We start from the raw sequence: 1,097,099 nt of genomic DNA on the forward strand, positions 1-1,097,099 counted from the left end.
TGTGAGAGATTGCATCTTGGGGCAAGACATGCTCCTTGCTTTGTCTGGCTTATTTCCCCCTCGCCTGGGAGGTCAGAAGCCCTGACTGACTGCTCAAAAACCTACCTATGCTATTTAGGATACCTAGAGAGACCACCAGGATGGGATATTGTTTAGGGGTTGTTTCCTGGGGTTGAGATTTAGCTGCAGAGATGCATTACGTTTCACTGTTAATCTGGATTATGTTCATTGTTAGAAAGGGTCATCTAATCCAAGCCCCTGCAAATATATATATATATATATATATATATATATATATATATATATCTCACATACACACATACATACAGTTGTTTAATTTTATTATCAACTCGTTAGTTAATTGCTTGTGATTATTTAATTTATTTTGTAACAGTGATTTATGCAAAACTTTTTTTATGTTGTGAGGCTACCTTCAGCATGGTTTGCTATGGAAAGGTAGCATGCCATTGTAGGTACCGATATCCCAAAGGACCAGAGAAGACTTTTTATGTATGCAACAACAGCCGCGTGGATGCTACTAGCCCAGAGATGGAAAGAAGACAAAGCCCCGACCAGAGAGGAATGGCAAACCAAGCTGATGGACAATGCCAAAATGGCAAAACTGACCAGAAAGTCTGGAACCAAGAAGACAAAAACTTTTAAGAAAGGGTGGGGAAAATTTATATTTTATGTAGGCAGATGAAAACATTAGCAGGATTTTAATAACACTTGTAATGTAACAAGTACTATGGACAATATGGACAGATTTAAAATATGGACTATGAAATAATATGCAGTTGAAAATGTTGACACTGAGACCCAAGGAGGGGATGGGGGGGTGGAGTCTACAGATTCAGAGAAATCTCTAAATGTGATATCTATTTGGTATTGCTGTAACTACACATTTGCAAAACCCAATAAAAATACAAAAAAGGAGAGAGGAAAGGTAGCATATAAATAAAGGAGGAGCAGGATGCGGCCTGGAATGTTTAATGAGAGTCACACTGCTGGGTCAGGCCTGAGGTGAAGTAACTTAACAGTGAATGCTATGAGGGAAAAGAGGGCCTAAACTTGTATACCTCAATCACTGTGTTGAGATATTGTGTATCGCTCTTCAGAGTTGACTAAGAACCATGAGCACATAAAAAGAGCCCGGCTGAATCAGGTAAAAAAAGATCCTTCTAGTCCAGCATTCTGATCTTTCAGATGCCTGTGGAAAATCTGAGAGTAGGACCTGAACGCAACAACTCTTCCTCCCCTCTTGTGACTTTGTAAGGTTTTATGGATATGTTACATTCATCACCCAGATACTTTGTTTACTGTGTGGTATATAAAGCCCTTAAATAAACAAATAAGCTTACAGCTCCTCTCTCCTCTCCAGCATGAGACTTCTGAGCAAAAGCAGGTTGCTTTTTGAGGATCTGAGGCAAGGATTTTAATTTGATTAATCCAGCTGCTCTGGGGTGTGTGATGGGAGGAGTGCAGCCTTTTCAATAGTCCCTCAAAGGCTCCCTTACTGGCTTCCCAGAAGTAGTGTGGCAGAGTTCATCATCTTTGTTAAGGAAATTAAACCGAGGAGCTAAGTCCCTGGGTGAATTTGCTATTAATACTCAAAATAATCTGTGGATTGTTATCTATTCCTTTTTTTAGATTTGTAATTGGCTTTTCAAATTCTACTGTTCTAGTTGTGCTTTTGGCTTTGTAATTTTTGGGATAAGAAAAGAGAGAAAAGAAGAAAGAAATTTCATGCTGGATTTTCTGTCTCAGAAATGGTTCTGTAAGAGACAAGTAGGAGAGGTTCCCAGAGCTGGCCTGTGACATTTGCTGTCTGAGGTGAAAGTCAAGATGGCGTCAATTCCCAGTTCCACATACAGTTGTTGACTGGACCAACAGTTGTATCTTATGTCGACACTAGTGGTGGGACCAGCGTCCTCCACTACACCTGAGATCAGTAGGCTACCTTAGGAGGCACAGGGTGTTTGTGGGGCACACACAGATCTGTTCTCTGATAGTAGGAAATGGTGTGTATGTGTTATGAGGAACAGCCAGGAGGAGGTTGCTGCTGCACGACCGCCTTCTGCAGCATCTGCTGCCTGAGGCAGTCACCTCACTTTGCCTTATGGTAGGTCCACTTCTGGAGGCACTTACCCAGTAAGCAACAGGACACAAAAGCTGAACAAATCAATGAAGGGCCCTAGAATATCTTTGAGAGGACCAGCCAGCACGTCCTCATGTGCTCTTTGTTGATGGCTTTAGTTCAAGTGGGATTTGGGCAAATGGCCCCTCTTCATGTAAAACATCTGAGAAATTCTGAGGGATCCCATGAGATTTTTCTCAGAGGAGGGTGGGATTCCATGTAACCCCAAAATGGCATCGGATAGTGTGTGAAATTTGAAATGGATTTGTTTTTTTGTCCTCAGGCAAATAAATAAGACAGGCATGTCCAAAGTCTGTTTTGGGGGGTTAAACTGGCCCACCGGTCAGTCTAATCTGGCCCCTGTGGCAGTTAACTTTGGTTGGCCCCTAGGTCGGCCCTCTCACACACTCACTTCATCAAATCTGGCCCTCTTTGAAAAAAGTTTGGACACCCCTGATCTAAGGGCAGGGTGGCAAACTACTGGCCTGCAGGCCTGATCTGGCTCACTGAACCTTTCCCAACCACCATCAGTCCCCAACCCATTTAATCAGTGGCATTTGTAGTGCTGAAGGAAAGCACCATTACCAGACAAAGGCAACTTCCCTCTTTGCCATGCACTGTGGAGACAGGAAGGATCGCTGCAATCTGCTCTGAATGCTCAGCTATCGCTGGCAGCACTTAGGAACAGTTCAGAGTGCACCTTCCTGTTTCCTGAGTGCTCTGCTCTGCACTGGTGTTTCCCACATGGTGATGGTGGCTAAGCACTAAGCAAAAAAAGAGGATAATTGACCATGGCTGGCAATAATGAGAGCCCGGTCTAGCTATGCCCTCTTCACCACTACAAATGCATTCTGAAGGACATTTTTATGACTAGGAACATTTCTCAAAAGGGATTTCAACACATCCCTAATCAGCAGTATATAGCTCTATCTCCCTATATCTCTTTATATATGCAGGAACATGGTGCCTATATTCACCAAGCTTCCTGCCTGAGATAATATAATTGTGATCTTTCATTCCCCATTTCCCCCATGCCCACCTCTCATGGCCTGTATCTTGGCATTGCTTGACAGCTGGGCCCGTGGAAGCAAGTGGAGCTGTCAGTGGTGATGGACATTTTTTATCAGTGCATGACTCCAGGTGGAATACACCCCACTCCCGCCCTTGGCGAATGCATCTGACAGCCAGGTGTGCAGTGTCTTCAGTGAGCCAAGATAGTGTGTGTGTGTGTTTATGTGTGCAATGGACAAAGCCTGCAGAGAGCTTCTAGGCACAGACGCTGCCTCTGTCATCCGCACATGCATACATTGGTGCTAAACAACCAGCGCTTTATTCACACACAACACACTTAAGTGTGTTGAATGTGCATGGATATCCTTTCCTGTCACATGCAAAGGCAACCACTTTACTTCCACACATACTGGAAGACTTCTGGATTCTGTGCATAATGAATTGTCCCAGGAGCTGGGCTTTGATTTATTAAACCTCACCACAAGTCCCCCAAAGCTATGCTGGAAGGCACATTAGATGTGGGGGCTTTTTTTGCATGGCGATTGAGAGATGCAAAATCTAACATCCTTCTTTAAAAAATGGCCTCCAGACCTTTGCACTAATTCCGCGAAGACCTGAAAAATAGTTGACACACCTAGGTGAAAAACAGCTAACACATGTTCAGGTGAACATCTGAACATAGCTGCAATGAACTTGACATTAGTTCTAAAAGGTTTGCAGTAACATAGGGCTTTATAGCGTATTAGATATTGTGTGATGCTTTGCCTTTACATATGAGCTTTTCTTCATTTAGGAAAAGGGCTACAGCTCAGTGGTAGAACAGCTGCTTTGCATGCAGAAGTCCCCAGGTTCAATTCCTGGCATCTCCAGGTAGGGTTGGGAGTCTGAATTCCTGGAGATCTGCTGCCAGTCAGTGTAGACAGTACTAAGCTAGATGGATCAATGGTCTGCTATGGAATAAAGCCATCTTATCTTCTATATAGTTTGGAAAGTAGTCTGTCTGTCTGTCCATGAAAAATGTGGGTGCATGGAGAGTAAGTTGCATGCAAGCACATGATATCACACAACATCAATTGCATATCACACAACATCATTGCTGATCATGGGGTGTGTCTGTTAAGGCATTAGCCTTAGTCTCTCTATCCTCAGCTTTGTGGAACTTGAGCCAGCATGAGGTATCCTTAATGTGGATCATAAAATGGCAAGTTTTTAATGAAATTATTGATAATTAATGCCTAAGAATTTGCTGTCCTTTCAAGCTAGCCAAAATCAGCAGCCAGAGCTGACTGACTCTAATGGCAGGGCACGACTGCATAGCGATGTCATATTGTTCATTTGTGTTCCAAATCAACAATTACCATTTAGGAATGGAATTCTGAAAATCTCAATGTTGATGTTAGCTGCATGGATTCCACCCCCTAATTCCTGCTTTGTTCCTTAATCTCAGTGAGAAGCGAGGCATTTTTATACCAGTTCTGTTTAATATTATATGTATATTATAAATGTATACATTCCAGGTTTTCTAAAGAAACCAGCACTTAAACAGATACATATAACAATGCATATAAATGTACAAAAATACATACAAAATTATGCTGTAGAAATATAATACGTAATGTACAGTATGTTCCTATGATCCTTGTGAGTGAAGCCGTCTTGAGTCTTGTGCTCTCAGCAGGATCACCCAAGACGGCAAGGTCAAGGGGGAGGAGCTAGACAAAGAATGATCCAAGAAGCCCTCAGCAGCAGAACAGGCAGAAGATAACAAGCGGTATGTTACAACAGCTGTGAAGGCAGATGAAGGCTGCAACAGATAATAATCTACTGGTTGTTGTGATACTCATGCCATCGGAATAGAGCCTTACTGCAAAGACTGTGCGTTGGTCAGTGGGCACTGATCTCCACACACAAAACAAATTCACACAAAGGCATCTTCCAAAAACTCATCCTCCAAAAAAGCCAAACTGCTGCACCAACAAGCACAAAACAACCCCTCTGCGCCACAAATCCAACTTAATGGTGTAACGCTGGAAAATGTCGATCGCTTTCGCCACCTGGGCAGTTATCTTTCCACAAGGGCTGTCATTGATGCCAAAATCCAGCATCGCCTGAGCTCTGTGAGTGCATCTTTCTCCCAAATGAAGTGCAGAGTACTTGAGGACTGGGACATTTGCAGAGAAACCAAAATGCTTGTTTACAAAGCTATTGTACTACCAACCTTACTGTACGCTTGTGAAACATGAACCACTTATAAACGGCATCTCTAACTCCTCAAAAGATTCTATCAATAGTGTCTCTGAATATTTTTTACATATCACTTGGGAAGGCAGGCGAACTAATGCCAGTGTACTGAAAGAAGCAAAGATCACCAGTGTCAAAGCAATGATTCTTCAACATCAACTTTTTTGGACTGGTCATGTTCAGATGCCTGATTATCGTCTTCCAAAGCAACTACTCTATTTCGAACTTAAAAATGAAAAGTGTAGTGCTGGTGGTCAGCAAAAGAGGTTTAAAGGCTCTCTCAAGGCAAATCTAAAAAAAATGTAATATAAACACCGACAATTGGGAAACACTGGTCTGTGAAAGGGAGCAACGAGCTAAGCTGAAGGCACGTGTGGCAAACCTTCACCGTGATCAACTCCTGCCTGGATGCCTATGTCCCCACTGGGGAAGGCCGTGTGGATCCAGAACTGGCATCCACAGTCACCTATGGACACACCGTGAAGACCATGTTCATGGAAGACAATCTTATTTGGCTATGAGTGATCGCCAAAGAAGAAAAAGAATTTTGCATATAATTACTTGGTTTCTTAAAAAATGAAATAAAATCCAACAATGTACAAGTGGCTCAGCTATAGGTGGGCAGTTGGTACAAAAGGCAGTTGAATGCAAGCTCAGTTGGGTCAGAACCACCAAATTCCATGCGTAAATCTGTTTAAAACTAATTCCTCCTCCATCCATAGTGCAACTGGTAGAGACAGTAGACTGATATCCTTGCCTCTTTTTTGGCACAATAACAATACTCTCTTCTTTTTATGTGTTATCTAGTTAACTGACAGTTCACTTGGCTTATTCCCAAATTCAACGTAATTTTATTTCATATAATTCAGTAATGCTCATATCACATTTTTATATTACATTGTTTTAATTTCATTAAGTTTTATACACTCTATTTAGCAACTTTTTGTTTTATGCTGTTGTGCCAATTCAGTTATTTTCTCTAATAATCTAGCCAATTCCCTCTCTCCTTGTTAATTCAAATAAAATGATAATTCTTTAAAAAATAAAAAATAAAAATGAGCCCGTTGTGACTTTTTAGATTATCTTTATGCCATTTTTGCCTTCATAATCACCTCATGAAAGAGGCCGCTAATATTATCATTTTAAAGATTGCTGTGGTTGGGCTGAGGATAAAGAGTCAATGTCTTCTCAAAACACATTAAGGGAATTCATGCTGCTGCTCTGCTCTGTTTTAGAATGAGGACTTGAACTCAGGCCCCTTGTGTCCAAGTATAGAGGGATGGGGAAACTTTTTAGCCCAAGAGCCACATTCCTTTGAGTTGATCTACACTCCCACTCCCCCCTTCTCATAACAATGTTACAGGAGAAATTTGAACCTTAAGCTAGACAATGTAATAGTCTTTGCAGGGCTGACCCAAGACATTTTGACAGTGGCGTAGCACGGGTTGCTAGAGCCCGGGGCCATGCGGAGGGAGGGAAACAGAGCTGCCTAATGGTGTCCACGTCACACAGGAAATTGCAGCCACCTGGATAATAATAATAATAATAATAATAATAATAATAATAATAATAATAATAATTTATACGCCGTCCATCTGGCTGAAGTCGTTCCATTGTCTGGAGAGGTCACTTCCTGGTTTGCATGTAGAAGCCATTTTCAACAGAGCCCAGCAATGGAAGTGCACAGATATACTGAAGCAGCACCGGGTGTTGAAATTTTGCACCCCAAACAATTTAGCACCTGGGGCAACTACCCGTGTGACCCCCCATGCTACGTCTCTGCATTTTGGCACCTGAGATGAACCATGGAACTGCCACCTGATGCTGCAGCTCCTTCACCCTTCTGAGCTACTGCAATAAAAAGCAAGGCGATGGGGGGCAGGAGGATGAAGTGGATGGGTTTGAGCACCCTTTCTATCAACTACCCCTCTCCCTTGAGCAACAAGTGAGGTGACTGACATATGGAGACAAGGTGGGGACAGAGGGTTTGTACAGTGCAAGAGGAGAGCTGGTGGACAGAAGAGGAGGCAATGATGGCAGAGGCAGCAGCGGGTTGATCCAACACCCAGGGGGTCCAGATTCATTGCCCAAAGCAAGGTGTTTCACTCTGCAGCATGCAAGGGCCACCCACAAGTCTTTGCATGCATAAATACATCTGCCTCCACAATCAGTGATCTGGGGACAGAGATCTGAGGATTTGAGGAAGCCCTGAGAAAAGTGTCCTCTGGTAGAAGTGGTGGTGGTGGGCTGCTGGGTTGAGCTGGGAGCATCGGTCTGCCATTTAACTTTCCCACAATGCCTGGGAGCAACACTACTGTGTCTTACACAGAGAGGCAACAAGCTGTGGGTGGCTGCTATGGGTGCAATTGAATCAACAGGCTTCCTGCAGCTCTTCTGTGGCACACTAGTGGGTGCTCCAGTGCATAATATGGGAATCAAGGTGACACACATTCCTGCTTGAGCCTGTAGAGGGGCATTTTCATAAATCTTGATACCCAAGAGAGAGAGCAGCTTCTGTGCTTTTTGTAAAGTCACATGAGCCATACAGTCTTTGTTGTTGTTGTTTAGTCGTTTAGTCGTGTCCGACTCTTCGTGACCCCATGGACCAGAGCACGCCAGGCACTCCTGTCTTCCAGTGCCTCCCGCAGTTTGGTCAAACTCATGCTGGTAGCTTCGAGAACACTATCCAACCATCTCGTCCTCTGTCGTCCCCTTCTCCTTGTGCCCTCCATCTTTCCCAACATCAGGGTCTTTTCCAGGGAGTCTTCTCTTCTCATGAGGTGGCCAAAGTATTGGAGCCTCAGCTTCACGATCTGTCCTTCCAGTGAGCACTCAGGGCTGATTTCCTTCAGAATGGATACGTTTGATCTTCTTGCAGTCCATGGGACTCTCAAGAGTCTCCTCCAGCACCATAATTCAAAAGCATCAATTCTTCGGTGATCAGCCTTCTTTATTTTCCAGCTTTCACTTCCATACATTACTACTGGGAAAACCATAGCTTTTACTATACGGACCTTTGTTGGCAAGGTGATGTCTCTACTTTTTAAGATGCTGTCTAGGTTTGTCATTGCCATACAATCTTAGGCAATGCTAGATTAAACCCTGTGGGGGCCCCTAGGCAGTTGAAATCTTGGAGGCCCCCTCGTAGATTATCTCCTAATACATTTTTGTAATTTTATCTCAAGATCAAATCAATATTATTTTGATCCATTGTCTCCAGGCCCCTAAAAGGTGTGGGTCCCATAGGCCAGCGCCTACTCTGTCTATTTGGTAATCTGGCACTGGTTTTAGGAACTTCCTGTCCTTTTCTGTTCCCAAGCAGTGATTGCTGGGAAGTGAACATGACAAGGTCTGGGCTGCAGTGAAAGGCAGGGGGCAGGGTGCTAATGAAGGTGACATCAATTAAGCGAGCCCTCTGCTAGCAACAGCCGGGTGAAGGAAGAGTGATAATTAAGGAGGGACTCACTACTTCACAAGCCAAGAGAAACCTAAGCCTTGAAGGATAAGGAAGGGCGATGCTGGGGCATGGTGATGACAGACAAGAGAGCGCCATTGCCTTTGTCGCTCTGAAATCAAATGCAGACTTTTCTCAACATGGCGTTTCTTAAGTGGGGCTGCAAGCTTTGATCAGCTCATCAGCATAGTTAATGGCCTAAAGGAGGGATGGGGAACCTCAACTGAGTCCATCTATTCCTGGCTCTGCCGAGAGAGATATACCGGCTAGGCCAGGAGAAGTGAGCTATGCTGGCATAACCCTGAATGAGTCCCAGCCCAGATGGGGCAGCCAAGACACGCCTATTCCAAACTCACTCATCCTGGTAGATTTTGGATTTCGATTGTGCTGTTAAGGGCAGATTGTTGCTCCTAATGGGATGGGGCACCCAATGAATCCACTCTGGTTACAGGTCTGAGCCACCCCAATAGAGAATGAGAACAGAAATTATTAAATAAACGACAATAAACAACACAACACACGACTGTCAGAAGAATTCAGTCTTTGCACATTCCCATAGGAACTGTCCTGATCAACTTTACTACCCAGATTAATGAGAAAACTCAAATATAGTTATCCACTTCTGCTCTTCCTACATGTTCTGACGCTGGCTCAATCATAATCATAGAGGAATCACAGAATTGAGGGGTTGGAAGGGACCATGAGGGTTATCTAGTCCAACCCCTTGCAATGCAGGAATCTTTTGCCCAATGTGGGTCTTGAACCTATGTCATGCTCTACCGACTGAGTTGTAAAGGTCTCTGTTTTTATTTAAAATTGCACCAAATAATTCAAAATGCATTTAAAAATGTGTTTCAAGGTACAATTGCAGATTGCTGTACACACTAGAGAGGAGGCAGCGATGCCTTCACCTGATGTGCATTACCTGTTTGGCTTTCCCACCTCTGCAATCCTCACCGCCCCCCCCCCCAAATCTCCTACTCATAAAGCTGTCACCTGCACATGTGCAATGGCTGTCTGAAATATACACACATCAGCTGAACTGCAAAGAGAATATGGCTTAAGTTTTCCTTCTGAACCTGGCTTGAGAGAAACGCATCAAACAGCAGTACAGCATAGCTCTGCATCTGGGTAATGTCATGTGTATACTATCCAAAAGTCAACAGTGGAAGCACTGGTGGATGAAAGGGGTGGGGGCAGCCGCTGCCGCTGCCACTCCCGGGATGCTCGGTGCTCTCCGCAAGCGGTGTGCCATGCCCCCTGGGACGCATGCCAGCCGTGCCCCTGGATGCACGCTGCTTCCGGTGCCCGAGCAAGTAGCTTCACCACTGAGCGGAAGTGCACTGTGGCAATGTTTACACAGCCTTAGTTCATCCTGATATTCACTAAATCAGAATAGGTGATTCCCTTGCCACCATTGCTTTTGTGTATTCACCCAGGTCTTGTATTTACAGTATAATCACATTATTTTGAGCATCTGCCTGTCTCTTGTGCCAAACATTTCACCCCTGTCTATTAGCACATCCTGCTTCAGAATGCAAACTCTGCTGCAATCCTGCCTGGAGGGGAGAAGACCTGGGTTCAAAACATCCCACAGCCTCTGATGGTATCCAATTGTCAGTGCTCACCTGATTACAGTTACGCCAAACGTTCCTCCACCGAGCTACCATCTGAAAAATACCCAGGACCCTATTAATCTGCTAATATTTATAATTGTGGCTGCAGGGAATAACCTCATTTCTGTTGAGAGCTTAATTAATCATGGAATCAAAATGACTCAGGAAGAAGGTTTCACTAAAGAGAAGATAAATTTGTTCAGCTGGCGGGAGGAAGTGGAGCAGCCTGGGTCGGGTGGATCCTATATCACGGATGCCAGTGCCAGCCAAAAGCTCACATGAACTCGCCACAAGGGGTGAAGGTGAAGTCATCCATCAGAAACAAATAGCAGCAACATGAGAGCATGCCTTGAGTTCCAAACGGAGATGGGATGACAATGGGAGAGGAGTGTTGGACTTATTTCTCAAGTATTTCAGAGAGTTTGTAGCGTGTTCTTGAATTGGTTTGCTTTTGGGAAGGCAAGGAGGATGAATTTCAAAGTGGATCTCCAGTAAAAAAAAAAAAAAGGTAAAGATAAAGGACCCTTGGACGGTTAAGTCCCGTCAAAGGTGACTATGGGGTTGCAGCACTCATCTTGCTTTCAGGCTGAGTGAGTCAGTGTTCATCCACAGACAGCTTTCCCAGGTCATGTGGCCAGCATGACTAAAAGACTTCTGGTGCAGTGGGACACTGTGACAGAAACCAGAGCGCATGGAAGCGCTGTTTACCTTCCTGCCGGAGGTAGCACTTTGACGTGCTTTCGAACTGCTAGGTTGGCAGGAGCTGGGACAGAGCAATGGGAGCTCACCCCATCGCAGGGATTTGAACTGCCGACCTTCTGATTGGCAAGCCCAAGAGACTCAGTGGTTTAGATCACAGCGCCACCCGCTTCCCTCCAGATCTCCAGTACGATTGGTGCAGGAGAAAGGTCATAGCTCCTTGGTGAAGTTCCTGCCTTCAATCCCTGGTATCTCCAGGGAGGGCTGCCGAAGAATCTTCTCTGAAATTCTGAAGGTCAGTGTATATTAGGTGTAGGAAACCTGTATCTCTCCAGATGTTGTTGGACCCAAACTCCCATCAGCCCCAGCCAGTGTAGATAATGGTGTGGGATAATGGGAATTGTGGTCCGATAACCTTTGGAAGGCCACAGTTTCCTCACCCCTGGTGTAGATAGTTGAGCATTTAGATGGACTAAAGGTCTAGGGAGTGCTAGGGAGGTGGTGGAGGAATGATTCATTAAGGCATAATTAGCACACACATGCCGACATAATGAGCTGAGAGAGAGCACAGTTTATATTGTAAACCGTTCTGTGGTCCTTGGATGAAGAGCGGTATAGTTAGTTAGTTAATAAGAATAACCCTCAGATGGCAGATGAAAGGTTTTTCTGTTTTTCTGTTTTTTGTTTTGCAAATGATCACATTGAAAGTTCATAATTTACCAAAACCAATTCTGAGCCTAAATAAATTCAAGTAATCACTAGTCTGACTGTACGTGGAATAAACAAAATTTCATCTACTTTTGCGAAATGGCAATCCTAGCCTTATTTTTGCAGAGCGCACTACCTTAAAATCAAACCAGCTCCAAGTGCAAGGTATTGTGATTCATACCTTACTTTATCTGTCAGAGGGTAGGTACCTTCTCTGTATTCTGAAAGTCTTGTTTAGGCCACTGTGAAGGAGAAGAGATGAGCTGTGGCAAGTAACACCCGCCTGTTAAAGTGCCGGGAATGATTGCTTCACTAAAAGTCAAGGATGAAGAGCTATCTGTACTTGTGCATTTGTTATTGATCCAGGTTGAAATCAAATCACTAACCTTGCCAGTCGAAGTGCTTATATCCCATTACCAGCCCTTTCTCCCAAGATCATAATCCCCCATCCCCTAGCAGGTCATATTAGCTTGAAACGGTGTCTAAACTAGATAGAGGCCGTGCTCCTAATCCCCCAGCAACAGGACATTGCTGAGTGATTTAGCTTGGAGTGGTGAAGGCAGAATGATTATAATCACCAAAGACACACTATAGTTCTGAGCAATTCGTACCACCTACCATTCAAAAGGTCTAGATCCCATCTTGATATTTAGAGCAATCAATCAAGTCAAAGCAGGGATTCCTGCTGCTTGCAGTGCTTGTGCTATTTCTAATAAGCATCTGGGCAGGACCGCTGGCCCTCTTAAGCCATCTTGCAATAAACAAGAAGTGATGTCTGGCATTTTGACATGTACCCTCTTCCTCGCCTGGTGTCTGCTGAGTAGCAACGAGGAGCTGTTCTCTGAATGGACGGTAGGTGGCAGTGGAGACACATTGAGGGGACTTCTTGGCATGCCCTTCCTGTCTCCAAACAATTTTGGTAGAGTCAGGATGACAGAGCAAAAAAATGCCTTTGCGCAAGGAAGACTCACTGTCCGGATTCATCCCTTTAGCAAGGAGTGCCCCATTCTGACTTACAATCTGTCCTGGTCTCCAGATGTCTCAATTGCAGCTGGCTGGGGAAGTCAGAGGGGGGCAGATGGGAAAGGCTAGCAAGTACATTGCACGCAGCAGTTTGGCATATCAGTTGCAGTAAAGCCACAGGATTCCTAATCACTTGGTAGGCTTTTGCTTCCTGGATCAACCAAAGGGAAATATTCTGATTCCCTTGTGAAGAAAAGCCATAACGTAGAGGGAGGAGTTCATGGGAGATTTTGAGTGCTTCCAGACGGGGGTTTAATTAGGTATGTCTGATAATTCCAACAAAAGCAGAAATGGGAGTGGAAATTGCTGATGCTCACTTACTCGGCCCATGTCTGGGATAGAAATCAATCCAGCAAACACAATCGGTCTTCACTATTAGTGCTGTTTTCAGTCAGCAAAAGATACACAGTTGATTACATCCCCCCTACCAATTTGCATTGTGTTTCCTGTGCATTGAAATGAACGGGGTGGAATAATAAAACAACCATCTAATTAAATGATGTAAATCATGCAAGTTACGTCACTTTGCCACAGTGGTCAGTGAGGTGAATAACATAGTTTTGGGCAGAAAACAAACTGACTCTCTGCTAAGAAGGAAGGCCAAAGAACTATCAAAGGAACTAGGTAAAAGGTAAAGGCAAAGGACTCCTAGACGGTTAACTCCAGTCAAAGGCGACTCTGGTGTGCAGCGCTCATCTCGCTTTCAGGCCGAGGGAGCCAACGTTTGTCCACTGACAGCTCTCTGGGTCAGAGCACAAGCTCTGCATGTAGAAAGCCTTGCGTTCATTTCTGAACATCTCCATTTAGTGCTGGAATGACCTCAGATTGAAACCTCAGTCTTAAAGTGATTGCAGTTCATATAACACCTATTGTAGATGGATGAGTGGTTTAGGCAGCTTCCCACATTGTCAAAATTACAACCCACTTTCTTTCTTTCCAGGTCATGTGGCCAGCATGACTAAACCACTTCTGGTGCAAGGGGACACCGTGACAAGTGCCAGAGTGCAAGGAAATGCCATTTACCTTCCTGCCACAGTGGTACCTATTTATCTACTTGCACTGGTGTGCTTTCAAACTGCTAGGTTGGCAGGAGCTGGGACAAAGCAATGGGAGCTCACCACCACTGTGTGGATTCGAACCACTGACCTTCCGATCGGCAAGCCCAAGTGGCTCAGTGGTTTAGACCACAGCAATGCGCACGTCCCTATCAAAGGAACTACTGCCCTGGCTACTGGAAATCTGGCTGAGTAGCCCACCCCCTTTCTGGGCTCCTTGAAATAAATATAAAATCCTTAGAAAAAACAAATTCAACAGTTTCTAAATTCTCCTGCTCCAGAGGCTAAGACCCGAACCAATGGCTTCAAGTTACGGAAGAGGAGATTCCAACTAAGCATCAGGAAGAACTTTCTGACGGTAGGAGCTGTTTGACAGTGAGACAGGCTCCCATGAGAGGTGGTGGACTCGTCTGTCTTGGAGGTTTTTAAGCAGAGGGTGGATGACCATCTGTCATGTATGACCTAATTGAGATTCCTGCATTGCAAGGGGTTGGACTGGATGATCCTTAGGGTACCTACCAACTCTACAGTTCTATGATTCTATGGGGAACATCATGGATGCAACAAAAGGAGGGTGCTTTTGTGGATTAGTTAGTGCCCCAAGTATGTGATGCCAGTGCATGACAATGCGGATTTATCTGCAAAAAAATAGGGAGGCTGGTTTCACATGTGTGTAGTTCTCTTCTTCTTCAGGCTAGAAGCCTTTGTGGCAGGACAGGAGACAGGGATGTATAGCAGCAACAGACTGTAATAAATCTATGCTTTTCCTCCAGTAAAAGCTCTGTGCTACCTACAGGACCTGCCAGGTTTTGCTTTCCTCCTTCCCATTTCTCATTCAAGGCTGGCATGCAAGTGAGACTGGTACTCGCCAGCCTTAATGGATCTGACTGTGAGAAGCTGTTTGCACCTCAGTCCCTGGGATGTGCCCTCCAGGTGGCTTCTGCAGCAGCAAACTCTGGCGCGTATCGGTAGCGCAGCTTCTTCCACAGAGGCAACGGTAGCAGAGATGGATGAGATTGTCATGCCCGTGCAATCGGAGGGGAATGGCCCTCGCTGGTATTTCCTCTCCTGCCTGTAAATATCACTGCAGGTTTATTTTATTTTTTAATTCTCAGATTCTAATATCCCACTTTATCGCCTCAAGAGATTCTCAGAGCGGCTGACAAAAGGTTCTCACAATAAGTTCACATTCAAGTCTCGTATCAGAAAATGAAATGACATGGTGTTCGTGTGGTAACAGTGCCAGGATTATTCGTGCAGATTATTTCCTGTCTTCCCACACTGTTGGCTTTTGGCCACTGCCTGCGAGGTAGCAGAACTCACTGGGAACTTCTAGTGGGATGCACTGGGGCCAACATTGTGCAGGTGGCAGTGAACCACACCAGGTCAGGACTGGAAATGTGCACCAGAAGCCCCCAAATTCTTCTCCAGATCAGATTAAAATTGAAGGGTTCCCTGTAGCTTTTGACTTCCACATTCAGTTTCTCCAGCGCCTGCTCTTCAACACAGTTCTTATTATAGGAGCCAACTCCTAGGGGCCAAGGTCCTTTTAGCCTCCCCAATAAAATATTTGAGGGGGTTGCCCTCCCAAGTTCATGGGCATTGCCATTCACAGAGGACTAACCACTACACAATAACTTCTTGTTATGTGGGGCAGGGCTTACCTGCCCAATATTTTATTTAAGTTGGCACCCCTGGCCCCTATCAAAGCCATGGGAGTCTGTTCCACTGTTGAAAAGCTCTCACTCTCAGAAAGCTCTTCCTGATGTTTAGTCAGGATCTCCATTCTTGTAACTTGAAGACATTGATTGAGGTCCTAGCCTCTGGAGTAGGAGAAAACAACAGCCCTTTAGATATTTGAGGTGGCTATCATATCTCCTCTCATTTTCCTCTTATGCAGGCTAAACATACCCAACTCCCTCAACTGTTCCTCATGAGACTTATTTTCCATCTCCACATGTTCAACTTGTCAACATCTTCCTTAAATTGTGGTGCCCAGAACTGGACACAGTATTCCAGGTGTGGTTTGACCAAGGCAGAATAGAGCAGGACTATTACTTCCCTTGATCTGGACAATATACTTCTGTAGATGCAGGCTAGAACAGCATTAGCCTTTTTTTGCTGCTGCATTACACTGTTGACTCATGTGAAGCATGTGGTCTACTAAGACCCTTAGATCCTTTTCACATGTACTAGTGGTAATCCAGGTATCCTACACATCATATTTGTGCAGCTGGTTCTTCCTACGCAAGTGTAGAACCTTATATTTCTCCCTGTTGAAATTCATTTTGTTAGTTCTCCAATCTGTTGAGGGCATCTTGAATCCTGATTCTGTCTTCTATGGCATTACCTACCTATCTGAGGTTGGTGTCATCTGCAGATTTGATGAGCATCCCCTCAATTCCTTTATCCAAGTCATGTATAAAGAGGTTGAACAATGGGCCTAGGGAAGAACCTTGCGATGCCCCACTTGTCACCTTTTTCCAGGATGATGAGGAACCATTAGTGAGCACTCTTTGGGTGTAATCAGTCAACCAGCTACAAACCCACCTAACAGTTACCCCATCTAGCCCACATTTCACTCGCTTCTCCACAAGACTATCATGGGGGATTTTGTCAAAAGCCTTAACGAAATCAAGCTACACTATGCCCACAGCATCCTCCTGCTCCACCAAGCTTGTAACTCTATCAAATGAATGAATGAACGAATGAATGAATGAGATTCGTCTGGCTTGACTTGTTTTTGAGAAACCCATGCTGGGCCTTAGTAATCACAGAATCGTTTTCTAAGAGCTCACGGACTGACCATCGAATTATCTGTGATCTGTTATAGGACCTCTCCTGGTATTGACATCAAGCTGACCAGTTGATAGTTACCTGGTTCAGCAATGAGCAGAAAATTTACCTTGGCTTGGAGTTTGTGGACTGAATAACAAAGCAGATCTGGATGATTTAGGTCTCTCCTTTCCCTTCCCAAGTCAAGCTTGAAGCCAATACAGTGGTGCCCCGCAAGACGAATGCCTCGCAAGATGAAAAACTCGCTAGACGAAAGGGTTTTGCGGTTTTTGAGCTGCTTCGCAAGACGAATTTCCCTATGGTCTTGCTTTGCAAGACGAAAACGTCTTGCAAGTTTGTTTCCTTTTTCTTAACACCGTTAATACAGTTGCGACTTGACTCCGAGGAGCAACTCATAGAACACAGTGTGGTAGCCTTTTTTGATTTTTTTGGTGATTTTTGAAGCTTTTCCAAAACTTTTCCGACACCGTGCTTCACAAGACGAAAAAACTCGCGGAACGAATTAATTTCGTCTTGCGAGGCACCACTGTACTCTGTGCCAGAGTCAGACAGTACGATCACAGAGTCCTGTGCTGCTCTGTAATTTCAGTAGTCCTCTAAACATATAGCTATGTTTCCCCATATATTTGCACTTCTCTAGGTCTATGGGCTTTGTAAGAAGTGAAGCTATCCAAAATGTTGCCCATGGAGCTCTAAAGAGCTCAAGGCCTTTTTTTTTTTTAAAAAAAAAAAGCACAGCAACAGAGGTTTTAAAATTATTATTAAAAAAGCAAAAAGCTTCATTTAAGTTTTTTTTAAAAACCCTAACCTAAGCCACCTTTTATGAAATTTGTCTGGTTTTGTTTTGTTTTGTTATTCTTTCACTTGCATATTCCGTCTGTTAATTTGTCCATTAAATGCCAGGTCCCAAAGCTGCAAATGCCAGACTTCAAATAAGTCTGCCCTTAAAGTTCCCCCAAACCTGGCGATAATAACTCTTGCAGGTATCATAAGGGAATGATAAAATCCTTGAAGCTTGGGCTTCCCCTTCGAGTATGGAAAGAAGACCAATTTTGGGGTCCATTGCCACTAGTTGTTCTGATTTTTAAAAGAGGGACTGTGATAAAAAGTGACATGTTCAATTCACTCATCTAATATTGATCAAACAATAGTCAAATATTTTAAGTGGTTTGTTTTTTTTGGGAAGATTAACAAAGAACAGATCAAATTATGATAATTACTATCTATAGTGGTGGACCAGCTGTTTTTCAGTTGAACTGCCATGTGTGATCTCCTCTTTGAAGAATGCCTGGTAAGCTTTAGAAGAATCCCAAGCTTGCCAGGAAACATACCAGGGAAACCACTGCTATAAACCAACCCATGTAAGATTGCAATGTTATTTCCACCAATTATTACCGCCCTTACCAAACTGGTGCCCTCCAGTTGTTTCGGTCCCAGCGAGCATGAATGTATGGTGTTGACGCTAATGGGAATTACAATATACTCCAAAACATCTGGAGGGCACCAGGTTGGCGAGGGCTGAGTTGCCATGTCCTTCCAATGTGTTGCATCAGGGTAGTAGCTACCGGATCCCCCGTTCTCCTGTCAGGATAAGTAGCACCTAGCTGTTGGTGATGTATCTTTGAGAAGATATGAAGCAATACTTTATATTGCCAGACTATATTACCCTAAATAGTTTGGGACTGTTTGAGTTTGAGAGCCAGTGTGGTGTAGTGGTTAAGAGCGGTAGTCTCGTAATCTGGGGAACCGGGTTCGCGTCTCCGCTCCTCCACATGCAACTGCTGGGTGACCTTGGGCCAGTCACACTTCTTTGAAGTCTCTCAGCCTCACTCACCTCGCAGAGTGTTTGTTGTGGGGGAAGAAGGGAAAGGAGAATGTTAGCCATTTTGAGACTCCTTAAAGGGAGTGAAAGGCGGGATATCAAATCCAAAATCTTCTTCTTCTTCTTAAATAGTTTGGGACTGGCTGTTCCCCTCGGTTTCAACCAGAGGTCTTCCCTGGACCTGTTGCTAGAGAGAGAGTCTTTTAGGTTTAAATACAATTGGTCAATCATGACACATTCTCCATGTGAAGTATCTGCCCCACCAGTGAACTGGAAGGGTTGGAGAGTTGCTGTCAACATTTTGTTATTTACTTCTTTGAACATTTATAGACACCCTTTCATTTTAAAATAGCAAAGTGGTGTGCAGGACAAAATCAATACAGTAAAATAATAATGTATTAAAAACACAAATACAGCAGATATCAAGAATTTCTAGCAGAGCTAGTACAACAAACCAGGGATTGGGAATAGCAGGTGGGATGCCAACACCACAGCAGCATGCTGTATCTCTATGGCAGTGGTAGGGAACCGCTAGCCCACAGGTGTAAATAGACCTGCTAGGCCTCTTCATTTGGCCCACCAGGCTTCTTCAGCAAAGGATGAAAAAGGGGATTGGTCACATGATGCTATTGTGATGTCAGATGATTGACAGGTCGGTGACCCCATGCACCTGTCAAAGTTGTTTGGGTGGGATGTGTGTGTTGCAGGTAAGGATTTGTCTATGGACTTGAGGAAAGTCATTCCATAACATGGGAACCACTATGAAGAAGACCGAAACAAAATCCAGAGTGAATTTGGGAGTTGGTCCCCAAAATTTTACACAAAGGCAAAAGAATTTAGGTATCATTTGCCCAACTTTTCAGTGGACATTTGCGTGTCCTGGAGTAGATTGGTTCTGAAAAGCAAGTAGCTGATTGTTGGGCACACTTTCTTTTAGCAGAAACGAGGCAGGGGGAAGTGGTGGAAGATGTTTGTGTGGTGGCATCGAATAGACACATGGATAAAACCTATTTGCGAATTGCGCAGTAAGATGAGATTGCCGAAGTGATTGCTGAGTGATGGACATGAATGATTTCCTCCCTGCGGCCTTGCATTGATGGATGAAGAAGAATTCATGTCACATTGCACATTATATAGCTTCCCCACTTTCCCCCATTATTAAAATCCCAAGAAATAAGGGGGGGGGGAATGTACCAGAGGGAGAAAGATAGGCCACAGCACATAATCTAGCCATGTGAGAGTTGATTCTTGAAACAGACCTGAAATACAGCTGTCTCCAACCAAATAATGTGTACAAAAGTGTATATGTTACAGGAAAGTGTGCATTAAAAAATCTATATTATAGAAAATAGCATGTATTTATAATCTGATGCAGAAATGAGGCATGGAGAAATGAGAAATGGAAAGAAACTAAAATTTACAGATTTGTCCATCTCTATTTCCATCCTCCGTTGTTCCTCCTAGTGTCCGATTCAAACCCAAGCAACTTTCTCCAGGTGATTCGTGTTCTGCCCCACTTCTCGCTGTGGCCACTCTGCTGCATGCATGGTCCCTGAGGGCCCGATTTCAGTGTGAAGTTGGCCATGAGGAACAGTTAAACATTTATTGGGCACCCCATTTGAATGAAGCCAAAGAGAGAGGAGGGGAAGGGAGAGACAAGCATAACAAGGGACATACAGGAACAAACGGAGTTACCCTCCAACCTCTCTATTTCACTCTCCCCAAAGCCATGCTTCCTCCCTATGTCACTCTTGCTCTCTCCAGCTTGTTCCCCTCATCACTCCTGCTCCTTGCTCTTCTTGAGCGCCTTTGTCTGGCTGGAACGTATCCTTGAACTCTGATAATGCCTCCTGCATGCCTGGATGGAGGGTGGGAAGATGGGTTTGTAGAAACCTCCTGCTTGTGCATGGTTGGAACGTAGCCTACTGTACAAAGGCACAAGTCACATCCATTGCTCCACCCACTTTCCCCTCTGGCTCCACCCACCATGGCACGCGGCCCCCAGAAGGTTACCAATGAGGGAATGTGGCCCTTGGGCTGAAAAAGCTGCCCCACCTTAAGTGTAGCCAACTCTAAGCTAGACCAATGGCTCAGCTCAGTATAAGAACAGCTTGGTATGAAAAAGTTCCTCTCTTCATCAAGTCACAAACCACCTGCTAGTCACCTTTGTCGATTGCCCCAAAGGTCTCGTGTTACGATATCGGCAGCCCTTAATTCTAGTGCTGTGCATCTTTGCCTCCGCTGCAGCGCATACAAAGGTGTGCGGATATGTATTATTCCAGAATGTCCTTATTTCACTTGTACAGGTCAAACCTTGAAGCAATTGCACTGTTAAGGATAATGCCGCTTTTCTTTCTCTTTCAGCCATCCCTGGCGCCTGGCACCTTTCTTCTAATCTGGACATCCCTAGTGCATCTCATTTCCCTCGGGGGCAATTGCAAAGCGGTGTGTCATTACTACCCGCTTACATTTGTTTTCCTTTCATTTCCTTTTAGTGCCCTCCTGTCAAGTTGTGTTTGACTGAAAATAAAAACCCGGGTTAATGTTATCTTGCATCTCAATGTCACTACTCAAGGTTTTTTACGACATCAATTAAATCTCCAAGCTCAGCCTTGCTTTTCATTTTGTCTTACTTCTTTCTTTTTTTTTTTTTTTACCCCTAAAGCAAGAGCCATAACTCAGAGCTTTTAAGTCCCAGTATAATCTTTCCTTTTTCTTTCTCTGTGTAAGAAAATGATTCTTTTCTTTCTTTGTCTTTCTTTTTTTGTACCGTTGGCTGAGGAGAAGCACCAGAATTGAGTGCCATTAAAAGTGTGATATAAAAAGGAGACTTCGGATAGAAATCAAGAAGGGGTGGAGAAGATGCCCTCTACACAACCCCCTCCAAGAGGAAAATTTTCAGAGGCCTCACAATGCTGGGGCCAAATCCCAACGTGGGTGGGTGACAACATACACATAAGAACATAAGAAGAGGCTTCCTGCTGAATCAGGCCAGGGGTTCTTCTAGTGTGACACCAGGGTCTCACAGTGGCCATTCCGATGTTCTTGTGGGAAACCTGCAAGTCAGACCTGAGTGGAGCACCAGCACTCTTCCCACCTTCTGATTCCCAGCAACCGATATTTCAACACTGCCTCCTACAATGGAGGAAGGACCTTGCTTCAACAGAGCTGCCAAGTCATAAAGGATGTTAATGGCCAGTTCACTGTATGTGGTGGGGATCAATTCAGTCTGCTTTTTGCAGCAGAGCAGCTCAATCCAACACTAGAGGTTCAGAACACAACACCCGGCCATGCTGCACACAATAATACATTTCTTGCATGTTAAATCAATTTTGCACAAAGGTACAATTGAGAATTCCTAATGCGGAGGTGGGCTGACTTTAGGTTTGCAGACCTACTTTTTCTTTGTTTTATTACGAACCTGAGATCCACCAACTGGAGTCAGGCGCAAAAGAAATACCCCTAGATGATGATGATTAAAACTGAACCTAGGAATTTGCTTTGAGTACCAAGACTGAAGTGGGCTCACAGTTCTTCCAAACAAAAATCCACTCCTGGTTCAACTGGGCAGCTGGTCCACTCCTGGGCGACTGTTTTATTTCTTAAATCCAGCAGAATCATTGCAGGCTGGAGGAGTTATTTTGTTACAAAACAACAGGAAGTCAGAAATCCTTGCTGATGTACTGGAAATCATCCAGAGATCTACCATTTGATCTTGTCCTGTCATTTGCCCAGCCCTTGTCCTTATCTCTCTGAAATCCTCAGTTGTCCTTAGAACTCTGAAATCAAGTCCAGGTCATTCAGAACTCCAACATCCAGGGTGAAATTTTGGTGGAGAGAAAGCTGGAAGTGCCCCAACGTTGTTCAGGTTCTGTGTGCAAAACCAAAACGGCAGAGATCTTTACCTCTTTTCTCTGGCATATAGCCTTCTACATATTCCTTTGGTAGACAGAGTAAAACCTGAACAGAGCTTTCAAGAGAATCAACCAGTTGTTCTCCAGGGTCTCAGAGGAAAGTGAAAGGGGATGAAAACCAATGCTCCCTGACCCCGAGCTCATTGATGCAAAGTCGTGGCCTTGCGATGCTCTTCACTTTGGTTGAGTTTCACCGTCACTTGGCTGTGCGTTGTTCCAATTACGCAGTGGCGGGTGAGAACTAGAGGCTAACGGTGCCTTTCATCCCCAGCCCGCAGTTATCCGCTTGCAACTCTTTCTGTTCCTACTCCATTATGATACAGTGCATAGCACTTTGTTCCTCCAGTCGTCGAGACCTGCAGATCCGGGGGCACATTGACACCAGATACTGAGTGAGTATCTCTCGGGAAACTCCAATGAGCCAGAGACAATGGAGAGGGAGGAGAAAGACGCCTTCTTCCTTGACACACGCTGGAAATGTTGACCCCATCAAGAGAATGATCGCATGTGTGTAGAAATGAGATCTTCTCGGGCACCTTGCAAACATGGCTGGGCTGTAACTGAATGGAAAATGCCACAGCAAAAAAATAAAATAAAATGAAGAATAAGAAGAATCCCATGATCATAATTTAACAGCCTTCTAGTGCATATATCTGCAAGAAGCATAACTCTAAGAATAATCTGTTAAATGATTTAATCACAGTAGGTGGCAAGCAGTATATGATCCAGGAACATTGAATATTTGTTTTCACCATAATTTGCTACCCTGCCTATCAAACAGGACCAAAGCTGGAGAGGTTGTCTCCTTGTATCTCAGGGTGTTCTATGAGTAGTCCAGCTTTCAGATTGGTGGCAAATGGCTAAGGACCAGAGGAGGTTGGTCTGTTAGGGTGATTGGGGCACTGATCCACCAGCCCCACTGTCTGCACTCAGTCAAGCCCCACCTGCCTGGCTTTTACTTACACCCAACACAGAGAGTGCCCCTAGCTGTCAGCTTCTTCCATGGTCTCAGTGTTATCCCTTGTAAAACTGAGCAGGGAGGAGGAGGAGGACAAAATCAGAACTTATTGGCTCTGTCATTGGTTCTCTGGCTCCACCTATTGCTTGGTTCCCTGCCTTCCGCCCTACCAGTCTCAATGAGCACTTGCTGCTACCGCTGCTACCGCTGCTACCGCTGCTACCGCTGCTACGGCTAAGCATTTCCCCAAAGTTCTCCCTTGGGAAGTTCGATGTTGACTATACTGCAGCTAGGGAGACTTCACCAATGTTTGCAAACATTCCTCTCCTATCATTTGTTGTCCCTTGTTATTTGATTTCATTTTTTGAAATTCAATGGTGTTTGATTACTGGCAGGTACTGCTATTAATGACAGTATTTCAAAGGTGACGTGGAGTGCTGTTTGTCACCTGAATTAAATAGATTGCAGGTTGTAATATTTCACATTGGATGCCTGCTCAAACAATCAAGAGACGCCAAAAAGAAAAATGAGAAAATCTGGAACATTGTGAATGAATCAGTGCTACTGGAAAAGATACCCACACACCCTACATTAAGCTGATCAGCCAATTCTGTCTTGTTTGGTGTTGCTAGATGCATACACACCATATATTTAAAGCACTTCCCCCTCTTCCCAAAAAAACCCTGGGAACTTTAGTTTACTCTCAAAGTACTACAATTTCCAGCACCCTTAACAAACTACAGTTCCCAACATATTTTTTGGGGGGAGGGGAGATGTGCTTTAAATGTGTACATAACCTGTCAGCGGTCATAGATTTCTTTCCTTGCATTGTGTGCCGTTCCATCCTGCTGGGAACATTTTGCATATCCCCTTCCCATAAAATGCACAATCCATTCACCACCACCACCACCAACAAAAAAGGAATATAAGAAGCTGCTTTATACTGAAACTTTCGGTTCACCTAACCCAGTATTGCCTACACTGACTGGCAGGGGTTGTCCAGGGTTTCGAACAAGGGGCATTCCCAGCCTTACCTGGAGATGCTAGAAATTGACCCAGGACCTTCTGCATACAAAGGCAGATCTTCTCCCACTGAACTATGGTTGCCCTTTCCCCTTTTGTTCACATTGTTTCTGCAAAATACATCCTTCATGTGAACTTTTTACACATTCCAAAATCATAGAACGGCCTGATTAAGCTGGGAGTTCTGCTCCTTGAGAACCTTTGGGTTTGTTGGAGCAGATCAATCTGCCGCAAAAAATTAGATCCAATGAACCTTGCCCAAGAAGAGGAGTTTGGCGCCTCCTGCTTCCGCCTGTGCCAGGAATGGAGGTCTTCCTCGAAACCGCAGGGAGAGACAGACAGAGATAAACAAAGAATGATGGGAGAAACTAATTCTTTGAATTCTTCTCTGGGTGGGAGAGGAACAGCTGCGGATTGCCCTGTGGTCTGGCACTTACTACTCTATGGAATGCGAGGGTAGGCAAAGGCACTGGGTGCATGGAGCTCTCCTACTGCCGCATCACCCCATATCCATTCCTGGAAGCAGACAATATCCTGCTAATTGGGCTTTAATCTGAGTAAAGTACAGGCACATACGAGAAGCAATGAGACGACAAACTGTGGATCATCTCAGCTACAAGGATTTAAAGCTTGGAATTGAGATAAGGTTTCATTCGGTGCCAGAGATGGTGGGGGGAAGATAGCCTACAGTTGTTTTTCAAAGTTTTTCTTCTACATTTCTGGTTTAGCAACCCTCCTCGGAATGCAAGGTTAAAATATAATATAAAAAGGGAGGGTGGAAGAAACTGGATTAATAACATGAAATTAAACATCAAACTGGAACTGCATGTGTGAGAGGAATGGAATGGAGAGAAAGATTGACTCTTTGAAAAGACTATGTTGGAATATAGAAAGACCACCCACACTCTGTTATTTTCAAAGGAATGTGAAGGAGACTGAGGCAATTTGGAATGTACTCTAACCAGAAAGATAACTGACTACATTTTTTTCATTTTGAAAGGAGGAAAGGAGTCTGCCAGCTGCAAGGTCAGAGGTTTTCTTATTAATCATTGGTAGTTGGAATCAGACCGCTCTTCCTAGGTTGGGGGGGAAATGGTGAGGGCAGTTTATTTGTTGGAACAGAGGGGTCTCTAACAAGCTCTTGAATTAAGGGATGAAGTGATGCAGAGGCTTTCGGAAAACTGTGAGACAACCACTTCCCCTGAGTCACAATGGGAAATATCAACAGTTGGAAGAATGAAGGACACAATAGCATATATGGTGGAGACAACTATCTTGAAGGGAATGTAATTGAAATTATTAAGATTTTGGAATGCAGAAAATAAAACAAACAAACAAACAAACAAACAAACAAACAAACAGGAGTGCATCAAAACTAGCATTTTAACTAAATTGTATAATTTGGTATATAAATAATTGACTTTAATAATTGTATTAATTGGATAAAATTGGCATTGTTATAATGAGGCTGTTATTGGAAGGATATTGGAAAATCAATAAAAAATATTTATGGAAAAAGAAGAAGAAGAAGAGGAGGAGGAGTTTGGCAACTGGCCTGTAATTACTTAGATTTTTTTGAATCCAGAGAGGGTTTGTTGAAGGGTGGTTTTGCAACTGTCTCCTTCAAGTAGGCAGGGACACCCCCCCCCCGTAAGGAGGCATCAGTCACCTCCCTGGCCCAACCTGCTATCCCTTCCCTGCTATTTTTTATCAGCTAAGAGGGGCAAGGGTCCTGAGTGGCCCAAGAACCTTGTCCACATCCTTGAGTCTTACTACCTGAGACTTATCCAACATAACAGGACTAGACTGCGCTCGGGACACCTCTCAAGATTCATCTGCTGTAACAGGAGAGCCAAGGTCTGTGGGATGTAAACACAGGAGCAGTCAATGACAACATTCCTAGAGTGTACATGTTAGAACATGGGGAGGGATGTCTGTCCAGCAAGCAGGTAAACTTCCTGGGGACGGACTTCCTCCGCATGTGACCAGAGGTGGGTGTGGCCTCACCTGTGCAGGTAATGACAAAAGCACAGGGCAGGCAGCCATCTCTCTCTCTCTGCCATCACCTTTCGAAGAAGCAGGATGCCCTCTTGGCTCTCAGCCAAGAGAGGAGAGGGCTATCTTCCTATAAGATAGATTCTAAGTGTATTTTACCTTTTTAAGCCTGTCTGCCATCTGGGATCATATTGTGAACAGATCGTGAGTAAACTCTTTTATACTTTTATAAAGACTGTGTTGTGTCTTGTATTTTAAGAGGGAACAAAAGGGGAAATTACCAGAGTAATTATTATAGAGGTTCTAGCGAACCTGTGCACACGTTACCGTTGCGAACTTAAAGGGGAATGTTTGTAAACTCTGCTGATATTTTGGGAACTTTTTAGCACAAGTTGGATAAGGATATAATTAGTCAATATATCCTCTCCTGCACCCCAGAACATTCCCACAAGGTCCTGGCAGATGCAAGCAATTGAATTCTCAAAATGCTTTGCAAACAGGACACAGCAAGCTACTATTGGTTTTACCACCTCCTTCAGGCCGAGTGTAAGAGGCACAACACTACCCAGAAAATCTCTGCTGGATTGCACAATGAAGATGCAATGGAGGCAGCAAAGTATGACTTCTTTGTTGCCTTCACTGCCATTGGGTAGACTCAATGATGAGTCCTCACCAAAGTTTGATTGCATCGGGTTGGATTTTTCCTTCACTCGGGTTTGAGCCATCTGCCAGCTTGTTTTCTCTCCCTAAGTTCTAGGGTATGCCAGGGAGCCAAATAGGCTCCAGGAAATGGGAGAGGGTGCTCAAGGGCAATTGTGTCAATAGCCTGAGCCATCCAGATGTTCCATGCTGGCTGGGGCTGATGGGAGTCCAGCAACATATGAATGGTACCAGGTTAGGGAAGGCTGGTCTAAACAAAAAAAGCCCCCAATGCCTTTCCTTGTTGAAATGGGACTCCACCCCTATTCTCATTTGGCTTGGCATTTTCTGCACCTTTTCTACTTCCCAGACAACCGCAGTGACCCACAAATCCAAAGAGAGCAACAAGGACTAGGAAGAAGAGGGCAGTCGGGCTATATTGAACAGTAAGTCCTTTGCCTGCAGGCTTCTAGTTAGAAATTATTGTCTGCAAACAGACTTAGCCTGGTTGAAATCAATGGGATTTAGATAAATAGTTGGATGCATTGATTTCAGCAGGTGCCCACAGTGCAAAACGCAGAGCTTCCACATCTGAAAGATTAGCAGTGTGCATTCATTTTGGAACTAATGAAAAATGGAATCAATTGGGACTAGTATTCAGTTTTCAGCCACCCCAAAACAAATGAAATGAGCGAGTACAAATGGGTGCGTGGGTATGTAGTTCTTTGTTCCATTTAGGGATTGGGGTGTTACTTTACACTGGTGACTGTGGAGCTTTTTCATCAACTATTTATTTTTTGATATATAGCTTTCAGGCAAGCCTCTTGAAGTACTGAATGTGGGGTTTATTTGTGATGAGTAGGAGAATGCAGCCACCATGGAAAAGCCCATTTCCTAGGCCTGCCAATCAAATAAAATTGAAAGTGGGCTTGTGAGCAAGCTCTCCAAAGCTGATCTCAGGTTCCAGGGAGGTTCATATGGGTGCAAATAAACTGCTACAAAATAATTGAAGGCAAGGATGAGGAACTTGCAGTCCTTCAGTTGATGTTGGACTACAACTCTCATAATCCTTGACCAACGACCGTACTGGTGGGGACTGAGAGGAGTTAGAGCCCAGTCACATATACAGGTAGGTGGGGGCAGGTTCCTCATCCCTGGTTTAGGGCTTCAAGTGCCATTGCTGGGGCGAAGATGAATGTATTTTTCATTGATCATTAACAAAACAAGATGTTACACGGACACACACAAAAATCGTCACAATTTTATTTAAAAAGCAAATGTGGTGTTTAGTAATTAAAACGCTTGGGGTAATGAAACCATCACTATAAACTATTTAATGCACAAACGCTGGAGAGTGAAACCAATTTACTAAATGAACCCTTCATTTCTCTCCCTGCCCCCTGTTTCATTTGACCTTAGTAAATCCACCAAAGAACAAAATGAATCTGCTTTCCTCACTCACATATTTATTTTTAAAACCTATATTTTGCTCTTCATTAGCAGACCCCAGGGTGGGTTACAACAATAAAATACATAATAACCAAATATTAAAATCAAATTTAAAAACCACACCTTCTTAGTTACTGAAGGCCCGTGTCCCAGGGACAACATATATCAAAAGACCTGGTGAAAAACAGCCAAGGAAAAGAAAAGAAGACGTTTGCAGCTGCCATCTAAAACTGAGCACAATTGTCACCAGCTGGATCTCCAGGGGGAGTGCATCTTACAGTTGGCGTGTGATAGCTTAGCAGGCCTTCGTGAACCCTTTCACCACTTTCTGCTCCTAAAAAAAAAGAGGGCTGAAGATATGTTGCTTCCATCCTCTGCAACACACAGGCTGAAGTTCAACTGGGATGAAGAAAACATGGACTGGCCCGATTGATTGGCTAAGACAGTGGGACTCTCTACCTCCCAGGCCGCTTGCTCAGGTGGTCTGAATCTGCTACAAGCACTTGGCGTATGTTTCATTGACACACTTGGAAGTCCTCTAGGCATCCTGGAAGAAGATGTAGCTGTAGCTTTTTCCGAGGGTTCCTAAATAAATAAAAGCTTGCACATGTTAATTTGGTTCCAAGAGACGTTCGCGTTGGCCTCCTGCAACAGTGCAGCCTCTTCAAGAACACTGTCTTAGTTCATAAGTGTCTGGGATCATAGACTCTGCCCTCTTCATCTCCCTTTTAGAGTTAAAAATTTATGGCTCCACAGATGGGCTACTCTGAGCAAACCTCTAATCTCTTTTGCTTGGGATGGTTCATTGCATCAAGAAGCTGCTAAAACGGAAAGGCTACATGGGGAGGAAAGCAGCTGTCTCCATCGTCCGGCACTGCTTGGAGTGCGTAATTACATAACACCCCCTTGCCTGAAGTTTATGCTTGACTGCAATCTATATAACCTTTTTAAAATTAATCTTGTTTCTCCCTCCCTCCCCATGCCCCCACTTCTCTCTCCGTCTCCCATGCACACAGGCATGCACATAAATATAGCTGTCGAAATTCTAGGGAGAAAATGCAGTTTTGGAATTTATTGGGATTTGTAGCCTGTCTCATCCCTAAAGCTCAAAGCAGGCAACACTAATAGGTTAGTTAAATGAAGTAAATGAATTCAATATGAAAATTCTAACACCGTGGCAGCTTAATGCTACCCACCAAACAACCCTCCAAGCCAAAAGAAAGGAAAAAAGGAAAGCCTTCCTATTTTGGAAAATGTATGAACCACTTGATCAAAAAGTTATCAAGGCGCTATCCAAATCAAACCAAGGACAAGGCACAGCTATGACAGGCAGGTCGCTTGGTTGCAGTTTCCCACACTATGATGGGAGGCATTGTATTTCTGTTTAAATTCATTCATCCATTCATTCATTTCAATGGGTCTACTTTGAGTAGAACTTAGGTCACACCCACACCATACATTTAAAGCAATTTCATACCATATTAGCATTCACGGTGACTCCTGGGAACTGTAGTTTAAGAGTGTTGGGAATTGTAGCTCTGTGAGATCAGCATCCTTAACCATCGACATTTCCCAGGGGTCTCCAAGACTTTCTTTGTGAGCCCATGTGCTAACCCCAAGACTTTATTTAAAGGCATAAAAGAGTGCTCTAAGTGTATGGTAGAGCATGGAGTAGGATCCATAGTACTTACTTCTAAGTACTAAAATACTAAGCATTTTAATATAGATTGGCATCTATATTAAAACACACAATTTTATGAAAAACTGGGTATTCCTTTTTGGTGGTGCATAAATAACCACCTTAACCCCAACTGTGGAATTCTCCTCCCTGCGAGCTGCATCTGGTCTCTTCAGCTTTTTACTTTCCACCGTCTGCTTCTATTTACTTATTTATTATATTTATTATTCACCCCATAACTCAGTCCTATGGGCAATGTGCAGGGAATTTGAAATGAATCTTAAAAGACAAAAATACATAAAGCACCACAATAAAACCTGCAACCAGCAGAGAGAATAAGATGGTCCTTTTTAGGCCAACCTTTTTATTAGCTAGTGGCATGACTTTATGCTGACTGTGGGGTTTGGGAGTCATCGGAAGGTTTTATCAGTCTTGATTTACCATCATTTTAAAATTATTATTTTTTTAAAAAAACTTTCTATTTGTAAATAATGTTTAACCACGGTTCATCTATTTCCCCACTCCTAAGAAGCAAACATAGCATAGCAAAAAAAAAAAATGTAGTCAGTAACAAAATAATCAGAGCACACACATGAGCCAGTTTCTACAGCACATACAGTAACAGCAGTGTCGTTCCTGCCCATAAAGTGTGTTAGGAACCAATGATAAATAAAACATGGCCCAGTGGAAACTTTTGATAGTGAAAGTGAACTACAGAGCTCTGTCAGAGACAAGGCAGGGGTAGACAATTTGCCCCCCTCCAAATGTGGTTGGACTACAACTCCCATCAGCCCTAGCCAGGGTAGCTGATTTTATTTCTTGCATTATTTTTATTCTGACAATTTACATACTGCTTAATTACAATTGGCTCTGAGTGGTTTAAAAGTAGTCGAATATTGTTAAAATAAAAATCGGAATTCAGTTCAAATGCCAGCTGGAATTAAAAACAAATATTTAGCAGGAGCTGGAAGTTCCACAGGGAGGGGGGCCTGCCTGGCCTGAACTCGAAGGGAATTCTGCAAAACTGGCCCCACAATACTGAATACCACAGTCCTTGTGGCTATGAGCCAGGTATCTAAGCATTCAGAGACTACTAATAGGAACTCCACTGAAAACATCAGGCAGGAATATAAGGGATCAACTGGGCAGTAGTTGTTATAAACCATAGTATCCAGGGTGGGCTCATTCTGGAGTAGCTGCACTAACACCTGTTTAAAGGCAGCAAACACCACCTAAAGACATGTCCACCGCACCCTGGGCTCATCCAGTCTACCCAAACCCCCAAATGTCTTTCAGCAGTGAGGATGAACAGGAGCCAAGAGAGCAAGAAGCAAAATGCATCATTGCAAGAGTGTTGTCTGCACCATCGAGCTGCATAAACGACAACTGATTTGACAGAGTATGTGAAAGCACGGGACTGGGCACCTCAGTGGGAGCTGCTACAACAATGGCATCCAGGGCACTGCAGAAATGAGTGCTAATTGCTCACAGCATGTTGCCGAGTGCCTCAGAGACCCATCTATCACTTCTGGTATGACCAGCCTCTGGACCACCTAAAACAACTCTGCTGGATGGCTCTTTGAGGACATGATGGAAGGGTGATATAACATCTGGTATCCAACTAAGTTCTACTTAGAGGAGAACCCACCAAGACTTGACTAACTTGGGTGCATTCATTTCAGTGGGTCTACTCTGAGCAGAACTCAGTCGGATACAACCTCTGGTCAGCTTCAAAGCATATTTTCTCTCAGCCTGCTTCATTGTCTGCATGCTCTGTAGCACCAGAGAAGACCCTTGGCAGTGATTGTGTCAATAGTCCTCCTAATCTCACCCGTCCCATAGGGAGACCAAAGCCATGATAGGATCATCGGCTCTGTTCCTTGAAAAATCCTTGAGAGCATTCTGGAAGCTACCAAGTTTCAATAGTCAGGGATTCTGGGAGTGGCAGTGGGATATAAACTATCTTAATGAATACGAATAAAACAAACAAAGGCTGTAGTTAAAAGCCAATAGAAAAGCCAATAGAGAATCTGTTAAGCAGTAAGTAAATTAAAAGCTCGGTAAGAAACCATGGTCACCAGCAGAACACCAGTGTAGGAGGAGACAAACAAAGCTCCTGCAGAAAGGAGTTCTATATTCTGGATGCCACAGCCAAAATTGCCCTCTCATACTGCAACTCAGACGTGAGTGGCGCTGTGGGTTAAACCACAGAGCCTAGGGCTTGCCGATCAGAAGGTCGATGGTTCGAATCCCCACGATGGCGTGAGCGCCTGTTGCTCGGTCCCTGCTCCTGCCAACCTAGCAGTTCGAAAGCACGTCAAAGTGCAAGTAGATAAATAGGTACCTCTCTGGCGGGAAGGTAAATGCTGTTTCTGTGCGCTGCTCTGGTTTGCCAGAAGTGGCTTAGTCATGCTGGCCACATGACCCGGAAGCTGTACGCCAGCTCCCTCGGCCAATAAAGTCAGATGAGCTCTGCAACCCCAGAGTCGGCCACGACTGGACCTAATGGTCAGGGGTCCCTTTACCTTTACTGCAACTCAGAAGGTGGTGGAACACACAAAAGGGCCCACTCAGATTACTGTATTGGAGGCTGATCTATTAGGTTGAATGGGGCATTGCCCCACCAACCTCAGCCTGCCCTCTGCCAGCCCACACCTGCCTGCCTGCCGTCTTACTTACAACCTGCTCCAGAGGCTAGGATTGCTGGTCAGCTTCCTCCTCCTTAGCCCCAATGTTGTTCTTGTAGATCTCAACAAGGGGAGGATGGGGATAAAATTAGGAATGGCTGGCTCCGCCTGTCATTCACTACCTGGCTCCAGATACTGTTGGCTTCCCTGCCTTCTGCCCCACCAGTCCCAGTGAGTTCCAGCCACCCCTGCATTACCTTTCTACTCATTCTCTCTCCCACTTCTCTGTCCTCTCTCAGGAAAAACGTGAAAGTGAGAGAAACCAAATTGGGAGATATGTCCATGCATAGATGCCTGTCAGAAGAGCTTTTGAACAGAAGTGCTCTTGAACTGGCTAAACTACTTCAAAAAAGAAACCACTGGTTTCCAAGCTCTATACAGCTTGGAACATGCAGCCTTCCCCCCCTTAACCACTTCAAATATTTTCTCCTCTCCCCCCAATAACTGGTTGAATGCTTTCCCTAAATCCTACCCCACATGAATGGGTTGGATGATTGGGAGAAGGCAACTCTAGACTAAAATCAAATGATGTTCAGGCAAGTGTACCACAGTTGCATTTCCCTAGTGCAGAGGTGGGGAAACTTTGGCACTCCAGATGTTGTTAGATGATAACTCTCATTTCTCAGCATTGGCTATGCTGGCTAGGACTGAGGGGAGTTGGAGTCCAACAACACCTGAAGGGCCACAAGCGAGTTCTCTGCTCTGCTCAAGTGAGAAGACCCTACCAGAATGAGCTCCTGTTCTTCACCCTTTCCACTTAGTAATTGATGTCTCTGAAACATTATTGTATCCCTGCCTGGACTTGGCTTCCTGCCCCCCCCCCGGTACCTGCCCCTCACCTGGCTCATGGACCCTGGAGGCCTGACGCCTAGTGAACCCCGAGTGAACTCTGACCCCTAGTGAACCCTGACAATGGCTTAAAGGAGATCCTCTGCAGTGTAATTCCACTCCTCCCAACCACCTGAAAGCAAGCACAGAGCATGGCTAACAGGAAAGTTTCTGTGCATTAGATCATTTCCATCGACTGGTTTTGCTGTCCCTGAGCCCACAAAGGAATGGATTCCTAATTAGCTTCTTACTTAAGTAACAGAATAATGATGACTCAGACCCAAAGACCCAGAAGGTATTATAAAAAAACCCAATCCACAGTTGCTTGGGATGCTGAAAGTAGATTTCAAGTCTGGCAGACCACAGGCTTGCAAGATCTGCTTTGTTTTCTACTAGAAACCTGAAGTCTGCGAATAGGACCCAGGTGCAAAAGAAAGGCAGGCTGGTAGTGGAGAAGACAACAAAGTCATTAGGATTTAGGAACAAGGCACCTCTGATCACATGTTCAGCCCAGGAATGTGTTTAAAAAATGCTTGATGACCTACTGCCTATCACCCAAATAATTACTACTAGATCCCAGTATGCCTTCTGTCCACCCTTGCTTTGAAGGATCATGGCCTTGGGGAATTCTCTTAAAACTATCCACCAAGTAGTCACATACAATTAGAAAATCATGCATTGCACTGCATTGCAAAATTCAGAGTAGGCTACAAGGCTAGCATTAGTGGCACTGAGAAAACTACAGGTCCCAGCACTCCCTTGTACCTAGCCAGCAGTTGGAGCAGCATGCTGCTTGTCAGAGCGTGGGGGGCAGGGAGAGACCTGTTTTCCTCCATCCTTTGTTCTGACACCATCATTGCAGCATCAATGAAGGTACAGGAGGGCATGGAGATGGAGTGAGAGTTTTTAGAGGAGGAAAGGGAAGCAAGTGCTGGGCAGGCAGGTTTTTCATAGTGGGTGGGAATGGATTTTACCCTGCCTCTTCCCAGTGACATCAGAATGGAGATGGAATAGAGTCTAAAATTCTCCCCAAATGAGCCTTGGAATAACTCGAGCTGTTTCCAGGTTATCAAAAAATAGTTTGATTTTGCTGAGCATCGCTGAATGAGTATCACTGGTAACTTCTGCCTGCTGTGCTTCAGGCTTCAGCTTTTACAGCATATGGCTCCAGGACTTGAACTGAGGACCTTCTGCCCCCAAAAGCACCCTCTGGGTTCAAATTGGGGTATGGCCACTCACAGCCCTGTCCTGGCTTTGCCAAGCTCTCCTTGACCGGATTTAGAGATGTGAGAGTTTGTCAATTTCAGTTTCTAGTTTTCCAAGTTCACTTCTCCACATTTCACATTCGTTTGTGATATTTTAAAAACAAAGGTCTCGTGAGAATTCAGCAGCATTTTTTGTGTGAATTTCTCCTAATATTTTATTATATTGCAAATCTCAGAGAGGTGTGAACTTCAAAGAACAGCTGTGTTGTTCTTTGAAAGTGCAAATTGTTTCAGAAAGTGCAAAGTAAATGCAGACTGAATAGAATTTCTCCCTCATCCCTTAATTGGGTAGCAATGGAATGTAGTAGTTGAAAAGTCTTTGTTGTTCTGTTCCAGCCAGCCAGAAGCCTAGTATACCCTCTTCAGCCTCCACTGGCCCCAGAAAAAAAGTTTTGAAGGAGAACATAATCCTTGTGACCTCTTTCCTGTACCATTTACTGGAGGATAGGACTTGACTAGACATGATCAGTCTGGACAGCAACCATAAGAGCAACCATCCGTCAGAGTTCCGCATTGCTCATTCTCCCCTCAAAAATCAGATTGAGTATCTCTTGCCTTATGAGTGGATGTCACAGGAGTGATGCTTAAAAGGATGCCTTGCGAAAGGTAGAGGTTTGAGTGAGATGATGCGAGAGCCACAGCTGCCCATCATAATATGAAAACAGCTGTGCTTATCCTGAACAAGGGAGATCACACACCCTGTACCACCTGTTCATGCCTGGGAGCTGAGGAAAGCAGGTGGTACCTCTTTGGCACAGCCGCTGCAAAGATTAATTGCTCATTCCAATAGAATATGAGAAGAGTGGATGACATGTCATCTCCAGAAAGCTACTGACCAGCACTTCATCAATGTCTCCCAGAGCCATGGATGGCCTCTAGCCTGGCCAATCATTTTCAGATTAGTAGGTTTGTGCTTCTGTCAGTTTCTTTCAATGTTCTTCACATGCATCACTTGAGGAGGAACCTCCCTATGAGCTTTCAGATTTCACTTTAGGTGAAACCCTATGGCAATCAATGAATCTCCAGAACACCCCTGATAAATGTTGCAAGTTGCATCCATGCTCTTTCACTTCCTGCAATATGGCTGACATTGGATTTCAACAGGAACTTCTAAATTCAAATTTCACTGTTGGTGAAATGTTGCTGCCAACTCAAGATTCGTAAGACTAACGAAGTCATTGCATCACAAGCTTTCATGGAACAGGCAGCAGCTGCAAGAAACAGTCTAGAAAGTTGAATTCTTACACTGTGGAATTAAAACAGTTGAGAAATTGAAGAGAAAGAAAAATAACATCAGTAGTTACGAAATAAGTTTAGGGGAAGGTTTGTAACTCAGTAGTGGTGCATCTCTTTTCCATGCAGAAGGTCCCAAGTTCAATTCCTGGCATCTCCAGATAATGTTTGGAAAGACCCCTGCCTGAAACCCAGTAGAGAGCCACTGCTGGTCAGTGTTGGTAATAATGAGCTAGATGGACCAATGATCTGACTCAGTATATGGTGGTTTCCTTTTTTGCTCTGGTAATCCCTCCCGCCTGCTACAAAATCACTGAGATGAGCTTCCACTTAACCATCTGCAAACACAGGAACATAGGAAGCAACTTTCTACAGTGTCAGTCCATTGCTCCACCCAGCTCAGTGTTGTCTAGGCTGACTGGCAGCAGCTCTCTGAGATATCAGGCAGAAGTCCTTCCTGTGCTCTACCTCACACTGCAGAATGGTGGAGGGGATTTCCCTTCAACCCTTCTTGGAATAGCTGCAACTGCTTGTTGGGTGCTCATTCTTTCTTCCAGGATTTTCTGTAGCAACCGAGGAGCAAGCATAGCTCACTGGAAGAACATATGTGTTACCAGCAGAAGATTGCAAATTCAATCACAGGCACCTCCAGTTGAATAATGAACAAATAGCTGCTGGTGGGAAATACCTCCATCTATCTAAGACCTTGGAGAGCTGCTGCCATTCAAAGTTGGCAGTGCTGGCCTAGACAGGCAAATGTCCTGGTCTGAAGGATGCAAGAAGCCATATCATTCACCATTCTATCCTATATTCGTCACACTCAGCACTGTTTCCATTCCGCTGCAGTTCATTTTCTGCCAAAAACCATGTTAGTCCTCTCTCTGTCCACTGTGGCAAAATTATGCAATATATATAATTAATTGTGTAAATTACATTGTCATCATGTTATCCCACTCCCGTTCATTTCAATGCAAAGAAAATACAACGCAGATATGGGCCAAAACACAATCCCTTACATACCATTTGTGGTCCATTTGTAGATCGAAAGCAACAACAACAGATAAGAATTGGATTGATTTCTGTTCCAGACGGGGGAGAAATAAGTGAACATCAGCAATTTCCTCTTTTGCTTCTGTTGGGATTGTCTGACGTGCCTAAGTATTAGGCAGCTCCCTGTGTTCTTAACTGTCACAACTTGCTAACTTCAGTGTTCACAATGCAGCGAGATAAAACTGGCAGCTGCTGCTGGCTGGCTTGTGGGTGGGGTGAAATATCTCTCAGCCCTCCCTCTAGGGTGGCCAGGTTGCAGCCCATTAACTTTAACATTGCATCTGGAGGTTTTGTAGCCTTCAGTCTGTCCTTCCTCCAGCCCTTTCACTCACCTTCTTTGCCCACCTTGTATAGCAAATGGGGCTTAAATATGGCTGCAGTGCAAGTAGGACCTAAGGAGAACTAAAAAGTTGACTTCCTCAAGATGGTGGACTGTGTGGCTTTTCTCCTGAGGATTAGCATGGTGCATGAAGACCTGGATATTATTTCTTTGTTTATTATACAGTTTATTAAAACAGGATCAACTAAGCTGCCAGGGTGGGGAACTTCTGGCCTGAGGGCCCGATTAGGGTCTATGAGGGAGTTTTCCCCAAAGCACACTCACTTGCCCAGCACCAGGTGTCATCTGTGATGTTAGGTGTGGGACAAGTAAGGACATGGCTGCAAAGGAACATTTGGGGACTTACAGTGAGCTCCCAATTGTTCTTTGGCAAGTGGAGCTCACTGACAGCATACCCCACTGGGATTTGCAGCACAAAGCCCCACCCACCTGTCAACGTTGCCCTGAGGATCTAAGGAGTTAAGAATCAGACCCACTGCTTGGATCCTGTTCATTACATCAGTAGTTTTTAGACTTTCTGCTTTCAGAGACTACATTCCGCATTAACTTGTCTGCCTGGAAGAACCTCTTGAGTTGGCATTGGGACACTCATGCATCCTAGAAGTTCTGGAACATCTCCAAAAACCAGAGGCGGTGGGTGCTGTGCTACAGGGGGCAACACAACAACGCTGTAGAATGGAGCGTGAGAGACGGGGGCCACTGAATGTTAGCATTGCACAGGGCGCCAATGCAATTTGAGCGTCCAGAGTCTGGGCTCCTTTACCATCAACTGTGTGATGAGAGGCAAAGATTTTTACAGGTGCGCCATGGAGATATATATATCCTGATCTGTGGAAACCACTCCCACTGATCAGCATTCACCAGGTGAAGGTGTTTGGAGAAGTGTCCTTTGAACAAGTGTGCCTCAGGGTGCTGACCAGTGGGGCTCAGTCTAATCTATTTACCTGCCTCCACCCAATGGCAACCTGAAATATACAGCAAAAGCAATCCAACCAAACAGCCTGAGCCCACCACAAGCCCATCAACTGCCAATAGTGCTGAGCAGGTGAAAAAAAAAGAGGCTTCAAAGGTTACTTGAGGAATACCTAAAACATTTGTACACAGCCCCCATCGGGAAGGCCAAACCTATGTGGCAAAACAGTGGATAGGTTGGGTAGGACTCCCATGCAGAACAAACAGGTGTTCAGGTAGGCACCAGCCCTACAGGAAAATGCCAGTTCTGAACTCCAAGAGGAAGTTCTTGCTGTCCTCCCTCCAGGAGGCAGTCTCTTGAGACTTGCTCCTCTGAGAGGTGGCACAGATTTGAGCCCATCATTAGGACAGGAATGGCAGTTCCTCAAAATACACATTTTTAAAAAATGTGCTCATACTTCTTTTGAGCAGAAAACTGCACCAGAATAGTCCCATCTGTATTTTTTTTGAGCAGAGAGCTGCAGTGGGTAACTAAGTTCTAAATTGTATGTGACTCCAGGAGGTGCTCATGAGGTCGGTTCATTTCAGGATTCATGAAGATTGAATTCCCCAGGTATCCCTCCTCACAGCCAGCGTAAGTGAGGAAATGGCTGGGCTTGTTGGTCCTCACTGTCATGCTGAGCAAATGAAGAGTGAGTTATTTAACATATATATTGAAACTCTGGCAACTGCAGGAAGGAAGGAGAGGTTAATTCATGGTGTAGAAGGAAAGAATAATTATTACAGCTGTAAGTTAGCTTTATATGCAGTTAGTGTAGGAAGCTTTTGAAAGGGATCCACTGAACAATCCCCAGCCATTAGTGGATGTTTCAGCTCAGGAGTGGGAAAACTTTTTAAATCTGAGGGCCGCATCCCTCATGAACAGCCTCTCAGGGGCTGAATGCCAGTGGTGGGCACATCAAGAGGTGAAAAGCAGGTGGACCAATAGTTGCTCAGGCTGTTGGTGGCCGAACTTAAAAATGGAAAGTGTAATGCTGGTGGTCAACAAAAGAGGTTTAAAGATTCTCTCAAGGCAAATCTAAAAAAAATGTAGTATAAACACCAACAATTGGGAAACACTGGCCTACGAGCGCTCCAATTCGAGAACTGCCTTTACCATAAGTGTCACGGGCTTTGAAGACGCTCAAACTCAGGACGAAAGGGAGAAATCTGCTAAGAAGAAGGCACACTTGGCAAACCTTCACCATGGTAAGCTCCTGCCTGGAAACCTGTCCCCACTGTGGAAGGACATGTGGATCCAGAATTGGCCTCCACAGCCACTTAAGGACTCACTGTTAAAACTGTGTTTATGGAAGACAATCTTACTTAGCTTTGAGTGATTGCCAAAGAAGAAGAAGACACTTTCAGAAATTTTGAAAACTTGTGGGTTTTTTTAGGGGGAGGAAGAACAAAGGCAGCATGGAACCCTTAGACCACATCATAGTTTGTAAGTACTTTAACATAATTCTGGGTGGATTTATCATGAGTTTCCATTAAACATGCACGAGGAAATGGGATGGGATGGGGCAGCGCTAGTTCTATCTTCCCTGAGAACTGGACTTCAGTGGGTCCATCCATCTCTATTTCTGAGTCTGGGAAATATTGATTCTGGTGCTGCTAATTGAATGGGGAAGGTTGGTAGCTGGGTAACCTGCCTTTCAGGAGGTTTGCCACCACTGCTGATATTCTTATTGTGAAATTCCTGAAGAACTTCAGATGAACTCTGGGGCTCCCTAGAACACCACTGGTCTGCATGATCTCCGTGGCATATCATTAGTGTTTCCAGAGGCACCAGCAGGACCAACACAGCCAGGAAGGCTTTCTGTGCTGCTACAAACAAATTTATTGTGGCAGAGTTACAGGGGCATCCATCAGTTGGGAATCACTGGTGCCTTTGAGAGGAACATCTGCCTGGACTTTAAACTCCTTTATTCATTACAAATCAGGTGTCCGCCCCTGATGAGCTCACAGCTGTCAGATGTAAGCTTATTGGGCTACTGCCGGGCTAGTGTCAGTGGTGGCTTATTAAGCAGATGAAGATATATATTCAAAAAGCAGAAGGTGCAAGCTGTTTGCTAACCAGATAAGGGATGGCCCCTGCAGAAAAAGACCGAATGGGAGACAAGACTGATGACTGAACTTCCTGCCAGTAGAACTGGGTTATTGTCTTTTCATACTGCACAGAGAGCCTGATGATTCCACGAGGCATCATCAAGGAAGTAGTAGGCATCAACCAGCCACATACTCACAAGGACAAAGCAGGCCACTGGTTTCACAACACATGTAACTGTCAGCATCATCTTAGAATAATAGAACCGTCTCATTGAACATTCCTGCTTGATGCAGAAAATTGAGAACTGGAGCACCCCTAGCTGATGCCTGCCCAGTCTCTGCCTGAGGACTTCCAATGCAGGAGAACTCCGTTGCCCCACCCCTGTAATGGGTCCCATGGTCTTCTGAGGGTGTTTCACATAACCAATGTGTAGCTATTCTTTCCCAGATGGCATTATACATCACTAGTATGAAGGCTTGGGAAGAAGGGCACAACATTTTTGTGTGTTTGCTACATTTATGCACACACACATACATAGATACTGTTTTCTCTTCCCTTATATAGTTTTTCTCCCGACTCCTATTGGACAGGGTGGATCCTGTAATGAAAGAGGGCAACCAAACACTGTAAGTTCCCCACCAGGGGGTGCTCAGAGAACAAGAGGCCACCAGGGGTTTGGCACTGCAGGTGCCTTGGGTGCAGTGGCAGAAAGTCGCTGCATAATCATAGCAAACAGATGAAAAATCCATGCTTAGCCAAACAAACCTTCATACTCTGATTACAGGACTCTGGCCTGTTTTTGTTTATATACACTGTTTTCTCTTCCCTTATATACTACTTCTCCCAACTCCCCATGGTACATGCCTCTTTCTCGATTACCTTCTGGCCTGTTAAACTTCTTTGTTGTCCTCACAGAGGCAGTCCAAATTTCTTCTGTTGTTCACCTCTTTGCCCTCCCCACTGTAAACCTCTTTCAATTTCCCCCCAAACTTTTTCTAGGTTTTTGGTATGTATTTATGTGCTGCTGTTTCACCCCCCATTGGCTATAGTGAGGAATCGAAAACCAGTATATAACATTTTTTTCTGCATAAGTGGATGGACTCCATCCTCCTGGGTGGAATAAGTCTGTCAAATTTCTTAAAAATAATAAATCCCTTACTTTTCACATCCTGGAAGCACCCGTCATGACATAAAAAGTGAAAGATCTATGATTTTTACTTGTTAGGAAAACATAAATATTGGGAAAGAAACTGGTTGCCCTAATAGTCCACTTACACCCTCCTGTGACAGCCAAAACGCAGAGGATAATGATGAGCCACATGAATTAAACCTCTTTTTATTGACTTCAATATGCCTCCCTCAAAACACTATGACTGGAAGGACTCAGAAAATAATTCATTGTTACAGAAAGCCGGACCCATCTGTCAGAACAAAAGATTCCCCACTTCTCCACCCCTCTTGGGCTCTAGGCATTTCTCTTGTCAGTTTGGTTTCATTTCTCAGAGAAAAGGGCCATGATTTTAATGTTTCGACTTGGAAACTTAGTGGGGTCATTGGTCTGCCTTAAGACAACCTGCTTTGGAAACATGAAATCATGACCCAAATCACACCAATTTGCCTCATTATTCAAGATACAAACCCAGAGACCACACACACTCCTGGTGTATAGAAGGGCAACCAAAATTATCAACGAAATGAAGGAACTCCACTATGAGGAAAAGTTGCAGAGTCTGAGACTTTTTCATTTTAGAGAAAAGATGAATAAGAGACGACATGGTAAAAGATTAGAAAATTATGGCATGGTTGAACTATAGAACTTGCTCCCACAGGAGGCAGTGATCACTACCAACTAGGATGGCTTTAAAAAAGGATTGGACAAATTCATGGAGGATAAGACTGCCAATAGCTAATAGCCATGATGATGACTATGCTCTGCCTCCACGGTCAATGGTAGTAATGCTTCTGAATACCAGTTGCTGGAAGCTACAGTTGCTGGAGAATGTTCTTGGGCTTGCAGGTTTCCCATAGGCCTCTGACTGACCACTGCGAGAACAGGATGTTGGAGTGGATGTGGAACTGATCCATTAGTCCCTTATATGTTTTCCTCCTGTTTCTTTTCTTTTTTGAAGGGGGTGATGGTCTGAGCATTGCCTGCTTTTCTTCTGTGAAATGGGTATTTTGTGTGCCCTTGACAGTTCCTTAGATTTCCAAATGGTCCCTTGGGGCCAAAAAGGCTTAGGTCCAGAGCAACTGCTTCATGATAGGCCTTCAAACCCTTAACCAGAGCTCCTTTCTGTTTATTCTCATTCTTTGCTTGCCTATCCAGTATAGCTTGAATAGCGTCACCAAGGCAAAATTGCACCAGAAGCACATTAGCAGATTAATGTCTGTCTGTGTGTGTCTTTGTGTGTGTGTGTGAGAGAGAGAGAGAGAGAGAGAGAGAGAGAGAAAGAGAGAGAGAGAGAGAAGTGGACTGCAGGGGGGGGCAGTAGTTTTTGAGTCGTGTAAAAAGCATAACATGGCAAACTATTAGGTTGAAAGAATGGGGCTTTGGGGATCGTGACAATTACTGTATTTAATTTCCCCCCTCCTAATGCTGAGAGCCAAATGGGAGATTCGTTTTAATTCATTCAAACAGCAAGAAGCAGTGCCTGTCAGCCTGTACCTTTTAATCGATGCTCAATAGAAAGAACGGAAAAAGATGGTGGGGGCTTAAGTGTCGCCTAATGAATGGGTCTCTGGAAGGTCAGCCCAGTGCTCATTAGCTAATAGAGGAGTTACTTGTTTTGCAAATTGCTTGCCCATTTGGAGCAGCTATGTGTTAATTTTCACGGCTGGGGAAACTGAGAAGGAGGCATGGTGGTGGGTGGGGGGAAACTGTTTTTGAAGACTTCAATCTGTCATCGGAAGTGGGACAGAAATAGAATGAGAGAGAGAAAGAAGGAGCCTTGTCAGTTTCATTAATTCCGGAACACGTCCTGCAGCTTGGGATCAGAAATTACCATGATCACAGGGTGGGGAGAGTGTTATCGGATGAAAGAGAACGTTTCCTTCTTTTTGCTATGCTATAGTAGTTGGAACTTCATATTAGGACTGGGGATATTTGGATGCAAAACCTGCACAGTCCTGACCTAGGACTGGTAGTTTCTCAAACTAACCTAACTTACCAGAGTGTTGAAAATGGGGGGGGGGGTAGGGGATGAGGAGAGCTAGGCTCACCATCCAGAGTAACTTGCAAGAAAGGTGAAATTAAAAGGAATGTTTTGTTTCCATCAAGAGGATGATTGCTACATCTGCATCCTGATTCCGTTCACGTTTACACAGAACTCAGTCCCACTCAGTTTACTGGGACTGATTCCCAAGTGAGCATGTGGAAGAAGCAACCCTGATCCAGGATAGGATTCCAGGATAGGGGCACAGAAAGGAACATTTTGGCAGGTTCTTCTCCCTCCATCATATCTGCAGACATGTGTCCTGTCTGTCAGGCATCTGAAACCTTGATGCACTATACCCTCTCTGAGATACCTTGCAGCTGAGGTTTAGCAAAATTGATTTTCATGAATTCAGGAGGAATTTGTGCAACAGTTCTGTCTTGATCCAGCAAAGCCGGTTCCGAGATAGAAGAGTCAAACTACCTCCCTTTGATTTTGATAATTTGATTTCTCTGCTGTTAAGCAAAATATCAGAAATGTCTAGGTACACTTAGTTTGGCAAAATAATTATTCTGTCCTGTTGTGGATTCCACTCTGGTCATCCAGCCATAAAAGATAATTTAGGTGGTGGTGGGTCTGCTTCCCCAAAAATAGATGATGATGATGATGATCAAAAGACTAGGTAAACAGGAATGTTTTTAACTTTCCCCTGAAAGCCATTAATGAGGGAGGCAGGCACACCTCACCAGGGAGGGCATTCCACAAGTGAGGAAACTGCTGCAGAGAAGTGTTTTGAGTTATTAATTTATTTTTATGTTGCCTTGCAGCGAGAACACCAGCACTTAAGCAAGCAATGCACTTCTAAAATTCTAGATTATGTTTTAAAATAACGATTAAAGACCCCACTGCCTGTTTTATTTCCTTTTCTTTTTTTAGTTTATTTCTAAAAGAAAAAGAAAGGAAAGGAGAAAGGAAAGGAAAACATTGCCTTCCAGAAAGCACTCTAATATCAGAAATTTCTCCAGGAGAAAATTGGCTCAAATATCTCACATCAGCTTGATATTTTGAGGTTAAATCCTTCACGTATTCAAAGAGGGCAGTAATTAATTTTCCCTCTGTTTGTGTCACAATGGACCTAAGATCAGGCTCCATTCCCAAGGCCTGGAAAGTAGCCAATGTAACACCAAATTTAAAAAAGGGACTGGGGGAGAGGCAATCCTGGAAACTAAAAGCCAGTTAGCCTAACAACTGTTCCAGCAAAACTGGTGTAAAGCATATGAAAAAGCAAGTTTTGCTGAAGCAGAACTAGTAGGGTTTCCACAAACTCCTGTCTGACTAACCTTTCAGAGCTCTTTTGCAAGTGTCAATAAAACACATGGATGCAGGTGGCCTAGTCGACACTATGTGCTTTGATTTTTGAAATGCTTTTGATAAAGTCCTTCACTAAAGACTCTTGAGTGAGCTTAGCTCTCATGGAATAAGGAGACTGGTCCTCTTGTGAACAGGCAACCAGTTAAGGAACAGGAAGCCGAGAGTAGGCATAAACGGGCAGTTCTTTCAGTGGAGAGATGCATGAAATGGCATTCCTCAAGAATCAATATTGGGACTTGCACTTCTAAAGTTGCTAATAAATGACCTGAGCAGCCTTACAGCCTGTCTGGGCTTCCTGGAGAGACCATGTGATGTTGCATGGTTACTCCAAGAAGCCTTGCCAGGCTGGGATCATGTCTGCAAAGAGTCCTGCACCACTTTGAGCAACGATGGGACTTAAAGAAAAGTTTGTACTAATTGAAAAGAACCTTCAGCTGTCTTGCTCAGTTCCAAAGCTGTATGCACACATAATGCCCTGTCCCTTGACATTTGTATGCTTGTGTGTGAAGTTCTCCCACTCCCTGTGAAAGGTGCAAAGAAGTCCTGCTTTTGTAGGGAGAGGAGATTGTAGGGAGGAAAATAAGCAAGTGGGGTTCAGCCTAATATAAATGGCAATAGTGCATGCATGTGAATAAAAGAGAAATCTGAGAACTAGTAATTGATCAAAGGAGGAATGATAGAATACTTATGCAATCAACCCCAGCCACAGCAGTGGAATTTATTTTCTTTTGCTGGTGATCTGGAAGAAGGGGAGTCAGCTCCCTCCTCAGTCTGCCCCCCACCCAAGTCCTCAGGCCACCCTTCTATCTTTTATAGACAGTGCCCTCCCTGTAAGTTTTTCAAGTTATTCTACACCCAGAATCAGCCACTAGCTCATTCTTTTTATTCATTTCCCCCTACACTGGTGAAAACTACAAAGAATATATTTTTTTGGAAGAAGAATCTCTGGTGAATTAGAAAGCAATCACTGCAAATTAGAATTTGATGAAACAATAAGTCTCTTTATTAAGCCGTTCCAGGCTCATAGCTTAAAAAAACTCCTCATTTGTTGCTGGCTTCTAGGGAAGGGTTTAATCTTTCCCCTTCTTTATTTCATTTTCTTTTGTTGCAAAGACATTTGCACACTCAACATTTTACCCCTTGCCTGTGGCAAAAAGAGGTAATTATGGCCTAGGCTGGGGCATGTGAGGCCTCAGCAAGCGATGCTGGGATTCCTGGAAAGACCTTGGCTTGGGATATTGGAGAATCTAGACCTTGGCATCTAGATCAAGGGAAGTAATAGTGCCACTGTATTCTGCTCTGGTCAGACCACACCTGGAGTACTGTGTCCAGTTCTGGGCACCACAATTCAAGAAGGACATTGACAAACTGGAACGTGTCCAGAGGAGGGCAACCAAAATGGTCAAAGGCCTGGAAACGATGCCTTATGAGGAACGGCTAAGGGAGCTGGGCATGTTTAGCCTGGAGAAGAGGAGGTTAAGGGGTGATATGATAGCCATGTTCAAATATATAAAAGGATGTCACATAGAGGAGGGAGAAAGGTTGTTTTCTGCTGCTCCAGAGAAGCGGACACGGAGCAATGGATCCAAACTACAAGAAAGAAGATTCCACCTAAACATTAGGAAGAACTTCCTGACAGTAAGAGCTGTTCGACAGTGGAATTTGCTGCCAAGGAGTGTGGTGGAGTCTCCTACTTTGGAGGTCTTTAAGCAGAGGCTTGACAACCATATGTCAGGAGTGCTCTGATGGTGTTTCCTGCTTGGCAGGGGGTTGGACTCGATGGCCCTTGTGGTCTCTTCCAACTCTATGATTCTATGATTCTATGATTCTATGAATCCTTGTCAGTCTAGGTTAGATGGAGAATTCCTGTCTTCTCTCATACTCACCCACCCACCCCTGAAGCAAATAGGTCAGTGAACTCCAATGAGAACAGGAGCAGAAGAGGCTTATTTGCCCCTTGTCTGGAATGGAAATCAAGCCAGTAAATGCTATCGGTGTTTGTCGTCATCATTGCTCTCAGTCTGCAAATGATATGCAATTTATTATGCCCTCCTACGTCTGACTGGCACGGTGTTTCCTTTGCATTGAAATGAATATGGTGGAGTAACATAAATACAGCGTGACTTATATAATTTGCATAATGCACATAAATTATGGAGTAAGTTATGTAAGTTTGTCCCAGTGGGCAAGGAGACAAAGGGATGTGCATATTATGAATATGGGGCAGAACAAAAATAAATAAATGCCTTTTTACATCCTGAAAGGTAAACCTCCAAAATGGTAGGCTCATGCAGCTAGGACAAGCCTTGTCTGAACCTCTCCTGGCTACCCAATGCTGTTAAAAAGCAGCCATGGATCCTGACACGCACCTGCAGTACTACTGGTGGGAGCAAGGAGAGAAAGTTCACCTGCCCCACTGACACTTCCATTCCTGAATCTTTTGCCCTAAGGAGTCTTTGTGGTTTCTTTCTCTTTTTTCCTTTTTTGCAGGTGCAGCTGGTTCAAATCCCCCTGTTCAATGTAATGAAGACATGGCATGAAGGGATTTAACTGGCTGCAATAACATAAACATGGTGTGTGTGTGTTGGGAAGCAGTTAGGGATGGAGGTAGTGGAGGCTGGTTCACTAGAGAGAATGGGGCACTGCCTCACCACCTCAGTCTGCCTCTAGCCAGCCCCAGCCCACCTGCCAGCTTTCTTACTTACAACCATTCCAGGTGTGGCCCTGACTGTCAGCTTCTCTCTTCTCAGTCTCAGTGCTGCTCTTGTGGAACTAAGCAGGGAGAAGGATGGGAGACAAAACTAGAGTTATAATTGTCTCCGGCAGCCATTTGCTGTGGCCCCACCTCCTGTTTCCTTCCCTGCCTTCTGCCCCATCAGCCACCTCTGGAGACTGGAGGATTTGTTTTGGTTCACATTTTTAATCTGTGGATCAGAACATAGTTATCCTATGGCTATCACACTCTTAGGGATTTTGTGATACACTTCTAGGCTACAAAACAAACAAACAAATTGAATTAAAACTGCATATGGGGGGCAGGAAGGGTCACAAACTCTTTGCCCTGTGCTCTGGTGACAATTCCGCTTGCCCCGATAGTGCTGGAGCAAGGGTTCAACCAAACCTGGTGCTCTCCAGATGTTTCGGAGAATAACTCCGAAACACCCCAGCCAGTGTGGCTGATGGGTGATGTAGTCCAAAACATCTGGTTGCCAGGTGGGCAAAGCTTGGATTAGATTCACATGCCACAGGACCAATTCAGGGTGCCCCAACTCCTGAAGTAGCTTTGGGCTGGGGAATACATATATATATATATATATATATATATATATATATATATATATAGGCATACAATCTTGTTATGTCTATTTTACATCTGAGTGGAATGCAAATTGGGATTAAGTGACATGCCTCCCCCAAGGAGTTTGTATCAAAGATTTCTTATATGCCAAACCCAGAGGTTGCCCAAGCTGCCAGAACTCTCTCTTCCCCCACCCTCCGCCTCTTTCTGTCTTGTTTTCTTCTATTTCCCCTCCTCCCCATCACTACCTATGTATGCTGGGAAGTCAGAAAAACTCACATGCTAAGTTAATGTAGCTGGAGCTAGCTGGCGTGTAATTTAATTACAGCATGCTTAAAAGATTATATCTATGATTAACAGAATTTATATGGATTAGCGCTGGCTGGGTTTTAAACTGCTGCCAAAGCTCCAGGAAGCAGGGAAGCAACTGGCAACATGTTGTGGAAACTGTAAAAGGCTGTTTGGGGTCTGGCGGTGACTTTTTCATTGAGGACACTTTGACTTGATTCAGATGATCTGAGCGGGGAGAGTGTGTTGGGTGCGGCGCTCGGGATGGGAAAGAAATTTGGTTCAATTTGCATTTAAAAGCAAATCTAGCTAATCTGCAGTTTTTGAAACAATACATGATTCAAAACACGTCAGTTCTTCAAAATTTGCGCTTCTCTGAATTTTGCAGTGCGGTTCTCCAGCCAAGTAATGTGTATGGAAGGAAATATGCAGTTTTTATTTGCCACCCTCCCACAAATTATTAGGATGGTGCATAGCAATATAGAAACATTTTTTTTAAAAAAAGTATTAAAAGTAGCACAGAACAATCATTAAAACAGCTGGCTACTCAAGAAACATTTAAACTTTAAATTGAATGCTTCTTGGGAGGTGGGTGTATATGGTTGTTATATGTATTTTTAAAAAACTAAAAAAGAAGGAGGTTAAAGACAATTGGACTCTCCTTTCTGTTAGGTTTCTGTTATGCCACTGTGCAGTGCTTGGAGTCACAAGACTCTGTTTACATTCCAGACTGTTGGAAGTCTCATGGGAGACGGATGTTGATGTTACTGGTTTCCTGTTTCTTTGTTCCAGTTGGTTCTGTGTCTTTCACAGAGAGCAGATGCATATTCTCTTCTGTCCTGTGTAGTAAGCAATAAAATGTAGCAATGTAGCTCATTTTTCTGCTGCCTGTTTGTATACTCTGCGTAATGGGAACGTGCCTGATGCCTCATTAAATGCTTAGGTCGTTAATCACCGTCGGAGGAGGAGAGCCTGATGGATTCTGAAGTACAAAGAGGAGGAGAGCTATTTCAGTTCGGTCGTACTGAACTTCCGACACTTCCTTGGAGGTTTTTAAGCAGACTTTGGTTGGCCAACTGTCATGATGCTTTAGCTGAGTTTCCTGCATTGCCGGAGGTTGGACAAGATGACCCTAGGGGTCCCTTCCAACTCAACAATTCTATGATTCTATGATTGCTGAACTGCAGAATTCACAACTGCAACTTGTTGCTGATGGCTGCCAAATGACAAATTCATGGAGGAGAAATGCATCAATAGCTCCGATTGCTGGCAATATGCTACTGTCAGGATCAGAGGCAGTCTGTCTCCAAATGCTTGTTGCCGGGAATCACAAGTGCAGAGAGTTCTGCTGTGCTCAGGTCCTGCTTGTGAAGTTCCCACAGGATCTGGTTGTTGGCCACTGTGGGAACAGCATGTTGGAGTAGATGGGCCTTTGGTCTGATTCAGCAGGGGCTCTTCCTACATTTTTATGCAGCGTTGAAAGAAAGAAAAAAGAGAGGGAGTTTAACACAAGGAAGCAGTTTAGCAATTACTGCCTTATTGGTCCTCAGCAGTTTTGCAAGCCATCCTGGTTCGTAGCAGGATGCTGGAGCTAATGGGGAGCACACTGACTGTCACAGAACACACTAGTGCAGCAGTAATTAAATGCACTCTTATCGGTGCGGTCGCTTAAGTTAATGTGTCACATTATAAAGTGTGAGCAATTTTCCTTACTTTTAATGCTCTCAGTAAAAGTTCCCCGGAGCCGAGATGAAGTGTATGATGATAAATTTTAAAGCTCTTTCCCCATAGTTCTGCCTCCTCTGTGCTCTGCGTGGCTCAGAGGCAAGTAAAGTTTGGTCCAAGGTGGAGAAGGCAAGTAGATTAACGAAATGATGGTGAGGAGGGGAGGGGAGGAAGAAAAATCCACATCAAATGGATGGCAACTACTTTCGAGGTCTTTTGCTTTTAGGCAGAAATGACTTTGCCCTAAAATCTCTCCACTTTGCCAGAGAGAAGAGAAACAATTTTTCTCAACAGGGAGGAATGTGCATTTAAATAAGAAAGGACATTACAATGACCATTTCTATTCAGGCCAGCATTAAAAAAAAAGGTGGCTCTTGGAATAGGACCCATTAGATGATGCATTTAATTTACACATCAAAAGATTTGTTCTGGCCTGGCTTTCTCCTTTTACTTTTCTCTTAAGATAAAAGTATACAATAGAAAAGGCATTTTCAAAGTGAAAATTATTTTTCCTTCCTTCCTTCCTTCCTTCCTTCCTTCCTTCCTTCCTTCCTTCCTTCCTTCCTTCCTTCCCAAAGTATACCACATGACACCCAGCAACTAAATTTCCATCTTTTGCAATGGATGCCATACTTATAGTATGCAAAATCAAAACCTAAATTACAGGCATGCATTCTTGCATATTTTCCCCCAAAATATAGTCCAGCCCCCCACAAAGTCTGAGGGACAGTGGACCAGCCCCCTGCTGAAAAAGTTTGCTGACCCCTGCCCTATAACATAGGATCGAACATAGATATCAATGACCAACATTTTGTGTAGGGCTCTGGCTAAGCAATGTGTGATCTCTTGTAAGGAACGTCACTGGCCAGGTAAAAACTTATTTATTGTACTAGAAATTGATAAACTTTCTAGGGAAATTAAAAAAACTTAGGTTTGAGCTTGCCTTTCTTTCTTTCCTCCCTCTCTCCTCTTCTTTTTCCTCATATGACATTTCTTCTTAGATTGGAAGCTTTAGACAGGCACTGTCTTAGAAAGGACTTTTGGAAATCATTCCTGAGACCTTTTCCCCTCAGGGTATAAATGCTGTAAATAAATAAAAAATGGGTGCTGAGCACGCCTTTCCTTTAGCTGGGCAATTCAATCCAAGCTGAGAATCCTGCAGTCAGGGTGTCTTGGCTAGTGCAGATACTTTTAAAAGACCCCAGCCTAAGGTCCATGTAATCCAGCATTGTAGTTCCACCAGTCAGCCAATGGATGTACTGTATATGGGGCTGGAATACCAGTAGCTGAGAATCGTAGGAGGGGAGAGTGGTTGTGTGTTCAGGTCTTGCTTGTGGGCTTCCCACAGGCATCTGATTGGCCGCTATGTGAATGGGATGCCAGATGGACCTGATTCAGCACTGCTGTTTGTAGACTGGACTTCTCATGCACCTCTTTGTCTTTTTACCTTTCAGCATTGCACCGCAGTTGGGTCTGTGAGAGTTGGAAGCCAGGCAATTCATTACTCCTTTTATGAAATCTATGTCCAGAGGAAGTGCTTGCCCTGATGGTCCATTCATTCCATCAGCTGCTGCCCTCTATTTGAGTTCCAGGGAACCACAAAAAAGAACAAAAAAGAAAGAAAGAGGGAATTTAAAAAGAACAGCCCTCGGCATGCTCATAAGAGGCCATTTCAAAATCTAATTCCCTTTTGCTTCTTCCGTGGAGCAGCTCAGCCCTCTTCCACTGACTTTTAAGGTCATTAGCTGGAGCCAATGTGTGGACCTCGACTCCCTAATGACTTCCAATAGACTAATTACCCTATTGATTGATAGCCTAATCGTTGCTACTGTGACCAGTAATGATAGTCTTAAGTCCAAGAGCTGGGAGCAAAAGGACAGCTACAGAATGTAGGATGAAGAGGGGAGAAGTGATCAGGGATGCCTTGGAGACAAATTGCTGGGGGCAGGGTGGTAGAGAGCCATCTAGCATAGAGTTCGCAATGTGACCTACATAGATACCTCCAAATTATTCTGGGATCTGAGCAGCCAAGCAAAAGTTAATTAGATTACACTTTATTTTACAGAGAGGTCGAAGTCTTTGAACGTGTATTGATGGGGGACCTTTAGCCTTCTGCTTGGGACAGCAACCTGCAGAGAGATAGTGGAGGACAAAGAGGTGGGCAGGAACATGTTACCATTGCACCCAGTAACCTCTGTGTAATGACAGCAACCCTCTATGGCTTAGAGAAGTATTAGTCAGGACAGCCTGTCTTGGAATAGGGGCAGGGCTCTTTCCTAAATTCTCTACATCTTCACCAGTTTCCTTCCTGGTTTTTAGGATTCTGAATTCCTTGAAAACACAAGGGCTTTGTATGAAGAACAAAAGAGCCTGCTGGATCAAGCCAATGACCATCTAATCCAGCTTCTGTTCTTATAGCAGCCAACTTGATTTCTGCAGGAAACGGACAAATATGACTCTGTCCTCCTGTGGCTTCCGGTGACATTTCTGAAGCTTTATTGCCTCCAACCATCAAAGGCATAACCTAAGTTCTGAAGAGGGTTTCAAACAATGGTTTGTTGAACATGCTTTGAAAACTTCCCTGCCCTTGGGAATCCTGTCTTATCAAGGATGGTCATGGGAATGTTTCTAAGCATGTCCAACTAAATGCTGTTAGAAACCCTCTTTAGACCTTTGCATCAATCACCAGAAAGTCTGGAAAGATGCTTTGATGTCTGTGGGTGTGGAGGGGTGGGGGTTGAATTGGCACTCCCGTGCCTGGCCATGGTTTAAGCCAGGAGGTCACCTAAATTAGTGCCGTGCCCAAATCCATCCTCCTGTATTTCACAGGTTTTCCTTCCCTGTGAAAGAAGCTTGTTTTTTTCTGCCTCATTCTCAGGGTACTTGAGAATTTCTTTAGAAATGTAGTAGGTACTGGGTTTCAACTGACTTTATTATTGTACGATGACTGAGGGTGGTGGGCGGGCTTCTATTTCTAAGTCTCTGTTTTGTACAAACGACCCCAGCAACCCTTGTATCCTTAGTTTGCTATGTGGAGGGGATCATGTAAGCAGCATCCACCTGCAATCTCAAGTGATTCGGCCCTACACAGGTTTACCTCTTCAATGAGAACTAGGCCACCATCATAACAACTTTCTTTTATTGTGGTTTTTTTAAATGCTTGTGCAATAACAGGCAGTGAATTTAAAGGATGGAAGCTAGCGGGTAGGCCACTGATTAAAAGAAACACTAAACAAATATTGTCTCTGCTTAGAAGCTGGATGACATGGTTCCAACATTTATAATGAACAAGGAGGGGAAAGAATGTTTTTTTAAAAACAAAAAATAAAGATAGCTCTGGTTGCCTAGAAACCAATGCTTGTAAGCACCTCTAAGTAATTATGAGGCAAGGAATAACTCTTCCGCACTGAGCAGGTGGTGGGTGAATCGGAAATCCATCCGTGTTGCTTCTGAGAGGGTGTGATATGATGTTATTCTCAGCATATTCCCATTTAACCAGGTTGGTCCTAGAAGCTAAAATGCCAAGGGAGTCACAGGGAAGCTACTCTGCCATAAACCTGCCAAGGCCTTACCCTGCCCCCCATCCTGATGCCCATTTCTGTTCATCAGGGTAGTCTGTTACTAAGGCAACAGAAGCCAAAAGGTATCATTTTGGAGTTCCCACAATGTTTAAAGGGGTCACTTGAGGATGGGGGAAGAAATGAATTTGCAAAACAGGCTACAAAAGCAATTAAGCTTACTAATAGGTGGGGAGGGACTTGATATAGAGTAATATGAACATGAATAGTGTGGAGAGAATAACTTTCCCCCTCATTCTTCCATAATAGAGAAGGCAGGTGAAAAAGAAGACCTTTCCTACATCTTTCAGCAGGGGGAGTTCTACACAACTGGTAGTTGTGTAGTATCACCTGACACTTTCCTTAAAGTCATCCGCTTATTGTTTTAAACTGTTTTCATATTTTGAGTTGACATTCTAATTTTTTAATATATGAAATTCCTTTAACAGTTGTTCTATACATACTTGTTTTCTAGATGTTATTGTACATCGCTGTGGGAAGCCTTATGGGCTCCTCATACATAAATGAAATAAGTACATAATGTGTATTCCTAGTACTGCGTAGTAACTCGCAGGCTCCATCCTTTGTCCTCCTTAAAGTGAAAAAGCAATTGCAGAGCCTGGGAACACATGAAGGACTAACAGTAGCTGTTGTTTCTTGTTAATCTGGAATCCTGACCTCTCCATTTCCCAACACAGAAGTGGGTAAGCTCAGGGACAGGGCCCCAAAATGCCACCCACCTCTCTATTGAGCTTTTGGGACTCTTCTCAGGCCACACCCCCTCCCCAGACACTCCACTCATTCGCCTTGCTTCACATCTTCAAGTGTTTTTGCCTGGCTAGGACATGTCTCTGAATTCTGATAAAGTATCTTATTAGCATTAATGTGGGATCAAGTTGAGAAAATAGCCTACTGCAAAAAGGTAACATGTATATCCATTGTGTTGGAGGAGACTCTTGAGAGTCACATGGACTTCAAGAAGATCAAACCTCTCAATTCTTAAGTAAATCAGCCCTGAGTGCTCACTGGGAGGACAGATCGTGAAGCTGAGGCTCCAATACTTTGGCCACCTCATGAGAAGAGAAGACTCCCTGGAAAAGACCCTGATGTTGGGAAAGATTGAAGGCCCAAGGAGAAGGGGACGACAGAGGACGAGATGGTTGGACAGTGTTCTCGAAGCTACCAGCATGAGTTTGACCAAACTGCGGGAGGCTGTGGAAGACAGGAGTGCCTGGCATGCTCTGGTCCATGGGGTCACGAAGAGTCGGACACAACTAAACGACTAAACAACAACAACATATTCATTGCGGAGCCCAGTTTTGTCTCTGGCCCCACCCACCAATGGCATGTGGCCCTTGGCCTGTCAAGGTTCCCTGCCTCTGCTGTCCCAAAATAAATATGTCTGATATCTTTGGGTTCTGCTTTGCAACTGCTCCACTGGGAGAGAAAGCCACACCCTTCATGCTCCAGAACTCACAGAACATCTTGCCAGCTACTCCAATTAGCAGTCCAGGCAGGTAGCCTGACCGAGCTCAGCCCTCGACTTTCTCTTCTCTCTAATTTGCTACAGAAGTGAAGCAAATTGCTAATAACCCTTCCAGATGGCTGGCACGTGAACATATTACCTTCCAGCCTGCAATTAGGCTACAGAGTTTGGTGCTCGCGCAGAGACCATTCTGCACTCCCCTCCCCACCAACGCCCTGATCTGATAGTTTTTGTCTGCAATTGCTGGCAAATCCCGTCTGCGGGAGGAGGACAAAATGCTGGCTGCCTCTTGAAAGGGCCATTATTGGAGCTGGCTTTGTCAATATCTTTCTGCATTTGCCACAATGTGCTTCTGGCCGAATTGACAGGAAGTAGGTTTTGCCAAGTCAGATAAACCAGAGGGTACTGTTTGATAGTGTGTGTGGAGACAGCACCACTTGGAACAATTGCAGTTCCCTCCTAGAGTTTCAGTTTGCTTTGAGAGACGAATGTGTTCCCTGCAGATGACACAGGGGCAAAATGAAGAACATGCCTGAGATAATCCGATCGAAACTCCTCTCAGACTTATTGAGATCTTTGCTGAGATAGCATGATGATGTGGTGCACTTTGCTTACATCTGCTTACAATGCACTAAGCTCTGGATTGCTATTAGGTTTACCAGTCATCGGTGCACTAGAACAGAAAGCCTTCTGTACATGCCATTCCTTCAGCCACTGCATCATGAAAGAGTTACCTGTCAAGCATACAGTATTTATTAGGGGTGTGCATCAGCTCTGTGTTGGAGCCAACTAATGAGGTGAATCAGGGTGATGTGGAGGCCTTTATGACCCTTCCAAGCTGTAGTACAATTTAATACTGCCTATCCCCCTGCACCCCTGCACACACTGAGTTGGATCAGGGCCTCCACATAGCTTCATGTCACTCTGTTGCTTCTGTGCTTTTATATACCTTATGTTTTCCTTGTCTTTATGTTTATCTAGATCCATAGGCTTTGCAAGAAGTGAGATTGCCCAAAATGTTGTTAACAAACATCAACAGAAGATATTAATTTTTTAAAAGTAAGAGCTTCGTTTAAGTTTCTAAATTAAAAACAACCACCACCTGCTTTAAGAAAAATGGGAAAGATAAACAGCTCTTCATAACTCCACAGGCAGCATTCTAGACAGCCTCATGCTGTAAGGCCCACTGGAGGACACAAACAAGAAAACACACAATTCAGCCATCTCTTAAGTTTCTTAAGGCAAGAAAGAGCAGGAGGAACACCTTCCTCATAAGAGTTTATGAAGGAAAGTGATTCCCTTTTACTTCCCTCATAAAAAGGCCCTGGACCTATTTGTCCACAATTTTTTAAAAAATCATACACTGGGATGGGGATCCTGTGCCTGTCAATTTCAGCAACTTTGACAAAAAAGAAAGAAAAAAAGTGGGTTGTAATTTTGACAGCGTAGGAAGTTGCCTAGACCACTCGTCCATCTACAATAGGTCTGTTATATGAACTGCAGTTACTATAACAGACTGAGGTTTCAATTTGAGGACCACTGAGCCTCTTGGGCTTGCAGATCAGAAGGTCAGTGGTTCGAATCCCTGCAATGAAGTGAGCTCCCATTGCTCTGTCCCAGCTCCTGCCAACCTAGCAGTTTGAAAGCATGCCAGTGCAAGTAGATAAATAGGTACTGCTTGGGGCAGTCCCTGGTGAGAGCATGCCACTCAAATAAACACAGTGTCTAACAAATGAGCAAATATTTCACTGGTTGCAATTTAAGATGGAAACCTTAACTAAAGTGGGTGTTCCCAGGTATAGCTGAAGGTAAGAGACCATTCCTTCACATCTACTTAGGGCAGGGGTCTGCAACCCGTGTGGCTCTTTTACACCTTTGCCGCAGCTCCGGGGCGGATACTAGCAAGGGGAGGAGGCGCATTGTGAGCCCTGACACTCCCCACTGTGGCGGGCGCTGTACTGGCTGTACATGACGTTGCATGGGGGCGGTGCATGCGTTAGTCATGCACCGTCCCGACGTCACCTTCCCGCCCGCTGTCAGATCGCGGCTCCGGAGATATATTTGTTTTAAATGTCGCAGTGGTTTTGCGGCTCCCAGGTTTTTTCCCCCTTCGGAAACGGGTCCAAGTGGCTCTTTTTGTCTTAAAGGTTGCAGACCCCTGACTTAGGGAATCTGGGCAGGGAACATTTAATCTATCCTACTTGCTTCTGGCCAGAAGGGTTAAGTGCCCACAGGCCAGGCACCTCATGTGAAGGCTATTGTAAGAAGAGGGGAGCCTAGTGTGGTGATTTCAGCTGGGGACACACACAGTCAGGAGGACAGAATGATGCCTCTGACGTCTGCAATTCTAAACACACTCACCAATAACTGCAGCACTCCATTGGACTTATAGATATGGTTAGGATTGTGCTTTTGGTAAGGCTTGACTAGGGATCCGCTCCAAAATTATTCACAGCTTGTTGTGAACTGCTCTTGTGAACAGCCAGTGTTAATGATGCAAATGCCAGTTGGAACTATATGCATTTAATTTCCTTCGGACATTCCTATCTGCACCCCACCGCTTCCAATGCTTATGCCATTTCCCAAACTCTGTGTTTAAGACACAGGGTGTGATGGGAGTTGTAGTCTACTGCTCCACAGGTATAGGCTGGGTCAGAAGCAGGGATCACCCAGTCCAGTCCTGAATTATGTTGGAACTATCTCAGTACAGATTTCCTCACAGATACTGGATGGAGAAAACTGGTTGTGGATCTAAGCTTTCACTTACTGCTGGAAGAAGCAAGCTGGGGTTCTGGCAATGCTGTGGGATACTTTTCAATCACAAAGCTGCTCAGCTGAAGAATAAAGGATGGCTGGGAACTGTCAGATGGCTTTTCTCAACAGCTAAGCTGCTTACAAGGGCTTGGGTGAGTGGGCTGGATGAGATGGAGGAGAAGAAAACAGGAGTAATGCCATTTCCAGACAGCCTGAAACAAGCTGGGGAGGGGACCCTCAAAGTTCACAGCAGAGAAACAAGGCATGGAAGACACCTATTTTACCTGTTGAGAGAGGAGGGCTTGCCTGGCCGTGCCGCGGTTTAACTCTCCCATGGCCACTCCCCCTCCTGGCACTGATTGGCCAGTGAGGCCACACTCAGTGTGGCCCCACCCAGCACCGGCGAACCGGCCAGGATGACATGGAAGGGGGTGTCAACTCTCTGCCCCCCTGTCGGATCACTACAGAGTCCCAGATGCCTGGCCACAACACCGCCCACCAGATGAGGCGAGCAGATTTATCACTCCCTCTAATACTGAACTTGGTTGGCACGTGCCAATCACTTTGTAGGCAAAATGGGGCTAATGAGAAAGAAGGGGAGGTACTATATCTCTGTGCTTGGGTGGATTCTCAGGTATGTAAAACTACTAAGCAAATCAGAAAATGATTGTGACATTTGTCATTTGCTTTGCCGTGTTCCACTCACCACTGGGACTCTGCAAACAAAGGGAATTTTTGGGTAAGGATGGAGAGAATGTTGTTTGGACTGAATTTTTAGAAGGAACATACCTAATGTCTCCCCCCACCCCCCGGAATAATACATAGATTGGAATGCAATTTTTTATATATATTGTGATTCCCTAAATATTGCAACACTGTTATTGGCTCAGACAACATCATTATTGCAAAAATTGGAGGAATGCGATATCTGAAGGACAATTACATTCCAGTCTGTGTAACGGTCTTGGGGTGTGTGGGTGTGCAAAATTGGGTATGTTTACTTAACAATGCAGATCAAATGAAGTTACACATTTAGAAATGCATACATCACAGATATGGATCAGTTCCTTGTCTACCATTAAGTCGATGTTGAAAGAGCTGAGGGAATCTACAAAGGCTGCATTGATGGAAAGGGACCTATCCTTTTGCAAAGGAGTTTGCAAGACTCTTCAATTTTGTGATGGCCACAAGTACAGAGAGCTTTCAAAGGAGGCTGCAACACCTGCCATCCCTCACCATTTGTCATGCCGTCTGGGGCTGCTGGGATTTGGGAGTACATAAACGTATGGATGGCCATAGATTAACCACCCCTGCCCCAGGGTACCGGTCTTCTGCTGGTGGGATGTACAGCGGAGATTGGGAACCATTGTCAGCTTGAGCTCTGTTCCCTTCTGGGCAATCTTCCAAGGGCCACATGCCAGTGGTGGGTGGGGAGAGAGGCAAAAGTGGGTGTATACATGTATACATTTTACTTTTTGTATAGCAGGCTAGTTTCATAAATCCATCTCTGTCTTCCATCCCAGGCAGGCAAAAGGCATCACTGCTGTTCAAGGACACATTTCCAACCAAGCAAAATCACTCAAGGAGGATGTTAAGTTAGGCCAGTGTGAAGTGCAGCCTGGGCAAACAGGGTGTGGCAGGGGATTGTGAATTGCCTGGGGAGTGTCCCAAGGGCCAGAGAGAGAGGCACGGAGGACTGCATTTGGCCCTAGGGTCTGAGGATTCTGACCCCCATTGTAAAGGTTCAAAGCCCTTTAGGGTGTTGTAAATTTGGGTGTTAACTCAGCTTTCTGAAAGAGGTTTGTATAGGCTAAGACAGAGAGTGGGGGACCCCCATATTCCCAAACTATCCCTGTTCTTTTATTGCTTTGTTGTCTTCTTTCTATGTCTTGATGTCTAGACTGATAAATCTTAGTTGCATCCAGTTTGCAATTTCCTGCTCCTCCTCACAGTCTTTTTTCTGGACCTTGAGGCGAGAGGTCATCTTGCATCTAGCTTCTGCGAACAGAGGGATAAGCATGGCTTCTTTGCTTCTCCAACTAGATAGTTAGCTAGAACTACAGAACTCTTTCCTGTCCAGAATGTGCTTCCTTAAAAAAATAAGCTTTCTTACTTTATACCAAGTCTCAATCTGAATACTTTTCAACTAAAGCTGTGCTCCAAGCAAGGATTAATTTGACTGAAGTTAACTACTTCTTCTGCATATAAGCTCTATATGCTAACATAGGGAAGCATATCTGCCATTATTGATCTTCTCTTGGGGGAACCCACAGAGTTCCCATGAGCACAATTCCAAAATCATTACATTCAATGGTTCTCTTTACGTTTCTATTCTGTAGCATACATGGATGGGCAATTCTGTCCATTTTGCTTGCTCTCCATTTCTCGTTTTCCCCTCTTCAGTTCTCCACATTTTCTGATCACTTTGCAATTTTTGTAAAAGTCCTCATGAAAATTCATCAGCACTTCTGTATGAATTTCTCCTATTATACACATTTTTGCATGCAATTCTGCGCGCACACACACACAAACAAACACACTATTTGCAAGCAGTGCATTTCTAATGTTATCTTCAGCAATGTATATACATGTTTATGCAGGCATTTTTGGTCACATTATTTGGGCTGGCGTACTGCATTGCAAAATTCAGAGAAGTGTGAATTTTGAAGGAAGGTTGTGCTATGATTCCCACCTTGTTTTAGGGAATGCAATTTTGGTGTATTTGCCTTTAAATGTGAACTGAACCAAATTTCCCCACCATTCTTAGCAGCATCTGTCCTCTGTTGAAAGCATTTCTGACCCAGAAAATGGACTGCCCAGTGTGTACCACATAGTGCTGATTTAAAAGAAAAGACCTCTGCTGCCTCCCCGGCCATCAGCAGGGCACCAATTCTCCATTGATAGCAGGAGGATTGTGAGCGAGAAGTGAGCAATCTTTCAGAACTCATCAAACACTCTGGTCGTTTGAGGTTTTTATATCTGACTATCTCCTACATTAGCCATTTAAATTAAAACATTTATAATTAATTGAGCCAATCATGCCTCCTCCCCACCCACCCCTGCTTTGGGGGATTTGGAGCGTATGAGCTGTCAGTAAATTTTAGTTTCTTAAGCAGTAGAGTAGCCATTTCATTTACGGGCATCTCGTTTCCCTGCAAGGCATGAATCAAGGGCAGACAAAGAGCAGCTTTAACATGAAAATCAATTGATAGGAAAGACAGATGAATGCATATTTTTCAGAAGCGGAAATGAAGGGAAAAGCAAGGATGTCATTAGGAATGGACCCGAAAGACAGCAAGAGAGAGAGAGAAAGGAGTGAAAGGGAAGAAGAGGGAGAGGGAGGGAGGTCAATATCCTAAAGAGATAATTGGGAAGATAAAGAGTACAGAAGAAAGTAGTGAAATTGGGGTTTCTTTGTACCTTTGTACATGCAAGTAATGCAGGTCTAGTATACCTGAATAAAGTAACTGCTAAATTCCCTGCTACACCATGAAGCTCGTTTGCTGACCTTGGACAAGTCATTCTATCACAGCCTAACATACCTGCCAGGATCTTTCAGATGTGCAGTGTCTCCTGGAAAACTGGCATATATTGAGGCAAAGAATTTGAATGGGACTAGAGAGACAGCTCATGGGAAGCGGGGAATGGGGATGGGCAAATATGTCCATTTCAGCTTCAGGTTCTTTCCAATCTTAAGTTCAGTTCTCTACATTTCCACATCAGCTTGGAATTTTTAAAAATAGGTCCTCATGAAAGTTCAGCAGGATCTTAGTGCAATTTTCTCCTGATAGGAACGCTTGCATTTTGCCTAATGAACACACTTTTGCAAAGCAATTGCCCCTAGAACAATTCATGTCTGTCTGTTATTTTCAGCCATATATGCATTTTTTAAAGGCACACTTTACCCTAGTTATGTTCACTTTTGTACACATTACGTGGCTGGGGAATTGCATTGCAAAATTTGGAGATGTGGAAATTCCTGCATATCATATCGGAAAGTGTGCATTAGCAAAGTTTGCCTCCCAATGCAAAAGTGGATTGAATTAGAATGGATCTCAGGAAACAGCTTGTGGAAAGTAGAGGGTGGGATAAGGGGACTGGGTTGTATATCACTATTCCATTGCTGTAACATTGTAAAATGGGACTTCCCACTTTGGGCAATTAGATTCTCAGAATTAATTGAAAAAGTTTTAGAGCTCTCAGCAAGAGGTGGAGGGGGGCGGGTAAGTAATGTGCTGGAGGAAAAGCCCATAAAGAAGCCAAGCCGCCAGCATTCTCACTCAAGTATTAAATAGAATCATCTGTAATGGAAGGGAAGTTAAATAAGAAAGCGTAATAAGCAGAGAGAATGGGTGATGGGGGGCTTTTCTCTTCTGTAATTCAAAGGAAATAGAATTGATCCTGCTGGGTTTCAGTTTGTCATTCAGTAATAATCATTTCCTGATCAACAGGTAGGAACAATTCAAGCTCTTTCAATTACATTATCATCCTGCTAACCGTACCTGTAGCGACTGCTGAAATCATCTGCTCATGATAAGAAGTGAAATGCTCACCAAACGTTAGGGATGCATGGAAACTGTAGACATGTATTTGTATGTATTTATTGCATTTACATACAACCTTTTCTTCCAAGGAGCTCTTCCTCTTCCCATTTTATTCTCACAGCAACCCTGAGAGACAGTGACTGGTGCAAGGTCACCAAGAGAGCTTCATGGCTGAGTGGGGCTTTGAACCCCAGTCTCCCAAGTCAAAGTCCAGCACTTTAACCACTACACCACACTGGATGGGAGTTGTGGCCCAAAATAATCTGGAGGGCACCAATGTTGGCTACATTTGGTTGACAGTGGTGGTAGCACATCACCAGGTTTTCAGGCAGGAGACTTTTCCTGCCTTCCCACGGGATGTCAGAGATGGACCCTGGCACCTTCTACCTCCTGCAAACTCTATCTCTGGAGGCTCACCAAAGACCAAGGACTCTGCACACTGGCTCTCAATGCTGCTCATGGAAGCTGCTTTTTCTGCTCTGCATATTTCTCCCAGCTTTGTGTAGGTTCCTGAAACCCAGTCCCTTCTACTTCCTCCCAGTGGTGGTATTTGTGGACAGCTTAGACATGGGTGACTTCTTTCTATCCCTGACATGTGACAGAATGACACATCTTGGCATTGTGTGTTTTCCCCCGGCAGAGTGACAGAATACATTAACACCAGCATGGTGCCTTCACATTGGTTGTGTGTGTGTGTGTGTGTGTGTGTGTGTGTGTGTGTGTTTAGAGAAGGCAATTGCAAAACATCAAAGCCCTGCTGACTCCTGGTGTTGGTAGAATTCATCATAAAATCTTTGTTTATGTTCCATGAGTCAGGTGGAATAACAAAGACCTGACAGTCAACACCCCCTCATGCCCTGACCGCCATCGCTCTTCACTGAGAAGAACAGCCGCAACATACCTGGGAACCCATCAGGAAGACAGTGGGGCTACTGTGACAATGATAGGGACATCTGTGGAGGGGAGCCAGCCCATCTGGAAATGGGGCTTGAGAACCATTAATCATTCAGTGAATGCATGTAACTGATTCCTTTTCAACCTGCACAGAATATTCTCTTATTCTGGCATTTGTTTCCAAACCAGCATACTCATCATGTTCCAGGGGTGGGGAACTTCTCTCCTGTGGGATGAATGTGGCCCTCCAGTTTTCTCTATCTGGCTCTTGGCATTATCTCCAGGCCACACCCATCTCCACAGGCCACACCCCTCTCCAGCCATGCTTCACACCCTTTTGAAGTGCTTATGTCTGCTTGGACCTGTCTCCTTGAATTGTGTTCATGCCTTGTGCTTCTGTGGATTGAGAGGTGTGCGCATAGTATGTGTTTGTGTGTGTGTGCATGCACAGATGTAGAAACAGTTTGGGGTAGATGGAATGGAAGCTACTGCATAAATGTAAGACACACATCCATTGCTCCATCCACTTCTGGTTCTGGCCCCATGCAGTTTTGCCTCTGACTTTCCCCACTTTTGCCTCTGGCCATAGCCATCACTTCCATGTGTAAGGCTGTTAAGGAGACATCATTTCCCATTCTGCCTTGAATTCGTGGCATGCAGCAACATTTCCATTCTGCTGCAGTTTTTCTTCTGGCAACAACTACACTATTCATCTTGCTGTCTGCACTAGCAAATTTACTTACCTTATGTAATTTGCATAATTAGTTACATAAATTAAGTTGTCGCCATGTTATTCCACCCCATTCACTTCAGTGCAAAGGAAACACTATGCAAAAAGGAGAAAAAAAGTAATCATTTACATATCATTTGTGGACTGGAAGCAGCAGCAACAGCGATTTCGGATGGGGGGGGGGGAGTAAGAAGGCATTGCTTTCCATTCAGCTCTGTATTTAGCACATGAGGCACTGTTTCTGTTCATCTCCTGCCAACAACTACATTTTTCGTTTCACTGTCTGCTGTGGTGAAATTCCATAACTTCCATAATTTACATAATTACACACAACTCCTACTGGAATGCTCGTTATCCAAAATATCAGAATTATACTCAAATCTTGCTATACAAACAGCTGATTTAGATATCCAAACAGCCAGAGTTTGTCCACTTCCTTGCATGTTTGTATTTTGTTGGTCAGCGGCAGCCATGTTAGGCAGAAATCATGGAGGGAGGGAGAGAGGTCTGACAAATCAGGGATCAGGACAGATTGGACAAATCAGTTTTCCCTTTGTTTGGCTTTTGCTGATTGGCTGCAGCAGTTTCAGACAGAAAGCATGGTTGGAGAAAGCATGGATTAGAAATGTTTCCATAGGAAATAATGTGAATCATCATCTTGTTATGTGAATTGCTCATCTAATGAATGATTCTCTGGGAACACATTGTGTTTGGAAAGCAGGACATGCATGTATATAAATTACCTGTTACATTGGTATTATTCTATTCCATTCATTTCAATGTGAAGGAAACACAATGAGAATGGCAAGGGGTTTAATAAACTATGTATCATTTGCAGACTGAAAGGAATAACAACTGTGAATGCTGATTATATTTGATGGATTTGACATGGGCTGAAAAACTGAACTCCAGAAACTTTTGTTCCCATTTTTTGTTTTCATCTCTGACACCCTATTTGGGCCAACTTTCACTCATGAAGCAAACATGAAATTAGGTAAATAGTTTTGACTCAGTTCTGGTTCCCACTTTACTGCAGAAGTTTGTCAAAAGTCCACTCAAGAGCTATTTCTGTATTCCTCCGCCCTCTCTCTCATCTACTAGGAATCAACATTGATTGAAGATCAATAGTAGCCTGTGCTCATGAAATATTAGGTAGGGATGCACCATGTATCCTTGGCCTTTTTGACTTCTGGAGTGAAAATCATGTATTTGAAGTTGGTTGTTCAGAATAAGGCAAGTTGTTTCCAAAAAGGATTAATGCATCCACACATCCACAACATTCATTCAGTGAGGTGATGGAATCATAGAATTGTTGAGTTGGAAGGGATCCTGAGGATCATCTAGTCTAATAATAATAATAATAATAATAATAATAATAATTTTATTATTTATAACCCACCCATCTGGTTGGGTTTCCCCGGCCACTCAGGAATATGCAGCTGTCCCATACGGGGATCAAACCTGCGACCTTGGTGTTATCAGCACCATGCTCTAACCAACTGAGCTATCCATTAGGAACCCCACACATACCCCTCCTTAAAAAAAGTAGATTGTTCTGTAAAGCATTTCCAAATTAAGTCTATTTGTCTGGATGGAAAGAAGCATAATAGTCAAGACTCTTCATCAACAGTCTGACATATGTTAAACAGGAAGGTAGTCAATTCTTTGATGACAGGAAGTAGCTAGCCAGTCAGCAATTTGACAGATAACTACAGAAGGCAAAAGTGTGGTCTGCACCTTGATGGGTAAAACAATGATAAGCAACAGCCTGGCACATTATGATATTACAAGTTGAATAAGAGACAGCAGTGCAATACAATAGCACATTGAATAAGAGACAATACACATTTCATAGAATCATAGAGTTGGCAGAGACCACAAGGGGCATCGAGTCCAACCCCCTGCCAAGCAGGAAACACCATCAGAGCACTCCTGACATATGGTTGTCAAGCCTCTGCTTAAAGACCTCCAAAGAAGGAGACTCCACCACACTCCTTGGCAGCAAATTCCACTGTCGAACAGCTCTTACTGTCAGGAAGTTCTTCCTAATGTTTAGGTGGAATCTTCTTTCTTGTAGTTTGGATCCATTGCTCCGTGTCCGCTTCTCTGGAGCAGCAGAAAACAACCTTTCTCCCTCCTCTATGTGACATCCTTTTATATATTTGAACATGGCTATCATATCACCCCTTAACCTCCTCTTCTCCAGGCTAAACATGCCCAGCTCCCTTAGCCGTTCCTCATAAGGCATCGTTTCCAGGCCTTTGACCATTTTGGTTGCCCTCCTCTGGACACGTTCCAGTTTGTCAGTGTCCTTCTTGAACTGTGGTGCCCAGAACTGGACACAGTACTCCAGGTGAGGTCTGACCAGAGCAGAATACAGTGGCATTATTACCGTATTTTGCGCCCCATAAGACGCTCCGGCCCATAAGACGCACCTAGTTTTTTGGGGGGGAAATAAAGAAAAAAAATTTTATTTCCCCCCACAGGTGCGGGGCTGGAAGAACCAGGTCGGGGAACAGAGGGAAGGCACGCTCTGCCTCCCCGCTGTCCCCCGAGCTTGTGGGGCTGGCGATGGGGAGAAGTGCACCAGTCCCGGGAGGGCAGGCAGCTCTGCCCCGCCATCCCGAGCGGGGCAGGACTTAGCGCACCGCTCGGGATGGCGGCGTAGACCCGCCTGCAGTCCCGCGAAGGCAGGCAGCTCTGTGCCGCCATCCCGAGCGGGGCAGGACTTAGCGCACCGCTCGGGATGGCGGCGTAGACCCGCCTGCAGTCCCGGGAGGGCAGGCAGCTCTGTGCCGCCATCCCGAGCGGGGCGGGACTTAGCGCACCGCTCGGGATGGCGGCGTAGACCCGCCTGCAGTCCCGCGAAGGCAGGCAGCTCTGTGCCGCCATCCCGAGCGGGGCAGGACTTAGCGCACCGCTCGGGATGGCGGCGTAGACCCGCCTGCAGTCCCGCGAAGGCAGGCAGCTCTGTGCCGCCATCCCGAGCGGGGCAGGACTTAGCGCACCGCTCGGGATGGCGGCGTAGACCCGCCTGCAGTCCCGCGAAGGCAGGCAGCTCTGTGCCGCCATCCCGAGCGGGGCAGGACTTAGCGCACCGCTCGGGATGGCGGCGTAGACCCGCCTGCAGTCCCGCGAAGGCAGGCAGCTCTGTGCCGCCATCCCGAGCGGGGCAGGACTTAGCGCACCGCTCGGGATGGCGGCGTAGACCCGGGATTGCAGGCAGCTCTGCACAACCCTCGGAGCCGGTCTCCCGAGGGTTGTGCAGAGCTTCCTGAAGCCTGGAGAGCGAGAGGGGTCGGTGCGCACCGACCCCCCTCGCTCTCCAGGCTTCAGCGAAAGCCTGCATTCGCCCCATAAGACGCAGGCACATTTCCCCTTCATTTTTGGAGGGGAAAAAGTGCGTCTTATGGGGCGAAAAATACGGTACTTCCCTTGATCTAGATGCTATACTCCTATTGATGTAGGAATGCAAACTGAAATGCAAGTAATGTGCACACTAACCACTTGGTTATTGTGATATAATGGCAATTTTATTGCTTATATTTGCATTTTTTTAATTTAAAAAAATCTACCTTTTAAACATAGGAGGTCTTGTAATTCAAAGTCAGGATATAATTCTTTTAAATACAGAAATTAAAGCTCCAGTTCTCTACATACACAGTGAGACTTACATCTAAGTAGACATACATGGGACTGGAAAGCATGTAGTTTCCTGGCTCCCTCCCACAAACATGCAAGCAGAGGCTCTTAAAAATGAGAGGAGATATTTATTCAGGCAAATGACAGCACACACCCAACAGCAGACACAAGGCTCAGATGTCATGGTTTTGGAGTTCAAGAGAAGGGCAAGTCGTTCAGAACTAGACCGAAGCAACAAAGATGTCACGACAAGTTTCCATGCCTTGCCCACCAAGCTATTAAAGACAAGGTGCAGTACGCTCACTTGCAAGACTCGCATGTCATTCAGGAATGTTGAAATTTCAAATGGTTACTCCTTCATAGGTAGGGTCCGATCTGCGAAGGTGCTATCTGATTCTAGGTGACAAGACTGCACCCACTTGTTTGGGTTTCTGGCCAGTTGCTGCTGCCCCCAGTTATGCCTTCCTGTTCACTGCTCCAAACTCTCCCCAGCTTCCACTGCAGAATGTGGGGGTGGGCAGAGTCAGCATCCCTGCTCCCCATTCCAAAGTGGCTGAAGTTTGGGCAGAAAGGTGTGATTCTCCACCCTCCAACCCAGGTTTCCAACATTCATCCCCCTCCCCTGTTTCTTTCTCCTTGTGTGTCAGAACCCAAACAAATGGATACAAGTTAGAAGGAAGGTTCCAATAAATATTAGGGAGAACTTTCTGGCAGTAAGAGCTCTTTGACAGTCTCGGAAGGTGGTGGACCCTTCATCCAACAGAGGTTGGATGCACATCTGTCAGGGATTCATAAAACTGTAGAGTTGTAGGGTTGGAAGATATCCCAAGGGACATCTAGTCTAACACTCTGCAATACAAGAATAACAGCTAATTAAAGGAGATTCCAACTAAACACCAGGAAGAACTTTCTGATGGTAAGAGCTGTTCATCAGTGGAACGGACTCCCTTGGAAGGTGGTAGACTCTTCTTCTTTGGATGTTTTTAAGCAGAGGTTGGATGGCCATCTGTCATGGGTGCTTTAGTTGACATCCCTGTGTTTTGCAGGGGTCGGACTGGATGAGCACTGTTTTCCTGTGGCAATTGTGTGCCATTTGGAAGGCTATTTTATGGAGACGCTTAACTGTCACATAGCTATAAACTTGTGGCCACTGGGATAGTTCTCCTATAACAAGCCCTTTAAGAGACATTTGATTAATTGATTAATTAGCAAGCGATCAGGCTTACCCAAATCTTATGAAAAATCTTGGATTTTAAAATAAATTTAAAAAATAGATGAAGCAAACTCGCAAGTGATGCATTATAAACCCTTGGAAGTGTGAAAGAAGATATTAGAGGAAGTAGCCACTAATCCCACTCACTTTAAAGTCAAATTTAATACGCAGTCTTGTAATACTGGGCACTCTCCATTACCTTGAAGAAGGACTAATAACTATTGATATAATGTGATTGTTCTGCCAAGCTGCAAAGGGAAGTAGATTGTTGCTGTGGAAAGCACTTGGCAAACATAGTTTCAGAAAGCTCCTGGATGAGTGGAGTTCAGAAGCTCCTTTCAGAGTGCTATCTTGCACTGTTCAAAGGCACTGCCTCATACCTGACATCATAGTCATAGAATTGTAGATTTGGAAGGGGGTCCTGTCCAATGCCCTCCAATGCAGAAACTACACCTAAGAAATCCCTGGCAGATGGCCAGCCAAACTTTGTTTCAAAACCTCCACACATCTGTCTGTGAGCTGTAGACCACGTCAGTTTAGAATTTGCAAAGAAAGAATTTCTGTTTCACACTCATTCCTAAATCCTTACCCATTGTGCCACCAAACCTTCCTAGAAGGTTAAGGTTGTGAAGGAATGCACCTTGAAAATATTGGGTTTCACTGAACAATTACAAGAACCTCAACCCAACATTATTATTTTCAGGGGAAGGGATGTGGCTCAATAGCACAGCATCTGTTTTGCCAAAGATCCCAGGTCCAAACCCCAGCATGCCCAGGTGAAGTTTCCAGGTCCAAAGCTGGTCTTCTTGATTTCAAAAATGGACCAGTGTGTTTTAAGTTTAGGGATTTGGCTCCATCTCTTCTTCAACTACTACCACTTAAATTTTGGTTCAGAAAGTACATAGACAACTAAACTTTTAACAGCCAAGGAGAAGGATGCATCCTCTGGCCTTCCTGTTGGGAATCTTTCTGGTTGCAATCGCTTTGCAGACAGCAGAGTATAATGAAAAAGAATGCAAGGTGAGGCAGTGAGCTTGGGAGCAATTACCGAGATCGCCTGGCAGTCCATTTGATCGGACTCGTGTTCACCCTCCCTGCCCATTCCCTGGTATCTTTTCCCAGGCAATACATTTGGAATTAAGGACAAATTGTAATTACTTTCGTTGGTAATGAGAGCTTCTGAAGAAAAAGAAAGTGATAGATTCCAAATTTTATCAGAGCTGACAGGGAACATTATTTGTGTTGCATTAGTACTGGCACATTGTCAAACTTGAAAGGCCCTAAAGATCGCTTCCCTCCTGCTCTTCCCTACAGGGGAAGAGTGGTCAACCAAGGCATTCACAAAACGAAACCTAGAAATGACAGACACTACCCTTGCTTCACGAGAAACCCATGCAGGTCTTTATTCTGAACAGGGAGGGACAAATGTGTCAGTTTCAGTTTCTCATCTTTCCTTTAAAAATATATATATATATTTCTGTTATTCCATTTTATAATATTCAACAATGAATGTAAATCCACACAAATTCAAGAATGTTTTCTGTGACTTTCCTCCCTTCCGTTCTGCAGTTTGTTATTTTTCTATCATATTCTTACTGCGTATCCAAATTTACCCTTTTTACCAGTTTATCCTTTTTAATTCCCTTAGATTTCTTACAGCTTGTGTTTATTTCAACGTTTTCAAATGTTTACAGTTTGTTTTCATATATTCAATAAATTTCCCCCATTCTGCTACAAAACATTTATCATCTTGATCTCTTAATATTCCGCTAAGTTTCACCATCTCTGCATGTTCCATCAGTTTTAGTTGCCAATCTTTTTGGGGGGTCAGTTCCTCTTTCCAGTTTTGTCCACATCTTTAATCTCCATGGAGAGATCTACAAGTGTTTCAGGGGGTTCCAGTTCTGGGTCTAAAGCTGTTGAGTCATTTAATGTAGCCAATATCCATCTGCGAGAGTCTTTGTATTGACTTGTGGCACCCTTCAGAATGGGATTTATATCACAAAGTTCCCATATTTGCCATCTCACTGAAGGAGGGAAAACCACTGGATTTTCAAATTTCTCTACCTACTCATACCTTTGCAACATACTTATGACAAGCCGGCAGGAGTTTACTCGGTTGCTGCTGATGCTTCTCTGATTCCTGGATGATACATTCAGGAGAGAAGAGCTCCTCAGAGAGTCTGGCCAAATGTTCATCCATTTTCTTCACCATCTCCTTCTCTATCTCTTTCCCCTCATTCACCAGGCACTTCTCTTCATCCTCCAGAAACTGATGCACTTGTTTCCTTATCAGTTCCCATTATTTTAAGAAGCTCTCATCTTTCCTTTCCTGTGTTTTCTCTATGTAACAGCATAGGAGCCAACCCCAGGGGGTCATGGGTGCCTGGGCATCCACAATAATATAATTGCAAGGGCCAAGCACCCACAAAGTCATTGAGAAAAGCCAGCAGGTGGCAGCGGCACTACCTCTGAGAGAGAAGCAGTTCAGCTCCTTTCTTTGCAGCCAGAGAGTGAGGCAGTCTCTTCACATGTTCATGTTGAGGGTGTGTGTCCTGGCAAAGGCCAGGAAAAGAGACCTGGAAGGCTACATTTGACCCTCAGGCCTGAGGTTCCTCATCCCTTCTCTATCCTATTTCCACTGGGATGCCCTTAGCATCTATCCTGTGGTCCCCAGGATTGGTGCCTTAGTGCTTATGTTTTCATCTGGCCCAGCTGCAACATTTTCTGCATCTCACCACACTCAACTTTTTTTCAGATTGTTGATCTCCCTTTTTCAAATTAACACTGACTGCATTATATTGGAGGCTTTTTTTTCCCTTTTAAGGTGGGAAGGGTAATTAAGTGCCACAAAATTAAAGACTGAGAGGGAAATGATGTAAAGAAATTAGTTCGGATATTAAATGGGAAGTTTATATGAGACCTTTACAGCATTTTGTCAAGCAGAAACCAACTCATTTATTTCAAACGTTAAAAAGGAGCCCTCAATCAATCTCAGAACTTCATTTAACACCGTAATGAATTCAATTGACCTTTATGTTGCAGGGAAACTGTGTTTAAGGAAGGGGGAGGCAGCAACTTATCTGAGTGGCAAGTTTATCACTACTGGCAACTGATGGTTGATGAGGGGATTCTAATTCCCCTTGTTTAGATATACACACACTGTTGTCCCTGAGCCTGCTGAACAGACTGCTCACAAATCCTGATTCCAAAGGAATTTTTTTTTAATTACATCAGTGGAATGCAAATGTGTGTTTCATTGAGACATTGGGGGGACGGATGGACCTGGGAGGGCCAAATTTGACTCAGCTCTGCCCACCTGTGGACTTGGTGTGATATCAGGCTAGACTGGAGGGGCAGGGTGGAGGTGCTGCTGTAGACCACAGGAGTTCATTTTCCACCAATGGGAAACCCCTCATTCTTGAAGTGAGACTGGAGGGTCAGCATCTGATGTTGGGCCAAAGGGACAAGTTAGGAATGCTGTTAGGATACTACTCACCTGGTGCTTAAATGTCTCCCTGATCAAGCTGGCCAAGGTTGCCTCTGGTATGGGGTTGAAGGGACCCAGGACCGTGGTTTTGGGTGACTTCAGAATTCATGCTGAGGATCCCTCAGGTCTGGCTCACAAGTTTATGTCCTCCATGGCAACCATGTGCCTCTCTCAGAAGGCCATTGGTCCAATGCACAGATGTTCATTGGTCTAGAGCAGGGCATACCCTTGATTTAGTGTTTGCCCCCATGAAGGTAAGGGTGGTGGTGGTCTGGGAATAGGTAGGGTGGATATCACTACATTCTCATGGTCATACGACTTCCTGGTGAGGTTTGGATTTGCTGACAATTCTTCCTTGCAAGGGTAGGACACCAATGGTCCACCCTAGAGATTGCTCTGGATGGTCCCCCCCCCCCCAGTGAGTAGAGTAGAGCAGAGCAGGTGATCTTGTTAAGGCCCTAGTTTCTCTTTGGAATTTTGACATGAGCACTCTTCAGGGTCCCCTCTGGTGTAGCTATGAGGGCAACAAAGACATCCTACTTCACTGTCTCCATTGTGTCATTTGAGAGGTGTTTCTTGCGGTTTAGAGGTTGGTTACTCCTCACCAGGGTGGTAGACCTCTGGAGAACACAATGTTTAACTGTAACCAAATGACTAAACACTTGTACATAATTTCCTTTAATTATACACATTTTTTCCCCAGAGCAATTTTCACAAACAGAACACATTTTTCTATGACATTTTCACTAATATATGCATTTCCTGCACGCTTTACCCTTGTACATGCTTTTCTGTAGACATAGGTGGAGAACAGCAGCGCAAAATTTGGAGAAGTGTGAGTCAAGAAGGATGACTGTGTTTTGGTTCACATATTGTTTTGGAATGCATTGGCCTTTGGATTGGCCTTTAAATGATGGTAGTATTGTTATACCCACTTCTGGGTCAGGATAGCCAGACCACTGTCATCCATGGTAACCTCTAGGCTGGATTACTGCAAGGTGCTCTATGTGGGGCTGCCCTTGAGGTGGCTCCAGAAACTGCATCTAGTGCCAAATGTGACATATTGACTGTTCACTGGGGCAGGACTAGGGTTTAGTGTTACATGGAAACCTGGCTCTGAGGGCTTGCATTCCAAGACATCATGCACAAGGGTCAAGCGATGAAGCTGGGATGGCAGCCAAGCTCCAATTTGTAACAAGGCTGTTGTCAACAGCCAGCTGATCCCTGCTGACAAAGCATCCCTTGGGTCTTCCCTGTGAGAATCCACGACTTTTTCCTGTTCACTGCCCACTGCAGCATTTGACCTGACTGCACCTGCTGGGTTTACTTACTACCTGCCATACCACCACCCATCTATGTTCCTAGCAGTCTTAAGCTGAACACCTGGGTCCTTTTTGTTCACTTCCAGGCAACAAAACAAAAGGAAGGAAGACTTTGTCCTCACTCAAGGACTTATCCCACCTTCTTCAGCTGGCACGGGAACAAACATTTTGTTCTGCAAACTAACCAGCAGAGAAGGGAACAAAAAATAAAAAATAAAAATGTACGGGCAACTTTCCTACTCCCAGAGCAATTATTATCAGCTAATATGAGCTGAGAGTCCCCACACCTCTCCTGCTGATTGAAATCTCATTTGTCTCTGTGCACTTTCAAAATGGAAGTGAATGCAATCACTACCCCTGGAAAATAATAGAGAGCTGGGATTTGAAGCTCAGGGTCACCCTCGTTACTTAAAGAGAGGAGGAAAGAGTTGACTGGGGACAGAAAGATTATTTGTCAAGTACAGTCATTCCAGTGGAAATAGTAGATTAGCAGTCTGATCTGATGCATGTTTACCCAGACATTTATCAATGGAACTTACTCTCATGCTTAAGATTGCAACCTTACAACTTGCTTTTATGCATGTTTACTCAGAGCCCCACACCCTTAGGAATGCAGACAACTGCTTTAAACTGATCCAGACTATTGACTAATCTAGTGCCAACACTGGTAGCCATTGATAGTCTGATCTTCCATGACATTGTCTAACCCCTCTTCAAAATCATCCAAGTTGCTGGTTATTATACAGGAGCAAACTTCATAGTTTAACTATGTGCCATATCAAGAAATTCTATCCGCCATGACTCCAAGATCTTTTGCCTGGTCAGTCACTCCCAATTCAGACCACATATGTGTTGGCATCCATCTGTCTTGGGAGGCAATGGAAGGGTAAAGTCAAACCTATGGGAAGTTACAGCACCTGCTGTGGCTGTAGAGACCAATATGGGAGAGGTATGTTTTATTGCAGGTGGGGCAGACGAAAGCATCCAGTCTTGCTGCTACAGGTGCACCATGGTGTTTCTTCTCTCTGCCCTCCTTCCAACGGTCATTCATCCTCTGGTCACTGCTATGGATGCACGGCCTGACTGTATCCAGGCACTGCAATCAAATGCAAGGGATTCTCATACAGTGGGGTACATGTTGCCAGCCTTCATGTCACATTTTCAGACATCCTTGTAACACAGAGTAGGTCTGTCAACAGCCCTAGGGCCTGAAGCCAGCTCCCTGTAAAGCATGTCTTTGGGGATCCAGCCATCTTCCATTCTGTGTACATTACCAAGCCAGCACAGACGTTGCTGAGACAAAACTGTGAACATGCTGGGAAAGTGGGCTTTGGAGAGCGCATATTGGTTTGAGACTCTGTCCTGCCATGTGATGCCCAAAATCTTCCTGATGGACCACATATGGAAAGCATTGAGGCATAGCTCTTGGTGGTTGCAAGTTGTGAATGAGTCACTTCTATAAAGCAGCATGCTCAACACACAAGCCTGGTAGGCTTCCATCTTGGTGTTGGTTGTTAGCATCACATTCTCCAATACCCTTTTGCAGAGGTGAGCCATTGTCGTAGCTGCCTTGCCAATATGCTTGCATATATGATATTATTTACCCTCTCCTGAATCTGTGGTTATATCCAGTGTTTGTCCTACTCACTGTAAACTGCTGAACCTAATGGACATGGGACTACTTTGAGCAAAACTTAGTTGGTACAACCCATGGGTTCTTCACCATAAATGGCTTATGCCTCACACTATCCTTACCCCCATTTTGGGGTACCCCCCCCTTTGCCTCTTAGATTGTGTTTCCAGCCTGATTGATAGATGCCTTCAAACTGGCAGTGGTGGTGGGGTGGTGGTGGTGGTGGCACCTCCAAGAAAACAAAGAGATTGAGTCGTCATCCCTGGCACGATAAGTCACAAAGGGGAGCTGTTTGCAGCATCAGTAACAGATGCTTTCCAGGTGATATCTGACAAGCTATTAACAAAGCAGACTGAGAAAAGGAGATGCTTTGTAACAGTGATGGTTATGCAAGATTAATGCTGATTTGGAAGCTATTACATCCAACACCAGCTATCAGATGCTACGCTTTGAAAAGAGATCTAAGGGGTTTTTACTCTTCCTTCCCTTTTGCTTGAAAACAGGGAAAACAGTCGTGTCTTCTCCCAAAGAATTCTGGGAGCTGTAGTTTGTTAAGGGTGCTGAGAGTTGTGGGAGAGCCCCATTCCCCTTACAGAGTTACCATTCTCAGAGTGGTCCCTTCACAGGAAACTCTGAGAAATGTAGCTCAGAAAAAAGAAAGTTCCATTGTGTCTAATGGGGTTTACTCTCCGGTCAGTGCATTAAGGGCTTTCATTCTAATATCAGTATCAGAGGATTAATAGACACATCAGGTTCTGAATACCTGGGGGGAATCACCCAATGCCCTCTCTGTTTCCAGCACCTCCTCCTTCTCAAAACCTTTTCAATATAATTAGTTTTCACAATCTGTTTGTTTTTTAAAATGTAAAATGTAAATTTTAATTTGGCGAAAGGCTAGATTACCCAAACTCTTCAGAATGAACCAATGTGGCATACATACTTCAGATAATTTGCTGTGGACTCAAGATGATTATTTATATTCTGCTATCAGCTTCCAGTGCATTGTAGTGGCAGCCAATAATTTAAGTTGCTTTAAAATTGTTTTTAATTTTGTTTTTAATGCTGTAACCTGCCCTAGGATCTTAGGATGAAGGGCAGGTTATTGATATTGATAATAATATTAATAATAATAGCTTCCCCATGACATAAGGCCTAATATCTAATAATAGAAAATTGACTTTGGGGGGAAAAATTAAAACCCAACAATATGAGTAGTAATAGTAGCATTACTGGTAGTATTACTATTAGTTCTGGGTAATGTTTGAACAGTTGATAAATAAATGCTTCCATGTAAGCCACTGTCAAAATTACATTGAGTGGGATGGAATACATGAGTCAAATTTTCCACTTCCTTAGACCCACACTGATTTTCTGCAGCAGGAATTTCTCTCATGTGGCTGCTTAACTGAGCAGACATTAAGCAGACAAATGACATTGTGTCTCCCACACATTGGGGGGAGAATCAGCAAACTACACTGGGAGCTTGTATACCTGAATAAATGATGCATAATGGTTATGCATTCATAACTCAGGTCTTCACTGGGTGAATTTTTTTGGTGGCGGTAAAACCATACCCGGCTTGTGCTACTCCGGAGTGTAGGTGGCGCTGGGAGAAATCACACAATAGAAATGTTCCTTCTTATAGAGTGGGGTGTGTGTGCAAATCTATCAGTTTTGGTGTCGCTCTTTTTTCCAACCGGAAGCTCAGTTCCCCACATTTCCACATCAGTCTGCAATTTGTATTTCATTTTTTAAAAAAAGACCGCATGAAAATTCATCAGCATTTCATTGTGAATTTCTCCTACCATGCATTTGTAGGTGAGCATAGTTAAACTTTAGAATTTGCTCCCACAGGAGGCAGTGATGACCACCAACATTTTTGGCTTTAAAAGAGGATTGGACGAATTAATGGCGAAGAAGGTTATCAATTCCCACTAGCCACAATGGCTATGCTCTGCTTCCACAGCCAGAGACTGACTGACACCACTTGCTGGAAGCCACAGGAGGCCTCAGTAATGATGGCTTCCTACAGGCACCTTGCTAGCCACTGTGAGAACAGGATGTTGGATGAGCCATTAGTTTGACCAAGCAGGCTCTTCTTGTGTTCTTACGTTTTTGCATGTGATTTCTCCTGATATAGGGACACAGGTGGCGCTGTGGGTTAAACCACAGAGCCTAAGACTTGCCGATCAGAAGGTCAGCGGTTTGAATCCCTGTGATGGGGTGAGCTCCCGTTGCTCGGTCCCAGCTCCTGCCAACCTAGCAGTTCAAAAACACGTCAAAGTGCAAGTAGATAAATAGGAACCGCTCCAGCGGGAAGGTAAATGGTGTTTCCATGCATTGCTCTGGTTCGCCAGAAGTGGCTTAGTCATGCTGGCCACATGACCTGGAAGCTGTACGCCGGCTCCCTTGGCCAATAAAGCGAGATGAGCGCCGCAACCCCAGAGTCGGCCACGACTGGACCTAATGGTCAGGGGTCCCTTTACTTTTACCTCTCCTGATATAATGCATTTTTGTATCTTATTTTCACTAATATATGCACACTTTAACCTACTTTATACATTTTTTTTGTACACATAGCATGGTTGGAGAACAGCACCGCAAATTGTTCTGTTGGAGAAATGACAACTTTGAAGGGATGGCGGTGGCTCAGTTCACATCTTGTTTCGGAAATTGCGAATTATGTAAGTTCGCCTTCAAATTTGCACTGAGCCGAATTTCTCCCCCTTCCCTAGCAAGAACACTTTAATTGTGGTAGAGAAATCTGTTATGTGATAGTCTAAGGGTGGTGCAGCCAAGGCAGCGAGTTTACCACCACCACCATCACATCCTTCCAGCTCCTTTGCTAGAATAATCTTCCCAATAAACAACTGAGCCAATGCTAATGAGAAAAAAGTAGTTACAATGTATATACAGAGAAGCCATCTATTGTTGAGTGGGAAACTCTATAATTGCGCTAGAGATAATTGCCTTTTTGCAAGAATCCCATTCATAACCAACATGTATTAACCTTTGAGGCAAATAGAACAACAACAGAAGATGGGGAAAAAATCTATATCTGATGCGCCAGCAAAAGGTGGGGGTTTATTTGGTGGGGGAGAAATCCACTCAGAACAGCCAGTTTCATGACCCTGAACACCAACTTTGCTGGACTTTTCAAATATTCTTTGTCAGTCCCTTCAGCTTAAAGACAGACGGCTCTTTCTGCTTTCCTCACTGTTTTTCCAGCATCAGCCCTGACTAGAGACATCCGGGATCAATTCAAGGTGTCCTTTCTGACAGCTGAGACTGCAATCCTAAGTGCACTTGGAAGTAAATCTGACTGAAATCAGTGGGAAATGCTGATAAATAGAAAGGTCAGAGAATCCTGATGAAAACAAAAATAGGAGTGGAAATAGGCAACTTTTACTTATTTGTCCCATGTCTGGAAAAGAACTCTGTCCAATGAATTTGGTTAGTGTCTCCTGCTGCTGTTGCTTTCAGTCCACAAATAATCTGTAATTAAGCATGTTTCCCCCTGTTTGTATTGCATTTCCTTTGCACTGAAATGAAGAGGTTGGAATAACGTACTAACAAGTCAACCTGCATAACTTATGACATTAATTACACAAATTATGTATATTATATAGTTTTGCTACAGCAGGTAGCGAGATGAATTATGAACTTTGGCAGAAGGGAAACTGCAGCAGAAGAGAAACAGTGTTGCATGGCACAATGGAAAACAGGGCATTTTCACATTCCTACTTCTGAGAAATAAACTAACATTAGTTAGTAGAGCTGGGCAGAAACCTCTCATCTCTGACCCAGAATTAATTCAGACCTTATTGAATTCCAAACTCCAAACTCTGATCCTGGTTCGGTTACCTCCAGGCATGCTTGGCCAACTGATTAGTTGTTGTTATGCCACATCTTCCTCCTTCCTGGAGTCCAGGACAGCTATCAATAATCTTAAAACATGAGGCAAAGCTGTGTGTCACCTGCATACTTATTTAAATAGGTGAAGATGCACCCAGGTATTTCCTTGATCTCTTGACCTGAGTCTTCTGTTTTCGTTTATTTTAATTATGGATGGAACACACACACACCCCTACCTCACATTGTAATGAGATTATTTTATCATATATTTTAGTTATGGGTGTTCATATTTCACTGTTTGTGCATTTGCTATTTTATTTTGCAACCTATTTTGGCAACAACAACAACAACAGTATTCAACTACCATGTCTTGTTAACACAAAGATGTCCACTTCTGCAATGGGACTTCCTCCCCCTCCTCCCTTCACATGCAACTCTCGCCCACATCTGCTTCAGAAGGTTCACTGAACATCTAGAAGAGATTTAGGGGACATACAAGAGGAGGAGACGGGGAGAATGCTTTGTTCAGCAAACAGAAATCCTCGCACTGATGGAACATTCACTTAGCATTGTGATGGATATATCCTAATATATTTATTTTATGTATATAAAAATGCCCATGCACCATTCAGGGCAGCTCATCACATTAAAAATCACAATACAACAAAACAAACCTTAGCCCAAACCTCTGGATGACCTTACCCAATGACTCATGCAGATATTAAAGAGCATGGGAGAAAAAATTGATTCCAAGAAGCAAAGATGTCTAGGGGTCCTTCCTCTTATGTGGCCTGCCTGACCTATATGGTTGATCTCCCGCTGCCCCCAATATTTTAAATGGTGACACCACCAACCACTGGGCATAGGTCCTTAATCACCCAGCTCCCCAACACATCTTGGACAAGCCACCCTTTAGAGCTTTTCAGGCTCAATGAAAGGAATTTAATTTGGAGCTCTCTCTGACTCCCTGCACCTGGCAGGCTAGACTGATGTCGGCGCAGCCTGAGCATCAAGAGCCAGCAGCCTCCTTGTCCACTTGTTCCTTCCCTGGAATAAATGGCCCTTAACAGCATTTCCCATCCTATTCCCAGGTGATTCGAGAGTGATGAGAAGTGAATGGCCCTTTCAAAGTCTTTCTTGCTGCAAAATGAGCCTCTTAGGTTCAGTTTAGTGCACTTCTTTTTGGCTGTAATCGTTTCGGCTGCCATTGCCAAGCTGATCTCTGAACTGAGCCCCTGGTGGCACCCCCTTCAGGGAAGGCCAACTGTTTCCCTCAAGCAGAACTTACAAAGGAGGCTTAAGAATAGAGCTGGCAGGGAAATTTTGCTGACAGAAAGCAGCCGAGGCAAAGTTGGAGGTTCCTGCTGGAGAGGAACATCTCAGGAGAATTTTGCAGTCATGGAAAGGACTCAGTAAGACCAGTGTGTGGTGTTTCTCAAGGGTTTCCCAAGCATTTCAGCTTGGGACACATGGAAAACACTGAGATCTTGGAATGAGATCCCACCATGAATTTCACCTAGGGAAGTTTCAAGGCAATTTGGGAATTGGGGTGGGCTCTGGGGGGCCTTCTCAGGTGCAGCCCAACCATAAGAGTGAGTGAGTGAGAGAGAATTGATGAATGGTGGATTAATGAATGAGAGAGAGGGGAGAATAAAGGCTAGAGCCATCTAGCCTTTGCATTTCCAGAGATGGCTAGGAGCCCTGGAGAGCTTTTGACAGTTAGTGTAGGCAATGCTGTGCTACAGACCAATGGTCTGACTCAGTATGAGGCAGCTTCCTAAGCTCCTATGAGAGGGCTGGTGGCAAAAATCACTGAGCAGCAGAAGACTTTAGAATCAGATGCCATCCCGCACATTCATTGAATCATAATTATTCCCATTCATATTTCAAGGGCAGGTGTCCAGATTTGTAAAAGGGCTGGGACATCTTTTTTGCTTCTAGAGTGGGATGTCCCCTGGCCAACCCTTCAGGGGCTGCATGGCCCAAACCAGGTAGGATATATCTGCCATCTGATGCTGCACCACAACACTTAAAATCTCAGAGGGGACTGTTTCTATGACTCCTCCCAGTTTCCTTGTTTTGTTGGGACATGACTCAGTTTATTCAGTGACTGTTCCAGATACCTAGACTTCTGTTGTTTTTCCTTTGATTCAACTCCCCTCACTGCAGATGCTTTGGGTCTAGCGAGAAGCCTGCCAACACCACCCTTGTGAGGTGGGGCTCCATACTGTCAAGTTCAATATAAGCAACCCAAGTCACCCTTATCCTTGGCACATGTCCATCTGCAAGAGCTGTGTCTAGCAGTTCTGGAACATGCTACCTTACAAGTATCAAGGCTCGCCCAATTGGATCCTTCCCCCATTCCATATGCTGAATCCAACTCAATTGGAAGTTTGATTTTCTTACACCTGAAGGCAGCAGGCCTGTTCTTCAGCACCTCACCAGTGCTGCCCCAGCATCTGCCACCTGAGGAAACTGCCTCACTCTCCATAATGGTAGGCCCGGCCCTGGCAAGAATGCTGCTGTTTGTGCAGTGCAGAGGAATTCAGCAATGGACACGGATGTGAAAAGCAGGCCTTGGTTTCTCCTTTTGCAATTGAAACCTCTTGCGTTGTTTTCTCTTCCCAGCGGATATAGCAACAGTTGCTTTGTTTTTTTCATGTTAACGCTGAGCTTCAACCAGCCTGCCTGGTAGCTGTTTCTAGTATTTAACAGTCATAGGAATCATGCTGAGATTGAAAAATACCTGACTTTCCCTGATAATTGGAGGTGCTTCCGTCTTTCCTTGTTTTCTCCTTTCTGCAAACATTCTGGGCAACTTCCAGAAAAGGTCAGCTAATACAGTTGTGGAGTCAATGCTGCTCAGTTTCAGCCACAAGATGAGAGGCTCTGAGAAATCCCCAATCTATTAGTGAAAGCCCCCCATCAGACTGGATGAAAATTGGTCTCTCTGTTTGGGGTCCAAGGCATCTGGGTATGCCCTGCCAAATACCATCCATTGTTGTTTGCGCCAGTTATTCCCAGTACAATCTTGCTCAAAGAAATGGCAATTTAGTTTTCATTGCTTGCAACTAGAAGGACCCTCATGCACATCAGAGAGAAGGAGAGCTGGGGCAGGGGGTGGGGGGAAAGAGAAAGAGAGAGAGGAAGAAGCTGGTCCAAGATTTAAATTGAAAATAGTAATCAATATCCCCCTCTTTGCAAAAAAAAGAGATGGAAAGGAAAAAGTGGGCTTGAAATTGTCCTCAGACCTTCTCGTTAGCAAAACCCTTTGCAGCTTTAGATCTCTTTAGAACTTTCCCTTTTAATAGGATGTTGTAAAAAAAATAAAAAATAAAGGATTCTGAAGGGAAATGGATAAGTTAAAAGTATGAAGGACTTGGCAGAGGTTGTGAGATGATAAAGGATCTGTTGCTTTCATGTCTGCCTCCCAGAAGGTGAAAATGTGGATATGAAAGATGAATGTATGGATTCCACTTTGGTAGGTGCAGAATATTATGGCCTGATCCTGCCAGGTTTGCTCCATGAGAATAAGAAGAAACTTTCTGTGGCTCAGGCCAGAGGGAGCCCATTTAATTTTGCATTGCTTTTTCACAGTGACCAACTAGAGGCCTGTGGGAATGCAGTAGTCTGGGTTAAGGCAGGTGCCATGGGGTCAGCCTGTAGTCAGAACCAAAAAGGATGAACTAGGAGGCATGGTTGGGAATGAACTAAGCAAAGAGTAGGCAGTGAATGAAGGAGAAGCCAGGTGGTAGGGCTGAGGGCCAAACTAGGATTCCATGTTGAAGAATAACCAAGAATTAGAGGAACACATCAGAAGTCAGGAAGCACCTTGTTGCCAAAGCCAAGCTCAGCTAGAACAGGAAGTATTCTTATACCACTTCCTGTCTAGGATGAGTCAAAGGAAGGGCTGTAGCTCAGTGGTAGAGCATCTGCTTTGAATGGAGAAGGTCGCAGGTCAATCCCTGATATATCCAGTATAACTGGAAAAGACTTCTGCCTGAAACTCTGGACTGAAGCTGCCAGTCAGTGTATCATACTTAGAACATCCCTTCCCAGAGCGACAGCGAGGACTCCGAAGAGGAGGGGTGGCAGGCTGGGGAAAACAGAGGCTAGCTTCCTTCCCATACTGAGATGATGCAAGCCCCTCCCATCCTGGAGAGCCTGCTGTAAATTCCCAAGATAGCGTAGGTCAGACAGAGGCAGGTTCAGAGGAACTTTAGCCTTTAGAGACAGCTCCAGAGGGGAATGGGCAAACTGCCCCTGAGTCCCCACGGACACAATGAAGGAGTAGGGTCCAGGCTTGGTGTCAGTCCAACAGGAAGAAGAAGAGTTTGGATTTGATATCCCACTTTATCAGTACCCTAGGTAGTCTCAAAGCGGCCAACATTCTCCTTTCCCTTCCTCCCCCACAACAAACACTCTGTGTGGTGAGTGAGGCTGAGAGACTTCAGAGAAGTGTGACTAACCCAAGGTCACCCAGCAGCTGCATGTGGAGGAGTGGAGACGTGAACCCGGTTCCCCAGATTACGAGTCTATCGCTTTTAACCACTACACCACACAGGAGGAGGGGCGGCCGATGGAGGGTATCCTGTTGGTGGATGACCCGCCCTTTAGTGAGCTCAACGTCATCGTCAGCAGATGATTGAGTTGTGAGCTCAGACTGAAACAACTCTGTAAATACTAATAAATCTATGGGCAATTAAACCACTAGCTTGTTGCGTTCTTGGTGTAAGAGGGACATCTGTAATCCTGACACCCATATTGTTTTTCTCACTGTGATCCAGAGTGACTTACAGTATACCATCCAAGTGTCCCTATTTTCCAGGGACAGTCTCAGAATTACAGAAGCCATCCCAGTTTCTGATTTGATCCTGATGGAAGGCAATGATGATGATGATGATGATAGTTGTAGTCTGAGGACACAATCCTAAAGACACTTATCTTGGAATCAGTCTTATTAAACTCAGCTGGATTTTCCTCCTAGTAGGCATGCCTAGGAGTATGCTGCACACAAATATAATCAGGAGATCAATCAACTAAAATTTCAGTTGATTAATTGGCTGGGAGGTGAATTTTAATTGGTGGGCTTTGAGTAAAGGGTGTGTGTGTGCTTATTTCTTAAGGCTGTTAGGTTTCTTGCAACTTACCATAGCAGAAAAAATGTAAATTGTAAACAATGAATGATGGATGCTATTTTATTACATTGTACATTAGCTCACATTTCTTTCAATATCTCAGAAATGCACCTGTATGGAGGTTTAAGCAATATGCAAATTTATTGAAATTTAATTCATTACTCACTTAATATGAATGAAAGCAAATGAATGACAGCCCTAAATGTAACCTTTCTCTATTTAGAAATATTTTAGTTTTTAGGGATAGACACGGGGTAATTTTAGGCATATTTTTACATATATTATATAATTCTATATATGTGTGTGTTTTTAAAATGACTGCTTAAGGAAAAAGGAAGACATGAGGAATACCTTGCCTTATTGGCTACTAACACATTTCTTCACCAAGCAGGTAAATTGTCAATGTCGCACCTCATTTAACAAGAAACTAATAATGATCAATAACTAGGTTTCTTTTCTTTTTTTGCCTACTGAGTCGCTCTGTTATTAGCAGAACTGGCAAGGTTCCCATATCAGGTCATTAGCAGAAATGCATAGCTATGCAGAGTTGATGAATGACCATTTATGCTTAGAAGTACAAAGCCAGATTGCAGAAGGCTAAATGTTAGTCTTTGGGGTGGAAGAGAAAATGGAGGGGAAAGAGAATGAACTATTTCCACTTTGGCTGGGTTGGGGGGAGAGAAATCATTATCTTTCATCATATCAATCTCAGGTGGTCAAGTGCCTATCAGCTTGGAATCAAGAGAGAACCACCCAAATATAAAGGAGTATAGGCAATCCTCGTTTTGCACAGGAGTTACCTTCTGTACCCCCGCACACGTCAGCAGAGTGCATGTAAGCCCACTCTGCCCTGCCCCTTTTTGTGACATCTTTATGACGTGGTGGGAGCTACTTCCAGGTTTGACACTGTGTGCATATGTGCGATCGCACATCCTTTGTATGCACCTAAATTGGTTGTTGCCTGTACACATATATTTACAGTGGTACCTCGGGTTAAGAACTTAATTCGTTCTGGAAGTCCGTTCTTAACCTGAAACTGTTCCTGCTGCTGCCGTGCCGTGGCGGCGAGATTTCTGTTCTCATCCTGAAGCAAAGTTCTTAACCCGAGGTACTATTTCTGGCTTAGCGGAGTCTGTAACCTGAAGCGTCTGTAACCTGAGGTACCACTGTATTTATCACTTTTATTTCACACCTTTCCTCCAAGGAGCTCAAGGTGATGTAGGTAGCTGCTCTTCCTCCCCACAACCTACCTGTGAGCAAAGGAGAGCAAAGGAGCGGCACGAGTTGCTCAGTGAGCTCCATGGCTGAGAAGGGATCTGAACCTTCATTTCTCAGGTCTTAGTCCAACACTCTATCGACTCTGACACACACTTTTCTAGGGAGTCTAGGAAAACAAAAGTACATTGGCTATAGATTTATTATTATTACTTTTCATCAAAATCAAATGTTTAATATAATAAGACCTGTGAGCTTCCAGGATGTGTGGAATGTTGAGGTGCAGGTTCAGAAACTGTAACAACTCCAAAGCCAAAAAACCAAAACAAGGGAACACCCCATAAAAGAAATACGTCATGTAGTTTCTTTATGCTTTGCATATACAGAATGCTCCACTGCATATTCTTACTGGTTAAATAGTGCTTATCAGTCTTCACTGTTGCACCTAATGACTTGATTCCAATGTAGCGCTGTCACTTTTTCTGTGGGCACAAGGATTTCTACTTACACAATGGAACTCCCCTCCCTTTCCCAAAATCTTTTGTGAGTTTTCCCAAACCCTCCAGAGCAGATCTGGGGAGGGTGCAGGGCATGCATAGGGGAAAGTTCCCTTGCGCTAGCATCAATCTGTGCACTAATGGAACAAGGGGGTGGGACACCACCCTATAACTGCACATCCTTCTGTTTCTTAAAAAATAAATATTTTTTCTTGATTTTGAAAATTTTCTATACTGCTTGATTGAAAAGAAAAGAAAAGTCAAAGTGATTTACAAAGAGAATAAAACAATAAAATTATCAGTAAAAAAAGTTAAAGACAGCTATTTAAAAGCATGCAAAGAAAACTACAATCATTAATAGGCTAAAAACAGTTTAAATCACATATCAAGATTCTATATATCTGGGTACGTATGTCTAAACAAAAATGTTTTTAGTGGGCAATAGAAAGCAGTGAAAGCAACAGGCATATATGCGGGAGAGTTTTCTGGGTGGGAGAAAAGCTTTCCATTTAAAGCTCTGTCTACTTTGCTTGCTGTATTGCAATGATGATGGCAAGCTGTGACAAGCATCAGAAAGCAACAGTAACACGACCATTTCTCTGTTTGGCTCCATAACTCCCAGCTGGGAGCAGCAGCTGCCCTGTTCCTGTCTAAACTTTCTCATCCTTCTTGCCCTGTTTGGCTTGGGTGGTCTTTCCATGGCAGTATGAGCAGCTTTGGACACCACTGAATGCAGAGGGAACCTGAAGAGATGATCGGTCATGTGCTCTCATGAAAGGCAGTTTCTGGTGTTATTATGTCACCAGAGGAGTGCCTTTGACCCGAGTCTGACCACAGGTCCATCTAGCTCAGTAACCTCTGCTTCTCTCCAGGGTTTCAAGCAAACCTTCCTCAGTCCTACTTGAAGATCCCAGGGATTAGCTGGGATGTTCTGCATGCAAAGCCTTTGCTGTACCACAACACATGCTCAACCCATTATGACAGTTATAATGCCTGGAGTGAATACACATCTCCTACACTCATACTACCAGAGGCACAAGATATATCTTTTGCATCTCACAGTTGGTAGAATTGTGCAAGTAGAGAAGACAGGAAGCTCAAGCTTCAGGCTCAAAGAAGGGCAACCCAAGCGATCCAAGAATTGGATTAACTCCTCTATGAGAAAAGGTTGCACCGTGTGGGCTTTTTAGTTTGCAGAAAAAGCAAACAAGAAGTGATATAACAGAGGAGTATAAAATTGTATAAGGTATGGAGATGGTGGAGAAAGAGACATTTGTCTCCCAAAATAATAGAACACAGGACGTTCAATGAAGCTGAATATTCATTCATTCATTCATTCATTCATTCATTCATTCCTTCCTCACCCATCTGGCTGGGTTTCCCCAGCCACTCTGGGCTGCTCCCAACAGAATATTAAAGATACGATAAAACATCAAACATTAAAAACTTCCCGAAACAGGGCTGCCTTCGGATGTCTTCTAAAAATCAGATATTTGTTTATTTTCTTGACATCTGATGGGAGGGCGTTCCACAGGGTCCTGTGCCTGGTTCCCTGTAACCTCGCTTCTTGCAGTGAGGGAACCGCCAGAATGTCCTCAGAGCTGGACCTCAGTGTCCGGGCTGAACTATGGGTTTGGAGACACTCCTTCAGGTTGGAAGATTCAGGAAAGACAAAAAAAGCTACTTATTCATGCTGTGCATACTATGGATCCCACTCCGACAAGAGGCACTGGTGGATGGATTTAGGAAAGGGTTACAGAAATTCATGAAGGGCAAGGCTACTGAAGGCTACTAGCCATGATGGCTGTTTTCTACCTCCACTGTCTGATTACCAGTTTCTTGTAATCACAGGTAGGCAGAGTGCTATTGCACCCAGGTCTTGTTCTGGGGCTTCCCATAGGCATCTGTTCTGTCACTGTAAGAACCAGATGGTCTGATTCAGCAGGATCTTGTGTTCTTAAGCAACTGGCACTTCCTCTCTATCCCCTCCCCCCCTGCCTCTTACACATTTCTGAAGCTTTTCCATATACACTTGAAAATACAAATTTGGTTCTTATAATCTTTGAATGCTCTCTGACAGTTCCTTCTCCTCCAGATCCTGGTGAATTTGTTTACTGCACATGTAGGAATAGCATATCGGAAGGGATTGGTTTCAAGAAACTTCTCTCAAACCCAGGCATTTTATTACGCAGCAATCAAGAGGCACCGGGGACTTTCACCGTTATGCACAGTACTCCATAAAGATTCCTAGAGTCAACAAAAGGTGATTGAATTCAGTGCAGCTATAAAAGTAGGAGATGTTTTCAGAAGGAACAATGAGAAGCAATTATGCTTATCTCAACCATTTTAGAGGAATTTTGCAAGTCCGCAGTCTGGGTGCCAGTAATCAAAGTAAATTTTACGAAGTCAGAGTGAAATATTGGAGAGATTTAGATGTTCTAATTATGTGGGAGAATGCAGGAAGGAGGCGAGGCTGAGGCTGCTGATCAAAATGTAGAAAAAAAGAATCTCAAGGGACTGTTAAGGACAAGAGGAGAGGCACAACTTGCATGTCCTCCACACAATTACTTGGGGAATTGAAAGCCCATTGTGTAAGTCCACAAGGACAGGGACTGCCAAGTTTGCCAGTCTTGCATTGCCACAAGATATACAGTTCATTTCAGGCAGAGAACATTGGACTATGTGTGTGTGTGTGAGAGAGAGGGGGGGCAGAGGAGAGCAGTTCAGAGATGAGAGGGGACGGAACTTTCTTCCCTCACTTGTATTTCAGGGGGCACTGTGGGCAAATTTGGGGGACTGGGGGTGAAATTTGCCAGCCCTTTTGCAACCTTCTTTTCTTCTCCAGAAAGTCCTGGAATAATATCACGTCACGGTGTAATCTCATTCCTAGAGCATGCTGGGGAAGAGGGAAAAATCTACAGTAATTAAATTACAGCATTTTAATAACACTCTTCAGCCAAAAACAGTTCCCAGAGTGGCCTACAGATATCAATAGTGAAGCTATTCTTGCCCTCAGGTTTACAATCTAAAAGGCGTAGCACAACAGAAATCTGGGGAAGGAGGAGGGGAAAAGCAAACCCAGGCACTATTTTGTAGTTACACAATACATGTAATGGCCATCTTTAATGGAAGGAGTTCAAGGAGAGGGGGAGATCCAAAGGTTGTTGGTCCTTCAGCAGAATCAATAGAGAGGCCTGCAGCCCCAGTCCTCCCCTTCTCCTGTAGCATGATGGAACACCCATAGGTGCTTTGGATGCTTCCCAGTCATCGAGCAGAATACCACCCCAATAGCAAGGGCTGCTTGGAATGCTGACCTGCTCCTTGCCCTACTGCCATGCAAACCCTACTTACCAGCTGTGTAGTCAATAAAGTTGTGGCACATTTTCACCCAAGACCACATCACACATGTTTCATTTCCGCTGCACCCATAAGCCGCAAATCTCTGACTGTCCCACATCAGGGGAACCTATAGGCCTTCCAGGGGTGGTTGGACTCCAACTCCCATCAACACCAGCCAGCATGGCCAATGGTCAGGCTTGAAGGGAGTTGTAGTCCAACAACATCTGGAGGGCTGCAGGTCTCCCATCCTTGCTACATCAGAATACACAATTGCTCTTCAAGGGTGTGCTAGGTCTGGGCCTTGGGACATCAGAAAACCCCCAAACAGTAGAACCAGGAGAAGTCACCCATATGTTTCCATAGCCTTTCACCCTGCTTGTTCTTTTCTTCAGACCAGCTCTTTCAGTCCTGCTTATTACCTGATTATCATCAGGGGTGGAGGGAGGGAGGAGAGAGACATTCTTACAGCAATGTCATTGACAAGTAGCTGAAAGTATTCACTTGGCTTCTTTTCCCCCCTATCCTCTGCTGGACTCTTGAACCAGATGGAGTTTCTTATTTAATCAGAGCCTTTTGCTTCCAATCAACCCAAAAACTTCACTTAAAGGTTTTGATGGAAGGCTTCTTGTAAATGGCTAATAGGATACATGTTCCTCACCCTGGCCTCTTCTCCAGGCCTCTTGTCAGGCCTTTCAAATGAATCTGAAGAAAACGAGATAGGGATTTTTAGGGCACCGGCTTGTGGAGGCAAGTGATTATTGGGCCTGTCAAGTGGCAGAGCTCATTTCAAAGAGACTTTTCTGCTGGTAGCTTCTATTAAGAGGTGACCTGAAGCAACTCAACCTTTGGGAAGGTGAACATTTTTGGTGGTATTCTGCCCCCAGCCTTCAACCCCGATTTGGGGTTGCATACAATGTTTATCCTACTCAGAGCAGACACATTGAAATCAAAGGACTCAAGTTAGTTGTATTCATTAATTTTTACGAGCCTACTCTGAGACAACCCTCAGTTAATAGTTTGAATTGCCGTCAGATCTGCGTCTATTCATTCATGATAGGAACAAGAAGGTTCAAATCACAATTCAACCTTATTCTTTATTAGGAGGAACATGACCAGAAGCTGTCTCTTTCTTTCTTTGGGTCGCATCCAGCTAAGTTCTACTCAGAACAGCTCAACTGAAATTAATTAACCAAAGTGGGTCATGACTGTTCATTCCAGCGGTTCTACTCTGGGTGCAGCTAGCATTGGGTACAATCCTTTAATTTTTATTTAGGAGGATGTTGTCAGTGTTGTCATTTTCTGACCATTATAATGTATCTCTACTTTTCCATTATTGTGGTTGTTGTTTTTTTGCTTATCTTTGTTATTAAAATTTCTTATAAGGTCATCATTATAAATAAATAATGAATAATAAATAAGAAATAATTCTGTTAATAAGAATAAAAAAACAGTAACAGCAAAAACTCTTTCCCTCGCTTACTCTTACTTGCCCACAAGTAAAAGTGGATAATGAGTGCATTCTCCCTTGATAAACTAGGGGAATACCTTCAGAGTTTCTTTCTGTATTGTGAAAATTATATTTAAAAGATTTACCAAAAAAGGGAGGCACTCGGTTTTGTTAGTAGGAGCTGGTGATGTGGCTGAATATTATTCATTTATTTATCTAAAAGATTTCTTCTCCACCCTTCATTGTTGCTGATTCCAGGGCAAATGAGATCACAACAACAATAAAATAAGAGCAGATAACGATGCAACGATTAAACCACCATTATTATTATTTTAAAATCCTATTAAAAATTCAGAGGATACCACAAACAATTCCATAGACTTATCTCACATAAATGCTTGGGGGCACAGGAATGTTTTACATTGGCGCCAGCAAGAAAAGCCTGTTGGCATCAACCCTACCTCTGATTAAGATTTCAATCAATTTATGAAGAACAGGAGAGAATACAGAATTTACTGCTGTGGACATGAGCAAACGTAATGTCTGCTGGTTTTATGGATACAGATTGTTGGTATCTGAATGGATTTTGCAACTAAAATAATGTGTGTGAATGTGTGTGTGTGCATTTACTTTATTTGCTTTGGGAACGGTAAATGGGATAATGTGGAAAGAGCAACAGATTTAAATTTTACTTTGTACAGTAGGTCACCTTCTACACACCCTGGCACACTCTCCTCTGTTCTCCATCCAGGAAAGCCAGAGGCATCATCAGAGTTCAAGGACACTTTAATGCTTGCTAGGCAAAAACACTCCAGGAGAGTGTGAGAGTCTTGAGGGCCAGACAGAGAGGCTTGGAAGAATGCATTTGTGGCTGAGAGGGAGTCTGGGTGCTCAAGGGTGGTGTGGTGGGAGCCATGAGGGCATTCTTCTTGCATTTGGATTTTCTGAACCTTCTCCAAAATTGGTGAAATACAAGCTGCCCAACCAGTGGAAGCAGATCCATTAAAGTCAATGTGGCACTGCCCCATCAACATCAGTCTGCGCTCAACCAATTACCACCAGCCCACCTAGCTACTTCCAACCAGTCCAGGGCATTGTAGCCCATGCCATCATCTTCCTCCTCCATAGGCTCAGTGCTGTCCTTGTAAAACTCAGCAGGGGAAAAAATGGGGCCAAAACTATCCAATGGGGTATTGGATAAGATATAAGGATCTATTGGAAAACAAAACCCCAAGGTGGCTGTCACCGATGGAAGCGAAAGCTCAGAAAAAGCTCAATATGGAGGCCAAATGGCCGAAATATTGGGAAATTCTGGAACAAGAGGGAGATAGACTGAAACTGCAGAGTTTTGAGAAACTAAAAAATAAAGTGCGAGACTGGCTTCATTATTATCAGATAATGGAGGCATACAATTTGGACAAGAAAATTGGCTTCCAGGTGGAAAAATCAAAATTAGAAACAGAACTGCTAGAACCCAAAACTAAGATTTTGTCAAAGATGTATAACTTGCTGGTGAAATGGAATACTCAGGATGAAACGGTGAAATCTGCAATGATTAAATGGGCACAAGACATTGGACATAACATAATGATGGCTGACTGGGAACAGTTATGGACCACAGCTATGAAATTTACGGCATGTAATGCCTTAAGAGAGAATATTATGAAAATGATATACAGGTGGTACATGACACCAGTCAAGCTTGCAAAAATCTATCATTTGCCCGATAATAAATGTTGGAAATGTAAAGAAACTGAAGGTACATTCTTTCACCTTTGGTGGACATGCCCAAGGATTAAGGCTTTCTGGGAGATGATCTATAATGAAATGAAAAAGGTATATAAATATACCTTCCTGAAGAAACCAGAGGCCTTCCTCCTGGGCATGGTCGGCCAATTGGTGCCAAAGAAGGACAGAACTTTTTTTATGTATGCTACAACAGCAGCAAGAATACTTATTGCAAAGTATTGGAAGACACAAGATTTACCCACTCTGGAAGAATGGCAGATGAAGGTGATGGACTATATGGAATTGGCGGAAATGACTGGCAGAATCTGAGACCAGGGAGAAGAGTCGGTGGAAGAAGATTGGAAGAAATTTAAAGACTATTTACAGAAATATTGCAAAATTAATTAATGTTAGCTGAAGGGACATTCTTTCACCTCTGGTGGACCTGTCCAAGGGTGAAGGCCTTCTGGGAAATGATCTACAATGAGTTAAAAAAGGTATTTAAGTATACCTTTCCCAAGAAACCAGAGGCCTTCCTTTTGGGCATTGTTGACCAGAAAGTGTTAAAGAAGGATAGTACATTTTTTATGTATGCAACAACAGCAGCAAGAATACTTATCGCAAAGCACTGGAAGACACAAGATTTGCCCACACTGGAAGAGTGGCATATGCAATTGATGGACTATATGGAACTGGCCGAAATGACTGGCAGAATCCGTGATTTGGGAGAAGAGACAATGGAGGAGGACTGGGAAAAATTCAAGGACTATTTACAAAAATATTATAAGTTATATGAATGCCAATAATTTGCATGAATTGAAAAATTAAGCTCCAGCAATAAGATTTTGTATATTGGAAATTAAGATATGACTATGAAAGGACTAAAGTTTAAAATAATATGGTGTTTATTTTAGGGCAAAAGTAAATTGATAATAAGTATTTTGAACCCAAAAGAGAATTATTTGAAAGTATTAATAACACATGAAACAAGCTATTAATTTGCTGATATTTTTATTGTAAAGAAAGCAGGGTGAGGGAGACGTGGGGAAGTCCAGTTGGTTATGGAAAGATGTAATGGAAAGTTGGATTTCTTTTGTTTTTCTTTTCTTCTTTTTTCTTTCGTTATTTGACTTTATATTTATATCTGGAAAAAAGCAATAAAAATATATTAAAAAACAAACAAAATTAATTAATGTTAGAATGATGTCTGAATGAAGTTAAGTGGTTTTAGCAGCAATGTTATTAAGGTGTATGTAAAAATGGATTGTTAACAGATGAAAATCCAAAATTATAATTTATTAAATTAAAGGATTAAGAGGGAAAGGAATTGCTGAATTAATTAATAGAACTGGAATCCAAAAAAAGGAGGTGTGAGGAGGTCATGGAAGTAAGGAAATGAAATGTAAGGTACGGAAAGATTGATGTGTTTTTTTAAAAAAATGTTTATTATCTTTTTTCTGTATTTTGTATTTTTTTTATTTCTTTCTTTTATCTTTTTCTCTTTTTATTTATGTAATCTTTTCTTTGAAACTTTAATAAATATCATATATATATATATAAAAGAATGGGGCCAAAGCTAGACTGCTCTATCTGTCACTGACTCTGCCTGCACCTACTGTTGGCCTCCTTACCTTCTGCCCTACCAGTCCCAGTGAGCACCAGGCCCTGCTGTTCCCCACACCCCCTCCGAGGACTCCTTGAAGAAGCTAGACCGGGAGGCGATCCCCATAAAATGTTTCCTAAGCCGTGCTCATGGAGCTCATCCCTCATGGATGTGTTTCAGCTCCTGGAAGTTTGAGAAATGCTGTGCTAGGTTTAGGCAATTCATTTCTGGAGAGTAATAGAGATGAGTCTCTCCACTCACAGCCTGCCACTCCCCCTCTCTCCTTTCTGTCTGACCTCTGTGTGTTTTGACCACCTTGTTTCAGGAGCAGATAAATACACAATAGAAGGGGTTCTCATTTCCCATGGGACGAAGCAGGCATTCAAGCCTTGATATATTAGCGTTTGATTCTCTGGATAAGTGTAGACTTCTAACAGCTGAGAAGAACACATTAATACATCAACCGATCCATTGGTAACTTTAATAAGACATTGTTGCTTTTAATCTTCTTTTATGGCTGCCTCCTACAGAATTTCAACAGGATACTAAGACGAAGAAGTGTCTAGAATGGGCAATTGCAGGCTTGTACGTATGTGTTTTTGTTTCCTTTGGTTTATAAAGGAACTTGCAACTAGAAATATGTGAAAAAGGAAGGAAAGGGGGAAAGAGAGTATACAAGGGCAAAAGTGTTTATTTTATGCTGTCAATCACTGTAGCACTCCTCTCCCCTAATGTTGGCAGTATAGGGATTCTTGCAAATTAATAAAAATAAATAAGTCTGGCACTATACCCTGCAGATTGTTGCAGAGCACTCTCCCAGATACAGGGTTTTCTATAGTTGCCCCCTCTGCAATTTGCAAGGTGCTTTGAGTTATCTGTCTTGGCCGTCTCTCATAAACATCTCTTTTTGCCTGGGCCTTTCCGGATCCCTGAGGCTGGATTTTTACACCTCTGTGTTTTTGTTCTTCTGTTGTTGTAATTTTTACTGTTCTTATGATGTGTTTAATGATTTTGTGGCATCTTCTTGCGTTATGTTTTATCGCATATTGTATACTACTTAGATAGTTTTAAACGTTAAGCTGTCTAGGAATGTTCTACATAAATAGCAATTACGTCTTCTAGTTCTGTCCTTATCTTGCCTTTTGGAGAAGTGCAGGGCATATCTCCAGAGGTCAGCCCTGCTTACCAGGTCTCTGGAAGTTAAATTTCAGGGTAGTTTCCTCCTTTGCCATAATGTCCATGAGCATCTGGTCAGCCACTGTGGGAACAGGACAGTGGATTGGATGGGTCTTTGGCCTGAACCAGCAGGGCTCTTCTTATGTTTATCCTGGAAGCTGTGTGAGCCTGTGTGCTGCTTTTTAGCTCCTGACCCATGGCTGCAAGCCTGTGTTTTCTTACTTCATGTAGTTCCGTCCATTGATTTCCTAAGCAGCTTAACAAGAGAGGGGGAAATAAAGCAGGAAATGTAATTATTTCATTTGGTAGCACTTATCTATAGATTCTCTGTGTTCAGAGGCCCTTCAGTACCAGACACCCACATACAAAAGCATGATATTACTCAAGTGGTCAGCTTCTTTCAGGATATATTTGTCCCAAACAATCCACAATTTCTCTTGAAAGAAATATTTCTTTCTCTGAAAGGTTGACAAGTGTTCTGAGGAAGGTAGAGTTATGAACTTGGTACTAGCAAAGTCTTTGGAGGAATCCCTTCAATTCAGATCAGCTCAGAGCAGTTTGGTGGGTAAAAAACAGAATGTCCTCAGGTTTAGCTAGCAAATCTAATAGGTCACCTACTCCTTATCAGCTTCTTGCTTAAGATACTCTCTTAGGACCCTTCAGATGGATGATTAATGAAGAAACAATCTTTAATGTGGTGGCGCAAAAACTATGAAATGTTCTCCCAGGACATGTCCACTTGCTACCAAACCTGTTATCTGTTATGCACTAGATAGGGATGAGTGGTGGGAAATGTGCCTACAGTATTTCCATTTATTTCAGTTTCTTACTTTTCCAGTTTCAAGTTCAATTCCTTACATTTCCCCATCAGTTTGGGATTCTCTTAAGACTTCATGAAAGTTCACCCGCATTTTAGTGCAATTTATCCTAACGCACCTTTTTGTGTACATTTTTGCCTGATACAGTGGTACCTCAGGTTATGATACTTTTGGGTAACGTAACTTTTGGGTTGCGAACGCGGCAAACCCGGAATTGTATACTTCCAGGTTTCGCAGCGCGTGCATGCGCAGAACCGCTTTGCACACCGCATGCATGTGCGGAAGCGCTCTATCATGCCGTGCACATGAACAGAAGCGGCGCCTCTTGTTGCAGACTTTTCAGGTTGCGCACGGACCCCCGGAACAAATTAAGTTCATATCTGGAGGGTCCACTGTATACATATTTTTGCAAAACAGTTTTCCCTAGTATAATGCAGTTTTGTATGTTATTTTCGCTAATATATCAGTACAAGGGCACCTTCTGTGCAGGCAGAAACTCTCAAGGAGGGCATGAAGTGGGGCTGGGGAGGGGGCATGGTCTGAGGAGAACCCAGGGGTCAGGTGAAGAGGCCTGGAGAGCCACACCCAGACTCCTGGGCTGCAGTTCCCCACCCCTGCACTAAGCAAAGGCCATCCTGTTCTCTCATTCTTCTAATGACAGTGAAGATCATTTTATATGTTTCTTGCTTCTATTTTAATGCACTGCATTTATCATTGTGTCTCTGTTCTTGTTTTGCTGTTTTGTTACGCGTCATTGTTAATATTGATTGCTTGTAAGCCACCTTTGCATCAGAAGGTGGAGTATAAATACTATAGATAAGTCGAGAGAGCATGGAGAGAGGTGAAACGAGGACAGTGGAGTCAAACTGGAGGGGAGGATACGGCTATCAATGGCTACTAGTCACAATGGCTATGAACTGCCTGCATGGTTACGAGGCAGTAATGCTTCTGCACACCAGCTTCTGCTGGAAGCCACAGTAAGGGAGAGGGCTCTTATGATTGGATTCTGCTTGCCAGTTTGCTACAGGTATCTGGTTGGCCATGGTGAGAACAGGATGCTGGGCTAGATGGGCCATTGGCTTGAACCAGCAGGCTCTTCTTATGAATTTTGAGTCTGGAAATTTAACTTCACATCCAGAACTAGGAGTAGTACCTGGCATCTTCAGGCAGTTGCTAATAGCCAAGCATCTTGGAAGCTCAATTGAGTTGGGTTTCCTGTCTTCTCCAGTGAATTAACTGAGTGGCAGGTGGTGATGAAGCCATTTTGACATTCCTACAATGCTCTGGAGTGATGCTATGTTGGGACGTTAGGAAAATGTCAAAATGTTGGTCATCTCTTGTCAGCCTGCTGAAAATTGCAATGGTGCTGTCATGACTGGCAAATCTACCAGGGAAGGGGGCACCCCAATTGATGTTGTTTTGTCCATGTCATGGGTCCCATGGCACTGCCTGACTCATGGCTGGAAGGATCTGTCAGGGGAAGATTCAAAGGCTGGAGCTGGGGAGAACCTCAGTATTCAGTTGCGATTGCCTCATTATTGATGGACATCACAGAAGGGAATGGAGAACCAAGTGGACCAGTGCTTAATCTACCTTCCAAGAGTGAGGCCTCCATGACCTGACTCCATGCTGAGGCCAGAAGAACCAGAGATGGAAGGGGCTCAGAGGGACTGGTTCACCTCCCATCGCTAAGTATGCATGAACAGACCCAGACTACTTGCTGGAGTGCATGCTTGCAAGCTATGTGAATGATTGGTCCTACCCTGTTCTTTAAAGGAGGGGCATGTCAAGTGCTGGGACCATGTTTTAGCTATTGCCTAGTCATGAATCGTAGAGATCTGTTGTAGACTTATGAGTCTTGTATCTTGTCTTTTGAGCTGATGCTGAGACTTTGTACTGATTTATTGAACAAGCTTTTATGTTTCCTCAGATCTCACCTTGCACTTCGCAGTGCAGATCTCACTCTGCAGCTAAACCATGCAGATATTTTTCACAAGCTTTAGTGCAGCCTTCCTCAACTAGGTGTCCTCTAGGGCTGATGGGAGTAGCGGTTCAAAACATCTGGAAGGTACCAGGTTGGAGAAGGCTGCTGTAGGGTAACATGGTTGGAATTGACTGTGCTCCCATTCTTCATACCCTGTGCCACCACACACTTGATATCAGAGCACATCCTGCAGGAACTGGAAAGGAATTGTTACCGGCACAAGGACTGTAGGTAGATTACACAGAAAGCATGGTTTCAATTCAGTATTAGTTTGTTATCTACACTCTGGACAAGACTAGGTCTCTTGACTGGGGGCGGATAGCAAAATGTTCAGCTGCTGTGGCACAGAAGTTGCTCTGAATTGCCAGGATTCTAATGCACAGCATAAATCCAGCTTTGAAAAATGGAGTCTTGATATAGTTACCTAAAATTGTATATAGAGAGCCAAGCTTTGTATGCAATTACATCTTGGTCTTGCCTGCCATGTGCTGATTGATTCAGGCAAAACTGATCCAGGTATTCCAGAGAAATTTGAGAAGGCCTTAAATTTCAAAAGAGTTGTGTAGAGGTGCTTAAAGGGTTATTTAATTCAGATTGAAGAGCTGAGGATGCATTTACAACATCCTCTCTAAATGAGATGCATGTGTGTCAATATCAGAGTAGGCAAAGGATTCTGAGTAATCACTCCCAGTTTGGTTGGCAAAAGCATAACTGCAACAGTTAATAACCAGCTGCATATATTCATAAAATCATAGGACTGCAGAGTTGGAAGGGACCCAAAGGGCCATCTAGTCCAACCCCTGCAATGCAGGAATCACAGCTATGCACCAAGCTGGCAAACAGATTCCAGATGACCTGGATTAATATACCTCCTGGCTAGGCTAGCAAGCCTACAACATAGGGCACCCTTAATCCAAGGGTGGAGGACCTATGACCCTCCAGAACTTCTTTGACCACAACACACATCAACCCGAGAAACAGGTCCAATGGTTAGGACTTATAAGGGTCTCATCACACGTCATCATCTGAAGGGCCAATCCCTGCTGTTCTGACTGACATAGGAACATAGAAAGCTACCTAAAATGGAGTCTGATCATTGCTCCATCTAGCTCAATATTGTCTAGTCTGAATGGCAAAAGTTCCCTGGGGTTTTAGACATCAGCCTTTCTTGCCCGTCCCTGGAGATGCCCCTGGGGATTGAACCCTGGGAGTTCTGCTTGCAAACAGATACTTTACCACTGAGCCATCTCCACCCACTCCCTACCCACCCTCCCTATCCACTGACAGACAAGGTGTTCTCCAGACCTGGGGAATTTCCTCGTGGGTTAGGAGTGTGGAGTGGCTCCTGATGGGGAAGATACTTAATTGGATGTCCAAGTAGTTCTCTGTCACTGTCTGTTACATGGTTTCCTTGCCTATGCGTGAGTGAAGGGTTGATGCGGGCACTGCATCCTCTGCCAGAGCTCCATATGTGCTTGTCTGTCTCATCGTATTACCCAGATCTTCCCAAATAGGATTCCATCTCCAACTGGGTCATCAGCTGCTCACCTTCCTTGTAGCAGATGTTTACCTTGAGGTCATGTGTTTCTCCTTCTCCTCTGAAGATGGAATCTTTCCTATTCTGTACTCAAAGCGTGGTACCCATGGGAAATACTCCCACAAAACTGTTGCCTGCCAGTACATGAAAGGCAGAAAATTAAATCTGCGGGACACCGAACCGTCGCAGGCCAACTGGCAATTGCTGCCGTCAAATCAGAGAAACATCAGGAAGGAAATAATAAATCAGAGCAAGGAGGAGGAGAAGGCAGGAAAGGGGAACCTTTCAAGTTCATAACCTAGCTTCCCAGCCTATGTGGGAACCTCACAGAATATTTCTCCCAGCCCAGGTTGCTCATTTTAGGAACACGTGAATCATAGAATTGTAGAGTTGGAAGTGTCCAAAAGGGTTATGTAATCCAATCCTCTGAAATGCAGGGATCTCAGCTAAAGAATCCCTGACAGATTGACATCCAACCTCTATTTAAAAACCTCCAATGAAGGGGAGTCCACCACCTTCCTCTCATGTCTAAATAGCTGGTTGAATTTGTTGCCACAAGATTCAATGATGGTCACTAGCTTTACACAAGGATTAGCTGAATTCATGGAGAGTAATGAACCATAACAGGTAGCTTCCATGTTTAATATGCCCTAGAATACCGATGGTTGGAGCCAGACATCAGGAGACAACTCCTGTTCTCATGATGCTTCTGCCTATGGGCTTTTTGGGAAGTTGGTCAGTGTTAGAAAGAGGATCTTACAGGAGCAGAGAACCTTTACAACCTGAGAGCCACATTCCCTTTTAGGCATAGGAGCCAAATGATAGGGGATGAGGTCCCTTCAGCCTCCCCAATAAAATATTTGAGAAGGCCAAGCCACCTCAAAGTTGACGGCCATTGCTATTCAAGTGGTGTGTATGTGCTGCATCTTGTGATCAATTTTGTGGGGCAGGTCTGCTCCCCCCCATATTTTATTCAAGTTGGCACCCTTGCTTTTAGGCTACCTTCAGGGCCCACATGTTAGCTGTGGTAAGGCTGAGGCAAAAGCAGGTGGAGCCAAGATGCATACCGGCCAGGCCAAAAACAGAGTTCATAGGGCCAGAGTTCCAGAAGGGCCACATTCAGCCCCCAGACCTGAGGTTCCTCACTCCTGAGATACTGAATGAGTTTTGAGCCTTGATGAGATCTAACAGGATGCTTCTTGTGGAGAATCCATCTACCGCAAGGCTCTCGGCAGCCTAGCCCGTGAGCTTTGGTGACAGCAGTCAGAAACTGGACTAATGAGCAATGTTTGTGTGAAAGCTATTAATAGCCCGAATAAATAAGAGCTTACAGGACCGGTGCTGCTATAACACCCTCCACCCCCTTCTTGGCAAGAAGGAGCAGAGAAAATGCACAGGGGAGCTAATATTCTCCACTAAACAGCAGGCTACACTATAGCATTGTAGTATTAAAAGGTGTGAGAGAGAGCGAGGTGGGGAGGGGAGGGGAGGGAGAGATTGCTACCAGCTGTGTAAATCTGATGGCTATGAAGATTTTCCTGAAGACTCACACCCAATGTGCACCCAACATGGATAAAAATGTAGTTTTAAAAAGTTATTTCAGAAACAGTTTGTGGTGGGATTCTGCCCCCCACTTTCTCTAAAGCTTCCGGGCTTTATAAAGCCAGATTCCCAGGGAATTCGATGATGGAAATTAGCAGCAAGGCAATGCTGGGTCCAAAATGACTGCTTTTTCTTCCCAATGAACCTTTGCAGCCTGCAAAATTTGGAGGTTTTCTATAAGCATGAAGACTGTCGGACCACAAGATGCTGCCTTATGCTTAATCAGATCATTGGTGCTCAGTATAGTCTACATTGACTGCCTATGGTTCTCCAGGGTTTCAGGCAGGGAACATTTCCAGTCCTAACCAGAGATGCTGGGCACTGAACCTGGAACCTTCTGCAACCGAGGCAGATATTCTACTGCTGAGCTATGGCTCTTCTCCAATTTGACCTTGCAGAGTCAAATGGCAATGCTGTATCCCTTCCCGAGCGGGTGACAGGAAGAAAGACAAACTATTGATGCAAACTGGAGGCTGCTTGGACAGAAATTGGCATAAAGAAGCTCTCCCTAACCTTGTGTCCTCCATATGTTTTGGACCACAATTCCCACCAGCCCCAGCAACCTTGACATAGTTGTGGTCCAAAATATCTGGAGGGCACTGGGTTAGAGGAAAATTGTGGTTCTGGGGGCCTCATTGATGCGTTAAGGTTTGGAAATACTGAAGGTCCCGTGGAAGAGTAAAGCAAAGCAAAGCAGACGTTTCTCAGCAGATTCCCCTTTATTACATCAAAATTAAGAAAGAAATGCAAAATGCTCAGGGGGATTGAGTGACTCACCTATGAGTTTGGAACTTTTCATTTAAGAGAAAAATATGTGAGTAATATGTGACCTGACTGAAGTTTATAAAATTATGCATAGCATGGAAAAAGTGGAGAAAGAAAAGTTTTTCTCCATCTCTCGTAACACTAGCAACTCATTGACATCCAATGAAGCTGACTGTTGGAAGATTCAGGATGGATAAAAGAAATTATTTCTTCACCCAGCACATAGTTAAACTATGGAACTTGCTCCCACAGCAGCTAGCAATAAAAGAAAGTCCTATTTCACCTAACACATAATTAATCTGTGGAGCTCGCTCCTATAGGAGGCAGCGATGGCCACTGAATTGGATGCCTTTAAAAGAAGATTGCGCAAATCCATAGAGGATAAGGCCATTAATTGCTACAAGCCAAGATGGCGATGCTCTGCCTCCATGGTTAGCAATGCTTCTGAATACCTTCTGCTGGAAACTACAGGAGTGCTCTTATGCTCAGGTCCTGATTGCAGGTTTCCCACAGGCATCTGGTTGGCTACTCTGAGAACAGCTTACTGGATTGGATGGGCCATTGTCCTGATCAGCAGGCTCTTCTTATGTTCTTGCTTCTGTGTGGGTGCCAAAGGTGAGTAAGAGGCTGGGAGAAAGTCAGACTGTCACTCCCAAATGCAATAATATAATGCCCCTCTCCCCAACCTTGTGATGTTTCCACTCTAGGGTGAAAACCTGTGCTTTCAGATGGATGCAGCTCAACAGCACTGAGACTGGTGAACCTAACAGCTGGAACATGTGGTCAGCAGTCTCCCATGATGTATCTGAATTTCATAAGCCTCTTTTCAATCCAGCTAAGCTATCTTATTTTGGATCCTGCTGTAAGGGACTGGCTGGATGCCAAGGAGTGGTAGGAGGCACCAGCTGGGCACTCCCAAGGGAAGAAGAGCTATGGAATGGGTGGTGGGATGATAATGAGTGGTCAGAGGGAGAAGAGGGGGCAAAGTGGGAGGAGGTGTTAAGGAGGTAACAGGATTTAGTGAGAGGAGGAGGCTGTGACAGAGAGCAGTCCAGTAGCAGAGGCAGAAGCAGAGGCTGGTGAGGAGGGGAGCCAAGAGGCAGAGTGGAGACAGACTGCTGAATAATCTAGGGAGTCTAGCCCTCCTACTGAGACCAGTTCCCTTCCTGCCTGATCTCCCAGAACACCAAGAGGAATGAAGAGGACAGAGAAGAGAGAGATCAGACAAAGGAGCCTCAGGTTGCTGGTGAAGGACCCAGGAGAGGAGCAGCTGTAGGGAACTGTGGGAAGGCGGGGACCTTCAGTCCTCACAGCTGTCTCATTGGGGCAAGACCTACTGGGAAGAGTTGTTATGACCACAGCAAGAGTTAACTTCACTGACACTGGTGTTTTATTGCTGACCTGTTTCTGACTCCAGCTCCTGACACCCTCCCCTCCCAATTCCTCTGATGTAAATTGTTTTAACTGATTTCAACATTGTATTATTATTATATTGTCATAGCCTGCCCTGGAACCTTATGGTGAAGGATGAGTAACAAATCCTATAAATAAAGTAAATAAATAATAAACAATACTGGCTGACATTACATCTTGTGGCCACAGATTCTGCACATTAATGATGTGCTGCTTGAAGAATTAATCACGAGCCCCAGGATTTTGTGGGGATCATAGTGATGACAGTAAAGCTCCCGGCACTTTGGAAATGCTACAGTAAATCACCGTGATCGACAGATCAGGGAGCTGGACTCGTCACCTCACTTTTATTATTTCTTTTTTTTAATGCAAGCCTGAATTGCCTCACTGGTTTAGAAATACTTTGTTTCCCGGCAACCCTGACGGCAATGCATCACGCTAGACTGACGAGGCCATGCTGCACTGTCACCTGCTTTCATCCTGGCCCCATCAGAACATCTCTTGTCGATGAGCAGGGGAAAGATTCCACACACCTGGCAGCTGGCTTGGTTTGCAAACAGATGCTCTTCCTCTTCACTTGGCCTTGCCTTGAATGGATCAGACAGTGAAGGTGAGCAGCAGAAAGGGAGCTACATGGCATGTGGGCTTGTTGTTTTCAGTCTGCCTTGTGGTGCACTGCCTCAGAGGATGGTAGAAATGCAACCTGATCAACGCACTTGGAGGATGCAACCCCCTGCCTCCTGTGGCCAGTTCACAACAGGACACCTACCTATAATAGTGAGCATTTGGGAGCTTTCCTTGTATTGGTTTGGAGCATTGGCCTAGCTAGCTCAATACTTAGAGAGCCAATGTGGTGTAGTGGTTAAGAGCAGTAGACTCGTAATCTGGTGAACCGGGTTCGCGTCCCCGCTCCTCCACATGCAGCTGCTGGGTGACCTTGGGCTAGTCACATTTCTCTGAAGTCTCTCAGCCTCACTCACCTCATAGTTTGTTGTGGGGGAGGAAGGCAAAGGAGAATGTCAGCCGCTTTGAGACTCCTTTTGGTAGTGATAACGCGGGATATAAAATCCAAGCTCTTCTTCTCTTCTTAGAAGTGGGCTCACATGACCTCTCCTGTGCATTCACAAGTATGTGGAGTTAATACGATCATGGCTATCACCCACAGCACCTGCACATCTCTGTATGTGCTGGCTACTCTTCTCATCTGCCAAAGTTTTGGAGTTAGTGTGAAGGATCATGGTGTGTGGACAGATACATAGGGTTTTTTTCAGGGCTGAGTAAACTTTTTCAGCCGGAAACCCATGTTCCTTCTGGCCACATATATGGGGGATTTGTGCCAAAGGTGAGTAGCATCAGAAACCAAAATGGGGGGGGGAATCCTTTTGTGCACTCACATGTCTCTTTCTATCCACCATCCAGGGAAGCAAGATGCTGTGTTCAAGGGCACATTCCAGCCAGGCAAAAATGTGGGGTGCAAAGCAGAGCCAGGAGGAGGTATGGCTGGGAGCGGGTGTGGTCTGGAAGGAGACCTAAGGGCCAGATAGAGAGGTGTGGAGGGCCACATTCAGTCCTGGGTTACTGGATGTTACTGAGAACCCTGATTTTCACAGCGTGTGGAGGAGCACAATGTGCATAAATTTGTGTGCATGTAGCACCCCTTCATGGTACTCTCAAATGCGCCGGGGTCATGTCTGTGGTGCGAGCTTGCTCCTGGTCACATGGAGTTATAGGAACTCTTCTACTGTCTTCTCCAATTAGCAGTATCCCATCCCATCAGTCTAGAATGATAAGGCTTTGTATTCCTCATCATGCCAGCAAGGACAGCAACCAGTACAACAGGTCAAGAAGTCAATCTATGGCAAGGTTGCTGAAGCTGCAGGGAGTTGTCTAGCCAAGGAAACACCACTAGAACTGGATGGAAGGTGTGGCTGCACTAGAAACACCCATGCAGTAATTGAGCAGTTTGATACCTGGTCCAATTTGACTCCCTGTTTTCTGTCTTGATGCCAGGCAGTCCAGATGAAACCATTCACCCAAACAGCCTTATATTGGCTTGGTGTAAGTGAAGCCCCTTCAAGTACGTGAGCATGTGTGTGTTCCAGACCTCTGACAGCAAATGCTTGGAGAGCAATTGGCCATGGATATGCTCCTTTGTAGTTGCCTGTCTAGCCCTTTAATCCTGGATCTTTATTCAGCACTGATTTGTTGGCAGCTGGATAGGGAGTCAGGGGACAAAAGAGGGACAGAAGATGAATGCCTTCAATGTCATGCCACTAACGTCACTGGTGGAAGCAGCCTTTACTTACCAAAGAACTAAACCCCCACAGGTCTCTAGGTGCAGAAGAGAAGTGAAAGTCTCTACCCTTCTGTGAACTGAATTGCAGTAGCAATGAAATAGCAAATAGGACTGGGGAATTCACATTCCACTGCAGCAATCTAAAGCAGGGGAGGGGAACCTGTGTCCCTCCAGATGTTACTGGGCTCCAGCTCCCATCAACCCCAACCAGCATGGCCTTATCTGGTGTATTTCTGGTGTCCGGGGAAGACCTTATAGATTTATTTGTCTCGAACTCTGGCATTTCATCAGTAACTGGTAACTTGGGGTCAGGAGGACAAGGGATATGCCATAGCTCACTGAATGGCTCTTCCCTTAGCCCAATTGGATAGAGAAATTTGCAGGCTGGAACTGAAGCAACGTGACAACATAGGGGCTGGGGGGTAGCATTCGGAAGAAAGTGAGGCAGGGAAGTTGACAGAACGAGGAAGGTGTAACCTGAGAAACAAGAAGGGGAGAAAAGAGAGGACAGAGACAAAAGTATAGTTGCATATGTGACAAAGGAACCACTCTGGGGTTTGTTAAGCCCAGTGACAAACCAGGAAGGGGGGAGGGGGAAAACCTGAACTGTGGATCAGCTTTACTACAGAAAATAAATTAAGGGTCTTGTGATGTGATGGGTACCCAAGCCTTGGTAGCAAGGGACCCACCAGGTAGTGTCTGAAGGTAAGAGAATGCTGGAAACCTTAGGTAGGTTGAGTCTGACATCTGGCATTACTTGCTTCGTTTTGTTTTTCCTGATTCTGATGGTTTTATTGGTGGGTTGTCCTTTTAGTGGTTCCCCTGATTTAATATTGTGTTTTATTGCATTTGAAACTGTTTTGATTAGTCTGTGAGCTGCCTTAGGAGTTTTGCAAAATGAAAGATGGCATACAAATGCGCTGTGTATATGTCAGTATGTAATTACATGCTTATGAACGAACCAGCAAACAAACATGAGAAGATTAATTTGGGATTCTTCCACTCCTTCCCAGAATACATAAAAAGCTTTTGGCTGTCCACGTAATGGCCTGTGATCTGTATGTTCTTCAGCTGTGCCTTACAAAAAGGAAAAATGCTTTTAAATGAGCTACGTCAAGCCAGGCAACCAAGAAAACACACAGCCTTGCAGGAGCAATTTCCATTAAGTGTAGGGATAGCTGTGTGAAAATTCTCTTCTGCCCAAGACAGGAAGTTAAGCGAGTTGCTCATAATGACCCCTGCTGCTTTTAATACCTAGGAACATATGGGGAAAATGAGAGGGCCATGTTGGTTATTCACACTGGTCTTTTTTTGTCTCGTTTGGAGAGGACGAATGGCTCATCCCTCTCCCTCCTCCCCTCACACAACCCTTTCTTTTAACAAATGTAAATAAGAAGAAAAATATCTTGGATGGTATCTTTCAAGCTTATTCCCTTAGCTGCAGGGGTCTGATGAAGGGAAACTTTGCCGACGCTGACGTCACAGGGAATTTTGTTGCCAAGGAGACAGAGGCTCTTTTGTGTGTCCAGCATGTAGCCAGAGCTTAGGAGGCGGGGGGAACAGCCCCTTGATCTCTTTCTGACGCTTGTTATCTTGAAACCTGTTGCCAGTGGAGTCTGGTCCATTCGGGCAAATGGATCACTGTTCCATCAACCTCTGTCCTGTCTGTTTGCCTTCCTACTTACATACCATCCCAGGGTTGGCACTGCCTGCCACTTTCATCCTCCTTAGTCTCAGAGCTGCCACATGTAGGGAAGAGGATGGGGACGGAAACTGGAACGAGTATGCTGTGGACGTGATTGGCTCCGGGGCAACCTCTTTTTGGCTACCCTGCATGCAGCCTCACCAGCCCCAATGGTAACCAGCCACCACTGCCAATCGGGATGGCCTCTGTTGGACCAGCGGCAGAGCATATGTCTCATGGAGGGAGCACACTGTGGCTACAGCTCACCGCTGCTTCAAGGGTGCACTCAGGCCACCCTGACAGCCCTGCATGGCTTTGCAAGGCTGGGGTCAGGCCTCAAGGCTGGGATCAGTAAATGCTGCCATCGCCTCTTCTCTGCCTCTCTGCCCCGGGGTCAGACCTGACCCAAGAGCAGAGATGTGGCTGCCTGGTGGCATTGGGCCATTGCACAAAGAAGCTGCCTTCACTGCTTACTTATCTATCTGAGCCAGGCCTCAAAGGCCTGTCCCGGCCCCAGCTTCCTGCCCTATGGCTCTGGCCTCAACAAGGGAGCCTGTCATGGAGGCACCTGGTTGTGCCCCCTCAAAAACAAACAAACAAACAAAAAAACATTGTTGGGGAAATAGTTCCCCCAGCCTCCCATGCAACGCCAATGTGTTGGGCTATTGATCAATAAGAGATGGGGCTAGGGGGAGGACTGATCACAGCCCCCCTTGATCCCTTGGATATTCTACCATAGGTATTGGTACCTTCCAATCTGCTATCAAGATTGAGAGCTATTTTTGTTTTAATTCCTATGTGACCATACTTGCACCATAGCAGCTACGTTCTTGGCAGCACTTCCAAATAAGCATCTAAACATTAGACCTACATCTAAAATCACAGAGCATTTGGACCCATGCTGTCTGGGTGGGTATGATTGTGTACCAAGGATGTGGAGTGGGGCAGGGCTGTAGCTCAATGGTAGAACATGTGGCTTTACATGGAGAAAGACCAGGTTCAGTCTCCATAGATAGGACTGGGTATGTCCCCTGTCTGAAACCCCAGAGATGTAGGCAACTGTGAGCTAAACGGACCTAGATGGATCAATGGTTGACTCAGTATACATCATCTTCCTATGTTCCTAGTCCTTCATTATGATGTTCATACAATCTGAGACACCACTACCATTTCCATTGAATGTTGATCTCATTTGCAACTTTGGTCTTCATTTCCGCCTCTTTTCCCTTGAGGGTTCTTTCAAAAGGCTGAAAACCTCGACCAGTGTTTCTCTCTCTTGAGCCACAGGTCTTCATGCCATGGGGAGTCATCCCAGCTCAGCCACAGCCTTTGGCAACAGTAATCATTGACAGGTGCAGGAAGACCATGGGCTGTCCTGGTGGTGTTTGCAACTTGCAAACAGGGCAGTGAGGTGAGAAAATTCATTTAGGCTCAGGGCTACCCAATTTCTCAGTTGCTGTTGGCCTCTGGTGCTGATGGGTAGAACCAAATAGACTAGAGTCTTGCACCCTTTGTAGTCTGGGGCAACTGATGATTCTGATCAGAGCCCCGCAGAAACTTTGCATTGCCTTCCAGCAGAATATACACTCAAAGCAGTAAGAACTTAGCAAAATGGAGTGATCTGAAGGAAAGTTTCTTTAGATTAAGCACTTCTTACCTTAAGCTACTTCAGCTTCTTACCTTAAGACTCTTGAAATATGGGCCCAAATCCACCAATATCAGAGTCTAGAACAGCTTCTGCAATCTTTTGTACTGCTACAAAAAGCCAGGTATCCTTTCTCGGTTCACTCTTTTGTTGAGAGGATTTGGCTGTGGTCAGGTTGTAGACATGCAAAGCAAGCGGTAATCTCAAGCCAAGCTATTCATGGGTTCATATGTTATCGGCGCTGCGTCATTCTCTGTGCCAATGTTATGGAAGAGGCTTTGCATTGTGAATCGATTCCAGGACTCTGTAAAGCAGCTTGAATGAGTTGTTAATGTTCTGTAAGGAATTGTCCAAATCGCTTCATTTGAAACCTGGGAGGATGAGAGAGGCAAAGCACATTTAGAAGGGGGGAAAGCCCTCTCCCTGTTGTGTTAACATTCTTGTTGATGATATGGTGAGTTCTGTATGCCTGACACACAGGTTCTTTGGGTACCTGACACACAGGTTCTTTCAGAATTAAAACTGTAGGCTTCATTTATTTATTCATTCCAAATTATAACTGGGGTGGGCAGTGGAGGGTGGAGTGGATCTGGGGATTAAGATCATGGTGTGTATGAAAGTAAGACAACCTGCAGCACTTGTAGGAATCAAACCTGCCTCATTATTTCTAAGAGTCTTGAGGATAGGGATGTAAGATGGCATCATTTGCCATCCCACTCTGTATTTGTCACATGCAGGACTGTTTCCATTCCACTGCTGTTCATTTTCTGCAAAAAAAGAGAGACTCTGTTATTCGCCTTGTTGTCCCCTGTGATTTAATTTATTTTTTGTAATTAATTAAATGGAGTATGTAGCTGAATGCTGGATTTGGGTTGCGAGCGAGTCTGAGAGGAGCAATTGAACTAAATTGTGATCTTTTTGTAATCTGCCCTGGGAATGCTTGGTGACTTGTGGCCTATAAGTATGACTGTAAACAAACACGCAAATAAACAGGTATTTGCTGAGACTCAAGGTCTATTTTGTAGAGGTATTTCAAACCAAACCACCCATTGGCATAAAGTGACGAAATATGAGTGGGGTGAGAATTAGGACTTTTGGTGCAGCATGTAAAGTACTGCTTAAGAACACAGGGATTAATACATGGTTGTTTAGTGGAATTTTAAATAGGAAAGCTTGGTTGGGGGTTTTTTTTGCTAAGTTTACTGAAGAAGCATCACTGGAAGGAGGGTGTGATAAAGATTTCCCTTTCCCCTTTTCAAATCCCATTCCATCTCTGCCTGCAGGTCCTCGCCTCCTTTCCTGCATGAATGGGAAAGTAATTACTTACCCCATTTCACCCTTTCATTCCACCCCAGAAATGCTGCTGCAATCAGCTTCACAGCCTCCTCCCCACATCTAAAGATGGGCAAATGTGCCAGTTTCAGTTCCTCTCAGTTCCTCATTTCTCCAGTCTCTAAGTTCAGTTTGCTACATTCCTGCAGCAGTTTGTGATGTTTATAAAAAATATTCCCCTAAAAATTCATCAGCATTTTATTGCACATTTCTCCTAATGCATACATTTTTTGAAAGCAATTTTCCGTAATATCATGAACTTTTGTGTGTTATTTTCACTTACTAATGCATTTTACGAGCACTTTCCCCTAATTTCCTCTAATTTTGCATTGCAAAATTCAGAGAAGCATGAATGCTGAAGGACAACTGCATTTCATTCTGTGTATTGTTTCAGAAAAAGTGGTTTTGCGTAAAATACCATTAAAATGTGAACTGGTCTGAATTTCTCCCCCAACTACATTTCCTTAAAAAGCAAATAAGTGGCAGGAGATCGTATAGCAGCGCTGGAGAATACTGCAGCATTCCCAAACACTGCTCTCTCTCCATCCCCCAAGCTGGCAATACGGATGTAACAATACTTGGCTCTTTTGCAGAACTGCATTGGTAGGGTATTTCTTGAAAGGAAGCCCTGAGTGAGAAAGAACATGAACTGCTGTCTCTGCTTCTTCCTTTTGTTCTGGGCAGAATAACTAATGCTCAATAACAGCTATAATGAAATTCGGGATTTTGCTATTCTTTTCTATGAACAGTACTCCAGCAGCGAAGAAGAAAAATAAGAAAAGGATTCAAAATGAACCAAAGCATCCCTTCTCTCTTCTCCCTTCTGACAATGGCTAGGCCACTCAGCACTTTCATACAAGCAGTCTCCTAAATGTCAATCATACCTGGGACTGCACTCATTGGTTTAAAACTCTGAAACGCAGGAAGGGGCTCATTTCTCACAATACCTGTAGATTTATTTTGGGGCTTTTGGGGCCTCTGAAGCAAGTTTAGCCTTATGCATTAGTGGTGGATTTCTTGACTTAGCCCTGATTTCCCTGCAGTTTGGAGCTTTAAAGGAAGTACCCAAACTGTGTCCAACAGAGTGAATGGTCTGCATGTATGGGGGAGCTGTCAATATAGCAAAGCAGTAAGCTAGTTATAGCAAGTCAAATTATTGTTTCTGTGGTGTAAGGTACCATAGAAAGGGGAAAGCTTTTCAAACTAACTATACAGTGGCCCATGTTCTTAGCTGCTACTCCAGAGCTCACCAAAACAGGGGTCTGCTAATAGGGGTCCACATCAGCCTTTTACTTCCCGAATTATGAAGATGAAGAGGAAAAAGAAGAAGAAGAAGAAGAAGAAGAAGAAGAAGAAGAAGAAGAGGAGGAGGAGGAGGAGGAGGAGGAGGAGGAGAGGACTTTGGATTTGATATCCTGCTTTATCACTACCCGAAGGAGTCTCAAAGTGGCTAACATTCTCCTTTCCCTTCCTCTCCCACAACAAATACTCTGTGAGGTGAGTGGGGCTGAGAGACTTCAGAGAAGTGTGACTAGCCCAAGGTCACCCAGCAGCTGCATGTGGAGGAGTGGAGATGCGAACCCGGTCCACCAGATTACGAGTCTACTGCTCTTAACCACTACACCACACTGTCTCTCCAGTGAGATCAGTTGTGGTGATTTAGGTGAGCTGTCCACATTCTCAAGTCAAATTGCACTGTAAACAAGGAGTCTCAGATAGGATCAGAAATTCCCTAATGCTCCAAGTCACTTAGTCAGTTTGGCTGCCCACAAAATGTGACATTTTAAAAGTGACTGCTGCAATCTTTTTTTTTTTAAAGAAAATGAAAGAAAGCTAACTAGGAAGAATCTCTCCTTGTGTGGGGAGAGCATAGGTGCTGATTCCCTGGGGCTCCGGGTGCTCAAGCACCCCCGAAATTCCCCATGAAAGGGCTGGGCATCCACAAATGTCAGCACCAGGGCCATGCATGCTGCATGGGACCCATGGCCACAGGCACTCAGGGTCATGAGGCCAAGCTGGCACTCCTGGGGGAGAGAGTGTAAAGATGAGAGGGGGGGTGTTTCATCATAACTGACAGGTCTCGGTCACAGTGAATTGTTTTCTCTGGCAACTTCAGTCACAGTGATTCGTGGGTCTTTGCTGTTGTTTCTACCACCACCCTCTCTCCTATGCAAGTCAACAGAGACATTCTCTCCTCATCATTTTCTGTTAAACAGCCTTGCTGTTTTAGATCATCCACACACTGCATAGGTGACCACCCCCTTGGTCTTTTAAAATTGTAGGGTCCTCACACTAGCAATGCCCCCCCCCCATCGGTCTGAATTGCCTCTTGCCGCATGTCCTGTATATGTCCGTTTCAACTTCCCAGCCTTTTCCACTACTTTAACAACTTTTAATTTTTGCCGTATCCAATTGGTTTTTATATCTTTTAATTATATTCCTAACATTGCATGTCCCATGGCATGTTGTGTTGTTCTTAAACTATTTGTGTTTCTCTGTGTCAAGGGCCAATTAAAAAAAATATGGTATCAAATATGTGAACCATATGTGAACCCTTTAAAGCACTGCCATCCTTTGAAATTCTTACTTCGGAATTTAATACTCTAACAAAAGAATGTGTACAAAAATGCATATATTAGGATAGAATGTGCATCAAAGTACACATATTAGTGAAAACAATATACAAATGTACAAATTTGCTTTGCTAAAATCTGTATATGATGCAAGATTGCATACAAAAAATGTGTATATCAGGAAAAAATGCATTAAAAAGCTAATGAATTTTCATGAAGGTTTTTTTTTTTAAAAAAAGTTATGGACTGATGAGAATGTGGAGCATTGACCTTAATGCTGGAAAAAATGGGGAAATGAGAGAACTCCAAATTGACAGATTTCCCAATCTCTAATCAGTGCATTAGGAAGGGTCTGCCTGCTCCAGTGAGCATAGAGTGATGGGTTTCTGCCAACTTTATAACTTTATTTTCCAAGGCACCGTCTTACAGCCCTCTCTTGTGGTGCTCTAATTGTGCTGCTGCACTCAGCCTGAGACCTACTGTCTTGCAGAAAGGGCACCTTCCATGAATGAAATTGACATGAATATTGACAGACACCTAACCATTAAAAAGAGAGCTTGACATATTCACTACGATTTTTCGCCCAGCCATTCACTGGAAGAATGGCTTGGGGAAGCTGTGTTAAGGTACACCTAGTTTCAGCAGAGCTAATTTTAAATGTCAGTCCCTGTTCACCGAGGAGGGCTAATTAGGATGGAAAAGAGAGGGGGGGAAAGGACGGATTTATTTTTTTAAAAACCCAAGAAAAGCTAAATAGAGATGCAAGGAATTCAATTTTAGGCGTAGCCAACCTTGAAATACATTCTGGGCTGGTCATTAGCCTTGGCTTCCTAATTTTGACTCCAAATGTTAGTCAATATAACAAATGGACTACAAATAGCATATTGAGGACTTGCTGAAGCAGTCAAGGTTGCTGACTTCTGCAAGTAGTTCACCTTATCCCTGGGCCAACTCTCAGAAAGCCCCCTAGCACAGTGACTCCAGGCATTGGGACATAGCCAGGGGTGGCCCTATCACAAGGCAGAATGAACCTATCATCTCATGTAGCAGATATTGAGCAAGAGTGAGAGTGGCATAAACTCTCCCTCACTTGACATTTTCTTTATTTTTTATTTATTTTGAAAACTCCCCCCCCCCACTCTGGTTTCTGTTCTCTGGATCCCACAAACTTGGGAAGGTGGTGCTGTGATGCAAAATACAGCAGGCAACAGTGGGTTAGATGGACCGGCGATGTGGCTCAGAATAAGGCAGGTCTTGTTGAGCTGGGCCAGAATTCCTCAGAAAAGAATTTGCTGATACGTTGCGTGAGAATGTCTGCTTTTGAACTCCTCTTGTTGGGAGTCGATGGAAGAAATGTCACCCCTATTCAGAGAATATTCAGGACTATTTCCCCATCCCCCCACTCCCACAATTTCACAGTCTGAAAATAGGATGGAGAACTTCAGCTGCAGCTGTAGATCCAGTTTTAATATTGTTTAATAGTGTTCTAATGTCTGGTTGCGCTAGATGGGCTATTGGCTTGATCCAGCAGCCTCTTCTTATGTACTTAATGTTGTTGAAGGAAAGAATAGGCCTGACCCCTAACTCCTTCCACTCCTCCATTCTTAGCCCATTGCTTCCTTCATACATCATCATGTACTAACACTAGCTGAATCTCTCGATTTTGGTTTCTCTCCATTTCTCCTTTCCCCCTGTCTTAAATTCAATTCTCCCTTTTTCTACAACAGATTTTTTAAAATGGGGGAGGGGCACATGAAATAGTGCATGTGTTTATATACATCTCACAAATGATTTTCCAGAATATAATGCATTTTGCACAATATTTTCACTAACACAGGCCATTTTTCCGTGCCTGTATGCCTTTTGTATGCATTTTTCACTGCACCATAAATTTGGGAGAAGTGTGGATTTTGAGGAATAGCTGTGTTTCATTTTGCAGATTGGTTTTGAGAAGCATAGTTTAGGTAGGTTGGCATCAAAATGTGAACCAAACCCTCCCAAAACATCTCACCTATCCCTGACACTTTTCATTCAATCTATGTACAGTGGTACCTCGGGTTACATACGCTTCAGGTTACAGACTCCGCTAACCCAGAAATAGTACCTCGGGTTAAGAACTTTGTTTCAGGATGAGAACAGAAATCGCATGGCGGCGGTGCAGCTAAAGTGGTGCTTCAGGTTAAGAACAGTTTCAGGTTAAGAACGGACCTCCGGAATGAATTAAGTACGTAACCAGAGGTACAACTGTATAGCAAAGTTTTCTCCGCCCCCTCAACACACACAATTTAACTGCCTGAAAATAGAGTGGAGATTTTGAAGCACAATTTTGGCTCAGCCCTCCTATATTCATATAAGGACCTCTCTGTATGCCTCCACATCAGCTTTATTCAAACCTCTGCCATTATTTAAATCAGCCACTTTCCCCCTCTCAATGTCTCTTCTTTCTTGCTCCCATGCCATGACCACTGTTGTTGTTGTACAACCTGCCTTCACTATTGCTCCGCTGTTTCATCCTGACTTCATGCAAATCCAGGATTGTGATGAGGCACAACAAATCCTCCAATGGGGGTTGCATGATAACATTCTTACTTTTTTATTCTATAAAGAGGCATATTGATACTGCTTCTCCTGTTTTATTTGTTGTATTTTCACTGCTCTTAGCTGATTATTCTGTTGTAGTTGTTGTACATTCTTTTATTTTATTTTTTGCTCTACTGCTACAGTTTAGCTAAACTGCTGCGGGATATATTAAGTACTGCAATTTGAAGATGCAGCTGTTTGCTTATGTGTCTGGGTAGTGAAGATGGAGGGACGGAGGTAACACATGCCATTTTTACAAGGAGACTGTAGATATTTTTATACTGGCCAGACATTTGTATAAACTTCTTTTTGTTGTGGGTTGACCAATTTTGTTTGCATTTGCATTGCTGCTGTTAGGAACATAAGAAGCTGCCTTCTACCAAGTCAGACAATTGACCCATCCGCGTAGCTTAGCATTATCTACACTTACCTTACAGTACAGGATTTCAGACAGGGTTTTCTCCCTGCCTGAAATAAAGATACCAGGGATTGAACCTGGGACCTTCTACATGCAGAGCAGGAGCTCTACCACTAAGCCACACCCTCTCACCTCTTATGGCTTTATTACTACTACTATTACTGTTTATCTATTGGTTGTGAGCTGCTCTGAGCTCCAGATGGGAGATGGGTGGGATAGAACACTCTTGAATAATGAATAATAAAGAAAGAAGCTGCTCTGAGCACCTACGTCAGGGAAAACGCAGCTCACCATTTTTGTTTTTATTTTAAGCACAGCCGCTGAAAAAGTTACAAAGCCGTTGTTGCAAATGATGGGTTTTCATTATCAAGACAATAGATTAAGATGGTGGCCGGGGCAGTGTCCTTCTGCTAGATTCAAAGTCAAAGCAGATGAGCTGAGAAGAAACTCTGGAGAAGCAGAGTGCACACATTTTCCACCTGGTCAGCCAGAGAAGAGAGCAGATTCATTTCTCTTTGTCTCTGCAGCCAGTGGGTTTCCTTTCACGCCTTTGTGTGTGTGTGTAAAGCAGAACATCAAACACACTTATGTCATTCCCCCCTTCTCTTTCCGACCTTCATCTTCTTAGACGTCTCTCGGCAAAGAACAAAGTAGACAGAAAAAGCCAATTGAAATCTGTTCTCATCCGTGCCTACTAATATCACACACACAAACGTTCTTGTTCTGTTGCAAAAACAAAGCCCAAAAGGAAATTGCATTTCCAGTTTCTTGTGGTTGGGCCATCCTTTCATCCAGTTAAGATATTCTTCATGAAAGAGGGCAGTGGTGCAGATACGATTCCAGAACAGAAAGCAGTAGGCCGGCCTTGTGTAGTGGGCAGCACGGCTTCTCTGTAGTTGTGTAGGAGAAAGGATTTCAGTAAGGACAGCTTTTTCATCCCTTCAAGGACAAAAACATAAGAAGAGCCTTGCTGGATAAGATCAGTGGTCCACCTAGGCCAGATGTCTGTTCCCAAAACTGGACAGAAGCCCACCAAAAAGGACTGAGGGCAGCAGTTCTCTACTTTTATCATCATCATCATCATCATCATCATCATCATCATCACTCATCTGGTATCTTGAAGTATACATTCCCTCAGTTCCACCTAGCTTTGATGGCTACTAGCATCTGATGACATCCATGAATTTATCTAATCCCCTTTAAAATGGGGCTGGGTGAAAAAGTCCTCCCCAAATTCTCTCAATCCTATCTGTCGGTATCAGCCTATTTTCACTAGGTGGCAGTTTCACACATTTTCCCTCATAAATCCAACCAGTCTCCTGTAGATTGCCAGGAAAATATAAATGAAAAAAACTGCTCATGAGTTGTGTGCATTTCCCCCTAATACACGACATCTGCGAGTGCAGAGGCACCCACAGGACCCAATTTTCCCTACCTCCTCTCCACACTGAAAGAAGGAAGATGTCTATTGTAGCCAATAGAAGTCCCTTCCCCCACAAATAATAATAATTGCAGTGCATGAGGACAACGGGATGGGGTTACCATATACACTCCTAAGCTGTGGCACTTCCACAAAAACTAATGAAGCTGTGTTCAGATGTTATGCCTGAACTGGAAAAATTAACACAAGAAGAAGGCAATGAAAATACATCGATAGGACTTCCGGGGTGGCGCCATCGGCAATGGCGGACTCCCTCTGAACTGGAGGGACTAGCTCTGCGTGAAACGGGTCTTTTCCACTACGGCGAAGCGGGGACCCTGCTAAAAATCACAGGCGGATGAAGCCTGTGACCATGGGACTCGGCGGACACCCTTAGCGCCCCCCCAACCCGCAAAGGAACCCACAAACGGGCTCCAAAGTGAAGAGGGGGAAGTGGCGCGATACTGTGAGTCAACTGCTATTTCCGTGGAGCGAAGCTGCACAGCCGTTGCCGGAGAGCGCTGCCTTTTTCCTGGGACAATTTGGCTTCTAAAATAAGCACCCGTGAGTACTTAAACTTTGAACAATTGGACTTTAAATAAAGACTTGCAAGAAGAAAGGAATTGGACTTAAAAAAATATTTTAATTTGGTACTGAAACGGGAAGGTCTAAACAGGAAGTCAGCCTTCCGTTTCTTTGTAGACAGAATAAAGCAAAGACAACGTAAACTAGAGTTCAGAAAATCGCTTCTAAAGGATTGGCTTTCATCATTTAAAACTGTTGAACCCCCCTTCGGTAGCAGGAGAAGAAGGGGGATCTTTTTTGGACTGTTTAAACCTGCAGAAGTGAGTTTAAAGCAAAGTAACTTTCCACCATCCTGATCCTGGAGCGGGGTGTCAGGACTGACATTTTGAAGCTCATTGACCAGAGACAAACGTTTTTGACAGATAGTTAAAGGAAGAGAAAAATAGTGATTCCATTGCTTCCTTTCGCACTTTAAAGGAACAAATATTGACAAAATATTTCAAAAAGGATATTTTGTTGCAAGAACAAATAGAAGTTCTCTCCCTAGAGGAAGGCTGTGAAACTGTAACCAATTCCAGGGAGCTTGCAGCTGTCTCAGATTACAATTGTGGGAAAGGACTTGTGACCTTGTGGGACAATGTATCCAGAGGCTCTGCTGTGTGCTCTCTGTAAAACAAGTGCCCTACTGGAACAGTTAAGTGAGAAGATGGATTTGATGACTAATGCGGCCAGAATTTTTGAACAGGCAGTGGGAAACTATGTGGAGCCCACCCAGGAATTAGATCAGGAGTGTGTCCTGACAGAGCAGATGAGAGAAGAGGATGTTGCTGAATCTTGGGCGCCAGAGATGGAGGGAGCTGCGGCCTTGCAGGAACAAGAGCTTTTGGAATTGATAAATGAACTTGGAAAAAGCCAGATTTGGAAAAATAAAGTTTGGATTGGTTTGGAAATGGGGGGTTGGATAGACCCCCCTATGCAAGGATGTTTGGACTTTCCGAGTCTGGCAATGGACCGTGAGATGTTTGGAGCTGTGGGGGCTCTCAACTTTGGAGGGATTCTGAAACATTTCCCTAAATACCACATGGAGTTGAGTCTGGACTATAGAAAAGGGGCTGATTTGTTGAAAAGGGTCAAAAACATCATCAAGCTGGAGTTCCCACGAGTGAAAGGAGAATATGAAGAAGAGCTGCGGAAGGGACCTGGAAGAGATTTAAGGGCCTTGGATATAAGGTTGCCAGGTTAATGCGCTAGATCGATGGGATAAAAAGGACTGACAAAACCTGGGACCAGGAGGAAGGGACGATGGATGAAGATTGGATTGTTTTTATTTTTTTATAAGATATTTATTAAGATTTTCAAAGTATTACAAAATAAAAATAAAAAAGTAAGAAAATACAAAATAAAAATGGTTAAAAACAACTCATTCTTTCCATTACTTATTTTTCATTAGCTTATTTCCCGGACCTCCTCACACCTCCCTTTTTTGTATTCTAGTTCAGTTTGTTGGTTCAGCAAATCCTTACCCTCTTTGTTTATCCTTAAACTATTGTAACATTAAATTTTTACCTATTAATAATCCATTTTTCATATTCCCTTATAGTATTACAGCTGAAAACCACTTAATTTCTATCCAGCATCATTCTAACATTCATTAATTTTAAAATATTTCTGTAGATAGTCTTTAAATTTCTTCCAATCTTCTTCCACCGACTCTTCTCCTTGGTCTCGGATTCTGCCAGTCATTTCTGCCAGTTCCATGTAGTCCATCACCTTCATCTGCCATTCTTCTAGGGTGGGTAGATCTTGTGTCTTCCAATACTTTGCAATGAGTATTCTTGCCGCTGTTGTGGCATACATAAAAAAAGTTCTGTCCTTCTTTGGCACCAATTGGCCGACTATGCCTAGGAGAAAGGCCTCTGGTTTCTTCAAGAAGGTATATTTAAATACCTTTTTCAATTCATTATATATCGTCTTCCAGAAAGCCTTAATCCTTGGGCACATCCACCAAAGGTGAAAGAATGTACCTTCAGTTTCTTTACATTTCCAACATTCTCTCTTAAGGCATTACATGCCGTAAACTTCATACCTGTGGTCCATAACTGTTCCCAGTCAGCCATCATTATGTTATGTCCAACATCTTGTGCCCATTTAATCATAACAGATTTCACCGTTTCGTCCTGAGTATTCCATTTCAACAGCAAGTTATACATCTTCGACAAAATCTTAGTTTTGGGTTCTAACAGTTCTGTTTTTAATTTTGATTTTTCCACCTGGAAACCAACTTTCTTATCCGAATTATACGCCTCCATTATCTGATAATAATGAAGCCAATCTCGCACTTTGTTTTTTAGTTTCTCAAAACTCTGCAATTTCAGTCTATCTCCCTCTTGTTCCAGAATTTCCCAATATTTCGGCCACTTGGCCTCCATACTGAGCTTTTTCTGTGCTTTTGCTTCCATCAGTGACAACCACCTTGGGATTTTGTTTTCCAATAAATCCTTATATCTTATCCAGACATTAAACAATGCTTTCCTGACAATATGATTCTTGAATGCTTTATGTGCTTTGACCTTATCATACCATAGATATGCATGCCATCCAAATACGTTGTTAAAACCTTCTAAATCCAAAATGTCTGTATTTTCAAGAAGCAGCCATTCTTTCAACCAGCAAAAAGTTGCTGATTCATAATAAAGTTTAAAGTCTGGCAGGGCAAATCCACCCCTTTTCTTTGCATCAGTTAATATCTTAAATTTTATTCTGGGCTTCTTGCCCTGCCAGACAAATCTAGAAATATCTCTCTGCCACTTCTTGAAGCAATCCATTTTGTCCACAATTTGCAATGTTTGAAACAAAAACAACATTCTAGGCAATACATTCATTTTTATCACAGCAATACGACCCAGCAGTGAAAGCTTCAAGTTTGACCAAATTTCTAAATCTTTTTTCACTTTGGCCCAGCATTTTTCATAGTTGTCTTTAAATAAATTCCCATTTTTTGCTGTCATATTAATCCCCAGTTATTTCACTTTCTTTTGATTTTATAAAATTTTTATTGGTTTTACAAAATTTTTAGAAAACAAACAAACACTTAAAAAAACAAACATACACGTATAATTTCATAACATATTTTCATAAACCTCTTTTCTGGGACTTCCCCATACCTCCCCTTTCTGCATCCCAATATCCAAAATTTTATAGCAACTCCCAATTGTTACTTTCCAACCTCTGTTATCTTAGTCCTCTCTATATTCTGATCTTATGTCACTGTATCCCTTTGTTTCTGAGAACCACAACACTTCAACATTCATTAAGTTTATAATAGTCCTTAAGATAGCTTTTAAATTTTCTCCATTCTTCTTCCACTGTCTCTTTTCGTTGGTCTCGGATTCTGCCTGTCATCTCGGCCAGTGTCATATAGTCCATCACTTTCATCTGCCATTCTTCCAGAGTAGGCAGATCTTGTGTCTTCCAATACCTTGCGATGAGTATTCTTGCTGCTGTTGTAGCATACATAAAGAAAGTTCTATCCTTCTTTGGCACCAATTGGCCGACAATGCCCAAGAGAAAGGCCTCTGGTTTTTTAGGAAAGGTACACTTAAGTACCTTTTTCATTTCATTATAGATCATTTCCCAGAAAACCTTAATCTTCGGGCACGTCCACCAAAGGTGATAGAAGGTACCTTCAGTCTCTTTACATTTCCAACATTTGTTATCGGGCAAATGATAAATTTTTGCCAGCTTGACTGGGGTCATGTACCACCTGTAAACCATTTTCATAATATTTTCCTTTAAGGCATTACATGCCGTAAATTTGATACCGGTGTTCCATAACCATTCCCAGTCAGCTGACATAATGTTATGACCAACATCCTGTGCCCACTTAATCATAGCCGATTTGACTATTTCATCCTGTGTATTCCATTTCAGCAACAAGTTATACATTCTAGATAAATTCTTGGTATTGGGTTCTAACAATTCAGTTTCTAGTTTTGATTTTTCCACCTGGAAGCCAATTTTCCTGTCCTGTTTAAAAAACTCCATTATTTGGTGATATTGAAACCAATTTTGTACTTTATGTTTCAATTTCTCATGACTTTGTAATTTGAACTTATCTCCATCCTGTTCCAAAATTTCCCAATACTTCGGCCATCCGACCTCCATATTGAGTTTCTTCACTGCCTTGGCCTCCACTGGTGACACCCATCTAGGGGTTTTGTTTTCCAAAAGATCTTTATATCTTATCCAAACATTAAACAATGCTTTTCTAACAATGTGATTTTTAAAGGTACTATTGACTTTGTCATACCATAGATATGCATGCCAACCAAAAGCATTATTAAAACCTTCCAGATCCAAAATGTCCGTGTTCTCGAGGAGCATCCATTCTTTCAGCCAGCAAAAAGCTGCTGCCTCATAATACAATTTTAAGTCCGGCAGGGCAAAACCCCCTCTTTCTTTAGAGTCTGTCAATATTTTAAATTTAATTCTGGGCTTTTTGCCCTGCCAGACAAATTTCGATATGTCTTTCTGCCACCTCTTGAAACATTCCATCTTGTCAAGAATCTGCAAGGTCTGAAACAGAAATAGCATTCTAGGCAATACATTCATTTTAATCACTGCAATTCGGCCTAACATTGACAATTTCAAATTTGACCATATTTCTAGATCTTTTTTAATTTCTGACCAACATTTTTCATAGTTATCCTTATACAAATTCGCATTTTTAGATGTCAAGTAAACCCCTAGGTATTTCACCTTCTTAACCACTGTCAACCCTGTCTCCTCTTGGAATTTCTCCTTTTCCATATCTGTTAGGTTTTTCCCTAAAACTTTGGTTTTTTGCTTATTCAATTTAAATCCAGCTACCTGGCCAAACTGTTGTATTATTTCTAAAACCTTTTTCGTACTAGTGTTTGGCTCTTGCAAAGTCAATACTAGGTCATCTGCAAATGCTCTTAACTTGTAATGTTTAGCTCCGACCTGCACACCTTTAATCTGCTGGTCATTCCTTATCATATTCAGCAACACCTCCAGAACTGAAATAAAAAGTAATGGGGAAATTGGGCACCCCTGTCGTGTTCCTTTTTCTATCTTAAGTTCCTCAGTCACTACATTGTTCACAATCAATTTGGCTTTTTGTTCAGAATATATTGCAGCCATACCATTCTCAAAACCTTGACCTACCCCCATCCCATGAAGATTCTTTATCATAAAATTCCAAGAGATATTGTCAAAGGCTTTCTCTGCGTCCACAAAAATCAGTACTGCTTTGGTGTTTATGTTCACCTCTAGCTTTTCCAAAATGTCTATTACATTCCTTACATTGTCTGCCAGGTGTCTTTTAGGGAGAAAGCCTGCTTGGTCCTTATGAATCTTCTCCATCAAAACTCTTTTAAATCTTTTTGCCAAAATGTCTGCAAAAATTTTGTAATCCACATTGAGTAGTGATATTGGGCGGTAGTTCTTGAGTTGGGTCTTTTCAGTCTCTGACTTTGGTATGAGTGAAATATATGCTTCTTTCCACGACTCCGGAGCCCTTTTTCCCTCAAGAATCTCGTTACAGACTTCTTTTAGTGGTTGAATCAGCCATTCCTTCAGTGATTTGTAGTATCTAGAAGTCAGTCCATCCGGTCCTGGAGATTTGCCCAGTTGCATATTCTGAATGGCAGCCTCTATCTCTTGTTCTGATATTCTCTGGTTCAGATCCATCTTACTTTGATGAGAGATTTTTTGTAATCCATATTTATCAAGGAATTTATCTATGTCTTCTTCATTTTGCGGGCCTTGAGTATAAAGCTTTTTAAAATAGCTCAAAAAGCAATTTCTAATTTCATTGGGTCTTGAAATATTCTTTCCATCCACTTCTAGGCTTGTAACTGTATTTAGTTTCTGCCTTTTCTTCAATTGCCATGCCAGAAGTTTACCACATTTATTTGCTGATTCAAATGTCTTTTGTTTCATTTGCTTTATCTTCCATTCAATCTCTTGGTTCATCAATTCCATATATTGTGTTTGATATAACTTAATCTCTCTTAAGATCTCCTGGGACTTTGGTTTTACTCTTAATCTTTTCTCTCCTTCCTTTATCTTTTCCAGAATCTTTTCTTTTTTCTCATTTTGTTTTTTCCTCTTTATTGAATTTTGTTGAATCAAGAAGCCTCTCATCACCGCTTTGCTTGCGTCCCAGATCACTCTTTTCTCCACGTCGGCCCCCAAATTTATTTCAAAATAATCTTTTAATGTTTTTTGGGCCTTCATGTGGATCTCCTTGTCTCGAAAGAGGGTGTCATTCATTCTCCATCTAAATTGACCAGCTGTAGTAAATTTCATCTCCATCCTCACGGCGTTGTGGTCGGAGCAAGTTTTTGGGCAGATTTCCACCTTCTTAATCTTTGGAGCCATGCCACTAGTAATCCAAATTTGGTCAATTCTGGTCCAGGTCATCATCGCTTGAGAGAAAAAGGTTCCCTCTCTCTCCAGAGGGTTCCTTGTTCTCCATATATCTATCAAGTCCACGTTTTCTGTCATCTCAAAAAAGGTCTTAGGGAGTCTCCCTTCCTTACTCATTGTTAGTCTTTGTGCCTTGTCCATGTTAGTGGAGACTACACCATTCATGTCTCCCATGATTATCATATTGTAATCCAAATAGTCCATCAGAGTTTCATGAAGTCTCTTAAAAAAGTCAGATTTACCTTCATTTGGTGCGTAAATTCCAACCACTAAAAATTTTTCTCCTTGCACTTGTATTTCCACTGCCAGATATCTCCCTTGGTCATCTTTGAATATCATTTTTGGGGCCCATTTCTCTTTCACATATATAACAACTCCTCTTTTCTTGACTTTATCTGATGAAATAAATTCTTGTCCTAATCTTTTATTTGTAAGTAGTCTCCTGTGGGCTCTAGTTATGTGGGTTTCTTGTAGGCATATCAAGTCCAATTGTTCTCTGTTCAAAATATGAAATACTTGTCTTCTCTTCAAAGGCCCATTGAGCCCATTACAATTCCAACTAAGGAATTGCAAAGCCATCTTGTTATTTTTCTGGAGCTCCTCCAACAGCTCCAAGTTGTTGCTCTTCTTCTGATGGTGGTGGTTTTTGTCCAAACGAAAGACTCAGAATGTCTAGTGCTCTCCTCTGTTCTGCAAGTACGTCCACAGTCCCCTTCTGCAGGTCCTCCTGATATCTTGCCAAAAATTTGTCTTTGTCTTGAATTGTCTTTATTTTCACCTTCTTTCCCTTGTAATCAAAAGACAGTCCCTGTGGGAATTCCCACCTGAAGCGGATGGAGTTTTTCTTTAACAGAAGAGCTAAATCCTTGTAAAAATTTCTTAAATCCAAAATATATTTTGGTATGTCTTTGAAGATCTGTATAGCTGAGTTTCCAATTTGCAGGGCCTTTTCAAAGTGTAGTCCTAGTATTTTGTCTCTTTCCTCCTTAGATCTAAATGTAATCAAACAATCTCTCGGGGTCTTTCTGTCCTGCTTTTTGCCCAGTCTAAAAGCTGTTGTGATTTTAAATTCGTCTTCCTCGAGATCCCAGCAGTCGACAAACTCCCGTGTCAGATATTCCGCAAGGTTGTCTCTTTCGTTCTCTGGAATCAATCTTAATTTCAAATTTCTCTCTTTTCTCTGTAATTCCCACAAGGCCAAGGTTGCATCGTGCTCATAGACCTTCTTGGCAATCGGCTCTAATTTCTCTTGTGTGTCTCCGGCAGCAGCTTTAGCATCTTCGGCAATTTTACGCGTAGTAGCATTTTCCTCTACAAGTTTGTTTATAGATTCTGTATTCTGGTTTAGTCTTAATGATATTTCTGATAATTTTTGTGTATTTTCTGAAGTCTGTTTTGTCAGGGACTCCAAAGATTGATTTATTTTAAGCAAGGCTTCTGTCACAGCATCCATAGATGCAGCTGTCCCTTTTTCCTGTCCTGTTGTTCCTGCTGGTCCAGTAGTTATGCCTGAAATTGAGCCTCTTTTCTTTGTATGTTGCTGCTGCAGCTGTTGTTGATGTTGTTGCTTGGTTTTGGCCCTTGTGAGTATCTCTTCTTGTGAGCCACTCATATCAAAGTCAAGGTCGTTTCCCATGGGAGCTGTTCCCTGTTGGAAAATTCCACTGTCCTGTGCCGTGCCAAACTTTACTTTACTTTACCCTCTAGGGGGAGCAAATCAAAATGGCCAAAGAGTAAAATGTCCAAATACAGAAAACAAAGGGGTATATCCAAAGATGTGAAACACAACTAAAATGAGTGTAACTGGAGGCTTATGGCTACCAACTGCTACAGTTTCCCAATTTATACTGTTTCTTCTTATAATGTACTGTAGCCAAACACAATTTAAACTTTGTATCACAGTATCACTTTTGCAGGAAAAAGTCAGATCAGTGTCCTATTGTCCTAAAAGGCAGACCGCTTCGTGCTTTAATAAATGAGACAGCAGAGGATTTTTACTTCAGATAGATCATGCAGTTATTACAGTCTCTTTCACCTCCCCTCTGCCCTGCTAGCTAGAGGGGAGATCCAAGGTCTAAATGTCCGGTTTGATTAAATAAAAAGCAAGTTTCAACGGATGCAGGTTTAAAGTTCCGTTGCTTTCACTTTCATGCAGTCGGGGGGAGGCAGACTTCCTTGATTTTGATCTCCCCGCTTTTAGCCCAATTTTCAAAATTTAAAGAGTCCCGGTTATTTTTCAGCTCTTACTCACGGGAAATCAGTCCAAATTTTCTTTTCAGGAAGGAATCGGCGCTCTCCGCTTATGGCGACGCGGCTTCACTTCGCAGGCTGGGTAGCGACTCTCAGCACCGCACTCACTCCCGATGTCGATCCGTAGCCTTTAAAAAGGCTCTTTCACGGTACCGGGGGGCGCAAAGGTGCCCACCGAGTCTCCTTGTTCTCAGGCTTCAGCGCCTGAGATTTTAGGGGTCCCCCGCTCGCCGTAGCGGGTAAGACCCGAACTTGCGAAGCAGTCCTTCTCCGGAGCTCGGAGGTAGGACCGCCATTAAGCGCTGGCACCGACCGGAAGAGTTATTTCACTTTCTTAACCACTGTCAAACCTGTTTCATTCTGAAACCTCTCTCTCTCGATCGGTGTTAAATTTTTCTCTAAAACGTTGGTTTTTAACTTATTCATTTTAAATCCTGCAACCTGACCAAATTCTTGAATCGGTTCTAAAACCCTTTTAGTACTAGATTCTGGCTCCTGTAATGTCAATACTAAGTCATCCGCAAATGCTCTCAATTTGTACTGTTTAGCTCTGACTTGTATACCTTTAACCAACTGGTCCCTTCTAATCATATTCAGCAAAATCTCCAGGACCGATATAAAAAGTAATGGGGAAATTGGGCAACCTTGTCGTGTCCCTTTTTCTATCTTAAATTCTTCCGTCACTACATTATTTACAATTAGTTTAGCCTTTTGTTCTGAATAAATTGCACTTATACCGTTTTCAAAGCCTTGGCCTACCCCATCCCCTGTAGGTTCTTCTTCATAAAACTCCAAGAAATATTATCAAAGGCTTTCTCCGCATCCACAAATATCAAAACTGCTTTAGTATTTATGTTCACTTCTAGTTTTTCCAAAATATCAATTATATTCCTCAAATTGTCAGACAAATGTCTTCCTGGGAGAAAGCCCGCTTGGTCTTTATGAATCTCTTCCATCAACACTTTTTTCAATCTCTTGGCCAAAATGTCTGCAAAGATTTTGTAATCCACATTGAGTAGTGATATGGGGTGGTAGTTCTTAAGCTGAGTCTTTTCAGTCTCTGTTTTCAGTATAAGTGTAATGTACGCCTCTTTTCACGACTCTGGTGCCCTTTTCCCTTCCAGTATTTCATTGCAGACTTCCTTTAAAGGCTGTATTAACCACTCTTTCAAGGATCTATAATATCTAGAAGTCAGCCCATCCGGTCCTGGAGATTTGCCCAATTGCATGTTTTGGATGGCACCTTCTACTTCCTGTTCAGTTATTTTATAATTCAACATTAATTTACTTTCTTGAGAGATTTTTTTGTAATCCATTTGTCTTCAGAAATCGGTCTATGTCCATTTCTTTCTGTGGCCCTTGTGTGTATAGTTGTTTAAAATACCTCTGGAAACAGTTTCTAATCTCAGTTGGGTTGTGTATGTTCTTTCCTTCCACTTCTAAATTTGTGATAGTATTTAGTTTTTGTCTTTTTTTCATTTGCCAGGCCAGCAATTACCCACATTTATTAGCTGATTCAAATGTTTTTTGTCTCATTTGTTAAATTTTCCATTCTATTTCCTGATTCATCATTTCCATATATTGTACTTGATATAACTTTATTTCTCTCAAAATCTCCTGTGACTTTGGTTTTACTCTCAATTTCTTCTCACTTTCTTTTATTTTCCCAAAAATTTTGTCTTTCTTCTCATTTTGGCTTCTCTTCTTTATTGCGTTCTGTTGTATCAGGAACCCTCTCATGACAGCTTTGCTTGCGTCCCAGATTACTCTTTTCCCCCACATTGGTGCTCATATTTATCTCAAAATAATCTCTCAAGGTTTTTTGGGCCTTTTTATACACTTCTTCATCTCTGAATAAGGTGTCATTCATCCTCCATCTGAAGGAGCCAGTTGATATTAGTTTCAGCTCCATCCTTACCGCATTATGGTCGGAGCAGGTTTTTGGGCAGATTTCCACTTTCTTTATCTTTGGTGCCATTCCTCTAGTTACCCATATTTGGTCAATTCTAGTCCATGTCATCTTAGCTTCAGAAAAGAAGGTTCCCTCTCTTCCCAAGGGGTTCTTTGTTCTCCAAGTGTCCACTAAATCAAAATTGTCTGTCATCTCAAAAAATGTTTTCGGTAGTCTACCATCCTTGGTAACTACCTCTCTTTGTGCCTTATCCATGTTTGTAGATACTACTCCATTCATATCCCCCATCAAAATCAGATTGTAATCCAAATAATCCAATAAAGTCTCATGCAACTTTTTAAAGAATTCAGATTTCCCCTCATTCAGTGCATAAATTCCTACTATCAAAAATTTCTCTCCTTGAACTTGAATTTCAATTGCCAAAAATCTTCCTTGATCATCTTTAAAGATTAATTTCGGTGATAGTCTCTCCTTTGCATATATCACAACTCCTCTTTTTTTAACTTTGTCAGATGAGATAAACTCCTGTCCCAATCTCTTATTAATCAGTAGTTTCCTGTGTAACCTTGTTACATGTGTATCTTGTAAACAAATCAAGTCCAATTGTTCCTTTTTTAGTAAATGAAAAACACTTTTTCTCTTCCGAGGAGAATTCAAACCATTACAATTCCAACTTAACAGTTGCAGAGCCATGATGGGGTTACTTCGCTTTACCTCCAATTGCGCCAAATGTCTGTTCTTGTTCTGTCAGTGGTGTCTCTTTCTCTGGACCATGCAATCCAAAGGATAAGTTTGCTATGTCTAGTATTCCTTTTTCCAGTGCTTTTGGCTCTTCTCTGGATTCCACTTCTTTCTCTAGATCTTCTCCGTGATCCTTCAGAAACCTATCTTTGTCATTGACTGATCTTATTTTTATCTTTCTTCCTTTATATTTAAAGGATAGGCCTTGAGGGAATTCCCACCTAAAGATGATTCTATTTCTTCTCAGCAGGGCAACCAGATCTCCGTAACTGAGCCTTAAGTCCAAAAGATGTTTTGGAATGTCATTGAATATCTCCACACTTGAGTCGTAAATTTCCAAAGTCTTTTGGTAATGCAGATTCAAGATTTTGTCTCTTTCCTCTTTTGTTCGAAGGGTAATCAAGCAGTCTCTCACCTTGTTCCCCCTTCCTCCTCTTCCAAGTCTAAATGCACTCACTATCTTAAATTCTTCCTTCCCCAAATCCTGTTGCCAGAAATCTGTAAATTCCTGCGTAAGAAAATCAGCCAAGTTGTCTTTCTCACATTCTGGTACAGCCCTGATTCTTAAATTTCTTTGTTTCTCTTTCAATTTAGTTTAGATGTATTCAAGTCTCCAGGGCCAGATGAACTGCATCCAAGAGTATTAAAAGAACTGGCAGATGTGATCTCAGAACCACTGGCAGTCATCTTTGAGAATTCCTGGAGAACAGGCGAAGTCCCGGCAGACTGGAGGAGGGCAAATGTTGTCCCTATTTTCAAAAAGGGGAAAAGAGAGGACCCAAATAATTACCGCCCAGTCAGTCTGACATCAATACCAGGGAAGATTCTGGAGCAGATCATTAAGCAAACAGTCTGTGCGCACCTAGAAAGGAATGCTGTGATCACCAATAGTCAGCATGGATTTCTGAAAAATAAGTCATGTCAGACTAACCTGATCTCGTTTTTTGACAGAATTACAAGCCTGTAGATGAAGGGAATGCAGTGGATGTAGCCTACCTTGATTTCAGCAAGGCATTTGACAAGGTGCCCCATGATATTCTTGTAAAGAAACTGGTAAAATGCGGTCTTGACTATGCTACCACTCAGTGGATTTGTAACTGGCTGACTGACCGAACCCAAAGGGTGCTCATCAATGGTTCCTCTTCATCCTGGAGAAGAGTGACTAGTGGGGTGCCACAGGGTTCTGTCTTGGGCCCGGTATTATTCAACATCTTTATCAACGACTTGGATGATGGACTCAAGGGCATCCTGATCAAATTTGCAGATGACACCAAACTGGGAGGGGTGGCTAACACCCCAGAGGACAGGATCACACTTCAAAACGACCTTGACAGATTAGAGAACTGGGCAAAAACAAACAAGATGAATTTTAACAGGGAGAAATGTAAAGTATTGCACTTGGGCAAAAAAAATGAGAGGCACAAATACAAGATGGGTGACACTTGGCTTGAGAGCAGTACATGTGAAAAGGATCTAGGAGTCTTGGTTGACCACAAACTTGACATGAGCCAACAGTGTGACGCGGCAGCTAAAAAAGCCAATGCAATTCTGGGCTGCATCAATAGGAGTATAGCATCTAGATCAAGGGAAGTAATAGTGCCACTGTATTCTGCTCTGGTCAGACCTCACCTGGAGTACTGTGTCCAGTTCTGGGCACCACAATTCAAGAAGGACACTGACAAACTGGAACGTGTCCAGAGGAGGGCAACCAAAATGGTCAAAGGCCTGGAAACGATGCCTTATGAGGAACGGTTAAGGGAGCTGGGCATGTTTAGCCTGGAGAAGAGGAGGTTAAGGGGTGATATGATAGCCATGTTCAAATATATAAAAGGATGTCACATAGAGGAGGGAGAAAGGTTGTTTTCTGCTGCTCCAGAGAAGCGGACACGGAGCAATGGATCCAAACTACAAGAAAGAAGATTCCACCTAAACATTAGGAAGAACTTCCTGACAGTAAGAGCTGTTCGACAGTGGAATTTGCTGCCAAGGAGTGTGGTGGAGTCTCCTACTTTGGAGGTCTTTAAGCAGAGGCTTGACAACCATATGTCAGGAGTGCTCTGATGGTGTTTCCTGCTTGGCAGGGGGTTGGACTCGATGGCCCTTGTGGTCTCTTCCAACTCTAGGATTCTATGATTCTATGATTCTATGATTCAATTCAATCATAGACAATGTCAAACCGTGGTCCTCAAGTTGCTTATATACCGGCGGTATCTTCTCTTGAGTAGCAGTTGCTATATCTTTTGCTTCTTCAGCTATCTTTCGGGTCGAAGCAGATTCCTGTAATAATTTTTCAATAGACTCTGTGTTGGTATTCACCTTCTGTCCCAAATTATTGATGCTTGTAGTGTTCTGGTCAATTTTAACTGATGCTTCAACTACTTGTTTATTTGTTTCAGCTACTTGTTTAGCTAAATTTTCCAAAGATTCATTAATTTTTCCAAGTGCCTGTGCCAGAACGTCTTCGGACGACATAACTTTTGGTTTAACCTGTGGAGGTGCAGCCCCTGGTATTCCAGATGGTCCAGATGTTGAAGCCCTTCGCTGCAACACAGGATCTATCCGATAGGGTCTGCCAGACCTAGTAGTTTTTTCCTGTGCCAACTCTAGCTTTCCTCTCCCATCTGCCATAAGACTCTCATGAGAATCTAAGGTCGTTCCCACGTCTGGAATTTGTTTTGGAATGGAAAGTTCCTCTAGCCCAGTTGTTATTGTGGCAATGTCAAGCCTCCTCTAGGAGGACACAGTAACAGCCAAAACTTGCAACTTTTAGAAAAGAAAATAGTCCTTATAAGTCCCCCAATTCACAAAAAAGCAACAGTTTCAGTTGCACTTAATCAGTTACTTTAAAACCAGGAGAAGTTCAGAAACATGTATCTCTTTTGCAGAGTTAGCTGTCAAAAGTCCTCTGCTTACCGATAGGCTTTCCACAGAGCGGCATTCCTTATCTCGGGGCAGTCCGTTCCCAGGTTTTAGGCGGTGGATTTTAACTTCCTTTTCCCTTTTTTTTTTTGCAGATAAATACAGTTCAAACCTTTCCCCCCTCCTCTCCTGCAATCCGGAGGGGAGATCGCTTTCCAGATGTTAAGATTTAAGTCTTTTTTTCCAAACGTCTTTCCAAGTTTCCGCTTACAGTCTCTTTGCTTTGATCTATTTACAAGAAAGGAAGGCAGACTTCCTGTTTATACCTTCCCGCTTTGGTGCCGAATTAGCTTATTTTTTTCTTTTAGTCCAATTTAATCCTACTCACGGGTAGTTGCTTTCAAAGTCAAATTGTCCCAGGAAGAAGTCAGTGCTCTCCGATAACGGCTATGCGGCTTCACTCCGCGGAAGACGCAGTCGACTCTCAGCACCGCGCCACTCACCCCGTCTTGCTCCGGAGCCCTTAAAAGGGTCCCTTCGCAACTTGGGGGGGGGCACAAAAGGTGCCCGCTGAGTCCCCACGTTCACAGGCTTCACCCGCCTGTGATTTTTAAAGGGTCCCCGCTTCGCCGCAGCGGTCAGACCCGATCCCGCGGAGCTGGTCCCTCAGAGACTCAGTAGGAATCCGCCATTATTGATGGCGCCAACCCGGAAGTCCCCGAAGATTCGATTGTTTTTATTTCTCTTTTTATTATCAGGATTGTTTTATAAAATTGATGAATGTTAGAAAAATGTTGGAACGAAATTATTTGGCTCTAGCAAAAATGTTTAAAGAATTAGGGAAGAATATTATGGTTGTGAGAAGTTGGTAAAAATAAGATTTAAGTTTTAAGTTTTTAAGGTTTTCTATAAGATAAGATGAAAATAGATTAAGGTAATGTAATGACAGAATACTATGAAATATGGAAAAGATTTGCTGCATAATTAACAACCAGGATACAAAAAAAGGGAGGAGGAGGAGGTCTAGGAAAGAAGGTGATGAGACTTGGGGATTTGAGAATGATGGACTTATTTTTGTTTGTCGGCGGTGTATTTTTGTTTTTTGAATGTAGTTTGTTTTTTTTGTTTTGTTTTCTCTTTGTAATTTCAAAAATTTTCAATAAATATTATATTTAAAAAATATATGAAAATGCATCGATAACATACCTGTTCCTGGCCACGTAGTTCCCAACCTTTCCATGTTGACTGGAAGTTTCTATTTGCACTCAATTAAGTACAAAAGAGGAAGATGTTGGATCAGGCAAAAGGCCCATTTAGTGCAAAACTCTACTTTTACCGTGCCCCACCAGATGACCACGGGAGGCCTGCAAGTAGGACCTGTGTAATTCCCAGCAACTGGTATTCAGACTGGTATACTGATTCTGACATTGGAGGTCGAACATATTTATCCTCCATGAGTCTATCTAACATACTTTTAAATTCATCCAAACTGGTGGATATCACTGCTTCCTGTGGGAGTGAATTGCATAGTTTAACTACACACTCTGCGAAGAGTGCATAGTTAAACTTTTGTCTTCCAATATTCGGCTTTATTGAATGCCTACAGGTTCTAGTAGGAGGAGAGAGGTTGAGAAGCTTTTCATTCCACTTCCTCCTTACTATGCATAATTTTATACACCTCTATCATGTCCCCTCTTACCTCCCCTTTTCTTTAAGCTAAACAGCCACACATGTTGTAAGCTTTCCTCATGGAGGGGGGATGGTCACTCCATCCCCTTGATCATTTTGTGATATGATTGTAACTGTACACAGTATATTCCAAGTAATGTCAGGCCATAGATGTGCATAATCCCATTATGATATTGGCAGTTTTCTATACACTGGGACTGTACTCTGGAACACAGAGGGAGGAAGGTCAGTTAATAAGCTGTATTGTGTGTTAATAAGAGCTAGTGCTCTTTTAAACTGCTTTATGGCTTTCCTCCTTTCCCTAATCTCCTCCTCAACTGGGCAAGGGCTGTAACTCAGTGGCATAGGACCAGCTTTGCATGAGGATTCAATCCTGGATTCAATCCCCAGCACCCCCAGGTACAGACAGGAATGTTCCCTCCCTCAAACCCTGAAGAGCTGCTGCCAGTCAGTGCAGACAGTTCTGAGCTAGATGAGCCAATGGGTTGATTCAGTGTAAGGCAGCTTCCGAAGACTCTAGCTCTTCTGGAACTCCCCCCGCCATCTGGAATTTTTGCCACCTTGATAGGAATGCTTGAAGTAGAGAGCTAGCCCCCAAGGAGAATACCTGTGCTAGCCTAGTTCACCACGGGACAGGACTAAAGCCCATTGCACCCTGGTTTCATGCAGAAGAAGTGCAGATTTAGAAGGATGGCTAGGTTTGCATTCACATATTGTGTTGGCAAGTAAGAATCAGGTCGGTTTGCATTGGAATTCAAACCTTATCAAATTTCTCCCCCCATGCTTACAGTCTAGGCTTATAACTGGGCCCTCTCCCACACTTGCTATTCAGTATTGGAGGCAGAGGTGGAGAAAGGTGGGTGCGGTCCGCCCTGGGTGCCATCCCTGAGGGGGGTGACATCGCCATGCTGCCCCCGATGCATGCCATCCTGGTGCGCGTCCTGGGGGTGTAGTGCACCGCTTGTGGGGGCGTGGTGCCCAGTGCAGGTGGGGGGGGCAGCCGGCATGTCACCCCACCAGGATCACGCTGCCGGGGGCGGTGCGCTCCCCCACTCCTCTTCCTCTGCCAGTGGGTTCATTCAAGCTCAGTAGCACTGGGCTTCTCTGCAGGATCCCACTCCTCCTCTTCAGATCTCTCCAAGCTAGTTTCGGCAGGATCCTGACAGATGCTAGTTCTTTAGACAGGTTGCATTTTGAAGGTAGAATGTATGAAAAGCATCATTTTCAAGGCAGTCCTCAGGCTATAACCTTAGCTTGACTGAAGCCAAAAGGTTCTCTCCTCTCCTTTTTATGAAAGAGCGCTGGAATAGTGAGTCTTGCTGACAGATGTATATTTTTTTTTAAAGCTTAGCCTCTGTCTGCTTGAGGGGTGGAGGAAAGGAGCCATTTCAGATGTGTTGGATGAAAACTGTTATAAAATATCAATACAGTATAATTTTATCTACCTGGAGAACTGACAGGCATTTTTGACACCAGACTATTTTCAATTATCAGTCCCACAGCATATCTTCTCTTTTACAATTTCAGGGAAATCGCTTGTCAGGAGGATGGAAGGAAACCTCAGATCTTTTCCTGCAGACAGGCAGTCCCATTTGCTGAGCAATCTATCCTGACCTCTAGGAGCCACTTCATACAATCAGAATAATCAAGTGGAAACACTTTCCTTCTTCTTCAGTGGTCTCATTTCATAGAATTGTAGAAACCATTAATTTGGAGGAGACCTCAGATATAATCTAGTCAACCCCCTGCCAGTACAGGAAAAAAATTAAGACGCCAGAACTCTCGTGTAACACTATAATTTGTGGGCATCCAATGAAGTGGAATGTTGGAAGATTCAGGACTGAGAAAAGGAAGGACGTCTTCACACAGTGCATAGTTAAACTAAGGAACTCGCTTCTACAGGATGCAGCAATGACCCCCTACTTGGATGGCTTTAAAAGGGGAGTAGACTAAATCATAGAGGAGAAGACCGCCAATGGCTACTAGCTATGATGGCTGCGTTCTACCTTCACTGTTGGAGGCTCTGAATACTAGCTGCTGGGAGTCACAAGTTGAGAGAGTTGCTGTTGTGCTCAATTTCTGCTTGTGGCATCTGTCTGGCCACTGCAAGAATAGGAGGCTGAACAAGATGGGCCATTGGCCTGATCCAGCAAGCTCCTCTGATGTTAATAAACCCACTAACACAGCATTCTTTATCAGTGGCCATTAGGATGAGTGCTTTTGAATTATGGTGCTGGAGGAGACTCTTGAGAGTCCCATGGACTGCAAGAAGATCAAACCTATCCATTCTTAAGGAAATCAGCCCTGAGTGCTCACTGGAAGGACAGGCTCTAATACTTTGGCCACCTCATGAGAAGAGAAGACTCCCTGGAAAAGACCCTGATGTTGGGAAAGATGGAGGGCACAAGGAGAAGGGGACGACAGAGGACGAGATGGTTGGATGGTGTTCTCGAAGTTACCAGCATGAGTTTGACCAAACTGCGGGAGGCAGTGGAAGACAGGAGTGCCTGGCGTGCTCTGGTCCATGGGGGTCATGAGGAGTCGGACACGACTAAACAACAACAATTAGGATGAGGGAGATTGTCGCTTCACACAAAAATCTCTCCACACTAACTAGCATCATCTAATAGGGCTTTGCACAAGTTTTGACCCAGCCGAAACAGACATAACTGAAGAGCCTTGGACAAGTCAGGCACACACAGTGATGGATTGCTGCAAGTTGGGTTGGATTGACCCAGAGCAATCTGTGGCTGGGGGTGGGGGTAGGAAGGGGTCAAGCAAGAGGGAAAAGAGGACTGGAAGGATGGGAAAACCATGCAAGAAAACCTGATGGGCAGTTGCATCTTCCTGGAAGGAAGGCTCAACACCATGGAGTACAGCACCAGATGCTTAGCAGCTTTTAAGCAGGAGGATCCAATCCTGTGCAGTGCTGGCTCCTCCTTGTTTGGGAGCAGCTTCCCTCGAATGCCACTCATGAAGGAACAGCAATCAGCACTGTGCAGGATTAGATCATCCTGCTTAATAGCTGTTAAGCGGGAAGAGCCAATCCTATGTGGTGCCATGCACTCCCCAACCTTTTAAAACCTGTATCTTAAAAGTCTTTCCCCAAATTATTGTAGGGATGGATCCATGGTGGGGTGGGTGGTTCCCCAGGACAGCACAGGGCGAATTGCCACAGGGTAGCCTAGGGAGTCTATGCACAGCCCTGTTTTCGGATGATGGCCAAGTCAAACCTTTATACTTGACCTCCAAGCTTTCTAAGAGGAAGGAGTGTTTTTATAAGAGAGGCCAAATGTGCTACAGTCCAGGAAAATATTGTCTCTGTAATGTAACCCTTGACTCTGTAAAGCAACTTCATATGTGCCTACTAAATCCTAAATACACTTGAATGACGATTCATTTTTAAAGCAGCTAAATATTTCTAAGTGGGGGTGTATATGAAATAAAGAACAAAATAATACATGGTGTCAGGCTTATAAACTGAAATACATGACACAAAAGGGAAGGGGGACGGTGACATCAGTTCTTAAAGTTACCAGATTCTTATAGTAACCATATTGAATGGAAACCTTTCAGGGATAGGAGGAGCCAAAAGACAGCCAGCATCTCAGTTGAGATGATGGAGTGGGACCTGATGTCCCATTTCTGCTCCTGCTGCAGCCATGTGGAATTGTTGTTGACCACTGAGTGCAAAGGTGGCTTTGATATTGTCTGCTTCAACAGCCCATGAGGACAATAAACCAGCCCTTTAAAATTTCTGTGCAGAATTAAACCAGATTCTGCATTAAATGCAGCTTCCAAGAAACCTTCTAATAACAAGTTTGAAAGTAAGTGCTCTGTTAGTCAGGAGGAGGGGGAGTGTGGAATTTAGCAATCGTATAACAGATTTGCTCCCCCAAGATTCTGTTGAAGGCAACAAAGGATAATGTTTTCTAATGTTTTTTTCATTACAAATCTTCGGCTTCTTGTGTGCACAGACCTCTGGGTATTATAATGCCAGCTGCAATAATCACTTGCTGCTAGGGTATCCTTTATATTACTTCTCTCTCTCTCTCTCTCTCTCTCTCTCTCTCTCTCTCTCTCTCTCTCTCTCTCTCTCTCTCTCAAATATAGGAACTAACCCCCTACACACACACATACACAGTAAAATGGCTTAATCAGTTTTGCTTTTGGAATTTCTTGAGATGTCCAATTCCAACTGACTTTACAATATAATGGTATGGGAGGCATTCTTGATATTCAGTGGAGGGGGGGCATCCAGGGGCTATAATCATGGCAAGGTTTTCTCATAAGCATTTGCATTAATTAAGTCATCGGTGGAAGCAGCAATTCCCCAATCCACATCCTTGATTGTGCTTTTGGAGGAACATTCAGACAATTTAGATTACAGGGACTTGGTAAAAACACACACAAAGAAACTCCCAAAATTGTGGAAGATTATGACTGATAGTTATAACATCTTCCCCTTTAAAAGTTTGGAGGGAGGGGACTGAGGCCAAGGAGAAGTGGCTTCCTTGACCCATTTCACAATCAGTTATGTCTCAGGTGTTATTTGAGTTGTGTTTTAGCTTGTACTCTTATTCCCTTATGGGACTCGGGTGGCGCTGTGGTTTAAACCACAGAGCCTAGGACTTGCAGATCAGAAGGTTGGTGGTTCGAATCCCTGTGACGGGGTGAGCTCCCGTTGCTCGGTCCCTGCTCCTGCCAATCTAGCAGTTCGAAAGCACGTCAAAGTACAAGTAAATAAATAGGTACCGCTCCAGCGGGAAGGTAAACGGCGTTTGCATGTGCTGCTCTGGTTCGCCAGAAGTGGCTTGGCCATGCTGGCCACATGACCCAGAAGCTGTACGCCAGCTCCCTTGGCCAATAAAGCGAGATGAGCACTGCAACCACAGAGTTGGTCACGACTGGACCTAATGGTCAGGGGTCCCTTTACCTTTACCTTTACCTTATTCCCTTGGTGTCTATTCAGAATCAACTTGGCAAATGGAGCTATCTTCCTGGGAACGACTTGGTTTTCTCCAATTCTGCAACTCCTACACACTAGTAGGTAACACTGATCATTTCCCCATTAATGCAGGTGAGCATGGCTTGGATGAAATGACCTCTCAGGCCTAATAAGGAGGCTTTTCAGAGATTTTCACTGAAGCCTTGAGTCAGATATGGGGCTCATTTGTCCTCATGCTAAATGGGTCTTTTATATATAAAAAACTCCTGTTCCCCCCTTTAAAACCTTATTTTTAAACATTGATTGATTAAGAGGTCCCATAGTATCTCCCTAGTTCTATCTGCAGAATATCTCCAGCTCCTAGGCTTTGCATCTCTCTGTAAACTCATGACCTCCCTGACACCAATCTTCCTCTGCTATCGTTACTGAGCATCCCACAGTGATGGCTGGTGCCTCTTGGGACTGGTAGGGCAGAAAGCAGAGAGAGCAGCAGGAAGTGGTGCCAGAGCCAATTTCAATCAGAGCCAACTAATTCAAACTTTGCCTCCACCCTCCTCCTTACATGGGGCAACACTGACGCTAAGGAGGAGGACGTAAGAGCCACTCCCTGGACAGGATGGAAATAAGAAGGCAGGCTGGTAGGGATTGGCTGAGGGCAGAGTGAGCTTGCTGGGGCAGTGCCCATTTGTCCTAATGAGCCAGCGTCCACAGGCACCTCAGTTTTGCTTTGTTTTCTCTAGCACTGTGCACATTCCCCCACTATCACCACCTGACCCAGGGACTATCTGCCTCACCCCAGATCCAGCCTCAATGGGGTATTCCCCCCTCGTTAAACCAATTAAACATACAGTAAGGAGTGGGAAGGTGCTTGCACCCCACAGGACTCAGTCTCTTAGGCTCTGCTTCCCCAGCACATTCCCTGTGGGGAACACACACTGGTGAAGCAGACCCCTGCAGCCTTTCTGCCTGATGCCCTGCCCCCTGGCAGCCCTGGAACACCCTGGGCAACTCAGCCCAGGCTTGGATCCTCACAGAATTGGTCCAATCTAGTTCAGGCTGTGGCCAAAGCTGTTGACAGCCCTTGTTTTCTTTTCTTGTTCCTGGGAGATAGTTTTCTTGTTCCGTCATCCCTTTGCCCAGTGCATTTCTCTGTCTTGTTGCCCTGTCCTCCGATGCCAGCGATGAAAACTCTGCGTCTTCTTGCTCGCCCTCCCTTAAGCGTCATTCATTTGGACCACTACGGACAGCACATAGGGGATTGGTACGTCAGGATGAAGTGCTCTCACACAGCCTGTGTGTTTGAAGTACAGAAATGAAAGGTTGACTCAAGGTATCTTTGCCCACAGCTGGAACCCAGCATGAACATCTGGGAAGTGACAGAAATGGTTTGCGGTGAGGTTTGTTCCTGTAATGAGCATAAAGCAGGGAGTTGATTAAAAAAGGAGCTTCCTTTTACATCAAAGCAAACCTAAACCGTAGGGTGACCAAATGCAAATGAGGACAGGGTTCGCACACCTTTAATAGCAGTGAAGGAGAGTGAGTGAGGAACATCATAGGAAGTTTTCTTATACCCAGTCAGACCATTGATCATTCTATCCTAGTATTGTCTGTGCTGGCTAGCTGTGACTCTCTAGGTTTCAGGCAGGATTATTTCCCAGGGATGCTGGTGATTGAGTGTGGGACCTTCTGCATGCAGATCAGATGCTCTGCTTCAGAGATATGACCCTTCCCTTTTGGGGGGCAGATACAGGTTCTCTCAAGCAGCACTTATCAAAATTAGATGGTTCAATCTTTTAACTTGGCAAATTATAGGGAGCTCAGCCATTACCTTTGTGAGTGGGCAAAATCCCTTTCCACTCTAACTGTGATCTGTACAGCATGCAAATGCAAGAAATATATAGGGCTTGAATGTCCTTTCTATTCTGTCTGCCACTGATGTCTTTGTGCGTCAACCCAGCTATGCAGATCTGGACATGTATCAATTGCTGGATCAGTAAACATTGATGTAAACTGGTGCTGAGCTGAATGTCATCCAGGTTCAACTTTCACCTTGAAAGCAGTGGGGATTTTCTGAAAAGCTCCTTGATCCTTCCCTTATTGTCACTGCTTGCAAATGATTGCAGCCACACTGCATACTATTATTATTTTTAGTTCTTCACTATACTCCCAATAATAGCCAAATTATAACAATAACAATTAATTCAAAAATTATACATTTATCAAAATGCCAATCAACTTCCAGTTAATACATTTTAGTTAAAGTGGCTCCCTGCATGGTGGTTTGGGTGCATTTCCGATCTTAAATCACTGCATTCCATAATCTTAATTAATATCAGTTACATTTCAGTTATAATAATAATCCCTTAGTCAAAAGCTACATAATTAATGATTTCCATTTGTGATGTTACAATATATAAATTTATAAAGCTTTAAGTGAGGAACTCAAACTATTATCTTTATTCTGCCCTGCGTGTGAAAACTTCTATATCTATGGAGATCCCTTCTGCCCATATATGATGTTGTCTCTTTCACTTCCCAGCTGTTATTTTCTCCCACCGTGGCTTGGGACAGAACTTAATCTAGAAGTTTCTCAGAGGTCTTATCTCTCCATCCCTTGCTTCGATGTTTCAGAACAGGCGGCAGTCTGCTAGAAACCATTCTGTCTCACTAGAAAAACATGTTGCAGATCTTCGCCATTTCCCCCAAGATCCAATTAAACCGAAAACCTCTGCTTCTTAATGGCGGCATAGGAGGGTTTTTGCCAGGCAAAGTGCTTTTGCACTCAGTGCCTCCCTGCCACCCACATTCCATGCTGGAGTGAGAGCCAGGTACCGAGACAAACTGTAAGTGAAGCCCATCCCCCCTGTCCCTGAGGGGACTTGGCAAGGATGATTTACCCTCTGTCATCCTTGTTTTTCATTTGCCGACGATCCCCCACTGTCATAGGGGCTGCCTCCATTAAAGCAGGCAGGACCAGAAGCACAGCTACACGGCACACCCATTATTTCCAGCACACAGAAACCTCTGCTGCTCAATTGGCAGCTGGTTTTCCTCAGTGTTATTCTTCATTTACTGATCACAACCAGCGAAGTTTCATGTACTGGCTGTGGAGGCATCGTGGCACTGGGTTCTTACTGTCGATTTGTAGGCCACCCTGAGAACTCTGCTATAGAGCACCCAGTGAATGGATGAATGCAACCCGTGAGATTAAGATACTTGTTGATGTCACCCATGGTTAACTCAAACCTGTTAGACAGCCTTCTATTTAAGCCACATCCTAGTCAATCACACGTCACCATAATAATTGGGCAATTGCTCAACACTTTTGCAATGATCTCTGGGACCAAAGTGCTGAAAGGAGATGCTGCCTCTCAGTTTTGCCTAGGGATGGGTGATTCTGTTAATTTTGGTTTCTGTGTTTTTGTTTTTTCCATTCTTAAGTCCAATTCTCCACATTGCCATATCAGTTTGTGTGAGGGTTTTTTTTTAAAGTTCTCATGAATATGCATCAACTGTTCAGTGCAAATTTCTCCTAATCTACACATTTTGTTATGCACTTTTCTCTAATGCACACAAGTGCAAGTGATTTGCTTGTCATTTTCACCTATGTATATATTTTATGCACACTTTACCCTAATATATACATTTTTGCCCACATTACATGGCTAGAAAACTGCACTGCAAAATTCAAAAGATGGTTGTGTTTTGTTTTGCATTCAGAAAAGGATTAATTAGATAGGTTCGCCTTTATACGCAAACCAAAATGACTTTCTTCCCCATCCCTAGCCTGATGCACATATTTATGAAAATGCCTTCCTGACTTTGGCTCAGCACTAGAAAATCAGAGGCCCATCAGAGCACACATCCAGTTGTGGCTATCATATAACTTTTGCTTCAATAGGATGAACATTTGCATGCACATCAGAATAGATATTTGAGCTAGGGGGAAAAAATGCTTTATTGGGATATGCATTTGAATGTGCATTCCAATCCAGTTTCTGATGCAAGCTCTCAAGAGTACGTACCTTTTAAAAGAATTTCTGGAACTGGATTGGGGTAGTTATTTGCTGCATTTGTCTGTGCACATCCAGAAGAATCCAAGGCCAGGGCTTGTACAGTGGGTTTATTGTCTTCAGTCTGCAAAGCATCAGTGATGTCCTCAGTTGTTTTGACCTTTGCTCTATTGACTTAGCTCCATGTAGCCCCATGGAGAGAAGATTTCTTTATTCATGAGCTTTGTTGGGAGATGAGAGAAACGGGGGAGAAATGAAGGCTGTGACAATGACCTCAGGAAAATAAAATAAAATACAATGCTTGACATGGTTTGCCCAGAACTAAGGCCAAGGGACTGCGATCTTGTCAAGGACTCGAAACGATGTGAACGGCAGTGTGATTTCATTCACTGACATCTGATCACTACAGAGCCATCTCACATGCTGACAGGCATATGCGCGTGCATGCACACACACAAACACTGCCCAACAGTGAGGTGATGTCAACATGATGTGGCATTTGTTCAAGCAGGAATTCTATCTGTGTATACAACTTTGTATAGATATATATGACAAAGTCAGAAAGTAGACTTTCCATTGGAAGAAGGTGAACCATTCAACTCATAGGTGACAGATATGAGGCCCTTGAGTAGGTTCTTAAGAAGGCTTCCGTTGGGGTGGGGAGTATAACCCCCCACCCATTTCTCAAATGAGAGCAAGGGGACTCAATCCTGTGGGGTGATGCTTCACAAAAAGCACACACTCCTACTGCAGCTGCAGCTTATATGGGAGGAGGGGTGATGTCAGGAAACTGTAGCCTTGATGCTGGTGGCACCATGTCGTCTCTTGCACGACCATGTTTACATCTGCCTGAGCCCATACAACAACCTACTGCACAGCACTTTTTTTTTTTTGAATTCTTGAAAATTGGCATCATGGATACAGAATGAATACAGTGTGGTGTAATGGTTAGAGTATTGGACTAGGACTTGGGAGACCAGGGTTCAAATCCCTACTCAGCCATGAACTTCACTGGGTGACCTTGTGCCAGTCATCATCTCTTAGCCTCAGCTACCTCACAGGATGAAATGGGGAGGAGGAGAACTATGTCCACCACCTTGAACTCTTTGGAAGAAAAAGGTGGTATATAAATGCAACATATAAATAAATAAATTTTTGCTGAAACTAGAATGTGACTTTTTCCATTTGTGAATCATTCTATTGGTGTCATTTGAAATCAGTGTAATGGCAAGTTGCTCCCTATTATTCAAAAGTCAGGCAGTATAATGCTGCCCATCACACATGCAATAGGCTTGATTGTACAAGGTCTTGCATTCTGCAAGTCTGGGTTAAGTTTGGGTATTTTATATGTGGTTGGCTTCATTTGCACAACATCCTCCACAATTAAGCTGTTGCTTTTGAGGGCATATCCAGTAGAAACATGTACAATCTTGCTGGAGTTATTCACAAGGGATACCTGCAGCAGCCAAATAAGGGTTTCACTTTGGTACAAGAAAGTCACAGGTGTTGCTGCATCCCTCACTCTGCCAAAGGGAAAACAGAACTGGACTAGTAGCAGAGATGAAGGATAAATTTTATTCTGTTCACATGAACCTACCTAATAAACGGCGTTTCCGTGCGCTGCTCTGGTTCGCCAGAAGTGGCTTAGTCATGCTGGCCACATGACCCGGAAGCTGTATGCCAGCTCCCTCGGCCAATAAAGCGAGATGAGCGCCGTAACCCCAGAGTTGGTCATGACTGGACCTAATGGTCAGGGGTCCCTTTCCCTTTACCTTTACCTAATTCACACCAATGAGTAAGCTGAAGTGCAGAAAACCTTTGAAAGTTATAATTGTCCAAATTTTGTGATAGAGTTCTCCAAACAGAAAAAAGTGGGAGATTGCATATATTAAGGGAAGTTGTTTGTAAAGATTGCATATTAGGCAAAACTGGACACACAAATGTGTGTATCAGGAGAAATGTACATGAAATCTTTTTAAGTTGATGAAAAACAAATAAATCACAAACCAATGTGGAAATGGGATGAACCGAACTGAAGTTTGGAAAAATGAGAAGCCGAGTGAAACCCAAACTTGATGGCTATGTCCATCTCTAGGTAGGACTGGAATGGTGTGAAGGGAATGGTGAGGCATGACAATGAAAAAAAATGACAGAAGGCGGGGAAGACTCAGGGGTGTTATAGAGCACATTGGGAGCAAGCTTTAAGTCAAGAGAACAGAATAAAATAGCTGAAGAAACTGGATAAAAGAAGCATTTTAAAAAATAATATTTTACAATGCACATCATTTTTAGTGGTTGACACAGCTTTTCATTCTTCACCAAATGAAGCCTGCAAGGAAGGGGGGGGGGCCCTCATCATTAATGCAGAGATGGGACCTTGAAAATCTCTATTACAGTTATGAGGTCTGGCAAGAGAAGCCGAGTTGGCAAATATTCCCATCTCAACTGTAAAGAAGCGCCTCATTGTGTTTCTAGTGTTGTACTTTTCAATTTGGACTAGATAGGGGTGATTTACAGTGGAGGAGGACGAGTCTGATGTCTCTTCCCCACCACATCTCCCTCAGTTCAACACCCACTGGTGTAAAGAATCAACAGAAGCTGAATGCTGAGTTTAATGGCTCGTGAATTTTGCTGTGATGTGATCCTGCGTGGGATTTTTTAATTTTTTTTATTTTTGGAGGGGCAATACGATTTCACCATTATTTTTAGAGATGAGGGAAGGTGAGGGACGTAGCAGTCAGAATTGGCTCCTCTGGTGGTCTGAGGCAACAGTAAGCCCTTAGCTGCTTAGACCAGTGTTTCCCAACCGGTGTTCCGCGGCACAGTAGTGTGCCGTGGAACTTTGCCTTGTGTTCCGTGGAGGCGGGCGAGTCGGGCGGTGAGAGGCGGGGCGGCGGCGGCGAGCACACGCGGGACGGTGAGCGAGCGAGCTCCCACATCCCATCGCCGCTCGCTACTTGGCCTGCGCATCCGCTCGCTACTGGGCCTGCCCCAGGAGGTGGGGTTGCGGGCATCACGCCCTTCCCCACGTGAGCGGGGAATCCCATCCGCCCCCACGTGAGCGGGGAATCCCATCTCAGCCCCCGCGAGAGCAGGGGAATCCCATCCGGCCACGCCTCCTGGCCAGCCAATCGGTTGGCTGGAGGGGGCGTGGCTTGCCTCGAGATTTTTTTCATGAAACAAGTGTGCCTTTGCCCAAAAAAGGTTGGGAAACACTGGCTTAGACAAACAGGCAGCGATCTGGAAGTTTTTTTTAGGAGACAGGGCAGGGATGGGTGGCTAAACTGTGGCCCTCCAGTTGTTTTCAGCCTGTGACACCCATCAGCCACAGCCAGAACAGCTAATGGTCAGAGATTATGGAAGTTGTCGTCCAATAGCACCTGGATGATTAACTACTTCTGGGTTAGACACTATCACCTGGCCCACTCAGGCCTATAAATGCAATTTATTGTATTTTAATAGGTTATATATTTTAGTGTTTTGTTGGAAGCTGCCCAGAGTGGCTGGGGGGACCCAGCCAGATGGGCGGGGTATTATTATTATTATTATTATTATTATTATTATTATTATTAGGAAGTTGTTTGGGCTGATGTGGGTAGTAGTTCCCCACATCTGCCATTCCTTCCTTTGTTCAGGCTCAAGTGGTGGGACACACAAGTTGAATCCCTGCCTGAGCTCCAGTCCATGGTTCTACATAAGGTTGACTAGCCTCATGCAACCACCATAACACCATTGCCCCACAGTGGACAGGGTAGTGAATTAGGAGAGCTGCATTCAATCTCCACTCAGTCACTAAAACCACTGGATTATCTCGGCCAGCCATTATTTCTCAGCCTCTCCTGCATCACTGTGTTGTTGTAAGGACAGAATGTGCAGGAGAACCATGCACACCACACTGAGCTTCTTGGAAGAAAGGCAGGGTAGAAAACGCAGCAGCAAAGGACAGATCAATACATGAATGCCACTATGTGCAGCTGTGCTCATTCTGCGTGCCTATTTTATAGTTTGCTTCCCTTTTCTCATTTTCTTCTGTTGTTACAATTGTCCTCTCTGTGCTATATATATATATTACAAAATGAAATAAAAATCTTCACCTCCCCCCCAAATACACGAATGCCAAACTGAAACATCCTGCTTTATTTCAGTCATTTGAAGTGGAGGAGCCCTTGGAGATGGGGTAAGGGCAGATGAATGTCATCGAACCTTTCATTTAGGGAAGGGTTTAACTTATCCTGCCTCAGGGGTAGGGCGCCTGTGGCCCTCCGGATGTTGCTGGACTACAAATCCCAGCATCTCTAACCATGAATGATCCACTGGTGCAACTTGGGGTCCAGCATCTGGAGGGCTGCCGGTGCCCCATCCCTTCCTTGCATAAATTGACATTTGGGGCCAACACCCAGTAGGAATCATATTGGGGCAGAGACTTCCAAAGTTGATTTGTACCTGTTCAGGGCAGTCATGGGAGGATTGTTTATCTATGCGATAAAAAATGGGGGGAAAGTATATCAGCATCTCATTTAGGTAAATTAAGACTAATCCTCCCTTAACCCCCCCCCCCAATAGTTCAATGAACATTATCTCATCCCCATGTAGCATCTCATTTTATAAGGCATGGACCGTCTTCTTGAAAATGGGGTGCAGATTTCAGTTTAGTACTGCGATAAGCAAGCCATTGGAAACCTGATGCCTAGGTTGGTGAGGGGAGCAATAATTCACGCAATAATTTGTGCAGAAAGGTGCTGTTAAGAGAGTCAGTGTGGTGTTGCTGTTAGGGTGTCAGATTAGGACCTGGGAGACCAAAGTTCAAGTCCCCACTTGGTCATAAAGCTCAGTGGGGGACCTTGAGTCAGTCACTGCCTCTCAGCCTAATCAGCCTCACAGAGTTGTTGCAGGGATTAAATGGGAGTGAAATGAGTTCCTTGGAGAGAAAGATGGGGATATAAATACATTAAATAAATAATAATAAGGTGCTAACTTAAACGAAATGCTACCAAAATTCCACAACTGGTAAAAGCTGCAGCCTCCCCATGGAGGAATCACCCTGGTATGTCATACACAAATAGAAACCATCTTAAAATGACTGTAGTGCATCAAGAAGTCATCTGTGAATCGCTCCCTGGTTGATCAAAATAGGAAAAAGCTTATTGGCACGTGGCTCACGCTGGAACCTCTTCAACAAATCATTTGCAACGAGGGTTGGAAGAGATGATGTGATCGCAAAGCCTGTACCAGTTGGAAACAATTGTTAAACATGATCCCTGTGGAGCAGAGGGTGTGCGCTTCATGATCCATCTCTTTCTCGGTGCATTCCCTTTGAGTTCATTTCACTGGGGTATGAGGAGGAATTCCTAGAGATAAGCAATTAAGCCTCCAATCAATAACTTTCACAGTTCTGGCTCCTTTGGGAGGCTTAATTGGCAACTCCAAGTCATATGGGAAGAGAGGCCAGACCTTTGAAGAGAAAGTAAGCATAATCCTTTGGCTTCAGAGTCAACATGGCAAACATCTTATGCCCAAATTAGGTGGTTTTTGTTCTGCTGGGGCAAAATTATTAAGTAAAGGGAAGATTTAGATGTGGTGTGATCAGCTCTGATTCACATTAGGACAAGTACATCAGCTAGCAAACCCCTTTCATTTTTAATTCAACAACCAACTGAGTAGCTCTCATATTAAATGAGGGGTGAAGCTAAGCTTCACAAAAAGTAAAAATCTTCAAAATTTAAACCCTTCAGTTTAGACTTTAATATTTGATTATCTCCCCAACCCAGGGGGAACTCCTGGCTCTTATGGCTGACTTGCAAAGAATTATCTGGCTTTTAAAGCACCGCATACAGTATAATGCCCTTGTAAACTACACGTAGAGCTGACCACTGGAATTTTGCTGAAATTAAATAGATATGTGGGGTTGGATCCAGAGAAGACATGAGAGAAACTGAAATAATGTGTTGGGGTTTTCCTAGCTCCAGCTCCCCCCACCCATGAGTGTGAAAGGCCCCTCTGGAAGGGTGTAGGGCAGGGCTGTAGATCAGGGTGGGGAACAGGATCTGGCAAGTGAGCTGGATCCTGGTGTTCCGGACCCATTCTCATTGGCTCTTTTGACAAGTGAATAGAAATTCCCAGCTGTCAATCGCCTTGTGTCACAATGATGTCAGGTTAGCCAAAACAAAACAAAAAGACTCTTGAGTGTGTGGCTCAAGCTACACCCACAGAAGAACATGCTTTACACTGCTGGCTTTTTCATTCCAGTAATGGACAAATGTACTTGCGCTTACAGAAAACCCCACTTTGTCAGTACAGATCAGCTGTCTGGCACTTAAAGCAAGGTAGCTTTGGGCAGGTGTTGGCTGTGCTGTGAAGTTCCCCATCAGGAACTCTGAAGGGCAGCCAATCTCAGTGGACTTCCTGCGAGCACCAAGCAGCTGTTCAGTGCTTCCAGTTAGCCCACTGAACTTGGTTTGTTCCCACTGTCAATCAGTTGGTTGACTCTGACAGGCAGCTTCCCTGACCAAGGAACTATAAGAAAAAATGGCCTCATGGGCCAAACTGGGACCTGTACTCGACTTAACTGGGGCTTGTGTTGAGGTGCACCCTGCAGATCAGGAAAGGTACCACAAGGACCAAGAGGATGCCTAGGTAGTTAATAAGCAGAGTCAAAGAGGCTGTTAGAGGTAAGAAGGCTTTCTTCAAAAAGCTGAAGTCTTGTCCAAATGAAGAGAACACCAGTTTTTGTTTTAAGGATCCAAGTTTGGAAATCACAGGCCAGTTACATTAATGTCTGTCCTACGAAAACTGGTGGAAAGTATTAAAGATAAAATAAGCAAGCATGTAGAACAACAAGGCTTGTTGAAGCAGAGCCAGCATGGGCAAGTCTTGTCTCACAAACCTATTAGAGTTCTTTGAGGGTGTCAACAAGCATATAGATAGAGGTGATTGACATAGCATATAAGCAGGAGACAAACAAAAATTTCTCCCCAGTATTGCAAGGTTCTGAAACGATACAAAATACACTTCACCAAAGGAGAAAGCAGGCTGAGTTGACACAGTCTGGGCAGCCACCCTTCTTTAAAATTGCCTTCCACTCCAACCATCTGTTGTCATTTCTAACCATCTGTTGGGGAAGGGCCATGGCTCCATGGAAGAACATTTGTTTTGCATGCAGAGGGTCCCAGTTTCAATCCTTGGCATTTCTAGGTATGGGTTGGAGAGGTCCCTGCCTGATACCCTGGAGAGCCAATACCAGTCAGTATATACTAAATTAAAAAGGTAAAGGGACCCCTGACCACTAGGTTCAGTCGTGGCCGACTCTGGGTTTGCGGCACTCATCTTGCTTTATTGGCCAAGGGAGCCAGCGTAAAGCTTCCGGGTCATGTGGCCAGCATGACTAAGCCATTTCTGGCGAACCAGAGGAACGCACGGAAACGTTATTTACCTTCTCACCTATTTATCTACTTGCACTTTTGATGTGCTTTCGAACTGCTAGGGACTGAGCAATGGGAGCTCACCCCGTCGTGGGGATCCGAACCGCCGACCTTCTGATCGGCAAGTCCTAGGCTCTGTGGTTTAACCCACAGCACCACCCGCATCCCTCCATAGGCTAAATTACTAAATACTAAATTAGATGGACCAGTGGCCTGACTTGGTATAATGCATCTGTTTATTTATTTGATCAGCAGGAGGTTAGACTAGAAGATTATTGAGGTCTTTCACAACTATACATTTGATTGTAGGTATAATTGTAATTTCAGTTCAAGAAGAAAGAAAGCAAAATAGGTACGCCTATGTCTCCTTCCAACTGAAATTTGAGCTGAATGTTCACTTTCAGCTCAGTCTTAGGCATGATACAAATGTCACAATGGGTTAAATAACAGTCCATGTTCTGGGTTCTAGGGGCCATGACACTTTACGGAGCATCAAATAGCATGATTCACAAAAAGTGTGTTCTGCTATGCTGTCGCTTCCTCCTAATCGTGGTCTCCAGCAGACACAGAAATTTGTCAGTCCAAAAGTGATTTCTGTTTAAGTGTTTAGAGACAAGCGGCTTCATTTAGCTTGTCACTGCAGATTCCACCTGGGAGATAAATAGGCAGAAATGAAAAGCAGATTAAATGAGGGATGGGGCGGGGGAAGAAGAGAAATATATTAATATATCAGGTTGCCACAAGGGAGATAGCTTTGTAATGGACCTGTGGAGACTGATTGTCATATACGGCCCCTGGGTAAACATAGTCACTTCCACCACCACCCATCCCTATCACCAATAATTTGAAGGAGGCTTCTCCTGTATCTCTGGGCACAGCTGGGAAAGGGAATCCAAACAGCTGGTTTCAGCATGGCTATGTTGATTCTTCCATAATGAGAGAATAGAAACTAGAGAATGTTAATTGAGTGGGTGGAGAAAGCAGGGTTTGTTCTGGAAGGCAGGAGACATTCGCCATGCTGCCTGGAAATAAATGGAAAAGGAATAACCTGGCAGAAAAGGAAGGGGAGCCCTTTCATTGGCAAGGAAAGCAAGACCCTTGTACAAGGCTACTGGGCTTTGGATTACACCACAGCTGTAAACCTGGAGTATATATCTTAATTCATTTGTTCATGTATAGGATTTATATACCACTCAGGGCAGATCCACACCATACATTCAAAGCACATTCATCACATGTTTAAAGCACATAACTTATGGGAACTCTTGTTCATTAAGGTTGCTGGAAATGGTAGCTCTGTGATGAGAAAACTGCAGTTCCCAGGATTCGGCGGTGGGGGGGGAGAGTCATTTCAACACACATTTAAAGCACATGACTACCCTCAAAGAATCCTGGGAACTGTAGCCTATATCAGTAGGCAGGGAGTTCCAAAGTGTAGGCAGCGCCACACTGAAATATTAATTCTTTGCAAGTGCAGAATGAACATTATAAAGCATTTGTAAAAATGCCAGTACCCAAGGTTCTGGAGTCTGGGGATGGAGATGGAGGTGAGGCTGTGATGCAGCAGGATAAGCAGAAGATTCTGTTCAGTTGGGCAGGCAAAGGGGCATGGAGGCTATCTCCCACTGCCCTGAATACCCACACTATACCAGCCTTCCTTATTCTGGTGTGTGTCCCCCCCCCATTGTTGCTGGATTACAACTCCCATAATCCATGAATGTTGGCCATGCTGGCTGAAGCTGGAGTTGTAGTTCAATGACAGCTGGATGGCACCAGGCTGGGCAAGGATGTGCTGTTAAATGACAGTTCAAGTATATATTTCCAAATATTCCAAGTTCACTCCAGAGAGTCTGTCTCTTTGTATAGAAGTCTTTAGCTTTTAGCTATGACTCCTGCGTTGCAGTGGGTTGGACTAGATGACCCTTGGGGTTTCTTCCAACTCTAGAGCTCTATGATTCTGTTATTCTAAGTATGGTGCCTTCTAGATGATTGGGACTGCAACTACCATCACGTGTAACCAGAAAAGGGAGGCAGGAACCAACTTGAGTATTTCCCCAAGTCAGTCTAAGGCTCTAAAAGGGAGTCACTTGGCAAGTAATGGAGAGATGCTTCCATAGCTTCATTAGGGAGGTCGTTGAAGGACTATATATATATATATATATATATATGTGTGTGTGTGTGTGTGTGTGTGTGTGTGTAAGTGTGGGCTACAAAGGGGTGCAATTAGGTTGATCCTCATGGGGGATCCTAGGGGTAAGAGGACCCTGGATGGAGTAGGCTTTGCCTCGTCTGTTTTCCTGAAATCAACTCTTCAAATGCTCAACATGGAAATCTTCTCTGCTCAGATTTTAATCTAAGCCAGAGAAAAAAATTGGGAATTTTTGTAGGGGCATGTGGGGAGGGGGAGAATGTCGAACCCCGTCCTGCTTATTCTCCTTTTCCTGAAGAGATGGCCTCTCACTACCCCACAGTTGCTCAAGACGGGACAGATACTAAATCCCCAAAGCTCTCTTGTGAACAAAAGACTTGCATGTTTCACCATACTTACCTGGAATTTTACATTGGGCATGTAAACAGTGTCCACTGAAGAGGACAATAAGAATCTGACTGTCATTTTCCATGTAATCCAAAGTCAGTCTGTGCCGTTATGGCGTGGTACTCTGACCCATAATGGAAGCCCCACTGGGTCAGACCACAAGGTCCGTTCTGTTGCAAAAGGGCACTGTGACACTTGTTCCAAATGGAGGCAAAAGAGCCAGCCTTTTCAATAACACATTTTGCTTGTTTACAAGCGCAGACGCCCATTAAAGGAAAAGGCCAGGATGAATGCAAACAGAGTCTAGCAGAGAAATGAATAAATGCTAATACATACTCTCATGTTCCACATAAATGACTCTGCATACATTCAAAGCTGGTCCATTCATGTGCGTGCTCACATTGTGCCCCCTCCCCGTTATGCACACATATACAAAGAGAGACATGCTTAGGTCAGTGGGCAATTCTTTGGCATGACTGCCGAGCCAAATTGTGATTTGCTTTTCAGATGAAATGCCACTCTGGAAACATCCAGTGCTGAAATGAATACAGTTTTGAGCAGGTTAGGGGGGGAGGGAGGGAGGGAAAGGAACGTTTTACATGACTTCTCTGGAGAGTTAATTGAAGCCGTAGATCAAATTGCAATAATGAGGTTGGAAAGTTGCATCATCTTGTGAATAAACAATTGGGTAGCAATGTGGATGAGGGAGCGTCCAATAGGCAGGGCTGACCCAACCCAAGAGGCAGCAGAGACAGCTGCTTTGTGGAGCAGGATTCTAGGGGTTCCAGCTAATTTGGAAATCTTCCAAGGGAACCTCAATTCTTGACACATCACTTGGATCAACATGGCCTGATAGGGCAATCATTACTTATCATGCTGCCCATTTTCTTGACCATAAGTCCCTTTTACCTGCTCCTTTCAAACGGATGGAGTGAAAGCATATGTGCACTTTACAAGGAAAATGGGTTGCAGACTGGGAAAATTCATTGCAGAGGGAACATACCCGTTTGTTTGCCCCAGACTTTGTTGCCCTAAAGATAACTTTGGACAAGAACAAAGGAAGGTCACTTTATAAATAAGCCACAACATTACTAAATGAAATAAGAATGTAAGAAGAACCTCTCTAGACCAGCATCCTCTGCCGTTGGCCAAGCAGTTGCCCATGGAAAACCTGAAAGCAAGATTTTTCAGCACTTTCCCCATTTGAAATTCCCAACAACTGCTGATCGCTTGCCACAGACACTGCCGATCGCACACCTCACTGCAGCCGCCAATTGTCTGCCTGCTCGCCACCACTAACAGCCCACCTGTCCAAATGCCGCAGCCACAGCCAATCGCCAGCAGGCCGTGCCACAGCCACCAATCACCTGCCCAATCATCGCTGCCAATCTCCTGCTTGCTGCTGCCATTAATCACACGTCCCCCCTCTGCATTCACTATCTGTGTATAAGACAACACCCAATTTTTGACCCCCCCCCATTAAGTAGTGGGTTGACATAGCAGCCGGCACAGCGATTTCTTCAAGTAGCTCTTTATTAAGACAAGCTGGAATAGAACTGACTGCGAACAGCTCAGCCGGCCTGTATTTATAGGCAGCCGGCTGTCAACATTGTAACCACAACAGCTCAGAGTTCCCGCCTAAACTAACTGCCGCGGACCTGAGTGAAAACTATCTACAGACCTGAGTGAAAACTATATACAGTATCCCCCTGTTGGCCCAGGGTGAAACTACACTACATAACACCCCTCCCCACCGAGATAAGGCGTTAGTTACAATCGTAATGGTTTCCTTATATACAGCACTACGCGTAATGGTTCAATTAGGCACAAAAGCATATCGGTTACATTTCCCATACTTAGACCAACAGTGATACCTGTCCAACAACGTAGTCCTTTAAATGAGTTGGGCGCTTGGAAACTCTGCCAGACTGCCGGGGACTGGTAGCCAAGTCTGGAGGGCCACACAGTTCTCGCTGAGGCTGTGGTGCGACCCTAGGTGGCGTTGGAACCAACTCCCCTGGATCCGCTGCTGTGGGTGGAGCCTCCGCAAGTGGAGTGGTCTGAGTCTGTTCTGAGACGGCTTGGTTCGGAGGTGTAGGTGGGGCCTCGCCATCTGTACGTGTCTCTTCTGGAGCCGCAAGCGCAGTTGGGGGCACCTCGGTAGTGTCTAAGTCGCCAACCCTGCGCCTAAGCTGGTCTATGTGCCGTCGCCACAAACGTCCGTCTTCGAGTGCCACCTGGTATGAGCGGGGTCCAGTGACTCCCACTACTGTGGCTGGCACCCAAGGGATGTCCCCCACATAGTTCCGGGCAAAGACCTGGTTTCCTGGGACAAATGACCGTGGTGCGTTGGCACAGCCTGGGGGTTCAGCCACGGCAAAGTCTGGGTGTAGCCGGTCGAGCGGTGACCTGAGGCGGCGGCCCATAAGCAGTTCAGCAGGACTCCTCCCTGTGGCCGCATGAGGCGTGATGTGTTGCACGAACAAGTATTCGGCGACCCGCTCATGCCAGTCTCCCCGGTCCAGGCGCGCCAGTGCCTCTTTTGTCGAGCGCACCATTCTTTCCGCTTGCCCGTTGCTGGATGGATGAAAAGGTGCCGTTAGGGCATGGCGGATGCCCAGTCCCAAAAGATACCGCTCAAACGTGCCTGACGTGAACTGCGGTCCGTTGTCAGAGACAAGGACATCAGGACACCCATGCGTTGCAAACAGGCCTCGCAGCACCCGGATGACAGCTTCGGTAGTGGTGGAGGGCATCAGGGCGACCTCCAGCCATTTGGAATAGGCGTCCACCACTACCATAAAGGTCCGGCCGTGAAAAGGGCCAGCCAGATCGATGTGCACCCTCGACCAGGGTGTCTTTGGCGTCTCCCAGGTGTGTCCCTTAGCTGCCGGTGGTGCAGGCCTCGACTCTTGGCACGCTTGACAGGCGGATACCCAGGCAGTGATGGCATCGTCCATATTAGGCCACCAGACGTAACACCGAGCCAACGCCTTCATTTTGACAATTCCCGGGTGGCCAACGTGCAGAGCCTCCAGGACGCGCTGACGGAGTCCCTGGGGAATCACGACGCGGTCTCCCCACAGCAGACAGCCGCGATGAGCTGAGAGTTCATGTTGTCTGGTTGCGAAGGGCTGGAACTCCGATGCAAAAGGCCCTTGTGGCCACCCCCTCCACACCCAGTTGAGCACCCGGCTGATGGTGCGATCCTGGGCAGACGCGGAGGCCACAGTGGCAGCCGATACAGGCGCTGCCGGAAGATCCTCAATCAGAAGGAGCGATGAAGCTGGAGCCGGGTCTTCCACAAATGCTGGAAGAGGGCAACGGCTGAGGGCGTCGGCATGGCCCATCGATTTCCCCGGGCGATGGATGAGCCGGTAGTGGTAGGCAGCCAGGAAAACAGTCCATCGCAGCATGCGCGGTGAGAGGACCGGTGGAGTCGGACGATCACCGGCGAGGAGGCCCAGGAGTGGCTTGTGGTTAGTGATGAGGTCAAAAGTCCTGCCATAGAGGTATTCATGGAACCTCTTCACTCCAGCCACAAGTGCCAATGCCTCCTTGTCGAGCTGGCTGTAATTCCGTTCCGTCGGAGATAGTGTCCTGGAAAAGTAGGCGAGCGGTGCTTCTCTTCCATCTGGGAAACGGTGACTAAGGACAGCACCGATGCCAAAAGGTGAGGCGTCGCAGGCAAGGACCAGCGGCCTGGATTCACTGTACTGTACCAGTACACTGTCTGAAGAAAGGAGAGCCTTGACTGTGTTGAAGGCTGCCGTCTCTCGATGACCCCAGGCCCAAGGCGTCTTAGTGCTAAGGAGTCGGTGAAGAGGCTCAGCCACAGTGGCTTTGTGGGGCAGGAACATGTTATAAAAGTTCAGCAGCCCCAGGAATGCCTGCAACTCCGTTTTGTCCTTTGGGGTGGGGGCCTGCTGGATAGCGCGGATCTTGGATGTGGTTGGATGAAGGCCGGAGGCATCGATAAGATAGCCCAGGAACTCTACCTGTGGAACGGCAATCAGGCACTTCTCCCTCTTTACCTTGAGCCCGGCCTCCTGGAACCTGGTCAGCACGGCACGGAGGCGCTCGAACAGCTGCTGGTGTGATTCTGCAGACACCAAGACGTCATCAAAATATGGTACCACGCCCGGAAGCCCTTGCAGGAGACGCTCCATAAGGCTTTGGAAGATGCCAGGAGCCACACTCACCCCGAACTGCAACCGGCGGCAACGGAATGCCCCCCGGTGGGTGACGATTGTCTGGGCTTCAGCAGTGGCATCATCGACATAGCAGCCGGCACAGCAATTTCTTCAAGTAGCTCTTTATTAAGACAAGCTGGAATAGAACTGACTGCGAACAGCTCAGCCGGCCTGTATTTATAGGCAGCCGGCTGTCAACATTGTAACCACAACAGCTCAGAGTTCCCGCCTAAACTAACTGCCGCGGACCTGAGTGAAAACTATCTACAGACCTGAGTGAAAACTATATACAGTATCCCCCTGTTGGCCCAGGGTGAAACTACACTACATAACACCCCCCTTTTTAAGCAAAAAGCATCGTCTTATACACTGAAAAATATGGTACATCTTGTGGGAGCAAATTCCATAGTTTTCCTTTTATGTGGCCCACTGGTCTTCAGAAAATGGCACTTTGACTTGGAGACTCCGCTCCCTCCTCAGCTTGTGCTGCTTTGAGACAAGTGCCTGATCTTACCACAGCTTTACATAAGAGGGCCTTCAACATTTCCCCATAAAAAGTATACATTTTATTAAGCATTTTCCCTTTTTGTGGAGCCGAGAACCACAAAATCCAGAGGAATCTGAAGGGCAACTGCATTCTGGTCTGCGTAGTAGTTCATGCGGTACAAATTCGGTTGGCACACTTCATCTCAACTTAAAAAGGATAGTGTTGGGAAAGATCCAGAAATGGGCAACCAAAATGACCAAAGGTATAGAGCAGCTCACCTAGGAGGAACGGTTGCAACCTTTGGGACTTTTTGCATTGCTCTGAGGCAGCAGGGCTCTCTTTCAGTCCAATAGTCATCATTTCCACCTGCTTCCTGATTGGCATGCCCTTTCTCTTAAGTGGTAAATTATACTCCCCTTGCCACAAAAGGCTCCATCCTTGCTCAGCTGAACTCCAACAAGACTTAAACAATTTGAATGGGGAAGGGATTATTTATGGGGAAACCTATTGTTGGGTCTGGCTTGATTTATTTTAATGCTTGCCATTAAACATCAGAATGGTAGTCTGCTTCCCCCAGCCCTCATGCTGCGGTTCTAGCTGAGGAAATAATAACAGCCCTAGTTATTGGTGCTGTGAGACTGCAGCTGCCAATTACATTGAATTATCCATTTCGGTTTGGGAATATAAAATAATTAGTTTCATAAGGTCGGAGAAAAATGGCTCATTCGGTAGGAAGAATCCTCTTTCTAAATGCCCAGGATGTTTGTTACGGTTGTAATAAAGGGGATCTATGTATAGTTTGGGGCCTGCATTAAAAAATGATTTCAGTGTCTTTCGTGATTGCCCTGGTAATATCTCAAGTGGGAGGCTGTTGTCACAGCTGGCTGAGACATGAAGCAAGAGACCTTTGCAAAACTGGGTTCAAAAAGCTAGGTTACTTTCCTTGTTGGTGTCACATGGATTCAGGCAGACCATGGCACCACCTAGAGAAGACAAGGGCTGAAGCTCTGTGGCAGAGAATCTGCCTTGCATGTCGAAGTTTCCTCTGCAGGCACCCTGGAGAGCTACTTCCAGTCAGTGTGGACAATATTGAAGTAGATGGATCAATGGTCAGACTTGGTATAAGGCAGCTTCCTAGGCTGTATGTTCCACTGTCCATTTCTTCAGCCAGAAACATTCGATTTGAGGTTAAATGTTTGGCCCAATTGATTGACTGATTGGGTTTTATTCCCCGGCCATAATTACTATCTAGAGCAAATTGGGCTCTCAAGCCAGGTAACTGAAATAGTACCATCCAGACCCAGAAGGTGAGATGTCAGAATGGCAGATGAGCTGGGTGACCAGAAGGGACAGCTGAAAACCCCGCTCCATAGTCAGGCTTGCACAATTAAAGAATTGTTCACTTAAAAGAACCACAGAAAACATTTCTCCCTCCCATAATCCCTTGTCTGAAACCTTTTCCAGCCTGAGGACCGCATTCCCTTCTGGACAACCTTCTGGGGGCCACATGCCTGACCTCACCATGCTGCCTCTGTAGCAGCTTCTCGGTGAATAAAGCACACTGTTGGTCTCCTCCTAAGGAGGAAGTGGCAGACCCTCTGGGGTCTCTTGGGCTCTGCACTTGCTCATTGTGATCCAGAGTGATCTGGATCTTTCCCCCCTGTGATGACCATCAACCATCAGGTGAGTTTGGTTTGATCCCCCCATGTTTCCAATGTAGAGCTTCACTCACCCCTTCTTCCCTAGTGGGTTGAGAGCGCATGATTTGGGGATTTGCTTCAGGTGCCAAAATGTCTTGGGCTTAACCCTGAGGGGCAAGGACACATTCCTCTGGGCTCCTTGGGGAGGAAAGGCAGGATATAAATTAATAATAATAATAATTCCAGCCAAGCAAAGTACTTGAGGAGGTGTGGAGCAGGGCCAGTGAGAGGTGTGGCCTGACAAGAGGGAGTGTGGCTTGGTGAGAGACCTGAGGACCAGATAAGGAGGACATTTAGCCCACAAGCCTGAGGCTCCCTGCCCAGGCCCTAGGACCTGCCTTTAATTGCGTCTTCATAAGGCTTTATTGTCATTTGCCATCAACTCACCACCTCTTGCCAAGTGTGTAGGTCTACTCTGCAAATGGGGCAGGTGTGGTCGGGAGACTTTTTTGAGCAGAATTGTTAATGTTATTACCTCTCCCCAGAACAGTTTGGAGGGGTATGGGAGTCAAATATTATTTAGAAACGAATGTGTAGGCACTCATTCCTGAGAGAAGCTCTTCAAAACAGAGAGGATATAATTACCACAATGTCTCAAGACAGCTGGCATAGTTTCCTTAGGGGGCTTTTTTGCCTCCTGAAATTAAAATGACTTTAATTGAAAGGAGTCCATGCTTTTGGATTTATATAGCTGTAACTATATAACTAGGGAAATCTTATGAAATGGGGGTGAGGATAATTCCAAGTCCCACACCATGTAATTCTGACATATTCCTTAAAATTAAAATGCTTTTAATTGAAGGGTATATTAAAAATAAATAAATCAGTGAGCCTCTCTCCTAACTCAAGCAATATTAATTGCACATCACTCCTGATTTTCATTTTCTTAACTGACATTTTACTCACACACATTTACTTCCGAACTCCCTGAAAATTTTCCTGTACCTTAACCCCACCCACCTCTGCCCTGCTCAAAAGACCTAGGCAGTACAGCATCCTTCATCTTAAAGGCAACTGAACATATGCTATTCTGAGCAAGTTCCATAATATCCAGTGTCCTTTCACAAAGTCCAAAGGATAAAAAGAATAATGGCAAGAGTTCTTTCAAGAACAGTTAGGATATTTTCCCATTAGTAAAAGGTATCTGCTGCTCCCAAGCTGTGAAATCAAGTACAGTATATTGTGAATATATCCATATGTAGTGAACCAAAAGATTCACTTGTAGTTTTTCAGATGCAGATAGATGTGTTTCAGATTTTCTCCATGTCATTTTCTTTTGGATCCGAATCTGATCTGTTAAATCTAAAGCTCTGTTTATCTCCATCCCCTCTTGACTATCATGGAGAATCTAAAAACACTTATACTTGCAGTGGTTTTAACTGTTTTTATTGTATTGTGAATTTGCTTTATAGGAAGCAATTTATAAATAATAAACTACTACTACTACTGATGATGATGATGACATCAAAGGAGCCCCTCCAGAGTGGATTCAGCCTGCCAAATTCCAGGCAAATCCACCTGGATGTTTTCATGTAGGGAACCTTTAATTTTTAATGTATTTCTTTTTTAAAAAAAGAACTGGTGCAAATTGGAGAGCTATTTGCCCTTCTGAGGGGAGAGGAGCTTGCCGGATTTCAGCCATATAACTGTAGCAGTTCTCCTTCAAGTGTGGGAAAATAGAAACAATGTTCTCTCCCCCCCCCATATTTACTTACTTTTATTTATTTACCTATTTGGTGAGCAATCAGTTTGAAAACTGGAGGATTTGAAGAAGGTGCTCCTGGGTAAGAAGCTTGCCAAGGTTCAGTTCAGACAAATAGTTCCTGGGGTTATCAGATGATATGATTTTATGTTATCTAAAACTGGAAAAGTCGCCATTTTCTCTCATCACTGTTGCCCCACCCCATCCCAGAAAATCTGTCTGTGAAGAAGAGAGTGAGAGCAAGAGATTTGCAGGGGGAGGGTCAGAGGGTGTGACTTTGGCAAGGTTTGAGCTGGGCTATGTGTCCTTAGCAGTGCCAGATTTACGTACAGTGGTACCTCAGGATAAAATAAAACCTACATACAGCAACAGTGTTTTGTGTTGTGTAGGCTCCTATGATGTTAGTAATGGGCCCTGCCTGCTAGCCTGCTCCTTATTCAACACAAAAAACAGCAGCAATTTGTTGTTGACAAAGGACAGCTGGACATATAAAGGGCCCCATTACCTTCAGTAGCTTAGGGCCTCATCAAACCTAAATCCGGCCCTGGTCCTTAGTTGCACCACCTGCATTCAGATGTTTGCATGATAAGTACTAGGGTTGGAAGTGGTCATTTGTTTACTTATTGCATTTCTTAGTCAATTGTTTTTTAAGAGTTCAGGCAACTCTCAACTTGGGGTTACATTCCAGGGATAGCAGGCAAAGCCAAAATTGTGTCTAGTCAAAACATTGGGTTCAGTGGTGGGTGGAATTGCCAAAGGTCGTCCCCCCACCATGCTTGCCCCCTTTCCACCCCCTATCCTCCCCCTTTTGAGTTTTTATTTGTGCCAAGAATGTAAGGCTGAATGTGCACAAGTTAAATGTGTGTTGTGAGTTACCTGTAAAAGTTGTGAGTTACCTGTAAATGACCCAAAGCTACTTATAGAATAATACCAAGATTAAAACCATTGTTTCAAGTTGTGTTAGTTATTATTAAGAGCCAGGCTGGAGTAATATAAGACAAATAACTTTATTTACACAAGCTTGCATTCCTCCCCTAACTCTCTCTGACTCTCCTCTGTTTCTCTATGGCTTGTGCTAAATCAATTCCTGGTTCCCTTAATCTATGCCTCCCCTTTGCGTAACTAAGTTTATCTCCTTGTCTGCTGTCCTAACCCTCTTACTTAGTTCCACATACATTGATAACAGCTATGGACAAAATTTTGAAAAATGCGCTGAATTGAAAATGGCAAACTTTGGCTCATCAGGGTTTTCGTTCACAGGGTTAGTTTCTAAACACCTTTAGGTGGATACTCCTTTAAAAAACCCTTCAGACCTTTGCGCTAAAAGTGCATTGGCCTGAACATGTGTTTAATGTTCTCTAAATACCAGGGCTATGAAGCTCTCCTGGGTGGGCAGACATGTGCCATTGCCAGTCCCCTCCCTCCCCTCCCCTCTCCCGCCTCCTCCACATCTCTATGGGCTGCGCATAATTAGGCTATGAGGGTCACATGGCTTTTGTTTTTCCAAATGTCATTTTCCCAAGCATTTTTAGGTAATTTCATGCAGTGTTGGTCATTTGTTCTGTTTTATGATCTTTTTAATTATCTTATCATTTTATGATGTTCTAATAATATTTTTGCAGACTGCTATGGTTTTTAAATGAACTGATGGTTTATAAATATTTTTATAAACAAACAAATGTGATCCACAAGCCTTAGTTCCCCAGCATCGTTATAAAGGGCTTTATTGATTAGTCTGGCGTCTCTACTTCCTACCAAATTGGGCTAGCGTCTATGAACCAATCCTATGCCCATTTAAGGATCTAATTTTTATTCCCTTTTTTGTTTTGCTTTTCAAATGTTTTGGCACTTGAAGGGTAAAATTCCATCTTCCTACTTTCCAGATGTTTGCATTACCCTTGTCTCCTCCCATAAAACGTAAATGCTCTTCTCATTTTATTACGAAAAAAAAGGAGGAGGAGGATGGAAGTTTAATATTCTTTTCTCCCCCGAGAATTTGCTTCAGGGCTTTGTCACTCAGCCTTCCCTGTGAGAATCTGATGAACTCTTTGGTTTAACAAACTTTTCACATTCTAATCATATTCCCCCCACACCATGAAAAATAAGAAAATAACCAAAACATATTAAAGAGACAGATGGAAATCTTTGCAATGCCATTGCAGATACATAGTGGGAAGCAATAAAAGAAAGGATGAGAGGCATGGGAGTGAGGTTTTTATTATGACAATTATAACTCTAAAAACATTTGAAGGTAGGTGGTGAGCTGGCATACTAGCTTACTGTTTCTTTGCAAAACCAACTTTTTATTTGAACTGGCCAAGAATGGGTCTCTGACATTTTAAATCCCTGCCCCACCCCATCTCCCAAACTCTTTGAACCTATTTAACTTTAGGAATCGGTGCTTGAGGTTGCTTTCTCCCTCTTTCCTCCCTCTCACTTTTTTTCTTTTCCATAATTTATTTTAGATTGCAAGCCTATGAGCAGTGAGTTCTGGTTTTAACTGACCATAAGGTAAGTAAGCTGCTGTAGGAAGCTTTGTGGCTGAAGAATGGATTGCAAATGCTACAAACAAAATACAATACAATACAATCAATGCAATGCAATGTATTGGTTTGCATTTTTAAGCAAACCATCCTAATTTGCTGGTCCCAATGTAGATCAGAATGCAGCTGACAGACTGTACACTTCTCTGAATTTTGCAATACAGTTTTGTTTCAAAAATGTATAAAAAATGTGAATCTTAGAGGGAAATGTGCTGAAAATCACACACATGCATATTTCAGGGGAAGGAATAATGCATATAGAATGAGTGCAGTTCAAATGCCCATTTAACATGGCAGTGTATTTTTTAAAGTAGAGGTGATAAAGCATGTGGGAAATGGTGGGGGTGGAGTATTGTAATAGGAGGATGAAACTACTCACCCCATTTCATTCCATTTTTTAAAAAACCAGGATTGATTTCTTTTTATTTTTTGTTTTTACAATGTCTCTGGAAATGCTGTGCAATTTTGTTTCAAACAAAACTAAAGCCAAAACTACTCATAAGTTTTCAGTCAGGTATTTTACACACAAGAACTTTCAGTGCTTTCGTAATTTCAGTTGCTGCCTTGATACATACATGAGGAAAGCAACCCAGTTTATGAGAACAGCAATTTTACTGGAGCAGTCAGTGTGTGCAAGCAATCAGAGGGACTGTCTCGGGAGTAAGGAGCTGAATTTACACACACTGTGGCTCCTGCCATCAGCCAGGAGCTCAAGGGCCATAAGGAAGCTGCACCCTCAGCCTCCCAGGAAGAACATCATAGAAAGAAGGAGAACAGTCTGGCCCCTGGCATGACCCTGGCATCAGAACCCCCTTCAAGGGAAAAGACTCTTGAGGCAGAAGTTGGTGGCCATCACTGCCTCATGTGGAAGTGAGATCCATAGTTTAACTGGGTGCTGCACAAAGTACTTTCCTTTATCTGTTCTGAATCTTCCAACCTTCAACCTCATTGGATGCCTAAAAGTTCTAGTGCTATGACAGAGGAAGATTTTTTTTCTCTACATCCATTTTTTCTCTATGCATAATTTTATAAACTTCTGTCATGTCACACCTTGCTTGGCCTTTCATCTAAACTAAAGGTAAAGGTCAAGGGACGCCTGACCATTAGGTCCAGTCACAGACGACTCTGGGGTTGCGGTGCTCATCTCGCTTTATTGGCTGAGGGAGCCGGCGTACAACTTCCGGGTCATGTGGCCAGCAGGACTAAGCCGCTTCTGGCGAACCAGAGCAGCGCACGGAAACGCTGTTTACCTTCCCGCCAGAGCGGTACCTATTTATCTACTTGCACTTCGTGCTTTTGAACTGCTAGGTTGGCAGGAGCAGGGACCGAGCAACGGGAGCTCACCCGTCATGGAGATTCGAACCGCCAACCTTCTGATCGCCAAGCCCTAGGCTCTGTGGTTTAACCCACAGCGCCACCTGCATCCCCAAATGCTTGCAAAGAAAATGCTGAACCCTTTCCTCATAGATGAGTTGCTCCATCCCCTTGATTATTTTGTCTGCCCTTGTGTGGACTTTCCTACCGTTACAAGATTCTTTCTGAGGGCTTCACTGAGGATCCCAGCGTTTCTGACTAACCAGAAACTTCTCACCACCTTCCATCAACTCAAGCAGAATGAAAACATACTCAATATTAACATCTAATAATAAAATTGTCATGATGGAAGCAATACTCATGAAGTAGTATATGTGCAAGATTAGTATGTAGGAAGAAATGTAAAATTTTCATGAATACAGCAATGAGGGTAGGATATTCAAAGTCTTATTATTGTTGCTAGGAGCTAGTGTGCTTGTTTTATGTCCCCAGCTACCATAAAATATAAAAATTTAGAACTGCTGATAGACCAGTTGGCTCCCCACCAAGAAATTTGTGTTGTAATATTCTTCTGGAAAAGTCCTCCATCTCCATGCGCTATAAATTCGCACATTCCACTTGGGAAAAGCAGAGAAAAATAGAATGGTGTAAATTCTCAATTTTTATGTTGTTTGTTTGGATCTCTCCCCTTGTTATTCCAATTCATCAAAAGGATTTTCAGTTTCATATATATCTATATATCCTGATATCAGGGGGAGGGGGGCTTGGCCTTGGATGAATTGCTGTTGCGTTACAGAATGTTCACAAACATTCTAACTGATGATAGAGATAGGCACGAAGTGCTGAATGCAGCAGCTGGAAAAGGTGAAGTGAGCAACAGGGATGGACAGGAAGGAAATGAAGTTTGAACATGGAGATTTAGGACCAGGATACTAAGAAGTCTCTCTCTCGTGTGTGTGTGTGTGTGTGTGTGTGTGTGTGTGTGTGTGTTTCTCAATGCTACCTGAGACTCTGAACTTTGTCCATGTTTGGACAACTTCAGTATCTAGTGCTAATAAAATTTGGGGACCCCTTTTCAGCTCAATATTCCAGCTTCTGCCACTGACCTCAGGGATCATGGGATGGAGAACACACTTGTCAGGTCTAGCTTGGCACATGCAGAGATTTAAGAAGGCAGCACTGTTTCTATTCCACTGCAATCTGTCCTCTTCCCAAAATTACTTTACAGTGGTACCTCTAGTTGTGGACATGATCTGTTCCGGGGTGCCATTCACAACCCGAAAAGTCTGCAACTAGACCGGCGCTTCTGCGCAAGCTCGGAGTGTGATAGAGCACTTCTGCACATGTGCAAAGTGTGCAGAATGCTTCTGTGTGTGCAGCAAAACCTGGAAGTATACATTTCTGGGTTTGCCATGTTTGCAACCCCAAAAGCCGCAACGTGAAGCAAACACAACAAGAGATATGACTGTATTAATATTGCTGTGTACTGTAGGAAATTTACATAATTTATGTAATTAATTGGGTAAATTATGCCAATTATGTTGGCATTATGATATTTTGGTGCAAAGAAAACTCAGTGAAAATTAGGCGAAAAAGTGATTGATGGTGTATTGTTTGGGGTCTGAAAGCAACAACATCAGTGAATACTGATTGTATTTCCTGGATTGATTTCCATTCTGAACATGGGATGCATGGTCCGCTCCCCTTTTCATTTGAGTCTGGATCCTCTGACATCTTTAGACAAATGTCACTTCTGGCCCCCATAGTTTAAACTCGTCTTAGTCCTGTTCTCATGTTCTCTGCACTGTCAAAATGCCACCTCGTGCTTTCTCCCCAGCTTGATACACAGTGCAATGAACATCACCTAAGATTATAACCATGAGAACTTGGGAAGGCTTTCACTGTCCCACAAAGGTTGTCTATGATGATTACTGAGAATCAGAGTTTACTTTGGAGATTCAAATCGGAGGTGCAAAAGTGGCTTGATTTGGACCTAATTTGGGTCATATTCACAGGTGCCTCCCCAAGGAAGTATCACCTCGAGCCATAGGCAGAGGGAGACCAGATGTATTCCTGGAATTACTGATTGCCTTGCAGGAGGCCTCCCTCCCCATGAGCCTTCCCCCCCTCAAGGATTTCATCATATGTAGGCATTGATTTCAATCACTAACCTATTTCCATGTATAACTCTCGCTATTTTTAAGCCTGAATAGTTCATAAATAGCATCACAGTTTTTTCCCTTTGCTACCACTGGATGGGGAGGGCAGAAGGTGCGACATACTGGTGTCCTACTTTTCTCTTTTTTTAACTTTAGACTTCCCCAGGTGTTAAGCTTGCTGCAGCTTTCTCCTGCTTGCCTTGAAGAGACACCAAAGTCACAAGGTCGCTTATAAGATCCGGTGGTACAAGGTAATGTCATTTCATCAGAAAAACATCCTCTTGGGATAGCTTCTGCCTCACTGAGCCTGCATGGCCCATTGATACACTCAAGGCACAAGCCCATGTTTCCACCAAGGGTTGTGAATCTAAATCAATAAATGTTGACTTCTTTGCTTAGCTTGTTCAGCTTCCAAGACACAGCACTTGAAAGATCAGTTGCAGAAGGATTGAGAAACAAAGATGGAGGGAGGGGCATTGAGAAGCAGAGAAGCATAGATGGGATGTTGCTTGTGCAAACAGGTGCTGAAATCCCCTTGGGCTCCATCTACATTAAAAGCTGGGATTCTTCCTGATTTGCTGTTTGGGATGGCCGGCAAGGGCTGGTTTTAGCGCCCTTCTGATTCCCTTCCAAACAACCGATCTCTGGGCACAGTCCAGATTGTTAAAGAAGGGTCATGGTCATGCTGCTCTGTTTGATGTTTTGGAGCAGGGCCAGAAACTCAAAATGTGCATTTTAGTATTTCAGGCAATGTGCTTGAAGGAGCCAAAGTGGCATTGGGGATGAATGAATCTGTCAATTTCATCATAGCTCATTTTCTCAGTTTTCCAATTTTAAGTTCAGTTTGTCACATCTCTGCATCAGTTTGGTGTTTTATATTTTTTTTAAAGTCTTCACACAAAAAATATCACCAACAGTTTAGTGTACATTTTTCTTAATACACATATTTTAAATCCCACCCCCATCCCTGAGAATAAACCCTTATCCTGCTTCTAGTAGCAACTGATATAATCGTGAAAAGGAAATGTGGCCCAAGCTGCTACTTTATGATTCTCAGTGAGGAAGATCCAGCTGTCAGCAGACTGGAAGGATGCTTCCCTTTATAATTGCCAGTGTGGTTCCATGTTATAGACATCCTTTGGGCAATAGCATCTTAGTTGGCCCACTGCAGTTGCCATGGCTGCTTTGCTTGCCTCTCCCTCTGGGCTCAGTCTACACTATGTCTCAGAGAAAGAGGACAAGGCATGAAGGAGGTCCTCTTCCTTGCTACTTGTTTGGAGGGGGCAGCTGCACAGGCAGCAACAGGAAGAGGGGTGGGCCTCTTCTCCATTGCTGCTGTTTCCTGACTCCAGTTCTAATAATGGCTCAGGTGGGACTGATCAAAACCAGTAGGTAGAAAAGTAAGCCTTGTGTCCAAACCAAGCAGCAATGGAGCAAGGAGAAGAGGCAGCAATATCCAGGCCTGTGACCTCCAAGAGTTAAACATGAAGAAGAAGAAGAGGAGGAGGAGGAGTTTGGACTTGATATCCCACCTTTCACTCCCCTTAAGGAGTCTCAAAGTGGCTAACAATCTCCTTTTCCCTTTCTCCCCCACAACAAACACTCTGTGTGGTGAGTGGGGCTGAGAGACTTCAGAGAAGTGTGACTAGCTCAAGGTGATCCTGCAGCTGCATGTGGAGGAGCGGGGACGCGAACCTGGCTCACCAGATTACGAGTCTACCACTCTTAACCACTATACCACACTGGCTCTCATGAAGGATTGTTGGTCACATTGTAATTATAGCATGTGCTCAGGATCTCTGCTAGGCTTGCTGGGCATCAAGGTCTGACTTGACCTTATAAGGGTTTTCGTCATCTCCTCAGAGGCTTCAGGGGAAGGAGGGTAGAATGAAGAGGGGTAAGTCATTTCTCACAGGGCTTCTCCTCAGCCTTCTCTCTCCATTTGAAAACTTAAACCAACTTCCCTTTCACAGTACACACTCTCACTCTTATTCCCAGGTAAGTGGGGTTAGACATGCAACCTGAGTCCGCAATCTTAGTTACTGCCAGTCACTTTTCGTCATATGATATCTAAGCTTGCTGTTAACATAGAATGAACACTTCCTCAAAATGAATGTTCCAAGCAAATTAAAAAGAGAGGACAAAAATATGATTATTTTTCTTCACTTTTAAAGTTGGTTTTATTTTTATTTTTAAATAAACTTAATGTTAAATAGAAACATCCAAAATGTGTGTGAATGTGATTTGGTAACCAAAAGCCGCTGCAAATATGACATCTCCACTTAGCCATTCAGAGAAAGGTGACGTGGTAGTCAATAATTGCAAGTGTTAGGTACAGGCAGCAGCACATCCGGTTCAGCCTATTACTCCTGCTCAAGACTGGCAGCACAAAATGTTCAATGTGAAGTAGTAAAAATGCAATTCCTGTCCTCCTTTATGCATTTCTCAGCTTCAGCAGATTTATCGTTGCCATTGAGTAAATGAGTGGTGGAGAGATGTTTCCTTTAATAAACATGAGATGAATAATGTTCCTCGGGCTCACATCAGAGAAAGTCTTGAAATAAAGTCACCTGAATGAAACTCTTTGACAAGGAAGGCTGGATATTGTGTTTACTGTCCTCATGAATTGCAATGAAACGGACTTGTTGGTGTGCAATTACTGAAGTGCAAAGCTAGAGGAGACGTGAAAGTCATCGATGCCCAGCTTCTTTTCTTGGGAACCTCCACATTTGTGAAATAGGCTATGGAGAAGCGAAAGCTATTGGTTGTAGCTGAAGATCACAAAGGTTAAAATAAATGTATTGCCCTGTTTTTGTGATGGAATCTTGTATTCTGCATGCACTTATTCTGATGCATACTTTTGGTTTGTGATCTGTGTATTACCAGTATGTGTGTGCATTGGCCTGGTTGGCCAAAGAGCAATAAACCAGTCATCCATATATGCATTTTTGTACACATTTCTGGTTGCAGAAATCCACACCAGTATTTGGAGATGCCAGGGATTGAACCTGGGACTTTCTGCATGCAAAGCAGATGCTCTGCCACTGAGCTATGTCCTTATGACAAGTCCACATATTTCTGAAACAGAAGATAAATATCTCCAGAGCTGACTCCAAGCTCTGAACTTCATGTGACCCTGGCACGTGCTCCTTCTTTTGGCTGCAGCTCCTCAAACAGTGAAATGGAGCACCTGGTCCTTCCAAGTGCAATGTTAATTGAAACACAGAGCTGTTTTTCCATGGTACAGCATATACAAATATTATTCCTCCTACTGGAACATTTGAACAATGGGAACAAGGGGGAAGATCGATAATTCTTCTATTAGATAATTGAAACATGCCACATGATTTACGCTAATGTACTTGTTAAGCAATAAGTAATCAGGCCCAAGCAAGCCTTGCATATGAGATGGAAATGTTTGATTTAACACTCTGTAGAAATGCCCCAAATGAGTTAGTCTGGGAACTGCATGTTAGAGATCCCACCAAATTTCACCTGAAGTGAAATTCAACGAGAATTTGAGGTGAGGGTTCCTTCTCAGGAACAGTATCTGGGGGATTTTCAGGGAAGCTATATTGATAACCCCAGTGTGAATCCACCAGGGCATATATGCGCACACCTGAAATTGAATGTCAGCAATAAAAGTTTGTTGACCCCTGGTTAAAGTGGTATATTAGTGCTTTAAATCTATGGTGTGGGCAAGCCTGGAGGGTGATGAATTCAAGGAATTAACACTTCTGAAGAAAGAGGGGAAAGGAGGACCCCCCCCAAAGGTTTAGATTAATTATATCTAGAACTTCAACACCACACCCCATTTTTGCTCCATTATAGAAACACATCAGGATATGCCATAGCTGTCAACGTTTTCCTTTTTTTTGAGGGAAATTCCCTTATTCTGAATAGGATTCCTCACAAAAAAAGGGAAAAGTTGGGATATGCAGAGAGCTACAAACAGAACCACCATTGGAAGCTTTGAGGGCACAAGAATTTACATAAGGTTGAAACTGAATGGATCCAGGTGGCTATTTTGACCAGATGTGCTGACCCAGGGTTCCTTCTCCCCTTGTTTGTGCAGCTATTTGTCTCTAATCATATCAGATAATGGAGTAAGTCCCTTTTATGACTCTTGTTAGGAGGTTACACCAGTGACCCTGATGCAGCACAGTTCTCTCTCTCTCTCTCTCTCTCTCTCTCTCTCTCTCTCTCTCTCTCTCTCTCTCTTCCCTGAGAAATAAATTCATTCCCCATCTATGGAACAGCAAGGAGGAGGGTGTGCTAAAAAAGGGGGGGGGAGACTGGTTGTGGCATGCAGCGCATGCACATCAAATGTGAGGCCAGTAATGAGGCTGGGCCTGGTGGGGCCAGGGAGTTAATTTCTGCTCTGCAACTAATGAGATGGCAGACAGGCGGCAAGGAAGACGCTGAGGCCGTGGGACCCACACAGGCAGCATAATTAATCCTTGCCTTGTTAAGAAGTGGTGGCACCTTCAGGACATGCTAATAGGATCCTCTGCTTCGGATTGCCCTGCATTTGTTTTGACCTCTGCTTTCAACACTAGATCTTATTAGCAAAGGGCTTCTGTCTTATATCTTACTTGTAAGACATGGCAATGTCAAAGGTGCTTTTTAGAGCAGAACACACAGTTCATATGAATGCCACCAAGGGCTTGAAAAACAGCTTCCCATTGCTATTTTATTTATTTTATTTTATTTCTGACTTTTGTATACCACTTTTTTGTCATAACGACTCCCAAGTAGCTTTCATGTATCAATAAAACCAACCACACATCCATATTAGTCAATGCACAGTTTCATTCCATTTCCTGATAAGAGCAACAATCTAGGTTGAAATTTCGTCTCCCTAAAGCTTTAGAAAATAGGTGGGTTTTCTCCATGTTGCAAAAACCCATAAAGGTTGCCAAGGGGAGGGAACTGCGTGACTGCAGTGCCACTGTGGAAAAGGTCCTGTTCTGGATCTGGAGCAGAATTGTTGGCAAGTCTGCCAATTTCTCTGTTTGGGTCAGGCTGTATGGTTAGAGGCATTCCATCAAACACTAGGTCCCATATCATGAAGAACTGTATTGTTTAATGTTTGCACCTCAAATTGGGCCTGGTAACATACAGGCTGCCAGGGCAGAATCCTCAGAATAGGTGCTTATATAACACAACACCACAGTGCTGGCTAGTACTCTCAGGGCTGTATTCTGTAGTAGCTGTAGCTTTCAAAGGGCAGCCCAATTAGAGTGCATTACATTAGCCTATACAGGAGGTAACCAGAGGGTCATAACTGAGACTTTTGGTTGAAGATGGCAATGTGTAAGGCTGTTCATCATTAAGCTTCGTGGCCTGTTTTAATTTGTTTTTATTTTGAATAGTTTTAAAGTCAGTTGGCTCAGCTGTTAATGTTAATATTAATCGCAGCATGCAGGCAAGGAGCATATCTGTTTTGTCTTTTCTTAGTTTTACGTGGGCTTAAAAGCCATATTTTTAATTGGAGGGCAGGCGCTGGGAAAGCATCTGTTTTGACTCAGCATTTAGTATTTAGCTGATAAGGAAAGATTAGAAGCTCATTAGAAGCATGTTTCTCATGAGTGGGTGTCACCATTAGCTGTGACAACAGGACATCTCCTTTCCTCCCCCACCCCCAAGGTTTCCCACCACCACCACTACTGAAAGTGAAAGCAGGAGGACCTGTATCGGCAACCTGGAAATACTGGGTTGTACTCAACAAAGTAAAGGTGAATGTTCCATTAACACAAGGATTTTTCCTGTGCAATGAAACATTATCTGCCTCTCCTCTCCCTGTGTGCCCCCTAAATCTGTTCTGAGTTGTTCCCTCAACCCTGAAGCAGATTTGGGGATGGGGTTGGGGTGTGCATGTAGGGGAGGGATAAATTCCCTTGTGCTGGTGCTCATTTTTGTGTGAGTGCAAGAACTTAGTTGAATACCACCTATCACCTTGAACCCAACCTCATTCTGGGGCATCAGAGTGGCATTGGGAGGGGGGAGTGAATAGCAACCACCACCCAAAAGACAGATGGGAAACACTTGGTGAAAATTCTGCAAAGTTGACTTTCTTTAAAAATAAAAAAAATCTCAGCTATGTTCTCAGGAAACTGTCTACTGAATTTTTTTGACTCAGCACAAGCTTGTGTGTTGGGTATCTTGCCAGAATACTGGGAATTAGATATCACCTTAGTTCATATAGTTTGTCAGCCAAACAAATATCCAATTCTACAATTAAATGTGTCTCCAAGGCCCTCTACAGTCTACTTCTCCTTCCCCATCTCTCCCGTGCCAGCTGGGGATGGATACTAACTTGATTATTGGGTTCTGTTTCCTAGACACTCCCTCTTAGACCTATCATACCAATTCAGCCTAATGTGCCTTGTATTTGTACATCCTGGATGATGTGCTTGCTTGTTAGAGGAACCCTAGTGGAAAATCAGCTCCTTCCTGCCAGCCAGCCACTTCCACCCACAAGCCTGGGGATTTGTGTTGTGATGTGTCTGATCTCCTAGCACTAAGATATCCACAGCTGGTGTGTGTGTGTGTGTGTGTGTGTGTGTGTGTGTGTAGGTTGGCACTTGGTGCTTATTTTTCTGTCTGAACATGTGAGTTGCTGCTCTGGATGCTCTGCCAGACAGAGAGAAAATCAGTAATGAGAACTGCAAAATAACTGAAGAGCGGGGGGATGTTGGATGGATGACAAATATCAGCAGAGCCAAATAGAGTGGAGATCTAGTGGTACAGCGGCACAGACAGAATTGGAGAGATACAGCAAATAATCCAGCAGGGGTTCTGGGGTTGAAATAGAGCAAGGCTGGGAGCTGGATCAGCACCTGGGACTGGCATTTTGGGGAGATGTCTAGGCCCGGGTATACTGAAAGGGCTCACAGCCCAGACTTTGCTTACATTTCCACTAATCCCCACCATCTCCCAGAAGGAGGGAGCAGAAGAGCAAGCATGTATTTGCTCCACTTCCTTGCTGCTATTGACTCACCCATTGGCTTTCTGAGTAACTAACTGCATGGTTGTCAAAAGTCATTGAAGCTTGACATCTCTATTTTGCTATGTCTATTTTGTATTGTTTTGGCTTTAAATGTATTGATTGGGTTTTGTTGTGTTTTTAACTGGTTTGTTTGCTAAGTTTTTTTACACATTGCCCTGAGACAATTTTTGGGTTTTGTGCCACTGAATTGTGTCTTGGTACCGTATTTTTCACCCTATAGGACGCACTTTCCCCCTCCAAAAATGAAGGGGAAATCTGGGTGCGTCCTATGGGGCGAATGCAGGCTTTCGCTGAAGCCTGGAGAGCGAGAGGGGTCGGTGCGCACCGACCCCTCTCGCTCTCCAGGCTTCAGGAAGCTATCTGCAAGCCTTGCAAGCCCGGCGGGATGTCCCGGGGCTCGCAAGGCTTGCGGGCAGCAGCCTGCACCCAAAAGCTGGGGACAGCGGGGAGGCGCAGCGCTGCCACCCCGCTATTCCCCGACCTGATCTGGGGGGAGGGGAGAAGCAAGCCTGCTTCTTCCCCCCGTCAGCCCCACAAGCTCGGGGAATAGGGGGATGGCGGAGCGCCGCCACCCCGTTATTCCCCGACCTGATCGGGAGGCTGGCGGGGGGGGGAGAAGCAAGCTTGCTTCTCTCCCCCCCCCCGCCAGCCCCACAAGCTCGGGGGATAGGGGGATGGCGGAGCGCCTCCACCCCGCTATTCCCCGACCTGATCTGGAGGCTGGTGGGGGGGGAGAAGCAAGCTTGCTTCTCTCCCCCCCCGCCAGCCCCACAAGCTTGGGGGATAGGGGGATGGCGGAGCGCCGCCACCCCGCTATTCCCCGACCTGATCGGGAGGCTGGCGGGGGGGGGGGGGAAAGCAAGCTTGCTTCTCTCCCCCCCGCCAGCCCCACAAGCTCGGGGGATAGGGGGATGGCGGAGCACCGCCACCCCGCTATTCCCCGACCTGATCGGGAGGCTGGCAGGGGGGGGGAGAAGCAAGCTTGCTTCTCTCCCCCCCGCCAGCCCCACAAGCTCGGGGGATTGGGGGATGGCGGAGCGCCGCCACCCCGCTATTCCCCGACCTGATCGGGAGGCTGGCGGGGGGGGGGAAGAAGCAAGCTTGCTTCTCTCCCCCCCGCCAGCCCCACAAGCTCGGGGGATAGGGGGATGGCGGAGCACCGCCACCCCGCTATTCCCCGACCTGATCGGGAGGCTGGCGGGGGGGGGGGGAGAAGCAAGCTTGCTTCTCTCCCCCCCCCGCCAGCCCCACAAGCTCGGGGGATAGGGGGATGGCGAAGCGCCGCCACCCCGCTATTCCCCGACCTGATCGGGAGGCTGGCGGGGGGAGAAGCAAGCCTGCTTCTCCCTCCGCCAGCCCCACAAGCTCACGGGATAGCGGGGCAAGCTGTCCCTGAAGGCAGAAGAGGGAGACGGAGCGCTCCGTCTCCCTCTTCTAGCTTGGGGATGGCTGCGCAAACCTGGGGCGGGGGGGAAATAAAATTTTTCCCCTTGATTTCCCCCCCAAAAAACTAGGTGCGTCCTATGGGCCGGTGCGTCCTATAGGGCGAAAAATACGGTAATTTAGTACCCTCGTGACCTGGGCTGTCCCTGCCCACCCAGACTGGGTATTGGCTCCTCTTGGTCAGGAAGGAATAAGAGAAGTCTTCCTGTTCCAGGTGAGTCTTGCTTGAGAAACAGGTCTTCCTGAGCTTTGGAGCTTTCCAGTGTCTTTGGTTGTCATTCGGTCCAAGCTTTCGGCTTCTTCTTCATTCCCTGACATCTGGTTAGTCCTCCAGTTCTGACTTGCTCTTAGATACTGATTACTACTAAATGTTCCTACAACTCTTGACTAAACTCAGATTGCTTCCCATAGCTGAGCCCTGAGAAATGTCGATGCTACTGGGTCCCCTTACCCATATTTAACAACGGTACTTGTCAGATGCTTCATAGAATTATGGTGTATTCTTATTTCCTCAACAGTAATGGTGTCCATCTTCACTAACCTCTCAAAATTCTCAACCCTTCAGTTGTCCTTTGGCCCTGATGCTCTGGCTTACTCCTCAATCCTGCCTCATGGTTTGATCTTGAATCCTGGGGAACTATTTGATCCTTCCTACTGGCTTCATGCCACAGCTCCTGGTAAGGTCAGCCCTGAGAGTAGGATGGTGATGATGAGGATGAGCTGCTATCTGCTTGCTCAAGTTATCTGCCGTGGATGGGATAGGGGTCCACCAAGCCGTATCTTTCTGAGCACCTCCAGAATCTAGCATCTAGAATCTGAGGATGCTCAGAATGATTCTGCAGATTCTAGGGTTAGCCCTAACTGTGGGTAAGAAGCACACAAGCCTGAGGTGTCCCTCCTCCCACATTATATGAGATCACTATAGGAAAGACTTCCTTCAGTTTGCCCAAGTATACCCTGGATATTCTAAAAAAAGCTTTTGTCTTCTGGAAATTGTGTCATTTCAACTTTACATGTAATATTTTGCTATTTCACCTAAACACCACCTACATTTCTATCCCACCTTGCAAATACTTCCCAGGACAGCATTTTCTTCCTCTCTCCACAGAGCCATGGAGCTTTGGCCAATCTCTCTGTCATGGCTCATCATGTTCAAACAGAGGCCTTCTCTTCCTGAGGCACCAGCCTTGGGCTGCCCTTAGCTAATGTCATTTTGTCAAAACAAGCTGATGATCTCTGGATCCAACTCCTCCTTTTCCTCCACGTTGGACAGGGTGAGACTGGAGTAGTGAGAGTCATCTGGCAAAGAGCACATGTCCCTGGGGAAGACAAAGCATTGGCGATTAAGTCTCTCCATGTTACTGACACTTCCCTCTGTCTCATGACATGAGCCTTTATTATAGCCAGGAACCAGCTGATCCACTCTCCTCATTGCCCCTATTCCAACATCTCTGTCCTATCCTCAGTCTAGCAACCATTGGGCCGTAGGGATAGAGAAGGTATGGTTTACAGAGAAGTGAGCTTGTAAAGATACACTGCCAGGGGGAAGAGAACTCTTTCCTGCCCTTCAAGGAGTCCCACAACCCTGCTTATTTAGGCTCCCCCAATACAACAGGCCGACTTGGGCTTGGAACTACGATCGCTGCCACAAGCAAATGTGCTAAATCAAAGACAGCCATTCCACTGAGACAGGAAGCTGACGCAGCATCTTCCTCCCGTCACTTGTGAAATGGGCTGAGTGACACGTTTACAAGGCCGAGTGCAGTCAGGTCACCCAGCCATGCTGAGGTATTGCTGAAAAGCTGCCCAGTTTGCATGGATGGAAAGGCTGTCCACCTTCAGCGCCCTGCCGCTGCCTGACATCTGTTTACTTTATCTAGTTCCTTTCTCTGGCCATGTCCTTTGCGTCAAGAGTGATCGACACCCCTCCGGAATGAGGTCAGGGGGAGGCCAGCTAGATTAAGCTCTGTAGGGAGAAGACAAACCTGTTTTCTGGGGGACGTGCTATGCAAAATGGGTTTCTTCCAGTGGGCAACCAGAGGAGCGCTATCAGGCAATCAGACTTTGAAACTATTTTAAGCAGACCCTGACCAGGGGCTTTGCATGTTTAGTTTCTCCACTCATTTTTCATTACTGGAACCTCTTTCTTTAGTTGGTCATTCATTTAGCCAATCACACCCACCTTTATTATTAGATTTGATTTAATTGCTCCTGTTTCCCATTGCCTTCAATGAGTGACTCAGATGCTCTTCAGCTGCCTGCAACTTGTGTGTTTTTATTCAAATTAGTATGGCATATTCAGGCATGCCACTGCCTCTCCAAGGGATTGCTCTGCCAAATTTCAGACAGGTGTAAAACAAGGACTCTTCATTTTAAATTTAGTATTTGGGGGTGGGGGGAATCTACATGGACACATAGCCTAACAACTACCTAAAATCATTAGACTGGATTCAAAGTATAGCTGCTGGCCTTTGCAAACTTTCCCAGGACTAAGCTGCATTAAACTGCAATATACCGTATTTTGCGCCCCATAAGACGCTCCGGCCCATAGGACGCACCTAGTTTTTTGGGGGGGAAATAAAGAAAAATTTTTTTATTTCCCCCCCAGGTGCGGGGCTGGAAGAACCAGGTCGGGGAACAGTGGGAAGGCACGCTCTGGGATTTTTCGGATTGCAAAAGCAATGGGGAAATGCACTCAAAAATGTGGGATGAATGAATGAGCAACAGAAAGATGTGGAAACATCATACAAGGAAATTGGGATGAATGTTTGTTGCTGTGTAACCTCCACACAAAAACCTCCAGCACCAATGCTCCAGACACCCTCTTTATTGAGCATTCATCCTGATTTGTTTGCAGGGAGATTGGGGAGAAGCAGCCTCTCTTTTCTTTGCTGTCTCCCTCTGCGTACAAGTGGGACCCAAAGTGAGAGGCCAAAGATATGAGAATTGGTGACATCCGTGAGAAGAGCAGGGCCCACTGATGACATCTTACAATGGGAAAGGACAATAGTGTTGCATGAAGAAGGTCTTATGTTCAATCCCAGGCATCTCCATCTTGGATTGGAAATATCCCCTACCTGTAACCTTGGAGAGCTGCTGCCTGTTGTGGTAGACAATACTAAGTCAGATGAACCAATGGTCTAAATCAGTGATAATCCTTACCTGATGCTGCAAGGGCTGTGCTGCTGCTGCTCCCTTGGGAGTGGCTGAGAAGCAGATGAAGCCTCCTCCTGGCTCCCGTTGCCCTTCCTTCTCCTCTTGCTTTGGCCTTGTTCCCTGGAGCCCACTAAGAGGAACAGCTGTGGGACCCAACTTTGCCTGGCTCCCCATCAATATGTTTTGCAGCACCACATTGTAATAGCTTTTGCTAATAGCAGCGGTATCAAACCCCACTGAAGGCGTCATCAGTTTGAGGAAGATGTGTTTCTCATTTGATTTTACATCTTGTACATGATTTCTTGCCATTGTGAGCACCTTCTCACCAACCTCCTCCTTCCTCTCTTCTAACATGAATAATATTGACTTTTCTAAAAGAAAGTTCATCTTCATTGGTCTGTTGAAAATTAAATTTTGCTCTAACCACCTGCCGTTGGTTGCTGTTATCTGTCATATCCAGACTTCACTACTGGCCCTAAAATGTTTTGAAGTTCTGCTATGTAAAGATTGGGATCCAAGGGAATCAAAATACTTTATACAGTGAAGTGATGGCATTGCACTCAGAGAATCACCTCCTAGCCCAATATCTGCTGTTACTTATTTTGAGCAACCAAGGAGCCAAGCACCTTGCTGCAGTTCTTTCCTCCTTGAGAAAGATCATTTCCATCCAATGTCTCCAGGCAGAGGTGGCACTGCAAGTTCAAAGGAATTCACAGATATTGCTCAGGGACTCTAGGTAAACTCTCTGAGGACTCTTGTCTCCCATAATCGCCTCCATAAAATGAAGAACAGAACAAAAAAACTGCAAGCAAACAACAACAACAACAACAACAACAACAACAACACTATATTATTTATATCCCACCCATCTGGCTGGGTTTCCCCAGCCACTCTGGATGGCTCCCAACAGAATATTAATAATAGAATCAAACATTAAAACCTTCCCTAAACAGGGCTGCCTTCAGATGTCTCCTAAAAGTCAGGTAGTTGTTTATTTCCTTGACATCTAGTGGGAGGGTGTTCCACAGGGTGGGCGTCACTACCGAGAAGGCCCTCTGCCTGGTTCCCTGTAACCTCACTTCTTACAGTGAGGGAACCATTAGAAGGCCTCGGAGCTGTCCTGGCTGAACGATGGGGATGGAAATGCTCCTTCAGGTATACTGGGCCGAGGCCGGTTAGGGCTTTAAAGGTCAGCACCAACACTTTGAATTGTGCTTGGAAACATACTGGGAGCCAATGTAGGTCTTTCAGGACCGGCGTTATGTGGTCTCAGCGGCCATTCACATTTACTTAGAATATAAGAAGAGCCCGCTGGATCAGTTCAGTATCCCATCAAGTTCACCACCCTGTTATAATTGTGGTCAACCCACAAGCAGGACCTGAGCACATAATCACTCTCCTTTCATCTGGTTTCCAGCAACTGGTACTCAGAAGCATTTCTGCCTCCAACCATGGAGGCAGAACACAGCTATCATGGTTGGTAGATGTTGATAATCTTGTCCTCCATTGATCTGTCAAATCCTCATTTAAAGACCTCCATGTTGGTAGCCATCAGCCCCTCCTGTGGGAATGAGTTCCATCTGTCATGAATATGAATTCCTCTTGAAGTACAGCATTAGGTTCAGTGGTCGTTGCTGTTAGGAGTTGTGACATCAGAGGCAGGCTGAAAGCCCAACCTACTTAGTTAGGAACAAAGGAAGCTGCCTTCTACCAAGTCAGGCCAATGGTGCACCTATCTCAATATTGTCTACATTGATTGACAGTGACTCTCCAGGGTTTCATAGTGGGGTCTTTCTCAGTCCTATCTGGGATTAAAACTGGGACCTTATGCATACAAAGCTGATGCTCTGCCATTGAACTATGGTCTTTCCTCACTGAGTTATGATCCTTTCCCACATAGGGTTCTTTTCTAGGATGTAGGGATGGGGGAGAAATTTGTTTTTCTTTTCAGATTAACGAGAAACCACCCAATTTGCACTTCTCGCAACAATATGCAAACCTAAACCCAGCTATCCATAAATTGCCCAGCTTTTATGCTGCAGCTCTCTAACCAAACAAGGCATTTATTGGAAGAAAGTATGCATGGAAATGTATGTGAAAAATAACACGAAAAATTATATGCAACAATGCTTTCATTATATTGGGGAAAATGCTTACAAAAAATGTGCTTAATGGTCCAAAATGCAGACAAAAAATGCTCTTAATAGGAGAAATCTCCACTAAACTGCTGGTGAATTTTCATGAAGTTGTGTTTTTTTTAAGGGAATTGTTGCAGAAATGTGGGGAATGGAATTTAAGATTGGAAAAATGAGCAACAGAGAGAGCAGATACTGACTGAGTCATCCATCCTTATGCAGCGGTTATGTCCACACAAATGACACGTGAATAGGGCTTATGTAATAACCCTTCAAGTGTTGGCAAGATTAGAAACTGAACAACTTGTCTTTGCACTGGGTTGATTTCTTCAGGAGATGGAGGATGGGATTTCACTTTGCTTTCTATAGGCATGAATTACCTGGGTGTGTGGTGTATATGAGTAGTCTTCAGCCTTTTCAGAGCCAGGACGCACTTTGAATCCAAACGTGCATTTTGGGACCCATTTCTTAATCCTTTGCCATTGTCAGGGAACTGCCATCAGAGCATCAGGTGGTGGAGGGACTCAGGCAGGATGAAAGAGACTCAACTGCTGAAGCAGGGACCAGCAGGGGGAGGAGTGGGTCTCTGAGGGAATGCGAGCAGGAGGGAGGGCTCAGGGAGGCTTCCAGCGAGAACAGTGGTGAGGTATCGGAGTCTCCCATAGGGAGACCCATACCTCGCAGGAAACTGTCACGCCGTGAGTCCAGGAGACGCGTTTCCGTTAAGGAACTTCTTTGCTGGAAACGCTTCCGCAGACAGCCACTGTCGGACTCTACTAGTGACTAGAGCAGACATGTCTGAGGAGCTCCGTCACACACGGAGGTTTGTGGGGGCGCACAAACTCTGAGGGAGCACGTTTTCACGCACAAGCAGCTAATCAAACCCTCACAGCAGTCCGACAGTCTTTGTACGCTGCCTGTGCAAGAGAAGGCATCATGAGCGAACCAACCGGAACCGGAGGAGCAGGGGCTGGAGCTGGTCCAAGCTTGGAAGATAGATACCGAGCGTTGGAGGTTCAACTGGCCCTGCAGACGGCGAGGCTGGAGGAGAGAAGGGCTCAGGATGCAGACAAGAAGGGGAGAGCCACTCAATTCCCCAGAAAGGTACCAGGATTGGTGCAGAAATTTGGGGGGGACCCCAAGGACTACCATGCTTTTAGGACAGAGATGCAATATGCCCTTAATGTGCAGTTCGATGAGTTCCCTGATGAGGAATCGCGAGTTGCTTTTGTAATTGGGCATCTTGAGAAAGGGGCTAGAGACTGGGTTCGACCCCTAATGGCAACGCACAATGACATACTAAAGGACACAATGAAGTTCTTTCGTGCAATGGATATCATGTTTTCCAGCGATATTGAGGAAGGGGTGGTGCGCAGACAGCTAATGGCTTGTAAGCAGGGGAGTCGATCTGTCCGTGAATATTGGACTGAGTTTACCATGCTGATTCACAGACTGAGTTGGGATTTATCGGCGGCACCCGTTCAAATGCTATTTGAAGAAGGTCTTTCTTCGGGGGTGAAAGACGAGCTGGCACGGAGCCCCAGGGCGGAGTCTATGGATCAGCTGACCAAATCTGCGCTGACCATAGGAGCGCGGCAGGAGGCAAGAGCCTTGGAGAGGCGGGAAGGGAGAGGGGAACGTTGGAAGGAGTTCCGCATTCCAGACATTCCTGAGCCAGCTTTCCCGCCGGCAGAGCCGATGGAAATCGGAACAGCGCGCGCGCGCGCATTTTCAAAAACCAGCGAGGGAGCTAAGAAGGAGGGAAAGGGCCCCCGGAAATGCTATCTCTGCCAACAGCCAGGCCACTTTGCCAGAGTCTGCCCCCAGAGGAAGGAATGGCAAGGGATGGTGGGAGCTGTTGAGGGGGGAGAAGAAGGGGGAGCGGAGCAGGTAAAAGCCAACGCCTGGTTGCCACAATTGGGGCACTGCAGCCAGGCCAAAGAGCAGTGAAAGTGCCCGTGCCAGAAGCTCCTCGACCTGCTCTAGTGATTGAAGTGTCGCTAGAGCTGCAGAATGGGCATCCCCTAAAAATAAAGGCGCTATTGGACTCAGGCAGCTCCTGCAATTTTATGAGCAAGGAGTTTGCTGCTGAACACCAGATACAGACCATCCCTTTAAGCAACCCCCTGCAGGTGACCACGATTGATGGCAGGGAGTTGTTGGGAGGAGGAGTCCGCTTGCAGACTGTCCCAATGATAATGAGGGTGGCAAGGCACACAGAACTGATAGCGTTTAATGTGGCCACCCTGGGAGGCGCTCCCATTATTTTGGGAATGAGCTGGCTAGCTCTACATGATCCGCTGGTTGGCTGGCATCAAAGAGTGGTGTCCTTTGGTTCAGCACATTGCCTAGAACACTGCAAAGGGGAGAAGGGTTCAGTAGGGGCCCAAGCCACCCTAGCAGGGACTGAAGTAATGGGGAAGGTGAAGGTACCACCACAGTATGCAGATCTCAGCGACGTGTTCAGCGAGAAGGAAGCTGACCAACTACCACCTCATAGACCCTTTGATTGTCAGATCAATTTACTCCCTGGAGCACAGCTTCCCGTGGGCAAGTTGTATGCCATGTCAGACAGGGAAATGCAGGAGTTGCGAGGGTTCATTGACAAGAACCTGAAGAGAGGCTTCATCAGAGAGTCCAAAGCAGCAGGGGGGAGCCCAGTGTTCTTTGTGGACAAAAAAAATGCGGACAAGCCGAGACTTGTATGTGATTTTAGGCGGCTGAATGCAGTGACTGAACCGGTGGCGTTCCCTATGCCCAGAATTGATGATATTTTGACCATGGTGAGGAAGGGAAAGATTTTCACAAAGCTGGATCTAAGGGGGGCGTACAACCTGATACGCATAAGGAAAGGGGATGAATGGAAAACCACCATGTTTACCCCTTTGGGGGCGTTTGAATACCTCGTTATGCCATTTGGATTACAAGCAGGCTCCGCGTGTTTTCAATCTTTTATGAACCACGTGCTGGGCCCTTTGCTCTACAAGAATTGCGTTGCCTTTCTAGATGATGTGTTGGTGTATTCTGAGAATGAGGAGCAACATGTGAGAGACGTCAGAGAAGTGTTGAGCAGACTGCAAGCCAACAGGCTGTGGGTCAAACTGGAGAAGTGTCGGTTCCATACCAAGGAGGTGGAATTCCTGGGGTACCGCCTGTCAGACAAGGGATTGGCCATGGATCCCGGCAAGGTACAGGCAGTGCTGGAATGGAAAACACCCAAAACCAAGAAGGATGTGCAGAGGTTCCTAGGGTTTGGAAACTTTTATCGTAAGTTCATCCGCAACTTCGCCCATCTGACGGCGCCCATCACTGACTGTCTCAGCAGTAAGAAGAAGTTTGTATGGACGGCGGAGGCGGAGCGAGCGTTTGAGGAACTGAAAAGGGCCTTCGCCTCTGAAGAACAACTTCTGCATGTGGATTTACGAAAGAAGCTAAGGGTTGAAACAGATGCATCTGACAGAGCCATAGGGGCGGTGCTTCTTCTGCAGCCGGGGAAGGAGGAGTCGGAGTGGCGTCCGTGTGCCTTCTTCTCGCGGAAGCTGAACAAATCCGAGAGGAACTACACGGTGTACGACCGAGAACTGCTTGCTATTCATGAGGCGTTCCGGAGATGGAGGCATCTGCTAGTTGGTGCACAACATAAAGTGCAAGTGTGCACGGACCATAAAAATCTAGAGTACTGGAGAACGGCGCGAGTGCTCAACCAAAGGCAGTTGAGATGGGCCCAAGAGTTCTCCAAATTTAACTTTGAGATTTGTTATGTGCCAGGCCCAGAGAATGTTAGGGCGGACGCTCTCTCACGCAAACCTGAATATTTGGAGGGGGAGGGAGCACCCGAAGAAACCCATATCATTCCAGAGGACCGCTGGGTGTGTGGGGCGACTTTGGTGGGGCAAAGGGAATTGGTAGAGGGTACGGTGCAGGATGCATACGCCCAGGGGAAACTCAGGGATCTCAGAGGGGAGGAAGACAAACCCGGTGGTTTTGAGGAGAGAAATGGGGCATTGTATTATAAGGGAGCGTTATACATACCTGAAGGGGAATTGAGGGAGAAAGTACTCAAGCAGCTGCACGATAGCCCCACAGCAGGGCACTTTGGGCAACACAAAACCATGTGGCTGGTTACCAGGGAATTTTGGTGGCCCAAGGTCAGGGAAGATGTGCGGGAGTATGTGAGAGGGTGTGAACAATGCCAAAGAGCCAAGGGGGAGAGGCAGGCGCCGGCTGGTTTATTAGAACCACTGCCCACACCTGAGAGACCGTGGGAAGCAGTGGCAATAGATTTCATGACTGATCTGCCAAGGTCTAGAGGGAAAACAGCCATCATGGTTGTAGTAGACCTGTTAACTAAAATGGCCCACTTCATAGCCTGCTCACATGCGGTTACAGCAGAAGAAACCGCCAAATTGTTTGTAGAGAATGTGTTTAGGTTGCATGGCGCCCCCTTGAGGGTGGTTTCAGACCGAGGGAAACAATTTACTTCCAGGTTCTGGAGGAAGCTCATGAGCTTACTGCATGTAGAGGTTAATTTCTCGACGGCCCGTCATCCTGAAACCAACGGGCAGGCGGAAAGAGCAAATGGGGTTCTCCAACAATATTTGAGGTGTTATGTTAATGACAGAGAGAATGATTGGGTGGAGAAGCTGGCGTTGGCAGAATTTGCCTACAACAATGCAGAGAACGTGTCCACGGGGATGAGCCCCTTTTTGGCTAATCACGGGTGCCATCCCAGAGCCTTCCCAGGGGGGGAGGGGGAGAACTGGAGCGTTCCAGCTGCGGAACAGTTCGTGGAGGAAATGGAAGCGATCCATCGCCAGCTCCAACTCAACTTAAACAGGGCTAAGGAGGAATATAAGAGGCAAGCAGACAAAAACAGAAGGGAAGGTGAAAGCATCAGGGTGGGGGACCAGGTGTGGCTGTCAACCCAAGGGTTGCCATTCAAAGGAGGTTGTAAGAAATTAAGACCCAAAAGGCTGGGTCCGTTTGAAGTCATACAGCAGGTCAATCCAGTGGCTTTCAGGCTCCGGTTACCGAACCACATGAAGCTGCACCCAGTTTTTCACAGGTCGTTGCTGTCACCGTATAGAGGAGACAGTGAGGGGAGGGTCACTAGGGGACCAGCAATGGAGGAGAAGGAACACAGCTACCATGTAGCGGAGATCCTCGATTCCAGGTGGAAGGGAGATCAAGTAGAGTATTTGGTAATGTGGGAAGGGGAACCGGAGTCGGAAAACACCTGGGTTAGGGCAGAGGATGTCAATGACGAGGTTTTAATAGAGACTTTTCATCAGAGGTTCCCACGTAAACCTCAGCCTGTAGCGAGGTTCCGAAGGGAATACTTTGCCACCACCGACGAGGAAGAGGAGTTGGAGGGGTTCCCAGATTCTGAAGAGGAGGAGGATTCAGCTGGCCAGGATGACGATCGATGGAGAGAATTGTTCGAGACGTCAGAAGATGAGGAAGATTCGTTTCGGGGTTTTAGCCCTTCACCTCCCAGGGGGGAGGAATTGGGAGGGGGTGAGGGGGGCCCTGGAGGGGAGGTGGATGTCAGGGAACTGCCATCAGAGCATCAGGTGGTGGAGGGACTCAGGCAGGATGAAAGAGACTCAACTGCTGAAGCAGGGACCAGCAGGGGGAGGAGTGGGTCTCTGAGGGAATGCGAGCAGGAGGGAGGGCTCAGGGAGGCTTCCAGCGAGAACAGTGGTGAGGTATCGGAGTCTCCCATAGGGAGACCCATACCTCGCAGGAAACTGTCACGCCGTGAGTCCAGGAGACGCGTTTCCGTTAAGGAACTTCTTTGCTGGAAACGCTTCCGCAGACAGCCACTGTCGGACTCTACTAGTGACTAGAGCAGACATGTCTGAGGAGCTCCGTCACACACGGAGGTTTGTGGGGGCGCACAAACTCTGAGGGAGCACGTTTTCACGCACAAGCAGCTAATCAAACCCTCACAGCCATATATTTGTAAGGTAGTAGGGCTGCTGTGGTGACCCACCTTGGATCAAGCTATGCCGCACTGGTGGGTCCTGACCCACCAGTTGAAGACAAGTGGCATACATTACAGTGTGCCTTCTGGGACGTTGTTGTGAAGAAAAAGGGCTCTGCGGATCCTTAAGCCAATCCCCTCCTGAGTATGTTGCTGTATTGTCTCTCCCTCTGCCTCTCTCTCTCTCACACACATACCCTGTTGGAGAATTTTAAATAACACCTCAACAAGTCATTCGTAAAATAAATGGAGAGTGTTCAAGGGTGGAATCCAATCATTCTTCTTTTTCTCTATACACAATGATAAAACGGAATGCCAGTGTACTGATTCTCCAGAAAGGATTTTCTCCAGAACAGACACCACTAGCACTTTTCCTGCTGAACTAAGGGAAATGTTTTCAGCAGAGGTGGGGCTGGGGTGGGGTGGAAGAAATTGGCAAATAATAGAACTGCTATCAAATATATTTCAGGTCTCCTGTTGATTCATTAAACTCCATGGGAGTTTACATTCATTCCAGTGGCCCAGGTGCAAGAGAGATGAAAAAGTCAAAACGAAGCTCTCGAAAGGTAAAGGCAGAATCAGGCTCTTGTCAAAAGTCAGGCGGGATGAGAAATTTATTTGGAATTGTACTCAACAGAAGTGTTGGAATTTATTAATTTGTTAGCATTTATGGACCTCTATTGCCATTTATTCATTTCAGTGGGTCTCCTCTGAGTAGGACTAACATTGTTTACAACCCTGGACTGGAATTAAGAGGGATATGCATGCAGGCATAGGGGTACCATCTTGAATAAAATATTGGGAGGGGGTGCAATGATCTCTGGCAGGCAAACAAGCCTCTGAAAAGAAGTAATGACTCCCGGAAAGTTTATGTACGTTTATTTACAAAAAGACACATCCCGAGCCCAGCTTCTCGCCTGCTCAAATTTACATTTGTTGTGCAGTCTGAAGTTTTGCTGCTCCCACAGCAGGAAGGACACCAGACTCCCGCCTTTCTCCTCTTGCCCTTCCGTTGCCATCTGATTTTATCCCAACATCTAGATCGGGGACTGAGAGGCTGACATTCCATCTCCTCCCCACTCTCACTCGACCCAGCCTCAGATTCCTGCTTATCTCCTGATTGCCTAGCAACACCCTGGCTGCCTTCCAACTCTCCCTCTTCTTGAGAGCTAAAAGAGTCTTCCCCGTGAAAGGGGGCCAGACAACCCTTCTTTTCTGGTGACACTGCATCTCTGATGCTGGGGTTTTGAAGATGCCTCGGTGGCCATGCTAACCATAACTGTCTGGCAGTGGGTTGACAGTCCTACTGTGCCAGTGCCCTCTGCTTGTGCCATGCAATCATCCCTCCTCCCGATCCTGCCCCGGTTAGCCTTCAGGAAGAAGGGGCAAAAAAACCCTCAGAGAGCCACTGCCTCCAAAGGCATTCAAGAGGTCAACTGATTTCCAATCTGCCCTTGATCAATCTCCAGGAATGTGAAAAACAAACCCCTTCGAGGAGCATCTCTTCCATAGGCCATTTATCAGCCTTGGATCCGGCACTCTCTTTAGTCTTTTTATTAGTTCTGCTTGTGGGAGACATTCACACACAGAGGCCTTGCTTAATGCGGCGAGTGCAGTACATATTTCTGTGTTAGAGGTAGCCATTATTCACTAGGCGGTGGGGATGTGATGGGGAGTTAATGAAGCCCTACAACGAAAAAGAAAGTGCCTCTTCCGTCTGCCTCCTCCCTGCCGCCACCCCATCCCATGCCTACAGTTTCGTCCACAGCCTGAGTTTTCTTTCTAATCCTCTTTCTGCGGACTCCTCTTTCCCTTCAGGTCAGGGATGGAGAACCTTTTCAGCCCAAAGGGAGGCATTCTCTCCTAGCTGAACTTCCAGGGGCCATATGCCAAGGGCCAGAGGCAACTGTAGGCAGAGCAATGGAAGGGATTTGATACCTTCGCATCAGCAGGCTACCCTTCAGCTCTTCAAATTCAGAACTCACCCTTTCATATCCAGGCAAGTAGGAGGGATTATCATAATTCAAGGACACATCTCAGACCGGCCAAAGCATTTGAGGAAGGTGTAGCTGCAAATAGCCTTTAGGACAATGAATTGGTCTGATCTCCCCTTTAAAAGTTGGAAGCCATCACTTCCTCCTGTGGGTATGTGTTCCACAGCTGAACTGTGTGCTGTGCAAAGTAGAATAATTTTGGTTTATTGTTTCTCAGAATTATTGTGATAAGACTGGATATAATATATCCTCTGTGTAAGCTTTCTGCAAGCAAATCAGGATAAATGCTCATCAAGAGGAGCTCCAAGACAGTTTTCTATGTTTCTATGTTCTGTTCACTGTTATACTGATGCAGTCTGAGCTCATTAGCACACAGGAATCTCAATGCAACTGTACATTTGCCCCATCAGGGTTGCTTTTTAGCAGTTTCTTATCAACGCACAGAGGCACATCAGCAAAGAAAAAGAGGTACATAAAGGAACAAATAAACTAAATGAAATGAAAGCTATGTACAGCACAGCACAGGGACAAGTGCTCAGTACTTAAGTATGGAAAACAATGGGGGCTGGGAGCTTTCTAGTTCAGCCTTCTCCAACCTGGTGTCCTCTAGATTGGTCCTGATGGCTGGGGTTGATGGGAATTGGAGTTCCAAACCTCTGGAGGACACCAAACTGAGAAAGGCTGACAAATGCAATGGTTCCATTGCAAAAATGGATAGTTCAAAATCCAGGCATAAATGTGAACAAGGAGAATTTACAAGCATCCGTAAAAATACTTGCGAGAAAACAAGGACTATTCCTGAAAAAGTTCCCATTTAAATATTTGCCATGGCAAAGGCATCTACGCCAAACAAAGCCACTAGTTTTGAAAGAGGTGCATAATCTTCATTTGAACTCAACCATGTAGGGAAAGATCACATTAATGGCAACACTGATTAGCTAAAGCAGATAAAGCAAGCTAAGTGATATAAATTGGTCACAATGAAGCACACCTTCAATTGAATAATCAATAAACACTCAATTGAAGAGGTAACGGAACAGTGATGATCCCAAGATGCTTAAAATCCTCCCGGGGATGAATGTGCCTCTTGCATAAACCCCTCACAAGGCAGTAGCAGCAAATGTCTAAGATGGCAGCAGTACACAAAGCATTTATATGCAATACACACAGTGGATCGTTGCTGCTGCTTCTCCTGAGAAGAGAGACCGAGCCACTTAAAAAAAATAAAAAATACCACACTTTAATTAAAATCTGATGGGGCTGCAGGAAGGGATGAATCTCACAGAAGGCAGTGATGGCCACTAACTTGGATGGAATTAAAAGAATAGATAAAGTCAAGGAGAAAAAGACTATAAATGGCTACTAAATGTGATGGATATGTTCTACCTCCACGGAATGCCAGTTGCTGAAAACTGTAGGAGAGAATTGTGGTGTTGCACTCAGGTCCTACTTCCATGTGGCTGCTGTGAGAGTGGGATGCTGAATTAGGTTGGCCACTGGCTTGATCCAGCAAGCTTGTCCTATGTTCTTATGTAGTACTGAATGTGTATTTTTAAAGTAGGATGATTTCTAAATGTAATACCAGAATTGTAACTTCTTCTTCTTTACTCGTAGCTGAGTAAGATGGTCTTCCATGAACATGGTTTTAACAGTGAGTCCATAAGTGACTGTGGAGGCCAATTCTGGATCCACACGCCCCTCTGTGGTGCCACAAATCCAACTCAATGGTGTAACATTGGAAAATGTTGATCACTTCTCCTACCTGTGCAGTTATCTTTCTACAAGGGCTGACATATATGCTGAAATCCAGCATCACCTGTGCTCTGCGAGGGCAGCTTTCTCCCAAATGGAATTGTAGAATGCACATTTTGCCTACATGACCTCCACACCCCTGACCACACCTATATGAAGCTTTTGCTGGTCGGCTAACCCAGAACAATTTGACTCCTCAAGGTCAGCTAACCTCCTGCTGACTCATCTCATCTACGATCAGCAAGTTGCAGGGCTGAATTGCATGGCTCTTGCTCATGTTGAGTATGCTCTATATAACGTCAAGTTTATTTATCATTACCAGCATCACAGCATCTGACATTTTGTAAGTGATGTACATATATTAAAAGATAAGCCCTTTCCGCGGGCTCACAATCTGATAAGGCACGATACAAAAGAAAAGATGGACGAAGAGGGGAAAGAAAACCAGCGCTGCAGCAGCTGCTGCCTCACTGGCCCAAACTCATCCTATTGCATGTGACAAGCTGTCGAGTACATTTATTAAGAAAGACTGTGCCAGAGAACCATATATTTGGATTATTTCTCCAAGGGTACAATACTCACTCCTCTCTTTAAATGAGTCTAGTAAATTGTGGATGCAATAATGAATAAGTAACATTTAAGGCAATTAGAACTGCATGTTGGCTATTCCAATTATTATTATGAATGGCACTAACAGTTATTAAATAATCCAGTGCAAAGTGAGATATTACAAAGGTATTGGCTCAGCTTAATTTATTTTAAATGATATTTAACAAGGAAAAACGGAAGGAAGATGGGCTGTGGGCACCAGCAATCTGTTTTGTGCAACTTGAACACACCTGCCGTTTCGCTGCACAGATTCCCTGGCTCTGTATATTTTAAAAACCAAGTTTCAAGTCCTCATGAAGGGATGTGGGGGAAGTCAGACTGAAAGTGAGTGAGCTGTAGAGGAATTTCAAACCGAACTAAATTCTGGGATTGTGCTCCCACAAATTTGAAAGTCAAGCCCCAGAGGAATTTAACTAGAAGCTGCATAAAGAACCCATAAGCCTTCCTTCCATTACCAAGCTGGAACTAACTAGGCTTGCACTAAGCCCTGTAATGCTTACTAGAGACAGAGCAGTGTACTGAGTTTATACACTAAGACTGAGCCAAAATTCCTCCCATGAAAACTTTGGATTCAAATAAGGTGAAAAGTGGGAAAGGCATCCCCTGGCTAGCTTACTTTTTCTTTCTCTCACGGCTGGTATATCAGCAGGTGGCAGCAAAGCTTTTTCTAGCTTCTTCTACCTGCCATCTTTATTATGCAGACCCCACCATTGCTACATCAAGGGAGCTTATGGGGGGGGGGGAATTGGGGTTGCCAGTAGGTGCCACTATCCCCACCTCCCTGAAGCCCCTTTGGAATGATGCTACAGCATAAGAATGCCTCCTGTGGCGCAATGGGCCAGTGGATCTGGCTGTTAACCAGAAGGTTGGTGGTTCAAGCATACCTAGAGACCACTGTGAGCAGGATTCCTGCATTGCTGAGGGCTGGACTCAATGACCCTCCGGATCCCTTCCAACTCTATTCTATGATTCTAGTCCAGTGTCTGGGCGACCAAGATGATCAAGGGCCTGGAAACCAAGGTCTCAGCAAATAAAACATTTTAAGTGTGTTATAAAGTACAATATACAAATGGTACACTAGATGGGAATGGTGAGCTATGGCAAATTCAAAATATTTTTCAAAACTTTTTTTTTTTTAAAAAAGCATTTTCATAGCGTTTTTTAAATGTATGTGTAGATTCTACCCAAGTCTTACGAGGAACAGTTGAGTGAGCTGAGTATATTTCTAGCCTGGAAAAGAGAAGTCTGAGAAGTATCTGAAGGGGTGTCACAAGGAAGATGAAGCAAGTTTGTTATTCTGCTGCTTTGGAGGGTAGGACCTGTACCAATGGATTCAAATCACAAGAAAGGAAATTCTGACTCAACATTAGGAAGAACTTTCTGAGGGGAAGAGCTGTTTAACCATGGAATGGACTCTCTTGGGAGGTTGTGGACTCTCCTTCACTGGAGGTATTAAAATGGAGTGGATGGCCATCTGTCAGGGATTCCTTGGCTGTGATTCCTGCATTGTTGGGGGTTGAACTTGATGGTCTTTGGGGTTGCCTTCCAACTCTACTATGGTTCTATAATTCATGCATGAAGTGGCTTATCTGCAATCTATTTTGTTTCTCTTCACAAATGTTTTATTGTCACCCGCATGCTCACAAAAACTGGAGCCGCGTAAATCAGAGAGGATGAGAGGAGCAGGTTTACCGTTGCTGTGATGTCCATAGCTGGAAGGTTTTATGGTGCGTTACTGAGGAAATGGCTACTTATATTTAATACAATGCTTTGAAAAGGACATCAGGACTCCATGAAACCCAGTCAACCACCAATGTTTTGCCTGAATGCTCCACGCTGGCCTGGGAGCAAAGGCAACTGCCTTTTACTAAGTCAGACCATGGACCATCTAAATCCATATTGCCTATATCCATTTCCCCCAGTATGGAACCCATGAACATCTCCCCTGGGGCCCACAAGGGTCCCTGCCACCTCCTAATTTAAAAAAAAAATGATTTTTTTCCCATGTGGTTGGCTGGATGTAGTGCAAAGCCAATCACTGCCACCCAACCAGCCACTATCTTCATTTCTTCAGACTACCTCTGGGTCCAACATTCCTCTGTCCCCTGCCCCAGTACATGGACTTGCCTAGTCATTGAGGTTTTCCTGGTGGAGTCTCATGCTCCTGGGGTCTGCTGTGGAGGTCCCTATAAAAGGACCTTCAGCATCATGGTTTCTCTTATACAGAACATTCTCCCCACTGATATAAGACATGCACCATCAATAATGAGCTTCTGATATCATCTGAAAACCATTTTTGTTTTGTTTCTGTAAGCTTTCCCAGAGGACTGATGCCAGCCATTGACATTATTGTCACTGTAATGGTTCAGACTTGCTTTAAACATTGTTTTATTGCATATAGTTCACTTTTATTTTTTATTTTAGTACACCACTTAGGGATCTTTTGATATGAAAGTGATTTATAAATATTTCAGATAAGGATCTGAACATTCTGTATTCAGAGTTGCATACACTGATGCATCTGTGGACATACTTCTCAGACTTAGGGTTGCCTGAAGACTGCACATGCAGCTTGTTAGCTTCAGCCTAGCAGAAGAACTTAAACCGTTCTGCCTAGAAGCAAATAGTCTAGATTAAAATCTTCCTAACCAGGCTCCCTAAACTGCTGAGAAGCAAGGGTTCCTTCATTTCAGCTCCTGGGAACACCCCAGGTATCTGAAGAAGTGTGCATGCACACAAAAGCTCATACCAATAACTAACTTAGTTGGTCTCTAAGGTGCTACTGGAAGGAACTTTTTTATTATTTTATTTTATTTATTTTGTTTTTTTGTTTTAACTATGGCAGACCAACATGGCTACCTTCCTGTAACTGGGAACACCCCCTTTAGCTAAGGTTTCTGAATGTCCAAGCAGTGGCATTTTTCCTTATTTTAAAAGCTTTGTGTTTTTTTATTTGAATGATGTGCTCTTGGTGACTATGCTTAATGTGTCCTGCTTAAGGATGTGACCAGGACCTGACCACTGTGACTTCACCAGAGGCCTCCCTTGGTCTCAGGTTTGGGCCCTGAAATCTCAAGAATTGAGATGCTCTGGAGCAAAAGAAAAGAAAAGAAAAGAAAAGAAAAGAGGGAGAACACTGAGCTTTAAAGCATGATTGTGCCTGGAAAGAGTGGAGGAAAGGTAAGTGTGGATAAGCCCTTTATTATCTTAGTGTATGTCTTTGTTGTGAGTAAATAGCTTGCCACAATCCGCTTCCCTGCTTTTGAGCTGCGGATTTTGGTGGGGAGGGGGCATGTGCCCTGCGGGTTTTATTTTTGACATTAGTTACCTTAACAACCTTTCCTTTAAGCCTCAGAACACCTCCAAGGAGATGGAATCGGCATCCTTGGGCAATAAATAATGCCTGGATCATAGCAGCTCAGGACCTCACGGCAGTAATTTTGAGCAATGGCTTACAAGGTCGAAATGTTCCTTCAAAAGCCTCTCCTTCCCTGGGCTGGCACTACCACAACCCATTGGCTGCTGTATTTATGTGACAGCACACTCAGCCTGAGCAGGAAGCAGGTCTATCCCCGGTAATGAAAGGATCTTTCATGGGTGCTTCTCTCTGGCTTACTCTCCTTCCTCAATTGCTTTTCATCTTCACCCTTTTTGCCCTCGGGGAAATATGACAGATCTCCTTCTCTCCCGTTCCCCCTCCTGCCACCACCTACATTGTGATGCATATGCCCCTCGAATGCAGGTGGAGATATGTGGAGTCTTGCAATAAAAAATTAGTCTCTTCTTCCTCACCCCAAGCAGGGACCTTGTTGGTTCAGCAATGGTGGTTCCATTCCTCACGGATTTGACTGCTTAGGGCAGAAAGTTGCCTCACTCAGCCTGATTATTTGTCATTGTGGTGCCTGCTGTGGTTACCATCATAACGGAGGACAAGTTCTCATCCTGTCCAGTGGTTTTCAAACTTACTACCTGTAGGAAATGTGTTGTTTTTTATTAATGGGGGGAGGGGAATGGAGTTGGAGTCAAAGAAAGTTCCTGTTGATTTAATCACATGGAGATCAAGTTAACATACCACCACTGACTTCAATGTAATGTGACCACCTTCCTCTGGAACCATCCCATTTATTATTGCATATAGTGTGCCACTTTAGGTGTCTTTGGGTCAAAAATTGCTATTTATTAAAATTGATTATTAACATCATCATAAAAAGGTGCCATTACTCACCATGAAGTTGTTACAGTGCCACACTTTTAACATCTGAAAAAGAAAATGTCCTGGTACTTCATATCCTTCAGTACCTCCAGAAAAAAGCACAGATGAAGATGGTGATGATTTCTACACCAGCTTATCTCAGAAGAACTCTTATGGGTCTTGTTGCAGACGTTTCCAGTGTAGGTTCTAGGTAAGTGACCCTGCCAAAGTTCTAAAACAGGGTTAGGGCACAATTTGCAGCCCATGCATTTTACAGTGCTGTGCATGGACCCTCCCAATCTGATTTGTGACTCCAATTTGTAAATGTGGATTGAGCCCGATCCGGACCCGTTCCAACTCAATGTAGATCCAAATCCACATCCAAATCCAGGTTTTACAAATATCTGGGTATCCCATTGACTTCCATTGCAAATTGGATATAGTTATTACCTTCTTGCCTTTTTAAAAAAACATAGGGGTATGAAATTCATGGACATGTTAGCCCCTACAGTATTTCAGAAGCGTAGCTCCAGGGGTTTTCACCTTCCAAAGCACCTTTTAAGCTAAAAATGTTTTTGAAATTAAAATGGACATCTCTCTCCCCCCCCCCCACATAGGGATGTGAAATTTGTCGAAATGGTAGACCATACAGAGGGGAATTGACCCTGCCAAATTCAGGTGAGTTGCTCAAGGGGTTTCCATGCTAGTCACCTTTAAAGTTTGCTTTTGCAAAAAGTTTGTTCTCAGAATTCAAACTTGCCAGTTCTCATTTTCCTGTGTTTACCCTATTACTTCCATCAAGATTTATAAAACATTTGAGAGTTTTGTTTTGTTTTTTTAAAAAAGGCTTGAGATGGCATTAGGGATGGTATAGGGAATTTCCCTAGCAATGTCTAACCTAGGAGATTTGTATCTTGTCTCTCATAATGTCTTACAGGGAAGCATGAATTCTCCTGGAAGATGCTAACAACAACAACAACAACAACAACAACAACACCCACCGAAGAGGAGCCTGGCTGAATCAGCACAGCACAGATCTCAGGGCAGAGTCAGACAATGATTCAGGGAAAACCACAATTCGTCTAGAAATACCTTTTCCCTCAATGCACACACCCCTCCAATTTTCCTCCTCTTGTATTTTATGCCTTCCTTACCCGTTTCCAGAAATAGTCATCCAATTGGGTCTTATTAATATAGGCCCTTCATTAAGAAGCAAATTTTCTTAATGAAAATATCTCAGTGTTGGATTTAATAAGCCCAGTGGAATCAGCATCCTATGAAAGCTGAAAGAGCTTCTGTAAACAGAAAAGTTAAGATTCCCTTGACTTCCCACCACAAGTTGGTAATTCCCCTTACACAGAGTGTCAGAAGAGGAGACAGTAGACAGGTAGGCATTTTGTGTGCTTTTCAGAGTGTCCCCTCCTCTTTTACAGGCATAGCCCGTAACTGGTTGTGCTCTTTTATCTCTGGTCGGGAACAGAGGGTGGCACTAGGGAGGGAAATATCGCCGCGCCACTCCTTGGTGTGTGGAGTGCCGCAGGGCGCAATTCTCTCCCCGATGCTTTTTAACATCTTTATGCGCCCTCTTGCCCAGATTATCTGGAGCTTTGGGCTGGGCTGTCACCAATATGCTGATGACACTCAGCTCTATCTGCTGATGGATGGCCACACTGACTCGGCCCCTTACACACTCACCAGATGCTTGGAAGCTGTGGCTGGATGGTTTCGTGGGAGCCGATTGAAACTAAATCCTTCGAAGACAGAGGTCCTATGGTTAGGTCGGGATGGCATGGGGATGAGGGCCCAATTAGTGCCATTGCCTTCCGTTAAGAGTTTGGGTGTAATCCCTTTCCATGGAGGCGCAAGTTACAGCAACAGCCAAGGCGACATTTTTCCACCTTCGCCGCATCAAGCAGTTGGTCCCTTACCTTTCCCGCCCCGACCTGGCCACAGTGATCCATGCGACGGTCATCTCCAGGCTTGACTACTGTAATTCGCTCTACGCGGGGCTGCCCTTGAAGCTGTCCCAGAAACTCCAGCGGGTGCAGAATGCTGCAGCGAGGCTCCTCACGGGGTCTCTGCCATGGGAGCATATTCACCAAGTGCTTTTCAAGCTGCACTGGCTCCCGGTGGAGTACAGGGTCAGATTTAAGGTGCTGCTTTTGACCTTTAAAGCCCTTCACGGCCTAGGACCCTCGTACCTACGGGACCGCCTCTCCCGGTATGCCCCACGGAGAGCCTCAAGGTCCATAAATAGCAACACCCTAGTGGTCCCAGGCCCTAAGGAAGTTAGATTGGCTTCAACCAGAGCCAGGGCCTTTTCAACACTGGCTCCAGCCTGGTGGAACGCTCTGCCTCATGAGACCAGGGCCCTGCAGGATCTGATTTCTTTCTGCAGGGCCTGTAAGACAGAGTTGTTCCGCCTGGCCTTTGGCTTGGAGCCAATTTGATTCCCTCCCTCCCTCTCTTTCTTTTTTCTTTTCCTTCTCCTCCTGCGATGAGGCTACATTTTAATATTTTAATGTTCCATTATTTTAATGTTGTATTTTATTTTTGTTTTTAAGTTGTAATCATTCATCTTGTTTTTATTATTGCTTGTAAGCCGCTCTGAGCCCGGCCTTGGCTGGGGAGGGTGGGGTATAAATAAAAAATAATAATTATTATTATTATTATCAGTAGTAGTAGTATTTTTGTATGCATTTCCCCATAAAATATACAGTTTTACACACCTTTTCCATCCCAAAATTCATTGCAAAATTCAGAAGAGTATCTAATCTGATCCCATCTATATATAAGGCAAATACAGTTTTCTTCATATGTGGACTAATCAAATTCTTCCTTCATTCTCTTTTTAATTTTTATTCTTATTCTTATTATTAAGAATGAACTATTGACCATAGCTGCACCACTGGACCCAGGAGTATCCAATGCAGACACAGACCCTCCAAGTGTCCCTATTTTCCAGGGACAGTCCTGGATTTACAAAAGCTGCCCCAGTTTCTGATTTGATCTTGGAATGTTCCACTTTTCCTGAGGATGTCCCTATTTTCACCAGAGAAATGTTGAAGGGTATGGTAGAACGTCCCTATTTTCATCGGAAGGTATGTAGTTATGCGAGCCAGGGAGACAAGCAACTATCCAACCTTTATAAGACACCTGGAGGCAGTCCTGCATAGGGAAGTTTTTAATGTTTTGTTATCTTTTTATATAAGATAGAAGCCACCCAGAGTGGCTGGGGCACCCCAGTCAGATGGGCAGGGTATAAATAATAAAATGATGATGATATGAGTGGACACCCCTATTTTCATGGGAGAAATGTTGGAGAGTATGCAGACAATGCATTGCCTCAAGATCAGCTGGACTCCAAACAGCCAGCATCTCAATCTTAGCTAAAATGTGTTCAGATTCATTGCCTCTCCTTGAGCCTACCGCTGCTGCTACAGAGAATCCACTGCTACATCTCAATTCAGATGCAAATGAGAAATAGAGGTAAGTGTCATCAGCATACAGATGATACCTGGGCTCCATCACTCTCAGCACATTTGATTCCATGAGGGCTCTAGCAAAGTCAAATTCAAACAAAGTGTTAAAAGAGACCTCCCTCAATTTTACTTTAGTGTCACATATAGTCCAATAGTCCAATAAAGCAGTGGTGGCCAAACTTGGCCCTCCAGCTGTTTTGAGACTACAATTCCCATCATCCCTCACCACTGTTCCTGCTAGCTAGGGGTGATGGGTAGTCCAAAAACAGCTGGAGACCCAAGGTTGGCCACCACTGCTGTAAAGGAAGAGATTGTGGGTGTTTTTTTCCCTGAGAACCTTGTTAATTATTACCATGTTTGATACAGCATTATATTAAAATGAAAGCAGCATTGGAACAGATTAATACTCTTTTGCATCAAATTAGCAATTCTAGTTTGGATGCTCTTAGAAGGACTAACCTTTTCATCTTTCTTACAAAACTCTTGGGCAGGCATCTCTCCCTTGAATTCTGATATGATATCATTTGTTTAACTTACTGAGTAAAGTAATTAATACTACAGAGCCTTGGCTGCTTGGCAGAATACATTGTTACAGCTAACAAATTTTTATGTCTTTAGGCTTCACAGAAGAATTTGATTTAATTTGTCCCAAGGTTAAAATGGGGGTGGGGGAGAGAGGCAGGGGAAAGTCTCCACTTCTCCTTTAACTATGCTCTTGGAATAATTTAAAATATATTATGTATCACATGGACAGCACTTACTGGACTGGTGACTGGGAGTGGCCGCCGAGACCACATAACACCGGTCTTCTAGTACATTTCTGAGCAAAATTCAAAGTGTTGGTGCTGACCTTTAAAGCCCTAAACGGCCTCAGCCCAGTATACCTGAAGGAGCAATGCCACCCCAGTTGTTCAGCCCAGACACTGAGGTCCAGCACTGAGGGCCTTCTGGCGGTTCCCTCACTGCGAGAAGCAAAGTTACAGGGAACCAGGCAGAGGGCCTTCTGGGTTGTGGCACCCACTCTGTGGAACACCCTCCCATCAGATGTCAAGGAAATAAACAACTATCTGACTTTTACAGGACATCTGAAGGCAGCCGTGTTTCGGGAAGTTTTTAATGTCTGATGTTTTATTGTATTTTTAATATTTTGTTGGAAGCCACCCAGAGTGGCTCAGGAAACCCAGCCAGATGGGTGGGGTATAAATAATAAATCTAAATCTATCTTACCCCAGGTTTAGATGCTTGCCTAGTGATATTTGTTTTGCCCTCAGATGCATGTATATCTGATTTAACCATGTTCATCTCTACTTACACTGTCCAACTCAGGTTTTGCGGGGTGTTCCCAGGCCCCAAAGAGATAGATAGCAGCAGGGGGCATAAGATCATTATACACCCCAGGTGATCTGTGGCATCAAGCCACACCCCACATAAGGTAGTAAAATGTGGTCAAAGCTAAGAAGTGATGCAAAGTGTTTGACTTACAAAGGGTTGCTTTTGCACAGATATGTAAGGAAGAGCTTGCTGGATCAGGACATGGTTCCGCCTGGTCCAGCAACCTTTTCTCACAGTGATCAACCACTGAAGCTGACAAAAAGAAGCTGACTGTGACAGCAACTCTGCCCTTGCGATTCCCAGTAACGAGCATTCAGAAGCATTTGCTTTTGCCAACAGTAGAGCCTGGACTTGTTGTGGCTAGTGGTCCTTGATAGCTTTTCCCTCCAGGAATTTGTCCAATCCTCTCTTAAAACCATCTGTGTTGCTGGCCACCATTCCATGTTCTGGGAAGAAGATACACATTTTGGAGTGAAGTCCTTCTTCTTCTTCTTCTTTTTTTTTTGCAAGTAAATTTTTATTCAAAATTTGTAAAAGAAAAAAGAAAAAAGGACAAAAATACAAATACAAAAATAAACATTTTAACATAAATTATTCATCCTATTTTCATGCTATACAAAAAGTAAGCGTACAATCATACAAAAAAATAATATAAACATTAGGCTCTACTTAGCCTTTGACTTCCCTTCACCCTTTTGGTAAGTATCAAATAAATCCCGGGTTGCGTAATTAGTTTATTAAAGTTTATAATTATTAGCTGATAAAGTTTTTCTAATACCGCCAGTTCCTCCTATATATCCGTTCCAATATATTTCCAAAATTTACTCCATTTTTTTTGAAATTTCTGGTCGTCTTGGTCTCGTATTCTGCCTGTTAATCTATCTAGCTCGGCATAGTTAATCATTTTGACCTGCCAGTCACTTACGTTAGGTATAGTTACTGTTTTCCAGTTTTGTGCCAGCATAATTCTTGCGGCTGTGGTGGCATAGAGAAATATTTTTTTATCTTCATTTTTTATTTCCTTACCCATAATTCCCAGCAAAAAGGCCTCAGGTCTTTTGGGAAAAGTATATTTAAAAACTTGTTTAAGTTCATTATAAATTGCTTCCCAAAAAACCTTCACCTTGTTGCATTGCCACCACATATGGTAGAGGTCTCCCTCCACTTCACCACATTTCCAGCATGTCTTATTTTCTGATCTATAGATTTTAGCCAATTTTGCCGGCGTAAGATACCATCTATAGAGCATTTTCCAAACATTTTCTTTCAAACTCGTACAGGCCGTAAATTTAATATCTCTATTCCACAATTTCAACCACTTTTCAAACTCGATGTTATAGCCGAAGTCAATTGCCCATTTAATCATTGCCTCTTTGACTTCCTCGTCTTTTGTATGCCATTCCAGTAATATGTCATATAATTTAGACAATGTTTTGTTTTTACCTTCTATTATTTCTATATTGAATTTTGATTTCTTGTCCTCAAAGCCCATTTTTCTTTTATCTTGCTTTAACATATCATTCACCTGATGATATTTTAGCCAACCGGTGAATTGATCCTTTATTTCCTCATACGGTTTAAGTTTAAGCCCTTGTTCTGATTTTCTTACCAAATCTTCGTAAGTGGCTGTCTTCCCTTCCATGTTGTTTTTTTTTATTGTTAAGACCTCTACCGGTGAGATCCACCATGGTGTTTTTCTTTCAAGAAGGTTCTTATTTCTTTCCCAGACCTGATATATTGGTCCCCTGAAAATATGATTTAAGAAAGCCCTGTGGACTTTCACCTTCTCATACCAGAGATATGCGTGCCACCCGTACCAATTATTGAAACCTTCTAAATCCAATAGGTCTCTGTTCTCCAGTTTTATCCAATCTTTTAGCCAAAATAGGCACGCTGCTTCATAATATAGGCTCAAATCTGGGAGAGCAAAACCTCCTCTTTCCTTTTTATCAGTTAATATTTTCATTTTAATCCTTGGTCTTTTCCCCTGCCAGATGAATTTCATCAGGGTTCTCTGCCATTCTTTACATTGTTTTAAACCTTTAATAACTGGAAGAGTTTGAAATAAAAACAACATCCTCGGCAAAACATTCATTTTAACCACTGCTATCCTCCCTAAAAAGGAAAATTTCATCCTCCCCCATATTTCCAGATCTTTCTTTATTTTTTTCCATGTAACTTCATAATTATCTTTATATAGGTTTATGTTTTTTGCCGTGATCCACACTCCCAAATATTTCACTTTTTTCACCACCATGATTTCCACTTTTTGTTCTAGATCTTTCGTTTCTTCCTTAGTTAGATTTTTAACCAGCATTTTAGTTTTATTCTTATTTACCTTAAAACCTGCCACCTCTCCAAATTCCTCAATTTTTTGTAATGCTTCTTTTACACTATCTTGTGGATCTTCCAAAGTCAGAACAATATCGTCGGCGAAGGCTTTGATTTTGAATTCCTTCTTTCCTACTCTAATTCCTTTCACTTCTGTTGCCTCCCTCAGTCTCTTATTAAGTACTTCCAAAATTATAATAAATAATAAGGGGGACAGGGGGCAACCTTGTCTGGTCCCTTTATAAATGTTAAAATATTCTGTTGTATTATTATTTATCACCAGCTTTGCTTTCTGTTCTTTGTATATTGCTTATATGCCTCTTCTAAATTTTTCGCCAATTCCCATCCTCTCCAAAACCTTCTTTAGGAAGTTCCAGGAAACATTGTCAAATGCCTTTTCGGCGTCTATGAAAACCAGTGCAGCTTTTCTGTCTATTTTCATGTCCAAGTATTCAATAATGTCAATCAAATTCCTTACATTATCCCATAATTGTCTCCCTGGGAGAAATCCTGTTTGGTCACCATGAATTTTATTAATCAAGACCTTCTTTAATCTTTCCGCCATTATGTCTGCAAATAGCTTATAATCATTATTTAATAATGAGATTGGCCTATAGTTCTTTACTTCCATAGTGTCCACCTCTTTTTTAGGAATCAATGTAACATAGGCTTCCTTCCAGGTATTAGGTATCTTTCCTTCTCTCAATATATTGTTCATAACCTCTCCCAGCACTGGTGATATTTGGTTAATTAATATTTTATAATATTTGGCCGGAAGGCCGTCCGGTCCCGGCGCCTTCCCAGCTTTCATCTTTTTGATAGCCTTTTTTATCTCTTCCTGTGTTATTATCTCATCTAGTGCTGCTCTTTCATCTTCTACAATTTGTTCCAGATGGTGTTTTTGCAAAAATTGATCTATTTCTTGTTCTGTTTCCTCTCCTCTTTTATACAAATCCTTATAATATCTTTGGAATATTCTTTTTATTTCTTTTGGTTCTTCCATAATCATATCTCCTTCTTTTATTTTACTGATCGTACTCAACTTCTTCCTTTCTCTCAACTGCCACGCTAGATATTTCCCTATCTTATTTGCGGACTCAAAGTTCTTTTGATTCATCCTCTTAATTTTCCACTCTATCTCTTGGTTAATTATTGTAGCAAATTTAGCTTGTAATATTTTTAAGTTCTGTTTTAAACTCTCTTCACTAGGGTTAACAGTTAATTTTCTTTCATTTTCCATAATCTGTGTTAAAATCTGCTCTTTCTTTTTTTCCTTTTCTTTTCTTAATTGGCTATTTTTCTGAATCAAAAAACCCCTCATGACCGCTTTTCCTGCGTCCCACACCGTCTCTATGGAAGTTTCTCCATTTAAGTTCCACCTAAAGTACTCTTCAATTGTTTCTATAGCCTTATTTACTATCTTTTGATCATTAAATAAATATTCATTCATTCTCCATCTGGCTGTTTTAACCTCTCTACCTTTTAACTCCATGGAAACCGCACTATGATCAGATAAAGTTCGAGGCCAAATTTCAGACTTAATTAAGTTCTGTACCAATTCCCTTGAGATCCCAAATACTGTCTATCCTTCTTTGTGAAGTCCTTCTTTGGGAACTATAGACTGAAACAGACAATATTAGTGCCTCCGTTTTTTAAAAAAACATAGCACGTTGCATATGTTGCGTAGTATCCAATGCTAGAGCTACTCAGAGTAGACCCACAGAAACAAACGAGCTTGACTGACTTGGGTCTATTCATTTTAATGCTGTCTACTCTGTATAGTATGTCATTGGAAGCAACCCATACAATAGAAAGTTTGCATGGTTCAAAAATCTATCTATCTGGAACCAGGTGTCCTGCAGATCATCAGCTTCCATCAACCCTTTTGACCACTGGTCATTTTTGCTGCAGGTGTAGGAGTAGTAGTCTAAAACATCTGGAGAGCAGGCTGGATTGTAGCACAGAAATATTTCAGCTTTAGCTTTAGCAGTGGCAGGGAGGTAAAGGATCCAATACCAGTGTTCTATTGCCTTTCATTGTGAAACCATTAACAAGGTGGTTTACAATAATAAAACCAGTACAATAAAATAACACTAAAACATAGACCATAATATCTAGAGTTTAGTAAAGCCAGTACTAATGACTAGAGTGTAGAGGTGCCTGCCTGTATGAACAGGTAAGTTTTTACCTCCTTGGAGTTCCTTAGTATAGTGTATTCTTTGTGCCTGTTCTCTGCTTGTGGTTCAGATGATGACAGCTAATTAATGTGGGGCTGGTGAGCAGCAGATCCTGCTTTTGGGGAGAAGAAGCTGGGCTTGATGACTACAATTCCTTTGCTTGCACTGTAGCTAACTGAATCTGATCACACCATTACAGTGTCAGAATGTAGGGGCTGTAAGGGTAGAGTGGATCTCTGTGACAGCGCTCCATTGTATTATTAATTCACTAGGTCTGCAGCAGAACTGTCCAGGGGAGAAAGGTTTTAGACTTTACAGGGCCTAGCAAGCAGAAATGAGGTCTTTACGTGAACTGAGATGAATCTACAGTTGAAATAACGGGTCACTGCAGTCTACTGCAGTGCATATATTTAAAACTAGTCTTGTAACCCTGAGAGAAAGAGAGAGCTGATTTAGTTATGTAAAAGCTTCTTTACCATGTCTACATTTTAATTTAATAGGCATTCTTATATGCAGTATGATTTGGGCAAATCTCATTTGCAGCCTTTTATCATGTTCATTATGCTCTAATTATACAAGGGCATTCTGTGTTTTGGAATTTTTTCAGCAAACTGTGAAAGTGTTATACAGTGTATATTTCGGGGGGGGGGGCATTAAGTGTAATGTATTATTCCTCTCTTTATGAACCTTGGGTTGTTGTTTTTCTACATTCTACAGGTTTTTATCAATGAACAACAAAATAAGCACCAAAAGTATTGGGGATTTTTGTGTTGTCTTTTGCCATAAATCTGCCTTTCCTCTTGATTCACCAAAATCCAAGCCAACTGTATTTTATCAGAAGTACTATAACATTTTTTTCCTTGCAAGTCTGGGCTTTGGCTGGGGTGACAGTCTTGAAAACAGTGTCGCCAACTGACAGGGAAATATGATTTTTTTAAAAAAAGGCATTTGTGAAGAATGGCAGAAAAGAAAGGGGCAATGCCATGAATTCCTCTAGGGGAGGCTGCTTCACTGTCATTTTCCTCCCAGCTGGATCCTTCTTCATGGATTTGTCACATGTATGGATGGTGCCAAAGTTTGTTAAGAGCAAGCAAAAGAACTCCATCAAAGCTCATTCCCTAACACAGAAACCAATCTCCGGCCTTACATGCAAGACTTAGCGAGCAGTCTTCGATACCAATCTTTTAATACTTTCATCCCGAATTTCATGTCACTGTTCTCAATCTCTGAACTAACCTGTAACTTTGCTCTCTGTTATTGTTTCTGTATATTGTGTCTCCTGCAGTAGCAATACACAAGAAACTTACAGAAGACCTTTTTTGAAAAATGTACTAGCAATGAGCAGCATCCATTGCCAAAAGCAGAAAAGAGAGGTATAAATTCATAATCATGTACCTGCATTCGATGATTCTATGAATCAGGGAATATGTAAAGATATTTTTTATTTTTTTAAAATACAGGCTTTTGGCCAATAGTCTTGTGAAGTTTTGACTCTACTTGTTTTAACTGCAGTATGTTATACAGTGGTGCCTCGGGTTACATACGCTTCAGGTTACATATGCTTCAGGTTACAGACTCCGCTAACCCAGAAATAGTACCTTGGGTTAAGAACTTTACTTCAGGATGAGAACAGAAATCGTGCTCTGGCGGCACGGCAGCAGTGGGAGGCCCCATTAGCTAAAGTGTTGTTTCAGGTTAAGAACAGTTTCAGGTTAAGAACAAACCTCCGGAATGAATTAAGTACTTAACCTGAGGCACCACTGTAGTGTTGTTTTATATTGTTCTTTGGTGTGTGCGTGCATGTGTGTGTAACCAAACGTATTGAAATTCTGATTAAGTGAATCAATCACAGAATCTTTGAAATCTCCAATGAAGGAGAGTCCACCACCTTCTGACATAATATATTCTACTGTCAAACAGCTTTTACCCTCAAAGTTCTTCCTAATGTTGAGTCCGAATCTCCTTTCTTGTAACATGAATCCATTGGTTTGAGACCTACGCCCTGGAGCAGCAGAAAACAAGCTTGTTCCACCTGACAGCCCTGCAGATATTTGAAGATGACTTTCATATCACTTCTCAGCCTTCTTGAAGCTAAACATACCTAACTTATTGTCAATATTATTTTTAAACTGTGGTGCTTTGAACTAAGTGGGGTCTGACCAAGGCGGAATAGAGTAATACTATTACTTCCCTTGATCAGGACACTATACTTTTTTTGGTTCAATCTGGAATTGTGTTAGCTTTCTTTGGTGCTACATCACACTGCTGACTTATATTAAGCTTGTGGTTTACTAAAACCCCTAGATCCTTTTCCTTGCCATCAGGTCCGGACGACTTGGCCCCCTCCATCTCAGCCTTCACCTCGGGGCCGCCAGCAATGTTCTGGACCTTGGTCAGGGCGGGGTAGGGGGACGGGCGGACCTCCACCTTCAGGGAGATGATCCAGTGCTTGGTGCTGCTGCATTGATGCGGGACGTGGCCAGGGCTTCCGAGGCCACTGGTGCAGAGGCAGGCCTGAGTCCGGGGAGGGGGATTGGCCTTTTCACATGTACTGCTTGATCCTTTTCACATGTACTACTGACAAGCCAGGTGTTCTCCATTCTTTATTTGTGTACCTGATTATTCCAGCCTAAGTGTAGAATCTTACATTTGTCATTATTGAAATTCATTTTGTTAGAGCTGAAATCAATCACAACATTAAGCTGGAGATCAACATTGTGGCTGACAGCAGAGTCAATATATCTGCTATGGGCCAAGTGGACTAAGTATTAGTATGAGCTGAGCTAGTGTGGTGAGAAGCACAACACGAAAGGGGCACAGACAAGCAGTGAACCCCATCCCTAGTCACATGGGTAAGCTATGGCAGACTGGACTTGCCCTACCAAAAAGTAGAGTGAAACAGCTGCTGGGGGCAACACAAAGGAGAGAATGGTGTGTGCTTGCACTGCTGCCCTGGATTGTAGTGGATGGTGCTATCCAATTGCCAGTATCAAAGTAACAGTAGTCCATGTACTGGGGGTGGCCATCTTGTCCTTTGCCTCAGGTGGCAAAACATCTTGGACCAGCCCTGAAGCTCACCAGGGATTATATGGATGGTCAAGAGGATGATTTCACAAGGATTTACAGGTAAACAAAATTGGCTATGCGATGACATCACTAAGGACAAAGCCTTCTAGTCATATAGATGATCCTACCCAACCAGGGATTAGTCATTGAATGAGATATTATGAATCAGATATGGTTGTTCTTTCCAACACTGCCTGAGTTAGTTGTTTTCATCTACTCTAGAGAGGCTCCTGTGCCTTTAAATTTTATCCACTTTGGCCAAAATGGAAAAACTTACCGGTATCCATTTTAGTGTCTTCATTATAGTGGATAGAGGACAGAGACTTTTTTTATATATTTTCAAAACATTTATATTTTTTTACTTAGTATTCAAGAAAGACTCTGCTACAGCAGGGTTGTAAACCTCATTCTTGTGGTGAAGAGAATTTATTTCTGCAAAAGAGTCCAGATCAGGAACTTAGTTGCACAACTTGTAACACCATACAGACCCCTAGCTACTGGACCCAGCTACAGCAGGGGCTGAGACAAGTGTTTTCCCTCTGTATATGTCAGTGGAGACGTAGTCTGGCTGCTGAAATATAGCCAGCAATGGAGAAACAGATATGAATGTTGAAGCTAGCTGAGGAGAAATGCATGCTGTTTGCTTTGGGGAAAACAGAGACTGCTTTTTGCACTATCTGCATATGCATGCTTGCTTGCTTCATGCTATGACATTTGTAAATAAAGAGATACTACACGAATACACAGACACAAAATCCTAGCCTTCTTTCTTCAGAAGGACACTGATCTTGTAGCAGCTGCCCCTTCAAGCTACCATTCAGGGAAGCCTGGAGTCCCTGACACAATATTGTTAACTGCTCCAAGCCCTGGGGTGAATGAAATATCAATACAATAAATAGTTACAAGGGCAGCAGAAAATAAAAACGCAGCTGCCCTTAAAAAAAAAGAAAAGCCTGCACCTAAAATGACAAAGTCATTTCCTCCTTTCTGTGCAACAGAGTTGCCCAATAGACTATAACTTGCAAAGGGCTTTTGTGGAATACCGTTCTGCTCCAGCCTGTGTAGAGAGCAGTCAGCCGAAGGAATTAACCTTTTGAAAGAGCTCACAAGCAGGTGCCTTGTATCCCCACGGGCCTTGTGTAAATTATTGACAACATGACTAAAAGGACGCAGGATTTGCCTTAGAGATAGACCAGAGATGGGTTCTGCTGGGGGTTGCATGACGCATATCTAATGACATTTGGAAATCCAGGCAAGATGCTGTGTGCTGCCTGAGCCATCAGCTACTAAAGCTTTAAGGGGATTACTATCAGAGGTGATCCAATTTCTCTAGGGGCATGGTCTATACTTACATATTTCATTCTGTTTACTAATCATGGCTTTCCACTCACCCCGACCCTGGCAATTGTATTTGCAAGAGGGGCTCATGGTAAACTTCATTATTATGATTATTTTTTATATATTGTTGCAGGAAATTCCAGTCTTTGAGCGGCAAGAGACTCGAGGACTACCAGCGCTTACCCATCATTTGGTTTCCTTGGAGACCTGAGTGTCTTTGGGATATATGGTTTTATTTGCACATACACACAATCCTGGGATGGAGTATGGGATGGAGGGGCTCACAACATTAATAATACCCCTGTAGGTCTTCCTCCCCATTGGGATTTCCAGGGAAGCCCCAAACTCACAGCCTTGGGTCTAGCACAGAACAGACACACCTCTGTCTCTTCAGCATCCTGCGTCAGCCCAACTCACACACATATCTGACATACACAGCTCCCTTTGGCCTATTGTCCTCCAGCCAGATGAGGCGGGAAAAGACCCACCCATTTCTCTCTATGGCAGCCTTTTAGCACATATAAATAGAAGTACTGTGGTGGTGTAGTGGTTAAGAGCAGTGGACTCGTAATCTGGTGAACCGGGTTTGAGTCTCCGCTCCTCCACATGCAGCTGCTGGGTGACCTTGGGCCAGTCACACTTCTTTGAAGTCTCTCAGCCCCACTCACCCCACCGAGTGTTTGTTGTGGGGGAGGAAGGGAGAGGAGAATGTTAGCCGCTTTGAGACTCCTTAAAGGGAGTGAAAGGCGGGATATCAAATCCAAACTCTTCTTCTCTTCTACTTAACTGGTCGGTTTGGATGGTTCAGCAGGTTTCTTCTTATACATTCTTCCCTCACAGATAAAGGATCTCAGGTTTGGAAGAGACCCAGGGAATCACCCAGACTGAACCCCCACAAAAAAACATAACAATATATTTAGTGCATCCATAATAAATAAATGCTGTACATAAATCAAGTCTAGGGCTGTGCCCAACATTCTCTAGCTTTCATCTGCAGATCAAAAATATTAACTTCAAAGTGGTAGACACAAGGTAGACATGCCACACAAAGCCCACAATTAAACTATGCAATTTGCTTCTACAAGGTTAGTGATGACTACAGACTTGGATGGCTTTAAAAGAGAACTGGATAAGACTATCAAATGTCAGTAGCCACAATGGCTATGCTCTGCCATATAACCTCTGGTGTGGAGGAATATATTAACATGCTGGAATGTGTGGAGAATCACCAACTTTATTAAAAGTCTGGAAAGAAAGCCATGTGAGAAATGACTGCAGGAGTTGTGTATGTTTAGCATGCAGAAAAGAAGACTGAGAGGTGATATGATAGCCGCATTTGTATATCTGAAGGACTGTCACATGGAAGATTGAACACACTTGTTTTCTGGTAGGACCAATGGATTCAAATTACAACAAGAAACCTTTTGATGGTATGAACTGTTTGACAGTGAAATAGAGAGAAGATGGTGGATTCTTCTTCACTGGAGTTTTTAGAGGTTGGATGGCCATCTGTCAGGGACTATTTAGCTCTGATTCCTGCATTGCAGGGGGTTGGATTAGATGGCCCTTGGTCTTCAACTCAGTTCCCCTAGGATGACTGATTTAAGATCAAGTGGCTCTCTGACTCAGTGCCCTGTGTGCCATGCCAGCCCCCTTACAGTTTACCCTAGGCTCCCCCACCCAGGAACCAGCCACCTCCAGCATATTCACCACAGCAGGTCTAGGAGACTCTCATCAGTAGGGCCCCCTGTTAGGATGCGGGGCATTGGTAGAACACTCAATTGCCAGCAATGAATGAAGGGTAATGAGAACAGCCAACCCACAATGACCTAAAGAATGCTGGGTGTTGTGTGTGTGTGAGGGAGGTCACCATTGGGGGATGGAGCACACCAGGGTGTGCTGTGTGTCAGAGGCGGTGAAAACAGCCCCACTCTGATTGTATGTTATACTTTTTCATAAAATCTTTAGAAGTTCTGGATCAGAAGGCACGGTAGCAATCACATTTATTCATACATATCGCTGATGATAAAACATTGAGATAAAAACTATCTGGTGATAGGTTATCCCTCTGCTCCAACCCGGTCGTCTTGTCACACTATGAGATTTTCCCTTTCATGATGCTCTTTTTGGGTGATGTTTCAGCCTTAGAATGTTTGGAAATAGACATTGTAATAACGATTGCAATCAGCCCTTTGTTAATCAGCAAATTACAGGCTTGCCTTGTATTACAATGCATTTAAGCGCCAGCTGCTTATCAAAGCATATTTATGCGGTAACAAGTCTGCCAAGCCGATTCCCCGTCTATTACTGAGCTGTTAAGACTCGGCAAATGTGGTCTTAATGACTGGCTGCCATTTATTTAGGACACGGTAACCCGCCTGCTACAGGATATTGAAAAGAGACCCGCAGGTGAGTGCATTTAAGGGACCACACTGGAGAGTCTATTATGGAAACAATGAATGGGACTGAATGCAGACCAGACTAGTCTGACAGCTGTGCAAGGGGCAAGCAGGGAAATGGATAAGGCATGGCAGGGTTTGGGGGTTTTGCCTCTGGGGCACATCCAGCATGGAATAAATTACACACATACACACACAGAGAGAAAATCACAGATATTTAAAAGACTTTGACAAAACTGCTGTGTTATTTTTTTAAAAAAGCACAACAGTTTTCAGTTCTCTTTTTTTAAAAATAACCCAGCAGTTTTTCAAAGTTTTTCAATGTGGCGTGTGTATGTGTGTGTAATTTGTTTGTGCTAGATGTGTACCATAAGCAAACCCCAAACCCTGAAGAGCCTTCTCCATTTTCCCTCTTGCCCCGTGCACAACTGCGAAAGCAGCCCAGTCCACATTCAGCCCCATTCATTGTTTCCATAATAGACTTTCCAGTGTTGTCCCTTAAATAGACTCACCTGCAGGTCTCTTTTCAATTTGCTGGAGCAGGTGGGTTACCGTGTCCTCAATAAATGCCAGCCAGTCATTAAGACCACATTCACCGAGTTTTTAACAGCTCAGTTTTCAAAACTGTTTCAAAACAGTTCATAATGCTTTATAGGTCTTCCCACCGACACACACTCAGTTGATAGTTACTCTGGCCAGAGTATTGGATGCCTGAAAATTAATTAGGTCTACAGGTTTGGTTAAGCCAATGCTTAATTTCTATTTTGTTTTTAGAATATCTGCAAGCAACCTTGTGATGCCAAGCCTTCTCCAAGTGCAGAGCAGCAATTGAAAAAAAAGATGCACTGAAAAGCAAGCGGTTGTTAAGGATGCTGCCTGTGAGGAAGGGCTGTCGATCAGTGGCAGAGCATATGGCTTACATGCAGAAGGTCCTGGTTGCAATTTCCAGCATCTCCAGGTACAGCTGGGAGAGAACCCTGTCTGAAACCCTGGAGAGCCACTGCCAGTCAGGGGAGACAATACCTATGTTCTTACTAGGATTGCTGATGTAATCTCAGCTCCTGTACAACCAGGCTCTGTTAAATGCAGGGAAATCAGGGTTGCCATTCCCCCCCTTCTAACTGCCAGTTCTCATTGCCAGGGGGCCTCTGATAGCACCTTGGTTTGTAGGCAATAACAAATGGTGACGTTTATATTTGTTCTGTAAAAACCTTCACATGCAAACCTCTTCAGTTCGAACTGCTAGGCTCAAGAGTAGGATATGTCTTGTTTAGTTGGCAACCCCTGTGCAGCCTAAGGGAAACTCTTGATTGGAAGGGAGAAAGTGCTGCTCTAACATTTATCTAGTGGGTACACCAGACTGAGAGAAGGGCATAAACTGAGGAGTGAAACTGAAATTGCCCAAGCCATACATCTGGTAATTATTTTTCACCTGAAGGTGCGGGATTCCCCCCTCCCTCCTCAAAACAACAACAACAGCAAGGGATGGTTTATTTATTAATTTATTTATTTTAAAAATATTGCTTGATATAAAAAAGACCTCAATGCAGTTTACATAAAAACAATAAAAATGTGGTATTCAATATACTTTTCTAAAAACTGGATAAAATCAAACCACATCTGCATATCACAAAGAAAAATGAGCAGTGTGCAAATCTACAAAATCCAAAGGAAAGCTTGGATAAGCATACACCTTTAAGAGACGTTCAGAAGGAAGGCAGTGTGGTAGGAATTTTGAGGTCTTAGATATATTTTAAATGTTCATAAGTGTACCAACCAAGCACGTACATAGATCAGTATAGGAAGACCGACCGGAAACCATTTTTGATTCCCAGGCTGACCAAGTGTTTTCTCTGCAAGGTCAGGGGAAGATGGAAAAGCCTCCCCATTGTCTTTTCCTTCACAAATCCTGTCTTAAGGGCACATTTGAGATGTGAATAGGGTGTGAGCCTGTGACCTGGCTCAGGAACTAAGTATTTATCATTACAAAAGACTGGCCAGGCTCCCCAGGCAATCAAATCAAATGACCATTAAACAGGTAACCTGGCAGGCAGGAGGTAAACAAAGCACTAAGATTTCCTGTAGACCGCCCTTTCTGTGATGTAGGTATGATGTTTCTGGGGGTGGTCTTGATCTACAGGGTGGCAATTTCAAAAGTCTATTTAAAGGCTTGCACACCATTGTTCTGCATTCCTCCTCCCTCCTGTGTGTGGTAAGTGAGGACCCTGTTGCAACAGATCAATAAAGATCAGGCTTACTAGCTACTTTGCTTCTCAATATTCTCTGGTTGGCTTCTGTTATTTTCTCCTACCAATAGGGAACCTACATAAGGACTCTATATTGATACCCCATAAGGGAAAAGGGCAGATTTTTGTTTACAACAGCAGTATGGTGCTGTGGCTAGAGTGCTGTATTAGGACATGTGACACCGGGGTTCAAATTCCCACTCAACCAAGTTCCCACTCAACCAAGTTCCCACTCAACCAAGCCCCCCCAGCTCTGGGCAGCAAAGGGGTTTTGTACCCTGCTAGCTGGGTCCTGTGGCCCTGAGTGCAATGTCTCAGAAGTCCCCTCTGAAGTCTTGCCTTTGTTCTTACCTGCCTGTGTTACATTTTCCTGTACCCCCTGGCCATAATAGCCAAAACAACTTGCTTAATGTACATTTAGATACATCCAAGGTACTAACACTGGGTAGACAGCATAGACTAGGTGAATTCACTGTTAAACTACCCCAATCGGGTAACCAAACAACAACAACAACCCCCTACTCAGCTCCTTTGCAATCAATTAATCCTATGCTGTAACCCTAGCCTGGAGTGCGGTTCTAAGAGAGCAGCAAAAGAGAGCTAGTTGTGGGTGCTTAAATATTCCACCGGCCTTCTCACCTCAACCATCATTTGTGTGAAATGTTTGTATACACATGCCTTGCCCATATCCCAGGTGGCCATAAGGACTGGCCCAGCCCAAATTCATTTTAATCAGGAGGAATAAAAAAAAGGGGGGGAGGTAAAGGACCCATGGATGGTTAAGTCTAGTCAAAGGCGACTATGGGGTTGCGGCACTCACCTTGCTTCAGGCTGAGGGAGCTGGCATTTGTCCACAGACAGCTTTCCAGGTCATGTGGCCAGCAAGACTAAACTGCTTCCTCATGGAATACCAGTCCGCACAGAAATGCTGTTTACCTTCCTGCCAGAGTGGTACCTATTTATCTACTTGTACAGGCATGCTTTCAAACTGCTAGGCTGGCAGGAGCTGGGACAGAGCAACGGGAGCTCACCCCATTGTGTGTATTTGAACCACCGACCTTCTGATCAGAAAGCCCAAGAGGCTCAGTGGTTTTAACCACAGCACTACACACGCCCCTTTTTCCTTTTATCAGGAAGAACATGCAGGTGTCAGTGCCTCTTTCTTCCGTTTGTGTGTAGATCATTTCTCCTCTGAATATGCGTCCAGATCCATTATCCAATGCATTCCAGAAAAGTCTATCAATGCTAAGTATTAAATGAGCCTCCTTTCCTCTCAAGTGCCTTGAAGGGACAGATGAGATAATCCTCCTTTGGAAATCATAGCAATGGTTCCCACCCCGCTGTCAATAAACAGAAGAAAGGCAGAAAGGTATGTACCTGCTTCTCTCTCAGAAGCTACTTTCTCCCAGGAAAATCATTGGGAAAGTGTTTTCATTTGGTGTGAGCCTGGGCCTGATTTCCTAGGATCTTGCCCTTCTCATTAATTTCTATTTTATGGTTTGAGTTACAGCACCCTCCTGGTCGTTGTTAGTTCTGCTGGGCTGCCAGGTCACTTGACCAAGCTGAATGGGGTTAGGATCCAGCATAACTCTGTCCTTCTTGGTCCCACCTCCACCACTCCCACAGGACACCAGCTTTTCAGGACCTACAGCAGTTTAAGATCCACTAGGATCAGCTGAGCCAGTTATGTCCTGTCTGAACTGAGCTTGGAGACTTATTCTAGCATGGCCAGCTGAGTCAGGACCCAGCCAACTGAGCCAGAGATCTTCTGAATCCTAACTCATCCCAGTGGATCTAGGGATAGGGTTGCACTTTAAGTTAGGTCCATTAATTTCAGTGTGTCTACTTGGAATAAAACCTAGTTGGCTACAACCCTATATGTCCAAGAAAATGTATGTATAATCATGTTAATGTTTGTTAAAATAATAAAATTGCATATATCTGCTTTGTTCCTCTTTTAGAGGATATAAAGTACTCAGAAACCAAAAATGAGACTGATGACGACTGTGTTCCTGGAGACGGAAGAATGGCCATTATGTTCTGCTCTTAAAGCCATGAGAGCTAAATTGGCAATGCGGACCAAAATTGCAGGCATAACATTTGAAGATATTTATTTTTAAAAATGTGAGGGGTGGGGTGGTTACAGATGAAAAAATTATTCTGAGCATGATGGAAAAGCTGCAGGATTCGGTGCTTTTTGATCAAGCATTTTTCTTCCGCTATCACTCATTTTTTGAAAGCTATACCTTTTTTTTTTTTTTTGCTCGCTATTTCATAAGGCAGGAAAATGCCTTACTATTAGCTCCCATTAGCCAACCATTGTGAGCCATTAAACAGCAATCTGCCTAACAAAGGTGTGTCCAGTGGTCAGCCAGCAGTGTAACAATACAAAGGGAGGGGGCAGATCAAATGCATATTTGCATATGAACATGAGAAGAACCTGCCGAATGACCCAATCAGGCCAGCATCCTGTTTTCACAGTGGCCAGCCAGATGCCTGTGAGAAACTCTCAAGGGGACCTGAACACAGTGATAAAGGTAAAGGTAAAGGGACCCCTGACCATTAGGTCCAGTCGTGACCGACTCTGGGGTTGCGGCGCTCATCTCACTTTATTGACCAAGGGAGCCGGCGTACAGCTTCCGGGTCATGTGGCCAGCATGACTAAGCCACTTCTGGTGAACCAGAGCAGTGCACAGAAACGCCGTTTACCTTCGTGCTGGAGTGGTACCTATTTATCTACTTGCACTTCGACATGCTTTCAAACTGCTAGGTTAGCAGGAGCAGGGACCAAGCAACGGGAGCTCACCCCGTCGCGGGGATTCAAACCACCGATCTTCTGACCAGCAAGTCCTAGGCTCTGTGGTTTAACCCACAGCGCCACCTGTGTCGAACACAGTGATACTCTCCCCATTTATTCAAACCCCCCCCTTAATTCCTGTTTCCCTCCCTGCTTTCTGTCTTGCTGCCCTACATCCATCTTCAGACTGTAAGGCTCTTAGGTAGGGCTATAGCTCAGTGACAGAGCATCTGCTTTGCATACAGGAAGTCCCAGGTTCAATTCCTGGAATGCCAAGGTAGAACTGAGAGACATTGTGGTTTGAAATCCTGGAGAGTCACAGCCCGTCAGTGTAGACAATGCTAGGCTATGTGGACCAATGGTCCAATTCAGTCTAAGACAGCCCCCTGTGTTCTTATGGGTGTTGTTGCTAATAACATTGTATGAAGTTGCCAAAAATATTTACATAATTCCTTTCTCCTCCATAGCTTCTAATTAGGGGGCAGGGGCGGAAGTCAAATACCTAGGTTCAAATCACAGCTCTATCAAGGAATTTACTGGATAGCCTTGCCACCAACCACCTTTGCTCATTCAACTGTGTTTCACAAGGTTTCCATGCATGGATAAAATTGCTTGGCTATATCTCCTGCCCGGAGATCGCTTGAGGAAAATCTGGATATAGAAAGAGGAGAGAGAGAGAAAAGCAAGCCCAATCATTCAAAATATTGTGTCATTCCTAGGAGATTGCTGTGATTGTTAGCAATGTAATGCATCTGTTGTAAATTGACTGGCAGGGAAGGAAAAAGAAAGTCCTTTACTCAGTGCATAAATATCTCATGTGGCTTTCACTACTATAACTACCAAACAGAGCAATGGGCTGTTAGCTCAGATAGCTTTTCTTAAAATATTAGATAAGTCTACCAATGACCACTAGCTGTGATGGGCATTTGGAACGTCTGAGTCAGCCTTCCTCAGCCTTGGATGCTACAAATGTTGTTAGACTACAATTCCCTTCACCCCGATGTCTGGGCAGGCTGGCTGAGCTAGATGAGCCTTCAGTCTCACTTAGGAAGGCAACTTTCCAAGAGAAACTTAGTTGGATGTATTTTCTTTCCCCAGTGGCCCCACGAGATCTTGCTGAGCCTGTTAGAGCCTTTCTGAGTGAATCTTTGTGGAGGATGGGTGGAGGAAATCTATGTCTTCATCTTCCTGTGAGCGTTTGGCCACTTTGCCAGCCATAAATAATTGAGATAATACTTATTTTAATTATATCTGGATAGAATAAATTAGAAATTCAATTACTGTGCTGCGCGCTGAAGAGGCATTCAAAATGTTTGGGCTATTAGTTGAACAAATTATCGGTAAAAGACAACAGCATTTGTGGAGACTCACCCCAATGCCCTTATTTTAATGAGAGTGAGTCAAGGCAGAAAACATGACTAAGCAGATTTCTGTACAAGAGGACTCGGGTGCCCCTTCGCCCAGGCTTTGTTGTGGGAGGGGGAAACCAAAGGATCTCATGTCTACAGTTACCTTATTCCTTAGCTTGTAGCTTTCACATTTGTGGTTGCTGCTGCTATGACCATAATGCAGGAAAGAAGATGACAAAACAATGGGAAGTGGGTACATGGACTGCATTTTTAACTAGGGAGATTTGGAGGGTGACAATCTGTGCAGAAAGCTAAATACAGTTCAGCTGCCATTTACTTGGTATACTTCTCCCTTGTTCCTTGAACCCCACAACTCTGAGCAGGTTCAACAAGTTCACCCAAGAGATGATCCTTACTCTGGCCACAGATCCTGTGTGTTTATAATAATTGTCATTTTAATTACTGGATATTGAATATGGTTGTCATAGACTCATTAAATTGTAGAGTTGGAAGGGACACTAAGGGTCATCTAGTCAAACTCTCTGCAATACAGGAATATCAACTAAAGCATCCATGACAGATTGCCATCCAACCTCTGCTTAAAAACATTGAAGGAATGAGAGTCCACCGCCTTAATGGCATAATGATGTAACTGCAATCTTCTTAACAGGGAGAAGGACAGCAGAGCCTCCTGTTCACTGAGAGGCCACTGTAGAGGTAGCAGATCTGGCCTCCAAAGAGTGTATTGCAGTCCTTGCTGCCACCACGTGGGCAATAGTGGGCAACACATTCCCTGGAGGCCAGATCTGCTCTCTCTGTAGATCCTGCCACCTGAGGCAGTTGCTTCACCTTGCCTCATGGGTGGGCTGGCCCTGTCTTGTTATATTTATCATTCTGAAATGTTGTTTTAGATATATGTTGTTATATTTGCTATTACGTGGCTGTTTTCTTATGTTATTAAGCAATTGTTCTCGCCATGTTTGATTTTGAGATGCATTCCTCTTTTCTTTGCTGTAAGACACTTTGAGCATGATGTGTGTGTGTGTGTGTGTGTGTGTGTGTGTGTGTGTGTGTGTGTGTAATAGAGGTGATCTACCCACCTTGGAAGAATGGCAGATGAAGGTGATAGACTATATGGGATTGGCAGAAATGACTGGCAGAATCCGAGACCAGGGAAAAGAGACGGCGGAAGAAGATTGGAAGAAATTTAAGAACTATCTTAAGAAACATTGTAAAATTAATGAGTGTTAAAATGATGCGGCTTTAGAAAGTAAGTGGATTACAGTTGTAAAGATTAAGTTAAAAGAAAAGAAAGGTTAACAATTAGATAAAATTAAGGGTGAGGATTTGCTGAACTAAATATTTGAAATTGGAATGCAGAAAGGGGAGGTATGAGGAGGTCGGTGAAGTAAGTTTTAAGAAAATAAGGTTTTGAAATTATACTTGTTCTTTTTTCTTGTTTGTGTTCGTTTGTATTGTTGTGTTTGTTTATATAATTTGTGAAACTTAAATAAATATCTTATAAAAATAAAATAAAATAGAGGTGTATAAATAAAATTATAAATGCACGAGAGCTTTAGGGTGACGATTATGCTTTTCTGGCATACCTGTAAGCAAAACAGATACCTTTTGGGAAGGGGGCATGGCTGTGGCAGTGTAAATGCGAGGATAAGAACTGAAGAACCTTCAGCAATGTGTAATGGTTGAAGGAGATAAAGTTGGCAATGTATGGGATCAGGACCATTAAATATGTATCCCGCTTTTCATCTGTGAAATTGTAGAGGGCATTCTTACCAATATGGCCAGAATGTGCATTTCAGCTCCCTACTTGCTTAATTGCCTATGGCAGGGATGGGGAACCTGTGGCCACCCAGATGTTGTTGGATTCCAGCTCCTATCAGCCCTATCCAGCACAGCCAATGGTCAGAGATGATGGGAGTTGGGATACAGCAACATCTGTAGGGACACAGGATCCCCATCTTTGGCCTATGGCAAACCCTGAGCAACTTACAATGGAGAGACGGGATTGACACTGAAGGTTCGAGAAGAAGGCAGCTGTCTACCATGTCCTCTGCACAATCTCTTGCTTTAGCAGAGGTCAGCCCCAGGAGCTGTCATCTGCAGTGGTGGGCGGGGAGGTTTTTTCAGGTGGGATTCCTGGACTTTCCACTACTTGGGGCCCACAGCCAACTACTTGGAGGAAGATCACCCCAGTCAGACATTGTTTATTATCCCTTGCTCCTGACTGCTGTCGCATGCGGCCTTGGAAGTTTCTCTCTGGACCTGACCCAGTGTGAATAATGCATGAACTACCCATTGTCTCGCTTGCTTGCTGAACTGTGGCTCTCTCTTTCCGCAGAGGCAATGTGGATGGCGTTGGTTTTAATATTTATTTCTTATCCTCCATAAATATTTAAATGTTCTGCCTTTTGGAGGCCAGCAGAGCTCATGAAGGGGAGGGAGGCAGGGAAGATGACCCATTTGCTCATACTAGTGACTGCCCAAGCAAAACCTCTGCTGCCTTAGGGCAGTAATATTCCTCAGTAAACATGGCTGAGGGGTGATGAGGGTTACATCTTCTGAGAAACCTATGCAACTCAGTTTGCCCCAGGCTGAAGAAGACAAACACATCAAGGAAGGTCTGGCAAATGGGGTGGGGGGGGGGTTGGTCTCCAAAGGCTTTAAAAGAATTCTCAACCAAAAACCACAGTCTGAATAGCAAATATGATTCCCTATGCATTTCAGTCCATCATTCACGATGCTCCTTCAGCAATAAGCTATCTGCTTGTAGACTAGGAGCTTCCTGAAAATAACTCTTTGAATATCCTTCACCAGATCTTAATTTAAACCATGGTCAAGTAGAACCTTATTTATGGTGCCAGGGCTTCAATTATAATGTGGAGTAAAAAATAGTGTTTTTCCTTAACCATTCAATAATGAGGGAGAGGGGGGATTTAGGATTGTGGGAAAGGGCTGCCAACTCAATCCATGAATTCCCTTAAGTCCTCAGACTAATTCCTCTAATTTAGATTATGATAATGTTGAGCATTAAGGATGGTGTATTCCATTTGGGAATTGTCAGGGACTGGGCAGAGGAGGAATGGTGGAGACTGCCCCCCTATCCTGACCCTTCCAGGGAGGAGGAAGTATGGATTTAGAGCAGGGGGTTGAGGGAGGTAGCAGCTCAGAGGCAGATGAGGGGAAAAGCTGGGAAAGCATGGGGCAGCTGGAACAATAGCCAGCTGGCATATTGTCATTAGAAACCATTCCAGATCCTCCATCTCCCAGAACCTGGTGAGCCTTAAAAGTAGGAGAGCAAATAGCTCAAAGACAGAGGGCACATAGCAGCACCCGTAGAAGAGATGATGAGAATAATGAATGAGGGAGTGGGAGAGACGGGAATGGGGTGGGGTGGAGATTCACTTGGTACAATGCCATTATCCAAGAGGCTGGGTTCTATAGCCTCTCTCTGTAATTGTTGAAATAAAAAAGGATGGTGATAAACTTTTCCTTGTCTTTATATTTTCCTGGGCAACCAGCCGGCACCTGCTGACAGCATCCTGACAGGTATCATGTTCTGGATGTTGTGTGTGCATTCAGATCTGCATATCCTCCAACATTTCTCTGATGAAAACAGGGACGTCCTCTATTCCATACTCTCCAATATTTCTCCTATGGAAATTGGGACGTCTTAAGGAAAAGCAGGACATTCCAGGATCAAATCAGAAATGGGGATCGCTTCTGTAAATCTGGGGCTGTTCCTGGAAAATAGGGACAATTGGAGGGTCTGGACCTGGGGAATATTGCATTCGTTTTCCTGATTACAATGCTAGCATTTTTCTAATGTTCTTTGCATCCTGCAATACCTGTTGTGCTATGGAACTGTGGCTTTTCAACTGATACACTGGCATGTTGTACTAAATGTCATTCGCCAGTGTCTGCCCTCCCCTCCCATGTGTAACGACTGGAGAATTCCCCCTCCTCCTGGAGAAATTTGGTGAAATGTCCCACCTCCCAGTTTGTGTGATAAAAAAATAGGATGTAGAATTTCAAGAGGCCATTTGCACACAGCTCTAACTCTGAACCTACTGCCAATTAATTTCACTGGGCTGTTCTGAGTTGCAGTACTATGAGAAAGGGTTACAAATTCCTTCTACGTATGGAGTCTATGAACAAAATGTGTGCTGTGCTATAGTTAACTGAAATGAACAAGCAGAATTCTGACGAAGTCTAATAGCTGCTGGAGTTTATGGGTCTGACACAATGCAACTCGCCATGATCTGACAGGTTAAGTATGGCATTAAAGCTGAATCGTCACCATCTACTGGTTATGAGGCCATCTTCTGAATCCTGTCAATGTGGTGGTAGCAGCAGGATAATAGAAAATTAGTGAGCAATAAAAATATTCTGGGAGCCTGGGCAGCTGCCATGTAACAGTTCCACTCCATGAATGAACTTTGCTAAATGTTTAGAAACCCAGATACACTATACAATTAATTGAGCATAGCACACAAAGCAAATATCACTGTGAAATGAGATAAAACAGAGACATAAAAATAAAAACAGCCAAATCAAGGCAATGTAACTGTTGCACAAAATAGCCAAGGAATGAGTGTGTTAATGGATACTGTAATAAATACGATGGATGACATAATAAAAATATACCTAGACATTTTCCACAGATGGCCAAATTGCAAGACAGGAAAGTAAAGGCCATACAACGGTTAGCTTGGAGGGTAGCAAGACCCCTCAGAAGTTCCAAGGTGCTTCTACTGACAGTGTTAACAGGTCCTATTTTATGAATTCTTTTTGCTGCTGCCTGTCAGTTTGCATTTCTTAGTGCAGAAAGTATTGATCTGATGTGTAGAGATCTTTCCTATTCTACTTAATTCAAAAGTGTTCTGGAAGCTTCTCTGTGTGAAAGAAACAAGCAGAAGGTTCATGATGTTTGGGTTATACCTTCAGAGAAACTGAGTATAACTGGCTTAAACTGGTTCTCTTATCTTCTTCTGTCAAGGTCATGCTGACTATAAAAGTAAGGTCAAAAAGAGCCTGGCTTTCACTTTCTCTTTCTATCTCTTTTCCTTCTGGTGTGATGTTCTGTACATAGTATGTGTCAGGGAACTGACATCGGAGCAGAGGGGAGAGGCGGTGCTTCCCGATTCTGCGGAAGAAGGAACGAGTAAGGGTAGAGAGAGAAGGTCATCTGGGGAAGACTGTTCCGGTGACACCAGGAAGAAGGAAGAGGGAGGAAACACCTCGGAGGAGAGGCTCCGAGATGCTGGCACTGAAGGTAGTGAAGAGAGTGGAGGGGCACCTCTGGGCACGCCCACTCTGCGCAGAAGGGTTACGCGCAGAGAGGCGAGGCGAAGGGTGTCAGTCAAGGAGCTTTTATGTTGGAGGAAATTTAGGAAACACCCACTCACGGATTCGTCCAGCGACTGAGCAGCAGCAGCACCTAGGCTGATCAGTCAGGGAAAGACACCACCAACTTCTAAGCAGTTTGGAACAGCTGGAGGTTTACACACAAGCAACCCCATTTCCCGTGACAGTATGCTTATTAAGGTTTAGACTTATTATAAGCTATTGTAAGTTTAAGTTAAGTCTGCTGAAACTGGATTTCTTATGGGCAGTGCCAATTCTGAATATATTGGATTTGTGACCATTATGTTCATTTGCCTTCAGTAGCAGTAAAGCTCTGCTGGATGAACTATAATTGACTCTGGTCTATTTTTTTGGGAATCCTGCAACATGTTTAAGTTTTTATTCTTCCAGCTATACATTGGAATCTGCTCTGGATTGATGTTGAGGAGAATTCCATGACAGCCTGTGGTGGTAGTGGCGGTAAAGATCCTTGTGGTAGCTATCATTCTTTCCCCCTCCAAAGCCTCTGGATGATGCAGCAGCAACAGTTCTGAGGTGCTGTATTATTTCAACACCATTATCTTGAAATCATTCTCTCTTATTAGAAGCTAGACCTGTCAATCAGAGGAGCTCCCTGCTCCCCACAGCATGGGGTTTTCCTTATATGGCATGCTTGGGGAGAAATATTTCAATTTTTGCATGCACACAGTGTTGTTGTTGTTTTTTTTTTAAAAAAAACCACACCTGAATCTCTGAAACACTCCAAAGCACTCCAGAGATTCACACTTCAGCCTGGGATGCTTTGGAGAGATCTTTCTTCAGCTCTGACAAGCTCTGAATCTCTCCAAAGTGACTCTGCTTTGGTTCTTGATTTGGGAGTTATCCAAACCTTTTGCATATCCTACTGGAAACCCTGAGATTTTGAACTGAACCAGCTTTGCAGATTGTGCTCTGAATCTCAGCCAACAAAAATATTCTGCACTCAGACAGTTTCCCATAATATATTGCAGCATGGCTACATTTTGTCCATATGGCTTATTATATTAAAAGCTTATTACACAATCAGTACTGCAGGGAAGTTGCCCTTTGCGTATGTTTACTGTGTACTCGTAAATCCCCAGTGTCCATATGCTCAGCTCAGCCTAATGGCTCCAACAACAGACCCATCAAATACTGCTGTTTCCAACAATGTGTTCCGGGAACGGCTGTGACAAATGGAAATCGGAAGCTGCCTCCTTCTGGAAAACTCTTTCATCCGAGTGTTTGAGCATTAAGTACTATTCATCCAAAGCAGCCTACAAATCCCATGCATCTTATCAAACACAGTCTAAACAATAATAAAATCACAATCTAGATCTACTTCAGCATTGAGTAGTCCCCAGGGCAACATCTACATAAGTTCAGGGGAGACAACAGTGCTTTCAAGGTGAGGACTAACCTGCCACAAACTAAGTTGGAATGTGAGAGTGTGGCGGTCATTTAATCAGGGATGGAGAACCTCTGCCCTGATGTTGTTGTGCTCCAACTCCCATCAGCTGCAGCCGGTATAGTCCTTAGTCAGTGCTGATGGGAATTTTAGACCAGAAAAATCTGCTGGCCACAGATTCCATGTCCCTGCATCCCAGCATGGGTCTGTCCCCTGCCCATCTCCTTTGCATCCTTTGCATTTGAACAAATTTATTCTCTGACTGATGCACTAAATATTCTTAAACCCTTTCATGCCTCCCCTCTCATAATTCCACCTTCTATACTGCCGAATTTACTCGACAGATATAAGGGTATTTTCATTTGAGGATGGATTATAGAAAGACACACTCCAAGCCAAGCCCTGCTGTATTCAGAGAAGCCATTATCTGAAGGAACAGCTAAGCTTAATAAAAAGAAAGAAAGAAAACCTTCAGGAAATAAAAGTGTTCGTGGCGTATTTAACCATGATCTAGCCTCCGGTGTAAGTAAAGAGCAAGGCAATTAATAAGGTATATTTAGCATACAGCTGAGAAACATGGGTACCCAAGTGGATTGGTGGAGCAATTTAAATAATATTTATCTTTAAGATCATTCTAGCTGTGACTAGTTCAACTAGAACCTGTGATTCTGTACAAACCTGACTTTTCCACCCCCCCAAAAAAGAAAAGAAATTGGAGCATGTCTCCACACGAGGATTAATATGAGGGCCCCATTGCCTTGCTCTGCCCCACCCTGCCCTGCTTTTGAGTCTGCTAAGCATTAATCCAAATACTGGTGCTACTGACCTTCAGCTGGAGAAATGTAGCAGCATGTTACAGGCAGAAGAGTTGGGGTAGAAGTTCTAGCTGCCACTAGGTGCTGCCTGTTTGGCACTGACTCATGGCAAACCCTTCTCGGGGCAGTTCTCCATTTGTGGAATGTCATCTCTGTCTCCCATATTATTAACATTCAGGAGGAATTTAAATGCACTTCTGTTCATCCAGGCATTTGATGACAGTAAGACAAGGCTCCTGGCAACCTTGAAATTACTAGGTGTGAGGGTATGTGACTGCATTTACATGTTTTTAATTCTTCTAAAATGTCTTAAATGTCTTATTTTGTTTTTAATTGCATTGGCTTACCATTTTCCCTCCTCGGCCTCTTTGGGATGAGAAGTGTGGGGAAGTTAAAAGGGCTCTGCCTCTAAGCGTTGAGCTGTGGCATTGTTTAATGGCCTTCAACTGCATCCTCACCCTGCTCCATCAAGGACCCATGGGAAACCAAGCTTCACTGGTTGATAGGTTGGTTGCTTCAGAAGTCAAAAGATCGGCGCTCCTCCTATCAGGTTAGAAGCATAGTAACTTGTCTTCCAGTTCAATCAGGTGCTTGGAAGGGTGTGGTATTCATTCATTCATTCATTCATTCATTCACTCATTCATTCTATTTCCATCCTGCTTTGTATGGGGGTGGGATGCTTTCCCAGTTGAATACAGTAACGGTGGCAAGGACGGGACATAAGTAAGGCAGACGGACTGTCCTCAACAGAAATGATAAGACACACAAATTAAGAGGACTAGAGGCATAGTACAATGCCAAAATGAAGTGACTTCCCCCCCAACCAACACAGAAACATAAAAGCTGGCGGATACATCTAGCTCAACATTGTCTGCACTGCATGGCAGCAGCTCCCTGGGGTTTCAGCCAAGGTTCTGTCCCAAACCTGGTGGGAGTTGCTGCAGACTGTGCCAAGGGTCCCTTTGTATACATATCTGGGCGGAAGAGGTGCAACTGTTAGAGCCAGGTCAACTGTAAAAAGGTAAAGGAAAAAGACCTCTGGCAGTTTAGTCTTGTCGCAGACTACTCTGGGGTTGCGGCGCTCATCTCACTTTACAGGCCGAGGGAGCTGGCGTTTGTCCACAGACAGTTTTTCCAGGTCATGTGGCCAGCATGACTAAGCCGCTGCTGGTGAAATGGAACACCGAAACCAGAGCCGCACACGGAAACACCGTTTACCTTGCACTTTTTGGTGTGCTTTCGAACTACTAGATTGGCAGGAACTGGGACCAAACAACGGGAGCTAACCCCGTTGCGGGGGATTCGAACCGCCAACCTTCTGATTGGGAAGCCCAAGAGGCTCAGTGCTTTAGACCACAGCACTACCTGTGTCCCACTAGGTCAACAGTAACATGTTCTAAATGCCTGTTTAAGAAGATGTGTTTCCCTAAGCATCATGGGCTCTAAGGCTTGTTTCCAATGCAGCACAAAGTAACTGTTCCATCAGTGCAAGAGTTTACCCTTGTGCAATGGGGCTTCCCTGCTTTTCCTCCTTCTCCTGGGCTGGGGTTGATGAAAGTCACCGTTCAGAACATCTGGAGGGCACCACATTGGCAAAGGCTGCTATAGAGCCCACTTGGCCCCCATTTTCTGAGTCAGATTTTCACTTATTTTCCTTTCCCCCTTTTTATAAAAAGAAAAATAATAATAATCCAATGATGGGATGAATAGCCTCTTAAAATAATAGCCAAATGGCTGGGCTGATTGACTTCTCACCCTGACCTTATCCACCAGTCATTTCCCAGCTTCCTTTATCTGCTGCAGGGATGCAGAGAGCTCTCCGTCTCGGAGTGATTAAAGCTGGCCTATTTGCGGCTGGTAATAAAATCCTCCACACAAGGGCTTTATTACAACCCCACCAAATGGAAAAAGGATGGTTAAGAGATTTAGGAGTGGAAAAAACAGGAGGAGGAAAAAAGGCCTGATCTCAGCAAAATCTCTATGCAAATGAGCAGTTAAAACTTCCAAGACTTGACATTATGGACCTAGAAGCAAAACGTATGAGAGCCATTGTAAAGAATTAAGCGTCTTTTCCCCAGTGAAGAAAGTGAAATTTTGAAATGAACAGCACTGGGATGTTCTATTAACGATCTGTATTGCCTTGTAATTTATGGTGACCCCCCCCCTTGTTTTGGAGGAAAAGGGACATCAGCCCTTCCTCTCTGCATGACATATGCCCAGCCCCTTGCTGTCCTTTGCTTTAAGCCCATGCAGAGTGGGGTTGGCCTGGCGCGTCCAGAGGGTCAGGCAGATAGACCTGAAGGGATGCATTTGGGTACAGAATCTCAAGCCAAATGCAGCCCTTCAGGGCCCTTCCCAGGCTGCCACCACCCCTCACTCTGCTGCATGTCCTCCGTGAGTGCTTTTGCCCAACTAACTAGCTACCTTGTTGTTAAGAATTCAAACAAAAAGTAAACTCACAGGTGTCTCAAACGTCCTTCTCTACCACATTGATGAACTGCTAGGACAGTGGCTTGATCACTTCCTGGGCTTGGTGGCAATTAAAAAAATAATTTGGTAGCACAAGTGACATTGCCTCTCCACAAAACTCACCTTGCCTGCTTCCCTCATAAAGCCAGTTCATAGACTGAAGTGGGAAGAACTAAGAAATGGATCTTCCTTTTCCACTTAGGTCACAGTGTTGCCCTTTTGCCCAGCACTGGCAACCTTGGGCAACTGACAGAGCTCTCCTTCCTTGGCAGGCTTCACTGCTGATGCTTGCCAAGACCATACTCTGCCCTTTTTTTGCTGTTCTGGTAGTCCCAGCAGTCTCATATGTAGGGTTGCCATACTTCCAGAATTTCCCGGAGATATCTGGAGTACTGTAGTTTTCACTGTTTGAAATATAGCAACCCTACTTGTGTGGCTGGATCTACCCATTCATTTAAAGCCTCTATTCTAGCACCACTCAGGGAAATTGTGGGTAATTTAAAGTGTGACTAGATTCACCTGTCTGGTGCTGCACATGCTGTCCAGTCAAAAAGAAATGAAGAATTGGGTAGGGCAGGCATCAGCAGTGATCCCTGACAGGATGCTGAAGGCCTGACAGCTGTCTGAGGATGCCAGGTGAACCTGTGCTATTATTATTTGCTTCCAGTATGTTCTGATCCCTTTCTAAAGCAGCGCTTTACTCTCCAGCCAACAAGAATGAGCATCAAACTACAACCCAACTAGATGAGATACCATTCGTGCAATTAGCTGCTTGACATGTTGCCACCACAGCCAGGGGGTCCACAGCAGGGCACTTTGCCCAGGGCCCTCTGAAACAGGAAGCCATCCCTGCTGTCATCAGTCTCCTTACAAAAACTAGGATTAGGTCTCAATCATTGTAAGGGAAAGGTTCCAAATTATTTCAGCCACACAATAACAAAATTCGGTCAAACGATTTAGCAAAACAAAGAGTGTTTATCAGACAATAGAGGTGGTCTCACAAAAATCTTAACTGCAAAAGGTCAGTGTAAAGAGGTGCCTCTTTAGCAAATATGAAAACTTTTTAATGAGGAGTGGAGAAGGAGTCCTGAGCATACAGGGGTTTAGCTCATGGGCACAGCCCACACACTTTAAACAGGTTGGTCTCCTTCAGAGATTTCCCTAGTATCTCATAGGAACGTAGGAAATTGCCTTATACCAAGTCCATTTAGCTCTGCATTGTCTACACTGACCAGCAGTGTCTCTCCAGAGTTTCAAACAGGGGATATTTGCAACCCAACCTAGGGATGCCAGTGATTGAACCTGGAACCTTCTGCATGCTTTGTTCTACCAGTGCCCTTCAAATGTGTGGTGGTGGTGCTGGGCAGGATAGGTGAGCATTGAGGAAATTTAGCCCACTGTGTCAAGGTAAAGGTCGCATCCATTACTCTGCCCACTTTTGCCTCTGGCCTCATCCATCCCTGGAAGTTTGCTGTGATGTTCAAAAGTATATGCAAATAATGTCATGTGTTAATGTAATGAGATATTAGAGTAATGAAGGTAAACTACCGTATTTTTCGCCCCATAAGACGCACTTTTTCCCCTCCAAAAATGAAGGGGAAATCGGGGTGCGTCTTATGGGGCGAATGCCTGCAAGCCTCGCGCGCCCGGCAGGAGGTCCGACCGGGTGCGCGAGGCTTGGGGCGGCAGCCTGTCGCCCGAAGCACGGGGAGCCCTCTGGAGGGCTCCCCCTGCTTCGGGCGAGTGTCTGCAAGCCTCGCGCACCCGGCAGGAGGTCCCACCGGGTGCGCGAGGCTTGGGGCGGCAGCGGACTGCTTGCGCGCACCGAGAAGCTTGGGGCCAGCTGAGCTCAGCCCGCCCCAAGCTTCTCGGTGCGCGCAAGCAGTCCGCTGCCGCCCCAAGCCTCGCGCACCCGGCGGGACCTCCTGCCGGGTGCGGGAGGCTTGGGGCGGCAGCGGACTGCTTGCCGGCATGCAGAAGCTTGGGGCGTGCTGAGCTCAGCACGCCCCAAGCTTCTAGGTGCGCACAAGCAGTCCGCTGCCGCCCCAAGCCTTGCGCACCCAGCGGGACCTCCTGCCGGGTGCGGGAGGCTTGGGGCGGCAGCGGACTGCTTGCCGGCACGCAGAAGCTTGGGGCGCGCTGACCTCAGCTTGCCCCAAGCTTCTGGATTAGCGCAGCGCACCTGGGGGGGAAATAATTTTTTTTCCTTTATTTCCCCCCCTAAAATCTAGGTGCGTCTTATGGGCCGGTGCGTCTTATGGGGCGAAAAATACGGTAATATGTGACAAATGTGTAGGTAAATATAATACGTAAATCATAGTGTTTGGTTGATATCAGTGAGGGAGTGTGCTTGGAATGCTGGAAGTGAATGGAGAATGGATAAGAGTTTGAAAGGGAGCTTGAATGCTGGTGGGAGACCATTTAGAGAGACAGTTGAGTTGAAGCAGGTGAGTTGTATGTGGAGAGAGTGTGTTTTGAGGGAGCAGGGTCAGCATTGTTATTAATTGTTGCTTTATATGAACCAAAGAAACTGGTAAGGAAGTGCAAAACTGGAACAATATGCTTCTGGACTCTGAGTTACCTTAAAACCTTTTTATTGTTGTTGTTTAGTCATTTAGTCGTGTCCGACTCTTCGTGAGCCCATGGACCAGAGCACGCCAAGCACTCCTGTCTTCCACTGCCTCCCACAGTTTTTATTACTTCTGTTCTAATAAATTGCTGTATCATATTCTAATGCCTATTGACTGGTTGTATTAGAGGTAGGAGATAGTCAGCTACTTGGTCTCTGTGGTGGCAGTAGAAATAGAGTTTAAGAATACCTATTAACAAACCCAGCTCAGGACTGTACACCTTACAGAAAGAGGGAGAAGAATGGTGGTACAAGGGAGCTGAGGTGACTCCATGGGTAGTGCCAGGGCACCCCATAGCTGGGGTGGGGGTTGCATGAGAGTTGCCTATGAAAGAATGCATCCTTCAGACTGTTCTAAACAATTTTTTAAAAAATCTTAAATACACATTGAAAATGAATGTGGTATACTTTTGAGCCAAGAAGCATACTGCAAAATTCAGATGAGCATAAAGTACAGTGGTACCTCAGGTTACAAAAATCTCGGGTTACAAACACTTCGGGTTACAGACTCCGCTAACCCGGAGGTAGTACCTTGGGTTAAGAACTTTACCACAGGATGAGAAGAGAAATCGTGTGCCAGTGGTGCAGTGGCAACGGGAGGCCCCATTAGCTAAAGTGGTACCTCAGGTTATGAATGGTTTCAGGTTAAGAACGGATCTCAGGAACAAATTAAGTTCGTAACCAGAGGTACCACTGTAATTATGTTCTGATACCCACATTAGCTTGAGAGGTACAGCTTTGCTCAGTTCATGCAGGAATTCATAGAAATCAAACTCATCAGACATCCCTAGGTTGGATAAAAAAACCAGACATTGTGTATAAAGAGATATCAGTGAAACAGCCCAACAGGATATGATTCTGTGGCAGTGCTAATAAACAGCTATTTTTGCTCCCTGTATGTTAAAATTACTTTCTGCAGCTCTAGGGATGGCAGTCACCTTCTGCCCTCTCTTTCCCCCGATCTAGCAAGGCCATTAAGAGTTTCTCCTGGAATTGTACCAGAGTATTTGTCTCCTTTATAGCAACTGCCACCCAGAGTATACAACCTACACCAAAGCACTTCTGACCTGGCCTCTGTGAGTGAGAGGGGAAATGGTGGCACGTCGCATAGAGGCAATAACAATACTTCGTGGTGTTGCAGCTCTGAGGGTTGTTGGAAGTGTTTTACAAGCCATAGATTTCAGAGGCTGAAAAACTACAAAGTATATAACATTTCTCTCTCTCTCTCTCTCTCTCTCTCTCTCTCTGGCATACACACTGGAAGCTATAACCAAGGCCATTCAGATCATGCAAGTATAAACATGCAAAATTAGCTATTTCTTTATCTGCAATAATTTTAACCCCTCTCCCTTCTGTCCTCACACCCACCCTGTGAGGTAGGTTGAGCAAATACTTCATGAGTGGCTCAGACATAAGCAGACATTCAATGCAAGAGGAAGTCCATTGCCAGCATAGCTCATTCGAGTGGGGACAGCCATATTCTGTCTCTAAATCCATTTAAAATGGATTCCTCCTCCCTCCCTACAACAGACTGTAGGAGCCAAGCATTAGAGGACTCACACAATAGTCTAGAAAATTATCAGGATTCCCACCATCCTGCTTTTCTTTGTTTAATCTTTAAGCATTTGATTCTGCAGCACAGTCAAAGCTCATGAAGTATGGACCTGATTTGTGCTTAAACATGAGACCACTGGGAATCCAGATAAATTGTGCAAGGACTTGTTTATTTCAAAATTACATTTGAGTTTTGTTGTTATTGTTATTAGAGATGCCATGCATTTTGTTATTCATTAAAACCATATTTGGTCTCTTACATGATAATTAAAGTCATGTTTGTTTCATTATATTCATTCTTCTTTCATATGTTGCTTCCCCTACTCCTTAACCCCTTTCTTTCGGCCAATTAAGGCAACATTGAAACTGATTCAATTACCTGCCTCTTGGAGTCCACCATTTTATTTTGCCAGATCCCCCTGACATGACATTGTTATGGGGAAATCTGGGGGTGAAATGGTGGCCCCTACTGGTGGCCACCATTCCCACACCCCACAGAATGCCCCAGAATGATGCAACACGCAGGGCAGCTAGATAAAATAGAATGGTTGCCCTAAGGAGACAGCCAGTGAAATCAGTTCTACTGATCCTAGTGAAGAGGCACCACCAAATACATTTTCTAAATAATCTGCAGAACATTTTAAAATCAGGGGTTGGCCCGCAAAGTGGTCAATAGCCAGGGATGATGGGAGTTGCAGTCCAGCAACATCTTGGAGGGCCACACATTCCCTATTCTGTCTCTTAAATAGTGGGTACCACATCAACATGGACCAGTTGCTCCTAGAGTGTTTGATCAGCTACTGCTCTCTGGGCCACAGTAACTCTCCTACAGTTTTTCTGGTGTAATGCCAATGTCAGTGAGATGAGGTGCACATTCAGAAAGGCTCTCCCCATTGCCACTCTTGATGGTGCAAAAAAAGGGGGGGGGCATATTACATTGGACTCTAAGCCACAAGCACTCCACGGAGATTGTACAAGACTGACATTAATGAAAACGAGATCGGATGCAAATGCAGAGAAAGTCCACGGGGGGCAGACCAGAGTGACACCACTATAAATAGGATGAGATGTAATTCTGGAGTAACTTTAACTTGGCTTACTATTGAGTGACATTAATGTTCAGGTTTACAGATGGATACATGGGAGATCTTTTTTTCTTTACTCTTTTTCCGAGATGAGGTGAGATAAATCATCAGCCCTAACTTCACAGCCTCGTTCGTAATCTGCAAAATCTGCACTTTTTGTCAGTTTTGGGGGAAGCTACAAAGATTGGCGAAGTTGTTCCATGACAGTCTGCCTAAGCAAGTGGTCAAAGTTACCTTATTGTTATAGTTTGCTTTTCCTCAAAGGAGCTCATGGTGGTGAACATGGAGGATAAAGCTATTAGTGTCTACTAGGCATGATGGCTATGCTCCGCCTCCATGGTTGGAAGCCACAGGTGGCAAATGTGCTCCTGTGCTTGGGGTCCTGCTGTTGGATTACCCACAGGCATCTGGCTGGCCATGGTGAAAACAGGATAGTGGACTAGATGGGCTATTGGCCTGATCCAGCAGGCCCTTCTTATGTTCTTAAAGGGGTCAGGCTGGTGATTTACCAGCTTGTGTAAATAAAGGAAAAGAAAGGGAGGATGTTGGTCACTAGTCACTTTGGTTGGTTGGTCCCTCTGCTCTCATAATTGGCCTCATTACATGTTCCTGTGCTGCAGAGCTTCTAGACCAGGGGTTGCCAACATGGTGTCCACAATCCTCTGAGCCCCCCAATCAGAGGGTGGCTAACTTTCAATCCCTTGAAAAGTACATCAAACTGAAAGAGGAAGTTGGAAAAGTTCAACAGGTGCAAACACTGAAACTCTGGAGGAACAGGAAGCTTGCGGCCAGTCCCACCGTCTGGATGATTGCAAGTAAGATGGCAAGAAAGTAGGTACTGGCTGGGGCTAATGGGCATTGTAGTCCAAAACAGCTGGAGGGCACCAGGTTGGTAAAGGCTGGCATCACTCGTCCCCTGAGTTGCCAATGTCCAGCACTCATTTAGCTGCAATTGTCTCCCTGCTTATTTAACTTATATGCAGAATTCATCATGCGAAAGGCTGGGCTGGATGAATCCTTAGCCGGAATTAAGATTGCCGGAAGAAATATCAACAACCTCAGATATGCAGATGACACAACCTTGATGGCAGAAAGTGAGGAGGAATTAAAGAACCTTTTATTGAGGGTGAAAGAGGAGAGCGCAAAATATGGTCTGAAGCTCAACATTAAAAAAACGAAGATCATGGCCACTGGTCCCATCACCTCCTGGCAAATAGAAGGGGAAGAAATGGAGGCAGTGAGAGATTTTACTTTCTTGGGCTCCATGATCACTGCAGATGGTGACAACAGCCACAAAATTAAAAGACGCCTGCTTCTTGGGAGAAAAGCAAGGACAAACCTAGACAGCATCCTAAAAAGTAGAGACATCACCTTGCCAACAAAGGTCCGTATAGTAAAAGCTATGGTTTTCCCAGTAGTGATGTATGGAAGTGAAAGCTGGACCATAAAGAAGGCTGATCGCCGAAGAATTGATGTTTTTGAATTATGGCGCTGGAGGAGACTCTTGAGAGTCCCATGGACTGCAAGAAGATCAAACACATCCATTCTGAAGGAAATCAGCCCTGAGTGCTCACTGGAAGGACAGATCCTGAAGCTGAGGCTCCAATACTTTGGCCACCTCATGAGAAGAGAAGACTCACTGGAAAAGACCCTGATGTTGGGAAAGATGGAGGGCACAAGGAGAAGGGAACGACAGAGGACGAGATGGTTGGATAGTGTTCTCGAAGCTACCAGCATGAGTTTGACTAAACTGCGGGAGGCAGTGGAAGACAGAAGTGCCTGGCGTGCTCTGGTCCATGGGGTCACGAAGAGTCGGACACGACTAAACGGCTAAACAACAACAACAACAAAAGGGGTGGAGTTTTGGTGTAAATGTTCGGCTTGCCTCTTTTCTATAGCCTCCTCCACTAAAGGTCACTTGAGATGAGATAAACAGGCTGTCACCAAGCTGGACCAATTCTGTCTGAGTTTTGAGGGCAATGTAAGACATGGCTTAATGGAGCCAGACAGGGTAGGTGAATCACTGGAGCAGATAAGCCCCATCCATAATGAATTTTCTTTTTTGTGCCGAGCTCCTCTTCCCGCCAGGAGCCCCCTAACGCCTTTAATTTAAAAGCTCTGTAATCTATTCCCTTACCTGCTGCTTCTTAAACTTGTGTTGATTTCCTCCTCTGGGTCTCTCAGGCAGCCTGACATTCTCCACTGTCTTCTGCTTCTCCTTTTGTTTGCTTTCCCTTTCTTCCTGGTGAGTAGCCGCAGGCCGCTCTATTCCCTTTCTGTTGAGGTACTTACAACAGGCTCCCGTCCCTTCCTTTCCTTTTTCTTCATTCCTTTCTCTAATGCACAGAGACATGAAATCTGCTGTGAGTGTGTACATTAGGTTTGGGTTTTTTTTTGCATATTTCCATCACACAAAGGCCACATTCACACCAGACATTTAAATCACTATTATATCACTTTAAATAGTTGTGCCAACCCCCAAAGGATTCTGGGAGCTGTAGTTGTTAAGGGTGCTGTGAGGTGTTAGGAGACCCCTATTCCCCTCACAGAGCTACAATTCTCAGAGCTCCCTGTGAAGAGGGATTGGTTGTTAAATCACCCTGAGAATAGTAGCTCTGGGAGCAGACTAGGGGTCTTCCTAACAAGAACCATGACTTTAAAGTGGTATGGTCCTATGGGTGTATAGAGCAAATGGTGTCTCAGTTGTTGTGAGGATAAAATGGGATAACTTTGGGGAAATGTGTAGAACCCCTGTCCTAAGAAATCTGTTTAGTCTCTGTAACCCTTTTATAGCTTCTCTTAAGGTTCCTGAGACATTTTAACTTTGGGATGCTCCCAAAATCATGTTAAATTTCATTCTTGGAAGAAACTGAGTTAACTCTAACCTCAAGGGTTCTGCTGACTGCTTATAAGAATAGTGAACTACAAACTCCATGAAAACGTAGCTAGTTGGGCTTCCAAAAAAATCAGATGGGTAAAATCATATAATGAAGAAACTGCCTTATACTGAATCAGAGCACTAATATGATGCTTAATATTTCAAAAAAATAATAATCTCAAAGCAGTTTACAACACAATAAAACATCAGATAAAACAATCCATAATAAAACATTATGGAAGAAAGTCAAATATAAAGTTTATATTCAAAGCAACATAATTAACAGGAAACTAAAATATTATCTTAAAAATTTCAAAATAAAACATTATAAAGGAGATCAACTACAGAATGCATATTCAATACAGCAAAGTTTGCAACAAATATCTTAAACATTTCAAAAGAAAACATTACTAAAGGAAGTTAGATATCAAATGCACATTTAAAACAGAATAATTAACAAGAGAATAAAATATTATCATAAGCATAGAACACACAGTATGTGCTGATCTTGCTGCCAGTCCTGCCACTGGTGGTTCATAGTGGGCGGTGGCTGTTGAAGCTAAGACTCGATGATCTAGGTCTGCAGTTAAGAGACTGCCAATATGGTCTTTGGCCTCCCTGTGGGGATGGGACCCTGACTGACTCCAACTACAAAAGCTACGACTGCTTTCAGGGTCCCGTCTTCCCAGGTGAGGTGGGAGAAGCCCACAAGGCAAGAAGCAGGTCTTCCAGGACTCACAGCCAAGATGGTCAAGCTTATTAGATTCCAGCTGAGTGTCTGCCAAACCTCCCCATACATAACTTCCTTGCATAGCTAACACGAAAAGGCCTGTAAACAAGAGATGTTTTGTTAAAAAAGAATCTGAAAGTGAAACCTCTTCTTCTGTCTCAATGACCCATCCAAAATCTAAAGCTCTAATTGCCGGGTGGGCATCGCAGCTGGATGCCGCTTAAATTGGTTATTATGCCAAGAGAGAGAATTGTTCCCTTTGATGCAGAATATGCAACCAGATGAGACAAACACTTTTGAGAAAGCAAAGCTTTCTTTTCTTTTTTTCCTGCATGACAATCCATAACAATAAAAGAACATCAGGAGAAGATTGAGGCCCAAACCATCCAATTAGCTATATGGATGCCTTGTAACATCCACAAGGAGACATCCCTTCTCTTTGTGTTTCCTTAAAGAGTCTCTTTGGTCGTTTAAAAAAAGCTGTGGCATTTCCATGCATTTGAATCATCTCGCCTTTGGGACCCAGAATTTGGTTTCGCTTTAGCCAATTTGCTTCTGAAGCAAGAGTTTAAGGTGTTGAGCAACTTGGGGCCTGGTTACCTGAGAGAGCACTTGTGCCTGACTACCAAGATCTAAAGATGAGGATCTCTTGCTTGTGCTACAGCCAGTGGATGTACATCTGGCAGCTTCCAAAAAGAGGACCTTCTCTGTAGTGCCACCCAGCTTATAGAACCATCTCCACCTAGAAATAAGGCAGGCATCACTGAGTTTCGGAACCTGCCATTAATCTATCCAGAACTTTGAGGGCTACTGTCAAAATAAAAAAATTCCTTCCAGTAGCACCTTAAAGACCAACTAAGTTAGTTCTTGGTATGAGCTTTCGTGTGCATGCACACTTCTTCAGATACACTGCAGTGTATCTGAAGAAGTGTGCATGCACACGAAAGCTCATACCAAGAACTAACTTAGTTGGTCTTTAAGGTGCTACTGGAAGGAATTTTTTTATTTTGACTATGGCAGACCAACACGGCTACCTACCTGTTTGAGGGCTACTGATACCTGTCCTTGAGAATTTATTACATACCCTCCAACATTTGGCTTATGAAAATTGGGACACCCATCTTTTGGTTCCCAGCACCAAAAGATGGGTGTTTTAATTATTATTTGATTTCCTCACCTCAGCTCTGGCCAACTCTGGCCTCTGAACCACAGGTTGTGGTGGCGACAGCTTCTGCTGCTCCTGTTGAGGAAGAGGCAGCTCCCAGTCTTGGCTGGTCTACAAAGCATATGGCCAGAAGCAGCGGAGGAAGTGGCTGGAGCTGAACAGGGCCTGCCATTCCTGGCACTGAACTCAATGTGGCCTTCAGGCCCATTGCCAGGAGCACCCAAGACCAACGCTCATTTACCTCACCTTGGGATTCTTCTTAAGGAGACTCTGCATTAAAGAAGTCTAGAGATCTTTCGCAAAGGCGTTATTTTCTCCAGCCATGCAACGGAAGCCTTAAGGAAGCCCTCTTGCTCTGCATCCACCTCTTTGATTTGAAAATAGGGAGGCATGTATTTTGGTGCTACTGACTAATTTGCGGGGAGGAGGTGGCAATTGGAGGGCTCTACAATTCCAGACTGTACAATTTCCTCTAGCAGAAAAACTTCATTGATCAGCATTTGGATTTATGCAGGTAATTATAATTACCCTTACTGCCCCCTCATCTCAATGTCATTCGGAAAGTGGGAGTTCAGAAAGGCGATAATAGATCTGCTCAATTCCTCTTCTAGTGTCAGTATGGAGTTTCAACATACTACCACAACTAGTTCCCTGTGTGACAGAGACACCTTACGTGGCCCTCCTATGGATCCCTTGAACTAGCATTGCTATAAATCTCAGTCTGAGGGCCATATACCCTCCTAGGAAACCTTCCGGGGGCCACAAAACCTCTTCTCAATCTCCCTCCAGTCAAGTAAGAAGCATTATCAATATTCAAGGACACATTCCAGCCAGGCAAAAACACTCAAGGCATGGCTGGTGAGAGCTGTGACTGCAGAGCTTGTGTGACCTGGGGCCGGACAGAGACGCCTGGAGGGCTGCCTGTGGCCCCCAGGCTGGAGCATCCCCATCCCTGTTATAAATGCTTCTGGATAAAGCTTGGGGTTTCTTTGGGCAAGAGTGAGCTTTGACCTTATCTGCCCACTGTTATCAAGGGCCCTTTGGGTAATTCCTTTGCCCTTGGGTGTTCAATGGGTGGCACCCCAGGAGAGGGCATCCTCTATGGCAGCCCTCAAGTTGTGCAACTCCCTCTGGCACCTTGATTGTGCAGCTTTCATCACCTGTAACTCTTTACCCTGGCCTTTGACAGCTGAACGATATCTATAGGAGTCACCTTGTCCTTGTGATGTAAATTGTTTTAACAGATCTTAAAATTTTATTTTTTTAATTGTTGCAGTCTACCTTGGGACCTTGAAGGGACGCAGGTGGCGCTGTGGGTAAAACCTCAGCGCCTAGGACTTGCCGATCGTATGGTCGGCGGTTCGAATCCCCGCGGCGGGGTGAGCTCCCGTCATTCAGTTCCTGCTCCTGCCCACCTAGCAGTTCGAAAGCACTCTTAAGTGCAAGTAGATAAATAGGGACCGCTTCCTAGCGGGAAGGTAAATGGCCTTTCCGTGTGCTGCGCTGGTGTTGGCTCGCCAGCTGCAGCTTCGTCACGCTGGCCACGTGACCCGGAAGTGTCTTCGGACGGCGCCGGCTCATGGCCTCTAGAGCGAGATGAGCACGCAACCCCAGAGTCAGACACGACTGGCCCATATGAGCAGGGGTACCTTTACCTTTACCTAGGGACCTAATGGTGGAGAAAGGAAGGTAGGAAATCCTATAATTAAATGAATGAATATCTGTCCTGGTTTGACTGAGGCTCTGGTCCAAGGCATCCCTACTCCTCACCCTGCAAATCTATAACCTGCCTACAGCCAGGAACATCGTGACATGAAAACACAATCTCTTCAATAAAGGAAAATGAAAGTTCTCTTTTGTTGGGCCATGGGCAGAAAATTGGGATATAGATGTATACAACAAATAAATGTGAAAGAAGCAATAGCTTCATTATTATTTTTTACTTACTATTTTTAACTGAATACTTGCAAGCAAGCCACAGAAGTCTGTCATCCCCTTGCTTTTTTAGTTTATTTATTTTTATTTATTTTTTAAAATGGTCCCAGCACAATGAATTATTTAACATGGATTTATCTCATTAATTCTCAACAGGGCCTTAAGTAGCTTGTGTAACTGGGAAAATTCAAGGTAATGAGCACGAATCTGTACCTATTGTGGCCAGGACCTGTAGGATGTTATTTGAAAGAGGACTTCATTATTGCTTTTGTTATCATCATTGGCTCTGTAGTATAGTAATTATTTGGAATGCAAGAAGTTCAAGTTCAATGCCTGCCATCTCCTGAAACCTGGAGAGACCCTGTCAATCAGGATAGGCAACACTGAGCTAGATGGAAAGGTCTGTAGTGCAGTCATACACATCCTTTGCACAGAGAGGGTCTCCAGTTCAGTATTGTCTACACCCCTTGGCCTTCTAGATATTGCTGAACTACAGCTCCCACCAGCTCCAGGAAGCATAACCAATGGTCATGGAAGATGGGAGTTGCAGTTCCACAACATCTGGAAGGCCATTGATAAGGTTGCCATGTGTCCTCTTTTTCCAGGACACGTCCTCTTTTTCAGGGGTAAAATATGAGACAAATTGCATTTATTTGCTTTGAATGGCCGTCATAGCGTCCTCTTTTTTGCTCTTCAAAATATGGCAGCCCTAAAGGTTTCCCTTTCCTGGCCAAGTAACACTGAACTAAATGGACCAGGCTTCGTATAAAACAACTCCCCATCCTGTAAAAATTAGAAGCCCTTAGAAGGGCTGTGACTCAGTTGTGGGGAAGCACAGGCTTTGCACACGAAAGGTCCCGGCTTCAATCCCAACATCTCCAGGCAGGAATGAAAAAGGAACATACCCTGCCCCAAATCTTGGAGAGCCCCTGCCACTCAGTGTAGTCAACACTGCGCTGGATGCACCAACGCTCTGACTCATTGCAAGGAAGCTTCCAGTGTTCCTATGTGTGTGTCTGGAATGGTAAAAGGCTGGCGTTATTAAGTGTCTTTAAGTGGACCAGGCCCAATAATGCTTGGATCTAATTAGTTACAAGCACTTCTACTTTGGTGACAAAGCTGGATTTTAACACATGGAACGCTCCATTCCTGGCATGGCGATGCATGCTAATTACTGGCAGCAGCTGCTGAACAGCAAAGCCTGGCGCAGTTGTGATAAAGGCGAGGTCTGTGTAAATCCAACCAGACTCATGCCACTCAGGCCTAAATACTTTGTTTTAATATCTGTAGCCAATCCCAGGGCTTTTTGGCAAATATTTGTAAGACATAAACAGAGGGAGGGAGGGAGGGAGGGAGGGAGAGAGAGAGAGAGAGAGAGAGAGAGAGAGAGAGAGAGAGAGAGAGAGAGAGAGAGCCTGTCCCAGAGCCTGTCCTCGCTGCATCTTTAAAAGAGGTAATAAAAATGAATAGACTTTATTCCCCTGGGGGGCTCATTCGATCTCAGCCTCCATTCTTCTCACACATGCTTTCTCGTCACATCTTTCCCCTGGCCTTGCAAAGATCAGGACTTGAGGAGAGGAAGAAGACAATTTACTGCAGAGGGAGCAGGAAGTTTTTACAATGGGCTGATTTGCAGGTCCAGAGGGTGGAGTGCAAGCCAGATTCTTTCAAGGTTTGATACTTAAGTCTGATTGGGTAGAGACTGAGCTGAAGCTGACACTGAAAAATGCTATAGAGAGAGAAACCAACTCCCAATGTTTGTTATTTCTGCAGAGGCGTCCTCATCCCCTGATTGTTGCTGCTGGCAGGAGAGGGTAAGGACATGGCCAAAGAAGTTCCACTTCTGCAAAGGTCCCTGCCACACCCAGCTTGGTGTGATGTCATTGCTGGCAGCAGAGAGAGCCTTTGGTCCATCTAGCTCAGTATTGTCTATACTACCGGGGAATGACTGAACTCTCTCTGTCCCAGCTGAAGAAGCCCATGGTTGAATTTTGGATCTTCCACATGAAAGCAATTTTTTTATTTTAATTTTATATCCTGCTCTTCACAGGTGTCTCACCACTGATTTACTAAATGTAGTGTTGCACACACCCTAATCTCCAAATGGTGAGAGACTCCAGGAGTTGCAATGCTTACCCAGGGTTTGATTGCCTTGGAATGAAGATCAACAGAGACTGTGGTGTCTTTAGGATATATGGTTCTCTCTACACATATACACATCCTGAGCATAGGATGGAGGAGCTCTCAGCTTTAACACCTCAACTCATCTTGTGTTCCCATTAAACTTCATAAGAAGCCCCAAGTCACAGCTCTTGAGTCCAGCACAGAGCACATCTCTGTGTCTGCAGCTTCCAACCTCAGCCCCAAAGCTTCTCACACACCCTACACTCCCATACACAGCCCCTCTTGGCTTATTGTTCTCCATCCTAGGATGAGATGGCATCCAGCCAGGTGAGCTGGGGAAAGGCCAGGACTCAAAACCTATTCCATAAGTTTAAGGATGGAGGAACAGACTTTCTCATTGTCAGGCTTCTTAGGGTCAAACAGGGGGCTGCAGAGGGGACTCAAAGCCTCTTCCTTGAGATCATGGATACCAAGCCAGTCACATGCATAGATTACATAGCACCCAAAAAATAAATTATTTTGTCATTGGGACCCCTAAGGTTCTGGGGCCACACAGAGGGCTGTGGAGACTTGAAATCTCTCCCATATAGTCAGGAGCAATGAGAAGGGGCCACAACCCATCCCTAAAACCAAAATAGCACTTTCAGGGGAATCCTATAGCAGTTCTAAAAGAAAGTGAGACTTCTGGTGAAATGTGAGAGCGACACCTGCCTTTTTAAAGTTTGGTGAATGGCTGGTTCAGGAATGTCAGCACTGACTGGCAGTGGCTCTCCAGGGTTTCAGGCAAGAGATGTCACCTGGAGATGTTGCAGATTGAACCTGGACCTTCTGCATGCAAAGCAAACCTTAATCCACTGACCTAAATCTCTTCCTCAAAGGTAAGAACATAAGAACACAGGATACTGCCCTATATTCTCCAGCATTTCAGACTGGTGTCTCTCCCAATTCTATTTGGAGGTGATGGGGATTGAACCTGGGACTTTTTGCATGCAAAGGAAATTCTCTACCACTGAGCTATGGGCCTGTCCCAACATCTGTAGTGCCACAGGTTCCCCACTCCTGTTCTGCAGGCAACTGATGGCCTGTTGATGTGAAAAGAATGACAGATTACATGGGTCTTAGTCTGGTCCAGCCAGGCATTTTGTATGTTCTTATGCCATGTGTGGCTGTCACTGGGCATCTGCCTAGATTTAAAGAAGGCTCTCAGGTCCTATGGCCTTTGGCTCAGCTCAGCAGCTCTAGGCATTGCCCTTCTGCCAGTGGAGCAACACTACAGGCGTCAAGGTCAGGGAAGACGTGAAGCTGCTTCCATGATATTAATATTACATTGAGAAGATGTAATGGAGAATGTGAATGAAGGCTATCAGTCACCAGCTCATAATCCATCACACAGAGGGTGGAAGGTGACAGTGACTTTTGTTTCTTGTACCAGCTCTCTTTGTCAAGAAAAGCACAGGAAGAATTTCCCCAGAGTGAAGCCTGTTAACTAGTAAAGTACAATCAATATAGGTGTGAGTCACCCCAAACTTTCCATCCACTGGTTTCAATCTGGTAAGGCTTAAGTATAATAGCAGCTGGAGGAGGAGAGGGCAAGAGGCTATGGAAAGAACTGTGAGTGGAGGAGTGTCCTGTCCCCATCCTTGGGACCTCCTGGGAAACTCACCAAACCTGCTGAACCTGAAACTGTGTGTGGAAAGTGCAGCTGGCTGCTGAATTAGACTATTTGCTATTGTTGTGGCAAAGCAATGTAATTTTTTTTTATTAAAAAATGTAAATGAAGCTTCATAAATAGTTTTTTTAATCCTTCCCTGTTGTGCTTTAACACCAACAAAAAATATAGAGCTCTTCAGCGCTTTGCAGGCAATATTTTGGAAAGTCTCACTTTTTGTAAGCTAAAACCCATGGACCTAGAGAAACAGCTATGAGTGCCATATAACTCTGCATTTCCTTATAAGTACAGAAATAACAGAGTTCCACAATGCTCTATGGGGGCCCTGATCCACCTCAAAGTGTATAAATGACTCAGAAGGTGGGGAAGACCACCAAACAACCCTGATTTGCCTGATTATTTGGCCTACAGTCAGAGCTGATGCAGACTCCTAATGCATATTATTACGAAATAAAAGAAAAGGGGAGAAATAGAAATTTAATAGACTGTGCATTATTTCCATTTACTGAAAACTGCATTCCATGTTTGGAAACAACTAACTCTTTCTGTTCCAAACAATAAACAACATCCAATTTTTTACCCAAAAAATAAATCTTACCTTGGTCTCCTTTTTGCCTTTGATCTCAAAAGGTGTGTAACATTTGCCACTGAAATGAATGCATTGCTATATTTAACTTTTAATATCATATTCATCACCTCATGGTATAGGTAATGCCTTCGGCTGACTAGTTAAGTACTGCTATTTTCCTTATCCAAATAGATTGCTCTTTTGCTATAGATACAAATGGGTGTACCTTTCCACATCTCACCTGGCTGGATGTCACCTCATCCTAGTTTGGAGAACAATAGAACAAGAGGAACTGTATATGGGACAGTTTTGAGTGAGAGTTTTGGCTGATGCTGGAAGTTGGATACAGAGACACCTTATGCTCTGTGCTAAACCCACAGTCAGCTTTGGGGTTTCCCTGGAAACATAATGAGAAAGCAAGGTCCACTGGAGTGTTAATGCTGTGAGCTCCTCCATCCTTTGTTCAGGTACTCTATCTGTGTAAATAAAAAGATATATCCACTACAGACTCTGTTGCCCTTCATTCCAAGGAAACTGAATCCTATGTTAAGTTCATGAACCCCTGGAGTCTCTTGCTACTCAGTGACCGGGACGCACGCAACAATATTTAAATATAAAGTTGCATTTGTTTAACTGTGTTGCATGTTGTCTAGAAAATTAATATTATGAGGTGACTTGTGCATCAAACAAACAAACAAACAAACAAACAAACAAACAAAATCAATCCTACTTTGTCTTCCTTCTCCCAATGTACAGTGACCACCCACTCCTCCCTCCCTCAGCCCAGGGGACTGCCCCAGATAGCGATCTCAAAATCTACAATTTGTGCAGATGGTTTTCCCATCACTGACAAACCTGCACACAGGAGCCCTGTTGCTTCGAATCCCTTAAATGCAATTACCACCAAACAGAGCCCAAGCCACAAGAGTTCAGGCGGCTGCTACTCCTGTTGAATGTACAATTAACAAACTAATCTGAAGATGTGATAATTGATGTCACTTCATACCGAGCCTACGATAACAAAAGAAGCCTGAGAGATCTCTCTCCTGTCCTGCCAGTGACATGGAACTGGGAAATTTAATCGCATCAATACAGGGGGTCAGACACTTGGAAGCCATTTCCATATTTATTGACAAATTTAATTTACACCCTGAATTTTCACTTTGCCAAGTGTATTCTTTAACTGCAGAATGTATTGGTCTTTAGCAGCTGGCAACCCTCCCCCCTTTTGTCTCTTAGACTTTTTTCTTCTTTTTAACACAAAGGTGCTGATTTTTTTTATTTAAAAAATCCATATGGTTGTAACAATTTCAAAGAAAAAACTTTTAAGTGTCCATTTTAAGAACTGAGATGCAAATTAATTGCAGCACACAACAATCTGGGAAGGAAGCAGCAGAATAGGAAATTATATGGTTGTGAAGCGCTCATACACATTCTTTGACTGAAAAAGGACTCTCAAGGCCTCTTTCCTATCAAGAATTGTGTGTGGTCCATGAAGGTTTCTCTGAAGCTGGAGATTTGATGATTTTCTGTTATTTTATTGTAGGGGTAGCCAATTAGGTGCCCTCCAGATGTAACTCCCATAATCCCTGATCATTGGCCATACTGGCCAAAGTTGATGGGAGTTGGAGTCCAATAATATCTAGAAAGCCACACGTTCCTCATTTTGTGACCTAGACTGTGGAACTCATTATTTGAAAGGACACGGCAACCATCTCCAAAACAGGCTATTTCAAAATTGGTTGGCATAAGAGTGCAATCCTGTTTTTTAAGCACCCTTATGGTACTGGAGGAGACTCTTGAGAGTCCCATGGACTGCAAGAAGATCAAACACATCCATTCTGAAGGAAATCAGCCCTGAGTGCTCACTGGAAGGACAGATCCTGAAGGTGAGGCTCCAATACTTTGGCCACCTCATGAGAAGAGAAGACTCCCTGGAAAAGACCCTGATGTTGGGAAAGATTGAGGGCACAAGGAGAAGGGGACGACAGAGAACGAGATGGTTGGACAGTGTTCTTGAAGCTACAAACATGTTTGACCAAATTGCGGGAGGCAGTGGAAGACAGAAGTGCCTGGTGTGCTCTGGTCCATGGGGTCATGAAGAGTCGGATGCAACTAAATGACTAAACAACAACAAAACAAACTATAGCTCCCAGAATTCTTTGAGGGAAGCCATGACTATTTGATACAGTGAAGGTTGAGATGCCTTGTTGCTGTCCTTGGTCCTGCAGACCAAGCTGGCAGATTTTTCAACAACCTGCAGGCTAATAATGATGTTGGAGCGTTGGTTACTACGTCCTCCAGTAGAGACTCCTCTATTGGGTAACCCTTCCAAGATTCTTCTGCTCATCTCCTCTGCTAGAGGGAATTATTGTGAAATCACTCTGGAAATTGCAGCTCTGTGTGGGGAACTCCCTGCACCCTTAAAGAACTACAGCTCCCATAATTCCTTGTGGGAAGTCATGACTGTTTAGGATGGTATCATGGTGCTTAACTGTGTGGTGTGAATGTAGCCCGCGAGTACTGAAATTCCTTGTTAGACAGATCAATCTGGAACAGATTACCAGAGGTTAGGATATTTTGAAAAAAGCATGTGTAAATCCACAACAGTCAAATGCTCTTCTCTGATAGATTTTTTTGAGGAACATTTTTCAGTTTTCATTTCCTATTCGCACACACTTGTTCTGTCACATTCTGCCATTAATCTCTTGTTAAGCTTTAGGTTTCTATTTCTTCTTGCCGTTCCACACACAACCATCAAAGAGACAACAAAATGGATCCTGATATGTAACAAATAGGAAGTGTTAAGGTTACCTGATAATTGCTTTCTTACTAAGACATGGTCCATGCATCTCCCTAGCTCTGAGAGGAGACTCTCTTTGAAACCTGTTGACAGCTATTTCTAACCACCTCAAAGGTGCTTTGAACCTGTCCGGAAAGTTCGGGGGGGGGGAGGAGACGGACGGTCTTATTTCTAAATGTGATTTGCTCTTCTAGATAACTGAGTGACGAGCAGAAGATATAATGCAAGTCTAAAACTTGCTTTATGGCAGGTGTGAGGAACCCTTTTGGCCCACCTTGCAAGTCAATTTTGACAGGTGAGAGGGATAACCCCCCTGCCAATCAAATGATGCCATTATGACACCATGATTGACAACTGGCTGTTGGGCACTTGGGAACCACATTGCAAAGGGCATTGCCAGGCCTATATCCAGTGCTTTGGGAAGCTCTGAGCATAGACCTGGCAAAGCACTAGCCTCACCCTCTTGCACATCAGCTGAGTTCATGAATGACAGCTGGGTATGGTTGGTTTGGGGGAAATGGTCGCAAGGGCCAGATTGGATCCCCTTGTAGGCCAAGATTAGCCCTTGGGCCAGAGGTTCCCCACCTCTGCTTTATAGTGTTCCACTGGGCCATTCAACTCTGCATTGACTGGTAGTAGCTCTCAAAGGTTTCAGGCAGGGAACATTCTCAGCCCTACCTGGAGATGCTGAAGATTGAACCTGATACCTTCTGGGTTCAAAGTGAATGCTCTACCACTCAGATATGCCTCTTACTTTAAGAGGCAGCCCTTTAAGGTTACTCCCTTAAGGTAGGATGGCATTGGGGCAGGAGCAGAGAAAAGTTTTGCGGTGGTCCTCATTTGGATTTCCAGGACTGAACCCATCAGTAGTTCTGGTGCAGTGCTTTATTTTTGGCTCCAAGAATAAATAAATTGCCTGCTATAAAGGGCATGCCACATAGGGCTATTGGGGTGCTTCCTTGGGATTGTGTAAGTGGAGATTACTATTTATTAAGATGTTTTAAAAATGGTATTTCTCTTCCCTCTTCCTAGGCAACAAAACATGATCTAGCCCATTACCTGAGCATTACCTTCCTTGAGACAGTCAATAATTATGGGACAATGTTAACAGCCAGGCTATTCCAACGGGTTTTAAAGATCAGCGATATGCCAATGGCCACTTTCTAACCCAAAATCCATTAAAACGTTTCTGTTCTGCTGTCCCTAGGAATAAAATCCTCGAAGAAGAAATTGCATCTCCATTAAAGAGAAATAGAGGAGGGAGGGAAGGGGAGACTACTTATGATCAGTCCCTTTGCTTCCAGCTTAGAACAGTTATCGGCCTCTGCAGGCCTCTTTCATGTCAAGAAGGATGCTATAAGACATCAGTCTAGAAAGTAGACTGGGTCTGGTGAGGACTACATAACCTTTACTTTCACCGTTGTACTTAACAGTTTTGACTTGTATTCTTCTTGCAGAAAGGAGATGACTATCGGCTACAATCCAGGACACAAGGTGAAACTGTCAGATATTTTATATTGAGCCCTGTGTGTGTAAGCAGGGAAGGAGTTGGGCTTCGGGGAAGACTTTCTTCATGAAGGAGGACCAGAGCGCCCTGCATTAGAATTCCCAACAATATTTCACCTAGGCAAACTCTTTCTCTCTCACACACAAACATATCAGAAGTGAAGGCATGGTGAGGGGAATTTCTCCACTGTGTTACATGCAACCCAAGGTGGTCTAAAGTGAGAAGCAAATTTTTGAGGTTCTTCCTCAAGCAAAGCATTTGAAGAAATCTTGTAGAAGCCAAAAGTGTGCAGATAATGAAGTCTACTGAAAAGACAGGGTGGCTCACATGTTACTTTGACCTTGGCTGATCTGTGAAATTTGACTAAACTGCGGGAGGCAGTGGAAGCCAGAAGTGCCTGGCATGCTCTGGTCCATGGGGTCACGAAGAGTCGGACACGACTAAACAACTAAACAACAACAAATCTGTGAAAAAGCTTATCCCTATGGTAGTAATTCAACTGTGGTTTGCTCAGAGTAGACCTGTTGAAATTAAAAGATGTCTCAGTCATGTTCATCAATTTCAATAGCTCTGCTCTAAGTAAGTATTCAACTAATACCCCCCCCCCATTTCTCTAGCATTCTCTGTGTTCATGCTATACAAAAGAGGTAAGGAACCAAATGTGGCAATTCGAGTCTCTCTTTCTGGCCCTTGCAACTCCCCCTCCCCCCCCCGGCCACACTGCTCACTTGCTCCCCACTTACATGTTTTTGCCTGACTGGAATGTGTCCTTGAACTCTGATAATACATCTTGTTTGGTAGAAAGGAGTAGAAAGCAGGTAGAAAGGAGTCAGTTAGTGGGCGTAAAAGCTAGCCTGCTTTACAAAGGTGAAATTAGCATTTGTTGCTCCACATATAGAATCATAGAATCATAGAATCATAGAATCATAGAATCATAGAGTTGGAAGAGACCACAAGGGCCATCGAGTCCAACCCCCTGCCAAGCAGGAAACACCATCAGAGCACTCCTGACATATGGTTGTCAAGCCTCTGCTTAAAGACCTCCAAAGAAGGAGACCCCACCACACTCCTTGGCAGCAAATTCCACTGTCGAACAGCTCTTACTGTCAGGAAGTTCTTCCTAATGTTTAGGTGGAATCTTCTTTCTTGTAGTTTGAATCCATTGCTCCGTGTCCGCTTCTCTGGAGCAGCAGAAAACAACCTTTCTCCCTCCTCTATGTGACATACTTTTATATATTTGAACATGGCAATCATATCACCCCTTAACCTCCTCTTATCCAGGCTAAACATGCCCAGCTCCCTTAGCCGTTCCTCATAAGGCATCGTTTCCAGGCCTTTGACCATTTTGGTTGCCCTCCTCTGGACACGTTCCAGTTTGTCAGTGTCCTTCTTGAATTGTGGTGCCCAGAACTGGACACAGTACTCCAGGTGTGGTCTGACCAGAGCAGAATACAGTGGCACTATTACTTCCCTTGATCTAGATGCTATACTCCTATTGATGCAGCCCAGAATTGCATTGGCTTTTTTAGCTGCCGCGTCACACTGTTGGCTCATGTCAAGTTTGTGGTCAACCAAGACTCCTAGATCCTTTTCACATGTACTGCTCTCAAGCCAGGTGTCACCCATCTTGTATTTGTGCCTCTCATTTTTTTTGCCCAAGTGCAATACTTTACATTTCTCCCTGTTAAAATTCATCTTGTTTGTTTTTGCCCAGTTCTCTAATCTGTCAAGGTCATTTTGAAGTGTGATCCTGTCCTCTGGGGTGTTAGCTACCCCTCCCAGTTTGGTGTCATCTGCAAATTTGATCAGGATGCCCTTGAGTCCATCATCCAAGTCGTTGATAAAGATGTTGAATAAGACCGGGCCCAAGACAGAACCTGTGGCACCCCACTAGCCACTCTTCTCCAGGATGAAGAGGAACCATTGATGAGCACCCTTTGGGTTCGGTCAGTCAGCCAGTTACAAATCCACTGAGTGGTAGCATAGCCAAGACCGCATTTTACCAGGTTCTTTACAAGAATATCATGGGGCACCTTGTCAAATGCCTTGCTGAAATCAAGGTAGGCTACATCCACTGCATTCCCTTCATCTACCAGGCTTGTAATTCTGTCAAAAAACGAGATCAGGTTAGTCTGACATGACTTATTTTTCAGAAATCCATGCTGACTATTGGTGATCACAGCATTCCTTTCTAGGTGCTCACAGACTGTTTGCTTAATGATCTGCTCCAGAATCTTCCCTGGTATTGATGTCAGACTGACTGGGCAGTAATTATTTGGGTCCTCTCTTTCCCCCTTTTTGAAAATAGGGACAACATTTGCCCTCCTCCAGTCTGCCGGGACTTCGCCTGTTCTCCAGGAATTCTCAAAGATGACGGCCAGTGGTTCTGAGATCACATCTGCCAGTTCTTTTAATGTGTGAAGGAAAGGAAAGAAAGCCAAGGGTAGCAAGGGTAAGAGGATGTTGGCAAATTATTATTGTTGTTAATAGCATCATTATTATCATTATTTTTTGGAGTTATCTGCACACATGACTATGATAAAAATGGACAATCTCTGCATTCACTAAGGATAACAGCTAATTGCATCCAAGCTTATCTTTTTCTTTTAAAGGAGGGGCATAGATATAATAATAATAATAATAATAATAATAATAATAATAATAATAATAATAATAGAAATAGAAACAATAATGGAACCTCTTTGTATGAATGAGATCATTAAAGACGTAGAATGTACCAGTCACTTGAAATGAAGTGGGCAATCACCAAATTATAGTGGCTACAATGACAGGAAGAGGGTTAGCTGGAAACCTGATGCTTTAAAAAAGAGGTGTGCAAAATCCTCAGGCATGGAGGAACAAAGTTTCATTCCTGCGGGTCATAATATGAAGAGGGAAAAGAGGGGCTGTGTGCTGCTTGTACTAGCAGTGGTGGTTCAGAGAGCTGGAAATAAAGATGGTGGAAAAATTCAATTTTCTTTCAATTTTAAGGAGAAACTAACTAATTCACACTTCTGAAGCCAATACGTGAACCAAAACAATTGTTCAAAATTTAAATTTCTTTGAATTTTGTGAGCCCGTTCTTCTCCCATACAATGTATACAAAAATGCATATTTGAGTGAAAATAACATATAAAGATGCATTATAGTAGCAATGAAAAACGCTTTGAACGTAAGTATGTTAGGCAAAATTGCATGTAAACCTGTGTTTATTTAGGGAAATCCGCACTAAAATGCTGGTGGAATTTCATGAGTTTTATTTTTAAATGTGAATTGCTGCAGAAATGTGAAGAAATGAAATCAAGGTTGAAAAGAAGAGAAGCTAAGAAAAAAATGGCAGATTCGTCCAGCTCCACTTTGTAATTCTGCCCCAGGAAGTCGGTATCAAAGCTAACGGGCAGCGGGTGATTCTGAAATTCACATATTGAGATACCAGCCATATTTTTGCCTGCAGGGTTTTAGTTATTAATTGGTTTTTAACCACTGTAAGCCACGTTGAGCATTCAGAGACGGAGCAGGTTAAAAATACCCAATCAAATCAATCTATTGTCTGGGCAACCAGAAATGCATTGATTCCACATTCGTTATCATGCCTGCTGGGTGCAGCTTAAAATCATTGACTTCTGAGGCTTTCAGCAGAGGATGTCTTTCTCCACTCCCCCCCCCCCCCAACGTTTTGCTACTCAAATGCACCATTTGGCAAATCTGAATGTTGACAGCTTGGTAAGCGAGTGAGCATCAAGAGAGGAAGAAATATGTGTGCAGTTGCTTTGTCTGGATTGGTGACTGAAGTATGACACCCAAGACTTCATTTTGCAGTCCAGGCAAATATGAAGCACCCTATCTAAAACCCTGGGATGGCTGCAGTCACAAACAATAGCGCACCTGAGTGATTTCGCTGCCTTTCTCTGCATAGAGGCCAGGTATTGTGAGAGGAGGTAGACTCTGGATTTCTCAGTTTCATTTTTTGATTCAGGTGCAAAATGTGGACTCAGGCTCTGTTACTCCCACCCAGAGCTTTAGTGAAGTTTAGTGCAGGGCCATAATTCACTCAAAGGTTCGGAAAGATGCGGCAGTAGAGAACATGCTTTCCTTGCAGAAGATTCCAGGTTCAATTCCCAGAGTCTCCAGGAATAACTCCTGCCTGAAACCCTGGAGAACCGCTGCCATTCAGTGCAGACCTTACTGAGCTATAGGGACCAACTGATTTGGAATAAGGCAGCTTAATTGAAGGGCTACAGCTGTGTGGTAGACCACAGGCTTTGTATGCAAGAGGTCTCACTTTCAATACACAACATTTATGATTAAAAAGCAAACTGGGATTAATGCTCAATAAAAAAAAATGGAGGAGCTCTAATATGGCATGGTGGATTCATCACGGTGCATATTGCATCTCTGGACTGTTTTAAATCTGCTAGATTTTAGAATAAATTCCTGAATCTGTTTCAGAGTCATTCCATGAAGGGCAAAGCTATAATTTGCCACTGACTTCTAGGTTTCCCAGTGGTAACCCACGATTTTCTCCTAGAAATCTGTCCATCTCTAGTTCATTCATGACTGATTATCTCAGCAGCACTGGTTCAGGCACCAGGCATCACTCTTTCACAAAGCTACTTGTCCTGGACAATGATGCTGACCCACCACACCATATCAGGTGCCATCAACAGCAGCCACCTCACCTAGGAATACCAGGACACAGCTGGATGTATCTTTGTCCCTCCATTCTGCTCAGTGGGCTTTTACTTTGGTTGTCATGGCAATGACTCAAGCAGGGATTGCTCCAGGTGTAGGAAAGATGAGCCCCCTCCAGATGTTGCTGGACTACAACTCCCATCATCCCTAAATAATGGCCTGGCTGGTGGAAGTTGTAGTCCAACAACATCTGGACAGCACCAGGTTCCCTATCCCTGAATTAGACCCATTTGTTATGTGCAGAAAAGGTCAACCAACAGGACCACTTGGAATTTCACCCGATGCAAAAGAACCAGTGTGATGCAGTAAGACCTCAGAGGCCAGAATTCAAATGTCTACTCAGCCATGAAGCCCAGGGTGACTTTGGACTAGTCACTCAGTCTTAACCTACCTCACAAGGTTGTTTTGTCAATAAAATGGGGAAGGAGAAAACCAAGCATGTCACTTTGTGCTCCTTGGATGAATGGCGGGACATTATCACCACCACCACCATCCTATCCACGTCTGCTCAGAAGTAAATCCTGTTGAATTCATTGGAGCTTATTCACAGGTAAATGGAGTTAGGAATGCATTGATCTATTGCAGAATATGCTTTACTTGCAACCCCCCCCCCCCAAAAAAAAAAAAAACTACAGGAGAAAAGGATTGGGAGGTATGTTAGACATTGGAATGCAGCCCTGTTTTGGGAAGCTTTTAATGGTTATGGTTGTTGTTGTTGTTGTGTCTTACCTGTACTTTTGTAGGAAGCTGCCAGAGTGGTGGGGACAACCCAGCCAGAAGGGCGGGGTATAAAAAATAAATAATGGTTGTTGTTGATATTGTTGTTGTTGTTATTACAAAGTTGCCCTGCTTTTTAAAATGTTTAGATAAACTGTATTCTTACAATATGCACTAACTCATACATAAAAATAATGTAAATGGAACTTTGATCTTTTCCCAGTATTTTGCACAGTAAATCTTCATAGCCACAACCATTCACAAGATTGGTTCACGAGACTGTGTAGGAAAATCTTCAATAAAAGCCAACAGATTCTGACGTTAATATCAATATGGGTTTGAACAGAATAGGGGTCTAGATACAACACTTAAATCTGTAGAGCAGAGAAAGAGAAGTTGTGTTGAAGGCAACTGTGTCTATCTACAGTACATCTTAATTTAATTTATTTTTGTCATTTAGATTGGCAGGTACTTTTTAGAACTACTGGGAGTTCTTGTTGACAATAGTAAGAGGGGACAGGCTATAAGCACAACAGGAAATGGGAATTCACAAGTCCTGTTTTCTGTTCTATCATTTACAGTAATGGACATGGCCAAGCTAGGCTATGTTCAATGTGATACAGCAAGTAGTATTTAGTTAGAGCTGATGGATACTGCCAAGATGAAATTTCCTCCCAACACATTTTGACACAAATCCCATTTTGCAATGACAAAAATCTACTCAGCCTTGTAAGATGCCCAAGGCTATTTGCTGGGACATGAAGATACAAGGGACCATCTTCCCATCTAGCATGTCAAAAGCATCCAAACCAGCTATGCTTCTGGGCAAGCTGTGAATAGGTTTAGAAATGCACACCCTGTCCCTTGAGGGTATGAAGAACACCTCTGTGAAATGTCGCTCAAAGTGTTTTGACACTCCTTCCAAAATTTGGTGGATTTTTTTTTTCCAAAGAAGGTTCTCTGAAATTCACCTTGGGGTTTTGCATTAGGCTAGTATATGCCCAGATATTATCAACTAGGTAGGAGAGACATTCCTCCACCCTGCACCAGCTCTTGTGGGATTGGTTCAGAAATAAGTCATTCCATTTCCCACTCAGCTTAAAGGTAAAGGGACCCCTGACCATTAGGTCCAGTCATGACTGACTCTGGGGTTGCGGCGCACATCTCGCTTTATTGGCCGAGGGAGCCGGCGTACAGCTTCCGGGTCATGTGGCCAGCATGACTAAGCCGCTTCTGGCAAACCAGAGCAGCGCACGGAAACGCCGTTTGCCTTCCCTATTTATCTACTTGCACTTTGACGTGCTTTCGAACTGCTAGGTTGGCAGGAGCAGGGACTGAGCAATGGGAGCTCACCCCGTCGAGGGGATTCAAACCGCCGACCTTCTGATCGGCAAGTCCTAGCTTCTGTGGTTTAACCCACAGCGCCACCCATGTCCCTCCCACTCAGCTTACTTTTAAGCAAATCTAAGTTGAGCCTCCAAAGTCACCGTCTATGCAGAAGCCTCAGCTCTCAGCCCTACTCACACACAGCTCCAAAGTCCTGGAAAACCTGCACCCTGCCTTGCTGGCCTTTCCCCATCTGGCCTGGGAGCGTGGAGTGCTGACTGACTCCAGCTACAAAGGCTGAGGCTGTTGAACAGATTCTTGGGCTGGATTATTGTTTAAGTGGGGTTTAGAGAGTTGGCTGCTGTTATTGATATTATTGTTGTATCTTTAGTTTTAGATTTTACGATTTACATGGAAATTGTTTCCATTTGGTTGTGTACTTTTTGATGTTTTAGTTATTGTTTATGACCTCTGTTATGATTGTACTTATGTAAATCTTGTCATGTTGTAAGCCGCCTTGAGGATAGTTTCAACTATGGAAAGGCGGCATACAAATAAAATGGTGGTGGTGGTGATGATGATGATGATGAAGTTCTCATTTGTAGCTAGCAGTCATGGAATAAGATGGGACTGGCTGAACTGTGAAAGAGAGTGGGGTAAAAGCCAGACCCTCCTCTAGTCCTCACTTATTGCCAAAGGAGATGTGCACTGACATCTTTATTAGTTAATCACAAGACAGAAACAAAGCCTGCACTGTCTTGTTCTATGCATTTTTTAAAAATTATAAAAATCACAAAAGGCCCAAACAGGGGTGGAGAACCTCAGACCCAGGGTCAAAAGGGCCCCCAGACCCTTCTGTCTGGCCCTTGGGACTCTCCCCAGGCCACACCCTTCACTGGCCCTTCACACCCTCCTTTTGTCTGGTTGGAATATGGTGAAAGTAACATATTAGAGAAAATTGTTTTGCAAAAATGTAGGCAAAATTTGCACACAAAATGCAGACATTCAGATAAATTCTCACAAAGATGCTAATGAATTTCCAGGAGGACTTTTTAAATAAAAAAATGCAAATTAAGGTGGAAAGGTGGCAAACTGAACTTGAGACTAAAGAAACTGAAACTGAAATGTACAGATTAGCCTATCCCTATCTGCAACCTTGCGTTAATATTTTCTGTGAGTCATTTGGTGGTGGGATAGCTAGAGAAATCGTTTAAGGAGTTCTTGGGATTAGATTAGGAGTGTGCACCAAGCATGACGATTGCATACAGGATTAACTCGGTTGGAACAAGTTGCTGGAAATGTCAGGAAGTGAGAAGGGACTACATCCACATGTGGTGGAAGTATAAGATTTTCATATAATAAAAAACCAAATTATACAGATTTTAGGATATGGGGTCCCACTGCAGCCTATATTCTTTTCGCTTAATTATGTTAGACAGTTGGTGAAATTAGAAGACCAAGAGATGGTTTTTTAAATGCTCACTATAGCTAGAATTCTTTGTGCTGAATATTGAATATTCCAAACTATACCATCAGTCACTATACCAAGAATCAAAGAATGGGTTGAAAAAATGGGATTAACAAACTTTCTGAAAGATCAAGAAAGAAGACAGAGTTGACATAATTGTTTGGCAAAAGGGCAGAAATGTATGGGGTATCGATCCCAACCAATACTTATGGACTTACTGTATATTAATAGTACTGTAGAAAAATGACTAGAAATACTATTAAAATTTTAAAATTAGTCCTATAGAAAGTAGATAAAGATATGATTTATATATTAAGAGATTAAGAAAATTATGGAAATGGTGCTTTATATTAATTTGAAAATCAAATGGGTAGGAAGATTAAAGTTTACCTTTTGGATAAGCTTTTGGTTATTTAAGGATTATTATTAAGGGATCAATGTTATATTGTTTTATCTGTTACCACAGAGCTTTCCAAACTGTGTGTCACGACACATTAGTGTGTTGGCTGCAGTATGTAGGTGTGTTGCACAAATGATCCCTGTGCTCCTCTCTGGGCTGGAAAGGGGTTAGTTTAACCTCCAGTTTGCTAGTAAAACTGAATTGCTGTGTCGTGAAACGATGCATGTCTAAAAAGTGTGCCACCAACACAAAAAGTTTGGAAAGCTCTGTGTTAGCATGGACAATTTATTCATTTTGTGATATGATTATGTATGCTGTTATGATAATAAATTAACTGATATTTTGCTTTAGGTTGCAGGTAGGTATGTGTGGGACACTCCCAATATGAGAAAAGTACCCCCTGAGGAACAAAGCCTACAGACAGGGTGGAGAACCTTTTCAAACTGAGGCATTCTCATCTGAGCAAATTTCCAGAAGACAAATGCATGTGGTGGGCAGGGCCAGAGACAAAACTGAGGGGAGTAAAAAAAAATATGCAAATTTTCTTTTCTACAGTAAACTAGTTTCTACACAAACTCATGCACCTCTTTCTATCCTGCCAGCTAAATAAAAGAGGCAATATTGTTCAACTACATATTTCAGACAGGTAAAAATAGTTAAGGAACATAGTGGTGACAGGAGTGCCATGGGGGAATGGCAGATGCCCTGGAGAGAGACCTGAGGGCTGGACAGAGAGATCTTAAAGTCTGGATTTGTATCCTTGGGCCTAAGGGTATGAATTGTATCCAGCTATACACAATTATGGAGGGCCACATATACATAATTATCAATTATTTCCAGTAGTTGGGCTTGTGAAGGTAGCAAGAATAGCATGTTGACCACAGTAATTTGAGAATTTCACTTGGAGCCAGTTCCCAAGTTTGGGGAGCTGCCAAGTTTCAGATGAAGTACAAAGTCATGCTCCTGTCTGGTTCTCTGCTGTGTGTTCAGTTGATACATATTTTCCAGCTAAGAAATTGCTTGGTGCCAGGATGCCAGATTCCTAGCCTGTTGTGTAGCAGCTGCTCTTATATGCCTTTTTCAACTCTTTGTACAAAGGACAAAAGTGGCAACCTTTGGTGAAGTGAATAGCACCTACAAATGAAGAAGGGAATCCCTATCAGAGATGCTACAGGGTGCTACACTGGCTATCCCTGAGGTATAGGGAGGATTACATTATTATTCATATGTTTGAAAACTTGGACTTAGCAAACAGATGGGGAATATCTGGACTGAGAACAGAGAGGGGAGTGTGAGTGTTCGTAGAAATCAGTGCAAAGGTTAGGGATGGGCATAATATTGGATGCAGTTTGCATTTAAAGGCAAACCTCATTAATTTGCACTTTTTGAAACAATAAGAAAACTGAAATGCAACCATCCTTTGAAATTTGCAGCCCAGTGCTCCAGCACAGCACTAGGTACCAAAATCCATATACTGGGATAAAGTGTGCATACAAATGCATGTATAGTAGTGAAAGCAGTGTACAAAGAAGCATTATATTAGGCAAAACCTCTTTGCAAAAATTGTATTAGGCAACATTGCATGCAAACATGTATATATTAGAAATTCACAGTAAAATGCTGGTGGATGTTCACGAGGACTTTTAAAAAAACTTCATAAATTTCATGTGGAAATGTGGCGAACAGAACAAGATTGGAAAAGAGCAAAATAGAGAGAAACCGAAATAGATAGATTCAGCCACCCCTAACAATGTAACATTATATCCATCACTCCACCAAATTTGCCCCAGGCCTCACCCACCACCATTATCTGGCCCCAGAAGATTACCTAGAAGGGAATGAGGCCTCCAGGTTGCAAAAAGTTCCCCACTCTTGCCTTAGGGCACAGTGTCTCACCAAACAAAACTCTGGGGATTTGCTGGACACTTTGTGGACCACCACTGATATCTGTTCAACATCTTGCTTCTCGCAGTAGTCAACCAGATACTTCTGGGAAGCTCAAAAGCAAGGCATGAAAAAAGGCCATATTTCTCCCTGCAGTTCCTACCCAGAAGCAAACTGCCTTTGAACCTACAGGTTCCACTTAGCCATCATGGTGACTAGCCACTGACAGCCATTCCCTCCTCTGTGAACTTGTCTCATCCCCTTTTAATGCCATCTAAGCTATTAGCTATCACTGCATTTAGCAGCGATGAATTCCATAAATTATGTATTGCACAAAGAAATACTTTTCTTTTGTCTGTCCTGAATTTCCTGTCAATCATTTTAATTGGATGGTCCTGAATTTTAGTGTTACAAAACGGGAGGAAAGTTCCCATTTATCCACTTCCTCGACATCATGAATTGTTTTGTTTTTTTAAAAAAACTTCTGTCATGTCCCCCAGTACCACCACTTCCCTGCAGTTGTCAAAATGTCAACATTTGCTGCACACACACATGCAAAAAGAGAATGAGCAAGTGTGAGAAAGAGAATCCCATATATACAATTCTAGTAGGAACGGGGTCTGGCTGCTTTGGGAAACAGGAATCCGGTCTGAAAACAGAGAGATCCCATTGCTTATGTTCCAAAATCTGTGTTTCTAACAAGAATTAAGCTGAGCTTGAACCCAGAGAACATTGGAATCTGAGAACGAAAACAGATCCATTAAACTCCTCACTGTTTAAAACCTGCTGACATGTTGATCAATAAAATTTTGAAAAATTGAGGCTTCTTGTTACTTCTTTAAAAAGGAACCCCCCCAAAAAACTCCACCACATTTATTTAGGAAATTAATTTTATTTAATTATATGAAGAAATCAATCTATAGAACCCTGTATGTTGATAGTGGAATTGTCCAACTACTTTATGTATTGGCCCACTGAATTAAAGCAGACGATTGAGGATTCCTGTTTCTTAAAGCCCACCTTCTAGGAAAGAACCCCTCTTAGGGCACCTTCCAATATTTTATCATTTTGGTTAAAAACAAGAACAGGGATTATGTGGTGATGATGCATTCTACGTGGGGCTATCTTCGAAAAGTCCTCAGAAACTCCAGCAGTCTCAAAGAGCTGCAACCAGACTGTTGACCAGGATCCTTATATAAATCCTCTGTTACAACTGCTCCACTGGCTGCCACTCAGTTTCCAGGCACAATTCAAAGCACTGGTTATGGCCTGATATGGCTTGTGACAAGGGAGAGGGCCTTCTTGGTGGCTGCTCCCAAGCTTTGGAACTCCCTTTGTAGAGAAGTTAGGTTGGCTCCCTCCTTGCTCCCTTCCACTGGCAAGTGAATACATTTCTATTCCAAAAGGCCTTTGGTGACTGACTTTTTGAGGAAAGGGGTGGTGCAGTAATTTTTGTGTTTTTAATGGTTCTTTGATATTACTTTAAATCTATTAGTGTTTAATTAAATTTCCATGATTGTTTTTAGCTTGCTCTATTTCATCTGGGGGAAAGGTGGGATAAAAATATAACAATATAAATATAAGAACATAATATAGTATATAATATATAATTATATTATATTATAAATATATATAATATAATAATATAGCAACAAATTATTTATACAACATATAATAAACACTTGATTTAACAAACACTGATTTAACACCAAGCATGGAACCACATAGGCATCTGTACCAGACACCATACAGCTATGTTCTGGTTTAGATTCTTTCTTTTATATTACTCTCTCTCCAGCCACCAGCTGCTTGGACATTTGTTCTCCTTCCCAACTGACAAGTCTCCAAGCGGCAGGAGAGCCACCATCTGGAAGGTCAGGAGAAAAGATAGTTTGGGAAGTGCAAATGAGCTGGCAGTCTTTCATCTGGTGCCTGGGAAATGGCAACCGCTCCCGACTCACTCAAGCAGGCCTGGGAAACAGGCCGTGCCACGTTGGGGGCCTGAGGCCTGAGGCCTGGTTGGAGAGAGGGAGGAGATGATAGGGAAGATGGGAGCCTATCAACATCCCCTTGCACTGAGGGATGTCTTGCCATCTGTGAGAGATGTCCTGCTAAGGGAAAAGGAGTTAATGAGGAGACGAGCAAGTTATTCATGTAGGACACAGTGGATGGAGGAAGCTCCGTGGCAGTCATGTTTTGCCTGCAGGACAGAATCATCATTATTTATTTATTTTGCAAGAATATTTATATGCTACAGAATCATAAGAAAGGAACTGTCCTCCATTCCTGCTACTATTTGTTTTAGTTTTTGAGCCTCTGGCACTGCACTTGAGGACTGTGGTGGGAACACAGGGGCTCCTGACTGGTGACAAAATATACATTTTAGAGACGTACTCAGACAACATGGTGTGGGTTACACTCATCCAATTCACACAGCTATGATTCTGAAAGAAGAATGGGGGCGGGTGCAGGGAGAGAGTATAGTTTCTGGCTTGAAAGAGGATTTCCTTAAACTAGGGGTTATGCTCATTAATATTCAACCATATATACAGACTCCCCTTTTCAAGCACTTCCAGTTTGGATACCCCCCCCCCCCGACAATTGGCTATATGGAAAAAGAAACAAAATAGCATACCCTGCAAGTGTCCTGGAAAACAGGGACATTCCATTTTCTCGCACAAGAGCACAGCGGCCATTTTGGGTGCTGTAATCTCATACAATTTTGAGATGAGATCTCAAACTGAAAAAAAGCGGGGGTGGGGGGTGGGTGTGTTTCCGGGGCTGCAATCTTGCGTGCCACCCCCAAATGCACATGTTTTGGCACTTTGTAAGCATGGCCACCCCAAAATGCATGTCCTTTGGGCTCTGTGATCTTGTGTGGGAGCATGGATGGCAAGATGCATGTCCCAGTTTTGGAACTCAAGGTGTTGGAGGGTATGAAATATGTTTATCTTTAAGTCAACTAGACCTATAATTTTTTTTTTATGAGCTTTATACAAGACTATTGGTTGGTGGCTGGGGAGTTCTGAACCTTGCCCATTACTATTATGCTTGACAATTAAGTCACATGTTTTCCCTGATAATAGAGAATGAAAGTGATCTATGGATGCAAATGGGAAATGTGAAACTGGAAGGTACCTTGCTCTATGCTTATCCATTCTGGAAATACAAATTTTGTTCTCCAAATTGGTTAACTAATATATTTTCATTAACAACGTTTAACCTCTGGATTAAATGGGTAGAACACCTGGTACATGGCATGTTTCCAATCATTTCATTGCAACATCACCCCTTGTTCAAAACTAAAAGTAGACCTTACAATACTGCTTCCTGGAAAATCAGCCACTTAGTTTGCTGGTGTTTTGTGCAGAGGGTGCCCCTTTTTCTATAGCAGGCATAAAATACCATACAGGTAATATGCAGGTCCCCCTATTCATTTTGGCCCACAAACAAAAAGGGATGCAACCAGTGTGGTGTGAGGGGAGTGGGGAAGAGAGAGATGGAAATGGGAGTATGGATTGCCAGCACCACAGGGGGAAGGCTATGTCGGGAAATCTACTGAATTCCCTCAAAACCAGGAGGTTCACCATCAAACTCAGCTGGTTGGTGGTACCATAGTTTAGCCCCTGAGCCATGTTTTTACAATCCAGTTGAGTTTGCAACTTCTTGTCGCTGAGGTTCACTGAAGGATGGAGGCTTTACGATAAACCATTCCACCGCTTCTGCTATAAAAACTGGTTCCAGGTCACTAGAGCCTGCAATGAACTCAATTGCTAGAAAAACTCACATTGAATTTATAAAGCTATTTTAGCTATTGACAAATGAAATTGTTTTCATAACAGGGGAAATGAGAGTCCGCTTATACCCTCCCCCCCAAAAAAAAATCTTTCACCATCACCATCAACAACCTAAAAGATCATCTCACACCTTATATATCCAATTTAACACTGTGCTCTGCAGGTGGGGGTGTCTTGCAGATACCAACCTATCAGGAAGCCCATTCTACACAGTATAGGAATTGGGTCTTCCCAGTTTGTGTTAAATATTAGACAAGCGCAATCTTTGCTGCTGTTTTTGGTGCCTACTGAGATCGTTCCAAGTCTGCAGAGATCTTTCTCAGTCTGCATCTGTACTGGATTTATTTTTAGAAGTTTATATGCCTGCTGCCCTGACTCTTCTGGGAAGAAGGGTGGGATAGACATTTAAGAGGAGGGACAATAATAAAAACAAAAGGCTATTCCTGAACCCTACCACTTCCCCATGCACACTATTTTTCTATGTCCAGGGAATTGTATTTATTTTATTTTTACTCCCCTCTTCCTCTGTGTAAGGTTGCAACATGGGCCACATACACGCCATACATTTAAAGCACTATGATACCACTTTAAACACCCATGGCTTTCCCCAAAGAATTTTGGGAACTGTAGTTTGTTAAGGGTGCTGAGAGTTGTTAGGAGACCTTTATTCCTCTTACAAATATTCACATTCAATATTCATATTCCCCATATGAATATCCATACTTGGATTGGACTTCTTGTTGTTTAGTTGTTCAGTTGTGTCTGACTCTTTGTGACCCCATGGACCACAACACGCCAGGCACTCCTGTCTTCCACTACCTCCTGCAGTTTGGTCAGACTCATGTTGGTAGCTTCCAGAACACTGTCCAACCATCTCATCCTCTGTTGTCCCCTTTTCCTTGTGCCCGCAATCTTTCTTAACATCAGGGTCTTTTCCGGGGAGTCTTCTCTTCTCATGAGGTGGCCAAAGTATTGGAGCCTCAGCTTCAGGATCTGTCCTTCCAGTGAGCACTCAGGGCTGATTTCCTTCAGAATGGATAGGTTTGATCTTCTTGCAGTCCATGGGACTCTCAAGAGTCTCCTCCAGCACCATAATTCAAAAGCATATTTTCTTTGACAATCAGCCTTCTTCCATTCATCAATACTGGGAAAACCATAGCTTTAACATTAAATGTGCATTTTGTTGCTTTTTCAGAGAGCATGATGGACCAGATGCATGTCATGTATACCTTTGTCATGAACTGGCTGGATGCAAAGGAGTGGTGAGGCACCAGCTGGGGAACCCCCAAGGGAAGATGGCTCAGAGTCAGGTGATTGGTGGTGGGATGACAATAAACGATCAGGTGGAGAAGAGGGAGCAGAGCGGGAGGAGGAGGTGTCAGGAGCTGAAGAGGTAACAAGGTTTAGTGAGCAGGAAGAGGCTGTGGCAGAGAGCAATTCAGAATCAGAGGCAAAAGCAGAGATTGGAGAAAAGGGGACAAGAGGCAAATATGAGGCGCTATGCTGAAGAAGCCAGGGGGTCTCACCCTCCTGCTGTGACCAGCTTCCATTTCCCGCCCCAGAACACAGAGATATGAAAAGGGTGGAGCAAAGACAGGCAAGACAAAAAAGTCAAGTCTTGTAAAGGACCTGAGGGGAGGAGAAGACTTAGGGAACAGTCTTCACAGCTGTCTCATTAGGACAAAACTTACGGAGAAGAGTTGCTGTGCTCACTAGGCTTAAGCTGTTCTGTTTCTTTGAATAAAGAGTCAACTTCACTGGCACCTTGCGAGTTATTGCTGACTTGCACTCTGCTCTTGCCTCGACAACCATCCCACTATTGAAAAATCCGAAGATGCTTTTCATCATTTGGGTACCTTCATCCTAGCCACTACAAGAAAGAATGTTAACAGCACCTAGGGATGGGCGAGAAATGTTTTCAATTTTAAAGGAAATCTACCTGATTCATGCTTAGGAGAACAATGCACAAACTGAAACACAGCTCCCCTTCAAAAGTCACACACCTCCAAATGTTGTGATGCAATTCTCCAACCAAATAATGTGCACAGAAATGTATGTATCACAGGAAGGTTGCATAAATATGCATATAGTGGTGACACTAACATAAAATTGCGTATAAGTGAAATTGCTTGTTAAACATGTATTGGAAAATTGCAAGCAAAAAAGAGTATATTTGGATGAATTTGCACTAAAACGCTGACACGTTTTCATGAGGATCTTTTTGTTTTTTGTTTTTAATGCAAACCAATGCAGAAATTTGCTTAAAGCTGAAAAGTAGAGAAACTGAGAGGAACCAAAACTGACAGATTCATCCATCCCTAGCAGGTCCTTAGGAACCATTATCCTAAGCACATATGGACAGGCGAGATCAATAAAGATGTTCTGTCTCTATCCTGTTCCAGGCAGGGTGCAAAGGGAGAACAGGGAGAACACAGCAAAAGTTCAGACAAAGCAGTCAAGCTAAACAAACCACCGGCTGCTAGTCTGTTCCACTGTCAAACAGCAGTTCCTAATGTTCAATCAGACTCCCATTTCTTGTAATTTGAATCCCTTGGTTTGGGTCTTACATGCTGGAGCAGTAGAAAACAAGCTTGCTCCATCTTCCATGTGACAGCCCTTCATATATTTGACAATGGTTATCATATCACCTCTCAGTCTTCTCTTCTCTAGGCTAAACATACCCAACTCCCTCAACCATTCCTCATAAGTCTTGGTTTCTGGACCCTTTATCATACTGGTCATCTTCCTCTGCACATGTTCCAGCTTGTCAATATCATTTCTAAACTGTGGTGTCCAGAACTGTACACAGTACTCCATGTGGGGTCTGACCACGGCAGAATACAGTGGTACTATAACTTCCCTTGGCAACAAGCCATTGGTGAGCACTCCATGTGTTCGGACATTCAACCAGCTACAAACCTGCCTGACAGTAACCGCGTCTAGATCACATTTTACCAGCTGCTCCACAAAGATATCATGGGGGACTTTGTCAAAAGCCTTACTGAAATGAAGATACATTACAAGCTTGTAACTTTGTTAAAAACAAAACAAAACATGGTAATCCCAGCATCCTTTTCTAAGTGTTCACAGATTGCCTCCTTAATTGTCTGTTTAGGCCCTTTCCTGGTATGAATGAAAGCTGGCCAGTCAGTAGTTGCCTGGGTCCTCTTCCCCCCACTTTTTGAAGGTGGGGACAACATTTGCCTGCCTCCATTCTGCAGTGGTCTCATGTGTTTTCCAAGAACAAGGCTCCCCCTCTCACCAGTAATTTTTGCAATGCCCAAAGATCTTGATTCCTGAGAAAATATATTTCCCCCATTTACAGATGACTTCTCTCTTTACCAGAAGATATGACACTCTGTTAGCATGTGTGTGTGTGTGTGTGTGTAGTGGGGAGAGGGAATCAAAATTGGCTGTGGAGTGAAAACATATTTACATTTCATTCTACGGGAAATAAATCTAATGACCATGTAAGTGATTCAAAATTACATAAGCAATAAAAGCATAATTACCTTTGTATTAATGTCTCTACTAGAGTAGGGCCTCCCCTCCCCCCGACAGCAAGTACCCGCTGGCGCTTGACCAGAGTGATATGGCGAGAAAGTGATTAGGAGCAGGTAATTGTTAACAGAGAGAGATGGGTAGGTATTAATTAATAATTAACTGAGTAAGTAGAATTCTATAGGAAAGTGTAATTAATTCCACTTGGGTTTTGTGGGACCGGCACTTATTAAAATGTAATAATGAGCTTCCAGAATGCCAGAGGCTCTTGCTCTATGAATGTGTGTGTGTGTTTTAAAAAAATTCTGGACTAGTATCAAGAGAGCTGATGGAGGATTCAGCATCAAGCTTAGTTTTAATCCTACTAGTCTCAGGGCTAGAGCCAATACTAGCGCCCAGCCAAACAGGAAGCAAAATTATGTTATATATTCTGTTGGCTAAAAAACCCCCATCCCTCACTTTTCAAATGGTCCATTCTGCCCTTCATTAAATTGTAGATGTTGCTTGAAAGATGAACTGCCCGATGATTCTCGGGTGTCGCCTGAAGCAAAGGACAAGATGCACATACATACACACACAATTCCATTTCAGAAGGTGACTGACAGTTGAATCTTCCTTCAATACTGCCAGCAGGAAAGGGTCCTGAGAGCAGGAGGCTGGATACAGAGGAGCAAGACAGAGAATGTGGCACACACAGCCCTGTCTTCCACCCAATGGGTGTGGCCAGTAGATTCTGGAGGAACAACTATGGGAGTAGTTGCCTTACTGTGCCTAATGGAAGGGCTGGCCCTGACAATTCTGTCACAGTTATCCAGGGCTGAACCTAAGGAAACTTTCAACTGGCAAAAGTTGTTCTCATCCAGCTCACCTTTTCAGACAATGAGCACCAGTTTTGCTGTGGTGGCAACATTTCTTCCACAAGTACAGACACTCCACCTGTTTACCTGAACAGCGAGCAGCTGCCATCCCTTTCTCACTTAAAGTCACCAGTGAACAATACAGTGAAGGGGGAATCCTTTTTGCCCCCTGCTGGGCAACCTTCCAGGGGGCACATCCCAACAGTGAGCAGGGCCAGAGGCAAAAATGGGTAGAGCAATAAATGTGAATTTTACCTTTGTGCAGTAGGCTAGTTTCTTCACTTTCACACATTGCTCTCTATTCCCCATTCAGGGAACCAAGAAGCATGATCGGCATTCAAAGACACATTCTAGCCAGGCAAAAGCACTCATGGAGGGTGCAAAAGAGGAGCATTTTGGGAGATTGTGTGGCCTAAGAGCCAGACTGAAAGAGGCCTGGAGGGTCAGAGTTGGCCCGTGCAGCTGAGCTTCCCCATTCCTAGTGTACAACCTTGACTCCCATGTTTGCCAGGCTTGGTATGAATGTATCACAAATAGGTTTGCACTCTTGGACTCAGGGGCATATGAAGGGGGGGGGTGCGGTGGGGGCGGTCCACCCCGGGTACCATCCCAGAGGAGGGTGACAAAATCCCCCCCGGCAGATTGCGCCGCCTTGCTACGATTGGCCCCCCGCCAGGAGAATCGTGCCACCACACTGCGTGCCACCACACCCCTGCCAGGAGAATCTCGCCACCTCACTGTGATCGGCCCCCTACTGGAAGGATTGCGCTGCCTCGCAGCGATTGGCCTCCTGCCAGGAGGATCATGCCCCCTCATCATGATCGGACCCCCCCCTGGATCATGCCGTTGCACTGATCGCCCCATGGGCAAATTGCTCCGCCTGTGGGCAGATTGCCCCACCCCGTGAACGGATCGCTCCACCTCACTGCTCCAGATGCAGGAGCAGCTAGCTCCGCCACTACTTGGACTAAGCAAAAACAAAAAAGCCCAGATAATTTCTGACTTTGGAGTGCTCTGGTGAATGACCTAGCTTTGTCCTTGAATTAAATTGATAAATAATGCACCGAGGACTAATGTTTTTCAAAGTGTTTTGCATGTAAAAATGAAAAGCAACCTGGGATTGTGAGGAGCGGAGTGGGAAGAAAGAAACTATCGAGCTCTCTGGGCCTTTGTTTATGCATCTGTTGAATGTGTGGAATCAGATGCTCTTTAGGGAGGCTGTGGTGGGCTTAATTATTTTCTGTTTGCAAAGCTGTTTAAGATCCTAAGTGAGCAGCGACACAGGAGCAGAAGGTATTGTGGTGACATTAGAGCTGGCACTGCTGCCGTGCCAAGTTCACAATAAGGCACAAAAGCAGGTCTGCAGTGGGAGAACAGAGAACCATGGAGATATGCTAAGAAGGGATGCTGCCAAGTTTTGCAATTGTGGGGTTCAGAAACAAACAAGCACCCATCCACCCGTCCAGCAAGAAGAAGCTTTTTTACATTCCAAGTTAACATGCATACCCTTTTGGATTTTAGCTCAGCTTGTAAAACAGTTTTGCCCATTCTAAGTTGTTCCTTTCCTTTCCCCAAAATTTACCTTCCAGCATTCTGTGGGGTCGGGTGGGGGGTGGTATGGAGTTGTGATGAGGAAGGTTGTTCATGCCATTATTAGCCCCCAAAGCCCTACTAATAGGAAGACTAGGGATGCTCAAATATTTCATTCTGTCTGCATATTTAAATGATGCCACTTGAGGCATTCTTTCTGAACTGATACATTGTTCAAAACAAAGTAGAAGTGGCTTGCTGGTTGGGGTGGGGACACCATGCTAACTTCCCAGCAGGTGGGTTGCTGCTGCATACCCGGATGGGTGAGATGGTGGGAAGGTAGGAATGGTGCAAATGCACTGGCAGGGCTGATCTGGTGCTCCTGCCAGTGTGTCTGCACTGTGCCAACCTCCCTGCCATTTCGCACTCCCTTCTGGCAAGCAGCCCATTCTGTCCCCACATGCCCTGTCTCTAGGTGGGAGGGAAGAGAAAATCTGCCCCCAATGAAAACTAAGTGGATGGCATTGTGTGTGTTTTGTCAGCAAATTTGAACCATAGAGAAGTGGCATGAATGGTTATTCAATGAAAATCTAAATGAATGCAAAACAAAATAAAAGGCACAGCCCCTGCCCTCAGACTTCTAATATGAAAGGCTTGAAAGAGACAACAGAAGATGAATGCAGGGGGAAAGAAGACGATCAGTTTGAGAAGAAAGTGAGTTTCACATCACAGTCCCATGGCTGTTTCCTAGGGCTCTGTGTGTCTTCCCCCAAATATGATCCAGAGCCCAATTTGAACTTTGGATCAGCCCCAACACAAGCTCATCCAGAGCCAACCCAGCTCATATATGGACCCTGAATCAATTTGGGGACAAGTGCTTTAATTAGGCTTTAATTAGGAGCAATCTGATCTGTCTCATTTCAACCTGATTTGGCCAAAGAATTGATCCACCCAGAACTGTCTGAATTGGTTCGGGATCCAGGTTTGGACTGAATCCAGTGCACATCCCTACTGTTTACGTAGAAGAAATCCCATTGAGTTCAAGGGGACTTCCTCCTTAGTATGGTTAGCCAAAGGTTGTGGGGCCTTTTTGCTGCTCCAGCAGGGATCTTACATTCTTACATCCTATAAGCAAGTTGAAGAAACAACTGGATGTCCCAACAGCCCCCCAAGAGCGGTGACTGAGATTTGTTGTTGTTGTTGTTGTTGTTGTTGTTGTTGTTGTTGTTTGTGTGTGTGCAGTTTTGCCACTAAGGATGAGTTGACCAAACAGAAAGATGTACACAACTTTTCTGATTACCCAAGCTCCATAAAAATGTAAGAGCCTGATGGGTCAGGTCAATGGCCCATCTAGTCCAACGTCCTGTTGTCCCAGGGGCCAGACATACCGATGGGAGACCAGCAAGCACAAGAGCAGTCTCCCCCCCTGTGACCTCCAGCAATTGGTCTTTAGAAACATTACGGCCTCCAGCTGTGGAGACATGATGATGGGTGTTAAAACTAGCAGTGGGGGTGTGTGTGTGTCAGTGACAGCCAGTGGTTCTTTCCCTTCAGAAGGGAAATGATTCTCCTTTGCTAGAGCCATCCCCGGCTCTGTGCCGTAATGAAGGCATCCCTCTCCGGTGGTTGTCTTTTGAAGTGGCTAATTATGTGGCATGGCTGATGGGCCAACACGCCTCGCTTGCGTATTGAGTGGGCCACGCATATCGTACGGCGAATTACAGACTAAGATGAAGTGCTGGGAATCATTTGAAGATGAACGTCAGGATAAAGAGCTGAGTAGTGATCTCAATTAGGCAGCCCAAAGATCTCCTGGGGGATGTAAAGAACAAAAATCCATAGCTTGAACCATTTTAAATTGAAGAGGATGAAGGAAACCATGGGTGTAGGAGTCAGTATATGGACATTTACTTATCTGTTTCCAAATTTCTGCATAAGCTGGTCAGCATTGCTTTAGTTGTGGAGGGAAGTTTCCACCTCCTGTCCCTGTTCTCTCTTTATGTGACAACTATATTGTCTGCTGCCCCCCCCATCCTGACTCACTTACCTCTCTTTTCTCTGCTTTTGCTCCTCCACTGCCCCATCCGACCCTCCCCACATTACTAAATCTCCGCTCTTTTATCAATCCAGTGTAAAGTACCTCCCACTCCCCAAAGGAGATAGCCTGTATATTTTTTTAGCCCCTCACATACTGTTGGGACTCTACATGTATATTCTGTCTCTTTGTCATAGTGTAGTGCGAGCAAGTCAGAAAAGCCGGAGTGAGACAGTGCCAATGAAGCTGAGAGACTATATAAGCAGCAGCAGTGGGTGGAATGGGACGGTGCAGTTTCCCTGGCTTCCTAGGAGAGACGTAACTACTAGCAACCGAAAGGGAGAGGGCCATTGTCCTGATCCAGCAGATTCTTATTACATTATTATGTTCCTATGATTCCATTTGCATGGGATCTTGAGCTTGAGTTCATGAAAACATGGGTAGAATTCCCCCTTCAAACCTTCTACCGTCAACATGGGAAAGTCAGTTACTGAGTGGGCAGGGATAGACACGCTGAGGTTGAAGGTGGCAGGCTCTTTCCTGCTCAGAACTGCAGTTCAGAAAATGCAGAGTTGGGCTGGTTCATCTAAAGACCCATCAGCACAGTGGCCAACCAGATGTTCCAATGGGAAGCTTGCAAGCAGAACTTGAGCACAGCAGCAACTCTCCCTACTTGTGAATCCAAGAAACTATTATTCAGAGGCATTCTCCCTTTGGCAGTGGAGGTAGAATGTAGGCTGGAAGCCAGGGATAGTATTTATGCAAACATTAGCTTGTTCCCATAGAATAAGTCTGAGCCTTGTGAAAAAGTTTGGTGTGGAAGATGAAATCATGCTCTAGGAAGACCTTCCAGGTCTGGAGGGCAGCAAGAAAGAATGGATGGAGTTGGTTAAAAGTGGCAGCCCTAGACCTGCTTACCTGGGAGGAAGTCCCATTGAAAGCATGTGGGATAGCTCAGTTGGTAGAGCATGAAACTCTGAATCTCAGGGTCATGGGTCTGAGCGCCACGTTGAGCAAAAGATTCCTGCATTGCAGGGGTTGGACTAGATGACCCTCATGGTCCCCTTCCAACTCTACAGTTCTATGATTCTGTGATTGTTCTGGAAGAGACTCTGGGGTGGCCAAGACAGCAGCAAAGATCACTGGCCTGGATTTAACAGGAGGAGTCATAATAGATTGACTCTAGATGGCGCAACTGTCTGCACTCCCAGTGCAGTTAAAGAGCCATGAATGAAGTGAGGTTTAAAGCTTCCAATAAATGAGAAGAAAAAGACTGAGCACCGTAGTCTCTTCACTTCATTCTCCTATCATTAATAGCCTCTCAACAACCTCATTTGCATCCTCTTAAAAGGCAGCAGAGCGCATTAAGCCCCAAGGAACTGTGTGCTAATGTGTCAGGGTGTGTGCTAATGGAAAACTCAGGTGAGGTTTCAGTTGCAATCCTGTCTTAAGGGCAGCACTTTGAAAATAATTCTCAGTGCCATGTTTCTCCAGACGACCATCATACTACTACTTCTCTACCTACACCTCCCTCCCCTGCCTCCTCAGTGACATACCTTCCAAGATAACAACAGGACTCTCAATCCCTGGCCCAATGGGCTTTCAGGAAGGGTTAGCTTCTGCTACCCAACAGGCTCTCGGGAGCTCATTTTGACATTGGGGGTGGAGGGGAGGAAGGCCTCATTCAATTATCTCAATAAAAACAAGAAAAATCTGTTGCATTTTCAGGGGGGTACCTAATTTTAAGTAGGGCATAATTTCTCCAAATAAACACAATGCAATCCTATATTCCATGGGTTAGGAACTTCAGATCTGGGGGCCAAATGTGGCCCTCCAGGCTTCTCTATTTGGCCCTTGGGACTCTTCCTAGGCGAAACCAGTCACTTGTCCTACTTATAACCCCCTTTTCTTTCATCATGGAACTGAAGGTGGCATACATGCGGCTCCCAGGTGGTCACTCATCCAGACCCAGGCTCAGACATGTTTAGCTTCAGGAAGGTGATGGACTCAGGTGATGCCTTCAGAAGATACCTTAGGGTTATATTGGTAGGATGACAATCTGTTAGGGCAATGTATTTATTGAATTAAACATCTTTTGGTGTTGTTTTGAAATTGATGTTGTCTTGTATTAGTAAAGGTGGAGGGTGAGCATGGCATTTTTCTACCTCTCTCATAAGACATAATACTCCTGGCAGATCATGTTATGAATGGCTACTAGCCACAATGGCTATTGGCCAACATTGGAGACAAAATGCCTCTGAGCAACAGTTGCTAGGAATCACAATTAGCATGAGTGCTGTTGCACTCATTTCTTGCTTGTGGACTTCCCCAGAGGCATCTGGCTGTCCACTGTGAGAATATTATGCTGGCCTGATCCTGCTGCAGGCCCCTTCATGTTATCCTGAGGGCAGCTAGTCTTGTCTCCTCCTTTCATAGTATTCTTGCAGGAAGTCAAACCTTCCTTTTCAGGAATGCTTGTGGGTCAGGAGTGCTCGTCCTAACATTTGAATCGATTTCACTTGCTAAAAGCTCTCTGGTTAAAATTGTGTTTAACGTCTGTCTGGTTTGTTTTTTAAAAAATAAAATACAATAAAATAACTGGCTAAAGAAACAATGATTGGAAGCTTGATGCAAGGATGCCCATTACCAGCAAGAGAACAGCCTGCTTTGCCCAGATTATTCAGAGCCCATGTGTTAATCCAGGGTTCAAGCTGGGATGTCATCCTAAAGCCACCACACATGACTGCTCAATATTAGCTCGACGGCTGGAGTCCTTGCTGCCAATTATTTAAAAAGCACTCTTCCACTCAGGCTCTTTGTTACTGCTCCTGCTCTACGAGGCAGCAGATGCAACAAATGCCAGGGGGATTCTAGGCAGAGACTGGACCACATGCCCTGAGGCAGACCCTAGAATGCATACAATAATTCCTCCATCATGTGGTCTGGTCCCTGCACTGCCACTAGGGTGCACACTTGCATTAAAATGTAGTTCCATAGGCAAGGTTGTCTCCAGCTGGGAATTTAATAAGCAGCTTCACCTTTTATTAAAACCTTCTTGAAGGTGAGCAGCTGGGTGTGTGTGTGTTAATCTGTGGGCCAGTTCATGCACAACTCCATGAAAAATGCTCTATACGGTGAGAAGCCTCCGAGTGACTGTAGCAGCTAGAGGTTCATATGTAAAACATTAAGATGGTATTTGGGAGCAGTTGGAGCACTTTTATTAATATCCTCACAATCACCCTTACTCCAGCCTATGGTGAACCAGCAGGATGGGAGTCCATTCTGCATCTGAGAGAGTGAGAGAACAGTGGTTTATCAAAAACCATCTAGTGAGCTCTAGCAATGAATCAGACTTCCAGATATTTGAAGGTTTGTTCCCAATATTCTGTGTTGGTGAGATGATCCATTTCCACCCAGGGGTTGAAACTGTAATTAGGAAGCGATACATTTTATTTTGCACGTGGGGGCCTTGCATAGTGCCTTGTGTTGGCTGATCCTTTGCCTACATGGTTTCATTTCAAACTCTGTGGTTGGGGGGAACTTGTGGGGGCCCCCACCTTTCAGTGACCTGTCAATCTTGGCAGGGCCAGATTTAGGTTTGATGAGGCCCTAAGATACTGAAGGTAATGGGGCCCTTTCTATGTCCAGCTGTCCTTTGTCAACAACAAATTGTCGCTGTTTTTTGTGCTGAATATATGCTATATGGTAATTTGTGGACCTAATAGGTATCTAAAGCCATTTGCCACCGTTGCTGTATGTAGGTTTTATTTTATTTGTTTTTTATCTTATATTTTGGAAATGTACATCCATTTTTTTCTCTCCTTTAATCTTTTTGGGGGTCTCCAAGAGAGTGGGGCCCTAAGCTACAGCTTGTTTAGCTTATACGTAAATCTGGCACTGAATCTTGCCCACCACCCAATCCACATCCCCACTCCAGACCTAGTATTACAGAGTATAGGGGGCTATTGCCATTGTACAGTCAGTTTCCCGACCAACAACCAATGCAGTGGAGTAGAGACAGGGAATTCTCAACCACGCACCTCCCACAGCATCTAATTCTGGCTTCTGTATTGCTATATTTCCAGATGGCTTTACTGTTTCCTTCAGTTAGCTTATTCCTGGCAGGGCGCTTTGCTTCCTTATGCTTTGGTAGCTTTCGTAGGGTAGACAACTTCACAGACTCCCTGGAGGTTAGAGGATGCAAGAAAAACTGCCATTCCTTTCTGTCATTGTCTTTTCTTTGGGAAAAAAAAAACAAACTTACTGGGGGAAAACGAACCATTTTAAATGATGCATGCAAAGTGTGAGAGAGGGAGGCAAATCAAAAAAGTGGATTCTAAATAGGTGAAACTGACAACTTTTCCCCCAGTCCTGCCATGTCCTAATAAGTTAACAGACCAGAGAAAGTTTGTCACCATCTCTTAAGAGAAGCAGGAAAGTGGAACTCTTGATATCTATCTTCTTGCCTTCACTCCTTCCAGGGAGAAGTATGCAAGCAGCATTGTAAAGATGCCATTTCTGAACTCCAATGGCGATGGTGAATTTTGGGGTGGAGGGGAATCAGAAAGAAAGCTTGGGAATTGCGTCGCCCCCATGGAGCAAGCTGTGCTTGAGCAAATTGAAAGCTACAGTTCCGTGGATTCCTGGTTGCAACTGAGGCTTTAGAATAATAATAATAATAATAATAATAATAATAATAATAATAATAATAATTTATTTATACCCTACCCAGCCACTCTTGGCGGGGAAGGCACTCTGTGCTGGAAGGCCTTCATTGCTGCTAGAAACTCAAGGATGAGACTTCCTGTGTTTCTGGTTTTCCTCCTCCTAAGTTTTAGGAATGAGCGGATCAAGCAAGGAGTTCTGCAAGTCAGTGCCTGCCACCCTAAAGGCTCAGTCTGTGGTAAAGGCCAGCCAAACCTCAGGGGCATAAGGAATCAGTGAAAGACTGTACAAAAATGCACATTTTCATCAAAGCAAACATTTCTAAATGTATTTAACCCTAAAAATTTTTTTTACACATTTTCAGTTCATACACATTTTTCTTCATTTTTTTGGAGCAAAACTCAAAGTGTGAAATCTGAATGGTCATTGGTATTAGTCTAGGAGGTGCAAATTGGGCCACTTTTGCTGAAAAGTAGAGACCAGACTAAATTCTCCTGCAACTTGAGGCTGCCTTTGAAAACCACTCAGAAACTTCAGTTGGTCCAAAATGAAACAGCCAGATTACTGGTTGAGGTTCCCTTTAGATCTCACATAATCCCTGTTTTAAAACAGCTTCCCTGGTTGCCAGTTCATTTCTGGGCCCAATTCAAGGTGTTCATATGAGAGTTTAAAGCTCTAAAATGGCTCAGGCCCCAAATACTTGAAAGCATCCCTATTATATTTATTTACTTGGAATATTTATGAACAACCCTTCCTCCAAAGGAGCTCAGGGTGATATATAACATGCACAGGAGCAAATTAAATCAACATCAATAAAACATGTGCAAGTTGTTGTTTTTTAAAGCAAGTAACAAAAACATTATTGAAATGTATTTTTAATTTTTTTTTAAAAAAGAAAAAATTCTATAGGGCAGCTTCCTCTGGGAGCCTCTCATAGAAAGCTGCTTTATATCAGGTCTTTGGTCCATTTAGCTCAGTTTCATCTACACTGACGAGCAGCAGCTTTCAGGCAGGAGTCTTTCCCACCCCTAACCTGATGATGTTGGGGACTGAACACAGAACCATTTGCATGCAAAGCAACTGAGCTACAGCCGAACCTCCAAGGATAACTTGGCAACCGAATCTCCAGTCTGAGATGCACATTACTAGGAAAAATAAACCCCCGTGTTCTGCAGAGGGAAAGCAGAAGAACGGGGAAGTAATTCCTTTTGCAATCAGCTGCCCACATGAACTGAAACACATTCTCATCTTTCTCTCTCTCTTTTTAATAGTTCGGTAATATGTTTTCAGAGTCATGTTTGGTGGTGGAGTGGAGTTGGGAGACTGTGGGACTCTCAGAACTGTTATAAAAATAACAGTGTGATGAATGACCCCACACTCCATTAGATGGGAAGAAGGAGGGTTCCCCACCCCCCAGCACAAGATAAATTGTGCTTGTCATGAAAGGTACTGTACCGATTTACCTGCAGTATACCTAGGCCAGCTCACCAGTGACCTGGCTGTGCCAGCTTTTATCTCAGAAAGGGGTATCTTTATTGGTCTGGTTTGTAATGGAAATTAATATAGTTTGGAGATAGGAAGGCAGCTCTGTAGCAAGAGGTGCAAGGGCAAACCAGCTATTATGCCTCTCACACAGGGACCCTTGGCCAATCATTTGGCTGAGGTGAAGGAAATAGCTGTCACCCCACCCCCATGTTCAGAAGCAGACCCCTTTAGCAAGTAAACCTCATTAATCTTTTCAAGATCTTTGAGAGTGTCAGCAAGCATCTAGATAGAGACAGTCAAGTCAACATTGTGTAGGTAGGCTGTACACAACATACTGCTATAGTAATAATGATAATAATTTATACCCCATCCATCTGGGTGGGTTTCCCCAGCCATTCTGGGCAGCTCCCAGCAGAACATTAAAAACAGAATAAAACTTCAAACATGAAAAACTTCCCTAAACAGGGCTGCCTTCAGATGTCTTCTAAAAGTTAGATAGTTGTTTATTTCCTTGACAGCTGATGGGAGGGCATTCCACAGGGTGAGTGCCACTACCAAGAAGGCCCTCTGCCTGGTTCCCTGTAGCTTCACTTCTCGCAGTGAGGCCCTTGGTGCTGGACCTCAGCATCCAGGGCAGAACGATGGGGATGGAGACGCTCCTTCAGGTATACTGAGTTGCGGGCAGCGGGTCTTTCCACACATGCAATCTGGTATGTGACACTAGGATGTATAAGTTAAAGAGCAAGCTATGTTGCCACAGAGATAAATGGGTGGGCCTTTACCCACCTCATCTGGTTAGATGTCATTCTAACCCTAGGATTGAGAATGATAGACTAATGGGCAGGGGCTGTGCGTGTGTGTGATTTGCGAGAACAGAATGCTGGACTAGATGAGCATTTGGAGTGATCCAGCAGGACTTTTCCTATGTTCAGCCCTGAGCCACAAAACCATACCTTAGAATTTTTACATGAATTCATCCTTTTGGAAAACAGCAAGCATCAAACCGTATGCAACTCAACTGTCTTTGTAAAAAGTTAGCCAGAATCAAGCCAACAGACTATTCAAGCCCTCTAAAAGAATCATTATAAGGAATTCCACCACCCAGGAGCAACTGTAGCTTTGAAACGTTTTCTGTGTGCATATATTTAGGCATGAATGTGTTAAGGAAGCTTGAAGAATTGGATTTTTATGAATTTCTGGCATGAACTGGCCCAATTCTCCACATTCCAGGAAAATAAAGAGCAGATTGGAACCCAGTTATCTGAATTTTTCACTTTTCTGAAATTTGTGCTAACAATCTTTCACTCAAATAATGTACCAAAATACAAAATGTGTACTTTAGGATATAATATATCTGGAAATGTGTAGATTGAGATAAAATACATATTTAAAAATATGCTTTGTGAAACAACAATCAGATTAATGTAGCAACAGAATGGAAGGAGCACATGTGAAATTGATACAGAGCACAGAAATAGATATTGCCACTCCTAATTTTAGAGAATATTCCTTCCTTCCATGCAGGAGAAATCCATTTCATCACCTAACATGAAATTATAAAAATTCACAAGAGACATTATGGAGGCTTATTTTTTAATGTTGGAGTTCACCTGGTGGTGACATTTACATTGTAAAATACCCATTATGTAAACTCACACTAAGTCTCACTTTGTAGATTTTCAGCAGAGGAGGAAAAGCTCTGCATTAACCCATCATACCCACTGCATGAACCATACTCCATTCTTCCTCCTGGCTAAAATACAATGAGCAAGCCACTTGTATGGAAAAGGGAATGACATTTTTATGACAGTCTCTTCACATCTTGGCTGAGTAGAAAACAACAGCTGCACACAAGAGACATGAATAGCCTTCTTGCTCGACTCTATACAAATCCCCACCCTGAGTTTCCACTTTTGAATAGTTGCAAGGTTGGTCTTAGAATAACCATTATCTGTATCTGTACCTTTCCTTAGACAGCTGGCTCACAGCATGGCCTAATGGATGCAGATATTCTGGTTTCTAGCTAAGGGGCTCTTAACAGTGTTATTCCACCAGTGTGGTGTAGTGGTTAAGAGAGGTAGTCTCATAATCTGGGGAACCGGGTTCACGTCTCCTCTCCTCTACATGCAATTGCTGGGTGACCTTGGGCTAGTCACACTTCTCTGAAGTCTCTCAGCCCCACTCACCTCACAGAGTGTTTGTTGTGGGGGAGGAAGGGAAAGGAGAATGTTAGCCGCTTGGAGACTCCTTAGGGTAGTGATAAAGTGGGATATCAAATCCAAACTCTTCTTCTTCTACACATGCCTGCTCAAAAGGGACTTACTCCTAGATAAGTGTGTATAGGATATTAAGTGGGACTTACTCCCAGGTAATTGTGCCTAGAACTGCAGGTTTAGTTTGTTCTCTTTGTGAACTTGAGTCATCCACCTTCTATAACCAAGGATTTTGGGTTGTTTTTTTTTATTTTAAAAAAAACCCTCTTGGGATCACTCCTGTCACAACTGACAAACCCTTCTTCCCTATTTGAGAGGGGGAGAGTTGGAAGAGTGGCGATTACATGGTAGGTTTGCTGGGCTCCTTGGAAAAACTGAGTCAAATGTCAACAGGTTCTTTGTCTGTTTTTAGTTGTGCTGTACTGAACTCTGTCCTGCAGTTTTGCAGAAAGTTTAATTCCCCTGCCAAAGAGGCTTCCATGGCTCTGCCCCATTCTTGAGTCACCTTAGAATTTCATTTAGAATTTCAGACAGTGAGGGGCTTTGAGCTTAATTTATCATAGTAAGATGGCTGAAGGTGGCCTGTGTGCTTTTCTTCCTAGTAAACATTTCTCCAGCGCTCTGCAGTCTCCCTGACTGCAAATAGTTTCTTAACTGAAGAAGCCCTATGGAATAAAATATCTCATGATGCTTTCCCCTGGACTTCCCCTGGTTCACCTCATCTCCATATTACCTCACAATAACCCTGTGAAGTAGGTTAGGCTGAGAGACAGTAAATGGCCCAAGGTCACGTCTTGAGCTTCATGGCAAAATGGGAATTTGAACTCTAGAGACTGAGGTCTTAGTCCAACACTAACTATTATATCACACTGCCTGAAATCTGCCTGATCAGCCATTGCAAGTGAGTGTAGGCAAGGCACAGTTACAGTTGCTATTAAAGAGTTTGTCAGTGAAATAATGAATACTAGCAATGTTGGCCCTGAATATGAATCTTTCCTGGCAACAACAAGGTACACAATGGCTAATAACAACACAGTTGTTTTTATCAACAGGTTTTACCTTGTGAGAGGCAGCATGGTCGATGCCATAGGCCTGGTTTGAATGATAACCAAGACTCTTCCTGAAACCCTTAATGCAAAACCACTTTCCTTCTAAACTTATTAAGTGTACTTGGTAAATTATGCAGAGACTTTGATGTGGGGAGGTTTTCTTTTGATCAGTACCTTGAAGGGTCACTCAATGAGGTAACCCATGCCAAAAGAACTGCTGAGATGAAGTCAGTGTATTGTTATGTAAATGATGTCAGACAGATAAAATCAGTGAAAGACATTCTGGCCAACATGAACACCAAAGCTGAACTAACTACTTCATTAAGAAAGTCATCACCCATTTCCATAACAATCAACAGAAGATGCTGGCTGCTTATCAAACTGTCATAAGGGACAATAGCCGCCTTTCAGAAATTGTCAGAATGATAATTGTGGAAGGGTAATTGTCCTGGTGGGCCCATTGCTGAAGGATGCACATGAATCCTGAGCAATCAGTGAATATTACTCTGAATGTGACTCCAGATCAAGCTGACCCCACATCCATACAAATGCAGTGCAGATCACCCCAGAATGAAGACAAAAACCAGAAGTGGAATCATCAAAAGGTCACAGCTAACGTCACAAACCATTCTATTTCCAGTTTATGTTATTTTTACATGAGTGCTCTTATAAGTCTATTCCATCCTGTTTCACATTAATCCACTTTAAAAAAACAACAACTTCCAAACCTCCACCCAAAATACATTTAAATACTAGGGGTATGCAAAAAAAATCAGATAAATCCCAAATCAAGAACTTAAACAGGGTTGCTGTAGAAAAAGCAGGTCCAGGGGGTGTCCCTGGTCAATTGCCTTAGTGTTCCAAAACCAGAAAGAAAGAAAGAAAGAAAGAAAGAAAGAAAGAAAGAAAGAAAGAAAGAAAGCTGAACAACTTTGGCAAAACATCTCCTAAAAAAAGCTCAAGAACTTTGGTCAATCCTCCCCTAAAAAAACTCAACAGCTCCTGGCAATGACAATGGGTGGATCACAGCCAGTCTTTTTATACTGTGAGTAGATTGCAGTCTCTTGGGAGTTGGACGTGTCTGCTGTAGACCAAATTGGCAATTGCTGAAGTCAATGGAGGAACGCCTCAATGTGTTCCCAAGCAAAGTGTGACCTCCAAAGTGTTTTGAGAAGCTTCAGAGAACCAGATTTATTTATTTATGCAAAACCCAAAACTTTTCTCCCAAAGCTTGCCATATAAGGAAAAATGCAAAGTTGAGATGAAGGAGGAGGTGGAGCTTTTTTCTTTTGTGATGGATGGGTCTAATTTCTAGTTGGAGGGAAAGATTTTACCAGGGCTCTGCACTCAAGGTGTTGAGAGAAGGATGTTGAAGCAACATATTACCTGGTGAACACAACTTTTCTCTGTACACTTTATTCACGCTGTGTGTTCATCTACCCATCTCTTATCAGAAATCCCTCTATACCAGCTTTCTCTGTAAACTAAAATATACCAACTCTTTAGCTTGTTCTCATGGGGAAGACGCTCTGACCTTTTGATCATTTCCACAACCCAGGCATGAAGAACATTGTTCAGACCAATTCCCATCTGGGCAAGCTTTTGTGAGCCACACAGCAGTGATGGAAGCAAAGAATGGAATTTTAACTTTATATGTTATGGTAGTTTCTACAAAGACTCAGGGAATCTTCCCTATCCTCCATCCAGACAACTGGGAGACATTATGAGAGCTCAAGGATGCATTCAGGGCAGGCAAGGCACTCAAGGAGGTTGTAATGCAGACTGGTAAGGGATGCAGCCTTTGGAGAAGCCTGAAGGCCAGGCAGAGAGGACATTTGGCCTCCAGGCCCGAGGATGCTTGCTGTTGGTGTCACTCTTTCTAGATGCTTTTTACAAGCTCTGCAACAATCTTTTTGAGATGGAGTGAGCAGAACTGCATTCCAAATGCTGCCACACCCAGGGAAGACTGAAGAATCTGGTCATTGCAAACTCCTACATGAAATGGCTCCATTTGTATCTCTTGTGTTAATATGTCCAAACTTAGATTTCCATCGATTTTTGCACTTCTTCAGATTTTTTTATGCTAGTCTGGGCAGTTTGAACATATCAAATTGATGCCCATTTTGAGAGAAAATATACATTTATAATATGTTTTTTGAGAATATTTGTTTTTTAAAAAATTAAATTCAGATTAACCTGGAAACAGAATGCAATAAAATTATGGTAAAAATATGCTAAAGTGGTACAGACCGGAAATATATAGATTTATATGTTCCTAGACACATTTTTTTAAAAATAATAATAATTAAATAAATAAATAAGCTGTCTATCCTAATACTCTCTAGTATAACAAGGAAAATCAATTCCATCTACTGGAATCCCAAGCTCACCCCCCCCAATACCCCTTTTAAAAAGAAATTAACCACTGGGATTGCTTCCCTACCAGGTTCCTATCTAGAGTCATCATGTTATCTAGACATTGCAGGAGTTTCTTAGAATGTGGCATCCTCACCCTTGTTCACAAACTCAGGACCATTTTTGAGGTTCTGCGGTTGCTATAGCAACTCAGCATCACTATCAATTGCAATAGGTCAAAATGCTGGGTAGCATCAGAAATGTAATTTTCCTGCCGCCTCTCTCTCTCTTTCTCTCTTGTGACTGTTTCAAAGGTTTCAGTACAGTGACAGCAACATCTGAACAAATTCGCATGTGGGTGGGGGAGTGGGGAGAAGGGAGGAGACCTGGGCTGTGTTGCTGCTAAACATTATCGATCAAAAGCACAGTTTGTCTCTGCACCTACCTTCATTTTTCATCTGCCCCTAAAGATGTTAAACCAAAACAGGGAAGCAGAGCAGAGGATGGGGCCATGTTGCAGTGTGCGCAAGGAGATGTAGGTAGGATCGTTAAGGACAAGCTAAGTACTTTTTATTCTAGGGATCCTTCTCCACAACACAGTGAGTCATCCTCGAGGCCAAATATACCGTATTTTTCGCTCTATAACACGCACCCAACCATAACACGCACGTAGTTTTTAGAGGAGGAAAATCTGTAGGCATGCCACCCATAGGCATTCCCTCCATAACACGCACAGACATTTCCCCTTACTTTTTAGGAGGAAAAAAGTGAGTGTTATGGTGCAAAAAATACGGTACCTGTCAGGGAACTGCCATCGGAAGGAAGGGAGGTGGAAGGGCTCACACAGGTTGGGAGAGACTCAGCAGCTGAAGAGGGAACCAGTAGGGGGAGAGGAGCTGAGCTGAGGGAAGGTGAGCAGGAGGGTTGGCTCCGAGACACTTCCAGCGAAGGCAGTGGGGAGGTTTCAGGACCTCCCGTAGGGACACCCACTCCTCGCCGGAAACTGTCACGCAGAGAGTCCAGAAGACGTGTTTCCGTTAAGGAGCTTTTATGTTGGAAGCGATTCCGAAAGCAACCACTGTCGGAATCTGCCAGCGACTGAGGGAGCCATGTTTAAGGGGCTCCGTTACAGACAGAGGTTTGCAAACTTGATCAAACTCTGAGGGACTTGGATTTTACGCACAAGCAGCTCATCATCCCATCACAATACCTTTCAGAGGAGGCAGAGTTGAGAAGAGCTTGTGCATTAAGGGGACACATCTCAAAATGGCATATGTTAAACACAAACTGCTTGGCACAGATTGTACTAGTTTGAATTAATTCTGATGGGTTGGTAAGGTGGCTGCTGTTCCCGCTTGTGGAAAGGGGCATTATTCAGCGAAGGGCTATGGCTCAGTGACACAACACATGCTTTGTGTGCATGAGGTCCCAGGTTGAACCCCAGCATGGCAGGGAAATGCCCCTGTCTGAGAATTCTAGTGAGTGCAGACCTCGGATGGCTAATCTGTGGTCCACCAAGTGTTGTTGGACTACAACTCCCATCACCCCTGACCATTGGCCATGCTGCCTGGGGCTGATGGGAGTTGCAGTCCAACAACAACTGGAGGACTATCAGTTCCAAGTCCTTTTATCCAGAGTGGATAAAACCTGCCAAGTTAGAGACAAATCGGTGCAGGATTTTTTGTGTGTTGGGCACTTTTAAAATTTGCTCTCTCTCTCTCTTTAAGACTATTTCTTTGTTTATTTTTGAACAGAATTTGATAAAATTTGTAGGCACATCAGTTCCTTCTGAGGAAATGGATTCTGACAAATTTTAAAATGGTTTCAACATAGTGACAGCTGCTACAGTTTAGGGATAGTTAAAAAATGAATCTCTCCCCTAGTGTTCTGTGGAGAATTGTCATAAAAATTGCAGAGAGCTGCATCCTTCTGTAAGAAGGCTGACAAATTGCAGACAAGCAAGTCCAGGGGCTTTTGTACGAGGCACTTTTAAAGTTTATTTGGGTGTTAAGAACTAAAGGGGATGTGCCTTCTGGGTAAAATCATTCCCTCTGATTACAAGCTTGACCTGTGAGTCACCACAGAGTTCTCCCTCTGCCTCTCCCCATGCCAGTGTTTGCTCTCTGTTCTTCCACAGTCTCCAGGCTGAGTCCTGCATGGAGCTGTCCGTGGTGCAATTGAAGTCTTCCTTTGCCTTGCCTTGTTGAGACCATTACTCAGAATTGGTCACTGAACTCCTTGATGCTATAGTTAGGATATAATTGGAGTAAAGGAAATACATAAGCGGACAAATCATTTGTTGAGAAGGGGAAGAGGGTCAGATTGGGAAGTGCCTAAACCCACCAGAGATTCATTTCTCCTACAGTAAGAATTAAGTGCAAACCAACAAGCACTCTAATCTTAGGACCTCTTCTCACAATATTTTGTGTGGATTCTATCTATCATCTATCTATCTATCTATCTATCTATCTATCTATCTATCTATCATCTATCTATCATCTATCTATCTATCTATCTATCTATCTATCTATCTATCTATATCTATCTATCTATCTATCATCTATCTATCTATCATCTATCATCTATCTATCTCTATCTATCTATCTATCTATCTATCTATCTATCTATCTATCTATCATCTATCTATCTATCTATCATCTATCATCTATCTATCATCTATCTATCTATCTATCTATCTATCATCTATCTATCTATCTATCTATCTATCTATCTATCTATCATCTATCATCTATCTATCTATCTATCTATCTATCTATCTATCTATCATCTATCACCTATCTATCTATCATCTATCTAACTCTATCTCTATCTATCATCTATCTATCTATCATCTATCTATCTATCTATCTATATCTATCTATCTATCTATCTATCTATCTATCTATCTATCTATCTATCATCTATCTATCTATCTATCATCTCTATCTATCATCTACCTACCTACCTACCTACCTACCTATCATCTCTCTCTATCATCTATCTATCTATCTATCTATCTATCATCTATCATCTATCATCTATCATCTATCATCTATCATCTATCATCTCTATCTATCTATCTATCTATCTATCTATCTATCTATCTATCATCTATCTATCTATCATCTATCTATCATCTATCTATCTATCTATCTATCTATCTATCTATCTATCTATCTATCAATCATCTATCATCTATCTATCATCTATCTATCTATCTATCTATCTATCTATCTATCTATCTATCTATCTATCTATCTATCTATCATCTATCTATCATCTATCTATCTATCATCTATCTATCTATCTATCATCTATCTATCTATCTATCTATCTATCTATCTATCTCTATCTATCTATCTATCTATCTATCTATCTATCTATCTATCTATCTATCATCTATCATCTATCATCTATCATCTATCTATCATCTATCATCTATCTATCATCTATCTATCTATCTATCTATCTATCTATCATCTATCTATCATCTATCTATCATCTATCTATCTATCTATCTCTATTTAGCTATCATCTATCATCTATCCATCGGTCTACACAATCTTTATTAGTTTTTTAAAAACAATCCTTCGCTTAACAGAAAACCCTCTTGACACAACACAAGGTTATACTACTCCCAGGCCAGAATCCAGACTATGAAAAGAAAACTCAGAGCAACCCAAATCTGAATGCCTTAGGGCATGTATGGTTGTCCTTATTTATGTAAGCAATAAAGCAATATCAGCTGGCTGTAAAAGAATCTTCTTACAATATGTTGTACTTGGGTGCCGATTCCTAAGAACAAATGCCTGTACTGGATCCCGCTTGGTCAACAGGCAGGCTCTTTTGCTAGAAGTGCCTTTTACCAACTGGAATTGGTACAACAGGTATGACCATTCTTGGACCATGGAAGCTTGATGACAGTAGTTTGTGAATTGGTTAGCAATTAGCTCTGTTCGTGGCTTCCTTTACACCCGATCCAGAAGCTGCAGTTAGTGCAGGATGCTGCAGCACCACTGCTGAGAGAAGCGAGAGCTTGTCAGCATATAATACGTGTGCTCGGGGATCTGCACTGATGACTGATTTGCTACCAAGACAGGTTCAAGGTGTTACGATTAGTATATAAAGTCCACTTTACCTACAAGATTGCCTTACCCCATATACACCCACCCAACTGCTTCGATCTACAGAACTGGAATGCCATGTGATATCTGTTCTACATTTGATATCTCCAGTTGCTAGTCACAAACTGAAAAAAGGATGCATTATGTATTTTGTAGCCAACGGGGGTTACACAATTTTATTATATTTTTTAAGTAGTCAGTTAAACCTTGTGGGCATATTAATTAGCCACAGCCTTCTGAATTCAGGATGATGATCATAATGCACGAGAACTGGCATGACTGTACACTCATATTTTTTTAAAAAAGGTGGTTAGCATGAAAACCCCTGGAGCTACAAATCTGCAATTTGGGAAGATTTAATCCCTCTACAGAGGCTACCATGTCTCCAAATTTCATGTCCCTGGGCTAAAAGCAATAATGTTATGGCCATATTTTGTTTCTCAAAACAAGTCAATGGGATTTCTGAAGATTTGTCAAATCCGGATCTGGATCCAGATCAAGTCAGACTTGTTCAGGCCTAATCAGGTTTTATGAATTGGAGTCACAAATATGACCAGATGGCCTATACACAGCCATAGTAAATTGAGCTTGCTTTTGCTGGACTCAATTCTAATTCACAAATCCTGCTATGTTTGTTACATATCCAGCAACATATCCTCTTCTTCCTCTTGTGGCCTGGTGGAGCTCTGGAGGCCTCAGCAGTCTCTTCTCTCTGTCTCTCTGTGCCTCTTTTTACTCCTTCCTTCCTTCCTTCCTTCCTTCCTTCCTTCCTTCCTTCCTTCCTTCCTTCCCTCCCCTTCTCTCTGCTATTAAGAATGTTAGTATCACAGAAACCAGGAAGTTGTTTTCCCAGGGTACCCATGGGTATGTGTGGTGGGGCAACAGACCTACAACAAAGGCTAAATATCTTCTCCAGTTTGGGTTACAATCAAAGCCAGAGGATAACTATCAAATATTGATGATTGCCCCATAATGCATTTGAAGTTCTCTTCCAAGCCAGGGAATAAGCAAACTTCATTAGCCTCACTAGTCACCATTGCATTACATTGCAGCAGATCCACCACAACACACAACGGAGTCACCTTTGCATTAGTATATGGTGACTGTTGTATGTTGGGAGGGGATCTAATGCCAGATGACTGCTTGTCTAAAACCAAGTGGCCCTTCAGGCATTGATGACAACAAGTCCCATCATCCATGACCATTGGCTATGCTGGCTGGGCCTTGTGGGAGATGACATCCCACAACAACTGCTGGGCCACAGGTTGTGCAACCTTTGGTCTAAGTCACTAGTCCATAAGGAATTGCTCTTGACATACAAAGACATGTGAGCAAGTTTCATGACCTTCAAGGGCTTCCAGTTGGAGGCCTAGATACCCAAATCCTCTAGACCTCTGTTGCTAGCTGTGTACTTCCTATGGCTTTTTTTTTTAATTCATCCCTCTCTCTCAAAAAGAGATATAGCTTCAGAGCCTCCAGCACAGCATGACTCCATCAGACCAGAGCATTCATGAGCAACTTGGTTGTTCAGTTTGTTTTGAAACACATGTTCCCCAGGCCTCCTTAGGCTTCCTTTAACCCAGCAGGGTCAAGATGCTCCAGTTCTCTTTGGTGCAGTGGGAAGGCTTAAGCAATAAAAGCAAATCAATACACAGGATGAAGATACAAAGTGCCCCGATGCAGCTCAGAGTTGTGTCTGACACGTGTCATTCACAGGCAGAGAGGGAGGACTGGAGGGAAGAGTCAAGCAGCCGGGCCTCGGTGAGAGAAGATCTCACAGCTTCCTTACACACACATACACACACACTCCTTCGTTGCTCACAACAGCTGTCAGAAGCATAAAGCCGTTTGATTTAAAATCAATTGCCCAGTCAAGACATACCCTTTCTGCTAGAGTGAAATATAACATTCAAAACGCAGAAGTGAAGGCAAAGGAGGCAAGGGAGCTTTTCTTTTTCATTGCTGAGAGCTCCTGCGGTTTGTGAAATGAGTGTAAAACCTCCCAGTTAATCTGATCATGCAAGTTGGGGTCAGCTTCAGCAAACAGAGTTCAGAAGAGTGCCAGAGTTCAAGCAAACAGATGATAATGCTGTACAGCAGACTTTGCGAAATGGACCCGTTTTGCTTATTTGGAATCATAGGAACCAACTCCTAGTGGCCGAGGTCCCTTCAGCCCCCCAATAAAACATTTGAGGGGGCCAGGCTACCCCCAAGTTGATGTGCATTGCCATTCAAATGGTGTGTGTACACCTCGTCAAGTGACTGATTAAGCAGGGTGGTGCAGGGCTTACCTGCTCCCCTCCAATATTTTATTCAAATTGGCACCTCTGTTTGAGAGCCAGTGTGGTGTAGTGGTTAAGAGTGGTAGTCACGTAATCTGGGAAACTGGGTTCGTGTCTCCGCTCCTCCACATGCAGCTGCTGGGTGACCTTGGGCCAGTCACGCTTCTCTGAAGTCTCTCAGCCCCACTCACCTCACAGAGTGTTTGTTGTGGGGGAGGAAGGGAAAGGAGAATGTTAGCCGCTTTGAGACTCCTTCGGGTAGTGATAAAGCGGGATATCAAATCCAAACTCTTCTTCTTCATCTTCTTGGAGGGGTGGCTTGTAGTAGGTGGGTAAAACTGGGGGTGAAACCAAAGGACTTTTTGAGGGGGGGGGCAGAGCAAAAAATAAAAAATGGAGGTGAGTGTGTGGGGGCTTATGAATAAGGCTTGGGCAGTCTTGCTTCAAATATCTTTTAGATTTTTTTTAGAAAAGCCAGATTGGAACAGTAACGGCCCAGCTGAATTACCACATCCTCCAAGCTTTTCCCTGACCCATATTTTGCTCACAACATAAGGTAAGGCTGGAAGCCTGTGACTGGCCCATGGTCCCCACGTGAACCTCATGGCTGAACCCTGGTCTTCCAGGCCCTAGTCCAACACTCTAATCATGACACTCTAGCCAATATAATCAGAAGATCCCAGGTTCAAACTTTCACATACCTAGTCTTAGAGATCACAGCCAGAAAGGAGCTCCTCCTGAGTGCTGCTGCCAATCTGAGTAGATAATACTGACCCAGTAACTTCATACATTTAGAAAAGAAAACTGCAAGCGAATCAATGGCCTGGTGATGCTGGAACTAATCAGCCTCTAAATCCCAAATATCCGTGTCTTTCATTTTACTATAACCTAGAGCACTGTGTGTATCGCTGCTGCCACAATATACATAATAAGCTGTAGTAGAAATAATAGCATCAGTAACCCCAGGGAAAATTACCCCATATCAGATCATTTCACTTCCTAGGAATGAAGAGCCTGAGGTGCATGTTGGGTGGGGAGAATATTCCTGACAAGTTCAGCAAGGAAGAGAAAAGAATTGACCACAATCAAATCAGGGAAACTTGTGAGCAGCAGAAACCCAATTAAGGGTGGTGAATTACTTCCAGACACTCTAGTTAAAAATGAAGCAACACCCCCCCCCCCATATGTCATGGCATTGGCACTCTCTCCCACCTCTTCCAGGAACAGGGGCAGACCAAGACATTTTGCAAGGAGCATAGTATCCAAGGCTGGTCAACTAGTTCACTTCGCTAAACCTTTATTAGGCATTACAAGTATAGGCCATCATAAAGCATCCATATATAAAATTAAAAAATATATACAAATAAACAGGGCTGGTCAACTTACTTTGGCACCTTAGGTAGAAAATCCCACCACTGGCAATAAAAATTCAACAATAATACATTAAGTCACCAACAATTTGCTGTCTTTTCATGACATCTCAAGTCTCTGCCTAAGAATGGTAGGGCTAACCCCATCAAAGAGCAGGAGTCAACTTGTCTCCATCCCTTTGAAGAGGGAAGATATGGAAGTGTGCCAGGTTTACTGCTTCGTGCCCAGCATGTAACAGGAAATACCTGGTCTAGAAACAGGAACCATCCACTCTCTGTGTGGCTGCTCCCTGAGGTAAGCTACCAGCGAATGTCTCATCTCCCATTATCTCTCTGTTAGAACTCCATTTTGTTTGTTAAAGCTCCATATTTGATATTAGAAATGCTGTTTAGCAATCCATGTATGAACTCTCAACCTACCCCTTCTAGTTAAAAAAAAGGAGAGATTGTTTCAAGTACACCCTGTATTCTAATGTTAAAAACACCCTGTATTCTAATGTGAAAGAATGAAAAGTTGAGAATATATGAAAGGAGATTGGCTAGGCAGAACAGTATAATTGAATTTAAGTTAATGTAGAGAATGGATGTGTTAATCATTGATTATTAAGTATAGATGTTTGCAGACGTGCAAATAATAGAATAATTAATCCGAAATTAAATTAGACCTGAATTAAATTAGACATTGAAGGATGACAATGTGTGATCTCACATTATTATAATGAGAAAACTGTGGTTGGCTAGCCAAAAGAGCTACTGATGACTATGGGTTGTAATATCTATGGGAAAGTTGTAATCATTTGATGGTAATCTGGAAGTGTACAAGAAACATTGCTTTGGATGTTTTTCTCAGCCTCCTCCTTATTTTTTAAGCTGTCCCTATGCAAATTTGTATTTCAGGGAAGGACTATCTTTCCACTTGGAGCCTGCATCCTTTTCTTTTGAGTTTCTGGGTGGGATATCTTCAGTCTAGAATAAGGTTACCAGGCTTTTTTCAATGAATCCGGGAACACTTTTCAACTTTCTACTAAACAGATGGATTTTGTCAGGGGACTGATTTGTAAATCCGGTGACTGTCCTGGGAAATGGGGACGTCTGGTAACCTTAGTCTAGGAACCCCTTTTCAATTTCTCCAACACTGCAACTGTGACTTGAGAGTATTGTCCTGGGCAGAATAGTGTTTGTGGGTTCTAGGATGGCTCCACCCACCCAGGCAAGCCACTGGGTGCTTTTAGACACAACTTTGGAATCTTGCCTGCGAACCAAAGGTCTTCCTCAGCTCTTGTGTGTTTTTGGTTTCCTTTATTGGCTTTGACTCTTGATCTGCTGGCTTGAGCCCTCAACTCTGACACACCCTGCTGGCACAACTCCTGCTTGCTATCTCTCAGCTCAACTTGAACTACAGCTGAGCCTGGCAGTGGGAAAGTGGTGTGGCCTTTTTTTTTTTTTTGTCTGGTGTAGCTTACCTGGTTAACACAAGGATATGACCGAATCCACCCTTTCCCCCACTTCTAATTTGTTTTAACAGCTTTTAATGCTGGATTTTTATATTACTGTAATCTGTCCTGACACCTTATGGTGAAAGGGGGATAAGATAATGAATCATCATCATTATCTCTGGAAGAATGGCAGATGAAGGTGATTGACTACATGGAATTGGCAGAAATGACTGGCAGAATCCGAGACCAGGGAGAAGAGATGGTGAAAGAAGACTGGAAGAAATTTAAAGACTATTTACAGAAATATTGTAAAATTAATGAATGCTAGAAAGATGTTGGATAGAAACTACAAAGAAGGGAGGTATGAGGAGGTCTGGGGAAATAAGTGTAAGGAAGATATGCGATGGAAAATTATTTGTTTTTTAACTGTTTTTATGCTGTATTTTGTATTTTTTTATTTTTCATTTTCATTGTTATATTTTAAAAACTTTAATAAATAACTTTTTAAAAAATGAAATCATCATCATTATCATCATCATCATCATCTGACTGTCACAGGTATATACATGGAACCTCTCTTTTTTCCTTCCCTTTCTGGAATTGACTGGAAAGGGGGGCAGTTTTGTTTTCTTTGCTTGACATTACAGATTAATTATTAGCTGTTTAATTGCATTAATTAAATAGGTCACAAATGAAGCATGTGCATGTGTTTGTTGCTTTTTTATTCATGCTCAGTTGTTTTCCTCCTTCTTTTGGTTTACTTTTGCAAAGTTGCATCCTCTTCTCTTCACTTTTAGGATACCTGGGATTTCATTACACTGAATTGTTGTTGTCCTTTGTTATTAATATAATATTAAGATTGTTTCCCTCTTCCCTCTCCAGGACTGGTACTTTCCCTCCACTCAGCCAGGCCTGCCTGTCCCATAAATGAGCTCCCAGGTGTGTTGATCATTGCCAGCCTAATTACCCACCTACCCAGAGGCATCTCTCTCACGTCACCAGGTTTTCAGACTGATTGCCCACAAAACACATGGGGAGGTAAGAGATTTCTGTTTTACCAATTCTGCAATGCTAACTCCTGCTCTTGCAGGAAAACTACCACACTTATCATTCTGACATTTGTCAGGCTTCCTCCCCTCAGAAGAAGCAACCACATCTGCAAATTGCATCTATGTCTGGCAGAAAATAAAAAGGGTTTTTATTTAATTTTTTTGTAAAGTTCTCCACATGAAAACTCATGGAACGGCCTGCCTGCAATTTGGAAGGTTCAACCACTCCATTGCCTGAAAATTTCATCTACTTCTGTAATAATAATAATAATAATAATAATCACATGAGTGAATACCCACCTCCTTGCATGCCACATTCCCAATCAAGATCAGGTACCTATCCAGTTGCTATAAATTAATGGAGAGGAAAAGAGGAGGAGGAAGAAGATGAAAAGGAAAAGACTGGTGTTAAGCACACTTTATTTTAAAAGTATTTAAAAGCCATTGTTTGACCTTTAGTGCATTATAATAGGAGGAGCCCCCTTGACAGCAATGATGCTACTCCTGAAATACGGCAGCCACAGAGAGAAAGAACTAAAAGCCCTTTAAATGTGCTCATCATTTACACTATGTAGTAATGGTCGGCTTTGTTTTCAGATCTAAAAAGTAATTTCTGAGACTGCTTCCTTGTGCCAGGAGTTCACATAAAATTGATCGGTGTCTCAGCCCAAGAAGCAACCTGGGTGTTAAAAATTCCAGAGATACAAAACAATCTGGTTATGAAATATTTTCTGGTTTGATTTTGAATCTCCTCTTCGGGTCTCATTAGTGTCCTTCAGAGGTCCAAAAGAATCATTTGACTGCAGAAGTGAGCCGGTTTGCGAGGGGTGCTGCTGCTGCTGCTTGCTCTCTTTCCAAATGTTTGCCGCATGCTGCGTACCCTTGGCTCCCTCGCCATGCAGAACATGCTGCTTCTATTTTTTTATCTGAAGGAATAAAAGGGCAATGGGAAACAGTGTTTTTCTCAGAGTAGTAACTGTCATTTTTGCAGTGCTGGACCAATAAAAGAAAGGGCCTTGAAGGGAGCCACAAGGGAGCTGGGAGGCCAAGCTCCCATCCATGCTTTGTTTGCAGGAGGCTGAAATCTTTAATGACACACCAAAATAGAAAGGGCAACCATAAAGAATATGGGGCTGGGGAACTGCGCATATCAATTGGGATAGTGAATTGAGGACTTCTTGGTTTGGGAAAATTGTAGATAACAATTGTAGGGACCCGTGGTAGAACCAGGAGAAGCGAGAGAATGTTCTCAGCCCAAGGGCCATATTGATAACCTTCTAGGAGCTGCATGTGGTAGTGAGCATGGCCAGAAGCAAAAGTGAGTGGAGCAACAGATGTAGTTTCCCCCCTTTGTACAGTACCCTACATACCCCTCTAAGCACACAAGCCATAGGTTTCTACAGACTCACACATTCTTCTTTCTCCACCTATTTAAGCCAGAGACATTATCAGAGTTTGACCTATTCCAGCCAGGCAATAACACTGAAAGAGTTACTAGAAACTTGGGCTCACCCAACCCAATGGGTTGGCAGGACATTCGGGGCAGAGAAAAGAAAGTATGCAATGCATCCTTGACTTAGGAAATTGACTTCCACAAAGAGTGCTGGTGGCACACTTAGATCATTTCGGAGGAGAAAGAGAGGCAAAAAGCTTAATGTTAGCTAAACAGAAGCTCTAGATCCTGGCCACATTCACGCCATATATTGAAAGCACTTTGATACCATCATTACTCCCCCCAAAGAATTCTGTGAGTTGTAGTTTGCAAAGGGTGCTGAGAGTTGTTAGGAGGCCCCTATTCCCTCCACAATCCCTGATTGATTTAACAATCAATCCCTCTTCTCAGGAGAATCTGTATGGTGTGGATGTGGCCCCAGAGCCATCCAATAAATTATCTTTGGGAATGCTTAGGTGTGTGGGGAGGAATCCTATTTCACTCCATTGTGATGGTCCCTGAAGAAGACACACTTCCAAGAGAGTGGAAGCTTAGTATGCTGTGTGAGGCATTTTACAGGTGAATCCAACTCCCAGCTACCTGCTAGCTCTTTTCCTTGTTGCTTCACAGGAAGGAGTTTTTCTACTGCCCTTCTCCCGGAGTTTGTACCTCCAAACCGCTCAAGCCCCCCCCCATTTCCTCCAGGGCTGGATGAGCCTCTCTGCCACTGTGAGGTCAATAGGCCACTGATGACTCTGCCTCTGGGGAAAAAAGTATTTGCTGCCGGACGCTCTCTTTGCTCACCCACAGACTCATCATTCCTTGCTTCTCCTTCAGGACTGATGTGCCTTTTAGAGGCACCACAGCTCATGCTACACCACCTCCTGACCCCTGGCACCCTCTTTCTGCTTAACATCTAACCTGAGTTTGCCATGAGAGGCAGTAATGTGTTTTGTATATTGTAAGCTGTTTCAAATGCAATCACTTTGGTTGGAAAGCAGCACAGAAATTAAAGCCTAATCTAAGTCTAATCTGGGACCTAAGAACATGCCCACCTGCTACCTAGTTGCTACATTCTCCTGTCATTTAACCCGGCAGCTGCTCCGTCTTAAACACCATCTGATTGTTAACACAGCAGGCTCAGAGCAAGGCAGAAGACTGCAGCCATGTGTGAATAAAAGGTCTGTCAAAGAACAAAAGGAAAAACCTGTCCATTGCCTAGAGGAGATACACCGCAGTGTAAACAGAGATGACACATTAGGTCCATCTGGAACCTCAGACAGGAGCACACACATATGCACGTATTTATCTTTGGCTGTATAGCAACAAATTCTGCCAGTCCTGCACAATGCTGTTTTGTTGGTTATTGGTAGGAATGCTGCAAATATTTGCACCTGTCAAGCTACTTGTCAGTGTAGCTCAGTATTCCCTACATTGACTGGAAGACATTCTTCAGGGCTTCAGGAAGAAGTCTTTCCCAAACCTGGCTGGACATGCTGGGAATTGAACCCTAGGCCTTCTGCATGCAAATCTGATGCTCTACCACAGAGCTACATCTCTTTCTCCAACTGACGGTCTAAGCTCTGGCAACCTCATGCTTAGATGACAATGCACTTTACATGATATATGTAATTAATTAGATAAATAAGGTAAGTTACATAATTATGCTGCAGCAGACAGTGAGATGAACAACATGGATTTTGGCAGAAACTGAACTGCAGTGGAATGGAAACAGTGCTGTATGAGACAACTACAAGGCAGAATGGGAAAACAATGCTGTCTTACAGCCCTACCATAAAGTATCCAGTGAAGTAGTGACATTCTTACAGAGGAGGGGGACAAAGTTCTCCACATTCCTAGGTTGCATCCAATCTTTAGTCCCCTCTTAACCTTTGGAGCCAACTCAAAAGTTCCTTGCCAAGCAATACATCTGAGGAATTTTGGGAGATGTCAAAAGAGTTTTGGCAAGCCTAGCAAAATCCCCCTGTTGTACTGTGTTGATTCTCAGATGCTGATTCAAAGCTGTCAGCCAATTCTTTACATGCCTGTCTTTACCATTTTATAATGAGCCACAGTGTCATGCCTTGCAGGAGTGCAGAAACAAGGAACGCCCTGGTATACCTGCATCAGCACAACCGGACACCTTCATCTGTCCCAGTTGTACAAAACATGTATTTCCCATATTGGTCTCTACAGCCACAGCAGACACTGTAACTCTTCAGTGGTTTGACTTCATACCCGAAGGCACACTCTACCACTGTCTCCCAAGACAGACAGATGGTAAACAGTGCTTTGTATGGAGAAGATCCCAGATCAAATCCCAGTATCTCCAGGTAGGGCTCGGATTGTTCTCCAGCCTGAAGCCACGGAGAATCTCTGCCAGTCAGTCCCAAAACTCCCCACCCCCTTTTGACCACTTGGAAATTACTCAGGATCTTGGCAGAGCACTGAACCTTTTTTATGCCTGTTGTTTAGCGATTGTAATGTGTTGTGCTACTACATCCTAAGTTTTTTTTAAAAAAGTTTACTACAATCAATAATTTTATGTGTATGTCATCTTTCCTAAGTTAAAACCATGTTCACAGCAGTTTACAACATGTAAAAAAAACCCTACAGTTACAATCATAACAGAAGTAGTCATAAACAATAAATAAAACATCAAAAAAACCACATTGAACAATTTCCACACAAATCTTAAGGAGATCTAAAATGAAGATACAGTGGTGCGCCGCAAGACGAAATTAATCCGTTCCGCGAGTCTCTTCGTCTTGCGGTTTTTCGTCTTGCGAAGCACGGCTATTAGCAGCTTAGCGGCTATTAGCAGCTTAGCGGCTATTAACGGCTTAGCGGCTTTAAGAAAAGGAAACAAACTCGCAAGAACTCTCAAGACGTTTCATCTTGCGAAGCAAGCCCATAGGGAAATTCGTCTTGCGGAACGACTGAAAAAATGGAAAACTCTTTCGTCTAGCGAGTTTTTCGTCTTGTGAGGCATTCGTCTTGCGGGGCACCACTGTACAACAAATTAATATCAATAACAGCAACAACACCCCCAAGAAGAAACGAAATCCCAAACAATTCCCAAGCCCAGGACCACTTGAATAAAGTTCACTAACCACTGGTGGTCTGCAAACCAAATTTTGGGAACCCTGGTCTAGTACTGAGTTAGATGGACCAATGGATTGATTCAGAGTAAGACAACTTCCTATGCTTCTATATCTATGTAGATCTGTTGCACATTCCCTTCTGGCCTATATTGAAATGTTACCCTTTTTTTTTGCTTTTGTGAGATTCTTCCAGCTGGTGTTTTTGCAGAGGAGGAAATGTTGGAAGGAGGAGGGGGAGACCACAACAACCTTCAATCACACGATAAGTATTGCCAAATGGGATCATAACCTTTCCCAAAGAGCTATAAAGAAAACATCCAGCTATAATTTATTTACACACAACTAGGGTGAATATGAAATTGTGTATTAATCACCATACAGAGGAACAAAAACTGGAAGGAGGTAGCTCATTACTGTGAAGGAGATACAATTCCATTACTTTTCCAGGCGCTGCCCCCTGCCTTCTGAAAGTAAGGTAATGTTTTGTCATTGCAATCAAGAATGAGTTCCCTATGCAAGTGAGGCCACAGGAGGGAGAGGAAAATATTGTTGCTCAGCAAGACCTGATAGCCAGTCATCAACTTATTTTGCCCTTTGCACAGAGAAGCTAAAATGTAATCCTATACATGCCTATTCATAAGCTCCATTGAGTTTGATATGACTTACTCTCAGGTACGTGTGCATAGGAGCGACAGGGAACTGTTTTCAGACTGAAGGGGACAATGCCTTATGGTCAACCTCCCAGGCGCCACCTGACAGTGGTGAGTGGAACAAGGGACAAAACGTGGGTGGAGCAAATTTGTATTATGATTGCAATGAGAAAGTAACTGTACTTACAGTATGTACAGCGGCCTACATTCCAGTCATGCAAAAGTCAATGGCTTGTGTGTGCGCGCGCACCTCCCCCCCCATTAGGGATGGAGGAGAAATTTGTTTGTTCACATTTAAAGGCAAAGCTACCCAATTTGCACTTCCCGAAACGGTAAGAGATCTGAAACCATGCAGTCCTTTGAAACTTACGTGTCTCTGAATTTTGCAATGCTGTTCTCCAGCCAAGTAATTTGTACAGAAATGCATATTTATGGAAGTGAGTCATGGGCAACTTACAACCATCAGGAGTGATATCTCAATACCTTCCAGATGCGCTGTGTCAGGAAGATTTTGGGCATCACATGGCAGGACAGAGTCTGAAACAAAGATATACTCTCCCAAGCCCATATTCTTAGCATGTTCGTAGTCCTGTCTTAAAAATATCTATGCTGTGTTTGTCACGTCCAGAAAATGGGAAATGGCAAGATCCCCAAAAACATGCTCCACAGGGAGCTGGCTTTAGGCACTAGGCCCATTGACAGACTAACTCTGTGTGTCAAAGATGTGTGCAAAAGTGACTTGAAGGCTGGCAACATCAACCCCATCATGTGAGAATCCCTTGCAGATGACCACAGTGCCTGGAAACACACAGGTTGTGTATCCGCAGCAGTGACGTGAGGAAGAATGACTGCTGGGAAGAGCACAGAGAGAAGAAATGCCATGGTGCATCTGCAGCAGCACAACCGGACACCTTCATCTGCCCCAGTTGCAACAAAACATCTCTCCTGTATCAGTAGAGTACAGCAGGCACTGTAACTCTCCAATGGTTTGATTTTACCCCCAAAGGCGCAGTCTTCTATTTTCCCCTTAGACAGACAAATGCATACCCTCTAATTTTCCACGGAGAGTCCCAGAATTACAAAAGCCATTCAGGTTTCTGAATTGATCTGGGAATGTCCCTATTTCTCCTGCTAGTGCTGCTGCCACCAAGCTCAAGGAAGAGGAGGAGCCAGGGCTTGTCCCAAGCACTTGTCCGGCAGCTGCAGCTGCAAAGGAGCATCCCATTGCCTCTCCATGGCCGCCGCTGCCAGCCTCCTCCCTTGGGCAGCTCATAGCAGCTGCTGGAGAGGTGGAGGAGAGGCTGCTGCCACCATGGCCCAGCCTTGCATGAAATGCCAGCTCTGAGGGGCAGGCTGAGAGCAGGGCCACCCTGGGTGGGAAGAAAAGGGGAGCAGAGCAAGGAGTTTTGTTTTTTTATCTGCGTCTACTCTTGCCCCTTTCTAAAATTTATTTTTTGGTACAGTGGTACTTCGGGTTACAGACTCTTCAGGTTACAGACACTTCAGGTTACAGACTCCGCTAACCCAGAAATAGTACCTTGGGTTAAGAACTTTGCTTCAGGATGAGAACGGAAATTGTGTGATGGTGGCACAGCGGCTGCGGGAGGCCCCAGACCTCCGGAACAAATTAAGTTCTTAACCCAAGGTACCACTGTATGTGTTTTTCTTTTTGGAAATCTACCAAAGAATAAAATAAAATTGGGATTAAGGTGTTTTCACAGAACAGTGGAGGGCATGTGTGCCGTGTCCCATTGGGGTGGCGGCCCTCACCTTTCTTCTGACATAAAATGCGTTGTGGTGGGGGGCAAAAAATGGGGTCGAAGAGAGTCAGTTGGAGGGAAGTGAGAACTCCTGCTGTGGACAGAAGCACAGACATTGAAGGGGCAGTTGCAGGGCAGAAGAGAGATGGACATGCAGAGATACCCATCCATTTGTCACATGATCCCATCTTGGGAGCGGGTGAGTCTGTGCATGGACGAAAAGGGTCCCAGAAGTACCTGCTCTGGTAGTGAACGTGCTGAATCCCATTGGGTAATGATGGCACTCGCCCTTTCTCTAGTGGGAAATGTTCTGCGTGAAAGTTGGGGGGATCCAAAAAAGTGGGGGTCATTGAGGGCCAATTGGGGGGCAGTGAGAACTCCTGGGGAGTGGTGGCAGAAACATAGATGCCCAAGGGGCAGCATACCCTCCAACATTCCTCAAATGAAAATGTCCCTATTTCCATCTGAGGGTTATTGGAGTGTATGTGAATGCCAACAAAAAGCATATTAGGAAGCAGGGGTGTGGGCTAAGGAGAGGGTGTGTGGTTAGGGAGCAGACACAGACTGAGAGAATCCTGAGAACTAGACAGAGGGGTTTCGAGCACCACATTCAGCCCCTCCTGCTCCCCACCCCATTCTTGGTTGTTTAGGATGGCAGGCTCAGGCTAGGATCCTTCACACACTTATCTGGGACTAAACCTCATGGAAGTGAACCTGGCTTATTTCTGAGTAGATGTGTACAGGACTGCACAGTTTCCTAAGAATATCGCATTTCTTTTTTTTCTTCAAAAATCAAGCTTTTACTCTTCGTGGTTGAAAAGATAGGATGATCCCAGGAAATTCAGAACTTCAATATTCCAGGAAAAATTCAGGTAAGGAGGATTTCTCTTAAGAACTGTTGTTTTCCCCTCCATGTCCCAGCACTATTTTATTCACCTGGAAAAGGGATTTACAAGTGAGGTTCATGTTCCAAAGCATGCTTGTCAATAAATCTCATTGCGTGGAAATAAATCCAGAGAGATTAATCTCAGACAGTCTAATGAATGTTATCAAGATGGCTTTCTAAGAAGAATTTCAATGAGTGCTGGGAGGAAAGTGCACTTGTATTCATGGTGACTTGACAAACAGCTAATAGTGGGAGCCACAATGGACTTGAAAAGTTGTGCAATTTAGGGTTTGCAATCTGAAGTTTCAGATTGGCCTAACTCAAGATTCACACTGAAGATTTATGTGTTTTCAACCTGAAAAAATGCACTTTCTATTACTACTACTACTACAACATTCCTTTTCAGACTTTCCTATGAAGAGATCAAGGTGGAATTTATGCTTCTCTCCCTTTTTATTTTTACAACAGCCCTTTGAGATAGGCTAGGTTGAGAGAGAGGCAATACCAGGTGCTAGAAAATGTACTTTATTGAAGACCCAGTGCATCTTGGAAAATTCCTTCTTCTTCCAACACAGTTTTTAGAAACAGCTATCTTATCTAAGTTATACTGCAATAACACAGGTATTTCCAGCAGCTAGAGTTTTCTTCTTCTTCTTCTTCTTCTTCTTCTTCTTCTTCTTCTTCTTCTTCTTCTTCTTCTTCTTCTTCTTTTGACCTGGCATGATACTTGGGGGTGGATAAATATGACACGATCACTTTCTCTCAATTTCTAGTGACAGTGGCCAGAAACCACAGCACAAACCAGGAGACAGGAGTGTGGACCAAATAAAGCCCAAACTCAAGGGTGAGGGAGGAGCAGACCAGGAGGGCTGCAGAATAACCAAGGAAAGAGGAAGGCCCAGGAAGATCATGTTACTAGGCTCAGCTGGAACACGAAACCCTCTTATACCCCTTGTCCGAGTAGATCCAGTCACCTTCCTAGGTGGTAGTAGGAGTCAGTCCAGGGCCTGAAGGTATTTCAGTGAGAAGCTGCCACCTGCAATTCTGTGGTTCATCAAATGGGGCAACTGACCATGGGCATGCTAGCAGCTGGACCTGATGGGAGTTGTAATCTAGCAACATCCAGAAGGTAACAGATTCCAAATCCTTATGTTAGGAGATTTTTTTAGTAAAAAGTCCTCATTCTATTAATATTTTTCATAGCTTTTTAAAAGGCTTGCTTCCCAGGGCAGGATACTTGGAAGGAAGGATGCAATGATGGCTTTTATTTCCTGGAGGAAAAATAAATGTGTATAAGTTATGATGTGAATATGATAAGGGCACTGAATTAAGCAAAAGAATATAGGTGTACAACGGGGGGAACTATTTTGAGTTGTTTTCATTTTTTAAAGCCACATTCATCATCTTTTGTTTTTATTTAATTGACTTCGTTTTTGTTTCACCACTGATTTCAATGGAGGCCCATCCTTGTCTCCTGCTTCTTGATAACGTTTGCATTTTCCATTCAAATGGCACAAATTTTTCAGGCCTTCTGCTGTTTCCCCTCCCCAATCTCAGCCAGGCCATCAGAACTATTAAATTCCAGACAGATGGAACAAAAGGTCCTCATGTAAAATGAAGGTGAAAGGGAAAAGAACCACAAGTGAATGTAACCACATGTTGTTTCTCATTCATTCTTGAAAATGAATGCACACTAAAAGAATAGCATCCTGGACATTTTATTGCAGTTCCATGGTGGGAAATGCAACACTTTGTTGCACATTGAGGCTGGCCCTTTGAGCAATAGCTGGCACCTGCTCAATAGCAGACCTGTCAGTCTTTTGAATGGGAAGCTGTGATGAGCTGTAACAAATTGGTCAGGATTCTCAATGGGTAACTAGATGAGTAATGGACAGTCAGTGCTGTAAATAAGAAGCATGCACAATTAAACAATTTCCCTTGCCCCCACGATCCAGAAGAGCATGTTAAATTTGTTTAAAAGGGTTGGATATGCACACATACACTTATGGTTTTAAAATTAATCCATGTGCCTTTAGAACAGAGATAGGGGAACCTATTTCCCTCCATATGTTACTGAAATACAACTCCCATCATCCCGACCATGGGTCAGACTGAGTGGGTCTGGTTGGAGATAGAGTCCTACAAGGCCACAGGTTCCTTCCTCACCACTGCTTTAAAAGGATGGTAGACATTGCAAAGTAATGCTACCATCTGAAATTACAGGCAAATGAACAACTAAAAACACACACCTGTCCATGCAGATATTGCAGCCTGTTTCAGCAGACCTAAATATGATGCCACTTTCTGACCATGTGGAAGCATCTGGAGAAATGACATGTGACAGGCCAGCTCCATCAGGTCTTCTCTCTCGCACCTTTCACCAGGGAGCAGTCATTTAATCAGACTGCATCAGTGGAAGAGATGGGAAGCAAGATTCATTTCATCAGCTTTGCCAAAAGACCTACTCCATGAGGCGCCTCCTACTCCTGAACGGTGTCACCTGGGCATTTATAAGGACACTGTTTAAGAATTGGTGCCAGAGTTTGATTCCCTCACCCCATCCCTCCCCTCTCTGTCATTTCCCCCTTGTGTGTCTTTTTTATTATTGTAAACTGTTTATATTGTAAGCTAGCAGACAGGGACTGTCTTGTTTTAATTGAGTGGTGTACAAATGCAAATGCAAATGCAAATAATAATAATAAGCAGAGTTCGACACATCACAAATTTGTCTTTGCCATCATTGGGGGTGGAACTTTCTTCTGTGCCCCTTCAGGATTGTTATCAAGGAGAACAGAAAAGCAGAGCATTTGAGTAGAGGGTTTTTGTGGGTTATTTTAATGGTCCCTTCTGAGATATAAACTGCTTTCTAAGTGAATCAGCAGCTCTGAGTTCCCACAATCCTTTAATCCCCAGAGTAAGATCCCCCACTATCTCTCCAGTACAAGACACATTATTAATGGATTATGTTTGCTGCAGGTAAAGGTCATTTTTTAATGCTTTTAATGATTTAAACCTGGATCTTCCCTTTTGGATTTACTGTATTCAAGTGGGCCAGCTGTGAAATCCCCACTGAATAATTAATTTTTATTCAAAGGGTGGAGATGCCACCCTTTCTTAATTCTCCAGCAGGACTACTTAGAACAAAAAAATACAGTATATGTCACAGCCAATTTACCCCCTTTCCCAACAGAAATGCTCCGCAGATAACAGTGTTGGAGAATTCAGTTTGGTCAAGACTGTAGACAGATAGCATTGGAATAACTAAACCAGAAGACTGATAAGTAAACCAATTTCAAAATGATGTATTTTTAAAACATGATTGTGAACATGCTCCTTTATTTTGCAAAAGTCTTCTCCCCCCACTTCTTTCTGCTCTTCTATAGCAGATGTTTATGGACAATAGGATCATCATTAATAGACTCTGATGGCTTGTGGCTCTTCCAAGCCCTTGGAATCTGTGTCCCATGGACACCAATAGCAGATGTGCTGCTCTCCTGACTCTCTAGCTTCACTGCTGCCCACAAGGACCAAGAGTGGGGTGGTGGAGTGAGGTTAGTAAGGTAAAGGGACCCCTGACCATTAGGTCCAGTCATGGCCGACTCTGGGGTAGTGGCACTCATCTTGCTTTATTGGCTGAGGGAGCCGGCGTACAGCTTCCGGGTCATGTGGCCAGCATGACTTAGCCACTTAGGTTTTTTTACTCAAAAATCATGTCAAAAAACTGGGCTCGTCCAATACACGGATAGTAGCATGGGGGGGGGAAAAGCGGCACACCCGCCAGTCAACCGGTTGGCAAGAGCGCAACTTTTCCTGATGCCACTGCATGCGGGAAACACTCCCTATATCGTTCCTGCGCACAGCTGCCGGGGGGGGGAGCAGTGCACCTGCTCACCCACTGGTTGGCAGGAGCACAACTTCCTCCGATGCTGCTGTGCGTGGGAAACAATCTAGGCAGTGTTTCCTGTCCACAGCTGCGAAGGGGGGAGAAGCTCAACAACTTTAGGCCATCTCCCCTCATTTTCTTAAAATTGAGTCCCCCAAAATAAGGGGGGGTGTCTTATACATGGCGGAGTCTTATAGATGGAAAAATACAGTAATTGTAAAGGAGTCTTTGTTTTAAAAATGTTTTAAACATTGCATTTTACTTATCGTAACTCACCCTGGGACCTTGGGGTGAAGCACAGTTAATTATTTGTAAAAGTAAAAAGAGTAGGAGTTGCCACACTAAAGGCCCTGTTCTGTGCTGCCATGTACAGGAACATCAACAGAGCCTCCCATTATGACTGCAGTGACCAACTCAGGGTATGTGGAATAAGGTGCTTTCTCAAGGACATTGATCTTTCTATAACAAGGAGTTTATTTACTAACTCTGAAGCCTTAAACCTGGCCTGTCACCATATTGACAGCCAGCACAGATCCATCAGTGAAGTTGTGATCCAGTGTGTTCTGAGATGTTCCTTGCTTCTGTCCCCTGGTTCCTGGCTCCACTATTTACTGCTCAGCCCTGACCCTATAGAATCACAGAATTGCAAAGTTGGAAGGGTCATCTAGTCCAGGGGTCAGCAAACTTTTTTCAGCAGGGAGCCAGTCCACTGTCCCTCAGACCTTGTGGGGGACCAGACTATATTTTGGAGAGAAAAAAATGAACCAATTCCTATGCCCCACGAATAACCCAGAGATGCATTTTAAATAAAAGGACACATTCTACTCATGTGGAAACACGCTGATTCCCAGACTGTCTGCGGGCCAGATTTAGAAGGCGATTGGGTCAGATCCGGCCCCTGGGCCTTAGTTTGCCTACCCATTATCTAGTCCAAGCCCCTGCAATGCAGGAATCTTTTGCCCAACGTGGGGCTTGAACCAGCCACCCTGAGATTAAGAGTCTCATGCTCTCCCAACTGAGCTTGCACTTTAGTCTTCTTAAAGTATACCTGTTTACTACAAATTCAAGTTTGTATCGAAGCACTGGGCTTTGGACTTCACTGAATCTTCCCCTATTCTACCCAGTGGGAGACTGTCCAGAGTTTGTCAGTCATAATTCGCTGCCCTGAGGTTGGACAGCAATCCCAAGATAGAAAGAGAACGAAGCATGTGTCATGGACAACCACCACAGGAGATGTGAGCCTGTAGCCCTTCTCAAAGTTGCTGGACTCATGCGAGCTCTACTCAGCATGACCAGTGGCCAGGGTTGATGGAAGTTGTAGTCAAACAACATCTGGAGATCCACAGGTTCTGCATCCCTGCTGTGAAATAAACAGGCTCATTCCTATTATATGCAGGAATGCTAGTTCTCCCTGGAACACAGGGAGTATAAATTTAAATGCTCTGAGTGTGGTCAGTCTGTAGTATTGAACAGGGGCTGGACCAATTTCACCCCCTTCTCCATCAACATGCTCTTGGCAGGAGAGAGGGTGATAATCTCCCTTTCTTTGCCTGATGGAATCTTTAGCTAATAAATAATCATTAACAACATTTTTATAGCTACTTTTTAAAAGGCTCTTTATTGCATTGAGAATTCGGGAGGATATATGTTAGTCCTCGCTTCCAGCTCCCCTTGTCTCCTTTCCACCATCTCTTCCTCCCCCAACCCATCAACAATTACAAAGCTTCCTAGCATTAGCCAAGTCCCCATCTCAGAAAAACCATATTGCCTGCTTTATTAATAATAAAGATATAGAAAATTAAAGTAATACATCATTAGGGGCCCATAGCTCTGATGGAGTGTGGCTACAATGCGTCATCCGGGAGGCTGGAAGCAGGCTTCAGAATCCCAAGGAGACAGGCCTGTCCATTATGTAGGGGTGTAAATCTTTACATCTAGCCCCCATGTGCATGCTTGGGTGTTGCTGAAGAAGGAATGGAAGTCTGAGGTAGTGGGAAATGAATTTTGCAGGCAAGAAGCAGATACGGCACAATCAAGTTGCCGTTGCAAAGATACGAGACCCTTAGGGTAACTCATGCTGCTGTACAGCTTGAACTTGCCACGATGCTTAAAAGAACCATGAATGGATGCTTCAATAAGATGCTCCCATAGTCAGGGTTAAGTGTCGGCCAAACCAGGGCATTCATTTCAACATAGAGAATGAATATCATGATTTCCCACTAGCTTAACAAAAAACCCCACACATTTGGTGGAGCAGATAAGGGCTCCAGCAAGGTAGTAGTTGTGTGGTGATTATCATCACAACTTAGGGGAAGGGGTGGCTTGATAACTCAAGGCTTGCACATAGAGCATATCGTGTTTGGGGTGTTTCAGATCTGCAGTGATATACACTGCTGCTCGTGTTTCTGAATGCACAATTCTGCCAGTAGGACATACAACTCAAAACATTGGTCCTCATCTGTGTTTGCTGCCGTGCTTTCAGATTGGGAATATGATAGATAGATAGATGATAGATAGATGATAGATAGATAGATAGATAGATAGATAGATGATAGATAGATAGATAGATGATAGATAGATAGATAGAAAGAAAGAAAGAAAGAAAGATAGATAGATGATAGACAGACAGACAGACAGGTGGAGCAGCAATGATTTAGTGCAGCAATGATTTTGATCAGAACTGTGAAAACTGCATACAGACAAACAAACACCATTTATGTGGGGGTTACATTTCAAGGCACCACAAGAGTCAGTGTAATCGCATATATTTGAAACACCACTGGAAAAACCCCTGCAAACACCTTGTTCTGTCCCCACCCAATTCTGCCCCTTTTTGTGACTTTTGGGGTCACTTCCAGGTTTGGCGTGATGTGTGCGTACGTGGTCACACACATATTGAATGTGCATAAATTCAGGTGGGGTGTTGCCTGTATTTGCTCTTCTGCAGAGAGCAGGGCAATCCAAACCCTCAATTTGCCACTCTGGGGCAGAGGTGTTGGATAAAGTCGAAGGGTCCCTATTCCCAGCTCTGCAGAGGTGCAGCATGCTCATATAGGTCTGCCATCAAAGTGCTCCCTGCTCCACTCACCTAAACTGTTGATGATATCCCTGCAAATGGCAACCAGCTTTTCTGGGTCAAAGATAAAATGATTATGGGAGTGGAGCTGGGCCAGCCCAGGAACTGCTGAATCCTAAGTTGGTCAGGCCTAATATGGCTTCTCTGTTGATGCAGAAAACAAGCCCCACCTTCTACACTGGCTGGTGAGCCCCTGGATGCATGACCATATTTTAAGCAAGCAGGAAGATGTAAATATTTGGGAACAGATTTTGCATACTGCCAATCAAACATGTAAACCGGATCATGGAGGCTTAACAGGAATTACACCTGAAGCCAAGCCTGAATTTAGCACACCAAAGAAATGGTATCTGGTTAAGAAACCAAACTGCTGCTTCTTCCTCTTCTCATGACTATTTCTGGAAATAAGGTAAGCAAATCGAGTTTGGCCAGCTTAAAGCTGGGCATGTAGTAATTCTGTTTCTGCCTCTGATTCCCTATGCCCCCCAAAGCTATTTCGTTTGTATATTTCAAACTGTGACGGATTACACTCTAGGGAAAGCCAAGATTTTGTTAAACCCTCTCAACATAAATAACAATTAACAGCCATGTTTTGACTTGAAGGCACTTGTTGCTAAATATTGTTTGGAGAATCTCATTTAAAGGCTGGGCTTGGGCACCCAGGAAGCCAACCCAAAAGTAAGAAACATTTTCCGCTCCTTTCAGGCTTTCATGATGGGCTTTTCAGTATCAAATAAAAGGCTTTGGGAGTGGGGGACCTGGCTCTTAAAACAAAATTTACATCTGGATACAAATTTTACTGGTTGAAATGTTTTTTTCCCCTTATTCCAGTGTTTCCCAACCTTTTTTGGGCAAAGGCACACTTGTTTCATGAAAAAAATCTCAAGGCACACCACCATGCCAGATGGGGAAAGGTCACTTTTTACTTATGTAAAAAAAATAAAAAAATAGTAACAGCATAGAAGGTAATGGTTAGGCTAGCATCCCTCTTCCAAATATGCTAGGTTTTTATTTGCAGGGACTGTTCTACATGGGAAAGCATTCAGCACTGTCATTCTCCCATCTGCCATCTGAATTGGTACTATTCTGGGTCAACTTACTCTGCTGCATGTGTAGATGAGGCCTTATTAACATTTAAGCTGAGAAAAGTATGACGTTTCAGTAGCCAGTCTGCAAAATGGCACCAAGTGTGGGGGAGGGGGCAGAACAGGTTTCAGATACAGGATATTAAGCATACACGTACCTCAGATTGAACTGGTTGCTTGCTTTGCAAGTTTTCATTTCCCAAATGACTGCCTTGGCAAGCGCAATACCTGCCAGGCTCAACGCCGGTCTCGCGCTGCCGCTTCCCGCGCTCTCAAGGCCCCGGGAGGAGGAAGGCGTGAAGGGAATCCCGAAGGCGCGAAAACCTCGCGCATGCGCAAGCCTTCCGCCTGCGACAGCCCAGTAGGCCGGCCTAGCCTAGCCGTGCGGCAAGAGCGGCAAGAGCAGTCAAGAGCTAGCGTGCGGCAAGAGCAGTCAAGAGCTAGCGTGTGGCAGAGCGGCGATGGGATGTGGGAGGGAGCTCGCTCCTCGCCGCCGCCGCCCCGCCTCTCGCCGCCCGACTCGCCCGCCTCCCTCCCACGGCACACCAGGCAACACCGGTTGGGAAACACTGCCTTATTCACAACAGTTCTTTCCCACTCAGTCGAAACGTTTGACGATAGGTTACAAAATATTTTATCTTATTTGCTTCCTCTATAAGCTACCTCATGTCCTCCCAAACACCAATCAGCCTCAGTCAATGAGTTAGAGTCCAAAAGATCTGGAAGGGGAAGACTTCTCTATACCATCATTTCTAATGTAAAAACTTTGAAGCCAGATACAGTAATGCCCACATGGTCATAGTCCCCAGTTTCTAATAGAACGACAGCCATGGGAAGCCTATTATACCAGTGCTCTGAACTGACTGCTATTCACCTGCTTGGTGCAATTTTAAGGGACCTACAATCCCAATATTTTGTCATCTACTGAAAATGTTTCTGTTTCACCAAGTATTTAATTGTTCTTCGATAATAAATTAGATAATTCTTACTCAGTTAATTATTCTTAGTTAGCTAATTTGAATTGGTGTTGGTCATTTCTTCTGTACTTTATTATTTTATTACGTTTTAATGACCTCATTGCATACTGCCTCGATATTGAAATGCTTTGATAAATAAATAAATAACTTGCAAAATTGTATTATATTTGGAAATTTGCTTGCAAAAATACACGTATTAGGAGAAATCTGCACAAATTTCCATGCGGACTTTTTAGGGGCAAGGGTAGGGTGTTCATAAACTGATTCAGAAATAAGGTGAATGAAACTTAAAGTTGGGGAGAAATGAGAAAATGAAACAAACAAGTATGCTTGGTGACTGTCCATCTTCCCCTGGCAACTTGCCAAGCCTTTGCATGCTCCAAAAGTAGTGTACATTCAAACCGATTTCAGTGAAGTCTGGTATTAAGGAGCAATGAGGGTGCAAGGTAGGAAGCCAATTGGTCCTTACTTTAAACAGCTACCCTGTTCTCATGATTGTAATTTGCTTTTTTTTTTTAATAATAGTTTTTTATTGCTTTTTTTCCAAGGTCAGAATACATCGTCAATAACACAACAAAAGCGGTTTTACAAAGAAAAGAAGAAATTATAGAAGAAAATTCACTTTTTCAAATCAATTTTCATGATCAACCGGACTTCCCCACGTCCTCCATCCCCTGCTTTCTTTACAATAAAAATAAACAGCAAATTAATACCTTATTTCATATGTTTTTGTGTTTTCATTTAGTTATTTAGTCTGCAATTTATGCTTTTATAAATCATAACTTAGTTTCCATCCTTTACCAATCTCAGTACTGAAGCATGTTTTCCCAAAAGCTTAGCAAATTCTCAACATTCATATAACTTGTAGTATTTTTGTAAATAGTCCTTAAATTTTTTCCAGTCCTCTTCCACTACTTCTTCTCCCAGTTCTCGGATTCTGCCTGTCATTTCGGCTAATTCCATATAGTCCATCAGCTGCGGATGCCATTCTTCCAGCGTGGGTAACTCCTGTGCCTTCCAATATTTGGCTATAAGAATTCTTGCTGCTGTGGTTGCATATAAAAAGAAAGTTCTATCTTTCTTTGACACTCTCTGGCCCACAATGCCCAGGAGGAAGGCCTCTGGTTTCTTATGAAAGGTATACTTAAACACCTTTTTCAACTCATTATAAATCATTTCCCAAAAAGCCTTCACCCTCGGGCATGTCCACCAGAGATGAAAAAATGTCCCTTCAGCCTCCTTACATTTCCAACATTTATTATCAGACAAATGATATATCTTTGCAAGTTTGACTGGGGTCATGTACCACCTGTATACCATTTTCATAATGTTTTCTTTTAAGGCACTACATGCCGTGAATTTCATACCGGTGGTCCACAACCTTTCCCAGTCTTCAGACATAATGTTGTACCCAATGTCTTGTGCCCATTTTATCATAGCTGATTTAACTGTCTCATCTTGAGTGTTCCATTTAAGCAGCAAGTTATACATTCTTGAAAGCACTTTCGTCTTAGGTTCAAGTAGTTCTGTCTCTAATTTTGATTTTTCCACCTGGAAACCAATTTTTTTATCTTTTTTAAAAATCTCTAAGATTTGGGCATAATGAAACCAATCTCGCACCTTTCCTTTCAATTTTTCAAAACTCTGCAACCTCCAGGTATCACCATCTCTTTCTATTATCTCACAGTATTTTACCCAGCCACTCTCCATATTCCGTAGTTTTATGGCCTTAGCCTCCATCGGTGATAACCACCTCGGAGTCTTACTTTCAAGTAAGTCCTTATATTTAGTCCAGACAATGAATAGAGCTTTCCTGACAATATGGTTTTTAAACAGTTTATGAAGCTTTACCTTGTCGTACCACAAATATGCATGCCACCCAAAAGCATTACTATGCCCTTCCAGATCTAGGACATCAGTGTTTTCTAACAAAAACCAGTCCTTCATCCAGCAGAAGGATGCAGCTTCATAATACAATCTTAAGTCCGGCAGGGCAAACCCCCCTCTTTCCTTTGCATCTGTTAATATCTTAAATTTTATTCGGGGCTTTTTGCCCTGCCAGACAAACTTCGAAATATCCCTCTGCCACTTTCCAAAACATTCCACTCTGTCCACGATCTGGAGGGTTTGAAACAAAAACAACATTCTTGGCAATACATTCATCTTAACTGCTGCAATTCTTCCCGACAAGGAAAGTTTCAATCTTGACCAAGTTTCTAAGTCCTTTTTGATTTCCGACCAGCATTTTTCATAATTATCCTTAAATAAATTCAAATTTCTCCCAGTCAAGTTAACCCCCAGGTATTTCACTTTTGTAACCACATTTAGTTCTGTTTCCTTCTGGAACCCGTCTATTTCTGAAGGTGTCAAGTTTTTTGCCAAAACCTTGGTTTTTTGTTTGTTCAGCTTGAATCCCGCCACCCGACCAAACTCAGAAATTAGTTCTAAAGCTCTTTTTGTGCTGACTTCTGGCTCCTGTAATGTCAAAACCAAATCATCTGCAAAGGCCTTCAATTTGTATTGTTTTTCTCCGACCTGTATTCCTTCCACCAGCTGATCCCTCCTAATCAAATTCAGCAACACCTCCAGGACAGAAATAAATAACAAGGGTGATAGGGGGCACCCCTGTCGTGTCCCTTTTTCCATTTTAAACTCCTCTGTCACCACACTGTTTACTATCAATTTAGCCTTTTGTTCTGAATAGATTGCTTCGATACCATTTTGAAACGCCCTTCCCACTCCCATCCCCTCCAATTTTTTCTTCATAAATTTCCAAGATATATTGTCAAAGGCCTTCTCCGCGTCTATAAAAATCAAAGCTGCTTTCGTATTCATATTTGTCTGTAGTAACTCCAAAACATCAATAATATTCCTAGTGTTATCAGACAAATGTCTACCAGGGAGAAAGCCTGCTTGGTCCTTATGAATTACTTCATTCAAAACTTTTTTCAGTCTGTTTGCTAAAATATCAGCAAAAATTTTGTAATCCACATTTAGGAGTGAGATGGGACGATAATTCTTAAGTTGAGTCTTTTCAGATTCCAATTTTGGTATCAGGGTGATGAATGCCTCTTTCCACGATTCTGGTGCCCCCTTCCCTTCCAAAATCTGATTACATACCTCCATTAGTGGCTGTATCAAATATTCCTTCAGTGTCTTATAGTATTTGGAGGTAAGTCCGTCTGGGCCTGGGGATTTGCCTGTTTGCATGTTCTGAATGGCACTTTCAATTTCCTGTTGTGTTATTTTATAGTTCAGGGCTGTTTGTTTGTCTTGTGTTAGCTTTTGAAGGCCATGACTTTTTAAGAAATTATTTATTTCAATCTCTGCTTGGGGTCCTTGGGTATAGAGTTTTTTAAAATATCTCTGGAAACACTTTCTAATCTCTTCTGGTTTCTGAATACATTCACCTTCGACCTCCAGATTGGTAACAAAGTTCAATTTTTGTCTCTTTTTCAGCTGCCATGCCAGCAGCTTCCCACATTTGTTTGCCGATTCAAATGATCTTTGTTTCATCTGTTTAATTTTCCATTCAATTTCTTGGTTTATCAATTTCGTATATTGTGTTTGGTAGAATTTTATTTCTCTTAAAACTTCTTTTGATTTTGGATTTAGTCTCAGCTTTTTCTCTCCATCTCTTATTTTGTCCAAAATCTTGCCCTTTTTACCATTCCAGAGTTTTTTCTTAATGGTGTTCTGTTGTATCAGGAACCCTCTCATAACAGCTTTACTCGCGTCCCAGATTATTTTCTTTTCCACCGAGGTATTCAAATTTATTTCAAAATAGTCTTTCAACGTTTTTTGGGCCTTCTTCACGATCTCCTGATCTCTAAACAAGTGGTCATTCATTCTCCATCTGAAGGATCCAGCTGGTGTGAGTCTCAAGTCCATTTTCAAAGCGTTATGGGGCAGATCTCTATTTTTCTTGTCTTAGGTGCCAGTCCTCTAGATATCCAGATTTGGTCGATTCTTGTCCAAGATAGGTGGGCCTCAGAAAAGAATGTTCCCTCCTTACCTAGAGGGTTCTTTGTCCTCCAGATGTCAATCAAGTCCATATTGTCTGTCAGTTCAAAAAAAGTCTTTGGAAGTCTGCCGTCTTTGTTCAAATTTTGGTTTTGTGACTTATCCATGTAAGTGGAGACTACCCCATTCATATCTCCCATCAAAATGATGTTAGTATAGTCAATGTGGTCCAGCATTATCTCATGCAGCCTCTTATAAAATTCCGATTTCCCATCGTTTGGTGCATATATTCCAACTATCAAAAATTTTTCTCCTTGTGATTGTATTTCAATCGCCAAAATTCTTCCTTGTTCATCTTTAAAAACCAATTTTGGTGCTAGGCTCTCCTTTGCATAGATCACTACTCCTCTTTTTTTAACCTTGTCTGATGAAATAAATTCTTGGCCTAGTCTCTTATTAATTAGCACTCTCCTGTGGAGCCTAGTCACATGTGTTTCTTGAAGGCAAATGACGTCCAATTGTTCTTTTCTCAATATATGAAAGATTTTTTTCCTTTTCTCGGGAGAGTTTGCGCCATGAATATTCCAACTAAGAAGCTGCAGAGACATCCTGGATCAATTTATTTACCAGTAGGGTTGTCTCCTTTGTCTTCTTTATCTGGCGGTGGAACCGGATTGAGGCCAAACGAAGGAGGTGGCCAAGCTCCTGCTACTCCTTTCCGAAGGTCCTCCCCGTGGTCGTTTAGGAACTTTTCTTGCTCCTCTGCTGTTCTGATTCTTACCTTCCTCCCTTTCAAGGTGAAAGATAATCCTTGAGGGAATTCCCACCTATAGGGGATTGTGTTGTTTCTCAAAAGGCTTGCTAGGTCTTTATATGTAGCTCTTAATTCCAACAGCTGTTTTGGTATATCTCTGAAGATTTCTGCCGTCTTTCCCTGAATCACCAATGAATTTTTGAAGTGCAGGCCGAGTATGTTATCTTTTTCTTGCTTGGATCTCAAAATGATCAGGCAATCCCTTGGTTTATCCTTCTTGACCACTCTTCCTAATCTAAAGGCGGTGACGATTTTAAAGTCCTTATCTTCTGCCAATCCCCAGAATTTAGATATTTCTGTTGTCAAAAAACCAATCAAGTCCTCTTTTTCTGATTCTGGGATATTTCTAAGCCTCAGATTGCTTTCCCTGTTTTTCAATTCTGCCAGGGACAGGTACGCTTGCTGTTCAGTAACCTGTCTACTCAGTGGTCTTACCTCCCCTCTTAATTCCTCTATCCTCTTTTTGTTTTCGTCTGCTTTTGTGTTTACTTCTTCGACTAATTTTCGGTTTTCTAATGTAGTCTTTTCAATATTACCTATTGCCTGTGTATTCTTAGTGACCTGGTCTGTCAATTTATCAATAGAAGCTGTCACCTGATCAAATTTAGCAGATTGTTCATCAAATCTAGCTGCTTGTTCATCAGCTTTCTTATTCAATGCTGCCAGTTGGTCCAATATTTCTTTCGAGACAGGATCTAGCCCTCCTGCAGCCATCTCCCCAAGAGGTGGCTGTATATGTTGTCCTTCTTGCAGGCCTGTCACAATTGGAACAGACGATCTACGTAGCTGCACAGGCAAAGTTGTTTGCAAGAGTTCGGTTTGTTTTGCTTTCTTTCCAGCCCTTGTTTTTGGTGCGCCACTCATTCCACAGCTGTCTCTAAGTCAAGGTCAAATTGTAAATCCCATGGGAAACAATCCAAAAGAAGGTAAACATCCAGATATAAAAGCCAGCAGTTCTCAGAGATTAATAATTCTACTATCCAGTAGGGGGAGCTCCCAAAAAAAAAAAGTTAGGAAGGAAGGATAAAGAGTTTCCACCATTAAGTTCCCACACACAAAAAAAAAATTAAATAAAGTCCAGAACAGGGGGGGGAACCCTCCATTCAATTTTAACTGCAGAGAATAAAAGTTCTTAACCAGGGTGCATGCAACAGTTCCTTTTTTTTTAAAGATACAAGGTGGCCCAATATAGCTTTATATACAGTTACCGCAGTCCGATGTTACTTGTATCCAGGCAGACCGATAGCCAGGTTTCGTAACTTTGTAATCCACTGGTAAACAGAAAGAGGAACCACAGTCTTTATCCACTTACAAAGCTGTTATAACTTTTTTTGAGTTTTAAGCAGTCTAGATCGAATTTGCAAAGTAAATTCCAACTTCTTTTAACCTCCTTTCAATGCTTCCGCTTTAGAAAAGTCTTTGCTCGACACTTTAAACAGAGCCGGAAGACTGACTTCCTTTTTAGCGTCTCCCGCTTTCAGCCAAATTTCGCCAGATTTAAGTTCAAATAGAGCCTCAGGTTTCTTACTCACGAGTAAGTTGTTTCAGTTCTGTTGTTCAAGGAAGAAAGGTCAGCGCTGATCAGCAGCAGCCGCGTGGCTTCACTTCCGCGGAAAGAGCGATGGATTCACAGCACCGCTACCCCCTCCACGTTCCGATACCCCTTACGGGGTCTCTTCTGCGTTTCCGAGGTCGCTTCTGGTGCCCGCCGAACCCCACGGCCACGGGCTCACTCTACCCGTGGTTTCTCTAAGTGGGTCGTCGCTGTGCCGCAGCGCACGACCCTTTTCCGCGGAGCCCCTCTTCAGCAGCTGAAGAGGACCGCCATTGCTGAACGCGCCGCCTCCGGAAGTCCCTCATGACTGTAATTTGCTTTAAGCTGCTTTTAATATTGCACTTCAAATTGTTGTGATCTGCCCTGGGACCTGAGGGTGCAGGGTGAGTTATGCATTGAAGAAGAAGAAGAAGAAGAAGAAGAAGAAGAAGAAGAAGAAGAAGAAGATGATGATTGGGGAGGGGAATCAAGCATTAGTGGGAAAACAAAGGTGGACTCTGGGTAAATTCATATTAAGAGTGTCATTTTAAAAAATCATCATGATTATGCACTGTCAGCATGGAGAGAAATAAATTATAGCTCAGGGAAGTGAGGAGATCTTGCTCGGAGTCTTGGCAAGGGAAGACCTGGAATTTTGCCTAATGCAAAAGTCTCATGAAAGTGGAGCCCGATTTCTCAGCATCCCTGAAACAGCTTGTTTATGGACAGTGCCAGCACAATTTCAATTTAATGCTATGATGAGCATTAAAGCAGAAGAAGAGCCCTGCCGGATCAGACCAAGAACCCATCTAATTCAGCATCTGTTTTCCAACAGTGGCCAAACAGATGCATTTTCTCGGGAGCTCACAAGCAGAGCATGAAGGCAAATGGTCCCACTCTGCCCGTGTTTTTCCCTGGCAGGTGGTACTCAGATGTACATTGCTTAGAAACTGTCACGTTCTGGTCCGATGACAGAACCTATGGAGAAAACAGCAAGGCTGGTTGCAAAGATGGTCAAAGGTCGTCAGCCCATGGATAGCTCCATGTGAGCAATTTGCTCCAACAAAGTTTGCAAGAGCTACTCTTTGGATTTCAAAAATTGGCACCTGAGTTTGTTTCCACTCATCTTCCCTCCCTGTCCCTTTTTTTCCTTTTGTGTTTTGTCTTTTCAATTGTAAGTCAACAGCCCAGAGACTATCTTACTTTAATTTATTGCATTTTTATTATTTATTTTTGCTGAAGGGCAAGGTATAAATGTGACAAACAAACAAACAAACAAACAAACAAACAAACAAACAAACATCTGTTACCCCCACTCCCTAAAGTCTGAAATACCATGATCAGACTAACTGTAGCTCCAGAGAAACTGGAAAACATCAAGAATTAAGGGGAGAAGCTCCCCTATTAGATGGCAGTCTTTCCAGCCAAGTAAAATCCTAGTCTCTTTTCCTTGCAATGAACCACCAATACGTCTTTCCTCTGCCTTTGAAACACCTCACCTGTTTCACTCAAGAAGGAACCTCCAAATTCCACTAAGCGTTGAGCTTTAGCTGAAGGTCCTACCTGACCTGGCCTGGCCTGGCCTCCACACTTTTGAGGAAAATCATGTATTGCAATCGTGTGTGCAATACTCTCACATTTTATCTGCAGCGTGCCGGCTGCTAATGTAACCCCAAATACCATTTTGCTTTTTAGCAAACGTAAGGAGATTAAAGTGGCTTGCTAAGGAAGATTTATGCCTCTGCTACCTTCATAAGTCTTGTGAGTAAAGGCATGTCAGGTTGTACAGAAACCCTCCATTATCCAACACAGCTCAGCCTATGGGGGCCAAATGGCATTTTAAACAGCTTGGGACATAAGTGAGTAACTGTGGTATTATTTGTAACCGAGTGAGATTTAATTGCTCACCTTCAACGGATATGTTTTTGTCTTGACAGAAGTGTCAAATTTAACTCAAGGCGTTCTGAGAGCATTTCTCTCCTCTGTCCTTGCTGAGGGGAAAAAAGTGGGCAGGGGCAGAAAGGGAAAAGAGGCAGAAGGAAGAGCAAGAACACAAAGATGGTTAGGAAGCTTCAACTGAGGCAGAATGTGCAGCAAGAATGTTTGTTAGAGGCAGGAATTCATTCTAGTTACATTATCTCTACTCTGCACTTTGCATAGACTGCCGATTAACTTCTAAGCCCAGTTTAAGGTGCTGATACTGACTTTCCAAGCTCTAAACAAAGTAGGACCAGACGATCTAAAGCAGTGCTCTTCATCCTTGGGTGTCCCTTGGCTAAGCTGGCTGGGAATGATGGGAATTGTAGTCCAACAACACCTGGGGATCAAAGAATGAAGAAAACTGACCTAAAGGTCATATGTATGAACTAAGGGTGTGCACATATGTATGAACTAAGGGTGTGCACATGACCCAAGTTTCACCTTATGTCTGTGTGCTTTTTAAAATTGTTGTCTGTTTCTGGGTCTCTTTGTGCTCCCTCAAGCTTTGATCTTCAATTCAGTTCCTGAGTCGCTTCATATGAAACAAACCTCCCCATTGCTTATAATGGGGAATCTAAAGGTGGGCCAAAGTAGCTGAAAATCACAAGCATAGTAGTGTTGGTTTGTTTTGATTCTATTATCTGCATTCCTTCATTGTTGGATACTGACCAGCAGAGTAAGACAAACAGGTTCTCCATCAGCTGGATTTTAATAAAAGCCTATTGTATTTTAATATTTTGTTGGAAGCCACCCAGAGTGGCTGGGGAAATCCAGCCAGATGGGCAGGGTATAAATTATTATTATTATTATTATTATTATTATTATTATTATTATTAGGTGAGCTGGCCATGAAAGGCTCTCATTAATCTAACATCTGCTGGGTAGAACCTCAAGCCCAGTCGTAGCATTGCTCATGTGAAAAAAGAATGGGATTCTACCCCTCTGCTCACCTGGAAGGACACTGACACCCTGCCCCGTTACTTCAAACTATTGGGTCATGTGATGTGAGGGATTTCCCAGGGCAAATCTCCAGGTGGACGTAGGAACAAACGTGAGAACATATAATGAACCTGCTGGATCATGCCAATGGCTCATCTGTTCCAGCATCTTGCTTGCACAGTGGCCAGCCAGAGGGAATCCCTCAGACAGGACCAACGCACAAGAGCACTGCCCCTCCCTGCGGTTTCTCAGGTACTGGTATTCAGAGGCATTTACTGGCTAGTAGCCTTCCACAACCCTCTCCTCCGTGAATTTGTCTAATCATTTCTTAAATCCATCTAGGTAGCTGGCAATTGCTGTCTCCTGTGGGAAAGAGTTCCATAGTTTAACTCTGCCCTGCATGAAGAAGTAGCTTCACAATCAGTTTCACTGGGTGTCCATGAGTTCTAGTGTCATGGCGGGTGGGGGCGGGACTTTGCTCAATTCCCTTTCTCCATGCCATGCATAATTCCACAAACTTCTAATATGTCACCTCCTACGTGCTTTTTCTCTAAACGAAAAAGTCTCAAGCGCTGCAGATCAGGACAGGATCTGGGTGGGGGAATCTTGGAAAGAACCACACTGAAATTATTCCCATTCATTGTTTTTATGCCCATTCATTGTTCTGATTTATGCAGTTGTTCAAGTCTTGCATTTTTAATATCAGATCTTTCCTCTGTGTTGCTTTTGCGTTTGGTTCAGTAGCACTGGGTTGGGAAGTCCATTATTAACAAGCTGGGTTTTCTAAGCGCCCTGCCATAATTTTAGCAAAGTGAGCCTTCTTGGTTGGGGAAAAAGGAGCAACCCTGTTGTTTATGGGCCAGTCCCATAGATTATTCATTGCAGGGTTGCCTGCCATATGCACCTTGTGTGATTTAAAACCTTTTCCCGTAGCCACTGAGGATGGAGTCACCCTGAGCGAAAGGAGAAGAAAAATAATGAGAGGTGGGGGAGGAGATACAGAGTGTGAGCGGGTATCAAACAGAAAAAAGAAAATGTGCCATTTAGAAAATATATTAGCATTATGCACTAGAAGCCGATTGTGGGGCACGTTGCTTACCTAGATGGGGCTGGAATGGGGGAGTACTGCTGCATTTTATCTGGTTATTGGAACAGGGCTTGAATGGGGCATTGCTACAGCTTCCCTAGATGAGACTGGAGTGGGGCATTGCAGCAACTTATCTGGATGGGGCTACCCCAGGGCCCGACTTCAGTTTACATGGATGGGGCCAGAGTGGGTCATTATCTGGACAGGGTTGGAACAGGGGCAAAGGAAGGCTAACCGACACCTAGGGCGGGGCAAACCGCCGGCTGCACATGTGTTGTACTGCTACAAACGATGCATGTGCGGAGTCGCTATGTACAGCGCATATGTGCAACACCACACATGCACTGTATGTAGCGGTTTGCTGCAGGCACTGCCCGAGAGCCATACGGACGGTGGTGGGATCCTTTGCTCACAGCTGCAGAGGTGATGGAGGGATCCCACCGCCATCTGTATGGTGCTCAGGCAGGGCTGGTGGCAAACCGCTGTGTACAGCAAATGTGTGGCATCGCTACGTACAGCGCATAAGTTGGAAAGGGGCACTGATACAGCTTCCCTAACTGGGGCTGGCGTGGGGCATTGCTGCAGTTTGACAGGATGGGGGGGTACTCTGGCTGTACCAACGGGAGTGTTAGATTGCTTCTGCCAATGTGCCCACACAGCACTCCCAGCCCCACTTCCAGTCCCATCCAGGTAGGCTGCACCAATGCTGGTGAAGCTCTGTGCTACCAGATTGGCTACACTACCACAAAATGTTTTAAATTGTTGTTTAGTCTCTTTACTCATAAAAATGACTCAAAGCAACTTACAAACACAATAGAAATACTAAAAACTAATTACAACAAACAGAATCAATAAAAACTTAACAAACAAACACAACTATCCAAAGACAAGTCTAACAGATCCCTCCCAAAGAAAATAGGTCATAAAATCCCTTCAAACTAATGGCCAGAGCCCTGGTAGAAAGGATTTTTTTTTTTTTTGCCTGGTACCTAAAACTAAAAGACAGGTGATACCAGATGATCGTCCCTGAGGCAGCATTCCACAAGTGAGGAGCTCACAATGAAAACATGCTCTCCCAAGCCCACATTTCTAGCATGTTCACACTCCTGTCTCAGAGACATCTACATTGGCTTGGTCAGGTCCACTGAATGGAAGATCACAGGATCCCCAGGGATGTGCTGTATGGGGAGCTGGCTTCAGCCACCAGGCCCGTTGGCAGTCCAACTCTGTGTTACAAAGATGTCTGCAAGCATGACATGAAGGCTGGCAACATTGACCCCGCTCTATGGAAAACCATTGCAGACAACTGCTGTGCCTGGAGACAGACAGACAGGTTGTGTATCCACAGCAGTGACCTGAGGAAGAAAAACTGCAGAGAGAAGAAATGTCACGGTGCATCTGCAGTAGTACAATGGGACACGCCCATCTGCTCCAGCTACAACCAAACATGTCTCTCCAGTCTCAGTCTCTTCAGCCACAGCAAGCGCTGTAACCTTCCGAGAGTTTGACTTCACCCCGAAAGGAGCACTCCCCACTGTCTCCCAAAATAGAAGAAGAGTTTGGATTTGATATCCCGCCTTTCACTCCCCTTCAGGAGTCTCAAAGCGGCTAACATTCTCCTTTCCCTTCCTCCCCCACAACAAACACTCTGTGAGGTGAGTGGGGCTGAGAGACTTCAAAGAAGTTTGACTGGCCCAAGGTCACCCAGCAGCTGCATGTGGAGGAGCGGAGATGCGAACCCGGTTCCCCAGATTACGAGACTACCGCTCTTAACCACTACACCACACTGGCTCTAGATGAATGCCAACAACAATCCGCATTTGTTTCACCACTAGGGGCACTATTAAGATGGCAACACCTTGTGACTTAGAATTTGCAGCAGCAGAATATTGTTCCTCTAGTCCAGAGGTTTTCAATCTTTTGGAGTCCACAGCTCCCTTGACCAACTACATTCTTTCTGTGGCACCCCTGTGGGGCAGTGGCATGTGGTCAGTGGACAAGGGGGACTAAGCTAGTCCTCTAAATGTTCCCAGTAAATTAGAGTATTGAAGTATAAAAACCTAGTGCCCCCTTTCTAAAGCCTGGGAAGCTTCTGCTTGGTTTAGGAGAGCACGATGCTATGTGAGCAACATCACGACGTCCCCCTACCCCGTAATCTTCCTCAAGCTGGTGCCTCTAGCCCTAACTGTTCCCCTACTGTGGGGCTAAGGAGCCCAGCTATGTCACCCCTTGCCTGCAGAGCTGGCAGCCACTCACCCTTTTTCAAACACCCTCCCTTGTGAAGTATTCCCTTAGCCTCCTCTCCTCTCCCCTCTCCTTGGGAGTTCTCTGGGCCACCGCTGTTGCTGCCCCTGGGCTCTGAGCTGCCCCCTCTGCCTCAAAGAGTGGTGCCTCCTCACATTGTCCACAGGGGCCTGGGACTTGTCTGTCCGTTCCCAACAGCAAGGGCTGGGTGCTACAATGGATACAATGGCTGTGGATGGAAAGTTACTAGTGGAAATCGAAAGGATGTTTCAATTGGTGGGAACCTTACAAGAGCAGAGCTTAGCCATGAATAAACAACTTAACATTATGACCTTGGGAACAGGCAACTCTGCTGTTTGTATTGAGGACCTGAATGAGAAAGAATCCACAGCTGAATGGGAAACAATGGCTACAGAGGTGGAAGAGACTAAACAAGAAAAAGAGAAAGTAACCTTGGGAAGCAACAATCAAAAGCTGACATCTGTGGAACACAAGCAAGGAGACTCTGGGAACACAACTACCACAAGTCTGCGAAAGATGCAGAAGAAGAAGTAGGAGGTTCTGGGACAATATGTACAGGAACTTAAAATAAAGAAATACGATTGGGGCCTCCTTTTGGACTTTGACTTTGAGGATACAGGCTTTGTGGAAGTACTCCAGCAGTTGCTTTCAAATCTCCTTGTGGGAAGAGAATATGTTTTGATGGTGAAAGATCTCTTTCCAGACTCGACGACTGACATAAAGGACAACCAGCGAGACCGGCGGAGAGGGACTGAAAGGGACTTGAAAGCCTCGGACGTGAGGAACCCAGGCTGAGAATCTTGACTTTGGATTTTTATTGGGAAGGGACAAAAACCGGGGATGGGAGGGAGGGAAGAGGAGATTCTTAAAAACTCTTAAGACTTTCATATTTGGTTAATATGACTTTTATTCAAGACAAAATGAAAAATCGATGGAAGAGAACTTAAGTCCAACTTAGGAAAACCAATTTTTTTTATTAGAAAAGAGGTAACAAAATGAATAAGATGGTTAAGAGGAGAAATACCAACTTGCTGATATAATCTTGGGAATTGGGATGCATGAGTGGGGGGTGGGGGGAAGTCAGGGAACAAGGTTATGAGAAGAGGATCTGCTGAATCTATACATGTTTGTGTCTTGTGTTATTGTTGTGTTTGTATTGTCTTTATAAAAGCGGAAAACCCAATAAAATTTTTTTTTTTAAAAAAAGAAAATGTGGGAATGTTCAGGGATGCAGGAGAGGATATATTGTTTGATTATAGCCTTTCCAACTTGTGTAAACAAGTTCACAATTTAGCAGAGTAACATTCCCCTTTTTAAACTCACAGCGGATGCGTTTGCTCAGGCTTGCTAAAGCCTCTATAATAACTGTTTTGGTATTTCCCCCTTATTCCCTCATAAAAGATAAGACATGACACAGTCATCTATAAAAGTATAAAAGGAGTTTACTCACTCACATTCTGTTCACAGTTGGATCCCAGAAGGCAGACTTAGCTTAGAAAAGTAACATACACCTGGAAACTATCCCATAAAGAGACATTTCCTTTGTCCTCTCTTGGCTGGAGGCCAAGAGAGCATCTTTAGCTAAGCAGATGTTGCTTCTTCTACGAAAGTAGTCATAGAGAGAAAGATGGCTGCCCTGCCATTTGTCATTACCTGCACAGGTGAGGCCACGCCCACCTCTAGTCACATGCAGAGGAAGTCTATCCCAGCCCAGAAGGAAACAGGAAGTTTACCTGCTGGCTGGACAAACATTCCTCCCCATGTGTAAACATGTTCACTCTAGGAATGTTGTACTTGACTGCTCTTGTTGTGTTTCACATCCCACAGAAAACCACTGCCCTAGCTGATGTCCTGGTTGCAACCAGTATTTAGCATGCTTTTACTTATGTGTCTCCCTTCATAAAAGGATATCTGAGGGTTCCTTTTTCAACACAGCTCCCACTCATGCACCCTAAATTGCTGGACCTAGTCCAGGGGTCAGCAACCCGCGGCTCCGGAGCCGCATGTGGCTCTTTTACACCTTTGCCACGGCTCCGGGGCGGATACTAGCAAGGGGAGGAGGCGCATTGTGTGCCCCGACACTCCCCACTGTTTTAAATGTCACAATGGTTTTGCGGCTCCCAGTTTTATTTCTTTGGTCCAAGTGGCTCTTTTTGTCTTAAAGGTTGCAGACCCCTGACCTAGTCCCTTCATGCTGAAGGGAAGTATCTTCAAGCCCAGGCTCGGCCTAGACATACAAAGTCAGAGGTCTGAATACTGTAGCATATGATACAATGTCCAGTCCCAGCCCAGTCAAGTAAAATATTACTTGCACTCTGCAAAAACAACTAGACCCCATTGGAACTAGAAAGGAAATACAAAATCTAAAAAGTACCAGGGTGCAACCTCCCCACACACTTTGGGAATAGGGCAAACTGGAGAAACCGTCTCAAAGCACCTGGGTTTTGTGTTTTTTTTTTTGGAGGGGCAGCAGAGGCAATACCCCAGGCCCTCTTCCTCCATGAGGCACAAGCAAAGAATGTACCGTATTTTTCGCCCCATAGGACGCACTTTTCCCCCTCCAAAAATGAAGGGGAAATGTGTGTGCGTCCTATGGGGCGAATGCAGGCTTTTGCTGAAGCCTGGAGAGCGAGAGGCATCGGTGCGCACTGACCCCTCTCGCTCTCCAGGCTTCAGGAAGCTATCCGCAAGCTTTGCAAGCCCAGTGGGAGTTCCCACGAGCTCACAAGGCTTGCGGGCAGCAGCCTGCAGCCCCCGCGAGTGTCCGCAAGCCTTGCGCACCCGGCAGGAGGTCCCGCCGAGTGTGCGAGGCTTGGGGCGGCAGCCTGTCGCCCGAAGCACGGGGAGCCCTCCGGAGGGCTCCCCGTGCTTCGGGCGAGTGTCTGCAAGCCTTGCGCGCCCGGCAGGAGGTACCGCCAAGCGCGCGAGGCTTGGGGCGGCAGCTTGTTGCCCGAAGCACGGGGAGCCCTCCGGAGGGTGCCCCGTGCTTCGGGCAGGTGAGCGCAAGGCTTGGGGCGGCAGCCAGGGCGGAGGGGGAAAAAATAATTCTTTTTTATTCATTCCCCCCCCAAAAAAACCGAGGTGCGTCCTATGGGCCGGTGTGCCCTATAGGACGAAAAATACGGTAGCTGTTCTTGGCTGCACCTTCCAGTGGCTTGTGGCTCAAATTGCAAACAACACAGTGGTTTAGGTATGGCCCTCTTCTCCTGACATGCTTTCTTCATATTCCATTCTTCCTCTCTGCTTTCCTGGAGGTGGTCTGACTCTGAGCGAGGGCCTGTGTCAGAGTAAGTGATTTTTAGATCACCTAACACTTGCTCAGCTTGCCTCTCATCACTAACTGTTAGAAACCTGCCTGCTCATGGCACAATGAGCTTGAAAGGGAACCACCAGTGGTAAGGGATTCTAGCTTTTTTTCAGCGCTGTTGTAGAGGGCAGAAATGCACACCTCCTCTTCAGAATTTCAAGGCAGCTATCCAGGAAAATCTCTCTTAATGGCTGCTTATAGTTTAGTTCCCTGAAGGGTGCCCTAAAAACAGAACCCTTCTTACTGAATAATTATGTTGTAGGGGGAGCCATCACTATGGGCCCATGGACCCAAGACCCTATGGGCCCTCTCAAAATCATCAAGGGAAAGGGGGCGATCAAGATTCAGGCTTTTAAACCAGCCCACCAGGAAAGTGGCATATCTGTCCCCTTCCTCCCTCTTTCCCTTGGACCTCACTCACTCTAAAATTCTTTCCGTGCTCCTGTTTGGAGTGCTCCTCTAGCTTCAGCTCAAATAGCTCCAATTCAGTTTGATTGTCTGAAGCCAGTAACATTGCCTCATTAGCAGTTTTAGTGATTTCAGCCACCTGGGTTGAAAGTGCTTTTATTTCTTCCTCTAACCATTAGAGGGCAGTGGCCCAATCAGCCCTTCAACCTCTTCTTATTTTTTGCACTTGCTCATCCTGCTCTTCCCCTTCTGTTAAGGCATTTGTCAATCCCACACCCGTGAGCGTTATTGAGGAGCTGCATGCCTTACTGTAGGCCTCCTCTTCATAAATCAGAGCATGCACCACTCAGGTCAATTTCTCTCTCAGCAGATAACCTCAGCAACTTCACTTGCATTCCCTGGTTCCTTTGATTTATTACCTTCACAGAGCTTTGGAGAGGAGTGAAAAAGCTCAAGAACTCTGCTGTCCTCAGCTTCAAAGGCCCTGTGGGTGTGGGAAACTTAGATTTAAGCTTCCATTATGCTTATGTGCGAGCCAAACACCTCCATACAGTTCCAAGATCACCCAAAGATCAGCACTGATTAGGTGACAAGTTCTCAGCTTCTACTTAAAACTGACCAGTTTCAGGCCCAAACTCAAAACATAAGAAATTAGATTACAGGTCAGTTCCAGGAATAGCCTGGGAATGACCCCTAGGCATGGCATGCCTCTCCACTCATGACCTGGGCCATGGTGCAGGTTCACTTTCACCACTGACTCCACAGTGACCACAAGCTAAAAGCGCCAAATGGACTGCAACATTCACTCTCAATTTAGAAGTCCACTTCAGCTGTTTTTAGCAAAACTGGATCTCTTTTGTTCTGCTAAACATTTATGAACTGAGCTTAGCAATTCTGCCTATCCTTAGACTATCCCATTTTTTATTTTTCACAAGAAGTTCAAAGATTTCATAAGTTATTGTTTGGTTTTTAAAAATATTTTTTCCCTACCTGGGAAAAATAACTTGAGAATGATCAATCCCAAGCTCCCTAATGCCTGTGGTGAAATAGCAGCATGCCTTATCATTTTGTCTTTGAAATCAAATATATTTATTTGTTCAATGTGGCCGAGAAAGTCTCTAAATGCCCCGTATAACTTTACAGTGTTCTGTAGTCATTGTGTGTGCTCAACGCTGCAGTAGGTGGGTTTTGTGTGCTTGCGTCTGTAAATATTTGTCTCTTGTTGGATATTAAGTTCTGCTGCACTGGACTTCACTAAACATTCCGATTCAGAAAGCTGCCTGGGCCATAACCGGGCTCTATACATTCTATCAGAATGAGGACTATAAAAGGTAATGTTGGACGAGGGGATTTTATGAGCTGCCATTGGAGCTGGTGTAATGCACAAAGGTCAGCGTTTGAAAGAAAAGGGCCTTTCTCATATCGCCCATCAGTTCCAGATTCATACCTGCCAAGTGCATTTGGCAGTGTGAAGCAGGAGTGCAGCCTTTGGCTGCTGCCGTCTCCATGAACCTAGCTATGACTTCCAAAGTTTGACCTTTTGATCCACTTCTTTATTTCTAATCTAGGAAGCACTGCCTATTTTATTTTATTTTTGTATTATTCAAACTGTAAATCTCTTACCAGTATTATACCACCTTAACCATCTGAGCTATCCAGGCTGATCAACTATATATTTGGCAGATATATTTCAATATAGGCACACAAAACTGAAGATGTGCAGAAATGTAGCTCTGCTTCACAGATTCAGGTAAACCATGTGGGTACTAGGAACACAGGAAGCTGCCTTATACTATGACCACATTCACACCATACATGTTAAGCACTCCGCTAAAAGTTTAAGCAGTCACACCTTCTCCCAAAGAATTCTGGGAATTGTAGTTTATTAAGAATGCTGAGCGTTCTTAAGAGACCCCTGCTCACCTTCCAGAACCACAATTCCCAGAGTTCCCTGAGAAGAGGGATTGATTGTTCAACCACTCTGAGAATTGTAGCTCTGGAAATGGTAGGCAGCTAGCAAGAGAAGCTTGCCATGCCATAGGGCTAAATTTGTTCCTGACCTGGGCTAGGGGGCAAGCTGCCCTCCTTAACAAATGACACCACACTGGATTTTTATTTTTATTTTTGAAAACGTAAGCTGCCAGCAACACAATGGTATTCTTGGACTATTTGTTATTCAAAGAATAGTCAGTGACCTGACCAGCACACCAACCCAAATCTCCTGTGATTGCTTTTATGAATGGGTCACTCTGCTCTTACCTTGGATATAATTGAGATCTGCAAAGAAATATCACAGGCCACAATTCATGGTTTGCAGGCACCAATATTTATAAGGCACTTTTCTCTGTGCCCATGTAATAATGTATGTCTGTGCATCTATTTGCCAACAGGTGATAACTCTGCATGCATTTAATGAAGTGGACTCTGCCTTATAGTTAGTCTTTAAAATGCTGCAGGATGCTTTAAAGCACAGACCTGTGCCTGGAAAGCAGAGGGAAAAAGGTAAGTGTAGGTGAGCCCTCAGTGGCCACACCCACTCTTCCTCTTTCTACTTCAGGGGTAGCCAACATGGTCGTACCCTCCCAGTGTTGCTGGATTACAACTCCCATAATCCCTGACCATTGGCTATGCTGTCTGAGGCTGATGGGAACTGATATCTGAAAAAGCACCTCATTGGCTACTCTTGTACTGCTTTGAGAGAACTTCAGACGTGGCATTGAGGAGAAAATAGATATAAAGTCCGAAGAGAGGATTATATAAAACAGGAGGCTGGGTAGCACAGAAATGCATGCCACAATTTTATGGAGAAAACAGATTGTCATATATATGGTGTCAGGTGTGCGTGCAGGAGCCAGGCCCTGTGACCAATAGGACTTTGCAGGACTGGGGCCTTCCTAAGTTTGTTCTGAAGAGGCAAGGCGCGGCCTCACAGGTGAGGCTGATTGGTAACTCACAGCACCTGGTGGCAAGAGCTGGGAAGGGTTATAAGGTCAGCATTTCCCTTCAGCTCTTTGCCACAGCAACACATTTCCTGCCTTACTGCGTTTGGCTTCTTGCTTCCTGATCCTTGAACCTCGGCTTCTTGACTCCCTGCTTCTTGTTCCTTGGACCCTTGACTTTGTGACTCCTTGCTTCCTGACCCTCGGACCCGAGGCTTCCTGAAGCCTGGCTTCTGGACCCCCGTTCCTGCTCCCACCCCACCATCTTGCCTCTGGTCCTGACGTCCCCTGCCGGGACTTCAATTGCCTGTGAACTGGACTGTGACATATGGGGTGTGTGTGGGGGGGGGTATAGGTGCACCATGCTTGGTTTGGAGAAAGTGGATAGGGTGGCAAAAGCGCATAATATTAGAATTTAATGAAGCTGGATATTGGTAGATGCAAATACTTCTGCACCCAGTGCATACTTAAAACTATGCAGTTCACTCCCCAAATATGTAGCGATGGCCACCAACTTGGATGGCTTTAAAAGAGAGTTAGACAAAACCATGGATGGCTACATTCTACCTTCACTGTTGGAGGCAATATGGCTGTGAAGACCAGGAGCCACACGTGGGAAGGAGCACTGTTCCACTCAAGACCTGCCTGGGAGCTCCTCATAGGCTTCTGGTTGACCACAGTGAGAAAAGGATGCTAGGTTAGGTGGTCCTTTGGTCTAATTCAGCAGGGTTTTTATATCAGGGGCAAGAATTGAGGAGAGACCAGTTGCTTGTCCTCTTCAGCAAGGAGGGTGCACTGCCACTCACTAGCCCCCCTTTTTAACATGTCAGGGAAGATTGAGCAACTGTGTTCTTGCACCTATCCTTCCCAGTGAACCTTGGAAATCGGTTGCATATTAATAAGCAGGTTGGATTTTTTTAAAACACTGGCGACAGCTCACTGTATTCCTTTGACTGCCGGCTTCAGCCAGTTTATCATGCAAACCAAAGCCATGCAATCCAAAAAATTATTGATTGCTTTACCAGGCCTTGTACTACACAACCGGACAATTTAATTCATTTCTTTTCAATAAGTTACCTTGAGCTACCTCTTTGGCATAGCAGGGAGAAAGCTGACATGTTGTTCACAGAGTACATGATAATGATACAAAACATCCTATTTTTACATTTGTTTCCAACAGCTGCCAAAACCAGAAAGATCCTGATATTTATGAAAGCAACCCAAGGAGATGAAATAACTTTATCATCCATCCTTTGAAGAACAGGGTAGTATGAGGTTGCTTTTTTGAAAAACACACACACACACACACACACACACACACACACACACACCAAATATCTAGACAGCTTCTTCAGATAGCAAAAAAAGACTCTGTTGCTCCTGTCAAGTTTTGGACACAGCGATTTGATTACCACCCCCTTCTCCTATCCCTTCAGAAGCAATTCTTGTCTCTCTCTTTTTGATTTTATGGTGTTCACTGAAGGAAAAAGACGCATTATCAGTAATAGGGTCTGCCCATGATGAAATCTGATTGATGGACTGTACTAAAAGATATTATAATTCAACCGGTGGCTCTGAGAAAGCGACCAGATATATCAAAAAGGTGCAACAATAAAAATGGGAATGTCTGCAGAAAAATGATTATAGCTTTTGGCTACGTAGCTATTTCCTTCCATTCACCTCAGAGAGAAAAAGGGAAGACACCAGTGGGATAAAAGTGCAGAGCAAAAGGGCACATTGCTTACCAGGGGCAACTTTGCTTGTGCAAGTGAAGCTGGTGTTGTGAACAAGGCCATTATCATGGAAATCAGGAATCCACAAGAGCTGATGGGAGCTAATAAGTAGGGTTGCCACCTTTGTTCTAGCAAAATACAGGACAGGACAGCTGGGGGGGGCATTGGGGTGATTTCCCCCCCACACCTGGTGCTGAAATGACTTCAAAACAATCTATTACAATCTATTGCAGCCTAACTGGGTGACCCCTCTTGAAGTCCGTCCCCCACCAATTTGTAAATCTGTCTGTGCTTTACTACCCAGAGCTGAAATACACAGCCTTTCACAGGCAGTACTGTACAGCCCAGGGCAAAACTAAAACTAAATAAAGAGAGGCATATTCTGATGAGGGGAAGAGCTTTGTTCCACATGTTAAATTTCTGAAAGAGTGAAAAAATATTAGGCAAGCCTTGTGGGTAGCTACTTCTCCCCCACCCTCCTCTCTCAAATATCATGCAGGTAACTCACAAGATAACAAATAGGTTGAAGGGGATACTGCAAGCACTCAACCCTCACCCAGCAGAACCAAGTACAGTGGTACCTCGGGTTAAGAATTTAATTCATTCTGGAGGTCCGTTCTTAACCTAAATCTGTTCTTAACCTGAGGCACCACTTTAGCTAATAGGGCCTGCTGCTGCCGCCACGCGATTTCTGTTCTCAACCCGAAGCAAAGTACTTAACCCGAGGTATTATTTCTAGATTAGCGGAGTCTGTAACCTGAAGCGTCTGTAACCTGAAGCATCTGTAACCTGAGGTACCACTGTAAGGATTAGGCACTTTTAAAGCAAAACAGGAACTTTGTTTACACTCATAGATGTAGCTTAGTGGTTACTTTTGCAAGGCACAATTCTTTATTTTAAATATTCATTTTTAACAGAGATGTTTAATAACTGTCTTAACACTTTCAATCTGTCACTGAGCAGTGAAATTCTTTCTAGGATGGCTATTGGCTTATATTATCCCTAAAAACCTTTCAGCCCTTTCTACAGTGCTAGTAGCCTTTGCCTCAGGTGGTTAAACCCTTGTCTGGGCATAGATTGTTCCTAACTCTAACTGAGAGCCACTAAATGAACTGTTCCTTCTAACAGATAAATCCTACCCAAGTATGTTTCGATAACCAAATACCCCTTCTGCCCACCCAGACAGAAAATCCCTATTTTACCTATCTAATCCATAGACAATCCATGCTTGCACTCTCTCAGACAGTCCTTGTCCCTAACTGACTGCTAACTGTGAGCACCTAACTTAAATTCTACCCCCCCCTCCCCCGGCTGGCTGATCTACTCACATGTTCCCACTGATTGTTGGGTCCCAAGGAGGGAGCTCCAAGGTCTGTCTGTCATGCACCTTGACTAATTGAGATCATGGGAGAAGGTAGTAGTATAACAATGAGAAAGGCAGAATATTTCAAGCGAATCTCTCTCTCTCTCTCTCTCTCTCTCTCTCTCTCTCTCTCTCTCATTTGAAAATCCACAGGTGTTTCCCCTATTGCAAAAACTTTTACATCCCTCTAAAACATTTGTTGCTCTAGGCAAACTTTGGTAGCAAGTCTGCTCCCAGTTCTGAGCCAGTGTGGTGTAGTGGTTAAGAGCGGTAGACTCATAATCTGGTGAACCGGGTTCGCGTCTCCTCTCCTCCATATGCAGCTGCTGGGTGACCTTGGACCAGTCACACTTCTCTGAAGTCTCTCAGCCCCACTCACCTCACAGAGTGTTTGTTGTGGGGGAGGAAGGGAAAGGAGAATGTTAGCCACTTTGAGACTCCTTCGGGTAGTGATAAAGCAGGATAACAAATCCAAACTCTTCTCTTCTTGTTCTGTATTACACAGAGATTATCACAGCTACATGCAAGGTCCAAACAGGAACCCAGTGCTAGCGGCAGACAGTGAATGCAAACCTATGTAGTGCACACTTCGTGAAACAATACAGAAACTGAAGCAAAGCTGTTCTTCAAAATTCCTACTTCTCTGAATTTTGCAATGCAGTTCTCCATACAAATAATGTGCAAAAAAGTATGCATATAAAACTGGGGAAAGTGTTTATAAAATTGGATATATTAGTGAAAATGAAATACTAACATGCATTATATTAGGTAAAATTGCTTACAAATGTATGTATATTAGGGAAAATTACATTTTAAAAATAGTAGGAGAAGTGCACAATGAATGAATTGCTGATGTTTGTTGTTTTTGTTTTAATCTAAAAATTTGTAAACTGTCCCGTGATCCTCATATGAAGGGCATTATAGCAATTAAATAAATAAATAAATAATAAACCATCCCTATTCTGTGGCGTGGTATCAGAACTATTATTCTTTTTATAAAAAAATCAAAAAGAAAAAGGGATTGGGAAACCTTCTTTCATCCAAGGGCCACATCTTCCAAGGGCTGCATGCCAGGGTTGGGCACAGCAATAAATGCAAAGAGGCTGTGTGGTGCAGTGGTTAGAGTGTTGGACTAGGACCTGGGAGACCCGGGTTCAAAGCCCCACTCAGCCATCAAGCTCATTGGGTGACCTTGGACCGGTCACCGTCTCTCAGCCTAATCTACCTCACAAGGTTATTGTGGGGATTAATGAGGAGAGGGACCACCCTGAGGTCCTTGGAGGAAAAAAGGATAATAATAATAATAATAATAATAATAATTAATAATATAATAATCATAGTTGTCTTTGTACAGTAGGCAACCCCTCTCTATCCTCATCTAGGGAAGCAAGAGGTATGATACATTCCAAGGAAGCAGAAACACACACAGCAGGACTAGTGAAGGACATTTCCTAGGGAAGAGTCCCAAGGGCCAGATGGAGGTGCTTAGAGGGCCACATTTGGCTCCCAAGCCAGAGATGCCTCATCCCTGTTTTATAGAATCATATCTCTTCCCCCCCCCCCCAGTGCTGGAGGAGAAGAATCTTTTATTTTAGAGTCTCCTGTTCCACAGTGACAGACAATGGTGTATATGTGTATGTATAACCTGATATCTCATCTGCTTGTGTTGGGAAGGTTATTATTAACTTCATTATACTCCCACAACAGGGAACCCTCTTGTAAAATGATGCAGACAGAGAGAAACATAAGCAAAAGACTGCATTTCAGCACTTGCCCAATTGGGCTAGGAGGCAGGAGGCATAATTTGAAATACAGACACATCTCCCAATTCTTTTGCAATTTTAGAGGCCTCTCTTGTCTTGGTTTGTTGACAACAGCTCTGCCTGTCATGCATTTTTCTTGCCATTCTCCCTTGAATTTTCTACTATACAGACTAATTGCATTGTCAGGACTCAGCAGCTAACGAGACATCGTGGCTGCTGCCAGTCAGTGTAGGCAAGGCTGAACTAGATGGATCAATGGCCTGACACAACGAAAGGCAGCTTTCTGCGTTCCTAACTGTGTGCAATCAGGGCTCCTAATTCCATGAAGTGCCTGCTTACATATAGCTGCACACACATAGGCATCCCTGTGCAGGTGTGCCCTGAAAGGTGTGCCCCTCAGGGACAGATAGGTGTGACAACATCCTAAGAACATAAGAAGAAACCAGTTGCATCTGGCCAAAGAAGAACTCAGTTGCATCTAGTCCAACTTCCTGTTCTCACAGTGTCCTACAAGCCGGACTTGAGCACAACAGTAGCTCTCCCCATTTGAGATTCCCAGCAGTTGGTATTCATAGGTATGCTGCCTTCAACAGTGGAGGCAGAACATAGCCATCATGACCACAAGCTATTTATACTATTGATGCCCTTATTTTCCATGAATTTGTCTTTGTTCTTGTGAACACAGAATCGAGACACTCCAAGTGTCCTTATTTTCCAGGGACAGTCCCAGATTTACCAAAGCTGTCCCAGTTTCTGATTTGATCCTGGAATGTCCTGTTTTTCCTTAGGACATCCCTGTTTTCACTGGAGAAATCTTGGAGGGTATTGAGTTATGCAACCCTCCGAGCCAAGGAGATAAGTAACTATACAACCCTTAGAAGATATCCTTGTACAGTGGACGCTCGGGTTGCGAACGTGATCCATGCAGGATGCATGTTCGCAACCCGCGGTGGCGCAGCGGCGCATGTGCGGGTTGTGATTCGGCGCTTCTGCACATGCGCAAAGCGCAATTTAATGCTTCTGCACATGCATGACTGCTGAAACCCGGAAGTAACCCGTTCCGGTACTTCCGGGTTTTGGCGGTCCGTAGCCCGAAAAAACACAACCTGAAGCATCTGTAACCCAAAGTATGACTGTATAGGGAAGTTTAAAAAAAATATGTTTAATGTTCTGTTGTGTTTTTATATATGTTTGAAGGGCTTTTCCTTGCAGAGCCTCCCCACTCCCCTCTCCCACCAATCTTGCCACGATGGCAGGGCATTTTACCTTGTGTGCAAAACTGTGTTGTCAGGGGCGGGGGGCAGCTGTTCCCTTAGACCAACCTTTTCCTCATCATTCTGGCCCTCACAACACTCCTTAAATAAAAAGGGATGCATCTAAATGATCCAGATGCCACATCTTAAAAGAGAAAATAACTACACTTGTGATGAACAAGAAGGCTGTTTGAGAGACATCTGTTTGTTTCCAATATAAAAACAAGACCTCCACATTCCAGCTTTAGGATCAGGAGAGGCTATAACAGATGCCGTCGTCTGCCCTACAGCAGAGGCTGAGAGGACCATTTTTATAAAGTGCCTTTTTAATTATTAAAATCAGTAGCGTGGCATATTTATCATTGAAGCAGCCTGGGCAGCATCCAAAGGAAAAGAAGAAGAAAAAGGCTGCAGTATTTCTTGGAGTGGAGAGTGGTGGCAAATTCCAGGAATGCTTATATTGTTCCCAGTGGATTTATTGATTTATCTCATTGGCATCCCATGCTTCCTCTAAGGACTTCAGAGAGCAGCAGAAAATGGTGTTTTCTCCCTTACAATCCCCTGGGTGAGAAATGTTAGAGGAAGTGATGTAACCAATGCTCTCACCATGCTTAGGAATAATGGCTGGTGTCTTCTTGGGACAGAAGGGCAGAAGGCAGTGGGTGGAGCGAGAGCCAATGACAGGTGGAACCTGAACCAGTGGCAACACCAGAGGGGGGAGAAATCAGGAGAGGAAAAGGGGGCACAAACAGAGGCAGATTGAGAGGAGCATGGTTGGTTTGGTCACACTGGGTGTGGAGCCTGGGGGGTGCCACAGAGAGCTCCGCAACTACGAGGTTAAAAAGGAAGACAAGTGGCAGGGGGCGCTGAATTTTGGTGTCACACGGACCCCAAGGTCCACCACTGGCACAAGCCTGGGCAATGTGTCTGTAGGTCCCGAGCTGCTCAGACAACAAGACCCCCCTCTCAGCTTGTCTGATGTGGTCCAAAGGAAAGGAAAGCAAAAGAATTGGCACCAGCTTGGCTGCAAGAGTTGCCAGAAGGAGGCATACAAGGCACCAGCCAACTGCCTTAGGGACTCCACTTCAGATTTGTGTAGGGTGTGCTTAGAGAAACCTTTAACTGAATGTAACAGATGCAGAAAAAAGGGATGCAGGTGGCGCTGTGGTCTAAACCACTGAGTCTCTTGGGCTTGCCGAAGGTCGGTGGTTTGAATCCCCGCGATGGGGTGAGCTCCCGTTGCTCGGTCCCAGCTCCTGCCAACCTAGCAGTTTGAAAGCATGCCAGTGCAAGTAGATAAATAGGTACCGCTCCGGTGGGAAGGTAAATGGCGTTTCCGTGCACTTTTCTGGTTTCACCAGAAACAGCTGAGTCATGCTGGCCACATGACCTGGAAAAACTGTCTGCGGACAAACGCCAGCTACCTCGGCCTGTAAAGCGAGATGAGCGCTGCAACCCCAGAGTCGTCTGCAACTGGACTTAACTGTCAGGGGTCCTTTACCTTTATCTTTTAACCGATGCAGAAAGGTATTATACATGTTGCTCTGCCCCCAGTGGCATGTAGTTCTTGGAAGGGTTTCCTTGGGCTGTAAAAGGTTCCGCATGCCACTTTGAAAAGAGATTAGCAATTTGCATACATAGGATGTTGTCTCATTAAGCAATGTTTTCCACCGTTGTTTCTGAATGGAAGGTTTATCACCGCATGGAGCACACAGAGGTGGTGGGAGAGAAACGAGAGCAATGCCTCTTACTGCATGATGCTATCCCTACTGCAGGATCCAAATGCTTTTTGAACAGCTCTGTGGCTGAACATGGCAGCCTTCTAAATGAATTCAGCATAAATATTTCACACGGTGCTATGATCAGCTTCATAGAAGGAGGGGGAAATGGGGTGAGGGATATTTGCCATAATCACTGGAAAATTTAATTGCATTTGATAACTTTGTACAGTCACGGCCACAAATGCTACTTTTTCCTGGCACCTTCTTTTGTTGTGGTGTTTTATTTTGTTTTTCAATATACTTGAGCTGCTAAGTTGTTGGAATGGAAACAGAGCTTGGCGGTTGGATGCAATGCAATGCAATGCAAGACAATCCATCCTTGCAAGGGTCAACAAGGGAAAATAGGTAGAGCTATTCACAGAGCTCAGCATTGTATTCCAGCTGGGAGGTGCATTATATGGGTAGCACTGAAGATAAAGTTGCATGTTGGCTGAGCTGGCCAACCTTCTCTTCCACAAGATGTTGGGATGGCCACCAACTTGGATGGCTCCAGAAGAGAAGTAGACAAAGACATGGGAAACTGAGAGGTGAGAGCCATTCTGGCTCTGTTCTGCCTCTTTGATGTTTCTTCTACAAGGAAACAGTATATACATTTTATGAAATATGTCAATTAAAAAAATTACCTCCGCTGTTGAGTCCCTACCTGGTTTTGTAGTCTTTGACTTCTGCAAGGCTAGGGAGACAGAGGTACTCCAAGAAACTCATCCTCCAAGTTAAAAATATATATAAATGGCCACAGGGCTGCCTTCTGCAAAGTACACAGTTGGTGGCGCATAATACTGAAAATATGAGACAACTGAGAAGTATCTAGAATTTTGCTAAGAATATCAGCTCAGTTAAAGCATTTCTCAATGGGTTGTTGTTGTTTTGCTGGATGCTGTTTAATTTTCCCATGGCTATTGTAATGGGATGATTAGCTGCTTGTGCGTAAAATCGTGCTCCCTCAGAGTTTGTGCGGCTCCACAAACCTCTGTGTGTGACAGAGCTCCTCAAACATGTCTGCTCTAGTCACTCGTAGAGTCTGACAGTGGCTGTCTGCGGAAGCGCTTCCAGCAAAGAAGCTCCTTAACGGAAACGCGTCTCCTGGACTCACGGCGTGACAGTTTCCGGCGAGGTGTGGGTCTCCCTATGGGAGACTCAGATACCTCCCCACTGTTCTCGCTGGAAGCGTCTCTGAGCCCTCCCTCCTGCTCGCATTCCCTCAGAGATCCACTCCTCCCCCTGCTGGTTCCTGCTTCAGCTGTTGAGTCTCTTTCTTCCTCCCTGAGCCCCTCCACCACCTGATGCTCCGATGGCAGTTCCCTGACAGCTATAGTTATAGTTTCTGTGCTATTATGTGTAAGCAGCACAAGAAGAGGTTCCTGCTGGCAGGGATCTCACCAGCAACACTTCTGCCTGCTCCACATCAGCAGAGTAATGCGGATGTCACTCTATGTGCAGAGGCCAGTGGAGATTGTGAGAGCTGCAGGGGGTGTCTGCACCCAATCTTCCACCAGGCCAGCATATAGAAAATTTGAATTGCACTGCCAATCTGGATCCAACCCATTACTTGTTCATATTTTTTTACATTTATACCAAGCTTCTTACAAGCTCCACGACTACAGAAATTCGGAATTCTGTTTATATTAAAAATGAAAACATGGCCTCTGAGACTGTATTGCAGAGCCTCTAAATAGACTCCCGAAGTTCAGTTTTCTCAATTAATTTGAACCACTCCCTTTAATAGCAGTAAAGCAAAAGAAAAGAAATTGAGAATCAGACAATGAGATAGAAAACTCCCCAGTGAAGAGAAGTCTGCCTACCTTCCAGTTTAATAAAACAACTTTCTTTTTACTGCAAAGATTAAGAACAAAGAGAAAACAATTTATTTCATTCCCTGGTTTCATGGCAACCTCTGGGATCAGTGTTAAAGACCACATACCTCTCACTTACGATCTACTCACAAGCAGGAACACCTCATTCCCCACATTCATTGGGACTGGTGCTTGCAAAATTGAAAAAAGATGCTCATAAAAGCATCATAATAGCCTATCGTTTCTCAAATTCTTGAAAGGTGCATCCAGATGTTAGTTATACTGAGTCATGAGTTTTGGTATTTATCACATAGCCCATATGTAAATTCTCCCCACTTTATTTTTCATGGGATTTTATTAGCTTTCTGTTCCCCCTTCCTCACTCATTTCATTCTGTAGTGTACCTCATAGACCAGGTATTTTCCAGCCCCCCCCCAGCTGTTCTCCCTCAGAGAGGAGCAGGGTGAGCCACTTAACACTTGAGGTGGCTGAGGGTTGCTTCATTTTTTAAAAAACCTTGAAAAGAAACGTACTGCTCATAACAGTGTGAGCTCCTCTACACCAGCTCCTGTCATGGTCCCAAGAGTCCAGAAGCAGTAGAGACTTAGAGGCTGCAGAGTCTCAGCTAAGGAGCCAGACCAGGTGCAGGACCCCAGTCTGCTGCTAGAGATCAGGAGACCACTGAGCCTGAAGCTGATGGACATGAGCCACCAGAAGAACCTGGACCCTCATGGACAACTTCCCCTGGGCCTGAGGAGCCAAATGCCTCCCACAGGACCTCATTGTCTAGCAGCACACAGAGTGCACCAGGAAGGGGTCTACAGAACTGAGGAGGAGTGTCCTTCTTCAGGCCAGAGGATTGGTCCTTTAAGAATCCACAAGGAGGCAGAGCCTGAAAGAGGTAGTCTGCAGGCATAGGCTTACAAAGGCTCAGTCTGGTCTCAGCAGTCGATGGAGCACCTAGCTCACTTGGCACTATCCAACCATGATTCATTGAATAGCTCTGGAGCTGAAGCCCTTCTAGGAAGCATGGGCAAAAGGAATGATGCTGTTGTGAACATCACAAGCCCCTTCTTTGAATGCAGGTATGGCCAGGGTCCTAATTTGGCCTGTAAGGCCATTTCCCACAAACCACACTCACCTGTCTCACACTTGGCATCATATGTGTTGCCAAGTGTAGAGCCGTAAAAAACCTGGCTGCAAAGGAACAGTAGGAAGCCTGATCATCCCTTACTGCAATTGCCAAGTTCCTGATCAACCATTCCCAATTAGGAAATCTGTAATGCAACTGACTGCTGCCAAAAAGCAGGGTAAGGATGAGTATACACTGTGGCTGAACTGTACAAATCAACATATGTGCACCCATTCTGACTAGGGTTGCCATGCATCCAGAATTCCTGGACATACCCGGAATACTGCAGTTGGAAGAATGCCTGGCAACCCATGTTGGCAGCATGGTTTTTGCCAATTTGCTCAATAACTCCACCCCCACCTCCCCAATGCTCAACAACACTGCCCCAAAAAAGCTAAACAACTTTTGCGTCTGGATTTTCACTTTTTGAAATATGGCAACCCTAATTCAAACAAGCACTTGTACGTGTTTAGAGACAGCTTGTACCTTTGTCTTCAGCGTAACATGTGAACAAGCCCCACATATTTCCTGATGCACATGGCTTCCCAGCACACTGCTTTTTTCCACAGGATTTTGGTCTATCATTGCCTCTCTTTCTACTCAGAGCTTAGTCAAGGCTCTCACATTCCTTATTACTTTTTATCTCCAAGTTAATAATCCCCTTCCTTAAGAATAATTTGTACAAGATTGTACACCAGCTGCCAGCATGTAAAATTCCTTAGGTTTCCTGCAGAGCCAACAGACCACCTACTTCTAAGTGAACAAATCATTCTTTTAATGGGTATTTGCCACATATTTCTTTTTGCCATCCCAAACTACCCTACTGGGCTCAGGATGCTGTCCTTGTAAAACACTTTCAATTTCAACTTTTGTTTGACGATGCAGGAGCTTTAGATGCAAGGCATTTATGAGCTCCACAGTTCACCCATTGGGTGGTAGCCCACTCATCTGAATTTTACTGTCTTAATTTAACTTGTATTACCATGACAGATTGTTTGCAAATTAGTGTTCCATTCTTTTTTTGTCTTCTGCAAAAGATCATAAAGGATCTCCCTTGAGTCTAACAACTGGAGTAGTCTCAAACTTGCAGAAAGCCTTGCTCCTCCACGATCATCACTACAACATCATAAATTGGGTTTATTGATAGGAAATTGTGTTATAGAAAATAAAAAGAGAGAGGGAGAGGGAGCTGGAAGATTTATCACTGTTTTGCAAATGATCCCATGGCCCTGGGCTGCAACTGGTGGCTCAAGACAATAGTAAAAAAAAATATTTTGAACTAAATATGCCAAGACTCAGCTGTTACTGTCACAGAGGTGCTTGGGGCTCTTACCATATCATACTGCAGACAGGGGTTCACATGGTTAAATATTCCTTTGTTGGAGGCAATTGGGGGGAGGGCAATTGGTCTTCAATTTACACACACCCAGAGGCCAGATTCAACCTAATTAAGTCTAATGGGAAGAACTACGACCCAAATGAAGTTTTACAGTTTCTTGATTTCTTTTGTGGGGGTAGAGTTATGGCAGCATATAACAAAGGCTAGCAGTTGAGCTGGCCAAGGAAAAGGATTCACAGGAGGTGCTGTGATATGAGATTTTCTATTTAGATGTATGAACCAAATTATTATTATTATTTTAAATATGTCACTTAATTTATTGATACGTCAAGCCATTGGCAGTAAGTCACAGGCAATAACTTCCCCCAAAACAGATCACTCATTCCTTTTTTAAAAAACTTTTATTTATGCACTTTTAACAGCCTTTATACATAAATTGTACAGTATCCATCGCTTATCTCTTTTCCTAAGACTTCCCAGTCGATCTCTCTGTGGCATTCCAGGGAAATCTTGATCTGCTGAATATCCTGATATTTCACCCATTATCATGCCAAGTCTTCCTTTTTTGATGTTATCTGCTGCTCATATGTTAACTCCTACTTGTAGGTTCAATTGTATATTATACCCTCTAAGATTATCTCCAAAACACCTCCACTCTTCTCTTATCTTTAACTCATCCTTATTCCTTAGCTTCGCGGTCATGGTTACTAATTCTCTGTATTCTATCAATTTGTTCTGCCAAATTTCCTTCATGGGTATGTCTTCTTCTTTCCCTTTTTTGTTTTTTGTTTTTGCATATACTATTCTAGCTGCAGTGGTTACATACAGAAATATATTACTTTTTTTGGAATGTCATCATTTATTATCCCTAATAGAAAGGCCTCTGGTCTTTTGGGAAATGTGAATTTTGGAATCCTTATTTAATTCTGTGTGGATCATTTTCCAATACTCTCTAGCATATTTACACAACCACCACATATGGATCAGGGTTCCCTCCACCTTGTGGCACTTCCAGCATAAATTAGACCCCTCTTTTATACATCTTCACTAATTTGCTGGAGATGTGTGAGACAAACATCCAGTAACAGGATGTCCCACTTGCCAGATTCCTGTAGTAAACATTGACACACATCCGAAAGACATGTGCATGCTATGAGACACCAACAGAGTCAGCAGAAGCAAGATTGTGCAGGAATTGTGGCATCAAACATTTATTATTTACAGCAAAGAAAACAAAAGCAATATGGTGTGCGGTGTGAGCTCCTTCTCACACATCTTCTCTGTCCGGAGAGAGAGAACAAAGAGCGCTTATACACAGAGTGATAAGAAGTGGAAACATTTGATCATGTGACCCTCTGCAATAGTAGCAGTGAAAATACTAGTTACAGGTGGGTAGCCGTGTTGGTCTGCCGTAGTTGAAACAAAATAAAAAAATTCCTTCCAGTAGCACCTTAGAGACCAACTAAGTTTGTTATTGGTATGTGTATGCACACGAAAGCTCATACCAATAACAAACTTAGTTGGTCTCTATGGTGCTACTGGAAGTGAAAATACTGACACCCAGCACCTCTAAGAGGCATAGAGCCACAATCTGCAAGTAGTCACTGTCAGAGCGAACAACTAGTTGCAGAGAAATGAATCTTGCTGAGGCACTTTCCTCATCTCTTACATGCACAGGCTGAGAAACCAGCATAAATGAGTAATTACTCTGCCTATCTGTGGTATTTATCAAACCATTAAATAATCAATAGTCACCTTGCATCAGAAGCTTTCTTATTAGACTTATACATCTGCATTCAAAAGGAGACTTGCTTTCCAAATGTCATAGGATGTACCTTTTTATTTGAAGAAGCTTCACAAGTCTCTCTTCCCCTTCCTAAGGAGACCCGTTGAAATTCAGCACCCATTCCCTAAACTTTTAATTCATTGCAGTGGGACAATAAATCTGAGACTTCATTTTATAATGAGGAACTGGGGAGGAGGGAGTTTTACTAGGCCTTCAGAATCAAAGGGGAAGTGAAAGCAAGTATCTCATGTGGAACAATTAGGGCCCCTCCAGATGACCGATTTATTCAAGATTCATACTGATTTGCTTGCACACCAGTCTTTTTTGAGCACTCATTCTCATTTCTTTGCAGGACACTTATATGACAATGAACATTCATCCTTCCAGGGTATCATCCAATTAATCATTCATTCATCCTACACTTTTCAATGCATTTCTCTATCACTTTCAAACCACAAAAGTATTTGTTTTTACAATGGATCTGTTGTGTTAGGGTGACAGCATCCTCTAATTCACTTTAAATGTGCCAACCCAAAGTTCTGATATGTACTTCAATCCTTCTACAAAATACAGGAAATCTGGAGGCATATTTTGTCACAGAAAGGTTATGTCAACAAGGAAGTACTCTTTTGAAAAGCTTCTGATTCCAAACTTAAAATGAAACAAGGGCAAGGGGTTTCAGCTGCGGCTTTGCCAGTTAAAGCTAACTGACCAGTAAGATGTGAAAGCACTTGATTCACTAGTACATATGGCAAGCTTGTGCAATTGGTAGGTGCCTCTGGGGTACCTGTTGCCCTTTGAAAACAGGTGCAGCATTCCCTCTCAACTGTTTCAATTTGCTGTCCCTATTACAACATCACATCATCATAACCCATGGCCCAATTGGTGTATTGGTTAGTGAAATGAGAATATGCCACATCCATAGTTCTCTTTATATGCAGTTGCATAAAGAAACAAATACAGGTACAAAGGAGCTGTAGAGCCACACATTTAGTCCTGTCCCTGAAGTCAGATGGTTCCTCCAAAGTCAAGCTATGCATTATAATACTACACCAGTGTGGTGTAGTGGTTAAGAGCAGTGGACTTGTAATCTGGTGAACCGGGTTTGATTCCCTGCTCCTCCACATGCAGCTGCTGGGTGACCTTGGGCTACTCACACTTCTTTGAAGTCTCTCAGCCTCACTCACCTCACAGAGTGTTTGTTGTGGGGGAGAAGGGAAAGGAGAATGTTAGCCACTTTGAGACTCCTTCGGGTAGCGATAAAGCAGGATATCAAATTCAAACTCTTTTTCTTCTCTTCTTAATAATAATAATTTATTATTTCTACCCCCCCCCCATCTGGCTGGGTTTCCTCAGCCACTCTGAGAGGCTTTCAACAGAACATTAAAACCAGAATAAAACTTCAGACATTAAAAACTTCCATAAACAGGGCTGCCTTCAGATATCTTCTAAAAGTCAGATAGTTGTTTATTTCCTTGACATCTGATGGGAGGGTGTTCCATAGGGTGGGTGCCACTACCAAGAAGGCGCTCTGCCTGGTTCCCTGTTACCTTACTTTTTACAGTGAGGGAACTGCCAGAAGGCCCTCGGAGCTGGACCTCAGTGTCCTGGCAGAACAACAGGGGTGGAGATGCTCCTTCAGGTATACTGGGCCGAGTCCGTTTATTTTGCAGTTATTTTAATGGTAACTCTAGGCAGGCCAGAACTCTGGACAGCTCCCAGTGGCTTTAAAAGATGTCTCAGCAGCAGCAGAGAGAAAGAAGGAAGAATTTTATAACCATGTAGCTCCCCACACTATTGAGAAAGCTGAATGAAAAGGGTTGCCCACTTCACAAACTATCCCTCAACACACAAGGGGGTGGGAGGAGCTGTGAGACCTTGGGGTGGGGCTAAGGCTAAATGCATGGAGCTCCACTCCCTTAACATCCATATTGCGGGAGTCATGTGTAAGGAGGGCATCTTAGCCTGTGCATGTTTCAGCAAAGGAAACTGTGTTTTTCACCTTTCTTCCTGCCCAAGTAAAAGTCATGCTCTATCCAGGCTTCGTTGAACAGTCGGGCAAAATATGTGCAGTTGTAAAAGAGTTGGCAGTATCTTCGCTATCTCATAAGACATGATAGGCAAAGGAAGGAACCGAACAGATAGGGGTTATCTGTGAGTTAAGATAATGGTGGCTATCAGGCAGACACTTTCCTGACTCAGGAGCACTTTGAAGAGTTTATTAACCTCCCCAGTAACTATGCGGTTTCTCTTGTTGGCATTTTCAGCCCAGCAGAAGTTATAACAGCTGTCAGGCTCTGAAATAATACTAAATCTTGATTGATGCCCTCCTGCCTCCCATTGTATGCAGGAGCAATGGTCTGACACAGAACTGAAGGATAATGTTTGAGGTGCCAAAGGCATCATAAATGCCATTGAGTTAATACAGAGATTGGCAACAGGAGGCCACACCTCTATTAGCGTCAAGAAGGATGAAATTACCATTGTATATTGGGGGGAAAATAGGCCAGAATCAAGGTATGTGTACTGAAGGAAGATGAATTATGCATGTATCTGGCTGGTGCACCCCCTTCCCCGAAAAAACCCTTAGAAAGTTTCCAGGAGTCCAGCCCAGGTCAGTGCTGTTTGTTTGTTTGTTTGATCAACTGATTTTTCCCCAAATTCCTCACAGCAACCCTGTGAGGTAGGTTAGGCTGAGATGTGGTGATTGGCCCAAGGTTACCCAGTAAGCTTAATGGCTGGGTGGAGATTTGAACCCGTCTTCCAAATCCTAGTCTAACCACCACACCATACTGGCTCCACTGCAGACAAGAAATAGAACCTGCCACCAAATTTCACTGAAAGCATGTGTGCATGCCGCATAGATAGGCAGATGAATTCAGGGCTTCCTCCTCAAGCAAAACTGAGTTTCAACAAGACTAGTGAAATTTATCAAAGGGTTGGCCTGGAGATTCTTCACAGCTGATGAATATGTAGCTCAACGAGGCCCTGAGCAGGTGAGTAAACACTGACTGTTGTCAAAACAACCTAGCTGTGTGAATATATATTTTGTACAGCTGAAGGAACGGATCTCATTATGTGTCTAAAGGGGGGTGGGGGACCTGAAATTGTCATTGACAGATTTTTTGTTTTCCTAGAGCTTTAAGAACAACAGCATCATACATACTAGGGCTGTGCACCAGAATTGTCAAAGGCTCAAGCCAAGCAGAGCATATGCAGAATGACTTGGTCATCGGAAAAGTTGGGTACAGGAAGCCATGGATCACTATAGGTTGGATAGCCTAGAGCAAGCCATGGCTATAAGAAGGCAAGGCATCAGACAGGAACCCTGTGAAAAGGCCCACACCTACCCTGACTGCCAGCTGCATCTTCATGGGAGAAGACAGAGTGGCTGGGGCAACCCAGTCAAATGGGCCAGGTACAAATGATAAAATTGTTGTCATTGTCATTGTTGTCATTGCCATCATTATTATAGGAGCCCACTGCCTGACTTGCCTTCTTTCTTGAGGCCAGTCCTGGAAGCAACACCATGCAGGATCAATGGCTCCAACAATGGAGGCAACATTCTTGCATGATGTGGGTTCTCCTTTGCATAGAAGCCACTGGCAAAGGAGCACCTTGCAGAATTGACCCCCACCTCGCGGCTCTCAGTTGGCAGTGAGGAAAATATAAACATTAGACCCAACTCAAAAGTAATCCAATATCAGATCTAGGGTGAGAGCTGGTGGTCCCCAGGGTAGCCCAGGATAGGTCAGTCTGCTTGGGGACCCCCAGATTGGGACCTTTGGGTTTACAGTGGGACCATGCACAGCCTAATATATGTGAATAGCAGTGTCATTCTCTGAGTGCCAGCCCTGATGTAGCTAGAAAGCCATGTCCATATCAAAAAGGAAGGTCTCAGTATGCTCGAGAGAACCCTCGCAGTTTGGGGACAGCCTTTTTTTTTTTTAAAGAAAACATTCAGGAAGGAAAACTAAAAGGGGAAAGAGCCCAGTGAGGATGAGCAGGCTCAGTAGTCACAGAATGCAGACTGGGAATGGATGGAATTGTCGGGATCTCCACTCGGCTAAGCTGATAAGGCTAATTTTCCTCCGGCCGAGTCCTCTGACGATAATTAATGACCTGAGCCTTTGATGAGGCCTCAGGAACATTCCCGTTTAGCAGAGTTTCCAGCACAGGGAAGTGATGAGATTTATGGCTACATCGCTATGCTTTATTTCTTACTACGCAGGCGGCAAAGAAATATACATCCTCTCTCTATGAAAGCAGAGAGCAACTGAAACAAACAAAGGAACAAAAGAACAGGAAACCAGTACGTCACATCCGTCTCCCGTCTCCTGTGAGACTTCCAACAGTATGGAATCCCCAGGAATGTAAACAGAGTCCTGTGACTCCAAGCACTGCATAGTGGCAACACACAGAAACCAACAGGAATATCGTGTAAAGGATCCCTTTGCACTGCATCATTTTGTTGCAGGTCCTGCTTGTGAAGTTCTTAAATAAGTGATTTTTCCAAGCTATTTTCTGATTACCCTGTCTAGGCTGACAAGAGCCACCTGTGCATCTACCAATGAATCCCTGCATGCTGCAAGAGGATTTGGGGCAATTGTCTAGGGATACACACACACACTCAATCCATAGAAGGCAATGAGCCAGGCCTATATCTAAAGCACACCCAACAATTCCCCAAGACTTCAAATTCCAGAGAGCGAACAGCAGCAGTGAACAAACTGTCTTTCAGGAAAGCTCAATCATTATTACTGCTCTTATCATTAAGGAACCTCCTGAAGCTACTAAGGAACCACAGGATTTCCTACGAACATACTTCTGAAAACCAGCTTTCTTAAATTCTTTCCAATTAATTGCTTGATTTATATTCATAGTGCATATGAAGTGTGATTTAGTTACTAAGGTAACTAAACAAATATGAAATGATAGAATGAGCACCTTTGCTCACCCTATCTCTCTTTTAACTTACATGTTGCATTTTCAAAAATTATTTAAAAGCATTTGAATACTTCCTTTTTGTTTTGTTTTTAAAGAGAGACAAAAGTACTGAGAACCATGCTATGCTTCTGAATGAAAAACTGGAAGGAGATGAGCAAATGTTGATTCTCCCTACCTTTCCAAATGTTTTGCCTCTGACAGCCCTCAGCTGCCTTGTTAGCAAATAATAATTGCAATTGGTATAATTTTTTAATTTCTACTATTGGCAAGGGAGCGACTCGAGGCAGAGGGAGGGGAAACAAGGAGGTGGCTGGGAGAGAGAGAGAGAGAGAGAGAGAGAGATTGTTGCCTGACATTGGGTGCAGCCAAGCTTAGAAGCCAAAGCGTGCTTCTTATTAAAGAGCTTGCTCTCAATTCTCCTCTGCCGAATTTTAGTCAATAAAGCCCTAACGATAACAAATGGCAACATGACATGTGTGGGGGACTTTTGCAGCTCTGTACGTGTTATGGAGCCAGCAGTGAACTCTATCAATGTTCCACTTTCTAATTGCAATGTGCCTGGCTCATATCTTTTCCTTCTGCTTCCTTGTTTCCAACACACAGACACACACACACACACACACACACACACACACACACACACACAACCTAGCATCATGGTCTATGGAACTGGAAGTATTGCAGATACCACATATTACTTCTGCATTTGTGAAAAATTACTCTTTTAGTGGGTAGTACCCACAATTTGGAACTCCCTCCATACTGACACTGGGCAGGCACCTTCACTGTATCCCTTTTTGGCACCTGATAAAAACAGTTTTGTTTAGGCAAGCCTACCCGGATATGTAGAACGTTAATATGTGTTTTAAGCTGGTTTTAATGTTCTGCAAATTGGGGTGTGTTTTTTTACTGTTTTTATTGATAATTTCATTATTTTATTAAACCACTTTGAGGTGGTTGTTTTTACAATCAAGTGGTACATTCAATCTTAATGATAAAATAAATAAATAAAACAATATTTTGGGAACGTTTGTCAAAAAAAGTTGATAAGCAATTTTCACAGTTGGATCCCCCTACCCTGACCTACTAGTTCAGGGATCTGCAACCCACGGCTCCGGAGCCGCATGTGGCTCTTTTACACCTTTGCCACGGCTCCGGGGCGGATACTAGTGAGGGGAGGAGGCGCATTGTGCGCCCCGACACTCCCCACTGTGGTGGGCGCTGTACTGGCTGTGACGTCGCATGGGGGCAGTGTGTGCGTTAGTCACACACCGTCCCGACGTCACCTTCCCGCCCGCCCGCTACATTGTAAGGGGCATTGTACGCTGGTCACTGCATTAAAAGGGGGCATGTACGCTGGTCACTGTTTTGAAGGGGAGTGAAGAACACACACACAAGAAAGGGTAACTTGTTAATTTAACGTTTATTTCTATGAGGAGGAGTAATTCTGAGGGGTCAAACAAAGAAATAATAATAAAAAGTGACAAAAAAGTTATTTTTATAATGACGAGTATTGCGGCTCCCAGTTTTTTCCCCCTTCGGAAACGGGTCCAAGTGGCTCTTTTTGTCTTAAAGGTTGCAGACCCCTGTACTAGTTCATGTAGATTAGTATATAATCATCTTAATAACTGTGATCTAGAAGTGCCTTCTTCCATATGTGGTGGGAATGTGGGGAGATTTGCGGTCTTAAGTCTTTCCTCCATTATATGCTATTGCAGGTAAAACTCTTGTTTGAGGCCCCTCTTTAGCTCCGCCATCTCTGGAAATGACCTAGAATCCTGAAGTCAAACAGAAAACATTCGTATCTTTGCTCTTCGCAGCCACTAGAATGACAGTGGCTAGGCACTAGAAATATTCTACTCTTCCATTGCCAACAGGCAGGTTTCAAGCACTCTCAGAGCATCTCACCCACCATCCTAGAGCGCTTCTGGGGGGGCACTAAAAGTACCATTTTGATTGGTGCCGTATCAATTTATCACTTATATAAGCAAAATGGAAGAAGTGCCCTGTGCTCCAGCCACTCACGTGTCAAAGTGCAGAAGTTATTTTGGTGTACATTAAAAATATAAAGGGAATATGATCATCCCTTCCCTCCCCCCTCATTTGTTTATGATCTACTTACTTATATTGATCTGTTTTGTGCTACAAGTCTGTAAGCTCCATTGATGTTTTGGAAAATGGTTACTTCCTCTCTTCTTTGTATGCTAAGAAAGAAAGATCATGTTGATCAACTTGCTCGTGTGCACGGCTCCAGGGAGGCTTCATGTGGCATGTTGCTTACAAGTTTCCATTTTTGCAATCCACAGATGAATGAATCCCTCTCTTTCCAGATCCTGTCACAATCACAGTCCTAGCTTTCAGCTCAATAGTCAGGAGGAAAAGCTGGCCTCCTCATAATGCAAGAATCCAGGGGAAGGGACAGAATCATCCAAGCAAGCTGCATGTTGGAAAATTCAAGGCAACATGAAGCATTTCTTTGCACAGTGCACAAATTATGGAAATCTTTTTCAGCCCAAAGGCCACATTCCCTTCCGGGCAACTTTCTGTGAGCCACATTCCTGTGGTGGGTGGGGCCAGAGGCACAAGCAGCTAAAGCAATTAAATGTAAATTTTACCATTGTGCAGTTGGCTAGTTTCTACACACACTCATGTGCTCCTGTCTAGCTTCCATCCAGGCAAGCAAGAGGTTACATTGCAGCCAGGCAAAAACACTTGAAGGTTAATAGCAGGGCCATTATGAGGTGTGCCTAGGAAGCAGGGTGTGTGTCTGAGGAAGAGTCCTGAGAGTGAGATATAGATGCTCAGAGGCTTCTCCCCTCCCACAGTAGATCCTAACCTGAGAAAGAGGTGGCCATCTCATTCTAGGTACTAAATTGCATCTTTGTTATTCTTGTTGCTTTGTGTTTACATTTAGTTCTTGGGAGTCACCCAGCTATCTCCATCATATAGAATTACCATAAATGCTATTGAAAAAATAGATTCATTCACTGCTGAGATAACTGAGCACCCAGCCTGTCTCACAGAGTCAGCAGCTGTTGAGGAAATAAAATGTAATTTAGTGTCGTTAGTTTAAAAATAACATCGTTATATCAGATTATAAGATAAAAAAGGAAATGAAGAGAAATAAGAGTTCTTAATTGCGTTACAGTGCAGTCCTAACCCATGCTGTTGGGCATGGGTGGGGGAGACTAGTTAGAATTGTTGGAGGAACTGGACATGGAGGAAGGGGTTAATTTCCTTCATGAGCACAAATCACCTTATGGTTGAGATAAGACAACAGGTGCAAGGTCAACTAAGCCAGTTGCTATGGCAATGGCCCAGTGATGGCAATACAGGTGATTAAGGCACATCAGCTCATTAGGTCTGGGGGTCTTAGAATAATAGAATTGTAGCATTGTAGAAATGTAGAATTGGAAGAGACCCCAAGGGTCATCTAGTCCAATCACCTGCAATGCAGGAATCTCAGCTTAAACATCAATGGCAGATGGCCATCCAACCTCTGCTTTAAAACCTCCAATGAAGGAGAGTTCACAATGTCCCGAGGGAGACATTCCAATGTCAAACAGCTCTTATTGTCAGAAAGTTCTCCCTGATGTTTAGTCGGAATCTCCTTTCTTGTAACCTGAAGCCATTGATTCAGGTCCTACCCTCTGGGGCAGGAGAAGACAAGCTTGCTAGGTTGGAATGGAGCCCCACACCCTTGTATTTAAATCAGCCTTCCCCAACAATATGCCCACCAGACGTTTTAAACTACAACTCCCAACATTCTTGACCATTGGCCATTCTTGCTAGGGCTGATGGGAGCTCTGTCTACACACAAGGTGTGGTGTGCTTCAGTATGCTGTGCTCCAACACTGTGCCTTCAGTGCTGTTTAGCTGAGTATTGCACAAATTGACTGAAACCTGGTAGCTCCATCAGTGCTTGCAAAGACAGCATCTTGCAGTAGATCAGGTGTGGAGAGCCTTTGGCTATCCAGATGTGGCTGAACTACATCTCCCATCAGACCAGCAAGCATAGCCGGCTTCCTCCCACTTGCAGTAGACAATACTGAGCTAAATGAACCAATGATCTCACTCTATACGGCAGCTCCTTTTGTCCCTATGTACCTATTTCTCTGGCTTCACTTGCCCAGACTGGCTTTTGTTCAACAATGCAAACCTTTGTTGATATCACTGGAAGAGTTAAGCATTTGGTTCCATCACTCCCATGGAAATCAATAGAACTTCCAGGTGATCTGGTTAGGGGTTTGGGAGATGAGTTTTTAAATGCACATGCTAGTTTCCCACAAACAATTGCATTCTAAATGGCTCCGAATAAACGCACACAGAAACCCCGAAAGCAATAGCAATTTATTGAGGAAAATATATATCAGCATATCGGTAGACATTTTGAATCTAATTAATGTAGGAGCAATATAGCAATATAAGCAAAAGCAATAAAAAACAAAGAAATCTAATACCAGCAGGAGCCATAACAATAAAACCAACAAAGCATCAAATAGTAAGGAAGAATACAGATACCATCACAACACAAATACAGATGGCAACTAAAGAGCAAATGGTTGTTTCCTATCCCACTTGGAAGTCTGCACAGTTTGGGTCACTCGCATATCCAAAAATCCACACACACACCTCATGCCAGTAGAATCCTTATCCCATTAGCCCACACTCTCCCATGAAACTGAGAGGCCATCATCCCAATCTCCAGATGTCCCTATAGGACCTACAGTATGTGCAAAAATCCAAATGTTCATATGCTCCTCATATACGATCCATGCCATCCATTCTGCAATGACACATTGCATGTCCAGAGCCTATGCTCATTAGGACTTCAACCCAATACCAGTGAGACTTCGGCCATCTGGAGGTTTGGGGTGAGGTTAGCAAGCATGTTCCTGACTTGCTCTTTCCCAACACATTCATTCATACACATTTTTGTCTCCACATGGCCACCTTATATCCTTTTAATGTCCCCTGTTTCCTTCTGCATGCTTCAGTGGAATATAGTTTATTCTCTTGGCTCTGTTTATGACGAAATTTTGACTTAGGGACAGCATAATTTTGTACCAAGGAAAATAAAAAAAATTAAAAAATACAAACTTCAATACATTTTTGGGGGTGGGGCAGGGCATAACAGGCCATCCAATGGGCAGAGAAAAGAGACCACTATTGGAGAGGACCCCCCCCCTTTCACTCTGGAGCATAATCTGGCTTGGGAAGTCAGAAATTGGTAATGGGGTGGCCTCACCATCAACCAAAGGTAAACTTCTCAGTATGCTAAATTTTGGCTGGACCATGGCTTCTGATTTTGCCTTGCTGTTTGGACAGGGAACACACCCTTTGAGTGTGCAGGTTGACTTTTATGGGTTTTTTCTTTTTTTAATTCCACCCTCTGTTTTCTGAAAAACACAAACAACTCCTACAACAGGCACCATCTTTCCTTCCCACTTTGTCCTTGAGAGTAGATGCACAACTTCACCATTCTCCATTCCACCCATGAAACACACACACACACACACACACACACACACACTTCATTACATTTCTGCCTCTGATAAATATTGGATATTATTATTGTGTCTCTGCTGAGATTTCAATACATCACTGAACAAATTATTAGCTGTAAGTTGTCTTGTGCTTTGATTATACCAATAAATAATGCCTTGTAAATTAAACAAAAGAAATTAGGGAGGGGGAGAAAAATACAAATCTTCCCAGTGGAGCCATTACAATTAAGCTATTTTGACAGCACAATTAGGGTTAATCGGTCTCCAAAAAAGAAAAAGAAAAAAAGAAAGCATGATTGTGCATCTGTTCCATATGCACTTCAACCAAACAATATCATTACCACCCAGGCACGCAGTTTCTCAAGAACTGAGATTTTTACCATGTAAATACAGTGTGCCACACATAAGGCATGAATGCAGGAAAGTAAAGGATCACTTCAAATGGAAGCCTTCTTGCAAGTAGGTCTACTCATGAGCAAGGCAGCTGAAGGGCATTCCAACATGGCCAGAGGGAGACATTGAGTTAAAGTTCCACTAATGCAGCAGGTGTCATGTGACATGTTTCTCCTGGCCCTACAAAGCCTCCCACTCCATCCTGGGTCTTCAGTCTGAGCAACTTGTCCTCAGGAAATAGTCCCTAGATGCTGCTAGATGGACAGGGTGTACCTGCTTGTAACTTTGTTTTGCCTAGCATCACAGCAGTGCATCCCGTCTTCCAACTGATTAACTGATGGCAATCACCCTTCTGTTGCTCAGCTCATCCATGTCTGAGCCTCCAGGCCACCAGACCTGATAACAAGTAAAGTTAAAAAAAAAAAGGCACACTAAGAAAAATCAAGAAACGTCCCCTCTGACCAGAGGGGAAATTTCTTCTACAAATTTGACAGATGGCAGCCTATAGGGCACTTCCAGGGTGATGCCCTGGAATTTGAAAGCATTTCTGGAAGATGAGAGCTTTCTTGTGTCTTAATTTACTTCTGTCTCTTTGCAGGCTATAAGTGGATGTTGCAGAGAGCTGAAGGTAATGATAGCTCAAGGTCATTGAAAAATGCCAGATAGTCAGTTTTTTTCCTCATTCTGCTATGGGTAAAATGCTACTAAAGCAAATAATTGACAAAGGGTTCTATAGCTCTTACACCTCCCTCCCCCCATACACGTATATCTCTTCATCCATCATGCATGTGTGAATACTTCTTCTTCCCTTTATCTAGCAAACATAATTATCTGCCTAATGTTTATTAAGTTTCAAGGTAATCATAAACTAGGTATCAATGTGGTGGCAAGTTGTCATGTCATGAGAATGGCAACAGAGGAAAGGAAATGGCAGGTATCCCAGCAGAGGCCTAGTTGTTTGAGCATAGCCTCTGTGCAAGTAGCAAGATTCCCAACAAGGTCAAGCCATTCCATTTCCTTTTTTCCTCCCGCTTCAAAACCACCTCACCTCACCTGTCTTCAAACCATCCCACTTTCCCACTCCACCTTAGTCAGGCAGAGAATCACATCAATTCAGAATCAACAGGTGAAGGCATTGAGTCTCTCTCTCTCTCTCTCTCTCTCTCTCTCTCTCTCTCTGTGTGTGTGTGTATGAGAGAGATAATGATTCATGCTATTCATTAATCATAGCATTTGTTCATTTTTGGAAAACCAAAGAACTGAATTTTCAGAATTTTTGTTGGTCCTTGACAACCATCCATTGATATCAGATAAATCTAACCTTTGCTGAGAAAAACAACAACATGAAATTCCACTTTCACTGCAAATCACTTTGATACCGTGATTCAGAAGTTTTCCTTTGATGTTCTGGAATCACCAGATCAAACCAGAAGAGAGAAGAGGGGGAAAAATCTCTTTTAACAGCTAATAGTTTACACTAAAGAAAGTGCAGCTCCATGAACCGACTGATTTGGCTCTTTCCTACCCTCCAAACACTTTAAAGTTGAACTCTTTGTCCAATTCAAACCCTGATACGTGGATTCATTCAAGGTGAGGTGACACCTGAAGTGTCAATTTTTAAAATGTGACTATGTTTGTGTGTGAAAGTACAGTTTAATAGGGACATTCCGCCCTCCAGAATGAAGACACAAAATATATTATATGGAATTATTGAGAGCAAATGTGGTCGTAGTGATCACAGTGTTGGACTAAGACCTGGGAGGCCAGGGGTTTTGTTGGACCTTGACAATCATCCATTGAGAGCCCGTAAATTTAACCCTTGCTAGGAAAAAATATTAAAGGCTACTCTCACTTCAAATCCCCACTCAGCCATGAAGCTAAAGGAACAGTCACAGTTTCTCATTCTAACTTACCTGGAGGGAAGCAGAACCATGTATGCCAACATGAAAACTGGGATCTCAATGTAATAATAAATATTAAAAATAAGCTGAGGACACTATGAAAACTCGGTCAAATATTCATAAAAGGGGAAGAAACTCAAAAGATGCTGGATATCAAACCCTTTTACTAGACCCAGGAACCACCAACCCACAATACCTCCATCCTGTCAGGATTCAGTACTTTTAAATGTTCTTATAATCTGCTTTCCAAGATATATAATTGAGTGATTAATATTCTAAGATGTTGCTTGGTGTACATAGCTAGCTGAGAGAATGACTGAAAACAGCAATTAGCAGGAAGATAGATAGATATGGACCCATATATCCAACTGTTTGCTATTTCCAGCAATTAAAGAATGGCAAATTAAATGACTTTATCAATCATGATTGACTCTAGAAAATAGCAAACAAATTGAGGGTTGCTGAATGGAGGAATTATGTTTGGTAGGAAATTTGCCAACAATTATTATGGAAATGGATTTATTATCATTGTACACTTCAGCCAAGAAGATCTTTGTGCGAGAGAGACATATATGGGATTATTATATTCTATCCTCATGACAGACCATAACCACTTTATATTTCAAAAACAAAAACATCTTAAAGGCATTTATAACTTAACTTAAAGTATCAAACTGAGTGTTACAAGATACAGATTTCTCCCAGTAAATTTGTAGCCCACCTTTTCTATCTCCTGATGACAGTATCATGCTGGTTTATTGGTCCATCAAGGTCAGGGGTCTGCAACCCACGGCTCCGGAGCTGCATGTGGCTCTTTTACACCTTTGCCGTGGCTCCGGGGCAGATACTAGTGAGGGGAGGAGGCGCATTGTGCGCCCCGACACTCCCCACTGTGGCGGGTGCTGTACTGGCTGTGACTTCGCATGGGGGCAGTGCGTGCGTTAGTCATAGAATCATAGAATCATAGGGTTGGAAGAGACCACAAGGGCCATCGAGTCCAACCCCCTGCCAAGCAGGAAACACCATCAGAGCACTCCTGACATATGGTTGTCAAGCCTCTGCTTAAAGACCTCCAAAGAAGGAGACTCCACCACACTCCTTGGCAGCAAATTCCACTGTCAAACAGCTCTTACTGTCAGGAAGTTCTTCCTAATGTTTAGGTGGAATCTTCTTTCTTGTAGTTTGGATCCATTGCTCCGTGTCCGCTTCTCTGAAGCAGCAGAAAACAACCTTTCTCCCTCCTCTATGTGACATCCTTTTATATATTTGAACATGGCTATCATATCACCCCTTAACCTCCTCTTCTCCAGGCTAAACATGCCCAGCTCCCTTAGCCGTTCCTCATAAGGCATCGTTTCCAGACCTTTGACCATTTTGGTTGCCCTCCTCTCGACACGTTCCAGTTTGTCAGTGTCCTTCTTGAATTGTGGTCTCAGTTTGGTGTCATCTGCAAATTTGATCAGGATGCCCTTGAGTCCATCATCCAAGTCGTTGATAAAGATGTTGAATAAGACCGGGCCCAAGACAGAACCCTGTGGCACCCCACTAGTCACTCTTCTCCAGGATGAAGAGGAACCATTGATGAGCACCCTTTGGGTTCGGTCAGTCAGCCAGTTACAAATCCACTGAGTGGTAGCCTAGTGAAGACCGCATTTTACCAGCTTCTTTACAAGAATATCATGGGGCACCTTGTCAAATGCCTCGCTGAAATCAAGGTAGGCTACATCCACTGCGTTCCCTTCATCTACCAGGCTTGTAATTCTGTCAAAAAATGAGATCAGGTTAGTCTGACATGACTTATTTTTCAGAAATCCATGCTGACTATTGGTGATCACAGCATTTCTTTCTAGGTGCTCACAGACTGTTTGCTTAATGATCTGCTCCAGAATCTTCCCTGGTATTGATGTGAGACTGACTGGGCGGTAATTATTTGGGTCCTCTCTTTTCCCCTTTTTGAAAATAGGGACAACATTTGCCCTCCTCCAGTCTGCCGGGACTTCGCCTGTTCTCCTGGAATTCTCAAAGATGACTGCCAGTGGTTCTGAGATCACATCTGCCAGTTCTTTTACTGGCAGTCACGCATCGTCCCGACGTCACCTTCCCGCCCGCCCGCTACATTGTAAGGGGCATGTACGCTGGTCACTGTTTTGAAGGGGAGTGAAGAACACACACACAAAAAAGGTAACTTGTTAATTTAACGTTTATTTCTATGAGGAGGAGTAATTCTGAGGGGTCAAACAAAGAAATAATAATAAAAAGTGACAAAAAAGTTATTTTTATAATGACGAGTTTTGCGGCTCCCAGTTTTTTTTCTTCAGAAACGGGTCCAAGTGGCTCTTTTTGTCTTAAAGGTTGCAGACCCCTGATCAAGGTCAACAGTGTGTGCTCTGAAGGGCAACATCTTAGACAAACTGAAGACTTTCTTTCATTTCTTATTTAAAATATATTTTATTGATTTTCATGAGAAAAATTGCCCCCTCACTCACCCACACAAGAATAAGCAGCTGAATAGCTTTTGAGGCTATCCAAAGCAGAATAATTTAGAGTCCAAATGACAGAGGACATTTCGACCAGTGTTACACAGTCTCAGGAAGGCAGCTAAGTGATGAAGACCTTGTATATGCCCCTTGATGTATTCCATGCTTGGGCTTTGGGTGGAGGGAGTCAAAAGGTTTTAGCTTTCCTTTGGCCGATTTTATACTGAACATCAGTTTTTCTGCAAGTGTGATATACAAAGGTCCATAGAGCCAGAACATACATAGATGTCTGAAAAACTATGTACTCATACACACCCCACCAAAAGACAACAACAACCCTTCTACATTTCACATTTGTATTTTTTCGTACTGCTTCAATGTCTGTCTGTGGCAAATAAGGTGATTTGGTTTGACATACCCAACCTGACAAAGCCACATGGTAAGTGGGCTGCTGTTCTACTGCAGCACTTAAGTGGTGATGTCATCAAACCACAGTAGGGCAAAAGAAGTTCTGCCTTATCAACTCCAGTCTGCCATCAACCAGCCCCTATCTGCCTGCCTGCCTTGTTTACAGCCAGGCTGTAGGTGCTGGCAGTCAGCATTCTCCACAGTCTCAATGTTGCCCTTGTAGAACTCAGCAGGACAAGGGTGGGGACAAAAATAAAAATAGCTAGCTCTGGCTCTCATGGGCTTTGTCTCCAGCTACTGCCTTCTGCCCTGCAAGCTTCAGTGGACACCAGCCACCACTGATCAGGGTCCAACAGAGAGCCATGAATGAGTGGAACCTTCTCCTCCGGTACAACTTTCCAGTGTGTGCTGTTCTTTTGCTGGATCAACAGCTCTCATACCATTTCCCAAGCTTCAGCTTTCCTGACCTGAGGAAACGGACCCCCCCCCCTTTGTGTTGTGCTGTGATGCGGTTCACCGATTTTGGATGATTGGATGATGAGAAAACAGCTTGCCCAGAGATTTCTGTGTCCCTTCCCTCCTCTCCACTCCCCCTGCCTACCTCTATACATTTATCTATATGAAATCAATTCCCTTATTCAATGGACCATAATACCACTATCACCCGTAAAACGGAATGTATACAACTTTATATAGACATTTCTTGCCCCATTAAACCATTCTCTCAATGACAAGAGGCTATGAATAAGTTATAAGGTGTTTAAGGCAACGGCTGTTTTAGGACGTGGCTCCTTGTAATATAATAAAACTAAAGGAATATATAATATATCTGAACGCATCGCATCCCTCTAATCATGGGACGCAATAAAAAATATATGTAATCCAATTACCTCATACGTATTAAGAGGAGGTAGAATTATGTCGAGGGCCAGTGGCCAAAGGCCATGGGGGTGGGAGGTCTGCAGCATAAGGCAGAGAAACCAGGGGCCTAACTCTGTTCTCTCACAATACTAGAACCCAGGACTACCCAATGAAGCTCAGTGTTGGGATATTTGGGACAGACAATAGAGAGTACTTCTTCGGATGGCACATGGTTAAACTAGCCACATTCATGATAGACTATCAGTGGCTACTAGCCACAATGGCTATGTTTTAGACAGGCAAAGAATAAATCAATCTTAATTTAATGTATTCGCTCATGGGGCCTGAAGTGGCAGTGACTGACGAGGAATGAGATCTTAGGGTCATTAGGATATGAATTTAAAATAAAACTGCCAATATAATTCCACTATACAAATTGATTGTGCGGCCACACTTGGAATACAAGGACAAGAAGGAGCAGAGGACACACAGGACATTTCCAGGTCAACAGTTTATGGAACATTAAGCCATATTTGATTGCACAAAGTTTTCAGGGAGGTTATATGACAGCCACTATTTATTGTGCATTTATTCTGATTTGTTTGAGGGGAGCTAATACAACATTGCACCAAGCTTTTCCTGTCACTTTTCTTATTGCAGAAGGTCTGGGAGGGTTGGATTGTTGCACACCACCACCAAATCCACTTTAATTGTGTGCCCTGAATTTGCCAGTACGTGATAGAATCAAGCCTGGAAATAAGGACAGCCTGGAAACTCCCCAAACTTCTTGCATTGATTTGAAATAAATGGCGGCACTTTGGGCTGTAGGTTCCACTCCAGTTTCTAAAACTTTCCACAGATAACAATGGATAATTTAAAGCAGCAAATGTCAATCTGTTTGAATCAATGCAGAACAAATACATCATCCCCTATTATAATAGCAGAAGACAAGATGCTGATGAGAGTAAAAAGAGAAGCTAATACCTTTACATCCCAGTTTACCCACCAAGTAATCATCTAATCATTTCTTTAGAGAAATGGGAAATGCTTTGTGTTATTCTTCCACCCCCCTGCACAAACATACTCATTATCCTCATGTACAAAACCCAAGTGCTACTTTGATGCTGTCATGTTAAATAAGAGCCCAAATAACACACTGTGACAGTTTCCTTTCCTTTCCCATGTGAGAGGCACACATTTTTAAACAACTATGTTTAAGGGTTTGTCCACACTTCTTCTTGTCCCAATGCTTTTCATCAGGGAAAAGCTCTCTTTAGTGCTCATTCGGAGCAAATGGCATTTCTGGTTTTCCCCAGGTTGCCATTTGTTTTGAACTATGACTAAAGAGTGGGTTTTCCCTGGGAAAGGAGCGGGGCAATGGGAAAACTTCTCAGACCCATGCCAAGCAGAAAACCACTTGGACTTTCTAGGCACATCACAAGTGAAAGAGTGGGGGAGCCTTAAGCAGACCCTCCACTTTTCAAAAGAGGGACTTCCAACCATCTCTGTTGACTCCTCTTTGTGATAACAAAGCCAGCTTAAGGCCAAACCTACATAATCTCACATAGGGAGAACTTGCCCTGCCATCTTAGACCAATTGGAAATGGACAACATTATCCACCTCCTACAGAAATACGGATGCAGGGGAAAATTCATCCAATCTGCATTTAAAGGAAAACTTACCCAATGCACTATTTTCTAAAACAACATGCAAAAAGAAACAGCCATTCTTTGAAATTCACACTTCACTGGTTTCTGTAATGCAGTTCTCCAGCTAAGATGGCTACAAAAATGAATATACTAAGATAAAGTATACAGATTGGGATAAATTTGTAATAAAACACTGATGAATTTTCATGAGCACTTGCTTCTAAAAAGGAGGGAGGGAGAAACACTATGCAAACCGATGTGGAAATGTGGAGACCTAAGAATGGAAAAACAAGAAACTGAGGGAAACCAAAATGGACAGATTCACCTATCCCTACTACAAATGAAAATAGTGTGTGTCATATCTCAGAAGGTTCCACGTCAGTCTCTACGGCCACAGCAAACGCTGCAACCTTCCAACAGTTTGATTTCACCCTCAGAGGCACACCCCTCCATTGTCTCCCGAAACAGCCGGATGCCAAGAAAAAACCAACGCTTCTCATTTCAACTGCCAAATCTCAGAAGGCACCTAGTTTCAGGTCTCTCTACTTTTGATTTGAAAATTACTCCCTACCAGTAGGAGCAGCAGCTGGAACCAGCCAAGGATGAATCAGGGGTGGGGTGGGGCAGGGCAGGATCTTTGGGTCAGGATGGAGTTAAAAAAGAGTCTAGTAAATCAAGGGTGGAGCCTTGGATTGAACTTGATAGGATCTGGAGATTACTGTTTTTTTGCAGACTCCACTGCTGGTTATCTAACAGAACATGTTTTTACTGGTTGGGCCTTTAAAATATTTGCTGCAGGCATTCAACATGTCCATACTTTAATAATAATAATAATAATAATAATAATAATAATAATAATAATAATAATAATAAAATTTTTATTTATATCCCACCCTCCCCAGCCGAAGCCAAGCTCAGAGCGGCTAACAACAGTAAAAATAACACAGTTTACATAAGATCACAATCAATTAATTAAAATACATTCTAAAATCAATTCATTCTAAAATCAATTCAAAATCAAATTAATGGCAACCATTGGGCTAGAGTACTATGAGGATTACAGAGGGAGGGGGTCAGACTGCGCCTTGGCCAAAGGCCTGGTGGAACAGCTCTGTCTTGCAGGCCCTGCGGAAAGATGTCAAGTCCCGCAGGGCCCTAGCATTCCACCAGAATTTAATACTCAAATTGTAATTGGTGGCCCCCTACCTTTTGTGTCCGCTATCCTAGATACTATTTTTAGAAGTTTTCTGTAGTGGAGGGTATTATTTTGTTAAAGGGGGTTGAGGCAATAAGTCACAACAGGGTCTAGAGATAACATGAAGAGCCCCCTACCACCTTGTGAGTCAAGTACTACCAAATGATCATGGCAAGTTTAGTTATGTCTTTTAAGACTTCCTTTTCTTGGCACAAATGAACTCTCTCTCTCTCTCTCACCTCTCTCTCTCTCTCTCTCTCTCTCTCTCTCTCTCTCTGTGTGTGTGTGTGTGTGTGTGAGAGAGAGAGAGAGAGAGAGAAATACTACAGAGACAGAGTAATTGGGGCACTTTATGGCTGTGTGTAGAAAATGAGTAGAATGTACATAGCAATTACTGTCATGTTTCTATTCCATACCAACTGTTTGAGGTGTACCTGAGCCAGACAAAGGTGTGTTAAATGGAAACAATCAGTGCGTAAAAGCTGCAACAAAACCTGATCCCCCTCAAGAGATGCGCCTGAAACAGCATATTGTTTGAGAAGCTAAGGGATGGAAAATAAACAGAAGGCAACTGATTCCCACAATCTAATTAAATTCCCATTGGTCTTAGTAGAAGAAGCTTTTTCCACTTTGGAAGCATTGGGAGAAAATATGTGGAAGAGACAGAACTGTTAGTAGCCACTAAAGACCAGGCAGAAGGGAGCCATTGTTTGAGTTTTTATGGAAATTTTGCCTAAAGCAAGAACTGAAGCAAACTGGGAGGTCCTTCTCAGCTGAGAAGTTGAGGACTATTGAGGGGTATCAAAAGACTTTTGAAAAGTGAATTGTCTTTAGATTAAAACAGCATAAAACAAAATTCAAAGCAAATTTGGGGGTTACTCTTTTGGGGGAAAATACAATGGATTGCTGAGGAAAGTTAGATGAGTTTTAGGAAGATTGGTAGACTTTTCCGAATGGGCTTCAAAACTCCATAATAATGATCTAACATTTGGAGGATATAAAGTCTCTCCTGAAATAAATACTTTTCACTTGTAATTAATAGGGCCAGCTCATGTCTATGGAACAAAACCCTGCCAAGGCTGGTGGTGGTGGGCTCAGGTGTTGGGCATGGATTGGAACTGCAGTGAGAGGGCCCTTTCCCGACTCTGTTGATACAGGAACCTCTCTTGGTCTGAACAACTAGGTTCAGCAGCCAGGCCCAAATCCTGAACACCCGCTATGTAATGTGTCACTAAAAAACTGGCAATCACTTCACTTCCTCTTGTCAGCAGGTTGCAGCAAACTGTCTAATTCAAACTTATTCAACTGGAAAAGAATGTAATGATATGATATTGAACAATGTATGTTTGGGGCCTCAGGCACAGATGCAAGTACCCCTTCCTATCCACACAGCACATATTGCAGTCAATCATACGAGTGTGGCTAAATCTATAGCTCTATTAAAGACCACTCCGTAAAATTCACATGCACAGTTCTTCCACCCAAAGAAATAGTGCTTTTTTTGTCTTTGTTTTGCAAAATGGGTATAAAACTGCCTAGAATATATATCCATAGTTGTACAGGAATTGTCACTACCTCCTAAATTATTAAACAGCAATGAAAAAAACAAATAGGGAGAGAATTCAATTATGATAAAGAAATACATTTCCTTGGCTCATTTTGGCTCAATGGGAAGCTGCTAGTTTCCTTATTATGCCTTCATTCACAGCCTTTCCAGTGTTTGGGTAGGGAGCTGTGTGTGAACAGGCAGGAGCTCCGCACCACAAGGAGTTACACCAGGGATGGGGAACCTGTGGCTCTACAGACATTGCTGAACTATAATCCCCACCACCCAAGGCCATGCTGGTCTGTGCTGATGGAAGTTGGAATCCAAAGACATCTAGGGGGGCCACGAGTTCCCCATCCCTAGTTTATACCATGACACACACAAAAATATTGTTATGAATTTGGGGGTTTGGAGAACATCTGACATCCCTTTAAGACCTGTGATCTTGTGTTTGTAGGACAGAATCCAAAGGAGGAAACCAGCCAAATCAGTTCCTATGTTAAGGTAATGGCCTTGGCTGGTCAGCTAAGTGCTGCTATTTAGGATATCCAAAGAAGTTGCTCTATTGTCATATCTCACCTGGTTGGATGCCACATCATCCTAGGATACAGGGAAAGCAGAAATGTGGTATTTACCTTATCTGCACAAGGGTGGAAGCATAAACGTTAAACTTTTTGCCACACCCCACTGACAAAGCCACGCAATTTGAAATGCAGCGTGGAGAGCTTGGCTGCTTTTTCATAGACTCATTAGAGTTGATCTCCCGAATTCTGCTTAACATGGCATTTTAAACCATCTTGGTTCTGAAAGAGTCTTGCAAAGATGTGCAGAAATTCTCAAAGAGTTGATACGTCTCTATATTTCACAAAAAGCACAAATTAAGAAATTCCTTTTCGGGCCAAACCTCTGACAAATTTCACAGGGAAAGCAAGAGTAAAATAGTGATCTGAGCCAATCTCAACTCAGCATGGGAAACCCCAGAGTTTTCAGATCATCCCTCCTGTACACTTCTCCTGAGCTCAGATGTTTCATATGAAATTACTCTAGGCTCAGAGTACACAGGATGAAATGCAACCTCTTCATCTCTAACATACCAGGAGTCATGTTGTCTTTGCTTAAGTTGAATTGGGAAGAATTTGTGATGCTTTCCTGAAGGTAACTGAAGCACATAAGCTCTAGAGGAGTCCACAGTACATAACAAATCAATGGTAAAGAGGAGTTCCCCAGATCCAATCAAAGTTGGTATCAATCTTGAGCTGACACCCACATGAAGCAAAGGCTTTAATTCCCTTGTCAATGTTGAAATGCTGTTTGTAGATTCTAAGCATCATATAATCTCTAAAGCTTCCCGAATGACTTTTTTTTTGGTAATCCTAATATCTACACTGCTTTGTACTTTCTCAGTGGTGCAGAAAAAAGACTCTTGGATCTCAGAATCCTCTGGTAAGATTCCATTCCTGGCTCTGTGATCTCTCTTTCCCTCCCTCTTTCATAGACACAAACATTCACACAGTCACCACAGAACTGAGTATATGTTTGCAACATGAGTGTATAGCCTGAACTTTGTCTAAATCAGCTGATCATCAATGTTTGCAAGGGACTGTGCAAGTGGCTTTGCAGTTGTTGCCAGATAGAGAGTGACTGCAAGCCCTCTTTGGGTCCAGCCAGGTCTTTACCTACCCCAAACCTGATGACATCAACTGTGTAGGGCAGGTAGCAATAGTTTGGCCAAAATAGCATGGTGGGCCAAATGGGAAAGCCTACCAGCCTGATTAGATCCGCTGGATGATTCACACTATTTAAGAGACAAATGGTAGATGGTTGGGAATTTTCAGTGACATGAAGAATCAGATTTCACCACCATCCCTGTGTATCACAGTCCCTGCCCTGGTTTATAAAAAAGTATTGGGTAGGCAGTCACATGGCAAATGTATCATTTTTTCCAGGTCTAAGTGAATGTCCAAATACAGAGTTAAACCTTTCAGCTTTTGCCTTCGTTATTCACACAGTTGGGATTTCAAATGCACACATGCAGAAGAAGATTCCCCCTCCCAAAGGAAATGGGAGTCAATAGGTTAAATAGAAATTGTGTCAACTTCCAGATTAAATCCATGCCCAACCCCCTGCAATGCAGACATCTCAACTAAAGCATCCATGATAGATGGCCATCCAACCTCTGCTTAAAAACTTCCAATGAAGGAGAGTCCAACACATTCTGAGGGAGTCCATTCCACTGTCGATCAACTCTTACCATCACACAGAGCATCCTGACATTTAGTCAGAATCTGCTTTCTTGTAACTTGACTCTATTGGTTTGGGTCCTACCCTCTGGAGCAGCAGAAAACTAGCTTGCTGCATCTTCCATGTGAAAGCCCTTTAGACATTTGAAGATGGCTCTCATATCTTAGTCTCCTCTTTTACCCAACTTCCTCAACCATTTGCCATAAAGTTTGGTTTCCAGACCCTTGATCATCTTGGTCACTGTCCTCCATACATGCTCCAACTTGTCAATATCCTTTTTAAATTGTGGTGCCCATAACTGGACCCAGTACACAGTGCAGATGTGGTCTGGCCAAGGCAGATTAGAGCAAGACTATTACTTTCCTTGGTCAGGACACTATACTTCTGTTGATGCAGCCTAGAATAGCATTAGCTTTTTTTGCTGCATCATCACACTGTTTACTCATGTTCAACATGTGAATCCTTTTTGTGGGAATGTTCTGGGGTGCAGGAGAGGATATATTGACTAATTATATCCTTGTCCAACTTGTGCTAACAAGTTCCCAAAATATCAGCAGAGTTTATAGACATTCCCCTTTTGTTCGCAACGGTAACGTGTGCACAGGTTCGCTAGAACCTCTATAATAATTACTCTGGTAATTTCCCCTTTTGTTCCCTCTTAAAATACAAGACACAACACAGTCTTTATAAAAGTATAAAAGAGTTTACTCACGATCTGTTCACAATATGATCCCAGACGGCAGACAGGCTTAAAAAGGTAAAATACACTTAGAATCTATCTTACAGGAAGATAGCCCTCTCCTCTCTTGGCTGAGAGCCAAGAGGGCATCCTGCTTCTTCGAAAGGTGATGGCAGAGAGAGAGAGATGGCTGCCTGCCCTGTGCTTTTGTCATTACCTGCACAGGTGAGGCCACACCCACCTCTGGTCACATGCAGAGGAAGTCCGTCCCCAGGAAGTTTACCTGCTTGCTGGACAGACATACCTCCCCATGTTTCTAACATGTACACTCTAGGAATGTTGTCATTGACTGCTCCTGTGTTTACATCCCACATACCCCTTCTCAGGCAATACAACATATACAAAACATAAACAACTTTATTCAACCACCCAGAGTCCCAGCTTGACACGTAGATTCTGGAAACTCTCTCTTGGTAGGGGTTTTGTCAGGATGTCAGCAGTCATCTCTTGGGTGCTGCAGTAGGATAGCTCCACAAGTCCATCCTGGATCATCTGGCGTATGTAGTGGTATTTAACCCCAATGTGTTTTGTTCTGGCCAGGAACTTCTCACTCTGCGTCAGCTTCAGGCAACTTTGATTGTCCTCTAGCAAGCTGACAGGCTCTTTTCTCACCAACCCAAAGTCCTTTATGAGTTGATCAAGCCAGGCGATCTCTCTGCAGGCTTCTGTTGCTGCAACGTATTCTGATTCTGTGGAAGATAATGCTACACAGCTCTGTTCATAACTGCCCCATGAAACAGGTCCATCCCCAAACATAAAAACATGACCACTTGTTGATTTATAATCAGCATTATCCCCAGCCCAATCCGCATCAGTATACCCAACCAACTTAGGGTCTCTGACAGCTGGTAACCTTAATTTACAATTCATGGTTCCCTTCAAATATCGCACCACCCTCTTTACACCTGCCCAATCATGTTCAGTGGGAGAATTCACTTTTCTGCTAAGAATCCCCACAGCATTAGCTAAGTCAGGTCTACATGTGGTAAACAAAAGTTTACCAATCGCCGACCTGTAGTCATTGTTGTCTGGCAACTGCTTCGAATCCTGCTGATTCTTCAGGAAGTCAGTAGCCATCGGTGTAGCAACTGGATGTGTGTCTTGCATCTGCATGTGCTCAATTAGCTCGTGGATCTTCTGTCTTTGGCTGAGAAGAAATGAGCCGTCCTCTTCTCTTTCCACTTGGATCCCGAGGTAGTACTGGACATCTCCTAGCTCCTTGACCTCCACCTCCTTGCTAAGGTGTTTTACTATCTGTGTATAGTCTTTCTCACTTGCTGTGGCAATAATCAGGTCATCAACAAATGCTAGGATATATGACAATTGTCCATTATTTGACTTACTGTACAAGCACTTGTCAGCGTCGCCTTGCTTGTACCCAAGTTGCGTCAGCATTTTATGCAACTTCTGGTTCCAGGCTCTGGCAGCCTGTTTAAGTCCATAAAGTCCTTTCTGCAGTTTGCACACTAGATGTGCCTCATGTGGTTTTACAAACCTTTAGGCTGTTTCATATAAATTTCCTCTGAAATCTGCCCATGTAGAAAAGCGGTAGCAATGTCTATGTGTTTCACCCTCATTTTCTTGGAGGCTGCAATGCTTAAAAGCATTCTTACGCTGCTGTACCTCACAGTTGGTGCAAAAACTTCATCATAGTCTTCACCAAAACGCTGTGAAAATCCCTGTGCCACAAGTCTAGCTTTGTAGCGCTGCACTTCTCCTTCTGACCCCTTCTTAACCTTGAAAACCCATTTACTGCCAATGGCCTTCTTACCGGGAGGCAGCTCAGTGAGTGTCCAGGTCTTGTTTTGATGCAGTGCATCCATCTCCTCCTGCGCGGCCTTCCTCCAGAGACTGGCTTCTGCAGCTGGCATCTCCTGTATCTCTTCCCAAGTGGAAGGTTCCTGTGGAAACGCCGACCCTGCAAAGTAGGACAGCCGTAATCGTGGGACACCTTTGTTGGTTCTGGATGAGATCCTGACCTCTGGTTCTCCGACCACATCAGCTTCTTCATCCTCCTCCAACGCAGGCATGTCCCCATCTGAGTCCTCATCTTCGTCTCTGGTGCCGCCAGGGTTCTGGTCCTCTGCGTCTTCTGGTGCGTCGCCTGTAGGGGGCGCTGTAACACTCGAAGGCAGATAATTACTTTGTGGGGTCTCAAAAGGGAAATATACAAACTCTTGAGTCCTTTCCGACTCATCTGAAGAATCCACAACAGTGTTCTTAGTGTCTACTTTTCCATATTCATCAAAATAAACCGCATGGTATGCATTTGTCTTACCAGTTTGTAAGTCCATAATTCTGTATCCTTTGCCTCCAGAAGCATATCCCACAAGGATACCTGCTTTTGCCCTGGAGTCAAGCTTGTGTCTGTGTTCCTTGGGCACGTGGAAGTAACACGGACTTCCAAACACGCGTATGTGCGACAGATTGGGAGCTTTCCCATGCCAAAGTTCAAATGGTGTGCGCTCTGCACCTTTAGTTGGCAGTCTATTCTGCAAATAGACCGACGTGTACACTCCTTCGGCCCACAGCTTGTGTGGCAAACGTGCATCCTTTAGCATGCACCTTGTCATGTCCATAATGGACCTAAACTTTCTCTCAGCTATGGCATTCTGCTGTGGTGTGTAAGGAATTGTGGTTACATGTGCAATTCCTTCCTTGGCCAGGAGAGCCTGCATTTCATTTGAGCAGTACTCACCTCCATTGTCACTCATTAACACAGCTGGAGCTCTCTGGAATTTGTTCTTGACCATGGCAATGTATTCCTGGAGCTTCTCCACTGTCTCACTCTTCTCTTTGAGGAAATATACAACACAAAATCTTGAAAAGTCATCCAGAAATATTAAAATATATCTATTCTTTCCCAGTGAGGGAACATTCATGGGTCCACATATGTCAGTGTGCACTATGTCAAGCACTTTGTTGCTTCTTTGCTCTGCACAACGTGGAAATGAAGGTTTTATAGCCTTCTCAGTAATACAGCTTATGCACTTTGCTGGAGCTTTGTTGCTCTGCTTTACCTGCAAACCTCTTACAAGATTTCTTTTCTGTAGATCCAGAATGACGTTGGCATCCCTATGTCCTAGCCTTCTGTGCCATAGGTCCAGATCTGCTTCATCCTTCTGGCTGGAATGTGCCACTTTTGCAGACTGGTTCTCTGAAAGATCAAGCTCATATACACCATTTATTAGCTTTGCTTGAGCAAACACTTTGCCATTTCTAGTCACTTTACATTCTCCATTTCCAAATGTGATCTGGAAACCTTTCTTGTCCAAAGTGGACACGCTGATTAAATTGCAGCTCAGCTCTGGAACGTACAAAACTCTAGAGATTGTGTTCTCAATGCATTCATTGTTTATATTGCATTTCAGGCTCATGGAACCCGCACCTTTTGCTTTAACAATGTTGCCATCTGCAATCTCAATTTCAGATCCTTCTTCATCATTTATTTCATTAATCTCATTAAAATAGTCCTTTTTATATGAAAAATGCGAACTGGCACCTGAATCTAAGATCCATTTATTACGTTTATTTTCACGATTCTGGACGGCTAAATTCCTTTCCTGCAGTAACCATGTGCATTCACATTTCCCCTTCTTTTCCCCTTTTGGCTGAAAGGGGTGGGGTTTCTTTGCTTTAGGAGCTCTGCAGTTCTTTGCAATGTGTCCTTCTTTGTTACAATTGAAGCAAATCACTTTCTTAGGCATCTCTTTGGACTTTGTACATTGCCTAGATGCATAACTGCTGTCCTTGCTTCTAGCATTTCTCACTGGAGATTCAGCTCTATCTCTGCATTCTTCTTTTAAATAACCAATCAAGTCTTTAAAAGTCAGACCTTGTCTATGAGCCATCAAACTTACAAATGCGCTAAAGCGTGGTCCAAGTGATGATAACAAAAATGCTATCTTTGTATCCTCATCAAAAGCTTTGGGAGTCAGATCAATTCTTTGAATAATCTCAGTAAACTTGTTGATGTGCTCTGTGAATTCCTCTTTTGAATTCATCCTCAATCTGGTTAATTTACACACCAAGTTTCTGAAGCTGTTTATGCTAGATTCTCCATACACGCGCTCAATATCTCTTAAGATTTGAGATGCATCATCTGTACTATTTATTAATGATAGCTGCTCATCGCGAAGTCCACTCAAAATTATGTGTCTAGCTTCGCTGTTCATGCGTTTCCAAGCACTTATCTTGGCTAAATCCTCCTCAGACGATCCTGTAGGCTGAGGCTTTAAAGCTTCCAAAATATGCTTATAATCTAAACATGCTATCAAGCGCTGCTTCCAGTGCATGAAATTGTACTCATTCAGCACAGGCATTCCTAGCTTTGCATCACTATCAAAAGCTGCTCTAGCCATCTTAAAATCCAAAATTTGAAAATTCTTCAAAATTTCTCAAAATTTTAAAATCAAAATCTCAAAAATCTCAAAATGCAAAACAATTCTTCACTGCCTTGGGTCACTGTGAACTCTGAGGGAAGGGGGGGTTGCTTAATCCCCACTGCACAATGGAACAAAGGACCATGTGCTTACCAGGAAGTTAATTCAGAAAAATACTACTCAACTCAAAATCACAATCCAATGCAATCCTTAAAAAATACGCAGAAATATGCAATACTGGGGCCACTAACCCTTTGTGGGAATGTTCTGGGGTGCAGGAGAGGATATATTGACTAATTATATCCTTGTCCAACTTGTGCTAACAAGTTCCCAAAATATCAGCAGAGTTTATAGACATTCCCCTTTTGTTCGCAACAGTAACGTGTGCACAGGTTCGCTAGAACCTCTATAATAATTACTCTGGTAATTTCCCCTTTTGTTCCCTCTTAAAATACAAGACACAACACAGTCTTTATAAAAGTATAAAAGAGTTTACTCACGATCTGTTCACAATATGATCCCAGACGGCAGACAGGCTTAAAAAGGTAAAATACACTTAGAATCTATCTTATAGGAAGATAGCCCTCTCCTCTCTTGGCTGAGAGCCAAGAGGGCATCCTGCTTCTTCGAAAGGTGATGGCAGAGAGAGAGAGATGGCTGCCTGCCCTGTGCTTTTGTCATTACCTGCACAGGTGAGGCCACACCCACCTCTGGTCACATGCAGAGGAAGTCCGTCCCCAGGAAGTTTACCTGCTTGCTGGACAGACATCCCTCCCCATGTTTCTAACATGTACACTCTAGGAATGTTGTCATTGACTGCTCCTGTGTTTACATCCCACACTTTTCACATGTACTACTAGCAAGTCTGGTGTCACTCATCTTATATTTGTGCAACTGGTTCTTCCTGCCTAAGTGTAGAATCTTACATTTGTCCCTGTTGAAATTAATTTTGTTAGTAAGGGCCCAGTTTTTCAATCAGTTAAGATAATCTTAAATCCTGATGCTGTCTTCTGTGGCATTAGCTACACCTCCCAGTTTGGTGTCACCTGCAAATTGGATGAACATCTCCTCAATTCCTTCATCCAAGCCATTTATAAAGATGTTGAACAACAATGGGCCCAGGACAGAACCCTCTGATACTCCATTCGCCACTTTCCCCCAGGATGATAATGAGCCATTACTGAGCACTCTTTGGGTTCAGTCAACCAGCTGCATATCCACCTAACAGTTACCTTGTCCAGCCCACATTTTACCAACTTCTCCATAATAATATCATGAGAGACTTTGTCAAAAGCCTTAATGAAATCAAGATAAATTACATCCACAGCATTCCCCTGATTCACCATGTTTGTAACTTTATATATAAAAAAGAATGAGATTTATCTGGCATGACTTCTTTTTGAGAAAACCATGCTGGATCTTAGTAATCACAGCATAATTTTCTAAGTGCTCACAGACAGTTTATCTGTTCTAACACCTTTCTTGGTATCAACATCAAGCTGATTGGTCGGTAGTTACCTGGTTATTTCCCACATGCCACTTTTTGAACATGGAGACAATCTTTGTCCACCTCCAGTTCATAGGGACCTCACCTGTTCTCCAAGAATTCTCAAAGATTATAGACAGAGACTCTGAAATTACATCCACAAGCTCCTTTAGTACCCTTGGGTGCAGCTCATCAAGCCCTGGAGATGTGAGTCATATAAAGTAGCAAGGTGTTCCCTTACAAGTTATTTTCCTATCTTGGGCTGCAGTTCCCTCCTTGCATCATTTATACTGTTATCACTAGGTTGGGCATTGCTTTCCTATTGGGTGAAGACAGGCAAAGTAGGTATTGCCTTATGTCTGTCACCCAATAGCATTGTTCTATCTTCTTCACACAGAGGACCTACTACTTGCTTGACCTTCTTGCTTCAAACACAGATAAAGAAATTTTAAAAATTATTTTTAACCTCTCTTGCAACCCTGAACTCATTCTGAGCTTAGGCCTGCCTAACCTTCTCCCTGCAACTGTTGGCTACTCATGTATACTTTTCCTTCATGATTTCCCATTTCTTCCTTTTATTATACATGTCCTTCTTAAATCTCAGCCCATCTATATGTGAAATGCATGTGGTTGAATAAATATATTTCTATGTGCCTGGAGACTTCCTACTCCTGTTCCCTGGCACTTTTATGCACCAACTCCAGGAATTCTGTCTGTGGTGTAGATATTTGGCACTAGAGGTACCTCTGTCCACCCAAGTGGAGAAGGAGGCCAGCCAGGTATGGAGATATACCAGTGGAGGCTGCTTGATGGGGTGAAAGTCAATTGAAAATATTTGTAAGGAAACAGATGGTGGTGGACTCCCATCAGTCCCAGCCAGCACGGCCAATTTGCATAATATGCAAATTAACTGATGAAGTGATTAACACATATTATTAACACCATTAGGTTCATAACTAACCTAGGGGCCCAGACTGTCACAAGGGTGGAGAAACTGAGGCCTGTGGGATGAATATGATCCTCCAGTCTTCTCTGTCAAGCTCTTAGGACTGTCCTCAGGCCATGCCCACCTTCTGCCCTGCTCCATGCCTCTTGCCTGGCTAGAATCTGTCATTGAACTGCTTTTGCTTGGCAGGCAGAAGAGAAAGCTTCTCGCTTTTGAACTGCTGGAACATAGTCTACTGTACAACCGCTTTTGACACCGGCCATATCCACCACTGACATGCAGTCCTCAGACTGGAAAAGTTTGTCTTCACTTGGGCCAAGAACACGGCTGCATACTCTTAAATTGGAATCCTACATCTGCTTCCTCGAGTGTAAGTCCCATCAAACTCAGTGGGAATTTGAGCATTTGCATGATGTAAAAGCCACTTCAGGAAATCTAGCAGAATTTAGGGGGAAATTACAGAAAATTACAGGAGTAACGGGATGAAATTTGGGGTGGGATACCAACATACAGCTGTTTTAATGGATGAATCATGGGGAAACAGGAATATACATGTGTGAATAAGGAAGGGGCGTAGCACGGTTGTCCAAAGAAGTTGGTTGCCATGTTCCACCACGTCCACTGGATGTGAATAAAAAAGCCACAGTTCCATAAAACAATAGATACTGCAGAGTGAAAGGACCATTAGAAAACAGAAAAGAAGTGCTAACATTACAGTCAGGAAAACTAATGCAGTATTGTCCATGTCTGAATGCACCCTTACGTCTACAAAAACACGCATAGGGTTGCACCATAAAGTTTCATTAAATTCATGATGAATCTCATTTCCATTCAGATTTCTCCACTTTTATCCTATACTCTTGTGGCTGCGCTGACTGGGACTGTTAGGAGTTGGAGGATACCAGGTTGGTGAAGGCTGTTCTAATACAACAAAATATGGCCTAACAAATAGATGGCCATTTTTGTCCTTTTTTTAAAAAAATGCCATGCACAGCAGATCTATGCTGTCTGGTTTACTTGGCTTCCATTCCCACCCCCCCTCGCCCCAGAGGCTTGACAGAAGCTGACATGTAAAGATGCATTGAGTTTGACATCCAGCATTTTTGAAAAAAAAGATAAGTCCCGTCAAAGAGCCTTACAGTCTCCGAGAGACGTGAAAAGGAAGAGTTAGAAGAGCAGCGAAGGAACTCAGGAAAAGGCATCTGTGTGTCATTTCCACAGCCCCAGCAACAAAGAGCTTTGAGCCACAACAACGTTCGACGGGTAGAGTTGCCAGCAAGGCATACTGAGGTGATTTGGAAGGCCTTCACATAAGGAATGGGCATTGAAGCCTGCTCAGAAGAACCTAACCTGACATCTCCCATCTCAAACTATCATCTAAAATGCAGAGGTTTCCTCTTTAAAGGAAATGAAAATCTGGAGGTTCCTGTCTGGGCCAAACCTCTGGCAAATTTGCAAGCAGAACTCGGAAGGCGTTTCAAGAAGACAGCTTAGGGCCAGGTTACCTGAAAGACCGTCTGCCCCTGGGTAGACCTGTAAGATCACATCTAGGAAAATTCAACCCATGGTGCCATACCATGAAGAACAGCATGGGGTGGTGACCAGAAAATGGGCATTTTCTGCTATTGTTCCTGCACTGTGGGGTCCTCTTTTAAAGCCATCCAAGTTGGTTTCATAGGGTTCTACCCAGTGTTAATCATACTTAGAGTATAATAAATGCACATGACTAACTTTAATCTCAGTAGATCTACACTAAGTGGAACTTAGTTGGATGCATTTCAAGGGGTGCAGGAGTTTGCAGGGAGAGGAGGGAGGGAGGGAAGGCAAAGGCAAAAACTCAGGGAACAATAGAAGGCAGAGAGGGGCACTCTGCAAGTAACCATTTCATTCCCCTGGCAAGAGCAATCTGTTCAGTTTCTGTTTCAGTTTCTGTTAATTGGTTCTCGTGGGAAACTTGCAGATTCTAGCTTCACCAATTAACTCAAGCTGGAGTCAATTTACTCTTGGCAGAAAGCCCAGGTCTGCTTGACCTAGAAACTACTCACTCTGATTGGTTAACGAGCAGCACTCAACTCTGTTATCTAGGGATTGCTAGCACAGTTTGATGTGAGGTGTGTTAGGAGTTAGAAGTGCTGTGTATGGTTTTGAGAGAGAGAAAGAGAGGGTTTATTTTGCTTTTATTTGTATGCAGAAACTCTGCTGGTTTTATTTTTCCTTTTAATAAATCCTGTAAATAGTTATTCTGAGTCTAGCTGAGTAGTCATTACTGCCGCAACTAGCTTCTTCGCTGTGCAGGAAAACTCTGCTACGTTTGGGCTAAAGCCAATAGGGCTATGCCTGACACTTCAAAGTTCCATGAGGTTATGGGCATTGTGCTGCCAGCCTGAGTTGCGGTGGTGTCAGCATCAACGGCGTTGGTTCCAGTAGTTCCAGAGGTTGTTGTTCCTGGCTGGTTCCTGACCGTGGTGAGCTGGTGACGCAGCGGACACAAGGACAACAGCTGCAGCGTGTGAGTGCTGGGTGCTGTGGTTCCTGTTTTCTCTCTCGGTGGTCGTGAGTAGCTGGTTCCGGGTTCCAGGGACATCGCTCTCAAGATGACCTCACAACCAGGTCAGATGGCTTTTGAGCGTCTGAATGACTCCAATTACTTGCTGTGGTCGGAACGCATGCAGGCAGTGCTGCAGAGGGATCGTCTCTGGCAAGTGGTGAGTAAGTTTCCTACGAAGCCTGATGATGAAGACCTTGATAAAGACCAAAGAGCAAGGGCCACAATTGTCTTGGGGCTGGAAGATTCCCAGTTGCCGTATGTGAGGGGAATCAAGACAGCTAGAGGTGTGTGGCAAGCACTTAAAGAACTCCATGTGCGTGAGACAGCGGTTTCCAAGCTGTTCATTCGCAAGGCATTGTACAAGGCAATGTTACAGCCTGGGGTTACAATGCAGGAACACCTACACAGTTTACAGTTAAAGTTTTCTGCGCTACAGGAAAGAGACTGTGCATTAGACCAGCAGGAGAAGGTGGCTATTATTTTGAGTTCTCTCCCGGAAAGCTGGGACAATTTAGTTTTGTCTCTAGATGGCATGCAGGAGCATGATTTATCAGTCAGTTACGTTACTGGGCGTTTGATTGAAGAATGGCAGAAGAGGCAAGAAAGGTCGTTGGCTGCAGAGGCTTCTACAGGTGGACGGTTTGGAAGGAGTTCTCATGCCGTGCCAGAGGTGGAGCAAAAGCAGCGTACCGGTGAGGAGTCAGCGTTTGCTGTTAGGCGTTGTTTCCGATGTGGGTCTTCAGCGCATCTAAAACAACAATGTCCGGAGTTGGTCAAGTCTCAGTGGCCGGTGCAGGAGCAGAGACGAGATCAGCAGCAGCAGCAGCGTAAAAAGAAATTCTTCAAACGAAAACAGTCGGCTCAGCTGGTGACCGGCGAGGTCAAGATTGCTGATGAGAAACAAGCGGTCTGGGTGGTCGATTCGGGAGCGTCTCGCCACATCGTGAATTCAGATGAATTGTTTGTTTCCAAGAACTCAGCACAGCGCAGCCAGGTGGCTCTAGCAGACGGAAGTACTTCCGAAGTGATTTCGGGGGGTGCAGTTTTTGTTCCTTGTCTGCGTGAATGCCTGCAAAATGTACTTTGTGTGCCGCCATTAAGGAGCAATCTGATGTCTGTAGATTGTTTGCTAAAAGCTGGGTTTAAAGTGTATTTTGAAGGAGACAGTTGCATTATTAAGAAGGCTGGTGAGATTTTAGGCACTGCTAAGTCAGAGGGAGGCTTGTTTTGGCTTAAAGCAGGATCTCAAGTTGCAGCAGTAGTCAGTAAATCTCAGCCTGCAGTGAATAACAAAGCTATACATGACAACTGTGTGCACTTATTGCATAGGAAAATGGGGCATGCTTGCTGGAAAAGTGTACTAAAAATGTCCGAATTGGCTGATGGGGGTAATTTAAAGAGTTGTAACAAGTACCTTGATTGTAATGTTTGTAAAAAGGTTAAAACCCACAGAGTCTCTTACCCCAGAAGTGACAGAGTTAGTGAGTCACCGCTACAGCTGGTTCACATGGACGTAATTGGTCCATTTGCTGTAAGCAGGGGTGGATCGCGCTTTTCACTAACAATTGTGGATGACGCCACGCGTTATTCCTGGGTTTTTCCCATGAAGAATAAGGGTGACGTGTTCACTAAGTTTAAAGGCTGGGTGGCATCTGTGGAAAGATTTCTGTCCATTAAACTCAAAAGGATTCAGACGGACAGAGGTGGCGAATTTATGTCAAATGCCTTTAAAGATTGGTTACAAAAGCGTGGCATTGGGCATAGAAAAACGAACGTTTTTTCCCCAGAGGAGAATGGCGTTGCAGAGCGAAAAAACAGATCTTTACAAGATATGATGTTTGCCATGCTTGATGATGCTGATTTACCCATGTCTTATTGGGGGGAGAGCATGCTCACCGCGTGTTATCTCCAAAATAGGCTCTTCCATCAAACAATAGGTACAACCCCGTACTTTAAATTGTTTCAGAAAAAACCTAAAATTGACCATTTGCATGTGTTTGGATCAAAAGCCTGGGTATTAATTCCGAAACAAATGAGAAAGAAGGGAGATCCTAAGACCAAACAGTTAGTGTTTGTGGGTTACCAGGAGCTGGGAAAAGGTTTCCGCTTTGCTGAAGGGACAAATGGCATTGTGATCTCCAGGAATGCCAGTTTTTGTGAACATAGTGGCTGGGAGAGACTACATGCCAATACTGAGGTTTGGTTTGAACCTTCCCAGGAGCTTCATGACTCTGAAGGTAGACACAGAGAATCAGAGTCTGAGGGGGAGGAAAGTTCAGATAAGAGCTCTCAAGAAAGTGGAGTTAGCCAAAGACCAGTTGCTAAGCAACAAAAGAGAGGTCGTAGTTCTGAGGAGGAAAGTGGGTCAGAAGAAAAATTTTCTCCCAGAAGATCTAAAAGACAAAACAAAGGAGTGCCTCCGGTGCGTTTTTCTCCTGATACTGCAAATGTGTTTAGTGTAAGTGCAGAACCCAAGAGTTTTCAGGAGGTGTTAAAGTTACCAAAAGAGGAGGCAGAGCGCTGGAAACAGGCAATGGAGGAAGAGATGTCCTCTCTGAATGAGCACAAGGTTTTTACACCAGTAGCAGCGCCTGAGGGGGCAAAGATTGTAGGCTGCAGGTGGGTGTACAAAAGACTTAGGCCCGGTTAGGACATATCTAGGGTTGGAAGTGTGCTGGGCCCAAGATGGCAGCTGCCTAATTAGTCAGCAGAACAAAGTTAAACAACTACTGACTACATACAGGATGCAGGATTGCAAAGGGGCAGCGGTGCCTATGGATCCAGGTTTCATAAAAACACTTCACATAGATGAGAGTCCTGAATTTGAACACCCTGATGTATATCACTCTGTAATTGGAAGTTTATTGTATATAGCACAGTGGTCCAGACCTGATATTAGCTATGCAGTAGGCATATTAAGTAGATTGGTCTCAAAACCCACACTAAATGCCTGGAAAGGGGTAAAACAAGTTCTGAGGTATCTCAAACAGACAATTGGCTATATGTTACAATTAAATTCTTCAGAGGATGAAATGTTGAGTTGCTACTGTGATAGTGACTGGGGAAATTTGCCAGATAGAAAATCTGTCACAGGACTAGTCATAATGGTCGGTGGAGCTTTAATCAGCTGGCGGTCACGCAAGCAAGACGTTGTAAGTGTGTCATCAACGGAATCAGAGTATGCCGCATTGAGTGAGTTGTGCAACGAGGTGATTTATTTCAAGCATTTGATGGCAGATTTAAATGTAAATTGTGGAGAACCAGTACAAGTTTACATTGATAATCAAGCTTGTATAACCTTAAGTAAAACAGAGGGTTTCAAATCGCGTTCCAAACATATCTCTGTAAAATACCAAAATGTACGTTGCTGTGTACAAGACAATGTAATCACCTGTACTTATGTGTCAAGTGAAGAAAATGTAGCAGATGTGTTAACTAAACCATTGGCAAAGATAAAGAACAAGCGAATGTGCAAGGGTTTAGGTTTGCTGGAAAAATGATCTCCTACATAGGTGTATTTGGAGTTAATTGTTCAGCAGAATCTGTGAGGGGGTGTTCAGTTTCTGTTTCAGTTTCTGTTAATTGGTTCTCGTGGGAAACTTGCAGATTCTAGCTTCACCAATTAACTCAAGCTGGAGTCAATTTACTCTTGGCAGAAAGCCCAGGTCTGCTTGACCTAGAAACTACTCACTCTGATTGGTTAACGAGCAGCACTCAACTCTGTTATCTAGGGATTGCTAGCACAGTTTGATGTGAGGTGTGTTAGGAGTTAGAAGTGCTGTGTATGGTTTTGAGAGAGAGAAAGAGAGGGTTTATTTTGCTTTTATTTGTATGCAGAAACTCTGCTGGTTTTATTTTTCCTTTTAATAAATCCTGTAAATAGTTATTCTGAGTCTAGCTGAGTAGTCATTACTGCCGCAACTAGCTTCTTCGCTGTGCAGGAAAACTCTGCTACGTTTGGGCTAAAGCCAATAGGGCTATGCCTGACACTTCAAAGTTCCATGACAATCTGTGTTTCTCCTGTAAGCCCCTTGGATGAGGGAGGATGGGGAGAAAGCTTGGGCTGCAGAGGGAGAGAGAGAAGGGTGGCAGAAAGAGAAAGAAGAGGGAGGGTGAGGGAAGGAGAGATAAAAGGTGTGGCCTCACCCATCCTGACTCAGGTGCTGCCCACTTTTAGATCTGATCTTACCTGCCAGGTTTTTTGACCCAACCTGTCACGAACATACACCCCCTGCATTTCCTCAGAATACCACTGAAGAAATGCAGCCCTAGGTCATATCCACACTTAAAGCACATTTGAAGTGCATGGCTTCCCCCAAATAATCCTGGTAATGGAACTTCGTTGAGGGTGCTGGGAATCATAGCTCCCAGCTACAGTTCCAAAGGTTCCCAAAGCCATGTCTGTTAAAGTGGTATAAGCTGCTTTAAATGGATGGTAAGGATGTGTCCTTCTCACTGGAAGGACAGATCGTGAAGCTGAGGCTCCAATACTTTGGCCACCTCATGAGAAGAGAAGACTCCCTGGAAAAGACCCTGATGTTGGGAAAGATGGAGGGCACAAGGAGAAGGGGACGACAGAAGACGAGATGGTTGGACAGCGTTCTCAAAGCTACAAACATGAGTCTGACCAAACTGCGGGAGGCAGTGCAAGATAGAAGTGCCTGGTGTGCTCTGGTCCATGGGGTCACAAAGAGTCGGACACGACTAAATGACTAAACAACAACAACAAAGGATGTGACCCTTGATTGGGGGGGGGGGGGAGTTCCTTACCATGGCAGTAAATAAATGACTCATTGTATGAAGAAATTTGTGCTGTCCTGCATGTAAATGCCAATTAGCTTTTTGGGTGACTTCCAGTTTTCATATCATGTGGGCAGCAGACAAAGTCCCTTTCCTGCCACTCTCCCTTTCTCTCGGTGCTACACTTTTTTAAAACCTCTGTCATCACTGCTTACTCTTGTCATGCATGAAGCCCAAGCCAGATTGTCACCATGGCCCTTTCCAGCTTCCCAAACTGTTAGCAATCTTATTGAGTAGCTAGGTCTTTATCCGGACCAATTGTTGCCAGGTTTTTTGTTTTTTTGCAATAACCCAATTGAGGAGTAAATAAATAAATTACCCGAGGTGCAACAACCCCTTTTAAAATAAGGTTACAAAAGTTGAACGCAAAACAATTTGCGGCTCCTGTTGTACTCGAGTGATATTTGATTATATCCCCAATAGCTGAATGGGCAACAAAATCAAAAAGCAATTTCACAGAGCAAATGCTGCACTACTCATTTGCCATGATGGGTCGCCCTGGAAGTGAAAGGAAGGTCTTATGCTTTGCGAAATAAAATAAAAATAATTAGCCGCCCAGTTTCTGCAGTGCTAAAAGTGAGACCTATCACAGCTAGAAACTAGCAGACTGGATTGAATATTAGTTATTTAAAGCCATCAAGAATCTAGTCATACTTAGAAATATACGGATCATAGGAGCCAATAATAGCTGCAAAGCCTCTTCAGACTTGCCTTGTGCAGTGCTCCATTCATTTCTTATAAAGGCCCCCAAGAGATAGGAACAGCCATTTCCCCCAAAACTACTGCTACCAAGAAGGACATTGCGAGATTTGCACCAGGAACCCTACAGGGTCAGGTAACCATTCCTCACTTTCTCCGGCAGCAGAGCTGATGGATGGGGAAGGGAACTGCCAGCAGATCATGCTATAATGCTAACACCATAAACCAGAATGCTCCTTGTTCCAGGAGTTAGTTGATTCTTGAGCAACCTTTGCCAACCTAGCATCCTCTAGATGTTTGGAACAACAACTCCCATCAGCGCAGCCAGCTCACACAGGGACTTACTCCCCTGCCTCTCTCCTGATAAAGGGTGACCAAGGCTGTTTAGGTGCAAAAAATAAGCCTTAAAGCAGACTGAAATGGATTTAGATAATCCAGAGCCAGAAAATCTAGGCCTAGCAAGCAGAAAGCTCTTGTCTGATCATGCAAGGAGAGACATACTTCTTATACTGAGAAAATCCAAAGGTTCTGTACTCTCTGCCCATCACAAGGGTAAAGGTTGGCAGGTTAGGTCTCAACCCCAGATCCAGAATATCTCAGAAACTAACCAATGGCACCATGAGATATGTCATAGCTCAGCAGTAGAGTGAATGCTCTTGCATGCAAAAGGCCCCAGGTTCTATTCTGGACATCACCAGGAAAGGCAGAGAAAGATGTTTGTCTGAACCCCTGGAGGGCTACTGCCAGTTGCTGTATAGAATACTGAGCAAGATGGACCAAATGTTCTGACTTAGTGAAGGATAAAAAAGGTAAAGGTAAAGGACCCCTGACAGTTAAGTCTAGTCGCAAATGACTCTGGGGTTGCAGTGCTCCTCTCACTTTACTGGCCGAGGGAGCCGACGTTTGTCAGCAGACAGTTTTTCCGGGTCATGTGGCCAGCATGACTAAGACACTTCTGGCGAAACTAGAGCAGCACACAGAAATACTGTTTACCTTCCCAGCAGAGCAGTACCTATTTATCTACTTGCACTTTGACGTGCTTTCGAACTGCTAGGTTGGCAGGAGCTGGGACTGAGCAAAGGGAGCTCACCACGTCGCAGGGATTTGAACTGCCAACCTTCCGATCAGCAAGCCCTAGACTCAGTGGTTTAGACCACAGCGCCACCCACATCCCTCCCGTGTCAGCTTTGCTGGTGCTCAGTCATGAGCGCACTCAGTGTGTTTTTTGAAAACCACATTTATGTGGCATAGAGCTAGTGTGGTGTAGGCGTTAGAGTATTAGACCAGTACCTAAGACGCTGGGATTCAAATCATAATCCTCACTGGGTGAACGAGGGTCAGTCACTGTCTCTCAGTCAAACCTACCTCACAGGGTTGTAAAATGGGGTGGAAGTAAAGAATGTGCAGCACCTTGGGCTCCTTGGCTGAAATATATATGCAATAAATAAAATAACTCTTTTTTTATTTATTGAGGGGAGGGGTGAAACTGCATCACGCAAGAGGAAGAAGTAATGTTCCAATGTGCACACAATTTGAGGTACATTGAATTGGCTTGGTCTGCTGAAAAAAACCCACACAAATCATACACAGTCCTCCTCCATCCCAAAATAAATCAGAACATGTGAGGTTCCAGCGTACCAATCCTATGAGATGCCACTGCTCTTCTGTTGCCCCAAGTGATCATCCTTGCTCAACAAACTGAACACTAGTTATTGTCTCCCATGTTCAGTAAGGCAACTTATATGAGACAGGTGAAAAGGAATTGCCCAAAGACACTGGCCAATAGAAGCAGACCTACTGCTTTTGGTCTTAGAGCTCAATTGCACCAAATCTTTGTAAGTGGAAAAACCCAGTGTCAGTTTCCTAGGAACATTCCACTCCCACCCCCACCCCCGTGGTTAAGATGGTGGGATATATATATACTGTTTTGTTTCTAGATTACCTACAGAATATTTCATTGCAGTCCCAAGCTTTCCAGCTGTCATTTCTGTCATTTTTAGCACCTTTGGACTTTTCGATGATATGCCCTTTTCTGACAAGGAAGCAGAAGGGCTGTCAGCCTCATACATCAAATTGGCTTCCCTGGAATTATTCAAAAATCAAGGTGCCTCTCCAAAAATAACAATACAAGAAAGACAAGTTTGAGCGGCTCTTTCTTTCTCCCAGTGCCTTTTAATTTCATGATAATGGGGACCAATTAGCTTATGGAAGCGCTCATCTTTGAAACGTTCCCCAGGCTGCTATAAAATAGGCTTCAGTTCATCTTGTCCATTTTTCTTCTGCAAGAAAAAAAGGAAAGGGGAAGAGGGGAAAGAAAAATTGGAAAATGTTCTCTTCTTTAAAAAAAACAGGGGGGCGGAGAGAAGGGTTGTGGACAAGTGGATGCTTTTATCCTGATAACACTTGGTTTGTTTCCCTCACAGCAACATCCATTCTTTAAAACAGAATGAATCAGGGTCTCTAGATTGTTCAACACCCAGATCAGATTTTGGCATGATTTTATTGCTAATCCAGGTGTTGACCTTGCACTGTTTTTAGATCTGTCACCTTGCCATTAAACACCACATATTTCAAGTTTCTCTGTTTCTGTCTCTTTTCCTCCTGTTTTGAGAAGTTGACTTTTATCTGGTCCCATTTGACACTTATGGAACTGATGTGAGTAACATTCACTGGCAATTAAAGATTAGACCAGACAGATAGGCAACCATGCTGTCTGTGGGTTCTCCATCCCAGTGGAGGCATTTTTCCTGGACCTGAAGATAGAAGCTGAGGCCTACAGTGCCTAGAATGCAGACAATCTAGAGACTGATTCATATTAAGACTGTGCACTGGATCACAAACAAGGGTTTGGGCCGATCAGATTGAGGCAGCCCTGAATTGACCCAGCTCAGATTACCCAGACTAATCTGGGGCTATCAAAATGGGGTTGGCTTCATAATGAGGAGAGGGGAGGGAGAGATGTGCAGGCAGACTAGGCATATGTCCTCCTCCACCCACTTCACTGTGCAAGGCCCCCAAATCAGTTCAGAGGTCAGGTTGCCCCCAGATCATCCCAGTTTGGTTTGGGACCATTCCAAAATGCCTGATCAGGCCCTGAATCAGATCAGGGACCCCAGTGCACAACCTTACTCTCACACAGTGTGTGAATGAAGAGCTGACTGGGAGGTAATGGACTTCCAGCCTCGAGGACAGAGGACTGCCTCTTAAAAGAGCACAGCTGTCAAAGGGAACCCTGTGGCCCTCCTGATGTTGTTGGGCTCCTGCTCCCACCAGCTCCAGCTAGCATGGCCAGCAGTCAGGGATGATGGGTATTGTAGTCCAGCAAAATCTGAAGGGTCACAGGTTATGTACCCCTGCCCAAGGGGGATAAAAGGTCTCAGTTGAGTATCAGATTGGAATTTCAGGACCTTGGGCAGCTCTAAGCAGACACCTTCCTCCCATAAGGTCTGTTGCTCACTTGAAGCCTTGTATCCCTCTTGGGCCAGACCAGTGGAGGTTCGTGCAGACAAGACTTGGTAGGTGGGGCTCCTAAGAGGTCACAGAAGCATAGCCAATAAGGTCACAGTGATGTGACCAAGTTGTTTTGGTTTTCTCCCCAACCTCCTCCCTTGCAAAAAATACTGTGAGAATTTAAGCATTACACTTTTAAAAATACTTATCAGTAAACTGAAAAGTGTCTTGCTTTGATTCAGCAGGGTTCCTGATATCGAGAGAAAGGTTGTGTGAGTCCCACCCTGTTCTGGTTCTCTTCCTATCCTCCTCCCTTGCAAAGAAACGGTGGGCACTTAAAACATTGCAGTTTTGTTCATACTTAGCATTCAAGTATCATAGCTTGGTTCAGAAGAGGTCCCTTCTGCCACCGTTTCTAGTGTGGGTTCATGCCAAAGAAACTACATTTCTCAGAAGTAAGCCCCACTGAATTCCATGAGGATTGCTCCCTGATAAGTAAGTACAGGACGACAGCCTGAATTGGTTAGTATTAAAGGTTCCACACAGGGTTGTTAACATGGGAATCCATACATTTTCAAATTATCTTGCTGTTTTAAATCATGATTTCAATTTGCTAAAGTGTTTTATAGTATTTTTAGCCTCATAACAACCTGTAAATTGTAGGAAAACATCAACAGGTACCTTAAAGACTAACAAATTTCTTTTGACATAACCTTCATAAAATGTATCGTTCTTGGTAATCATTTTATGTAATAATACCTTTACAAGCCTCTGAAGTAGTACTACTATTGTTTCATTTTTGCTTATACTAAGTCAGACCATTGTTCCATCTAGTTCAGTATCATCTAGACTGACAGCAGCTCTCCAGGGTTTCAGTCTGGGGTCTCTTCTCACCATGCAATTTCCAGAAATAATTGAGATCTACCTTGTGAAAAATCATGCCTGCTTTTGTTGATAGGTCTTGGGTCAAGTCTGTACTTCCCCAGCCCGTTCTCTTCTCGGGATCTCATGAAGGCAAGGGAGAGTGTTTCTTTCCATTGCAGTTGCTGCATTGGCATCCAGGGATGCTTTCCTTGAGTAGATTATAGGCTTGTTAGTATTCACACACCACAGCGCCCTCTTCAAACAATGACCCCAAGCATTAATATGCAAAGTAAACAGCAAAATAGTTCCACATGGAACAGCTGGGATGCTCACTAACCAAGAACTTCCACAGTCAATGTTTGCCATTGGTACAATCTGCCAGCAATGCTGCCAGCCATTTTCAAATCAAATCAGTAAACAGGCGATGCAGCTGTTTATAATATGTGTAATGGTGAAAAATTGCTTTGGGTGAAATTGGGGGCACTTCTCATATTGTTGCTTTTCCTTTTTTGTTTTTTGTTTTGTTTATCATCCTCCCACCTCACCCCCTTTCCTTCCCCCTTTCATCCAAGCAGCTCAGGAACCACATAAATGGGTTTATCAGGTTTTAACCCTGCCATAATCCTGCGAGGTAGATTACACTGCAAGAAAAAGAAAAACAATGTTCCCAAAATCACCCAGTGAACTTCGTGGTTAAGCAATATTTGTATTTCCAGTTAGCACAGTCTCCAGAGTAGGAACAGGGGAGAAAAATTGACTCAGTTTGCGTTTAAAGGTGGTGTTAACTAATTCACACTTTGCAAAACAGTGTGTGAACTGAAACCCAGCCACACTTCTAAATTTGCATTTATCTAAGTTTGCAGTGTAGTTCTCCAGTCAAGTAATGCATACAAAAACACATACACTCAGGTAAACTGTGAATGTAAATGTATGCATTAGTGAAAATACACACCATTATCAGGGGAAATTGCTTTGCAAAAATGTGCATGTTATGAAAATTTACATACAAAAATGTGTCTAAAAGGAAAAATTTGCCCTACAGTGATAATTAATTTTCATGAGGATTTCTTTTTTTAAAAAAATTGTGAACCAACACGGAAATGTGGAAAACTTAATGTAAGACTGAAAAAAAAGAGAAACTGAAAAGAACCCAAATCTATATTAGCTCACCTGTACCCAAGTCTGCCTCCATAGATTGTACCCTGCTCTCACAGCCAAAGTGCTGAAACAACCCATATGAAGACCACCTTTCCAGTAAATCACTGCAACTGGAATGCACTGAGACAGTAATTCACTGTGGTGAAATGCTAGCTCTCTTTGCCAAAATGAAATATTCCCCAAGTCTCCACCCCTCCCCTCTCAAGGTCTGGGCATTTCGCAGCTTGATTCTGTTTCTCATAAAATCAGAGGGTATGTGCTTGAAAAACAGAGGTAACAAAAGTATTGAGATGGTTGGAGACTGCCTTAACATGCTTTATTAACAGCATGATCCGACTGGGAAACATGATATTCTGCTCCAAATCACCCAATCTGCCCAGTGCTCATGTACATCATTATATATCCAATGCCCTGTGGCCAAACCAAACCTCCCCAAAGTAGTTGCTGCTCACCTCTGCTGTAAAGTCACTTACTGGCAATGTTGAAATCATCCAAAAGGAGCGCTGGAAGAAAATGTCACAGTATTGCATCTTCAGAAACTGGCAGCTGCTTTGAATAAGCAAATTGTTCTCCTAGCTACAATTCAGACCTGTGCTTCCACAAATCCAGCATGGGACATTTGACAGGACTAGGAAGAGGCTCCTGGACCACAACTCCTGAAAACGCCTCTCTTTGAGCAAATAAAGGTGATCGCTGAAACTGAAGAACTGTCACTGAAGAATGCTAGTGAATTGAGTGGGTCACAGCCTCTGACAAAACCACAGAAGCTGTAGGAACATAGGAAGCTGCTTTGTATGCCTTAGACCATTAGTCCATCTAACTCAGTATTTTCTACAATGGCTGGCAGCTTGTGAACAAACCTTATGATGACCTGTGTAGTTGAGCTAAGATCCCACCTGTCTGTCCAACATCTTGCTTCTCTGCCTTTGTCAGGTGGCAGCCGTTGTCAGTGTCTGCAGCCTGAAATGAAGAAAACCATGCCAGGGAGCTTGGGGTATCAGCTCCTCAAGCGACAATCAGTCCTTCATGCTGTGTTTTGTAACAGTTCCAGGTTTGGGGGGGAGCCTCCTGGGCTTCCTTGTCACTGCAAAATTGGACACCCTTGGTAGTGTGTGGGCCCCAGCAGATGTCTGACCTTGGTGCTGCATCTTTGCAACATTTATTTCTTTTAGTACTTTAAACTGTAACACATCTTGGGTGACAACTGGCAAGGCAGAAGCTAGTGTTAGCATACCTGTGAACCCTGGCATTCAACAGTGCCAGAGTAGCATCTAGTCGGCAAAAGCACTACAAGAAGGAAAGGCAATTCAGAACTCCTCAGTGGGAGCTATTGCCAAAGTGGGGTAGTGGTTAGAGTGTTGGGCCATAAATGAATGGAGAAGAAACATATGAGAAATTGCACTGCTGGTTGTTGATTCATGGTTAAAGGTAAAAGGTAAAGGGACCCCTGACCATTAGGTCCAGTCGTGACCGACTCTGGGGTTGCGGCGCTCATCTCGCTTTATTGGCCGAGGGAGCTGGCGTACAGCTTCCGGGTCATGTGGCCAGCATGACTAAGCTGCTTCTGGTGAACCAGAGCAGCACATGGAAACGCTGTTTACCTTCCCACCGGAGCGGTACCTATTTATCTACTTGAGCTTTGACGTGCTTTCGAACTGCTAGGTTGGCAGGAGCAGGGACCGAGCAACGGGAGCTCACCCTGTCATGGGGATTCGAACTGCCAACCTTCTGAACAACAAGTCCTAGGCTCTGTGGTTTAACCCACAGCACCACCCGCGTCCCTTCATGATTCATGGTTAATTATCAATAATTCAGACCATTGGTATTCCCATACATGGCACATCACCTTGTGTGAAAAAATCTCACATAGGCTGAATGTGTCTTGGCCAAAGTGCTTGAGATTTCTTCTTTGCCATGTGGTTTAATTTTATTTCCTATACAAACACAAGAGGGTCAGGTCTGATAAGTCTGTGTGAATGTCTGGGTTTAGTACTGTTGAAGGTTACCTTTCATTTCTTTTTTGAAATAAAAATTTGTAATTGATTTAGACTATGGAACCCTTTTTAATCATACACTACCCATCCTTTTCCTTTTGGTATGTTTTATTATGACTCAGTAAATTGCATAGTTGTAACCTGTATTTCCTTTATTGGCAGTTGTGGTAACTTATAATTTTTTAAATTAATTTTGTTTCATTCCCCCCCCCCCCCGCAACCTGTCAGTTGTTATTAAAATTCAATGAAAAATATCTGAGGAACACAAAGACATGCAAAGAAATCATACTGTTAACCAAAATTGGATAGCAATCAGGAAGCTCTTTACATCTTGAACAACAACAAAGTGTGAGGACAGAATATGGCAACACATTCTGCTCCAACAAGCAATAACAAGCACCAATCAGTCCATTTTCAAAAAATGTGCATATTTTTGTATATGGGAGGGAAAGGTTTCCTTTTGGAGACTTCAGAGAACCAAAGGAAAGCAGATGTTTTTGGCTTTGGTTTACTTTGCCTAAGTGAATGAAATAATTGAGGAAAACATGGCTTGTGAAGATATCATGTGATAGTATTATTTTGTTTTCTTTGCTTTCCCTGCAAACTAAAATTGTTAAGCAAGGTAATAAAGGACTATAATGCATTTCCCCCCCTTAGCTCCATTGCTCACAGGTTAGGTCACAGAAGTGCTTAGTATTTCAAAGGGAAATATAAACACTAATGGTGAAAACATTAATGCTGATTAGAAAAGAACTATTTTTAACCTTGTTTCAAATGCTATACTTAATAATTAAAATAATTACAATGATGTGACTAGAGACCAGTACTTATCCTCTAACAAAACACCCACCATTATGACAGGTGGGGGAGTGTTTGGAAAGTGGAGAAACAGGAGGAAAAATAAGAGTAAAACACAGCTTGAATTTCTGGTGAAAATGGAAAGCCAGAGACCTAGTGGGAATGCCAGAAAATGCATATTCACCATCCCAAATGCAAGCTCCATGACCATGCCTGTGGTGGAATTCAAGGCTACAGTTTCTCAATATAGTTGCCACTGCTTGAATGGCAGTGTCACATAGCTCCCTTATTATTATCTAGGGTTGCATAACATCTGGATTTTCCTGGACATTACCAGGATTTCAATTGCATTTGTGATGTCTGGGGGTTCATCCTGGATTTCTGGTAACATAACCCCAAAATTGTGGTTTTTGTATTTGTGCTCCCCCCTCAAATAGCCCAACAACTTAGTTTATTTCTCAAAAAAAAAAAAAAAAGCTCAACAAATTTGGGTCAACAATTTATTGAAATATGGCAACCTCATATTATTGATATTATTATTCATTACATTTCTATATTTTAAGAAAAAATCTCAAAACAGTTTACAATATATTAAAACATCAAATAAAACAATCCAGAATAAGACATTATTGACGAAATTCAAATATGAAATATACATTCGAACCAACTAATTAGCTAAATTAACTAAAACATTCCGAAGGAGGTCAGCTACAAGTGGGATCCCAGAGCATCAGAAGAGTCAGGATCAGGCCAAAGGCTCACATTCTCCAAGACCCTGTTTTCACAGTGGACAATCAGATGCTTGTAGAAGCCCACAAGCAGGACCTGAGGACAAGAGCACTCCCCTGACCTGCATTTCCCAGCAACTGGTATTCAGAAGCATTACTGCCTCACTCTGGATCAGGCTACTCCTGATTAGTAGCCATCAATAAGCCTTATCCTTCATGCATCTGTCTAAATCATCTTTTGGGAATTGTGACAGCAAATTCCATATTTTAACAATACACGGTGCAAAGTACTTTTGTTAGTGCGTCCTGAATCTTCCAACATTCAGCCGAATAGGATATCTATGAATTCTATTGTTATGACATGGGGAAACACTTCTCTATCCACTTTTCCCGTGCCTTGTATAATTTTATAAATCTTTATTGTGTCACCTCTTACGTGTTCTCTAAACTAAAAAGTCTCAAACGTGGCAACCTTTCCTTGTAGGAGAGTTGCTCCCTCCCCATGATCATTTTGGTTGTCCTTTTCTGAAACTTCTCCAACTCTACAATATCCTTTTTGTGGTGAGGTGACCAGAATTATACACCATATTCCTGTAGTCACATTTGAATGTATATAAAGCCATTATGATATTGGTAGTTTTATTTTCAATTTCTTTCCTAATGATCCCTAGCATGGAATTTGCCTTTTTCCCCACAGCTGCCACACACTGGGTCTACATCTCCTTATAACAATCCATTATGACTCCAAAATCTCATTCCTGGTCAATCAGTGACAGTCTGAGCCCCATAAGCATATCCATGAAATTAAGATTTTTTTGCTCCGATATGCATCAATTTACACTTGTTGACAATTAATTGCATTTGCCATTTTACTGCCCATCTAAGTTTGGAGAGCTCCTTTGGGAGCACTTCACAATCTCTTTTTTGTTTTAGCAACCCTGAACAATTTAATATCATCAGCAAACTTGGCCACCTCACTGCTTTTCCTAGCTCTAGGTCATTCTTGAACAATTTAAAGAGCACAGGTCTCAATACTGATCCTTGGGGGACTCCATGTTCTGCATCCCTCCATATGAAGGACTATTTATTCCTGCTCTTTGCTTCCTGCTACTTAACCCGTTGCAGATCCACAAAAGTACTTCTCTTCTTGTTCAGCTCAGCTTACTCACGAATCTTTGGTGAGTTGCCTTTTCAAATGCTTTTTCAAGTCCAAGTACACTATGTCAACTGGATCATGCCTTTCTATGTGGTTATTGACACTCTTAAAGAACTCTGATAGCTTTGTGAGACAGAACTTGCCCTTGAAGAAGTCATACCAGTTCTGCTTCAGCAATGCTTGTTTTTCTATATGCTTGGTTATTTCATCCTTAACTATACTTTCCACCACTTACAATCCTCAAGGGAATTTGTAAGCATCAGACCTGGTCAATCCACTGTAAAAAAACCGAATGAACAAATTCTACCTCCATCCCTATCCCTGGTCAGAGAAATGAAAACAGAGCAATAGTCATAAATGAGATACTGCATGTTTAAATTCTTGTCTATCACGCAATAATGCACATTTCATCCAGGCCACGAATTTTTTATGCCAACAGATAGGGATGTAAAAAGGCATTGTTTTCTGTACTACCCTGCATTTGTAACAAGCAGCACTGTTTTCATTCCTCTGTGGTTTCTCTTCACCAAAAAAATACCTTCTTTGTCTCTTTGTTAGCTGTAGCAAAATTATGTACTCTATATACCTTATATAATTAAGGGTGTAAATTATATGTTACATTATCTTTGTTATTCTGCCCCATTCATTTCAGTGCAAAGGAAATGGAATGTACCGGTAAATAGAAATGGGGAGTCATCAATGATGTATCATTTGTGAACTGAAAAACAAGTTTGCTTGTTTGCTGGATTATATTCCATTTCAGATATGGGATGAATAGGTGAACACCAACAATTTCTGGTGATTTTAGAATTTTGTTAGAACTTCCAGGTGAAGGAAATTCCATAAATGAGGAGCACATTGAAGAACGCTTCTCTATATAAATGCAAAACACTTAGAATCAGTGCACAGGATATATAATTGGTGGTATTGTTATTATTGTAATTTGGACTGATTTGATTTAATTTGTCATCAATTGGAAGATTGTTATTGAAAATGAATATTTTTTTTAAAAAAAATCAGTGCACAGGTGGTACGGTTAAGTGGACCTTCTCCTTTAATCTCAGTGGTGTAACAAACCAGCCTTTTATTGCTTATTTCTGTAGTACATGGGGGAGAGTAATCCATCGATCTGCCCCAGAATTAGCAGCTGCTAAAACACTGCCTTTGTGGTCTTGGTTATTTCCCTCTTCCCAGCCCAGACTTCAGCTGCAAGGGCTAAATCGTTCTGTTGATGAAGACATTGAATACCACAAAAGCAATTAATAACAACCATGCCAAAATGGTGCAGCCAGGCTAGCTAGAAGTGCCGAGAAGGTCTCATGCAGGGCAAAAGGGAGGGTGGAAGTTGAGGCTTAATTAATTTAGTTTCAGAACTCCAGCAATTTCTGGTCTTTAGGAGGTTTCATATAAATGTGACATGATTATTATGAGTGGCATTACTATGCATTGCTTATTCTATGCAGGATCAACAGGCCAGAAAAGCCAAGTCAGAGAGCCTCTTTCAAAAGAAGCAAGCAGGAGGCAGAATGATGTAACCTGAACAACAGTGAAACATCAGGGGTGGTCTCAGAGCCCCAGAGGGGACAAGCATTGTATAGCAGCAGAAAGTCCTGGTGCTGGTCACAATATGGCATGCTGTGCAAACACCAAAAGCGGTTAAAGAGAGGGATGGGTTTGATAATATTAAACTGTGCATGTGTACAGGGGATGGATCAATTTATCAGTTTCAGCTTCTCATTTTTCTACTCTTATGTTCAGTTCTCCACATTTCCAAATTCAGTTCAATAAGTTTATTTTGCTAGCCAAAGGCTATAGCAACTGCATTATAGTGTACCAAAATGCAAACATAATAGCAGTATAACAAACATCAACAATATAAAAGAACAGTCAGAAGTACCACCAACTAACTTACCTTCACATTAAACTCCACAATCTCTAGAACAATTTATAGCAATATTAACTGACATTACCATGACAGTTTGTGAAATTTAAGTCCTGGTGAAAATTCAACAGCACTTTAGTGTAAAGTTATCCTAATATGAACAATTTCATTTTAATTTTGCCTAATGTATTTTGGTGTTATTTTCATTAACATATGCATCCTTATGCTACTTGTCTCCAGTATATTCATTTTTATAGACGTTATTTTGGCTGGAGAACTACATTGCAAAATTCAGAAAAGAAGCATTTCAAAAGATGGCTGTGTTTCAGTTCACATATTGTTTTGGCAAGTGCAAATTAGATTGGTCTTCCTATAAATGCAAACTTAAATGGAATGTCTGCCCCATCTGACTTGAATGGCTTTAAAAGGGTCCATATGATTCAATAGCTCTCTCTCACTCTCTTTTTATTAGGGACAATCCTGAATTTCCAGTAACCGTCCTCAGAAAATTCCTGCCTGTCTTGTGCCTATAAGGAGATTTGGGGTAGACTTTTACAAATGCTGTTAGAGTTGTAACTAGAGGTGCCATTTTCCAGGACTCTGCCCCCCCCCCCCCGCTGGATTGAACCTGGACCCTTTTGTATAGAAAGCCGCTGAGCTATGGCCCTCTCCCAAACCTCTGAACTTGACAGGGCAATCCTATGCATGTTAACCTATTGAGTTCCAAAGTTGTATGTCGTAGGCATGGAGGAATCTTTTTCCTGTTGAGGACAATTTTGCCGTGAGGGTAAAAACCTGCCAGGGTGCATGCTGGCGATGGGTGCTGCCGGTGTCCAAAGTGCTCTTCATTAGCTAGTATGGTGTATTGCTGTGAGTATTTTGAGATTAGAACTTGGGAAACCAGGGTTCATATCCCCATGAAGCCATGAAGCTTACTGGGGTGACACAGTCTCACAGAGCTACCACACAGGTGTGTTGGGGGGGATAAAATGAAGAGGGAGAGAAGCAGGTATCCCAGCTTCAGCTTGGCGTATAAATATAGGAAGGCAGGAAGGACAGAGTCTAGAATAAAGACAGCAGCCATCCTTCAATTTTTACTATAGCTTACTCTGATACTACAGTATTGTTAATGACTCCACCTTTGTATTTCTTATGTGGAGGGGGTGCCTTCCACTTCTCCCATTCAGTCAGATAAAAGACCTCATCACCCTCCCGTGGTGCAGTGGCCTGCTTTCCACAGGCCTGGTACTTGACATGCAGCTGCTCTCCTGCCGCCTGCCTTTGTAGAAACCCCACCTGGACAATTGAACACTTCACAGAGGGTTCTGCATCCCTGCTGAGCCACTGCGTATGGACAGGGCTGTGGACCGCAGCTTCATATTATTTCTTTCCTAGTCGGTGCACAGCCATTTAGTGGGTCCTCAGAGACTCGGACAGCTTCAGATTTCTCCCATTTCAAAGGGCAGCATCGTGGAGGGCGGGGGAGGGAAGGAAACCTTCCAGAGCTTTGTGGCAAGGGAGATCTGGATAGGGCAGGGCTCCATGGCCGTAGCAAGACTGGATGTGGGCTGCTTAGCTGTTTTTGTGTTTTATTGTTCATCTTCCTGACAAGAGCTCCATTTCAGATATGGAAATGGTGCTCACAGGAGGTGCATCCAAGCTTTTCACCTCCCAGTCCAGCCACTTCCTCTCAGATTCATCCTCTGTTACACTAAACAGACCAATAAAAACCTCTATATTTACTCTTATTTCTAGTAGTAATAAGTTCATTGTGTTTAACGTTAAGAATAATTTTTATTATTTAAAAATATTTATGTACTGTACCACGTCCATTAATAACATCGAAAGTGGAGTACAAGATAGGGCTAGAACAGCAATAAAACACCCAATGTCAGTGAAGTTAACTCTTTATTCAAAGAAACCAAAACAGTGCAGGCCTAGTAATTGGAGCAACTCTTCCCAGTAGGTCTTACCCCAATGTGGCAGTTGCAAGGTCTGAAGGCCAAGGCCTTCCCACCACTCTCTAAGGCTCCTTCCCCAGCAGCCTAAGTCTCCTTAATCTTTGTCTCTCTTTTCTCTACCCTCTTCATTTCTATGCATGTTCTGGGAGACCAGGGAAGAGAGGAGCTGATCACAGGACAAGGGGGAGCTTCCCTGCTTATTCAGCAGCTTGCCTCCACTATGCCTCTTGACGCCCCTCCGATTCTGCCTCTGATTCTGAACTGCTCTCTGCCATAGCCTCTTCCTTGCGTGTCAATGCCCCTCCCCCCATATGAAATAAAGACACCGGACACATTGTTTAAGTTTAATGGGCATGAAAAGGCCACAACTTTATTGATTAAAGAATTGAAGGTATTGGCCTTAGGCATTGGCTCCTATCAACTACCCGGCATGGTGACCGGGAAGGGTTAACACAAACTGTGGGGGGTCCTGTTGAAGTACGCCAACTAGGATCCCACGGGTGTCACCGCTCGGGGGCGTGGCGGAGGCCCTTACCTTCCAAGGTTTCGGACAAGACAACGCCCCCCAGAGTCCTCTACCGGACTACCCCTTACCTTGGGGGAAGGTGATGGCATTCCTTCCCCCCCACCATTTTCGCACCACTTGAACTCCAGCCAATGCCTAACCGCCAATACAGAGGAAAGTTGTGACGTTTGCTACGAGGTAGGCGAAAAAACCAAAAGGCCGTAAGTTCGACAACTTGGAAAAATTCCTACCAGGCCCCTTGCGGCGACCAACCGAAGTCCATAGCAAGGTCATATCTACCTATGTCTACCTATACTCAAGGGTGGGTGGGATGGGAAAACTTCTCGGCTGGCCAGGAGTAAAGAGGGCGGTCCCTGGGCATGCCTGGCCTTAAATACCCTAGGCCACACCTCCCCAGCCCGCCGATTGGCGGGCTGGGTGGAGAGCACACCCAGGGATTCCCCCAGTTCTCGCGGGGGCAAAGCTCAGCCCCCACGCGTGAGGGAGGAGGGGCCAGACCGCAACCCCCTCTCCTCCCGAAGGGTCGGAAATGGCTTTCTCATGAAATCCACTTGCCCCTTCAACTTCTGACACCTCCTCCTCCCAGCCTGTTCCCTGTTCTCTCTCTGACCACCCATCATTGTCCCACCACCAATCCCCTGGCTCTGAGTCTTCTACCCCTGGGGGTTCCCTTGAGGGTTCCCCAGCTGGTGTCTCCCACCACTTCTCTGCATCTAGCCAGTCCATGACAACAGCTGTCCTGAGAATACAGAAGCAAGGGGAAAGGACATTCTGGCCCCACCTATCAGCCAGAAGCCAGACCTACTCTTAGCCAGAGCGAGGCAGTAGAATACAACTTTACGTGTGCCAAAGGCCTGTCAAGCATCTCTAAGCCTGTTTCTACCCATGTCCCAGGCTGTTCTCACCCATGTCCTTCAGCAGGCCTCCTCTCCTGGGGTGCCTGGCTTCCATGGTGTTGACCTTGCCAGGCTAAAGCCAAGACTTCTATGCCTCCCTGTGGAGGAAGGGATGGGCATGATTAAAGGGCAAGGTGTCAACAAAGGACCAACAAGCCCCAGAGACCTATCACATGATGGCAAGTAGATAGCTTGCATATTGCAAGCCAAGCTAGGGCAAAGATGGCTCCACACTGGCTCAGTTCCCCAAACCTTTCTTTTTCTCCCCCTCCCTGGACCCTCCCCCAATGTTGGTGAAAGCAGCAGCAAAGGGTGGGAGTGGGAAGGGATATTTTTTCCTGCCTCAGTAATCAGATTGATTGAAGAAGCAATAACCCCTCTCCACAGTGGATGTGCATGAAGACTCAGGTGATTCCTGCTCCCATTGGTGATCCCGTGATCTCCACAACCATATACTGGGCTCTGGCAGTGGACAGAAGGATAGATTGTTCAAAACAACAACAGCAAACACCATGAAAACAGCTTTGTGATAAGTATGAAGTTATTGAGAAGATGGAAATGAACATTCTGGTCAGTGAAGGCCACCAGATTCTTTGCATGAGTTAATAGTAGGAATAAATCTAATTCCTGAGGCAGATTTAATGAATGACTGTCATTTTAAAGAAGATTAAAGGAACAAGAAGGGCTCAGGCTACTCTTAAGTGGTTTAAAGTCAAAGCAAATGTTCTGACATGTTGGAAATATGTAGAGGCCAAAGCCTTTGAAGCAAAAACTGGAGGGATCACCGATAGTTTAATTACAGAAACGCAGAAGGGGCTTTGCTACAAGTTAGGTTAGCTCCAGGCCTTTCCTGTTTTGAACCTTCCTAGTGCAAGTTCAGGTGGAGGTAGCTCTAAGTACACCAGATCTTTTAAATGAGTCTGGGATTAGAAAGTCTAATTTTCTCTCATTCAAGAAAGGCTAAAAGGTCACAGATAGGTTATGAATTCTGATAGATGGACAGTTCTTCTCCATGCAGTAATTTAGGGAAGAGGGAGGACTCTATATATGCTTTGGAACATCAGGAAGGATTCAGTTGTATGAGGTTGAACTCAATAACTTTAGCAGTCATATATTGTTAGCAGGAGGCGTTCATAGCTGCTGTCTAGCAGTATTGCACGGACATTAATTTATATTGGTTGGTAAGGTTGTCAGCATCACCCCATATAATGGGGTTTAACAATTACTTTTACATGTTGGTTATCAAGTAACTGGCAAATTTCAAATGCCATTGCAGGTCAATTATCACATACGTTCAGAAAGTAAATTCATTTATTTCCATTTAGAACTCACATGACCCTTGTTTTAAAACAGCTGCACTGGTTGCTAATTGGTTTCTGAGATGAATTCAAGGTATCAGTTTGTAAAGCCCTAAACGACTTAGGCCCCAAATATATGAAAGACTACCAACTTTCCTACATACAATATCAGGTGTAAAGAGTGTCAGAGTGTTCTTTGTGGCAGCCCCTAAGCTGTGGAATTCCCTCCTCAAAGAGGTGTGTCTGGTACCCTGCAGATGCACCCTGGATTTTAACACCTGAGAGGCCCATCTTAGGCCCATCCTATTCTCCTGACTGTAATCTTTTTTTCACTTGTCTTAATGTTGTTGTTATCAGGAGAAACTGGCCATTCTCCAGGCACCCAGCTTGATCTCTGGTTGACCTCCCTGTCTGCATTTCCCGGCAGGATACAGGCTAGGTCGCGATCGGCGATCCTTCTCAGCGTGAGAAGGACACACCACTCTTCCCTGCCCCCCCCCCAGGGAGGGGAAAGAGATAGACAGAAATGTATTTACATGTCTTTATTTCTGTCTTTGCAGCGTTACAGAAAACACATCTGCTCTCTTCAAACTCCAACAGCCGAGAGGGTAAACTCCTCCTTCTGTACTTCCTGTACAGCTCATATTACACTCTGAGCTAATTCCGGTGCTTCGCACTGTGAATAGACTGTCCCTCTGTTTCCCACGGAACAGTCCCAACATTCCCATCATATTTTGCTTTCCAGCTAGCTGCAGCTCGCGGCCGCATTGCTTCCATATCGTAACAGTTGTTACCCACTGTTGGAACCTCATAGTGAAGGTCAGGTAAGGAACATAAATAATACCTTTCCCAATTCCTGACCCCACCCACCACTTACTTGTAACCCTCAGAAGGTTTTCCCACAACGGAATGTGGTCCTCAGGTGCAGGGCCATTTTTAGCAGTTGCGGCGCCGGGGTGCAAATATCCACCCAGTACCCCCAAATTACCACGAATAGTGTTGGGGTGGATGTAGCTGCGCACTGCCATCCATCAGGGAGCCGCAACTCTCCCCATGCTGCTGCGGGAGAGCAATCCCCACAGAGGCTTGGGAGTGAAGCTGAGCTCTTCTCCCACTGAGGCTTAGGAGGGGTGTAACTTCACTCCCTCTGTGAGGCTCACTCTCCTCCTGAGGAGGCTTGGGAGGGAAGCTGCACGCCCGCCAGCCTTATGGTTGCCGGGGCGCAGCTGGCAGGCATGCTGGGAAAGGGGAGGCCTCCGGTAAAGCCGCATAGTTCCCCTACTTGCTGGGGTGCCCCTAAGAGGCCGGCGCCATGGCACGATGCACCACTAAGCCATATGGGAAAGATGGCTCCGCTCAGGTGGCAAAAAGTTTTCCCATCACTGTGTTACAAAGACTCACAGGCTTTGAATTTCTTTGTAATTGTTCTCATCTAACATTCAATGTCCTTCATGCCTACATTTGTTCTGAGGAGAGGGCATGTCCCTGACTGTCCTTCATGTAGAGAACTTCTATCCCTCATTTTGATGTCCAGGGGTTGAGAGGTATCCCCATATGGACTCGATTTTGGCACACTTTGTCAAGATTGTCAGCTGAACGCTAAAAGAGCCAACTCCAAAACACTCTCTCCATTTGCTAGATCCTCTTTCCAAGGGTCTTGCTCCAAACATGACGGTTCAGCATGAAAGAGTCCTTAATTTCTGTGTACGTTTGCTGTGGCCCACCATAAATCATTTGGGAAAGTTACTGGGAACGAGCACAAAAGAAATTGACTCAGCAGCCTTTGAAAACCGTCTCTCACAAGAGGCCTTTTGATTTCTCTGTGTGGGTTAGAACATGTTTCCATCAGCCCAAATCCAAACCTGAGTCTTTCGACAGTTTGAACCATCTTAATGAGTGCTACTCATCAAAATTGTGCAGGAGATCAAAGTGATCCCCACCAGCCCCACTTTCATTGGGGAAAGGGAATGCATTAAGGTCCCTGTTATCCAAAGGTTAGATTAACTGAATTGATATTTTCCTTCCCACAATAAAAAGCCATGATATGATTTATAACAAGAATGACACAGATTGATAAAAAAAAATACATCCATGTATTAAAAGCATAATGAGAATAAAAACCTCCAAGGACTAAAGCTGCCCAGATGTGTAAAGGAGGCTATGTCTGGAATTGAATTTTCTTTGTAAAACACCTTTGTGTTTCTGCAGGCAGGTATTTGCATGGACCAAACACAAGGCCAAATCGGAGTGATATATTCCTCACAAGGAAAGTACGATGCAATCCCTTTCATTTATTTCTTACAAATTCTTGTTCCATGCAGGTGTCTGGCATATAGCTTACAGCATTGTCAGTAAAAACTCGACACTGTGACTGTGGCATGCAGGGAACTATGGGCTATATTTAGAAGTCATTTACACTTTCATCAGTTAAAGGGGAGACATGATTATTTATGTACAGGAGGCATCTTCCATTACTATGGAAGAAGAAGAAGAAAACAACCCATGCATCTATTTCCTGGTCAATTCCCCCTGCTTCTAGAACCCAGATTCTGCTTGCTCATTGTGCATAAAACTTCCTTGATTGTTTTACCTTAGTCAAAGTCATAGGCCTAGTTAAATGTATATTATTATCATTTATAAGACAAACCTGACTCCTGGATCAGACCAAACTCCAATCTAGATCACTATCCAGAGTGTCTCATCTAACGCCTGTGGGAAGCCATTCTTTGGTGATGTTGGACCCCAAATATCAGCTAATGTGAAGTTTGCAGCAAATGCTGAGGTTTCTTTTTGATCTAATAGCCAAGGAATTAGTGGGGAGAGGGACAAAAGTATTTCAATATTAGGCAAATTTGGGGTAATGAGCATAGCACCAGTAATAGATCATTATGTGATCTTGCAATCTAAACTTTGCATTTTTAGCTGCTGTTTCACTTAAGAACACAAGATGAGCCACACTAGATCTCACTGATGGTCTATCTAGTGCAGGAATGGAGAACCTTCTTTGGCCCAAGGGCAGTATTCTCTTGTTGGCAACCTTCCAGGGGTAACATGCCAGAGGCTGGTAGGGTGAGAGACAAGGGTGAACAGAACAACTTTACCTTTGTACAGTAGGCTACTTCCTACACACATCTTCCTATCCTCCAGCCAGCCAGGCAAGAGGCCTTATTTGTCAGGTTTTGAGGAATCGTCTCCCCCCCCCCCCCGTGGCAGTAGATAAGAAGATCAAACAAAAGGAATGTCTTACCAGTTAGAATCTTTAATAATCACAGTGAGAGAACAAAGAACACATCTCCTAGAAATGGCAGTGCTTCCAATTATCCTTCATCTTGTAATCTGAGCTTGTACCCTGTGCACTTTCTGTTCTAACACTTTCTGAGCTCTCCGTGACTTTGGAGAAGGGGAGTGAATGCTGTCCGGAGACTGTGAATCTGTTAATCCTCTCTCTTCTAGTGTTTCTTCTCCTAGCTGTTCCCCATTCAGTATTTCCCAGCTTCTCCTTATGAACTATGCCCCTCTGCAAACCACTGTTCCAAATCTATACTGTCCTCCTGCTCCTGGGAAGATTCAGGATTAGGGGGAGGGGGGGCTCCCACCATTCTTCCTCAGTGCAGCCCTCCTCAGCACTGTCCCTGATATTATTAGAGTCCTCCGTTCTAGCCTGGCAAAAGCAAAGTCACAAAAGAAGGTCTGGTGAGGGATGTGACCATGGAAGGTGTGTTTCCTGTGGAGACTTCTGATGGCAAGATGGAGAAGCCTGGAGCATTTGATGGGCCCCTTCCCCAAGGTCCCCTTTCCCTGAACTAGTGACTAGATTCTAGTTCATCATGTTTCTTTCCAACAATGGGCAAACAAATGTTTCAAGGAAACCCACAATACACGAGGGCCACCATCCTCTTTACTGCTAGTTCACTGAATACTCCCTCTGTTCCATTTTAATTCCATGGACTGTAGCTGCAAATAGTCCTATCCTCTCCATGTGTGCCTTAATTCCTTTTAAAGTCATCTAAACAAATGATTATCAACATATCTTATTCATTTTGTGCAAGAAATATTTGGAGAGAGGGGTGGGTCTAAAAATGCTCTGCTTTTTGACATTCCTTGAGAAATATCCCCTCCCTATTAATGTACATTGTCATGGTTTTCTCCCCCTCCTCCCTCACTGGGCACCATCAGCCCAGTGATACCAGCCCCAATGTCAGCTTCACTGCACATCCATGTCATCTCATTCATGCATGGTGCCTGACTGATTGGGTTGAACTCTGCGACTGATCCTACAAAGAGAAAGCAGTGGCAGGAACCAGAGGGATTCACTGTGAGGGATACTCACAGTGTTTAATATTCACATTAGGTAAATATTTCATTGGAAGGGGGTATGTGCTATATTCCTCTGCCCCACTAAAATCTCTACTACTAAGCCAAAAATCCAAACTTGTGAATATTCAGCAGAGGCATTTGAATAGATAAACATTTCTGCTCCAGTAAGAATGCATAAATGAAGGAGCCCTGCTGTTTTGCATGCAAAGACCTCTTGCTTACTCCTGTCACTGCAAAGGTAGGTTGATTCTCTCAATTAAGAGCCTTTTATTTTATTTATTGGTAGACATATGCAGTTGATGAATGCCAGTTGGTAATTAATAGCACTGAAACAAGGTCACACTCAAGGACATTCCCCAGCAAAGGTCACTTTCCACAAAGTCAATACTGGCATAAAGTTGGCTCTAACCTCAACAGGGGATGGGAGAAAATAATATCAAGGAAACTGGCAACAAGCTGTTTGAATTGTGTAAATTCTCAGGTGACTGTAGGCTTTGACCTTTCATTAAAAAAAAATGCAGCTTTAATTTAGGATTCAAGGCATCATTCTGTCTAAATAGCTGCCAAGTCAACTTAGATGCTTATTACTCTAATTGAAGGCTGTTACATTCAATCTGGTTGGAGCTGAGGAGACAGCAATGCCATTTGGTAAGTGTGGATCTCAGGTGGCTACTGGAATGCTTTGTGGTGGAGGGTTTGCTGCTGAGCAGTTTGTGAAGATATCACTGTGCTGAAGTATACAGTGTTACCTCAGTTTAAGAACAGCCCTGTTTGCGAACGATTCGGTTTATGAACTCCGCAAAACCGGAAGTAATGTCCTGGTTTGTGAACTTTACCTCAGTGTAAGAACGGAATCTGAACGGTGGAAGGGCACCGGCAGTGGGAGGCCTCATTAGGGAAAGCGCACCTCGGCTTAATAATGGTTTCAGTTTAAGAACGGACTTCTGGAACGGATTAAGTTCGTAAACCAAAGTACCACTGTATTGTACTGTGGGATCTTCAGCAAGATCAAGGTGAAATGCAACCAGTTTCTGTGGTCTATTGACACAACATCAATACTTGAACTTGGATGCCAATATGTCCAGATCAGCTGGAATTTGGCCCAGGAGCTTCCTGGAGAACCGCCAGAGGTCACAAGAAGGGAAAGAACGGTCAACATTGCCTCTTTCCAGGTGTCTGCATGGCCCCATTCTCCACCATACCCATGAGGAAGCCACTGGTTCCTTCTGAACTAAAGTTGATGAGATATTAAATGCCAAATAAAAGCAGTCAGGTGGACCCCATAATACATCACAAAGGTACAGGGAAAATTGGAGTGTGGCTGTATCTTAGTAGCACTACCTATGTTCCAACACTCACATATCCAGCTTATTGTCCTCAAATGTTTCTCCCATACCCCACCCAAGTACATCTACTTGCTAAGTCATTTTGAAGACAGTAAGAACATAAATGCTGCACAGACCATACAGCTTCTAATTAGGTCAGCAAAGAGGAGAAAGAGTTAATTTTGCTTTGCCTTGAGTCCCTGACTGGCAAATAATACCTGTCTAGGGGCATGTATGCGAATTGATGAAATGAGGGTAGAGGGCGGAAACACCAAGGGAGGGCATGGGCTTAATCTAGAGTCAGAATAAGAACAAAGAGAAGAACAAGAGCAAAGATAATGAGCCATATTGACACTTCCCATCCCGCTTTCAGAGTGAACAACTTAGCCTTAGGGTAGCAGAGTTAAGAGGCAGCACCCAAAGAGAGGCAAAAGTAGAAAAGGAATTTGAAGAGTGGTGCCATTTTTGCTATGAAAGCAGCAGCAGACCAGCAAAAATACTGCCCTCACCTTAGACAAGATAATAAGGGAACAAGAAATTGAGACCAAAGAATGAGGGCATATATATATAGAAGGAGATTAGTAGGTAGAAAGCAGAGTTAATGACATGCCTGGGTGTCATGGCTGGTTGGACTCTACTAAACTTGCTTAAATGGGGGGCATTTTATGGGAGATGCAAATGTTTCTGAGCTCTCTCCCATTTCACCTCATCCCTGCTTCTAATGCTTCCCAGCCTCCCCGCCCGACTTAATATTTAAATAGTTTCAACAGCCTCAATATTTGAGTCATTAAAGAAAAAGTGACTTCTTTGCATCATGTGGAAATCGGCTCAGATTTTCTAAGGCCTTAATATGTACATCTTTTCCTACCTCACAACCACTTTTCTCTGCTCACTCTCCATTTAAAAAGTTACTTGCTTCACTCTTGATTTTTCGTCTCTAGGGACATTACTTGAGGCACACACACAAAAAGGGTGAATTCAGCTGTGCTGAATAATGAATATTATATTATCTAAAGTGAAAATGAAATACAGTCAAAAAAAGATTCAGTATTTCACGGTAAAATGTTTTCATGTTGACAAAGCCATGGATTGTCCTGGGATTTGTAAATATTGATTTATCTGTTTAATGTAGAGCAGAACATGTGGCATGGATGTGGAGTTGGAATTCATGATTCACAGAATTGTAGAGTGGGAAGGGACCACAAAGGTTCATCTAGTCTAACCCCACGCAATGCAGGAATCACAGCTAAAGAATCACTGACAGATGGCCCTCCAACTTCTGTTTTAAAAAAGCTAATGAAGGACAGTCTACCATGGTAACTACTTTTAGATGTTATTCATTGTGATTGCTTTTATAATGTTTTGCAGATGTTTTCTGCCCTGGGCTCCTTGAGGAAGAAGGGCAGCGTAAAAATACAATAAATAAATGATTATAATTATATACTGCTTTCTGTCAACACCTCAGAGTAGTTTCCAAAATAGTCATAATAATACCAGTACAATTATGAAAACAAATGGAAATAAAATCACAATGTAACAATAATCAGTGTGGTATATAGTGTTTACGGGACGCGGGTGGCGCTGTGGGTTAAACCACAGAGCCTAGGACTTGCTGATCAGAAGGTCGGCAGTTCGAATCCCCGCGATGGGGTGAGCTCCCATTGCTTGGTCCCAGCTCCTGACAACCTAGCAGTTTGAAAGCATGTCAAAGTGCAAGTAGATAAATAGGTACTGCTCCAGAAGGAAGGTAAACGGCCTTTCTGTGCGCTGCTCTGGTTCGCCAGAAGCGGCTTAGTTATGCTGGCCACATGACCCGGAAGCTGTACACTGGCTCCCTTGGCCAATAAAGCAAGAAGAGCGCCACAACCCCAGAGTCAGTCATGACTGAACCTAATCGTCAGGGGTCCCTTTACCTTTACCTCTATAGTGTTTAGACTAGGACTTGGAAGACGTGGGTTCAAAAGCCCACTCAGCCATGAAGCTCCCTGTGTAACTTTGAGGCAGACATTGCCTCTCAGTCTAACCAACCTCATAGGGCTGTTGTGAGGAGAGCCCTATATGCCACTTTTCCTTGGAGAAAAGGTGGGGTATAAAGGTAACAGTAAAAGAAAATAAGCAATGAGACAGTCACAACAGAGCAGCTTAAAAGGGCTCCTGAAAAGCCCAGGGCAAACTGACCAGCTACTCTAAAGGCCTAGGAGAAAATATAAGTCAACAGCATCTGTGACTCTGAGGAGGAAGAAGTTCCTAAGCCAAAGCACAACTACCCATAAGCCCTGCCCTGCATTCCCACATGATGAAATACATTTGCTGATGGGACCACAAGGGCGCACTCCTCAAATTGATCTCAGAGCCAGAATTGGCTGACCTGGAGAGAGTGGTGGTCCACCAAAAACCCAGGTCCAGGTAAATCAGCACTTTAAATACAAACAGTAACACCTTGCATTGGACCCAGTAACATATCAGCAGCCAGTGAAGATCCCACACCATTGGAGCATCTGTTGACACCACATTTTATTTCCATCCTTGACCAAAAAGCAAACAAACAGACAGGCAAGATTTTCCTTGCTGGCAGGCTTTTGTCCACAGAGCAAAATGTGTTGTTTTACTTGCTGTTGCTGTGTTGTTGTTTTTTTAAAGGTATCGTTTATAATGTGTACACACACACACACTCCTGGTTTTCTAGAAGGGATTTGTTACAATGCCGAGGTAAACAACGGCTGCTTCCGACGAGACCGGCTTGAATGAATAAATAGCATGTCATTTTATTTGTGTCTCCCATCACTTGCTTGATTTCCATGCTGTGCATGTTTTTCCATGCCATAGCAACATCCATTCTGTTTGCTGGATGAGTAAGCCCTCATCCACCGTGTAAGGTATTTGCTAGAGCAAACTGGCTGGCAGTCATAATCAGCCAACCCCACTGCTGCTGCTTGCATAGATCTGTGATCATTTCATGTCAATGGCTGGGGTTGCAGTTTAGGGCTGTGTAGCCTCAAGGTGGGAAACGCCCTGGAATAGAGGAGTGTAACATTGACCCCTACGACAGGCAAGCCCTGCCATTTTCCATCAGGGATGGGGACAGTGTGAACCTTCAAATGTCCCTGGACTCCAGCTCTCATCAGCCCCTGCAGTAACTGCTGGTAAGTTGGAGCATCATTGCTCACCTGGTTTTCCAACATGGAAGTCAGAGATGACAACTGTCAGGCAGCAAAGGAACCAACCCCCGAGGCAGGTTGCCAGGAACAGATAAGACAAGGAAAAGTCATTACCACCTGCATTTATTCAATATTTACAGAGATAGGCTTGGGAATGCAGCTTCTTGGAATAATGGTGTTGTCCCAAGTAAATCTCCACCCCACTTTTCTCCCACTTCTCATTCGTCAACGGTTGCTGCTTAGGGTCGTCGGTCTCCGAGCTCTTTGCTCTCCTACTTTTAAGGCTTACCAGGTTCTGGGAGATGGTGGGTCTGGAATGCTTTCTAGTGATAACGTGTCAGCCAGCTGCTCCAGCTCTGCCTCCTCCTTCTCTCCCATTATTTCCCAACTCCCCCCCCCCTCTTCTTCCTCTGAGCTGTGACCTCCCTCAAACCCCTGTTGTAATTCTGAACTGTCTTCTTCTCCTCTGGAAAGGTCAGGCTGGGGTGGCAGTCTCTGCCCAGTCCCTGGCAATAACTGAGAAAGAGATGGACATGGAGGTTAGCGCAGTGCAGGCATAGTGGCAGGAGTGCTGGATTGGCTCCATTGCTGCACCTGCACTTCTTTTCCTGCCGCCTTCCCCCTCTCCCTCTTGGTTGCCTCTGTGTTGGGAAGCCAGGTGAGCCACACTTTCCTTTTCTGCCCCGCCACTCACTATGGAGCCCCAGCCAGTTTGGTTAATGATCAGGGGGTGATGGGAATTGCAGTCCAGTAGTGTCTAGAAGGCCACTGGTTTCCCACTGCTGCCCTAACCTGTTGGATCATCCAAGGCAAGGGTTGTTCAAGTGACTGCATCACTCCATGGGAGGTGTGGTGCAAAAGAGAGCTGGTGCTGAATCATGGCCTTGTTACATCAGACCCAAGGAAAGGAATTTGCACACAAGGCTGACCAGCTGGGCAACAAAGCAAAACTTCTCTTAAGGATATAGGAGTACAGCTTGCTTAAAATATGGTAATCCTAATCAGATAGATCGGCCAGAAGGGCCAATGGTCAGGGATGGAGAGAGTTTAGATCCAGCAACATCTGGAAAGCCAAATGGTCACCAATCCTGTTTTAAATCATAAGCTTGTGGCTAAGGGCCATTGCGTTGTATTGCTGTACAACAGTGATTAGTATATTTCTGGAGCTTTTTAAAACAACCAGTTGTTTCTCGTTGCAAAAAATAAAATAAAATGTATATATTTAAAAGGTATCCCACTGTTCCTCAAAAAAAGCCAGAGCATATGATATAATTGAATGGCATCAACTCAACATATAAACCAAAGAAAAACAAAACAGAAAGAAACAGAAACAAATCAAAAGCAATGGAGTGTAAAGTTCCAAGATAATGCTCAACCTGATGGGCTAGTTTCCTTCATGTGTGTGTAGATAGATAGATGACAGATAGACAGATATACCTAATACACACATCTTTCCTTTTCTGTTATTCTTTGCCTTTTTCTTGTGTTGTTCAATATGATTTTCCTAATCACATTCTTTATTCTGTGATATGATATGTTTTACACCGTAAACCTTTGCATTTTCTCAAGTCCAGGTGTTACTTAGAAAAACCAAGAGCAGCATAAATCAGCAAAATAACCACTAAAAACATCAGCAGGTCAACAATAAAGAGGGAAACATAATCCCAAGGCAGCAACAAAAAGAAAACAAAAGTAAAACAGCCTGCAGTCTCCACCAAAGACCTCTCTCTCTAAAAAAAGTCTCTGCCTGATGTTTAGAAGCAGGGCTGACCCTACTATTAGGCAAAGTCGGATGACGGCATCAGGGGGCAAAAGCTGGGAGGTGGCAGTTCCCAGCTGTTTGTCCTGAGGTGCCAGTCTATTTCCCTCTGTTGCCACTCTGTAAGCCATGGAAAGTGGCTGGGGAAACCCAGCCAGATGTGCGGGGTATAAATAATAAATTATTATTATTATTACTTAGTCTGTCCTCAGCATCCTAATTTGGCTTACTCATCAGATGTGGTGGAGGATGAAATCCCATTGACAAGACTTGAAGTAAGGGTGAACTGCCAGTCCATTCAGCTTCTGTACATGGAATGGTGAGGGGGGTAGGGGATCTTGTACTTTGCTTCATGCCCCAGCAATACAAGTAGACACCCACAGCAGAGACCTATTTATCCAGCTGGGAAAGCTTGTCAGGACAGAAATGCCTTGTATCATTTCTGGAAAGTGCAGATAGTGTGCACCGGTCACATCCCAACAGGAATGATGATCCATAGAAGAGGGGCACCAGACTGGAAGCTCTGATCCATGTTACAGTGGAGTGGGCATCTGGTATTTTGGAACTTGGAGGAAAAGCTCACCCACAGACCACTGTGAAGCAGTGGCAGAGCTTCATGCTCCAGCACCGGGGGGTGGAGAGCAGGTGGGGGCAGGGCGCGTGTCCTGGGGGCAGGGCATGCCGCCTGCAAGGGCGAGGCGCCCAGTGCGGGCGGGGGGAAGCCGCGATGGAACCCTACACTCCTCTTACTCCACCAGTGCTGTGACGTACTGGGTATATATTTATGCCTGCTTAGAACATGTTCCTGATTCCTCCTTTGGAATTTTGCATTGTAGCTTCACCAGTCCATCACATGACACCATAAGACATCACATAATGGGCAGGTGGTTATGGGTTTTCTAATCAAAACCACTCGATGGGTTAAATAAGGATATCTAGTGTGCCAAAACAGGAGTAAGGCTTCCCACAGCTCCCTAGTTTGAGAGCAGATGTTTTACTCTGCAATATAATTTAACCATAGTTCCAAGGATAAAAGACTAATCCAGTCTCCCACAGAGACCAGCAAAATGTTTCTGGAAAGGTCAGGAGCAGGGCATGATATTAAGAGTATTTATTTCTCACATTCATGTACTTTCTTTCTTCCAAGATGGATCTCAGTGCAGGTTTCCCCAGTGGTCTCCTAAATGAAAACGGACTAGACTTGAGACTGTGGTTTGACCTCAGTATCTATATACTCAAGTATATTGCCCTGTACATACAGGTTAGTTGCCACAGCAAGTTCAACCAGCAACAAAATATTGCAGCATATCCTCACTCCCTCGGCAGTTGTGGCTGGTGTCCTTTGGGGCTAGCAGGGAGGTCAACAGCAGGTGGAGTCAGAGTCAATGACAGGCAGAAGCAGAGCCAACTACGGTAATTCTAGTTTTGTCCCCATTCTCTTCCCTGTTGAGTTCTACAAGGGCAACACTGAGACTAATGAGGAAGATGATCGCCAGGGTCCCCTCCTATCCTATTTGTAAGGGGGCTTGGCTTAGGGCACAGGTTGGTGGGGCAATTCCCAGGCTTCACAGTTCCCAGGCTACTACCCCAACAAATGAAATGGTCCCCACCCCTCCTTTTTTTTTTTTTTTTTTTGAAAAGGGATCAATTATTGCAAAAACACTCTTTGTTCTCCAGCGACTTCTCCAAAACTCAGGTAGGTCTGCCACTGGAACATCAGGGACGTGGGGAGTAGGGATTGGGGAGAGATTCAGTTCACAGTTAATGGTGAATTTACCAAATTTGCACTTTTTGAAAAAGCTGATACACAACCATCATTCAAAATTTACACTGATCTGAAATTTTCTAGACAGTTTTCCAATGAAAAACCTATCACAAAAATGCATTTATTAGGGGAAAGTGTGCATAAAACCAAATATATTATTAGTATTATTTGTGAAGATAACAGACCAAAATGCATTCTATTAGGAGAAGCTGCTTGCAAAAATGTGTCCATTAGCCAAAACTGCAAACAGAAATGTGTTTGTTGGTAGAAATTCATTCTAAAATGCTAAAGAATTCTCATGAGGATTGCACAAATTGCTGCAGAAACTTGGAGAGTTGAATTTAAGATTGAAAACAAAGAAAGGAAAGTGAAAGACATGAAACTGGCATATCCTTCCATCCCTAGTGGGGAGTGTTGGTATTAAAAGTATAGCTACAGCAGCTAGCTAAAATGTTGGCAACCTTAGAGTGAACTGGGAATGGGTGCACATCCTCGTGGTGGCCAACAAAGGAACAAATAAATCTAATCCACCACCAAACTTCTGTGCCTGCAAGAAAATCCCCACTTCCTTCCAGACATGGCTTATCTGTGTATTCCTTTTCTAAAATAAAAGCTTTAATTCTCAAGTCAGGTTTTAGCTTGTGCCGGTTGAGTGGAAGTATAAATGTTGCACCATATCTTATTATACATTCCAGCTCTCCCCCCCCCCCCGCCTTGCATCTATTACTTGGGAAGCAGGGCCCTCACAGAATGTATGCTGCTATGTCCACGGGCACAACAACACGGATGCTGGCATAGCCTATGGGTGCAAGACAGGTCTGTAAACCAAGACAGGGACTTGGACAAGAGTCTTTCTCAGTCTCAACTCTCCATCTGCAATTGGTGACCAATAATACTGACCTGCCATACAGGGTTGTTTGTTAGCTAGCTGCCCCACTAAGTTACAGGGAAGCAGGCAGAGGGCCTTCTGGGTAGTGGTGCCCACCCTGTGGAACATCTTCCCATCAGATGTCAGAGAGATAAACAGCTACATGACTTTCCAAAAACATCTAAAGGCAGCCCTGTATTAGGATGTTTTTTATGTCTGACATTTTGCTGTGCTTTTATTATGCTGGAGATTGTCCAGAGTGGCTGGGGCAACCCAGTTGTACCTTGGTTCTTAAACGCCTTGGTACTCAAACAACTAGGAACCCAAACACTGCAAACCCAGAAGTAAGAGTTCCAGTTTGCAAACTTTTTTTTGGAAGCTGAACATGCTCCGTTTTGAGTGTTATGCTTCCAATTTGAGTACCACACTTCCATTTTGAGTGTTACACTGAGGTCTGTCTGTTTTTGCTATTTATTTTGCGTTTTTGTTTATGTGGGTCTTTTTTTGTGTGACACTGTGGAACCCAGTTCAGCTGCCAAGGAGTGTGGTGGAGTCTCCTTCTTTGGAGGTCTTTAAGCAGAGGCTTGACAACCATATGTCAGGAGTGCTCTGATGGTGTTTCCTGCTTGGCAGGGGGTTGGACTCCATGGCCCTTGTGGTCTATTCCAACTCTATGATTCTATGATTCTATGATTCTACTGATTGATCAATTTTTTATTGCTTTCATTTTATGGATCAATGGTCTCATTAGATAGTAAAATTCATGTTAAATTGCTGTTTTGGGGGTTGTTTTAAAAGTCTGGAACAAATTAACCCATTTTGCATTACTTTCTATGGGAAAACGTGCCTTGGTTTTGGAACACTTTGGTTTTGGAACGAACTTCCGGAACAGATTAAGTTTGAGAACCAAGGTAATACATTATAATTATATAATTATATAATGTATTATGTAATACATTATTATTATTACTACCATCATCATCATCATCATTCCACTGATGTCTGTTTTTAACTTCTTTGTTGTTTCCATAGTATAGTTTTACATTTTTATTGCTATAAACTGCTTTGATACATTTTTTACTACACAACAGTATACACATATTTTATCAATAAATTAATAAAAATGCTGGCACTGATGTCGCCTTATTATATTATTATTATTATTATTATTATTATTATTATTATTATTATTATTACTGCTGCTGCTACTGGTACTACTCTAGTTTCTTTTCAAGTTATTATTATACATTTATATTTCATTTTCCCAGTATTCGTTTCTTTTTCTTCTTCCCACTGTTCTAATTTACCAGATACAGGACACTGGATAGACTCCAAAATCTACTTAGGGAGGGGTGGATGGGAAACTTTCCCATTCCGAAACCATAAAGTACTACCACCACTTCATCTCTATAGATCCCTCTCTTTCCAGACTCTCCAATTGCATCCGCCGAGACAATGTGAAAAAGAACAGGGGAAAAAATTTCCCCAATTAATAATTTAGGCTTTTGTTTAAACATTTATCAGTAAAAAATGAACAGTCCTCTATCTGAACAGAATTGATTGCCTAAGCTGATATTGGAGTCTGTCTGGGGGATGGAGAAAAAGACGAGTGATAGTAATGCAATTGCAGAAATATTTGGCTAGTTATAAAACTTGAAGGATTGGAGGAAGAGAGGTTCTGGGAGAAGCATGGAAAATAAGACAATGAGGATCCCGGAGGCTGAATTATACTTCTGAAGACTGATTGAGCTGGCCAGAGTTTTCTGGGTTTCTTGGCATAGCTGTACTTCAGTAATCCAACATTATTTTTTAACTTTTATACAGTGGTACCTCGGTTTACGAACTTAATCCATTCTGGAAGTCCGTTCTTAAACCAAAACCATTCTTAAACTGAGGTCGCACTTTCCCTAATGAGGCCTCCTGCCGCCAGTGCCCTTCCACCATTCGGATTCGCTTTTTCGACCGAGGTAAAGTTCTCAAACTGGGACACTATTTCCGGTTTTGCGGAGTTTGTAAACCAAATCGTTCTTAAACTGGACTGTTCTTAAACCGAGGTACCACTCTACTTGCCACACACCCTGCTCATTGCTAGCCACTTCATAACAGATCAGCAGTTCCCTGCTTGTTAGGAACTGGGTGGTTAGATGAGTTTGAAACCCATTTAATCTACAGTAGCCATGGTTTTGCACATTGCAATTGCACTGATATGGTAAGCCTCCTTGGGTAGCCAATGCTGCTGCAGGCTTCTGTTCCTATGACCTTAACAGTGGCTTGATCTGTAATGCTGCTCTGCTCAACTCCATAAAGCTGTGCCTGGTGTATCCTGCTAATAGAAATAGAATAGAAATACTTTATTGTCACTGTACCACTTGTTTACAAGGAGATTAAATGAGCCCTCCCTCCCCCAATCTCTCAGTCCTTGTTACACTCTGTGTGCTGTCGTACGACCACCAACCCCAAACGTCAGCTGCAATGTTGCTGTCTTCCATTCAGTAGTCTCATGGCCCACGGGTAGAAACTGTTCTTCAATCTGTTGGTGCAGCTTATCATGCTTCTATATCTGCTGCCCGAGGGCAGGAGATTAAAAAGGTGCTGGCCAGGGTGTGAGTCATCCCTGAGAATGTTCCTTGCTCTTCTGAGGCAATGGTCTCCTGCCGCTGCTAAAGGCAAGGGAGCAGGCCAGGACATCCCCACCCAACCCCACCATTCACTTCGCAAACCTGTTCCAGGCTTTTTGAAAATGAATATTTGAAAATGGTGACTAGAAGAAGGCTTTTAGAAGGACCAAAATGAAGGCAAGCAGATTTATATCACTTCACAATCTGATGTATGCACCTTGGACTGAGAACCTCTCAAGAGAAATGCATGCCATGGTAACAGTCTAAGAGCAGAAGGGGATGGGGGAAAAAACAACAGACATATAGAGGTTCCAGCACAAACAGAACCATTCATATAACCATTCAATGAAAGCTGCCTGTTTTTGTGCTTGTGTCAGAGCGGTGCCGAAGCATGAAGCAAGAACAAAATCTACCTCAAAACATTAATGGTGGCATTTCTACTCCTAGGATGCAACACCCACCATCCATCTAAACGCAGGGTAGACATGCGCTCCAACCATTATTGTTTATTGGGAACTGCCCCAGTATACAGATACCCTTTCCAGAAATCTGTTTGGTGATCTAGATTGTGTTTTTAGCTTTTCCTTCTGTTTATTAATGTATTACAGTGTCTTTCTTTTTTCCTATGTTGGTTAAATAAAAACAACAACAACAACAATAATAATTTTTTTAAAGTTATTATAAAAATTATTTTTAAAAAGTTTTCCAAAACATCCCAGTCCCACATTGCCCACCCACTCTCTGACAGCAAAAGTTGCCAATTGTCTTCTGAGGTTTGGATACCAACCCAAATCCTGTGCTTCTTCACAGCAGCCAGATATGCAGTAGTCAAGGGGCTTTACCTGCTCAACTCCTTCATATTATTTGTCCTTTGGATCAGGCTGGTGGTGAGACACAGGAGCAGGGCCAGTAAAAAAGAAGAAGTTAGCAAGCCTTCCAAGAGTCTAAAGGAAATATAAGTGTTCAAAGTCCATTTTAAGAGAAATGTAACATGATATAAATACTTAAGGTAGCTGCCTCGCAATGGGGATATGATTGCTGAAAGCAGAGGTGGTTGGAAAACGTATATCCTTAAGCACGGCTTTTCATTCCCACCCACCCAGCTGTGTGCTTTGCAGAGCTCCCCCCTTCTAGTCTGCAGCCTGTCCCTGTCTCCTTCCATCCTTCTTTACTTGTTACAAAAAATTCGTTGAAGCTGCCAACAGCAAGCAAATATATAAAGGCCCCAAGTGGTCAGAAGCACACACACACACCCCAGCCTCCCAGAGCTTATCAGTCCATGCCTCCTCTCTCCAGTCACAGAGATTGTGAAGACCTTGACAGCAAATCATTGTCGTTCATCTCTTCCAGACTAGGAGAAAGCTGATGGGTCAGAATGATTGCATTTGGACTCCTATCTGTGTGTGACATTGATGGATAGCTGGAAGGTGCTGATGGAGAGATGGAGACTGAATGGCAACCGTTCCTAATCAACACAGGCGGTGGGGGGGGGGAGAGTAATATGCAAACTTTCCGCCCTCCTCAATAAGATCTCACATAAATAATTTCTTCTAGATGCACTTTGCTTCTTCTTCACCTCCAAACAGAGGTGTGCCTGGAACTGCAAGATGTAAGAACACACATGTTTCTGGTCCACAGTGTTTTCAAGTAGCCCACATGGCACTTAAGTTATTTGTGGGCGCTCTCTCTCTCTGTGGGGGTGGGTGGGTAGGGGTGGGGGTGAGAGAGAGAATGAGAATGAATTAGTAATAGGGGCAATATTCAACTTAGTTTGCATGAAAAGGTGAATGTTCCAAATTTGCACTTTGCAAAGCAATATGCGAATTGAAACACAGCCATCCTTTGAAATTCACAGGAAAATTACATGCAAAAACACGTTCTGATAGGGAAATTTGCTTTGCAAGAATGTGTGTACAAAAATGAGCCTATTATGAGCAATTCATACTAAAAGTTGATTTTTATTTTTATTTTTATTATCACAAACTGCTACTTAAGACTGGAAAGCTCAGAGAAATTGAAATTGTAGCTTATAGTCAAAGTCAGAAGCCCATGTGTCACTGGCTTTGAAACCACTGCACTGGCTGACAGAAAGCAAGCACCCAAGTCAATGTATTAGTACTGGAATATAAAGCCCTAAATGGCCCAGGACCAAACTACCTAAAACAGCACCTTCCTGACTACTAACCATTTTGGACCCTTCAGTCAGCAGTTGGGACCCTGTTAGTGCCACCCTGGAGCAGTCCACTTTGCACTGACCCATGACGGAGTCTTTTCAGCAACAATTCCCCACTTGCTGAATCCTAGTAAGGTGCAACTTCTCTCTCTCATTATTGACTTTTAGGAGGAATCTAAAAACATCCCTGTTTATCCAGATCTTTGATGACTGAAGAATACTGCTCCTGGAAACCCTGAAATCACGTTTCAAACTGTTTATGGAATGCTTTAAAAATGTTTTTAATGCCTATGTGTTTCCCTGAGCTCCTTCAGGAGGAGGGGTGAGATATAAGTTAATACAGTGGTGCCCCGCAAGACGAATGCCTTGCAAGATGGAAAACTCGCTAGACGAAAGAGTTTTCCGTTTTGGAGGTGCTTCGCAAAGCGAATTTCCTATGGGCTTGCTTCGCAAGACGACAATGTCTTGCGAGTTCCTGCTGGTTTTCCCCCCCTTTTCCCCCCTTTTTCTAAGCCGCTAAGCCGCTTATCAGCTGATCCGATCAGCAGATAAGCCGCTAAAAGGCGCTAATAGCGCTAATCCGCTAGTCCTTCAATGAGCTTGCTTCGCAAGACGGAAAAAAACCGCTAGACGAAGAGAATCACAGAACGGATTCTTTTCGTCTTGCGAGGCACCACTGTAATAAATAATAATAATAATAATAATAATAATAATAATAATAATAATAATAATAATAATAAATAATGGGGTATGGTTTAAACTAGATCTGAAGTCAGCAGCACCAACTTGAGCCAAAGTTAAGCAAATGCCAGTTTGACTTCCTGTTCTGAATGCAATCTGCTGAAAATCACAGCAGATTTGCCATTTGCTCATCTGTGCTGGATCCCTCAGTCTCCCAGGAGGCACAATCTGAACCGTGAGGTGAGGGTTGAGCACCAATTCAAGGAGACACTTAATTTCTGATCAGCCTCTTTGCATAAGCATCCCAGGAAGATTAACTTGCAGGCATGTTCATAAAAAAGTGACTATGCATATGGAATTAGATTTTCATATCAAGGTGTCGGATGCTATTCCTGAGCATCTTTTACTCTCCTCTAACCATTGCCATTCCCTCATGACAGCTTTTCTCTTATGCTTCAGTCACAAAGATGGATTTAGCCATTCAATTCCATTGACAGCCCCCTTTCTTCCCCTCCCCTTTCTAAGAAGAGTAATTACGCACAGAGATTGATAAATACATCCTCAGCATCTACGAGGTTTCAGTCCCTGAGGCCTGTTAACAGTACAATATGCTTATTACCTGTGTCTATCATAGCATGATCGAGTGTTAAGAGGTTAATCTGCAAAGTACTGCTAAGAGTCAGAAAGAATTAAAGGCATGAAACTTGGTTTCTGATTTATCAACACACAAACAAATGAGCTTCGCCTTAGTTACGAGACTAGCAAGGTACTCCAAGCGTGTGGAAATGTGTGTGGACAGGCTGTGGATGCGATGCTGATCAGGTCTCATTTCTTATCCCTCTTTCCTGTTCTCATTTGTTCCTGCTTCTCTTCTAGGCCCTGTGAGTCTCTTCTCTGGTTCTCTGGTATGCATCCGCCCTATCTCCGACATTCGTAAACCCTGACTTGACCCAACTGCCATCATTGGCTTCTGACCTCACCATGCCTCTTTCCTCCAAACTTCTCATTTTGATCCAGGTTCACCTTTCCTTGCGAGAAAAGGCCCCCTGTTGCCACAGTGGGTTAGCACCAGCCAAGCCAAAATACCTCAACCCAAGATTGTAGTTGCTTACATCAACTCAGGTGCATCTACCCCACGTGATGGCCACCAAATGTAGTCTGGAATAGGGTTTTTCTGAAGCTTATCTGCCATGCCTCAATGAGAAGATGGGTAGGGATGGGCAAATCTGTTCCAGTTTCTCCTAGTTTTTCATTTTTCCAATCTTAAATTCAGTTCTCCACATCAGTTTGTATTTTTTATTTTTTTACTTGTCAGCATTTTAGTGGACGTTTCTCCTAATACACACATTTTCTCTCATGTTTTTGCAAAACAATTTCCCCATATAGAATGCATTTGTGTACAGTGGTGCCTCGCAAGACGAAAAGAATCCGTTCCGCGAGTCTCTTCGTCTTGTGGTTTTTTCGTCTTGCGAAGCAAGCCCATTAGCGGATTAGCGCTATTAGCGGCTTAGCGGATCAGCTGATAAGCGGTTTAGCGGCTTAGCGGATCAGCTGATAAGCGGCTTAGTGGATCAGCTGATAAGCGGCTTAGCGGATCAGCTCTTAAGCGGCTTAGCGGCTTAAGATCAGCTGATAAGCGCCTTAACGGCTTGGGAAAAAGGGGGGGAGGGGGAAAAACCCCGCAGGAACTCGCAAGACATTTTCGTCTTGCGAAGCAAGCCCATAGGAAATTCGTTTTGCGAAGCACCTTCAAAACGAAAACCCTTTCGTCTAGCGGGTTTTCCATCTTGCAAGGCATTCGTCTTGCGGGGCACCACTGTATCTTCTTTTCACTAGTATATGCATTTCACCAGCATATATTATGCTAGTATATGTGTTTTTGTACACAAGACTTGACTGGAGAAGTGCATTACAAAATTTAGGGCAGTGTGAATTTCAAAAGATGGCTGTGCTCCAGTTCATATATTGTTTTGGAAAGTGCAAAATTTCAAAGTGTGAAGGTTCGCCTTTCGCTTATATATAATTTTTATTAACTTTTCTATTCTACAATTTAAAGCACTAATTTTTACGTCCTTAAGATATCAATGACTTCCATTCTTCTCTTTCCGTGGTTCATTTTGCATATCATAAATCCCTGCATATTTTACAAAAACTATACCATTCAATATTCCATTATTACATCCATCAAAATTTATTTACACTGTTGAACTTATCTTAATGCTGCCAACGTTTTCAGCTGCACACAGTTATTTCCCATATATTCAATAAACGTTTTCCAGTCTTCTCTAAACGTATGTCCTTCTTGATCTCTTATTCTATATGTTAAGTCTGCAAGCTTCACTTTTCAACACAAGCTGAATTGAATTTCTCCTCCATCTCTGAATTGGCAGGCAAGCCCTCCTGAATGACCGTTTATGCCCATGGCACCTAGAATCCTTTGTTGCAATGTGCAACTGTGCTACAATTGGGTGCACGCTCAGTAAATGTTGGGTGATGAAACTGATGTGGTGCCTTCCAGATACTGCTGGGCCATTAACCATGCTGTCTGGGACTGATGAGAGTTGGAGTCCAACATTATCTGAAGGGCACCACCACACTGCTGGTCCATGTTATAATGTGAGATGGTAATAGGGAAGGGCTGTGGCCCAGCAATAGAGCACATGATTTGTGTGCAAAGTCAATCCTCAGAAAGTCTAAGGAGAAGTGACTCCTGCCTAAAATCCTGGAGAGCTGCTGCAAGCTAGTATGGACAATACTGAGCTAAATGGACCAATGGTCTGCCTTGGTATTAGTTAAGATTCCTATGTTCCTTACAGCGCAGTCTGAGCCTGGGTGAACAGGCGATACCCCAGAATGCTAAACAGTGTGATTGGAGGCTCGGTGGTTGCTCAGCAAATAAGTAGGCACAGAGAGGCAATAGAGCGTTTGAAAGCTGCAGCTTTGAACAAATGCTCTCCTTATCCCACTCTTACGGCTCCTTGAGATAAGAGCTCCTGAATCTTGACTGTTTAAACAAGCAATCTGCAGTGGTAAATGAGATTCAAAAATAATAAGGTGGTAGCTAGAAAGTAGGTTCCCAACTATTACTGGTGGTGTCTTTAAAATTCATCCATTTTCACATTCCCTCTAAAATAGCATTTTTATGCAGTCTGAAATTGCATTTTTCCCCTTTTATTTTGAACAGGACGCTGGTCTAGATAGAGCATGGGCCTGATCCAGCAGGGATCTTCTCCTTACATACCTTCTGCCTGTGACAGGGCCCTGGGTGGCATCCTGTCCAAGGCAGACTCTCAAGTCAGTCCTGGCTGCTATAGACACCTGTCCTAAAGGATGCAGCGGTGTAATAGGATCCTGCCAGAGTCCCAAGCTTACACAGCTTTGCAGGTTCGATGCACCCTAAGTTCTCATGACTGTGGGCCAGAAAGCGAGCCATGTGACCACAGAAGGAAATGTGGAAATGAACACGGCTCTGCTAAGTGGTTTTCAGTCTGTCCTGCCGTTTGATAGATGAGAGTTTTTATTGGACGCTCTAACTTAATGAACTCCTATGTGGTAAAAGTAATTCAATAACAAATCAGATTCCTAGTTTGTCATCAGCCCTTTGCTAAAGGAGAAGCCGAGGTGGAGGAGGGATGTAATTTGACTTGATGATTGCTTTATCTCATTACTTAAATTGTGTTAGGAATCCTGGAGAATAATGGGTAGTTGTGAAAAGTTCCCCCAGTATTTTGAAGCAAAACCCAGTCATCATCTCCTTCACAACCTCCACACCAGCACACATTATGGAAACATCAGCCCCTGGTTCCACCGTGTTCCCTGGACATCTGTCCGCAACAGTGACTTATAGGCAGCAAGACCAAGGTGCATTTGGACATGGGCAGGGCCGGCCCAATACATTTTGGCATCTGAGGCAAACCACAAAATGGTGCTGCCCTCTCTGCCAGGGAAGAAGAGGTGAGTGAAGATCTATATCTTGGGGCTGGGGGTTAAAGGTCTACATCAGGATTTGCTACCCCCATGGATCCTGCTGCCTGAGACCTTCACCTCACCTAGCCTCACGGGTGGGCTGGCCCTGGACATAGGGAATACTGCATTCATTTATAATAATAATAGTAATTTTATTATTTGTACCCTGCTCATCTGACTGGTGTTGCTCCAACCACTCAAAATAATGCCTCAAAATCCACACTTTTCCAAATTTTGTGATGCAGCTCTCCAGTCAAGCCAAATGTAAACAAAACCACATGCATTATGTTAAAGTGTGCATAAAAGTACAATACTAGTGAAAATAACATACAAAATGCAGTATATTAGGGGAAATCACTTTGCAAATTGTGTACATTTACTAAAATGCACACCCCACTATTTTTCAAAGTCTTTTCCTATATCAACCCTTCCAGGCACTGTGTTTGGTGTTTGTGTTGGGGGGGGGTGGTCTTCTCGTTATCCCTCCACTGGGTTTTGCCTGCTGAGTGGTGACACAGGATAGGGCCTTCTCTGATGTGGCTCCCCAGCTTTTGAATTCCCTTCTCTTGGAGAGAATGACAGCAGAGACCTTAACTGATTTCCACCACCAAAAAAATAATTTCCATTCTCCCAGGCACTGATGGTTAACCAGCGAGAGCTGCCATTGTTATTGGTCATTGAACTGCTACAGCAATGTTTCAATTTTTATTGGTTGTTCCATTTAAAAGTCATTTTAACTGGGTTGCTTCTATGTTGGAAACTGTCCCAGGGTTTACTGATGTAATGGATAATGGTCAATAAAAACGGGCAAATAAAAAAAAAATGCAGACAATTTTTTGTGAGGACTTAAAAAAAATCAAACTGGTGTGGCAGTGTGGCAAATTAAATTAAAAACTGGAAAAAAAGAAACTAAGATTAATTAAAGTTAGCAGATATTACTCTGAAGTTGCCTAGTTTGGCATGAGATGGTCACCCACAGATTGACTTTCAGCCTGATATTTGTCAGCTCAGCAACTAAAGAGCTGCTGTATGTTCCAGTGCTGACAGAAACACAGAGTGCCATGCCAAAGACAAAACAAAGAATTAGGGGATCATTCCCTCCCCCCTCCCCGGTAAACAAGCATTAAAAAACCCCAAAAAACTGTTTTTTTTTCTCAGCCCTCATTTTTTTCTTTGAAGGTGAGGATTGGGTGTCAAGGACATGTCTGCCCACTATGCACAACTTTTAAAAGTTACAAAAAGGGGAGAAAGGGAAGAAGCCCTCCTACCTCCATTGTTGCATCTTTCCTTTAAAAGTGTTTTAAGATAATGTCATCAAAAGACCTGAAATGGCACAAATTCCCTTTCTTTCCATTTCAGGATTTACCCTAAATCTGGAATGGGGAACCCTGCAGGCCTCCAGATGTTGTTTAGACTCCAGCTCCCATCAGCCCCAGTCAGAATGGCCAATGGTCAGAGATGATGGGACTTGTAACCCACCAATATGAGAGGGCCTGCAAATTCCCTAGCTCTGCTGCAAATGATAACCCATAAACCCAGGTCAGCAGTCAAACAGTTAATCTCACTCTGTTCATTGGCTAAAAGATATCACTTCTATTTAAAACAAAAACAAAAACACAATGGGATCCTTTCTTCATCAGCCATCTTTATTACAGCAAAATTCAACTTTAAACAGTTTCAATAAATTTTTTATTATTATTATGCCTCTCTCTTTCATTTCAAAAAATAAAAAATACCGGTAAGTTTCTTAAAAGTACCTGAGTGTTTCATCCATTTCTGCTAAACAAAATTCTGTTTTTTTTCAGATGAACTTGCAAGCCTATTTGCCCTGAATTTACACTGTTTGTGGTTTGGAATCAAATTATTTTAACTTTGTTCCAAAATGTTCAAACAGAAATGAAAAACCCCAAGGATTTCATACTGCTCCCAAAATGTTCCTATCTCAAAAAAACCCCTCACCCTAAAAACAGTGCTGGCAGATCTAAAAACTGTTGCCACCTCCATTGGAAGAGAAGTAAGGATTGGTCCTTACAGGTCCAGCAGTAGTAGATGTGAACCTGAGAGTAAAATAAACAGATTGAGCTCAGCCTCCCTCAATAACTACCACTATTTTATTTTATCTATTGTATGCTGCCCCTTCTTCCAATTCATGAACATGTCTGGATCCTGAGATCATCACCTATGGTGATTCTAAAGATACAGATAGGGTTCTGTTTCTTCAGCAATTCTAGGGAATGCAGATATGCCATTGGTATAGATATTCCCACCCAATCTTGCAGTGATGGCCACTGCCCTCCTTTCCTTCTTCAGCATACTTTCCCAAAGTACTCTGATAATGAAAGGTGGCAATGGAGCCAGAGAGCCCTCCAGATGTTGCTTGACACCCCAACTCCCACCAACATAGCCAACAGTCAGGGTCCATGGATGATGGGAGTTGTAGTCCAACAATATCTGGAGAGTGCCACATTATGCTTTAAAGGTTACCAAAAAGCGTGGAAATGTAAAAAACAAAACCCCTCTCTGTCCATTTTAAGCCCCCATCACTATTCCCCAAAATGTGTTTAAGAAAGGAAGAAGCCCGTCTGTCATCAAAATCCTCCTTCCAAAATTGGCATGAATTACTTTATACCATCCTCTTCTCCCCATTTCAGGGTTTTCCCAACATGTATCTTCATAATTCATCCTAAACGCACCCCTGACCCCCAAAGAAGAAGAGGAAGAGGAAGAGGAGGACGAAGAGGAGGAGGAAGAAGAAAGTGAATCCTGAAATGGAGAGAAAGGAAACTATCCCTTAAACATGCAAATTGATTTCCACCTTTGACTATTCTGCACTTATGCACGGCCACTACAAAGCACAGACTCACCCATAGGAAGGAGAAAATGGATACTGTGGACCATCACCTGCCATTGCTGGGGGATCACGTACGCTGCTGGATGGCTTGGTCGGGTTCCTCTGCTGATAAGAGTAACCTGGCTGAACCAGTGGGATGTAGCTGAGCACAGGTGTGTAAGGTGAGCGGAAGATTTGCTGCGGATTGTAAGGAGTGACCTAAAGAATCAGGAGGGAAAGAGGAATGGAAAGGGATGATACTTTGGGGAAAGCAGAATTTTTTTAGAGTTCACAGTGGCTTGAGTAGAGACACACCAGCATTAATGGGCACGACTGACTTAGGCCATTGATTTCAATGGGTCTACTCTGAGTATAATTTACTTGGCTACAACCCAATGTCTTAAATTGTTATACCTGTTCAAAATGGGGCTGGAATCACAGGATATCAGCATTATTTATGGAGGGGGGCATGTCCGAGGCAACAGCCACTACATAAAGGGGTGGCATGTCTTGGTTCCCCGCCTGAGAGATCTCACCAGAAGCCACTGCCACTTCTCCGACAGTGGCAGAAGCAGCAAGATGGGCTGGGTGTTCATGGGGCTGCTGCCTCTTGGGTTTCTGTCGCACAAGGTATATTTATGCAGCCTCTTGATTGTCTCACTTGGCCTTGATCTTCCCACTTTAAAAGCTGAGTTTGAGAAAGCTCCCTTCTCTCCCTCATCATCCTCTCCCTCTCAACTTACCTAGAAAATCCATATGGATTCTAAACTTGCCAAACATCTTGAGCCCCTGCTTTTTGCCCTACTCCAGCAAAATATTCTGCAAACTATGTACAACTCAGTCTCTCTTCTTGATAAAAAATCATCTTCCCAAGGTGGCCATACTTGATCTCCTCCCCTTGTTAATATTGCCTAGGTATAGGTAAAGGGACCCCTGACTATTAGGTCCAGTCGTGACCAACTCTGGGGTTGCAGCGGTCATCTCGCTTTATTGACTGAGGGAGCAGGCGTACAGCTTCCGGGTCATGTGGCCAGCATGACTAAGCCGCTTCTGGCGAACCAGAGCAGCGCATGGAAACGCTATTTACCTTCCCGCTGGAGCGGTACCTATTTATCTACTTGCACTTTGACGTGCTTTCGAACTGCTAGGTTGGCAGGAGCAGGGACCGAGCAACGGGAGCTCACCCTGTCGCAGGGATTTGAACCGCCAAACTTCTGATCGGCAAGCCCTAGGCTATGTGGTTTAACCCACAGCGCCACCCTAGGTCTACTTTAGAGAGAATTCACAGCCGGAGGAGCCCAGAATTGGATTCCCAGCCATGTCACTGAGGTGGGCAGAGGAAAATGGAGGAGGAAGAGAAATGGCCTGCTTAAGCCCATTTCAATGTAGTATTTTGGAAGGGGGATTAAACCATTAACTCCATGTGACAATTCCAGAGAACAAATATGGGACTTAGTCCAATCTTTCCGCCCTTGACAGCCATCTAGCTCCAAGGTAGCAGTGAAACTTGGACTAACAAAGGTCAGACGACGTTATGCCAAAGCATAATAACCCCACACTTTCCACGGCATATCCCCATCACTTTCCTTATTGCAAAAAGTCTAACCATTTGGGGAAGCAGTTTTGTTGCACAAGACCTCCCAACCAAGTATAACTGCGCAACCCAATTTTGCTGTTATGTGATTGAATCCCACCCCAATATGGTGACATTCTGGAAGCACCAAAAGGCTGCAAGAGATGGACTTGCTTAAAGCCACTGAAAGCTGAAACCATATTCTTCCTCCCCATGCCCAGCAAATCAACAGCCTCTATACTGATTCATGCTAGAGTACTTATGCCATACCTGTCTAGAATAGCATCCCAACTGAGGATGTAGCGTCTGCTGGTATGGGATCCGTGCTCTTTGCTGATACAAACTCTGTTAAAAATACACAAGGCAGGAAGTGACCGTTGTAGGCCTCAACCTATTATTCTTATGATTATGATTAACCAATTAATTTTGGATCTCACTCCAGTGGTGATCTGTGTTCCGATATCACATGCTAATTTGAGGACCTCACTGTCATATCTTATATGAGTGGGCAATTTTTTGCTTTTTAATTTGATACTCATACAAATTTGAATAAATCTGCATCTTGCCAGACTCTAAGACAGGTTGTTTTTTAAGAAACTGAGGGAATAATAGAATCACAGAATCGTAGAATTATAGAATTGGGTTATCTAGTCCAACCCTCTGCAATGCAGGAATCACAACTGGTAAAGGTTGGTCTATTCCAATGTCAACTGGAATCCTTGTTCCCTCATCCCTGCCTCATAGTGCAAATCTATACATATTTACTCAAAAGTAAGCTTCACTATGTTTAATGTTCCTTACTCCTAAGTAGGGATCATGGAGAAATTTAATTATGTTTGCATTTAAAGACAAACTAACCTAATTTGAGCTTTTCGAAACCACACAAGAACTGAACATAGCCATCGTTTGACATTTCCACTTTTCCGAATTTTACCATGTTCCCCAGTTAAGTCATGTGCCCCAAAATGCATATACTGGAGTAAAATGTCCAGTAAAATTAGTAAAAATAGCATTCAGAATTTCATTTTATTAGGGGGCATTGTGCTGCAAAAAATGTGTATATCAGGCAAAAATGCATACAGATGTGTATATTAGGAGAGATTCACACTGAAATGCTGACGAATTCTCATGAGGATGCATTTTTTAAAAAATCTTAAACTGATGTGGAAATATGGAAAACTGAGCTTCCAACTGGGAAAAGAAGAAACTAGAGAAACTGAAATTGACAGTTCTAGGTAAGCATGTATAGGATTGCAGAAGGTACTACCTTAATAGTAAGGATGGGCAGATCAGTCTGTTTTTAGTCTGTGTCAATTTTGCACCTATTTATTCATAAATCCATTCTGTCCTGTTTTTGCATTAATCAGTGATTCCGCCCCCCACCCCCAAATCATCATGACAATTTAAATAGGTCATATTACAAACTTATTTAGCTGCATATTCTATCTTAACATAGACATTTTAAAGTGTATTTTATGCTAAAATATGCATTGTGGGGAAATTTTTGGTATTTATTTTGAGCTAAAAATATCCAGTGCAATCCTAACCATGTCTACTCAGTAAGGCCTACACAATTCAGTGGGGCTTACTTCCAGGTTAGTTGGGTTAGGACTGCAGCCTGTATCATAAAATTCAGAGAAGTGATCTGTACATTCCCAATCCACACATGAGTCTGGCAGGTGTGAGTCAGGTTAGTTCACAATGGAATGCATAGATATCATATTCAAGAAGCTTCACTACCTGCTAGATGGAAAGGACATCATTTCTTCCCCATTCTGTACAACAGTAACACACCAAAACCACAATAGCCCCCAAAGGTGAGCAATGTGCCCTTAACTTCCAATTATCCAAGATAAATTTCCCCCTCTGATTAAACCAAAGCTTTAATTAATATATACCGTAAATGGAGGGAATTAAGGATTTTACCTATTATTATGGCTACTGCTGCTATCCTTTCCCCTGCCAGCTGTGGCTGTTGCCCATTGGGACTGGTAGCACAGTAGGCAGAGAGGACAATAGCAGATGGAGTCAGAACCAATGATAGGCAAAGTCCACTATTTCTAATTTTGTCTCCATCCTCTTCCCTGCTGAGTTCTCCAAGGGCAACACTGGGTCTAAGTTGGAGGAAGCTGAGAGAGGGCAATCTGAGGTGGGTTGGGCCGTGCCCCATTAGCCTTAACGGATCAACCTCTGCTGCGTCTTTCTGTGCTATGTATAGAAAATTAAATAAACATGGCAGTGATTTATATTTCTCAAGTCATGTTGACTTTTAATTTGGGAGGGATCATCAGTAGACACATTGGGAAATCATTATGTAGACATGAGATAATAGGAATCATTATTATTGTCATTGCAGTAATTGCTGGGGCTCCCCAGGTTGCTGCAGCTTGGATCCCTGCCCTGTATTTTCTGCAGTGCTAAATTGAGAGGGAGAATAGACATGGCATTCTCCTGTCCATTTTCTCCTTGCCTAGAGTGCCGCAGGGAACAACAGGAGCTTTAAAGATAGCGGGGGAAGGTCCATGTTGCATTGTGCCATCACACAAGTTACTGTCATGATGTTGTTGTTTAATCATTTAGTCGTGTCCGACTCTTCATGACCCCATGGACCAGAGCATGCCAGGCACTCCTGTCTTCCACTGCCTCCCGCAGTTTGGTCAAACTCATGTTAGTAGCTTCAAGAACACTGTCCAACCATCTCGTCCTCTGTTGTCCCCTTCTCCTTGGGCCCTCTATCTTTCCCAACATCAGGGTCTTTTCTGGGGAGTCTTCTCTTCTCATGAGGTGGCCAAAGTATTGGAGCCTCAGCTTCAGGATCTCTCCTTCCAGTGAGCACTCAGGGCTGATTTCCTTCAGAATGGATAGGTTTGATCTTCTTGCAGTCCATGGGACTCTCAAGAGTCTCCTCCAGCACCATGGTATCATGATATTTATAAGGAATTCTATCTTCCCTTCTGTAGATACTCCAATCCAGGGCACATACATTCCCCACTGGATCGGGAATCAAACCTGTACATCGCCTCTTTCTTTCCTTCCTTCCTTCCTTCCTTCCTTCCTTCCTTCCTTCCTTCCTTCTTTCTTTCTTTCTTATTTATTTTCCATAATTTAAAAACATCAACCATAAAAACATTTACAGATGTAGAGGTGCTACCATGCTAAACCCTGACCCCTACACTGAACATAAGGATCTCCTGATGAGATGGTATCTGCAGGAGGTCTTCTACCATAGAGCACAGTGGTTGATTGGGTATATAAGGGGTAATTTGGTCATTAGGTGTCCTGGTGCCAAGTTGTATAGGGCTTTGTACACTAGTACTAACACCTTGAACTTAGCCTGGTAGCTAATTTGCAGCTAGTGTAATTCTTTTAGCAACAGCCTGATATGATGGTGATAGTCTGCCCCAGTGAGAAGTTGGGCCGCTACTTTTTGCACTAGCTGCAGCTACAGGGCCAACCGCAGGGGCCGCCTTGTATACAGCACATTGCACCATTCGAACCTGGAGGTTACAGTGCCAAATCAACAGTGGTCAAGCAGGCTATCCCCATGTAGAAACAGCTGTAGTTGTCTTACCAACCAAAGCTGATAAAAGGCATGGTTCACCACTGAAGTCACATTAGCCTCTGGTGCCAGAGATGGTCAACAAGACAAGGATGGGAATTTTTGGAAGTTGAATCACCACCTCTTTCAAGATGCCCAGAACTACTCCATGGTGCAAGAGTGTGCTAGCCATGCACTGGATCCATTGATTTCTGAAAACTACCACCCAGTGTCAAATACCTCATTTGGGGAAGGTGATCAGGAGGACCATGTTAGGACAATTGCAAACACACCTGGATAAAACAGATAATCTTTACACAATCTGGGTTCTGGCCTGGTTCTGTGGCTGAATCAGCCTTGGTCATGCTGATGGATGAATTTTATCAAAAGGATGTGTGTGTGGTGCTGTTATTATTACTTAATATCTCAATGGCTTTTGATACCATTGCCCACGGTATCCTCCTGAGCTACCTTGATGAGACAGGTATTGAAGGGTATTGAAACCATGATGTTACAGCGGGTGTTGCCCTGGACATCTCAATGCTGTAAATGTGAGGCCAAGATTGCTACAGAGATGAGAGACAGGACCCTCAAAGTGCCTTTCAAATAACACACAATAGGCTTCCAATTGGTCTAAAACTCTATTCAATGGAGATGATGTTTATAGGCCCTGGACAATACAGAAAAGCTCCACGGGATGGCTACTTGAGGATGTGATGAAAGCAGAGAAGTGACCCATCTTCCCTGCCCTCAATTCCATGTGATAAACATGATTGTGCTGTTTAACTCATGTTGGGTCAGCTTCCCAGTGCATCTTTTGCTACTTGCACTCAGTCGTCCAGCCTGTTTCATCATCCTTAGTGCTCTGATACGTGAAGGTGCAGAACCGGTTCGGCAGTGCTAGAGGAGACACTTGGGTACCCCCTGTCAAGAGCTCAATGCATCTCCCCATTCTACAGTGAAACAAGGGTCTCAACAGGATTGTGTGTTCACTGGAAAAACTCTGAGAGCATTCAGGAATCCTTCCATGTCTAGACCACACCTTCCTCCAATTGTAGCAAAAGACATACCCAATTATTTCTGCTTTTTCACACAAGGTATGTCTCCAAGGTCCTCTGTTATTACTAGTGGCTCCTCTGAATCCGTTCCCCTATCAACATACACCATGAATGGGCATCTTCATGATTTTCAGGTCCTCTCCAGCATCCTGAAAACTTGAACACGTGGATATCACAAACTGCTTCAGTGTTCCCTGTGCCACTGAGACTCCTGCCCTCTCTGACTTACTGCCTCTTATGCTTCACACAGCCTCCCAGAATGCCTATGTGGTGCTACTAAAGATGGAGGAGAAATTTGGTTTGCATTTTAATGCGAACCTACCTAGTTCGCGCTTCCTGCAAAACTGCTGTCCTTCACTTCAGTTTGAACTTCTCTTGAATTTTGTAATACAGTTCACCAACCAAAAAATGGGCACAAAAACACATGTTTTAGGGAGGAGTATGCATAAATATGCATATATTAGTGAAAATTACATTAAAAATACATTATACTACAGGAAATTGCTTGCATTGCAGAGTAGCATGTGTATATGAGAAATGAGCACTAAAATGCCAACGAGTATCCATTAAGATTTCTTTCTTTTCTTTTTTACATTGCAAACTGATGTAGAAATATGATGAACTGAACTTAAGATTGGGAAAATGAGAGAAACTGAAACTGGCAGATCCATCCACCCCTAGATGCTACCTCTTGTACTTCACATTGCTCTAAAAATGCCCATAATGTCCCACAATTCCCCACAATGTCTTGGGCACAACTCCCCAAATTCCCATGCCTTGATGCAACTATGTCTGCAACTAAAGCCAAATTCACACTATACATTTACAGCACCATGACACCAGTTTAAACAGTCACGAGTTTCCCCAAATGGGAAGCTGTAATTTGTTAAGGGTGCTAAGAGTTGTTAAGGGTCCCCTATTACCCTCACAGAGCTACAATTCCCAGAGTTCCCTGAGAAGAGGGATTAACTGCTAAGCCACTTGGGAAATGGTAGCTCTGGGAAAAGGGACAGGGGTCTCCTGACAACTTTCTGCACCCTTAATGAGCTACAGCTCCCAGTGTTATTTGGGGGAAGCCTTGGCTGCTTAAGGTGTATGGTGTGGATGTGGCCTAAATCTAAATAAGCTGATAACCAAAACCCTAGAAATTGTGATGGCAAAAAGCACGCAGGGGCTGAGGGCACATAAACTCTGGTCTGAAGGGTTTTGGAATTGCATTATTTCCACTGAATTCACTATAAAACCTCCACCCAGGTGGGAACCTGAATAAAGTTCCTGATTGTGGGAAGGTTTCTAAACATGTCCAACTGAGCGTGCATAGAACCCTCCTTCAGACCCTCCCACTCAGCATCGCGTTGGAGCAGGCACACCTGGCACAGATGGGGACACTGGAGGCAGGGTGGGTGTGCATGCCCTCCACCCTATACCTGCTTGGTCTTCTCATGCTTCCAGAAAGAACACAGAGTTGGGCTCCAAACTAAATATGTGATGAAATCAAATATTATTTCCCTGTTAACCACTGGCTCCCCTTCCCTCCCTGTTGTCTCTTGTGTGTCAAATTTTATACTGTAAATTTCTTGAGGGAGGGACCTATCTTCTTGCACCAGGCAACTGATGGCAGCATCAGCATCTGGGAAGGAGATACCACAAACTAGAATTCATCTGGTCATGAAAATCAGATGAGCATGGATGAGCCAATCCCAGGCCATGGCCTGCCTTATGACTCAAACGTTTGTTGCACATGCCTTCAGTCTGGATTCTTCATTGAAGGAATCCATAGTTAGGTTTTCTGGGCTTCCAAACTGTCTAGAAACCCTCTTAATTTCAATTTATTGCCACCCTTCCAGATTTGGTCTTGGTCTGAATCTTGACACTTCAGGCTTGGTTGCCTGTCGGTGTTTCTAAATCTGAGTTATGCAACCTCATAGCTCTTTCTTTCCTCCTCACTGCCAGCCTCATTCAGTTTTGGAGCTCTTTCCACACCCCATTCATAAGGGTTTGTGTCATTCATTACCTGATACTGTGGGAAGCTGGAGTGGTTTGGGAAAACAGGAGGTGGAGGGTAGTTAAGGCTAAGCCACATTGGCTGTTTTAATGAGGTGGCCGTCGAGTTCGTCGGGAATCGTGGGGTGAAAACATTCCCACTGTATTTAAGGTTGTTCTTATCAATGGCTGTAGAGGTTGCTGTGGAAAATACAAAACAGAGTTAGGCACCATCAATGGGGGCTGTTTGATAGAACTCTTAACATTTTAATTATATGTATATTTGCCTCATATCTGGCATTGGTCAGGAATTCTAGGAAACCAAAGCAATTAGCACAGTTTTGAAATCAATGCTTCAAATCAGTGCAGGGTTGAAAGGTTGAGTCCGCTATCTTGATCCCAATGGCATTAGGTTGTATCCTGTACAAAACCAGTTGTATCGTGAACAAAAACCTGTTCTTTGATCTCAGGAGCCATCAATGCAAAATTTGATTGTGGTAGTTTAAGAGGTGTCCCAATCTATAGTGAGCAAACAACTTTCTAAAATAGATAATAGACCTCTATGAAACAGAGCATTTTTGCAGCCGAAAGAGAGAGCCACTGTTGTTGTAATAAATAATAATAAGAAGAAGAACAACAGTAGTAGTAGTAGTCAGAACACTGCTCTACCAAGTTCACTACTGTGTTCTCTGACTGCTAGTGGTTCTCCAGGGGGTCTTTCTCAGCCATCCTTGGAGATGCCAGAGATTGAACTCAGGACCTTTTGCATACAAAACTTGTGCTTTGCCAATGAGTTAGTGCAGTTGCTCTGAACCAAAGGAACAATAAAAGGAACAATAAAAGAAGGTAATTGGTGAGGATCCTCTATCAACCCTAATCCCTGACCCCAAGGTGTTATACAAGCCTGGCTCTGCCTTTCCTGCCCACAGCCCAGAGCTGACAACCCCCCCCCCCACTAGAAGTGACCCACCTGTAAAACTGATGAGTGAGCAAGGATGGGCACCTATTTCATATAGACTTTGACTGCAAAATAAACGGGAACTCCTGGGATGCCAAAGGATAACAGGAGGAGCAGGTAACAGGAGTTCTTTCAACTGACTCATCTGTTTTAACCAGAATGCTGCATAATAACATAAGAAGGGCCCCACTGAATCAGAACTATGGCTCATCTAGTCTAGCATCTTGTTTCCTACAGTGACCAATCAGATGCTTTTGGAAGCCCACTGGCAGGACAACTAATATTCGGTAGCATTCTGCCTTGGAACATGCAGGCTCTATATAGCCAGCATGAGCTGTAACCATTTATAGACTGATCTTTCTCCATACACTTGTCTAATACCCTTTTAAAGCCATCACTACATCTTTTGGCAGAGAATTCCATAGATGAATATATGTGAGCTTGTCTTTCCTGAATCTCCTATCAATCAGTTTCATAAAACAATGATGATAGGGAAAGCATTTTTCTCTGCACATGTTCACAACACACCTTGGGTTCCTTTCCCTTCATCATTCTCGAATAATCATCACTAGTTAGCCCACAACCCTTACCATTATTTTGACAGAGCCCATCAGCAACTAGTTCAGGGTCAGTTTTTGAGCAGATCTTGGCAAATACTGGGAGCTGTTTCTTTTGCACAGATCCTTGACTTTCCATGACTGCCATTATTGGGGATGGCCTTGTTACATTGTCTTTGTGGGCTGCAGATCCAAAGACATTGTTCTGCAGTAGTAGGTCCTTGATAAACTTGGTTTCTTCTGTCACCGTTTTGGTGTCCAGAGTCTTGGTGGCCTCAACACGTTTGAGTGGGAACTGTGCCAAAAGCTTGGCAATCTGAGTGTTGGAACCCATCATATTACTGTTTCCACTTTCTGTACTTTTGGCATTCTTGTAGATTAATTTTGCAGGGAGCAAGATCCCTGTGACAGTGGACTTAGTGGACAGCTGGACATCACATATGGACCTCAGTTTCACTTCCCTTTTGTTTCCAGTGAGTGCTCTGTAGACATTTTCCATTGCATCCCTCTCATCTAACATCTGGTCTCCATCAGAGGGCATTGTGAGGTGGTTGTTTGCTGGGGCTTGACACGAAGCAGCTGGGGTGGCCTTCTCCTCTTCAGATCTTTGCATCTCTAGTTCAGTTGCATTCTCTTGTGTAAGGCTCAAATACTCTTGCTCAACCAGCATGGATATTTCATCTTTACAAATGCTGTTTTCCAAAGATCTATGTGAAACAGAGAAAGAACCATTTATGTAGGATTGCACAAATTGGATAAGAGGAAGGGCTGTTGCCTAGTGATAGAGCACATGCATTTCATGAAAATCCTTGACATCAGTATGTGGGTTTAGGAAAGACCCCTCTCTGAAACCTTGAAAGCTATGGGCTTTTGTCAGCTTTTGTCAGCATGGACAATACTGAGCTAGGTAGACCAGCTCCCTTTGATCATAGAAAAGGCAACTACCAGTGTAGTTAAATAGAAAACAAATCCTTCCTTCAACCAAGTTTGATTGGGGGTAGTATAAAAATGTTAAAAGAAAACAAACGAAAATATTCTACATATTATATTTATACATCACCATTCAGCCATATAGGATCCTAAAGAGGCTTGTCCAGAAATGCAAGACTATTCACAATTACATCAATTAAAATACTAAAGTAAGGGCCCCTTCAGACACCCTTTTACTGAGCATTCACGATAATTTCTGCTTATTGTGGTATTGAGACAGTTATTTGCAAAGGGGGGGGGGAGTGTGTGTGAAAAACTAATACTCAATGGAAATAGGCTGATTTGTTGGTCACCTATTCCCACCTGCATTTTTCCTGAAGAACTGTTTGGGTCCTGCAATCATTCCTTGATAATACTTGAAAAGCCTCCATGGGCTTTATGACTATTTACAATGAATGTTTATCAAACCCAGATGGCAGACCTCCTCTCCTGCTCATCATTCCACCCCTTTGCAACTAACCTTTGTAAAAGGACGCAAAGTCACTGTTGGTAGGAGAAAGCCTTTGACTATGATCCAGACAGGCCTGTTACCCTGGCTGCCCAATGGATCTAAAAGTTGAAGCATCATTTTCTGTTGGGATCAGCGGATTTGTAGGAAATATTGCTACCCCCTCAACTCACACTACTATTAGGGATTAATGAAGACATTGTTTCCCATTCTGTCCTGTATTTGTTGTATGCAGCCCTGTCTCCATGCTGCTGCAGTTTGCCTTCTGCCCAAAATTACATCCATCATCTTACTTTCTGCTGTGGTGAAATTACAAAAATCACATAATTAAATACACAAATACCATAAGTCTCATTTCATTAAGTTGTTCCATTGCATTCATTTCAATGCAAAGGAAACACAAGGCAAAGGGTGGGAGGATGTAATCAATTACATATCCTTTGCAAACTGAAAGCAACAACAGTGAATACCAATCATATATGCTGGACTGATTCCCATTCCAGACAAGGGATGAATAAGCAAACATTGACAATTCCTTCTCTCGTTGCTGCTTTTGTCAGAATTCTCTGACATCCCTAGTTACTCCAGAGCTCTGATATTATTTGGAAATATAACAAACAGGGGTGAAAAGAATGATGTGGCATGTGAAGTGAAGGTGCACTGTGGAAAAGAGACAAAAGAATAACTAAAGCAAGGGAGTCCATTTCCATGCTACAAAAGAGGGCCACAAAGATTAAGCCTTTGCTTTTATGCTGTCTGAGAAACCGAGGAAGAAGCCACAGTAAGAGTTTGTACAACTGCACCATCTGGCAACACAAACAAGAACTTTGTTTGGATTGCCAATCCAGCTTGATCACTCATTACCGATTGCCATTAACAGCATAAATGTAGTTTGTTTGTTTTTTACTTACTTTGTTACAGGCTCTGAGGATGGAACAGCTGGTGTTATAAACATGCACTATGTATGTACTTATCTATACATATAAATATTGTGTCAAATTTCTTTGTAAACTGCATATTACTTAATTATCCTCTAATTATGGCATCACTGTGTAATTAGAGCAGCCTTTATTATTTTATAAATTGAACCAATCTTCCATTCCCTTTCCTTTAGAGCATCTCTGAAATGTTGCTGGGTTGTTGTTTTTTAATTCAGTAATCTTTTCTCGGTATATATCTCCTGCAATTGATGCAAAAGACTGAAATACACCCCTGATCATTAACCAGAGAAATTAACCCACCAGACTCCTGGGTGGTCTGATGTGACTGTCAAAACGACTAGTTGTCTCCATTCCTCCTTTGCCTCTTGGGTTGTGATGATAGTGGGGTAAATGTCAGTACATAGGAAACTGGAATTGGCCAAGGGACACCAATTGTTGAATCGTTGCTCAAATTGCAGGGGCATGGTGAGGATGTCTGAGAACACCAGGGAAAATGGAAACAAAGGTGGAAATTGCTGGTGTTTGTTCATTTGTTCCATGTCTGGAACGGGAATCAATCCAGTCAATATGAGCGATATTTGGTGTACTTGTTACTTTCAGTCTACAAATAATTGACCGTGTTCCTCCTTCCCCATTCACATGGTTTCCTTGGTATTGAAATGAATGGGGTGGTATAACATAACGACAATGTATTTTATGTAGTTAATTACTCAAGTTACATAATTTTGCCATAAAAATAGACAGTGAGACATATAATGCAGTTTGTAAGAACATAGGAAGAGCCTGCTGGATCAGGCCAATGGCTTATCTAGTCCAGCTTCCTGTTCTTGCAATGGCCAACCAAATGCCTGTGGGAAAAGAGCAAGCAAAACATGAGCACAAGAGCATTTGCCCTCTCACAGTTTCCGGCAGCTGACACTTGGAAGCATTGTTGCTTCCATTGCTGGTAGTAGCCATTGATAGCCCTCTCCTCCATGAATTTGTCTAAACCCCTTTTAAGGCCATCCAAGTTGGTGGCTAAACCCAGATACACTATGTCAACAGCTTGTAACTCTATCAAAACAAATAAATAAATGAGATTTGTCTAGCATGGCTTGTTTTTGAGAAGCCCATGCTGGGTCTTAGTGATCCTAGCATCCGTCTCTAAGTGCTCACAGATTGACTGCTTAATTATCTATTCACAGCCTTTTCCTGGTATTGACATTAAGCTGACCAGTTGGTGGTTGCTTCGGTCTTCTGCCTTTTGGAAAATGGGGACAACATCTGCCTGACTTGTCTATTCAAGTCAACACCTGACTAAAATCCTTATACAGCTAATAGATAGTAACAAAATTGATGAAAGCCAGTACTCAAAAGGGATAAAATTGCAAAAAAATAGTATATCTGTCAGGGGTTCAGAGACAGAGGCACAGGTGAGGGAGGAGACGGAGAGCGACGAGGAAGAATCCCAGGACAGTGAGGAAGAGGATGACAATGACTTGAGATCTTCCATGAGTCTCTCAAGTGAATCGGAGGATTCTCAGGAGGGGGCGCCCCTAGTCAGGACAAGGGGGGTCACAGGGGGGACCTGCCAGGAGCAGGGAAGCAGCAGGGAAACCCCGAGCGGGAGTGGGAGATCGGGGCCGGCTTCCCAGCAGGAACGAAGGGAAGAGAGGGGGGTTCTCAGTGTGACACACGGAGCGGAGCAGGAAAGAGACAGGGGAAGGAGATCTGGGGAGAACGTCCTGGCGGAAGAGGCGGAGAGTAGTACAGGGAGTAGTGTAAGTGTCAAAAGGAAGGTCAGGGGTAGCGAGCGTGCGCCAAGTTCAAATGTGGAGGCGCGCGGAAATGGAGAAAGCCCGGAGGAGGAGCCCAGCCCCAAAGCACGAAGGAGGGGGGAACAGGCATCTCAGGAATCCGCTTCAGGAGAGAGCAGGAGGGAAGGAACCCAGGGGGGCAGAAAGACCCTGCAGAAAAGGAAAGACAGGAAGAGGTGGTCTAGCACAAGCCTCTTAAGTTGGTGCAGGGGCGGGACCGATTCAGAGGGGACTTCAAATGTCTAACGTTAGAGACTCGGGGCTGCGCGCCTCGGTTGTGGAATCAATAATGAACTGCAATAAACATCCTTGTATATAAGAAGAGCTTGGCGTTGGTCTTTTGTGAGCTGAGACCTGAGGCAGCCTCTGACAATATCAATTTCACTTCTCTAGTAACATCAAAGTCTGATCAAAATCCAATAAACAACAACAAATATATATATACCTTGGGTTAAGAACTTTGCTTCAGGATGAGAACAGAAATTGTGCGGTGGTAGCAGGGCAGCAGCAGTGGGAGGCCCCATTAGCTAAAGTGGTACCTCAGGTTAAGAACAGTTTCAGGTTAAGAATGGACCTCCAGAATGAATTAAGTTCTTAACCCGAGGTACCACTGTATATGCGGCTTTCATTATTTGACGTTTCAAAATATTTTTTGTTTAAAATTATTTGATATTAACACTATCACTCTGGATATTATTATTTTTATTTGAAATTGAAAAGTGAGCTCCAAGTAGCCTAGATAAATCAACTCAATTTGGGACTGCCGTTCTCTGCTACTAGCACCTATATCTCTCAATGCCTCATTTTGTCCTGAAAACCTCCAGAAGGAGACACAACCCAGAAGACGAGCCTGGTTCTCCCTCCTCATGTGACTTCTGCAAGGCAGTGGGGCTTGTCTTGAAACTGCAGAAACTTGAGAAATTTCATATCACCTTTCGGGGACTGTTTCTGATGAGGGAGAAAAAATTAGGCATGACACAAGCCAAACTGTGTGTGTGGTGTGTGTGAATTCTGGTCAGCTTCTACTGAGGCATGTGATTAAATCTCACTGAATAAAGTGAAGAGAATTTTGATCTTGTCATTTTAAATTCTCTTGACCATGGAAGCAGAAGCCTCCATGACGAACACCTTTGATTCATTAGAGTCTTCCTAAAGGGCACAGTTTTGTTGTTGTTCTTTGCATCCTGCCGCTGCCCTGTTTAGATCTCTGCCTACACTTGCCTGCCAAGGATGGAAGGTGTCTGTTCAATTTGTCATCTGCTGCAACATTTTGGGCCAAGATTATACCTTCTGCCCTTTTGCTTGATCCACGGCCTTTAATTATTTTAACATATTGACTTATGCAAATAGGATGCTCCAAGTCCAATTTGAAAGGGCTCTGGAATCTTTTGAACAAACAACAAAGATTTGCCTTCCTGGTCTGGGGTATTTTCTTTTGCTTAGTGTTATTTTGTAACCACAAAGGGATGAGAATTAGGAGAATTCTATCACAGTGTCAACATTATTTTTCATTACATTAAGGCTGAGAGATGCCATAATTTAACATCATGAATCCCTTCTGGCCCCAACTTGTTATCCCTTCCTCACTGAGACTGAAGTACAACCTTTTCCCAAACTTTTGATATTGAGGACACAGTTTAAAACTAGAGGCACACACTCCAAAAAAGATGTATGTACCTCTGCACTCATCTTCCTTGTAACTGAATGGCAACCTAGTTAATTTTGCCCCACACTTTGTTTAGTCAGTGAGAGTTCAGTGGTGGACAATACTTTCTGGGCAGTGATGCTCCTAGCAGGGCTAGCGTCCAAGCTGGTGGGCCCCATGGCACTGACCATCCTGCAAAACCTGCTCTGTGATTTGTCTAGTGTATTTTCAAACCTGGACAGTTGCTAGTTGCTACTAATCAATTCACATGCTTACAAAATTTGCTATACAGTGGTACCTCGGGTTAAGTACTTAATTCGTTCCGGAGGGCCATACTTAACCTGAAACTGTTCTTAACCTGAAGCACCACTTTAGCTAATGGGGCCTCCTCCTGCTGCCGCACCGCCACACTATTTCTGTTCTCATCCTGAAGCAAAGTTCTTAAACCGAGGTACTATTTCTGGGTTAGTGGAGTCTGTAACCTGAAGTGTATGTAACTTGAAGAGTATGTAACCCGAGGTACCACTGTAATCTTCCTACTTTGGCAGAATCCTAGAGAATGAAACTATAAATATAATTTCCTCCTTCTCCCTTTCTCTTTTCTACCTTCCCCCTTGACATCGCCTCACCAATGGAGGTTTTCGTAAAACACCCCCTTGCCAAATCTGGCATTTCAGAAAAGTAGATCTTTTTAGCCACCACCTTTGAAACTCATTTTCGTTTTTAACTTCTGAATGCTTCCTTTCATCTTTCCCGTAGAAATATTTCAATTTAAAAAATATAAGTGTACAAGCAACTATGGGCACTATGGACTTCTGGTTGTTTCCAGTATCACAGATGTAGGCATATATCACAAGGAGACAATTTTTACAGTGGGGAAAAAGACGTTCTATTTATTCTGCACCTTCTCTTTTAATATGGTATTGAAGCCCTCTCATAGTGTGGTCAGATTTCACTCTAAAAAATATTTGAGTCTAAATGTGCAGCCAATCTGAATTCCATGCCCCTACTTTTGAAATCCTCTTGGGGTTTGACTGTTTTAAATCTCTGGAGGAGAGTTCTAAAGTTGAGGATTAGCAGCTAAGAATACCTTTCGATATGCATAGGAACATAGGAAGTAGTTTTATGCTGAGTAGGACCACTGGTCCTTCTAGCTCACTGTTGTCTATGCTGACTTGCAGTGGCTCTCCAGGGTTTCCCAGCCAGGGAGTCTCTCCCAGAACGACCTGGAGATGCCAGGGATTGAATCTGGGATGCTCTGCATTCAAGGCAGATGCTCTACCACAGATCTATGGCCCTTCTTACATGCCTTTGCCACATGGCAGTGGTGACCAACTGTGAAATCTCAGCAGCCCCAGCTAACATGGCCTCCAAGGAAGATGACAGTTGTATTCCAACAACTTCTGGAGACCCAACGTTAACCACCCCTGTTGTATGGTCTTGGCAGATGTGCAAAAATATGAGAATGTGTGGTATCCTTCCTACAGCCATAATTTTGGGCCAAGAAGTGTTACTGGTCCAGGGTGCCTGTGGTTATGACAAGGCACTCAACAGATGCTCAATATTTACTTTCCACTCTGTTATTAATTCATGGTTCTCTGGCATTCAAAGAGGTCCTTGGATTGAATGCTCACAGGTCCAGGCTCAAAGTTAGACTGAGAACAATTTGAAGAGTATTTGACCACAAAAATTGCAGTTGGGTGCATGGAAGGAGATTGTCCTTGGGGCATGTGAAGCCCATAGGGACTGATTAGGGCATTATACAATTAAATAAATGAATTACATCAACACTTTCCCATTATTTCAGATTAACCGCTATGAAATATATTCTCCAAGACTCCAGTTTCAGCTAGCTAGGTAGAGCTTCTATCGATTTGTGAGTTAGGAAAGATTCCTCCTCTCCTTTTTTTGTGTTGAGGTGTTTTGTTTTTTAAAACACTCACTCTTTTTGGGAGCTGCTGGTGTTATTACTGCTATCTTCTCTGAGAGCCTCTGAAGATGTGACAGGATGACAGCTAAGTTGGAGAAGCGGTGATGAGGATCTTGGTTGGAGTTCCTCAGGGAGGCCTTGGACCCTTTTCCAGATCTCATGGCAGGCTTTGTCCAAGCTGTCCTGGGGAGTGTTGTGATGGATCCAGATGTGTCTTGGAAAAGGGCCTAGGGGGAAAGGACCTTTAGGGTTGACTGTTGAACACTGAAGGCTGCTTCTACCAGTCAGCATCCTGCCTTGTACAGTAAGGAACAGGGGAATAGAAAATTAAAAACAGGAGAGCTGCCTATACACCTTTGTGTTGTGTGTTTTATTTTATTTTTTTTAAAAAAAGGTGGCATAGAATGAACTAGATGGCAACAAACTGTGGTAGCCAAGTAACCGTAGAACCCTTGTGGCATAGCAACTGTTATGAAGGAAAACAACTGGATGGAGCTATACTGAGTCCCAAAGACCCAGCAGCAGCTGAAGGAAGATGGCACATAAATGAATTCAAAGGAGCTCAGTGTCTCAAAGTGGTATGTCTGGAACATATAATCTGGGATGCTGCTGTCAGTCTTGCTGGCTAGGGCTGATACAATCAGCTCCACTTGTAGTCCAACAATATATGGAGCGCACCACATTGGGAAACAGGGTTCTAAGCCCAAACACATAGAAGCCCATTTGTGCAAGCAAATCCATCCCTTGATGCTCTCTTTTCTCCTCCCTGCATTCTACAGTTGGTTTCTTCCGTCAAAATTAAGTTGTAAGCTTTTGCCTCTTCTTGCTAAAAACAGGTATGTTATTCTGTTGAGGGTAGTGTGCAAAGGTGGTACAATATTTATTGTAGTAAACAACAATAGATGGAATGTTTGTCTCATTGGATGCTGCCCTACTAATCCTATCAATATATATCAACAAAGATAAATACCTGTGTTAAACCAAAGTTTCCACAGAAGAGATCCTGAGAAGCAATTTGAAGGGTGGAAGTTTGCAGCAGCTCTCCATGTAAAACTTTTCAACAGATCCCATAGCTGTGCCTTTAAGAGGCATTTGACAGACGGGCAAGTGATAGGTAGCTTCATAAGAGACGGGGAGCAATCATTGCTTCTTTATCCCAGAGTCCCAGATGTATAACCTGGTATCTTTAGTTCCTGGAATTGGAGGGGTTTATTCAGCCTTCAACTGCTGTATTGTTTTGGGTTTGTTGTTGTTGTTTAGTCGTTTAGTCGTGTCCAACTCTTCGTGACCCCATGGACCAGAGCACACCAGGCACTTCTGTCTTCCACTGCCTCCCGCAGTTTGGTCAAACTCATGCTGGTAGCTTCGAGAACACTATCCAACCATCTTGTCCTCTGTCGTCCCCTTCTCCTTGTGCCCTCCATCTTTCCCAACATCAGGGTCTTTTCCAGGGAGTCTTCTCTTCTCATGAGGTGGCCAAAGTATTGAAGCCTCAGCTTCAGGATCTGTCCTTCCAGTGAGCACTCAGGGCTGATTTCCTTAAGAATGGATACGTTTGATCTTCTTGCAGTCCATGGGACTCTCAAGAGTCTCCTCCAGCACCATAATTCAAAGGCATCAATTCTTCGGCGATCAGCCTTCTTTATGGTCCAGCTCTCACTTCCATACATCACTGCTGGGAAAACCATAGCTTTAACTATACGGATCTTTGTTGGCAAGGTGATGTCTCTGGTAGGAGTTTCAAAACAGGAGGAATCCTTTTCCACTTGTTTGTTCCTGTTATTATCTTTTGACTGTAGGTGGCACTGCAGAGTGATCTTGTTTTTTCTTTTTACAACTAGTTGAAATGGTTATGAGCTTTTAAATATATTTCTTAGCAAAGTAAAACACTTACCAATTAGGGTTCAGGACAGAGAGATCTAATATTGATTAACCAATAAATTCTTTTGCAAAAAGAGAGAGTGTTTGTGTGTTATTTGGGATATATGCAACCATTTCCCTGGGAAAACATTCACTTTCATAAAGAAATTGAAATTAGAATCATAGAATCATAGAGTTGGAAGAGACCACAAGGGCCATCGAGTCCAACCCCCTGCCAAGCAGGAAACACCATCGGAGCACTCCTGACTCCTGACATATGGTTGTCAAGCCTCTGCTTAAAGACCTCCAAAGAGGAGACTCCACCACATTAAGTAGGCAGGGGTTTGTTGAAAGTTAATTTCAAATGCTGGACCCATAACCACAGTGATATATTGAAAGGAACAAATGACAGGCAGCAAGTAATGAAAGTCTACCCCCCTCCAAGGAACAGGTAGTGACTAAGGGCTTAACCACACTTCTCATTCTGCTGCTTCTCACCCCGCCCCACATCCCAGGGGAAACCGCTCTTTAGCATTCAATCAGAGCAAACAGTGATTTGGGTTTTCTCTGGGTTGGTGTTTGCCCTGATTTTTGCCCTGATTTAGCACTAAAGAGCAGGGTTTTTTGTGAGAAAGGAGTGGGGCAAGTAGAAAACCACTCAGACCCATTCTTCCTAGGCATGGGACAAGTGGAAGTAAGAACAAACCCCACCCCCTCATTGGCACTGGCTTTGCATTTACAGCAATGTCATGGCTTCTGTTCTCCCCACCCATAAATTTGTTCTGGCTTGTTTTCTTTCGCTGAAAATCTCGGATCAGGTTCCATTTTTTAAAAAAATTAAAGCACATAGCCATTGCTTTTGCAAAAGACAGGAAAGTCATGCATGCATGCATGCATGCTCTGCTAAGAGGCCAGACATGCATGCCAATAGAAATAAGTAGCCTGTTGAATTAACTTGTTTAAGTGCCAGTAGCAAGGCTCGTTCAAGTCTGTAGGATGCATTTCTGAGTTAAATGTACACAGGGGCTAATGGGAGGAAATCCCACAAACCAGTCCCTATACAGTGGTACGTCTGGTTACGTACTTAATTTGTTCTGGAGGTCTGTTCTTAACCTAAAACTGTTCTTAACCCGAAACACCACTTTAGCTAATGGGGCCTCCCGCTGCTGCTGCGCCGCCGCCACACGATTTCTGTTCTCATCCTGAAGCAAAATTCTTAACCCAAGGTACTATTTCTGGGTTAGCGGAGTCTGTAATCTGAAGCGTATGTAACCTGAGGTACCACTGTATTTAGAACTTGCTACTAGAAGCCCCTGCCTCCAGCTGCTAGCCTTTTCCTAGTCCTCTCAACACATGACCATGTTCTAGCTCCTCTGCTGGAGGCAGTATGCCTCTGAGTATCAGTTTCTGAGATTCACAAGTGCAAAGAGTGCTCTCATACTCAGGTCCTGCTTGTGTTCTTCTGATGAGCACATCTGGTTGGCCACTGTGAGAACAGGATGCTAGACTAGATGAGCCTTTGGCTCAACCCAGTACCAAGGGATGTTCTTATATGAGTTGCTTTGTTACCCAGTGTGAATATATGATCTATTCCAGATCTGGCTGCTCACAATCTGGGACTTGTTGGAGTTTGGTATATATCGCAGCAGAGTGCAGAAATGAAAAAATCTGGGAGAACTGCTGGTTGAAAGAATCAAGGAACGTTTGCATTAGGCATGGGAGGTTTCACTCTGGCAAATGCAGCAGAAAAGGGTGGATGTTTCTGTTTCAATTAGGCTAATTGATGACGCATCCTGGAAACCTGATATGTAGATCTCTCACAGTAGGAATGTGGAACCTGAGAAGGAGATGATGGAGCCAGTAGCAGCAGTGGCTCAGTTCCTCAATGGTGATATACCTAAGCATATTGCTTACGCTCTCTCTCTCTCTCTGGGACCTAAGCTTTTACCTAAGCTCTTATCTCCATATGGAGCTTGGAGATGGAGCAGAGACAAAGGGAAGCTTTTTATGTTGGGTTGCATCCCTTTGTGGGTAATCTTTTGGGAGCTTTTTAGCTGTGGTGAGTGGGGCTGAACATAAAGCGGGCAGAACCACCCTTTCTCTCTCTCCTTATCTCATATGATGGTGAGCAGAGATCCCAATGACCAGCAAAGCCAGCTCATTCTGGTTTCGTCCCCACCCTCTCTCCTGATGATTTCTACAAAGTCAGCAATGAGACTACAAGGAAGAAGCCAACAGCCAGTACCACTCCTTGGACTAGTTGTAACTAAGGAGGCAGGCAGGTGGTGGCTAGCAGAGGGGAGACAAAGGCTGGTGGGGCAGTGCCCTGTTCACCCTAATGGAGCAGCATTCACTGGCGAGGAAAAAGAAACTTGCCTCTGCTTTGCTCGGTGCTCTGCCTAACACTTGCAAACTCAAACAATTGCTGCAATGCAGCAGTGGTGGCACCAGTATGTGGCACATGATCAGAGCAATGCACGTGCATGCACAATGCCTGCTGAAGTACATGGGCTGGGATGGCTCTCTGCCTATTCAAAGATGGTCCATTCCAAGCAGTGCTGTTGGTGAGACACTGGGAGAAGACAACTAGGCAAGACAGCCCAAACCACTTACAGGCACAAATGGCACCGAATCAGGAGAATGGGAATTGGGGGAGGGCAGGAGAGTGTACAGGAGCAGCACCTGAGGACAGGAATTGATACCTTTCACTCCCACCATAGCATCTGCTGCCTCACTCTGCTTAATGATAGGCTTGGCCCTGGCCCTGTGCTTAGTTTTGCACATACAGTACAATTGCATTATGCAGGGGTTCGGTTCCAAGGGTTCCACCTATATGCAAAAACATGTATAGTCAAGCATGACCATCCCTAGCCTTCTGGAGATGGTGTGCTAGCAGTCCTTGCAAGGAAAGCTAGGCTTAAAAGCTCTTTTCACACTGGGTAATCCAAGTGGACCTAGTACAAAAAGCTTTTAAGCTCTCTGCCTTGCTTGTCAGGTGAGGCCCACTCAGCACACTCGCTCCAGAAGGCTAGGGATGCTCACAGAGGAACTCAAATGGTGACATGAGATCTCATGAGAGCTTCCCTTGGTACACCCCAAGAAAGACAGATTCCCCCCCCCCAGAGAAAAAAAAAGAGCTTTTAAGCTCCCCTGCCTTGCTTGCATTTAACTTGCAGAATTTCAGCCAGCTGGCCTTCAACAGGGTGTGGTTGAAATTGTGCAAGTTAAATGTGTGTAAGATGTGGTTGTACTGTACGTACGTATGTACGTACGTACGTATGTGTATTGTAATTAAACATGAAAGATACAGTTCTTATCTCCCTTTCTTGCAGTGGTGTAGCATGGGGGGACACAGGGGCAGTTACCCCAGGTGGGAACTTCTTAGGGGTGCAAAATTTCAACACCCATTGCTGCCTCAATACAACTGTGCTCTTCTGTCACTGGGCTCTTTTGGAAATGGCTTCCCTGTGAGAACCAGGAAGTGCTCTGCAGACAAGAGAGCAACTCTTCTTTTCTTATCTCTGCAGCTGCGATCTCCTGGGTGACACAGAGGCCATTACAAAGTTGGAGGCACACCCCTCCTCCATCTGTTCCCCTCCCTCCCACCCCCTTCATGTGGCCCCGAGCACTGGCAACCCACACTACGCTATTGCTTCCTTGCATGTAGAAGGGAGACAGGAAAATCATATTTGTGGATGATGGAAAACTGGGTGAAAGGGCCAAAAGTGGGAACTTCACCATATGGCTGGTTCTTGTCCTGAGGTTCAGACCTTGAGATAGAAGGTGGGGCTTGGGAGTTCAGGGGTGGTGTCTTAGAGATTAGGGAATGGAGTCCACTGAAGGCGCCTAAGTCATTAGGAGCAGAGCCTGGTGGAAGGTAATGGACTGATAGGCAAAAAGCTCAAGACAGCAGTTCCATTCACACACAAACTTTCTGGCAGCCTAAGCTTCAAAACAGTGGCAAATGGATCGGTCCAGGGCAAAATTGCTTACTTGCAGCACAATACTTACTGGCTACAATGGCTATGTTCTATGTCCAAGGCAAACTGAAAGCTATTTCCTGGAAAGGGAATAGTGATCAGGTCCTGCTTGTGGACTTCTCAGAGGTTGGCCATTGTAAGAACAAAATCCTGGATTAGATGGGTATTTTGTTTAGTCCAGCCGATTGTTCTTATGTTCAGACCTAGCCATGTCTGCTCAGAAGCAAGCTCTGTTGCATTCAGTGGTGCTTACTCCCAGGTAAGGGGTTAGAAATCCATTTAAATGATTGGCTAGTCAAGAAAGTTTAAACAGCTGCAGAAGGCCTGTCATCACAAAGAGGTCTTCATGAGATACCTGGAAGTCAATAGTGAGGATTCCTGCTGAACTTCTGCTTGAAGAGGAGCAAACTGTGTGTGACCAGTCACCTGAAATACCCAACTTCTAGTTGAAACCAGTCAGGTCTTTGTAACAGAAGAAGGGACAGTTACTCTCTCTGGGAAACAGTCCTTGCCCTCCAACCCCAAACAAAGCGAGGTAACTTTTACATTTAATGCAATTGGCTTGCAAGCCTAGAACGTGTGTAGAATACATGCTTCCTCGGAAGTAATCGCTCCTTTGATTTTTGCTGGCATTTACTTCCTCGAGCATACAGAGGGCTGCACTGCAGCCACGCGTTTACTCAGGAGTAAGCTGCACTGAGTTAAGTGTTAATTAAGAAAAGAAAAGTGTGCATAGTACAGTATTGCAAGCGAGACCTTGTTGTTTGCCTTGATTCTCGCTGGCGCATTGTCTGGAGAGGCATCTTTGCACCTCAAGCGCGTTTCCCACCCGAATCTCCGCGCGCGCGCGCGCATATACTACACATTTTCTCATTCATGTTCTTTCTCCTGGTTTGTATTTTTGAATATGATGTAATATTACTCCCCACAGCACCAGTACACTTCTCAGATAAATAAGAGGGTGTCCCCCCCCCTTATCTGTTGTCGGAGAGGGGACACTGGGGTCGAAATGGTCAATGGAAAAGCCGTGTGTGTGTGTGTGATGCCTTTTGGAACGAATCCGGAAGCTTTTGGAGTGTGGGGGGTATTGACAGCCTGACCATTTCCAGCCTCCGCCGAAAGCTAATCAAGCCCCCCCACTGTTTCTTTAATTTCCTTTATGTTCGCCCTTTTGCATTGCATAGGTGCGCCATCTGAGCGGGGTGGGAGAGCGAGAGGGGGGAACCTCCCCTCCTCCTTCCCCAGCAAGCCGTTCTCCTCTCTGCAAAAGGACACTGGTACCCGAGCCCAGCATCATTTAAGGAGTACTCGGCAGGGTAATGGCCGAGATTTCTGAATCCCCTTTCCGTCCCACTCAAAGCCCTTCCAAGAGCAGACAGAGGCAAAGTCGCTTGCGAAAGAGGCGGGGGGGGGGGGAGGCTCCGATTCTTTGTTGCGGGGGGGGGGAGAATTACCTTGTAAATCCTCGCTAGCTCTTGCAACATCCTACAAATGGTTTACAAATGCAGACATCTCGCCCTCGCCCTCCTGAGCGAAAGGGGCGATTGTCTCCCCACCTTCCCATCAATGCAGGGCTTGAACCTTGTCAATTCAACTCAAGGGTCTGTGGATTGTTCCCTGGAAGAAATGGTGGCGTGAAACTGGCACGCTTCCCCGGCGCCCCCCTTTCTTCTTAAAGGTGGTGATGAGGAAGAGATTTTGCAGGGAATTTTATTCTCATCAAATCAAGCTAATGCAAGGTGGATTGGAGGGTTTTCCTTCCTCGCACGATGCGGAAAGCGCTGGGAAGTTAACGAACCTTTCAGCGGCCCATCCAGACTTGAGTCCCCCTCCTCAATCTTCCCAACCCCCAGTATTTAGTGTTTGTTTTAAAGGTAAGAGACCATTAAAACAAAATCCCCAGCGATGTAGCGGTGATTAATCACCTGGAACTTAAAAGAATAATTCCCTGGGGAGCTTCAGCTGTTAATCCTGAAAAGCTTGATCCAAGGTAGGCATAAAAAAATAAAAAAAGACCGAGGAAGAAGAGAAGGGAGGGTGGAAAAGGGGGAGAGAGAAAGAGATAGCCAGTTCTCTCCCCAAGCTACGGTGTGAGTTGGTTTAGCCCAGCTGCAGCAGCTGGGAGGAGAGAGAAAAAAAGCTCTCTGTGCGTTCGGATCTTTTTTTTTTCTTTATGAGCAAATATATATGTATGTATATATGTATATAAGATTAAATAAGCGCCATCCTGACCCCCCCTTTAAAAGAAGCCTCCCTTTCCTCCTATCCTAATTATCCCATTGAGCAAAGGAAGGGGGGGTTAAGACGAAAATTTCAAACCAATCACCCATCTCTCTCTTCTCTCCCCCCCCTTTCCTCCTCTTCCACCTCCTCCTCCTCCCCGTCTTCCCTCCTCCTCCAAGCAAATCAACCCCCCAACCCCTCTTTGACATGCAACCCTCTTTCGGTTGGGACAAGCCGGCATGCCACTGCAGCTTTAAACGGAATTGGGGAAAATTGGGGATTTTTGCTCTCATGACGGTGGAGGTGAGCTACTGGAGCCGGATTCTTCTGCTTTCGGTGGGGGTTTTGGCAACATCAGCCGCCGGTAAGTGGGGCCAGAGGAGGGTGGCTAAGTTTGGGAAGACCTTTCGAGGTGTGGGTGGCGGGTGATTTTGGGCTGAGGCTGGGGGTTCCCCCAGTCCATGGAGCCACCTAAATTCTCATGCATTTTTCGGCTGTGTGTGTCGGGGCGGAGGGGGGGGGTAATCTCTGTGCTTAAGGAAAGCCTTCCTAGGATCTCTGCTTTGCAGTTGTTGTTTTTACAGCATGATGTTAAAGTTTGCAGGGATCTGGTTGTGAGAGCAACGCTGTTCCAAGGGAGATTTGCTTTTGGGGGTGGGTGGGTGGGTGAGATGGGACGGAAATGGGCAACTCCTCTTTTCAGAATGTCAAATAAGCCTACAACACCCCCCCTTGCAAAGCAGGGTGATAGCTCCATCAAGGTGGGAAATTGAACATGTTTCATGGCTTTTTCCACCCGCCACCCCTCTTGATGATCCCTCGCCAAATGTTGTGTCTGTAAACCTGTAGTTCTTGAATGATGATAGAACCACTGTGTGACACATCACACCTCTTCTCCCCACATTATAAGGACAGAAGGGTTAAGGATGGGCTCCTTCCTATTTTGACCCTGGCATTTTTGATAACCAGTCTACCAGAAGGGGTAAAAGAGTAGTCTGATATCACAAATGCCCCCCTTTTCTATCCTCGCCCCTGTCTGCTTCTCCTGCAAGTGCCCTTGCTGCAGAAACCAAGCAAAGAAATCTATTGCTGAAGTTTTATTTCTTGATGGAGTGGGATTGAGGGAAGGAAGAAGTGGTGGTCAGTTTTCTTCCCTTAGAGGGCTTTCCTAAAATTTCTGTTACTGTCTGGAATAATGAGGATGTCTTCATAGATGGCTGCTTTTGGCACTCTTCCCTACCAGAATCATGAAGGTATTCCTCCCTTCTCTCCCCCCACCCTACTTTTTAAAGTGGTGGGCCACAATCCTAAACATACATTACAAGGGTGTAAACTCCACTGAACATAATGAGGATTACTTCTGCAGAAAGAAAAAAATTACAGTGTAGGATTGCTCTGTGTATAGGTTTATATGGTTGGTCAACTTTGTGGTTGTAATTGAAATTCAGCACCGAGGTCTTTCCATAGGGAGAGTCTCTCCAAGAGGACATTGGCTGACAATTAACTGTTTGTCTGAGAGTATCTTTTGGAAAGTCGTATATGGATGGGGGTTGAGATGGAGGGGGTGCGGAGAGAGTCAACTAACTGGGTACGGGTAGAATATTGCTTTTCACTTGCTGCAGGCGCTTTTTCTTCTTTGCAAAACCTTTGTGGGTCTGTGATGGTGAAAGGTAGGATAAACCAGATCTGACTGCTTTCTTCCAAGTGGGACACTGATTAGCCATGGCTGATGGATTGTCATATGGGTCTACTATTCTCCTCCCTTGATCTCCATTGTTTCTTCGCACTGGCTATTTCCAGTTTTAACTTCTGTGATCACTTGATGTTCCCAATTTTGCCTATTCATGTGCCCTTTTAATTTATTTATAAATGGATGCTTGCTTTGAAGTCAAACAATACTTTGGATTGTGTCCAGAGGTACAGTCTGTACTACTATCTCTTGGTTCTCCCTTATGCTCTCCTACCACCTCCTCAGTCCGTGGTCTCCATGGACTTCAGTGAGTTTCAGTTGGGTTCCTTAAATCCACACCTATTGAATCCACCTGTCTGGTTTTTTTTTTTTAAAAAAATACCTAATCTAGATTTTAGGAAGAAAAATGATATTCCTTCCCCAAGGGAACAAGTTATTACTGCCTAAATAGATATATAAATGAATGCAGTGATTATTTCATGCTTGCTTCCTTGCTCCTTTGTTGCACAGATGTTACTGTTGCCATCAAACTGTTGGCATTTTTCAAGGCTGTGGTGTGATGCTGGCTGGTTAGTCAAAGGATTAGGCACTATAATGGAGCAAAATTGGAACCTCAGTGGTTTGACATCTACCTGGTTCTTTTTCCATGGAAAAAGGTGCTTTATCAGAGAGTAATGACCAGGAGTGCCCAAAGTGTGGCACTACAGTTGTGTGAATAAAACTACCAGGAAGTAGTTGTAGCCTGTATTAAATGTATAAATTCAGTTGTGTATCTAAACCCACCCACCTTACTAGTGTTGCGCTAACCTTCTTCTAATTATTGAAACCTGTCAATATTTTGAATTGCTTTTGGAGTTTTGTGAATGAGAATTACAAAAAAGGGGCAAATAGACCAATTCTCTCTGCAGATGTTGATGGCTGGAGGTGATCATGAGTGCAGCCAAATCCTGAGATGCATAGATAGCTTATTCTATGTAAGGTTACTTCTGATTTGGATTGTCTGTCAAAATAACTTGCTTCTTTTGCATAAAGATATTTTGGAATAAAGCATTTAAGGGAAAAAACACAGTAACAAGCTGTAAGAAGGGACAGGTTTTTTTAGGGTTGAAATTTTTCATTTTAACCTAATACTCTGCTCTAAAACAGGATATTCTATACCTAATTTACTTGTGTCTTTACTTGCAAATCAATACAGGGAGAAATTAATCCACTGCTTCCAATGATAACATATTTCATTGCTGAACTGCTTCTGACAGGTTGTAGTCCACAGGAAACTGCATTTATTAACTTATCCTGATATCACAACAACCCTGTGAAGTAGGCTAGACTGAGAGTATAGCAACTCAACCAGAGTCACCCAGGGAGTTTCATACCTGAGTATGGATTTGAACCCAAATCTTGATGGTTCTTATCCAAACATTCTGTCCGTTGCACCAGGCTACCTCTCTCAACCCAAGGATACCTGAAAGGCTGGTGAGTTGCATATGGCTTTGTGGACTTCAAAAGCATGGGGCCATGCTCTCCCACCATATACATTCAGCACTTCAGGGTGGTGGGAATGTTACTAGTTTCTATAAAGGTCACTTGCTGGATTCTACTACTTGGTCATGCTACAGAGCAATGGAGTAACTGAACTTTGGGATATGCAGGTATGGAAAGATTTACTTCTCAAACCAAGGCAGATGTATTGGGCCAGTGGCACATCTAGTCTAGCATCCTATTCTCACAGTGGCCAGCAAGGTGACTCTGGGTAACCTGCAGACCAGGACCTGGTTGAAAGGGTGAGGAAAACCTGCCTAATGTAATTCTTCCAGAAGCCCCTAATGCCTAATATACCACCATAGAATTGCAGAGCTGGAAGGAACCCTAAGGATCATCAAGTCCAACCCCGCGTAATTGCAGGAATATGAGCTGTCCCATACGGGGATTGAACCTGCAACTTTAGCATTATCAGCACCGCACTCTAACCAACTGAGCTATCCAGGCTGGATTGTATTCTTACATGTTTCTATTAGCCTTTAGATTGTAGGACCATTTTAAATTTTGTTATGTCTTCTAATTGTTAATGAAATATCTTACATAAACTTCCTGATGCTGTGAGCCACTTTGAGCGTGGTTTACCATGGAAAAGCAGGATACAAGTAAACAATGATGGTGGGTACTTTGTTAGTCTCATCATAATTCTTTTCAGCCGTTACTCATGAATTCTGCTTTTCCCATACAGACCGTTGTCGTGTGTTGTGGCTTTGAAGTGGGTATTTTGTTTTTGTTTTTATCAAATTATGCAAATAATATGCTGGTTTCAATCTGTGCATAAGGGATATGAGAGAGCTGACTGATTGGGGAAACGTGTCTCTAGTCTGATACATCTTAGATCCATGCATGATTGAAACAAATTATTTACATGATTCAGGGATAAATCTGAAGTAGAAAGGAGGAGTCAAGAAAAGATCTCCTGAATAATTAGGGGTGTAGTAGTCATCTTTCTTACCAGTTGTCTAAATCATCATTTGGCCACAACACAGTTGGTGATGAGACCAGAATTTGCAGAGATCCTGATCGCAGGTCCTGTTGTTTCAGTTTTAACAACTGCTTGATAGTTTAACAGCACATTGAATATAAGCAAGCAGGACCAACTATGGGGTGGTGGTGAGGCATTTGGCTTGGACATCAAGTGCAAAGGGAATGACAATGAAACAGCCAAATTTGTACTTTGTATGTGTGTGCCTGTGCATGTGTGTGTTTAATTGTAGTTTTCATTTGATTCTCTGTTGTTTTTCTTTTGTGTTACCTGTTTTTGTGTTGTTGAATTTTTAATTAATTTTTTTTAAAAAAAATACACTTCTTGATCTTTTGGCATTCGATAAGCTTACCGCCTTTCATTTACTTGTATCTGGCCAAAATGTGGCACACACTCTCAGTTTAGAGCAGCAATTTTAAGCAAATAAGAGATGTGATTTGGAGATAGATCAATATGCTAACCAATGCAGATTTTGTCATATTAAAAGAGGTCAATTAATATTTATGAACATTTTAAAATACATCCATTCTGATGGCACAAGATTAGACCATGATGATTGTGTCCTCTCTGATCAGTTGAATATATAAACCAGTGGTTCCCAATTAGCTAATTACTGAGGACCCCCTATTTTTCAAAAGCTAAGCCACAGACCCCATACTTTTGAAAATTTTGATAACTCTATGGTAGTTACCTGAGCAAAGCAGTTTTCTGAAGAAAATGTGGGGTGGTCCCTAAAAAGCAAAGGATTTTAAGTATATGGTGGTACCTTGGTTTGCAAACAGTCTGATTTGCATATGTTTTGGTTCGCAAACACATCAGACCCTGAAGTGCGTGTCCTGGTTTGCAAACTTTTTTTGGATTACAACCCATTTTTTGGATTATGAACAAAAAAATTGGAGGCCCCATTGGTGAAAGCGCGCCTTGGGTTACAACCTGTTTTGGTTTACAAACGGACCTCCAGAATGGATTATGGTTGTAAACCAAGGTAAATGGTAAAGGGACCCCTGACCATTAGGTCCAGTCGTGACCAACTCTGGAGTTGCGGCGCTCATCTCGCTTTATTGGCTGAGGGAGCTGGCGTATAGCTTCCGGGTCATGTGGCCAGCATGACTAAGCTGCTTCTGGCGAACCAGAGCAGCGCACGGAAACATTGTTTACCTTCCTGTGTCCCTAACTTGCAAGTGTTCTATATGCAGAAGTCTTTTTATATGAAAGAGTATTCAGACATGCTATTCCTTACTTGTAATCTAAGATGGTATATCTTAGCAAAACTTTAGAAACATATGGTTCTGCTAACTGAGGGATCTTGCACCTTCAAGTTATAAGTGATGGCTTCATCAGGGCTTGATAAAATATTGCTGAAAACTGGGTAGAAAACAGCTGGAATTTTGTAATGTTTGTATTATTATTATTATTAGTCTGCTCAAAGTGGCTCACGACATCAGGAAGTTTATGCAAAATATTTCACTAACAATTAGAAGACATAACAAAATTTAAATTGTCCAACAAACTGAAAGGCTAATAGAAACATACCATAAATATAAGAATATAACCCAACCTGGATTGCTCAGTTGGTTAGAGTGTTGTGCTGATAATGCTAAGTTTGCAGGTTCAGTCCCCATATGGGCAGCTGCATATTCCTGCAATACACAGTTTTGGACTAGATGATCCTCAGGATTCCTTCCAGCTCTACAATTCTGAGGCCTCTTCCATCCCCCAGCTGAGCAGTTCAGCAAAGCCCCAGTGCTCCTCAACTCACGCGTGAGCCTTGAGAGGCATCAGGACTCGCTCACTGTGTAGGGCTGGGCCATGTTTTTCTGCTGCTTCTTCCTTCCCTAAGGAAGGCCTGCCCTAGGGGAGGAAGAAGCAGCCGAAATAAATTCCAGTCATTATGATATATCAGCATATACCAGCATTTAGCTGCTGATATATCACGATGTTGAAACGAAAGTGTCACCCAGCCCGAGCACTAAACTAAATCAACAGAGGATGAGCTGTTGTGCTAATCATTGTGGCAATTTGCTTAGCTATTTCCCCTGTTGGGAACATGAAGCCCAAGCTCATGAGGGAAGATTCAATGAAAACCCTACCTACAAGCATTGGTAGAGTGCTCAAAGCTTGATAGTTGTTGAAAGCAATTAAAGTTCTTTTCAGTTAAAAAGTAGAGAGCAAGGGGAAGGAATCAGTTACATATTTTTTTTACGATATGCAAGTGAGCTGTTTGCAATCTCTTTCCCCACCCCTCCAATCGCAAGAGTGAGACTTAAGAAACTGCACCATAGGTTTGCTCCCAATCCCAGCTCACTTGCCATCCAGCAACTCTTTCACAAGTTTTCCCCCTGCCAGCAAGCAGGTGCTGTTCATGAGCAGTGGCAGGATGATCTGTGGAAGGCTTTCACTGTGCAATTAACAAGGTAAGTGAGTCCCAGGCAGGGGATGGTGCTGGGGACCCCTCTGGCACCATCCCCTGCCAGGGACCCCCACTGGTCCCCAGACCCCTAACTGGGAACCGCTGATATAAACAAACTACTACAAGAGATTTTATGATGCTTAGAGGCCTTAAAAGCTGGACTTGGAGTTGGTGTTGGCTGTAATCAAGTCTAATCTTCAGCTTCAAATGAAAGTGGGAAACCTTGGTACAATCATGCCTTGGTTCCCAAACGCCTTGCAAGTCGAATGTTTTGGCTCCCAAACACCGCAAACCCAGAAGTGAGTGTTCTGGTTTGTGAAAGTTCTTTGGAACCCGAACATCCAACACAGCTTACACAGCTTCCGATTGGCTGCAGGAGCTTCATTTAAATAGCCAAGGTACCTTTTGAAAGTAGTCAGTGTAAATATATTTCCTTTTTTAACCTGGTATTTCTACCAGCAGTGATTCTGTGATTTGATTTCTTCCTCAGGTTTCTGATTTATTGTGCTCGGTGTCCTCTTTGACATGTAGGGCAACACGATTGCCGGCATGACCTACTCTCTTTTATGTAGAGATTTTATATCCAGAGATAACTGCATCACATTGATTATCACCATTCCACCAGGCATCTTACATTCCCACTATATCAGCGGGTGCTCTTAAGTCACCCATCTTGGCTTTGAAGATTCTGGTATGAAATGTGTTTTCCCTTTCATCTGGAATCTTCCGTTCCTTTTGCTCTCCTTCCCACCACCTGCTCTTTTCTCAAGGGTAGGGGTCAGCTACTGCAGGCCCCTGTCAGTGCACCTCCATTATCTCCTCACTGCCCACCCAGAGGTGGATGTAATAAAAGAAAAGAAAAAAAGGCTGTGGTGCTTGCGGCAATAGGATCTGGCAGCAGCTGTTTGGATTGGGTGGGGTTGCAGCCCTGGCCTTCCATTTCTTATTCTAGGCTTTGCCAACCATGTGCCCTCCAGATGTTTTGGAGTAGAACTCCCACCAGCCCTGGCCAATACAATTGATGAGTTGTTGTCCCAAACATCTGGAGGGTGCCAGGTTGGTGAAGACTCCATTCTCAAAACTGTTTGCTGAGGGAACCTGATTGCGGACCACAGTTCCTAAGACTTCAGAGCACTCCAGCATCAGCACGCAGCTTCCAGGACACTGTGAGATATTAAAATGGCCGCTAAGCTATTGCTACCACCAAATTAGCTTAGGAGGTGTTTCACCAGAGTGCCTTTGGCCAAGGGCCCCCTCAGGCCTGGATGGATTTAGGGACTGGTATGACCAGGAAATCAGCCCTGAATGCTCACTGGAAGGACAGATCCTGAAACTGAGGCTCCAATACTTTGGCCACCTCATGAGAAGAGAAGACTCCCTGGAAAAGACCCTGATGTTGGGAAAGATTGAGGGCACAAGGAGAAGGGGCGACAGAGGACGAGATGGTTGGACAGTGTTCTTAAAGCTACCAGCATGAGATTTACCGAACTGCGGGAGGCAGTGGAAGACAGGAGTGCCTGGCGTGCTCTTGTCCATGGGGTCACAAAGAGTCGGACACAACTAAACGACTAAACAATGACCAGGCTAGGAAAGATGAGTGTTCATCCCAGTAGAGGTCATCCCCAAATAGTCCCCTTATGAGGAAATGGTGGGTGGTATGTTGGGACAGGAAAGAGATTCCCTAAGACCTAATAGGTGACCCTGGTTTTTTTGTTTGTGTCTGTGTTTAAAAATGGGCCAGAGTTCAGTTGGTAAAGCAGCTACTTTGAAAGTAAGAGGTTCCTTGGTATCTCCCATTAAAAGTATCAGCTGATTACAATCAATTATTATTGCTTCATTTTTTTAAAAAAAGAATATTCAAAATGGCTGATAAGAAAAACACGACTGATTGACCACTGTGAAAGACCTCTGCCTGAAATCTTTCAAAGCTACCACTAGTACACCATACTGGGGTGGGCCAATGTTCTGACTTGGTAAAAGAGACAGAAATACTTTTGGAAACAAAAAAAAAACAAAACAAAACATTTGGAGTGATGGGGAATGTATGAGACAGTTTCATATGGTCTGCATGTGACTAGGCTCACTTACTAGAGGCATCTTGTGCTAGAACTAATGAACATTTCTGCTCCTTTGGTGTTGTGATTTTATTTTATTCCTACTCCTTGCTTATACTCTGAATTAGTTCACTTAATCTGTAATAAGGTTGTGGGTGCAGTGTCCTACTCTTTGCGGGGGGGGGGGGGGTTAGACTGGCTGACCTTCCCATTAATTCCAGTGCTAAGATTAGAATCTGGGAGTGGAAAACAGTGTGACGCGGCAGCTAAAAAAGCCAATGCAATTCTGGGCCTCATCAATAGGAGTATAGCATCTAGATCAAGGGAAGTAATAGTGCCACTGTATTCTGCTCTGGTCAGACCACACCTGGAGTACTGTGTCCAGTTCTGGGCACCACAATTCAAGAAGGACACTGACAAACTGGAACGTGTCCAGAGGAGGGCAACCAAAATGGTCAAAGGCCTGGAAACGATGCCTTATGAGGAACGGCTAAGGGAGCTGGGCATGTTTAGCCTGGAGAAGAGGAGGTTAAGGGGTGATATGATAGCCATGTTCAAATATATAAAAGGATGTCACATAGAGGAGGGAGAAAGGTTGTTTTCTGCTGCTCCAGAGAAGCGGACACGGAGCAATGGATCCAAACTACAAGAAAGAAGATTCCACCTAAACATTAGGAAGAACTTCCTGACAGTAAGAGCTGTTCGACAGTGGAATTTGCTGCCAAGGAGTGTGGTGGAGTCTCCTACTTTGGAGGTCTTTAAGCAGAGGCTTGACAACCATATGTCAGGAGTGCTCTGATGGTGTTTCCTGCTTGGCAGGGGGTTGGACTCGATGGCCCTTGTGGTCTCTTCCAACTCTATGATTCTATGATTCTATGAAAAGAAGTATACAGATGTCCCAATTGCTGAATGCTAAGATTGAGAGGGGAAAGAAAGCCAACTGAGATTCAGATCCATCTGAACATCTTGAAACAAGTAGAACGTGCCTCTTGGTAGACTGTAAAAGCATGAGAATTGCCTCAATAGCTTTTCTAGTCTAGCATTTTGTTTCCAAGAGGTAGCATACATTTGCCTCTTTGGGGTTATAAGCAAGATGTGAAGGTGATAGCATTCCCTTATTATTTGTGCCCAGAGTATGAGATGTAGGTGTTCTACCTCTGGGTTTGAAGGATTAACTTTGCTTCAATAGCCAATGGCAATGGATAGGTTATCCTCCACAAAGCAGTTCAATCTTTTAAGGAAGCGATCTATTAGAACACCCTGTGGTATCACAACAGTGTTATGCCTTGGGTTAATTCTGTGTGTCAGGTACCATTTTAGTTTAAGAAACAGTGCAGCTCAAGAGCATCTCAAAAAGGGCTGTGGTGGAACCTGCTGTTCTAAATTGGGATTTGGGAAATGTCGAGGAAAGTCTTCCCTGGCCTTTCCAATCCCCACCCCAGTACAAGTAAACACTGAGAGTTTGGGGATAAATAAATCTGTTCCACAGAAAGTTGTAGTGAAGATATACACAGTTTAATTTCCAAACCATGCCCCTACAGTTTATTTTATATCTCTGTGTTGAAATAAGGGGACTCTTTTCCACACACACCCATTTCCCCCCCAAGCTCAGATTTGGGAATTCATTGTCACATTAGTACCACAAAGGCTGGATTATTAATATTTTAAATAATAGCAGAAATAGCAATAGCAGTGACAAATGCCACTGTCCAAACAACATACCTTGGTATTTGATTCTTCTGGTGGTCAGGCTCACACATCCTGGTGTTTCAGCAGTACAAACCTTGTCAAGGGACACCCTGGTCTCAGGATTGTTCAGTCTGCCTGCTGAGCTTTTTCTGCAGAGCCACTGATGGGAAGGAAGGAAGGAAGGCGAGAGGTAACCTTGTGTTGCCGTCTTCCAGTTGTCTGGGAGGTTCTGTCAGAAGGAGACACATATCAAAATGGGTGCATGGAATATGATCCAGGCACTCTGCCATGGGATCTCGGTCATTCATGTTCACTGTCAGGTTGATTCACTGTTGAGAGTATCACTAAGCAATTTGCCAAGATGATTTCCTCCTCTTCTCTTCCCTCCCCCTGTCTTGCATCGAGCTCTTTCTTACAATCATTGGTTTAGACGCTCTAAAGAAGCCTGACATTTGATGGGGCTCCTCCTCAGCCATTATTTATCAATTAATTAAAACAATTGATTAAATGGCTAATTAAAAGAGCCAGTGTTGTATAGTTCTCAGCCATGAAATTCTCTGGGTGACCTTGAGCTGGTCACTTTCTAGTCTACCTCACAAGAGTTGCTGTGAAAGAAAAATAGGGGAGGCAGGAGAGCCACGTACATCACATTGAGCTTCTCGGAGGAAAAGTGGGGTGCAATCGTAATGATTGATAAATCATGACAAGTTTTGACAATCTATCTCTTAAGCACAGGAGGGCTCATATTCAGGGTTTCTGTTCACCCATGCTCTTTCAAGATACAGTGCCTCACGTTAAGGACTTAATTCGTTCTGGAGGTCTGTCCTTAACCTGAAACTGTTCTTAACCTGAGGTACCACTTTAGCTAATGGGGCCTCCCACTGCTGCCGTGCTGCTGCTGCACGATTTCTGTTCTCATTCTGAAGCAAAGTTCTTAACCCGAGGTACTATTTCTGGGTTAGCGGAGTCTGTAACCTGAAGTGTCTGTAACCCAAGGTAGCACTGTAATTGAAATAGAGAGAGCCAATGTGGTGCCTTCCAGAGGTTGTTAGACTACGTCTCTCATCAATCATGGCTATTGGCTTTCCAGCTGGAGCTGATGGGAATTGAAGTCCACAAACATATTGAGAATAGCACATTTGCTATACCTGCTAGACCAGGCATCCCCAACCTTCAGCCCTCCAGATGTTTTGGACTACAATTCCCACCATCCCTGACCTGGTCCTGTTAGCTAGGGATCATGGGAGTTGTAGGCCAAAACATCTGGAGGGCTGCAGTTTGGGGATGGTTGTGCTAGACTGCAAAGAGTTCAATCAAGGCATTCCACCCTCCACTTCTTTTCTTTCCCATCTGATGCTCAGCATTCTGTGGATTGGTTTTTTGTTAGTTAGTTTGTTGTGGTTTGTTTGTAGACTTAAACAGACCTTTACTTCAGCAGACCTTGAAGTCCCCCTGAGTATGCTGGTGCTTCTTGTTCCGCAGTTACTTTGTTTTGGGTTCACATTCTGTTGACACTCACCACCTGAGTTTGCAGTTAGAAGGAATGATAAGTGGGTGAGAAATTGGATCCTCAAAGGCGTGGTGGTTTCAGAGAAGAATAAAATATAAATGGAAGCCAGTTCTTCCAGCCTGTCCTGCAGTCACACTCCAGTCTGAAAAGTAATGGAGCTCTGGGTGGAGCTGTGCAAATGAAAGGTCAGGGCTATGCAAATCTCATGTGTTATATTTCTTAGCTCTTAAGGTGTTGTTGTTGGGGTTTTGTTGGGTTTTATTCCCTATACTGGAGAACCTTGAAGGAAAGTGATTTTTCACAGTCTTATTTTGTGTCGCATAAGACAGTACAGGAAAAGAATACCTTTTTCTAAATGTTGTGCCAAAATTGATCCAAAAATGGATGTCCTCTCTTGAGGAAGTTTTGCAACTCCATAAAGGTAAAGGGATCCCTGACCATTAGGTCCAGTCGTGACCAACTCTGGGGTTGCGGCGCTCATCTCGCTTTATTGGCCGAGGGAGCCGGCGTACAGCTTCTGGGTCATGTGGCCAGCATGATTAAGCCACTTCTGGAGAACCAGAGCAGCACAAAGAAATGCCATTTACCTTCCCGCCGGAGTGGTACCTATTTATCTACTTGCACTTTGACGTGCTTTCGAACTGCTAGGTTGGCAGGAGCAGGGACCGAGCAACAGGAGCTCACCCTGTCGCAGGGATTCGAACCGCCGACCTTCCGATCGGCAAGTCCTAGGCTCTGTGGTTTAACCCACAGCGCCACCCTTTGCAACTCCATACCCAGCACTAAATGAAAAGTATCTGTATTTAAAGATTTGTACAAAGTCTTAGGTGTGTGATAATGCCAGCCAAGCCATTGTTTCATGCATCACAGCACAGAGCATCTGTTGAATTGCTGTGTCTCTTAAAAGGCTTTCTAGAAAACATGATAGTAATGCCTCCCCTGCCCTCTGCAAGACCCTTTGTCACACTTTTGCTTAAATCAGCCATTTATATCCAGGCAGGGAGAAGAGGGTTCCTTGGCTGAAATTAAAGCCTAGGCTGCTACTTTTGACTGAACATAGCTTGTGCACCTTTAAAAACTGTCAGATCAAGGGCAGTTCGGGGGGGGGGGAAGATTCCTATTACTTCAGTTGTTTCCTGAGAAAATCTTTACCAGCTGAAGTCATGTTAAAGACAAAGAAGATTGTGCTGGATTCATTGGTGGATGAATTATGGTCTTGGGCTGATTTCTTACAGCTTTCATAGCCAGCACCCACAAACATAGGTTTAGGGGGCTGGGATCACAAAGTGGAATGAGTTAGAGGCTTTCGAGCAAATGTAAGAACTCTCAGTCTTGGATCTAAAGAAGTTCAAAGCATGTGCAAAGACTGTTTCCTATAGTGAAAAACAGTTGTAACCAGTACCAGAAAATCTGGTCATCTTGTGGTCAGTAAGATTGCATACATACAAATATACCTTCCTCCAGGAGCAAGTGTGCATTTTTCCATTTTCCCTCCTGCTCTCACTCTTCTATGCTTGGCTTAGATGATAGTGCAAGCATTTATGCTCACCTCCATAAGTCTCTTGGCTATTTTTAGCTCCCCCTAGGTGCTGAACATGTTTCTATTTCAAACATTTATTTGGTGTGATCATTGATATTATTTGAAGCCAGCACATTTCTTAAAAGACTTGAAACATTGCTCTTGATGGAGCAGAGGGAGTTTGGAAGGGTTTTCATGATTGTGGTCTGCACACTTCCGGGGGAGGGGCACTTTTGTGTTTCCCACAAGGGCCAGCCAATTGGTGTTCTGAACATCTGGCTTCTCCTGGCAACAGGAAAAAGCAGTTGCTCCTGAGCTCAATTCAGTCTGGAAGTTTGTATGTACATCCCAGGTGTGGTGACTGTGGATCTTCTTAAGCGGTGAACAACTTAAAAAGTTCAGGACTTTTCGTTCAAAGGAATAGCAGTGTGAGCAACTCATATAGAATGTGGATATTAGGACTTGATTTTTGGTGGAAATTCTCAGCTCCTGATGAGGGAACAAGCAATGGGATTTCCTGAGGAGGTTCAGCAGTTCTCTTTTCACCCCCCCCCCTCCTCCCCACAGAGAGTTTAGATTTTAAAATACCAAACTGGCTTCCTGCTGTGTTGTTGCCTCTTCTGCTTTGTTGACTAGATAAAACATGATTCTCTCCCCCCCTCCCAATATCCTTGTAAATACTTGACTAGCACTGGCCATGTAGAAGAGTGCTATGGCTTTTGGACTCTCTGTCTTCAGGGAGTCATTTCCATTGTGATTTGTGTGCTGAATTACCCCTGCTTATTTGCCATGGAATCCCAGTGCAACAACAGTAAATTCTAAGTGATGTTCAAGGGTGCATGTTGAATTTGTGTGGAGCACAGGCTAAGCCTGGTGGGCTTTGTCAGGAGTGGGGAACTGGCTCCAGCCCGTGTGCTGAACGCTTACCTCATATATCTCATGGGACACATTTAACAGGCTGGTAGGGCCACCCGCCTGCAAATGCCTGACATCGTTCTAATGGGCCTCACTCTCAGTGCTGATCAATGCTGAGTGCAAGGTCCATGTGCTGCATTGGGGAGTTATCCATTAGAAACCCTGGTGTAGCCAATCTCAAGTGGTCAGTCAATGAGTCCTGCTTGGCAAGGAACAATTAGGAATACACTCTAGAGACTTACGACTGATCTTTTCCAGCCATGCCCTTACCTGCCATCACATATGTTGTGATGTCATAAACCAAATTGGAGCTATTGAGGAGCCTAATGGGTCTATTGAGGAGTTTCTGCACCATTGAAATATGTAAACAAAGTGCAGTTTTATACACACTTAATGTTCATTGATAGTTACGCATTATTGGGAAGATAGTGTTGGGCAAGCTTCCTTTCAGAGATGCTTGCTTGCCATGGAAGATCTGATTGAATAACTCTTGAGATGCTTCCAAAGCTGAAGTCAAGTCAGCATGGTCAAGCATCTACAGAGCCCACCTGGGTGCCAACTGACAAGAGTCTCCTAGACATGCTGCAAGGAGGAGGTGGACTCACTGAGAGAGAAGGGCCCATGGAGGGTGACTTGCCAAAAGACCCTTCAAAAGCTGGAATTCACTCTGTAAATCTCTGTGTAACTTTGTAAGACTCCTGCAAGCACATCTTTGAAGCCATAACAGAGTGTTGAAATAGAAATGGGGGTAGCCCCGGGTCCAGATTCTGCTTAGTGACAAATGGCATTGGTCCAAACTTTTTCTTTCAGCCTGCCTACCATGCAGGATTGTTGTGGTGCTAAAGTTAGGCAGGGGGTGCTGGTGGAATCCCATGTATCCTGTCCTTAATTACTTGGAAGAAGAAGAAGAGGAGGAGGAGGAGGAGTTTGGATTTGATATCCCGCTTTATCACTACCCAAAGGAGTCTTAAAGTGGCTAACATTCTCCTTTCCCTTCCTCCCCCACAACAAACACTCTGTGAGGTGAGTGGGGCTGAGAGACTTCAGAGAAGTGTGACTAGCCCAAGATCACCCAGCAGCTGCATGTGGAGGAGCGGGGACGCGAACCCGGTTCACCAGATTACGAGTCTACTGCTCTTAACCACTACACCACAATGGCTCTCTCTTACTTGGAGAAAGCCTGAAGAAAGTTTTTAATGTTTAGTGTTCTGTTGGGAGCTGCCCAGAGTGGCTGGGGAAACCCAGCCAGATGGGTGGGGTATAAATAATAAAATTATTATTATTATTCCAAATGCAATAAATAAAAACAAGCCTCTGCGGGATTAAATTCCAGTGTGGTTTAAATAGCCTAACCCTTAAGCCTTTTCTTCTCATAGCTTTCCAGAAGCATGGACTGATTGCTCCTGGATAGAACAGTGTTTTCTTCTCTGCAATGAAAAATAAATCTCCATGCATTTTAGTTGGTGGAGTCATAAATATTCATAACCTGCCACAATAACATGTGACCTGTAGTGTCCTTGACCTCAAAAGTCAGATACGGTTCTCTTATGGCTCTTTTTATTACATAAGAAAGCAGGTTTTAAGTTGGTGCTGTGGATTCTGTTTTAAGAGATTGTGAGTACAGGTGTCAGGCTTTGCAACTGAAATCACTTTCAAGCAGGTGGATGTTATTTGTAAAAGAGACACTTAATATAACTGACTTAAATGCAAGCACACACATATTGTAAAGCTTCCAGTTTTAGCCTCCCTCCATGCAGGACAACACCACTTGATGCACTGTCACTTGATGGGCATCCACCAGCCTGGAACTGTCCAGATGCTTTGGACTCCAACTCCCATCAGCCTCAGTTGGAGTCAGAAAGAACTGGAGGGCATCAGGTTGGAGAGGGATGGGCGATTGAAATCTGCAGGAGCTCCTTGTCCATTTACTGTCTCTGGCATTTAGAATTGCTGCTGAGCCTGCTTGTTGTCACATCAACAGGTATGACCCATTTGAATGGCAGGGCCTTCTTTGTGGTGACACCTGGAGTGCAGAACTCCCTCCCCATCGAGTTGCAGCTGTTCCTCACATTGTCATCTTCCTGTCAACAGTTAAAAACATACTCAAGTGTCTGGGGAATGGTGATTGGGAATGATTGCCCATTATTTATTTCTACTGTATACAGCATGGCACATTCTTACTGTTTTTAATATTAGTTTTATATTATGACATTTAAGGATTTTGATTGGAGTGATTTGGTTTGTAGTATGCAACCTTAAGCTGTGGCAGAGAAGGGTGTGGTAAAACTGTAACAAATAAATTACACCCATGTGTGAACCAGTCTTGAACCGGGTGGATGTTGTTGTTTAGTCGTTTAGTCGTGTCCGACTCTTCGTGACCCCATGGACCAGAGCACGCCAGGCACTTCTGTCTTCCACTGCCTCCCGCAGTTTGGTCAAACTCATGCTGGTAGCTTCGAGAACACTATCCAACAATCTCGTCCTCTGTCGTCCCCTATACCAGGTGGATAGGGAGAGCCTAATGACACAGTGTGCTATATGTATTTACTCCAACCGTTCGTTTCTGACAAAATATGAGCATGCTTATATGTGCATGCATACACAAGCAAAACCCTAGTTATGAGAACAGTCTACTTGTGTGAGCAGTGTAACATCATAAGTAAGAACCACATGTGTTTGTGTCTCTGCTGTTTTGCCATTCATGTGACTAGAGTGCTTTATGGTTGCTGGTGCATCCTTGGGTCTTTGCTGTCAGAAGCGTTCATGTGTCCTTGCTTTGTACTGGCTGTGCCTGGCTCGAAACAGTTAAGACAGCATGTGAGGATATTGCCTAGCAACAGCACCACTGGTTCCCTCATTATCTCCTCCTCCATTTCCCATGGATAGCGGTTCCATCAGAGGTATGGGAGAAGGAAGAGGGATGCATTGAGGGAGAGAATTGTGGGAGGCAAGTTATCTAGGAGGAACTTCTGACTGCTTTCCTCTTTTTCTTGCTCACCTCACTCTCTGTCCCTTGGTCATGTATGGTTGCGGTTGGTGAACACAGGGAACTGTCAAATTCCAGTTTGGATCAATATTGTCTGCACTGGCTGGCAGTAGCTCTCCAAGGTCCTAAACAGCATCTTTGTCAGCCCCACCTGGCACCCTCTGCATACAAAGCTCTTTCCACTTAGCCCCCTTTCCATTTGATTACAGAGGACTGTGGCACCTAACAGACAGTGTCTGTAAGTGCCTTTGCACCTGCACCTTCCAAATTGTTGGGTGCAGGTGCAAAGTGCTTCCCTTGCTTGAGGCAGCATGAGTAGCAGCACGTACATTAAGCTGGATAGGTCTCTTCATCCCACCCACACCAGGTTTTTGCCCCTGCATTCCATTGCACTAACATAGGTGGTGCTTCTGACATGACAGCTATGGCTCAGTCGGTAGAACATGAGACTCTTAATCTTAAGGTTGGTGGGTTTGAGCTCCACATTGGGCAAAAAGTTTTCTGCATTGCAGGTGGTTGGACTAGATGAGCCTTGCAGACCCTGCAACTCTATGATTCTATGATTGGCATGCAAAATCTTCCTCTCTACAAACTCATATTATCAAGAAAGTGACTTGGCACTTCTTAAGACACTTTTGTGCAAAAGCAAATTTTTATGAGTGTTGGATTTTTTATATGGTTTCTTGAGATGCTGTTTTCGGGTGGGAAAAAGGCAAAGTCTACTTCAATCTCCCTGTAAATTACTGTTTCACAAAGTTCTGGCTGTATTTAAGTATCTTAAATATAGTCATAGTTTTCCAAACACTTATTTGAAACTCAAAAGATGTGATTTTTCTTGAAAGCAACGAGTGTAATTCTTCACTTGAGACAGCAAAAGACTGGGACAAATATTTTATTTATTTCATAACTGCTCCCCTTCCCCCTTATATGATGACAAACACCAGATTGGCTCGCTAGTAAAAATCGATAAAAAACCTCACAGAAATAAGATACCACAAAATGCAACAACAGCAACAACAACCCACAGATTTACCATAACCACAAGCACTACAATACATCAGGTTGAAAATCTGAAGGGAAGAATCAAATTAATCAAAGACATGCTGAAAAAACTAAGGCTTATCCAATATACATCTTATACCCCACCTCTCACAAAAATCCCCAGAAATGTTAAGATCAACTCTTTCTAGCCTGTATGCTGAGCTGGTGCAGATCACACAAGATTGGAGTCACATGCACTTTAATTTTAGATGTCCTCAAGGTATATGCGCCTTTGCCTTCCCCTTTAGGCAGTTGTGAAAAAGGCAGGTGCTAAGGATCATTAGGAAAGGAATTGAAAATAAAACTGCTAGTATCATACCTTCATACAACTCTATGGTGACACCACAGTTGGAATACTGTGTATAGTTCTGGTCACCTCACCTCAAAAAGGATATTGTAGAGTTGGAAAAGGTTCTGAAAAGGACCTTTTCAGATGAAGACATCTAGATGTCTTGAAGACACTAGACGACTCGCGGGGTCCCTTCCAACTCTACAATTGTATGATTCTACGGACACTTCTGCAAGCAATTTCCCCATATATAATCCAATTTTGTATGCTGTTTTTACTAACATATGTGAGCGTTTCCCTAGTTTTTGGTTGGCGAAATACACAGGAAAATTCAGTGAAATACAAAAGTCAAAGGACAGCTGCATGTTGGGTCACATTTTGGATGGAATTTAACGTTGAGCTGACACAATTGTTCCATCAGTGCAAGCATTTCTGCTTCCAGGGGGATTGATCTCCCTTCCTCCCCCTGCATACTGTTCCACAGGTTCTCCTGTCCCTCTAACATGGATTTTGGGGAGGTGTGGGGTGTGTGTGGAGAAACTCTCAAGTTGCAGTGTTCAGTGTTTTTATATAAAGAAAAGGCAAGTAAGAGATGACATGGCAGAAGTTTATAAAAATACCCAACTCCCTCAACCATTCCTCATAAGGCTCAGTTTCCCAAGCCATCATCATCTTCGTTGCCCTCCTTTGCACATGTTCCAGCTTGTCAATATCCTTCTCTAACTGTGGTGCCCAGAATTGGATACAGTACTCCAGGTGGGGCTTGATCAAGGCTGAATAGAGCAGTACTATTACTTCTCTTGAGCTGGACACTATACTTCTGTTGTGCAGCATACAACAACATTAGCCCCCCCCCCTATTGCTGCTGCATCACACTGTTGACTCATGTTAAGCTTGTGGTCTACTAAGACCCCTAAATCCTTTACACGTGTACAGCTGTCAAGACAGGTGTTCCTCAGCCTATTCAAATTCATTTTGTTAATTCTTGCCTAGTTCTCCAATCTGTTAAGGTTATCGTGACTCTATCTTCTGCGGTATTCACTACCCCATCCAGTTTGGTGTCATCTGAAAATTTGATTAGCAACCCCTCAATTCATTTGCCCACATGATATATAAAGATGTTGAACAGCACTAAGCCTGGGACAGAACCCCACATCACTTTTTTCCAGGATGACAAGGGACTATTGGTGAGCACTGTTTGGGTTTGGCCAGTCAACCAACTACAAATCCACCTAACAGCCCACATCTGTGATACAACTCATTTATGGTATTCTCTCACTGTTAGACTTATTCATGTGGCTGCCTCCACACATTTAATCTATGTGTGGAGGGGTAGCAGGAGCACAGTTGCTGATCATCATCCCCCAACACCACAAACATGCTGCTGCCATCATCCACACTTCAGGCAAAATGTATCTGTTGTATACATATGGACTTGGCACATCATGGAGAAGCCAATCAGCAAGAGAGGCTGTGCCCATACAGTACACTGAGCATGTGGGTGTTGGGGCTGGGCCAAAGGAGCACATGACACTCAGGTGTGGGACTAGAATGAATGGTTGCTGTCTTCCCCTTCACATATAGACTAATCATATGGAGGTGACTGCAGTACTTCGGATGGGGTCAGGGTTGGGCCATTGATGGTAGTCAAAGGTGAGACAAGAAACAGAAGCTGTGGGGCAAGTCAGAAGTCAGGACCAAAGTACCAGTGCACACTAGACCAACCCTGCTGGATCAGGCCACAGGTCCGGTTAGTCCAGCATCCTGTTCTCACAGTGGATAGCAAGATGCTCGAGGTAAGCCTGCAAGCCAGACATGAGCACATAGTAAAAGAGGTGGAGGTGGAGGAAGAAGGCCTTAGAATGTGATCTGAAGGTACATGACGTAGCAGCCTTCCCAAAGACAAGCAGGTCTAGCTCTGGTCAGTGACTGTATGGAAAATCACCTGAGAGCCATGTGAAAGGTTGGCTATACATGTAAAAATAAACTCTCTATTTTCTGAAAAAATGAACTTACTGCTGTGTTAGAATTGCAAAGAACGGCCCTGGTGGGGATGAATGAAGCAGGCTTGGCTGCCTGTCTCTTAGGGTTTAATGTCCTTGTTAAAAATGGACACCTTTCTCTGAATTGATATGATGAGTGTAACGAGAAAAACAAAATCTGCCTTGCGTGTTTTTCTTTCTTTCCGATCACTGTTTGTTCTCGCACAGTGTGAGCTGCTGCTCTGTGGCAAGCCTCATTCCTTTGGTAAATGTTGCTGCTGTGTTGTTTGGAGATGGTGAAGAATGATTGTTACGGGTTGTCAAGGTTTTCCAACAGTCCCAGTTGCTGTAATATGGGAAACGGGTAATTATTACCTGGTGCTTTGCGGTGCTGTCTGATGTGGTGTTAGGAAGGAAGCTAGTTCAGTGGATGGCCTTGGTTTTGTTTTTATAAAAGAAGCAATTAAATGAGGTTACCACTCTAGCTATACCTTCTATTTATACAACCTCCTTTTCTTTTCTTTTTTAAAAAAGAATTGAAATTCAACACATTTATGTAATTCAGTGAACTTGGCTTACGATAAACACTGCATGGTAATGTGAAACCCATATCTATACTCATACCATGTGCTGCTACTGCAGCAGCCTGATCTGATGGTGTTTAATGTGTAATTGGGAAAATCCCGTTGACTAACAGAATTGTTTTAGCACTCTTTTACTGTTGATGATCTGTTACTCTGGGCATATTGCTGGATTGGGCAAAGATACTCTGCTGCTGTTTAAGGTAGTGCATATATTTTATGTGAGCCTGCTAGCCTGCAAATGGAAAGACACAAATTCAAATGGGGCATTTGGTTCACATGGTTACTATTGTCATGAGACCATTAATATAGATACAGGAATGGGCAAATAGTTTGTTTTTGGTGCATGCCATTTTTTTTTGCACGTGTTCACTCTATAAGTCTGCTCCATCCCATGTTCCTATTGATCTGCCATTATTATTTTTAATCTGCATGACGATGTCTGAGAGATACAGTTCAGAATTCACAGAAACTGAATTTCCTAGGACCTGTCTTTGGGTAGATACAGATATCTACACCTAAACCTGGTTACTGTTACCTGCAGTGTCTTCTCCCAATCTCCTTCCTGAGTTATAATGGTATTACAGAATGAATAGTTTAATTAATAAGGAGGAAGGGTCAGTCAGTGTTGGCAATTAGTGCTGCTGTGAGGGACATAGAAACTTAATTGGTGGGTATGTTAGGGCCAAGGGTCAAGTGATCCCATCTGCTGCTTAGGGAATAGAGAAGCTAAACATGGGGGCGGGGTTCAGTGCTGGGGTTAAGGTGCTTAGGAATTGAAGGGGGTGTCAGTGGTGTGTGAATAGAGTCCGCATGGGGCCCCCGCATGGGGGCCCTATGGGCAATACACACTGTGGACCACTGAGCTTTCACAGCAACTTCCTGGTGTTCATGATGAGATTATCAGAAATAGTGAATCAAGTTTCCCTGAAAGATTATTTGTCCCCAGCTTCTCCAGCAATATACCTCCACAGGTGAATGGTAGGGGTGCTCCAGGGCTCATCCTCCTCTGTTTTCTTGGAGCAATGGTGAAGCTTCATGGTCTTCAACAGGATTCCCACGTGTCTTGAGTGTGTTCTTTGCCCCAGATCATGACTCAGAGTCCTCTACAACAGGTGTGGCTTCCATCACAGAGAAAGGGCTAATCATTTGACTGCTCCCCCCCCCAAAGGAAAAAAGATATAGCTAATTGACCAATCAACTATTTTTAATGCATTAGTGTTATGGGCACAACAAAGTTTTGTTTGATATCTATGCTAATCATAACAAATGAGAGAGCTGTTGTGAAACAATTACACTGGATTGTATCCAACTAACTTTTACTCAGAGTTGAAATTAATAGACCTAAGTTAATCACATCCAGTCATTTCATTGGGTCTACTCTTATTAAATATTAGTTCACTGTAATCCACTAATTGTAATGAATTGCTCATTTTTATTTTATTGCATATTTTACAGCACCATCTCTCCACTACTCCCCATAACTCAAGCTAGTTCCCTGTCCCCCTTTTGATCCTCACAATAGCCCCATGGGGTAGGCTAGTCTGAATGTGTGCAACTAGCCCTTAGAAGCTTTGTGGCTGTGTGAAGATTTGAACTTGGCTCTCTCGGCTCCTAATCCATTACTTTCCCCACTAGGACAGCCTTGCTTCACCTGGTGCCCTCCAGGTATTTTGCATTGTAACTACCATCAGCTCCAGACAGCATTGGCAGTGATCAATGATGATGGAAGTGGAAGCCCAGGGTTCTGTCCCAGGCAGTGGTCCCTGCCACAGGACAGTGCTTACACACAATCCAGAGACACCAGTTCAAATACCACCAGCACCAGTTCCAAATCTAAGAAGCAGAATCAGGCCAAGCATAGTTCAGGTTCCAGCAAGGCAAGGTCAAACACAGCAGAGTGTAAGTGCAGATAAGCAAGAGGACAAAGTCCAAAAGGCAAGCAAATAAGCAAGATAATTAGCACCCTGGATAGCTCAAAGAGTTTCCTCAGCTGCTGGTGAGATGAAGCAGACTTGAATATTGCTCCAGCAGCCCGCAAATTCTGCTTGACCCATAAATAGACCTTCAACTTCCCTTGAGCAACTGCTGTCACCTCTGATGAGTGGAGCCTCTTATCTTTTAGAGCCATAGACTCTAGCGGCACTGGATAAGCCATGGTTCTTCCATGGTCTCTGAGCCCTCTGAGTCTGATTTCAAATTCTTTAGGTTGGAGAGATGCTGGTATTCCTCAGGTACTGGAACTTCTAAGAAGGAAGGGGTATCAAAGGCTGAGGTTCAGAGGGTGCATCCTCCTCCCAGGGAGAGATGTCCTTTGAGTCTATGACCTCCTCTCCAGATGATGGAAATTCAGAATTATGACATTCGGCAACAAATAGAAGGCACCAGGTTGGCGAAGGTTGCACCCAGGTATTTTCCACTGGTGTCTGTGTTATTGCTTGGAAATGCATTCATTTCTAGCAAGTGGCCAGCAGGAGAAGCCCTTCCTCACTGCTGGAAGGTCAGGGGCAACACTGTCCCAATTTCTGCCCTTCCTAACAAATGACAACAAAATAAAACACGAAAGATCAGCTGCCATCTTGTACAGACATACATAGAATATTTAACCATTGTCAAGTAATGGCTGTTACTCAACCACTTGAGAGATAAATGGACTGACAATCCTTGTTGCAGATGATCAGTGGTATGTTGACAGACAATTGGATGTGGATATTCAAAAGCTGCTGGGCCAGGGAGATGCCTCAATTTGGAGAGCTCAATTTCATACACCAATTAGAGGTAACCAGCCAGATCTTCCAGCTTTTGTCTCATTTATTCTCTTGGTGCCAGTTAGTGTACAGAATGCAGAGGTTAACAGTTCCTCTTCCACGTTAGACCAGCAGCAATCTCTTGTCAACAAACTTTCACAGACAGTTCTTGCTTCTGAACTGTCCATACATACAAGTGCTGTTAGTACACAGCCCCCTTCTTGAGATGCTTCTGGCCACCATAGATTACATGAATAATCCTGATCCAGTTTGCAGGAACCTATTTGCTCCCATTTTTAAAGTCTACAGACTCTGTCCCTGTAATGCTGACAAGGTGAAACCAGAAGTATAGGAAGCTTTGCCTGAAACTAGGAAGGAAAATTCAATTATAACCCCGACCCCCCCCCCACTTTCTCGAAGGAGCTCAGGGTGCTTTATATGATTTCCTTTCCAACTTTCTCTTCACAGTAACCCTATTATGGGTAATCTAAATAGTATTGGAAATGGTAACTGGTTTAAGGTTACCCACTGAGCTTAATGACAGAATGAGGATTTTAACCTGAGTCTCCCTGAGAGTGATGGAAGGTCATTAAATCCCATTGCTCCCCAGAGACTTTATGTACTGCATTCAATGTGTGTGGTGGCAAGAAGTTCCATATGCTGGCTACTGTAGGCAGCTGGATTGCTTGGTTTTTGTTTTATTTTTGTTTTTAAATGAGGAAATATATTTTAGATTAACGTAAAGGGATCTGTGGATTTGGAAGAGGACCCTTGATCTGATCTGCCAAAATTAAATCAGATGAGTCTGCTTTGGAATTGTGAGTTTGGTGGATCCCTTCCTCACTGTCAGCTAGAAATTTGTTCTCTTTCATTCAAGTATTATGTTTTGTGTGTGTACAGAATTATGCAATGCATGCTGCCTGCCTGTTAGCATCTTGTGGAAGAAAGCAAGTTACAACCTTAGTGCAAAACTGTTGCAATGGTGGGCTTTGGGATCTCAGATTTCAACAGCCTCCTGTGTGACACTGTGTGCCCACTTTGAAATTTGCAGAAGTACATAACATCTATAGGAAAAAAGTATAAGGGATGGGAACACCCAACGCCCCTGGATAGTTCAGTGACGACTTTGCATTCTCATTGAACATGGAATGTTGACTGACTTACTGTCTGTGGAGTAAGGATGACGGAATGCCAAGGGAGTATGGAATGGAGTATCCTGGAAAAGGGCATGGCTGGCTAGCTGGTATACTGACCTACAGCACTCTGTACTGCCAAATTTGTTTCAGATATCACTGGTTGTTGATCTATAAGTGTTAGATAATTTTTACTTTGATCAATAGCAGACTTTTCTGACTGATCATTGTTCCCATTCAGCATTAAAGAACGGGTTTCCCTGGAGAAAGTGGCAGGGTACAAAAATTGAAAATCATTCAGAAACAGAGCTTAGACATGGACTTTTGCCTAGTAAGTGCAGGGTGGGGCAAAAGGTAATTGTGGATGAGCCCTTAATGACATTCAAAAGCCACTTATGTTTGAGGTTCAGGGAACCATGCAGATTGAAATTAGCCCAGGGCAGAAGAGTTTTCAGTTTAATAAATAATATTTCATTGGTGGACAATCCCAGCCTCTAAAGACTGTGTGGATTTAGCAGAAAAACATTAGCTACCCACTGAAGTATGTGTGTGTATATGTGGAGTAGAGAAAAGGTAAATTGGCTTTCTTCCTAAACAGAATCTTAAATTACCTTAAATATCATGTGGTGGAAACTACAGGGGGAAAATGGACAGAGCAGCTTAAACCTGTTAAAGAAATGTGTAGTAACTAGTGCTTGCTTTATAACTGTGGCATGTGAAATGACAGTCATCAGCAGAAGTTCTTTCCAACTGGCCTGTTCAAGAAAATGACTTTGCATCCCTGAGAAAATGAAGGAGGGCACCGAAGAGAACTTTGAGCAGCTGGAGAGACAGAGCAGCTGTGAGGAAGATTATGTAGACAAAGATTTAAATAAATGCAGTGGCTCTTCTGAAGTAGTTCAGGTCTGGAGGGACATGATAGAGGTTTATGAAATTTCGAATGGCAAGAGCGGAATGAGAGGAAATTTCCCAGCTCTCTTAAGGATCAGCCAAGTTGATTTGCAGCAGGGTCTGCTGGGTAAAGAGAAGAAAATGCTTCTAGGTGCAATGTGTTGAACGGAGGCTTAATCTGGTTCAAAATGCACTTGCCAAGTTATTATCTAGGATAGGGGTGAGGAGCCTAAGGGACTTTTACCTCACAGGCAACGTACCAAGGGTCACAAACCGGTAGGGGTGGGGAGAAAAGGCAAAGTAGACGGCAAATAGAATAGAATAGGTTTCTACCCTCTCACACACCTCACCATTCTCTCTCCGGGTAAGTAAGAAGCATTATCACAGTGCAAGCACACTCCAGTCAGGAAAAATTGCAAGGGGGTGGGGACAGAAGCAGAGTTGATGTGGGGTGCAGCCTGAGAAGAGTTGTAGAGGTCAGATAGATATGTTTTGAAGAGCACAAAGGCCCCCAGACTTGAGGCTGCTTCCTCCTGATTTAGGGCTAGTAGGTCAAGCCATATTTCTCCAGTATTAAGTCATCTTGGTAACTAGTGTGTTTCTGAGCCCAATTCAAAGTGCTAGTTCAGACCTTTATTTATCTGTAGCCCAACTCTCATGATCTTGGAGTAGATACAACCAGTGCTTGGGTATGTGTGTAAATATAAGGTGCTGGTACTCAGATCCCGAATAAAATGTTGTGGGTACCAGCACTCAGTGGCTGCCACAGGCAGCAAAAAAGAAAAGAACTGTATTTTGTACCTATGAGCACCATCAGAAAAAGCATTGGGTACAACGCAATCAGAATCCAACAAATACATTAAAAAAATCACAAACCAAAAAACTAAAGCAAAACTATCAACAATAAGAACAAGTGAAGATAGTACTGTAATAACTGGCATATAAGACTACTTTTTAACCCAGGAAAATCTTCTCAAAAGTCGGGGGTCGTCTTATACACCGGCTACAGCAGCAGCTCCTGCAGCAACTCCCCACCAAAGGACAAAATGACAGCAAATTAAATCAGAGGACACCAAGCTCTCTAGATGAAGCAGAAATATGCTTGAAAATTGGCCCCAGAAGCCCCCCCCCAATCACCAGCAACAGAATGACCCTAACCGTTCCCCGTAGTAGACCACGTGGTCCAAAATGGCGGCCTCGCATTGCCCCAGCAACTAGACACATGGCCGCTGCCTCAGCCCAAGCAGCCCCCGCAGTAAAAGAAAAGGAAAGGCTCGTAACAAAGGCAGGGAACCAACAACAGTATTAAGCGCAACCCCGGCCACTGGGAAGTGGAGCGGATTTCCGAGCCGGAGTGGAGACAGTTTTTTTTAAAAAAATTATTTGGTGTGCATTGGAAGAGGGGTAGTCTTATACGGCGAGTATATCCCAAACTCTATATTATACGCCCAGTCGTCTTATACGCCGGAAAATACAGTAATTTGAACCACAAATCCTTCAAAATACTGATCCTTAAAATTTCAAAGTAGGCTGCATATGAAGAGTAGGGCCTTTTTTGCTGTGGTGCCAATAATTTGAAATGATCTGTGGAGGAGAGGCCACCAGGCTCCACTCCTTAGTGGCCTTCAAGCATGTGGTGGAAGATAATTTTATTTCAATAGGTCTTTAGTGATCCTTATTGATGATCATTGTACTGCATATGTTTTATCTGCAATTTTATTACATTGTATTTATTATGTACCTTAAAATATTATGTACCTATGGAAGAAGAACAGGGTGAAAATATTAAGAATAAGTAAGTTCCAAGGGGATTGGATGACAGATGCATGCAACTGAAAATCCAAGAAAGGTTAGCGAGAGTGTTGGAAAAATGGGTGTTAATTGGTTAATGCTTATGTAGTGCATTAGAGGTGAGAAATAGCTGAGTAATGCCTGGGGTTATCATTATGCTGACAATGACTATGCAATGTGCTAAGGGACCCATTGGAACTGATTAAGAGATGGTTAAGAGGAGGAAAGTTTTTAAAAGGTAAATTATGTCCCCAGAGAAGAGGCTGTGGTGGTCAAAGCTTGATAAGTTCTGTGATGTTTGCCAGTTCTTCATCTGAATTCTTACATCAGCCAAAAGAGTGCAATAACTTGTGTGTTGCTTGGCATCCACCACATAGGTTTGCTCATTTTGTTCATTTTTTATGAGTTACATCTCACCTTTTGATCACATTATTATTAAGGCTGCTTACAGTGGGTTGTAATCTGATTTGATTTAATATTTGTCTGTCATTTTCCAACAATGATGCAAAGCGTCAAGTGGCTCACAAAGAATTCCTAATTTGCAAACATTTCTATCAATATAATCATTTTTTTAATAAAATACCAACAATACCATGTAAGTAAAGGGGGGGGGGGACACACAAGCAATTAAGTAATCAACTGGTGCAATTTAATACAAAGTCAGAATAATTCCAAAATAGTTTTTCAGAAATGGTTGCTAAGCACCAGGTCAGCACCAGTTGACATATTCCCTCTGGGAAGGGGGCTTCTTCACCCAATGCAAAAGCAGTCCCAGGCAGAAGGTTTTTTCATAATTCTAGTCACAAGGAAGGTGGGGCTGGTCTCTCAGCCTTGGAATGGACAAACACTCTTCTAATAATGCAACCCCAGTTCCCAAAGTACACATATAAACACAACCCAGCAGCCCTTAGTCTGCTGCTTGATGGATGGAGCCAGAGCCTGTTTCCTTTGGGTTCTGCAGTGCCAGAGCAACTAGCAAGTGAATTCGACCTGCAAGCTCTCTAAAGTTTGCTGTGTTAGTTTTCCTTATTTTAGCTAAGCAAAAGAGGGTACATGTACTATCTGTGGACTAATTTAAGTGAGTTTTCTTGGGCTCTTTCTGAACTAAAGGGAAAGGGGGCCTTATTCCACATATGATTCCAGGAGGTGTCATCAATGGATTTGCCTGAGTCTTGTTCCCAGCAGGCCTTTAGTGGTTAAAGGTTTTAAGGAAAACTGAAAAAGGACTTGTAGATCAATGAGGTTAAAAGTTTCCCAAATAGTGAGTGGAATATACCATACGTTCAAAGGAAGTCAACAGGTGACTGATAAGAGTCCACCAGTTCCAGACCCATTTGGGTCTTGGAAATTACTACAATAGCTGTAGTTTTCCAGGTGTTCAGGACTCAACCACTTTCCTGAATATCTAGGAATAATTTTAATAAGAGGGGAATCTATGGATTGCCAATGGCTTTATAGAAGCTTACAGTGTAGCCATCAGGGTGGGTGGATTTCAATGATTTTAATTTTTTCCCTTAAAAAAATATTCTATGGAGAAGGCCTGATTCAGAAAATTATTGTGGTCAGATATCAATTTGGGTTTATTGAGTTTCTCAAGATGGTATTCTATTTTTAGTGTTGCCTTTTTATTTGTGGAGTGGGAAAGAGCTGAGGGTTAAGGCTCCATCAAATCATCCAACTCAGATATAACACTTTAAGTTATTTTTATGTGACTGAAATTTAGACTTGCACAACCCCTCCTTTTTTCTTCTCTGATGTGGTCACAAATAGGATATGGGAAGTGGCCACTTTCATTTTTAACTAAACATAGTTTGTTGCTTGGTCTAAACTGGGTGGTTGTGGTGGTTAGTTTCAACTATGGCTTATCTGAGCTTACCATTATTATTTTTTAAAAAACTTGTAGATGTGAACAAACTCCAACCGGTGGTTTATGATATTGGCTTATTGGATAAACAATAGTTAAAACTAACCATGGTTTGCAGTTTGGACAAAGTGACAAACTGTGGATAGTTTAAAATGGAAGCAGATGTTTCCAGCCAGGTAGGCTTAGGAGGGGAAGGGAGCAGACTTTTGCAGATGACACTTATCTGTGCTTTAGTGTTGTATCCAAGCTAGTTCAGTACCAGGGACAGTACCAGGAAAATAGGGAGTGTGCCATTTTAATAAGAGTTGTTCTAATGTATGCATTCCCCTCTGTGCATCAGTTCTGTTCTGCTCATATTTGTACTTCCAATACCCTGAACTCCTGGTTGACCACACCAGAACACACAAGGTTGCATCCCTTCTGGCATTTTCATGTAATCTTCAGGAAAAATTGCTTGAAAATTGAAGGAAAGCCCTAGGCATACAGTCAAACTTGAAAGCCCAATAGGTTTGTAAAGCTACACTGTGTCCTGCTGAACACCCTCTTAATCAAGGTACATTGTGTGATTTTGGTTTTGTGAATTGTTGCTGCTGCTGTTTTGTTTTTATTCGTATTTGTATTCATGGCACTTTACAAATAGCAGATATGACAGGTCACAACCCCCAAAGCGTTTACAATTTAAAAAAACAAACAGAGAGAATCAACAGAGGAAGGAGGGGAATGGAGGCTGGACGGGGACAGAATAAGATATTATTTTAATTCCATGGGCTTTGCCCTTAGTTGCAACAGGAATCTTCTGAAGTATCTGGTATGACTAGGGCTTTCTCACTTTGATCCCAGTTTTGCTACAATGAGGGGTGCATGTCAAATTGATCTCCCTTTAAGACACCATGATAACAAAATAAATAAATACTTGTCAGAGCAATTAAAGATAACCTTGGAGACATTCAAAGGAGTTTGTTTTATGGACCACCCATAAATGGAGGCAGTGGTCCATTCTTCCTTGAAAATCACAGAAGTGTGGAGTTGGAAGGGACACGGGGGACGGACATCTGATTCAACCCCGTGCAATGCAGGAATCTCAGGTACACCATACATGACAGATGACCACCTCTGCTTAAAAATCTCCAAGGAAGGAGAGTCCACCACCTCCCAAGGGAGACTGTTTCACTGTTGAACAGCTTTTACTGCCAGAAAGTTATTCCCGGTGTTTAGTTGGAATCTCCTTTCTTGCTTTCCGCTTCTGTCCTTTTAGGAGCCTCGATAAGCTCAGTGAATTTTAACCTTTGTTCCTGGAAGGCACAATGTTTGTTTTGTTCTAGACACATCCCTTATTCCATCACCTTTCAGATGGTGAACCTTCATGGTTTTCTCTGTCCCACTCCATCTTTCCTCACTTGGCTGTGCTTGTGGCCAAGGGTGGGACAGAGAGACCTTTTCCAGCCTTCTAAGCTTTATGTGCTTGCTTTATACGCCTTGCGTTCTGCAATGCTACTATTGTGGAGGACAAGGTCTGCTGCACCTTGTGTCACATGGGTCTCTTGTTTGCTGCAATCTGAAATGATAGTCCAATTTGGTATTTATAAGGCTGCATTATTCTCCTGCACCCAGCTACCTTCCCTTAGCCTTGACTCTGTTCATTGTTAGTAGCCTTGAAATCCAGTGATCATTGCCAGGCTGTCTCTTGTGACATCAGTTCTGTTTTTAAGTTCAGAGTTTAACTGAATTTGGGCTTATTGGTGGTAGCCACAGCTCTGCTGATCTGCATTTGTGACACAGTAAGTGAAGCAGGGCTGGCCCTAGGCTTTGGGGGGGGGGTCCTGGACAAACAGTGTGTTCTCTGGTGGCTTCCCTTCCTCTCTGAGTGGTTTATTTCCCTGTGGTGGAAGTGCCCTGAACAATTCTGGCTGGCACTAGCCATCTTTTTTATTTCCTACAATGCCCCACAGAGATACTAATGCAGAAGAATTAAATGCATGACTAAATCTAGCAACCTGGAATGGCTCAGAGTGCTGGACTGTTGTTTCTTCTTTGACTGTGGTCAGCCATTGGCAATGGACACTGGTTGAGCAAAAACAGAAACAGGAATGGAAATTGCTGATGTTTACTTATTGACTATTAGCAATGCTGGCTGGAGCAGATGGGAAGTGTGGTCCAAAATGTCTTGAGGCTCCAGATTAGAGATACATTTTCATGTTGATATTAGTTGTTATATTGTGGGAGCCAGGAAGTCATGAAAAAGGCTTGTAGCGCCACCTGGTGCCTTGCTGACCTCAATGACCTGCATGTCCGTGCCTTGCAGTGTATGAAGTGCATAGCCTTATATGGAGCTATGTTCCCCCCCTGGGCAGTATAACCTTATTTGGCGATGGGTGGGTTTAAGCCATGACCGGATGTAGGTAATGTGAGACATTGGCAAACGGCCATGCAAGAGGAGAGAACAAAGGATAATAAAAGATACCGGAGAGGAGAGAAGAAGTTCGAAAGGAGCTGCCCTCCATCCATGAAAATATTGCTGGCTCTCTGTGTCTTTATTTTACACTAAACTGCGCTATTTGTGATGGCTGGCTCCGACATTATATTCTGTGTTATTGTGAGCCTCTTTAAGGATAGTTTTCTGTGGAAAATCAGCATATAAATTAATCTGATCTCCTGGGCCAGATGAAGCAGGGGTCTGACTCAATATTAGGCAGCTTTATGTTTCTCTTTTCCCTCTAGTTTTTGAACAAGGAATTAATCTCCCAAAGATTGAAACTCTTATTGGGCTAAAAATCCAGTTTAGCTCTTCATTCCATAGCTAGGTGGCTTATACCGGGGTACAGAACCATTTTCAGCCTGAGGGCCTTGTTCCCTTCTTGGCGACCTTCCAAGGGCCACATGTCCGTAGTGGGCAGTGCCACAGGCAAAAATGAGTGGGGAAATTGTATTTATTTTACCTTCATATAGTAGACTAGTTTCTACACCCCCCCACACCAACACCTACACCTCTATCCTCAATCCAGACAAGTAAGAGGCATTATTAGAGTCCAAGAACACATTAAAGCCAGGAGGTTATAAGGCAGGCCTGGTGAGGGGCATGGCTTGGGAGGGTCAGACAGAGGATTGCATTTAGCACCTAAGCCTGAAGTTCCTGACCCCCATTTTGTCATTTCCTTGCTCTACTCCTATTCTGTATCTGCCTCTCTCTACATGGTCAGAATCCATTGGTGCTGGAACTGGTAACGCTTGGATCGGGTTTCCAGCTCCCTGTGGCTACTTAGCCCCTGACACACTCTCTTCTCTTTTTGCAAAAAGCCTTCTGTCCTGTGGTATACCCGACTGCACTTAGTGCTGCTGAATATTGATGATCTGGGTGCTGCAAAGGCAAAGAGGCAACAGACCTGAGTTGTGGCGACCTCTCGGAATGCAAGCCTGAATTCGCCAGGGATTGTTTATAAGCTGGTCACTGGTTAAGTCGGGGTTCTCCTCCCCTTCCCGTCCTCCAGAAAGCCTTTGTTGTTTATTTAATCACCCATGCCCGGCTTTCATTTTTATTTTATTTCAAAGCTCGTCCTGCCATGGAACAGCTCAGCAGTTTCCTGTGCGCCTTTGCCTAGCAACTGTGCCTACCAACGTCATAGCGTCACAGCAAAGAATCCATCACAAGGGGATGAACCAGGCTGGCTGTCAGGGAGCTGGTTAGAATGGTAATTTGTAATGAAAGATATTCGGGCCTCCTGCGCGAAGCATTCAAAAGCTGGGCTCCCGTTTCTTGATCTTCAGTCCTCCTTGAGTGCTTGCAGAAGACTCGCTGCTCTCACGCTGTGACTTGCCTGGCAGAATCGGAGGATGGGGCTGCCCCCACCTATGCAACCCTCCTAAATAGACTTGAGTTGCTTTAATAACAAAATAAAGCAAAAGGAGGGCCATCTGTGGACCTTCGGCTCTTTTCAATGCAGCCATGTTACTACGTGAGAGAAAAGGCCACTTGTAGCATGGAGATGTTTTTAAAAATAAAGCTCTGTTTTGGCTAGTTTATTCATTGCTGTGTAAGTTGTGCCAAGTGGGTGGGGTGTATAGGAGTGATGTAAAGGAGGGGCATGTAGAGTTCAGTGGGCATGCAGAGCACGTGCCTTGCATGCAGAATGACCCTTTGTGCAATCCCTGGCATTGCCAGGTAGGGCTGGGAAAGACTCCTGTCTGAAACTCTGGAGAGCCAGTGCTCATCAATGCTGAGCTAAATGGACCCAATGGTCTGATGTGAGATAAGGCAACTTCTGGCCCTTCCAAGGTGAATGCTGGAATGCTTCATTTGTCCCAGGTTTTTATTTTGCCTTTTCTCTCCAAAAGGCTAAGGATGGGGGAGAAATTCATTTGGCCTGCTCTTTACAGCAGACCAGCTAGACCCAAAGCTTGCAAACCTGCTTGAGGATTGGAACGCAACTCCCCACCCAGATGTTGCATTTATCTGGATTTTGCCATGTAGTTTTAGTGCGTAAGAAATAATGCATTTTACATTAAACATGTATATAAAATGTATATTGTAAAGAAAAAAATGTGTATTTTTTGAAAATTCATTTTATGAAAAAAGTATGATTCCCAGTTAGAGATTAAATATAAAATAGTTTTGCTTTACCTTTTAATGCAAGTCCACCTAATTTGCCTTTCCTGAACCAACAGCAGAACTGAAATGGAGTTATCCTTCAAAAGTCACATTCCTCTGAATTTTGTAATGCAGTTCACCAACCGAAATACATACAGACCCTCCACCCAAAAATCCCCTTTCGTGTGATCAACTCGCACAGTTTCACCCATACATGCAGTGCCAGGAAACAGATAAATAATTCAAACCCAGAAATGGCAGGAGAGAGCTGGAAAGTCCCCATAGCTTGCGAGGAGACCCTCTCCAGATGTCAGTGGGGTGGAGCAAGCCTCAAAGAGGTGATAGGGAAATACCTTACTCTGCCTGAAACCTAAGGGAACATCTGCAACTTGATGTTCTCTAGATGATGTTAGACTCCAACTCCCATCAGCCCCAGCCAGCATGGCCAATGGCATGGGATGATGGAGTTTGTAATCCAGCAACGTCTAGAGGGCACCAGGTAGGGAAAGACAATGGTGAGCCAGATTGGCAAATCATGTGACATGGTATAAGGCAGCTCACTTTGTTCCTAAATGAGTTATGTTAGCTGGGGCTGATGGGAATTGCCATCCCAAACATTTGAAGGGTGCCAGGTTGGCAAATGCTGCTCTGGACATTTTGAAAAAAACTTCCAGTGTAAATTATTCTAATGTGCTTCCATAATCACTAGCACTAGATTATTACTATTTTTAAGGTGAGTTTTTCATTCATTTGTACTGCATGGAAATGCAAAGTGGCCAGCTTGTATGCAAACACACTAGTAAAGAGGAGTTGCTAAGGCTCCAAATGCAATGTCTCCTTCCTTCCAAATGCTGGCAGAATCTCAGTGATTCTGAATTTAGAAATTGGGCTGAATGGTTTTCCTTCTTCTTTACTCTAGAAATCTTGCTAAATGATGCTTAAGCCTGGATTTCTCTTATGATCTGACTGACCTGTGACATGTGTCCTCCTAACCGGTGCAAAGTCTTCAGAGTGCTGTTTGGCAGTCAGCGTCAAGGATGTGTGTTGCCTGCTTTCCCCCTTGTTTTATGGGGCAGAGGGGAGGGGAGAGAGAGGTGTGTGTGCTGTGTTGTCATGACAACCATGCCTGAGGTTCTCTCAATGTCACACTGAGCATCTTTTATCCAAAGGCTGCCTTTAAATGCTGCACCCTCCCCACCCCCATACACCCAATTTGACAGCGGGGATTGTTGCTCTGTTGTGAATGTGTGCAACACTCTTCTCTATCCTCCTCCTTTTGCAATCATCCCAGCTTCCTTCTCACCAGTGTGGTCAAATGAGAATCTAAAATCCATTGATGTGTTTCATGTATCTATTTTATTTAATTGTCTCTCTCTCTCTCTTTCCTTTTTTGCAATCGTTGTTTAAAAGCAGGAGTGCAAAGGCATCTTGTTCCTTGAAGGAGCAGATCATTGATTTTCTGTCCTTCTTGGTATGAGCCGCGGAGGGGTTCTTCTCTTGAAATGATGCTGACTAAACTAAGAGAGTACACTGTAGTCTCTGTCAGGAGGCATTCAGGGGCCAGAGTTAGGGGCTGGCATCCTCAGGCAGCTGCCAAGGCCCATCATCCAGGGAGATGCGTCAACTGCTGCTGTTTGGTCACAGATATAGGAGAGTTGCATTCCTGTTAGTGCAGACCAGGGGTGGGGAACTTCTGGTTCATGGGTCTAGTGAGGCCCAGCAGGGGACCTAATTTGTCACACAGGGCCATTTCCCCCAAACCACGCCCACCTGCCCCAACCCTGAAGTTGGGTGGTGGTGAAGCAAGTAAAGGCGTGGCTACCATCCCTTTGAAGTTACTTTCCAAGTAGTTTGCAGTGTGGTATAGTGGTTAAGAGCGGTAGACTCGTAATCTGGGAAACCGGGTTCGCATCTCCGCTCCTCCACATGCAGCTGCTGGGTGACCTTGGGCCAGTCACACTTCTCTGAAGTCTCTCAGCCCCACTCACCTCACAGAGTGTTTGTTGTGGGAGAGGAAGGGAAAGGAGAATGTTAGCTGCTTTGAGACTCCTTAAAGGGAGTGAAAGGCGGGATATCAAATCCAAACTCCTCCTCCTCCTCTTCTTCTTCTTCTTCTTCTTCTTCTTCTTCTTCTTCTTCTTCAGAGAAATTGAAATGACTTCAAAGGTGATGCCTCTCAGTGCTGATTAGCTGATGAGCACCAGGAGACATCACACTGAAGTCTTTTTGCAAATGGCTTGTATTGCAAAAGTGTTTGGAAATGGACTTCGAATGCGAGTCCCATTCAGGTTGTCAGCAGATGTGACAATGGCATCAGGTGACTGTTGGGTGGGTAACCTCACCCACCTATCCAAGTTGCCCAGGGTGGGGTGGTCATGCTAGCTGGATGCAGTCCCCCAACACTGGTGTGGACAGCACCGAGCGAAATTGACTTACTTGGAATAAGCCATATTTTCATGCTTCAATACAAACCTCTCCGTTCCTGTTAAGGCTAATCCCACTCCTATCTGGAAAGAAAGTGAAGGTGGCAAATATAGATGACTCTCCTTGCTGCCATTACTATTCACCTGGGAGAGCAAGGAGGTGATGAGGGCTATATGCAGCAGCCTGCTGTCTCATTTCTGGTACTGGATTGGGCCAAGAGGATGAAGAAGAGTACATGCCATGGACAGTGGTGAGAAATGGTGGGGCACCAGAAAGCATCCAATATTCTGATGGCATTTCTGCCCCTTCAGGTAGAAGAGTGGTGTGCGTGGTTGACTGTTTCAAAATATCAATCAGAAATGTGCTGGAAGGATCCCCTGGCTGTGAAATAGTTGCTGTGCTTGGATGTTATGCTATACCACAGGTGTGGAACTTCTGTGTGTGGCAACAGGTGCATTCTCTGGGGTGGCAATTTGTCAGTGGCCATATGTCAGTGGTGAGTGAGGCTTAAGAAGGGGGTGGGGTTAGGTCCAAAAGTGGATATGGGACCTCTCCTCTCTTTCTTTGCCTACTTCTTCCCCCTTACCCTCATGAAATTAGGACCATGGCTGCATCAGCCCCATGCTAAGCCATAGTTCAGCACGATGTGAATGAACCTAGGTGACATTCAGGTTTATATGATATCCCTGTCCTCTCTCCTGCTCTGGCATCCCTGCAAAGAGGAGTCTGGAAGATTTGCTTCCGTCTTTGCTCAGCCGCAGCTTGGCTTGTTGTCTGAACCAATATACTGTGGTTTATGTTTAACCATGTTTCCAAGTTGGCTGGCTTAAATGAAAGCGTAGTCAACATTAGCCATGTTTTGTCAATTTGGATTACACAATAAACTGTAGTTAATAAAAATTGGAAGTGTAAATTTTTCAACTTCTCACAGCCATGCAAGAAGAAGAGAGGATGCATATTAAAGCTTGTTCACATAGGACTAAACTATGGTTTGCCCTAACATTGAATGTAGCTTGTGTGCTCTTTTTAAAGACTATCTTTGAGAGTTTGTATGGAAATCCAGAGCAAATCAAGGAGTTAATATTAGTTGCCAGTTAATGCTGTTTGTTCTTTTTTTTGGGGGGGGGGGTCAGTATAGCAGATTACACCCTACCCCTCCTCTGCTTTTTGCTTTTCTCTTTCTCTTCTACCTTTAGGCTTCTTATTCACAGAGCAAATCATTGCCTTTGAATGATGCATTCCTATACTTAGGTTCCTCCTTGGATCTTTGCCAGCCACAGGCATTGCTGTGGAGACATTGCTGCTTTTTGAAACCCAGTGATAACAGAACTGAATCTGTATCATTTTCTCCAAAGCACTGCAGACCTCTTTTGATGTTTTTGAAGCCAGATTTTGCAGGAAACTAGGAAGGGAGACTAGTGTGTGCACACTGAGCTGCTTCAGCTACAATCTGAAGCCCATTTACCTGGGAGTAAGCAGCATTGAATTCAATAGGACTTTTTGGGCTGCATTTTTCATTTCTTATGGTTTGTTTGCTGGCCAAAACATGAGCAGCAAGATAATCTGTAGACTCACAGTGGTTCAAGGGTTACTAGGATCATAAACACCAGAGGATAGGAAGGAATGGTTTCTGCAGTATCTGAGCTTGGAATTTTTAGATGTTACAGGTATGGTAGAGGGAGAGGATTGGTCTACAGGTTGCTGATGTCACAGCAGTCCAAAACTCATGTGAGTGAGACATTACTGTTGATCCTAGAGGGCTGAGACACTTGGGAGAAGGGTGGTCTCTCTCCCAGATGAAGATTCAGGTAAAACAGTGATAACTATAGCATGTTGATTTCAGCAGAAATCCTCAAATAACCCTCTGAGATAGCTCAGTGTTGTGAGTGTGTCACTGTTCAAGCATGATAAGTGCCCCCACCCTCAAATAAGCAAGCAATGCTTCAAGAGAATGAGAGCCTAGTGACTTGCTTTGGCTTAAAAATAAATGAAACGAGTGCAAAGGTCTTTGAGAATCCTTGTGTCATGGAAAGGATTGCAGACAAAATTCTGTACTGGCAGGTGCAAAAGTCTGCCTCAGGTCTGCCCAGACCCCAGTTGACTAAAGGTCCAGTTGGAGAGACAGCACTCTGCAGTCCATCCAGAGGAAGGAGAGTTAAAGACATAGGAAGTCATTTTATACTGAGTCATGCCATAGGCCCATCTAGCACAGTATTGTTTATGCTGATTGGCAGAGGCTTTCTGACAGAAGTCCTTCCCAGTTGATGGGGAGCCCGGGGGGAGCTGGTTAGATAAGGAAAGAAGCTAGTGGAGTAGTGATGTTATCTTCCTTGAGGTCAAAGGCACTTTTCAGATGTCCGGGGATGGCTGAAGTAGAATTCTAACAGCTCACATCTTAGGATCATAGCCTGTGAACTGGGACAACCATTTAATCAGCATGAGGGGAGCAATGATAGTTATGTAGAAGCGCTGGCCATTGCTGTACTTTTCTCTAGCTGATTAAAAACCCCAATTTGTGCAGCATGAGAATTAAATTAAAGGCTCCAATAATATTCACCAACAATATTGCCCGTTGCTTCTCTGCATGATTTGCAGCTCTGGCCTTTCTTCTAGTCAGTTTTTGTAGTTAGTTCTTCTGCTTTACTCCTAATTTTAGAGTTGCAGCAAACTCTGTCCATCTTTGGGGGGAACTGCCTGTTGCAGGTGTGAGGAACCTGTGGCGCTTCAGATGTTATTGAACTACAGCTCCCATAATCCCAGCCAAAGTAGGGTGCCTCAGAGGGATTTGTGGCTTGTCTGAGGCAAAGTGGGATTCACAGACCGGAACAAGGACCTCTGAAGCTCTCTGTGACATCTCAGAGATCCAGGCATTAAAAAGTTGCATGCAAAAGTTTGCTAAAAGCGGAACTATATACCTAAACTTACATAGTAAGGGAAACAGCAAAGGGGATGGGTATGAGTGAGGTAGCAGCTTAACGAAATCAAAACTTGTCTAAGAAAGGCATCAGGATGGGGGAGAGGGAACTGCTTTGCAACTGACAGGTCTAGATTGTAATCTAAGGTAGTTTTAATCAGTAGTTAGGAACCTGTGACCTAGCTTACTTGAGTGAAGAAATGAAGCTTTCCTTCTGATTTTAATACAGGAAAAAATATGTGTTGGGTATCAGGACCAAGAAACACTACTCCAGCTATACCTCTTTTGCTGTTCCTATGCAGAACCAAACACCAAGAGCAAACATACCCACCCATGCTACAACCCCCTGTTAATGCTCATTTCTCCTTCCAGACATAGACACACACAGAGCGGGAGAGAGAGAGAGAGAGAGAGAGAGAGAGAGAGAGAATAGAGAAAAGGTGTCTGTATGCCAGCAGGTGTTATGATTCAGCAGCCTTGTGGTGCATTGTGATGCGTACTATCCTTTGTGTTTGCTTGACATCTTGAGACCTCATATTTCTGTTGCTGAAGAAAGTGGGAATCTGAGCTGTTCAAAATAGCAACAGCGATGACAAAAATAAAATATAAAAAACGCTGCCATTATTAAAAGCTTCTCTTGGAGAGGCTTCTTTTGGGAACTGCTCTCTCTTTTGTCTGGCTACGCTGGGTCAATTTATCTGCTTGTTTGTGTGCCTGAGAATAGACTGGTTTAATACAAGAAGGAGAAGGGGGTGGGGGCTCAATAGGATAATGAAATTACCGATGAGTTTCTGGCTGCTTCTGAGTTGCTCGTTTAATTCTCTTAGCCAGGCCGCCTTAGCTGGGGAATTTGCCTCCTGACAAAAGAAGCGCAATTCTTGCCCATTGGAATGATTGAAAATGCTGGGCACCTGAACCCTTCTTAGAGCTATTGACCGTGAAAACATTACAAGCTTCATCAATTATTTGTTGTCATAAAATGAGGACTTACGTGGCCAAGCTTTGTGGATGACTAATTGTGAGCTTCAGCCATGCTGTGGTTTATCTGCAGATTACGCCGTCAAAACCAAATGGGAATCTTCCGGAGTGAAGTTTTGAGTGATTTTATTTTAGTTTAAAAACAAACAAACCCCAAACTTATTTTTAAAATAGCAGACCTGACAGTTTTATGAGGCATATGAGGGCATATGAAACTCACTGGGTTGTGAATGCTTTATGGCTGCCTTCTCCAACCTATGTCCTCCAGATGTTTTTGACTACAACTCACATCATCCATCACGGTTGGGATTGGGGGAGGGCTCATTTATGGATATGACCTCATGCTAATTTTTGACGCTGAAGTATTGCTGTTGCATTCTGTGTAGTGTGAGGCTCTTTAGGGACATTTTCCTATGGAGAATGACATGTCCCACTCCAGGCAACCCACTGTGTGGGAATGAAGAGAGCTCGAGAGATGGAGGTGGCAAAAAGAGGGAGATAAAAGAGATGACCACAACCGCTGCTGGTTTTGTTCCGATCTTCTGCTGCTATGTGGTCCCCAATAGAGTAAAGGTAAAGGTAAAGGACCCCTGACAGTTAAGTCCAGTCACAGATGACTCTGGGGTTGTGGCGCTCATCTCACTTTACAGGCTGGGGGAATCAGTGTTTGTCCGCAGACAGTTTTTCTGGGTCATGTGGCCAGCATGACTAAGCCACTTCTGGCGCAATGGAACACCGAAACCAGAGCAGCGCATGGAAATGCCGTTTACCTTCCCACTGGAGCAGTACCTATGTATCTACTTGCACTTTTGGGCATGCTTTCGAACTGCTAGGTTGGCAGGAGCTGGGACCAAGCAATGGGAGCTCACCCTGTCACGGGGATTTGAACAACCGACCTTCTGATCGGCAAGCCCAAGAGGCTTAGTGGTTTAGACCACAGTGCCCTTCCCCAATAGATTACTCCTGAGCTAATATGGCCCTCAAGCTAATATGGCCCTCAACAACAACAACAACAACAGGTTATCCACACCTGGACTAGAGTAACCAGATGGAGCTTTGGACGGATCTGGGAGGACTGGTCTTATGTACTGAATTTTGGAAAAAAAAAGCTGCAACCCCGAAGAAAAGCACCTTGCAGCTGCGGTGACAAGCAGTGGCACAGGTATGCGTAAATAAGACACAGGGATTAAGTCTCAAATTGATGCTGCTATGAACTTCCATTCCATCCTGAAAAGACTCAGTGCAGGTTTTCCCAGTTCTTGGAAAGACTATCAGTCAATGAAATATTGATTCACCCCCATTTAATGTCACCAAGGAAAGACTCTCAGCATCAAAGCACACATATCTGTCAAAGTTGGTTTCTTTCGGTTTCTCATTTCCCTACAAACCTAAAGTAAATACTCCACTTTTCCACAGAAATCCCTGTGTGTTTTTTTAAAAAACCGTCATGAAAATTTGGAAGCAATGTAGTGTGAATTTCTCCTAATATGCACATTATTGTTCGCAGTTTTGGCAATATACACACCTTTTTGCAAGCACTTGCTGCATTTTTGTATATTTTCCCCACTGATATATGCAGTTTTTTTGACCACTTCCCCCTAATATGTGCACTTCTGTGCACACTGAGGAACCACATCGCAAAATTTGAAGAAGTGTGACTTTTGAATGAAGCTTTGTTTGAGTCACATATTGGTTTGAAATCTGATTTGTGTAGTTTCTCATTAGAATGCAAACAGAACTGAATTCTACCTGCCAACCTTAGTTTAAATACTTGAACATTCATATCTCAGTGACTTCAAGGAGTGAGACTAAGACCATGTGGGGTAGACCTGCTGGTTCCTGGATGTGTTCCCAAGAATTCACTGGCATTTTTCCTGGAATGCTGTGGGGTGTATATTAGGACTGTGTCAAAATCCCTGAAATGAAGTATTTTCTCTAAGGAGGGGCATTTGGAGGTTTCCTGAAATGGGAGCTATGATTTTCAACAGTGTATATGTCTCGGGTGCAGGCAAAATAATTCAGCTGGTTTTAAGAGGGAAAGGAGAGAAATCTTATTAATATGGTGACACTGTTTTTAACTTCTTTTCAACTTAAAACTCCACTTGATTTTGAGTTTTTTAAAGCCTGAGAACCTTATTGGACTCTACTGCTCATCACCCAAAGCCAAAATTACCAATGATCTGTGAAGCTGGGAGTTCTACATCTCTATGTGAAGGGTATTCCGTTAAAGGAATCCAGGGACTCAATGGTTTGGTCAACCCCTGTGAGGGGGTTGTGCCCGTGCCTGAATCCAGGGGGGAATTTGGGTGGCGGAGATAGCCTGTTCCTGGCTTTCCGCTTTCCGCTTATCCAGATGTTCACCCTAGGCTGCCCTATGCTGGTGCCCTGGGTCAGCGCTACCTGCAACGGTGCAGGGAGCTAGTCGAACCAGAGTCTATGCAACCAGTCACTTTCTGTAATCCATAAAGTTGAGTTCTAAATTCTGCCAAAAACCAAACCAAAATTTGAGTCTTGTCTGAATTTATTTAAGGGGGAGGTTTAAAGGTCTGAACACGCAAATGTTTAAAATGAGGAAGCTGCCACTAACATGGCAACAACATGCAGCCCCCATACCATCTGAATCATTTAGCCCCCCACTTCTTCTGAAAAAGTAACAAAATGCCCTCCCTCAATTTGCCACCTGCCATGCCTCAATGTTTCATTGGCTGTATACCAGTTTAACTGTCAGGGCTCTCTCACCCCCCCCAAAAAAGAATCCTTGTTATTTTAGTTGTGTAAGAGTCATGACAATTTTCTGTTATAGGACCCTATGCTTGACCCCTCCCTACAATTCCCACAATTCCCTGAAGATAAATAAATATTTGTTAAACCAGTTTAAGTCTCCACACAGAAGTACCCACAGTTGTACATATGGATGGGCAGGTCTGTCAATTGCAGTTTCTCTTGGTTTTTGCGGTCTTATATTCCATTTGCCACCTTCTGACATCAGTTTGCTATTTATTTATTTTTCAAGTCCTTACAAAAATAACCAGCATTTTAGAGTGAATTTATCTGGATATGCATATTTTTATGTTATTTTCCCTAATACACATATTTTTGCAAGCTATTTCCTCTAGGATAATTATTTTTCTTTGCTATTTTCACTAATATGTGCATTTTCATCCACACTTTACCTAGCACATGCAGGGTTTCTTTTGTACATTAAAAGGTAACGGGACCCCTGACCATTAGGTCCAGTCGCGGACAACTCTGGGGTTGCGGCGCTCATCTCACTTTATTGACTGAGGGAGCCAATGTACAGCTTCTGGGTCATGTGGCCAGCATGACTAACCACTTCTGGCAAACCAGAGCAGCACACAGAAACACCGTTTCCTTCCCACCGGAGCGGTACCTATTCATCTACTTGCACTTTGATGTGCTTTTGAACCGCTAGGTTGGCAGGAGCAGGGACCCAGCAATGGGAGCTCACCCCGTCGCAGGGATTCGAACCGCCGACCTTCCGATCAGCAAGCCCTAGGCTCTGTGGTTTAACCCACAGCACCACCCACGTCCCTTTTTTGCACATTACTTGATGGAAAACTCCATTGCATAATTTGGAGAAGTGCAAAGTCGTGGCTACATTTCGGTTTATGTCTTGTACTGGGAAGTGTGAATTAGGTAGGGTCGCCTTTAAATGGGAACTAAAGTGGATGTCATCCCCATCCCTAATTGTACCTGATATTTCTTAGGCAGGTGACCTTGGAAAAGCTATGGAAAAGCTATGTATGTTGTGAGTTGCCTTCCGGCGAGAAACAAAGAAATTCCTGGCTTAGGACTGATGCATACCACTGAGTGTTTTACATGTGTTTTCCTTAAGAGATAGGGAAGTACTGAACAGGCGAAATGACAACCGCTTTCCCCTTGATGTTCTTCTCTCTGTACTGGTGAATTTTGATTAAAAGTTATAGCAAATGGAATTGTCCTGCATTATTCATTACCCAGAAGGCTCCTGCTATGAGATTGTGGGCTAAGTAGAAAGAGCAGCAAAAAGTCGAAAGCTTTAGGAGAAAGGAGCCGTGAAGAGGCCCCAGCAGAAGGGATGTTGGCTGTGATATGGTGTGCCTGAACTAGGTCTAGTCGTATGCAGAGTATGGAAATAAAAACCGTAGATTTACTAGAAGTCACAAAACCAACATTTGTGCGCATGTGTGTGTGCGCGCGCATACACGGGGCAATGTTTGCAAGCAGGCTTTGTGATTGCTATAGCAGAAACATAGGCGGGTTGTTGCCAGATATGCGTTGAGCTCCAGGGCTTCAGATCCTGCTGAAGCACAGCATGCTTTTTGTGATTCTCCTGTTCCGAAGTTTGTACCTTCTAAATATACATTCCTTTTCTTAGCCTCTGGTGAGCATGATGCTGACCGTAACAGGGACAAGCTTCTGGCTACCATCCTTGCCACCAATGTAGTTAGGTGATTTTAGACGCTGGACTGAGGACAGATGAATTGGTCAATTTCAGTTTCTCATTTTTCCAATTTTAAGTTCACTGCTCAAAATTTTGATATCAGTTTGTTTAAAGACCCCATGGAAAACGATCAAAATTTTCATGATTTTTCCTAACATGCTCATGTTTGTATGCAATTTTGCTTAATATACACATTTCTGAAAAGCGTTGTCCCTAAATAGAATGCCTTTTTAATGCCGTTTTCATGATTATATGCATTTATATGCACACTTCACCACTGTGCATGCAAAACCCTTGCTCTGTCATCAAGTTATGGCTCTTTCCCCAGTAAAAGAGAGGGGTAGGTGCAATAAAACCAGCTAAAACTTATGGACCCTTATCACTACATCCTTGATGAAGAAACTGAAATCTTAATATCTGTAAATTTTTTAAGGTGTATAGATTTGCCTCTGCACCCTGATGCAGACTGCTTCGATTGTGTGGACAAAGCTCTCCCTGATGTGTCTGGTGAATGTCATTGCCACATGACTGAGTTCAGAGGTAGCAAAGTGATCCATTGCAGTCCTATTTTGTCAGGCTGGAACCTGGGCATCCGGTTTAAAATCCCATCATAGATGGGCTAATAGGAAGGAGGGTGGAAGAGTCATACAAAGCTAAATGTCTGAATTCCATCCTACTGTTTTTTGAGTTTTGCAACTGTCCCTGTTCTGGAATTTTGGAGGTTCCCATCAGCAGAGGAGGCATTGACTGTGCTTGTGTATAACACTTAAGTCATGGTTTGTTCAACCACAGGCAAGTGAACTGTTGTGGCTTCTTTCTCCAAAACTTTGTGTTCCAGTTGCTGTTGCATTATGCCTCTATAGTTTCTATAGCTTGGCAAGTGTCTACAGGGAGACTACAGGGTTTGAACAGAACTCCAAAGAGTAGTTAAAGCACCCAGCCAACCATAGCATCACACCAAAAAGAAATAATGGCTTTGCACTGCAGATTGTTGCTGGAAAACAAACCATGGTTAGTCTACTGCCTGGGTTTGCATATTCAAGGAAACCAAACTTGGATAAACAAACTGTGACTTGGCATTATGTGCAAATAAGGTAACTGAGTGATGAATAAAATTGGGTGGGGTGGGGAGTTTAGCACAGGTGAGGACCATCATTGCATGACCTGAAGATTCCTTTGCCCTGTGATAAGGGGCTTGTGTCATGTAAAGTGCTCCTCACCACACTATGTGTAATTATTACTTCTCTTTGCCTCTTACCTGGATGATGTAGATTAATCTGCAGGTGGCTGGCAAATGGGTGATTAGTGATAAATACTTTGACCTGGTGGGACTTCTGCCCTCTTCCTAACTGTTCGATCTGACTTCCATGCATATAAAGTCTGTACAGCTTCTGTTTCTTTTCCCACCTCTTTGCCAGGCCTGCTGCCTGCCCCCACCAGCCAAGAGTCCCCGCTGCTCTAGGAAATTGCATTTTGCAATCGCATTGGTTCTGTCTGCCCTAGTGTTTTGCTGGCATCTGCTGTGACGATGATTTAGCTTGATCAGGCAGCTCTGAGACGATTTGTGGGGACAGTGTAGGGACACGCTGGATTTATGACAGGCATTCAGTTTGGCCTAAACTGTAAATGGCACAAACAAACTCTTGCTTCAGAGTTTCTTACAAGGCATTTTCAGACAGGTTAAATTCTCTGTGGATGTATTCACTTGATACTTGTGCAGGGGTTATTAAGGAGACCATGCCTTACGACTATGTTGTGTGCACATCAGTTATAGGCCTATGCTCTCCACCATCACATGGTGGATCATGCTCAGTGAAGTAATGATGTCTGGGATACCTCAGGACTTGAGTCACAGTGAGCACTCACACCTTACATTGTGGGTGCCCTTTGCGGGATCGCACGCGGTGCTGCAGTTCTCAGGGAACTTTATGGCAAATAGGGACTGGCCTGCCTCTCACTGTTATTATTTGGAGGTTTACGCCCAGTTTCAGTAGTCAAGTTTCATTGCTGGGAGGTGGGGCCAGACCCATTTATATACAGTGGTACCTCGGGTTACAAACACTTCAGGTTACAGACTCTGTTAACCCAGAAGTAGTACCTTGGGTTAAGAACTTTACCTCAGGTTGAGAACAGAAATTCCACGGTGGCGGCGCAGCAGCAGCGGGAGGCCCCATTAGCTAAAGTGGTACCTCAGGTTAAGAACAGTTTCTGGTTAAGAACGGACCTCCGGAATGAATTAAGTTCTTAACCAGAGGTACCACTGTATAGGGGTTGGAGCTGACAGCAGCCAGGCAGTTGTCTCAGGAGATTCACCCACCCTCCCCTCTCTTAGTTTAATGTTTTCTTGTTTGCATGTTAACTTTTTTTTCCTGTTTAGTGGGTGCTGCTGTGGTCTTTGACTGGTTGCTGTTGAAGGACCAGGACGAAATTTTCCTGCATTGGCAGGTTTTGTCTTCGCTGTAGCAATTCATCACAACTTTGGCGGTTATGGCCTTGTGTGAAATCCTTTTGTCTTTTCTTCCCTATATGGGGGGGGGGAGGCATGAAGTGGTGACTCACCCCCTGTGGCATCAATTCCAGAGTCCCCTCTTAAAAGGGGTTATATAATGGGTGTCACTGGCCATACATCGAAAGGCTGTCAGTGAACTACCCTGCGTGTGGGGATATGGGCTGGGCTGCCTACTACACTTACGTCTCACAGAGCACCCCCATATCCCATTTACCCTGATGAGCCCCAGTTCCCCCCGGCTGGGGGGGCTGGGAGGGGTACACGCCCAAGGCCTAAGCCAAGGTCTTCCTATATTCAGAAGTTTAACAAAGTTGTGGCCTAATTTAATTCCATAACACATTGTCAGAGTCATTGTTCCTTCCTTATGATCCCTGGGGGTTGGGGCTGTCACGGCCTGGTCACACAATGGTGAGCCCTGAACTTGGGACCTGAGGGAGATCAGGTGGAGTGTGTGTGTGTGTGTGTGTGTATGTGTGTGTGTGTGTGCTCGTGTTCCACCCAGCTCTGACCAAAGAAGAAATTACTGGAAGATCTTCATTGAGGATTGACTCTGCAGCAATAGGCCAGAATGGGACATGCAATATCCCCTGCAGAAATCTGGGCTGACACAAGCAGGTTTGGGGAGCTCCAAGTTTCTGCTTAGGCACAAAACACTTAGACCTGCTGCAGACGCCTCACTACTAAACAAAAATGTGGGGTGCTTTATATAAGAGCATAAAACAACCTCCCAGTAATCATGTGCACGTGTGTTTCAAAATCAAGGAATAACCTGTAGCTAGGAAAGGGAGAAGTGAGCATTGCAAAGCCCTCAGTTTTTCACCAGCTTGGAATGAACTCTGAGTCAGAGAAGTCTTGGATTGACACACCAGGCCCTGAAAATCCAAATGACAACTTTCTTTGGCCAAGGAGAAGCCTCCTTGGGATGTCTCTTGGCTATATAAATCTATCAAGGGGAGCTGGGGACCAGGGAGGCTTGTATATCTCCTACAATCTGTGGCTGACTTTGGCAGCTGTAAAAGTCACTGATGCAAAGGGAAAACTCAGATCTCTAGTTCAACTCATTTCCAAGTCACTCTGGCATGGTTGGAGCACTGCCACTGTTAGTGGTGCCCCACAGCTCAGACATAAGGCTCATATCCATCAGGAGCTATTGTTTCAATACTGGGGACCCAATCCTGTGGAACTCCCTCCTGGCTGAGACCAAACAGGACCCTCTATGTTGAACTTGCTTGGTGAATACTTTTGTTTATTTCAGCTAGCATTTTCAATACGTTTTCTGATTTTATGGTTAATTTTAACTGATTTTATATCTGTTGTGTCCTTTGTTATCTTGTACGCTGCTTCGGCACTATGGTGCTCAGTGGTATATAAACTGCTGAAATAAATAGAATAAACCTTGCCCCAAGGTTCCTTTGAGGGAGTGTTTTATGGGTAAAGTATCTTTCAATCTCCCTGTTTAGTCTAACAGAACTACAGAGAGGGCAATTTGAAGGAGCTGTAACTGTAGAAGCTTATAGGTGTGTGGGGGGGGGGACTCCTTGGAGACTGCCCTCTTGCCCCCAAATTCTCTCTTTGCGGGAATCTCTCCAAAAAGTGTTTATAGGTGCAGCCCTGGGGAGCTTAGAAGTGATCCCTGACTGCTGTTCGTGTGAGAGGGGGTGGGGGTGGTCAGATTCAGAGTGGCTTGGAAATAGCTGTTCCTCATCTATTATAGTTGTTTAAAAGTGACTTAGCACATTTCTGATCCCGTCTGATGTGAGCCCTGGGTGGTTTGTCCATTTCTAGTTCCAAACACTTTATGAGAGCAGACTCAGCATGGAAGTGGGTAGGACTGGGGTGGGGAATCAAGTCCTTAGGCATAAACTTCTGGTGATTAAAAAAGTGAAATGAGATTTATTCATGGCAATCAGGGTTTATAGGCTTCAAACAGATGGAGGGAAAGATGGGGGGAAAGATCAACAAGTAACATGAAAATGGTCCGTGCTTTAATACTAGCTTACTTCTGAACGTTTGGCAGAGGGGAAGAGCAGGAGTTTTCATTTCTCAATTGGAAAAGGTCATTTCAAATGTTCTGATGCCATCCTCAAAAGAAAAATGGTTGTGGACACATTGGAGAGGAGAGTGAGGAGTTCTCTGTGATATTCTCTAGCAGCCTTCTCCAACCTGGTGCCCTCCAGAACTTTTGGATCACAACTCCCATCATTCCTGGCAATTATTCATGCTACTTGGGGCTGGTGGGGATAATCTAATGCTTATTTCCCCTAAATTGTTTTTTGAATTTTATTGTTATTCATGTTTTTATACTGTATTTTATGCTGCTTTTATAATTAAATGTTTTAAATTGGTTGTTAGCTGCCCTGAGCCCGGTTTTTGAACCGGGAAGGGCGGGGTATAAATAAAAAAATATTATTATTATTGTTGTTGTTGTTGTTGTTGTTGTTGTTGTTGTTGTTGTTAGAGGACCTGCTTGCATGTGGACGATGCCTGGTTCATTCCCTTCCATCTCCATGTAGGGCTGAAGAGGACTCCCTATCTGAAAACCCTGGAATCCTGCCAGTCAGCATAAACAGGGCTAAACTAGGTGGACCAGTGGTCTGACTCTGTATAAGGCAGCTTCCTACATCATCCAAAAATAACAAAGTATCAAAACAACTCCCAATTTATTATAGCAAAACAGCGTAACAGAAAAAGCAGGGAGAAAAATATGTTTTGGAAATAACATAAATGCTGTGAAGCTTTATTGGTTTTCACCAAAAAACAGAGGAAGGTGGACATTGCCCATCAAGAGAAAAATGTACAAAGCTCCCTTCACCATTTTGAAAGCATTTAACAATACTTAGCCCATCGGAGAAGAAATTGAAAATATTTGAATGGGCAACTGATTCCAACTTCACACAGGGCTGGTAGTTGAGCTACACAGAGAAAGGCTGGTTGGCTTTCCAAAATAAAGGTTTTCATCCAAACCTTTAAAGTTGTTTCTTAGGTTTTCTGCATTCTCCTGACGCCTGTGGATGCTTCCAGGTTAGGCTTACTCATCATCTGGGCAACAAAGAGCTGTTGTTCTCTGCAGTAGACCCACCTCTGTTTCCACCCTGCCTTGCCCTCTCCAGCATGGGGAGGAGCAGCTTCTGACAGTGAGATGGGAGGTGTACAGTTCTGTTGCTGCAGTGATGCTCTTCAGAGGCTTGCAAGGAATGTGTCCTTCGGTTGCTAGGCAACTGCTTTCTGCATCCTCCTCTCCCCTCCCTGCACCTGGCCTGCCTTAAGAGCTGAAGCATGCTGGTCACCCAGCAGGTGGGGAAAAACATGTACATCTCGTAACCTGACAGCTCTCAAAAGGAACTGCTGAGTTCCCCCCAAGATCTGGGGGCTGAAGTTGTATTTGGTATTCTCCCCCCCCCCATATATTCTCAGAACAGTCACAAGAGGAGGAAGAGCCACACATTGGCATGTGCTGTCATTGTGGGAGTCCAGGGATGCATGCTGAATGTGTGGCCTGCAGGTCTCCAAGGTGCTGGTCTGGGATTTGCTGAAATATAAATTCCTCTCTGTATTTAACAAAGGCCGCTGGAGAGGAAAAGTGGGGAGAATTGTGATGAAGCTTCACAACTCTTCCCTCCAACCCTCTCCTGCCCTCCCTGCTTTGAAATGCAGAATTTTAAATTGAGGATGGCTGATCAAACTCAGACTGAGCAACCACCAACCCAAACCAGATTATTTAGTGTGAATGAAGTCTCCTGTGGCTCCTTCCTCTCTTTCCCATGCCTTCTGACTGGTCTCATCACCATCCAATATAATCCAAGCTCCTGCCTATTACGGCTGATGAAGAATTTATTGCCTTCTAGGTTGTCAGCTTTGGGGGAAATCTATTTTCTCTCCCTCCACCCCCCTTTCTATTTTCCTCTGCAGTAAGAAATTCTTCTTATGGACAGATCCATCTGCAAAGTGCTTCTTAGCCAGGATTGTGAATGCAAAATTATTTTTAGTGGATTGATTGGAAAAGTAAGGTGCTCTGTTTTTCTTTTCCTGCTCTTAGACGCTGCGCCCTCGTGTGTTTGTTGTTTTCCGTCCCCAGTGGCAATGGCTGTTTATATCCCTCCCACTTTATATCACCAAAGGATACACAAAAGAGCTTTACAAGAATTACAAAAAAATGCCCAACTATGAAAATCAAATGCATGATACAAAACTATTGTAAAACCACAATAAAAGCAGGCAGTATGAAACCGACTTGTAAATATTCCCACCAATTTACTAGCCTGCATATTCTTTATTAGACTGCTAAAAGGAGGGAAGTACCCACTTGCAAGGACCAGGCATGCAAGAGAAATGCAGGCTCCTAGTCTCTTATTATGCTGATAAAACATTTGCTTTCTACCAGTTGGACTGGTGCAGGGAAGATGAGATTATCCACAACCCACTGTGCTTCTGTGCTGGTTGTGGTGAAAGAGGCTTTTCTTTCCCGAAAGCCCACATATCAACTAAACAGGCTGGTGGAAGAGAGAGTGGTCTGTCCCTTCTTCATCAGCTCCAGACTGGTTTATAAAGCCAGCAACCAAACTAAAAGCAGGAAACAGCCATTCTAATACTAAAAACAAGCAAACATACACTGCATAGAATCTTGTGTCTTCCAGATGTTTTAGACTAGAACTCTGTCACCCTGTCCAGGACTGATGGGAGCCGTACTCCAAAACATCTGGAGGGTACCAGGTTGGGGAAGGCTGAAATAGCCCTTTTGCCACTTGGGTGATCGTGTGTCCTACTTTCCAGAAGGAAGCTGTCTATTTAAATAGCTGTCCATTCCAAGTCCACTATAAAGATAAAGGACTCTAAAGAAGGGAGAACAGGGGCCTTGAAGTAGTTTCCTGTCAACAGCGAGCATCTGGAGAACAGACTGAGCAGGCACACAGGTCATCTAGTCTTCCTCACTATGGTGAGATGCACTTCTTATTTTAGTAATTCTAAATTTGCATCTATGCCTTGCATAATGCCAATGTATATCTTCTTTTTTTGGGTGGTGCATAATTAGGCACCCTACTTGGAGTAACTGTTCCCCAACACTTTGCAGATGCAAAGGAGAAATAAAAAATATTTGCTGCTGCCACATAGTAGACTCCAGTGGAGGGGTGGGCCATATTGCCAAAAATGGATGTGGTCAGAGCAATCAATGCTCCCCAGATCTTGCAAAAGCTCAGCAGGGTCCAGTATGGTTTCAAACTGGATGGGGGACTGTGTGTTGAGATTTCCTGCAGGGGGTTGGACTTGATGACCCTCAGGATCCCTTCCAACTGTACAATTCTATGCTGCTATCATCCTTCTGTATTCACCACTTTCCAGAGAGAACATTGTATCAAGAAATTTTCTTCCAACAATTAGCTCCCCAAAGAGGCATAAACTAGCCTTACAGGCCGATTAAGAAATAGTAACATTCCTTTGTCTATTCCCAGACTCTGCTCAGGTATTGCCTTACAGCAAGACCATGGTAACTGTCTCATTTGTAATAACCAGACAGTAAACCCAAAACAATATAATGTAGTATAAGATTATGAAAACAACCACTGAAGAGGAAAAGCACAAAATACATGGACACAAATTGTGTCTTTTAAAAAATCTATATCAAAAACTGAAAACAATCAGATATAAAATTTACAGGCAATTTTGACTCAGAACTTACATTCCCTTCATTTTTTGAAAAAAATATATTTTATTATTATTTTTCTCCTTAAACAATATTTTCAACAATACAATAACATACACATTTACTTTCAGCTCTGCCGAGCCTGTGGCTTCCCTCCCTCCCTTCAGCAGGTTTTCCACTTTCAAGTCCTATCTCACACTTTAGCTCTTTAACATTTTGTCCACATTGTAGGATTTATTTCAGTCCTGCTAGTGTCTTCAGATTTTTGCAATTATTATTCAAATGTACAATAAATTTACTCCAACCCCTTTGTAATTTTTGATCATCCTGGTCTCGAATCCTGCAGGTCAGTTTGGCCAATTCTGCAAAGTCCATCATCTTTGCCTGCCACTCCGCAATCGTTGGTAATTCCTGTAACTTCCACTTTTGGGCCATTAAAGTTCTTGCTGCTACTGTGGCATACATAAATGGTCTTTGGTCTATCTTCGCAATTTCATCTCCCATCAAACCTAGCAAAAATGCTTCAGGTTTTTTGGGAAAGGTATATCTAAACATATTTTTAAATTCATTATAGATCAGTTCCCAAAATATTTTTATTTTGTCACATGTTCAGCACATATGGTAAAAGTCTCTGTCTGCTTCTTTACATTTCCAGCATGTGTTATCTCTCATCCTATACATTTTAGCTAACTTTACTGGTGTCAAATATCATCTATACATCATCTTCATTACATTTTCTTTTAATGTCATACAAGCTGTGAATTTCAAGTTTTCATTCCACAATTTTGTCCAAGAATCGAACTCAATATTGTGCCCAAAATCTATTGCCCATTTTATCACTTCTTTGATTTCCTCATCTTTTGTATACCATTCTAACAACAAATTGTATACCTTAGATAATAATTTACCTCTGCTTTCCAGCAGATCGATTTGAAATCTTGATTTTTTATTTTCAAAACCAACCTTCCTCTTTTCAACATTAAAAATATCATTGACTTGATGATATTGCACCCAACCTGTAAAAAAAAATTCAGTTTGATCATATGGTTTAAGTTTTAGACCCTTATCGGGTCGATATTCCTTTCAATAATGGTGGTCTAGTTTTGAGGGCTACAATGAAGAACCTGCCTACGTTATCTGCAATCTTATGTTGAAGTCTGCTATTAAAATTGAAGCATGGAATTCATCTGTGTTCCCCACATGCCAAGAAAGTTCTAGAGAGATAACTTGGAATATTTTATCCCTGTAAATGTTGCATTATAGAAGAACATGGGCTAACATTTTAAATGAGCTGCTTTACAAGGACAAACTCTCAAATGGCAAGTAAACCTGATAACCAATATTTTAAATATTGTCTTCTCATGAACATTTTAATATATTTTAAATATCTTAATATCTTTTAAATATTGCCTTTTCCTGAATCTAATCTATTTGTATTGCATGTTACATGTTGGGACCCCCCCTCCCCCAATTTTACCTTTGCAGCAAGTCTGAGAGGAAGGTTTTTCTGAGGTACAGGGGCTGACTCAAGGTCATCCAGCAAACGTCAAAGCTTGGGATGTGATTACTGGTCTTCCCATGAGTCCAAACTGACTTCCTTTACGTTTCCTCTGAAAGTCTGAGGAAAAGAGTCCAAGCAGCAGAAAGTTTAGGATTTAGTGCTATTCTGTGGAAATCCAGCTTCACATCCTCAAGATAAGACCAGTCCCCCAGCATACAGCAGTTTGGTTGTCTCTGGTGTTTATGTCTAAACCCACAGCCTTGAAATTGCACAGTTAACGCCATGCCGGCATCTGACAGACTTCTCAGCAGCTCCTCTGGTGATGCGGCCTTTATAAATTGCTACTTTCTTAACATCTTTTTGACATTTCCTGATGATTGAAATTAAAAGTATGCTGTAGAGTCAAATGGCTTCGTTCGACTTCGCTCGCTGAACCCTTGTGCTGCCGTCGTGGATGTGACAGGGATGGGAATGTGATTTGACAGGGAGGCTGGAAAATTGAGGGGGTGGCGGCTCCCAGGCCTGTTTGTGAGGCCCTGAGGAAAAGAACGTACATGTTGTCTATTTGCTTGAAGTGATATCTGGCAGAAGGGCGGGGGGCACCCCTTTGAAACCATCACCAAGGCATCACAGACAGGTCTATGAGCCCTGTGCAATAGTAGCACTCTGTATTCCCCTCTCCTGCTCCATTTTTTATTTTATTTTTTGGTAGTCTTATCAAAACTTGTTTAATTTTTCTTGACAGTTATCAGCTGTTTTTCCCAAGCAGGAACTTCCAAACTTCTCCTCAGAATTTTGCTGTAGGTGGAAGTCGAAGGGAACTGAATTCTTTCCCTTTGAGAATTTGGTGTTCCTTAACTCTTGGCCATAGAATCGTAGAATCGAAGCACACCCGAAGGGTCATCTAGTCCAACCCCCTGCAATGTAGGAATCTCAGCTGAAGCATCCAAGGCAGATGGCCATCCAACCTCTGCTTTAAAACCTCCAATGAAGGAGAGTCCACAATCTCCCGAGGGAGACCATTCCAATGTCAACAGCTCTTACTGTCAGAAAGTTTTTCCTGATAGTCATTTCAACAATCTTCTACTCTCCTATCCTGCTGTTCTTCTTGCTGGAAGAGGGGGCCTCCAAATTTGCCACAGATTACTCTTCAGGTGAAATTAGCCTTTCAGTTTTAAAGAAAAATGTCATCTCAGTCTGTCCAAGGACCCCAGGAGCTCAAAAGGGCCTTGAATTGACTCTGCTGTCAACTCACTGTTCCTCTCCGTTGGCCATTTTAGTGGTGGGCAAGTGCCTGTGTTGGCTCCCATTCACAGTGGCCTCTTGGCAGCTTAATTTATCCAAAATGCAATGCCCCCCCTCTCTATATATATCCCAGCCTATAGATCTCTAAAATCTATAGACCTATAAAATCTAGCATTTGGGGTAAATACTGTGCACTTGAGGTTGTGTGCATGGGGTGGTGGGGGTTAAGCCCATCACTGATACTGTGCCAAGGGCTCCTTAATATCCAAATAGACTTTTGGCAACCTGATGCAGCAATCTCTTGCTGATTTCTGCTATGGAGAATCCGAGCTAAGTGAGCTAATGTCCTTCTTTGTAACTTTGCCTAGATATGTGAAGGCTGACTGTAAAATGCTCTTAGCACATGCTCAGAAGTGCTCCTTTATTTTTACTCCACAAGACTGAGTCCCCTAAATGCATATTAAAGCTTTAAGCTATAGCTTAATGGACTGTTGGTGGACTTTGGTGGGTGACTATGACAATTCCCCCCCCCCATTTCCAGACAACCCTTCTCTCCACATGGTTAGAGGACTAAAGCTAGGGCATGGTCCTGATCCGTATTTTGTACTGTTGACCATTTGAGAAAGGCCCATCACTGCTATGGAGGCTATGAATTCCCAAGCCGGACCTGAGGCATCCTCAGCATGGATGTAGAAGTCACCCAAGACCACAGTTCTGGGTTCCTTCAACACAACACTCAAGACAACCTCAGCTCAGTCAGTCAAATACTAACCTGTCTCTCTGGCCCCAACACCAGATGCAAGCCCTCCAGTTCCACACCAAGAGAGAGGGGTTTCCTGATAGTATGAAGTGGACTCCTGTGGACTACAACAACACAACCTGCACCACCACCACAACCCCATTCCAGGCTGGCCTGATGTTGCCCTGAGTAACTGGGTGGGAAGAGCTGAGTCAAATTTGGTCCACCAGGTTCCCCCACCCAGATCTTGGTGATGCACACCAGGTCAGCTTGCTTATACACAATCAAATCATGAATCAGCATGCTTTTACTACAGACTGGCCAGTTCTTCAGCAACAGGACCACCCAACTGTTAGGGGCAGTGGTAGAGCATCTATTGCATGCCCAGGCAGAGACCCCTGACCCCAAGAGCCACCCGGAACAAATGAATGACTCATGACAACATGTTGTGGGATTAAATTGGCCACAACTTTATTTAAACTTTCCTTGGCTTAGGAATTGGGTGTGTATCCCTCCCAGTCCCCAGCCAGGGATGTGAGGCACATCAGGGTAATCAAGTCTGTCTGGGAAGTGGGCTGGCTCTGGAAGACATTTGTTTACTCAGTGTGCCTGCCCTCATTTCACCGCAGCACTGGGGAGTGCACTGACCACCTTTCGGCATATGGCCAGTGACTCCCCTCTGACTCAGCCCCTTTAATGGGGAACCCTGGGATCGCTGCTGCCGGGGGGGGAGGCATCACCACTTCACCCCTCCCCCACATTTAGGGAAGATAGACTAGGATTCTGCCCAAGGCCTAAAACTGCCAAAGTTGTGACATCTGCTACGGGGAAGGCGAAACCTGCCAATGCAGGGAAATTCCTTCCCTGTCCCTTAACAGCAACCATCCTAAGACCGTAGCAGCACCTGCATAACTGTGGTGGGGGATATCAGGCACAAACACCAATTATCATCCCTTCAATGTCTTCCTCTGTAATGTCTACCCATCCCCTCAACCACTTAGACTCAGTATGACCCATGCAACCGTTTGGCACAGGCTGCCATTATGGCCAGTCACATAAAATGGCTTTAGAAAAAGATGAGATTGATTAGAGAAGGGTGGGACTTCTTTATGGCTACCAATCAGGAACTCCAGAAACACACCTTCCACTTTCAGCCACAGTATGGATCTAACCTGGGAATGCTTGAGGAATGCAATCTTGCAAATTGTGACATGGACTGACCTAATCTGCACCTCCCAAACTAATGTGCAGATCTGAACATAGCTGTCATCAACTTTCATACTCATCCAAATGCTGCGACTCAGTTCTTGGCTCACAAAAAGCATCAGAATGTGTTTAGAAATGCATATTCAAATGTGGGTTTTCATGTGAGTTTTATTTAAAATGCAAATTATCGTAGAAAAGGAACAGAACAGGTTTACGAGTGACAGACGGATTGGAAGGAAACTGATCCTGTGCCTAATCTGATTTAGGGGAGGGATCGATGATACCATTGTGTGCTTCTCAGCGGCTTGTGGTTGGCTGTTGTCAGCAGATAGAATGCTGAGAAAAATAAAGATTTCTTTTTATTGGAACAGCATCTAGCAAACTATTTATATATCGGTCACCTTGATACATTTCTGTTGTAAAGGCACTGTAATTTTGCTTTGCTGATCTGACTTAACTGTGTGACTCATTAGTGTCTTGCCCCTCTGGAGCAATCCTAATAAATATGATCATTTGCCTAATCCAACTACAGACAGGCTCCCTCCTTGGGATAAAGATGGCAACTGAAGATCTATGGAGGGGAGCAATGGAAGTCCAGCAAGCAGACAGTCACAGAACTGGAGTCAAAGCTTTCAAAAGACAAATATGCACCCCTCCCCACCAAATAGGACATAAAGCTATGGGTTTCTTTTTGTGGTGGCAGAGCAGGTCAAACAAATTACGTCTGGTTCTAATGAATGCTCACATTTAGTTTAGTTCCTTGGTGTGTTTGCGTGTGTTTTGGATGTGGTGTAGTCAATCAGCCTGGTGTTTGTAACTCCACTGGCAGTGTTTATGAAAAGCAGCAGCAGCAAGCAGAAAGAAATATTTTAAAAAGTGCCATCACTGCCACAGATCAATGCATTTTAAAATTAAAATGGCTCAGCATTTATCATGTGCAAGGAGTGAACCAAGCCAGTCTCATGGGTGAAGGGGAGACAGTAGTTGCTGCATCAGGACAAAGCCTCACAGTGGCTTTGGTTTATTTAATGTGGTTTATTTTTATAATGTGTTTGTTTCACTATTTATATGCTGCCTTTCAGTGTGCATTTTGTTCAATGGCTGAGATCCTGGTTTTGTTCCTGTTGGCAGGAGTATTCCCTGCACAGATTTACACTCATATGCAGGGATGCCAACAGGATTTCCTGGGCCCAGTACACTGTGTGTGGATTGAGCCTCCAGCATCCCACCCCCTCCCCACATCCGTTAAGAATTGCTGCATATGTACACGTAACAACTTAACCTAGCCTACCTCACAGGGCTGTTGCAAATATAAAAGGGGGGGGGGAGAGGAAAACATCCACAACCTTGAGCTGCTGGGTGGAAAATCAAGATACAGATCTATGCCCCCCCCCCTGGCAGCTTATGCTCACAAGACCTGTTGGGCTGCTAGGTGGTTACAGGGATGTGGCTAATGATAAATTTAAAAATGCTAATAATAAAAAGTCTGTTTCCTGCCTGCTTTTCTCTGATTTTGAATGGGTGTATGGGATGGGAGGCAGGTTTGGAATTAGGGGGGGGAAGGCCCTAAAAATCAAGGAAAGGGGAATCTGGGACACAACCAGACATTACATGTAGATCCGCAGCAGATCTAATGTGTAGCTGCCTGCTGGGACTAGCTTGTATGAGTGAGGCGTTCAGGCAGGTTGCAATTCATGCTCCCCTGCTGCATGTAGTCTTTGCACACTTGAGTTCTCCTTTGAACTATCCTCTTTTTTCTAAGAGCATTTTAAATTTACCATATTGTTTTATAGTCTCTTATCCTTTCTTTGGCAATCACTTGTAGCCGAGTAGGATTGTCTTCCATAAACACGGTTTATCCTTAGAGCAGACCTGTAAAGTAGAATGTAGTGCAGTTTTAGCAAAACAAAAGGAACTGTGACTTAAAGACTAATAAATGGATAAATATTATGGCAGAAGCTTTATTTGGCTATTGGATGCCTCATTCCTCATAATCTATGTACGTTTATGTAATTATACCTTTGCTCACCTTCAAATTACTACCGGGCTATTGCTTTATTTCTGCTATCCCTTTGGCTGATAGGGTGCCAGAGCAATGTAACAATGAGTAATGCATAATGAGCCTGTGGCAGCAGAAAAGTTCAATTAGGTCTCTGGATCTGATGGGCTGACTTAAAAAAAGTTTAAAGACAAGACTCTTGCCAATTGGCTTATTGAGAAAATTGATAGGGCTCATGAGCAAGATAGTACTATTACACTCATGCTCTGCTTGTTAGGCATCTATAGGCATCTGGTTGTCTACAGTGAGAAGATAATGCTGGACTGTAGAGGTCTTTGTCTGATCCAGCAAGGCTGCTCTTATGTTTCTATGTTCAGAAAGCAGTGAAACAAACAAAGGCATTTATGGTGGCTGCTGTCCTCTTATAGCACTCTCACTCCAGAGTCTCCCAAATTCAATCCAAATCCACGACTTCCTTGTGAAGCTTATATCTTTAGGAGTGGTCCACATTCCTTCCTCTGATTGATTCGCAACAGCAGTGGATGTTAGCAGAAGTTAAGAACTCCCTTCATGCTTCGTGTTCCAACTTTCCTTAGAAACAACCAATTGATTTTTGAAATTGAGACCTAAGAGTCTGGGGCTTCTGTTGGCCTTGGACTCCCCTGAAGTGTGATCCCTTTTTCACATCTGCCAGTGGTCCTGCTCATGTGGTTCCCCTAACAGTGAAGGACTGGGGGGGGGGGGAGGAGAGATGACTCTTGCTGATTCCCTTTTCAGCCCCTTGCATTTCCACAAATTAGAGAGAGGTGGCACAAGGAGCTGAATGAACAGGGGGAAAATTGCCCCTCAACAAGACTCTTGTCAGCAGGATCTCCTGCTCAATATGTTCATGAATGAAAGAAGCACTTGCCTTCATGATAGTCTAGTTCAGATCAAAGCCATTGAAATCAATTAGTTGTTTTGTGGCCTTTGAGTTTATGGGGGAGCTAGTCATTACTATGATTGGGCTATAATCTCCTAATGATTCAGTGATGGCTCTTGTGTTGCCCAGCTAAAATCCTGCAGCAATAATGGAGCTTCTGTCATATTTTCTCCTTTCCTCTTCTCCCCAGCCCAGAACTGCAGTTACGTTTTGCGAGGTCCAAACGGGACAATACAAAGTCCAGGATTCCCGTACGGCTATCCAAATTATGCAAACTGCACATGGACAATCACCGCCAAGGAGCAGAACAGAGTGCAGCTTGTATTCCAGTCCTTTGCGCTAGAGGAAGATTTTGATGTGCTGTCTGTCTACGATGGGTTGCCTCAGCAGGGAAATCTAAGAACGAGGTATGAAAAAGGAGGGTTTAAAAAAATACCTGTCATTCAGAGAAGGGAAATGTTCACAAGCACATTAAGATGTCTGTTGGTTGGATTAGAACACTTTGAATGAAGGTTTTATGTTGCAATAAAAGCAGGTCCTAGCTCTATTTCTGTAAAGTTATCTCAGCTGTCTGGATTTCACACACTTGATAAGGCCTCAAAAATATTGCTAAGCATGTTCGATGGCATAGTGTTATCAGTGCAGTTGCTGCCTGAGACATCTGGAAAAGTTAATTAGAAGTTGTTGCTAGAGGAACTGAGCTTGGAGAGGAAGCTTTCTAAAAGTCAAGTCCCTCCCCTCCCTGCAACCCGATCTTTAGGGATAGCAGATAAATAATTGGCAATTTGTGAAACTCTTAAAACTGAGAGGTTTTGCACCCCCTCTCCAGTCTTTGAAGTCTCCCTCTTCAAAACCTTATACTGTTCATTTTATATATTAAAGTATTTCTGTACCAATATATCATAAAATATCAGAGTGCTTTGCAGTTAAAATATAAAACACAGGAACACAGTGTTGTTTTTTAAAATATAAAAATAAAATGCAGATAATAGTTAAGATGACTGGGAAATCATTTTTTTAAAAAAAATAATTTAAAAAGCTACAAAAGTGTGTCAGCATAAAATGGTTTTCAAGAGATGCCTGAAAGTCAAAAGCAAGGATCCCTGTGAAATCTCTGCTTGAAGAATGTTACCCAACATGGGACTAACAGCACTAAATTCCTGATTTCTACTTGAAGTCTGGCCCCCTGTAACAACTAGCAATGCTCCAGATGGTCTAAGTGATCAAACTGGAATATAAGAGGTCATGCTGGGATATATCAAGTTGAGATGTACGTAGTCAGGAAAGGTTTGGCTTCTTGGACTTTGGTCTCCACTTCCTGGAGGAAGGACTTCTAGCTAGAGATGGGCTGCATGTTGCATCTCACAACAGTTGGCAATAATGTGTTTGCTAAGAGTCTCATGAACCTGATTAGGAGAGCCATAAACTAAATCCTGAGGGGGAGGGAGACAATATTACAGATAACAGGGGAACACATGGTACTGGAGATAATAGCTTCATTGTTGCACAGGAAACTGAGGTGGTGGTACAGAAACTTGCCAAAGGGCAGGAAACTACAAGAAGGAAGCAGCTTGTGGTGTCAGTTTTCTCTATACTAATGCACAGAGTATGGGAAACAAGCAAGAAGAATTGGAGCTTTTAATACAGGATGGTAAATATGACCTGGTAGGCACTACTGAAACCTGGTGGGATGAGACTCATGACTGGAATATATGAATTGAGGGGTATAACCTGTTTAAAAGGAATAGACCAAACAAGAAGGAAGAAGGAGTAGCATTATATGTAAAGGATGCATACAGTTGTGAAAAGATCCATGACTTGGAGCACAGAAGGCAGATTGACAGTATATGGAGGAAAATTGTAGGAGATGGAAACAACAGTGACGTTACTATGTCACCTCCAAGCCAGACTGAAGAATTAGATAATGCCTTCCTAGAGAAGATTATCAGACTTTCAAAATGGAGAAATATAGTAGTCATAGGAGACTTCAATAAACCTGATATCTGTTGGAACTCAAACTCTGCCAAGAATGTTAGATCCAACAAATTCCTAAATTTCCCCATTGGCAGTTTCATTTACCAGAAGGTAGAAGAAGCAACAAAGGGAACATATATCTTGGACTTGGTCCTCACTAAAAGGGAGGGTCCTCAACAAAAGAGAGAAACTGATCGATGAAGTGGAAGTACTGCAAACCGTGGGAAGAATTGATCATGTCCTCTTGGGTGTCATGATACAGAGGAAAGAGAAAGCTGAGTGTAATTGGATGTGCGCTCTTGTCTTTAAAAAGCTTCAAAAAGCTGAAAGAACTACTGGGTGAGATCCCATGATCAGAAATACTACCAGCCCCATGATTCTCAGTGGGCAATGATTCCATACAGGTCATTTGCTACTGAGTGTGCAACCACTTGGGGAAGAAGGGGCCAGAGGAAAAAGAGTGTTGGCTAAATTAGATTATGCTTTCTAAGTGCTTGTACTGAACACATGAAAATCCCTCAGAGGGGTTTTGAGCATGGAGTACGGATCACTTGAAGAGCACAGTTTGTTGTTTGGGACAAGCAGCAGGATGCTCACACATTCCTTGTCAGTACACCAGCCCCCTACTTTGTTTCTTGGTTATTTCCTCAGAGTTTAACAAAAGCACGTTCATTATGCCAAGTTTATTACACAACAGCATTTGATTTGCATTTCATTCAGATTGCAGAGTTTCCTAGTGCCAGACTCCATGTATAGTCCAGCAGATGATTTTCAAATATGTGTGGCTGTAGCTCAGTAGTGAATCCCATGCTTTATGTGCAGATGTTCCAGCCCCAGTCTTTGACACCCCTGTCTACATGGACCTCAGGCAGCAGAGCTGGAAGACTGCCTGACACCTTAGATAATTGCTGTCTATCAATAGTTTGACAGTGCTGGTGTGAGATGGGCCACATGTCCACTTTGTACAGTAATCTGAGGAGCAGCATCCTGAAAAGGTCCAGGTGGAAGCTGCAGACTGCCTTTAGCAGGAAAACTTCATTTAGGAACTGAGTGTTTTCAGTCCTCTTGGCACATCCTCATGCCTTGGCTCCCCAGCCGATGGAGATCTCACTATGACAAAAACTTCAGAACCAAGCAAAAGCTATGATAATGGAGGGCCATGATCTCCCATCATTGATTTGAGGCAGGAATTAACTGGGTGGATTTCTGTGTGACCCAATTATGTGCACAAGGTCAGATGTTGACAACTTTTAATGGTCCCCTCTGGCCTTCAAGTACTCTGAAAGTTATCATGTGTTACATTATACAGTAAGCCATTTGCTCTCTGGTGTAACTTCAGAACAAGTCCCACAACCTTTGAGTGTCTCTGTTAGCTCAACTGGAAGAATCTGGGTTAAAGAAGCAGAAGTTACAGTGGAAACCAGCTGCTCTGCTAGTGTGAGAGATGAGCAGAGCAGAGCAGTGCCAGTAAATAAATTATACCTTTTGCTTATGACAATGGAGGTTTCACTTCCTTTCTTTTTATTATCTTTAAGAGCAAGTTTGTGCAAATTTCTTACTTTATTACTTAATTCCTAAAAGGCAAGGGCTGTAGCTCAGTTGTACAGCATCTGCTTTGCATGCAGTAAGTCTCAGGTTTAATCCCCAACATCTCCAGTTAGGGCTGGGAAAGCACCTGCCTGAAATCCTTGAGAGCCACAGCCAGTAAATGTACTAGACCAGGCATCCCCAAACTCGGCCCTCCAGATGTTTTGGGACTACAATTCCCATCATCCCTGACCACTGGTCCTATTATCTAGGGGTGATGGGAGTTGAAGTCCCAAAACATCTGGAGGGCCGAGTTTGGGGATGCCTGCACTAGATAATACTGAGCTAGATGGACTAATGGTCTGACTTAGTTTAAAGCATCTTCTTTGTCCATGTAGGTGGTGGCACCTTCTTCGAAGAAGTCCTTTGGTGGTATTCAACACTGACAGTAATAATAATAATGGAATTTATATACCACCCTAGACTCTCAGGGCGATTCACAGAACAAAATCAAAATAGAAAACCACAAAATATATAATCAAAATAAAAACAACAATCCACATCCCCCAACAATGAAGTCTAGTTTCCTTTTGAGTGAGGTACATTAATGAAGAGGGATGCAGGTGGCGCTGTGGGTTAAACCACAGAGCCTAGGGCTTGCCGATCAGAAGGTCAGTGGTTCGAATCCCCACGATGGAGTGAGCTCCCGTTGCTCGGTCCCTGCTCCTACCAACCTAGCAGTTCCAAAGCACAAAGTTCGAAAGTTCAAAAGTTTGAAAGCACAAAGTGCAAGTAGATAAATAGGTACCACTCAGGCGGGAAGGTAAACGGCGTTTCCGTGCGTTGCTCTGGTTCACCAGAAGCAGCTTAGTCATGCTGGCCACATGACCCGGAAGCTGTATGCCGGCTCCCTCGGCCAATAAAGTGAGATGAGCGTCACAACCCCAGAGTCGGTCACAACTGGACCCTCTACCTTTACAGTAATGAAGACGCCTGGTGTCTTATTGCTACATTTCTTACTCTCAGATATACAAGCAGATTGGAAGTAAGGGGACTCATAAAAACAAGGTGGAAACCCACCAAATCTTACACTGGATTCTCATCATCAACAACTAATAATCAGCTCTCTGTCAGTGAACATAAACTCATCAGCACTGAGCATTAGCAGGAACACCTGGTCATCCTTGTTCTTCAACAAACATTTTGACTGATTCTCTTGAAGAACATTGGCAATGAGAGTCTCCCGAGCATTGAAGAGGACAGGTGGGAAGTGAAGATGCTCATTCAAAAGAGACATTCTTGAATGTGTGCTTTCAGTGACCCTCGTTCGTATGGAACTGATTGGACTTTGAAACTCACTTGGGGTTATGTAGTTGGGTTTAGTTATTCCCTTGTTTTATTGAACCAACCATAACCAAGTTGTGAAGTTGTTTATGGCGTTTGAGTTTCTATATTAACAGAATGAGAATGGCCTCCTAATTTTTCATCTGTTTTGGTGACAGGGAGCCCCATGCACTAGCTGGCTTGCTTGTAGGTGACTTAAATCACTTTTAAAGAACAAAAGTAACATGCACTGCCCCCGGCCCCATCCTGCAAAACCATTGAGGTGAATGTCAGTGATGGTGCTACCAGAAGACCAGCCCCTTAGTGCCATGCCAGTCACTCCTGAAGAGAAGGCAGGCAGGTAGAGTTTAGCTAAGCGCACAAACTTCAAATTAACTTGCAATCGATCGTGGTTTGAATTACAATATTAGCTAGGGGCCATGTAAGGCTTGGTGCACATCCAGTCTTTTCAAACCCATCAGGTTCACTTTCTTAACTGCCATATATTTGTGGCAGCACAACTTAAAGCAAAATGTATTTTAAAATATCTCTTTGGGGTTTTTTTTTCCTGAAGGGGGAAACCTTTACATATCCCCATGTTAACCCTAATCCTCTATGTGGTTACCTGGAAGTTCCATTAGCTTAAATGAAACAGACAGAGCAATTGAAACTAGAGGCATGATTTATGTCTGCTGGCAACATCCCAACTTAAAAACTTCATTCAAACCCTGTTCAGAATCACCTGGGAGGGTCTGATGCCAGCAGAAATCGCCTGAGCCCAGTGGAAGAAACACAAAGATTCACACAGCACCCACAGCAACACCACTGATGTCACAGAATCAGCACACACTGCTCACTCGGCAAGCACAGCACCCCCACCACACACAATCATGAATGAACATGGACAAACACCCTCCCCGTGTACAGGCAAACGGGTACAAACAGGTATATATGGCACAGCCAGAACACACACACAAACAGCAAGACCAAGCAGAACATTAAACAGACACAGACCTGCCCAAAGTCCCTAGTGCCCACAGGCCAAGGAACAAGCAATTAAAGTAAGGTTTGCTGCAAGCATGGAAGGCGATGCAGCCCCCAAATGGCGCAGCAGCTCAGAGTAGAGACAGGCAAATCGAACACCCTCTCTCACAGCAGGTCTTGACAAACGTTCACCACACTCTGCTGCAGGGGACCAGAATGGCTGCAAGAGGCGGTGACTGTGCTGCAAACCTTCTGTAAGAAGGTTGCTGTTGTCTGCAGCTGTATCTTCCCAACGCCCCCCACAGTGTGTTGTCAGTGCCAAGTTTAAATGGTCAATCTCCCCACTTCCCCCTCTTCCTTTTTGAGGGTATGGTGATGCTGAGCAGATCCTGTGGGCACTGACAGCATGCATCTATGCCAGCATTGGTTTTCCTCTGCTGGATGGGTGATCTCTCTCTCTCTCATATATATGTATATACACACACCAGCATACCTGGGGCTTTAGTTTCCTAGTAAATATACTTAGAATCATAGAGTGGGAATAGACCACAAGGGCCATCGAGTCCAACCCCCGGCCAAGCAGGGGGCTAAGATTGTCCCATCCTGAAAAATGAATTTTAAAAAAAGGTTAACCCATATCTCATTGTTATGTGCTTTATCAGCATTTCAATTTTGGTTCTACTAATATTTTTTTCTGCACCCTTTCTTTATAAAACTTTTTTAAAAAAGAAAAAAAACTCACAGCTGTTGCCAATACAGAATTTTTGTTTCTTTTCTAAGCTATCAATTTTACGTGCCCCCCCAACTTCCTCTCTCTGCTTTCCAAATGTACTCCATTCATCATCTGCCTGCTAGCCTTGAAGATGGATGACTGTACATCATTTATCAAAGCTCATGCCACCAACTTGCTGGCCAGAAAAGGGGAGCAGGGGAGGACTATAGAGGAAAGTTTCTGGAAGGAAAGATGAACAGGTCCATCAATGAAACATGCTCCAGTCAAGTGTATAGGATGAAGCCCCATCTGCATTTGATTTCTTCTTTTTAATGGAGAAGGTTGCTCTTTGGAGCAGAAATGTGGCAGAAGGGAGAAAGTGCATATCCCTTTTCAAAGATTGTTTTTCTGGTTATAATTTCCCTGCCCCAAATGCTTTCCCTCTGTGCATCTCCTTTTCCTGCATAGGAATGGGGGAGAAATTTGATGTAGTTCGCATTTAAAGGTGAACTTACCTAATTTACACTTTGAATTGAAACATAGGCAACTTTTGAAATTCACACTTCTCTGAATTTTACAATGCAGTTCTTAAGCTAAGATGTGTACAAAAGTGAATATACATTACTGGTAAAGTGCACATAAAAATGCATGTTTTAGCAAAAAAGATGCAAAATGTGTTATTTTATGGGAAATGGGCAAAAATGTGTATATTAAGCAAAATTTCCTATGTAAAATTAGGAGAAATTAGCACTAAAATGCAGATTGATCTTGATGAGAACTGAATTCAGGATTGGAAAAATGAGAAATTGAGAATCTGAAATTGGCTCAGGGGAAGATGTCATGAGGTAACTCCTCCAAGAGAACCTTTTTTGGATTAGGAAGAAAACAAGGGAAACAGTCTGGGTAGGTTTCAAAGCACTGGATACATTTTAATGAGGAAATAAACACACAAAGACACACACACACACACACACACACACACACACACACACACAGCATTGTCAACCACTGTGCAGCCATATGGCAAACTCAATCCTGCACACACCAAGATTCTAAAGAATTTCTAAAGTCCCCTGTACACAAGGCAGAAAAACATAAGCCTCTACATATGAGGTCCACTCAGCTCTTTGAATGACAAATATTAGTAAATGTTGCACTTTAGATTTAGTTACTAATAGGAGTGCATCTGCTCAGAGTGCCAGTCAGCCAGCCAGCCATTCCCTCTTCCAGGTTACTCCACTCTGTTATTCCCACCCCTTCCCCATTTTTCTTTTCCAATTGACTTTCAACATTCCATGGCTACTTAGCATGCTCCATCCTCCTTGAACTGTTTGGGGTTAGGGTTCCTCCTCACACACTTAAGATTAATTGTTCTTTTTTCCTTTTTGGTACGTTTGCAGTCTCAGCTTCCCTAGGCATGCATTTACCTCCTCTCGTTCCCTTGTTCCCCTGCTTTGGTTTCTTTCCGTTGCCAATCACCACCTGACACCTGAAGAAGGAAATGATGGAGCCATATAAATTGAGGTTGGAACAAGAGCCTATGTTTTGATATCCCTTCTCCCTTGTTGTCCATGTTCTGATTATGGACCCTGACATCAAAGAGGAAACATTTGCTAGCACTGCTACTGTAAGATTAGAGGAAACAGTAGAATCTCTTATCCATTATTCAGTGAGCATCTGTTGGCATTCGTGTGCTGTTCAATGGCAGCCACTGAGCCCGGTGCCAGAAACATACATCATTTGTTAATGGAGAAATGCCCGCGTCAGATCTGTGAATGAGTGCTATTGGCTTTAGAAGCGTCTTAAATGCTTTTGCAGCTGTAAAACTTGGCCTCCTCAGCAGTGTGATCAACCGATGAGAGACATAATTTTATTATTGTTGTCATTATTGTTAAACAAAACTTTTATTGTGTGATTGTGTGAAGGGAGGATCAATTATTAACCAGATTGGTCAGTGTAAAGATCATTGGCAAATTACCTATTTACCTGTTTGATTCATCTTGTAGTTATTCTTGCAAGAGAATTGGGCTTCAATGATTTTCAGTTGTATGTGCTGAAACCTTGAAAGTTTTCAAGGATAGCCCCAGATAGAGTCCACTGGAATCATATAATCAAGAGGTTAGTAGAGGATGCATGACTGTAACTAAGCCATTCCAGGAAAGGCAGTAGCTACTGAACCAGCCATAGCTGGGTAAAGGTGCTTCATGACATTGGAGCCAGCTGGGCTCCAAAAAACACCAGTGACTCCAAGAGCACCTGCAAGCTATAAACCTGCTTGCTCAGCAGGAGTGCAACACTATCCAGAGCAGGCTGTCTACCCAATCTGCATGTACTTTTTAGTTTGGAGAAAAAGGTGAGTAAGAGGCAACACGATAGAAGTTGTAAAATTAAGCATGAGGTGGAGAAAGCAGAGAAAAGCTTTTCTCCCTCTCAGTGATGGAATTTGTGTTCCTATAGTGAAGCTGAATGTTGGAAGATTTGGGACAGATAAAAGAAAGTACTCCTTCATGCAGCGCATAGTTAAACTTTGAAAGTTGCACCCCCGGGTGGTAGTGATGGTCATCAACTTGGATGGCTTTAAAAGAGGATTAGACCAATTGATGGCAAGTAACTGTGATGGCTAAAGGGACACAGGTGGCGCTGTGGTCTAAACCACAGTGCCTAGGGCTTGCTGATCAGAAGGTCAGCGGTTCGAATCCCAATGACAGGGTGAGCTCCCATTGTTCGGTCCCTGCTCCTGCCCACCTAGCAGTTTGAAAGCACGTCAGAGTGCAAGTAGATAAATAAGTACCACTCTGGCGGGAAGGTAAAAGGCATTTCTGTGCACTGCTCTGGTTCACCAGAAGTGGCTTAGTCATGCTGGCCACATGACCTGGAAAAAACTGCGGACAAACGCCGGCTCCCTTGGCCTATAGAGTGAGATGAGCACCACAACCCCAGAGTCGTCCGTAACTTGACCTAACAGTCAGGGGTATCTTTACCTTTAGCCGTGATGGCTATGCTCTGCCTCCATGGTTAGAGGCGAAAATGCATTTGAATGCCAGTTGTTGGTATCATTTGCACTTCCATTTTTAAAAAGGTTTTAAAGGCTGCAAGATCCATGATGGATCTTGCACACCACGTCTGTTTTGGCTTTTAGGTACTGCAGGATCTGGGAAAGCTCCCAGGAACAGTAGGAGTTGACTCAACAAAGCTCAGCTGAGTCCTTTTATCCACAAGCAGGGTGTGATGACTGCACTCTTAGAATTCTGGGTCCATGCTGTGTGCTTTGTCACCAGGGAATCCCCTTGGATTGTGTGCTCTCTGCCTTCATCTTTGGGAACTTTGAAGAAACAGTCGTGCTTCTTGAATGGTCAGTTGCTGCTGCCAAGTTTGCCCTCCACAGAATGCTGCTCCTTTAATAGTGTGTTTGGGTTCTTCAGGGGCCATGAGACCTCTTCAGCAGATGATGTGAATCTGGGTCTGAATCAGAGGGGTCTGGGTTGTAATCCTGTGAAATTTCCCCACTATAGATTTGGAATGACATCATGGTCAGCCTTCAGTAGCTCATGTGGATGTAGATTCATGATGAGCAAGGGTGCCTGGGGTCAGCACAGTTCATCTGGCATCCAATGAGTTCCTTGCTAAGCTGGAGACTGAATCTTTACCTCTCCAGTTAAAATGAAATATTTCTGTGCTATGGATCACTTCATTACTTAACTTGGCTTGCAACCTCTGCAGAATATACAAAATAGCTGTATTCAGGGAAATTATATGTGTCTGCATTAGCTTTTCTGAAATACCAATCTTGCTGCGCTGGAGGGATGTGGGGAGTTTATTGTTTGTCATGTTGTATTGGCTTGCCGGGAGTTAAATGCACTTAACATCTGTGTGCTGCTGTTGGAAAATAATAAACTATGCACGGTTTGTCTCGCACACATATTCACCTGAGAAAGGTCAGATAATCAGAGGTCCTGTCATATCACCTTAGGGAGGTTCTGAATATTTATATGTGACTTTGACTCCTGCTACTGCACAAGGCAAGAGACAGGAAGGACAGTCAATGTTGGTCTGGGGAAAATGATTCGGCATATTTCTGCAATGGTGAGAAATTTGAGAGTGCATGAAATCAGGCTTTATTTTTCTTATTTGTAAAAAAAGGTGTTTAGCACCCCCCACTTTAGCCAAAGCTTCCAAGGTAGCTGACACTTTTCAAGAACAGTTTAACACAACAGAACTGCAATTAAAATCATAGTGGAAGAACCATGAAACGAACATAAACCCAGCATAAAAATATGAAAATTAAAACCAGAAGCTCTCAAAAGTTATATATTAAATGTATGGGGAAAAGGTGGTAACCTAGCTCTGAAAAGATAGCAAAGATAGCTAGATACCAGCTGAGTGTTCCTAGAGTGAGCATTCTACAGCTGGGGCACTACCACAGATAAGGCTCTGTCTCTGTAGCCATGCACAACACAATAACAGGTAACAAGTAAGGCTGCATAGGACTCTGAATTGTACCTGGAAACAACTTGAAAGCTAATGAGAGATCTCTCTCAATTAGTTCCAGCCACCTGGAATATATCTAAAAGTAACTCTAAATTTGTTTGATGTATTCTGATCCAACTATAGCCAGTTGGTAGGCTCGACACTGAGCTCTAACCTGTGTCTGGTCCGATTCAGAATGAGTTTTCCACCACCGATGCTCTAGCCCTCAGCCCTGGAGAAAACCATGGGGCTGTCTGGGCTCAATGCAATCAGAGAGGGTGCTTCAATAGCCCTGGTTAACTCCGCATTCCAGTGGGCCACCAGGGAAACAGCAAACAGTTATAAGTAGCAGCATCAGTATTGGTGTTGCCCTTCTGGCCACCAGGTCACATCCTTTGCAATGCCCAGGACCTAGCATCCATCTGGGCCAGTGTGTATGTGTGTGGCAGTGGCTGCCACCAAAAAACCGTGGAGAATATTTATAGAAAATTCTGCAAAGTGGTCTTTTTTTCTGGGAGGAAAGGGGCTGAAGAACTTCTCAGAATTCCAGCCCCAACAAAAAAACATGTCTTTCATGACATTTTTGGCTCAGCTCCAGTCACAACTATGCCCAAGGTGTAACATGACAGCTTAAGGATGGTGAAAGGTAGCAGAATCACAAGTTTTTGTTTATTAGATTTCTGTACCTCAGCACTGATTACCTGGCAGAGCACAGTTTTACTGGTTGTGCCAGTCAAATGCTGGCTGGCAACCCTAATTATTTTTGTCAGTTGTCTGGGAGCAAAATCTCCCCTCCTCCAAACATTCAGATTTGTAATTTATCTTCATCTGCCCCTGCTTCTAGCCTTTGTTAGCCATTTAACCTTCCAGTACCATATTTTCCCTCATCAGTCAGTGGAAGCACCCGGCTCCCGAACTCTGAGGTGTCACTGTGCTTGAAGGTTTGCAAAAAAACCAAAGACCCTCAAAGTGGTATGAATAGGATGTATTTTTAGCTTCTCCCTTCTCCCATTTGAAAGGAAGGGTCTCCCTAATGCTGACCCCAAATGCTTGCCGCTAGCAGATTTTGCAAATTGCTGCTTCCACACTTAAAAAAGAGAGAGAGAAAGCAGAGCAGCTACTCTGTTGCCGTGAATGAATGGGGATTTAGATCATTTTATAAATGTCTCTGTTCCTCTTACAGCCATAAAAATGAATTGTGTTATATAAACACACATACCTGATGATCATTTTGACCTTCAATTAGTGTGGTTAATGAGAGAGACGGCTTGTTGGAGTAGAAAAATAGAACAGGAGATGCAAAATTACTGTTAAAAAGGGCTTGAGAGGAATTATGTAGATGGGTAATGGAAATGGAAGCATAGACTGTAACACAGGCTGTGCACGCTAGAAAAACTGGAATTCTGCACTAAGCAGGGCACAATTCTGCAACTTGACTTGGCCAGGATGCCCAAAATGCTAGTAATTTCCAGATTGGATTATTGCAATGTATTCTACTTGGGGCTGCCCTTGAAGACGACCCAAAAACTTCAACAGGTCCAAAATGCAGTAGCAAAATTATTGGCAGAGGTTGCTTTTAGAACTCTCATAGCCCCTTGTTCTAAAACAGCCACACTGGCTGCCAGCTCATTTTTGGGCCCAGTTCAAGGCGCTGACATAAGTGTTCAAAGCCCTAAATGACTTCGGCCCCAGATATCTGAAAGACCACCTCCTTCCATACAAACTCAAATAGGATCATTTTTTATTCTGAAAAGATGGAGATCCTAGGGAGTGGGAGTAGATGTAGACCCCCTCCCCAATAGTATTCAGAACTGCACCACTTGTAAGGCTGTTGCAGAGCTAGTCCTGAAACTGGCGAAGGGGGTGGGGTCGGGAGCAAGTAGGTAGTTCAGGTCAGGTGAAAGTTAAGATCCAGAGCACCAACCATATTTCTGAGGGGCCAGTGGCTGGTTCATAGTCAAGCTCAGACAGCTGGTCAGATGGTATGACAAGGCACAGGAGTCTAGAACAGCTACAACTTCTGACGAGTTGCATAAACTGAGGAATCAAACCCAAGGCAATGTTTATATAAGGCCAGCTGGACTCCCATTTGCTCCCCAGAACACCTGGTCTGGCTGGGCCAATGAGTAGCAGTACCCCCCTCTGACCATTATCTAGGTGGCACAACAGTGTCCCAAAAATCATGTCAATAGCTTCTTTCACCTGACAATTGGCCTGGTGGTACAGGGGATAAGGAACTTGGCTCTTGCTGCCAGAATCTCTGATGTGAGCTCCCTGGAAACTTACATCACCTTAGTTTCTCCTATATAAGTGAATGGCAGCCAATCCTTCCTTTGGGGAATGGCAGAATGGAGACACTGGGGCACAGCATGCCTACCGCCCCTGACAGTGGATGGTCTGACCAACAGGTACCCATTTGGAGGTGCAGGCTAAGGCCCTGTATATCAAACTGCAGGCATCTAGCATTGGGGGAAGAATTGTAGCTCACTGGTAGAGTACATGCTTTCTGTGCAGAAAGCCCCAGGTCCCAGTCCCTGCCATCTGCTGGTAGGGCTTGGGATGGGAGAGACTCCTGTCTTGAAACCTTGGACAGCTGTTGCCAGTCAGTGTGGATCAGACTAAGCAAGATGAACCCATTGGATTGAGTTGGAATAAAGCAGCTCCCTATGTTCCGTTGCAGGATGATGGTGACCGGATCTGAATTTCTCCCTCTCCCTTTCTTTGCCTGCCAAACATAAAGGGTCTCTAGCTGGTAAATAATATGTGCTATTCCCCAGTGATGTAATTGCTTCTTAAATGGAGAAACATGAGCACAGATGCAATGGGGTTTCTGAATGGGCATCACTAAAGTAAAAGGGGTGAGGTTACAAGGGCAAAACCAACTGTCCGTGTAAGAGATGATTTGATTTCCCTCCCACTACTGACACCACTCCTTTGGCTTTTAAGCAATAAAGATGGTTAATATTGTACTATCATTGCATATAACTGGAGTTCTATAATATATCAGAGACAGAGACTGTGTAATAGAGAAGTTCAGTTATTTCTCAATAAATGATTATACCAGCATAGATGTATGTATATTTTTGTTTCATATATTATGTGGGGAGAATGGGGGTGTATGCAGGGACGTACACACACAGTAGTCGTGACCTTCAGAGTTTCCGAAGGGAGGCACCTCTTTAGCTGCTATATTTCCCTTTTATCAAAATTAATGGCCGCCTACGAGAAGCAATGCAATCTTAGTAGATCATTGGAGATACAATGAAATTGTGGAGTGCTATTGCTAGAGATATCAAATTGCTAGAGATATCAAATGGAGAACTGACAAATCTTTTGCACCCATTGACTTTAATTCATTGCTGCTGCTGGGCTCTCTAAGGGGAGGGAAGAACAATGCAGCTTTGAGAAGCAGCTTAAGAATTGGAAAATCGTGCTCAGAGAGCCAAGCTTCAAAAACATTTTCTTCGTTCGGTATAGAAAACAATCGTTGGGTTTTCAGAGCTTTGAAGAAATGTGTTAGCAGCCTCAACTGATTAATGCTTGCTTCCCCGATCCCCAGAAGGTAGGAGGAAGGTGTCTGTACCTTGAGACCTCAGGTGGAGCTGGTAATGGGCTTGGAGTTTTCACAGAAAACCTATGGGAACCATTTGGTTTCATTTTTATTTAAACATTTATACCATGCTTTTTGGGGAACTGCCTCCACAGAGGAGCTTGCAATCTCAAATAAAAGCCAACTCCATCTGATAATAAAATATAAACAATACGAGATACAACTAAACAATAAACCAGCATAAAATGTGAAGGGCAGGGAAAAAATGTAAAGCAAAATACAGATTATAGAAATAACAAGAGAACTAACAATTTTTTTTAACACTGTAGAAATAAATAGGCTTATCTGGGAAGGCTTGGCAGAAAAATGATTTTCTATAAACACCAAAACCACAAGAAAGTTGGGTCTTGCTGCTCTTCTTTGTTGTTGTTGTTGTTTAGTCGTTTAGTGGTGTCCGACTCTTCGTGACCCCCTGGACCAGAGCACGCCAGGCACTTCTGTCTTCCACTGCCTCCCGCAGTTTGGTCAAACTCATGCTGGTAGCTTCAAGAACACTATCCAACGATCTCGTCCTCTGTCCTCCCCTTCTTCTTGTGCCCTCCATCCTTCACAACATCAGGGTCTTTTCCAGTGAGTCGAGTCTTCTCATGAGGTGGCCCAAAGTATTGGAGCCTCAGCTTCACAATCTGTCCTTCCAGTGAGCACTCAGGGCTGATTTCCTTAAAAATGGATGCGTTTGATCTTCTTGCAGTCCATGGGACTCTCGAGAGTCTCCTTCAGCACCATAATTCAAAAGCATCAATTCTTCAGCGATCAGCCTTCTTTATGGTCCAGCTTTCACTTCCATACATCATGGATCACTGCCTTGGTGTGGCGAAGGGGCTTGAATAACTCAGAGAAGCTATGAACTATGCCGAGCAGGGCACCCAAGATGAACAGGTCATAGTGGAGAGTTTTGACCAAACGTGATCCACCTGGAGGAGGAACCGGCAAGCCACTCCAGTATCCCTGCCAAGAAAACTCCATGGACAAAGACAACAGGCTGCTCTTCTTAGGGAAAAGAAATCCAGAACTGGTGCCACAATGCTAAAAGTTTGTCTTTGAGTCACAACATGCCTTTCCTATGGCACCTGCACCATTAAGCCTAAGTATTGGTCACTCCATCCCTTCATGATTTACAGCTAGGTTCTGGTCCAGCTGTGCCCTGGTACTGACTTTCCCCTCCTGCCAATTAATACAATGCAAGGGGCAGCCACATGCTGTCAAGTGGGCTATTTGGTGTTTCCTCTGAGTCTTTCCCTTGTTCGGTGTCATCTCTGCTCCTGATATCCCAGGAGAGAGAAGGGAGAGCCAGAGTTGGACTCAGGAAGGCAGCTCTGAGGTCAGCTGATTCCTGACAGTGACCCACTATGCTGAGGATGGAATGGCACATGGCAAAGAGTCCAAGCTGTCATTGAAAATGGCAGCTCCATGTCCAGTCGCCTCCCATCCCCTGCTTCATAGTGTCTACCTCAGTTTGCCTTAGACTAAGTATGAGAGAAGCGCTGAGTTAGGCGCATTCAGTTGCAATTGTATTCTTTTCTCGACTTCCTTTCCTTTCTCCTCCTCCTGGTCCAGCCTTGAGAAGGAGATTGTTTCATCTGCTTTTAAACTAACAATAGTTTATTGTTTCACCTGACACGGAAGAACTCTAGTTAGCTGAAACTATGATTCATTAACAAATTGGAATAAAAAATCATGGAAACAAAAGCTTGTGATCTCCTAATGACCATGTCAGAGGAGGAAAGAGGACAAGTGAGCAGCTGAACCTGAGGGTCACTGCTTTTTGTTCTTATAATCCTAAACCATCATTAAGTGTTGGGATGGTGAATCTGTTGCCCTCGAGATGTTGCTGGACTACAGCTCCAATCACCCCTAGTATTAGCTGGGGCTGATGAAGGTTGGAGCCAAACAACACCTGGAAGGTCACAGGTTTCCCACCTTTGCTTTAGCTCTGGGTGCAAAACAGGCCATCCTTTCTGGCTTCTTTTCTTAAAGTTTCCTGATACATATCCTATTCCTTGGAACATCTGCATGGTATCAGTGATCTCTCTTGAAATGCCTCTTCAAAGCCCACCTTTTCTATGAAGTCTTTGGCTAAACCTCTGTTTCTATTCATAACCAAAACAAATCCCAAGGAAACACAACTGTGTGTGTCTACCCTTTCCTCCTTTTCTTCTGTCTTCCAATCCCAAAGGAGCCCCTAGACAACCATTCCAAGATGATATAACAATTAAAATAATTATTTAAAACACACAAGCAGAAGCAGCAATATGAAGCATAAGAAAGATGCCAAACACATTTTTAAATACCTAACAGCATGATGATGATGATGATGATGATGATGATGATGATAATAATAATAATAATAATAATAATAATAATAATAATAATAACAATACTTTATTATTTATACCCTGCCCATCTGGCTGGGTTTCCCCAGTCACACTGGGAAGCTTCTAACAGGAGATTAAAATACATTAAAACATCAATCCTTAAAAAACTTCCCTAAACAGGGCTGCCTTCAGATGTCATCTCAACGTCAGATAGTTGTTTATTCCTTTGACATCTGATGGGAGGGTGTTCCACAGGGCGGTAGCCACTACCGAGATGGCACTCTGCCTGATAACTTTGCTTCTCGCAGCGCAGCCAGAAGGCCCTCGGCGCTGGACCTCAGTGTCCAGGCCGAACGATGGGGATGGAGACGCTCCTTCGGGTATATTGGGCCGATGACATTTAGGTCTTTAAAGGTCAGCACCAACACTTTGAATTGTGCTTGAAAATGTACTGGGAGCCAATGTAGGTCTTTCAAAACCAGTGTTAAGTGATCTTGGCCACTCCCAGTCATCAGTCTAGCTGCTGCAGTCTGGATTAATTGTAGTTTCCGGGTCACCTTCAAAGGTAGCCCCATGTAGACCACGTTGCAGTAGTCCAAGCGGGAGATAACTAGAGCATGCACCACTCTGGCAAGACAGTCCACGGGCAGGTAGGGATGGAGCTGGTAGACAGTTGCCCCGGACACATAATTGACCTGTGCCTCAATGGACAGCTGTGAGTCCAAAACGACTCCCAGGCTGCGCACCTTACACAGGACCTTCACCGCCTTCACTGGTTCTGAATTGAAAGAGAGGTAGAGCTGGGTATCATCTACATACTGATGAACACCGAGCCGAAACCCCCGATGATCTCTCCCAGTGGCTTCATATAGATGTTAAAAAGTATGGGGGAGAGGACGGAACTCTGAGGCACCCCACAAGTGAGAGCCTAGGGGTCCGAACACTTGTCCCCCAAAACCACTTTCTGAACACAGCCCAGGAAGATGGAGCAGAACCTCTGTATAACAGTGCCCCCAGGTCCAGAAGGATGTTATGGTCAGTGGTGTCAAAGGCCCCTGAGAGATCCAGCAGAACTAGGAAACAGCTTTCACCTTTGTCTCTAGCTCGCCGGAGATCATCGACCAGTGCGACCAAGGCAGTTTCATTCCCATGATGAGGCTTGAATACCCTAATTACTTCTTAAAAACAGCCATGATGTTTTAATCAGTAACGGGACCAAATGGGTTCTTCCTTGGGAGGGCTTGCAGGACAAAATAACATGGCCCAAAGGGCATTGCCCTGTCCCATCTCTGAGCATAGCAAACTCCAGAGCAAGCCCTCAGATGTTGACCTGACAATATCGGTAGGCACAGATGATACAAAATGTCTCTTCATGTATTCCCCCCCCCAAATCATTTTTACTTTGCTTAATTTTGCCTCTGTTGTCTTCCCACACTCTGACTAAATTTAGATTGTAAGGTTTTTATTGGGGGGGGGGCAGGCAGCTGTCATTTGCTTGCATTACTCTGCAAAAGGCATCTACACAAATGGTGCATGTTAAATAAAAATGAGATGATGATTGATATTATTAATAACAATAATAATTATTCCATCTCCTCTGCTGAGAGAACAGCTGTCTTCAGCTCTCCCTCAGTCATTACCAAGTGGCAGTCTCCCATCAGGCTACCTGAACTGTTTCCATCCCAGCTGGTAGTTATGAGAAGTGGAACTGTAACTGGTGTCTGAGCTTGATTTTTTTCACTCTTCCCTTCCCGTCCCCATTTTTCCTTTTATGTTGTTAAGATGATAACCCCAAGGCTGGTACTGATTTTTTATTTATTTTAAAGCTTTTATTATACGAAACAGATAATATTCCAAACAACATATACAGCATAAACAAATCTAAGCAGTATATATAACGACAACATCAAATCCTGAGTGCAGGTGGGAGGATTTCTATATTTTCTCTCTCTTAACTTTAGGCTCTTTGGGGGACTATCCTTAGAAGCAGCATCTCCCAGCTCTGGACTTTTGTTACAAAATTTAATGAACCTTTTAAGAACTCCAAATCAGTGCATGCTTGCTATTGATTTTTGTAAAAGGCTCTGGGGTACTTTTTGGATGAAGAGTGGGGCAAGAATGACTGGACAGAAGAAAGAGGGGGAACTGTATGGCGTGGGCCAGAGCTACATTCACCCTTCATTAGCAGGCCAAGGCATGGTCTTCTCCCATTGCTCCAATCTATTTCAGGCATAGAAGTTTATTTACTGTGGATCATATGCAGCGCTGACAGAAGTGAAGCACCTGACAGCAGAGCTACGCCTACACCAGTCACATATTTATGGAGGAAGCCTGTAATAGCTGGCAAAATCCTTGTTTGCTGTGTCGATTTGCACTGTCTATCCATATTTATTTCAGCCATCAGCTGCTGTTCATCACAGCGAGATAGGATGCTGTTGTCTTAATCCTGAGTCTATGGTTAATGGTCTGTGTGCATGTTTTTCTATCAAGCTTAGAAACTGAGTAAACATACATTTCTCAATTTTGGTTCTTAATCGCCCTGGTGCCCATGAATCACAAATACCCTCCATATGGGAAGAATGGTGCATGGTTGATACTATTTTAAAGAGTACTGCTTCTGCTTTAGCGCTTTCTTATGGCTTTTTAGTTACCTTGCTAAGATTTCTGGCTATTCACACCTGTCTAAACAGAAGTCCTGAACTTCTGTAGTGTGCAAGTGACACCAGAAGTTATGTAAGAGCCACTCAGTGGTAGTGCAGATGAGAGGCAGGAGTGTTTTTCAGGGCTGAATTCAGATTCAAAAGCTGAAAGAAAGGAACTGGATGGGAGAGAACATCTATACATCATTGTCCATGTCTACATGTTGGTATTTTCTATTTGCAAGTAGCTCCCTCATATTCTTGAACCACCATTGGGAAGGGTCAGCTAGGAATGATTGGAGTGGTGTTTTTCCTGCCATAGTGGACAGCTCCTGGGTTCTGATGTTGGCAGAGTGTTTCACTTACACTAATTAGACTGGTTATGTGTTGAGTGTTGTGCCATTTTCCTCTAAGGGCTGGGAGACCTTTTTTCAGCTTGAGGGTCATGTTTGCTTCTTGATGACCTTCTGAGGGTCACATGCCAGTGGTGAGTGGAGCCAAAAGCAAAGGTGGATGGGGCAACACATGTAAATCTTATGTTTGTACAGTAAGCTGGTTTCTACACACAATCACGTTATTGGGGGGAGGGGTAGAAGAGTCTGCTGCATCAGGCCAGTGGCCCATCTAGTCCAGCATCCTCTTCATGTGGCCAACAAGATGGCTATGGGAAGCAGGACCTGAGCATAGCAGCTCTTTCCCCTTCTGTGAATTCGAGCAACTGGTATTCAGAAGCATTTTGTCTTTGATGGTGGAGGTAGAGGCTGGTGAGGAGTCTGTTGAGCTAAGATATCAGAATTCTCATTGGTTCAGGAAAAGTAGAAGCAGACCTCCTATTCCCCCCACTGCCAGGGCAAAATGAGACATTCTGTTCCACCCTCAGCATAGGTGCCAAGTGTCTAGGGCCCTGGGTGCTCCAGACCTCCCAACATTCCACATGAAGGGGCTAGGCACCCACAATTTTTTGTGCTGGGGCTGCACATGCCACGGGTGTGCAAACATCAGACACCCACACACCTGTGGCATGCACAGCCCCAGGCACCCATGGCCCCGGTGCCAAGTTGGCAGGCCTGACCCTCAGTAAGGTGCTAAGGAAATACTGGCCATGAGAAAGAGAGAGAGGCACAATTCAAGAGCATTGGAGATATTCCGTGCATCTTGCTTCCTCATTGGACAATGAGGAGCACTGATAGTCCCTTGTCCAGGCTTTCAAATCCTGCAGTAGACCCTGCCACTGTTCCAGTTCTAAGGGGTCAGGACAGTGGTGTACAAAAAGATGTGACCCTTGTTAATCTATGTCCTTTCTTGCTTAGATTGCTGCTATCTCTTTGGATTCTCTTTTGACATTGGCAGGTGTAGTTTGATGACATTTTCACCCCATCTGTCAATCTAGGAGAGTGCTCTTGTGCCTAAATCCTGCATCCAGGTTTCCCACAGGCATCCTATTGGCCACTATGAGAAAAGGGTGTCATACTAGATAGGTCATTGGTCCAGCATTCATTATTCTACCAGGACTTATTTCCTTCCTTCCTTCCTTCCTTCCTTCCTTCCTTCCTTCCTTCCTTGACAATAGTCATTCAGCCCCCAATCCAAGCATTAGAACACAAGAATGCATGGTAATTTGAACAAATTGGTGAACAATGGTGTTTTCGGGAGGGGAAAAATAATTCTAAATGGAACTGTTACAAAGCTATTACGGAGGGGAAGGCAAAGAAGGGGAAGAAAGGAGTAAAAGAAATCAAAACCCTGAGAATCCTTGAGTAGTCTTGAGTGGGGGTAAAAAAAATACCCACAAAAATGGCACAGCATGGCTGTCATTTATCCTAAACTGCTTTAAATTGTTGATTGGAAGGATTTAATGAAAAATACCAAATCATAAATGAAACCATTTCATTGAAAAATGAAGAGAGAGATTGAGGGAAAGTGAGCCATTTTGTGGCAATGGCCCGTAGGTAGTAATATCCCCCCCCCCTTTTGACATTATTGATTGTATGCCGCATATTCTCCTGGCAAGAAACATAATTAACCGTTCTGTCAGGCTCGCTACATGGAACCGCTTGTCAAAATTTGTCAGATTGATGTTTTTGTTGCTTAGGAGAAGCAGAAATAGAGCTGAAATAGCCAGAGACATCTTTAAAAATAAATAAATAAACAAAACAAAATAATACCTTTTGCATGCTTGGAATTCTTAAATGGGGGGGGGGCATTCCATGGAGGTGTGTCTCAGTTCTTGAGGCTTGGCCTGCCAGGTGCTAATTTTTAACAGTGGTCTCAATTTTTATCCATTTAACAGTAGCCCGCACCAGAACACATAACGATGACTAACTTGGATGGCTTTAAAACAGTCATTTAGAAAAATTCGTGGAGAGCATAAGAAAAGCCTTGCTGAATCAGACCACAGACCCATTTAATTCAGCATTCTGATCCCACAGTGGCTCACCAAGTGCCTGTAGGAAGCCTGCAAGCAGCACATGCTTGCAGTAGCCTTTCCATGCATGTTTCCAAGCAACTGGCACCCAGAGACTTGATGCCTCTATTACTGGAGATAGTAAAAAGGTAAAGGGACCCCTGACCATTAGGTCCAGTCGTGACTGACTCTGGGGTTGCAGCGCTCATCTCGCTTTATTGGCCGGGTCATGTGGCCAGCATGACTAAGCCACTTCTGGCAAACCAGAGCAACGCACGGAAATGCCGTTTACCTTCCCGCCAGAGCGGTACCTATTTATCTACTTGCACTTTGACGTGCTTTTGAACTGCTAGGTTGGCAGGAGCAGGGACCGAGCAACGGGTGCTCACCTCATTGCAGGGATTTGAACCGCCGACCTTCTGATCGGCAAGTCCTAGGCTCTGTGGTTGAACCCACAGCACCACCTGTGTCCCTACCCTACTGGAGATAGTAGCCTGTAGCTAATTCCTCTTACTCCTCTTTAAACCATCCAAGTTGGTGGCCATTGCAAAAGCTTCTGGTAGTGCCTTCCATAGTTTAACTGTGGGTGAACATGTACTTCCTTTTGTCTGTCCTGGATTTTTCAACATTTGGCTTCACTGAATGGTTCTAGTACTATGAGAGCAGGGTGAGGGCAGGATGACTTGTCCCTATCCACTTACTTTAGAGTATTTCCCCATTCCCAGAGATTTGTTCATCTGCTTGGCATAGCCAAAACCATTTATTTTTCTCCCTTAATAGAGCAGTTGTTCCAGCCTGATTATCATTCTGGATTTTCTTTTCCAATATCCTTTTTTACAATATCATTTTCGAGGCACAGCATCCAGATCAGTGTGTAATATTCCAAGTGAATACACACTGTAGATTTGTGTAATACCGTTATGATATTGGCAGTTTTATGGATAGTAAGTTCATCAATGGGTGTGAGCCATAATAGCTGGAAAGGAAACCTCCACAGGCAGAGGCAATATGTTTCTGATTAATTTGTGGTAGGGCCAAGTGTGCTGGGCTTATACGTTTTTCAAAGTATATAGCATTTCCATGTTAAGTAATATTAAATGTTTCCTACTTTTAAGTATAGGTATTCCTTGATCAAACCCAAATCCACCCAATCCATCAGTTTTTGTATGAATGCCAAGCTAGTCTGCATATTATTAAACCATGGTATTATTGTCGTGTGCTAACACAGCCACACATGGTGGAAGTGTTGCCAGTTCTGATGTGTCTTTACCCAGCCTGGATTTAATCATGAGCATTTCTCCCCCTTGTCTCAATTTCTTTCCCTGGGGCACCTTGTTTCGGATGTCAGTCCATGCGGGGGCAGAAATTTGTCAGATCCTATCAGATTTATTTGTCACTTCATAATACTTAACAAAAACCTTGGTTGGTTAGCCATTTTGGGGTTATGGTCACATGTTCTTTTTGCATAAACCTGCCTTTGATCATCATGATTTGAACTGAGGAAGCAACCTAGTATTCTGTATGGTGGAAAAGTGATAGGCATCAGAGACAGTGCATGCTTTTTAACTTCCCTGATTATGCAATATGAAAATGTGGTTTATTGATATTCAGAGTATTCAGAATATGTGAAGACTTTACTTGTGTAGTCTGAGATCCCTGGCTGAGGGTGCTGTCTTGTCTAGGAAGGATTCCCCCCCCCCGATACATTTAAACTGAATGCAAAGATCCATCCACTATGAAATGTAAGACTGTCCCAAGAGACAAGCCCATGTTATTGGTTAATGGAGTGTTTATTATCAATGTCTGACTAATAAGCAAGAGGGCAGTTTGATACATTGCTTTTGGTGCATGGAAAAACAAGGTGGGGGTTAAAGGGGGTTATCTGCAATATTGACACCCAGGTGCTTTATTTATCCCATTCCATATTTGCTTTGGGATTTGATGCAAAGAAAGGAGGGGAAAATGACAAATAAGCAAATCATGCAGAATAAACAAATCACACCTAAAATTAGAGAAGAGATTAAGGCATGAGGTGGGGATGTGATATGTGTTGTTGACTTCTGTCTTGTGCTTCCTTTCTCACTTCTCTGTATTTTTACATCACTGCTGTGGTCATACATGGAAAGATAGGAATCAAACTTCTGTTCCACATTCCTAGGTTCTTTATGTGTAATAGATAGATATAAGGGATCAGTTCAAATTGAATTTATGTTTGTTTGTTTTTTTTAGAGTACTTAGGGTCAGTTACCTTGTAGAGAGTTGCATTCAAAGGGGAGTATGTGTAGAATAATTACAACAGTGGCAGAAACTGACGTGGGGAAAGGTGTGACCAAAGGAATCATGACCTGCCACCAATATTGCACCTAAGGCAAAATCAAACTATGAAGAAAGCCAAAAGAGTTTCATGGGAAATGATTAAAATGCTTTGGGGCAAGTTCTGTACGCTGTTCATTCAAGTGGATTTTCCAGGAAGGATATGGAAATTCTCAAAGCGGTCCAGATAATATCCAATTCTGCCATAACAGGATTGTTTTGCATGCATGTCTTCCTTTATGGGATTCATTCCAGAAACACTCCCTTGGTAACAAACTTCATGTAAGAAGAGGGTCTCAAGTCGAGCTTTTCGGGAAGTGAATTGGAAGGTTGAGAGGTGGGCATAGGATGAAAGAGGATTAACTTGGCTCACGTTAGCAACTGCATTGACTCACAGTTGTACATTCTCTGTGTGTACTGAAAGGAACAAGTATATGGCTTGCTGTGTTTTTCTTGCAACATGTCCATGATGGAAGGTGTTGGTTCAGAGATCTCTGTGCAGCTTGACTTGAAATTAAAGGAGGCCTGATTTTGGTCATAAATCATTCCAATGCGCTGGGCTCCACCATCTTTCATTTCTACTTTAAGTGCAATGAGCCTGTTCCCTCCCTAACTTGTAGAATTAATAGGTTTTAAAATTAATAAAGGAAAGGAAGAGGTGACTATATGTTTGTTCGTTTGTTTTTGCATTGGAAACCTGAAAATGTGTGGGTGAGTGGTCTATATGGATATGCAAATCCTTTCCCTTCATTTTCATGGAGTTTCTCCCTATGGCCTGAGATATCCATGGAAACTCTACAGAGTGTCTTAGAAATCCATACTTGTGTGTAAATAGGAAGGGCTATGGGAATGCACATTGACATCTCAATGGTGTCCATTGCTTTTAGTGCACATCTGGATGCACATCTAAATGTAATAATAATAATAAATTTTATTTATATCCCGCCCTCCCCAGCCGAAGCCGGGGATAAATAATAAAATAATACAACATTCTGTTGTATGCATTCTGTAGATGCATTTCTTTGCTTTGAGAAAGAGACACAATTGGATGTGAACCCCTATTCATAAATTTCTGTTAACCTGTGCGTGCAGTTGCACATTCAACCGCTGATAATTTCCCTACCCCACAATTGTCTTCAGAAGTGGAATTACTGTGCCCAGGTTGTAAATCAGGCCTTCTAGATTACTGACATCTGCAAAGGTTAGTAAGATCTGCTCTAATTAGTTAATCTATATTTTACCAGTGAAAATGCTTGGATGTATGTTGCGGCAGGGGACAGCAGCTATTGGTCCCATATCACTGGCACTTGCACAAGTGGTTTCAGGTACTTTAGAGAAGGCAAGATCATCCTTTTTCCTTTAGGTAGAATGTGACCCTGTGATCCTGGTGGCTGCCTTTGGCTCTCTGGATATAGTTGGACTCCCAGCTCCCATTAGTCCAGGCTCACACCGCTAATGGGCAGAGATGATGGGAGTTGTAATCTAACAGCATCCGAAGGGCCACAGGTTTAACGCATCTCTGCCAGGACAATGACTGTCAAGCTTTCAACATGTGTGGATCCCTTTCCACATTCTGAGGAACTCCTATGCATTACACAGAATTCTTGATTATACTCTAGCCCCATGTTTGGCTCTCTCTTTCATTTGTCTTTTGCGTGGAAAATCAACTGGAGGGATTAGCCTAATCATTGGGACAGGGAATGAATGCCATCAAATAAAGACAAATAGCTTCAAAAACCTACACAAAGCCTTTGCCTTAGTGTGTCATAACAATATAATTTGAAGTAGGCTGAGCTTTGTGTGGCCCAGAGCACCGTGTCTGCCTCCAGGGAGCAGAGATTTAAAGGACAACCATCCGTGTAGTGCTCCTAAGCTCAGCCTGGCAGACAGCACTGCCCTTTAACTGATTCCATATAAGGCAGTGCAGCAGAATTTTGCTTCGCTTCTGCACCAAGCTAATTTTCCTTCTTGATTAATGAGGTTATTTAAGATATCAATTATTATTCTGCCAATATAAAATAATGTCACTCTACAAATCTCATTGTAATGGCTTGTAGTATTAAAAATTCAAAGTAACAACTAGGGGGGGGGGACTTTGAAAAAAATGGAAGTCATCAAAACTTATAGTGAAAACTTTTGGCTGTGCTACAAAAGGCATGAGGTTTTCCTCAATTTCACCACTGGAGGCCAGTGCATTGGCAATCTGTGTGCCATCTCTTTATGGAGGGGAGCAGAGTTGCATTTAAAGCAGGGATGGGGAGCCTTTTACGGCCAAAGGGACATATTCCCTTTTCTATAGCCTTCCAAGGAACGCATGAGCAAGGTTAGAAGCAAAAGCAGGTAGAACAATCAATGTCAATTTTACTTATGCACAGTAGGCTAGTTCACACTCATCACACACCTCTTTTTGCTCTCCATAAGGTAAAGGTAAAGGGACCCCTGACCATTAGGTCCAGTCATGGCCGACTCTGGGGTTGCGGCGCTCATCTTGCTTTATTGGCCGAGGGAGCCGGCATACAGCTTCCGAGTCATATGGCCAGCATGACTAAGCAGCTTCTGGCGAACCAGAGCAGCACACGGAAACACCGTTTACCTTCCCGCCAGAGCAGTACCTATTTACCTACTTGCACCTTGATGTGCTTTTGAACTGCTAGGTAGGCAGGAGCAGGGACCGAGCAACGGGAGCTCACCCCATCGCGAGGATTTGAACCGCCGACCTTCTGATCGGCAAGTCCTAGGCTCTGTGGTTCAACCCACAGTGCCACCCGCGTCCTAGCGCCACCCGCGTCCTGCTCTCCATAGGGACAAGCAGATGACATAATCAGAGTCCAATATATCATTCCAACCAGGCAAAAATAAAAATACACGAGAAACGCATGAGAGGGGAAGCAGTGGGGCCTGGAGCAGGGGTGGACTTTGGAATTTCAAATTTCAGCAGCACCCTGTGCAAAGCCAAAATTTGGCGCCTCCCCCTCTGCCTCTCACCTTCCATTCTGTTTAATTCACTGCATAATAGTTGTGACTCCCTTAGGTGCTCCTAGACTTAGCACCCAGTGTGGCAGAAGCAGATGGGGAACTGTGACCCTCCAGATGTCCTCCTGTCACCTCTGGCACTTGGTTGTTGCTGGCTAGGACTGATGGGAGTCAGAGTCCCACAACATCTGGAGGACCACAGGTTCCCCATCTTTGGAACGAAGCTTTGAAGGTACCCAGTGCCCTCGGAGTATCACTTTGAGTGCAGCTGTACAGGCCCAGTCTCTATTAGGCTACAACAACACCCATATGATGGCTACAGCTGGATCTGCAGCCCTACAGCTCAGCAGGGGCCAAGTTGCTTGAAGAGTCAATATGGGCTGGCTGGCTCTATATAACTCTATAAACTTCTGCTCCAAATCATGTTAGTCTGAGCAACTCATCTTTATGCATAGTAGTAGCATTTTTTTCTGTGTGCAGATCTTCAGCTTCTAACCAACTAATATTGGTTAACATTGTTTCCAATATTCACCCTGCCCCTTGGGAAATGGGAGGGTAACATCCCACCTGATTGGATTGTCTGGCCAAGAGAGTCTCTTGTAGGGGTAGTCTTTGTTCTACACTCAGAATTTGTGTGTAAGTGTGTGAGCTTTTCAAAACAGGTCCCTGAGAAAGCAACAAGACATATCTCTGCCAATTAGCTGTTGGTCTAAGTTCATGGTGCTGATTTTGCTCTATGAAGCTGTAAATTGCTTGGGGCTGGATCACCTGAAAGGTCATCTCACCCCTTATATACCCAATTCATCACTGTGCTCTGCAGGTGAAGACCTCTCCTAGATTCCATTTAACCAGGAGCTCTGTTCTGCACCATGCAGGAACCAAACCTTTATTGCACCAACCCTTTGGGATTCCCTCCTTTAAAATATTAGGTGTTGCCTCTGTTTTCTCTTTGGCACCTTATCTAGACTTTCCAACAAAACTTTTAGGTAGAGCTCTTTCCCAGCATGTCTCTATATTGGGATTGTTTTAAATATGTTTTTATTGTTGTATTGTTTGTTATTGCTGCCCTGGACTCCTTTGGGAGGAAGAGTGGGAAATAAGTTTCATAATAATCATAATATAGTATAATACATACAAGACAAAGGTAGATAATATAATATTATATAAATATTTGCTTGGCTATAGGCAGATTTGAAGAGCTGCCCTGGGGAGATGGGAATGAGTCCAATGGTCTTAGTCCAGTGGTCCTCCGAGGAGTGCTGGCTTTTGCCCTCGCTCCCAGTTTTACTGGGGGCAGCTCTACAATTCTGCTTCTAAGCCAACAATGGAGAAAAGGGGACATGATGACTGGGAACAGTCACCAAAAACAAACACACCAAGGTACAAGTGGTTTTTCAGGGGAAATTTCAGCTCCCTTTCCAAAGCACATCTTTCATCCTGAAGACTGAAATGGGCAAACATTTGGCACAGCCATAGTTCTGCTGTATGCAGTTCACAGATAGTGAGACGTGAATTGCAAATTAATGAAGGAAAAACTCAGAAAATTTATTTTGCTGTTCATTTCTGGAAAGGATCTCTGGTTAGTCTTCATTACTGAATGAATGCTTAGAGGTCTGGTGCTTAATATGTGGATTATAAATGTTTCAAAACATTGAGTATCTGTTCTGCTTCTCTTTAAAAAGATGTTTTCTTCCAACTTTGCAGTTTTTCCTAGAGTAGGTAGCCTTGTGCTGCTTTCTCCCACAAGACCCCATATCATATTAACTGCATATGGTTAAAAGCAAGAGAAAAGCTAATTTGATGGGGAAATTCTCATTAATAGGCAACATTTAAATTTGGTGCGAGTAAATGCACTGGACTATGAGGTAGAGTAATTTAATGCCAGGTTAAATGGTGCATTCCACTGGATTTTCATTAGAGGAAGTCGGAAAAGTTTGGAGAGAGTTCCCTGGCCTTCTGGCTTTTAATAGGTTAGTCACCAGGAGCAGTAACTGTTGTTGATTGAATTGATGATGAGAACCATATCAGAAAAGGGGGTAATGGATTCTGTGTTATCACAGAGAAGTTTTAGACTTAGAGGAAGGAAAAGGGGGCACTTATAGCCTATATTATATTTTGTGATATGACAGGATATCTCTCTATATTAAATACAGGAGAAGTGTTTCTGGGAAACTTTGCTAGACTTAATTAGAACTCTTGATTTCCCTTGGAATTATTCAGATGCATAATATAAGAGAGAACCTTCGAATATGTCTCATATTTAACTATAGACATAATTCAGTAATATATTTTTTAAAAATTACTCCTGGATTTTTTAAATAGCTGTAACAAAACTCCCTCTGAATTTCTCAAGTGTTTTGCTTCAAGCAGAACCCACAGGTTTGCTTCAATTTCCACTTTAGGCAAATGTGAATTGCCTTCTACCATGATGCCTTCTTTTCCAACAGTACAGAACAGTGTGTCTGTGTGTCTGTGTGTGTGTGTGTGTAACATCTTTATTGAAAGTTCAGAAAGTACATAGTTATATGTGCACTAAACATGGTAAGCTGTAAAGAAAAGAGAGAGAAAGAAAAAGAGAAACAGCACCCGTATAGAAGGAAAAATAAAGGGGAGATGGGGGGAAACCCAAAACTATATACTTTACAAAGTTGTTATTGTACTTCACCAGATCTTAACCTATTACAGTATTTGTAAGAATGGACAAATATAATAATGGAAGTTAAACAGACCGCAGCCGTTGCACAGAGATCAAACCAATGGCACAAGAGAATGCCAGCCAGGCACCTGAACTGCCACACTCTGACCAGATGGTTGCCTAAACACCTCCACCAGACCTGCTCAACTGTGGCATCAAGTTTGGAATGGGTGAGATGGATTTACCCTCAAAGTTTTTGCAAAACTCTTGCAATGCGCTGCTGAGCTGGGTGCATTGGAGACTTGGGGTGCATTGGAGACAGAGAAGTAAGCTTTCTTTGCTGCCACATAGCAAACATGACTATGTGCTCTGTCCTGTCACACTCACCATGAGATTTGAACCACTTGTGCTGTATCTGTCAGCTACATAGTCCAATTGTAATCGCTACTACAATGCTCATTGCAATGGGAAGTGAGTATACTGCATAATGCTTTTCTCAGGTTGTTTGAAGGATGTGGGGGGAGGGGGGTGATGATAAGCTTTCCATGACAATATGACATATATGTTACTAAGAAATCGGCTTTATTGACAAGAATGTTTTCCCGCTTACAATATTCTTGAATCTACAATAATAATAATAATTTTTTATTTATACCCCGCCCTCCCCAGCCAAGGCCGGGCTCAGAGCGGCTTACAAGCAATAATAAAAACAAGATGAGTGATTACAACTTAAAAACAAAAATAAAATACAACATTAAAATAATGGAACATTAAAATATTAAAATGGAGCCTCATTGCAGGAGAAGGAAAAGAAAAAAGAAAAAGGGGGCGGAGGGAATCAAATTGGCTCCAATCCAAAGGCCAGGCGGAACAACTCTGTCTTACAGGCCCTGCGGAAAGAGATCAGATCCTGCAGGGCCCTGGTCTCATGAGACAGAGCGTTCCACCAAGTTGGGGCCAGTGCTGAAAAGGCCCTGGCTCTGGTTGAAGCCAACCTAACTTCCTTAGGGCCTGGGACCACTAGGGTGTTGTTATTTATGGACCTTGAGGCTCTCCGTGGGGCATACCAGGCGAGGCGGTCCCGTAGGTACAAGGGTCCTAGGCCGTGAAGGGCTTTAAAGGTCAAAAGCAGCACCTTAAATCTGACCCTGTACTCCACCGGGAGCCAGTGCAGCTTGAAAAGCACTGGATGAATATGCTCCCATGGCAGAGACCCTGTGAGGAGCCTCGCTGCAGCATTCTGCACCCGCTGGAGTTTCTGGGACAGCTTCAAGGGCAGCCCCGCGTAGAGCGAGTTACAGTAGTCAAGCCTGGAGATGACTGTTGCATGGATCACTGTGGCCAGGTCGGGGCGGGAAAGGTAAGGGACCAACTGCTTGATGCGGCGAAGGTGGAAAAATGTCGCCTTGGCTGTTGCTGTGACTTGCGCCTCCATGGAAAGGGAGGCGTCAAGGATTACACCCAAACTCTTAACGGAAGGCAATGGCACTAATTGGGCCCCCGCAAGAGAAGGGAGTTGGTCCCTCATCCCCATGCTATCCCGACCTAGCCATAGGACCTCTGTCTTCGAAGGATTTAGTTTCAATCGGCTCCCACGAAACCATCCAGCCACAGCTTCCAAGCATCTGGTCAGTGTGTAAGGGGCCGAGTTGGTGTGGCCATCCATCAGTAGATAGAGCTGAGTGTCATCAGCATATTGATGACAGCCCAGCCCAAAGCTCCGGATAATCTGGGCAAGAGGGCGGATAAAGATGTTAAAAAGCATTGGGGAGAGAATTGCGCCCTGCGGCACTCCACACACCAAGGAGTGGCGTGACGACATTTCCCTCCCCAGTGCCACCCTCTGTCCCCGACCAGAGATAAAAGAGCGCAACCAGTTACGGGCTATGCCCTGTATCCCCACGTCTGCAAGGCGATGGTCCAGAAGATCATGATCGACCATGTCAAAGGCTGCTGACAAATCTAAAAGGATCAGCAGTCCTGACCCGCCTCGATCCAGTTGTCTACGAATATCATCTGTTAGGGCAACCAGAGCCGTCTCCGTCCCAAAACCAGGACGGAAACCGGACTGAAATGGATCTAATGCCGATGTTTCCTCCAGAAACCTACCAAGCTGTTCAGCAACCGCTCTCTCAATTACCTTACCCAGGTATGGAAGATTTGAAACTGGGCGGTAATTGGATAGGTCTAAGGGATCTAATGAAGTTTTCTTTAAGAGTGGACGCACCACTGCTTCCTTCAGTTCCCCTGGGAATGTCCCCGTGTCAAGGGACAAATTGATAATTTCAACCAGGGGGGTCCGCGCAACATCTGGACACTTCCTAATCAGCCAAGACGGGCACGGATCAAGGAGGCAGGTGGTGGGCCTACCAACTTGGAGGAATCTATCCACATCAGTAGGGAGTATCCGATCGAAATGGTCCAACACTGGACCTGAAGTCAGTCAAGGGGCCTCCAGTTCAGTCACTGTGTCTAAATTGGCAGGGAGGTCACGGCGGAGCAACAGGACTTTCTCCGCAAAAAAGCTCGCGAATGCCTCACAGCCGTGGGTCGAATTTGTGCTTAAATTTGGTTGTCCTCCTAAGGACGTTATTGACCTAATTATTCTAAAAAGTTGTGCCGGGCGAGAGCTAGCGGATGCAATGGAAGCTGCAAAGTAAGATTTCTTAGCAGCTTTCATAGCCATCTCATAGGCTTTCATAAGCGTCCTATAAGATGTTCTTGAGGCTCCGTCACGAGTCCGTCGCCATACTCGCTCTAGCCGTCTGAGATCCCGCTTCATTTTCCGGAGCTCCTCAGTAAACCAAGGGGCCCGGTTTTGACGGGGTCGCAGAGGGCGCTTAGGCGTGATCTCATCAATGGCTGCCAAGAGCCGGTTATTCCAGTCCTCAACAAGGTCATCTAATGAGTCGCCAGGAGGAGCAGGGTTCCGCAAGGCTTGTCGGAATCTATCAGGATCCATCAGTTTTCGCGGACGAGCCCAAATAGGTTCGCCACCCGAGCCGGGGAGGAGCGGGAAGTCAATCTTGGCTTTTAAAGCGTAGTGATCAGACCATGGCACTTTCACAGCAGGGAGCATGATCACATCTATGCCAGCCCCAAAGATCAGATCCAACGTGTGGCCTGCTTGATGAGTGGGGCCCAAAACAAACTGGGAGAGCCCTAGTGTTGCCATGGAAGTCACTAGGTCTAGAGCCTGTGAGGAGGGAGCGGCATCGGCATGGACGTTGAAGTCTCCCAAAACCAGTAGGTTTGGGAACTCCAAGGCCCAGCCCGCCACCACCTCCAGCAGATCTGACAGGGTGGCTGCAGATGTGCTGGGTGGTCGGTACACCAGCCAGACAGCCAAGCTCTCCTTGGTGCCCCACACGAGACCAACACATTCAATGCCAGAGATCGCCGGTGATGGCAGAGCTCTGAAAGAGCAATCCTCCCGGAATAACAATGCTACTCCTCCCCCCCGACCTACAGTCCGCGATTGATGGAGGACAGAGAAACCTGGGGGTGTTATCTCATGTAGGGAGACTACTTCGCCTTCCCGTACCCAGGTCTCCGTCACGCAAGCCAGGTCAATCCCCTGCGAGACAAAGTGTGTACCTGTGTGTTGCTTTAACAACTAATGGAGGTCAATGTGCTCCCCCCTATTTCACCTGTGATATAAGTTGATGTGTGTATCTGGAGGGTGAAAATGTAAGAATGGAGGATGTGAGCACTGGTAGACTCTCATATTCCATGTATTTGTGGCAGTTGGTCATATCTTTATCTTATTAAGAGCTTAGTAAAAAGGTAAAGGACGGTTAAATCCAGTGCCCTGGATCTCACTTCAGACTGAAGGAGCTGGCATTTGTCCACAGACAGCTTTCCAGGTCATGTGGCTAGCATGACCAAACTGCTTCTGACGCAACAAAACACTGTGACGGAAGCCAGAACGCATGGAAACGCCACTTACCTTCCCGCCACAGCAGTACCTATTTATCTACTTGCACTGGTGTGCTTTCGAACTGCCAGGTTGGCAAAAGCTGGAACAGAGCAACGGGAGCTCACTCCATTGTGGGGATTTGAACCACTGACCTTCTGATCAGGAAGCCCAAGAGGCTCAGTGGTTTAGACCACAATGCCACCCGCTCCCCTAAGAGCTTGATATTGGGAACTGGGCTTCAGGCAACCTTAACAGAACCTGTCAGGGAGTACTCTAGTTTAGGAAGGTCATGTGTACCCCAAAGTCCAACTTTGGTACAATGGAGACTTTGTTACAATCCAGCAAACTTTTTTAAAGTGTAAATGGCACCAAGTGAGAAGTCTGGGGGTGCTGTGGTATTCGCAGGCACTGCCTTGCCAACTGCAGACACATATGATATATATTGCATTGGCAGGGTGGTGCTCGTGAGCACACCTATGACCTCAGAGGCCTTCTCTGCTGCAACAGCCCCCTGCTGAATTAGGCTTGAAAGATGCAGCAGGTTGTGATGTGTACTTGGTTGTGGGGGAGGACATAACAGTTTCTGTGGTTTGTATATGAGCCCATGGGCCTAAAATAGTTGACAAACCCTGGACTATATTATGGGAATATAACTGTAAATGAGAGCTATGGTTCTGAAGGAACCATATGAGAGAGCTAACTTTTTTAAAAAAGAAAAAAGAAAACACCACACAATTTAAACAGCAGAACAAAATATAATAGAAAAAACAACAACAATAGCAGAAAAAAATAAACTCCTCTTCTCCCAGGCCTATGACTAATTAGCAATCTACAGCTTTTCAAACTGAGGAGGGGGGTGTTGCTTTGTTTGCTATTATGTTATGTATTTTTGTGTTTCATACTGCAAACCACCCTGTGATCCTTGAATGCAGGGTGGTATATAAATGTAATAAACCAACAAATAAACCTAGGGAACTGCTTTATTCTAGGTAGGTGGTGAACAGAATAAGTAATTCTGTCCTTTGTCAGTCTCACTGATGCTTAACCTCAATTTGTGTGGACTTTTTGAAGGGACACATTAAAAGTGTGGACATAAATTGCCTGTACAGCTCCTTTTACATAAAAACACACAATCTTCAGTTTTTTGTGTGCATTTTTTATTTAGCAAGGGGTGCACACATTTTTCACACCGAAGCTGCATCATGAAATATGCTGAAAAGGGTTATCCAACCAAGAGTCGTGTTCCAGTCCAGAAAGAAGTTTGGTAGCATTGTGTTGGGTCATCCCACTGGGAAAAGTGGACCAAATGAGTTTTTCCCTTGTCCCTACATCTGAGTCCGATTATGGGTCCTTTTATCCTGGTGTTGCCTACACTGACTGGCAGAGTCTTCAGTGCCTTCCTCCAGCCCTGCTTCATGAGTTGCTGTGGACTGGACCTGGAAACTTCTGTGTTCAAAGCTCTGCCACTGAGTTATTGCCTCTCTCTAGTGTTTTTATGTAGTATAATTTTAGGTCTTAAGCTGATGAAAGCAAAGAGAGAGAGGGAGAGAGAGCACTTTAAATTAAAATCCACATTTAAAGCTTTTTTAAAAAATAAATTGCCTTAGCCAGGTGAGAGGCAATAGGATTGGAAGATAAAACTGTAATTGTTCATCAGAAATGTACATCAGCTATTTCCCAGCTGTGTCAATAGAACAGCTGGGAATTAATACCTGGGATATCGTAATGCCAGTTCAGAAATGATTGCTGAACAAACCTGTGTTAATAAAATTAACAATTGCCATCTAGCTGCGGAAGAAAAGTCATTCAGGGATGGAACCTACGAGGGCCGCAGAATGTCACCAGCTATTATCTTTAATTCACATATCGAGTCAGCCTTTGTCAAGCTCATTGAGCCTGCCCTATGAGTTACTTTGACGGCAAAGACATAAGTGTTGCTTTTTTTATCAGTGTGAATGAACATATGAAGCTGCCGTAATTGTCAACCTTTTTGTTCATCTACTGTAGCTCTTGGGTAGGCAATCTTCTTTTCATTCTGAGGGGTAGATTCCCTTCTGGACCACTTTCTGGGGCCAAATGCCAGTGGGGGGGGGAGGGCAAGGGCAAAAGTGGATGGAACAATAAATGTAATTTTTGCCTTGTTTCTACACACACACTTACACACCCCTTCCTCTCTCTCTCCTTCCAGGCAAGCAAGAAACATGATCAGAGTTCAAGGGCACATTCCATCCAGGCATAAGCATCCACAGAGGGTGCAAAGTAGGGGCTGCTGAGGGATGTGGCCTGGGGTGGGTTATAGTCTGGGGAGAGTTTAAAGAGTCAGCTATAAAGGGGCACCAACCAGTGGCGTAGCGTGGGTTGTCAGCACCTGGGGCAAGGCAAGTAATTTGCGCCCCCTAACTCGTGGATTTGCGCCACCTAACCCGTGGATTTGCGCCCCCTAACCCTAACCCCCCCTGCACCCCCCACGCTACGCCACTGGCACCAACCACTGTGGGTGGCAGTCATGTAACCCAGGTAGTGCAGAGAAAGACAAGAGGTCAGGACTGTGCCACAGTCTGAGTAATCCCCGTTTTACAGCATTACACCTTCACCTAAAAGGAAGGCAGGAGATGGTTGGGCAGGTTGGTAACAGGATGATTCTGCATTACATGTTTAATAGGAAGTGCCTGGTGTGATTCTTCCCATTGTGATCTCTTTCAGGTTAACAGGATTCCAACTGCCTCCTCCCATCGTGAGTACTGGGGTGGTGCTGTCCTTGTGGCTTGTAAGCGATTATGCTGTCAGTGCTCAAGGATTTCAGGCAAACTATGAAGGTAGGTCAGCTTTTGGTGTCCAGCCTTTGCTTCTGTACAGGAGGTCAAGATCCATTTGGGTTTTCTGGGACAAATTATGTTTTGCAACTCAAAACCACTGTCTTTTTTCTTAAGGGTAATTCTGTGCATTATGTACTCTGTCCTGTATTTTGCTGCAGTTCTATCTTGGTTTTAATTGTGGTTTTTTATGTTTTTACATTACTGTTCACCACCCTAATATTTTAGTATATAAATGCTTTTTTTTGGGGGGGGGGATATCTAACTATATTATTGCTTTGAATCTAAAATTGGACCAATACTCCTTTCCTTACATTTTTTTTAAAAACAACAACAAAGAAACTTCATCTACTGTATCTATCAGTCTACACACACACACACACAGAGAGAGAGAGAGAGAGAGAGAGAGAGAGAACAATGGCTAAATTGACAAATTATGTGTATGTGTAAGAAAGAATCAAAATGTTGAGTAATTCCATGGAAATGTCAACCCATTTTTCATTTTCACCTATTCTTAATATGCTCTGTAACATTTTAAATACAATTGTCCAAAGTTTCATTATCAGGCAACAATTTTTCAAAATGGAATTTTACATGTGAGTAAAATAACTAGAAGCGTGACATCCAAAATGACAAGACAATGATTTTCTTCTAATCTTCAGTTAAAGATATCTCCAAGCAAATAGGCAATAGATTAATGATCCTTTATTATATTGATAGCGTTGTTTTTTATTTGGTAACTGAGAAGAAGTTTTATGTTAGTAATAAGATCAGAGAAGCTTAGTGCAATCAAAAATAGGTTGGCTGAGTGTGTTATGTTGGTCACAAAAGCACATGGAGTGTGAGAGGTGTAGGGGTACCAAATTCTGGTGTTGAGGGAGCTGCTGAAATTTGAGACCCTAAGGTCCACCACTGTTAAATATGCCACTGAAGAGGTTCATCCCACATGCAGGAGAGCCTACTTGCTTGCATAATTCCATCTCTTGAGATGTGAATCGTGCCCTGTGCCCACCCCACTCAAAAGAGAAGCCCAAGGAGCATGTCCAGTGTTGAGACAAAGTTTTCAGCTTGTACCTATCCGTGCATCTTAGAGCTATGTTTAAACCATGCCCTAATTCATGGGTAGGCAAACTAAGGCTGTGGGCCGGATCTGGGAATTAGCGTGCTTTTACATGAGTAGAATGTGTCCTTTTATTGAAAATGCATCTCTGGGTTATTTGTGGGGCCTGCCTGGTGTTTTTACATAAGTAGAATGTGTGCTTTAATTTAAAATGCATCTCTGGGTTATTTGTGGGGCATGGGAATTTGTTCTTTTCCCCCTTCAAAATATAGTCCTCCCCTACAAGGTCTGAGGGACAGTGGACCGGCCCCCTGCTGAAAAAGTTTGCAGACCCCTGCACTTAACTTATGGAATAAAGTATTCGGGAATAATCGAGTTGAGAGTCAAAGTGCCATGAATGAGAGTGGGAGCTTGGGCAATATGCTCTAACTATATGCTCCCAGTGGTCAGGGATGATGGGAGCTGTAATCCCAAAACATCTGGAGGGCCGAGTTTGCCTATGCCTGATATAGAGAGACATGGATTGCATCTCTGTCTGTCTCTATATCTTTCTATCCATCACAGAGAGACTGATTTGGAGTTCAGACTGCCTGCCTTGGCTTGCAGACAAGCAAGTGCTCTTAGTACCCTTCCCTGAGGATTACGTATGCTAGCCATGTCGGTACGATGTGAAATTAATTACAATCACCTCTACAGCATACCTGATGAATATATGGTGAAGTGACATTTAAAATAAATTGAGGGAGTGTTTTGCAGTAAATGGGAAATCAGTATGAATTCCGCACCACATCCTGGTTAATACCAACAACAGTTCATCATAGCAGAGGACGAGGTTTTTTGTTTTTTAAAATAAGCACATTAATACCGTGTGCATGACAGAATTGCATTATAATTTATAAACCGCTGCCTCTTGGCTGTGCTGTTGTTTGCGTGGAGGGCATGAGTAACAAGTCAGGGAAAGCTAAATGCAGTGATGAGAAGGTTTGTTCTTTATCATAAGGCAAATAAAGAAGGAGCAGTTCTATAAAACAACAAGCTGGGCTTAATAAAGTTTCAGAGTTTTTTGTGCTGATTTCTGGTTCAATGTTTCAAAGCACTTAGCTGGGCATCATGCTGTCTACCGTGACTGTCTGGTGCTCTGATGGTTGATGGTGGTCTGTCCATTGGATAAAGAAAGTAGCAGCTATACTGTACCTTTGATGTCTTAATGAACCAATCCATCCCACTTACTGATAAACTAAGCATAATGGTGTGTTTTTTTAAGGAAAAAAAAAAAACCAAGAAGAATTTGTGTTAGAATTCTCATTAGGACTAGGAACCAATTCATTTCAAACATCGTCAGATGTTGAAGGAGGTGTGAAGTGGAGTGGGTGACTTGAAAGATTTGGGAATTGATCCCACCTAGGCTTGGACCTTTCTGTGGTCTCTTAATGCTTTTTCAGGCGTCCCCTTTGCACCAGGATGAAAATCATATGTAAAATGATGATGACCTTGAGATCTCTTTGGAGTTCCCAGCATCTTAGGGACAATCCAAATTGCCGTTTCAGTTTTAAAACTCACATTTGCGCAGCAGTTGTATCTGCTTTTTCTTCTTGTGTGTTCACTGTAAAAGAGAGACACATACTTACTCCTCGTTCCAATACTGGCTCAGTTGTCTCTTGCACATTATCCCTACATCATTCTGACAGGCTGTCCACCTTTTTCAATGTCAACCTTTTTAAAAAACAAATGCATGCTGTATTCAGTTTGATGCTCGTTTAGCAGTCTGTGTCTGCGGGGAAAAGTTAGAGTGTTTAATTGGTTAATCCATGAGTAGGATACCTTTGGCCCTCCAGATGTTGTTGGATCTCAGGCCCAGTCAGCATGGCCAATGCTCAGGGGTAGTGAAAGCTGGAGTCCAACAACATCTGGAGGCAGAATGAGGCATACTATGAGCTTTATGGAGCCACTTGACTCAGGTGGCAGACAGGAAAGGGTATGCTCCCCATCCAACGCTCACTGGTGGAAGCATGAGATACAACTGAGTTGACTCCTTCTCATCCATGGTTGCTTCAGTCCCACCAGGCCCTCATAGCCCACTCACTGAGTACATACCCTCCAACATCTTGAAGGTCCCAGGCCACAGAGAGGTTAGGCTGGCCTCAACTAGAGCCAGAGCTTTTCGGTTGCGGCTCCAACCTGGTGGAACGCTCTGTCACAAAAGACAAGGGCCCTGCAGGACTTGACATCTTTCTGCAGGGCCTGCAAGACAGAGCTGTTCCACCAGGCCTTTGGTCAGGGCGCAGCCTGACTCCCTCCTTTGGCAATCTTTACAGAACTTTAGTTTATCAATTTTGATTTTAATTAATTTTTATAATGTTTTTAGAATGTTGCACTACTTTAGTGTTGTTAGCCGCCCTGAGCCCGGCTTCGGCTGGGGAGGGCGGGATATAAATAAAATTTATTATTATTATTATTATTATTAACATTCCTCAGATGAAAATAGGGACATTAATCACTCCTCCCCCAACTGACCCTCCTCGACACCCTATTTTTTGTGTTCCCTGCCCCACAGAGCATTTCCTATCAGAAGAAGGGCAAGTGCCTGTCAGGAGCTTGTCCTACACTCGAGTAGGACCCTGGCAGAAACACATGCCCAACTGTCATGTTCTCTCCCTCCTGGTCATTCATTCGGGAGCTTCAAAAGCTTTCTTCTACCCAAACATCACAGCGACCGATGCCAACAGACATCGGCACACAGGGATCTGCAGAGTGTTCGCAGTTTGTGTGACAGACCTCAGCAACACATCATTTTGGCTAATCTACTCTTTTTACATATAAACACACACAGAGCACTGCAACATGGCTCCCTCTCTCTCTAGCATCGTCCGCGACTGAACCTAATTGTCAGGGTCCCTTTACCTTTACCTAGCCTTCTAAAAGAATGCCTGCCGTGGCACAAAGATTTACATTTAAAAAGTGTGCTTCTTGATTCAGAAATATTGTTTCAACCCATATGCTAATCTAACTGATATATCAATCAGCTACACAACCAAATGCATATGATTAATCAATTTCACATTTCTTTATTCAGGTTGCAGCCACAACATTCATACTGAAGGGAAATCAAGGAATGAAACAACTAAAACATGACCAATTTAATTTTAAGAGGTTGAAAAACTGGTGGGAGGACAAGGATAAGAAGGTGGTATTCTGTTGTCAAAGCTGCCAGTCAGTCAGAGCAACATGCAGCTGAGTCATGCTACAAACGAGCAAAACTTGCATTTCTTCAGTTTAACCCCAGAGATTGTCAGAAAGCAATGTGTGACCTTTCAAAGTGCAGCAACTGCTGTTTTGATGTAAAAACAGCCTGCCTCTTCAGCAGTCCAGGAGGCAGCAGTGGATTGCTCAAAGAAAGTAGAAAGGTTCAGATGAAACTCCCTTCAGTGTCATAGTGTGGTCATGTGGAATGTATGGGGTGATGGGGAACAGTAGTATTATTATCATGCTCCTTCTGGGGTAGTTTGTTCACCCTTGGTCCCCACCCTGCATCCAGCTCTCATGTGTGGCTCCTAGATGCTGTCATCATATGACATCAGCCACACCTTAGGAAACAGCTTTCACTGGCTGGCTAAACTAGGTGGAGGTAGTCAATGGGTCTCAAACCCTTGGTGGGTTAGGGACTTGCCTTGTCTTTTGAAGACAGGCTTCAGCAGTTTGAATGGATGAGACCAATAGTGGGTCCAATGGTCAAGAAGGTGGTTTCTGCCAAACATGCCAAATGTATTGCTCTGTTTTCCTTTAGACCACATCAGTGAAGCTGGGAGCGGGGGCGGGTCTTGTTGCCTGGGCAGCTCAGGACTTCCATATACATTGCCCAGGCTTGTGCCCCAGAGGGGTCACTTTGGTGCTGCTAATGCATCAAAAACCATGCAGGAGGCAGCAGTTATGAGTTACCAGTCTCTGCAGCCACAGTGATTCTGCACTGGTTTGACTTCACCCGGAGGGACAATCCATTGTCTCTCAAGGCAGATAAGGGGATTCCTAGCAGAGCTGTGTGGCTACCAGGTGTGGCAGAAGTGGTAAGCATGGCTAGCTCACATGAGCCTCCTGCCCCCGCCCCCCGAATGAGTGGGGGATTATCTGAACCTCCCTACTCTCAGCTGCATATGTAGTACTTTGACATCCAAACAGCTAGCTTTATTAGAATGTGGCTGTGGGTTATTTTCACAAGGACTGATCAGATTTGACATTTATTTGCTTCCATTTTTGAAAAGTCCAAACTGCATTTTAAGATTTTCTAAGGCCAGTCCTAAAGGGCATCTGGATGAAATTTACATTTCCTTTGTTTAAGCCTCTCTAATCTACACATGGAGTAAGTTTGGACCTTCTGAAGACTCTTATTTTAAATGTTAATAACTCTGTTAGTAGGCATAGGTCAAGATGAGGCGACAAAGCTCTGGTGCAGGTCTGTATCCATGACTTCTCCCATTCTAATTGGTTCAGGGACCTAGAGGCATGGAGATCTGGTCTCCTTATGTGGAACTTTGTTAGTTTAAAAATATGGTGGGACTAGTTCTCTTTGGCTTCCTTCCTCTTGCTACTTTCTGCCTGCATATGTTAGAGTCTTTACCAAGTCAAGCAATTAGTCTATAAGAAGCAGTTCTCAGGCAGAGCTATTCCATTAGGGGATGGCGTAGTCATGATATGGCCACAGATACGGACATTATTAAGTGTTCTGAACAAAATTAAACTGCTACAAGCCGAATAACTAAAGCATGTATCTAAGGCAGGGCGGCCCAACTTTTCATACCAAGTGGACTGCAAGAGTATTTCAACACAGAACTCACAGGCCACACACTGTCTTGGCGGGGAGCGGGGGGTGGGGGGTGGGAAGGAGTGAGGCCAGCCTTCTTTTAAAGCCATCCAAGTAGGTGGCCATCACTGCCTCCTGGGAGAGTGTGTTTCAAAGTTTAACAATGCACTCTACTTCCTTTTATCTGTCCTGAATCTTCCAACATTTAGCTGCATTTGATATTCACAAGTTCTGGTGTTGTGTGTGTGTGTGTGTGTGTGTGTGTGTGTGAGAGAGAGAGAGAGAGAGAGAGAGAGAGAGAGAACGTTCTTTTGCATTGTTCTTATCAGGGAAATCATAGCGTTGAAAGGGACCTGGTGGTCTCTTTGTCGAACCTCCTGTTCAATGCTGGACTTGAAATCTGTCATGCCATGGTTCAAGCTCATTTCCTTAGGTGGTTTGTGAAGGTTCTGTACTATAGCATCCAATCGAGAAAAGTGTTGTGCTTTGCTATCCTGCTCCATAGAGGCGCTCTGTTCTGAAAGTAGGTGAGGATTCATTTTCTTGTGTTGTGATTCCAGCTGTGACAAATTTGATGGCCACAAACATCAACATTGAAAAGCAGTAATTATGCATTGAAGCATACTGCTTATTTTTAGAAATTTGAAGCATTTACATACAGAGAGAAGCAGCCTTAAGTAAAGCAGTTCTCTCTCTAACTCTGTGTGTGTGTGTGTGTGTGTGTGTGTGAGAGAGAGAGAGAGAGTCCCTCCCTCCATCTCTCTTTCTGTTCCCCTCCCCCAACGCTTTCCTTTCTTTTTTTGCCCAAAATGTTTTATTTGTATTTTTAACAGGCTGGTTCTGTAGCACTATTCAAATTGTCTTCATCCCCCACAAGTGTTCCTGAAGCCACTCTGCTTTCCGCTCTCTTGCGTGCCCATCAGTTTGATTTGCAAGCCTATCTGATTTTGCATGCCTTCTAAGACTGCATTATTTTAACTTTAGGAACACATGGTTCAGTTACTAGATCGCTTTACCATCTCTCACAATATTAGAACTCAGGGTCATCTGGCGAAGTCAATTACAGTGGTGCCCTGCAAGACGAATGCCTCGCAAGATAGAAAACTTGCTAGACGAAAGAGTTTTCCGTTTTGGAGGTGCTTCGCAAAACGAATCTCCTATGGGCTTGCTTCGCAAGACGAAAATGTCTTGCGAGTTCCTGCGGGTTTTTTTTCCTTCCCCCCCTTTTCTAAGCCGCTAATCCGCTTATCAGCTGATCCGATAAGCCGATAAGCTGCTAAAAGCCGCTAAAAGCCGCTAATAGCGCTAATAGCGCTAATCCGCTAATCCGTCAATGGGCTTGCTTCGCAAGACGAAAAAACCGCTAGACGAAGAGAATCACAGAACGGATTCTTTTTGTCTTGCGAGGCACCACTGTACCAGTATGTGTGAGGGACAAACTGACATGACACAAAATTCACACATAGAATTTGCTACCATGAAATTGTGGTGGCAGCCTCTAGATTATATTGACTTTCCTTTTAAGGACCGGATATATTCATGGACCATAGGTGTATTGACAGTCAGTCATGATAGCTTGGTGGAACCTTTATGTTCAGAAGTGTGTTATAAGCAATGTACCTTTATTAATTATTATTTATTACCTTTGAATTATAGATCCTGGGGGAAGATCCCAGGGACAGATCATCACTTGCATACTTTGTTTCCAAGTGTCCTCAGAGCACATGATATTTCATAATTGGAAACAGAGTGTTGGATGAAATGTTCTTAACCTTACCCACATGTGCCCACTCAAAAGCTTCAGCAGAATTGACACTACTACAGATGCCACATAATACCCAAACTTGTAAGAACTTAGTTGTTTGGTGTGGCAGCATCTGCACTTTGGAACTTCCTGCCTATTGAGATCACTCTTTTCTGTGCCTGCTAAAAACATTCTTGTTTAGACAAAGTCTAAAAGGAAATTTTAATCTGTTTTAGTATTTTAACTTTTGTATGTTTTAAAGTACGTTTGCAATTTTTTTCTTGATTTTCTTGTTTTATCTTTTTTTTGTGTAAACCACTTTGAAGTTTTTTAACAATCAAGCAGTATTTGTGTGTGTAGAATTTTTATGAAATAAATAACCTGGCTGTATTACTCCTACACACGTGCGATCTGCTGGATGATCTTTGAAGTCTTTTCCATAATAGTTATCTTATAAGAACATCTGCATCTTTCACAAATTTAATGCATTTAAATGCAGGCAGATTTAACACCAGACATTGCTGGTTTTACAGTTTCTACTTGGTGGAGAGGAGAATAAATTATGAGGCTGGTTAAAAAATAACAATATGCAATCCAAACAGCTATTTTGATATATGACAATAGAGATAGCACAACGTGAATGTGGATCTGTCACGAGGTTCAGATTGGGAGCCTTGTGGGCAAGGCACCAGTTCTTGCACTGCTAGGGTTTCTGCTTGAAGTAGAAAACTATAATACTAAAGAGTAGAGTTGGAAGCTCTAGGAGAGCAAGTCCCTTGCCACTACCAGCTATATAAATCTTTGTGTCAAAATCCTTCCTTCAGTAGTATTTACTGCCGTGAGTTTAGGTACACTTTGGCTTTCAGGTGTTCCACCTGCTGCCTACTCAGTGGCAGACCTACATTTTGGGAGCCCTGAAGCTTGAACTGTTATGGGGGGCCCTTTGCAACCAGCAGCAAGGCCTGGGTAACTACTGTCATCTTCTACAATGGGATTAGACCAAAGTCGCTTTTGGGCTCTCTCCAGGATTATTAGGGGTCCTGAAGTTTAAGCTTCATTAGTTTCACAGTAGATCTGCCCCTGTGCCTCCAAGTTGTTGCTGTCTGCAGTTTCCCCCTAGTCAATTCCTTTGCCTATGCAACCCTGTCATCTGTGTCTGGTCCTGAGAACCTTAGGAACTGCTGTCTGGGCACAGCCCAGTCTCCTCTGTAGCCTAATCAGTCTCTTGAACTAATTTTCCCAGCGCTCTGTACTTGGCATCTAAAAATGTAGATCCTTCCATGTTTTATAAACCAGAAGGTAGATCAGAATCTACAGGTAGATCTCATGGCTCCCTGCAGAAGACCAGTGATTTCCAATGATCTAGTCATAGAAAGTAATGTTACAAATTATTATTATTTTAATTAAAAAATAACCACACCCATTATCTGCCACAGAATTATTATCCCACACTTTCCAGTGAATATTTTTGTAAATTTTCTTATTGAAAAAAATTATGATTTGGGGAGGACAGAGTGGGTTTGCTGCACAAGAGTGCCAAATAAATGTTCTGTGTGCAACATCAATTTGCCAGATTGTTGGAAATAGTAATAATCTGGAAGCCCCTTTAATCTCACCAAGCTGTAAAATGAGGGTATTGATTGGTGCCTCTGGCCAAGTTTTTATGCAGTTGTCCTGGTCAAATTTTGGTGTATTTTTTCTCAGTTCTCTGACCAGTAGCAACTTATGATGGGGCTGAGGAGGTAAAATAAAAGGTTGGGTTTCTAATAAGAGATTTGTATTTGTATATGCAGGTTACCCTACCATAAGACTTGTTGGATGCCATATGCAATTGGTTCTGCATGTGGAGCTACCATTTTACATTTAGCTACAGGAGGTGGTGCTGTAGCAAAAGAAAAAGAAAGAAAGAAGGAAGGAAGGAAAGTGTATCCTATTAGCATCTGCCACCCCTTGGTTTGAAATCCACCCTCCACCTGACAGTGCCAAACATCCAAGACCTCTAGGCAACCAGCACTGACCATCCCTATTATAAAGCTCCTCTTGCTGCTGCTGTGTTAGGTTAGGAGAGGAAAAACCCCTTTCTCTCCTTATCAGTGCCCCAAGACCATTTCATTTGCCTGATCGGCTGCAGCCTGTTAGGAAGCAGCTTAATGTGCTTAAAATAACAAATGACCTGCACTCAGCCGCATCCCTCTTAATGCCTTAAATTATTGATCAGCCTCTAAAGAGCGCCTCTTTCTTTTCAACTTACCTTCCAGATGGCTTGAGCCTTTTAGGACCTAGAATATGTCGGTGATTTTCATACGAATATACGAAGAGCCCAGCTGCTGGATCAGACCAAAAGTCTTTCTTCCCCAGAATCCTGTTCTCACACTGGCCAACCAGATGCCTCTTGGGAATTCCATAAACAGGACCCCACCCTCCATTTACTAGAGCATGAAATGTTCAATCCCTAAGAATTTGAGTACATGTCTCAAGTTTTTGAACTTTTCCACCCTATGTACAGACAGATAAATTGCAGGGACCATTTCTCTGAATTTCTCCATGGGGAGGTCAGGTTATCCAACAGTTTCTCTGTAGTAGGGCTCAACATTGGCAGGAGCACAGCTCCCTAATTTTTTTCCTAATGCCCCCACAACCACACACACACAGAGCAAGTAGTAGTGGTAGTAGAAGAAGCTTGTCCATCATTTTACATCCTCCACAATACCCTGGAGCTAGTAATGTTCTGGACTTTGCAGCTGAGTCGGTAGGGGGTTGTGGAGGGCAATAAAAAGAAAAATCTTAGATTTGTTTTATGCCAGTTAGCCCTCTGAGAGTTTCTCCACTTCTGAAGCCATTGCCGGTGATTAAATACATCAGCATAGGTGGGGCCTGTTCAGGCAATTCCTGGGTCTCCTTGTCTCCTGTATACATAAGAAATACAAATGGGCCTGTAGCTTTTTTTATTTAAGCAATGACCATTCTCAGCCTTCAATACTTAGAAATTCCCTAGCTGATGAGCAATTTCAGTTTGCATCTATGCCTGAGGTAATTTAAATCCGCATAAACAGCATTCAGATCCTCAGGGATGTTTTAATCTCTCTTTTTGAATTTTCATATTCTAGATTTTAAAAAAACCCATCACACACCGTACAACCAGCCCTCACCTAGTCTTGCTTTGTTTGTTTTATCCTGTCTACAGATAAATCTTGTGCAGGTTGATTGCATTTCCCCCACTGGTGTGCTGAAATATTTATATTTAAAAGGTGTTCTTCGGTTCTTTAATGCAGCACAAATTTTCATATCTTGGTGCCCAGCTTCTTCTATGTGTCATAGTGCAATCCCTCACATCACCAGAGAGTACTACTTTAATAATACCATATGTGTGTTTTTTGAAAGTCAAGGGCAGAGAGAGAGAGAGAGAGAGAGAGAGAGAGAGAGAGAGAGAGAGAATGGTACTCTGAGCTAGGAAAGAGGCAGACATTTTATTTGGACCACATTAAAACACTCATAGGTTTCATTTCTTATTAAGATTCTGCCAAATAAATAATAAATACATTTAAAGGCACACAAAAACAATACAGAACCAAACAGAACTTTTTTTTAAAAAAAGTTTGCACTTCTCTGAATTTTGCAATGCAGTTCTCTAGCCAAGTAATGTGTACACAAATATATACCCATCTACTATCTGTTAGGCAGTCGTTGCCAACCTTTTATTGGTCCACAGACAAATATGGAATTTGGAATAGGTGCCAGTGGCACAAGTCACAAAATGGCTGCTGCCAGGGGTGTGGTCTGACACAAAATGGCTGCTACCTCCAAAAGAAAACAGAAAGAAAAAAGTTGTTCTTGCTGACAACTAATGAATGAAAAACTTTGTTCTTTTCCAGACACTGTTAAGCTTTGGTTGTTATGTTGTCTGTTGCTAGTGTGCTGCTGTAGATTGGAGCTGGGAAATAAAAGATACTTGAAACTAGAGATAATTTTCAGTTACTGCAACCAGCCATACACATCCATAGTCACAAGTAAAAGTAAATATAATAAGGAATAGAAAAGGATAGAAATACAAAGAAAATAAGCAGAAAATACATCATCATCATCATCAATTTCTTGTTGCAGATTTACTGTACAGTTGTCCTGAAACTTACAAGCAGTTTATTCATGTGATCACAGGTTTTCAGGTGTTGCTGAAAGATAGATAGATAGATAAGGGGCAGGAGACAGGGGGGGAATGTCAAAACGGGTTGTGAGAGATCTTACAAGAGCCTTCAAAGCCTGGAAAGCAAGGTGGAAGGCTTCAAAAGCTCCTTCCACTGCAGGAAAACCCATCATGGAAATAAATTTTTAAGCCTTCCACCTTGCTTACTGGCCTCTAGGAAGGTCCTATGGTACTCCCAAGATCTCACCCGCTCAACGCTTTAGCTTTGGACAGATAGATATGGTCATGGAAGAAGGAGTGGCAGTTCCAGGGGTCTTCCCAACTTTATGTGATCTTGCTTTTGTGCACTAACCCCACCCCACCCCAGAATGTAACCCTCTCATAAGTTTCAGGCCTACTGCAGAGACAACAGAAACAATGAGTCTTTGTCTCCAACTGCTTCCTTATTTTTTCCTGCCCATTAGCAGGTTCCTGTACCCCCCCATCCCACCCCTAGTGAACCCTATTACACCTTTGGGGCCTGTATGCTTACTGCTGTGTTTCTTTGATCCCTCTCTGCTATCTTCCTTCACCTTCAATAAGTTGCACAGAGGCGAGATAGGTGCTAGCTGCAGACCTTCACAGAACCCCATGATTAGGACTAAGGCTGACAGGGATCCAGTTTGGATCAGCCTGGACTATGGATGGGTGAGATCCAAAATGTATCCTGGCTGGAAACCGTTCCTGCAGTTAGGCGTTTGCTAAAAACATCTTGAAATGTAGGTTGCTGCATTTCCAGATTTTGATCCTGGCTGATGTGTGACTCAGCCTAATGGGTAGCAGGCAAGGGACAGCTGGATGGGCAAGGAAGAGGAAGAAACAGGCTCCTGCTCTTATGTTTCTGGTCACTTGGTCAACTGGACAACTTCAGTTGCTGATCACCAATCATTTTGTTAATTTAAAAAAATAAACAAATACAAAATTCTTTTTCACTCTGATGAGAGACCTTCTCTCTCTCTCTCTCTCTCTCTCTCTCTCTCTCTCTCTCTCTCTCTCTCTCTCTCCTGTCTCTCTGCATCTCCTAAGAGGGTCAATGTATCTTTTAAAGTCTTTACGGGTAAACAGGCATGTTGTATTTTGTTCCAAGAGACAAAGATCTGTTTGCCAGAAGAGTGGGCATTTTCCGCTTATCTCTGCCATTATGTCCTGTGTGCTGGGTAATACTGTTAGTGTTAGCATCCCATTTCAATAAGCAATTCAAGCAGATGCCCCGATTTCCCCCTTCCTTTTCCTTTTCCATTACAACTTCAGATTAAAACAACTCCCGGGGGGCACTTGGAACCCAGCCTCATCCACGTGCATTTTCTTCTCCTCCTCCTTCCACTTTGTTAAGCTACACAAAAACGATTTTTATTACTTAAATGAGCTCCCAGCCAGTGTGGCTTAATATACTAACTAATTGATTTTTAAGGCTGGGAAAGCAGTGAAGTTTAATGGCATTTGCCGAGTCAGCTAGAAAATAGAGAGAGAGAGAGACTTTGCTTGCAGACATGAGTGAGAGAAACCCATTTGCAGCAAATGCAGCACATGGCCTCCAAGCACTGGGCCAGCTTTCCTTACTGACTTCTCCAGAAAAAAAATTCTATCCCTTTCCCCAGTAAGCTATCTTGCAACAGTTAAGCCAGCTAATTGAAGTGTATTGGTAGCAGATTGCACCTGCAGCCTCACCATTGTTTTTGTTCAGGGATGTGGGGAACCTGTGGCTGTCTAGATGTTGATGCTCTTCAACTCCCATTCTCCCTAATTAGCATTCCCACCATATTTATATCCCACCGTGTTAATTCCCACAATGATTATATCGCCATCTCAAGTCCAAAGACAGGAAACACAACCAAGCCTTTGTCTGTTGGTCACGTCCCCTGCTCCTCAGTCTGTTCCATAGAAGGCATTGGAAACAGATTCTGACACAGGAAAGAAACATCTAAACAACATGATGAGCCCTACATACTAACTAATCAGCAGCTTAAACCCAGAGTTGACTCCTAAAGAACCACCTGAAGAATCTGCCAGTCAAAAGCCACCTCTACAGATACATACTTACCTATCCTATGTTGTTTTATGGATATTGCTGGATTCACCCAAGTCGCTGCTCTGCCCACCTCATAGCACATTGGCTGAAAAAGCTGTTGTGGTTGCGGATCAGGGGTGTTGGAAGTTGTAGTCCAGCAAAATCTAGTAGGACACAGTTTCCATGTCCTTATTTAGACAATTAGGAGTCAAAGCGGAAAAAGATGGTATCTTTCTCACTCTGTGGCTCTGAAGTGCTTTTACAATTGAGGACTGATCTTCTAATTTGTCTGCACTATCAGATACCCATTTTGCAGATACTCTCATGGAGCATATTTGAGTGGGAGATCGAAATAATTCCATTTCTCCTCTGTGGTCTTGCTTTTGTGGAACTATATTTATGCACAGGTGAGATCTCCCCCTGCCTGGAATGAACAAACTATCCTTTGCTCTTTTTGGACTGAACTGAAAATGGACCCAAACAATCAGAATTTTTTTTTTTTGGGGGGGGGACATGTAGTGCATAGTTAAACAATAAAACAATGGAACTCACTCCCACAGGAGCCAGTGATGACAACCAAGTTAGATGGCTTTAAAAGAGGATTAGACAAATCAATGGATACATTCTACCTACACTGTCAGATACATCATGCTGGGGATCACAGGTGGGGAATGCTGTTATGCTCATATCCAGCTAGCATACTTCTCATGGGCATCTGGTTGGTCGCCATAAAAACAGAATGCTGTCATATCATGTCATATTCTAGAGATCAAGATTTGATTCTTGTTGATGAACGAAAGAGGAGAATCGTTATGACCATGTTAATGGCAAAGCATGACGCTGCTTTTCCAAAGGAAATGAGATTCATCCTTTACATTGCAAATACAAATGCTTGCCGTTCACACATCATCTTAAAGACCGTTGCTTAATAAAATAGACCATATATGCTCTCTGTTCATCTCAAAATACATTTACAGATCATTTACAGATCATTTCCTGAGCCAGTTGGGGGTGGGGTTCAGGAGATGTCCACCAATCTGCAAACTTAACTACAAGGAGGGAGTGGAGACTTTGGTGGTAGCAGCAGCATGGAGAAGGCTAGTTTTCCTCCGTAACAAACTGGGCAGCACATCTGGACCAAATGAGCAGCACTTGATCAAAGTCATTGCAAAAGCTATGGCAGGTAGATCTTGAGAGGTCTCCAGTTTACAAGCGCAACTGCTCTTCCATTCTTGATGCACAGTGGAGCATTTTAGGATGGCCGGTAGGGAGTAGGTGCAAGGATAAAGATGGCGGGAGGACTGCTGTGAATCCTTTTCTGGCTTGGGTATTGATTCAAGCCAAAAAGTTTTGGGGTGGGTGGGTTGTTCTTCTTTTTTAAAAAATGCAAACGTTACAGAAAGAAAAAGATAGAAACATTGTCAGTTGACATGAACAATAAATATATGCTATTGATTCTGACTTAAGCATCTAAAATAAGAAGAACCTTCCATTAGGCCAATTAGGCCAATGGCTTATCTAGTTCAGCATCCTGTTCTCACAAGAGCACTCTTTTCTTGTGTGGCTTCCATTAACTGACATTCAGAACTTCACTGTGCTCTAAGGTGGCAATGTGCACACTCCCTAGGTCTCTGCAACCCTAAGGGCTTTCAGAGTCCACTTTTGTGATACCATCTGTGTCTTTGCAGGTACTTAGAAGCACACTTTTCTTTCAAGGAGCCCTTTTAAGAACAATCACTCAGGTGAACTTCTGCAACATCTCTGGTACCCACAACATGGGTCGTTCTTTGTGTGTTTGCCGCAAGCCCTTTCCTTGCGGAAGAGGCAAGCTGGGATTTTTTTTAAAAAAATGAAAATGTAAATGGGCTGATTCTTCAGCAAGTTGTGAAATCTTCTAAAAAAAACCCCTCTCTGTCTTCAGTATTTCTATCATGATTTCAAGAGCCAGGGGCAACAGATTACAATCCCCAGATTGCAGTTTAAGAACAAGAGGTGACTATTAGTATGAACTAGTCCAAAGCAAGGGATATCTGAACAGTAATAAACTGTTGAGAACCAGAGATGGAAATGTTGGGTCTTAGTTAATTATGCCCCCAAGTATTTTCCCTCCCCCTTTGTCTGTTCACTCTTGAGTTTATTTTTTCAGATCATACAATCATTAAATGTGTTTGAATCTGGTAGAAAAGGCAAACTCTCCAATATTGGCTACCAATTAACTGTGATAAAACATCAGATTCTCTGCCAAGACAATTTGTTTATAAGGCTCCTCCCTCCTTCAGTACCAACTGGCTTGTGCAATGAGGAAACAGGTGTAAATCACAGAGACTGGAAAAAAGTAAAGGATGACATCCCATGATATCAAAGCTTTGGAAGAATGTGCCCCCTCCCCGGTGGATGCTGTACAGCTGCTCCCCTCCTTTTAATTTTTACTTCATTTTTGAGTTTTATTTTTATCCTCCATATGTTGGGTTCCCGGCTATATTTCATCAATGGAACAGAGCCATCAAAATTAGGAACGGAGCTGCTGGTGTTTCCATCCACATGGAGAGTTGGCTGAAGCTCTCCCCCTCCTCCTGCTTCTAATTTGATCCAATCTTATGGTGTGTGTGTGTGTGTGTGTGTGTGTGTGTGTGTGTGTGTGTGTGTATGTAAGTATAAAACATGGTAATGTCTTTTGCAGAAGAACCACTTGCCCACTAAGCTCTGGCAAGTATCAATTGTCTCCAGCTAGAAGCGAGTTGGCTTGTGTGTAGCCTTTCAGGCTTTTGATCTATTGTCAATGACTTGCACTGCTTTGCATGAGCAGATGGGCTAATAACTGTGGTGGATTTATCTGGTCTTTTTATTTCACCTCCCTCCCAACTTTATATCCATTGACATAGCATTTTCTTTTTATATGCAAGCACTCCTGACCACCCTTGAATGTGTCTCTGTACAGGGAATGTAATATATGACCTGGATATACCTCAGCTATAGCACTTCCTGGGATCATGAGGGTTGTCCGATTAGCGCTGAGGCAAAAGAGCTCTCTGAAGACCTGTTGCCTTGAAAGTGTGTGTGTGTGTGTGTGTGAGAGAGAGAGAGAGAGAGAGAGAGAGAGAGAGAGAGAGAGAGAGAGAGAGATATGCGGGGATGGGGAAGAAGGAAGGAAAGGGGCAGCCTCCATCAAATTGTGTGGGTCAGATCTGAGATGGGTGGGGGAAGCTCACCAGGCAGAACACTTCCTCTGGGGGTTGCTAAGTTTAACACCAAAGTTCCCATAAAGGAAATTTGAGACTCATAACTTGATCTCTCCCCATCTTGGTTATTGAAAGCCGTCAGAGTGAGGGGCTTTGACTTCTGTGCTTGTGAATGCCTTCATGGTTGGGGTGGGGTAGGGGGCAAGTTTTTTTTAAAAAAATGAAGCAGTATTGTGTGATCTTTGCTTAAACAAATTATAAAAATCTACACAAGCATAGGTCCTATGAACTTGGACAACTACCATCATACAAAGTCTAATATTAACTTTTGGGTGTTGGAGAGGGTGATGGCAAAGTATCATAAATCAACATGAGAACATTGCTACAATTTCAAGTAAGAGACCTTCCCAGATTACATACCTGCTCCTTCAAGGGGAGCTCAACCCCACCCAGAGCAGGCTGAACTGTCATTTCCTGCACCACAAGAACCAACCACCATCAGCGCTTCAGTCTTGATGGGATTCACCTTCAGAATCTTAATGTGATCATGAACAATCAGGTCTGGATTGGTAGTGTTTTATGCAAATGAAAGGAAGGAGCTGCATTCTCCAGTTTTAGAAATTGTCCTATTTCATTCAAAATTCAGGAGGAGTAAAATGCAGGGTACAGTGAACTAGAGAAAAAGGGTGAGGGAAATTATTTTAACCCTACTCACAAACCACTCTCATTGTAGCCTGATTGTGCCCTTAATTCACTAGTTCTGCTTTTCCTAACTCTGTCCCCTGTCGTCATCAAGGAAGTCCACAATTATTTTTATTTCTTTAATTGAAAGTTGTCAAATCCAGCAAGAGCTGCTTGCACTGAGAGTGAAACAGCCCTGGAAAAGGTAGCCTTGGAAAGGCTCTCTAGGGGGAACCTAGAGGTTGGTCCAGACCAACCAGACTGCGATGTGAGGGTTGCAATCTCATAAGTGCTAGACATCTTTTAAAAAGTAATGCCTCAGTTGGATTCTGTGTTTATTACCTTGATCTCCTTGTGTTTTTACTCTTGTATCCTCTCCGGTACTTCACCATTATTTCTTTTGAAATGTCAAGTGGGTGTTTTCTATAACTATGTTTTAATTGGGTTCTTTTGTTTCTGTTTTTTACAATCTTGCTTTTATGGTGCTCCTCCCCGTCCTTAACCTACTCTCTTCACTTCAGTGTGTAAAGTCATTTTCTTTTTATAACATTGGCTATTATTGCTTTGGCCTTGTAAAGCGACCAAGGAGCCACAAAGTGCTTTGTGATGCTCATCCTTCATGCTATACATCAGGGGTCAGTAAACATTTTCAGCAGGGGGCTGGTCCACTGTCCCTCAGACCTTGTGGCGGGGCAGACTATATTGGGGGGGGGCGGCGGAAATGATGCAAGACCAACATGAGCCCCAGTGGCTGCTTACCTGTGTCTTGCGAGTGGCAGAGACTGGCGGCGGTGGAGGGATGATGTGAAAGGGCTCCAGAGAGGGGCTGCTTAAAATGGCGGCAACTCAAGCACTGCTGCTGCTGGCACCAACAAAGCCCAGCCCCCTTCCTCCTCTAGGCAGGGCGGGGAGAAGCCAGGAGGAGGGAGGGTGGAGGTGGCGGTGGCTGCGTGTGAGGGAGAGAGAGGGAGAGGGAAAGAATTTGTGCACTGATCCACGCAGCAATTCCCAGACTGTCTGTGGGCTGGATCCAGAAGGCTATCGGGCCTGATCTGGCCGTGGTCCTTAGTTTGCCTACCCATGCTGTACATCCTGGGTTTCCACTTTCTTGGGGTGGTGTGCGGATTTGGTAAAGGAGAATAGAAGAAGCAAATATTGCTTGAAAGACATGCTTGAATCCTTCTGCTGGTACTTGTGGAGCAAGGGAAAATGCAGCCGCAGAAAATCCACTTCTGCCAGCTGATTTGGATCTAAGCTGCTTGTAAAACATCTCATCTCAATCCTCTCACATCCGCCTGGCCCCTGACTGGTACTTTTCTCTCCTCTTCTTCACCTGGTGGTGTTTCTTTCCGTTTTCATGATTAAACTGTCAACCACTCCAGCAGAGCCTGACTGTAAAGGAGCCATGAACTTCAAAGCAGTTTGTCCAATATGCGCTTTCCTAGCCAAAGGATTAGATATAGTTTCATTTTGCAGTCCTTTCAGCTGGTTTGATACGTTAGTAAAACAAAATAAGGAGGGTGGGGCGGGAAATCATTCCCTATCATGTTTCCTCTGCAGTGTATGATGTGGGGAATCTTTCATCTTCCCCTGAAGAGGCGGGTCTAAATTTGCATGGGATGACCATGGTTTCATGTTCTAATGTTACCACGGAACCCCTACATCAATGGTAGCCAATGTGGTGCCCTCCAGATGTTGCTGGACTGCAACTCCTATAATCTAGCTGGACCTGCTGAAGAGTTGATGTCCACCAAAATCTAGAGGGCAGCACATTGTCTACCTCTGCCCTCTGCAATTAAGTGCCCAAACCAATACAGGCCAGCCCCTCTGGACATATAAGAACCCACGTTGATGACAATAAAAGGAATCAGATTGTACCTGGGACCAAAGTCTTATTGTGGCATCAAGAGGTGGGACAAGGAAAGTAAAGAAAGCTGCACAGGGTGAGGCAATACAGTTCTATGATGCTTATGGCTTTTTTCAGTTGGGCCATTTATAAATAGAAGGGAATGAAAGCCACACTATTGGATGATGGTGGTGGAATCGCATGCATTCGGGCAAAAATCTACGTTGTATTCCTTTTGGAAAAAATAACGTTGGAGGATGGCAGCTACTGAGGGTGACTGCAGAGTGAATCCATCTTAATTCAAATTAAATGACTTTAATTAACATAATCTCTACTTCCAGAAGCAAGTTTGTGCACCACATGTTTATCTGTGTGTGTCTGATTATGCTGTATTTCACCTTGAACAAAATTTTATTAAGAATTGCAGGACGATTAGCCGTACTTGGTTTAAGATAAAGTCTGGGCCAAAGGAATTGTGGTGAAGGTGGGAAGAGAGTGGGAGAATCTTCTATTCATCCAGACTGTGTTTTACATATCCTACATACTAATAGTAAACTTGTTCTCCAAAAGCTGTCTTTATGTAGTCATATTATGTAGCCAATCAGACACCACCCACACTTATGAGAGAAGTATCAGAGCACTTGAGGAAATCCCAAGATTTGCAGAAGAAAGAAACTCTACACACACCAGTCCAATGAAGACTCAGCATGCTCAGTGGCCACTCACACACTCAGCAGTTTTAAAACCCAAATACAAATGGTCACTGCCAAGCACACAGAAATAAGATACACTCCAAATATCTGAAAGTACAATGGACTTATGCTCCACCCCCACTGGATCACCTAATACTCCTCTCCCATTTCTCACCTGAGAATGACCCCAATCTATACCATAGCAGGCTCACACCCTGGAGGGCATTGAACTACTTCCAGGTATGGAATCATAACATACATGGTACCACATAACCCCAGCACCTGTTAAAGGTCAACCAGTCAATCATCTGTTGAACTTAGGTAGTTGAGGGCCTCACTTTTTTGAGCATAACTGGAGTGGCAGTTGCTTGAGGAGTAATTCCCCCCCCCCATATACTCAGCAAACAAAGCTTAATGGATCCCAAAATTCACCCGTAGAAGATATTGGTGGACCAGAGGGAGAGGTGCACATTATGACCAGTAAATCAGGTGGTGTGAGCCTATCTAGAGCTCACATCCAACTGAAATATGACCTGTGAAATATTGGAGTGAATTTTATAATTGTTAGGGAAACCAGAGTGTCACATAGCTCAGTGTTGCTTTGTTTGAAACTGTGTTCTAGAGGACTCTGGGGCTCCTTGAAAGCTTTACAAGGGTTTTTCAGTTATGGAATCAGAAACTGTATTTTTTTTAAAAAAATCATCTAGTTAATCATTGACATTTCTAACCAGTGTACATAAAGATTACAGAAAGCATATAGTAGGTAAAAACAGTTGGAATTCATAAGGAAAATAGAAAACTTCCTTAAAATATCTGCTAAAATAGATAGGTCTTTGTCAAGATATTGAAATTCAACAGAGAGAGGGTTTGTCTGATCTCAGCCAGGAAGAAGTTTCAAAGAATTGGGACCATAATACTGAATGCACAGCTCCTGGTAGATACAAGTCATGCATTTGAGGCATAGGTGACCACTAACAGCGACTCCCCCAAATATCTCAGTAATTAGACAGAGATACAAGGAATCGGGCAGTCCTTTAAGGTATCCTGGACTCAAGTTGTTAAGGGGCATTGCAAATTGATATGAGAACCTTGAACTTGACCTGGTGTCATATGGGCAGTCAGTGCAAGCCTTTCAGCACTGGAGTTAAGTGCTGGTATCAGAAGCTGCATTGTACCCAGCCTCCTTGTCTCGCTCATTATTTACACTGACTGGCAGGGGCTTTCTGAGATTTCAGACAGGTCTTCTTCCCCAGTCCTACCTGGAGATGCCAGGGATTGAGTCTGGGACTTTTTGTGTGCAGGGCATGTGATCTACAATTGAACCATGGCCATGATCCTTTCAGTGGCAGATCTGCCATTTATAAATGCAAGAAAGTTGAGATAGCTCTATGTTGTGTTATTCTAGATCATGTAAAGTGATGCCCAGTGGGTCTCAGCAACAAACAGCATAAACTGGGCACACAACCTAAAATGGATGTCTCAGTTGGCCACTGCGAGTACAGAATGCTGGTCTAAATGGGCTTTTGGTCTGATCTAACAGGATGCTTCATGGTCTACTTCTTATATATTTTATTAAAGAGATTACTTGTATGATGAGTTTAAATGTAGAGTTTGTGGTCAGCATCTCCTAAGAGCTTTGGACAGGCATAATCTATCTGTGTTCTGTACATCCTGATAATAGCCCCCCCCCTTAAGTACACAAATGCAATGCTGGATCAACCCCTCTAGTCCAGCATTCAGTGCAAGAATAACAACAACCAGTATTTAGTCCACCATAGTTTGACCACAACCCACATCTTGCCAACCCATACCCTGGAGCATGCTCCCATATCTTCTCAGCACGGTGCTTTCTGTGGCAGATGTTGTGGGAGGAAGTGGACAACAGAGCATGTCTGGTGAAAAAGAGTGTTTGACTAGGGTTCAAGTTTCCACTCAGGCATGAAGCTCACTAGATGACCTTGGGACAGTCATCATCCGTCAGCCTAGCTCAATGCAATTGTTGTGTTGTGATGATAAAATGGGGAGTGGGGAAGCAATGTACACTCCCTTGAGCTCCTGGGGTGTAAATGTATTAATAATAATTGTGGAAAATGCTCCTTTCTAGTACTTAGTGGCCAATGTGCTTCTTGGGTACCTCAGCTAGCACAATTAGAACCACAGAAACATGGAATTGCAGACTTGGAAGGTGCCCAAAGAGTCATATAGTCCAGCTCTCTGCAGCTGTGAGTTTGTGGCATGCCTAGACAAGGCAGTGAGACCCAGCAGGCTAGAGTTTGCAATTAAATATGTTCTGGGTCTGTTTTCTTTCTAGAATGTACATCGCATAAGTTTTATGGAATAAATAAGTAAAGTTGGTCCTACTCAGAGTAGACACATTAAACATAAAGGATGTGACTAGCTTAGGCCCAGTTATTTTAATAGGCAGGACCCAACTGGATACAACCCAGAAAAACAACTTCCGAATTCAACTCTGAGCCACATTGACTGTGATCCAGCTCTCAGAATATGAAAGGGGCGGGGGGGGGGAGCTGTGTGACTGCTTTCATGTTGGTGGGCATGGGAAGAGGCTGTCGGAAAAGGTTCCTTCCCCTCCTTCCTTCTTTTGTGTAAGAAATTGCAAGATGTTTTGAAAACAAATACAGACACTTACGGTCTCAGGTTCAAACCTTAAAAGCATTAATTATCTTTTCTTAAAGGTAATTTCATCCTTCCAGTGCCAGTAAGCACAATAAATAACATAACAATGTAGGACCAGAAAAAGGAGAAAAAAAACAACAGTCTTCTTCAGCAGCAGGAGCCAAGACTCACGGGGAAGTGGTGTGTGTGTGTGTGTGTGTGTGTGTGTGTGTGTGTAAAGCTGCTGCTTTTTCATGTGCATATGCCAATAACCACTGTAAAACAATCAAACCCTTAAAGCAGTTTACAAAAAAGGTAAAGCAACAAAATAACCAATGATAGTTAATAATAATTCAAGACTTTCGAGAAGTTAAAATAACAATAGGCTAAAAGCAGATTAAAACTTTCTAATGTTGGATACACCCCTCTGTGTTTGAAACTCTTAATTAATTTTTATTTGTTAATTTTTGGTTTTCGTCTACTCAGTTTATTGTTGCACAACAACTCTGTGAGGTAGTTTAGACTGTGAGACAGTGACTGGGTCAAGATTGTTCAGTGCCTGATTTGACTTTCCAGGATAGAGCTGTTCTCTAAACAAAGATGGCCACTGCCAGACTGCAGAAGATGAGAAGGCTATTAGCTGGCAAGTATTTTGGGGAAAGCTTCTGTGTGTGTGTGTGTGTGTGTGTGAAAGTGACAGCACCTGGACCACTTAGAGAGGTCTTGATCACTAAGTAAGAAACTGAACATTTCATATACCAATGAAGCATTTGAGGTAAGATAATAATCAGGACATGGGTGGCGCTGTGGTCTAAACCACAGAGCCTAGAGCTTGCCAATCAGAAGGTTGGCGGTTCGAATCCCCGCGACAGGGTGAGCTCCCATTGCTCGGTCCCTGCTCCTGCCAACCTAGCCATTCGAAAGCACATCAAAATGCAAGTAGATAAATAGGTGCCGCTCTGGTGGGAAGTAGTGCATTTCCGTGCACTACTCTGGTTCTCCAGAAGCGGTTTAGTCATGCTGGCCACATGACCCGGAAGCTGTGCACCAGCTCCCTTGGCCAGTAAAACGTGATGAGCGCCGCAACCCCAGAGTCGGTCACGACTGGACCTAATGGTCAGGGGTCCCTTTACCTTTAATAAGCAGGAAATGCTTACAGTAGTATTGAGACTGTTTGCTATGGTGGTCAGCGTTTTTGTATTCTCCATTCTCCAAATGCACTGCGACTTTTGACATGATGTTTATATAAATATGTTTTGTTCCATAATTAGATTAGATTAGATTAGATTAGATAAATTTATTGTCATTGTCCGTATATACACAGTATACACAACAATGAAAATCAAACACCCACCCAAAGACCAGGTTCACATATACATTTGCACGTATCTCCGACACTCTCATCCTATTTAAACATAATCTATAAAAACATAAAATCCAGAATATAACATAACCTATTAAGGCATAACATAACCTAAAACCTAAAACATAACCTAAAACCTATCTCATTCCTTCCTACTCTCTGCTTGCTAAACCTTGCAACTGGCCCTGAGATCATTATTTAGTGCAGTCAGAGCTCTTGGATAGAAACTATTCAGAAGGCGTGTGGTTCGTGTTTTCATTGTCCTATATCTTCTGCCCGAAGGCAGAATACTCAGTGGTAGGTATTTGTCCCAAACCTGCCAGAGAGCTTCATGGTTGAACATGAAGCTGAACTTGAATTTGTCTTGTCTGAATCTGCACTCCTTTCAGCTTGAGCAAATCATTATTATTATCATCATCAATATTATCTACTATATATTTTGGAAAGTTGTTCCTGTCCTCTTTCTTTGCAATTCTCTTTAATTGATTTTTCACATTTTAACTAATTATGCAAATGTTTCTGTCTATTCTCTATGCATTTGGACACCTCTTGTTAGCAAATTTGCGTGATGGATCCTGAGATTTGTTTGCTCACTGGGTGGGGAAGAAGGGGGAAGGGGTTGGGTTAGGATTTCCCCCCTGTGAACTATCTGAATTTTGCACTCCTATGTTATCTTTCATATTGTATCTTTCACATGCTTTTTCAACTGCTTTTGTTCTATTTTGGAGAATAAGATGTCCTTTGAGCCATCTCTATTGCTGTTGTTGAAATGGGAATAAATACAACCTTCTTCCCAGGCTTGTTATGTGAAAGGTTATGAGGAGCTTTTGTAGGTGGGCAGACCAGAATTCAACATTGTGTGCAATTAGTCCCACATCACCAAGGCAGTTTCAGCAGCCTGCCCTCCAAGCAGAATGTTATATATTTTTATTTGATATTCTATCGTCTCTTTTTCGTGCCTTTTTTCCTTCAATGGAAGTGATGCATGCATGTGCGTATATAATATAGAAAGTTGCTTTGTTTACAGTGGTTGCTTTTAACATTAGGGGTGACTTTGTTAAAGACCACACGGCTGTGGGGATTTGGGTAAGTGGATTTTTTTTTTGAATGGTGGCTTCATTCATTCATTCATTTATAAAACATATTTATATGCCTCTATTTATTTAAAGAAACAGAATGGTTTAGAACAATTGTATACAAAACCGTCAAAGCATTAAAAACAGTAAAATCAAAAATCTGATAACTATTGTGGAAAGATTTACTGTCAGTGAAAGCCTGATGGAATAGAAAAGTTTTCAGCAGCCGTTTAAAAGTCAAAACAGAAGGTACATGCTGAGTCTCTATTGGAATAGTATTCCAGAGGCTTGGGCTGATGACCCTCCGTTTCTTGTTGTTGTCAAATGAATCTTGCCAACGTAGGGAATCACTAACAATGTTCCTGCAAATGATCTCAGTGATCGAGTTCAGGCAGTCCCTGAGATACCCTGTACCCAAGTTGTCCATGGCTTTGTAAATTAATGCCAGGACCTTGAGCCTTTGCAACAATGGACAGTTGTGTAAAGAATACATGTCCACAGAAAGCGAGATGTGCATATATATATATATATATATATATATGCAGGTTTTGGTGTCTTCGGGTGTCTTCCCGTGTAAGAGTTGGGGTGTCTAGGCGACGTTTCGACGAGGTCTCACTCGTCATCTTCAGGCTGGTGCTTTCGGCTTCTTGTTACTGGAACAGAGCAGGATCTCAGTGTTTGAGTTCCTATAAATACTGTTGAGGGGGTGTGGTGTATAGCCTCCAACGTTCTGGGCAGAGAGGAAGTTCCCAGGTTAGTGTGTCTTTTCTTCTTTTGTTCATTAATTACTTGAGGGATATCTTGAGTGATTTCTTGAGTGATATTCTGAGTACCACTTAGGAGGGTCATTAGGTGTGGATTAGTTGCTAAAGCTTTCGTGTCTTGACCTCTTGACCTTGTGAAGAGTTTTTTCTGAGAAGATGGCTGTACTGCACTTAGTTGTGCTCTGGCTTGGCTTCGTGTATAGGGGCGAGCTGTGGTTTTGTGCCCTGTGCCAGCCAGATCTGTGTAGGGATTGCAGGGGGGTGCAGCATCCGGAGGTGCCACTATGGTTTGGCTACTGGATGGTGTCTGTAATTTATCTGTGGAGAGGGTCTGGGTTTGGGTCTGGTGTGGTTGATTGGAGATGGCGTTCTGTGTGCCTCTGGTTCTGGTGTCGGTTTTTGTGGGGAGGGCTATTTTCCAGATGTCCTCCCCACAAAAACCGACACCAGAACCAGAGGCACACAGAACGCCATCTCCAATCAACCACACCAGACCCAAACCCAGACCCTCTCCACAGATAAATTACAGACACCATCCAGTAGCCAAACCATAGTGGCACCTCCGGATGCTGCACCCCCCTGCAATCCCTACACAGATCTGGCTGGCACAGGGCACAAAACCACAGCTCGCCCCTATACACGAAGCCAAGCCAGAGCACAACTAAGTGCAGTACAGCCATCTTCTCAGAAAAAACTCTTCACAAGGTCAAGAGGTCAAGACACGAAAGCTTTAGCAACTAATCCACACCTAATGACCCTCCTAAGTGGTACTCAGAATATCACTCAAGAAATCACTCAAGATATCCCTCAAGTAATTAATGAACAAAAGAAGAAAAGACACACTAACCTGGGAACTTCCTCTCTGCCCAGAACGTTGGAGGCTATACACCACACCCCCTCAACAGTATTTATAGGAACTCAAACACTGAGATCCTGCTCTGTTCCAGTAACAAGAAGCCGAAAGCACCAGCCTGAAGATGACGAGTGAGACCTCGTCGAAACGTCGCCTAGACACCCCAACTCTTACACGGGAAGACACCCGAAGACACCAAAACCTGCATTCCTGTACCCGTGAAAATCTACGAAAGCAAATATATATATATATATATATATATATATATATATATATATATATGTCCTCATCCCACATATGGCTGCCTACTGAGGGCATGAGACACCTCCTGCTGCTGCAGTTTGGAGCTTTTTTTACCAGATTAAGCTGTGACACCTTCTGGATAGAGGGGATCTGGCCATCATTATCCCTGCACAAGTAACCTTGAGGCCGTTTATCTGCTCGTAATTTCACTGGTGGTTTTTTTTGTGTAAATATTTTTATTGATTTTCAAAAGTACAAGAAAACAAGCAAGACTTGAGTAATATCAGTCAACGTTCAACAAGGTTAGCGTATGCTGAGCGAAATACAGATATAGTACTGTTTAAAGTTTAAGAAATGAACCATGTTGCTCAAGTTTTTTGGACATATCTGTTCCATGATATAGAACGCAACATTGGTGGGAAAGCATTAGTTCCACGCCAAATTATGTAGCTGAGAAAGGGAGCAAGCCCCATTGAATCTGTCATGTTTTGAAATATCTTTGACTACCCATTGGTGTTCCATCAAGCGTTCAGATAGCCCTATCTCCCTTAAAATCCGCATAAAACAGGATGGAATGGATTTATGATGGGGTGTGTGGAGAGGCTGATCTGTCCATCCCAAGTGTTGTCCACATGCTTTCAGTGTGGCTTTCCAACCATGAAGGCTAGAAACTTATTATTTTTTAGAAATGAGAGAATACAGATTCTCATGAAGTCAAATTCTGTAATCTTTGCTTCAGTGGAATTGTGACACCCATGTGCCCCCTCCCCTTTCTATTAAACCAGCTGAAATTTTAATAAGATGGGGAAAGAAGGTCAAAGAATCCATACACTCAATTCAGAATAATATTGTCCTCAGGCTCAGAAATCAGACGAGATAAAGAAAATCTTTATTAAAAAGGGGGAGGGGGTATTTTCACAGTAATTTCATCTTCTTGTCATTGTTGTATAAACAGCTCCATCCTTTCCTTAACACAAAAGATCTTCGTGTTTTGTTTTGTTATGCCTTGGGGAACAGCAAATGCATTTTCCTTGTATTTTAGTGCTGACAAAGATTAATTGAATAAAAATAAAACACACACTGATGGGTGCACAAATGCATATATTTGTAGGTCCTCAGATATATAAATCTGCACAATCTTATCATGAACCCTAATTTCCATTTTCTCATGTACAACATGATTGACCAAGATTCGCCACCACTAAGTTGCTGATTCTTATTGACTGAAAGTGCTGGTTTTTGTTTTGTTTTTTAAATTCCACATCATCAATGTGTTGGATTTGTTTAGCTTGCACCCATCTTTGTGGGCTAGCTATCTTGGTGCTTGACTTATGAGAAGAGGTAGGGAAAGTCTTAATAAAACTCACCCCCCGCCCCCTCATTCCATTAAGGATTCCTAAAGTAGTGGTTTCTGCATTGCCAAATAAGAAGAAAAGGCACCACACACAAAAATGCCGAAGGAAGATTTGTTTCCACAAAGATAAACACAGATTTAGAAATAAGTACTGTAATTGAAACAGAAATGCAGCACATCTCACCATAGTGACCTTTTGAACATAGGTTTGCAAGTTATTTTAGTTAATGGCTTTGCCTTTAAGGTCAATTCACCATGTCCTCCCATCCCCAGGGCATCTGTAATGGTGCTCAGGAGGCAACAAAATGGTGATGCTTTGTTTCGGTGGAAGTGCAGGAGCAAACAAGGAACTGGGTGTGTGAGTTGACAGCGCAGAAAGGTGCAACCACTGGAACTGGAATTAAGAGTCTCATAAAGGGAAGCCATCATTCAGTTTTGGGGCCCAGTCATGTGAAACACTTTGGAGTCAATTGGACCATTCAAGGGCAGTAAAATAATATGCTTGATGGCAGTTTGCAAGTAATTGAGCCTTAAATCAGATTTGTTTTCTTTCTCCTTGTCTTCTAGTCTTTCTTTCTCTATGTTGAAATGCTTCTGATGATGAAAATCATTTAAACCGTAAACACAAGAAATTTTCCTGGTGCAAAGTTGGCAACACCCCTAGCTAGGAGCTATTTCTATGTGTGTCTTCCTTTCTTGAAAACATTTATGCTAGTGCTGAATACGATATCCTGCAGCAGTAGGTTCCACTGTCCAATTGTTTGAGTTACAAAGGAAGGATTAATTGCATCTCAGAAACACATATATTTGAAAATTAAATGGGCACCATGGATTGATTTTTGTATTGGACATTTCTCCTTCTTCTGACTTTGTTGGGTTTGGTAAATATCTTTCTGTCTCTGTGGCAAATTGGATGTTTAGTCATCTGTTAAGTGCTCCCTTTTGACACAAAAGCTGATGTCTGTAATCATGGTGAACTTGGTGAATAGCCATGCCTAGAATTTTTTCTTCTCCTTATGTTTCTTTTCAAATATTGTGCTGTGAGTTTCATAGGTTATTTACAAGTTGTACTAGCCTTGGAATATGAACAAATCCTAATGAGCCTTGAGCAAAACCTCAGTTTGAATCTCAGAATCTCAGATCTTGCTGTTAACTCAGGGCTTAACACATTTAACTTTCCTCTGTGCTTTCCAGGCATGGTCCACACTTTAAAGCTCTGTGTCCAAGCACTTCCCCCCCCTTTTGCTCCACAGCTTTCCCTTAGAAAACCCACTTTGAATCAAAGGAAGTGGTGATACATGGAAAACGCCAATGCCTGTGGGTTTTCACAGGGAAAGCTCCGGGGTGCAAAAAAGAACACTTGGACAGAGCTTTAAAGCTTGGATCTGTGCCTGGAAAGTGTGGGGCAAAAGGTAAATGTGGATAAGCCCTCGATCTGTCCATAGCCAGCTTATATAAAACAGCCTTAGTCACAAACCACTGTGATTCTACCACTCCACAGGAAGAGCATCTGAGCAACTCTCCCACGTTTCGGTGGATGGTGTTTCTAAAACATCATGGGGAGATATATTGCAGCAGTGACAACAGAAGGTGGCCTTGGGCTATAGCTCTTGCCCTGGAGAAATGTCCATCAAAATGGAACAGGAGGATGATAGATAGATAGCAGAAGTGCATAGCAAGCATCATTAGGTACACATTTTGGGCTATTGTGGTTCAGCTAATCTTCCAGATTCCTTTTCTAGCATACAGCCTACTGCTGACTTGTTGATTTAAGACTATATGCTTTTTCCAAGAGAGAAGCTTAGGCAGTTTATCTAGAAGTATGAGCATGTCCCTGGTCCGTTCTTTTGTACCTTGTCTGCGTGCCACAAGGAATATCTGGGCAGGGTATAAATAATAAATTACTATTATTATTATTATTATTATTATTATTATTATTATTATTATTATTATTGGAAGATTTTCATTTTTGAAATGAATGGTCTGCTCAGAACCCTTTGCATTAATATGTACATTGGAATTTCACTGTCCACCAGATTGAAGATAGGTTATAATGGAATTTAAGTATATCAAAATATACTGTACATCTAAAATATATCTTTTTTCTGAGAGAGAGACAGCTCATATTTAAATAAACATCTTAAAAGGGATCCTTTTTTAAAAAAAATGCAGATTAATGTATCAGTGGAGTGGAATGATGGTTAAAAATATGTGCGAGTGCCATGGCCACTGGAACGTTGTGTGCCTACCGTGGGTCACAGGGGAGGGGTTTTGGGGTAGTTTTGCATAATGGCATTATAATGTTGCTTTACAAACCTATGGTGTGACTACATTTGGAATACAGTGTACTATTAAAGTTGGTGCACCTCCAAAATGGCTATGTAGAGTTGGAAAATGTGCAGAAAAAGCAAGCAAAATGACCAAGCAACTCTCCTATGACAACACCTGGAGCTAAAAGGCGAGTAAGTGAGGACACAGAAGCATAAAATTGTAAGGTTGGAAGGGACCTCAAGAGTCATGTAGTCCAACCCTCTGCAGTGCTTGAGTCACAGCTAAAGAATCCCCCACAGATGGTCACCCAACCTATGTTTTAAAACCGCAAATGAAGAAGAGCCCACCATCTTCTATTAGATCATATCTTCACATGTGATGGGGATGTCATAGGGTTCAAGAGTTTGGGAATTTGTTTTTGTTTTTTGTCAATGAGCATCATTAGATAATGCTCCAAGACCTAGGAATGGGTTTTTGCCTATTTCTGGGGGAGGGTGTGGAATATAAAATGCTTTATGGAGCAGGGCTGAGCAAGAGATATCAAAAGTGCTGTAAGAATTTGCATTAGCGCAATCAAGGCTGAAGAAGGAAAGTGGGGGGTGGAGAGGTTAGAGAAGAGTTAATCAGCTCCGTTCTATTCCGGGTTGAGCTGCAGCCTCTTTCTTCCCACCCTGATGCGTACAATTCTCTTTTAAAGGCCTTTAAGTGGAGAAGATGTTCTGTTTCCATGACAATGTTTATGAAATAGCCTTTCTATTTTCCCCCCACCTCCCTCATTTCTACCCCCTCCCCTCTTTTTGCAACAATTCCATGTGGCTTTCTTCTTTTTTGGAATGCCAGCAATGCCCTTGGCTGTGGAACACTACTGAAGGGCCCTCGGGAGCTCCTCTTGAAACTGAGTAGGGTACGACAATGCGTAGATATTGGGGAAACTAGTGCCAGCTTAGATAATTGATTTACTTTCCACATGTCTCTCTCCTTTAAGAACACAAGAAAGGCCCTCCTGGAGCAGGCCATGGCCCATCGTTCAGCATCCTATTCTTCACAGTGGCCAGCCAGATGCCTGTGGGAAGCCCCAAAGCAGAACTTGAGTGAAACATGTGCAATTCCCAGCAACAGACGTTGAAAGGCACAATGCCTTTGACAGCGGGAGTAGAACATAATAAGAGTCATGTTGGATCAGACCTCCTTACCAGGGACTTCTGAGTTCAGCTGAAGGGAGCTATGATTTCTTTGCCATCTCTGAAACCTAAGATTGGGGCTAGAAGCATATTTATCTCTTTATTTAATTGATTTCTACCCTACCATTCTGTTTATAGAATCTATAAAGTGCCTTGCAACAAAACTGCAAAACAATATATGTCCATCCATATGAACAGCATAGGAAACTGCCTTTTACCAAGTCAGACCATTGGTCCATGTAGCACAGTGTTATCAGCACTGACTGGCAGGGACTGTAGGGTTTCAAGCAGGGATCTCCTAGTTGGAAATGTTGGACATTGAACCTGGGACTTTATTTATGCAATGGAGGTGCTTTACCACTGACCTATGGCCCTTCCATTTATCCATGCACTCTAAAAACCAAGCATGTGATGAAACCAACAACTCAAAGGTGGCATAAAAGCATGATGCCGATAAAAACTGAAGCAATGCTTAGTAGGATAGGACAGTCCTGGAGTGATGCCTGAAGGTGTCTGCTGAACTGCCTAAGGGATGTACAGTCTCCACAGTAGCCATCCCTTACAAACTTCTCATGGAAAAGGGTCTTCACTGCACATCTTAAATAATGGACAAGTTAATATGATGGTCCTGTAAGTCTGTGGTCAAAGGCCATTTAGGACTATTTAGGTAAGATCCAGCACCTTGAATTATGTAGCTAATGTGGTATGTACATCTCTGGTCTGTCTATGCGTGAAGAGACTTTGAACATGGATTGTTTCAGGTAGCTCAATAAGCTACACCTGAGTCTCAGGCCAAGCAGGTCCCACTTGAAGCCTCAAGAGTCCCTAACAACATGGAGCCTGGAGACTGCCCCCTCCTCTTGCTCTCCACCCCACCCCACTCCTCTGACCACCTTTGGCATGTAGGCCCCCATGAATAACCCTAGTAATGAGATGCAGAGGCCTTAGGCATGTTTTTATGGCACAGTTATGCCATTTCAGCTTTGTTTGCAGTACAGCATAATAGGATTTCTTCTTGAACTTCATACTCTCCTATTTGATGATCGTTTATGACTGCATATTATGTCATCAATCTCCCAGACTCTATGAGAAAACGCCATAATCATTACAACAATGCAATGGTCTGGCGGCCCATTCAGGGGAAATTTATGTGACCTTTTTGCATTGTAGCATAAACTGACTTGAACTATGAGCTCAGCATTTCTGGTGCGCCTTATTAATGAGCCTCTAAGAGAGAACCCACAACACGCACAAACCCTTCCATACAAACACACACTTTTCCGTTGGTGCTTGCAGGCTCCCTGCTGCAAGGTTTTGGTTCATGGACTGGAAATGTCAAAAAGGTCATGTTTTCTATTATAGTCTGATCAAATGCTGTCTGAGATTCCACAATAATAACCTTGTGAGGATTGACTCCTTTGTATACCCCACTCAGACAAATGAGGCTTACTTGAGACCATGTTTTGGAGCGGGCAAATGTTGCAATAGTGTGATGCTGGAAGTGGTGGGGCATGATGCAGCCAAAGTTAAGGGCTTCGCTTCCACTCCACACCCCCAGCAAGGGGGATTTAAGCATATTCTTAATTTCCCCACTGAAATCAACGTGACTCCAAAGTGCTTGGCTGGTTCATACCCATAATGTATGAGTATACAATGTATAATGTATAAATGAAATTCCCACCTGGAAAACATGCAGATTAGCTCATATGCATATGATATGCAAATGAATATGTACATTTCAGACTCAGATAGTATGCTTTATATTATTTTGGAGACTTAAGATGCGATCCAAGCCCACCTTGCACTGGATTGTGGGGGGTTTGGATGGAGTGGAAGCACACACCCCCCCCGCTTGCTTCAGCTGGCTGAGCTAGGCATTCTGAGGGTGGCGGGTCTGCTGGGTTCTGAGCCACTATCGCAACTGGCACCTGCCAGCATAAGGCCTGAACCTGGCTCAATCACTGCACCAGCCTGGAGCTGGCATGGAGACCAGGACCAATCTCCCTGCCCCTGCTGAGCTTCCACTGCTGCTGCCATGAGTGACCTGTCTACTGATGCAACAGGGCTACAGTGCCCTGCAAGAGCCCCCACCGCAGCTGCAACAGAGTGTTTTGGACTGATCTGTTAAGCTGAGAAAGTGAGATGCTGGCTGTGGGTATGTTTACATCCAGCTCAGTGAATCCCATGATGAGTGTCCCAAGAGAACAGTGGCGTAGCGTGGGTTGTCAGCACCCGGGGCAAGGCAAGTAATTTGCGCCCCCTAACCCGTGGATTTTAGCACTCGAGTGCGAGCGCACCCCCCAGATGTTGCGCCCGGCCCCCCTGCACCCCCACGCTACGCCACTGGGGCTGGGGGCGAGCGAAGGAGCCAATGACCCCCCCCCAAGGCTCAGCAAGAATTTATTAAATTTATTATTTGCGGAGCCCCCGCGGGCCGAGGCAGCCGAAGCCCCCTCCCCTCGGGCGCCTCCCCGCCCACTCCTCTCCTTGGGCTGTAGGTGGAGCTCCAGATCCAGGCTTGGCGAGCGCCTCTCCTCCTCCCGGCCGGGTCCGGGGGCTTCCAGCCGTGCTCCGTCCTCGCCCCCCCCCCGCTGAGACTTGCGCTGAGAGCCGGAGCCAGCGGCGCCCCCTTCTGCCGGGAGACCCTCGCCCGCCGGCTTCCTCTTGGAGGGTTTTGGGGAGCGCAGGGCGCGGCGAGGCCCCTCGGAGCTCTCCTCCCTCCCAGTCGGCAGAAGCAGCCGCCGCCTGTGGCTGGGCCGAGGGGATGGCGGCGGCGGCGGGGTGCGGAGGCTGCCCGTGCCCGGCCAGGCGTCGGTGGCGGTGTCGGCGCTGCTGCAGCGGCTGCTCCTCCTGCGAGCAGTGAGTGGAGCGCAGCCGCAGCGGTGGCGGGGGGCACGCGCGCTAGGGCGCAAGGCTGGCGGTGGCGGCGGGGAGCCCGGCGGAGGAGGGAACTTGTCCCTTCCCTCTGGACTCGCCCCCCCCAGATGTTGCGCCCGGTGCGGTCGGCACCCCTGGCACCCCCCACGCTACGCCACTGCAAGAGAAGTTGCATTATGTGCCTTGAAAAAACCTCTAAGGCATCATATTGTATGTCTGCTTGAGCAGGGAGGCACTGTGCAGTGTTCCTCTCCCCTTTTCTGTCACTATTTGGGGATGGTGACCACACAGGGATTTATTTAGTCAGCCTGAATTGCAGTTTACACTTCTCAGGAATGACTGAAAGCACCACCATTTCCCACAAAGCCCAATTCCAACATTGAGCTCTAAATAACCACATAAAGGAATGTTGGGAGGCACACCTGGAGAATGTAGTCGCAAGGAAGATGGCTGCCCATTATTTGGGGAGCTGCTGATTCAAAAAATATTTGTGTAACATTTCACATGTGAAAGTAACATGTGCCTCCCATTTTAACCAGTGTGGTGGGGGGAACCCAAGGGACAAAAAAGTATACTGAAACACTGGTCTAAATGATCAAAACTGATTGGTGAGTTATCTCTGTGCAGCACATAATGTTGAAAAGGTACTGATGTTTTCAAAGGAAATATATGGAGGCGGTAAGGAATTTATCTGTGCTCAAGTCATACTTCCATTTTCTTAGCCTGTGTGCAGATGTTGCGCATGAAGTAGGGCCTTCTCGGTGGTTGCACCACAACTGTGGAACACTCTCCTCAGAGAGGCTTACCAAGCAAGGTACTTCACCAGATAGCATCTGATGACATTGCAAGGCTCTTCTATTCACGGGAGGCCATTATAAATTATTTTTGAAGGGTAGCTTTTACAATCTGCTTTCACTGTTTTTTCCATAGTTGGTTCATCTAACAGTTAATTTAAAGAAGGGGGTGTCATGTGGATTTTCCTTCTAGCCATCTAAATATCTTGGGCCCGGGATGCCTTCACCCTACCCTCTTGCTATCTCACAGCTTTTACCTTTTGAGAGAGAAATGCAAGAGGGGAAATCCACATAGCAAATTACATCTTCACTCAGTTTGATGAATGCTCCCAGCCATGTTCTTGGCAAGATGTTTTGTTCTTCCTAGCCAAGCAGTAGCGAGGGAAGGTCAGTGAGACTGCAAAGTTTTCTGACTCCCATAAAGTTGTAAGCTTCTGAGTATTTTCATGATCAACAAACAAAGCCTCTTGGACAAAGGAGGAATCTCCGGCATATTATATACAGTGTAGATCAACACTGGCCCCCAGTGTTTGGATGAAATAATTTCAGATCTGAACCTCTGTCTCTCTGTCTTCCCCCTGCTGGCAAATCAAGGTGTAAAATGTTCTGATCATGTCCGATAGCTAGTATTCTAAAAGGCAATGTTTGTTGACCCATGTGGCTATTTGCTTGCCATGATGCTAGCCCATTTGGGGGCAAATATGGAGGTTCTGGCTCAGGAAATATAACTGAGAAAAGCAAGTTTAGTGGTTCTTTCTCAGGAAAATCATCTGAAGATTTTAAAGAAACCTAAGAATTTGATGAGCAAAATTTCTCAGGAAAATTTACTTTTGCCAAAAAAGAGGATTTTCATCAGTATAGGACAAAAAAAATGCTTATGGTAATTAATATGTATAGACACATATTTAGTAGCAATTAGTGTAATTTAAATAGAAACACAGTACATCTCACTCCAGTGGCGAAGACACCAGGTGGCTTGTGTGGCTGCAGGTGCTGCTAGCCATTATTGGGTGACTCCTGTTTCTTTCTTTTGATGGTTCTTTACCTTTAAACGAGCTTTGGACTGGACAGCCCACAAATAGAGGACACCTTTAAATAGCAAGCTATCCTCTGAAATCTCATGAGTAAATACAGGCCCAGGGCAGGCATTCACAATAGACCATCCCAGGTTGCTGGGACCCTGCCATCTGCCTGTAGATGCCGAGTTCTGCCTGGGAGGAATTCCTCTGAGCTCAAGTTTATTTAACCATCCTGAAGTTTCTGTCTGCCTGTCACTGTGTTTGTTAAGAAGGAACATCTGTGCTGCAGTGGCAACTACCAGGGTCCTAGACTGCAGGAACATCCTTAGTCCCTTCCAAGCATTCAGGTTCTCTGTGGTAAAGACCTTGGTGGCCTAGTGTGTGTGTGTGTGTTACTCTTAATGGAGAGTAAACATCTTGCATCTAAAGGTATCCTGGAGGCCATGGACTAGAAGGAAGGAAGGCTATTTCTGTGAGAAATCATTGTGGCGGCAGTTCTAAATACATGCATTAGGGAGTAGGGATGTAAGAAGGCATTGCCTTCCATCCCCCGCGGTATTTGTTGCACGCAGCACTATTTCCATTCCATTGCAGTTCATCTTCTGCCAAAATTTACAATATTCGCCTGGCTGTCTGCTCTGGAGAAATTACATAACTTAGGTAAGTTACCTAATTACGTTATGTATGTTGGCATTGTCTTACTCCACCGCATTGATTTCAGTGCAAAGGTAACACAATGCAAATGCAGAAAAGGTAATCAGTTGCATATTGTCTGCAAAATGAAAGCAACCATGAATACTGATGATTTGGGCTGGAACGAATAAGCGAACACTAGTAATTTCTGCTCCTGTTTCTGTTTTCGTTGGAATTTTCTGACATCTCAATTAGCGAGTAATCCCCATCAAATGCAGTAGGGCTGTGTTCCAAGTAACCATGCCTAGGATTTTGTTCGATTTGTACTTTCAATTTCCTCTCCTGTGCTGGTAGATTCCAGAAGTGGAAAATTGGAAAAAGTGGTTTTTTTCCACATACCCCCCCTTCCCTCCCCATATCTACAAGATGGATGATGTCGCATTCAAAACCATTACATTTGAGGGTGGGGGTGGAGAGAGAGGGAGAGGGGGGAAAGTATCTTTCTGGTTGTTGTTTTTAGTGAACAAAGAAATAGAGAAGAGCGAGAAAATAGTTTCCATTTAGCTTTAGCTTTCTTGGCCATACTGGAAATGAATCATGACATAAAAGGGGGATAAAATGAAATGAAAAAAGATACCATTTATTTCCTCTTCTCTAGAGCTCGCTGGACACTTATTCTGAAGGTTAAAAAACTTTGCTTTGGCACTGAAACACATCACATGAAGATCGAGATAAAAGGCTCTCAAACAGCCACAGCCTTACTTAGCCAAGAATTATGGCCACAGATTGGGGAAAACAAATTTATCTGCCGACAAAGCTAGTATGGCTTAAGTGTTTTTAGAGGTGGTAGCTTTTTTGTACAGAGGTCATTGTAGATGAATGGCCATGCATGTTGTTTGCATGCAGAAAGCTCTGGGGTCAATGATAGGCACCTCCCATTAAAGATTTTCACAGCCACATTGCATAGGAGTAGGTGGAGGAATAACACTTGCAAAGGAAGGCTCTATCCATCCTACCCTTCAATATCAAGATGCTCAGCTTCCAAATGCATATCCATTTGGGTGTATTACTCAGAAAACCTGTAAGGTTTTGGTATAAAGTTGCCTATTCTTTAGGTGCTGGAGAACCAGTGTACTCACAGTGACAGTTGTTGGGGGACCAATGATCTGACTTTCCCTCAAGCCCAAATGTCCTCCCCCAAGTATTTATGATTTAGAGCACCTTTATCCCATGCTTTAGCCAAAAAGGTTCCCGCCAGAGCATCTTGCAAACACCAGTAATAAGAATGTTATTTCTTATTTAGGCTTACAGTCTTGAAGACATGACACACAAGGGGGAAAGGGTGGGGAGGGAGAAGGCAAGGAGGCAAGTGAGCTCAGGCAACTCTTCTTGTAACAACCAACTTGGAACCCAGTGCATCTGATGGAATGGCTCCTTCTAGGTGGCAGCTCATGGAGGACTAAAGACAGCTAGTCTCTCAGCAGTAGGGATAGGATAGCCTTTCCTCTTCCCTTCCTCTCTGTTCTGCAGCCTCGTTATTATACATATATATTACATATTACATTTTATATCTGGTTCAGCAAAAAACAAACAAACAAACAAAAAACCCTAAAAAAAATGGGTCTTGCTATATAAATTGTCCTATTTGGTATCACACCCACCATTAATAATAATGCATCTTTCGCTAGAGAATCAGACCAGTTTTTTTGTTTTGTTTTTACTTAATAATTAGTAAAACATTGCACTTTTTAAAGGGCAAATATGTTGAAAGATTCTCCTCTCTTGGCATACAGATTTTATGTTCTCCAGACAGCCTGGCTTTCCTTTCCTTTTTGGTCTGGGTGGGGAGTTGAAGAAGACTGTTAAAGCAGCAAATAACATTCCTTTCCTTATATGCATAAGTCCTTGGTTTTTTCCTTTGAATTATTATTAATTATTATTAAAGGGTGCTTTTCAGTTAATCTGATGTTTCACTATTTTGACCTGACCTAAGTGAATGAATGAATTTCAGGAAGCTTCATCCACCCCTGCTCTTCGAAAGTGAATTGGCTGATGACTGAGGAAGTTGTGTGGGAACCTTATTTCCTAAAGGCAAAGGATGTTTCTCTCATTGATAAAGCTTCAAGGTTGGAGCCACAATGGTGTTTAAAATATAGCTGTCATAGGCTGCCACAAGTAATTCAGGCAATAAAGTATTTCTTTTAGCCATGTAAATAAGGCAATAGGCAAGGCTGAGAAATGGATATCTATGTGCAAGCTGTGCAGAAGAGGATGGAGACAGAACTGTAGATTGATCTGGAGAGAAACTGGGGAAGACATTTAATCGGAATGGTAAATGAGCAGGGGGTAGGTTTCTCCCACTGAAAATTAACTGAGATGGTGCTGTTCTTGCCAGATTTGTTTATGTGAGAAACACGGGAGGAAGCATCTTTCTCAACTTTGTAAGGAAATCAGCTTCAAACTTGTAGTATCAAAAATGGCCAGGCATATGTGCCCTTTGGGCTGCTTCTGGCTGGAGTTTGGATTCCACCTGGCAGCCACTGTTCCACCTGCTGTGGCAGAGGGAGAGGTGAAAAAACAGGGCTCCCCTCCATAAGCTCAGAGGGCACCCCGAATAGCCATTCTGCTAGAAAGTTTTAGTGCCTGAATTTTCTTGTTCCTGTTTGCCTTTCTCCTCTCCGTTCCCTGTTTATATGTGAACATGAGGTCTTTGTCATTTGGGGGGGGGGGCAAGCAGAGGAGAAATAAATAATATGTCCCAAAGCGTAGGTGGTGCCACACTAAAAGATCAATTTCTTACAAGTGTGGAACAAATATTATGTGGCACCTGTAACAGTTTGATTGAAGCAGTGAATTGGGCTAAAGATGGGGTAAGGCATCTTTACACATAAACTGGCTCCAAGCTCTTGGGGACTTTATACACTAATAATAACACCTTGAACTTGGCCTGGGAGAAAATCAACAAGCTGTCCTGGTGTCTGAGCAGAGCTGTTATATGCTGACAAGGTCTCATTCCTCTCAGCAGTTGTGGCCATTCAGACATTACAGAGGCAGGTGTATAACCATTTTCATCTTTCCCCATCTTTTTTTAAACATCCAAAGTAGTCCTTCCCCCCCCTCCAACTGTTCTAGGAGACATCACTGAGCAAATAACTGCACGTATACCCCTTTGCTCCCTGCTTTTAAAACATTCAGCAAATCTTTTGACAACTCCCAAAGGTTTTCTTCTTTTCTACATCCATTAATTTGATGCATCAGGCAGAGAACTGGATTTTTATTTGCGAGCCAATAAACAGGGCTTTTATGCAGCTGTATCTATCTCTGTCTTTTGCCTGCCTTGGCTTCCATATAATTACGGGAAGGGAGACTCTTTGGTTGGTTGTTAGCAGAAAAGCTTTTATGGCGGGGGACCTGTTTCCAAAGGCTGTAGAGGAATTGGAAATTGGCTGGATCCAAAGGCTTGATGTTATTATTACACTGCACAGCATCTGATGTAATAAATAATATCTATGCCTTAATCTCAGCACCAGCTGAAAAGGGGACAGCTCTGACAATCAGGCAAACGTAAGCAATAATATTAGTTCAGAGGACATTTGTGGTGGTGGAATTTTTATGTATTTAAGTTTATATGCTGCTGTATCCCAGGAACTCTTGGTGTGGTTTACACTGTATTATAAAACATGAAAATATACTGTTCCTTGGCCCGAAAGCTCACCATCACTGAGTAAGCATGTGGAATTATAAAAGCAGCGAAGGAAAGAAGAGGGGAGAGAGGATGGGCATGCACAAAGGGCACTTTTCATGTGCTCAGAACAAGAGCATGCAGAGTTACATTTTTGCATGTGCTCCAAGCAAGTCACATGCAGGAACACAGGAAGCTGCCTTATACCAAGTTAGACCCTTGATCTATCTATCTCAGCATTGTCTACATTGACTGGCAGTGGCTCTCCAGGGTTTCAGATAGGGGGCATCCCCAGTCCTCCCTGGAGATGTTGGGGATTGAACCTGGGACCTTCTGAATACAAAGCAGATGCTCTACCACTGAGCCATGGTCCTTCATGTAAAACAAGACCCTTCAAAGAAGGCACCTTTCCTACTGCCTTCTCTCTCTTATCCTGCCCACTTCCTGGGTATGTTTCTGGATCTGTGAAGGTGGATGTGATGGCAAGCACACATGCAGTGTGGATTGAGCAGGGCCCCATTTGAACACACCTCAACAAAAGTATGAACCAGGGTGGAGATTTTTGTGGAAGTTCCTGTACGATTTCCCATGGCATCCCCATTCCCCTGTCACTCAGCACTGTTTTCATGTGAGCCACTTCTTCTGAATAGGCCTACAATGGAACTGAGAGTTCTAATCTGAGGTGTCCATAGTGAAAACTGAAGGAAAGACATCTTCACTTCATTAATCCAGAGCAGTTCTTGTCTGGCTTTGCTGCTGGCAGATGCCATCAAAAAATGTGGCTCTCAAAAGAAAAATGGTCAACACCTGCTTGTAAGCACATTCCTAGGGACAGGGAGGGGTCAGGAAGGGTTACTTCCAATTTGCCTATAATCCAGAGGTGGACAGTTCGTGGCCTTCCACATTTTATTGGAACATTGACTGTGTTGGTTGAGACTGATGGGAGTTGGGGTACCACAACATCCCAAGGACCACAGATCCTCCCCACCTGCTTAACCTAAAGGAAAGATATACTGAGTATAACCATCATGGGATACAGGACTAAACCTAACGGCCTAAGACTGGGTCCTAGCCTAATGAGCTAGCCAGAAGTGGTCTATGAACCCTGGAGTAGTATCAGCACCTGTGATTGGCAGACAATATAAAATCCCAGGATTGGCTATGCTTGCTGTAAATAAGAGGAACATGGTCTTCTGACCTGGTCAACAGAACAGAACTTTCTGTCTTCTGGGTCTCAGACTCCTGCATAAGCCTAGGCTAGGATATATCTGTCTGCAGCCCCAGCCCTGCCCATAGCCAGCTTACACTGATGTGCATTTTACAACGTTGTAATGTGCACCCAAGCCCTCAGGATGTGCATGTTGTCTAGAAGTGAATATCACATTTGCTAAAAGAGGCAAATGAGGCGGAATTTGTAAACGAGATTCTAGTTTTCCAAATATTATGTGTAAAGAAGCAAGCAGCCTCAACCTGCGTCTTATCTTAACAGTTCATTAAGTAAAGAGCAGAGAGTGTTCAGTGGTGACCTTTTTTAAGAAAAAAAGAAGATAGATTTTTACTTGGAGTGACGTTTCGGTCATTAATTTCAAACGAAGAAGGCTCAAAAGCCGGGAACAGGTTCAATTTTTGTTGCTGCTGTTTTAAAAATGACATCAATGATATAATTAAATTGGGTACTGGAGTGTCAGTGCAGAAAATGAAGTGCTCATTTTGTGCTGCTCCTCAAACCATTTGTTCATTTTAAATTGTGCCCCTATTTGTGGGAGCACTGGAGGATTCTTGCCTCATTTCCCATGTGATGGGGTGCCACAGTAATGCAGTCATTCTTGGTGGTATCTCTGTGTCATGAACTGGCAGAACTACAGGGAGGAGGAAGACAATCCTAGTGAGGGGTGTAGCTGGGACTGGGACATACAGGGGCAAGCAAGGGAAGGAGAGGTTGGTGTAGGAAGTACTCATAGGGTGACAGAACTAGAGCAGCAGGACCCATCACCAGAGTCAAAGGGGAACATCTCAATGAACATGTCTGGTGCTAATGTATAGGAAGCAATGGGCTGGGCATTCCAGGAGGCTAAGGCAATTGGGCTCCATGATCAGTGCAGATGGTGACAGCAGTCACGAAATTAAAAGACGCCTGCTCCTTGGGAGAAAGGCGATGGCAAACCTAGACAACATCTTAAAAAGCAGAGACATCACCTTGCCAACAAAGGTCCGTATAGTAAAAGCCATGGTTTTCCCAGTAGTGATGTATGGAAGTGAGAGCTGGACCATAAAGAAGGTTGATCGCCGAAGAATTGATGCTTTTGAATTATGGTGCTGGAGGAGACTCTTGAGAGTCCCATGGACTGCAAGAAGATCAAACCTCTCCATTCTGAAGGAAATCAGCCCTGAGCGCTCACTGGAAGGACAGATCGTGAAGCTGAGGCTCCAATACTTTGGCCACCTCATGAGAAGAGAAGACTCCCTGGAAAAGACCCTGATGTTGGGAAAGATGGAGGGCACAAGGAGAAGGGGATGACAGAGAATGAGATGGTTGGATGGTGTTCTTGAAGCTACCAGCATGAGTTTGATCAAACTGCGGGAGGCAGTGGAGGACAGAAGTGCCTGGCGTGCTCTGGTCCATGGGGTCACGAAGAGTCGGACACGACTAAACGACTAAACAACAAGGCAAGCAAAGGCCCACAACCCAGCTCAGTAGCTGGCCAGGTGGGGCTCGCTAGCTCTGGGAGGAGGAGTATGATTTCTCAGGTGAAGTAGGCTTGGAACTGATGAAGGTCACCTGCCTCATCAAGTCCAGATGCTGCAGTCAGCATGCAAAGTATAGAAGGGCAGCAGAGCTGTGTCTACTCAGTTACCCATGTTGATGGACCTCAGCTTCGATGCTCCAGGATCTCTGTGGGACTGTGCTTCAGTTTGGGCTTTGGATGTGTGGCTTGACCCTGGACTGGGGGCTTGACATACTGACTTGCTGCCAGGTAGGCCAGGGGTTCAGGACACTCTAGTGAGCATCCGTCTGTCTCTGCAGACAGTGGAGGAGTGTGCCTTTGGGGGTGAAGTCAAACCACTAGAGTCTCACAGCGCCTGCTGTGTCTGTAGAGACTGAGGAGCACATTTAAACAATTGGGCTATTAAAGGACGTTGAGCAGAGGTGCAGTTAACCACAACAGCATCATTGGGTGTTTGGGAATTGCCCCGCAGAACTGCTTCCAGGGCTGGTGGAACCCATTGTGGATGACTGCCCCACCCCCATTTCTTATTTTAGCCCATCACTATGAACGGTGCCAAGCAATTGGATTTAGCCATGCCGCAACTAAACGTCATCCTGGGGCATTCTGAGACATTTATAGACACAGCCACCCTCTTCATCATCACTGCAGTCAGGTGGTCCCATTGGGACCCACTGGTTAGGGGCCAACAAGATGACACTTCTTCCATACCTTCTTTAGATCTGGAGCTGGCCCTGATAGCTTCACACATTCAGACTTAATAGGCATATTTACTTATGACATTTTGATTCAATGTTTCCTCTAAAATGCTCTGGGCAGAGTACACTTTTATTTTCATAATGATCCTGGGAGGTAAGCCAGGTTGAGAGACAGTGGCCTGCTGAAGGTCATCTAGTGAACTTTTTCATGGCTGAACAGGAATTTGAATCTAGGCCTCCTGCTCCCTAGTTCAGCTCTGTTAACAGGAGCACCACACTTTCTAGGTGGTGGACTCTTCTTCCTGAGAGGTTTTTAAGCAGAGGTTGGATGGCCATGTGTCATATATGATCTAGTTGAGGTTCCCGCATTGCAGGTGGTTGGACTAGTCAGGCATGGCGAAACTTGGCCCTCCAGATGTTTTGGAACTACAGTTCCCATCATCCCTGGCCACTGATCCTATTAGCTATGGATGACGGGAGTTGTAGTCCCAAAATATCTGGAAGGCCAAGTTTGGCCATGCCTGGACTAGATGATACTTGGGAACCCTTCCAACTCTACAATTCTATGATTTTGACCATGTGTACAGCCTAGTCAGCAACTGGACCACACTGAAGGAAAGATTATGTATAGTGGGACTCCATTCCACTACAGAGGGCTGTCTTCATGGAAGTGCTGTTGCCACAGGAATTTATTCATCTATCTTGCTCCTGAGTTAGCAGCTAAGTACTCCTCGAGGAACTAGAGACTTTCAGCTGTTAATCCCTAGAAGAGATCTAAGTTGTTTGTATAATATCTCCTATAAAAATGTGTTTTCTATTCATTTATCTTAAAAATCTAATTCTGTGTTCTGTGCTGCTGAAGTGACATTGAAAACTGTGCAAAACATTGCTGTTGGATACTGCAGAACATTAACAGTGACAATTAAAAATATGGGTATGCAGGGGGGCAGGGGAAGGAAACTAAATTCATTTGCCTGCAGCCAGCAGCAGACACTTTCCCGAAGATCTAGGTTTATACCCACATACAGTGGTTGCTAAATCTAAACTTGCTTCCAGTGGAAATGCATTTCAAATAATAGCTGCTGCCAGAGAAAAGGTATCTGTGGGGTTTGACGTAATTTGCAAGACAAGGGCAAGTTATAGTTTGAAGGATTGGATGTCGCTATGGTTTGTCATAAAGCAGGAAATAAGCAATTAAGCAAAACAAGATGAGGATAAGGTAGAGCACATACGGACAGGTTTTGTTCCCATTGATTTGGTGTTGCCTGTCTTGATCCTTGAAGGCTGAGACATGAAGTGTGAACCGTGGGGATAGCACCCCTGTACTCATTTCCACCAATTCCCTGGGCCCGGAGCTAGGAGCTATTACAGCTTATCAAGGAAGAAGTTGTCATGTCACGATTCCCATTGTTTGATGCTTTGCATGGCCTGACCTGAAAGGTCTGGAAGAGGAAGACAAGACACTGCTCCTGTACTCTGAGTCTTTTCAGTGATGTGGAATAATGGGAAGGCAAGCGAGAGGGTGGTGGAAGAGGGCAGAGCAGTAAATGAAGCCTGTGTTTGCAGAAGGGACTGAACATTTGATTGATTATAGCTTGGTGCTTTTGACTAACCAAGTGTCATTCCTTCTTCTCCTGCTCTGCACTCAGTTCTGCCAAGTCACACATGTGGAAATCCAGGAAGGCTGCAGAATGGAATCCAGCAGGGGACGACGTTCAGTGTTGGCGACAAAGTGCGTTACAGCTGTAACCCGGGCTTCTTTCTGGAGGGTCATGCACTGCTCACTTGTCACTCCAGTTCAGAAAACACTGCCTCCTGGGACTTCCCTCTGCCCTTCTGTCGAGGTAGGTGTGCTTCCCTTCCATTTATTCTGGGGAAGGGATGGTGTGTTAAATTCAGTTCTCCATATTTCCACATCAGGTTTTTTTTTTCCTTTCATGAAAATTGGTCAGCATGTTTGTTTGAATTGCTCCTAAAATGCACACTTTTGTTGCAATTTTGTCTAATATACACACCTCTGCAAGTAATTTCCCAGAATGCTTTTTATGCACACTTCACATAGCACATGCATTCTCGTATGCATTACATGGCTGGAGAATTGCATTGCAAAATTCAGAGAAGTGAGAATTTTGAAGGATGATTAAATTTCAGTCTGCATATTGTTTTTGGAAAGCGTGAATTATGTAGATTCATCTTTAAAGGCAAACTGGGTCATCCCCCCCCCGCCAATCACTATTGTTGGGTCATTCCAATGTCTAGGTCCAGACTAACACTGTGGACATTTTGAAGTTGTTCTGTAGGGAGGAGACAATACTCAGACTGCATTTTAATGGGATGTTTGGTTTTTGGTGTGGGGGGAGAACCTGTGTCATTCAGTCCAAATTCTGCACCAAGCAAAGCTGAATTGTGAGGCCTGCATATATAAACTAAGCTGGGAATATTTGAGTATTTTATTATGTATAATTTATTATGTTTCTGCTGAGCAGGGGGAGTAAGTGAAGTCCTCCTTATTAAAACCACTAGAAATGCTAATATCCAGTCATCTTACTTGCTTCCACAACTTCAGCTGACACTGGGCATGTAAATATAATTTGGTACCCATAATGGCATGAAACTTGGTTTTAAGTAAAAGGGAGAATGCATAAGAACCTAAATACTACATTTTGCATTCCCCCCCCCCATGCACTTCCACAGAATTGTGACATAAAAATAGTCCGCTTATACTATGGAATGTATAAGGAGGGTTGGGGGGGTATGTCTATTTTCATTTCTTTTATGCATCTATAGAAAAGCTGTGGGTACAACCGTTTGAGAAGAATATTGATAAGCTGAAAGGTGTGCAGAGGAGGGCACCCAATATGATGAAGGGTCTGGAAGCCAAGCCTTATGAGGAATGGTTGAGGGAGTTGGGTATGTTTAGCCTGGAGAAGAGAAGACTGAGAGGTGATATGATAGCCATCTTCAAATATCTCAAAGGCTGAACTAGATGACGCTTTGGGGTCCCTTCCAACTCTGATTATATGAAAGCTTCCCAATACCCCCCACCTCACATTTGGGACTAGCCAATCAATCTATAAATAGAAGCATTTGATTTGATACACAGTAATAAATGTCGTGAGAATTCTGCCTCTCTCCTCCATTCTATCCTGTATCCTACGTGCCTTTCACTCAATTATCTCATATTGATTCCTTTATTGATTCTTTGTTCATGTAATCAATTAGCAATCCTGAGCTGGAGCATACCTCTTATATTTAAATTGAGCAAAGATGGTTTGCCTAGCGGTGCATAATTCCCGGTGCTTTCCTTAGTTTAACTCTGATATATGCAGCTGGCTGCATTTTTGTCTTGCATTTATCCACTCCTGCCCATTTTTGTTACCAGTGCTCTGAGTACGAATAGTACGGCTAGTGCAGCTGCGGTGATACCAGAGAGGGACCATTCTGCCTCCTTCATTTTTCTTCTCTGGAGTTAGCATCATCCATCTTGACTCCTTAGCGGAACTTCATGCTGAGTTGGTGCTTCCACCGAGAAACCTTATTTTTCAACTTGGCTGTAGGAAATAATCATTTTATCTCGGTGCTCTGCTCTGCATCATGTTTTATTTTCTTGCAAAAATAAGGAGGAGAAAGCTGCACTGGCAGAGACCAGTGTTCTACGTAGGACTGAGCCAAACCTACTTGCTGGACCCACAAAAGTTAATAGAATCACAGAATTGTAGAGTTGGAAGGGACCCCAAGGGTCATCTAGCCCAACCCATGGCAATACAGGAATCTCAACTAAAGCATCCGACAGAAAACAACACACCAACGAGGACTAATATTGCAAACACAAGGTGCCCAGATGCAATTCAGCCTCTTGATAATCGTGAAAGCCCTGGCCTCACTATGGTTCATCTCCCCACGGAAGGCAGACCTGATATTGTCACTGCTGAAGAGATGCTTAACTGGTCTATTGACCCAGCATTTTATGATGACGTCTCTAATGAACCTGGGCAACACCAAGCCTCGCAAGTGAAAACTACACTGCCAACAGGCAAAGATGCCCCCATCACAGAAACGCAGCCACCAGGTGAAAGTGGGGTCTCTGAACTGTGGGAGACCCTTTTGGGACCACTGTCTTCTATCTCACCACATTGTGGAAGAACTTTTTAGAAGCATGGACTCACTTTGCAAGGAGGTAACGGGTCTCAAGGCCACTACTGAGAGACCCTTGTGGGACTTGTTGAAAATGGCATCTTGATTGCAGCCCCTCCTTCCAACCATGAGAACACGGAATCTGGAGCTTTAAATGACAGGTGTTTGCCAATGCGGGGTTACTGGGAACCAAGGGTTCAGGGCAAGCTGGGAGCCCCTGACTAAACATTATGCATGTTCAGCAGCCCTAACAGGTGGGTTAAAAGCCATAAGATAGCAGCTGCATGCTGTTGCTGCTATCTTATGGCTTTTAACCCACCTGTTAGGGCATAGGTGGCAAACCCATGGGTAGAATCTGACCTGTCAAGCTGTGGGAAATGGTCTACCAGGCCACACAGCTTTTATCTTCTGATCCTAGAGCGGTGGTGCTCAGTAATGAGATCCAGAGATAAGGCACTCTGCCTGCTCTTTAGCTAGGAAAAAGAAAATGAAGCATTTCACCCCACCCCAGGGCCATGTGGTGGTGCGGGTCCTGTAAACACTGCAGTCACAGATCATATTGTGAAGACTAAAAGGCAGCATCTCCCAGCAATCAGAGAATGCTGTGTGTGTGTGTGTGTGTGTGTGTGCGCATGTGAGTTTGTGTCCGTGTATACAATCAAGCGTTACGGCTGCATATGTGCGATGAGTGTGTGTGCTGTGTATGTGGATTTGTGTGTACTCTCTCTTTTTTTAGCCACTCTGGGCAACAATGGGAGCGTCAATTATGCACTGCCACCTGCAGCCCATTAGAGGCAGAATTGCCCAGAGAATACTCATCCCGTTCTGAAAATTCAGATCACGTCCCAGCATAGCCAGCTCTGAATCTGTGGTTCTCTTACGGCTGTTGATTATTTTTTCACAGTGATCACGTTCCTTTATCTCTTTTGCCTGTTCCAATTAGCTTTAGTCAAATTTATCTTCTGCGCCAGCATTATACTAACTTTCCTCACTTATTAGTTTGCACACCAGTGGGAGGAATGGCAGCGTGCAGGCATTTGTGCCTATTAGGGGAGCAGCCACAAGAAGAACCTCAAAATCACACACCCACCCCAGCATCATGCATTGTGACAAATTAGACTTGCAGAGATGAGACAGTAAAAACAAATACCCATCTCTGGCAGGAGTGAAGAATGTGGCCTTCCAGATGTCTGTGGGCTATAGCTCCCATCATCTCTGGCTGTTCACATGCTGATTGGGGCTAACTGGAACAGCTGGAGGGCTGCAGGTTCCCCATATTGGATCTATAGCACCTGCACTGTTTTCATACTTGTTTCTAAGTTGACTCGTTTGCCAAGGAGTTCCTGCTCCTGTGTCATGGGGAAAAGTGAAAGGATACCTGTTGCAGGCAAAGGAAGATGCACAGCATTTTGAAAAATCGTTGCTGTTGGAGTTGCCACAACCCAGGGTTCCAATCCTCCCTTTCTCAATGGAAAAGGCCCCAGAAGGTGTGCATGGACAAAAACAGATCACCTGCTGTGCCAGCCCCAGTTATCAGCTGATTGTCTGGGCTTTCAAAGCCCTACACACAACACTTGTAAGCCCCCGTGATTGGCCAAAAACCTATTTAGAGTTTGCTATCAGTCCAGTTAAGGCTCTCTGGTTTCCATCTCCATTCTGAGCTGTGCATGGTGCTACCAACTTCCTTGGTTCTGCCCATCGGAGACATGACCTCTGCTTCGTCTGACAGCATTTCTGGAACCCCCTCATTTCTGGCCATCCTAGAACTTGACCTTTTGCTGTGTCTGCCTGTGCATATTGGAACTGGACTCCTGTTTGCTGACCTGCCCTTCCAGACATCAACCTAAAATTAAATGACTCTGCTTACTGCACCCTGGGCATGGAACCCATTGTTATTTCTCCCACTGTAGCTGTGCCACCACAGACCCTTTCCCCAACAGAGACTGCTGCCTCAAATAAAACAAGAGTGCAATCCAGTTCTTCCTTGGAGGCATTCTTGCTGGGAAAACCTGGGGTTCCTCAGACCATGTCAGGGGTTATTTAATTAGAAGATCAGTAATGGTAGACAAGCTTCCCTGAAAGACAGCTCCCCCCACCCCCCGCGTTGTGTGAAAGTAGGTGTAGGGAGTGCCAGGTGTGTTTTAGGATGTGAATTTAGTTAATACAGGGTGGCAATGAAGCCAACTGTCCTAATCCCCATGTTGTGTGAAGTAGGGTATGAGTGGAATGTTTCTGGAATCCTCTGCAGCTCTCAAGAGTCTTTAGATGTGGAAAGAATTCTCTTAAGATTTAAAGTTTGAAAGCTCCTGCCTTGGAGGAAGACTCTACTGACATGGGGAACAGGGCTGTTAAAGAAAAGAATAATGGAGATCCTAATAAACTGCTGGTCAATTGTTAAAAGGGCCAAGCAGGTCAATAAGTTGATAGTAACAACCTATCATGCCTTTCACTGAGCGAGTCCAGAATTGTCTTGTCATTGACATGGTCTGCAATTTACAGCACAAGCTGGTGCGTGCTTCCTTAAAAACCCATTGGGCAGCTGTGTCTTGTAGGGCTTTCTCCCAGGAAAGTGTGCATATGATTGAAGCTTCAGATGCATGAGAATCACCATGTAGGGAGAAAGGCAGATCCAGTGTCCTGCTGCCTATGGTCATTCAGTTGGAAGCCTCAAATCATAATTAAAAATGGATAGAGATGTGGCACCCAGCTGTAACCAGCGTAAGTCTTGCTGAAAGTGGCTTCACTGTATACAGAGGCCCAACGTTTCCCAGGAGGCGCATTTTCGTGGGTGCAGCTGCTGCAGCATTGTCAGCACTGGCGTGGAAGCCCCATTATGCCACAATTGATTCTCGAGCTCTGAGCTAAAAGAAGTAATAAATCCCTCAACTGCACAGACTCCCTGGTTGAGTTATGGCTATCATTTGTTTTGTAGTGGAAGGAGGATTTTTTTTAAAAAAAGCAGGGCAAGAAATACACCAAAAAATGAAAGAGGGTTGGTCCTTTGGCACACAGCACTGACAGCTGGCACAAAGGGCTGGAGCATGGGACATCTTCCATTGCACAGTTTGAGAAGTGATGGGTTGGTATTTCGTTTCCTGGGCCACTTAGGAAGCATTCCAGAGTAAGAAACCAGAGGCATGCGTCTTCTGTCCCTGGTAGCTCCTCCTCCCTCTCCAGGGGAAACCCTGTTCGTGTTATTTTCAGAGCTGCTGTGTTAATGGATATGATTCTATGATTTTGCAAAAACAAAACAAAAAAACAAACCCACAAAATAAATAAAAGGGTGAGGGCAAGGAGCAAATAACTATGCTGGAAGCAACCTGTCCTGATCACCACTGAGCTAAAATAACGTCATGTAAAATATTTCTCTTTTAACCAATTTTATTGCAAGACCTCCTCTAAAAGCACCTTCTATCACCTTTTTGGTTGCTGCAACTTTCACCACCTTTCTTTCTCTACCTCAGGCTTCCTCATACTCGGCCCTCCAGATGTTTTTGGCTTACAACTCCCATGATCCCTAGCTAGCAGGAACAGTGTTCAGGGATGATGGGAATTGTAGTCTCAAAACATCTGGAGGGCCGAGGTTGAGGAAGCCAGGTCTACCTCCTGCTGGTGCCCATTTCTCCATCTACCTTCTTCTCCCCCCCTCCTCTGCCCCCACCCCCCGCCTGGCCAGATGGCAGTTGTCCCCCCATCTACCTTCTTGAAGTATTTGTCCTCTGTTACCTGTCTTGCCTTTGGTTTTCCCTTCCTCTCACCTTCCTCTCCTTTGCCTCCTTGCATGTTTTCAGTCCTTCCTCTGCTATATTTACTGTTGCTTCCCCTCCCCCCAACCCTTTCTATCATCAGCTGTCTGCCTCTAGCTTCTTTCCTTGCACCTTCTTCCATATTCTCTTTACCTTTTCAAACATTTCTCTCCTTTCTTTTTTCACCTTCTGCTTCCTTTTACCTGTCAGCAATGTCTTTCCGTCTCCCTCTCATTTTCTTTTATGCTCTGCTCACTTTAATTCACCTTAACTGCTACTTCAGTTCACCTCTCTGTGATCCTTGGCCCCTCCTAATGTCAGCTTGCCTGGGGGGAAAAAATCAACAGGATTTCTTGGGGAGGTCACTCTCTTAACTTAACATAGGCAGCAGCTGTTCTTTGTTGCCTCTTTGCTCATGTTTGAAGAAACTTATTTCTCCCACTCTGAAGCAACACATCGTTGTTCCCAAACAAGAAGTTTCTTTTCTTCTAGTTTGCAAAGTCTTTTCATTTTACAGTTCTTTTTTAAAAAGCAACTAAATATTAATACTCCCAAATCAATGCTGAAATACTGAAGATGCAGTCCTGTGTATACTTGAGTGAGCCCTTTATAAATAAACGGGCCTTACTTCTGAGTAGACTTGCAGAGGATTTGCTTAGGAATTCAATTAAGGTTAAGTAAGGGTCTCCCTTCCTGAGGAGCCAAATCTCCCCTACCTTTCCTGCATCCCCCCCCCCCCGCCATCTTTTATGGATGCCCTTCCAGCTGCACTTTTCTTGTGTCAGCTTACTTAAAATCAAATGTATCAAAAATAAATCTGGAAAAGTTTCAATATCCTCATAACCTATTATAGGCAGCAACTGTTTGCTGCTGTCTAACACCACTTGCCAGTAATTTTGAGTTAAGTCCCACATTCATTTAAGGCCCAGTTCTTTCAGTGCAGTGCCCATTTGCTTCCCCAGTCTAAAGGCACTGTGCCCATCCCATTCTTTAGAAGCAAAGAGCAAGGGGTGTTCTGTTCACTGGGTCACCGTCTTAGCTTGCTTAGCTATGTTGTTCTGCTGTGCCTTCAACCCTTCACCTTGCTGATCTGCACTGTACTTATCTGAGCATGAAAGATGCTGGCAGAAACCATAATCCAAGTTCAAGTTCTTCATCCAACAAGATCCAGGACAGTACAGTGGTACCTTGGTTTTCAAACGTATCCATTGACGAACATTTCAGTTTTTGAACACCGTAAGCCCAGAAGTAAATGCTTCAGTTTTCAAACACACCTCGGCAGTTGAACATACCACACGGCTTCCATTGAGTGCAAGATCCTGAGGCCTAACTGTCAGCTGTTGAGTTTTGGGTTTTCAAATGTTTCAGAACTTGAACCGCCTTCCAGAATGGATTACATTCGAAAACCAAGGTACCACTGTACTTAGCTATATGAACTAATGGCCTGAGTCAGTATAAGACAAGCAGCAACTTGTCTTCCTAAGGTCCTGGAAACAGAATTCTAAAATCAAGTGTGGCTGATATGATTGCTTTGCCACCTTCAGTTCAGTTTAACTTAGCCATAGGTAATAGTGATCAGCAGAAAAGAGTTGACATACACAGATGAGACAGCATCCGAAGTTACAAGGGGAAAACACCAGAGTAAAACCATAATTAAAATATTATGTCTGTCAACCTGTTGCAGGGTGGTCATGCATATAATTGCAAAGCATTAGGAGGAGAAGTAGAAGTAGTCAACAAAAAATGGATACAGAACCAGCCCAATAACAAATATATCTGTTTTGCCGAACCTCTACAAAATTTACCCACTCTCTCCAAATACCTGTACTGTCCAAAGATCTTCAGCTCTTGAGAGGTGTGTCATTTGAATCCTCTCATGGCTCATTGCCCTCATGGTGAATAGAGATGCCACCACACCATCTTCCATGCTCTAGGAGGAATAATAAAAAAAAAACCTTCCTCCTGCTACATAGGCAAAGCTTGCTAAGTGAAAAACACCCCAAACCCTTTGTTAGTTAGTTTGCTGAATTTAAGCAGAGCTGATGGGTTTATGACTCCACTTGGCAGCTGAGCACAGATTCAGGAAGCCAGCCGAAGGAGTTGAGAACATTTGTAATGCTGCTTTTTAAGCATATCAAATACGCATTATCTCATTAAAAGTGCCCTGGCCTATTAGAACTCAAACAGTTGCTTGGAATGCGCTGTGCACAAAGTGTGTGTTTATGTTTTGTTTTTATTTATTTATTAATCCTGGGCTCTTGACAGGCACTTTGATATGTTGTAATAATAAGTTAAAAATAAGCTCATCAAATTAGGGGAAATATTAACAAGTAGTGCTGGAAGCTCTTAATATTTTAAAAGGATTTTTTAATTAAAGTTTCAAGAACAAAGGGGATAATTCTCCAGAAAAGGAACCAGCTGGTTTATACTGTTTTGGTATCGGGTCTGACATAATGGTTTTATTCAGAGAGAGTGCCGTGGGATGATTTCCATGAAGAATTTAACGGAGAAATGATTTTCAGGATGGAAAATCGACTCTTTAATTGGGGCCTTTAAAAAAAATATCCACATTGTCTCTGTCATCAGTATTCCTGCTGTCCTGTTTCTTAAATTGTCTGTCAACAGTCATGTCATCCAGGCCTCAGGAACTTGAACTACAAAACTCATAGCCTTGGGCTGTGACCTATCTTGGTGCGTTACCTGGGACCATGTGTGCTTAGACCTCAAAGCACTCTTTAGATGTGGAAGGGAATGCTGCTGCACAACAACTGCCACCGTCTAAAACATATCGATTCACAAGCACTGGGAAGCCTCTGGATTGGGCAGGCCTATTATGTGGACTGATAACCTGACTTTCTGCTCTTCACTGGTCAGCACAACAGAAGGAGATGGGGCTGTGTGTAGCATCCACCTCTGTGAATATGGCAGGCAGCAAGAGGCCTCTGGTTTGGCCAAGTCAAATATACTATAAACTCTAGAAGCTGCCCCAGCCTGCCTGACAGAGCAATGCCTTATGCCAGCTGAAACCCAGCTGTTCTGGCTCCAGCAACTGACCTTAGGGATCCTAAGATGGAGAGAACACACTCTAGTTCTGGGTTTTGAGAATGATAACCACACAACTTTGGTCTGATCATGATATCACGAGTACCAGAAACTTAGTCTGATTTACCCAGATGAAGATGCTGGAAATGGTTCAATGAATGCAGAGTGTTATCTGGAGAGCTCCCGCTTTTGAAGAAGATTGCCTCAGCCACAAATTAACCACTATTCCTCTCAGCTTCAGTGTCTCCCTTCCTAATTATGGAGAGAATACCACTGGCCTGCCTTAGAAGGCTGTTGGAAGGGTTCCTGAGGTACTTTATGATAAGCAGTTGAGCATTAGACATACATACAGTAAATACTTAAAACTAATTCTGTTATTACTCATTCTGTTCTAAATGGAACTTGGGCTTTTGGAAGGCCAGTAAAGGATCGTGGTTGTCACAGTTGAACTCTGCCTAGACCTTGAACTTGAACTGTCCTCAGAGGAGGAGCAGGACTCTCCAGAAAATCTCCATAATGCCAATGTTCCTGAGGAGCCCTTGTCCTAAGGAAGCCTTGCCTCATATCAGCTGCCTGGATTCCTGGACTACTCTCGCCTCACCCAGAACCACAGGGGTAGAGGAGGCAATAAGCCAGGCAGAAACTTCAGAGCCAAAGTGCCCTGCAAGGCTACTTGGGAGGAGGCTGAAGGTCACTGAAGCACCTGTTAGGATCAGGGCCTGTCAGCAAAAGAACCTTCATTGCTGAACCTCTAGCCTTCCTCACAAGGGGAAATGCATAATGGACTCCACAGAAGTGATTAAGAAACTCACATGTCCATGGCTTTCAGACACTGTTCCTGTCCCCTAAGTGGCTGTAGCAATTATTTGCCAGTTTGGCTTGTTCCTTTTCAAAATGCAGACAGAATTGTGATTTGGGTTATTTCTGCCCCGAGTACCAGCTGTCACACACAGGGATGCAATTTGTACTTACGCAATGTGTTTGCCTCACCGGCTTGACACAGTTGGGCAACAGATGGTCATAAGAAATCTGAGTTGGCGTGAAGGAGAGTGTCTTTCCTCCTGGAGTTTACAGCAGTCATTTCAGGCCCTGCTCATTGAGATGGTGGCTGAATTGTTCAAAAACCAAGGTTCTACCAAGCCATATCATAATTCAGGCTCAAAGTGTGTTAAAGATTGCTTCCTTCGCTGGATACCGTTATAATATTTTAAGGTGCACAGAGAGATTCCTCTTAATGATACCATCCATGTACTAGATTCAAGCAGCAAATGTGGGGAAAGAGATGTTCTCAGTGGATCCCACCTCCTTAGGGATGTCCCTTGCTGGAGCATTTAAGTTTGTGTCCAGCTTTTATGCACACCCAGTGCCTTGCTCCAAACCTAGCCTCAATTCCAGATGACAAATGATGATCTGCAAGCTTTATTCAGGCTTCTGAGTTCTATTTGTGGTTCCCCCTCTTTTTAAGACTGTTTGAAGTATTGGGAATAAGATACTGATGCAAGAATTCTCCTGCACAATGTGGCCTAGTGCTTCACCATAAACCTCAATATACCTACCAACATTACAATTCCAGAGATGCCAAATCCTGAGCACCTTTGGACCAAGTGTCTTAAGTTGTACCTGTTTGGACTGGCCTTTGGGGTTGTGGATTAGCTCAGCCCAAAGCCTTTGGCACAGATTATGCGGGAAATAATCAAGATAACATTGTGACAATATGCCCTTGTGGTAAATATTCCAGGACCAAGCCAGCTGTCTCATATTGTGAAAAGGAGAGCTCTGCTGATTTGACCAAGGATCAGTCTAGAGCAGGGGTAGCCAACATGCTGCTCTCCAGAAATTGTTTTCCTACAACACTCAAGTTTCCTGACCATTGGCCATTGTGTCTGGAGCTAATGGGAACTGTAGACCAGCAAACACTAGAGGGCACCATGTTGGATATCTTTGGTCTAGAGAAGAAAAAAATGGCAGAACCAAAGAAGCAGATGAAAGCTTGTCAAATCATTGTGGGATAAGGTAAGGACAGTGCAGGGAACAGTGCAGGTTTACAGGTACATTTTTAAAATCCCTCTGCTGGGTCTGACTGAAGGCCCATCTAGTCTGGATCCTGTTTCCTGCAGCGACCCAACAGCTATCCCAGGCAAGCAGGGCAAGGAGGCAATAGCTCTCTGCTTGTTCCCCAGTAGTTGATGTTCAGCAGCAGGCTGCCTTGACTCATGGTGAACCTAGATATTGTGTTTAGTAGCCAATAATGCTTGCATACTTCATGAATATGTTTACTCATTTTTTAAAGATGTACAGTAAGCTCGCAACTTACATCCAGGGATCATGCCTAAAGCCAAAATTGTGCATAGTCAAAAACATATTGGGTGCAATGCATGTGGGATTGCTGAAGTCTTTTTTCCTGGATGCCCGGCCCCTTTCCACCCACTTTTAATTTATTTATTTTTTTGAGAATATTTTGCCAAGAGCCTGAAGCTGAATGCACACAAGTTAGATTCACATAATTTGCAAGCTTGCAGCATATGACATCGTAACAGCTTCACCTAAAGTAGGAAGGCAATCTGATGAACTGCTTCAATACCCTAATGAGAAGTGTATAGGGCTAAGCCTATAAGAGACTGATGTATACCTAAGATGGTATTGGGCCTTGCAAATATTTTCCTCTCTTCAGTTTGAAGAGGACACCCAGGGAGTGGATGTATTGGGGGGGGGTTGCTGCTGGCATAGTATTGTGTGACCTGAAGTGTCCAGATATAGGACTGATGAGTTTGACGCAACAGTGCTGTAAATGTTCAAGTGGAGATGACCTGTGCCTTCAACCAGAAGTCTTTTGAAAATAAAATGACAATATTTATCCTTGGGTTTTAAAGCTGCTTGAGACAAATAGGTGTTCACCATGTAAAGCTGGAGAGAGCCCCTTGACGAACGCATCTGCAATGCTGTTCTGTAGTGTGCATTGTAAAGTTAACAGGCTTTTGTTGGCGCCTTCTCAATAAATAGTGCCGCCTTTTGATGGCACTCCAACATCCTAAAGTGACACACTACCACAATGCAAGTCAAATTAATTCTTCACTTCCCTTTATCTTCTTCCCCATGTTTTTCATCCTTGATCCTCCTACTTTATTTGCTCTAATAGCTTTGCGTTAATAGAGTCAGCTTGTACAGGAAGATAACCTGTGGCAAGCCACGGATCCCGTTCTCTTTCTGCACAGTAAATGCTGTCAGCTTTACTGAATGACTTTGTGTGTGTGCGTGTGCGTGTGTGTGTGTGTGTTGCTTATTTAGAGGTGGGACCTGCACCAAAACATTGCAGTGTGAAGCACAGTACTTTTGTTTAGGATTCCAACTACTCCGGTTCATGAAAAACCCTCCATTCAGGTTTTTCATGCCTCTGTCCTCATTTCACTGTTTTTGGGTCTGGTTATTTCCCCTTCAGTATTTCTGTCCTTGTGCAAACCTTGGGATTCCCCCAGCCTGCTGATACCTCTCTTTTATGTGTGGGCGGTGCTGTTTTGGCTACACAAGCAGCAATAATCACAGACTGAACTTGGAACTAGAGGAAACCCCCCTAATATTAATAGTGATTTAATAGTGGTTTAATAGCAAAGGTGAGCAAATGCACCCATTCCGTTCCTATATCATCCTTTACTACCCAGCCCTCCCTTACTGCATTCATTGCCAAACTCCTAATGCTTTGGGGATGAGGCCTTGGATATTGAAGAGATTATAGAGTTTGGGAGGAAGGGAGAGAATAATTTCCCTTGCACCAGCCTTGGATAACCCCACTGACACTTCCCACCCCTTGAGCCCACCCCTTGAGCAGGGCCCCACCTAGTGCCAGCGGCATAGACAAGCAGCAATGACAAGGGTGCCAGTCTCTGTCCCCTGCTCGGATCACCATGGGGCCCAGGGCCACCCACCAAAGAAGCGGACTTCTTAGACAGGAATGGCAATAAAGTGTTTATTGTTTGGGCTGAGAGTTTGCGTGAGCAGCAATGGCACTGCTAGTTCTGGACCAGATGATCTCCATGGTCTCTTCCAGCTCTGCAATTCTGTGATATGTTTTTCAGTTCTGGTTCAGCTCTAACTTGTTTGCAAAACTCCCACCTTCCTTGTAATGGTTCTAGGGGTTGCTCATGCATAAATCGGCACCACCACTGGCTGGGTTACCTGGGTGAACTCTCACTGTCTGGACAGCCATTCACCCTTGGCTGTCTCAATCGCTGGCAGAATCCATCAGTGGGCGTTTCTTGAACTTCTTCCAGCATAAAAGTTATTTGACGCCTTGTCGCCGCCTACTCTCCCTGCGCGGAAGCCTTCTGCGCAAGGAGGGTGTGGGCAGCGGAGGACCAGTGCTCTCCCTGCTGGTCTCCGGCGAAGACTCATGGAGCCACCTCGCCGATTCCCCCATCTGCCCCCCTTCTCCACTAGTGCTTTGCTGATTTCCTTCCCCAGAAGATGGGCTGCTTCTCTCCCTCCCGGGACGCTCTCCGGAATCCCTCTGGACTCCTCCCTCTCCCTCTGGCTCCGATGGCAGTTCCCTGACATTCCTGCTCCCAGTCCCTGGTTCAGCCCTCAAAGACTGAGGAAAATGCTGCAGCTCCTATCTCTGGGGACTGGAGATACCTTGCTGTGAGATACTTACAGAAGAAGAACCCAATTAATATTTTTCAACAAGTGTTATCAACTGATGGCAATGAAGGCAGTATTTTTGGTTGCTAACATAATCTATTTCTGAAATATGGAAAGGGGGGAGACTTGTGGTCTTTTCTTTTTTTTAATATGCATGTTAAGCAACGGAAAGGATTACATTCATGAATCAGTCATTTTTAAGTCATTTTTAGCCATGGGCTATTACGAATAATTGCCAGTTATATATGCCACTTGGCACATGCACACACTCTATGGCATAAGCAACAATAAACTAAATAGAACCAAATATTAGACAGTGACTAGTCAAAAATTTAAATAGATTATGTTTTAAAAATGAAAATGTCCAACATGTCAACAAGAGATAATTCAAATTACCAAATTCTTCTGAAATGCTGTGGAATACAAGATTACTGTATATAGAATTCAACTTGCAGATAGCTAAATCAATCATTTGTCTATTCTTCTGTTTTCATTAAAGCTGCTGCTGCCTTGGTATTTTTGTGTTTTGCCACCTTGATGGAACACTTGTGAACTGTTTCCTTCAAGCTATGTTCAAGCACACTCCAGATTTCATTGCACTCCTATTTGTTGTTAGTTTTGTGAGCTTGTGGCTGAGAAGGGGTTTCAACCAAGGACAGTAGGCTTACATTATAGACAGTAAAATGAGCATTGCATCCAACTCCACAACCGGCGTGATGAAAAACAAGGACAAAGCAAGCCATTTCATGGAGAAAGCTGCCTTGGGTGCTGTTTATGTTGAATGTCAGAATATAAGCTATTGCAAAAAGAACAATAGTGGTGCACTTTTTTCCAAAGCAGAATTGGTTTTTTTTGCCCCAGTGGAGGGTGGTGTCCCACTAACGCACTAATGCTCAAAGCCCCATTCCCGAGTGGAGGGTCCTAATGCCCAGTGGCAAAGCACATTCTTTTCTTGCAGATGATCTACAGTTCAGTCTCCAGTGTATTCCATTAGAAGAATCAGGTTCTAGTTGGTGATATGAAAGGACTTCTTGCTTTAAACTCTGAAGAGCTGCTGCCTGTCAATACTGGTCTCGGTGGACAAATAGTCTGACCTGCTATAAGACAGCTTTCTATGTTCCTGATTCCACCCACCTTCCAGATTTGCCTGGTCTCTTCTATCTGTTCTGTTGCTCCCTTCCAAGCTGCATTCCCTCCCCCTTGCTATCACCTCCAAGGATTTTTACATTAAAAACAAACCAATATACAGTGGTACCTCGCAAGACGAATGCCTCGCAAGACGAAAAACGCGCAAGACGAAAGAGTTTTCCGTTTTTTGAGTCATTCCGCAAGACGAATTTCCATATGGTCTTGCTTCGCAAGATGAAACGCCTTGCGAGTTCTTGCGAGTTTGTTTCCTTTTTCTTAAAGCCGCTAAGCCGTTAATAGCCGCTAAGCCGCTAATAGCCGCTAAGCCGCTAATAGCCGTGCTTCGCAAGACGAAAAAGCCGCAAGACGAAGAGACTCGCGGGACGGATTAATTTTGTCTTGCAAGGCAGCACTGTATCAGGGTGAAAGGTCACTCACATTTCTGTCATGTATCGTTTGAGCCTGAACTGCCTTGTGCTAAATGACTGTGTGTCGGAAAGAACATAATATTTCAGCTTTGGCAAACTGTCATCACTTTGCTGTGCCCTCCCATGGGGATGAGCAATATACTTTCTTGATGGCATTTACAACAAAGCCCCCAACCTTGTAGAAGCCAGAAACACAAATAAGCAGACTAAGGACTCACCCAGCCCTTGCCCTGAAGCTTTCCCCCAAGGAAACCCTATCTTTACTGCTGAATTGGAGCAGATGTCAACTGAGTTTGGCGTTTGCTCCGATTTATCACTAAAGAACGGGTTTTCCAGGGGAAAGTGGAGAGGCAAGGGAAAACTAATCAGACCTGTGCTTTCTAGGCAAGGGACAAGCACAAGTTTGTATGAGCCCTAAAGTTGGATCCTGGAATATGTGTGAAGAAATATTCAATTTGCTTCTAAGCATGCACAGACTGCCTTCCCCACACTATGAAGCACCTCCAACTGCATTGTTTTAGAGCAGGTCTTCCGAGACCTTACAAAACTAGAGCCTGGAGTTTGTCCTTAAGTTGTGGGTGCCTAGGGATGGTGGTGGGGCAGTTCAGTTTGACCCATTTCCACATCCATTTGCATATATCATCATCATCATCCTCTTCCTCCATGCAAAAATTGGTCTAGGTAACCACCCACTAAGAGTGCCTCAGTATTATATGTACTTCTGTGCAAACCATTTTGGTTGGAGAACTACATCACAAAATCTGTAAGGAAGTGAGAATGACATAGGTTTGCCTGAAAATGCAAACTGAATACATCTTCTAATTCAACTTCATATTTTGCCTTCAGCTGATGATGCCTGTGGTGGAACACTTCGGGGGCAGAGTGGGATTATTTCGACCCCCCATTATCCTTCGGAGTACAGCAACAATGCAGACTGCACATGGACCATTCTAGCAGAGCCTGGGGACACCATCGCTTTGGTATTCCTGGATTTCCAACTAGAAGACGAATACGACTTTTTAGAGGTTACTGGAACTGAAGGGTCCTCCCTATGGTAAGATGATGGCTATGCTTTCTTATATCTGTGGGTTATCTGCCAGTATATCTCTCAACTATGGTGAATCTGTGGGGAAAGAAAACTCCAAGCCTCTACGTGTGTGTCCTTGCAGACTTAAATCAGACAGATCTCTCAAGGATTCCAAAATTAGTCTATTTTTAATGCAGTCTTTCATTCTCGTTGGTTGTTTTCTTTTAACACTGCTTTATGACCTGTATTATGTTTTATATTCTATTTCTGCACACCACTCGTGTACACTTTGATGTAGAACAGCAGATGAGTTCTGGAATAAAATAAATAAATAAAAGTAGAGGTATTTAAAAAGGGCACTGCGAGTCTTAAAAGCTGCAATATATCATAGGGGTTGAGGCTTTGATAGTCTGGGACTATCTTTGATAGTCTGGGTCCAGATTTTTTTAAGGATTTGTGGGATGTATCTCACATTAGTTACACTCAGAGTAGACGCACTGAAATTAATGAACATGACTAATTTAGATTTATTTCAGTGGGTCTTCTTTTAGCATAGCTGATGTTGGATACAACCCTTTGCTGTTAGTGTTTGTGGAGTGCAGTTAAGTTCTGATTTTCCATACCGCTCACATTGGCATACAAATTTAATTGTATCTGTGCATTTATGATTTTAACTCTGAAATGAAATGCAGGGTGTCATCTATGATGCACTAAAGTTTTGCACTTAAAGGGAAGATTTCATGGTCAGGATTTGCAGCTTGTTATAGTCACTATTAAGAGCTTTTTAAAGCATGCAGTAATGAGAAATATCTAGATATTTTTGATAGCTTGGTTAAGCTTTGCAGCAATGGGCTTCTGTCTTTGATACAAGTCCTTGCTGATGATTTCCATAGCAGAGAGCTAGTTAAGCAGAATTTAAAGTGTAGGGTGTAACGGTCCGTAACCTTGCTTTTTAGAATGGTGTTATTATTTTAAAATGGGTTGCTGCCTCTGTTATGGGAACTGTGGTGATCTTGCTAAAATTAGGTTTTCTCTGAACTGTGGCTTGGGATGAACCTCAGGGTCCTGTAGACCAGTCAAGCTCCCTTCCCTCTGGAATGCTACCATTGCCTCTGTCCATTTGTCTCTGTAAGCATTGGTGGTGCTAGTTAAGTAATTAGGGTACACAATCCCTTGTTGACTGAGTGAAACTCTGAACTTCTGCCACGGCACCTCATCCCCACCCCCAGAAATTGTGAAGGGGAAGAAGATATTTGTGCTGCTGGAAATGTCCCACTGTTTTAGATTAAGATGTACCAGCAGTAACAGGAACTATAAGGTGATCTCAGTGTTGGTACGATGCTGTAACAGAGGTACATCTTTCAGGTTTCCCATAGTCATCTGGTTAGCCGCTATGAGCACAGGATGGTGGACTAGATGGGTCATTGGCCTGATCCAGCAAGGCACTTCTTATGTTCTAATGTTGTTATGTTCAAATAAAATGGGGGTTCTTGCAAAGGCAATACAAATGTGTTTTGGGGAAGAACTCAAAGCAGATTTTTGTTTTCTAACTGCTCTGGAGGATTCAAGGGTGGGGAAATAGAGTGAGACATGGAAACTTTAATTGCAATCAAATAATATTTAATCAAATGGGAAGATGAAAGGAAGATACATGAAGCAATTGGAAGCAGCCATGTGTCTTTTGTAGGATATTGCTTTTGCCTTAATTTCTAATGTGTAAGTGTACCCTGGGCCCGTGTGACATTGACAAAGTATTTTTTATCAAGGCCCCCACTTGGGCTGCAGCGGCTGCTGACTCCAGGGCTTTACATGCAGGATGGGAATGCAGTCTCTTCAAAGACAAGGTCTTCCTTTTGGGCTCTGATGGCAGGATTAGCATTTTGTCACCTATCTCTCCCGCTCTCCCCTCCTGCTGTGTTACAAGACACTGTGACTGAGAGATACCCAGAATAAAAGATGCAGAGAATCATTCATGAAGGAGTCTTAAAATAACACAGGCTCCATCTGCTTAGAGCAAAATAAATCAATCTTCTCTTGTAATCACAGTTGTGTTTCTTTTTTATTTCCTGTGGTAAATAATTCTCAGTGGTGAAAAAGAGAGCAACCTTTGCACTTGGGGCTGGACCTGTTCTTTCTTTCTGGAAGGGAGGAGGACACAGAGGGCATGTCTTGAGGTCCAAGACAGGGTACTTGTGAAGCATCTGAAGAAGAGAAACCAACGGGTGGAGTTTGGTGGCTGCCCAGATAAAATGCCACCATGGCAGTGGAAATGACCACCACCACAATAAGCAGCCACTATGTTGGGCTGAAACAACTCTACAGGTGGCTAAATTGGAGAAGGAATATGTTTTGTAAATTGGGGTGGGTGCAATGGAGGTCTTATCAGTGCCAGCAGCATTTGTCTTGGATGTCCAGTAACACCCCCCCCAAAAAATAATAATACTTGGAATGATGTTGAATCATGGCAGCCATCCACTGTCTGCCACTGACAGAAGAACTTGCCTCCACCACAGATAGGCTTTGTGCGCCTCTCACACATTTCTTTTTTTTTTTTAATAAATTTTTATTGGTTTTACAGCATTTTTTTAAAAAGAACAAACAAACACAAAACAAAACAAACATACAAAATGCTTTCAAAGATATTTTCATAAACCTCTTTTCTTGGACTTCCCCATACCCCCCCTCTCTGCATCCCAGTGTCCATATTTGAACTAGCAACTCCCAGTTGTTACTTTCTAATCTCTGTCATCTTAGTCCTCCTTTATTATCTAACCTTGTATCCCTGTACCCTGTTACTTCTAGCAACCACAACATTTTAACATTCGTTGAGTTTGTAGTAGTCCTTAAGATAGCTCTTAAATTTTTTCCATTCTTCTTCCACCATCTCTTTACGTTGGTCACGGATTCTGCCTGTCATCTCTGCCAGTGTCATATAGTCCATCACTTTCATCTGCCATTCTTCCAGAGTAGGTAAATCTTGTGTCTTCCAATACTTTGCGATGAGTATTCTTGCTGCTGTTGTGGCATACATAAAGAAATTTCTATCTTTCTTTGTCACCAATTGGCCGACAATGCCCAAGAGAAAGGCCTCTGGTTTTTTGGAAAATGTACATTTAAGTACCTTTTTCATTTCATTATAGATCATTTCCCAGAAGGCCTTTATCTTCGGGCATGTCCACCAAAGGTGGTAAAAAGTACCTTCAGTCTCTTTACATTTCCAACATTTATTATCGGGCAAATGATAGATTTTTGCCAGCTTGACTGGGGTCATGTACCACCTGTATACCATTTTCATAATGTTTTCCTTTAAGGCATTACATGCCGTAAATTTGATACCGGTGTTCCATAACCATTCCCAGTCAACTGACATAATGTTGTGTCCAACATCCTGCGCCCACTTAATCATAGCAGATTTAACTGTTTCATCCTGTGTGTTCCATTTCAACAGCAAGTTATACATTCTAGATAAATTCTTAGTATTGGGTTCTAGCAATTCGGTCTCTAGTTTTGATTTCTCCACTTGGAAACCGATTTTCCTATCCTGTTTAAAAATTTCCATTATTTGGCGATATTGAAACCAATTTTCTACTTTGTGCTTCAATTTCTCCTGACTTTGTAGTTTAACCTTGTCTCCATCCTGTTCTAAAATTTCCCAATACTTCGGCCATCCGACCTCCATATTGAGTTTCTTCACTGCTTTAGCCTCCACTGGTGACACCCATCTAGGGGTTTTATTTTCCAATAAGTCTTTGTATCTTATCCAGACATTAAATAATGCTTTTCTAACAATGTGATTTTTAAAGGTACTGTTAACCTTGTCATACCAAAGATATGCATGCCAACCAAAAGCATTATTGAAGCCTTCCAGATCCAAGATATCTGTATTCTCGAGGAGCATCCATTCTTTCAGCCAGCAAAACGCTGCTGCCTCATAGTACAATTTTAGGTCCGGCAGGGCGAAACCCCCTCTTTCTTTAGCGTCAGTCAGTATTTTGAATTTAATTCGGGGCTTTTTGCCCTGCCAGACAAATTTCGAAATGTCTTTGTGCCACCTCTTAAAACATTCCATCTTATCAAGAATCTGCAAGGTCTGAAACAAAAATAACATTCTAGGCAATACATTCATTTTAATTACTGCAATTCGACCTAACATTGACAGTTTCAGATTTGACCATATTTCTAGATCTTTTTTAATCTCTGACCAACATTTTTCATAATTGTCCTTATACAAATTAACATTCTTAGGTGTTAAATAAACCCCTAGGTATTTGACTTTCTTAGCCACTGTCAAACCTGTTTCCTCCTGAAACTTCTCCTTTTCCATATCTGTTAGGTTTTTCCCTAAGACTTTAGTTTTTTGCTTATTCAACTTAAATCCAGCCACCTGGCCAAATTGTTGAATTATTTCTAAAACCCTTTTCGTACTAGTGTTTGGCTCTTGCAAAGTCAATACTAGGTCATCTGCATACGCTCTTAACTTGTAGTGTTTAGCTCCGACCTGCACACCTTTGACCTGCTGGTCATTTCTTATCATATTCAGCAACACCTCCAGAACCGAAATGAAAAGTAATGGGGAAATTGGGCACCCCTGCCGAGTTCCTTTTTCTATCTTAAGTTCCTCAGTCACAACATTATTTACAATCAGCTTAGCTTTTTGTTCGGAATATATTGCAGCCATACCATTCTCAAAACCCTGGCCTACCCCCATCCCATGAAGATTCTTCCTCATAAAACTCCAAGAGATATTATCAAAGGCTTTCTCCGCGTCCACAAAGATCAATACTGCTTTAGTGTTTATATTCACCTCCAGCTTTTCCAAAATGTCTATTACATTCCTTACATTGTCCGCTAGGTGTCTTTTAGGGAGAAAGCCTGCTTGGTCTTTATGAATCTTCTCCATCAAAACTCTTTTAAATCTTTTTGCCAAAATGTCTGCAAAAATTTTGTAATCCACATTAAGGAGTGATATCGGGCGGTAGTTCTTGAGTTGGGTCTTTTCAGTCTCTGACTTTGGTATGAGTGAGATATATGCCTCTTTCCACGATTCAGGTGCCCTTTTTCCTTCAAGGATCTCATTACAAACTTCTCTTAATGGTTGAATCAACCATTCCTTCAACGATTTGTAGTATCTAGAAGTCAGTCCATCTGGTCCCGGAGATTTGCCCAATTGCGTATTCTGAATGGCAGCCTCTACCTCTTGTTCTGAGATTCTCTGGTTCAAGTCCATCTTACTTTGCTGAGAGATATTTTGTAATCCATATCTTCCAAGGAATTTGTCTATATCTTCTTCATTTTGCGGGCCTTGGGTGTAAAGTTTTTTGAAGTAACTTAGAAAGCAATTTCTAATTTCATTAGGTTTAGATATACTCTTTCCATCAACCTCTAGGCTTGTAACTGTATTTAGTTTCTGCCTTTTCTTCAATTGCCATGCCAAAAGTTTACCGCATTTATTTGCTGATTCAAAAGTCTTTTGTTTCATTTGCTTTATCTTCCATTCAATCTCTTGGTTCATCAATTCCATATATTGAGTTTGATATAACTTAATCTCTCTTAAAATGTCCTGAGACTTTGGTTTTGTTCTTAATTTCCTCTCTCCTTCCTTTATCATTTCCAAGATCTTCTCTTTTTTCTCATTTTGTTTTTTCCTCTTTATTGAATTTTGTTGAATCAAAAATCCTCTCATAACAGCTTTACTTGCGTCCCAGATCACTCTTTTCTCCACGTCAGTCCTCAAATTTATTTCAAAATAGTCTTTTAAGGTCTTTTGGGCCTTCGTGAGAATCTCCTTATCTCGAAAGAGGGTGTCATTCATTCTCCATCTAAATTGACCGGTTATTGTGAGTTTCATCTCCATCTTCACGGCGTTATGGTCGGAGCAAGTTTTTGGGCAGATTTCCACTTTCTTAATCTTTGGAGCCAATCCACTGGTAACCCAGATTTGGTCAATTCTGGTCCAGGTCATCATTGCTTGGGAGAAGAAGGTTCCCTCTCTCTCCAGAGGGTTCCTTGTTCTCCAAATGTCTATCAAGTCCATGTTTTCTGTCATTTCGAAAAAAGTCTTGGGGAGTCTCCCTTCTTTAGTGACTGTTAGTCTTTGTGCCTTGTCCATATTAGTGGAGACCACGCCATTCATGGACGCCTCTCACACATTTCTTGAAATTTTGCAGGTTTGGACAGCCGAGAGGTTTCACTTACTTCTAATATTTCAAGTTCCAAAGTCTTGTTGAGCATACTGCTGCATTGATAAAAAGAGAGTATAAGTTCTGGCCCTTTGGTAGCTGTGGAATGAGCATCAAGAACTGGGAGCCAGACACAGTAGAGTAGACACTTGTGTTGCCCAGGAAAAATCCCAGCCTGATCCAAAAGCCAGATCAGAGAGCCAGTGGTCAGCTTGGGTCAATCATTCCAGAGCCTACGAGCACTTTACCATCCAGAGCATGCTCCAACCTACAGCCTCAGTGGCTCACCAGATAGGTTTGCAGAACACAGGCCTGCAAGTCCCCTGTTCTAGCCATGAAAAATGCTGACACAGACTTGAAATTTCCAGTAACTGCAAACATTCTTTTTCTCAAACATAATGCTGTAAGTGATTTGTGGTAGTTAGATGGTGAAAAGGAGGTGGAGGAGGAGAGGAACTCTCTTCTAATTGACTAGATCATCCTTTCCTTGCCTTGTCACTCATAACCAATCCTTAGTCATCGTAGGTGACCAGGCAATTTACAAGATGTTGGGGGGGGGGAGGCCATTATTTCTACCCTCCAAATCCTCTCAGGAAGGGGAAAGGTTGTCAACTGCTGACATAATTAGAGATATTGCTGGGTATTAAATTAAAAGGTAATGTGTTTACCACAGTTGTGTCACCATCAGAAGTAAAGACGTATTCATGTAGCTAATTTTATACTTGCCTGACAAGCTGTTTGGGGGGAATTATAGTCTGAGTTGTTGCAAAGCTATTAATCTGGGATAGCTGCCATTTAACTCGTACCCAATTGTTTAATGTTCCTGGAGCTTGCATGAAAATTAGATGTTGCTCTTTTTAATGCAGAAATGGCATTTATTAGTGTACGTTAATACTTTAGGGGGCAGTCACTTTCATCTGGTGCTGGCAAACTTCACAAGCTATGAAGCTTCTGAGGCTATTCAGGCCTTTGGCTTGTCTTGGTGTAGTGCTGGCAGCAAGTGCCTATTGCAGGTAGGAGGGACGTGAGCTTCTCCCAACAGCCTTTCTGTCCTGTTTCTCTTCCCTAAGGACAGAGAAGAGCCCAAGTTTGCAGCTGGTCCTGAATATGGGGTGGTATTATGCTACCATCAGGGGAAGGGCTGTAGCTCTGTGGTAGAGCATCTACTTTGTATGTGAAGGTCTCTGGTTTGATCCCTGGTATCTCCAGGTAGGGCTGGAAAAGACTGCCACCTAAAACCTTAGAGAGCTGCTTCTAGCCATTGCAGCCAGTATTGAACTAGGTGGACCCCATTGGTCTGACACACTATAACGCAGCTTGCTATGTTCCTAGGCAGAGATTTCTCCTGGGTATTTTGGATCTGCAAAATCTTGGTTAACAGTCATGTAACCAGTTCTGATCTCTGTAAGAGCTTTCAGATTATATCCAGTGAATTGAAATAGGGATGGAGAACCTGTGGCCATCCAGATTTCATTGGGTATAATTGGCCATTGGTATGCTGTTTGTGGCTGATGGCTGTTGAACAGCATGAATGAATCAGGGAGAAGGCTAGCAAACAATTTTTCTGTTATGCTTATGCAGGACTTCTTCCTGGTGCATTATGCTATCTTAGTGGGTACTGTGTGGATCCCCCCCCCCCTCAGGGACTAGCTGCCTTGGGCTGCCTTTGGCAAACCTCATTATTTGTAAGAGTCCCTTTTCAGAAAAGGGCCAGGTCTCTGTTGTCTAAAGTAAGCCAGAGGGCTGCTCTTTCCAGTCTACTAGCCTGGAGAACTCCCCATGATTTCAGCATAATTTAATTTCATATTCACAAGAAACTAACTTCTCAAGTTCTAGGCACAGACTTGGAAAAGGCTTTTCAAATTTTACTTTTGAAAGCTGCCAAAGAATACCCAGAGGTTGGTAATTAAATTCAAATGATTCATTTCCCCCCTTCTTTTTGTAAGTAATTTTTGCCAGTGGGGGTGGGGGTGGAGTGGGCTGAGAGAGAGAAGAAATCTGGTGTTTTGTTTAAAATATGTTTATGATTCTGTTTCACAATACTGCTAGAAATCATTTCCCCTTTTGCCTTTTAATTTCCTTTATTAAAACAAAATAAGAGCCATGATTTTAATTATTAGCAACATGCCAGATAGACTCAAGGCCAAATTATGCATTCTGACTCAAATATTTAATAAGAATTATAAACAGCTATAATTAGGTCAAAAAACTCATAGAAAACACACAGAAAAATTTGAGCCATCCATGTAGCAAACTTGTGTTGGATGTGGTGCCATGCTTCAGGATGGAAGAGACACAACCATAACTGGAGGCAGCATAAAATCAAAGAATTGTAGGGTTGGAGGAATCACAACTGAAAAAATCCCTGACTGATAGCCACCCAACCTCTATTTAAAAACCTCTAAAAAATGAGTCCTTCACCCTCTGAGGTTGTCCGTCTCACCTTGGAACAGCTGTTCCCATCAGAAAGTTCTTTCTAAAATTTTGTCGGAATATCCTTTCTTGTCATTTTAATTCATTGGTTTGGGTCCTACACTCTGGAGCAGCAGAAAACAAACTTGCTCCATCTTCTATGTGACAGCCCTTCAGATATTTGAAAATGGATAGCATATCACCTCTCAGTCTTCTCTTCTCCAGTCTAAATGTACCCAACTCTCTCAACGATTCCTCATAAGTCTTGGTTTCTAGACTCTTGAACATCCTGGTCACCCTCCTCTGTACATGTTCCCGCTTGCCAGTATTATCCTTAAAATGTGGTGCCCAGAACGGGACACAGTACTTCAGGTGTGGTCTGACCAAGGCAGAATAGAGCAGCACTATTACTTCCCTTGATCAGGATACTATACTTCTGTTGATGCAGCCTAGAGTGGCATTAGGCTTTTTTCTTCTGCTGCTTCACACAGTTGACTCATGCTAAACTTGTGGTCTCTTAAAAACCCCATATTCTTTCTGCATGCATTGTTGTCAAGTCATATTTTTCCTGCACAAGTTAAGAACCTTACATTTGTTCCTAATGGAATTTGTTTTGTTAGTTTTGGCCCAGTTCTCCAATCTTGAATCCTAATTCTGCCTTCTGCAGCATTAGCTACCTCTCCCTGGTTGGTGTCATCCTGCATCCAAGTCATTTATAAAGATGTTGAACAACACTGAGTCCTGGAAAAAACCCTGCGGCATCCCACTTGTCACTCTTTTCCAGAAAGAGGAGGAAGCATCTGTACGCAAAACAGCTCGACAGAAGTTTTTAAGCCTGGAGACAACAAGAAAGAATTGGCAGCGTGCTAGTAGCTCATTCTTGAGCTAAGACAATTTGACAGTGCCAGGTGGGATGTGTTTTGTCTCTGCCCCTCCACATCTTTCCAAAGGCATGAGCTGCTTTAATAGTCTCCTTATGTGACAGTCCAGTGGTGATCAAGCAAGGCCCTCCAGCTGCCAATTTCCTTCTGGTAGAAAAAAACAATGTGCCTGGGCTGCGTGGCCAAAGTTCCAAGTCTGATATCCCAGCTACCTTAAATCTCTCAGAATTCACATCCAGAATAACCCCCTCCCTCAAAAAGAAGGGCTTGCCTTATGAGACCCCATCACACACAAAAAAGTCTTGCCTTGACTCACTTTTGTGTCAGGATTCACAACTGACAGAGCAGGGCATCACATCAATACATTCCTTCTAGATTTGGGAACCAAGGTTTGGAAGAAAAAATGGGCACTTGCAGGCAAGTCTTACAGCTTCTACATTTCCCATTTATATAGAGAAATTAGTGTTGTTGTTTTCAAGGCTACTACTGGCAGATTAGTAGTGACTAAATCATGTACCCTGCTAAGTCATTAGTCAGCTATTTCTTCCCTCTTGTTTCTATATTAAAAAAAACCTGTTTCTGGCTTAAGACTAGAAAGGTACATTTTTTAGGGGCTAGAAATTGACCAGTTTAAAATTTGACTGTTCCTAACACAAAACTGGGGTGCCATTTTGGAGGAGTAATTGCTGCCCCCTCTGTTTATGTCTGTATACAATTATGTCTCAGGATAACCTATACATGCCAGAGGTCTGGTTCTACATACCAAGTGCTAAGAGACTGAGCTAAGAACCAGGTACCCTCTTGTCTGAATGTCACTTCAGCCATGAACTCAGTAGACACGTCTCTCTCTCTCTCTGCTTCATTCTTTTCCATCCCAGTTGTTGCTAAGTTTAGGTTTATTAAATTTATGTATCACTTCCCACTAAAAAGTCCTTAAGTGATATATAAGCAAGTAAATAAATGTATGTATGTCAAAGGCAGAAATCCATTTCTCCCCTATATGCATAAAAATATCAGACTGTCACCATGCTGCAGTTAGTGTGGCTGCCAGTAGGTGACCTCACACCTGCAGTGAGGTTTAATGAAGGGGGAGGCACTTCACGTAGCAGTTTAGCAAGCTGCTGTACAAAACACCTCTCCAATTCAATTAAAATGGGGTAGGGATGAGCTGGGAGGGCAGGGGACAGGTGGTGAGCTTGTGGGTATAGGCAAGGGGGTGGATGAAGTGGAAAGTGAGAAGGTTTGCTTAGGTGTGGAGGAAGAGTGGTTGGCAAGGTAGGGTTTGCAAATGGAGAAAGTAGAGCAGCAATCCTTTAATAAAAAGGATGATAGTTTGACCTGCATTAGATTTAATCCCAAGAGTGAGCTTTTGAGCCTTGTTGCAAATTTTGTTCCTCGGCTCTACTCCAGAGTGAGTTTCTCTATACATCAGGACAGCTTTGTTGTTCTTCTGCAGATGAAATGAGAATGCCATAGATGTGTCATGCAGCCATTGCTTCAGTTGTGAGAAAGCAGGATTTTGCTAAACTTCTTTCTGAGCTTGACATGTGCTAGGGCATTTGTTTGCTTCCTGCATTTGACCTCCTGGCTTTTGGCTCTTACCTGCCTCAGGCTCACATGGATATCATGTTACCAGGTGGGTGTGAAACAGGCAGTCCAGGAGTGGTTCACCACATGCGGATCACCTAACAATGAAACAACACTTCTCACAGCTCATGAAACAACACTTTTTACAGCCCCTTTAATGGCAATTGCACTGTTTCTGGTGAGATCTTGGGCCCTCCTGTTTTCCTGAAAAGTGTGAAATGAAGCTGTAATGGAGATGGAATAAAAGTAGGAGAGAAGCAGTGAGGGGGAATGAAAAGCCTTCTAGCCAATTAGAAATGACAGTTCTGGGTTTTCTCGCCTGGTAGGGAAATGTTGGCAACATATTCTAGTTCAGTGGGCCTTCCCTAATTGTGTTTTCTCTTGTAGGGAACGGGTGAACAGGCTTTATAGAAGAATAGAAAACAAAAATACCATATATATTTTCTGCCATATTGACCCTCTCATTTTCTAAAGCTATTGTTTCTACCTCTCAGCCATCACCAGGACACAGAGATATAAACAGGCATCAACATTCACTTCTCCTAGGTTTCTTGTTGGTTTAGACCAAATTATTGTCAAGCTGGGCATGGGGTGAGACACAGGTGAAGCGGGAAAGGTAGAAGGAGGCTTCACAATAGTAAGGAGAGCAAGTCTTCAATTTGTTTTAACTGTTGCACTGCACTGCTCAGCACAGAAGGATGCTCAGGTCAAATGTATTCTGGTCTGCAGAATTTCCATGTGTTCCCCCATTAGTTGGTTCCTTTTTGCATCTGCAAGAAGTTTGCCATAAAACAAGAACCTGCTTGAAAATTCATATTAAAACAGATTTTTTTAAAAAAATCCTCTCCAATTTATGCATTTAAAAACGTATTTTGATATACTTGTGAGTTGAGAAATTCCTTGAACATCCTTAAAGGTGAACGTAAAGGAACCCCCTGACCATTAGGTCCAGTGGCAGATGACTCTGGGGTTGTGGCGCTTATCTCGCTTTACTGGCCAAGGGAGCCGGCGTACAGCTTCTAGGTCATGTGGCCAGCATGACTAAGCCGCTTTTGGCAAACCAGAGCAGTGAATGCAAACGCCGTGCATCCTTACTTAGGTACATCCTTACTTAGGCTAAATGTCTCTTACTAGGATTTAAGAGATATAGCCTATAATGCCCCATATGAGTTTCTCTGGCCAGCATTCTTCTTATTCTGAATTCTGGTATAATTAGGAGAATTTCTAGAATTAATTCCAGCATTGAAGTATGTGCAGTTTGCTGCAGTTTTGGCTTCCTCAATTCATTTGCATCTCTTCCCTAAATACAGTTTTCTGTATTTAGAAAATTTGGTAGTTGGGCCACGGTAGGCCATCACTGAGGCATATAGATTGAAATGGATTATAGAACAATGCTATTGTCCCTGGGGGCTCTCCCTGGTCCTGTAGTACCTAAACTGGCCAGTTGCTGTAACCAACTCTCTGGCATCTGAGACCTGCTCCTTGTTGCTTCATCCTAATGCTGATTTCTCAATAGATTATCTCTCCTCACCTTATCCATCAAATAAAATGTGTAGTCCAATACATGATTTAGACTTTAACACTTGGGGCCAAGTGTGCTCCGGTATCAAAAGTTTAATCTAACAAGATATCTGAATTTGCCATGAACTGCAAGCATGGAGATAGTTTGCTTTGGCTTTTTCCTTGGAGGTGAATTTAACCTGGAATAATTTCAGGCACTTGAAATAAGGTTGGGTTATTCATTAATTGATAGCCTCTCCATCAAAATGCTGTCAATGCAAGCCATAAAACCAAACTGCAATAGCTTGCAGTTTCTTAAGGCAAGTGTTCTTAGATATTGCAATGATGAATATGGAAGTTAAAAGTGTAATATCATTTAATTGATTTTTATAACTTTTGGCCAATTGTCATTAAACATTTAGCTTTCAGGGGGAGTATAGGGAAAGAGGCTCTGGTGGTTAAATGACACATTTTTACAACTGTTCTGTCCCCAGAATATGAACAGCTTCCTCATCATAGTTAATTATTGCTTTGCCACTGAACAGTGTCTTCTGTAATGATGATGAACAGCTTTTGATTTTAGTACTGTTTAAGGACATATAGTTGGAAGATAAAATTGGAGACCAGCTTTGAAATGTACTTTGCAAAGAAAAGGGAAGAACTTACAAAGTGATCCTTACGGGAAGCTAAGTGGTAGAGCAGCTGTTTTAAATGCAGAATGTCCCAGGTTCAATCCCTGGTGTCTCTGGGTAGGGCTGGGAATATCCCCTGCCTGAAACTTTGAAGAGCTACTGCCAGTCAGTGTAAGCAGTACTGAGCTAGGTGGACCAATGATTGATCACACCCTTAATGTTCTCAGGTGGCTTCCTGTGCTCCCATTCTGGTAAGCAGTATTGATTTGTGAACTAGTAGATTATAACAAGTCATTCTAACAAAAATCCTTTCAGAGATTTGGGCCCAATGAACATTGCAAAAGAGTCAGTGTCACTCTGTAATAGATGTGTTCCACATCAGTTTTGTGTGTGAGGTTGTGCAAATGGAAGAACACCTTGCACGACTCTCTAGTGTGAGGTGCAAAACAACCCTTATGTGAGCAAGCAGGATAAGTTACTATCTGATCAGAGCACACTGATGATGTTGATTTAAAAAGCACAAACACTGAAAACAATTTGTACAACATGTCCTCAGAAATAAAGAGCTACTGTGAAACTAAAGGATTTCTGCAAGATCCACAAGTGCCTTGACCAGGGAGAGCCTAGCTGGTGTCCTCCATATGCTATTTTACGACATCTGTGACCATTGGAGCTGGGGCTGATGGAAGCTGGAGTCCAACCACACATTGCCTATCCCCAGTCTAAGGTCTTGCTGTATAGTTTTTGACAGCTACTGTGAGGCTAGCGCTGAGAGCACTGTAGGACTTGTATTGCTACCCTGATGAAATTGTAGGCAGTTCCCACCAGACCTGCTGCACTTTTGTAGCTTGGACAATGGGTTGCTATTCCTCTGCACAGGCAGATGACTGACCTCCTTGCCTCTGGTCTTTCCATCCCAAATACTTGCCCAGACTTTGATTTGAGAGTCTGACAGCTCTCACCAAAAAGTGATGGAAAGTGAGTTGTAGGCTGACCCTATCCACATGATCAGTTCTTGGTCTCCACCCCAAATGGGGTCAAGCGAATCAGTTATTAGAACCTTTTCTTTAAACACACAGGTTTTCTCTCTGTTGCTGCTTGAATGTTAATTACCGTCTCATAACTGTGTGGAAGTCAGTTCAGTATATATGATGTATCTTTAAAATAAAAGTGCAAAATTAGATCCTAAAGCTAGTGATTATTTCCCTGGCTCCCATAGCCTTGCCCGTGCTCTTTTGAAATTTGTGCTATTCCCAGGTAAGAGTTGTGATCTGAGAAAGAGCTTCGCTTGCCCAGGGTTGTCTGATCCCAGTCATGGTAGCCTTCTTTCATTTCTAGTGCTGTGAACACTTTACTTAGATTAAGAACTGGATAAAGCTATTACATAGGTGGTACCTCACACTGCTTAGCTTGTCTGCTTAAGTTAAAACACTAAAAAAAGGATTAATACCTCAACTTTCTAAGCATCTGGTTAGGCTTGTCTATACAGGAATGTTTTGAGCAGGTGCTGAAAGCAATACACCGAAGGCACCTGCTTGTGGAAGGGGTGTCATGTGGCACCTGTAGTAGTATTTGAAGCAGTTGTGTAGGCACATCTGGGATAAGACAATCTCATAGGTACAGTGGTACCTCGGGTCACATACGCTTCAGGTTACAGACTCCACTAACCCAGAAATAGTGCTTCAGGTTAAGAACTTTGCTTCAGGATGAGAACAGAAATCGTGTTCTGGCAGTGCGGCAGCAGCAGGAGGCCCCATTAGCTAAAGTGGTGCTTCAGGTTAAGAACAGTTTCAGGTTAAGAACGGACCTCCGGAACGAATTAAGTACTTAACCCGAGGTACCACTGTAAACTGGTCCCAATATGTTCAGGGCTTTCTATACTAATAGTAACACTTTGAACCTCGCCCAGCAGCAAATCTCCAAACAGTGCAGATCTCTGAGCACAGGTGTTTTATGCTGACAAGACCTCACTCCTTCTGGATCAAGTGTGAGGAAAACCCAACATAAGCAAAAATTATATGGACTGGACAATTGCCTGTCTCTAGAAATATTATGTCACTAAACTGCCACTCTTTTTTTTTTAATCTCTTCTTTGGTGACGTTTGTTGCACATGGAAGTGTCAGAATTTTATGCAAGGAACTATCTCCAGCAAGGTTTGCAAAGGAGCTCTGAATGGGAGTCTCTGGAGGGTCTCTGGGCATGTAAGTGGCTTTGAAGATGCTATTAGCTACTCACTCCATCTTCCTTTTCCTCCTCCCAAGGGTGTGCACAAAGGCTGCCTTCAGGGGCCTCTAGCCCCTTCAGTAGGTTTCAGAACTGTGTTCTTCCGATTGACATTACAATAGCAAATTGCAAGTCAGTGAGCTGAATACTGCCTGATGGGAAACAGCTGACCAAGCTCCCTTTCCATGTTTTGCTTCACTGTCCGCTGTTTTAACAACTTGAGTTCATCGACAGTGCCATCAGAAAGCCTTGCCTCTGGCACTGAGGGACTTGTTTCTACTAAATGTGTATATACTAGACACTCTGTGTATATGCTACAGTATATAGACAGGAACCCTGGAAACCAGGAATCAGTACCAGGAATCAGTTTTGCCTAGAAACCATATGGGGGGGGAGGGAGAGAGATGAATTTGGTTATTCAAGAATGGATGCCCTCTAAAGGGACGCAGGTGGCACTGTGGTCTAAACCACAGAGCCTAGGGCTTGCTGATCAGACGGTCAGCGGTTTGAATCCCTGCGACGGGGTGAGCTTCCGTTCCTTGGTCCCTGCTCCTGCCAATCTAGCAGTTCAAAAGCATGTCAAAGTGCAAGTAGATAAATAGGTACCTCTCTGGCGGGAAGGTAAACGGTGTTTCTGTGTGCTGCTGTCGTTTGCCAGAAGTGGCTTAGTCATGCTGGCCACACCACTTGGCTCCCTCGGCAAGTAAAGCAAGATGAGTGCCGCAACCCCAGAGTCGTCCGTGACTGGACCTAACGGTCAGGGATCCCTTTACTAAACATGCTCAGAGACACCCACATTATTATTGCACTGTATTTTAGAATAAAAGTCTTAGATGAGAGGCAATTGCTGGAGGCAGATTCTGGTTAGCCATGACAAAAGATTTTATCTCCAATGCTTCTCTCTCCAATGTCTTTCACTGGAAAGGGCATTTCTGATGTGTCAGGAAATGTGATGTTGATGTAGTCTACCTGGAATCAAAGGCCTCAGATGAAGGAAATAATGTCTGCTATCACCTGATTCCTCCTCTTGGTTCTTTCCAATGCCACCCTAAGGCATTTTGTTGTCCATGACTTTGCAAGGACCACTTGTGAAAATACTTGTTGTACCATTCAGTCATCAATTCCTGCCTTCATCTCCGCCTTCCCCCACAGTGGTGTTTCCTGTGGTACCTATTTATCAACTCGCACTGGTATGTTTTTGAACTGCTAGGTTGGCAGGAGCTGAGGCAGAGCAATGGGAGCTCACCCTGTCTTGCAGATTCAAACTCTTGACCTTGTAATCTGCAAGCCCCAGAGGCTTGGTGGTTTAAACCACCATGCCACCTGTGTTCCCAATAGCGTTTCCCTGTGCTCTGGCTTCAGTCATGGTGTCCTGTTGCACCAGAAGCAGTCATGTTTAGTCATGTTGGCCACATGACCCAGAAAAACTGACTGTAGACAAACACCGACTCCCTCAGCCTGAAAGCGGATATGAGTGCCACACCCCATAGTCAAATTCGACTGGACTTAACCATCTGTCCAGGTGTTTCCTGAAACAGACTGCTTCACCCTGTATCATAAGTGGGTTTTTCCATGTATTATAATGGAGCCTTTGGGGATGGCTCCTTGTCTGTCCTCCGTCTGTCTGCCTCTTTTGCTAATTGCCAGTCACACATGGTTCCTATGTCTCGCCTGAAGCCTTATGAAACTTGCAGGATACACCTTTGTTTGCTGGAGGCTGTGGCTGTTTCTCTGTGCATCAACAGATCTTGCTAGCTTCCACCGTCTGCCTAGGGTGAAGCTCACTCCACCACTTGATTGATTGATTGATTGATTGATTGATTGATTGACTGACCGACTGACTGATTGATTTAGGGTATATTGGATTTCTTTTACAACGCCCTCCAGACCTTAATGTAACACCCCAGAAGCCTGACTTTTGCACGTTGTTTTTGAATTCTGCACTGTGCCACACTGGGTTGCGGGTGGAGGAGCCATGGGTGTCCTTGGTGGGGTGCTGCATGTTCCATTACTGTCGAATCCTCATGTGCACCATCAAACTTGCATTTATTCTGAAGCTTGAAATCCAGTTTTTTGGCAGGAGCTGCCCTTCCAGACAGCTGTCTTGGAGAGAAGCCACAATCCTGCTTATTAAAGTCTTAGCATGGCCTTCCCTTTTTCATTCTGGTGTGGCTGGAGGGTGCATTACACTTCTGCAGTTAGGCCGTGGGTTCTTTTCCCATCCCCCTTCCCTCTGGCTGTCTTCTCTCCCCTTCTGCAGCAAGGCAGTTAAGAAAAAGAATTCACAACACATTACAGTGCAGAGACCCTTTGACCTTTCCTGCTTTGTTTCATTCAATAAAACATGATTAGATTTTATAAAGTGTTTCCTGACTAATCTGATTTCCTTCACCTCCCCTGCTCCTCAGCATACTTGAAATATGATTAATTTAGCTTGCTAGATAGGCCAGGGTGTTTTCCCCATGAACACATACACCAGCCTTCCACAACTTGGTGCTGTCCAGATGTTTTGGACTACATCCCCCATTAACTCCAACCAAAAATGTTGTGGAGTTGACTTACTGGGGTGATGTTGTGGTGCAATGTCACCACAGTGCCGTATTTTTTATCTCTATTTCCTGATCCTACACACTTACAGTGGTACCTCGGGTTAAGTACTTAATTTGTTCTGGAGGTCCATACTTAACCTGAAACTGTTCTTAACCTGAAGCACCACTCTGGCTAATGGGGCCTCCTGGTGCCGCCGTGCCGCCGGAGCACAATTTCTGTTCTCATCCTGAAGCAAAGTTCTTAACCGAGGTAGTAATTCTGGGTTAGTGGAGTCTGTAACCTGAAGCGTATGTAACCTGAAGCGTATGTAACCCAAGGTACCACTGTACTCTCCCATGTATATAGCAAGCTGCCTTGTACCAAGTCAGACTATTGTTCCACCTAGCTCAAGATTTTAGCAGTGGCTTTGCAAGGTTTCCACTAGGTTTCTCTGGGGTTTCAGGTAAGAGACATTCCCAGCCCCACGTGGAGTTGCCAGGTATTGAACCTGGGATGTTCTGCATGCAAAGTGAATGTTACTGGACTGAGCTTATAGCCCTTCTACAATTCTGGGACTGCTGATAGCATCATTATAATTTTATTTTCAAATACACTGGTTGAGCAGGCATTATCAGGGTCGAGGAGCAAGCATACAGGCTAGCAGTGCTAGTTCCAATACAGCATTAGTCCATTGCTGCTGTTGTTGATGATGATGATGGTGATGATTTTAAAAAGAAATTATCAATAACATGACCTCAGTGAGCTGCAAAATAGATAGACGTGTTGTTCATAGTATGTTGTGGATTGTTGTTGTTGTTTAGTCGTTTAGTCATGTCCAACTCTTCATGACCCCATGGACCAGAGCACACCAGGCACTCCTGTCTTCCACTGCCTCCTGCAGTTTGGTCAAACTCATGTTGGTAGCTTCGAGAACACCATCCAACCATCTTGTCCCCTTCTCCTTGTGCCCTCCATCTTTCCCAACAACAGGGTCTTTTCCAGGGAGTCTTCTCTTCTCATGATGTGGCCAAAGTATTAGAGCCTCAGCTTCAGGATCTGTCCTTCCAGTGAGCACTCAGGGCTGATTTTCTTCAGAATGGATAGGTTTGATCTTCTTGCAGTCCATGGGACTCTCCAGCACCATAATTTGAAAGCATCAATTCTTTGGCAATCAGCCTTCTTTATGGCCCGGATTACCATTGCTCCTAATTTTACATTAGCGTCCTTGGTCTTCATCAATAGACATAAAGAGGATGGCATGGCATCAATACACTAACTTAAATTTACATAGTTTATGGTTTGTCGGCTCTGTCTCCAAATCCATGGCATTGTGAGAGTGTACAAAGTTGAGAGTATGACAATAAGAATGTGAAGCTGGAGGAGAAGTATTTAAACATTCCCATTTGCTGGTTCTCCACCCCTCATCCTTCTGAATCTTACCCTTGCTTCCAAAAATAATTTTTTACCTGCAGGCTAAAAAAGAAATTATTGGCAGGTTATGCAAATGTAGCTCTGAGAGAGAGAGAGAGAGAGAGAGAGAGAGAGAGAGAGAGAGAAAGAAAAAGAGAAATTGGATGGAAATACTGCTTAAAGATGAATAGTAAAATGAAATCCTATAGACATGTGGAGCTAGAAAGTGGGGAACTGGAAGTCTACCCTCTCTAAGAATCCAGTAAAATTCATAGTGAGGTGTGCCCAATGTAAAGTAGTAGTAGGAATATGTCTATCAAATCCAAGGCTATTGTGGTTGAGCCATGGGTCTATGGAGATATGATTTAGGACATGTTCATAAAAGGACATAGGAACATAACCCAATGCATAACCAGTTGTTTTTCTCCCCTGTCTCTGAACACTGAGAAACTTAATGAGGTCAATGACACCTGGCTTGCCAGTAGTACATGTGAAGAGGATCTAGGGGTCTTTAGCAGACTACAAGCTTAACAGGAGTCAACAGTGTGATGCAGCAGCAGCAGCAACAACAACAAAAACTACCACTATCCTAGGCTGCATCAACAGAAGTATAATGTCTGGATCAAGGGAAGAATAGTACCACACTATTCTGCCTTGGTCAGACCACACCTGGAATGCTGTGTTCTGTGCACCACAGTTTAAGAAGGGTATTGACAAACATGAACATGTGCAGAGGAGGGTGACCAAGTTGATCAAGGATCTGGAAACCAAGCCTTATGGGAAAGGGTTGAGGAAGTTTGTTGTGTTTAGTCTGGAAAAGAGGAGATTGAGAGGAGATATCCATCTTCAAATATCTAAAAGGCTGTCACATTGAAGATGGTACAAGCTTGTTTTCTCCTGCTCTGTAGGGTAGGACTCGAACCAATGACTTCAAGTTACAAGAAAGGAGATTCAGACTAAACATCAGGAAGAACTTTCTGGCCGTAAGAGCTGTTTGACAGTGAAACAGTTTCCCTTGGGAAGTTGTGGTCTTCCTTTCCTTGGAGGCTTTTAAGCAGAGGTTGAATGACCATCTGTTGTGGATGTTTTAGCTGTGATTATTGCATTGCAAGGGTTTAGACTAGATGGCCCTTGGGGTCCCTTCCAACTCTACGATTATGGGATTCTACGACCCCTTGCCACCCCTGTGCCCCATCCCAAGAGTCAGCAAAACAGCCTCTTAAGCACACAGTGCCTAACTGGGCCCTTACAACTTATCACTGTCACTTTACTTTGGTCAAAAATTGCAAGTCAGTTGGCTCATCACACCATTGTGTTTAAATTCATTTTGGATTTCAAGATGCTAATGCTTCTCTTGTTCCACAATTAACTCCCATCTCAGACTTCCTCCCTTGTTTCCATAGCAAGTTAATTCATGATGTGGAAGGTAAGGTGAGAGAAAGAGAGAGAAAAAGAGAGGGACACACACACACACACACACACACAGAGAGAGAGAGAGAGAGAGAGAGAGAGAGAGAGAGAGAGAATGAGAATTGTTTCTGAAAACAAATCTGAAGCTCAGGTGAGGCAGATGTATATGAATGAGGAATGAGGCTGGAAAAAAATGTACCAGAAGATTAATGGCATGTCTCTACAATTTCAGCCTGAACACACCATGAAATGAAACTCTTCCTTCTTCCATACTTGCAATTTATTCTTTTTCTTATATATGTATTAAACTCCCTATATATGATTTTCCACATATGCTTTTAGAATGGCTCTTCTCCACAATCAGTGTCTCACACAGCTGGACATTTCCTGAAGCCCAGTGTGTGTGTGTGGGGGGGGATCTTTGCCTGGTCCTCAGATACTTCAGTGCTAGCAGGGTGTATATTTGATACAATCATCAGACCTGCTGCTGGCATGTCTGTCTTTTTATTTGGGTGTTTTGCTTAGCTGGGATTTGAGACTTGGTTGTGCTGCCACCAAACTCCATTATGTGAAACTAGAGGTTCTGGGGTTCATGCTTACCTGTAAGTTATTGTTTTCACCCCAAAAGTCTGTTCTCCCTATCTCAGATGTTTTGAGGCTGGCTGCAGGCAAAGGAGTATAATGTACTTTATTTTATTTTTTTATTCTAATGTTTTAACATCAAAATAGGCCTAATGTCAAGGGGTGGGCATTGAGAGCCTTTCGTTCAAAGGCCCACAGAAACCTGGGTGTGTATCACCTTTGAAATTCTGCTTTAACTATCAACACACTCCAGGCTGAGCCTTATCTACAAATTACATGTGCCACCATGCTGTTGCCATCCTACTATTACTCCTCAATGGCAGGCACTTGTGTTGTATCAGTAATGGTAAGAGTTCTGCGTTGTGTGAGTCTACTGGATGATGTGCACACTTCCTCCATCAGCATTAGCAGTTTGAAGGAGGTGCATCACTTCTGTTTTTTAGATGTATGTATGGTGTGTGTAGATGGCCACTTTCAAATTGCCAAGAAAGAGAAAATGCATAACCAAGAGGGCAAAAAGAGGACACAGATTTAAATTAAATGTGCACATTCTAATGCATATGTATAGATGCAAATTTAGAAATAATTACTGTAATGCTAATGGAAATAGAGTACTGTTATAGGCTTGGTGTCAGACTGGATGATACCCATGGGTACCTTCCAGGCCTGTTCAGAATCTATTAGAAGAGGCTGCTGAACAAGCCAAACCAGTTTCTTTGTTAAGGTAATGGCTTTAGCTGGCCAATTAAGTACTTATATTTACCATATCCAAAGAGGTTGCTCTGATGCCATAGAGATAAATGGGTGTACTTTTCCCCACATCACCTGGCTGGATACTGCAACATCCTAGGATGGAAGGCAACAAGCCAAGGAGACCTGTGTATATGAGAGTTATTTGACTGATGCTAGAAGCTGGAGACACAGGGGCATATCTTGCCCTCTGCTGGACCCAAAGCTGTGGCTGCGGCATCCCTGAGAACTTAAAGGCTAAGCAAGATCTGTTGGAGTATTAATGTTGTGAGCCCTTCCATCTTATCCTCAGGTTGTATATATGTGCAAATAAAACCATATATCCTAAAGACACCACAGTCTCTTTCATTCCAAGGAAACCTAACCCTGAGAAACTGCAGCCACCCCTGGAGTCTCTCACCATCCAGAGTTAAGCATTGCACACAGCAGTGCATTTCACCACCATATGACCAGGTGATCTGTGTGGCTACTCAGTCTACTATCCAGGCAGGTGCTAACTTTTGATTGACAACTGACTGGGAGCCCTCCCCCATCTCCTTTCTTTCTTTGATCAGGCATCTCCTGAAACTGAGGACTATCCTCTGTGAATGGGACACATGATCACTGTTTATGTGTACACTCAGTGCTCTGGCTTCTGATCTGTTCATTAGCTGCCTGTTTGGTTTTAATTTAGTAAGAGGGAACAGAAAGTCAGGGAATTTATTGCTCTGTGCCAGTCAGTCAGTCCGTGCAGGAGACATGTTTGCCTTTTGACTTGAAAAGGGTTGAGAGTCAAGGCACTGAAGATAGGAAGATGCTTCCTACTGTGGGAGGCCACTGGGTCCTCTGGCTCAGCAATTGGCAGTGGCTCCCCAGTACCGCATGCAGGGCTCCCCACCCCAGCCCTCCTATTGGAGAGCTTTTTAACTGGATAGAAACTGTGACCTTATGCAAAGCTGCATGCCCTGGTTTGGGTGAAGAGATTGGGGGACCATTGCAGGTAGTTCTTGCTATATGGTGTATCTCATTGACTATTCCATATGGTTGTGGGGTGTGATCAATTTAAAAGAAGATGAGAAGGAAAACAGACCACGATGACCCAACTGGATCTTCATAATCCTGGACAGTATGTGGCTGAATACCACTTCCTGTTAAGGAGCTGACAGCAGGAAATGGCTGTAACTTTCATGCTCTGTTTGGTGGCTTCCTTGGGGCCTCCGATGCAAATTGCATGTTGGGCTCGATGGATCCCTCAGTGGATCTGCAAAGGTTCTTCTTACAATCTTCTTGCATGTTTGGTGGAAGGAGCTGCCATCTGTAGAGGTTGTGGGTAATATTCAGCTAATGAATTGCATCAGCACAAAGATTTATGCTTGTGCAATAGGATTTTCTCCTCCCATGCACCCTGCACCCTCCTCAAATCTACTCTGGGAAATCTGCTGTAGAACAATTTTAGAGGATGCATGGGGGAAGGTGAAGGTCCCATTACAGAAGTGGAAACCCTTGTGCTGATGGAGGTGTTATTTAATGCAGCTTTGGATAGAACCCTATAATTCGGAATCTGGGAGGTGGCTTTTAACTGGAAATGCAACTTTATTATGAAATAAAAAGATTCCCTTAAAAAGAGGTTGTGTTTTTTGGGGAGGGGTGGACTCTTCTGTGCAACCTTTTCCTTGTGACTCTACAGTAAATCTTCAGATTCTTTTATTTACACTGAGGCAAAATCAACCCTCTACAAGTGTGTTAAGTGCCCAACCATTTCATCTGCATAGATACTGTAGGTATTCCTTTGTAACCATCCCCACTACCCTGAATTAATTACTCTTTTTTATGTAAAAAAATTCCTTCCTGTAGCACCTTAAAGACCAACTAAGTTAGTTCTTGGTTAGTTAGTTCCTAACCCACAATAATACTACAACCAGACTTAACACGGACACTGGCACCAGAGCCTGCAATAAACCCAGATGCCAACTTTGCTGCCACATACACCCGGACAACACCATTACTGGCCCCAACAACATCACACATACCATCTCGGGGCTATTTAATTGCTCATCGTCTAACATTGTGTATGCCATCAAATGCCAACAGTGTCCTTCAGCTCTCTATATTGGACAAACAGGCCAAACCTTACGCCAAAGAATAAATGGACATAAATTTGACATCAAGAATCACAAAACAGAGAAACCAGTAGGAGAACACTTCAATCTCCCAGGACATTCTATACAAGATCTCAAAGTAGCTGTTTTACTACAAAGGAATTTCAGAAATAGACTGGAAAGAGAAGCTGCTGAATTACAACTCATTACCAAACTTAAAACAATGGAGCGACCTGGTCTGAATAGAGACATTGGATTCTTATCTCATTATACATGACTAAGCCATCTCTCACCTCCTCACCCCTTGCCTTTTCCTGTAAGACCTATTACAGTCGTTAAGAGTTGTCAACAGGCTCATCTCAGCTATCTGCCAATCTCCGATTCCCACCACCCTTCTGAGTAATACCCCTCCCCACCTTCTCAATATATAGAAGGATCTGGCAACTTCTGTTTCAGTGTATCTGAAGAAGTGTGCATGCACACGAAAGCTTATACCAAGAACTAACTTAGTTGGTCTTTAAGGTGCTACAGCAAGGAATTTTTTTATTTGGACTATGGCAGACCAACACGGCTACCCATCTGTAACTCTTTTTTATGTGAAATCCTCACTTCAAATGAGAGAAAGTGATTATCTTTGTTTTCCCCCAAAAGACAAAGCCAGATACCTTTCCCATTCATAAAGCTCCCTTTCTGGAGACAGGAAGCTAGAATGAAACAATGCCTGAGTAATCTGGCAAAGGATGAGCTACAAAAACATTAATTAACTGTGTAGAGTGGAGGCCAAGCTTCATGTGTCAAGAGAGGTGAAACAAAAGGAACAGCATATCCTAGTCATCTCTTCTGCCACAGCACAAAAAAAGGACTTTTAAGATGAAGGATTAGAAAATATTTGGAGCTATTCCATTGCTGCTCCTTACTTCACCACATTTTAATAGGTTGTGTTTTCCCCTCTTGCCAGCCTTCTGAAGTTCAGCTTGACAAGGCCACTGCAAATTAGGAGGGGCCGTTGTCCTTGAGTGGCTTCCTCTGAAATGCACCAGATTATTCAGAAGCTTTTTGGGGCTGTTGCCTTAGTCCCATGCCAGGGGTATTACTTATTCTTTAGGAGGGTACATTCTTGTGAGCATCAGCTTACCATCCTCCAAGACTGCAGACTCTGGATAAAGATTCCCAGCAGAAACTGGTTGCAAGTAACGTTAAATAAAGATAAGATGAAGGAGAGGTTAAACCTCTCCTCTCCGATAAAATAATACATGGAAGTGGCTGGCAATGAAAAACAATAAAAATCAAATATAAAGATATTGTGTTCCATGTTCAATATAGCAATAATACTATCAAGCTGCTGCTAATCCTGCTATCTTCAGCAGGGCATACCTTTTCTGGTACTCTTACTTGGATCCTCTGAAGGATCACCTCAAAGGGTGCTTTCGCTTACGCATCTTCCTCAAGGCAGTCTGTAGACATGAATGATGACAGTCTCTATCTGTGGTATCATTGGCTTATCTTTCACTGTGTAAGGCCAGCCTTGGGAGTGGTATTTCTAAACAAGTCCTTCCCTCTGCCCTTTTAATCCACTTCTTCAGTTTTTCGCCATGGGTGCTGTGCCACGGGCCAAGGTTCCTTTGGTTCTTGCCTTTCGGATTGCACCCAAAAGGTGCCCCTGCCAAATACTCACTTTCTACATCCGTAACTTGAATGGAGGCTCCTCACCCCTGCAATAGAACAAGGAGGAGTTTCTGGATTTGGGTGCTGTGTGGAACAGGGGCGCAGTGTGGGAGGGGCCAGGGGAACCGTAGCCCAGGCCACACAGTTTTGAGGGGGTGTGAATCATAATCCCTTTGACTCAGTTTAGTTAACATAGGTGTGTGTGTGTGTAGTATCAGTGTGGCTATTGAATGCTAAATAGGCCTGAATTTTTGCCTTATTTACCACCTGCACCCCTAGATGCAGCGGGTGCATCAAAATCCTACCCTGGTTCCCTAAATTATGCTGCACCAGGCTGTATCTTGGTCTTTCCACATCTGATGTTGACATGTTGAACTGCAAGTTTGGAGACAGCAAGTATTAATCTGCTAGGCAGCAAACAAAGACTTTCTTTGGAGGTTGACGTGACTGGGTGCCCTGAGGGACTGAACTCTGCCAACTCTTTGCAGCTGACAGTCTTGGAAAAAAGAGGCATTGTAACATTGTTGGAAATGGGCATTCTTCAGAACTAATGTTACGACTAGTGTTTTTGGGAGTGACAGGTAAGAATTTTCTGCCCAGGGGCCACTTTACCTTTTGGTCAACCTTCCTGGGGCCACCTGCCAATAGTGGGTGGGGCCAGAGGCAAAAGTATTATCATTGTATTGACATAATTGTTTTGATGTTTATGCTGAGTTGTGTGTTGTAAACTGCCTTGTGGTCTTCTGATGAAGAGCAGTAGATAAGTATAATTAATTAATTAATTAATCAACCAACACTACTACTAATAATAAATTGTGTGCCAATTATGTGCATTCCATCACGCCAACTTTTATCGTCAGTTTATTTTTTCAGTTTTTTATTCATTTGACAATCATACAGATTAGTTAGATTTTCAAGTAAAAAATATACAGTTTGACTTCCTTCCTCCTTCTGTAGTTTCATATGTTTTAATTTTCATTACTGCATCTCCCACTTTCCGTATTTTTCGCTCTATAACACGCACCCGACCATAACACGCACGTAGTTTTTAGAGGAGGAAAATCTGTAGGCATGCCACTCGTAGGCATTCCCTCCATAACACGCACAGACATTTCCCCTTACTTTTTAGGAGGAAAAAAGTGAGTGTTATGCTGCAAAAAATACGGTAATTCTATTTATTAGTTATTCCCTATGTTTTCCTTAATAAATATGTTTAACTGCTTGTTTTAAATTAATCCTGCTAATGAAGCCCAGCCAGATGGGCATGGTATAAATAATAAATTATTATTATTATTGATGTTGTTGTTTGTTTACAATTTTTTTCAAATAATCTATGAATCTTCCCCATAGCTTTGAGCATCAGTTCTGTGTAAAAGATCGAATATTAATGACCTCAATTCCCAAGGTTGCTCTGAAAGCAAGACAATTAGTTATTTCAAAGCACCTTGTGAATGTGTGTGATTTTGCTGGGATATCACAGCACTTCATTGTGGTGTTTGTTGAGCTCTTTAGCCTTCGCACACTAGAGAATTTGCTAACATTCAAGGTTCTCCTTTAATGCCATTTTTGCTGCTTTCTCTACTGTAATGGGCACCACTTTAAGATCCCTATGAATGTCAAACTGTGCCTGGGAAGCTTGTCCGTCTTTTCTTTCCTGGGCTTTAAACTTTGAGTGCTTTTGTCATTTTGAGGGCAGCTCCATGAGCATCTCTCTATTTCTAATTCTCCATCCCCAGAGAGCCTTGGCAGCTGGGGAAAGAGCGCTAGCTAACAGCAGGAGAGCTCTATGAAGGTTACATCCAGTTTTCAGAAATAATTGCTGGCAAGCATCAGACCCAGGAGGTTGCAACTGAAGTTCACAGGCATCATCATAGGTCAGGGCATATGCTGTGGCATCTAGCTCACATTGGCAAAATAAGGCTTATTGCCCAAGGAGAAGGCAGGCAGAGGCTTAATATAACACAAATCTGGACAGGGAGATATAAAAATAGTACACATGTTAAAATGGGTGGGGAACCTCAGACCTGGTGGCCAAATGTGATCCTCTAGGCCTCTCTGTTCTGCTCTTGGGACTTTCCCCAGGCCACGCTCCATCTCCCCTTCCTCTCCCTTGTCTTGCTTTCTGAATTGTATGCTCATTTGGGACAGGGACCCCTCTTCCCTTTCTTCATGTTTGACACACTATATTCTTTGTTGTTATCAACACCACCAGCAAGCTCTCATGTCACCTTAAACACAGTGCTTTCATGGGGAATTACTTCACACATTCAGCTTCAACTTATCAACAGCTGACTCCTTCAGTAATAAGCATGCACAAGATGCGCATGAATGTGTGAACTGGCTGCTAGCTGACTCAGTGTTGGGAAGAGCTTATCATGTGGATAAAGGTAAAGGGACCCCTGACAGTTAAGTCCAGTCACGGATGACTCTGGGGTTGCGGCACTCATCTCGCTTTACAGGCCGAGGTAGCTGGCATTTGTCCGCTTCCGTGGACAGTTTTTCCAGGTCATGTGGCCAGCATGACTAAACCGCTTCTGGCGAAGCCAGAGCAGCGCACGGAAATGCTGTTTACCTTCCTGCCACAGCGGTACCTATTTATCTGCTTGCACTGTGTGCTTTCGAACTGCTAGGTTGGCAGGAGTTGGGACCGAACAACGGGAGCTCACCCCGTTGTGGGCCCTCAAACCGCCAACCTTCCATCAGCAAGTCCAAGCAGCACAGTGGTTTAACCACAACACCACCCATGTCCCCCTATCATGTGGATACTTAGTGCAAAATTCAACCAGTTAATAGGAAGGAAGAATCACCTGTATACATTTCCCTCTTTCCGCTTGCTGAATTTTTTTTTTTTTAATGCATTCTGCTGATTGTCTTTTAGGTAATGAAAGGATTCAAATTAACTCTTTTGGCAAGCATTCCTTGCATATTAAGAAACCCTTTAAAAAAAACATAAATGTAATTAATTGCATCAATTATAATAATGTGGCTGGGCCCCTGTTAGTTTTCTCATTATGAAGCACAGTTTATTTAATGTCAGCTTTTTTTTTCAAAGGAAAGGAAGGGAAAATAGCTCTAGGCAAGGTGTGTGTCTGTGCATAAGATGGTTTGGTGTAGACACTTGAATATGTTTATTAATGGGGTGTTCTAGACAAATGGCTTTACTACAGTTGCTGAGGCAGAGGTATAAGAGGTTGGGTGAATACCTTTGGCAATAATTAGACCACTCTTATTAGAGACTGGCTACTGCAGTAACATTAATTGGGCATTGTAGAATGCTGAGATACCCAACCTTCAACAGGGATCTGTGAAAAAATATAATGGGAGTTTCGTGCATAAAAGCAATAAGTCTTGTTCTTGTTGAATCCAAAACATGCCTGTTCCCCTCCCAAGTCAGTGCCATGGACTTGCTGGATGCCACAGGGGAAGAAGGCTCAGAGCCAGGGGATTGGTGGTGGGACAATGATGAGTGGTCAGAGGGAGAAGAGGGAGCATACTGGGAGGGGGGGTCGAAAGCTGAAGAGGTAAAAGGGTTTAGTGAACAGGAAGAGGCAGAAGTGGGGAATGGAGAGGAGGGGGCCCAAGAGGCAGGGTATAGGCAGGCTGATTAAGAAACCAGGGAGTCTCCCCCTCCTGCTGTGACCAGCTCCCCTCCCTCCTGGTCTCTTGGAACATGAAGAGGAATGATGAGGGTGGAGCAAAGATAGACAAGACAAAGGAGCCGTGGGTTGCTAGAGAAGGAGCCGGGTGAGGACTAGACTTAGAGAACTGTGGGAAGGCAAGGACCTTCAGTCCTCACAACTGCCTCATTGGGGCAAGACCTACTAGGAAGAGTTGCTGTAGTCATTCTGCCTGAGCTATTTTGGTTTCAAATTACAGTCATACCTTGGAAGTCGCATGGAATCTGTTCCGAAAGTCCATTCAACTTCCAAAGCATTCAACTTCCAAAGTGCGGCTTCTGATTGGCTGCAGGAGTATCCTACAGCCAGTCGGAAGCCGCAGAAGCCATGCTGGAGGTTTGGCTTCCAAAAATCATTTGAAAACCAGAACACTCACTTCCTGTTTTTGATCATTCGGGAGCCAAAACGTTTGAGTTCAAAGGCGTTTGGCTTCCGAGGTTCCTCTGTACTAGAAAGAACTTTCTGACAATCAGAGTTGCTTGACAGCGGAACAGACTATCTCAGAAGGTGGTGGCCTTTCCTTCACTAAAGGTTTTTTTAACAGAGTTTGGGTGGGCATTTGTCAGAGATTCTTTAGCCGTGATTCCTGAATTGCCTTGGTACCTCTTCCAACCCTACAATTTTATGGTTCTATGGAGGTGTCATATGGAAAGAATAGAGAAAGAAGGGAGGAGACAGAAAACAGGAAATTGGACGTCCAGAGTGTGTGCAAGCACAAGTTTGGTGGAAGTGTAATAATTTTTATAATCTGTTATGTCGTGAAAACTGTTACATCCTCAAAATCTGAGCTTGTTAAGGCTATATGAGCTTATTAAGGCATTGTTAAGGCATTTTCTCAAGCTGGGCCTATAGTCCTTATTGGGATTTCTCTCCCTAGTTTCCAAGACCTTCCTTCCTTTTTGCCAGGCTAATGCAGAACTTTTCTTGGCCCTTTGCCTAAGTGATATGCAAAACCTATCATTTTCTTTCCATAGGCATGGCTTGGGACAGTTATTTGCAAGAACAGTTTTTGCTATTCTTGCATTGCAGATCCAAATGCATTAGTAACCTCAGTGCCCCATCCAAATGTACTCCACTCTCTCTCAGGGCAGTATTATGCAGATTTGAATAATATTTGTGCACTGCATATACCATTGGCTTAATTGGGCATCCTGTCTTTCCTCCTCTGGGTAAATCTGATCATAACATTCTCAAAACTGCTGCTTGTTCAGGATGTTCACCAGGCACATCAAATCTGCTGGTTTTGTTCTCTTTCTTATTGCTCTTGTTTACATTGTTGGTTAAAATAAAAATAAGTATTTTGGATATCCCAGTGTTTTTGCTCATTGTTTCTTTGTATTGAATAAGAAATCCTGTTAAGGCACTTGTAAAGTCTACACTGACAGGATTGTGCACTCCATTTCTCTACAAGAGTCTTCCTTCTGTTAATAGCATCTGCAAGATCCAAGTGCTATCAGAGGTGAATCAAAAGTGTTTTTCAAAGGCTCACACATACAAACTCTTTTGCACTCTCAATTTCCCTGCCCTAAGCCTCCAGACCCAGACCATTGCCGCTGCTTCCTCTGTAAATGCAGTTGTTTTCGTTCACATTTGGCCTTGCTTTGGTATTCTTCATTTTGAAAAACTGTGACAGTGACAAAGACTCTGAGGCAGATCCTATTGCATACAGTCCCAGGAGGGGTAACTCTGCAAAGCAGGCTGCCTCCCAAGAGGATGGCAGAAGCCTTATCCGCACACACGCCCTTCCATCCATGAGAGGTCTCTTGTTGCCAGCCAGCATGTGTCCAGGGAGAAGAACTTGTTTCATAGCACTTAGATCTACAGAGACCTTGAAGAGCTTAAATTCCCATGGAAGCGTAAGATGTCAAGCCATGCCCTTTGCAGTTGAGAGAATTGGCAAGTGAGAAGGGAGTACATAACCTCTCCTCTGCCGCCACCAATAGCCTAGTAATGTCTCCCTGACATCCATTTTCTACCTTTAAGAGAGCAAGAGAGTGATAACCACCAAGGAATGAGGGTTGCAAGGAGAAAGTGAGGAGTCTGGCAGAGGTAAACACACACACACACACACACACACACACACACACACTATGGTGCCTCTCAATGAACGCCTTATTTTGTATTCATGTTATTCAGCAAATATGGGAACAGGTCCCCATTAGACTATCACTATAACAGATCCATTATGATGTAGTGGTTTGAATGTTGGACTCTAGCCAGGGAAAGAAGAAGTCGAAATCTCACTCAGTCATGAAGCTTACTGGGTGACTTTGAGATAGTTGCTATCTCTTGGCATAACCTATATCATAGGGTTGTTGTGCTTCTAGACTCCATTTGCCATCCTGAGTTCAGTGAAGGAACAGTGTGATAGAACTGTGCTGGAGCAATTAAAAAGCAAATGTATTCTAGTCTTCCTCCAAAGATCTCAAAGTCAGCGTATGGGGTCTTCTCGTGATAGCCTCACAACAGCCTGATGGTGGCAGGTTAGACTGAGAAAGATAGTGGCTGTCCCCAGATCTTCCAGGGACCTTCTTGGCTGAGTGATTACTTGAACCTAGCACTCACTGTTCCAAACCTGTGCTTGCCAGTTTCACTTACAGCCTGCTTTGAATTGCTATACAACCTTGCTTGAGTGTATCTTGAGGGAATAGTCTCTCTCTGGGGAGCAGCCATAGCATAGTGGCAGAGTGCTTGCTTCTGATTCAGAAGGTTCTAATCCCTGCCATCGCCAAGCAGGAATGGGAATGTTTCCTGCCTGAAACCGTAGAGAGCCACTGCCAGTCAGCATAGACCAGGGTTGGCCAACATTGTCCCCTCCAGATATTGGACTACAACCCCCATCATCTCTGACCATTCATTCTGGCTGAGGTTGTTGGCAGTTTAACAACTTCTGGAATGTACCATGTTGCCTACCATGTGTGAAGACAGTACCAAACTAGGTGGACCCAAAAGTTTCACTTGGTATAAGGCAGCTCCCTATGTTCCTGGTTTTAGTTAATGCGATATTTGAGCTATCTTGTACCACATCAAATAATTTATTTATTTTTTAAAGTCAGTGGACCTGTAGAATGAGTAATTTCCAACATGATGCTAGTTTAAGCCAGGGGAAATAGAAGTTGCCTTTGATGAGCTTTCAAAATTTGTTGCACCAGCCTTCCTTTTGTGAGAAAGTGATGGAGAGAGAGGGGTTAATAGGGAAACAGCTGTGCTGATGATAAAAGTGAAGTGATCAAATGGTGGATTAATAACACTTAGAACTTAATGGCACTTGGCACATACAAAAAGCTCTTCCAACTTCTCTTCTAATCTCTTCTCCTCCCTCCCTGTTGTTTTCCTCCCCAGCCACTGCCCAACTACCCTGTAGCTCAGCAGACACAAACCTCATGCAAAATGCTTCAGAAATGTCCTTTGCGTTAACAGTAACACTGTAACTTGTACAGAGCACTTCATATCCATGAGATTTTTGAAATCCTTACAATCCACTTTTTCAAATGTACTTTTATTCATTAACTGATATACAGACCACCGTTTAGAGCACAAATGTTTGCTTTGAAGTGCTGATAAGGGTTCATAGAAGCAGAGCAATAATTATAAACAAAGTATTATGCAAGTAAAACTACCTTACACTTTCTTAATATTAAGCAGTGCCAATAGATAGATCAGCAGCAATATTAAAAACTACATAAAAAGATTGAAGTAGACATGTCTACTTGTATTTCTTACATCTTATAAAGTGTATTCCCATCACAAAAGCTTAATGTTGCAAAATATTATAATATAGCAAAATACGTTGGTCTTTAAGGTGCCAGAAGACTCTTAGTAACTCACATCTGACTGCTTTGCTGTTGTGCACTAGTCCTCATTAGGCAAGAATGCATTCAAGTGGCCTGCACATGGCAGCCCTCTTAAATATGGCAGGGTGCCCCTGTGCCCCTGCCCTGATTGGCCTTGTGGGTGAGGCCCACCCCAAATGGAGCATCTGGCATGACTGGAGTTCTGTGGTACCAAGTGGCCATCATCCCCTTCCCTGTCAGTGCAAGAAGATGCCCCCCCCCCACCGCCCCAAGATCAGCCAAGTGGCAAACGCTCTCTGGTGAGTGGATATTTTGAGCTAGGTAGCTGATGGCCTGACTTGGTATAAGGCAGCTTCCTAAGTTTTTAAGTCCAAATAACTACCAAGTGCTGCACGTATGTTATCAACAACAGACTGAACCTTAAGTGGTAGAGCATCTGCTTTGCATACAGAATGTCCAATCCCTGCCTGGCATCTCCAAGAAGGGCTGGGAAGTTCCCCTGCCTGAAAACTTGGAGGGCCAGTGCCAGTCAATGAAGCTGCGGAGATAGACCAATGGTCTCATTCAGTATAAGGTAGCTTCCTCTGTTCCAATAGCAGTATGGTGGGTATTTAAAACTTCATTTTTCTTGCAGATCTTCCAATGCTTTCTTTTTGGGAGTAGATGTGGAAAACTGCAGCTATTCTAGAGCATCCGTTTTGTTAGCTTTTGGGGTGTGATTCTTTGCTTCCTGGAGGGTTTCTGAATAGTTTGCATGTGGTTGGCCTTTTGTAAGCTGCTGTTCTTCTGCTCTTCATTTGCCACATGTTAGATACCTATTTTGAGAGAGCCCCGTTGTGGGTAAGAGACTCGGCTGGCATTCTGGTATTGCACACTGATGAGGGCCTGAGCATGAAGCATAAAGAACTGAAGGGTAATGTGGATATTTGAAGGTTGCCCAGGGGCAGATAAAACATCCTGTTAAATGCCTTGAACAAAAGGCAGCCTACAAAGAGAGTCAATGAGTCAGACAACTCACCCAGTGAATGCGGGGAAATTGGCAACAGTGTCATTGCTCAGCACTTAATCGTAGTAAGTGCTTTTACTACATCCAAGCACTGTGTGCAAGTGTTTGTTAATCATTGAGTAATACAGTGGGATGCTGATGCATCAGGCAAATTGCAATGTCTGAGAAAGAGGGGAGGAGAGAACTACTCCACATATTTTTCTGAGTCTTCCATTAAAGTCATTGGGCAAGGATCTCTCTCTCTCTCTCTCTCTCTCTCTCTCTCTCTCTCACTCACACACACACACAGAGAGAGAGAGAGAGAGAGAGAGAGAGAGAGAGAGAGAGAGAGAATGACTGCCAGTTTACATGAGTTTCCTCTGTGGTCTTGCTTAGGCAACTCTGTTCAAACAATGCACTGGTCAGCACTCTCTAAGATTTTTTTTATACGATCAGTTGTCCTGAGAAAAGAACCTTTTTCATATCATTTTAACATTTCATTAGTTTGCATGACCTTGGGGATGAATCAGAAGATGAAGAACAGTTGCGATGGCAAGCTCAGGAGGCCCTGACTCATTTCTTTTCAGTCGTGACCCATAACTCAAAAATTATTCCTTTATTATCATGGTGGCTGGTCCTCTTTGGAACTTCCTGCAGAAGGCAGGGAGACTAACAGTAAGTGGAGCCAGGGCCAACTGATTCTAGTTTTGCCCCCAACTTCCTTCTCCCTGCTGAAGGGCAATGTTGATATTAAGGTGGATGAAGCTGGCAGGCAGTGCCATCACTGGACTGGCAGGCAGGTGGGGAATGGCTGAGGGCAGACTGAGGTTGGTGGGGCAGTGGCCTGTTTGCTGTGATGGACCAGCCTCCCTCCACTTCTTTATTTCAGTTTCTATTTTTGAAGGCAGTTGAATGCCTTAATCATACTCAGTGCTTTTTTATAAAAAAATAATAATAATGTTTAGGGGTACTTTCATTTTCCTACTCATATTGAAATACTGCCCCTCAATGAGGCCAAACTTAGATTCACAAAATGTTTAGGGGTATGCATCATAGCTGTCAAGTGTCCCTTATTTGAAGGGACAGTCCCGTATTCCAGCGCCATGTCCCACTGCTGTCCCTTATTGATAGATGTCCCTTAAATGTCCCTTAAATGATGTCCCTTAAATGATGTCCTTTATATTTCACAGGAAGCAGCTCCTCTCCCTCCCTCCCTGCCGTCCAGGGAGGAGGAAGGCTCCAACTGTGTTGCTTGGCTGTGTTGCTCACCCAATAAGAAGTCTAAGAACGACTGGGGGGTGGAGCTTGCATGCCTTGTGTGTGGCTAGTTAATGCAAGCTGAGGGGTTTTTTGAATGCTGGACGCCATTTTGTTGCATGTGCTGCTGCAAACTTTGCAGTGCAAAGCCAGGCCGGGGAGCCATCTTAAGCTGAGGTTGCATAGGCCTTGTGGTGCATGTGATTCAGATTCTATTCAGTTGAACCTCTGGTTACAAAGTTGGTTTGACAGTGTTCTCGAAGCTACCAGCATGAGTTTGACCAGACTGCAGGAGGACAGGAAGACTGGAGTGCCTAGAACAGGTGAGACTGAGGTCCCTTATTTTGGCTGCTGGTCCCTTATTTTCAAGGCTGCTGGTCCCTTATTTTCAAATCTGTAAGTTGACAGCTATGGTATGCATATCCCTGCGTCCCCCCAGAACCCCCTCCCCACTGTGCATACACTCTGGCCCATAGGCAGCCCATACAACATGAAGGGTGGGTCACCAAATTTGCCAGAAACCCAGAACCTGAAGTGGAAGTCATCACTCAGAAGCAGTTTTCAGAGAGAGGTATCAGGACTGAAGCCAAGATTTCAGTCTGAAGGGAGTGGAAGAGAGACATGTATAAGTCAGCCTAGTAGAGAAAGGCATGAGATAAAGAGCAAGAGGGCAACGGTGGGTCAGACAGAAGAGGCCAAAAATAAGGGGCAGGGTGAAGCTGGCTGGACCTAGAAGCAATTTATTAGCCAGGCCACAGGTTAGGGAGAGCCAATGAGCTGCTGTGAGGCTGGATCCATGTTGGAGCCTGAAGAAGGTAATTCCTTCCTCCACCCCACCTCAGTTTTGATGCCTCATTTTGGCTGCAAAGGGCCACTACCCAGCAGAGTTATGGACCGGCAACGCATCTGTAGCCCTAGTATATATGGTAGCCAAGGTGGATGGAGCAGGGGGGGGGGGGTAGGCAGATTACAACATTGGCCCCAGATTGTGGTTTTTTTTTTTTAAAAAAAAGATATTTATTAGAATTTTACAAACAATAAAAAGTTACAGAAATAAAAATAAAAATAAAACAGAATAACAATAATAAGAGAAAAAGAGATACAAAAATACAAAGACAAAATACATAAAAAGTAAAAAGAAAAAAAATCAATATTTTCGTGTCTTATATTTCAGTTACTTGTTTCCTGACCTCCTCACACACCCCTTTTTTGTATTCCAGTTCAAATATTTAATTCAGCAAATCCTTACCCTCTATCATTTATCTTTACTTAATATCTTAACCTATTTTTAACTATATATTTCCAACCATTGTCAATCCGTATTTACATATTCTTCTTAATCTTTTTACCAATACCGCTTATTTTCGATCCAACATCCCTTTAACATTCATTAATTTTACAGTATTTCTGTAAATAGTCTTTAAATTTCTTCCAGTCTTCTTCCACCACTTCTTCTCCCTGATCTCGGATTCTGCCGGTCTTTTCTGCCAGTTCCATGTAGTCCAACACCTTCATCTGCCATTCTTCCAGTGTGGGTAAATCTTGTGTCTTCCAATACTTTGCAATCAATATTCTTGCTGCTGTTGTTGCATACATAAAAAAAAAGTTCTGTCCTTCTTTGGCACCAATTGGCCGACTATGCCCAAGAGAAAGGCCTCTGGTTTCTTCAGGAAGGTATATTTAAGTACCTTTTTCATTTCATTATAGATCATCTCCCAGAAAGCCTTAATCTTTGGGCACGTCCACCAAAGGTGAAAGAATGTACCTTCAGTTTCTTTACATTTCCAACATTTATTATCAGGCAAAAGATAGATTTTTGCAAGCTTGACTGGGGTCATGTACCATCTATAAATCATTTTCATAATATTCTCTCTTAGGGCGTTACATGCCGTAAATTTTATACCTGTGGCAACATTGGCCCCAGATTAGTCCTGGCTCAGGATCCAATGGGTCCCATGCTATCTCAGCCCTGCATCTGCCCTGCCTCTGGAAAGCTCCATTTTGGGGCTTTCCACTTGCTGCTGCCTCATGGTGCTCCTTCCCAGGGGAGCTGCATGTAAGTGGCCTGACACTGGCATCCTCTCTACACAGCCTGGGATGAGCTGAGGGACTGCTCTGTCCCAAACACACCCACCACTTCCATCCCCTCACAATGCAGATTTGGATTACTCTGTTAGCTTTCACACTTCCCAAACATCCTGGCACAACTCTTAGCTCAGTAATGTACCAAAATGCATTTCGAAACATGCATTTTGATGGGGAAATATGCCTAAAGTATCATATTTTGAGAGAATTTTTTTAGCAATATGCACTTAAATATGAATTTCCATGTTCATTAAAATATCTGACATGCTAACGTGGAACCAGGCAGAATAGGCTAAGGAGTGAACATAGGTAAAATTGACATGAGCCAGCCTTGGACTGATTTGTCCATCCTTGCTGCTACTTGACAATGATGCTTTGCTGGGCTTAAAGAGCACAATCCAACCTTTATAGATATTGACTTTGTATCATTGTTAAGCTATCATACAGTGATATATAAGTGGAATTGTGAGAATGGCTGGGCGTCCAAAGATGCCCCTAAGGAACCTTATCCTTTTAATGACAAAGGGCTCAGTTTAATGCTTGCCAGGAGATTACTGAGGTTTTTCTGACCATCCTAGAAGCTAAAAGAATGCAACTTTCAAGTCATGTTAATTGTTTTTAATTACAGTGAGACATGCCCCTAGGCAAAAGCACAGAAACTCAACCAAGAACTAATTCATGTGGCATTTAGTTCTGAACATTAGTGCCCCCCACAATGCCCATTGGGCTTCCTCCCAACTCTCCCTCCCTCTCTCTCTGTACTTTGTACACATATAAATGATTGCTTGTTTGGGCTTCTGCTGTCGCTTGTCTATAGGAATTTTGGCACAAATGATGAAGTCTTCAACAGAACATGCTCATTTCAAAGATTTGCCCACATGTCCCTCCCTTGTTTGAAGATGTGCAGGGGTGCTGTCTTGCTGCTTTGTTTACCCCCTTACAAAATGGGCAGATTTTAGCATTGGGGGGTGGGCTGCGTAATTGCCTTTTCTTGTGAAAATGTGTGTGAGAAATAAAGCCATCATACAAATTATGCCACCCTGGAATTTCTGCAAACCTTGAAGGCTTGCAATTAACACTTGTTTTTGAAGTAAGTGGAAGGAAGATTTGTTAATGCTTAACACAGCTTTATTGGTGTCATTCTTTGCAAATTTGGAATAATTAAGTCCAAGGGGACAATATGATAGATTATGCACGTTGCTGGGTAACAGGGTTTATTATGCTGGCAATCAATTAGTTGTTGGCATGTCCCTCTCTTTCCTTTCAGAGGAAGATTTTGATATGTGTGTGTGTGTGTGTGTGTGTGTGTGTGTGTGTGTGGAGAGAGAGAGAGAGAGAGAGAGAGAGAGAGAGAGAGAGAGAGAGATTGAGATTTTCAGACATTTCCCACCTCCCAAACAATTAACAACTTCTTAAATATTATTTCCAGTTGCCAGAACTACATATGTTTTCAGTCAGGGCAGTCAGGTGCTTTGACTTAATCAACCTTTGATGAGAGTTTCAGCTTTAGCTGCTGTTGGGGTCAGCATTAGCAGTTTTTCCTCCACAAAGAAAAGTAACAACTTCAGACTCACATTCATGTATATCAGTGTGGAATATGGCTGGGTCCCTGGTTCAGTCCCAAACATCTCTAGTTAAAAGAAGAAGACTTTATTATTTATACCCCACCCTTAGGAGGCCTAGCTTCTCATCTGGGGACCCTGGGGAGATGTTGCCAGACAGAGTCCATTGCAGTAGAATGGTCTGACTCAGTTTAAGTAAGCTTATGCTCCTGTTTGATCAAAATGGTGGCCCTTTGCAAACTCAAGTGAGTCCACAACAATGGACACATTCAAATGTTCCAGAGGTTAGCCAGGGCTTCAACAGGAGCTCCAGTCTCATCAGCCAGGAAATCTCCAAGAGCTGACTGGAAACCCATTGGATCTATCAGCCTTCAAGGGCAGACCATTCTAATAGTTCCCCCAACTCTGCAGAGGGGGAAAGGTGCTGAAAGCCTGAATCTCAACACAAAGTGATCTGACTTTAACAAGGAAGTGATGTCAGTATCCCCCACTTTCAGATCACCCTCTTCCTGCTCAGGTGAGAAGACAAGATCTAGAGTGCGGCCTGCCATATGCGTTGGGCCAATGACATGTTGGGACAGCCCTGTGGTTGTCATGGCAGCCATGAAGTCCTGATACACCCTAGAGCCAGTTGCCTTGGCTTGGATGTTGAAGTCCCCGCAAACTGGGAGTCCTCAACACTGCCTACTAGACCAGCTCTGTCAGCTCAGGCGGGGAGACTGCAGGGCTACAAGGCAGGTGGTAAACCAACAGAACCCTTAATCTGTCCCGATAACCCAATGCCCAAATTAGTATTCAAAGAAGTGTATATTAGGGTAAGTTTCCACTACAATGCTCCTGAATTTTCACGATGACTTTTTTAAAAAAAGAAACAAAAACCAGACTGATATGGAAATGTGGAGAATGTGAACTGAGAGAAACTGAAATGAACAGATTTGCCCTTCCTCAGGCTTGAATAGTTCTCCTTTTTTCAATATCAAGATCCACACTGTTACTGACCTGCCCAGACCCCAGTTATGAGCTGTTCTGCTCATTGCTGAATCAAATTCTCTGCCTAGTAGCTTAAATGGCTTTTTAAAATAAAATAAAAAATTGATAATTTGATGATGGCACCTCAATGTCCAGGGGCAATATATCTCTGAGTACTGAGTGTTGGGACAAACTTCAGGGGAAGGTTGTAGCCTTCATGCCTGCTTTTGAACTTCCTGTCAAGCCACTGTTGGAATCTGAGTGCTGGATTTGTCCTTGATTGAGACAATGCAGTTTTTATGAATTTGGTTCTCATCTCTTGCTAGTCTTTTGGAATGTAGGGATTTTCTGTCTGCACAACCACCCATAAAATAAAATGATAAAGATTGCACTAATTCTTTTGCATTAAAGTCGCACTTAACCACCCACAAACACTTGCTCCCCAGCTGCAAAATGTGCTCTTTTAGTGTTTAGTGTTGACTGGGAATATTGCTAATACATTACAGGCAATTGTGGTGGAGAGTTTGTGTGTGGTGTGTGCATGTGTAATCTCTGGCATGAAACACAAGGCTTGAACTCAGAGAGAATTTTTAATGGCCTTTTATTGATGGATAGAGGGGGGAAAGTTCATCTACGCTGTGGCTAATTTTGGCCATTTTCTTGAAAATTTGACTGTGGCATAGCAGTAATCACAGCTGGGGAGCTATGGAATGGCTTATAAGTAATGCCACTAATAAACCGATTAGCATATTGTGCCTGTTTCTGCATGGTAAAAAACTGCATTGTAAGGCTGCTTGGCAAGCCTGTTGTCTCGGGCTAATTGGCCAAAGGATGACATCAAATCACTTTGAGGAGAGCTCATTTACTCCTTGTAGGCAAAATTGGCTTTTTAATATGCATATTTTTCGAGGTGACCCCCTCCTCTGGAGCTGAAGACTCTATAAACATTTGCTCCAGCTTTTTAAGAAAACAAACCACAGCAAATTGTCTTCCAGAACCCTTTTGATAAACATTCCTTTTGGCAAAATAGCCTCTGTTTTTCCAGAGGAGCAGATGGACTCTGCAACTGAGTTATGTGGAAATGAAACAGATGGGGCTGGGGGATCTGTATGAAGCAGGGGCAGGCAGGTGGGTGCAGGGCAGGCAGCGGCTTAACAGTAGAACACACACAACGCTTGTAAGACATTTTTGCGTTGTGTTACCGACTGTCCTTTTGAAGGATGTTGGATGGCAAACTTGATCTCTGCTCACGAAGCTTTAGAAAATTGATAGTTTTCACGTTTTGCATGCAGATAGTCTCAGCTTCAAGGGACGCGGGTGGTGCTGTGATTTAAACCACAGAGCCTAGGGCTTGCCGATCAGAAGGTCAGTGGTTCGAATCCCCGCGACGGGGTGAGCTTCCGTTGCTCGGTCCCTGCTCCTGCCAACCTAGCAGTTTGAAAGCACGTCAAAGTGCAAGTAAATAAATAGATACCGCTCAGGCGGGAAGGTAAACAGCGTTTCTGTGCACTGCTCTGGTTCACCAGAAGCGGTTTAGTCATGCTGGCCACATGACCTGGAAGCTGTACGCCAGCTCCCTCGGCCAATAAAGCGAGATGAGCACCGCAACCCCAGAGTCGTCCACGACTGGACCTAATGGTCAGGGGTCCCTTTACCTTTACCTTAGTCTCAGCTTCAATTCCTGGCATCTTCAGCTAGGGCTAGGAATGACTCCTTCCTGGAACCCTGGAGAGCTGCTGCCAGTCGGTGTTGACAGTATTGACCTAGATGGACCAGTGGTCTGACTCAGCATGTATGCTCATAACAGCTGAGAGGGAAAAGACTCAAGGTCTTCAGTCAAGGGAGGAAGTTGTCATATCAGCCAATACATTAAGGCACTGTCCAACGCACTGGTTCAATTAACTCGGGGATTTCCATTTGAGTAATGGTGCTCCTGAAACTGCTCTGGAAGGTTGGGGAAAACCCCAGAACAGTTTTACGGGGTGCAAGGGCATGAGAATATGAGAGGGTGAGGAAATCCTTGCACTGATAGGCCTCTGTTCAACTGATTTGTTCTATGAGAAGACCTCTATTTTGCCACATTGACTAAGCATGACTCATGTATGCTGGTAATCAACTTGTCATGTCTTTCCTTGCCCTTGGCAATGGCTGCCAATTACATGGGAATAGCACTTGGAAATTCTCCAGATGAAATATATACAAATACACAGAAAGGGGATATGTGAGACTCAACACAGGCATGCCGGTAGCTATGAGCTGCATAGGAGGAACTCTAGAGGAACAGCCAAATTTAAATACTAATTTGACCCACAGCTGTGAGGCATTTGTGAACTTTTTTGTGGAGAAAGTCTTGCTGCTCTGCCATGACCTCCCTGCCAATTTGGATACAGTAACAGAACTGGAGGCCCCTCGACTGTCCTCGGGTCCAGTATTGGACCACTTCAATCAAATACTCCCTGCTGATGTAGACAGATTTCTCCGAGCTGGAAATCCACCACTTGCCCTCTTGACCTGTGCCCATCCTGGCTGATTAGAGTGTGTCCAGACGACGTGCGCCCCCCCCCGGGTGAGATCATCAATCAGTCCCTTGCACGGGGACTTTCCCAAGGGAGCTAAAGGAAGCAGTGGTGCGTCTGCTCTTAAAGAAAACATCTCTAAGATCCTTTAGATCTATCCAATTACCGCCCGTTTCGAATCTTCCATACCTTGGTAAGGTATTTGAGAGAGCGGTTGCCGAACAGCTTGGTAGGTTTCTGGATGAAACATCGGCTCTGGACCCATTTCAGTCCAGCTTTCGCCCTGGTTACGGGACCGAGACAACTTTGGTCACCCTAACAGATTATCTCCGTAGACAGCTGGATCGAGGCAGGCCAGGACTGCTGATTCTCTTAGATCTCTCAGCAGCCTTCAACATGGTTGATCACGGCTGCCCTGACTTGGCCCCGGACACACTGACCAGATGCTTGGAAGTTGTGGCTGGATGGCTGCGTGGGAGCCAGTTGAAGTTAAATCCTTTGAAGACAGAGGTCCTCTGGCTGGGTTGGGATGACATGGGGTTGGGGAGCCAACTCCCATCTCTTGCGGGGGCTCAATTAGTGCCAACACCTTCTGTCAAGAGTTTGGGTGTAACCTTCGATGCCTCCCTTTCCATGGAGGTGCAGGTTGCAACCACAGCAAAGGTGGCATTTTTCCATCTCCGCCGTATTAAGCAGTTGGTCCCTTACCTTTCTCGCCCTGATCTGGCCACAGTGATCTATGCAATGGTCACCTCCAGGCTTGATTATTGTAACTCGCTATATGCGGGGCTGCCCTTGAAGCTGACCCAGAAACTCCAGCGGGTGCAGAATCCCATAGCGAGGCTCCTTACGGGGTCCTTGCCACAGGATCACATTCATTCAGTGCTTTACCAACTGCACTGGCTCCCGGTGGAGTACAGGGTCAGGTTTAAGGTGCTGGTTTTGACCTTTAAAGCCCTATGCGGCCTAGGACCCACATACCTACAGGACCACCTCTCCTGGTATGCCCTCGGAGGTCCACAAATGACAACATTTTAGAGGTCCCAGGTCGCAAGGTGGTTAGATTGGTCTCAACTAGGGCCAGGGCCTTTTCAGTACTTGCCCTGACTTGGTGGAACGCTCTGTCACAAGAGACTAGGACCTTGCGGGACTTGACATCTTTCTGCAGGGCCTCCAAGACAGAGCTGTTCTGCCTGGCCTTTGGTTTGGACTCAGTCTGACCCTTATGTTTCCCTCTGCTTATGGTTTTGATCTATGGGCTACTTTTAAAATGAGGCTGCATTTTAAATAGCATTTTAACCTGTATTTTAAATTGCCCCCCTTATTATATTTATACTGTAATTTTACTGGTGTTAGCCGCCCTGAGGAAGGGCGGGGAATAAATTATTATTATTATTATTATTATTATTATTATTATTATTATTATTATTATCATCATCATCATCATCATCATCATCATCATCACTCCTCCCCACTCTCTCCCAATTTTGCAGCAAATTTTACAAAGCACCATCCATGTGGATTCCAACCTATAGTAACACTGGTATGGACAGGAGCCACAGTCAAAGGGAGGGGCAGTGTTCTATTGTCCAAAGCTTTTGGCTTGGTGATCTAAATTTGTAAAACCCTTTATGTTTTGCACCAGGAAATGAAATAAAATAAAGTCCTATTACAAAGCTTGCATCATTTCATATTATTGACCATGCCAACTAGGGACTGATGGGAATTGGAAGCCAAAATATCTGGAGCACATTGATTGGTGAAGACTGGACAGTGAGCTAGGTCTTTCATTAGCTGCAGGATAGGAATTTGTGATTCTGCATGACAGAGTGAGAAGTTGCAGTGGCTTAAGTGTTTTTGTGACAGTCCTGGCATTTTGGGGGCAGTTGGAGACTATGCATGCAAGGCTGGAGGAGAAACTTGGTTCAGTTCACGTTCAAAGTTGAACCTGCCTAATTCACACTTTCTGAAACAATAGGAGAACTGAATGATAGCCATCATCAGAAAATAACAAACAAAACTGCTTTATATTGGGGAAAATGCTTTACAAGCAAAAAATGTATCAAAATGAGTATATAAGGAGAATATTTTCATAAGGATATGGAAAAGCTGAGAACTTAAAATTAGAAAAATGAGAAACTGAGAGAAACCCCCTCCCTTTTTATAGATTTGATTCTGTAGAACTTTTGGTGCAGTGGCTTAAAGGTGTAGAAGAGAAAGATGTTGTTAATAGAAAGCGCTGATGCAGCCATAACTCTGCCGGTTAAAATGAGTATAGCTACAAATAACCTCCATTAGAGGAGTGGCAGGGGGCTCACTTGGAGAGGCATTTTAAGGTTAGCTCACCTCTCCTTCCATAGTAATTCACTTCTTCTTTCAACAATTCAGGCTGCTTGGTGAGTGTGTGTGTGTGTGTGTGTGTGTGTGTGTGTGTTTAATTTGACCTTGTTGTTTCCCCATATTTTTTTAAAGACATACTTAGCTCCCTTTTTTGGAAATACCACTAAAGTTAATAATAGACCTTTGTCTAAAATTTAATGCATCTGCCAAGGGAATCTTAATCGTGTAAAGTCTTCCTTGCAAGGGATGCTTTTGACCTTCAAAAATGGTGTGTGTGTGTGTGTGTGTGTGTGTGTGTGTGTGTGTGTGTCAGTCATACATAGCTTCCAGAAATGCATTAGGTTTGTCAGCATCTCACAATCTCATCTAAGATTCTCAGTGCACCTCCCAGACAGTTTCAGGTTGGTTTTGTTTCAGATCAAGTACTTCTGTGCTTTGTGATGGGGTTGGGGGCTTCTTTGGGGAACTTTGGGGATTACCATTTTTGGGTTGGCCTCCATTGGCAGATGTGCCTTTCTGCTCTTTCTAAAGGTCCAGTCTGGCTAGCAGCTTGATCCCTGGTTCAGGAGTTGATCAACCCAACAGGTAGAAGAAGCCATAGCTTCATGGTTTGAATGCAGAAGATCCCAGATTTAATTATTGGCACCCTTACATGAATGAAGAGGAAATGCCACTGGCTGAGGTTCCACAAGCTACAACCTCTCAGAGTAGATAAACTGGGGAGTGGATGGGGCCAATGCTCTGGCTTTGTATAAAGCAACCTAATATGATCAGAATTATAGATTCCTTTCAGCACCTGTGAATGTATTGCTTCCGGATTTGAGGAGCAGGGACCAAACTGACTCTTTTTTTTTTCTTTTTTAAACGCCAACATGACCTTCACATGAATTCACAGGACCTATTTTAAAAGCACTTCCCGGGAGGGAATTGTTACATCAAAATAGCAAACTTGTTTCACATCCAGGTTGTATTGTGTACCGGTTATCCGGTGCCTAATAAAACTTTAGTGCTTTCCTAGTGACGCTGTGAATTGGGGAAGTGGAATGCGGCTTTACAGTGGAGAATAGCATCTTTCTGAAACATTTTGCTAGTTTTAGAGCCATGTGACATTAACCTGACTTTGCATTCATTGTGCAGGGTTTTTTTTTAATGCAAATATCTTGAGAGATGTGTATGTGTGTGCAAAGTTCAGATCAGCACCCTGGTGCTGGGGGAAGGGGGATTTAGCCATTTCCTCTGCACTATTTTCCTGATGAATATCTCCCCTCAAAAGTGTCATCTGGCCCTAAGGCACTTTTTGGTGGGCGGTGGGATGGTGGTGGTTAGATCAAGAACATGGCTCAGGAGGAAATGGCTGGCACCTCCACTGCCCACCAGTATCTTAGTTCCTGTCTTGATTGCTGTGAGCCCTTAAAAAGTAAAGGGATATCCTTTGCTGGATCAGTGGATTAAGCATACTGAAGCACCAGTATTTTCTTAGGCTGTGTTAGGTAGCCATCAAAATTAATCCATTCTCTACTCCGCTCCCCACATACGCACACCACCACTCATTTATCTGCCAGTGATCCAAATTAATCCATTTAGCCTGTCTCGCTAAATTTAAAGTGGCATTGCTGCTGATTTTCTTCGGCAGAACTTAAAAGGTATTCTCTTTAGTCATCTCCTGCCTCTTAGCAACGGTAACAAAGGCCGCATTAAGCTGTATAAAAATGATATTACAAGATCTATTATAATGTCATTTTCATTAGTTTGGAGCATATGAAAAATATGTAAAGTGTCTCTCCCTGCTGAAGGCTGTGCATGTGAGAAGGAGCGATGGTCCCAGATTGAACCAATATACATTGAATTCAGAGTCTGCAAGTGTGCAGGGGAGCCTTATTATTATTATTATCATGTTGTGTTGTTCGTAAGATGTTGAATGGTGTGGTGGGGAGCATGTGGCCCTGCATATGTTGCTGGGCTCCCAACTCCCATCAAACCCCAGCCAGAATAGCAAATGGCCACTAATGATAGGAGCTGTAGTTTAGCAACTGCTGGAGAGCTTCAGCCTATCCACCCCTGATGTAGACAGTGACTAAGTTCCAGGTTCTTGATGAGAGCTCTGTGAGAGCAGAATGTGATGATTTGTCCCTTTCTTGAGAGTGCCCTAGGGCCACACTAGGTGATACTACATAAATAGGGGATTCCCACCTCTTTTTCTTCATGATGCAGGGACTAAGCTGGGTTGTGTGTGTGTGTGTGTGTGTTCATAGAATTGTAGTGTTAGAAGGGACCCTGAAGATCATCTAATCCGACCCGCTGTAATGCAGGACCATGTAGCTGTCACATACAGGGATCATGTTAGGATATTTCCGTTCCACCTTAAAAGGGAGCAGGCTTTGTGAGTCACAGAGTCTGCGCATGTCCTGTTCACAGGATGTTTTATGTTTGCTGTTCCTTTCGATTTTGCAGTCGGTCAGAGACGCTGACTCAGAACGGTCATGTTTTCCTTTGTTCTGTTCAACGCTAAATAAAGTCTGTAAATTATGCTCTTCTGCGGTGCAGCTTTCTGGCTGTGTTTCTGCTGATAAACAGTGTGCACGAGCCCTGGAATGCAGCCTATCTATTTCTGAGGCTTCGTGTCGCTAACTGCTGGATCTGCCTGTCTACGGGAGATCGATGGACGTCCGGCAGCCGGCTTGGGGCCATGATGGACTATATCTCCCTGGCAGTATTCCCAACAGATCAAACCTCAACCTGTTGTGTAGTACTTTCAAATGAGACTTGATAGACAGGAAGTAAAGGTAAAGGTAAAGGGACCCCTGACCATTAGGTCCAGTCATGGCCGACTCTGGGGTTGTGGCGACCATCTCATTTATTGGCCAAGGGAGCCGGTGTACAGCTTCCAGGTCATGTGGGCAGCAAGACTAAGCCACTTATGGCAAACCAGAGCAGCGCACAGAAACGCTGTTTACCTTCCCGCCGGAGCGGTACCTATTTATCTACTTGCACTTTTGGGTGTACTTTCAAACTGCTAGGTTGGCAGGAGCAGGGACCGAGCAACGGGAGCTCACCCCATGATGGGGATTTGTACCTCCAACATTCTGATCGGCAAGTCCTAGGCTCTGTGGTTTAACTCACAGCGCTATCTGCGTCCCAGGCAGGAAGTACGTGGGCACTAATTATTGTCCTTTCTGCCAATCTTGCCCAGGAAATCCTCTCACCAGTTTGTAAACTTGTCTCCCAAGCTTGGCTCAGAAAATAAAAGTAAGCCTGTCTGGGAGTAGGGATTTCCAGATGAGATTTGCCTTGTGAAGAAGAAGAAGAAGAAGAAGAAGAAGAAGAAGAAGAAGAAGAAGAAGAAGAAGAAGAAGAAGAAGAGAGTTTGGATTTGATATCTCGCTTTATCACTACCCGAAGGAGTCTCAAAGCGGCTAACAATCTCTTTTCCCTTCCTCCCCCACAGCAAACACTCTGTGAAGTGCGTGAGGCTGAGAGACTTCAGAGAAGTGTGGCTAGCCCAAGGTCACCCAGCAGCTGCATGTGGAGGAGCAGGGAACTGAATCCGGTTCACTCCTCCCAACCCATTCCATTCTTCTCCTGAAAGCAGACCCCCTTCTGTGTTTGGTGTTTTCTCTGCAAACAGGAGGATGGGGCTGTGCATTTGCCCATATAATGGTTGCTTTGGTGCTTAGGGTTAAGTTCTTGTAGGATCAGGGAACAGTTAGAGGCTTAGCTCAACCTTAGCTAGAAAGAGAGAAATTGCAGCTGAAATAGGACGGAGTAGGCGGAGGGAGTCCCAAAAGATCTATACATTGTTAGAAGTTATGGTTGCTGTCAAAGGGGCTTACATTAAGTGAGGTTGTCAGGACTGATGGAATTGAGACCCCTTGATACTCAGTGGCATAACCTCAGAGCTCCTAGAGATAAAAGCCTGGGCGCAGGGATTCACTCTGCAAAACTCCTATTTGAAACCACCTGATCCACATCTCTAAGATTTATGAATGGATCAGAACTCACTTGAAACAACCTGTTCCACATCTCTGAGAATACCAAGCAGATCATAGGAACATAAGGAAGCTGCCTTGTACTGAGTCAGACCATTGACCCATCTCTCCAGGGTTTCAGATAGAAGTGTTCCCCAGCCCTACCTGGAAATGTCAGGGACTGAACCTGACACCTTCTGCATGCAAAGCAGATGCTCCACCACTGGGTTTTATGCCTTCCCCAAAGAAGCGGAGCAACCTACCTGATTTTGCACTTCTCCAAATGTTGTAAGACAGTCTCAGCAGTTTATCAGAATGTGCATTGGAAACCATATGCTGGGGGAAAATACACATTACAATATGTAGTATAATTAGGGATGGACAGATCGGCCTCAATATGGTCTGTGCCCGTTCCACACATGACCAATATTAAGTCCTTTCGGTCTAGTTTGAAACAGTGAGTGTAGGCCCCTCCCCTCCGTAAAAATGCACTTTGTAACAAACAAACACAGATTCCACCAATATACTCTCAACACATTTACAAGGTGGTCTGAGGGCTGTATTTGCATCTTTCTAGATACCATTTACATCTTTCTAGATACCACAGCATCTGCCGCACAATTTGAAGTGGGCTGTGAGGGATAGAAGATGATGCCATTGTCCCTCATGGGGCAGCCATCTCCCCTATAGTGTGTCTGTGAAGGGCCAGATCCTGTTTTAAAAAGAAGGGAGGAGTTCAAGATCGACTAGTACCTCACAGATCTCTTTGGGAGGAGTACAGATTCTGAAGCACACCACATTCCAGTCTACACATTGATTTGGTTGTTGTAGATCAGATGAGTTCTCTCTAGAAGTTGGAACTTCCCCCACCCAAAGTCTCCCCCCACTCCTAATTTACAACTTTAAAACAACAGAACAATGGGCAAAATCCTGCAAAAGTGGCAAAGACTAGAAATAGACAGATTTCTCTATCCTGAGTGTGGCAGCCCAGTCCATGTTTTCCTGCTGCTGTTCAAGAGCTGCAGCAGCCCCAAGGGAAAATAATATCATACCCTCCTGCTTAAGGTGCACACTTGCCTGATGAGGTATCCATCCACGTCTGCCACAGGACCCTTTCCTCCTGCTGGAGAATCTGTAGAATGTTCCAGGGTGCAATCCTAGTTGACAGTGGTTGTGTGACTATGTTAGGCTTCATTATTACACTGAGTGAGCTGAGATTTGCCCAACACTCCCTTGAGAGTATGCCTTGCAGGGGGAGCATTCCGAGTGATGCGGATTCTGCCTGTTAGTAAAACTTTCCTGACATCATTGATCTTCTATATGCTTCAAAGTATCTAGGTTCCCTTGAACATAGACTGCCGTTAAACTGATCAAACATATGTTACTTCCATATCCATTTGCTGAATGCTTGTGAGCCACACCTTAAAAGAATATAATTCTAATTATATTAATTTGCATTATTTCCTCCCATTACCACATTTAGGGGAGCACAATGCAGTTTTAAAACATGCACTTTATTTTTTATTTTTTTAAAAAAATATAAAACAAAACTTAATAGTCTTTCAAACATTTTTAGCAGTATCAGTGAGAAATAACCCAAGCAGTTACCCTTCTGGAGTATGGCTAGAAATAGATTTTAATGAATGGAGACTGTCAAGATGCTGGTGTCCCATTAGGGTGATATTTCCTTGTCCCTGCTCAGTTAAATACTCTGCCACGAAGTCATAGAATAGAATAGAATTGGGTGGTTGTTGTTTTTCGCTCAAGATGACAGTGGCATCTGCAACGACAAACTGTCGTTGCTTCTTAAATTCTCTCTAAGGCAAAATTGTGGCCATCAGAATTATTCTCTTGGCATCAGAGCAGATGGTGTCAAGTTTGTTCTTTTGAGGGGGGCAGGATTGACAATGGGGGAAAGGAGAGAAAGTCATATGTGGTGTACTAGCTAATTTCCAGGGAAACCTAAGTCAGTACTTACGGTAGTTTAGAATCATAGAATCATAGAATCATAGAGTTGGAAGAGACCACAAGGGCCATCGAGTCCAACCCCCTGCCAAGCAGGAAACACCATCAGAGCACTCCTGACATATGGTTGTCAAGCCTCTGCTTAAAGACCTCCAAAGAAGGAGACTCCACCACACTCCTTGGCAGCAAATTCCACTGTCAAACAGCTCTTACTGTCAGGAAGTTCTTCCTAATGTTTAGGTGGAATCTTCTTTCTTGTAGTTTGGATCCATTGCTCCGTGTCCGCTTCTCTGGAGCAGCAGAAAACAACCTTTCTCCCTCCTCTATGTGACATCCTTTTATATATTTGAACATGGCTATCATATCACCCCTTAACCTCCTCTTCTCCAGGCTAAACATGCCCAGCTCCCTTAGCCGTTCCTCATAAGGCATCGTTTCCAGGCCTTTGACCATTTTGGTTGCCCTCCTCTGGACACGTTCCAGTTTGTCAGTGTCCCTCTCTGCTCAGTCCTAATGGGCCAGACCTCAGGCAGAGCTCACCTGACAGACGAATGGGAGGCTGAGGGAGGCACAGTTCATAAATGCAGTCCTGGAGACTCTGAGATACCAGGTTCCAAAGTGAGATCAAGAAGCAGAATCGAGTGGTGGGTTTGCAGAACCAAGGGTAGCTCCCAGGTAACAGACAAGTTGCTCTGATTAAGCCCTTGTTTCCTCCATCATAGCCCATCTTACTAGTAGGGGCTGTAGGTAAACCTGTTTGTTACAGGGATCTTCACACATCAATGCTCCCTCCCAAAACATTCACTGGATGTGCAAAGGGGATCAGGATTGTGCATGCCAGCCTTACCCTAAATTCTGCTGGCCATTCTGCTCCCCAATGCCCCACTCTTCCTGCAAATTCAATATCTGCAATGGTGTGCGTGCATGTGCACACCCCTTTTGATCTGTTCCGATGTGCATGTTGGAATATACGCCAAGGTCTAATCCATCCACTGGGGGTTATGCTTGCAGTGTGCAGCATTAGACCACTGGGTCATACAGCTCAGTGGCAGTGCACATGCTTAGTATTTGGAAGATTGTAGGTTTGATTCATGGTATCACCAGTTAAAAGGTGATGATAAGGGCCCTCTTCGCTGCCCAAGACCCATGAAGAGCTATATCCAGTCAGAGTAGCCAGTACTGGGTTAGACTGGGCAAATGTTCTGACCTGATATAAGGGAGCTTCATGTCTTTGACTGCATATTTTATGTATTTAGAACAGCCATTGCACCTCGCCTTTCTCTGTAAACAGACACAAGGCAGATAAAAATGGAGCAATCCAAAACAACAACACTTCGTTGAAAGTGGAGCAGACAATTAAAGCTCCACTAAGTAGAATCAGAGTTTATCTGGTCTTAAAAACTGCTGGCTTCTATAGCTGGAATTGAGGTTCTCCTCTGATGAGGAGGACCCCACTCGGTGGACCTAGCATGACCACAGGGTGACATGGTACCCAGAGAAACCCCTGACCATACCCAAGGACAATATCCCACATTCAGTAGACCTAATGTGAGCATATAAGGCAGTCACCTCATGTTGTCTAATGGTAGGGCCAGTCCTGTATATAAATCCTCAGTTGCCACTGGTGCAGCATCCTCTGCAGGCCTGCTTCTAGTCAGGTCTTTCTGGACGGCTTTCCAGTGTAGCACTAGATCCTCTCTCTGCCAGAAAAACACACCCCAACTCCACCCCAAATTTACCACCTTGTTTGGGAGATAAAAATGGGAACTCTGGAGTTCTGAATCACCTTAAACCTTATAGCCATCACTAGAAGAAGTTGCATACCTGGCTAAGCAAAATCATCCCCTCCCCCCGCCAACAGCTTATTTATTTTCTAGAAAATAATTCCACTCATAAATCAGTACACTAGCTAGGGATGTGCCCTTAGTTTTACTCAAGCGTTAACAGAAGCTCTGGACGTGGTGGGCGAGGAGCTGCCTTAAAATGGCTTCCCAGACTTAGCAGCAGCCCAGGCGTTCCAAGTCTCTCATAAATCCGGAGCACCTGCCTGATTTCTTCTTCTTCTGATTCTTGGTGCAGTTGCCCTTGCCCTTGCCCTTATGGTACTGGCTCCACAGCTGAGCTGCTTTTTTCTTGTACTTTTCTTTGTCAGCAGTGGACTGCTGGTGCCACATAGCCCCCAACCGTTTGGCCATCTGGACCACAGTCCAGCTTGGATGATCACACCTGAGCGAGGGACGTTTGTCTGCCATGAAGAGGAAGAAAGCAGGTAACGGCCTCCGTCTTTTGGAGTGATGTTTCCTCCTCTTTGATCTTGTTCGATGTCTCCGGTGTGACTTTGTCACTCTTCTCAGCCGACTGGATCTTTGCCTTTTCTTTGAGCAGTGGGTCCTGAATCCCTTGGCCATGTTGTCATACTTTCCTTTTCTCACACGTTTCTCAGGCAATTTTCTCTGCTGTTTTCAGCACCTCTAGAAACAGTTCAATGAAGTTCAGCCTGTTGGACTGCTCCTTGAAGATGATTAAAAAAGCCGCCTATGATGAGACTATGCCCCTTGATTCCGACATGCTATACCGGACTGTGTTTATAAAGGGGTGTTAACGCATGATGGTGGTCATCTTGGAGGTGTCTTCCTGGTTGCACACACACCCCTGCTACTGTGGGCCTTCAAGGCCTTCCCTAGACCAGCTTGTGCATTTGGATGATATACCATTGTTCCATAAGAGAGTGTGATTGTGTCTTCAACTTCAAAGTGAACCAATAAGGACAAAGCCTGACTTTAACCATTTGCATACCTCAGGCCTATTGGCCCATTGCAAAGTCATAGTTACAAGTAGGAATGTACCAACTCATTTCTGATATAAGCCATGTTTTCTTTGCCAGTATAGCCACATACCCTCAAAAGATAGCTTAAGTCCTTCCAGGCTTTTCTTTGCAGGCCAAGGGTCTGCTAACTGTAGCTAGTTTCCCTAGGGAAATGTAACCAATCTGGTATTCCCCAGATGTTCTGGACTACAATTCCCATCAGCCCCAGCCAGCTTTGCCAATAGTGAGGGATGATGTGTGTTGTAGTCTAAAACATCTGGAGCATGCACAGTTGACCACCCCTTCCCTAGGGTTCGAGAATGCAAGGAATAAAACTTGCTTTATCTTTGGAGACTGCAAATGTTGCTGCAGCCTTTTTTGCACTGTAACCTAAACTGGGTCTAAAGGTGAGATGGAACAGAAAGGGTGAGATATTTTCCATTGACTTTTTTTCCTGCTGTGCAAACTCCCACCTATTTTGGCAATTGGGATGTGTGTGTGAAAACGTTCACCTGTTGTGAGGTGGGGGCAGACTATGAAGGTATTGATCTTACTATGCACTTGGTGGAAGCATGCAAAAAGTGGAGCCAGTGGTGCCTGGTGCCTGTTGGGAATGGTAGGCTGGAAGACCAGGAGCCCAACAGCAGGAGGAGCCAGAATCAGTGAGAGACGACTCATTCTAATTTTGGTCCATCCTCCCAGCTGTGTTCTACAAGGGCAACACTGAGGAGGAGAAAGGTGACAGCAAGTTTGGGCCCCTGGAATGGTTGAAAGTAAGAAGCAAGCAGGTGGGGGCTATCTGAGGGCTGGCTAAGGTTGGTGGGGCAGAGTCCCATATGCCCTATTAAATCAACCTTCACTGTGTAGAGCCACTGCCAGGGCGCAATGAGCAGGAATGGTCAGGTATTGATCTCAATGGGCACATGATGGAGGGCAAGCATGAAAGAGGTGAAACCATTAACATTAAGCAGGTTTGTGTTTGTGGCTACAGCAGCGGTCTCATCCTTCCTCTGATAGCCACTCAGACTACATCTACAGTCCGCAGCTAGAGAGTGATGGCAATATTTCCCACCCTCGCTCTGAATTGGTTTCATTGAATCACCACAAAAACCTAATCTGCTTTGCTCTGTAGTGTTATTATGCTCACAACTTGGTCCATCTTACTGTGAGAAGGAAGCAACCCTAGTTGGGGGAGAGAGGGAACCCACAACAACATCCTGCTATCGAAGCAACTGCTGTGATCTGTAGGAAAAGAGGCATGAAGAAGGGGGACTTTTCTGAAAGGGCATTCAGGGAATATTCCCACTTTCTGAAAGAGCCCTTTGCACACCAAGCATGTTCTCATTCACCCTCTCTCAATACATTCCTATAGGACCTGTAGTTGTCACTGTTTTCGTTTTGAACTTTTCTGACATCCCTCCCCTGCCCCTGAGTTGGGAACTTATTTCTTCTTTTTATCTAGGGATGAGCAAACCAATCTATTTGTGCCCCTTTCACATCTGCTCAGCCATAAGTCTGTGCTGTCACATTTCTATATTATAAATAAAAATCAGCATGCAAATTTATATTTAAATACATGTTTTAAAATGTGTGTTTTCTCTTAAAATAAACATCTTTTAAAAAGTGTGAAAGCCAGTGGAAAACCAACAGCACAGTCTTAACCACGTCTTTTCAGATGTAAGCCCTATTGAAATCAGTGGAGCTTACTCGCAGGTAAATGGGTTAGGATTGCAGCCCAAGTTCCCATCTGCACATTAGTGTAGGTGGTAAAGTTCAGATCTATTCATACCAGATTTTGCAAATATCATTCCCCCCCCCAGCACCCTTGCTTTTATCACAAACCTAAATGGCCTCTTTTACCTCCTCTTTATATGTTTTAAGCTTCATCTCATTTATAAAGAACTTCACAAGAAGACTCGTTTATTCAGCATTCATCTTGTTTTGCGTGAAGAAAGCTGATATGGTTGGTAGACCATGTTCAGTCTTTGCAGAGCATTTGCTCTGATTTGTTTATGGGGCAGTTGTATGACAATGAGCATCAACCTGCATTCATCCTGATTTCCATATGGAGTGTTTTTTACAAGTCTCCCATTATTCATTTCAATGCATTTCTCCACCACATTCCAAACTGCAGATGGCCATCACATTGATGGAGTATTGGTGGTGGCAGTAAACATGCGGGTGGGCCTTTATGGCATCCAGCAAGGAAGACAGGCACCTGCTGGTGGAGGACTGGGAGGCTAGTTGAGCACCATAGGCCACATCCTACTGGAAGGCACCCATGGCCAAGTAGCACAAGCCCAGGAGCACCTTCTGGAGCAGAATTCCTCAAACTAGCGTCTCCCGCTTTTTAAAGACTACAACTCCCATCATCCCTAGCTACTAGGACCAGTGTCAGGGATGATGGGAATTGTAGTCCAAAAACAGTTGGAAACCCTGTTCTAGAGCATGGGGATGACCCTGTGGGCAGGGATCTGAGTTTGCAGGTGGGGAGCCAGCATCAAGCAAAGCTCCTTGATGGGCTCCTTGTCCAGCTAGAAGTACAGACAGGACTCCAGGTTGGCCAGGGAGAACTCACCTAAGCAGGTAGACCCACAGCAATGCATTCTGCACTTCACATGGGTGAGCAGGCAGATGGCGAGGGTGGCTACATCCAAGTCACACAAATGCAACAAGGGATGTGGCAACAGAAGATACAGGTGCTGGTTGAGCCTCTTGCCCCTAATATGTGAAACTATGGAAAGGGGTGGCACTGTGAGTGGTTTACAGACACCTCCTCCCTGCCCCTGCCATCAGCCCAAGCACAGCTTGGGAGCCATCCTCTAAAAGGCTCCCTGCTTTGGTACAGTCCCAGGGAGCTGCTTGCCTGTGCCGCTAATGGTGCCTTCCTTGTGGGGTGTGCCCCACTCGTCTCCCCCTACTGTTTGCTTCTCTGGCTAGTTTACCTTTGGGGGAAAAACAAACAAAGCAACCTTCTTTATCTTTACAGATTTGTTTACATACAAAAGCAAAAGATTGTGTCAGCAGTACAGCAGCTCCCCTTGATTTTGAATTCCCTGGGGCTAAATATTGTATTCCATAATAATTATGTGGGAGAAGTCTTGTGTTCCGTTGTGGATTTCTTGATAGGGGAAAAAATGAGAGTAGTCCTTTTGAATTAAATCATAAGCTACCTGTCTTTTAATTGGACTATCCAGGGTATAAATTTTAATAGGATTAGTTGTGAGTAACACATAAAATAAGGCATCAGGAGGAGAATTGAAATACTTTGGGATAAATCTCTCCCCTGATATATATCAACCAACATTACCCATCTTCAGAATCATGCTGACTGTATAGGATAATCCATATACTCTTGTGGCTCTCAGTAACTCCAGAAAAACAAACAAACAGAAACTTCATGCCTAGAGCAGAACCCTACTCCTTTCATGAGCTTCTAAGACACATCTTAGGCATGTTGCATAGGCATGTTATAAACTGCAGGGAAAGAAACATGAAAACTGTATTGAGAAAATTCCTCCCCCAGGTCTAGATATACCCCAGTTAGTATTTCAAATTAGTAAGCTTCCTTAACAGGATAGTGTCAATACAATTGTACCTGTCTAAACAAAATCAGAGAAACATAAAAACCTGCATCTGCATGTCCAGTAATGAAAACACCCCAAAGACAGTATTAAAGCAACTAGTAATATAGTCATATGTATAGCAAACAAAGGAGTAGCCCAAAGATAATGAGTGCATTGGATTTCACTGTAATGTCCCTTCTGCGCGTAGAGAAAGAGCATAGTGGCCTCATAGATTTTCCTTCTCCTTGCTTGTTAAAGCATGGACACCTTTCTCTAGGTGTCACTGTTTTCCGGTCTCTAGAGTCTTGCAAGTCCATAAGTCATCATCTTCACTAAGTTCTCTGTCAGCTTTCAGAAAAAAACACACCACCCTGGATTATTGGAGAGGGTGTTATTCCTAGGTGTAGAGCTGTGTCATCAGTTGCTTCCACTGCCTGTGGTTTTTTGTGATAGTTTCTCCAGCTGATCTTTTAGCAGCTCCAAGGCATTATGACGTTCTGAAATTAGAGAGGCAGTAAGTTGTTTTACTTGCCCTGTGACTGCTCCCATCATAGCCATTGCTGATGGTGCCATGTTTCCCTGACCAGCCTTTGTATTTCTAGCTGCCGTTTTGGAATCACTTGGTTTAAAATATTTACAAAGCACAAAGCTAAGATAAACTCAAAAAAGTTGCTTTAGATTGTCTTTAACGTTATAAAATATACAGCGGGGTCGGAGCTGCCGCCTCAAGCGTCATTCCTGCTTTGTGTGCACATACACCTGTCTTGTTAGTTTTGATACATTTCAAGCACTGGCAGCATTGTGGAGACAAACCCCCTCCCCACCTGAATATTTATCATACCCCAGTGAGCAAATGGAGGAAGCTAGAAGTCCAAGCACACTTACTTGGTATGGTAAAACATGAAGTCTTGCTGTTAGCCCTTGAGAAGTGGCAGCTGATAATGTAAGAACTGGTTGCTGCCCTAAAAATAATTGTATGTGACAACTGTTCTTGGTTGCTGTCAGCCTAACTACTGTAATTTAAATCTCTAGCACTTGGACTACAAGTCTAATTTACTTGGGTGGACTTTTCATTAATTTGAAAGGTTCTTAGGGCTTAAAAGCCTTCATTAATTACATTTTAGTAAATGAAAATGTAATAAGGTTCAAAAGGGAGCACAACTATCTCCCCACCCCCACGATCGTATTTGGATTTGTGTGTGTGTGTGTGTGTGTGTGTGTGTGTGTGTTTCAATTAAGACAATTTGCCTCCTGGGAAAATACAGATATTTCTCTTCTCCCTTTGACGTCATGGTTTCCTTGAGTGATTTTGTTTGCTTGTTTTATTGCAGGGAGATGTCTGATGTGATGCAATGAACAGTGTTGGGCATGTATGTAGGAGGTCCAAGTTCAAATTTCTGCTCAGCCATGAATCTCATGGGGTAGCTTTGAGCAAAACCAACATTGGGGGTGGGGTGTTGCACCTTCACCTTCCTGCCACTGGTGCCATGGCTGCTTACCTGGATAGGGATGAGGCAGCACCACTCCCTCTGGTGCACCTCCATTTGCTCAACCTCCCCACCACCCAACTCCATCCAGGTAAGCAGCGATGATGTCAGTGTCAGGAGGACAGTTCTGCCCCACCACATGCACCACTCCTGTTACAGTCCCTTTATCAGCCTCATACATTCTCAAGTTGCTAGCAAGCTGTGAGTTTTGAAACAGCAAAGTTTGTAGAGACTCCGTTAACAGTGATTTTAAAAAAATCTCCACAAAACATTGCAAGGGACCATTTGCAAGAAACAGTGCTCAAGTGAACATAAAGGGCCTTCTCTTGTTTGGTGGGATAATACCTTGACTTACCAACCACATAGTTAGAATGAAGCTGGGCCTGCACTTTCCTCCCAGAATGCTTTCCCTTCTTTTGCCTTTTCAAGGCTGGAACATGCCATTTTTTGACAGGCGAAACTCTCCATAGCTTCTGCAGTTCGGATCAGTTGGCAGCCACTATTTTGTTACAGCTACCATTTCATTTCCAACCCAAAAAGAAAGAAAAAAGAGGAGAAGGAAAGAATGCCTTTCAGAACAGATCGTTCTGGGGAAATAAAAATGCGGTGCAGCAGTCAACTGGCGAGGGATATTGTTTTTGTTTGTTGCTATGGTATGTATTTTCAGCTTTTATATTGCAAACTGCCCTGTGATACTTGGATGAAGGGTGGGACAGAAATATAATATATAATACAGTCATATATCGGCTACCGAATGCCTTGGGAGTCAAACATTCCAGCTCCTGAAAATCGAAGTAAGTGGTCTGGTTTTTAAACATTCTTTTGGAAGCCGAACATCCGACAGGGCTTCCGTGGCTTCTGATTGGCTGCAGGAGCTTCCGAACTTCAGTTTCTGAATGTTTCAGAACTTGAACGGACTTCCAGAACAGATTCTATTCAATTTCCAAGGTACGACTGTAATAGTAATAATTTTCAGGTGCTCTGTTGATCATACCCACCCCTGAAAACTGTATGCCCTATGACCCTGAAAAATGCCCTACTCCTCTTCTAGTTTTGCAGCCTGTGAGTGAGGTAGCTAAAAGGGGCACATTTCAGAACAGTCCTGGAATTGCATTATTCTTTAAGTGGTAATTGAGAATCCCGAAAGAAGAGCCAAGTCCCAACGCATCAGCTTTGTTTGCGGGTTGCCAAGTTGCAGTACATTTGCATTAAGTAGTGGCTGCTACACAAAGTGTGTGCGTGTGTGCGTGTGTGCACTTGAGCATGTGTGTGTGTGTGTTGGGACTAATTCACAAATTGAATTTGGAGGTGTCCATGTTTAATTGCCTTGCATGCACATCTAAAATGTAAAATGTGGCTGTGTTAACTAACTGTGTGTTTGAAATCAAGTGTATTATGCCGGTCTTGTCCTCAAGGAGCTGTGATTAGTAGGAGCTTCTTGCTGAGCTTTCACTTAGCAAATGTACAACTCAGGTTTCCCATTATGTAGTTTGTGAAGGGCCCTGGAGATTTGATTCATCCTTTGGGAAATGCAGGCAATGTGGTGGTATCCATATCAAATTTAAACTTGGTGAACACCACACATTCAAGATAGTGAAATGCAGACATAATAATTGAAATAATACAGGAGTGGGAACCTCCAGCATCTGGGCAAACTTTGGCCCACAAGGGTGTCCAATTTGGTCCACAAAATCATTTCCCTCAAATCACACCCATCCACCCACTAGTGATGGGCAGAAGGGCGGGATTTAATCCTGCATTGGCTCTGTGCCCAGTTCCCAGAAGGGAACAGGATTGCACAGCTAAGCCAGCAGGATTTAATCTTTGCTCATCAATTGATGAGTGCAGGTTAAAGCCTTCTCACAAGCATAGCTCCTGCACATGTGCAAGTGGGTAAAATTGAGGGTGGAAGGGGCAAGAGTCTCTCATGCCCAGTGGCAGACCTTTTGGGGGCCCTGAAGCTTGAACTTTGATGGGGGCCCCTTCACAACCAGCAACAAGGTCTGAGTAACTGCTGTTATGTTCTTCAATGGGGTTGTTCCATGACAAATCACACCCTTTTTAAATGTTTTGCTTGATGAGAAACCATGAAATTTACTTGAAATAATGTAACTATGAGCAAAATTTCAGTCTCAACTCTAGCTGCATCTCCCTTGTGGATTTGGGGTAATCCAGTCTGCAAGAATCAATATGTTTTCTTCCCAGTTCTGAACTTTGTGAAACCAAGCAGAAACCAAGCTGGTATGCATGTGCCGAAGTTGTCTTTTAGTAATGACCTCACAGCAAACAATAAAATGTCTGATAACCCACTCAGCCCAAACTACTTCAATAACAGAACACCTTTCTCTGCTGTGATTCTTGCATGTTGGCATGTGTTGGGTCATATCCTTTGTTTTGTCCTCCTGTTATGCTGCCCCCTCTCCCTGCCATTCTTCAGAGAAGGAAATAAGCATATTTGATTATTCTGAGGCAGCAAAATAATTTGATTATGGTCCCTTAAACAGGTGTTTTATTATCTCACTAATTCAGCCTGAACAATGTTTCCAAATTCCCTGTTTCTCAAGAGTTCGAGGTAGCTTTTTCACCTCTCACTCCCACCGCCCCCCTCAGTTTCTTCAACCCCTGATTAAGCTCATTTAGCCTCATTTTCTTGGAGTCATTTCCACTCTTTCCCCAGGAACCTGCAGCATTTGTAGTGATGATCTTAGGGAATGAGAGAAATGGAACCATTTGATAGAGGTCATGTCTAAAACGGCTTTGGAGATGCAGCTCTTAATCTCATCTTCAGCAGAGCACTTCCCATTGTCCCCCGATTTAAGTAAATAATTTAGCAAAACAGGCAACCTCTGTTCACAAGAGACTCGTGCCCAGAATAATAGTGCTCAGAAGCACTGACTGCAGACTACGTCTCACAGACAGCAGAGTTATGTCTGGGCATTGCCACTTCAGACTGCATGTGGGGACTTGAATAAGGTGAATGTTCCTCCATCCACATGCATACGCACAGAAGAGGGGAAAGGGAAATCCCACACATAGCAAAGCAGCGTATATCGGAGAGAAAACTAAGCAAAGACCTTTCCCCTGCTATCTAGTTTCTATGTGCAGTATTGGAAGGGATCCAAGGGTCATCTGGTTCAACCTTCTGCAATGCAGGAATCACAGCCAAAGAATCCCTGACAGATTGCCAACCTCTGTTTAACAACCTCCAATGAAGGAAAGTCCACTACTTTCTGAGGGAGTCCATGCCACTGTCACCCCTTAATATCAGAGAGTGATTTCTAATGTTTAGTTAGATTCTCATTCCTTGTAATATGAATCCACTGAATCTGATCTTACCCTCTGGAACAGCAGAAAACAACATGGCTCCACCTTCCATGTAACAGCCCTTGAAATAAATATTTGAAGATGGCTATCATACACTCCTCAGTCTTCTCCAAGATAAACATACCCAGTTCCCTCAACTGTTCCTCATAAGGTATGGTTTCTAGACCCTTGATCATCTTAGTTGCTCTCCTCTTCACAAGTACCAACTTGTCAATCGCCTTATTAAATTGTGGTGCCCAGAACTGGACATACTACTCCAGGTGTGGTCAGACTAAGGCAGAATGGAGTGGTACTATAACTTCCCTTGATCTGGATGCTATACTTCTGTTGTTGCAGCATATAATGTCCCCATTGAAATCAGTGGGACTTAAACACAGTGAGAGTTTTTGGGATCACATCCATTAAAATGATATGTCTTGGCGATAATAAACTATGACATTCCTTTATGGATTGGTTTGCTTTGAAAGTGTCAATATGGTCACCATGGGACTTCACCAGAAAGACTGTTTATTGAGCATTCATCCTGATTTGCTTGCACTAAACTTATACAGAAATTAGACGATGACTAGAGATGGGCAAATCTGACAATTCTGGTTTCTCCCAGCTTATTTTCCGATCTTACATTCAGCTCTCCGCATTTCTACATCAGTCTGTGAATTTCTTTTTTCTTTTTAAGTCCTAATATAAATTCACCAGCATTTTACTGCAAAGTTATCCTAATATGCATATTTTCACAAAACAACATTTCCCCTAATATAAGGAGTTTTCTGTATAAAAGAATTCTGTATGCATTTTGTAAAACTTACTCAGCTGGGGGCCTGCACTGCAAAATTTGGAGAACTGCAAACTTAGAAGGATAACTGGGTTTCAGTTTGCATACCATTTTTAAACATGTACCTTGGGCAGTGCCATAGCTACGGAGGGAACTAGCCAGCTTTTTTGCTCCAGATGAAGCTTCCAGAGGGGCACCATTGAGGCTCCCAGTGTGTTTGTGTGTGTGTATGCAAATGTGTGTGAGTGGGTTTACCAAACTGGATGTTTGACCTGGGTGAAATAAAGCCTAGCTTTTCCCCTGCCTTGGGTAGGTTTGCCTTTAAGTTGGAGCCAAACTGAATTTCTCCTCCATCCCTAACTGTGACCTGTCTTTCTAGAACATTTGTTCAGATTCATTTATGGTAAGGTCATACAACAATGACCATTCAACCAGAATTCATCCTGATTTCCTTGTGGCGTGTTTATACACCTTCCCGTTAATCATTTGTTTATCCCACACTTTTCAGTGCATTTCCCATCAATTTCCTAACCACAGAAAATCTGTTGGTTCTTTTAAGTGGATTTGTTGTGCGAGGGAGATGGAGCGCTTTAATCCCCTTTGATTGCACAAACCTACATTTTGGGTATGCGCTTGACTCCCTTCTGCAATATACCAAAGGTCTGGAGGTGACCTTGGTGGTTCTCACAGTCATCCATACGAGGACAAGGTACTGCCTCTTGAAGTTCATAACATATTGCTCTGCTTTGGACCGTGTCTCATCACCTTTCCATTGTCTTTTGTCAACAAAGCTGCTGGCTCTCTAGGTGAACGACATTCATGTCAACCCTTTTACATCATGCATACTGCCTTGGTTTGTTTTTCCCCCCTTTCCCCTCCCCACTACAGGTTTTATATTGATGTCCACAGTTCAGCCTGAGTCTCTCTTTCTTTTTCTTTCCATCGTAGGAATGGCATTTCATACTTGTCTTAGCACCTGACAGCCTATCTTTTGCTAGGAAAACTTTTGGCATTGGGTTGTTGTTGTTTTGCTTGCTTGTTTGTTTTCCCTGTCAAATATGATAAGTCAGTAACATCACAATAAAACGGAACAAGGATTTATCTGATAGCGGTTTATAAGGCACTATAATTTTAAAATGACTGGCTCTGCCCGAATACAAAAACAAGGTACATTGAGCTTGCTGTAAATACTGATAGAAGAAACTGGATAAGGAGAAACCTCAGCTCCTTAATATGTTTCTGTCTGCTTTTCTCCCGGTTCCCCACTTTTTCACTGCTGACTTAAAAGCTTAGCTGTATCTCCTTGGAGAATCTGGCCTCTTATTTCTTTACAGAATAAATGTCTCTGAGCCTTTTTATAAGGGGGTTATTCCAGCTTCTTCCTATCTGTTGTTTAGCTGGCAAGAGCCAGTGCATGATGGGATCCCTGGTATTTATGCTGAGGAATGATGAAAGGTTTCTCAAGCTTTGAATTTCAGGGGAAATTTCACTTCCTCGTTGAATTTTATTTTCGACATACTGTAATTGCTTGAGCTAAGTGGTGATCAGTTTCCGAACAAATGCAGAGCTCTTTTTGTAGGGGTGAGTGGGATGAGGTGTTAAATCATCCTCAGTCAGTTTCACCAGGTAGTCAGACTTTTAGGTTTGTTTGTTTTGAGCTATGTAGCAACCAAGAATAGTTCCTCTGCATATACTATACTTGTTCAGACAGGTCTGAGTACTGGGAAGTGTAGGATAATGTGTTTGGAAGAGCTAGACTGAAAATAGTCCCTGGCTATTATTATTATTATTACAATTTCTAAAAATTAGCATTTTGGAACCACTTTTTTCAGTGTTTGGAGCCTTAGTTTAGAACATTTCACATTAATCTTCTAAGAAATCTTACAGAAAAAATATGTAAGATGCTAATCATTGCTATTAAAGATGTGCTGAATATTATACACATGCAGTTTTGTGGGGCCATTCACCCCCAATTATCATAATTAAAGTATTGATGAATATTTTGGTTATTTTACCACTAAACCAGAGATGGGGAACCTGTGGCTCTCCAGATATTTCAGAACTTTGGTTTCCATCATCCCAGATAATTCACCATCCTGGATGGGGCTGGTGGGCATTGGTGGGCCACAAGTTTCCTATCCCTGTTCTAAATACAAGATGGCTGAGGAAGTACTTTCTGATGGTGTGTGGACAATGCAACAATGGAAGGGACTGTTTTGGGAGGTGGTACTCTTCAGCAATCTCTTTTCAGCCTCTCTTCTCAATCTGCAACACAGGGGTTAGTGGTATTGGTCTCCCTTTCATAGTTAGCTTTTGGACAAGTCAGAGAAGGTACTATGAAGGTCTTTGCATGCACACAAAAACTGGAAATATTTCTGAAGAAGTGTGCATGCACACGAAAGCTTATACCAAAAACTAACTTAGTTGGTCTTTAAGGTGCTACAGGAAGGAATTTTTTTTATTTTGGAAATATTAAGTATTCTTAGCCACTCTAACGCAAGGGATAAAGCCCTTCTATTTTACAATTGTGGCAGATTGTCTTAAAGAGCAATTCTCATCCACTGACACTTCCCAAGGTAAACAGTCTTGTGCCACAAGCTAATGTCATTCAACAGCCTGTCTCTGCTTGTGATAGTCCCTGATGCTCAAAATAAAGGCGGAAGGGCTGCGCAAAAGATAATATATGAGGAACAGCAAAACCCATCCTTCTTGACCCTAAAAGATAACAGCTTTCACATACCAAACGGCTATGACTCTGGGGAAACAGATCCTGGCTTGGCCACATGGACTTTCTAAGCAGCTTCTTTTGAGCAACATCTTGACAGTTAGGGCCAGCTCAGAATGAATTACCTTGCATTATCATTATGGATGATGCAATTAATTAAAGAAAAGTTAACAGCAATGTTTAGCCAACCTTGACGAGTGTCCTTTTGTTAATGTTGGACAGTTTTTCAGTTTCCAAGACTTTTGTATGTCAGCCGCATGAGACAACATCTTGTAGTTGTTAGACCACAATTACTATATAAGACTGCAGTGGCGAGCCCTACCTTCATCACTTGAACCAGGCATGTATCCTAGATGGGTACTAGTATCCTAGCTACCATGCCCTCTTATGATGACTGCAAATATGTATCATTTTAAAATTCTAAATACATTTAGAGGGTCTAATTCAGGAGTTGCCAGTGTGGTGTTAACAGGCTCCAGTTTGCTCACCAGTGCCTCTTAGGGTGTCTGTGAAGGGTGTAAGCAAATATCCTCTCAAAAATCCATAATACATGCAAAACTGTTGGTGTTTCCTGCTCAGTTACTTTTTGCACTGGTTCAGACTCTTCTATGCTGAGCATGCCAACCCATCATTGGATTGGATTCCTGATCCAGTGGGTCAAGATTGGATGTCAATCTGTTTTGAATAGAGGAGAGGTACAAACAAGTTTACTCTTTGAACAACTGTGGAGGCAGCTGATGTATATACCCTTTCCTACATCACAGGGATATGCCCACACCATTCTCTGATCCTGTCTCTTTTTCTGCTCTTTTTTAAAGATGTAGCAACCATCATCTCATGCTCCCACAGCATCCCTTTTGTAATATTGCATACCTTCACAGCAGCCATTTTGTTTTATGCTATGCCCACCCCTGCTTCTCACGCTCCCTTAATGTGTCCTTGAACTCTGAGAATGGTTCCTGCTTTGTCTAGAGAGTGATGTGGGACCATGAAGAAACTAGTCCAAGGTATAATGAGTCCAGGGTATAATGTCTGTCCACCCCGGCATGTGCCCCCTGGAAGGTTGCCCAGAAGAGAATATAGTCCTCAGGATGAAAAATGTTCTGCACCCCTGATCTCGAGTGATACTACTGAACTGAGCTGAATTATAAGGGAGGGTGCTCCAGCCCCTGAAGCAGCATATGAACCAGGCTTTAAGGTAGATTAAGATGGCTTGTTAAAAACATAAAAGTAGCCCTACTGAATCATCCCAGTGGCCCATCTAGTTCAGCACCCTGTCCTCACAGTAGCTAACAAGATGCCCATGCAAGCAGCACCTGAGTGCAACAACCCCCTCCCCTCCAGCAATTTTCAGCATCTGGCATTCAGGAGCATTAATGCCTCTGGCAGTGGAGGTAGTTAGCTTCATCACATGGATGCCATCTGACGAAGAGTATTATTTTAGGTCTGCCTCACTTTGGCACACAATTGGATTTAAGCTCCAGCCTACCAGGAAGCAATGTGATAATTGCAATCATCTTGTGACTACACAGCCATCTAAATCCACCCTAAATTTGTATACATACAATCCCCTTCCTTAGGCACTTTTATTTTAATTTATTTTACTGCTTATACTTGTTAGAAAAGAACCAAGCTACCTGCAGGTATCCAGTGATCTGGCTGCATGTTTGCATGGAATAGCCTCCTTACTTTAAATATGCACCTTTTCATTTTTTATTTTTTGCAAGAGAGACCACAGTAAAACCCATCTGTTCCTGTTTGGTGTGCTAACACATTACAGCAAATACATCAGTGTCTACTTCTCAGGGAGTGGAAGATGCTCCCGACCCTTTGAGATGAGATGGTTTATTTACCGTGAAGTCACAGAGTGCTCCGTCAACACGAAACCGTTTTGTTGCACCCGTCTTTGAAGAATGGGTTGCTTAAATAATTCACTCAGGTGATAGGACCCAGGCTTGTTTCATATTCTTCTGCTCTAATTATTCATCTGCTTGCTCAGTAAATATACATGATCTTACAAGCACAACTTCAGGGTGCTGCTTTGGTCTCTTGAAGAAGATCTGAGCCCATTAACATTGCCCTCAAAAGCAGGGAGGGTATCTGGGAGATCAAAGAAGGACCAAGGCAGACCCTGCCACAACCCGGGTGACCTCTTATTGAAACTCTTATTGCAAGCGTGGTAGTATTGCTACTGAAATACAGCATTGTTGAAATTAATCAACTGAATTTTTAGGCCTGCTAGTGTCAAGAAGTAACCTGTAATGTCTTGGTTTATAAAATCCCATCGTTTTGTCTGTCTGTTTGTTTAATGACCCTGTTAATGAAGATCAGTAGCGACCTATATTCTTGCAAGTGTAGTATTATTGCTCTTAAAGTTCACCATTATTGAATATGTTGAATTTTTTGATCTGCATTCATTGAAAAATAGCCTGACATTTCTTGTTGCTTTATAAGGTAGAAAGGTTAAGTCCAGTCAAAGACGAATATAGGGTGTGATACTCATATCGCTTTTCAGGCCAAGGGAGCTGGCATTTGTCCACAGACAGCTTTCCAGGTCATGTGGCCAGCATGACTAATCTGCTACTGGTGCACAGAGGACTGTGATGAGTGCCAGAGCACACACAAATGCTGTTTACCTTCCCGCCACAGCTGTACCTATTTATCTACTTGCACCAATATGCTTTCGAACTGCTAGGTTGGCAGAAACTGGGACAGAGCAATGGGAGCTCACTCCATTGTGCAGATTCATAGAATCATAGAATCATAGAGTTGGAAGAGACCACAAGGGCCATCGAGTCCAACCCCCTGCCAAGCAGGAAACACCATCAGAGCACTCCTGATATATGGTTGTCAAGCCTCTGCTTAAAGACCTCCAAAGAAGGAGACTCCACCACACTCCTTGGCAGCAAATTCCACAGTCGAACAGCTCTTACTACTGATTCAAACTGCTGACCTTCTGATGGGCAAGCCCAAACAGGCTCAGTGGTTCAGACCACAGTGCCACCCACGTCCCTCTGGGTGGGGAACCTTTACAAACCAAGGGCTATCATGGACAACCTCATCATTTGTACAATGAACTAGTTTCTACGTAGACCCTCACACCTCTGGCTATCACCTATCCTGGTAAACAAGAAACATTATCAGAGTTCATATGACACATTGCAGCCAGGCAATGTCATTCAAGGCAAGGCTGGTGAGGGTCATTGTGGGTGTAGGAATACTGATAAGAAAATGGTTGCTTTAAACAATGACAGAGTTTTGAGTAGAGCAAGCAAGGGGGAGCACTGAGGAGTAGAAAGTGGCAGTTTATAACATTGGTTGAATACAGCAATAATAAAGGGTTGGGAAAGGCTGTGTTGTGTTAGCTTTTTGGTTTTAAATTTTGTTTTGTGCCCCTCTACTATTTTTCCTTGTCAAAACTGGTTTGTTTGTTTGTTTGTTTGTTTTCTTAAAAAAGCAACCTCTCTGTCTCTTCCCATTGGCTTTAAAACTTCCATTTTCCTCTCAGTGTCCCTCCACTTTACTCGGACTTCTGTCATTCTTTTAAGCAGCAACTTTTCCCCCTTCAGTGTTTCTCTTTTCTCACTATAGTCAAACTTCTCTCTCTTCCATTTCTCAGCTGCCTCAAGAGAGAGAGAGAGATGAAGGCTGTGGAGCCCTCAAACATTCTATTGTGGTTGGGAAGGAGAAAAGTGAGTGTAGTGGTTACATAGGGTGGGAAGGGGGAGCTCTAGGCAGTAAATCTGGGGAAAACAGCAAGGGGATTGGCAAGCAGAGCTAGGAACAACTCAACCCCTTGTGAATATAAAAGAAAGTTTACTCAGAATGGTCACTGTCCTCCCCAATTAATATTTTAGTAACCCTGAGACATCTTTATGGCTAACATAATCTTAAAGTTACACTACTGTGTTCTACTTCAAATGGGTTTACCATTGATGACACTCTGAAAGTTCAGATTGATGCCCACTGAAGTGATCCATATTGCCCCAGTCTTCTCTGTCTGCTTTGGCTCAGAATTTCCTTGAGGCATAATTCAGCATGCTACTTTTGGTCTATAATACCTTTACCCATCTTTTCTCTTGTGTAAGGAAAATCTGCCTCAGTGCATCACTGTTGCATTGAATTTAATATATTGACAATTTACCAAGAACCCTTAAAAAATAAACAAAAATAAACGGGGACTTACGTTAAGAATAACAGAGCTTTAAATGCCTGAGCCTAGCCATGTGAGGAATCTGCTGGGTTATAAAATAGTTCCTGGCAATGAAGCTATAGATCACATCCCTATAGCTGTTGCAGAAATTACCACGGGGACCAATGCACATTGCCTCCTGCCTCTTCAACATCATCGTTACTGTATCTTCACACCTTCATAAGCATCCTTCTTTGTCATAGTGCTGCTAATTTTGCTGCCACAGCCTGCTTTTCCTTGTATGTATTACCCTAATAAAGCAGTTACAGATGGGTAGCCGTGTTGGTCTGCCATAGTCCAAATAAAAAAATTCCTTCCTGTAGCACCTTAAAGACCAACTAAGTTAGTTCTTGGTATAAGCTTTCGTGTGCATGCACACTTCTAGTGTGCATGCACACGAAAGCTTATACCAAGAACTAACTTAGTTGGTCTTTAAGGTGCTACAGGAAGGAATTTTTTTATTTGGCCTAATAAAGCAGTATTATTAATGTGGCTCTTTAAAGAGGTCTTCGTCGATATTGCCTTCATCAGGCTGCTTACAGAGGGTGGAGAATGAGGCTGCAGGCTGCAGGGGGTCAACAAATCGCTCCGAAATTCTTAGGTGTTGTTCAAAAACACAATATTAGAAGCACAACTGGAGGTACGCAGGGGATCAGGAAAAGTACTGTGAGGGACAGGCAGGTGTCAGCATGGTTAACAAGCAGAGTCAAAGAAGCTATTAAAAAAAATGAAAGTCATAAAAGCTTGCTCCACCCTTCTCTCTTCACTTTCCTTCTCTAGCCACTTCTTCCCTCCCTAGCCCACCTTAATCTATTAATCTCTTTTCTGTCTTCCCATGCTGCTAGCCAACAGGGGCTCCAACATGCAGCAGGCTGGGTGGGGGCTTGCCAGTCACCTGAACTCCATTCTGCTTCAGAGCAGCGAGGTGGGTTGGCTTGGCTGAGGCCTTAGCCAGCTTCTTAAGGGGAGCAACCTTGCAAGCAGCGGTGGCTGTGAGAAGTATCACTGCCTCTTTCCCCAGCTCCCAGAGGGGAGTGTTTGTAGCAGCAGCGGCTGCCACATGTGGTATAAAGAACTTTTTGTCCAAGTGCACGTATGTGTATTAATAGCTGGCATGGTGCTGCTGCTGCTGCTGCTGCTGTTGGTCTGTTTCTTTTCTCTGCTCTCCATTAGCCCCTGTTTTGGAGGCATTCCAGAATCCCAGCCTTCGTTCAGGGTGTCCTGCCTTTTATAGATTTTGCTCAGATGTTTAATAATATTTGATCTTTTATATTTTAATATATGGCACGCAAGTATTTCACTTTTATGAATCCTTGGGGAGGCCTCATTTACCGAGTGCCGGGCAAAGATGACCTTGGAGGGCAATTTAATTCTTTCTTCCCGCTACCTGCCTGAAGTCATAAAAAGCTGATGATAGTTCTCCCTAGGTCTTGGAAGCTGCTTATTAGGAGTGAAAGGGAGCTCATGTTTAGTGTTGTGACTGCAATTTTTCTTAATGCTGATTTAGAAATTATATCAAGTCACAAACAGGGGGAGTTCACTGACTTCTGTAGGGTGAAGGGCTCTAGGTTTGCTTTGTTTTTAGTATACTTTGAATTCTGCTATTTGTTTGATTTTTTTTGTTTGCCATAGGACTCAGGGGAAGGACATTGGGGTGTGTGTGTGTCTTAAACATGTTTGTGCATTGGATTTCATTGGGATTCTTCCCTTTCTTCGCAATCTCAATATCCAAAATCCCTATGCATACATTGATAATTCATGTGCATCTAGAGATGTACCAAAATGGCCCCTTTCCAGTTTTACCACTTTGTTTGTAAGCTATAAAGATGGGGATATTTGGGCAAGTTTCTGGCAGGACCTGTAAACAGGGTTATAGTAGTGGGTAAACTTAAAGGCAGCAGCATTCACATGGAACCCATAATCAGGGAGCATGGCTACCACTACCAGTATAGTGCAGAACAGATTTTGGCAGTGAAAAAAGGGAATATGGGGCAGATCTTTGTGAAGCCTCTCACTCTCTCCACCCCCCTCACTCCTGCATTCTCCTTTTAGCAAAAAGGTTTGTTCACTAATTTTGATGAATACGTTTGTACATGGACTTAACATTTGTATTACAATAGCTTCACTTTCATCCTTCACCCACAATCAGGACCAATATAGTAAATATTGCTGAATACATGTAAATAACAGCTATTTCATAATAACTGCAGCCAAATCCATTGTGAGGTTGAGCATTCCATTTGCCAGCTCATATTGCCAGAATGCTTAACACAGTCTGCTTCAGAAGCCCACACAGACTTATAGAAGTCAATGAATGCATCATTCAGCAGGTGGAGAAGAAACTACAGCAATGTGATAAAGGTACTCAGCCACAGAGGACTTATCCACACTTACCTTTTTGCCCCACTCTTTTCAGGGGCAGGCCTGTGCTTGAAATCTTTGCCTGAGCATTTTTTTGCTTTGCCTCAGAGCTTTCCATATGAGATTTGCTCTTTAGTGCTTAATCAGAGCAAACATCCATTCAGGTTTTACACGGATTGTTGTTTGCTCCAATTGAGCTTTAAAGAGCATGTTTTCATGGGGAAAACTTTGCAGCAGCAACAACAAAAAGTGCTTGAATGTGTGGAATGTGCCTGGAAAGAACAGAGGAAAGGTAAGTGTGGATAAGCCCTGAGTCTTGGCGTGAGACATCTCAGCAGCATAAAGCACATGATTCCCAGCTCATAGCCATTAAAGGTTGGAGAGAATGTGGTTTTCTTTATTGCTGTCTCCACTTTACAAGGTACATGCAAGTTTTGATTAGCACTAGAATAGAATTTGTATAACTGCTCCAGATTTTATTTTATTTTCAAATGGAGAACCTCCATTGTTTCCCTGTCCCACTGCGCCTCTGCATAACCCAAGATCTTTGGGATCATCTGCATATAACACAGGTCTTACAGTCTGTAAAGGGCTTCTTCCATTACTCTCTTAAGACTGAAACAAAATGCTGCTCATAAAGACATTGTTTTACAATCTTTGTGAATTGTACTTGTGAGTGAAAAAATCGTTAGTTAGTTATTTTCCCTAGCACCCCCCAAATCTACCATCCTTAACCAGGTTAGAATGGAAGAACCTAGGAGAGGACTGTGGACCAGTGGCGTAGCTAGCTGCTCATGTGCCTGGTGTGGGGCATGTTCTGCAGCCATGGGGGCAGGGCGATCTGCCCATAGGGGTGGACCGAGCCTCTCTGACACTTGGAGCCTCTCTGCCGCCTCCTCCTCAGCTGTAGGGTGGCTGAGGGAGAGGCAGTAGGCAGACGCAAGTTGCACGCTGCTGTTTCAGGCAGCGCGGAACCTGCAGGAAGCCACCATGTCACTCCTAAAGTTTTGTGAGCCCATTTTTTTTTAAAAAAAACCTCATTTTGTCACCCCCCTCAGTGATGACACACGGGGTGGGCCACACCACCCACTCCCTCCTTCCTCCGCCACTGCTTGGTGGTTAAAGTATCAAGCGGAGCTGTGAATTGATTTGGATCCTTTTTTTCTCTTTATAGTAAGTAGTTAATGGGCGCTAGCCAACTAAGTCAGAGTATACCCAGTGATTTCAGTGGATCTGCTTCAAGCACCTCTAACATTGGATCTCACCCATAGTGTTATAGGTTAATTGAGGGAGGGAGGGATTTCTATACCGTCCTTTAACAAACAGTCATAGGGCAGTGTACAAATTTAAAGACCTCTTATTTCCAGCAGGTTGTGAGGCAGCTCAAATAACTGTCCCTGTCTCTGGGATTTGGTGGCTTTGGGTTTGGGGTGGTTCCCCCAGCTCCTCCAACTCCTTAACCATTTAATAGCTTCATTACAGTGTAGAATATTGTTGGCTCATTCTCTCCACTAGACGGCAAAGAGCCGGCAACTTTTTTCTTTTCTTTTTTCCTTTGCATCCTACAGCTTTTGCATGTAAGTATCCAAACCAGGAGCCTTGTTCCTTTCGGTGGGTTTAGCTTTCCAAGCCCCCTAAGTATCTTGGCTGCTGACCTCCTTTGTCTTTAGTTCCTGAAGCCTGCCAGGAGCCAGAGGAGATAATGCCTCATTAAGCTTGACGTGTGTGCACAAGAGAGAGGGAAGAGAGCACAAGCATGCAAGGATGTGCATGCATGTGCAGGTTGAGCAGGAAAGAGTAGCAGCGAGGGAATGGCAGAGAAGGGTATGGGAATGCTTAATGAATATTCCCACTGCAGCTGGACTTTGAACAGTCACTGATTATAATTAAATCACTCTTTTTCCTTAGCATGTTAACCATTTCTGAAATTGGCTCAGATGGCACTGCTGTCTTACATAGTGACCTGTTCAAGGGATTCTAGACAAATGGGAGTGCCGAACAAGGAAAGGCACATCAAAGTACCTAAGTGAATGTGGTCTTGCCTGTCGTGAGAAGTAAAAGCTTTAGTTTCCATGCTCTGTGGGTCTTGAATTGGGCACTCTGGCAAAAAGAGCCAGAGTCCCCAGACCCTCCAGCTTATGCTATAGAATTGGTTACATGGAAATACAATCAATGTTGTTGTTGTTTAGTCATTTAGTCGTGTCCGACTCTTCATGACCCCATGGACCAGAGCATGCCATCCTGTCTTCATTTTTTTGCATTTTTTTTCTTCAAATGCAATCAGTAAGATACAAATGATGATGATGATGATAATAATAATAATAATAATAATAATAATAATAATAATAATAATAATAATAATAATAATAATTTATTTCCCCAGCCACGCTGGGTGGCTCCCAATCAAATATTAAAATACAATAATTCATCAAATATTAAAAGCTTCCCTAAACAGGGCTGCCTTCAGATGTCTTCTAAAAGTCTGGTAGTTGTTTTTCTCTTTGACATCTGGTGGGAGAGCAATCCACAGGGCAGGCGCCACTACTGAGAAGGCCCTCTGTCTGGTTCTGTGTAACCTCACTTCTCACAATGAGGGAACCTCCAGAAGGCCCTCGGCGCTGGACCTCAGTGTCCGGGCTGAACGATGGGGGTGGAGATGCTCCTTCAGGTATACAGGACACCAATGCTCTTTTGTTTTATTTTATCATATCTTGCCATAGCTCTGTTCATATGGTGTACACATACGGAAGCATGGGAATTAAGATCAACATTTTTGTTTGATCCACCATGCATTCCACATAATGGTAATTACCATGGTATTTCCCCCTCCAAAATATGTAGATATATTTGTTAAACCACAACAATATTTGTGCTGTATTCATGTTCTTTGCCTGGGTTGATGCTGCGGAATGCTTTTCCCCCTAGTATCTTCTCTCTTCTCTTTTTCTTTTTCCTGCTCTTATATTTTAAAAACTTTATAAAAATTCTATGAAAAAAATAATAAATAGCGTTGGGTGAGTAAAACTTTTTAATGGCTGCCCCCTGCACTGTGAGTTGTTTTTTACTCCCTTAGTTCATCCTCTGCATACTCAGGAGTGGGAATAGGTTCACTATGTGAGCTGGAAATCCCCTGAGAGGTGAGGTGGTAGACAGACTAATATTTCCGGATAGCACAAGTGGTAGCACTCTGATAGCTACTGGGATAAGCATGGCTAAAGATAGCAAATAGGGTGGACACTCCTGAGCAACCTCAACACCTCAATTAAGTTGTCATCTCAAATGGACAGATCCCTTCAGAGATTAAAGGGGTGGCACTCTGATCCACGGTGTCTGTCTCCTAGTACAAACTGTCTTCAGTGACCTTCCCGTATAGCAAGAAATTGGTGCCTGACCTATCATGTTGACAAGCCCAAATGAGCTGTTTGTGGCAGTGATGTCATTTGAGGTTGTCATTACTTCGTTCAGCCTACAGATTTGCTTGGTTCAGAATTGTCAGATGAATTGGGCCCCAGATATTTGTTGGACAATTTTCTCCTGCCTCAATCCACCTGCCCACTGAGATGGTCTTCTGAAACTTATTTTTCCTGGGTGCCCCCACCTTCTGAGGTGTGGTAGGGGGTGACCCGGGAGGCAGCCTTTACTGTGGTGGCTCCTCGTCTTTGGACTGCCCTCCCTAAGGAGGCCTGCCTAGATACTTCATTACCTGGCAAAACTTGCTGGGCAAAACTTCCCCATGCCCCAAGCTTTTAAAAATTGCTAATTTAAGCCCTTTAAATCTTAGATCAGCTTCATTTTACCACAGCTGTTGCTGTTCTAGTTTGTTGCTTTAAAAATTCTGTGTTACTTGTATGTATTGCTGTTTATATATTTGTTACTTCTTGCTATTTTTTTAGCCTCCTTGGGAACATAAACGTGTGACATATAAATCTATATGTAAGTAAGCAAAGCTGAATTGAGTTTTGTGGACCCTCTCTCTAAAAAAAGTTATGTGTGCTCTGCATTTCGTGCATACATGCAAGCTCTTTGATTTTAATCCCTCACTCCTGATGAAACTCTGACTGACTGCAGTTGTGCAGGGTTTGGAAGGAGAAACATTGAGTTTCCAAAGGCCTCTCACCATGGCTGGGTGTTGTGGTTGTGACCATAGAGCTGGTGAAACCAACTACAGTTCCCAGGGTGCAATGCATCATTGTGCATGTGCACAGCCCCATCAACATGTATGCACCCACACTTTGGAACTCCCTGCATACTGACACCAAGCAGGTACCTTCAATGAACTCTTTTCAGAGGCTGCTAAAATATTTTTGTTTAGGCAAGTGGCTTGCTACAAGCCTATCCAGACAGGTGGAATATTGACCTAGGTTTTCATGTACTACTAATTTTAATCGTCGTTTGAATGTTTTAAATAGTTTTGTTGTTTTTTTAACTGTGGTGGGGTTTTGTTTTTTTAACCTGATAATTTTATTGCTTTATTTTTCTTGTAAATTGCTATGAGATTTTATTACAATCCAGCAGTGTATAAATCTTGTGAAATACGTGCATACATAAATCCATATAGTCAGCTCAAGGAGAAGCTCCGACCCCTCGTTCTGATTGCTGGTTTTAAGCCGATTCTGATTGATGTGCTGGGAACTTTACCCAGTGCTAATGTGCAAGTGTTTCAGTAATCAATTTCATATACGGTATTTTTTCCTACCAATAAAGTCAGGTTCTGATGAGCTGAATGAGTTGGGCATACACTAAACATAGTTGCACACATTTGTTTTCTCTCTCCATTAATCATTGAGATCCCACCCCACCCACTGCTCGAGCTTCTGTGGGATGACAGAAAATGTCCACCCACACTAAAGGAAATTTGGCAAAAATTTAATGATTGCAGCATATTAGTCACAGTGTGAAAGACACATAATGTTCAATAATCTCTCTTTTCTAGCTTCCTGCCTTTGGCAAAATGGGGGCTTACATGAAGTAAATCGGGGACACAGCTTATTGCAAAAGACCTGCTGGAATGTGGAAATAAGCAAACCAGCCCTCCCCCTACAGGCAAATATCCAATAGGTTTAGAAGGGAATTTCAAAACAGGCAGTTCTAGAAATATATTCCGAAGCGAGCCCTCTGAGGAGATGAATGTAAAAGATGATGACGTTGGATGTTATAACTATAAAAGCATGTGTGAATATACCGGAAAGGAAGGGAGGAGGCTTATTCTTAGTGGTAACTGAAGGTAGAACAAGAAGCCAATTTTATAGCTGTCGGGACGATTATTAGACAATAGAGTAAGCTGCCAAAGGGCCAGCTTGAATCACCATCACCAGAAACATTCAGAGGCTTAAACATAGGAAGAAAATGAGAATAACTTCCCATTCTTTCTGATCTGGTGTGAGCAGGAAGGCCATGTGTACAAATAGTCAGCTATTAGATTAGCTTGAGGAGATGGCTAGGAGAAAACACAGCTGTGGCATTTTGGGTCAGGGAAGGAGTGGATCTTCTTGGCTATTCCTGAATTGTTTCTCCTTCTTACACCAGGACAAGGGAACCTTTTTCAGTCTGAGGGTTGTATTCCTACAAGAGCAGTCTTCCAGGGATTGCATGCCAGTGGTGGGCAGGGCCATAGATAGGCAAGAAGTGACCAGAATGTCAGTCTTGCTTTTGTACAGCATATTACATGCAGAAGGAACTAAATAAAGATGCTTAACTGCACCCCACCAAAAGAAAAAAAATCACCCAGAAGCATTCCTGTTAGCAGTAGTAGGTCAGGAAACACCAAAGAAAATTGAAAACTTATTTCTATATGCAACAAAAGCTGCAAGAATAGTATACGCAGAAATGTGGAAAGAGAAATCTAGTCCAACAAAAGATCAATGGCTGCATAAACTAATAGGATATGTCAAACTAGGAAGTGTGACAGCCAAAATAAGAAATATGGATGGAAAGACAGTAATAAGTGAGTGGGAACAACTTGAAGGGTATCTAAAATGAAGCGGTATTAAGATAAATCTACAAGCAGGGTTGACCCTATGAACAGCAGTAGATAAAACAAATGATTATGAATAAAAGGAGAAAACAATAGACAATGAAGGGAGATGTGGCAAGCCAACAGAATGTACAATAGGATGTCAAGGAAAGATAGGTTGGGAAGTGTGTATATATATATATATATATACACACATACATACACATGATAGGATGAAAAACAAAAGTACGTATAAAGTATATGGAAAATGTAACAACAACAACAACAGATTACTGTACATCCAAAAGTCAGAAATTTCTACAAACACACATACCCTCAGGCAAGCAAGGGACAACATCACAGTTCAAGGATACATTCCAGCCAGGCAAAATCCGCCCAGGGGGGTGCAAAGCTGGGCTAGTGACCTAGGAAGAGTTGTTAGAGCCAGACAGAGAAGTCTGGGACTTCCCAATACAGTTTGGCACCTTCATTTTATGCCAGTTGATGGATCCTGAGGCTACCCATCCATTCTCCTTAATAAGACCACATTTGTAAAGTGTAGCAGTTTATGTGGTAAATGTTCAGACATGGAATGGGGTCTGTACAGGGAGTTTCCTAGGGCAGGGCTCTTGATGAGCTATTCCCACCCATGTCATCCCTACTCCCATTTCACTACCATCATCCCTTCCAATAAAACGAAATACTTTTTTCCCCTGCAACTGGAATGTATGGCTAAAGTACATTATTTAAATAGCAGGTTGCTTTATGCTGCAAAAAATGTAGGCTTGTTGAATTGCAGGCTTTGGTTACATTTTTTTTTTTTAATCCACCTACCTTGCATGTAGAAAGGTTTGGTCCCTGGTTTGATTCCCCACATCTCCAGATGGGGCTGGGAAATGCCCCTTCATGAAATCCCAGAGAGCCACCACAGCCCATCACTGTAGTAGACAACTAGATAAACAAGTGATCTGACTATTTGGAAAACCCAAATTGCCATTTGTTCCAATTCAACGTTAAAGAACGGTTTTTCCTGGGGCAAGTGGTGGGGACAGAGAATCCACAGACCTGTATCTAGAAAGTGCAGGAAGGGAGAAGGTAAGTGTGGATGAGCCCTTAGGATAAGGCAGCTTCCTGTGTTGCATCTTCAGCTAGTCATAAAGGATACACAAAGTTAATTTACATTGAATCAGACAATTGGTCTGTCTGGCCCTGAATTATCTACTTTGGCAGTCTGGTAGCCAGAAACCAGGAGATTCCAGAAATTGAACCCAGGCTCTTGTGAATGCAAACATATGCAATCCACCATGCTGCTGCCATCGCTCCTGGGTCATGGGAACATGCAAGAAAGGATGTGTTTTCTGGTATGGTGCTAGAAAATGCCAATGCAGAACATACCTTAGGCTTGTTCAGGCATTTGCCTGGATATATAAACACAAGGGACCCCTGATCATTAGGTCCAGTCGTGACCGACCCTGGGGTTGCGGCACTCATCTCGCTTTATTGGCCAAGGGAGCCGGCATACAACTTCCGGGCCATGTGGCCAGCAAGACTAAGCCACTTCTGGCGAACCAGAACAGTGCACAGAAACGCCGCTTACCTTCCCACCGGAGTGGTACCTATTTATCTACTTGCACTTTGAGGTGCTTTCGAACTGCTAGGTTGGCAGGAGCAACAGGAGCTCACCCCATTGCGGGGATTCGAACCACCAACCTTCTGATCGGCAAGTCCTAGGCTCTGTGGTTTAACCCACAGCGCCACCCGTGTCCCTTTGCCTGGATATAGGTGTGCTCAAATAGAATATGGGAACAGGGGTGCACATGCAAGCCCCGCCCACAGTGTCCTTGTTCACATCACCCCATCCCCAACCTCCCCATCTTGCATGGGGCATCTCTTGAATGCTAGCATGAGGAGGGTCAGGGAGTGGAACAGGGCAGGGGGCAGAGGTGCACATGAGGATGTTGGGGGCAGGGCAGGCATCCCTATCCCTTCCCACACTGTGAGTGTTCATGAACACACCTCTTGAACTAAGTGTAAACTAGCTTTGTTCCACTGTTGTTGTTTAAAGAGGCAGCTGGTGTTTGCAGATGCTTGCCACATCGAGAAATCCAAATTCAAATTGCATCTTTTCTTCTTTAAATTAAAAAAGCATGAATTAAGAATATCACTGTAAATCTTTTGCAATGAAAAAGAAATTGATTAGTTTCTTTGTTTTTTGCTTTGTTTTGTTTTTGGCCAGCCAGTGTAATGCGAGAGTGGATGGTAATTAAAGCTGACAGCCCCGGCTGATTCTCCTTGTTCTGTGCAAGCCTTTGCATCTTTTATGGGAACTAACTCCCCCAAAGTGGGCGAGATAATGATAAACACTATCTCAGGTCACCTCTAGTAAGAAAGGGCCTTTGTTCCAAAAGATGCCTTTTAAGAACAAGGTGCTGCTGACTTAGAAGGCTTTTGATTTGCAGGTACTAGGGGAATTGCTCTGCTGGGTGCTTGCTTGTTCAGTAAAGATACAGGGGTCATCCTCTTGAATTGGTTTCCTCGCAGAAAAATAAACCCCTGAAGTTCCGACCACATCTCCTTTCAGACAACTAGAAGTTCTACCTTCATAAGTTAGGTGGCTTCATGTCTCATCAGTAAATTGCCTATTTCTACCTTCAGTTCCGGGACGCGGGTGGCACTGTGGGTTAAAGCAGTGGGTTTAACTGTGGGTTAAGCCAGTGTGGTATAGTGGTTAAGAGCGGTAGACTTGTAATCTGGTGAACCGGGTTCACATCTCCGCTCCTCCACATGCAGCTGCTGAGTGACCTTGGGCTCGTCACACTTCCTTGAAGTGTCTCAGCCCCACTCACCTCACAGAGTGTTTGTTGTGGGAGAGGAAGGGAAAGGAGAATGTTAGCCGCTTTGAGACTCCTTCGAGTAGTGATAAAGCGGGATATCAAATCTAAACTCTTCTTAAACCACAGAGCCTAGGGCTTGCCGATCAGAAGGTCAGCGGTTCGAAGCCCCGCGATGGAGTAAGCTCCCATTGCTCGGTCCCTGCTCCTGCCAACCTAGCAGTTCGAAAGCATGTCAAAGTGCAAATAGATAAATAGGTACCACTCCGGCAGGAAGGTAAACGGCGTTTCCGTGTGCTGCTCTGTTTTGCCAGAAGTGGCTTAGTCATGCTGGCCACATGACCCAGAAGCTGTATGCCGGCTCCCTCGGCCAATAAAGCGAGATGAGTGCCGCAACCCTAGAGTCGGCCACGACTGGCCCTAATGGTCAGGGGTCCCTTTACCTTTACCTTTACCTTCAGTTCCATCATGCAACTATTGTTGCATCCCCTCCAAGCGATGAGAGACTCCAGGGGTACCGGCATGTATGTGGTTTTCTTGAGGATGAGGGTTTGTTTTCTTGAGGATGAAGATTGACAGAGACTGTGGTGTCTTTTGGATATATGCTTTTATTTACACATATATGCAACCTGAGCATAGGTTGGAGGGACTCTCAGTATTAACACCCCAACAGATCTTGCTTCCCCATTAGGGGTCTAGTGAACTCAAAACCGCAGGTCTTGGGTCTAGCTCCAAGTAGATATGTTTCTGTGTCTCCCCAGTTTGCAGCAGCAGCCTAGTTCACCCACCCACACCCCTTGGCCTGTTGTTCTCCAGCCTAGGATGATGTACAGTGGTGCCTCGCAAGACGAGATTAATTCATTCCGCGAGTTTTTTCGTCTAGCAAATTTTTCGTCTTGCGAAGCACGAAATCCCATAGGAATGCATTGAAATTCAATTAATGCGTTCCTATGGTCAAAAAATGTCCAAACAAAGCCAAATTTGGTACAACAAGAATTTATTAAGTGCTCTTTAAAGTCGCACATACTGTAAAGAGCATTTCAAAAATTGAAGGAACAATAAATTAAGTTTCTAAACATGACAGAAAAACATTTAAAAATCAACAAAGTGTACAGTACATTTTCTAAGACTCTGGGGGACAACTCGAAGAAGGTTCCTCTTCCACTCTTTGCTTCTTGCTGAATAACCCCCACCTGAACTGTTCCCCCAGCCACCCACCACACAGAAATTCAAATCCAGAATATTTTTTTTTAGAAACAGCAGAGTGGCCCAATGGTCACAGAAAATCATAAAAATGCAGAAAAAAACCACACAAGCTTCCAGATTCTTGCAAACCCCTCCTCAACTGTTCCCCCAGCCACCCACCACACAGAAATTCAAATCCAGAATTTTTTTAAAAAAACAGCAGAGTGGCCCAATGGTCACAGAAAATCATAAAAATGCAGGAAAAAAACAGACAAGCTTCCAGATTCTTGCAAACCCCTCCCCAACACCAAGTCCTTGAATTCCAAACACCCCAACCCAAAATCCAACCCCCCCCCAAAAAAAAAGTTTTAAAAGTTTAACTTACCAAATGGCTGCAAAAGAAGTTTTGGAAAAGCTTCAATAATCACCAAAGTCTTCAAAAACCTCAAAAATGGCTACCACACCGCGTTCTATGAGTTGCTCCTCGAAGTCAAGTCGCAACTGTATTAACGGTGTTAAGAAAAAGGAAACAAACTTGCAAGACGTTTTCGTTTTTCGTCTTGCGAAGCAAGCCCATAGGGAAATTCGTCTTGCGAAGCAGCTCAAAAAACGCAAAACCCTTTCGTCTAGCGAGTTTTTTGTCTTGCGAGGCATTCGTCTTGCGGGGCACCACTGTACTATCAAGTCAGGTGAGGTGGGCTAATGCTCACCCATTCGTTTCTATGGAAACAGAGCTCACTTTTTAAGATGCTGGTGATGGGTGCTTAACACCCCCACCCCAAAACCTGTAGTGCTATAAATGCTATGAATGTTCAAATCTGCAGAACAGGCTTGAAAATGCCTAGGATTGGTGGGAAGGAGGGAATTACACCTCAAATATTGTCATGAATGGTGACTTCCAATAGGAAATTCAGATTAACACAGCCTTCCCCAGTCTGGTGTCCTCCAGATGTTTTGGAAGACAACTGCCATCAGCCTCGGCCAGCACATGCTGCAAAAACTCCTGCAGCAAAAACCATAAAAAAAGACTTATGGCACATTAAATACTAACAAATTCATTATGGTATGAGGGGGGGAAATCTTGTGGACTCAGCCCCACTTTGTCAGATGCATGAATGCAAAAGCTTAGTTGGCAGATTATAATGTAGTGTATAATGGAGAAACTTGTAAGGTGGGAGTTGAATGGCAATGAGATGCCAGAATTACAGTCAGTGATAATTAGATTTCAAGCGTATGCTAAATGGGCACACCTTTAATTTTTCATAGTAGAAGACTGGTTTTGAATGCTTAACTACTACACAACATACCCTCTCTTGCAGTGAATTTGTGCAACTTATTGATGAAACTGGTTTTGGGATGTATTGATTATATAACACAGTGATAGCTCGCGTACACTTGTAAGATTTGTTAAATGGCCAAGGTGTAATATGGAGCACAATTAAGCTACCGTTGTTAAGGGGCAAAGCATAAGGAGCAAATGCCCCACCATATACACTGAAACATTTGCGGGGGGTGGAGTGGTCATTGCCTGTGCAAAGGGCTTGAATGGTTTCTGGACTGCAACCTGAAACCATAATCCCTGAAGCAGTGACAGGCCCCCCTCATGCCCTTCAACCACTGGAACTCTGGCTTCATCAATTCCTGTTTGGAAACAAGATGGATCTATTTGGAGAAGTGCTCTTGCTCTTTACTCCTGTGGCTTTTAATCTTGAAGAACAACTTGACCTAATTACTTGTTTTCCTTGCAGAAGTCCAGCCCTGGCGGGAATTTTCTCATCCTGCTGGTAAAATAAAATGGGAGGTTGGGTGGGGGCTTTGCCCGTGTGCTTTATTAAAGAGAATCGCCTAAAATAACGTGCTTTTAAATTAAGGGCCATCTCTTCACCTCTTCAGATAATTAGACTGGAAGTTCGGAGGGAAAGGTTAAGGGGCAAAAAAAAGTGAATACAGTAATAAATAATGATGTAGAGTTTGTGAAACACTGTCTCTTCTGCTTACTGAAAGATCGGCACCCTCTCTTTCCCTCTCTCTTCTGTAGATGAATTGCTTAATGGTGTGGTTTTCATATTTAATAAGCTTTGATGCCATCAGGTGGGATAGTCATTGCAGGCGTTCCTCACCAAGACAAGTTTGTTCTTAGAAACATGAAATGTGTTCCCCTTTCCCCAGTTTTGTTCATTACGATTGTTGTAGAACTACTTCAGATGTATGCTATACTGTGCATACATCTCAAATGTAATGTATAACTGATAAAATAAAAACTCCCCCAAAGAAAGAACCATGAAATGTGAAGACAGTAAAATATTGAGTCTAATGTAATATCTATTTTTATTTTAAGAAAAAAGGGGGAAGTCTGCGTTATTATTATTTGCTGTTATTTTACCCCTGTCACCTGCCTCTCAGCTGTGACCCACTTCTTCTCCCTTCCCTTTTTTCTCTGTGAGGTAACTTAGGTTGAGAGACTGGCCCAAGGCCACCCAATGTGCCTTATGGCCAAGTGAGGATTTGAACCCAGGTCTCTCTCCAACATTAGATCCAAGCTTAGATTGCTACATCACACTGACTCTTGAGATGCATGTTTGTTCATGCCCCTCTATCCAATACCTAGAAATGTGTGTTATCTCTGAAGCCCTGCTTAAACATAAGGACCAGGAACTTGAAGCTGACATGAAAAGATCTTGTGTTGCTCCCTTTTGTTTCAGTTGGTCTTATACAAGGTATTGTGAATTGCTTCATTCCTCCTTGGAATGACGCCATATTGTAAAATCACTGTTCTGCTTGACTGAGTGCTGGCAATAATCTACCATCTCATGCCTTGAGAAGTGGTGTGAACCTGGAGCAGAGGGAGCAACTGCCAGGCAGGCAGCTTGGGAATGAAAAGTGAAGGCCTCGTGGGTTCTTGCAGCAAGGAGTTGCTCAGAGTGAGGGAGCTCACCAGAACTTTGGAACCTGGAGGTGGATCCCTTGTCTTCAGGGGACAGGGGTGAGGACTCTGAAGCAGAAGGGGAAAGGCAGCCAAGGTTAGCTCCAGGTGGGCTTTCACCAGATGAGCCTGTAGTACCAGCACCCTTCTGGCTTGAGGCTGAGGTGTTGCTGTCCTCACACTCAGAGGGCTCTGTCACTGAACTCACCCCATAACTCTTCCCTGATCTACCAGATTAGAAGACTGATGGAGTGAGTAATGGCACCTTCAATGGGCAGCCAGGCTAGGGATTGGGATGCTGATGTTGCTCCTGCTGAATCATAGCTCAACTCTCTTACAGCACAGCTGGAACCCTGTCTGGACTTGCATCCAGGCTGAGCCTGGCCTTACACCGGGCTGAGCCTGAGCTCAGCACTCTGCTCACAACAGATTGGCTCCCTTGGGTCACCTGATCCCCAGGACCAGGACAATTGCTCCAGGGTGACCCTATTGAGATTCCTTTCTCCAAGCAGTGTTCCTAGTGGGGAATTGGTTGGGAATTATTGCTGGGCTTCTCATTGGAATCCCATTGTGCACACAACACTTTGTTTTTTGTTTTCTTGTTTCTGATGTCTTTATTGTTGGAAGCAATTCAGTACATGAAAACAAACAAACCCACATCTACAAAAGTGAGTCTAAAGAGACTGGGACCTCAGCCCATGGTCAACAGAAATATCTTGGAGTCTCTTTAAATTGTTGGAGCATCATGTGCTCGCTTCGGCAGCACATATACTAAAATTGGAAATTGTTGGAGCATCATGAATTGGCCGAGCTGCACTGAAGATTACTCTCTTTTTTTCATCCATCTGATGGATGGAGATAAAAGAAAACCCTCCTGAGGGACGGTGAAGGGGTGTGTGTGTGTGTGTGTGTGTTTCTCTATTGTGTAGGAAAGGGTTAGAGCTTTTGTTGCTTAAACTTATGAAGCAGCCAAGTGCTTTCCAGTCCCTTCCCCTCCCCATCCTATTTAAGATAAAAGCCCCATATTCCTCATCACAGCAGAAAGCTAAATTCACAGCTTCCTGCTTGCATCACTTCTTGGAACACCTTTGGAGCCTTGTAACACCATGTCTCCTTGTGTTACTTGAAGGCATCCTGGGAAATGTTACTGACAGGAAGCAGTGCAAGGCTGAAGAATTGCCTCCATGACCAATGTTTGCATGGAGAGAATATTTTTGAGACCCTGGGGCTGAGGATTTTGGGCCAGCATTACACTGAACATATCTGGGTAGCAAATAGAGATATGGTTGAAGTTTCCTCCTCTCTCTCAGGTTATTCCGCTTCCCGTGGAACATCACACCCTTGTTTTGGGAGTGGGGGTAAGATGCATTGGCCTTATTTGGAAACAAGAACCATCTAAGTACATCTTCAACTTCCTAAAGATTGCAATATACTAATTGGATATCCTCATGGGTTTGGATGACTAGCCGCCTATTAAGATTAAAGTAAAAAATCAATAATCATTACTCACTAGTGGAAGTTCAATAGCCATTCTAAATTAAGGCCTCTCTGGGGGTGCAGGGTTAGAGAGAAAGAAATAAGCTGTTTAGATCATCCTTCCCCAACCTGGTACTTACCAGCTATTGTGGGAAACAAACCCTGAGTTCAGGAGTTGTGGTCCAAAACATCTGGAAGGTACCAGGTTAGGGCAGGTAAGTGCATAGCTTAAGGCAAAACACAAGGACCAAGTGCATTTAAGCTGCTAAGCCACTGAGTTATAAGTTTGCTGAGGAAGCAGTTTGGCCAATGAACAACAAACAAGCTTAGAAATTGCCCGGAATTTTGATGAAATATTTTTGATTGGTGTGTGTGGAGATTTTAGCACGAACCACAAAGATTTGAGACTAATATTTAAACCCATGCCAGGTGTTTACAGAGCTAAAGCATACCATATATATAATTGTAGCAGTTAAATGTAAAGGACCGCTGGCTAAGTCCAGTCAAAGGCGACTTTGGGGTGTGGCACTCATCTTGCTTCAGGCCCAGGGAGCCAGGGTTTATCCACAGACAGCTTTCCAGGTCATGTGGCCAGCATGACTAAACCGCTTCTGTGGGTAATGATCAAAGTAACTAATTCTATAAAGTCTGTATATATCATAGGAGCCAACTCCTAGGAGCCGTGGGGGCTTTGGGCCCCATAATAAAATATGGCATTGCCATTAAATGGCATTGCCATTCGAATAGTATGTGTGCACCATGTCATGTGTTAGATTACTTGGGCCCCCGCAATATTTCATTCAAGTTGGCACCCCTGGTATATATTAATACTTCGTCTTGCAAAGTAGACCCAGATCTTTTCAGTCTGCCCGGAGCTTGGCAGGGTTATGTGGGGTGATAAGATGTCATCATATTGGGTGTCAAGCTTCCTTGTTATCTTTGATTGACAGTGATTGGGAGATGCACAGACTGATGACATGTCACCATTTATATTATTAATAGGGCACATTAGCGGAGCATTTAACCCATCATAGGATGGTTATATGGCTTCCATTTTTATGCTTTATAAATAACATTAATGAACTGCATAAGACCCAGATAACGTAGGCCCCTATGAGACAATGCTACCTAAAAATAGGCGACTCTTACTTCCATTTGCAAGATGTATTTTATTTTGACGTCTGCAAAAGTGTACTAAACCTTCTGTTCCTCTTATTCCAATTGCAATATGTGCTCCACACATCCATTTTTATTTGTTACTTTAAGCTTGTTTTGTCAGTATATTGTTATTTCTGGAAACTCGACAAACCCATCTTTTTAAAAATATACAGGTCACATTGTGAGGAAGTGAAGGCAAAAGGCCATGGAGTGGTGGTTTCTCCATGTGTTTTACAGTGCCCAGTTCCTTCCTGAGGGTGGGAGCACTTGCCTCCTGTTGCACTGGAAACTTCTATTATGTTAAGCAGCAAGAGAGACTTTTCTCCCCTAAAGTACACCCTTGAGCTAAGCAGCTACTTGAGTTCTGTGTGTCTTTACCTATAATTAAATAGCCCATTATGTTAGGCATTAAAGCTTCATCACCATTCTTTTTAGCCCTATGGAGATCACAGTCTTCTGTGTAAAAATTAACAGTTATCAATCAATGGACTCATTTAAGATATGTATCTCATAGTGATCTTCTTGCTCATTGTATTCAAGTCGTGTCCCCCATTGCCTCTTTCTCCATGCAGCAATTGATTCTTTCTTAGCTGTGGCTGAGATGGCCATTAGGGCTCTATGCTGCACGCAGCCTCTCTAAACTGGAATCTGTAGAATCACAACTGGGTTGAACAATAGTTTGCTCAGCAGCAATGAAAGGATGGCTGTTCAATCAGCTGCTGAGCAAACTATTCAGGAAGGAGAAGCTTCTGGTAGGACTTCAGCTGCCTTGGGAGGCCTCCATAAAGGATGTGTGAATTCCCAAGAAATTTCCCTTCTCTCATCTAACTACTCTAACTTCCCTTGAAATTCCTCAGGGGTTCCCCACCAAGTGGACACAACCCTATGGGGGAATAAACCAGGACACAAATTTCAGATAGGTGTGGGTACATGCACCAAACGCACACGCGCGCGCGCACACACACACACACACACACACACACACACACACACAAGAGGCATTAAAGCAGATTGAGCAACTAGATCAAGACATGAGAAGTTATGCAATTTCTAGTCACACAACAAAGTTTTCAGACATCAATTCCCGACATGCATAGTTTTCAGCACAGATCAATAGCAGACAGCCACTGCCACAAACATTCCTTTGCATCACGTATTAATTTATCCCCCTGGGGCTTTGCATTGGGTTCTGAGATCAGCACAGATGCATCATCTGTCAGAGATTGCCTTCTAAGCAATTAGTCTAATTAAAAGGCAAAGTGTTTCTTTTACTAGTTTTATATCACCCCTACCCAAGCCAGAAGCCCCACCCACACAGAATAGTTCTAGATTTATTTTGGGTCTTGGGATGTAATGATTTAAAGGCTCTTTGTGTCATTCTTAAGGGAGGATTAGGGAAGTCTTGCATTGTGACAGAAAGGTGGCATTACCCTGTTTGAACATATGAAGCTGCCTTCAGCAGAACCAGACCATTAGTCCGTCTCAACCAATACCTGCCTAGCTCAGATAATCTACACCATGGTAGATTTTATTTTCATCAATGAGCTGTACTTTGGGTTCCTCTTTCCATTCTCCATTCGTGAGGAGAGGAGAGTAAAATTACCCATTTGCACTTCCCACTAAACTAATTTCAATTTACATATGCAGGTGGGTTTATGAGTTTTAAATGCAAACTGTGGTTTATGAGTTTTAAATGTGAGGAAAGGGCAAACCGTGGGTACCAAACAGACCCAGGAAAAAGGTGACAATGTGTTCCTGCCAGGGGTAGAGGAAAGGGGGTGCGGTGGGAGCGGGCTGCCCCAGGTGTCACCACCAAGGGAGGTGACAAAATGCCAGGCGGCAGTCACCGTGGAGCCTGCAGTGCGCCCGAGCCATGCATCTTTCCTGGGAGTGACATAGTGACTTGGGTGCCCGCAGACTCTGCGCTGCCCCAAACTGTCTACCTGCCACCTCCCCCTTAGCTGTAGGGTGGCTGAGTGGGAGGAGGCAGGCAGACTCCTCGGAGGCCCCACGGAGCATCCTGCCCTGTCTGGCCCCACCCCATGGTGGCTGGCCCCGCCCCCACAGGCATCTGGCTCCAGCCCCAGGCGCAGGGCACACATGCCGCCCCAGTCACCCAATCGGCTTGCTCTGCTGCTGGTTCCTGCATACTGGGGAATGTCTGCAACATGCAGGGAATTACTGAGGACCTCCCCACCCCACCCCAATCTTTCACCTACCACTCACTCGTGGTGAGAGGGGGTTGGAAGGCTGTTCGTGTGGCATGCAAAGTGGCAGGAAAGTGCAGGTGTCATTTCTCAGTACTCTACTTATGTTATTTCGTTAGCCCAGAGGTGGGGAATCTTTTTCAGCCCAGGGGTTCATTCCCCTCTAGGTATCCTTCTTCATGCCATTGTTGGGCAGGGTCAGAACAAGAAATGCACATTTTGCCTTTGAACAATAGGCTCGTCTATATGCACACCTATCATTGTATCCTCCATCCAGTCAATTAAGAGGCATTGTCAGAATCCAAGGAAACATTCCAGCTTGGCAAAAACACTCAAGGAGGGTGCAGAGCAAGACTGTTGAGAAGCAGGATTTGGAGAAAGGGTGTGTGTTGTGGGAGAGTCCTAAGCACCAGTTAGAGTTGCTTAGAGGACTGCATTTGTCCCCTGGGCCTGAGGTTCTTCACATCTGGCATTAGCTCTATCCACACATTAGCTCAGCCTTTCTCAAGCTTGGGTCTGCAGATGTTGCAGAACAACAACTCCCATCATCCATAGGCAGTCAGGGGTGATGGGAGTGGTAGTCCAACAACATATGGGAACCCAAGGTTGAGGAAGGCTGCATTAGCCACATGAAGGGTGGGAGAATAAGGGATCCTCGTCCCAAAGTTAAACCTACACAGCTGGTACCACCCATCTGACCATACATTCAGCAAAGGTATGGAGTGTGAGTTAGCTGGACTGGGGTAGACTCATCCACTCAGTTAGGAAACCTGAATTATTAGAGCTCCGGGTCACCTATGCAAGGTTCTGAACCTCTAAACACATGGGTATGGTGAGGTGGGTGGGGTAGGGGCAGTGCCAGGATGCATGGTACACCTTCCCATCCATATGTTACTTCTTCATGCAGAGGGTTAACTGCTGAATTGGTCTATTATCTCAGACGCATCCTCAGTAGATTATTCTGGTGATTGTACTTGGTTGCATATTGATTTGGTGATTTGTTCTTGCAATGAGAGCTGAAAACCACAGGCTCTTCAAGGGCAGAATATGTGGGGTTTCTTGTCATTGCCTTCTTCTTTTTTACGCTGTTCTTGAAACACGGAATTGGTCTTAGAATGCCAATAGCATATAACTAATGTGACACTGTCTCTAATAAAATGTCTGAAATGGACTTTGGTTAAAAGTAATTGGATTCTGTAATAGCTCTTATCGCATTAATGTTGTTTGCACTGTTCTGGTTAAGGCCATTAATTTTGCTCTCATATACCCCAATTTTCAAGGGTGCTTGTGACTATTAGGTAAACATTTGTTTCTGACAGAATCCTTGATGGCTTGGCCAAGAGTTCCCTCATTATTATTAATTCCCTATCCCCCTCCAAGAAAAAATATTCATTGCAATTCTTTTCTCTCTCCTTTTGTTAAAAAAGTGAAAATATAGTATTGAATAAGTGAGTAGAGAGTTGTGTGGTTTTCTGTTTAATTGGATCATCAATAGGATGCTGTATGGAAATACCAGTGCCATTTTAGTGCTCCCAAAGTGAGCCATGGATAATGTCTCTGTGTGTTTTTTCATGGCCTATCTCAATATGTTTTTGTTTCTTTTTCTTGTTGACTTTAGCCACATTCACACCATATAGTTTGAGCACTACAATGCCACCTTGACAAGAGATTGCTTCCCACAAAGAATTTTGGGGTCCATGATTTAATGGTGAATGCCTTTGCACAGTGAACTCTGGGAATTGCAGCTCTGTGAGGGGAATAGGGCGTCTCCTAACAACTCTCAGCACCCTTAACGAACTACAACTCCCAGAGTTCTTTGATATGAATATATGGTGTGAATGTGGTCTTAGTCAAGAGGAACCATAATTGCTCAAAGTATCTGCCTCTAAGAGCAGTGATACCATTGAGCAGTATTTTCCTGCATTCAGAACTGGATTCAGGCTCTGCCTCTGCTAAACATATAAACAACTTTATTTATTTATTTTTAAAAATGTATGGACTCCTGACCAGTAGATGGAACTATTCCCTGCATGTTGATATCATGATGATTTCAAATTTACAATGCAACCTTCCTCCCCAAAGGAGTCAAGGACAGCTCCTGATAATAAAATGCCAAAGAAACAATTTAATACATCACAACAACATGATACATATATTAGTTAAAACCAGGTATGTATAAATGATGAGGTGTGAGGAGGAAGGTCAGTGGGGTATTTTTCCTTTTACTGATTTCTGTATGTTTTGGAAAGTGCTTTGCCTGTCTGTTCTCTCTGCATTTGGACCCCTCTTGAGAAGGTTCCCAAGATGGAGGAGCTGTCTTTCATCCATGTTTGGATGCCACTGGATGCCATTTTGAATCAGGATGGCAGTCAAAATCATTCCAAACAGCACTGACCAGAATAGCTCTGAAGGTGTTGTCAACCAATTAGGTGTGACAGTTCCCGAGATTGAATCTGTATGAAAGGATACATCCGCATGCTATATTGAATCAAGATGGCAGAACTTTTTTGTTTTAGGAATTCCTGAGCAATGCTAACTCATTCTACTACCGTAGTATATTTTGTCCCTCTCCCTTAAAATTCTCTGAAATGGGTTGAAAAGCTGTGGAAGGGTAGCATTTTCACTTGTTACAGAGATTCAGCTCCTGGTGATACTCTATGATGTATTGATTTCAACTTCCTTGCCTTTATTGGGGTGGAGAGAGACCATCTGAAGGCAAGGAAATAGCCACACAAATCCACTGACTATGGGTGTGGGTGGTATTTGAAAGACACTGTTACAACAGGAACTTCCTCTACATCTTCAAAGAATACTTTTAAAATATATATAGTAATAATCCACACAATTTTGACCTTTGCTGTCTTTGTTTTGTCTTCGTTTTTTGCAGGTTTACGGGAACAAACCTTCCTGCCCCTGTAATCAGCAGCAAAAACTGGCTTCGCATGCACTTTATGTCAGATGGCAACCACAGGCAGAAGGGCTTCAGTGCTCAGTACCAAGGTATTGGCAGTCTCCTGATTTATTCTGCCCAGTCCCCTGCTCCTCCTGAATGACCAATGAACAGTGGGGATTCCTAAAACCAACTTGAGAATTGGAGTATGCATTATTTGCTGCAGTTTTCAGTTTCCCTTGTTCATTTTTTCATCCTATCTAAATACACTTTTAATCAAAATGCAGATATCTAAACATAGTGCTTTTTCAGTTTTTGCTGATTTTTTGAGCTGAGAACTTTGTCATAATATTCAGGAAACGTGCAAGCTGGCAGGTAGCCAAATCTTATCCATAAATTAGTCTGGGAGGGTAGGATTAAATTAGCTCTTATTGATATTCACCAATATTGGAATCCCTCCAGCACCTAGTGGGCCTTTGCTTGCTCATAACCACCTCAGTGGGCTGCATTCCAAAGCAAATCCTGCGGCATTCCTTGGGTTTATCCATTTCTGTCCCCACCCTGCTGATCAACTCCTTGCAATGCTTTTGAAACAGGAGACAAAATTATAGCTTAACACAGAACTGCAAATATGGTATTGAAATATTCTTTTCCATACTGCCATGGCTAGTAGTGGGAACTGCTGTCCACAAATGGGGCAAGGCTGGTGACTCTTGCACGGCCTGCAGACCTCAAATTTGTCTGGCATTTGCCAGGAAGGAAAGTCATGCCAATGTGACCATAGCTCAGTGACGGAGCTGCCTCTTTGCATACAGATGGTCCAAAGTTCAACTCCTGGCATCTCCAGTTAAAAGTATCAGCTGGCAGATGATGTAGATCCTTTGCCAGAGACACTGAAGGGTGGCTGTGAGTCAAAACAGACAATACTGGGCTTGATTGACAAATAGCATGAAACAGCTTCCTGTGTTCTTCACATCAGAACTTTTTGGGGAAGGTGGATTGTGTCTACAACTCAGCAGTGTAGATTTTCTGGCTCACAGGATCACTTTGGCCTTCCAGGGTCTTAATTTCATTCAGGAGACCATTTTCCCCAAATCATACCCATCTTGCTCTATAGCTGCAGTTGTGTTAAATATGCAGCATCCTACTGAAATCAGGGTTTGCGGGGACTGCGGATTTCAAATTACTCAGGCAAAGGAAAGCAGTTCACCTGTGATGAAGTCAGGTGATTGGCAAGTGGGTGCCCCTGTTCGCTAGTCAAAATGGCCTGCAGGTGTTGTGGGAGGTCAGAATCCAGAGCACCAGCAGGATCCGGTTCCAAACCTCTGCCATGGTGCTTCCTATGTGTTAATTCAGACTGGGTTCTCCTCCCCTCCCACCACTGTGTTCTGCGGTTAAGAAACTCAGGTTGTGATCTTTATGAATCATCTTTCAGATTTAATACCTGAAGCTGTTTAGTCATAATTTTCAGTTGCTGATTTTCAGCTGATTTTTTTTAAAAAAAAGAAAAGAAAAGGGATATCAAAGTCATGATTGCTGCTTTGCTTATTAAAAATACACCTGCCTGAATCATACCTTTTTTTCTTTTTTGCAAAAATAGTCAAGTAAAGATTAATGTTATAATTTCCTCTCTGATTAAGGAAAATGCCAGGGGCTTCTAATCCAGTAAGCTTGGTTAAAAAAAAAAAAACTTATACATAATAGTCTGAGTGTTTGCATGTTGGGTGCTTTAAAAGATAAATTTCCAAGAAGCCATTGCTCATATGGAAGAGACACTAGGGGGTTCCGAACCAATTTCTTGTGTTACTTTTTAGAGACAGGTTTATGTTTAGACAGATGACAGAAGATGCTTGCAAAGGACAGAGAGAGCTAAATTAAACGTAACTATTTCCCTTACCCTTTCCTTTATATTTGTAAGGCTAAAGCTGTGGGTGGAAGGTGTATCTTAACCTTTTCCCATCCCTCTATTTATTGACTCAAAACACCACATCCATCTGCTTTCCTCCCAGCAAGAGAAAGTGGATGGAATTTTCAGTTCCCAGAGTTCCTTAACAATCGGTCAGGGTCTTCTAACAAACTACAGTTCTCACAATTCTTTGGGGGAAACCATGACTGTGAAATCATAGGTCTTTAAACATATAGTGCAGATGGGACCTAACATTGGTTGCATCTCTTTATATTTGAAATACCCTGTATATTCTTCAGTGGTGCATTAACCCTAAATAGTTTACTTGATGCCTTTTTGTTACTCTGGGAGAAACTCCTTCCTGGTATTTTTTGAAGATGCTGGCAAGGCGTGCACTAAATATGTACAGTCCAATGAAGAGTCTATTGCCTGCTGTTTCATGGTTTCATGGGGATCTTTGAGAGGGTGAGAGACAGGTGAGGCTCAGGAACTGAGTGGCAAAGAAGGAAATAGGGGGTAATTCTACTAATGTGGGTCATTCATCCTGTTGTGATTGGGAGCTTTTGGAGAAAATTATTCCACCTGAACTTAGAGCAATTTACATGGAAAAGTCTGCAAGAATAGCAGTGTTTTGTTGCCTTAAAGGCAGAGGCATTCTATTATAAGCTTTAAAAGATAAAGTCCATTTTATCAGGTGTATATAGTGTAATCCTCAGGGGTGAGGAACTGAAGAAGGCTTTTACATTTCACATTGTGGGTGAAATTCCTTTGGGAGATTGAACTGTTCTTCTACCAATTCCTTAGCATTGCTCCCCCCTCCCCAATGTCTGATTTGCATCCATTGCAAATGGACTGGCCTGTAGAAAAGTCTGTTTTCTTGGCAGGCTGCAGTCCATCTTTTGCTGATCTCTCTTCCCTTTCGTTACCTCTCTAGTCAAAAAACAAATGGAGATGAAGTCCCGGGGAGTGAAATTGATGCCGAGTAAGGACACAAACCAGAAGACATCTGTGTGTAAGTTTCACCCACCGTTGCACGTTCAGTGAGAACTAGCGCCTTAAGCATTCCATGACTCTACAGCAATCTCCAGAACGTTGCCACTCTTCCTCCCAAGTTTTAATGCTTGTTACCCCCACCTCCTACCCTGCATTTTCGCCTCACCTCCTTCTTCTGGTGCTCTGTTTGCAAGCACCTACTAACTGTCAAGATGCGGCCTGGATGGGTGGGAAGGGGAAAGCCATATGTGTGCAATCTATAGTGTTAGTAATCCTGTGGAGGGCTTTGGGAGACTCGGATATCTCTGCTTTTTGTCACATACTCTATAGAGTCATCACGATGCAAAAACATTTTTTGACAACCAGATGTATTTGTCTAGCGTGAATGTAAGAGGACTTGGATCAGCGGTGAGGAAGCAAGCAACAAAAAAAGCTGCAGTAACTCCACTGATAATCTGAAATGAGATCTTTCCTCTCTCCCATTCCTGGTCATTGAATTTTACTGTGCCTAACTTAAAGAAAAAGACAAAAGGAGAAAATAGTAATATTCACCACACTTATTCCGGATGTGCTTTTTAGTTTTTCACTAATTTTGCCTTTCTTTAAACAAAGAACTTGCTAGAATAGATAGTTTGTTTTGTCCTGGGATTGTTCCTTTACTGAAGTTAGCAGACTCCTTTGGGCATTTTGTGTGTGTGATCTTTTGTTTGTACATGTGATCCCTTACACACACAAAAAGCATTAGATGCACTCCTTTGATAGGTATGTGATTTCAAAGTGGAGCAATCCTTGGCTGTGGATTCTTTCTATAGAATTGCATTGGAATGGAAACTGAGCTGGGATTTTGCAGTTGGATGTCAAAGGTGGATTTAGAGGAGTGTGATCAGTTTGCCTGCATTAGGCATTGAGCCAAGAGGGCGCCACAGGGGGCGCTGCAACAATGATGAACAATGGATGACGAGCGAGCCTGGAGACAGCCAAATTTTGGCATTACACAGAGCATCACTGAAATTTTAAAGCACAAAGTCTACCCCTGCTGGATGTGGATAGAAACAGCGCAAGAGTGGGCATCTGGTGGCTGTGCAGGAAAGGTTTGTGTCATTCCTAGACAGTGCAGAAGTGCCTCTAGGCTTACCTTTAACGTAGGATCAGAACTAAAAACTCACTTGGTTCCTTGGGTCAATATACTAAACACTGACATCTTTCAAGACGGTATGGGGAAAGGTTACTTGTGCTATTTGTGTGGTTTAGTAGCATTATGGGATGCAGACTGTTTTAAAGTAATTCCATTTGGGCATTTGTATCAGAGAGAAAGACAGCAGGAAAAAACCAGAGTGGTTTTGAATTGCTCTTTCAAATGACATTCTACTCTTCTGCTCATTTCTGGCATCCGAGCTGTGATTGCACAAACTGGCTGTAGTTTGGCTAGTTGATGAAAAGCAGGATGTAGAGTTAAAGGAACATTCTCAAGGTGAAGGGGTAACAATACCCGATTCAGATGGTGACATAAAATTTGATTTTGATCTAGTCCAACTTATTTGGCTGGGAATATTGCTATTAACTACTCAGCCCCACCTGTGCTCTGTTATGTGTTATCTATTTCACATGGTTGTCTGTGTGGATAGTGGGACTCTTAAGAGATTGATGAGCAAGGAGAGACAGCAGCTGAGAGATAAGCTATAGTTGTGACGGATTGCGTGTGTTTAACATGGCAGAGTAAGTCACAGTGCCTGTTTCTTCAACACATATTCATCTGAAGCAGCACAGTAGTTTATATTGGGGCATATTCGGTTTCCCTCTGCTTTGGCCATACAAAGCAAAAATAAATAATAATTTGTGTTCTTAATCGTGTTGTAAGACACTGGTTGGGCATCCTGCAACCAAGTGAGTCTTAAATCAGATATTTAGTTCAGTGACACACCATGTTCTCAACATGGCATGGGTCTTTCTAAAAATGTAGAAAGTTTAAGAATAAAAATATAATATGCTTGATCTTCTCAGCCCTAATTGTATCAGGAGCCAAAATGTCAAACTATTTCTTCCCAAATAGATGTGAAAGTGATTGTCCATTACTTCAATATAGTTTTTGCAATGGCTGCTAATGCAAGGTGCAATCAGATCTTGGCTTTCTGGGTCCTCTACTCACTAGCAGCAATGATTCCTGCAGACATATTTCTAGCAGCAAGAGAGTTTGTTTCACATGTCCACATAGGCAGTTCCTGCATCTGTCTCCTTAGAAGGACCACATCTTGGCTACAAAGCAGCTGTCTATCCTGACTCCCAGCTTAAGAAGAACAAGAACTCAAAGAATGATTATTTCCAAAGGCTTTAATATTGAGATTTGTGTGATACCTATGCAAATCTCTGGTCTATGACTCAGCAGGCAATACACGTAGTTAATCCAAGGCACACAGGTAATCTAAGCACTCAAAGCTTAGACTGTTGATCCGACACTGACACACCCTTTGCTGTATTTTATAGAGGAATGGTGTGGGCTCAACATAATGCAGTGAGTGGTTCTGCTCCTTAGCAAGCAATCTAGCAAGAACCAGCCAGTAGCCATAATGAGCTGAAGACTCAGATTGTCTAGCACCTGGATGTGCCAAGGGCCTCTCCAAGACATTTTGTTGAGTAAGATGGGGTCCACTTCCATGTACACTTCCATGTGCAGAAGCTGAATGAAGTGGCAACTGAACCTTTCTTCAGTGCTGATGATAGTACCCCAGGATAACAGGTTAGTTTAGTGTATGTGTGGCATACACAACTCTGTCTACCTCACTACTAGCTGCTCCCCATTCCCCAGCATCTGCAGCCCAAGGTGGCTGCCTGACTCTGCCTAATAATAGGACCAGCTTTGAATGGATATGTACAGAGAGTAGTTTACATGTAAACCAAAGAATGGATTTGTTGAAATAGAACTGTGAAGTGGCATTTTAAAAATTAAGACATGAATTGTAAGTATATGGGAGGCGAAAAGGCCCCCCAGCGACAGAAAACCAGGCTTTGATCTTATGCTTCTCAAAAAGTGCCTTGCTACATGGTGAGCCATTTTTTGCAATTTGAGAGAGTCGCTGGTGATTCGTATGTCTGCTGTTCAAGGGGAGGGTGGTTAGCAATCCTTCTGAGCTCATCCTTCCAACCATGCTAAGAACCTGTGGGGCACCAAACTAAGTTTCAGTTCATACATAACAACAAATTGCTTGTTGTTGCTAAAGGCATGAACCTCAGGCTCACATATACCCCCTTCCTTCTTCCTTCACATACAGGTGGAGGAAATGTAAAGCATTTCATCAAAGTTCATCCGAAAAAGGCATTTGTGATCTGAAAATAGAAGACTGTTCTATACAAAGCACAGCAAGTTAACAAACCAGAAAAGAAAACACTTTGATCCTGGTTTAATACTTTACTTGGTTAACTGAGTTTGTACAAACCACAGTTTCCTTGTTTGGATGCAACAGAAACTTCAGGTTGCTACAAACTGTGATGAGCAGCATTAAATCTTCTGCACATGTATGTAAGGTGAGAAGGAGGAGGAGCACACAAACCTAAAATACATTGTGTTGTCATGACATGAAACAATGATTTATTGGTACATCTGAATCAGTCTAAACCAGGGATGAGAAACCAGTTGCCCTCTGGATATTGTTAGACTACAATGTACAGTTATAGGTAATATGCAGCAAACTCCAGGACTTGAGCAAGCTTCCAAGGAAAGCAGATTGCAACCAACAGATTTCAGTGTTCACAACCAAGCTATTCTATACTCATGCAGGGCCTGATGGCTGCCAGAATTTCAAGGGCCATTTCAGGAAATTTAAAAGACAAGTTTTCTTGCTGTTGAATGGCCTCGGGTTGTTGGCCTTTGCCAGGGAGAATCTCTAGAAGAGAGAACAGAGGTGGGTGGAGCAATTCAAATTTTGGAAAGACTTTCTCAGTCTGGTGGATTTCATGTATATGGATCTCCTAGTCGGATGGTCCTGGCTCCATGTTAAGATGAACAATTCATGCAGTGTGTGTGTGTGTCAAGTTTGTAGTGCTCTTTGGACCCTGACAGTTGTGTTCCTACACTCTTGTTTGGTTGTGTACACACTCCTGAGAAGGGTTAAGACCAATAGTCCTATCTTCTGACCTCCACACAGGCAGCCTTCCCCCCAGCACCCAGTTGTGTATGTGAAACCTTAGGATAGTTTATCATGGAATTAGTTGAGGCCCTTAATACAAATGTCCTCTGTTTGTTCACAGCCATGTCCTTTTGTGTTTTCTAAGTGTTTTGTTGTACATCTGCCAGACAATACAAAACAAAAACAACAGAGTCTTTGAGGAATAACAGGCCAAAGCTAAGCTTTTTTTAATGGGAGGGCCCATTTTCTTTTAACTAAAGATCCTGCTTCCCCAGACAATAAGAAACTCATTTATCTTCTAGCTGATATTAAAAGACAACCCCTCATTGAATGGAAGCTTCCCCCACTCCCAAGGAAAAAACGGATCAATTATCCCTTTATTAATGCTGTGTACAGAGGGAGAGAGGATTGACGAGGGTTTGCCTGGCCTTTGAGTAGCTGAAGTAAATTATCACAGCAAACAATGAAACCATAATTGGATACATTTAACACAGAACTGTGAATTGGCAAATTGTATTTATTTATTTTGCAGAGGAGAGATTGGCTAGCTAGGATCTAGAAGGAGAAGACACCTCCAGCCACCCCATCTGCATGCACTTTGGATTGTCCTTCAGGCTGACACAGATGGTTGGTCCAAGAGGCAAGGACAAGATACACGTCAGTGTCTAGGCAGGGTGGGTAACCCTTTTCCAGCCTGAAGGCTGCTTTCCCTTCTTTCTGAGGGTCATCCACTCCAATCCCCTGCAGTGCAGGAATCTTTCACCCAACGTGTGTCTTGAACCCACAACCCTGAGAACAAGGGTCTCATGCTCTACCGACTGAGCTATCCCAGCTCATAGTCTGACTACTGAACCTAGGCTTCTGGCTTCTTTGCTCTCGATTTAGTTTATTTATTATTACGGTCATATCCCATCTTTTCTCCAAGGAGCTCAACTATGGTGTACACAGTTCTCTCCCCTCCATTTTATCCTCACAATGACCCTGTGAGGTAGGTTAGGCTGTGACTGGCCCAAGGTGACCCAGTGAACTTCATGGTCAGGTAGGGACTAGAACCCTAGTCTCCCAGGTCCTAGTCCAACACTCTTAACCACTAAACCACACTTGCTCCTAAACAAACCATGAGTGATAACCAAAGCTTGTTCTAGACTTATCACTCATGGTTTGTTTGAAGAAAACAAATCATGGACATAACATTAGGCTAGAGCATGGCTTGTTTCCTGACAGCATGGCAGCAGCAGTGGGAGCTGAGAAGGAGCAAAGCATCCACAATTTAGGAGCAAGGCACCAGCACACTCTGCATTCACATTATGCCATAGTTTATTTAACTATGATTTAATGTGACATGCAAACAGAGCCATGGTGTCTTGACTGCCTTGATTTCCAACCATCCTTAAAACCACTTATTGGTTCCCAGGAACCAATGCGCTCTGTGACCGTGACTAGCATCCAGCATAGGAACTGGATCTGAGCCAAGTGATTAAAATGCTCAATAAATTGAGCCAAGTGGGGATTAAAGAGTTCAATAAGTTGCTGCTAACTCAACAAGGGTCCAGAGGAGATGGAGAGAATTATTATTACAATTATTATTATTGCTATTATTGCTATTATTTCTCTTATTACTATTAATTACATTTCTATACCATCCTTCATCAGAGGATCACAGGGTGGTTTACAATATAAAAACAAAACTGTATAACATAGTAACTAACAAAAACACACACCCCACCCCCACAAACTGTCAACTTCTGCTCTTCATCGTCATCTTCATTGTTCTCAGCTGGATCTTCCCCTTCCTGCCAAGGAGTCATCTGGTGACTTCTGGCAGCCAAATCTGCATTCCTACATTGACTCTGAGCTGCCATCTTTGCTTTTGAGGAGCAATCCTAGGGAGAACAAGGGATCAAGGCAGGTTGGAAGGGTTAATGGTGGTGAGTCTGGGTCAAGTAAAATCCTGACACCTTCTCATGGTTATTGTGATCTATATTCTTTTGTTCACATTCTCAGGACTCTCTAAAGTGCCATACACACTGACAGTGATGCAATAGTAGTTGTAATAGTAGTAGTAGTAGTAGTATTGGGTTGCATTGGTGTTCTCTTGTTTCCCTGACAATATGATGATTGCTTCACCATCACAAGACCTTGGGATCTTACTCAAACACCCACAAAGCCTCTAGATTGCTCCCTCCTGCACTGCCACATTGGTCATAAGGTGGTGAAGATGGGTACCTTTTCCTCCTTTATAAGGTACATGGAGTTGAAGGAGGAAGTTGCAAGAGTGCCGCTTTTTCCCACTTTCTCTTTCAGCTCTATGTGCTTTTGAAGGCTCAGATAAATTCTACTGAATCTGGCTTTTGCCCAAATTCCCCGGAAAAGCTAAATGTGTATCTGCATGCATTCTCTCTTTTTTTTGGGGGGGGGGCGCATGGCTGATACAGGGAGGGGAGAGAAAGCAGTGGCCAGAGAGGGTGGCACCCACAACACTCACTCAAAAATCTAAATGTGCCCACAGGCCTAAGAAAGGTTGATGACTGGAACCAAATGGGTGGACCAAGCATGTCATCAGTGGCTTCTAAATAATATAGCTGATGGTTATGGTGCTTCCACAGAAAAAAGTGTTGCGTCCATATGTGGTAGCTGCAAGGAAATTGTCTCCCACCTGGATGATGAGCCCATCCTTGTATACGGATGTGGCATTCCAAGTCTGCCTTTCATCTTCTGCAGCAATTGTTTTGGTTCATGTATACAGAAATGGTTTGTGGACTGGGCCTTCCATGCAATGTGCTTGAAAAGAAGGCCCAGAGAGGTGATACTGGGTTCATAAAATGTTGTGGTTCATAGGATGACCTGAAGGTTGATTGTATGAATGGTTCGTTCCTTAGGGAAATGTCTGTGTGGGCAAGCACAGAACTGAAGAGCCCTCCTTCAAGAGTTTCAAGATTGAGTGATGGATCTGCGCCCCAAAGGCAGAAATTGGGGAGGATGGATGACAGGGTTTGCTAAGTGAGGTGGTGGGGGTGAGCCTCCTATTTTAGAATTGAAGAAAGAGGCAAAATAAACACTCTTCTAGAATATCAGCCATAAAGGGATGTTACCTTTTTTTTAAAAAAAAAAAAGATTGCATTGAGTTGTTGAGGACTTTTTTCATATGTGTGCTCATGGGGCTTGCGTCTTGTTTCTGAGAATACAAATGCACTCACAATATACAAGGATGAATGCTGATAATACTGCTCCAATCTTTATCCCACCATCGCAACTGAGGGTTGCTCCACACACCATGATCATCATCATCATCATTACTAGTGTGCATTCAGAAAACATTGTGCACCCCTCAAAGTGAAATGTGTGAATGTGTCAAGGTCTTCTAGGCTGAGTCAGGAAAGCAGTTCATCCAAGTCAGCAAAATTGAAAGTCAGGGTCTGGCAGTCAAGGTGGGAGCTATCTATCAGTACCAGCAGAGTTACTGGAAGTCAGAGACATTGAGGCACAATTTTGAACACAATGGGATGGAGTTTCCCAAATGTTGCTGGGATTAAAAACCTGGAAGTGAGATGATAGATAGATGATAGATACAGATAGATAGATAGATAGATAGATAGATAGATAGATGATAGATAGATGATATAAAGAGATGAGATAGATAGATGATAGATGATAGATAGATAGATAGATAGATAGATAGATAGATGATAGATTAGATAGATAAAGAAATGTTTTGTGACCTTAGTGTCATTCTAAGGATGACCTGATCCCAACCACTCCCAGTCTCACTATGTGCTGGGGTCTGTGATACGGCTGTCCTCTAAAGAGATCTTGTCTGGTTCTGAGTGCAGGCACAACCTGTCAGAAACATATGTGGTTGCAAGCCTATGTATCTTGCCAAGTACTGTTGTCCCAAAGCCAACATTGACCATGGCTCCCTGTTGAGGGCTCACTGTGTGGCATACCTCAGTTCTATGTGCAAAATTGATCTACCTGTACTTTTCATCATTGTTATGACCACTGGCACCCAGTCTTCTACAGTGATCTTTGGGGATCTGCTGAGACCAATGGACACATAGTATAGTTGTGTGTGTATGTGTGTGTGATTTAGTTAGCCACTCAGCAGTGGGAACTGGGCATCCTTATTCGTTTTTTCATGCTCTGTGGCTTTTCCATTCATTGCTAAAGAACTTTCACATTCTTCTTCACCCACCCACCCACCCAGTGCAATGTCAGAAAATTAAGCTGCATCAAATAACAGAAGGGTTGGAGAAAATAAAGCAATGATGATGAAGATGCATGACATTTATGCAGTAGAAACTATTTGTTTCTTTGTTTATTACTTTGGGGATTTTTTTTTTTAAAGAAGCTGGTGTACAGTTGAAAGACCAACATATTTTCTCTGAATCTCATTTCATCCTGGTTTGATCCCTGCTGTGTGTGTTTGTGGGCAAGAGTGCAAGACTGCAGTGGGTGGGATGGAGTTAATCTTGGTCCAGTTGACTTTTCTTTATCTTCTGCTAATAGGAAGAGGCTTGCTCTGTTGCAGATTGCCCCACATTCAAACTAAATCACCAACTTTGGAACACTGCAACCAGCTTCTGACCTCTTCTCCCTTCATATCTCTGCACACTTTTGATGTCACACTATACAACTTATTTATTCATTATTTATTTATTTATTTAGCTGTGTCTTTTTCATTCACATCTGTGTCTTGGTGATGGTGGGCTTTTTACAGATATTCTGAATCATTCCACAGGTGTCCTTTTAAATAGCTGGTTCTGGAAATGTGCCCTTTGATTTGTGTGTATGCGCATGAGAGATAGGCAAAAACATGCTCCGCATCAGGGTGGGGGGCAGCGATGGGTGGATCTCAGAGGCTGCTGCGTAGACTGAGCTAAATTAAGTATTTCCATTGCACTTATTCCCTTAGTAGACATATAAAGATTTTGTTGCTTTTTTAAAAAAGGGAAAACATACAAATTAAATGCATTCCAACTTGTAATTTTCCATTTTCTCTTCACATTCACCAACAGAGTTGACTTTTTTTTTTAATGATTCTGTCTTCTATTCTATCTCTGTATATGCTGTTTTTTGCTTTGTAGTAACACAGGTTGGTGTGTCCCAGGGACATAACATGTGTCCGGACCCTGGGATTCCAGACCAAGGCAAAAGGATAGGCAATGATTTCAGGTAAGAATTTGTTTATCTGTCCCCCAACTCCACTGGTGTGTGTGTGTGTGTGTGTGCATGTGTGCTTCAGTCTTCATCAGGCCCTGCAGATGTTTCAGCAAAGTACTGCTCTTGATTCTTTGAAGGTCTGTTCAGAGCAGATCAGAGGTAGAAGCTTCTTCACCCTATGCACAGTTAGCTTCTGTAATTAGCTGCTGCAAGGGTGGTTACAGATATGGTCTAGAAGGCTTTTAAAATGGAGTTAGACAAATTTGTGGAGGGGAGTTTTCCTGACAGCCATTAAGCATAATTATTACGTAGAATCCTTACAAGAAGAGGCAGTTTGCTTTGAATATCAGTTGCAATGGGCAAGGGCATGGCTAGGGAATGCTGTTGCCTTTGTGCCCAGCTTTTCCTGAAAGAAATTAGCTGGCTGGTGTGGGAAACAGTATGGAGTGTGTACTGGCAGTGATTGACCTAAAAATGAGATGTTGGGAGATGTCTAGCTCCTGTCCCAGAACACAATGACAGTGGCACTAATGTCAAAGTAAGAAGAGATTTTTATTCAAGTTTCCCCACCCCCTTAAAGTCCTTTATTAGGTTTTTACATATTACAAAAGAGAAAACCTTGACACTGTCATAAGATTGTTCTGTGAACCGTCCTGAGACCTCCTGGTATATAAATTCAACAAATAATAATAAATAATGATAAGACATTACTACCAAAAAAAGAAAACTACCCAAAAACTCAAACACCCACCCACTTACAGAGATAAATAGGATCCAGATGCCATATTGCAATCCAAGGTGCAATGTAAACATGACAACACAATTAATATAAACTTAACAAACTGTCAAAAGCAGTGCTTGAATATTTAGATACTTTCTTCCCCTTCTGTTACCTTTTTACAAAATACAAAATTTCTAGCTAGCAACTACAGGGGGGAAAAAGATTAAATATTTTCCCTTCCAAAATTTTGCTTTTCTCCACCTAGCTACGATAAGATCAATAAGAAGCTCCTTGTTCTTTTAAAATCTATTTGGGCCATCAAAGAGTTTCAATAATGCCAAGCTTGTGGTAAGCGTATAGGTTCAGCAGCAAGCACAAGGTCCAGGAGTCAAGAGTTCAGAGTACATGAGCAAGGCGAGAGATTCAGAACCAAACAGAAGCCACGGAGATGTCCCAACAGTTTGACGTGCCCCTCCCTCCAAGCTTTCAAAATTGAGGTAGGGCTTGCTCACTCATAAGACCTTCACCCTATGGTGCTTCCATGCCCACTCCTCCTGGGTGAGCACAGCTGATCCCACTTATAAAAGCAGCACCGGGCATAATACCCTGCCCCTTTACATTCAACTCTTCTTCAGTTCCTCCCTCTGGCTGGTAAAGTCCTCCCTTGCTGCCTAATAAGTCTCTGTACTCCACATGAGGGTGGGTGGCAAGAGCAGGCATCTCTGCTCCCCTCCCCGGTTGTCTAGAGTTACAAGGAACTCCCATCTGCTGTCTCTTGGTCCTTCTTCTCTTCTGTCTGGGTCTGCCATAACCATGGGGCTTATGACAGGAGACCGCAGTAGAGAGCATAAAGAAGATGCAGCTATCAAAAGGGTAAAAATTGTATGCCAGGGTTAATTAGGAAAGGGATTGAAAATGAAATTGTCACTAGCATAATGCCATTAAACAAATCTGTAGTGTGACCACCGTTAGAATACTGTGTACATTTCTGGTTAACTCACTTCACAAATGGTATTGTAGAGCTGGGGAGAAACTCAGAAAAGAACATTCAAAAATATCAAGGGGCTGGAGCAACTCCCCTTTGAGGAAAGGTTACAATAATTGGGACCTGTTAGAAAAAAGTGAGTAAGAGAACATGATCAAGATGTATATGAATGTTGAAGAGAATCCCCACGCACTCTCATAAGACTATATAATTCATGGACATCCTATGAAGCTGAATGCTGGGGGATCCAGGACTTCTTCACACAGCACATAGTTAAAAGTAAAAAATTAGCTTCCATAAGATGTCCTGATGGCCACAAACTTGCATGGCTTTAAATTCACGGAGGAAAAATCTATGAATGGTTACTAGTCACAGTGGCTATGTTCTTCTCACATGGTTGGAGGCAATATCCCTCTGAAGCTAGCTGAGAAGAATCATAAGTGGTGAGAGGGCTGGTTGGCAACTGTGTGAGAACATTTGGGCTGATCCAGCAGGACTCTTCTTTTGTTCTTAAGGAGTCAACAACATACTTCATAATGTTCTTTTTCTGCACACACGCACACACAATATTTCTGTTATCAGCTGCCCATGCGAAATGGGTGGAAAACAAAGCTCATTCAGTTGGACAAAGTGGATTATTCCATAAGGAGTGATTCACAGATGGATCTGTTGAGAAAGTGATTAAGGTAATCCAAGAATGTGCTATTTCATGATGGGATGAGATTCTACACTATTATTAACATGGTGACCTCTTCCAATCTGAATTGAGCCTTGCAACCTCATTGCAGCCATGTTTCCTTCAAGTGCAAGCATGGTTGATCTCATCTGCAGTTACTTTCAAGAAACTGCTTAGGATTGCAGCTCAACATGGGGACCACACTAGCTTGAATCCATAGGTCGGATGTGTAGGCACCTACAATCAGATATGTGGTGTGTCTCAGCCCACACCCAGGTCCCAGTGATCCACACAGCTCTCTTAATTGCTTGGGAATGTCACAGGAGATATGTTATATTTGTTTTCCTTCCACTCCATCACTTTTCAAACTCTCTGATGAGTCTTTCCACATTGCTGTGTCTGCTAAATGGCCTCTGTGAGATGCAGAGGACTTTGGGATATGTTCAAGGCCAGCCCCATAGGGTGAAGGTCTTCAGGATAGGTGAGGTCTGTTATAAAGCTGGGGGAGAAATTAGTTTGGTTCAGTTTTTTATGTTAACTTAACCTGCATAGTTTGTACTTCCTAAACCAGTACACAAATGAAAACGTAGCTATTTTCTGGATTCTGTGTTATTTTAAAAGTGTTGTTAAAATGTGTGTAATGAAAGTGTGTACTGAAATGTGTGCATTAGTGAATAAAAAGTACAAAAATCATAATACTAGGGGAACCTTTGTAAAAATGGGCAAATGTATATTAGGAAAAATGTGCACAAAAATGCATATATGAGCTGATAAAAAATACATCCTTAACTGGTGTATAAGTGGAGTGAACTGAATATGGGGGGGGGGGGTAGGGCGGGACTGAAAGTCTGAGAAAGCTGAGAAAATTTGAGAGAATTTTCTTTTTTTAGTGCCCCAGGTTTCCCTCACTTCAAAATGCAAGTGCACTCTAGAATGTGGCAACACACTCCTGCACCCTACAGGGCATTGCAGCAGATGAGTGGTAGTGTTAAGTTGTAGTTTTCTGGGAGCTGTCCACTGTCAATGATCATCTCATTGGTCAATTCCTAACAGCATTCTGTAGAACGGAGTGTGAAAACCAGTGCATTATAGTTCTTCATGTGATTTGTCCCAAGCATCCTCTCATCTGTCCACTTATGGGTTTGCTTGTTTGCCTTCAGAACACACAGTTGTTTACTCCCTATGGATTACGTTCCACAGTAGTCTCAGCTATAGATTGCTCTACCAAGCCCTGAGCTGGTTGGGGCTCTGACATTTGAAATGGGAATCTCAGAATCTGGGATTGTGGACCCCAAATTGAAGAACACTCCTCCTGGGTCTCTTGCTTGGAATGGATGTCTTAGCTCAAATGCTGAAGACAGGAGTGCCTGGCATGCTCTGGTCCATGGGGTCACGTAGAGTCAGACACGACTAAACGACTAAATGAAAACCAAGCTCAAATGCTATCCTGGTGATTTGCTGCAGGGCATGGGGAACTTCCTGATGCCCCCCAGATGTTTTGGACTGCAACTCCTATCGTAGTTGCAGAAGTTATGGTCCAAAACATCTAAAGGACACCAGGGTGGGAAAGGCTGGTGTAACAATATCCCTGTGTTGTGTTTAGGGCCTTGCCATGTCCACAGGTAAGCAGGGTTGTGCTTTTAGCATCAACCCCAAGGTCCCTACTCCTTTCTCCAACAACCACATGTCATGTGCACTTGCTGGTAGTGAAATTATAACACCTGCAGGGGCTTTGCACAATCAGGAGACCCACACTACCAGATGTCCCTATGCAGAAGCAAGTTGTTAGTCCACCACACTTCAACCCGTGTGATGTATTAGAAGGGTCTTCAGAGATTTCCTGCTCGCAGAAGAACAGCTTCTTCCAGAGTCTCCAGTTAAGGGAAAAACTCCTCTCCCACACAGTTCAAAGTAACAATGTGTTTATTGTCTCCAGATACAAAACAAAGCTAATATACTATATGCAGTTACAGTATTCTGGTCTTTGAAGTAAAGATACTTATGTACAGGTCCACTAACAGTACCACCATGCTAGCTAACGCTGCTGTGTAAAACCCACAGCCTCTTCCTCTGACTCTCACAGATTCAGAACCTGACAGCAAATAGGACAGAGGACATGAGAAAGGAAATGCCCTAGAGACGAGTGTTGCTATAGTAACCCAGTGCATCTCAGAACATTCAGACATGGGGGATGTGAACATTCAGACATGGGGGATGTGTACATGAGACCAAGCACTGTGTAATTTAGCCTGTTGTTCACATTACACCAACACCCTCCTTATGACCTCCAGCAGATACTTCCATGTTGAAATTTCATTGTGCACAACAAACGTGGTTGTTGCAGAAAGTAATAGTGAAATGGGGTGGGCATCTCAATATGGCAAGCCCAGGCACATGAGTAACGTGTGAATGGGGCCTCTCTCTCTCAACATGGTGAGGAAAAAGAAAGGGAAATACTGACAAGTCACCACAGTGGGGTCTGTGCTAAAGTTTCCTACAGACTGGATGTGTCCCTAGAGATAGTAGTTTCTATGTAAATTTTTTAGTATGGCCACAACTGTTTACAGAGAGTTATTCCATATCATGTAATTATCACTTCTTTTTGAAATCATGCTTCTCCTTCCCCCCTTCTACCCTTTTGTTTCAGTGTCCCTTGAAAAGGAGTTATTCCTGTATGTAGAAGCCCTCAGTGAAGGGTTGATTTTGGGATTTGAACCAGCTGCATACACACCATATAGTTAAAAGCACCCCCCCCCCAAAAAAAAAAGAATCCTGGGAGCTGTAGTTTGTTAAGGGTGCTGTGAATTATGGTTCTGCAAGGGGTAAACTACAATTCCCATGATCCTTTGGGCAGGAGATTACGTGAATGATGAGCACACAGCCCAAGTCACTCTCACACACCTGAATTCCTGATGACTGCACAGCTAATACTCCCCAGGCCACAAAAACTCAGGCTGTTTCACACATTCTTATGCACATTAAAAAGGTAAAGGTAAAGGTGGCACTGTGGGTTAAACCACAGAGCCTAGGGCTTGCTGATCAGAAGGTTGGTGGTTTGAATTCCTGCAATGGGGTGAGCTCCCATTGCTCGGTCCCTGCTCCTGCTAACCTAGCAGTTCAAAAGCATGACAAAGTGCAAGTAGATAAATAGGTACCGTTCTGGTGGGAAGGTTAATGGCATTTCCGAGCTCTGCTCTGGTTCACCAGAAGCGGCTTAGTCATGCTGGCCACATGACCCGGAAGCTGTACGCCGGCTCCCTCGGCCAATAAAGCGAGATGAGCGCCACAACCCCAGAGTCGGTCACGACTGGACCTAATGGTCAGGGGTGCCTTTACCTTTACCTTTTTAATGTGCATGAGAATGTGTGAAGCAGCCTGAGTGTTTGTGGCCTGGGAAATATTAGCTGTGCAGTCATCAGGAATTCAGGTTACCTAGTGGCTAAAATATAAAGTGCCAATGTCTGTCCTTGTGTAAATTGAAAAGCTGCATGGATTTAACAATCGCAGATCAAATACCACAATCAGTCAGAGCTTTCATCCTAACCCAAGCAAAATGATTCTCAATCCAGACAAGTCGCTGGCACCAGTAGTTGTCAAGTTACAATTGTGTATGTGTGAACCAACCCCTTTGATGGTCTTCTCCAGCCTGGTGCCCTCAAGATGTTTTGGACTAAATCTCACAACAGCCCCAGCCAGCACAGGCAAAACATCTGAAGGATACCATGTTGGGGGAGACTACCCCATGAGGTTGTTTGAATGGCATGAGTGGCTTCCCATTGCTGCGTTGCCATCTCTTCCCTTTGGCTTAAAATAAGCCAGTCAAGCTCTTCACATTGTGTGTGTGAAGGGGGTGGGGGGGTGGATCAATATTTAATCTAACTTCTCTGCCAAGTCCTGATTTGTTCTCTAAAAATGCCTTTCAATTTTCACCCCAAGACTCTGTCCATATTCTCCTGGAATCTGGGTCAGAACCAAAGAAATAATGATGTCCTCTGAGGGATATGATGGGGCAGGGAGGGAGTGAACACACAATCCCATCTAAGAGTATTCAGAGACCCTATAAGCTGCAATCTATATGCTACATCAAATGTAAGATGCACAGACTAGCTGCTCTCCAGGACTCAGCAGAGGCTTCTCCCTGTTCCATCAATGACATCCTCTCCCCATTGAACGAGAAAATAAGTACTTAGGATGTGGTGAGCTGATTGGTGTGTCAATAAAGTGCCAGCTGCCAAGACACACCATATGCTATGCTGATATTTGGGGCAGGTTAAAAAGTGCAGGTACAGTGGTACTTTGGTTTGCATATGTCTTGGTTTGCATACATTTTGGATTACAAACACATCAAACCTGGAAGTGTGTGTCCCAGTTTGCAACCTTTTTTTGGATTACAACTCATTTTTATTTTTGGATTACTAACATTATTTTTTTTTGGAGGCCCCATTTGCAAAAGTGTGCCTTGGGTTACAACCTGTTTGGGTTTACAAACGGTCCTCCGGAACAGATTATGGTTGTAAACCAAGGTGCCACTCTATTTAATTTGTGTTGAAAATGCCCCTTTGAAATTTCCCTGGTGGAATTGCAAATAAACCTTAGAATAATAAAAAAGTTGATATATATCATAGAGCAGGGGATGTCAGGTGACCCATATTTCCTTTGCAGTGCAGCTTGAGTTCAAGTGCCAGTGCAAAGGAAGATCCCTCCTGATCCAAACCACCTGTAAAGTCACCACCAATCATTTGGTCAGTGCTGTCTTCATGGTCCATTTTTGGCAGGGATCAGCTGCACTCATGAGCTCCAAGTGGCAGTCTCTATTAGTAGTCTCCCTTGGCCCAAAGGCATAGCTTGTAGCTACCACAAGCCATACATTCAATATTGTGGGCCCAGTCCTGTGGACTCCTTTCTGAACTCCCTCCTGAATTTCAGGCACTTTACAAAAACTTCCATATTTCATCAGACTTCTTAAATTGTTCTTATTCTTTGTATGCTTTTTTATAATTAAATACTCTGCTTAGAAAGTCTGGACGTTGAGGAGCAAATAAATAGATAAACGGCCAGTCAGCTGCCACAGTGACTTCCTGACTGGAAACCAGAATGCACGAAGAACAGCTTTTAGTTCTTATTGCTGATCCGTTTTCCCAGAAGCTGAAAGCAACGCCATTTCTATCTTTCAGGTTAGGATCCAGCATCCAGTTCACTTGCAATGAAGGCTACGATTTGCAAGGTTCCAAAAGCATCACCTGTAAGAAGCTAAGTGGTATGATAGCAGCCTGGAGTGACCAGAGGCCAGTTTGTAGAGGTGAGGCAAGTAACTGTGCAGTGCCAAACACTCCAAATTGGGCAGGAAATTGGTTTCAATTTCCACCTTCTTGGGGGGTTCATTATAAGCAGGGAAGGGGGGAAAATATGATGCTGTGAACTGTATCAAGTTCACTCGGTAGGGGTCTCTTTTCAGGGTAGCATCCAATAACATCCTTGCTGAGAGCCTTGGTTGGCCCATTAATCCTGCAGCATGTGTAGCCTGCAGTGGGGCTGGGAATGGTTTAATTGCTTCTCCTTGTTTAATCTTCTAAACACACGTTTCTCTAATTGTAAGGTGGGGCTCAGCTAAAGAGGTGCAGTCACTGAGTTCTTCCTCCAGCTGTCAAACTTACCTCTTTGGCTGGGACAGGTGTGAGCAACATTAGGCACCAATGCCCATTTTCTAAGTGTTTGAGTGTCCCAAATCAGCAGGAATTGGGATGGTGGGGTCAGAGTGTCCTTCAAGATCCAAACAGGTGTGATCTCTGAAATTCTTTATGCTTAGGCCAAAAGCAAGGAAATGTGACAGTCACTGGTTCATGGGTGTTTTCCATAGATGTTTAAAAGTGCAGTTTGAACATCCCATGTTGCCATGATGATGCTATACTGACTAGCCTACACAGAACTGCCACGTGCCATGTTTACTGAACGTAACAGGGAAACTTACTTGAGGTTAATATTTTTATTTACTTATTTATTTCATGGAATCATAGGATTGTAGTGGAAGGGACCCCAAAAGCAATGTAGTCCAACCCATTGCAATGCAGGAATCACAGACTGCAGGAATGACAGAGGACCACCCAACCTCTCTTTAACAGTCTCCAATGCAGGAGAGTCCACTACCTTTATTTCTAAAGAAACAGTACATGTAATGAACATAAACTAAGGGCGATTAAACTGTGACCTTCCAGATGTTGTCAGACTCCAACTCCCATCAGTCCCAGCCTGCAACAGCCAATGGTCAAGGGGGGGTGGAGTGAAGTTGTAGTTCAGCAACATCTGGAAGACCACAGGTTAGCCACCCCTGGCATAGGCAATCAATGGGGGGGGGACATATGCCAGAGGATCAGTGCTAATAACACTTAGGGCTGGTTCACAATTCCACTCCTTGAAAGCATGGGTCCAAGCAGTTTTCCTCTTGCCCCGCTCCTTTCTAAGGGAAAATTCACTCTTTAGTGATAGATCGGAACAAATGGCAAACTAGGGGAAACCTGAATTGCTGTTTGCTCCGACTGAGTGCTAAAGAACATTTCCCCCCAGGAAATGTGGATAAGCTCTTAATGTCATCACCAAATAGGGACTCCAAGGGCTCGTCCACACTTCTGCTTGCTTTGCACGTTCTCCTGGAGAAACCTGTTGTTTACTGCTGAATCGGAACAAACACCTATCGTGTTTTTTCCTGCAGATTGATGTTTGTTTTCCAATTCAGTGTTAAAAGTGGGTTTTCCTCGGGAAACCATTGGAACAATTGAGAAAACACTCAGACCCATGCCTAGAAAGGAAAGCCTCTCTGATCCATGCTTTCTAGGCATGGGACAAGTGGAAGTGTGGAATAGCCCTAAGTAATTGGAAGGAGAGGATGTATGGTGTACTGGAGATTTCTGTGCCCCACGGGGCACATACAAGGTATTCCTCTGGGCTTACAAGACATTTAAGAAGGAAAGAGAAGAGGCGAGTTTGTGCCAGAGATGTCCTGGAGACGGAAGTTGAGTGTCCTGTTTCCTTCTCTATCTGCTGTAGTATTTAGTCAATAGGGAACATCACACTTTCCACTTCACTGCATCTCTCCGTCACAAGTCTTTTTGAACCATCACTGCACAGCTTGTGCATTTCTGCTCTTTCCCTTTTTTTCTTGGTACTTGCTTGGCACTGCAAAATCCCGGCTAATTCCCTGAAGTGTGGATGAATTAAATCAACATAAGAGGATATTTGGCATAAATATCTGACTCTGCAAATGAATTCTATAGCAACCTTTCATTTGAAATAAGGGAGGACTTGCCAGTGCCATTGTGACAGTGTTAATCATTAATTTTATATACAGTCACAAACTCCTTCCTCCATTTAAAATTTAGACTTTTCTTATCCCTGTAACTATTTTTTTATACTGTATTTTGGGTTTGTTAGGTTTTTTTATTTTTAAAAAAATAACTTTCAAATGTTGAAGCCTTGCCTTTTTGATGAATTGTATTAAGAAGTGAGTTTGGAGTCATGGAGTTGCCTGTCCTTGAAAGATCTTGGTCTATAAGTACCTCATGGTCATAGCAGATGCTCAAGCGGGGACCTAAGGAATGTTGCCTGGGTATTCATCAGGGCTTCCAAAGACCTACTTTAGCCATTTGGGGCAGGGGAACTACAGGGGACCAGTGAGGAAGGCTCTTGAGAATGATTGCCCATAACAGTACATACTGTGGAACACCCTGAGTGCTATAAATATGCAAGTCTGACCAGCTAGAAGGGCTCTGATCAATGGTGGCTAGTGTCCATTGTAGAGCCAAAGGCAATGACAGGTAGAGCCGCTCCCTGGCTGGTTGGAAGGCAAGCAGATAGGAGATTGCTAGGGGGTTGGTGGGGCAGAACCCCTTTCACCCTAGTGGCTCTGCTAGACTAGGGAAGTTCAAGCAACATCTCCCCATGTGTTCACTGACTACACTGGGGAGGGGGCAGTCAGATTGCATTCACTGTCTATTCCCCACGGCCCCAAATCTGACAGAACTTACTTACTTACTTACTTACTTATGCATACCCCATCCATCAGGCTGGGTTTCCCCAGCCACTCTGGGCGGCTTCCAACAGAATATTAAAAATACGATAAAGCATCAACCATTAAAGCCTTCCCTAAACAGGGTTGCCTATTATTCCCTTGACATCTGATGGGAGGACATCAGTTTGAAGAGACTACATAGAGACAGATGTTTGCTTGTATGAGCTCCTCTGGTCAAGTGAGAAAGCAGATTAGCCAGGGATCTGGCTTATCCAGAGGAGATCCTGTGCAAATAAACCTGTATACACTTTGTTTCCCTTCACATTTAGGGGTATGCTTGTGCCCCTCCTGCACACTTTGAGTGAATACTTACTGGGGATCTTTTAAACATCTTAGACACTGCAGTATACTTTCTAGGTCTTGACCCCTTACTCCCAGATTTTGCAGAAACTGGATCTGATGACTCGCTTCCCCCATGGCCAAACTTCCTGGGTGAACGCCATGTGCATAGGTGTGTTCTCAAATATGCCATAACATCTTCCCCCTGCCCATTTCCCAGTTAGATATATTTACTTTTCACTCACTGGATGCCCTTTTCATTTGACATTCATTTTTTTCTTAAATACACACAGGCACCTACCTTTTGTCCCTTGCTTTACATTGGCCACATTCTTGCCATACATTAAAAGTGCTATGATACCATGTTAAACAGTCAGGACTTTGCCAAAGAATTCTGGGAGCTGTTGTTTGTTAAGTTCTCTGGGAAGAGGGCTCTATTGTTAAGGCACTACGAGAAGTGTAGTTGTGTGAAAGGAATGGGTCTCCTAGCAACTGTCAGTGTTCTGAACAAACTACAGCTCCCATAATTGTTAGGGGAGGGGGCATGACTATTTAGAGTAATATCATCGTACTTTAAATGCATGTTGCCAGTTCTCTTGTTCCTCGTTTTCTCTTTTTGCTTCTCCCGCTCTGTCCTTCTGCATTCAGTCCCTTCTTCCCCACGCCATGCCTGAGATGTCTTCCTCTGTCTCCTATCTCCATCTTTTTTTTTTTGCTAAATGAACCATTCCTGTGGGATGTCTTGGCTCCTGACATACAGACATCTCCATCTGTCTCTGTATTCAAACAGCTGCTGAAGACACTCTTCTTTGCTCAGGCATCTCCTCTGTGGTCATTTCTTCTTTCGTATCACCCTCATATTACATCGCCCTTGTGTCATCTGTAATGTGAGCATGAGGGCAGAACCTGTGCTTTCCTTTCATTTAGAAAAAAATCTGTGTAAATTTAATAGATTCTTCAAAACTGCTTTTATTATTACCACTAGCAACAAATAGTCATTATTATTTATAAGAGTAAATATTATTAGTATTTTGAGGATGGATCCAATTTAGTGTGTGTGCAACACTTGATTTGTTTGGTTGAGGCAAAAGTAAAGATAGCACAATAGGCTTCCAGGAGTTGCTTCAGAGAAGGGATTTATCTCAGTGATGTGGCACACAATTTGCATGGAGAAAGTCCCAGGTCCAGTCCCTTGGCATTTCCAGGTAGAGCTGGGAAAGACTTCTATCTGAAACCAAGAGGTCTGTTTCAGAATAAAGCAGCTTAATAGTTTGGTGAAGGGACATAGTTCAGTGGTAGAGCACACAGAAAGTCCCAAATTTAAGTCAATTCAACTTCAATCCGCAGCAGCTCCAAGTAGGTCTGGGAGAGATTCCTGTCTGTAACCCTGAGCAGGTTCTGTCAGTCAGTGTAGACAATGCTGAGCTGGAAGGACCAATGGTCTGACTTGATATCAGACAGCTTCCTCTGTTCCTGCTCAGATCTAAAAGACATTAATAAGAGATTCCTCGTATGTTGCCTCCCAAAGTGGTGTTCAGAGCATTTAAGGTCTAAAACTGAACCTTTCATGAATCTGAATCCTAATCTGAAATGAATTTTGATGCTGGCATCCAAATTTATGGATTTCCTCATGAACCCAAAGAAAGACACTTTGTGTCCACCTTTTCTTCTTAAATCTTGCCTTTTTCTCCTCTCTTTCATCCAAAGTGTTCTTCAGAAATATTCTCCATCATCCCAGAACCTGTGGAAAAGCCAAACTTAATTTGACTGCCTTCTATTAAATATTTACAGTGCTGGGATTTGATTAGGCCTTCAGGCTGAGCGTGGGTGAAGGAAGTTAAAGCCCACCTCACTCTCTATCAGGAAGCCATACTGCAAAACAAATTTGATAGTGTTGCCAATAGTCTGCTTAGCTGCCAGGTATGGCCTCTTCTCCCTGCTCTTTTTTGAAATAAATTGATTGCATCTTGAGATATCTATGCCAAACCACCTTCTCAGTTTCATAAGTGCGGAGTTGAACGCACAATCTTGTAGGGTGCTCTGCATCTTTTTAATCCCAGCTTTATTTCATTTTTATTTCATTTTTCTTCTTGTAAAAACAAGAACTATAAAATAAGTTTCCAGCTCTCATTGGTGGTGGAGCTAGAGTTTGTAAATGAACTATGAAGGGTAAATAATTTATAATGTCATTGCCTTCGAATTCGGCCACAAGACTTTAAGGTATGTCTTGCTTCTTTGTTTGTTTTGTATAACTCAAGTCTTACAAACCAACACTTGAAAAAAATTTTAATAAAAAAAATCTATTTTAAAAAATGCACAGGGCAGTCCTCATCATGTCTACTCAGAAGTGAATCCAATAAAATTTGATGGAGCTTACTCTCAGGTAAATGGGTATAGGTCTGTAGATTAGATTTGTGGAGGCAAAAGACAAAAACACTCAGCTTTATAAACACCCCTTCCCCATAAGTACAGTTTTGGTTTGTTAATTTTGTGTTAGGGAGGGGTTTCCCCCCCTGTTATTATTATTGAGTTAATATCCCGCCCCCCTTTCTGCTACTGTACTTGTGTGATTACTCTGTGCATTCAAGATCTAAAATGTGGGATGATCCTGCCTTTGGGCAACCTGTTTACAGTAGCCTAGGCCCACACAAGCTGTGATCCAATAAACCAGCTGATGGGAGTTATAGGGAACTGGGAAAGGAACTCTGGAATCAGCTAGTTGCAATGTTTGGGTCAGATTTTGAAGGAAACACTCCTGCGCTTGGCTCAATGTGGCATCCCTGCCACTGTGTTCTAGTACTACTGTAAAGGTGGAAAGTTGGGGATAGCCCTCATGTTGGCTAGCACATAATTCATATGCAGAAGGTTTGATCCACTGGCACCTCTGAGTAAAATGATTTCAAACAGTCTGGCTTGGAAGGACAATGGAGAGCTGGCACCCATTGGAATAGGCCCAGCTTCTCCAGCCCGGGGCCTTCCAGGTGTTTTGGACTACAACTGCCATCAGCCCTGGCACCATATATCTGGGCTGGTTGAGGCAGGTGAGAGTTGTGATTCAACACATCAAGAGGGCACATAGTTGACAAAGTGCTGGGCTAGATGGACCAATGGACCCATTTGTGGCATACTCTCCCCAAGGAGGCCCACCTGGCACCTTCATTGCATATCTTTAGGTGACAGGCAAAAGCATTTATCTTCTCCCAGGCCTTTGGCTAATGAAACAATCTATGGCCTTTTAAACTCAGGGGGGTTATTGTTTGGTTTGTTACTATGCTATACATTTGTGCTTTTATATCGTAAAAGCTCTGCGATCCTTGGATGAAGGGCGGTATATAAATTTAATTAATAGTAATAATAACCCGAAATATCTGGAGGGTACCAGGTTGGCACAGTCTGCAATCAACACAGGCCACCAGCCTTGCATTGAAATCTGCCAGGTGCTTGATAATCCCATCCCCTTTACAGAGTCAAAGGCAGGCAGCAGAAGCTGAGCCCTTGTGTATTTCCATACATGACTAGTGGGATGCATTCAGCTTGGTGGTCTTGTGATGTGTGGGCTGGGAGTAGATGATCTTCAGGTGCTTTTTCAGTTTGTTCCTTTTGTTATTCTATGACTTGGTGGGTGGAAAGCAGAGTGGTGGGGTGGGATGAGGAAACAGCAGATAAAATATGAAACCTAATTCGTTGCCTGTGCATTCCTGGCCTCTTAACAAAGGGGCCACCCCAAGCTTAAATATTCCCTCCACACATACTCCTTGCTTTTTGTTTTCCTTTCCCCCTACCCCCACAGCTAGGATGTGTGATACGTACCTCCGAGGCCCCAGCGGCATTATCACATCTCCAAACTATCCTGTCCAGTACGATAACAATGCCTACTGCGTGTGGGTGATAACAGCAGTCAATCCAGCCAAGGTAGGTCTTGCGGATGCATTGCTGGGGGGGGGGGATTGGGTGTGTGCCCTTTTTGAGCAGCGTGTTTGCAAAGTTGGGCTCATAATTCAGCAGCAAACCTGGTAAAGGGCAGGAAGTTGCATCAGCAGCAGGTGAGAGGCATATGAAAGTAGGGCGAGGCAATCATGTTCCAAACTAAATGGCTAAAATGTAGCTACAGGGTCAGCCATGGGACAACCCAGCTAATGCTGTCTTCCCCAATCTGCTGCCCACCTGATGTTTCGGGCTGCAGCTGCTACAACAAAATACAGCCATGCTGGCTGGGGCTGGTGAGGGTTGTAGTCCAAAACATCTGGAGGGCACCAGGTTGGTAAAGGCTGAGCTAATGCAACCAAGGAAAGGTGTGTTGCTTTGTAACGTGATGCAGGTATGGCAATACACAGGTCAAGAAGGCCTTCAGTTGGCAACAGGGAGGTGGGATGCAACAAGGTCTAGAGTTTCTGTCTGGCTGTTCAGACAGACCTTTAGCATCAAGCCTTTGGTCCCAGCAAATGGTCTGAAGGCACTCAAGCTAAACAAGCCTGAGTCTAGTTAGTCCCCAGAGGGGGAAATGCTTGGGAATATCATGAATGCTGCCTTGGGTTCCATGATGGAAGACTGGTGGGATATAAATGCAAGGAAATGGTACTTAAATGAATAAATCTAACCTGGAAGCATTTATAGAACTTGCAGACAGTGTGAATATATGCATGAAAACTTTTGTTGTGCCATTTATTCTTACTTGTTGTTGTTGTGGCCCACCCTGAAAATTAGAACTCTATTTAAGTAAATCAATAGAGATTCAGCCAGTCAGAAACCAGCAACATAGCTGAAAAGGGATGCCCATTTTTTTGAACCAGTGGGGTTATGGTTCCCTGTGTATTCATTATGTATTTATAGCACTTTACCCTGAAAAAGGGCCCCCAGAGCAGCTTACAGATTTTTTATATAAAAAAAAATATTAAAGCGATTTACATACCACAGTTAATTTAGAGAACCTGATAGCGGTATCAGCAGATACTCAACCATAAGACAGTCCTGCCTTCACTTATAATATAAAATATCACAATATAAAAGGAAAGAAGATCAAGGAGCAAATTTGCACACAGGCTCCTACATGCAGAGTTCTTGTAATGACCAGCTGGTTTGAAAAGATTTCAAGGAGAGGAGGGTTTGAAAGTTGCTGGTTTCTCAGTGGAGCCTATGGGGGGAGGGAACTGCAGTCATTTCCATATCCCTCTCTTTCCTGGGAGACAGGCTACCAATGGCTGTTAGCCGTGATGGCTATGCTCTGCCTCTGTGGTCAGAGGCAGTAATGCTTCTGAGTACCAGTTGCTAGAAACTGCTGGTGGACAGTTGTGCTCAGGTCCTGTTTGTGGGTTTCCCATGGGGGTCTGGATGATCACTGTGAGCACAGGGGGCTGGGCTAGATGGAGCATTCATAGAATCATAAAATTGTAGAGTTGGAAGTTACCCCAAAGGTCATCTCTTTCAACCCCCTGCATTGCAGTAATCTCAACTAAAGCATCCATGTCAGATGACTTTTGCTTAAAAACCTCCAATGAAGGATAGCCCACAACCTCCCTCGGGAGTCTGTTCCACTGTCAAACAGCTTTTACCCTTAGAAAGTAATACATGATGTTTAGTCAGAATCTTATTTCTTGTAGCTTGAAGCAATTGGTTTGTGTCCTAACCTCCAGAGCAGGAGAAAATAAGCTTGCTCCATCTTCCGCGTGACAGCCCTTAAGATATTTGAAGATGGCTATCATATCTCTTCTCAAAATAAAAAAATTCCTTCCAGTAGCACCTTAAAGACCAACTAAGTTAGTTCTTGGTATGAGCTTTTGTGTGCATGCACACTTCTTCAGATACAGTCTCCTTTTTTCCTGGCTAAACATACCCAACTGCCTCAACCATTCTTCATAAGACTTGGTTTCCAGACTCTTAATAGTCTTGGTTGCCCTCCTCTGCACATGTTCTAGATTGTCAATATCCTTCTTAAGTTGTGGTGCCACGAACTGGACACAGTACTCCAGGTGTGGTCTGACCAAAGCAGAATAGAGTGGTACTATTACTTCCCTTCAGCTGAACATTAGACTCATGTTGATGCAGCCTAGAAAAGCATTAGGTATTTTTGCTGCTGCATCACACTCGACTCATGTTAAGCTTGTGGTCTACTAAGACCCCTCGATCCGTTTCCCATGTACTACTTGCAAGCCAGTTTTCCTTCATCTTATAATTGTGCAGCTGTTTATTCCTACCTAAGTGTAGAACCTTACATCTGTCCCTATTGAAATTCATTTTGTTAGTTTTGGCCCAGTTTTCTGATCTGTTAAGGTCATCTTGAATCCTGATTCTGTGGCATTATTACCCCTCCCAGTTTGGTGTCATCTGCAAATTTGATGAACAACCCCTCAGTTTTTTTCATCCAAGTAATTTATAAAGATGTAGAACAACAACTGGCCCAGGACAGTACCCTGTGGCAGCCCATTTATCTCTTTCCCCCAAAAATGATGAGGTACCATTAGTGAGCACTCTTTGGCTTGGGTCAGTCAACCAGCTACAAATCCACCTAGCAGTAACCTCATCCATTAGCCTGATCCAATAGGCTCTTATGTTCTTATAGCCTAGTGGAATGGTTGCACCAGATGACAGTTGATGGAGGACTCTGGTGGAGCTGACATTTTTCCAGAGCCACCAGAGTCCAATTTCTTCCTCTGCTATAGCTTGCTGTGATAGTTCCTTCCCCTTGCCTATGACTAATAAAAGGAAAGTGAATTCTGTAAAAATATACACCATGAATTGCACAATATAGGGAAAATTATGCAAATGGACACTGGTCTCAGAATTGCATTGAGTATATGCAGCCCCAACTGTATGGGTCTAAATTGTCTTGTGCAGAACAAATACTTGACCAGTAAAAGGGTTGTATCTCAGTGGTTCATTTTTGTTAGTTTTTAATACATAAATATTACACAAATAATTGCATTATTTTCTGCATTGTTTTTGATGTTTCCCTTCTATTGAAATGAGTTGAAATTAATTACACAACTATTATGCTGCAAATGGCATAGGTGTTAACCATAGCAGTGAGTGATACAAATAATGTAGATTTTAGTAGAAACCAAACTGTAGCAGAATGGAAATAGTGTGGTGATGAACCTGGGCCCTGGTGGAAACCACTGCCTCCTTGCATGCCTATCAGCGGTACAATATCTGTTTTGAATGCAGAGGTCTTCAAATTCAATGCCTGGCATCTCCAGATAGGGCTGTGAGAAACCCTGGAGAGTTGTTGCTAGTCAGTGTAAATGGAACAATAGTCTGAATCAGCTCCAGGATTGTAGTAGTTATTAGATCAAGGCAGGGTTATAAAGTAGTATTCATGGGCTGAGAGAATGGATGCTTCTTGAGAACACTGATGTGTTGGACTTAGAAGGCTTTAATAATGTCTTTGGGTGGCATGCATATCTGTGGTATGATAAGGTCAAAGCACATAAAGCATTTAAAAACCATATTGTCAGAAAAGCACTGTTTAATGTTTGGATAAGATACAAGGATTTGCTTGAGAATAAAACCCCAAGGTGGTTGTCACCAATGGAAGCGAAGGCTCAGAAAAAGCTCGATATGGAGGCTAAATGGCCGAAATATTGCGAAATTTTGGAACAAGAGGGAAACAGATTAAAACTGCAGAGTTTTGAAAAATTAAAAAATAAAGTGCGAGACTGGCTTCATTATTATCAGATAATGGAGGCATATAATTTGGATTAAAAAATTGGCTTCCAGGTGGAAAAATCAAAATTGGAAACAGAACTGTTAGACTCCAAAACTAAGAATCTGTCAAGAATGTATAATTTGCTGTTGAAATGGAATACTCAGGATGAAACGGTAAAATCTGTTATGATTAAATGGGCACAAGATTTCGGACATAACATTATGATGGCTGACTGGGAACAGTTATGGACCACAGGTATGAAGTTCACGGCATGTAATGCCTTAAGAGAGAATATAATGAAAATGATATACAGGTGGTACATGACACCAGTCAAGCTTGCGAAAATTTATCACTTGCCCGATAATAAATGCTGGAAATGTAAAGAGATGGAAGGTACATTCTTTCACCTTTGGTGGACATGCCCAAGGATTAAGGCTTTCTGGGAGATGATCTATAATGAAATGAAAAAGGTATTTAAATATACCTTTCTGAAGAAACCAGAGGCCTTTCTCCTGGGCATGGTCGGCCAATTGGTGCCAAAGAAGGACAGAACTTTCTTTATGTACGCCACAACAGCAGCAAGAATACTTATTGCAAAGTATTGGAAGACACAAGATCTACCCACTCTGGAAGAATGGCCAGATGAAGGTGATAGACTATATGGAACTGGCGGAAATGACGGGCAGAATCCGAGACCAGGGAGAAGAGTCGGTGGAGGAAGATTGGAAGAAATTTAAAGACTATTTACAGAAACATTATAAAATTAATGAATGTTAGAATGATGTTGGAATGAATCTAGGTGATTTTAGCAAAAATGTATCAAAGATTTAAGGAAAATAGACTGTTAATTGGTGAAAAGAGGGAAAGTAAACTTATATCAAGATCAAGATATATTTTCAGGATAAAAATTTTGAAGAGAGGGAAAGGATTTGCTGAAATGGATAATTGACTTAGAATACAAAAAAGGGAGGTGTGAGGAGGTCAGGGAAACAAGCAAATGAAAGATAACTTATGGGAAGGTTCGATTTGTTTTTTCTTCTTTTTTCTTTTTTCCTTTGTTTTTAATTGTTTTTATTTTTCTGTTTTTTATTGTGATGTATTGGTTTTGTTATTGTTTAATTTGGTGTTTTTTCTTTTGTCTTTTTGTAAACTTAAAACTTTAATAAATACTATTTTAAAAAAATAAAGTAGTATTCATGAAGCTGGTGCTCTTCAGATGTTTTGGACTACAACTCCCATCAGCCCCAACAAATACAGCTGTGTTGGTTTTGATGATGAGAGTTGTAGCTGAAAATATCTGGAGAACACCAGACTGCTAAAGGGTTTAATAAAGAATGTTTGGAGTATCCCTGGTTCCCCTACCCCTATCTCTGAAGTAGCCTCTGCTCCCTTGTGTTTATATCTCCCTCCACATTCAGAACTTGTTGAACTTGGGCATCTCTTTTTGTTCTAGCAGAGTGGTTGCAGAAAGGTTGAGTGCTTTTTCTCCAGTTCTGGTGTGGGTGAGAGAAAGAGGGAGAGAGAGCATATACAGGCCCCAGAGAGAGGGGGGGGGGATATTGAGCATTTACAGGACCCACTTTTCAAGAGAGAGAGAAAGATCCAGTCACTGGCCACCCGCAGGTTTCAGGGGCATTGCTACTGCCACTACAGTAAAGGTAGACTCCTGACCATTAGGTCCAGTCGTGACCGACTTTGGGGTTGCGGTGCTCATCTCGCTTTATTGGCCAAGGGAGCCACTGTACAGCTTCTGGGTCATGTGGCCAGCATGACTAAGCCGCTTCTGGCGAACCAAAGCCGCGCACGGAAACACCGTTTACCTTCCCACCAGAGCAGTACCTATTGATCTACTTGCACTTTGATGTGCTTTTGAACTGCTAGGTTGGCAGGAGCAAGGACCAAGCAACAGGAGCTCACCCCGTCGCAGGGATTTGAACCGCCGACCTTCTGATTGGCAACTCCTAGGCTCTGTGGTTTAACCTACAGTGCCACCCGTGTCCCTGCCACTACAGTAGATTAAGCTAAAAAACACTCAAGCACTCTGACATGGAGTTTTAAAGTAAGAACCTGTGCCTGGAAAGAACAGGACAAATGGTAAGTTAGAATAAGCCCTCATTGAGGGATAGCCTGTCCAAGCAGACCAAGGAAAGAGCTCTTTTCTTGCGTGGCTGGCTGCTGTTGATCCAAGAGGGAGAATGGTCCAGATGACAGTTGGGCCAGGCAGATGAATGGAAAGACCCTCTCCATTGACTTTTGTCATACTGTATGTTTAATGTCGGGTGGGGGCTGTAGGGCTGTAGCCCTCCAGATGTTAGTGGACTACAAGTCCCATCTTTGACCTTGCTGGCTGATGGGAGTCCAGCGACATCTGGATGGCCACAAGTTCCTCACCTCTAGTTTAGTATGAAGTGTGATGTGTGGAGAGTTGTACCCCATGTAAGGAACATGAAGGATTACAAGGAGAAAATGCAGTCATCTTTTGTTAGGACCCTTTGGCTTTCCTGACAACTAGCAGACAGCACAGGAAACTTTTCCCTGGATGTGTTCCAAGGCCTTCCCCTAATCCTCACTGTCCTTGTTCCTGAGAATCAGATGACTGGCCAGAACTTGTATTGATGGATTTTGAAAAAGTGCAGCTATGCTCACTTGTTACCACTCAGCTTGTTGCTATTAGTATGAGAAGTTGTTCCACAACTGATGACTGATATCTTCCCTGTGTTTAAATAGCTGAGGATATTCCTTACAGTCCTGTGGGCTTCTCTTGTCAGGCGCATGAGGGGGAAGAGAGAGAGAGAAGGTAGAAAACAAATCAATTCCTTTTAGCATTTGAGTGCTGTCACCAGAATCTGCAGCAATTGCAGAAATACAGCTGAACGAGTTTAGAGTGTGTCAGAAAAGCAAATTGTGTGTGTGTTGAAGATGTGGGTGGCAGGGTGATCTAGAGAGAAATCTCCCACATGGAGACCTTGGGCATTTCTTCTGATGGGTTACATTACTGGACTAAAATTTTTAATGTTAAGTGTTATAATCACCCTCTCTTGCAGTCAGATACACAGATATACCTTGAGACAGTAAAAATGTTGATGACAACTCATTAATAGGAATGCATTGTATATAAAATGTCCCAGGTTCAATTCTGAATATCTCTAGTTAGAATAACCCCAAGTGGTTGGTGCTGGGAATCTTCTCTCCACCTGAGACCTTGGGAGAGCCACCGAACAATGGTCAGACAAAGACCAGTGGTCTAACTCCATGTAAGCTACCTCCTGTGTTCAAAGGCTAGCAAATTGTGTAGCCCTAAAACAGGAGTGGGGAACCTTTGACCTTCCAGATGTTGTAGGACTCCAACTCCTATCATCACTGCCCATTGGCCATACTGATTTTGGTTGATAGGTGCTGGATTCCAGCACTATCTGGAGGGTCACTTGGCCCTAGCAGATTGTAGTTTGTGGAAATATTCCTAGATATGGAATTGTAAGGATATGCACATGCATGGTCACACACACCAGCAGATCTGTTAAGCTGAAATCTGATCCTTGGTTGTCAATAGCCAGCCTGAAGTAAAGTGACCCATAATGACTATTGACAAGCCTTAATAGCTGGGCCCATTGAAAACTGCTCAGCAGATCTCACTACATCTCATGTTTTTTTGCTACTTGTTTTCAGTGACTTTTGAAAGGTGGGCTTTATACCATCCATTTATCTATATTTTCTAGGAGGTCTCTTGTTATTTAATGACTCATTAAATAATTTTCAGTTTTTAACTAAGAGCAAAAGCGAAACTAGGGCAAAGAAGAGAGTGGAAAGGTAGGGGGAGGAAAGAATACATAAATAATTCTTGGACTCCAGAAACTTGTGTCTCTGCAACAAGGTTATGGTCCACAGTGTACTACAATGTAATTAGCTATTTAATTAGGGTCAGACTTGTTAAAATGTAGTTTACTTGAATGGCTGCTTTAACTAATGATGTGTGCCACTTAACAACTCTTTGTTCTTTGCATTAATTACATTATTCAATCATTACATGGTTTTTAATAATATTTTTTTTAGTACAGGTTCATACTAGGTGGAGGTTTAATGCAACGTAGTGTAGGGAGAATAGTAAAAAGAATTTGACAAAGCCTCTTGGGGGCCAAATGCATAAAGCAGGGAGTGGAATTGTATGTAATTATGTGTTTGCTGCATTTATATACCACCTTTCTACCAAGGAACCCAAGGCGCTTGACAATTTTAAAACACTACAGTAAATAAAATATAATGTACAGTTTTCCCCAGGTGGGGGTCAGCTAAAGCAGGCCCTGGTGTTTTCTTTGCCTGCTTCCCTCACTCTGTTCTTCCTTGTGAGGGGGCAGAATGTGCCCACTCCCTGTGCCCCCTGCAGGTTGACATGAGTGCCAGCCATGCCCTTGTGTTTGGCAGCACTGTGGGAGGGGTCTCATGCAATAGGAGCCTTTGACATTCACACTGAATGCATGACCATTCAGTGGCATGACTAGCATGTAAAGTGTGTGGCTTGCTGGTGTGACCCTATGACACTTTCCCCTTGCATGTGTGGTACCTATATGAACCAAACGCATGAATGGGCTACAGCCATCTTTGAGAAGGATTGTGCTCTTTTCCACCCATGTACAAATGCAAACACTTTTACCTTCACTTTGAAAAGAGTGTAAGATCCTGAATAAAGACAACAACAGCAACAAAAACCAATAAACCAGCTTTCCCCAACCTTGTACCCTCCCTCAAGTTGTGTTGAACTACAATTCCCATTATCTCTAAGCATTGGGCATGTTGACTGGGGGCTGATGGGAGTTGGAGTCCAGCAGGATGTGGAGGTCATCAGGTTGGAGAAGGTTGATTTAGACAGTGCCTATTGCATGATACTTTTCTTATTCCCATAAATACAGTCAGATACTTTGAAGAACATCCTGTGGTGAGTGTTCACCAAAAAGACACAAACATATTTCTCCCACTTTTAAAAACTTATTTTTATTTCTCTCTTCTTTAAATCAAAGTTCTGAGGAACCAGGGGCAAGTGTGTAATTAAGGTCAGTTTTGAAAATGCAGCAAGGGCACAGGACTAGCCAGCACAGCTGCTTCATCCAACAACTTGGTCAGGCTGGGGAACAAAGTTTAACACAGCAGTTAAAAATAGCCAGTTGGCTCTGTATATCATGTCACCCAACTGGACTCTGTATATCATGTGACCCAATAGGGCCTGCGGTGTCCTATTTTGGTCTTGCAGAGGCACTTATGGAGCATGGCAAGTCAGGTGTCAAGTCAGAACGAAGGAGAGCTCCTAATGAGCTACTTACTTCAAGGGTTAGAAGTGAACTGGCCCCTCTTGAACCGCTGCCTCCAGCCCACATTTCCTAGGTTTTGTCCTATTCTAGGGTCTCTTAAGGGCCAGCCCTCTGACCTGAAGAAAGGAACTTCTGCTCCGTGGCCTCCCTCCTGATGTGCTCTTCCTCCACCACTGGACTGGCAAGATACTGTGGGAGGCACTTAGCTCCTTAGACCCAGGGAATGTGTCTGTGAGAGTCCTGGTCCCAGTTCTTCATTCCTTGGTGATGTGGGAGCTGGTTCTATGGATTTTTGCTACCCAACCTCAGGTTCAGTGGTCCCCTAATCATCAGCATCAGGCTCGGAACCAGGGACCAAATCTGGTTCTTTAGCTCAAAGCACTGCAGCCTCCGACTTGGTGTCATGATCTCTCCTGGGCTGTAGGGTTGTGGCATGCAGAGCAACAAGGTTGATTCCAGCCTACCTGAGAGCTTCCCAGATAGTGCAGAGATTAAGGTGCCTAGTCCCTGCTGCCAGAATACCCTGTTTGGATTCACTGATTTACACTTGCTTCAAGCAGTCATCGATGCTATTTTTTGGTCAGCTGTACCAAAGCCGCAGTATTTTCAAACAAGCACTGTCATTTCCCAAGATCTAGGGAATGTTAGACAGCCTGGTACTGTACAGATTTGCAGCTCCCATCAGCCTAAGCCAGAATGGCCAATGGTCACAGATTATGAGAGGTGTAGCTCAACAAGAACTGGCTTCCCCTGAAAAACTGACATGGATGCAAGCAAATTCATTCTCCTCCTCTCTCAGCCCCCCCCCACTTGACATTCAGCCTTCCTAAGTGTGCACTGAGTATGCTCTGTCTTCAAAGGGCTTTATGGAGTGGGGAGCTGCCTCCTTTTTTAAAAAAATATTTTTTCTAGTTCTACATCCTTGGGGGATACTCATCTCTCACCTTCTTTCCCAGTGGCTTAATTTAGGCTCCCTTTTCTGTTGACCCACAAGCACTGATATTGCTTTTAAGGGGAGCAATCTCATCCTTTCTTCAAGGAGCCCAGGGCAGCATTTTTCCTCACAACAATGCTGTGAGGTAAGTTAGGCTGATTGGCCCATGGTTACTCAGTAAGTTTTATGATTGAGTAGTAAATTGAACCCAGTCTTCATATGATGCTGTAAGCACTACACCATGCTGATGCTCTTGACGTAACTGTGAGCGATATGGCTGATTTAGATGATTGCACAGCTTGAATATAGTCGGGGGTAGAATCACTGAAGTTGGCTTCCTGATCATTCATTGCATCTGGCTGTTACCCCAGATGTTCAGTGTTGCAACAACCTTTAGAAGTGGGTCAGACTGTAAGATTGTTGCTTTCCAAGGCCCACTCAGTTTCTTTTATGGCTCAGTGGGAATAGGAACCTTGGTATAACGGACACCAACTCAGCACGCTAGTCACTACTCCATATTAGCCCCAGTTTGTTCGATCCACTCCTTCTGTTAACCTGGTTCCTCCCTGACATTTCAACCATTTGTTCTAACACCATGTGTCTTTGGTAGGTCATCAAACTCAACTTTGAAGAATTCGACTTGGAGAGAGGTTATGATACGCTAACTGTGGGGGACGGTGGTCAGGTCGGAGACCAGAAGAGTGTGCTCTATGTGTAAGTAGGCTTTTCTTCATGTAATTCTGCTTGGGTTTTTGCTTGAGTGTTCATGTATTCATCACTGTAGGCAGTTTAGACTTCTTTGGCAGAAAGCACATGCTCACTTTTGTTTACTAAATAATTTGCTGGGGTGGCCTGCAACAGAGAAGCAAATGTGTGTTACTGGAATGGTTACTCTGTTGGGAGAGAGTTGCTGGTGTTGGATTGTGGCAAGGGTCTCAGGCAGGTAGTGATAACGGACCTAGATTAAAGAGCTTGTTCTCTACAGCAAGAAGTTATTTGTTTTGCAGAAATGGTAGCTTACACCAATTCTTCTGCCTCAGCTCTGTAACCACTTCCTCTGCTGAGATGCCACAGGTCTCTCCAGAGACCCACACCAATGACTCTGGGTGGCTGCCTGTTCTGTATCACCTATTAATTTTCAGTATATTGAAAGCCTGTATACATAGGAAGCTGCCTTATACTTGATCCATCTATTTCAGCATTGCCTACACTGGCTAGCAGTATGTGGGGCATTCATAGTGTTTGAAATGTCTGTCTTGGGGAAATAGCAGAGCAGTGTCCATGGCTACATACTTTGGATTGAGAGAACCAAGAAGAAATATGAAGATGGTGGCTTCTTCCATTTACACAGCTGGTGGTACAGGGTAGAAAGGGAAGTGGGCAGCCATTTATCAAGCTGTATGCTGCATTTGGTGTGCCATGGGTTGGAGGCAAATCAGAGTCAACAGTGGCAGTCTTCCCTCCCCACCCCCACCATCAAGTTCTGAAGTGGGTTCTGAGGAAGGGTTGAAAGGAATTGGAGAGACATTCGGTGGTTCAGGTTTGGAGCTATTCAGTTGTCATTTTCCGAATGCAGCTATTGGACTAGTTAATGTAGCCACTGGGGTAGCTAGTACATGTGTAGGATTTGGTGGCATGGGTTGTTATGGAAATGTTTTGATATAATTGTGAGTGATTGCAGCTAGAGACAAGGCAAAATGGATTCCCCCACTCACCCACCCCAAATATAGCACCCTCAATGGATGGGGTAGTACTGAACATTTTAGGGTATTGAATCCAAATTCCATATTACATGGAAAAGCAGGAATGCTGCTGAACAGTATGTCCCTGGTAATGTGTTGATGAAAAGAAGTCTGTTCTGACATCATCAAGTTCCCATTTTCTTCTCCCCTTAAGCTTCATTGGCTGCCACTTCTAAAAGGAGGGGAAACACTGGCACAAATTATGTCAAATTGAACACACTTCACCAATCAATACTGAGGAAACACAGGGCATTTTCCAAAAAACATCTTGGCCATATTTGGAGCTGTAAAAGAGTTTTCCCCAGCTCCCAATTGCAAATTGCTCATCAAAGGTTTTGCGTCTAGTTATTTGGATCCCGTTTCATCCTTTGATCTATGTGGCTTAACATAACTCTAAGCAATAAAAGCAATTCAAGTTCTAAAGTATGCAAAACTATAACAAATAAAACAAAGCTGTGCTTGGAACAACAGACAGTTTAAAGAACTTTCTACACTTAAGTGGAGGATAGAAATCAAATAAGCCTTTTCACAGAGTTCCTGTTTCTACCAGTCACGTTGAATTCCTCTTGGTGCTTATGGAAAAGTTAGAGCGATTGTCAAGGAAAGGAGGTCACCCCCATAGTGTTCCCCAGTCCTCTTCTGCTAAACAGAAGCTCAAGTTGACCTTGAGGCTATAAATGCATTTAGTAAGTGATCATTCAAACCACATTACACTAACTGCCTGGGAAAACAAGTGCATTAGATTGTGCCAGCACTGAATTATGGGGGAAGCTAATGCCATTACTGATTTCACTCTCAGCACAAAGGAGTAAGCAGACTTGGTCTTTATTTGAAGATGGGTGGACAGATGGACGGATGAATTATGCATTGAGAGAAGCATGGGGACAAGACACACAGAATCTGGGAGAGGGAAATATTTTCCTTCTTCCAACAGGTTAACTAGTTCCAGTTCAGATGACCCTGCAGCAAAATTTCTGCTGGGAATTAAGTTTGGACAAATGAAGAGATTCCACTGTAACTTGGAAGTGTCAAGACAGACACTGTGCAAACAGATGATTTAGCTAAGTGCACTGAAGGTGTCGAGTTATCATGGTACTCCAGAGGAAATGACAGCTTTCATGCCATTTACATTTCCCCGTAGGAAATTAGAGAGCTGAAAAAGGTGCAGGAAAGGGCAACCAGAAGTACTGCAAGATGCAGTGATGGCCACCAATTCAGATGCATTTAAAAGGGAATTAGGCAAATTCATGGAGCATAAGGCAACAAGCGATAATGGCCATGTACTTCTTTCAATGCTGGAGGTAGTATGCCTCTGAATACCAGCTGCTGTGAATCAAAAGTGGAGCAAGTGGACAGCATTCAGGACAAGTAGTCCTTCACAGTCAGCTATCAACTAGTGGAATTTGCTACTGAAAAGAGGATGCATGATTAGTCATCAGTGGCTACTAGCCATGATGAATAAATGTTCCCTCCAGATTCAGAGGCACCACCATGCCTCCGTATTACAAGTTGCTGAAGAACAATCATGGGAGAGGGCGGTTGTTTTCAGGTCCTGCATATGGGTTTCCTAAAGGCATCCATTTGGGCAGTATGGGAAGTGTGATGGTGGACTAGATTGCTCTGACCCACCCACCAGGGTACTTCTGATGTACCAAACTAGAAGGTCCATCTCATAGATTTCTTCAGTTCCATAACATGTGGCCCTTAGAGCATATCTGTGAGAACAGATGCTGGGCTAGATGGGTCATTGGCCTGATCTAGCAGGCTATTATTATTATTATTATTATTATTATTATTATTATTATTAAGATTTGTTAGTCGCTTTATCTTGCCCAAGGCAACCCAAAGCAAATTAAGTTCTATTAAATTTGTTAAGAGCCTCTGTTGTCCTGTAAAAAGTCGATTACTGAATTTTATACGAAGCGCTTTGTATGCAATATTCACTACCACTTTTCGCTCCTTTTGCATCTTCTCTTCCCACCCTGCTTTCATTCCTGCCATGTGCACATTTTAAAATCTTTATTAAATCTTCTATATAACTTGGAAAGTGGTTTGACTGTCTCTTCGTTATGCATTTGGACATCTCTTAAGATATTGTAACCAAAATTTGCATGATGATTCCTGAGATCGAGCATGGTTTCCTGTGGATGCCATTTTGAATAAGTAGAGTACTGAACCTTGCAAAACTGCCATGACTTCAAATCTGCAATGATTTTGGGGTTTATTAGAATTCCTGAGTGTTGCCAGGTACAAAAGTGCTAGTAAATAAATAGAATAAAATCCTGACCTTCTCTCTCTCTAGATATATACAATAATATGAATATTGTTTTTCTTATCAGGTGCCTTACCAATACACTTGAGCATATGCACGTGTCAGTAAAATGCATAAGATTAATTATCGAATTAGAATATCCACAAATTTCCACCACTTTCAGCATTGAAAAGCAATCTTGATGGGTTCATTTGTACCGTCAAAATATTCTCCTCGTGTAGATCAGATTTCAGGGCAAAGTGATATTCTGAAACAATAAATGGACAAAGAAGAGGAAATTATCCTCCCCCTTCTTCTATGTTATTCCTTCAGAAACTCCAGGTCTGAGTCACAGGTTCCTGGGGAATCTTGGCTCAAACAAAGCCTGAGTTCTGGACTCTGGTTTTGGACACACTTTTTAACTGTTGCCCCACTGTTAATATTTTACACTGGCTACTAGATTGTTTACACAAACAAGATTCAGAGGATTTATCTCAGAGTTGCTTTCCTCCATTTAAAACAAGAAAGAAATTCAGGTTGGTTCAGCTACATCATCTTTCAGGTTGTCTTGAGCCATTTACTGGTTGCTGTGACTGAATCTTCACATGCAACAGAATGAGATGGTCGTCCTCAGGTGGTAGAGTGAGAGGGAGATCAGTTCACCCAATATGATTGTATAAAAAACAAACCGGAAAACCCTTCCCTGCCAATAGAAGCCTAGCACAGGTTGGGACCTTTCTCCTCATGGTGTCGCGTTTTGTTTTGTTTTTTTTGTTTTTTGTTTTTTGCTTGCAGGGAGTTTTTACTAGGGTATAATTAAAAAGTACAGTTCTGCATTGAAATGGTACAGGCCACTCTACCCCCCCCCCCCAAAAAAAAAATTCTTCTTAGTCAGGTCTGAATTTACCTTCCAAACCTATGGCCTCCTCTCACCAGAAAGAACCTCACAGCCATGCCAAGGTCAATATGATAAGTTGCTTTAAGACAAGAGATTGTTTTTACAGCAGAGTCATAATACCCAGAAATTACAATATAAGAAGGTGGGAAAGAGGACCCTGACTGAAAGGTCTCACAATCTTGAGAAGTGGTGTAGCTCAGTAACAGAACACGTGCTTTCATGCAAAAAGTCCCAGGTTCGACCCCTGGTATCCCTGGTAGAGCTGGAACAGACTCACTTTCTGAAACTAGTAGTGAACACTATGGAGCCAAGTGGCTCTGACTTGGAGTTGTTTAGCTCCCTGGGTTCCTATGAGTCTGATTGTGCTAGAGACACTCTCTCTTCCCTTTCGATACCTAAGTCAGAAGCTGAAGTGAGTTCAGGGGCTTTCTTCACAAAACAACATTTTCTAAATGCGGTGAGAAGCTCTTGTTAGAAAAGTGTCCAGGGAAGTTGCAGAGCAAATCCTCCTGGACTTTCATATTGGAGTATTTCATACTGGCCAGGAATAACTTCCTCAGTGGTCCTGCACCTCATCTTTCTTTTGACAATTGTTGTGCAAGAGCAGGCAAGCACTGTAAGGGGCCCATGCTCCACTGTGAGTCCAGCACCTCTTGGGACATGTATGTGCTTTTGCTGGGAGAGAGACTAGAAGAATCTGGACCCTGTTGTTCTGTAGCAGCATAGTCGGGCCCCTGCTTCAGATTGAGGGCAAGATGAAATAGCCATTCAAAAGACTTCAGGTTAATTCTGGAAAGGCTTTCCAAGTAGAAGTTCCCAGTGAAAGGATAGAAGCAAGGGCTGGGGTTTTGCTGACAACAGCCCAGGGGTGAGGCATGGAAAAATAAAAAAGATTGGGAACTGTGAGCTGTACATGGAGTTGTTCATTTGCTGGTCGAAATGTGCAGTACAGGGGTCAGTAGAATTAACAGCGAACTGTTTCAGGCAGTAACTGGGATATTGACAGTCTGAAGCTGTCTTGATAAGGCAGAAATGTTTTTGGTCTGGAGGTCTGAAAACTGTACCAGGATTGGATGTTAGAACATCAGAAGAGCCTGCTGGATCAGGCCAGTGGCCCCTCTAGTCCAACATCCTGTTCTCATGGTGGCCTATCGGAAATCTGCAAACAAGACCCAAGCACAAGACTACTAATCCCTTCCTCGTGGTTTCCTTAAACTGGTATTTGGAAGCATTATTGTCTTCAGCCATGGAGGCAGAGCGAATGCATCAAGGCGAGTTCCCAGGTATGCTAGCATGCATCACTGGCTCATTCCCAGGTGCCCTCCCCTCCAGGCAGTAACCAGACCCAGACCTGCTTAGCTTCATCAAGGTGATGGCTTCATGTACCTTTAGGATCTAAACTGGGACCAGGCTACAGTGACTGGCCCAAAGGTTATCCAGTGTGCTTTGGGTTGGGGAATTTAAACGTGAGTCACCTCAGTCCAAACCTGAGGCTTTGTCAACTGCTCCACACTTGCCTTACTTGCACCTGCTGTTTGTCTCGCACATAGTGTGGGACTTTTGCTTGAATTGATTGGAGAGATTTTCCTTCTCTTTACTTTTCTAAAGAAGTTTAGGCTGCTTTTCCACAATTCAATGCACAGGAGCCAGTAAAAGAAACCAAAGGAACAATAAACCAACCCTACAAATATAAAAGCATTGAAATCAATAAAACAACCATCAAGCAATCACAAGACTATCATAAAAACAACATCAAAATAATATATTACAAAATCCACAGGAGTGCAACAACAACCAGACTATTATCAATCAAGATAGCAGCAACGTAATTGGTTCAAATCTGCTTCCCCATAAACCTGGCGGGAGACAGAGATTTTCACTAACCACCTAAACTTCCCTGTGTTATAACTGCAAGAGCTTCCCTGAGGAATGGATGCTATGGAATTCCAAGGGCATGAACCCAATCCCTTACCATGATGGGTAATCTTTTCTTGTGTTTCCTGCTTGTGGGGCATTCTAATCTAGGTTAACGGTAAACAGATTGAGATCTGCGGGTTTTTACAGAAGGTCAAAAGAGATTTCTGACTCAGTCTAGTTGTTGCTGTTGCTAAACAACTGAGTTATCCATCCACTCTACAAAAAGGGGGGGGGGAGAAAAACTTGGAGACAGTATCAGAGCTGATGATGTGGTGTTTCTCATGTAGTTTGCCTTGTGTGGCTCTTTTAAACCCACCCACCCCTCGAAAAGAAAACCCAGCAATGGATCAGGACCATGTCACGTGGTGAAAGGGATTTAACCTTTCGTCTCCCAGCATAGACACTGTCATTTTGACAAGGGACAAATGCATCTATATATGGTGCCATGAGTATTTTCTTCTCATTGCAAATAACAGGTGCAAGGGGGAGGATTTCATGTGGGGACAAAGAATTTAAACCCCCTAACACACAACGCTCCAAATCTACTCCACAGCTTTTTTTAAATGTTCAGTTAAGCAAGGGCAAACAGTCACACATCTAGTTCCCACCTCAGGTCTAGTGTCATACTATAGTGTCTTCCCCTCAGCCCTCATTTTGCAGGGTTTAGTCTGGAGTCTGCTTATCCTTTATCTTGTTGTGTCAGGTTAGTTAATCTGGAATGAGTCAGCCTAACCTTGAAGCTAGGGATTGGATGATGATCCCTTGATTTATGATTCTGTGAACTCCTTGGGACTTCGTTGCTCCTTGGTGGATCCATTGACGTGGAATCATGCAGCATAGCCACATTCCTGGGTCTTTGGTCCTGACTGAGCTAGGAAATACATCTGTTTGAGGTCCCTCATTCCCACAACAGTGAAGATCCCAAATGTTTAAGAGTTCTTCTTTTGATGTCAACACTGGTTTGTCTTTGGGAGAATTATGCCATAACATTTATCTGGAATGACCAAATTGACAGGGATTGATTTCAGGGTATTTGTAGGCACAGACTTGCACAGAAATGAGGGACAGCAGAGTTTAAGATACTTGATATGATGCCTGTATTTTAGACTAAGGATTTACAGCACAATCCTAATTTTGTCCACTCAGAAGTAAATCCTATTGAATTCAACGGGGCTTATTATTAAGTGAGTAGAGGAGTTAGGAGTGAAGCCTTAGAGGCAGTTGGTGCTGGTGGGTTTGGTTTGAGTATTATTTTAACTTAATGTTACATTGGGTTACATTCCCCATGTTGACTATGATCTGTACCTTCAGAAAATATTGATGCAGGCCATCTTTGGTAAGGAAATTATATTCTGCCCTCTAAAAAGACAGTGAAAAGCATTGGGTTGTCAACACTCAATTTTGAGAGTTCTGTTACTTGGATGAGGCCAGTGGAAATGGGGGCAAGTTTAGGGGCAAGACAATGTGGGGAAGTGGATGTGATAAGAATCTCCCCAGGTTCTGCTGCTGTATTGCCATGCTACACTGCCACAAACCATACAGCCTTTTTTGACTCAACAGATTAGGGGCAGGGCAGTTAGGAAGCACCCATACATTCCTGTTCCTACTGTCATATTGTACACAGCAGTGTGTGAGTGGTGTATAGCAGCAAGTTTGGTGGCCCTGCTTGTTCATGAGTTGGCTACACAATTCATAGATGCACACTAAGGAGAAGGGACGCAGCTTGCTTTTACTGAAAATCTCTGGCAACTGAGCCAACCTTACTACATAAAATCCAGCTAGATCATCCTCCCTCATCCCCAACTGTGTCCTATCCTGGTCTTGAAAGGGAGCCCAACAGAGGCGGACAGCGATGTAGTTCAGGTGCTGCAGCACAACAGATTGAACAACTTGCTCCACTGAAGGCTAAAGGTGAACTGAGGCTTTTTTAGCCTGAGCCTCTAGTCCATCTCTTCTAGGTTCCACCCCCTTCTTGAGTACTACAATCCTTAAAGGGTTTACACTCTGGCCTGCAGATGAGAACCTCTTCTGCAATCCCTGGTCTCCTGGTGCATTTTCTGTACCTTTGGACTGTGAGGTAGCTCAGGAAGCACTCCATTTCTCAGCCCCAGGGGCTCTGAATTTGTGGTGCTGGTGCTGTCGGATCTATTCCAGAAGGCTGCTGCCTTGGGTTTAACAGAGGTTCAAGAACTTGGTCTGACTCCTTAGCTATTGACCCTGAAACATCTGGTTCTGTGTCTGCTGGAATCTGTGGTCAGGACAAATCAGTTGCCTTAGCAAAATCTTCGCTCCTTGCATTTTTATTTTATTTTTATTTTTTGCCTCAGGACGAACTCCCACCCCAAATTTCAGTTAAATTGTTGCCTTCCGTTGATGTTACTGTTGCTATTACCATTCCTTTGTCTTCTTTGTTGACAGTTTAACAGGCACAACAGTCCCTGATCTGATTGTCAGCACCCAACATCAGATGTGGCTTCTGTTCCAGACAGACAGTGTGAGGAACTTACTGGGATTCAAAGCAACATATGAAGGTAACCCAGGTTAATATGTTGATTAATCCCCTCCTGCAACTTTCCTGAAGTTTTCTTGTCCAGGTGAATCAAGGGTTACAAATATAACACAGGGCAGTGCATACAATTGTACCTTTTATGCAGTTCTTGCAAAAGTACTGCATATTCTTCTCAATTCTTAGAAGTTCAGAGTTAAATAACTAGATATGTGGCTTCCAAACTTTCCACCTTCAGAGTCCCTTTTCCCCATTGACTTGCCTGCAGTGGAAACCAGGGCTATTGGGACCCACAATCATGCTGTGTGAATTAAAAGAGCAAGCTAGAACACACTCAATATTATAAAATGAGAAGAGAAGAAATAAGTACGGTCATACCTTTAAAGTCAAATGGAATCCATTCCAGAAGTCCGTTCGACTTCCAAAATGTTCGAAAACCAAATTGCAGCTTCTGATTGGCTTCAGGAAGCTCCTACAGCCAATCAGAAGCTGCAGAAGCCCCGTTGGATGTTCAGGTTCCAAAAGAACGTTCACAAACCAGAACAATCACTTCTGGGTTTGCAGCGTTTGGGAGCCAAAATGTCCGAGTTCCAGGGCGTTCGGGATCCAAGGTATGACTGTATGCCACTTTGAGCTGCTTGGAGAAAAGGCAGGATATAAATATAACAAATAAATGCTCCTCAGCATTACAGGGGCACATCAGTAGTGGTGTTCCAGACAGTGGCTTCAGCTAGATGAGGATGTAGCCCAAGATGGGGCAAGGTGCTAGGTACAAGTATGTACAAGTCTTATGTTCATGTTCTAGTCAGGCAACATCATGCAAAGCAGAGATCATGTTCCAAGAAAAGCAGGCAACACCTTGGACAGCACCCCGTGAAACACGAGCTGAAATGTTGCTTCAGTAGCAAGCAAAACTAGACTAAGACTTAAATGGAATTGGAGCTCCACAGATGATTAGGCCCACCTCTGAAGTGATGGAGTTTAGGCTGCTTTGGTAGCCTAAATCCAGTAGCACAATGATTTCTGCTGGGGCTTCTGAGCAAGAATCTAAGGAAGGCACCATGAGCTTCTAAGGCCAGAGAAGTTCTGGCAAAAGAGGCTCCTCTTGCAGTAGAGTTTCAAGACAGTGGGAATGTCTGGGGCTAGTTCTGAGGGAAAATCCCTCTCCCTCTCCAATATTTCCTCCAAATTCTTGGCCACATCTCCTAAAGATGGGGAGTCAGACCACACATTCATGGAAAAGTGATGAGTGACTTTTCAGGGCAACTTCCTGCTATCACTGTTTCTTTTGGTGAAGTACTGCCAATGGAGTCTACAGCTGTCTCCATTCACCATGTGAAAACCAGTGGCCTCAATGAGTGTCTGGGTGTTAAGAATACACAATTTAAGGGGGATTTCCAGTGCATACAAATGTATACGAGGTATTCAAAGGAAGGCACCTGCAGGGTGACACTTTAGTATTCAGTGACTATTTAAAAAATCAAAGAGTGGCTTTGTGTTTGACTATGCTAATATGTTCCTTAGCACAATGGGAAACAAGGCAAGACAAAAGAAAATTTAACGTGGAACAATTAACCACTGAGAGAGAACTTGTCAGGAGGTTTGCTGAGGACTATGCCACACAATCCCACATTTCATAAGGGAAAGTTTCTTACAATTTTTGGGTTGTGTTTTTCTTTTCTTTATAAGAAAATTGCTTCTGTTCCTTTCCCTTTTGTCATGGTAATACTGATCTCCCATCATGTGTCTACTGAGTGGTAGGAGCTGGCTAAAGTATTGGGAAGAAGTCTTCCCCAGCCTAGCTACTTGAGTTTCTTTAAATGGGCTTTAGGGATTGAACCAAGGACCTTATAAATGCAAAATGTGTACTCTATCACTGAGCTCTGAGACCTCCCTAACATAAGGAGAGCCAGGTCAAAGGCACCCTATCTAATCCCTGTCTATTCCAGCAGCCTGTTCTCACAGTGGATAAGCAGATGCACATTGGAAGCTTGTCAGCAGAACCTTAGTGCAATAGCACTCTCCTCCCTTGTGATACCCAGCAGCTGGTACCAGCGGGATACAGCCTCCAGCTGTGGAAGCAGAATGTAAACATTGTGGCTAGCAGCCACTGATAGCTGAGTATGCAAACCTATGCAGCTTCATTATACTGTTGGTCCATTTAAATCAGTATTGTCTATTTTAGGACCAGCTCTAAATGTAGGAATATGCACCAAAATGTATATTTTGATGAAGATAATATGCATAAGAATTTTTATGAAGATCCCCCCCTTTTTAAAAAAAGTTCAAAAATTGTTACAGAAATAGGGTAAACTGAAGAGTGTAAAAATGAGAAACTCATATATATATATATATATATATATATATATATATATATATATATATATATATATATTCAGATTCCTCCATCCCCAATGACCAAACGGCAGCCTGTTGTTGTTGTTGTCCATTTGTTTGTTTTAGTTTGTTTGGATGCCAAGTATCCTGCTTTGTTTAACAAAGCAAAATACAAGGCTCAGAACTGATACTGTGTAAATGGAGAGGAGACGGCTTCTCAGAGCATAGGCTAGGTCATCTTGACCTGCTATTTCGGGTGATCACCTGTTCCTTCTGCCTGCTGCTTGTTGTTGCCGCTGACAATCTGGTCCAGGTATCTGGCTCCACTTTCTGTGCAGAATTGAAAGAAAACATAATGGCAGAGAGTGTGTGTGCTGAGAGTTGGTGTAAACAGCAGAAAAGGTTGTTGGGAGCGATGGGACTTCAGTTCACTAGTAATGTCTATGCTGTGTATGCAGAAGTTTTCAGGGAGGTTCATCCCCTGGCATCTCCAGATTTCCTGGCATCTTCTATTAGAGACCCTGGAGAGCTACTAGTAGTATAAGGAACATAAAAAGCTGCCTTTACTGAGTCAATCCATTGGTGCACTGAACTTGGTGTTGAGTATGCTGACTGGCTGTGGTTCTCTAGGGCTTCAGGCCCTTGAACCAGGAGATGTGCCTAGCATGTACTATGCCACATCCTGTATAAATAGCCACTCAACTGGCTCCTGTACTGAGTAAGAAAATCACCTCTAGGAGATCAGAAAATAAGTTGTTTTTGCAACTTATATGGGCTTATTCCATCACCAACTAGGCTGTCAGAGTATGCTACACATAATTGACATAGCCTTTCCACCCACACAAATCTAACAAAACAAACAACATGTTGACCAACAACTTCTGTAGAATTATTTGCAAAATAGCACAGCTTGAAACATAAATGGGTTTTTCATCTTGCTGTGAGACTTCAGAAATCACACATCCCTCCTACCCTGGGAGGAGGGGACAAGAATTAGTGTTGCTATGCATTGTTTTGAGTTTACGTTTTGGCTCTGAAAGTTGTTGTTCAGGTGCAGATGGGCACAAACATGTTTATCATCCTTCCACTGCTTTGTGTGCTTTTCCATGCTTGTGTGTAGTCATAAGATTGTAGCCAGTGTTAATCCTACTCAGAGAAGACTCATTGAAATTAATGAACATGACTGACATGGGACTACTCTTGAGTAGAACTTGGTTGAATACAGCTCATAGTTTGCAAAGACTGTGGCTGTGATGCAACCACTCCACAAGGAATTCTATCCAGTCGGTCATAGAACCATAGAGTTGTCCATGCAGTCCAACCTTTTACTACAGAAAGTTTCCAACTACCTCCAGCAAGGGAAAGCCCATCCACCCTTGGCCCCATTGCTGGAATGCCCTTACCATGAAGAGATGCTGCCTAACGCTCAACCAAAATCTACCCTCCCTTAATTTAAGACCACTAGATCTAGTCTTGTCCTCTGGGGCAGCAACAGATAACAAGTCTCTGAACCTAATTCCAGTTAGTCCTCATTGTTCTGACTTAAAAGGGCTTTGCCCAAAACTAGACATGATGCTAAACCATGCAATCAGGGATCGTATATTGATCACAATGATAAAAATACCATGCAGCCAATCAGATTAGTTTTGATGCTGCTAAGTGCAAATGAGGTCTATCCCATTGTCCTTGCCCCGTGTGTAGATGTGGGGAAGGAGAATACATCCACACTGTCTCATCACCAATATTGGTGTTCCTTGTTTCATCAAGCTTCAAGACTTTCAGCCTCATCCAACTCCGCTTGCACTTATTTATATGTGGACTAGCTAGGGGTTGGAGATGCACATCAAGATGCAGACACCATCCTTGGGATGACCATTCAAATGTCCATCCACATTCTGCTCAAACGAGTCAATTATGTGTGGCTGGATTTGGGTGAAAGAGAGTTAGCCCAGTTGTCTTAGCATAGGTGTGGCCACCCTTCGGTCTGGGAACCAAATGTGGCTCTCTAGGGCTCTATGTTTCCTGTGGGACTCTTCCCACGCCACATCCCTTCCCAGTCCTACATCCTCCATTCCCAGGCTCCACACCCCTGTGGTCCTGCACTGCACTATCCTGGAATGACTCTTCCCACGCCACCTGCCTTCCCAGTCCTACATCCTCCATTCCCAGGCTCCACACCCCTGTGGTCCTGCACTGCACTATCCTGGAATGATTTTGCCTGGCTGAACTGTGATAATGCCTCTTGCTTGTCTGGATGAATGATAGAGACTTAGGATGGTATTCAACTAAGTTCTACTCAACATAGACCCATTGAAATTAATAGACCTAACTTGGTCATGTTCATTAATTTCAATGGGTCTCTGCTGAGTAAAACTTAGTTTTACTGCACATGCCTATCATTCCACCTCTTCTGCCTCCACCCACAGCTGACATGAGGCCTCTTGGAGGATGTCCTTGAGGGAATGTAACCCTTGGACCAAATATATACATATATCCAGTCAACACATCTTCCACTCTACTTGCAAACAGCTTTGCACTGTTCTGCAAAAGGGGAGGGCACACAGCAGTGAACAACGTGTTTGTGAAACATGCCCCCTCCTTCAGCTCTAGTGTGAATAGCAAAAATACAGAAAGCATCACATGTAACCTGCTGGGAGCCTTCCCTTGGGGGTAGCCTGCTGCTAATTGAACCAGCTGTGTGCAAGGCAGTGGGAAGTGTAGTGGTGATGCATCCTGCCTTGAAAGCGTTTTTGAGTTGGAGCACAGAATGAGAAATTTGTAGAGGAAAGCAGCAATTAGAGGGCTGCCAATTAGGTGATGAAATTATGTGCAACATACTTGCAAACTGGATGTAGTTTTACAGCCAGCTTGTCTGAAAGAAAGTACAGCTAATGGATCCTTGTTAAACCTAGATGGAAACGGGGGTGGGGGGAACCTCACCAAAAATTATCTGTGAGAAAGGGGAGATATTGGCTTCTGTAGCATGCTTAAATAGCTATATATCCTGGCAAGGTTCTCCATCCTGGAGCGCCAGTCTGGAAATGTAAGTGTTAATCTTATTCCTGATAATAAGGTAGCAAAGGAGAAGAAAGACATCCAAGGGTAAAATGGTGAGGAATGGGTGGTGGTGGAGGAAACACACTGATCCAGCAATAGTATTGCTTACTGTTGTCCAGAAAATAGAATGTTGGCCTCAGATTTAAATATCTCCCATTGCCAAAAAAGCAATTTGTTACACCTACTGTGGGTTAAGGATTGGGGAAACATTCAATTCAGTTCACGTTTGAAGGCAAACCTACCTAATTTGCACTTTTCACAACAATAAGCAAACGGAAACACAGCCGTTCTTTAAAATTCACACCTCTCTGAATTTTGCAATGCCATCCTCCAGCGAAGTAATAGGGGCAAGAATTCATTTACTAGAGTCAAGTGTGCATAAAAAATTCATATATCAGGAAAACAAAACAAAGAAGTGTATATTAGGAGAAATTAGCACTAAGATACTGCTGAATTTTCATGAGGACTTTGGAAAACTGTCATGGAAATGTGGAGAACTGAACTCAGGGAAGGCAGGATGGTTTTATATATTTATTATTTTATTTTTACGTATTTCACAGCGGCCTTGTATATCCTGACAATGGCATGAATCATCTTTCAACTTACAGAGTGTCTCTCAGTTGGTGAGCAATACAGTCTGCTCACCCTGAGGCAAAACTTGCAACCAATTTTACTCAAACCAGTGACTCCAGATTCCTAGATTCATAGCAAGCTGGTTTTCACTGACCTAAAGTCTGATGCAGGTTATGTGAACCTATGATTGCCCCAACAACAGGCCATCTTTATACTGTAGCAGTGTGTGGCTTTAGAAATAAAAACAAAGATCCACATGCAGTGGGGCTCATGATCAAGGTCATGCCTGAGTCACAATGAGGTGTGGAGATTTCCCACATGTGTGGAAACCTTTTCTCTCTCCCCATCCACAAATTTACCACCAGCTAGGCAAGGATTACAAGCAATATGCTTTTGAAGATTGGTCAGTAGTTCGGCTCACTGCATGGGAGCCAGTGTGGTGTAGTGGTTAAGAGCAGTAGTCTCGTAATCTGGTGAACCGGGTTCGCGTCCCCGCTCCTCCACATGCAGCTGCTGGGTGGCCTTGGGCTAGTCACACTTCTTTGAAGTCTCTCAGCCCCACTCACCTCATAGTGTGTTTATTGTGGGGGAGGAAGGGAAAGGAGCATGTTAGCCGCTTTGAGACTCCTTTGGGTAGTGATAAAGCGGGATATCAAATCCAAACTCTTCTTCTGAAGATGTTTACCCCCCCCCCTCCATTTTGAGGATAAGGAGAGAAAGTCTCCTCGTGACACCACCAGGATGTCAGACATAGATGTGAAATGGGATCTCAGGAAAGGCAGACTTTGGGCTTTCAATTTTCAATGGCAGCCCTTCCTCCTGCCACCTCTTGCCTTACATTCTACATCACCGTTGCAGCGCCCCCTGCAGGGCCCTCTCGGCTTGGCACCCAGTGTGGGCGAACCGGTATCAGTGTTCCTCTGGTACCGCAGTGTGAGAACCTGTGACAAAAGTGGTTCATATAAGAGTGTAGGAGTTGCCTCAGGCAGTTTGTAGGTTTCTGCTCGGGTGAGCTACCTGAGGAAGCAAAATGTATTGCTAAGGTTAGCAGCATATCACATGTGGAGGGAAGGGGTGTTGGCACAGCCCTAAGTCCCCACTGAGGTTTTCCTAAAGCAGCGTCTTCCAAGTTTAATCTGGATGTTCCTGTTCAGGCACATTTGTGGGATTTCAAGAGAAGCAAAACTAGTATAATTGTTAATATGTTTTTGAAAGCCACAGCCCACCGCTTTATCAATAAATTGAGTGTGTTTATTACACTTATATTACATCTTTCCTCCAAGGAGCTCAAGGCAGTGTATATGGTTCTCCTCCCCACAGCATTGTCACACAAAAAACCTGTGAGGTAGATTAAGCTGAATGATAAGAAATGTTCCAAAGTCACCCAGCAAGCTCTGGGTCTCCCTAGCAACTAGCCGCTATCCTGCAGTAGCTTCTCAAAGTGGCTTACAACTCTCCCCCCCCCCCCCCCCCGTTATGAGAACAACAGAATTTCTCAAGTGTTGGGGTGGCTTGCACACAGACCCACCACAAGTTCATCGCACCTTGCTTAACAAAGTCTCCTGAATACAATACCTTGATCTTATACCAATGTAACATGACTATCCAGCACACCTGTCTGGAGGTGGGTGGAAGAGAAGAAAGCAGTGAGCATGAGGTGTATGGGAGGGGTGCTTGTCAGCTTGACTCCCTCTTTCATAATCTATTAAGATTGGCCCTCTCGGCTGGACTTCATTATAGTAGCCGAGTACCTTATTTAATCCGCTAATTAAAGTCTTTAGTGGAGCTGAATTTTCATATTGAAATGTAATTGGATAAATAATAGACTTAAATAAGCAAGTCTCTGAGGGGAAAACTGTGTGTGCGCACACACATGTGTGCGTGTGTTGGGTTTCTTTCTTTTTTTTACAAAAATACTTTTCACCTATTCTGTTATGTTTTCCAATCCTTTGGTCATGTAAAGCCAATTTGTGCTCCAAAATTCTCAAAGTTCTTGAATTCACTACAGTTACAGATTATGTGGTTACTAGGGGCTGTGCCCCTGCTTGTTTTGCTTGCCAACGCCTCTGCCATTCCCCCCTAGAGCTTCCCCTTCCAACCACGTGAAGCTACTATGCTCATTTTTCACTTTCCCTCACCCATTTGTTGTTGTTGTTGTCTTTAGAATACCACCCTCCTTAATTTTTAGTCACCACTCATTTATCACATTTGTATCCTGGCTTTTGTCCAGGAACTCAGGGCAGTGTACATAAGGGTCTTTTCATTTCTCTCACTACCAGCAAAGAAAGAGTTATTGCTCAATGCTACCCGCTAAATATTATGGGGGAGTAGGTGGGAACTTGAGGCCGAGCTCAACACACATCCCACTGCATCACATTGACTCATCATCCACCCATTGATCCATTTTTTAATGCAAGCTCTTCCACTTCTGGCATAGCCATCCTAGCTGCAGCAAGGACATACAGACACCTTCCCATCTGCCCATCTCTCTGGCAAGCACAACAGGGAAGACCTGCATTCATGGATGGTTCTCCCCCAGCCCTTCTTTCCTCTCACTGTAAATTCGCATGACACCCCCCCCCCCATTTGCAGTATGTATATATTCCTTTTAAGAAATGAAAATGAAAACCTTGGTTCCTGCAGTGTCTCTACTGTATTCCCACCCCCAATACCTATCAGAAAAGCTCTTGTTAGCATCCTTCCCCCCATTCTTTTATTGTGCCAACTCTTGAAAACAAATATAACCCCCCTCCTCAGTATTTAAAGAGCACTGAATCAATTGAATACACCAGTCTTTCTGTTTTCTGCTACAGCTGCCATGGAGGTTCTCCTGTGTCTTATTTACCTTAAAGGACAAGAATTTAACTGAGTGAGAGATCCTGAGGATTGTTCCTCAAGAGGGATGAGCTGCATAAGCAATTTAGCACAACCATAACTGGGCCATCTTGCAATGACAGAGTATTTGCTTTGCATGCAAAAGGTCCTCTGGTCGGTCCCCTGCAAATCCAAGCAGCGCTAGGAGAGTCCCCTACCTGAAACCATGGAGAGCTGCTGCTCAGTGTTGGTGTAGTACTGAGCTAGAGAGATGGGTCATTGGTCTGGCTTGGTATAAGGCAGTTTTCTATGTTCCCATTTTCTCAGTCATTTTTTATTTTTTTTGCAGGATGGTGGTGATGTTAAAAATTAAAATGTTCCTTATAGCAAAATGCAGATGCACTCCTTCCCACTGTTACCACCTGGGACTCTGGGAGTGAATCCAGATCTGGGAATGCTTGCACACACAGACACACACACACACACACACACACACACACACAGAGAGAGAGAGAGAGAGAGAGAATCTGTAGACCTGTTCAAAGGAGCAGAGACATCTACCATCGCCTGCTCACCAGTCCCTCAATATGAGCTCCACCCAATCTGCTGCCATCACCTCTGTACATGTGCCACCAACCTGGGACATCATCAACCTGCCCATTATATTTATCGGGCATCAGCTTGCGCATTATATTAGAATGAGATAGAAGGGAAGTGAAAAGGTGGAAGATCAGGACACTTCAACCAATGTGACTGTTTAGGGTTTTTAATGTTTGAAGTTTTATTCTCTTTTTAATGTTGTGCTGGGAGCCGCCCAGAGTGGCTGGGGAATAAATATTACTATTATTATTATTACTATTATTACAGTCATACCTCGGGTTACAGATGCTTTGGGTTGCGCAATTTCAGGTTGCGCACTGCGTCGAACCCGGAAGTACTGGAATGGGTTACTTCTGGGTTTTGGCACCTGCGCATGCACAGAAGCGCTAAATCACGCTTTGCACATGTGCAGAAGCACCAAATTGTGACCTGCGCATGTGCAGATGCGGCACTGCGGGTTGGAAACGTGCTTCCTGCACAGATCACATTCGCAACCCGAGCATCCACTGTATTACTGTTGCACTAAAGGCAGGTCCCAAATTCTAATTCTCCGTATATTAATACTGAGCCATGCCATCCAGAAAGTAGTCCCGCTGGAGTCAGTAGGACTCATCATGCTTAAATAGTTTTAGAGGTTTGGTGCAAGATAGTTTCAGTGAAAGAAGATAGAAGGACCATAACTCAGTGGTAGAAATCATGTTTTGTATGCCGAGGGTTCCAAGTTGGTTCCCTGACATTGCCAGGTAGGACCAGGAAAGACTTTGGTCTGAAACATAGGAGCATAAGAAGAGCTGGCTGGATCAGGCCAGTGGCCCATCTAGTTCAGCTTCCTGTTCTCACAGTGGTGATTCAGAAGCAGGATAACAGCACTCTCCTCTCCTGTAGTTTTCAGCAACTAGTATTTGGAAGCATACTGTCTTCTTCACAGATTGTCAGTAGTGCTTCAAAGTACTGAGCTAAAGCTGCTCCCTATTTTCCTATCCTTAAGGGGTCTGTGGATTGTTCTGTCTGTCTCAATGCAGGGATGGCTGGCAAATATCAATGAAGAATAGGAATGCAGATATCACTGTGCAGCGTGATAAGAGACTCCTGCCCAGCCATCTTCTCATGCAGCTGGAAATACTGTGGCTGTTTAGCAACCTGTGGGTCTGGAGATAGGAGTGAGCCACTGAATGAGGTGCTGCAGCGTACAGAAAGTGAACACTCTGGCCGCACTGCAATGTGTCCAGCAGGACAGTAGTGCATTCAGCACCATGGACAGGGCAGGGAAGACTATAGTGCAGTGTTTCCCAACCGGTGTTCCGCGGCACACTAGTGTGCCGTGAGACACCGGCTGGTGTGCCGTGGGAGGGAGGCGGGCGAGTCGGGCGCCTAGGAGAGAACAAAACCAAGTGAGCAGCGCGCGAGAGGGAAGCGACCCGAAAAAGAAGCGCGTTCGGAGTCCGGAGGCACTTTTGGGGCTGCGTACGAAGGGAGGGGGGGCACGGACGGCGGAAGGGGGCGGGGCGCGGTTGCAGAAACCCGCCAATGCTTCCACCTCATTGGGAAAGGGAAGGGGTTGGGCCACCTAAAACTCTCCGCCGGGGCCACATCCTGCCTCCCAGCCCCCTTTCCTCCACCCACGGAGGGAGGGATGTTTTTAACACACACACACACCCCGCTCACAACCCTTTGGTAGCGTTTCTCCAATCTGAGGCGAGCGCCCGCCGACGCCCCCTTCCCCCGCGCGAAAACCGAAGTCTCCTCCCCACCCCTTTATTCCCTCAAACCCCGTTTCCATAAGGGGGGGGAGAACCCTTCCGTCGCGCGCAAAGCCCAGCTCCCTCCGCCCTTCGCGGTCTCTTCAGCTCGGAGCCACTGGGCAAAACTCGCTCTCAGAAGCGCAAGCGCGCGCGCGCGGAGAGAAAGAGAGAGGGAAACAAAGTTAACTTGTGGGGAGAGAGAAAGAGCGAGCGGGAGCTAACTTGTGTCCAAAGGCAGATACAAAGTAGCCCCCCCCGCCCCGAAGGCGACCTCTCTTGCTCTGCTCCTCTGGGGTGGGGAAACCAACTCCACCACGCGGAGCAGCCCCGAGGCGGGGAATTTCGCCCCTTCGTAATGTATGCATGTAAATGAGGCGGGCGCAAGGGGTGGGCGCGGAGAGGAACTCGCGCCTCTGAGGCCGCCGCCTCCTTCTCCTCCTCCTCCTCCGCCCCCCCCCCCTCAAACCCAGGCGGCGGCGGCGGCAGGAGGCAGCAGCGGCAATAACAGAAGCAGCTGCGCTGACAACAACACGTGTTCGCTCGGGCACCATGGAATTCGAGGAGCTGGGGATTCGGGAGGAGTGCGGCGTGTTCGGGTGCATCGCCTCCGGCCTGTGGCCCACGGAGCTGGACGTGCCCCATGTGATCACGCTGGGGCTAGTGGGGCTGCAGCACAGGTAGGGGACACGGCGGTGGGGGGGGGAGACGGTCTGGGGAAGCGGGGGGAGGGTGGGTTGCTTGCGAGACAGCGGAGGAGGAGGAGGCCGGCATGTCCGGGCAGCAGCAGCAACAGCAGCAGCAGCAACTCCCGGCGACGGCTCCTCCTCCGCCCGCTATCGCCGCCACCACCACAACAGCCGCCGCCGCCTCAGCTGCCGCCGTCCCTCAGTCCCTCGCTCTGCTGCCTCCTCCCACCCCGGCAAGGGGAAGGGAAAAAACTTTCACTTTTGTGCGTCCCTCCCGGCGTGACGCTGCGCGCTGACGTCACGGGGCGGGGCTTTAATGGTGGTGTGCCGCGAGATTTTTTTCCGGTAAACAGGTGTGCCGTTGCCCAAAAACGTTTGGGAAACACTGCTATAGTGGGCCTCTGTGATCCACACCCAAGCCCTGCTCTCTGCAGGTCAAGTCAGCAGATTAATGCTCAAATACTTGCAGATGTATTGCTCTGCAAATAGCCTTCTTGCTGTATCAGATGATTTCATCATCTAGTTTTCAAAAGAAGTAGGTCAGAACAAATTGTTTTCTCTGAGTGCTACATATTACACACACACACACACACACACTTGTTGGCTCCCTGCCAAAACAGCTTTATGAGTTCGCCGACCTTTGTAATGGATGTTTGCCGAATATTCAAGGGATGTTTATTTTTTAATGTACTTCTCTCCCCACACTCGCCCCTTTCTGTCGCTCCGCCTCCAGACTGACTGCTATTGACCCCTCTTAACGACTTTAAAGCTTAATGGAGTGAAGACTAAAAAGGGGGCAACATTTCACGTTGCCAGTTGACATTTTGCTTAAGCCATCTGGAGTTCGCTTTGGCTAAACTTTTCTTCAATGCCTTCCCCTTCATTGTGCTTAATTTGCATACCAGTTACTGGAAACCACAGGAGGGGAGATTGCCTTTGTGCCTGTGGCCTGTTTGCAGGTTTCCCCCAGGCACCTGGTGGGCCACTGTGAGAACAGGATGCTGGACTAGAGGGGCCATTGACCTCATCCATCAGGCTTTTTTTTATGTACTTACATTAATATTGCCTACAAGTCATACGCCCCTGATCTGCCAACCCCACAGTGCAATCTAATGCTTGCTTACTTTCCTTTCTGTTACTTGAGGCTGTCAGTAGTTGTTTCAGCTCAAATCCACCAACTGTTGATGCTGTGAGTCTGCACTCACCCACCCCTTCTGCTGGGTGGAAGAGCATTTTTGAAAGGTTGCAGGCACTCCTGAAATGGTTTGGAAACCTGTCAAGGGTTCCTAAATGAGAAAATAAGTCATGGCAGGCAAACCTTTTTCCTAAAACAAAGCATGTGCCCTCCATTGCCTCTTGCAAGTATGCAGTTGTTGTGGGGTACTGGTGTATTTCAGTTCATGGAAGTCAGCAATCCCAACAAGATTGGCAGGTGTCCTACAATAAGGTTACCAGATGTCCCCATTTCCCGGGGACATTTCCTGGAATTACAGCTTTCTCAGCATTCACATGTACATAGCAAACAATAAGTGTCCCTGGATTCATTGAAAAGAATCTGGTAACCTTATCCTACAAGGGGCTCCATTGTACTCTGCAGTGTGCATGGCTTCCATCAGTTGACTCCAGATCATCCTATCCATACACCCAGAACTGTCATTGGAGTCCTACCCCCAGTGGCAATCAGTAATCAGTGGCAAGTGAGGAGAGGGCATTCAAATGTTTGCCCCCTCTCGCATTTATGGAGCTCTGTCCCTAGGGAGGACCTTTCCAATGGCAGACTGAGTGCTGTTTATTTCCCCAGACTTTTCCTTCGTAACCATTATGCTTTTTTTCTCCCCTCTGCAATAAAGGGGTTTTATTTTGTTCCTTGTATATTTTGTTTTTAATGAGCCACCCTGAGAATATTTATGGTGAAGGGTGACAAATTTATTTAGGAAATATATAAAAATTGAACAGTCAAATACAGTCAAATAATGGTCAAGCCTCTTTAAAAGCATTGACTTCATTAAAACAAGAGCACTTAACTATAGCTTTTATACACATTGTTTACAAATACAAATTAATTAAACTAGTGTTGTATACAACATTTAAAAATTGCATTGGATCATTACGAGAGTTTTGAAAATGTGTTTCTATTTTTATGCACTGGAATAGAAATCGGATAACATCAATCCTTACTTCTTTTTTTTACAAAAGAAAGTTACATCATCAACTACAATCACGTTAAATAGAATTTGATCATCTTGAATGGAATTCCTGTATTATGGAATGCCCTTTCCTCTGCTGGACATGAAGCAGCAACCAGTTGCTTCAGATGTCTTTTAAATCCCTCCCTTTTTTTATAAGCACAGGCTTTGCTTGACCAATGAGATTGGGTCCTGTTTTTATTGGTTTGAATTCCCTGAATTTCTGCTTCCATTTGTTTTCCTATGTTTTTATACTACTGTTTTACTGGTTTTATGTTGTATTTTTCATATTGGACTGCATCCACTGTAGCATGAAGTAACTTGTACCGTCAGCGCAAGGATTTACACTTGCGCAACAGAGCATTCCCCTCTCTTGTCCTCCTATGTGCCGATCTGTTCTGTGGGATTGCCCAACCCTTTGGAAGAGATTTGAGGGGTGTGTTGTGTGTGCATAAGGGGAAGAGGGGGGAAGTTCTGTTGCACAAGCATAAATTCCTGAGCTGACAGAACAAGTGTGTTGGATACCACTCAACATTTGCTGTTCTTATGTGTTGCATGGCTTAGAGGGGTTTTTTATTAAAAAAATTAAGTTGCTTATAAATGCTTTTAAACAAATAAACAAGAGAAGAGTATAATCCTGCAAAGAGTCTTTTGGCCAGAAGCATGTGTGCTGTTGTGCCAGAGAAGAGGGAAACTTTTCTCTGATCAGAAGGTTGGTGGCTTGAATCTGCACAACAGGGTGAGCTCCCGTTGCTCTGTCCCAGCTCCTGCCAACCTAGCAGTTCGAAAGCATACCTGCGCAAGTAGATAAATAGGTACTGCTGTGGTGGGGGTGTAAATGGCATTTCCATCCGCTCTGGCTTCCGTTATGGTATTCCATTGTTCCAGAAGCTGTTTAGTCATGCTGGCCACATGACCCGGAAAGCTGTCTGAGGACAAACACCACAACCCTATAGTCGCCTTTGACTGGACTTAACCATCCAGGGGTCCTTTACCTTTACTTTTTTACCTGTTCTGTCAGAGAAGAGGGAAACTCTGGTAGGACAGCACTCAGGGAAGTCTCATCAGCAGTGTTCCATTAGTAAGAGAGACTAAAACAAGGTGTTCCAAGAGAGGCTGAGGATCGAGGTACACCCTCAAAAATAACCTGAAACTAGGGGCATTCCAGAGCTCACAATTGGGAACTCCAGAGTGTAGCCAATATCAGCAGTGCTTGAAGTCAGGGCTGATCAGCATTAACGTCAAACCCTGCTTTAATTTTTACCTGTTCCACACCTGTAGTCACATTTGATGTGAGGTGTGGAGCAGATATATTGGGGAAAACAGCCTCACAGGCCCATTTAGTCCCAGAGATTCCCCCCCCCCTTGCTGGCTTAGGAGATCATGGTGTTGTTTGGTGATTGCCAGTTGGGCAAGCCTGACCACTTATCAAAGTTTCCCACAGGAGTTGGGGGGAGTTCTTCAGCATTAAGTAGCTCAGAGTTCCTGATGAATAAACAGTTAATCATTTTTTTTTAATGTCCTGTGTTTGGTTTTTAGCTATGGTGGGGCAGGGGCAGGTCAGAATCCAGCCTGTTTGAAAGCCTGTGTCCTTGACATATTATCAGCAGTGACAAAATTGAAAACAACAAATTGTTCTATTTTCACTACCTATGAAGCATGTCTCCGCCTTAGTTATTTGGCAGAGAGTCCAACCTGCATCAGTGCCTTTCCAGAGACAGTTTAGCAGTGGGAAAATCTCATTGCTGTTCAGCCTGCATCAAAACAGGAGCTGGATTAATGCAAATCATGGATTATGTAATTTTCTCTGTAAGGAAGGTGTCACAAAAGATGTTTCAAATTTGCTATCAAAAACTGAAGGAGAAGAAGGAGGAGAAAACCAAGAGAAACACTTAGTTTAGTTTAGTTTTTAAAAGAAAGGGCAATGAAAGCAAGGTGGTTGATCACAGATGAAGGGGATAAAAAAAGGCCAGAGAAAGTGGAAAATGGGAATAATGTGACACAGATTAATAGCAGGAAAGTACTGGAGAAGGTATGAAAGGGAGAAACTGCTGGTGTTAATAGCAAGAGGGAGAAATGAAATTCTTTAGAAATGAAATGGTGTGTAAGCAGATAACTGGGACTGGGGGATGACTGCACATAGGCAATATTCCTGGATTCAGAATGCTATTTATCTCCTCAAGGCTTTTATATCTCTGCAGGAACACAAAAGGGTGTTTTGCCTTGGTTTTAGAAATGAGAGAATCTTTTACACTAGGTTTGGGGTTTGTTTGTTTTTTACAACCAATCAGTATATAAACTTTATGAAATAAATAAAATAAATGAGATGATCCTGCGATGGTCATGCAACACAAAACACACATACACACACATACACTTTTTCTCTCTTCCATCATGATTCTGCAAAAGAGCTGACACCCTGCATCTCTTCACACTTTGATTTGACATTTAATTTAGTAAAAATGAGCCAGCCAGCTCCTCAGATCTGCTTGAGATTTTTCAGGGGGCAGGGTGTGTGTGTACAAGAAGTCATGGGGGAAATCTTTAAGCCAATCCAAGAGCTCAGAGGCCCAGCAGATGACATGCTCAGCCCACCAGCCATCTCCCCACCCCTCAGTCCACCATATTCAGCAACACAACGCATTAATCAAAAGAATTCCCTTCCCCATCTGCCTCTTGCTTTCCCCCTTCCTCCTGTAGTTATTCTGATCAGTGTGACCACATTCAGTATACCGTGTGCAGTTCTGGTTACCTCAGTGCAGAAACGATATTGTAGGGTTGGGTAAGGTTCAGAAAAGGGCATGCATAATGAACAAGGAGCAACACTCCTATGAGCAAATATTACAGCCTTTCGGACTTTTTAGTGGTGACATGATAGAAAATTATGCATGGTGCAAAGAAAGTGGAAGGAGGAATGTTTCTCTCCTTCTCTCATACTAACTAACTCATGGACACCCAGGGAAACTGAATGTTGGGAGTTTCACGCAGAGTTAAACTATGGAACTCACTCCCACAAGGAGGCAATGTTGACCAACTTGAATGTTTTTAAAAGAGGATTTGACGAAGTCATGGAGGATAAGGCTATCAATGGCTGCTAGCCATGATGGCTGTGCACTGCCTCCACAGGCAGAGGTAATAATGCTTCCAAATCCATTTGCTGGAAACCACGGGAGGAGAGAATTGTTCTTAGATCCTGCTTGTGGGTTTCCCAGAGATGGCTGGTGAGAGCAGGAGGCTGGACTAGATGGACCATTGACCTTATCCAGCAGGGTCTTATGTTCTTGCGATTGCAGGAACCCTTTGAGAAACCACAGCTCTGATGGTTCTGCAAGCCTGTCCTAGTAGGGGTGTTCACATGTTACATTCTGCGTATATACAGTAGGTGTACACAGTCGTTGAACTGTAGAAATCAAGAAGTGTAAAGGTAAAGGGACCCCTGACCATTAGGTCCAGTTGTGATCAACTCTGGGGTTGCGGCACTCATCTCGCTTTATTGGCCAAGGGAGCCGGCATACAGCTTCCGGGTCATGTGGCCATCATGACTAAGCCACTTCTGGCAAACCAGAACAGCACACGGAAACACTGTTTACCTTCCCGCCGGAGCGGTACCTATTTATCTACTTGCACTTTGATGTGCTTTCGAACTGCTAGGTTGGCAGGAGCTGGGACCGAGCAACGGGAGCTCACCCCGTCGCGGGGATTCGAACCACCAATCTTCTGATTGGCAAGTCCTAGGCTCTATGGTTTAACCCACAGCACCCACTCACACAACCCCTTTTACTTGGATATGCTTGTGTACAAGCTGTTATCCAGGCATGAGGGCTGGGGGGGGGGCTCTCTGTTTGATTTGAAAAGTTCAAGTTTGACAGATGCTTGCAGTTCAATGTTGAGTGCGAGCTTGCACAGCGCCAGTGGCATCACTGTTGCTTAGCCTCATCAGTGTGTGAAATTCTGCAGGATCCGAAGCTCTTCCATGTTAGGTGAGCAGAGCAAGGAGAGTGGAAGAGACACAGAATTTACACTGAGCAATCAAGACTAGATGAGGAAGGGTTAGGTGGGATTAATCAGAGGAGCATTGGGAGTGGTTTACAAAAAGTGTTGCTGAAGACGAGGGATGTAAGAAGGCAGCCGATTCCATTCCCACCTGTATTTTATAATGGCTGGAGCTGTTTCCACTCTGCTGCCATTCTCTTTCCACAGGAAGACGCTTTATCTGGCTTACTGTTCGCTATGGCAAACTTTAATGTAATTGGTAACTTAAAGGCACCTGCATGGGAGTCAGTTCCTGGGGCTGAGGTTCCTTCACACACACCCAATAAAATATTTGAGGGGGCCAGCCCCACCCCAGTTGATGGGCATTGTCATTCAAATGGTGTGTGCTGTGTCATGTGATCAAGTATGTGGGACAGGGCTTACCTCCCCTCCCCCAAAATATTTTATTCAAGTTGGCACCCCTGGGCCAACTGGTAAAGGGAATTGCCTTGATTAGCAGAACCAGGTATGCTACTTTAAGCCAGTTCACACAATCATAATTTTTAAGGTGGAAAAGTCACAGTTCCCTGTATTGACATGATAAAAGTTACTCAATGGAAAAACTGGGACAGAGGAAGCATAGGTGAATTGCACTTCCTCACCATTACTTCTGTGCTGCTTATTTTCATGCTCAAAATGGCTCTGAGCTTTGGAAAATTCTCTTAGCAAAGTGACTTTTCACATTGTTCATACAGCCATGTTCACAAAATGAAATAAATATTCAGTTCCCCTGCAGGGAGTACAAAAATGCTGCCTAGGAAATGTTTCCTCCCTCTCTAATTAAACATCCAAATGCATTTGAGGTGATGACAATAGTGGCTTAAAGTGGGCCAGTTAGGAAGGCAGATAGAATGAGATGAACTCTGAAAATAGATCCAAATATATTTTTAGCAATTAATCTGGCAAAATACCACTTACACTATTTGGCCCAGTTTTATAGGTGTTCTGGTCCTAGCCCCCCCCCTTCTCTCTCTCTCTCTCTCTCTGTGTGTGTGTGTGTGTGTGTGTGTGTGTGTTGGGCTGAGGGTTAGCAAGCAGCTCATTCAGATGTTGGCATTTCTCTCTTTGCTGCTATTCCCTCCCCGCCCCCATTCTGTATCTAAAAGAAAAAACTTACAGGAGAGACTGGGGAACAGCCTGTATATGATTGCAGGTAACTTCTCCATCATCCTACATCTTGAGCTGCATTGTTTCAGAGAAGATTTGAGCCACCTTCCCCCCACAGAAACCTTTAGATCTAAAAACTTGCTTTTTATACCAAGGAGTGGCAAGCCAGCAGCCCAGAGGCTGCCAAGACCACGTCACTCTTGGCTTTTCTCAGCTCCCAAAGTTGCCTTCCACATCAGATTGGAAACATGAGGTTCTGTAACACTTCTGAATTGCCAGACTCATTTCCCAGGAAGGGGAGCAATGAAGCCAGAAGGGGGCAACAAGGTCGTGGAACTGCAGGAGTCAAGCACATTCTTCTATAGAAGTGTTGACTGCCACTGGAAAATTAGAAGTGTCCCCCAAATTATTATTTAAACAAGGAAAACAAGCAGAGTCCCCCAGTTTAATCACAAGTGGTGGTGTTCTTTGTTGTGTTTAAAAAAGAACGTTCCCAGCTTTCCAAGAATAAAATCCAGGGATTGTAAAAAGAAGTTGCACCCAGGTCTCCTTTTGCCCTCCCCACTTCTCTTCCTGTCTCTTTCTTTTTGTGTTTTTTTCAGAAATCGACCAGGGGAGTTGTGGAGATCCAGGAGTGCCAGCCTACGGCAAGAGACAAGGGTCAACCTTTCGCCACGGGGACTCGTTGACGTTTGAATGCCAGCCTGCATTTGAACTGAAAGGACAGAAAACAATCACTTGTCAAAAGAGTAGCCAGTGGTCCTCTCAGAAACCAATCTGTGTTTGTAAGTCAGAGAGAAGGAATGCAGCCTTGAGCCATTTGTGAGGGATGGCAAAGGAGCTGTCGACATTGCACATTTTGGAAATGGGTTATTATGTGGGATATTGAGAAATTGAGGTTTTGGTTCTTTGTTTAATGCAATAACTCTGGAAACATTTTTGAGCAGGTTGAGGGAGGGAGTGAACCTGCAGGCTGCATCTTGAACAAGTAGGTCAACTGTGGGGGGGGGATGCTTCAAAGTCTCAGCAGTTTAGATTCTCAGCAGCCCATGCATAGATTGTCTGTGGGGGTGTCAAAGCCTCAAAGTTCAGCAATGACACAGACATGGAGGGTGAGTGGGTGTGGGGAGGGAGTGGACCCAAGCCCACCATCCAGATTGAGCTACCTTGATAATAAGAAACAATGCTACTATGTGGAGGGGCCATTTCATACAACATGTAATCCTTGCCATGTCGTAAGACCATCAACCCCATTTGCTCCTGAGACAATCAGGTGTCCTGGCCTGAGTCTGAATCACACATGAGAGCCTGGTTGAATGTTGCATTCATGTCAACAGAGGCTGCTTGTTGAAAACAGAGAAGGTTGAACAACAGTCTACTTGCCCTTAATATGAGCTGGAATCTCTCAGACACTGAAACTCCTGAGGAAAGTGATTGATAGTCATTGGGAATGCTGATTCCTTCCTTATTCCAACCCACCACATGCCTGCTTACTTCCTCTTTCTCCCCCACTGCCCCCAGTCTGTCCTTGTCCAAGGCTTGGCATGGGGACCATATTGGAGGCCAGGCAGGTGTCATCTCCTTGGATGGATCATACCCACTGCATGTATGAGCTTGCAGGCTTCCCATAGGCATTTGGTTGTCCACTATGAGAACAGCATGCTGAACTAGACTGGCCCCCTTTTGGCTTGATCCATGCAGCTGGGCTCTTCTTGCATTCTTATGTCCACCTGGCTTCCTTCCTCCATTCTTCCTCCCAGAGTGATAGAAGATGCAGCTGGCATCCTGATGTGGTGGCAGCTACTTACACCCTGGATTTTGGACATTGATCTCCCCATCTTTGGCCATTAACATTTTGTGCTGGGTGTGTGTGATAGGAATTGTGATCCAAAGCAGAAGTAGGCTCCACAACACCAAGATCATAGCAAGAATTTCATAGCAAGAATTTCGTAGAATTGTAGAGCTGGAAGGAACCACATGGGTCATTAGCCCAACTGCATGGTCACAAGGCCAGGTAGCCCCATTCCATCCAAAGAGCTGCCCTAGTGCTGCCTGGCCCCTAAGGTAAGCATTTGACCATGGAGTGGGGGAAGTGCAGTAGACTGGCATTGAGACTGTGTGAGAGTAGAATTAGGTCAGGCAGAGCACTTGTAGTGGGCTATACTTTCCATCTTGATTCTCCTTTTAGGGGCTGAGTTGAGGCATTCACCTAATATAAGACCTGCCTTGGTTTCTTGTGAAATCCTTAGCTGAAATTTCTGAGCTTCTCCTCAAAAAATAGCCACAGGCAAAGTATTTTTACTTATGCAGCTTAATTTGGGAACATACACAGCATATCATTGACACTCACCATTATTGATTGTCAAACATTTTAGAGAACAGAGCATTATATTGGGGAGGGGAGGCTGAATCTATTAATATGTTGCAACTAAAACTGCTCTGGAAACTTTCTGTTAGCATTTGGGGCTGTCTTCTGGGCATGTTTCCATACCAGGAAAACTGGTGGGTACCACACAAATGTGCACATCCCACAACCAAACAAGTCTTGCCACCTATTCAATTGGCTTGAATTATATGCAACTTTCAAGCCTAATTTCAGTAGAAAGAGAAGACCCTTTGGACTCCTGTAAAGGCCTCTGTGCTTGGGGTGGGTGACAGGTTGGTGACCCCTAGTTTAATTTATTGATCTAACTAGTGCAGTTGAAATTTGTGTGTGCTTTGAGGTCCAGAGTTGGTGGGGTTTGTTTTGGTATGTTTTGGTTTGGTTTCCGGATCATCCTGGATTATTTTCTGATGGTTCAGTAGCTGGATATGAAGCAGTGCAGGGGGAGGCTTAGAGATGGTAGGAAGGAGTCCATGCAAATGTTTGATCAGGAATTGCAGCAAAATTGTATTAATGAATTACATGAACGTATTAATGAAGAAATCAGCTGTGTCTTTCTCTGCTCTTGATACCCTTTTGCATGAGATGCCACCAGTGAAGGCTTGTTCATAGTTCTAAATGCCATTGCAAGAATGGGGCACTGCCCAACCAAACTCAGTCTGTTCCCAGTTAACCCCCACCTGCCTGTCTTCTTTCTTACAGTCAATCCAAGGGGTGGAGCTGACTATCAGCTTCCTCCTCCTTAGTCTCAGTGTTGCCTTTGTGAGATTCAATGGGCAGGACAACTAAAGCTAGAATTAGTTGTCTGTACCTGCCATTGGTTCTGGCTCTGCCACTCATTTGCTCTGGCTCCATCCACCGTTGGCCTGACTGCCTTGTCCCCCACCAGTCCCAATGGTTAGCAGCCAGCACAGCACATGATACCTGATTGTACATGAGGCTGACCTGTAGCTCTGTAGTTGTGATTCAACATTATTTGAGAATAAGAAGTAGAAGTAGATTGGTGGTGGTGGGAATTTGGAGGAGGAACAAAGAGAGTGAAATGTTTAAAAGTGTAAATAAATGCATATGTGTGTGTTATAACATGGGAACATGGTACATTCATCTTACATCATTTTGTCATATGTAGCTTCTCCATAGTTTATCACCTGAATAGCTCTGGAACAGTTTGTGGACTGCTTCGAGCTATGCTTGTTCCACAAACCTTCCAAAGTTCATGAGCAGGATTGGATCTGGGCCAAGGAGTGTCACAAATGATCTGGTTCTTTACAGGCTGAAGATTTGGGGAATGCTTCCATGACATTCCATGGACCCTTAATGTCTTGGGAAATGTGCTGAGTAGAACTAAGGGTTTCTTTCAAGCCCACAGATGGGATCAGAAGGTCAGCCAGATAACCAGGAAGCCTGTGGTACCTTCAGTGACAGCTTTGAGCACCCTGCTGTGTCTTGCTTAGCCTCCACCCCCAGTTACTCTGCTGTCCAGGCATCTGTAGTCACTTCCCAGGACTGGCAAGACAGTGGTGTCTTGATCAGGTGGGGAGTGGTAGTTCAGTCCATCTGGACAACCCAAACTTACCCACAAAGCTAGATCTGATGCTGTATAATAAAATGAGTGGCAGCCTTACAACTTGGGGGGGGGGGTGCAAGGGTGTGTGGTGATCATATGCGGCTGACTTTGGGGAAAGAAAAGGGTAAAACACAATATGATTGTGAGGAAGAGGTCCAGGGTCTCAGCTGGCGGGGGGGGGCATGTGCTAGGGCTGGTGGCATTGCTTGTGGGCCATGCAGTTCCCTGCCACTGGGAATGGCAGGGGAGGGGAAGGGTCTTCCTAGTATTAAACACTGTGGTGTTACCTGCCTCTCATTTGTGCAAATTGCAAGGGAATGTGGGTGGGAAACTGTGTGTGTGTGTGTGTGTGTGTGTGTGTGTGTGTGTGTTTTCAGCCACTAACTCCCAAATTGCAATGAACTTGTCTCAGCTGAGAGGGAAGGTGGGGTGACAGCTAGAAGGTCTGGAGCTTCAATAGAGTTGTGAGCCTCACTGTCTTGCCCAGGTGTTCACAAGTCTGCTTTTCCTTGTTGCCATGTGCTCTTAAGCAATCAGCAAATATTAATGGATCAAAAGAAAGGTAGTGATCACTTCATCCTTCTATAGATATAACTGCATTTGACTGATTTGTTCATGATTAATGCTCTACGTTTGGCTGCATGATAGGCCACAACTATCTCATGCCTGCACACTCAACAAGAAATAAGCTTGGTTGTCTTAATTGGCTAAGATCCTTATTTTAGGTCTTTAAGTCATTGTTGTTCTGCTAGAATTTGTAGTTTGTTGGAATTTGTGCATCTACTTAACTTTGCAACCGAAGTGGGAACTACCATTTCCAAGCCAAAATATGGCTCTTGTGATATAGCATTGTGATTTTTATTTTTGTTTTATTTTATTTTATTGGTATTCCGTGAATAGGTGTGATGTGAAATATGATGTTGCTTTCTACTTTGAGCTGACATAGCATTCTGGCTTTCATGGGAGGATATTGTCTCTGGGTTAACTGCACGTTACATGAAGCTTTTGGCTCTTACTGCTCTGTGTCCCTTTGCTCCCTGCCTTCTTTGTAACCTCTTTGTGAATAATGTGTGATGTAACACCAATTGCTGAGCGCAGATGCTGAGCAACAATGCATAAAGACAAGCAGCAAAGTGTAATGATTCCACACCATGTGTTGATGTTTACCTAGACATTATAAGGCATACTGCTTCTGAACATGGAGTTTCTAGAGGAATTCACATGTCAGGATCACTGATTTGGTCAACAAACCCTTATATGATGTTTGTGTTTAGTTACTTTGGTGGTGCAACTTGGGTACTGGAGTGGAGTTTTTTTCACTATGGACCCCATCTATCGACCTCTGAGGGGAGGTTCCTAAATTTGTTCAGTTTCCATCTACTGTATTTTGATTTTGGTTGGCTGCCCTCACTGTAATTGTTCTTTCTTTTAACCTCACGATTATTTTGAAGCCTCTATGAGGGCTAGTTAGTTAGAAACTGAGTACATAAATATGGAAATGTGTGATGAATGTGAATGGTTAGGAACCTGGGATGAACAGCATTCAAGAAATGGAAGAAGCTATATTACCTATCTCTGAAATGGAACTAAAATGTCAGCAAAATCAGAGTTTGACATACAGCTCTAATCCTGGTCATTTGCAGCTTAGGGAAAAATCATTAACTTGTTGATGCTTCGACCTGCTGTTCAGATTAGAGTTGCCCCCAGACTGTCACTGTTTGGTAGGAAGGATTAAATAGTATACTTGGAAATTTAGGTTTGTGCAATTAAAGTGGATTAAACTGTTCAGGCACAGCAAATTTACTTTTTAAAAAATGGACTTGGGGGAGTGGCTAACTTTTGAGGCTAGTGGTGGAACAACCCCTCCAGTTACAACAGGACATCTAAGGCAACATGGCATTTATTTCCACTTTCCCATTTCAAAAACTACATTCCCAGCAAGGTGATGTTAGAGACTGTGTGTCCCCAAATGTATGCTAGAGGAAGAAGTTGTGGGAGAGTACTCAGAGCTGTCAGGTGAGGCCTCGACTCCGACATGAAGAGCAGAGGTTGCCACTCACAAAAGAGCACAAAACAATCCTCACAATGGAGGAGGCCCAAGAAGCAGATGAATATGTCATTAAAATTAGCAAAGTCTTTTCCTTGGACTGGGCAACTACCCTGTTATCACTCAAGTAAAAAAGAAAAGAGGAAACATTGAAGAATCTGATTTTGAACATTTCCAAAATGGCAAATGAGACTCTTAGTCAGTCAGTTGGAGAAACAAGTCCTGCAAATGGCAACTGATGACCTGGCATTAAAATTTATTTGCACCCTTGTAATTGTCAGACAGTCTGAGATCAGTGTAACATAAATACATACCTTTCCAAGGTTAAATTAAAGCTGTCTGACAAGCAGATAGAACTTCTGAGCTGCCCTGTAACTTGGGAGGAGGTGTTGGAAGTGATCCAAAAGCTCAGATCTGGGAAATCCCCAGAGACTGATGACTTCATGGTGGAATACTACAAAGCTTAAGAAGAAGAACTGTTGCCATGCTTGATTGAACTGTTTTATTTTATTTTGGATGGGAGCAAAAATCCACTGATGTGGCATAACTCCAGACTGTTGTTATTGTTCAAACCCAGAGCTCTGGACTCCTATCACCCTCATAAATGTGGATGTGAGCTTACTTACTGCCATTATGTTAAAGTGCCCTACCAAACTGCCATCATGCCCCGCAGGAACATTTAGTAAGGTAATAAACCTTATCAATGAAGTCAACTCTACCCGCTTCTCTGCAGTGTTGACCTCATAGGGCACCAAATTCTGAATTTGACAGAATTCAGTGGAACTTCCTAAGTCTACTACTTTCCAAAATGTGGTTGTGGTTGAAGTTCCTCCATGTGATGCAATTACTCCACTCCACATCCCATGCGTTGATCTCCATTAATGGGATGATGCTTCAGCAATCAGCCTTCTCGGGAGCAGTAAACAAGGTAGCCCTCTCTCACCCTTGCCATTTGCTCTGGAGGGGGTGATGCTTTGTGGAGCAGAACATAAGGTAATATGTTTGTGACTAACATGCTATTAATGTTGCAAAAGCCCAGACAAGCCCTGAAACCACTAAAATCACAGCTCAGTATGTTTTATCATGTACCAGGACTGGAATCCAATATGCTAAATGTGTTGTATTCCCAATTAACATGTCCCAGCCCAAACACAAGTGGCCATTCACTACATCTGCCTTTACTCCAACCCAATTTTTTGTGTTGATTTTTAAAAATACTTAGGTCTAATTCTTATGTCAGACCCCTATCAATTGTCAGAGCAAAATTTTGGCCACCTGCGTAAAGAAATCTTGGCAGAATTAAAAAGGTGGAGCCGTCTTAATTTGCCTCAGCTGCATCACAGCAGTCAAAATGTCTATTTTGCCAGATTTCTGGATGCATTCCAAGTGATTCCCATCCCTGCTCCCGTTGCAAGTTTTAAACATTGCCAAAAAACTGTTAAACAGTTTGTGTCCCAGGAAAAGAGATGGAGGGTAAGCCTCACTATGCTTTATGGACCCAGTGCAGAGGGGGGCAGGCTGGATGTTCCCCATTGAAGTCCTACTATAATGCATTCCAAGTCAAACACTTAATTCCACTCATCAGAGTCTCTCTGGAGACCCCTTGGGTACAGCTTGAGCCTTCTCCCTCCTCGCCATCCATTAGAGAACTTCCTTTTCTGTGGTTCTCCAGGGGAGCAATGAGGAAAATGAATAACTCTTAAGGACAACTTTCTACCTTGGAGGGAGCGGGGCTCCGTGTTGGTCCTGGGTGTATCCTCCCCTTACCCTGTTGTTTGAACATCCCACATTTAGTCATTTAGATAAATATCAGCAATTTTGGACCTGAGAATCCATTGAGGTATATAGAATTCATGATCTAATACATAGAGGCCAAGCCACCAAGAAGGAGGCTCTTAGAGGACAGCTAGAAGGGCTGCATGGTTCCAGCTGACCCAGGCATGCTAATTTCCAGTCTACCTCTCTTATGCTATTTGACTCCCTATGCACTAGATCAAATTTAAGAAATAGAGAAGTGGCCTCAGTGATATAATGTATACTCATAGATCACACCTTGGGCACCTCTGATGGTTTTCACCAGGTCTGGGAAGGATACCTTGAGATACAAATTGATGGAAATAAGTGGGAAAGGGTGTGGTCCTCCCTCCCCCATGGTTAAGATAACCTTTGTGCACCTGCAGTTGGTGCCCCTCAAGGTTCTTCACCAACGGCACTGGACCACAGTGTGGCTCTCCCAGTTAAACAAAACCTTATCCCCTTTGTGCTGGAAGGACTGCAGGGGACATGCTTCATTTTTTTCCATATGTTGTGGACCTGCAACAAAGCGCAAAACAGTGAGGCATGGATTTTTGCCATTGCCTCTTCCGTTATGGCTGAAGTATTGAAACTAGCCCTGCTATCACTGCAAAATGACAAAAATCCAGAGATCAAGCACAGAGACCTGGTGTTCTTTTTTGTTAACAGTGCAATTGGTTGTTGCCTATCACTGGAAATCTGACTCAGAGCTCCTGATGGAAGCTTGGATAAATAGCATCTCAGACGTAGCTCTTTTGAATAGCCTCATGCAGCACAGAAGGATGACAAGAGGATTATCTAAGAGGGATAGGTTTGAGGAGATTTTGTTTCCATTACTCTCTGTATCCCCTGGCTTCCCAAGCCCCTGTGTGGAGAGGTTGTGTAAGTAGCCCACTGGCTATGATGGCTGACTTTCGGGTACTTAGGGCAAGATGAATATTCCCATGTTTATGAGCAGATCATTTTTGCTATCACCTTAATTAATGCTTCACTTCTTCCTATGCTGGGCTTCACCCAATATATCCATAAAACTGGAAAAACTTTGTATAGTTTCACGTGTTGTTTGTATTGTTGTGTTAAAATAATAATAAAAATTGTTGGGTGGGGGGAATGCAGTGACAGGTAGATTCACTAAAATATGTGGTATAAAGACTGATCAACAGGAAGATGTATAATCATCATTTAAAGATAACATAATGGATGCTCAGTAAAGAACAGACATTGTGTAACCTCCATGCAAGCTTTGTGCAAGTGGGCAGCCAGATTAATTCTTCTTGGTTTGTTGATTTTGGTTTCCCTGCTGTTGCTGTGTGCTTCTTTTTTATCATCTTCTTTGGCTATTGTATTGGTTTTATTTCTGAGCCATCATATAGATTTTTCGGATCAATAGGCAGGATATTAACTTTCTTTTTTAAAAAAAAGAGAGAGGAAAGGATATCCACCGAGAATACTGACAGCCTCTGCATATTATTTGTGTCTAGAATTATCTGTTTCAATTACAGTTAACTCTCTGTGCCCAGATGTTGCCTGGTGTTTTACCTCCATGGAAAACAGGAGCGCTTCATGTTCATTCCACCCAATAAGGGCATTTTCACACCTGAGTTTTTAAATTTGCTTGGGCTTCAATAATGTTGCGTGAATTTACAATATCTGTCAGCTAGCACAGCACTGGGGAACCCTGGGTTCTCTAGATGTTGCTAAAGTACAACTCCCAACAGCCCTCACAACCATGGCCAGGGGTGATGGGATTTGTAGCTCAGCAACACCTGGAGACGACAGGTTTCCCACACCTGAGCTAGAAACTTCACTTTCCTGTTTCATTTTGCATTAGCCACAGTTACCCATGATGCAGTAGGCACCTGAGAGGCCTAAATTCACTTTTTAGATTTAAGTGGTGGACTATTTTTAACAGCTGTAAAAGTTTTTCTCCCCTTCTGAAGTCTCGTTTCTCTGCTAATCCTCCTCTTAGCCCTTCCTCCTGTGTGCCAAAATGGATTCTTTCTCGTGCATTAATTTTGCAACCCTTAGTAGTAATTACCTGTTCTTGTTAATCCCATATTGCCTTATTATACCTGCTGAATGATCCCAGGCCCCCATCATAAACAGGCTGCTTTCTGAATGTCTAGCCTCTTGTGCTCACTGCCCCATGTATGCTTTCAGGATTATAAGAGGGGAATTCAAACTGTGATCAATGGCTTTCTCCTCGCAATGTTTCCAGAGTCACTATATAATTTCATGTTAACTATGATGAGCTTTACATTCAGCTAAAAATTAACCTGTCACTTGACTATTGCTTTCTTTCCCAACTTTCCTTCTCTCGCTTCTTCCTTCCCATAATGTACAACTTCATACAGAGCCCCAGAGTGGCAAATTGGAGAAATGAGTGATGGGAAACAAAACAGTGGTGGTTATGCTCTGCCTCCACAGCTGGGAGGCAATAATGCTTCTGAATACCACTTTCTGGAGTTTTGCTCCTGTGCTTGGGTGCTGCTTTGAGGCATTTGGTTGGCCACTGTGACAACAGGATGGTGGACTAGATGGGACATTGGCCTCATCCAGCCACTCTTCTCACATTCTTCACATATCTTCTCTTGGGTTTTGGTAACAGGCGTGGCATGTTGTTTAGCAAAGGAACCAAGATAATGGAATTGTCTCCAAAGCCAACTCAGTTATGTTTGATCAACATATGCTGGAGCCTAGTTTCAGCCTCCTCTTGATTTACCTTCAGTTTGCGGGAAAGGTGTAGCCATTGCTTTACCTGTAGAGCCACAACCTGGAATCAGAAGTCAGAGTCAGTCACAGGAGATGCTGCTGTTGCCCAGAATAAATCTGAGCTTGACATGGATGCTTTTCTAGCCCTTCCAGTTTAAGGGGAGCCAATGACTAGACTGGATGAGTTGAATTGCACCAAAGTGTGGTAACGTTTTGCCCGTCCATGAAACACTCTGACCTGTAGCCTCTAGTTTCTCACTCCAAAGGGACAGAGGCAGACAGATCCAGGTTCTACGTCAACATAACTTTCTGCTTTCCCACAGTCTAGCTGTGTACAGTCAGGGTATTTTTCTGTCAGCAATGGCAGATATGGGGATGCCCAAGCCACAGCCATTCCATCAGGCTGCAGCAGAGGAAGAGATGGGCCTGCAGACCCAAATGCACTGGCCCTACTGAGAGATCAGCTCTTTTTGGCTCTTCTTTCTGAGCAGTTTCCATCCCAGCTTGTCACTACCAGTGCCCAAGTTGGCTTTTTTCCTTCTCCGACCTCATCCCTTCATCCTTTTGTATTGTGTCTTTTAGATTGTAAGCCTGAGGGCAGGAACTATCTTGGTTTAAAAGAAGAAGAAGGATTGAATTGAAAGGTTATGCTACTACTGTATTAACAAATCTGCTAATGGTGTGTGTGTGTGTGTGTGTGTGTGTGTGTGTGTGTGTGTGTGTGGTGGTTTCCCTCGGGAGCAGAAAAATGGTGATGCTCACGACACCTGTATGTAACATCTGTTAATTTAGGAAATCTCTTTGTAGGAATCTGTTGAGGACAAATATTACATAACATTGTGCTGAGGTTGTTTATCTGTTTATTTATTTCCATTTCTGAATTGCATCCTATGAAACATCTCAAAACAATTAAACAATAAAAAAACCTTTCCTTGTAATTTGCCAAGTTCCACTAAGGAATTGAGGAGTAATTGCCTGCCTGTTGTTTTATGGGTTGCTGTATTTTAAAAAGAGTTTGTGGATTCTGCTTTGAACTTCAGGAGAGAACTGCAGAAGGAATATGTAGTGGATTAACCTCCCGCAGGTTTGTGCCAAATCCCCTTAAGCCTAGTTACATTTGCTGATGTCCTGAAAAATAAACTGCCTGCTGCAAAGAGCAGTCCAATAAATTGTAAGCAGAGCATTTCTAGAATGAGTGGGTGGGTATGTGAATATATTTGCGACCACATGCATGCCCAACACATTCTTCTGTTTACTGTATAAGTTCAAACATCGGGTCTGTTCAGACTTCATCATCTTGAGAATCTTATCTTTCATTGGTTCATTGGAATGCAGATTATAAATCCTAATTGTTGCAAAGGTAATCTTGACCTTTCCCCCCTCCCCCTCCCACTTTCTTCTCCACCCCCCTTGTAAATCAATTATTTCATTCTATTGCAATTTTGTGTATTATGCTTCCTCTTTCTGGCTGAAGATTGTGTACGTGAGCTTTTCCTATTTTATCATCACAACAGCTCCGGAAAGTAGGTTATTCTGTACTATGAGCTGCATACATTGAAGGTATAAATTAACAAAACCTGGTTGAGTCTGATAGTAACTGGCCCAAAGACACACACACACAAACACACACACACAAAAAGAGAACTTCATGCAGGATTTTGAACTCAGATCTCAACAACCTCAGAGTACAAGCATTTTATCAACTAATCTCCAACAGCAGTGGCAGACTTTGGGCTCTCAAATTTCAGCGGTGCCCTTCCCCATCCCACAGCACTGCTGTGGTGCCCCCTGCAGCGCAGTGCCCAGTGCTGCCACACCAGTCATGCCACCCTAAAACCGCCTCTGCCAACAGGATAAAACAGCTGAATCTTGCCTAGGAACCACCTTGGCCTCACATGGAGGTGGGTTTTAGAATGGCTAATCAGAAAAGGGTTAGAGCCCAGGTGGCTTAGCTTTGACCCTTCAAATGTTGCTGGACTATAACTCCCACCACTCATGATTATTAGCCATGCTGGCTGGGGCTGATGGGAGTTGGAGTCCAACAACTTCTTTAGGGCCACAGCTTAATCACCACTAGGTAAGAGATTTGGGGTTATCGAGTTGGGATTGGAGGGGAGAAGGTGCAGATAAGTGTGCTCTACTCAGCGTGTGTTCTTCAGTGTTACCTCATGAAAGGATGGTCTTGGGGATATGTATTGCATTGTCACCTTTCATCTCTTGGTCCCTTCATAAGACTGTCCTCCATCAGAATTGCACCACAGAGTCACTGCAGATATCATGTTTGTGTCAAAGCTGCTTTGTGAATTTACTTGAATTTCAGGCCGCAATGCACATCTGCCCTGAGCTTTGGCTTTATGCTAACCCAGGGATGGATCAACCCTTCTGGGGATGCATGTCAAAGTGAGTGTGGCCAAAATGCAAAAGCAGGCTAACCCATGCTGACCTAAACTCCCCACAGTGAAGTGGTTCACATGGATCTGTTTTATGATTCAGTACACTTCAGTTCAGGGTGAGCTGGGTTTGCTTCTTTCCAAACTTCATGAGTAGTGGAACACATACTCACAGTTAAACAACTGGGCCTTAATGCTGGATAGTCCTTGGACTATCCTCTTGTTTGTCTGGATCAAAAATTGAAGGTGGCTGTTCAGAAGCCTCTGGCTTTCGTCTCTCTATATAATGAAAATGTATGAATGTCATCATGCAGCCTCCAATGGAGGATTTGTAGTGCCACATCACAATCCTTGATTTGCACAAAGTATATTTCCAGGGATATTTATTTATGTGGTTGTGTATTAAAGCTGTTTTGTGATGGTGGTGTTCACAAAACAATTGGCACTAAGTGGCTGAACTTCTTTAATGTCATGGTAGGGGAATGCGTGGCAGACAGTGTGAGAGTCTCTAGCAATGAAGTTGCCTCTGGTTCTAGAGACGATCAGGCCAAGCTGGAGCATGAAGGGGGAGGAAACTGCAGAATGTGTAGAAAGGAGAGGTGCATGTGCCAAGAACTGAAGGCATTTAAAGCCAGATGTTGGCTGTAGGTAGTTCATTGCATTTATTTTACAGCCATGTGAGCAATTCTCTGTTTCTAAATCAAACACTAGTTTCATCCTTGTACTACTTTCCTGTCAACTGCTATTATTTCCTCAATAGAGGTTAAGTGTAACTCATTCTGATTGTGGACTAGTATATTTTCTTGTAGTGCAGGGGTGGGAAATCTCAGGGCTGAGTGCCAAATGCAGCTTTCCAGGTCTCTCCAACTGGCCCTTGTGACTCTCCCCAGGTCATACCCCTCACTAGTCCTATTTCATACCCTGCATGAGTGTTTTTTGCCTGGCTAGAATGTGTCCTTAAGCTCTGATAATGCCTGTTGCTTGCCTGGATAGAGGATGCAGAGGGGTGCATATAGAAGCCAGCCTGTACAAAGGGGGGGGGGAATTCTCTGCCCCCTTTTACTTCTGGTTTTTCCCACCACTGGCATGTGGCCTCCAGAAGGTGGGCCAGAATTGAATGCAGCCCTTGGTATGAAAAAAGATTTTCCAACCCTGCTGTAATGAAAGAGGCAGGCTGAATAATTCCTTGACCTTACTGTCATTTGGGTAAATGTAAGAGCTGAACTGTTTAAAGTTTAGGTGGAAAGTTTAGGTGTCGTTTTTGGCTCCTTTTTTTAATGATATTTATTAATAGCTTAAGAATTACAGAAAAAAGAAGAAAAGAAAACAACAAAAGATTTAACAAGACATACATTACAATACATAAAAGGAAAAACATAAAAAACAATACAACAATACAGCAAAAAAACACACCATTAAAACACACATCCAATGTTCCATATCTTTATCTTTCATTTACTTGTTTCATCAACCTCCTCACACCTCCCTTTTTGTATTCTAATTTAATTAATTGTTTCAGCAAATTCTTTCCATCTTTCTCAATTTTTGTTATATAATTTATCTTAACGATTTAACCTATTAATTAACTCAGCAAATCCTTTCCATCTTTCACTATATTCTGTCATTCAATTTACCTTAATTTATTAACCTTATCTTACCATAAAAAACCTTAAAACTTAAAACTTAATACTTATTTGTACATGACTCCTTATATCATTTCTACTAAAGCCAAATAGTTTCATTCCAACATTTTTCCTAATACTCATTAATTTTACACTAATTCTCAAAATAAATTTTTAAAAACTTTCTTCTAATCTTCATCCAACGTCTCTTCTTCCTGGTCTCAGGTTTTGTCAGTCCTTCTTGTCCATTCCATCTAGTCCATCAACCTGGTGATCTTATATCCGAGGCTCTTAAGTCTTTTCTATGTCCCTTCTGCAGATCTTCTTCTTGTTTATACCTGCACTTTACTTTGTCTTTTGTTGATCCTTTTCTTAATTTCTTTCCTTTCTCATTGGGGGGTAGGTCTCGGGAGGACTCCAATCCAAAAATATCTCCATCTCCCCTCAGCAGATCAGCCCACTCCCCACAGTCAAAACTGTAATCCAGAAAGTATTTAAAGGCATGTTTCAAAGTCCTTCCAAAATTAAGAGCCCTCACAACTCCAGACTCCCCCTGGCCCACTCCAGATTCAAACTTCAAGAACAGCGGCTTATGCTCCTGCAAGGCCTCGAGTCTCTCCATTTGTATTACTTGAGGTTCAACAGCAACCTCCGCCATTATCTTCTGCACTTGCACTTGCCCTGTCAAAACAGGTTCCTGGATTGGTTCCTGAATGATTTCTATATGGGTATTCGCCGTTTGTCCAAAGTTTTTAACTGCAGCAGTCATCAAATCCATCTTCTCATGCATCTGCTCCAGCAAAGCGCTTGTCTTGCAAAAAGCAAGCACCAAAGCTTCTTCTAAACACATTTTTATTCAAGGTCAGAGTCTGGTCTCACGAGCCTAATCTTCACAGCTGTGAAATCCCCAGATCGACTCCAGCAACAATTTAACAAGCTCCCTCTAGAGGAGACAATTTCTATTTGTATCCATCTTTTGAAAACAGGACCAACAAAAGAAAGTTACTTTCATTTTTCAAATATTTTGTTTCTTTTGAATGCAAAAGGCAACACTGGAATCAATTTGTTTCTCTTTTTTAACTATCTGTCAAAAGACGTTCCATTCACAGTCAATGAACTTCCCCATAAATTTCTGTCCCTGACCTGTTCCCAGGTTTGAGACGGTGGAAATTTATCTTTCTTTACTCTCTCTCCTGCAGGCTTGAACAATCTAAGATTCCCTCCATTTCTCCTGCTTCCAAGAGGGGTTTTGGTGGTAATAACTGAAGGAAATTTAGACCTTTATATACGACTTTCCAGACTTTAGCTTGCCAAGTTTTTGCTTCAATCTATTTACAAAAACGGGAGGCAGACTTCCTGTTTAGGACCTTCCCGCTTCAGTGCCAAATTAAAATGTTTCTTAATCCAATTTTCCGTTCTACTCACGGGTACTTGTTTAGAGTCCAATTGTCCACAGGAAAAAGTCAGCGCTCTCCGGCAACGGCTGTGCGGCTTCACTCCGTAAAAGTAGCGGTTGATTCAAAACACCGCGCCACTCACCCCACATCGCTTCGGATCCCCGAAAAAGGGTTTCCCTGCGAGTAGGGGAGGCACTCCTGGTGTCAGCCGAATCCCAGGCTTCCTCCACCTGGGATTTTTAAAGGGTCTCCGCCTTCGCCGCAGCAGCAAGACCGGATTATCACGGAGTGGGTTCCTCTCGGTCAGAGAAACTCCGCCATTGCCGATGGCACTAACCCGGAAGTCCAGGTGTCGTTTTGGCTCCTTGCCTCCCCCTCCACAAAAGTCCTTTTCTAGCATTGTGTTTCCATGAAGTGTCATTCAGCCATCATACCGAAAAAATCCTTGTCCCCTTTGTAAACCACTGCCATGCTTCTGATACTGTTGTGATGGCTGCTCTGGAAAGGAGAAAGTCATGCTCACCACTAGTTTGGGGGAAGGGAATGAAGTGTAAAGTGGATGGAGAGCTGTAATGGGTGGGGGGGTTGGTCAAGTGTAAAGGGAGTGAGGTTGGCAAGAAGATAGGGATTGACAAAGGGTGGCAAGTAGGTGGGCTTGGTGAGCAACATGTATAGGGGTACAGCTCCTAGTCTCCAGTAAGATTGCATGAGTTTCCAGAGGCCAATGATCAAGTTTCATGTCTGGAGGGGTGATGCATAAAGTGGTATTTTTTTTGGGGGGGGGGTCAATGTGTGCAGAAGCTTTGGAGGAGAGTTTGTATTACTAAGATGGGTGTGGAGATGTGTTGTGCACATACATAGGTCTTCTGTTACCTTAAATTTTATTCTTTATTTACTGTGTTTCAAGACAGAGGTGTGTAAATGTCTAACTTGGAAAACTTTTTTTCAGTAAATAAGTTGTCTTTGTCTATACAATCAACCACATTTCAGGTCTTTTAGGTGGTATGGAAGTTCACCAGCAATTTGGATACTGTTGTGAATGATTTGGTCCTGGAAGCCTTTATAAATAGAATTGCTTGCCTCTGCCAGTGTAGGACAACTAGTTTAACACTTTTCAGGGGCCTTTCTTCCTGACCTTCATAACTCTCTGTTGGCCACTCAGCGCCACCGCCACCATTATCCCTGTTCCCTGTCGTTCTCAAGTACTTTTGCCTGGCAGTAAAGTGTTGTTGGTCTGTGATAATGCATCTTGCTTGCCTGGATGCAAGCTGAGGGTGAGTGTGCAGAAACCTCTGACTTTTATCTCTCTCTATGATAAAAAGGTAAGAATGTCATCACACAGCTCTCACTGGAGGATTTGTAGTGCCTTGTCATAATCCTGCAATTGTTTGAAGTCAAGTAGGGAAGCAAAAGTGAAGGCCAGTTGCACAATAGCAGTGGATCTGGCATGGGAGTGAGAAAGGAGGAGCACTGGGGGAGGAAAACTAGTGTCTTAAAACACTGGCAGAAATTTGAGTAAAGCAGAGATGGGGAAAATGGAGAGGAAAATAGCAGTTTTAAACAATGGCAGGGGTTTGAGTAAAGTTCCTTCATTCTAGGAAGGTACTACAAAATATTTGAAGGATCTACATACCTATCTCTTTCACATGTGACAGTTGAGGAAAGGAAGAGGGAAGCATTTGAGTTCAGTGAGAAGGGAGGAAAACTGAAAAAAGTGGTTGTTTTAAACAGTGTCAGAGGTTTGAGTAAACTGGAGCGGAGGGATACTGGGAGAAACAGAGGTGGCCATTGTAAACAACAATAGAGGTTTGAGAAGAAGAAGCAGAAAGTGACACGGAGGGAGCAAAGTGACAGTTGAAAACAAAGTTTGGGTAAAGCAAGGAGTTTGGAAAAGCCCTGTTGTATTAACATATTTTGGAATGTAGCCTATAGTACAAAAATGGGAGGTGCATCTATTGCTCTGCCCAACTTTTGCTTCTGGCCCTGCCCATCACTGGAATGTGGCTGCTTGAAGGTTGACTATCAGGGAATCTGGCCCTCGGGCTGAAAAAGATTTTTCACCCACGACTTAATTGCATTACCAAGTTCTTTTGTCCTTGTAATAGAACTGCTTCCCATTTCCTCTCTCATTTCAGAAAATGGCTAGACCAGCAGAAGCCCTTACAGTTTAAAAAATATAATCATGGCATCATAACCTTTGGTGAGGGGTGTGGGAAGGTGGAAAAGCAACGGCATAAATAATAATACAGTTCTGTGTTTGGGAAAACATGCATGATGAACCTTTCTTTCTGGCCAGCAATTAACATGAAACGGTTTTGCATACTAGGTGGAAGGGGGAGGGGCGGGTCCAGAGGGTATCCAGGAGTAGGAGGTGAAGCGTCGCAAGCCAGTTTGGTTGTGTATGTGGTCTTGGTGGGGGGACTATTAAATCAGTAATGTGTTAGACAAGCAGTAGACAGTACCAATTAAACAGCCTACTTGCTATGGGAAGCAAATGGACCCTGTCAGCTGAAATGTGGGGGGAGGGGAAATCCCTCTGGACATTGTTGTGCTTTAAATGTTTTCCTTAATTGCCTTTACTTTTCCAGCATCTGGCTTCACACCTGGTTAGCTCAGGCCCCTGGCCTACTCATCAAGGGAGAGGATGACGGGCAGGGTGGCAAATAGTTGCTCTGTAGTGCTTCAAAAGTCTGCAGGTTGTGAGTTGGGATTCTGTGGTTCACCCGTTGCTTAGTATATAAGAAGGGGCTGCTGAATTAGGCCAGGAGCTCATTTAGTTCAGCATCCTGTTCCCACAGTGGGCAACCAGATTTCTGTGGGAAACAGCCTCCAAGTGGCAGTTTCTGCACACCACTTCCATAGTGTGCAATGCTCCTCCTTTCCACTGTTTTCCGATGACTTGTGTGAAGCATTTCCACCTACACCTTTGTGCTGTCTACAGTGATGTGTAGAATGCACTGGCAAGGAAATAATTCATACCTTGTAATAATCTTACAGCAAGTGTCTTAGATGTAGCTAAGATGGACATGTGAACACTGACAGTCCCAGATTAATGACTGAAGTTGCATATATGCCCCCCACAAACTTTTTGGGAGACACTGCAATTAGGCCTCATGCATTGGGTGACTTTTGAGTTCTGCTTGCCCCAATTTAAGCAGGGAGGTGTTCCAGGGATGTCATGCTTACCTGATATTAGTTTCCTTTGGAAGGAGGTCAGTGGAGGCTTGTGGCATTTTGAGCTTATTGACAAATACAGTTGACTCACAACTTACACACATTTAACTTGTGCAAATTCAGCTTTACTTACTTGGCCGAAAAACATAAAAATAAAAAGGGGGCTGGCATCCTGGGGGAGGGGACAACAGCAATCCCACCTGCCACTGCACTCACCTTGGGAGAGCATTTGCAGGTGCAGGGAGAGTGTTCAGTACCTTGAAAGAGCATTCAGAGGTAGAGGTGGAGTGTGATTTGACTATACACAATTTTGACTTCATGTGCTATCCCTGGAACGTAATCCCTATGTAAGCAGAGAGTTGACTGTATGCAGAATGGTTACGCCAGGGGAAGAGGCTGTGGCTCAGTGGTAGAACATCTGCTTCATTTGCAAAAGGTATTGTGTTCAATCCCCAACATTCCCAGGAAGGACTGAGGAAAACCCTGAAGAGCTGCCACCAGTTAGTATAGATAGTTCTGATCCAGATGAGCCAGTGGTTTGATTCAGTATGAGACAGTGTCCTTAGGAAGGGACTGCATGCAGATGTTCCCAAGTTCAATCCACACCATCCACAGCTAGGCCTGAGAAACACTCCATGTGAAACTGTGCAGAGCCACTGCCACTGCACACAATATTTACAGCTTGTCTGAACCACCTCCTGTCCCCTTACAGCTCGACTGACAGTAGGTGTGAGGAGGGCAGCAGCAGCAGCAGTGCAGGACAGATGTTGGGGAGTTGCTTCAGTCTGTCCTGACTGCTCCTCTGTGGCTTTCCTGGGGCCACCTACCCTAACTGCTTACCTGGGCAACCAGTTTGCCAGCCTGGACTGCCCATTCACTCACTCACCCCGGCTGTCCCTCCTCACTCTCCAACACTGCTGAAATAACCCAGCAGCTCTGAGAGCTCAGTTTGTTATCACGCCATAGTTTACAGCAGCACCACCTGTTGACAGCTACGCAAACTGCAGCATGGCAACGCTGTTACATACTTACTATATGTAAGAATAGGTGAAATTGCATACAAACATATGCATATTGGCAAAAATGAGCACTAATGGTGATTTGTCAAGAAGACTTTTTTTAAAAAAATAAATATGAAAGATGATGTCAAAGTGTGGATAACTGAACTTAAGATAGGAAAAATGAGAAACTGAGAGAACCCAAAACTGACAGATTCACCCATTCCTACTGGCTCTGTCAAGGAAGCTTGTATGTTCCTATGAGCTAAGGTAGCAGCACAACTTAGTACTACAACTGGCAGTTAAATGCACTGCCACACATCACACACACACACACACAGAGAGAGAGAGAGAGAGAGAGAGAGAGAGAGAGAGAGAGAGAGAGAGAGGTAGTCCTGCATTGCCTGATGCTGTTAGTTTAAGGACACTGCCCCTGAACCCTGTCATCTGCCCCTCTCCCAGACTGCCCTCTTCAAAAAAGATATTGATAAAGATATATGTTTCTTTTGTTTCAATCTCCAGCTACCTTGCCCTCCTCCTCTGGATGGGGTTGGAAGGAAAAGGTCTTTAACCATCTTCCAGCCTTCCCAGGCCATTTATCTGTTGCTCCCCTGGCAGAAGATGGTTTTTATCAGAACCACAGCATGGGTTCCCAAACAGCTTACGATATGTAAACAATACATTAAAATGACATAAAAGGAAAACAAAGAAAAATCTGAAAGACCTTTTTTAAAAAAAGGAAAGAAGAAAGAGGCAGGTTTAAACATCCCACCCACTAAAGGAGTCTATAGATAATTAATAGCAAAAGGCCTGGTGAAAAAATAAATGTTTTTGCTGGGCATCTAAAGCTATGTAATGATGGCACCAGGTGAGCTTCCCTGGGAAGAGCATACCACAAATGGGGAACCACCTCTGAAAAAGCCTGTTTTCTTGTTGCCCACCCTCCAGACCTCTCAAGGAGGGGACACATGAAGAAGAGCCTCAGATGGAGATTACAGCATCTGGCTCCATTCAAATGGGGAGTCATTGGGGTATTGGGGTCCTGAGCCACAAAAGGCTCCATAAGTCAAAAACAGCACTTTGAACTTGGCCCAGAACATGAAAGGTTCTCGTTCTTGTTCTCTCTCTCTCTCTGTCTCTCTCTTTCTCTCTCTCACACACACGTTATAACTTTATTTATATATATATTTTAAGACCCAGCTGCAAGACAGAATTTTAGCAGCATAGCTAATGAGGTACATAAGAGAGAGAGAGGATAAGTGAATAATAATATTGCCACGTTTTCCTTCATTTTATTTTATTTTATATTTAATTTCTTAGCTGCTTATTGCATTGATGCAGAGGCAGCCAATTTTCTTCTGTCCCCCCTTTCTTTCCCACTTTTATTGTATTGCCATTGTAATACAGAGAGATTATTAGTTTGCATGACTCCCCCTCCATCTCCCCTCCCCAAAATCTCACATTCAGAAGTCTGTCACCTGTTTAGCTGAGCTGCCTTCTGTTTCTACAAGGCAGAGGGTATTTTTAGCTATGGCTCCCCAGCTTTGGAATCCCTTCCCTGAGTATTTATGCTGGCACCAGCACTCCAAGGTTTTCAGTGCAATATTAATACCTTCCTAAATATTTTTTGTTTGTTTCAATTTGTGCTTTGGTTGCTTCCGTTTTACATTTGGTCCCCCCCCCCCCCTTATATTTTGTTACAGGTGTTTTCCTGGTTTAAAATTGGAACTTGAATTGGTTTCTATTTACACTTTTGTACAAAACTCTGAGATCTTTAGATAAAGGGCAACTAAAAAATATTATAATTTTTTTTAAAAGAAGTCAAACCAGTTTGATGCATTATGGCTTGTCTGACATTAGGAAAGGGGTGGGGGGGATTTGTTAAAGTGCACTTTCTAAAACAATACATGAACTAAAAAAACACACCCATCATTCAAAATCCACCCTCCTAATTTTGCAGTGCTGTCCTCCAGCCAAGTGATTCGTACCAGAATGCATGAACTAGGGTAAGGTGTGCAGTAAAATGCATATATTATCAAAAAATACAAAAATGAATTGCATTAGAGGAAATTTATTTGAGATTTCCATAGCAGGAGAAATTACCTACAAATGCATGCATCGTAGGACAAACTCATACTAAAATGCTGATGAATTTTCACAGCAGGACATTTTTTCCAAAAAATCTCAAACCAATGTGGAAATGTGGAGAACTGACATTAAGAATGGAAAACTACAAGAAACTGAAATTGACAGATTTGCCAATGCCTAACTGACACCAACCTTCACTTCAGATTTGCCAATGCCTAACTGACACCAACCTTCACTTGCACTCTTTCGTTGCAGTTTCCTGCTTCTTCAACTTCACCACATCATCTGGCATCGTTCTCTCTCCAAACTACCCGGAGGAATATGGCAGCAGCCTGCACTGCGTTTGGTTAATCATTGCAAAACCTGAAAGCCGGATCCATTTGGCCTTTAATGATTTTGACGTGGAGCCCCAGTTTGACTTCCTGGCTATCAAGGATGGTGGGACAGCTGAATCGCCTGTCTTGGGAACATTCTCTGGGAGTCAGCTGCCATCTTCTCTGACCAGCAGTGGCCATGTCGCCAGGCTGGAATTTCAGACTGACCACTCCACCGAAAAGCGAGGCTTCAATATCACATTTACCAGTAAGTGGGTAAACATGTCCATGTTGCATGGACTGAAGGGTCTCTCCCCCCCCCCCTTTATTCAGGGTTGCAGCCTTTGGGTTTTTTTAATTGTTTTTATTAAGTTTTCAATTTTACATCTCAAAATAAATATCGTACATAGAACCATACATTCAGTGACCTCCTTCCCCTTCCTTATCCGCCATTCCTGCATATTTTACTATAACCATTTTATTCAGGGTCTCCAATCTTACATCACTCAAGTGTTTTTATACTGTTGAATTTACCTTAATGCTGCCAGCATTTTCAACTATGCACAATTATTTTCCATATACTCAGTTTTCCACGCCTCTTTAAATACATGTTCTTTTTGCTCTCTTATTCTATATGTTGGACCAGCTAATTTCGCATATTCTATCATCTTAAATTGCCAAATATCTTTACCTGGGACCTCCCTCACTTTCCATTTTTGGGCTAACAAAACCCGGGCTACCGTTGTTGCATACATAAATAAGTTTTTCTGGCACCTGGGAACCTCTGTCTGAACTATTCCTAACAGAAATGTCTCCGCTCTTTTTGGGAAAGTTGTTTTAAACATTTTTTTTTCATCTCATTAGAAATCATTTCCCAATATTCTTTAACTTTTTTACATGCCCACCACATATGAAAAAAAGTTCCCACCATTTCTTTATACTTCCAACACAAATCTGATTCTACTTTATGCATCTTAGCCAGTCTGCTTGGGGTTAAATACCATCTATGAATCATTTTCATTTATTTCTCTTTCAGTGTATAGCATGCAGTAAATTTCAAATCATTCTTCCTAAGTTTCTCCCAAAGATTTAGATCTATGTTATGCCCTATGTCCATTGCCCTGTGTGTCATTGATGCTTTAACTAGTTCGTCCTTTGTTTCCCATTCCAATAATAATTTATACATTTTAGAGAGTAATGTATCCTTATTGTGTAATAACTCTCTTTCAAATTGTGAGTTTTGGTCCCAAAACCCATTTTTCTTATCTTGTTTAAACATATCATGTACTGGTAACTGGTGATACTGTAATGTGGTTCCTTAAATCTATAATGTGGTTCCTTAAATCTTCCATTGATTTCAGTCTGGGTTCACTTCCTGAAAGGTCCAACAAGTCTCTGTAGGTTGCTCACTGTCTATCCATATTAATTCTCTTGATTGTGATTGCTTCAGTGGGTTGTACTCTTAACAAACTACAGCTCCCCCAAAAAATCTTGTGGGGATGCCGTGGCTGCTTAAAGTGGCTTCAGGTTGCTTTAAATGTGTGTTGTGGATGTGACCTCAGCTTCCTTTCTTCCTTTTCTTCATTTTTGTGTGTGGATCCATAAATGTTTGGAAACCTGTCGCTTTATTCAAGGATACTTAGCAGCAGTCTGCAAATATGTGATTTTTCACTTCTGGAGACCCTGGATATTCATTGCATATTTATTTAGTGCCCCAAATATTACTGTTTGAATTAACATGGCCCCAATGTACTGTGCTTGCTTTGAGTATACCCTCAGAACCGCCAAGCACTGCATAAATGAAAGGATAAACTTTGTTGCATAGAATAACAGAGCAGGAAATATTTTTGGGTCCTCTTAAATTTGAACCATGAATGCCAGCTTCCCATAGCAATGTGCTCTCACATGCTCTCCTATAATTTTCTAAAGAACACGATTACATTGGCTTGGCAGGAGTGATGAACGACCTTTGTTATAACAGTGGTTAACAGCTCTGCAAAATTAATGGTATTTCTGGTTGGCAACTGCAAACTGGCTATTATTAAAAATAATTTGCTGGGCTAGATTAGGGGACAGGTTCATCAAAGTCACCTAACCTGTTGGGGGTTTTTGTGGGGGGAGGTTGCCAGGGGCTTAATGCCTAATGTTTAGAAGTGTGGATGTGGAATTTGTTCACCCCACTGGGAACAGAGGGGTTATTCTGGGTCACATCGTGGATTGAGTGGTTGCTCTCTGGATGTTAGTCAGCAAAGCAGTTGCTGCTGCAAATTTAAAGAGGTGGAGAAATAGTTTGGTAATGTATTAACAGAGGATGTATATGCACTATACATTTTTATATGCTCTTTAAATGTATGGTGCATAGGCAGTCTCTGTTAATTGGGACTGCAGTGTGCCCCTCACAGAACTACAATTCCCAGCACCAAAGTCAGTTTCCTAAGCATCTACAGTCATACCTTGGTTCTCGAACCCCTTGTGATTGAGATGTTTTGGCTTCCAAACGCCACAAACCCAGAAGTGGGTGTTCTGGTTTGTGAATCTTTTTTGGAAGCCAAACATCCGACACGGGTTCCACGGGTTCCAACTGAGTGCAGAAAGCCCCTGCAGCCAACTGGAAGCCACTCCTTGGTTTTCAAACGTTTTTGGAAGTTGAATGGCCTTCCGGAACTGATTCCATTTGAGAACCTAGGTACGACTGTATATAGGAAGCCAGGTGAAAAGTCTGAATTTTTCAGGGAAGTCAGCAAAGCTATACTAAGCCCAGTAAAATTTACTAGGGAGGAGGGTTGGGCCTGCACATCTCCATCCAAAACATACAGAAAATGTGAATGTAGTTTGCTGTTTGAGCTGTGTCACAGGGGTCATTTTCTGGAATTATTCTCAGATTAGATGACTGTAACAAACTCTGCATGGGGCTGCCCCTGAAAACCATTCAGTTAACACAGATGTGGCTAACCCAGTACCTTCCAGTTGTTTTGAACTCCCATCAGCTGACCAATATTCCCATGGCCAATATTCAGGGCTGATGGGAGCCTAGATTCAACAAAAGGACATTTTGGAAGAAAGAGTCAAATATTGATAAGGTAGCCTTGCCACATAGAAGCATGTGTGATGCAGCCTTCTATTTTAATTTATAAAGCATATACAGTAGTACCTTGGAAGTCAAACAGAATCCATTCCAGAAGTCCATTTGACTTCCAAAATGTTCAGAAACCAAGGCGCGGCAAGCATCTCCTGCACTCAATCAAAAGCCATGGAACACGCGTCAGACGTTTGGGTTCCAAAGAACGTTCGCAAACCGGAACACTCACTTCCGGGTTTGCGGCGTTCGGGAGCCAAAACATTCAACTTGCAAGTCTTTCGACTTCTGAGGTACCACTGTAAACAGAAACCCTACAACAACAAAATGGTCTTGATTTACCACCCCTCTTAGAACTCTTGTTTGGTGGGTTAAACACTCAGACAAGGCAACATCCCACACCCTCTCAAACCATTCTAGATGAACCTAATGCAGACTTTCACTGTTTGGCGATTTCGAGTCTGGCTGTAGCCAGCAGCACAGCTAGCAGCTCCTTGCGAACAAGGATGGGATGTAAGTCTCTTTCAGTGGCCAGAAGAGCTAGTATTGGGTCCAGGATTACAGACTGGTTTGTTACTGCAGAAAGATCCATGAATATAGACTGCCTATAAGCTGTTGGTTATTTGCACTTCCACCAGAAGGGAAATGCTTTTGTTCATCTGCCATCTTGTTGCTTCCTTCCAGCCTTCAGACACAACGAGTGCCCTGACCCGGGTGTACCCGTTAACGGCAAGCGTTTCGGTGACAGTCTGCAGCTTGGCAGTTCAGTGTCCTTCCTGTGTGATGAGGGATTCATCAGGACACATGGCTCGGAGACCATCACCTGCGTCTTGAAGGAAGGCAATGTGGTATGGGACAACTCCGTGCTGAGATGTGAAGGTGAGCTGCCAAACTGGCATGCCATGTTCTTGATTGGGGTACAGATTGGGGTACTTGATTGGGGGCCTGGAGGAGTTTGACATTTGCCTCTTCCAGTAAAGACTCACCTGGGTGTGGATTCGAACTTGTTTCTCTGATGGCGTTCACACTTCCCAAGTGTTTTATTTTGCTCAAAAGCCTTTTCAAAATGCAATTCAAAATGTGTCTTTTGAAATAAAAGGTGTATAAAAATGTGTACTTTGAGAAGAAGATACATTTGGAAATGTGTATTTTGGGAGAAATTGCATTTAAAATATGGATTTATTTTAAATGCACCCATGCATGTGATTCCCACCCCCTTCATGCAGCAAATGAGTAAAACAAATTGTAAGAGGCATATGGAAGTGGGAAGAGAAAACTATAAAAGAAAACAGACGTCTCTATTTATAGCAAATTCTAAGTGGGAAGGCTGTGAGACTATCTCCAGAACAGATGTGTTTACTTCATATGACAGAAACGGAGCTATGCAGCTCCTTGCCACAAGGAAACAAGGAAATTTAGCCATTCCCAAAGATGGATCAGTAGAAAATGACAGCAGTACAGGTGTCCTCAGACTTTCTACCCTCAGGGCCCACTTGAGATGGCTAACAATTACAGAGGCCTAGCAGTCACAAAGGGATACAGGTGGCACTGTGGATTAAACCACAAAGCCTAGGACTTGCAGATCAAAAGGTCGGCGGTTCAAATCCCAGCAACAGGGTGAGCTCCCATTGCTCGGTCCCTGCTCCTGCCAACCTAGCAGTTCGAAAGCATGTCAAAGTGCAAGTAGAGAAATAGGTACCGCTCCGGCGGGAAGGCAAACAGTGTTTCCGTGTACTTCTCTGGTTCGCCAGAAGCGGCTTAGTCATGCTAGCCACATGACCCGGAAGCTGTATGCCGGCTCCCTCGGCCAATAAAGTGAGATGAGCGCCTCAACCCCAGAGTCAGTCATGACTGGACCTAATGGTCAGGGGTCCCTTTACCTTTACCTTTTAGCAGTCACAAAAGGTTGACACAGGGGCAGAGATAGGCCAAAATGGAGGCAGATGCAGCAAGTTTGGTGTAATTAGCTGGCAATTACCAATATCTAATCCATCTTTGAAAACTGCACGTTGGATATTCTAACATATGCACGCAGAACATCCTATATAGTAATAGTGAATTCCTTCTCTGAGTGTAGCTCCTTATGCAGCTAAAAGAGCCCCATCCACACTTTAGAGGGCAGCATAGGAAAGCTCCATTCCTGGTCCACAGTGCAAACTTTGCAGTGGTAGTATACAGAAAGCCTTAGTCTTCACATTAATAAACTGTTGGGGTGAATGTACCCTTTTCTTATCTTTCTGGTTAATTGAGTAAGAGTGTTTACCTTCTGGCCCCTTAAGAATAGTTGTGCACTATTCCAGAGCTTGATATTCACACCAACACACAGAGTGTGAAAATTAATAGACCTAACTTATTCATGTTCATTCATTTCAGTGGGTGTACACTGAGTAGGAGGGGCATTGGATACAACCCTCAGTGTCTGGATGTACATGGCTGCCGCTCCCAGAGTAAAGTTTTCAGGGATTTGTTCAAGGGATGGATCTGAAGCTTATCAATGGCCTTAGGACATATCTGAAGCTTATAGATTTTGGCATGTTGAAGTTAGATATCTTGTGATCCATCACTCTGCATTGCAGGCATAGAATTTAGGAAAGAAAGAAAGAAAGAGCTGTTAAAGTGATAGCAAATTAAAGTCTCTGATAGAACATATCCCTGCTCCAGCAAGCTGCTCTGTGAGCCTTAACATTTTCTGTTACAGGAAAACCAAGTGAAATGAAAATAACTTGTTACAAATTTAAAGGCTTTCGCCTGCCCTTTATTCTCTGAGAAAGATGCCAGTGCGTGATATCTTTGCAATTGTTTGAATACAGATGTGCCAAATTCTTGAGAAATAATTCTAGTAATTGGTTCTCCGAGTCTTTAATGTCAATGGGCAACATCACAAAGTGTGGGAGGCTCATTAGGAACCATACCCTGATGCATGGAGGGATCTGTCCTTGCTCCATAGTACCAGAGCAAGGCAATAACTAAAGGGGGTGCAACAGGAGCAAAAAAAAAAAAAAAGTACTACAAAGGCCCACCAAACCCATCTGTGTTGCTGCCCATTAGCAACACATTTTAGAAACACAGAAACTTTCCTGCATTTAACCCTTGCTTAGCTGTAAGCTGCTTTAACCTTTCTACATAATTAGTGCACCTTATACCCATGGTCCTCCAGACACCCATCAGCCCCAGCCAGCATGGTTTGTGGTTGGGGATTAGGGCAGTTGTGGTCCAGCAACATCAGGAGGTCCCCATGTTGCCCATGCCTGATTTAATGAGAACAGAGCCGGCCCTACCATTTGGCAGGATGAAGTAGACATGCTCCACCCTCCACATTTTGGAATGCCAGGAAGCGCCAGGCAATTATCTGAGGTCTCAGATGATGAACTGCATCAGTGGGTCATACTGTGATAGCTTGCCAGAGAGGAGGTAGTTCTCATCCAGTTACTGGAATGACGGAATTTGTTGTTTTGCTCTCTTCTCTTTCATTTCTATTCCAGAATACCATCAATACTGTCAGAAAATGCCTGTGGCTTTATTTGTTTACTCATTTTAATTACTTTAATTCACTTAATGTGAATTTTCACTTCCCCTCCTCCTATCACTGCCTTTGGTATAATATTGCATACACCTACCTCCTCACTTTCTCTTTAAGTGGTGGGGGGAAATGAATAATATATTTCGAAAAAATTAAAACTGCTTTTCATCTCTGGGAAGCTTTGATAACCCCACCAATATTAACGTGTACTCCTTTATCGCCCATCTCGTTGACTCGCCTTTGACTCGCCCTCCAGTGTGAGCTCAATTAAATGTGAGTCCTAATTAGCTTCCTTTTTTAATTAAGTAAGAGGGGAGAAGTCTGTCTAGAATATTTAAAGTGCTGTTTGACATTTGAATAAAAAAATCAGCAGAGAGAACCAGCAAGGTTGATTGAGATTCCGTCGGGAGAGAGGATAGCGTAGCCACCAAAAATTATCCCGGGTTTCTACAAAAGCTAAAAGGAAACCTGTATAGAATTTGGAAGCTGTTCCTTACACCACCCATCTGGGAATTTCAGTAGAGGCTAGAGGAGCTTCAATAAGATGAGTGATTCCCCACCCCTCATAGATATTCTAGGCACCCCCAACTTGTCATCTGATTCCATGCACATCCCACCGGCCAATAAAATTTAAATTTCATTTGGACTGTCCTCATCAAGAGAAAAATCAAGATCAGCCAAAATGTTAAGATTACTGAAATGTCTCTGGTGAGGTTTCACAAAAATGCAGAATCACTTAGATGGGCCCACCTCAAAGTTTATAGGTTTCTGCCTTTGGGGAAAGACTAACTTTGCATGCAGGAGTTCCCAGCTGCGATCTCTGGTATCTCCAGGCAGGTCTGGGAGAGAGACCTATTGGCTGAAACCCTGGAAAGCTGCTGCCAGTCAGTGCAGACAGTTCTGAGCTAGATGGGCCAAGAGTCTGGCTTAGGATATGACAGTTTCCTATGTCCTTAATATGGGGAAGAGCTATGAATGTGGCTATTTATTTGTTGCTTTATTTAGTCATCTGTATCCCACATTCTTCTTCAAAGAGATCAAGGTTGCATGTATGGTTCTCCCTCTCCTCATTTAGACACCAAAATAGCCCTGTGAGGCACGCTAGTCTGAGAGGCAGTGACTGCCCCAGGACCACCCATCAGCTTCATGGTCAAGTGGGGATTTGAACCCTGGCCTCTCAGGTCCTCGTCTGACACACTAACCACTACATCACGCTTCTCTGAAACTATATGAACACTCTTATAGGGATATTTCCTAAATCCTTCACATGTACACCTCACTGCCTCTCTGCAGGTAGAACAAGGAATGTTCCCTTTCTGAAACCCTGGAAAACTCTCTGCCACTCAGCACAGATAGTAATGAACTCAATGGACCCATGGTCTGGCTCAGTGCACAGCTGCTTCCTGTTTTCTTATATTGGGAAGAGAAGCATCCTTTTGTGGGCTCACTATGTGGCAGAGGTGCTGCCTTTCCAATTGTTCCATTCCTGTTGTTGTCGTTTAGTCGTTTCTGACTCTTTGTGACCCCATGGACCAGAGCACACCAGGCACTTCTGTCTTCCACATTCCATTCCTGACACAATAGTTAAAGCAGGAGCAACAATCTGGTGCCCTCCAGGTGCTTCTGGACTACAACTCCCATCATCCTTCACCATTGCCAATGCTTACTAGAGCAAATGGGACATCTAGAGGGCACCAGGTCTCCAGTCCTGAGCCACTGGAGAGTTTTGATCCATGTAGCGTGGTAAATAAAGTGTGAATCAGTAGACCCAAGAACCACTCAAAGATTAACCTATAACATATCTGCAGTTCTGCTAACCATGCCAGATGGGGGCAGAAGGCAGGGGGAGGGAGCGCCAGCTGGAGCTAGTACAACAACCATAACTGATGCCATCATGTGACAGGAGTGGGGTCAACTCATGTTCCAATGGATTGCCTTCTCCCTATGCCTGGAATGCTCCATTTGGCAAATGAAAGGGAGAGCTCTGCCCTGGTGGATCGACACTTCTGCTCATTCCATGCGCAAACCAACCTGGCACAAAGAGAGTTTGGATTGCTCTATTACTGTTTTAAGGTTTTTCTGTCATAACCCAATACTGAAGATTTCACGTGAGCTTATAATGGGGTGGCCCACCTCCAACATCCCTGTTTACCAACTCCACTTCTGATCTTTGCATATGGAGTGACACTGGGGGGCATTGGGGGTGAGTCTTGAATGCCCCCCATATTAAGCCCCCACATGTTTAACCAGATACTTGTATAAGGGTTACCCTTCTTCTGAAGTGTTAGGAAGATCAGATGAGGATGGGTCCCTGTCCCTTAACACAAGCATGAAAGGGGAAACTTTGGAAGAAATACAGCTTGTCAGATGTGGGGTAAGAAGTTGATCCAGCAGAATATCCCTCCTCTTCAGAACAATTCAAACTAAATGACTTTGGTGTAGTTTTGTACATACTGTGTATATAATGTGTGGTTGGAGAGGGCTAAAATGCTGTCCCATTTTACTGCACCATTGCAGGCCATGCAATTGTAAGGGAGAATTTAAGCAATTCTCAAGGTGTGGCCTTACTTCTGCCAAGGTTATTCTGAGAGGCGGCTGTTGACAGCCACCACTTTTCCTCTCCAGAATCCCCTTTGGTATGATGGTATATGAAAATGTGGGGCTGTTCTGGGCATTTGGGGTTGAAAGTGAATAGCAGTTATTGGGAGCCTACTGTGAGGTGGAGGAGGGGCATAAAGGTGGGTGTGCGGCTGGCACTGATCTATTGGCCTAACATTTGTATTTTTGCTCCCCTCCTCACATGCGGACAGCTCCATGTGGTGGCCATCTGACCTCTCCAAGTGGAATGATCTTGTCTCCTGGCTGGCCTGGATTCTACAAGGATTCTCTGAACTGCGCGTGGGTCATAGAAGCTCAACCAGGATACCCTATCAAAATTACATTTGACAGGTGGGTGCTATTATGATTTATTCCAACCAAATCACTTTCAAAATGCAAAAATAAATTTTAGAATAAACTAAAACAGTGTGGTTGCCAGATACATGAGAACTGTGGCAAGCTTGAGATCCTTGGGATGTTCTGTTTCAAATGAACTTTCACCCCTTTAAGAACATACAAAGCTTCCTTATACCAAGTCAGACCATAGTTCCATTTAGGTCAGTCTTGTCTACACTGGCAGACAGTGGTTCTCCGGCATTTCAAATGGGTTTCTTTTGCTGCCCAACCTGGAGATGCCAGGGATCAAGCCTGGTATGGGGTGGGTGGGTGGGTGAACACCTGCCTTTTGTGGGGTTGGAATGCAGCCTATTGTACAGGATTTGTATCTGTGGGTCCTCCCACTTTCGTTTTTGGCCCTTGCCCCTACTGGCACACAGGCCCCAGAAAGCGGCTCACGAGGCTCCATCAGCTGAAAAATATTCTGCAACCCTGGTTTAAAAGAAAGGGACGGGCAAATGGGGATGCAGGGAGTTGTTGTTTTTACAGTCACTTCTCTCGCCCCATTGCAGATTTAAAACAGAGGTGAATTATGACACACTGGAAGTGCGCGATGGCAAGTCCTACTCGTCACCCTTGATAGGCGTCTATGACGGCACTCAGGTCCCCCAGTTCCTCATTAGCACCAGCAACTTCCTTTACCTCCTCTTCACAACTGACAAGAGCCACTCTGATGTCGGCTTTCAAATCCGCTATGAAAGTAAGTCAGGAAATGCAGGCAATTACGCCCTCACCAGTGTCATAAAATTACTCCTTATAGCTGTCTGGAATATGCTCCCCCCTTCATCTTCTTTGCTTGGTTTGCACTATTGATACCAAATGTTAGAAGACCTTGAAATTCTTTAGTGTCAGTCACAGCCTGTATATGGGGGACTCAGAAATGAAGCTTGGTGTAGGGTGGGGACTTAGTGCTGAATGGAAATGAGAGTGTGATGGAGGCTTCCAGGGAATATTTTGTAGATTCTTTGGCTCCTGGGTCCAGTCATGTGGTGATGATATCATCCTTCATCATAGTTTTCTAGATCAGTCTTCCTTAGCTAGATACCCTCCTTTTTTTCTTTTTTAGACTACAATTCCCATCATCCCTGACCATTGGCCATGTCAGCTGGGATGATGGGAAGCTGTAGTTCATAATATCTGGTGAGTTCCAGGCTGGGGAAAACTGATTCCAAATCAGATTCAGTCTATATTATTTTGAGGATGTCAAGTAAGCATCTCACAAAAATAATCTGTCCTGCTCAAATTTACATCAGGAACGATCCATCTCTCACTAGCTGGCTCCCCTCTTTGATTTAAGTTTCAACACTCCCCAACAAACAAGAGAAACATTTTGCAGAAACTTGAAATGAAATGTCAGGACAGCTTTATATATAAACCTATATCTAAAGATGTTGGAGAATTTTGGCAGAAACAGAAATGAAAGAATGAAATTTCCAATGTTTGCTTCTGGAGCAGAATTCAGCCCAACAAATATGATCATAGAGTTTTAAAACTGGTAGGGACCCCAATAGTCATTTAGGTCAACCCCCTGCAATGCAGGAATTGCAGCAAATATAATTCACAATTATTGTTGTTTTCAGTCCTTAAACGCTATGCAATGATATGTAACTGATCACTTCTCCCACCCCAATTTGTATTGTGTTTCCCTTGCATAGTTTCAGGCCTTTTTTTCCATTGCCTGTTACATTACCAGATCAGAATGAAAGCAACCTCATATCCAAAGTGCGCACTGTTCCCTTAAAGATCAGCTGGCAGCCCAACATGATGCAAAAGTAAATCCGTTGAGTTTAATGGGATTTAATTCCAAGTAAATGTACAGAGGATTGCAGCCCAAGGCAGAGTCCTAAAATCATTACCTATTGACAGAGCCAGCCCACCCATGACACAGGGTGTAAGCTCCCACCTCAAGTGGTGGAAGTGCAAGAGGCAGCACTCTGCCCATCCCAGCACTTCCACCTACCAGAAGGAGGGGTTCCAGCATGTAGCATTTCTGCTCATATTCCCTACCCTCAGATGGAAAAGCCGAGAGAACAGCCATACTTTGAGGAGGACCCAGGTTCCCGCCAAGTACTGCGGAACTGGGGTGCAGCAGGGCGGCCCAGGAGGCAGCAATCCCTATTTTGCTTCAGGTGGTGAAACAGGGTGGGCCATCCCTGCTTATTGTGCAGAGTTATGTCTATCTCGTGAGGTGCGATTCTCTCCCCACCCCCACTTCTGCTTTCAAATACCTTGAAGCTGAGTCAATGTGATAAGCAAGTAAATTTAAGACAATGTGATATCCAATTAAACTTAAGTGTTTCTCTTATTTTGTTATCACTCTAGTATTTTTGGGTTGTGAAGTTGCTTATAAATCTGCAAATAAATAAGTATAAATGTAGCATTTAATGCTTTCAATGGCCAAATATGTGCCCAGGACCAGCAGCCAAACCTCTCCCTCTGTGTTCTTTGCAGCGGTAAAACTCCAATCGGACCACTGCCTGGACCCAGGGATTCCTGTCAGTGGGCAACGACATGGGGACGATTTCTATGTGGGGGCCTTGGTGACCTTCAGCTGTGACGCAGGCTACACCTTGAGTGACAGTGAAGCTTTGGAGTGCGAACCTAATTTTCAGTGGAGCAGGCCTCTTCCAAGCTGTGAGGGTAAGAGCTGAGTGTTGAAAAGCTAAAAAGTCTGGGCTTAAAGAAGAATAACAACAGAGCACTACACTATTGGCCCCATCCATCCTTCTCTCCAGCTCTCCATGAAGTAAAATGACTCATAGCCTTGTTTCCAAAATAGCTTCTATGTTTCTCTTCTCTTTTGCTGTTTTCTTTATTCCGCTTGTTACCATAACCAATTCTTATTTATGTAAACCTTAGGGAATTAGGATTATCTAATTCTAGTATGCTGACTCTTTAGGGGATGAGGCCAGGGTTCAGAGTGGATCAGAGTATTGCTGTCAGGCCCAGTCATGGATTATACATACTAAACCAGAAGCACTTGCATCAGAGAAGGTGCCAGCACTCTGTTGACTCTCTGTTGCTTTCCTCTCTGACTGGGAGGCCACAAAACAACAAAATGATCAGTAGAAGCAGTTAAGAGCAGGTGTTAAAACATTGAAAAATAATTAAATTAAATGATGAGCTTAAAACAGATTAAAACATCGGCCAGCTTTCTGCATACCTGGGTAGACGTGTGTAAACAAAACAAAAAAATGTTTTTAGCAGGTGCTGAAAAGAGTGCAGAGAAGGTGCCTGCCTAATATGAATAGAAAATTGGGGTGAGTGGACACTTTAAAACCTCATGAAAGTAAGGTGGAAGTAAACCAAAATTAACTGAGAGAGGATGGAAAAACAGGGCAGCGTCAGGGGCCACCTATGAGATCGCCTTACCCCACATGTGCCCACACAACGACTTCAGTCAGTGGAACAATTCAAGCAGGTGCCTCCTTCAGTACTGCTAAATTGTCATAAAGGCTGTCCAACAGCATCAGGCTGCCTAGCCCAAGCAAGGCTGAAAACCAGGCTGCAGCTGGGAAGGTGCTTGGGTCTTTGCGAAGCAACTGCTCCTCCCTCCCCACCTCTGAGAGCTCTGGCTTTTAATGTCTCCTCTTCCCTTGCTTGATCACAGCTCTCTGTGGAGGCTACGTCCGTGGTTCCAGTGGCACCGTGCTTTCTCCAGGCTTCCCGGATTTCTACCCCAACAATTTGAACTGCACTTGGATTATAGAAGCTTCTCACGGCAAAGGTAACTCACATGACATGCTCCCACCTTTTGTCCCACGGGCGGTGGAAAGAAAGGATCTAGCTTTGTGGGTCTCCAGTTGATCCTCAGAGCAGGGAGGTGTCCCTCCACCACATTTTCTGAAGTTACCATGAAGTGGAAAGACTAAAAACTTACTTTGGAGTAACATAATGCAAAAGGTACATCCCTCTGTGGTTTAAGTCCCAGCACAGCCTACTGCCTACTTCTGCAGTATGGAAATACTAATAAAACAATGCTGTTGTAATAGTTGTCAGATAATGTATTGGCTTTGAAATGCACTGTAGCAATTATAAATATGGTGATACTGATAGTACCTCTGTGAATGATAAAACTGAAAGGATAGTAGTTTCCCTTGTATTATGAGAAAATGAAAGGATGTACTCAAAGACAGCATGAAGCAAGGAGCTCTATACCTGCTCCCTGTCTTTTGTGGCATGCCCCTCAATCAAGAACCAAACTCTCTCCTATTTCCTAGTTCCTCAGTTTGTCACCGTGCTGAAGTGGAATGGAATGTGGAACTGCAATAGATAGGCAGGCATTTCCTGCTTTTTTTAATTTTTGCAATCTTCCAACACTGTTTTCATGACCTCCTCACTGCTTTGCTTCTAATCATCTTTCCCCTGTGATGGGGTGCAGTCCTGGGCTACATAACCTCTGCCACACCGTTTCCCCTGTACCCCTCTGGCTGTGGTATTAATCTGCTGCAGGCCACACTAGCACACCCTGCCCTCAATGCAGTTCCTCAGCTGCACAGGATTTGCTGGTTCCTCTGCTAATTCATGCTGATTTGGGACAAAGTTGGGACTTGAAGAAATGCTGCTGCAAACAGCCAGATTTTTAAAAGGGGAAAGAGAGAGGAAATCAGGCACATAAGTGCACATTAATTTTGAGCTGCATTCAGCAGCTCTGCTCTTTGAGTTCTGCTAGATACCAGCACAATGGGAGCCACTATCAATCAGTTCTGTGATGCCAATTGTATTAAGGCAGATAAACCAGTCACTGAAAAGCGCAACGCATTAGTGCAGGCGTTACACACTGTGCAAGGTACCCCACAGAGCAGGAGCAATCCACTCTTCATTAATCCACTCAGCCCTGGATTCTCTCTTCTGATGAGAGGCTTCCCATTATCCTACTGCTATGCTTAACGTGCAGCACACAGAGCCTGACACTCTCCCGTAAGATGTAATTCGTGCAGCTCCTTGTTTTCCTGAAGATCAAAGAGAGGCTTCCGACCACCCTACGTGAGCAGTGTCTGCAAGCCGTGTGGGGCCATGTGATGTGGATCCCAGGACACCTTTGCTTGAAATTGTTCATTTTGGGAAAGGCTGTGGGGCCTTTTGTATCAGCCTTAGGGGGCCAGAGTGAATTATGAATAGTGGAGCCGATATGGTTGGTGTAAGCTGTCATATCCCAAGGATCATTCAAAAGCCCTTGGGATGGAATCAAAAGCTCACGAAGGGGGCAGGAACTGGTAGTGCAGGCAAGAGTCCAGTTTGTTACTCAAATCCAGGAGCACAAACGCAGGATAAATATTGAAGGCAGTCAGATACAGAGTTTTCAGGACCTTGGACAGGTCAGTGGAAAGCTGATCACTTGTTCCAAGGACATCTGAGCTCAAAACTGACCCAAACCAGCTTTCCATGGCCCCAACTCCATCCCTGACTTGGGAGAGGAGGACCTTTAAGGGCCAGTCCTTGATCCTGAATCCAAGTACTCTTTCACCTATCCACCTGCCCTCACATGGAGCACTACCTGCATTGAAGAGCAGGAACTGGAGTCCATGACATACCTAGCAGGGAAGGTTCTCATCCCATGGGAAAGTTTGGCTTAAACAGTTCCTGGGGCGTCCTTGTTCAAGGGTCTTGTGCCTTTTGGTACCTTCCAGTGCATGAGTCTGTGCTAAAGGCCCACCAGAATTGGGAAGGGGCAGATCACCTTAATCCGGGGGTGTGGAACCTGTGACCCTCAAACTGTTGTTGGCTTCCTATTCCCATGAGCCACAGGTAGAATGGCCAGTGGTCTTGGATGATGAGAGTTATAGCCTGACCACATCTGGAGGGCCACAGGTTCCCCATCCCTGCCTGAATCCCATTGTTAGGGCAGAGCAGATCATACCATGAAGTGCAGCAATCAGAAGGTCCTGCTCTGTTGACAGGGCCATGGGAGAAAGCCAGTCTCCTGGAATTATTCATATCAGGCCAGCTAATCCTGAAGCTTTGTACTGCCAGACAATCTGTCAGAGCTGAGCTGCAGGCAGCCATTGAGTAGGAGCCAGGAGTTCACACCAAGGTCAGAGACGGGTGTCGAGAGGGAGAGCAGAATCCAGTAGCAAGAGGCCAGCAATGATGATTGCTGCTCAGGCAACGTCTCAGCCTGAAGAGGAAGGTTTTATTAGTCCCTCTTGTTGAGGAGAGCCAGGCCCTGGGAGGAGGGGCAGGATAGAGAGAATGTGGGCAATTCACTTGGACCTCACCCATGAAGAGGGTGAAATAAAGTACAATGTTGCTGTTGTTGTTTTTTTCAAAACAATCAGAACATTTCCCCCACTCCCAATGTAATAATACGGGTCAGTGTTTCACCCAGTTGCAGAAGTAATTTCGGTGTTTTGAGTTTTCCCCACAGCTCCATTTGCTGAGCTGTTGACATGAGGATCTGTCCATTGGCCTGTTGTTCCACCAGCAAACTTAATCAACATTTAGTCCAATACACTCCATCCCTCCTCTCCTCTGCTGATTGACTGATAGCTCCATTGACCTGTCCTCCAGCCACGCTGTCACCCCAGCCAAGAACAGCAAGGGACGCTTCCTGGCTCTGCCACAACCCTTGACTTTGTATCTGATGTGTTTATTAGTTGATGAAACATGATCCCAGATGTGGGAGAAATCCTGCTATTTGCAAGGGACTTTTTCTGCTTTTCTCTTCCAGCTTTTGAGACATTCAGTTCTTATTCAAGCATTCTACTCATCAATTCACCTGGGACACAAAGGGGGTGGGTGAGAAGAGGGGTGGGCTATGTAGTCTCTCCTCCCATGCTGTAAATGTCAGCCTCCTTCCCTCTAGTGTTTCTGCGTGCAGTACAGATGTCTGTGGGCATGAGGCCTCTGTTCACACGGATGCACTTGCTAAGGCTTCCATGCAGTTGCAGCTGGTGGGCCTTTGTGACATTCTCTCTTCTGTTTTCAATAGTGTGTGTTGCTGCCGATTACTTTTTAAAGAAGTGTTTATTGAGTTTTCAGAAATAACAAAACCTGCCTATCTAGGTGTGCTTGTTTTCCTGAGAAAATAACGTGATTTTGACAAACAATGCAGTGAGAAGGAATTAGTGCAGGGTGGGGCCTTTAGCCTTCAGGCGGATTCTCAGAGCCTTAAAAGGGGCCAGAGATACATTAGCCAATCTGGATGGACAGACTCATTCTAGTACCTGGAAATGCCTTACCTACTAGGGAGATATTAAAAACTGCAATCCTGCCTGCTCACCATACAGGGGAGCTGTGCACCAACCTCCACAGGCTTCCACTGCCCAGTTTTTGACACAGAGGCAGGTATTCTCCTTTTCCCCTCTGAGTCTGAAGAAGGCTCTAACACATACATCCCCTCCCCTCCCCTCCCGCACACATTTTCCTAGGGCCATAGTCTTGCTTTTTTGACTTGGGGTTTTTACCTGCTTGCTTAGTCTTTCTGTCTCCCCGTCTCCCCCCACCCACCCACCCAGCTTGACTTGCACAGACTGTCAGAGAGGTTTGATGTCTCATGGTCTCCGGGAGGTACAGCAGAATCATGCCCATTTGCATATCAAGGATCTTGACGTCTCTGATCCAACCTTGCAAATGTAGCCATGGCTGCCTTTGAAAACTAAGAAAGCAAACTCTCCTTCTTACCAACCTAAAGCTAGGCACGGTGCTTTCTGTTATCCATTGGAATTAAGTTGCTAGCCTTTTAAATCCTGTGCTATCAAAGCTTTGAGGCTGCCAGCTTTTCTTCCTATACATGGTTGCTTTACAGTTAGCTGCCCCCTCCTCCTTGCTACCGCTGAATGTTTTTTTGATCACAAAGGTCCCCAGGCACTGATCAATCCCTAAGAAGGAATGCAGCCCTTCACAGGGAGCCACTATTGGAAGACAGAACACTGTTGGTTTCAACTCAATATGATAAGAAACAGGTTTTTATCCCCAGGCAAGGAATCTTCACCCTTAAGTAGTGTTCTGCTTTGAGTGATGTCCTCAGCAATAGGGGAGGCAAGGCCATGTAGCACCCTGGACAGCTCCATGCAGGGCTCTGGCTGGAAGCTTCATGACCGCAGAGCTCAGAGGTTGCTTCAGCAGGGATCATCCTCAAAACTGAGCTTTCAGCAGGAGTTGCAGCTCTCAGTTACTAGCTCATCTGCCTTTGATGAAAAGAGCCTCTTCATTTGCAAGGGCCCAGTTTCCTTTAATAGTCCTTGACTTTAATGGAGCAGAGGAGAATGTGGTTTCACTAAGACTTCAGAACTGGAGTCTTCTGTTAGTGGAGGACAACATAGCAAGCTGGTGGCACTGGCACAAGGGCTCCTCTTCCAGGTGTGCTTTTAGTTCGTTATGTATATCTGGGGCTGGCCACGATGACAGTTTCTAAGCTGAATGCGTCATTAATATCAGACAGGAAGAAGCCACATGATTAGCTGGGCCTAGGTGATTCAGACACTTGGCGCAGCCAAATGGAAACCCCACTTCACCGGAAAGCAGTTCTCCAAATTGATTGGCAAGGTGAATCAGTGGAAGCAGATAATTAAGTAGTATTACCCTAAAATAGGGGTCATGGCTCTCACTCAAGTGGCTTTTTTTAAGGATCAGAAAAATTAATACATTGATCTATTAGCAATTAATTCATGGAGCTTCCATTTTCATAGGTAGTATACCTTTGAATACCACGTAACATAAGAGAATTGACAAGGGCAGGCTATTGCTTTCATACCTCGTGAGCTTCCCAAAACCATCTGGCTGGCAACAGTTAAAATGATGGGTGAAATCGACCCTTGGCATCTTGATCCCCCCAAGTCAATTATAAGCATGAAGTTCTTGCAAGGGAGTGATGGGAGAATAGCATAGATGCATTCTTGTAGGGCTCGGACAGGACAATTATTCATCAAAGGTTCCTAGTCCTCATGGCTATATATTACCTCCAGAATGAGAGGCAATATGCCACTGAATACCACCTGTTGAGGGGCAAACAGCAGGACAGCTCTATGCCATTGGCTATACCTCATTGTTAATGAAGAGAGAGCTGAACCACAAGTTCTAGTTTGGATAGCATGCTAATATTGGCTTAGCACAGTGTGGTATGGGAGTAAAAAGAGAGAGAGAGACCAGGAAGGTGCAAAGTATTTGCAAGCTCCTCTCCCAGAGCCTACGTTTTCACACTGTCCTCGTAAGCCATAACTTTCTTTTGCAAGCTTCTGCTTTAGCACTGGTAGCCTCCACCCACAACTGCTGCTTCTCTCCCTTTCCCAATCGCAAGTCACATATTTTGTAGTGACTGAGGTACCATCATAACACTCCCTAGCCTATCAGATCCTGCTGCACAGTGTTGTCAGTGAGGGTAAATGTGGGCAATATGAGTAAGAGCAATGCTTCCTAGAGCAGTCATGCAAGTGATCCAAGCCAGTCAGATACAGAGTGAATATGAGGATGTCGCTGTACTGCATAACCAATCAGATATTTCTACATGGTATCATGGAGGGCACCGACAACAACTGACAATCTCAGTATGCAGATGGATAATTCTTAAGGAGCGTTGGGGCGGGGGAGATGTATTTGGCACAGTTGATCATTTTTTGTACCGACCGTGAGTGGCTTTGGCTCAGTCCAAGGTTTTACTCATGTTTTAGCACCGTAGAGATAAGACTTTCCCCCATGTTCGCCTCCCAGCTGTGATTCTCTGTGCTTTTAATCTCTTTTCTGTGTGGCCAAGAGAACTTATCTGCATTATGGACTAATGAGCTGTAAAATTACAGTTTAAAAATAAATCTATTTTTAAGACATTAAAATGCATCAGAAAGAAAGAAAGAAATCCCAGTATATTTGTAAGAGATTAGATAGCTCAGAATCCAGCTCGACCAATTTGTCTGGCAGGACCCAGGTTTGCTAAGAATAAAAAGCAAAGCTCAGTTCCAGCAAGGAATGTTGGGCCTATTTTTAATGCCAGTGGTCGCTCTCTGAACATGTGAAATATAAGTAAATAAAGAAGGGAATGCCTTGGGTCATGTGCAGAGTGCTTTTGTCTCCACCCTTCACCACAGTGTATGTTCAGAATGATGTACCTTACAGTATTGTTCAGTTGTTACTTCCCTGTATATCACTTAATGACAAGCTGCTAAATGTGTCAGCCAACTCCACAGCCCTGGTGTGTGACCAGAATGCCCTTTTCAGCATGCTTTGATCTGTGATGAACTGGTGTTTAAGGGAATAAGCTGCAAATCAGGACATCCCTAGTTCAAATGTTGATATGACCCTAAACTCACTCAGGGCCTTAGGCAAGCCGCAATCTCTCCCTGAGCCTCCCAACTACAGGATTGTTGTAAGAATGAGTGATATAATGTATGTAAACAGTTGTGAAACATTACTGATTACGTTTCTATCATGCATCTCAGTTGCCATGATGATGCACTAGCAACATCATAGAGCATTTCTTCCAGCAGCCTTTGAGCTCAGGGACCTCTCTCTATGGAGTTTCCCAAAGAGAAGCACACTGCCTGATCCACGGCAAATTTACCCAGAAAGAAGTCTCACTTAGTTTAATTCTAGAGATGTCAAGAGGATTTTTCTAGATCCAATACACTGAATGCAATTCCCACCCCCCAACGCCATTCGCAAAAGCGGATGCAAATTTGCATATGTTGTTTGCCGTGTGTGCATTTGTACCCTTTTTCACAGATGGCTGGAAGGCCCCAAAATATGTCAGCAACTACATGCAAATAACGTGTCTGACAGACTGAATCTCAGGAGGTGAAGCTTTCCCCCATAACTGTACCTCCATACTAAAAATAAAAAAAGGCTTCGTCTCTTGAATTTCTGCGTGACGCACAGCTATTAAAGGCACAAGGCCAGGCATGGCATTTGCCATATTCAAAGGTGGCAGGCGTATATGTCAAAAGAAATTTCAGATTTACAGCAACTAAGGTTCAGATGGCCGTGCTTGGATAAATTGAAGCATAAATTGTTAAAAAGCAAACAGTGTATCCTAAGAGCATTTGTAGTGGTTATTTATTTATAATGCGTAATTACAGTGATGTTATGAGCATGGGTCAAACAGCCACCCTTCCCTTTGCTTTGCTTTGCTTTTTTTCTCCTTTTTCTAGCAAAAAATAAAATAAAAAATCTGAGCCTTTGAAATGGGCATACTCACTTAGGCATTTATACCAGCAGCACCAATCCACCCCCCAAGGAGCCCCTTGTTTTTCCCAGGGGTGGGAAAGCAGTAAATCACTCCTCCCACATTGCTGCTATAATCTGCTTAATATCTCCCCAGCTGCCTCACCCCCCCCCCAAAAAAAACCCAACCCAATATGACATGAGACCAGATAAAAACACTGAACTATACTGCAGGGTTTTTTTTCTCTCAGCCCTCCACCAGCAACACTGCACAATTTTGCAGGGCTGATGCAACCAACGCTTTCTCAACCCCAGCTGCCTCTGCTTGCAACATGGAGGTCCTAATGGTGGGCTTTATTTGCATTAGAATGTTTTTTTAAACAAATGTTTGCACACTCAGAACAGAAGTAAAATTGAACCTCGGTTGGAAAGAGCATGTGTTCCTGTATGTGCTGCCACCTTTTGCTTTCTCTACCAGGGAAGATAAAAACACAGCTTCTGTCTGTGGAGTCCCTTCACAGGGAGCCAGACGACCTCTTTTCTAATGTCTACTTCTAAAGTCATAGAGTGACACATGCATCAAGGCAGACCAAAATATAGCCTTCAAAAAAGGAGTCAGGGAGTCTGAACTCTAAAGATGGGACTTCCTGGGTAAGGCCTAGAGACTTGCTTTTTTAAAAAAGACCTTTTTAGGAAAGAAGTGAGAATGAAATCTCAGAGTCGGAGCCATCTTCTGATTCTGGGCCCAGTGCAGTACCGCTTCTCCACTGTACCTCCTCTCAAGCCCCAAGGCTTTTACCTACATACAAATCCCACCCCCGACAAAGCACAGCTGCATCCGGGTTCAGGGCTCTGTGTGAGCTGTGATTCCACACATGAGTGTAGAAAAGGAGTGCAGGTTCCACATGATGTTATATAAAGTGCATAGTTCATGAGTATCTCACTATTATCGTTTGCTATTTGTTTAGAAGTCAAGTTTCTAATCCGTATGACTGAAAGCAAAAAGTGAGAAAGGCCCCTAAATAAGGAACAAACAGGATGAAATGTCCCCATTTATTTTTATTTTTATTTTTGTTATTTATTAACTTTATTGCAGGCGCTGCTCCAATCAAATCAGCAGCTCCAACCTGCAGATGCCTTAACTTCCTTTACGTATCCCCGATATCCCATTTAGGTTTCCAGTGTTTGAGGCCAACTCCTTGTCCTGTTCCATAATAAGAATAAAATATGCAAAACAGTAAAATAGAAAAGCAAACTTTCCTTAGACTGCCTTGGCTGTCGTCTTTTTGGAGTGAAAAGCTGGTTCTTTGAAAAACACTGAGTGCCATGGAACTCAGTGGCTCAGTCAATGGTGAATTCTAATGCTGCTGCTGCTGCTCAACCATGTTTCTCGATGCATATCTTTGAACTGGGGTGCCTCCCTGCATTTGTGTCACTCCACAGGTGTCTTCTTCACCTTCCACACCTTCCACTTGGAGAGTGGCCATGATTACCTGCTGATCACGGAGAATGGCAGCTTCAGCCAGCCACTGAAACAGCTCACTGGCTCCCACCTGCCTGCTCCTTTCAGTGCTGGCCTCTTCGGGAACTTCTCCGCTCAAATCCGCTTCATTTCAGACTTCTCCATTTCTTATGAGGGCTTCAACATCACCTTTTCAGGTATGCACTGTTTTTCCTTTAAAACAAGGGTAGCTAACCTACAGCATTTATCCACCTTCCTAAATATTTTGATGTGGCTGTCTGACACACGGCCTATTCTGCTTCCTCCTCAACTACACAATCCTTACAACTTTATTTTTTTTTTTTGTGTGTGTGTGTCCAAAATGCCTCCAGTCACCAAAAATCAGGCAACTAATCTTTCAAAGGAACATTTGTTGCCCCTGCAGCTCTGACGTGACATGAAGGAGTTAAGTTAAGAGCTCAGGAAGCAGGAAAGGCCTTGTGGGAATGGGCAATGTTGGATCCTTATGGAGAATAAAGCAATGTGCTCTACATGGGGCTGCCCTTGAATCGTGGGAGAAGAAAAACTCTTGGCTTGCTCAGTAATGCCATGCCTGCTTTTTGTCTGTCTGTCAGAATATGACCTAGAGCCTTGTGACGAGCCAGAAGTGCCGGTCTACAGCATCCGCAAGGGCCTTCAGTTTGGTGTGGGGGATGTCTTAACCTTCTCCTGCTTCCCTGGGTACCGGCTGGAGGGCGTCTCTCGCATTACCTGCCTGGGCGGTAGACGGCGTGTGTGGAGTTCGCCTCTGCCAAGGTGTGTTGGTAGGTGGTCACGTGCTTTAATTTTGCTTGGGCAATCTACCATGTCATAATGTTACACGGGCAAATAGCTAGTTCTCTGTGGGGTTGTGGGCTTTCTCAGTGCCAACAAGCAGGAAGCATTGGAGGGACAAGGTAGGGCAAGGCAAGTGAAAGACATATAGGAGGATCTGTCTTGCATTCTGTTGCACCACCCACGTGTGGAGTTTCTCTGACAACAGGGAGCTGGAACATGTGCAGAGGAAGGTGACCAAGATGATCAAGGGTCTGGAAACCAAGCTTTATGAGGAATGGGTAAGCTTAGCCTGGAAAAGAGGAGTCTGAGACGGGGTATGATAGCCATCTTCAAATAGCTAATGGGCTGTCACATGGAAGATGGAGCAAGCTTGTGTTCTCCTGCCCTGGAGGGTAGAATCCAAACCAATGGCTTCAAGTTACAAGAAAGGAGATTCCAACTAAACATTAGGAAGAACTTTCTGACAGCAAGAGCTGTCAGAAAGTGGAATGGACTCCCTTGGAAGGTGGTAGATTTTCCATCAAATGTTTTAAGCAGAGGTTATGCACATCTGTGATGTATGCTTTAGCTGAGATTCCTGCATTGGAAGGGGTTGGTCTAGATGACCCTCAGGACCCCTTCTACAATTCTATGTATCTATGGACAAGCAAAGACCTGGAGAAAGCTGGATCGTCACATGCAGTTAAAAACATTAGAACAGCTTTCCATCTGCACTGTCATTCCTCCTAAGCGTAGGCAAGTGAAATCAGGACTTGGAAAGCATAGGTAGCTCCAACCATGGTGGCAAAACTCAGCGAATTCTTGTGATCAAATCCTGACTTAATAATCCAGAACATGAACAAGTGGTGTGCACCTGGTCCAAGCCCCTTTCTGGAAGATTTGTTCCTTCCATCATGGAAGCAGGTGAACAAGCCAGAGCTTTATCGGAGCTGCCTGTTCTGTGCGAACCTAAAAACTATGGTTAATGGTCTTCAATAGAGCTCTTTTTTTCCAGATGAAGGGCTTCATTATCTAATAATCAATTCTCTGGGTGTCACAAACCTGTGGTGGGCAGGATCAGAAGCAAAAGATGGGTGAGACTAGTGGCTGAAATGAGTGTAGCAAAATATGTGGGCTACTTTCTACAGGAGGCTACAATCCAGCCACACAGTTCTTCTCCTTCCGCAGCTCTGGTGTTTTCCTGCTCATTAATTGAGGCCTATTCAATTGTTAGTTTGCTTGTCTGCAACAGACTCTGACTTCAGACACAATAGCCTCTGGATTCCCCTCCCTTCCATCCTTTTGCTCAGTACAGCTAAGTCTTTTCAAAATGCTAGTAGTTAGCTCTCAGTGGGAGGTTAGCCAGTTTTCCCACATTTTTTTTTTTGTTAACGATCAGCTAACAATGGATTTGTTCAAGGGGCTTCTTTGCCTGCACTTAAATAGGAAGGGGGGGAATCCACACTCCCCACCCCCCTCAGCGAATTGCAGCAGCAAAATTGCAGCCTGTAAAGGCATTAGACATTATTATAGCCAGCTCTGCTTCTACTCAAGTTTTGGCTCTTGTCTCCGCACCAGCCACCCCACATTCAATGGCAGCACCTGCCACTTTCAGCTCAGCTATGGCAGATCTTCCCAGTTGGCCAGCTTCTCCTGCATCTCAGAGCCAGATCAGGTAGGCCCATGAATTCCCCTCCTCCTGGAAGTACTCTAGTTACAGGTGATGTTACAATGGAAGGTCAGCAGGAGGCTCTGCTCTTGCTTTGGTTGAGGAGTGCTCACTACACAGGGAAAGGAGGACAACAGAATATCTCCCTGATGAAGGAGAGCAAGCAGTTCACCAGCTCAATATCTCACAGGGGAAATCTTCCTCAGCTGAATTTAGAGGAATTTCCTCATTCCCTGGAAACCTCTCTCAGAGCTAAGGTGTTCATGCAGCTCACTCTAGCATGAATCTGGTGTTTCAACCTCATTACTCAACTGTCCAAAAGCAGCCTCTACTTCAGAAGACAGCATTGTTAATTCCTGAATTTCCTCCAGATATACTGCACCTTCTCAAGGAGGCTCTATTAGTAGATCTAGCTAAGGAAGTATTTTTTCCCTCAACTACCTCTCAGTCTCCAGGTGTTCTTCACCAACAATCTCTGTTTGCTGCCCCCACTCCTCCACTTTTAGGAGGCAGCCTAGAGTGTGACCTTCATGCAGGGGTCCTGGTCCCACCTCAGGTGCTCTGTTTCCCCTGAAGACCTTGACTCATATCATCATCATCATGATGAGTGCAGTGATGAATCAATACCATGTCTACTAGGTATAAGTAGAGCAATTAGGAGACTGAGACCCCTGTAGACATGCCAAAACATTTACTGTGAGCACTGGAAAATATGTGTGAATGTATCTGTGGACTGTTCAGGACCTGGAGGTTTTCTTTTGCTGAAGATCCATTTTCCTGAATTAAATATGCTGAAGTGCTCCCTCGGTAATTTTGCCACTCTCAATAATCAGGAGCCTAATGAGTTCCATAAAGACACATGTGCTAATTGCACTTCTTAAAAGGTTGTGTTACACCAGATGCTAGCAATCCCTGGGTTGGCTGTAACATTGGGTGACTGTAGGAGACTTGCACAGGGCAGCACATTGAAACAGGCAATGAAATGCTTTGCCTGCAGCAAGTGACAGATGTGGATCTCTGTTCCCACTTTGGTATATGCCTTCCACAACCTGGTGCTCTCAAAGCATTTTGGACTACAGTTCCCATCAGCACAACTCTTCCTGAGGCCCTGGAACATCAATGCCAATCAGAGGTAATAATTCTGAGTCGCATAGTCTGACCTGGAAGAAGGAGGTGTCTTCCTATGCTGTCAATGGTGAAACTGTGGGGAACTCTCAGGACCACTGTCTTCCTGTTGCCTTCCCTGGTCACCTTGGCTGTTTGCAAGGGAATATTGAGGTTGGCTTTGCTTTTACTGGAGTTGGGGGATATGACTGGTTGGATATTTCAGTCAAGGTGAGGTTGTTTCCAGTCCCTCTGCTGGGCAGCAGACTGATCTGCTATAACTCTGAGTGCTATAACTTTGAGTCCTGAGTTCCTCAATGTGTGTGTCATGGCCAGAAGGAGTTAAATGGTGTTATGGGAACTTCCCTGTAGAAGCCAGTTCTGAAACATGCAAATGCTGTGTGCATCAGTCTCCTTTCTGTGTTCCGAACCTCCTCGTGTTAAATGAGGTCTGCAGGTCTAGTTACAGGTAGGTAGCCATGTTGGTCTGCCGTAGTCGATACAAAATAATAATAATAAAAATCCTTCCAGTAGAACCTTAGAGACCAACTAAGTTTGGTTTTGGTATGAGCTTTCGTGTGCATGCACACTTCTTCAGATACAAGTGTGCATGCACACAAAAGCTCATACCAAAAACAAACTTAGTTGGTCTCTAAGGTGCTACTGGAAGGGGAAAAAATATTTTGTTTTGAGGTCTGCAGGGTTGGGTTTTTTGTTCTTGTTTTTTACTCACACTTGCCTGAGCTCAAATGGAAACCTTCTCATGAGCAAATACTGTGCTTTATCAGTATCCCTTGCATAGATAGTTCTGCCTCTGTTCAAGTAAACACAAGAACCCGCTGCAGATCTCCCCCACTCAGTGGGAACGTTCGGCACAGGGTTCGCATGTGCACTTCTTCCACTAGGTTTTCATTCTCAGGGAAGTGCCTGAACGTGCCCTTGCTTACTTTAAAATGTGGTAAGCTGGTCCTCTTGGGAATGGAGGAAACACCATCCCTGCTTACCCTGCTGTGGGTGGGATCCTGAACTACTTCTCCAAAGTCTTGCCCCGATGGCACTGCTTTCTTTTCTGTGGTTCATGGGAGTTTTAGCATGTGCTTGTGTTGGATCTAGAATTCTGTGTATGTGTGTAGATAGGAGAATTTGTGCAGATCCCAACCCAGATAGGGAACATATCAAAGGTGTGTGTGCTCACGCTTTATACTAGTGGCCTGTTCCGGAAATATTAAAACCCAACCACTCTGCATCTCTCTGTAGCTGAATGCGGCTCCTCTGTAACTGGCACTCAAGGCGTCCTGCTGTCCCCAAACTACCCTCTGAACTACAACAACAACCACGAATGTATCTACTCCATCCAGACACAGCCAGGGAAAGGAATTCAACTCAGAGCCAGGACTTTCAGCCTGGAGGCCCGGGATGTCTTGAAGGTAATGGCTCATTATTTGGTGGGCAGATGAAAGGCTTACAATGAGGAAAAACCACTCATCTCCAAATGGATTAATCCTGAGCAGAATTTGCAACCCTGCCAAGGAGAAACCAGCTGTCAGAGTACAATTGCTTCCCAAATGTTGACAGCCTAGATTTTCTCAAACTTTAGTCAGAGAAAACATCTTCAAAATGGTGGTTGATGTTTCAATGAAAAGTTTTTGGGAAAGCATATCTGCCTCTTTGAGGGGACGGGATGATGTTGGTGACTAGGCTTTGGGTTTCTGTCTTTCCCCCCAAAGTGCTTATTTCATTTCATTTCATATTGTTTTATAAAGTGCTTAGTACTAAGGGCTCATCTTTACCTCCATTCGCCCTGCCTCTTTCATCTGGGAAAGGGAGTTTTCTTCGTATTGCCATTTGTTCTAGTTTAATGCCAAAGAGCTAAATCCTCTTCAGTACACTGATTCACAATATACAATACTTTCCTTGGATTTGGGGTGAGGAGTGGGACAGGGATGGCTTATTACGAGGTGGTTTACCACACAGGGAAATACAGAACACCTTTAACACGACCTGAGGTCCCGGGCATTCTTTTTCCTTAATTTCCACCTTACATGTCCATCTTTCTCTTCCCCTCTCATTCTCTTCCTGTCTTCTTTCTCCTCTTCTGCCTCTCCCTTTCTGCTTCTTAACAGACCAAGCAAAACCCTCCAACAGAAAAATAATGTATCCACCAGGGGAGTTCCAGTGAACACTATCTAATACACTTCTGGGCCATTCACTGCAGCTTTTCATTGATTTATCAGCTTGATTGATTGGATGAAACTTTTTATTTGACTGAAAAGCTGCCTCCCTCCCAGTTAATCAGGCAATACCCTTTTTATGCAAACATTTTATACATGCATTTAATTGTGCTGTTTTAGTACTGACATGTTTGCTGATCTGGAAGGGCAGAATATGAATTTAATAAATAATAATATAAGCAGCAGCAGCTTCTCATTTCACCCATATCCCAGAAATAATGTCCCTTTTAATATTGTGATTCCTGTGAGATATATTTATTTCCTCAATCATATGCAAATTTATGCTAATTTAACAAATAATCTGATTAGTCCATTAGAATGCCATTAATTTGGTGATGAGGGGTATCATTTCCACCCCCCATGGTGACAACCAATTTCCCACAAAAAGAGTGGGGCATTGTGGGAACTCTGCACTAGACACAGCTTAGCAGAACTTTAAAAACCTCTGGGAAATCTCACTTCTCTTCTAGCAACCCCTGAAAACCACCAAAAATATCTCCCATTTCACAATTAATGGGACTAAGAAATTGGGGAGGGGCATTCAGTGTAATGCCATCAGTGTTTATAGGTAAGAAAAGCAGAAAATGAGCAGAATTATTATCCAGAAGGAGACATTGGGTCAAGACAATGCAAAGGTTGGGGGTGGACAGAATTGTGGGGAGGAGCCCATCCTCAGTTGCAGTTCTTTCCCCCTTTTCCAGATCTATGATGGCAACAATAACTCTGCCCGCCTCCTGGGCACCTTCAGCCGGACAGAGATGTTGGGCCTCAGTGTCAACAGCACCTCCAGCTCCATGTGGCTCGAATTCATCTCAGATGGCAACAGCACAAGTCAAGGATTCGAACTGCAGTTTTCTAGTAAGTCCCTAGACAACCTTGCTGTGACACAAGGCATAAAAGCTGGGTCATCATCATGTGGGACTCCTACGTTTCTTGCAGAGGCAGGAAACTGTTTCCAGCCAGTGGACCACATGTCTTGTTCCCTAAACACTGTAGGACATTTTGACAGGTATGGGAGGCTGCCCACTAGGTACATTCAACTAGCAGCCTGATGTTCCAGCCTCTGAACACAGCCCCTAGTTCCCATGAAGTCCCCCCCCCCCGTGTTATTTTGTAGTGCTTTCTCTCAATATGTGATCCCAAGCACATCTTGGGATCTTTTAACACCTGGAATAGCAACAAAGCTTCTGGCCATAGTTCTTCCCCTTGCCGGCCTCGGCTTCAGCCTTGCTTGAGTTAGCTAACAAATAGGAATGGGGCTCTTCCCCCTGGGGAGAAGCTGGTTAATACACTCTGGTTATTTTGCCTGTATCCTGACTTAAGCACAGGACAACTTATTAGGCAGAGCTAACATGGTTGAGGCTGCTGATCAGTGAAGCAGCATTGCACTTGGAGCTGAGAAATGTGTGGTTTAGTGGGCAATGCAGCCTGTGCTTTAGGAGCAGATTTTCTTCTCTCTCGAAAGCAGCTGTGAGGAACCAGAAGGCTGCATTTGAGAGCTTGTACGTCACATTCAGCTCAAGGGCTGCCAGTTGCCCATCACTATTTTGGGGTCTTCAGCAAATAGCAAGGCTGCGTGATGTGGTGGATCACCAATGCTTTATTTTCTAAAATAGGAGATGGTTACACAGAAATTGGCCCTGGAAGTCCTGTCACCTACTCCAGATCTATTGCTGTTGCAATATTTATGTACTCAGCTGCAAACTCTTCTTTATTATTACTTGCCTGTTACTGCTCTGCTTTCCTTTGGATCACATCAGTGAAACTGAGAGAAGAGTCTTGTTGTCTGGGCAGCCCAGGACTTCCATACACACTGCCCAGGAATGTTCCCTGGGGAGGTTGGTTTGGTGCTGCTAAGACAGTGGTTGGACTTCACTCACAAAGGTGCCCTCCATTGTCCCTTGAGACAGACGAATGCCGACTATACTTATTCCTTTTGCTTGTTAGTTATCATTACCATATGCCTTCAGAGGTTCAATCCTGGCAAGGTTATGGTGCTGAGATCCTGGGAACACTCAGATTATTGATTTATTATTAATTGAATTTACACCTAACGCTTTCTCCCAAAGGAGCCCACCAAATCCCTGGGTAAACAGGAATGTTGTCAAATTCCTTTTAAAATTAAATAATGATGGAGAGAGATGCTCTTTACTATGGAGAACATTCTGCAAATGTGGAACCACTACTGAAAAGGCCCTGTCACGGGTCAGTGGCAATTGGGCAGGCCCGGGTGATAGTTCCACCAACAAAGCCTCATCTGCCAGTGGAAGTTGCAGTTGTGAGCAGGTTCTGCTGATGCAGTGGCATGGATTGGGCCAGGCAAGGTCTCCAAAATAACAAGTTTCTTCTCTCTTCTGCTTTGAGGTTTTGAGCTGATCAAGTGTGAGGACCCTGGCATCCCGCAGTTTGGCTACAAAGTCCACGACGAGGGGCACTTTGCAGGCAGCTCGGTCTCTTTCAACTGCGACCCCGGCTACACGCTGCGAGGGAGCCGGGTGCTGGCTTGCTTGACTGGGGAGCGGCGAGCCTGGGATCAGCCACTCCCCATCTGCGTAGGTATGACTCCTCCCTTTGGTGTGACCATCCACTCACTTGGGTCACTTTTAGCATGACTGCTGTGGGGCCATTGTCTGAGGAGCTGGATGATTTTGACAGTGGTGGCTGGTGCCATTTGGGGCTTCTGCAGTGGAAGGCAAGGAGCCCAGACAGTAGGTGGAGGAAGAGCTAATGACAAGTGGAGCCAATTAATTTTAGCTTTGTCTCTGTTCTCCCTACTGAGTTCTGCAAGGTCTTCACCTGGGACTAAGGAGCAGGGGGGAGTTGATCAGTAGAGCCATCTCCTGTATTGGTTGTAAGTAGGAAGGCAGGCAGATAAGGAACGTCTGTATGGCAACACCCCTTTATGAACCAGTCTCCACTGAATTCAGAACAAGGGTAGCCAGTGATGTTTTAGACTACAGCTCTCAGAATCCCTGACCATTGGAGTTGTACTTCAAAACATCTCGAGGACACCAAGCTGATCTGCCCCTCATTTAGAACAACGACTTGCCCACTTCAAAACAGTTCTACAGATGACCTGTCCTGAGTGTCAGGGTCTCTGGGGTTCACATGTTTTTGCTTGGCTATCAGAGTAGGGCCTCCTGATAGAACCTTCTTCAGATTAGTCTGCTGAACTCGTGGAGCTTGAACTGCAGAGCAACATTTCCAAGTCTGGATTTGAGTGCCGCTCTGACGCTCAGTCTGAAATCAGCTCTGAATGAGCCAAGTGCAATAGGAGCTGAGCACCAGCTCTAATAGTGGGAACCAATCAATGGAAGGGCTGTTCCAGAAGATTTACTCACTTGTGCTTCATCCAGTTCAGTTTTAAATGCTGGCAGTAGTTTTAATTGCTGCTGTTTCCATTCCAGGTTTCACACCAGCCATTTTCCAATAACCTTCAGGTTAACTAGCCAATCAATAGGAGCGGGGCTGTTTGTCTCCTTGAGTATACAATGAGGATATAAATCAAGCCCTCCACTTGTTGCAATATCTTGTTTTAATAGTTTGGCTACATCTGTCCACATAAGAAAATCTGTCCTTTTAGTTTTCAGCCACACAGGAGAGGAATTAGTGTCCGTTCATTTGTGTACATGTTGATTAGCAGTATGATAATCATTGCTGAATTTGAATGAAATTTACTTCTTCATCTGTTTAGAGGACACTAACTTGTTCGTTGGACATATCTTCAGGGCTGGGGGTTGTTTCTTCATAGAATCATAGAACTGCAGCTTTGGAAGGAACCACGAGGGTCATCTAGTCCAACCCCCTTTGGAAGGTTTCCATAACACCTACATTGAAAGACCTACATTGGCTCCCAGTACGTTTCCGAGCACAATTCAAAGTGCTGGTGCTGACCTTTAAAGCCCTAAACGGCCTCGGTCCAGTATACCTGAAGGAGCGTCTCCACCTCCATCGTTCTACCCGGACACTGAGGTCCAGCACCGAGGGCCTTCTGGTGGTTCCCTCACTGCGAGAAGCCAAGTTACAGGGAACCAGGCAGAGGGCCTTCTCGGTAGTGGCGCCCTCCCTGTGGAACGCCCTCCCACCAGATGTCAAAGAGAACAACAACTACCAGACTTTTAGAAGACATCTGAAGGCAGCCCTGTTTAGGGAAGCTTTTAATGTTTGATGTATCATAGTATTTTAATATTCTTTTGGAAGCCGCCCAGAGTGGCTGGGGAAACCCAGCCAGATGGGCGGGGTATAAATAATAAATTATTATTATTATTATTATTATTATTATTATTATTATTATTATTATTATTATTATTATGAGCCACAGAGGGCCGCTTTTTGCATAAACTTTCTCAAGTGATTTTTTGTATTGGTGAGTGGATTAAAAATTGAACAAAAGTGCAGCTTCAGTCTCCATCCACCATGGTATCTGGTATGCAAGCGGTGGTAGCACTCTGTAGTGAACATCTTCACAGCCTCAGCTGGCTCAGTCCTTCCTCCCCTTGGGACAAGTGCTGCAATCACCTTGTGCTTCAGATTTGTCTAACTGGTTCAATGGAAGACAAAGATAATTCATAGTTTAAAAAAACACCCAGATAAATAAATAAGGGTTACATAGAAATCTGCCTTCTGCCATCAGACCACTGCCCTGTCTAGTTCAGTACTGTGGACAATGACTAGCAGTAGCTGATAAGGGTTTCAAGCAGAATCTGTCCTAGTACTAATTGGGGACACTCAGGACTGAATATCTGAACTTTTAGATGCAAAGCATGTGCTCTTCCACTAAGCTGCAGCCCTTATCTTTAGAAGATTGTCCTCACTCCGAATGAAGTGGAGGCAGAGGACGGTGGCCCCCTGAATATGGGGGGGTTCAGCCCTCTACCCACAAATACTGAGGGGGTGAAGCCCCTTCTCCCCCCTATAGTTGGTGCCCCTGTTCTCTATAAACAACTCCCTTGTATTTTTGTCTATGTACTGTATGCAGTTACTATGATCTCTTGCCTCTTGAACTCAAAGGGTTATGGGGGGGGGGAGTTGCCAAAGACTACTAAGCAAATGGCATGCAGAGCAGCAATGGAACCCCAGTGTTGCTATTTTTCAGCGGAGTGTGGGGGCAGTATCAAAGATGAGCCTTCGGGAAGGATCCTGTCTCCAGGCTACCCAACACCCTATGACCACAACCTCAACTGTGTCTGGACTATTGAAGCAGAAGCTGGTTGCACAATAGGGTGAGTTCATGGAAGAAAAGCACTTCTTCACACCAAATTCTGCTCCCATAAAAGGCATTGATGACCACCAACTTGGGTGGCTTTAAAAGAGGATTAGACGTATACATGGGGGAGAAGGAGTCAATCACAGCCACAATGGCTATGTTCTAACTCCCCTGTTGGAGATGCCATGCCTCCCAGTACCAGTTGCTGGGCTTCATAAGCAGGGAGAGAATGGTGCTGCATTCAGGTCTTGCTTGTGGGCATCTGGTTGGCCACTGTGAGGTTAGGATGCTGGACTAGATGGATCTTTAGCCTGATTCAGCAACATGGCTTTTATTAATTATAGAGATAGAATAGACTAGATTTGCACTTCCGTAAAACAGGCTCACGATGTGAGATAGGGCAACCCGCTCAACTCCCCTTCCCATGTCCCCTGGTGATCTAAATCACATCATGCTATATGCAGGGAACAGGTGCCCCTGTGTAGACCTGTTTGTGATCTGCAATTAAACATAAATAAATAGAGGAAAAAGCCTGTGCCAAAATAACCCAAAATCTCTGGCAAGAGTAGCTGGGTTGTGCAATGTGTGTGAATTATGCAAATTGACCGTATTTGCATGATTTCTCTTACTTTGCATAATTTATTTTGCAATGTTTACTATTTTGCATAGGCAGAAGGTTAAAAAATAGGACCTCAAGCTTCATAATCAGTAAATTAATCAACTATTTTGTTTCTAAAAAATCTAGTTGATTAATCAGTGGCGGGTGGGCTAGCTTTAATCATAGAGGCAGAGAGTTAATGCTATACCTATTGATTCTTTTGAGGTTAGTTTCATCTTTGTGCCTGTTGCTGTAACAGGCACTGTGAAAATAAAATAAAAAGGTACCAGATTCCCAACCCCACAAAAAACTGGTTGTCATGGTGGGTGGCATGCAACTAAGTTTTATTCAGAGAGGACCCACTGAAATGAATAGACCTAAGTCGTGTTCATTAATTTCAGTAGGTCTACTCTGAAAAGAGTCCTTCCATCCAGGCACCAATCAGTTTTATATATTCTGCAGAGTTTATAGCAAGGATTACTTCTGGAAAGATCTATGTTCCCAACTGCAGTGTCTGCAGCCCAGAGGCTGAACATACTCTAAATTGTGATTCTGGCCTAGGCGGTACTGTAAGGTTACCAGATTTTTTTCAATGAACCCGGGGACACTTTTCAACTTCAATGGATTTTGTATGGGGATTGATTTGTAAATCCGGGAACTGTCACTGGGAAACGGGGATGTCTGGTAACCTTACGCTACTGGCAAAAGGAAGTCTTTGAGTGCCCCAAACAGGAATTCAAAATACCAAACAGAGGTTTGAGCAAAGAATGCTGAATCCTTACTTGTCTGCCCTCCCGTAATTTCCTCTGCAGTTTCACCCTTTCCACTCAACTTTTTCCCAGTCTACACTTACTTCTAATATTAGAACCTAGCTGGTGGGGGCAGGGTATGTGTGTCATGACACTAAACCCGGGTGCCACAGTGGAAGGGCCCATAGAGCCCAAACCATCACAGGCGCCTTTCCCTGGACCTGAGGAACTGAGGGCCTCTCACATCACTTTGCTAGACCAACAGCACACAGAGTGCACCAGATGTGGGGGCATGTGGAGAAGTGCTTGTTTTCAGGCCAGAGGGATGGCCCTTTTAGAGTTTACAGTCCTCCAACATAAGGGGTGGAACTGGAGGCAGAAGTTCAAAAGACTTCACATCCAGCCCTCCACAAGTGTAGTTACCCTATTGGGAGCTCTCCATGGTGCTGCTTTGCCATGAGGTCACCTCCTTGGGACCAGAAAAGGGAAGGAGCAGGGAGGGCTTCAGCAAATGGGCAGCAGGGTTTCAAATGGGGTTAAGCAGCTCTGTGACCCTTTTGGTGAGGTAAATCATCAGCCCCCTGTTTATGCTGAATAAAAATCCCTTGATCCCAATATACTACTATAACATTGCTATTAGCCAAAATCACTGTTAGTATTTTACACCTATGTTAATCAAAGCGATCAGCCTATCATTTTCAGTCCCTGGATCTCTTGTCTTGCCCATAGATATGTGTGCATGAGGAGGGTCTCATCTGAATCAGAGTGCTTAGAATGAACCATGACAGGACGGTTGATATATGTCAAAGGAGGCCCCGTGTGCAAATCATGGCTGGCAGAGTCTCCTATTGTGGCATCACGAAAGTAGGTCTTCTCTGTAGTGACAATGACCCCTTAGAATGTCTCTTCCCTATGCAAACCAGAAGGTGCTCACTGTGGCAGGCTTTAAACAGCTACTGAAAACTTACTTATTTTGTCAGGCTTTCCCTAGGACTTGGTTTTCTGAACTCACTGCTCAATATCTTTGCTGATTCGATTTTCATATTGCATTTGGATAGTAGGTATTTACTTTTTGCTTGGGATTTTATGGTCATAATTTTTGTGAGCCTCTTAGAGATTTTGCTAGGGAACCTGTGGGATGGAGAAGTTGTTGGACTACAGTTCTCATCATCCCATACCATCCGTGATACTGGCTGGGGCTGATGGAGTCCAGCAACATCTGGAGGGCTGCAGGTTCCCCATCCCTGTATTAAATGGGACAAGTGTGTATGAGAAAGAGAGAATAGATATATACTGATGGATAAACAGATTCAGTCACTGTGAGCGAGCTGTGAGTCCCCTGTAAGTTCCCTCAGCGGGAGGAAGGATGGGGTTCTTGTCTTTTAAGACGTTTCAGAGGAGTGCCAAACAATAGTGATAGGACCTTCTTCAAAGCCTCACATCTTCCCCCACTGCTTTCCCTCAACGTTTTATTGCATCTCAAGTACAAACGTTGGCGAAAATACAGATATAACAAGCATATTCAATAAAAAGTCAGAGAGGTTTGGGCCGCCTGAAAAAGCAGTCAATTAATAACCATGCAGTTGTCTGACATATATAATGCATTGCCACAGTACCCATTATCTCGAAGATGGAATTAAAATATTGAAAGTGCCGTGCCGCTGTGGCCGCCGCTTAACAGGGTGGAAAAGAACGCCAATAATAAAGAAAACAGAAGTGGTTGTTAAACTTGGCTTGAAGTGCGCAGAGACATTTGGAAAAGGCAACTCCTTTTCTCCCTGTTCTTTTCTGCTTTCTGTAATGAGCTTATCTTGAATTGAATCTTTTTGTGACTGTCCAGTTATCCCTCTCTCTTCGTAGCAAATACCCAATTTCCTGTCACCATGAACTGTGCTCCTCTCCGTGTTCCTTTTAACCAGCAATCTCATATTATTTTTCCACCCTACTGACTTGTTTAATGCCAATTCCTCCCCCACAACCCAGGAATCCTGAGGACAACTGTGCAGTGAAGGGAGTGGGAGGAGATATGTAACAAAGTTTTTGGGACATTCTGATCAGGCTAGAGTTGACCACTGTGAGAGCAGAATACTGGACTGAATGGTCCAATGACCTGACTCAGCAGACTTTTCCTATCTCCTTAGAGTACCCAGGGCTCTCTGGGGGGAGCCAAGGTAGTTACAGTTTTGAAACTTACAACAGGTCTATAGTGCAGATATAGCCTTATTGTATCTGTTCTCTCCTCCACCTCTCACCTTGCATGGCAGCCTCCATTTCATGGTTTTCCACACAGAGGAGTTCCATGATGTTCTGAGGATCTGGGACGGGCCTGTGGAGAAAGGGATTCTCCTGAAGGAAGTCAGCGGTTCCACTCTGCCCAGTGACGTCCACAGCACCTTCAACTCTGTGGTCCTCCAGTTCAACACAGACTTTTTCACCAGCAAGCAGGGCTTTGCCATTCAGTTTTCGGGTAGGTCTGATAAACAGTACTAATCATTTGAGAGAAGGGCAAGAATCAGATGGAAATGCCTTTTCTCATCCTGTCATGGGCTTTAGACCAGGTGTCCTTAGGTGCAGAATCTTGAGCACTAGCAGCCCTTCTTGAATTGGTACCATGCTCTGCACTCCTTCCTCATAATCCCTTTGTCACTGCACACTAATGAATGGACCTTGGACCCATCAGAGCATCAGGAATGTCCTGAGGAGTGCCCCCCCCCCACAAAAAAACCCATGAACACAAAGAATCAAACATCAGCATTGAAAGACACTGGTCCTTTAACTGCCCAGGTGCAACTCTTGAGCAGCATGGCAAGATAGGCGATGTTGGCCTAGTTGCCTTAGCAAAGGGAATGTGTTCGCTTCTTCCCATCCATCCATTTGAAGTGAGGGCAACACAAGGGCCTCAGTTGCCCTCAGTCATGTCACCAGGAAGCTAAATCTGGATATACTGTGCTGTGATGTTATTTGCAAACAGGTATGAAAAAATAAGAAACCTCTAAGATAGTGGAGAACATTTCATGACCTTTGAAAGCTCATTTCCACAATGAAAATTCCACCCTGAGACAGTGCATTACAAACCAAGCAAGCAGAAACACATTTGCACAGGAGAGGACTCTGAGAAGTTTATTTGGTGCACACCCAAGGGTGCATGGATCCCCGGCTATGCCTCTTGGGCCCCAGGATCAGCCAAAGTATGTCATAAATGCTTTCTAAACCCTCAGCACTTTTCCTCCACATTGCAGCAAATCATCAGCAGTCTTCTATTAGGCGTTGAATGATCTTATTTGAGTAACCCCTGAGAAGCACCTGGGGACCCTCAGTGTTCCCCCAAACAAAGCCATTGCTTTGTTTTATTTTTAATAAGCATAGTTTGGAGTCTCTCTTTTCAAGGGGCTGCTTGCTGCTTTCAGCACCCCCTCCAATTAAGAGGTATTCTGTCTGTTTTTAAAGCCTTGGGCACTGGAAAGAACAAGAGTGAGTTTTCACTTAACATAACATCAGATTTCCCAAGTTCCTTCCATAAAAAGGTCAGGCCCATGACTACCTCTGAAAGCTGGCGGCAAAATTCCTCTCCATCACTTAGTAGGAGCATCTTTTTGCAGTACAGTTTATTTGAGAGCATATGGTTGACATAAGATTGTAACAAAATGCCATGTAGGATTAGCAGATGCCCAGGCTTATTAAGTAAACATGAACGAGTGCAAATGTACATCAGGCTGAACTCCACGGAGCACACTTGAACTTGTCATCCCCCGCAGCTTTTTCCCAGCTGCAGAGGCAGATGTCATCTGTGAAACAAGTGATATTGTGTGCTTGAGTATGCATCCCTGTGCAAGCTCACACGCACACGTGCAGACCAGAGTTTGACGTGAGGATGTGCAGAGTCACCAAAGCCTGTTGTCAGTGCCAGGCCTTATGCCCTACACTGAAACAGTGACAGCGCATCTAAGCATGTGCAGAGTGCACTTCATTACCACTGAGAAACCAAAAACAGAACATCTAGGCTGGGAGGAAGGGCAGTCTGCACACAAGCAAGAAGTTTCAGGCAGTGTTGTGGAATGGGAACACCAAAGGGGACCATGTAGCATAGATGGCCTGGCATTGTTGTTGTCCTCAACCAGCAAGAGGTAAACTTCTGCAAAACTTTTGAAGTGTAGGAATGCTGGTGTCGCCTAGTGGCTAACTATGGTGACAAAAGGAACCAGTGTGGTAGAGAGGTTAGAGTGTTGGACTAGGAGTGTGGACATCTTGCACCACACTTTTCTTCCATTGAGCAGGATGCAGGAAAACCTTGTAGCCTCATCCTTCCAAGTCCGGAAAGTGGCAGGCTATATAAATACCCCCAGATTGGCTAAGACTGGTATGCACTCTAGGAACTTCCCTAGAATGACAAGTGACACGTTCAGTGTCTGAGATGCACAGTTCAACAATGTCAGGCTATGGGTGGAGGTACCTGAAAGGAGAGTCATGTTCTCCAGCTCAGGATCCCCCACATCTGGACTAGACTGGAAACAGAACCAGGGAAAGCTGTGGCGAGTGGAAACCCCTGTTCTGTTGACAAGGCAAGAATAGAAGCCTGTGTCCCTGGTATATGCTGGTATTGGCCAATCCAGAGGATTAATACTGCCTGACAATCACATGTGCTTTTATTTTGATGGCCCTTCTCCCTTTGCTGCCTGCAGGGAGCCTTGAGCACCTCCATTCCACAGTACCTGACTTGGCCTTTCTAGGTTTAAGCCATGGGTGGGGAACCTTTTTCAGATCAAGGGCTGCATGCTAGTGTTGGATGGGGCAAAAGAGAACAGGACAACAAATGTGAGTTTTGCCCTTGAACAGTAGCCTTTTTTTCTGCACACACTTGCACACACCTCCCTCCAGCCAAGAGGTTCTCGACCCGTGGTTTGAACTGTGGAATCATTGAGAACTGGTTAATATATGAGAAACGCTGTTGCCTTAGTTCACTCACTTTTTCCCTTCTTGTTTTCAGTGTCCACTGCCACCTCCTGCAATGACCCGGGTGTCCCACAGAATGGGAGCCGCAGTGGCGACAGCAAGGAGGCGGGAGACTCCATCGTTTTCCAATGTGATCCTGGTTACGCCCTGCAGGGGGATGCCAAGATCAGCTGCGTGCAGATTGAGAACAGGTTTTTCTGGCAGCCTGACCCCCCAACCTGCATAGGTAGAGGCTTCAACTTGGCTCCCTCTGAAGTTGACAGCAGCTAGAGACAGTCACAGTAGAACCAGCAGGAAAAGGAAGTGCTTAGCCCAGCTTGGATCGCTTCACTGCTTCATGAGAACTTAGTGTGGAGCAGGGCCAGAGCTGCAAGTGAAGTGATATTTCAATCTAGTGTAGTAGTAATAATAAAAAATGAATACATAAATTATTATTATTGGACATTGTAGCAGATTATTGTGTGAAATAGAATATTCTTAATCCTACCTGTAGAATATATTGTGGTTTAAACAAATATAATCTGAATCTTGAAATATAGTTCATGGGAGGAGGAGGATAATCTATATTTATATTTAATTTTGTAATACAGTTTGTATCATTTTTATTTTTATTTTAAAAAAAGATGTTTCACTGAGGTCTTTCTCCTCTGAGCTGGCAAGTCAAATGAGTTGGGAGGAAGAGGACCCTGTAACTCTGGCAGTGATGAAGCTGCAATTCCCTCTCATCTTCCAGGATTTTGTGTTGCAAAGAGAAGATTGTAGTTGGTGGAGGGGGGAGCATTTTCAGGGATTGGAGGGAGTAAATATTGTGGGGAGGGGGATGAAGAGCACAAGGGCTTTTGTCAACTGCCAGCCACTATTATTTTCTTCACCAGAATGGCCCAGTATGATGATGAGGTGGCATCATTCTGGGGCATTCTTCGGAAAACAAAATGGTGGGAACAGTTTGGGTGAATTCCACATCACCCAAATTCACTGACTTTTGAAATGGTGAAAGAGGGAAGAGCAGTGTTACCCCTCTTTTTTTCACCAAACCTGCCTCCCCGTCCCCACCCCAAGGCAGCCAAAAGTTAAATGCATGCACACATAGGTCCACGCTATATTAAAATTGTCATGCCAAGTACACCGAAGCAATAAATGTTCAATTAATGGTCTAATTAAATGTTAGCTGTCTGTGTCATCCTCTTGTACTTAATTTGTATTTATAAAATATAATCCCAAGCAAGGGAAATTAATTAATACCCTTTCATTCTAAAACTAATTTAAAAAGAAGGTCAAGAGTTTTCTGTTTCTTTTCTTTCTTTCTCTGTTTTCACTGGAGGGCAGCTTATGGGTTTCATTCCTTTGTGAGTGACTAACTTGATAATTTGATACCCGACCCAACCAATCATAGCCAGATAAACCACTGCTTTGGAAAGTTTTGGAAAGGTGAAAATATACATTATTTTGGCAAACGTACTCCAAAAGGCATGGAAATGCCTTATAGTTGGATTCAGGACCCTGGACCCTCCAGATGTTGTCATGGGAGTTGGCGTCTGTCAACATCTGCTGGGCCCATCTCTGCCTTATAAGGAAAAGAACTGTAAGAAGGGAGAAGGGCCACATAACCATTCTGATGAAAATCCCCCTTGCCGAGACCATCTCACCTCACAAAACCTCAACTGAGCTCTGGTTTTTTCTGTGTTTTGAGTCTGGGTGGTTGGAAATTACTTCCAGTCATTCAGAGGAGCATGTTGTTGGAGGGGAAAATGTCATTAGCAGCAAACCTAGGAAGATACAGGGGTTGTAGAGGAGGAAGCCACTCCTAAAGTTGCTAGGTAATACTCAGGTCCTTAAAAAGGTAACGTTAAAGGACCCCTGACAGTTAAGTCCAGTTGCGAACGACTCTGGGGTTGCGGCACACATCTCACTTTACAGGCTGAGGGAGCCAGTGTTTTTCTGCAGACAGTTTTTCCGGGTCATGTGGCCAGCATGACTAAGCCGCTTCTGGCGAAACCAGAGCAGCGCATGGAAACGCTGTTTACCTTCCCGCCGGAGCGGTACCTATTTATCTACTTGCACTTTTTGGCGTGCTTTTGAACTGCTAGGTTGGCAGGAGCTGAGACCTTTTTCAGGACCTGAAACAGATGCCTTGCATGTGTGCAGGAGAAAGAGGCTCTGAAAGATAAGCCTCATGTATACCTTCTCTTATAGCTCCCTGTGGTGGGATCCTGACTGGGCCTTCAGGAGTGATCTTGTCACCAAACTACCCAGAGCCTTACCCCCCAGGAAAGGAGTGTGACTGGAAGCTGACTGTCTCTCCCGATTATGTCATTGCCTTGGTATTTCACACGTAAGTTCTCCAAGTTTCTCTTTCTTACCAAACTGCATGATGCAGCTCTCTAGTGTATATGAGGAGAAAGTGCTCACAAAATCTGAATATTAGAAGAAAACAATTTACAAAAATGCATTACAGGAGAGGGAAATTGCTTGCAAATATGCAGACACTTGGCAAAATTAAGTACAAAAAACCCACAAATATTAGGAGAAATACATGTGGAAATAAGAATTTCATGTGAAGTTCTTTTTTTAAAAAAACGCAAACGTATTTGAAAAATTGGGGGGAAATGGAAAAAATGGAAAGAAAATCATTTGGAAAAATGAAAAAAAAGGAGCAACCCCCTCTGTGTTAATCATCATGTATTTTCTCTTTTCTCCTGGAGGCAGAGTTTCAGGGTGCCTGGGGCACCACCAGTGCTTTAGTGCCCTTACATGATTCTGTATTCAATTTCCAGACTTGGTTCTAACCATAGTGCAAGTTCAATTTGACATATTTTTTCAATGTGCATATTTCCTTTTCTTTTCCAGGTGTGCATGAGTGCATATGAGTGCATATGCAGATTGAGGAGCATATCAGACACAAAGGAATCTTGATGTGATTATGTGCTCACATCAGGAATCTGTTTTGTGTGGTGGTTTTAATCTATGTGCTCGTGCACATCTCTTACCTGTGTAGGGAGGGAAATATAAATTTTGAAAGGAATGACTTCCGTAACACACTTCACATTTATTGCAAAAGGGGGAGGGGGTGTCATTAACATCAGCAGCCCTCCTTATTATTGCTTGTAAGCCGCTCTGAGCCCGGCCTTGGCTGGGGAGGGTGGGGTATAAATAAAAATTATTAATATTAATATTACAACAATTGGACTGTATGATATTCTTAGTCACTGACTTCTCCCCACTTAGATAGATGCGGTTTTTTCTGTTACTATTTTTTGCAAATTTGAGCAAGGAGGAAAACTGGAATGAAGCTTGGGGTTGTTCCTACCTTCTTGTAGATAGAACATTGAAATAAATCAAAGATGGGTGTCCTCTGCAAGACCCACACTGACAACTGAACGCCTTTGATCATATGAGATGCTTTTTAGCCAACATCCAAAATGGCTGTAGGCATTTGCTGGAACTTCAGCTGTTAGAAAACCTCCTTACTGATAATGCTCTGAGATCAGGCAAAGAGCTTTTGTAACATTGGTCAGATTTTAATTCTGCTTTTGGCAGGGTGAAGATTTTGTCAACAATGATAAATCTTTTTGGGTGGGAACATTCCTCATTGTCATGGTGCAGATTTTTGTCAACAATGATAAATCTTTCTGGGCAGAAACATTTCTCAGCCTAACTTTTGAGTTCAGTTTCAGCTGCTGCAAACTTGGAAATGGAGGTGGGAAATAACCAAAGGGTTGTAAAAGTTGTTACATAGATATGCTTTGCTTTTTCTTGGAGTATTTGTTAACCAGTGTGTTGCCAGCGTGATAAACACATTAGCCCAAGTTGAAACCCCAGCTTGTATTATCCCTGTTTGTTAAGGCCCTAAAGATGCTATTTTGCTCCCTGTCTCTCCTCACCACCTCATTTGCTGAAGTGAGAACAATTGGATGGGAGGCACAGTGTAGATCCTGCTTTGCAGTAGTAGCACTTTACAGATCCACCAGGAAGCCTTTTCTGCTGCCTTTTTGCTGGCAAGTGACAGCTCATATTTTCCCTACAAGTATTCTTAACCAGTGGATAATACATTTGTTTACATATTTCATATATATATGAAATTGGAAATATATATGTATATATGTGTGTGTGTATTATTGTTTATTAAATCAGTATCCTGTCATTCTGCCAAATGAATCTCATGGGAGCACACTTTGTATTTTTCCTCCATGCTGCTTTTATTGTGTATCAGTATAGTGTTGTTTTAATGTGAGAGCCCTTTTCATGTAAGTGGCCACAGGAAGGGTCAACACTGTAATGAAGCAGGGGATGAAGGGCTTTGCCACTGGCCTCATCTCCAAACTTCCATGTCTCCTTGACTTTTTTTTAAAAAAAATGATATTTATTGAAAAAAGAATTTTTTAAAAAATTTCAAAGATAAAAGACAAAACAGAAAAAGAAAAAGAAAAAATAAAACCATCATTTTCAAATTCTCCACTTTCATTACCTTCTTTCTATGACCTCCTCCTCCTCCCTTTTCTTGTATCTTGATTAATAGTTGTCGCAGCAAATCCTTTCCATAATTCATAGTATTCTGTCATTACATTACCTTACTCTATTTTCATCTTATCTTATAAAAACCTTAAAGCTTAAGACTTAAATCTTATTTTTACTAACTTCTTATAGCCATTACCTTTTTACCTAATTCTTTAAACATTTTTACAAGAGCCAAGTAATTTCATTTCAACATTTTTCTAACATTCATCAATTTTATAAGGCATTCCTAATGATAGAAAAAAGAAATAAACAATCCAATCTTCTTCCAGCGTCCCTTCCTCCTGGTCCCGGGTTTGTCAGTCCTTTTTATCCCATTAGTCTGGCACATTAACCTGGTGATCTTATATCCGAGGCCTTCAAGTCTCTTCCATGTCCCTTCCGCAGCTCTTCTTCATATTTTCCTTTCGCTCGTGGGAACTCCAGCTTGGTAGTGTTTTTGACCCTTTTCAACCAATCAGCCCCTTTCCCATAGTCCAGACTAGACTCCATGTGGTATTTTAAGACATGTTTCAAATTCCCTCCAAAATTGGGAGCCCCCACAGCTCCAAACATCTGACGGCCCATTGCCAGACTCGGAAAGTCCAAACATCTCTGCATAGGGGGTCAGTCCAACCCCCCATTTCCAAATCAATCCAAACTTTATCTTTCCAAATCTGGTTTTTTCCAAGTTCATTTGTCAAATCCAAAGGCTCATTTTCCTGCAAGGCCAAAAGTTCCTCCCTTTCTGGCACCCAAAATTCAGCAACATCCTCTTCTCTCAACTGTTCTGTCATGGCACACTCCTGTTTAAGTTCCTGGGTGGGCTCCACATAGTTTCCCACTACCTGTTCAAATGTTCTGGCCGCATTAGTCATCAAATCCGTCTTCTGACTTAACTGATCCAATAGGGCATTTATTTTACAGAAAGCACCCAACAGTGCTTCTGAAAACATTGTCCTGCAAGGTCACAAGTCCTTTCCCACGGTTGTAATCTGTAGCAGCTGCAAGCTCCCTAGAATTAGTTACAGTTTCACAGTCCCCCTCTAGGGGGAAAACTTCTGATTGTTCTTTCTTTTAAGGACAATAGCAACAAAGTTTCTTTTTTAAAGATATTTTGTCAATATTTGTTCCTTTAAAATGCGAAAGGAAACAGTGGAGTCACAATGTTACTCTTCTTTTAACTGTCTCTCATAAACATTTGTCTCTGGTCAATGAGCTTCAAATGTCAGTTCTGACACCCCGCTCCAGGATCAGGACGGTGGAAAGTTACTTTACTTTAAACTCACTTCTGCAGGTTTAAACAGTCCAAAAAAGATCCCCCTTCTTCTCCTGCTACCGAAGGGGGGTTCAACGATTTTAAATGGTGAAAACCAATCCTTTGAAAGTGATTTTCTAAGCTCTAGTTTACGTTGTCTTTGCTTTCTTCTGACTACAAGGAAACGGAAGGCTGACTTCCTGTTTAGACCTTCCCGTTTCAGTACCAAATTAAGGTAAATTTTTAAGTCCAATTCCTTTCTAATCGCCAGTTCTTATTTGAAGTCCAATTATTCAATGTTTAAGTACTCACGGGTGATTACTTTAGATGCCAAATTGTCCCAGGAAAAAGGCAGCGCTCTCCGGCAACGGCTGTGCGGCTTCGCTCCACGGAAATAGCAGTTGACTCACAGCACCGCGCCACTTCCCCCTCTTCGCTTCGGAGCCTGTTAGTGGGTTCCTTTGCGGGTTGGGGGGTGCTAAGGGTGCCGGCTGAGTTCCACGGTCACAGGCTTCATCCGCCTGTGATTTCTGAAAGGGTCCCTGCTTCGCCACAGCGGAAAAGACCCGTTTCGCGCGGAGCTGTTCCCTCCGGTTCAGAGGGAGTCCGCCATTGCCGATGGTGCCACCCCGGAAGTCTCCTTGACTTTGGTGCATTGTTAGACGAAAGTCTGAAAGGTGAGGTGGCTCTACCTAGGGAGGCTCCATGGCATGATTTGGAGCCTTGCACAAATTAGAGTTCCATATTGTGTGGAGGAGTCTTTGTAAGGACATCTGCCTCCCCATTAAACTTTTGCCAAACACGTGGAGCTCAAAGGAGCAGGGCAGGGCAGTTGCATGACATTGGGGTGTGGTTCAGGAGGCACAATCCTATTCCTCTTCTCCACGGTATGCCTCCACATAGAGGGCCAATGACTGTAGACTCCATCTCAGTTCCAGCAGATCTTTTCTGAAGCTGGTGTTTACATCCCAAGGCTGCATTTTTAAAAATCAAAACATTCTATTTTGATGGGCAATTTTTTTTCTATCTCATGTTGTAAATCTTAGCATGACCACAATAGAACCTCCTACTGGCTACCGTTCCATTCTGCAGGCTCTGAGAAACCTTCACAACCATTCACTTTTAAGCCATGCCAGCAGATCCCACCAGGTTCCATTGGCACAATGAGTTTGTATTTCTGGGGCTTCTGCTTGGAAGACCTTCCACATTAATGCAGTTGCCCTTTTTCTATCTTGAGTCACACTCCCAATTTCAAAGAGCTATTTTATCCTACTACCATTTTTTCTGTTTAAAAAAAAGTTAAGTTACCTCTTGTATGACGCAAACTCTTATGTGACCCATGGGGTTTCTCTCTACACTCAAGAATCCAAGTAAAAGCTATTTCAGACTTGGTAGTTAATTGCCATGGTGATGCTTCAGTCATTGGTATATTTGGATTTGATGCTATTTCGAGCAAAACTGAAATTAAGTCTCAATTTTTAGTTGCTGTTGTTTTCTTCTCCCATATTTTGAGCTTGAATTTTTATTTATGATGTTTATCTTATGGCTGCTGGCTGAGAACAATAAAAGTTTCTGTGCTGAAACCTGTCATTATTTTCTGTTTTGCATGGTGGGTGAACTTAGGCCAAGGGGCCAAATGCAGCCCCTTCTCCTTGCTTCTCAGGACTCTGAGCTACACCCTGTCCTGCCCCTGCTTTGTGCCCTCCATGAGTACTTTGCCTGGCTGGAATGTGACCCTGGACTTTGATTATCCCATTTCCTTGCCTGAATAAATGATGGAGAGATATATGGGGTGGGGGTGGGTGTGGGTGTAGAATTCTCTGGCTTCTGCATGGCCGAAATGTAACCTTCTGTACAAAGGTAAGTATCACATGCAACCCCCCCCCCCGCCCGGCAGAAGGTTGTGCTCAGACAGAAAAATATTTCTCAACTCCGTTTTAGTTTATCACTTAATTCTAGTGTCATTTTAATAGAGGGGCAAATATACTTGGTGGCAGTGGTGGTAATGGCAATAAATCTAACACTGATGGATTTCCCCCCCTTCCTACCTTCTTCATCAGCTTCAATTTGGAACCAGGATACGATTTTTTGCACATCTATGATGGTCCCAGCTCGCTTAGCCCCCTTATTGGGAGTTTCTACGACACTCAGCTACCAGAGAGGATTGAGAGCAGCAGCAATAACCTCTTCCTGGCCTTCCGGAGTGACGCCTCCGTCAGCAACATGGGATTTGTAATCTATTACACAGGTGTGTGTCAAATTCTAGGAGATAGCTATGTTGTTATTATCTCTACCATTTTTTTATCCTGCCCTATCTTTTGCTACCAGTCCCTAGTCGCATTTAATTCAGCAGACATCTATGTTATATTACCATTGTGGCAGCGAAGGCTTGTCATGAGCATTGCATGGGGGGGGGCAGAGGGTTAGAGAGACAGGCGTGCGGGAGAGAGCGAGAGAAGAATGGGAGCTTGCGCCATGGTTGAGGGAAGCAACAGAAAGCAGTGGGGCAGAGGAAGCTGAGCTAATCCATTGGTCCAGCCAGCTCAGTTTTGCCTATACTGTTTGGCAGTGGCTGCCCAGGGGTTCAGGCAAGCGTGTCTTCCCGACACTACCTGGAAATGACATGGATTGAGCTTCTAGTCTCATGTAAAGGCAGTGTGGTGCACATTTAGAAGGAAAGCCATCAGAATTTCAAAACCAGGAATGATTGCAGCTCCATGAGCAGTTTTTGTTTTAAAGGAAATATTAAACACTGCTGATTTTCATGTATAAACCTGCTGCCATTTAGCTGAGAATCACACCGTCTAACATTTTCAAAGGGGACAAGGGAGCAATTCATTTTTAAAAAACAAAAGCATAATCTCCTAAGTGGATGCCTGGTGAGGAACATTTGCAGAGGGAACGAAGTGGGATTGTACAGGTGTAATATATTCCATCTTCTTTCCCCTTCCATTTCTTCTCTGCATTTGACTAATCCCATCCTGCATTTGCAACCCTTCAAAGAGCAGAGCATGCCCTTTGCAACTTCCTCTCAGCTTTCAGCCTCCAGAGTACTTGGAGAGCACTGGGGGGTTAACCAGGTGCGCCTCTCTGTGTATTGCAGCAGGATTAAAGATTGCTTCACATGGGTTGTTAGCTCTCTCTGGAGGGAAAGGGTGGGGGTGGGGGTAACCTCTCTTAGCTTAATGCTGAATGCAGGGATGTCATTCTTAAAAAGGAATTTGGATGCTCTGCCCTGTCTCTCTCTCCCCTTCAACTCTGGCTTGTTCAAAGGGAAAAATTAACATGAAACTTTGCTCCAGAGTCAGACTTCTCTGTGGTGAAGTTAGTTCCATTTGAGAATTAGTGCAGTGTAGCTGTTGAGAGAATGAACTGTAATCTTGGGAGTCCCGATTTCAAGTCTCACCTGAGCCCCATCACTCCCTCTAATAGCGAACTCAGTTGTTGCATGCTGACAAGACTGAGAACCAAGAAGGAATTTAAGAAGACCCCAGCTGCATTAGAGACTGCCCCATTAGGGCAAATGGGGCATTGTCCAGCCAAGCTCAGACAGTCCCCAGGGCTGGCCCAGGATGTATTGCCTCTTGAGGAGGTGATTCGCTTCCAGAGAATATGTAGCTCTGTCTTACTCCCCAAATCAGTTATGCTTCTCAGGTTTCACCAGGGCAGAAAGGATGACTGTTAAACTCACTGGACTTAAGCCAGTTTAAATACGTCCTGTGTGTTTCTGTATGAAACTCCACCCAGCAGAAGTCTCAATATTCACACCATAACTTACTCTAGGGTGAAAGAGAATGACCCCTGTCTCCCCACCCCACTGCCCCATCTATGCCACCTGTTGCCGATTCTGTTTTAACACACTGTCAGCTTCTCTTTCACTTCTTGAACATGAGCCTTATGTGAGTTTGGGGGCTGTTAATCTCAGGATAAACTAATCTGTCAGCAAGCCCCAGGTTAGTAAGCCATGTTTTTAAAATACACTGCCTGCCTCTCCCCCCCATCTCCAGACCTAGCAATAACAAATTCTGGGTTTTTTTAAAAAATAAAAAGCTCAATTATTGGTTATTTACATCCAGCCAATTAAACCTGTTTAGCTGTTGCTCCTTTAAGGCATTCACTTAGCTCTAGTTTTTAAAAAAGTCACCCAAAATGATTACAAGGTTGAAGCTCCTTCAAAATGAGAACAAGTGTGTGGCCACTAGTGCTGATGCTAGGAGTGCTGGTGATGTCCTGACCCAGGATGTTGGTCTTCGTAAAGCTGATGGTGAGGCTGAACTCCCTGCATCCTTGTGCGAAATGGTTTATGAGTCTCTGTAGAGCAGCCTTTCTCAACCTGTGGGTCCCCAGATGTTGTTAGACTACAACTCCCATCATCCCTGAGCTCTGGCCTTGCTAGCTAGGGGTGATGGGAGTTGTAGTTTAACAACATCTGGGGACACACAAGTTGAGAAAGGCTGCTGTAGAGCTTCCTCTGTCCAGGCTGACCACGGTGATCTCTCCCACCAACAAAGGCAACCCATAGCACATGTACCATATGCCAATCAGGTAGAGATGATAACTCATAACTGCTGGCTCTCGCATTGTTTTCGCTGCTTTTGCAGCACCAAAGTGACCTCTCCCAGGCACAAGCCTGGGTGATGTTTATGGAGGTTCTGGGCTGCCCAGCCAACAAGATTCTCCCCCTCTTGGCCTCACTGATGTGGTCCAAAGGAAAGGAAAGCAATACAGTTGGCACCAGCTTGGCTGCAGGAGTTGCTGAAAGAAGGCATGCAAGATTCCAGCCACTTTAGGGACTCAACTCTGGATTTTTGGATGTAATGGAGTGATGTCACTTCATTCCATCCAGTGAGGGGAAATTAAAGACTGCAGGAGCTAAAACTGAGGGTTGTGAGCGGCAGAGACATAGCTCAGCGGCAGAGCATCTGCTTGCATGCAGAGGCTCCCAGGTTCAATCCTCAACATCCCCAAGTAGGGATGGGAAATATTTTGAACTGAAATCCAGGAGAACTCCTGCCCCTGATTGTAGATGAAAATGATAGCAAAGGTGACGGGAAGAGTCAGAGGCCAAACAAAACAAAAAGTCCACAAGGAATGGAGAATATTAAAGAATATTTGAAGAACCATGGTATACAGGGTAATCTCCTGGCAGAGCCAGACTGAGCCTTGTAGTATATAAAGGTAATTGACAATTTACATAGAAATATGATAAAAAATAGAAGAAATAAGTAACTGTGCGGTAAAAGTGTATTTAACAGATAACAGATAACAACATACAATGAAAATGTTTGGAAGTCTTTTTTAAAACTTCTTTTTCTTCTTTATTTTTCTTTTCTTTTATTTTTTTCATAAATTGTAGTGTCATGTGTATTGTGTGAGGTATAAAAAGTATCTTTGCTTCACTTGCCATCATTTTCTTTTTTGTTACAAACAAAAACAGAGAGTGTTGTATAAATGTTGTATAAATGTATATTTTTAAAAATAATAAAGATTGAATAAAAGGGGGGGAATGAGGGAATGGACCAATGACCTGACTCAGAATAAGGCAGCTTCCATTGTTCCTAAGATATGAGGAGGGTTGCTGTTCTTTTTTGTGATTCTTTTAAATGTGTAATTCATATATACATAGTACTTAGATAAGATTTTTTATCACAAAATGCTCAATTAAACATGTATTTTATCTCAGTGTGCACATTTCTCAACATATTATAAGCACTTTTGAGCCACAAACTGTATCTCTGCATTCAGAGAAGTGCAAAATCCTGAAGGATAATTACTGTCTGATTTGCGTATTGGTCCAGGAGTTTGCAAATTAGGTCAGTTTGCTTCAAAGTGCAGATCAATTGACATTCTCCTCCATCTCCAAGCTAAGGAAAGAATGAAAGTGAAGAGAGAAGACATCTCCATGAAAAAGCTGGGGGGGGGTAAGGACAGTTGGTCAAGGAATATCCCCCTCCCCACCTCTTTTTCCAGCAACAAAGCACAACATTGTGCAGTATGGTTTCATTTCATTTTTTTCTCAAAGGGAGCGCAGAGGCAGAGATCAAGAGGAAGACCTAAGATGCCTGACAGCTGAGTGGGAGGCAGAGTGTCAAGCGGTAGCTGCTTCAGCTCCTTACATGAAAGGCACCACGGCTCTTCAGAATAACAAGTGGGGAGGGGGGAGTGAGAAATAGAGGCACTGAATGGTGGCAGGAAGCCTGTAGGGGTGAGAGTTTCTTTAGCGTGGAGAAAGGGCCTGATAATAATATCCCTTAGAAGTCAACACTGCAGACAAGAAAGGCAACATTTTTATTTTTACTTTGTGGCTTGGGGCTGGAGTTGTCTGCAGGGAGGCTTTTGCTGCCTATCGTCATCAAGGCAATCTCTCTCTCTCTTTCTCTCTCTCTCTCTTGTAGTCAGAGGAGGCTGCTCCATTGGGACAAATGGGGTGCTGTCCCACCAACTACAGTCTTCCCTCAGCTATTCTCCACTCGCCTGCCTTCTTTCTTACTGTGGCAATTAGAGACCTGCAACTAATCTTGCACCAAAGAGTTGCCCCATTGTATCAGGAAACATTAGGGACACGGGTGGTGCTGTAGTCTAAACCACAGAGCCTAGGGCTTGCCAATCAGAAGGTCGGCAGTTTGAATCCCCGTGATGGGGTGAGCTCCCATTGCTTGGTCCCTGCTCCTGCCAACCTAGCAGTTCGAAAGCACGTCAAAGTGCAAGTAGATAAATAGGTACTGTTCTGGCGGGAAGGTAAACAGCGTTTCTGTGCGCTGCTCTGGTTCGCCAGAAGTGTCTTAGTCAGGCTGGCCACATGACCCGGAAGCTGTATGCCGGCTCCCTTGGCCAATAAAGCGAGATGAGTGCTGCAACCCCAGAGTCATCTGTGACTGGACCTAACGGCCAGGGGTCCCTTTACCTTAATCAGGAAACATTCTGTCCTCAAGGTACCAGGATTCGCCTTACTCCTTATCTTGTTACCACATACCAAAGTGTATGCACAATACAGAAGAGGCCCACATGCTGCATGAAGGTGCTCAGAGAGTCCTTTGTTCACTTGCTTAATTAATATGCAATTAACCAGAGTCCTTATATGGAATCATAGTAGGGCGTTATCCCAAATGATTGGAAGGTACTCCATGCATATGTATAGTCTTAACTGATAAGGGGAAAGTATATTAGGAAGCCCCCTTCTTTGGGAGGATGCTCAGTCCTTTTGGATGTTAATCCACTGAGCCTCTCTGTCTGGCCAGCAAAGACAATAAACGTTCCTTTGTTCTTCTCATGCAACAGCGTGGTATTTTCCTTTCAGCCTGTTAAATTGCAACATTTGTTGTTTAGTTGTTTAGTCGTGTCCGACTCTTCATGACCCCATGGACCAGAGCACGCCAGGCACTCCTGTCTTCCACTGCCTCCCGCAGTTTGGTCAAACTCATGCTGGTAGCTTCGAGAACACTGTCCAACCATCTTGTCCTCTGTCGTCCCCTTCTCCTTGTGCCCTTCATCTTTCCCAGCATCAGGGTCTTTTCCAGGGAGTCTTCTCTTCTCCTGTGGTGGCCAAAATATTGGAGCCTCAGCTTCAGGATCTGTCCTTCCAGTGAGCACTCAGGGCTGATTTCCTCCAGAATGGATAGGTTTGATCTTCTTGCAGTCCATGGGACTCTCAAGAGTCTCCTTCAGCACCATAATTCAAAAGCATCAATTCTTCAGTGATCAGCCTTCTTTATGGTCCAGCTCTCACTTCCATACATCACTACTGGGGAAACCATAGCTTTAAATATATGGACCTTTGTTGGCAAGGTGATGTCTCTGCTTTTTCCCAAAGGGTGGCTCTAGCTGTCAGCTTCTTCCTCCTCCTCCTCCTTGTCAGTGCTTCCTCTTGTAGAACTCAGCAGCGATGCCGATGAGGAGAAAACAAGACTTAGTTGTTTTTGCCACTTGTTGGCTCTCTGGTTCCACCTTCTGCTGGGCTCCCTTCCTTCTGCCCTTCCAGTTCCAAGGAGATGGAGCTGCTCCTGGTCACAGGCTTTATCCGAGCGGTGCCTTTCTCATTCATGTCATACAGCAGCTCCACCTAATGCCATCGTCATGGCTCAGGTGCTTAACTCTGTCTCAGTGAATAAACAGGAAGCTGTTGCTTCTTAGGATATCCTGGCCCCAAACCATATACAGTGGTGCCTCGCAAGACGGAAAACTCGCTAGACGAAAGAGTTTTCCGTTTTGGAGGTGCTTCGCAAAACGAATTTCCTATGGGCTTGCTTCGCAAGACGACAATGTATTGCGAGTTCCTGCTGGTTTTTTCCCCTCCCCCCCTTTTTCTAAGCCGCTAATCCGCTTATCAACTGATCCGATCAGCAGATAAGCCGCTAAAAGCCGCTAATAGCGCTAATCCGCTAATCCGTCAATGGGCTTGCTTCGCAAGACGAAAAAACCGCTAGACGAAGAGAATCACGGAACGGATTCTTTTCGTCTTGCGAGGCACCACTGTAGGACTTAATAGGCCCAAACCATCCTGAATTGTAGCCTGAAGCAGTTTAGAAACCTGTGAAGCCTTTGAAGAGATGTTCTGATTTGCCACAATATTCTGGCAAACTTTGTAGCTCAGTGGCTATGTTCTACCTCCAGAGGCAGGATGCTTCTGAATACTTGTTGCTGGAAATCATGCATGTGAAAACCTGCTTGCAGACATCCCATATGGATCTGGTCAGCTGCTGTGAAAATAGGATACTGGACTAGATGTGTCTTTTGGTTCTCTTATCTTCTTTAGTTTCAGACGAGATGGACTCCTATTTGAAACCCTGGAAAGCCACTGCCAGCCAGTGTTGTCAATACTAAACTGGATGGGTTGTCTGACTTGGCACAAGGCAGCTCCCTACATTCTTGAGCCATCTGATATATCCAATTCCCACTTTCTTGTCTAATGCCAGTGGTTGTTACCCAGATCCAGAGCCCCTTGCATGCAACTGGTTGAATGAATATGACTGTATGCATGGATCTCCACATCTACCTTGCAACAGGTGGTTGCTGCCAGCATGGGAGGACTGAGCTCAACAAATTTAGAAGGTCAAATGGTTTTAAGGAAACACTGCCTTAGAGGTTTCCTATGGTTTCTGTTTGTAGTTATTGGAAACTCAGTTGAGGCTGTAAATAAGCAGAATGAGCAGAAGCAAGTGGTAAAGAAGATGAGGCGATGTTACAGTATCCGACTTTTTACACCTAATGAGGACATAAGATCTTGAATCTTTTGAGGGAGAATAGGTGAGGTATGGGGGGGAAGTGGTGGGTTTTGTGTTTTTTTTTAAAGAACCATGACAATCTAATTTCAGGGCACATTTTCTTATTGTTCCAGGGCCACGATGTTCACAATTAAAATAAAATACAATAAAAAGCCTTGGGCTTTTAATGAGCAATTTTCAAAAGACAAAAGCTATGGATTAATCAAAGCCCCTAATTATATTTCATGCATACGAAAATCAGGAGGAGATGAGGGGAGAATAGAGAAAAGGAGCACACTTTTTCTGGATTCATTCCCCCCCCCCCCCGAATTATTTATATATAAATTGAGACATATTTCAATCCTATGGAGGTCTCTTCAGAAGGAAATCCTGATGGAATTCCATAGGGCATGTTTCTCATTAAGTGTGTATAGCAGTGTGTATTGCCTGCATAAGCCTGGCGGAATAGAAAAGTTTTCAACAGGGATTCAAAGGCTGAAGCCTGCTGAATCCCTGTTCCATAGGTAGTCAATAGGTGCTCCAGAATATGTTTTCCATAAACCATCCTACATTCTTTCCTGAGAGGATCCTTTGGCACTTTGTTTTATTCAGAAAGACAAAGCAGGGGTGGTCGCTAGGAGTAAACAGTTAACATCGTGGCAATTTATTGTTCCAGAAAACCCCAGAGAATCTTGCTTCGATCCTGGTTCGATTAAGAATGGCACCCGGGCTGGTAGCGAGTTGAAACTGGGATCCACTATCACCTACTACTGTGGCAGTGGCTATGTGATTGATGGGGTGTCTACCTTAACATGCATTATGGGAGGAGATGGAAAACCTGTGTGGAACAAACCAAGACCTACATGTACAGGTGAGCAGGGTAGAGTGGAAGTGGACTTCTTTCTGTTTAGTTAGTTATCACCTTCTGCACATGTGTCTCAAGGCAACGTGCAATAAAAACAGCTTGAAAACGGTTTTAGATAGCTGGTATATTTTAAATAAAACAATAGATACAAAATAGGCACTTATGGCAGAGACCCGTTCACGCAGTTGGGAAAGGCTGTCAGAACAAAAAACATACTTGTTTGTTTCCAAAAAGTGCAAATACTGGGTGCCTGTTGTATCTCTACAGGAGTGCAGTTTCACAGAGTGGGCAGCCACACTGTGAAAGCCCTACTCCAAGCTACTGTGGGACTGGCTTCTGATATCTTTGAAACTTGCAGGAGGAGCTCTCGCACAGACCTCAGTGACCTACTAGATATATAAGGAATAATTATAGATAAGGAAAAATTCTCCCAAAGCTGACCAGGGCAGCTTCAAATTGCATCATGTGAGCATTGCTGTTACATGGGTACAGATAGTTATGCATCCAAAATCATAGCAGAGCCGTTCAAGCAGTTACCACCCATGTGTACCCCACTCCACTTCTCAACAACCCACATAGTTCAAGATGCTGCTCACAACAGCTTTTGAGATCAAACAGACCCTACATCATGGTGATAAACCTTCCAGTTGATGGCACAGAGTTTGTAATGAAATATGTATCAGGCGCAAGTTCTACTTAGGATGGAATCCTCTATTTCCTCAGTGAGATACTACAGAGTTCCTACTGCTTGCTGGGCATTGTATTAAGAGAATGCATTGTCTGATATCTTTAAAAACAAAGGGGGGAGGAAAGAGAAAAGCATGTGCTGCTAGACAGACAGACAAATTTATTGTTGCTGTTGTTGTTTTTCGCCCATTCCAGCACCATGTGGCGGTCAGTACACAGGATCAGATGGTGTTGTCCTGTCTCCAAACTATCCTCAGAACTACACCAGTGGACAAGTGTGCCTGTATTTCATCGTTGTGCCCAAAGACTATGGTATATTCTTGGTGTTCACAAGCCCTGATGGTTAAATTGCTCACGTTGTTACAGTTCTGCCCAGCAGATTACATATTTGTTTCCTGAGACAGGAAATAAAAGTGCCACTTGATGGGAGAAGTATAATAAGAAGCAACACAATTGGCGATTTTCCCTCCAGAAGAATATATTCCACTGGTCCCTAAAGCTGTTGGAAGGAGTAGTTCGAAACACCTGGAGGCCACCAAGTTGTTGAGGACTGGTCTAGTGGAATATTTTAATCTGCATGCAGCAGTGTATACACTTTATATTGGAGAGACCCAAGGATTACTTTTAGATGTGTGGGAGCGGCGTGGCCATTCACTGATGACAAAATGGCACTCATCAGCTCAAAAGTTCAAAATGTTGTGTTGTTTTTCTCTGATTGCCATATTGTCAAGATTAGTTTTGCTTTAAAGGCCAAGAGGGACGAGGAGTGTGGTTTGAGAGGAAAGCAAGGGAAGAAGGAGCCCACTAAAATCCTGTGCCCCCAGAAACCTGGAACCAATCCTGGAGATTCAGCTGCCCTTCCCAGTGGCCCAAACTTTTCAGCCAGAAGTACCATATTTTTCGCTCTATAGGACGCACTTTTCCCCCTCCAAAAATGAAGGGGAAATGTGTGTGCGTCCTATGGAGCGAATGCAGGCTCCTTGGCTTCAGCGATAGCAACGGGAAGCCTCCGAAGCGCAGAGGGAGCGCTCCCTCCCCGCTCCGGAGGCTTCAGTCAGCTATCCGCAAGCCTTCGGAGTGCAGCAGGAGTTGCTGCCGTGCTCCAAAGGCTTGCGGATAGCAGCCTGAAGCCCGGGGAGCGCAGTGCCAACTCACGCTGCACTCCTCGGGCTTCAGGCAGCTATCTGCAAGCCTTCGGAGCACGGCCCCAGCCCCGCAAGCTCTGGGAGCGGCGGCAAGGCTGCATGCAACCTTGCCGCCACTCCCGAACCTGTTCTGGGGGCTGGGGTCAGGGGAAACTCGGACTTCCCCCACCCCAGCCCTGCGGCTAAAAACAAAGCCAAGACTTGGCTTCTGCCAAAGCTGCGCGCAACCTCTCCCGGCTGGAGAGGTTGTGCACGGCTAAAGTGGAAGCCAAGACAGCCAGCAGGATGGATCCCGCTCACTGTCTTGGCTTCTTTGCTCTTTGGGGCTGGGGGGGGGGGGAAATAATTCCCCCCTTTATTTCCCCCCCTAAAAACTAGGTGCGCCCTACAGTCCGGTGCACCCTATGGAGCGAGAAATACGGTATTCAGTGGAGAACTAATGCAGGGGTCTAAAGCCTCAACTCTTTGAGCTCTAGAAATCTTACAATTATCCCCTGCAGCCACACTTTGTTGGGGAAGAGTGATACTTCCAGGGTTCCACAGAACAAGGGTGACCAGTGTGGTGCCCTCTAGATGTTGCTGAGCTACATCTCCCATCATACTTGACCGTTGCCGGCTATGAGTGTTGGGATCTGGAGTCCAACACCAACATCTGGAAGGCACCAGGTTAGCTACCCTTGCAGAGTGAAATCAGGACTAGCATCAGCATGTGGCATCCTTGGGCAGTTTCAGGCACTTCAGCATCCCAATGGGGCCTACCTGCGATTGAGAGGTGCTGTGATGGGCCTACTGTGGAAAATTAAAAAGGTGACTTTTCTCTTGACACTTACTAGAGACTGCTGCCACCCACCACCACCAGATAGGCCTGCCAATGTGGCCCAATGGCTTAGGAAGCTGCCCACCAGGGATTGCAACTCCCATTGGCCCCAGCCAGCCTGGCTGTATGATGCAGGGCCTGATGGGAGTTGTAATCTAGCAAGCTCAGAAGGACACCACCTTGGACCTATTGGATATAGCATTATCCAGGCTTCACAAGTTGTGCCACAAAGTCTGACAAGAAAGGACTGTGAAGAAGCTTCCTTGGAGGATTACCTGAGGGGGCATCAGGAGAAGATTGGGGCTCCCTGCAGCATTCCAGCGCAACATCTGATTTTGCAAAGTTCACAAACATTGCCGCTGGCTTCACTGCTGAAATTTCCTAACAAGAGAGCGAGGCACTTGTGAATCTGTAAATGGGCATTTACAAGCTGCAAATAACAAATCTAGCATGCAAAAAAAACAAGCGACAACAACAAGAACTTGAGCCTCAGGGTTTTGAGTCAGAAAAACTGCTGTTATGCTTTGGAAAAAAATAGATATGCATAAATAACCCAAAGCCCTCAGAAGGTAGTATTTTGAAAAGAAATAAATAAAATGGACTAATGAGCTGCCTGTTATTTATTTCCCTCTCATTTTTGGAGGGGGCGGAATCTGCTAGATGTATTTACAATGAAAGCATTTGGGGGAGCTGATGGGACTAAACATTGACTGCCTTTTTCTGAGCACAATCCAGACAAGTGCTGCTTCTGTGCAGCTTTCATTCATTTCCAGTGGGGCTTCTGGATCTTAATTTTGGGCATATTGCTGAGCACCCATAGCTCCTCCGATCCGCAATCTGTGTTCTTGCACGTTAAGATTGATTTTAAATATTTATAGTGTGCCCTTCATCTGTGTAGATATAAAAGGGCAGAGTTATACAATACATAATACAAACCAGCCATACAGTAAAATATAAAATAATAAAGCCCCACATCAGTATAGACAGTGGTAGCTGAAACCACAAAGGGTTTTATCCAACTAAGGCTCCATCTCCGCTATACATTCAAAGCAAGTACCACATTAAATAGTTATGGCATCCCCTAAATAATCATTGTTAGTTGTTGATTTTTTGTTGCGATTCTACATACTTTGGGGTATGCCAATACCACTCTGTTGTGTCTCTGTTGCTTCATTGGTGTGATGGTAAACTTCTGCTCTTTAATCTGCTGTTTAATTGCGCCAAATGTGCTTCATTGACAGTGGTGTTTGGTCAGTTTGCCTTCTTCCAGACCGCTCTCCATGATATCATCGAAGTGCATGATGGACCCAACCAGCATTCTCGTCTCCTCAGTTCTCTCTCTGGTTCCCACACAGGTAAGAGTATGTTCCCCCTCTCCCTAAGATCCTAAGCTTGCTTGGGCCATACATACTGCTCAGGCATCATTCAGTAGCATGGAGAGAAATCTGAGGGCCACAGCAACAGGTAGCCCTGAGGAGATGCCCTAACTAAGTGATTTTGACATATGCAGCTGAATTCCAGTTGTTGGGGAAAACGAGCGGGAGAGTGATATTGCCCTCCTGTCCTGCCTAGTGTGCCTTTCAGAGCAGAATGCTCGACCGGATGGGCCTTTAGTCTGATCCAGCAGATCAGTTGCTTTGTTCTTGTGAGGGAGTGGGTGAGTTTGTTCCATTTTATGTTGCTTCCCACTCAAACACCCTGAAGCAATTTACAACCAACGTATTTAAACCCCCGCACGCAATAAAAATCACATAAACATTAAAAACAGATTTAACTGTATAGTATCATAATATCTTATCGGTGGCCTCCAGAAAAAGAAAAAGAACATCTTTGCCTGTTGCCGAAGCAGTGATAAGAGGCTTGTTCATGCAGTGCACTGAGCACAGGTACAAGCTGTCTCTACACATGTTCAAGCGTTTGTGTAAAAGTGTGTGCTTGTTGGTTTGCACTCTGTAAAGTAGGGTGAGGGGCAGAACGGGTAGCTGCTATAGACAAGGCCTTTTGTAGAGGATGCCTGGTACATTCGTGCCTAGCATAACTGAAATCTGGGCTACACTCCCCTGGGGGTAGGCATGGAAGGCAAATATAGAAGCTTGACTTGTGGGAAAGTCCTGAAACTAGAGGGCAGATGAGAATAGGATGGATGCGGGGCAGGGTGTATGGCCTACATAGCTTAGTGGGCAGTCAGGAGAAGGTCCATAACATACTTGCCCTGCAGTAGAGTGTTGTGAAGCTCCATGCTTGATGTTTAAGCACTCTGCCAATAGGAAACAGAAATATATAACGTTATGAATGCTTCCAGCTGCATCATCTGTCAGGGAAATTGCATCCTTTGTGAGAATGGCTGAGCCCTGGAACCTTTGCACAAGTAGTTGCTCTTGCAAAAGGCTCCCTTTATTTGTTGTTTAGTCATTTATTTGTGTCCGACTCTTCGTGACCCCATGGACCAGAGCACGCCAGGCACTCCTGTCTTCCACTGCCTCCCGCAGCTTGGTCAAACTCATGCTGGTAGCTTCGAGAACACTGCCCAACCATCTCATCCTCTGTCGTCCCCTTCTCCTTGTGCCCTCAATCTTTCCCAACATCAGGGTCTTTTCCAGGGAGTCTTCTCTTCTCATGAGGTGGCCAAAGTATTGGAGCCTCAGCTTCAGGATCTGTCCTTCCAGTGAGCACTCAGGGCTGATTTCCTTAAGAATGGATAGGTTTGATCTTCTTGCAGTCCATAGGACTCTCAAGAGTCTCCTCCAGACCTTACTTAAGGTGCAGAGGTCAGAGCAGCACAGCAATGGTGATGCAACATTGCGGCAGAATTAGAAGTGTGACCCCACTTCCAGTGGTTCATGAAGGTGCCCTACACCTGAGTGAACATGTGACTATGGCACAACTTCTTAGTGTTTTGTTGATCAACCCCATTGTCAGCCTCTTGCCATATGGGAAGTAGCGTCCCACTGGTACCTATATTGGAAGCCCAGTAAGACACAGACCTTTATCCCTCGCAATACAGGAATGGGGATACATTGCAATCCTTTCTTTGCGTTTTGGGCTCTGCACACCCATGCAACAAAAGATATCTGAATTACCCAGGGACATGTCAGCTGTGGAGTGTGATCCCACCAAATGGGGGCCAAACATTTTCATAGTTTATGACCCATAGGCTTGCAGCAAGTAGAGACTTCCTGCATAGCTCAATCCCCCTCCCAGCCTGAGTTGCAAGAGGGAGTGGAATCAAAACATCTGGTGCCATCCTCCCCCTTGCTCCTCAGGTGCTTACCTCCACTCTTCTTGCTGGGCTGGTAGAGAGCTGTGGGGCTGGGCCAGCATCTGAACAGTTGACTCCAGGCTTGGCAGATGCCTGCCCCCTGACCACATCCAAGCTTCCAAGCAGAGGAGGAAGCACTCTCTGTGCAGAGAGCATTATCAGGAGGTCCTCCAGCAATGCTTCTTTTCTGTCTGGAGCTGCATGGTCCTACAGCATTCCCATCCAAGTAACTTTCCAGATGCCACATCATCATCATCATCATATTTATATCCTGCCTTTTTCCCCTGACAAGGGAGTCAAGGCAGCTTTCAGATATAACAGATACAGTCAATGCCAGTGCTGGATGCGGCCAAAAGTGGGTGGAGCAAAGACTTAAGATTTGACATTTTGCATAAGCTGCTTTCTACACACACACACCTCTATCCTCCATCTAGGCAAGCAAGGATATGTTCCAGCCAAGCAAAAACACTCAATGAGGGTGTAAAACCAGGCCAGCAAGGAATGTGGTTGGAGAGAGAGTGTGGCCTCAAGGGAATCTGACAGGCAGGATAAAGAGGCTTGGAGAGCCTTTTTGGCCTCCAAGCCTGAGGTTCCCCTCTCCTGCCCTACAAAATTCAAATTGCCACCTTATTGGCTTGCTGCACCAGACCAGTCCTGGCTTCACTTAGGTGAGAATTGTGCTTTATTGTATTTTCTTTGGGAGTTGTTATTTTTGTTGTGTGCTTTCTCCTTCCCTAGGTGAATCTTTGCCTTTGGCCACCACCAACCAAATCCTCATCAAGTTCAGTGCCAAAGGTCAAGCCACAGCCAAAGGTTTCCATTTTGTCTACCAAGGTAGGCAGAGATATCAATAAGCAAACTGGATTGGAGGCACTTGTTGGGTGGTGTGGAAGCCATCGAGGGAGGGTCACTCGGGAGAGAGTTATTTGGGAGGATCATAGCCTAAATCTCACTGAGCAAAGAGGAGCATGGTTGTGCAATATATTACAAGGAGCAGATTTAAATCCAGAACTAATCTGGGCTGAGTGCTCTAGTGTTAATGTATTTATGCCAGACACTCCTGCTGTCCCCATCTCTCCTCAGGTGTGCCCTGATGAGAAGACCACTCACTTGTAATTGTTCTTCATCATTCCCTCTAGTAGTGAGCTCAGCTTGTGAGTGTTAACAGAATTGTAGCTCAGACAAGGAGGGGCAGGGAAATAGAGAAAGTTACCAGCATACTCAGGGGAATGAAGAGGGCAGAATACAGTCAGATGAGGACCAAGAATGCTCAGTGGCCACAAAATGCTAGCTGTCTATTGAGTAGGGATACAGAACACCAGAGAAGGAAGTGAATAGAGCATCCTGGAAGAGAGGGTATTGCTGACTGGAACCCTGAACAGGAGCACTCCACATTGAAACATTTTGTTGGAGGTCTCACTTGTCTATTTTTCTTTTGAAATGCCCACTCCATTTCCACTAAAATATGTTCAATAATATATATATAGCTACCCCTGACTAGTCACAAAATTCTGCCTCATTCTGAGCATAACCAAGAAATAGTAAGCCACCTTGAATCCCAGTTTGGAAGAAAAACAGGGTATTCTATCTATGTATCTCCATATCCAGGTGGGACAGGAAAAGTCTACTGCCTGAAACCCTTGAGAGCTTCTTCCAAGTCAGTGCAGGCCATACTGAGCTAGGTAGACAAAGACTCTGGCTCCGTTGCTTTGTTTCAGCCATGGCTTCCCTCCGCAGAGAGCAGCAGGGTTAGGAAGGTCCCCAGTTGTATGTGCCTCTGTGGAGAGGGTGGAGAGGAGACTGCCTTTGTGTGCTTGCCTTCTGGCTTTGGTCTAGATACCTCTCTTATTGCGAGTCAAAACACTGCTTTTATATTCTTTTGACAATTTTACTCTAAGGGAAGGAAAAATAAATCTTTCCCTGTAGTGTTTTTCAAAAGCTTAATTGGGAGCCCATAATTAATGACAATTCTGGTGTGCATGATTTATCCCAGTAGGGAAAGCATACAAAGTCATCAGATGTTCCTCCCTCAGGAGGGCTTCATAATTTTTGATAGCCCCTAGATATCCTGGGTAGCTCAGCTTAGTTGCAAGCTTGAGCCTCCGCAGGAAGGCTCGACCCTGATTTCTTTTGATGCTTTTTTGCACTAATCAGAGAACCTTTCAGTTGACTCTCGTACCTAATTATTGGGGAAGAGATTTTGATAGCAATTGTTAATGATTTAACCGAATCAAAGACTCTGATGAAGTCAAATAAAAATTGCCGCCTTCCCTCCAGAGAGTTAATTGCAGCCTCTCCTGGGCTGCACAATCGTTTCTGATTGCCTTTTGGAGAGGAATAGCAATGGGAGCAATCCCCACCCAGCATCTGACCTCTCTTAAGTCCACATCAAACACCTTTCCATTGGGCCGCTGTCTGCTTTGATGGCTAGTTCTTGGCTCCTTTTGCTGGGCACACGCAGGAGCGGGCGGATGGCTTTAGCTATGTCAGTGTGGCACGTATGAGAAGTTTTCAACAGCTGAGGATTAACTCCAACAGCAAAGCAGGGAGTGAATTTATTGTGTCTGTCTAATATGGGTGGGTGGGGTGGATCAAACTGAGGAGCCACGTTCATTTGAGAGGCAACCTTCCAGGATTATTGCTTTAAGGATTTGCTCATCTCAGACATGCATTATGCTCTGTAACTTTCTCCCCTTGTGTGTTTGTTGAAGCTGTCCCACGAACTAGCGCCACGCAGTGCAGCTCTGTGCCTGAACCCCGCTATGGAAGGCGGATAGGCAGTGATTTCTCCGTGGGGGCTGTGATCCGGTTTGAGTGCACTGCTGGTTATGCCCTCCAAGGATCCCACAACATTGAGTGCCTGACAATGCCTGGAGCCCTTGCTCAGTGGAATTCCTCTGTGCCTACTTGTGTTGGTATGTACCTATAAAATCTGGAACAACACTGAACCCGACTACAGATTTGTGATCTGTTCAGTTCCAAGATTCCTGGAGGGTCTTGGACTTAAGCTAGGATTTGAGCTGGTGCTAGCACAAAGGGACAGCAGGCAGGGACCCCTGCTTTCATTAACCTTCCATGCATGCAAAGGAGCAAAGCTAGGCACACAATGCTGATAAACAGACATATCCTAACCTTTATGTGTAAGATTGAAGGGGAAGTTTGGCTGCTTACTCTTCTTTGGCATTTTCTCCACTGTTTCTGGTGTGAATTCCATTCCTCCAAAAGCACCTCTCCTCTTGACAAGATGCCTTTCGGAAACCAATGATTCTGAAGGCTCTGTTTCTTGTTGATCATATTGCCCCTGTCATTAGAAGTGGCTTTTAGCCCATTTCCAAGTGCAATTCAAGATTCTGGTACAACCCTAACAATCCTAACTGCCTTGGAGACATGTTACCTGAAGGTTGGCTTCCTCTCACAAATACCTTTCCAGACCTTAGAGCAATCTCCCAAGGCCCTTCTCCAGTAGCTCATGCCAAATGGAGAGCAAGAACTTTTTCTGATACATAATGAATGGCTATATCTTGGGAGTACAGAATTTTCTTTGCATGCAGGAGGTCCCAAGTTTAACTCCCAGTATTTCCTGGTAAGATTGGGAGTGAACTGTGCCTGAAACCTGGATAAGCTGCTGCCAGTAAGTGTAGACAATATTGAGCAAGACTGACCATTTTTATTATTTAGGACAAGACAGCTTAATTGTTCAAGGGAAGGATGCACAGCATAGATGTCAACTTTTCCCTTTTCTTGCAAGGGATTCTATTCGGAATAAGGGAATTTCCCTTTAAAAAAGGGAAACGTTGACAGCTATGATGCACAGCTCAGTGCTTTGCATGCAAAAGGCCCTAGGTTCTATTGTAAAAATTCTGGTGTTGCTTTAAGCTTTGTTGCATGGATGTTATCTGTGGCTGCAGGCACCACACTGCATTAGATTTTATGGTTTTATGGTCTAATTATTTTTAAAATCTTTTTGTAAGTGTCCCAGAGAACCATTATTGTTGGGCTGCATATGAATGTTATGAATAAATCTTAGGACTTAGGGGGAAGTGAAAGCCGATAACAGTGTTGATAGAGAGTAGTAGCAGCCTGCTAGCAATTAGGAAGCCTCATATGGAATAGACCTGTAGCAGCCTCTCTTCTATGTTTCAGTGCCCTGCGGTGGAAACTTAACTGAGCGAAAAGGCACCATTTTGTCCCCTGGGTTCCCTGAGCCCTACTTGAACAGCCTCAACTGTGTATGGAAAATAACTGTCCCTGAAGGAGCAGGAATACAGGTAAAACATTAGAGGAATGCCCTGTTTGGTAAGCTCAGTTGAAGGACTTGTCCAGCAGTCCCAGCCCAACTATCCCAAGAGCAATAAAAACTCCCTCCTTATGTAGCCAGATATGTCAGGATGCTAACTGGGACCAGGAGCTGAGAACTTCTGAGGCCTGCATGTAATGAGCTCCACTGACTGCTTGTCCACTTCCAGGTGCAATGCAAAAAGTAGTCTGCAATGCAGGGGAAAAAACCCAGAACATGTCTAGGGGTGCATAGGGGAAGGGGGTAAGTTGTACAAGGGTGAATCATTGCACTAATATAATGAGAGACTTCACTCTTGGCCAAAGTACAGCTGCTTACCTTTAATGGTCTGAACAGCAGCAGGCCTAGGTATCTGGAGTGACATTTGGAGTAGTGTGCATTCTCCAGCCCAGGGTTTCTGGAGTCAGTTGCTGAAGATGCTGGGGCCAGAGTTAAGGTGTTAATTTGAGCACAGGTGAGGGCAAGGAGCAAACTGCAGAAGGCAGAAGATGCTGGCTGTGCTCTGCCCCACAGTCAAAGGCAGCAATGTTTGTGAATACCTCTTGCTGGAAGTCACAGGAGAAGAAAATGATCTCATGCTCAGGTCCTGCTTGCTGGTTTCCCACTGGTATGTGGTTGGACACTGTGAGAACAGATGCTGAACTAGATGGACCATTGGCCTGATCCAGCAGGCTCTTCCTATGTTCTTATCTTGGCAAGGAAAAGTCAGAAGGCCATGTCTTTATCATAGGCCTGGCCAACATAGAAGTCCATTCTGCCAGCTGTCAAATCTGGTGCATGAGGCTGATCTTGATATCTGACCTGTGGAGCCAAAAAGGTTCCTCACTCCTGGCTTAGCAAAATAATGAATCAGTTAGCAGGACCCTCCTGACTGAAACTATCCAAGGCCCTGTTCTTATCTAATCATAATCAACCTTTTATTCGACCGTCAGTCAGAAAAAAGTACATTTGTCAATACACAGTTAAAAGCTCCAGGAAGATTTTAGAACTTAGCCAACACTAAAATGGGCTAAACAGATAGCCCCATATCAATACAGTCAATTATAGTCTTGCGACGCTTAAAAGCTAAAAAAAGAAATTTGGCCACCAAGGAAGGTATAGCTCTAGTGACGTTATTCAGCAAGTGTAAAACCTGGTTTTCTCCGGATAGGAAGCTAGATTGACGTAGGAGTGGGTCTATAAAATTTTGTCTAAGCTCTGCATAAGAAGGGCAAGTCAAGAGGATGTGTTCGGTGGACTCAACCACACCCATAGCACAATGACAGGTTCTCTGGGCGTATGGTACTCCCCTGTACCCCTGTTCTTATCTACTTTCTGCTTTGAGTCCGACTTTGATTGGACAATGGTTGGACACTGCCTGCTTCCACTATGAGCCTTGGGATTCGGCAACATTAGTTATGACACTGTCACACCAGATGGCACTGTGGAGTTCTGTCTTTCATCAACTTGATTTCCCCCTTTGAGGTTTACAACACATTTTTCTGAAATGCTTTTCTGATGTGTCTAGATCCATAGAACTGCACAGGATGGATCCAAGCTACGTAATTTTTCACATTTATTTCAGTGGGACCTAGATGCAACTAATTTAACCTATATCCAGTGTATTATGATGCTGGCTATACTCGTTTGCAATATTCTTAATAATAAAAAATGTATTATTATTATTACTTTATTTATAGCAACTGCTCTGCTTTGGTAGGCAGGGAAAGGGAGGCAGAGGAACAATTAGTGCCAGCAAGTGAACCTATTTAAAACTTCCGAACTAGCAACTGGCATGTCTTTCTGTGGGTGCTACAGCTAATTAACAGATCGGTTTTGTTCTGGGTTTGTTTTCCCTCCCGCTATGTTTAATTTTGCCCTGGATATCTTGTGACTTGTTTGCATTGTTATCAGTATTTCCCACAGGCATTGTAAAGGGGAAAGAGAGACGTGGGGGGGATACTCACTTTAGCAGAGCAAAACTGTTGGAACAGTTGAGGTGGAGTTGCAAAGCATTTGGCACTTGCAATTTCAAAAGGTGATAATTCATTCATTAATTTAAGCAGGGAGGGAAAGAAAATGAGGAGAAGAGAGAGCAATATCCACTAATGAAGTACTTCTTTTTCTTTGTGCCTTTTGTTTGAAACGCAGTGGAGAATTTTGAGATTATCCTCAGCGAAGCTGCTAATGGATTTTTGGAATATATGCAAAAAAAAAGCAGGGCTGGATTAAGAGCTTTAGAGGCCCTAAAAATTTAGAAGATTGTGGTGCCCCCATAATTCAAATTCTTTTTTAAAAAAAAATAGACACCACAATAATAAATGGTAAAATAAACTTTTATTTTTGAAAATGAAACAAAACCTATAGTAAGATGGAATGGAATGTCTATTTTTGTATACGTCCACTTTATTTATATTTGAATTTTTTTCTCCTACCTTTTCTAATTGCAAAGTATTTGATCAGATCCTCAAACCTAATCTTATGTAACATGTCTGCTTCTACACTTAGTAGAGATAAGGCACCCAGCCTGCCTTGTTGCATAGTAGTTCTGTTGGGATTTTCAACTGAGAAAGGGAACATTCAGCTGAGCGATTTGTGATGATTAATGTTAAAAATCTGACAATGGAAAATTTCTGTGGTGGCCCCCTTTCCTTGATGCCCTAAGCACATGCTTATTTCGCTTAATGGTCAATCTGGGGAAAATGGTTAAGACCTGGGGAAAAGTGAAACATTTAAGCAAAACATGACTTTATTCATAAAATAGAACTCTCTTCCTACTTCACGCACTACCACTGCAGCGATTTTCAGGTTTTCTCCTGGAGAAAGCTACCTAGTGTTTTTCAGAAGCTTACTAAGGGTTACTAAATGAGCAGATCAGTCGTGACAGATACGCTCTCCTAAAAGACCGCTCGATCACTGCTGCTGATCCTCCTCTGCCATGTGCAACCAAAGGGGAATGTTGAATGTGTTCTTGGAAACAGTTCACAGAGGGTAGTAGTGAGTCCTAGCAGTCCTGGCCAGCCAGTCTTCTGTGTGAACTGAGTGTGGACTCTTGAATATGCTCAACTATCCATTTCTTCTGTGCAGGGCTCCTTCAGCTGCCTAGCTGAAGTGCTCCTCAGAGGTAGAAAGTTCGAAAGCCTCCACAATCATCAAACCCTCTTCTAGCAAAGTCAAATTGCTTTGGAAGCTAAATGGGGCCACCCCAGAATGCAGCTGTTGCTTCTGCATATTTGGGGGTGCCCTAGATAGGAAGAAGTACAGAAGTTTGAAAGCTGAAAGGGAAAGGATTTGTTCCTTTTGAAACCACTTGCTTGATAGCTTGTGAGCTTACGAGATGTTTATGGCAGCTGAGCCTATAGAGATATCGGACGGGGGGAATAGTCTGCAGAAGCTAGAATCCAGCTCGACTTCATGAGCCTTGTCAGGTTGAGAGCAACTGAGACCCAGAATGTTTTGAGTTTCACTCGCCCAGAGAATAGGCAGGTAAGAAGCGACATGACAGAAGTTTATAAAATTATGCATGGCATGGGGAAAGTGAGTAGAGAAAAGTCTCTTCTCCTCTCATAACACTAGAACCCATGGACTACCAAAGAAGCTGAAAGTTGGAAGATTCAAAACAGATAAAAGAAAGTTCTTCTTGGCATAGCACATGGTTAAACTATGGATTTCATTCCCACAGGAGGCAGTGAGGGCCACCAACCTCCCCCTTCCCATATACCAGTAAAATGTTCTGGTTTAGGGCTGGCAGACCTCCAGTGCCATCAAATGCAGAGGGTTGTTCTGTGCTTTGAATGGGTGCTGGTTTGGAGACTGACAGAACATGCAGCCAGTGTCTAGGACGAGGCCCAGCTCCATCGGTGCCCATCCCTTTAGACAGCTGTTAACCCCTGTTTTGTACCGCAGGTATAGGTTAAGTGGTGACAAAACAAGAGGAGGCATTGGAGATGAAAGCGTTCTTGATAGCACAACAGAGGCAGTGTCAGGCCAGTGAGGATTTTATGTAATCATCCTGCTCACTAGCACTTCTGGTATGAATTATTCATCCCAAAGGCAGCTCTTCCCTGGGTGAATTAATTTAGATCCCTGGCAGAAAATACAGGCTGATCCTTCGTGAAATCCTGCACATGAGCGTCAAATTAGAAGCTTACAATGTTCGTGCCCTTCCAGTGTGGGGAGGGGAGCTTTGGGGGTCAGACGGGATGGTGAGAGGGAAACCCCCCAAGTCTTGTTTCTGTAATGCATGAAATTATTATTAGGGGGATAATTATGCAGATGCTGATTTGGCTGGAGCAATTGGTAAAGACTCGGTGGAGGTCATTAGCATTTCAGTGAGATGGATTCTAAAGGTTTTCATGTTTTTGCTTTTGCTTTAAAGTCCCTGCAAAGTTGTTATTCAGGATAAGCAAGCTAGAATGTCAGAGATAATGGTTTATTATCACTCTTGTGACACACACCTTTTCCCTCCGTGGCATTTGGCAGAAGAGGAGGAACTTTGCACAGCTGTAGCATGGATCAAGCACTTCCTAGAGAATGTCCAGGAAAGGCTGGGAGAGACCAAGTTGGGGCTGGTGTATACTATCATCAGAATCAAGCGGTGAAAATTAACCTGGACTTGTACCACTCGAGGCTCCTAGGGGAGCATGTCTAGTATCCTATTCTTGCAGTAGCCAGCCAGATGCACACAGGAAGCATGCAAGTGTTTCAGAGAACCCTGTGGTATCTTGGGCATTTAACAGGGTTTCCTCAAACAGAACATCACTAATGGCAGACGAGCTTCCCTGAAAGAAAAACACCACTGGCAACTGCAGGGGCCTGCTTAAGAGCATGCTGCCAGCTTTGGTGTGGCAACAGGGGAGCCCAATTGACCACATGCTAATCAAGTCTGTGCCCTAGAATGTACACTTGCTAGTCTAGGCTGTGCTTGACAGCAGTGCTTTTCAATGCACTTCAGAGTGCCCATCAGGATCCTGACAGATAGTTCAACATGGAAAGGATTCTCTGTAAGCAGAAAAGTATGCCAATGGCTACCTCAAATGTTTTGGTTTTTTTTACAAAATTAAATTTGGTTTACTAATTAAAAGGCAATCCGTATCATAATTTTTCAGTTCTTTTCTTTTCTCTCTCCCTCTTCCCAGATTCAAGTGATCAGTTTTGTGACAGAACAGAACTGGGATTCCCTAGAAGTCTTTGATGGTGGGGATAACACAGCCACCATGCTGGGCAGCTTCTCAGGTGAGTTCTGAAGCAGACAGAGAATGGGCTACAGCAGCCTTCACTAACCTGGTGCCTTCCAGATGTTTTGGACTACAACTCCCAGCAGCCCCAGCCACCTTGACTGCAGTCCAGAACATCTAGAGAGCATCAGGTTGGGGAAGTCTGGCCTTTGCAGCTCCAGTGTCAACCATTCACCAAGCTTGTCTCCTCCAAAGTAATGAAAGAACATCCAAGACAGACAGAGGACAGAAATATTCTGTTTTCCCTCCATTGCAACTTCTCCTCTAGCTGGGCTTTGAGACTTGCTTCCATGGTCAAGCACAGAAAAGCCTTTTCTTTAGTGGCTCTCTGCTTGTGGGATTCTGTACATAGGGAAGCATGATTTTTGTAAAAAATGCTTTTTTTTTAAGGCACCCAGGCCACTGGTCCTGCATTGGGAGGGCAACTAGTTACATCTGTGAACTCTTTTTGTGTTCATGCTTTTAAGTGGGGTGTGGCTAGGATGTGTTCCTTTTCTATGTATATATAAATATATATATTTGGGTGAGCAGTTTAGGTCTAATTTTACTGCTGTTTTTGTATGTTTATTGTTATCACTATTTATTGAACCCTTTGGTACCATTGAGATAATTTATGTTAAAAAAGGATGAACAAATATAATAATCTATTAATTAATGACAATAGTACAAGGCAGCAATTGCACAGACAAGGCGGGGAACAGGTTGAACACTCTTACCCCCATGCACAGCTTCCCCACCGCCACATACACAAACAAATTCCTCCCTCCCATGCTTTGCATGTTAGAAGCAAGCACAAACTTGGAAATACTACATTTCACTCCAAATATTAAATTCCAGTCCAACTTTATGGCTGCTTGAGAAGGGAAGCCTTTTTGTCATTACTCTGGCCAACACAAACTAGATGGCATCCTGTGGTCTGGTTTAGGCTTGGAGCAGTGCCAACATTTCCAAATTTAATACCCCTTATTTTGAAGGGGTCGGTTTTGCTAATATTTGGGCCTCTTCCCCATCTTGTTCCCTACCTGACTTCAGTGAATAACGTTACTTGGGTGAAGGACAGTGTCGTGTTCACTTGAGAGCAGGGTCACACATATCACTCTACTTCCAACATCACATCTGCCACGTTCAACAATGGTGTGCTGTTTGTACCGGTTGTGTGAATTCTTGCTTGCACATAGAGGCACCACATGATCAGGACACCTGTACAGCTGGGTGTCCCAGTTGTGTGGGGCAATTGCACATGATCAAGAGTTTGTGCCTTGAAGTTGTTTTGCAGGCATCCATATGTAGTACATGGTTCTTGGAGGATGCAGATGTGATGTTGGTTGTAGGGCTTAAAGCATTGTGTTGTCGTATATGTCAGTAATGCATGAATGGTGCTTATGTGGAGTAAGAAACTAAGTGGGCAGTGGATTTTTTCAAAACAGGAAAGTGCATCAAAGAAGCAAAGCTGAGAGTGAATCCGTTTGCATTCCTAAACCACAGTTGGAGTCTCTTGCCAAAGCTTTCTGAGCGATTTTTCCACAGAGTTGCATCCATTCCCCTCCAGAGCTGCCTTTATTCCTTTCATTTCAGGGCCCCAAGCTGTTATTCAGTCAGCAAAGAGGGGAGAACAGTGCCATGAGGGGTCCTCTGTGACTCCCCCCCCCCGTAACTTCTCATCTCCAAATCCTTTTCTCTATCTGTTAGTCCAACCGGATAATGCTTTCTGTGATGAGAAATGTGTCTCTGCGCTTTGAAAACTACATTTCTGAGTATCCCTCTGCTGGCCTCTGTGGAGCTTGATCAAAAATGAACCATGCTGCCAAAGTTAAAGGCTGCCTTCTCAGACACACAGATGCAATCTCTGATGTGTTCTCAGATAAGAGTCAGGCTTTGCCCTGCAGTTCTCCAAGACCAATGGGATAGAAGGGGGTGTGCAGAGCAGCCCCCTAAGTCTAATTCATTCTTCATCCTTTTAATACAGATCTATTATGGGGACATCTGCTGGTTGTGTGAAATGATTGTTTTACTGGCTCAGTAATGAGCTGTTGAAGGCGCTAACCTTCAGGATGCTCACACCTTTATAATTGTGTGTGCACATTAGGGATGTTGGAGAAATTTGGTTCAGTTCACTTTTTAAGGTGAGCCTACATAATTTGCACTTCCCGAAACAAAACACAAACTGTAATGTAGCTAGCCATCAAAATTTGCACTTCTCTGAATTTTGCAATGCAGTTCTCCAACCAACCAGCCAACCAACCGAAACATGGTACAAAAAGGCGTGTGTGTGTTTGTGCACACACACACACACACACACACACACACACAGTATATGGAAACACACACACACAGTATATGGCTAGAAATGCATATACAGTGGTGCCCCGCAAGACGAATGCCTCGCAAGACGGAAAACCCGCTAGACGAAAGGGTTTTCCGTTTTTGAGCTGCTTCGCAAGACGATTTTCCCTATGGGCTTGCTTTGCAAGACGAAAACGTCTTGCAAGTGTTCCGATTTTTTTCGCTTCCCCCCCCTTTTTCTAATCCGTTAAGCCTTTAATAGCCGCTAATAGCCTTTTAGCCGCTAATCCGCTAAGCCTTTAATAGCCGCTAAACCGCTAATAGCGCTAATCCGCTAAGCCGCTAATAGGGTTGCTTCGCAAGACGAAAAAACCGCTAGATGAAGAGGCTCACAGAACGGATTAATTTCGTCTTGCGAGGAACCACTGTATTAGTGAAAACAAAATACAAAATGCCTAATATTCAGGGAAGTTGCTTGAAAAACTGTATTGGGCAAAATTGCAAGTCTTTTCAGAGAATGTGCACTAAAATGCTACTGGTGTGAGGACCATGAAAAGAGAATTGCAAACTGGTGCAAAATTGTGGCAAACTGAAGCTAAGATTGGAAATAATGAGAAACGGAGAGAAACCAGAAATGACAGATTTGTCTCTTCCCAATGCACAAAAGACCTGCCTGCCTCCTATGCTAGATGGGACCCCACTACCACAGCCAAATCCCCTCTTCTAGTCTTACTTTCCAGGGTTTAGGGGTGGCTAGAAGGTGTGGAGGGAGGACACCTCCCCAGATATGGTGAGTGGCGCCGGAAATGGTCCAGATCCTCTCCAACATTTCTGAAGCACCCTGGTAATGTCTCTGCTTCTTGTGTGCATGTGTTTCTCCCCTAGGAACCACAGTCCCTGCACTGCTGAACAGCACCTCCAACCAACTCTATTTACATTTCTACTCCGACATCAGTGTCTCTGCTGCAGGATTTCACCTTGAGTACAAAAGTAAGGATTCTTCTTGATGGTGCTGTCCCAAGATGTCCAGGTTGTAGCTTCTGTTGTGAGAGCAATTACTCCGAGGGTTGTGCACACTTTGTCACGGTGATCATGCAAATACAGGATCGAGAAAGGGTATACGATGTGGAATTTAATATAATTTGAAACTTCAGTTAATTATATAATTTATATAAAAGTTAAATAAAACCAAGCTTCCAGATCTCATGACTGAAGAAAGGGGCTGGGGGATATGCAGGTGGTGACTGGGGAATCCTCAGAAACCAGAGAAGAGCATTGGGTGGGAACTTGAATGGCCACTGCATAAGAGTAGTCTATTTCAACCACTGAGCCTTCGTTGATGTGCTACCAAAATGAACATTTTTTTAAAAAAAAGGAAATAAAGTAGCCTTCATAAATAAAATGGAAAGGTAGGCCAGTAGCCAAGATGAAGAGCATGGTGAAAATGCTAGCAGCCTTCCCCAAAATGATGATATTCCAAGTTCTAATATTTCTGAATTAAAATTGGGGGCATTCTTCTTTGATTCCTGCGATAGTTTATTTTTGAGGTGCTCCAGGCAGGAATGAGAGATGTGGCTTGTTAGCTGGAGATGGCAGGGAATGCGTTTTATGCACATGCTTCTTTATGTGTTTTAATGCATGCATAAACCACCCTTGATCCAAAAGAATTAGCAAGAAAATGGATTTCAAAGTGGTCAACAGGAAAATTTCAAGATTCCAAAAATGTAACACAAACCAGCAGCACAATGCAGCTAACAAGTGGTGCACAAATCACCTGGTGCAGACAGCACAACTCTATAAGGCTTTAAAGCTCTTGCCAGTTCCCTGGCTGATGCACCATTGATCACAAAGGCGTTAAGTCCTGCAACTCAGCTGCTACCTTCACAGCCAAACGTCTGGCTGAGAACAGCAGAGCAGCTGGACTGGGCCTGCTGCGCCCGTCATAGTGGCTGAAAAGTAAAGTGCCAGTGCCAACCGCTGGAGGGAGTCCCAAGGGAGAGGTCACTTTCAGAAACGAGAGCAGCGTTCTGTTACTTTTCATTCACCAAACAGGGATCAACAGCAGACATGATACACATAGTTCCATACGGAATGTGTACAGGCTTAGTACATCTGGTGGTGCTTTAGAATTGGAGGCCCACTTCACTTAAACCTGGTGGGGGAGTTCTTTTTAGGGCCAAACTGGACACAACGCTATCACGTCAATGCAGTTAGTGTGTCTAGTTTGTAAAATGTAATAGCTGCTGCAGGGTCCTGCTTGAAACTTTCCCACAGGCATCTGGTTGGCTGCTGTGAGAACAGGATGCTGAACTAGATGGGCTGCTGGCCTGATCCAGCTGCCAGTTTTTAGGTTCTTAGGAGCAGCACCACTCTAGACTTAGCTGATTAATCAGCTGGGTGCCAGAAGAGATGGAGGAGAAATTTGTGGATTTAATGCAGACCTGTCAAATGTGCACTTCTCAGACCAATGCATGAAGCAAAGCACATTTTCTTCAGTGGCAGCTAGGTCTCTGTTGTCAGGTTGGTGTGATTTAGGGGAAATGGCCTCATGGGCCAAATTGAGACTCATGCTGGGACTGATAAGGCCAGAGGTTCCCCACCCTGCCCCAATCTACATCCTGATTTGTACACACACACACACACACACACACACACACACACCAGCCACCCCCATTCACCTCTTCTTGCTTTCTTGCAGCTGTAGGCCTCTCCAGCTGCCCAGAACCCACTGTCCCCAGCAGTGGTCTGAAGATCGGGGAGCGATACTTGGTGAATGATGTTGTCTCCTTTCAGTGTGAGCCAGGCTATGCACTCCAGGTACTGAGTGTTATTGAATCTGTGAAGTGTTTCACTTTGCAGTGAAAACTGTGGATATGTGAGCTGCCCATGTGTGAGTTGACAGAGCTGACTGAAAGAGATACCCAGGGATCTGTGATGTGACAGATTCAGGGGAAAACAGGATGGTTAAGGCATTTGAGCATTGCAAATTCTTATATGAAGTGACCTCAGCTTTGGTTTGAATGTTATAAAGCATGAGTGTCCTGGGCTGCAGTAATCAGCTTGATTAAATAAATATTCCAATCTAACGTTCCATTAGATGCTGTGATGTACCTCTTGAGATTAAGACAATATATTTCACTCAAACATTATATACTATAACTATGGGCAGAGTTTTATATGCCAGATCATGGGAAAGTACCCATAAACCAATGGGTGGATTTGATGTAGGGCAAATCTGGAAAAAGCCGAATATAATGAACTACAATGAAATTAGCAGTGTTCCATAAAGACCGTGAAATATATGGTGAGTCAATGAATAGATGGGTTTAAGTAACACAATACTTTAAGAAGGATTTGGAGGGTCTAAGGAGGAGTGATGAAGTTCTAGGCCTAATAGACAAAACAAAAACTGACAAATTCCTGGGTCTGGATGGCATCCACCTGAGAGTTCTCAGACAACTCAAATGTGAAATTGCTGATCTTCTAGTAAACATATGTAACTTGTTCCTCAGATCAGCTTCCATACCTGAGAGCTGACTTTCTCATTCAGTGCATAGTTAAACTGTGGAATTCATGCCTACAGGTAGCAGTGACGGCCACCAACCTAGATGGCTTTAAAAGATGATTAGACCAATTCATGGATGGCAAGGTTATCAATGGCTACTAGCCACAATGGTTATGTTCCACCTCCACTAACAGAGGCAACATGCTCAGGTCCTGTTTGCACTCGGTTCCTGTTTGAGGGCTACCCACAGGCATCTGGCTGGCTGTTGTGAGAATGGGATGTTGGACTAGATGAGCCAGCAGGCCATTCTTATGTTTTTATGTGATAGATTATATGACACAGATTAGGAAATTGCAGATTAATCTGACAACTAAATTTTATTTTTGAGAAAGAAATCGATCTAGATTATTTAACCACCCTTTTAGCTGTTTAATGCATTTATGTTTATATACTGTTTTGGTCTTTACTGTGGTTTTGTACAATTTATAAATATGTGATTTTTTAAAAAACTTCATGTAAATTAACTTAATTTAGGATTCAAGTCTGTGTATATATCTTTTTTGTTTCGGTGGTGCAAAATATAAACTTGCTTTGGTATTCTCACTTCTCATTAGGACTTTTTTCCAGTTCTTCCTCTATCCCACCATCTCATAGTCTGTTTTCCTTCCTTGATTCAGGGACATTCTCACATTTCCTGCATGCCAGGGACTGTCCGGCGCTGGAACTACCCTCCTCCACTTTGCATCGGTAGGAAAAGTCCACCATGAAATTTATTTCAAGACCGTGACATCCTAGAGGGACACCCTTGTAGCCTCCTCACTATTTACTATTTACTGTTTGTTTTTATTTCATTTAAAGGGAGCTTGGTGATGCTTACTTAAGGAATCCCTTGGGGGAACCTGAGCTGATAAGCTGTTCTGTTTGTTGCTTCTGTTATAGTGTTGGGGGACCTCTGGCCCAATTAGGCTCACCAGGCCTCCCTGTTTTGGCCAAGCAACACACACTGCTCTATGCCTGACATCATATATCACAGGTCTGGGCTGAAATATCGTTTGTAGGCACCACCAATCAGCTGGCGGACACTTGCAAAGCCTTTTCCACAGCACTTCGCAGGCTGAATGCAGGATTTCCTCCCAATGTAAATAGCAGCTTCAGATGAATGGTTTTCTCAGGACCACTGGGGAGAATAAAGGGTTATAAGCTCTTTTCCCCATTCAACCTTCCCTTTCAGCACAGCTGCACTGGGGTGCAGAAGGAGCAGAGTTTTAACCCAAAAACCTGATAAGTAGGTGCCCATTTGCAAAACCACAATGTAAGAAGGTCCGGTGGTCTGCAAACCAATATTGCAAACTAGAATATTGGTCTGCAATGTAATTGAGTTAGGCAATTCAGCTTTATAACAGCTGAAATCAGAAGCCCATTTTCCCACGAGAGTTTGTCTTTCATTGCTCCTTTTGAAAATCAGGATGCTTAATTTGGTGCATAAATATGCATTTGAATCTCAATCTGTTAGCTGCAGATCCCGAATGAGAAATTGCCTTTGACAGCTACACACACAAAAGCGCACACCATTTCATAGCAGAGAAACTAGATTGGAGATTTTTCAAATATTTTTTATGCCACACTTAGAAAGGCAGAAGCGATCAAGCTTTGGAGAAATGTTCATGAGTCCCTACAAGCTTGACTGGCTGTTTCTTCTTCTTCTTCTTTAATCCAGATGTTATCCTTTTTTAATAATTGAGGAGGAGTTCCATTTAAGTAGACATCAAGAGGGTGGGGAGTTAGAGACTAGCAAAGTCAGCAGAAAAAAAATACATATAATGAGCCATTAAATGGAGGGAAATCTGTGTTGTCAGTGTCAGCATAGATTAAAAGCACAGGCCTCCATGTTCTATTTTAGACTGTGCAAGGGGGGGACCCAAGAGGATTTGCGGAGACTTTCATAGGTGAATGAATATAGAGGAATTAGGAACAGAGAGAGCCCTGAATTTAGGTTTGGGAGATGAAAACTGGACTTTGCAGTTCAGGTGAGAAGGGTTATGGTGGTGGAGCTAAATCTCCCAAAACTAGCCACCTCCCAAAAATGAGTGGTCAAATTGGGAGGGTAGGGGCATTATGCCATATATTCTCTCAGAGGGCTGGATTTTCAGTAATCTGAAGTAAGGTGAAGAAGAAAATAATGTGAAATGGAGATGTTGGGGATTGATCCTGAGACATTCTTCACACAAAGCACGTGTTTCACTGCTGAGCTGGGGTCCCTTTGCCTGTGTCCTCAGGATAAAGGGCAAACAATATTGCAATAGGATTATTTTTAACTGGCAGCCTTGTGCCTGGTGTTGCTGGGGATTCCAAGAAACTAAATGGTGTAGTTTTGGAATTGGTGGTTAAAATCAGTGCTGTTTTAAAAGGTTCAGTCTACCATCTTGATTCCAAATGGAATCCAGTAGTACCCAAAAATATATGAAAACCTGCTCCTTGATCTCAGGAATCATCAAGCAAAATTGTGTTACAATGTCTTAAGATGTTTCCAAGGGTTTTGCAAACAGATAAACAGCTTTCCAAAACGCAGATATTTGTTCCTGGCCACCTTCTTCTTGCTTATCTAACAGCTCAGTGTGGTGGGACCATGGAAGAGATGGAAGGTGTAATTCTGAGTCCCGGCTTCCCAGGAAACTATCCTAGCAACAGCGACTGTACGTGGAGGATATCCCTTCCGGTGGGGTTTGGTAAGAGAGTGCCCTGTGCTGTTCCCATCTCATCAAAAGCCTAATGAATAAATCTATTTGCACTTACTGTTGTTAGGCTGACCTCAGGTTGAACAAGTTTAGGTCTTGTCTACGCAGGGCTTATCCAAGCTGACCTTTTCCACCACTCTTTTCAGGCACAGGTCCCTGCTTAAAAGTGCCATGACTGAGGGTTTTGTGTGGGGGGGGATTTGCACTCAATCAGAGCAAATGTCTATGGGTTTTAATGGGGAAAACTCTGGAGCAAAAAACAACAACGGGGGGTGCTCAGACATGGAGCTTTCAAACACAGGCCATGCCTGGAAAAAGCAGAAGAAAGTAAGGGGAGATAAGCCATAGTCTGAAGTTGTAGAATGGGTTGTACCACTTAAGACAGCAAGTTGGGGGTGCCATTTTAAAATGCTCATCCCTTTATATAAAAACCCTGTGCAAGCAACCGCTGTGCAATTAAAAAATGTATAAATTAAATAATAGAAGAAAATCATGATGGTATGGAGAAATCATTCTAACAATTCTAACCCAGCCTGCCCTGTCTGAATCTATTGAATTTTCTTATGCAGAGAAGCATCCAGAAATGGAATTCTCCACCAGTGGTTTGACATGGTGCAGTCCATTATATCACCTCAGGACTCCTCTACCTTCTTTCTTCTGCATTATGTAGAACTTGATGGCTTAAACCCAACCTTTGCCAGACTGGTTTCCCCCAGATGTTTTGGACTACAGCTGCCATCAGCCTCAGCCAGCACTGTGCTTGCTGATAGGCTCTGTAGTCTAAAACAGTTGGGGAAACCAGGTTGATGAAGGCTGCTTTAACCCCCCCCCCACCTCATTCTTAGAAACTGTCCCCCCTTCCTCATAGTTTCTTTTAAAAATATAGTGGCTATTACATGCTATCCTTTACATGTCATGATCTCTGAAGCTAGAGAAAATCAAATCCGCTCTAAGGGCAGGGCATGCCTTTGTCCCATATAAATCAACTTTTTAGAAACAAAACAAAAAACTCATGATCAGTTAGCCAAATTTGGCTAAACTTAACCATTTTTTAATGAATGTTGTATTTTTTATGTGTCTGTTTACTTGTTTATTTTATTCTTTGGATTTTGTGCCTGTCATTTACCGTAAGGTCCCAGGGCAGGTTGCAAGGAAACCATGGTACAATTTAAAATAAAATAAAACCAATAGTTAATACAACACCAAAACTACAATTAAAAGGAAGAGAATAAAGGTAGTGTCCGAAGCATATATCTCTGCTGTCAAAAGGCCAGGGTAAAGAGGTGCACATGTGTAATAGGAGTGAGTAGGTGACAAATTGTGGTAAAAATAAGAACATTTTTAGTTGGATGCAAAAGTTTCTTATAATTAGCTATCTACAATATGAGCACCAAAAGGGATTGCGCATCCCTGGACCCAACTCCAAATGCTGAGGAAACTCCAGTAATCTTTATTCAAAGTATGCAAAAGATAGGAAGCAGGAAAAGAATATGGAAGTTCAAAGTAAGAGTCTAGTGCAGTGTTGGCCAAACTTGGGTCTCCAGCTGTTTTGGGACTACAGTCCCCATTATCCCTGACTACAGGGTCCTTTTAGCTAGGGATGATGGGAGTTGTAGTCCAAAAACAGCTGGAGGGCCAAGTTTGGCCAAGTGGCTTCCTGGTCTAGTGGCTTCCCTCAATGACAGACTGCCCATACTTGAGGGAGAGCAATCATCAGAGAGGCAGCCTCTCCAGAAACATCTGGTTCCCAGGATCCAAGATGATAATGTTCTCTGACAGTGCTTCCCCTTTCACTCTTTTAACCATAAACCTTTTGGACTTGTGCCAAATATATGTGCCCATATTTTTAACTGTGCTTCCATTACGCTCATCACATTTGCAGATGACACCAATCTGGGAGGGGTAGCTTATGCTGCAGAAGACAGAATCAGGATTCAAAATGACTTTAACAGATTGGAGAACTGGGCACAAGCTAACAAAATGAATTTCAATAGGGACAAATGTAAGGTTCTGCAGTTAGGCAGGAGGAAGCAGCTGCACAAATATAAGATGGGGGACACCTGGCTTGCCACTAGTACATGTGAAAAGGATCTAGGGGTCTTGGTGGACCACAAGCTTAACATGAGTCAATAGTGTGATGCAGCAGCAAAAAAGCGCTAATGCTATTCTAGGCTGCATCAACAGAAGTATAGTGTCTGGTTCAAGGGAAGTAATAGTACCACTCTATTCTGCCTTGGTCAGACCACACCTGGACTACTGTGTCCAGTTCTGGGCACCACAATTTAAGAAAGGATATTGACAAGTTGGAATGTGTGCAGAGGAAGGCAACCAATATGACTAAGGGTCTGGAAACCAAACCTTATAAGGAACTGTTGAAGGAGCTGGGTATGTTTTGGGGATTGCAGCCAACCTTAAAAGCCTTTGTCGAGCCCAGGGATAGTTGAGGAATTTGATCTTTGCAAATCTTTCCAAAGTGAGCTGATCTAAACTGCACTTCCCATACTAACATGCAGATCTGGACATCGCTATCTGTTGAATTTTTGTTACTTTTCTGAATGTTATGACACAGTCCTCATTTCAAAAAAAGTACATTAAAAATGTGTATTGAGAGGCACTTGAAAATAAGTATTTAAATGTGATTTTTTTGCATATTTTAAAAATAACCATTGCAAATTAATGTGGAAATGATCTTAAAGTTAGGCACATGTGAACATGAGAGTGGCCTGCACTCCTAGTTGAGCCACAGTCCACTTTCTGGCTGGGACCCTGGAATATACCTCCTTTCTCCCTCTTTCCCCTTGCCATACAGGTGCCCACCTCCAATTTTTGAACTTTTCCACTGAGCCTAACCATGACTTCGTTGAAATCCGTAATGGGCCGTATGACACCAGCAACATCATCAGCCGGTTTAGCGGGAGTGACCTCCCAGGCTCCCTCCTTTCCACATCCCATGAAACCACCATGTATTTCCACAGCGACCACTCACAGAACAAGCCTGGCTTTAAGGTAGAATACCAAGGTAAGGAGGAGGGAGCCAATGAAGCTGTGCATGATGTAGCCAGATTGCCCTTGAGGCTCCTGGAAAGAGTGCTCAGAATGCGAGAGCCACTTCTCTAATTTTGAAGTCATATCTCGAGGCTTTAATCCAAGCAACTATAAAAGGGTTACACAGTAGCCTGGCATAATCCTAATAGCCAGGGCCTGTTCACCCTGCTGACACAGACAAGTTAATTCACAATGTGTTTTCCTGGAGGGCTTCTGCACTCTGCCTGGGGTTTCAACCTGACCTGAATTTCTTAGATGCTTGGAGACCTCATAATTGTTGCATCAGAGGAATACTCTGTCCCACTGGTCTTTTGTCCAGGCTTTTTCCTGCCGCTCTTATTCTGGTTCTAATTAGAAGCACAGAAAGCTTTGGTGTCTGTCTACAAGTTTTTAGAATTATTGTTGCTCTTTTCTAAAGAGCCACTACCCCAAACAGAAGCCCACGCACACCCCAGAGACTGCAAACTAATTTTTTGACACTGGGAGAGAAAACAGGGGAGTAGAGAGGAAGGGGGAAAGATAATAAGGGGGAGATATATGTGAGCCTATGCAGTTATATGCCCTAAAGCATGGATTTGATTGGGAGTAAGGCCAGGGGATTTAAACCAAAGATAAAAGGTGGGTCTTGAAAAGGGACTTACCGTAGGTTGCAGTCCAAACCTAGGATCTTCCAGGATGAGTGGAGTTTGTAATAAGTGGATCTTCCACTGAACCAGCTATTCAACCAGGGCTATGCCAACTGATGTCCCCCATCCAAGCTCACCAGAGATATACTGCTGTAAGTCCTCCATCCCAGCTCAGTTTAGGCAAGTCTTCAATAAAGGACATTCCAGGGGAATGCCAGGAGTGGGATGGGACAGTGGGGTGAGGAAGGCATTCAGAGGGTACATGCTACAATGGATGACTTACTGTCTTCAGACACACTCAACCGTTCACTGCATTATTAGCAAGGTTTCTTCTAGTGATCTTAGTGAACTACAGAGCCATTGTAAGCGGAAGATGGTCCTTCAGCATCCCTGACACCAGAGACTCCGTGAAATAGACTGTGTGTCCCAGAGTTGCTTGTGCCCCGGATGCCTCTTATGAAGCCATGCTAATAAATGCTTAACTTAAAATATGGCACCTCTTGTCTCATTTGATTTCCAGCTTATGAGCTACAGGAATGTCCTGACCCCGAGCCCTTTGCCAATGGCATTGTGAGAGGAGCCGGTTACAGTGTGGGCCAGTCCATCTCCTTTGAATGTCTCCCTGGCTATCAGCTCATTGGCCACCCGGTATTGACCTGTCAACATGGAACCAATAGAAACTGGGACCACCCATTGCCCAGGTGTGAAGGTATGGCTTTATTGAGTCACTTCCCGGACTTCCGGGTTGGCGCGAACAGCTAATGGCGGATTCCCTCCGAGCTCCGGAGGGAATCGGCTCCGCTGGGGACGGGTCCTGCCGCGACGGCGACGCGGGGACCCTCAAAAACCTCAGGCGCGGATGCCTGAGGACCTGGTGACTCGGTGGGCACCTTAAGCGCCCTCCCCGATTCACGAAGAGCCTTTTTAAAGGCTACGGAGAGGATACGGAGAGTGGCGTGGTGCTGAGAGTAAACCGCTACCCCAGCGGAGCGAAGCCGTGTGCCATGGCTGAAGAGCGCTGACTTGCTTCCTTGAAAATTTGGACTGAAAGAATTACCCGTGAGTAAGACGGATTGGGACTTTAAAAATTCTTCCCTGAATTGGAGACGACCGGGGGGTGTGCTAAAAGGAAGTCCGCCCCCCCCCCTGCAGACGATCTAAGCAACGACATAAGAGCTAAGCTGGAGAGCCTACCCTTGGTGGGGTGAGTTAAAAAGGACACTAACTTTCAAGATTTAGTTAAAGGAAATTTTGTGCTGGAGAGTGGAGTTTTGGAGACCCTCTTTATGTTTTGAACAACCCCCCGTCCCGGGCTCGGGAACGTCCTGCCTTTGTGCCTGCGTAAGAGCTGCGGAGTTTGACAGCTGTCAAAGCTGTCAAACGGGCAGTTTAAAAGCGGAAAAATCACTATTTAAGATCCCTCTGGATTAAGATGAGTTATAATTGAGTTAAAATTGTTGGAAACAAAGTAACAATAACAAGCTAAAGGACTGTTGGAGAAAAGACTAATAAGTAACCAGATTCCCTCTAGGGGGAATTCTGTGAAACTACAATGGATACAATGGCTGTGGATGGAAAGTTACTAGTGGAAATCGAAAGGATGTTTCAATTGGTGGGAACCTTACAAGAGCAGAGCTCAGCCATGAATAAACAACTCAACATTATGACCTTGGGAACAGGCAACTCTGCTGTTTGTATTGAGGACCTGAATGAGAAAGAATCCACAGCTGAATGGGAAACAATGTCTACAGAGGTGGAAGAGACTAAACAAGAAAAAGAGAAAGTAACCTTGGGAAGCAACAATCAAAAGCTGACATCTGTGGAACACAAGCAAGGAGACTCTGGGAACACATCTACCACAAGTCTGCGAAAGATGCAGAAGAAGAAGGAGGAGGTTCTGGGACAATATGTACAGGAACTTAAACTAAAGAAATATGATTGGGGCCTCCTTTTGGACTTTGACTTTGAGGATACAGGCTTTGTGGAAATACTCCAGCAGTTGCTTTCAAAACTCCTTGTGGGAAGAGAATATGTTTTGATGGTGAAAGATCTTTTTCCAGACTCGATGATTGACATAAAGGACAACCAGCGAGACCGGCGGAGAGGGACTGAAAGGGACTTGAAAGCCTCGGACGTGAGGAACCCAGGCTGAGAATCTTGACTTTGGATTTTTATTGGGAAGGGACAAAAACCGGGGATGGGATGGAGGGAAGAGGAGATTCTTAAAAACTCTTAAGACTTTCATGTTTGGTTAATATGACTTTTATTCAAGACAAAATGAAAAATCGATGGAAGAGAACTTAAGTCCAACTTAGGAAAATCAATTATTTTTTATTAGAAAAGAGGCAACAAAATGAATAAGATGGTTAAGAGGAGAAATGCCAACTTGCTGATATAATCTTGGGAATTGGGATGCACGAGGGGGGGGTGGGGGGAAGCCAGGGAACAAGGTTATGAGAAGAGGATCTGCTGAACCTATACATGTTTGTGTCTTGTGTTATTGTTGTGTTTGTATTGTCTTTATAAAAGCGGAAAACCCAATAAAATTTTTTTAAAAAAAAAAATTTTAAAAAAAATATTGAGTCACTTCCCAAAAAGGAAAACACTAAGTAGAATAATAGAAGCATAAGCACACCACCATACCCACCACTCCCGTCCCCCTCTTCCTCCTCCTCCTCCTTCCTAATTGTTTAAACCAATTCATAACCAAGAACCCACACATTGACCACTAATATTGAAACATATGTTGTAGGTATTTTCCCACATTTCTTATGCTATTTTTGTGATATACATATGACATGAGAAAACTTGGTATACTTATTTGTATAACATTATTCTTGTGTATAAAACCCAATTTTAAAAAAAGGAAATTCCTTGAGTGGGCACAAAGGAAGAAAGATATGCCTCTCCCCCTTCGCCAGCAACATTTTATCTCAGTATTTGACTACAAGCAGAGCCCTGCTGGATCAGGCTAGAAGACCATCTAGCCCAAAATCCAATCCTCACACTGGCTGGCTAGACGCCTATGGAAAGCCCAGAAGCAGGACACAAAATATAGCCATCCTGACTATGAGACTTCTGATGTTCAAAGTGTGGAAAAACTGGTTGGTTTAAACTCTGGTTTGTAGAAACAAGCTAGGTCATACCATGGTTTATGATCCCATCTCCTGTTACCAGCCAGAGTTTCAACTAACCAGAGTTTCACCCAATTTGAACAAAACCAAAAATGCTGGTTGTCTTAAAACAGGAAGTGGATCCTTCCAATCTTCTTCTTGTGACCACACTGTGGAGGTGAGAGGAACAGAGAAAACACAAGCATAAAGCTTGCTTCTGCTCATACACGTAACATTAAACTATGGTTTAGCATCAAGTTGGGCCCTACCATTAGGCAGAGTCAGGTGGCAGATGCTGGGAGGGGGGCAGTAGTTGGTAAAGTATTAGAGGGTGAAATTTTGTGTTCCCTTGAGCCTCTAAACTAACCTACTGCTTTCAGGTGTGGTAGAAATTGGCTTTCCAGTCACTGATGTAGAAGCAATATTCATCTGCCATCCCAATTGGCTTCTCTACATGACATGGAGTGGGCACCATCTTGATCTGGCCCTTGGGCAGCAAAATGCCTTGAGCTGACCTCGTTTCACATTACATCTGAAACAAGCCATTATATTTTTCCCCGAGATACGACTGCTGAACCCTTCCCCTCTCCCCTATGAAGGCAGCCTTTCCTCTCCTGATCTCTCTCCCTTCTTCTCCTTTTGGACACCCCCACCTCCATTAGGATGATTAGAGTGGAGTTTTATTGTTCTAAGTGAGCTTTTGCCTTTTCACATTCAATCAGCCATCAAAGTCTGAGCAGAACTAGGAGCCAAGCAGCAGTATAAATAAGGTGGAAGGAACAGGGCTTTGATCACCTTCTTGCTTTGTGCCTTTGACATCCATCTTGCTGTGCTGGAGTAAGTTTAATGACTAACTCCTTGCTGCTCCACTTGCTGAGAGATGGCTTTCCAGCAGTCAAACCCCATGGATTCGGGGATGGCTTGTCAGCACACGCTTCTCAACCACCCAGCCTGGGGGGCTGCCATGATTCCAAAACGCTGGTTTTATGAGCAACACATTCTTCGGACAATCTTTTGATTAAGGAACTTCAAGGAACTGCACAGGGACTTTGTTCCCCTCAGCCACTGGGATGACCATACCTCCCCTGTAAAGTTGGAGTGTCATACCTGGGATGGTGAACTATCCCTAAATATAGGGATATTCTGGGACACCCCTTTAACAAGGTTTAATGTTCTCCCTTCTTATTCATTAGAAGACAGATACAATGAAGCCCAATAACAATAGTGACAGCACTGAAATGGAATCTATCTTGCACCCCCCTTTTTACTGTGGTTTCTCTCAAGGGGCTAGGAAAGGTCTAATCTATCCCATTATACAATCCCTTCCTAGCTGCTCTTTTGATCACTTTGCTTCAGTAAGTCTGCCACAGGGCAAGAGGCAAAGTTTTTGAATATGACTGTTCTTATTAGACGTGATCCTGACTAATGAGTTGAAAGTTCATGGAGAGAAAAGGTAGGTGATGCCGTACCAAAATCAGGCCACTCCTGATTTGGAAGGTTATTTATCTATAGAATTGTAGAGTTGGAAGGGCCCCTGGCCATTGTCTCGTCCAACCCGCTGCGATGCAGGAATTTACTAGACTTCTTTTTCTCTTTCCTGTCAATCAACATGCAGTTCCTTGTGGAGGAAACATCACTGCACACAATGGCACTATCTACTCTCCAGGCTTTCCCAATCAGTATCCCAGTTCCCAGGACTGCACGTGGCTTCTTACGGTGTTGGCTGGATATGGCATCTACCTCAACTTCACCTTGCTGCAAACAGAGCCATATAATGACTTCATCACCGTCTGGTAAGAAGGACATGCGGACTGAGAAAGCCCAACAATGGTAAATCAACTTGAGTAGAGGTCACATGAGTGTGGAAGAGTCAAAACCATGGTTGATGTGTTTCAACAACACAAGGATTTCTGCTTGTGCAGTGGAAACCCACACCCTGCACAAACTCCATGCCCTCCCCAAATCTGCTCTAGAGGTATAGAAGGAGGAAAAGGGCAGGAAGCCTGCATTATTGTGACCCTGCACAGTTACAGTTCCCACATCCTCTTCGAAGGCCCTAAACCTGCTGATAGTCATTCAAACCTGCAATAAATAAGGCATCTGGAGCTTTTGGGTGGGAGGCACAGGGAGCCAGCCTCTGATGCAGAGCATTCTCACTTTAACCCATGCAGTTGCCGTGCACTTGTTTTTTTTCCATTCATCTTTCTTCTTTCTCTTTAGGGATGGTCCTCAGCAGACAGCCCCACAACTGGGTGTTTTTACAGGAAATTCTGCTAAGAAAGCCACCCAAAGCTCTTCCAACCAAGTCCTCCTAAAATTCTACAGCGACGTGGCCAACGGAGGAGTCTTTGCGATTCACTATTACGGTCTGTACAGCTCACTGACATGCTGACATCTGCTATGATATATATGTCTTTTTAAACCATTGCATGCAACATTTGTCGGGCAAAGTGTCATTTACATATTTATTTAAGCATTGATAAGCTGCATTCCTCATTGAAAAGTATCCGCGGCCAGAGCATACGAAAGCCCACCCTTTGCTAAACTTTAGCAGCATGCCCAGTTGTCAGGGATGATGGGAATTATAATGCACCAAACGTCTGAGGGGCACAGGTTTCACATGCCTGGCATGGCTGGTTTCTATAGTGCTACAAACCTACTTTTTTTAAAAAAAGGTTTTGTCCTTGCACAGCAGCAACAACAACAAAAAGACGAAGCAGGTTGCATTTGGAGGTGGGGATGGGTAGGATCTGTCTCAGGTAGGTTAGATGAGATAGATCTTCAGACCTGTGGCTTCTGGTTTCCTGAGACAGATTTAAATGCTCACATTTATTGCCTTTAAACACAAAAGGCACATGCAAGTCCATATAGTTAGCAATCTGGAATTGTGACATATCTTGTTCATTCCCCTCTCTTCTCAGCCTATCAGCTTTCTAGATGCCAACCTCCAACCATGGTCCCCAATGCTGAGATCATCACAGAGAATGAGGATTACAACATAGGTATTGACTGCATGACTTGAATCCCTGGCACTTGCTCTGTGGTGTTTTCTGTATTTTCCTTAACAGAATACAGTTCCCAGGATACTTGGGGGGGGGAGAGACATGGCTGATATATGAGTGTTTTAAATGTACGGGGTGAATGTTGAATGTGTAATTAATTAACTCAGGCTGAGTTGCCTAGTTGCTGTCCTTGGTCCTGCAGACCAAGCTGACAGGTTTTTCAGCATGTCAGGTTGTGCTGAGAGTTGTTAGGCGACTCCATGATAGTGTTTTGCATGCAAAGTAAAAGTGATTTACACATTCGGACCATCCTAGCAAGCCAGGACTCACCCACCTCATTCAGCTGTTGATTTAGAACCAGGCTTGGGGGATGGATCTCCTTCGTTGCAGCAGTGGCGGGATTTGGAAGATAAATGGGCCTCGGGTTGAAGCAAAGTGAGGGGAAACCTCACCAGACAAAGACACAGAGAGCAATGAGGCTTGGCTAGTGAATGTCTGGTTGCCACAGAGAGCTGGAGAAGCCATTGCAAAGTAACTCAATAAATGTTACGTTGCTGCCTTTTGTGGCAGTACTCTCTAAGGGCACAACTCTCTAAGGGCACAACTCTCTAAGGGCACAACTGTGGCACAAGGATTTCTTGCATTAAAAAAGGTGAGGAAGCAATAACGCAGGAGGACTTTTTTGCTTGCAAAAATGCCTATATTAGGCAAAAATGCATGCCAGTATGTGGAGAAATTTGCACTAAAATGCTGGTGAATTTTCATGAGGACTGTTCAGTGGCGTAGCGTGGGTTGTCAGCACCCGGGGCAAGGCAAGTAATTTGCGCCCCCTAACCCGTGGATTTGCACCCCCTAACCCGTGGATTTGCGCCCCCTAACCCTAACCCCCAGATGTTGCGCCCGGTGCGGCCGGCCCCCCCTGCACCCCCCACGCTACGCCACTGGGACTGTTGTGGAAATGTAGAGAACTGAACTTAACACCGTAAAAACTAAGTGAAACCAGAATTTACAGACTTGTCCTTCAGTAAGTCATTCTGTCTAGTTTGACCACAATCTGATTTTCTTCACTGGGGGATTTGCCCCTTCTGCTGTTGAAATTCATTTTGAACTCCCTTGTCTCCTTCCCCAGGTGATATAATTAGGTATCGGTGTCTTCCTGGCTTCACCTTGGTTGGAAATGAGATCCTGACCTGTAGGCTTGGTACTCACCTCCAGTTTGAAGGGCCTCCCCCAACTTGTGAAGGTAAGTCTTTTAGAGGTTACTGTGGCTCTTGGAAGGGCCCTAGGGGAGACAGGAACTACCAGGCAGTAAATGGGGTTTGGTGGATTTTTTTGTTAGTTTTAAAATCTTTTCTAAGTGTACTAAATGCAAAACAAACAACAGCTATATTAAACACATAAAAATATCAAAAGATACAGCAGTTATACAGAAGCTTGATGGAAGAGATTGATGATACCTTAATTACAGTGTTCCTAAAACTTGCAGACTGATAATCTCTTGTGGAAATTAGGAATAAGAAGAAATTTGGTATAATTTTGTACATGATCCTTCCAAAGTAGGAAGGGCCCATGAAGTAGTGATGGGAGAGACATTTGATTCAGATTGCACTAGGGATGAACCTAACTGACTAGCATTTTCTGAAGCAACATGCAAACCAAAATACAGCCATCCTTCAAAATGTGAATTTCTCTGAATTTTGCAGTGCAGTTATTTAGCATAGTAATGTATACAAAGCTGTATATAGCTGGATAAAGTGTGCGTAAAATGGAATATGTACTTTATATATATTTGTGAAAACTAAATACAAAAAAAAAACTTGTGGAAATTGCATTGCAAAATGTATATTAGGCAAAATTGCATACAAAAGGAGAAATCCACACTGAAGTGCTGATGAATTTTCATGAGCATTCCTCCACCCAAATATTTTATTGTTTTCACAACTTGCTTTGCATACAGAATTCTCTTATTCCAGTCTAGGTGGACCAAGAATTTGACTTTCTATGTCCCTATAAGCCCCTTGCAGGTATATTTACTGTCCTGCTGCTGTTTCTTTGTAGCATTGGCACAAAGTGATGTTCTGTGTTTGCTTTCTTTTGCACCAATCAGTTCATTGCCCAATGAATGAGGTCCGCACAGACTCCATGGGAGTGATCCTGAGTCCGACCTTCACAGGCAGCTACCCTCACTTTCAGACTTGCTCTTGGGTGGTCAAGGTGGAGCCAGAATACAACATCACCTTCACTGTCGAGTACTTCTTGAGTGAGAAGCAGTATGATGAGTTTGGCATCTTTGATGGTGAGTCACCAGGATGATTGGGAAATTTTGAGCTGTTCAGGTCATTAAAAGAAAAATAACTTACGAAGTAGAAGGTATACAGCCTTATAAAATCAAAGAATTGTGTTGAGAGAATCGCTGGCAGAGGTGTGTGTTGCCTCTGTGTACTTTCTGATTTACAAGGCAAGCAGGGGTGCTTTGAGTAAGTCTTTCACATTCCTGAGTTGGATTGCACTGTTAACAAGGCATTTCAAGTTGGATCAGGGACTCCCTAAAATCCCATACTGCTCTGTGGACTTGGGTGCCCCCCCCCCACCAAAAAAAGCTACATTTTGAAATTGACTGCTGCATTTTTATTTTTATTTTAAAGCAAAACCAAGCTGACTAAGGAAATGATTGAGTGGGGAGGGAGCAGAGAGTTTGTGAGTGAAGGGCCACCCAGGATGTTTTGCTGCAAGATGCAAAACAGAAAATGCTGCATGCATTCACCTGCTGCTCACATGCATGCATATGCCACAGCCTCCGCATGCACACACATGCAACTCACTCATGGCATGCAGGTGCACAGCAGAAGAGGAGGAGGTGGTGGTGGCGGCTGACAAGTGCAGGAGATGGTAAGTGGCATTCTCAAAGGCTGGATCTGCCCTCTCTCAGCTGCCCAGAGCCTGCTATGCTGAGGCCACTGCTTCACCTTGCCTCATGGGCAGGCTGGCCCTGTGTGTCTTTCATTTTGACATCTAGGTCTAATCTCAGTGAATGGTTTTCCCAAGGCACTCCAATCACAGTGTTCTGGGGGAGGGAATAAAACTGCCATCTAAAATACCCAAGATATTCACCAAAACCCATTGTCTTAGTCATGTCTAAGCAAATGCTACACATAAGCAAAGATCTAACAGGCCTCAGCAAGATTCACAAACCAATTTTCCATCCTTTCTTATGAGCATCTGTGATTACCTCATTTTATTAAGACTAATTCTTAATAAAGATAAATCTCAGTACCAATGTTTGCTATCAACCTAGTAATTCTCTATTGAGACAGCCTTTATGTATATATATATTGGTCAAGCTTTAGTTAGTCCTAGTCTGGGGCTTTTCAGGAAGCATCTGCCATGCCTCCCTTTTCCCCCCTCCTTACTCTTCTAGCTCAGTGAGATCATTTTGCAATACAGCCTTCTTATTTGAAAGTACTCAAAATTGTAAGCACATAAAGCAGCCTTATCCCCATTGGAAGGCCCTCCTGAAACATTCAGTCAATAGTGCTCTTGGTCACATTTCCCCCCTCTTTCTGACATTCCCCAGGCATAAGGTATATACAGTGGTACCTCAGGTTAAGTACTTAATTCGTTCCGGAGGTCCGTACTTAACCTGAAACTGTTCTTAACCTGAAGCACCACTTTAGCTAATGGGGCCTCCTGCTGCCGTCGTGCCGCTGGAGCCCGATTTCTGTACTCATCCTGAAGCAAAGTTCTTAACCTGAAGCACTATTTCTGGGTTAGCGGAGTGTGTAACCTGAAGCGTATGTAACCTGAAGAGTATGTAACCCGAAGTACCACTGCAATGTTTTCCTGTGCCTATGAGCCTACTGTACTTTATGCTATGCACAACATAATCACATCTGTGAAAGTGTGCTGTTTAAATAATAATATTAATAATAATAATCTCCAATTCTGTCACATTCCAGTCCTTTTTCCTCACCAATTTGCTGGGCTTAATCCACTATGCAAATATCATCTAAATTACCAACAATTTTTAGGTTCCCTAAAGAACGTTTGTAGTTCTGCAAAACTTGAGGATCCCCTCAAGCGTGCTGATACCTCCCCCTTGCTTTTCAGTGGCCGGGTTTGGGCTTCAAATTTGTTGGCCCTCACCATATGAGCTTGCTATTAGAAGGAGAAATTAAACTACTTCATGGAGGAAGATGGGTCTATCAATCCGTATTAGCTATGTTAGCTAAGTGAAGCACCCACTTTTGGAGGCTTCCTACTCCTGAATACCAAGTCCTAGAGACAAACAAGAGGAGACAGCTGTTTCATTAGGTACAGTTTCTGAGCTTCAAGAGGCACTGGCTGACGAAGGTTGAAACAAAATGCAGCTAAACTATATGTACCCATGGCTTGATGTGGAAGGGCTTATTATATATTATTATATTTTGTTTGTCTGATCTTTCTTCAAGGTCCTTCAGGCCACAGTCCATTATTGCTGTCCCTAAGTGGGAATTACTCTGCTCCCCTAACAGTAACCAGTTCTGGCAACAGAGTCTATCTCCACTGGTCCTCTGACCACGCCTATAGCAGAAAGGGCTTCAGAATCCGCTATTCAGGTTAGTAAATAGCAGGGATAGAAATGACATGTGTATTGATGCATAAAGTAGTGATAACGAGCTGAGAAATTTATGCTCAGTTTTGTTTGGGGCTTTTTTTTGCAATCTGAAGTTATTAATAGAACTCCAGTATCCTGTTCTCGTGCACAAAAATAGCTCAACCCATTTTCTTTAGCTAAATGATTCCCCATGTAACTGAGACTGCAAATCCTATGCATGCTGTCTTGAATAAACCTCGAGGCTGGATCACTACAATGTGCTCTGTGCAGGGCTGGTTTGGATGCTCCAGCTGGTGCAAAATGCAGTGGCCAGATTGCTGGGAGGGGGCAGTACCTGGCCAATAACATGTTAAAGCATGGGTAGACAAACTAAGGCCCGGGGGCCGGATACAGCCCAATCGCCTTCTAAATCCAGCCGGCAGACGGTCCAGGAATCAGCGTGTTTTTACATGAGTAGAATGTGTCCTGTTATTTAAAATGCATCTCTGGGTTATTTGTGGGGCATAGGAATTCATTCATCGCCCCCCCCCCCGGAAAAAAATATAGTCCAGCCTTCCACAAGGTCTGAGGCACAGTGGACCGGTCCCCTGCTGAAAAAGTTTGCTGACCCCTGTGTTAAAATATCTGCACTGACTGCCCATCTACCACCAAGCCCAGCTTCAAAGCTAGGCATCCCCAAACTCAGCCCTCCAGATGTTTTGGGACTACAATTCCCATCATCCCTGACCACTAGTCCTGTTTAGCTCGGGATGATGGGAGTTGTAGTCCCAAAACATCTGGAGGAACGAGTTTGGGGATGCCTGTTCAAAACCCTTGCATTAATTTACAAATCCCTGAACAACTTAGGTCCAGGGTACCTTTGGGGCCACCTGAACCCTTATATCCCAGCTCAGTCACCTGGATCAAGCCTGACGTAATGTGTTTATGGGATGGGAGCTATTAGTTTGTTTTTATTATTATGTATTTTGTGTTCTCATTTTGTAATTTTATGTTACGAAACACTCTGTGATCTTCAGATGAAGGTCAGCATACAAATTTAATATATATAAAAATAACTCTGAGAATTATAGCTCGTTGGGGGGGATAGGTGGTTTCTCAGCCATTCCCAGTTCCCTGAACAAACTACAGCTCTCAAAATTGTTTGGGGAAAGTCATGGCTTTTTAAAGTGGTTACATGGTGCTTTAAATATGTGGTGTGAGTATGGTCCCACTCTCGTTGTTTACAGGTTATTATAAGCCTGTTGTATATTTTAAGATCCTACATTTTCTTGTTCTCAAACTTGGGGCCACTTTCTGCCTCTTACCCCCCCCCCTTCCTCTGCTTTGAGCCTTTGAGGTGCACAGAAATACTCTGTTTGGGACTCTAAATGGCAGCCAGGAGATGAAAAGTAACACACAGCAATCTCGGAGGAACAAAGCTTCTGTGTTCATTCAGCAACGCAACCAAAACATAATTTCTGCCAATTAAATATTAATTCATTCATTTATGGAATAACAGTATTAACTTATTTATGACACATTTATATGTGTCCCTGTCCCGAGTTTGATTGCTTTTCATTAAGTAATTAAAATATGCTTCATTCCAAGACTGCGTTGTTTAATTTTAAAGGGACTCTTTGCCAAACACCCGGTAATTGCTTTTATACAGGCGGAGTAATTAAACTTCATATGAAACCAAGACCAGTGTAAAAAACACCCACATTGAAAATGTTAATGGTGAAACTAGCTGCTGTTTCTCTTTTGGGAAATCCAATTCCTTTCCTTTCCTTTTTAATTGGCAATTTATCATGGCATTTCACCCATCCCCCACAACACAACACAACACAACACAACACAGAGGCACAAAAGCAAATTCAAGCAGAAATATATTGGATGCCATCTCAGGCCTGTTTATGTTATATAGCCGTGTCTGTTCTAATATTGTCTTTCTAGACTGGGGCTGGGAACATTTATTTCCGTCCAATGGTCACATTCTCTTTGGGGAGCCACATACCATATGTGGGCAAGGTCAAAGGTAAAAAAGGGCACAGCAGCAGATGCACATTGTACAGTAGGCTAGATTCCGTGCACATACACCCTCTCCCAGTAGAAGCTGGTGCATGGATGAAAAAGGGGCTGTGCTCAGCCAACCTCAGGATGCCCTTAACCTGAGTCCCTTCCCTGCCATATTACTTTCAACCAGCCAGGAGGTGGTTCTGCCTGTCAAACACTATTATGCCTCTCTGTCCAAGCAAGCAAGAGGCGTTATCAGAATTCAAGAGCAGATTCCTACCAGGCAAAAGCACTCAAGAAAGGGTGTGAAGGCAGTGAGGGGTCTGGCCTGAGAAGAGAATGTGTGGTGGGGAAGGGCCTGTGGCCTGGACAGAGTCCCTAGGGAAAGATGGAGAGGCTGGAGGATCACATTTGGCCCCTGGGCTTGAGGTTTCCCACCCCTGTTCTAGACCTTTTGCCGGGCACTAGTTGTTGAAGCTAATAACTAAATGCTAGCTAGCAAACCAGTACAATTCTCATTTTCTTCTCCTTCCGCATCCTCTCATTGTGGTGTTTGTTGAAACAAACAATGAAGCCCAAGCTACATGTTACAGGGAGATGTGCTGAGAGAAGTGAAAATCAGAAATCAACTAACTATAATGCGGAAAGATGTATCCCATATTCCACCTCTCTTCATACTCCACACCTTTTCCCTTCCTTACACTGCACCAGCCCAGATTAATCTGGTGGTCTTAACATACACTTTTGACTTCCTTGCTCCACAATGTTCAGCATACATCTCAAGGGTGGGGAATCTTTTTCAGCCCTCGTTCTTCATGGGATGGAGGGATGGGACACGCCAGTGGTAGGTTGGGCCAGGGCAAAAAAAAAAGAAAAAAGAGCAATGTGCAATGAGCTACATTTCAGCCATGCAAAAATCAAAGGTTTCTCCAGACCCACACCAATCTTTCCATCCTCCATCAAGGCATGATACACGAGGCATGATCAGAGTTCAAGGACACATTCCATCCAGGAAAAAGAAGTCACTGAGGGCTAATTAGAGAGGTCTAGAGAGCTGCATTTAGCCCCCAGACCTGACAATCTCCTCTACTGGTACATTTCCCTAACATTTATAATAAATGTTCAGCCACAGTTGTAATTTGTGCTGCCACACTTCCTAACATCATTGCATTGTTGATACAGATGCCAGATATCCACATTATTATTTTTTTACTGGTTTTATGGTTGATACAGTGACTTTAATTGCTTGAATTTAATGGTCTGAGCAGTTGTTAATTTTATTTTTATTACCTCTTGTAAACAAGCTGGGGGTTCCTTTCAGACTGGAGGGTGGGGCAGAAATAAATACATATCCGGATGTGTTGGGCACAGTTCAGTGACAAGCAATCAAGATACTAAAGGGCTTTGAAAACTAAACTAAAGAAATTGTTCTGGACAACACAGTTGTGTGTGTTCCAAGGGTTCAGGGGGTTGTGTGACCACATGAGCTATGCCATTCCCTGCCCCCAAGGCATCCAGTGACCACACCCTCTGCCATCAGCATGTTTGGCAACCATCAAAAGAAGATCTATGTGTGTAAATGTACAGAGACCTTTCACACACCAGCTGAATACATAGGAGGCAGGGCCCAGCCTGTGGTATTTTTTCAGTGCCTGTAGGTGGGGTCATCTGAACCCAGCTTCTGTGTAGCAATATTTATGTATATGTGAGCAAAAGCAATTCATGTTTTTCTCACACTCTTGTGGGTGTGTTTTCTTCCTTTCTCCCTTATCTAGCCCCTTATTGCAGCCTCCCTCCACCTCCTCTCCACGGTTCCATTCTCAGCCACACTGGTTTGCAGCCAGGAAGCACCATCCAGTTCGGTTGTGATGTCGGCTACCGCCTTGTGGGTCACAGCTTTGCGATGTGTTCAAGGCACCCACAGGGTTACTTCCACTGGAATGAAGCCATTCCTCTGTGCCAAGGTAGGCAAGGGAGAAGCTGTGAAATGAACACATTATTTCTATTGTTTATTTAAGCTTATGATTTACCCTGCTCTACATATATTTTTGGAGTGGGGGAAAATGGGCTGTTATATTGCATAAATTAGAGGTCTGAAGCACAAGAATTATCTTTTCGAAGGTGTCCAAAGGTTCACAACCACATCTCTTTTTCTTGGACTTGCAATTCAAGCAAAATGATGGTTTTCACTTTTCATCTTCCCATTTTTTTCTTCTTGTTGCAATATTGTTATTAATATTCTGCTCTTACACTCCAAGTGGCCACCTACCCAGGGGATCCTTCAGATCCACAGCTGCTTAGCTTCAGCACTGATCCAGCCTCAGATGATATGAGACCATTCGCTTTGGCCTACTGTCCCATTTTCTCTGCCACAATTGCTGTGTTTGTGTGTAACACTAAGCCATGTTTTGTTTAAGTTGTGGTTTGTTTAGTCATGGGTTAATAATGAGTTGTCCTAAAGGTGACTAAACAAGACATGGTTTCTTCTCCGAAGCTTGGCTTGTTCTTGCTCCATGCTTTTATAGTTTAATGACCATTTGGGGTGGGGTCGCCAAACAAGCCATGTTTAAGGAAATGTCCTGGGCTCACATGTAACACTAAGCTATAGTTCTTATATAGGTCTTATGAGCCCTGGTTCATAAGCCTCCAACAAACTATGGCTTCAGCTTGTGGTTTGTTGACAGTAAACAAACCATAGTTAAGCTACTGGATAGGGTCCAGATGATCAAACAAATCTTAGTTTAATAAACCATGGTTTGGCTATCTAAACTTAAGGCCAGATGTAAAAACAACAACAACAACCAGGAGACAGGAGAGTGATATTTTTCAAGGCTGTCCCAAGTTCTCACCAGTCCCTCAAGTTACAATCCCAATCTAAAGCAAATTTGGGTTGTTTTCCTCACATGAAACATTTTGAGAGAAGCCCCCCAAAAGGAGCAACTAGCCTAATGGAATTTTCCAGGAGGAAAAAAGATCCAACCACCTCTCAGTCATCCGCAGCTTCCCCCGGCCCCCTAAATGGGAGTCAAAGTGAATTTGAAAGTTTCTCCTTGAGCAAAATCTACAGGGAAGTTCAAGGGAATTCAAAAAGAGTTTCTGCTAGATCAGCAAAATCCATTGTCACACAAGAACAACTGGATTATCAGATCTTTAATCAAGTGTTTCTGACTAAACATCCACCAGTAGTCTAAGTAGGGCATCGCTGCAAGAATCTTACAGTACCTCCTTCTCACTGAAAAAGAAGAGAGCCCAGTCTAACAGAAGTGGGATGAAAGCAGCTAGTTTTGAGTAGAGCAGCAGAACTGGGTGGTGCGGCCTACTCAGCACTAGGCTGGGGTTACCATGGTAACTGCAACTCTTTCAAATCCCACTGGGAGCGACATGTTAAAAAAAACCACCGGTGCGAGCACATCTCCACCTGTGAAAGCAGGAATTAATTATCAGTGTCTTCTGAAATGAAGAGCCAGCTGATTTTTAGCTGCCGGAACCCAGGGCAGCCAAGTGATAATGTGCAGCAATTATCATCCCACCATCCCCAAAGCACTGACTGCCCTGAAAGGGCATATTCCATTGAATAATGCCAGCTCCTGAGACGTTATAAAAAGATTTTTTTAAAAAATCAAGTGGCAACGTGTGCCGCTTTTGGGGAATGAAGAAAGTTCCAGCTGAGCTTCCTACAGCTATAGTTCATACAGCAGCACATGAAATATTAGAGAGAAAATTATTATTATTATTATTATTATTATTATTATTATTATTATTATTATTATTATTATCATGTCAAGTTGTTGCCAGTGGTCACTTTTGCTGCTTACTGAAAACTCTTTCCAGGTTTCTCTGGACTTGTGATTTACCTTGGCAGTTTTGCTGTGAAGTGTGTATTTCACTGTCACAGCACAGTAAAGTCACAAGGCATTGCATTTGGTTGTGGCTAAATGATCTACATGTAAGGAAGTGCTTGGGATTTGATGTGAGTGAATGCGCTGTCTTGGTGGAAGGAAGGAAGGAAGGAAGGAAGGAAGGAAGGAAGGAAGGAAGGAAGGAAGGAAGGAAGGAAGGAACTTGCTTTCTTGCCAACTTGCTTTCTGGGGTAGCCATGGAGGAAAAAAGTCCCTTTCCCCAGAACCAGCATGAAAACACAGATGGACTACTATCCCTCTTCCAAGGAGGACTGAGTTTCCCCTCTGCCATAGCCAGCATGCTGGCTACTAGCCTCTTGGTGGGCTAGTAATTTGCAGGCTTCTTTCCAAGTCTCTATCAATTGCTACATTTAAAAAACCATTTCAAAATATGTATTTAAATATGTATTTTCTCTCAAAATACGTATTTATATGTGATGGGCTTCTTCTTCTTCTTTGGCGATCACTCATAGCCGAGTAAGATTGCCTTCCATAAACACCGTTTTAACAATGAGTCCATAAGTGACTGTGGAGGCCAAATCTGGATCCACATGTCCTTCCACAGTGGGGACCCAAGGCAACTACTCTATTCTGATGGGCCTCAGCCTCCCCAGAGCCTGAAGCCTTCCATCATATCTGACCATTGGCCATGCTGACTGGGGCTGGTGGAAGTTGGAATCCAACAACCTCTGGAGGGCTCCAGGTTTGAAAGCAGGTTGATGTAGCCCAAGGAACAAATAGACACCACTTGCCATGGAATATAAATTCATGCACTCTCAGTGTTGAATAGACAGACACCATTCCCATTTTTCTTTTGAGAGTCAATGTGCTTCATTCTGGTGTGGAGTAGGATCAGTGAGGGCTGAGCTCCTTGGCTCCATGGAGCCTGAATTATCTATTTAACCCACACTTGGTTTGAAATGAGCCAAGAGGAGCTGCCTGCCGCCAGCCAGCCCACTTACCCTCCCCAGCAGTTCTCTAGATGCTTGTGTGCTCTTGCACATGGAAAAGTAGTTGAAACATGAAAAACATAGAAGCCAGTTCCTCCTGGCTCAACAACCTTCTCTGTTTGTGGGTTGTTGATTTGTTTGTTTTGTTGTTGTTGTTGTTGTTGTTGTTGTTGTTGTTGTTGTTGTTGTTGTTGTTGTGTTTGCTAGTGGCTTATTGGCACTTTCAAATCTGTGTCCTGATTCCTGATTCATTTCCTTAGCACATCACAGTTAAAAATACCACTATGCCAGCAGGTGTCTCCCAGTTGAAGACTGTAGGATCTCTTTCCGAGGAAAATACCCACTCTAGCTTCTCCCCTCAAAAAGCCATATATTTTGGTCTGCTTTTACATCACTCCTGGAGAGCAGTACTCTCTGCTGGGTATTGTGGAGGAGCAGATGGGAAATTTATTACCATCCTGAAAAACCAGGTTTCTCTGCTGCATGTAAACAAAGACTCATCATACCACATTCTGCCAAATTTTGCAAACTGGGATGTCATTTTGATGCCAAAGGGGTGCCTCCACCTTCTCTGATGAACTAGTAGCAGAGTCCATTTCTGCCTGACCATCTGTGGTAGAAGTGAAGTCAAGGGCTGCCTTTAGTGGCTTAATGAAATTTTTGGTGAGCTGCAGCTGGTCTGGACAGGCCTGCGCTCAGACTAACTAGGTTGTATATTGACATAGAATTAGTGGAGATCATCCAACTGGAAGCTATGCAGGGCAATAGAAGCAAGCATGCCAGATGTTAAAAGATGGTTAATTAAAGTGTAGAGTATCACAGTTATGGAGCAGATAACTCAAGAGGGGCCAAAATGTCTGCAGTCAAGTAAAATTGTGATCATTCATTCTGACTTTTGGTGGGGTGGGGGAGCGGGGAATGGTTTGGAATTCAGATTTCAGAACACCGTTGCTGGGGTTTTTTAAAAAAAGAAAAGAAAGAGCATTTGGGCTGCTGTAACAACTTGAAAAAAGTCTTTATTATAACAAACTAATAGCATTCTCATTCTCTCTCTCTCTCTCTCTCTATATATATATATATATATATAATGCACCACAATATTTATACCATTTATATATCTAAAGCATTTTACCTTTGCTCTTAAGGTGAAAATGTGCTTTCCAAAGCCACTTACAAATATCAGTGATAAGACAGCCCATGCCCTCAGGGACTGGAAGGGAGGAGGAAAAAAGGGGGGGAAGGGGGGGAGAGAAGACAAAGCAAGCTCAGGCACTAGTTCCTAGTTATGAAGTTCAAGCTGAGAGACCAAGCTGAGCATCATCATCCTGATAGTTTTGCACTATGGTTTCATGTATGTATATTAAACAGCATACACAAATACCTGGGCTGTCCACTTATACAGATATTTGCATGTAGTGTTCAACACCTGCATAACTTATGTACAGAAAGGAATAAGGGTGTGTGTTGATGGCCCCTGACTTAGAATCATAGAATAGAATCACAGAATCACAGAGTTGGAATAGACCACAAGGGCCATCGAGTCCAACCCCCTGCCAAGCAGGAAACACCATCAGAGCACTCCTGACATATGGTTGTCAAGCCTCTGCTTAAAGACCTCCAAAGAAGGAGACTCCACCACACTCCTTGGCAGCAAATTCCACTGTCGAACAGCTCTTACTGTCAGGAAGTTCTTCCTAATGTTTAGGTGGAATCTTCTTTCTTGTAGTTTGGATCCATTGCTCCGTGTCCGCTTCTCTGGAGCAGCAGAAAACAACCTTTCTCCCCCCTCTATATGACATCCTTTTATATATTTGAACATGGCTATCATATCACCCCTTAACCTCCTCTTCTCCAGGCTAAACATGCCCAGCTCCCTTAGCCGTTCCTCATAAGGCATCATTTCCAGTGACTTTGGCCAGTGTTGTTAGGGATGGGGGATCGTTCCCACTGACTTTGGCCAGTGTTGTTAGGGATGGGGGAGAAATTTGATACAGTTTGCATTTAAAAGCTTCTCTAATCCACGCCAGTCTGCTGCCCTTGCATGAATAACAAAGTGGTCTGCTGCAATTTGGGCTTCAAGCTTTGACTGAGGGATGCTGAGCTGGAGAATATATGTTCTAAGTCTGGGTTCAGGTACAGCCACACACACCCTCATCCGGCCCTGACACTAGTATTTCCTTGATTTATACGGATGGGGCAAATTCCCCTCTGACTCCTGAGCAGATGGGCTGAGGGACAGCATAAGCTGTCTACTGTGTGAGCTCTGAGCAGATATTTCAGAACATAGAAAGCTGCCATATGCTGAGTCTGACCACTGGTCCAACTAGCTCAGAATTGTCTACACTAACCTTTCCATGGTTTCAGGCAAGACGTGCCCTTGGGTATTGAACCTAAGACCTTCTGCATGCAAAACAGATGCTGTAACACTGAGCTACAGCCCTTTGCCTGGGCCAGCTCCACAGTTGTCCTGCCCTGCAATCGGAAAATGGCCCTCATGTTTTGCATGGACAGGATGTACAAAATGAGTATCTAAAAAAGAGAGAGAGAAGAGTCTGTGTGCAGAAGTCCAGAAGAATCAGGCAGAAAAGTTATTTGAAAGAAAAGAAAAGGAATAGACTGTATGGGGAGGTGGGGATAAGCTGCATACCAGGCCCTCCTGATTGTTTTGATCAGATAACACCTGAAGGTTAAAGAGATTACAGCACTGAAGCTGGAAGGGGCAAGGATTCCCAGGCGCCTGTTGCTGTGCTTGCTGCTGTTCCTGCTGCTGCTGTGTGAAATTGGTATTCATCACAAGCAGCCGTCTAGACGCCTGGCCTTGCCAAAGGATTTGCTGAGCTCCTTAGTGGCTCAGATGACATGCACACAATTATCATTGCAAAGCCAGAATGCGACTGATGACCCTTGTGCTGGCCAGTGAGATCCGTTTGTGCAGGCCTCTTTTTTCCCCCTTATCCCAGCTGCCACTTCATTACATCCTAAGTTTAAACAGCTCTCATTCTCCTTATGCCAAGGAAGAGTGGGGCATTTGGCACTGTTTCAAGTGGATGGGGAGGTTCTAGGGGCCCCACTGTAGGGAATGAGACCCCAGGGGTGAAAAAACTGGGCTTTATTTCAACCTGGTCAGAGACGCAGTTTGGCACACATACACATGCATGCATTTGTGTACACATGTACACAGCCTGGGAACCTCAATGCCACTCATCTGGAGGTTTAATCCAGGGCAAAAAAAAACAACCCCCAGCTATCATCCCTCACCCCCATAGTTATGGCACTGTGAGATCCTTACAGTGTACTTTGTGTCATTTGCTACCTATATGACACTCCCTACCGAGGCGCTTATGAGAATTCTTCCCCAGATGTCCATTCCTGTCTACTGCCTGTTGTCCATTTGAACTTGGTCTGGATTTTTGTGTCATGCGCTTGAACTCTCTCTTTTGCCTTCATTTGCCTTTGAGACCAGATACTTAAGCATCATACAACCGGGTGTAGTTCTGCCAACGCCACTTCCAGATCTGGAATAGGACAGATCTCCTTTCACTTCATTTTGGGCATTTGGATGTGGGTTGGGGGGGGGGCAGGGGAAACCCACAAAGCAAAATAAAAGAATGGGGCAAAATGATTTGGGCAGCAATAGGACTAGGGTGGGAATTAATTTCAGCTTGTTTTTACAGGTGGACCTACTTAATTCATACTTTCCTTGTTTAAAGGGAGAGACTTGTAATTATGGAGAGTTCCTTTTTTCCTTTCGAAAAAGAAAAGAAGAAAGAAAAACTAAAGAAGCTCATTCTGCACTGCAGCTGCAAGTTCCTTCTTCCCCCGACTCCCCAAATTGTTTCATGGTTGAATCATGACCAACACAGCTGCCCCCTAATTTTTATTTGCCTGCAAATAAGGTGCTGAAGCGGGGCCAGCTGTTTCAGACCCCACCCCTTTCTTTGGAACTGCTTAATCATTGGTCAAAGTTGTTGGGGAGGCAAGGAGAAGGAGTGGATTACCTCTACCACTTGCATTGATCTATATTTTTATTCCAAATTTTGCAATCATAGCATTGCTGCTTCATGTGCTTCTGGGGTGGGAGGTTGTGGATAGGCAAGAAGGGCTACTTTTGGAATAATCCAATTAGAGAAGCAAAAAACTCACGTAAGGTGCAAATGATGGCACACCTCACCATTTCCTTCCCAGCCCTCTCCTGCGGAGTTCCCAAAGCGCCAAAGAATGGGGTCGTTTTTGGCAAGGAATATACAGTGGGCACCAAAGCAGTCTTCCAGTGCAAGCAGGGTTTCCACCTTCAAGCCCAGGAAACATCCAGCATTGAGTGCCTGACAAACGGGCAGTGGAGTAATGGCAATAACCCTCTTCCATGCGTGGGTAAGTCTCCTTTTATGTAATGTTTCCCTTTTGAGAGTTATATGTTTGTTGAACTAAACATCTGGCATTATTTAAGAAGAATACAAGAGCTCTGCTGAATCAGACAAATGGTCTGTGTAGTTCAACATTCTGTTTCCATCAATGGCCAGTCATTCCTTTGGGAGACTTGAAGAAGGACATGAAAGCATAAACCTTCCTTTGTAGTCTGTTCCTATCATCTGATGCTCAAGAATAAGGAGATTCCCTTTTCAGTTTGCACAGCTAATTACCTCTGATAGACCTACCCTTCCTTGCCATTTGTCCTCCTCAGCATCTGGTCTGGATGTATATTTCCTCCAATCACAGAGTTTCCAATAAGCTATTCGTCCATTTAGCTATTTCATTTTCCATGTCTGTTTGTTTGTTTGTTTGTTTGTTTGTTTAGAACTTAAAAGGAAACAAACCCAAACTTCAGACAGAAAAAGGTTCCCAGTGCATCTTACAAACCATTAAACAATGACAAACTATCAAGTGTCACATGGATAGCATTAAATGGTTGGAATGAGGGTGCAGTATCCTAATTGTGATGTGTTGCCTTTTGCTCCCTCCAAGCATCCCTCTCTGTGACCAACTCACAACTACTTTCATGCATTGCCAAATATTTGAGCTCAGTAACAGTGGAAGAAGCAGCCATTTTGCCTTACTTGTAAGCTTCATCAGGTCACAATACTGGTCAATGTTCAGCTGTGGTGGTGGGTCTTTGGTCTGGTTTCTTGCAGGTAATTTTGTTAATTTTGTTTTCTTCTCTTTCCATGGCTGGTGCTCAGCGGTTAGCTGCCCTGATATTGGCAGCATTGCTGTGGAGCATGGTAGATGGAGGCTGATCTATGAGACCCAGTACCAGTACAATGCACAACTAATGTTGATCTGCGACCCCGGGTACTACTACACAGGTTACCGTGTCATCCACTGTCAAGCCAATGAAACCTGGAGCATAAGAGAGCCCAAGCCAACCTGCAGAAGTAAGCTAGCTGCCACCTTGGCATTTTAGCTGCTCAGAAATGAGAAGATAAAGATGATGAGGGATGGACAAATATGCTGCAATGTGTTCCAATATTCATTTGCACTTTCATCTGGTATATTCTGTTTTGCAGCAAGTAGTTGATCTCACTCAGGTGTTCCATTTCATTCACTAATGCAGAAATATATGTTATGCAACACACAATGGATATTCATATTTCATAGAATCATGGAACTGTAGAGTTGGAAGGGACCCCAAGGGTCATCAAGTTCAATGTCTTGTAATGCAGGAATCTCAACTAAAGCATCCATAACAGATGGCCATCTAACCTCTGCTTAAAAACCTCCCATGGGAACCCATTCCACTGTCAAACAGCTTTTACTGTCAGAAAGTTCTTCTGGATCTCCTTTCTTGTAACTTGAATCCGTTGTATTGTGTCCTACCCTCCAGAGCTTGTTCCATTTTCCATGTGACAGCCCTTAAGATATTTGAAGATGGCTGTCATTTCTCCTCTCTCATCTATTCCTCATAAGACTAGTTTTCCAGACCCTTGAACATATTGGTTGCCCTTCTCTGAACACATTCCAGCTTGTCAATATCCTTCTTAAATTGTAGAACCCAGAACCATAAACATTATTCCATGTGTGGTCTGGCCAAGGCAGAATAGAGCAGAACTATTATTTCCCTTTCAGCCATCAATAGATATCTGCAAATCAATTATCACCCCTCCATGTTCCCTTTCATAGTTAATGACCGTGAAACCTAACCGTGTCTAGTCAGAAATAAGCCTCTTTGATTCAGTGATGCTAACTCCCAGGTAAGTGAGGTTAATATTGTAGCCACTCTCTCTACCTTAGTTTAACAATCTCATTCCCCTCACTCAGGCACCAGGGAAGGGTGGGAGGAGAAGAAAAGGAGAAGTTTAATTTTAAAATGAGTTTTTAAAATGAGTTTTTAGAATGAGCAGTCAAATTCAGATGGTTCTCCCCACTTTGACTAACAGGCTAGGACTTTGAGGAGCAGAGATAAAATCTACAGGTAACAAGGGATAATTTATTTTCATATGTAAACAACAATAATGAGCGATGCATTCTAATGGTTTTTGAAATTCACAATAAGAAGCAGAAAAAAGACCGTCATCCTAACCCCACTTACCTGGGAGTACGCGTCACTAAATTCAATGGAATTTATTGCTGAGGAGACATGCTTAGGAGTGCAGTCTTAAGTGCACATCAGCTGCTTTTGGCAGCAACCTTCAGAAACTGGAAGAGTGTAAATAACATGCATTGCAAATTAGTTTAAATATCTATTTACCTGTAGGCATAGCAGGGGTTTCTAATACAGGCCACAGTGTCATTTTCCCCCAAATCACCCCCAGATACTCCATGATATATCCTAGGTCGGGCAAGGAAAATTGGTGGCTGCAAAGGAATAATCAGGACCCCTGAAATGCACTCCTGGTTGTTCCTTGGCAAGCAAGATGTGCTGTCAGTACTGAACAGTTACTTGACACATACAGCAAATCCTTTGCCTGCATGGTTGGATTGCATACAGGCAAAGAAAGCAGCAGCCACTGAGCATCTGATCAGCAGTTGCTGCAAACCCCACTTTATTTGCCCCTGCGGTTTGATTTCAAACCACACAGACAAAAGAAGCATAAGAGAGACACTTCCTTTGCCTGTGCAGTTTGAAAGCAACCTCCCTGCTTTCATTAGTCTGCACAATTTGATTTCAAACCACAAGAGCAAAGGAGAATGCTTCACCTGTCATTGTGATGCTCTGCCCACATGTCAAACTAGCCCATAGGAATTGGGAGAGGTCTGGATTGAGCCTGCTGGGCAGATCCAGTTCCCATTCCTGTTCTAAGCAATAATTTTTGGAGTGGTTGGTCAAGCTGGAGTTCTTGAGCAATTGCATAAGTGAGAACAAGCATTGACCATTCAGAGCAACTTTCATTTTATAGACAGATATCCCCCCCCACCCACACACACACACAAACACACCTGCCTTTCACAGTGATCCATGTTTGGGCAAGGGATGCCTTTCATTGCTGACAGAACTGGTCACTAAAAGTGCCCCAGCTCAGTCTTCTATAAGCACTGCTTTTAAAAACAAATCAGAGGGTCTAGTCTGTCACTCACACCAAGCTAACAAGAGCAGAAGCTGTGACAGCTGTCTTGTAAGCCCTGACAAAAGTGTTGTGTTTTAAGCTCAGCATTTATGAAAAGTGTTGTCATCCCCTCTCCCCGCTGCCCTCCCGTAAAAAAAAAGGCTTCTCATATATATATATATATATATATATATATATATATATATATATATATACACATTTTCTCACTTTTGCAAGGACACATACTGTACTGCATAGCTATTCTAGCTTCCCCATTTTGTGGTGGGATAAATGAAGCCAAACCAAACTGTCAAGTAGAAATTGCTACTTAAATTAAAAAAATCAGTTTACTATCCCAATCCCCATGAGAATCTGCACAGAAGCATAGCTGAGTGACAGGTGAGCTTTTGTGTAATGAGTAGGAATTGGGGGTGGGGAGGATTTGGTTCAATCGGCATTTTAACTGTGAACTGAAACACAGCTAGTTTTTGAAACTCTCACTTCTCCAAATGTTGCAGTGCAGTTCTCCAGCCAAAAATTGTGTACAGAAATTCACATTGCCCTTTAATATTTAGGGGAAAGTATGCATTAAAGTAGGGACGTGGGTGGCACTATGGGTAAAACCTCAGCGCCTAGGACTTGCCGATCGTATGGTCGGCGGTTCGAATCCCCGCGGCGGGGTGCGCTCCTGTCGTTCGATCCTAGCGCCTGCCAACCTAGCAGTTCGAAAGCACCCCTGGGTGCAAGTAGATAAATAGGGACTGCTTACCAGCGGGAAGGTAAACGGCGTTCCGTGGCTGCGCTGGCTCGCCAGATGCAGCTTGTCACGCTGGTCACGTGACCCGGAAGTGTCTCCGGACAGCGCTGGCTCCCGGCCTATAGAGTGAGATGAGCACACAACCCTAGAGTCTGGCAAGACTGGCCCGTACGGGCAGGGGTACCTTTACCTTTATGCATTAAAGTGCACACATTAGTGAAAAGAAAGCATTATATTGGGGAAATAAAAAAAATTCCTTCCTGTAGCACCTTAAAGACCAACTAAGTTAGTTCTTGGTATAAGCTTTCGTGTGCATGCACACTTCTTCAGATACTTCTTCTTTCGTGTGCATGCACACGAAAGCTTATACCAAGAACTAACTTAGTTGGTCTTTAAGGTGCTACAGGAAGGAATTTTTATTATATTGGGGAGAAATTGCTTTGCAAAAGTCTGTATATTATGAAAAACGCATACTAAAATCCTGATAGTTTTTTTGTGGGGACTTTTTAAAAAAGCAAATTAGTGGGTAAACTGAATTTCAGATTAGAAAAATGAGAACCTGAAAGGAACAAAAATTAGCAGGTGCATCCATCCTTAATAGTGAGCAGGGTTCATCACTCCTTTGCCAATTGCTGTGGCATAGATCTTGAAGAATATGCCTCTTTTTCTTTGAGGTCTTCACTCTACTCACTCTACTCACAGGTGCCCAAATCTGTCATATTAAAACTGTTCAGTAAGTTTTTGCCAGACAGATCTGTTTGTTGATTTCAAAGAATTACCAAGCTGTAAATACAAGAATTCTTGATAAGAGAATGCTCTCATTTGTAGGAAATTCATGTCATAAGATGAAATGGAAGTCTTACAAAAGTATTTTGCACTCTGGATAACACATTTTCCATATAATTACTGCTGAGATTAGGGGGGGTGGAGATTTTGGCAATTGGATGGTGTGTGCACATTTTTGTCCTCCTTCCCTTTGTCTCCCCAATCCTCAGCTCTGAAACAACAATATTCCACAAGCTTATTTGGTTTCTGGTCCACAGGGCATCTACAACCTTTAGATGATCCAGAATGTCATCTGTTGATCTCATGGGCACATGGACCAAGTCAGTAGTTTAGAAAATGTGCATCTAGTAGCAAATTTTTGCCGCTTTTGAACTCTGTACATACTAGGCAGAAATGTGGACATCACCACTATGGATTCATGTGGTCAGCAAGCCAGGAGTTGTGCTATGACAGCCTTCACTAACTTGGTGCCTTCTAGATGTTTTCTAGTACAGTGGTACCTCGGGTTAAGTACTTAATTCATTCTGGAGGTCCGTACTTAACCTGAAACTGTTCTTAACCTGAAGCACCACTTTAGCTAATGGGGCCTCCTGCTGCCGCCATGCCGCTGGAGCCCGATTTCTGTTCTCATCCTGAAGCGAAGTTCTTAACCTGAAGCACTATTTCTGGGTTAGCGGAGTCTGTAACCTGAAGCGTATGTAGCCCGAGGCATCACTGTAAAGCTCTCACTAAAAAGCACAACTGGCTGGATATTGTAGGAATTGTAGTCCAAATAACCAGAGAGCAAACAGGGTGCTGATGGCAGTGCTATGATAACACTAAGATATCAGTTTTTCATAGCAGTGGAGTATTTTTTGAGGAAAATATAGGGCTAAGGGAATTTATTTTCACGTTACAAGTTATAAAATGGCATGTAATGTTGGTTGTGCTATATTAGATTGGCTTCAGTTTTAATTTGGGGGTTTTTGTATTCCTAGCTATGCTGCACTGCTCCTTAATCCTAAACATTATGAGCATTGCTGGGGGTTACTACCAGTGTATGGAGCCTTAAGGGGCGGGGGGGGGGAGAGAGAGAGAGAGACTCTCTTTGGATTGTCTGATTAGCTCTGTGTGAGCACTAATTGATTCCAAAACACAGACTAAAAATAGCTGCGTATGCAGTGTCTCATTTTGTAATCTGAGCTGTAGAAGAACTTTGGAGGGAAATAACCTTTGATCTGTATGATGGGACTGGTAGAACAAGATTATAATTAAGTGTTTTGGTGGCATCACTAGCAGTTTCTGTTTTGGTGTACAAGACTAAGGTTGCTCTGGCTCTTTTAAACTTCTGCTGCAAATTGACAGCTACCTGCAACTCATTTTATTTGTTTTCCTGTTCTACCTACCTGTGTCTGCGTATGTAAAAAAACAATGCGAGCTTCTTCAGAGATCATAGGAGATGAATCCATTAACTGTAAATTGTGGACCACAGCACACCGCACCAGATAATTTTCGTATTCTGTCAAGAGCTTCACACCACAGACATGCAGACACGTGGACATTTGTGCACACACACAAAACCCATTTGTGGTGCCTGCCTTGGTCTGCAAGAAGCAGTATATAATTGTTTTGTTAATTAGATTTTTTTAAAAAAAACAACTTGTGGATGCCTTGAGTGAAGCATTCTCCAATGCTCAATATGATAGAAACTTCCTCCAGAAAATGAACTCTTTATGTAAGTGATCATTAATCCAGTATTCATAGCAGGAGACCATTGCTTATTCTCTCTACCCAAGTTGCTTTGTCCTTCACCTGGATGTTTCTCCTCTCCCTCCAGTTATCTCCTGTGGAGATCTGCCTGTACCACCCAATGGGAACAAGATTGGGACCCTAACCATTTATGGTGCTACTGCCATCTTCTCCTGCAATACCGGTTATACCTTGGTAGGCTCACGTGTGCGGGAGTGCATGGCAAACGGCCTCTGGAGTGGATTGGAAGTGACATGCCTAGGTAGGTGCTTGAGTAATGTTTTGCTGCTTTTGAGCCGCTAAACTGAACGCTGTTTGTAGCCCTGATGAACACCATTAAGGCTGTATTTCTGTGGCATGTAGATTTAGAATGGAGGCTGCAAGCTTAAATCAAGCCAATAGATGAATCAACTGAAACATTGGTTGATTAATCTCTGGTTGCCATTGCTAACCAGCTGGTATCTGAAACGCTACATTGGCATGCACAATAAAATAAAATATGTGTGGTTTTTCTTACTTGCATTACAGTATTTAGTTTATTTGTTTGTTAAATTGAAACATACCTTGAACTTCCTTTATTATCTCTCCCTGCTGGGAAAAGCCAATGAATGATCTTAGTAAAGCAACTAAGAGAATTGTCACAAATCTCTGCAGTCCTTCTGACTACCTGATTGGGATATTTCTAACATTCTTGTGAAAGAACGGATGCTTTGAGAATTTCTCCCCAGATGTTGGGGTTACCTGATGTTTATCCTTGGAGTGGCATCAATTTATTAATGATAAGTTAATGATATCAGTCAGATTCTTATTGTTTCTAGCCAATAGCCATTATAATAAAAATTAAAAAACAAGACAATCCTGGAGTAAGTTCGACATAACAAGTTTGGGAACTGCAAATAATCTAAATTTAAAATGAGAAAGTTCCCCAAATCGTTTTGACTTTTTAAAAATAAATAAATCCATTTGACACTGATTTGGGGAAAAGAAAAAGTATGGTTTATGTTTCTCACTGCTAGCATTATCTTATAAGTACCGTATTTTTTGCACCATAACACTCACTTTTTTCCTCCTAGAAAGTAAGGGGAAATGTCTGTGCGTGTTATGGAGGGAATGCCTACGGGTGGCATGCCTACGGATTTTCCTCCTCTAAAAACTATGTGCATGTTATGGTCGGGTGCGTGTTATAGAGCGAAAAATACGGTAACAAACTACCCTACATCTGCCACAGATGTTTTAGAATATTCTTCTAATTCTTTTTAATTCCAGCCATACGTCTGATTTGCAGGTGCCTATCCCTCTAGTATTTTTTCTCTTAGGGGTAGGTAACCATTGTAGCATCCCCTAGATATTTTGCAGTCCCATTGCCACCATCCCTGATCACTGCCTACACTGATAAGACTGATGAGAGTTGGGAGTCAGGAGTCAAGCAACATCTGGAAGGCACCACAACTGGGTACCCATACTAGTTTAGCACTTTATGGTCTACCTCTGCAAAATAAGCTCAAATTCTTTTTCAAAACATACCCCAGGATTGCAATTATTTATACATTTTTACCTCTTGATTGTAGTAAAAAAGCAAGCAGTTTACAAAGAGATATTAAAATTATTAATAAAAACATCAAGAATAGGTTCAGAGGACCATATGCTGTTCTTAGGGTAAACCAGTAGCTCTGGCTGATTCCCCCCCCCCCTGGTTTGATCTCTGCCTAGCGGGTCACTGTGGCGAACCTGGCCCCATCGTCAATGGCCAAATAAATGGTGAGAACTACAACTACCGGGGCAGTGTGGTGTACCAGTGCAACCCTGGCTTCCGACTCATTGGGATGTCTGTCCGGATCTGCCAGCAAGACCACCGCTGGTCTGGAAAGACTCCTGTCTGTGTGCGTAAGTATGTTGCTATCTTTACTATAGAGTTGTGTGTGGTGCAGTGCATGTCCCATCAGAAAGGGGCAACAGGCAGGGTCAGCAGTGTTGGGCAACTTGTCAAGGAAACCAGTGGGCCCACTAGCAGGGGTCCTGCTGGACCTGCATTTTGAAGGGGCAGAAAACTGTTCAGGATTTTGTGAGGCAGGGTAGGTTTACCATTGTAGGGATGGGGAAGAAATTTGGGTTTACTATCCATCGTGGGGTAAACCTACCTAATTCACACTTCAAACATGAACCAAAATGCAGAAGTCTTTCGAAATGTGCACCTCTCCAAATTTCGCAATTGCATTTCTCCAACCAAAAAACTACACAAGAATGCAGGTATTTGGGGAAAGAGTGCATAAAGATGCATACACCCATAGAAATATTAGGAAAAAACAGGAATATATTAAGATAAATTGCTCCCTAAAAATTGTAGCATACAAAAGAAGTGTAGCAAAACATATATGTTAGGAAAAATGGACACCAAGGCGTTGGACAAGTGGACTTTAAAAAAATTAGCATGCTGATGCAGAAACATTGAAAACTGAATTTAAGATTGGAAAAATGAGAAACCACAGTTGGCACATCTGTGCATCCCTACTGGCAGCAGTGGTGGCAGCAGAATAATTTCTTTCCCTTTTTATATTTATATTTTTTTAAAAGATCAATTTTGGTTTAAACTCAGTCACTGCTCAAGTGCTGCTCAGAGTAGAGCCATAAAAAATAATGGACCTAACTAAGCCAAGTTCATTAATTCAAATGAATCTACTCTGAGTAGGACTGACATTGGATAAGTTATGTTATGCTACTGTTTATTTACATGCTACTTTTGGCTGAAAAATCCCCCCCAAGGCAACTCACAAAGAATAATTGCAAATAACAAACAATGCAAATGTTAAAAATTAAAAAAATGAAACTTTAACATTTCAAAAGTATTAGAAAACCAAATACCTTCCGTTCCTACCAAAAGGGCAAAGAACATTCCCTATTTAAAAATGTTAAGAAAGAGCAAAAGTAAATTCTTAAGCATCAGCGGTGGGGCAAAGAAGGGGGAAGAACTTGTCCCTTGATGGTTCCAGGGGTCTCTCCCCTGCAGCAATCCTCTGTGCTTGAAAAAGTTTACGCATAGCACCTCGTTACGTTCTGTCCCCTGTCCGAAAGCACCCATACTTCAGCCACACAGCAAGGGCGGACTGGCTAACATCTCAGCTTTCTCACGGCAGCCATAACCTGCGGTCACCCTGGAAATCCAACAAATGGCCTGACGCAAGGCAACCAATTCAACCTGAATGATGTGGCCAAGTTTGTCTGCAACATTGGTTACCGCCTGGAAGGGACATCCAAGTCCCAGTGCCTGGCAAATGGCCAGTGGAGTAATGCCCTTCCCATCTGCCGCAGTAAGTCAACCTTCTCTTCTTCTTTTCGTATTCTGTCTTTGTGTCTGCATTTGTTAAACAGGTGTAAATTGATGTCAGGGCAAAAGCATTTAATTTCACATATCCGCTCATGAGGTCTGGACTGGTGGTGACAGACCAGGATCAAGAACTTGGGGCAGTAGTGGACCCAGCTGTGAAAAAGGAACTGAAAATAAAACTGCCAATATATCAAAATGCCATTTTACAGATCTATGGTGTGACTGCATTTGGAGTACTGTGTACAGTGCTGTTCACCTCACCTCCAAAAGGCTATTCTAGATTTGGAAAAGATTCAGAAAAAGGACAACCAATATAATTCATGAGAAGGAATAAGAAGCAGATCAGGGTGGTGATAGGGGACCATCCTGGTATCTCAGGGGCCTGGAGTCTTGTCCCCCCAGACTACGCAAAGGAGAAGGGGGACAGGGAGGCCAAAAGAATGCAGGAGCAAAGGAGGAGAGTAAGGTCTCACGTCTGAAGCTGGGAAACATCAATGTATTTCATAAAGAATATGCAGTGCATTTCTCTCACAGGAGCACAAAAATGAGTGAAGTATATTTAAAAATGGATATTAAAACCAACTGAAAGTGCCCAAGCAAATACTGAATAGCTGACTTTTGACAGAATATATAAATGATGCAGTATGTAACTATGGTGAAAATTGCTTTACCCTTCCAGGTTGTGAAATGTACATATTATGACTTACATGGTGTTGCATGAATGTTGAGCAGTAAATAGCTTGAGTTGTTCATGACATTTTAAATAATTTACACTTTCTATTTAAAAATCTGATATTTATGGTGTGCCCATCTCTTCCTTCCTTCCATCCTCCCTCTGGACCAACTTCTTGAAGAGGTGCACAGCCCCCAACCCCCAACCCTGGTGATTTTCAGGAAGGGCTGAGAGTTGTTCTTTTTTAGGTGGGGGGTGAGTTTTGCAGATGGTTAAGAGATCAGGAGGGATGCTTTTGCATTTTAATTGGTTGCTGACCAATGTTTAATCTACTGATTATATCATTGTTCCATTGAAATTTGAATTGTTTTGGCAGCTTGATTTGTAAGCCACCTTGAGGGTCTTTGGATAAAGGGATGTGTAAAAAAAAAAATGATTGCAGGAGGGATGAGTGCACATTTTCAAAGGTCATGTCAGCCAGGCACAAGTGGAGATATTTCCTATCTCAAGGCCCCTCAATGTTGTTCCTGTTATTCAGCCCTCCAGGGCTATTCTATCAGCTTGTAGCATTATATATTTTATTAAAGTTCACTTCTCGAATTCCCACCCTTTTGCCTTTCCCCCATCTTGGGCACACACACCCTTCCCTTCTTTTGTGTCCTTCCTTCCATATCCTTGTCAAATATTCCACACACACACACCTTGACAAGGTGTTTTCTCTTGATTGGGGTTGAGGTTGGACCCCAATCCTGGAACAATCCCACTGGCAATGTATATTATAACCCTCCATTTCTTTTCAGGATTGGGAGCCCTCTCCCCTGTGAATGACCGTATTTACTTGATAAAAAAATCACATTATAATTAAACATTTTTCCAAAAAAAACCAAAAACCACCACATTAATTTCAATGCATTGTGGAAAAGAAACCAAATTTTGGAAAAGTATTGTGTAAGAATTTAACACCCTTTTTTAGTTTTAAAAGAATATTTCCCCTTTTGTTACACCCTCTGTTTTCTTTTTATTTATTTTTTCTGTGATTTGCTTGCAGTTGTAAACTGTACTGACCCTGGGCACCTGGAAAACAGCGTCCGACAAGTGCAACCGAGTGGGCCTCACAGATACAGCTTTGGAACAACTGTCTCATATCAGTGCAACCATGGATTTTACTTGCTGGGCACCCATGTTCTTACCTGTCAGGGGGATGGCACTTGGGATCGGCCCCTCCCAGTGTGTCATTGTAAGTTCTTCAGTTTCCTGCAGAGGCTGAGTTCCCTTATGGTGGTACATATTTTGAAAATGCCCCCCCCCCTTTTCTGAGATGGTGATCTCCCACTGCCACATACACATCATATTATAGCTGACCAATTGAAATGTAGATGCCACCAACCAACCCAAATATTGCTAAGGAAACTGGAGTTATTTGTTTAGTTGGGTCAAAGCCTGCAATGCACATTGGAAGGTTTTGACCAAACTTTCTCTGATGGATCTACTTGGAACACAGTGTTTGAGATTTTATCCAATTAAGATTCATGAATAATAAGAATGGTGAGTGGAGGAATATTTAGCTGTTTGATTTCAAGTAGTTAAACCTTTCTTAAAGTGAAGCTGACATCATAGAATCTATACATTAAAATGGTTTAGGTGAGTAAAGAGATAAGAAAGGAGATGCACAACTGAGTGGTGAACGTTGACGGTGGTTTGCAACAAACTCTGGATAAGCAATCCTTTAGTATTCTCTACCCATCCCCTTTTGTTTTTTTGTGTTTGGCCCCAGCTTTGGGCAGCGTATACAACTTCTCTTGGTGGAATTCCTCTTCATTATCCCTCACTTCTGAGGGTTACTTGGCCTCCACCCGTGTCAGTCATTTTGCAGGCCCAAGGGAGGGAGAACTTCAATCTCCTCTAATATTTCCTGTAAGTTACAAGGGCGAGGAGTAATTAGTCACTGAAGATGATGACCAGAGATAGAATCATAAAACTGTAGCATTGGAAAGGAGCCAAAGAGCCATATAGTCCAGCTCCCTGGAATGCAGGAATCAATGCCTGTATGGCACTAGAGAAGTTTGCGTGTTTCATAACTTAATAGCAACAGCAACAGATGATGGAGAAAAGGCAACTACCACCTTACGTTTCTCTGTGTGATTGCCTGGCAGGGGCAGAGGGCTACTTTTGATGCCCAGGCTTTTGAGACTTCTCAGCCTCCTCCTCTTGCCTACTAGAGCTGAAATCAGCTGTAGTTGCACACAGTTGTAGAAGATGTGTAGAAGGTGAAAGCTGAAAGTATCTCCAAAATTTAATGTATGGAACCCACGTATACATATAAACCCCTGAAAAACTGGACCAGTGGATAGGATTTAGGAATGGATAAATCTGTCTTTTTTCAGTCTGTATCATGTTCACATGTTTCCCCTGTAACCCTGTCCCATTCCATTTCTGCTCATTTTTTTTAAAAAAGTATATCCATACGTATTCTTAAATGTGTAATATCTTCCGAAAATACAGATTTAACTGTGTATTTCAGTACAGATTAACTTTTGAGTGAAGCACTGCAAAATAGCAAAGTTCGAATTTGAACATTTGTCTAAGAGGTCCATATCTTGTCATTTAATTCACAAAAATCCAGGTCCTCAACCATCATCCCTAGTAGAATTAGGGGGCAATGGAGACAAGAGCAGCCCTGCTTAGACAATATTTTTCATCTTAGGACAGGCACTGGTTGCACCAACAAATTAGAAAATCATTACTGCCTGAGAAAAGTTACCAACCAGGACAGCCCAACAGCTTTACATTTCATAAAGCTGAGATGGTCCAAAGTCTCACCCCTTTTGAACAAGTTTTGGGGGGTTTTTTTAGTTTTATTTTTCCCTCTCCCTTCTTCTCCTCACGTTAAGCAGGTTTTTTTTAAACACACGCGCACACATTTTTGCACCTTTTGTTTCCCCCATGTTATCAGCATGCTACCTTGCCACTATGTGCAAACCATGGGAAATTGATAAGTGAATCCCACACTGGTATTCTTAAGGGTGATGGGTAAATATTGGACAAATGGGATTAAACAACTGCTCTTTGTAAAACTGAAGCAACCAGCAAGCAACATTTCTGGGGAAATGTGAAGATTCCTACACATCTGAGAAATTTCAGTGAAGTGAAAGGAGTTTTGATGAAACTGGAGCAACCTCTCAGAGGTTACTGTATACCCGAGACCTGCAGAAAACACTAAAGCAGGTTATTAGACAAGTCCTGCCTCTCACCAGCAACATATATGACCTTTTGGGAAGCCTGGAATTAGTGAAGAATATCTCCACACAGTGGGGAAATTTCAGAAGATCTGAAAGTATCTTTCAGATACTTTTGCCTAAGGCAAAATTCTGAGGTGAATCTGGAGGTTTGTGCTTGGCGTTTTATATGCAGGGTGTTAAAGTGATCGTTGGGATTACAATCAATCAATAAGTAAGACTAACAATCTTTATCAGGGCCTTGATGGGTGGGGGAAGGGATTGCACAATCCCATTCTGGGATACTGCCGGGGAAGGGGTGTTGCCTTGGAAGTTCATCAGAGGCTATATCCTGTTCCGGGTGAAGTCCACTGAGAAAGCAGGAAAAGTGGAGGAGGCTTTGAGGCAGGGGAGTGGAGCCACAGATAGCTTCAAGAGGAGCTGGGAGAAATTCATGTTCGAGCCTGCCCTGTTCTGAGGAAATATACAGGGAGGACTGGGAAGGCAGAGCCAGTGGTATAGCATAGTGGGGGCCACAGGGGCAGTTGCCATGGAGCAAAATTTCAACACCAAGTGCTGCCTCAATACTGCTGCATGCTTCCCTCACTGGGTTCCATTGAAAACGGCTTCTCCATGCGAACCAGGATGTGACCTCTCCAGACAATAGAATGACTCTTCTTTTCTTACCTCTGTGGCTGGGTGATGTGGATGCTGTTAGGCAGTTGAATGTGCATGTGTATTCCGTGCCTCCCTCCCTCCCTCCATGCAGACTCAGGCACTGGCAACCCACACTACACCACTGAACAAGAGTTCAGGCACAGAAGCAGAACCATGGATAGCTTTGAACAAAGCAAAGCACTTTTCAGGGTTGATACAGGCACTGAATGGCAACAGATGAGGATGCCACTCCAGCAAAGGTCAATAGCTACCTGGAAGGAATACACTGCAGGCATGTCATGACTTCTAAGGCTACCTGCAAACAGAGAGCCATTAGTACTTAAAGTGGCTGCACTTGATTCTTCAGATACTGACTGAGGTGAAGCCGGGAGTTCTTTGGCTCTGCTGTAGGTTTGGAAATGGAGTCCTCAGAGCCTTCTTTTGATTGTAGTGGTCTTGACCTACCATCATGACAAGAGCCCTAGCTTGAGCATACTTTGAAAGTGATGCCTCCGGGAGTTTCACAACAGATTGAGGAAGCCAGCAAAGCAAAAAGGTCCTTTCCCTACTGTAGCAAACGTAAGAATCAGCCTCGCCTATCCTAACAGCCCAGAACATCACTTTTTTAAAAAAACCTTAAATGCAAACAAAAACAAACACCCTAAAAAACTTAGAAAGCTGGAAATTCAGGAAGTACTTATTTATGTTTTCATACCAGCACTTTTCAGTGGCTTGTATGTATGTTTGTGTGTGTTGATAGATAAGATAGATTAGAGAGAGAGAGAGAGAGAGAGAGAGAGGCTGTGCCCTCAGGCTTAAGGTTGCTGACTTAGAAAAACTGAGAGAGGGGAAGCTGTGTAGACGAGGCCTTCAGAGACCTGCTAGGGAGATTCCACTCCCACCGTGATGGCTCAATTGCTATTACAGTGAATGAAGAACCCAGAAGAATATGGTGTAGTGGAAGAGAGAAATAATCACTTGGAAGGGACTCATTTTTTATATCCTGATATTCTCCCATTTCTCAAGCGGGGAGCCTTCTCCTGCTGAGGATACACCTCCAAAGGAATTGCTGGGAATTCTAGTAGGACCTGTAAGAAAATGTCACAGTGTTGGTTTTTTTAAGGAACCTTTATTCTATTTTTAACAGAAAATAGCAGCAAGTAGGCAACAATAAAGAAAAGAAAAACATACAGGGAAAAGGGGGGAGGTGAAAACAACAGTAACCTGTGCCTTGTTCCAAGCTTGGGTGTTTTCTGAAAGAAAAGGTACAGAGACAGCATATGGCAATCAGCTATAGGTATCAAATACCCCCAAACTTGTAGAGGTTATTGTTGAGAGAAGGTGGTGCATGGAGAGAAGGTGTGCAGGATATGAAAGAATGTCATACCATATAAAAAGAATTTAGAGATTCTGGTCCCTGCCTAAATTTCAGATTATGAGTGATTTTCCTCCCATCTGTCCAATATGAGTCCCTAAGCCATTTTCCACTGGGTTGCGAAAACAAGGTGAGCTGCTAATATCATATAAGTCATAAATTCCTTTCATAATGTGCTAGCATTTTCATCATCAAATACATTTAATACCATCAGTTGAGAGCAACCTATAAGCCATTCCACAGAAATTGTACACATTTCAAAGTGAACCCGAGCCCATAACTGTTTTACCAGATAACAGTCCCACCACAGGGACAAAATGGTGAGCAAGACCACTATCAGAGTAACTTCAGCATGTGTCCTCTAATAAAGCTGGATCCAATTTTTAGTGGGTGAGTTTCCCATATTTTGTTCTGGTCTTGAATCCAGATTGTTTTACCTACATCTGACTTTTACATAATCACATGTAAAAAACAACGACCCCAACAAATTTGATTAAGGAGCAACCGATTTGTCTGATTGTTATTAAAGAGTAGTTTTAATTATTAGTGCTTGAGTAGCAGTGTAGAAATCCTGTAAAGGGGTAGAGACCTTTGACTTTCCAGTTCTTAAATTGTGCTTCTCTACCTGAGAAAAGAGCAGATGGTATGCTATCGGAATTACCATAGAAATAATCCATGCCAATTTAATCTGCCATTTTTTCCCAGACTTGTACTGTGCTCTCTGGAAATGGGCTTGATAAAATTATTTAGCCTTTTTGAGTGTATCAGTTGAAAAGTTAGTGCTTGAAATGAGGCATTGATAATTAATTTTCTAATCTACCCATTGCCTGTCCCATTCACCTTAAGCAGTTGTAGAATGTGATTTGCTGCTTTTTTAGTGGTAGCCAAGTGCAGGATACCATCAATTTCCATACCTAAACAAAAGGGCCGTATTGTATTTTATCTGCTTGTAACTTATCAGTGGCAGGTCATGTTTCTGTCTCAGAATCTTGGCAATGAGAGTGCTAAGATTCTTTTTATTTTTATTTTTTGGTCACAAATTTATCTCTAGTAAGAGAGATCCCCCCCAAAAAAACCCCCTCAAACTATAATAGCCCTAGATATTACTGCATTTTTTGGTTTGGGGTTTAGGCTTCAGTGTGCTTTCTCTATGTCAGAATGATTGACAGGAACGTCAGGTAAATCTGTTGCCCATCAGGTTATCAGAAAATTTACATAGCCAGGCAGATCTGAACAGGGGAACACCACCTCATCTATCCATAGCCCTGGAGTTTGGATTCCTCTACTCATCTATTAGGCTGGGGAATATTTCAGGCTTCCATTGCTCAGGCATGGTTTAAGCATAGAGTAAGGCTTATTTGGAGGAAGACCCTGTCTAAGGTCATGGGGAGAGGCATTTGTAGTGACTGGCCTCACATCTACCAGGAAGAACAAAAATGTACAAGTAAGGCAAAATTCCTGTTTAAAACCAGTTGGTTCCAACAGCATCAGTTAATGGCTGGCATCCACATGTTTATATAAGGCATTTCAAACGGAGTTAATATATCTAATTTTTGTGGTAAGGGAGAGATTATTGCTACATTCCAGCAATTTCTAGTTTTAAAAGACCCTGCTCAGGAAGGTGAATTATGCATTTGTGAAATCTGGCACATTGTACGTTGTTAATCCTTAGAAGTGCTGTCGCTGAAGCAGGTTTTTAGCTTAGATGTAATTCCTGGAGGATCAGTTATTAAATTATTTGCTACAGCATGATTTCTTGCGTTGGCTGTCAGAGCATTGGTCTGGAAATCTTGGCACGGTCTCACTCACAGCTCAGTGCCAGGGTCTTAAAAGACAAAACCAAAAATGCTCATGTAGGCAAACACTTTAGTTCAATTTTTATTTGTTATTAAAAAGTACATTTTGCATATTCCATCTGGATGTTGCTAATAACATTTTTAGAACCCATCAAAAATGGGAGAGGGGATGGGGGAGGCTTCCATGGCTAACATTCCTTTCATGTTAAGAACCCTTCAACTTGAGAACAGATTCAATGACTCTTGCAGAAGTTAGGATGTTTGTCAATAGCCAGCCTACCACCCTCTAATTGCTGGGATAATATGGTGATGCTGCATGGCTTTTTAAAAGCAGTTTTAGACTAGGCAGCACTTGGGACCTGCCTCTCTTAATTTCTTCAAGAACAGTAGTCTAACTGGACAAGTGCAAATGACTTCACACAATCAAACAGAATAAGCAATCATGTATGAACATAGGGAGCTGACTTATACTGGGTCAGAACTGGTTCATCTAGCTCAGTATTGTCAGCACGGAAAGGCAGCAGCTCTCCAGGGACTCCAGCTTTCTCATCCTTACCTAGAGATACTGGGGATTGAACCTGGGACCTTCTGCATGCAAAGCACGTAAGTTGTCACGCCATGTTGGTGATTGGAAAGTTTGGGACCAGACCAAAAGGAAGCAGGCTTGCACCTAGCCCAGGACTGATGAGAGATAGACCCAAATCTCTTCCTTGTTGGGACATTTAAGCAGGCCTTAGGCTTCAGCTCCCTGGTGATGCCCCCATTTCCATATTGCTTTCCCTAAATCAGAATGAGATGCTAGTGTTGACTGCACCATTTCAAATTATAGGTCAAGGGAAGGGTGCCAAGTACCATCCTGTACAAGTAGCTTGCCAGCCGCTGAATCCCTGTGGTTACTTTTCATATTCAAACTATTTTAAATTGTTTTATCAAACATATAATACATGAGACCAAGGGACAGACAATAGAAGGAAATTCTAATTAGAAAAGTTCATGAATCTGCTTAACAGAGAAAGTTTAATTAATAATTATCTCAACAATAAACTAAGTAGTAGTAATCTAATACTTAAAAATACAATTTTAAATTGTTAGGATTAAAATGTTACATTTCTTTAAAAGCAGTTATTCTAATCTTTTGTTCATACATACAGAAATTCAATGTACGAACTCTAAGGGAATCATAAACTGGAGATTAAAATAAAGCTGCAACCCTAAGCACCCTTACTTGTAGTTTAACTCTGTCAAAATCAATAGGATTTTCTTCAGAGAAAGTATGTTTAGGATGGGAGTGTTAATGTGAAATATACCATTATTTCTCTTTTAGAAATAAAAATCTATTTCCACCCAGTGCATTTTGCCTTCCTTTGCCCAATAGCTTCTGGTGCTTGTACTGGTGTTGCCAGTGGCATAGACTAGCCTGAAGGGTAGTCATGGCATTAACACTTGGCAACCTGGAATAGCTGCCAGGGACCAACTGCCCCAGCAGGACCCACCAGAGTTCACATCTGATGTGGACCCTCCATGCTCTGCAGCTCGGGCTGTGAGCTACCATTTTAATTTCCCAGAATGCCCCCGCAAACTTGGAGCCAGCCTTTTCTGAGAGCTAAGACAGCTAAGCTAAGCTGAAACCCCTCCAAGACATATTCTTGCCAGGTATATTCTATGCGTCAGCCCATTTGAGCTGAATACCCCACATTTTTTTTAAATAAAAAAATGGCAGTGTCATTCAACCCCTAGAGCTGAAAATACAAGCCGAAGCTGGGTATGAATTATTTCTTGATGGACTGTGCCATTTTATGTCGGGGTTTGAATACTTCTATCCATAAAATCATCCCTTCAAACATGGAAACAACTCATCAAGAGGAAGGTCTAGGCTAGCCGCCTTGGTGTGCTAGTTTTGCATATGTAGGGAATAAGTATCCATACATTACTACACACACACAAACACACACCTGCAGTCTAAAATGGCACAGCCCACCAGCAGATATATCACCTTCAGTTTGTGCTCATGGCTTTAAGGACTAATAACACCATCACATCTTTTTCTTACTTTGTATATTGAACTATGGTCAAATCAGTTTTAATTCCCATATTCACTGAACTTCAGGATGTTGGCATGGCCTTCTAAGTGGCCTGCATGGACTTTTGAGTTTCTGTTTCCACTGGGTTGAACTAGATGATCCTTTGGGTCCCTTCCAACACTACAGTTCTATGAGTCTATGTTTTCAATCCATTTTAGGAAGATGTGTTGGGCAATGTTGAGGGAGGCATGAGCTGGATTCCCCATTGAAACACAAATTGAAATCCACCGGAAATGTCAGCTCAGGTTGAGCTTACCTTATGAGAAATGGTTCTATCAATTGACTACTTTGGGGTTAGGACTAAAACTGCCAACACTATTGACGAGGTGGCTTTCCAGTTTGTGCCCTTTGAATGTGCTGGAAGGCTAATGCTGTGTCTGCTCAAAACCTTCTTGTCCCCCTCCTGCCTTGTTTCAGTGGTCTCCTGTGGCCATCCTGGATCCCCACCCCACGCCCAGATCTTGGGCGAAGTCTACACAGTTGGCTCTGTGGTGCGTTACAGTTGCCTGGAAAGGAGAAGCTTGATTGGCAATTCCACCCGTATGTGTCAGCTTGATGGGCGCTGGAGTGGGTCTCTCCCTCACTGCTCAGGTGGGAAGACTTGGCCACATGGCACAGTTGACGCTAATGATGGTTTTATTTATTGCCTCCTTAAATCGCAAGGTCAGCAACTGCAGTTGTTTATTTCTGTCCTGCTTTTTTATTCAAGTTGGCCTTTAGAAAAAAATATAATTGGGACGGTTGTAGACAAATAGATGGATGGCTTTGAAATTGAATGTTGACAGAAGAAAAAAATCATCCATCTGCCATCTGGAAAAAAAATGAGGTGGTTGCACAGAGGTGTTGTGTGAAGCAGTTCAAAGTAGAAAGAGCAGCAAGGGGGAATGGGCAGGGTCTTCCTAAGGAGCAGCAGACCTTTGGAAAGTGGGCTGAGCCATTTGCCAAATGTGAGAGCAAAATAATTGCCCTTTGGCTTAGAACTGTGCTTCACCTTCATTCTATTTCCCACAGTGGCCTGCCAGCTTATAGAAGCAATGTGTTGCCCTTGGCCTGTAGCAGCTGGTACTCAAAGGTCCATCTAAACAAGGAGGGGAGCCATCAGTTCAGATGGGCCTTCTGGGGCTTGGTTTCCGGTGCCTCTGGGAAGCTTGTAAGCAGTGAACATGGCATTGCCACCCCAGCATCTGGTAAACATGTTGTAGGATGTCCTACATGTTGTAGGATGCAGTGAAGACAATTGTGATGAAAGGGGAGATGTTCATTCCAATACAGCTTTCCCCCAACCTAGTGCCCTGCAGATGTTTTGGACCACAACTTGTGTCAGCCCCAGTCAGCACAGAGAAATGGGGAGGAGAGTAAATGAAGTCATGTGATAGAATATATTGTTAGTGCAATTACACATACATACAGATTAGTTACAAGAGGGACTAGGGGGGATTATTCAGATTCTTCCCAGAAAATGAGAGTTTCCAGGAGGGACTTGTATGGGTCATGGGTTGGGAGCTCATATTCCTCCCATCAGCCCGAGCCTTAGGCAGCAACATGCGGAGGGGCACAGGTTTGCCAAATCTGATTTAGATGCAACTTGTGTAAAAAGAGAAAAAGAAATGAAAAGCCTCCCTGCTTGTGGCTCACTGTGATCTTTATTCTGGCAACGGCAAGCGAAAGGCCTAGCCTCACAGCACAGCTTGGGGAGTTGTGGGCCTTCAGATCACTTTCTGATTCTGTGAGCTCCCACACCAGAGGATGCTTTTATTCCTTGTTTGCAAACAAGTCCTTTTACAAAAGATTTTAAAAGTTCCCATTAGGTGTTTACATGAGACACGGATAGTGCAGAGCTGCTAGGGAGGTGCTTGTAGCCCAGTCACAGAGCTAGTTGGTGGAAAGAGCCAAGAACAGATGGTTGCCATCCCACAAAAGGAACAGGCTCATCTCCATCTCTCAAGGCAATCCCGCAAGGTGGCCTCCTTGGCCTCCTTGCATACCTCTGTACTCTGCGAGCAAATGACTCGCTGGCTCAGTGGTATGTCTTTTTTCTTCACTGGATTCCCAATAAAGACAGCAGCTCTGAGTCAGTGAGGACAACAGGTGGCTTTGAAGCATCTTGTCATTTTCAGTTTGAGGAGACCAGAGCTGGCAAACCGAATGAAAAAATACCCAAACAGCAACAGCTGTTGCTGTGTACATCTGGCTGAGATTGTACTCATAGCTACCCAAGGGTGTTCTTACACCTGATGATTCAGCCATTGGTGTGTCATTTCCATCCTTGTGTATGTACCATGTGAGCATATAAGATTATCAGAGAATTCCATCAGAAACAGAAGTGGAAGTTTCCACTATTTGTGTTTTTGTTGCTGGACTGGAACAGAAATCAGTATTCACTCACAACCATTTTTTAAAAGCCCACAATTGATATGTAATTAATGGCTTTTTTGCATTGTTTTGATGTTTTATTTACATTGAAATGAATGTAATGATGTTAAATAATCGTATAAATTAATAGCTTCAATAAATCATAACATAAATTACAGTGGTGCCTCGCAAGACGATATTAATTCGTTCCGCGAGTTTTTTCGTCTAGCGAATTTTTCGTCTTGCGAAGCACGGTGTCGGAAAAGTTTTGGAAAAGCTTCAAAAATCACAAAAAACCTCAAAAAAGGCTACCACACCGCGTTCTATGAGTTGCTCCTCGAAGTCAAGTCGCAACTGTATTAACGGTGTTAAGAAAAAGGAAACAAACTTGCAAAAAACGCAAGACGTTTTCGTCTTGCAAAGCAAGCCCATAGGGAAATTCGTCTTGCGAAGCAGCTCAAAAACCGCAAAACCCTTTCGTCTAGCGAGTTTTTCGTCTTGCGAGGCATTCGTCTTGCGGGGCACCACTGTACATTAAATAGCAGGCAACAGTATGAATTACATAGTATGTGGCAGAAACCACACTCTGGCAGAATGGAAACAATGTGGAATGGGATGAAGACAGGCTGAAATGGAAATCACCTTCTTACAACCCTACAAACTCAGAAGCAACTTTGCAAAATGCAGTTTTGGGCACACAGAATTCAGCTCTCTCAGAATACCGGCTTCCACATTTGTTCGATATTATTATTGATATTATTACTGTTCAGATTTCTAGCCCTCACAGCTGCAAAAGCAGGCTTTAAAGTTTGTGGGCAATGCCTGCTGAAGTTAAGAGAGGTGACCCATTGATAGCCTATGTTCTACCTCCGAATACCAGTTTCTGAGAATAGCAAGTGGGACAAATGCTATAGCATCCCGCTCCAGCTTTCAGACTTCTCACAAGCATCTGGTTGTTCATTGTACCAACAAGATGCTGGCCTGGGTGAGCCTTGGCCTGATCCAAGAAGTCTCTGGTAGCTTTCTCCCAGGACTTTCTGCTTTCAAGTATCAGCTAGGCATGGAAAGAGAAATGAAAACAGGGACTACCTGAATGACAGTACTTCTGCTTTCCTCTTGCCAGGAAGCCTCGAGGGACTGTGTGGCGACCCAGGAATACCTTCTCACGGCATCCGGCATGGCGGTAACGAGTTAAGTGTGGAGAGTACCGTCTGGTTCAGCTGCGAGCCAGGCTACACCCTCCGGGGTTCACTGCAGAGAATCTGCCAAGCCAACGGTTCTTGGAGTGGGACTCAGCCAGAATGCGAAGGTCAGTGCAGCGAAGGAGTCACATGGAGCACTACAAGCACAGAGGATTTGGGGGCGAGCTGCTGGTGGAGCAAATTATTTACCCTTGTTCACCTCCAGGACATTTTTATATTAAAATAAGTTTATAAATTATTATTATTATTATTATTAAAAAAAATGTTGAGGGAAGCAACTCTATTAGAGGCTTCTGTGTCTCTTCATACCCACCAAGGGCACAGCAGCAGTCTAGGGCAGTGCAGCCTCTTTTCTGTCAAAGGCCTCATGGCCCTTGGGATAACTGTTTCTGCCATTCCCTTTCTTTTCTGCCTTCTCTCTCCCCACCCTTCTATTTTGCCCCCTTCTCTTTACTCTTCCCTCTCTACCCCAGCCCAGCACCCCAATGCCATCTAGGTTTTAGATTAGGTGAAAATCCTCTGAAACCTAATTACTGTGTGGGGCGGGGCAATTTGGCAGTTGTGGCATCAATTAGAAAAATAGGCCCATTCCCACAAATGGAGTTATTCTGTTTAAGCCTAGTTGCTGCAGTAGGGAAAGAATTAGGGGCAGCACAGCTCCACTCCCCCAACTGCCCCCCCCCCCCAATGTGGCCTCCAGAAAGATCACAAAAGGCCATAAGGCCACAGCCCACCAAAGAGGATGCTGGACTAAATGGGCCACTGGCCTGATTCCTCAAGCTCTTCCTATGTCATTAAAAATGCTGCATTGATTGATTTATAACACATAAACAAAGTGAGTCATTTCTAGAAATCTATGAATTCTTTCCTTGGTTTGGGCAGGCAGGAGGAAATTCAGTCAAAAGAAGGCTTTTGCATTTCCCCACTGCCATCTCACACCAGACTAATTTACATTAAATGTCCTATTAGAAGCCTCCTAAACATTTATATGCAGATTCTTATTTTTATTTTTAAAAAATCATTTTGTGTCGACTGTTGTTACATGTAGAAAAGAAGAAGTAAAATCAGGTAATCCGGTGTGATAAACCTCAGGCAACCTTTTCAGGCAGATGCTGTTATAGAAATACTTAAAAATCAATCAGCAGAAGCCACAAAAGCAGGAGAGAGGCAGGGAAACGACACGCAAGAAGGCCCAAGCGAGCTCATGCGTCTCCCTGGCTGATCAGAAAGCCGAGCACTTTGCAAATGAGTTGGAAATTTATTCTGAATTGATGTAGCCAATGACGCTGTGTCCCATTTATTAATATACCGGGGTCTGAAGGGTTTGATTCCTCCCTGTGCTATCAAAAATGTTCTTTTAAAAAAAATTGCTTGAGCTAGGGAGGAGTTATGTACATTAATCCCAGGATAAATAACTTGTCAAGTTCAAAAGCAAGCAGGAATACAGATCCCAGGCAAGACTTTTTAATCACAGCTTTATGAATAATAGGAATATTATGCCCCTAATGCAGATCCTTTAATGTTAGGCGCTTACCGATCAGGGGACAGAAAGTAATTCATAGTGATGTGTAGTTCACAGGCTCTTCTGATTTGTATTCAGGACAAAGAGAGCGGAAGGAGAAGGTATTCGAAGGGCTGACGTCCAAATGTGAATCACAGAAGAATGTTGTTAGCAGGCAACCCCAAAGAAAACCTCCTAGACCAGCTCTCTGACTTTACTTTCCTGGGTCTGACCTGCTTTAAGCAACTCAGAGCTCCACAATGGCCATGACCTCCCTCTCTTCAGCACCTCTTTCTCTATGGGCTGGAAACAGGGGTGGGGCAAAGGGAGAGAAGGCAAGGGGGTTGGCAAGGTACAAATGCACTGGCAGGAGTAGCAGATGGGCTTCCCCTGGTGCTTCCACCCCATGCCAGCCTCCCCAATGTCTCACTCTTCCCTCTCTTCCTCCCAGTAATCCACAGTGGCTCACCTGCCAGGAAGCTAGTTTCTGCGTCAAGTACTGGCTGCCCTCAGGTCCAGTGGAGGGCTATGGCCTGTCCGCAGCATTGAAGTTAGATTCAGCTGTTAGTAAGAAAAAGAGAGATCCAGCATTTTAGCATGAATTACATGCTATCCTCGTTTTGAGTGGAAGTTACATTCGAGAGCCACATGCACATTGGCAGAGCACACCTAAGCCTGCTCTGCCCTGGCCCCCCTGGCCCCCCCTTTCCATGACATCTTTATGACATTTTGGGGCTACTTCTGGGTTTGGTGGTGTGTGTGTGTGTGTGCACGTGATCACACATCATTCGGACACGCCTAAATTGCCTGTTGCCTGTACTCCTAACTCGCACAGTTTTGTATGCTATTCAGCCTAATATACACATTTTGGCAAACCAATTTTATATAACAAAATACATTAGTGCATGTTATTTTCATTAATACAGTGTTTTTCAATACACATTTTACCCTGTTTATAAACAGTTGTATTCACATTACTTGGCTTGGGAACAGCATTGCAAAATTCAGAGTAATATGAATTTTGAAGGATGGTTGTGTTTTGGTTCGCGTTGTGCTTCATGGAACTTGGGTTAGGTAGGTTCGCCTTCATCTGCAGACCAAACTGGGTTTCTCATCCATCCCTGCTTCTGCATAGACATGGTTAGGATTCCATTGTAAACCCCCAGACTTGTGGCAGTCTGCCATCAACCCCTATGACCTTTAAAGCCCTGAATGGCCTCAGCCCAGTATACCTGAAGGAGCGTCTCCACCCCCATCGTTCTGCCCGGACACTGAGGTCCAGTGCTGAGGGCTTTCTGGCAGTTCCCTCACTGCAAGAAGCAAGGTTACAGAAAACCAGGCAGAGGGCCTTCTCGGTAGTGGCACCCACCCTGTGGAACGCCCTCCCATCAGATGTCAAAGAAATAAACAACTACCAGACTTTTAGAAGACATCTGAAGGCAGCCCTGTTTAGGGAAGCTTTTAATATTTCATGTATCATTGTATTTTAATATTCTGTTGGGAGCCGCCCAGAGTGGGCGGGGTATAAAGCAGTTGGTGGGGAGATGCAGCTTCCCCAAGACCAACATCTCCTGCTGCCCCACACCCTCTTCAAGTCATGGTGAAATGGCAGGGACGGGGAAGGGGCTGTAGCTCAGTGGTATGCAGAAGGTCCCAGGTTCTATCCCAAATGGCATCTCCAGGTAGAGCTGGGAGAGCTACTGCCAGACTTGGTAGACCATGTTGAGCAAGATGCACCAATAGCCTCACTGAGCATAAGGCAGCTTCTTACGTAGGAATAGGCTTCCTTCTGGTCTAGTTCATCTGCAGTGAAAAGAACAGCACTTACTCTCTGGTGGGATTATTAATTTGAAGTCTTTTTTCTATAATTATAAAAATTCACAGGGAAAAAAAGGATTTCTTTTTTTAAAGGGGGGGGGGGGAAATCCCAATCAGTATTTCAAAGGCCACAAATGGTTTGAAATGAAGCGAGTTAATTAATCGCTCTGCGTTAGAAGTCTGCTGTATTATCTTCTCTGCTTTATGCGACAGAGGCTGCCTTGTATCCCAGACCCATTTTCCATGCGCAAGTGTCAGGCTTCATTTAACTTTAATTTCCAGCAATTTTTAAACATGGAAATGGACATTTTTCTTTTTAGAACAAAAAACGAGTCAGCCAGCCAAAGCTGTCCCCTGTCCTTCTCCCAGTTTCTTTCATCCGAGCATGGGACCAACTGAGCCAGTGGTGTGGGGACTAATGGACATCACGGGATCTCACAAAAATAGTTTTCAATTGCTGCTGCTGCTGTTTTCATCGTTGATTTGCACATTCATACCCCCGACTGGATTTCCAAAGCAGACTTTTGTTCAAAATCAAGCCCCTTGAATGCCACAAAAGGCTGAACACATTTTGAAATCAATGCCGCTGTGCTCTCTTTCAATTGGCAAATGTCCCCCTGCTCCGTATTCTGATATGACCGTCAAAGGTACATTTACATTGCCCGGGTGTGTTGCTGTTGTTGTCGCCATCCCTCTCCCCCATGCCGGCACGTCTTGCTTTGCATTTCAAGCAAAATGTAAGTTGCTGTTTAATTTTAAAAGTGTGTGAAATAGCCAGCTCCAAGCAAGGACTTTAAAGGGTGCTGAAGGCTTTCAACAGCATTTTGTTCCAAAGCAGGCTTTCAGCAAATGCATTGTAGTGTCTTGTTAGGGAGCAATTGCAGGGTGTTGTTTCAGCAGCAAGGAAAACATAAAGGGGAGCGTGTGGGATCAAAAATCCTGAATAAGGATCAGGTAAAAGGCCAGATTTCCTGTTCTTGAGCCTTCTAGGTTGATAGTCTTTAATACATATGTTTAACTGAGGAGATGAAGGTCATATTTTCCACAACTCCTGTGCAGAAGCTTATATTCTTTAAAAGTCACCTGATCTGGAGGAAGCAGCATTTGGAACCTTCAAGAGGAGTTCTAAAGCCAAACTTCTCAGTACCAAAATGTGGCTGGACTAGCTATGTCACCTTCTTGCTCTATTGAAAAGGATGTTGGCATGTTGAGGAAACTTAACTGGGCAGTTACTATATATAAAGGAGAGAGGGAACCTGATTCCTTTGGGAAATAAAGGAGACTCTCTCTTATTGTACACAGCTGTTCATTTATTTGTGTTTTCCTATACATTTTTACAGCTGTTTGGTCCTACACATCTTGTGAGCAGATGCAGGACTCATCCAGACTTCATTTTGCACCATGCTTTCCAGGCACAGGTCCAAGTGGTTTATTTTCCTGTTTTTGGACCTCAACTGCCATCGTCAATAGCTAGCAGAACCAGTGGTCAGGGATGAAGGGATTATGGGAATTGTAATGCAAAAACAACTGAAGACCCAAGTTTGGGGAACCTTGTCCTAAGTCAACTACATACGCCAATCCAAATGCTTCTGGAATGTAGCTTTCATAAGTAACCTTTGACACTTCTTGTTTGACCTTTATTTGCTCATTGCAGTTATATCTTGTGGAAACCCTGGGACTCCCAGCAATGCAATAGTGACATTTAATGATGGCCTGGTGTTTTCAAGCTCCATCATTTACAAGTGTCGGGATGGCTATTACTCCACGGGGGTGCTCAGCAGGCATTGTACGGTCAATGGGACCTGGACTGGAAGTACTCCAGAGTGTACAGGTGAGTAGCTCAAGAGCAGCTGGGAGCAATCCAGTAAGGCATTATATATACAGTGGTACCTCGAGTTACAAACACTTCAGGTTACAGACTCTGCTAACCCAGAAGTAGTACCTCAGGTTGAGAACTTTACCTCAGGATGAGAACGGAAATCGTGCTGCGACAGCTTGGCAGCAGAAGGAGGCCCCATTAGCTAAAGTGGTAACTCAGGTTAAGAACGGTTTCAGGTTAAGAATGGACCTCCAGAATGAATTAGGTTCTTAACCAGAGGTACCACTGTACACTGACCAAAATTTCATCCACCTTGTCTAGTCCTCCCTCTTTTTCAACACCAATTAGCCAGATGCCATTGGAAGAGTCCAGATCAGGCTCTTAATCTTAATGATGAACAATTGAATAGCCACACTGCAGTTTATTTGCATCCACCACTCCCATTTGGTCCCTTCTTTTTCTATATCAGCCCTCTTCAACCTACTGCCTTTCAGATGCTTTGGAATGCCATCAGCCCTAGGCGGCATGTACTCAAATGGGGGCTAGGGGTGGAGTTTGAATCATAAAAGGGAGTGAAACTCTCCCCCTTCTCTCTTGGTTTTTTTGGGGGGGGTCACTTCAGCTCCTTTGAAGATGGTGGCTGTAACCTTCACACATAGAGATACAAAGTGCCCCCGTTTTAAAGGTCTTTGGGGTAGCTGCCACTAAAATATGGCCACTTTTTCCTGGCAACCACAATTTCCTCCTAGAATACTCCCTGCAGTTAGACTTTTTTTTTTAGTGGGGGGGCTGGAGGGGGGATGGCAGAACCAGCTAATCAGAACCATAAGAGAGCTTCAGTGATTTTCATGTGCTAAAAATCACATAGGCACCCAAAAATCAGTGAAATGCTTCCTCTCATTTTTGCAGCCTGTGAATAGGGCCACAAATTATTTAGGTGTGTGTGGCATTTTAGCTTAGCCTTACCCAGCACATCATTTAGGAATTAGGCAAATGGCCATTCTCTGCTTTCACCCACCCAAATCTGCAATCTGGAGAAAATACAGGTTTATATTTAGAACTGAAGTGAAGATTTGCTCATTATATCTCATTATTCAGAGGCCAGCTTTGCAACTTTGCTTTGGAGACATTCTGAGAATGTAACCACTTTATGTGTTTTTCTTCCCACCCAGTTATTAACTGTGGGGATCCTGGAGTGCCAGCCAATGGCATTCGGTTAGGCAATGACTTTACCTACAATAAGACTGTCATGTTTCTGTGCATGCCTGGCTACATGATGGAGACAGACAGAGCCTCTGCTTTGACCTGCACCAAGGACCGGACATGGAATGGAACAAAACCTGTCTGCAAAGGTAAGGCCTATTTGTTCAGCATCTTCAGGATTAGGTTGTTGTTGTTGTTTTTAAGATGCATTGTATGCCTGGGAATATAATCTGAGATTTTCCAAAGAAATTTGGATTGCAGCGCTTGATATGGACAACCATTTGTCAAGGTTGCAATTATCATGGTTGCACACAAAGTAAATAGGACAAGGAGAATATTACTATTCCTTCCATGGGTTTCTGACTGGGTGTGCATGTGTGTTGAAGTCCACTTTACCATACAACAGATGTTCCAGATGGCCAGCTTACTGTATGGCTGGTTGCATGTATGCTGTGGTCATCTTGTCCCCTTGTTAATGGGGGCCATCTATATCCATGCAGTGTTTGATTATTCCCTTTCCCAAGTGGAAAGGGCAGACTGGCATTTGTGAAGTCAATTTCCTTTGGAGAAGAGAGACCTGGTGGGTTTTTGCTCTTCTCTTTTAAACCAATGAATGCCTATCTGCGAGGGCCGCCAAATGAAGCAGTGCTGGTTTTGATGGTTAAAGCTCCAAACAGTTTGGGGCCATGTTATCTGAAAGATCACCTCCACTAGCATGATTCTGCCCCAGGCACTAACTTCAACCCCATTGGGCCTGCTTGCCTCCCTTACTTTTTCCCTCATGGACAAATTTATGGGGACTGTGTGCCAATGATGGCTGAGGCCAAAGATAAAAGTAAACTGAGCAGTGAAAGTGATTTTTGTACAATAGACTGCGTCCCAGTCATGCATTCTCTATTTAGGCAAGCAAGAAACATTACTGCGGCCCTTGACTGCAGTATTTAGAGAAGGCATGGAGTAGGAACAGTGAAGGATGTTGCCGGAGGGGGGGGAGCCATGGTTTGAGGAGAGAGTCCCAAGGGCCTGACAGAAGCCTGGATATGACCCCTAGTGTACTTTCCCACCCCTGGCATTATTCATTCTGGATGCTGAGATCTAATCTGGATCCATTCCATTGTCTGCCAAAACGTTGGGGAGTTGAACCACTGGATTCTGCTCATCCCCGATGGTTACCTGGGAATGAATGTGCCCTTTTGTTCTCTCTGCCCAGCTATCATCTGCAAACCTCCTCAGGTTGTCCCCAATGGAAAAGTTGTGGGGTCAGATTTCAGCTGGGGATCAAGCGTGAGCTACAACTGCCTGGAAGGATACCAGCTATCCCTGCCCGCAATTCTGACCTGTGAAGGGAATGGATCATGGAGCGGAGAACTTCCGCAGTGTTTTCGTAAGCATGCAATCTCAGCTGTGCTGTAGGGGAAAATTGGAAGTGGAATGGGTGGGACATATTTCACTCCAGACATTACCTGCTTTGGGCTAAGGCCAGGACCCAGAGGCCTGTGGAAGGACCACTGAAGTAACTTGAGCCCAGACTTCATGCCATTTCCCAAATGTCTCTGTCTATCACAGGCAAAGTGGGTAAGGTTACTTGCTTTCCCAAAAGGGAATCAAGGCAGGAGAGAAATGGCAGGGTGCAGGCTCTTGCAGCGGAGCAGGGGGACCTGTAAGCACTCCCTTGGTTCAAGTGGCCCAGCCTCAGCCCACCCCACTCTACTCTACTTGTGAGTCCTACTTAACACACAAACCGCTGATCCAAAGGTGTCATCAAATCCACAATTTACAACCCATCCTCTTCATTCTTGCACCAGAGGGAAATGCTGGGTGGCATTTGCTGACCCCTTTTCAAACCTGCCTTTCATTTAGACAGAAAATGAGAAGCTAAGCTCTGTTTGCAGACTTGGCCCTTGATGCTGAGGAAGTGTTTGAAGGCTTGCTAGATGCTAAATCCTTCTCCAAGCGCAAACTGTGTGTGATTGAACAAGCTTTGATTGTTTCTGTGCAGAGAGAGTTTCATCGGCCCACACCACCGCTGCACTGGGTTCTCTTAAAATAACTTGCCATAGGAAAGCTTGGCATTAAGGTGCCTTCTTCCCACCGTCCTCCCTGGACAATGGCTATCAAAAGATTGAGGGTGGGGGGAGGTCATGTACTGCGCACCTCCCCTCACCTGTTGTAGAACAAAACAAGATTTCTTGTTTAATGCGGTGCCACATGGTGACTTTCCACTGTACAATTGAAGATACATTTTAAATGTAATCCAAAGCAGGGTTGAAAAATGGAAGCTTACCTTTCATTTTCCTTCAACCCTTCTGCTAGGAGATGGTGGGTAGAAGGAAATTAATTAAACAGTAATTGGTGACAAGGCAGAAGTGTACTGAATGATGCTCGCCTACCCCTCATGCCGGAAGCTGGTTTTTCTTTAAAATTGCAGCTCTATGTGGGATGTGTCTATAATCGGAGGATTCATTTGAGTTGGGAATCGTTTGCCTTACTGAACTGGTGGCCTTTAAGGTAGCCTAACTGCTCTGTTACAGCCGTTTTCTGTGGTGACCCGGGAATCCCAGCTGAAGGGAGGCGTGAAGACCGGGGCTTCACGTATCGCTCCTCTGTCTCGTATTCCTGTTTGCCTCCACTGGTGCTGGTGGGATCAGCAAGGAGGTTCTGTCAATCTGATGGATCGTGGAGTGGAACACAGCCAAGCTGCATAGGTAAGAGGGCATTTTGGTGGGGCATTTCACCAATGAAAGCTATGAGCCAGTGAGTGCTGAAAGTGGACAACGAAATGTCTAGAAGGGGGGGGTGTGTGTGTGTATGTACACACACATATACATATATACATATGGATGGGTGTGTGTATAGAGAGAGAGAGAGAAGGGGAGGGAGAGTGATTGGTATGGTTGCTAGACCAGGGTATGAGACACTTGACTCCTTGTGTGCCTCCCCTACTGCAGTTGATGGGATCTTCAGTCCTCTCCCTTTCCCAGTCAACACCTGAGATAAGATCTTTGTCTCAGGCTACTACTTTAAATATCCAGACACACAAGATTGGGGGAGGGCTCATGGAGCCTTGTAGTGTAAAACTGTCAGCCCAGAAGTTCCCAGTGCAACATTCATCAGAACCATAGGGAAGAATGGCAAACCAAATTCAGTTTGGTTTGGATTTAATGGGAATCTACCTATTTTGCACTTCCCATAACCATCATTGAACAAAATCAAAGCTATCCTTCATGACTCATACTTCTCTGAATTTAATGATCCAGTTATCTAAATAAACATTGTGTACAAATTTGTGTGTATTAGGGGGAAATGTGCATTTTATTATTAGTGAAAATAGCATAAAATTGCATTCTGTTAGGGGAAATTGCTTGCAAAAATGCATACATTAGGCAACATTGTGTATAGTAGGAGAAAGTCATACCAAAATGCTGGTGGACTTTCATGAGGGATTCTTTAGATAAATCACAAACTGATGTGGAGAGCTGAACTTACAACTAGAAGGATGAGAAGCTGAAAAAAAACTGAAATTGACAGATTCACCCATCCCTTTGCCACAGCTCACTTGTTGGAATTAAGCAAGATAAATGGAGATAAATAATGCTAGATTAATAGTGCCATTAACTCTTCCTTGCTCTTCAATCTTTTACTACATTTCTGTCTGCTTCTAATCAGACTCAACACACACAACATGTATAGATCCTGGTGTGCCCCTTTATGGAATGCAAAACAACTCCCAAGGTTATCAGGTAATTATTATTGCCTCTTTATTGATCTAATTTTATTCTCTACTCTCTCTAAATGAACTCCTTTATCTGCCTGATGCATAGTATCTCTCGATCCTTCCATCCATCTAATCTAGTCTCCCTTCCACGTAACGTTTCTCAGACACAGAATGATTCCTTTGATTGAACTGAAGTGCAAATGTGTTGCATAAGAAGACCCTACTGAATCCAAACGAAAGGCTTACCTCATGCAGCGTCCTGCTGCCCACAGTGGTCAACCAAATGTCTCTGAGAAGCACATGAGGAGCAATAATTGTTCCCAGCAACTGGTTGACTCTTTGTGACTAGTGGCCGTCACTACCATTATCATTCAGGGATTTGTCTTGTCCTTCTTTTGAAACTGTTAGCTGTCAGTATATCCTGTGGCAGCAGATTCCATAGGTTAGCTGGGTACTGTGTGCAGAAGTACTCCCTACTGGTCATGGTGGTCACCTGTGATCTCCAGGATCAGAGGCAGCATACCAGTTGCTGAAGAACAACAGTGGGAGGCAGGGCAATTGTGGTCCAGTTCTGCTTTGTGGATTTTCCAGAGGCAGCTGGTTGTCCATTGTGGGGAAATGGGGTGCTGTGTACTAGATAAACCTTTAATCTGATGCTGCGGGGCTCTTTGGGTCACCTGAACTGAGGTAGGGGCTAAACCAACCCCTGCATCTAATGACTACTAGTCACTCAGAATTAAATCCGCTCCTCTCCTCCTCCCTTGACAGTGGGATGCAAGTGCTGGTTCTCACAACTTCCTATTTCTGTTGCCCTTCCCTTCATGTGCTGAGCACCATCCTGGTGTATATACCTGTTTATTGATTATTACATCTTTATCCAAGGAACTTAGAGCAGCAAGCATTAGACACACAATCCAAGGCTGAGATAGAATGACTGGCTCAAGGTCACCCAGTGAACTTCACAGCTGACTGGGGGATTGAATCCACATCTCTGCAGTCCAACATTCTGGCTACTGCTATGCATGGCCTTTCGTAAACTGGGCTGGCACAAGATATTGTGCTGCTGCCACTGCCCCCACCCCTCTCCTCCTCTTCATTTTAGCCCACTTCCCCCCTGCTTAGGTTATTTCTTTCACCCTAACTTTAACAGTAGAGTCCCTGCTGCACCCTAAAAAGCACCAATTATTTTTATTATTTTATTATTTGGAATACATATACCCTTCTCAATAGTCCAGAGAGGCTCTCAAAGCATCATTCTGGGAAGGGTGGCTGTGAGAGTGCCTGAGCTGCCTAAATATGCCACCTGAGTTTATTGGGCCACATCTCACAGCTTGCAATTGCAGGCAGGTTCCAAGGCTGTAAAGGCTGTAAACCCCTTTTCTTTCCACCGCTCAGTCCCTGTTTCTCCATACCCACAGATCGGGAGCATCGTCTATTTCAAGTGCCACAAAGGATACCTGTTGCAGGGCTCCACCACTCGGGCTTGTCTCCCAAACCTGACATGGAGTGGAATGCAGCCTGATTGCATCCGTGAGTCTTGCAGCCTGATGTGAAGCAGAATGTCTTGGCCGGCTTTTGGGGTGCAGCCTGCACTAAAATCCTGGGGTTTGGGGTGTGTGGTGAAGCAAGTCTCCTAAACTGCCTTCAGATTTTCTAATTGCCCCATGGAAAATGTACGGGTTGGTGGTCTGGAAGCCAGTGGCTTCCATCCAGGCAGGGAGTCCAGCTGGGAAGCAGATGGGCCAGAAAATGGTGAAGCAGGGATTGGCATTCTGAAAGCCATTCATAGAAAACTTGCTTAGATTCAAGTGTACACTGTCTACACTGGTTGGCAACTGCTCTCCATAAACCCAGGCAGATGTCTTTCACAGCCCTACTGCTGGAGAAGCTGGGGGTCAAAGCATGTGCTGTGCCACTGAGTTCTGCAGCCCTTCTCCTTATCTTCCTCTCATGGTTAGTGAGCCTAGTGCTCAGAGTAGCAGCACAATCGCAAGGGGAGCTTATGACACTTTTGCCCTTGTGACATCTTCCACTTCCACTCTGGCAAGCAGCTAAGCTTTGATACAGCAATAAGGTCTGGGGAATAAACAAAATTCCCACTGGCCATTTTTAGTTTAAGTGCTCATCCTTTTGCCCCACACTTTCTAGGAACATGTCCACGTGTTCCATGTCCAAGCACCTTCCCTCCTTCCCTCCTTCCTTCCTTCCTTCCTTCCTTCCTTCCTTCCTTCCTTCCTTCCTTCCTTCCTTCCTTCCTTTTTCCCTGGTGATATCCCTGTGAAAACCCGCTCTTTAATGCTGAATCAGAACAAGCAGCAATTTGGGCTTTCCGTGGAATTGTTTTCAGAGATAAAGTGTGGATTTTCATGTGGAAAGCACTGGGGCAAAAAAAAAGTGCTCAGACACAGAGCTTTGAAGCACAAATCTGTGTCTAGAAACATGGCACAAAAGGAAATAGGGGTGAGATCTAAGAGGTTGCATTTATCAGAGGGTGTGCTTTAAGCCAAAGTCTTAAAGTCCCTGTCCTTTGTGGCTGAGCAACACATTGCTCTGGCTGAGGCGGTAGGCCAGAGTCAGCAGCTTTAACCCCAGAGCTTACAGAGATTGTTGGTGCAATACCACTCTCTGGCCATCCACACTGGGGGTGCTGAAGTGCAGCTGCTCCCTTACCTGTTAAGCGGCAATGATGGTTCAAAGAGTAAAGCTATTGTACCCTGCTCAGAAACGACATCATTAAGTGGTATATAAATAATTAAAATAAACAAATAAGTTTCTGAACCCCACTACCAGAGACCCCTGGCATCTTACAATGAGCACCTCTGCCTGACTGATCTCAATAGGACTGGCTTGAGCAGCTAAATCATTTTTTGGCAAGGGGGAAGCTCTAACCAGTGGGTCATTTGCAGCTCACAGGACTTCCCCATCCAGCCCAGCAGCCTCTCCTACTGGGCCCTCCTGCTCCTTAGAAATGATGTCCATCTCCATAACTGTGTAGAGTTTATGTAAGTGTAAATTGTGTTGAGTTTTCAGGGTACTCTCTTTGTATAATTCTAGCTCACACTTGCAAGGAGCCAGAAACCCCATCCCATGCCAACGTGGGCGCTTTGGACCTGCCCTCCCTCGGATACACCCTGATCTACTCTTGCCAGAGTGGCTTTTACCTGACCGGAGGATCAGAACACAGGACCTGTAAAGCAGATGGCAGTTGGACAGGGAAGCCCCCTATTTGCCTTGGTAAGCATTCTGTGATGAGGCTGAAATTTGTCCTTTGCCTGCAGACTCAGAGAGAGAGAGAGATCGCAAGATCGCATTTATATCCTGCACTATCCTGGCCATTCATTCATTTTATTCACTCTCCCCCCCCCCCACACACACATCCATTACACCACCCATTCTTGCCTCTGCCTCCACCCAATGCTGGGCCATGCATCCCCTGACCTGCAGGTTCCTCAAAAGATATGGGCATCCATGGTCCAAAAAAGCTTCCTTACTCCTCCCATAAATTGATCTCTCCTCTGTGGATTTGGCTTGTCCTTTTTTAAAAAAAGCTATTTAAGAAAGGCCATGTCTTCTGACATCATTGAATTATGCACTGCAGAAAGAGTTACTTCCTATTGCCTGCCATACACATATCACCACAGGGGAAGAAAATCCTCAGTCTTGTCTCTCCCCATTCAGTGTTGCTTGCGTCCCAATCGCCAAGAGGTGAGAGACTCTATGTGTTCCACTGCTTTCCCAGGGTTCAGTTTTCTTGGAATGACGGCCAGTGAAGACTGTGGTGTCTGTAGGATATATGTTTTCATATACACGTAAATATAGCTTGAGCATAAGATAGAAGGGCTCACAACATTAATGCCTCAGCAGATCTTGCTTCCCCATTAGATTTCCAGGGAAGCCCCATGTCACAGCTTTGGGTCCAGCACAGAGTAGATAGGCCTCTGTGTCTCCAGCTTCCAGCACCAGCCAAAACTCACAAACCAAACTCACAAACCTAGGATGACTTGATGCCCAACAAGGTGTGTGCAGAGGACATGGCTATCCTCCTCCTGGAAGCATATCCAGTTGTCACTATGGCAACATCTCTTCTTAGCTAACTTAGCTGATGAGGCCGGTCAAGACCACCTTGAAAAAGGAACTACTTTTACTGATTCAGCAAGCTCCCTCTTATAGATTCTAGACCTCACTGGATTACAGAATCACAGGCCTGGAAAGGTACCCAGAGGTATCATCCAGACTGACCCCAAAACCTATAACAACAATTTTATAGACCTCTACCAAGAAAGCCCCTGTAGTCTTTCACCTAACCCTTCCCACCACAACAATGTTCTCCTTTATTCAGAAAGGTCCTCTTGTATCCTCACATGTTCTGGCAGACCTGTGTGTTGCGCTGCTTAGAGAACTGACCTTTGTTTGTCTCTTTTTTTATAGCGGACATCCGTCCCAGTGGGAGACCAGTGGGCACTGCAAGGGACCTGCCTCTTCCCAAGGTGTCAGGTACTGCTTTCCTTTATTAAAACCTTAGTACCAAATTTAGAAAATTAGCTCAAACAAGAAATGGCACAGAACCAATTCCACTCACCCACACCCCCAACAGAATCAGTGCTTGCAAATTTATGCAAGTGGAATCAAATAATTAACTGATTAATAGATCAAAACTCATTCCATTAATCAACTAAAATACTTTAAATGAGTGCTCTTAATTGGAAGTAAAGGAAGATAAATTCACAGATAAATGAAGCTTTTTTTGCCCCATATGCGCATTAAAGTTGTAAGCACCAGTATAAAGTCTGTTTGCTCAATGTACTGAATGATTTCAGTGTAAGAGGACCAGGTAGTTTTAGTGAGCAATGCAGAATTAAAGGGTAAGCCATCCCTTCTGCTATCCTGAACCATATCCTAAGGCTTGAGTCCTATTTGCCCCATATCAATATGCCTTATAATAATTCCTCTAAGTTATGTCTCTGCAGATTTCCTAGCAACCTTGAACCCAAGTGGTGAGCAAAACCCTTTGTTTGTGCTCATAGATATAGCTCTGAAGGGATGTGTCATCTGCACCCTTTGCTAGGCTGCCAACATTTTATAAAGTCCTGCTTGCCTATCCTTGTGCTCCTACTTCACTTAGTTTACTTCACTGGGAAGGGCTGGCCTAGGGGTGATAACCAAATTCTCCTTAAGAACATAGGAGGCTGCATTTGTCAGACCATTGGTCCACCTAGCTCAATATTTTCCACACTGAGCAGCAGAGACTCTTGAGGATTTCAGACAGGGGTATGTCCTAGCCTTACCTGGAGATGTCAAAGATCAACCTTGAAACCTTCTGCATGCAAACCAGGTGCTCTACCACTGAGTGGTGCCTCTTGCCCTAGTTGCAGTGCACTCTGCATTCACACACCAAACCACAGTTCCATGGAAACTCCATGGACAGCTTCAGTTAGTATGAAACTGAATGTCAGGCAATTTTGGCTAACTGTTGCCATCTTCTTGCAAATATTCTGCCTTGCATTGTTCCTAGTTCCCGCTGACGTCTTTGCAAAGAACTCCTTTTGGAAAGGCTCTTATGAGTACATGGGCAAGAAGCAGCTGACTATGCTCTCTGTCACGAGTTTTGACCCAGTCACCAGTAAAGTCAATGCCACCCTGAAAGACCACAGTGGTGTGGAGCTACAACTGTCTGGTAGGTCAGCTTCCATATATCCTTATTTGCCACAGATGATGCAGTCAGTTGCCCATCCATGTTGGCTAATAAGGAAGTAGAAAAATTCCATACTTCACTTAATTAGCACAATATGTAGTGTCCTACAGATTTGGTTGTAGTGCAGCTCACATCATCCCTGACCACTGGCCATCTGGCTGTGGATAATGGGAGCTGCAGTCTAATAAAGCCTGGAGAGCACCACATTGGCTACCCTGCAGTATAAAGGTAAAAGGTAAAGGTACCCCTGCCCGTACGGGCCAGTCTTGACAGACTCTAGGGTTGTGCGCTCATCTCACTCTAGAGGCCAGGAGCCAGCGCTGTCCGCAGACACTTCTGGGTCACGTGGCCAGCTTGACGAAGCTACTCTGGTGAGCCAGAGCCGCACACGGAAACGCCGTTTACCTTCCCGCTAGTAAGCGGTCCCTATTTATCTACTTGCACCCGGGGGTGCTTTCGAACTGCTAGGTTGGCAGGCGCTGGGACCGAGCAACGGGAGCGCACCCCGCCGCGGGGATTCGAACCGCTGACCATGCGATCGGCAAGTCCTAACCCTGCAGTATACAGTACAGCAAATTAATAGTGTATTAATGGTGCCAGGTTATGGCTAAAAATGTAGGTAGCTATCTCCCTGCCGAAATAAGGGCAGCATTTGGCCAAGGCTAGGGAACCTGCAGCCTTCCAGATGTTGCTGGACTCAACTCCCATCATCCATTGGCCATGCTGGCTGTGGCTGATGGGAGTTGCAGTCCAGTTGGAGGGTCCACAGGTTTCTCATTCCTGCATCAGACCAATGAGGACCCAGAAACTGCCGTTTCCTTAGGTCCCTTGCAATAAAGTGTGTAGAGTCATGAACTGCAGCGATCCTTAGTCCTCCCTGTTCAGGCATCTAACCAACAGTCAAGGCAAAACAAGTGATCAAAGAGGCAAGCTGAGGTCAGCTTCCAGATAATCCACTGAAACTCTATTCATGGTTAGGATTTTTCTGCCTCCAAGATGCATCGCTGCGCACTTACGCACTTACCTTTGTCTGATGTTTCATCACCCATCCACCTTGTTTGGAGTGAGCTTTTTGGAGCTCTTAGGAATTTCACCATCCTGAATAATTCAGTGCTGCCTGAAGACAGGAGCATCTGAAATAAAATGCATCTTAACTCTAGCATTGTGCAACTAGAGAGTGCAGGTCCAGTGTGTGAAAGAGCTTGCAAGTCTTCTTCTCCAATATCACTAGGATATTACCCACCACTGTCACTTTCATTGTGTCTCTGTCAGGGCTTGTCCACACTTTGGCTCATCTTCTGTCCAGAAAGCATAGGTCCAAACAGTTTTCCCATTGCCCCACTCCTTTTCCAGGGAAAGCCCACTCCTTAGTGTTAAGTCAAAGGAAACAGAAATTTGGAGAAAACCCAAATTGTTGTTTGTTCCAAATAAGCACTAAAGAGTGATTTTCCCCAGGGAAAAGCAGTGAGACAAGAGGAAGTGTGAAGAAGTCTTTTTGCTTTTCTTTTTGCTAAGAGAAGCCACAAGCTCTTGAAGGACCAACCTTCTCATTGTATTCTCTTTACAGGTATTTACAAAAGAGAAGATGTCCACCTGCTCCTCCAGGTGTACCAGATTACAGGGCCGGTGGAGATCTTCATGAACAAATTCAAGAACGAAAAGTGGGCTTTAGATGGTCATGTAAGTATTAGCGCAGCCCAGTATTGTCTTGTTCATTTGGCCCATCCACACATTACACTTTCAGAATTTGTCTGAAGTGTTCCAATGGCAGACGTATAGAGCTGTGGAAGGCGGGGGTGGGGGTAGGGATGAGAACAAGAAACAGCAGGAGCCATTGCACTGGGAGTCTGAAGTAAAAGTCGACATAAGATTACTAATTGGAGTAGTGACCTCCTTGCTATAGTTATGGAATATCCTCTCCAACACGACCCGCTGGATTCTATTCCACTTCACCAGATCTTTAGCTCCTAATCTAGTATGATCACCAATGGTTTCCTGTCATCTTGGGGGGAAAGTGACAAGTGGGATGCTGCAGGGTTCTGTCCTGGGCCCGGTGTTGTTCAGCATCTTTATAAATTACTTGGATGAAGGAATAGAGGAGGCACTCATCAGATTTTCAGATGACACCAAACTGGAAGGGTCAGCTAATACCTCAAAAGGTAGAATCAGGATTCAATATGACCCTAGCAGATTGGAGAACAGGACCAAAATTAACAAAATGAATTTCAGTAGGTACAAAGATAAGGATATACACGCAGGCAGGAATAATCAGATGCACAAATATAGGATGGGGGGCATCTGGGTTGACACCAGTAAATGTAAAAAAAAAGAAGACGATCTAGGGATCTTAGTAGACTACAAGCTTCAGATGAGTCAACAGTGTGATGCAGCAGCAAAAAAATAATGAATGCAATTCTAGGCTGCATCAACAGAAGTGCCCAGATCAAGGCAAGTAATAGCTCTGTTCTATGCTGCCTCGGTCAGACCACACCTAGAATACTATGCCCAGTTGTGGGCACCACAGTGGAAGCCAGGCCTTATGAAGAATGGTGAAGGGAGCTGGATGTGTTTAATCTGGAGAAGAGGAGACTGAGTAGTGATACGATATCAGTCTTCAAATATCTGAAGGGCTGTCACATGGATGGCAGAGCAAGCTTCCTTTCTGCTGCCCCAGAGGGCAGGACCCAAACCAATGAATTTAAATTACAAGAAATGAGATTCCAACAAAACATTAGGAAGAATAGTCTGACGGTTAGAGCTGTTCAACAGTGGCGATCTGCAGGGACTCTTTAGCTCTGGTTCCTACATTTGTCTCTCTGACCAGCATAAGCATTGACAGAGGAGAATCATGCATACTTAGTTTCTGTGCTGGTCCAACCAGCATGAGCTGAATCAGTGCCCTTTGGGTGGCTGATTGAGCACCCGGACCCAACACTACACTTGAGCAGTTTCAACATTTGAAGAGACTGCTCAGGAGGGCTGGATTTGCTTTCAGGATGAGCAACCTGCTGTCTGTGATCAGTTCTCTTTGCTGTGGGCTCCATATCTTTGCTGTCAAAATGTGTACTTTCATCATTTTTGTACTGTTATGTTGTTTTGTTGAAAAATTATTTGGGGGCTTTTGGAGAAAAAGTCTAGCAATCTATGCTAAACCACCCTCCAAAGTAAAGAATCTTTATGCAATCAGAAACATGGGATTCTGCAGTTTGTTCCTCCTTCTGATACACAGGTCTCTCCAGAATCATCGAGTGGGACGTTTGTCTACCAGGGATTTGTGCATGGCAAAGGTTTTGGGCAGTTTGGCCTGCAGAGGCTAGGTAAGTTATCCTGCCTTCGTGCAAAAAAATCCTATCCTTTAAATTTTTTACTTGTACATTATTTTAATACCAGTATAACTATTATATCTGTAATTTTTATACAGCAATGCAATGGGGAAATTTTCAGTTCAAGCTGTAATGTATAAAAGGTTTGATTCTGATTGGCTAATAGAGGGAGTCTAGGCTGAGACAAACCTGAGTGCTTTCTGCTTGCCATAGTATTTGCCTAATTGGTTAGTTTTGGCATTTATTCCCCTTTCTCTTACATATAAGAGTTTCCAGTTATCTGCCAATATTTTCTGCATAAGTTATGTGAATTGAGCAAATATCTATGCAGTAGTGGGCACATGGCGAGGGATGGACCATTCAGACTCAGAACCCCCAGCCTCCGTCTCCCAGCAAAGCATGGCATGCGATTTAATGGCACATCTTCCTTTTCAGACATCATTGAACGAGATGCCGAGTCTATAGGACATCCATTTGCATCCAACAGCAGTTCAGTGGCAGCTGCTATCCTTGTGCCTTTCATTGCCCTGATTATTGCAGGGTTTGTGCTCTATCTCTACAAACACAGGTGAGCAAACCTGGAAGCAAACGGAGGGAGGCTTAACCTTGTAGGGAGGAGAGTGGCTCTGCTTGTCTAAAGGAACTCCCGACAAACAACCAATGCTCAATCAAAGTAGCCTCTCTGCTGGCATGCCCTGCAGGGCCATCTCTGACCTCTCTTTTTGGTCTTGTCTGGTACAGAAGGAGACCGAAGGTGCCATTCAATGGTTACGCTGGGCATGAAAACACCAATGTTCGTGGAACGTTTGAAAACCCCATGTATGACCGCAACTTGCAGCCGACGGATATCATGGCCAACGAGGCAGAGTTTACAGTCAGCACCGTGTGCACTGCGGTATAGCACTTAACAAACCTGCGCAGTAAGTGCCGTGTTGTTCAGCTGTTCCCAGTTCACAAGTAATCTAGCGTTTTTAATTTGCAAAGTATTTGCTGGAGTTTCCTAACCTTGTTATTGGTGACTCAACACAGGCCAAAGACTTCCTAGATCTGGGCCTCTGCATTAGGACATAAATTTCAAATAAATAGGGACAGGATGCCCAGTAGTGACTGGCAGGGCAGTGCAGATGGATTGCTGCATTGCCGACCTGCTTTCCTAACATCGTGCATTGTTGCTGCTTATCCAGAGGGAGAAGGAGAGGGAGAGGGAGAGGGGCAAGGCAGCAGGAGCTCAGCGTGGTGTGCATGCAACAGCAAAGAAGAAGAAGAAGAGTTTGGATTTGATACCCCGCCTTTCACTCCCCTTCAGGAGTCTCAAAGCGGCTAACATTCTCCTTTCCCTTCCTCCCCCACAACAAACACTCTGTGAGGTGAGTGGGGCTGAGAGACTTCAAAGAAGTGTGACTGGCCCAAGGTCACCCAGCAGCTGCATGTGGAGGAGTGGAGACGCGAACCCGGTTCCCCAGATTACGAGACTACCGCTCTTAACCACTACACCACACTGGCTCCCAATACAATGCTCCTGCCCACACTGTGCCAAGAGGGAATGGTGCAGGGTGTTGGGAAAGCAGAGCAGCAACGTGGCCACACACAACTCCCACCAACTGCTACTGGCCATACCATAAATCACTCTACTTCTTAAGCTTCCTCACAATCTCCATTTAGGGTGTTGTTTTTTTACAGATGACTATGCTCAGTGCTTAATGGAGTCCACGTTTGGTGTTACTTTTATGATGGTTTGTATACACCTCAAGGTCTCCTTTCTATGGTAATATAGATGCAATGTAAATATTTTCATAAATAAACAGCTGTTTTGGGTAAAATTACTTGGTTTATTTAGGTTCCACAAGGACAAAATGGTAATCAGATTTGAACATGACTGGACATAATTCACACCACTTTGGAATAATAAGCAGGCAAGGATTAGTTATAACCCTTTCTCAATTTTAGAAACGTAGAGGGAATTAACAGCCAGCCCATTGAGAGCAGGTTAACTCTTTTGTGCTGTGGATCCAGCCTTGCTTCTTGTTTTCTCTTCCTCTGCAGCATTCTCCAGAGACGGGAGTCTCGCCAGTGCCCGGTGTTCCTCCTGGTTCATCTTTGCCCATGATCATCCCTCCCAGAAATGTTGGGGCTGTGGAGTTGATATGGTGCCTTTGAGTTGATGCAGAGAGAGAAAGAGAAAGAGAGTGACTGCCTTGCTGTTCATCACCGCTCCACATCCTCATTGCCTTCCGTTCCACCCTGCAGCCGATAGTCAAATCAACCAAAGCACCCACTCCAGCCCTTGTGTTACGACCACATGGGAGTGGATCCACCAACACGTCCCCCCACCTCTGAGCCTTTTTCTAGCTGATTCTGGCCAATTTTAGAACCCAGAGACCAGAGGTTGTCCAGCTGTTTGTTTTTGGTTGATTATCGCCTTCTGGGGAATACATCGTGACCTAGTAGGGAAATCCAAGAGCGTTAAATTGCCAGAAGTGGTGAAAGACATGTAAGATGAAGTGGCTGCATTGGGGCTGACGAGACTTCCTGGATGCAGAGAGTATGGGGCACAAAAGCACCCATCACATTGAACTAAAGCAGCAGGTTTAGCAAATGGAGAAATGGTTGCTTCATATGTGTTCATTCTCTCCTTCCTCCCCCATCTCATGTAGGTACTTCAGGCTAATAGCCTACTTCAAGGACTGGAGGTTTCTGCAAAACCTGCCACACACACCCAGACCCAACCCACCTCATTCTGTACTTTAAAATAACCTCTGCTTTATTCTGTCAAGGTCAGCTGCTTGTCTTTGTTCCAGGTATAAGGCCAATTCGAACCCTGCCTTTTAAACCACAGCTGCCATTGTTGCTTTGTCCTTGCTAGCGTTGACAGGATTGTTAGAGAGTAAGGACCATGCCAGGGACCTTTCTTGGCATAGGGGATGGGCAGCCTTATTTGCACAGTTGTCAAAGTTGAAATCGAAGCATCTTTCCCTAGCTAGCACATTCATTGCAGGCCAGTCGCATTTTGCCAGCCCTTGAACTACAATATTTTGTCACTGGGGAACAATTTCTCACAAATGCACTTCCCTTGCTTTTTTGAATAATGCCCTGAGGAATATGGCAGCATGAGAGTCATGAAGTCCTTTTGGTTACTGTATGTGGCCTCACCAGTGTCTAAAAAGACTAATTCATTTTGTTCTGACCCCCTCCCTCCTCATGTAGATTCCTTTTAGGGAAAAAGAGGCTGAGCCCCCACCCCCCACCCCACCCCCAAAAAATCTGTACCACCATAGTAGGGTTGCTCACATTTCTTTTACATTTATTTCAAAAAAAATATGGCAAATACATTTGCCTGCAGCATTGTGAAACTGCTCTCTTCTCCATTTTATTACATTCTGTGCTTCCTGCTGGAGTGCACAACTGCTCTACTGAAGTGAAAACCTGAACGAACCCACTCAGCCCCCATCTCTTGCTACAAGGACAGAATCTTGCACTACTGGTCTAGATTGGATTTTTACTCTTGGCAATAGACTAGAGACTTTGCATTGTCGAGAGCAGCCCATTTGTCACATGCAGTCAGGTCCATCTAGCTCAGTGTTGGTTATAGCAGTAGTCTGCCAGGGAGAGAGTTGGTTGAAAATATTCTCTTTGACATCTATTTACCTCACTCCCCTCACCCCACATGCAGAAAATTTCAGAGAGTAGAGGGATAAGTATAAATACAGCCCTGCAAAGCCCCACCTGTAGTCTGAAGTGGTACACTCGAGAACACATGTTTAATGTGCCTCATCTACTGAGCATCCATCATCAAGCGATCAAAGGTATATTACAGTTGACTGAACATTAAAGCCTCATCTACCATTTGTGTAAACTAGGCTAGATGGGCCCCATATTTTCCCAGACAAAACAAAATTGGGATTTGTGTAGCCATTGGGGCATGGTTTAAAGCTGGAATTTACTCTGGCTGCTTAACAAACTTGAGGCAAAATCTGATTAAACTGGAGCATGCTTCAGTCATGTCCAGAAGATTCTAGATGTAATCCTGGATCCACCTGAGAGCATAGAATAAAATTGTAGCCTTGGAAGGAACCCTGGGGGGGTCATCCATGCCAACCCCCTGCAATGCAAGAATATCAGCTAAGCAAAGCTCCACTAAGCATCTATGACAGGTGGCCAGTCAACCTCTGCTAAAATCCTCAAAGGAAGGAGACTCCATCACCTTGCAAGGGAGTTCGTTCCACTGTCAAGCAGATCTTACCATCAAGAAATTCTTCCTGATGTTTAGTGGGAATCACCTTTCTTACCAGCCTTTCAGGAGATTTTTACAGTAAGAACTTTTGAACAGCAACCCCATGATAAGAACTCTTTGACCTTTCCCCCAAATAACGACTTGTATAATTTCCACGCCAAACGGCTTTAGAATCCCAGAGGAAACTCAAAGTGCAGGATTGTTTTACTGTGTGCAAATACCATTGCATTTTTTAATCCCTATAAAGGAGCACAGGTGTTTGCATTCTTTGCCATCTACCCCAATAAAAGGGAGAAACCGGCAGCGTTGACTTTCACCAGTATTGTTGGGTTTGGTTCAAGCTTTCAACCTGGAAAGCATGCTTTCGTCGGAAGATGTCATTTGGTGATAGTTGAGGTTTTTTAGCTGAGACTCACAGCAAGGGAAAAGACATACTGGTGCCTTAACACACACAACCAGGTTTGGGCAGAACCAGGGACAGTAAAATCACAACCATGCCTTATCCCTTTTTTAAAATTTTTTTTGCAGGGAACAAGTATATTTTGAGTAAATTGTCAGACAGCTAGTGTTGAGGACTCTGAATTAATTTTCACCCTTTTCATGTCAACAGCTTTGAGCAGGAATATAGCCTAATCAGGGTGAATGTGCACCTTCGCCCCTTGTGTACTTCTTAGCAGTCTAGCGTTCTCCAAATACTGATTTGGTGATATATTTTTTGTAGTAGTGCTGATTTCTCTGAGCTGTTTGGAACTGAGAGTGTGGGCAGTTCAGGAAGAGTAGAGTCAGTGTAACTACTTTGGGCATTCTGTGTGGAAGCTCCCATCAGCTGGGGACAGCAGAAAGGAGCAGCTTTCATCATAAGAAAGAAACAATTTGCACATAGAAAAGTACTATAGTGAGTGTCGAGAGAGAGAGCCAGGCTAGGGATCTTTCCCCTAATGCATAGGTTTCTACATGCAGGGAAATTTGCTTGGTTTTAAACTGCAGTAGTAGTGAAATATTTTCATAACCATGGGAGGTAACACAGTACAGCTTGTTTAAAAGGGCAAGTTTGGACACTCATTCTGCCATATTGAGCTACAACAAACCTTCAACGTTCACTAACTTTTCATGCTAGAACCCAAAGTCCCCTGCTTCCCCAACTGAAGCCCTAAATTAATGGTGATTCGTAGAACAGAATCATAGGGTTGGAAGGGGCCTTGTAGATCATCTAGTCCAAATCTCCTGATCTGCAAGGCAGGCTATAGATACATCATTCACAGATGGCTGTCCATTCTCCTTAAATTCCTCCAGTGAAAGGAGACCCCAACACCTCCTGAAGCAGTCTGTTCCACTCTGGCTTGTTACCATTTTTCTCCAGAGGACAATGAGTTAAAACTTCAGGGATTCTGGCTAAACTTTTGACATGGGTAACAGAGGGCTAATAATTGCATGTGGCAGTGCGAATGCTTCCAAACCCATCCAGCACCATGCAGTGATACCCCTGAAGTAGCATGTTTAAATTATTGTCTTGAAGGAACTTTGTTCCACTCGCCACTGTTGCCATCATGAGTTTGCTTCAGAACTTGCCTCCCCTCTCCTTGGCTCTTGGGTCACTCGGGAGCTACTTGGCCAAAAGCTGTGTTCTCTTTTACAAATTCACCTGCTCGCTGAACAGCATGGCCCGGGATCAGGGAGGATGGAAGCTGTTGTCCACCAACATCTGGAGAGTACCAGCTTCCCCTGCAAACAGCATCTTGCATTCTCATAGGGATTAAAACCAGGGGACCTTCTCAGCCTAGCCTACACTACACTTCTGAAACTTGCTGAGATAATGCAATAGAACATGGTTTCCAAACCGTTCTTCAGGACTTCTCCAAAGTTCCTCAGGAAGATCAGAAATGGCGAGCAGCTTGCCCACAATTACTGATCTCTGGTGTGTACTAAAGGCATAGTCTCAGTTTAAGTGGTCAACAGACCCTTGTGGACTGAGCTTAGGCCCCAGAATCCATTGCCACATGCAGTTGAGGGGAACTTAACAGAGCAGCCACTGTGAAAAGTTACCTTAAGGTAGAAAACTATGAAAACCACTGCCCTGGGAGGCTAGCTAGTATAAAGTTGCAATGTCAATACTACTTCTTCAAACCCGAGGGCAGCCTTCACTAGCCCGGTGCCCTATGGATGTTATGGACTAAAACTCCCAACTGATGGGAGTTGCAGCCAAAAACATATTGCAGGCACCACATTGGTGAAGGCTGACCCAGAGCAAGGGGGCCCCTGCTGCTGAGTATTCTCCCACTGAAAGCTTGATTCTTTTTTATGAATTCCTTTTCTCTTATCAACGTCGGGGGGGAGGGGGAAGAGAGAGATACTTTTATGTCCCTGTTGCTTTTTTGAAAGCTGGACAAGAGATCTTTTCATTTTCAGTGCCCATTGGACTTGCATCACACAGTTTAACAGGAAAAAAAATGAAGAAAAAAAAGAAAAAAAACTTTTTTGTACAGAGATATATTTTTATGAAATAAAGGTTTGTACAGTGGAGAAAAAGACACAATGTAAATTTTCTTTTTTCATTATTGTAGTAAAAAGTAGTGGAAGATTCAGCTTTTTTTGTAAATGTAATAAAATGTATAAATATGGTTTCCATTTAAAAAAAAAAGAAAAAGAAGGAAAAAAAGAAAACCAACTGTAAATATGTATTCTACATAAAGCTGGCTTGTCTGCAGTATATAACATTTTAAGTTATCCCGTCTCTGTATATGAGGCTTATCCTTTGTGTCTCAGCGTACTTTACTGAATTTGAGAGCTATTTTAAATTTTTGAATTAAAATAAAATATAAATTTTTGCATTGCTTTTCTTACATGGTGTTTTTTTTCTTCCTCGTTCTTTTATGCAGCAAATATTCAGGGGTGGGCAGGAGTTAGACCTAGCCGCAGTCTGCAGGTTGACCACCTGATGCTTGTGGGCTGTTGGAATTCTTCCTAAGATTGCTGAATTAGCTAAACCATGGCCTGATCCAGCAAACACATCTCATGCTTTCGACAAAGGGCTTTTTGATGGACTCCTGCCCATGGAAGCCCATTAGATAGCCGCCGCCACTGCACCTGTGACAACAGGCTAGTTTAGAGTCACCAAGACACAGTCACACAGATGTACTTGGTGGTGAGCTGCTTTTGGCTTGATAAGCACAAAGGACTTTTTTCCGGCCTGAACTTGCTGGGACTCAGTTCCAGCACCTCTCAGATGGGCGTCATTCTAAGAGAACAAGGGAGGTGAGTTCCAGCACCATTTTTTCTAGAAAAATAGTACTGGGTCTATCAAGCATCAAAGAGGATGCTTGACATGCACACAAGTTGAGCACATTATGGGTGCACTTCCTTTATAAGTTGGAGATTTATATTATATTATATTATATTATATTATATTATATTATATTATGGCACTCATCCCATTAAAATTCACACAAGGTGGGAAGTTAAGAAGAGAGCTGATCCCTTCCAGTTTGCCGATCTTACCCTTTTGCAGGTTCTAATTCAGCAGCCCACAGTAAGCATTTACCAAACTAATTAACAGCAATTTATATACTAGTTCTTTGTAAATTAGCAATTAACTCCCAGGGTATCCTACACATCCAGCCCTCCCACTCCTTCATTCTCTGCCGCTTTTATAGAGTTTAAGCATTTATGCAAGGGAAGCATTTGTTGTTCTTTGTTCAAATTATTTTTTAAAAAAATGCTTCATAGCTTTCCTCCATGATCTAATTTTGCTTCCTGAATTCATCAAGAGCAAACAAAACTCATGTCTATTCATTGTTTCTGCCTTTATCCCCAAATGGCTAGACTATCCTATCAGTTCTGCTATCTTCTTGCCTGTTTTCCCTGACCAAAATACATTTCCCATTGTGGTGGGTTAACCACCTTGCCAATCCAAATTTCGATGGCAAGGAGTGGTAGAAGCCACAAACGGTCAAGAGCTAGATCTCATGGGTTTATATTTAGTGATCTTACACTACAGAGATTTAGTCTTTAGACCATGGATGGTCAGTGGCTCCCTGGCCCCCTATTGTGGACTGCATTCTCTTGAGGGTAATCTTCTCAGAACCACGTGTCATCATTGGGCAGAGCCAGGGCTGATTATGGTGGAGTCTGAATCAAGAGTGTACAATTCTTACAATTTTCATCACTGGTATCTTAGATTAGAATTCCCAGTCCTATGCTGCTCTACTCAGTAATTCTTTTCTAACTGTAGTTTCCTACATATCTGAAGCCTACCAATTTATTCTCAGAAAATGCAGGGAGGATGTCTTTCCCAGTCACGTAACCAGGAATAAAAAGGTTAGAAACATATCTAGCCAATACAGTATTGTCCCAGTTGTTAAGAAAGTCTATAGAAAGGGAGAAACTACTTTTAAACGCCAGAAAAAATAAGGAGATAGGAGATGAGAAAGAATCATTGTGGGAGATTGGAGTCACTTCTGGGTGCATTGGAGGGCCACATAAAATGAAGTCATGGGCCACAGGTTGTGTCCATTTCCCATGCTTTAAACCACAAATAGATGCCAACACTCCACAGGCCAGTTTGAAAGGTGGGTCAGTCACCTGGTGTCAAATGCAGAGGAAGAATTAAGAATATTCTCCAGGTGCACTCATGAGCTTTCTTTTGCAGCCGAAACTTGACACTTTTTGAATTTGATGTTTTTGTTGTGCTTTTGGCACCCTACCAAATTCAAAATGTACCACCTTTTTTCTGCAAAGGGGGCGGGGGTGGATCAGGAGCACACTTAGAATGCATTCTTCTTCTTTTGCAGCTGTGGCTTCAACCTATAATACACGATCAGACCCAGGAAAATAGGATGTAAGTCTCACAAAATGTCCTCGTAGGCTAACTCTCAAAGCCTAATTAAGGTCCACAGGCCAGAGATTCCCCACCAGCATTTTTAAACCATGTCCACTGGTTACTAGAAACAAATGGGTCACCCACAGACATGGCTGAAAATAACTCTCAAGCTGTTCTATACTTCCATGGACGGTGGAGTCTTTTTAAAATGAACCTCAAGCCCTTTCACACAGACTTCAATTAGAGTGCAATATTTTCCTAGAAGGGACCTTGGAATAAATCTACTACACTCAAGCTGGTGTCAGGCATTTTCTGGACATAGCAATTCTATCCCCTGGGGGGAAAAAATCAAACCTTGTGCCCTCAAGATGCTGTTGATAATCAGCCCTGCTCAACATGGTCTATGGCTGTTCTGAATTAACTATGTGATCTACACAGAAGTGAGATGCTTTACTACTGAAGTAACATGGGCCTAAACTTCTGCCTTTTTGGAATGATTACCTAGTGTGTTATTAGACATTACATCAACTCAATGGAAACTATCCAACCCCCTTTCTTTAATAATATTTAACAAACAAGATTTATTTTTGTCCCCTTTAAATCCAGAAAGCAAATAAGGACAAATTTATCCATTTCAGTTTCTCTTTCTTTTCAATCTTAAATTCTGTTTACTACATTTCTGCAGCAGTGAGATAGATAGATAGATAGATAGATGATAGATGATAGATAGATAGATAGATAGATAGATAGATAGATAGATAGATGATAGATAGATGAAAGACGATAGATATGCTCACAAAAATTCATCAGCATTTTAGGATGCATTTCTCCCAATATACAAACATCACTGGGATGGTTGGGGAAACTATTTCAACCTAGTAGGAGACTCTGAATATGACGGGGAGCAAAGCAATTTCATTAGGAGTCTGCAATGTGAAACCGGCGCATTTCAATACATTGGGAAGTTCAGTGCTATCACTTGTTAACTGAACGGATACAAAGGATTTTCCCCCCTAATCGCATTGTGTGCGTTAATTGGCTTTCCAATGCAAGATGTCTATGTTTTCAACAACTATTTTCTTAATTACTATGGTTAATTACATAATTATCACTGTGCTTTTCTGCATTTCATATCCCTTTGAAAATGTTTACAACCCCCGCTTCCAATTCACGTGTGTACCTGCGGCTCAAAGATAGCACTTCATGCACCTGATGAGAAGGGCTGTAGTCTTTCCAGCACCACAATACTCTTTCTTACAAAGCTCACCTTGTATTTGAAGTTAGAGGTGTGAAACTTCAAGGTTTGCATACAAATACAACAGCATGGGCTGCAGTCTGCACCATGATAGGGAAGGGAAGCAAGCTAACTAGCCAAACCAACCCTGGCTGCCTTCTCTGGCTGCTTTCACTAATCAGACCTTTAGCTTTCTGGACTAGACTGACCTATTCTCATTACCAGGTAGAGCAGAGTGTCATCCGGGCATGTGGTGAATAACAAGGCATCAGACCATTTCTCCCCAAAAACAAATTATTCTGAATGCATATATCCTGTATTTGCTTTCACGTTTTAGGTTCTCTGACTGTAAAACTAGATGCAGCAGAAGCCAAGAAATATCAAAAAGGACCCAGGAGCTGAAGGCTGGATATTAATGAGAAGTATTGGCTTTATTAGGAAAACAGTCTAAGACAGGAATAAATGGATGCATTTACCTTCTAAAGTGTTTAAACCCTTTCCTTCTCTTACAGCTCTTCGCCTCTTCAAGTTACTGGCTTCTGAACTTCCAGACTTACTTATTTTCTAGCTTGACTTGTATACAATAGTTTCACTTTCCCTTCTAACATTTTGGCCAATCAGGAAGTGAGTACAGTTTTGACTACATTTCTGTTTCCCCTTAACTGCAAGGTTTCTAGGATGAATCACTGACTCTCCTGTTCAAAACATCCCGAGCAAAACAGCTGCTTTTAAACTTTTGGCCCTCCTGTGCAGGAGAACCTTTAAGGCAAAATGCAACCTTTCAACAACCAAGTTTCCATCACAAAACAATGGAAAGCCTGGTTTCTTTACATTAGTCAACTCTCTCCTCCCTCCAAGGGCACTTGATGCTGCTACAGTATCAAGCTCAGAGCCAAGTCCAGTACTGGATTTATGTATAAACTAAACAAGCTATAGCTTAGGGCCCCACTCTCTTGCACCCCCCCCCCAAAAAAAATTCACTATTAATATACTACTTCTTAATTGTATTTCAGTTCAACAATTACTTCAATAAAATACATATTTTGTTATGTGCAAATGGTTTTAGATACCTATTAGGTCCATAAATTACCATATAGCATATATCCAACAGAAAAAAGTGACAAATTGTTGTTGACAAAGGACAACTGGACATATAAAGGGCCCCAGTACCGTCAGTAGCTTAGGGCCTCATCAAACCTAAATCCAGCCCTGGCCAAGTCCTATGTCAGGAGGAGGAGAAACATGATTTCATTCCTCTGCCCCACCACTGTTGCTTCTGATGGAGTTATATCTCAAGGTAAGTGGGCAACTTAGAAGGAGGTGAGAGGGGTTGGAAGCTTTCAGTTGCATAGGGTGCAGGGGAACAAAGAGGTCCAAAAGAGGGAGAGGGAAAGGGGATGGTGGTCACTGTGGAGGCATGGGGAGATATCAGATCTTGTGGTCTCAATCAGAGGCTTGAACAAGTCATATCTGACCTGAATTTTCCTGAACAGAGCCATGCTGGTTGGCAATGATGGAAGTTGCAATTCCCAGCACCAGACTGGGGGAGGCTGCTGTAGTGCTGGACACACTCATATTTTTTGTGCCTCTGCCCAAACTGCTTTTACAAGCTTGCCAATAACATTGCATTGCAAAAACCTGTTTGGAAGACATGCTAGCGAGTCACAAACAATGTTTCCATCATGCCTCACCAGGTCTTGGGTGCAAGAGAACTTCTCCCAAAGCTCCAGCCACTAAGCAGAAAATTATGAAGAGTTTTATAAATTAAAGCTGAGTGATGTGTGTTACTTACCCTACTTTTCTCTCCACAACTTCCATCATCCCTTCTCATCAGCAAGTCTGCTTGCCAAGGTGGGAGTAGCCGTCAGATGGTAGCATGCATAATCTGCCCTCTGAGAAGCATGTTCAAGGTGACCATGATGCTCCAGGAACAAAATTGCAGCTGCCCACTTGAGTGTTCAGTGTACCTGCTCAGAAGAAAGAAATGGTGATCAGGGAAAGGCAAGTCAGCTGCAGTTTCCTCACTGCTCCTTGCAATTGAGGGAGCTAACTTAGGTGGACACCTGAGAAATCAGGATGGGGTGAACAAAGCCTCTGGGAAAGGATGTTCAGATGCCTACTACTGATGTAGTAGCAGGGTGAGCCTGGGATGTACCAGGGAGAACAGGAGTCTGATAAACACTGTGCAGAATCCTGAGCCAAATGTCCAAGGGGCTATATCTCCTCCTACATCAGAACATAAGAAGAGGCTGCTGGATTAGCCCAAAGGCTCATCATTCTCACAGTGGCCAACTACATGTCTATGGGAAGCCTGCAAGCAGGACCTGACCACAAGAGGACTCTCCACTCTCCAAGGGTTCCAGTAATGGTTATTCAGGTGTATTCCTGCCTCTGACTGTGGAGACAGCGCATAACCTTTGATAGTCCTCTCCTCCATGATAGTGTCCAATCCTCTTTTAAAACTTTTGTAGGTAAGAGCCATCACAGCCTCCTGTGGGGGCCAAGTTCCATAGTTTAACTATGCGCTGTGTGAAGGAGTACTTCCTTTTATCTGTCCTGAATTCTGTGGTTGTCTGTGAGCTCTAATGTTATGAAAAAGGAAGTAAAGCTTTTCTCTGGCCAGTAACTGATGCAGCGCATGGAGAATAGCCGGGAAAGCCAGAAAGAGTCAAAAAGGTTACTGCAGGGGTATGGAACCATTTCAAGCCCATCTGGGGTATGGGCAGCAGCAAAAGTGAGCAGGACAATAAATATAAACCTTTCCTTTGTGCACTGGGCTCATTTCTACCCACATTCTCACACCCCTCCAGGCAAGCAAGGGACATGATTCAAACATACATCCTAGGCAGGCAAAAACACTCAAGGAAGGCATGAAGCAGAACTGATGAAGGGCATGGCTGGGAGGGAGCTCGGAGGGCCAGTGAGAGAGGCTTAGAGGGCCACATTTGGTCCCTGGCATTGAGTTCCCCATCTTCCTAGGGGATATCATAACAAGAGATGCCACAAGCAGCCCTCCCTGTGGCTCCATCATCATGACACTTCCACGAGAGCTGGATGAACAGACTCTGGGCCCATGTGTCTAGGTCAATAGCGTTGCTCTAGAAAATGCTTCATAAATTTGTTGCCCTTCCTGAGGGGCCTTTCCCCGCTTTCCGTTCCGGTCTGTTCCCTCCTCCCTGCCATGGTGTCCCTTTTCTCCTCCATGTGCCTTAATCATGTGAGTTGCAGCTTCTGCTTGTATCTCCTAATTGCAAAATTAAGGCTGAACTTGGAGAATGGCGCTGTGATGGCAAAATTAAATTATTCAAATAACGCCAGGCTATTAATTATGCATGTCCTTCAAATCTTTCATCTCCTGATAAGCTTCAGCAGCTGTGGGGGGAGGTGAGTGGGGAAATAGAGCAAAAAACAAAAAACAAACCCACACAACCTCCTAAAAATAAAAAAACACAGACAAAAGGGGGGCAAGGGGAGTCTGCAGAATTTAATGAGGCAGAAGCAAGCCCAGAGAAGGGGTGTCAGGGGGACACAGATGCTGTTGACGCAGTTTTCAACAGAGGCAAAGCTTGTGCAATTTGGCTTATGTCTGAGACGCGCAATACAGTTACAATGGGAGCCATGAAGTCAATATGAAGCGTGGTTGTCCCCCCAAAGCAGCACTGAAGTCAGTGGCTGAGCATTTGCACTTTCTTCCTTATGATCTGGGAACAAGGAACCTTTGTTCGGCCCAAAGTCACACTCCCTTGGAGCAAACCTGGGTGCTGCATGCCAGTAGTGGGCATGTACAGAGGCAAAAGTGATCAAAGTACCTCTTGACCCTAATAAAGGTAAAAGGACCCCTGACCATTAGATCCAGTCGTGGACGACTCTGGGGTTGCGGCACTCATATCACTTTACTGGCCAAGGGAGTACTGGGACTGAGCGATGGAAGCTCACCCCGTCACGGGGATTCGAATTGCCGAACTTCTGGTCAGCAAGCCCAAGGCTCTGTGGTTTAACCCACAATGCCACCCGCGTCCCTTGACCCTAGTACCCTGGGCTTATTACCAGATGCACAAAGATTCAGAGGTTTCTGCGCACATATCTCACGATTCTCCACCCAGACAAGCAAGAGAAATTATTCTCTTATTTTATTCTCTTGTTTTCTTGTTTATTATTCTTACATTTGCACCCCATCTTTCCTGTGACAGGGTTCACAGGGCAGGGTGTGGGGCAGATGAGGGGCATAGAGATAGCTGCATTCAGCTCCAGACCTGAAGTCCCCACCCTGTGCCCGGCCACCAGTAGATATATGGCTGCATCAACATCTGTTATTTACCCTGGAATCCCAACCACCTTGGCTTAGGACAATATAGATTTGTTAGAGGACACACTCAGTGTCAGAAGCATCTCACGCAGTCAACAGAATTGCCGTGCATCAATCGCCACTCAGATCATGGGGGCCTTGAGCCTAAATCAAAGACTCAGGTAGTAAAGAAAAAGAAAAGAAGCATTTCTAGCCAGACATTTTTGTTACCAAGAAACAACAATTAAAGATGCATTGCGAAGCAATACAGTGGTGCCTCGCAAGACGAAATTAATTCGTTCCACAAGTCTCTTCGTCTTGCGGTTTTTTCGTCTTGCGATGCACGGTTTCCCATAGGAATGCATTGAAAATCAATTAATGCGTTCCTAGGGAAACCGACTTCAGACCAGGTCCGGGGACAGTCTGTCCCCCGACCTCTTCTGAAGGCTGGGGGGGGACACAAGGGCTTTTCTTCCCACCCCCAGCATTTTAAAAAACCCTGGGACAGCGGAGGACTTCTCCGCTGTCCGGGGCGATCTTAAAATGCTGGCGGGCGGCATTTTAAAATCGCCCCGGACAGCGGAGGACTTCTCCGCTGTCCGGGGCGATTTAAAAGCCCCTGGGAAGGCAGGCAGGTGTCCCCGCCCCCCCTCCCCGCTTCGGAACAGCTTTCCGAAGTGGGGCGGCTGGGGCAGGTGTCCCCGCCCCCCCGCCCCGCTTCGGAACAGCTTTCCGAAGTGGGGCGGCTGGGGCAGGTGTCCCCGCCCCCCCTCCCCACTTCGGAACAGCTTTTCAAAGTGGGGCGGCTGGGGCAGCGCTTCGCTCCCGACCCCCAGCATTTTAAAACCTCCCCGGGACACGGGGAGATTTTAAAATGCTGGGGGTCGGCAGCGAACGCTTCGCTCCCGACCCCCAGCATTTTAAAATCTCCCCGGGACAGAGACTTCTCTGCTGTCCCTTGGAGATTTCAAAATGCTGGGGGTCGTCAGCGAACGCTTCGCTCCCGCCCGCCAGCATTTTAAGATCGCCCGGGGCAGGCGGGGGGGAAGGCAGGCGGGGGGAGCAAAGACTTTTGCCCCTCGCTGGCCTTCAGAAGAGGTCCTCTTCTGAAGGCCGGCTGTGGGCGAAAGTCTTTGCTCCCGACCGCCAGCATTTCCCTATGGGCTTTCGTCTTGCGATGCAAGCCCATAGGGAAATTCGTCTTGCGAAGCGCCTCCAAAACAGAAAACCCTTTCGTCTTGCGGGTTTTCCGTCTTGCGAGGCATTCGTCTTGCGGGGTACCACTGTACATGTATAGTGAGGGGGAAAGCAAATGTCAGTACTTTATTCATCTATCAAAACACTCAGCATTCTGCATATGTGTACGCCTGATGGCACATGTGTGCTGTGAAGGGTGTACAGTCACAGCAGATCGCTCGATCTGTGAGCTACCCAGCATCTTGGCTGGATGGACACAGCAGTTTCCCCAACTGCAGAGGTGTGCTTTTCCTTTCACCCTGGCGTTAAGGGTGAATGGCCATCATTTAAAGGTAAGAAGTAAAGGTTGTGCTTGGAAACAGATGAAAGCTAAACTTGTCGATGGTGGTGCGGCCTTTGAGAATCAGGTCCGCAAAGCCACGCTCCTTCATCTGCATAGTCTCAGCAGGCATGTATCAGGGTAAACTGAAGAATACAGAAGCAGATTTTAAGATAAATAATGCAGACACAGAAATTGTTTGCATAACTGTAGCAACAGATAAAATGAAACAAAGAAGGGAGTCTGTTGGTTATCATTTGTTAAGATTATTATGCCTAAGTAAATTGTTATTTTTCCACATTACACACCCTTTCTTACATCTTTCTTTATTCACATATTCTTTATTATGGTCCAAAGTCAATGTCTGTATTTCTGCTGAGATACTTAAATTTATTCAATACAGACTTAATTGGGGATGGACCTGGACTCAATAACCTTTATCATAAATCCAAATCTTTAGAAGTTATTGTATCAAAAATATTTTTATTAAGTTTAATCTTTTTATTACCTCAAAGTAATTTCTGCAGTGAAAATGCTATGATATTATATTTGAATATTGAGATACCCAAATAAATTCAGTTCATAAACCATGTTATACAGTTTGTAACATATAATAATTTTAAATTAGGAACTTGAAGTCCTCTCCTCTTTCTTTCTTATCACACAAAATTGTTGTTTCCAACCTTCATCTTTTATTCCATATAATTTTTCTTATGCCTTGTTGACACATCTTCAACTAGTTTTTTGGTAGTTTAAGTAGTAGGTTGGAATAAAAAAGGAAGATTTTTTGTATTGTAATCATTTTAACTTCTGCTATTCTGCCTGAGAGTGATGATAATTTCTGCCACCCTGCCCTAAGTAATTGGCAATCCTTAACTAACACCCCATAATTATTTTCATACAGATCTTGTAAGTTCTCAATTACCTTTATCACCAGCTCACAAATTTTCTTTGAACATGAGCATAAGGGGAAACTGGTTTAGAGTATGAGCAGATGGCATATTACTCCAAGATAAATAAAATTAGCAAGAACTACTCACCCTTCTGCTAGAAATGTCAAGATGAGTTGGGAGATTTTTAAAATATATCTATTTTCAATAAATACTGGATGATTCTAAAATATGAAGTTATAAAGGTTTTAGGCTAGGAAAATAGGTAAATAAGTAAGGTAATAATGTACCTTATTATTATTATATTATATTATATTAAACAATTAGGGAGGTTTGAAGACATGCTAACAGCAGCTAAAATTCTCTATGCAAAACACCAGAGATAAAAAATGATATCCAAAAGACTCAGAGCGTGGTTTGAAAAAATTAGGGATTTTGCCATCTTAGCCAAACTGGTGCTCTTAGCTTGAGAAATAAAACAGAGGCAAGTTTTTGCTGTTGCCAGCAATATCTGCTGAGAGTCTATTACTTATGGATACTTTCAATCAGCCTCTTTTTATGAATCAAAGATACCTATTTTGTAATGAAATATCACTTTATTCAATTAAACTCAAGCATTGGGTAGCCAAGTGGGGCAGAAAGGGACAGCTGCCCCCCCAGATCAAGTAAAACAATAGAAATACTTAACTGACCAATCACATTAGTTCTGCCCCCCCAACAAAAGTCCTGCCCTCTCCCCAAAAAATCCTGGCCATGCCCATGAATTCAGGCCAAAATAGTACACAGAGCAATACCTAGTCCTTATTTCCCCCTAGTCTACCTCAGAGACCATCTCAAGTCACAAAGCAGGACATTCCTGACAAGTATGTTTTATAGACAAGCAAACCTGCCTAAAGGGAATGAATGAAAACAGGCCTGTGACAATGGATTGTGGAGTCAAGGTATTCACCATTTCAAAAATATGTCTCCTTTCATTTAACAGTCATCATCATCATCATCATCATCTTCATCATCATCTTGCATTTAAAAGATATCTTAAAAGGAAAGGAAGGAAAGGAAAATGCATTTCACACTTAGATTTAGCAGTAATTAATTGAGTCAAAGTCATGAGATTTATTAAGATATCTTTGAATGTGCAATGGACAAAGGGTTTTTATTATTATTAAATCCTTTTTGAAAGCAAATTATGCTAGGGGCTCTTTAGGAATCAAGATGTGGCCAACGCTGACAAATTAACTTTTCTTCAGCACAATGTGTAGAATGCACCCATTGCTCTTTCTCTTGCCTATAGCTGTCATTAGGTGTGTCCTCCTCAATTGCCTTTTCGCTTCCCAAGAGTCTTGGGAATAGATTTGTATCCTTAATGAGTTTATCTAAGTGGCACTCCGTGGGAGCTAGCAGTGTGCAGAGTGTAGCTCCTCTTTGTGCATCTGATTTTTTTTGAAACAACGCAACAAAACATACATTTAGTGCTGGAGCAACCGAGTGCCAATTACTTAATAAGAGCCATTATGCTCTGCCTCAGGTAAAATACCATCAAGCTGGAATGAGGTGAAGACTTGAGGGGAAAGGGAGCAATATCTCTGGCTTCCTGGAATTTCTCCCTTGCACTTAAAAAAGGGTTTGCTACCATGTTGAAATAAATCGGGGGTTTGATTTGGGTTTTTGGAATTTTATTTTATAGTTAATGATTACTTGTAGTTTAATGGTAAATGTTGGACATAATGGAGATGTAAAAAATTTGGATTGTCATAAAAGATGCAGGAGGAAATGATTAACAATAGGACCCACAAAGGGGAGGAGGGCAGTCCAAGAGATTCTTTGGAATCTTGTCTTTATGTTGTGTGTTGGATATGTGATTGAAAAACTTTAATCTGAAAACCAAATAAATAAATTAGAGAGAGAGAGAGAGAGAGAATGATTACTGTTGTTGTTGTTGTTAAGCAACAATATTAACAAAAGCACATTCTAAAATGTTAAAGAGGCAGTTATCATTACATCCTTTTGTCACATGCAGACATCAACACTTAGAGCTAATGTTAATAAAATACACAACAAACCCATAACTATTTGCTGTAGTCTCATCAAACAAAGGACTCTTTAATCTTCTTGATGTCTTCATGCATTACAAGACTTAAGCCCATCATTTCAACCTTCATTAGTCATTCTCATAATGAACCCAATATATCAACATGTTGACATCAGATTTGCATTAATCATAGAATCGTAGAGTTGGAAGGGACCCTGAGTGTCATCTCGTTCCACCCCCTGCAATGCAGGAATCTCAGCTAGATCATACACCACATATGGTCATCCAAGCTCTGCTTAAAAACCTCCAAGGAAACAGAGTCCAGACCACATTCTGAGGGAGTCTGCTCAACTGGCAAACAGTTGCATGCCCAGACACTGCCCACCGACCTGATTGTGTCATGCATGCAAACATAGAAAGGACCACAGACAACATTATTGGGTTCAAACGAGGCAGCAACTTAGTTGATTACAGATATAAGTGAGATTTGTCTTGGCATTGGGTATCACCTGGCTCACTTACTGGACAATTACCAGTGGTCAGACCTAATATAGGGCTGACTCTTAACACACATCAATTAGGTGTAATCCTGACAGGATCACTGTGTAGAGGAGTGTTGTGGGCCCCAGCCCTTGCATGGGCATATGGACAGAAGCACCTCTTCTGGGATCCCTTTAATGGGATACCCGACAGCCTTGGAAGGGAAGGACATCTCCTTTCATCTCCCCCTCTGACAATGACAAAGGACCACACCCAGTGGCATATCTGCCAAAGTTGTGATAATTGCTGTCGACTCAGGTTAAGCTTGTGTTTTGCTAAGACCCACAGATCCTATTCACATGTATTAGTAGCAAGCTATGTCCTCCATCTTATATTTGTTCAGCTGGTTCTTCTGCCTAAGTGCAGAACATGACATTTGCCCCTTCTGAAATTCATTTTGTTAGTTTTGGCCCAGTTCTCCAATCTTCTAAGCTCATCTAGAATCCCGTTTCTGTCTTCTGGGACCTGTCTCCTGCAACATTAGTCAGTTTGGTGTCATCTGCAGATTTGATGAGCATCCCCTCAATTCTTCAATCCAAATAGTTGGTTTGAGGATAGCGAGGGAATGGGGATGAGGTGCTAGAAGTTCTGAATTGTGATCCAAACCTTAATCATTTTGATTTTTAGGAGTATAAACTGCCACATTTTTTTTTAACCCAGTGTCTAATGAAATCATTAAGACACATTAAAATTATCAAATCATAAAATGTGTTTGGTGCAAACCCCTGTTATTTATGAGCAAAGAAAGATTACAGCCAGTGGTGTTTGATCACCCCAGAAGCCTACTGCTAAAGTTATTTAGACTCCATGTGTGAAATTCGACTCTCTTCGCCTTTCCATCCAAGCTTTGTACTTTCCCCCCAACCATCTGCTTCTCTTCTCCCCAACCCTTTCCAGATCCATTTGCCTCAATAGCTGCTCTGTGACATCATAGTATCCAGCCAATTGCTGCCAGGCAAGAGCAGTTTGTGCTGGTCTGCAACAGCCCAGAATGAAAGCTGCAAAGACTATCATTATGCCCCACGATGCATCCCCTCACCTCTATCAGATGCTGGGGGCCAAAGAGCAGCCAACCAACAGGCGCCCTACTTCAAGCTCTATTTTTGTACATCCCTGCAGCATCTGGTTGGCCACAGAATGCTGAGCTGGACAAATTTGTCTGGCAATTCTGAAGAGTTTTTATCCAGGCAGATTTAAATAGCTACTCTGGCCTCTGGGTTTATTCACCCTGCACTTTGCTGTTCTTTCTTTGGAACTAGAAATGGGCGAGCTTTCAAAAGATCCTCTCAGATTAATTTGGAAATCATCTTGAGTGCTTGATGGCAGAGAAATAGATGGGGGGGAATGAGCAATGTCTCCAAATTAAACCAAGATTTTGGAAAACCTCACAGCACCACCACCCTTCTCTCTCAAGCAAAGTGAGAGACTCTTTCTTCCCCAAGTTGCTGACCTACAGGTGTTTTTGGACGACAACTATCAGCCCCACCCAGAGCATCCCTTTGGACTATGGCTTCCAGTTGCCAGCTATGCTGGCTAAAACTGCTGGGAGTTGCAGCTCAAAATACTTTGAATGGCATCAGGTTGTGGAATATTGTGAAATAAAGGGTGGGAGTAGTTGTATTACCCTGTACTCAAGCGACTGAAAGGGGCTGTTGGAGCAAAATCAGAGAGGAGAGAGAGGAATTCTGGGGCTTGTCAAGCTCTCCTCACCCTTGAAGGGGGATTTAGTAAGAGGCTGAAATCATTCCCTACGCCTGACTGCCTCGTATGGGATATCCCAGCAATATCCAAACAAGCGAGGGCCCCTGAATTGCAGATCCAGTAGTGGCAGATGTGAAAAAGTAAATCAAGAGCAAAACTACTAATAGAAACTCAGGGACTAGGGCAGGAAGATTATTCAAATTCTATTTACCAGGCCAAATGTCTTTTTCAAGACACTTCCATTTTCTGTCAAGTTGCTCCACATAGAATGGTTAACTGCTACTTTTTTCTGCTTTGCTACTTTTCAGCAAGTCACTAGTTCCTCTTGGGAGGTCTTGTTAGAGTCCTTTGGGAGTGGCAGGGGAGGGGAGCAGAGAGAACATCTCCATGCTACAGTGCAGACATCCATCAGCTCCCCTGCTTTTTATTCCCCAGAGTCTCCACTGGGATTCTGTTCTCCCCTGCTGTCTCACTGAGAGCTAACATAAAAGTTGCAGGTGCTCTGTGCTTTAACAAGACTGGGAAGATGGGGAGGGACAGCCACACAGAACTAAGAGACACACAGGCTCCAACCTTTGGACCAAGGTGTCCTTTTTGCTTATCTACATTCCTTGAACTTAGAAGACTATTTAAATATTAAAGTACATATCAGGCTAAGAAAGTTTGCCTAGGGGTTTGAGGAACTGGGAGAGGCATACAACAACTTTTGCTTCCAATCTCTGAAGCAAGACGAATGCCTCGCAAGACGAAAAACTCGCTAGACGAAAGGGTTTTTCGGTTTTGCGTTGCTTCGCTAGACGTATTTCCCTATGGGCTTGCTTTGCAAGACGAAAACATCTTGCGCTTTTTTTTAAAAGCCGCTTGAAGAGGCACAGTTGCGACGGGCCGTGCTTCGCAAGGCGAAAAACATCGCAAGATGAAAAGACTCGCGGAACGAATTCTTTTTGTCTTGCGAGGCACCACTGTATTTTGCTTTACAGGATTTGCAATGGCTGTATATACATTGTCTTTAGAGGTATAAGAAGGCATCAGTTTCCATTCTGACCCTTGCTTGTTGCATGCAACATCGTTTCCATTCAGCTGCAGTTCAGCTCCCAGCAGAAACTAAATTGTTCATCTTGCTATCCACTGTAGTGGACTCCTACATAGTTAATGAAACAGCCATGCTATCATCATGTTATTCCACACAATTCATTTCAATGCAAAGGAAAGGAAATGCAGTGCAAATTTTAAAAACAGCAATAGTGAGTGCCTATCATATTTGCTGGATCAATTTCCATTCCAGGCACCGGATGAACAAGTGAACACTGGCGATTTCTGTCAGAATTCTGAAAACATTCCTAGTTACAGTTTCAATGCTGGTGTTTACATGTAATAGCTGGGGACCCAGGCATCCATTGGAGAGCCTCTGTCAGCACCAGGCTTTGAGATCAGCAGAGGGTGCCCTACTTGTCCCACCAGCAAACGTTGCTAGGTTGTTGGGGATGTGAGATGGGATGCCACTACTGAGTGGGCCTAAACTATAGAACTCCCTTTCCTTACTCGCATAGACAGCCACATTCCTGCCCTATCTCATGGACATTTGTGGTGTTTTCATGGTGTGGCTCTGTCTGCCTCCTGAATTAGAATGACACACCTAATGAGTCAGCCTCTGCCACCATTGCCTAAATGCCACTCAAACAACTTACCTAGTTACCTAGAGCTTGGTTCCCTTGTTGACCGATGCCAATAATTAAGTGCAAGGGAACAAAGGCTGGCAGAGCCTTCAGCCTCATGGAGATAAGGGTTGCACAGGCATGGGCTTTAATGGCCTCTAATGAATTGCCATGTAGTTGGGGTAATGGAAACAAATTGGTGTCAGGTTAAGGAAATGCAAAAGTGACCTCTAGCTGCTGCCTTAATTGCTTCTCATTTTTGCTGGCTGGTGGATATATACGAGCTTGTCATAACACAGCCTGTGCTTCAGAAAAGTCCCTTTGTTCCAATGAAAATCAATTTTGCTGTGATATACCACAGGCTCAGTCTGTGCAAAAGTATATTGGCAAGGAGAGGCAGTTGCAAAGCTCTGTTGCTACACTACTTTAATAGGAGGGGAGTCAATGACTCTGTGGTCAAATGCATGCTGGGAAAGATGGACCAATGTACAGGGATGGGGAACCTGTAACCCTCCAGGTTTCTACCTAGGATCTGTCTTTCCCCCCACTCTGTTAACATAGTGTTCTTCAACCTGGGATCCCTACCTGGTGGAGTACAACTTGCACTCTCCCTAGCCAATTTAGACAAAGGCACCATGCATATGGATGATGTTATATAAATAAAAATAAGTGAGACCTGCAAAAAAAATGTTGCAGAATAGAGTTCTCTAGTTCAGGGTCCAGTGAGCCATATCCCTCTGCAAATATTCCATTCCATGCCCACCCACTCTCAATTACCTAACTGTTTCCATCTCAGGATCTCAGTCAGCATTATTTGGCTACTGAGCAAGTTTGGCTACTGAGTATTCCTTGGGATGTGCTCCCCCACCTTAACTGTCAGTTCCTAAATATTTGCTGTAATTCTACAATTTATTACCTAAATATTTTGTATGCCTTTCTTGTTTGTAGATTACCCCTATATAAGTACCCACACTTGGCAAATGAGTTTGCTATTAGTATAGCAAATAGTAATATAATTGTGATCATGATGGTGCTATGTGCTAGTGCAGAAAAGAATATTTATGACATTTTTTTAGTCTGCATATGGTATTATACAATCATAAAAGAAAATGGAACAATAAAGAGATGCAAATGCTCCCTTCACTTTACTTGTTTGGAAATGTATTACTTCTCTATTCATCCATCTATTCAGATGATACAATATACAAACAAAAGTAAAATATCCGGCAGATTTTTTTATATATTAAAAAAAATCACCTAAAATGAAATGCTAGTCCTAATTAGAGTGCATCTATTGAAATGAATAAACATGTTTTTAATAAATTTTCACAGTGCTTGGTTGTAAAAAAAACCTGTAAGTAGTTTGCAAAAAGAACAAAACAATAAAATTATTGGTAAAAACAGATAAAGACATTTTTAAAAACCCAGAATCTGCAATAAATTAAAGCAAATTAAATCACTTATCAACATTCTACATATCTAGGTAAACAAATAAACCATAAAGGATCCCTGAATGGTTAAGTCCAGTCTAAGGCGATTATGGGGTGTGGCGCTCATCTTGCTTTCAAGCTGAGGGAGACAGCATTTGCCCACAGACAGCTTTCTGGGTCATGTGACCAGCATTACAAAACCACCTCTGGTGCAATGAGACACCACGATGAATGCCAGAGAGCACGGAAATGCCATTTATGTTCCAGTCACAGTGGTACCTATTTATCTACTTGCACTGGTATGCTTTCGAACTGCTAGATTGGCAGAAGCTGGAACAGAGCAACGGGAGCTCACCCCATCATGCAGATTCAAACCGCCCACCAACGTTCCGATCAGGAACCCCAAGAGGCTCAGTGGTTTAGTCCACAATGCCACCTGCATCCCTTCCAATATCTGGGTAGGCTTGTCTGAACAATGTTTTTATCAGGTGATGAAATAAATATGGTTTATTTCTAATACTTCTAGTTCCTGCACTAGAAGACAGATTCCTTGCAGATATGGAACAAATATTATGTGGCAACTGCAACAGTGCCAGTTCCTCCGATCAAATGTCCCCCTCTCCTTGAAATATTTCCATTCTAGCTGGGGTTTCTTTCTTCCTCCTCCCTTCCAATTACTTCTCTTTTTGTGCTGTGTCTTTTTTATTCTATGCCCGAGGGCTTTGAATATGATCAGGCAGTGAATGCTTCAGATATGTTGCTATCCATATTGGAAGGGCTCCTTTCTTCCCAGTCCTCTGAAGTTCCTGGTTAGTTGACTTGTGTTGAAATTAAAACTAGTAAAACCATTCTAACAACAACACTTCAATTCACGACATTTATTTATTTAGCTAGTTAGTTACTTACTTACTTACGCAAAGCACTTTTACCCTTACTCTTCAGTCAAACAAGGCTCCCAGAGTGGCTTACAAATATCCATGATAAGACAATCAAAGCCCTTCTCTATGGAGATTTAAAACCAGACCCTCTCCTGGACTCAAGGTCCAGCAACTGCACACCACTGCCCATCTTTCTGGAAATAATTTGCATAGAACAACTGTGTAGTATTCTAGAATCATAGAATCATAGAGTTGGAAGAGACCACAAGGGCCATCGAGTCCAACCCCCTGCCAAGCAGGAAACACCATCAGAGCACTCCTGACATATGGTTGTCAAGCCTCTGCTTAAAAACCTCCAAAGTAGGAGACTCCACCACACTCCTTGGCAGCAAATTCCACTGTCGAACAGCTCTTACTGTCAGGAAGTTCTTCCTAATGTTTAGGTGGAATCTTCTTTCTTGTAGTTTGAATCCATTGCTCCGTGTCCGCTTCTCTGGAGCAGCAGAAAACAACCTTTCTCCCTCCTCTATGTGACATCCTTTTATATATTTGAACATGGATATCATATCACCCCTTAACCTCCTCTTCTCCAGGCTAAACATGCCCAGCTCCCTTAGCCATTCCTCATAAGGCATCGTTTCCAGGCCTTTGACCATTTTGGTTGCCCTCCTCTGGACACGTTCCAGTTTGTCGGTGTCCTTCTTGAACTGTGGTGCCCAGAACTGGACACAGTACTCCAGGTGAGGTCTGACCAGAGCAGAATACAGTGGCACTATTACTTCCCTTGATCTAGATGCTATACTCCTATTGATGCAGCCCAGAATTGCATTGGCTTTTTTAGCTGCCGCGTCACACTGTTGGCTCATGTCAAGTTTGTGGTCAACCAAGACTCCTAGCACTAGCTACCATTGTCTGCCTGCTTCAAGCTCACAGGAAGGAAGTCAAGTCACTCTGGAATTTTTTTCCCTCCCTTTCTCCTTATCTTGCTCTGTCTTTCTCCTTATCTCTGTCATTCAAACACAGAAGACATCAGCAATGTCTTATTTTGAAATGGATATGCAATTGTGAGTGTAGTATGCTGGGATTAATTGCTGCACTGAGTAACTATCTTTTCCATTAGCCTTTCTTCTTTTGCAGACTTTCTGCTATAAAACAATGCATCTGCCCTTAGAATAGGGATAGGCAAACTCAGCCCTCCAGATATTTTGAGACTACAATTCCCATCATCCCTGACCACTGGTCCTGTTAGCTAGGGGTGATGGGAGTTGTAGCCCCAAAACATCTGGAGGGCCGAGTTTGCCTATGCCTGATTTAGCACCTGCTAATCCTGTAAGGGAAGTATGGAAGAACTGTAGATTGGTGGCAGAACATCTGCCCTACATTTGGAAGGTAACAGATTCAATGCCCAGCATCTCCTGATAGGGCTGTGGGGGGTGGCCTTGTCTGAGACCCTGGAGAGCCACTATCAGGCACTCTAGACCAATGACCTGCCTAATGCCACATTCGCACCACACTTTTAAAGCAACATGAGACCACTGCAAACTCACGGCTTCCCCCAAAGAATTCTGAAAGCTGTAGTTTGTTAAGGGTGCTGAGACCGCTATTGCCGTCACACAGCTACAATTCCCAGAGTTTCCTGAGAAGGGAGGTTGACTGTGAAACCACACTAGGAACTGTAGTTCTGGGAGAAGAATAACAACTCTCAGCACTCTTAACAAACGACACCTCCTGGAATACATCAAAGATGTAGGATGCTCATGGATTTCTCTAGCTAAAGGCCAACCAACATGTTTTCCTCCACATTTTGTTGGCATTACAATACCAATCCAGCCTGACCATTGGCCATGCCAGCTGGGACTGGTGCTAGCTGAAGTCCAATGATATATAGAGGGCACCACACTGTTTGCCCATCCTCTAGTTCTTAACAGTGGTTCAGCTGAAAACTGTAGCAAAGCACTTTAGCGCTTCTTTACCTGCTTCTTGGCTTTCTCTAATGTGTCTGCCAAACCCTTAATGCTTTAAATTATTGCTTGCTCTGCATGCTGTCAGCCTGTCTCCCCAACCCCCACAAACAGCTTCCCAGAAACACCTCAAACACACTCCCTTCCTCCTGCCTCACTCTCCTTTCAGAGCAAGGCCATTAGAGCACAGAGACACAATTTCTCTTCCCATCAGCAGGGGAACTCGCCAGATATTATCATGTGCCATTTCAATTCCAGTAAAATGCAACAAGACTTCCAGGTCCTATAGCAAGGAGGTAACACTGGTGCTGAATTTAAAAGTGAAAGCATAGCCTAACTAGCATGGACAGAGGTTTGGGGAGCTAAATCAAAGACCATGTTGAATGCAAAAAATATAATTACAGAGAGGATTGGCTTTCTTGACCTCTTCACAATCTAGATTTTTAGTATGCATTTAAAAATACATGAGCCAACCTGGTGCCATCCAGATGTTTTGAATGAAAACGCCCACTGGTACACTTCTGTATGGTGTGTGAAAAGGCCCTTTGATCTTTGGTGAAAGGTGGTGTACCATGTTAGTGGTGGGGTTTGGATGAGCTCGCATGATGCAAACTGACACCCAAAGCAGAGTTTCAATCATTGCTATGATAACATTTCAGCTTAACACATCAATGATGAGCTGCACTCAAGGGTACTAAATGAGCTTACTGATGTGATCTCAGAGCCTCTGTCTACAATCTTTAAAATTATTGGAGAACAAATGAGGTTCCTGCAGATTGGAGGCAGGCAAATGTTGTGCCAATCTTCAAAAAGGGAGGAAAGAAGACCCAAGTAACTACTGACCGGTCAGCTTGACGTCAATACCAGGAAAGGTCCTTGAATAGATAATTAAACAGCCCATCTCTGAGCACATAGAAAAGGATGCTGTGATTACTAAGACCCAGCATAGATTCCTCAAAAAAGTCATGCCAGATGAACTTCATTTCTTTTCTTTTTTTAACAGAATTACCAGCTTCATGGATGAAGGGAATGCTGTGGATGTACTGTATCTTGATTTCAGTAAAGCTTTTGACAAAGTCCCCCATGATGTTCTTGAGAAGCTGGCAAAATGTGTGCTGGATGAGGTAACTGTTAGGTAGATTTGTAGCTGGTTGACTAAGTGTCTTAGTAGGGATCTATCTAGGGATTGTAATAGGCCATAATGGGTCCAGTGGGCAAGAAGGTGGTTTCTGCACATACTGCAGAGGGAAGTGAGGGGCAGATGGGGCTCATCAACCTTGGAAAGTATTCCATCTAGGAGAAGGAAAACTCTCATCCTAAATCTCCACTGCCTTGCAGGATATCTTCCGGAGAAGAAAAGGCTAAGGAGTAAACTCTGCATAAATCCAGAGTGGAGTCCCCAAGATGGCTGGATGGTGCCTTGTACACCTCCTTCCAGCAACTCCTGCAACCAAGCTGGTGCTAAATGTATAGCTCTGCTTTGCTTTGGACTGCAGGGTGGAGAGAAAGTGGCAGTGCAGGGCTTAGAAAGTGAGGTGTGTGGAAAGGAGAGGGCATGATGATGCGGGGACTCCAGAGGAAACCTTGCCAGGACCTCTTCCAGTCTGGCAGGAATCCTGATATTCCTCTCCCTGCACCCAAACTGGACCACAGCTGCAGTCCATCTCAGAGCAAGGCCAAGATGTGAATTGAATGAAATAACAGCAAGATCACAAAGTGATTCCTGACTGGGTGAGAGAACTAATTCTGGACAGAAGCAGCAGCAGGCATTTTGGATACTTTCCCTCAAATTTGAAGGGAAGTAAATCTTCAACTGACTTGGGGTACATTGAAATGGCTCACAGGATTCAACTACTTTTTAGCCGTCATCTTGGGCAGGCTGAAGCTGACAGAATAATGAAGACAGAACATTCCAAACATATTACAGTTCCTTGTGTGAACCTTAGCATGTAGATACTATTCAATTCCTTTCCCTCATGGAAGAGCCTTTCCCCCTTTTGACAATCTCCCCCCACCCCCCAAAAAGGCCCTACTCAGAAAATAATAATCTAAAAACTCCACCTCTTATCTTCTGCTCATAGGTGGGAGGCTGCAGATATTTGAGAGAGAAATAATTGTCTCCAATACAAAGCTTACTTGTCCCCCCGCCCTTTCTAACATAGAGCCAGGTCTGCACAGTGAGTTATTACTGCCATTAAAACTAATGAGATCCCTTGTGGTATGAGCTTTTCATCCCACCGCATTCCCCACCTTATTGATTGCAATTGTACAAAAGGCATAACCATATATCAGCTCATTGGAAACAAAGCTCGCTTGCATTTTTTTTTAACTGTTCACTCCTTTGCGGTTGTAAAGAAAACATCCTCCATGTAAAACGGTTTTCCCTTTCATGTGATTGTTTTCAGCATTCCTTCTGAAAACATTCACTTACCTGTTTAAGTTGCCCTTACGCCTCATTCCCCTCATTTGCTTTCAATGATGTCATCACTTTACCAGATTTAATTGGTTGTTTCGATCCATGTAATTTTATTTACTGGCATTCAGATGACCTCTCAATGGCAGGCAACTTGCTGTGACCTCATTCTATTCACTATGTGATCCCAGATTGTATGGGACTAATTCTAGGATGAGGAAGGAGCAGAAGCAAGTGGGGAAATATACCCACACACTTTCAAAAATGTCAATAGCCATACATTCTGTGTCAGGGATGGGGAACCTGTGACTTTCAAGATGTTGCTAGACTAGAATGCCCATTACCCCTAGCCCATGTGTGTGAGACATGAGCCACTGTCTATCTTTATTTTGCCTGAGGAGAAAAGCCATGTTAGATCTTGAACAAGACTGGTTTTCATTTTAACATGTACACAAGCAGCAGTTATTGACAATAGATTATTGGTGGGGTAGAAGAGCCATTCCAAATATAGGTGTTTATCCACTGCAGTGCTAAGTATGTGTCCCATTAGCGCAGAGGTTGTGATGGGGCTTTCTCCCTCTTCCCCACTCACCCATACCCTAAATCTGTTCTGAGTTTCCCCAAAACCCTCTGGAACAGATTTGGTGAGGGTATAGAGGGAGGAGACATGGGAAACTTTGCATTGACAGGATGCTGACTTAGTGCTTCATTGCATACGAGACACAATGTACAGCACTGATAAAATCTTGTAGGCATCCCATAGCTTCACAGGTGGCTGGTGCCCGTTGGGTGGAAATCAGGAAGCCCAACATTAGGTGGCACTAGAGCCAATGACAGGTTGAGTCAGGACCAATGACAGGCAGAGCCAACCGATTCTAGTTTCATCCCCATCCACCTCCCAGTTGAGTTTCATAAGGGCAACCCTACAATTAAAGAGAAATGAGCTGACAGTCAATGCCACCCCCTGGAAGGAGGGCAGGTGACAGCTCTCTGAGGGGCAGGGTGAGGTTGGTGGGGGAGCAACCCATTTGCCCAGATACACAAGAGTAAGACCTAACAGCAAGAGTTAGAGTTATTCCCCTCCCCCCGAAAGTCTACTAACTTTACACCTATGCATATAAATCAGTATATGCTGGTTTTATTTGGAGTTTTGCCGCAGGTCTCCACCCCAAGTCTTTTATTTACCTAGGAATGCTCCTGGCGGCACCCCACATGCTGCTTCTCTCCAGGTTGATGAGGAGCCATTTGGGTACGGTTCAATCAATCAGCTACGAATCCACTTAACAGTAGCATCATCTTGCCCACATGGTATCAGCTTGCCAACAAAAATTTCATGGGGGACCTTACCGAAAGCATTGCTGTAATCAAGATATGCTTATGTCCACATAAGACTTGATCTTAAAGAACCCATTTTGCATCTTCATGATCACAACGTTCTAGAATTTTTCAAGACATTGTTGACCAACCTCCTTCATTGGAGGTTTGAAAACAAAGGTTGGATGGTCATTTGCCAGGGATTCTTTAGCTATGATTCCTGCATTGCAGGGGGTTGTAGTAGATGACCCATTGGGCCCCTTCCAACTGCAATGGAATATGATACTATGGCATTGCATAGTTCTTCTTTTCTCCTCTTTTCAAAGACAGGAAAATTTCCTAACTACCACTCTTTCAGCTCTGCACATGTTCTCCAAGATTTTTCACTCAGCCCTATTTCCATTATTTATCTCAGGTGTAACAATTACTTGTGTCTCCAAGGCAGACAGAAAGCAAAACCATCCTGAACTATAGGACCAGCTGCCTTTATCAGAAGGGGTGGCACGCCTGGTTCTTGGGTTGCTTTCCATGACACCAATCTAGTTAAGCTCATGGCTGTTGATTCAAGGCTGTTTGCTCAAGGCTGTCAGCTTTCAGAGCCCATCTATTATGAAAGATTTAAACATCGGGGAAGATCAATCTGCTGGCGATCACAGTTGCAAAGCCTGCTACAATTCTCCAAGTATCCCAACATAAAATAGTTTCCCCTCAAATCTATTTCTTCCTTCCATTGTCTCCAGGGTAGGGTTGGGATTGCTCTAGAAATTTGTGCAGGCCAAAGACATTTCCTCACGACTTGCAGCCCATCTCCAAATACTGGGGATGCAGGGGAGTTGAACAACAAGGCAAATAGTGGTAATACAGGAGTATTCCCCCTTCCAGATGTCCTTAGAATTGTAGAGTTGGAAGGGGTCCAGAGAGTCATCTCGTCCAATCCCCTACAAGTTGGATCAAGGCCCCCACTCTGATGCTCTGTTTTTCTCTATAGAATAGTTGCCTGTGTCCATATACCCCTGTGTTGCTTTAGGTCCCTTCTTTTGCAAGAAGTGAAGCTGCCCAACAAGATGAAGAAGTGAGCACCAGAAATTTCTGATGTTCTGAATTCTCTGACATTCCTCCAGCCCATAGGGCAACATTTTGCTGTGGATCTCTCTGCTAACAGCCATTGATATAGCTGTCCTACATGAATTTGTCTCCGTATATGTTATTGGCTCCATCAACTTTTTTTCCCAAGTCATACCAACCCACCCCAAATACTGTATTTAGGTTGGTAGCAACCAGTGAGGTAAGGAAGAACTATGGAACCACTCTCCTTTCATTGGCATTGCTGCAGCTTACTTGCATGGCATGGGGGCAGGGCAACAGCAGGGGGTTAAGCCTGTGTAGATGCTATGCTGGGCATGCATCCATAGAGCCCCAACCTCATCACATCTCCCTTCTGCACCCCAGCACAGAAACATTGGGAGCATTCTTATACTTGGTCCATTTAGGTCAAGGAAGATCCCATTGGGTTTGAACCTGGGACCTTCTCATTTCCTTTCATTTCCATCTCACTTTTAATTTGTGTGCCACCTTTCTGTATTGCTAAACACACGGCAGCTTACAAGCCATAGAAACCAACAAAATGTACAACAAAGTCCACATGTCCTATAACAATCTGATCCAATGCAAATAATTTTTTTAAAAACTGACTTTAAAATAAGCAACTTTATATCAAATAAAGCAATGTTCAATAATCCAATTGGACTAAAACATTGCACAGTAAAATTAACTCACAAAATAACAACAAATAACAGACAACGATTACAATATATCATTACCAGGCTATAATCAATGAAAATAACAGCTAAGTCACAATGAATCCAACACCACGATACACAGAAGGCCATCTAAAAAGATTGAACTGAGTCACACAGCTTATAAAATTACAAAGTCAATTAACATAACTGGCAACCTGGTCACAAAGCAGACCCAGTTTCTTTCACGCTCAGTGGATTCAAAGCACAGCTCACCCCCGCCATCACCTTCCTCATAGTCCTAACTGGCAAGAAGAAAAGAAATCACCAAACCCCTCACAATCCCATTTTAATGATGAGCGGCCGCATTCCATTAGGGAAAGCTGGGACTCAGTGGTCCTTTTGTGCTCTGCTGACAGGCCACTCCACTCCAGCAGATGCATATAACAACACCAACAGTAAGGAGTCTTTCGGGGGTGGCTGTGTGGGTTTCTCCTCTTTTTAAAGGCAAGTACTAGGCTGCTTTGGGGGGGGGGGAGGTTTGGCCATTTTCAATGCCGCCAGCCCAGATGTTCCTGAGTCTGTTGTGAGCCCAGTCCCACATCCACCATGAAGAATCTCCCTCCACAAAAGTATCTGACAAGAAACCCAAGGTTGGGGAGAGAAATTTGCTTTCCAAACCTGCCTGGTTCACACTTCCCAGAACAATAAGGTAAAAGGTAAAGGACCCCTGGACGGTTAAGTCCAGTCAAAGGCGACAATGGGAGGGCAGCTCTCATCTCGCTTTCAGGCAGAGGAAGCCAGCATTTGTCCATGACTAAACTGCTTCTGGTGCAACGGAACACGATGATGGAAACCAGAGTGCATGGAAACACTGTTTACCTTCCTGCCACAACAGTACCTATTTATCTACTTGCACTGTCATGCTTTTGAACTGCTAGGTTGGCAGGAGCTGGGACAGAGCAACAGGAGCTCACCCTGTCACAGGGATTCGAACCGCTGACCTTCTGATCAATATGCACATGTGAAATGCAGCGAAACTTTTCAGAATGTACACAAGTCCAAATGTTGCAATACAGTTCTCCAGCCAAGAAATAAGGGACAAAAAGGCATTATGCTAGCAGGGGGAAATGCTTGCAGAAATGTGTGTGTTAGGAGAAATGTGTGCTACGTGTGATAGAAATGTGTAAAAGGAAATGTGTTTTTCCTTCTCGCTTTAGAACTCATGTTCATCCCTTGAAGCTGAATGTTGGAAGATTCAGGGCAGATAAAGGAAAGTCCTTCTTCGCACAGTGCACAATCAAACTATGGATCTCAATCCCCCAGGAGGCAGAGAGGGCCACCAACCTGAATGGCTTTAAAACGAGGATTAGACAGATTCATGGAGGAAAGGGCTACTAGCCATGACGGCTCTGCTGTGCCTCCACAGCTGGATGCCATAATGCTTCTGAATGCCAGCTGCTGGAAACCACAGGAGAGGGAGAGGCTTCTTGAGCTCATATTTTGCTCACTGGTTTCCCTCAGGCATCTGGCTGGCCACTGTGAGAACAGGATGCTGGACTAGATGGGCCATTGACCCAATCCAGCGAGCTAATAAATAATAATAATAATAATAATAATAATAATAATAATAATAATAATAATAATAATATCTTTATTGTCATTGCCCCCTTCGGGGACAACGAAATTACTTGACTGCTCCATAAAAACACTAATTAAACAATACAGTATAATACGGCAAGGGAGATTAGATGACTTTCAAAGTCCGGGCTTCCCATTCAGGGCCGAGATCGCTCTGGAGAAGAAGCTGTTCTTAAGACGACTCGTTCTTGTCTTCATCGTCCTGTATCTCCGTCCCGACGGCAGGAGCTCGAAGAGACAGTGACCAGGATGCGATGGATCTTTTACTATGTCCAGTGCCTTCTTATGGCACCTTGTGGCATAAATCTGCTCTAAGGTGGAGAGTGGGCAGCCAACAATGCTCTCTTATGTTCTTAAAATGCTGACAATCTTTTTGTGAGGAAATATTATTATTATTATTATTATTATTATTATTATTATTATTATTATTATTATTATTGGCAGCAGCATTTCAATTGAATTCACCTGATGCAGGGAGTCTCGAGGCGATATGCACACATTTTTAAATAATAATAGTAAAGCTTACAAACGGATGCACAATGCCGCAGTTGAAACTTAAGCTTAGAAAAATGAGAAACTGAAATAAACTCATGTGTGCATCCCTACAAGACATGGGGTCAGTTGGCTGGGGCTAATGGTCCTGGTTTTGATCTGAAACATCTGAAGGGCATCGGGCTGTGGAAAGATGGTCTAGATATTTCTTTTTAAAAATAAAATGGGGTGAGGCAGCAAATTCACAGGCAAAAGTGAAACTGTGCAAAACATTTGCCTCGTAACATTTTATGTAGTTAAAATGTTAGCCTTTTCTTCTTCTTTTTAACCCTCCCCCATGCAGATAATTCATTGTCCCCAAACATTTACTAAAAGCTGGGGGTGGGGGGATGGATCTGGATGCAGCAGGAGACAAATAGCTCCCTAGGAATAAATTTTCTCCCTTGCGGTTAATGAGGAACACAGTAGATGAGATTAGATGTACTTACACTGTTGCTTTCTCTGAATTTTTCTTGGCGGCACATCTTGTTCCGCTGGCAAGACCCTGTCAGATGACATGCAAACAAACATTTGACATATTCGCATCCAAAAGGAAACAATTGCTACAAAATACACATTATGCTAAATGTGCTAGCTACTGACAGATAGGCATACACACATGATTGGTGGCGGGGAATGGGACCTGGGCCACTTTTTCTTCTGTTTTGCATGTCAGGGAGAACGGGGGGCAAGGCTCTGGCACTTATGTGCCCCTAATGTAGACTTAGGAAGATACAACCAAGAGAACATTTGTAGAAAAGCCAAAAGTGGCCCTTCTTCAAAGCTACCATGTTTTTTTGTATTATTCTGGGTGAATAAACTGGTTTGCATAAAAACTAGTTCCCCACCCTGGCATTAAGTCTTAATGATTTATGTGAGGCCAGGTGTTGGAAAGAGTTTAAATGCAGGCCCAATGGTCATGTGTGGGCCTTGATAGTGATGTCAACCCCTGGTGCCAGGCTCACCAAGGACTCAGTTCTGATAGCTACCACATATTCCAGCTACTGTAACTTTTGTATTTGCATTTCTGAAGTAGTTTTTTTTAAGCTATATTCTCTTTCCTTTCCATCGTACTGTCAAGTTCCATTACGGAGTGTCTTGTTAATGTCAACGAAAGGTATTTTTACACCTTCCAAATGGTAAACGAGGTATAAGTTAATTGAATCTAGACTCTAAATAACTCACTGGCCTGTGATAATAATACTTCTTCATTTGCTGTTACATGCAGAAGGATCTGTAATCATTATCTAGGGCGGCAAGATTTTTTTAAAGTGAGGTTTGTTCATTTTCACTCTCCCCATCCCCTCTCTTCAAAAGGAAAGAAAGGGCTTTAGAAAGGGCTGGATCAGCACTTATGTGCTCTCACAGAAAATGGAAATATGGGTCTGAATTGTACAGAGCTGGGGATGAAGAATCCAGAATGTAGTCCTTTGGTCCTAGCTTCAACTCTGCCTTATGGGTTTGTTTGCACTTATTTCTAGGCAAGATGGCCTGATTACAAAAAACAGAGTGATTCACATAAGCACTCCATCTCGTAGACTCACCTTAGAAGCATTTATATATGTAACTCCCTTTCTGCAATTTGCCTTTTATACAGAATATGCTGTGTACATAGTTCTGTTACTGTTTACGTGGTTATATGTTAGTTTGCACATCTCTAAGAAAAATCAATTAAAATCTTTTTAAAGAGGGCCTGACCATAGGCACCCACAGGGCAATGGGGGGCAGCCCCCACCTCACCCAGGTAAACCGTAATCTCTGGATTCCCAGCTTTCATTTTTTAAATAAAATATTTCTTTATGCTTTCATAATTGAAGAAATCTGTAACAAGTAGTGAAGAACCAGAGGCGGACATCACAATATGAAATAAGGACGGGGAAACATGCTACACAATGACAATTATCAGATTATGCCCTGCCTACAGACAGAGAAACAATGAGGGGGACAAATGTCATAGATACCCTTTGCTGTACATTCAGTGAAACTTGCATGACTGTAGGGCAAAATCAAGGTAAAGCTGTATTAATGTATCAAGGGGAACCAAAGATGATCAAATTTATCTTTCCTAGACTGCCCCTGTATCACCCTACTAAGTTGCATAAGGTTTTTTTTCCCCTGACAGGGCTGTTTCCCACACGCTATCTAAGCCATCTCTTAATCAATAAATCTCCTACAGTTTTTCCACTGAAAGGCAATCTCTACATGGGCTGCTGCTCCCAACTTTCTTTCTTTTTCTTAAGAAAGGGGGAAGTCTGTAGCATTTATAGAAACAGAGATATGAGGCAAAATATGCAGGCGTCGTTCATCTCATGTTTTTGCAAGGAACAAGTGCTTTACTTCCTAATCCTCCCCTGGCCCTGACACGCCTACTCTGCCAAAATGCTTAATTCTATGTTTGTTCACAAAGAGCTGAAGTCCACCCTAATTCGCCATTTCTGAAACAACAGCCAAACTGAAACACAGCAAACTTTCAAAATTTGAAATACTCAGAATATTGCAATGCAGTTTGTCAGGTAGGTAGGGTGTACAAATATGCATGTGTGTGTGTGTGTGTGCAAAGTGTGTGTGTGTGTGTGTGTGTGTGTGTGTGTGTGTGTGTACAAAATGTGCATGTGTGTGTGTGTGTTTAAGTAACATGGAAATGCATCAGATTGGGGATATTTGCTTTGCAAAAATGTGTATATTAGGAGAAATTCACAATATGAATTTTCATGATGACTTTTTGAAAAAACAAAAGCACTGCAAATTGATGTGGAAATGTGGAGAACTGAATTTAAGACTGGAACAATGAGAAAGGCAGAGAAACTGAAACTGACAAATTTCCCCATCCCTACCAAGAAGCAGCAGCGGAAGAAAGCTGAGGAAGCAAGATGAGGTGGCCCGTTGTGATGCTTAACTTAATCCCCCTTCCACCAACTCTGTTATTTAAGAATAAGAACTGGACAGGGCAGGCACTTCCCTCGGGCACCACTCTCTCCAAGATGCTATCTTCATTTGCCGGTGCAGCTGATCAATCGTTCCCATTTGACACACTTTTTAAAAAGCTACTGCAAAATCCTGGTGAATTATGATTGCTGACAGACAAGCTGCAGAGCCCTGTCTAGCATGTCACCATGGGGCAGCTGCTTGATGAGACGTCACAGCCCTCATCCCTGCAGCTTTCGCATTGCTGCCTGCTTTTGAATGAGCCCTTTGCTGTGATTAAGGGGGGGCGGGGAGGGATCCACATGTCCATGGCAGTGAGAGACGTATACCTACTTTCTAAAAGTCCCCTTCTTGTTCTGGGGACAATTTAAATACAGTTGTCTACAGAAGACACTTTCTTGCCTAGACTTTGCCAGGATGGGGACATTTTGCTGGGTATAAGCAACCTTCCATGCTTCCAGTCACTAGAGGGCTGAGTTGAGACAACAGATAGCAAGGGAAAATACACTTTTGGTTTCACAGTAAACCCCTCAGCCAGAGCTTTCTGGACTTTTCATGCTGGTGACACACTTTTTAGACATGCATCATTTCGCGACACAGTCATTCAGTTTTACTTGCAAACCAGAGGATAAACTAATCCCTTTCCAGCCCCGGGAGGAGAATGGGGAGCGTTTGCATGACATACGTGCACACTGCAGCTGACACACTAATGCAGGGGTCAGCAACCTTTTTCAGCCGTGGGCCGGACCACCGTCCCTCAGACCATGTGGTGGGCCAGACTATTTGGCGGGGCTGGGGGGGGGGATGAACGAATTCCTATGCCCCACAAATAACCCAGAGATGCATTTTAAATAAAAGGACATATTCTACTCATGTAAAAACATGCTGATTCCTGGACCGTCCACGGGCCGGATTTGGAAGGTGATTGGGCCGGATCCAGCCTATGTGCCTTAGGTTGTCTACCCCTGCACTAATGTGCCATGAAACACAGTTTAGAAATCTCTGCCCCTTGCTCTCTTTCTCTTCCTCTCAGAACAGAAAGGATATTTTGTTTACCCTGTTTGTTCCTGGAGGGCCAAGAAGTGGTCACCCAGAGCCCAAATCTCTGAAGGATGCAGCATTCTCTGTATAGCAGTTGTGCCTGGTCCTTTGGAGCAAATGGGGCACTGCCCCACCAACTTCAGTCTGCCATCAGCCAGCTCCATCCTGCCTGCCGTATTACTCCCAACCAGTCCTTGGGGTGGCACTGCCTGTCTTCCTCCTCCCCCTTGGTCTCAGTGTTGTCCCTTGTAAAACTCAGAAGGGAGGGTGACGAGGGAACCGCCTGTCATTGCCCATGTACTGCAGAGCAACTGTTAGGCCAATCCCTAAACCATCTTGCTCTCTTATAAGATAGGGTGTGAATGTACACACACAGACACACAGAACAACTTGTTGAACATGTGTTGCTGTTCAGTTGTACTCAATATTTATTTCATTCTATTTATTTATATTTTCAAGGAAATATTTCAAAGTGCATATTATTGTGCACATATATCCAATGTGATATCCCTCCATCGGAAAACAGACACTTTTTAAAGCCAGTAGATAGAATAAGATCTGTTTTGTATTAGAGATTGTAAGGATCAATTTATGCACAAAATATATTAAAGTTCGGGGGGGGGGGGGAAATGTGGCAGCCAAAAGGAAAATGTGCCTAATGTCTTCTTCTTTGACAATCACTCGTAGTAAGATTGTCTTCCATAAACACGGTTTTAACAATGCATCTGTAAGTGACTGTGGGGGGCAATTCTGGATCCACACGTCCTTCCACAGTGGGGACATTGGTTTCCAGGCAGGAGTTGATCACGGTTTTAATTTGCCAAGTGTGCCTTCCTCTCAGCACATTACCTCCTTGCATCCTGGGTTTGAGCGTCTTCAAAGCCTATGACACCTTTGGTAAAGGCTGTTCTCCAACTGGAGCACTCGCAGGCCAGTGTTTCCCAGTTGTCAGTGTTTATACTACATTTTTTTAGATTTGCCTTGAGAGAGTCTTTAAACCTCTTTTGTTGACCATCAGCATTACGCTTTCCATTTTTCAAGGTATTAAGGTGGCTCCCTCACTATTTGAGGTATTTTTTCCAGGACACTGTTAACTCTTCAAGCCCACAAATGTAACCTTTGTTACATTTTAAGTACCGCCACACCATTTTAACAGCCATGGCTCCCCCCCCCCAAAAAAAAGTCCTGGGAACTGTAGTTTGCTAAGGATTATGAGAGTTATTAGGAGACCCCACTCCTCTCACAGAGCTACAATTCACAGAGTAGTTTAACAAACTGTCTTCCTAGGGAACTACAGGAATTGTAGCTCTGTGAGTGGAATACAGTAGGCGGTCTCCTGACAACTCCCTGCCCTTAAACTACAGTTTCCATGATGCTTTTGAGGAAGCCATGACTGTTAAAAGTGGCACAAGAGTGCTTTGAGTGTATGGTTCAGGAGGGAGCTTTTGAAAGCAATGAATGCAGAACTGACCCTGATGCCATCATGAGTGCAAATAACCATGAATGCACAATAATAATAATAAACCAGCGTCCATAGGAATCAGAACTCTGAGAAGAGAGAGACTAAACCCTGAAAACCTGATGTTGTTCCAAGAGCTTATCAAGAAAAATCCATAACCATTTTCCTCAGTGCAAGCTTGAAGAACTGGGGCTTTTCCAATTTAGGGGTCATCCATCTGGACTTGTTTGTGAGGAGGTGAGGTGCCATTGCTTTAGACAAAAGTTATCCTGCACTTCACCCATCATTTTCCTTCTCACAAAAACTCTGATCTTTCAGGGAAGCAGGTTTCTTGCAAGGGCCTCTCAATCAGCCATAATTGCATAACATGAATTTGCCTCTATATTATTGAATTCTGCCCCAAAAGAGTGGCAGTTTGGACACACCTTGGATTAGAAGGTGGGGAGGGGGAAGGAGGCAGTCCATAAAATGAAGGGTTTTTTTAATTATTATTCTACCATCTCAGCTCTCAGTGTGAAGACAGCACCAGAGCTAAATATGGAAACAAATATTTTTAATATAAAAGAAATAATACATATCCATTGAGTTAGCATTGGCATTGTGGCTGACAGTGATCTGGGAGGATGGGAAGCCAAAGAATGTTTGGAGCATCTCTCTTTCTCTCTGACAAGGGAACTGGGGGTGGGGTGGGATAAGGGGGACAGAAGCTGGAAAAGGAACTTTGAACCAGAGCTGTTTGGTAAGCAGAGAATCAAAAGGTCTCTGGGCAACTTTGCAAATTTAACTGGTCTCAGAGTCCACCTATCAAAAACCTCTACAGTTGTTGAGTGTTTTCTTTTTACTTTTTAATGAGACATTTTCATACTTTAACAGTTCATTACGTCCACAGCCACCAAAACCAGAGACCAATTTTAGATTGCATATGCCAGCCCAGTCTTCGACTTCTGGAAATAGCCATTGACACATGTCATGGATGCCAGCTGACCCTCATGCAGGCGGGCAAACACAAAGCACCACCTCTGAGGAGGATATAGAGCAGGCATGGCCAAACTTGGCCCACCAGCTGTTTTGGGACTACAATTCCCATCATCCCTGACCACTGGCCCTGTTAGCTAGGGATGATGGGAGTTGTAGTCCCAAAACAGCTGGAGGGCCAAGTTTGGCCATGCCTGATATAGAGAGAGCTCCTGCAACTGTCCTGTCACCAAAAGAAGGCTATGCAAGGCCAGATGCTAGAGTAGCCTGGCTTACTACAGTTTACAAAGGGTTTCAGATTCTTATTTTTCCAACATTAATTTCAGTTCTCCACATCAGTTTGTAGCTATTGGTTTGTTTTTTTAACTTCATGAAAATTCATCAGAATTTTACTTTGAATTTCTCCTAAGTTGCACCTGTTTGCAAAGCAGCTCCCTCCCCCAATATAATGCACTTTGTGTGTTATTTTCACATGGCTGGCACTACAAAATACAAAGAAGGATGGCCACATATCAGTTTCTGTACTGTTTCAGAAAGTTGTGGACGAGGTCGGTTGCTGTAGTCTCATTGCTGAGCAACAACAAGCAGAGCTCAGTGGCCAACTAACCAGAAGAGTCTATGAGATGTACTTGCCTGGAGGCAGAGTCAGCATCCCAAGTCAGGTCCAGTCCCAGGCTCAGGAGAACAGCAGTCCACTTGGTCAGGCAGCCCAGGGGTCAGGGAATCCAAGGATCATGGGGTCAGGGGTCAAGGGTCAAAACAAGCAGGAAGCATCAAGGTAGGACCAGGAACTACAAACATTGTTCCCAGCCTGTAAGTGCTGCTGAGAGCTCTACTTAAGTAGGCTAGAGCCAGCTGGTTCTCATCAGTGCCTTCTCTGTGTCCTTGAAGGCTGATCAGCCGCAGGTGGAGTCACTTCACCTTCTCCCCCTTCAGGCTGCTGTTCAGCTGGCAAACCATGACACTGGTTCACATTTATATGTGAAATGAATCAAATTTCTCCCGTCACTCCTAGCTTCTTATCAGCCTAAGTGCAATTCAAATCATGATGGCTGACTCCTGCCCAGGTCCCCATATATTTTTTTTTAATTGTGCAGATTATTATGCATAGCTGTAACTCCTTGACAAGCTGAATAGATTAGGGGGAACCCTGGGGGCAAAAAGAATGAAGGAGGTGGAGAAAAGAAAGGGATTTATACCTTGCAATGTTGAGAATAAACAGCTTAGGAGCAGGGGGTGTGGACTGTCTGGAGCCAATTCTATGATTCTATGTGGTTTGTCTGACGAGGCCACTATAGGTCACAGTTAAAAGACTAAAGTGGCACACCTGAAAGATCACCTTGCATCTTATATACCAAATCCATCATTGTGTTTTGCAGGAGAGGGCACCCTGCAGATATCATCCCACCAGGAGGTCCATTCCACATGATGTAGGAATCAAGCTTTTAGCGGAATTCTCATTACATATGGAACTCTCATGACATATCAGGCATGTGCCATCTCTGTTGCCTTTTTGGTGCCTACTGAAAGCCATCCTTTTCTCACCAGTCTTTGAAGATTCATATCCCAGACTACATCTGTATTGGATATTTAAAATTGTGAGTGTGTGTGTGTGTGTAGTGGTTAAGAGCGGTAGTCTCGTAATCTGGGGAACCGGGTTCGCGTCTCCGCTCCTCCACCTGCAGTTGCTGGGTGACCTTGGGCCAGTCACACTTCTGTGAAGTCTCTCAGCCCCACTCACCTCAGAGTGTTTGTTGTGGGGGAGGAAGGGAAAGGAGAATGTTAGCCGCTTTGAGACTCCTGAAGGGGAGTGAAAGCCGGGATATCAAATCCAAACTCCTCTTCTTCTTCTTCTTCTTCTTCTTCTTCTTCTTCTTCTTCTTCTTCTACGTGTGTGGTATATTTTCATGTGTATAGATATATTTTCATTGTCAAGCACCTCAGGATGTTTCAGAGGAAGCGATCCATAAATGAAGTGAGAATAAATAAATACAACCCTTGAACTTCTGGCAACCTCCATTTTTGGTGGCGACATCCAGACTTAAAGATGATAGTCAAGACTAGAGTTACCTGCAAGCTCTGGGACTTCTGGCAGTGGCTAGAAATGGCTGTCACCTGGGCTGCTGAAGGCTGCAACTTCTAGGTATTTGTTGGTCACATCTCAACAATGCAATACACACACTTGTTAAGGCAGGAGTGGACATTTTACTTTGCTGAATGTTTTGTGATCTTAAATCTCTGCTCAGGTTCGCTCACCAAAGAATACTTGCCTGAAACCTGGATCTTAATCACCCAGGGAATTCTCTTTTTATTTACTTTATTCTTATTATTATTTTACTTTATTTACTTTCCCAGCCAACAAAACATTGGTTGGGAGATCATCCAGCTCATGGTTAGTCCATCTGCCTCTTGTAAGTGTCCTGTCTGTGTTTGCTTTGACCCCAAAGGAAAAAAAGTGATTCCTGTTGATCCTCCTACTCTGCAGCTGGCAAGATTATCCATTCCGCCTCTGCCAGCTACAACTCCTGCAGAGGCCTAGCACAGTTTATGCAGCAGCCCCTTTTAAAATCCAGTTCGGACATTTATTATAAATCCAAGTTAAAATAGGTGAAGGATTGAAGCTGCTGTTTTTCCGCAGGAATAGCATTTGTCAGCTAATGGCACGGGGTGGAGGGGGGGGAGAGATGAGGCACTGAGCATTTATTTGGAAGGCTGAGCACAAACCTTATCATTGGCCTCTGCTGCCCCCTGCTGGTTGTTGCCTGTGCCTGCTGGGACTCCAGTTGCAACAAGGAACTGTAAAAAAAAGACCACTCCTGTAGGATATCAGCCTGGCACCGTATGAAAAAAACACATTGCTTTTCACTTGCTCTTATATTTTTTTGGATGAACCATGTGAAATTCATACTGATCAGATGATTTTTGCATGGCTAACATCCAGCTTTCTTCTAAGTGGCAGTAAAATGGTAAGGTTTCAGAACAGATTACATGGCGATTTGCCTGGTGGCGTGCATTTGCCATATCACAGCTTTGGTGCTATCCTATTTTTTCCCCTTTCTCTACCATCCTGCTCTGAGCAACTGCTGCCAGCACCCACTGCAGCCAGTCTCAGCCTGCCTCTTTGTTGTTGCTGCTGTTCATTCCCAGGTACAACATCCTCTCTTTCCTGGGTGGATTTACCTGTGAGGAAGTCCCTTTGCCTTTAATCATAAAATCATAGAATTGTAGAGTTGGAAGGGATCCAAAGTGTCATCTAGTCCAGCCCTCTGCAATGCAGAACATACTTCTGAGTAGGAGCGCCTGAGACTAAGGAACACAGGCTGGGTTGTCCTTGATTCATTTGTAAGGTTACCAGTAGTTCTAAGGACACGCTGATCAGTGAAACACATCGTTAGCTGGATGCGAAAACGTTTAGTCGGAGCATCTTTGCAATCTAAAAATGTCCCCAAAACACCAGCGAGGGGGGAGCTGTTAGGGTGTGAAACCTAAGACGCTGGCAAGTTAGCAATGTCATGTAACTTTAAGTAGTCAAGCTCGTTAAGTTGTTAAGTTGCTCAGTATATAAAGAGTGTTTGTTTTCTCTGTGTGGGGCGTGAAGCAAAAATGTCCGAAAGCTCTGGAGGTGTTTCTGTTATCTTTCTGCAATAAACCTGTCTTTGGAAAGACAGGCTTCCCTGTGTCGTTATTTCTTTGCTGCTGAGACTCTGAAGCTTGTACTGCAACAAGAATCTCTGCACTGGACTTAATTAATGCTCTGCAAAGAGAGCTGTTGCTGGTGGCGCAGCGGAAGCGTTTACTGGACCAGTACAAACTCTCTTAGGAGCAAGCAGAGCACCTGTGTTTTCCTTATTGCCACTGGAAACAGCGATGGAAGGGAGTGGCAGTGGGTCTGAAGGGATGCCCATGGGCAGAGTTGTTGGTTTTTTTTTTAATGAGCAACAGGATAGCTCAGTCAGTAGAGCATGAGGCTCTTAACCTCAGGGTCGTGGGTTCGAGCCCCATGTTGAGCAAAAAATGCATGCATTGTGGGGTTGGACTAGATGACCTTTGGGGTCCCTTCCAACCCTACAATTCTACTTTCTATTGCGCTAGATCCATAATGCAAATAGGCAGGGTGTCTGGCCCTGGTACAATGATATGTAGGAACAGTGAGCAAACTGGATAGGTGATGTGCCCAAGGTATGTGTGCTTGTGTGTCCGTCTTCCGATCTCTGAAATATGAGCAGGCCTGCCCCAGTGATTCTGTCTCTGTGTGTGTGTCTCTCTCTCTCTCATGAGCAGGCCATGGTAATTCTTCATAATTTTCCAGCTGCCAAAGGGAAATTACCAAGCAGTAGGGGCTGAGTAGACAGGCCCAAAGCCAATGGTTCTGGATGTGGAGTTAACTTGGCAGGAAGCTCAGGAGAAGAGAAGAGGTGAAGGATTTCCTTATCCACTCAGCATGTCCTGAGCAGGACTTAATGTGTGCAAAGCTTTGCAAGCCATGGGAAGCTCCTCTGTTAGGGCAAAGGGGGGCAATGTCCCACCAAACTCAGCCTGCCCTCAGTCTGCTACCAGCTCCTGCCTTCTTTCTTACAACTAGTCTGGAAGGGGCTACTGGTTGCCTTCCTCCTCCTCTGTCATCTCTGTGTTGCCCTTTCAGAATTCAGAAGGCAGGAAAAGGATGGGGAGCAAGACTAGAAACAGTGGGCTCCATCTATCATTGGCTCCGGCGCCACCTACTGTTGGCCTCCTTCCCCACTGTCCTACCCTCCCCCCCCCCATTATCATTGATTTGAAGTGTTGCAAGGTCAAGAGGTGAGGAAGTGAATCTGTATATTTATTCTATTTCTTCTAAAGGACTCTGGACTGAGCCAGATTTTTTTTCTGTCTCAAGAGGAGCAGCTGTGCCTTTAGGACAACAAGGAGGCATGTGGCAAGCCCAAGATATTTGACTGCCTGAAGCAAAGTGCATGATGCTACTCTCTTCTTCCACCTACAGAAGCCAACTGGACTGGCAACGAATCTTACTCCAACAATGAAATATTCTCCACCACACAGGGATGTCAGAAGGCATTGATTTCCATTCCTCGCTGTATTCATCACATGCAACGCTGGTTCCTTTCTGCTACAGTTCGTCTTCCTCAAAACTGCATTGTTTGTCACGCTGTCCACTGTGGTAAAATTGTGTTAATTACATTGTTACTACATTACATTTCAATGCAAACAAAACACAATGCAATTGGGGGTGGGGGAGGTAATCAATTACATATTTTTTGTGAACTGAAAAGAAGAAAAACAGCCAGTCGTATTCATAGGATGAATAGGGTGAGAACCGGCAATTTCCACTCCTGCTTCCATTTCTGTTGCAATTCTCCAGCCTCCATACCACCAGGCAGGAGGAGGACTCAAGAGCAGGAGACAGGCAGCAAAAAGCAACAGTGAACATCACGTAAGTGGAGTCAAGAGGTGTTCTGGAAGAGTATAGCATCCCCCACCCAGTACCCCTCCCTTGCATCCCTGGCTAAATGGGTTCCACTGACAGGTGATTGACTAGAGGCTTAGAGAAAGCTGAAGGTTATATTACTACTGCAGTATTGATGATCCTTCTCTGAGGATCATGGCTCTATGTCTGCATCTTGCTGGCAAGGAATGATTGAGCAGCCTGAAACCCAGCCTGCAAGGAGAATAACTCTCTTTGAGCTGGGCCCTAAAGCGAACTGGTGACTAAGTGTGTGCCTGCAAGAAAAATCCTAACTCCCCCCCGGACTTTGACGCTCCATAAAACTTTAGCGGTGGCATCAAGTCACCTCCTGTATTTAAGGGACGATTCACTCAGCTATTTCTCAAGTGATGGAGACTTAGTGCCAGACCTGATTGCCATTCAAGGGAGTGGGGAGCAAAGAAAGCCTGCAAGCTACAAGAGCAAACTTCTGAGTTGCTGAGAAGATGGGGCAGATCTGCTGTGGAAGTCGGGGAGGAATCACCTGACCTGTACAAACCAATCAGCATTGAGAGCCTTCCTTGGCCAATCTGCATCTTCTTCTCCCCTACTCCCAATTCTCATTAAACACTGTGCAATTCAGTTTGAAGCCCAGATCCAGATTGGATCAGGGTCACTCCAATTCAGAACAATTGTCCTTTTAGCTCATATTGTTTACACTGACTGGCAGTGGCTCTCCAGCATTTCAGAGGTATCTCCTAGCCTTTACCTGGAGATACCAGAAATTAAACCTGGGACCTTCTGCATGCAGGGCAAATCCTCTGTCAGTGAGCTATGGCCCTTCCTAATGCACTGGCCTTCCCAATGCATTGGCACTCTGCCTTGCCAATAGTCCTCCAACCCACCAGTTGCTTGGCAATAGCATTCCCAGTGATGGGAAGTTGTTGTTGCATGATTGGTGACTCTGCTGCAGAACTGATCCAATGAGCTGGGATTTACTGATGTGCCACTCGGAGCCAGAAGCCTCAAAGGCATCTCCCTTAGCAGTTCGCTGTCAGGCCAGGATGGCTTTCTGCCTGCTAGCGACTAGACAACAGTTTGGATCAAAGCACTCCAGCTGGGCACCCACACTGGAGTAAAATGCTTAGCTGTTTTCACACAAAAGCACTTATGATGATATAAGAAGAGCGGACAGGCAGAGCCAGTCTATTGGCTGAGATAGGGGGAAATCCATACAGCAGCTTCTATAAAACTGAGTTCATGGGTGCAGTTAAAGAAATGCTTGTAGATTTCGACCCATTGATTAGTGCCTGCTGCTTTGTGAATTGCAAAATCTATAACAATGTACACACTTGGTGTGTATGAAAGAGAGAGAGAGAGCTGCACTCCTGAACCCCATTATCAGCAGAGGGCGTATGTTTGCCAGTGGTGACTGGTGCTCACTAGACTGGATGGAGCTGCAAGGAGTTCTTGAATGCCTGGCCAACAAGGTTGCAGGGGTGTGGCCACGCCTGGTTTTCTCACTGTTCTCATCCCTTTCAAACATACTTTGGACACTTAAGCATTGCAGTTTCACAAACAGCACCTGACTAAACTATTTTGGTTCAGAAGTGGATCTTAAGCATTGGAGTTTTATTAATTCTTAGCACCTAACAGAGCTTTAGGCCAATGCCGACTCTCATGAGCATGCACACAAATAAGGCATCCTTCCTCAGTAGCCAACAGAAACTCATATCTCTGCTCTCAGCCCTGCTTAAACACACACAGAGAGTGAGCAAGCTGTTGGACACTCACATTTTGTAGCCCTACAAAAATATTTAGTTGTACGTTTGCTCACATGAGCAACCCCCTCAAAGGTAAAGGGACCCCTGACCATTAGGTCCAGTCGTGGACGACTCTGGGGTTGCGGTGCTCATCTCGCTCTATAGGCTGAGGGAGCCGGCGCTTGTCCGTAGACAGCTTCCAGGTCATGTGGCCAGCATGACTAAGCTGCTTCTGGCGAACCAGAGCAGTGCATAGAAATGCCATTTACCTTCCCGCTGGAGTGATACCTATTTATCTCCTGAACTGTTAAGTTGGCAGGAGATGGGACTGAACAACAGGAGCTCACCCCGTCACGGGGATTCAAACCGCCAACCTTCTGATCGGCGAGCCCTAGGCTCTGTGGTTTAGACCAGGGGTGGCCAACAGGTCTTTAAAAAGCTGAAAAACTTTTACCTGAACCCCTAAGAAACGGGGCATCTTCCCTCCCTAAATAAAGCTCAAGAACTTTGAACGCCTAAAAAGTGGGGTAGATCACTGCCAGATTTTGATTCTGAAAGTAGATCACAGTCCCTTGGGAGTTGGCCACCCCTGGTTTAGACCACAGCACCACCCACATCCCCCTCAGAATATAGTGGGGCCTATTTACTTCTGGATAAACTGAATAGCATTGTGTTAGTAGCCCCCAGTGACTGGAAAGTTACCTTTTAAAAGTAATAAAAGAGTTCAAGTTCATCCAAATGCACATTTTCCTTCACCATAATTTCAGCCAGCCATGCAGCTGTTAAAGTGCCTAAACCACACAAAGAACTCAAATTTAGGGTAAAAATAAAAGGACGTACCTTTTATATCTCCTCAGTGCACTTAACCATTGCATATGCTAGACTATATCACCCAAAATAGGTCTGCTCCCAAGTGGACTACTGCAATGCGCTCTACATGGGACTGCCCTTGGTCTCTAGAAACTGTAGCTGGTGCAGAATGCAGCTACAGTGGTGCCTCTGGTTAAGTACTTAATTCGTTCCGGAGGTCCGTTCTTAACCTGAAACTGTTCTTAACCTGAAGCACCACTTTAGCTAATGGGGCCTCCTGCTGCCGCCGTGTCGCCGGAGCCCGATTTCTGTTCTCATCCTAAAGCAAAGTTCTTAACCTGAAGCACTATTTCTGGCAGCGGGGGGGTTATGCCAGACTGCTTTTTTTAGATTTCAGCTCGGCATTTAATACCATTCTACCACAACGTCTGATGTCTAAACTGGAAGATCTGGGGCTTCCGTTATCACTTTGTGGGTGGATATTGGACTTTTTGTCAGACCGCCCCCAGAGGGTTCGGTTGGGCCCTTATACCTCTAGTATGCTTAGGACTAACACAGGAACACCACAGGGATGCGTACTCAGTCCGCTCCTTTATATTCTCTACACGTACGATTGTGTCGCTGCTCACCCTAGTAATAGGGTTGTCAAATTTGCAGATGACACAACCGTGATTGGGCTCATCTCTGAAAGGGAGGGTGAAATGGACTATAGAGATGAGGTGGAGCGGCTGACAGAGTGGTGCAGAGCTAACAACTTGCTCATAAATACAAGGAAGACAAAGGAGCTTGTGGTGGACTTCAGGAGACAGAAGAGCAATGTCCAGCCACTTTTGATTGATGGGGTCTGTGTGGAGAGGGTAACAACGTTCAGATTTTTGGGCATTGAATTACAAGAGGATCTGTCCTGGAGTGTCAACACAAGGGGGCTTGTGAAGAAGGCGCAGCAGAGACTGTACTTTTTGAGAATTCTAAGGAAAAACCATCTTCCGCAGAAACTGCTGCTTGCCTTCTATCACTGTGCCATTGAGAGCGTGCTCACTTATGGCTTATGTGTGTGGTACGGAAGCTGTACTACCTGGGACAGGTTGGGGTTGTGCAGAGTTGTTAAGGCAGCAGAGAGCATTGTTGGCTGCCCACTCTCCACCTTAGAGCAGATTTATGCCACAAGGTGCCATAGGAAGGCACTGGACATAGTAAAAGATCCATCGCATCCTGGTCACTGTCTCTTCGAGCTCCTGCCGTCGGGACGGAGATACAGGACGATGAAGACAAGAACAAGCCGTCTTAAGAACAGCTTCTTCCCCAGAGCGATCTCGGCCCTGAATGGGAAGCCTGGACTTTGAAAGTCATCTAATCTTCCTTGCTGTTTTATACTGTATTGTTTTAATTAGTGTTTTTAAAGTTGATTTGATTTTGTGTGGAGTGCCCTACCTGGGTGGATGGAGCAGCCAAGTAATTTCGTTGTCCCCGAGAGGGGGCAATGACAATAAAGATATTATTATTATTATTATTATTATTATTATTATTATTATTATTATTATTATTATTATTAGTGGAGTGTTTAACCTGAAGCGTATGTAGCCCAAGGTACCACTGTATTAGGTTGGAATGTGGGCAACCCGACTGGACCATGAGTTGCCAGTCATGAAAGAACTGCACAGGCTTCCAGTGAGCTACCAGGCCCAAGTCAAAGTGTTGACACTGGTGCAATAAGCCCCAAAGGGCTTGGGATCCATTTGGTACTTGGGTCCTGGCCTAAAAGAGCACCTTCCCCCAATATTTGCTCCCTCGGGTCCACTGCTGGCTGGGGCTGGTTGGAGCTGTAGTCCAAAACATCTGGAGGGCACCAGCTTGGGGAAGGCTCCTTTCAGTATGCATCCTCACCTTCTTCTCTGTGCATCAGTGATGTGACTGCAATATGATTCCTCCAATATGCCACCCCTTCGGATACGTTGCACTCATCATGGTATTTACTATAAAACAGGAGAGAGATTTGCAAGTGGATGTGTGCACCAGAGAAAGAAAAATGAGATGAACTCCACCTTGGGCATCAATTACTTGCTGCTGGCCCACTTATTTCTGAACAATCCCCTCCCCTGGCAGGCACCAGTAATATATGGCCAGGAGCACTGCACCATCCAGCCAATAACACGCCTATGAGAGCTCCATGCCCTGGTGCAAATTGCTGCCGACAGTGATGTATAGCTGAGTTCAGTTCCTATACCAGCATTTGCCTGTTTTTTCTCTCCTCTGGTGGGAGAGGCTTGCCTCAGTGCTTAGGCAAAAGGCCACACGCTCCTTCAGTGTCACATGTTGCCCTCATCTGCAAGAAACAGGAGATTGCCATCCTACTTCAGAAACCCAGTAGGTTTTCTTGGTTAACCCGCTGAGTTAAACTGGGACTTAACTATGTGGTTCTTTGCCAGCATCCTGAGGCCTGTGCTAATTGTTTATCAGTATAATGCTCAATATCAAAGTAGGCTTCTCAGTGGTTTTAAAGTATAAAAATCCTATTGTGCAGAGCATAAGCACCCATAATTAAAACACACAGTAAAACAATCTCATAAAAGTACTTAAAATATAAAGATCCATAGTTAACACACACACAAAAGGCAATTGCATTAAAACACAGTAATGAAAACAGGAGAGATCAAGGGAAGACCTGTGTAAACAGGTGTGTCTTCAAAAGCCAAGCAGAATGCCAATACAGATGAGGCTCTCATTTCTCGGCTTGGAGAAACTGGGGTCTCCCCTCCCTCTTTAATAATGTTAATAATTAGCATGGAGAAATCACTTTTAAAACGTGTTTACTAAAACAGGGTTTGGTTTAGATATAATGTATGTGTATGTGGGATCATGTAAATTTGAAATATTAAGTATCAGTTGGTAGCTGACAGATAGCTGTTATTTACTAACAGAAGACTGGTCTGAGGAAAACTGGGTTCTTTAAAATACTGAGAGGATTCTAAAATCACACCTGATTGGCTAACTGGGTAGCAATTCATGGTCACTCACTGGATGGGAGAAGTGGAGGGGGAGCATTCTATGCCAATTCAAAGCTGATTGATTGAAGGATAGGCTTGCTACTAGGCCTATTCTGTTGAGAGACTTTGGAAGAGAAGAGGAAATCAAGAATGAAGAAGATGACAGAGAAACACTGGCTGAGAAGGAGATGAGAGAGAAGTCTGGCGCAGAAGCAAGATAGACAAGAAACTATTGAGGTTAGAGAAAGCCTGGTGGTATGATCTGTCATGATAACCCGAATCATCAGTTTAAGATGAATATTGGCAGTGTGGCCACAAGGGTGTTGAGCAGTAAGGAGAATTCAGCAGTGAGCTTCTGGAGCAGACCAGAATGAGAATTGCTTTCAAGCCTGGCTTTTTAAATTGGCAAGCGAATATTTGTATTGCAACATAGTTTTAGGAACAGTTGTGATCTGCGTCTTGTATTGCTATTGTTGGCATCTGTCTGTCTTGATAAACCATGGAGTGCACCTCCGGGGGTGAAGTCAAACTATTGTGTTAGCAGCACTAAAGTCACCTCCATAGGACGCAAGCTTGGCCAGCGTGTGGAGGTCTTGGGCTCCCAGACAACAAGACCCTCTCTTGGCCTCACTGATATGGTCCAAAGGAAAGCACAGCAATGCATTTGCACTAGCTTGGCTGCAGGAGTTGCCTGAAGGAGGTGTACAAGGCACCACTCTGGATTTGTGAAGGGTGTACTCCTTAGCCTTTCCTCCTCCTGAAGGTATCATGCAAGGTGTGGAGGTTGAGGATGAGAGTTTGATGAACTACCTTCCAAGGTTGATGAGCTTATTGGCCTTTGGACCCACTATTGGTCTCATCTGCTCAGTCCACCAAAACGTGTCTTCGCATGCAAAGGATGTCCCTAACTTACTGAGGGTTTGAGACCCATCAGCTACCCTCATCTGGTTTAGCTGGCCAGTCAAAGCGGTTTCCCAGAGTGTGGCTGCTGTCGCACAGTGACAGCTTCCAGGAGCCACAAATGAGAGTCGATTGCCAGGTGGGAACCAAAGGTGGACAAATTCCCCCAGAAGGGGCATGACATTTCCCCCACTAGAGGTACTGCCACCTTATTTGATTCCTATGGCCCTCCTGACCTCATCTCTCACAATTTTTAAAAAAGTGTTTTACCCCCTTCCCCAACAATAATTTCACTTCAACTCCCTTATGCTGTGAATGTTTGAAATAAAGACCATTTGGCATAGCACTGGTGCCTAAATTTCCTCTCCGCTCCACCCCAATCTCTTCCCCTTTCCTGTTGTGTCTCTTAGATTATAAACCAGAGAGCAGGGGCTGCATTAATACATTAAACAAAATAAAAGATTGATTTGGTATTTTATTAATTCATAGTGAAGAATGTTTTGATATTCTTGGCTTGAAAGCACTTGTAATGTATATAAGTGCATATCTTCTTTCCCACTCCAAACATTTGTCAGGGGTTAATATGGGAATGATGCTCCAGATCTTTAAACTGCTGTGTAACTGTTGTTGGGTTTTTAAAAAAAATAAAAATAAATAAATTTGGCACTCTGTTTTATTGGCCTTGCTAGTAGCCTGTAAAACAGTGAAGAGAGGCATATTGCTGGTTTTATACATTTTTAATAGCTTTGTTGTCTCACGTCTCTGCTAATGAGCTGGTGATGGCAAGTTGTTAATAGACTCTTAATAAAATTTGACTTTGAGCTTTTTTTCTGTAAGTGCCCATTTAAAGCATCCTGGCTCTCTACTGTTGATGATGCTATAATTTTGCAATGTCAGCAGCACATGTGACACTGGATAGGTTAGTTTATAGTGCAAGCCTAACTCATGTCTACTCGAGGGGAAGTCCTATGGAATTCAGTGGGGCTAGTTCATGTATGTGGGGTTAGATTTGGAGTTATAGAGTTGCATTCAACAAAGTTCTCCTCAGAGTAGACCCACTTAAATTAATGAACCTATACTAGTCATGTGCATTACATTCAGTGGGCCCACTCCCAGTATGACTGTTGTCTGCAACCACTTTATACCCTCCAACATTCCTCAGATGAAAATAGGGACATTCTATTCTACATCAGTATCACTGCTTGAACATTTCTTCCTGGTCAAATTCAAAAGTTATTAGAGAAAACTCACAAAACTGAAGTATATTAAGCACAGAAAGCTTTGAATTTATGTACAGTATTGTATTTAGAGAAGCCTGAGGGAGAAAAGAAAACCCCAAATGAATAAATACAACTCTCTCTGTGTGTGTGTAAACCAGACATAGGCAAACTCCAGCCCTCCAGATGTTTGGGACTACAATTCCCATCATCCCTGACTACTGGTTTGTTAGCTAGGGATGATGGGAATTGTAGTCCCAAACATCTGGAGGGCTGGAGTTTCCCTATGCCTGGTGTAGACAATGCAATGTCATCATGCATTTATTCTGGAAGCATGATAACTTTATACAACCATTATTGTTACGATTGTGCAGGTGTATGATATGGAGTATCCCAGTGTTTATTTTGGTGTCCGGGGACATATAAACTTTTGAGTTTGTGGACACATAAACTTCCCCTTTTTATTGTTTCAAACTTCTCAGCACATTAGGAATATGCAAGCAACTGCAGCACCCTAGTGCCATGGTGAATTCTGGATGGCTTAGATGCAAGGACATAGCCTTCCTCCCCCACCGCCTCAGCCCCCAGGATCCCTTTCCCCAGCTGCACTGGAACTCCCCTTCATACAAATGCAGAAAGTGGGGAGACTCATCAGATTTCAGAAGGCATCACCAATTTGGCTCATGGGAGACATCTACATGCTTTGGACTTCAAATCTAGTCAGCCCTGACCACTGAGAATGCTGGTTGAGGTTGATGCGAGTTGGAGTCCAAAGCACTGGGAAAGGCTGGTCTGGCATCTGATGAAAAACAAATGTATTTGGGGTGGTAAACACTTAAAATTCAGTGTCCCAGCCCTCCACATCAGAGGTATTTATTTTCCTTTTCATTATATTTATTTTCCATACCAAACTGTTTTACAACAGTAATATTGATTGAAGTAGAAATACTCCATCAACAGTATTTCAAAATTCAGGTTACATTTAAAGCACAATATATTCTACAAGTAGAATTAAGAATCTTTTATTTAATTTAATGTTTGAACTACTATAATAGATCATACTATTTCTTTCCCTTTACAGCGTTGATGGTTTTCTATAACCTTAACTCCATTAAACAGATTCGCATTTTGTTGTCCTTAATTCATCTCTCCCTTCTTCAACAGATGCTATTTCCCCTTAAAAAGAACAAACCATTTTATATGCAGTTGGAACTGATCTCCCAGATTCCTGGCTACTTATAATATTAGTAGTCAAATGCCTGCCTTCCAAAAGCTTGTCTGTGTTTATTTGACCTCTGCCTTACTCAAAGTTTGCAAGGCAATCTTTCCAGTACAGCTATTGGCCCAAACTTTCCTGTAACAATATTCTAGATTCATGACCTTAACATTTTTCCCCCTCTAATGTTTAGCTATTGTCGCCCTTGCTGCAAAAAGGAAGTGAGTAATCAGTTCCCTCTCCTTCAGATCTTTATAATTATTCCTCAAAGAAGTTCAGCAAGGCATGTCAGAGTTCACCACGTTACTATGCGACTGGGAAGGATAGATGGATTGGAGCCTCCTAAACACAAGTGGAATTAGAAGTCATCACAATGCAGCTCAGCGATGTGTCAGCCTGCCCTGGTTATGCACTCGTTGTCTTTGTGCTCTGGGTATAAACCGCATGCCATCAGAAGAAATTGGCCTCCATGTCACGTGCTGCATGTTTCTATCCTCTGTCCCCCGGAGGCCCACTTTAAATACACTTGGAAGAAGCAAGCAGGGCTAGAATATATATATATATATATATATATATATATATATATATATATATATATATACACACACACACACACACACACACACACACACACACACACATCCTCTGGATGTGGTTCCACTGGCACTTTTCTCTTTTCTTCTTCCTTGTTCTGCCTTCAATCAAGAATAAAGTGAAAAGCTGCCAATTGATCAAAAGAGCAGGTGATTTTTCCCTCCCTTCCCTCGCAGAAAGGACAATCTGAATCATGCAGGGTTGTGTTCCTTTAAAAAAAAGAAAGAACCTAAATGTCTGTATATTTCAGCTGCCTTAAGCCACCATGATTAGAAGTATTCTTACACCAGGGACAGCCAAAATGAATAGCACTCCTGCTACCCCTTTCAGAGTAGTGTCAGTGAGGGAATATTGATGAGCGCAGCCTTGTCATATCACTGTGCCGCAGGCAGGGGTGGTGGAGAATTTCTCTCCAGTCCACATTTTAAAGCAAAACTTACTGGCGGTAGGGTCTCCGTGCTTTCAGACAGTCCTACCTGGAGAGGCCAGGGATGTAACCAGCTGCCCAGAACAGGCCATGGCTGAGAACTAGGACAGTGTGGAACCTCCAGCTCTCACTGGGCTGACCCGATTCGAGATTGGGGCAGTCATTTCCTTCAAGCTATTTCTGAATGGTGTGAAGGACAACTGTGCTCTTTCAAGCTCTGATGGATTTCTTAGGGTTTGAGCTAATCCTCTCATGCCAATGCAAAATTACTGATCCTCCATTTTCCCATTTCCTGACATTTTTGTTTGTGGGGTGGGTTGCTCTCTTTGAAAAAAATGGATCAAATTCTTGCCATGCTATTAAAGTACTGCAGCACAAAGTGGACTCAGGTTAACTCCTAATGGATAAACACCATCTGCAATGCTGAGCAGATTCCAAATGGTCTTTTTCTGGTTCCCTACTTCTTCTTTGCCCTGCTCTCAAACATACCCCATTTTGAAACCCTCATAGAATGCAACATCTCGTTGGGGTTGCAGGGACATTGGTTTGGAAGCTGACCTGCCCCCCCACCGCCCCCGCCCCTTGGAACTGAGTTCCTTTCCCTATAGAAGACAAAGGCTGCCAGTGGAGACTAATGAGATGAGCAAAAAAGCACAGGCCACCCACTGCCTTTTTTCATTCTCCTCTGGAAGTGTTAATATTAACACAATGTGAACATTATGCTCTGCTGGTCTGAGTTAAGCTTCATTCTCCTCCATCGCTTCTGACACTTTGAAAGCGTACCAACTGCTCACAGCCCGTTCCAATCATCTGCCGTGGCAACTCTATGAAATTAGACTTGTGTCAAGGGGTTGGGGGAGCAGAGGAGAAGGGCAGTTTGGCATCTGTCTCTGGACACATGGCGCTAGCAAGCTGGAGGGCGCTTAGAACAGGGAACTAAGAACAGGGAACTAGATGGGCAGAAGAAGAAGAGAAGAAGAGTTTGGATTTGATATCCCGCTTTATCACTACCCGAAGGAGTCTCAAAGCGGCTAACATTCTCCTTTCCTTTCTTCCCCCACAACAAACACTCTGTGAGGTGAGTGAGGCTGAGAGACTTCAGAGAAGTGTGACTAGCCCAAGGTCACCCAGCAGCTGCATGTGGACGAGGGGGGAAGCGAACCCAGTTCACCAGATTACGAGTCCACCACTCTTAACCACTACACCACACTGGGCACTAGGAAGCCAGAGACACTGGCAATATGGCCACTCAAAAACAGAAATTGCAAGGAATGGTGATATTGGTGCACGCATCCCAGTTTTGAGGAGTGCCTTCATTTTCCTTGGAATGAAGGTCAATGGAGATCTTAATATGTGGGACAAAACTTACCCACCTAGAAAAATACTTCCCCCATTCTGTACCCACTCCTGAATTATTTTTTTCTGGTGTTGCCACTGCACTGATGCATTGTAAGACAACCAGGTGAATGAAGCTCTGATGTTGTGGATAACATTATTAATTCCTGTAATACTGCTGTCAGGGTAGAGATGGGGCTAGAGTTGGCATCTGGGTCTACTGTCAAATGGCCTGTTGTTTCTAGTAATTAGCTCTTTTATGTTCTGTTCCATCAGGTTACAAGAGAGGGAGAGATATGGGACTGCAGGGCACCATTACAGGAACTAATAATGCCATTCACAACATCATTCCCCTGCTTGTCTTTCCAATATAATACATCAACCAACAGTGGCCTTTCTGCATTCTCCACAAGACAAACAGGACAGTCTCTATGCAAAAGAACAAATGGGCACAAATCTGAGATCAGAAATGGAAATATAGGGAAAAGCCCGTGGGGTAATGTTTTAGCCTCCCAGGATACTCCTTGACTGACTTTAAGCTGCCCATCCTTGAACAAAGAAAACTCAAAGGGAGGCTGGAACCAAGAATACATTCAATTGCAATGCATCCAGAGGCACTGAATCAGCACACTGGGTTTTAATCACACTACATGTGTTAATTGGCTTACCAATGGCAGAATGCCTGTGTTATTAACTGTCATGTCTTCATTTTGAATGCAGGAGGGTGAATGTTAACAAGGCAATACTTGCCAATCTGTCTAAAACTCTGGAGAACTGAGAGCAGCCTGTTATGAGCTAGATGGCCCAGTGCCCAGACTCAACATCCCATGGTCCAATGGCCATGACTAAGCAGGGATTTGAACCCAGGTCTCCATGGTTCCTCCAAACCACACTGGCTCAAACATTCAGGGAATATGTCACATCAAAATGCACATGTGGGAGAGAATTGTTGGTTTCAGCTTCACGCAATATTTCTCTTAACCACCCACACACCAACCCGGTCCCAAATCTACAGTTTCTTGTGACTCAAATAACAGTTTAACAAGACAATCTGAACTTCATCCAATGGCTGGTTAGCAGGAAGGTCATTCTAAGTCAAAAGGATGTGAGTGCAAATTGTATACCCCTCCAAGAGAATTCTATCGGTCCTTTGGGCATTAAAACACATCAAGATTAAATATGTTCTGTTTGACCCCTTAATTTAATTAGAGTTTTCAGTCTTTGCTCATCCATGCCGTGCTTGTTAGTTCAAAGAATCAGCTCCCTGGCCCTTCCTGCAAAGGTGCTTAAATCTTAATTATGACCTCTGTTCCAGATCCTGACTACGATACCTCTAAGAGGGCCATTTGAACCCTGCCATAGATGATGCTCAAGACGTCCCATCTACGTTAGCAGAGGCAATCTTCAGCGATCTTTTAATTGAATGCTCAAACTGCAGGGTCACGTAAGGCAGCCTGACACTGCCAAGAGTAACAGCAGCTGCTTAAACACTCACACAAGCCCCATGCAGGCTTTGTGGTTTTTAAAGAGGACGTTGCCCAAAATATTCTACTGGTTGAGCAGAATGCATTGAGCAATGTTCTGACATTCTCTTATCGTTCATTAGCAACTTGTTGGGGTGGGTGGGTTTTGCAACCCTTCTCCATCAACTGAAGAGAAAAGAAATTGCATTTTGGAATTGTTTAAAAGGAGACCAAAAAAATGGTAAAATTCTCATAGGTGCACTGCAGGGTTTTATTTGCTTTCTTTCTTACTTACTTGTTTCATAAAAGATAGAAACCACTTGATTGTAAGAACATGCAAACCAGTTTACAAAAAGAAATGAAACAATAAAATTATCAGTAGAAATGATTAAAAACAGCTCTTCAACACCTACAATAATAATTAAAATCAACATGAAGATTCAAAAACAGATTCAAACATGCACTGACATTCTACATATCTGGGTAGGCTTGTCTAAATAAAAATGTTTTTAAAAGGTAAAGGGACCCCTGACCATTAGGCCCAGTCGTGGCCAAATATGGGTTTAGAGTGCTCATCTTGCTTTATTGGCCAAGGAAGCCGGTGTACAGCTTCTGGGTCATGTGGCCAGCATGACTAAGCTGCTTCTGGCAAACCAGAGCAGCACACAGAAATGCCGTTTACCTTCCCACTGGAGCAGTACCTATTTATCTACTTGCACTTTGAAGTGCTTTCGAACTGCTTGGTTGGCAGGAGCAGGGACCAAGCAATGGGAGCTCACCCCGTCGCGGGGATTCAAACCGCTGAACTTCTGATTGGCAAGTCCTAGGCTCTGTGGTTTAACCCACAGCACCACCCACGTCAAAAAGATTACAGTGAAGGCACTTGCCTAATGTCAATAGGCAGGGAGTTCCAAAAGGCAGGTGCTGCCACACTAAATGGCCAATTTCTGACAAGTGCAGAATAGGTCTTGTGTAGTTTAGTTGTGGGTGCCTTACTTTTGAGGTGGCTGATGAGGTGTTTGTGGTAATCTTTTCTTTCTGCAGAGATTTACACTGAAATAATGAGGCGGTATAAGAAAAAAATAAATGAATAAATAATATTGGGTGTGGATGGGGCAAGAGATGAGGCTTTTGCCATTGTACAACAGGCTACACTCCAGCCATCCAAAACCCAGAGGTTTCTGTGCACAGATCTCTTCCATCCAGGGAGGTAGGAGGCGTCATCAAATTCCCATGACACAAGCCACCCAGGCAAAAGCACTGGGGTGGGGTGGAGCAGGTTCATTTAGGGGTGTGGCCTGCAAAGAGAGAGCCATGGGGGACATATAGAGAGGTTAGATTAGCTATTAGGTTCCCTACTTCTGCACAAAACCCTGACTAAAGGTGAGGAGTTTGTGTAGAGGGTACTCAGCTGCTTCTTCCCTCCATAGCTGCTCTTATATCTGCAAATCACCAGATGTATGTTCGCTCTTGTTGCTAAGGCAAGCTCCTACAATGAAGTCACACACCTGGAGTTGCCAATGTGGTGCTCTTGGGCTCACTGGTGCCCTCGAGGTCTTCCCCGGCACCCATGAACCCTCTGAGCCCCCGCCCCCTTTTTTCTCTTGGGCATGAGATAGTGAGGGTACTTACCTTTCTCATCCTTGCAAAATAACATAGCAGAGAAGGTTGGCTGAGTGGTGCTCTTCCCACTTCCTCTTTCAACTCTTATGTCCTTTTAAAAACAAATGATATTTACTGAATATTTTTAGCATATTTTTCACCCATATGGAAAAAAGAAAATGGCGACAATGCACAGGGATCCAAGAAAACAGGAAATGTATTCGACTGCAGAGCCAAATTATCCACCATGTTCCAGTAAGTGCAAAGGTTTATCCCGAAATATTCTTCCACAAATCACCCTGAGTGATCGGAAGATGGCCATATGGGTGCATATTATAATAAAGTTAAACCATGCCAAAGGGATTCTGTCTTCCTGGTTGTTCTTCCTCCATAAAGGTTTGTCAGATTCTTCATAAGAACAATGGACCATAATTGCCCAAGTCACCCATCATGGGAATTCCTTCCTTCCTTCCTTCCTTCCTTCCTTCCTTCCTTCCTTCCTTCCTTCCTTCAACTTCAACACATGCTGAAAACACATTTTTGCACATAGACTTTTGTTGTCCATTAATATCAACAGAGGTGAATTTGGGGGAAGTTTGACTGATTCAATTGCACTGGGCACAGAGAATCAGGGGCACCACAACTATGATTTAGAACGGTGCATTAGATATTGGGAGATGCTGAATTTTGGCATCACACAGGACATCACTGAAATTTGAAACCCCGAGATCCGCCACTGATACCCACTGGATTCTTTTAGCTCCCTGTGTTTGTTCTGGCAGTGGCTGTTTTATTCTGAACATTGTCACTTTATTGCCCTCTTGCTTTCCTGCACCACTTTGTTATGCCTGAAAGTCAGTCAGTAAATCTTTCAGTTCATTAACACAAAGCATATCTGTCATATTCACTCTGTGTTCACCCATCACCTTCCGCCTTCCCCAGAGGATCCTCAGAACACCAGGATACTTTTACTTCACAGTGTGCTGGGTTGGGACCATTGCTACAGAAGCTCAAATGCTACAAATTTCCTTTTCATCACTGGACTCCTCCCAAAAGCGTGCGCTTTATCCTGCTTCCGACCTCTACTTCCTTATTTTCCACCCATCTCCTGTTATAGGTTCACCACTAGGACTCCCCCCCCCCAAAAAAAAATATCCTGACTCTGTTTCTTGTTGCATTCTTATTTGTTCAAAGTCATGTTTCTCCTCTGCTCTTTCTTCTGACACTGCTTTAGAGGGCTCCATCCACCCAGGGCCGTCTTTACCTGGGCGTGCAAGGGGTGTGGGGCACCTGGGTGCTGAATTATGGGGTGTGCCCGGCGCCCACCACTGAAGCTGCCTAAGCTCTTAACTATCTACCTGTTATGAATCAATAAATAATTTTGATCAAGCTAGAAAAACAAAATACATATATACCTAGGTAATACCTAGGTATTGCCAAAATGTATACCTACTGTTTCACTAAAGGACTGTCGACTTTGTGTGCTCATTTACCAAAGACACGCTGTGCTTGTCAGACTTAACAACGGCGCTTGTCATTGACAACGGTGCCATGCACGTGAAATTAACTCTTACATCAAAATATTATGTTACATATTGTACTGAGCTGCTATGCGGCAGCGGGGTCAGTGGCACCTTTGACACGACTGATGTTTCTCCTAAGCAGGTGCCTAAACAATACTTATAAGTTTAAGTGTGGTGGTGTTGTATACTTAAGTATAAGTATATTGCAAATAAATGAGCAAATAAAAAGTTTGTTTCTTTTTCATGTCTTCTTTCATAAACAAGAGATAAGGGATAAGCGTGGTGTCTGACATAAGCATAATAAAAGTTAATTTGGGGGCTAAACTAAATTTGGGGCCGCTGGGCAGATCTTTGCATCCCGACGGCGCGCATGCTAAAGGCTGAGCTGGCTCCACCCTCTTACCTCTGTTCCCCCAAACTACTCACTCTGCAAGTGGCATGAAATGCACCCTGCCAACTCCGTTCCTTCTTTCCACTGTCCTCCTTCTCTCAATTTTATAATCCCATGCCGCCACAGCCCCCCAAGTGAGTCTGCATTGTGTGGACAGGCGGAGTCCCCAGATCCCCCCCCCATCATGTGTAATAACGACTCAAGACAACGTGCTATGGGATTAAATTGGCCACAACTTTATTAAATTTCAAATGTGGGTAGACCTTGGCTCAGGCATTGGGCGTTCTCCCTCCCCAGTCCCCAGCCGGGGACCTAGGGAGCTTCAGGGTTATCCAGTGTGGGGGGGGATGGGCCGGCTCTGGAGAACATATGTTCAAGCAGAGATAGCCGCCCCCGTTACGCTGCCGCCGCAGGGGAGAGCAATGACGACCTTTCGGCGTACGGTCAAAGCCTCCCTTCAGAAACCCCTTTAATGGGGAACCCTAGTATCGCCACCGCAAAGAGGAAGATGGACTAAAGGATTCCGCCCAAGGCCTGATACCACCAAAGTTGTGACGTTTTGCTAAGGGAAAGGTGAAACCTGCCAATGCAGAGAAATTCCTTTCCGGCCCTTTAACAGCGACCTTAATGTAGCAGCGCCCGCATACCTGTGAAGAAAAGTTAACCTGCAAAACCTGTGAAGAAAAGTTAACCTGCAAATAAGACATTAACTGAGGGTGGGTAGGGTGGGAGAAGCTCTGGAGCCAAGTGAGGATTCCCAGGTAAGATCCTCCCTCTATTGTGTGGGCAGGTAATCCCTCCCCCTACCTGGCCTGGTCTCCTTGGCAACGCTTCCCCCAGGTGGGATTGGACAACTGACTGAGGTAGGCGGGGACCTCCAGGCATCCCACCTGAGGGAAGGCAAAGCCAAGCCTATGCTGATGGGGCCGCTCCAGATCCAGGGCTGCGCGCGTCCACGCAAAGGGCGCCCCCCCCCCCCCGTTTTAAGCGGGGAGCGGTCATTATCTCTGCATGCTGAGAGGAGAAGCATGATCTCTAGCCTGACCTGATGGGTTGCTGTTGGGGGCTTCCTGCAAAGAATTATACAGACACAGCAGCATTGCTGGCTCCTCCTCACAATGTGCAGTAAGTTAATTAACTAATAAGTACTTACATAGGAAACAGCTTAGGAGTGTGCAATTAAACAAACAAAAACGAAACAGTGAGTTGTGGAAGGGTTAATCATTTCTTCCCCACCCAAGATTTGCTCTTTTCCAAAGTGGCTTGTTTTGAAACAAAAAGCATCCATCTGGGCTTCATTGAACACATTTACACATCCCATGCAGTTTCAGGATAGTTAATGCCATAATTGCCTGAGCTTTTCCACCCCATTGCTAGTGAAGATTCCTGCATTCCTCTCCTTCCCCTCTCCATATATTCTGACACAGCCTGGCCAGATCCGACTTCTGAAGTACAGGCGGGTGGAAATGCCCACAACAGTTCCTTTGAAAGAATGAAGCCTTGAATATTTAATTTCACAATGATCTGATCATACTTATTACAGAACAGATGCAGCTCAAATGCATTCAGACAGATTTACTCTCTGGGTAGGCAGTCGCAGAGGATGGGAAAGGATTCACAGCTCATTTTGAGTCCATCTACAGGCATTCTTCAGTATGAACATGTAAAGACATTAATTATAGATCAATCTGGCGACTCAGAGGTTAATCTCCATTTGCAAATCCAGGCACTTATTCCAAAAATTAACACATTTTACCCATGGTAGGGAAAGGGCTGTATGGTTGGGGGGGAGGGGGGGACAGAATGCAGCATTTGTGTGAAAGGGAAGTGCTATTAATTCTTTCTTCAATTGATGCATATTCAGATTTCATAAGTGGAGCCCTCGCTGTTTCAATTAGCATTAATGCACCATTATATTTTTTCCCGCCCTCTATATTTATGTCACTCTAGCAGAGACACAGGCCATCTCCTTCCCTTTTTACATTTGTATGTTAATTTGATGTTTAAAATAGCCTTCTTTCTCAAACTGGTTTCCCAGAGCAGTAATGTGGGGAGAAGGAAAAGGATGAAATATGGGTTGAGGTTCCATGACCTTGCAGACCATGGTTCCATCGTGCACTGAAATTACTTCTGGGGTGAGGGAAAGAATTCATTCTGTTGGGTGCAGCTGGGTACAAGGGGGACAAGGAGGAGGTCGTGGTTGGTAGGCAGCAAAAGGATGTCCTCTGAACTACTGGGAGTGCAGGGAGTTGGCAAGAGCATGGGCTGATGGAAGATCCTGTAGTGAGCTCTGGATTTAGAGAATTGTAGAGTTGGAAGGGACCCAGACACTCATGCAGTCCAACCCTCTGCAATACGGGAACCTCAACACGCAGTCCCCCATCCAAATGTATCCACAGTTTTATTGCTGCACCACTAGGAGAAGGGCGAGAGAGAGGGAGAGAAATGAGATGTGGAGGAATGGAAAAGAAAGGGCATGTTTTCTCCATCTCTCATAATACTAGAACTCATGAACATCCAATGAAGCTGAATGTTGAAAGATTCAGGACAGGTAAAAGCAAGCCCTTCTTCATAAAGTGCATGAATGGAACTTGCTCCCACAGGAGGCAGCAATGGATGCCTTCAAAAGAGGTGTGGTGACAATGGCTATTCTCTGCCTCCATGGTTGGAGGCAGTCATGCTTCTGAATACAAGTTGCTAAAACCAAGAGGAGAGGAGGGTGCTTTAGTGTTTGGGTCCCGATTTAGTTTCCCACAGGCATCTGGTCAACCACTATGAGAACAGGATCCAGGACTAGATGAGCGACTGGCTTGATCCAGCAGGCTCTTCTTATCTTATTCTTTTAGGGTTCTGACTCCCTGTAAGGCAGATTCTTGTTATTCCATTCCATGTTCAAAGAGGCCTTCTCACCTGTTTTGTGCCTACCTTGTGCTGCTTGGTGGGCGGCAAGCTATATAAATTGGGCTTAGTGATGCCCATAAGATCCATCCCAGCAAATAACTGGCACAGGAATGTCACCCACTAGCTAAGGGGCCACTGGGTGGGGGGTGGTCTGCTGCCTTCAGGTTTGACTGCTCACTGTGAGATTAGATGAGCCTTTCGTCTGATGATCTTATGTTCTTATATGTTTTGCCTAAAATGCAAGATAATGTATGGAGCCTCCATGTTCAGAAACAGAATGTGCTTCTGAACCAGGTGCTGAGGATGAACAAGGGGTTGGTATCCTAATCACCACCATGATATTTACAGGAGTTTACCAGAACTTCACTTTACTGGGCTTCTGCTTCTAATATTGTGCTGATCCTCACTCCTGCATTTTCCCCAAACTCTGTAGCCTACACACACACACACACACAGAGAGAGAGAGAGAGAGAGAGAGAGAGAGAGAGAGAGAGAGAGAGAGTGTTTAAAAATAATCATAATGAAATGTTGGAAAAAGAACTCGCTCTTCAGAGCCTTTTCCCAAGAGATGATTTTAAAAGTTGCAGGGCCGTTAAGGCAGGTGGTGTTACTGCTTCCTCTTTTTTTTGCACTGGCAAAATTATAACTGAACAGGTGTGTGATAAATGAATCCTTGGTTATTTATTATATTTTCATGGTCGATGGGTTCTGGAGATGAGAATGTACCAGGAGGGAGCAGGATGGCTCGCAAAACTACATCTGCTGAAAGTGTTTGGGGAATGCGAGACTTTCAACTGTCCCGCCGGGATGTAAACAACTTCTGAGTCTTCCCCAATCCCTTAAACTAAGGCTGAGTGAGAGTGGCCTCCCAAATTCTACATCCTCCCACAGGTGGAAAAATCAGGTAGGAGACATTTCTCCAAAAAGTCTCCTTGGGGCCTTATTCTCCAAGGGTTTGTGGAGGACAAAGCAGAACATTTGAAGAACAGTTCTCAGAAGAATGATCTCCTGAAAATAAAAATAGGCTCAGTTGTAATATGCACTACACTGATATTGATTGAGATGTAGTGATTACACTATGTCACGAGTCCTGAAGACACATTGTGGAGGGGCTGGTCAGATCTGGATGGGGGGGGAGTGGCCTGTTGACAACCCTGGGGGGCATTGCATGAGGGTCCTAAGAGGCAGAGGAGTCATTTCTAATAATATTGCTTGTGGATCTGTTTATTTAAACTTTTGTAAGGTTTTTAGTGGAATTGTTACTTTTTGTGAATGTTGTCAACCATGCTGGGGATTCCTGTAAAAAAAAAGTGGGACACAAACCTACTTAATCATTAAATAATAAAGAAGCTGTTAATGGTGCAACCTTTGGAAAGTGTTGGGAACTGTAACCAAGGGTATTTTTGTAAGTCTTCTCATCCAAATTTCTCTCTGGATTTTGGAGTCCCGAATTACTTAGGCATGTTTCCAAAAACAGAGCAGATGCGTTAGGAATTCTACTTCGTTCTAAAACAAGCAAACAAATAAATTCAGTTGTTGCACAAAGGACTCTGAATGAACACCACCACTTTCAATTTCTTCATGTTGCTCTTCCTCACTTTACATATATATGTGCGTATACTGTATAGCATAATAAAATACACACACGCACAAGCAATCCTGATGGCTTCTGCACATGATTGCTGCCCTGGGCTCCTTTTGGAGGATGGGAGGGATATACGTTTAATAAATAAAATAAATAATACATTGTTACATAAAGGTTCATTTGGTTTTGCAGTTTCCCAGTGTACATCTTCACTTCTGCTGATTGATAACACTATGCAAAGAAGAAGAGGAAGCTTGACCTGACTGCAGATTTAGTTGTATCAAAGTTACTTCACTGCAGTTGTTTTACCAAATGTACAAAAGCACATTTGAGTAACAATGAACCACTGGAACTTGGTGCAATCAGATACATGGTCACATTTTGAAAAATCTTTTTTGAAGCGTTTTATCCATGCACCTTGGTAACCCAGAGGGAGATGGCAATGTCAATGAGATGCTAACAAACTGAAAGCTGCAGCTGAATATTCCACACCCGGAATCCCCTTTTAGAGGGTTATCAAAATATGTGGTTGTCTAGACTATAGTGTAATACATTGTGCACCATTTCCACATTTGCCATGCAGCTCCAGCTGTTAATTGAAAAGCGCTTCACCTATGTGCCTCCAAGTATTGGTGGACTCCCATTAACCTTAGCCAGCCTGGCCAATGGTAAGGGATGATGGGAGCTGATTACCAGGCTAGGAAAATATTCCTTATTTTCCACCTTACATTTCCCCCTTTCGGCCGGCACTCATCTCTGACATGAAACCATTCTCTTACTAGGACAACCACAGCATTATTTTGTGTATATAGACAAGAAAATAACATTTTTTGATCTTGTTGGAAGCATTTGTGTGTGTGTGGTGGGTTGGTTTTTTTTGGGGGGGGGGGAGTCTGACTAGTAGTTAAACAGCTTCCCCCACCTCTGGCATGCCAACTGGGAAATGATTGCCTCCCTGTAGGTTCTTGTACATGGAATGTATCAGCGCCAGGATCACCTGCTTTCAATTCTTTCCATACAGAACTAACATAAATCAGATATTGATTTTAAGAAGCCTTTGAAATAGATGCCAAGAGAGCTGGTTGTAGAATAAGCACAGCAGGAGAAATGTCTCTCACAAAAGAACGACCCTCTTCAAATTAGACCCCCCTGGAAATATATGCTAAGAGGGAGTTAAGACCATTGCAGCCCATCATTGCCTTTGAGAAGCAACAGCATCTCAGTAGGGTCTCAGACAAATGTTTCGCCCATCTGGAGACGCCAGACATTGAACTTGGGACCTTCTACGTACAAAGCAAAAATTCTGCTATTGACTTTCTCCAAGGGAAAAGTGTAGCATTTAGTTTAACCCACTAACTTGAAAGTCTCCTATTGGATCTCTTGCACAAAGCTCTGTCAGCCCTGATTCTTGAGAATGCCAGCTGCTGAGGAGTCCAAGTAGGAAGTTGTTTTATACTGAGACAGACTGTTGCTCTGTCTAGTTCACTATTGGCTACAGAGACTGGCAGCAGATTTCCAGGATTTCAGACAGGGAACTTTCTCAATCCTACCTGGATTGGATTTGGGACCTTCTGTATGCAAAGCCGATGCTCTACCATTTGGCTGCAACCCTTCCTGCATTGTGGTTCCTGCATTGCTGGGGGCTGGGCTAGATGACCCCCACTAAAGCATCCCTGAAGATGGCCATCCAACCTCTGTTGAAAAACCTCCATGGATGGAGAGTCCACCACTTTCTGAGGGAGAGAGACCAGCTGACTCGCAAGTAACAGCACCACCAAAATAAATGTGTCCCAGCAGAATTTTGGAGCTTATACAGTTTTCTCTGCTGTTTAGCAAGACGCACTCCTGTTTACATTACAGAAGCTTTCCAAATATGCAACTATACCTAAAAGAGCACCCCCACACCCAGTATCAGTCATGACTGGGAGGGGAGGTCCTGTTGTTGGTTACTCTGTTGGGTGCTGCCCAGTTGGCATTGACCTGCAAACAGGGCGTTCTTGGTGGTTGTTCCTCATTTGTGCAATTTGCTCCCTGGTGGCATGTGTCTGTCTCCCTCATGGTTAGTGTTCAGGAGGAATGTAAACACATTCCCATTCACCTGGGCATCTCATGGCTGAAAGCGGCTGTTCCTGGTAAGTTTGCGGTTATCAGGGTATGCGATCGTCTTTAGACGTTCCTAGCACTTTTCGTTGCTTTTGAATGTTTTAAATACATTTTTATTTTGGTTTTAATTGTGTTTATATGTTGGTCTTTCCTGCCCTGAGCTCCTTTGGGAGGAAGGGTGAGGTAGAAATGTCATAAATAATAACACAGAATAATATGCAGATAAATTAACACATACAAATTTGTCCTCATCTTTCGGTGACACATTTCCTTTCGGTCTTTTTTTTTTTTTTTGCAGTGCCTTTTGCACCCTCCTTCCTTCCTGTCTTGCTTCCTTGCTTACAAATAGGCCCTTAATTATGGGCAGACAAGCCCTCTGGGGCAGGTTGGGTGGGCAGAGAGGTTTGGACACAGCCTCCACGGTGGGGTTGCTGTTTTCCCTTCTCAGCCTTCCCTCTTCCCTCGGCAAAGCATTCCTCAGTCCTTTCCAGTATGTTTTCCAGATGTTTTTCTGCCCAGGTAATACACTCCCCCCCTTCTCTCCTTGAATTGTGAACTGATTAGATTTTTCACTTGACTGATCAGCGGCTTTGTTATTAGCTGAGTAATTGTGGCAAATAAAATTTAACAGCATAATACAATAGAGTCAGTTTGGTGCATTGAGAAAGCAGAGACCCCCTAGAGCAAGAAACTTACTTAAAGCTATGAAGTTAGTCTATGACAGGGATGGGACTTTGAATCTGGGTTTTCCAGCTCCCTATTTGCCTGTCTGTAGTAGTCAGAGGCTCCTTCATGGGTCACTGCCTTGATGTGGTGAAGGGGCTTGAATAACTCAGAGAAGCTATGAGCTATGCCATGCAGGGCCACCCAAGACGGACAGGTCATAGTGGAGAGTTTTAACTAAACGTGATCCACCTGGAGCAGGAAGCAGCAAGCCACTCCTGTATCCTTGCCAAGAAAACTCCATGGACATAAACAACAGGCATATAAAAGTTATGACACTGGAAGATGAGCCCTTCAGGTCGGAAGGCATCCAGCATGCTACTGAGGAAGAGTGGAGGACAAGTATAAGTAGATTTAGAGCTGATGAAGTGGCTGGGCCAAAGCAGAAAGGTCGCTCAGTTGCAGATGTGCCTGGAAGTGAAAGGAAAGTCCAATGCTGTAAAGAAAAATATTGCATAGGAACCAGGAATGTAAGATCCATGAACCATGGTAAGCTGGATGTGGTCAAAAATAAGATGGCAAGAATAAATATTGACATCATCTCTACTGCTGTGGGCAAGACTCCCATAGAAGAAATGGAGTGGCCCTCATAGTCAACAAAAGAGTGGCAAAAGCTGTACTGGGATGCAATCTCAAAAATGATAGAATGATCTTGATACGAATCCAAGGCAGACCTTTTAACATCACAGTAAAGACTCTCCTCCTGCAAGAGAGGGGAGTGGTTGTGGTCGGGAGCCGGACTCCGCCTCAAGCAGGGGGTGTTACCCCCTGCCTCCCACTCACCTGGCTGGCCTACGCCCACGGGCAGGCACCCAACCAGGTGCCTGCGAGGGGGCGTGTTTAGCAGCCCAAATTGCTGCGGCACCAGCCTTCCGGCCTCACTTTTCGTCGTCCCGTCGCAAGTCACCCACCCTCCACTCCCTTAGAGCTCAGGGTCTCAGTTTTCTTTTGGCCTTGCTATGGACCTTAGGTTGGTCGCCCTGGTTGTCCGGGGGGGGGGGGGCTGGTAGGAATTTTTCCATTTGGCATTAGGCTTTTTGGTTTTTTCGCCTACCTCGTAGCAATCGTCACAACTTTCGTGGTATTGGTGGGTAGGTTAGGCATTGGAATAATGTGTTGTGGTGTGTCGAAGGGCTAGGTGTGGCCATCGCCTATGCCTTCAATTTTTGGGTATTCCGTTAAAGGAATCTGGCGGTCGTGTATTCTGTCCAATGCCTGCTTGGCGGGAGGCCATGGCATGACCCTCGGTGACATCAGGGGAGAGCTTATAGTTGGATTAGCATCAACAGGCTCCACCTACTGGTGAATAAACCCCCCTGTTTTAGACTCACCCCTCTCTGAAGGGGTGGAGTCAGCTGACGTAATCCAATGCCTAAGCCAATATCTTTTCACTTGCTGTAATCAATAAAGTTGTGGCCTTTTCTTGCCCATTAACCTTATATCACGTGTCCTCGTGTTTTCATTCCACTACGCGGGGATTGGGTCCTTGAACCACAATCCAAGTTTATGCACCAAATACTGGTGCTGAAGAAACTGAAATTGACCAATTCTATGAAGACTTACAACACCTTCTAGAAATAACACTAAAGAAGGATGTTCTTCTCATTACAGGGGATTGGAATGCTAAAGTAGGGAGTCAAGAGATAAAAGGAACAACTGGCAAATTTGGCCTTGGAGTTCAAAATGAAGCAGGGCAAAGGCTAATAGAGTTCTGTCAATAGAACAAGCTGGTCATCACAAACACTCTTTTCCAACAACACAAGAGACGACTCTACACATGGACATCACCAGATAGGCAGCACCTAAATCAGATTGATTATATTCTCTGCAGCCAAAGATGGAGAAGCTCTATACAGTCAGCAAAAACAAGACCTGGAGCTGACTGTGGCTCAGATCATCAGCTTCTTATAGCAAAATTCAAGCTTAAACTGAAGAAAGTCGGGAAAACCACTGGACCAGTAAGATACAATCTAAATCAAATTCCTTATGAATACACAGTGGAAGTGAGGAACAATTTTAAGGATTTAGATTTGGTGGACAGAGTGCCTGAAGAACTATGGATGGAGGCTTGTAACATTATACAGGAGGCAGCAACAAAAACCATCCCAATGAAAAGAAAATGCAAGAAAGCAAAGTGGCTGTCCAACGAGGCCTTACAGATAGCGGGGGAGAGAAGGCAAGCAAAATGCAAAGGAGATAGTGAAAGATACAGGAAATTGAATGCAGATTTCCAAAGAATAGCAAGGAGAGACAAGAAGGCCTTCTTAAACGAGCAATGCAAAGAAATAGAGGAAAACAATAGAATGGGGAAAACTAGAGATCTGTTCAACAAAATTGGAGATATGAAAGGAACGTTTCATACAAAGATTACCATAATAAAGGACAAAAGTGGTAAGGAACTAACAGAAACAGAAGACATCAAGAAGAGGTGGCAAGAATACAAAGAGGAATTATACCAGAAAGATATGGATGGCTCGTACACCCCAGGTAGTGTGGTTGCTGACCTTGAGCCAGACATCCTGGAGAGTGAAGTCAAATGGGCCTTAGAAAGCACTGCTAATAACAAGGCCAGTGGAAGTGATGATATTCCAGCTGAACTATTTAAAATTTTAAAAGATGATGCTGTTAAGGTGATACATTTAATATGCCAGCAAATTTGGAAAACCCAGCAGTGGCCAGAGGATTGAAGAAGATCAGTCTACATCCCAATTCCAAAGAAGGGCAGTGCCAAAGAATGCTCCAACTACCACACAATTGCATTCATTTCACATGCTAGCAAGGTTATGCTTAAAATTCTACAAGGCAGGCTCAAGCAGCAGTGGCGTAGCGTGGGGGGTGCAAGGGGTGCAAGCCGCACCGGGCGCAACATCTGGGGGGGCGCGCTCGCTGCCTCCGGAGTCGCCGAAGAGCCTCGGGCGCAGGCTGTAGCAGAGCCGCATGTCTCGCGGCGCCCGGCTGAAGGCGCCCGGCAGGCAGCGGCTCTCCGCGCTCGCCGCGGAGGACGCGCCAGGCAGCCCCTCCTCACAGCCCCGCCTCCGCCGGTGCTGCTGCAGCTGCTGGGCCGTTGCATTTTCCTCGCCTCTCTGCCCCCCTCCTCCTCCGGGCAAGCGGCGTCGTTTGGGCAGCAGCGCCAGCGGCAACTCGCAGGTTAGGGGTTGGGGGGGCGCAAATTACGTGCCTTGCCCCGGGTTAGGGGGCGCAAATTACTTGCGTTGCCCCGGGTGCTGACAACTCACGCTACGCCGCTGTCAAGCAGTATGTGGACCGAGAACTCCCAGAAGCGCAAGCTGGATTTCGAAGGGGCAGAGAAACCAGAGATCAAATTGCAAACATGCGCTGGATTATGGAGAAAGCTAGAGAGTTCCAGAAAGACATCTACTTCTGCTTCACTGACTACGCAAAAGCCTTTGACTGTGTCGACCACAGCAAACTATGGCAAGTTCTTAAAGAAATGAGAGTGTCTGATCACCTCATCTGTCTGCTGAGAAATCTCTATGTGGGACAAGAAGCTACAGTTAGAACTGGATATGGAACAACTGATTGGTTCAAAATTGGGAAAGGAGTATGACAAGGCTGTATATTGTCTCCCTGCTTATTTAATTTACAGTGGTGCCTCGCAAGAGGAAATTAATCCGTTCCGCGAGTCTATTCGTCTTGCGGTTTTTTTGTCTTGCGAAGCACGGCTATTAGCGGCTTAGCGGCTATTAGCGGCTTAGCGGCTATTAACGTCTTAGCAGCTTAGTGGCTTTAAGAAAAAGGAAACAAACTCGCAAGAACTCGCAAGACGTTTCGTCTTGCGAAGCAAGCCCATAGGGAAATTCGTCTTGCGGAACGACTCAAAAAACGGAAAACTCTTTCGTCTAGCGAGTTTTTTGTCTTGCGAGGCATTCGTCTTGCGGGGCACCACTGTATATGCAGAATTCATCATGCAAAAGGCTGGGCTGGATTAATCCCAAAACGGAATTAAGATTGCTGGAAGAAATATCAACAACCTCAGATATACAGATGACACAACTTTGATGGCAGAAAGTGGGGAGGAAGTAAAGAACCTCTTAATATGGGTGAAAGAGGAGAGTGCAAAATATGGTCTGAAGCTCAACATAAAAAAACCTAAGATCACGGCCACTGGTCCCATCACCTCCTGGCAAATAGAAGAAATGGAGGCAGTGAGAGATTTTACTTTCTTGGGCTCCATGATCACTGCAGATGGTGGCAGCAGTCACAAAATTAAAAGACGCCTGCTTCTTGGGAGAAAAGTGATGACAAACCTAGACAGCATCTTAAAAAGCAGAGACATCACCTTGCCGACAAAGGTCTGTATAGTTAAAGCTATGGTTTTCCCAGTAGTGATGTATGGAAGTGAAAGCTGGACCATAAAGAAGGCTGATCGCTGAAGAATTGATGTTTTTGAATTATGGTGCTGGAGGAGACTCTTGAGAGTCCCATGGACTGCAAGAAGATCAAACCTATCCATTCTTAAGGAAATCAGCCCTGAGTGCTCACTTGAAGCACAGATCGAGAAGCTGAGGCTCCAATACTTTGGCCACCTCATGAGAAGAGAAGACTCCCTGGAAAAGACCCTGATGTTGGGAAAGATGGAGGGCACAAGGAGAAGGGGACGACAGAGGACAAGATGGTTGGGCAGTGTTCTCGAAGCTGCCAACATGAGTCTGACCAAACTGCGGGAGGCAGTGGAAGACAGGAGTGCCTGGCGTGCTCTGGTCCATGGGGTCACGAAGAGTTAGACACGACTAAACGACTAAACAACAACAACAAAAGTAGTCAGAGGAAGTATAGTTTTCTTTTTTTTCCTTTTCCTTTTTTTACATTTCCCCCATTTTCAGTCCTATCATTGTGCCTTTGCAAATCAAATGACCAGGGTGATAACAAGGGCTAGAAACATGTCTTTAAAAACTGAAAACTTTTTTTTTACTGATGCCAGATGTGCATTGTGTGGGGGGGGGAATTGAAGGGATTCATTTAAATATAAAGGTGTACACATTTCTTGGGTGCCATTTCATGGTGCCATTTCTCTGCTACCGTATTTATTCTGGGGCTGTGCAAAAAAAAGAAGCGCCTATCAGTCTAGCACAGGCAGCTGTCTTTCCATTTGCTAGACCCACAATACTAAAAAAGGAAGGAGGGAAAGGATATGGTAGCTTAGGTAACCTATCTCTTGACAAACAGCAGCTATGCTTTCCTATCTAATGAAATGGAAATAACACCCTAATAGCACCCTGTGTGGAGCTGGGGGTATGTAATTTGCTGGGCGAATGTGTGCAAGAAAACTCGGTGGCCAGTAAACATCCCCTTTTTGCATCATTTCTCCAACCACCAAATTATACGTTGCCGAAATGATCTTTTTAGACAAATGGGCAGGTTAAATGGGCAGGAGAAATAGAACCGGCAATGCACCAGTCCTGCCTGTTGTGATTATGTAAGCAGACTCATTCTAGTTGCCATTCCCCCCCCCAACACACCCTCCCCTGGCAAATGTTTTTTGAGAGAGAGTTTAAGGACATCTGGAAGGGCATGGGAAGGAGGCTCCCAAATGATGGTGTTTCTTTCTCAGTGGAAAGGTAGCACTCACCAAGCAGTAGGTGAGTCAAATGGAACATTAGTGCCAGGTGCCAGATCAAAACCCCAGAGAGAACACCTGTGTGACGGCAAACGCCAGCTCTCAAGCTAACTTGGTACACGAATTCAGTTTCTATTCAAGTATAAGGCAGCGAAAGCAAATAATGTACAGGTATGTGGAAACCACTTCTTATATGAGGTGTGGCTGGGTGAGAGGCAGCTCTAGTGAGTGCAGGAACATAGTACAAAAATGTAGCATTTGTGGTTAGGCTGATAGCTTGCTAATAGTCCAGAATAACTGACTGATATTTCATCACTGGGAGCTAAATTTATGAATGCAGTATCTATTGGCGGAGGTAATTACAAGCAGTCAGTTACTCTTACAAGGGAGAGTGAAAACAGTTTGGAAGGCCATTTTCCAGGGCTGTCTTCTCTAGCCCTCCTCATAGGTGAGATTTTACACTAATTGCAGAGAGAATACAGTATTTCGGAAGTAGGAAGGCCCCAACTATGGAATGACCTCCACAAGGAGGTCTTGTGCCCATATTGCTGATCATGCCACCAGGCTAAAACCTTTTTGTTTTCTGTCGGTTTTGATCTTTGCCTATTTTATTATTAGTGATGCATTGTTTCATTTTGTCATGTGTCTTGGAGATTGTCAGCTGCTTTGACCACTTTCTTTTAAATGGAAAAGAGGATATCTTGTGCGTATGCTGGATTATAAAGAGAATCTAGGTGATTCAGGGAAGGTTTTCATCTTTGGGGAGGGGGTCAGATTGCACCCTTAGCAAGGCACCTCTGGAAGACGCTAGCTGGAACATTTTTATCTACATAAAGGAGAACTGTTGCCTTGGGCAGGCTCATTTCACAACTTGTGTTGTATCCTCTACTGGTCATTTTAGAAAGACCACAGGTGTTACTATTGGTATATCAAGTCCTTAACAGATTGGGACCAGTTTCATGTAGGATCGCCTTACTCTAATCTGCACACATGGCACTCTTTGCAAGTGCCACATAATGCTCATTCTGCACTAGTAAGAAAGCAATATTTGTTTAGGTAAGCTTGTCTCGGCACGTTGGGGCATTTTAAGCTTTCACAGTTAATTTCAATTATCTTTTAAATATTTTTAATTGCTTGTTTTAAACTGCTGAGTTGTTTTTCTAACTAATAATTTGAATATTTTTTGTAAACCACTTTGAGGTTATATTACAATCAAGCAGCAGTATATAAATCTAGTTTAAATAAATAAATCATATACATGAGCTAGTTCTGTATTTTTCATCTCTCTCTCTCTCTCTAGATACAGAGAGAGAGAGAGAGAGAGAGAGAGAGAGAGATCTGCAAGAGGAGTCCAGAATTCCCCTCCTGACAAAGTCACCAGCTGCAACCGATCTTATATATCTGCCAAGGCAAGGAGAAGGCGGTGCATCATCCGAATTAGTTCCCTTGTGTTCTGTGACTTGGCAGCCCCACAACATGTTGGGTTTTTTACATGCCCCAAATAATTCTTCAGTTGCCATGGATTCAGCAATGTTTTTTTTTTAAAAAAAAAATGACACCAGTGTTATTTGTGGGTACTGCAGCCTCTTGTTTTTATATTTAGGTACTTCTTGGCTTGAGGAGAGCTAAAATTGTCCTTAATTCTATGTCAGGTTGGAGAAGTCTTTCTAACCTTTATGCTGGTCACCACTTAGAAAAAGAAAGTTGTCATTAGATTTCTACCAATTTTCACAAAAGAATTGAATTTGTAAATTTATGGGATTGCTGCTGAGTAAGTAGCATCTCCTTATTATTCATTGTGTAGATTGCTGCTTACAGTTGAGAGGAATTGCCTTGAGAGGAATTCCCTTGCGATCGTCCAGTCTGGCCCGTACAGAAAGGTAGCTGCTGACAGGGGTATTGCTGGATATTTAAAACACTCGGTCAAAGGCCCATGGTACAAATGAGCATAAAATGTGCACATGCTACTTTATATGCATTGGTGCATAATTTAATATGACTCTCAAAATTCATAATGTGCCCACTAGTCTAAAAAGGTTGGCAACCTCGGACAAAAAGGTTTGGTACTGAGCGGAATTTGACTTTAATATCTCAAATCACTTGGGGAAATAGCAAAATAGATAAAGCAGTAGATATACATGGGGCTACTTCATCAGATATATTGGTTTTCTAGATCTCTCCTTCCTTGCCTGCAGACACATTGAGGAGGACAAACAGAGAAAATAGCATTATAGCTGCTTCCCAAGCATGTCAAACAATAACCAACAGCTGTTCATTTTTGTGTGCTTGCATTGATTTCCCAGAGGGCCTAAAACCAAAACAAAACAAAACCGGTGGTTCAAGCTACCATCTGTAGGTGAAATTCCATCACAGGGGCCTTGGGGCAACTGATCTGCAATGGTGGATATATTTTGACCAGGGGAAGGGCTGTAGCTCAGTGATAAAGCAACTGATCTGCATGCAAAAACTCGCAGGTTCAATGTTCAACATCTCGAGTTATGGCTGGGAATTTCTACAGTCCACAACCCTGAATAACAACCTCCTGTCAATACTGAACGTGAAGCCATCAATTCTATCCGCTACACCACAATGGCTCACAGGTTCATAAACCATGGGTCACCAACCATATTGGACCTGCATAAAATGGCTGCAATGAAGGGCATGCCATAACGCATTAGAAAGAGTGAAACTTTTCCTGTAGTTGATGATGCTTTTACCATAATCTTATGTCCATGCTAGAAATGGTTTATCCTGCCTGCCATGCTGTTAAATGCAACAACTTTTATCCAACGCCAACAACAAACCAAAGTCTGGGCTCTACTGGCACCAGTGAACCTACAGGTGCCCTGTCCAAAACTATAGCTTTGGTTTGGTTTTGGTTTGGTTTATGCTGGTTTTATCATTTATGTTTCAGAACATAAGGAGAGCCTGCTGGACCAGAGCATGCCCTGTCTAGTTCATCATCCTGTTCTCACAGTGGCCAGCCGAATGCTCCCATAGGAAGGACCTGAGCACAACAGCCCACTCCCAAGCATCCTTGGCTAAATGGGCAGAGGAGAATGGTAAAAATATTGGGATCTTCTCCCACATAAGTGTCGTCAAAGTTCCATTTGACTGGAAGCCATCAGCAGAATGGAACTGGCAGGGGAAAGCAATGGAAAATTTAGAGGTGTGATTAACTCATGCAAAAAAGAAATGTTGGTACCATTTCAAATCTGTCTCTCCGAGAATCTTAACATGGCAGACAATTGTCTGGAATTGCCCAGCCTGTTGTTTATTGAGACCCTGGAATCTCATTGTACAGTTTTTTTTTATATTGATTTGCTCATGTCGAACATGACTCCGTAAAGCAACAAATCTTCTGGGCCTCCCCCACTTCCTTTTCTTCTACAACACTTGTTGTTTTTAAGTGGCAGGTTGGGGTGGGGTGGGATGTTGAGAGAGGATGTCAAGGAACAGGCATATTTTGGAGAGTGTTCCAAGGTCAGGAAAGGCCTGTAAGCAGTCAGTCAGAAGGACCAGACAGTGACAAATAGAAAACAGCAGTCCAGAGGAAGGAAAGCAAGGTGCAGGCATCTGTAGGGATTAGGGGAGGAATTCATTTCAGATCACATTTAAAGCCAAACTTACATAATTCACATGTTCTAAAACAATATGTGAACACAGCCACACACTGAAATCTGAACTTCTCAAAATTTCGCAGTAAAGGAAATCAAGTAATGTGCACCAAAACATGTACACCAGGATAAATTGTGTGTTTAAATGCATAAATTTGTTAAAATAACCTTTAAGAATGCACAACACCAGGGGGAATTTGTTGGGTTCCCATAGGCATCTAGCTGGCCGCTGTGAGAACAGGATAAATGGACTAGATGTGCCACTGGCCTGATCCAGCAGGGTCTTCTTATGAAACTAGGGCCTCAACAGGATCACCTGCTCTGGCCACTGGAAAACCCCTCAGAGTAGTCAAGGAATTTATCAGATTCCATCAGTCTCCAGGGGCGGACCATCCTAACTGGTCACCCACACTTGCAGGAGAGAATTGTCACAGTGAAATCCAGAGTCTGTGACTTGTGTCGCCACTTCCCCTCCAGGAAAGCCTGCTCTGTACTGTTGAATTAGAGCAAATGCCAGTTCTGCAGATGGATGTCTGCCATGATTCAGCGGCAGGGAAACCGCTCAGACCAGCGCTTTCTGGGCATGGAGCAAGCAGAAGTGTGGACAAGCCCCGAGTCAGCCTGGCTGAGAGAAATGATGGGGCCAGGAGCCACAGCCCCCTGAGAAGATGAAGTTTGGAGTCTCTCATATCTGAAACTTTATCTGAATCAAAAGAGCTGTTTGTAGATACAGAACTAATTTCACCAACATTTTTTCTCTCCTCTGATGATTTTTGAATGCAGCTTTCCCCCCCAACAATTCCCAGTCATCGCCGTCCCCTTATTACTTGTAGATTTGGCACAGCAGTAAATATTACTGAAGAGAGGTGCTGGGGGTCTGGAAGGGCTAAAAATGGAGGCCTGGAGACACCAGAGGAAACTTGAATGCAAATGGCAGGAGTCTGGGCCATGCAAGTATAGAATATGATTTGTTCCAGGTGGTATAAGTAAAAATCAATCAAGTGCCTCTTTCCTCAGGCATAATCCCTGCAACCTTTAGTGCTGAGAGGTTTTCATGAGTGGAAGAGAAGCCTGAAGTGGGGAAGTTAATTATGAGAACACTGTTGGCCTGACCTCCAATGGTGTCTCACCTCTAGCCAAAGAGGAATCCTTTGTCTTCCAAATTGCAGCCAGTTCCACAGAAGTGACATTGCCTCTTAAAGGACAAATTACTGGCTGCTGCTCCGAGGCAAGGGCATCATATATGCACCAGAGGACAATTGACTGGCTGTCATGTCCTCCTTGAGCTCTGCTAGCTTTTGTTGTCAATTCCCATCAAGACAGGCGTCCATCAACAGCCCTTCTTTGCAGGGACTTCATTACCTATACATTATTAAGAATTGACCTTAGGTTTGTTTGAGGGTTTGGGGGGTGCATATGCTTTTTTAAAAAAAGAAAAGGGGGGGAGAGCACTGCAGCGAGAAATAATCTCAAAGATCAGGTAGGTCGAGTAAAGCCTTTCCCACTTGCAGGATGACAGAATGTACTAGAAGATCTTAACATACCTGGGTGTCCTGATGCAAGAGATATTTCTGAGATGATTAAATAGCCTCTGAATAAGTTGATGATGGAGGTTTGTAGTGGTTTGGAACAACAGGCATTACTTATATATAGTGTCTGGGAGTAAAGTTAATACGCTAAAGATTAATATATTTCAACGGGTAATATATGTACTGCATGGTGTTTCATTATATATTCTCCAAGCGTGTGTGTGTGTGTACACACACACACATACTTAAGAGAATGCCAGTATCTGAAAGGTGCTTTTAATTTTCCAGATATTAGCCTATGTTGTAAGTCGGATTTGTTAGCACATAAAACTGACTTCCAAGTTTATTCTTCCTTCAGTATCCCAGCTTGGTTAATTTTAGAGGTGGTTTATTTAACACCTCTCTTTGGATGGCTAGGGACGCGGGTGGCGCTGTGGGTAAAACCTCAGTGCCTAGGACTTGCTGATCGTAAGGTCGGCGGTTCGAATCCCCGCAGCGGGGTGAGCTCCCGTTGTTCGGTCCCAGCTCCTGCCCACCTAGCAGTTCGAAAGCACCCCTAAGTGCAAGTAGATAAATAGGTACCGCTTTATAGCGGGAAGGTAAACGGCGTTTCCGTGTGCGGCACTGGTGCTGGCTCGCCAGTTGCAGCTTCGTCACGCCGGCCACATGACCCGGAAGTGTCTTCGGACGGCGCCGGCTCCCAGCCTCTTGAGCGAGATGAGCGCGCAACCCTAGATTCGGTCACGACTGGCCCATACGGGCAGGGGTACCTTTACCTTTACCTTGGATGACTAGTGATGGGGTCTAACAATGATAAAAAGGAAGGACCTAGACTACCTTCAATTTTAGCAACGAGAGAGACAGTGCAGCTTGACATGTCAGCTACAATTGGACACATATGCTCATGTTAAATTAGCCTCATGGGGTAATCCAGTTTTGGAGACAGAGAGGCAATCCTTTTTGTAGAAGAAATAGGTGGAATGTAGGATATATATGTTAAGGGAAATGCAAGTTGAGTGATTAATGTGCATAATAACTGGCTATTGTGCACAATCACCAAGTCTCAGGGAGAATGAACACATGAATTGGGAACTGTTAACATTTCCTAGTCAATATATTCCCCAACAGGTCTTGGGGAATGTGCATAGAGTGACTGAATGAATTTGTACATTACGGCCATTATGTATAATCTCCAGCAGGCTTTGGGTGGTGCACATCTTTCATCTCCATTTTGTACATTTTCTGTGTAATATGCACATTCTCTGGTCAGTATGCATAGTCGTCAAGAAACATGCTCTTTAATTTCTTAAGGGTTTAGAGTTAGGAGTGGCCGCCGGGACCACATAACACCAGTCCTGAGAGATCTGCATTGGCTCCCAGTATGTTTCCAAGCGCAGTTCAAAGTGTTGGTGCTGACCTTTAAAGCCCTAAACAGCCTCAACCCAGTATAACTGAAGGAGCGTCTCCACCCCCATCGTTTAGCCCGGACACTGAGATCCAGCGCCAAGGGCCTTCTGGTGGTTCCCTCATTGCGAGAAGTGAGGTTACAGGGAACCAGACAGAGGGCCTTCACGGGAGTGGCGCCCACTCTATGGAACACCCTCCCTTCAGATGTGAAGGAAATAAGCAGCTATCCTATCTTTAAAAGACATCTGAAGGCAGCCCTGCTTAGGGAAGTTTTTAATATTTAATGCTGCACTGTTTTTAACACTTGATTGGGAGCCACCCAGAGTGGCTGGGGAAACCCACCCAGATGGGCGGGGTATAAATAATAAATTATTGTTATTGTTGTTGTTGTTCATAGAATCATAGAATCATAGAGCTGGAATAGACCACAAGGGCCATCGAGTCCAACCCCCTGCCAAGCAGGAAACAGCATCAGAGCACTCCTGACATATGGTTGTCAAGCCTCTGCTTAAAGACCTCCAAAGTAGGAGACTCCACCACACTCCTTGGCAGCAAATTCCACTGTCGAACAGCTCTTACTGTCAGGAAGTTCTTCCTAATGTTTAGGTGGAATCTTCTTTCTTGTAGTTTGGATCCATTGCTCCGTGTCCGCTTCTCTGGAGCAGCAGAAAACAACCTTTCTCCCTCCTCTATATGACATCCTTTTATATATTTGAACATGGCTATCATATCACCCCTTAACCTCCTCTTCTCCAGGCTAAACATGCCCAGCTCCCTTAGCCATTCCTCATAAGGCATCGTTTCCAGGCCTTTGACCATTTTGGTTAGCCTCCTCTGGACACGTTCCAGTTTGTCAGTGTCCTTCTTGAACTGTGGTGCCCAGAACTGGACACAGTACTCCAGGTGAGGTCTGACCAGAGCAGAATACAGTGGCACTATTACTTCCCTTGATCTAGATGCTATACTCCTATTGATGCAGCCCAGAATTGCATTGGCTTTTTTAGCTGCCGCGTCACACTGTTGGCTCATGTCAAGTTTGTGGTCAACCAAGACTCCTAGATCCTTTTCACATGTACTGCTCTCAAGCCAGGTGTCACCCATCTTGTATTTGTGCCTCTCATTTATTTTGCCCAAGTGCAATACTTCACATTTCTCCCTGTTGAAGTTCATCTTGTTTGTTTTGGCCCAGTTCTCTAATCTGTCAAGGTTGTTTTGAAGTGTGATCCTGTCCTCTGGGGTGTTAGCCACCCGTCCCAGTTTGGTGTCATCTGCAAATTTGATCAGGATGCCCTTGAGTCCATCATCCAAGTCGTTGATAAAGATGTTGAATAAGACCGGGCCCAAGACAGAACCCTGTGGCACCCCACTAGTCACTCTTCTCCAGGATGAAGAGGAACCATTGATGAGCACCCTTTGGGTTTGGTCAGTCAGCCAGTTACAAATCCACTGAGTGGTAGCATAGTCAAGACGGCATTTTACCAGCTTCTTTACAAGAATATCATGGGGCACCTTGTCAAATGCCTTGCTGAAATCAAGGTAGGCTACATCCACTGCGTTCCCTTCATCTACCAGGCTTGTAATTCTGTCAAAAAATGAGATCAGGTTAGTCTGACATGACTTATTTTTCAGAAATCCATGCTGACTATTGGTGATCACAGCATTCCTTTCTAGGTGCTCACAGACTGTTTGCTTAATGATCTGCTCCAGAATCTTCCCTGGTATTGATGTCAGACTGACTGGGCGATAATTATTTGGGTCCTCTCTTTTCCCCTTTTTGAAAATAGGGACAACATTTGCCCTCTTCCAGTCTGCCGGGACTTCGCCTGTTCTCCAGGAATTCTCAAAGATGACTGCCAGTGGTTCTGAGATCACATCTGCCAGTTCTTTTAATACTCTTGGATGCAGTTCATCTGGCCCTGGAGACTTGAATACATCTAAACTAGCCAAGTATTCTTGTACTATCTCCTTAGTTATTCTGGGCTGTGTTTCCTCTGCTGAATCATTTGCTCCAAATTCTTCAGGTCGGGCATTGTTTTCTTTATCGGAGAAGACTGAGGCAAAGAAGGCATTGAGGAGTTCAGCCCTTTCTGTGTCCCCTGTTTGCATTTCACCATCTTCTCCTCTGAGTGACCCCACTGTTTCTTTGTTCTTCCTTTTGCTACGGACATACCCATAAAAGCCTTTTTTGTTGCTTTTAACCTCTCTAGCAAGCCTGAGTTCATTCTGTGCTTTAGCTTTTCTGACTTTGTGTCTACATGTGCTGGCTATTTGTTTGAATTCCTCTTTGGTGGTTTCCCCCCTTTTCCATTTTTTGTACCCATCCTTTTTTAATCTTAACTCAGTTAAAAGTTCTTTAGATAGCCACCCTGGCTTCTTTAGGCACCTTCCATGTTTCCGTCTCATTGGTATTGCCTGAAGTTGTGCTTTTACTATCTCCCTCTTAACAAACTCCCAGCCATCATGAACTCCCTTTCCTTTTAGTATTACTGTCCATGGGATCTCACCCAGCACTTCCCTAAGTTTTATGAAGTCGGCTTTCTTAAAGTCAAGAAATTGAGTCCTAGTATGCTTGGCTGCTCCTTTCCGCTGTATAGTAAACTGTTGGTTTCTGCTTTCTTCACTGTGCAGCGAAGTGCTTGTCACGGGACAATGTTTTGCATTCCACAGTCAGAGTACTGTTGGGTTTCCCACGGGAATGGGAGACTGGATGTGACGTACACTGGTTTCCTGTTTTTCTCTTCTCTCGCTGTTCTTTGTTCCGAGGAGAAGGAAGGTTGCTTCTCTGCTCCCGCAGAGGCAAGATGCATGTTTGTAATCTCTCAACATTGAAGTGAAAATAAAGCAAAGTTAAGCATGTGCCACGTACTGCTCATCCTTCCGCTGTGTACAGGACTCTGCAAATTCAACATAAACTTCAGAAGAGCATGATCACTCGCGCCTAATGATCCTTCCACTTCTACCCCACTAACCAGGTCATCAACATTGGTTAGGCCAGATCTAAAATGGCTGTTCCTCTTGTTGCTTCTCCCACTTTCTGGACAATGAAGTTGTCTGCAAGGCCAGTGAGGAATCTGTTTGACCTTATGCTCTTGGCTGAGTTTGACATCCAACAAATATCCGGGTAATTGAAGTCCCCCATTACTACTATCTCCCTTCCTTTTGCATGCTTGGCCATCTGTTCCAGGAAGGCATCATCTATGTCCTCCGTTTGGCTTGGGGATCTATAGTAAACTCCCACAATGAGGTCTCTGTTATTCTTCTCTCCCTTAATTTTGACCCAAATGCTCTCACTTTGGCTTTGAGGTTCTAAATCTTGGATCTCTTCACAGGTATACACATCCCTGACATATAACGCCACTCCTCCTCCTTTCTTGTCTGGTCTGTTTCTCTGAAATAGATTGTATCCCTCCATTATTCCATTCCAATCATGGGACTTATCCCACCAGGTTTCAGTGATGCCTATTATGTCATATTTAGTTTGCTGTACCAAGAGCTCAAGCTCATCTTGTTTATTTCCCATACTTTGCGCATTAGTGTACAGACATTGAAGTCCATTAATCATTCCCCCGTGTCTCTTATTTAAGGATTTTTTCCTCCCACCACTAGGTCTACGTGCTGTTTGCTCCATTTGGTCTATGACATTTGGATGATCATCATCAATTGATAGACTCCTACCTTCAGGAGCACTGTCTCCCTCCCCCACATTAGTCAGTTTAAAGCCCTCCTGATGAGGTTTCTGAGATTTTTGGCAAAAACATTCCTCCCAACCGTTGTGAGGTGCAGCCCATCGCTTGCCAGAAGTCCATCTTCAAGAAACTGCAGTCCGTGATCTAAGAATCCAAACCGTTCCTGTTTACACCATTTGCGAAGCCAGCTGTTCACTTCCACTATTTTTTCCTCTCTCCCTGGGCCACGTCGTTCAACTGGGAGGACAGATGAGATGAGATGACAATTTGTGCATTTAATTGCTTCAATTTCCTGCCCAGAGCCTCGTAGTCTCTTTTGATCTTCTGGAGGCTATTGCTTGCAGTGTCATTGGTTCCCACATGAACCAAGAGGAAGGGGTATTTGTCAGTGGGTTTTATGATTCCTTGCAGTCGTTCAGTTACATCTTGGATCTTAGCCCCGGGGAGACAGCACACCTCCCAAGACATCTTGTCAGGCCCACAGATCACTGCTTCTGTTCCCCTCAGTAGGGAATCCCCTATCACCACTACAAGCCTCCTCTTAGGTTTGGTCGGGGTTCTTCTGTGAGCTGTCCGTTCCAAGGTCGCCTGCACATTCCCTGAGGACTGACTTTGCTGCTCGTCTTCATATACCTGATCGACTGTAATGAAGGAGAGATCCTCAAATGGAGTCTGTTCTTCGTCTTCCATGCTAGGGGAGAGGACTTCAAAGCGATTGTGTATTTCTAAACAATCAGAGCGAACCCTGGGCCTCCTACTTCTTTGAGTCACGTTTCTCCATATATCTGGCACCTGTGTTGGTGAACTAGCCTCCTTCTCAGGGGTGTCCCCTGTCTCCTCCTTGGTGGAGACGGTGTTCTCTGTTGCTTCCAAGAAGAGCTCCAGCTCTCTAATTCTTTGGAGCGTAGCTACACGTTCCTCCAGTTGCTGGACTTTGTTTTCTAAGAGGGCAATCAACATACAATTGCTGCAGGTAAAGCTGCCTGCAACCTTTGGCAAGATGGCAAACATTGCGCAGGAACCGCAGGCGACTGCAGCTGTTCCCTCGCCCTCCATCTTGAAAACGTGTCATTGGGGGTGGCTACAGTGGTCCTCCATCTTAAAAAGCATGAAGACAGGACAAATACCCCCCCCCAAAAAAACCCTAGGTCTCCCCCAACAAACGTTTGAGACTAGCTCCCCTAAATCTAAAAGATGGATCAAACTGCCCTGCAAGCTCTGATAAGCTCCTCCCACAGCTAATCACCTGACTCAACAGAAACCCTGCCCCCTCTGACCTTTGCACAGGGAGAGCAGCTAATCAGCCACAAACACACACACAAGAAAACCCTTTTGCTCCTCCTTCAGCTGCTGCCCTGCAAGTTGTTGTTGTTGTTGTTGTTGTTGTTGTTGGAGTGACCCATTTTGCTGATGAAACTAAATTACCCAGGGTCATTAAAACAAAAAAGAGAATGTGAAGAATTCCAAAAGGACCTCTCCAAACTGAGTGAATGGGCAGTGACATGGCAAATGCAATTCAATGTAAACAAGCGTAAAGTCATGAATGTTGGGGAGATATCTTAATTTCACATCATTAATTTCACTCATGAGGTTTGAACTGGTAGCGACTAATGAAGAACAAGACCTTGTGGTTTTACTGGGTAGCTCAATGAAGATGTTGCCCCAGCGTGGGGCAGCTGTGAAAAAGGCAAATTCCATGATAGAGATTGTTAGGAAAGGAATTGAGATTAAAACTGTCTAGATTATCCTTGGGGGTCCCTTCCGACTCTGTGATTCTATGGTTTTATGTGTATAAAATTATGCATAGCATAGAGAAAGATTTTCTCCCTCTTTCAGAGCACTGGAACTCGTGGACAACCAAGGAAACTGAATGTTGGAAGAGTCAGGACAGAGCAAAGCAAGTACTTCTTCTCGCAGTGGATAGTTAGTCTATGGAACTCACTGCCACAGGAGGTAGCGAGAGCCACCAACTGGGGTGGTTTTAAAAGATGACTTGGCAAATTCATGGAGGATAAAACTATCAGTGGTTACTAGCCAGAGGGGCTATGCTCTGCCTCAACAGTCTTCTGAATACCAGTTGATGGAAACCACAGGAGGGGGAGGGCTCTTGGGCTTGGGGCAGCTCATTGGTCAGTGTCAGAACAAGATGCTGGACTAGATGAGGAAGTGTCTTGATCCAGCAGGCCTTCCTTCTGCTTTTATGTTCTTCTTTCCTTTTGAATGGTGTCCTTTAGGACAGGGACTGTTTTGCTATTGTTCATGGTGAGCTTTGTCAGGAGCCTTTTTTGACTGAAGCTCAGGGTGATGAAAGACTGTCATAAATAAATCTGATCAAGGTGAGTCTGTCCAGGTCAGCCTCCCGCTTCCCACAATGGCCAGAGATCAGCTTGCTTTTGCCTTTCAAGCCCTCCAAGGTCATGACCAGGGCTCCATCTTCTGACAGTGAATTCCATAACTGGATGCCACCCTGCAGGAACAATAACTGGCCAAGAAAAGAACTGCTGCTTTCTTCCTGCACCGCAGGGTTTAAGCTGAAGACCAAAGCAATCTTTATTAGAATAGTTTCATCCATTTTCTCCTTCCTTCCTTCCTTCTTCCTTCTTCTTTTTTGCATCTCCACCACCTAACTGTAACACTTTGTTGACCTGGGCAGTCTTCGCCATCACAACATTTTGCCTGACAGCTGTGAGCTACACTGGAGCTTTAGACGCGGGTGGCTTTTGCAATGGGCTGGGGACTCTGGCTGCAAATTAGCTCTGCTAATGAAATGTCAGGATGAGTTTGTGAGCCCTTGTTTCACAAAGGGGTCAGGGTTGGCGGTGCTTGAGAGAGGCTCATCAGTCCCTCTATGCAGAATCTTGCTGAATTATAAAACTGGAGGGGGTAGAGGAAAGGAGAGGTGATTTATAGGATATCCTGCCTTGCAACCTCTTGTGTCCAGACTTTTCAGAAGATCTAGGGATGGACGAATCTGTCAATTTCAGTTTCTCTCAGGTCACAGCCACGCTGTACATTTAAAACACTTTTTAAAAAATCACTTTAACATTCATGGGTTGGGAAAGGACCATAGCTCAGTGGCAAAGAGACTGCTTGTATGCAGAAGACCCCAGGTTCAATCTCCGGCATCTCCAGGTGGGCTTCTCAGCCACATGGCTGTCATTGCATGTTTGGCCTGATCTAGCACCAAGGCTATTATGTTCTTAACAGGGTCTATGGAGACAATACATGGCAAGTCACAAGTTGTACTGGGAGCTTCTAGCTTAGATGGCTTCAAAAGAGCATCAGACAGATCCATGGGGGAAGGACAGGCCTATCCATGGGTATTAGGTGAATGGGACATGGGTGGTGCTGTGGTCTAAACCACTAAGCCCTTTGGGCTTGCAAGTTGGAAGTTTGGTGATGCAAATCTCCAAAATGGAGTGAGCTCCCATTGCTCTGTCCCAGCTCCTGCCAAACTAGCAGTTCTAAAGCATGCCAGTGCAAGTAGATAAATAGGCACCACTGTGGGAGGAAGGGTAACAGCTTTTCTATGCGCTCTGGTTTATGTCACGGTGGTCTCTTGCTCCAGAAGCGGTTTAGTCATGCTGGCCACATGACCTGGAAAGCTGCCTGTGGACAAATGCCAGCTCCCTCAGCCTGAAAGCGAAATGAGCACCGCAACCCCATAGTCGCCTTTAACTGGACTTAACCCTCCAGGGGTACTTTACTGTTTGTTTGTTTGTTTGTTTGTTTGTTTGTTTGTTTGTTTTTGTTTGTTTACCTAGATATGTAGAATGTTGATAAGTGTTTTAATTTGCTTTAATTTATTGCAGATTCTGGGTTTAACCTTTATTAGGTGAATGGAGCATCCCTGTCCAGAGGCAGTGCATCACTGAATACCAAGTGTTGGGAGCAAACAACAGAGAAATGCATCACCATCGTAGCCTAACTGCTAGCCTCTTGGGGATTCTAGTTGGTCACTTGCTGGAAAGAGAATGCTAAACTAGATGGTCTGTGCCAGTAGGAACCATCTTAGTTTGAATGGCATTTCACAGAGCAAGCACAGGGAATGTGCATAAATGAAGATAACCTTTGCATATAAAAGAAGTCTTTAATCCTCAGATAAAAAGGAGGTCTGGATTTATTAGCACTAAGGCATCCCTGTTGGAAATGATCAGGAGTTGTCAGCCTGTTTTCCCCTTCAAGTACCACCCTCTTAAATCTAAAGCACCCCCCCCAGCTCCACAACCCCAGTTGCCCTCTCCCCAATCGCTCTCTATCTGCACAAACCAATTAAGTTCCTAAGGCATCAGACGATCAGCTGGCAGCCCACAAGTCATTGTGTTTAATCATGTACTAATGGTGGTTTCTTGGCAATAATTACAAGATAACAGTGTTTGCAGGCTGTAATCAGAATGATTTCCATAATTAAGACAGCCTTTTCGCAGTGCATTCTGTATCAGACTCCCCCCTCCCCACCCCACTTTTATCACATTGATGGCAGCAAGCATCAGAGGGCCCTCTTCAAAGAGGGAACAAGCAAGCTCTTAAAAGCTCCCTCTACTAGGACAGGGGGTCACTTCCCTGTGGTTGACGTGGCTAATTAAAGCATGGTGAAGGTGACACTTGGAAGATGTGCTGGAGGTTGCTGGGGGGCCCCGTGAGTGAAAAGGATTTCAGCTTTTGCCTGCAAAGACTGGGGTTGTTGATGAAAGGCCATAGCTCAGTGGCATAGCAGTTGCTTTGTACCACGTTCAATCTCTGGCATCTCTAGGTAGGGCTCAGAATCTCTCCTGCCTGAAACCTGGAGAGCCACTGGGCCAGTCAGTGTAGGCAGTACAGAGATAGATGGACCATTGGTCTTGTTGGAGAAATATTGGGGTTGGTCCACAAAACTGCAGGCAAGGAGACATATTCTGGTGCCAACCCTCAACTACTTGTTGGTTGAGGTTGTGTCACACTGGCCTTGCTGTTTGACTGACCGTTGGAGTCCGGGTCTTACTGGCCATCCAATCTGGACCCACAGGGTATTGAACATTGAATCCCAATATTTCCCTAACCATCTGACAGTCTCCTGTGTTCTTAGGATCCTATGTGTGGAATCAGGCCCAGCTTTGTCCTTAGGCAAGCTGAGGTGGCTGCCTCAGGTGGCATAACCCCCAAGGCAGCAGCCAGGCAAGTGCTCCACCTTCCCTTCCACAACTGGCACAGATGCCAGTATCGGCTGAAATCACATCCAGAATCTCACAAGATCTTGAAAACAGGCAAGATCTCACCCAAAATCTGTGCCAAGGCACTGCCACTCCTTCGCCAGTGATGGAGGTGTTAGGGCGGGTGAAGAAATGGCGCCAGCAGCCACAGGTATGGTGGTAGGAACAGCAGGGCAAGGAAAGGCAGCACTTCCCATTTTGCCTCAACTAGCAAAGCAGAACATGCCACCCTTGTGTGGATTACCTACACACTCCAGGGAGGGTAAAGTAGAGATGAACAAAAACGGAATGGTTTTCTTGAAAGCTCAGAAAAAGAGCTGTTTTTCTAAAACCCTTTAAAAAATCATTTTCTATTTTCTGAAATTGAATTAAAAAATGGGGTTCGAGTCCCTAGTAAACCTCAAAAACTGACCCTGCCCAACCTTGCCCTGTCTTCTGACCCCTTCCAAGTTCCTCAGCACTGGGGGTTGTAATTATACCCATCCCGTAGGGATGGGGAGCTGGGGAGAGAAATTGGTTCAGGTCATATTTTAATGAGACTGTATCTGGAACTTTCGCTTCTAGAAACAATATGCAAATCAAAATGCAGCTGAGATTCACACTTCTCAGTTTTGCAGTGCAGTTCTCCAACCAGATTACATGCATGAAAATGCATATTTTAGTGAAAATAACATGCAGAAATGCATAATATTAGGGGGAAATGCATACAAACATTTGAATAATAGGAAAGATTCATAGTAAAATGCTAGTAATTTTTTATGAGTGCTCTTCAGAAATGACAAATGGATGTGGAAATGTAGAGAACTGAATTTATGACTGGAAAAATGAGAAATGGAGAGAAACCAAAACTGGCAGATTTCCCTCCCCCCATGGTCCCTGGTGCATGTTTCAGGGAGGGGAATAAAACCTCCCAGCCTCCTGCTGCATCCACAACCAGGACAGGTGAGCGGGAAGGCCAGCGATGGAGGGTGCGACTGGGTGGGGGCTGAAGTATGAAGCTTCTGCTTCAGCTTGGGGGGAAGAGGTCCCAGAAAAGGGCCATGGAAATCCAGAACTTCAGATTATTTGGAAAATAACTTGACATGTGGTGAAGGGATGAGTATGGTAAGGGATTACTGGGACATGGACTTTGCAGAAATCTCTGCTACTACAGGGCAAGTGATGCCCCCTTGACCTGCCTTTCTATGATCAAGTGGTCAGAGGATACTAAATTCAGGCACTGGTGTTTCTCTTGGTCACAGGTGTGTGCCTGAAGCTCGCCAGTCATTAGATGACACCCTCATTTTCTGAGAAATGCTGACTGGGTGGGAATTGGGAAATTGCACTCTCAGAGCACTTGAGGTATCATAATAAATTTCTAAGGGGTTTTGCCGAAAAGAAAAGGAAAAACCTGGAGAACGACACGTTCAAGACAATTTCAATGCCTTTCTTGGCTTGTGTGAAATGGAATAGATGGCTATTACAACCCTGAGTGGCTCAAGCAAAATTGTTTCATACAAAACAAGACCCTCTAATGTTCATAAAAGGATAAATAACAACTCATAATTGGACTTGCATTCTTTGCTCTGTTTCAATTATCTGTTGTCAAGCATGTACTCTGTGCATTATGTGTATTGCTCTGTAGTAGAGTTTCAAAAAATAATTATTATTGTACATATTATTTTAAAATCCCACACCTCTCCGGTTCCCTTGAAACTCATTCTCATATCATATGCTAGAGAGTAGAGCTCTAACACTGAACATACGCTTGGGGGCTAAGCCACAGCTGATAGACTCAGGCTCAAATCAGGCCATCGCTGCCTCACGTCAGGATGTTCTAATGCCCTCCAGGGATGCTGAGCATATCACTTTCCAGGTGCATGGATCAAATCTGATTACATCCTTGGCTATGAACCGATATTCAATCTGTCTCTTGGAGAACATGAATTAATTCAAACAATCACAAACTCAAGGGCAAAAAGGTGAACAGTTAAGGTCCAGTTAAGAAAGACATGGGGCCCTGCATCATTAAGCCTATAAAGTCAAGAAAGATACAAGTCAGTGATATCAAGTATCAACAACCACTACCCAAGTCACGTCGGCAGAGGACAAGGGCAAACAGCTGGAGACGGTAAATGGCTGCAAGGATACTGGGCGACTTAGCTCCTCTCTCCCATTTAGAGTCATTTTCCTCAAACTAACCTCACAGGCCATTGTGGGGATGAAATGGAATGACTTCCCATATATGCCAGCTTACTCTCCTTTCTCTTCCTCCAAGAGGAAATGACTGAGAAAATGACTCTAATTGCTACACCAGGAGTATGGAACCTGTGGCTCTCCAGATGTTTCTTTATTTTATCTAAACTTCCCTGGGAGAGAAGGAAGGAAGGAAGGAAGGAAGGAAGGAAGGAAGGAAGGAAGGAGGGAAGGAAGGAAGGAAGGAAGGAAGGAAGGAAGGAAGGAAGGAAGGAAGGAAATCAAACTAAGTCGTTAGAAGGTTATTTTTTTCTTTTCCCTGTACAGCCTTGTGTGAATTAATTGAAACAAACAATGAATTTGTAGTTTATTGTACAAAACTCACATATACATACATTAGTAACAGATATGGCAACTGCTTTTTTAAACAGCATTTGAACACGGTTTGGCATGGCGTCTACTAGTTTCAGACATTCACTATTGATTTTCAGATTTCTGTACCACACTTGAATCAGCGCCTGAATGCGCTTCTCCAAAGCTGTACAGTCTACAGCACGGAGGCGACTTTTGCATATAGCCCACAAATTCTTTTCTCCACTGGTCTTTCATCCATTCCTTGTACTTTTTTGCCCATGCATATCACTTTTCTTTCATTTTTTTGGTTAAAAGCTGTTTATTGACAGGTATTCTGGCTTTTTGTCCAACTGCAATAAGGCGCCTGCGAACTGTAGAGGAACTGATTTGGATTCCTTTCTCCTTCCAATCCATATTCAGTGCATCACTCATCTTGCGGGGAGCCTTTTTGCTTTGTCGAAGCAAGAAAGCATCATCTCTAGGAGTTGTTTTCTTCTTACAACCACACTTTAATTTATGTTTGGGAGAAACCGATCTGGTTTCCTGCTTCAACTTGATGACACAGCTGACAGTTGCTAAACTCACACCAAGCACTGAAGTAATCTCTCGATATGTCTTAGCTGTGTGTTCATGCAGAGGTACGATCTTCGTACGTTTCCTAGATGTCACATCCATCTCGAACGGCGGTTGAATCAAAAGCTGATGAAATACTGTAGCTAATAATAATAATAATAATAATAATAATAATAATAATAATAATAATAATAATTTATTATTTATACCCCGCTCATCTGGCTGGGCCTCCCCAGCCACTCTGAGCGGCTTCCAAAAAAATATTAAAATACTGTAATACATCAAACATTAAAAGCTTCCCTAAACAGGGATGCCTTCAGATGTCTTCTAAAAGTCTGTTCTCTTTGACATCTGGTGGGAGGGTGTTCCACAGGGAGGGCGCCACTACCAAGAAGGCCCTCTGCCTGGTTCCCTATAACTTGGCTTCTCGCAGTGAGGGAACCGCCAGAAGGCCCTCGGTGCTGGACCTCAGTGTCCGGGTAGAACGATGGAGGTGGAGACGCTCCTTCAGATATACTGGACCGAGGCCATTTAGGGCTTTAAAGGTCAGCACCAACACTTTGAATTGTGCTCGGAAACGTACTGGGAGCCAATGTCGGTCTTTCAAGACCGGTGTTAGATGGTCTTGGTGGCCGCTGCCAGTCACTAGTCTAGCTGCCGCATTCTGGATTAGTTGTAGTTTCCGGGTCACCTTCAAAGGTAGCCCCACGTAGAGCGCATTGCAGTTGTCCAAGCGGGAGATAACCAGAGCATGCACCACTCTGGCGAGACAGTCCGCAGGCAGATAGGGTCTCAGCCTACGTACCAGATGGAGCTGGTAAACAGCTGCCCTGGACACAGATTTGACCTGTGCCTCCATGGACAGCTGTGAGTCAGGGGCACAGTTACCCCATTCAGGACCAGGGAATCCTCCACACCTGCCCGCCTTCTGTCCCCCAAAAACAGTACTTCTGTCTTGTCAGGATTCAACCTCAATCTGTTAGTCACCATCCATCCTCCAACCGCCTCCAGACACTCACACAGGACCTTCACCGCCTTCACTGGTTCTGATTTAAAAGAGAGGTAGAGCTGGGTATCATCCGCATACTGATGAACACCCAGCCCAAACCTCCTGATGTAATGATTGCATCATACACTACGGCAGTCGGACAGGATTCTACAATCTGATGCAATACAATAGCTGCTGACATAATGACTGCATCATTAAAACGTAAAAAAATGATCAAACTGACTTTTGTCTTTGCTCTGAGTACAGGATTACGAGTAAGATGGAAAACATGCTTTGTTTTAATTAATTCGCACAAGGGTGTAGGTACCTGACTGTTTTCTAAGATTAGTTTAAACTACAACTTCTTAGTAATCAATGTATCTGAAGTAGATTTGCCACTCTGCTCTGGAAAACTGACCTTATTCCCAGAATCCTTTATGGAAAAATCTATACTCTTCTGATCCACAAAGGGACTAAAAGGTAGAACTTTAAGTAAGTCCTCTATATTGCTATAGACCACTAGCACCATCTAGAGTGTTTGGGACTCTGGACCTCTGCTGGGAACAAATATCCTTGGTTTTATCTCCAATCCACTTTCCCAGTTTAGTCCCTCTTTTTCTCCCCCCCCCCCTTGAAGTAGCCCAGCTATCTTTTTTGTAAAGGAAGTTGAAATCTATTAAGAAGGTGGAATGATCCTCTAAGTAAATTTCTGATTGGTTACTGTGTTTCCACTTACATGGAACTTGGTTTGGCATTGGTCCAGCCCCTTTCCATCTGAGGTGGGAGGCCAGCTATCATTGGCTTCAAATTCCCATAAATGGGTGGAGTATTGCTCCAGTGCTTGGTCCTCTATGGGGAACCACATGCTCCAAGACAATTTTTCAACCGGGAAAGGACACTTTCAGCTGGGGTTATGTTTATTCCAATCCTGTTGGCTGGATCAGCTATCACAACTCTCAGTTGGAGCAGAAGAATTGCTGGAGCCTACTTCTGCCATAAACTGGACCACTATATTCGTAACCCTTCTTCTTTTTCAACATGGAAAAGTGAGCGAGGGATACCAACTCACCAAACACCTCCTTGCATTAACAATGAGTAAGGCGACAGGATGTAGACTTTTGTTGGCACGTCTAGACCCTGGGTGGAAAGAACTTTGGGATATCCTTGTCTATGCTACATTTTTTTTGTCGCTGGCATTGCCAATTTGAATAAATATGGTAGTTTAACCATCACTCAAGTGTGTATGGCGGGTGCGGGGAGAGACAGCTACCTTGTCATTCAAATTGGGCTTCTGGTGGAGGCTCAAATAAGAACCAAATAAAACAGAAATAAAATATAGACATGCCCCCCCCAACGTCTTTTTATTCTACAATTTTATTATCTCTGTACACTGCTTGGAAAATTTCATACATGAAGCAGTATATAAGTGTTGTTCATGTAAATAAAAAAAACTTTTTTTGCTTTTTTTAAAAAGGGGGGAGGGGGACAGATCTGGGACCCAACACAAAAGTCTCACTGTTTATCAGTGCCCCAGATTCCACTCCTGAACTCTAGGAAACCCTGGGTCGAAAGGTAGCTCTGCTGCACATTTGATGAGAATAAATGCAGCCCAGCCAGGAAGGCAAAACATTTAAAAATGCATTTCCAATTTAAGAAGCTGAGGCGTGACGGTCTCATTTCTCTCCCAGCTTCTCATTACAGAAATGGAGAAGAAAAAGAAAAGACAACCCACTCCGAAATTGAATATAACAGGCAATATGATGTGAAGGCAGTCCACACGGTCAGCAACAAATTCAGCTAACAGTCATTTAAATTTTAAAGTGTGTGTGTGTGTGTGTGTGTGTGTGTGTGTGTGTGTGTGTTCGAGCTCAGTAAAAGACTATTATGGAGAGAATTGACTGCAATATTGTTTTTATTTGTTTTGTTTTGTTTATGAGGGGCGTGGATGCAGCTTTCCCTGTGTTAAAAGTTGAGCTGAACACCCCATCTTTATATAACGGAATGCAACAACTTTGTATGGATCTACACAAGCCCTTCATTGGCCACACAAAGCCTTTGTTGGATGCCCTGGCAAGTGCAGCCTTCCTTAACCTGGTTGGATCTAGCAGTTCCCATCAGCCCGTCAGTATGGGTGGCAGGCCAGGAACCGTAGCTCCCAAAATCTGGTTGGGGAAGGCTTGTCTAGCAGTTAGAGCAACACAACTGTCAGTGGATTCAGCTGCTATTTGTGGGCCTCTTTGCAGTTTGCTTTCATTTCTCTCCCCCGGGACCCCTTCACAGCAGAAAGGAAATGCTAAAGCTTTTCCCAAGCTCCCTGCAGTCCCCCAGAGTGTGGAAAACAACAACAGGCTTCTCCTCCTGACTACATGCGTATTTATTAGAATGTGTTCAGATTTTCTAATGAATGTGTATAGGGTGGGAGCACAGCCAGACCCTCACTCCCCCCCCCCATATACACAGGCTCTGGAATATAATATTTCAGGCTGCAGATGGGGTGCATATTTGAAAACTCCACAATTAAAATTAAAGGACTAGCACGTCAGGAGGAAAGGTGGGCTGGTCCTATCTCCTGCACTTGATGATTCTCATTCTGCAGGGAATTTTTCAGTGAGATAAGATTCCATAAATAGACACACATCCCGCCCCCACCCACAGCCTACGGATGAATATGGTTGATATAGAATGACTTTGGGCATTTGAATATTCCAATTACTTTCCCTTGGTGTAATAGGGCTGTTGTTTTGTCTAACCATTATGTCTGTGGTATATACAGTTTTAGTTGCTACCTTCCACGCATTCACTTACCTGTAGCTTATTTGCTTTCATGCCTGTATTTGTTCAACAGTCATTTATCATTGTATATGGACTGTGTATGTCATCAGATCCTGTTTGATAACACTGTGTTTTGCAGAATTTTGTACATTTTTTTTAATTTATAACAACAACAACGTCTAGCTCAGGCCCTGAGACATGGATGCAATGGTGTCCTGATAAGTCTTTGAGCATTGGTATGCATTACAATGGCATTTCTCTCCCCCCCCCCCTTCTTTTCCTTTTGGTTGTTCCAGGAAAAGAAAAGAAACGGGGCTCCTTTTGTATTTCTATGTGGGAAGCAGGAAGCAATTATTTTGCCTGGTGCCCCAGAAGGAGGACCATTGCATCCACAGCCCCTTCAGTCAAAACATGAAGTGGATGGAGTGTGGGGCTTCTGCCAATGCAAACTGCAGCCTGCCACCCTCCCTGGAACACCCCCTGCTGGTAAATGCTCACAACTGGGTGCCTTTAATTACAGAACACTTCAGCATCCCCAGTTCCTATGGCTTTCAAGAGAGAGTACAGAAATAATTAGTAATCATGAGGCACGCACACATGCACACACAACAAGAAGAAAGGAATTGGAAGAAAACTGTAATCCAGGGCAGGAAGATCACTCCCAACAGACTGTTAATCCATTGGGCTCTGTACTAGAGGTGATGGGGCCACATGTTCCTTAGGGGCCTAGATCTGCTAGGCCTCCCAACTGTCACCAGTCTGCTGCCTGAGGCAACTGCCTCACCAAGGCTAATGTGTGGGCTGGTCCTGCCTCCTTTCTTTGGTTAAATGTTCCTTGATCTTTTCCAGACAAAATAAATTAAAAAAATTGTCCAGTAGCCCAGAACAAACTTAGTTCTCTAAGGTGCTACTGGACAATTTTTTATTTATTTTGACTGCGTCAGACCAACACGGCTACCTACCTGAATCTTTTCCAGACAGATTGTGCAACTCTGGAAGAAGAGAGACTCCCAGTGCTTTGTATGGAAGTTTACTCAGAGTAAAGTCCCACACACTGTGTACAACCTTCAAGTAATTAATGTTCCTCCTAACATGAGCCTAGGTGAGAGGGTGGATGCCATTCCAGAGCTTGAAAGCTCTCAACGCTCCACAACATGCCTTTCTTGTGGCCCATTTCAGCTCTGTGCTGAATGAGTCTGATGCCTAAGTTCAGTCAGCAGCTGCAAATCCAAGAATGAAAAGGGAAACCTCACAGACGAGGGCAGTGGAAGATATCAGCTGGGTCCTTTTGCATCCTAGGATATCCCTGCAATATCAAGGTTTGGTGAGTCCCATTTGGTCTGCACCAGCGAAGTGACTCAAGCCAAGCTAAGACATGCACTGGCAAAGGGAAAGGAAGAAAGACATCGAGACCTGGGCAGCTACTTTAATTAAAACATAATCTTTCTTAATCTGCTCAGGCACTGTCCTTCCAAATCACTGCCTTGTAAAAGTTGTGGGGAAAGCTCTTTAATCATATCAGCTCGGTAGCCTTCCATGAGCTGGGGCCTCTGAAGATTGGGCCAGGCCTCCAAAGGGTAAGCTTTGCATTTTCATTAATCATAAGCTTGTGGAAGGGTTTTCTCCTACTCCTTCTTCCTCTGCCATGCATTTTGTTAATCCTGGGAGGGTCTATGAACACAAAGATCCTCCCAGGCATCTGAAGTGGATTCCTTAAGTTAATTCTGCATTGCATGAAGGAGGACATGCTTTGGTCTCTCTTGAAGCTGCAGGCAGTCAGTGTCATCAAGTGATCTCTCCCATCCTCCATACTAGTTATGGTATCAAAGGTCCAGAAAAGGAAAACCGAAATCATTAACAGGCTGGGGTGACTCCCCCACAGACAAAGGTTGCAGCAAGTGGTGCTTTTTAAGAGGTGACACAATGTAAGTTTATAAAATTATGAATGGCATGGAGAAAGTATAGAGGCTAAAGCCCCCAATATAACACTAGAACTCATGGGCATCCAATGTCAGATAAAAGAAAGGACTTCTTCATGCAACACCTTGGTTAAACTATGAAATACTCTGTGACAAGATGTAGTGGTGGCCGACAACTTGAATGGCCTTAAAAGAGAACTGGATGGATTCATGGAGGATAAAAATATCAATAGCTGCTTGGCACGATGGCTGTGCTTAGGAATACGAGTTGCTGGAAGCCACGAGAAAGCTCTTGTGCTTGCCTTCTGCTCGCAAATTTTCTGCAGGATGCTGGACTAGATGTTCTTATCATGAAGTGGGAGTTGGGAGAGAGAGAAGAAATCTCTCCAATTCCTCTGGCCCATGTGCAATTTTATCAATGTCAATCAGGTTCCCCCTTAATCCTTTTCCTGCCTTCTTCTTAAGCAAAATGCTCCAAAGCATTTTGCCTTTCTTCATAAGGATCCAGTGCCTTGATCTGTTTTGTTTCAGCTTTACTGAGGACACTTGGGAAAAAAGAGTCATGTCTTATAGCAGAGGTTGCCAAGAGACCCGATGCTGCTGGACTGCAACTCACATCATCCCTCATGGTAGCTGAGGCTGATGGGAGTTGGAGTCCAACAACACCTGAAGAGCTATAGGTTAACCACCCATTGGACAATTTATTCATTTATAAATGGTAGCTTATGATAGGCTGATGAACAGAAGGTGGAATAGTCAAATACATAAGCTAAATAATCAAAAATATTTCCAATCTCATTTCTGTATAGCTCATTCCAATAATCCTCCAAACAGTTCCATCTCTCTGCAGCTATTGAAATCCATTTCATGCCTTCTCTTTCCTGAATTGCATCTGTTAGTTTATCCATCATTGCCAGTTCAACACGTTTCATTAGCCATTCCCAAACGGGTGGTAAATTCCGGTCCTTCCATTTCCTTGCCTGCATGATTTTTGCAGCCATTAATAAGATAAAACTAAAAATCTTACAGTCTTCTCCACCTCGTTTCTTTCCAATGACATTGAACAGGACCAGCAAAAAAAAAGTAGCTGCTATTGTAATGTCCACGATGTCTGGCATACACTGAAAAATCCGACAGTCCGACAGCCCCACCACATATGACGAAAGTGAGCACAATCAGCTTGGCACTCTCAGCATTTAAAATAATTAGCCCTGTAGAGTCTATTTAATCTTTCTAGTGCTATGTGTTAGGTACCATCTGAAGAGCAATTTATATTGTTCCTCTTTTATGGATACACTATATGACAGCTTGTCAAACTGGTTCCACACTTATCTCCAAAATTGCTCAGTTGCATCCCTGCCTAATTCTCTTCCTCATCTCATTCTACACACTATTTACTTTCACATTTTTGTTTATTTATGTTTATCCCGTTGCATATGTATATCCCACCTTCCACCCCAACACCCAAGGCAGTGTAAATGTGGCTCCCATACAGCCTCTCATCCAAGCACTGACCAGACCCAGAGCTGCTCAGTCTCCGTAAAATGATATCATCTGCACATAGCCTTCACTGCCTGCTCTGGCTCTGTGAGGCCTCATCATCTGCCACCTGATCCTTTTGCTTGCAATGCCAAATACTGAACCAGGACCTTCTATACTGAAAGCACAGGCTCCACCTGTGGGTTACATCTCAGTAGGCTAAGTAGCTTCAGATCCATACAAACGTTTGGGGTTGTCACAACACCTAGGGGGTGGCCACCACCCTCCTTAGGCCCTGCTTATGAACTCCCAACAACATCTAGCTGTCCACTGTTAGAAGCAGAAAGCTGGGCTAGACGTATCTGTAGCCTGAAACAGCAAAGACATTCTTATGTTCATCGGCTGGACTGTTTGTGTATGTCTTTCCCACTTTGATATACTGTGCTACTGAAAGCAGATCTCCGATTTAAAGACCTGTCCATAACCCATGCGGTGTCGATATTTGAGAATCTTTGAGCAGCAATCTAATCTGAAAGTGGGAGAATTTCAGGGGCACTCGTACACCTTGCTCCCTTCCCCTATTTTACTAGTGCTCTGTTCACTCAACCAGTCTGATCTTGGTCTTTTTATTTTTCATGCCACACAAACTCTTATGCTTTGCAGTTCATCTTTGGAAAGCAAACAGTGCCCCCTGGTGAAAGAAAGAAAGAAAGAAAGAAAGAAAGAAAGAAAGAAAGAAAGAAAGAAAAAGAGAGAGAGAGAAACCAATGACTGCAAACATTAAAACTTGTCTGTTTGGGGCTGGGCTGTAGTGCAGGAGCAGAACCTATTCTTTTCTTGCAGATGGTCTGAGATTCAAACCATGCCCCTCTGTTCAGGATGATATGGGAAAGAATCCTGCTGGAAACTCTGCAAATTGCTGCCTGTCAGTGTAGAAAATATTGAACTAGATGGGCAAATGATTTGATTTGGTATAGGACAGCTTTCTGTGTTCTAGCTAGGAGTAGATCAGCAACTTCCTCTTCTAACAAGCTTCCACGGCAGCATAGAGGCTGAGGCACCAGGCTCTGGCTGCCAGAGTCCCTAAGTCTGAATACCTTCTGCTGTGCTCAGGTCTTTCTTTTGGGCTTCTCATAGACACCAAATTAGCCACTATGAGAAGAAACTATTGGGCTAGATGGGTCTCTGGCCTGATGTAACAGCCAGGCTCATCTTATGCTCCTACAGTTACTCTGCCAAGTGCATCACACACCAAAGCCTTATTCGTACACTCAGGTTGTAAGCGCAATCTTCATGCAAGCGAGAGAGGGAAGGAAGGAACAGTGCCCCTCTGGCATGTACCTTTCCCGCTTTTCATCCCCAGCCTCCACAAATGATGGCAAGCTTGAAGCAGAGAGCCTCCTGAACCACTTGGTAGTCCTGAACAGTAAGCGGTAGGTTAATATTTGAAAGAAACAGACAAATGACGACAACTGCACATACGAACTGATTGCCCTAACAGGCTGAAAGTGCCAATTTAAAATCACCATTCTATAGCAGCAAAAGTGGGGAGGCAAGGTTGGCAAGATGCAGCAGCACAGTCCTCCCCTTTGCCCCTTCTTCTCTATGGGCTCCATGAGATGACCTGTATACTGAGTGTTCATTCCAAGGTTAGATGCTGCCTGGTATTTGTTGAATAGTCTTTCTTCTTCATTGCTGGCTCGTTATATGACAATGAGCATTCATCCCGATTTGGCTTTGGGGTGTTTGTGTGTCTTGTGAATCATCCATTTACCCCAGACTTCTCCATGCATTTTCCTGTCACTTCCCTAACTTCAAAAAGTCCCATTCTTTTTTTTTGCACAAACTTAAATTGATGGTCTGTGCTGAGTCCCTCGCACAAAACACTGACGGTCTGCAGGCATCCTATAAATGTTTTTGCCACAATGGGAAACAAAAAGTGGTGCTCCAAGCATTGTCTGGGGCTATTTCACCCCACAATGTCTCTGCAGAAAAGCAGTGACAATGCAGCATCCGGTCAGGTACATTTGGGGGTTTTTTTGCAGCTGGGGGGCAGGGGCGGACCCTGGTTGCCCTCAGTGGAACCCTTGGCGGGGGGAAAAGTTGGGGGTGGAGGTAAACGTAAAGGCACCCCTGACCATTAGGTCCAGTCATGGCCAACTCTGGGGTTGTGGTGCTCATCTCGCTTTATTGGCCAAGGGAGCCGGCGTACAGCTTCCGGGTCACGTGGCCAGCATGACTAAGCCGCTTCTGGCGAACCAGAGCAGCGCACGGAAACACCATTTACCTTCCCGCCAGAGTGGTACCTATTGATCTACTTGCACTTTGACGTGCTCTCAAACTACTAGGTGGGCAGGAGCAGGGACCGAGCAACAGGAGCTCACCCCATCGCGGGGATTCGAACCGCCGACCTTCTGATTGGCAAGTCCTAGGCCCTGTGGTTTAACCCACAGTGCCACCCGTGTCCTGAGCGGTGGAGAGCATGTCCATCAAAAAATTCAGCCTCTAGCCTCTGAAATGGCCAGCCCACCAAAGATTGTGGGTTTCTCTCCCCACAAAATTTTTATTGTTCCTCACCCCAGGGAATGTGCCCAAAAGAAAAGAAATCAATTCAGAACTTTCAGCACAGCATTATCTTACACTGAGCTGCTATGTAAATTATAATGTGCAATTTATTAAGCTAACTAGGGAACTCGTTTTTCTTTCCGAATCAGTAGACTTGTTAAGCAGGTGGTTGGGGCTGACTTGGGTTATATTCCCACGTCTTCTGTTTAGCTGCCTCTGGCCACATTAATTAATATTCATAGCACTTCATTCTAAGTGTCCAATACAATTAAAACACCAGCAGGTCTTTGTTTATTTTTTTTTTATTAAAAAAAATTGGCTAACTCTCTTTTGATTTACCCTGAAGACTGAGATGACAAAGATGACAGGACTGTTTCTTATCCTCCTTGTGCCAATGATTTATTGTTATTTGGGCTGAAGTTTGGCCAGTCGCCTGGCCTTTTATTCCTGCAGAAACACTCTGATTTCAATCTCTCTCTCTCCCCCCCCTCCGGCCCCCACTGCTTTCATGGCATCCAATCTTCTATTTATACAATGAATATTTATGAAGGCCCTTAATGAAAAAGATGGAGCATGCGAGGGGGAAGAGGAGGGAGGGGGAAGAGGGTTTTCGTTCATTTTTTCCATTTGTCAGATGCATCGTGGAGCCTTGTTAGTATGCAAGAGGCTTAATTTCTTGATTAAATTTCATCTTACAAATATAATATTGGAAATTAACTTCCACCTATTTTGCCCAACTTGAGGTGGGTGGCAGAGAATCAAGGAAGTGGTCCCCTGGGCGTCACATGACAGGACTCACCAGTGATGGTACACGCCCATGTTGCTATACTGGCTGGTCTCGCAACAACTTCTTCCTTATTAGCCCCTCTCCAATCCCCACAGAAGCTAATGATACCTGGACTTGTACTCTGTAAAAGGGCACAATGCAATAGCGATGAGAAATCTGTGATGGTTTTATTATGCATTCAGACTCTCCTACCAAACCCTATGATTGGTGAGACGTGCAAGCTGGCACATGGCTTCCATACTGAAAGAAGGGCACTGCCTATTGTAGTCTGTGGTAGCGGTTTTGTCCTTCAAAACTGTACATCAGGAGTAGCGAAATCTTTGAAGCCAATGAGCACACTTGGAATTTTGAGGAAGTTCTATCAGCACCAGCCACAAAATGGCTGCCACAGGGTGTGGCATAACTGGAAATGGTTGCCATGGCACCATTTCTTATTCTGGTTTTTGTTCTAAAATAAAGAAATGGAAGAATAAATTTCTTCCCCGCAAATAAAAGTAATGTCACTACAAATGCTCTTGTAGAGGACAGCTGTGAACATTTATGATGGTCTTATACACAGAGCCTCAAGTTCAAGAAGTGCTTGGAATTCCTATTTTAAATAACCTGGACAGTTCTGCTGTTCAGGACCTTGGAGAGTTCAAGAACACTGCCATTCCCTACAACCACATCCTCCTGCTTTGAAAGTTGAATTGTAAGATTTCAAATTCGTAGATCTTACAGCTAAATTGGTTATCAGATATATGAAGTGTTAGCCTCAATTAATTGTTTTTTAAAAGTGGATAAATTGTCAAATGAGAATGACACAGGGCTTCAGAGTTTGGGTAGGGGAATTTCAAGTTTTGGTTAAAAATTCAGTGACAAACTACGGAGAAAACAGCCTTGTGTCGCCTTAACAACTAACAGATTTATTGTGACATAAGCTTTTGTGAACCAGCTTTCACAAAAGCATGGAACACTACCCTTGGCCAAGTATTCTTAAAAGACTGGCATAACTTTCTAACATATTTGAGAGACCACTGTAAACAGGAATACAATGACACTTGTAAAGTAACATGAATTTAGGACACTATGATTATATAATAGATAGATTACAGTAAAAGATGAAGGAATAAAATTTAGAATTGGAACCCATGGAGGGAAGGAAGGAGGTCTGAAGGTTCAAAAGAACTTTTTTTCTAATGTTGAAAATGTTGTGTTTGTAATGTATAACTTTTATGTAAAACCAATAAAAAAGTGTGTGTGTGTGTGGCGTGTGTGCGTGTAATCTGATAACTGATTGTGATGCTTCATGCATCTCACAAAGGGACTCCAGCCCATGAAAGCTTATGCCACCAAAAAATGGTTGGTCTTCACAGCATTTCATGACTCTCCATTGTCCAGTATGGTTCTCCCCTAGAATAAATGATGTAGCTAAAGTCCTAGCATTACAATCTGAGATTCATCCCTGCACACACACACCAAACACATTTCAGAACTGGAATTTGAATCAAATTTGGAAAGTTAGCTACATTTCAAGCCCTTCCACAAAATTTGGACAATATGGTATCTAAAGGATCACAGAGCCAGGTTGGTCCTCCAAAGTAATCCATTTTATCCCCTGAAGAGGAGCAAGATCCAGTAAATAAATCATGAGGATGATTAATTAGCCACAAAAGATAATTATTGAAACACACACTAATGAAAAGCAAATTTTTACAAGTCTATTAAACCCAGAGAAGCTATTAAGTTAATTGGCATTCATTCTTCATTTTATTGTCTTGTTTGACTAGCTATTTTTTGTGGAGGGAAAAAAATAATGATTTTTAATTAGTACTTATAAAATAACATTATTTTACAAAGATTTACAGCTTTGGAGAGATGATTCGGGGTGACTCTGATAAATAATCAACCAAAAATTGTATCTCATAAAAAGTACAATAATAATGCAAGTAGAAATGAGGACAAATTTGGAGACTTCAATCCTTCCATGCAAATGCAATATAATGTGACAAAAAGTTAACAAGTTAGAGATTTAGAAGGAAAGGGGCTGAAAGAGTAAAGGGGGCCCAGTGAATCAATGAAATAATTAAAGAATTATCAAGGGATCAATTGATAAGCATGTTCTTAAATTCTTCTGATAGCAAGCTTTGCTGTGCTATTTACACATAGTGAGATGAAGAAAAATTTGGATGGGTAGGGAATGATCAAAGACTACATTTTGAAAAATCAAATGCTACTTTTTAAGAAAATTCATTCATGCAGTAATTCCAAATTTTTCCCAATGTGGAACTATTCCACACAAACACCAACAGAGAGAAGTCACTGTGTGTACTCTACAGAAGCTTTCTCCCAAAATGATGCCTTCAATTTTTGGACTACATCTTCCATGAGCCCCAGCCAGGACAGCCAGGATGTCTAGGACTGATGAGAATTGTAGTCCAAAACATCTGAGGAAACCGGATTAGGGAAGGCTGCTCTACAGAGTCAACAAATTATAATATGATTTGCGGTCAAGATAAATGATAAAATCCCCTCCCCCCTTGCTTTTGGAACCATTGACAACATCCATCTAGACAAAACACACACTTATTTTCATGGCAGTGAGATGGGGTCAACAATTACCTCTACGTATTTAAAAGAGGAACAGTCATTTAGTGAGGTTTCATGTGCAATTTCGATCCAAGCTATTAAGACAAGTTTTGCATCTCTGCGAGTCTCCATGGGCACCTTTTAATTCACCTCGATTCTGGCTACTCACAGTGGCCAAGTTTTGTCTTCTCAACAGCAATGGACTGTTGCCCAAGCAATACAGAGCCTCTCCACTCTGTAAGAGCTTTTGATTGGCTGTTCCCCATCTCTTTGCTCTCAAGTCCTGGTGTGTTTGGTCCCTCAATGCCAGCGGTGGAGCTTTTGCCAGCTCGATGCAACAGAACTTTTCCCCGACCACATTTAGTACGAAGGTCCTTTGACAGCACCTGGTTCAGTCAGGCGGGCTGAAGCATAGGCCGAGGCTCCTAGGCAAGCGGCTGCCTCACAGAGCCCAGGAGAACCAGGAGGGCCAGGTAAACCAGGCCGCCCGGCTTCTCCTGGAACACCTGGGGTGCCTCGCTCTCCCTCTTTGCCATTTGTGGCTTGGCCAGGGTGTCCTGGAAGACCTAGAAGAATGAAAAGAGGCATGGATAGTTCATGCTTGTGCATCTTTTGTGGGCAAAAAGTAGGTCAGGACCTACTGGTAGGTCTCTGGCTGATTTGCAATAGATCACCAAGCGTTTCTGGCACCCAACAATTTAATGATCACAACAACTTTTGTTTGCTGAAACAAAGACAGATTTTTGTGTGATAGAACTGCGATCTCAGTTCTACTACTGAGAACAATTTCCTGGGGTGAGATGCATCCGGGGTACCCTCATCCACTGCCACTTCCCCTTTCTATGACACTATTTTGCATTTGGCTCCAGTTGGTGGACCTCAAGGTTCTGGGAGGAAAGCAAAGGAGATTCCCATGTGGCCACGCTGGCTGGGGCTGATGGGAGCTTGAGCCCAACACCTGGTAGGACACAGTTTTCCCACACCTGTAACAGTCTTACACACACACACCCTTCAGGCAGCCAAGTGCATTGCTTCAAGTGTGAAGCACACAATTAACATTTCTCTTCTCCTCTCTGCTGCCATTCCATGCTTCACAGCTGATTCCACATTCTTGGTATGATAAAGCAAACAGAAAAACCCAGACCAGGTTACCAATCGTAAAAGAAAAAGGAGGCGAAATAGTTCCATCATGACTGTAAGAATAAAATGGTGTTTGCTTTTGCTAGTCTGGTGCTAAACACCTTTACCATAAGCACCATGGAAATGCATAATGTACTTCAAAATAAAAATATTGAAAAGATCATCTGCAGCCATGGACATGCCCAGTTGGCTGCCCCCTGACTATAAAAGGTTTCTAAAAGAAATGAGAACAAAAAGATGTCACAGCAAACGGCAGCCTGGATTCTGATGCTGGGCCTGTTTGCTGTGACCTCTTTATTCTCACGCTCTCTGGGTGGGAATTTTGGGGAGGGGGCTGGGTTGTGGGATGCCAGCCTGTTGGCAAGACCCTTGACAATGCTGCTCAAAGAGACAGTGAACTGAAAGGTAGGTGTGATAAGTGATCTGGGATCATGCTGAGTGGAAGACCCATGGTCATGGCGCATGTGGTGGGGTAGATCTGTGGGGCCTAAATGGAGCTGGGGCAAGGCAGAGTGGTTGTACCAGTGTCCTGGCCCCAACCTCACTACTGCTTCATTCCCATCCAGGGGCAAAGTGGGCACCAGAAGGCACCTCTGCCACACCACATGTACCACTACTGCCCCAGGCAACTTGTACTGATGTCGTGTGGGAAGTCCCTGACAAGCCCTCTGTTTGTGATTTACCCTTGGTGCCTCTGCAGTCACCTTACCTGGTATTCCTGGTGGCCCTGGCATCCCTTGATGTCCACGGCCGGGCTCTCCCTGCTCCCCTTTCTCGCCCCTCTTTCCTGTAGAATTGGAAGGGGGGAACAGTGAGAGACTTTTAACACTTCATGCACACATCCCTCCAGGACTGACAGCAGAGCAGCTGATTCTGCATTGCTCTTGCTGAAGAAAAGCTCTTATTTAACAAAATTTATATACCACTTGATTGCAGTTAAAACCTCAAAGTGGTTTACAAAAATTAAAACATTGAACTTATCAGTAAAAGGCAGTTTAAAACAAGTGTTTTGAAGACATTCAACAGTAATTAAAACCAGCAATAAGCTATTGCAAAGGAAGCTGACATGATTCAGCTCTCCCCCCCCCCCATTGCCAGTTATGCTTAGTTATGCTGCGATTCCACAGAGAAAACCCATAGAATGTGCAGTTACTTCAGAATCTCAGCTTTAAAATTTGAGCAGGTTTCTAGCCCTCATGGCTCAAATCAGCAGGTGACTGGAATCTGATAGGGCTTCAGTGCCCACACATAGCTTCTTGCCACTCCTCCCAATGACTAGCAAAACTTGAAACTATGCAAGACAGTAAGCATTGCAGAACACAAGTCAGAGAAAATAGTCATATTTGCGAAGTTTACCAAGGGGATTCTGATAGTGGTTTGGAGGGCAAACACTAAATATAATTTGCTGGTTTGGATGTCAGAATGAACCATTGCTAAGCACTGAAGAGGAGGCAGTACGGGGAGGAGGAAGCATGCCACATGTCACTTGAATTGAACCACAAAACTCAATGAGGCTTTTCATGCAGAGATGGGCTCTTACCTTTAGGTCCAGTGTTGCCAATTTGTCCTACAGCTCCTAGGATTCCTGGGATGCCTCGAGGGCCAGGGTGTCCATGTGGCCCTTGCTGACCAGGTGACCCAGGTGGTCCTGGAGGTCCAGGTGGTCCCATCACACCTGCCCCACCTATGGCATCTCTTTTAGCACTCACAGCTAACTCAGCCAATTGTTCTGTAATGCAGAGTGAGTGAGGGAGAATGAGAGAGAGGCATTGCATGTACCTGGGGCTCCTCCATCCTTATCGGATTCAGCAGATTCAGGGCAGACAAAAAGAATGTGCTTTTCGTATGTATTCATACAATACACAATTAACACGTGGAATTCACTATGCCTTTAAACAAAATTAAACCAATTCAAGGAGGATGGATCTATGAATGGCTATTAACCTCCACAGACAGAAACTAAGAAACAGGGATGGGCCAATCGGCCAATTTTAGTTTTTCACAGTTTCTCATTTTTCCAATCTTGAGTTCAAATCTCCACTTTTCCATATCAATCTTCATGAAAATTCATCAGCATTTTCATGTGAATCCCTCCTAATATACACAATTTATGCAATTTCCCCTAATAGAATGTATTTTGTATATTATTTTCACTAATATATGCATATTTATACACATCCTGTGGCTAGGGAAATGAATTGCAAAATTCAGAGAAGTGGGCATTTCAAAGGATTGCTGAGTTCATGTTTTGGTTTGGAAAGTGCAAATTGGGTAGCTTTGCATTTAAATGCTGGGTCAAATTCCTGTCCCTCCACTACTAAGATATGGACATTTTGTTACTCCAAGCCAAATTCCAGTGTGTCTTGGAGTGATAATATGTGTCAAAACAAAGCTAAATGTGTCAGGAGAAGGACATTTACCTGCTTCTCCGGGTTGTTTTTTCCTTGAAAATAATGAATGGAACACTTTTCACATTAGCATTATTTGGGACAAAAAAACAACACCCCAGTAGCGGGGAAAAAAGATTTTATTGCAGAATAGAACTGCAAAAGTGGCTGAATTTTGAGGACATTGTTTACTAATGTGCAGCTGATGAAACTCTAGAAGGACTACACTGTATATCTTTCCTTCCTTCCTTCCTTTTTTGGACATACACCTCTTCAAGTTCTCACCATTATTTTCTGTTGTTTGTTTCTTGCAACCACATAAGCCCTGCTGTGAGTTTTAGATAATCAACCCGTCGCGTAAGAGGTCACTCCCTTGGTCATTTGAAATTGCATTGCCTCCATACTAACACTGCTAATTTCATCAGCCTGAACAGCCTCTTACCACATGTCCTGCATATGTCCATTTTAATTTTGTGGCCTTTTCCACTACCATCCATAACTTTCAATCTACGTCACATACAATTATTAGTTTTTCTATATGTTAATGATATTCTTAACATTGGGCATTCCATGCCATATTGTTTTATTCTTACATTGTTTGTGCTTCTGTGTGTCATGGTCCATTTCTTGGCAACATAACACATCACAGGTAAAATGCACGTATTGAGCACTTTAGCTTTAAAGCCTAAGGAATTTTTTTTCATTATACAGTTTCCCAAGGCCACCCACAATTGTTTTAATCTCCACTTTATTTCCACTGTTTGATTTTCAATTCTCAGTATTATTCTTTTGGCTTAAATAGACGTTATTCAATTTGCTTTGTTTAATTTCTAATTGTATATCACTCTCTTCTTTAAACATTATTTTGGTATTTGCTAGATTCATCTTCAGTCCTACCTTTTTCCTACCTTTTTCAGTCCTACATTTCTTGCACTTTTTGTCAACTTTTGGCAATTATATATCATCTGCATATCATAGATTATTTAGGCATTTTCTGTTGATGTCAATTCCTTTTTCTGACCATAACAGTTTTGTAAACACACCTTTCAATGCAAGTGTAAATAGCTTATATGATAAGCCATCTCCTTGCCTTATGCTTCTTTCTAAGGGTACAAGGTTGGTCTTTCTGTGGATATGATACATTGCTGTTGCCTTGTAGCTGGTTGTATCTGCTGTCAATTCTTCAATTTCATAATGCTCATTGTACAGCCCAGGTTTCAACAGCATCAAAACCTTTTCATAATTGATGAACCCAACTTATATAGGGACGCTATATTCGTTGCATTTTCCTATCAATATTTTCATAGTTAATAGATGATCTGCTGTGGAAGATCATTTTCTAAACCCTGCCAGTTCGCTAGGTTGATAGTCATTGTATATCTACATCTGTGAAAATGCTGTATGAATTCTGTGATGGATTTCAACCCTGGTTGTTGTTTTTTAGAAGGTATGGGACTACCAATTTCAGAGGCAATGTGCTCCTGAATGCCAGTTACTTGAGGACAAACAATGGAAGGGTGAGGCTGTTTCATTCATGCTCCATTTGTGGGTTCATAGGACGCATCTGGCTGGACATTGTTGTAATCTAGACACTGGCCAAGGCAGACCCAACTTGTTCAGATCCAGCAGGCTCTTTCTATGTACTCACCTTGTAACATTTTTAAGGCCACATCAATAATGTGCTGATCTCCGGTGTCCCTGCCCTGGAAAGTGGAAAGAGAGGAGATCTTGTCATGCACCACAATTACAATCACAGTAGACCTAAGAAAAGGCCCTGGTAGATCAGATCAAAGGCCCGCCTAAGCCAGCATCCTGTTCTCATACCAGCTAACCAGATAGCTATGAGGCACCCATAAACAGGACACCAGCACAGTATTCCTCTCCTGCTGTTGTTTCCCAGCAACAAGTATTCAAAGGCATAGGCTCTGATACCAGAGATTATACATAGCTATCATGACCAATGACAACACTCTGAGTCACTAGGGGGTACAAGAGGCACAAAGACTGAGCCAAGACTACCAGGAATCCACCTCAGAATGGGTCATCCCAAGAAGAGAAGGGCGGGAGGCACTAACATAGTTGGGAAGTAGAGCAAGCAGAGTGAAACCCTCTAGTCTACCATATATTTTCAAAAGTTGTTTGTCTCTTTGCTATGCATCTTACACCTCTTAAAATATCATAACTAAATTTTGCACGATGACTCCCAAGATCAAGGAGCAGGCTTTCATCTGTGTTTGGATACCAATATGAATCAAGACGGTAGACTGAACCTTTAGAAACTGCACCAATTTGGGGGGTTTCGTTGAATTCCTGAGCAACTCCAGCTACAAGGCTTTTAGTCCTTCATGAATTTGTTCTATTCACTTTTAAAGCTGGTGGTCATCATGCCTCTTGTGGTCATGTACTCCATAGCCTAACAATTTCCCCCCGTTGAAGCCTGCACCAATTTCTTACCATCATAGTTAGCTCTGGACTCCAGAAACCTTACAGGCCTGCAAGGTGATTTGTTGGTTATCACAACCAGGACTCTACATGGAGGAAAATATCTGACTCATGTGCTATCAGACCTGCTACCTAAATAGAGCTGTGCAGCTGTGCATCTACTTATAATGAAGGATTGGGAGTGGGGGACGAAAAGCCATGCAGAATGCTGACACCCCAACCACTAAACCTGGAAGGTCTACTCGCCCCTCTTTGTTTTATCAAGCAATGCCCAGTTCCAGAGTGCCTCTTCCAGTTCTACTCTCTGCTTGTGGTACTGCTGGGATTCTGTGTGCAAATCAGTGGAAGAGGAAGCAGTGGGCAAATGTCAGTGCATGATAGCATCTCCTTGGAGAGGCAGTGTCCACAGAACCTGCAGTTCAGCTCTGCTGGGCTGACAAGTGGATCTGCATCCTTGCAAAACAGCAACAGCCAACCAGGGTTTCTACTTCACGTGCAAATGATTAAATTTCTGATTTTGTAAAGATTATTTTTGCACTACTTAGTGATGGCCATGAGAGGGTGCTGTGCCCTAATTCTGAGCGTCCAAAGTATCAACAGCAGGGCATGCATCCTGACATGAAGGAGGAATAATTATTTATGCAGAGGTGTAATAGGCCAGTCTTCTCAGTGATCCAATTGCACCTGATGCAGGCAGACAGAGACCAGAATTATTCACCTCTAGAGGAGGGTAACTGGAAGAACGCAAGAGCAGCACAGAGGGCATGAAGACACACAGTGAACTGCTTCCTCTGTGAGTTGCCCCTTTGCTTTGCATCCAGGAGAACCCAGTTCCAGTTCCTAGTACCTCTTATTTTAAAAACCTGCTAATAGATTGTGAGAACAGGATCTCTTGGACAGAGCCTGAAGAGCCACTGCCAGAATACACAGGAATTGGTCTTATACTATGAGTCAGACCATTGGTCCATCTAGCTCTGGCATGTGCTGTGTGGCTGTTTTCTGTGGTAGCATGGGGCATTATCAGGTTTAACTCACCGGAGCACCTTGAGTCCCAGGCATTCCAGGTACACCGCGCTCCCCAGGTAGCCCTCGGGGCCCCGGAGGTCCTAGGAAGCCTCTGATACCTGGTGCGCCTGCATCCCCAGTAGGTCCAGGAAAACCAGGCTCCCCACGGACACCTTGCTGTGAAAGATCAGATGCTAGTTAAGAAGAGGACCAAGACTCAAAAAAGCCCCTTTTACAACTGGAGAGCTAACGCACAGTGATAAGAATGCCTGGTGGACAGGGGCATAAGGAGGCAGAAATTTATGTCCCATCCTGTGTTCATTACAGTCAGCACTGTTTCCATTCCACTACAGTTTGGCTTCTGCTAAAACCTAGGTCATTCATCTCACTATTAACAATGGTGGAAACTAACATTCAGTAATTATGCAATCAATTCCAATGCATTTCAGTGGAAGGAAACATGTGGAAAGTAAAATAATTTAGCATTTGTTATTATTTAGCATGCAAATAATAGTGAATACTGCTTGTATCTGCTTGCATGGCTTCTGTTCTGTCCTTGGAGAAACAGAAGCATTGCAACAATTTCCGCCCCAGTATCTGTTTTGTACAGTATTCTCTGGAATCCCTAATGGTGGGTAAGACCAGCTTACCATTCCATGTTTCAGTGACCTACCATATGCCTCTTACAGTTAACAAGCTAGGCATGAGGGTAATATCCACCACCACCCCATTGTGAATCCCCAAGCAGCCATAGAGGATTCTATTTTTGATTAAAATGTCTAATTGCCCAATAGCTTCCATAAACTTATCTAAACCATTTCTTCAAAAGAAAAACAGTTATGAAAATGGCCATTAGGGCATCCTCTGGCAGTAAATTCCAGGGTTAATTATGCACTGCTTGAAAGAGGAATTCCTTACGATTGCCTTAAACTTGCTGGCCATCAGTTTCCATAGCGCTTGCTTTCTAAGCGTGAGAAATTATTGGTTCTATTCCTTGCATTCTCTTCATACCAAATTCTATCCACATAACTTTTTAAGTCACTAGCATGTTTCCCCTTCATTGTTTTTTCTTATCTAAAAAAACTTCAGTTAGTCACACACTTTGCCCCATAAGTAATGCAATCCACCCTCCCCGATCATCAGAAGAATAAAACATTCTTATTTTTTGTATTTAAAGGTGTAAACCGACCTAATTCACAATGCTAAAGGAAATGCATATTTGTTTGCAAATAATCACCTGTCCCTTTGGTCCTGGCTCACCCGATTCACCCTACAGATGAAAAGCAGAGATCAAAAATAAAGATCATCCACTGTTTTTTCTTAACAGCTTGCTTGGGCAATCTCTAAACATCAGTTGAGAAAAGCTCCCTATGTATATTTCATTCACACCATAATCAACGGTCTGCCAAAATTGGCAGTGGGCAGCACTGCTCTGCAGTGGTTCAAATCCTACTTGGATGGACTTGACTAAGATTTCTCCATGTTGTCTGACTTACTTTGAGTTTTATCAGGTTTTCCTATTTTACACACAGAAGTTCAATCAAAACCTGCCAATGGATTGGTAATTTGACAGTGTTCTTTTACATAAACTCTGTATATGTCCCATTCTCTGATAAATTTTTCATTTGCAACATCTCTAAACCTTGCTGATAATCTCACCGGTTCAGCATATTCCCTTAATTTGTTTTGCCAATCTGATTTAGATGGTATAGCCTCTCCTTTCCAATCTTTTGCAATTATGATTCTGGTTTGTTTTTTTTATAAGTAATATTTATTAAAACACAAAAAAATTTAAAATTACACAGAAAAGGAAACAACATTACAAAAAAGAGGGAAAAAAGACAAAAACACAAAAAGAAAAAGAGAAAATAAAACCATCACTTTCAAATTCTCCAATTTCCGTTACTTTCTTTCCATGACCTCCTCCTCCTCCCATCTCTTGTATCTTAGTTAATAATTGTCACAGCAAATCCTTTCCATAATTCATGATATTTTATCCTTACGTTACCTTACTCTATTATCATCTTATCTTATAAAAACGACCTTAGAGCTTAAAACTTAAATCATTTTTTTGCCAACTTCTCTTAACCATTACCTTTTTGCCAGATTCTTTAGACATTTTTACAAGAGCCAAGTAATTTCATCTCAACATTTCCCCCAAATTCATAAAACATTTCTAGTAATAATAATATAGAAAAGATACAATAAAATAAAAGCAATCCAATCTTCTTCCAGCGTCCCCTCCCCCCGGTCCCGGGATTGTCAGTCTTTTCTTATCCATTAGTATGGCACATTAACCTGGTGCTCTTATATCCGAGGCCTTTAAATCTCTTCCATGCCCCTTTCGCAGCTCTTCTTCATATTTTCCTTTCACTCGCGGGAACTCCAGCTTAATAGTGTTTTTGACCCTTTTCAGCAAATCAGCCCCTTTCTCACAGTCCAGACTAAGCTCCATGTGTTGTTTAGAAACATATTTCAAATTCCCTCCAAGATTAAAAGTCCCAACAACTCCAAACCTCTGATGGCCCATTACCAGACTCGGAAAGTCCAACCATCCCTGCAAAGGGGGGTCAGTCCAACCCCCCATTTCCAGTTCAATCCAAACTTTATCTTTCCAAATCTGGTTTTTTCCAAGTTCAATTATAAGATCCAAAGGCTCATTTTCCTGCTGGGCCAAAAGTCCCTCCATCCCAGGCGTCCCAGATTCAGCAAGATCCTCTTCTTTCAGTTGTTCTGTCATGGCACGCTCCTGTTTTGGTTCCTCGGTGGGCTCCATATGATTTCCCACTACCTGTTCGAAGGTTCTGGCCGCATTAGTCATAAAGTCCATCTTCTGACTTAACTGATCCAATAGGGCACTTATTTTACAGAAAGCACCCAACAGTGCTTCTGAAGGCATTGTCCTACAAGGTCACAGAATTCTTTCCCACAGTTGTTATCAGTAACAGCCGCAAGTTCCCAGGGCTTAGTTACAGTTCCATAGTTCCCCTCTAGGGGGAAAAACTTCAGATTATCCTTTTCCTTGAAAACAATAGCGACAAAGTTTCTTCTTCTTTAAGATATTTTGTCCATAAACGAAAGGAAACAATGGAGTCACAGTGTTTCCCTCCTTTTAACTATCTGTCAAAACGTTTGTTTCTGGTCAATGAGCTTCAATCATCAAATCTGACACCCCGCTCCAGGGTCAGGACAGTGGAAAATTACTTTACTTTAACTTTATTTCCGCAGGTTTAAACAACTCAGTAAACGTCCCCCTTCTTCTCCTGCTTCCGAAGGGGGGTTCCACAATTTTGAATGATGAGAGACGATCCTTTAAAAGTGATTTTTAAGGCTCTAGTTTACGTTGTCTTTGCTTTGTTATAACTACAAAAGAACGGAAGGGTGACTTCCTGTTTAGCCCTTTCCGTTTCAGTACCAAATTAGGGTATTATGTATGCCACTGTAGCAGCCAAAATCTTAATCTCTCTTTTGCAATTATGATTCTGGCTGCTACAGTGGCATACATAAAGATTCTCCTGAACTTTTTTGGAATTTCATGACACATAATTCCTAGAAGGAAGGCATCAAGTTTTTTAGGGAAAGAGCATTTGAACATTTTCTTAAGCTCGTTGTAAATCATTTCCCAAAACTGTCTAATCTTTTTACAGTTCCGCCACATGTGGATCCATGTGCCTATTTAAAGAACTTATTCAGGGAACGCAATGGAAGGATCGGAGGTCAAGTTAAATTGAATTACAAAATGATGTACAAAGCAAGTATCAATTAAGGGATGAATGATTGTATACTCTTATTTTTATTTTGTTTTCAACATCAACCGATCGTTTTTGTTATGTTATGCAATTTTCAACCCAACCAATAAAGCATTTATTTATTTTTTAAAAAAGAATCCTACTTGGGACGGTCGCTGTCAGAGGGTGGTGTTTGGGGAGTGTTGATCAGTCCCATGGAGCTTTCAATGTGGAGTTCTACAGCATTTGCTTTTATCCCCCATGTTGTTTAACATCTACATGAAACCACTGAGTGGGGTCATCCAGAGTTTGGAATACATTGTCAGCAATATGCTGATGACACACAGATCTACTTCTCCTTTACATCTGCAGGAGTGGCAGTGGATGTGCTGGACCGATGGTCTTGCCTTGGTAATGGACTGAATGAGAGCCAACAAACTGAAGCTCAATCCAGATAAGACTGAGACACTGCTAGTGAGCAGTTCCCTAAACCCGATGGATGGGAGGTTTCCTGCTCTTGAGGGGGTTACACTCTCTCTGAAGGAGTAGGTGTGCAGCTTGAGGGTACTTCTCAGGTGGTCTCAGTGGCACTGAGTACCTTCCATCAGCTTTGGCTGGTGGCCCAGCTCAGCTGCTCCCCTATCTGGAGAGATAACCTAACTTCTGTTGTCTATGCTCTGGTAACCTCTAGGTTAGATTACTGCAATACATTATACATGGGGCTGCTTTTGAAGAGAGTACAGAATACCACCTGGTGCCTAATTCAGCAGCCGGGCTGCTCAACAGGGCAAGACCTTGGTCATGTGCTTCAACAGGTGTGATTAGTCCAGCTGCTTTTATTTAGAGTAGGGCAATAGCTTTGGGTTAAACCACAGAGCCTAGGACTTGCCGATCAGAAGGTCGGCGGTTCGAATCCCCACGATGGGGTGAGCTCCCATTGCTCGGTCCCTGCTCCTGCCAACCTAGCCGTTCAAAAGCATGTCAAAGTGCAAGTAGATAAATAGGTACTACTCCGGCGGAAAGGTAAACAGTGTTTCCGTGCGCTGCTCTGGTTTGCTAGAAGCGGCTTAGCCATGCTGGCCACATGACCCGGAAGCTGTACGCCGGCTCCCTCGGCCAATAAAGCGAGATGAGCGCTGTAACCCCAGAGTTGGTCACGACTGGACCTAATGGTCAGGGGTCCCTTTACCTTTACCTAATAGCTTTGGGTTTCAAGCCCGTTTTCTGACAGAAGCACTCCCTAGCTGCCTACTGTTTGCTGCTAAATATGCTGTTTGCAGTAAATAGCACTGACAAAAAAGAGTCAGAAGGGAACTTTTCAGAAAGGACACAAGGATGCTGTAAGGCGTCTAACTGGTGGCCCTTCAGATGTTTCCAGCTCCCAGCTCCCATCACCCCTGACCATTGGTCATGCTGGCTGGGGCTGATTGGAGCTGGAACCCAACAACATCTGGGAATACCACAGGTTCCTCATCCCTGCCATAAGCCCATAACTGAGCCAGCTCCAAAAATTGCTCTACAACATTCTACCCACCAGACAATGTTGGCTTTTGCAAGTCAAGAAGCACAGTTTTGGCAGCTATCTTACCTTCTCTCCCTTCTCCCCTGGAAGGCCTTCAACGCCAGGATCTCCCTATAAGGAAGGAACAATAGCTTTATTTTCTGGCCAGAATAGCAAATGATCATCCCAAAACTAACCCTTCCTGTTCCCTCTCAGTGCTCCACTCCCTCATGTCTTGCACGCGCCTTTGTCTCTGAATTGCTATGAAGTCCAGTCTTTTACCAGCCTAGGCTGAGCACCAACTGAAGCCACTAGTGCACAAGAGATAGCTTGGCCATGGTAATCTATGCTCTGGCAACCTGGCATTTGGAGAAATGCAATGCATTGTATATGGGGCACCCTTTGAAGACAATCCAGAAACTGCAGTTCAGAATATACTGCGGAGGTGGCCCTTCAGTGAGGTGAGGTGAAGCCATTTGCCTCAAGCGGCAGATCCAACCTCCTCTCCGCCCCCACCCTGCCACTGTGCTGCTACCAGCCCTGCCGGGGCTTTGCCAATGCAGCTGCCACAGCGCTGTTGCCCTCCCTGCTGCCACTGTGCCCTCACCACTGCACTCTTGCAGCCACAGACGAGGGTGCAGTTGTGGTGGCGGGGCAGTGGCAGTGGCATCACAGGCATGATGGTGGAGGCAGGGAGGGGGGAAGTGCAGGGGCCTGGATCTGTGGCAGCAGCGGTAGGGCATTTTGCCTACAGTGGCAAAGCATCTCAGACTAGCACTGGTCACACAGAGCCAGGTGGCAGGTTCATGCCTTAGTCTATTTCCCAGCTCAGTTCAAAGTGGTGTCTGTTATCTTTAAACCCCTCCCTAGTTGAAAAGCGAGATACCTGTTGGGCTGCCTTCCTGACACCAACACCCTTAGCTACTAAGGTCATCATCTGAGGCTCTTCTCTAGATTCCTCTGGCTAGAGGGTCTTTTCAACTGTATGTCTTGCCTTTTGAAGACCCTCCTCAGGGAAACTCACCTGGCACTTACACTGCTTCCTTTTAGGCCCTGGGGATATGTGTCCCCCCCCCCAACCTTTATCTTCCAGGCCTTCTAGATATTTTAGCTTTTCTAGATTTGTTGGGATCTTCCAGACAACCTAAGCTGGTGGGTTTTTGCCTGCCTTATTTACTTATTGACTGACTAGGTTTTATCTCCTCCTATTTGTCATGTTATTGATTTTTATGGATTAATTGCATAAGACTTTTTAATATGGTTTGTTAGCTACCTTCTGGGAGCATTTTATACTCAAGGTGCAAGATGAAAAATATAATTAATAAAATATGGCAAAAGTAGAAGGCAGTAAATTTCCAGCTGCTCACACCAATGTAACCCTATAAACAGAGCAGTAAAAAAACCAGACAAAAATCAATCATAAAGACTTACAATGTCACCTTTGGGCCCAATTTTTCCTGGAAAGCCCTAGAGCAGACAAGAGGGAAATGCTGAGATTCAAGAGATGCTGAATTCTATATAAATTTCCAGTAATAGACCACCCACTCCAGCTTTTCACTGGAGATAGAAAAGCAAATGACTCATCAGCCTCTCAAAAACCTTCCACAAACCAGACCACAGTGTGTGCAGGCCCAGTTTCAACAGAAAAGGGGCTTGCAGAGTAAACACCAGTGAATCAAGCAAGATGCTCTAGCCCTTATGGCTAAGAAGATATGCCTGAAAATATGCTGATGATGGTGAAGACACCAGATACACCTCCATGAAGAGGGCATTTTGCAACTTAGGGGCTGTCAGAGAGAATCCCCTTTCCCAGGTCACACACACCATGGATCTCTGAGGGAGGTGGAACTACCAAGACGTCCCTTCTCCCTGCTGATCTGTACATTTGGAAGGGTCTGTAGAAGAAGAAGAAGAATTTGGATTTGATATTCCGCTTTATCACTACCCTAAGGAGTCTCAAAGCGGCTATCATTCTCCTTTCCCTTTCCCTTCCTCCCCCACAACAAACACTCTGTGAGGTGAGTGGGGCTGAGAGACTTCAAAGAAGTGTGACTAGCCCAAGGTCACCCAGCAGCTGCATGTGGAGGAGCGGAGACGCGAACCTGGTTCACCAGATTACTAGTCTACTACTCTTAACCACTACACCATACTGGCTCTCTGTAGAGAAGGAGGGGTCTATTAGATATTTGGGGCCTAAGTTGTTTAGGATTTTAAACACTAAGTTGGACCTGGAACTGAAGTGGAGTTAGAATCCCTGGTGTAGATCTGTACTTATGGATGCAGGCCGTCACATTGTATGGATCACCGTGTGGGAACTAGAGCTTTGGTTCATCTCAGTGGAACCCAGGCCTGGCATAAGAAGCCTGGTGCATTCTGGGAGATATTCCTCTTTGCCTCCTCCCACCCATCCCCCATGTCCACATCTATTCAAAGTATGTGTGTTTATGCAAATCTGCTCCGTTTGCAGGATCTGCTCTAAAAGCGGCTTTGGAAGTTTCAAAACCTGCTGTCACATTTCCAGAGTTGCAGAAAAGCCAAGTGTGACTCCATCCTCAACACCACTCTGCTCAAAGAGTTCAAGACAATGGTACCTTGCCACCTTTAACTCCTGGGAGACCTTGTGGGCCTGGAATTCCTGGGGGGCCCTGCTCTCCTTTGGGACCCTGGAAATAAAGAAAAGGAGAAAACACATTTGGAGGAAAGTAAGTCACAGTGAAGAGGCTGATATCCTAGTCTGGCAGGGGTATCTCCCAGCCCTGCTTGGAAATGATGCCAGGGACTGAACGTGGACATTCTGAATGCAAAGCAGGTGTTCCAGTCCTTCCACAATCATGGACCATGGGCTGCCTGCCACAAACAGAGATTGTCCAAGCATTTATTTATTTGGGAGTTATTTATACCCTGCCTACTAACCAAAGTTCTTAAGGCAGCTTACAATATATTTTAAAAAACAATAAAATAGTCACTGATACAACAGACACTACAGCAGGGTCAAAGTACAGTGGTATTTCGATTTTTGAACACAATCCGTTCCGGAAGACCGTTCGAGTTCTGAAACATTTGAAAACCGAGGTACAGTTTCCCATAGAAAGTAATGCAAAATGGATTAATCCCTTCCAGACTTTTAAAATCAACCCCTAAAACAGCAATTTAACATGAATTTTACCATCTAACGATACCATAGGTCAGGGATGTCCAACCAGTAGATTGCGATCTACTGGTAGATCCCTGGCTGATCCTGGTAGATCGTGGGATCCTTATCGTGTACAAAAAGTTATGGGGGGAAAGCTGAAAAACTCTGTGCAATCTCCCCCCCCCCCCCAAAGCTCAACAGCTCTGGGCAATCCACTCACCCCACACACGCTCCTCCTCCCTCCAATGACAATGGGTAGATCACTGCCAGTTTTTTTTTATACTGAGAGTAGATCACAGTCTCTTGGGAGTTGGACATGTCTGCCATAGATCCACACAGTCACAAAAACAAATTGGTTGGAGTGCTCCTGAGATGTGATGAGCACAAATATATTGCACCCAGTCACCAAATAAGCCCCAATATCATCTCCATGTTGCGTGGGTGCTTAGGACTCAACAGCTAGCCCTCCAGATTTCACACTCAGCGGAAGCTGTGTGACATGTCTGACTTCTGAGGCGTGTTCAAAAACCAAAGCATTTAGTTCTGGGTTTACGGTGTTCGTAAAACGAAATGTTCGTCAACGGAGACGTTCAAAAACTGAGGCACAACTGTATATAAAAGTTGGCCTAGGACCTGGGAGACTTGAGTTCAGATCCCCACTCAGGTATGATGCTCCCTGGTTGACCTTGGGCCAAACACTTGCCTCACAGCCTACAGTACCTGACAGGGTTGTTGTGAGGATTAGATGAGGAGAGGGAGAACCATGTACGTCACCTTGAGCTCCTTGGAGAAAACAGTAGGCTGAAAGTTTGATTCTTATGGTCTCTTCTGAGGTGGAACAGAGAGGGAAGTGCCCGGAGGGGAGACCACCATCCAACGGAGCTCTTGGAAAAGAGCTCTGGTTCTTTTTTCAGAAGAAATGCATTTGAATTCAAGGACTGAATTTATTCATACTCACCACTTTCCCCTGCACTCCTGGAGGACCCACTGGGCCTCTCTCACCCCGATCTCCCTGTGAAACAGAAGGGGAGAGGTCAAGATGTTCAATTCTGCCATAACTGTGAGCTAAATGTGTCCACAGGGAGCAAGACATCCTTCGCCCTGCCAGACAAGGCCTACACCAGCCTCCCCCAATCTAGAGGCTATTGGACTCTAACTCCCACCAGCCCCAGCCACCATGGCCAACAGTCAGGCATGATGGGAGTTGCAGCTGAGCAACATCATGCCGGCTGAGGAAGGCTGGTCTGCATAAACCTCAGATTCTGAATGGAAAAATATCACACTCCTGAAGCAAATACTCTACTTCAAGGAATCATCTGCCTCAACCGCAAAAGGCCCTAAGGATGCGCTGATATTAGTTGAGCAATTCGGTGTACAAGCTAAGTCTGCTGCCCCCACTCCCGTAATGCCTCTACATTATCCGTACCTTGGAGGAATTAATTTTAAAAGACTTACTTTCACACCAGCGATCCCTTGAGGCCCTGCTTCTCCTTGAGGTCCTGGCTCACCCTGAATGGGGATGGCAGAACACACCAAATGAAGATCTGGTTTTAAGGAATGAACAGCCCCTTTTTGTCCATTGGTGACAATTTGTGCTCAGGGCAGCGATACGCAGTCCCACTTTCAATAATGTTTGTGACTGCAAAGGTTCTGGGGTGGACATACTGCTTCATTTCCATTCAGTGCATGTCCTGCAACTTTTTATACCGCTAACGCTCCAGTTATTCTTTCTGTACCACTTTTATTGTGCAATAGCACAAAAGTTCTCCTCCAGACAGCATGAATATGGTAACAGCAGATAAGCATTGCAGAACAACTCACAAAGTGGAATACCATAAGGAGGGTCCAGTATAAATCCACCACTAGTTCACTATGATTGTGTCAATGACAGGTCAAAGAGTATATCTGCAAAACACACCAGTACCAGACGTAAGTCTGGTGAGGCCTGAAGTCTGCTTTGTTGCAGGACTGGGGGGGGGGGGTAGAGAAAGATTACTCGGCCATGGAAGGAAGCTAAAAAAAAATATTATTGCACAGAATTCAGGTAATTCAATATTATATTTACACTTCTTTAAAAGCAGCACAGCCTTTGCTTGCTTTTAAGAATTTGATAGGCTCGTGCTGCCCCCTGCTGTCCAAGGCAGGAAAGTGCAAGCACCCAAAGCAACGTCTGCTTTGCCTTGGCACCTTTTTGCCTTTCAAATGCAAGAATCTGATGTGCGCAGGTGAAGCCATATTGGACCTTCTCCCCCTGCAGTGGGGAGTAACAGGAGCCCAACTTCATTTATAAATGTTGAATATTACCATGGGATATAACCAAGGCAACTAACAGAAACCAACCAACATAGAGCTGTCATTTACATATACATTATTAACAGCAGAAGCATCATTAATGTAACAAAGTGTTTGTGAGTCCAAGTAGACTGCAATTTCTCTCACTGCCCAAAAAACCCCACAGCCTGCAGAAGAGAAAAAGAGGTTCTACAAACAGCAGAAGTGAAGGAAGTGTGTGTGAGAGAGGGGGGGGGGAATAAATAAAATGAATTAACAAGAAATTATGAGAAAGGGGGCAGGAAGCAAATGCCTACTGGATAAGCAAGGAAACCTCAGAGAATGGGATGTATTGCAGAGCTCTTAGTGTCTATGTTTTAAAGTTAAGGGACAAAATATAATGGGGGGTGGAGATCCCTTTTTACTTACAAGTTTCCCAGGTGCCCCCGATGAGCCTGCCAGGCCACGACCCCCTGGTTCACCCTGTTTAAAACATCAAAAGACATAATTCAAAGCATTTGATGGTTACCTGATCCATCAATGTGCCTATGGTGGCCATCTGTATATTGTTTATAACAGCCTTCCTGAAACTGTTGCCCTCCAGAGGTTTTGGACTACATCTCCCATCAGCCCCAACCAGGGGAAGGCTGGTTTAAAAGGAAAGAGGAGCAGGTGATATTATTAAGTTAAGGCACTCACCTTCTGTCCTGGGCCACCTTTGGTTCCAGGTGTGCCTGGCAAGCCCTGCGATGGAATAAAAACAACAACAACCCCAAATTATCTATTGTGTGATAATTTAGTATTTATTATACCAGAATTTCTGCTCTTGTTTGGCTTGGCGAGGGGTGGGTTTCTCGGTCCAGATCCAAAGAGAAATTCCTTCTGAGACAAACTAGATAATGCATTAACACAGATGGTTGGTGGATGTGGCACTCAGCTAGATAAGCCACGTGGATCATTTTTATAAGCAGAGTTCTGCCAACATGTGGCAGCCTGGATAGAGTGGTTAGAGTGTGGTGCTGATAATGCCAAGGTTGCAAGTTCGATCCCTGTGTGGGACTGTTGCATAATCCTGCATTGTAGGGGGTTGGACTACTTCAGGCAGAGGCAAACTAGGCCCTCCAGATGTTTTGAGACTACAGTTCCCATCATCCCTGACCACTGGTCCTGTTAGCTAGGGATGATGGGAGTTGTAGTCCCAAAACATCTGGAGGGCCGAGTTTGCCAATGCCTGGACTAGTTGATCCTCAGGGTCCATTCCACTTCTACAATTCTATGAATCTATGGTATGCTTATGGTTTGCTTTTTTTAAATGTTAAAATCATATGTTATTGGATATAAAGGTAAAGGTAAAGGGACCCCTGACCATTAGGTCCAGTCGTGACCGACTCTGGGGTTGTGGCGCTCATCTCACTTTATTGGCCGAGGGAGCGGCATACAGCTTCTGGGTCATGTGGCCAGCATGACTAAGCCGCTTCTGGCAAACCAGAGCAACGCACGGAAACGCCGTTTACCTTCCCGCCGGAGCGGTGCCTATTTATCTACTTGCACTTTGACGTGCTTTCGAACTGCTAGGTTGGCAGGAGCAGGGACCGAGCAATGGGAGCTCACCCCATCGTGGGGATTTGAACCGCTGACCTTCTGATCGGCATGTCCTAGGCTCTGTGGTTTAACCCCTAATTGAGGACCTTTACAGCTATTGCTCAAATATCTAACAAAGGTGTTGGGAACCTTTGGGAACCCATTTGTTGCTGAACTACAAGTTCCATCATCCCTAGCCATTGGCCATGCTTGTTGGGGCTGATGGGAGTTGTAGTTCAGCAACAGCTGGAGAGTCAAGGTTTCCCCACTCCTGACCTAAGGAGCCTATCTCTGCAGCAGTTCCTGAGACTTCCCAGTTCCCATCTACAGCCACATTATCCAGTTAACCTGTCCATTTCAGCTAAAGATTTCCCAAACTACCAATTTTCTAGTTCGAATCACAATCTTCACTGTTTCCAGCACATATTCAATAAGAGCTTTACAATTACACAGACGAGAAGATTTTGTTTGTTTGTTTTAAATGAAATACAGCAGTGGCAGTTTTTCACCAATGGATAAATTGACTGGGCTGATTCTAAACTAGGAAGGTTGCCAAACTACCTTCAGGTGATATAATAAAATGATTTGAAATAATACTTACAGCTAAGCCTCGGTGGCCTGGAGGCCCCGGAAGACCTGGTTGCCCTGCACTTCCCTACAAGACAGAAGAATAGCCATTAATGGAAGGCAGGAAAGAATGAAGCAAATATTGAGAAACAGCAAGACAGGACACGGTTGCAGCACTTACAATGTTGTCTTTTAAAAAAATAAAACTTCAATAGCTGTAGGAACACAACTCCAGGCTCACAGAAGGGAACACCATCTTATTGCTTATACAAAAAGGAGACACGTGGGATCTCACAGGGACCTAACATCAAGCAAAGGTCACACCAAGATCTCTTTGCAATCTGAAGACTGAGAAAAAATATTAAGAGGCTTCCAGTTTGAATTTTCCTCCTGCCTGAACTTGCTAAGTGGCATCAGCCCAGCAATTCTCAGCCTCGGTCCCCCAGTCTAGAATGTGGTGATATATTCTATAACTAGCATATAATAGTAACAGTAATACAAGTGATAGTAGTAATAATATAATAGAAATACTTGCAGGGTTGTTGTAAGGACTACAGCTAGATAATGCACTTTGAACATCTGAAAGCACTACGCAAATGTTTATCATTTATCATTATATAATTCATACATAATATTGTGTTTTAATTATGGATAATTCCTGTGATTTATGATATTTTAAAATGTTATAAGGTTAGTGTTAGCAAAATGAACTGTTCATTTAGATTATTAAGCAGGGTGCTTCCAATGTCAGTCCTACCCAGAAATGGCCTATTGAAATTAATGGATGCAAGTAACTTAGGCCCATTAAGTTCAATGGGCCTACTCTTGAGTAGAACTTAGTTGGATACAACCCATTACATATGAACCGAATGAGGATTAGACTCTTGGTTGTACTAATATGAATTGTTGTTGTTGTATTGTTGTTCTGGTGTCATGAACCACTTAGGGCACAATTACCGGGGAAATAAAATAATAATACTGTTACAGCATCCCCAGCCCCTCTGTGGCCTAGTACACAAAAATTACCTGCGGGAGATGTAATTCTGGGAATTGCTAAGCAAACACAAGCGATGTCTGGGCACCTGTGAGGCCTAACAACTGAAAGGACAACATGGGCTCTGTGTTGCTTAGCAACTGCTACAAATGGGAAAGGGAAGAAGGAGAACAGGCCCATTCAGACATGACATGGTTGCCAAACAGGAATGAGACTGGGAGTAGGCCTTGTGTAGTGGTGGCACCATAAAAAATATGGAGGGGAGGTGTCACATGTGCTTAGTGGTTGTGAAGGGAGGACTTTGGTCCATACATTAGCTTTCTGAAAGAATATATATATATAAATATATATACAGAGAGAGAGAGAGAGAGACTTGATAGGCATAGCTGCTTTGCTGCCCCTCCCATCAAAAACCCTCACCCAGGCTGGATTTAGGTTTGATGAGGCCCTAAGCTACTGAATGTAATGGGGCCCTTTATATGTCCAACTGTCCTTTGTCAACAACAAATTGTCACTGGTTTTTTGTGTTGAATAAATGCTATATGGTAATTTACGGACCTAATAGATATCTAAAGCCATTTGCACCTAACAAAATATGTGATATTTTAGGGAGCAGGCTAGCAGGTGGGGCCCATTACTAACATCATAGGAGCCTACACAACACAAAACAAAACAAAACAAAACACTGTTGCTGTATGTAGACAAACAAGTTACAATTGTGACAGAACAATAAACAACATGAAAGAAAATGCATACAGAACAAAGAGTCAATTACATCATTTAAGAGCATCTTCTTACCTTCACCCCAGGAATACCTGGGGTGCCATCTTTGCCATCAATCCCAGGAAGACCCTACAGCAAAGGGGGAAGAAGCAAAATATAATACTGTTTCTGGATGTTTACATGTTTTCAGTCAGTTTGGAAGCTGATTTACCCCAAGCAGGAAATCAAGGAATCTTACTTTCATCTTTCTCCCCCAAACACCATTGGACTCCAAGATGGAGGTCTGACAAAAGGAGGTACTTACCTGTCCCCCTTTTGGCCCCATTCCTCCTTGAGGGCCCCTGAAACCACGAGCACCCTAAAAAAAGTAACCCCCCAGAAAGACCCATGGTTAATATACCAAGGAAATGACAACCACAAAAATCTGAATGAGCTTCTGGCTGTGGTTTCTGCACTGCTTATAGCTGCCACCAACTGACCTGCCAAACTTTAACAAGACATTGAATGTGAAGAAAATCAATGGCTGGCTTTTGACTGCAAGAAGGAAGGGAGTTCCTGTGGCATTAAATTCCTCTGGGGTTTCGATTGTCAAGTAGCTGCACATTGTACCGGAAATCAAAAGCATAGCTGTGAACCGATGCTACCAATTAGCTAAGTGGAACTAAAAGCCAACCAATATATATTTTTTAAGAACCTATCATAATAGTGCCTTAAATGTGTGGTGCTGATGTGGCCTAAGGTTCAACTGGCCATAGCCAGCTCAAGATGTTTTGGCACCTGAGGCAAACCACACAATGGCGCCCCTCCCACTACCTGGGAAGAAGGGACAACGGGAGGAATCAAATCACCCTTACCTGACGATTGAAGTGGGAATCGAAGGCCGTTGGGGGGACAGGACACCAATCTGAAACCCACTGGGTGGGTGCAGAGCCCATGCATCTGTGGAGGGCTGCTCCCACCATTACACTAAGCGTGGAAAGAGACCAGCAGTGCCTCTTATTCACTGAGGGGCTGTTGCAGAGGTGGCGGGGGGACTACTGTGGAGAAGGCAAATCCAGCCTTCAAAGAACGTGCCGCAGCTTTTGTCACCATGATGGCAGTAGCGGCGGCAGCAAACAGTGCATTCCTGGTGCTGACCTTTAAAGCCCTAAACGGCCTCGGTCCTGTATACCTGAAGGAGCATCTCCACCCCCATCGTTCAGCCCAGACACTGAGATCCAGCGCCGAGGGCCTTCTGGCGGTTCCCTCATTGCGAGAAGTGAGGTTACAGGTTACCAGACAGAGGGCCTTCTCGGGAGTGGTGCCCACCCTGTGGAACGCCCTCCCTTCAGATGTGAAGGAAATAAGCAGCTATCCTATCGTTAAAAGACATCTGAAGGCAGCCCTGTTTAGGGAAGTTTTTAATATTTAATGTTGTATTGTTTTTAACACTCGATTGGGAGCCACCCAGAGTGGCTAGGGAAACTCAGCCAGATGGGCGGGGTATAAATAATTATTATTATTTTTTTATTATTATTATTATTATTATTATTATTATTATTATTATTATTATTATTATTAAGGCCAGATCTACTGCTCCTGCGGATCCTGCTGCCTGACGCAGTTGCTTCACCCTGCCTCATGGATGGGCCGGCCCCAAACTGCCAGTCCCATCAGCTTTAGAATCCGGACCAGGAGGAGGGTGCCATTTTGTTTTTCACCTCAGGCAGCAAAATGTCTTAGGCTGGCCCCAGGGAGTGTGTGCGTGAGAGAGAGGAGGAAAGTAGTTGGATAAATTTCAAAAGCAAGATTCATGATACAAGTTTAGACTCCAACTCCTCCCTCTTCAGCTACAGCAGGGAGGCTGGAATCCCACTAATGCCGTTTGTACTGAAGGCAAGTCAACATGCATCTTGATGATGGCTGAGTTAATGAGCCAGTGGAACCTGGAAGGAGTTGAGGTTTTTGTTGCCCCGGTGAAATAAAGAGGGAAGGAGCGGTATTGTTCAAACATCACAGTTGGGGGGAGGGAAGCATAGGTCAGAAAGCTCTTCCCTTCAGGTTCTTGGGAAAGTTTCAAAAAGCAATTTCAGATGTAGATGGGGAGCAGATTACAGAAGTAATTCTAATTGGACATGCCATGCCGTCTCTAAGAGGCCCAGTTCCGAGCGAATTTCCAGTGCTATTAGGAACATGGGAAGTCAGACCCTTGGTCCATCCAGCTCAGTGCTGTCTCCCATGATTGGCAGCAGGCACCTTTCCCAGTACTACCTAGAGATGCCATTGGGGATAGAGCCTGGGACCTACTGTATGCAAAGAGATGCTCTGCCACTGAGTGACAGCCCTTGCCTCGGTCCAGTATATCTGAAGGAGCGTGTCCACCCCCAACGTTCTACCCGGACACTGAGGTCCAGCACCAAGGGCCTTCTGGCAGTTCCCTCACTGTGAGAAGCCAAGTTACAGGGAACCAGGCAGAGGGCCTTCTCAGCAGTGGCAACCACCCTATGGAACACCCTCCCACCAGATGTCAAAGAGAACAACAACTACCAGTCTTTTAGAAGACATCTGAAGGCAGCCCTGTTTAGGGAAGCTTTTAATGTTTGATGCATTACTGTATTTTAATATTTTGTTGGATGCCATCCAGAGTGGCTGGGGAAGCCCAGCCAGATGGGTGGGGTATAAATAATAAATTATTATTATTATCATTATTACTACTATTATTTTCACATCTAGAAGAGCCAAATTCAAATTCCCTTTCAGCCGTAAAACTGGCATGGATCCACCGGCCTAGCCTAGCTTACAGGGTTCTTGCGAGGATAAAGGGGGTAGGGGGAGAAATATATGCTCTGCTGCCCTGAGAGCCTTAGAGGAAGGATGGGCTATATAACTGAAATATCTAAAATCAATGAAATAAATTAATGAAGTGGGAGTTGTCACATGCTCTTGAGCCCCTGGGATAGGGTGGTGTGGATTTATCAAGAAATCAAAAAAAGGTCAAAGGAGCACCCTTATCATGATACTGCTTATCTCCTGATGATTCAACTTAATGCTGCAGTGAAATGTTTTACTCACAAGGTCTCCCTTCTCGCCAGCCTGTCCTGGCGGCCCCCTAGGTCCTTCTTCACCCTACAACAAATATTTTTATGGTTAAAATAGAAAATGAAAAAGAAAGTGAACATTTTCAAGCCTTCCTAAAATTAACATGTGGCATTAATACTGCAGGCAGTTTACTGAGATATCACAAAGCAGTCAGTGGCAACAGAGGTTTTTAGGTTTTTTTTAAAAAAAATAAAGAGGAACAGGGATATGGGCTGACCTTTTTAATGCCAATGAACTTTGGTGACACTGCACTGATCCCCCATGCCCAACTATCTGGAAGCACTCTAATAATCCTTTTCAGAGAACATGGACTCCAACATGGATCCTTCTAAAGTCCTTGAAGCCTGATTCAATTTGTTTATGGAGAGCCAGAGAGCTGGGAAGAGCTTCTGATTCCAGGTGATTAAGGATAGACAACTTGCATCTTTTGAGAGTGGGGGAGTGGCTAATCCCGTAATCCCTATGCTCGCTAAATTGAGAGTAAGCCCCACTGGTAATGAGTCTGTGCAGTAAGTGTGAGAGCTCCAAAGCAAGAAGTTCCGGTTTAAAACAAACAAACAAAAAACTGTTAATCACAACCATACTTAGGGCAAGCCACTGTCATTTTAAGGCCCAATACTTCTTCCCCCACATCTAAGATATGCAAATAACACAAAATAACCAGCATCAGGCTGTACAGTTCATTATTTCTTCCTCATTTTTCTGTCAAAGCAATCTAAGTGGCACATATCTATGTGTGTGTAACACAAAGCAATTAAATATATATCCAATAAAAGTGCACACACAAAAACCAGCAACTGTTAAATCACCCAAAAGACAGCAACAGGAAATGGTAGAATTAGCCCCATTTGACCATCTTTGTGAGGTTACAAGACTCTGAAAAAGACTTAACATAGGATACCCCCTAGAAAAAAGTTTAACTGGTTAACAACAGACCAAACACAAAATGTGAACACTGGTGGAGGAAGGTGGTGTGGTGGGTGCAGCCCGCCCCGGGTGTCATCCCTGGGGGGGGTGACATCGCCCCCCCCCGTAACCCTGGGAAGCTCGCCCTGGGGCGATAGCCGCGCCCCCAGGTGCACAACATGTGCACCGTTCCGGGTGCCAGAGCAGCTATCTCCGCCTCTGAATGTGAAGCAGAAGGTTAGCTGAACTCATGTACAGCACACACTTTGAAAATTTGAAATGTACACCATAAATGCAATGATTTATTGAAACCCTTGAGGGAGCCACTATTTGAGTTTAAGAAATGGCTGCATTACATGCTGTATTAACCATGTTCGCTAGTTCAAAAGAGAGCAGGGCAAAAATGTTGTTTCTAGCATCTTTTATGAATGCTTCTTTCAGGGCTGGTAACTCCTACGAGTTCCTTTTAGCGTGTGGTACAGAGTGGAACATGGGTAAACAGCCAAGCCCTGTGGCCCAGGAGAAGTTGTGTGGTGTCAGGGAACTGATGTCCTTTGATGTCCAGCTCCTGGGACATCTGCTCAGATTATCCTCTAAGAAAACTCTAGCAAAAACCAAAGAAGAGACTTCCGCACCCACAATCCAGTTTCCATCCATGATGTCAAAGGCAGTAGCATGCAGTCAGTGGACATGCGGAACTAGGCTAGCCCCCTAAATTAGAGTATTAAAGCTTGGCGCCTCCTTCCCAAAGTCTGGGATGCTTCTGCCCAGCTAAAGGAGGGAGGCTTGATGCTCCAACAGGATCCAAGAGCCCTTCCTCCACCTTCCCAAAGCCCATCTGGCTTTGGGAAGGGAGCAACAAGGCTCCAACATCCTGTCAGAGGCCTGGTGCTTCCTTCCCAAAGCCTTTGAAACTTCTGCCTGACTTAAGGAGGGAGGCACAACGCTCACACGTGCGATGTCAGGACATCCCCCTCCCCTGCTAATCACCCTCGCAAGATGGAGCCTCTGGCCCTAACTGTTCCCCTATGAAAAATTTCACCACACGCCATGGGTCAAAGGGCTCAAAATGGCACCATAGTGAATGTATAGGGTTAACCAGAAAAACAAACCAAAAAATGAAGAATAAATTAGTTACCGGTGGCCCTGCAGCGCCAATGGTTCCAATCATGCCTTTATAACCTTGAGGGCCCTATGCAAACACAGAGTGAAAAGAAGCAGACATTAAGATTCATAGCTTTGTGCTCCGATGACAAAAGTAAACCCCCCAAATGGTGTCCTGCTGAGTTGTGACATCATCAGCTCATTCACCATTTCCCTTCTGCCTAGTGTACCTACAATCTCTCCTTTGGGGCCTGCCATTCCAGGATATCCTCTGAGACCTTGTGGGCCCTGGAAAGAAAAGGAAACCAAGCCTGGATTAATTACCTTACTTCTGGGTGAGGTCTCATCTCGCAGCTAAAGCTGTTCAAACCCCCACCCCATCTGTCATCTTGAAAAATATCCATCCATGGATGAAGCGTGGGAAGTCATTATCCGTAAAGATTAATCACCAGTTTCCTCACCACCTTTTCTGTCTGATTCACTGATTATCACCTAATGCTGATATTTCCTGCCCACAACCCCATACAGGAGTCGAGACATTAGTTTAATGATTACATTAAGTGAAAGGACCATAACATTTACTCAAGCAAAGACAAACTTTCCACCCAGCTTCAACAAAGAATTCCGACCTGTTAATTCCTTCTTATCACCAAAGCAGAAGAGCTTTGAACTAATGAATTCGGTGGGAAAGTGAGCTCTTTGTAGACCCTGAGAGCAGAATGCCTCAATGGTAATGTGATAAACTAAGATGGATTGGCCAAGAATACAGTCCCAAATTGACCCTCCTCCCACTTTGCCTTTGAACTCTAGAGTCTGCCTATATGATACACCCCACATGTCAAAAAGTGATCACTGGTAAGTAATCATGCTCTGACTGTTAAGAATTATGGTCCTTCCCAGACTGTCACTATTTCAGGGTGGAATTAAATCTGTTACAAGTTGTCAGTTGTAGGTGATTTTGAGAGACCTTGCGCAACAAAGGTGTTTCCCCAAAAGACTGGACTTTCTGAGATTAGAAAAGTGATAGGGAAATGAACCAGAATGGGAGAAAGAACCTGCTTTGATGCAGGTACTCTAACCTAAGGTTATCAGATGCCCCTGTTTTCCGGGGACAGTCCCCGGATTTACACATCAGTCCCCATACAAAATCCATTGAAGTTGAAAAGTTTCCCCGGATTCATTGAAAAAAATCTGGTAACCTCGCTACAAACAAATCAGGATGAATGCTCAATAAACAGGTCATCTGGAAGTGCCCTGCAAAGGCTCTTCCAGAAGCAAGCAGTGAAAGCAGCAGGGGATTGCAGACTGCATTCCAAACACGAAAAGCATTATATACAGTTTACAGCTCAAGCCTGTACATATCTATTCAGAAGTAAATTTTATTGAGTCCAATGGACTCACACCACAGGTGGGTAATAAATAAAACAGTGCTATGTGTATAATATGATGTTTAAAAACAAACAAACAAAGCCTTATTTAGTTCCCCACTCGCTCACCTCACCGCCCCCCCCCCCAATATGCCTAGACTGAAGCGGCTACATCATAAGCATATTTTTCTCCAGCCATTTTCCCCCCTTTGGCAATTAGCAAGTAGAGAAACTAAAAACAGAAACCATTAACCTAATACCAAGTAAAAATGAAGGTTATATTAATTAACCTCATAAACTGTATGGAAGTCTCAATATTATCTAATACAGGGGTATAAACAATAGCATATCTGGTCCCCTGTGGTAAGGAATGAACATCTCTCTAGGTGACCAGGTGAGGTTGTATGTGAACAGATACACTAGTAAACCCTTTCGTGGACTTATTTGCACAACCGAACATGCAGGGGGGGGGGGGAGAAGAAATCCGTATTTCTAGAAAAAAGTGTCCATATTAATACAGTTAATTACACTGACCTGGTGGAAAGACAAAATACAACATATAAATTATGTCCCCACAGGTCTAAGACGAAAACAAGAACATTAAGAAACAGAAATAAATAAATACGTTACGGGAGGGCCAGGAATGCCTTGTTCTCCAGAGAGGCCCACATCACCCTTCGGACCCTTCGGAAATGAAAATAAATAAATAACAGGAAGATATCAGAGCTACAAGTGAAACAAAAATGCAAAATCCAGCTTTGAAATGCGGACTTTAAGCTGTAAGTTTGATTCTATGGTAGAATGGAAAGGAATTTAGGAAATATACATTCAATTCTATGCTGTCAAGGTGTATTAGGTCTTCCCTCATCATCCTACACAAGTCTGTCTTTCTCCTTGCCCTTGGTATTGCCATGCTATTTTCATGTCTTCCCTTGCTTCTTTCTGCCTTAAAAAAAAATCTTCATCCCACAACTTCTTTTTATCTGCTTCTCTCTTTTCCAACACCTAACACTGAAACTGTTTCCATTGGGTTGCCATATGTCCTCTTTTTCCAGGGCACGTCCTCTTTTTCATGGGTAGAGTCATCATAGCGATTCAAAGGTAAAAATAGAAGTCGGTAAATGTGTGTCTTCTTTTTTGCTCTTCAAAATATGGCAACCCTGTTGCTATTTTGCAGGTGGGATTCAACCTTATAAAATTTTAAAATAATAATATAGGAAGCAGGTTTGGTGTTCATGTGCTTCCATAAAAAAACAAACCACCCAGCCTTTTCGCAGTAAGGAAAGTGACAGGAAATCAAATGGGGGAATAACCATCACTTGACACAATGTAGTATAACTTCCACACACACTTTGTGAAAACAAATCAGGGTGGATGCTCAATAAAAAGGTCGCCTGGAAGATCCCTAAGACCATGCCAACAACACTCTAAATATGAAGATCTCAGAACCCAGGGCTGGTTCACACATGACGTGGTGTTTCTTTATGTTTAAAGGATCTACACATGGGGGGGGGATGGAGTAGATGGGAACAGCCTTAATTTTGCAAATGTACACATAAACTTCACGGGGAGCCCAGATTAGATAGAGGTTCCAGCTGAATGTAATTCCAGTTGCCAGGCTGGGTTTGCTGTTGTGTACTGTGTGAAAAGCACTTCAGTTGCCCAGGCTGCACCTTTCTTCTTAAAATCAACTACAGGTACTGTGAAGAGATAGACCAAGTATGTACTCACTGGTCTGCCCTGTCTGCCAGGCTCTCCCAGAGCTCCAGGACGGCCTTTGTGTCCCTATAGAGAAAGAGAGCCAACATTTTAAAGGCTGCCTGAGTCTCACATAGAATGAATAGTTTCCTACTCTATAATCAAACAGCATGCCACCTCTCCAACCAATTACGATGCGATTTGCTAGTGGTTGTTACATGGGGTTTGACCACACGAATGCACACACGCGCACAGAGACGAGAGAGAGAGAGAGAGAGAGAGAGAGAGAGAGAGAGAGAGAGAGAGAGAGAGTTAGTTCTCAGGCATACCAATAAGAAGTCCAAGCATATCCCAAACACACTTTCACAACTCCAAGCACAAGGACAGAAAGAAAGAAAGAAAGAAAGAAAGAAAGAAAGAAAGAAAGAAAGAAAGAAAGAAAGAAAGACCAGCTACAATGGCTAGAAAAATTGTTTTGGAATTTCAAAAAGATGGGTCTCAGATAAAACAATGACATACCAGGATTGTTTTATTTAAAGAAGCAACAGACTCACAGAGCAGAAAAAGGTATAGCAGATGCCACTATAGGGGAATCTTGGCCCTCTATTTAGTGTTGGACTACAGTTCCCATCATCCTTGACCACTAGCCATGCTGGTTTGGGCTGATGGAAACTGAAGCCCAACAGCATCTGGAGGGCAACAGGTTCCCTATCCCTGCATGAGAAGATAAATTACAGCATCACAGCTACAGCAGTGCCTAGCAGCCACCTTTAGAGGACCATATCCATCATGTTGCTTAGCAACCACAATGGACAGGTGCTCCATAGAAAAAGAATGGAGTACTGCCATTTCTGTGTGGGCCTAGCTCACCATTTGAGAGAGAGAATGGGCAAACAGTGCTCATTTGCCTATTATTTCAGCCTTTGCCAACCTGGTGCCATCCAGTCTGATGACTGGGCATGCTGGCAGAGACTGATGGGAGTTGTAGTCCACCCACATCTGAAGGGCAACAGGTTGGTGAAGGCTGTATTATTTAATAAGGTTTGAGCAGGGAGGTAGCTACTGTATGTTAGTCTCTTGAAGAAGCAACCGTTTTCTAGTACCTTAAAATTTGACCAATTTGTTATGGCAAAATGCTTTCATGGCGCAGAATCTACTCCAACAGAAACATTTGATGATTATACTCTAGTTCCACAAAAGCTTATAATTCTGCCACCATAATTCTGCTCTATTTTGAGGTCCTACAAGACTCTTTGCTGTTTTCATTAATACAAGTTTTGTAACCCACCCTTCCTCAAGAGTTATTGTTGCCTCTCAACAACCCTATGTAGCAGATTCTCCTGAGAAACAGCAGCTTGCTGGTTTCAGTGAAACGTATGTGACTGAGCAGGGATTTGAACTGGTGTATCCCACATCCCAATCCAACCCTCTGCAAAGCAGTAACTTAAATAACACAGATGGAGTCCAAAGAGGGGAAAAAATCCTGCTAACACTTTACAGAGGAAATGGAACAAGAACAGTATAATGTGAGAAGAAACAGAGGTTTTCTCTTCCTCACTTCAGGCCTTGGGTTGTATGAAGTGTTAGAGGAGGGTTAGTACCTCTGGTGGGGGATATGATGTGTTCCTTCTGGGGTATTTTGTCCCCTTTTGGTCCCTACCCTGCACTCAGCTCTCTTTTGTGGCTCCTAGAAGCTTTCAGCATGCGACAGTGGCCACACCCTGGGAAATGGCTTCAAGACCAATAGTGGGTTCAATGGTCAACAAGGCAATTTCTGCACATGCTGTAGAGCGAAGTGAGGGGCAGATAGGGCTTGTCTACCTGGGAAGGAAAACTCTGATCCCAAACCTCCTACACAAATTCGGAGTGGAGTCCCTAAGATATTTGGATGGCATCTTGTACACCTCCTTCTGGCAACTCCTGCTGCCAAGCTGGTGTCAAACATATTGCCAGGATTTTGGCATTTCTGTTAGTGACAATGACAGTAGAACGTGATAGCTAATTCAGGTTCATTCACCTCAGCATTCAAGGGTATGTGGATTGATTAGCTATCTAAGAGCAGCTGTCCAAGATTCCCCAACTCCTTAAGGTTACCATAAAAAGAAGAGGTAGAAGAGTTTGGATTTGATATCCCGCTTTATCACTACCCGAAGGAGTCTCAAAGCGGCTAACATTCTCTTTTCCCTTCCTCCCCCACAACAAACACTCTGTGAGGTGTGTGGGGCTGAGAGACTTCAGAGAAGTGTGACTAGCCCAAGGTCACTTAGCAGCTGCATGTGGAGGAGTAGAGACGCAAACCCAGTTCCCCAGATTACGAGACTACCGCTCTTAACCACTACACCACACTGGCTCTCTACCATAACCACTATCAACCCCAAAACAACATGTAATGCTTTACCTTCAAGCCCTGTAATCCCTGAGGGCCTTTGGGTCCAGCTGGGCAGTTGGTTGGACACTGTGTGTGGAGAAAAGGGAGGGAAGAGGAGATTAGAGGTCTGTCTCAATTGAGAAGGAATTTAGCAGCTAGGGATAAACACAAGCTAGTCCTCCTAAAGCCCACATTACCTGGTCTTTCACAAGATCTCCAGGTAGTATCCTCCTCCAGGAACCTTACAGTAATAAACTAATAGGTTTATACATGGCCTTATTTTTTGTGAGGGGCAAAGAGGAGGAAAACATCAGGACAAGCAAAGAGAGTTGATGAGGAATCCTCCTGTTTTCACAGTGACGAACCAGATGCAGGATCTGAGCACAGCATCACTCTGCCCACTTGCAATTCCCAGTAATGGGTATTCAGAGGTATTACTGCCTCTGACGGTGGGCGTAGAACATAGCCATCATAGTTAGTACACTATCCTCCTGCATTTGTCTAGTCTTCTTCTAAAGTTGGTGGCCATCAATATACTGTACAACTTGTGGAAGCAACCCTCTTAGTTTAACTATGCACTGTGTGGATATTTGCTTTTGCAGAGAGGCAATGAGGGTGAGAAAGAAGTTCCCTTCCCTCTGCTCTGAAAACCCATAAGCAAGGATGGAGAAGCTGTGGTTCTCCAGATGTTGATGGACTACAACTCCCAGCATCTGTGCCCACTGGCCAGACTGGCTGGAGAAGACAGAAACTGGAGTCCAACAAGAACAGCTGGAGAGCCACAGGTTAGCCACGCTTGCTTTATGGTGATGGCCACTGGGCTGAAAAAGCAGAAAGCACAAATTCATGGTGGATAGGCCTATGAGCAGACATGATAGCTACATGAAGTTTCTGTATGCTATGAGTACCATACCCTACTTATAAGCTTTCCAGAAGCATGTGTCTGGCAGCCACTGTTGGAAACAAGGTGCAGGCGCTAGATCCTTTAGAGTGCCTTTAGAGTGCAGGGCCCTTATGTCCTTAACATGCATCTGCATTCAGTGTGCCATGCACCATGCATACCAAACATCATGGATTCAGACTAGTTATGGCTGTGCACACTGCCACCCTTAAAGGAATGGCCAAGCTCTGAAAACATCTAATGAATCTGTGCCAACAAAGGAATCCAAGCCAAAATCCCAAATGCACTTCCTATCTTTTGCCTTCTACTTTTCAAGCGTTGTGTACAAGATGGGTGGCTTTCATATTTTTTTTTAATGGAACACGGCATGTAAATGCAACCCTCCTTACCAAGAAATCTGCACTGCCTTCAACTCCTTGGATGCGCCCAACAGGGCCCTGTAGAAGAAAATAAAAACAATCAAGTATCCAAAAAGGCAGTATGTGCATCAGCCTGAGAAAGGGAGAGGAGGACTGTCCCCTCTCATTTTTAACCAGAAGAAAAGAAGAAGAAGAAGAAGAAGAAGAAGAAGAAGAAGAAGAAGAAGAAGAAGAAGAAGAAGAAGAAGAAGAGGAGTAGTAGTAGTAGTAGTTTGGATTTGATATCCTGCTTTATCACTACCCTAAGGAGTCTCAAAGCGGCTAACAATCTCCTTTCCCTTGCTCCCCCACAACAAACACTCTGTGAGACGAGTGAGGCTGAGAGACTTCAGAGAAGTGTGACTAGCCCAAGGTCACCCAGCATGTGGAGGAGCGGGGAATCGAACCCAGTTCACCAGATTACGAGTCTACTGCTCTGAACCACTACACCACACTGGCTCACAGTGTGGATTTAAGATTCAAACAATAGAGGTCACAGCTTGGAACAGATCAAAAAATAAATGTGCATGGTCAACTTGCATAGAAAAAGGTGCTACCCACAGCCCACAGTAGTTACTCATATATTTTTTAAATAAAGTATCACACTTGCATGGCATCATGGGCATTGTAGTCTCTAGCTGTCAGCCAGGGCTGCTTCCAACCTTGTAAGTGTTTCCCCCTCCAATTCTATGGAAATTACCCCAAGTAGTAGCAATAAAACTTACAGGTTTCCCAGGAGGCCCTGGAGGCCCTTGTGGCCCTTCTGGTCCACGTACCCCCTGAAAAAGAGATATGAAAGTCAAGAGACTAGCAGCCTAACATGTGAAAAAACAATCCAGAATGTTCCCCCTTAATACTGTCACAATCCGTACGCAGGGAAGTTACTAAATGTTGTTTTTTAACATGAGTCACTGACAGCCACCAGTAGAAGACATGAAGGTGCAAATACCCAAAGGTGCTGATGGGCAGGCAATAGTACAATGACTGCCGGTAAGGGGCCATCAATATCAGGGTGAAGATAATGACTGTGACAGGAGTTGCTGAGAGGATGAGTTAACCGAGGAAGGGAAAGAACAGAGACTGTCTTTGGTGAATAATGGCTTAGCAGATGATGGGAACACACAACCTGGCTTGAACACAGGAAGCTGCCTCATTCATAGCAAGCCAGGCATTGGTCCATCTAGCTTACTGTTGTCAACAGTGACTAGTAAGCAGCACTCCAGAGTCTCAGCCTTTCCCAGCTCTAGCTGGAGATGCCGCTAGAGACTGAATCAGGGACCTCATGAGTGCAAAGCAGTTGCTCTTTCCCATGGAAAGACTGCTTGGCCACTTAGAAAAAAGGGGAATTTGAGAATGAACATACAGTGATAAGGACAGGGAGGAAAGGTCTTAGGCCAGGTTGTGTTTATGCCACAGTTCTGCAGAGTGGCACAGAGGAAGAGCAAAACATCATGGGGAAGTTGAATACATGTTTCATTCTAAAAAGTAAGTTTCTTATGGTTACAAAGGCATATTGGAAAGTGTGCATGCGAAACCCATTTGGAGTGCGTCTGAACGGAAAGGGATTTCTGAATTAGGTGGAAGGGAACATTTTTCTCGCCCCTGCTGCCTTCATGCCTAACAGAAAAAGCATACATTTTGCAGAATACTACAAAACAACAACATGCAGAATACATGTGCCACATAGTTTATGCAAATATAATTTTGCATAATTTATGCAAGTTGTAGCTTACAGCACATATTGATACAGAATTTTGCAGAAAAGTTCAATTATTTTAGCATACACAGTCCTAGTGATAGGGAAGAGGATGAGAGAATGGAAGCAATTGGGAAGAGATGTAGCTGTTTTCATTTTATGCTGACATATTTCTTTCTACTTCTGGATCTTTTGTCCTCTCCCCTCTCCTTAGCACATGAGCCCTTCGGCTACAGGAGGACCCACCCACCTGTTTATGTTTAGATTTGCATATTGCTGCAGCCTTGCTGATTCCCACCCCCACCTGAGCTGTTTGTGCAGCATGGTCTATCCATTTGAATACGCAAGTATAAATCACAGAAGCTCTGGATGCCAATGAACACTGGGTCTAAGGCAGGCTTCCTCAAACTCAGCCCTCCAAATGTTTTTGGCCTACAACTCCCATGATCCCTAGTTAGCAGGACCAGTGGTCAGGGATGATGGGAATTGTAGGCTCAAAACATCTGGAGGGCTGAGTTTGAGGGAGCCTGGTCTAAGGCCTGGCTACGTGCTACAGTCAATACATGAAAAATATCTATGCTCTGACTATTCAGAATTCTAAAAATTCATTAGGAGAAAAGCAGAGAAAGCTGGAGACGATCACTGTACCCCTAGATGCCTTTCTCCATCTCAGGGTCACCTTCTCCCTCCTTTAGGGGCAAATTTTCATTAAGAGTTAGGATGGGGAAGATGAGGATGAGTGAGGCAGTTGAGGTAAATAACAGGTATATGGAGGGAGGCAACATGAGAACAGGCCTTTCCAGCAGTGGCTCCCCATTTGTGAAATGCTCTCCCCAGGGAACCTCCCCTGAGGCCATCATTACATATCTTAAGCCGGCAGGCAAAAACATTCCTTTTTCTCCAAGCCTTTGGCTCTTAATTAACTGTAACCACCTTGACTGGGTGGGATGTTTTAATCCTGCCTTTAAAAAACAGGACTGTGTTTTAGATTTGTCATTGTTTTAATTTATGCTAGTGTGAGTTTGTTTATTGTTGTAAGTCGCTTTGAGTTACTTTTGTTTTGAAAATGACTAATGTTTAACTTAAGTAGTAGTAGTAGTAGTAGTAGTAATGTGCTGGTACTATTAAGATATGGCCCTCCGGCTTTAGCTTTCCCTGTGCTTGCCTGTAATCCCCTTCAGTTTTCTCTGCACACCTTAATTTTCAACAGGTAAAGCTTATCTACTTTGACAACTGTAGCAGCATATGTTGTTGTTTAGTCGTGTCCGACTCTTCGTGACCCCATGGACCAGAGCACGCCAGGCACTTCTGTCTCCAGCAGCATATAGCCAGGCTCTTATTGCAGAGCAGGCCCAGGAAAGCCAACAAACCCCAAGTCGTATTCACCCATCTCAGCTGGATCCCTTACCTTGGGTCCCAGAGCTCCAATTTCTCCAGGGAGTCCAACCTGGCCTGGAGAGCCCTTAAGAGAAAGAAACAGAGAGGGAAGAAAATGCTCTTTTTTTAGTCATATGATGGGAACAGCCCTTTGTTCATCTGTTCAGGCTCTGTCGGACGTCTGCGGTGGCAAAGGGTTTGCTAGGCTAACAAGCAAGGAGAGATGAGCAGGCACTCTCCGGCTAACAGCAAACGATTCCATCTATGTCTGCTGAAAATGCAGCGCCTCATTCTCCCACTTAAGTGACACATTAGTGAACATAGGTGCCCTATGACAGCACAAGTATGTGCACATGTAACTGGTGAGAGAGCTCATCTGGAGGTGCTTCTGGGTTTGCATTTTCTAATTCTGGCCACTGACCAAGCAAGGAAAAAAATCTGTTTAATCCAGCAAAAGTCTGGATAGTTATCAACAGATAAGGCTGGTTTATTTTACGCTGAGTCAGATCGATCTAGATTCTAGCCCAATACTCTGGCAGCAGGTCAGGTAGGGAGGGGTCATTTTCCCATCACCTGCTAGAGGATTATTTTAACTGAAAATGCCGGAAACTGAACTTCAGACATTCTGCATACAAAGCAGGTGCTCTGCTACTAAGCAAAATTCCCACTCACCCACCCCTTGCTGTCAGTCAGCGTCTGGTGCATGCAGAGAAGCAGTGGGCAACCCCTGCCTCATGGGCCAAATTAGGCCTGCAGGGCTCTCATGGGGCTATTTTCCCCCAAGCCACATCCCCTTGTCCCACATCTATCATCATATATGTCAGTTATGGGGCAGGTAAAGATAATAATAATAATAATAATAATAATAATAATAATAATAATAATAATAATAATAATAATAATTTATTTGTACCCCGCCCATCTGGCTGGGTTTCCCCAGCCACTCTGGGCGGCTTCCAACAAAGATGAAAAATACACTAAAATGTCACATATTAAAAACTTCCCTGAACAGGGCTGCCTTCAGATGTCTTCTGAATGTCAGGTAGTTGTTTATCGCTTTGACATCTGATGGGAGGGCGTTCCACAGGGCGGGCGCCACTACCGAGAAGGCCCTCTGCCTAGTTCCCTGTAACTTGGCCTCTTGCAGTGAGAAGATGTGGCATTGACCACAAATAATGAACCACAGATATTCCTGCAAATTTATTATTCAATTTTTGTGATATACAGATGACGTTAGAAGACTTGGTCTATTTATTTGTTTCATTTGTTATTCCTATAATCTTTGTTTATATGGCCATATATATATATATATATAGGATGTGGCTGCAAAGGAACAACTGGGAGCCTTGAAATGGGCTCCTGGTTGTTCCTTGACAGTCGGTGCTCCCAAGTGGAGTCATACTCTGCTGAGAGGTGCTGAATTCAAGCCCTTCTCAGATCAGCAGGGATCTTCGTTTCATGATGCCATGATGACACCAAGTGATTGGTATGTGGGCATCCCTACCTACCCACCAAAGTAGCTTACAGGAGCAAGGGAACCCAGGATTTGGCCCACTGGCTGGAAAAACTCCACCCCACCCCCCGGTACGTCTTGGCTCAAGATCCCTCTTCCAAGTGGCTGGACTAATATTATTTCTTTAATAAAAAATTGCCAAACCAGTGGCACATCACTGCTCACAACGCTGTGACAGCACAAGACCCTTTGTGTTGGGTCACTGCCCCTTCCTCCAAGCCAAGCTATGAGCACACACTCCTGTAAGCACCCCTCACAAATCCAGCACACTGCCTCCCGTCAGCCAAACCCAAGCTCACATGAACAGCACTTACAGGAGATCCTTTCAGCCCGGGCCCCTGAAATGAGAAGACAGCCACAGTAAACAATCATGCTGCGTTGAAGAAACCAGCTGAAAAACATGAAGGCTGCAGCTGAGGCACCTCCCAGAGGCAGAGCAGCTGTCTCTTTTCCCAATCTGGTTGCGTCATATTAATTAATTGCATTTCTGAGTCACCTGCCCCATAACCAGGGTTCTTTTTGGGCGACAGACAGTTTAGGCAAATAAAAACCGTTACAAACAAAAAAGCAACAAACAGATCTAATATAGCAACTGAGCGTGCATCACTCAGATCCATCTAAACCACAATGCAGAGGCTTAAAACATCTTACAGGACAAAACACACCCTCCAGTGAAAGCGTCCACCACCTTCTGTCCACGCTACTTATGAGTAGAGAGGGATGATTTGGATTGAACTGTTATCCATGCTTAGAGTAGCCCTACTTAAATCAGTGGGACATTAACAAATAAGTGACTTAGTTATTAGTATGTTTGCCTTCTATCTCTCCTCTGCAGGGCTTAAGGTTTCATACATAGCTTCCCCCCCCCCACTCCCCATTTTATCCTCATGACAACCCTGAAAGGTAGGTTAGGCTAAGAGATGGTAATTGGCCTAAAGTAGCCCATGTTGGCTACACCTGCCCTAAACTATAGCTTAGAGCTATAGGAATGAGCCTTGATAAGTCCCAGGCTCATATGCTCCCTCCCATGGCTGTAGAGAGATCGGAAGCACTTGCTTCCACTTTTAAACTAATGAGAACTCCACTCTGTGTCTAAACCTGGGGGGGTCTCTGGCTGGTTTAAACTATGGATTGTTATCAAGCCAGCACCATAAAGGACAGGTTGATTTTGGCTTGTTTCAACAAACCACAGTTTCCCCAAGTCCAAAGGTAACAAGCAACTGTGGTTAGTTTAAAAGTGAATGCTATATAACTCCTCCTTACTGCAGCACTAGAGGAGAGGAGGGGAGTGTGCAAGCCCACTCTAACCACACTCAACTATAATCCAACACGCTGGCGCGATTGTGTACACTGGATGCGTTCATATAGCGGTATACTTTCTTAACAAATACAGCCAATAAAGAATAAACACTTACCGGAAGCCCTGGAGGTCCTGGAAGTCCAGTCTGGCCCTGAGTGAATGCAAGAGGGAAGAGATATTCGGTGTAGCAGGATCCACACAAGTGGAATATGACTTAAGCTGCAGATCTACTTCATGGGGCAGATCGAGATAGGATGAGCTCCAAGGACCCAGTCCTACCAGATAAGATTGAACCTCTTGTGTTTGCAGGTGCAGCCTGGACAGTATTGTTGTCTGAATTCACTTAAGGCCTCTGTTACCTTGCACAGGCCAATTACATCTCCCGTTTCCCTCTGCTGCAGTTGCTGGGGGGTGTATAAAGTGCATACATGCATCCAAAACCACTTTGAATCATTTTGTCCCCCAATTGGTCCTCATTTGGAGGACTTTGGCCCCCCTCTACAGCATCTGCAATGCACAGCTGCCACAGTCTTAAAAGAACCACTCCATCTCCTCAAGTCACACAGAAAACAGTCACTCACTTTGGGGCCGGGTCGCCCAAAAGGTCCTGGTTCCCCTTTTGCTCCCGTTAGGCCCTGTAAAAAAATGGAAAGAGAATTACAGGATCAGCTTGCAGGACATCAACTGGCATCTGCAATAAAATAGGTAAAAACACCAGGGCTGGAAAAGAAATGGGTGAAATAGTGAATTCAAACCAAAAATGTTTGCCACAGCTGCAGAGCATCCAGAAATAGAAACTGCAGGTGTAAAATAAAGTTTTTGTGGAAATGCAGGCATGTGCGTATAACTTTCGCTGCTAAATCAAGGAATAAGCTAGTCATCTAAACCAGCATTTCACAAAAAGACCTCAAATGTGCATTCCCTTACCAAGATTCCTAAATTACCTACTTTCTGGTACTAATCCCAGTGATCACAGGAACAGCCAGGTTTTTTTGGGGGGGGCAGAGTAGATGCCTCCCCCACCCGCTATGTTCTTTCCATTCTTACCTTAAACATATGAGGTGACCAAGGGTTATTTTATTTACAGTGGTACCTCGGGTTAAGTACTTAATTCGTTCTGGAGGTCTGTTCTTAACCTGAAACTGTTCTTAACATGAAGCACCACTTTAGCTAATGGGGCCTCCCGCTGCTGCTGCTGCGCCGCCACTGCACGATTTCTGTTCTCATCCTGAAGCAAAGTTCTTAACCTGAGGTAATATTTCTAGGTTAGTGGAGTCTGTAACCTGAAGCGTATGTAACCTGAAGTGTATGTAACCCGAGGTACCACTGTATTTCTTTATGTGTTTGCTTTTATTATTACATTCCTTATGTAAGCTTCCCTCCATAGATTTGCCGGTGGTGTACATGGTTTCCCCCTTCTCTATATTGTCTTCACAACATTCCTGTGAGGTTGGTTAAGCTGAAAGTTGGTTAATGGCCCAAAATCACCCAGTGAGCTTCACGGCCCAGTAGGAATTTGAACCCTGGTCTCCGAGGTCCTAGTCTGACAAGCCAACACACTAGTTTCGAACTTTTGAAAGAAGGGTCACACATAAGCGCCCATTCCCAGCACTTCCTACTGGACGGGTTTCAGAGTAGTAGAATATGAAGCAGCAGCACTCCACGAAGTGTGGCAAAGTGGAAGCAGCCAGCCATATTTCTGAAAGCATGGGAGACTGTTCAGACACTGAAGCTGAGGACTATTATAAGAAGGTGGGCATACAGATAACTACAGTTGTACCTTGGTTTTTGAACAGATTAGTTCTCGAATGTTTTGGCTTCCGAACGCAGGAAACCCAGAGCAAACTATTTTTGGAAGCTGAATGCCCAACAGGGCTTCTGCGGCTTCCGATTGGCTGCAGGAGCTTCCTGCAGCCAATCAGAAGCCGTGCTTTGGTTTCCGAACGTTTTGGAAGTCGAACGGATTCCGCTTGAATTCCAAGGCACAACTGTATTTTGATAAGAGTATTGGTGTCACAAAATACAGGAAAATGCTAAACCACAAATGCAGATTCTGGGAATACTATAAAAATGTTATGTACTTCTATTTATATGTGTTCTCTCTCCATCTCTTGTACTTTCTCCCCATTTATTTCATCTATCTATCTATCTATTTCTTTTGTACCTGTATTTATAGTTTATAGCTTTTGAAAATAAAGCTTATTTCTTGAAAAAAGAAAAAAATGCTGTTAATAAATAAAAAGGTTTAGCTTTGGGAGTGATTGGGAGTGATGTGGAGGTGCCATTTTTACCCCCCAAAAAAGATAGCACAAGTTGCAGTCCTTCTGGCTTCAGCCCCCACATCTCTAGCTAGCAGTTCAATCTCTGAGCAGGAGGCGGCTGCATCTCCTTGACAGTGCATCTGCCTCTTAACAGCACATGCAGGAACACGACGGCACCAAGCAGAGCACACAGTTTGCTATTTCACCTGCTGCTGAAGCCACTGACATGTTATCAACAGCTCAAGATGTAACTGAGGACAATAGTGTTTTTCTAGGATATCTTTAACCAAAACAACACACCCTCTTTACTTTTTAAATCAGCACAGGGCAGGCGATTGCAAAGTAAACAAACAGAGCAGGCAATGCTCAGCCTCGTGCAGGCAGGATGGGGCTCAGGCAGTGGGGCCAGGAATCTTACAAATACAGAAGATATCCCCTGCTTTAATATGTCTAATGGAAGTAGGGGTGAGAAATAAACAAATATAAAGCATGAGTTGCTAAAGTATCCCGAGTGTGGTGCAAAGCAACCAGTTTCTGCAGCTCAACAATTTGCCCAAAAAAGTTCAACAATGATTGTGTCCAGATTTTCACATTTCTAAATATAGCAACCCTACCATGGACAGGCTGAAAATGGATAGTCAAACCTCGGATCCCAAACGCCTCCGTTTTGGAACGTTTCAGCTCCCAAACGGCGAAATCCCAGAAGTAAATGCTCTGGTTTTCGAACATTTTTCGAACAAGCTTCCTGCAACCAATCGGAAGCCACATCTCGGTTGTGGAACATTTCGGAAGCCAACCGGGCTTCCAGAACAGTTTACGTTCGACAACCGAGGTTTGACTGTACTAGCAAAGCATGCAAAACACACCGGATTTGGAGTGAGCAAAGGAGGACAACCATTTGTACTCACATCAATCCCAGGTTTCCCCGGAGGGCCATCTGGACCTGGAAGGCCGGGTTCTCCCTTGGCGCCCTGTCACACAGAAACATTTGAGGAATTAAAAGTGTTCTTAGGGAGAAAAGAAAGTGAAAGCATCACAGTTGCACACTGCCACTTTGGGGGATGTTCGCAGGGTCTGTCCAAAACTGGCTCAGTTCCACTTGCGCAATGAAACTCCCTCTTCCCTCTCCACATGCCCCCCAGATGTGCTCTGGAGGGTCCCCCAACCCCCTGGAGCAGATTGCTGGGTTGTTGTTTTTTAGTGCAAAGTAATTTGATTTCCCACACGATCACAACCACAGCTTTACAATGATAAGGTCTGATACTACTTACAAACTGCATATTAAAATGAAGGCCGTCTTTGCTTTCCAACAGTTACAAAACAGGTCTTAAGCCTCCCACAACAGTAGCTTCTCATAAGTATCATATTTGGGGCTCTGCATTCTAGACCTAATTCTGACAACTCAAAGCTGGGAGACAGGTACTGTATGTAACCTGAAAGTGGTTGCAGCTTTTTATTAATACTAATGTCCACACTATAAACAAATTATAAGCCCAAGTAACCTCTACTGACATTGCTTGCTTAGATACTCACAGGGCTCCCTGCTGCTCCTGGTGGGCCTTTATCACCCTAGAGAAAAAAGGGGGGAAATGGTTAATAGCATGTTCCTCTTGACTTCTTCAAATGATCGCTGTCAAAGCAACTGGAAATGCAAAGTCACCAATACGCAGTTCTGGGGGGATATAATGAGCAATTGGTGCCAAAGAAGGATAGAACTTTTTTTATGTACGCTACAACAGCAGCAAGAATACTCATTGCAAAGTATTGGAAGACACAAGATCTACCCACTCTGGAAGAATGGCAGATGAAGGTGATGGACTACATGGAATTGGCAGAAATGACTGGCAGAATCCGAGACCAGGGAGAAGAGTTGGTGAAAGAAGATTGGAAGAAATTCAAAGACTATTTACAGAAATATTGTAAAATTAACGAATGTTAGAATGATGTTAGATAGAAATTAAGTGGTTTCCAGCTGCAATGCTTTAAGAGACATGAAAAAAAGGTTTATAAATGGGTAAAAGCTTAATGGCAAGGATTTGCTGAACTAACAAATTGAAGTGGAATACAAAAAAGGGAGGTATGAGGAGGTCCGGGGAAATAAGTGTAAGAAAAATATGCAACGGAAAATGTTTTTGTTTTTAACTGTTTTTAACTGTTTTTTATTTTGTATTTTTTATTGTATTTTTTCATTTTTACTGTATTTTTATTGTATTTTTTCATTTTTACTGTAATATCTTTATTGTATTTTTTCATTTTTACTGTAATATCTTAAAATTTTTAATAAATATCTTATAAAAATATATATATAATGAGCATATCTGTTCCCTGGTCCTGAAAGATATGCACAGGCTGCCTCCTTGGAACCAATTCCAGGTGTTAGTTTTGATGTGTAAAGACCCAACAGCCTTAGGACCTGGTTACTTGAAAGAACATCTCTCCTCATATTGTCCTGTCTGGGCTCTGAGATTCAGCAGGGATGGCACTCGCAGCAATGCCAGCATCAACTGATCAGTGACCGCCCCACAAAGCCTTCTCAACAATGGCACCCCCAGCTGCAGCACATCCTCCTTCCATCAATTTGGCTGGCATCAGCTGAAGACAGTCCTCTTTCTGCAGGCCTTTGAAATACGGTTGTTTTGCCTGGCACACCCAGGTAGAAGGTGGAAGGCTTGACACCCCAGGTGGGTGAGAGCAGTTTGAAAGAAACATTTTTATTAAGAAGACTGTGTATGCAGCTTGCAAGCATCAGCCCGGCAGGAGCCAGCTGCAGATTACTACACAGACTCTCAAGAGGGAGGGTGTCTGAGGTTTCTATCTTAATTACTAAGCAGTGATATATTTGCTCATTTGTTAGACTTTCAGTTTTTAATTTAATGGCATGCTCTCAGAGACTGTGGTTATGGCTTAATTTGTCAGGCTCAATGGCATCACTGGAGGCTGCCCCCTGTGACATCACCGTCTCATGACGTCACTGGAGATGACCCCAGGACTCAGATTTGGAGCCTTAAATCTGGGATGCTCCTGACCTGCCAAACTTACTCTGAACTGGCCTTCTGAACATGCAATATAATGCAGATGGATATGCTGGTATGCCGTAATTCAGGGGTCAGCAAAGTTTTTGTGGCTTGGGCTGGTTCACGGTCCCACAGATGCCACAGTCGGCCAGAGTGCACACGCACGCATGCACAAACACTATTTCCGGCGCTCCTTCTGGCGCGGTGGAGGTGTGCGCAGCTTCCCATTGGCTGCAGAAGCTTCCTGCAGCCAATGGGAAAGCCAGCTAGTGTCACGGAAGGCGGTCCCCGCTCTGCTCCATGCCAGTTTAGCCAACTGAGTGGGTGACGGGGGTCCATGGGACGGTTAAATGACCCTCATGGGCCACTTGTGGACCATGGGCCTTAGGCTGCCGACCCCTGCCTTAATTGAATTTTAAATTTACAGTTGTATTTTAAACAACATTTTTTTAAAATGCATTTTATATTGTTGTAACCTGCTCTGAGATTTGCATTTGAAGTGAAGTGGGGGATAAATCTCATAAATAAAACAAAAGTTTTCAGGTTTTCTTTTCTTTCCTTCCTTCCTTCCTTTCTTTCTTTTTCTTAGTAATACAAAATATATGTCTCACCCATTACAGAGTGGCATGGGTCCACTATAAAAAAGACACATCAACAGGAGGAAAGGTTTAAAAACAGCAATTATTTGTAATGCTGTCAGTAGGGGCCAGACCTGCTCCTGGATATTAACAATAAGTCACAAAATCATACCAAGTGAAAATAAACTTATCACTGGAGAGACATGGAGGGAAGTAGATACAGTGGTACCTCAGGTTACAAACACCTCAGGTTACAAACACCTCAGGTTACAGACTCTGCTAACCCGGAAGCAGTACCTTGTTTGGGGACTACAACTCCCATCATCCCTAGCTAACAGGACCAGTGTTCAGGGATGATGGGAACTGTAGTCTCAAAACATCTGGAGGGCCGAGTTTGCCTCTGCCTGGTGTGGGGTATTGCATTATTAGAAAAATTGGCACACAAACTGAGAGTATGTAGAGGCCAATGCAAAAGTGTTAAGTTTTGTTTTCTTTTAAAATAAAGTGTCTAGTCCATATGATTGCTGGGGAAACATGCCACACTGCTTGCTGTGGGCTGCGGGGCTTGGTGCATCTCAGAAGCCAGAATGGTTATGAGTTATGGTCACCTGTACAGACTCTAAAATTAAGAGATGGAAATTAGAGATGGGTCCATGAGAAGGGAAGAACCACAAACAGCCACCATGGTAGGGAGTCAAAAATTGCATCCAAGGCACTAAGACTCCAGAACTGCGTACTGGAAGTCCTCTCACGCCCTGGGCAACTGCAATTTCACCCCCTCCAAGCTTTTTGTCTGCAGCCATAAGGACTAGAAACTTACACTTGGAAATCAAAGGTGCCTGTATTACCAATGGGCAATCCAAATATCCTGTTCTGAGTTTGCACTGCAATCTCAGAATCACATAAGCGTGCTAAGAGTTACAAGCAAGGGGGTGGAAGACTTGGATTAGGCCCCACCCCATAGGATCATGGCATCATAGAACAGATTCCCCTCCACATCATCACCATCCGCCCCAGTTTACATTTTTCCATCCCTTCTATCCCACCACATCCATCTCCCCTCAGCCAACTCCTTTAGGCAGCTTCGAAATAATAACAGGAGCCCAACACCCCCCTCCCCAGGAAAAGGCAATGCTGATACATAAAGCCAATGAATGAACATTCCCACTCTAGCCATAGCTCTCCCCAGCGTTCCAGGGAATGTTTTTTAAAGATAAGCCCACATATGGTGATATGGTGTTATTGCGGGAAGAGAATACAGCGGTACCTCGGGTTAAGAACTTAATTCGTTCTGGAGGTCCGTTCTTAACCTGAAACTGTTCTTAACCTGAGGTACCACTTAATCTAATGGGGCCTCCCGCTGCTGTCGCGCCGTGATTTCTGTTCTCATCATGAACAAAGTTCTTATCCCGAGGTACTATTTCTGGGTTAGCAGAGTCTGTAACCTGAAGCGTCTGTAACCCGAGGTACCACTATACCACTTAGAGATGAATCAGATTCTGGTCTGTACTGTAAATCAGATTTGAGAAAGCAAAGCCCACTGGCTCCCTCTAGCCTTTTTGGATGGGCACTGCACCTGGGATCCTGTATACAATGCCTTCTTTTGTACCCAAACCATCTCTCCCCCCCCCCACACACACACCATCCCTTCTGCTGCTCAGGTTCCTGTGCGGTGTGCTTACATCAATGCCGTCAGCGCCTGGCACTCCTGGCGGACCCGGGGGCCCTCGTGGTCCAGGTTCTCCTGGAGGACCTTGCTAAGGAGAGAAATCAAACAAGGAGCAAAGTTATTTTGGTGGAGAAAAAGGTCACCGAAAACCAAGAACCAACTAAGCTGGGCGAGCTTGTCCCACAACCACATCACAACCCCAGAGAAGCCAAAGATTGAAAGCCTCAACCTCTTCCCTGGAGAGCTGGGTTGCAAAACAGAGGTGTGGATAGGAGTGTGCCTGAAGCCTTGGGAAGGGCAGACAGATTTCCAGCCCCCCTCCCCCCGATGCCTGAGCAAAAAACAAAAAAATTCAGTTGAAAATAGGTGAAGCCAATCATTGAGAAGCAGGGTGACAATAAGGGGTATGGTACAGATCATGATAGATCTGGGAGATTTGAGGTTAAAATCCTCAAGCAGGCAGGCAAATCACTGAGCAACCTTAGACTAAGCACCATCTATTGGTCTGAACTACTTTGCAGGGTTGTTGTAATGGTAAGATGCAAAAGGACAACAACAGACAGACAAAATTTTGTTTGGAAAAAGAAAAAGGTTTGGCTGGAGCTTTGAAGCCCTTTTGATCAACCAGGTAAAGGCAAATAGATCTTGTTTCCTCCTCATTTTCCTCTCAGATCTCAGGGTGTTCTAGAATTGGACACAGGATCTTAAGACAGCACGGAATTTGGCCTCAATGAAATTTCCCCTCAATATGAATCACTGGCTTCAGCTGCTTACTTGTCCAACACATACAGCTTCATAAATTGGACTGCGGCAATGCCCTCAGGCATCCAAATTTTGGACTGACATTTTTTAAGTAATATCAACAAATTTTAAATGCTCTGTTCAAGTTTCTCTGCAACTTGGCCTTTGGAATTTGCGGGAAGATCAGACAGCAACTCTCCAATCTAAGGAACTTCTTAGGAGGATGCTGGCGGCAGCGAGAACATCTTTGGCCCCAAAACGGAAGACATTACAGGACTTAAGCCTCTCATTGCGGTAAAAGAATATGTGAACCCTGGCTACTGCAGATAAAATAACTCACAAATCACATGTTTCTAAGGGTAAGGAAGAACCAGAACATTTCTATGCCATTTGGTGGCACTGCATTTCTTGTGTGTCAAATCCTCTCCCCCACCACCAAATTGCAAAATTTGGCTTTCGTGATGTGTTCTGCTGCTTTCATTTTTCTCCATTATCTGTTCTCCACATACCCAAAGGCAACTTTGGTGTGCTTTAAATTACAGGCTCTGTGCGATTTTAAAACTAGCTTGAACAAACATGCAGAAGTTGCGCAGAACTCTGGTTGAATTTGGTACCTCAAATTCCTTTAAAATTCTAAAATAATTTAGGGTGCTTCCAGAGTATTCATCCCAATTTGTTCGTGGGTAGGTTAGATGACATTGCATCAAGTGTTATCCCACATTTTCTAGTCCATTTCCCCCTCACATTCTTTTATTGCAAAACACCCAATTTTCGGGCGAAGCAGGTTTGTTGCACAAGAGCGCCAAATCGCCTTTAAATGCACAACCTGAATTTGCCAGCATATGAATGAATCACATTCTAATGTGTTCAGTACATAATTTCTCTGAATAGATAGCTGCATACCTGAATACAGACAGTAATAAGTCAGCCCAAGATTACTACTCTGTGTAAAACAAGGAGCTACTATGAAAGCACAGGTCCTTTGGTATATATTTATAGCTGTCTGGGGTTGGCCTGTGTTTTGCCCCAATGATGGCATGCTATAAATAATAGCAAGTAATAATAATAAGTAAGTAAGGCTGATTGAGTTTCAGTATGTGAAGTGCTTTCAACAATAAATGCTAAGGGAATGATAAACGTAAGCACTTTGCAGTTCCATTGATTTCAGTGGGGTTAAGCATATGCATAGTAAATACATTCCATTGAAATCAATGAGATTTCAAAGTGCTTACATTTTGCTAGATCAACCAGTATTCTTATTTAAGGGTTTGGATGTTAGATGATTAGACTGACATTGTTTGGAATAAAACAAAGCATTCCTGTCTGAAGTTTTACTAGGTGGTTTGGTTAGTAAGGATAATCTTAAACGTCTCCATGTATGATTACAGCCAGTGCTTTTTTTCTTTAAAATTGTTTAGGGGTACCCTCATTTTGACTCAAGAAAATCACCATTTTACAGTTCAAATCAGGGAAAATAAATACAGTAAATGGACAAGAGTACAAAGATTCACAAAATGTTTAGGGATATGCATCCCCCCAGAAAAAAGCACTGAATACAGCAAATTGAGTCCAGGCCCCTGTGAACCTTGGAACTACGTAAAACAAAGCAGTCCAGTCACATGCTAAAGCAATCTGAGGCTTCTGGCTTTATTTCCCCCACTTCTCTTTACTTTAAAATGTGACATTGTAGCGTCTGGACTGATGCAAATAATATATGTACATGTTCCTAAATAAGGCATTGAACTTATAAAATACCAGCTTTGCAGTCACTGGGGATGGAAGCTTCCTGAAGGCATTCGCTGAATGAATAGCCCCCTTTGTCCCTCAAAAAGGGTGGCAAAAGTTTCTCTGTGTTAAGGTCCTGTGTTCTTTTCCAAACCAAAAAGAAGTTGTAGAAAGGACTGCATGTATCTCTGACTGCATGTCACTGTCCCTAAGGTGAGACCCAATATTCAGCAAATCAAGGGCTTTCCAACCACCACCACCAAATAACTCAAAGCATTATCTTCTGCTTCAAAAACTGTTTTTCTTTTTCTTTTCAGAATTGACCAAGGACTTGGATTTTTATTTTAATACATCCCATTGCCATCATCAGATGACCAGCCAAATTTCTTCAGCTCCTTTTGTTTGCAGTCTGCAGAGAGTACCGGTTGCTGGACATATCCTGTTCATCACGATCAGGATAATAATAACACATCTTTTGCCCCAAAAGACAGATCCACATAAGTACTTTTTAATCCCAAAGGCAAGATGTTTTTCCGCAGCTGTCCAGGTCCCTACAAAAGGCAACATTTCCTGCCATAATACTTACTACCACCCTACTGAATATAATGGTATAATGCAAGATCCCTTTTAGACATCTGAAATCACTTTTGTTTTGCTTCTTACAACATTGCTTCCACAAATCTCTTCCACAGATCTCTTCCCTGTTCACTTCCAGGGAGTAAAATTCCCCAGGAGTCTCTGTGCAGAAGCACCGGGAGACCCCTGAAAACAACAAAAAACAGTTTTGCCAGGAGTAAAAGGAAAGCACTTCTCTCCTTCCCTGACCCAACCAAAGAAAAAGAAAAAATAGTATGTTTTATAACCCCAACAATCAAGCTGTGCCAGTTCCCCTCATTATTTTAAGCTTGCAAGAAAAGATAGTGTATTAAAACTAATTATTCAGACATTGTCCTCCAGCACTGGATCCCAAACTGCAAACAAGTTTTGTTGTTTTCAAGGCCCCCACCCCCCCCACCCCATCTGGATCACACCTAGACATTTTCCAGTAGAATCATAGGTAAAAAGGAAACTTACGAATTGTGTCACGGAGAAAGAGATGGTTTGGAGGAGAAGGCAGAATTTGAGGCTGCCCAAAAAACTAGCCATATCGAGGTCTTCAGGCTAGCTGGATGAAAAGTGGGGGCCCGCCAGCCCGTGAATGACTAAATCTTTAGATCCAACAGGAGCAGAGAGAAAGGCAGAAAGGAGGAGATGGTGGGTCATTAATATGTAGTATTTTGGTGAAAGGGGAGTTAATGACCTGACTGGGAACTCCCCTCCCAGCCCACTGACATATGAGACGAGAGGAGCTGGCCTCAAAGATGGAATTCATGGGCCAGGTGAAGGGAAATTACTGTAGGCATCTTGCCCTTTTGTCTCCTCTTGGACTGTGGGAAAGTATAAAACATTCATTATTCAGCCCTGTTTAAGGGAAGTTTTTAATGACTGGTGTTTTAATGTATTTTTAATCTTTTGTTGGCAGCTGCGAAGAGTGGCTGGGGATACTGAGCTAGATGGGCAGGGTATAAATATTTATTTTTTTATTATTATTATTATTATTATTATTATTATTATTATTATTATTATTATTATTATTATTATTTTCCTTAGCACAGAGGTGGGAAACCTGTGGCCTTCCAGGAATTGTTTGACTAAGACACTGAGGGCTTTTTTTAGGGAAGCCCTGTTTAGGAAAGTTTTTAATGACTGATGTTTTAATGTATTTTTAATCTTTTGTTGGAAGCCACCCAGAGTGGCTGGGGAAACCCAGCCAGATGGGCGGGGTAGAAATAATAAATTATTATTATTGTTTTTTAAATGAATTTTCACTGGTGATGAGGGGGGTGAACTCAAAATGGCAATTTAAAATCATGCAAAGGGGTATTTTTAATCTTTATTTAAATAAACAAGTACCACAAGGCATTCATTTAAATTAAATTAGATTAAATTGTAAATTACTGTGATTTAAATAAACTGCGCATTTAAAACTCCACAACTCCAAAATATTTTATTTTATTTTATTACAAAATCCTATGGAACAGGCCTTTGTCATCTCCCGCCTCTGGTTGAAAGAAAGTAAAGTACAGCGGACTAGGCTGTACCAATCCCATTCAGAGCTATGTTTAGCTATTCATTAACTGCTTGTGTTGTTATACCTCTTTGCAGGTTGCCTGCTACAAGGTTATGCAGGGACACAATTATTTCTGTTTGCACTGAGTGTGGTGAGGGAGCTGCAATTCCAAAAGGTTTTGCACCGTGCCAGAAGATGTGGGCAGCAGCTGGTGAAGACATGCAGACATTGAACAGCCTATATCACTCCCTTGTGGGATGTGGGACACTGCAGAAATTATTTGCCACTTGTCAGGTGCTTCCTTCCTTCCTTAGGGCTCATCCCCACTTCTGCTTGTCCCATGCTTTCGAGGCTTCTCATTTGCCCTGCTGCTTTCCTAGGAAAACCCGCTGTTTACTGCTCAATCCAAACAAATGTCAATTGGGTTTTCTGTAGACTGAAGGTTGTTCTGATTCAGCAATAAATGGGATTTTCCTGGGGAAAGTGGTGGGGCAAATGAAAGCTCACTAACCCATGCCTAGAAAACATGGAACAAGCAGAAGTGTGGGTGAGCCCTCGGAGGGGGGATTCCCCTTCCCCAGCTTATTCACTCCTATATCTTCTTTTTCTCTAGAAGGTGAAGGCGATATTATAGGAACTGGACTAGGACTTGGGAGACCAGGATTAAATTTACCACAAAACTAATGGTGAGACCTTGGGCCAATCACTCTCTCAGCTTAAACCAGAGTTGCTGTGGGGAAATGGAAGACCATGAGTGCCACGTGAACTCCTTGGAGGAAACCAATAGTGGCGGGGGGTTTTAATGTAATAGAGAAGATCTCCATCTTGTCTGCCCTTGTCCCTGAAGTGGAGCAAGGCTTGAAATACAACAAAAACGAAGCAAGCTTGGTGTTGAAGCCATAAATCCTGCCTGAGTGTCCGTCTTAAGATGGACAATGGGAACTGCTAGGTTCATATTTTTATTTCTGCAAACTGCCTTGATATTTTTGTTTATGCTAGAGGTATATAAATATTTTTAATAAACAAATAACTAAATAATATGATGAGAATGCAAACATGTACAATTATTTTGGAAGATGGTGTTTGAAAAAGTTTCTGCTATTGTGCGAGAGGTGATACTGCCTGGTCTGAGGCTAGCTTTAGAATGTAGTTCTTATGGAGAAAACTGAAAGACAGCATTTCAGAACACCAAGACCAAAGATGATTTTGAAACTGTGTGGTAGCTGTTTATTCAAAACACTGGAAAGGTCAATATACCGTATTTTTGCTCTATAAGACTCACTTTTTCCCTCCTAAAAAGTAAGGGGAAATGTGTGTGCGTCTTATGCAGCGAATGCAGGCGGCGCAACTATCCCAGAAGCCAGAACAGCAAGAGGGAACGCTGCTTTCGCTGTGCAGCGATCCCTCTTGTTGTTCTGGCTTCTGAGATTCAGGGGGGAAAAAATCTTGTTTTCATCCTCCAAAAACTAGGTGCGTCTTATGGTCTGGTGCGTCTTATAGAGCGAAAAATACGGTACCCTCAGCACCCATGGCTCACTCTGGGTCAATCTGTTAAGATGGAGAGTTAAAGACACTTAACTGATATAATCAACTCTGTGACAGCTGGGGCTAATGGGAGTTGTAGTCCAAAACATCTGGAGAAACCGAAGTTGGGGAAGGCAGGTCTAAAGCGTCTCCTGCATTGCTATACACATTCAACAGTCTTCCCTACTACCAACCACTTGTGACACTGCCTCTGTGTTACTCACTTTTCCTATAGTGTCATTTCTTAATTAATCCAATTAGCACCTCAAATTGAGACTTCTGGGATCTGAAAGCTCAGTGCACACACACACAAAAACATTGTGT

The 1,097,099-nt window shown here is 43.8% G+C and overlaps 3 protein-coding genes and 1 long non-coding RNA gene across 16 annotated transcripts; 1 reads left to right on the top strand and 3 right to left on the bottom strand.

Moving 5' to 3' along the window:
* Positions 1 to 422,707: 422,707 nt before the first annotated feature.
* LOC308590231 (uncharacterized protein C1orf94) lies at positions 422,708 to 441,727 on the bottom strand. Of its 2 annotated transcripts, none has more exons than XM_081200053.1 (6): positions 441,343 to 441,727; positions 433,613 to 434,286; positions 432,096 to 432,265; positions 425,756 to 425,830; positions 423,984 to 424,131; positions 422,708 to 423,139 (listed from the first exon to the last, which is right to left on the bottom strand). In XM_081200053.1, the coding sequence occupies exons 1-6, from the start codon at positions 441,618 to 441,620 to the stop codon at positions 423,111 to 423,113; spliced, it is 1,374 nt and encodes a 457-aa protein (XP_081056179.1). In that variant the 5' UTR covers positions 441,621 to 441,727; the 3' UTR covers positions 422,708 to 423,110. The 2 variants fall into 2 exon arrangements, with proteins under 2 accessions (XP_081056179.1, XP_081056178.1); XM_081200052.1 differs by having other exon boundaries at positions 423,947 to 424,131; positions 441,343 to 441,726.
* An 88-nt stretch (positions 441,728 to 441,815) lies between these two features.
* On the bottom strand, positions 441,816 to 461,277 carry LOC308590254. Its single transcript, XR_014009733.1, has 3 exons — positions 461,181 to 461,277; positions 459,790 to 459,985; positions 441,816 to 442,522 (listed from the first exon to the last, which is right to left on the bottom strand). It is a non-coding gene; the product is annotated as an uncharacterized lncRNA (long non-coding RNA).
* Positions 449,344 to 941,376, top strand: CSMD2 (CUB and Sushi multiple domains 2). 12 transcript variants are annotated; one of them, XM_081199989.1, is made up of 71 exons: positions 449,345 to 449,756; positions 510,297 to 510,513; positions 546,605 to 546,717; positions 592,699 to 592,893; positions 609,006 to 609,213; positions 701,994 to 702,106; positions 704,837 to 704,914; positions 714,101 to 714,188; positions 721,733 to 721,857; positions 728,690 to 728,811; positions 739,386 to 739,489; positions 748,002 to 748,114; positions 767,826 to 768,008; positions 789,651 to 789,977; positions 793,470 to 793,664; positions 799,116 to 799,254; positions 799,812 to 799,999; positions 801,751 to 801,939; positions 802,910 to 803,026; positions 811,834 to 812,049; positions 812,467 to 812,655; positions 816,678 to 816,847; positions 818,353 to 818,509; positions 820,016 to 820,207; positions 822,747 to 822,873; positions 826,469 to 826,671; positions 829,189 to 829,380; positions 831,348 to 831,486; positions 836,964 to 837,151; positions 844,780 to 844,974; positions 845,851 to 845,967; positions 848,859 to 848,972; positions 851,615 to 851,710; positions 853,588 to 853,791; positions 855,020 to 855,144; positions 860,291 to 860,387; positions 863,558 to 863,662; positions 865,371 to 865,489; positions 866,855 to 866,924; positions 868,787 to 868,903; positions 871,722 to 871,931; positions 873,104 to 873,292; positions 877,312 to 877,489; positions 877,917 to 878,062; positions 878,618 to 878,698; positions 879,828 to 879,941; positions 880,806 to 880,994; positions 883,147 to 883,293; positions 887,060 to 887,248; positions 894,319 to 894,504; positions 895,311 to 895,505; positions 900,974 to 901,147; positions 902,596 to 902,769; positions 904,017 to 904,190; positions 905,929 to 906,117; positions 914,422 to 914,595; positions 917,480 to 917,665; positions 922,532 to 922,708; positions 923,869 to 924,048; positions 925,110 to 925,283; positions 926,431 to 926,604; positions 927,566 to 927,639; positions 929,033 to 929,144; positions 930,669 to 930,848; positions 932,043 to 932,108; positions 933,127 to 933,288; positions 934,874 to 934,986; positions 936,536 to 936,623; positions 937,065 to 937,197; positions 937,371 to 937,549; positions 938,673 to 941,376. In XM_081199989.1, exons 1-70 carry the CDS (start codon positions 449,600 to 449,602, stop codon positions 937,528 to 937,530), a joined length of 10,791 nt encoding a protein of 3,596 aa, XP_081056115.1. In that variant the 5' UTR covers positions 449,345 to 449,599; the 3' UTR covers positions 937,531 to 937,549; positions 938,673 to 941,376. The 12 variants fall into 12 exon arrangements, with proteins under 12 accessions (XP_081056119.1, XP_081056115.1, XP_081056120.1 ...); XM_081199993.1 differs by lacking the exon at positions 905,929 to 906,117 and having other exon boundaries at positions 449,344 to 449,756; XM_081199994.1 differs by lacking the exon at positions 789,651 to 789,977.
* Positions 941,377 to 1,043,956: 102,580 nt separating this feature from the next.
* On the bottom strand, positions 1,043,957 to 1,094,427 carry COL9A2 (collagen type IX alpha 2 chain). Its single transcript, XM_081200046.1, has 32 exons — positions 1,094,216 to 1,094,427; positions 1,090,689 to 1,090,763; positions 1,086,948 to 1,086,983; positions 1,086,323 to 1,086,385; positions 1,083,735 to 1,083,788; positions 1,083,269 to 1,083,304; positions 1,082,168 to 1,082,191; positions 1,080,372 to 1,080,425; positions 1,077,993 to 1,078,046; positions 1,077,259 to 1,077,306; positions 1,075,999 to 1,076,055; positions 1,073,634 to 1,073,687; positions 1,072,533 to 1,072,586; positions 1,070,770 to 1,070,823; positions 1,070,570 to 1,070,623; positions 1,068,499 to 1,068,552; positions 1,065,752 to 1,065,805; positions 1,065,523 to 1,065,576; positions 1,063,765 to 1,063,818; positions 1,062,282 to 1,062,326; positions 1,062,012 to 1,062,065; positions 1,060,767 to 1,060,820; positions 1,060,270 to 1,060,323; positions 1,058,770 to 1,058,841; positions 1,057,610 to 1,057,645; positions 1,056,266 to 1,056,310; positions 1,052,187 to 1,052,219; positions 1,050,980 to 1,051,126; positions 1,049,151 to 1,049,205; positions 1,046,656 to 1,046,844; positions 1,045,825 to 1,045,902; positions 1,043,957 to 1,044,541 (listed from the first exon to the last, which is right to left on the bottom strand). The coding sequence occupies exons 1-32, from the start codon at positions 1,094,285 to 1,094,287 to the stop codon at positions 1,044,336 to 1,044,338; spliced, it is 2,073 nt and encodes a 690-aa protein (XP_081056172.1). The 5' UTR covers positions 1,094,288 to 1,094,427; the 3' UTR covers positions 1,043,957 to 1,044,335.
* Between the last annotated feature and the right edge of the window lie 2,672 nt (positions 1,094,428 to 1,097,099).

This window comes from Podarcis bocagei, assembly GCF_964188305.1.
Source record: "Podarcis bocagei genome assembly, chromosome: 7".
Taxonomy (NCBI): Eukaryota; Metazoa; Chordata; class Lepidosauria; order Squamata; family Lacertidae; genus Podarcis; species Podarcis bocagei.

Coding starts and splice junctions, on each gene's coding strand:
- COL9A2 (XM_081200046.1), bottom strand. CDS start 1,094,287: ATGGCTAGTTTTTTGGGCAGCCTCAAATTCTGCCTTCTCCTCCAAACC. Junction 1,076,056..1,077,258: donor AAGGCAGTGCAGATTTCTTG/GTAAGGAGGGTT, acceptor CTCCACACACAG/TGTCCAACCAACTGCCCAGC. Junction 1,049,206..1,050,979: donor CTGGGACTCAAGGTGCTCCG/GTGAGTTAAACC, acceptor TCCACTTTCCAG/GGCAGGGACACCGGAGATCA.
- CSMD2 (XM_081199989.1), top strand. CDS start 449,600: ATGCAACCCTCTTTCGGTTGGGACAAGCCGGCATGCCACTGCAGCTTT. Junction 803,027..811,833: donor AGAAGCTTCTCACGGCAAAG/GTAACTCACATG, acceptor GTCACTCCACAG/GTGTCTTCTTCACCTTCCAC. Junction 932,109..933,126: donor GCCTCTTCCCAAGGTGTCAG/GTACTGCTTTCC, acceptor CATTGTTCCTAG/TTCCCGCTGACGTCTTTGCA.
- LOC308590231 (XM_081200052.1), bottom strand. CDS start 441,620: ATGCTGACTGGTAGAAGCAGCCTTCAGTGTTCAACAGTCAACCCTAAA. Junction 432,266..433,612: donor TGGGCTCTGTCAAAATAATG/GTAAGGGTTGTG, acceptor TATTTTCCACAG/CAACCTCTACAGCCATTGAT. Junction 424,132..425,755: donor TGGGATGCTATTCTAGACAG/GTATGGCATAAG, acceptor CTGATTCTTTAG/GTCACTCCTTACAATCCGCA.